The sequence below is a fragment of the Pseudorca crassidens genome, chromosome 6, assembly GCF_039906515.1.
Source record: "Pseudorca crassidens isolate mPseCra1 chromosome 6, mPseCra1.hap1, whole genome shotgun sequence".
Lineage (NCBI taxonomy): Eukaryota > Metazoa > Chordata > Mammalia > Artiodactyla > Delphinidae > Pseudorca > Pseudorca crassidens.
In genome coordinates this window covers 40,600,447-41,753,879 of record NC_090301.1, presented here as the reverse complement: position 1 = coordinate 41,753,879, position 1,153,433 = coordinate 40,600,447, and the positions used below count along the sequence as shown (strand labels likewise).

Sequence of the window (1,153,433 nt, the reverse complement as noted above, 5' to 3'; positions counted from 1 at the left end):
AATACACACATGAAAAGTTCAGCATCATTAGTTATCCAGAGAATGAAAATTAAAATCAACAAAAGATATGACTTCATACCTACTAGATTGTCTAAGATTAAAAAATGACAACTGCAAATATTGGCAAGGATGTGGAGGGACTGCAACTCTCATATATTGCAAAACGTACTGTAAAATAATACTATTATATTTAGAAAACTTAGTTTCTTGTACAGTTCAACATAATACTGCATGACCCAGCATTTCTACTCATAGGTACTTCCCAAGAGACAAAAACAACAAAGCATCTGTCCACAAAGACTTGCACCTGAATGTTCATAGCAACCTTAATTAAGTCTAATAGTCCCAAACTGAAACATGCCAAGTATCCATCAAAAGACAAAAAAGTTAGCAAATTGTGGTATATTCATAAAATAGAATACTTCTCAGCAACAAAAAAAGAACAAACTACCGATACAAACAAGATAGATAATCTCAAAAATAGCATATTATAAAATTCTATCTGGCATGCAAGTATAGGCAAATCTACGGTTATAGAAGTCAGAACAGTAGTTGCCTAAGGAAGAGGGAGCTGGTGGTTGACCAAAAGTGGGGAATTAAGAACTTTCCTAGGTACTGCAAGTGTATCTTGATTGGGACATTAGTTTCAGGGGTGTATACATGTATTAAAATTCATCAAATTGCCCACTTAATATCTGAACATTTTATCTGATGTAAATTGTTCTTCCTTAATTAAATAACTTAGATTATCATTGTGCTTAACCACATTAACAATCTAAAAGAGAAAATTATATGATTATCTCAATGGTTGAAGAAAAAATCATAATCAAATTTAATATCAATTTATGATAATCAGTTTTTAGTATATTAGGAGTAGAGTGACACTTCTTTGATCTAATGAGTTGACAATACACATAATACTTAATAATGAAGTTTGAAAAAGTTCGAGACTGAGAAACGATCACCATTTCTAGTTCATGCTGCACTATAGTGCCTTAGCCAGTATAGTCTGACAAAGAAAAAAAATGAACAAATGTATAAAAAATGAAGAGTAAGGAATAAACTCAGTTGTGGACAACACAATTGTGTATTTAGAAAATTTAAAAAGCTATCCCCAGCTGACTTTTTTAGAATCAATAAGAGAGTTTAGCATGTTACTGAGCACAATGCCAATATAAAAAAGTTACATTGTTATATTCCAGCCACAAATGTTTTGAAAACAAAATTAAAAGTAACATTTAAATAACATTTAAATACCAAATATTAGAAATAAATATAACAAAAATTTACAAGACTTTTATCCATAAACTTATGGATGAGTACTAAAGGGAACTGTATAAGAATTAGGTAAATAAAAGAATATACAATATTCATGATTTGACAGACTTAATGTTGTTTACAGATGCCTTTATCCCAAATTATTTTGTATATTTAGCACAATTTAAAATATGTTTGTGTTACATGATGTTTGATGCTAAAAAGTACATGAAATTCAACATGGCAAGAATTGTCAAGACACACTTGAAGAACAGGATGAGAACCTTGGCTCTACTAGATAGCAAAATTTATTATAAATTGACAGTTATTATGACAGAATTGATTTGGCCAAGGTAAAAAACATAAACATCAGGAAGCAGTGGTTCTCAACTAGGCGCAGTTTTGACCCTCTAGGAGACATTTTGCAATGTGTGAAAACATTTTGAATGTCTGGGTTGGAGGATGGGAGGAAGAGTGGGTAGATTGGCTGGGATCTAATGGGTAAAGGCCAGAGATGCTGCTAAACATCCTAAAATTCACACACAATTCTCTCGAAACAAATAATTTTCCAGTCTAAAATGAATATTGCAGATTTTGAGAACTGTGGAGTATTCAGAAGTGGAACCATGCATATTAGGATTATTAGCTAATATCAAAGGTGGAAATGAAGAATACTAGAAAAAATGATATTTCCAGTAAATGATACTGGGACAATTAGAAATTCAAGTTGATGAAAACTTGACCCTAACTCATACCTTACACCACAATTAAATCAAGATGGCTTGTAAAACTAAATGTGAAATAATAGAGATTTTAGAAGATAAAGCATGAGGGAATCTTTATAACCTTGGGGCAGAGAAAGACTTTATATACAGGAAACTAAAATCCTAATTATAGGTGAAAGGACTGCAAATGTGGCTACATGAAAAGTAAGAAGTTTTGTTTATCCAACGACATAGCTTGTTGAAAAGCAAATTGGCACAGCCTCTTGGGGGAAGAAGATAAGAGGAGAAATGCTGGGGGCAGAGGGACATCAAGTGCAAATGTTCTGGTGTGGGAGAATGCTTGATGGATTTAAAGAACAGTAAGAAGGCTGGCTGAAGAGTAGTAGGAGTAATAGACAATGAGATTAGAAAATTTATAATAAACCAGATTAAAGTAGCCAGTTTTAGGCTATTTTGTAAGGATTTTATTCTGAAAGAGGAAGACTGAGGCTTTACCATTGGATTTAGCACCCTGTAGGTCATTGAACCATTAGAGATGTTTACAGTGGTTGTGGTGGGGGTGGTGTCTACTTGTGTGGGAGAGGGGAGAATAGGGATGTTGCAAAAACCTGATTGGAGATTCAAAAAGGAATGTAAAAAATTAAGACAGTGATGATTAATAACTCTTCTGAGAATTTTTCATATAAGAGAAGTAGATAAATAGGATCCTAGGGCTTCCCTGGTGGCGCAGTGGTTGAGAGTCAGCCTGCCGACGCAGGGGACACGGGTTCGTGCCCTGGTCCGGGAAGATCCCATATGCCACGGAGCGGCTAGGCCCGTGAGCCATGGCTGCTGAGCCTGCGCGTCCAGAGCCTGTGCTCCGCAACAGGAGAGGCCACAACAGTGAGAGGCCCACGTACCGCAAAAAAAAAAAAAATAGGATCCTAGCTTAAGGGGTGGTAGAAGGGATTTTTTTTTTTTTTTCTCAGTAGGCAAAGTTAATGGGCCAATCAGCATGGTTTTGGTTGTCTGTCCACATTCAGCTGCAAAGGTAAATAAGCTGGGAAAATAAAGTTAGAATTAATAATGTTTTTCATTTAGTCAGGTACTTAAAATGAACCAAGAAAGATGCAAGATATTTTAGGATATATACATATATATATATATATATATATATTTTTTTTTTTTTTTTTTTTTTGCGATATGCGGGCCTCTCACTGTTGTGGCCTCTCCCGTTGCAGAGCACAGGCTCCGGACGCGCAGGCTCAGCGGTCATGGCTCACGGGCCCAATCGCTCCGCGGCATGTGGTATCTTCTTGGACCGGGGCACGAACCCGTGTGCCCTGCATCGGCAGGTGGACTCCCAACCACTGCGCCACCAGGGAAGCCCTGATATTTTAGGATATATGAAAAAAGTTTCCTTAAGTCTTTAAGAGACACTGAAAAAGTGGTCAATAGTTTATGGGTCCCAGTAGGGTCGAAATAGTCCTGATATGGAGGTATTGGATATCAGCTGAAAAGAAAAGAAGTGGTGATTTGAGATGCTTGAAACTGAGATTTTAGTGGTGTCACAGTTATTAGCAATGACAAACTTTTTTGTATGATGATAGAGAATGGACATATGAGATATGTGTGAAGACAAGATCACTGCAAGAGAAGAAAAATTATGCTTTATCATTTTATGTTAGGGTCATTTATGAGTGTCCTGAAATGACTAAAACGGTGATAGGAATATCATTGAGTTAGTAACAATGAATCAGTAACTAAAATCTTTTAAATATCTCAAATGAATCACAGACTTAGAGTAAAATACAAAGCTATAACATTCCTAGAAAATAATATAAGAAAAAAAATAGATGACATTGGGTGTGGCAATGACTTTTTAGATACAACACCAAAGACATGGTCCATGAAAGAAATAAGTGATGAACTGAATTTTATGAAAATTAAAAACTTCTCTACAAAAGACAGTGTAAAGAAAATGAGGAGACAAGCACAGATTGGGAGAAAATGTTTGCAAAAGACACATCTGATAAGGGACTGTATTCTAAATCATACTAAGAATATTTAAAATTCAGTAAACTAGGAATAGAGGAAAACCTTGCAACTTGATAAAGACTCATATACACTCTAGCTTTCACAATAATCAACACTATCCAATTCTTTTTCAGAAGTGCGACTTCACTGGTAAAATTAAAAAGCTGAGTGGCTACTATTTACTATCTTCTTTTTGATATGAATTAAACCGTAAAGGAATTGTAACACAAGTGACAGTTTTACACAGAATAAACCTTGATGTTAAAGAAAACAATAATATATATGGAATTTACTTAGGTGGTTATAATGATTAAGGTTAAGGCCCTCTATATGCATTACACACTCTGTCTAGTGACATACGTTTGAGGACACAGTAATATAATGAATCAATCAGATCCTACATTTCAGCTCAGCTGGTAGAAAGATAATAATAAAATTTGTGGAACAGAATTGTTCTATTGATCTCTCCTAAATCTAATCTCCTTTGTGGTATCTACCGATCACTAGGTTTCTACCCCTACAGGACTCTTGCCCTAAAGCAGTGACAGCTGGGGTTGCTATTATATCAAGAATGTTTTCATTAAGCCCTGTCATCCATTATTTGAATACAGTCATCAAAAACATGACAGCAAGTGCTTCTCATGAGTCTGACCATTCTATAATAACATAAAGGAATACACAAACACACCCACATACAAACACACACATATTTTCTAGTCTAGGCTTATTAACATGGAAAGTGATTGGGGCTGAATCAGATAAGAAAAAAAAATCTTAATTTCCCCCTCTCTCTCTATCAATTAAATTAGAATAGCAGGAGTCAGAACATGGAAATGTGGGTGCTTTCTTACTTTGTAGTATAAAAAATAGTCATATTCAAGACATTGAATATCATTTTTAAAAGGAAGTAGAAGCTCATTTCAGTGACAGTATGACCTTCAATAATGTCCAAACTCCTGCTGCCTCTAAAATGGCTTTTATGTTTCAAGGGTATCTTTTCTGTCTTCAGCCAAGATTTTAAAATACAGAGGTGAGGTCGGGTGTCTCGTAGAAAGATAGATTCAGGGAAGACAGATCCAAGAAGGAATAATAATTCCAGTTAGTGATTTTGATGAGTAAAAACTAAGCAAACTACTTGTGTGTTAAGTCAGTGTGGAAATATAATTTCTGCATTCTTTTTAAGAAAAGGAACTAGTAATTTGAATTAGTGGAAAGTAAAACTGTTATTTAGTTATATATGTATATGTTATTTATAATAAATATAGATAAAAATTGATAATGTGGTATATTCCCCATTGAAAATCACCTACCATTTTAATAAGGCCTGGGAAAAATCCAGTATTTTGAAGGAATGAATAGGAAGAATTTCAGTTAAAGATGATATCAGTATTCTTGAAATTTTTGAAAATTTACAAACATTTAAAAACCTTTCCTTACCTCTTTCGTGTCTAGCTATAAAAGGTGCAATAAATACGTTGAAAAAGGGCTAATGACATCCCAGTATTTAACATTATCATTTTTAAGACTTCTATGAACTACAATTAGATAATTACTGCTAATTAGTATATAAGGATAGCAGAATTACTAGAGTGTATAAGAGAGTCAGCAATATGTTGAATGTATTCATCCAGGGATCAGTGGGGCTGACATTTTCTTTGCTTTTTTTTGTTAACAATGAATAAAGACTTGCTCTCGGTCTTTATTAACTCCAAATGTGATTTTGCTTACAATTTTCATTAGTTTATATTTTACACTATTCATATTTATGTCTTTGATATATTGCTCTTTCTTATATATAGCTCAAGGGACTTTAACATATTATTCATGGAGAACTGAAATCTAAAACCAAGATTGCAAACTGAACTGTGAGGAATTTTTACATTTTGAAAGTTCTTTTTTACTCTTAAATATTGAATCTATTTTTGAATAATTTCTTATAAGAAGAATAATGCTTAAAATCACAAATCCTTTCTAAGGATATGACCATTACATTGACTATGTCATCATCTCAAATGTAAAGGTAGCCTGGTTTATGTGTAAAAAGTAGAACGAAGGTAAATTAGGTCCATCCAGATATAGCAATGGACAAAAAGTTAAAGATGAAGAAAGGTCTATGGTAGTAACATTAAACTGTTAAAAAAAGAAATTAAAATCTCAAGTAGTCTGTTACATATTCTTTTAAAAATATAATGCTAGTTAAATTCATTTTAAAAAAGGAGCTAATCAATACCAAAAAAACAACCCAATCCAAAAATGGGCAGAAGACCTAAATAGACATTTCTCCAAAGAAGATATACAGCTGACCAACAAATACGTGAAAGGATGCTCAACGTCACTAATCATTAGAGAAATGCAAATCAAAACTACAATGAGGTATCACCTCACACCAGAATGGCCATCATCAGAAAATCTACAAACAAATGCTGGAGAGGGTGTGGAGAAAAGGGAACCCTCTTGCACTGTTGGTGGGAATGTAAATTGATACAGCCACTATGGAGAACAGCATGGAGGTTCCTTAAAAAACTAAAAATAGAACTACCATATGACCCAGCAATCCCACTACTGGGCATACACCCTGAAAAAGCCATAATTCAAGAAGAGTCATGTACCACAATTTTCATTGCAGCTCAATTTACAATAGCCAGGACATGGAAGCAACCTAAGTGTTCATCGACAGATGAATGGGTAAAGAAGATGTGGCACATATACACAATGGAATATTACTCAGCCATAAAAAGAAACAAAATTGAGTTATTTGTAGTTAGGTGGATGGACCTAGAGTCTGTCATACAGAGTGAAGTCAGAAAGAGAAAAACAAAAATGTGTTAATACATGTGCATATTAATGCATGTATGTGGAATCAAAAAAAATGGTTCTGAAGAACCTAGGGGCAGGACAGGAATAAAGACGCAGATGTAGAGAATGGACTTGAGGACACAGGGAGGGAGAAGGGTAAGCTGGGACGAAGTGAGAGAGTGGCATGGACATATATACACTACCAAATGTAAAATAGATAGCTAGTGGGAAGAAGCTGCATAGCACAGGGAGATCATCTCGGTGCTTTGTGACCACCTAGAGGGGTGGGATAGGGAGTATGGGAGGGAGATGCAAGAGGGAGGAGATATAGGGATATATGTATATGTATACCTGATTCACTGTTAAAAAGCAGAAACTAACACACCATTGTAAAGCAATTGTACTCCAATAAAGATGTTAAAAAAAGAAAAAAGGAGCTAAATGATACAAATGAATAGATTCTCATGGGCCCTGAATTACAACATTAACATTACTACTTTGTACTCTAAAATGTCAGGCATGTTCTTCTTCAGAGTTATCCTAGTAGATCTTTCTTCCTTGCTATTTATCCATAGCTACTAATACCAAATGAAATGTGATGCCTAAACGCATGGTGATAATAAGTATTAAGAAATTATTACTTGTACCATCCTCCTTTCATTCATTCTTTCAGTGAATGATGGCCATCTTTATGATTCATTTCACCATAGGTCATTAAGATAATTATAGTAAAAATAAAACTGGGCTTCCCTGGTGGCGCAGTGGTTGAGAGCCCGCCTGCCGATGCAGGGGACACCGGTTCATGACCCAGTCTGGGAAGATCCCACATGACGTGGAGCGGCTAGGCCCGTGAGCCATGGCCGCTGAGGCTGTGCGTCCGGAGCCTGTGCTCCGCAACGGGAGAGGCCACAACAGTGAGAGGCCTGCGTACTGCAAAAAAAAAAAAAAAAAAAAACTGATTTTACCCCATGAATCCAAATGTGCTGCATAGTTAATTGCGTTAAAGTGATTCCTTCTTTCTGGATCAGTGTCCATTTGTTTTGATGGGCAGTAGTTCTTTCTCTTTCCCTGGCCACGTATCACCACGGAGCATTATTTTTTAAAACAGGTGTTGGGACTTCCCTGGTGGTCCAGCAGTTAAGACTCTGTGCTCCCAATGCAGGGAGGCTGGGTTCGATCCTTGGTCAGGGAACTAGATCCCACATGCTGAAGTGAAGATTCTGCGTGCCACGAGTAAGACCCAGCACAGCCAAATAAATAAATAAATAAAATATTTTTTAAAAAATAAAATGAAACAGGTGTTAGGAACTCACTTCACTAAATGCAGAGCTCCCTGGACTAAGGTCTAGATTTCTTCATGTGTTCAAAATTCCTAAGGTGTTTGTCCTCTTTTTTAACCTAAAAGGCTTATCTTATTCTTGCTAAACTTTTAGTTTATTTTTATTACAATGATAGGAAACAAGAAAAAAAGGGAGAATTTATAAAGATCCCACTAGAATTTCCTCCAGTCTCTAGCTCCATAGATTACAAATCTTAACAATTTGTTGTGCATCTTTCTGGACTGTTTCTATACAATAACAAAAGATGGATCTATGTATCTGAGCATACACATGTATAAATGTGCACCCATAAAATATGAATATACAATTACATATATGTATATGTGTGTATTATACATATACACACACACAATTTTAAAAACAAATATAGGTTTACATTAGTCATATATATTTCTTTTTCTCTCCAATATCTTCATATCTTTTAATAAATAACAATCTGCCCATCTCTTTTTAGTTACATCCTATATCCTTTCCTTCTTAACTGAGCTCTTTGAAAGAGTAGTGCAAACCCCTGGTCTTCACTTCCCAGGTACCAATCACTTCTAGTGGCACTATGCCTTGATAACATCACTCCACAGAAGCTTCTCTTGAAAAAGACACTGATGGTCTCTTTATGGACAAATTTAATAAACACTTTCTGGTTTTTTATCTTGGTATAAATCTAAGCTATATTGCCTAATGAATGACTTATTGTTCCCTATCTTTCGTTTTGTTTTCTGCTTCCTTATCTTCCTTGACATTCTTTCCTTACTAGTATTTATTCTTAGTCTCTTTCATGAGTTTCTCATTTTGCTCTAATGACATTTAGGGTCTTCCATGAGTCTTTAATTCTTTCCTCTCTATATATTCTTCCTTTGAGTGATCTCATTCCCTCTCAGGGTTTACCCTACAATCATGCTAAATGATCCAGCCCTAACTTTCTAAGTATGGCCTATTCTGGAGCTAAAAATAATGCCAACTGCCCACTACTCCTGTGTCCTGTGGATTCGTCAAATCTGTCCTACCTCATATTGAGCTCCATCTCTGTCTGTGACCCACCTCCACCCTCCTCCACCCTGTGGTTTTCTTTGTATTCCATATGTTGCCAGTTAATAGTATTACCAAATTAAATTAGTTAGAAACCTGGAAGTTATCCCAAACTCTTACCTTTTCTAATCAATCTAGTTCCTGACAATTTTACTTCCTAAATATTTTTTTCAAATATTTCACTCTTTTTTTATTACCATCAAAACAGAGTTTTGAGGAAAGAAATGAGAGACCACTTCTAACTATGTACAAGTTGTCTTTGAATCTAATCATAAATTAAGGCATTGTAGGAAAAATAAATATGAAGATAGTCTTGAAAGGTTGGGGGGGTCCAGTCAGATAGAGGAATAGGCATAGAGAGGGGAGGAAGTAGAAGTTATTACTGATAGGGCAGTTTCAGACCAAACAGAGGCTTATGAATGCCAAGCTGTGGAATTTGAATTTTATTTTAGGTTACGGCTATCATTGAAGAATTATCAGTAGAAGAGTGACAGGATTAGAGTTATGTTTTAGGGTTATTAATCTGACCACATGCATTGTTTGGGCTGAAAGGCAAAAAAATCTGAAGGTGGCAAAACCAGGTCAGAGACTTTTGAAAAAAAATATAAGAAGTAAAAAAAGGTGTGAATTAGATTCCAAAGTGAATCAAAAGAAAGGTAATACATTGAAGGACTTTTGTTATACTTCTAATTTAAGCTGAAAGAGACTTTACCAAGAATAAAGTGCAAATTCCTTTGGTTAATTATTTATACGTTTTTCTCATTATGTAGAATTGTATTAAAATAAGGAGAGATTAATTAAACAGTAAAGTTTACATCTTCTAAAGTTGATTTAATAATTCTGCCTAATTCTTTATTTATTTTACAAAAGTATGTGAAAGAAAATACAGAAGTTTCAGATGACTTAGGAAAACAAATGGAAGTGTCAGCTTTCTGCATGTGCCATTACATGCTCACCTAGAGTGGACAATGAACAAACTGACATCAGTCACCTTTGTTTGCCTTGTAAGATATACTTAAAGTATCCAAACACATTGGTTTCATTGCTGTAAATCCTGTTTAATAAAATTGATACTTCTCTTACCACACCTGCTATGTTCTGACAGTAAATAGTGCTATCTACTTAGTAAAATCAACGTTGTTGTAAGGCTTAGCAGATGTTTTAGGGCACAGACACAAACCTTATAATGAGTGAGTTCAAGAATAAATTTTAACATCAGTTTGTCATTTTGTTCATTTAATTTTTTCTTCCTGATCTGTCTTGTAATTAAAGGGCCAGAGTGCAATGGTTTGAATATAGAGAGGCTTCTAAGATATATTTTGAAACAGATTATCTTCATAAAAGTATCTTCACATTAGATTTTGGAGTGTCCAGAGCAATAATTAACCCTAGCATTTTACATTTCTGTGACTGTTGATAGATCCTTTCATCACTCCTTAGAGGGAAAAGGCTAGAATTTGTTGTTTCTCTGAGACAGAAAAAAAAAAAAAAATCTTTAAAGTGTGATAAAGTTTCCTATTATATCTTTAATCATAACTCTATGACCACTATGGATACCCAGAATTAATCATTTCACTTATGTCCAGAAATGGAAAAATAAAAGCAAGCTGATGCTTTTAATTATTACACGAACTATGTAGCAAGAAGAGCTTGGGATTCCAAATTAGATAAGCCAGATTCAATCCAGGTTCTGTCATTTACTGGTTATGTTAGCTCTGCTGGTGGCCTAACATCTCTGAATCTTATTTTTCTCATGTATGAAAAATTCACAGAATGTTGTGGGAATCAAATAAGTAGTGCATAGCACATAGCCTGGCCTGTTTCTAAAACATGTGGTTCAAGAGATTAGTGTTTAGCAAATTATCACATTCACATAGTGATATTTTATCACTAATAATTTTGAGGAATTTAGTAAAAAATTATATATTTTATTGATTTATCAAATACCTATCACTTCTACTCTATGTCGTGCCTTTTCTAGGTACTAAGGATGAAGAAGTGAATAAGATAAATTCCCTGCTCTTGTAGAGCTTCTGTTCCAGTAAGTGTAAACCAAAAGTAAGGTGATAAACTAACAAATATATAATATTTCAGGTGGTAATATGTTTTATGAAGAAAGGTTAAGTAGGTTAAGGAGAGGGAGGAAGACGTAAACTGGAAGCAGGTATTAGTTTAGATAGAATTGTTAAGGAATGAAACTCAGATTAGTGAAAATTTAAGCAGAGACCTGAATGAAGCAAGCAGGAGGATTATTGGAGTTCCTTCCGCAGTGAAGGAAATGAGCTTAAAAATGGCACGGAGATGGGAAAAGTCTTGGCGTGTTAACTCTCACCAGAATTCTACTAGGTAATACATTACTTCACCCAGCAAGTCTTAAAGGTGTTAATTAAGAAGCAATGTATATGTGATATTGAGGTCAGAAAAGTGTTAAAGATGTAACCACATAGAAATTTTCTATATAAGAGGCTGAAGCACAGGATGAAAATATCTATACACATCTCACACACAGCATATTTAAATTTAATGGTAAGTGAAGTTCATTAGAGTAAACTTAAGGATTTAAATGATGAAGTACTAAAGAATCTTAGAAGTAATGTTGAAGGAATTATTAACCTTGAAACTAATTAATTCAATTATGGAATATAATTCAAAATTCATCTGCTTTGAATTTCTTCCAATTTTTCATATATCATCTTCTCTGATAACTAGTATGTCTACCTTTTGTGGGTTTTTGTTTGTTTGTTTTTTTGCATGTGTTTTATTGTTTTGTTTTTGTTTTAAGTAGTGGTGATATAATGACCTACGAGATGAAACCTGAAAAAACAAAACAAAACATATATATGTACATAATTTGTTAGAGCTAAAGCAGCACCTTCCTGGACTCCCAATTTTTTTAAAAGCTTCTATTTCAGTCTTCTTTGTGTGTGTGTGAAAAGCTCTTATTTATAGAAGATACTACTTCAAATCACATTTTACCTTAATTTGTGGATCTTTATGTGATGTACATAAAACACTAAAATTAGGCCCCACTTAGTTAATACACAGTTATGTGCCTAACTTCTTTTTTTCTTCTTCCATTTTTTTTTCTTTCAAATGTAAGATCTCCATCTGGTTTTGAAAACAAATCAAGTTTTTTCACTCTATAGGAATTAGGCTCATAGAAATAGTGCTTGCATTCTTGATTCCCAAACGTTTATAGTATCCTGGGTACCTTCCAAATTTGAGGTTTTACGGTAGACATCATAATCTATTCCAGGGAGATACAGTAAGTTCCTGGTCTTAAAATCAGGAACTAAATTTGTATTCTTATTTTTGTTGCTAGCTAACTTGGTCATCTTGGCACAAGTAAAAACTTTTTGGACTTCACATTTTTGTGGAATATGCAGTGGTTGAATTAATTTCTAAAGTGTTCTGTATCCTAACCATCTCAGTTATATAGTATTTTAAAATATTCAGTTATTAAATGCTATATGAAATTCCATTGTTTTAACCATTACTTGTTTTAAATACTTTCAGAAACCCAAACATAATGTTGAATATCGTTTATACTTTGACATTCTCGGTTGCATATTCAGAGTAGACTATTAAAAAGTGTAAATATTTTAAACTTCTCCAAACTCACCTACTCACAAGCTGCTAGATTTCCTGCCTCCATATTTTATGATCTATTTTATTAGTTTGAATTTTTTATCTCTAGTTGTATTTTTTCTATACATTTATTTTGTCTTCTTTACTGTATCGTAAACTCTATGAAGATAAAATATATATCTATTGATTACATCCTTTGATTTTTAGCACAATATGCAAAGCAGTCATGTATAAATAAATACATTGACAGATTCTTTCTTAATCAAGGACAATGGATAATAGGAATGATTCTTAGACTAGTCTTACTATGACATTGATTTATTATTGTTGTCAAGTAAAAGGGCCATATACAGAAATCCAACCATAAAAACTAGTGATCGATTTCCTTAAGCATCTTACATTTGAATTCAATTTATGTCCTATTAAATTAAGGGGAAATAAGTCAGGTAATGTCATGCCATGTAAATGCCTGATCTCACTTTTATTTCCATAGCAACCTGATTTAATATAAATATCATCATGCAATAAAACTAGATTAAATCAAAGAAAAATGGTATTGGAGAGTAAAAAGGACTTTATCTAAAACTGCTACTCTGTCAATCTCTTCTTTCAATTTTTCTCCAAAGTAAAAGTACCATTTCAAAGGATATATGGCATAAGAATACCTGCTCTTTGTTAGAGTAAGATTAAATTTACTCATTTAATTGTTTTTCTGCCACATTTCATTTAGATTCTAGGGTAAGAGTAAACAAAGTTCTTTGTTTCTCTAATATATATTTTAATATACATTTTTGTTTCGAAATTCTGTACTAGAAGCAGAGGCTGAATTCATATTAATCTTGACATGTTTATATTTTAAAATCTTTAATGAACAAATTTGCAAGAGTTATTAAACCTAAGAAAGAAGTAATTCTGTTTTATAGCTATATATAGAGAGAGAGATAAAGAGATAGATAGATAATCTCAGTAACAGTTTGGCAGTTGAAACTGATTTTAAATATAATTGTGTTCCAGATTGCCACTGCAGTTAAATGTTTAGGAAACTAAACTTTTGACCACTTTCTCTTTATGAGAAACAGAAACAACTGCTAGTATACATTCACACTACCAGAGATCACTCAACCTTAGCAATAATAGAAAAGCAGTTTCAATTTAATCATTCTTTTTATACAAATGGGATGGAAAATTCTTGTAGATTATTGTTAGTGGACTACTAACTGGATATCCTCGCATGGCTTAAAACAGGTGCCAGAAATTGGGATTCATATTCTCTCTTCCTGGTACTTACAACTGATTCATTCTGTGGCTTAGGGTTTAAGCATATGTGAATTACTCACCTTGTGAACTGGTTGGATGCCTATTATGTTTGTTTATCTCTTTAGTAAATGATCTTTTATTCATAGTCAGTAACTATTATAAATATTAACCCATTGCCTTAAAAGGATGTATAACCAAAAAATGTTGATTTAGCACCCACTAGTTACATTTTTATATTTGAGACATTATGCTGTTTAATTATTAATTTAGTTGATCAGCTTATATACTAGTAATACCATGATAAAGATAAAACACTTAAAAAGTGATTATACTTAAAATTAAGCCTAGAATAAAATATGATTTTACAAATAGTAATGTGACAGCCCATTAAATAGACATTTTGCAAATCTTATTATATTTCAGAAAACAGGATAGTTTGAAAATTAATCTAATTATGAACCTTTCTAACTCTATAGATTATGGTTTCATGTATATTTATCTCCTATTCTTTCCAACTTCTCCGACCTTCCACTTTTCTCTAACATAGTTTATTAATGGCAAAGAGTATGGGACAATGAACTAAAGATAGAGTGAAAAAATTAAGAGAGATAGAATATGTTATTACATGAAAAATAGTTGGATTCTTTTGGGGGTACATTAACTCATTCCATTAAGATTTTATTCTGAGTCATCCTCAGAATACTGGTTCTCTGTGTCTTATATTCTTCTTCATCAAAATGGCGATAGGAATATTTTCTCACTGGGTAATTATAAAGATTAGATAATTCATGAGAAGTTCTAAAAGTGCTTCTTTAATTAATCTTTCATTTATTAATCCTTCTTATTAAGTCTTAGTCATCCTGCTCTCAAATCCCATATTTTGCACATTAATATTTTGCCTTTCAATACATGAGCCTTAGTGCAGGTAACCCCAAATAGCAAGTATTTCCAAAGAAGCAACCATATTGAATTCTTGTGACTTAAGGAAGCTTCCTATAGTTGCTGACATCAATTGCAAGAAATAACTATGTACTACATAAGCATGTCAAAAAGACAAAGTTCTGGGCTTCCCTAGTGGCGCAGTGGTTGAGGGTCCGCCTGCCGATGCAGGCGACATGGGTTCGTGCCCCGGTCCGGGAAGATCCCGCGTGCCGTGGAGCGGCTGTGCCCGTGAGCCATGGCCTCTGAGCCTGCGCGTCCGGAGCCTGTGCTCCGTGGCGGGAGGGGCCACAGCGGTGAGAGGCCCGCGTACAGCGAAAAAAAAAAAAAAGACAAAGTTCTGATGTGGGAAGAAACTGAAAAATCTAGTAACATTTGTAAACAAAACTGAGTGAAAAGAGTTAAAAACCAACTTAAAAATCAGTTTGTTTCAAAAAAACTGACTTTTGGAGGTAATGATCATTGTTTTGTATTTCAGAAGCATTGAGTTTAGAAAACAATATATGTTAATGGTTTTGTACATTTGTCTTTTCTCATATATATTTTAAATAATCAGTAATTGATTTTGGAATAATGATTCAGGTAAATTTCTGGTTGGAAAGAAAAGAGATGACTGACCATCAAGTGTGATTTTCTATGGCTAATATACACATACTGCTATTAGGTGGGGCTTTCCCCTCCCATTTTAACATATGCCTTTTAGGTTTTTATGTTTTCTATAATGATTTCTCACTCAAGGATATCCTTGATATCCTTTTTATTCTTTTTTCATCTGTATTAAAGAAAGAGTTATGTGGAAATACATACTGTATATGTCCCTTTTGTTCATACCTCTAGACATGACCTTAGATTCCCTATGCCTTGTGTGGAACAATTTTTGTAAGCTCAAGTTTCCATTCAATTACATGACATCTCTATACTGATTCCATGTCTATTCCTATACTCTGTAAGCTGAAGCTTGCTTCTTCCTGATATATTTCCACCATCATTGTCAGCAACTTAATATCATATCCTCATGAGCTAACTATAATGCTTGCCTAGGTAAATCCCCTTCAGTCCTTCCTGAAAAAGCTGTCATTGCAATTTACACTTTTTATTCTTGTCTGCTTCCTCGATTTAATAGTGATTATGATGATGATGATGATAATGATGATTGGAATATCTACTTCTTATTTGGTGTTTGTCAGTTCTAAGTGCTTTATACATATTAACACATTTATATTTACAATAAGTCCATGAAGTATGTACTATTATCATCCTTATCTTATAGATAAGGAAACTGAGCCATAGACTGCCTAAGCAGCTTGCCCATGGTGACAAAGAAGCAAAGTTGGAAAAAAAAATAACATCTGAAGTAACTCATTAAAAGTCTATGAGTATATAATTTCTGAAAGCCTGACTATGGTCTGCATTAGTCTTTTCATGTCATGGGCTTATTGCCACTCTGTATAGAAAACATTTTGTAGTACTCCTATCACTATCTTGAAATATTATTTATGCAAATATAAACTATCTGTATATGTGGTTTAAATAAAATTGATATATTGCCCTAATTTTAAAGAAAAATAAAAGGAAATTAATTTACAATAAAAATTTGTATTTTAAGTTTTAAATGTTTGGGCTCGACTACACTAAAATATTTAAATAAGTAAATCTGGTTCTTGTCTATATGTAGAATCAACATGAGTTAGGTATATTGTATTGCAGATCTGTATAGCATACAGGTGTGTTCCATTGGTGACCTGATTTTCCAAAATGATGCTCTTGGTAAAATTTTGAATGAAATAAAGTAAAATTCTTCTAGTGATTTACACAGTAATTACATTGATGGAGAATTCAGCATATACAGTTGTCCCTCAGTATCTGTGGGGGATTGCTTCCAGTCCCACTATGGATACCAAAATTCTCAGATGCTCAAGTCTCATAGTTGGCCCTCCATATCCATGGTTCCACATCCACAGATTCAACCAACCATGAATCATGTAGTACTGTATGTATTTATTGAACAAAACACACATGTAAATGCACCAGCAGAGTGAAACACGTATTGTTCAATGGTCAACTGTTCTGTGCAAAAAAGCCTTTTTGTTTACATTAAATGTTTAGGTTAGGTTCTATGCTTGGATGTTTATATACATGTTTTTTACTTCATGAATGCCTGGTTGAATATTCAAAGGTTAAGAAAGATATAGTATAAATCTTTCTTGGGTGGTAGGGACCCATAGATTTTAGGTAATCCAACATCTTTGACTCCTCATAAAGTGTCAGCTTCAATACCCCCAGTTAGTCCCAGAATTTTATAGTACACCAGGTCTAGGGCATGATACGACACCTGTTGAGAACATCTGAATTAGGTAATTTCTGACCATTCAACAATTTGATACTATTTATATTTTTATAAGAAAAATCTCATGTTTTTCTTTTCTTTCTGAGTTAGGAAAAATACTAAGCACACAAACTCTTAGGTCAAAAGTACATCCCTTTTATACAATTCTGACGACTTAGAAAATGAATTCCTTTTTGTATCTTTAAAAGCATAACACTTACTGAAGGAAGAAGGAGTGGTCAAGAAATTTTTGTGTATTTATTTGAAGCCAGGCTTTCAAATGCTAAAGTTGAGCACTGTTGATTTGAAATGGCGTTTGATCTTTTTAGTCCCAGTCTTCACCTTTGCCTGTAAACTAAAATAGAAGAGAGAAGAAATGTAACTTGTTTGCTCTGAGTTTGGAATCAATAAGATAGTAGTAGTAGTAGTAGTCACAACAACAACAGTAATAATTTAACAGCTAGCACCAGAATTCCTTTTATGGGAGAAACGTTTTCTTTGTTTAGGAAACGGGTCTTCTGGGTCTTTTGCCTCTCCATAAAACTTTATAATTGGCTTGCCAATTACACAAAGTAAGTTGCTGGTGTTTTGACTGGGATTGCGTTGAATCTATACATGAAATTGGGAAGAATTGACGTCTTGAAAATACTGAGTCTTCCTGTCCATGAATGTGGAATATTGCTCCATTTATTTAGTACTCTGATTTGTTCATTAGAGTTTTGTAGTTCTCCTCATCTAGATCATTTAAGTATTTTGTTAGAGTTATACCTAAGTACACTTTTTTTAGGTGCTGATATAAATAGTACTGTGTTTTAAATTTCAAATTCCACTTGTTCATTCCTGACAATATAAGAAAGCAGTTGACTTTTATATATTAACTGGATCTCTTGAAACCTTGCTATAATTGCTTATTACTTCTAGGAGTTTTTTGTCAATTCTTTCAGATTTTCTGCATAGATAATCATGTCTTCTGTGAATAAACAGTTTTGTCTTCCTTCCCAACCTGTATACCTTCCATTTCCTTTTCTTACCTTATTGTATTATCAAAGACTTCCCATTACTGTTGAAAAGAAGTGATGAAAGGGGATATCCTTGCCTTGTGTTTGATCTTAGTGGGAATGCTTTGAATTTCTCACCTTTAAGTGTGATGTTAGCTGTAGATATTTGTAGGTAGTCTTTATCAAGTTGAGAAAGTTCCCTTCTATTCCCAGGTTACTGAGAGTTTTATCATGAATGGGTATTGGATTTTGTCAAATTCTTTTTCTGCATCTATTAATATGATCATGTGATTTTTTTTTTTAGCCTGTTGATGTGATGGATTATATTAATTGATTTTTGAATGTTCAACCAACCTTGCATACTGGGATAAATCCCACTTGTCATGGTGAATAATTCTTCTTATATGTTGTTGAATTTGATTTGCTAATATTTTGTTGAGGATTTTTGCATCTATGTTCATGAGAGATATTGGTCTGTAGTTTTCTTGTAATAGCTTTGTCTGGTTTTGGTATTAAGGTAATGATGTCCTCATAGAATAATGAGTTAGGAAGTATTCCTTCTGCTTCCATCTTCTGAAAGACATGTAGAGATTTGATATAATTCCTTCCTTAAATGTTTGGTGGATTCACCATCTAGGCCTTAGACTGACTTTTAAAGAGTCCCAGTTGGGTCTCTTGTAGATCAGTGCTCCTAAAATTTTAATAGACAGTGAATTACCCAGGAATCTGTTAAAATGTAGACTCTGATTCAGTAAGTCTAGAATGGGTCTGAAATTGTGCAAATCTAATAAGCTTCCAGGGGATGCTGTAGGTCTGTGGTTCATGCTTAGGATTTTAGAAGGTCCTGCATTCTAAGTTTTCTTCTCCATTCCTGTTTCCTGTGGTAGGTTTTGTTTTGCTAGGATCTCTATCTTCAGCATTTCTGTAAATTAGAAATAAGCTTATAAGCTTGATTGGATTTATGTAAAACATTTTTTTGCCATAATACATAATAGCTAGTGTTGTGTACTTCATATTGCATCACGTGAAGAAACACATGTCATGTTGGTCCACTGTTAATTATGCTATTTTATCATTTGGTTAAGATGATGATTATCAAATCTCACCACTGTTAAAGAGTTTTCCCCCTTTTGCATTTGACCTGTTATCTGTGGGGTGATATATTAATATCATCCATGTATCTTGTTTCCCAACAATCTTCCTCCTAGTGTGTGTGTGTTTGTACTAATATTTCCACTAAAACAGAATATGTAAACACCACCACCAATAATAATAATCAACCTAGTATGTTGTAAACTTGCATATAATTTATTGATAATAGGTTTAAGAACAAACAATTCATTCCAGACTTTGGGGCTGCATTTAGTAAAAAAGAAACAAAGCAAGCAAACAAAAAAGCAAACACCCACACTTTATCATTCTTAAATAATCTTTGTCATACTCCCTTCTATGAAAAAGACCAAAAGAATGCAGGCACAACCAGCAGGGGAGTTAAAAAAGCGACCTTACCGAAGCAGTCCTGAGAGAATAGCTCTCAGTTTTTTCCCCTCCTCAGCCTCAAGCAGGAGAATGGATGCCAATGCCCAGGAATGTGGCAGGCCCAGGAGTTCTATTACTGTCCCTCGCGCGGGCACTTCCTTGACTCGGGGCTCTATGGTTTTGCAGTTTAAAACCGCCAATAAGAAAGGACGGTTTAAAGTCAACTGTCGTTTCACTCATTTCAGTTGCACATGGAATAGAAAGCAGAAGACAGGAAACGTGTACTGCTTCTGCACTGATTCCAGTGAGAGGGCGCGGTCTGTGGAGACAGGGCCTGAACCGTCACTGGCCAGTGGGAGCCTCTTCAAGCTGACTTCTGTGTTCTTTTGACATAAATCCACTGGGGAGGTGAGGGGTGTTGGTACTTCCTTGCTTTCTGGAAAAACTACATTTAACATGTTTGTATTTTTCCTGCCCAGATTTGTTGTCAGCTGTTTTCTCAAAGATCTCTGATTCCTTTTAGTAGGAAATGGTGTCTACAAAGCAGGACATAGTCGCTAGGTGAGATTATTGCTTGTGGGTTGTCATTACTTCTAGGTTTGTTTTAGTGGATCATTTATTCAATTTGATAAGATCTTACTTGCTTCATATGTCACATTTTGCTTGGCCAGATTGCAATCCAGATAAAATTTTTGAAGAAGGGCACATAAGTAGCATACTTTTCAGGCTGTGGTAATGGTATGAATCAAAAAGAATATAGCAGAAAGACTTTGAAAATGTACTTATGTTGCTTTGGCACATGGATAAATGTAGTCAGATATAGAACTCAGGCACCATATCTTTTTCTTGAATTCAGCAGATGTTGGTTGTTCTACTATCTTCTGTTTCTATATTTGATGAGTCTGAGAGTTAGTTTTTTCTTGTGGTTGGTTGTAAGTGATTTAAAAAAAAAACAAATTCCTACACAGATAATAGGATTCTTTGAAATTAAATTATTTGATAAACAGTTTCTGAAATTAAATGACTTCATTTTCGTAATAGTATGATTATACCTTCTTTGGTTGTCAAGAAACATTTATAGTTTCATGTTAGCACTTGAGCTAGAGAGCTACATTTATTTAAAGTTAAGGTGGGGAGGAATATGTTATCCTGGGCAGCAGTCTGAAAATTTTTCTCTGTAATTTCTTAAGTATTAATACCTGTGATTAGCTTTGAGCGGTACATCTTCTGCTTCCTCCCACTGCTTTCATGGAAACCAGCTACATTTTTGATAAAATGGGTGAGACCAACTCCCTGAAGCATACTGACATTTTGTACTTCACCATGTATTTTCATTTCACTATTACTACTGTTCCATAAATGCAAAGGTGACTTCCTTTCACATCTCATCTTTCTTCGTTTAGAGGGTTGTGATTCAGGGACAGGGGAGAAGGGAATGGGGAACAACTTAACTAAGTAGTTTCTTTAATTATTTCTCACATTGTCTTATTTCCTCTTATGATGAAAGAAAGGACCCAAAGTGGTAGAGAGTTTTCAGCCTGCTCCCTGCCAAGCTCCTTTATAAGCCTCCTTTAGACTTCACTCCACATTTACCCACCACACTACATTGTGCTCATTTGCAGCAAGATTGTTCATAACACTGGCTAATTCTTCCAGTATTTTTTTCCAAATTGTATTTTCATCTGACTAATATTGTTTTAACTTTATGTTATTAGTTTGAGGCTTTTCCTACTTTGGGTGTTGGATGTTTTATTTTGTGGGGATTTATTCCATAGGGTATCCTGAGGGAGGGGAGGATTTTAAATGTGTACTTGGGATGCCACTATCTTCAAGCCCAGAGAAACTTAAAGGGTGATTTTGCACCTCTAGAAACCAGCATTCACTTCAGGAATAATTCCATGTGCATTCTGATCTGCCCATTCAATACTTTAAAATTCAAACTCCAAGAGCAGTTTGGATACAAAAGAAAATTGTGCTGAGTTGCATTCTTTTTTCTTCATATGCCCTATTTAAAAATTACAGTACACGTTACCACATTAGAGATTCTATTTATATCTAGATAAATCTAGTCAGGTACTAGAGATTCCAAGTTTACTTGCCAAAACCAGTTGCTATTTATGAACATCAAATGTAAGCAAATCTTATTCTATTTCAGAGTACTCACATGTCAGACCCAAGCAAGTGCAATGTATTTTCACGTTTTGAAACAATATTCTCAATCTAGAAGACAGAGGCTGAGGCATTTCTCCTATTGAAAAATTTCAGGTCAGGTTGAAGGATACGTTATGGTCGAGTTCCAATCTAAAACTTTTATTATATAACGGGAATTAATACAGTTCGTACTCTTGTGTCTGGTTTCTTTCATTCAGCATAATGTTTCTAGATTTATCCTTGTTGTATAAGTAGATTATTCCTTTTTTATTGCTGAATAGAATTCCACTGTATGAATTGCCATAATTTATGCAGTCTCCTATTGATGGACATCTGGAATGTTCCAGCTTTTTGCTATTATGAATAAAGCATCTATGAACAATCTTATCTTTTTATCTGTCATTTCCCTTGAATAAATTCTTAAAAATGACATTGCTAGGTTACTAGGTAGATGCATATTTATTTTTATAAGAAACTGCCTATTTCTAAATTGGTTGTGCTATTTTATATTCCTGCAAAGAATATATGAGAACGAACACATTTTTCTAATATCCAATATTGTCAGGTTGTTTTATTTGTTTGTTTTTAGCCATTCTGGTGAGTGTGTAGATATATTGTAGTTTTAATTATACTTCTCAAGCTTATAGTTGAATATCAAATCAGAAAGCAGGACTAATGTAGTTTGTAATTATTATACTTTACCTGTATATGTAATAAAATTTCATTTATACTTGTCAAAATATAACTTACAAAGAATAGGTAAAACATCATGACCTATATATAAATGTAAAATGAGCATATGCCAGATATTTTATTGATTGAGAGAACCAGTAAAATGCTACAATCAATTCAGAGGAAAGTTTAAAATCAGTGTCATTTATAGGCTAGAAATTTACAAATAGATGGAAAACTGGATATTTCCATGGGGTGGGTTGGGGGAATCAAGTATTTCTTTATTGGACAGACTTTTATTTCTGTGACTATAAGCAAGAATTATTTGCATTGCTTTCAGTTACCTACAGCTTACAGGATTGTAAGTAGCTTGAAGAAAATGATACAAAGGCAAAAACCCTTGAATCAGATAACCTTGAAGGATGTGCTCTAACAATTTTCCTTTGAATACACTCAGTAATTTTTTGTTCCATTTTAAAACCTTTCACAGTTTCCCCCTACATACATACGCTTGGTGTTAAAATAATCTGTTTGCAATTCCAAGAAATAAAAATGCTTAATGGCCAATTCTGTGTGTGTATATGTGATATCAGGAGGCATACTGACTATCCTTTCTCACATGAGGTCATACTAATTCTTTAAGTTAGGCACCAAATCAGGTAGTACATGGACCTTATTTTTTCTGACGTTTTTCTAGAACTAAGAAAGATGCTTATAAAGAAAATTATATATTATACACACAGATACATACATATTCCCTTAACAGAATTAGGACTACTGTTTTGAAATTTTAGTAATATATAAAGACTACAATTTTACCTATTTAGAAAAGTGATTATATTCTTGGGATGTCATCATTTATCCTTATCCATGGAAAGTTATGGAATGTGTCTAACTTCAGGTAACTTAGCAGCTTTGCACTGACTTGATCAATTTTACATTGGAAGTTTTATTCACACACACACACACACACACATATGGCATGGCCACTGTAGAGTCTATAGTCCTCTTGCATCCTGAGTTGTCCATGTGGACTTGTCCTCTAAATTAATGTGAGATGAGGAGAATCTTCTAAATGTGTACCAACTGTGTAGAGAAGAAGAGTTAATCAACTAATGAATATATTAAGCAAGCAAGGGCCATAATGGAGGGAAAGGGGACATGCTATTCAGTTAAATGATTGTCTTTTGTTGTACTCCTAACAAAGTCATCAATTTAATAAGTTACTTCTGGTTGCAATATTAGGTTGACAACCTATAATTTATTCAGTCATTTGGTATAATTTCATTGTGATTCTACTAAATGTTAGCCACTATTCTAGGTATTTAGGTTACAGAAAATAGTGTTCCTGAAAACAGCCTGTCAGAGGAGATGGACGAGTTAAAAATTTTTTGATAAAATGCAGTGTGTTGAGATAGAAATTATTTTTTTCAGATAACAGTGTCAATTTTAGATGAACTATAAAAGATGTGCTAATTTCTCTTTGAAAAGCAGGTGGTTTAACTTTGAAATGAAACACTAATTTAAATTAATCTAGTTAAGTGCCTTATTTTGATATTCTAAAATAGACTGATTTCTTTTTCAAGACTTTATAAATCAGAATTTTAATTAAAATATTTGGGCATAAACGTGGATACAGATTCAGTTGTAAGAAATCATACAGAGATATCCCATGTATTTCTTACCCGGTTTCTCCCAGTGATGACGTCTTGTAAAAAACTATATTACCATAATGTCACAACCAGGATGTTTACATTGATTTGGTCTACTTACTAAACAATCTGTCATCACAAGGATACTTCTTGTTGCCCTTTTAAAGTCATACCCATTCCCTCCTCAATTCCCCTGACCCTGACCTCTGGCGACCACTAATCTGTTCTCTATTTCTATAACTGTATAATTCATAATGTTACATAAATGGAATCATACAGTGTGTGAGCATTTAGTATTGGCTTTTATCACTCTACGTTATTCCCTGAAAATTCGTCCAATTTATTTTGTTTATCAATAACACATTTTTATTGCAGAGAAGTATTCCATGATATGGATGTACCATATCATACCAGTTTGTTTAAACATTCACCTTTTGAAGGGCATCTGTGTTGTTTCTGGTTTTTGGCCATTACAAATAAAGCTCCTAATCATTCATACCTGCATTCATTTGCAGGTTTTTGCATGAAAACACATTTTTACTTCTCTGGATTAATGTGTGAGATTGCGTTTTGCTGGATTGTATGGTAGTAGTATACTTATTTTCCAAGAAACTTTTAAATTGTTTCCAGAGTGGCCTTGCCATTTTATATTTCTACCAGCAGTGTGTGAGTGATTTAGTGTCCCCTTATTCTCGCATCATTTGGAGTTGTTACTATTTTTTATTTTAGCCATCTTGAAAGGAGTGAAATGATATTGTGATTTTAGTTTGCATTTCCCTAATAGCTAATGATGCCGACCATTTTTTCATGTACTTATTTGCCATCTGTATGTCTTCTTCTGTGAAATATTTATTCATGTCTTTTGTCCATTATCTAATTGGATTTCTTTTTCTTTTTACTGTTAAGGTTTAAGAGTTCTTTATGTATTCTTGATATGAGTCCTTTGTCAGGTAGCAGTTTGCAAATATTCTTTTTCCTGTCTATAGGTTGTCATTGCATCCTTTGGCAGGATGTTTCTCAGAGAAAATTTTTAAAAGTTTGTATTATTTATATATAGTTTACTTATAAGTACTGCGGATGTGGAATAAATTGTAGTATAAAGAGATACACAAAATATTAGGGCAGTTCTATAAACCTTCTGGTGGCAGCTATAAGAAAACGTAAAGAACTAGAGAACCAGCACTTTAAATGTTTTCTCCAATAACCGCTGTGTACAAAGTCATGAAGCAGACTAGGATTTGGTGTTTCCATTCCATTTCCTATTCCATCTCCTTTTTCCCCTAGCTTTATAGAAACTCTTCAAGAAAAATCTTGATAAAAACATTCATGCTTAAGGCTGAGAAGTGCTAGTAACAATGTTAATAATCTCATTTTAAGAGGAGACTGTGGTTTAAAGCAAAAGAATATTGGATAGAGGTAGGATTTTTTTTCTTTCTATGGCAGGAGCTGGTGAAGAAATGAAGAAATATACATATCAATATTTGGTATCTACTGTATGTAGTTACAATATTCTGTATTTTTCATGTGTTATTTATATGGATCAAGTTGTTTCCACAAAGATTCATGTCACCCCAAACCTGTGAATGTGACCTTATTTAGAAATAGGGTCTTTGTAGATGTACTACAGTTAAGATGAGGTCATACTGGATTATAATGTGCCCTAAATCCAAGATGACTGATGTCAATATATGAAGAAGGAAATTTGAACACAGAGATACAGGTACACAAGAGAATGCCATGTGAACACAAAGGCAGAAATTGGAGTTATGCTGCCACACGCCAAGAAATGGCAAAAATTGCCAGCAGTCACCACAAGCTAGAAGAGAGGTTTTTGTTATGCCAGTCCTGGGAAATTAATACATTGACTATCAGAATCTTAGCCAAAGAAGTTTCAGATATGTGAAACTGAGTTTTGAGAGATTAAGTGATTTGTTCTGTTATATAGGTTTGTAAGGAGTGAGACTGTAACTTTAATTGAAGCACTGTTTTCTGAACAAAGCTCATGTTATTACCATTACCCTAGCTGACTGATGTTTTGGGAATATGTAAATTTATGATGTAGAGGGAGGTAAATTATTTCCAACATTTCCCTGAATGTGCAATTCACTCATAGGTGTGCTGTTGTGCATGCACACGTGCACACACATGCACACACTTTCAAACATGTCACTTCATACCTAGTAAATATGAATAGTTTAATTAGCCTTATTAAAGGACCAGGTTTTATAATCACAAGACAAATCATTAGGAGAAAGAACACAGCATCAGACCATAAGAGTAATATAGTTGATTAAGTGACATACATGATAGATTACTGGGTAAAGTGAGTGTTTAGAAATAAATTAAGATCAATGCCAAAACTAAGTCATAAAACATGGGAGCAGGGCTTCCCTGGTGGCGCAGTGGTTGAGAGTCTGCCTGCCGATGCAGGGGACACACGGGTTCGTGCCCCGGTCCGGGAAGATCCCACGTGCTGTGGAGCAGCTGGGCCCGTGAGCCGTGGCTGCTGAGCCTGCGTGTCCGGAGCCTGTGCTCCGCAACGAGAGAGGCCACAACAGTGAGAGGCCTGCGTACTGCAACAAAACAAAACAAAACAAAACAAAAAAACCCCCAAACTCCTTAAGAACTGCGTATTGAGGATCCGAGAATTAAAGAAATAGATGTCAAAGTTCATATTTTTCCTCCCCTTCTATTGATATTTTTTTTTTCTTCAGTTGCTTTATTGGTATCTACGAGTGAATGAAAGAAATATATTTAAAGAACCTGGTATTATAGTGCTTGTGAGTACTCCATTCAATCCACGAGTGTAACTTATTTTAACAAATAAAATATTATGCTAACTTTGACTTTTGAAATTGTGAAATATGGAGGCTGTTTGGAAAGTTTGGAAGGATAAACATACTTTTAGGTTAAAGGACTTAATATTCTTCCAGGTATTCTTAATATATCACATGTATAAAGAAGATATTTATTCTTGAATTCTGGGTATTATTTTAAACTGAAGGTCTGTTTCTTGCCATCAAGTCTGGATATGCACCACACTTTTGAAAGCTATTTATTTTTCATGAGTATTTTTGGTAATATTAGACCATCTTTCTTCAGCCGCCCCCAGCACTTATATTTTAAACTACGAATAAGGTTGATAGGGTTTGTTTCTGTGAGTAGGCTGAGAATTAATCTTCAGCCCAAAAATGATAGTCCTAGAATCTTAATTATTATTGTTTTTCTTTTTATTTGAGACTTCAGGCATAAGAATCTGTTTTGGAATTAATTCTTCTCTATGTATTTGGTTTATAATTATTATATGCATGCAAATTACTCGCCATTAACATCCATTATTTTATTTCCTTTAATTTGTGAAACTAAATTAAATGTTCTTATTTATTGAATGCATAGATCATAGACTCAGATAGTACAAATGACTGTAAAGTTTATTGTAAGTGAATTGCATGGCTTCAAGCCACTGTTATATCTTTATATTCCTTTTCCTCTTTAATCTTTGAAAATAATTGTTTTAGTATATACATAATAAAGCCATCATTCATCGTTTATTTCATATAATGGATTAAAAACATGTGACTGGTCTTTAATCCAAGTTATGTTATATATTGCACAACTTCTAGGTATGACAGTTCAGGTTTCAAGTCATCATCTCGAAATCTAATTGTCTTCTAAACAATCCATAGAAGTGTTGAAAAGAGGGACAGTTCTTTTGACCTACATAGAGAACTGTACACATACTGTTACCTTGACTTAAGTGAGGTATGCTGTTGAATTCTGGTTTAAGATGAGAATTTGAGAATACTTCTTGTTTGTACCCTCATCCCACCCAACTTCTCAGTTCCTGTTGAAATAATTTAAAGTATATTTAAATTAGATCAAAGATTTCTGGAAAACAACAAAGGATGCCAAATGTTTGGGAGATTTTCTTTGCATTTTGATTTTAGGGTTGATTAATTCCTGTTTCTCAGTTTCTTCCTTTGGAAAAGAGTAACAGTGGCACCTACTTCCTTAAATTTGTTGTGAGGATTGAATTAGTCAATGTATATGAAGCATTTAGAAGAGCGTTTGTCACATGGCAAATGCTATAAAAATGCAAACTATTATTCTTATCATTATATTCTAATGGGAAGAACATACAATTCTACAAATCTATACAGTAAAGTGAGATGAGCCTATTACTTTGACATATTGTATAACGTGGGAACATATATGTGTCTAATGAAAACATATGCCTTTATTTTTAACATATTGTTTCTAAGGGAGAAATAATAGATGTCTTTTTAAAAATGAAACACTATTTGTTGAAGAATGGTTTAGAACTACACTTACCTGGAAAGCTCAGAAACCTAGATTTCAGGCACCATGCACATTCTATGCAATCATTTACATGAACCATCTGGAATCTGGCATCTGTATTCTAGATTTATGTTTTAGTGCCTGAGAAGCCTTTTAAAAAGCTCTAAACCTTTGTGTTTTGTTTTTTTTTCCAGTAAGGTCAATTTATTTTAGGGTGTTATGTTCTGCAATATAATTATATATCCTCGTTTTCAGATATTTTTCCCTGAGTGAATAAATGTTTTGTCTTATATGACATAATTAGTTATTAATATTGACTTTTGTTCTGCACCTCCTCACAAACATTAAGAATTGTAGTGAGCGTTTCACAATTCATATTTGAATACTCAGTAGATAATCCCTTTTTTATAATGATTTTTGTATTAACTTGGCTCCAGGAAATTGATGTCTTTTTTTTCCGAATCCCTCAATTTGGATGTTTCCATATGTCCAGGGTAGGCTTGAAACATGAGTTCTTCTTGAAGGGGTGGCAGTGGGACAGTGGGATTCCTGTTCTAGTCAAAGTGGGTAGAAGAAAAGCAGTATTAGGGAGGGGAACTAGAAATGTCAAGAGGAGCCAAGTTCATAGTTTTAAGTAGGGAATCAAATCTACATTATGAGATGAAGATAAAACTGAGATAATGAACAATAATGGCAGTTAATGAGAATGAGAAGGTAGATAAAAGTAGATACAAGAAATGTGCCGAAGAGAATAGCTCAGTTTTAAAACTGAATTTCAAATATGTAGCAAAACGAGTATTGGAATGATGGACTCTGAGATACCATATAGAACTAGAGATGCTTTTTTATAATCCAGACATTCCCTTACCTTGCTCTTAAATACTTTGATATTAATTCTTCCTTATCTGTTCTTCACATTGCTGATGGATCAATATCGATTAAACATTAGTTTCATTACATCATTTTCATGCTGAAGGACAAATAGAGTTACCTCAATATGCAGGCTAATCTACTCTGCTTCTTAATTTGTATATACCTAATAAATGCAGCTTCATCCCACTATTTAGTTGCAACACTCTATTTAGTACAGAACTCCAGTTACCTTTCTGCCCCCAGAATTGTGTTCATTTTTATTTCTGAATCTTTGTTTTTGCTCATATTCTTAGCTAGAATGGCTTCCTTTATGCCTGTAATATAACCAACTGCTATATATCTCTTCAGTTCTTATCTCTTCAATATCCTATGAAAACTTCTCTAAGTCCTCTGAACTCCGTTTAAAAATTCTCTACTTGATTTATGTATAACAAAATTTTGTTTCTCAAATAGATTTTACATTCATTGAAATTAAATGCCTTTCTCTCATGTGTTTCTTAATAATTGTTCAGCACCAGGTAAGATTCTCTACCTTTGGCTGTACTTATAGATAAATTGATTTCATTTGCCTTTTTGGTTCCTTATTTTTCTCTTTCTGTGACGAAGCAACATGTTTTTTTGATGGACAACATTTTCTTTTCATGTTTTATTGTAATGGCTAATACCTCACCATAATATTGACCATAAAAATGATAGAAGGCATCTTGGTCATCTCACTTTAATGAGAATGCCTTTTACAGTCACTATTAATATGATTTGCTTAAAAAAATAAATACCTGTTATGTTTATTTATATATTTAGACTTTCTCCAAACTGAAAGTGTAACAATCTCTTGTAGGTAACATTGCTTATTAACCTTTTAAGTGTAGACTTTATGGCTTACCATAGGTGGCTTGCCACTCATTTGCATTTGTGGAAAGTGGAGAACCACTGTAGAAAAAAATAAAAGATAGGATCTCTAATCTAGAACAAACCAAGAACCATTGAATACAAGGATACTGTAGTAAAATCAGGGGAATTAAATGAGAGTTTACTTTCTAAGTGTTGATGTTCCTGTCTTCTTTCCCTTTGGGCTTACAGAATATTGGCAGCCTGACTTACACCCTTCAGCAGGAGAGTGGAAGAGGCTTCTCTGGGAAATCTGAAAAGCCCAAGAAGAAATAACTTAAAAATATACTTCAATTGGTGTGTCTCCAACGACAAAGCTCAGCCAGGTCACCCCATGCTGAACTCCATAGTTGACAGTCCTTATTCTTGGGCACAGAACTTTCAACCCACTTTTCAGCGTCCCTTCCTTAAAATACGAACAGAGAGTAGAGGGTCATCATATGTCTGTCGGAGTTTTCTAATATAAAATACAAAGATCAAAATTAATGAACAACAAGAAAAGCAACTTGGAAGAAAGGTTATATAGATAGATGAAATCTTTACTATCTTTGAGAGATAAGAGAATTTACTGGATTCCTGAATAAGAATAGGTTGCTATTGAAAAAGAATATCTGAAACATACAAGTGTGCTCTTCAAAATTAGAATTGAAATGTATAAATTAAAAACAAAAACATTTAGAGAATAAAATGAGGAACTCTTCCAGGGAGAAGAATATGGAAAACAGGAAATAAAAGATATAATAGCTTTATATTAATTTCAAAATAATATGAGTTATAGAAAGAACAAATAAAATGGAAAGGAAGAAATCATTAATGACAAAGCAAGATAATTTCCTAAACTTGAAGAATATGTCTCCAGATTAGAAGGGGCCCACTGAGTACCCAATAAAATGAATGAAATTGGGAGCAGGACAAGGCATATGGCCATGAAATTTCAGAACATTGAGGGAAAGATCTGGAAAGATTCTGCAGAATAAAATAAAACCATGTCACATACAGAGAGTAAACAATGAATTACAGGCACTTCTATGGTGGCGCAGTGGTTAAGAATCCGCCTGCCAATGCAGGGGACATGGGTTCAAGCCCTGGTCTGGGAAGACCCCACATGCTGTGGAGCAACTAAGCCCGTGTGCCACAACTACTGAGCCTGTGCTCTAGAGCCTGTGCGCCACAACTACTGAAGCCCATGTGCCTAGAGCACATGCTCCACAACAAGAGAAGCCAATGCAATGAGAAGCCCACACACTGCAAGGAAGAGTAGCCTCCGCTCGCTGCAACTAGAGAAAGCCTCTGCACAGCAACGAAGACCCAGTGCATCCAAAAATACGTAAATAGATAAATAAATTTATTGAACAACAACAGCAACAAACAAAACCAATGAATTACACCAGAGACTATCATAACTTGGAACAGTGCTTCAGAATAATGAAAGAATAATTTCCACTAGATTTATATACCTAAAGTAATATGGTGATATATTCAGATATGCAAGGTCTGGGACTCATCTCTCTCTCCTGCACCCTTTCTCACTAGCAATTGGTAGAGGTGCCACCCAAACCAGGGAATAAAGCAAGAGAGAACCACTACGGGGTATAGGAAACAAAGGGCCCAACACAAGAAAAAGGCAAAAGGAAATCCCAGGATGGTGGTAAAGAGAGACTTGGCCTAAGTAGTAAGCAAGTCTGATGAAGATAAACAGGATGGAGTTATATCTTTAAAATGATTAAATTGTTAGACTATGTGAAGTCGTGAATGTAATGAGAAGAAATCTAGCAATCGGGCACCATCATTTTGGGTGGATGGGAAGGCAGGATATCTGTGCATGTCTGTTTGCTGGGGGCACAGAGTAGAGATTTAAACCTCAATTCCCACGTTAAAAAGTGAACAGGAAATGCCTAAACATTAAAGGTTAGAAGCAGTACTGAAGCATATTATTATTATTATTATTATTAATTTTTGCGGTATGCGGGCCTCTCACTGTTGCGACCTCTCCCATTGCGGAGCACAGGCTCCGGATGCGCAGGCTTAGTGGCCATGGCTCACGGGCCCAGCCGCTCTGTGGCATGTGGGATCTTCCTGGACCGGGGCACGAACCCGCGTCCCCTGCATCGGCAGGCGGACTCTCAACCACTGCGCCACCAGGGAAGCCCGAAACATATTATTTTGATATACAAAAAATTCTAAGGTAAATAGCTGAAAGATTTTGAAAAGAGTAGATATGAAAAGGGGAAGAAGAGCAGCTTTTTTTTTCCCCAGTAAGCATTATCAATCTGTTTGACACTGAACTGTATGAATGTATAACATTGATAATAAAATCATACAAATTAAAAAGAAGTTTTTAAATAAATGTCACTGAAATATTAAATTTGAGTAACTGGGGATATGTAGGTTCAAAGACAGAAATATAGGTGTTCGAAAGAGAGGCCCTTTGGGGGGAAATTAAGTTTAATTTGTAATAAATCAAGTTTGGGGTGATTCTGGGGCATCCAAACAAATACAATTCTAATTTTTTGAGGTAGTAGTAATAGTGGTAGTAATAATAGTATAATAATGTTATACTGTAATAATGTTATATTGTCCTGAACATTTTGTGTATACATTTTTTTAATATTTATAACAATTTTACAACTTATGTCTAATTTGATTGGTAGAACCCAAGGATGTGGAACCAGTGGATATGGAGGGCCCACTGTACTATGCCATTTTATATAAGGGACTTGAGCACCTGTGGATTTTGGTGTCTGTGGAGGTCCTAGAACCAGTCCTCTGAGGATACTGAGAGAAGACTGTACTATCCTCTTTATACAAACATGAATATGTAGACACAGAAAAAACAGGCAAACTGCCCAGGGTTACAACTTCCTCAATAGTAGGTCCAGGAATTGAGAGCTTCTGTTTCTAATTCTCAAAACCCTGTTCTTAATCTTCAAGCGGTTTAATAGAGTGAATCATAGTGAGTATTCATGCAGTTACACTTATAAAAAATAAATAAAAACTTGTGTTTTCTGTAGTTATATATCTGTTTTCTCTGTTTATCAGTAAATATTTATATGTCCACCAAAAATGTTGGATGAAAAAGCACTTAGAAAAGAACACTCAACAAAGAATACATTCTTTAAATTCCAGTAATTTGAAGAGGGTCCCATATTGGGTTTGTTTCAATATGTAGGGTAAAAAAGACAAGTCATCAAAGGCAGAACTGTTTTGGAATAACAGGTAGCTTTCCCCTTATCGTTTAGATTACTGTAGTACTTAATCTACTTCATAGCTTTGATAAGGGACATCAAGGCAGTGTCTAGACTTGCCCTAGTACTTAACCTCTGCATTGGATCTGGGTTTTATTATATATAAAATATGGTTGCATGTCATATATTTTTTAACATGGGAATGCTATACGAATTTTAAAACGCCAACAATTTTTAAGAAGATTTTAATAAAATGCCAGAAAAATTACTGTGTTTCTAAATGTGTGAAGATATAACATTCTCATTTATTCTTTTCCATTCTGAAAAGAAAATTTCATATCATAAAATATATTTGCAGGACATATGGTTCAGTCTGAAATGTCCATAAGACATTTGGTCCACATCAAAAGGTCCTTATTGATATTTCATCCTCTCCAAAACCGTGTGGCATGGATCAAATATACTCATGGGTGTTTTGCATGGGACCAAATTTCAAGAACTTTTTGGTGTAGACCAAATGTCTTAGAGACATTCTGGACAGGACCAAATGTCTGCTAACTGTGAAAAATATTAAAAATGCAGTTTCTGTCTCAAATAGAAAATAATGTGTTGATCAAGAAAAAGAGTTTTCCAAAAGAAAAAATAATTGCAACAATTTTTTTCAAAAAACAAAGAAATGACATTATTTTAAATAGTGACTTACTGAGTTTTGATAATATCTAAGACTATAGATCCCGTTCTCCTTCCCCCAAATTATAATTTTTGGTGAGGTAAGTGTACCATTTTAGAGAAATAAAATATACACATAACCTTAATTTTGACTGACCACTCCAAATTAGTGGGATTTAATTTCCATAATCTTATTTTTCATTTATGGAGTCTTGACCTATGCTTGTTAGGCTGAGTAAGAATTTTATATAAAATGAATGAAAGTTAGGAGTCCAGTTTGTATTTTTGAATATATGCATAGTGAGTATTCATGCAGTTACACTTATTAAAAAAAAAAAACAACTTGTGTTTTCTGTAGTTATATATCTGTTTTCTCTGTTTATCAGTAAATATATGTCCACCAAGAATCTTAGAATTCTCTGAATAGCATTTATTTTACTAAACAATATTTTTGTTTCGCTCCTGGATATTGGAAGAATTCAATTAAATATTACTTATATATTTTTTGTTAATTTTTCAGAGTTCTGGTTAATGTGAGAATATATCTTCCCAAGGATTTAGTTCTAGATATCCTCCATTTGTTCCCTATAAATTCAATCTCCCTACACATCCACTTCTCAAGAATAAAGGATTTATTCTTTTCTTAAGCTGTATGCAAAAGCCAAGTCCAAAGTATGAATATTTTTCAACAAAGTATTTCATATATTCCTTTTAAATGCCTGATGAAATGAAAATTGACTAGGACTAGATTATTCTCTCTCCAAAGAGCATTAGGAAATGATACATGTTCTTCATTCAAATTTTAACTTTCCTTAATTCTGAGGTCTCTGAGAGAGATTACTCCTGTATTTCACATGCATGAAACTATTCTTGTGTCCTGTGTAAATTCCACTCTACTTGACTCCTTCACTTTTCCCCAAGTGAAAAGAATGTCCAGTTTGAATTGTTAAATTGATAACGATAAATATATAAATATCTTTAATTTTCTACTGTGTAAGAATAATTCATATCTCATCCTGAGTAATATATATGTGTTAATAAAGAGAATGTGTTATGCAGTTTCTTCCTCTCCTATATGGATTTATTTTTCATTGTAAAGAATTCACTCATGGATGCATTGAAAAATACAAGACAAGTTTGTTGTTGCAGTTTATGAGGAAATGTTTGAAATGTGTATAATTTTTAGTAGAAAAAGTACAAAATTGAGAAAAATTATTGTTAAAAATGTTGCCTGCGTTTCTGTATCATATGACATTATGTAATATTTTAGTATATCTCCCCATTGTCTTCAACACTGAAAATATTTTCGTTTTCACTTTATAAGTAAGGATTCTAAAGCCCATAGATCTTCAATGAATTGTAAAAAAGTCACACAATTAGTAACAGATCCAATATAGTACCAGAAAAATCAATTTGTCATCCCCAAATTCAGTCCCTTGTCGGAAAAGTATATTCTCTTCTCCCTCTTACTGTGTCAGTCATTAATTTGTCAATGATAGAACTTGCATCTATAAGTAGAGGGAGAAAAATGGAAAAGTAAACATAAATATGCAGATGTTATAACTAAGATTTTATATGAACTTAACGAATGCCTTAATTTTCGAGAAAAGCCTACAAAGAGAATAGTTATTTAATGATAGTGAATTTTAACATGAATAGAAAATTATTTCACTTTTCATCATATTTTACAGTTCAGTCTGTTTCCTGCATTCCTTATCTGAAATAAATTCATCATACTATTTGATGTTTAGAAAAACTTGTCCCTGCCGGCCAAAAGCTCATAATTCTTGATGGAAGGAAAGATAAATAGCCCAAATATTTCCTCAAATACAGTTGACTTTTGAACAACCCACTTATATGGGGATATTTTTCAGTAGTAAATACTACAGTACTACGCGGTCTGTGGTTCGTTGAATCCACAAATGCAGAGGAACCGTGCATATAGCCGACCAACTATAAATTATACTCAAATTAACCACCTTGTTGTTTAAAGGTTAACTACATATCCTTTCTGCTATCTCATTACCTTGAACATTAATGCATTTTCCCTTGCTCATCTCTCATTATTAGTGTTTTCCTTTAAAACGAATAAGGAGGGGCTTCCCTGGCGGTCCAGTGGTTAAGACTCCACGCTTCCATTGCAGGGGGTATAGGTTTGATACCTGTTCTGGGACTAAGATCCCACATGCTGTGCAGCCAAAAAATAAATAAGGAATCTAACATTGTTCACTCTCTCTTTTCCTTTAATTAATTAATTAATTTTATTTTTGGCTGTGTTGGGTCCTCGTTGCTGCACGTGGGCTTTCTGTAGTTGCAGTGAGCAGGGGCCACGCTTTGTTGCGGTGCTTGGGCTTCTCATTACGGTGGCTTCTTGTTGCGGAGCATGGGCTCTAGGTATGCAGGCTTCAGTAGTTGTGGCACGTGGGCTCAGTAGTTGTGGCTCACAGGTTTAGTTGCTCTGCATCATGTGGGATATTGCCGGACCAGGGATCAAACCCGTGTCCCCTGCATTGGCAGGCAGATTCTTAACCACTGTGCCACCAGGAAAGACCCTGTTCATTCTTTTTTTTCTTTTTTTTTTTTTTTTTTGCGGTATGCGGGACTCTCACTGTTGTGGCCTCTCCCGTTGTGGAGCACAGGCTCTGGACGCGCAGGCTCAGCAGCCATGGCTCACAGGCCTAGCCACTCCGCGACATGTAGGATCTTCCCAGACCAGGGCACGAACCTGTGTCCCCTGCATCGGCAGGCGGACTCTCAACCACTGTGCCACCAAGGAAGCCCCCCTGTTCATTCTTTTTATTACTTGTTAATAAAGGAGAATTATTTGTTATCCTGGATTATGCAAAAATGAAATCCATTTTAAAAAGTCAAGCAACATTGCTAGTCCCTGACTTATAAAACTTAGTGGTAAAAAACAGATGGGTGGTGAGAGGCTTAGTTCTTAAAAATCCACAGGTAAAACAAAGTTGTTTTTTTTTTTTAACATCTTTATTGGAGTATAATTGCTTTACATTGTTGTGTTAGTTGCTGCTGTATAACAAAGTGAATCAGCTTTACGTATACATATATCCCCATATCCCCTCCCTCCTGCATCTCCCTCCCACCCTCCCTATCCCACCCCTCTAGGTGGTCACAAAGCACCGAGCTGATCTCCCTGTGCTATGTGGCTGCTTCCCGCTAGCTCTGTATTTTACATTTGGTAGCATATATATGTCCATGCCACTCTCTCACTTTGTCCCAGTTTACCCTTCCCCCTCCCCATGTCCTCAAGTCCATTCTCTACATCTGCCTCTTTATTCCTGTCCTGCCCCTAGGTTTTTCAGAACCTTTTTTTATTTTTAAGAGTCCATATATGTGTGTTAGCATACGTATTTGTTTTTCTCTTTCTGACTTACTTCACTCTGTATGACAGACGCTTGATCCATCCACCTCACTACAAATAACTCAATTTCGTTTCCTTTTATGGCTGAGTAATATTCCATTGTTTATATGTGCCACATCTTCTTTATCCATTCTTCTATTGATGGGCACTTAGGTTGCTTCAATGTCCTGGCTATTGTAAATAGTTCTGCAGTGAACATTGCGGTACATGACTCTTTTGAATTATGGCTTTTTCAGGGTGTATGCCCAGTAGTGGGATTGCCGGGTGATATGGTAGTTCTATTTTTAGTTTTTTAAGAAACCTCCATACTGTTCTCCATAGTGACTGTCAGCACCTTTGTAAAAGTCAACATCTTTCATTGATGTGCAAGAGCATTTTGCATGCCAGCCATTAATCTAAGCAAATCAATGTCATTTTTATTAGTGCAATGTGAAGGTAGAATAAATTTACTGGAAATTCGTTACATTATCAAAGGCCAACAAATATGTATGCCTAAATAAGCTTAATTGAAGTCACACAACACATAAAACAAAAACACAATCAAGATACATTGAGTATAGAAAAATGATGATGAAAAATTGTGCTGAATATTATAAAACTAGTTATAGAGGTGTTCAGGGCCTAATGCTAAATACTGTTAATTAAATTCATCAAAATTGCTAACAAAATAATTTTGCTGGTGGTATATTTTCTAACAGATTATCTATCTATCTACCTATTTATGTATCCATCTATCTGTTATCTACCATCTATCCTTCCATCTACCTATAATCTGTATGTCTATCTAACCCAAAATAAACTGAGTATGATGGAGGAACCGTATAAGTTTTATCGAAAGGAACTCCATATCATAAATTTCTCGTTCATTCTCATTAGTAGAAACAGAGTAGAACAGTATTGAATTCTTGATGCCTTACAACAAAGGAAGATGCCCACTATGGTCAAACATGAGGTCTTTCAGTAAGAGAATGTTACAGGGCTTGGAATTGTGTTAACTGATTTTGAGCAGGAGGCAAGGAAGCAGGTTTTGCTTTACATTAGGTAGTACTAAGAAGCAAGGGTACTTCTGTTATTTGGTATCTTAATTGTTGTCTAGAAAGTGGTGGGAACTGAGCAAGACTGAAGTGGCAATTTGTAAAGAAGCAACAGTTACTCATTTTAGCTAAGATAAGGGGTTGTTTGGATATTCCCATGGTTTGTACAGTGTTGTTTATGTCTTTGTTTAGACTTGATTATAGAGTGGTCTTATTTTTGTCTTGCTCCATTGTGGTCGAAGAATAACTTTGTCAGATTGTGTTTCATGAAATTGTTTATTTTTAACAGGTGAACATCTTGATTTAGTTGGGAGTGCCAGGATAGCTCACAGCAAAAATGGAGTCATAGCTATTTGTCAGCTTCTGACTGTCAGAGGCTATTCTTCTCTTTCTCACAGATTTTCTCAAATTTCATTTAAACCTCTTATATCACTCCTCCACTGTCCTGTTAAACATTCCACACAATGAATGACTCAAATCACTGATATAAAATGTATATACTTATGGATTACTAATATCTCTCAGACAGTACTCTTCTGGGAAGATTGTAACAGTTCAACATTAGAAAAGTAAAATAAGATTAAAATACAATGATAAATCTGTTTTTTTTAAACTGCTAAGTTTGTGGAAAGTTATGACAGCAGTAGATAGCTAATACAGTGGGCTTTGTCCAGTAATGTGAAGTTGATGAACAGTTTCATGTGATATGAAGGTGTATTTGTTTTCTGTTAAGGAGGAATATTGCTATGCAAATTTTAATGGTCATCTCTTTTAAAATAGTTTATGCATTTTTTGAGGAAAAAAAAGCCATATACTACATAGAAGTTAATACAATATATTCAACTTGGAAGAAACTCCATTTATATTAATTGAGTAAACGAAACCAGACAGAAGCATATTTGTTATGGCCTATGTCTACTATTTTTAAGGCAACATGAAGTGAAAAGAGGTTTTGAAACCTCATTTAGGAAACAGTAAAATCTGTTTGAAGCTTATCTACTCTGATCTCCTGACTGGATCACTGTCACGAACCAAAGTTCATGTCACAATGTTGGTGACAATTATGAGTTGTTAGAGAGAATATGGTGTTGAAAAGATGTTTCTCTACTCATTTCAGCATAAGTAATTCACTCTAAGTGCAAATATTGAATAAGTTTATATATTTAGATATGTATAGTGAAAGGAGTTGAATGACATTTCTGATTCATAGTGAATAATTTAGTTATGTTTAAGAAGAAATATCCAGTTTCATTGATGTAAAATCTTTATTTTAAGATGAGAAGAAAATTAAAGTGTACTAAGGATAACAAAGAGGGACTGTGTGGTCAATGCTTTTTGACTCAATTTTAAGAAAATTAGACCAAACATAAGAGAATGAGCAATAACAGCATTTGTTGTTGCAAAAATCCAGATCATCTGACAATTTTTTACAAATATATAAACTTATTTCAAGACCCCTTTGTCTTTCTTTTGCATTCATCTCAATGTGGAGAGGGCTACTTTTTGCTCAGGGATTAAGGGTAGCAACTATTATTTTATTCTAACAATAAGTACTTGACTAATAAAATACACAGTAAGTTTAAAGAGTTAAATTTTGAACTTCTATCTTTGCTCTTTGTTTGCATTACTAAAATAAGGTTTAAAACATGATTAGTCCGTAAAATATATGTTCATTTTATTGTTCATTCTAACTGAAGGAACCTGACTAATCACTCTCTAGATTAATTTACATTGTGAGCCTTCAAGTTGGTATAATTATCTCATTCTTCAAATCTGTTTAAGGGCAAAGCTGACTTCTCAAAAAGTCATGAAGATTTGGCAATATAGGTGTTGCCTCAATACTTTTTTTTTCCAATGACACTTCCTCTAGCACACAGAAATGTACAAGATGAAGGAATAACCTTGCTATGCCCACTTCTCAAAGATAAAGGGAAGACAGTGCTCAAAAATGTTGGCATTTGAAATATATATCAATTATTGGGTAAAAATTATTGTATAATTTATTTTATCCTTTTCTATAATGATCACATCAAAACTAGGAATAGTGATTATGAAAAAATTAAATTAATTGAATTTTAGCTAAACAATTTTTTTTCTTACAAATAAAAAAGTGTGCCTTTATTTCAGTAGCATTTGGGTTGATGGCAGCAAAGTGAATTCTAAGTAAACTGTTTTCTCTAGATTATATGGAAAATACAAATATTCCATGAGAGTGACTTTACACAATACCACTCTAGACCATGGACTTAAGCTTAACTTTAGGTAAGCTATGAAGAATACTGTGTGAGAAGTGATTTAGCAAAAAGAAAATATGGTAACATTTAACATGTTTGCTTGCATGGAATTTTATACTTTTGAATATCTAATTGTAGTTATTATGTGGATAAGGGGATGGACAGGACTGCTGTATTAGGTAATACAGCATTAAGGTGCTACATATAAACCAAATTTAGGCTATATGTAACCACTATCAGAATTCTAATTTTAAATTTAAACTTCTAGAAACATGGTACGTAATTTCTTAGGCACACTCTCCTGTACTTGATTGCTTGATAAGAGGTAATATTTTAAAATAAAAATGGTGAGGATTTAGAACTCAAGAAAGTCTAGGTTTGAATTTCAGGCCCACTGCTTATGTTATGTGTAATTTTTGGTTTTCTTTTTGCCTCAGCAAAATAGTATCAATAATATCTATTTTAAAGTCAGAAATATTGTATGTACAGTTCCTGACTCAAAATACTTAATAAATAAGAACTATAATTATTATTAGGCTTGCTCTAAATTTGTTAGTGTGTTTTTTTTCAATAACTGCGTTTTTGCTTTGATTTATAATGTTCAACTTCAGCCTTGTGCTCAAATTCCCCAATAGTTGGGCCTTATTCTTAGTTTATTGGTAGGGTTTATGTCATATATCCTTCCACGTACTTCTCCCAGTGCTTTCAACAATTACCAGATAACACTGAGTCTTTCCACAAGAGAGACCAGATTTTTGTCCATGGATTTTAATCTCCCAATGGTCTTGTCCCCTGCACCTTATGCAAGCATTTCAATTCCATTTTCAGTCTTTCTAGATCTTTGGCAACTGTATAGTAAACATCAATCCTGACAATGCTGTCTCTTGAACTTATACTTCATACAGCTTAGGTTCTATTTGGAACTTTCCATGATAGTTCTTATTCTCTTCCACGTTCTTCTTCCTAGGAATTTGTATCTATACTATGAATCTCTTCTTCCACCCTCAGAATAGCCACGGCTGCTTCTTACTCCTGTAGTTAAATACTTCAGCCTATGTATTAACGGCCGGGGCTATTTACAGTATTACTCCAGTCTTTTTTTTTAGGGAAAGTTAGATTTTTATTTTATTTATTTATTTATTTATTTCTGAGATATACATTTTAAAGTAATAACTAGAATTATGACTTATAACATTATATAAGAACATATAAGATTTTTAGAAATTTCATGTAATGTCTGAAACATATTAACATGTTTCCATACAAATAACCCAAAGAAAGTTTAGTATTAGTTGTTTTTTGTTTGTTTGTTTTTTTATACTGCAGGTTCTTATTAGTCATCAGTTTTATACATATCAGTGTATACATGTCAATCCCAATCGCCCAATTCAGCACACCACCATCCCCACCCCACTGTGGCTTTCCCCGTGGTGTCCATACGTTTGTTCTCTACATCTGTGTCTCAACTTCTGCCCTGCAAACTGGTTCATCAGTACCATTTTTCTAATTTCCACATACATGTGTTAATATACGATATTTGTTTTCCTCTTTCTGACTTACTTCACTCTGTATGACAGTCTCTAGATGCATCCATGTCTCAACAAATGACCCAATTTCGTTCCTTTTTATGGCTGAGTAATGTTCCACCGTATATATGTACCACATCCTCTTTATCCATTCGTCTGTTGATGGGCATTTAGGTTGCTTCCATGACTTGGCTATTGTAAATAATGCTGCAGTGAACATTGGGGTGCATGTTTCTTTTTGAATTATGGTTTTCTCTGGGAATATGCCCAGTAGTGGGATTGCTGGATCATATGGTCATTCTATTCTTAGTTTTTTTAGGAAATTCCATACTGTTCTCCATAGTGGCTCTATCAATTTACATTCCCACCAGCAGTGCAAGAGGGTTCCCTTTTCTCTGCACCCTCTCCAGCATTTGTTGTTTGTAGATTTTCTGATGATGCCCATTCTACCTGGTGTGAGGTGATACCTCACTGTAGTTTTAATTTGCATTTCTCTAATAATTAGTGATGTTGAGCAGCTTTTCATGTGCTTCTTGGCCATCTGTATATCTTCTTTGGAGATATGTTTGTTTATGTCTTCTGCCCATTTTTGGATTGGGTTATTTGTTTCTTTAATGTTGAGCTGCATGAGCTGTTTATGTTTTGGAGATTAATCCTTTGTGCCTTGATTTGTTTGCAAATATTTTCTCCCATTCTGAGGGTTGTCTTTTCATCTTGTTTATGGTTTCCTTTGCTGTGCAAAAGCTTTGAAGTTTCATTAGGTCCCATTTGTTTATTTTTGTTTTTATTTCCATTACTCTAGGAGGTGAATCAAAAAAGATGTTGCTGTGATTTATGTCAAAGAGTGTTCTTCCTAGGTTTTCCTCTAAGGGTTTTATAGTGTCCGGTCTTACATTTAGGTCTCAAATCCATTTTGAGTTTATTTTTGTGTATGGTGTTAGGTAGTGTTCTAATTTCATTCTTTTACATGTAGCTGTCCAGTTTTCCCAACACCACTTATTGAAGAGACTGTCTTTTCTCCATTGTATATCTTTGCCTCCTTTGTCACAGATTAGCTGACCATAGGTGCGTGGGTTTATCTCTGGGTTTCTGTCTTGTTCCATTGATCTATATTTCTGTTTTTGTGCCAGTACCATATTGTCTTGACTACTGTAGCTTTGTAGTATAGTCTGAAGTCAGGGAGTCTGATTCCTCTAGCTCCGTTTTTTTCGCTCAAGACTGCTTTGGCTATTCGGGGTCTTCTGTGTCCCCATACAAATTTTAAGATTTTTTATTCTAGTTCCATAAAAAATGCCATTGGTAATTTGATATGGATTGCATTGAATCTGTAGATTGCTTTGGGTAGTATACTCATTTTCACAATATTGATTCTTCCAATCCAAGAACATGGTATATCTCTCCCTCTGTTGGTATCATCTTTAATTTCTTTCGTAAGTGTCTTATAGTTTTCTGCATTCAGGTCTTTTGTCTCCCTAGGTAGGTTTATTCCTAGGTATTTTATTCTTCTTGTTTCAGTGGTAAATGGGAGTGTTTCCTTAATTTCTCTTTCAGATTTTTCATCATCAGTGTATACGAATGCCAGAGATTTGTGTGCATTAATTTTGTATCCTGCAACTTTACCAAATTCATTGATTAGCTCTGTAGTTTTCTGGTGGCATTTTTAGGATTCTCTATGTATAGCATCATGTTATCTGCAAACAGTGAGAGTTTTACTTCTTTTCCAATTTGTATTCCTTTTATTTCTGTTTCTTCTCTGATTGTCGTGGTTAGGACTTCCAAAACTATGTTGAATAATAGTGGTGAGAGGGGACATCCTTGTCTCATTCCTGATCTTAGAGGAAATGCTTTTAGTTTTTCACCATTGAGAATGATGTTTTCTGTGGGTTTGTCATATATGGCCTTGATTATGTTGAGGTAGATTCCCTCTATGCCCACTTTCTGGAGAGTTTTTATCATAAATGGGTGTTGAATCTTGTCAAATGCCTTTTCTGCATCTATTGAGATGATCATATGGTTTTTATTCTTCAATTTGTTAATATGGTGTATCACATTGATTGATTTGCGTATATTGAAGAATCCTTGCATCCCTGGGATAAATTCTACTTGATCGTGGTGTATGATCCTTTTAATATGTTGTTGGATTCTGTTTGCTAGTATTTTGTTGAGGATTTTTGCATCTATATTCATCAGTGATATTGGCCTCTAATTTTCTTTTTTTGTAGTATCTTTGTCTGGTTTTGGTATCAGGGTGATGGTGGCCTCGGAGAATGAGTTTGGGAGTGTTCCTTCCTCTACAATTTTTTTGGAAGAGTTTGAAAAGGATGGGTGTTAGCTCTTCTCTAAATGTTTGAGAGAATTCACCTGTGAAGCCATCTGGTCCTGGACTCTTGTTTGTTGGAAGATTTTTAATCACAGTTTCAATTTCATTACTTGTGATTGGTCTGTCCATATTTTCTATTTCTTCCTGGTTCAGTCTTGGAAGGTTATGCATTTCCAAGAATTTGTCCATTTCTTCCAGGTTGTCCATTTTATTGGCATAAAGTTGCTTGTAGTAGTCTCCTAGGTTGCTTTGTATTTCTGCAGTATCTGTTGTAACTTCTTTTTCGTTTCTAATTTTATTGATTTGAGTCCTCTCTTTTTCTTGATGAGTCTTGCTAATGGTTTATCAATTTTGTTTATCTTCTCAAAGAACCAGCTTTTAGTTTTATTGATCCTTGCTATTTTCTTTGTTTTTATTTCATTTATTTCTGCTCTGATCTTTATGATTTCTTTCCTTATTCTACCTTTGGGGTTTGTTTGTTCTTCTTTCTCTAGTTCCTTTAGGTGTCAGTTTAGATTGTTGAGATTTTTCTTGTTTCTTGAGGTAGCTTGTAAAGCTATAAACTTCCCTCTTAGAACTGCTTTTGCTGCATCCCATAGGTTTTGGATCGTTGTGTTTTCATTGTCATTTGTCTCTAGGTATTTTTTGATTTCCTCTTTGATTTCTTCAGTGATCTCTTGGTTATTTAGTAACGTATTGTTTAGCCTCCATGTGTTTATGTTTTTTACGTTTTTTTCCCTGTAATTCATTTCTAATCTCATAGCGTTGTGGTCAGAAAAGATGCTTGATATGATTTCAATTTTCTTAAATTTACCGAGGCTTGATTTGTGACCCAAGATGTGATCTATCCTGGAGAATGTTCTGTGCGCACTTGAGAAGAGAAGAAAGTGAGAAGAAAGTGTAATCTGCTGTTTTTGGATGGAATGTCCTATAAATATCAATTAAATCTGTCTGGTCTATTGTGTCATTTAAAGCTTGTGTTTCCTTATTTATTTTCATTTTGGATGATCTGTCCATTGGTGTAAGTGAGGTGTTAAAGTCCCCCAATATTATTGTGTTACTCTTGATTTTCTCTTTTATGGCTGTTAGCAGTTGCCTTATGTATTGAGGTGCTCCTGTGTTGGGTGCATATATATTTATAATTGTTATATCTTCTTGGATTGATCCCTTGATCATTATGTAGTGTCCTTTCTTGTCTCTTGTAACATTCTTTTTTTTTTTTCTTCACGGTACGTGGGCCTCTCACTGTTGTAGCCTCTCCTGTTGCGGAGCACAGGCTCTGGATGCGCAGGCTCAGTGGCCACGACTCATGGGCCCAGCCGCTCTGTGGTATGTGGTATCTTCCCGGACCGGGGCACGAACCTGTGTCCCCTGCATTGGCAGGCGGACTCTCAACCACTGTGTCACCAGGGAAATCCAACATCCTTTATTTTAAAGTTTATTTCATCTGATATGAGTATTGCTACTCCAGCTTTCTTTTGATTTCCGTTTGCATGGAATATCTTTTTCCATCCCCTTGCTTTCAGTCTGTATGTGTCCATAGGTCTGAAGTGGGTCTCTTGTAGACAGCATATATGGGTCTTGTTTTTTTATCCATTCAGCAAGCCTGTGTCTTTTGGTTGGAGCATTTAATCCATTCACGTTTAAGGTAATTATCGATATGTATGTTCCTACGACCATTTTCTTAATTGTTTTAGGTTTGTTTTTGTAGGTCCTTTTCTTCCCTTGTGTTTTCCACTTAGAGAAGTTCCTTTCACATTTGTTGTGGAGCTGGTTTGGTGGTGCTGAATTCTCTTAGCTTTTGCTTGTCTGTAAAGCTGTTGATTTCTCCATCGAATCTGAATGAGATCCTTGCCGGCTAGAGTAATCTTGGTTGTAGGTTTTTCCCTTTTATCACTTTAAGTATATCACGCCACTCCCTTCTGGCTTGTAGAGTTTCTGCTGAGAAGTCAGTTGTTAACCTTATGGGAGTTCCTTTGTATGTTATTTGTCATTTTTCCCTTGCTGCTTTCAATAATTTTCCTTTGTCTTTAATTTTTGCCAATTTGATTACTATGTGTCTCGGCATGTTTCTCCTTGGGTTTGTTCTGTATGGGACTCACTGCACTTCCTTGAATTGGGTGGCTATTTCCTTTCCCATGTTAGGGAAGTTTTCGACTATAATCTCTTCAGATATTTTCTCGGGTCCTTTCTCTCTCTCTTCTCCTTTTGGGACCCCTATAATGCAAATGTTGTTGCATTTAACGTTGTCCCAGAAGTCTCTTAGGCTGTCTTCATTTCTTTTCATTCTTTTTTCTTTATTCTGTTCTGCAGCAGTGAATTCCACCATTCTGTCTTCCAAGGCACTTACCCATTCTTCTGCCTCAGTTATTCTGCTATTGATTCCTTCTAGTGTAGTTTTCATTTCAGTTATTGTATTGTTCATCTCTGTTTGTTTGTTCTTTAATTCTTCTAGGTCTTTTTTAAACATTTCTTGCATCTTCTCGATCTTTGCCTCCATTCTTTTTCCGAAGTCCTGGATCATCTTCACTATCATTATTCTGAATTCTTTTTCTGGAGGGTTGCCTATCTCCACTTCATTTAGTTGTGTTTCTTGGGTTTTATCTTGTTCCTTCATCTGGTACATAACCCTCTGCCTTTTCATCTTGTCTGTCTTTCTGTGAATGTGGGTTTTGTTCCACAGGCTGCAGGATTGTAGTTTTTCTTGCTTCTGCTGTCTGCCCTGTGGTGGATGAGGCTATCTAAGAGGCTTGATGAGTCCAGTCTTTCTTATTTGGCCTTCCCCATCTATTGACTGAAGCTCACTCAGTTCTGATGAAAATGAAGGCCAGTGAATGGGAAGTAGCAAATAATCAGAAGCAAGAAATAAAACTCTGGCAAAAAGGAAAAATAAAAAAGGAAGAAAGAAAGGAGGAAAGAAAGAAATCCTGAAGTTAAAAAAAAAAAAAAACAGTTTTTTTTTTAAAGTATCTTCCTTAGCTATTTCTATAGAAATAAGAAACTACTGTGAAATGTACTGTGTATGTAGAAAGGAGTTAGACTTGCATGTGATCTCAATAATGATCAGTGTTACACCAAAAGGAAGCATATGAGCATCATTTTGAACCTATGCAACTTGAACTTACAGTAAGGCCTTCTAATGAAATGAACCTCTCTCACTAGACTGAAGATAGAGTCCTGGAGCTTGCAACTGAGATCTAGCAGCAGAAAACTGCTAGAAATATGTCAATACAAAGTCATAAAAAGAAATGAGTTTAGAGTCTGGGACCTGGTGTATTTTTAAGGGCTGACAGAAGGATGGATATTATGCAGTAGCAAAGTCTTAGGAAAATGTTTGTATTGACCAGAAGCCATTGTAGGATATAGTCCCCTTGCATTTAGACTTCATACTACACATACACAGTTTTTAGTAATGAAAGCTAGTGATTAAACATTATAATAAAAGGAGTTACGCATGAAAGAATACAAAGAAGCAAAATTTACTATTTTTGTGTTACTCTTTATAGAAGATTTATTTCTACTCTTACAAAGAATAGTCAATCTTGTTATTTGGTTGTATAAATGAAATATAGCTTTAATCTCTTTCCTTAATGTTGATTTGTAGAGAATATATTTCTCCTTGCCTTTTATGCTTTTTAAAAATAGGATTTGGGATATAAAAACCAATCATGTTGTTACTTGTTATAACAATTATATGAGAAAACTAATTCAAGATTAATAGTGGTATTCAAAGGAGGATGAGATTGTATAAAAATTGTTTATCGATTTATTTTGATTTAACTACATAAAATAGCCACCTTAAATCTTTAGTTCAAATGAATATTTTTTTTTCCTGGAGTATGTGCAATTTGTATTATATTTTGAGTTTAAAAAGAAACTAAAAGAGATAGAGAAAGAACAATATTTTCTTCCATTTAAAAATAGTTTGTAGTTTGATTGATTTTCAATGCTGTTTGTTATGTTATTTTATATTCTAATGATATAAAAAGACAACTTTTGGTTAATTCCCAGATTCCTGCTATACGTAAAGTACTGCATATGTAAGGTAGTCTTAACCTCTAGTTTGAGAGCTGACACTAATATATGTTTACTTTAATTGTCTTAACCTTTTGTTTTTTGCCATAGCCAAAACCAAATCTTCTACCAGTTGCAATTCTTCTTTAGTGAAATATCACATTTTCTACCTTTCCATTCTCAACCCAGCCTTAAAATGGGGACATAAAATCTTGTTTCATTTTTCTTGCAAAAGTTGCATAACTAGTATCAATAACTTGGGAGTGTGTCGATATAAGCATTATTACTTAGAAAGGCTTACCCTGAAAAACTCAGTGTTTCATGTACATGTCAGAATTCTCAGTTTTAAAAGGCTCTTAATTGATCCAATATTTTTTCTCACTAGGCTTGCCTCTTGTTAAGAAAATCATTGGTTTTACTAGTAAGCTTTTCTTTAATTTTATATTATATCTGGCACTCTCAATGTGATTGCAGCAAACCCATAAATGACTCATATTTCAAAAATGACTAACATGTATGAGAGCTTATTATGTGCCAGGTACATGTATTTTACATGTATAACTAACCTAATCTCACAATCTGCCTATAAAATATTATTATGATTTTTCTCATTTTTAAAAATAAAAAAGCTGGAGTGCTGACAAGTTAAATAATTTTCCCCAAGTCAGAGACTTAGGAAGTAGTAAAGTAAGAATTCAAATTAGGAAGTCTGACTGCCAATCCAGTGCTCCTTACCCATTTTCTTAATCCCTGATTATAATTATTATTCCGCTGGACCGTGGGGAGAGTATATAGAATAAGAAGCTATCTAACCTGTCACACCATTGCTTTATATGGCTTCAGACAGTGCACACTGATCACAGTGGTGGTCAGGAGCCTCCTTGTTGACCATTTTTTGTCTCCAAATGAAGATCACAGTACATTTTCTCTTTTATCTTAAGGCCACTTTTTCCATCCACAGTCTATTGATTAAATTATTCCCCTATTTGGTAACTAAGGATTGGGAAATGATCCAACTCATTACTGATGTATTACTAAATGAAAATAAACAGGATCAACAGGAAAGAATTTTGATGCTTAAATTTAAATATCCTGATATGTAGTATTTTTTTGCTTTACTCTGCTCATTTGGAGAATAAAACACAATTGCTTGAGCCCAGATGTGTGAATGATAGTTAGGCACATGGCTGTTTCATTTGTTGCTGATATTTAAAAGATGGGTTTACTATCCTTATCACCACCTCTTTTCAACAGTATCAATTAAAAGTATTCACAATGTAAAATTTATCATGACTCCTGCCTTTATTAAAAAAGAAATAAAGGCCTAGTATACTAAAGTGTAATAAACATAGTGTAAAATCCTGTAGTAACCTCAGAATCTGGAGATGCAATTTTAAACCTTCGTGTTTTTGTTGACAGTGAGGAACTGGATGAATTACAGAAAATGACAGAGAAACAGATTTCATAGGAATAAAGATAATTGTGGGTTGAATACATAAAATTATTATTTAAGGACTTTCTTAATATATCTATTATATAATACAGTGTTTGCAAGTTCATGTGATAGCATATGCTTCTATATTTCAACATGGTTTGTTTTCACATTTTTTAACATCCACATTAATGCTTCGGGAACCATAGAAAATTTTCTTTTATTTTTACAACCATGGCATATTGCTTGCCCAAAACAAGATAATAGAACAAATGACAGTTAATTATAAAATATGATTCTAGCTTCATCTGATAGCAAAAATCTACAGTGTGAAATATCGACATATTTTCTATTCTGATATTCTACTCAATAAAATATATTTATAAGTCCAAAATGACTGAATTCTTTTAAGCTTTATCAATGTCAGATAAAATCAACATGTTCATCTTTCAGGAATTCATACTTAGGTAGGTATAAGACAGGTAGATAAAGGAGCACACATACCTGACTGTTCATTAAAGATTAAGTCCAGGGCTTCCCTGGTGGTGCAGTGGTTAAGAATCTGCCTGCGAATGCAGGGGACACGGGTTTGAGCCCTGGTCCTGGAAGATCCCACATGCCACCGAGCATCTACTCCTGTGAGCCACAACTACTGAGCCTGCATGCTGCAACTACTGAAGCCCACGTGCCTAGAGCCCGTGCTCTGCAACAAGAGAATCCACCGCAATGAAGAGTAGCCCTGCTCACAGCAACTAGAGAAAAGCCCGCGCAGCAACAAAGACCCAACACAGCCTAAAATAAATAAACTAATTTTTTTAAAAAAAGAGTAAGTCCATTTGAAGCATTCTAAGGTTGAGTGACCTTCACTGACTTGTATGTATAGATTATCGAATATCATAGTAGAAGTCACAGACCATGAACAGTGCCTGACTCTTTTCAAGCTAGATAGTGCATATAGTCATAATTATTTCTGAGTCCAGGGTCAAAAGAACTGTTCATCACTTTTCTGGTTTATTGAGGAATCTTTTAAAATAATAAGTAATACATCATTCTTGTCCCTAGGTTATAAAGAAATTAAATGAAGCAAATTCTGGGGGTAATTTTTGATAGTATATTATCTAGAGCATCTTGCCTTTCATTCTTGTCATTTCGTCTTTTAATGTAGATCTCATATTTCAGAACTCCAGGTCACTCATGCAACTTCTTTTATAATGTACTATAATAATATATTCCACTGGATTTTTCTCCATTTAATTTACTAAGTCATTATTTTTTTGTACAAAGTATTAATGAGGGCATTAGAACTACTATAGAAGATAAAACAATTTTTTTCTTTCTGTCAAAGAAATAAATTCCTTTTACCATGATACACTGTCATAAAAAGCAAAAATTAGCAGATGAAGGAAACAGTTTCCTTCAAGAAGTTAAAAATAGAATCTAGTATTTAAATACAGAGGAAAGATAATACAGACTTTCAAGTAGCCCAAGCTCAACTTTTGAAAGCACAATTATTTACTTTTATGAAATATATTTATTTTTATAAAATCACTGATATGGAATAAACATTGAGAAGTTTAAATACAAAAGCCTTTCATCTACTGAGACTTAAAGCAGGTAAATATAAGTGATTGACACTGATGGGTCAGTCACTACCAGTGGTAGTGTAAATTGGTATACCTTCACTAGAAAGCAATTTGGCAATTTATAGCAAGAGCTTTAGACATGTTTATAACTCCATTACATGTAATTCCACCTTGAAGAATTTTGATTGATAAAATAATTTAAGGTATGGAAATAGTAAAACAATGAAAACTTATAAATGTCCAATATCTCATTAGGGGAATGTTTAAGTTAAACTATGGTCAACGAATGCAACTGAACATTATAAGAGGCATGGCTTAAAAGAGAATTAAAGAGTGGAAAATACCTTGACTATAATATTAATTGAAAACATAGGCATAAAAAAAAGTGTATATACAACAGTATCAACTATGTAAAACAATTGGAAAAACTAAAGAAAATATTAACAGTTGTTGCCTTTGAATTGGTGAAGTTAAGAATAGTGTTTTTTTAAAATTTTACATTTTCTGTGATTTCCAAACATTTCACATTGATCACATATTACTTTTACACTAAATATAAAGAGTTATACCAAAACACAAGTGAGTGATAAGAGAAAAAATAGATAAGCTAAACATCATCAAAAATAATAACTGTTGTATTGAAAAGGCACCATCAGAATGTGAATAGACAACCCACAGAATTGGAGAACATTTTTGAAAATCATATACCTGATAAGGGACTTGCATCTATAATATATGAAACAGAATTACAACTCCAAATAGTCAGAAACCCAATAATATGAATAGACATTTCTCCAAAGAAGACATATGATTAAGTACCAGAAAAGATATTCAGCATCATTGGTTATCAGGGAAATGTGATAAATACAAAATGAAATACCACTTCACACTCCAGGACAATAATCAAAAAGAGAGTTATTAAGTATTGGTAAGGATGTAGAGAAATTGGAACCCTCATACAATGTTGGTAAGGTAAAATGGTACAGTTGCTTTGGAAAACCGTCTCGCAGTTCTTTAAACAGTTAAACATAGTTACCATTGATTCTACTCTGAATGAAAATGTACATTCACAGAAAACTTGTAAACAAATGTTTATAGAAGCATTATTCTTAATAGCATTCTTAAAAAGTGGAAACAACCTTCAATCCAGCAACTGATAAATGAATAAATAAAATGTGATATAGCCATACAGTACACTATTATTCAGCAATAAAATGAAATGAAGTAATGATACATACTGTAACATGGTAAACCTTGAAATCATCATGCCAAGTGAAAGAATCTAGTCACAGAGGAACACATACTGAATGGTTCTATTTACATATGAAATGTTCAGAGTAGATAAATCTATAAGGGATTGAAAGTATATTAGTGGTTTCCTAGAGCTAGGGGGAATGGGAGAATTGGGGGATGATGGCTAAGTAGTAAATGATTTCTTTGGGGGATAATGAAAATGTTCTAAAATTGATTCTGGTGATGGAAGCACAATTCTTTGAATATACTAAAATACATCTAATTGGACACTTGAAATGAGTTCATTTTACATGTATCTCAATAAAACTCTTAACAAAAATAGTAAAAAACCCAAAAACTGTAAGGAGGAAATACCCTCAGACATAACAGGATAAACTGAAATGCACTAATTTTATGAGAAAATTTAAAAACTAGGAATTAGTTGACGGTAGGTTCTGATAGCTTTATGTTTGGGACCCAGAAATAAGGACCGACAGGCATAAGGTAGTCAGAGGTTTGTAGGCACCAGATAGACAATAAGGGAAGTTACAGGAAGAAGGGAAGATAGTATCAGGGAGACTGTCATTAGTTACTGATTGCAAAGCTTTAAGTTTACATATTTATCTTCTCACATGTTCTATTACCAATTTTATTTAAGTTGTATCTCATTTATTATTTATTGAAGAAGCTAGTTTTTACAAACTAAGGATGGTTAGTTCTTATGGCAAATATTCTGAATCATCAATTTTTGATGTGTAGACTTTTATTGCCGTGGGATCACTGGGGATAAATTCTGTAGTACTTGATAGTCTCTAGTTCTAAATTACTCTGTTATCTTCTCCCTGTAAAGAGGACTGGATCAATTCATCTTTTCATCTCAAAATAAATTACATGGCCTTTTTGTATAAGTGAAAAGCAAGGTCAAGTAGCTATTTTGGCTTCTTTATTATAGGTTTATATGCTTATTTTAGTTCTCAGAATCTTACTACTCTACTAGTATGAGGGATAAAAAGGTCAAAATATGTTCCTACCCCACCAAGGCATGGGGCAACATTTCATTAAGGAGGAGTGACCAGAGTATTTCTTATTTTATTTAGATCACTTTCTAATCCTATTAGAGTGTACAAGGCTGTGAGGGGAGGGTTGGGCCTGAGGGAGAGCCTCCAGGCCCATCATATAGGTAGATCTGCATGAAAGGACAAAAAAATCAGTATATACCATGAGGGAGAAAGTTCCAAGTGAGCCAAGATAATTGAGCTGTTCTGTTTATAATCCCCTTAAACTTACACTAAAAGCTACCTCTTCTAGCATGGAGATCCATTTATAAACTTGGCATTGACCCATATCAGTTTTCCTAAAGCTTGTGAGTCCTGGAGGGGACTCACAAATTCATAAAAATATGAATTTGAACGAAAGAAATTATTTTTGAGCTCCCCACAGAGGTTAGACCATGTAACTAACACATATTTCTGATGTCATAATGGTTGAAGAAATAATTCTGGGTGACTGAATGTTATTTACCTCTCTCCCATATATCTATTCTTTTAATTATATGGAAACCCATTTTATATGGTTTAATAATATTGCTGTTTTTCATACTGTTTTCATGAAGGCTTACTATGTGTAGCCATCCAGAAATAAAATTTGACCTATTTTAGATCCCTTCTATTTAAATAAATTTTTTGATAAACGTCTTTCCCTCAGGAATTTGAATTTCTTTTATGCTTTAATTTTCCTTTAAATTGTTTTCCTTTGAACATCAATAGACATTATCCAATATTATTTGTATCAAAATAACAATCAGTAGTTACCAGTGTGACCTCACTAAATCCATACTCCCCAATTTTCTAACCCTAACCCATATTATTGATTTCAAAATATTTGGGTATTTCTCTGAATTCTCAATAATCACCCTTACATTTCATATACTCTTTTGAGATTAGAGACTCTATAATTTACCTTCCTAGAAAGAGACATGGCAAACGAGAAATGAGAAAAGACAGTAATTAAGGCAGGCTTTCATTTTACTGTCATTGGCAGTTAAATGTGACAGTTACAGTGAATACTTCATAACAAGCCGTTCCCTAGACAGCAAGATTGACATTTGTAAATAGTTTAAAGATAGTGAGTAGAGATTTCATGATTGGATGACTGATAAAATAGCAGTAAAACTTATCCTAATGATACCCTTATGCCTTCGACATTATCCACTGTGTCATCACTCTTAATTCTGATTGAAAAAGGCCAGTGAAGTTCACCTCATACTGTAAATGATTCAATAATACACTACCTGAGTATACTATAGTCTACAGAACCTCTTTATTTGTTCTTACCATCTCATAATTATCTAAGAATGAAAACAGACTCAACCACTGTATGTAGTTTCTAATATTCAGAGAATAAAAGGATACTGTGGACAGTTCCTTACCCTCTTTCCATACCTCTAATTTTTATTTCCTTGTGTATACATTGGTTTTTCTCTCCTTATACCCCTGTACACCAGCATGATTTAGTCATAACCCTGGAATCTGAAAGAAAAATATACACGTAGAAAAAGTAAAAAGCCCTAAGCCTAGTCCTTCTGAGCTTGGGGATTGTGGGAAGGAGAGGAGGGCAGAGGTAGAAGAGAGGGCCAGAATTCATAATAAAGAGTACCGAGGAGAGGGAATAAAAACTCTGGAGAATTTACCATAGGAGACAGGGTTACTTGAAGGGACTATTTAAATTATGAAATTGAGATTTGTTAGCATATTGATTCATTCAGCAAATATATATTGAGAACTAACTGTGTGTCTGGTACTGTTTAGGTGGTAAAGACACAGCACTTGTTAAACAGATTATCATCTGTCATGTGATCATAGAGAATTCTCTTTGAGTCCATAGCTATGCGTTTAAGTAACATCAGCAATTTGATGAGAGCAGGGACATTGCTAGTGTGAGCAAATTGTTCATGCAACACATCTGTGCCTTCAAGACTTGATCAGGCTGAGAGCAGAATTCAGAGCTAACACTGGAGGTTGGGCCGTTGAGAAAATACAATGATATGATTTAAATGGATGACACGAACTGGTTATGGAGGTGAAACAGTTTGCAGGGTCACTTGGTAGCTCACCCTCTCATTTTATCTTCACTAAAGCCTGGTAGCCCACTGATAACAGTTTCTCAAAGGGAGAATAGTTGCTTGCTGGGATGAAATGTCTGTTAACTCTATATCAAAAATCCAGAGGCTTCTTATGCTACTGAAATTTGCTTCCATATAGTACTCATATCTGGGGCAGAAATTTCAAATTTCATTGGCTTCTCCTGCTCATAATGGCCACTGCCAGAGGGACTTGTGCCATGAACCAAACCAGATGGGGGCTATTCTCTTATTCTCTGTTTCACTAAAGTATTGCAGCTTTGCAGTTACCTGGTAAATAGAAGACATATTCAAGTATAGAAAGTGTGCCTTCCCAATTCAAAGTGGCCCATCTGATAGTTTTCCTTTTTAACAGTAGGTTATTTAGTGTGCAGCAAAAGTTTATTATTATTAGGTTATATTTGGGATCCTAGAATATTACATACTTAAGTGAGTTTTATTTTCTTCAATCCTCTGTCACACATCTCTTATTAAGACATGTAAAGGTAATTACTACTGTCTCCCTTCCATGTGTTCTGAGCTAAAAGGTCATCAAATTTGTAGACTACTATGATGTCCTTTGTATCAGTGAGGCAATCAGGGCCCATGTGGTATGGAGACAGAGAGTGAGCTATCCCCAAAACAGGATGGCAAGGTTATTGGTGTTTTCATTAGGCAAAAGTAACTGCTTCTGGTAGTCCTTATGTATCAGATGCTAGAAAAATGCCTTTGGAAGATAAAGTGCATTGCAGATATTAGCACTCCAGCAAGAAGACTATAACTGGAACAGAAAATCCCTATCAGATTCCTCACTTGATTAAATTTAAGTAAGCATTTTTCATATCTGGATGTCTTTGTTATTTGTTAAGATGGAAAATTGAACATAATGAAAGATAACATACTTGCATGTGTTAAGTGTTTGATGCTAGCATTAATCTCTGTAGTTTCTCTAAGAAAGTATTTTATATTCTAATTTGGTAGTAATTGAGATTTAGAGCATTTTTTACTTATTGTAATAGCCCTAATTCCTTAAATGTGGAATGAAATAGGATTAAGGAAAGAGTATTCAGGGAAACTCAGGGGAGCTAATGAACATTCTGCCTGTGTTTCTCTTGTGAAATAATTCACCTCCAACAAGCCATTCTCTCTCTGTGCACCTCCTTTTCAATTTTCAAATTCCCAAAGTAGATAATCCCATTGATCCAGGTTTGGTCAGTTTTCTCTACGTGGATAAATTAGGCATGGCCAAGGGGCAAGAAGAATAAGAATGAGAAAAGCCCAGATAAGAGTCATTGTTAGTCTGGCAGCCAAATGAATTTAAATCCAAATTTGTAGCTAACTCCCTACACTAAAGAAAAGAAAAATTATGGTTTGAGACTCTAGGTGCATTTTAACTAAGAAAGTTAAAGTTCTTTCTGAAACAGAGCATCACTTCACTTTGTATATGAACAGGAAAGTGGTAAACACAGATAGTACACTTATCTTCTTTATTAAAATTCATAACATTTTAGGCAGCATAGCAAAGTGTTTAGGAATTTGGACTCCAGGCCTAGATCACCATTTTGAATTCTGCCCTTGTGCCACATCACTTTAACCCTCTGTACCTCAAGTTCCTGAACTGAAAATGAAAATAATAATAGAATCTACATAATAGGGTTTTTGTGGGTTTTTTTTTACAGTACGCGGGCCTCTCACTGTTGTGGCCTGTCCCGTTGCAGAGCACAGGCTCTGTCCTGATGCACAGGCTCAGCGGCCATGGCTCACGGTCCCAGCCGCTCCGTGGCATGTGGGATCTTCCCGGACCGGGGCAGGAACCCATGTCCCCTGCATCGGCAGGCGGACTCTCAACCACTGCGCCACCAGGGAAGCCCAATAGGGTTGTTTTGAGGGAGAAATGAGTTAACATTGGAGTGTATTTACATATTATGTCTGACACATAATAAGCACTGTATAAGGTTCGTTAAATAAATACATGAAGCACGCTTATAAGAAAAGTGAAAAATTCAGCTAAACAATTTGAAGAAATCAGGTTTAGTCCTGAATTCAGCAGGACCATCTGTGTATGTGGAGACATTCTTTCGTAGTAATATAATGCTAAATATAATTCAAGTAGAAAAGTTCAAAAGAAGTTATGAAAAAATGGCTAAATAGGTAGATTCTACGAAGGAAGGAATATTGGATGTTTAATTAAATGACATGAAAAAATTTAACTGAGAAAAGATTTAGGAGGTCTAAAACAACTGATAGGTATTTTACTAAGCATAATGCATAATTTAGCCCCTTCCTCAATCTCCCTTTAAGAGTTTTTACTTGCAAAGAGCACACATTTTTTTCCACTCTCTGTCATGTGGTAACAGATGGATCTGATCTTTCATAGGTGGGCAAATATGTCTGTTTCTAGAGTGAAGCATTTAAAATTCCATTGTTGCCACAGAATTAAATCATGATTACCAATATTTAATCTCCATCTGTTTGAAAACTTTGTCTGTATTCCTATTGGTTCTGAAATCAAGCTAAGGAAGAAGGTGTTATTTTTATTCCCAGCATATGAAAAGAAAAGGGAAAATGTCTCCCCTTTTACTACAAGCTAGATAGCAAAACAAAATCACTCTTCCTGTGTTCAGGCAATCACATGTTCACATCTGAGACTTTTGCTCTTGAGCAAGTGATACAAAAATGCAGGCAAAGAGAGGGTAATGGCATAGCAGTGGTGGTGACCATCTAGTGTGATGGTCTGTCTGATGGCTCTGGAGGTGTCCAGTGCTTGCAGTGATGTACAGTTTTGAGTTGGTTTGCTACCTAGCCCAGCTGTGTTCTTGCCTTTTTTCTGGATTTAGCTCTTGAGCTTTGCCGTGTTCTTATTCTTTGTTTACAATCCCTCCTTGCTGAGTTTTAAACAATTCTATGCTAACACAATAGGGTGAAATACTAGTGATTCATGAAGAAAATATAATCATTTAAAAATACAAATATAGTGTATGTTTGTCAGTACAATAGAGAATATTCACATATTGGTAATTATTTGTGATATTTCAGTTAAAGCAGTTAATCACAGAGAACAAAGGAAATTTAACAATTAGTGCGAATTTTGACCTAATTATCTCTGTACTGAAATTAATCTTAAGAAAGCGATAAAACTAGATAAGTAAATTCAATAAATTCACTATTAAACCGAATTTATTCTATATATTTTAATGAATTTAGTCATAGAAATTACTCAGTTGCTGACAATTGCTACAAATGCATGTAAAGCCCCTTTATAGCAATTTAACTAGGATAAAACATAAGTAGAAATACATCAGGAAAGTATCATTTCACATTGTTTGACTGAATACACAGCACTTTGAAAATTGAAGAGTATGGCTCTGTTCAATGTCACCTTAAATGTGTGTGAACAAATACCTTATAGTATATCTGTAATTTATTATTTTCACTTATGTTCCACACTTGTACCTTATTAGATTTCTGTCACCCTCAAAGAATGCAACAGAATATTAGGAAGAGGCAGTTCCGAACTCATAATAAATTTTTTAAAAGAAATTGAAATGGTCCCTTGCTTAATTTATACTATGAAATATAAGTGAATTTTCAAAGGCAGTGGAAAACTTAATGCAGGGAAAATATGACGAATACTCCAAGTTTTGACTTTGAAAATGTTTAGGTAATGTAAAATATAAAATGATTCACAAACAATACCTTAACTTTATTGTACCATACATCATGTAGTGCATGCTGTATTTATCAAAGCATATTTAATTCTGAACTGAAGCTTAGCATTTCATTATTTTTCTGTACTGTACAGTGAATAATACTGAATTCAAAAACACCTATATAGAGAATTCTTAAAACTTTAAATAATAAAGACATTGAAATTTGGTAATACAGATAAAACAAGTCATTTTACTATATATGAAACATTCATACATGAAAAATGTAAAAATTTTAATCAGAGATAAAGGCAAATAGAATAAGCAGACTCCCTCTTGCAAAAAGAAAAGAAAAAAAAGGAAAAATGAGGAAGGAAGGGAACAACCTTAGGCAGTTTCTGACTACATTAACTTTAATTTAGAAGGACAAATAAGCTCCTCTTAATAATTTACCCATTTGGAGGTGTGGAAGGCAAATAATACTCCAGATATGCTGTCCTCCTAATTATTCCCCCAGGGAATCAGTCTGATCAGTGTTGATGTGCACATTGGGGTAGGCTGTGCTGTATAGAAAGGCACCTAACCAAGGGATTGAAATTGAGCCTGTGTTTCACTCACCAAGTCATGGACCTTGGTACAGGGCTGTGTTAGTCTGGAGAGGCTGCCTTTCTAGAATCACACTCAGTAACCATCAGGGCCAGGCTGATACAGTTTTTCACAGTCTGTCTGACCAGCAGCTTTGATACTGGCCACTGGATCATTATAAAGGAAAGAATGGATGTCCAACTCAATAATTTCTTCTAGGTTAATTCATCAGTCAAGGAAGCACCTAAGTGCAAATAGTAACATACATGTAGAAGTTCTGCTGTGCATAAACAAGGAGAAAACATTGGTACTTTGATGGGTTCAAGTACACCAAGGATCTGTCTTTTATGTTAGAAATTACTCTTGTAATGTAGAATGGAGTTAAGGTTCACCAGGACTTTTTTGCATCCCTCCACCTCCAGAAGCCATATACCTTAAGGTTCTGGGGTAATATAAAATAAGACAATACATTGGCTGGTACAATTTTGTGCCATGGGAATCAAACCTGACTCAGGCACATCAAAACAATAACTTCCCAACCCTTATTCCAATTGTGTGTGTATATATATACATATATATATATATGTGTATATATATATACACACACATACATATATATATGCACAAACATATAATATGATTATACTTTTCTTAAGAGCAACGTATGCATATGTATGTATAAACGTCTTTATATAAACATATACTATACCTATATAGAGAGAGATAGATATGTATAATCTATCATTTTTTATCTTAACATAGAAAAACAGATGGAAAGATATGGTCATTGGCCACTTTAAGAATTGGAAGAGGGGAAGGAGTGATTATTAACTTTATATACCTCAAAATTGCTTGACTTATTACTAATTCTATAATTTTTTATGTTAGCATAGAAAAACAGATGGAAAGATATGTCCCATTGGCCACTTTAAGAATTGGAAGAAGGGAAGGAGTGATTATTAACTTTATATACCTCAAAATTGCTTGACTTATTAATAACAGGATTGTCTGTGTTAAAAACAACTAAAACAATTTCTTAAGTTGGGAGACTATAATTATCTTTTTAACTGATTGCTGCATAGATAAATTTAGGGGAGTGTTTCCCCTTTTTTTGTTTGTTTCGTTTTGCAGTGGAGAGAAAGCAGCTTTATATTAATATTTCCAGAGTACAGAAATCTTTGAAGATTCAGCCAACATTTTAACCACTAACATGCCAAGCATTACCTGATATAATAGAAATTTGTGGTTGTTTTTAGCAGGTGGCTACGATATCTATGTCTTGCACTGGTCGTTTTTTGTGTATCTATAGATTTACATCTATTACTCTGTATATGTCTATGTCTATATATCACCAAAATGTTATTATTGATGGTTCTTAATATGTCTAAAGGTAGAAATATCCAAAAGATAGAATAAAGTATAATTTCCTCTCTAATACCCACCATAATGATGAAAAGGATATTACTCAAGCAGAGGTACGACCGTCAACTTCCAACCATGGCACTGACCTTATGACTGTCTGCTAAAAAATATTTACCTCTCCCATTTGAGAGTACCAGTATTTGGGATCTGCTGTTATTTTTTCCTAGTGGTATGTAGCCTATCATATCTTACTTGGATGTTAGACCTTTGTCAATGTGTATATTCATCCCTAACTACATAAACTTAAAGTTTGGAGGAAGAAGCTGGCAACCCTTTCTTCTAACTTTACCTATATAAGAATGAAGATTGAAGAAGTTTAACAAAACTGAAGCTATCATCCATGTGCTCCTTGGGGCAGTTGCATCTCACACATAAAATTATGGAAGATAGAAAATAGGAGCTAGCTATTAAGAATTGAGGCTCTGTTTTATGATTTCTCTAGTTGAAATTATATGATCTTTAAGAATGGGCAAGCTTGAAAAAATGGCCCATATATTCCTGGTGAAATTAATCAATACCTAATTATTTAGAAGCTATAAATGCTATCTTTAGCTGACATGCTCACAAAATGTGTTTTCTTCCGTCAATAAAGGCCAACAAATCAGAAATCTAGCATAAGGGAGGTTATTGCAGAGGACAAAAGAATCACCCTCATTTTTGCAGTTAGCTGTTTCATCAATTTAATGGTATTTATGCTACTTTAATAAGAAAAAGAAAGAGGTTGGACCTTACAAATGCAATTGGAAAATAGTAACAAACTGATAATATCTGAAACTGTAGAGAACATAATACTATAAAAAGATCTTTAGCATTCAGTACATTAGCAAATCAACTCCTGAGATAAAGAAAAATAAGTATCACCATGTTGACCTTAAGAATATATTTAAAATGTCATGCATTGGTCTGCTTTGTTTATTCAAGTGTTTATTTTTGAATCTGAAATCAGGTTTCATCGACTGTAGTGGAGCTGGAAGGCTCCTCTCAGATCTAAAGCATATTCCCTCAGTTGCTGGGAAATTTGGCTGTTAATGGCTTAGTGCTAAATCCCTCAGACTAAGAGAACCATCTTAATCAATGTCAAATCCTCTTCCCAAGAGCAGCCCCTTCAATGACTGTTTAATTCTGGGTATTTTTAATGGTGAAATTACATGACAGAAAAGCACCCTCCCTTGTACTTACATAATCCACCATTTCCTTCTGCCATGACTTAAATCACACACTTTTATACTTGACTGTAAACTTAGAAATTCTGTCTTAGATTTAGATTTTCTTCACATCAGTAAGAACAATCTGTTAGTAATTAGCCTGTCATCAATTACTTTTTGCTTCCGAGATCACTGAGTTTGGCTTGTTAGCATTACTAAGACTTGATCTTTAGAGACTTAGTTGAATTCAACCTACATTTGAGAAGAATCACCAGTGAATGTAGGTTCATTTTTTATCTATCATCCATCTGTCTGTTTATCTTATCTGTCTATCTACCTACCTACCTACCTACCTACCTATCATCATCTTTACATACCTGGGCATTGAATAATATTTTTATTGCTTTTCCACTAAGCTTATTAATTAATACATTAACATAATGTCTTTCTTCAAATATTTTCTTTATATCCATCATAGTATTTTCTAGATTCCAGTACTCTTTACATACCAAACAAATAAACAAAATCGTATTTACACCATTAGAAATTATATATAAAAACTTGTACCTGCAAATGAACATCAATATATAAATTTACATGTCTCAGGATGAAACTAGTCCATTAAACTCCTGAAATATAAAGGCCACCAACCCATGAGTCACCAGAAAATAGTATAATTCTAACTTTACCTTTAAAACTTTTCTTCATGACAAATGTAATTTACAAGCTGAAAAATGCATAAACATAAATATACAGTGCAACACACATCTATAAAGAAAACACCTGTGTAATCTATAATGTGAGCCAAGAAATAGAACAATGTCAGAGACTCAGAAGCACTTGTTGGTGTCTTTTCCTGACATTGCACCCCTCCCTTTATCCTAGAAGTAACCACTATCTTTACTTTGCTTTATAGCAATAATGTTACCTCTACAAACATGTAATGATTGAGTAATAGATTGGCTAGTAATGTCTTATACACCCTAACCAACATGTTGTTTAATTTAATCTCCTTGAGGACCCTGGACTTATTTAAATGACCACTGGACGTTGGCATTTTTATGCCTCCACTAACCCAAAACTCAATATGCTCCAATATAAACTTATTAAATTCTACTGAGTCCAGACTATCCTCTTGTATTCCATTGATACATCCTGTATTTTCATTGATAACATCATCTCCCACACTTCAAATTCTGAAACCTGAAGTTAATCCTTTACATCTTCCTTTTTCTTACATACTTCTGTATAAGCTAAGTCCTGTTCTTTTTTTCTTCCAAGTTACTGTATTTCCATTGGCCGCCTTTTTCTCTTTTTATCTGCAGCACTACCTGATAGATACTTTCTCCATATACCTACTGGAATATTGCAATAGCCACGTACTTCCTTTCCCTGTTTTAGTCTCAGCACTTTAGTCCCTTCCTTACCCAACCTGCAAATTAATTTTATGAATAGCAGTTCTAATTATATATCGTCTCTCCTTAAGTCTCTGTTGCTTCCCTTTAATTTAAGAGAGAAAGTCCCAGACTTTCACATGTCATACACATAAATTCATGTGCTGACCCCATTCAGTCTCTTCCTCACCTCCTGCCATTTCCTCTCTCTCACTTTACACTACAGCAATGCCAGTGGTATTATATTTTCCTGGGCAAACCATACTGTTTGCTACAATACTTACTCTTTCTCTTCACTAGTCTATATTTCCTTCCCATACACAATTACATTTTTAGAAACTAATCTTTTTAATCATTCACTAAGGAAAACTTTATCTCCCCCTTCTTTTCCCTAGAAGAGTCAATGTTCTCTCTTTCACACTATCTCTGTACCTGGGATACGTACTTCTATTTTTGCACTTATAACAATGTCACAACATACTGCAATACATTCCAATGACATGTTTGTCACTTCTACCAGGTGCGAACTTGAAATTAAGAGAAAATGTAATATATCTCTATGTACTTAGAAGTAAGCATATTTCTTATTGTACATACAGATGTCTCTCAATACTTGTTCAATTGAATCTTTCCTTAAACTCTGTTTTCATGTCATATTAGTTCATGTTTCTTGTAGGAGCACAAGAGTATTTTGCTGATCTTACTTTTTTTTTAAAAGATATTTCCCTTTTTATTTTTCTTAATTAATTAATTTATTTATTTATTTATGGCTGCGTTGGGTCTTCGTTGCTGTTTGCGGGCTTCCCATTGCGGTGGCTTCTCTTGTTGCAGAGCACAGGCTCTAGGCACATGGGCTTCAGTAGCTGTGGCTTGAAGGCTCTGGAGCTCGGGCTCAGTAGTTGTGGCGCACGGGCTTAGTTGCTCCGTGGCATGTGGGATCTTCCCGGACCAGGGCTCGAACTCGTGTCCCTTGCATTGGTAGGCAGATTCTTAACCACTGTGCCATCAGGGAAGCCCTGATCTTACTTTCTACACTGCTCCATTGTTTCCTTGAAAAACTTGATATTGATTCAAGGGGCCCTTGCAAGGTTACATGTACCCAGGTCTACAAGTTCAATCTACCACTGAATGATCTAGAGTCAAATCACATGCTTCTCCATGACTAAAGGGATTTAAGCCTATATTTGTAAACACACTTTATTTTCATATTGTCTATTATGCTAAAAACCATCTTGGAAAAATTTCTTTTTTACAACTTTAAAATTTGCCTAGTGCCTGTTAACCAGTGGCTTTATCCAAGAAGTAAATGCATATAGTATATGCAGATCATTAACATTTTCAAAATTGAGATGGCAGAGTCATATTTCTTTTGAACTTTCTCTGTTTTTGTCTTATTTATTTTCTGAAATGACTCTTTGAAGTGAGCTATTATAAATAGAAAATTTGAGAAACTAGGTTCTTGGTATCCTAAGTTTGCTCTTCTTCTTTCCTAATGGGAAGAAGAGTAAACCCCCTCACTTTTCTATATGCTGAAGAAAAAGGAAGTAACGTTTATTTATGTTTTGGCACCAAATTGCTCTAACATGGAGATATTCTTTCTTCTAGATGAATATTTTCTCATTTATGAACTATCATGCATGCTGCTGCTTTCTCCTTAAGTTCTTTCATTAAATTTGATAGTATAAGACTGCTATATTTATTGTGAAAATTATGATCAGCCCTTGCTAATTTATAAATTGTTTTTACTAGTTTGGTATAATTATGAAAAATAATAAAACTCATAGAAACAGTATAAAATAGCCTTTCAAAATAGTTCCTTGGCATCCTTTTCTCCCCATAAGGTGCAACATTAGTATTTTATGGAAGTAACTGTGATATTCTAGTCTTGACTTATTGCTGCAGAACTGGTGAATACCTCAGAAATGCATTTTCAATAGTGTTAAAATATTGGAATTTGTAATAGTTTACATTTAATGATACTTCGTGTTGTAAAGGGAAGAGATATAGAGCAATAGACTTCATCACTTCATAGTCACCTAAGGGGACACCTTAGGCAAATGTGAAAGACAAACAGCAATACTTTTGCTGGAGTTTAAGCAAATCATGAAGGTTATAGGAGTTGGCGTTGTGGGAAGACAGGAAATTTTGTTTCACTTAAAAAAAAAGTCTATATAGCACTTTATATATTTTAGACTGCAGAGTCAAAATAGATAGAGCTGTTTTTCTGGTGGTAATTTTGTATCATTGGTTGTCCTTCCATCCTTTCTCCCTCCCTCCCTCCCTCCCTCCTTCCTCCCTTCCCTCCGTTTTTGTTGGCGTACATTTGGGTTGTTCACCTTTCCCAGAGTTTCACCAAAGCTTCTTTTCCAGGCCTAGGTGGTCTATTGTATGTCTGTACCCGGCATCTCTTGTCCAGGAGTCTGTGGGTTTATAGTCTCCTTATGACATTTACAAACAACCCCCACCAGCTTTCCTACCTGCATTTGAATTTTGTGAGTTAGAGATGAGCAAGTCCATCCTCCAGGTATCCTCCAGACAGGTTAGAACAGATGTACACAATAATTTGCAAATAAAGTCTGCTTTGTTCCCTCCTTTCTGGAGGGAGGGAACTGGGGACCCTGGGCTGCCATCATTTAGGACCAAGACCAAGACTGCCACTGAGGTTGGTCGGGGGTTGGGGGTAGATGAATAAAATTTCACAAAAGTTTTCTATCATTCTGAAGATGACTTTTTCTTAATTGGATATTCCCTTGCTTTCTATAAACTTTTGTTTGCTAGAGCTCCAACAAAGTTGATTCAGACAGGTGGTGTTTTGTTTTGTTTTTAAAGATTTATTTATTTAATTTATTTTTGGCTGTGTTGGGTCTTAGTTGCGGCACACGGGATCTTCGTTGCGGCACGTGGGTTTCTCTCTAGTTGTGGTGTGCAGGTTTTCTCTTCTCTAGTTGTGGCATGCAGTCTTCAAGGCACCTGGGCTCTGTAGTTGTAGCGCATGGGCTTAATTGCCCCGCAGCATGTGGGATCTTAGTTCCCTGACAAGGGATCGAACCCGTGTCCCCTGCATTGTAAGGTGGATTCTTTACCACTGGACCACCAGGGAAGTCCCCGTTTGTTTGTTTTGATGTTTCTTCCTGTAGGCAAACAAGAGCTTGGAGCTTCCTAGTCTGCCATCTTCCTCTTTGTTTCATATTTTTTCATCCCTGTAATTTACCTGGAAACAGACTCTCCAAACTTCACATAAAAATCAGGCCATTTTTTCCTGAACATATAACATGTTTTCTTTTCCACTGACTTTTTTCTCAATTCCTTCAATTAGAAGTGAACTTTTACTTCCCAAAATAATGTTTCTCAGGCCTGAATGATGCCTTTTTGTTTTTTAACTGCCTATTTTTTAAATTGGGGTATGGTTGCTTTACAATGTTGTGTTAATTTCTGCTGTACAGTGAAGTGAATCAGCTATATATATATACATATATCCCCTCTTTTTTGGATTTCCTTCCCATTTAGGTCACCACAGAGCATTGAGTAGAGTTCCCTGAGCTATACAGCAAGTTCGCATTAATTATCTGTTTTTTACGTAGTAGTGTACCCAATCTCCCAATTCATCCTACCCCCACTTCGCCCCCTTAGTGTCCATACATTTGTTTTCTATGTCTGTGTCTCTATTTCTGCTTTGAAAATAGGTTCATCTGTACCATTTTTCTAGATTCTGCATGTATGTGTTAATATAGGATATTTGTTTTTCTGTTTCTGACTTACTTCACTCTGTATGACAGTCTCTAGGTCCATCTGCATCTCTACAAATGACCCAGTTTCGTTCCTTTTAATGGCTGAGTAATATTCCATTGTATATATGTACCTTTTTAAAGACAAATAAATCCTCAATGATTCTCAGTTTTGCACGTTTATAAAATACTCTCATATTTTTATTATAAATATGTTTAATGTGTATGGACATAAAATATATTCCTTTGGTAGAACACCCATACAATTATATTATACCTGAAACACAAATAAAATAGAACAAAACTATAAAAATCACTATTAACATTACTGCCATATTATAAGAGATAGAATTGTTTTGCTCAGAATCCTGGGTTTAATAAAATAAATGTGTTCATTGATCTATAGATTCAACTTAATTTCTATCAAAGTCCAACTTGTATTTTGCAGAAATTGATAAGCAAGTCCTAAAATTTATGTGGAAATGAAAGGGGCCAGAATATCTAAAACAGGCTTTAAAAAACAAGTTTGGAGGACTCAACATCTCCAATTTCAGAACTTACTACACAACTACACTAATAAAGATAGTGTAGTGTGGCATAAGGATAGACATACAGATCAATGGAGTAGAATTGAAATTCTAAAAATACACTCATATATCTAAGATTGCTGTGACAATTTGATGAGGCAACAACAAATTTTTCAACACATGGTGCTAGGACATCCAAATATCCATATGAAAAAGAATGAAATTGGAACTCTTCCTTATACCATCTACAAACATTCATTCAAAATGGATTATAGACCCAAATTTAAGAGCTAAAACTATGAAACTCTTAGAAGAAATTGTAGGAGTAAATGTTTGTGACCTTAGGATAGGCAATGCTTTCTTAGTTATGACGGCAAAAGCACAAGCAAAAAACTTAAAAAAAGGAAAGAAAGGAAAATAGATAAATCGAACTACATAACAATTTAAAACTTTTATGCTGCAAATTATACCATTAAGCGAGTGAAAACAGTCAACAGAATGGGAAAAAGTATTTGTAGAGCATAGATAGTATAAAAGTATTCAGAATACATAAAGAATTCTTGCAACTCAATAATAAAAAGACAAATGACCCAACTGAAAATGGACAAAGGATTTGAATACACACCTCTCTGACGTAGTTATATTAATGACCTACAAGCACATGAAAGTATGTTCAACATCATTATTCTTAGGAAAATGCAAATAAAAGCTACAATGAAATACTTTTTTACACCAATTAGTATTGCTTTAATAAAAAAGAATGACAATAACAAGCGCTGATGAGAATGTGGTGAAACTGGAACTCTCTTTCATTGCTGATGGGAATATAATAAAATGGTGCAGTTGCTTTGGAAAACTATGTGGCACTTCCTTGAATTGTGAAACAGAGTTACCATATGGCCCAGCAATTTTACTCATAGGTATATATAGAAAAGAACTGATATTATATGTTTACACATATACATGTAAATGAAAAGCTAGTTAAAGGCTACCTAATTTACATAGGTTGGTTAAAGAGCTCTCTGCAGAGCTAATATTTAAGTTAACAGAAGAAAGTGCATGTTGTGTTCTGAGGGTAGAACATTGCAGACAACATTTAGGAAAAAATATATAACTCACAATTGTATAACTTCTAAAAGTTATTTAATTAAAAAGCAGATAGGAGAGGCGAAATCAACATACTGGAGCAGGAAGATACTGAACACACCTCCTCCCATGAGCACACCAAAATTACAACTACTTACAGAGCAACCATCTGTGAGAACAACCTGAAGACTAGCAGAAAAATATTTTTCACAGCTAAAGACGTAAAGAAGGAACCACGATGAGACAGATAGGAGGGGCAGAGTTGTGGTCTAGTCAGGACCCACACCTTCAGGTTGGTGACCCACAAATAAGAATGCTGTCACAACTATGGAGGTCCTCCACAAGAAGCAAGGTGCTTGAGGCCCACATTGGGCTCCCCAGCCTGGGGATCCTGCCCAGGAAGATGAGCCTTCAGAATGTCTGGCTTTGAAAACCAGTGGGGCTTATATTTGGGAAAGCTGGAGGGCTAGGAAACAGAGAGTCCACTCTTAAAGCACGTGTGCAAAATCTCACGTGCTCCAAGTCCCAGCACAGAGATAGTAGTTTGAAAGGAGACTGGGTCAGATCCATTTGCTGATCTTGGAGAGCCTCCCATAGAGGCTGGAGGCAGCTGTTGACTCCCCCTGGAGATGGAGGAGCTGGCAGAAGCCATTTTGGGGGGTCTCATTCTACCATGTTGACATCAGCACTGGCAAGTGCCATTTTGGAATCCTCCCTTTGGCCTATTAGCAGAGGGCCTTGCTCCACCCACCAGCGAGCCTGCAGCAATCACATGCTGCTAGGTGGCATAGCCATTCATGTGGGGAGCCTGCCCTGCCTAGAGCAGTCATATGATGGCAAAAAAAGACAAATACCATATGATCTTATATGTGGAATCTAAAAAACAAAACTAATGAGTGAGCATAGCAAAAGGAAAACAGACTCATAGATACAGAGAACAAATGGGTGGTTGCCAAAGGAGAAGTGGGTATGGGGGATCAGCAAAATGGATGAAGGAGATGAAGAGGTACAACTTCCAGTTATAAAATAAATAAGTCATGGAGATATAATATATAGCATAAGAAATTTGGTCAATAATATTGTAATAACTTTGCATGGGGACAGTGGTTACTAGACTTACCGTGGTTATAATTTTGGAATGTATAAATGCCAAATCAATACGTTATACACCTGAAACTAACATAATAGTCCATATCAACTATATTTCAATTAAAAAAATAAGTAAATAAATGACAAAACAAGAACAAAAAACAGATGTATAGTACTATGCTAATATGAAATAATTTAATCCACATAACAAACCAAAGAATATATATTATTCATTCTAACCAAGGAATATATACTATCATTATCCCACTTTTCCATTTTCTTTTAAGGATATTTTTGTATACTGGGGTTAATTAACTTTTCCAAAATTACATAGTTTGTAGATTAATTATTCCCAGAATGCATCTTAGTGAAAGGGAATAGGCTACTGTACTGTAACTGACCACTGCCATCCTCTGAAGATTTACTGACCAGCTAAATAAATAAAGTATCAAGAAAAGAGAGGTCTGAGCAATTCTAACAACTCCAATGACTGTGACATTTCTAAAGGGATATTAATTAATATGTATGGGAGGGGAAGATTTTGCAGGTCTTGTACTTACCTATACAATAGCAGTGTGCTTATTTTGCAAAAATATCTAATAAAAATAATATGGAGGTGTTTAAAGAATGAAGTAAGAAACACTTGTATAATAACATCCCTTTAAAGAAACAAGTGACATTGTATATACTGTCAAATGCCTGAAACATGAACATTGCTAAAAAGACATTACACTCTCAGGAGTCAAGTTAAAAGTATTACCCTTTCATTTTTCAGACATCTCTAACAGTAACTAGTCCTTGAATAAGAAACAGGTAGCAGAATGTATAAAAGAGGTAAATGCATAAAGGGGCAATTCCAGTTTCCAAAGTATTAATTTATTTCCTTGAAAAAGTTGTAAATATGCATGCTAGTTGAAATACAAATTAAAACCTTATAAATAGCACTGTTGTCATCTAGCATTATTTTTCTGACAGCATGCCCCACATAAAGGGTGTGAGAAGGGTAGTAAAGAGCAAGGCTGGATGGTTGAAAGTAATTGAGTTTACTTAGGATAATGAGAGATTTAACAAAATATCAGACAGTAAAGTGTAAAAGAAAATGAAGAGTTTGCTATCCACTAAAAAATAATCTGCAAAATATTTGAAAAGTTTTGTTTTAAAGAATATAAGAGGGCTTCCCTGGTGGCTTAGTGGTTGAGAGTCTGCCTGCCGATGCAGGGGACACGTGTTCGTGCCCTGGTCAGGGAAGATCCCGCATGCCGCGGAGCGGCTGGGCCCGTGAGCCATGGCCGCTGAGCCTGTGCGTTCGGAGCCTGTGCTCCGCAATGGGAGAGGCCACAACAGTGAGAGGCCCGTGTATCGCAAAAAAAAAAAAAAAAAAAAAAAAAGAATATAAGAATAACAAGACTAGAGGAAATAGTTACTATAAACTTCAAGGCAATGATAAAGTTACATATTTTTGTAATACATATTACTTTTAAAGTCAGTTAAATATGTACTATTAACATAATTTAATTTAACCTAATGTTAATGTGACTAAGTTTCATAGGGATAAACTAAATATATTTAGTGATTATATGGCTACTAAAATATGACTTGAGACTTTAACTTCAGCTTATAAAACAAAATAAGTGATACTATTAAATACATACATATATATGTACATACATAATCAAAGCTGAAATACTGGAATTTAGGAAAAAATAAATGCAACAAACATGTATTTACCATTCTGGAATGGAGTTTCCTTTTATTTTTAGAAGACAGTATGGTTTTATGAAAAAGGAATATGAGGAAAATGTTTTGGCAAAGCCTCTTCAGAAGTTTCAGACATGTGCCCCCTCTTTGACTTAATTTTTCTTTACAAGTGAAAAATAAAATCTTCTGATACTTACAAATATATATCAAGATTAGGAATGACATTAATATATTTTTTTAATAGTGATATATCAAAGATACTTCTACATAGTTTTGATATTTTTGATTGAATTAAAATATGATCTTTAAATACAAATACATATGAATATTAATGACAGTGCTATTAAGAAACATACTTGATTCTTTGCACTTTAGTATCAAGATAGTACAGGAAAAACAAAATTTAGGAAAATTGTAAAAAATGCAATGTAAGTAAGTAATTTCAATGAAAATATGCAGGGTAATTATTACATTTAGTTAAGCAAACTCATTTTAAAGACATTTAAAAGATGGCATAATAAAAAATAAACTTTTAATCATGAAATTTTTGAGGAAAAGATTTTACAAAAACTTTAAGAAATCTTGAAATAATACTCATATTAATATCTCACTGCATAATTCTGCAGGATAATTTTGCTCTTCTTTTTCTGTTTTCTTAAGTTAGAAGATTAAAATTCAGAATTTAGAATTTGAGACCTTTCTTCTGTAAAAGTTAATGCTACAAATTTTAAAAAGCTTTTATAAAATTATAAAAGCACTGCTTTAGGTGCATTGCACAAATCCCACTTCCTTTTTACCTCATTCTCATTTTATATAAGTATTAAATTTCATTTATTTCCTGCACATGTAATTTCTTTGACAAAAATAAATCAAAAATATTTTTATATCCTTTTTCTTCTTATATGAAAGGTAACCTACTCTGGATTATTTATTGCTCTTCCCCCTCCCCATTTTTTATTTATCAGTATATTCCTGTAATAACTTTATGTCAGTTCATAGAGATTCCCTTCTTCTGTTGTACACTACATAGCATAGCCTTTTGTGAATATATTATAGTTACTCTTCCATATATAGGTATTTTGCTTGTTCCCAATATTTTGCAGTATTTTGAAATTGTGAACAAGGCTATAAGCCTGCATTATTTCTCCTTATGAAATTTTTATTGTTGGAGGTATATCTTCAGACTCCCTGTAAGTGGGATTTCTGGGTCCAAAGTTAAGTTCGTATGAGGTTTGTTTGGTATTGTTAAATTCTCCTTCACAGCAGATTTGCCACTTTGCATTTCCACCAGCAGTGTGTGAACTTTTTTTTTCCTGTCTAATTGCATTGACTAATACCTCTAGTACAATGTTGAACAATAGCAGAAATAGGAGTCAGCCTTTTTTAATTTTAGTGAAAATGTCTCTAATGTTTTCTATGCATGTAAGATATTGACTAGCAATAAAAGATCTCTCATTTTTTAATTTTTGGATTTTAATAATATCAGGAATGTTTGTTAAAATATTGTTGAAATAATTTCAGCAGCTATGGCAATAAGTATATTCCTTGTTTTTCCGCTTAGATCCATTAATATGCTATATGATATTAATGGATTTTGTGATATTGAGTCAAATTTGAATTATTGGATTTAACATCACTTGATCATTCTGTATTATTTAATTAATGTGACACTGTGTTTTCTTTTATGATACTCTAATATTTTTGCATCAATATTTATTTACTGTATTGGTTTATAGTTTTATTTTTTTGTATTATCTTTATCAGATTTAAGAGTCAGTGTTTTCCTTGTTTTATAAAAATCTATTAGGACATTTTTTTTTTTTTTGCGGTATGCAGGCCTCTCATTGTTGTGGCCTCTCCCATTGTGGAGCACAGGCTCCGAACATGCAGGCTCAGCAGCCATGGCTCATGGGCCTAGCCGCTCCGTGGCATGTGGGATCTTCCTGGACTGGGGCATGAACCCGTGTCCCCTGAATCGGCAGGCGGACTCTCAACCACTGCGCCACCAGGGAAGCCCTATTAGGACATTTTTATATCTAAAAATATTTAGTCCAGTTTTTTTCCAGTTTTATTTATTTAGGACCAACTATGTACCAGGCACTATAAGAGTTATAAGGAAACAAAAATAAGACATACTATGTTATAAAGCTAACAGTCTATTCAATAAGGGTGCAAAAGCCTAAATACATTAGGATAATAATATTATTGGAGGTAAGTCCAAGATGCTAAAGTAGCAAAAAGAGGAAGATCAGCTCAGAGGAGGAAAAGAGAATGTTAGAGGAAACAGTCATTTGGGTACATTCATCCGAAGAAGGTATGTGTTCACATTTATCAACAAATGAGAAAAATCAAGTTTACCTATTTGGATAAATTTCAGCCAAATTTGTAGAGTCTCTGAGATCTTCTGACTTTAAATATTGGTTTTTTAGCAAGTATGAACTTCAGTGATAGAACTTGGTGGAGGAGCACCCTAAAGATATAGCTGTAACTACTGCAATGGAGAGAAATTCTATGTGTATTTAAGCATCATAGAGGAAGAAAGTAAAATTTTTAATATAAGGACAAAATCAAAAGTTACATATTTGACAGTTTGAATTTATAAACTCAAGTTTGTATTAGAGCTGTTGCTAATGGGCAATGTCATGTAATGGTCATGGAAATTAGCAGCAACTATTTCTTTTTAAATAATTTTAATGACTCTTGAGGTAGGCTGAACAGTCCCACCAAGGATGTCCATAACTGAATCCTCAGAATCTGTGAATATGTTAACTTACATGACAAAAGGCAGTTTATAGATATGATTAACTTAAGGATCTTGAGATAGGGAGATTATATCAGGTAGGCCTGATGTAATTACAAGGGTTCTTCTAAAAGAGAGGCAGGAGATCAGAGAGGAGAAAAGATGCTACCCTGTTGGCTTTGAAGACTGAGGAAGAAGCAAGAGCCAAGGAATGTAGGTAGCCTCTGGAAGCTAAAAAAGGGAAGGAAATGGATGTCCCACTAAAGCCTTCAGAAAGTATACATCCCTAAGGACCCATTTTAGACTTCTGACTTCCAAAACTATAACATAGTAAATTTTTGTTGTTATAAATCATTTAATTGTGGAAATTCATTATAGCTCTAATAGGAAACTAATAAAATTCTCCTGAATGAAGACCAGCTTGTTTGCCAATACCTTTACATTTAGCTTTAAAAATTCTGCTGTGTAGTCAGGAAAACCGGAGGGCTTGGTTCACAAAGTGAGTGAATATATGCTACAAATAAAATGGTGTAAGTATTTTTATGTACCTGTTTTACTCTGATGGAACTAACCAGGAGCATAAAAAAGATTCACCTGGGATTTTCTTTAACTTTACCCCAAAAAGGATTCTGGAAATTATAGTTCCTAGGACCTTGCAATAAATCAATGAAGGATTTCAGTGTAGTAAGGTTAAGCAGGAGAAATCCTGAGTTCAGTCCTCATTTGTTAGTAGGAAAACAAACAATACACTTTACATGTCCATCTTGCTTTTTTTAATATCACTTTTACAGCTATACCTTTACTTTTTAATATCCAGACTCTTAGAATATCAGCTTTTATATTTTTGCATTACCAAGTAACATCTCCTGGGAAGGATCTGTGACCCTCTCAAGGGAAGTGCTCGTCCACAACGTCTGCTCAGGGATGCAGTGAGGCTATAAGCCCTGAGAACACTCAGGGAGGGCCGGGCCACATATCTAGACGAGGACTCATGGAGTCCCCCAATTTGGGCCCCTGACACAGTTTTGGCCAAGAGACTTATTGTAAGCTAAGTATATCAATTTAAATCACTATTAAGTTATTTAAGGTTCTTTATAATTTAGGGATATGTCTAAATCAGCTTTATTAAGGAAATAATTGTTGAAGGGCTATGCTTTGAGAGCCATGTTGTTCTACTGTATAAATTAGCATGGGGAGATGTTATTTATTTGTTTGTTTGTTTGTGCTGGGTCTTAGTTGTAGCAGGCAGGCTTCTTAATTGTGGCTCACGGGTTTCTTAGTTGCGGCTTGCCAGCTCCTTAATTGCGGCATGCGGGCTCCTTAGTTGTGGCTCTCCAGTTCCTTAGTTGTGGCATGCGAACTCTTAGTTGTGACATGCATGTGGGATTTAGTTCCCTGACCAGGGATAGAGCCTGGGCCCCTGCATTGGGAGTGCAGATTCTTAACCATTGCACAACCAGGGAGGTCCCGAGATGATCATATGATTTTTAATCTATACTTTATTAATGTAGTGTATCACATTGATTGATTTTTAGGTATTGAACCTCTTTGTATCCCTAGGATGAATCCAAATTGATTATGGCGTGTGATCCTTTTTTTTTTTTTTTTTTTGTGGTACACTGGCCTCTCACTGTTGTGGCCTCTCCCATTGCGGAGCACAGGCTCCAGACGCACAGGCTCAGCGGCCATGGCTCACGGGCCCAGCTGCTCCGCGGCATGTGGGATCTTCCCGGACCGGGGCAGGAACCCGTGTCCCCTGCATTGGCAGGCGGACTCTCAACCACTGCGCCACCAGGGAAGCCCAGTGTGTGATCCTTTTAATGCATTGTTGAATTCAGTTTGCCAATATTTTGTTGAGAATTTTTGTATCTCTGTTCACCAGTGATTTGGGCCTGTGATTTTCTTTTTGTGTGTGTGATATTTTTGTCTGATTTTTGTATTTGGGTGATGCCAGCCTCATAGGATGAGTTGGAGGTGTTCCTTCCTCAGCAAATTTTGGAATATTTCTAGAAGAATACATGTTAACTTTTCTTTAAGTGTTTGGTAAAATTCACCTGTGAAGCCATCTGATCCTAGACTTTTGTTTGTCAGGAGTCTTTTTTGTTTTTTGTTTGTCAGGAGTCTTGTTTGTTTCCTTTTTTGTTTTTCCTTGTGATTTCAGGTGCTCTACATGTCTACACGTTGTTCATAGAAATTTCTCTAGTAAGGAACTATAAAAATGATCTCTGTAATTATAGTCTTAGGAGTTTCTTTTTAACTGATTCAGTTTCATTACTGGTAATGGATCTGTTCATATTTTCTATTTCTCCCTGTTTCACCCTTGGGACACTATATTTCTAGGAATTTATGAATTTCTTCTAGGTTGTTCATTTTATTGGTGTATAAATTTTTATTCAGAGTAATCTTTTATGATTCTTCATATTTCTGTGGTATCAGTTGTAACTTCTTTTTCATTTCTGATTATATTGACATGGGCCTTCTCTTTTTTCTTGATGACTCTGGGTAAAGGGTAATCAATTTTCTTTTAATGTTTTCAAAGAATCAGCACTTGATAATTTCTGTTGTTTTGCTTAGTCTTTATTTCATTTATTTCTGCACTGATCTTTATCAGTTCTTTCCTTCTACTAAGTTTGGGTTTTGTTTGTTCTTTTCTTAGTTCCTTTAGTTGTAAAGTTAGGTTGTTTATTTGAGATTTTTCTTATTTCCTGAGGTAGGCTATAAACTTCCTTCTTAGAACTGCTTTTGTTGCATCCCATAGATTTTAGATCATTGTGTTTTCATTTTTATTTGTCTCCAAGCATTAAAAAAAAAAAAATTCTTTCTTTGATTTCTTCAGTGATCCCTTAGTTGTTTAGTTGTATGTTGTTTAAACTCCATGTGTTTGTGTTTTGAGCATTTTTTTTTCTTGTAATTGATTTCTAGTCTTGTAACATGTGGTCAGAAGAAATTCTTGATACGATTTCAGTTTTATTAAATTTATTGAGACTTGTTTTGTGGCCTAGCATGTGACCTATCCTGGAGATTATTCCATGTGCACTTGAAAAAAAGCATATCCTGCTGTTTTTGGATGGAATGTTCTATATATATGTATTAAGTTGATCAGATCTAATGTGTCATTTAAGGGCAGTGTTTCCTCGATGATTTTCTGTCTGGATGATCTGTCCATTGATGTACATGTTAAAATACCCTAATATTATTGTGTTACTGTCAATTTCTCCCTTTATGTCTACTGATATTTCCTTCATGTTGTTTGCATATATATATTTACAATTGTTATAACTTCTTTTTGGATTTGATCCCTTGATCATTATGTAATATCCTTCTTTGTCTCTTGTTACAGTCTTTGTTTTAAAGTCTGTCTTGTCTCATATAAGTATTGCTACCTGGCTTTCTTTTCGTTTCACTTTGCACGGAATACCTTTTTTCATCCCCTCACTTTCAGTCTGTGTTAAAGTAAATCTCTTATAGGCAACATAGATATGAGTCATTTTTCTTTTTTTTTTTTTTTTTGTATCCATTCAGCCACTCTATATCTTTTGATTGGAGAATTTAGTCCATTTATATTTAAAGTAATTATTGACAGGTATTTACTCATTGCCTTGATCATTTTTTGAATCTGAAAATAGTCTTTTATGCCTGGAATAAAGCCAGCATATTCATAATATTTTATTTTTTTTCATGTGTCACTGGATTCAGTTTGCAAATAATTTTTTTAGGAGTTTTACATGTATATATATGAGAAATTTGTTTAGATTTTTCTTTCTGAAATGGCCTCTCATTTATATATTACACTTATGAAACCTCAATTATGCTGGCCTAATGAAATAATTATTGTTTTCTTATTTTATTCTCATCTTGGAGAATTTGTGTATACTTGGTAGAAATTGTCCCTTAATTGTTTGTTGAATTTATTGGTGATGATATCTTGGTATGGAATGGGGAATATGTGGATTTAAATACTGATTCAAATTCGTTAATAGTTATAGAAATATTTCAAAATTCTATTTTTTTACTAGTTTCAGTATGTTTTTTTCCTAGGATTTTGTGGTTTTTTTCAAATTTTCTGTATAAAGCTGTTAATAATAACTTCATATTTTTATTTTTATATATCACATATGTACACTTTTGTGTGATACTTCTAATCAATACTTAATATGAAAAAAGCAAAGTGCCTTTTCTAATGTTCAAAAAATCTTAATATTTTCATATAATTTTTCAAGGTGTTTAATTTTCTGGCATCCAAATTATTTGCCCTTAATGCTGAAAATAGCAGGATTCTATAGTGATAATGAAAAAGTTTGAGGAGGTTACAAAATATCACTTATAGTTTCCATTTAATTAGCATAAAATGAAAGTATCATATCATTTGTCAATAAACTTTGTTTGAAAATCAATCATAAGTTCTCAAGTATGAGACTATAACAAAAAGAATGCAGAAATTAAGCCTCACAAATGATTTGCTGAAGTAGTATAGTGTTTCCATGATCAACAAATTTAGTATTATTTCTAATAATAAATTACAATGTGAATTCAGAAATAATTATATGCTAGTTTTTTTTTTTTTGCGGTACACGGGCCTCTCACTGTTGTGGCCTCTCCCATTGCAGAGCATAGGCTCCAGATGCGCAGGCTCAGCAGCTATGGCTCACGGGCCCAGCCGCTCCGCGGCATGTGGGATTTTCCCAGACCGGGGCATGAACCCGTGTCCCCTGCATCGGCAGGTGGACTCTCAACCACTGCGCCACCAGGGAAGCCCTATATGCTAGTTTTTAATGAGTTGTTCCTCATTAGTGAAACATAAAATAATATAAAATGAAATAATTTTCATTAGCAAACAAAGATGAGCTAGATAACCTGCAGAAATAAAATGAGTTGAGTCTTAGAATGAATATAATGGTTAACATTTGAAATCCCATGTATTGGGTCATTGTGCTATTATTATTTTTTAGTAGTAACAAAATGTTCATTTGGTTCCAAAATAATGTCAATATTTGGTTCACAGTAAACTTTACATTTATGTCACTATTCGAAGAAAGAATCTACTTTTTCACTTTAAATTCTATAAGAGATTTTGTGTATATATAAGTACAGTTTAAGTTATCACAGATTAATAAACATCCTGCCTTAAAATTTGGCAATGCAGAGGCTGTACTAATCCTCTTTAGACAGTTGTATATATAGTCAAATTAACACTTACTAATCTCCATTTTCTTCTGTGGTCTTTTCCTTACTTGAGAGACCTGAGTGTTTTAATATCTGAACAGATAATTTAGATATACCAGATGCTACACAATGGATTTAAGAGGCTAAGAAACAGAAAGAGCTTAATTCTCCATTTTCGGCTACCTAAATTGTATCTGCTTTTTCCTTTCTTGATACTTGCTAATAATTCTAGTCTGTTATTTAATTTTGCTATTGCCCATACTAACAGTTTAGTAATAGATTTTGGGTATCTCTGATAGAAAGAATATATATTTAAAAAATACTATAGCTCTCTCTTTTTAAATTGATCCTGGCATGCTCCTGGCCAAGTTGGAGGTTTCATCACACATTTTTCTGAAATCAGTACAAAACAGTGGTTCCTCAGATCTCTCAGGTCTTGGCACCTTTAGTGTCTTAATATTTTTTTCCATAATACTTATAGACAAAAATCAAATAAAAACAAAACAGAAAACTATTTCCATTTATTAAGTGATTATATCCAAACAAGTTAATGGTTGTAATTTGCACAATGTCCAATAGGTGTCACTCTGTTTTCCTAGAAATTTTAGATATCCCACAGTGCCCCTGTTAGTTCATTGTGATGCCCCAGTGTACTTTGGTATACTGTTTGGGAATTGAAGTTTTAAAAGTCAAATACTGTGTGGGAATTCTTTTAGAACTATTTATTTGGTCCCTAGAGAGCATTTTTTTTCCCATTAGGCAGCAGCCTCTTTGCCCTATGCGATCCATAACCTGTGTCTGCAATTTCCCCTAGTTGGGATGAATAAAAGATTTGTTAATATATATAATAGCTAAGAATTTGGTAATGATGACTTCAATCATGGTTATTTTTAACTACTTATGTTTAATAGAAAAATAAACATACCTCAAAAAGTTTAGTGGTTTTAGGGTAATTAGCAGAGAATAATAAAATAATTTGATAGGGCCACACAGTTTTGTGTAACTATAAGTAGTGCTTTAAATCTGGCTGCAGAACATGGCTGTTGCAGTCTAGTCTTTACGTAGCTTCCCTGCTGAAGATTTAATTTATTTGGCCTCTTGAGGGACACATTTGGCATTGCGATATGTTTTGCTTCCAGGTTCTATCTCCAAGGCTGATTTGAAGAAATTGCACATAAATTTATTTTCAAGGCAAGATATTTTCCTTTTAGGGAACTATCTATGTTCATCTCACAGAGGTAGAGAGTAGATATTTAGCAAGTGAGGACCTCATAGATCTTATACATGGGGTCATTTCATATGTAATTTGATTAATCACTATCCCTGTGAGATAAGAAATTTGAAGAACCTTAACTGGGAAATAAAATGTGGAGATTAATATCAAAGAAACATTAAATATCGTATCCACCATTAAATATCTATATGGTGAATCATTGGAAAATATTAAAAAAAATAAAGTTTGGGAATATACTAAATCAGGAAGAGTTTTTCTTGATTTCTGACTCCCACAGGCAACTTACCTTGATCTTTTTTGCAATTTTCATTTCTTGTTAAAATATACAGAATTAATTAAGTAGATTGATAGAGCTGAATGATAAAATTATATTGAGATGCTTTGGGACTCAATGGGACCTTATCAAGTGAGGTGAGCCATTCATTAATTCAGATAATAGAGCTTATTATAATAATCTTTTGCTTATTCTATTGTTGAGCATAACCACTTTATTCATATTTGTATATGCATATTGAGATAATGTTATTTCATTAATTTTTATACTGAACCTTAATCCTTGTAAGAGTAATTTCAAAAGTTTTAGATTGCACTTGTTTTCAAATGTATATCAGTGTGCTATCTTCATATATGATTGACTAGTTTATATGCATTTGAAACTTTCAATTGTGGTATGTTCCTACAGTCAACTAATTTATACACATATCTATTAAACATATTAGGTAATTTATGTAAATACCCAGCACAGTGCTTAGTATGTAGAGAACATTCAAATCTGCTAGTTCCTTTCCTCTCTTAATTTTTATAGTTTTATGTTCACCACTTTTTGTATAATTGTTTTCCCCACTTCTTTAATCTTTGCAATCTGTTTTCCACATAACAACCAGAAGAAAGTTTCTAACCATAAACCAGATCATATTACTCCACCCCTCAAAATCTTTCAGTACTTTCTATCACAGTTAGAATGAAAGGAAAAAAAAAAATCATTCAAGAGCCTACAAGGCCTTCCATGATCTATCCCAGTTTATCCCTACAATCATGTACTTTCCAACCACCCTCTCCTTGCTGGCTCTCCTCCAGTCTCAATGGCCTTTTTATAATTTACAGATATGTTAGGCTCAGTTTCAACTTAGGTCCTTTTTTCTGTATTTTGCTTCTGCCTAAATTGCTCTTCTATCAAATGTCCACGTGGCTCCAGCATCACTTTGCCTGTGTATTTCCTAAAGTATCTCCTTGTCTAAGACATCTTCAGTGACAAACTAATCTAAAATAACCCTAATCATAACTTTTCTCTTCCCTTCCCTTGAAAAGGCTTATCATTACTTGATAGTTATTTATTATGTTTATTTGTATATTTTTGCATGGGTTTTGTTTTCTGCACTAAAATTATGGTGGCTGTACTATTCAATGTTCAAAAATATACACTTTTAAGAATGATAGGGGATACTAAAGTAACTAGAAGTATATATTTTTTGAAATACTTGTTAACTGACAAAAAATTGGTTTTATTATATTGTTGAATCTAAAAATAATCCTATTCAAAAATTATTTTCTAAAATGCAGTTTCTTCTAAAAATAAAAGTACCATATATATGAATATTAAAATTCAAAACTTCTTTATATTTATTATTCAAAGAGTAATAAAAGCATGAGGAGTAAGTTAATTTAGTACATATTTTAATACTTTAATCAATTCTATTAGTATTTTCTGCCTCTGATATAATGTCAATGGATTCTTCCCATAGATCGAGATATTCCAAAGAAAACTTTACAGAATTTCAGACTTCAATTTGTTCTCTCTTTGTACTCTCATTTTATTTGATTTTTCCTTTGCTTTTGTAGGAATTTTAATGTCTTCCTGTCTGTAAGCTATGCTTTTAATATTTTTAATTTGCTAAATTTATAAGCTTCCAAAGCTAAATTTTGTGAAGCCCCATTTATGATATATTTTGATTAAAGACACTCAATTAATTTTGAGAAATGCAATAAAAATTAGAAGACTTCATTGTAAATTGAGTATCAGCATACTGTACTTAGGTATGTTTAAAGTTGGTTCTTCAAAATTTTATATATTAAAAAAATCCAAATGGTAATGGATAGTAAGGAGAAAAAGCATATATTGTCATTTCAAGCTTTTTTTCTTTAGAGAAGAGCAAAAATATCAGACTTGTCATAAAAACTGTTTGGTTTTATTACTTTGACTGTGAGTAAAATATACAGAATAATATAGAGAATAAAATATTTGTACATTTTCACAACTACAATTGTTTGGGGATGCAATTTTAAGTTATGTGCATATGACGACCAATTACAGTGTCTTAATTTAGGAACTTAGTAAAAATAGTTCTGTTACCACGAGTGCTACACCAAAATTTGTATTTGTATTATCAACACAAAAGGAAATAATTTTATGCTCAGGTTTTTAAGTGTATTTGCAATAATATTCACAGTGATGTCAAATACTTTACTTTTTATGAAATAAATTTCTGAGTTTGTTAATCTGATACATATAAATAATGATACATGTAAAAAATGAAATGGAGTTATTTAACTAGTTGAGAATTTTTTTTTTTGCTAAGAGAGTCAGCATTAACAGCACAATATTCAGTTTTCATTAATGAACAAGAGAACTTGGAAGCAAAAATTAGTAAATTTACTTTTTTAAAAAATACATCTTTTTTGGAGTATAATCGCTTCACAATACTGTGTTAGTTTCTGTTGTACAACAAAGTGAATCAGCCATATGCATACATATATCCCCATATTCCCTCCCTCCAACCCCTTTAGGTCTTTACAAAGCACCGAGCTAATCTTGTGCTCTGCTGCTGCTTCCCACTAGCTATTTTACGTTTGGTAGTATATATATGTCAATGCTACTCTCACTTCGCCCCATCTTCCCTGTCCCCCCTCCATGTCCTCAAGTCCATTCTCTATGTCTACGTCTTTATTCCTGCCCTGCCACTAGGTTCATCAGTACCATTTTCTTTAGATTCCATATATATGCATTAGCATATGGTATTTGTTTTTCTCTTTCTGACTTCACTCTGTATGACAGACTCCAGGTCCATCCACCTCATTACAAATAACTCAATTTCATTTCTTTTTACGGCTGAGTAATATTACATTGTATATATGTGCCACATCTTCTTTATCCATTCATCTGTTGATGGACATTTAGGTTGTTTCCATGTCCTGGCTATTGTAAATAGTGCTGCAGTGAACATTGTGGTACATGTCTCTTTTTGAATTACGGTTTTCTTAGGGTATAGCAGGAATCAGGCTCCCTGACTTCAGACTATACTACAAACCTACAGTAATCAAGACAGTCTGGTACTGGAACAAAAATAGAATTATAGAGCAGTGATACAGGATACAAAGCCCAGAGATAAATCCATGCACATATAGTCACCTAATTTACGACAAAGGAGGCAAGAACATACAGTGGAGAAAAGACAGCTTCTTCATGGACAGCTACATGTAAAAGAATGAAATTAGAACACTCCCTAACACCATACACAAAAATAAACTCTAAATGGATTAAAGACCTAAATGTAAGACCAGACACTATAAAACTCTTAGAGGAAAACATAGGAAAAACACTCTTTGACATAAACCACAGCAAGATCTTTTGTGACCCATCTCCTAGAATAATGAAAACATTATGGGACCTAATTAAACTTAAAAGCTTTTGCATAGCAAAGGAAACCATAAACAGGATGAAAAGACAACCCTCAGAATGGGAGAAAATATTTTCGAATGAAACAATGGACAAAGGATTAATCTCCAAAATACACAAACAGCTCATGGGGCTCAATATCAAAAAAACAAACAGCTTTATTAAAAAATGGGTGGAAGACCTAATTTACTTCTTTTTATATGAAAATTCATGCTGCACAGAGTAATACATAAATGAACATTCTGCAGCTACTTGTGTTAAATCATTGCCTTCAGACATAGTTTTCTTAAAGTTTTTGAAATAGATGCTGATTTTTCTCCAGGTATTTGTGCATTCTAATGTTCTTGTAGTTAGTAACATCATATGGCTCCCATAGGTGATGGTAAATAGGGGCAAATATTTTGTTACATGTTGTCTTAATCTCTGTTCCCTGAAGAGCTGATCTGACACAAAATTCATGCAGCAGAAATTTTATTGATCATGCAAATTCGGTGCATGCATGGGGGAGGTGGGGTGCGAATGAGGCGGGGAAGGAAGTAAATCAAATAAAAGGAGTTGTTGCATTGTTGAGTAGGTTATAACTTCAGGGCAAGCAATTTCTCTGTTTTGTCAGACATCTTCAGAGAGGTTTCTTCCCCAGATCGTTTGTCCTGGGAAGTGCAGGGAGAAAAATTATATTATCTGTATAACATCTCCCACCTTAACCCCAGTGAGTGTTAACTCCCTTGAACATACAGTGGCTGCTGAGGAACCTGAATCTTATACTTCAGAGACAATCAGAAACCCAGGGGTTAGAAAGAAAGGGCTCTCAGTGTAGGTTAGAAGTCAGGCACTGATAGGGCATATCCAGTGAGCCTCTCAGTCTTTTGGAGGTGAGCACAGAATGGTAACATTACCAGGCATTGGATGTCACTCCACTCAGAAAGCAAGGCCAGGGAGAAGAGATAGCCTAATGCATAATCTGAATTTGGTACAGTTTATCCCTTGTGCCACTCAGATCTGCTTATACTCTGCTAAGATATTCAGTACTCACTTTTAATTCTTCCCTGAGAATAAGGATAAAAACCCAATCTCAAAATTTTATTGCTAGTTGCTATATACTTAAACAAACAAACCAACTAATGCACAAACTTTAAAAGGTGTTATCAAAGGAAACTCTTGTCTGGTCACCTTCAGCTATAATGTGGGTTCTTACTGGATAGGGTGACCCAGACCTTGATCTTCAATGGCTGTGCTTCCTAAATTACTTTGAGCTTATGTGGTTGTGTTTTATATAATTGACATTTTCAGTTATCGTTATCACTGGTTCAAAAATGCCAAGAGATATTCCAGTAAATCACTGGGTTCCAGACGTATTTCTTTTTGACCTTATTGTATAATACCAGCTATATCTACTAATGATTATCAAGGTAGACTGCCCACCACTACTTTCCAATTTCACCAGAATTAGAAGCTCAAATTAGTCATACCTCTTTTCTCCACTTGGAAAGTAGCACTTCTAACTTGACAAAGTCTAAGGTGGGATGGGAAGCACAAATTTTAAAAGTGAGTAACTGGGAATAATGGTGATAAGGCAATTCTACTTTTTCTTCTTGCTTCCCGGACCTAATTATCAGCTGTTGGTTCAGTGCACATACTGTGTGTGTGTGTGTGTGTGTGTGTGTGTGTGTGTGTGTGTGTGTATATATATATGGAAATTAATTTTGGATTTTGTATCTGAGCTGTCTCCTTAATTGAGCCTTCATCCCATCATTGTGATAGAATGTAATTAACAAGACCTGTTAATCTTATTGTCATTAATTCATCATCATACCTCTTTTGTGATAAAGTGGGTACCTTGATCTGAGGCAGTGTCACATGAAATATTCTGTTGAGATGTCAGGCATTTTGTAAGCCTGCAGATGGTGGTGTTGATGGATGCACTATGCACAAGGAAGGCAAATGCATATCCAGAGTATGCAATTTTTTCCTGGAAAGGGATAATCACTGTCTTCTCCATGGCAGAAGGGGTCATATTTAATTGACCTGTCACCAAATGACTGACTGGACTTCCCAAGAAATAGTGCTAGATGGAAGATTCTGCAACAATCTCTACTACTGTCAAGCTGGGCATTCAGCAGTGGTAGAAACTATGTCAGTGTTGGTGGAGACAAAGCCATCTTATTAGAGCCATACATAGCCTTATTCACTTCCACTATGACCACTCTGGTCATGAGCCCTTTGTGTAAGCACTTGAGTAATCGTCTTGTCTATCTTGTTGAAGAGATCCTCCATGAAAATGGATTCTCTTTGATGGAAATTAACATTAATTACACATATTTGCTTGCTTTTTGCCCATTCCCATGTGATCATCCACATACTTCTTCCCAGAATTTATTAGCCCTGATTTTCAGTCTTTTTTATATGAAACATGTGACCAATGAGCTAAATCAGTGGCATAATTAAGGACTCAATATATATCTGTATCTCTTGCTACCTTTCCTTCCATGAAATGTGAATGATTGGGTTCATTTCTCATAGCTCTGCCCATTGGGAGGAATTGCTGCTGATTCTAGGGCCAAAACTGGATGGAGCTGAAATGTGACAGAGGTCTATTTTGAGCTTGCACCAATGTTTTGGGCTGTCTCATTTGTTAACCAGGTCAACTTCTTTCCTCCTTTGATGTTGCATGTAAGGAACTTACCATAACACATTTCACCTTCTAACATCATATATTATTGATATTTGCTTATTTATAATTATTGATTTTCTCCTCACAATATAATGTAATGAGGGCTTTTGTTATTTTTAACTAATGGACCTCACTTGCCTAAAAAGTACCTGCTTATATTATGTGTTTAATAAGTGTTTGTTAAAATAGTAGTGAAGGAATAAATGAACTCTGATTTATCACTTCGCTTCAATTTTCTTCATAGTACTTATCATTCCATGTTACAATTTTCTCTGTTTTTCCCTCCTCGACTGAAATATGAGATACACAAAGATTTGTTTACTTTGTTCAAAGCATTATCCCTAGCACCTATAAAAGTGCCTGGTTAAACAAATCTTTGTTGAACTAATTAGCAGGTAGGCCATGCTTTTTTTTATTCCCTGACCGTATCACCAAGTAATGCTTAGCACAGCACATGGTATATAATAGGTATTCAATGAAAAAGTTCTGATATAAAATGAATGCATCAATTCTAAGTAGCATTTGGACTGAAGGTGGCTTCTCTCAGCACTATTTTGGTCTTGCAGCAAATAGAATTGAACTGAACATAAAATGATGATATTGGCTCCTTAAATTTGTTTCTCAAGAGGTTACAAAGGAAAATTTCAATCATTTATCACCTTGAAAGACTGGAAGGGCTTATTTCTTTTATTTATGCACAGCTTTTATTTCTAATCCTATCAGTCTATGGTTTGGGTTTTTCATGATTCTTATTACCTTATTTCTTTGAGAACAATAAAATCTTATGAAATCATATAAAAGGATAGGAGGTTCCTTTCTTTGTTTACTTTACCTCACAGTAGGAAAGAATTAAGTTCTTAAAGGAGACATTTTTTTAAAAACACTTTTGTACTTTATTATATGCATGTCTGGAAGGGAAAATCTGGCAAAAGGATGGCCATAGACGATTTTCCTATCATTACTTGGAAGATGAATAAGGAGTTAATTTTCGTTTTTGACAGATTATATTGAGATTTTGAATCCATTCTCTGCAAGTGCAGTTTGAAGGAGTCTAATCTCATGGTATCATTTGAGGACAGCTCTATGAATATTTGTGACAAATGAATCTTTTATTTGCCTTGAAAATTATGATTCAATTTGATGAAATGAAAAAATTTATGGATAATGTTTAATCACTACTGTCATATATATAAGAGCTAAGCTGTCAGCAGGATGCTATGACACCTAGAGTTAGTTACTTTCAGCTGAGAGAGGATCCACACAGTTTCTAATAGCTTAGGAAGCTGTGACTTGATATTCTGGCTTATTTAACAGATTTGTTCTCTTTCATGTTCTATATGGGATTCAATATTTGAAACTAGCCTAAGTAATATTTTGACCATCTTATGCTGTTACAGCCTTTCTCTTTCTAAAAATGAATGCAGAAATATATTGCCAAAATTTTAAAAGGCTTTAACTGCTGATGGACATGAACATAATTTTAACTATAATGTTTAACGAGATATTTTGTTAAATCAATCAATATGTGATTATTTGCAGAGGCTATTTGCCCAGTTTTGTCCTGGGTACTGTGGTGTTATCAGTAACAAGTAGGTGGAGCTGTAGGAGGCAGCTTATGTACAGCAAATGGAGTGGATTTAACTAGGTGTCCAGGACTCTCTGTGGACTGGCTAATTTGAATAATTTACTGGGCTCTGGCATATAAGGGCTGTCCCTAATTGTCTGATAACCGGACTGAGGGTGACTAGGGCAGATACATAGTGGCCCTGAGTGTCAGAGCACAAAAGGGAAGTAGTTAATCAGCTGTTCAAGAAGGGGATCTGACTGGTACCTAGTCAAAACCACAAAACTAGGTCAAGGCAGCATAAAAACAACTATATTACATAGGAGTAGGAGTGTTAAACACAGGTGACATTACATCTAAAATTATATCTATTACCTTATGATCTAGGCTGAAGTGTGTGTGTGTGTGTGTGTGTGTGTGTGTGTGTGTGTGAAATTAATCAGTTATTGAATAGCTACTATGTAATAGGAACTATGTGAGATATTGAGCTAAAAATGAAGACTGCATCACATTGAGATCTCTTGTTTTGAATAGATCTTTTGAAAATATTTTATTATTGAATTTTGTACACTCCATCAAATGAATAAGTATTTAAATATATTTATAGCCATGTTAAAAATGATAGCTCAATTGACAATAGTAATATGCTTTCAAGACTACATTTTTTTGGCCATTCTTTTTTACATTTTTAAGTTTTTAAACTATTCAGTTCTTCACTCCATGCACTATCATCCTTGCAATCAGATAGTTTTCATCTTGTAATTTCATAAAGTTCTAAGTTTTGGGCAATTATTTGGACAAACATCATCTGTTTTATTAATTTACATTGAGACACTTAACATGAATTTGTTTACTTTTTATAAAATATCAAAATGGCCTTGTTACCCTTTTCCATTAATAATTTTTATTTTATTACTTTTTCTTTACTAGGTCTACATTAAAATTCTAGGTATTTACTGAACATAGTTTGAAGACTATATTATTACATGTATCTGTGTTCATTTGTTTCTTATTAAAAATCACATGAGGTTTGTAGGATTCATTTATTTTATTTTTTGAAGTAGGAAGCATGGGAAAAGACAAGTCTTTACTTTCTTTATCATATTCTATTGCACCATGTTCCAGGAACCATATATTCCTTCAGTTCTACCAAGGACAAAGTACTATAGTTCTATTCATGTATCAGAATTACTAGTAATTCTGGTAAGTTCTCCAAGACATCTACCAATTCTCGATATCTTACCTATCTATTTTTAAATAAAATATTGAGTATATTTCAACCCAAATGAAGTGCTATGTATGCACTGTGAAGAAGGAAAATGATGACATACTTGGAAGTCTAGTTACTCTTCACTATCTGGGACTAAGGCAACTAGCAATACATGCATACAGTTGTAGAAATAAGAATGTGGTGCCAAGATCCCCATTAAAGGCAGGACTTGCTACCCAGCTGATGCCCTTGAAGCTCCTTCATGGTCTCCTTCAATCACAGAGAACCAACTTGCTCCAGGTCACACACTTCCCTGAGCAGCTCCATTTTGTAAATGAATGAGACAGGATACAAAGGCTTTGCTATTTTGGCCTTATGTGGGACACTCCCACAGGCAATGCACAGTTCATAATTCCCTGTAGTTTGCCTGAGGTTTTTTCAGGGCTGCATCTCAATGTGACTTCTTTCTTAGCCTGATACTGCTTTCTGATATCTCTCTTCAAATGTGGGGATACCTAATAAGCCTCATATATCCCAAACTCTGCTTCTGCTTCTGGAGAGAACAGTCTATGACAAATATCAAGTATCAATTAGGAAAATTCCAGAGATTATGGTTATAGTCCTAATTCATATTTTACTTCAAATATTTGCAATCTTAGGAAACTCAAGTGGGTCATAATATTTTCACGACAAATTAAATATGTAGAATCCATGTAGAACCATTGGTCCTTATCAGAATTAATTTGAAAGTCCAAAGTCTTCTATAAACCAGAACATTTATCTGTGGCTCTTCATTCCTTATATTAAATCACTCACTCATTGATTCATTCATTTATCTAAAAACACATTATTCTTTACAATGTGCTAGCTGTCCCACTAGGTTTAGGGATACAGAGATATATACATGATTTTTTTCGTCCAGGCATTTAATGGTAAGAGAGATTTTAAAACAGCATGTAAATTAGTTTTTTAAAACAGCATGTAAATTAGTTTTTTGCTGTAACAAATTACCACAAACTTACGTGTCTTAAAATAACAAAAATTTATTATCTTACACTTCGGGAAATCAGAAGTCCAAAATCAGTCACACTGGGCTAAAGTTAAGGATTTTGCAAGGGCCGATTTTTTTTTTTTTCCAAAAGCTCCAAGGGGAGAATCTGTTTCCTTGCCTTTTTCAGTATCCAGTGGTTGTAATCTTTGGTTTGTGTCCCCTTCCTCTCATTCATCCAATGTCCTTTTTCCCTTACCACATCTCCTACTACTTTGATACTCTTAGTTTTTGCTTATAAGAACCTTGTCATTATATTGGGCCCATCTCAGTAATTCAACATAATCTCATCTCAAATTCCTTAACTTAATCATATTGGCAATGTCCTTTTTACCATAAAAGGTGAAATGTGTAGGTTCTGGATATTAGGACATTGACATCATTGGGGCCATTAGTCAGCCTAACACAGCATTTAACTAGGTAGGCAGAAGCAACAATGGGTACTAAATGAGAATATTATAATGTTACTGAGTGTGTCCTAAGGTATTGAGGAGGCTGCAAAATGGTTGGTCAATAAAAGACTTCATAAAAACATAACTTTTTTTGTTGTTATTTGTTTTTTTTTCTTTTTTTTTTTAACATTTTTATTGGAGTATAATTGCTTTACAATGGTGTGTTAGTTTTTACTTTATAACAAAGTGAATCAGTTATACATACACATAATTCCCCATGTCTCTTCCCTCTTACGTCGCCCTCCCTCGCACCCTCCCTATCCCACCCTTCTAGCTGGTCACAAAGCACCAAGCTGTTCTCCCTGTGCTATGTGACTGCTTCCCACTAGCTATGTATTTTACATTTGGTAGTGTATATATGTCCATATATATACTAACACTCTCTCACTTTGTCTCAGCTTACCCTTACCCCTCCCCGTGTCCTCAAGTCCATTCTCTAGTAGGTCTGCGTCTTTATTCCCGACTTGCCCCTAGGTTCTTCATGACCAAGTTGTTTTCTTTTTTTTTTTAGATTCCATATATATGTGTTAGCATATGGTATTTGTTTTTCTCTTTCTGACTGACTTACTTCACTCTGTATGACAGACTCTAGGTCCATCCACCTCACTACAAATGACTCAATTTCATTTCTTTTTATGGCTGAGTAATATTCCATTGTATATATGTGCCACATCTTCTTTATCCATTCCTCTGTCAATGGACACTTAGGTTGCTTCCATGTCCTGGCTATTGTAAATAGAGCTGCAATGAACATTGTGGTACATAACTCTTTTTGAATTATGGTTTTCTCAGGGTATATGCCCAGTAGTGGGATTGCCGGGTCGTATGGTAGTTCTATTTTTAGTTTTTTAAGGAACCTCCATACTGTTCTCCATAGTGGCTGTATCAATTTTCATTCCCACCAACAGTGTTTGAGGGTTCCCTTTTCTCCACACCCACTCCAGCATTTATTGTTTGTAGATTTTTTGATGATGGCCATTCTGACTAGTGTGAGATGATATCGCATTGTAGTTTTGATTTGCATTTCGCTAATGATTAATGATGTTGAGCATTCTTTTATGTGTTTGTTGGCAATCGTATATCTTCTTTGGAGAAATGTCTATTTAGGTCTTCTGTCCATTTTTGGATTGGGATTCTTGTTTTCTTGATATTGAGCTGCATGAGCTTCTTGTAAATTTTGGAGATTAATCCTTTGTCAGTTGCTTCATTTGCAAATATTTTCTCCCATTCTGAGGGTTCCCTTTTCGTCTTGTTTATGGTTTCCTTTGCTGTGCAAAAGCTTTTAAGTTTCATTAGGTCACATTTGTTTATTTTTGTCTTTATTTCCATTTCTCGAGAAGGTGGGTCAAAAAGGATCTTGCTGTGATATATGTCATAGAGTGTTCTGCCTGTGTTTTCCTCTAAGAGTTTGATAGTGTCTGGCCTTACATTTAGGTCTTTAATCCATTTTGAGTTTATTTTTGTGTATGGTGTTAGGTAGTGTTCTAATTTCATTCTTTTACATGTAGCTGTCCAGTTTTCCCAGCACCACTTATTAAAGGCTCTGTCTTTTCTCCACTGTATATTCTTGCCTCATTTATCAACAATGAGGTGACCATATGTGTGTGGGTTTATCTCTGGCTTTCTCTCCTGTTCCATTGATCTATATTTCTGTTTTTGTACCAGTACCATACTGTCTTGATTAAGGTAGCTTTGTAGTATAGTCTGAATACCAGGAGCCTGATTTCTCCAGCTCTGTGTTTCTTTCTCATGATTGCTTTGGCTATTCAGGGTCTTTTGTGTTTCCATACAAATTGTGAAATTTTTTGTTCTAGTTCTGTGAAAAAATGCCAGTGGTAGTTTCATGGGGACTGCATTGAATCTGTAGATTGCTTTGCGTAGTATAGTCATTTTCACAATGTTGCTCATTCCAATCAAAGAACATGGTATATCTCTCCATCTGTTTTTATCATCTTTAATTTTTTTCATCAGTGTCTTATAATTTTCTGCATACACGTCTTTTGTCTCCTTAGGTAGGTTTTTTCCTAGGTATTTTATTCTTTTTGTTGCAATGGTAAATGGGAGTGTTTTCTTAATTTCACTTTCAGATTTTTCATCATTAGTGTATAGGAATACAAGAGATTTCTGTTTATTAATTTTGTATCCTGCTATTTTACCAAATTCAGTGATTAGCTCTAATAGTTTTCTGGTAGAGTCTAGGATTCTCTATGTATAGTATCATGTCATCCGCAAACAGTGACAGCTTTACTTCTTCTTTTCTGATTTGGATTCCTTTTATTTCTTTTTCTTCTCTGATAGCTGTGGCTAAAACTTCCAAAACTTTGTTGAATAACAGTGGTGAGGGTTTGCAACCTTATCTTGTTTCTGATCTTAGTGGAAATGGTTTCAGTTTTTCACCATTGAGTATGAGGTTCACTGTGGGTTTGTCATATATGGCCTTTATTATGTTGAGGTAAGTTCCCTCTATGCCTATTTTCTGGAGGGTTTTTATCATAAATGGGTGTTGAATTTTGTCGAAAGCTTTCTCTGCATCTATTGAGTTGATCATATGGTTTTTCTCCTTCAATTTGTTAATATAGTCTATCACATTGATTGATTTGCATATATTGAAGAATCCTTGGATTCCAGGGATAAACCCCACTTGATCATGGTGTATGATCCTTTTAATGTGCTGTTGAATTCTGTTTGCTAGTATTTTTCAGGATTTTTGCATCTATGTTCATCAGAGATATTGGTCTGTAGTTTTCTTTTTCTGTGACATCTTTGTCTGGTTTTGGTATCAGGGTGATGGTGGCCTCGTAGAATGAGTTTGGGAGTGTTCCTCCCTCTGCTATATTTTGAAAGAGTTTGAGAAGGATAGGTGTTAGCTCTTCTCTAAATGTTTGATAGAATTCACCTGTGAAGCCATCTGGTCCTGGGCTTTTGTCTGTTGGAAGATTTTTAATCACAGTTTCAATTTCAGTGCTTGTGATTGGTCTGTTCATATTTTCTTTTTCTTCCTGGTTCAGTCTCGGAAGGTTGTGCATTTCTAAGAATTTGTCCATTTCTTCCAGGTTGTCTATTTTATTGGCGTATAGTTGCTTGTAGTAATCTCTCATGATCCTCTGTATTTCTGCAGTGTCATTTGTTACTTCCCCTTTTTCATTTCTAATTCTATTGATTTGAGTCTTCTCCCTTTTTTCTTGATGAGTGGCTAATGGTTTATCAATTTTGTTTATCTTCTCAAAGAACCAGCTTTTAGTTTTATTGATCTTTGCTATCGTTTTCTTCATTCCTTTTTCATTTATTTCTGATCTGATCTTTATGATTTCTTTCCTTCTGTTAACTTTGGGCTTTTTTTGTTCTTCTTTCTCTAATTGCTTTAGGTGTAAGGTGAGGTTGTTTATTTGAGATATTTCTTGTTCTTTAGGTAGGATTGTATTGCTATAAACTTCCCTCTTAGAACTGCTTTTGCTCCATCCCATAGGTTTTGGGTCATTGTGTTTTCATTGTCATTTGTTTCTAGGTATTTTTTGATTTCCCCTTTGATTTCTTCAGTGATCTCCTGGTTATTAAGTAGTGTATTGTTTAACCTCCATGTGTTTGTATTTTTTACAGATTTTTTTCCTGTAATTGATATCTAGTCTCATAGCGTTGTGGTCAGAAAAGATATTTGATACCAAGGCTTTATTTGTGACCCAAGATATGATCTATCCTGGAGAATGTTCCATGAGCACTTGAGAAAAAAGTGTATTCTGTTGTTTTTGGATGGAAAGTCCTATAAATATCAATTAAGTCCATCTTGTTTAATGTATCATTTAGAGCTGTGTTTCCTTGTTTATTTTCAATTTGGTTCATCCATCCATTGGTGAAAGTGGGGTGTTAAAGTCCCCTACTATGAATGTGTTACTGTTGATTTCCCCTTTTTGGCTGTTAGTATTTGCCTTATGTATTGAGGTGCTCCTATGTTGGGTGCATAAATTTTTACAATTGTTATATCTTCTTCTTGGGTTGATCCCTTGATCATTTTGTAGTGTCCTTCTTTGTCTCTTGTAATAGTCTTTGTTTTAAAATTTATTTTGTCTGATATGAGAATTGCTACTCCAGCTTTCTTTTGATTTTCCATTTGCATGGCATATCTTTTTGCATCCCCTCACTTTCAGTCTGTATGTGTCCCTAGGTCTGAAGTGGGTCTCTTGTAGACAGTATATATAGAGGTCTTATTTTTGTATCCATTCAGCCAGTCTGTGTGTTTTGGTTGGAACATTTGATCCATTTACATTTAAGGTAAATACCGATATGTATGTTCCTGTTACCATTTTCTTAATTGTTTTGTGTTTGTTATTGTAGGTCTCTTCCTTCTCTTGTTTTTCTTGCCTAGAGAAGTTCCTTTAGCATTTGTTGTAAAGCTGGTTTGGTGGTGCTGAATTCTCTTAGCTTTTGCTTGTCTCTAAAGGTTTTAATTTCTCCGTGAAATTTGAATGAGATCCTTGCTGGGTAGAGTAATCTTCATTGTAGGTTTTTCCCTTTCATCCCTTTAAATATGTCCTGCCACTCCTTTCTGGCTTGCAGAATTTCTGCTGAAAGATCAGCTGTTAACCTTATGGGGATTCCCTTGTGTGTTATTTGTTGTCTTTCCCTTGCTGCTGTTCTTTTTTTTTTCGAGGTATGTGGGCCTCTCACCGTTGTGGCCTCTCCCGTTGCGGAGCACAGGCTCCAGACGCACAGGCTTAGCGGCCATGACTCACAGGCCCAGCCGGTCCATGGCACGCGGGATCCTCCCGGACCGGGGCACGAGCTCGTGTCCCCTGCATCCCGGCAGACTGACTCTCAACCACTGCGCCACCAGGGAAACCCTCCCTTGCTGCTTTTAATATTTTTCCTTTGTATTTAATTTTTGATAGTTTGATTAATATGTGTCTTGGCGTGTTTCTCCTTGGATTTATCCTGTATGGGACTCTCTGTGCTTCCTGGATTTGATTAACTATTTTCTTCCCCATATTGGGGAAGTTTTCAACTATAATCTCTTCAAATATTTTCTCAAACCCTTTCTTTTTCTCTTCCTCTTCTGGGACCCCTATAATTCGAATGTTGGTGTGTTTAATATTGTCCCAGAATTCTCTGAGACTGTTGTAAATTCTCTTCATTCTTTTTTCTTTATTCTTCTCTGCCGTAATTATTTCCACTTTTATCTTTCAGGTCGTTTATCTGTTTTTCTGCCTCAGTTATTCTGCTATTGGTCCCTTCTAGAGAATTTTTCATTTATTGTGTTGCTCATGATTGTTTGTTTGCTCTTTAGTTCTTCTAGGTCCTTGTTAAATGTTTCTTGTATTTTGTCTATTCTATTTCCAAGATTTTGGATCATCTTTACTATCATTATTCTGAATACTTTTTCAGATAGACTGCCTATTTCCTCTTCATTTTTAGGTCTGGTGGGTTTTTAACCTTGCTCCTTCGTCTCCTATGTGTTTCTGCGTCTTCTCATTTTGCTTACTGTGTTTGGGGTCTCCTCTTTGCAGGCTGCAGGTTCGTAGTTCCCGTTGTTTTTGGTGTCTGTCCCCAGTGGCTAAGGTTGGTTCAGTGGGTTGTGTAGGCTTCCTGGTGGAGGGGACTAGTGCCTGTGTTCTGGTGGATGAGGCTGGATCTTGTCTTTCTGGTCGGCAGGTCCACATCTGGTGGTGTGTTTTGGGGTGTCTGTGACCTTATTATGATTTTAGGCAGCTTCTCTGTTAATGGGTGGGGTTGTGTTCCTGTCTTGCTAGTTGTTTGGCATAGGGTATCCAGCAGTGTAACTTGCTGGTCCTTGAGTGGAGCTGGGTGTTGGTGTTGAGATGGAGATCTCTGGTAAATTTTCTCCTTTTGATATTACGTAGAGCTGGGAGGTCCCTGGTGGACCAATGTCCTGATCTTGGCTCTCCCACCTTAGAGGCACAGCCCTGATGCCTGGATGGAGCACCAAGAGCCTGTCATCCACACGGCTCAGAATAAAAGGGAGAAAAAAGAAAGAAGAAAAAGATAAAAGGTATTAAAATAAAAAACAAAAAATAATTATTAAAATTTTTTTTTCAATTACTAAAAAAAGAAAAGAAGAAAGCAGAGAATAACCAAACCAAAAAACAAATTCACCAATGATAACAAGCGCTGCAAAGTATACTAAAGAAACCCCAAACAAACCAAAAAAAAACCGGACAGACAGAACCCTAGGACAAATGGTAAAAGCAAAGCTATACAGACCAAATCACACACAGAAGCATACTTTCTAGTGTGTGGAAACCTTTCCTCCTTCACAGCTCCCTCCCACTGGTGCAGGTCCCGACCCTATTCTTTTGTCTCTGTTTTTTGGTTTTTCTTTTGCCCTACCCAGGTACTTGGGGAGTTTCTTGCCTTTTGGGAGGTCTGAGGTCTTCTGCCAGTGTTGTAGGTGTTCTGTAGGAGTTGTTTCACATATAGATGTATTTCTGATGTATTTGTGGGGAGGAAGGTGATCTCTGCATCTTACTCTTCTGCCATCTTGAAGCTCCTCTCCAAAACATAACGTTTAAGTAGAGTTTTGAAAGATGATTAAAAGTTAGCTGGTGAAGAGTGGAGCAAAGGTGATTTGACCATCTAGGAAAACAGAGTAGCTCATGCCAAGACATGGAAGCTACAGGAAATTCAAGTGTTCATGGAATTCCAGATAGTGGCAATTTTGGGCTACAAAGCACATTTTTCTTACATTTTGATATTTCTGAAAAATGACATATTTGTTACAATTAATGAGCACATTAAGTGCAGTCATTCATTTATTTTTTCTTAATATCCTGTTATTAAGAGATTAAAACAATTAAAAATATAAATGCAATGTGATTTTATAAGTTTGGTTTATAGGATGCTAAGAAAATAGTGAGAAGCGAGCCTGAAGAACAAAGCATGTGTCAAATTCACTACAGGCTGTAACCTTGAAAATGAGTTTGTAAGCTATAATGAAAGTCACAGGAAGTTTTTGAAGCCCTTTAAGAAGGTATTTGCATTATCTGATTTTAGTTTTAGAAAGATCACATTGATTGTATGGGAGAGGAGTGATAACTACAGGCAAAGAAAACAGGAGTTTTCCACAATTGAATTGGCAAGTGTTGAAGGCCAGAATGAAAGAAGTAATGTCAACGGATTGATAATATATGTAGAAATGGCCAATTTTGCTAAATGATTCCAATTTGGTAAATGATTTTATGTAGTGGGAAGGTAAGAGAGGGGACAGGTTTTAGGATAACGCCCTGATTTTGGCAATTAGGAGAATATTTGAATTTTTTCCTGAGTAAAGAAATGAGGAACAGTCTTTTTTTAGGAGGTGAATGAGGGGGGATCAATGAGCAATGCTATGTGTATATCATATTGAGTTTTTGACATGTATGGAAATATATAAGTATAAATATCCATCAGCATTTGAATATAAGAATCTGAAGCTCGGGAATGGGTTTTCAGGTAGAGACACAAATTCAGTAGTTATTCAGTAATAACTGAAATCTTAGGCAAAGATGAGACAGTATGGAAGAAGACCATGGGCCTTTCAGTTTGTTTATTTTGATTGCTCTTAGTTCAGCTTTCTTTCTTGTTTTGGAATACTCTTCAATTTGTGTATTATCATGAGATGTACTGCTTCTCACAATGGTAGTGAAAATAAGACTAAGTTTCATTTTTCTGCCCCTGATGACCAAAGGTTTGGGATGTGACATGGGTTCAGCCAAATAGCTGCTCCCACAAAAAACTTTGAATATGGAATTTGAGGCATGAGTGGTTAGGGTTCGTTTATAGCAAATGAAGGGGTTTTCAGTGAATGCAGCACCAAGGCCCAATAGGGGCCTTCTATAGTGGTAGGGGCAGAGTCCTAGCCAAACTGTTTGTATTAACATGGTTAGTAATGTTTCCTGACCAGCTTTTGCTTTTTTACCTGTTTTCAAAGCCTGGTCTATTAAGTTTGTCATCAGTTCTTGAGTTCCTAACCATTTTCCAGTAAAAACTTTTGCTGCCTAGTCTAGCTAGAGTTGACTGTCCTTCTTATGATTGTTTGATACAGAAGATATATAGAATGAGAAAATAAATGGGAGGAGAAATAGGAACATTTGACAGTTACTGTCAGTTTGAGCCTTTTATATTTCACAGTAAGAATTCTTCACTTTTAACCTAAAAGTTTTGTATTGCCATACTCCCTTTAAACAATACAGTCTCAGAGGTAAAGGAAAAAACACTGATAGTTTTGGAATTTTTCAAGCTCATTTGATGAAAAAGTGTGGCTCACAATGCTGATTTTGTTGTCTGGGAATGAATGAATCTCTTTTTAAGTTTGCTTATAGTAAGAAAATAAGAAAATTTGAGCAAGAAATTCTAATAGAATGGTAAAAATTAAATGGTTAAAATGAATATCATTAGGCTATAGAGGTCTATGAAGTCAAGAATTTTGTCGAGGAAAGGAAGAGGCTATGGGTTTCTCAATATTTTCCTACTTTAAGTTCAAAATAATTCACCTTTATTTGAATTAAAATATATTAGCACAAAGGAAGCTTAACAAGAAGAAAAATTCTTAAGAATTATAAAGTATTATTGAATTGCAAACTTAAATAAGCTAAAAATGAAGTACAGAGAACATAAAAGGTAGGTGACCTGGAAGGTAATAATACTTAGGGGAAATATTCCATCAATTTGTAGGTGCCCTTCAATACTCATTCTTATGTTTTTGCCGTGAGCAATAATCGAGAGACTCTACTTTTTATTTTTTCTGTCAAAACAAGACTGATTCCTATTACCTTACAGTTTCATTACTTGAACTATAGCAGATAAGTAATTCTTTTAATTATAGCATAAAATGTTCTAGTTACAATAGTTTAGGGAATACATTAATCACTCATTTACATATACATATTTAAATGTATCATGCACTACACAGAATTCTTAAAAGAAAAAACTTTTTTTTACATTTGTTAACTGAGTTATTTTAAATAAGGGAATTTTAATAGCAGTAGCTACCTATATCAAGCATCAAAACATATTGGTTTTAACAAGTAATAAAAGTATATCTAGGACTAAGGTTAATTACTGATCTTACTGTCTTAGAAATTTGAGTAGATTTTAAGGAGAAAAAAATTATTTTATAAATAAAGCCATGTATTTTCAGAATCTATTTAAAATGTCGGCTTATAGTGTATATTGGCATAGAGAACTAAATACTCAGATTTCACAGTATTTCTCTTCCTACTAGATTATGCTTCATACGAGACTCTTGATTCCATCCAGTAAAATTTAAATGTAATATAAGAACTGTATAAGTAATTTTTATTTAAATAATGAAGCAAGTGAAATTAAGTAGTGTATGTGAGTGTATACTTATGTGCATTTTTGTTGCTTTTTATTTTGTTTTGTTGTTCCTCTAAATTTTCAGATTCACAGGTATTATCAAGTGCTCCCTTATCTATTTCATTTTTTTAATATCTTTATTGGAGTATAATTGCTTTACAATGTTGTGTTAGTTTCTGCTGTAAAACAAAATGAATCAGCTATATGTATACATATATCCCCATATACCATCCATCTTGAGTCTCCTTCCCACCCTCCTATCCGACCCCTCTATTTCATTTTTATGTATAAATAGTTTGACTGCAAATCTATAAGTGCGTTTTGTTTTCTAAATTTAAAAAAAATTCTTGCTGGACCAAAAATATTACCAAGCTTTGTCACAAGGTTTTTACTTTCCATTTTAATACAGAACCTACAAAAGTCCTAAAGAAAAGAGGCTCATATTTTGTGGGGTAGTTGGAAGAAAGGGAGTTTTATAAATAACCTCAAAACAGCTATGGAGAAAAAAGGTATAAAATAATATAGTCCTAAGAAATTTGATTTAAATATCTAATCTTAATAATAGCTACTTTTGTGAAAATCAGAATATTGAAATACATAAATATGGATTTCCATTATTGACTGGCATAATGTATTGTTGTTATTACCATTTTTATTTTATCAGCTAACTAATCTTGACTGAGTATTTTGTATATCCCAATCACTATTCTAAACACTCAACCAGTATTACTTCATAATAAATCATAATAAATCCATGAGATGTTTATTATCTCACTTTTCATATGAAGAAATTAAAGCATAGAGAGATGAAGACATTATCTTAAATCACTTACCTATTGATTATCAGCACTAGGATTTGAACCTAAGCACTGATTCCAGGGGAACTTCTCTGTGAAGTTTAATATGTTGGGGAAAAATAATTATAGTACTTCTACTCACTTGTATCAATAAGGCATATTAGTAGATGAGGCTGGCTGATTAAACAGAAAAGTTTATTGAAAAGGTATTGTAGGGTATCACAATAGTTAGGAAAATGGAGGAAAGAGTGCTGCAAACATCCAAAACCACTGCAGAAGTGGCAGTGAGGACAGCAACACAAATTTATTTGCTGCCACTAGTGGCTAGATGCTCATGTTTACAGCCCAGAGATTGACTTAGTCACACTGCCATTAATGCCAGCACCAATGTCTTCTGTGCATTTGGGAGCAGAGCTTGTGACCATTGATGAAATCAAAAGCCAGATATTTCTGCTCCTCTTCTTGCCACCAGATGGATACCTAACACAAAACCGGCTTCTTCATTCACTGCCTTTCAGGTCATATGCTTAAATGGTTTATATTAGCTGTGTGATGACCAGGGCTTTCTGTTTCTCCTTAATGGAGGCAGAATTTATGAATCTTGCTATTCCCCCAAAGGTTAGAAGGATATTCATAAGGCATTAGACAGTCATAAAGGTTGAACAATTCAACAGTCAAATTCAAGAACTCAGTATTGTTTTGTTTTGGGATAATTCTGCAACTGTTTAAATACTGTTTCTATTTTTGGATGTCCAAGTTTACAGTTACTGCTGTTTCTCCACTGACTGCTTTGATCTATTTTCTATAGACATATTTAGTACTGTGCTTAATAGATAATAAAATAAAAGGTTATGTAATAGAATCTCAGTACTAGTGATTGTGAATTTTGACAGTGTTAATAGTTAATACAGCACACTGATATCTAGGAACTAAATTATTACAAGACAAGTAATTAGAAACAGTAAATGATGACATTATTTGAGTACATCCAAATAACCATGGACAAAGAGGTCATGAAAAAGGCTGTTTTTCATAAAATTCTAGATACATTGTGTAATTTTTCTGGCCAGAGTACACCCAGAAATAGATCCATTTATTAGAAAGATTAATAAAAGAAGCCAAGATAATTTAATTGTTCATTTCTTTATTTATTGTTATATTTAGGCAAGTTCCAATTCATGATTTGACCTGCATCAGAAATTTGATATTCAGCATGGTGATGAAGTAGGTTTTTATGGAGGTGAAGTACGCAGAGCACATATATTTTCCATCCTCTATTTTAAATAAGTTTTATATTATTCATAGATATTTGATCAGTGGGGATTCCTGTAGGCAGTCATAGGAAGTAGATTTTCTTCAGAATAGAGTAGTCCTAAAGCTAACTATATTTTATAAAATGAGTTGCATTTAAGTATGTGAACTTTTTAGGTCATAGCCTAGGTTAGGCAAGCAATAGACACTCAGGATTTGTCTTACCAGTTTCAAAAAATTTACTTTAAACTTTATTAAGAACTAATTAGAATGACAAAGTATTGATTGCAGGAGGAATTCCATGTTCATTTAGGGCCTTTTAAACATGCTACAGTTAAGGAAACTGAAAACAGAAGTTAAATGCCTTGGCTGAGTTATTCAAGACCTACAATGGAGAAGAAAGCCAAGCCAAGTCTCTTGGCTCACAGAATAGCCCCTTAATTCACCATGGTGCCTGTCTCAGTGCCCAGTAGGGGTGATAGGCAAAACAATGTTCACACCTGTGATTCATTTCTCTGTGTGTATTGTGCCTCAGTCTTAAAATATGGTATCCTAAGGATCTGTCTCTACAGATAAAGAACACTGAAGCACTGAAGGAACTCACTTGCTCTGGGTTATCTAAGTCTTTAAGAAAATACAAGAAAATCATAGTAACTTAGCCCATTGCTTCCAATTTTAGCTTCATGTTATCTCTTGAAACATAGCTGATTGCTGTTAACTCAATTATCCCCTATTGACAATTCTCATCTTAGAATGAACTATTAAACTGAAGAATTACATAAAATGGAGGGTTTTTCCTATGTGCTTTGTGTAAAGAGCAAAGTAGAGACGACTATAAATAGATCTTCATTGATGATTCATATGTGAAATAAATACTCCTAATTATGATTGGTGACTCTTGTCAACCATTCCATATATCATGAACAAAATGTTTGTCCTAGGGAGGCTGTTTTTCCACTACATCTTTTGTAATAAACATGGAGCTAGTTCGGTTAAAGTACCCTTAGGGAAGACAGTTCAGTGCTTGCAGAGTGATGCTCTGTAAGAAAACCCAGCGACCATTTGCTTCTCTCTTTATTCCAGAGCAAACAGTGGCCAAGGCTGCTGGATTCCAGAGTTCTGAACAGACTTTTTGCCTTCTGTGGCCTGCTGATCTTCACAGAGGGTTCCAGTGTTTTGGATCAAGCCAAGATAGGCCTGTCAGAAAAATATTGGTTGGAATAGTTTTTAATAAGAAGACAGAATAAATGTGGTTATTTGGACTCATTTTAATAGCATTTAAGTCATTTTACTACTGCTGCCTTGAGGGCTGATGTCTGAATGTCAGGACACCAAACAACCCCAGAAAATAAGTTTTACATTTCCAATGTTGCATAATAAACCTGGAGACACTCCAAGCCTCATTAATAAAAACCTAATGGTAAAACAGTAACACGGAGGAAATGCCAATGAAGCACAAATTTATTAAGACTAAATTATTTCTCACCCCAGCAGGCCTGTTGCATTTGACATTTTATGAAATCAGCCAAAGTGGAACTAAAAACAGCTCCTGGAGGGGAGTTTGATGTCAGACTGTTGGGAGTCTCCAGGGACAGCTGACACTACTGAAAAGGCCTGAAACTGTGAATTAGGGTAGCAGTTCTTTTAATCAGTCTTTGTGATGAACTTCCTGTTCTCCATAAGTGTATTTCATGCTCATGAGGCACAGGCTTACCCCTATAGCAGGAAAAAGTGGCAGCAAGCAGGCAGAGAGAAAAAGATCATCAGGCATTCTAGAATACCATCTTTTCATATATCTCTTAGTGCCGTATGTTTGCTTTTGCTTTGGCTAAGCACAGCAATCTGCTTGGAAAAAAAAAAATCTGGAAAAAACAACGGTACCTTTGCCAATATTGTGTTTTACTTTGACAAGCTCTGAGATTTCTGAGGGAAATCCTTTTTAAATGGGATCAGGTCATTCATTTATGTTGTGTAGAAATATAATCTAAAGATACAACCTCCACAGCAAATATGCTTTCCTAAGGGTAGGCATTTGGAGGATTAAGGGTGAAGCATTCTTTAAGATTAACTAATCAAGTAAGGTGTTCTTAGCATACTGAAATGCCATTGTTGCAAATATTGGGTATGTTGGGTATGTTGATTAAATTTACACTTTATGGATACATACTGGAAAATACAACCTTTAACTTATGGATGGACAAACTCCACAGAGCAAAATCCAGACCTCTGGCTAAGTTTTTATATTTTCCATGTGATTGCACTAAAGGAGTCCTGCTTGCTTTTTGGCATAAACAATTTTAGAATATTTCCAAGTCTTGTTTAGAATGAGAGCCAAGCTACGAATTCTTAGCTATACTTTAGACAACTCAAAAATTCAGGTGGATGTTGTCTAATTGGTTTTTATATACTCTGTACACATCTTTCCCAGAATTTCAAACTTAAAGTATGCAAATTTAATTAATTAGTATATGCCGATCAATTTAGATGTGGGGTCCCTAGCCCCTGGGCTGAGGACTGGTACCAGTCTGCAGCCTGTTAGGAACCGGGCCACACAGTAGGTGGTGAGTGGCAGGCAAGTGAGCGAAGCTTCGTCTGCCACTCCCCATCGCTCCCCATTGTGCACATTACCACATAAACCATGGCCCACATTACCGCCTGAACCATCCCCCCTCCCCACGCTGTCCCCCGTCCGTGGAAAAATTGTCTTCCATGAAACCGGTCCCTGGTTCCCAAAATGTTGGGGACTGCTGATTTAGATAGAATCCCTCAAAAACACTAGTTTCCTAAATTTTGGATGGTTAAGGTCATATATTCAATAAATTTATCCACACATATAATTTTATATTATTTCTCAATATAGTAACTCATCTTAACAGAATCACTTTGTGATTTTTTTCAATAGACTGAGCTATAATTGTTATTCTGTAACAAAATAGAGTTAACAATCCAGCATTAATTGTGTAATGTGGTCATTTTTATGTATCTAAGGAGCGTTAACTTGAAGAATTAATGTTGGCTCCTTGCATGTGTTCTGTACTTAGTCCATGATTATAATTATTATTTTATATCTAAAAAGTATTAATATTTTTCTATTTAATTTCTATGATGTACAATTAATTATGGTAGCTATAGCAAGACTTAAGATATTTAAGCAGCAGATACAAGAGTTGGCTCACTTATATAGAGATGAAATGTCCATTTCATAGGGCAAGGTGCTGAGTAAGATAGTGTTTTTCACTGAATGAGTACTGGGTTAGTAGAGGACAAGGTTTCTAGTCTCTAGTCTACCCTTAAAAGCCATGTGGCTCTGTATAAGTCAGTTATCTGTTTTATTCTGTGGCTCTGTATAAGTCAGTTATCTATTTTATTCTCCTGTGTTTTTTCATCTTTAAAATGAGGTTGTAATATTAGCTTTTCTTTTTTAAAAAGGCTAAAGGAATCAAAAGCATAGGTATGAAAAAATTTAAAAACTATACAGTACCGTTTATGTATAACAGGTTATTATTGTGATCACTGGGTAGAATAGAAAAAAAAGAATAGATCCTTATCATATACTTTTTTTTTTCAGGGTACATAAAATCCCACAAGAATGGCTCTCTTCCTTTTTTTATGGTATTAGGAGAATTGAATGACAGATATGTTTGCTGACTGTCTAGACCACAAAAGAATGTATCTGAAATGGTTTGCACAGGTTGATAAATTATATCTTAGTTTTTGCTTTATGGATTACGTGTTAGATTTAGTATCTGTAAATCAGAAAGGAGGAGTATATCAACAGAGAACAGGGGAAAGGCAGTAAAGTTGAACCTTTTCCAATACATGTGCACATGTAGACTTATTAGATACCCTGCTACCCTTCATAAATAGCATAGGTAGAGAAGAATACTCCAAGGAAGATCATAGTTTGAATCAGAAGAGTAAACCTAGAGCATAGTCTTTATTCTATAATAAGATTAAAGAGCCTGGTTTATATTAAATCATAGCAGATTCATGAAGATTTAAAAATCCCACTTAAATCTTGCTGTTCTCTTGTATGCAGTTTTTCAAGTAGTAATACAATGATTTATGAGGTTAGGGTCATTGCCCTTCATAGCTTTGTTAAATTACATGAACATTGTTGGGATAATGAGAAATACATGCAGTCTTCAGCAACTTTACTTTTCTTTCTGTGATTTATTTGTTTTCCCACAACTCCTTAAACACTGCCCCTAAATGTTCTCTGAACCCAATAATGTTAGCAGAGTGTAGGTGTCTCCTTTCTCTGCTAGGAAACTGATGGATTAATTTGTACACAGGCAACTGATCCATCCACCCATTAGTAGGCCTACTAAAAACACCACAGAACAGACGGGTTTATTCAATTTCTTGTAGTGATTTAACCTGTTCTTTTACAGTTGAGTATATATAAATAATTTGGAGTAATTCTAGTGAATAATTTCTTAAAATTGATAGAAAAGTATTGTAAACTTTAGCTTATATCCCTTATACTATATGCCTCACTGTCACACATTTATTTATGGGTCCATGACTTGTCACACATTCATGCTGTTTAAAGCTTTAGTTTGAAATTTTTAGGTGAAAAAGATTATCCTTGGTGGAATGCCAAGTCCAATTCCAATTAGAATACATTCAGTATTATTTGGCAAAGTATGCTGGTGTATACCTGCCTATATAGAACAATGCTGGTGATCCAAATTAAATTTGTCCTTTAAATATTTATGCATAGGGAACTTGAAAGGAGGGCCTCTAGACTATGATAAAGGTTCAGTGTGTCACTTAGGATGAGTGAGTGGCCAGGACTTATATTAGAGATAAGAAGACATTTGTCAAAATTGATATCACCTGAAAGAAAATATACATACATATATGAAATATACATATGTGTACAAACGGACACATATGCATGTATGTATATATACACACACCCTTAAAATTTGCTTTAATCTTATTTAAAGCCTGGAGAGAATAACCTGGAAAACAACAGGGGTGTCCAGCCAGTTCCCCACCCAAAGAGTTGTCTTGTTAGGAAAGGCTACTCAGCCCTGTTCTTCAGAGATGTTAGGTGCTGACCCTAGGCAAGACCCTACTTAGGAATTCAGTTAGTATTGGTAAATCTTTGGTACCATTGGGCATAGGATACAGTTATTAACTCATGGATTTTAATTTAAATGGTCTCAGCTGTAGGGCAGCCCATCCTTCCTGGGTTCTTCCTCCATATGCCCTTCTTGGCATGTCAGATTAAGTGTTACTAAAAACCATGCTCTTCAAGTCTATTCAGTGGGATTCACTGGTAAAACAGGAAATTTTAGCCCTGCTTCACTTTCCTCAACATCGAATTCATGTGGTCCATATAATGAAAAAGGATTGGCTGTTTTTCATGTGTTCTTCTCTGGAAGAGAAGATTGGTTGGTTTTAAAATATAAATCATTTCAGAGAAGATGAGCTGGATCCTTTCTGAAACTCCATTCCTGGAATGACTAAGAGACACCAAACACACAAACTTCACTCATTTGAAATAGGTCCTATGCCTTAGATTCCCTTTTTTAAAATTAGCAGATTAATCCTATGGAAATATAGATTCAAAAAAATTTTCTGAGACTGGAAATAACTCACTTCATTAAAGCAATGTATGCTTGAAAAGAGAATAAAATGTAGGACAATATTTCTGAGAATAAAAGTAATAAAAGTAGATATGCATTAGCACTTAATAAGTTAGGGACCGTGCAAATCATGTTACATGCGGTTAATCCACAAACTGGTAAACTGGTACTATTATCTTCACTGCATATATGAAGGAACAAAGGCAGTTCCTTCCCTCATATATTAACATAATACAGCTAATAAATAGTAGAGGGCTTCCCTGGTGGCGCAGTGGTTGAGAGTCTGCCTGCCGATGCAGGGGACACGGGTTCGTGCCCTGGTCCGGGAAGATCCCACATGCCGCGGAGCAGCTGTGCCCGTGAGCCATGGCCGCTGAGCCAGCGCGTCCGGAGCCTGTGCTCCGCAACAGGAGAGGCCACAACAGTGAGAGGCCCGCGTACCGCAAAAATAAATAAATAAATAAAATAAAATAAAATAAAATAAATAAATAGTAGAGCCAAAAGTTGACCCGCATATTACATTGCCTAATTCCCACAGAGATCTCTGCTATCAAAGGCTAAATACTTAGATCTATGACATAGTAATGAAATTGTGAGACACTAGAATTGTGTGACGGGGAGTGGAGGAAACAAATATTTATTTACTCTTACAGTGAACCCAGCATTTTATAGGTACTTATCTTCAACTATGAAGTAAGTATTGTTATTTATATCTGCCGTTTGAAGATACTGATGTTTCAAACAAGTTTTAAAGTGTCCAAATCACATACTTTCCCATTGACAACAGAGGGATTCATACTCGTGTATCTGACTTCAAGACCCTGCTACTGTTAATGACAATACTCTGTGACTTCATGATCCTGTGATGTATGAAAGACACCATGTGTATAGTGTTTTTTTGATTTCATGCTAAACATATATATTTTTTAGAACTCACCATTAATTTATTATAAATATATTTGTCATACTAAACTTCTTTTAGAATCACAATGACTGTCTGCCTCCAAATTGGGCTTTTGATGTAGGATTATTACACTGCTCGGTAGAGAGGTTTTCCCAGAATTCTGAGTAGATATAAGAGGAAGTAGCACATTTCTAAAACTGCACCCTCTTTTTTATGTCACAAGCACCTCTCTTCCATGGCTTACAAGGCTGGATCAAAATATGTGTAGTTTAGAATTTAAAGTAAATTGTCATAGAGATCAAAGCTTCAACTAAAAGCTTATATTATATCAACTAAAGTGTAGAATAACTGCGGCATCTCCTAGGCATCCCTGTTATTTATTTGTCTCCCTCCCCCTGCTTGTCTACCTTGAAAGTCGTATGGTGTAGTAACTAGAATTGTCCTGCCAAAGAGCTTGTCAATATAAAGATGGCTTTTTTTGGTAAATACTCTATCTTGTGGCTTTATTTATAATCAAAAGAAACATCATAACCTGTCAAATAAAACTTAAAAGGCTATCTCTGACAATATTTTATCTATTAATAATCTGAGGTAAAATGATGGCAATAAATAATCAATCAAGGAATGAAACAGAGCAGAACTGTAATGAAAATGGTGAGAATTCACTCTATTTGAAGAATATGGCTAAAAAAGAATAATAATAAACAACCATTCAATCCAAAATATCAGTGGGTGACTTACTGTCACATGCATAATCACTGGAGATGGGGTTTAAGCAGGCTTGAGTGAATGTCTAGACAGCTAATTGATTCATTTTTATGGAAATTTTACTTATTTTAAATGTCATCCTCAACCATCCTGATTTTTGAATTGAATATCTATTTTTTCAAATAACACTGCAGATTAGATTTGGGTATTGGTATAGCAATGTACTGCTTATATTATGTGGTTTTTATTCTTTCACTCAGTCTTCTTAACCTTCATCTTTGAGCAAAAATGTATTAAAATTCATTCATTCATCTCTACCCTAATTTAGTGATTCTTTCAATATTCATTGTTTCTCTCTCTTATTTTTTAAATTAAATAACATTTCTTTTTTTCCCTAAAGGGCGATAGCATTATTAGATTTCATTACTAAATAATATTACTGTACCTTGTTCATTTTGACAAAATAATTATTTATTAGTTTGTAGAAATGGTAAAAGTGAAACATAAAATTGATTTTTGTTCCTTAGCAAAATTCTTCCTATTAATAACTATAGTTATACTGTTAAATTTTTTTTAATTGGTCACTTCCCCCCTTTCTTCTAGTTAGGTCTTGATTTCATTATCCATATCTAAACCTGATTCATCTTTACCTTAGCATACTATTATTACATATAACCTATAATGAGTCTCAGCATTTTTCAGATGAGTTAAGTATCATATATTTAAACATTCTGTAAGAAACTAATCTAGAGAATTAGGGTAGGTGATGAACTTAATGATGTGATCTAGGAATACAGAAATTGTAACTTAGAGGAAGAAACTACTCTAAATCAGTGCAAAAGCAGGAATCTATTAAAAAAGGAAAGATATCATGAAATTGGAAACTGTAGGGATGGCCAAAAAGTTCATTCAGGTTTTTTCCTCAACTTCCTCCCAAAAACCCAAACGAACTTTCTGGCCAACCAAATATAAATGCTAGATTTAGAATTTGAGTAATTTTTATTTTAATAGATGTATTTAATGTGCGTGTGAACTAACCTCAAATCAATAAATGATAAAGGCTGTGATTTTATAAACAGCATAATTCAAATAAAAATATCTTGAAATTCCATGTATACACTAGCCAGAATTTTAAAAAGATGTTGCAGTATTTAAACAAATGAGAGTATAACTCAAGAATAACTCTACCTCAAACTTGCATCAGCAGCTTTATGTCTTCTTCTCTTGATAACTACACTTTCTCACAGCTTAGTTCTCATTTACTGTCTTCATTTTTATTGTTTCCCTTATTCTATTAAAAAAACACATTCATGTTTTTCATTATTACAATAACAAGAATTGTTCTATGTGGACAATTTTGAAAATTACATGGCAAAGTATAAAGAAAAATTATCAATCTAATGATCATTTATCATACTGTCTGGTGATAAACACTCTAGGATATATGACAGATTTTGTCACATACAGAAATCTAACTTACTTCTGGATATCTTCCATTTGATACTTGGCAGATTTTTCAAATGACAATATTCAGTGCTAAACTTATTATTAGATCTGTCAAAATTAGAAAGGTATTGTAATACATTGGTGAGGAGATAGTGATTCAAACCAGAGTGGTAGAAAGGAGGTTAAGAGGAAAGATGAAATTCTGGATATACTGTAAATGTAGAACCTATAGAAATCGATGGTCAATTGGATATGGATTGGTAGAAAAAGGAAGGAAAAAGGATAACTCTAGTATTTTTAGCCTTAGCAACTGAAGGGTATTGTTTCTATTTATTTACATTTTGGAAGGATCAGCTTTCAATAAAGTCGTATCAAGTTTTTAATTTTGGACATATTTAGTTTGAGAATGCTTATCAGATCCCCCAGACACCAAAGTAAGGATACTGAGAATACAGTTAAAAATACAGGGGAGAAGACTTCCCTGGTGGCGCAGTGGTTGAGAGTCTGCCTGCCGATGCAGGGGACACGGGTTCGTGCCCCGATCCGGGAAGATCCCACATGCCGCGGAGCGGCTGGGCCCGTGAGCCATGGCCACTGAGCCTGCGCGTCCGGAGCCTGTGCTCCGTCCGCAACAGGAGAGGCCACAACAGTGAGAGGCCTGCGTACCGCAAAAAAAAAATAAAATAAATAAATACAGGGGAGACACCTGGATGGAAGGCATGACTTTGAGAGATTTCAATACATAGTTGAATAAATAAAGCCATGAGAAAGTAAAAGAAATGATATGAATAAAATAGAGTAGAACAAAATGTATAGGGTCTAGGGCAGGCATTGGCAAACCACAGGCCATTGGCAAAATCCAACATCTATTTGTATAAATAGTTTTATTGGAATAGGGAAGTGCCAATTTGTTTCCATATTGCTTGTAGCTGATTTCACACTATAATTCCTGAGTGGAATAGTTGCAAAAAAGATTTTATTACCCACCATGCCATTTATTATCTAGCCCTTTACAGAAAAAGTTTACTGACCCTTGGTATAGAGGAAAGTAGTTAGCAGAGACTAAAAGTTGTATAGCTTTTCACTGCACTTTTCCAAGGAGAGCCCTGGTGTATACCCATTGTCACAGCATCCAGAAAATTAAGTAACAGACTTTTTCGGTTGACAGGTCTTTGGGAAATATATTATATAATCACCCAAACTGAGATAAAATAGAAAAATTGCATCTAGAACACAATAGCTAATACCATGTCATTACATTTTATTTTGGCTAAATGGCCCCAAAGTGTGAAACCATGTGCAATAATTATTTTAATAGCCTCCAAATTAACTTATTCTCTTATTAAATTTAGTCAAATGCTGACAGTGTCTATGTGTGGTATATTATAATGGAAAAGAGGGAAATGGCACCACAAAATAAGTTATACAAAAAAGAAAAGCAATAATCCTAATATTTTTCTACCCTGGAAAGCTCCTATCATTTTAATACTGAGAGTTAGCAATAGAGAATAAAATCAAGGAGATTGTGAATCCATTAGTTGAGCTGCAGTTATTCTATTTCAACTTAGAATAACTTAAACAATATGAACTAGCATCCATTTTAATAGAATTCAAGATCGAGGCTTTCTATTTCAAATTGTCTTGGTTGTCTTACATATGACAAGTACAGAATGTAGTGTGTTATTTGGATTTTCTTTATAAATTTTCCTCCAGATTACTACCCTAGACAATGATTTTCACTTTCAATGTGAGTATATGTGTATTGATTACTATTATATTTTAAGACAGAAATGTGACATAAGCTAACTAAAAATGGGAAGTTTTAAAATATTTGTTTCATGCCTTTTGATTTTTTACAAAACTTTTATTCTTTAAATTTTTGATGTTGTTTGGAACGAAAAATATATTAAGATGGTCATGTGACTGTAATAGTCTAACTCTTCTTAGTTCAGGTTGCTATAACAGAATGCCATAGACTGGGTGGCTTAAACAACAAACATTTATTTCTCACAGTTCTAGAGGCTGGGAAGTCCAAAATCAAGACGGCAGCAGATCTGGTGTCTGGTGAGTATTCCCTTACTGCTTCACATACTGCAGTCTACTCGCTGTATCCTCACGTGGGAGGGTCATCTTTCTCCTATTCCTTCTTATAATGACACTAACCCCATTCATAAGGGCTCCACCCTCATGACCTAATCACCTTCTAAAGGTCCCATCTCCAGATACCGTCACATTGGGGGTTTAGGCTTCAACACATACATTTTTTGGGGGACACAAACATTCAGTCCACAGCAAGATCTAAAGATAAAATGATCAATATGATTTTTAGAAAATCATGAGTACTTGCAAAGTGTCATGAACTAAATAATATAAAATCTCAGTCTATCAAAGGCAGTCAAATCTATAGCAAATGAATTGACTGTCAGCTATGATTTTCCAAAAGATATTTATAAACCAATTCATAATATGAACTAGTTATTTATTTATTTATATTGAAGTATATTTGATTTACAATATTAAATTAGTTTCAGGTGTAAAGCAGAGTAATTCAGTATTTTTGTAGGTTATACTTGTAAGTTATTACAAGGTAATGGCTATAATTCCCTGTGCTATACAATATATCCGTGTTGCTTATCTCTTTTATACATAGTAGTTTCTATCTGTTAATTCCATACCCCTTATTTGTCCCTCCCCCCTTCCCTCTCCCCTTTTATAACCACAAGTTTGTTTTCTATATCTGTGAGTCTTTTTCTGTTTTTCATTTACATTCATTTGTATTATTTTTTAGAGTCCACGTATAAGTGATATCATACAGTATTTGTCTTTTCCTGAGTTATTTCATTAATGAACTAGTTTAGACATTAACAAAATGTTAGATTTTAATTATTGCATTAAATACTGTATTATTCAAGATGAATAGTGAGAGTTCAGTAAGTCAAACAAGTCAGATCAATGCTGTGGCATCATTTTATACAGTATTGCCTGATGAACCCTGTGGTGTAGGAGCTCTACAGGAGAGCTAGAGGATAAGCTATTTAATTTTATGAAATCCTGAGTTTATATTAAATTCTTAAATTACTTGGCAAGATGCAGAAAGAAAAAAATGACAGTGTTGGTCTGAAAGTACAACTAAATGTGGAGGGATCATAGAAAACAGTGAGTATGGAAACAAGGAGAGTGATCTTTCATGGATCACTTTGTTGATAAGATACAGTAATTTTAAAGTAATTAAATATTATAAGATAAAAATTCTCACAGAACAGTTACTTTTTCCTATGTTGTAAAATTTTCCATATAATTCAGATTTCAATTTCAAGAAAATAGAACAAAGTTTTGAAAACATTAAGGTTAAATTAAAATTTATATGCAACAGCAGTATGACTGCATTATAGCTTTGTACATTTCTATTAAATTTGTTGACATTCATAATAAATCTAAGCATATGTATGATTGCAATTTTTTTCTAGAACTGTATTCACTCTCCAATTTTCATGTTCTATTTTCTATCTTGTTGCATAAATTTAGTCTCCATTTTGGCAATGGGTATTCCTTCAATACAACAAGGTGAATTGAAAATGGATATCAGAGTTAGTAAAGAATCCAGTAATAAATTAAGTATATAAAAGTTTGCTCTCATATGTAACATAAATAATCATATAAAACACACAATAGAAAAAATATATTTAAAGTAAACTGTCACTGTTTGCAGATGACATGATACTATACATAGAGAATCCTAAAGACTCTACCAGAAAACTACTAGAGTTAATCAATGAAATTGGTAAAGTAGCAGGATACAAAACTAATGCACAGAAATCCCTTGCATTCCTATACACTAATGATGAAAAATCTGAAAGAGAAATTAAGGAAACACTCTCATTTACCATTGCAACAACAAAAATAAAATACCCAGGAATAAACGTACCTAGGGAGACAAAAAACCTGTATGCAGAAAACTATAAGACACTAATGAAATAAATTAAAGATAATACAAACAGATGGAGAGATATACCATGTTCTTTGATTGGAATAAGCAACATTGTGAAAATGACTATACTACGCAAAGCAATCTACAGATTCAATGCAGTCCCTATCACACTACCACTGGCATTTTTCACAGAACTAGAACAAAAAATTTCACAATTTGTATGGAAACACAGAAGACCCCGAATAGCCAAAGCAATCTTGAGAAAGAAACATGGAGTTGGAGAAATCAGGCTCCCAGACTTCAGACTATAGTACAAAGCTACCTTAATCAAGACAGTATGGTACTGGCACAAAAACAGAAATATAGATCAATGGAACAGGAGAGAAAGCCAGAGATAAACCCACGCACATATGGTCACCTCATTGTTGATAAATGAGGCAAGAATATACAGTGGAGAAAAGACAGACTCTTTAATAAGTGGTGCTGGGAAAACTGGACAGCTACATGTAAAAGAATGAAATTAGAACACTACCTAACACCATACACAAAAATAAACTCAAAATGGATTAAAGACCTAAATGTAAGGCCAGACACTATCAAACTCTTAGAGGAAAACATAAGCAGAACACTCTATGACATACATCACAGCAAAATCCTTTTTGACCCACCTCCTAGAGAAATGGAAATAAAAGCAAAAATAAACAAATGGGACCTAATGAAACTTAAAAGCTTTTGCACAGCAAAGGAAACCATAAACAAGATGAAAAGGGAACCCTCAGAATGGGAGAAAATATTTGCTAATGGAGCAACTGACAAAGGATTAATCTCCAAAATTTACAAGCAACTCATGCAGCTCAATATCAAAAAAACAAAAAACCCAATCCAAAAATGGGCAGAAGACCTAAATAGACGTTTCTCCAAAGAAGATATACAGATGGCCAACAAACACATGAAAGAATGCTCAACTTCATTAATCATTAGAGAAATGCAAATCAAAACTACAATGAGGTATCACCTCACACTAGTCAGAATGGCCATCATCAAAAAATCTACAAACAATAAATGCTGGAGAGGGTGTGGAGAAAAGGGAACCCTTTTGCACTGTTGGTGGGAATGTAAATTGATACAGCTACTATGGAGAACAGTATGGAGGTTCCTTAAAAAACTATAAATAGAACTACCATATGACCCAGCAATCCCACTACTGGGCATATACCCTGAGAAAACCAAAATTCAAAAAGAGTCATTTACCGCAATGTTTATTGCAGCTCTGTTTACAATAGCCAGGACATGGAAGCAACCTAAGTGTCCGTCGACAGATGAATGGATAAAGAAGATGTGGCACATATATACAATGGAATATTACTCAGCCATAAAAAGAAATGAAATTGAGTTATTTGTAGTGAGGTGGATGGACCTAGAGTCTGTCATACAGAGTGAAGTAAGTCAGAAAGAGTAAAACAAGCACCGTATGCTAACACATATGTATGGAATTTTAAAGATATATGGTTCTGAAGAACTTAGGGACAAGACAGGAATAAAGATGCAGACATAGAGAATGGACTTGAGGCCCCAGGAGTGGGAAGGGTAAGCTGGAATGAAGTGAGAGAGTGGCATGGACATATATACACTACCAAATGTAAAATAGATAACTATTGGGAAGCAGCTGCATAGCACAGGGAGATCAGCTCGGTGCTTTATGACCACCTAGAAGGGTGGGATAGGGAGGTTGGGAGGGAGACGCAAGTGGGAGGAGATATGGGGATATATGTATATGTATAGCTGATTCACTTTGTTATAAAGCAGAAACTAACACACCATTGTAAAGCAATTAAACTCCAATAAAGATGTTTAAAAAAAATTTTAAAAAAAGTAGGTTTCTTAGAAGAAAGCTTTATTAAAAAAATAGATAAAAGTGCTTTTTGATTGGAAAAAAATTATGAAGAATAATTCAAAAATAATTGTGTAGAATTATAATGATTATTTGAAAAATTATTCAGATATATAGAATATTTCTTGAATTAAATAAAGTAATATAACATGATCTTGTATTTACCTCAAAGGCTTTCTGAGAGGTTAATTTTCAAGATGGTGGTAAATTATTTTTTAAAAAAACCAATGATTTTTAGCAAAAAGTAATGAAAACTTTACACATTACTTCTTAAAACTATTTATAAAAGTTACAATAATTAAACACATATAGTGTTGAGGAAAGGTAGGAAAAAAGATTACTGAAAGATAGTTGATGAACTACGCCATTGCTCTCCTGAATCTCCAGCTAACCTACTACACATCTTGGAACTTATCAGCCTCCAAAATCGTGTGAGCCAATTCCTTATAAGAAATCTTAAATCTCTTTCTTTATACATATATATCCTCTTCATTCTGTTTCTCTGGGGAACCCTGACTTATACAGAGGGCATGGCTCAAAAAGGGACAAAAATGCATCATAGCCAATACAGAAATTAATCTTTAAAAAAGAAATGAAAAGAAAGATATCTGATAGTTCAGAAAGAAAACTTAGAAGCTTCTTAATGCCTTATAAGCTCTTCAGACATTAAAGCAGCAATTTTGACAAATTAGTCGAAGTAGAGTGTAGGCTAGTGTGAGAGTGAGAAGCTTTCCTGGGGACCACACTGATGGGGGTTCCTCATACTTTATAGGCTTTTCCTCCAGGAATCTCAGTAGGTTCTCACAGGAGAATGGAAAGAATCCAGAAAGTTCTTCTATGGTACTGGCTGGGGAGGGGAAGAACAACCACCATGAAATCCACCCAGATCCCTCCTCTTGTTAAACAAAAGCTTTACTTTGTAGGGGAAGGACATCATCAAAAGGCAGTGATAAAATATTACAGCTAGGGGAAAGGAACTCCACCCAGCTGCAGCCTCCCTATCTCACTAAGGGGGAGAGGAGAGCCTTAGTCTGCTTTTTTCCTGGAAATAGGCCAGGAAAAGTGGAGGATAACTGCTGTAGCTGGGGAAAGTAATAGGAAGAAAAAGGAAAAAAAGCTCTATCTCTGGAGGAGGGAGAGAAACACTCCCCCTGTTTCTTCCCAGACAACACAGGTCCCTTCCAAGACAAGGCCATCTATCCCAAGACACAGGTCCGATGTGCACTGCAAAGACTAGAACTTAATCAGAAGTTTAGAGAATACCCACCCCAACACTCTACCACTCTAACAAGCCTCCAGTAATAATAATGCGTGGTCCTCAGCACAGTCTTTTAAACAGAATAGGCATTAAGAATATCTTATGAAAGAGAGGGGAAAAAAGAGGAAAAACAAAACAAAACACTCTAATGTTATGATTGCAGGGAATTTTTAATATGTTGACTTTATTCCAGGTAACAATGTACATATGTCAAACACAAGTGTAAGAAGTGGGATTCCTCTGGAATCATAAGTGGATAGGGAAAGAACATATGTGCCCTGAGTAAAATAATATTATAGAAAATTAAGAGTTTGGAGTTTGTATACTGTCACAAATATCCACTGGGGGCACTTCGTGGGATAGTTTGAGTGTAATGGCTTACCCACAGGATATAGAAGAATTGTATCAGAGAAAGCTGGCTGTCCATTTTATATAGTATAAATTTGTTGTTGGGAAGTGGTTGCCCAAACAGGAACTACAGATGGGTGCAAGTTATGAGATTTCAACAACCCAATATGAGTGAAACTGAGTCGGTAGGCAGAATAATGGCCCTACAAAGATATCTACATCCTAATTTCTAGGACTTGTGGATATGTTAGGTTGCATGGCAAAGAGCAAATTAAGGTTACAGGTGGAATTAAGATCACTAATCAGCTGATCTTAAGGAGAGTATCCTGGAATAACTACGTGGGGACCAATGTAATCACAAGCATTCTTTTTTTTTTTTTTTTTAGCAGTACGCGGGCCTCTCACTGTTGTGGCCTCTCCCGTTGCGGAGCACAGGCTCCGGACGCGCAGGCTCAGCGGCCGTGGCTCACGGGCCCAGCCGCTCCGTGGCATGTGGGATCTTCCCGAACCGGGGCACGAACCCGTGTCCCCTGCATCGGCAGGCGGACTCCCAACCACTGCGCCACTAGGGAAGCCCCACAAGCATTCTTAAATGGGGAGGAAGGAGGCTGAAAAGTCAGAACCAGAAAGAAGGTATCTTGACAAAGCTTTGGCCAAAAGTTGCTGGCTTTGAAAATGGAGTGGAACCATGATACAAGGAATACCGGCAGCCTTTAGAAAAAGGAAAGGGTTAGAAAACTGATTTTATTCTGTAGCCTCCAGAAAGGAATGCAGCCCCAGTCGGGTTGTGGGACTTCTGACTTTCAGTACTGTAAGATAAATTTGTGTTGTTTTAAGTCAAAAGTTTGTAATAATTTGATACAGGAGCAATATGAAACGAATATGCTGAGTTATGCCACTATGAAACCAAAATAATTTTAAAAGTGAGGCTTCCCTGGTGGCGCAGTGGTTGAGAGTCCGCCTGCCGATGTAGGGGATGCGAGTTCGTGCCCCGGTCCAGGAAGATCCCACATGCCGCGGAGCAGCTGGGCCCGTGAGCCATGGCCGCTGAGCCTGCGCGTCCGGAGCCTGTGCTCCGCAACTGGAGAGGCCACAACAGTGAGAGGCCTGCGTACCGCAAAAAAAAAAAAAAAAAAAAAAAAAAACGTATTGGAAATGTTGGACCCATGGGCTGGTGCCTGAAGGCATCCTTTTGAGTATTCACTTGCACTTAGTCACAAGTGGGAAAAACACATCTATTTTAAGCCACTAAGATTAATTAATTAATTAAATGAAACCTCCAGTATTGTGATGGCTCAGCTAATTTCAGTCAGGAAAATAATATTGGAAAGGAATAAATATAAACATCCCAGTAAAAATGTTTTTAATTAGTAAAAGAATACCATCTGGATATGAAATAGTTTTCAAGTTAAACTTTTTGGGACTCACAAGCTTAAGTAAACATAAAGTCTTCAGTAGAAGTCACATGAGCGAGAAAGATAAAGATCGCAGTGACGTTAAACCTAATAAGAAATAAAAGCAATTGGTTATATAATACAATTAGTTATAAATAAAGCAATTAGTGATGCATACTCCTGAAGTACTAATAGTTAACACATTTGAAGATTAGGCATTTTATCACGATTGTGTGGCTTATTTATTTTTTTCTAAAAGTTAATTTTATCTGGATTACTAAAGTTTAGTAATAAGGTTATTTTAATGATACTTACATTTTCTAGGATCAAACTTTATTAGTAATACATGTTAGTGTTGTTAAGGACAGACTGGTCCTCAGGCAGTATTAGATAACCCAACTTTAACTGTATTGTTGTAAACAATACAGGACCCTATATTATATCCAAAATAACTTTAAGCTTAACAGGCACTATCAGGTGTGTCTGGGGACAGATTTTATTTGCAATAATTTTTGTATGTAAGTATGAATATTTCGTATCTCATTCCTTTTTGCTGACTGGTATATAAAATAAATGTTCACGTTTCCTACTCTGCTCTCATTTCCACAAAAAGAAGATCATTGCAGACAACAGATGACCAATCAATGAAAAGACTTTAACTTACCCTTTGCTATAGAATAATACTAACCCAACATTAAAACTTTGGCTATCACTACATCATTGACAGCTCTCTCAAATAAATAAGACCAAAATTCACAACCAGTTTTCTTTATTTTTTAACCACACACAGTGAACCCGAGAGTCCCTGCCTTTTTCCAGTTTTGACAGGCAGCATAATATATTGAAGAGATGTGTTTAGGCATCCTTTGATGCCTGAGGGAGGAGGAAATAAAATGTAATGTGACAAAAGGAAAAAAAGTGAGTTTGCAGTGGGAACACACAGCCAAGTGTCATACTCTGGTGTCGCCATTACAGGACCAGAAAATTCACATCAGCATGGAAACATGTCATTTGTAAAAGATAGACAATGTCTGCAAAACACTTTTGTCAGGGGGTTCCTTAAGTTTTAACTTACATATACAGAGTTTAAAGCTGGCTGATGTAAAATACCTTAGAAAAAAACTTATGGAGTTAAAACTAAAAGGTCCAAATTTGTAAAGAAAAATGTTAAAATTCATTGTGAAGATTTTCTAGTGTCATAAAAACGGACAGAATATGCCACAGTTCCTTCATCTCTAATCGTTTAATTGTAGAGTAAATAATGTTGTTCTGTTTTCAGCATTTAATTTTTAAATTAGCTCTTGGCTGCAGTGTCCTTGATTACAGAACTTAATTAGCGGTGCCTGTTGGAGAGAATTATGCTGTATACAGGATACATGATCACATGGAAAAGCTTAATACAAGCAATCAGAATCATAGTGAAGCCTGGTTGACTGTTTCTAAAAGGTAAAAGAAGAGTTGCAAAACAGGCTGTATTTAAGGACAGAAGATTCAAAGGAAAAGAGCTACAATAAAATTAGATGGGTCTGTGTTCTATCTAGGTAAATACGTTGATTGAATGATTATAAGTACTGAGTTATAGAAAAATGAATTATTCACTTTTTTTTGTATTAGTTCACCAATAGAGTGATCGACAGCATGATTCCTTAAAACCAGATTAAAAAGAAACATTCTGATTTTTGATTTTTTGGTCTACTGGCTTTTTTTTTTAAAGCACCGTATTACCTACAACTGTGTAAATATGTTCTGTTTCCACTAGTCAGTTATGATAGCTTCTGATTTTCTTATACCATGCAAATTATATAAATACATACAGATTATAGCAGTGAATGACAGCTAAGCCAAAAATGACTTTTCAACCATATCCTATAAAGTGAATGAGTTCACAGAACTAATTACATCTATGGAAAAAATTTGTTCTCCAACAAGTTTATGAAAACTTTGTATTTAATCTTAGCCAGACACAAATATTCAACATAAACTTCCAAAAGAACTTCAGAAATCTAAAGCAATCAAAAGATTACATAATGTTAAAATATTTCTTTTGGGTAGCTCAAGTGAAATAAAAGGGCATTTACAACATATAATAAAAGAGTAGACATATGTATATGTATAACTGAATCACTTTACTGTACACCTGAAACTAACACAACATTGTAAATCAACTATACTCCAATACAATTAAATTTTTTTTTAATTTTAGAAAAGAAATATCAATATTTTAAAAAATTTTGAGCTCAATTAGAGTATAGGGTTGGTACCTCAGTAGTTATATCTCCAGATTACTTTTCAGGTTGTTATTTATGTTATGTGAAATAGTCAACTTTTTTTTTTTTTTTGGCGGTACGCGGGCCTCTCACTGTTGTGGCCTCTCCCGTTGCGGAGCACAGGCTCCGGACACGCAGGCTCAGCGGCCATGGCTCACGGGCCCAGCTGCTCCGCGTCATGTGGGATCTTCCCAGACCGGGGCACAAACCCGTGTCCCCTGCATCGGCAGGCGGAATCTCAACCACTGCCCCACCGGGGAAGCCCTGAAATAGTCAACGTTTGATGCAGAAGTAAATAACTCTTGGACTTCCCTGGTGGCACAGTGGTTGAGAATCCACCTGCTGATGCAGTGGACACGGGTTTGAGCCCTGGTCCGGGAAGATCCCACATGCTGTGGAACAACTAAGCCTGTGCACCACAACTACTGAAGCCCATGCGCCTAGAACCCAAGCTCCACAGCAAGGGAAGCCACCACAATGAGAAGCCTGCGCACCGCAACGAAGAGTAGGCCCTGCTCGCCACAACTAGAGAAAGCCCGTGTGCAGCAATGAAGACCCAATGCAGCCAAATAAATAAATTTATAAAAAGAAAAAGTAGATAACTCTTTACTTGGCATGCAACAAAAACATTTGTTGCTCACATGCTCACATTACGTGAGGTATTGTGGGTCACCTGCATGGCAGGTCAACAGAGCTTAGTTATGCTTAACTGGATTCTGTTGAGCTGGACTTAACTCCATGATCATTTTTTTCAACATTGAAGGGAGTAATAACCATTATCTAGGAAACACGTTTTCATATTGGGAACAAGAAAAGTGAAGCCTAACCATGCAGTTGTATTTAATGCTTCTACTGGGATGAAGCAAACTGTATTTACTTACATACTATTAGCCAAAATATGTTACACTGACCAAGCCCAGAGTTTAAGGAGGTAGGAAGAATTAACTTTTCCACAGAAAGCTTAGGCAATTGACATCACATTAGTCATGGATGTATTATCCTATTACAGAGGGGGAATAGAGTTGGGACTAATAACCCAATATGCCACAGGGATAGATGCTATAGCATTTCAGAAGCAAGAAGATAATCTGCTTCTAATAATCTTCATTCTGTAAGAAGGAGAGAAGAAGAATGTTAAGGCTATGAAAAAGTCACATCTTGATTGTGTTGCCATACTTATTGGATCTATTTCACTCACTAGAATGTGAGCACAGTGAAGGCAAGTCTTTTTATCTGTCTGTTCCTAGAAAAATGCCTGGCATGTCAGAGGCACTAAAACATTTATGACTGACTTAATAAAGTATAGAGCATATTTGGAGGGAGATGCGATTACGTTAATAAAGATGATTTTTCTGGAGAAACAATGACGGAAGAATCTAAATCAAGAAAAAACAGTGAAAACTTCCAAATGTGAACATAGGGTTAAACACTAGCAGAGCTTATTGAGGTATAAAAAGTATTTTTATGGTCTAAATTTCTAGAAGGTGGTTTACAAATGATACTTTCTTAAATCAATAACATTATAGGAGAATTATTATACTAAGATTAAACTTTATCTTTCTAATAAACTGAGTCTCACTAGATTCTCTTCAAGTGCACAAATTGTAAGAGCACATTTCAGTAATTTTTCTAAAGGGAATGTATGGAAACAGCCATCACATGAAGAGAGAGAATGTTATCAGAATCACAGAAACCCCTTCATGATCCATTCATATCATACTAATTTTTCCTATAAGCCCTATCCTGACTTCTAAATAACTGGGTTAGTTTTGATTTTTTTAAATTAATTAATTTGGCTCTGCCGGGTCTTGTTGCAGCACATGGGATCTAGTTCCCCGACTAGGTATCGAACCTGGGCCCCCTGCATAGGGAGCGTGGAGTCTTAACCACTGGACCACCAGGGAAGTCCCTGATTATCTTTAGAAACTTATGTAAGTACAGAATAACTTCTGTTGTCCGCTTTTTTCAAAATCATGTATATGGGAGAAATATATTGTGTTTTGATAGCTGTAGATCATTTATTTTCTTGTACAGTATTATAATACGTGACTCCATAATTTATGATGAACAGTTGGGTTGCCTTTATGAACATTTTGGTGCATAGTATTTGGTGCACATGTGTACATTTTTGGAGCTATACATCTAAGTGGCATTGTCAGGTCATACAGGAATGCATATATATGTATTCAAATTTAGTAGTGCCATAATATATATGAATATACGCATATATCTAGTAAAACACGTCCAAAACTTTTCCAAAGTTCTACCAATTTATATTCTAGTATCAGTGAATAAGAGGTACTGTTATTTTATATCCTAAACTTACACCTTTAAAAAAAAGCAGTCTCATGAATGTTTAATATTATTAGTTAGCTTTTACTGCATAGCAAATCAAATTGATCTTAAACAGCAACCATTTTTTGTCTTGAAACTTTGAGTGCCATAACTTTGGGCATAGTGATTCTTCTGGTCTCAGTTAGGCTAACTAATGCTTCTGCAGATAGCTGCCAGTTTGAGCTGGTTGATACAGGATGCCTGTAGCTGGGACAGTGCATCTTGATTTCCTGTGGTCTCGCATTATCTAATAGGTTAGACTGGATTTTTCACATGGTAACTATATAGGCTCTTGAGAGATAACAATAACATACAAAACTCACCTGCAAGTGATTTTGTGTATGCTGTGAGGTAATGGTCTAGCTTCTTTTAAATTTTTTATGGTGATATTACAATTAACTCAGAATATTTTATTGAAAAGATTTCTATCTGGACACTGCTCTGAAGGTCCATCTTTGTCATAAATCAAGTGTTGAGATTGCATGAGTCTTTCTTTGGATTCTCTACAGTATTCCCTTGGTGTATATGTCTAGTCTTGTAGCAAGACTAAACTGTCTCCACTACTGTAATGTTATAGTACATCTCCTTACTCAGTGTAGCAAGTCCTTTCTTCTCCTTCTCTGTTTCTTCTTTAATATTTTCTTTGCTATTCTGGGTCCTTTGCCTTCTTATATAAACTTTAGAATTGGCTTAATTGCCAAAAAATAATTTCCTGGAATTTTAATTCAGAATGCATTCAAACTGAACAATTTGGAGAAAATGGCATCTTTACTTTTGTCAGACTTTTCATCTATGAATTTGCTTCATCTATCTACTTAGTATTTTTTTAAAGTTTTAATAATGTTACGTAGTTTTCTGTGGACAACTCTAGGTATGTGTATTCCATTGTACTTGGTACTTTTAGTTGCTACTTAAATGATATGTGTTCTTTTAATAAATATATGTTGTAGGATATATAAATACACTTGATTTTTGTATATTGAATTTATCTACCCAACTTGTTTACTTTTACATTCTAATTATCTATATGGATGTTATTTTTTATATACTCAATTGCTACCTGAAGACATTGAGAGTTGTTTCTTTTTTTCAGTTCACTAAATATTTTAAGCTGCCTTTAAACCAATCTATTGAATCATTATAGATTTCAGTTCTAAAATTACTATATGTATAACATATTTTTGTTTTCTGAAAATATTGTCAATCATATTTTTGTTCTATTTTTATGTCATAAAAAAGCATTGCTATTTTAAAGTAAAATTTGATAACCCTTTTACATGGGTTTTCTGTGTTTCTGTTTCTGTTAACCTTCTATTTACCTTGGTTGTTTCCTTGTGTTTTCTTATTTCTTTTCATGACTGATTATTTTTTAAAAATTTTCTTTTATACATTTTATATGAAAAAGTTTTGTGATAATTTAAGGTGATGCCTGATAGTCTCTTTTTCCAGTTTTACTGAGATGTTATTGACATTAACATTGTATTAGTTTTGAGTATACAAAGTAAGGATTATATATATATATTTATATATATATATTTATGTATATATAAAACATAAGTGTTTAGGCCAACATCCATCACTTCACATTATGACACCTTTTTTTTCTTGTGATGAAAACTTTTAAAATCTACTCTTACTAACTTTCAAATATACTATAGAATACTGTTAACTATAGTAACCACGCTGTATGTTACATCCCCAGAACTTATTTATCTTATAACTGGAAACTTGTACTTTTTGACCACCTTCACCCACTTCACTACCCACCCCCATTTCTGGTAACCACCAATCTGTTCTGTTCTCTGAATCAATGAGTTTGCTTGTGTTGTGTGTGTGTGTGTGTGTGTGTTTGTGTGCATGTGGGTTTAAGTGAGGTAATACAGTATTTGTCTTTCTCCAGCTAACTTATTTCACTTAGCATAATAGTCTCAAGGTCCATCCATGTTGTGGCAAAAGGCAGGATTTCCTTTTTTATGGCTGAATAATTTCCATTTTATGTATTTATATATGTGTGCATGTATACATACACAAAATATATCAATTTTGTGTATGTACACATACATATCAATCACATTTTCTTATTTCATCTGGTGATAAACAGGTTGTTTCCATGTGTTAACTCTCATTAATAATGCTGCAATGATCATGGAAATGTATGTTCAGTTCCTCCACCCATTTTTATATCCGATTTTTTTTTTTTTGATATTGGGTTGTGTGAATTCTTTTTTTTTTGGAGGGGGGTACGCAGGCCTCTCACTCCTGTGGCCTCTCCCGTTGCGGAGCACGCAGGCTCAGTGGCCATGGCTCACGGGCCCAGCTGCTCCGCGGCACGTGGGATCCTCCCGGACCGGGGCACAAACCCGTGTCCCCTGCAGTGGCAGGCGGACTCTCAACCACTGCGCTACCATGGAAGCCCCCTGAATTCTTTATATATTTAAAATATTAGCCCCTTATATGTTTTGTAAAATTTTTCTCCCATTCTTTAGTTACCTTTTCATTTTTTGATGGTTTCTGTTGCTGCACAGAAGCTTTTCATTTTGATATAGTCCTACTTGCTTATTTTTGCTTTTGTTGCCTTTGCTTTTGGTGTCACATCCAAAAAATCATTGTTGCGACCAATGTCAAGAGATTACCTCTTTGTTTTCTTCTAGGGGATTTATGGTTTCAGGTCTTAAATTTAAGTCTTTAATCCATTTTGAGTTGATTTTGTGTATGGTGTAAGATAGGGGTCCAGTTTTACTATTTTTCCATGTGGCTGTCCAGTTTTCCCAACACCACTTATTGGACAGACTATTATTTCTCCATTATATGTTCTTGGCTCCTTTGTCATAAGTTAATTGACATATAAGCATGTGTTTATTTCTGGGCTCTCATTCTATTCCACTGTTTCTGGAATTGTTTCTATGCTAATACCATACTTTTTCGATTACAGTAGCATTGTAACATAGTTTGAAATCAGGAATTGTGATGCCTCCATCTTTGCTCTTCTTTCTCAAGTTTGCTTTGGCTATTTGTGATTTTTTCTTTTTTTTTTTGTTCCATATGAATTATGGGGGTTCTCTTGTATGTAACCTTTTCTATTTATGGTTTTAAGATTCTCTCCTTGTATTTTACTTTTGACAATTTAATTATATAGCTGACCCTTGATCAACATGGGAGTTAAGGGTGCTGACCCCCTGCAGAGTTGAAAATCTGTGTATAATTTTACAGTTAGCCCTCTGTATGAGGTTTTACATTGCAGATTCAACCGATTGCAGGTTGTGTAGTACTTTAGTATGTATTTATTGGGAAAAAAAAAAAACAAAGCCCTACGTATGAGTAGACTCTCACAGTTCAAATCTATGTTGTTCTAGAGTCAACTGTAGAATGTCACAGTGTGGATCTGTTTGAATTCATCTTATTTGGAACATGGAGGCTTTCTGGATTTTGATGTCTGTGTTTTTTCCCAGGTTAGGGAAACTTTCAGCCATTATTTCTTCAAAAAAGCTTTCTGTCCCTTCCCTTTTCTCTTTCTGGGACCTCTGTAATGTGAATATCAGTCTTCTTTGTAGTGTCCCATAAATCCCTCAAGCTAGCTTCTCCTTTTCATTCCTTTTTCTCTTTTTGCTCCTCTGATTTAATGAATTCTACTGCCGTGTCTTTGAGTTCACTGATCCTTTCCTTTGCTTCATTTAGTCTGCTGTCAAACCCCTCTATTGAAATTTTCAGTTCTGTTATTTTATCCTCAGCTCTGTGATTTGATTGGTACTTTGGTATTTTTCATCTCTTTGTTGAAAGTCTCATTTTGTTCTTGTGTGATTCCCCTGACCTCAGTGAATCTCTATGACCATAATTTTAAACTCTTTATCAGGTAAGTCCTTTATCTCCATTTCATTAAGTTCTTTTTCAAGGGTTTTATCTTGTTCTTTTACTTGAAGCATATTCCTCTGTTTCTTTTCCCTTGATTCTCTGTGTTGGTTCTGTGCATTAGCTAAAGCATCTACCTCTTCCAAGGTGAAAGAAGTGGTCTTGTGTAGGAGTGAAGGAGTGATCTTATGTAAGAGATAAACCTTATCATTCAGTAGGCCTGAGCTCCTAATTGCCTCTCAAACCTTTGTGATTATCCAAGCAGCCTTCTTTGTTATTAGTGATTCCCTATTATTGAGGGTATGCCAAGACCTATTAGTGCCCCAAAGGGGAGGATCTCAGTCACCACCTAGATGCAGGCTGGTTGGTAGCTGGTTGCTCAAGAATCAGCTTCTAAAGTATGATAATAGACCTCTTTCAGGAAAAGACTGGGAGATGAGCTTCTTTGTCTGTTCTCTCTGCTCTGATTCCTGGGGGGATAGCCAGTTAAAAACTATTTCTTTGTTTGCTACAGTCCCATTGACCTAGTGAACACAAGTCCTTCTGGCCACCAAAGCCAGGCTATCAAGGAGTGTTTCCTCTGGGTGGCAGCCACAAAAGCTAAGGCACCAGATGTGTGAACAAGTTTTTTTTTTTCAGGGAATTAGCAACCTGGAATGGGTCAGAGGGAGAGCTCAAAGATGGTGTCGGCCAGCCTCCCCATCTCTGGAGACTATTGCAGTTTGCTGCTAAATTTGTATTAAATAAGAATACAAATTTAGCAGCCCTCAGGCTATAGCTTTTAAGATATGCAAATAGTCCTCTTTCAGGGAAAGACTGAGTGTTTTGGCCTGCTGCCTCTGTGCCAAGCCTGCTGGGGTGGGGGGGGCATGGTGATTGCTCAGGATCCCATTAAGTACTCTATCTTTGTTTATTATAATATTGTGGGCCTTGTGGACTCAAGTCCCATTGGCTTTCAGAACTAGGTGTTTTGAGGAGCTGTCTCAGGTGGAAGTTTTAAAAGTTGAGGCACTAAATGTAGGGGTTCTTCACTCCTCAATTAGAAGCTTGGAGTTGTGACTTCCCTCCCAATTGTATGTCACTGTTCAGGGGGTAGAGCTTATGGTGAGTTGGTGTCGCAGTCTCTCCTACCTATTTTGATCTGGGTTTTTTTCTCATTTGCCAAATGTGTTGAAGTCACTCAGCTAGTTTCTAGATTTATTTCAAAAGGAATTATTCTGAATGTAGCTGTAGTTTTGGTGTGTCCATCTGAAGAGGTGAGTTTAAGAGCTTCTTTTCTCACCAATTTGAATTGGAACCCAACTGATAGTTTCTTCATGAGAGAAAATTTACTCTCACTCCTGAAAAGTGGCCAGGCTAGAAGTATCAGAAATCCAAGATCACCTTAATCTGAACAGATTGAGATGATTCTGAGTTATGCTTTAGCCCCTTATGGGCTGATATTATTTCCAATTTATTGTCGCTACTACAATGTAACCCTTTAGGGTGCCAATTCAAAGTCTGGTAGAATATTAAGGCCCCAAATCATCTCTGAACCCTGAGCTCCAAACATTTATCTCTCTAATCCTGTGAGTTTATCAAAGCTTCTACTTGATTTTCTAGATTCTCACCTATGGTTTTGAAAGGGCAAATTTCTTCAGGTAAAAGCAACCCCCAAAGCCCTGTTCATCTCTCTGGAATTCTCTCATCTTGTAGATCAGATTGTGGTCTCACAATTCATCACTAACTAATATTGAAACCGTGCACGTCAGATTGGGACTTGAACCAATGTACCAGGACCCAAACCCAGATTGGGACTTGAACCCACAGTCTTTTAATTAGAATCACTCACCTGGTGTCTGGACTTACTGAGGCTCAGGTTCTTTGTGTCTCAGCACAGAAGAAATTCAGTGAGAGGCAAAGTGATAGGCAAGAAGTAGATTTATTAATATAGGATGCTGTGAGAGATGCAAGCAGACAGGCGAGGAGACTCTGCCCCGAGGATTAAGTGGTCTACAGTTTTATAATCAAAGGAAAGTGGGGGAGGGGAAAAGACCACCTTCTTCGAGTAGATGTCAGACTTACATCACTAGCTCCTCTCCTGTTGGGTAGGAGAGTGTCTGACCCTATAAAATCAAACTAGGACTGTCTTAGCACTTATTCAAATCAGTAGAAGGGTGGTAACATTTTTCTTTCACCTAATGACCTGGGACATATCTCGTGCTTTTATTTATGGCTTTATAGTTAAGCAAGCCTGCTTGTTCCACAACGTTCCAATAGCTTTCTTGAGTGATCATTAACTTACAGTGGTCTCCCAAAGTTTCCTAGGTTTCCCTCTCTACCTCTAATCCCCTACTGGGTCTTCTACAACTAGCTGTATAACTATGCTATTTTATCCCTATCATTATCTCTGTAGTACCCTGGAACATATGTAAGTGTATGTGTCTCTGTGTACTTGAACATTTCTAGTTGTTCTCTGTGGGCTGGTTGTACAAAAACCACTCAACCTGCCACTTAATTGTCAAGACTATATTTGAATTAGGTTATTTATTCTTTATTCCAGACGAAGAAGTAGATTCAAAAAGGTTTTGTAACCTGTCTAAAGTTATGAAAAATGGAAACGACTTGAACCCAAGTTTACTGTGTTATAAAGTTCATATACTAAGCATTCTGGATACTGTCTGGCTTATAGAACACCACATCAGGGTAGGTCATAAACACATTTCATTTAAGTGTTCCCATTTACTACCTTAAAATGAACTCAGTTGAAATTTCATGCAAGTGTACAAATATTTGCTCTCTAGATTAGATGTAACTTGGCTACTGGGAGAGAAGACATATTTCTAGAAGAATTATATCCTTGTGACTTTGAGTTTCTGTTATATAGTAATATTACATAGATTTTGGTAGGAGCATATGCTATTCTCTTCTCATTAGACTATGTGCATATCTCTTGTATCTGACAAGGCAGCCCCAGATAATTCTCTACTAAATAGTATTAGGCCTTCTTATTTACTTTACTAAGAAAGTGTGTGTGTGTGTGTGTGAGAGAGTGGAAGGAAGAGAGATACACACGTATATTTTACATATAATACTTTTGTTAATAGATATATCTTATTTCAAGAATTTTGTGTTTTTACAGTTTTATACTCTGAACTGGTAAGCTTATTTTATAAAGTGCAAGTCACATTTGTTATCAGTTTTATCTGTAGTTCATTTGTCTACCTATATTTCTATAATGTAGTGAAAAATACCTCAAATATTTTTCTTATTCTAAAAATATTCCACAAATGGAATCACCTTAAATTCTAAAAACTAAGTTTATTTGATTTAAAGACAAAACCAATTTTTCTAGATATGTAATCAATCTTTTTCTATCACATAGCAGATAAAGAATTACATTCGCGTAGTGAGAAGAATTCAGTGGTCTAGAGAGCATCAGGGACTAAGAGTTAGTACAAGTATAGATTTAAGTTAGCAGATCTATAGATATGACACCATACAGGGATTATTATGAACTCATTGTGATGAAAACTTGTTTTATGTTTTATACAGTTTTATTTTTCTTAAAAGAATGTAGTACCTAGTTCAGTGAAACCTTTTCTTTGAAGGTAAGGTGATTACTCTCCACAAATATATTAAGACATGTGGATTATTTCTAATTAGGCCACTAATCCTAGACAGGATGAATGATGTAGTTCCATATCACTTCACACACAGAATAAGTAGAACACAGTAAACATTGCACTAGGTATATTTGCCTCTGTAAACAGATGTAAGTTTGTGAGCTCATTGAGGTCAAGGGTCATCATTTATTTCTTACCATTGTCTAGCAAATTATAGTTCAGTAATAGTTCATGTTTATTAATATGAAAGAGCATGTTCACATTGAATTTTACTCGAAATAATCTACTGGAGTACATATCACTTTCTACGTTCCACAGCCTAGAAAGGAAATTTCGTATACAATCACACTGACTGGGTTTGGGTCTAACTTTCAGATACAAAATCTGTTTCTTTTCTACCATTAATGACTTTTTAAAAAATTAAATTTTGTTTTGACTGCCAAGAGAGATTATGGGAAGTCGTGTTACTATGTACATTTTCATTTCAACCAACAGATATTGGTTTACTAAAGACAAACCATACACTGGTTACATTCTTATTTAGAAGCCATAGATACATATATTTTTGAAGCCTAATATTTTCTATTTTGTCACAATCCTGATTTTTTTTCTTCATCTGTTTGTGACTGAGCCGGCCAAAATATGCAGACTTCTCAATACTAGGTGTTTATAGCTAATATGGCAGTTGATTCAGCATTTGGCTCTTATGGCTGTAGTTTTATTTCTTAGTATTTTATTAAAAGAAGGTAATGATTTTATTTTTGTGGTATATCTCTGGACTGAAAGTTGCTGCATCAGTAATATTGCAAATATTATTAAACAACTTATGAGTTTACCTAAATCCAAATCTGTACAACACAGTGTAAAGTCATCACCAAAAGACCATATGAGAGAATTCTCCTGTAGCTAATACGCTATTTCCATCAGGGGTGTTCTTTTCTGGCTCTCTTTCTCAACATTCTTCAAACGCTATAAGCCTGAGAACTGTAAAATATGTCTATATCATGTGCCAGTTTCGATCAGAGGACTGTAGAATCAGTCCATAATAATAATGTGCCTAAACATAGAGCAATTAGATTTTGGCAAGCTTGAGTGAATGTACCAAGCATTTAGAAGCCAAGTTGTAATCATAGCCCACACACTTTTCATCAATGCATGTAAAGCACACCTGTGGTTTATTAATTTTCTTAGTCATGAAAATTGAGCACAAAACAATGCATTTTTCCATAAATGCACAGCCCATATATCTTCCTGTGTTTATTATTCTGAATAGTAATTTTTTAGACAACTCAGATTTAAAATAAACACCATTTTCTTATTTTAAATATATCTAGAAGTAAAATAAGATAAAGTATTGATATAACCACTATAAGAAATGCTTTCGAGTTTGTTTGCAATTTTAAATATTTTATAAAGTCTAGAAAAATTGATGAAAATTTCTTTACCTACAAAAGAATATGGTCAGTTGAGTGCCATTTGAAAGCTAAGATTAACAAATGTCAATATTTAGACCCTTTTAAAAGTACTGATAATTTAATATACATATTTACTGTAGAAAATTACAGTTTGCCAGTATATGATTACTAAACACTTAAGTGCCAATAAACAAGTGAAAAATTAATGTCTTTTTTAGAAGGGTTATAAACATTCAGTCGTATTTTTAAAAAAATTGTGTAAGCACATTATGCTGATATTTAAAATTCTTATTTTGTCTTCTAGGATGTTTTTAAAATGATAAAACTTAGTATTCATTTCATTAGGTTATGGGGCAAACACTTCTATACTTATTCATGTCACAGAGTATCTATAATTGTGTTCTTTGCAAGACAATGTAAAGTGTTAATGGTTAAATACTAAATTATATAGTTATTTTTAATTAAAGTTAATCTTTTGCTAGAGCCTAGATCAGAGATCTCAAAGATACAGGTTGAGGCAGGAAAGAATAAAATATAAAACTTCATGATTTTCAAAAAGCTTCCAGGAAGGCGTAAGAGTAATAAAGATCAAACTTAACATATCATAAACAACCATAAAACTAGATAAACTATACAAAATACTTTCAAACATTGGAAATCAGCCAGTGCAGGACTATGGTCTCTTGGAGAAGGGAAACAAATAGGGTGAGTTTTCTAATCATTTCAATTCTTTAAGAAATTTTGGGATCACTTTGCAGAGAAAGAAATCATTCACAGAAGCTAGAACTCTTATTTGGGAGATGGAGATTAGACTTTGGCAAGGCTGAAATGAAAATTGAGGGACAGGGTCTAAGAAAGAAGGAGGCTACGTGAAAAAAGAACTGCAGGATCCGCATCAGGAATCCTGAATATTTGCTGAGGAAAGAGGTATATATATGGAATAAAACTCCAAAAGTCAAGGGAAAAAAGAAATGGAAGATGGCTGCTGAAAAGTGCTGAGAGCATTTGCAAATAGTGTAGTCATTTGAGCTCTGACCAGCCAAAGAGTAGAGGCCTCAGCGATTATTCTCCTGGGACGTTTAGTAGAAATTGGAAGGGAGGGACACAGCTTGCTGAATTAGAGTAAAGCCGACTCTAGGCCCAGGGTAGCAAAGCTTAAATCAGGCCTTGAACTGGTCAGAATGACCTGAATTTAACTGTACGTCAGAACAAATCTAAAGGAAAACACATTTCAGACGTTCAGCAGGTAACATCATAATGTCCAATACCTAACAAAAAATTATTAGGCATGCCAAGAAGCATACAAATAGTCCCATAACCAACAAAGAAAGCAGTCAATAGACACAAAGCAAGAAGTGGCAGTGATGATGTAACTAGAAGACAAATGTTAAACAAACTGTTACAGCACTCAGATCTCAGATATGTAGAAAGATAGGACTAGCATCACAATTGCCTGTTTTGTTTTTCTTTAAAGGTTCAAGAAAAGTCATTAATATGAAATCTGGCTACCTATCAGGGAATTGAAATTTCAGGACAAGCAGCTAACCTGAAATCTAGAGAGAAAAAGAAGTATGCAAACAGAAACAAGACTCAAGCATTTGCTGACTTAAACATCAACAAATGCCATATAAACCAATAAGGAGATTAAACTAGATATTTTTAATGTTTTGCTGAAGACCACATGTGGGTCTTTCTCCCCTGTAGAACAAAGGTTTAACTTTCAAGGACAAGGCCTCACAAGTATAAACTGAGAGTACTATTGGGAACCATGGTAGGGAAACAGGGAGGGAAAAGCTCTACCAGTGTCACCTAAGAATGAGGCTTACACACTGCACCACAGAACACCCCCATCTATGCAAACCTAAGATTTAACAGTGGAATACAGCTGGGAGACATGCAAGATAGTATACCTAGGGAGCAGGACAAAGGGAAGACCAATCCAAATGGGGAGAAACAAAGTTTCAATCAAAGAATGTGACATTTCTAGTTGCACTGAAGGTAACCATAAAAACAGTAAATTTTAATCCAAGCCCAATTCCTGACAAGATTAGCAAAACCACCACACTAAAGACTTTGAAGAAGGAAAGATGTGCTTATCACCAGGCATAAAACATTTACCTTAGTGTCTACTGCCCTAAAATAACAACTTTCACCAAAGAATTGAGACATAGAAAGAGGAAAAATACAGTTTGAACAGACAAAGTGATTATCAGAACCAAACTCAGATATGACACAAAGTATCTCATCAGATTTATCAGACTTGACACATTCAAGAAAAGAATCTGTGAACTTGATTTTATATGTCAGCATGACTGGGTTAAAGGATGCCCAGATACCTGGTAAAACATTATTTCTGGGTAGGTCTGTGACATTGTTTCCAGAAGAGATTAGCATTTGAATCAGAAGGCTGAGTAAAGATCTGTCCTCATCATAGTGGGTAGGCATCATCCAGTCCATTGAGGGCCCCAATAGAACAAAAAGGCAGAGGAAGGGCACATTCCCTTTCTTGTAGTCACATACTCTGCCCCCATCTTCCTCACCTTCCGTATATAATTAGAAGCAACTGAGCTTTTTTTCAAGAGGGAATCAAACAAACTGTACAACCATACAATAGGATTCAATCCAGTGATTAAAAAAGAACAAGTTGATTTACGCATCAACATGGAAGCATCTTAAATATATACATACATATATATATATATATATATATATATATATATATATATATATATATATATATATATACACACACACACACACACACATGTGTATAGTAAGAATCCAGACCAAAAAGCTTTATACTATGTTTCTATTGATATGACATTCTGGATAAGGCAAGACTAAAGCGAAGGAAATCCAATTAGCTATTGCCAAAGATTTTTGGTGATGAGTGGTGCTTTACTACAAAGGAAACAGACAGGAGAACTTTTAGTGTATTGGAACTGTCTGTATAGCATTGGGGTGTAAATACATGTCTATGATGTTTTTTGAGTGAATTAGTTTTTATACTCTTTCCTTATCCTGGATAGTTTTCTAATATTCAAATTATAGTTTTTAGAATTGTATTGTTCTCTGTTCCATTTCTGTAGCATCATGCTCAGGAAAAGTTAAGTTATATCTGCATTATTCATTACTCTGGTTTTGGGGTTCCACTAATTACATCAAATAACCTGAACTACAGCCCACCTCATGCAGCCAGCAGCACATTTAATTGTGGAGTTTTTCTGTTATCTCAAAATGATCATAGACATCACAAAATGTCTGATGTTGATAGACTGTTCTGTATATGCTGAGGTTCCATGGTGATGTTAATAATTGCAAAGGGCTGTATAGTACATACTATGAGCGAGAATCTAAGTGCTTTATATATGTCATTTAATTCACACAAAAACATCATGAGATAAATACTATTAATTCCCATTTACAAATAGACATACCAAGGCCAAGAGAGATGGAATGATTCCCCAGGATCACTAAGTTAACAAGTGGTAGAGCTAGTATTATGAACCCGAAACTCATGCTCTTAATAATTACCATACTTCCTTTCAAAGGCTCACCTTGATTTTTCCGCATGTTATTTAATCATCATTTTGTGTATGTATTTCTCCAAAGCAGAACATGAGGGAAGGAAGAAGTATATCACTGACCTTTTTTCACTATTTAGTCTAATCTTATTTTTCAGAACTTTGAAGATTAAGTTAAAATGTATACACCAAGTTGTTTTTATTCCTTCTTTCACTCCAACTTAAACTCATGTTTAGTATTATTTAATGCAAACAGAAATGTAAGAAACAGTATGTGCCTAACAAAACATACTAAAATCATTATTTGTTATTCAACTACACAATACATGAAATAGAATATCATGAAACCGTTGATGCATTTTGTGCCCCCTGTGGATTCTGTTCCCTGCCAATCACAAAAGTAATCAATATGTGAAATTTGAGCAAATCAAAATATCTTACATATTTTAGATACATATGTGTATAGAAAACTTTACATAGAATTTGTGATCATTTTGGTTACTTAAATGATGGTATATTATATCATATAATAAGTATTGTTTTGATATTTGATTATTTTAATGTCCCAAATTATGAGATTTAACCCATAATAATATTGTTTTATGTATGGTAAAGCACATATCTCAATGCTTTAAAATAGTTTATATTTTATCAGTTTCTTCCTCCACTTGTTAAAGAACAGTGCTTGCTCTTTGTTGGCAAAAATTTGTCTGCGGTATGAGAAGGTAATGTCAAATTGTTTTCTAGATTGGTTATACCAGTGCTTCTACCAGCAATGATAAGAATGAGCTTGCTTCACTTTCTTTGCAACACTTTATATCTTCAGAATTCTTAGTTAGTACCAATTGCATGGTGTTCAATTTGTATTTTCTTGCAATGAAGCAGATTTTCATATGCATTTCTTTTTTTTTCTGTAAAGTTCAAGACTGTTGCCCACTTTCCTTTTAGATTGTCTTGATTTGTAGGACTTTGTTAGATATTTTGGATACAATTGCCTTTAAGGTTATACTGACTACGAATATTTCGTCCCACTCTTTCACTTGAAGATATATCACTTGAGGGTATACTCCGGCCCAACAAAACAGGAATTTAAGAAATGGAGTCAAAGAACAAACTAATAGTTACCAGAGGTTGAGAGAAGGGCAGAATAGGTGAAGAGGATTAAGAGGTACAAGCTATTAGTTATAAAATAAGTTATGAGGATGTAAGGTACAGCACAGGGAATATAGTCAGTATTTTATAATAGCTTTGTATCGTGTGTAATCTATAAAAATATTGAATCACTGTGCTGTACACCTGAAACTGATACATTGTAAGGCAGCTATAGTTTAAGAAAGAGAAAAAAATGGAGTTAAAGTTACCATTAAGCCCTAGTAATTTTGCTGATATTGCTTTCCAATTTATGGCAATAATTAGGAGACATTGGAATAAAATGAAATATAATTAAACATAATTAGTAATCAAACAATTTTGAATTATATAAGTATAATAGGATAAAGATACTGACTAACTCTGGAAATTGGTTGAAATTTATCTTTTAATACATTTATTTAAAAATCAAGGGCAACCAGTAATGAAGATACATGGAATATAGTTTCTAAATCTGTCAGAAAACTTTTAAAAGGTAGAATAAAAATGTATTAATTCTAATCAAGCTTTTGGGATGGGGGAGAGCATGTGGAGGGGAAGAAATACACAGTTTAAAAAGTTAGAAAATTATAAGATCTAGCATAAATCTGATAATGAAAAACTAAATATGAAAGAAGCAATATTCAAAGAAAGGACAAATTATTTTTTAAAATTTGTCAAAGATATGAATTCTTAAGGTGAGAAAGTACAACAAAAAGAATAAAAAAGCGATGTAAATTCACACACATTATAGTGAATATGTACAGCACAGATTTCTCTGGACCAAGAATATAATGCAATACATAATTAGAATGCTGAGAGAAGTCACTATTAACCTAGATTCTGTGCACTGTTAAACTCAGTCAAGAATAAGGGTAGGGCTTCCCTGGTGGTGCAGTGCTTGGGAATCCGCCTGCCAATGCAGGGGACGCGGGTTCAAGCCCTGGTCCTGGAGGATCCCACATGCCACGGAGCAACTAAGCCCGTGCACCACAGCTACTGAGCCTACGCCCTAGAGCCTGTGAGCCACAACTACTGAGCCTGTGTGCCACAGCTACTGAAGCCCGCACGCCTAGAGCTCATGCTCTGCAACAAAAGAAGCCACCACAGTGAAGCCTGTGCACTGCAACGAAGAGTGGTCCCCGCTCACCGCAACTAGAGAAAGCCTGCGCACAGCAATGAGGACCCAACACAGCCAAAAATAAATAAAAATAAAATTAATTAATAAAAAAAAGAATAAGGGTGAATTAACATTATTTTGAGACAACGATTAAAGAACTTTACCACTGAAAAACTTTTACCAAAATAACTAGAGAATGGAGAGAAATACAGTAGTTAAATAAAGAGAACAGTGGTGTAAATATATAGAGGTAAATATATAGATCTTAAAAGCCATTGGCTATACTAAAAATATTAATTTTGAAGTTAAACTAAAACATTGGGCAAAAGTGACATGGAAGACAAGAGAAGCCTGGTTGGATTGAAACAGTTATCATTTTTAATAATTGTTTGTGTAGGTTTCTCAATCTAAATTATTATTAAAATTTTGTCATCACCAATAGAATAGGAGTAAAATAAATAATGATCAGTAGAAGGAAAACATGGCTATACCCATACAATAAAATGCCTTGCATCTGGCAAAAACAATAATCTATATTTTTTACAAATAAAATAATCTGAGGTATACTGATAAATGAATCAAACAAGGCATGGAATAATAAAACATTGTATAATTATAATTTATATGAAAAGATGCCCAAGCTATACATGTTTAAGATATAGATATAAATATGGATATATACTGTGACTTTAAAATATGGACAAACATTTCAAATAGGTTCAAATATTTCAAATAGGTTTTTTCTACTTTGTTTTATGTGTTTACTTTCTAGCAATCATCTATAAACATGAGATTCATGTAAGTAATAATTAAAAGGAACACAAAATAGCATTAGCAAAACAGATGAACTAAACTATAAAATAGCTTTGGAGATTATATTCTTCAGTCTTTGTCCAGGTAGAGAACCTAATCTTAAGAAGAATTAATAATTTTTTCTGTAGTTGCATAGGTGATTAGTAGCAGAATAAACAAGAACTAGATGTAGGGCTCCTTAAATCCAGATTAGCAATATTTTTCCTTGAGAAAATAAATTTTTCTACAAAGAGTCATACATGCACACATACAAGTACCCTCCCCTCTCCCACCAAAAATAGATTAGACTAAAAGATTTAGGTTATGTTGGTAAAAATATAAGTATTTACTACAGATATACATGTATATCTATAAACAGGATATACAGAGTATATTGTGTATATATCAAGATAGAGAATTTTAAAAGAATATATGAAAAAAACATTTTTGTTGTTAATTGCTAGTTAACTAGGCTTCTACAATTAAAAGTCTTGTAAGAAAGAATCATTCAGTGACTGGGAGAGTTTGATGCTTATATGTGGAATCTAAAAAAAATAAATGATACAAGTGAACTTATTTACAGAACAGAAAAGCAGACTCACAGTCTTAGAGAATGAATTTATGGTTACCGGGGGGAAGGGTGGGGGGAGGGATAGATTGGGAGTTTGGGATTTACATGTACACACTGCTATACTTAAAACAGATAAAATAAATAACTATCAAGGACCTACTGTAGGATGGGGGTGGTGAGGGGATGGTCCAAGAGGGAGGGGATATATGTATACATATAGCTGATTCACTTTGTTGTACAGCAGAAACTAACACAACATTGTAAAGCAACTATACTCCAATAAAAAAATAAATAAATATTAAAAAATAAAATAAGTAACCAACGAAGACCTACTATAAAAAAATAAATAAATTTTAAAAAAGGAAAAAAAAACCTTGTAATACATACACCATCATTACTTTTGTAAGTAGAATAGCTATTCCATTAAAACAGACTCTAAAGACACAACTATGTTGAAATGTCAGCATTCAGCGAACAAATAAAATTCTAAAGTTCTTAACCTATATATTAATTCTTTCAATATTGATCATTGCTTCAGTTTTTTTTTAAATAATGTGAATATCACACTGTAGAAATAATTCTTTAGTAATAATATACAATGGTACAGTTGTATAATTATATCTCTAATAGCACATTTTTAATAATATATGTGAAATCTACATACTGTATAGGAATGTGGTAAATAGAGCAATATGGAGTGTTTGTGCTCTGGCTTTGTCTCTACTTATTAGAGAAAATGTGCTGATGAATCAGATAAAAGGTTCATAGAGAAAGGGGACAATGGAGTTTTATTTTTTTCATGTAGAATCACTCAGTGACTGGGAGAGTTTGATGGTACGGTATTTTGAAGATTAAGAAGGAGTTGTTTTAATGAAAAGGCCTAAGAACTGAGTTTGAATCCAAGCTCTGCCATTTATTAACTGTATAATTTGGGGGAAGATATATTCTTCTGTCTCTCAATTTCCTTCTCCAAAGAAAGTATATTAATACCCACATCTAGAATTGCTGAGCAAACACCATGAGAGCAGTCTCATTTTGTTCAACTTTGTGTAAATGATTTTACCTGCAGAAATTTACAGGTATTTTTTTGCTAACATTTTACATTATATAATTTGAAAGTTTACTACCTTGTTCCAGTTGAACAAAAGTTTCTAATTTTACAAAATGTTTAGAGATTTGGGATGAACAAAGTATATAAATATGATTTAATGTCATAATTATTACCAGTATTATATCAATTTTCTGCTAACATTTCTGAAACATAAATGTCAAATACATGATTCATCTTGATGAAGATTTAGCTTTTAGTAAGCAAAGTTATAAAGGCTAAATATCAATCTTAATGGGAGAGCCGAGGCACTAATTCTTAGCAATTTTTAAACTCACTGAAACAGCCTATGTGCAAGTACTAAAGACATTAAGAAAAAAAAACCTTTAGTAGACTCCAAGTAGAACAAAAAAAACAATTGGGGCCTAATTAAAGCAAGAAACCTAGTTCATTTTGTTCAAGGACTTCCCTTAACCACCATCTTATGACATTTAGAATAATATTTTTATATTCTCTCACATTATACCTTATTTCTGTGTCTCTAAACATTAAGGAAAGGTGTTTACCCCCAAAGTTAGATTTCTGCTTCTAGAATTTAAAAAGATAATTTCACTTCTATTCATTGAATATTTAGTAACTACTAGTAAAAGATTTTGTGCGATTATAAACCCCAGTTAAACAACAAGCTCCATGAGGAGCTTGTTACTTCATAAAACAATAATTATTTCATAATAGATGATCAAAAATACTGAAGGCATGAATAAATTAATTTATTTCATAAAGAATTGTGAGCATAAACTGGCTATCAAAATCTCAGTGTGCTGAAGTTATAGATCTAATTTAATCATGTTACAGTCACTAAGTTCTTTAATAACATAGAAGTTGTTCTTCTGACCCGGTGGACTACCATGTAAGAAGGCCAGAGGGGTGATTGTACAAAACATGTAGGAGCTAGTAGACACCATAAAGACATATAACTCAAGACTTTATAAACATGAGTAAAAGCCATTCTAATGTAAAAAGCATCTGAAGTCCAGCATCTTGATGAATGCTTGGAAAAATGGTTGAGCCAAGGACTCATATGTTTCAGCCCTGTGTAACCACACAAAAAGACAGAAGTGAAATTATTTTTATACTGTGTTAAAGACAGAAGTAGATGCTACAGTGCAGGATTGATGGGGAAAATAGTCATACACTCAAGAAAGAGAAGATAAGAAGTAGGATTAATAAACTAGGAAAAGTTTTAATAATTCCTGGGAAAGATGAACTAGATGAATTGAATAAAACAAAAATTAGAGTTTAATGTTTTTGTGCTGCAATCTGGCAATATATTTTACCTATGAATTATGCATTCCAGCTGATCTTGACAATCCATCTAAAATTCTATATGAACATAATAGGTTTATGTCAAAAGATATAAAAGAATGGCAATGTTACTAAGAGCAGAAACAACCCAAATAATGGCTAAATAAACTTGGCATTTGACAGTTTTCTGTCAATTTCAGTTATGTTCATCTGGTTGACAGTGTTCAAGTGTTCTATATTTTTCAGATATTTTGCATTTTTCTATAAATTACTGCAAGTAGAATGATAAAGTATCCAAATATAATTGTGGATTTCTCTTTCTCCTTAAGTTATGTCAGTTTTGGGTTATATATTAGAAATCTTTGTTCATTGCATAGAATTTAAGGTTGTTATATCTTTTATGTACTTAATCTGTACAAACTTCATGAAATTTCTATTTATATTTCTGGTAAAAATTCCCTGGGCTAAAGTTACTGCATGTGATAGTAAAATATTGTCTCAACCTCTCTTATGCTTAGTGTTTTATGTGCTGTATGTATTTCTATCCTTTTACTTTTGACCTCTTTGTCTTTACATTTAAAACAAGTTTCTTTTAAAGGGCATATATAAGCATACCTAGTTTTATTATTTATTTATTTATTTATTTTTTAATGGTAAAACATTAAAAGTTTTATTTTCATCTCTAGAATAAGAATTGTGATAGTAATGCCTACCATCTCCACTATTAATATTATTCTAGAAATAGCACATGAAATTTGACATGAGAAGTGATATTTTAAGGGGTAAATATTGCCAAGGATGAGACAAACATTATTATTAATTGCTGCTTATATTATTGTATTTCTATCAAATCCAATATAATCAACTGAAAAATTTTTGAAATAATTAACATATAAAATGTCACTAGGAATAAAATAATCAGTTTTGGCTTTTCATCTGTTCTCTCTTTTTTTTTAATTATTAAATTTTATTTTATTTATTTTTTTATACAGCAGGTTCTTATTAGTCATCAATTTTATACACATCCGTGTATCCATGTCAATCCCAATCACCCAATTCATCACACAACCACCTCCAACCAACTGCGTCTTTCCCGCCTTGGTGTACATACATTTGTTCTCTACATCTGTGTCTCAATTTCTGCCCTGCAAACCGGTTCATCTGTACCATTTTTCTAGGTTCCACATATATGCGTTAATATACGACATTTGTTTTTCTCTTTCTGACTTACTTCACTCTGTATGACAGTCTCTAGATCCATCCACGTCTCAACAAATGACCCAATTTCGTTCCTTTTTATGGATGAGTAATATTCCATTATATATATACACAACAACTTCTTTATCCATTCATCTGTCGATGGACATTTAGATTGCTTCCATGACCTGGCTATTATAAATAGTGCTGCAATGAACATTGGGGTGCATGTGTCTTTTTGAATTGTGGTTTTCTCTGGGTATATGCCCAGTAGTGGGATTGCTGGATCATATGGTAATTCTATTTTTAGTTTTTTAAGGAACCTCCATACTGTTCTCCATAGTGGCTGTATCAATTTACATTCCCACCAACCGTGCAAGAGGGTTCCCTTTTCTCCACACCCTCTCGAGCATTTGTTGTTGGTAGATTTTCTGATGATGCCCATTCTAATTGGTGTGAGGTGATACCTCATTGTAGTTTTGATTTGCATTTCTCTAATAATTGGTGACGTTGACCAGCTTTTCATGTGCTTCTTGGCCATCTGTATGTCTTCTTTGGAGAAATGTCTATTTAGGTCTTCTGCCCATTTTTGGATTGGATTGTTTTTTTAATATCGAGCTGCATGAGCTGTTTATATATTTTGGAGATTAATCCTTTGTCTGTTGATTCGTTTGCAAATATTTTCTCCCATTCTGAGTGTTGTCTTTTCGTCTTGTTTATGGTTTCCTTTGCTGTGCAAACGCGTTCAAGTTTCATTAGGTCCCATTTGTTTATTTTTGTTTTTATTTCCATTACTCTAGGAGGTGGATCAAAAAGATGTTGCTGTGAAATATGTCAAAGAGTGTACTTCCCATGTTTTCCTCTAAGAGTTTTATAGTGTCTGGGCTTAAATTTAGCTCTTGAATCCATTTTGAGTTTATTTTTGTGTATGGTGTTAGGGAGTGTTCTAATTTCATTCTTTGACATGTAGCTGTCCAGTTTTCCCAGCACCACTTGTTGAAGAGACAGTCTTTTCTCCATTGTATATCCTTGCCTCCTTTGTCATAGATTAGTTCACCATAGGTGCATAAGTTTACCTCTGGGCTTTCTATCTTGTTCCATTGATCTATGTTTCTGTTTTTGTGCCAATACCATACTGTCTTGATTACTGCAGCTTTGTAGGACTGTAAGTCAGGGAGTCTGATTCCCCCAGCTCCGTTTTTTTCCCTCAAGACTGCTTTGACTATTCGGGATCTTTTGTGGCTCCATACAAATTTTAAGATTTTTTGTTCTAGTTCCATAAAAAAATGCCATTGGTAATTTGATAGGGATTGCGTTGAACCTGTACATTGCTTTGGGTAGTATAGTCATTTTTCCAATATTGATTCTTCCAATCCAAGAACATGGTATATCTCTCCATCTGTTTGTATCATCTTTAATTTCTTTCATCAGTGTCTTATAGTTTTCTGCATGCAGGTCTTTTGACTCCCTAGGAAGGTTTATTCCTAGGTATTTTATTCTTTTTGTTTCAGTGGTAAATGGGAGTGTTTCCTTAATTTCTCTTTCAGATTTTTCACCATTAGTGTATCGGAATGCAAGAGATTTGTGTGCATTAATTTTGTATCCTGCAACTTTACCAAATTCATTGATTAGCTCTAGTAGTTTTCTGGTGGCCTCTTTAGGATTCTCTATGTGTAGTATCATGTCATCTGCAAACAGTGACAGTTTTACTTCTTCTTTTCCAATTTGTATTTCTTTTATTTCTTTTTCTTCTATGATTGCCATGGCTAGGACTTCCAAAACTATGTTGAATAATAGCGTGGAGAGTGGACATCCTTGTCTTGTTCCTGATCTTAGAGGAAAGGCTTTCAGTTTTTCAACATTGAGAATGATGTTTGCTGTGGCTTTGTCATATATGGCCTTTATTATGTTGAGGTAGGTTCCCTCTATGCCCCCTTTCTGGAGAATTTTTTATCATAAATGGGTGTTGAATTTTGTCAAAGGCTTTTTCTGCATCTACTGAGATGATCATATCGTTTTTATTCTTCAGTTTGTTAATATGGAGTATCACATTGATTGAATTGCATATATTGAAGAATCCTTGCATCCCTGAGGTAAATCCCACTTGGCCATGGTGTATGATCCTTTTAATGTGTTGTTGGATTCTGTTTGCTAGTATTTTGTTGAGGATTTTTGTATCTATATTCATCAGTGATATTGGTCTGTAATTTTCTTTTTTTGTAGTATCTTTGTCTGGTTTTGTTATCAGGGTGATGGTGGGCTCATAGAATGAGTTTTGGAGTGTTCCTTCCTCCTCAAGTTTTTGGAAGAGTTTGAGAAGGATGGGTGTTAGCTCTTCTCTAAATATTTGATAGAATTCACCTGTGAAGCCATCTGGTCCTGGACTTTTGTTTGTTCAAGATTTTTAGTCACAGTTTCAATTTCATTACTTGTGATTGGTCTGTTCATATTTTCTGTTTCTTCCTGGTTCATGCTTGGAAGCCTATACCTTTCTAAGAATTTGTCCATTTCTTCCATGGTGTCCATTTTATTGGCATAAACTTGCTTGTAGTAGTCTCTTAGGTTGCTTTGTACTTCTGGAGTGTCTGTTGTAACTTCTCCTTTTTCATTTCTAATTTTATTGATTTGAGTCCTCTCCCTCTTTTTCTTGGTGAGTCTTGCTGATGGTTTATCTATTTTGTTTATCTTCTCAAAGAACCAGCTTTTAGTTTTATTGATCCTTGTTATTTGTTTCTATTTCATTTATTTCTGCTCTGATCTTTATGATTTCTTTCCTTCTTTGGGTTTTGATTGTTCTTCTTTCTCTGGTTCCTTTAGGTGTCAGGTTAGATTGTTTATTTGAGATTTTTCTTGTTTTTTGAGGTAGGCTTGCATAGCTATAAACTTCCCTCTTAGAACTGCTTTTGCTGCATCCCATAGGTTTTGGATTGTCGTGTTTTCATTGTCATTTGTCTCTAGGTATTTTTTGATTTCCTCTTTGATTTCTTCAGTGATCTCTTGGTTATTTAGTAACGTAGTGTTTAGCCTTCATGTGTTTGTGTTTTTCATGTTTTTTCCCCTGTAATTCATTTCTATTCTCATAGCATTGTGGTCAGAAAAGATGCTTGATTTGATTTCAATTTTCTTAAATTTACTGAGGCTTGATTTGTGACCCAAGATGTGATCTATCCTGGAGAATGTTCCATGCTCACTTGAGAAGGAAGTGTAATCTGCTGTTTTCGGATGGACTGTCCTATAAATATCAATTAAATCTATCTTGTCTATTGTGTCATTTAAAGCTTCTGTTTTCTTATTCATTTTCATTTTGGATGATCTGTCCATTGGTGTAAGTGAGGTGTTAAATTCCCCCACTATTATTGTGTTACTGTCAGTTTCCTATTTTACAGCTGTTAGCAGTTGCCTTATGTATTGAGTTGCCCCTATGTTGGTTTCATATATATTTATAATTGTTATATCTTCTTCTTGGATTGATCCCTTGATCATTATGTAGTGTCCTTCCTTGTCTCTTGTAACATTATTTTAAAGGCTATTTTATCTGATATGAATATTGCTACTGCAGCTTTCTTTTGATTTCCATTTGTATGGAATATCTTTTTCAATCCCCTCACTTTCTGTCTGTATGTGTTCCTAGGTCTGAAGTGGGTCTCTTGTAGACAGCATATATGGGTCTTGTTTTTTTATCCATTCAGCAAGCCTGTGTCTTTTGGTTGGAGCATTTAATCCATTCACGTTTACGGTAATTATCAATATGTATGTTCCTATGACCATTTTCTTATTTGTTTTGGGTTTGTTTTTGTAGGTCCTTTTCTTCTCTTGTGTTTCCCACTTAGAGAAGTTCCTTTAGCATTTGTTGTAGACCTGGTTGGTGGTACTGAATTCTGTTAACTTTTGCTTGTCTGTAAAGCTTTTGACTTCTCCATTGAATCTGAATGAGATTCTTGCCGGGTAGAGTAATCTTCATTGTAGGATCTTCCCTTTCATCACTTTAAGTATATCATGCCACTCCCTTCTGGCTTGTACAGTTTCTGCTGAGAAATCAGCTGTTAACCATATGGGAGTTCCTTTGTATGTTATTTGTCGTTTTTCCTTTTCTGCTTTCAATAATTTTTGTTTGTCTTTACGTTTTACCAATTTGATTACTGTGTGTCTCGACATGTTTCTCCTTGGTTTTATCCTGTATGGGACTCGCTGTGCTTCTTGGACTTGGATGGCTATTTCCTTTCCCATGTTTAGGGAAGTTTTTGACTATAATCTCTGCAAATATATTCTCTGGTCCCTTCTCTCTCTCTTCTCCTTCTGGGACCCCTATAATGTGAATGTTATTGTGTTTAATGTTGTCCCACAGGTCTCTTAGGCTGTCTTCATTTCTTTTCATTCTTTTTTTTTTTATTTTGTTCAACAGCAGTGAATTCCACCATTCTGTCTTCCAGGTCACTTAGCCATTCTTCTGCCTCAGTTATTCTGCTATTGATTCCTTCTAGTGTAGTTTTCATTTCAGTTATTGTATTGTTTATCTCTGTTTGTTCTTTAATTCTTCCAAGTCTTTGTTAAATATTTCTTGCATCTTCTCTATCTTTGCCTCCATTCTTTTTCTGAGGTCCTGGATCTTCTTCACTATCATTATTCTGAATTCTTTTTCTGGAAGGTTGCCTATTTCCACTGCATTTACTTGTTTTTCTGGGGTTTTATCTTGTTCCTTCATTTTGCACATAACCCTCTGCCTTTTCTTCTTGTTTATCTTTCTGTGAATGTGGTTTTTGTTCCACAGGCTGCAGGATTTTAGTTCTTCTTGCTTCTGCTGTCTGCCCTCTGGTGGATGAGGCTATCTAAGAGGCTTGTGCAGGTTTCCTGTTGGGAGGGACTGGTGGTGAGTAGAGCTGACTATTGCTGTGGTGGGCAGAGGGCAGTAAAACTTTAATCCAGTTGACTGGTGATGGGTGGGTCTGGGTTCCCTCCCTGTTGGTTGTTTGACCTGAGGCGACCCAACACTGGAGCCTACCTGGGCTCCTTGTTGGAGCTAATGGCAGATCCTGGGAGGGCTGATGCCAAGGAGTACTTCCCAGAACTTCTGCTGCCAGTGTCCTTGTCCCCACAGTGAGCCACAGCCACCCCAGCCTCTGAAGGAGACCCCCCAACACTAGCCGGTAGGTCTGGTTCAGTCTCCCCTGGGGTCACTGCTCCTTCCCCTGGGTCCCACTGGGCACACTACTTTGTGTGTGCCCTCCAAGAGTGGAGTCTCTGTTTCCCCCAGTCCTGTCGAAGTCCTGCAATCAAATCCCACTAGCCTTCAAAGTCTGATTCTCTAGGAATTCCTCTTCCCGTTGCTGGACCCCCAGGTTGGGAAGCCTGACGTGGGGCTCAGTACCTTCACTCCAGTGGGTGGACTTCTGTGGTATAAGTGTTCTCCATTCTGTGAGTCACCCACCCAGCAGTTACAGGATTAGATTTTGCTGTGATTGTGCCCCTCCTACCGTCTCATTGTGACTTCTCCTTTGTCTTTGGATATGGGGTATCTTTTATGGTGAGTTCCAGTGTCTTTCTGTCATGGATTGTCCAGCTACTTGTGATTCTGATGTTCTCACAAAAGGGAGTGAGAGCATGTCCTTCTACTCTGCCATCTTGGTCCATTTATTTTCCTCAAGCAAACCTAGTTTTATTATGTTTCACTTTATTGCACTTGGCAGATGTGTTTTTTACGTATTGTGGCAGCCCTGCATCAAGAAAGTCTATTGGTGCCATTTTTCCAATAACATTTGCTTCTGTCTCTCTGTTTTGGTAGTTCTCTCAATATTTCAAACTTTTCTATTACTATTATATTTATTGTGGTGATCTGTGATTCGTGATTTTTGATGTTACTATTGCAAAAAAATGACTTGCTGAAGGCTCAGATGAACTTTTTTTAGCAAGAAAGCATTTTAAATTAAGGTATGTATATTTTTAAATCATAATACTACCGCATACTTAGTAGAATATAGTGTAAACATAACTTTTATATGCGCTGGGAAACCAATAGATTTGTGCAACTTTCTTTGTTGCAATATTCACTTTGTTTTGATGGTCTGGAACCAAACTTGCAAAATGTCTGAGGTATGCCTGTATGTTGTTTTTTAATCCATTTTGACAATCTCTGGCTTCAGTTATGCTTTTTCTACTGCATAGATTTATTATAGTTATTGGTGTGGTTGGATTTCAATCTACCATCTTTCTGTTTGTTTTATATTTTTTTCCCATTTTCTCTTTGTTCCTCTTTTTTTTGTTTCCCTACTATTTGGAGATTAACTGGACTTTTATTTCCCTTTTTTTTGTGGTACGCGGCCCTCTCACTGTTGAGGCCCCTCCCGTTGCGGAGCACAGGCTCTGGACATACAGGCTCAGCGGCGATGGCTCACGGGCCCAGCCGCTCCGTGGCACGTGGGATCCTCCCGGACCGGGGCACGAACCCGTGTCCCCTGCATCGGCAGGCAGACTCTCTACCAATGTGCCACCAGGGAAGCCCGATTTCCCATTTTTTATCTGTGTTCTTTTCTTAATTATACTACTTTTATTTTTTAGTGTTTTCTAGGCTATATACATCTTTTGCTTATCACAGTGTACCTTCAAATAATATGGCCCTTCATGTGTCATTTTCGAACCTTACAACATAATACTTCAATTTTCTTCCTCCCATGATTTATTCCTTTGTTTCATATAGTTTATCTCTATATTGGAATAAATCCTGTTATATTGTTACCATTTTTCCTTAAGATAGTTTTTAAAAGAAAAGGGAAGAAGAAAAATTTTATTCATTATGAATCTCACCATGCCTGCCCTTCATTTTGTTGAATTGATTTAAGTTTCTATATAGCACCATCTTTTGGCTGTTGAACTCCCTTTATTATTGACTTTACTCCAGGTCTACTGCCAGTGATTTATCTCAGCTTTGTTTGAAAATATCTTTATTTTATTTTTGTTTTTTAAAATATGGTTTGCTAGATACAGGCTCCTGGGTTAGATTTTTTGTTTTTCCTATCAGTACTTGAATGATGTCACTCCATTGTTTTCTGGCTTTCATGTTTCTGATAAGAAGTCTGTTAGTATTTGTATATTTTTTTGTATCCAGTGTTTCTTTTTTCTTTGCATTTTTATTTTAGTTTTAGTGGGGTTTTTTTGTGTGTGTCTATTTTAAAGTACTTATCTAGATAGTTCAGTGTCTGGAGAACTTCTGGTGTGGCCCTACTGATAGATTTATCTCTGACAATGAAGAGTTTTTTCTTTTTTGTGGGCTCTCTCTCTATGTCTTTGAATGCAGAACAAAGTGTGTAGAAGAATTTAGAGGTAAGGATAAATAGTATTTACATAAAGGGCATACCTTTTTTGTTGTTGTTTAGGCTATTATGATACATTGTTGAGTCAATATAAGCAATAGTTGAGATGCCTTTGGGGTTTTGTTGTATCTATAGTTATCTTCAATTCATCACAGATTTTAACTCATAGTAGTGGTTAAAATCTGTTGTAATCTTGATCTTATCCATGGTCTTGAATTTTTTCAGAGTTTTTCTCAGGGTTACTTCTCCAATAAATTCAGGTCTTGCATGCCTGTACTACAGAGGGATTTTTTTGTTGTTGCTTGTTTGTTTGTTTGCCATTCACTTAGTGATGGACTGCTGTTGTTTATATTTTGTGTTAGGCTTAAAATGGGTTAGAGATGGGTTCACTGCTCTACTAGTTTAACTTCCATCTTAGGCAGACCCTCTGTGCCTAAACCTCAGCACTGGGGCTTTCTTAGTGTCCTGACTGCTCTTTCACATAGTAAGGAAACTGCTTTTTTATCAGTGGTTGATCTTGGGTGGGATAGTTTCCTTTCTCTCCCCTGTATTAGCAGATTTATAGTTTGTAGCAGTGCAAGTTCCTGGCACAAGCAGGTTTCCTTCCCCTCTCCCATGGACAGACAACTTTTGTTGAACCCTTCCCTCAATGGCAGTTATTTTTGCCTGGGACCAGGGACAGGAGAGGGGGAGCAAATGGGTGTCCTGCCTCTCCATGGGTGACTTAAAGTTCTTGTTTTACATTTGAAAAGGACCTGGGTAGTGGTTTGTTCTTTCCAAAGCAGATCTCTCTCAAGTCTCCTGCCTCATTCTCAATCTCCTATTGAGCACTCAGTTGAGGCCTGTGGAAAACCATTTGAGTGGTTTTGAGTGGTTGAGTATGGACTCCCCTTGTGTTTTAAGGATCCCAGGGATTTTAAGCTGTAATGTTAACTAACACTTAGCCTTTATGAAATTTTAAAGATTATAGCTACTTTCTTCTTACACAGTTTTTTAGTCACTGCCTCTTCCTCCTATGTTCTTCCCATTTTCTATCAAAAGAGAAGGTGCGCATATCCATCTCTATCACAGGGAGTCATCACAAATTGGAATTCGGTTCACCTAGTTGTTGCTCAATGTCAACCCTCTGTTGGGCTCAAGAAAAAGGTGTGCTTTCACAGATTGTCCAGCTTGTGTTTGTTGTTACAGCAGAAGTGATGTTCTCCTGTGGCTTTCTACAACCTAGGTGGTAATGAAACCTCTCTTCCTACATTTCTAAGTTCACCTTTATCACATACCAAGTTTCCACATATGGATTTGTGTTTGGGATCTCGATTCTGATATAGTGTTCTACTTCTTTATTCTTACCACTAATACCCCAGGCTCATATTTTAGCTCAATTGCTGATAAGGAAATTTTCCATATATGCTTGATTTATTATCCTCTGACATTTATTTGTTCTTCCATATAAATTTTAGATTTTTCCAATTCAGAAACAAAAAAAAACTCTTAGCTAGGATACTTATTGGATTTACATTACATTTATTTATTAATTTGTGAATGATAATAAACTTTCCCATCTACAAAATTTGTATCACTTTCTCACTGTATTGATGCCTCTTAAAAAATGTGTTTTCTACATAAAATTTCCTCATTTGAAAAAAAGTCTTACACAGTTTATCACTGGATACCCCATAGGTTTTACTTATCTAAGCTCTCAACACATTTGTTTCTATCCTTTGGAACTTCAAAAATTCAGCTGCCTCCTACCACTCTTTCTAGATCATACCAAACTTACTTTCTTATTTTTGACCACAACCATGGATTTTTAGTCTTTTAAAAATTAGTGAAACTGAGGTTTCATATTGTTTACATAAAAGTCACATCTCATGGTCACCTTTCCCAATAAGATGCTATGTAAGACTGAGAAATGAGGGAGGAAGACCAGATCTTTCATTGCTTTATGTATTCTTAAAACTCTATCAAAGCGTTTTTCATGTGCATTCCACAGATATAACAAGGTAGGCAAGTAATTAATATACAAAATACCGTATTTTTCTGCCCTGGTATATTGTCCTGGACTAGGTTAATCTTGATTCATTATACATTTGAAGTAAAAACATACCTGAGATATTTGTTTGACTTTTATGTTTATTTTCCTCTAGAAAATAAACAGGTGTTCATGTCTGGCTTACTTTCTTTATTCCATTCTTCATAATTTGACAATCACAAAAATAAATTTAGGAAATATCCTGTAAAGGCAATATTGGTATCTTCTAACCGATGCGCACAAGGATAAAGTAAACCTTAACATCAAACAAAGAAGGAATTCCCTAAATGCTTTAATAAGTACTTTATCATTATTTTAATTGATCTCTTATCAATTTCACTCTTGAAAAGGTGAGGGGGGGTGCCACTTCTCAAAAAAGTAATTACTAGATGAACTAATATGCTTGAAAGAAATTTATAATCCCCAAACTATAAATAATTGCTATTTTTAGAAGCTGTTATAAGCTTAATATGAAAACAGTAAAACCATGCTTTTTTTATTTTTGCCCCACATGTATATGTTGATAGTTCTATATTCATATTCAATCACTTATAATAAGGTGTCTTTAAGAGAAATACGAAAAACTGCATTTATAGAATCGTACTTAAATGGCCAGCTATGTAAAAGATATGCCAAAAATTTTCAGAAAATAGGATAGAAATAGAACTGAACAAGTATTCATGCATGTGTTTTTGTTAAAAAATTATTCATAACTTGAATTGTTAAGGTCTTCTACTCTATAGTTTATTTTAATATAAATTATTGATAGGTGGTGGTGAACATTAAGGTACAGGAAAAAGAAGCCAGTGGAAAATATTTTTTTCAGTTCTCTAATTGGAGGTTTAATCAAAAACAAAGAATTTTTTGAAAGGCAGTCCTCTATTAGCAACAGATGTACTAATAAGTTGTGTTAATAGAATAAGCAAATGGAATAAAAGTGATGTTTTAACTGTAAAACCAGAAAAATGTCAAGAGTGCTTGAGTATTCTGTCTTTCATGCATGCCTTAGGCAAGGGCACTAACTTCACTAACATCTATGAATAAGTCAATTCCCTGTAATTTTTTTCTTTAAAATGATCAGTAATGATGTATTCCTTTTTTACAATATAGTTATATTCTGCATTGACCTTTAAGACACCAGAAAAAAATCCCATAGTAATATTTGTATAGATATTGTATCACAGTTAAGGGATGAAAAACAGCAGGAATCTTTGCCAAACTGGAATAATTCTTAAAATGTGGTGTCATGCTCACGTGCATGTATAAAAAAGTTGTTAGTTACAACATTCTATAAAATACCATTTTTTAAAAACAATCTGCTCCCTGTAGGTATTCACTTCTAATAAGCTGTCATTTCTTGGCAGCAGTTGTGTCACTTGAAGTACTAGAGATTCCAGCATTTTATCTTCAAATAAGAATCATTGGATATGTTCCTGTGAAGATAATAGATAGCCAGTATTCATTTTCTAATAGCTCTCATGACTCACAATATTTTCCTGCAATCTAGCCCACAACACAACATTTTTTACTAAAATTATTCACTCGAAGTATCACCACGCCATCTTCACATCATTCTAATCAAACATCTCCTATCGTTTCTTGGCTAAATTATGTGTAACATTTGGTCTGATCAGAAAACATCTCTATCTTTCTCCATGGTTCCCAAGAAGTTCTCATTTCCACATTTTCTGTAAATGTAAGCATTCAACATGTTTCTAGCTTCAGAACCATTTAATTTCAAACTCCTACCCTGGACTACACTATGCACTCTCATTTTAAGTGACAGTGACTTAAATCTATATTCACATTCCAAAATCTAATGCCTTTCTAGCTAAAAGCCTAAATTTATATCTAATTGCCATAATTTCTCATTGATAAACTATAGAAATCCAAATGTATTATATTCCTCAGTATACCTGACCATCCTTCTCATAGTCCCTACATGGTATCACAAGGATTACAGTTACTAAATATAGAACCATTGGAGGCAACATCAGTGTCTTTCCCATGCTAGATTTATGTTTGCTTCTAACTTAATAATGCCTCATTTTGAAACCCTAAACTTTTTAGGAATAAATACCAAGCAAGTTATAAACAAAGTTAATATAAATAATAAGTAGTAAATAATAAGTTTTAAAAAAACTCACATCTAACATTTAGCCCACATTTGCTAAATCAAAGAAGAAACTAGGATTGCTAGAACGTCCAATGATACTTCCAAATGGACATGTCTCTGGTAGTCCTCCTCCACTGACCCTTTGAGATTAGTAGACCTGTGGTGGAGAAAGGAATTGCACATGGATTACAGTGAATAATTTCAATCTGACACTCTCATATCTTCATAAACCCACCATACCACTAAGATTTCCTCACTACCTTTTAGTTAGGCATTACACTTACAAAGATACAGTGATTTACTACATAAAATTTATTATTCTGTTATTCAAATACGTTATTCTCCCTGGTAACAGTAGTTGATTTTAAATATTTGTTTTCCTCACAGATTTTAAGCCTCTTGAGAGGATGATTATTTATTTATTCACTAGTTTAGCTTCAATTAATATTCACTCCATTCAGTTAACATTTATACTTAGCAGTAAATGTTGCCAAAGTAGGTTCTTAGCAGATATCTAATGAATTCAAGGATATACTTTGAGCTAATTGTCTTCAATAATGTAGTTTTCATAGGCATAATTTCAAGGACTAAATAAGAAGTGACAAATAACCTTCATTTCCTTTTGAATCATTAAGATCACTTGTTTCTGCATTGTATTAATTGCTAGAACAGCTCCTGGAATTTGTTCTAATGCTTTTACATCTTTAAATCTGAGAGCAAACTGTTGAGTCAATGCATATCTTGCAAATTTTCTTTCAGGTTTTTTTGTATGTGGCATAAGGATATAATCATAAAACAAAAATTGCTTTTTTTTCTTCAGCATATCTTTCTTACAAAATACTAGGAAGTTTATGAAACAAATTATATGAAACAAATTAATACAGAAAATCTTTTTTCTTTTTTATCATGTTCTAAGTGTCATTTGTGCACCTAAGTATACATATATCTGTCCAAAAATAGACAAGCTGAACAAGCAGAACATGACTATATATGAGGTTGGTTTGTGTGACATTCACAAAATGGACCCTTCCATTTGCCTTAAAAAGCACATAGATAAAATGACGTTTTTTTGTAGTTCAGTTAAATGACTAAATAATGTTAGTTATCTTAAGAGGTAAAGTGATGCAATTGATAATAAATTTTAAAATAACCCCTGAAGTAATCACATTTGCAAGTTCAGAATATATTTATGCAAAATATTCAACTTTCTCAGGTTCCTGACCTGGGACTGGGTAGAATGCTCATACATAGAGAAGTAAATACTCAAATGACTAAACGAAGAAGTGGTACTTTTCATAAATCAATCGAGCTAGATGTTTGCTTTCTCAGTTTTTACTATATTCTTATTTTGCTCTGGTGCTCATGTGATTGAATAGGGAGAAATGGTCCCCTGTAATATTAGGCTTAGGGCTAAGCTAATGAAACAAAAAATTCCAAGAAATACTGGTTACATAAGACATATATGTATTTCTTAACATTTCTGTTTCATAAATTCAATCAGTGACCTAGGTTCTTGCATCATCTCCTAGAACATTTTGCCTATCTTCAAGATTGGTTGGAGTAGAGCCATATTTCCATTTGCATTCAGTCTCCAACAAGAGGAAATAGAGGGTTAGCTAAAGGAATGTTTTAAATTTAAATTGGAGGTGACCAAAAGTTGAGCCCATGAAGCCTCTGCTCACATAACCATATGCATGGCTACAACTGTTTTCCTATGCAAAAAGGCAGAATTTTTTTCTTTTTTTTGGTTGGCAACCAATAGTTTTTGCCCTTTTGGTTACTGAGGGTTGTGTGTTATAAAAGCAAAAGAAACTTTTATTGCTATGTTATTAAAGGAGTAAAGGGAATACAGTAACTTCAGTTAAAAGTGATGAAGCAAAAATAGAATTGCTCCCCTTTCTTTAATAAAATCAATCAAAAAATGAGATCAGTGAAAAATTTGAGGCATTTATTTGTTAAATCTTGGAAATATCCCATTGGAAAACTCAATTTTAAAAGAAGGTCTGTGGATTTCAGCAAAGTTTTGGAAATTGAGTGAGGACACTGAGATAAAGGTCCAGAGATCACAGCTTTTTGCCAAGAGTATTGAAAGGAGGAGGTTTACTGGATCTTATCTGAAACTGTGCTAGCAAGGGAGACAAAGATAAGTGTAAACATGAATATTTCACTTCTTTTCAAGATTCAGACATTTGTTGTTGCAGAGTAGATGATAAATTGAAGGCAGTAAGCCATGGTGGACTCAGGGACAATTTTGCATGGGTCTCTTATGTTTCTGAATATTTTATGAGCAGTGGCACTGACTGACTTTGTTTCAGAAAGTTTGAAAGGTAGGGATAATGTCACTGTCTAGAGCAAAGGGCAGATTTTTTTTACTGTCCAATATTGTCTGATATTAGCAAAGATCAGGCAGGGTATTTGCTCATAATAAAAGATTGTGGTTCCCTACGCTTGGAGTTCCTCTCCTGGAAAGCAACCTATGTTGTATGTGCAGGTGTTGTCTAGCCTTCTTATTACTGCCTTGTGGGATATGGGTTTTGAGGAGTCAGCACCAGTCCTGACAGTTTGCATACCTCTGTTGCCATGAGTAATCCCCTTTGTCTCTAACCTAGGAATTCCAGGTCTTCTGCCAACCTTCATGAAACTGTGACAGATTAAGATGTTAGCCAAAAGTTTGGAACACTCTCTGCACCTTCATAGTTCTTGACACTCTGAAACTGGTGATTCTAGTCAGGAGGAGTGCTGAATTAGAAAAGTACCCTTTGGCAACCAGCATAGTAAAAATTAATTTAGCCAATGAATACAATGGATGCTCAAAATAGTGGTGAAAGTTGAAGCAGAAGAAGGGTATTTACATATTCTCAAACGACCATGACACAAAATATTTATTATTACAAAGTGATCAAAATTAACATCACAATAACTGAACAAGTCAAAATAAGGTACAATGTAATTGTATGCAATAAGAAGAACAAAGCATCATTTATGTGATATTTCTGCAAAAAATCAATAAAATATGTATAATTATGAGAAAACATCAGGAAAACCCAATTGAGTGATGTTCTACACAAGAGCAGTTCAAAAGTGTGAAGGTCTGAAAATCAAGAGAAGACTAAAAAAACTGTTCCACGTTGAACAAGTCTGAAGGGACACGACAACCAAATGCAATGTAGGGCACTAAACTGAATTAGTTTCCTACTAAAAAAAAATAAAATACAATACTATACGTGTTCAATAAGACATACATGTATTTCTCTCTTACTTTGACTTTTGGAAATGCAAGGATGGAGGCTGTGATATAGATGGCATTAATGTATCAATATTAACATCTGGAGTTTGGTGGTTTTAATGTGATTAGGTAGCACAATGTTCTTGGTTTTAAAAATTACACACCAAAGTTTTTCATAATAGTAACCTATCTCAAATAATTCAAGGGAAAAGGTTTTTTGTCACATTGTAAAACAATCCACATACATAGCAATTTAGAGAACAAGAAAATATCAAAGAAATATAAGATCTGAAAAACATTAGTAACCACCTTGACCTGATACTTACAGAACATTATATCAAACAACCTCATGATAAATAACATACTTCTAAATGATCCTTGAGTCAAAGTATAATTCACAAGTGAAATTAAGAAATATTTCTAACTGAATGGTAATGAAAGATGTCAGAATCAGTAGGATACAGTGTAAGAAGTACTTAGAAGAAAATATATACCTTTATGCTTATATTAGGAAAAAAGTGGGGTCAGTCTAAAATCAATAATTTAAGAAGTCAGCTTAATAAGCTAAAAGAGCAAAGTAAACCCAAAGAAAGTAAAAGGATAAAATAATAAAAGTGCATTAATTAGTGAATTGGAGAAAAGACAAGTTAGAGTAAATTGTCAATGCCCACAGGCCTTAAAATCCAGCTAAACTGATAAAAAAAGGGAGAGAATACAAATTACCAATATCACAGATGAAACAGAGATTATCACTACAGATCTCACACAAATAAAGAATAATTAGGTAATATTATGAATTTTTTTGTCAAGCAATTTGACAGTGTAAATGAAATAAAGACATTTCACACTTAGATGAACACACAAGCTCACAATGTGAAAGAGAAAAAATGTTCTAAATTTATTTAATTTTATTAAAAATAAATTCCTTACAAATAAACTTCAGGCACTAGTTATTTCACTGGAAATTTCCATCAGACATTTTAGGAATAAAAAACAATTCTATACAAGCTTTTCAGGAAAATATTGGAGGAGTGAATACTTCTAGCGAGTTTTAGAAGATCAATATAATCCCAATACTAAAATCTGAGAAATCATTACCAAAAAGGAAGGAAAGAAGAAAGAATATTACAGATCAATTTCCATCATGAACATAAATGCAAGAAGCATCCTTAACAAATAGCAAGTGGAATCCGGCAATAGATAAAAGGATAATTTATCATGACCAAGTGGGATTCATTGCAAAAATACAAGTTTGCTTTAATGCTAAAAGCATTCTAAAAGAAAAGCAGCCAATATAATTCACCAGATTCACAGAGTAAAGGCAAGAAACCATATGATTTTTCAAAAGTTGCAGAGAAAGCATTTGACAAAATTCAACACCCATTCATGAAAAAACTCACCAAACTTTGAATAGAACCTTCTTAATTTCATAAAAGATCTGCAAAAACCGACATCTGTCTTCAAACTTAATAGTAAAATACAAGCCGATTTCTCACTAACATTAGGGTAAAGGCAGGATGTATACTTTTACCATTTCTATTAAGTATAGTATTGTGTGTTTTAGCCATTAAAACAAGGCAAGAAAAAGAAAAAGCATATTAAGAGGAAGGGAGGAATTAAACTTTTTGCAGATCGTAATTGTTTATATAGATAATCTTAAGAAATCTACCAAATGAAATTGCAACTAGCAAGTGAGTTTAGCAAGGTTTCAGGATACAACTGTAATAACACAGAATCAATTTTCCTTTTTATGTTGACAGCAAACAACTGGAATATTAAATTGATAAAATCCATTTATAATACCATTAAAACATAAAATAAAAAGGGATAAATTAACCAAAATTTATGCAAGCCTTCAAAACTGAATGTGACGTGTGAGTTACTGTCTAACCGACCAAGTTATAGTTTAATGCAGATACTACAATGTGACATTAATGAATTCTTTACTGGTTCTATTCCAGTGACATCCAGAGCCAGATTTTTCCTGTATCATATGTTATAATTAGAAATAGAATTTATTTATTGAAAGACATACCTTATTTTAAGCTCATTTAAATTTAGTAAAACATCCAAAACCACATATAAAATTCTAGAATTAGTCTAACATTGTAGTAGTCTTTGAGCCATGATGGTTTGATATGTCATTACTGAAACCCTTCAAAAGTGCTGATGTGGAAAAATTGGAGAAACCACAAAGGTGGCATTTGCAGCTGTTAGTTACCAACACAGTGCAACATGGAGGACTAATTTGTCTCCTTGAAATATTGTTGACGGAATTTTCAAAATAAAATTATTAATTTATCAAGAAATATAAAATTCAACTAAAAATACATACATGGTAATCATTCTGTTATTCTTTCTTGAAAACAAGTGACTGTAATTAGAGTGTCTGTAATGGAAAAAAAAATAGAAGCAGCAACTGGAAATAAATACTAGTTTGAAGTGTACGTGGAAGAAAGACAGTATTGTTATGACATGTTTATCATAGCATGAAATACCAAAACTATACTGCACATGTTTGAATTTTAGACTCTGCAATAGAGGCAGGCATAATTTGATGATAATTTAATGTAGTAATTAGATGAAACTAAGTATATTAAATGCAAAAATAATTGTATAACACAAATAAAAGTGTGGATATTTAAACCAAATTATTGCACATATGCAATATTGGCATTCTTTGTATTCAGTAGCTTCATTAGGAACATGTATTAATATCATAATATCAAATTTAATATGACATTCTGGAGAACAGAGGCTGTGCGATTTTTATCTGTATAGCCACTTCAGCACCAAGCAGTGTTCTATTGTACTATTGACAATGAGTACATGTTCACAGATTCAAATATAAAATACAGTTTATCATGGCACAGGTTTCACAGGGTATATAGGAGAAACTGAAGGTTTTAAAAATAAATGCACCATGTTCTATCTTGAAATCAATTTTTTTGTAGGAAAAGATGAGACATTTGTAGTGATATCCCCATGCCCTGTTCATTTACTCCCCTCCCCTATTAAAATATCTAGCCTTAATTAAATGTGTCATATGTTAGCTGAGAAAGGAAAGAATTATCTCTGGAAGCAGGTTGGAGATGGGGCAGGGTCTCAGAAAACTTCACTTAATAAGAAGACTACTAAAAGAACCTAACCAGGTTTACAGTTTCTGTTAGGGATGTAATAACCTGAAAAGAACATCACTCCCACCCTCTCAACAAAAGCAGACAGAACAATTTACACATTCACAAGCTTTCCTGAATCCATAACAGATGGAGGTAAAAGACCAACTAACTAACCTGAAGTCAAGAAGAAAGAGACATGAGCACTTGTTTACTTGGGACAGATGCTGCCAGACATCTGCAAGAAGTCAGCTAATATTGTCAACAAATTGGAAAAGGCTTGAAAGAGAACAGGAATCCCTAGGATCACAGATATTAAGAAAACTTGACACCCACATATAGAGTTGAAATAGTCCATAGTGGGAGTATCTACACCAAGAACATTGTCAAATGTACACATCAGAGCTTGATTTATTGTTTGTTTCAACTTAAGAAAATGTTGGATAAAATGTTACTAATACAGATTAAAGTGAAAACTATATTGTGCCAGTAGCCATTACTTTGTGAATAACATAAAAAATTTGAGTAAATATACTTCCAGTATTTTTAAAACACATGGTTGTTTCGATGTTATGTAACATAAACAACATACCAATGTTTCAATTTTAACTTGTTAGTGTAAACAAAAACATCAACATTTATGTAGGAACTACTTATTCATGGATTGCAACCAAGTTTGCATACTGATAGAAAAAAAGTATGGTCAAAACTAAAGACAGCATTCTGTGAGACTCAATTTGCTCTATGAAAATTATAATAAATTGTATCATATATTTTATTATTAATTACAAATTGTGATATATATATATATATATATATATACTCTTTATATCAGTAAAATGTGTAATGAAGTTTTATACACACGTGTACATTTATTTTGGGGAAGGGAGATAGTTATTAATTTCTGAGAACAGCAGTGGATATATACCATAGTTTACCTATCCATTCTATTGTCAGTGAAATTTAGGTTACTATAATTATTTTGCTGTTTTCTAGAACACAGAATATTGCACATGCTCCTATTTTCAAAATTTTCTGAAAGGTCAAGAAAGTAAACATTTTCAGCTTTGCCAGACATAGGGTCTCACTTCTGTCACTACTACTCAATTCTGTCATTGTGGTAGAAAGAGACATAGACAATAATGATGAATGAGTGCCTATTTGGGCCATGAGACTCAGTGTTCTGACTCTTGCTCTTGGGTAATACATATAGGGAAGAATTGCTGGGTATGTGTATTAGTTTTCTGGGGCTGCTGTACCAAAGTACTGCAAACTGGGTGTCTTAAACAATATAAATTTGTTTTCTCACTGTTCTGGAGAGAGGTTAGAAGTAAGGTGTAGATAGATTTGATTCCTTCTGAGGGCTGTGAGGGAAGCATAAGTTCTAGGTCTCTTTCCTTGGCTTGTAAGTAGCTTTTTCCTATGTCTCTTTACATTGTCTTCTATCTGTATCTGAGTCCAAGTTTCCCCTTCTTATAAGGATACCAGTTATATTGGATTAGGGCATATCCTAATTATCTAATTTTAACTTGATTACCTCTGTAAGGACCCTGTCTCCAAATTAGATCACATTCTCAGGTAATTGGTTCTGGGGTTTCAACATATGAATTTTGGGAACACATTCAATTCATAACAGTATTAATACGTTTAAACTTACAAGAAAAAGTTCTTTACCAAAATGGCAATCAATATTTGTACTCCTACTAGAAATTTATAATTTCTTGCCAAACAATATTTTCAGACTTCTCAAGCGTTTTCCTAGACAGTGGATATAGATGGTAACTTATCAAAGTTTTAATTTGTATATCCCCAATTAATAAAGAAAATGAACTTATATAATATGTTTATGGACAATTCAGGTTTGTTTTTTTTTTTCTGTTTTGAAGTTCCTGCTGTTGAGTTGGGTGGAAGGTTTTTAAGTGTTAATAAAAGAAATAGAAGCATGTGCAGGCTAGTTACATTATCCTTACCTCTTTTATCCACTGTGTGATTGAAACTTTTACTCTGCTTTTGAATTTAATAGTGATTTCACTCTGAACCCTGATAATAAAATTTTAAAAAATATATTTTTTTAATATGTAAGTATTAAATAACAAATATTTCATTCTATGAAGGCAATATTTGCTCATTTTTATTTCTTGATACCAATACAGGACAACAGAAACATTTTGCTTTTCGAATTCCACAACTGCTTCCGTTTCAGTTACTGGCATTTTCTTAAAATAGTTTGCATATTTTAATCACAGGCTATGATTGGATTTTTCTACACATACTTCAAAATTTATATTTAATCATTCTGATTATATAGTCACATAGTATGCAGTAAAATTAATCGTATTTATATGTTTGATTGCTTGCATGAATGTACTATAGCTGTACAACTAGTTCATGAAAACCTCCTATACTTATATTACCTATATTGAAATATTTGTTAAAAATTACTACTGTGTATGTGTTTTTTAAGTAAGAGTATGGGCCCAACAGCTAGGCATAAGCCTACCAGAAATTTTATTCTGTATCTAAATTATTAATATGTAACCAAAGATAATGTTGGGATTAAATAAGATATTTAAAAAAAAACTACTTAGGTGCCTAACAGATAGTAAACATCCGAATCATCTGTTGTTATTATTTATTATTATTATTTTATCATTATTAATTTTGTTTTCTTTAAATAGAAATCACTGGTTTTAAAGTTTCTGAATCGTTAAATATCTTTTTTAAAACACTGTCAGATGAATATCTTGAGTGATCATAGGATTTTTTAATTACTATAAATTTCTTTTTCTATGTTATATATGTTATTCCAGAAGTATACTTTAGCAGTTGAGGAGCACAATGCTTGCTTAATCCTTTTTTCTTCAACCTATATTTTATCTGTACCATATTCTAGTTTTAAGTTTGATTTGTCTTCTTTAGTTTCTTTAAACAGTTGTTATTCATTTATATACAAGTTTATTTGCTTGTTTTTCTTTTCTTTTTTTTTTTTAGTTTTTTATTTACTTGTTTGATCTAATCCCCTCACCTTTACAGCTTTTGAGATATCTCCAAGTACTTGCAAATTTGCAGGATGTAGAAATAGGATGTTTAGGTTTTATTCAAATGGACTGAGGAGAATGTGTCCAATGCCAAGAAAGGCTGAGGAACCCTTCCTGTTCTTACTTATCTCTAAGACCCTTCAGGGCAGAGGTTCTCCCTTCATAATGACTAAGATGGGTCATAATTCAGGTCATCTTTGTAATCCTTTACAAAGATCATATACCACGGAAGGACAATAAGGTCTTCATCAAAGCCTCAGAAGATTTCATATTTTGAAATTTAATGGTTTTTATTGTTGCTATAAAATATTTTTCTCCTTAGGATTCTAATCTATTTTAGATAATAAATCTCAAGTGTTTCAGACACCAGACAACTAATTTGTACTTAATTACTATTGACTTACTAACAGAAGAAGACAGATTATTCAAATGTTAGATATTTTTTTAGAATACAGGTTAACCCAAGGCAGTGGACATCTGTTTATGAGAAATTACATGAAAGATAAAATGTTATAATCCTTCATCTTAACAAGACTACAGTTAGTAATTAGCAATTTTAACTTATGACCATTCTTTGTTTTACTTTATGAGTAATGATTTTCTACTACAGTATAACTTATTTACAAATGTTATTTATAGCAGCTTATAATATAGAAATTACTGAGAGTGAGAAATAATGCTATTGAGTATAGTGGTCATTTGTGAATGAAAAGAATATCGATTGCTTGTACTTTGAAGAGGTTAACATAATGGTTATAAAACAAAAACATTTTAAAGACCAAATTCATCCAGTCCCATATTGTCTCTAACAGAAGACTCAAAATATATTTATTTGTTTGATTTTGTGAAGGAGTAGTTACCTTACTAGCTACTGATGCCAAGAATTAAGGGCTGTAGCAGATACATTTAAATTCTTACTACTGAATGGGAGGAAGGTGTTAATACAACTTATTTATTTCTTTTATGGATGCATTTACTCCCTTGACTTGGGGGACACCTCCAAGGAAAGAAAAGAAGACAGGTGACTCAGTCTAATCGCTTTGTCAACTGAACTAATGGGTAATTTATGGGTAAATTAACAATGAACTTTTTTAGGAGGAAGACATCTTGTCTATTGAATGCACTCAACAGAACTATACCCAACTAAGAATTACTAGTAACAAAAAAAACCCAACAACAAAACTCAGAATCTGAGTCATGACTTTTTGGAGAATGCCATAGAAGCTATTGCAAAGAATTTAGCCAAACAACAAAATTTTAGGGTACAGTCTCTGTACAAGTTTTCCCTCACTTCTGACATCAGCTGCAAGTTTTAGGGGTTCTTAAAACCACCCTCAGGTTCAATAATTTGTTAGATGGACTCACAGAACTCAGTGAAAGCCGTTATACTCATAGTTTCAGTTTATCATAGGAAGAAGATACACATTAAAATTAACCAAAGGAAGAAGCACATGGGGCAGAGTCCGGGAGGGGTCCAAACGTCCAGTTGTCTTCTCCATGAATCATGGACAGCATTCACTCCTGTTAGCTACAGAGTGTGACAGTATGTCCAGAGTGTTGCCAGCAGGGAAGCTCATTTAAGCCTTTGGTGTCCAGAGTTTCATTGGGACTCAATCACATACCCCCATGTGACTGACATTTAGTCTCCAGCCCCACCCAGAAGTCAGGCTAATACTGTTAGTCTTCCAATTCCTCCAGAGATCAGGAATGACACCACGTGGTCCAAAGCCCCCATCATAAATCACATAGTTAGACTACTCAGTAGCTAAATCCTCAGGCAAACATGAAATCTCATGACTAACACTTTGAAACTTTAAGATAAAGGTGTTTTCTTGTCTATTGCCCTATGCGTCAAAATATTTGTCTGGCCAAAAAGTTCGTTCGGGTTTTTCTATAAGATGTTTTGGCCAACCAATAAAACTTAACTGCATGGTTTATGGGCTGAACTTCTACTACCACGGGAGACAGACGTTGCTTCTGAGTGTAGGGAGGATCTGAGCAGCAGATGTGATTAAGTTAAGGAAAAGACAACTAACTGTCAAATCCTTTTGTTTAGATGGTGGTAATGTGGTGCATTCCCAATAGTTTTGAACAACCATGCTCTTTTCATCATGTTCCAATTTGTGATTCCAGAAGTACTTATGATTTAGTGTGGTATTTGCAAGAGTTATATATGGCAACTAATGAATATTCTGTGATATTAGAAAGATATTTCCAAGATAAGAGACTAACATATATTTTATTGAACAGTTTGTTATCTTGGAAATATTTAAGACATATGGTAATTTGGCCTCCATTTTTACTCTTGGTCCAGGCCCTTCAAATGTTAGATACCAGGATTGTTCCTAATTATGTACACCGAAGAAACATTTGCACATATAAATGGAGACCTGTAGTAGAGGCAAATCAAAAACCCAGGAAATAATCCAAATTTTCATTTAGAGTTTAATGGGTTAAAAAAACTCTTTGGTATGTTCTTACAATTACATACTGTATCAGTGAAAATGACTTCTTGAGTTTATTGAATATATTACTTTCACTAAATGAGCTCAAAAACATAATAGAAGCAAAAATATCAAGTCCCAAGTGGGAAATCTATAGTCTGCCTAGATCTGTGACCTGTGCAGACTCACAAGTCTCCATTCTTGGTTTAAGGTTCTGCTGTCACCATCTTAGAATTCTTATGAATAAAGACCCACCCATTTTCATTTTCACTGGGTCTTAAAAATTATGTAGCGTGTCCTGGTTCCACTTATGTTATATTTTAAAGACAAGCATTGTATTATTTAGAAAACTTTCATATGTAGAAAAGCTATATGGAAAGTGAGGTAATGATTAAGATGGTTGTCATATGATTTATGTCTTATATCTTATGATTTTCTTAGATATGTCAATGATTCTGAATAGTGTTTACACCTGTGAGGGATGGACAAGAATGCAAATAGGGAAGGGTACACAATGAGTTTCAAAACTATTGAAAATATTCTATTTCTCTAGCTGAGTACAAAGATTTGTCTTTGATTATAAAATGTATGAGATATATGTATATGTAAATATACATATTTCACACAAAATGAAATAAAACTATAAACAAATCATACATATGATTATAGAAACAGTAAAATGCCAGGCAAAATAGAAAAGACAAATTGAGGAAAGATAATTACAAAGTACATACAAAAGAGGGATTACTTATATCACCATATGAACAAATCTTATATAAGAAAAAAAAAGCCTTCTAAATGAAATAAAGGGGCAGGATATAGGCAGATCGTTTCAAGAGGAGAACTATAATTGAACAAGACACGGACATTCATCATCATGAAAAATCAGTGATATAAATTTAAATAACGGGATTTTATTTTTTGCCTATATAATGAAAAATTTCCCATTAAATAAATACTCGATATTTGTAAAGGTGCAAGAGAGGCACACTCTTATATGCCATCAGTGTAAATTGGAACAGTGTTTTTAAAGCCTTGCAGTATGTGTCAAAACTCTTAAAATGTGATCAACGTTTGATCATGTCCAGAAATATGTTTTCAAAAAATAAATGTAGATGTGTATAAAGATTTTTTTAATGAAACTTCTCATTCCATTAATTAAGTAAAAAATGAACATAACTTGATTGCCTAATAATGGGATACAGGGTAAAAAACTGATTAAATAATACTTGTATGGGATAGTAAGCAGCTAGTAATATTTCACTGTAGAGACAAATGATAAATTGAGAATCAATGTACAAAATTGCCAGTGGCTGATTTCTCTGGAAAAAAGCTAGATGGAGATATTATTTGGTTTTCAGTGCATTCATATAATTTTCAAATTTTCAACAATGGACAGGTATTGTGCTTATAGAAAATATGTTTTCCAAATAATATATTGTGATATTGTAAATTTTTCTTGCCTTTTTTTCCCTGCAAGTCTTTATTTTTTAAGCTTAAAGTAAATATTTCAGAGACCTTTTCAATGACTTTCAAGTGTTTTCAGTTTTCTCATTTCATAGTTTCTAGAGGCTCATGTACATTGAAGGGTTTGTTCTTCTGACTTGTCAAATGAAGTATCCTGTTTGCTATTCTGCAAAGCACTGATAGGAAACATTCAGAGCAGCTGTCCATCCTACATAACCCAGCAAACATAAAATCCAAATGATTAGAGAATACACAGAATCATTAGCTTACTTAATCATTACATCCTTTAAAATTATGCTCTTTTCAAAATTATATTTAATTTGACATCATTCTCCCTGGTAGATGACACTGTTAACCATGTGTGAAGAGAAGAAAGACAATTTTTTTTATTTGCCGGTTAAGGAGAAAAAATCAATACTACTAAGCCAATATAAACATGGCCCTGTTTCTTCTCTAAAATTATATAGGGAATGAAGGGTACTAGATTTGTAGATTCCAGATATATGTGTCTTAGTTGATGACAGTGTATATAGGAAGTTGTAGATTTGGAATTCTGAAGAGTTATTTAGGGGTGTTAGCACCGAAACAAAATTGAATTCTCACATAGTTCTCTCTATCTCTTTCTGTCTTTCTCTTTCCTCTCTCCCTCAAATAGAATTAGGATTTCTGGAGTCTTTTATTTACATTCCAAGGTAGATAGAGATATGTAACTAGCTAGCTAGATGGATATTGATATATAGAATATTGCGCTGGAATATGTCATATATATAATTTATATGTATATATTTAACTAAAATCTCTTATTTAAAGATATTTACCCTATATTGTATCTTTATATTGTTTTGTTGGTCCATGTCCACACCCTGAAATTTCAGTAGACTATCTGCAAATAGGTATTACCATAGTATTAAAAAAAATATTTAAAGTGTTGATCCTTAGCAATTGAAATGGAGAAAATATTATAATAGATTTTTTTTTTTTTTTTTTTTGCGGTACACGGGCCTCTCACTGTTGTGGCCTCTCCTGTTGTGGAGCAACAGGCTCCGGACGCGCAGGCTCAGCGGCCATGGCTCACGGGCACAGCCGCTCCCCGGCATGTGGGATCTTCCCGGACCGGGGCACGAACCCGTGTCCCCTGCATCGGCAGGCGGACTCTCAACCACTGCGCCACCAGAGAAGCCTTATAATAGATATTTGACTATATTGAGAACCATAGAATTCCATGCTAGTGATTCATATATTTTTATTTTTTTGACATGTATTGAACCCTAGTCTTAGTAGAGAATATGCAGTTAATCTTTCATGAGCGCTGACCCCCAGTAGTCCTTTTCTAGAGACTGCCAACACTCAGAAGTTGACAGAAAGTCTGATTCACTATTAATTGTGTTTTAGTCAGTGGGAGCTTGTTAGGAAAAAACGTTACACCATTCAAAAGCAATCTGTTTTCATCCTGAATAACCTTTAAAGAGGTTTGCACCTGAAGCATTTTAGAGTTTCTCCATATTCCATTTGTGTTCTCTTTGTTTGACTACTTATTTTTTCAGGTGTCAGCTATGTTCATCTGATAAATATATCTATTTTTATTCTTAACCAGTCGACCTTGAATTAAATCTGTATTTGGCAATGATGTATTAGATTTTCCATGTGTGCAGTAATTAGAAGAAGTGTGTTCAAGAACTCAGAGAAAGGTTTTAAAAATTGGGGAGTTCAAATATTGCAGTTAATGTACATATTTATTTTATATTTCACTTAAGTTTTATTCCTTAAAAGTATTGATATGCATATCTAAACAAAGTTAAGTAATATGATAAATTCCTAACAATTGGACCAGTTTTTCTTCAGGCTAGAATATTCCTAAAGATAGTATCAGTGTGTTAATAAATGTCATTCCCAGGCCAGAATTTATTGTTATTGATTTTGGCCAGTCTGTTGGCATTAAGGTGAGTATAACTTTCATTCTTTTAAATCCCACATGCCCTTGTTTAATCTACTGTGACGTTTAGGCTAGGGTTATTTTGTTTAATGAACTCTCAAAATGCCTAACACATACACCTCATTTTAGATTGGCAATAAATGTTGTTGGTGATGTACACAAAATATAAAAATATTTCAATTAAACAATTCATCCATAATATTGATTTGATGTTTTGTTCACCTTCTGGAATATTAACCAGTCTTGGCGATAAAAATAAGTTGTACCTTTACCTGAGCAATCTATACAGAGCCTTTCTAAATAAGGGCTTTTCAGTGAAGCAGCATATTCATGAGAGTGTCTTGTACATTGGAATACACATTCCACACTATTTAGCTGTAGTTCAGTAGTACCTAAAGGAAATCTGTCAAAGATAAACCACTTAAACAGAGATAAATCAACTTGGAAGAAGCTAATTATAAGACATGAGTTTATTTAAGGTACTTTTTTCCCCTCATGTACAAGGATACTAGATTTCTAAATATGCTCCATAGGTAGGTTGACCATGTGTCAAGGTTTGCTTGGGGCAATCCTGTGTTGAGTTTGTTTTCTCTGTTTAATTATTCATTGTGCTTCCTTTTAGTCTCAAATGTTTTCCTGTTTGAATGATAAGTTGTGTGGTCACCCTAGCTACATGCAATGGGGAATGGCAGAAATGAAGTGAATGAAGTATCAGCCAAAATACAGCAGAGGGACTAGAAAGTGGAAAGATAAGGGACATGTCTGGGAACAGAGCAGATAGTGTGCTTACACAAATCGACCTGGAGCAAAATTCCTTTGTGAAAGAAAATTGGCTAATATGTCATACCAAATTAACCTTTGGAAAAAAGAATCACAATGTAGAGTATCATAGTAAATTCTCAGAGAATACCTTTAAAAAATAAAAAGTAAATTATTCAAATTTCATTAAGCCAGCATTCCTTGAATGTTTTATGACCATCAACTATTTTTTTATGTAAATCTATTAACATCTAAAATAAATAAGATGCTGTAAATATGGTTATCATATACTTTATTATCTAAACCTAGGACTCCTGAAAGTGAGAGGGGACTGTATCACTGTTAACAATTAAACTGGGAGAAGTGTGTAAATGGTCATTGTCCTGAGTAAGCCAGAACAGTTTGGGGTGATCCTGGAATTAAGATCACCCTACACATTGTTCATGTAAATTACAGACCTTTGAATTTTTTAAAAATTACTATCAATATTGAATATAATGCCCAAATCAATAAATAAACTCTACAATGATAGTTAAACAGTATGTACCAGGTTCCCCCCACTTGCATACAATATTGTGTAGATAAGAGATTGGGATCACCATTCCTGTTGCAGAGTGTTGGAAAAATGGGAGAGATAAAATCCTAAGGCATTTTTTTTCCAGCAAGCAGCTGGTCTAGACAGTGTCACTTGGGGAAGACATGTGATAACAGTCTATTAAAATAGAACACTTAGTAGTCAGGAATATTTTAATGCCATATGAAATATGAGTGGTTGTTGAAGTACAAAAGGAAGTTTCAGATAATGAGAACTTAATTCAGGAATTTGAAAGATAAGCTGTTATCTGCAGATGTAACTAAATTTCACATTCTGAATATGAACATGTAGCACATATATGTTTATACATGTATTCAAAATCATTTCTTAAATAGATAAGCAACAATTTTATTATATAAAGTATCACAAAATACATAAATTTCATAAAAACCTAACATGCCTAAAATATGCATGAAGGGGTTTGAAGGTGAAAGTCTAAGAAAACTACTAAAATTCAGAGAATTTTCAGATTATGCACCTTCTTTAACTCATAGCCCTAACTTAATCTAAGCTTCATCATCAAATTTAACTGTTAAGATAGTCTGAAAACTACTTTTTAACTTCATAGCTGATTACTTCAATCCAAGCCAGAAAACAAATAAATAAAAAATAAATCAGAAAACAGAAAATTAGCCATAGAGACATTTGGAGTCACAACACAGCATAAGAAGCCATGAGAGAATAGAGAAAAAATATAAAAGAAAAGTGAAGTAGAAAAGGGAAAAGAAAACACTATTCTTACACTTAAGGGGATTACAGAATGATGGAATTCAAAGTAATTTTCCTTGGTTCATTTAATTGAACATGTGATGAATTTTAAAGGAGACTGACTAATCGTTGTAGGTTATCTTTCATTGGTCCCTTTAGTTTTACCCTTACCTGGCTCTTTACTGTAGGTAACAGATGTTAATGGACAATTGCCCCCTAGCTTCCCATTGGGTTCTTCCAAGGGAATCTCCTATGTGAGACGAGGGGAAGGAATGAGTAAAGTTAGGGTCTTTATTTCCATAGTAACATCCATGTCATGTCACCTAAACTGGATATTAGGGCTGCATCGCCTAAGCATTTCATATGCCTTTCAAAGTAGTCTTATTTTCTCCTTTATTTCAATAACTATACTCTCCCTGTCCCTCTGGGCCTAGGGGTGAGAAAGCCTTAACATTCATAAGTCTAAGTGACTGCATTATCCCTATATCCACCTATACTTTTTTTTTTTTTTTTTTTTTTTTTTTTTTTTGCGGTACGCGGGCCTCTCCCGCGGAGCACAGGCTCCGGACTCACAGGCCCAGCGGCCATGGCTCACGGGCCCAGCCGCTCTGCGGCATGCGGGATCCCCGCGGACCGGGGCACGAACCCGCGTCCCCTGCACTGGCAGGTGGACTTTCAACCACTGCGCCACAAGGGAAGCCCTCCACCTATACTTTTTAAAGTAGTCCATTTATTAAACATTTCTTGAATTTTCTTAATTTGAGTATGCCATCTGTTTCCTGTTTGGGCCTTGTTCAATTCTAGAAAAATAATAAAACAAGTACGCAGTAGGGCTATATTTCTGTGGCTGACCTGTATATTTTTCTTGGGAAAACCTGTTTAATTCATATCATTTTTTCCTCCATTCTTCAGGTTAAGTTTTTGAAAGGTGAGATAAGTAGATGTGATCAAATCTTAGCTGTTATTTGGTATATCAAATCTTTAATCTTGGTGACCTGGCTCAGAAAGGAGCAGTAACATAAACAGCATTTCGTCAGTTTTCTGTCTCAGCCAAAACTTACCTGCATTTTAGGGCAATGATCCAATCAGTTTATAGAAAAATGTCATGCTTTCCAACAGAAACCTTTTGGCATATTTGTTTGGAAAGTCATGTATGTATATGAAAACATCTAAATTGCTGTTTTTTTGAGTATTTGTAGTCTATGCTTAACTGTCCAGCTTTCCTGTTGTGTTTAATAATATAAAACACAGATTTTATGTGTAATTTGGTTTTTTCAAACACATGAAATGTTCTTTCCTTACCGCTAGTCTATTATGGAAAAAAAAAAAAAAGACTAGTGATCTAATGGCATTTTGGTTATTTAGACTCTTTTTGTAGGTATGCAGATGATGTTTCTTTAATTTAACAAGGCATTTAGCATCAGTTCAATACACAAGAGCTATCTGCCTTCCCATTTAAGATAAATATAATAAGATTATATAGTTTTATTTTAAATTCTCAACTACACACCCTTAGAAAGTATCAAATGAGACTAATTCTGAAAAATATCTTTGAGAAATTTTTTAAAAGCATAATGCTATCAAGTAATTCCAGGAGATACTTTATAACATATCTCAGACATCAGATTAACAATACATATTAAGAGCTCTGAGCAGTACTGCATTAAAGAAACCCAGGGACTTCCCTGGAGGTGCAGCGGTTAAGAATCCACCTGCCAATGCAGGGGACATGGGTTCGAACCCTGATCCAGGGACATCCCACATGCCTTGGAGCAACTAAGCCCATGCACCACAACTACTGAAACCCACGTGCTTAGAGCCCGTGCTCTGCAACAAGAGAAGCCACCGCAATGAGAAGCCCGTGCACCGCAAGGAAGAGTAGCCCCTGCTCACCACAACTAAAGAAAACCTGTGCGCAGCAATGAGGACCCAACACAGTTATAAATAAATAAATAAATAAATGAATAAATAAATAAATAAATTTATTAAAGAAAAAAGAAAAGAGACCCATTTCAATACAGAATTATATTTTATGTGAAACAATATTTAAATTAATTTTTCAAATAATACATTTTATATAAATTGACTTCTAGAAGTCATAATGATGCTAATTGGCAAGATTTTAAAGTCCCTTTTAAAATATTCATTTCTCACAATGAGATTTCTTATTTCCTAAAGGACAACACATTTATCATCCTTGTTTAATACTTTCCAAAAATCTTTAAAAATAGAATAGAAACGGTCAATGAAACTTAGATCTGGTTCTTTGAAAAGATAAAAATATTGATAAAACTTTATACTGACTCAAAAGAAAAGGGAGAAGACACAAATAAATATGAAAGAGAAGTTACAACTGACACCACAGAAATAAAAAAGATCTTAAGAGATTACTGCAAAAAATTGTATGCCAGTGAAATAGACAACCTAGAGAAATGAATAAATTCCTAAAAGTGTATATTTTCCCATGACTCAGTCAGAAAATATGGACAGACCAGTTACCAGTAATGAAATTGAATCAGCAATAATAATAATAAACTCCCAACAAACAATAGTCCAGGACCAGACAGCTTCACAGGTGAATTCCACCAAACATTTAAAGAAAAGTTAACACCTATCCTTCTCAAACTATTCCAAAAATTTAAGAGGATGGGATACTTTTGAACTCATTCTATGAAATCATCATCACCCTGCTACCAAAACAAAAGACACCACATAAAAGAAAATTATAGTCCATATCACTGATGAACATAGATGTAAAAATCCTGAAACAAAATATCAGTAAACCAAATTCAATAATACACTAAAAGGATCATACACCATGATCAAGTGAGATTTATCCCAGGGATGCAAATATGTTTGTAGATACATAAATCCATTAATGTGGTACACCACATTAACAAAATGAAGAATAAAATTCACATGATCATTTCAAAAGATGCAGAAGAACGTTTTGACAAAATTCAATATCCATTTATAATAATAAGAAAAGCCCTCTCAACAAAATGGGTGTAGAAGAAATATACCTCAACATAAATAAGTCCGTACATGACAAAGCTACAGCCAACATCATAGTCAATGATAAAAAGCTGAAAGCATTTCCTCTAAGATTAGGAACAGGCTGAGGATGCTCACTCTCACCATTTCTATTTAACATAGTATTGGAAGTCCTAGCCACAGCAACCAAACAAGAGAAGTGAAAGGAATCCAAATTGGAAAGGAAGAAGTAAAACTGTCGCTGTGGATTACATAATACTTTATATAGAAAATCCTAAAGATGCCACCAAAACCTATTATAACTAATAATAAAGTTTCAGGATATGAAATTAATATACAGAAATGTATTGCGTTTCTATATATGAGCAACAAACTATCAGAAAGGAAAATTTTAAAAATCCTGTTTACAATTGCATATAAGAGGGTAAAATACTTAGTAAATCTAACCAAAGAGGTAAAATACCTGTACTTGGAAAACTATGACACTGATGAAAGAAATTTAGGATGACACAAACAAATGGAAAGATATAGTGCTCTTGGAGTGGAAGAATTAGTCTATATTACCCAAGGCAACCTACAGATTTAATGTGATCCCTATCAAAATACCAATGACATTTTTCACAGAACTGGAAGAAATACTTTTAAAATTTGTAGGGAATCACAAAAGACCCCAAGTAACCAAACAATCTTGAGAAAGAACAAAGCTGGAGGTATCACACTTCCTGGTTTCAAACTATACTACAAAGCCACAGTAATCAAAACAGTATGGTCCTGGGACAAAAACAGACTCATAGATCAGTGGAACAGAATAAAGAGCCCAGAATTACACCCACACTTATATGATCAATTAACCTAGGACAAGGGAGGCAAGATTATACAATGTGGAAAAAGCCTCTTCAGTAAATGATGCTGGGAAAACTAGACAGCTACATGAAAATAATTAAACTGGCCTACTTTCTCATTCCATATATAATATAAAATAGGCTTATTAATTATAATAGTTTTATGTATATTATTTTAGATATTCTTTACACAAAATAATGCCATGTCCAATGTGTTATTCTTGCTTTTCCTATAACTTTTATTTCCTTTTATTTTATAATTTTTATTTATATATATTTGACATATAATATGTAAATTTAAGGTGTACAACGTGTCCAGTTGATACATTTATATATTGTATTATGATTGCCATTGTAGTGATAATTAACACCTCTATCACTTTACATAGTTATCATATCTTTTTTAGTGGTTCAGTGACTAAGTTCTAGTCTCTTTGCAGGTTTGAGCATTATAATACAATAGTAATGTCTGTATTCACTATTCTTTGTACTCACTATCCATATTCTTTGTATTCACTATTTTTTGTATTCACTATTCTCTACTACTAATTCACCATGCACTGCAATTTGTTCCTTAACCAATGTCTGTCCTATCCCCCGTGTATCATCCCCTGCTAGCTATTATTTTGCTCTGATTTTATGAGTTTGGCTTTTTTACACTCCACATATGTGATATCATACACTCTTGTATTTGTCTAACTTATTTAGGTTAGCATAATGTGCTCAGGATCCATCCATGTTGTTGCAAATGGCAGGATACTCTCATGATTGACTAATATTCCATTTCATATATATACCAAAACTTCTTTACCCATTTATTCATTGATGGGCACTTAAGTTGTTTCTATATCTTGGTTGTTGTGAATAATGCTGTAATAAACATGGTATGCATATATTGCTTTGATATTCTGTTTTCATTTTCTTTGGGTACATATTCAGAAGATGAATCGCTGGATGGCATGGTAGATCTATTTTTAATTTTTTGAGGAACCTCCATATTGTTTTGCATAGTGACTGAATGTATTTATATACCCACCAGTGGTGTACAGGTATTCCCTATTTTCGAAGTCCTCACTAACACTTGTTATCTTTTGTCTTCTTCATGATAGTCATTCTGACTTGTGTGAGGTGATATCTTATTGTGGTTTTGAGTTGCATTTCCCTAATGATTAGTGGTTTTGAGCATCTTTCACCAATCCTGTTGGCCTCAGGATGTCTTCTTTGGAAAATTCTCTTAGTTCCTCTAATATTTGGATTTGGATTGTTTTTTGTTTGTTTGTTTGTTTTGAGCTGTATGAGTTTTTAAAAAATATATTTTGCATATTAACTATTTATCCTATTAATCCCTTATCCAATATATTGTTTCCAAAAATTTTCTCCCATTCCGTAGGTTGCCTTTTCTTTTTATTAATTGTTTCTTTTGCTATGCAGAAGCTTTTAAGTTTGGCATGGCCCCATTTGATGATTTTGCTTTTGTTGTTTGTACTTTTGGTGTCATATCCAAGAAAGCCTTGCCAAGGCCAATATCAAGGAGCTTCTTTCCTATGTTTTCTTCTAGGATTTTTATAATAACAAGTCTTATCTTTCAGTTTTTGATCAATTTTTAGTTAATTTTTATGAGTGCTTTAAGATAGGGGTCCAATTTCATTGTTTTGCATGTATTTAGTTTTACCAGACCATTTGCTGGAAAGACAATTTTTCTTTGTTGGGTGTTCTTGGTTCCCTTGTTAAATAATTGACTGTATTATTGGAGGTTTAATAGTGGGCTCTCTATTCTGTTCCTTTGGTTTTATGTGTTTGATATGTTTCTTTTTATGCCTATTTTTATTACTATAGTATGTAGTATAATTTGAAATCAGGAAGTATGAAACCTTTGGCTTTGGTCTTCTTTCTCAGGGTTGCTTTGGCTATTCAGGGTATTTTATGGTTCCATACAATTTTGGAATTGTTTCTTTCTACTTCTGAAAGAAATGCCATTGGACTTTTTCTAGGGGCTGTCATGAATCTATAGATGGTGTTGGGTAGTGTGGACATTTTAACAATATTCATTCTTTTTTTTAAAATTTTTTAATTTAATGTTATTTATTTTTTTATACATGTTCTTATTAGTCATCAATTTTATACACATCAGTGTATACATGTCAATACCAATCACCTAATTCAGCACACCACCATCCCCACCACCCTGTGGCTTTCCCCCCTTGGTGTCCATACATTTGTTCTCTACATCTGTGTCTCAACTTCTGCCCTGCAAACCGTTTCATCTGTATGATCTTTCTAGGTTCCACATACATGCGTTAATATACGATATTTGTTTTTCTCTTTCCAACTTATTTCACTCTGTATTACAGTCTCTAGATCCATCCACGGGTCAACAAATGACTCAACTTCGTTCCTTTTTATGGGTGAGTAATATTCCATTGGATATATGTACCACATCTTCTTCATCCATTCGTCTGTCAGTGGGCATTTAGGTTGCTTCCATGACCTGGCTATTGTAAATAGTGCTGCAATGAACATTGCGGGGATGCATGTGTCTTTTTGAATTACGGTTTTCTCTGGGTATATGCCCAGTAGTGGGATTGCTGGATCATATGGTAATTCTATCTTTAGTTTTTTAAGGAACCTCCATACTGTTCTTCTTAGTGGCTGTATCAATTTACATTCCCACCAACAGTGCAAGAGGGTTCCCTTTTCTCCACACCCTCTCCAGCATTTGTTGTTTGTAGATTTTCTGATGATGCCCATTCTAACTGGTGTGAGGTGATACCTCATTGTAGTTTTGATTTGCATTTCTCTAATAGTGATGTTGACCATCTTTTCATGTGCTTCTTGGAGATCTGTATGTCTTCTTTGGAGAAATGTCTCATTAGGTCTTCTGCACAGTTTTGGATTGGGTTGTTTGTTTTTTTAATATAGAGCTGCATGAGCTGTTTATATATTTTGGAGATTAATCCTTTGTCCATTGATTCGTTTGCAAATATTTTCTCCCGTTATGAGGGTTGTCTTTTTGTCTTGTTTATGGTTTCCTTTGCTGTGCAAAAGCTTTGAAGTTTCATTAGGTCCCATGTGTTTATTTTTGTTTTTATTTCCATTACTCTAGGAGGTGGGTCAAAAAGGATCTTGCTGTGATTTATGTCATAGAGTGTTCTTCCTATGTTTTTCTCTAAGAGTTTTATAGTGTCTAGTCTTACATTTAGGCCTTTAATCCATTTTGAGTTTATTTTTGTGTATGGTTTTAGGGAGTGTTCTATTTTCATTCTTTTACATGTAGCTGTCCAGTTTTCCCAGCACCACTTGTTGAAGAGGCTGTCTTTTCTCCATTGTATATTCTTGCCTCCTTTATCAAAAATAAGGTGACCATATGTGTGTGGGTTTATCTCTGGGCTTTCTATCCTGTTCTCTTGATCTATATTTCTGTTTTTGTGCCAGTACCATACTGTCTTGATTACTGTAGCTTTGTAGTATAGTCTGAAGTCTGGGAGGCTGATTCCTCCAATTCCATTGTTCTTTCTCAATGTTGCTTTGGCTATTTGGGTTCTTTTGTGTTTCCATACAAATTGCAAAATTCTTTGTTCTAGTTATGTGAAAAATGCCATTGGTAGTTTCATAGGGATTGCATTAAATCTGTAGATTGCTTTGGGTGGTAGAGTCATTTTCAAAATGTTGATTCTTCCAATCCAAGAACATGGTATATCTCTCCATCTCTTTGTATCATCTTTAATTTCTTTCATCACTGTCTTATAATTTTCTTCATACAGGTCTTTTGTCCCTTTAGGTAGGTTTATTCCTGGGTATTTTATTCTTTTTGTTGAAATGGTAAATGGGAGTGTTTCCTTAATTTCTCTTTCAGATTTTTCATCATTAGTGTATAGGAATGCAAGAGATTTCTGTGCATTAGTTCTGTATCCTGCTACTTTACAAATTCATTGATTAGCTCTAGTAGCTTTCTGCTAGTATCTTTAGGATTCTCTATGTATAGAATCATGTCATCTGCAAACAGTGACAGCTTTACTTCTTTTCCAATTTGGATTCCTTGTATTTCTTTTTCTTCTCTCATTGCTGTGGCTAAAACTTCCTAAACAATGTCAAATAATAGTGGTGAGAGTGGACAAACTTGTCTTGTTCCTGATCTTAGAGGAAATGCTTTCAGTTTTTCATCACTGAGAATGATGTTGACTGTGGGTTTCTCATATATATGGCCCTTATTATGTTGAGGTAAGTTCCCTCTATGCCTACTTTCTGGAGTGTTTTTATCATAAATCGTTGTTGAGTTTTGTCAAAAGCTTCTTCTGCATCTATTGAGATGATCATGTTGTTTTTCTCCTTAAATTTGTTAATATAATGTATCACATTGATTGATTTGCGTATTTTGAATAATCCTAGGATTCCTGGGATAAACCCCACTTGATCATGGTGTATGATCCTTTTAATGTGTTGTTGGATTCTGTTTCCTAGTATTTTGTTGAAGATTTTTACATCTGTGTTCATCAGTGATATTGGCCTTTATTTTTCTTTCTTTGTGACATCTTTGTCTGGCTTTGGTATCAGGGTGATGACGGTCTTGTAGAATGAGTTTTGGAGTGTTCCTCCCTCTGCTATATTTTGGAAGATTTTGAGAATGATAGGTGTTAGCTCTACTCTAAGTGTTTGATAGAATTTGCCTGTGAGGCCATCTGGTCCTGGGCTTTTGTTTGTTGGAAGACTTTTTTTTTTTTTTTACATCTTTATTGGAGTATAATTTGTTAACAATGGTGTGTCAGTTTCTGCTTTATAACAAAGTGAATCAGTTATACATATACATATGTTACCATATCTCTTCCCTCTTGCATCTCCCTCCCTCCCACCCTCCCTATCCCACCCCTGTAGGTGGTCATAAAGCACCGAGCTGATCTCCCTGTGCTATGCGGCTGCTTCCCACTAGCTATCTATTTTACATTTGGTAGTGTATATGCCACTCTCTCGCTTTGTCACAGCTTACCCTTCCCCCTCCCCACATCCTCAAGTCCATTCTCTAGTAGGTCTGTGTCTTTATTCCTGTCTTACCCCTAGGTTCTTCATGACATTTTTTTTTTTCTTAAACTCCATATATATGTGTTAGCATATGGTATTTGTCTTTCTCTTTCTGACTTACTTCACTCTGTATGACAGACTCTAGGTCCATCCACCTCATTACAAATAGCTCAATTTCATTTCTTTTTATGGCGGAGTAATATTCCATGGTATATATGTGCCACATTTTCTTTATCCATTCATCCAATGATGGACACTTAGGTTGTTTCCATCTCCGGGCTTTTGTAAATAGAGCTGCAATGAAAATTTTGGTACATGACTCTTTTTGAATTATGGTTTTCTCAGAGTATATGCCCAGTAGTGGGATAGCTGGGTTATATGGTAGTTCTCTTTGTAGTATTTGAGGAACCTACATACTGTTCTCCATAGTGGCTGTACCAATTCACATTCCCACCAGCAGTGCAAGGGTGTTCGTTTTCTCCACACCCTCTCTAGCATTTTTTGTTTCTAGATTTTTTGATGATGGCCATTCTGACTGGTGTGAGGTGATATCTCATTGTAGTTTTGATTTGCATTACTCTAATGATTAATGATGTTGAGCATTCTTTCATGTGTTTGTTGGCAATCTGTATATCTTCTTTGGAGAAATGTCTATTTAGGTCTTCTGCCCAGTTTTGGATTGGGTTGTTTGTTTTTTTCTAATTGAGCTGCATGAGCTGCTTATAAATTTTGGAGATTAATCCTTTGTCACTTGCTTCATTTGCAAATATTTTCTCCCATTCTGAGGGTTGTCCTTAGGTCTTGTTTATGGTTTCCTTTGCTGTGCAAAAACTTTGAAGTTTAATTCGGTCCCATTTGTTTATTTTTGTTTTTATTTCCATTACTCTAGGAGGTGGATCAAAAAAGATGTTGCTGTGATTTATGCCTCCTTTGTCCTAGATTAGTTGACTGTAGTTGTGTGGGTTTGTCTCTGGGCTTTCTATCTTTTTTCCATTAATCTATGTTTCTGTTTTTGTGCCAGTACCATATTGTCTTGATTACTGTAGCTTTGTAGTGTAGTCTGAAGTTACGGAGTCTGATTCCTTCAGCTCCTTTTTTTTCCCTCAACATTGCTTTGGCTATTCAGGGTCTCTTCTGTCTCCATAGAAAGTTTAAGACTTTTTGTTTTAGTTCCATGAAAAATGCCATTGGTAATTTGATAGAGATTGCATTGAATCTGTAGATTACTTTGTGTAATATAGTCATTTTCAGAATATTGATTCTTCCAATCCAGGAACATGGTATATCTCTCTATCTATTGGTGTCATCTTTAATTTGTTTCATCAGTGTCTTATAGTTTTTTGCATACAGGTGTTTTGTCTCCCTAGGTAGGTTTATTCCTAGGTAGTTTATTCTTTTTTTTGCAATGGTAAATGGGAGTGTTTTCTTAATTTCTCTTTCAGATTGTTCATCATTAGTGTAAAGAATGCAAATGAGTTGTATGCATTAATTTTGTATCCTGCAACTTTACCAAATTCATTGATTAGCTCTAGTAGTTTTCTGGTGGCATCTTTAGGATTTTCTATGTATAGTTTCATGTCATGTGCAAACAGTGACAGTTTTACTTCTTTTCCAATTTCCAATTTCTAAATGTTTGATAGAATTCACCTGTGAAGCCGTCTGGTCCTCGGCTTTTGTTTGTTGGAAGATTTTTAATCACAGTTTCAATTTCATTACTTGTGATTGGTCTGTTCATATTTTCAACTTCTCTCTGGTTCAGTCTTGGAAGGTTATACCTTTCTAAGAATTTGTCTATTTCTTCCAGGTTGTCCATTTTATTGGCATAAAGTTGCTTATAGTAGTCTCTTAGGATGCTTTGTATTTCTGGGTTGTCTTTTATAACTTCTCCTTTTTCATTTCTAATTTTATTTATTTGAACCCTCTCTTTTTTCTTTATGAGTCTGGCTAATGATTTATCAATTTTTTTTTATATGCTCAAAGAACCAGCTTTTAGTTTTATTGATATTTGCTGCTGTTTTCTTTGTTTCTATTTCATTTATTTTTGCTCTGATCTTTATGGTTTCTTTCTTTCTCCTAACCTTGCGTTTTGATTGTTCTTCTTTCTCTACTTCTAAGGTTAGATTGTTCATTTGAGATTTTTCTTGTTTCTTGAGGTAGGCTTTTATAGCTATAAACTTCCCTCTTCGAACTGCTTTTGCTGCATCCCATAGGTTTTGGATCATCGTGTTTTCAGATCGTCGTGTTTTCATTATCATTTTTCTGTAGGTATTTTTTGATTTCTTCAGTGATTTCTTGGTTATTTAGTAACGTATTGTTTAACCTCCATGTGGTTTTTCTTTTACATTTTTTTCCCTGTAATTGATTTCTAATCTCATAGTGTTGTGGTCAGAAAAGTTGCTTGATATGCTTTCAGTTTTCTTAAATTTACTGATGCTTGATTTGTGACCCAGGGTGTGATCTGTCCTGGAGAACGTTCCATGCGCACTTGAGAAGAATGTGTAATCTGCTGTTTTGGGATGGAATGTCCTATAAATATCAATTAAATCTATCTGGTCTATTGTGTCATTTAAAGCTTGTGTTTCCTTATTTATTTTCATTTTGGATGATCTGTCCCCCAATATTATTGTGTTACTCTTGATTTTCTCTTTTATGGCTGTTAGCAGTTGCCTTATGTATTGAGGTGCTCCTATGTTGGGTGCATATATATTTATAATTGTTATATCTTCTTCTTGGATTGATCCCGTGATTATTATGTAGTGTCCTTCCTTGTCTCTTGTAACATTCTTTATTTTAAAGTATATTTTGTCTGATATGAGAATTGCTACTCCAGCTTTCGTTTGATTTCCATTTGCATGGAATATCTTTTTCCATCCCCTCACTTTCAGTCTGTATGTGTCCCTAGGTCTGAAGTGGGTCTCTTGTAGACAGCATATATATGGGTCTTGTTTTTGTATCCATTCATCAATCCTGTGTCTTTTGGTTGGAGCATTTATTCCTTTCACGTTTAAGGTAGTTATTGATATGTATGTTCCTTTGACCATTTTCTTAATTGTTTTGTATTTCTTTTTGTAGGTTCTTTTCTTCTCTTGCGTTTCCCACTTAGAGAAGTTCCTTTAGCATTTGTTGTAGAGCTGGTTTGGTGGTGCTGAATTCTCTTAGCTGTTGCTTGTCTGTAAAGCTTTTGATGTCTCCATCAAATCTGAATGAGATCCTTGCCATGTAATCTTGGTTGTAGGTTGTTCCCTTTCATCACATTAAGTATATCATGCCACTCCATTCTGTCTTGTAGAATTTCTTCTGAGAAATCAGCTCTTAACGTTATGGGAGTTCCCTTGTGTGTTATTTGTCATTTTTCCCTTGCTGCTTTTAATACTTTTTCTTTGTCTTTAATTTTTGCCAGTTTGATTACTGTGTGTCTTGGCATGTTTCTTCTTGGATTTATCCTGTATGGGACTCGCTGCGCTTCCTTGACTTGGGTGGCTATTTCCTTTTCCATGTTAGGGAAGTTTTTGACTGTAATCTCTTCAAATATTTTCTTGGGCCCTTTCTTTTTGTCTTCTTTTTCTGGAACGCCTATAATTCGAATGTTGGTGTTTATAATGTTGGACCAGAGGTCTCTCAGGCTGTCCTCAATTCTTTTCATTCTTTTTTCTATATTGTGCTATGTAGTAGTTATTTCCACTCTTTTATATTCCAGGTCACTTATCCATTCTTCTGCCTCAGTTATTCTGCTATTGATTCCTTCTAGCGAATTTTAAATTTCATCTATTGTGTTGTTCATCATTGTTTGTATGCTCTTTAGTTCTTCTAGGTCCTTGTTAAACATTTCTTGTATTTTCTCCATTCTATTTCCAAGATTTTGGATCACCCTTACTATCATTACTTTGAATTATTTTTCAGGTAGACTGCCTATTTCCTCTTCATTTGTTTGTTCTGGTTTGATTTTACCTTGCTCCTTCATCTTCTGCATATTTCTCTGTCTTCCCATTTTCCTTAACTTACTGTGTTTGGGGTCTCCTTTACCCAGGCTGGAGGTTTGTAGTTCCCGTTGTTTTAGGGGTCTGCCCTCAGTGGGTAAGGTGGTTCAGTGGCTTGTGTAGGCTTCCTGTTGGAGGGGACTGGTGTCTTTGTTCTGGTGGATGAGGCTGTATCTTGTCTTTCTGGTGGGCAGGATCACATCCGGTGGTGTGTTTTGGGGTGTATGTGACCTTATTATGATTTTAGGCAGCCTCTCTGGTAATGGGTGGGGTTGTGTTCCTGTCTTGTTAGTTGCTTTGCATAGGGTGTCCAGCACTGTAGCTTGCACATCGTTGAGTGTAGCTGGGTCTTAGTGTTGAAATGGAGATCTCTGGGAGAACTTTCACCGTTTGATATTATGTGGAGCCAGAGGTGTCTGGTGGACCACTGTCCTGAACTGAGCTGTTCCATATCAGAGGCATGGGCGTGAGACCTGGTTGGAGCACCAAGATCCTATCAGCCACATGGCTCAGAAAAAAGGGTGAGAAAAAGAAAGAAAGGAAGAAGAAAATAAGATAAAATAAAGTTTTTGTAATGAAATATACAAAATTTTTTAAAAAAATTTTTAAATAATTTAAAAGAAGGAAGAAAGAAAGTAAGAAGAGAGCAACCAAACGAAAAAACAAATCCACCAGTGATAACCAGTGCTGAATACTATACTTAAAAAAACACACAAAAACCAAAAAAAAACGGACAGACAGAACCCTAGGACAAATGGTAAAAGCAAAGCTATATAGACAAAATCACACAAAGAAGCATACACATACACACTCACAAAAAGAGAAAAAGGAAAAGTATACATATATGTATATGTATATGTAAATATATATATATATATATATGGGAAGATAGCAACGAAATCAATAAACAAATCTACCAATGATAATAAACTCTAAATTTTAAAGTAAGATAAACATAAAACCAAAAACAAATTAGTTACAGAAAGCAAACCCCAAGTCTACATTTGCTGCAAAAGTCCACCACAATTTTGGGATGATTCATTGTCTATTCCATTATTCTAGAGTTGCAGGGTAGATCAAGTTGATTGTGGGGATCTAATATGCTGCTCCTGAGGCTGCTGGGAGAAATTTCCCTTTCTCTCCTTTGTTTGCATAGCTCCTGAGGTTCAGGTTTGAATTTGGCCCTGCCTCTGCCTGTAGGTCGCCTGAGGGAGTCTGTTCTTCTCTCAGACAGGATGGGATTAAAGTAGCAGCTGAGTAGAGGGCTCTGGCTCACTCAGGCCAGGGGGAGGGAGGGTTATGGAATGTGGGGTGAACCTGCGGTGGCAGAGGCCGGTGTGACATTGCAACAGCCTGAGGCGTGCCATGTGTTCTCCTGGGGAACTTGTCCCTGGATCACAGGACCCTGGCAGTGGCAGGCTGCACAGGCTCCTGGGAGGGGAAGTATGGATAGTGACCTGTGCTTGCACACAGGCTTCTTGGTGGCTGTAGCAGCAGCCTTAATATTTCATGCCCATCTCCGGTGTCCGTGCTGATAGCCACAGGTCCAGCCTGTCTCTGGAGCTCATTTAGGTGGTGCTCTGAATCCCCTCTCCTTGTGCACCCCGAAACAGTGGTCTCTTGCTTCTTAGGCAGGTCCACAGGCAGGTCCAGACTTTTTCCCAGACTCCCTCCCGGCTAGCTGTGGCATACTAGCCCCATTCAGGCTGTGTTCACACAGCCAACCCCCCTCCTCTCCCTGGGATCTGATCTCCAAAGCCTGAGCCTCAGCTCCCAGCCCCAACCCGCCCTGGCAATTGAGCAGACAAGCCTCTCAGGCTGGTGAGTGCTGTTTGGTACTGATCCTCTGTGTGGGAATCTCTCCCCTTTGCCCTCTGCACCCTTATTGCTATGCTCTCCTCCGTGGCTCTGAAGCTTCCCCCAGTCACCCCCAGTCTCCACTAGTGAAGGGGCTTCCTAGTGTGTGGAAACTTTTCCTCCTTCACAGCTCCCTCCCAGAGGTGCAGGTCCTGTCCCTATTCTTTTGTCTCTGTGTTTTCTCTTTTCTTTTGCACTACCCAGGTACGTGGGGAGTTTCTTGCCTTTGGGAAGTCTGAGGTCTTCTGCCAGCTTTCAGTAGGTGTTCTGTAGGAGTTATTCCACATGTAGATGTATTTTATGTATTTGTAGGGAGGAAGGTGATCTCCACGTGTTACCCCTCCAGCATCTTGAAGGTCTCTCAGTATTAATTTTTCTTTCAGTGTTTGGTAGAATTCACCAGTGAAGTCATCTGATCCTGGGTTTTTCTGTGTTGTGAGATATTTGGTTACTTATTCAATCTATTTATTTATTATTTGTCTGTTCATATTTTCTATTTCATCCTGAATAAGTCTTGGCAAGATTGTGCATTTCTAGGAATTCATCCATTTCTTTTAGGCTATGTAATTTGTTGGCATATAGTACTCTTTTATCCTATGTGTGTTTGTTGTATCAATTGTAAGATCTCTTTTATTTTTATTTATTTGAATCTTTTCTCTCTTTCTCTCTTTTTTTAGTCCAGCTAGAGATTTATCTCTTCTGTTTATCTTTCTGAAAAACTTGAACTTAGTTTTGTTGATCCTTTTTTTTTTTTTTGGTACATGGGCCTCTCACTGTTGTGGCCTCTCCCATTGCGGAGCACAGGCTCTGGACGCGCAGGCTCAGCGGCCATGGCTTATGGGCCGAGCCACTCTGCAGCATATGGGATCTTCCCGGACCGGGGCATGAACCCATGTCCCCTGCATCAGCAGGCGGACTCTCAACCACTGCGCCACCAGGGAAGCCCTGTTGATCCTTTTTAATAGTTGTATTTCTGGTCTCTAATTTATTTTCACTTTAATCTTTATTATTTCCTTCCTTCTGATACTTTTGGGCTTATTTTTCTTTTTTCTTTTATCTAGTTCCTTCAGGTATAGTTAAGTTGTTTACTTGAGACCTTTCTAATTTTTTAATATATGTATTTATCACTATAAACTCCTTTTAGAACTGTTTTTGCAGCATCCCATAGGATATGATATGTGTGCTTTCATTTTCATTTGTTTCAAGATAATTTTTTATTTCCCTTTTAATTTCATCTTTGAAACATTGGTTGTTCAGAAATGTGTTGTTTAATTTCCATGTATCCGTAGATTTTTCTGCTTCCTTTTTTTAATATTTTTTACTTTTTGACTTCTAGTTTCATACCATTGTGGTCAGAAAAGATTTTGGTATGATTTCAGTCCTCTTAAATTTGTTTTGTCTTATTTTGTGTCCTGTCTTATTATCTATCCTGGAGAATGTTTCACATGCACTGGAAAAGAGTGCGTAGTCTGCTGCTGTTGGATAGGATGTTCTGTATATATCTGTTATGTCCATTTGCTGTAAAGAGTGGTTCAATCCCAATGTTTCTTTGTGGATTTTCTGTTTGGATGATCTATCCTTTGCTGATAATGGGGTGTGAGTTTCCCTACCATTATGGTATTGTCTATTTATCTCTTCAAATCTGTTAGTATTTGCTTAATATATTCGGGTGCTTCAATGTTGGGTGCATATAGATTTACAATTATATCTTCTTGATATATTGACCCCTTTATCATCATATAATGACCTAGCTTGTCTCTCGTTACCAGTTTTGGTTTAAAGTCTATTTTGAGCAATATAAGTATGGCCAACCCTGCTTTCATTTGATTTCCACTTGCCTGGAATACCATCTTCCATCCCTTCACTTTGAGCCTATATGTGTCTTTACAGCTGAAATGAGTCTCCTGTAGGCAGCATATAGTTGGGTCTTATTTATTTATCTTTTGTGTATCTAATTACTCTATGCCTGTTGATTGGTGAATTTTGTTTTATTTTATTTTATTTTTTCCTTTTGGCACTGGCCAGTTCCCCAGGATACAATATTGAGTGCAGCCAGTAAGAGCCAGTAGTCTTGTCTTCTTCCCAATAGCAGTGAGGTTGGGAGGGGTGGGAATTACTAATATTTCATCACTGTGTGTTATGTTTCTGTAGGTTCTTGTTTTTGAAACTCAGTGTCAGTAAATGAAGTGTCTTTCTATTTAAAGTTTTTATGAGATTCTTTTCATTGATGGATTTTTAATTTTATCGTATGTTTTTGCATTTCCTCAAATCATCATATGATTTTTCTAATTTTCTTGTGTGTTTTTATGCGGTAAATTTCATTGGTTGATTTCCAAATGTTGTATTCTTGGAGTCCCGAATATTTAGCCTCTGATTTATTCCCAGAAGTAGTTTAAGTCCCCCTGGAAAATACCAGCCAAACCCATAAAGGTTTCCCTCTAAAAGCTTCTTTCCTCTCTGGAATGTTAGTACCTTTAATTTGGTTTGCTTACACAATTCTTTCTACCTTTAAAATTTATTTTAAAATAATTTATTTGGATTTTTAAAGCTGTTCTGTGTGGAAGTTTTGGACTGTTGTGAATGATGTGTCGGCCTGTTGTGAACTGCTTGATCCTATCCAGAAGCACAGTGTCTGTTTATTTAATTTTAACAAATACTTATGTATTTTTAACATATAGGTTGATAATTAGACTTTTTTATTTTTCATGGAATGCCTAGTCTAATGATCATATATTACCTTTTAGAACTTTGAAAGAATACTATCCAGGTAATTAACAATAAAGATAACACATCTACTATTCTCAACAATTTTATTAATTGTAATTTTTATAGTCATTTTCCAAAAGGGAGAACTAAATACAAGAATATAAGTGACCTGTACAATAATTCAAACAATGAGTAGCAAAAGTGTGACAATTTCTTAAAATAGGACAACAGTGAAGTTTTCTGCATTGATTGACTTTCATGAATTATTTCTCTGTAGCATGTAATGCTGTTTGACAGCATTTTGCCCACAGTAAAACTTCTTTTAAAATTGGAGTCAGTTATCTCAAACTCTGCCACTGCTTTATCAACTAAGTTTATATAATATTTTAAATTCTTTGTCAACAGTCTTAACAATTTCTTCACCAAGAGGAGATTCCATCTCAAGAAACTACTTTCTTTGCTCAGCCATAAGAAGTAACTTCTCATCCACTGAAGTTTTATCATGTGATTGCAGCTGTTCAGTTACACCTTTGGGCTCTACATCTATTTCTCATTCTCTTACTGTTTCCACCACCTCTGCAGTTACTTCCTCCACTGCAGTCTTGAACCCTTCAAAATCATCCATGAAGGTTAGAATCAAATTAGTCCAAATTCTGCTAATGTTCATATTTTGACCTCTTCCCATGAATCAGGAATTTTCTTAATAGCATCTAAAATGGTAAATCCTTTCCAGAAGGTTTTGAATTTACTTTTGCCATATTCGTCAGAGGAATCACCCATCTATTGCAGTTATAGCGTTATGAGATGTATTCCTTAAATAATAAGACTTGAAAGACAAAATTACTCCTTGATCCATGGGCTGCAGAATGGATGTTGTATTAGCAGGCATGAAAACAACATTAATTTCATTATACATCTCCATCAGAGCTTTTGGGTGACCAGGTGCCTTGTTGATGAGTAGTAATATTTTGAAAGGATTTTTTTTTTTTTTTTCTGAGCAGTAGACCTGAACAGTCGGCTTAAAATACTCAGTAAACTGTATTGTAAACAGATGTGCTGTCATCCTGGCTTTGTTGTTCCATTTATAGAGCACAGGCAGAGTGGATTTAGCATAATTTAGGGCTCTTGGATTTTCAGATTGGCAGATGAGCATTGGCTTCAACGTAAAGTCACCAGCCCCTAACAAGGATCAGCCTGTAGTTTGAATCTTTGAAGCCATGCATTGACTTCTCCTCTCTAGCTATGAAAGTCATAAATGTCATCTTTTTCCAATATAAGGCCATTTCATCTACACTGAAAATCTGTTGTTTAGCCACCTTAATTAATTACCTTAGCTAGATCTTCTGGATAACTTATTGTAGCTTCTACATCAGCACTTGCTACCTTACCTTGCACTTTTATATTATGGAGATGGCTTCTTTCCTTAAATCTCATGAACCAACCTCTGCTAGCTTCAGAGTTTTTTTCTGCAGTTTCCTCAGCTCTCTCAGACTTCACAGAATTGAAGAGAGTTAAGACCTTGCTCTGGATTAGGCTTTGGCTTAATTGAATGTTGTGGTTAGTTTGATCTACCCAGACCACTAAAACTTTCTTTATATCAGCAATAAGACTGTTTCTCTTTCTTATCATTCATGTATTCACTGGAGTAGCACTTTTAATTTCCTTCAAGAACTTTTCATTTGCATTTATAACTTGGCTTAACTGTTTAGTGCAAGAGGCCTAGCTTTCAGACTATCTCAACTTTTTTAAAAAAAAATTATTTATTTATTTATTTGGCTGTGCTGGGTCTTAGTTGTGGCACATGCAATCTTTGATCTTCAGTGAGACATGAAAGAGCTTTAGTTGTGACATGCGGGATCTTTTAGTTGCAGCATGCGAACTCTTAGTTGTGGCATGTGGGATCTAGTTCCCTGACCAGAGATTGAACCTCGGCCTCCTGCATTGGGAGCATGGAGTCTTAATCACTGGACCACCAGGGAAGTCCCAGACTATCTCAACTTTTGACGTGCTTTCCTCACTACACTTAATTATTTCTAGCTTTTCATTCAAAGTGAAAGATGTGTGACTCTTCCTTTCACTTGAACACTTGGAGGCCATTGTAGGATTATTAATTGGTCTAATTTCAATATTCTTGTGTCTCAGGGAATAGGGAGTCTTAAAGAGAGGGAGAGAGATGGGGATGGGGAGTGACCAGTCAGTGGAGCAATCAGAATATATACAACATTTATTGATTAATAATAATGGGCATGGTTTGGGGTGCCCCCAAGCAATTACAATAGTAACGTCAAAGATCACTGATCTCAGATCACCATAAAAAATATAATAATAATTTAAAAGTTGGAAATATTGTGAGAAGTACCAAAATATGACACAGACACAAAATGAGCAAATGCTATTGGAAAAATGGCAATGATAGACTTGCTTTATGAAGGTTTGCCACAAACCTTCAATTTGTAAAAAATGCAAAATCGGTGAAGTGCCATAAAGTGAAGTACAATTAAAAAGGTATACTTGTAGTAGGTGTTCAGTAAGTATGGGTTGAATGAATAAACACTAGAAACTTAATTCAACATAGCCAAAATTAAGAGCCCACTGTGATTCAAACAAGTTAAAAAGTTATAGCCCTTAATTTCAAAGAGCTGGAGAGATAGACAACTAATTATAATATGCTTTCACGTTATATATTGGCTGAAAAGAAGCAAAAGTATCATGATCTACTAATGAAAAGAAATTATTACTGAAAAATTGAGAAAGTCTTAAATGTTACAGGCATTGAGATCAAACCAAGATTTCTGACTTGTATTCTATTCCTCTGTCTAGTATATACCTTTCATTTTGTTTCTAAATAGTTAAATAGGATTTTATATATGTATATAAAATAGGATTTTATATATATATAAATATATATTTAAATATATAAATATATATATTTAAACATATAAATATATATAAATAGGATCTTATATATATATGTGTGTATATATATATATATATGTATATATATATATATATAATCCTATTTGTATATACATAGTCTAGTCCTAGTCTGATGGTATTTGTCTCTTAATTAGAGTATTTAGAATATTTCTTTTTAAAATTTAGATTTTAGGGGCTTCCCTGGTGTTGTAGTGGTTAAGAATCCACCTGCTAATGTAGGGGACAAGGGCTCGAGCCCTGGTCCAGGAAGATCCCACATGCCGCAGAGCAACTAATCCCATGCACCACAACTACTGATCCTGTGCTCTAGAGCCTGCGAGCCACAACTACTGAGCCCTTGCACCACAACTACTGAAGCCCACATGCCTAGAGCCTGTGCTTTGCAACAAGAGAAGCCACCGCAATGAGAAGCCCGACTGCAATGAAGAGTAGCCCCTGCTTGCCGCAACTAGAGAAAGCCTACGTGCAGCAATGAAGACCCAACGCAGCCAAAAAATAAAATAAATTAAATTTAAAAAAATAAAATAAAATTTAGATTTTAGTTTTTTAGAGCAGTTTAAAGTTCACAGAAAAATTGAAGGAAAAGTTCAGAGGTTTCCCATATGCCTTCCCCCTCCTACACATGCATAGCCTCCCCCATTAGTCTATTTACATTTAATTTAATTTTTGACATACTAAAGTTTGGCAGTTATATTCATTGAGCAGTTAAAGTTTTTAATTCCATTTTATTTCTGGCTTTCATTGTTTATGTTGAGAAGACATTTGTCAATTTTATTTTTTTCCTTTGAAAGTGATGATAATTTTTCTTCTGTGATTGGTTTTTTTTAATTGTCCTTGTATTATAGCATTATTTGAATTCCCTGTTGCTTCTTTGTATTTATATTGCTAATAATCCTTAAATCTGTGATTTAATTTTTCCCATTTTGAAAAAAAATTTGGCTTTTGCCTCTTAATATATTGCTCACATCCTGTTCATTTTTTGTGGTAATCCAATTACTCATATGCTAGATATTTTTATTATACCCCACATGTCTCCTATGTTCTTTTAATTTTTTTCTATTTATTGTTTCATTATCTTCATGTTTCAGTTCATGAATTATCTTCTTATCTATTTTGCACTACATTAATTCCCTTTTCAGATCTAGAATTTCAATTTGGGTCTTTTTTTAATAATTTCTATTTCTCTTTTGAGAATTCCTATTTGTTCAGTTATTGCAAACATATCTTCCTTTGTATTCTTGAGCCAAGTTATTGTATATAATATACTTTAAAATATTTGTCTTTTGATTAAAATATCTGGGTAATCTCAGAATTGTTTCTTATGTAACTTTTCCCTGAGTTGTGTTTGACATTTTCCCCATTTTTTTTCTTATCTTTAGTGACATTTGTGTTTTATGTTCGATATTTTGAGTGATATCTTTCTCCAAAGACTTTTTTATTTGTTTTTATTTTTTGTAGTCATTTAACCTGGTTGAACTCAGTTTGAAGTCTGTCTCCCTTGCAATTCAAAGAGGTCTCTGATCTGTTTCTCTAGACTTAGCTTGGCTTTTTGGAGTTTATTCATGCATGTAGTTCAGGGATCAGCCAGAAATTTACATCCAATTTAAATGCAGAATTTGGGGATAAGGAGATATAAACAGAGTTTTAACCCCATATTTGCTCTTTATTTTTATTATTTATTTTTTTCTACTTTTATTTCTATTTATTTTTATTCTACTTTATTTTTTGTTTTCCTCTTGTACCATCTACTTTGCCTGGCTTTTATATTCCCAATACTCAGTTCTCCCTGTCTTCTAATTATGATTTATAATTTTGATATAGAGAAATTGAAATTCTGGTGCAGTCTTTCAAATGCTACTTTTATACTTATTGGGAATTCAAAATTTAGATTTCTGAGTATTTAAACTCATTCATATTTCTATTTATTTGACAAACATAAAATGAAACCTCCCATGTGCCAGACAACTTATTGGTTATTATGAATGCAGTGATAAATAGGAAACTAATCTTCATCCTTAAGGATTGGGTCACATGCAAAAACCATCACAATGCAATCTATATAATACATCATATCCCACACTATTTACGACTGATAGGTAAAATGTCCTAGTGCCCCCCTCAAATTTTATCTTATAGAAAATAGTTTGTTATTATTTTTGTTGTTGTTTTTAACTGTGGATTCAATCACAAATCCTTTAAGATAGACTTAGCATTTCCCGTGGATCTTTTCTTTCTCTTTCTAAAAGAATCCCTGTGGATATCTCTCATTAAAACCTTTTTACAAGGATTTTGCACATCACATAATATATACTCCCATTGTCAGCCTTTAACCCAATTCTGTTTTTATACTCACAAAATCACCTTGTGCTGTTCTCACATAATGCTGAAGTGATTGAAATGTTGGCAGTTCATTTATTATGATTTTAACACTTTGAAAGGATTTATAAAAGATGTTAGAAGCTCTAGAATGTTAACACTCAAATCTCACTCTCCTTCTAACTAAGCTAATACGTGTACACATTTCTGCAAGGTCGACTACAGGAGAGTATCAAGTCAGTGAGAAGGGAATTGAAAATTGTCTCAAAGATAGCAAAAACCACAGCAACAATACCCTAAGGCCAGTACTTCAAATAGAAGCAATCATCAACTAGTCCCAATGAATCCATTCATCATTTCTTTCACCAAGGAGTGCAGGGACTGTTTCTTATATGTCTTTATGCTCTCGGTCCCTAGCTAAGTTTTACTTTCAGAGCAGGAGTTAGGAAGTATCTTTTGCCCTAAAAATGACAGCCTACTATGTGTATCAAACTGAGATTGGTAGGTGAGAGTTATGAGTAAATGATATTATTCTTGTCCTCAAGGAATTCACAAAATTGAGAAAGACAGGCAAATAAGCTAAACATTAAGGGTGATTATATAAATGTGATTGTGATCTGATAAACAGGGTACTGTGGGAGAAGAGTGAAGGATCAACCTTGACCTTTTAAAAAGTGGTTCCAACAAATATAAGTCATGAATGAGAAAGGAGGAAATTTTCAACTGAACTAGGGAGAAGGAAGTCCTTGATTACAACCCAAACCAATGTATAAATAGCACAGAAGCAAGAAAGAGCAGGACCTTTTAAGGGAACTTTCAGCAATTCTGTATGTTGGGAAATCAGCCAGCATCAGGTAAAAATGATTTATAGATTTTATTCTTTAGGTGATATGGAATGATATGCCTACTTTATGTAGGAAAAAATTTCTGAAAGTGTGATGACACTTCTCTTTGCTTACTCAGCACTTATTCTCACCATACCCCTAGTTACATCCTTATACAACTCTTATTTTATTCAGTTACCTACTTTTTAAAACATTGTCATTTTGGTTGAGGGAGGTAAATCTGATTCTAGCAGGGATAAATCTCAATTGTTCTAAATATCCAGGACTTCCCAAATTTTATTTTTTAATCATCACACACATGCAATAAGATAGAATTTCAGGATACATTAGGGTAAATGGCTGAAGCTTCTCTCAGTAGGAAGCTCCATTGACTAGGCTCTGTTCAGCCCCTCTGAGCATGGAAGACCCAATAGATCATTGCACCTATGATGCCGTCACAGCATTTCATTTGGGAATGATTCCTCTAAACAGTTTACATTAATTGTGTCTCTCTGAGTCATGAGCCCGTGACTGAAGTCATTTAACACAAGCATTACCTTACTGTCCGTTATTCTTTCAGAAGTAGACACATGGCCAATGCTTGGCAATATTACACTAAAGGGATCAATTGGAGGAAAGACTTATGCTTTCTTTTGTGCATCAAGGAATTCTATAGCCCTTGTTGATATGTACAGCCATCTCATAATCATGAAGGGCACCAAAAACGAAGAAGTTAACATATAGAAGACAGAAAGGAGAAGCAGGATCTTTGAGCAAATAGCAAAGCAGCTGAATTAGCCACCCTGAAGCCTAACTTCATACAGTAACAATCAAATAAAATGCTTTAAACCTACGATGTTCAAGTCCAAAAGCACATGCAATGGCCACCAGAGCCTCTTTATATTAATGCCAAGTTTTTACATCAAATATTGTAAGGAGGGGTGTAGAGAATGCTCAAGATCTTAGCTCTCCTGATTTTCATCCATTTGAGAATTGCAATGACTAAAGCAGATAGATATTTAAACATCATCTTTGTTAATAAGTCTAATATTTGGGAATGTATGTCATTTATAGCTATGGCAGGTGGACTTCATAATACTAACTCCAGGATTAGGCAGTGCAGGACCTGGACAGGCCTTTCTCCACAAGAGCAAGTCCTCTTTTTGTATGTAGCATGGGTCCCCTTGTGGGCATCTCTCCCAATAGAGGAAGGAGAGAGGAAGGGCCCTGAGTATATATGCTAAGTTTCTCCTTTTCAAATTTTCCAGTCAGGCAAGTGAGTGAGGAGAAAAGCCAGAAGTGCTAATATAATGAGATACCTTTTCACACAGAAGAAAATATCAGGATATAAACATACCTCCTCCCCAGTAGATATGTGTTTGGAATCATCAAATAAATCCAGTTGAAATGGATGACATGGTAAGAATAAGAATGAGTGGAGGGAAGAGAAAAGAAAGGCCAGTATTAGGTCTGTGAGGAATACTCACATTTAAGATGCTGGTGGAGGCACATATTTTGCAAAGGGAATTGAGAAGTGACAAATGTTTAGATAGACCCTATAGAAAATAAATATAGGTAAGGTAAATTTTATGAAGAAACACTTAGATAAGTCAACTGCTAAAATGGGTAGGGGTCAAAAGCATAGAAGTGCCTATATGGAAGCTGGCAGTGATGAAGCCATTACAGGTTTCATGGAAGCAGCCTGTAATGGTGAATGGCGAATGAGAGAAAATAGACTGTGAAAAGAAATTATTGTGTGGCTTAGTGTTAAGCGACAAGGTTTTTTTTTTTTTTTTTTTTTTTTGCTGTACGCGGGCCTCTCACTGTTGGGGCCTCTCCCGTTGCAGAGCACAGGCTCCGGATGCGCAGGCTCAGTGGCCATGGCTCACCGGCCCAGCCGCTCCGCGGCATGTGGGATCTTCCCGGACAGGGGCACGAACCCGTGTCCCCTACATCGGCAGGCGGACTCTGAACCACTGCACCACCAGGGAAGCCCAGGGCTGTTTTTTAAGACAAGAAAAATATGAGCAATCTTATAAGCAGCAAGGAGAGAGTAGATAGGTATGGGGACAGTGAAGATATGGAAGAATAGAGACACAGGCTATGTCAATTGCAAAGATAGGAGAACAACAGTTTTGAGTAGGTAAAATAAAAAGCTCTGAGTAGGGGAAAGAAGAGGCAAATAAATTAATGTATCAGAATAGAGAGCCCAGAAATAAACTCACATAAATATTGTGATCTTTGGCAAAAAAGCAAAAGGTGATACAATAGAGCAAGGATAGTATTTTCAATGAATGGTACTGGAATGACTGGAAATCCACATGCAAAACATAAAAAGTCTGTGAATAGATTTATTTATTTAACTTTCACAAAAAGTAACTGAAAATGGATTATAGACCTGAATGTAAACACAAAAATATAAAAATCCTATAACATAGGAAAAAATCTATTTGGCCTTGTGTTTGGTGATGATTTTTTAGATATGACATCAAAGGCAAGATCCTGAGGGCAGCTTACTTCCAATAGGCAAAGGGGTGAGGTACCCTTGAATACACAGGCTAAGAGACATATATACACATGCTAGAAAAAATTGATAAGCTTGACTTCATTAAAATTAAAAACTTCTGCTCTATGAAAGTCAATATCAAGAGAATAATAGGATAAGCCACAGACTGGGAGGAAACGTTTGCAAAATAAATATCTGATAAAAGACTGTTATTCAAAATATACCAAAAAACTCTTAAAACTCAACAATATAAAAACAAACAACTTAATTTAAACGTGGACCAAAGACCTTAGCAGATACCTCATTGAAGAAGATATACAGATGGCAAGTAAGTACATGAAAAGATGCTTCACATCATATGTCCTCAGGGAAATGCAAATTAAAACAACAAGATATTACTACACACCTATTAGAATGGCATAAAACCAGACCATTTACATCAAAAATCCAGAACACTGACAACACCAAATACTGGAGAGGATTTGGAGCAGTAGGAACTCTTCATTCATTGCTGGCAGAAATGCAAAATGGTACAGTCACTTTGGAAGTGATTTGGCAATTTCTTACAAAACTAAATATACTCTTACCGTATGTTCCAGCAATCACATTTCTTGGTATTTACCCAAAGGAATTCAAAACTTATGTTTACACAAAACCTGCAAGTGGATGTTTATATTAGCTTTATTAATATTGTCAAAAGTTGGATGCGACCAAGATGTCTTCAGTAGGTAAATGGATGAATAAACTGTGGTATGAAATATTATTCAGCAGTAAAAAGAAATGATATATCAAATCATGAAAGTCATGGGGGGACCTTCAATGAATATTACTAAGTAAAAGAAACCCAATTTGAAAAGGCTACGTACTGTATGATTCCAACAATATGACATTCTGGAAAAGGCAAAACTATGGACACAGTAAAAAGATCAATAGTTACGAGAGCTTAGGCAGGAAGAAGAGATAAATAGGCTAAGCACAGGGAATTTTTAGGGCAGTAAAACTGCTCTGTATGGTACTATAATAATGGGAACATGTCACTAAACTTTTGTCCAAATGCATAGAATGTATAACACCAAGAGTGAACCGTAATGTAATCTGTGGAATTTGGGTGATAATGATGAGTCAATCAATGTAGTTTCATCAATTGTAAAAAATGTGCTACCCTGGTGGGGGATGTTGGTAGTGTGAAAATCTATGCATTTATGTGGCCAGGGAGTATATGGGAAATCTTTGTACCTTCCTTTCAATTTTGATGTGAACCTAAAACTACTTTAAAAAATAAAGTTTACTAAAAGAAAGAATAAGCCCTGGGCATGAGTGGGGTATTGGATGCTAAACCTCTTCCTAGACTTTAGTTGAAAGAAATAAAAATGGTTATAGATAGGTTTCTAAATGCTAGAACAAGATTAGGGCTTTTTTATCTGGAAAACCTCCTTTCAAAAATTAAGTGAAAAGCAAGTGAGGAGGCATTAAAAGGGTCATAAGGGTTAGGAACAACTTCCCTGGCAAAAGGGAATAATTACTATTGTTATAGACTATAGATTCTTGTTGGTATTTACCACCCTTGCTATAAAATTTTCTCCTTTGTACTATTCAGCTGCATAAGTTTAAGAGGAGTCATTTGTTTGACTTAGTAGAGAGTTGGAGATTTGCCAAACAGGACAGTCAAAAGAAAGGGAAGCAAGTGAATTAAAGGTGATGAGAAAGGCACTGAACAACTCATCAGTGCTCTAACTTCACAGGAAAAGTAGAACAGAGAGTGTCTAGTAAGATGCTTCATTTCATCAGTAGTCACAGGATTAAATGTAAGTCAATATATTATCTTTGTTTTTTATTCTTTTTTCTGTCTTTTGGATAGAAAAAACATAATAGAAATATAATGTCTGCTACAAAATATATTTAGATATAATCTCTTACTAACAATTTTGTGCTGGTGGTATTAATTGATGAAATCAAAAGCCTCCAACTTTGATCAACTTTCTTAAGCTCTTTTGAAAGAGCAATCAGTTTAGGAGGACAATCTTTCATCCAGTTTTATGTAATAGAATGTTTTTATTACTGGTCACATGTAAATAAGTGGAAATGGGATATTGGTTTTTGTAAGTGCATATATTGTAGCAAATGGCAATGAAAATTTACTTTGAGCTTGTTCCTGGTTTATAATTGCACAAATATTCAAACTAGGTAAGTTTAAGGAGTCCTTTTAAGAGCACTCCCCTTTGGATGTCTGTTAATGTCTTACAGAAGTATGTTTTATAGAATTATAAAACTTGTCTCATAGAAATATAGTTTTTTTTTCATATACTCAAGAATAATATCCTTGATTTTATTTAGACTTACATGTTATTATGGAATATGAAGATGGAGCACTAAATAGTACTAGTGATAAGTCCAAACTAAATCCTATCTTGCGCTTTGTAATAACTCATTGGGGAATTTAGAAACAACTATCTAATGTTCCAACATCATGTGGTTGAGATCTCAGAGCCCATTTTTAAAAATTAAAATTAATATCAAGAATAAAAAGTTATCAGAAGTAACTCTAAACACAATATCAGGTAGTAGATGTCTTAATTCACCTCTGTTCTACAATTTTTACCTCACTCTGAGGCTATAGTGGCATGGGTCATACACAAACTATCTTCTCAAGTTTATAATGACTTTTCTTCACTTAACATCAGCATTGTTCCAAATATTTCTGTTTCACAGCTGAGTTATATATTCCGATAAAATACATGAAACATTGAGAGTTTTTATCAAAACTTTATTAAATGTTAAGGTTTTTTATATTTCACAATGTACTTTTTACTTACAAATTATATAAAACTTAGACATTTAAGTGTGGACCAATCAAGAAATAAAGATAATTAGCATTTTTCACACATTTTGTAAACATGCACCCTTATAGTTTGTCAAATATTTCACATTTGTGTCAGACTTTATTAACTACCAGATTACATAAACATTTCCAAATAATAAGATTCCTTACCTACATTGATGGGGTTGTTCCTATTTAACACATTTTGCATTCTTCAGCTTCTCATTGACTCATTTATCACTTAAGCTTTGTAAGTTTTTTGACATTATTGTACTCACCAATCATGATTCTTAAATTTTTAAAATTTATTGCACTCCTTAATATTCATTCAAGGAGCTAGAAAAAATCAATCATAAATACATTTAGGAAAAAATTGACTTATATATTATTTGCATTTATCAATGTTTTTATTAGGTCATGATTTATTTTATTGAAATATGCACTATAACCTCTTTAAGTTTGTAGTCTGATAGAGGTTATATGGTATCCATGTCATGCACAAGGAGTCATGGAAACAGCATTAAAGTTATTTTGAGCTGGATCCCAGAAGACTCCATGAAGAGCATTTGGGTTGACCTCTGTAAAACCTATAGGATCAATCTATTTTCAATATCTATTTACACTGCGTTTTGAATTCAACAAGTTGTTACTTCCATGTGATAACACTCATTAGAGTCTATAGGTTATTTTTTCACTTCCCTCTTCATATTCTTGTATTTTATTTCTAATCCTTTTCATCTATTATTGTAATTTTCTTTTTTGGACATGAAATATTTAATAGAGTCAGGTAAGCATACTACCTGCCTAGAGGTAGCACATAAATTCTAAGAATAGTCAACAGTGCATTGCTTTAAATATTTGCTCAGCAAACTGGCAATAGCACCTTAGATGCCTTAACCCTCTGCTCCTTCTTATTTCAGTTTAATCTCATTTAATAAATACACACATATATATAGTTATAGTTATATTCACACACATGCATTCACTGAACCACCAAGAGACTCTTCATATTTTGCTTCCTAAATTCTAATTTTAAAAATCCTAAATGCCAGATGTATACATTAAATGTTAGGAGAGTTGGAGAGTGGCTAAGACCTTACCCAAGACCTCTTCCCTCATCTGATTTTGACCCAATTGAGAATTAGAACAAATAAAGCAGGTAGATATTTAAATATCACTGTTATTAGTGGTACATCTAATATTTGAGACTGAATGTAGTTTATAGCTGTGGCAAGTGGATTCCATAATACTAACTCTAGGATTAGGCAGTGCAAGGCCTGGGCAGGCTTTCCTCTACAGGAACAAATGCTGCCTCCTCCTAGTAGGTAGAATGGGTCCCCTTGTGGGCATCTTTCTTCCAATAGGGGAAAGGGAGAGGAAAGGCCGTGAATACAAATGCTAAGTTTCTCCTTTTCTAATTCTTCAGTTGGGTAGGTGAGTGAGGAGAGAGGACAGAAATGTGTGTGTGTGTGTGTGTATATATATATATATATATATATATATATACAAAATTCTCCATATATATAATTCATGTATATATACATATTAATATGTATTAAAGGATACAGTTAAATAGATTTGATTTTACTCTGCTATTGAATTTTTAAAAAATAGCACAATCATGTTACAGAACATTTCCATCATCATTTATAGTAAATTCTCTTCTTCTGCCTCTAGTCCTAGGTAACATCTGATGAACTCTCTGTTGCTATAGTTTTGACTTTTCTCAGTATCATACAATATCTGGCCTTTTTGTCTACCTTCTTCCGCTGAACATAATGCTTTTGAGATTCATCAAAGCTGGTGTATGTGTCAGTAATTTGCCCTTCTTAATTGCTGACTATTCTATGGTATGGATGTAAGAACATTTGCTTTTCCATGTATAATTTGATGAACATTGGATTGTATCTAGTTTTTTGACTGATATAAATGAAGCCGATATGAACATTTGAGTAGAAATCTTTGCATTGACATAAATTTTTCATATCACTTTTGCAAACACTGAGGAGTGGTATTCGTGGTTCATATGGTAAGTATACGCTTAACTTTATAAGAAATTGCCAAAGTGTTTTTCAAGGTGGTTATACCATTTTACATTTCACCAACAGTGCACACAGATTCAACCTCCATGTCCTCAAGTCTTTAAAACTATCTAGTTCTCTGTATTGCCCAGATATTTATTTTCAAACTTGTTTTCTAATAATTTCAAGTGTCTGTCCTTGAGAAATGCTTAACAATACACAATTTCCCCCCAAATGATCAATTTTGTCTTTTATTGTGGAAATTCAACTTCTTTACTTATGGAGTAACACACTCAAACAGTGATTTATTCCTTCAGTTTACATTATGTTTAATTTAATCTTTATTTTACATCACTGTTTCATTCTCTTTTGTAATCTTAATTTGTCTGGTTTGGTGAAGTTGCTGTTTTTTCCTCATAGTTATTTTCCCCTCATGGATACTGATAATCAAGATTTCACTCCTCTAATTTTAGGCTGTTTTATTGGTCCACTAACCCTCATAACAGTACAACTAAAAGTACTTTGAGTTTTCTGACACTAGGAGAAAAGAACGATTACAACTTTTGCTTAGGTATTGGAAGCTGTTCTTGGAAGTTTCCCTCTTGGAATGCAGTCATCATGATGGGAGAAACCAAAACTGAGAAATAGGCAAATCAGATAACTATCCCCACTGAGCTCTCGGTAGTATTCAGAAGACTGATAAAGTGAGAGAGACAAGCGAGAATCTACTTAGCTGAGTCCAGTAAACCATAGAACTGTGAGAGATAAAATATAAAAAATAATTTTGAAGCCAGTAAGTTTTGGAGTGTTTTAATACACAGAGATAAATAATTGGAACACATGAAAATTTATTTTATATTCACTAATCTTCAACTAAAGTGTACATTTGGCAGGTATATGTATTAACAAAAAGACATAGTAGTATTAGCAATACTTTTGATTTGTCACCAATAGAAAACACAGGTGATTTTATATCACATACAGGTGGAATATATATTTTTAAATGCTTTTTACAGATATCAATACTTTGAAATTGTTGTGTTTCTAAGCATGCAATAGATCTTGTTATTATTGTGTTAATAAAGAAGCACATGATAATACACATTTGTTTTTAAAACTTGGTAAATTTAGTTCAATGTAATTGTAATCCTAATCTAATTCTATATAATTTTCTTTGTAATCCTAAAATTTTAACTGTAGGCATTTAAAAACATTATTCTGAAAGAGGGTTCTTAGGCTTCAAATGGCCTCAAAGAAGCCCATGACACAAATATTGTTAAAAAACCTGCTTTGTAGCAAGTCTCTTTTTTCCAAAAAAATCTTTACTTAGCACTTCTATTACAAATGTCCATTTCTTTAGACTTAATAATATGGTTAAAAGTATGGGAGGAAAATATGTTTAGGTAGATTGTTAGATTAAAAATTAGAGTGTTTGGGGCTTCCCTGGTGGCACAGTGGTTGAGAGTCTGCCTGCCGATGCAGGGGACACGGGTTCGTGCCCCAGTCCGGGAAGATCCCACATGCCTTGGAGCGGCTGGGCCTGTGAGCCATGGCCGCTGAGCCTGCGCATCCAGAGCCTGTGCTCCACAACGGGAGAGGCCACCAACAGTGAGAGGCCCGTGTACTGCAAAAAAAAAAAAAAAAGAGTGTTTGAATATTTGTGTATGTTTGTGTCTGTGTGTGTATGGGTGTGTGTCTATAGCTATCAGTTTATTTCTTGTAGAAGTTACCAAATTTCACAATTGTGTGTAGATCAGATATATCCAGTGGTATCTCTTTATTTTCAATGCCAGTAGTAGCATAAATGATCACTACTCTGAACTGCTATTTCCCTAATTCCCTGCTCAGAGGTTTTCAAACAGAGTTTTTGTTGAGAGAACATAGGAGACAAAGACATTTTTTAAATCACTAGAGATGTTATCTTCAAGTTAAATGAATAACAGGATGCATTTTTCTTAAAATAACATTCTTTCTAACAATAAATATTTTCATAGCTTGAGGAAATTCTATAAAATATTCTACAAGTGAGGATAGACAGTTAAGCTGCTGTGACAACCTCAGAACTCAGTGGTTTAAATAACAAAAGTGTATTTATTGCTTATATATAGATAGTTGCAATTCCATGTGACATTCAGGTTAGCCATCTGCCTCAGGAGGATGCCATTTCACTTCCTTATCAGTGCAGGCTTCCTCTGTGGCTGCAGCAGGAAATAGGGCGCTAGACACACTCGTATCAGAATTAAATGCTTGTGCCCAGCCAGGGTGACACATGTCGTATCATCTCACTTTAACAGAGGAGGACTCTTGCAAATGCCTCATGTGTCAAGAAAGGGGAGAACTGGAATTCTTGCTGAGCAGCTTTATCTTCCATAAACATGTTTCCAAACAGTTAAAGTTAACACAATTCTTAGGGTTAAATGTTATATACAAATGTTTAAAGACAGGCTCTGAAGTAAAGGAGTTGACAAAAAAAATCCTTATACCTTTACATTGATTACTAGAAAGACAAAACAGATCTGCAACTGATTGTAAATGATAGAGCATGGTAAATTTAATTTTTGTGAACCTTCACCTAAGTGTGATTAGTAATTTAACAGGCAGGTTCTCTTAGCTCACAGGATTATCAATATTCTGTGTCCTTCATCTGTCTTAATCTCACAAAGAGAAGCAATTTACTGTATGGCATTTGAATGAGCAAAAAGTATTTTTATGCCCAAAGCATATGTGCGAAACTCTTGATCTATGTCAAAATCGTGAATTTTCATAAAGATTGAATGATAAGATATATATTATTTTATTCTTAATGTTTCTTGCCAAAAAGGAGCCCTAAACCTTCTTATCCCATTATCTATTTCTCTTACCACCACCCCTACACACACACACACACACACACACACACACATGCACACAGCCAAAGGAAGGCAAAGACAAAAAAAAGACTCAATCAGAAAACATTGAAGCAAACAAACATCATCAACAAAGACGTACAGATGAGTTAAAGTTCAAAAGAATTGGCTTTCTAAATTAAAAATATTTTTTAAATAGCCATATTAAAAGAAAAATGAAAAAAAATGCCAAACTTAACCAGATTTTCATCACTCTTTTCATAGCAGGAAAAGAGCACCTTTCACAGATGTTTATTATATTCATAAATATACATAAACAGAGATATAACAAAATCAGGAATAAAGTTGTTATTCCTAAGAGGTCCAATTCTGTGAGACAAGGTCAAGAATTTATTATTCTGGGGAAAAGAACCAGACTAGATGACCTTATTATTATTTATTTATCTTAATGTGGAAATGTTTATTTTTTTCTTGGACTGTAACAGTACCTAACATGATGAAAGCTGAGCAAAGTGTCAGTTTCTGCTTCTAAAGCAAGTGTTGTGAATGTACATAATAGAAGAACTTCTGTGTTACAATAAGTATCTGTATATCACAGTGATTAAGAGTGAGGGTGAGATCTTTAGAGCCAGACTGCCTGAGGTGATATCTTATCTTAACCCTGCCATTTTGCATGATGTGTTGCCTCTGAGCATGTTACCTAAGCTCACTGTGCCTCTGAGCCTCTTAGATAATCTGTATGTGCCTTAATTTCCTCATCAGTAACATGGAGATAATAATATTACCTAACTTATTAAAATTTTTGATAATTAAATGGGTCACTTCATATAAAGTATTCACATCCAATAAATGTTTCCTATTCATGTTTAACCGTTATTATTGTCATGATCCTCCTTCTCATCATGAAAGCCTCTCCTCTGATGGTCTTATTGTTATTTACCTGTGATATCCCTTCCCTCCACATTGACTGTCCATCCTCCAGTCATTCCATCCTGCTTGACACACACTAAAGTTGTTCTATATCTATATCACAGTACCTAGGTTATTTAAAAGTCAGTTCATTTTGTGCATGGTATTTTCAAACATTTGGTAAGATTCCAGTATCTTTTGTATGATGTTGATTTATCATATTTCGTTGGGGTCAGAATACAGCTATTTCCCCATTGTTATACACATTTGGTTGACAAAACTTTATATTGTACCTTTTATTATGCCTTATATATAAAAAATTAAGTACTGTACATATATTTATGCACACAAAAGCATATGTATACATATATGTAAGTGCTGAAAAGAAAACTTGACAAATAAGCTTATTAACTGTTCATCATGGGATAATCCTTATTCTAACAACTTTAAGTATATTATCTTATTTGATCTGTTTGACTTTTACAATTGCTCTGTGAGGTCAATACCATAACAAATCCTATTTTATGTATGGGACATTATACCTCAAGGAGAGTAAGTTACCAACTTTTACATTGTACAAAGGAATCCCAGAATAACTGACTTCACAGCCTTATGCTACTGCACATACAGCTTTATAATGTCTGCCTCACCCAGTGGGGTGTTCATCTTGGTCTATATTATCTCCACAGTGTTACAATGCTATCTCGTATACAGTAGGTGCTCAATAAATATTTTTTAGCATAAATTAGAAAATTTAATGGAAAATAATTCTATTCAGTAGCAAAAACAAAACAAAAACAAACCCCACAAAAACCACAAAACACAAAGTATTTAGGAATAAGCATAACAGTAAATAGGTTACTTATGTTCCCTGTAAAGGAAAGAACTTTTTATTTTTTGAATTTTATTTTATTTTATTTTTATACAGCAGGTTCTTATTAGTCATCAGTTTTATACATATTAGTGTATATATATCAATTCCAGTATCCCAATTCATCACACCACAACCACAGCCCTGCCACTGTCCCCCCTTTGTGTCCATACGTTTGTTCTCTACATCTGTGTTGCTATTTCTGCCCTGCAAACCAGTTCATCTGTACCATTTTTCTAGGTTCCACATGTATGCATTAATATACGATATATGTTTTTCTCTTTCTGACTTACTTCACTCTGTATGACAGTCTCTAGATCCATCCACATCTCTACAAATGACCTAATTTCGTTCCTTTTTATGGCTGTGTAATATTCCATGTATATATGTACCACATCTTCTTTATCCATTCATCTGTTGATGGGCATTTATGTTGCATCCATGACGTGGCTATTGTAAATAGTGCTGCGATGAACATTGGGGTGCATGTGTCTTTTTGAATTATGGTTTTCTCAGGGTATATACCCAGTAGTGGGATGCTGGGTCATATGGTAGTTCTATTTTTAGTTTTTTAAGGAACCTCCATACTGTTCTCCATAGTGGCTGTATCAATTTACATTCCCACCAACAGTGCAAGAGGGTTCCCTTTTCTCCACACCCTCTCCAGCATTTATTTTTTGTAGATTTTCTGATGATGCCCATTCTAACTGGCGTGAGGTGATACCTCATTGTAGTTTTGATTTGCATTTCTCTAATAATTAGTGATGTTGAGCAGCTTTTCATGTGCTTCTTGGCCATCTGTATATCTTCTTTGGAGAAATGTCTGTTTAGGTCTTCTGCCCATTTTTGGATTGGGTTTGACTGTTCTTTTAATATTGAGCTGTGTGAGTTGTTTATATATTTTGAAGATTAATCTTTTATCCATTCATTCATTTGCAAATATTTTCTCCCATTCTGAGGGTTGTCATTTTGCCTTGTTTGTAGTTTCCTTTGCTTTACAAAAGCTTTTAGGTTTCATTAAGTCCCATTTTTCTATTTTTGTTTTTATTTCCATTACTCTAGGAGGTGGATCAAAAAATATCTTGTGATTTATGTCAGTGTTCTTCCTATGCTTTCCTCTAAGAGTTTTATACTGTCTGGTCTTACATTTAGGTCTCTAATCTATTTTGCTTTTATTTTTGTGTATGGTGTTAGGCAGTGTTCTAGTTTCATTCTCTTACATGGAGCTGTCCAGTTTTCCCAGCACCACTTATTGAAGAGACTGTCTTTCTCCATTGTATATCCTTGCATCCTTTGTCATAGATGAGTTGACCATAGGTGCGTGAGTTTATCTCTGGACTTTCTATCCTGTTCCATTGATCTATATTTCTGTTTTTGTGCAAGTATCATACTGTCCTGATTACGGCAGCTTTGCAGTATACTCTGAAGTCAGGGAGTCTGATTCCTCCAGTTCTGTTTTTTTCCCTCAAGACTGTTTTGGCTATTCATGGTCTTTTGTGTCTCCATACAAATTTTAAGATTTTTTGTTCTAGTTCTGTAAAAATTTCCATTGGTAATTTGATAGGGATTGCATTTGAATCTGTAGATTGCTTTGATTAGTATAGTCATTTTCACAATATTGATTATTCCAATCCAAGAACATGGTATTTCTCTCCATCTGTTTATATCATCTTTAATTACTTTCATCAGTGTCTTATAGATTTCTGCATACAGGTCTTTTATCTCCCTAGGTAGGTTTATTCCTAGGTATTTAATTCTTTTTGTTGCAATGGTAGATGGGAGTGTTTCCTTAATTTCTCTTCCAGATTTTTCATCATTAGTGTATAGGAATGCAAGAGATTTGTGTGCATTAATTTTGTATCCTGCAACTTTACAAAATTCACTGATTAGCTCTAGTAGTTTTCTGGTGGCCTCTTTAGGATTCCCTATGTATAGTATCGTGTCATCTGAAAACAGTGAGAGTTTTACTTCTTCTTTTCCAATTTGTATTCCTTTTATTTCCTTTTCTTCTCTGATTGCCATGACTAGGACTTCCAAAACTATGCTGAATAATAGTGGTGAGAGTGGACAACCTTATCTTGTTCCTGATCGTAGAGGAAATGCTTTCAGTTTTTCACTATTGAGAATGATATTTGCTGTGTGTTTGTTGTACATGGCCTTTATTATGTTGAGGTAGGTTCCCTCTATGGCCACTTTATAGAGAGTTTTTTATCATAAATGGGTGTTGAATTTTGTCAAAAGCTTTTTCTGCATCTATTGAGATGATCATATGGTTTTTATTCAATTTGTTAATATGGTGTATCACATTGATTGATTTGCATATATTGAAGAATCCTTGCATCCCTGGGATAAATCCCACTTGATCATGGTGTATGATCATTTTAATGTGCTGTTGATTCTGTTTGCTAGGATTTTGTTGATGATTTTTGCATCTATGTTCATCAGTGATATTGGTCTGTAATTATCATTTTTTCCAGTATCTTTGTCTGGTTTTGGCATCAGGGTGAAGGTGGCCTCATAGAATGAGTTTGGGAGTGTTCCTTCCTCTGCAGTTTTTTGGAAGAGTTTGAGAAGGATGGGTGTTAGCTCTTCTCTAAATGTTTGAGAGAATTCACCTGTGAAGCCATCTGGTCCTGGACTTTTGTCTGTTGGATAATTTTTAATGACAGTTTCAATTTCAGTGTTTGTGATTGGTCTGTTCATATTTTCTATTTCTTCCTGGTTCAGTCTTTGAAGGTTATACCTTTCTACGAATTTGTCCATTTCTTCCAGGTTGTCCATTTTATTGTCAGAGAGTCGCTTGTAGTAGTCTCTTAGGATGCTTTGTATTTCTGTGGTGTCTGTTGTAACTTCTCCTTTTCATTTCTAATTTTATTGATTTGAGTCCTCTCCCATTTTTTCTTGTTGAGTCTGGCTAATGGTTTATCAATTTTGTTTATCTTCTCAAACAACCAGCTTTTAGTTTTATTGACCTTTGCTATTGTTTTCTTTGTTTCTATTTCATTTATTTCTGCTCTGATCTTTATGATTTCTTTCCTTCTACTAACTTTGGGTTTTGTTTGTTCTTCTTTTTCTAGTTCCTTTAGGTGTAAGGTTAGATTGTTTATTTGAGATGTTTCTTCTTTCTTGAGCTAGGCTTGTATTGCTATAAACTTCCCTCTTAGAACTGCTTTTGCTGCATTCCATAGGTTTTGAATCATCGTGTTTTCATTGTCATTTGTCTGTAGGTATTTTTTAATTTCCTCTTTGATTTCTTCAGTGATCTCTTGGTTATTTAGTAACATGCTGTTTAGCCTCCATGTGTTTGTGTTTTTTACATTTTTTTCCCTGTAATTGATTTCTAATCTTGTAGTGTTGTGGTTAGAAAAGATGCTTGATATGATGTGATCTATCCTGGAGAATGTTCCATGTGCACTTGAGAAGAAAATGTAATCTGCTGTTTTTGGATGGAATGTCCTATAAATATCAATTAAAGCTCTCTGGTCTTATGTGTCATTTAAAGCTTGTGTTTCATTATTAATTTCCTGTTTGGATGATCTGTCCATTGGTGTAAGTGAGGTGTTAAAGTACCCCAGTATTATTGTGTTACTGTCGATTTCCTTTTTTATAGCTGTTAGCAGTTGCCTTGTGTATTGAGGTGCTGCTCTGTTGGGTGCATACATATTTATAATTGTTGTATCTTCTTGGATTGATCCCTTGATCATTATGTAGTGTCCTTCCTTGTCTCTTGTAACATTCTTTATTTTAAAGTCTACTTTATATGATATGAGTATTGCTACTCCAGCTTTCTTTTGATTTCCATTTGCATGGCATATCTTTTTCCATCCCCTCACTTTCAGTCTGTATGTGTCCCTAGGTCTGAAGTGGGTTTCTTGTAGATGGCATATATATGGGACTTGTTTTTGTATCCATTAAGTAAGCCTGTGTCTTTTGGTTGGAACATTTAATCCATTCACATTTAAGGTAATTATTGATATGTATGTTCCTGGTATCATTTTCTTAATTGTTATGGGTTTGTTTTTGTAAGTCTTTTATTCTCTGTGTTTCACACTTAGAGAAGTTCCTTTAGCATTTGTTGTAGAGCTGGTTTTGTGGTGCTGAATTCTCAGCTTTTGCTCTCTGTAAAGTGTTTGATTTCTCCATCGAATCTGAATGAGATCCTTGCAGGGTAGAGTCATCTTGTTTGTAGGTTCTTCCATTTTATCACTTTAAATATATCATGCCACTCCCTTCTGGCTTATAGAATTTCTGCCGAGAAATCAGCTGTTAACCTTGAGGGAGTTCCCTTGTATATTATTTGTCATTTTGCGTTGTTTCTTTCAACAATTTTTCTTTGTCTTTACTTTTTGTCAATTTGATTACTATGTGTCTTGGTGTGTTTCTCCTTAGGTTTATCCTGCCTGGGACTCTCTGCACTTCCTGGAGTTGGGTGGCTATTTCCTTTCCCATGTTAGCGAAGTTTTCGACTTTAATCTCTTCAAATATTTTCTTGGGTCCTTTCTCTCTCTCTTCTCCTTCTGGTACCCCTATAATGCGAATGTTGTTGCGTTTAATGTTGTCCCAGAGGTCTCTTAGGCTGCCTTTGTTTCTTTTCATTCTTTTTTCTTTTTTCTGTCCCACAGCAGTGAATTCCACCATTCTGTCTTCCAGGTCACTAACCGTTCTTCTTCCTCACTTATTGTGCTATTGATTCCTTCTAGTGTATTTTTCATTTCAGTTATTGTATTGTTCATCTCTGTTTGTTCTTTAATTCTTCTACGTGTTTTTTCTTTAATTCTTCTTGGTGTTTGTTAAACATTTCTCGCATCTTCTCGATCTTTGCCTCCATTCTTTTTCCGAGGTCCTGGATCATCTTCACTATCATTATTCTGAAAGCTTTTTTGAAAGGTTGCCTATCTCCACTTCATTTAGTTGTTCTTCTGGGGTTTTATCTTGTTCCTTCATCTGGTACATAGCCCTCTCCCTTTTCATCTTGTCTTTCTTTCTGTGAATGTAGTTTTTGTTCCACAGGCTGCAGGATTTTAGTTCTTCTTGCTTCTGCTGTCTGCCCTCTGGTGGATGAGGCTATCTAAGAGGCTTGTGCAAGTTTCCTGATGGGAGTGATGGTGGTCAGTAGAGCTTGGTGTTGCTCTGGTGGGCAGAGCTCAGTATAACTTTAATCTGCTTGTCTGCTGATGTGTGGGTCTGGGTTCCCTCCCTGTTGGTTGTTTGGCCTGAGGTGACCAAACACTGGAGCCTTCCCGGCTCTTTGGTGGGGCCAGTGGCAGACTCTGGGAGGGCTCATGCCAAGGAGTACTTCCCAGAACTTCTGCTGCCAGTGTCGTTGTCCTTCCAGTGAGCCACAGCCACCCCTTGCCTCTGCAGGACACCCTCCAACACTAGCAGGTAGGTCTGGTTCAGTCTCCCCTGGGGTAACTGCTCCTTCCCCTGGGTCCTGATGTGCACATGACTTTGTGTGTGCCCTCCAAGAGTGAAGTCTCTGTTTCCCCCAGTCCTGTCAAAGTCCTGCAATCAAATCCCACTAGCCTTCAAAGTCTGATTCTCTAGGAATTCCTCCTCCCGTTGCTGGACTCCCAGGTTGGGAAGCCTGATGTGGGACTCAGAACCTTCACTCCAGTGGGTGGACTTCTGTGGTATAAGTGTTTTCCAGTTTGTGAGTCACCCACCCAGCAGTTATGGGATTTGATTTTATTGTGATTGCACCCCTCCTACCATCTCATTGTGGCTTCTCCTTTGTCTTTGGTTGTGGGGTACCTTTTTGGTGAGTTCCAGTGTCTTCCTGTCGATGATTGTTCACCAGTTAGTTGTGATTTTGGTCCTCTTGCAAGAGGGAGTGAGTGCACATCCTTCTACTCCACCATCTTGAACCAATCTCCTAAAGGAGCACTCTTAAACTTACTCAAGAACATGCAGAATACCATTACTGTGTGTTACTGAATTGGCATGAGGTCTTGCAGGAACCATGCACAGGTAAATCTTCATCAGCAAACAGATGTGGTTCTATTTCTTTCAAGGAACTTCTACTTTTCAGTCGGGCAAGGAGCTCTGCCCCAGACTCAGCCCTATGGAAGTCGCTACACATCGCCCCAGAGGCTCAGTGCACCAGCTACATAAATAAATACTTTTGAATGAATCAATTAATCTAGTACCTTGCACCTGTTCGTCATTATTATTAAGTTGATCAAACACTCTTTACTTCTTGTCTTGATTTGTTTATTTGAGAGAAAGGGAGCTGTGTTAATATCTCTCACTATGTATGTGGATTTGTGATATTTTTCTCAAAAATTTAATCATATTGTATTGTGTTATTTTAATATGTTGTGTTAAATTGTATTAAAATCATTATAGTCTGTATTTATGGTTGGCCTGTCTTTTTACCATCATTAAATGCATAGATTCTTTTCCTCATGTTGTTTTGTTTGATATTACTATTGCTCAGTTGCTGCTGTCTTCCTTGTCTTTACCCATCGAATAGGCACTGCTTGTGCCTTAGACAGGGTCTCCTTAGGGAGTTGTCTTGCTTCAGGAGAGAGTCAGCATGTGCAAACCTGTTTTTGCTTTTCCAAGGGGTCCTCTGCCTATGTCCTCCTTGCTTCTTCTGCTCTTAGCTCCCACCACCCCAGGGGCTAAGCTGTCTCTGTGTTGTGCCCATCTTGGGCCATGGTTTCTCTCACAGGCTCTGGACTGTCATTCTCAGGGCTGTTTCACTCTACCCTGCTTGCTTTCATCTCCACTGGAATTCCACACTGTCTGGCCACCTGATAATTTTCCTGGTTTGGGAGTGGATAGTCACTTAGGCTAAACTTATTTTTGTTCACTTCTATGTTTGGCACAGGGTAATGTGGTCGCAGCTTGTGCTCATTGGACTGTCTTGAAACCTGGAACTTAGCATGTACTTGAAAAGGGATCTACTTTTCTATTTCTGGACAACACTATTAGTTATTACTTACGTATGAAAGGAAGAACTGAGTTATTTGTCACTAAATCATGTTTCTTTCTGAAATCAAAATAGATATTGGGACTCATTCTGTTAATTAATTTCACAAAAGTATTTTAGTAAGTGGTACCAATCCTGTAACAATCAGACATGAAATATCACTTCCACCATTTTGACTATGGAAAAAATTGAGATTTAGCTCAGAGAACTTCATCACAATATGTGAGAAAACCTCCGTATCTTAAAATAGGTTTCTTTACAGTCTGCCACAAAAATGAGCCTACCTATAAATAGTGACTGGCATCCATGTATGTGGACATATAAGATGCAATATCTGTATTAATATGACTTTTAAATTTTGATATGTTTATTGTTTTATTCCAATTTTATTTCATATCTAAACTTTTACATTTTCAGGGATATATACAGATTTTTAAATATTCTTCTTCAACTGGGTAAATTAAGGGTATTTTCATATTAATATACTTAAGAGGACCGTGTCTTTTACTCTGGTTCCTAATGGAAATGATATATTACACTCTAAATTCAAAAAAAAAGAGAGAGAATTAAATCAGGATTTCCCCCTTTTCCTTCTCTTAACAAGGGTTCCAAAAGCAGACTTCAAAATTGATTGCTTTTTTAATGAATTCTAGTCAACCATCTTTAATTTGGTCTTTTCGCTAATATAATTATTAACTTGTTTCTTCTGAATTAGAAATCAGTAAGTAATTCAGATAAGCATTTAAGGATTCTGTCTCCTGAGCCCAAGAAGTCAAAATCCTTTTGATTTTAGTATGTTTTAGCCTGTACCTTATCAAGGAGATTTGCCATGGGTACTAACTAGAACATCCTAATGTCAAATGTATTAACCAAATGCAAGTCTCTTAACCAACTTCCTGCCTTGGCTTAAGGCTACCTCTGAGTTCTCCTGCCAAGGATAAATTTAGCACAATTTGTGATGTGGAAATATTATACTTTAGCTGTTTATATAACTGTGACTTCTTCCTTGGATACTTACTGAAGAAATTTTCTGTCCTTCTGTCTTTGATCTAAGGCTGTCAGAACTTCATTTACATTTCAGACTCTCTGATTAAATACATGTCCTTTGGGTTTTGAAAAACTGTCAGATGACAGAATTGGACATAAAGCATATAAATGTCATGATCTATTGAAGTATTAGGTACTACATTTCATCCTCTTTGTATAGTGCTTGTTTGATATGTGTTTGTGTATATATTTGTGTATGCATACACATATATAAATACCTATGCATGTACACACACATATACACAAACTTCAGATTCCATTTTTTAAAAAACTGCATATGATGCAATTACTAATATTTTATTTTGAAGAATAGTTTTAATTTTGGTTTTGCAGTCACTCTGACTTTGCAAAACAAAATACTGTTGTTGCATCAGTTTTGGCATTTCTTTTAAGAAGCACTTGTATTACTAGAATTGTATTTTAAAATCAGCTTTCTTGACATGTTTACATTATTTTACCTGATAATTTTTTTGTTAATTGGGTTTTTTTGAGGTTACTGCTAACATGCTACTTCTTCTGATTTGTTTTACTTAATATGCTACAGAAGAGTTGATATAAATATACTTGTCTTTCTTTTGATAATAATCTAAACTGTTGGTAATATGTTTCCCATTTTAGGTAGCTATGGCCTCAGACAATTAGTATCCATTATTTTTAAACTCACTGGTTTTGTAAATATAATTAAAATGCTTTCAGTTTGAAAAAAGTAAATAAAATCTAATGAGAGCAGCTATAAAAATAGTATTGCTGTTTAATCTAAAACTTTCCCAAAGCTCAACGTTAAATTAGTTGGATTTACCAGATTGTGAAAAATACAAATTCTGTGTTTTAAACAGGGGCAGCAAGTAGCATTTCTTAAATATAAATGTTATTGGAATATCTTGTGTAATTTCTAATTTAAAAAATAGTTTAATATTAGCTTATTTTAGACAATATAAACCAGGTGATTGTCTTAATTATTCACTATCTTTACTGTTGTTTATAAAGCACTCATCTCAGCCTACACCTTGAGAAGGTTAAAGAATGAGCAACAAAAATTCAGTCAATTGTTCAAATAGTTTGTGTGAAGTTTTTTCCTCCATGAATTTAGTGAAGAAAATTACTAACACAAATAAACTGTTAGACAATAAGAAAAATAATAAAAGTCTATTAAAAAAATGGAAAAAGCAACATGGTAATGTAGAGTAATAGGCAGTAGAAGAAATAGGAATTAAGCCAGGGTTAAATAACCAAACCAAAATTTTCATAAAAAATTCATTGCAGAGGTCAACTTTTAATAGAATATAGGACATTTTAGACAAAAAAGAAAATGTGAAAAATTGGAACTTGGTATATAAAATTTAAAGCATTATCTACTAACATTGACTTCAAATATAACTTTGTGTTGTGTTACTATTGAGTTCTAAAAAACTTGTGGTTTTAAGCATTTATGAACATTAATAACCTTAACATGTTTAGATGCAATAATAGCTTTAAAATAAAATACAAAAGTAAATGGTTTTCATTTTTTTAAAAGTTATCTTTCTTACCCTCATCACAATTTATTGAAATGTAATTTTTAAACTTTGTGTTTAAAACAAATAAACACAAACTAAAAGCAAATATAGTGAAGAGAAAGAAGAGTCTAGTAGACATCATTTTTCATGCTTTTCAACACTTTATCCTTCAGTATGCCAACAAAATACAGTAATCCTTTCTGGGAGAGGATGAAAAGAAGATACCTGAGGAGACTCTCAAACACATGGTACTTCCTTCTGTTCTATTGGGCACTGAGAGTGCTCAATAAGGAATCGTCTCATTTATTTATCAAGTAGTTGTCACATGATTCAAGCCAGGGCAACCAGAAGCCTTCTCTAAGGCTAGTTACTCTTCTTTGAGTTATAGATTTTCCCCCTATTTTTGGGATCTTCGACTGAAGGAACAGTAAGTAATTTAAACCAAAGTTATACTCCTATCCCTTTTAATTATAAAAACACCCTGAATAGAAATCTGGAAGAATTGCATTGCAAGTGACATACCCTAAATGATGGAATTTTCCATGTCATTGTGTAATTGACACAGTGAGTCTTTCCCATTTATTTCCTGAGAGATCATTGATCATTGCAATGTGGTGGAAAAGCTGTTCTGAGACCATGTATTCTGTAAATGCAAATTCAATAGGAATCTCCTAAAACTTTAAGGGGATTTTTTGGTCTGTTTTGGCTTTGTTTTGGTTTGTTTTGCAAACTAATGTCAGGCCTGGCGAAGAAAGCCAAAGAATGTTTTTGTTATCATTAAAGCTATCTCCTGGCCATTAAACCTGCACACTACTAGGAAGCAGCTTGTTCAAGTGGTCAGTCTTTAAAAGAGAAATCCTCTGTATAACTCTTTCAGATATTGCCATTAGGACGTAAACAATGGGGGTCCCAGAATTTCATATCCTCTGTTGGATTTGCTCAGATATTTCCTTCTGATTTTACTAAAAACCCTCCAGGGAGATCATTTAGCACCAACGTGCTCTCTTGAAGATCGCACTGGGCAGGTTTCAATAATCACTGGAGAGATGATTTGAGTGCACTTTCTCTCTTTGGCTAAGGCCATACTCTTATCTTCTTGCACCTGTTTGGCTACCTAGACCCTCTGCAGTAGCTGCTTTTTGTTCTTCATGACTCCTAGGATATGCCTTTTAAAATCATATGAAAACAGATTCACATCTAGTTAAAATAAATTGGAGGCTACTGGAAATTGAAATGATAGTGTGCTGAGTTTTAGAAATAGTTGGAAGTTACCGGGCAAATTCTCAATTTTATTTTTCTCTTTTTTTCAAGTTTAATGGGACAGTTGACGTTATTTTAAGTAATTTTTAAAATAAAATCATCTCATTTATCACATGACAGGGAAAATTTTATATCTTTTGTTATTCATGACTCTACATTTTGACAAAGAGTAACCCACTTTTTTTTTTAACATCTTTACTGGAGTATAATTGCTTTACATTGTTGTGTTAGTTGCTGTTGTATAACAAAGTGAATCAGTGGTACGTACACATATATCCCCATATCCCCTCCCTCTTGCGTTGAAAGCATATAAAATAAATTCTAAAAGCAATTCATATAAAAGAGGATTCATCTTTATGTGTATGTGCACAGATTCTTGTAGTTTCTACCCAGAATTTATATGACTAGTTGGATAATCGATTCAGGTGGCAGCACACACAAACGTTGAATGTATCCTGCCATACCGCCTCTCCTCCTAGATTAATATCAAGTTAAAACTGGCATAATTATATAGAAGTATATCAATTTTATATAGATATAAAAGTTATAAGGATGGCATAATTCTTCATAAGCACTCATTTGATATAAATTGTTCCTCACTCTTCACTTACTCTCTATGCTGAAGAGGAAAATAAAATCTCTGGCTCTTTTATCAAAGTCATTTCTTTCTAATTTAAATTTTTATTCTCCAAAATTTTATATTATACTCCTTCCAGGAGAACACAAGTCAGTATCAGAACCTGGAAGAAATTTTTAATCATTATTATTTACATTATTTTAAACATCTGTGATAGGTAAAAAACACACAAAATATACACAAGCTTTCTTTTTTTTTTAATTTAATTTTTATTTTGTATTGGGGTATAGTTGATTTACAATGTTATGTTAGTTTCTAGTGTACACCAGAGTGGTTCAGTTATGCATATGCATATATCCAATTTTTTTCAGATTCTTTTCCCATATAGGTTATTACAGAATATTGAGTAGAGTTCCCTGTGCTATACAGTAGGTTCGTGTTGATTATCTATTTTATATATAGTAGTGTGTATATGTTAATCCCAAACTCCTAATTTATCCCTCCCCCAACCTTTCGCCTTTGTTAACCACAAGTTTGTTTTTGAAGTCTGTGAGTCTGTTTCTGTTTTGTAAATAAGTTCATTTCTATCATCTTTTTAGATTCCACATACTAAGATTTTCTAATTAATATTTTCCCCATTTATTTATATTCCTTGTTGAACATTATCTTAAATTTTATGTGGAAATGCTATCCAAATAAAAATATACTAAAATATATTAAAGTTTACTTATTTTATTGATGTTTCAACCAATATTTTTATAAGTTTTACAAGGGTGAAAAATATATAATGCAGCCCAAATCAGTAAAAGGGATATCTATGAAATGTTAAAAAGTATATTCTATGTTTCAAATTATGCATTTCTATTCATACTCCTAAATGAGCTTGAAAATTATCTTTGTGGAATTTTTAAGAACTATTTATAGAAGCCCTTACAATAGTATCAGTAGAAGAAGTTACTAAAATTTTATCAGTGCAGCTCCCTGGTTTTGAAGGAAGATTTTTTTTAGATAACTCGTATATGACCCTGTACGTCCTCCTGATTTTGGATTTATGAGTTTCCTGATGGTTTTCTTTTTATACAATGTATCCTATTATGTTTCCGTATACATAATGAGCTATAAGAAAAGATTCATTATAATGGGAAAAGTTAGAGTTATGTCATGTGAAATAACACTTATTTCAAGTTTGCACTTAGAAGACAAAGAGCAAAACATAAGTAGACTGAATTTCAATTAGGTACCTGGAAAAAGATTAATCCTATCAGTTTACATGATTAAAATAATTTTTTCTATCTACCTATCTATCTATCATCTATCTATCTATAATGGATCTACTAGGTAGAATAATCTAGGTTATTCTGCAGTAATAAATAAGCCAAGATCTTTGTGGCTTATAACAATAAATGTTTGATTCTCAGTTAGGCTACTTGTTGACTGCAGATCATTTAGAGATTCTTCTCTACGGCTGTTTCCCATGGACTCAGGCTGACAGAGCAATTGCTATCTGAAGCACATCAGGGCGGTAGAATGCAAGAGTGAGTTACGTCAACAAATTTCCTGTTGGTTGAACAGATATAGTCATATGACCCATTCAAGAAGACCAGGAACTGCATTCTTACCCTATGTCTAAAAGGAAGAAAAATGGAAATATGTGATGTAAACAGTACTGGTTATATTACAGTGAAATCAGTTTCTTATGACTGCTGTAATGACCTCCTCATTTAACTTTTTATTTGTTTTTAATTTTAATCTATAAAGGAACTGTTAGTTTTTAACCCTTAAGTGCAAAGAAAATATTTAAAATGAGTGACTAAAAAAAAATCAACAAATAGAAAATACCCTATTGATCCTAGGTAACAGTGTTTAAGTTTTGAAATAAATCTTCAATAAATAACTGTCAAAAGTAAGTTTAAATTAATAGATTTCTAAGTGATAAACATTTTTTTCAAAGCAAAAAACAAAGAGCAGGAAAATAAAAATCAAAAAACAGTAACAAAACAAATCATATGATATGGTATTGCCCAAAAGACCAGAGCAAAAACTGATTTATAAGAGAATGAAAAGAAGTCATCCTAATAGTAAGGAGTAAGGCAATTATACTTCTAGTGCCATACAACTGGCTACTTATGAAACATTAAAATCAAATCACTTCAGGCAAGTGCTTTGTAATGGACTAACTTGTCCACGATGTAATCAGACTTTAGAATAATATTACAAATGCCAAACAGGACTTTCAAACAGCAACATTAAGACCCTTTGCCAGCTGAATCTATTACTGTAGAGAGAAATCCTTCAGGCAATGTTAGGTCACTGATTATAGCAATTTATTTCTCATTAGCTTATAACAACCTGACCTCTTCATCTGCTTCTGCTGTATGAAGTTGCACTTCAGAATTTATATATACAAACTCATAAGGAATCATTTTATTGCTTTCATTCAAAAATGAATTCAATTCTCTAGAATTCTAGTCAGGAATGCTGACCAGTTGGCTCTTCTAGTCGGAATTTCACAAGATATTCATATTCTATATAATAAAGAAAATCAGAATCACACCCTGTAGAGGTGCATAATTGTAACACTCATCAAATTATATTCAAAATAGTTAATATTGGTAGAATAATTGAAAATTTAACCTCATTCAATAAAATTCTAAAGACATAGAGCAAAATTCAAGGAATAGAAAATCCTTACGTCATTATAAAACAAAAGTTTCAAAAGTATAGAAAGTTACGTGAAACATTCTAATTCATCATTAAAATTTAGCATAACTTTTTCATTAAAACTAAATAAGTGTTCTATCTACCCTGTCTGTCTGTCTATCTATCTATCTATCTATCTACTTATCTTACAGTTCTGGAGACTAGAACTCTGAAATCAGTTTCACTGAGCTAAAGTCAAGGTGTCAGGAGGACTACCTCCCTCTGGAGGCTCTAGAGGATAATCCATTTTATTGCCATTTTTAATTTTCTCCAAATGCATTCCTTGGATCATGCACCTTCTTCCATCTTCAAAGCCATCGGCATAGCATCTTGTTTGTCATCACATTGCCACATTTTTCACTCTATTTATGACTTTTTTCTCCTTCCTTCTTCCCATTTTTGGGGGATTTTCTCTAAGCATTGAAAGAATGAGAACCCTGGACTGGAGAAATATAAGAAATTTAAAGGATTACTCAAAGAGAAAGTAGTCTCTGGATCTGGTTTAAAATTTCCAGTAAAATATTCTAATAGTCTCTGTATTATGTGACTACCATTTTGTCCAAATCCTGTGGGCAGGAAGATGTTTAAACATACTTAACCACTATTTGGTCATATGCTCACCACTATGTCAAGCAATAGGGTACTATGATTGCCAATGCTAGAAATATATAGACTAGGGGTTTATAAAAGGAAAGTGGAATTCCTATTATAAGAATAAGAAATGCTCAGTACAGAGCCAGTTCGTTCTAAGCTGATGTACAAACAAATCTTAAGTCTATTTATCAACAGTTGATTTGCTAGATTTCTGCAACATTTATGGCCCAGATCATGGCCTGTCTTCATGAATGTTCCACGTGAACTTAAAAATAATGTGTATTCTGCTATTGTTGGATGAAGTATCCTATAAATGCCAATTAGCTCCAGTTAATTGAGGTGCTGTGCAGCTCAACTATGTCCTTACTGTTTTTTTTGCCTGTTGGATATGTCAATTACTGATAGAGAGGTGTTGAAATCTCCAACTAATATAAATATCAGTTTTTGCCTTTTATATTTCATATTTTGACTCTCTGTTGTTAGGTGTTTGCAGATTAAAGATATGTCTCTTTGGAGTATTGACCCCCATACGATTATGTAATGCTCCTTTTTATCCCTGATAATTGCTCTTGCTCTGTAGTCTTTCTATGAAGTTAATATAGCTACCTGAGGTTATTTTTTGTTCTGTTTTTTGTTAGTGTTATCATGGTATATTTTTCTCCATCCCCTTACTTTTAATCTATCAGTTTCATTGTGTTTAAAGTCGTCCTTTTTTAGACAATATGTAGTTGGGTCATTTTTTTTTTTATCAGTTCTGACAGTCTCTGTATTTTAATTGGTATATTTAGACCGTTTATATTTTAACTGATCATTGATGCAGTTGGATTAATGTCTACTGTATTTGTAACTATTTCCTACTCCTTGCAATTCTTCCTTGTTTCTATTTTTCCTCTTCTTTTTCTGCCTTCTCAGGTTTTAACTGAGAATTTTATATGATTCCATTTTCTCTCATATCAATTAAACATATTTTAATCTAGTTGTTGCCCTATAGTTTGCAGTATACATTTACAACTAAACTAAGTCCATTTTCAAATAATACTATACTGTTTTATGAGTATTTCAGGTGGCTTATAACAGGAAATACCCAATTCCTGGAAATTAATAAAGAAAACCAATGAAACCACAAACTTGTTCTGTGGAAATATCAATAAAATTGGTAAACCTCTAGCTAGGGTAAGCATGAAAAAAAGAGTAGATGCAAGTTACTAATACTAGAAATGAAAGAGGGATAATCAGTACTGATCTCACAGACATTAAAAAGGTGATAAAGGAATGTTATGAACCATTTTATGCCTACAGATTTGATAACCTAGAGGAAATGGAGAAATTCCTTAAAAGATATAATCTACAAAACTCACACATGGAGAAATAGATAATCTGAATAAATCTATAGCTATTAAAGAATTTAGACCAATAATCAACCAAAAAAGGATGCACTAGCAAAGACGGGTTTTTTGGTTGTTTTTTTTTTTTTTTTGTAGTACGTGGGCCTCTCACTGTTGTGGCCTCTCCTGTTGTGGAACACAGGCTCCGGACGTGCAGGTTCAGCAGCCATGGGTCACGGGCCCAGCCGCTCTGCAGCATGTGGGATCTTCCCAGATTGGGGCACGAACCCGTGTCCCCTGCATCGGCAGGCGGACTCTCAACCACTGCACCACCAGGGAAGCCCCGCAAAGACGGTTTTACTACTGAATTCTACATACTATTTAAGAAAGAAATTATTCCAAATCTATGCAATCTCTTCCAGGAAATAAAAACAGAGGGAATGCTTCCTAACTCATTCTGTGAGTCCAGGATTATGCTAATAACAAGACCAAATAAAGACATTAAAATAAAGGACAACTATATATAAATATCTCTCACAAACATAGATGCAAACTTTTTAAACAAAGTATTAGTGGAATAAATAAATATAAAATAATTATACACCACAACCAAGTGTGATTTATTCCAAATATATGAGTGCTTCAGCATTTGAAACTCAATTAATGTATTCTATCACATCAACAGGCTAGAGATAAAACATCTCTTGATTATATCAATAGGAAAAGAAAAAATACTTGACAAAAACAAACATGTATTCAAGTAAAACTCTTAGCAAACTAGGAATAGGTGAGAAATTCCTGAACTTAATAGATCTACAAAAAATCTACAGCTAACATCATACTTAATGGTGAGAAACTATGCTTTCACTTTAACATTGGGAATAAGACAAGTCCCTCTTACAATCCCTATTCAGTATGAACTGAAAGTCATTCTTGAAGTCATACTTGAAGTAGCTAATTCAATAAGACAAGAAACAAAAACTAAAACATATAGAGACTGGGGAAGAAGAAATAAACTTGTCTATGTTCATAGTGACATGATTTTCTATGTAGGAAATCACAAAGAATTCACTAGGGGCTTCCCTGGTGGTGCAGTGGTTGAGAGTCCGCCTGCCAATGCAGTGGACATGGGTTTGTGCCCCGGTCTGGAAAGATCCCACATGCCGTGTAGCGGCTGGGCCCATGAGCCATGGCCACTGAGCCTGAGCGTCCAGAGCCTGTGCTCCGCAACGGGAGAGGTCACAACAGTGAGAGGCCTGCGTACCGCAAAAAAAAAAAAAAAAGAATTCACTAAAAACCTCTTAGAACTAATAAGTGATTATAACAAGATTGCAATATATAGGTTTATTAAACAAAGCTTAATTATAAGTTCAGTATATAAGTTTTATTTAAATTGGAAGGGGAGAGATGAATAGGTTGAGCCCAGAGGTCTTTTAGGGTGGTGAAAATACTCCGTGTTATTATAATCATACCCATTGAATGTACAACACCAAGAATGAACTATAGCATAAACTATGGACTTGGGGTGATTATGATGTGTCAATGTAGGTTCATCCTTGGTGAAAAATGTACCATTTTGGTGAGTGATGTTGATAATGGGGGAGGCTATGCATATGTGAAGGCAGAGGGTATGTGGGAATTCTCCTTACCTTCCTCTCAATTTTACTGTGAACTTTAACTGCACTTAAAAAAAATTCTTTAATTAAAAACAACAACAAACAACTAGGTGACCTTGGGTTTGGGTATGAGTTTATATGTAACACCAAAAGCATGATCAATGAAAGAAAATAATGGAAATTTGGACTATATTAAAATTAAGAAAAATTTCTGTATAAAACACTTTTAAGAAGGTAAAGAGACAAGCCACCATCTTCAAGAAAATATTTGCAAAACACATATATAATAAGGAACTTATATCCAAAATATACAAAGAACTCTTAAAACTCAATAATAGGAAGACAAGCAGCATAAATTTTTTAAATGAGCAAGCTATTTACACACTTCACCAAAAAATATATACAGATGTGAAACAAGCATGTGAAAAGATTCTCAACACTACTTATCATTAGGAAGTTGTAAATTAAAACAATAACAAGATATCATGACACAAAAGTACTAAAATCAGAAAAATTGAAAATACCAAATTCTGGTAATGATACGGAGAAACATGAATATTCATCCATTGCTGCTGGGTGTGAAAAATATAATTTCGAAGTGAATTCTACAATAATTTTTAGGAAGAAGTAGGTTCAGTGTTTTATTAATAATGTCAATAGAGAAAAAAGAAAGAATTCCAATACATTCTATGATGCAAAAAGACCACTCAATTAATCATAGACACAGACAAATAAGACACAAACAGAAGTTAAGGCAAATATGAGTTATGATAGAGCATAAAAATCTAGTATTCATGAGTATAATCCAACAGTATATTAAAAAATAATGGACCATATTCATGCAGTGCCCCTACTAGGAATCCAATCATAGTTTAGGGTAAATATTACACTGAACACACAAATATATAAAATGTCAAAATATCATATGATATTCTCCTTTTCTCTCTTTCTCTCTTGTGTATGTGTGTGTGTGTATGTATGTATACTAGGTCTCTGTCTTTCTGTGAACTTATTTACTTATGTATCTACCTATCTCTATCTTTACTCAAAAGCCAGTATTATGCTTAATAGCAAAACCCATGGGGTATTTAAATTAGTATTAGTAGTGTTATACTCTTTTTGGTGGAACACCCAAGCAATACTCTTCCTGAAGAATCAAATTAAAAATAATGTGGTGGAAAACATCCCATTTATTATTGGAATGAATATGTAACAAGTGCAACGAGAAATGTTCAATATATATAAAGAAATGTTTTAAATGTTACTGAAAGGAGATTTAAATAAATAGGAGATGAAGCATGGCACCTATCTCATTATTTATTCTAAAATTAATTCTTGACTGATCAAAATTTTAAATTTAATACAGTCATTAAAATGGAAGAAGAAAACTTGAGAGACTTCAGTTATAATGTTTTAGTGAGGGAAGGCATTGCAAGCAAAAAAAGTATCCATAAGCTTAAAATAAGTCCATGCCTTAAAAGTTAGTAACACAAAGTCAAACAACAAATGAGAAAGTTGGAGAAATATTTTATGTCATATATATACACACACATATACATACAGTTGTTAAGTCATTAACATTTAGCAATTCTATATTTTCCACTAGATAATACTGTAAAATTAAACACACCATATTACATTGTTTATACCTTGTTTTTTCTACTCAAATTTCTTCTACGAGTAAATTTGAAACCCTGATGATAGGTAAATATAAAAATAAGTTTTTCAGGTGTTGTATTTTAAATTGTTTCTGGTAAAAATTTTTAAGACCATATGCATTTCCCCATTAATGTAAATATGCTGTCACTATGTCATAAGCTGATGTGTTTTGTTTCTCTGTTCACCTTTAAATGAAATGTGTTTTGAAAGATGAAATCTAATGTAGTGAATATAAGTCTGAGGTAAAATTACTGAAGTAGCAAAAAAACACAGAATATATAAATACCTCAGAGTTCTAAAATTTGGAATTAATGCTGACAATATACTCTGCAGTGTACTTATAGTATCTTTATCATTGTCATCTATATTCTGGAGGTTCTCTTGGGATAGCCTTTTCTTGCTCATGGAATTTTGTTAACACATTAGATGTCAGTTTCTAAAAAAATTATGGAGTGGAACAGAAGGGTGTTTCCTTCTTAAAGTTTTATATACCCAAGCTTTCTTCTTCTGATGTGACAGCTGGGATTATCTTTGGATCACACATTGGGATTTTTGCCAGAATACCTTTGAACAGGAAAATAAAGACAGGAGAAGAATACCAAAGTTTGACATGGACAGCAAATCTTCAAGTGAGAAATCTAAGTAATACAAGTATTGAGTTGATGATTTTAGCATAAGTATATCTTTATATTTTACATATTTAATTTGCATAACATTTTTAGTTTTGCATAGTTTACCTATTTAATTATCTTATTTTGATTTTTTTGTACTTCTGCAATAAGGTATTCCTATGACAGTGTTTTACATATAGTGCTTTAAAGTTAATTCATTGTATTTGATCCTAGAAACTGGGGAAGGCATCTCTTCTGTTCATCAGATATCACTGGCTTAGCCTACCCAGATTACAGAAACCAGGCCAAATTACCTCCCCACTTGGGCCCTTCTCTCTCTGCACCCTTTCTTTTTGTTTAGTCTTCTGATTGTGAGGGTAGCTAAGTTAGTAGGACCAAGCCCAAAATTCACCATGCTTCATTTTACTAAATGGCAGAGTCACTGTATGCACCCTTGATGCTTTCTGTTACCTACTATATTATGGCTAAGTGATATAGACCTTAAATTATTGTGTACAGGCCTAGGTCAATACAAATGAATATTACATATATATATACATATATACACACGTACATAAACATATATATATATAATATTATATACATATACAGAAAACATATTTCTGATGGACGTAGGAATCATGAATAGGTAGGAAGATCTGTTTAGAATTTCAGGAAGAGAAAGTTATAAAATGTGGCAAATTTATTGTATGTATTAAATATTTTATTCACTAATTATGTTAATGGAAGAATAAACTTCTTCAAATTATCCAGGAATAAATTATTTTCACATTAGAAAGAGCCAGTAGCAGGGAAAATAGATTCCACTATTGTTCAGCAGAGTGTTATATGAAACTTAATGTCTCTGCAGCAAAATTTGCCCAGTGTTTCTACCTATCGAACAACCTTGTGGATTAATTTCCAAGACAATAGGGAATGAAAAGGAGAATACAATATCTTTTGGGGGAGAATGTTTTTACTCAAGAATATGTTATTGTGTCCCCCAATATTGACATTCACAGATAACCCTATGGGTTTACTTCAAATATTTTGTAGTATAAAAGGAGATAAGCATTGCACTGAAGATTCAGAGATTAGTCCTACTTTGACACTTTTTCTATAGAAAACAGGTAATTTTGAAAAGAATATGTTATATGTGATTTATAAAATTTCTGAAAATGATTAACAACGTAGAACAAAACGTTAAAATGAGAGAAAAAGACAAAAGGAGGCTGGTTGAAAAGCTGAAGAGAATTTAAGGGAAAAGTTATAGGGCACTAGAATAAATGACCAATATTATTATCTATGAAAAAATAATCAAGGGTTAAGAAAAGTGACTTTACACAATCTCTCTTAGCTCTCAAACTACATTTAGAGTGACATAGAAAAACAACAAATAAGGATGGAAGAAAATCCATCTATGAAATCCTTCATAGGATTAATAAAGACAGTCTTAAAATTACAGATCTCAGAGTAGTAGGCAAAATAATTTTCTATAGGTAATCTGTTTTTAAAATGCACTTTCCTTTGCATGAGTTTCTTTTAACAAATTATTTTTCTGAAACATTGTCAGAACTTCCCTTTTATTTTTAATGAACAGTTTAGGCTCATGTTTTTAAATATGTTATATTTTCTGGATAGTAGTCTTCTGAAAATCACTTTTCATCAATGAATCAAAGGAAAAAAACCCCACAAAATTTGAAACACCTTTTATAAAATAAAATGAAAATGAGTGGTATCTTTATGTTTAACTCCTCTTGTAAGTATTTTGCCTTGAAACATTCAATGTACCTCTACATGATAGAATTTTTATTGTTACTCCTGTTTCATTATTAAATTTCTGTAAAGAGTCTACTATAGTTAAAGATCTTGATTTTAGGATTTCAGCTATGTTGATGGCATCCTAGAGTTAGCTTTAGCTTTGTTATTGAAATAGTCCTTGTAAATAATGTAGTGCTTTCATTCATACTAGTGGGTCATCCATATTCCAAATGCCTATTCCAAAAATATTTGCAAGATTCTAGGTGCTGCAATTCAGATTGTTAGTGTTCTTTGCCACTGTAATGTAGCTGTTGAAGAGCATATACTAGGGTAAAGATAAATAGTAAATTGATTCATTTTGGTTTCCTCATGTTTGCATATTTACTGTAATATTCACTCTGTGGTTTTATTGAAGAATTTTTTAAGCTGCATGACCATTTTGTTAGAATTATTTTACTTAAAATTAGGAAAAATTATCCTTAAACACACTTCCCTAGGCATATACATATGAAAATCTTGCAATACTCCTGGAGCAAATGGAGGAGTGAGGATGCTTCACATTGTGGAACTTATACTTAAGGATTCCTGTGAATTGTGATACATAATGGCCAGTCATCTGGAGCCAATAAGGGTAGTGGTGGCAAGCCATGTGTTAAATATTAGTACTGCTTAATAGCTGTGCTAGTTTTAGATGAAATCTAAATAAATAGAAGTTCTAATATTTTCCCCAGAACTCAAATAATTTTTTTGTGCATACACTGGAGTCCATGGCTGTTGGGGGTACAGCCCTTGATCAGAACAGCAGTATAAGGTAGAGGTTACAATCTCTATGTAAACCTGCTTGAATTCTAATCCTGGCTCAGACAGGCATTGGCTGTGTTTTCGTTTCCTGCATCTAAAATGTTTATATTTGGCAAAATCTTATGTAACATTCATAACACTTGCAAGAAGTATTACCTCCTTTACAGAAGAGGAAAGCCAGGTACCAAGATGCAGTGTAACTGCATAAGATAACACAGCTAGTAAGCAGCAGGGATGGAATTTGAGCCAAAGCAATCTATTTCTAACTTCCACAATATGCTGCTGCTCAAAATCCAGATCACATTAATATTTACCTCATAGGCTTATTGTTAGGATTCAAGTACATGTGAAACATTAAGAACACAGTTTAACACGTGATTTGCACTCATTGTATTTTAGTTATTGTAATAGACCTTTTAGTACCATGTGGTTGAGACTACATGTGGGAAGGAGATGAGAAGAAGGGCAATGATATTCAGAGAGAACTGGAACAAGAGACTGAGAAAAAGCTTGAAAGTACACCGAGGTATTAACCATCCTATCTCTAATCGCTCTTGAGGTTTGGCTGCTTCTCTGCTTGCATTTTCATTCTTAGTAAAGGCGATTCTTAGATTAGAAGTTGACAATTTAATTTTAGTATCCTATTCACCATGCTTTACATTTACTATAATGACTCTGTGTTACTAATTTTATTGAATAAAATGCCTAAATAGTGAAAAGAAAAAAAGAAAGAAAAACTGAAAAGGGAAGAAAGGAAGAAAGCAAGTTCAGTTCTGACCATAGAGTAAAATTTTATAGGTAAAAAGAACAGGCAGTATTTATTTAGCATAAAAAATGACATATAAAAAGAAAAATATGAGCAGTTTTACTGACAACACATATCCGGATATTTCCATTTACTTTAATATTTAGAAACAGAAATATTACATGAAACACCATTACCAAATATCACACAAAACATTTGGATCACTCATTATATGTGTGTGTATATATGTGTGTGCATATTTTCCAACCTTTTGCTTTTCAAAAGTTTTGGCATTTTGTACATACATTCTGAAAGAATAAAGGAAGAATCCTCATCCCATAATAGAAACAAGCATAACCAAATCACATGGAAAATCTCACACAGCTCACCTACTTGCTCTGGACATCTGTTACTTCATAAATTAGGTAAATTGTTAGCATTAGCATTACTCAAAGCAAATCAAAGCAGATTGTAAGAGGTTGTTCCAGTTCATTCTCCCTCATGTTGCCTACAGATGTTTGACTTAAGGTGTTTGAAGTGAAAACCAATCTCCCTTTTCTTAAATACCAATATTTAGAGAAAAATCTTTCAGTAACAGACAAAATAACAACTTATCCATTCTACTGTGACCAATATTGGTGTGCTTTATACCAGTGGGAAAGCTTTAGAAATTGACATTTGAGATATTTTTCTAATGTCAAATATTTACCCAATGGTTGAATGGGACTATATAATTAAAAGGAAATTCTCTCAGAAAATGACAGGCATTGACCACTATTGGGTAATACAATATACGTTCAGTTTTAAAATTTTATTTTATTTTATTTATTTTTTTTCTCTTTATTGGAGTATAATTGCTTTACAATGGTGTGTTAGTTTCTGCTTTACAACAAAATGAATCAGTTATATATATACATATGTTCCCATATCTCTTCCCTCTTGCGTCTCCCTCCCTCCCACCCTGCCTATCCCACCCCTCCAGGCGATCACAAAGCACCGAGCTGATCTCCCTGTGCTATGCGGCTGCTTCCCACTAGCTATCTACCTTACGTTTAGTAGTGTATATATGTCCATGCCTCTCTCTCGCTTTGTCATAGCTTACCCTTCACCCTCCCCATATCCTCAAGTCCATTCTCTAGTAGGTCTGTGTCTTTATTCCTGTCTTACCCCTAGGTTCTTCATGACATTTTTTTTCTTAAATTCCATATATATGTGTTAGCATACGGCATTTGTCTTTCTCTTTCTGACTTACTTCACTCTGTATGACAGACTCTAGGTCTATCCACCTCATTGCAAATAGCTCAATTTCGTTTCTTTTTATGGCTGAGTAATATTCCATTGTATATATGTGCCACATCTTCTTTATCCATTCATCTGATGATGGACACTTAGGTTGTTTCCATCTCTAGGCTATTGTAAATAGAGCTGCAATGAACATTTTGGTACATGACTCTTTTTGAATTATAGTTTTCTCAGGGTATATGCCCAGTAGTGGGATTGCTGGGTCATATGGTAGTTCTATTTTTAGTTTTTTAAGGAACCTCCATACTGTTCTCCACAGTGGCTGTATCAACTTACATTCCCACCAACAGTGCAAGAGGGTTCTCTTTTCTCCACACCATCTCCAGCATTTATTGTTTCTGGATTTTTTGATGATGGTCATTCTGACTGGTGTGAGATGATACCTCATTGTAGTTTTGATTTGCATTTCTCTAATGATTAATGAAGTTGAGCATTCTTTCATGTGTTTGTTGGCAGTCTGTATATCTTCTTTGGAGAAATGTCTGTTTAGGTCTTCTGCCCATTTTTGGATAAACCCATGCACATATGGTCACCTTATCTTTAAATTTTTTTTTTTTTTTATCCTATAACACCAGCACACCAACACGGCATAAAACAGCTACTTATTTGAAACTAAACAATGGCTTTTCTGTATAGAACTGGTAGAAGAGAAATAAACAAACCCTTTTTTTGTATTATCTGGATTAATATTTCTGTTTTTTCTTTTATACCTAGCAGTAGAACTTGATACATAGCAGGATACATATATTTTTTCCTGAAATACAGTGGCAAATAAATTCTGAACTCAGCTATAGGTATCCTCTTTGCTGATTAAGTTACTTCATTAGAGCAGTGGCAGATTTCTTCATAAGGCAATTTGCTGAAAACTTTATAGTCTTGTACCTCATGTCTAATAATACAAAAAGGAATCTGGTATGATCATAGTAATATAATTAATGCCATATGAATTAATAATATTTGACCACTTCTTGAAGTTTTAATGGCTCCATCCTTTAGTTCATTTAAAATAATTAATATTCTCCTGTTCTTTTGTATGCCAGTGACTCACATATTCTAGCCTCTGATGGGTATATAGATCCCTGATAATGCACCTAACTATTTGAGTTAAGAGAGGATGTGGGGATTGCATCCTTCTTTTTAACTACTTTAAGAAAAGACAGCCCCGCATTTGCCAGGTGGATTTTTATTTATGAAATTCAGCCTCAAGTTTGCCAAGATAGCACAAAGAAGGAAATAAATGCAATGCTTGTGACAAGCACATAATTATTGCTACTGCAGTAAAGAAGACAAAGTGAAATAAGTCAAAAAACTTTTATCATGTATTCATCTGGATTACATGTTCTCAAAATAGCCTGTAGATTGGCATGTCTTTACAGAATGCAATGGTTCTTCAATTGTCTACTAGCTGACATTTTCTTATATTTTGCTTTACTTATTTACATTTACCTAAAGCAGAGTGCTCACTTGAAAGCTAAGCCTATGAATAATGAATTAAAGGAAACGCTTTAGGAAATAGTTTGAAACTGTACTTTCATAAAGAAAATGTTAAGAAAATTAAAAGAATAATAATAAAAACTGAATCACAACTTTGTTTCAGCTGGCATTAGCACAGATAGAAGGATTATTACAAAATAAATTAGGGATATTTTTTTTAAAAGGTGGAGAGAACTTCCAGCTGTATGACTACACTATACGGGGACTTGGTAGTCTGTTGCAGACATCATAGCAGAGGTTGTACAGAAAGTTGCTAACCTGACATCTGAAATACAGACTTTTGATTGTGAAGAGTGTGAGATGTCTGGCATATTAGTCTTTAGCATCAAGGGATTCATATCAACAGAGCTATCATTTTAAGGGTAATTACTAATTGAGACACACTGAAGAATGGCCTTATAAAAAATTCTAACCTTTTAAAATACACACAAAAATATTTAATAAACAGTAATAAAAATAACAACAAATTTTATACTTACATCTTAAGCTAAACCAAAATGTTTGGGGGTAAGACAGAGAATTCCAACATCTATGACTAGTCAATCATATGGGTGAAATGCATGTGTAGATTTATTTTCTTTCTTAAAGCTGTTAATGAACATTTTGTTTTCAAACTTAAAAAGCAAAAGTTTGTAATATTTATAAGTGCAAACACATTCACAAACTACATTAAATAAACTGAATCTAAAAGAGAATACTAAACAATACCTGAGTTATAAGACTGCATAATTGAGGAATTGATGAACTGATGAATTTATGATGAAATCTTGGACTGATGAATCTTACAGGTAGATGAAAAATAGGAACACAATTTAAAAAACATGTAGCTAATCAAACAAACTTAAAATTTTATAAAAGTTGGTTAATGAATAGCAATACTGTTTGATCAATATCAAATATACCACTTTTAAAGACTACATATTGAATTAACACTAATTTCACTAGTGCATTCTTTATTTTATTCATGGGCATGTAAAATATTTACCTAGTGCCTAATTTATACACTGGCTATGGTAAGATCAAGAGATCTCTCATCTTGACAAAAGCTCTGTTCCTGTCCTAAGTATAACTTAGCTTACGTTTTAAAAAAGCAACCTGTTTAAACAACTAAAAAGAAAGAAATCATAAAGATCAGAGCAGAAATAAATCAAATAGAGACTAAAAAACAATAGAAAAGATCAATGAAACCAAAAGCTGGCTCTTTGAAATGACAAACAAAATTGATAAACCTTTAGCCAGAGTCATCAAGAAAAAAAGGGAGAGGGCCTAAATTAATACAATCAGAAATGAAAAAGATGTTAGAACTGATACCACGGAAATACACAGGATTGTAAGAGACTACTATGAGGAATTATATGCCAATAAAATGGACAACCTACAAGAAATGGACAAATTCTTAAAAAGGTACAATCTCCCAAGACTGAATTAGAAAGAAATAGAAAATATGAACAGACCAGTTACCAGTAATGAAACTGATCAGTAATTTAAAAACTCCCAACATAGCAAAAGTACAAGACCAGAAGGCTTCACAAGTGAATTCTATGAAACATTTAAAGAAGAGTTAACAGCATATCCTCTGAAACTATTCCAAACAATTGCAGAGGAAAGAACACTTCCAAACTCATTCTATGAGGCCACCATCACGCTGATACAAAAACCGGAGATATATCACAAAAAAAGAAAATTACAGGCCAATATCACTGATGAATATAGATGCAAAAATCCTCAACAAAATACTAGCAGAGCGACTCTGACAATACTTTAAAACAATCATACACCATGATCAAGTCTCTTTTATCCCAGGGATGCAAGGATTTTTCAATATATGCAAATAAAACAGTGTGATACACCACATTAACAAATTGAAGAATAAAAACCATATGATCATCTCAATAAAGGCAGAAAAAGCTTTCAATAAAATTCAACATCCATTTATGATAAAAACTCTCCAGAGGGCTTCCCTGGTGGTGCAGTGGTTGAGAGTCCACCTGCCGATGCAGGGAACGCGGGTTCGTGCCCTGGTCCGGGAAGATCCCACGTGCCACGGAGCGGCTGGGCCCATGAGCCGTGGCTGCTGAGCCTGCACGTCCAGAGCCTGTGCTCCACAATGGGAGAGGCCACAACAGTGAGAGGCCCACGTACTGCAAAAAAAAAAAAAAAAAAAAAACTCTCCAGAGAGTGGGCATAGAGAGAACATACCTCAACATAATAAAGCCCATATATGACAAACTTATAGCTAACATTATACTGAATGCTGAAAGCGTTCCCTCTATGATCAGGAACAAGACAAGGTTGTCCAGTCTCACCACTTTTATTCAACATAGCTTTGGAAGTTCTAGCCACAGCAATCAGAGAAGAAAAAGAAATAAAAGGAATCAAAATTGGAAAGGAAAAATCAAAACTGTCCACTGTTTGCAGATGACATGATACTATACATAGAAGATACTAAAGATGCCACCAGAAAGCTACTAGATCTCATCAATAAATTTGGCAAAATTGCAGGGTACAAAATTAATACACAGAAATCTGTTTGTGTTTCTGCACACTAAAAGTGAAGTATCAGAAAGAGAAATTAAAGAAATGATCCCATTTACCATCACATCAAAAAGAATAAAATACCTAGGAATAAACCTACCTAAGGAGGCAAAAGACCTATACTCTGAAAGCTATAAGATGTTGATGAAAGAAATTGAAGACTATGCAAATAGATGGAAAGTTATACTGTGTTCTTGGTTAGGAAGGATCAATATTGTTAAAACGACCATAATACGCAAGACAATCTACAGATTCAGTGCAATCCCTATCAAATTACGAGTGGCAGTTTTCACAGGACTAAAACAAAAATTTTTAAATTTGTATGGAAACACAAAAGACCCTAATTGCCAAAACAATCTTGAGAAAGAACAGAGCTGGAAGAATTAAGCTCCCTGACTTCAGACTATACTACAAAGCTATAGTCATCAACACAGTATGGTACTGGCACAAAAACAGATTATGTAGATCAATAGAACAGGATAGAAAGCCCAGAAATAAACTCATTTATGGTCAATTAATCTATGACAAAGGAAGCAAGAATATACAATGGAGAAAAATTCTTTTCAATAAGTGGTGCTGGGAAAACTGGACAGCTACATGTAAAAAATGAAATTAGAACATTATCTAACACCGTATGCAAAAATAAACTCAAAATGGATTAAAGACATAAATGTAAGACCAGACACTATAAAACTCCTAGAGGAAAACATAGGCAGAACACTCTTTGACATAAATCACAGCAATGTTTTTTTGGATTCATCTCCTAGAATAATGAAATCAAAAACAAAAATAAACAAATGCGACCTAATTAAATTTGAAAGCTTTTGCACAACAAAGGAAACTACAAACAAAATAAAAAGACAACCTATAGAATGGGAGAAAATATTTGTAAACAATGTGATTGACAAGGGATTAATTTCCGAAATACAGGAACAGCTCATACAGCTCAAGTAAAAAGAAAATTCAGGGCTTCCCTGGTGGCGCAGTGGTTGAGAGTCTGCCTGCCGATGCAGGGGACATGGGTTCATGCCCCGGTCTGGGAAGATCCCACATGCCATGGAGCGGCTGGGCCTGTGAGCAATGGCCGCTGGGCCTGCGTGTCCAGAGCCTGTGCTCCGCAACGGGAGAGGCCACAACAGTGAGAGGCCCGTGTACCGCAAAAAAGAAAAAAAGAAAATTCAAAAAAATGTATTGAAGATCTAAACAGAGATGTCTCTAAAGAAGACATACAGATGGCCAATAGGCACATGAAAAGGTGCTCATCAATGCTAATTATTACATTCACACAGGTCAGAATGGCTATCATGAAAAAATCTACAACTAATAAGTGCTGGAGAGGGTATGGAGAAAGGGGAACCCTCCTACACTGTTGATGGGAATGTAAATTGGTGCAGCCACTATGGAGAACAGTACGGATGTTCTTAAAAAATTAAAAATAGAGTTACCATATGATCTAGAAATCCCACTTCTGGGCATATATCTGGAAAAGATGAAAACTCTAATTCAAAAAGATATAGCACCTTAATGTTTATAGCAGCACTATTTACAATAGTCAAGACTTGGAAGCAACCTAACTGTCCATTGACAGATGAATGGGTGAAGAAGATGTGGTATGTGTGTATGTGTGTGTATATATATACACATATGTGTGTGTGTGTGTGTGTGTGTGTGTGTATAATGGAATATTGCTCAGTCATTAAAAAGAATGAGATAATGCCATTTGCAGCGATATGAATGGACCTAGAAATTATCATAAGTGAGGTAAGTCAGACAGAAAAAGACAAATATATCACTTATATGTGGAATCTAAAAAAAAAAATGATACAAATGAACTTATTTACAAAACAGACTCACAAACTTAGAAAACAAACTTATGTTTACCAAAGGAGAAAGGTGGGAAGGGATAAATTAGGAATTTGTGATTAACAGGTACACACTGTTATATATAAAACAGATAAACAACAAGGCCTCCTGTATGGCACAGGGAACTATGTTCAGTATCTTGTAATAGCTTATAATGGAAAAGAATCTGAAAAAGAATACATGTATGTGTGTGTATATATATATATATATATATATATATATGTACACACACACACATATATAAATGGAATCACTTTGCTGTACAACTGAAACATTGTAAATCAATGTCCTTCAATTAAAAAATACAAAAAAAAAGAACAATGCAAAAAAAAGCAACCTGTTTAAATCAAAATGCCACCTTTGAAGACATATTGCATACAGAATAATTCTATTATTATTATGCTTTTCTTCCAAACATTATTTTGCTCTCTATAAAGTGATTTCAAAAGGCATTCTTCTCTAACGAGTGGCATAGCAGCCTCTTCTACACAGGTCTCATAGGGAGTGGAGTGAGTGACATAAGTACTTCCTTTTGCACGTAAGGAGTTATGATGAATTTGGTAACAACTCTATCTATTTGTAGAGTGAGGATTAGTATAGGAAGTGGATGCCATCAATAAAGTGGAGAAAAAGGGAGAAGAAGACAGCTAAATCTCCATTTTTCTGTAAGGGGAAGTCAAAGTTAATAGTTAAATCTGAAAAATCAAGATTTGAAAATTTAAGTATATTATTTAAATACATGGAGGTAAATATCGAATTTTTCAGTTAAAAGAAATGAAAGTAGTTTCTTCTGGAAGAGGGAGATGGGATAGAGGAACAAGACACTGCTTTTTTCCATAGTGGGTCTCATCTATCTCATTGACCATATTGTGTGCAAATACACCTAAGGTAAAAGTTAAAATTTAAAAAAAAGAATTAAAATAAAAGTAAAAACATTGAATTAAAGCTTAGTTACTAAACCAGAATCAAAACATTTACATGTGTTTTTCACACCTGTTAAAAGTAAAATAGAGGAAATTTTAGAGCCTTTCAGGTAAGGTGCCATCTTTGAGTCTTGGTTTTCTTTGATCCCTTAATATAAATTTTTAGGTAACATTTTACACCGATTAATATTTCTATTCTAAAAGAAAATTAACTTTTTTCCATAATTAATTTTATAAGCTTTTATCTATATAATACTAATCTTCAAAAAATCATAGAAATATTTTGTTCCAAATATTAGCCCATTTTCTTTGTATTTTAATATATGAAGTCACACTAGTTTAAAATAATGGACAATAAAGCTGTACTTCACAATGAATTAGTGTATTAATTATGAGACAAATCAGGACAGCCAGTGTTTCTTCTTCAGTTTCCTTGAAATTTCAATGAATACGATTTTACTCTAAAATAAAGAACATTTTCACATATCAAATAATGAATAAATGTCCTAATTATGTGTGATAAATACACTTTATTGAAATTTGAATGTCTACTTTTGCCAGTTGCTCTCAAAATGCTTTATGCAATTGAATTGCATATTTCCCATGCAATTAATTATACAGTTTTCTTTTTACTAATTTAAAAATAACAGATACAAATGATTAAAGGTTATTGGAGGGAGAATGATGTGTAAGAACCTAAAATCAAATATACTGAAAGTCAATGGAAAGATATGCCATAAGTCTGACCTCAGTAAAACATATATGTAAAATCCTGCTCATGAAACATTGTCTTTAAATTTCTAGGACTTAAAGGATATGCGTACAAATAAAAGAAACTCTCCATTTTATTTACAATTCATTCACTTTACTCACAGTAACTAGGTACTAGTATAAAGTTGCTGCCAACTCTGAATTAGCAAATACTGAATCATTGCCATGAGGGGAAATACAGGATTATATTCTAAGCCTCTGGCCACAATATTTTTTGTCAATTGAGCAATACATAACCTTGTTCCATAGGTATTTCTGTTTAAAGATACCTTGTTTAAGATATATTGTTGTTTCATTAATATTGAATTCATGGCCAGCAGCCCTGTAACTCCTGCCTGAACAAATCTTAACCTAACACGTATTTTCTCTCTAAGGCACATTGCAGATATCTTAGCCAGTAGGAACACTAAACAGAACTTCAGCACTATGCTTGGGGGAATTTTAAGCAATAAAATCACCATCAGAAAACACAGAAATGTGAAAAATATTTCACTGAATGGACCATGAAAAGTACACTTGTTTACAGTATCAGAGCTGAAACAAGAAGGCAGAATATCGCCTTGTGCCACCTCAGCTAGGAACTTGAGAGTCAAGACAGTCAATTTTTTCTTGCCACGCCCATGTCCAGGAAAGCACCAGTGTGTATTGATTTGGGAGTTACAAACACATTGTAGTGAGTAGGTGAATTTACAAGTACAGAATACATGAAAAGTGATTAACTGTGCTTTTATTCTTATCATCTGTATACCAATGACTACAAAACAGACGTGACCTGCTCAAATCTTGACTGAGTCCTTGGATCCAGATTGTGCACTCCTTGAAAATTCCCATTTAAATGTCTTAAAGAAATGACAATCCCAACTTTCCCCAAACTGAATTATTCTTCTTAAAGAGCAAACTCTAATTTTCCGTATTCTGAATAATAGTATTTTAAATTTAAAAAAATCACAATCAGCTTGCAATTTGTTATAATTCCCTATCTTTAATGTGAGCCTCTAAGATCTGACCTCCTCTTTCCATCCTCTCTGCTTATCCTTTAAACTCCGGCCATTAGGATGCATTTCATTTCTTCAATATGCAATGTTATTTCTTGTTTCTGGGTCATTAAGCAACTTGTTTTCTCTGTGTTTGAAACACCTTTCACCCTCAACCTCTTTATCTAGATAATTACCATTCTGCCTTTAGGTTTCATTTTAAATATCATTTCTTCACAGAGACTTTTCTTGACTCTAAGGACTGTTTACATCTCCCTTCTTACACCCTAATCTTTGACTTTGACGTTGTTCGTTATATTTGTAAAGTATAGCAGATTTAATTTTCACTGTTACACACTCAGGGTGAAAAAATATAACTGTATTTACTGAATATTCAGTTATATAAGGTATATTCTGCCTTTTTACTACAAGCCTGATGTCACACAACTTAATCCTGTCACTCTTCCAATAAGATCAGCTACTTTAAGATTATACTAATTGTATTAATTAAGTTTAGTGTACTGTAAGAGATTGCAAAATATAGAGAGGATTTACTAATATAGCAGTAAATGATCTCTCAATAACAGAAGATTAGGCTCACAGTTTAGCTCTGCTTTGAAGAGATAATGCTGTGATCCAGGTTCCTTTTATCCTACAGCTCTAACATTTCTGAGTGGATCATCCTACACTGCATGTTTGAAGCTGTGTTACCTCCGTATTTACATTAAAGCCTATGAGAGGAGAAAAAATTGAATTTTAGGAAAAAGATCTAAGAGATGGCCTGGAGTTACAGGCATAATCTGTTTTATTCAATATGTCAAATTGGATTCTTGTTCACAATTCTTCTCTCCTTCCCTTTAATGGAGTTATATATCCACACCTTTTGCCACATGATATTGCAATGCCTATGGGTAGTTTAGGTAAGGAAGACATCCCTGATGTGTTGATTTGGGGTTTGGCCACTTAACTATTGGAATGTGAATGGAAATAACTATGCTAGTTCCAATCAGAGGCTTGAAGAGGTTTTTGTTTGTTTGTTCCTTCTTGTTTCTCTTCATTCTACCTTCCTGAAAGAGAAAAAAATGTACTAGACAGAGACTGCTTCCTGAGGCTTCCCCAAATAAGAAGTTATTGTAACCCATTGAGTGGATATATCACATTTTGCTCATCTATTTTTCAGTAGATGAACACTGGTTTGTCTCTACTTTTGGCATAAATTAATTTTGGCTAGTATGAATAATGCTGCTATGGACATTTGCATAAAAGTTTTTGTGAGGGCATGTTTTCATTTCTCTTGTGTATATATACCTAATAGGGAAATGACTTGTTCATATGGTAACTTTATGTTTAATGGTCTGATAAACTGCCAGACTATTCCAAAGTGGCTGTACCATGTTATATTCCCACCAGCAGTTTTTAAGTGTTCCAGTTTCTTCATATCCTAATACTTATTATCTGACTTTTTGGTTCTCTCCAGTTGGAACTAGCACACTGTTATTTCCATTCGCATTTTCTTGTGATGTCTTTGGTTTTGGTATTGGGGCAATGGTGGCTTCACAGAATGAGTTGGAAAGTGTTTTCTCACTGTTTTTTAGAAAACTTTGTAAAGATTTGGTATTAGTTCTTAAAATGCTTGGTAGAAGTTCATCCTGTAAATAATATATAGTTGGATCATGTATTTTGCCTAGTCTGACAATATTTGCATTTGGTTGGACTATTTAATCCATTGCTTTTAGTGTTGTTATTGATACACTTGGATTTATGTCTTCCATTTCACTTTTTAAAGTTTCTATAACTTTCATGATTTTTTTGTTCCTCTATTTCTTCTTTTCTTTCTTTCACATTAAGTAAATATATTCTAATGTAGTACTTCAATTTATTTAATAATTGTTTTCACTATATATGTTTTATATATATATATATTTTGGCTGCATTGGGTCTTCATTGCTGCACGCAGGCTTTCTCTAGTTGCGGCGAGCGGGGGCTACTCTTCATTGTGGTGCGTGGGCTTCTCATTGCGGTGGCTTCTCTTGTAGCAGAGCATGGGCTCTAGGCATGTGAGCTTCAGTAGTTGTGGCACATGGGCTCAGTAGTTGTGATGCACAGGCTGTACAGCACAGGCTTAGTAGTTGTGGCGCATGGGCTTAGTTGCTCCGTGGCATGTGGGATCTTCCCAGACCAGGGACAGGACCAGGGATTGAACCCCTGTCCCCTGCATTGGCAGGTGGATTATTAACCACTGTGCCACCAGGAAGTCCCATATATGTAATATTCTAAGTAATGCTTTAGGGTTTACCGTATACATCTGAACTTATCTGAATCAGCTTCTGATTTATAATAGCTTAATTCCAGTGATATATAGAAATGTTACTCCTATATAACTCTATTCCCTTTTCCCCTTTTTGTGGTATTATAATTGTACATATTACATCCACTAGTTTTTTTAAACCCAAGAATATATAATTACTGCATTTTTCTCTGTAGTTATTTCCTTGCTTCCATTCACCCCCTTTCCACTATTGTTAACAAATATATTACAAATAAATTATATTTCAATGTTTTATATGCCTGTTTATATATATATATATATATATATATATATATATATATATATATATATATATATAGGTATTCTTTCTTCTGCCATTTCAAATCTACTATCGAGCCACTCTAGTAAATGTTTTATTTCAGTTGATACACTTTTCAACTCCATAATTTCCATTTGGTTCTTGTTTATGCTCTCTATTGATATTCTCTGTGTGGTGTGACATTGTCACTATATTATCAGTTTTTAAATCATGATTTCTTTAGTTCTGTAAACATGTTTATAATGGCTACTTTAAAATCTTCTGATAAATCTAACATTTGGTTCTCTTACAGGAGTTTCTTTTTTTTTTTTTAATGTGCTTTTATCCTGCTCTGTGTACCATATTTTTCTCTCTTTGTATGCCTTATAATTTTTTGTTGGAAACTGGACATTTTAGATAATATATTGTGCCAATTTTGGAGCAATTTTGGTTACTTGCTCCCTCCTCCCTTTGGGCTTGTTATTGTCATTTGCTTATTTATATGTTTAGAGACTGATTTAGTGGAATATTTAGTGAAGTCTATCCCCCGCCCCCTCAATGTGTAGACACACACACACAGACACACACATAGTGTTCAGCCTTGAATGCTTTTACTCACAAAAGTATACCAGCCACCCAAGGAGGACAGTGATTTAGGTAGAACTCTCTTACCTGACCATATGCAGCTGTTAAACTGCACTAGCTGATTACGCTATTGTTTTCAATAATTCCTTGGAGCATAAATTAATCCAATAAATTCTACAAACAAATCTAATCAAATTCTGGCTCCTTTCAAGGAATAGTTGAGATTACTGTTTTATTTTTGTTTTGACCCTAAGAAGATTCCTTTCAGATGTCTTATTCCAAGTTTATAGGAGTAGCTGGAAACCAGCTGGCCTTCAGTTTAGTCTGTTTGGGATCTCCTCTTAAATTTCTTTCACCACAACTTCCACTGCTCTTGAGAGTGACTTTAGTCTTGAAATTTTTCACTCTCTGTTGCAAATGAACTCAGTTCGTGTGGGAAGAGATCAAGAGCTTTCACTTTTATGATCCCTTTCTCCTTATATATACCTGGGAAAATCTCTGAGCTTGGGCTTTGGAGCCAAGCATAAGGACAATACCAAGCTTCTCTGTGAATGGCACCTCTATGCTAGGAGCTGAACATTTGTTGGGGTGGGCAGCAGCCTGGAGTCCTTTTGACTTGCCTCTCCTGGCATGAAATTACTGTCTCAGAAGCTAGGACAATAGTGATCAGTGTTCTCAACATTGCCATACCCAAAGTAGACCCTCCGTTTCACAAATGGGGGTTTGGGATAAGAAGAAATTCTCTATCTCTCTACCACAGTTTCTGAAGCTTTGCTTTAGCAATAGGGAACTGGGGACAGGATGAGAAAAAACGGCATCCTTTTCTTCCCAGACGAAAGCCCTACATCTGGCTTCTGAGGAAGGGATCCTAGTTTTCTTGACTTTAGCAACTCAGAATGAAGTCTCTGCCATGCTGATCTGGGAGGAGAAAGGGAGGGAAAATTATTGATTCAAATATCACAGACTCTCACCTTTCTAACCGAGTTTTTGTAGACTTACAGATGTTTCTTTATTTGTTATTACCCCCTTAGGACCATTTATAGAGGCTTTAAGATATCTATGTATAGTTTTCCTCAGTTTCACTGGGAAGCAGGTCAGAGGAGTTCTTCATACTCTCATGTTGGAAGTAAATCTGTTGAGTTGAGTTGTTTTAAAGTGGAGTCCTATCTTTTTGGTTTTTTGTTTTTTGTTTTTTGTTTTTTGCAGTACGCGGGCCTCTCACTGCTGTGGATTCTCCCGTTGCGGGGCACAGGCTCCGGACACGCAGGCTCAGCGGCCATGGCTCATGGGCCCAGCCGCTCCACGGCATGTGGGATCCTCCCGGACCGGGGCACGAACCCGCGTCCCCTGCATCGGCAGGCGGACTCTCAACCACTGCGCCACCAGGGAAGCCCGGAGTCCTATCTTAAGTGCTAAATCTTGGCTTCACAGGCCCCATCCAGTGCAATTATTCTGTCTCCTTTTCTTTGTTCCTTACATTGTTTTATTTTTAATATTTCAGATTTAAAGTCTAATGACCACAATCTTTTTTTCCAAATTATTCATATTATTTTTATTTATAAAGAACCCTATTAACTGGCTTGCTCTTAAATGATAAGATGATTTAACTTCCTCCTTCATTCTTGTGCAGGAACATGCAAACATGTTCAGACTTAGAAAAATAACTGGAAAAACGTGAAAATTCTTTTCTCGCATAATTATCATGTTTTTTAAATTTAATTTTATTTATTTATGGCTGTGTTGGGTCTTCGTTTCTGTGCGAGGGCTTTCTCTAGTTGCGGCAAGTGGGGGCCACTCCTCATCGCGGTGCGTGGGCCTCTCACTGTCGCAGCCTCTCTTGTTGCGGAGCGCAAGCTCCAGATGCGCAGGCTCAGTAATTGTGGCTCACGGGGCTAGTCGCTCCGCGGCATGTGGGATCTTCCCAGACCACGGCTCGAGCCCATGTCCCCTGCACTGGCAGGCAGATTCTCAACCACTGTGCCACCAGGGAAGCCCAATTATTATGTTTGACGTTTATATGATATATTAGATATGCATGACCTAGAAACATGAATAATGTCAGATGATGCACCACAAGACACTCAAATTTTTTAAAAAAGTGAGATATCGCCTTAGATAAACATTATGCAAGTGTCAGACACCAAACACAAAGACTATGGTAAGCCCACCTATTTGATTACTCTTAAACGCATAGAAGTTGACTTCAGTGTTGCTGAAATATCATGAAAACGCAAACCTGTGTCTATATATAGTACTGTTAATTTATAGGTAGATTTTAAGAATGATTCAGACTTATTGCAAAAGTGAAAATGAATAAATTATAACAGCTCAAGAGTCAGTTTATATGCCATTTTAGAAACACACATTAGTTTTATTTTACATCCTTGCAGAAGACAGATGGTTATTAGCTAGGTTTTAAAATGAAACTTGTATACTAACCAAGTAACAAGCAAAATGCTCAAGATTACATTGGCATAATTTAACAACTGCAATTATTGGGCAAAGCAATCTGTGAAATTAATGATTTCTGCATGCATTAATGACCTCTTCTAAACATATACGATAGTGATTGGTAGAGGTGTGTTAAGCTGAATGCCACAATAGTATCTAATAGATGCTGTCCCCAAGGTACTGACTCAATCTCTGGTGTAAAATGAGATTACTATCACTTCAAGAGTTAAGAAAGTTACTAAGTACCTCATTTTTTACAAGTAGATTTTTAATCACCAGGAGAATTAAGCTTGTGAAATAATGGACATGCTAGTTTTCTGTTTCAAAAAATAATCGTCATATAAACAGTTTAATTCTTAATTGTTGTTAAGCCAGGTAATTGTGACACTGGTGTTCACTTTAGAAAATTTTTTGATCAACTGAAATTGGTGGATATTCACAAGTATTAGTTATATAAATTATCTTTTGAAAAGTAACTCTTGTACATAAGCACTGTTCTAATTGCAAAATAATAAAATGTTATGAAAATAATGCAGTTGGCATTTATAAAATTATATCTTTCAACTGAGTTTGAAATGCTTTACAAATACAATTTCTTTAATCCTTACATTATATTTCTTATGCAACCTGTTATAAAAACTGTTCTAGTTGGAAACAATAATATCTGTATTTCAGTTTTAGTAGATTACCTTAGTATCATACAACTTCAGTATCCCAGTAGGACTCCTGTTTGTCATGCCTAATGAGTGCCCCCTGGAAGCAGAGTGTTACCATTATTCAAATTTACATGATCAGCCTATCCTATCTATACTCATTTGCAGTGATAGATAGATTAATAATACTTCCCTGTACTTGTGTTCTTCTTTTTAAAGCAAAATAGCTGAATCTTCTAAACATTTGTAAAAATGATCCTATAAATTATTTTGGTTCATTCTGAAATGACAACCTCATTCTTAGCTCCCACCAGAAACTGTCAGCATCTTCAGAGTGAAAAACAGAATATAACTTCAAAATCAAATTAGACTTAGAGGAGGGAAAAAAATAACTGGATATAAGACAGATAGCTTAAACCATCAGAGGAAAAACAGCTAAAAAATAATAAAGTTTGAAATGCATTAATTATTATGAATAATAAATTATTAAGCATAATTTAAAAACAGTAGTTATTAGTAGGTTATATATGTACTATCAAATTATTATTATGGTTATATATTATTATAAGTATAATTATTATTGTAGGAGGCAATAGAAGAGATCATAATGGGATTAGTTCCCCACACTGACCCCAACACATATTTTTGTCCCATGAGAAGAAAAATGTGTAATCAGAAAGCTAAAGAATGATATAATAGCAAAGCACAAAAGATTTATGGTGATAAGAGAATCAAGCAGAATGACACAGAAGGATCCTTGAATGATGGGGTTAAGATGGATTACAGTGTGATCTCAAAGGTTTTGTACTTTTGAAATCCAGAGAAATAGGAATCTGCTCAGAGTTACATTATCACCTAAGACTTTTGCAGCATTGACATCATTGGCATTCAGGTGTTTCTTTCTGTGACTTCATGGGCTGCAGGCATTTATGAGTAGACTAGAGTACATTACTCATGAGCATAGATGGAGTGCCCTGATATAATGAACAGTGATATTTTTGGATGACAAACAATTTTTGCTAGGTAGGAGTTAGAGACATTCCTTTTTTTGAGAATGAAATCTAGACAGTGATTTATGCCCATAATCTGATGAAGTATGAGGATATGAGATTTCAGTAGTGTATTAGTTAAAAAATGTAGTATTCAAAAGTATAATCTATTTGGAAGGGGGAAGATTATGGAAAACTAATTATAGTTCAAGCCTGGGAGTTACTTAAGTCAGTTCTGCCTTCATTCCATTGGGCAGAGATGCATAACAAGAACCCAACTAACTGCAAAAGAAAAAGCGAATGGACTCAGCCACACATCTCAAGATATGCATTGACAAAAAACTAAGATATCAACTCAATGTTCAACAAAAATACAAACAGTTACTAAGCATATAATGATGTTCAAATTCACTAGTAATCTAATAAAACAAATTCAAACAAAATATGTTGAAGAAATTACTCTTATTCACTCTTAGTAAACGTGTATGAAATTCACTTCAACTGGAAAATTTTGACGTTTTGATTTGAGTCTTAAAAATCTTTTAACATAGTTATTTGATTTCAACAACTCTGTTCATAAAATAATAAGAAATGTAGGCAAATATTTAGGAATAAATATGCCATTATAATGTCATCTGAAGTACTGATTAGATTGAATTTTTAATAGTGTTATTTCTAAATATATGATTTATGGTAAGTTTTTCCTTCTTTTTTGTATTTGTCTATGCTTTGCAAATTCACTGATATTAGATTATGTTATTTTGACATATTTTTAAAGAAGGGACAAAAAACAATTTCATCAGTGAGGAATAAGTTCCACTTTGAATAAAAGAAACTCAAAATAAAAATGACTTCAACAGAGCAAAAATTGCGTTCTCAGTTAACAGTTAGGAGATAAGTAGCCCGGACTGATATGGTAGCTCAGTTTTATGAGATTCTCAGGGGCCTAGCCTCATTTTATCATACCATTTCACCAGGCATCTAATATAAACCTCATCTTCATGGTGTCATCACATCCATATTTGAGAGGAAGATGGTAATGGGTGATAATTCTCCTTGGTCTGGCATTTCTTTTTGCACATGTTCTGAGGCTAGAAGCCAATTTAAGAGTGGTTGTAAAAGCAGGCATCCCTGGAAAGATAAAATAGTCACTCCCTCCACAGAGCTTTATAGACATGTCTCCTCTTTGAAAATATCTCTCCTCCCCAGAGACATCTCAGGATAGAAAAGTATACCTTCCTTTTGCAAGGAAGATTTGCTTACATTCAGGACAATCAGGTAATGTCTTCCTAATGGGTGAACATTGGAAAGGTTTGCCAACAATTCCCTTACAAACTTAGGAGTTTCTACGAACTGAGTGTTCCTCAGCTGTGAAACAGAGCTGAGTGCATAGCATTTGTCTGGGTGTACTCTGCACCCTCAGAGACTTGAGGGTAGGGCAAGGGGCAGTGATATGAGAATGAGCTTATATTGCTTGCTGTGGCCTGAGTAGAGCCCAACTGTCTAAATCCATTTGGACGCATTGGAGTCTACCAACGAGTGTGGCAAGTTAGCCTAGGAGCTATGCTGCTGCTTAGGAACTGCTTGACTGCTTGACTTAACAAATGGAAAAAAGAAGAAAAGGGGCAAAGCACAGATAAAAGCTGTTCTTGAAGACAGCTTCATGGAACCTAACATGGAACACTTGGTAAGAATTAGTCATGGAACCATATAAAATTCTAAAGGTGGCTGGGAATTGCAGTCTTTATCATTGCTATGTATCCAGCAAAATTATCAGCAGTTCTATTATGCATGAAGTGGAAAACATATTATAGGACAACAACCTGTTGTCCTGTTGCAGGAATCGTGATAAAACAGGAAATAGATGATTGGCAAGAAAGCAATGCAGAGTGAAATAAAACTCATTTATGAATGCTTTTACTATGTATATTCACATACAAACAAATATCAAGATATCTGAATAATTCAGACCACTCTGTTGATGAAAAATATAAATTTTAACATTTAGAATAAAGTGTTTTAAATCACAACCAGATTTTAAGAATTTTTGAAAAAGAAAATGAAGATAAATGCTGAAAGAAAGTTTTATAGTAAGAGATAAAAGAAGGTAAACTTTTAGCTAGTACGTCATCAGGGAAATATCCAGTTGAAAATCAGGACAGAGGGCATTGTTAGAATATACATGAATGGGATATAAGGAAGAAAATATTGAGAATCTGCAGGCATTAAGGCACTACCTAAGAACTTCACCACTAGTTTAGTCCAATTTATTACTATTGTTTAGTAACAAAAACTAAAATTAGATTGTCTAGATGGCAAGAAATAAGTCAGGATCTCATGAAACGACTTTTTCCCATTTGAGGTTATTGTAATTGTAAATCAACTATCCAGTAGAGAGAGAGAGAGAGAGAGAGAGAAACAGAGAGCCAGAGCGAGCGAGAGCAAGTCATCTTGTAGCTCACTGGAAGATACATTTAAATACTCTAAGTAATTTCTCAGTCCATTTTGAGGAGGAAGTAAAATAACTAAAACTATCAAGGATCAGATTTAGACCTTTGGTGGTAGTGATTTTGTTTTATTTTCTGTAATTAAACCTGTTCATTCATTTCCTGGGATTTTTCAGCAGGTATTAAAGTGGTTTAAGAAAACCTAATTGTATTGAATATTTTAAGAAGGATGTGATTTTGTTATTGTCGCATATTATGATGGCCTTTGTTTTATTGTTTTATTCGCATATTATGATGGCCTTATCTATTTTCCAATTAGCTTCCTCTGTTTTTAGATATCAAGTGATTCTAACAGAAAACTCTCAATGTATTTTATTATAGGTTTCGTAAAAATGCCAGATCTAGCAGATAATTACACATTCTAAGACAATTTTTATAGGCTTTTATTTCATAGCCCATGAAACTCAATATTTCGTGAATTTTATAGTCCATGAAATAAAGAACTGGTGTAGCAATAAGTTAAACCATTTAGATTTCAAAAATAAGTGTTAATTCTGAGATTCATTATGCTATAGGCCAGTTGTCTAATGAGTTTGAGAGTAATTTTACTTTTATGTATTTAGGGCAGACTCCTTATCGCACAAACAAATTTTTACTGAAGAAAAAGTCTGAGACCAAAGAAGTTAGATAAAAGGAGTAATAAATTTTCATCTGTAATTTCAATCCCGATGTAGATAGGCACATTTTTGTACCCTACAGGGTTCATTTGAGACTTATGTAACCCATGGTGAGGTTTGAAGAAAATCTTGATATACTATCAAATACTGACAAATGCATGACATTTCAAAATTAAAAGCAGTAAAAAAAGTATCAACTTGAGTCTATGAAATCATGGAGTAGTCAATAGAATGGCTCTTAATTTGAATGAATCCTAAATATTTCTTCTTACCTGTATGAAAGGAATGAGTACCTGTGGAAAATATACATTTATTTTAACATTGACATGGGTATTATAATACTGCCCATGGCTTGAGTATGTTCTAATGTGTGTTTCATGAGATACTAGTTTTGTTACAAATTAACAAGAAATCTCTGAAAGAGAACTCTAGTTTTTTTAAAAAGTGAAACACTTCGTTAAACCAATTTAAACATTTTTGTTCGCTTTAATTATACTGAAGTGTAGTTGATTTACAGTGTTGTGTTAACTTCTTCTGTACAGCAAAGTGACTCAGTTATACATGTATGTTATTTTTCATATTCTCTTCCATTATGGTTTGTCACAGAATGTTGAATATAGTTCCCTGTGCTATACAGTATGACCTTGTTGTTTATCCATCCTATATATAATAGTTTGCCTCTGTAAACTATTTAGGCAGGATTTCTGAGAGATCTAAATGTGCATTGTGCAGGGCAAAGCTCCAAGAGGGTGACAGATGTTGTACTATTTCCTAAACCTATTTTGCATGGGACTCACTTTTTGAAGAGCTTCACCTAAGAGTAGTATTCCACAGAACACATTAAATTAAATGGTGACAAGGATTCTATGAATTCACTTACTTTCTGAGTATTCAGACAAGGATCCTTCACAGACAAAAATGATTCTCCCTTAGCCTCATATAATTTAGGTTTAAAGGAGTAATTTGGGCATATATTGAGAAAGGCTTTTTTTCTCTGCTCTTTCTATTCCATATTATTCTTCATATTATATCAGTCCATTATTAAAAGGTGTTTATTTGTTGTTGTTGTTTTTGTTTTGCGGTACGCGGGCCTCTCACTGTTGTGGCCTCTCCCGTTGTGGAGCACAGGCTCCGGACGCGCTGGCTCAGCGGCCATGGCTCACGGGCAGCCTCTCCGCGGCATGTGGGATCTTCCCGGACCGGGGCACGAACCCGTGTCCCCCGCATTGGCAGGCGGACTCTCAACCACTGCGCCACCAGGGAAGCCCAAAAGGTGTTTTATTGTGAACATACTGTATACATAGAAGTATACTGGGTGCTCAGAGAGAAATAAAATGAATTTATGGTCTGGTATCGGTTTTTCTGAGACTTATGATATAGCTGTACTGCAGTTCAGGTACCTCTGACATCATCCATTTGAACCACTCCAAGGCAACCAGCAGAGCTAGGCTGGGCCCTGAGCACCTCTTGAGTGACTTCACATACATAGGTTTATTTAAAATTTCCGGTACCCCTAAGAAGTAAGCCCTCTAAATATCCTGTTTTGCAGAGAGAAAGCAGGATCACGGGGGTCACAGAGCAAGGAAATGGCAAAGTCTGGATTCAAACCCAGGTTTCTGACTGGAGTTCTGCCTCTTTATCATCATATTTTCAGTTTGTACATGGTTCTAAAAACTGATAGAGTTAGACAAGCACTAGGACTGAAGTTAGTGATCTATGTTTCGTAGATAATTTTTCCATTAAATAATTGTGACTATTTGCACATTACCTAACTTCGTTGGCTTCAGGTTATTCATCTATGTAATTATATTAGTTATACCTTTTTATATGTCTATCTCAAAACATAGTAGATTTTAAACTTTTTAAAGAAGTTTTTTTTTTTAAACAAAGTGTTATTCAGAATTCCAGTTAATGAGAGATAAACAAAAAAGTTTATTTTGAATGAAAAGGCGATGGCAGGAAGCATTGAAGAAGAAGTAAGTCCTCAAAATTTGCTTCCTTCCTCTTGCCCAGTCTGAATACAGGCTACCTTAATAACAACTTTACATATCAATAACAACTTTGCTTAAAAAAATTCTCTTTCACATACTTTGTCATTTTAATATTCTCATATATCTAAATTTGCTTTGTATAAATCCAGTATTAAATAAATTAGTGGTACTATGTTGCTAAATTAGTGAGTCATATCTGTTCCCCCCCATTTTCTGGAATGCAGAACCTTTCAAATATTATATCAATAATATCTAATGCCTATGACAGAAGACAAATACATTTTTCATTACATTCTTAAAATTTATAGCTTTAATCATGCATGAGAATCATCTTCAGAATTCTAAACTGCCTTAAACACAATTCCTTTTTCATATTTACTGAATTTTTGAAATAAGATAACAAATATTATAATACAGCTGAGATCTAAAAGGACAGAGATTTATTGATTATAAATCTTTGTTTAATTTAGTACAAATATCAAAAGTGTTCCTGAAAGGAAGTTCTAATGTATTGCTGAAGTAGATTTAATCTAATTTTTAATGTTTATATTTCTGACATATTCAACACAAAGCAAATAAATTCCAACAAAAATTAAGAATTTCAGTTGGAAAATAAAATTAGTTGGCTACCAGATCTCCTGTGTGTATTGGGGGAGAAAGTGTGGGGTTCACTATTAGTTTTATTGGAATTGTTACTTAGATGATAATGTAAACTTTATTTTTATTACATTTTCAAATAAAATAACATGCTTATCACTGAATATAAAAATAAATCTATTTCAGAAAGAGTGAACTATAGTATTACTTAAAATTAGGGTATGGAAGTTTTTAAAATACATGTATAATTTGCATTATTCTTGAAGGCTTTCTTTGAATTCTTTAGTCCACATTTATTTCTCCCTTCTGTTAATGCTTATATACAAATAACACTTATAGGAGCTCATTTAGTATATGAAATGCTGAGAGAATGCAATAGCATGTACAGGCTTTAATCTAAAAGACATGTGGGCGTGTGGATTGTGAAAGAATGGCTCATCCATACATCTAATCAGGCCTTCATCTGTAGTCCTACAGTTGCAAATATGAAAGAGGGCAAGTTTTAGCACATGATATAAACACTCACCCAGACACTACCATGGGCTTAAAGAGGACTAATTACCAGGATCTCAATTTGAAGAAAAACAATGTTTAAGGACTATCCATAAAGAAAGAGGACAAAAGCAACAAATGACATATACTATAAACTTCAATTTTCTTTCATATGCAAACACATATATGTTTCCAGCTCAAAGCAGTGGTTTGTAAAAAATCTTCAAACCTCTTAGCTCTATGGAAACTCTACCTTTTGTCTTTTGCCTTTTAAGTTAATTCTGTGGGTTAATAAGCCAAGAGTATGACAGGTTTTATTTTTAAACTCAGTCCTGGTGTGGTTATGGTACATAATTTTCACTAATATATCTGATTATGTGTATTTCATATTATTTTGAGTTGTTTCCTATGAAGCTGATGTTAAAACTTACAACGTCTTCCGGAAGAAACATAGTTTATTTCAAATTAGTATATCCAAAACTCTTCACATACTTCTAGAGATTTTTCCAAGGTATATGCCAAGGTAACTCCAGGCCTGCTGAATTAGAAGTTTCATGGGTGGGATTCAAGAATATCTATCTTTATTATTTTTTTTTTTTGGTGTAGTTTATGCAGTATTTTTGTACTGGGGTTGGAGTTTTGTCAATATTGATCTATATAAGTATTATTTCTGAAATATGAACAATTTGTCTTGTTTATTGTAGCATTACCAGTATCCTGTACAAAGTTTGGAACACTGAAGATCTTCTGATAGGCAAATGGTTTTAAAAATAGCTTAAAATTAACAGATATATAACCAAATTTTAAAATTGAGAGTAATTGTTGATTTTATTTTAAATGTTTTTGATATTTACTTTGCCCTTATTTCCTCCTCAGGTAGCTACTTTAAATTTTGTAATTTTGGATTATTGGTTGGCTTTTCATTTAATGAACTTGGTTGTTTATAGTCAGCCATCTGAAGCTTTGGCTATCTCTGTTAAAATAGTTCACTGCTCTAAAGTCTTCTTTCTTTTTTGTTTGTTTGTTTAGTGGCTCCTTTGATTCAATTTATGCAGAATTCTAGAAAATCCAAACAGATTTCTTATGACAGAAGTATATCAATGATTGCCTAGGAATAGAGGTGGCTTATGGGAGGGAGGGATTGTAGAGGGCATGAGGAAACTTCAGACGATACATATGGTCCTAAGGTTTTTACATATGTAGAAACCTACTATACTTTTAAATGCATGCAGTTTAGTGTATGTCAATATTTTTCTTCCAGTTTTATTGAGATATAATTGACATACAGAACTGTATAAATTTAGGTATACAGTGGAATGATTTGATTTACATACTCATGAAGTGATTATCAAAATAAGTTTAGTGAATCATCATCTCATATAGGTACACAATTAAAGAAACAGGAAAAAAAATGTGTCGTGATGAGAACTCAACATTTACTCTCTTAACAACTTTCATATAACATACAGCAGTGTTAACTATATTTATCATGTTGTATTTTACATCCCTAGTACTTATTTACCATATAACTGGAAGTTTGTACCTTTTGACTGCTTTCTTCCAATTCCTCATATACCTTCACCTTCCCCCCACCCCACCCCCGTCTCTGGTAACCGCATCTGATCTCTTGTTCTATGAGTTTGTTTATTTGTTTTTGAGGTATAGTTGATTCTCAACACTATGTTAGTTTCTGCTACACGACATAGTGATTTGATACCTCTATACATTTCAAACTGATAACCATGATAAGTCTAGTTATGATATGTCACCATACAAAAATATTACATAGTTATTAACTATGTTCTCCACACTGTACACTTCATACCCATAACTCACTCATTTTGCAACTGGAAGTTTTGTACCTTTGACTCTCTCTCTCCTATTTCTTAATATCTTTATTCTTGATAAGCCAGAACATACATGTCTTTTAGGAATACAATCATTTTTTACTAATACATTATCCGTTCAAATTTCATGAATTGTGCAGGTCCCAGTTAAATGGCTGGTTCTATTCCCAGTAGCAATCAGGAAGTCTCTTTCCATAATCCAGTTTTATTAATTGAGAAATTAGGGTTTAGAGAAAAAGATTAGGTTCCCAAACAGATGAATAAGTAAAGAACTATGATTGAAATCATAGTCTGCATAGCTGCAAACCCTTGTTCTTAAACAGGGCAGCATGGTATTACCTTTATTATTAACTTTTTTGTTTTCTTATTTGTCAAATCAGGAAAAATCTAAATGATTACCTTACTTCAGTACTCAGATTTGATTTCTCCTAGGGTCAATACTTTTATTTTAAACAGCTATATTATGGTATAATTGAAATACATAAACGGAACATACTTAAAGTGTTCAATTTATATGTATTGACATAGTTATACCCCTGTAAAATCATTACAACAATCAAGATAATGAACCTATCCATTACCCCCACACACAAATTTTTTTGTGCCTGTTTGTAATGCCTCCATCCAGCCTTATCCAGTCTTCTTTCTTACCCTCCCACGGTAATCACTGATCTTTCTGTCAAAGTCAACTTACATTTTCTAAAATTTTACAAAGAATCATACAGAATGTACTGTTTTTGGTCTTGACTCTTTCACTCAGCATAGTTATTTTGAAAGTTGTATATGTTGATAAGTCGTATAAATAGTATATGCTTTTTTATGTTGATAAGTAGTATTTCATTGCACAGATATTTTGGTTATTCCAAATATAGCTGCCGTAAACAACTGTGTTCAAGTCTTTGTATGGAATTATCCTTTATTTCACTTGGGGAAATACCTAGGATTAGAATGGCTGGATCATATGGTAAGTGTATGTTTATCTTTGAGAAACTGCAAAACTGTTTTTACAAAGTGATTGTCTCAGTTTATATTGCCACAAGCAGTGTATGAAAGCTCTAATCCCCCACATCCTAGTCAGCATTTGAAATAGTCAATTGTTTGTTCTCTCTTATTGTTGTTATTTTTTGTGTGTTTTAAGCTTTAGCCATTTTAACAGGTGTGCAGTGATATTGTAGTTTTAATTTATATTTCTCTAATGACTAACAATGTGTAGCATCATTTCGTGTATTTGTTTGCCATTCATATATCTACTCTGGTGGACTTTTGAAATCTTTTGCTCATTTTTAATTGGGTTTGCTGTGTATTATTGCATCTTGAGAGTGCTTTATGTATTTGTAGACTTTAGTTTTTTGATTTGCAAATATTTTACCAAGTCTTGTGTTTTCATTTGTTTAACAGTTTCTTTTTAAGAGTAGGTATTCTTACTTTCATTGAAGTACAATTTATCAATTATTTTCTCAAGGACCATATTTTTAGTGTGTATCTAGGAAATTTTTGCATAACTAGGGTTCACAATGGTTTTGTTATTATATTTTATTCCAGACATCACAATTTTAGTTTTTCCCATTTAAATTTATGATTTATTTTGAGTTAATGGTTTATATGATGCAAGTTGTGGATCAAATATCTTATAATATTTGCATATGGTATCCAGTTGTTTTGGCACCACTTGTTGAAAAGACTATCCTTTTTCCACTTAATTGTTTTGCACCTTTGTTAAAATTCAGCTACCCATATGTGTATGGGTCTCTTTCTGAATGCTCTATTATGTTCCATATTTCTATTTTGAAACTAGCACCACATTGTCCTATTTAATGTAACTTTATAGTAAGTCTACAAACATAGCTGTTTTACAATGTTTCTTTGACCTGTGGGTCCTTTGAATGGTTATATGAATTTTAGAATCAGATTTCAAGCTTCTATGAAAGAGCCATCTAGGGGCTTCCCTGGTGGCGCGGTGGTTGGGAGTCCGCCTGCCGATGCAGGGGACACGGGTTCGTGCCCCGGAGCGGTTGGGCCCGTGAGCCATGGCCGCTGAGCCTGCGTGTCCAGAGCCTGTGCTCCGCAATGGGAGAGGCCACAACAGTGAGAGGCCCGCGTACTGCAAAAAAAAAAAAAAAAAAAAAGAATGGTGATTTAGAATAAATCTTTTGAGCACTAATTTTTAGAATGTCCACAAATTAGTATCTGTGGTCAAATTCTCAAGATTATTGATGTTTAGATAACTTTTATATATGTATATACAAATTACTTAATTTAGTAAGGCCCATTGTCTATCCAGTGCATCCTCCCAGCTCTTACCATGCTAATGGATATGTTCGACTACAAGCATCTGTTTTCTTCTGAAGCTCATCATTTATCACCCACATAAACTAAAAAAGTACATTTTGGATTTACATTCTTAAATGTATTTTGATTCCTAGTATTTTACTGTATATTAAAATTGTCTTTGCTTTTGTTTGTCCATAATTTTTTAAGCTTCAATATGATATTGTTCTATCATTCTAAGGACCTCTGAATTCCACCCAAGGCTTTCATGATTTTACAGATTACAAGAATACTTGTTCTAGCTTCTCCCAGGTTAAAAATTTTAATGTATTCTATTATTTTTCCTTCATTTCTTTGGTTTTGATCTCTGTTAATTTCTCCTCCTGAATATTTTTTTCTCTTTATATCTTTAACTATTTATTTTCTTTGGAGAATATGAACTGTATCCCGGCTTCTTCTCAAAATAAGTTAATATTTTGTTTGGGACCTTGACATTTTTCATGAAATATTCCATTAACCTTTTAATTACAGCAGCATAATGTCCACTGAAGATGAATACCATGACTTTCAAATCTCTTTTATGGGTTCTAAAAGATAGTGTAAAGTTGATCATCCTATGTATAAAGTTTGGATTACTTTTTATCTAAATGCGTTCCCTTGCTCTCACCTAAATAGAAGCTCATTTGTCAATACATACCTAGTTTTATTCTTTCATTCCTCCTAGACAACCTACCCCTTACCAGTTTTGAGGAATAAATGGTTGATTTTCTGTTCTCCCTTCCCTAATGTACTCCCTGGAGAACTGTTGTCATTGTTACAGCAATCAACAGTTTTCAGAATCTATTTAAAGGTTTCATAAGTGCAGCTGAAGAACTGGCCTACCTTCTCTATTTTTATGAATGAAAGTGCACTCAAACACTGGCTAGAACATCTAATGGAGATATATTTTACCCTTTAATCTTCCAAATCCTGTCCCCTTTCTCAGGTGGTCACTATGTGTATATTAAAGTTTAAATAATTGTCACAAATACGGAGATGGCACAGAGGTTCATACTGTAAACTTGTTCAAATCATTTTTGTCAAATTGCTACACAGCAATATAATTTGGAATTTATTATGAATTCCATATAGCTCTCAGCCCATGTTACTCTGTGTACATATTTCCATGGTATACATTCTTTCAGTATGCAAAGCACATGAGTGTACAGTCTGCAGGGGCTGTGCATGGTGACATAAGTATTTTCCAGCATTAAAAAAAAATAAAGGATATAACATGTTCTTATAACCTTAAATGTCTGGATGAATAGTGAAAAATAAAATCAACTAAGCATTCTGATCTATATTAGCGGAAATGTACTTCATGAAACACTAGCAATTGAGCTGTTAAAGATTTTTATCTTAAAAATATTAAAAAGTTCCTATTCCTATAATTTAAAAAAGATTTTATACTCCTCTATCTTTCTTGCAGATTGAGACTCCTTATTAACGTAAGGAGATTCTCTTTGGTCTGAAATATTTTCTTAAAAACTTTAATTAGACTTAAAAACATTATAATAACCTATTTGCTACGCAATAACTAGTTGCTCATGATAGCACAATCTTGAGAAATGGCCTGGGAAGTATAAAAGTTAATAATGCTAATTGAAAAAAATATTATACCCCTAAGTTCAATACCTTTCATGATACTCACAGGTATATGATGGTGATCAAGAAATATTTTTGAGTGGCTAAATGAATGCTTGGCATTTTATGTATCTATATCTGTCTATCTATTTATCTCTATATTTTATTATTTTTAGAATTTACTAGGCACACCAAACCATAGATCACACATGCAGAATGAAAAACTGAGGTAATTGTTTTCATGATTCAAGCATTTCATGAAATATTCATGAGTAAGAATTTTAGCATACACCTTCTCTTAGTTTGCAATATGTTGAAATTTTTCTTAATTCACCATTTCAGTTTGAATATATGGACTCTGTTTAGGCATATAATATGTTGTATTTATTATACTTTTAATTTGTTATAAAATTTTAAGTGCTAGGTTTCATAAATAATATAGTGGACACTACACATGCCTGATTGCCCTATCTTAGTAAATTTCTTTATGTTTTAGTAAGTATGTATGCTGCAATTTGCATTCTGGTTGCAGTAAAAGAGGAAAGGCAAAAGACATAGTTTTACACAACATTTAACAAGACTATGTTTTATTACAGAAGCTGTGGAACTGACCTCTGGTATTAGGTTCTCTGAGGAATACTAAAAGTAAGAGAAACACATTAATATTAAAGCCATTTATGCAATTTTCAGACAGCTGCAAAAGGTCTAAATCCTTTTTCTTTCTTTGCTGAAGGACTGTGATAGTAGATTTGTGACCTTCATTATTAACAACAAAAAGATTCCTTCTTCTACAACCTACTGAATTTACCAAAAATCATGAACTTGTACTAATCAGATCCAACCTCTCTGTAAATAAATTAATCACAGTTTACTAAATAGTGAAGCTAATATAGAATATTTAATTTAGAAATAGTTTCTCATGTAGAAGAAAATTTTAGAAATAGAGTTAAATGGAAGTGAATAACATTCAAAATGCATTTTTCTTTTTCTATCTTATATTCAGTACATTTCTTAGAACTTATGATGTATACTGATGTGACAAGTTATATATTAGAAGTATCTTTAAGCAGTGGAATAATCAATTTGAAGTAGGATATATACTCAAGAGATCTAAAGTCTACTTTTCTCTAACAATAGAAATATGTGTAAACCATTTTATAAACACATTTTGATCATTCTCAATTTGCAATAAAATAATTTGGGGGGACACTTAGGCAATTTAATTGGATTTTAGATGTAGCATTTTGATGCTTACATAACCAAGGCACATATTCATAGAATGATGTAATTGTCTGGAAGTATTCCCTTAATAAAGAATTTAGGCTCTGGCAGGACATACTAATAAGATATACTTAGGCATGATTGATTCATCCACTGATTATGCTTCCCTCAGATTCTGTGTGTGTGTATATGTGTGTGTACATTAAGTATATTTTTGATATTATTTTTTAAGAATGTTTACATTATTTATAAAACTTCTATAATGTCTGCATTTTTCCTTGTGATATTCATACCATAGATAGAAAAATATTGTACATCTACTTTTGTGTACAAATGTAAATTCAAAGGAAGTTATTTTGAGTATAAAATTAATTTTAAGTAACAAATGGATTTAGAGATTATACACTTAAAATATATATGATGAAACTTTAATTCTCCAAAGTATTAAGCATAAAAAGCATATTTTTAAAGCTATTTACTTATAATTTTATTGATTGTTTCCCAAAAATAGGAAGTCCCATGGAGCATCTGAACATGCTAATGGATAATTATATAAAATACTTACTCATTATTTCAAAAAGATATAATCAAATTTCTGAGAAAAACAAAAAAGAAAAAGATCTAATTTTTAATAGAATGTACAGCTAATTTAGTAATATTTGTGTCTTCATAATTTATAAACCAAAAGAAATATTTTATTGCTAGCTTTAAAACATACTCTAAAGGAGCTTATCATTTAACTGGGGACTCAATTTAACTATGGTGCATTTGTTGCTTAAGGAGGTAAAAGAAACAAAAATATTTACCATATTCAGTAAAATTTTAAAGGATTTTTGAGAGAGGGGTCAGTTTGTACCAAGACAGCTCACAAAATATCCAAAAGAAAGTTATCTAGAAAAATGAAGCTGGTTTATGAACCGCCCCCTGTAAAAAAAGGTTAAGGAGGATGACGATTCCAGGAAAAAAAAAAAAAACACACACACACAAAGAAAACGACTGGTATGTATTCTGAGAGTTTGGGTAGCAAATGTAGCAGCCTGGCTACAGAAGCATTCATTTGAGAAGAAAATGCAATCAGAATATTTCCACAAACGAAAATTCTACCAAAAAAAAAAAGCTACATTAATCAAGTTAAATATCATGTACTTCTAATCATAAGCCTCATTTTTCTTTATAGTACCCTAACAGGGAAACTTTTTCTGGTGATTTTGAGCCATTGATTCACCAGTCCTCTTCATTGAAATGACCTACCTGGATCATTCTACTTAGAGATACACAATAGTCCAAAACTCTCATCCCTAAATTTACCCTGTCCCCACCAAGAGAACATAACTGCTTATCTCCCATTTTCCTATTGTCCAATTACCTTTATCTCCCAACACACACTAGTAGCTCAATGTGTTAAGCCTTATAGCATAGTTATGTTAAACAGCAATAATAATAATAATAAAAACCTTCTAGAAACACAGTACTTTAAATCATAATAAACAAGAGAAATGTGGACATTTTTAGCAATTTGAGAATTAGTGGGAATCAAGGGGTCTTTTAAAGTTATTTTCTAGGTTCCAAACCTACCCTCGAATACTCAGGTTAATGAGATTTCTTGTGATTTTTAATAGTACTATAATCTACAGTCATCAACCATTAAAACAGCAGTCTTGATCAGAACACTCCTCTGAATGTTTAAGTGGATATTCTTTGAAAGCACTTTTTAAAAAATTTTATTAGATTAATTTGGACTTGTCTTTTATTGACTCATGAACTCCAAATACCCACAGTGATTCTCAGTGCTCAATCATGTTTACTCTATTTGTTAACTCTGATGTCATAGTTTATAAGATGTGTTAGAAATTTTTTTATTAATTGGACAAGATAATGAGATTATAACTCAAAGAACCTCAAATTCTCAGAACTGTGAAAAATATCAAAGTGTATATTGATGATGATAATATGTTAACAAAGATATTTTGTTAATTGTTTAAAATTCTCTCATTGTCAGTGTTTACTTCTGAATTTGGGTGAGTTTTTTTTTTTTTCCCTCTACTAACATTGTAACAGCTTAGCCAAGTCTCTAAAAGTGTTTTATTCCTGGGGGGGCGGGGGGAAGCATGAAACTATATTCACCATATTTTGGCAGCATATTCAGGAAAAAAGTGTATTTACTTTCAAAGATAATTTATTTTTCCTTTATAACTAAGGGAATTAAAATGATCTTTCATTTAGTATACCCACTAGGGACAGAGCAAAATGTTCTTAGTTTATCATAATTATTCTGCAGAAAATTTAGCTTTCCCTTAAGAAATCCAGTGAGAAGAAGCACTTTGCTTAAAATGGCTGAATCACACTTCTCAGGAGGCTATCCCAAGAAGCAGCTGTTTTCGATCTTCATCCACTCCTGAAGTGCTATCATTAACAGTTTTACCAATCACGTGCTGTAAATTACAAGCATGCTCCATCTAGTTCATTTTTTGGATAGGTATTGCAATTTAAAAAGGTGATTTCCATATGATTTTTAATTTGACTTCAGCTCCCTGGGACCACTCTCCATTGCATGTATGTGACTACTTTCCCTGAAAATAAATGAAATGTAGCTATGAATATCAGTAAATAAGTAGGATATAGTAAATGGTGATAGATGAATAGATATATAACTTTTTTGCTAAAATATTTTAAAGTGTTATTAGAAAGAATATTATTCACCATCCTGACTTATTTTCTGCCTTAGGTTATTTGACCAACCCTGGGATTAGTATTAGAATGTTCTCAAAGCCTGGTTTTTATTATGATTTTTAAGCATGACAGTCTTATTGAGTACAAAGCATATTTGTTCAGTAAGTACATAGGGCTAATACCATTGGTTAACAAAATTCTCCAGCATGCACATGGTTACTAATGTAATAGGACAACATCATTCACCTGCATATGTTTATGTGATGTAGAATGTTTCTGAGGCCTTCTTAATAAAATGTGTGTATACTCATGTCAGTTCCTTTAGATCCTGCCTAAGGACAAAGAACTGAAAAAATTTATTCTCCTTAAAAAGAAGAAAGGGATAACTATAATCAGGCTATGAACTAATTGGTATTCCCAAATGACAATGTAGCACAAGACTTTTTGTTTCAACTTTATGAAGAAGTCTTGATTATCAAGTAGAGCACAAATAAAAGAAATTACAATTTTAAATCATAGGCATAGAATTATAATTTTGAAAAAAATGCATATTTTTACATTTAAATTTTATTTTCTGGAAATTGGAGTAATGGGGAAAGTCAAACTGAAAAATATAATTAGAATAATAAACCTTTCAAGTACTCAAAACAACTGAGCAAAGATCATGTAATATAGAGTCTTAAAGGGAATGGTATTGACAAACAAGAATGACTTATAATCACCCTATGAAATTCTATTAGTAAAGTTCTGGAGAAGAGAATATTAATATTTTACTTTAAAACTCTCCATACTTATATATCTCTGGATGATCTTTTATAGAATAAAACACAGGAGTCAAATCTTTGTGAATAAACACTTTGAACTCAATATTATCTGATGTCTCCTGATACTCCTACTTAATTTCTATAGGTGTGTGGAATTTTATGATAATACCATTCTGTACTTCTGAAACTCTGGCATACCTATGCAACTTCTTGATCTAATTAAATAAGATATTAGTAATAATTGGATCTACTTATTTTGACCATAATTTCAAATTAATGGTCATACATTGCTTATACTTACTTACAAGTTTGTTGTCTTAAAATGTCCCTGTGTTGTGTTGTCTTAAAACATTTCATGTGGAACCAAGATGTATTTAGACTGCATTTATGGGCTGTCGTTTTCTTATGTTTTTCACTACTCTTTCTCTATTAATCTTCATAAATTATTCATCAGGGAAAGCAGGGGTAATTGTGTGACTCGTAGTCTAGACCTGATGAACAATAGTAGTGATAGAGTAGTAGTAAAAAATAAATTGATAATTTCTATATTGCAAAAGCTACTGTACTTTATAAATTCAAAATGATTTTAATAATTGAGTTAAACATGCTGTTTTTTTCTGATATTTTCCTATTAACTGAAATAACTGAAGAATACATGTGAAAATTACATAACAATAATTTGCTTCTGATATAGAATAAAACTTGGTTATTCAGTTGCTTCTTGGCTTTAAATTTCTGTTTCATTTAAAATTTCTTGTATAATTTGCTTCCCCACAGTTGATAAGGTAAGATTAGACAACTTTAAGAACTTCTGATCTACTGGGTCCTTCTATATTTGCATAAGATGACAAGAAATCCTGTCTTATAATCACTTATGCAAATTAAAGTAATTATATAGCATTTTATATAAGTAGATTAAAAAGTTATGATAGTACAGGGATTAATACTAATCTGTTGAGGATAAAAATTCAAAATATGAAAATCAGTTGTATTTCTATGCAGTAAGAACAAACTATCAAAAAAAGAAATAAAAACAATCCAGTTGCAATAGCATCAGGAAAACAAACCAACCAAAAAGCCTTAGGAATTACTTTAACCAATGAGGTGAAAGAAGCTGAAGCAAACACAAATAAATGGAAAGGCATGTTCATAATTGGAGGAATTAATACTGTTAAAATGTCCATACTACCCAAAAACATCTATAGATTCAATGCAATTCCTCTCAAAATTCCAATGACATTTTTCACAGAAATATCAATGTGTGTATATGTTAATCCCAAACTCTTAATTTATCTCTCCCCTTCCCCCCCCCCACCCCAGCTATCCCTTTTGGTAACCATAAGTTTGTTTTCTATGTCTGTGAGTCTATTTCTGGTTTGGAAACAAGTTCATTTGTATTGTTTTTTTTCAGATTCCATGTATAATCGATACCATATATTTGATTTTCTCTGTCTGATTTACTTCACTTAGTATGATATCTCTAGTTCCATCCACATTGCTGCAAATGACATTATTTTATTCTTTTCATGGCTGAGTAATATTCCATTGTATATATATACCAAATCTTCTTTATCCATTCATCTGTTGATGGACATTTATGTTACTTCCATGTCTTGGCTATTATAAATAGTGCTGCTCTGAAAATTGAGGTGAAAAAAAAAAAACATAAGAGGGGATGGAGGTGTTAGGTGTTAACTGATCTTGTAGTAATCATTTTGCAATATATACATTGCACATTTTAAACTTACATACGCTAATGTCAATATTATCTCAATAAAGCTGGAAAAAAGAAGAAAGGCAAAACAAAACAAAAAACCTTAGGAGAACCACCACTGGGTTGTTCCTTTGTTCTTGAGGTCCCTAGCCAATCTGCTTTCTTCTCTCCACTTTTCACAGTCTTCTCATGTTTGTTTTATACATCATATTCAGGGTTTTTAGTTTACTTAGTGGGAGGACTAAGGAAAAGCGTGTCTAGTCCATCTTCCCAGGAGAAGAACTCTACCCTCTTGTTTTATAACATGCTTTCAATGGAATATATTTTCATGCAAATGTATATCTCACAGTATGATTTTAAAAAAAACAGACCTGCTTATGTAAGACGAGGATACATTGATTAACACCCTTCTGAGTGTAATTTAAAAATATGTATAAAAGCCTTGAAAATATCATATAGTTAAGTTAGTGATGTCTGTCAGCCAGGTCTGAGCATCTCAATTCTGCTTTTTGACTTGATTAATCAATATCAGCCACCTTTAGAGGTGAAAAATATCGTGGGAAGGAAGATGAAAAATTAGTGAGTAGAAAGATGAAGCAAATTGTGTAAATTACAAAGCTGTGATTCAAAGTTCAGATCATCTGATTCTAAGCCAGGTCTTTTTAATTTAGATGGGATAAAAGAAACACATGAAGCAATGAACAATTTTAAAAAATTAAAGTATAGAATAAGAAGGTGGCAATCCACATGAAAAATATAATTTAGAATATTTGTAGAAAAATAGTTAACATGAATAAATGTATTTTGATTATTTTAAAGATTAATGCATGATTTCTTCAGCATCAGTCATTAATTAGAACTTCCAAAATATAGCAATTTATTACTATATAAATGGTTGGGAGTTAGTGATTTGGTAATAGTTTGTTTTCTTCATTACTGTCCAGTCCTCAGGATGAGGTCTCCCTATTTATAAAGGATATTTCTCATTTTGTCTTCCTCAAATACATCTTTTGATAAATATCTTTATTTAAACATATGCTTGTAGATGATGGTGGGAAGCATATCACTCCATCCCCCGGCCACATGAACAGTTAACAATGGTGCCAATCATAGTGTTACATTCCCTTCGACACAGCCCTTGTTCCAAGGATATGTTCATGATCGAAGCCAGCTAATCAGAATAGTTTCTTTGTGGTTACAGAGGAGTCATGTAACTTCAAAGAGGTGAGACTAAAGATGTCTAGGGCCAGATGTCCAATCTTTGGAGAAGTTGCTCAGAGAGAATTATGCTGACAGTTTTGAGAGTATGAAAGCAAAAGAGTGATGGCATTTGTGTCATTGTTTCTATTTATCTTGAAGGCCAGTCCCACCTGCTTCACAAATTCCCCGTTTTCAATGTCTTAATTCAATTTATTTCTTTCATGTGCACACAAGGAGTCCTGATTGACTGCATACTCCTCAAATATCTCCGATAAGGGGAAAATATGTATACATGATGATATGTCATTCTTTCTGAACAGTATTGTTTGGTATGTTTTAGTTTGTCAGGAATATCTAGATTTGAAAACTGGAAGAATGTTTCTGTCCTTCAAATGTTCTTCTCCCAATCAACCTCAGTAGGCTGATCTGCCTGCTCAAGGACCTCATGTATTAGAAGTGCTAAAATTTTATAACATGCTGTGACTATATATTTCCTATGATTATGGAATATATCTATTATGTGCTTCATGCCACTGATTGCCACTTTAAACAGATTTGTTAGAAAACAATTTACATATTAATTCATATCAAATATTACTAATAATATTACTAATATATTACTAATATGACCTGAAGTCTTTATCGTCCCCATCAAAATGCCAAAATCTCTCTCTCTGCATCTCTGTCTCTGAATCTCTCTTGTAGTTGTTATTGTGGTGGCCATGGTCCTTGGAATTTAGACATTTGGTTTGAAGGAAATCTGAAAATATGTTACATCATAATGTTAAAATAAAAGATGACAGCTTAAGATGATCTCTCAGTGAAATTTGTTCTTTAAGAGCAGACTTAAAACCTAAATTAAGTACTATAGACTAAAGATGAGATTTTTTGACACCATTGTAAACTGGATGGGTGAGACATTTTTAGCTCTAGGAACTACAAAGAAAACTATTTGTCCCACCGCCCCAGGACAAAGCAAGTCTAAAGCTTTTGTATGCATCTCAGATAAGATTTAAACAGATTCCTGTAGTCTTAGAGTTAAACAACAACAACAACAACAACAAAAACTCCAGAGGCTATATATCCTACATATTTACTATAACGATAAAAAATCTGACAAGCAGAGAGGATATTTAACAAAGCCATACAAGGATTCTGAGTTCTGGCTTGGGACTTTCCCCTTCTGTAGTACTGTTGTGTTTGGAGTAATATAAATAGACTTGGACTGGGATTGTATGGCAAAGGGCCATATTGTTTAGAGCACCTTCATGGGGACCTAGATCTTAATAACCTTCATTTATGTGTGTTTGTGAAATTACTATCCATCTACGCTACACTCAGCAGTAGTATGTAGCTTAAGTTTAAATTGTTTATGATTGTATTGGCATTATCATTTGTTTACATTTTAAGATGAATGGTGACTTCATTTTTATTTTTCAGATATCCAAGTCAGCAATTCACATTTGAATATCTACCAATATGTATATTTTATTTGGCAAAACTGATACAACAGCCTTCTTACTTTCCAGATGATTTTGTTTATATTTTATTTTGAAGTCTAAATTTCTACTTAATCAATTTGTATAACTAACATTATTTGTACCAGTAAAAGCTCTCAAACAATACAAGGAGGTAAGTGCCACAAAGACAAAAGTCAATTGATTGTGAAGAGAAATCAGGAACAGTAATATTTTGAATGATAAATGCAGTTACTTGAATAACGTATGCGGTCCCTGAGCAGAAAATAAACTGATTAATTCATTTTAAATGCCACATAAAGATAGGTATATTTTTCTCATTTTAATATAATAATAATGTATTGAAAATATAAACCAGACATTCAGAGTCCAATTATAAATTAATTTTTATGTTGAAGTGAGTAAATAAGAGATCATAGAAAACAGTTCAAAAGAATTCTTTCATCTCAATTTGCTATTTACCAGCCCAGAAACTGTAAATGAAGAGGGAAAAATTACAAATAAAAGTGTGTGTACCTCCTGGGGAGATAGACTTTTTTGGTAGAACTCTTCTGTGAAACCATATCTTTTAGCTCAAAACTATGAGAAGAAATACATTGTATTTCAAGTTGTAAGTGTTTTAACAACAAAGATGAATTATATGATAATATACTGGGAATCAGAGGGTATTCAGTACAAGTTGTGCTATCACCCTTAAAAGTGTGCCCTAGGAGTGTGCAGATGTGTACAGTGTACCACAACACTGTTGTGTGAGTAGCACACTGGTGTAGTCGTTGGTTTCACACCTGGAGAAGGATCAGAGTCCTTTGGATTTTTAGTTCCCTTGACCTTAATTGCTACTGGCACTCACCCACCCACCCCTCTAGCTACTGGATCAGGAGTTTGTAGAGGCCTCAAACTAGGGGAAAGTGACCAAAGGGGAAACATGCATAGTGAATGCAGAGTCAAAATCAACCTTAAAAGAAAAAAGTAATCATAAGTAAATAGAACTTATACTAAATAAATTTTTTTTTAATTGAACACTTCTGATAAATATTTTTTGACCACACAGTAAACTAGTCTTACTTGAAACCATCATGATGGATAGAATATCAGAGCAATAGAAAAAAGTGTGGTCCCTGATAACAGGAACTGCTAAATTAGGGGCTAATAAATCAAGAAATTTGAGGCATGTCATATCACTGAGCTCTCAAGTAAGATAAAAAAATACTTTTACTTTTAAAGCCATCTGGATTCAGAATTATTTTACATGTCGTTGAAACATATTTACAGGATCACGACTGTAATTATACCTTTGTATATTCTGATATTTCTGACTGAAACCTCTTTTGTTTTTGGATTGTAGTGGTTTTAATTTTTTGTTTCTTTTTGTTTTTTTTAAATATTTTAATTGAGATATAATTGATTTAAAATATTATATTAGTTTCAGGTGTACAATATAGTGATTTATAGTTATTATAAAATATTGGATATATTCCCTGTTCTGTACACTATATCCTTGTAGCTCATTTATTTTATAAGTAATAGTTTGCACCTCTTAATCCTCTACCCCTTTCTTACTCCTCCTCCTTTCCTCTCTCTACTGGTAACCACTAGTTTTTTCTCTATATCTGTGAATCTGTTTCTTTTTTGTTATATTCAATAGTTTATTTGCTTTTTTAGATTCCATACATAAGTTATAACATACAGTATTTGTCTTTCTCTGTCTAACTTATTTCACTAAGCATGATAACTTCCAGGTCCATCCATGTTGTTACAAATGGCAAAATTTCATTATTTTTCATGGTTGAGTAGTATTCTATGGTATGTATGCACACTACATCTTCTTTATCCATTTGTCTGTTGATGGACACAGATTGCTTCTACATCTTGGCTATTGTAAATAATGCTTCTATGAACACTGGGGTGCATGTATCTTTTTGAATTAGTGTTTTCATTTTCTTCAGATATATACACGGCTGGAATTGCTGGATCATATGGTTGTTCTATTTTTAGTTTTTTTGAGGAATCACCATAATGTTTTCCAAAGTAGCTGTACCAATTTATATTTCCACTGACAATGTACAAGGTTTCCCTTTTCTCCAAATTCTTGCCAACATTTGTTTGTGGTTTTTTGATGACAGACATTCTGACAGCTGTGAGGTGACATCTCACTGTGGTTTTGTTTGTTTGTTTGTTTTTGTGGTACGCAGGCCTCTCACTGTTGTGGCCTCTCCCATTGCGGAGCACAGGCTCTGGACGCGCAGGCTCAGTGGCCATGGCTCACGGGCCCAGCCGCTCTGCGGCATGTGGGATCTTCCCGGACCGGGGATCGAACCTGTGTCCCCTGCATCGGCAGGTGGACTCTCAACCACTGTGCCACCAGGGAAGCCCCTCACTGTGGTTTTGATTTGAGTTTCTCTGATGATTAACAGTGTTGAGCATCTTTTCTTGTGCCTCCTAACTATCTCTATGTCTTGTTTGGAAAAATGTTTATTCAGTTCTTCTGCCCATTATTTAAGTGGGTTGTTTAGTTTTTTGATATTAAGTTGATATTCTTTATATATATTAACCCCTTATCAGTCATATAATTTGCAAATATTTTCTCCCATTCAGTAGGTTAAGTTTTCATTCTGTTGATGGTTTCCTTTGTTGTGCAAAAGCTTTTAAGTTTAACTAGGTCCCATTTGTTTTTTGTGTTTTTTATTTTTTTGCTTTTGTTTTCTTTGCCTTAGGAAACAGATCCCCCCAAATATTGTTGCGATCTATATCAAAGAACGTTCTGCCTATGTTTTCTTCTAGGACTTTTATGGTTTCTGGTCTTACATTTAGGTCTTTAATCCATTCTGAGTTTATTTTTGTATATGGTGAGACAAAATGTTCTAATTTCATTCTTTTACATGTAGTTGTCCAGTTTTCCGAGCACCACATAATGAAGAGACTGTCTTTGTTTTTCTATTGCTTCCTTTGTCATAGATTAATTGACCATAAATGCATGAGTTTATCTCTGAGCTCTCTATTCTTTTCCATTGCTCTATGTGTCTGTTTTTGTGCCAGTACCATACTGTTTTGATGATTGTAGCTTTGTAGTATAGTCTGAAATCAGGGCACATGATACTTCCAGCTCTGTTCTTCTTAAGATTGTTTTGGCTATTTGGGGTCTTTTGTGTTCCCATACTAATTTTAAAATTATTTGTTCTAGTTCTGTGAAAAATGCTGTTGGTATCGGGATGGGGATTGCCTTGGCTATTATGATTATTTTAACAATATTAATTCTTCCAATCCATGAACAAGGTATATCTTTCCATCTCTTTGTGTCCTCTAAAATTTCTTTTATCAGTATTCTATAGTTTTCCAAGTACAGGTATTTTACCTCCTTATGTAGGTTTATTCCTAGGTATTTTATTCTTTTTGATGTGATGGTAAATGGGATTATTTCCTTAATTTCTGTTTCTTATAGTTTTTTGTTAGTGCATAGAAATGCAACAGGTTTCTGTGTATTAATTTTGTATCCTGCAACTCTACCAAGCTCTTGATAAGCTCTAGAAATTTTCTGGTGGCATCTTTAGGCTTTTCTATGTACAGTATAGTGTCATCTATAAACAATGACAGTTTTACTTCCTCCTTTCCAATTTGGGTTTCTTTTATTTCTTTTTCTTCTCTGATTGCTGCATCAAGGACTTCCAATAGTATACTGAGTAAAAGTGGCAGGAGTGGACATCCTTGTCTTGTTCCTGACCTTAGAGGAAATGCTTTCACCTTTTCACCTTTGAGTATGAGGTTAGCTGTGTGCTTTCATATACCGCTTTTATTATACTGAGGTATGTTCCCTCTATGACCACTTTCTGGAGTTTTGTCATAAATGGATGTTGAAATTTATCAATAGCTTTTTCTGCACCTATGGAGATGATCATATGGTTTTTAATTCTTCAGTTTGTTAATGTGGTCTATCACATTGATTGATTTTTGGATATTGAACCATCCTTGCATCCCTTGGGTAAATATCACTTGATCATGCTGTGTAATTCTTTTAACATATAGTTGGATTCAGTTTGCCAATGTTTTGTTGGGGATTTTTACATCTATGTTCATTAGTGATAGTGGCCAATAATTTCCTTTTTTGTGTGATATCTTTTTCTGGGTTTGATATCAGGATGATGCTACCTCATAGAATGAGTTTAGAAATGTTCCTTCCTCTTCAGCGTTTTGGAATAGTTTGAGAAGGTTAGGCATTATCTCTTCTTTAAATGTTTGCTAGAATTTACCTGTGAAGCCATCTGGTCCTGGACTTTGTTTTTTGGGAGTTTTAAAATTACTGATTCAATTTCAGTGCTGGCTATTGGTCTGTTCATATTTTCTATTTATTCCTGGTACAGTCTTGGGAGTTTGTATACTTCTAGGAATTTGTCCATTACTTCTAGATTGTCCATTTTATTGGCATCTAGCTGTTTGTAGTATTCTCTTATGATTCTTTATATTTCTGTGGTGTCACTTGTAACTTCTCCTTTTTCATTTCTGATATTACTGATTTTGGACCTCTGTATTTCTTGATGAGTCTGGCTAAAGCTTTGTCAATTTTGTTTTTCTTTTCAAAGAGCCAACTCTTAGTTTCATTGATCTTTTCCATTTCTTGCAGGTCTCTATTTCATTTATTTCAGACCTGATTTTTATGATTTATTTTTTTCTACTAAGTTTGGATTTTGTTTGTTCCTCTTTTTCTAATTCCTCTAAGTGTAAGTTTAGGTTGTTTATTTGAGATTTTTCCTATTTCCTGAGGTAAGCTTGTATCTCTATAAACTTCCCTCTTAGAACTGCTGTTGCTGAATTCCATAGATTTTGTATCATCATGTCTTTATTGTCATTTGTTTCCAGGTATTTTTAAATTTCTTTTTTGATTTCTTCAGTGAGCCACTGGTTGTTTGGTAGCATATTGTTTAGCCTCCACATGTTTGTTTTTCTGCAGTTTTTTTTCGATTAGCTGATTTCTAGTCTCATAGTGTTGTGGTTCAAAAAAGGTACTTGATATGATTTCAGTTTTCTTAAATTTACTGAGGCTTGTTTTGTGGCCTAGCATGTGATCTGTTCTGGAGACTGTTCCATATGCACTTGAAAAGAATGTGTATTCTGCTGCTTTTGGATGGTATGTTCTTTATATATCTGCTAAGACCATATGATATAATGTATCATTTAAGGCCAGTGTTCCCTTATTGATTCTTTGTCTGGATAATCTGTCCATTGATGTAAGTGGGGTACTAAAGTCTCCTGCTATTATTGTGTTTCTGTCATTTTTTTTCCTTTATGTCTGTTAATATTTTCTTTATGTATTTAGGTGGTCTTATTTTGTGTGCATATATATTTACAGTGCTACATCATCATGGATTAATCTCTTGATCATTGTGTAGTGTCCTTCTTTGTCTCTTATAGTAGTTATTTTTAAAAATTTATTTTGACTGATAAAGTATTGCTACTCCTGCTTTCTTTTGATTTCCATTTGTATGGGATACCTTTTTCCATCCCCTGCATTTCAGTCTGTGTGTGTCTTTGTACTTGAAGTGAGACTCTTGTAGGCAGCATGTTTACAGCTCTTGTTTTTTATCCATTCAGCCACTGTGTTTTTATGTTTTTTGATTGGAGCATTTAGTACATTTACATTTAAAGAATTATTGATAGGTATTTACTTATTGACATGTTTTCAGTTGTTTTAGGGTTGTTTTGTATATCTTTTTTCTTTCTTCTTTTGTTCTCTTCCCTTGTGATTTGATGAGTATCTTTAGTGTCATGTTTGGATTCCTTTCTGTCTTTTGTGTGTGTATCTAACATAGATTTTTGGTTTATGGTTACCATTAGGTTGGCTACTGCTTGCTTACTGCTGGCTGGAGTCTGGATCAGGAGATCCCAGGCTGGTACCCACCTACTGGTCAGTGAAACTAGGTCCTGTGGCTAGTGCCAGCCCACTGGCAGGTAGAGCTAGATCCTGAGCTCTTGCTGCAGGGCCCAGGGGTCCCAGAGCTAGTGTGAGACTGTTGGTGACATAGCTGGTTCCTGACATAGCTGGTTGTGAGGTCCTGAAGCTTGTGTCAGCCTTCTGATGGGTAGGGCTGAGGCCCAGCTTGTCCCATGGCTGGTGGTAGCCTGCTGGTGAGTCAGCTTGGTCTGTAGGCTGCAAGGCTGCAGTTTTCCTGAGGCTGGTGTCCTTCCACTGGTGGGTGAGTCTGGCCCTGAGGCTAGAAAAGGTTGGGAGGGGTTGGGGATTCTGGAGCTGGTGCTTGTCCACTGTTGGATGGACCTGGGTCCTGGGGGCTCTGGCTTTGTACCCCATATATAGTGCCTGTGCACCAGTTTGGGGGCCTGGGCCTAAACCCTCTGGTGGGTAGAGCCATGTCTAGGGGTTACTGTGGGCTCAGCAGATCTTAAGGCAGCCTGTCTGCTGGTGGTTGGGGCTGTGTCTCCAACCAGTTAGTTGCTTGGCCTGGGTAGTCCTAGTACTGATGCCAAGAAGCTGATGGGCATGGGTGGGGCTGGGTCCTGAGGCTAATAAGCTAGAGGGTGGATTCCAAAATGGTGCTTGCCAGCATCAGTGTCCACATGCTAGAACGAGTTCCCCCAAATGGCTGCTGCCAGTTTCTATGTCTATGGAGGGTGAGCTCTAATTGCCCCCTGCCTCTTCAGTAGATTCTTCAAGATCAGCTGATAGGCATCACCCAGGTACCTTTCAAATTACTGCTTTTGCCCTGCATCCCAGAACCTGTGAGGTTTTGTGTGCACCTTTTAGAAGTGGAGTCCTATTTCCCATAGTCCTCTGGGTATCCTGAAATTAAGCCCTGCTGGCCTTCAAAGCCAAATGCTCTAGGGGCTTGTATTTCTGGCACAGGACCCCTAGGCCTGTGTAGGGCTCAGATCCCTCACTGTTTGGGGAGAAACTCTGAAATTGTAATTATTCTACCATTTGTGGATAGACCGAGGGGCATGGATCTTGACTATAGCATGACTCAGTCTCTCCTACCCATCTCATGTGGTTTCTTCTTTATATCTTCAGTTGTAGAAGATCTTTTTTGGTATGTCTTTTTTGGTAGGTCTTGCTCTTTTTCATCTATAGGTGCTCTGCAAATCATTGTAATTTTGGTGTGCCCATGAGAGGAGGTGAGAATAAAAAACTCATGGTCTTCATTCTGCTGTTTTGGCCTAAATCTAACTGAAACATCTTTACTCCTTGGACTGCCAAACTGGGTTTTTCTATTTTTCCAAGATCCTGTGCAACTTATTCTTTAGATCTCCTACTTTCTTGAGCCCCTCAAACAGAAGCTTTTCTGTTACTAACACTCCAATGAAGTCCTCCATTTAGACCCCACCCCAATGTATTGTAATTGCTCATATGTAAGCTCTGCCTCTGTAGCTTAGATTGTGAGACCCCACAGGGAAGTGATCCCACAGATCACTTTTTATTCATCATCATCACTTCAATTTTCAGCAAAGTACTTGATTCAAGACATATACTTAATAACCAGTTGAATGAACATGTAGTACAGTTACAATTAGACTTGAAATCATCATCCAAATTTAATATACCAGCATAGAGGTTGAGGTTTTGAAATTGGAACATGTCCAATATTTTATGTGAAATATAATAACGTGAGTGTGCATACCATTTTTGGCTAGGATCATGTTGGAAAAGACTTTATAAAAACTACAAAAGAGTCCATGAAGAAAATATGATTTCCTAACAGCTATATTTTTCACATTCTTGAAACAACAATGATCCTAAAGTTTATCAATATATGACTGACCTTGTCACTTCATTGCCATCCACAAGGAAGAGAAGTGCAGGTGAAAAGTAGCATTTAGACCTAACACATTTATCCAGTAACTTGCCAATTCAATTCAATTTACCAAATTTGTCTAACTCTCCCTATATACCATATTCCTTGTTAGGCATTGTACAATACAATGTTAAAAGAAAGTCACAGCATTTACTCTGAAATGGTTAACGAGTAAGCAAGTAATGAATAAATTAAAGCACAATAAGAGGTAGGTTTAAGCAAGTCCTAAAATTAGGATTGGAGAAGGGATAAAACCAATAGTTATAAATTACTTGCTATATGTCAAATGGCATTTTACCTAAGGGAAATAAAGTAAAGAAGAACTCTTAGCTGATAGTATGAGGCTGGGAATGGTGGGTCAGAGAAAAGATAATATAGAGGAGACATCTGAGAAGGTAGATAAATGAATATGAACAGAATGAACAGAAGTATGAAAATAGTAAAATCTGTGATATGCTCAAAAACAGTAAATTATTTACTTGGAGCAAAATGTTCATATAAGGAAGAAGTGCCAGGTAAAGCTAGACAGATACAAATCATACCAAGAAAGGTGAGTATCCGGGAAGACCTTTAATTAACACTGTATGAAATGGGATCTACCACAAGTTTTTGAGGAGGATTAAGATTTAGAAAATGCACTCCAGAACTCCTACCAGAATAGAGTAGGGTAGGGAAGGAAAGGAGTAGTATCATAACACCTTTAAAGCCATAATTTAGGGAAGGTTTTAGCAGGAGCAACAGTAAATAAAAGGAAACAACAGATAACATGAATTCCTCTTGATTTTTTTCTGAAAGTATACATATGTTTCCATCCTTTACATAATAAAATGATGGATGATTATTTATTTTTTTTTGTTCTGGAGGGACAATGAAAATGGATATCCTGGCAGCTGTCTTTTCTACATTAAATGCACGTGTTGCGTGGTCTCTGGCAATCATCCGAATATCATGTCAGGAAGAAATAAATTATATGTCAAAAATGAGTCTCAGGTTGTGCTATTGGAAATTGTCACATGGCCTTTCCCCTCACTATATAAGACTTGTTTTACCAATGGGATAATTTAAGAGCAACGCTGTACAAGAGCAATTTATTGAAAAAAGAGTGATTGCTTCATGATCCATGATACTATGCTCCACCTGGGACTAGCTAGCTCTTAAATGCAGAGCTGCCTAAGCATCGCTAGTACTCCTTGTTCCTTGTGCTTCTTGACTGTCTTCAGAAAGGAACTCAATATGAAATCAAAGGTCTTTCCAACATTCCCAATTTAGATAAACTGAAGATATATAGTTCAGTGTCAAAACTCCTTTGGCCTATTTTGTCCCAGAATTTTTATTACAATAACCATTCTACTACTTGGATCAATGATGTTAATGCAAGCAATAGATGGATTAGTAATATTTTAAGAACTTATTAACATTTTTAATATTTTTGGTTCCTAAAAATACTTCATAGTAAGAAGATTTTGTCTTAGCCCCATGAACTTCTCCTTCTGAATCTTTAAGTGCCTGAATTTTTTTCTTTATTTTGCCTCCAAATATTTAAATTGTCATAGTGCTTTCTGGCCACTACAATTCAGCTTCCTTTCTTGCCTCTCCTAGCCCTCTGGCTTGATATTTCTTTCCATGTAATTTTCTCCAGCTTCCCAGCCTCTATGACTAAGTGATTATTCTTATATTTTCTGTGAACGCAGTTAATTGTTAAGAGAAAATAAAACTGATTAATTAATATACAGTTAGGCATGCATCATACTTAAGCCTGAGAAGAATACTAGTTGCATCAAATTCAGTTTTGATAAAGTTTTAGAGCAAAGTAAGGAATTACAAAATGGTGGGGCTATATTAGAGCCACATAGCAGTAAATATGTGACTAAAAACACCTTCTAGATGACTGACAAGTCATTGAGCCTGTCAATCTGAGAAAACATGAAAAACAGTGTTGTACATGAGTGGTCCTTATGCTAAATCAATGTTTCTTAACCTCTTTTTTTTTTTTATTATCATCCTCTAAGGGAAAGGTTTAGATTTTAACCTAATCAACCCTAAGAAAATTTAATACCACAGAACTGATATGTGCTGTATGAATATCTGTGCTTATACATAAATGAGTCAGATTATTTTCATGCGTAAAACCAATTCTTGTCCCCATGGTGGTGATGTCTCCTCTAATCAGAATTCATGCTCTAATGTAACCTTAGGATATGATACGATGTGAAGTCATATCTCCAAATCTGGAGATGCGACAGAGTCAGAGAGCTGTGTTAAAGCATATATATATATATATGGTCTGTGGGAGATGTAACAGTTATTCAGGTGAGAGAGGCAGATGATACTGTAAGAACTATCAGGCCATGGCATTGAAATTATAAATTACAGGGAGACAATGTTAAAAAATCAACAAAACTAACACCAGTGTAAATCCTACTGGACTATAGGATACATAAGTAGTCTTCTATCAAAACATATCTGTAGAGTTTTTTTTTTTTTTCTTTTAATAAAGGAAAACCCTATGGCATCTCTGGGTATACTAATCAAATTATTTCAGCAAGCGGAAAACAGTAATCTATGAAATTAAGTTCACACTCTATGAACAAGAAAATATTTGATTTATTACCTTGGACTTTATTGCACAGGGGATAAGTGGAGATCAGATCCTGTCAAAGTGTAATTTTAATGTCCTGAATAAATATTAAATATTAACTGAGACAGAAGCTGGAAAGCCAACTTGGCCAGAATCCATTGGTATTCATCTGTTTTGCCTTTACCCTTTTATCAGTAGGGATTTGGTTTGGGAAATGCTTACACACTTAGCCAGAGCGCCTGCCAACATGTAGAGAACTACTCTCTTAAACTTAGAGTTTCACTGAGGAATAGGGAAAGTGATGTCACTTTCAGAAAAAAAAAAAAAGCAATACTGAGCTAAAAGAACATTGTGCAAGAAAACTCATAAGAATCATGCTTTTTAGTTAAGAGGAAATTCTCAAAATTTTAGAAGTCTGTTTTAATCATTTTATCTCTTCTAATTTGGTTTCATAATGTCACTGTGTCCTTATTAATGAAAAGTCATTGAACACCTAAACATTAGTTGTTTCCTCTTAAGAAGAAATTTAAGATGTTAGTTCAGAAGCTGCTTAGATTTTGCCATCAGGGAATTAAAATGTTTCAGTATATAATTAAAAGATGTATTATTTCATCAAGAAGAAAGCAAAAGCCTATATGCAGTCTTTATTTAATCAGAAGAGAAATAGACCAAATATAAATAATTCTGCATTTTTCTAACTATAAGAAAGAAAAGTTGTGAGCATTATATATGTAGTAAATAAATATATTAATTAATCTCCATTTATTTTGAGTATCTGAATAATGAGTCACATAAAAGAACATAACTAATTTATCAAAATCATTTTGAGGTTTTATTAATCGCATGTGTAATCATTGGTATATTTGTATTTTTTTCTGATAATTGTGGTATGTTCTTTAGTTCAATGTATATTTCTTTTTATAACTTATTAAAATTTGAAATAATGAATGGTCTGGAACACTCAGATAATGAATGACTACAGAAACATAAATATGAATATAAAGGAAGATAGGATTAAACATAATTAAAGGATGCAAATTCAGCTTTATGCTTTTTAGGAAAAAAAATAGAAAAATCAGTACCTAAAAATAAAAAATATATAAAAATTATACACTAAAAGAGACCTTCAAGATGTCAGAGTAGTAAATGTGGAGATCACCTTCCCCACAAATACATCTACATGTGGAACAACTCCTACAGAACACCTACTGAATGCCGGCAGAAGACCTCAGACTTCCCAAAAGGCAAGAAAATCCCAACATACCTGGGTAGGGAAAAAGAAAAAAAAAAAAAAAAACAGACAAAAGAATAGGGATGGACCTGTGCCTCTGGGAGGGAGCTATGAAGGAAGAAAAGTTTCCACACACTAGGAGGCCCCTTCATTGGCAGGGATGGTGCGGGGGAAGCTTTGGAGCCACAGAGGAGAGTGCAGCAACCGGGGTGCAAAGGGCAAAGTGGAGAGATTCCTGCACAGAGGATCAGTGCTGACCAGCACTCACCAGCCTGAGACACTTGTCTGCTCACCCACCAGGGCACGTGGGGGCTGGCAGCTGAGGCTTGGGCTTCGGATGTCAAACCCCAGGGAGAAGACTGGGATTGGTTGTGTGAAGACAGCCTGAAAGGAGCTAGTGTGCCACAGCTAGTTGGGAGGGAGTCTGGGGAAAAGTCTGGACTTGCCAGAGAGGCAAGAGACCATTGTTTTGGGGTGTGTGAGGAGAGGGGCTTTCTGCTCCATGTGCCCACAAACGGCAGAGCACTGCCTAAGTGAGCTCCAGAGATGGGTGTGAGATGTGGATATCATCTTGGACCCTAAAGGTGAGCACAGACTGCTACCGCTACCGCAGCTGAAACCAAGAATCCTGTGTGCAAGCACAGGTCACTACCCATACCTCCCTGGCAGCCTGTGCAGCATGCCACTGCCAGGGTTCCGTGATCCAGGGCCAACTCCCTGGGGGAACACACTGTGCACCTCAGGCTGTTGCAATGTCATGCCAGCCTCTGCCACCACAGGCTCACCCCACGTTCCAATTAACACTACTGTACATTTCCCTTTCCCTAGCTTGAGTGAACAAGGGAGCCCTAATCAGCCACTGCTTTAACCACCTCCTCTCTGGGCAGGAAACAGATGCCATCAGGCGGCCTACATGCAGAGGCAGGGCCAAAACCAAAGCTGAACCCCAGGAGCTGTGCAAACAAACAAGAGAAAGGGAAATTTCTCTGTGCAGCCGCAGGTGATTAAATCCCTGCCATCACCTTGATAAACCCTGCATCTGTGGAATACCTGAATAGACAATGAATGTTCCCAAAATTGAAGTGGTGGATTTGAGAGCAAATGTAGATTTGGGGTTTGCTTTCTGTGTTTGATTTGGTTTTGGTTTCATGTTTATCTTAGTTTAGTTTTTAGTGCTTGTTTTCATTGGTGGGATTGTTTATTGGTTTCGTTGCTCTCTTCCTTTTTTTTCTCTTCTTGTGAGTGTGTGTGTGTATGTTTCTTTGTGTGATTTTGTCTGTTTAGTTTTGCTTTTAGCATTTGTCTTGGGGTTCTGTCCGTTTTTTGTTTCTTGGTTTTTGTTTGCTTGCTTTTTTCTTTTTACGAGCGTGTTTGTTTCTTTGTGTGATTTTTGTCTGTTCAATTTTGCTTTTACCATTTGTTTGGGGGCTCTGTCTGTTGCTATTTTCTGTTTTTCTTCCTTTTCTCCTGTGCCATGCAGCTGGCAAGGTCTTGGTGCTCCAGCCAGGTATTGGGCCTAGGCCTCCAAGGTTGGAGACCTGAGTCCAGTACATTGGACCAACAGAGACCTCCCAGCCCCATGTAATATTAATCGGAGAGAGCTGTCCCAGAGACATCTATCTCAACACTAAGATCCAGCTCCACCCAATGTCCAGTAAGCTTCAATCATAGACGCCCCATGCCAAACATCTAGCAAGATACAAACACAACCCTACACGTTAGCTGAGAGGTTGCCTAAAATCATACTAAGTTCACAGACACCTCAAAACACACCACCAGTCACAGCCCTGTCCACCAGAGAGGCAACATCCAGCTCCACCTGCCAGAACACAGGCACCAGTCCCCCCCGCCACCAGGAAGCCTACAGAAGCCACTGAAAAAACCTCTGGGGGAAGGCACCAAAAATAAGAGGAACTACAAACCAGCAGCCTGCAAAAAGGATAACACAAACAGTAATTTAAACAAAATGAGAAGACAGAGAATTATCCAGCAGATGAAGGAGCAAGGTAAAACCCACCATACCAAACAAATGAAGAGGAAATAGGCAGTCCACCTGAAAAGGAATTCAGAGTAATGATAGTAAAGATGATCCAAAATCTTGGAAATAGAATGGAGAAAATATAAGAAATGCTTAACAAGGAGCTAGAAGAACTAAAGAGCAAACAAACAATGATGGGCAACACAATAAATGAAATTAAAAATACTCTAGAAGGAATCAATAGCAGAGTAATGGAAGCAAAACAATGCAAAAGTGACCTGGAAGATAGAATAATGGAAATAACTACCACAGATCAGAATAAAGAAAAAAGAATGAAAAGAATTGAGAACAGTCTCAGAGACCTCTGGGAAAATATTAAAAGTACCAACATTTGAATTATAGGGGTCCCAGAAGAAGAAGAGAAAAAGAGAGGGTCTGAGAAAATATTTGAATGGATTATAGTGGAAAACTTCCCTAACATGGGAAAGGAAATAATCAGTCCAGTAAGGGCAGAGAGTCCCATACAGGATAAATCCAAGGAGAAACATACCAAGACACATATTAATCAAACTATCAAAAATTAAATACAAAGAAAAAATATTAAAAGCAGCAAGGGAAAAGCAACAAATAACATGCAAGGGAATCCCCATAAGGTTAACAGCTGATCTTTCAACAGAAACTCCACAAGCCGGAAGGGAGTGGCAGGACCTCTTTAAAGTGATGAAGGGAAAAACCTACAACCAAGATTACTCTACCCAGCAAGGATCTCATTCAGATGTGACGGAGAAATTAAAACCTTCCTAGACAAGCAAAAGTTAAGAGAATTCAGCGTACATATCCAGATTTACCACAACTGCTAAAGGAACTTCTCTAGGTGGGAAACACAAGAGAAAGAAAAGTCCTATAAAAACAAACACCCCCAAAATGAAAATAGTAATGGGAACATACATATTGACAATTACCTTAAAAGTAAATGGATTAAATGCTCCTACCAAAGACACAGACTACCTGAATGGATACAAAAACAAGACCCATATATATGCTGTCTACAGGAGACCCACTTCAGACCTAGGGAAACATACAGACTGAAAGTGAGGGGATGGAAAAAGGTATTACATGCAAGTTGAAATCAAAAGAAAGCTGGAGTAACAATTCTCATATGAGACAAAATAGACTATAAAATAAAGACTATTACAAGAGTTAAAGAAGGAGAGTACATAATGATCAAGGGATCAATCCAAGAAAAAGATATAACAATCGTAAATATTTATGTACCAAACACAGGAGCACCTCAATACATAAGACAAATGCTAACAGCCACAAAAGGGGAAACCAACAGTAACACAAAAATAGTAGGGGAATTTAACATTCCACTTTCACCAATGGACAGATCATCCAAAACGAAAATAAATAAGGAAACACAAGCTTTAAATGACACATTAGATCAGATGGACTTATTCATATTTATAGGACATTCCATCTAAAAACAGCAGAATGCACTTTCTTTACAGGTGCACATGGAACATTCTCTAGGATAGATCATATCTTGGGTCACAAATCAAGCCTCAGTAAATTTAAGAAAATTGAAATCATATCAAGTATCTTTTCTGACCACAACACTATGAGACTGGATATCAATTACAGGAAATAATCTGTAAACAATAAAAACACATGGAGCCTAAACAATACGCTGCTAAATAACCAAGAGATCACTGAGGAAATTAAAGAGGGAATCAAAAAATACCTAGAAACAATTGCCAATGAAAACACGACGACTGAAAATCTATGGGATGCAGCTAAAGCAGTTCTAAGAGGGAAGTTTATAGCAATACAATCCTACCTCAAGAAGTAAGAAAAATCTCAAATAAACAACCTAACCTAACACCTAAAGCAATTAGAGAAAGAAGAACAAAAAATAACCCAAAGTTAGCAGACAGAAAGAAATCATAAAGATCAGATCAGAAATAAATGAAGAAGAAATGAAGGAAACAATAAAAAAGATCAATAATTCTAAAAGCTGTTTTTTTGAGAAGATAAACAAAATTGATAAACCATTAACTAGACTCATCAAGAAAATAAGGGAGAAAACTCAAATCAACAGAATTAGAAATGAAAAAGGAGAAGTAACAACTGACACTGCAGAAATACAAAGGATCATGAGAGATTACTACAAGCAACTATACGCCAATAAAATGGACAAACTGGAAAAAATGGGCAAATTCTTAGAAAAGTACAGCCTTACAAACCTGAAGCAGGAAGAAATAGAAAATATGAACAGACCAATCATAAGCACTGAAATTGAAACTGTGATTAAACGTCTTCCAACAAACAAAAGCCAGGACCAGAAGGCTTCACAGGCCAATTCTATCAAACATGTAGAGAAGAGCTAACACCTATCCTTCTCAAACTCTTCCAAAATATAGCAGAGGAAGGAACACTACCAAACTCATTCTATGAGGCCACCATCACCTGATATCAAAACCAGGCAAAAATGTCACAAAAAAAGAAAACTACAGGCCAATATCACTGATGAAAATAGATGCAAAACTCCTCAATAAAATTCTATCAAACAGAATCCAACAGCTCATTAAAAGGATCATACACCTTCATCAAGTGGGGTTTATCCCAGGAATGCAGGGATTCTTCAATGTATGCAAATCAATCAATGTGATACACCATATTAACACATTGGAGTATAAAAAGCCAATTGATAATCTCAATAGATGCAGAAAAAGCTTTTGAAAAACTTCAGCACCAATTTATGATAAAAACTCTCCAGAAAGTGGGGATAGAAGGAACCTACCTCAACATAATAAAGGCCATATGTGACAAACCCACAGCCAGCATCATTCTCAATGGTGACAAATTGAAAACATTTCCTCTAAGATCAGGGAGACGACAAGGGTACCCACTCTCACCACTATTATTCAACATAGTTTTGGAAGTCTTAGCCACAGCAATCAGAGAAGAAAAAGAAATAAAAGAATGCAAATTGGAAAAGAAAAAGTAAAGCTGTCACTCTTTCCAGATGACATGATACTATACATAGAGAATCCTAAAGATGCTACCAGAAAACTACGAGAGCTAATCAGTGAATTTGGTAAAGTAGCAGGATACAAAATTAATGCACAGAAATCTCTTGCATTCCCATACACTAATGACAAAAAATCAGAAAGAGAAAGTAAGGAAACACTCCCAATTACCAGTGCAACAGAAAGGATAAAATACCAAGGAATAAACCTACTTAAGGAGACAAAAGACCTGCAGAAAACTATAAAACACTGATGAAAGAAATTAAAGATGGTACAAACAGATGGAGAAATATACCATGTTCTTAGATTGGAAGGATTAACTTTGTGAAAATGACTCTACTACCCAAAGCAATGTATAGATTCAATGCAATCCGCATCAAGCTACCAATGGCCTTTTTCACAGAACCAGAACAAAAAAAATTACACAATTTGTATGGAAACACAAAAGACCCCAAATAGCCAAAGCAATCTTGAGAAAGAAAAATTGAGCTGGATGAATCAAGCTCCCTGACTTCAGACTATACTACAAAGCTACAGTAATCAGGACAGAACGGTAGTGGCACAAGAACAGATATATAAATCAGTGGAACAGGATAGAAAGCCCAGAGATAAACCCACACACACATGGTCATCTTATCTTTGACAAAGGAGGCAAGAATATACAATGGAGAAAATTCAGCCCCTTCAATAAATGGTGATAAGACCACCAGACAGCTACATGTAAAAGAATGAAATTAGAACACTTCCTAGTACTGTACACAAAAATAAACTCAAAATGGATTAAAGACGTAAATGTAAGACCAGACACTATAAAACTCTTAGAGGAAAATATAGGCAGAACACTCTTCGACGTAAATCACAGCAATATCCTTTTTAACCAACCTCCTAGAGAAATGGAAATAAAAACAAAAATAAACAAATGGGACCTAATGAAACTTAAAAGCTTTTGCATAGCAAAGGAAACCGTAAACAAGATGAAAGACATCCCTCACAGTGAGAGAAAATATTTGCAAATGAAGCAACTGACAAAGGATTTATCTCCAAAATATACAAGCATGTCATTCAGCTCAATATGAAAAAAACAAAAAACCTGGTCCAAAAGTGGTCAGAAGACCTAAATAGACATTTCTCCAGAGAAAATATAGATTGCCAACAAACTCATGAAAGGATGCTCAACATCAGTAATCATTAGAGAAATGCAAATCAAAACTACAATAAGGTATCACCTCACACCGGTCAGAAGGGCCATCATCAAAAAATCTACACACAATAAATGCTGGAGAGGGTGTGGAGAAAAGGGAAGCCTCTTGCACTGTTGGTGAAATGTAAATTGATACAGCCACTATGGAGAACAGTATGGCGGTTCCTTAAAAAACTAAAAATAGAACTGCCATATGACCCAGCAATCCCATTACTGGGCATATACCCTGAGAAAACCATATTTCTAAAGGAGACATGCACTGCAATGTTCACTGCAGCACTGTTTACAATAGCCAGGACATTGAAACAACCTGTGTCCATTGATCGATGAATGGATAAAGAAGGTGTGTCACACATATACAATGGAATATTACTCAGCCATAAAGAAACAGAATTGAGTTATTTGTAATGAGGTGGCTGGACCTAGAATCTGTCATACAGTGTGAAGTGAGTCAGAAAGAGAAAAACAAATACCGTATACTAACACATATGTATGGAATCTAAAAAAAAAATGGTTCTGATGAACCTAGGGATGGGACAGGATAAAGACACAGATGTAGAGAATGGACTTGAGGACACAGTGGGGCAGGGAAGGGTAAGCTGGGACAAAGTGAGAGAGTAGCACTGACATATGTACACTACCAAATGTAAAACAGATATCTATTGGGAAGCAGTCGCATAGCACAGGGAGATCAGCTTGGTGCTTTGTGACCACCTAGAGTGGTGGGATAGGGAGGGTGGGAGGGAGACGCAAGAGAGAAGGGATATGGGGATATATGTATACCTATAGCTGATTCACTTTGTTATACAGCAGAAACTAACAGAACATTGTAAAGCAATTATACTCCAATAAAGATAATAAAAAATAAATAAATTAGGCACTAAATAATGTGTAGTACTTTATTTTAAAAGCTATAATTAACTTCAATTTCTTTACAGTCTAAAATATAATGTCTGATAAGTAACATTTTCAGAATTGATTATTGGGAATTGCATTTGTACATAATGTCATTAATCAAAAAAATTTTAAGAATTAAATATGCAAACCATTTTATGACAGTAGTTGTGTTTCTTATATATTTATACATGTTTATTTATATATTCTAAATAAAAGAGTAAAGGATTGTCAGTGTAATAAATTTTATTTGCATCCAGAGAATTTAAGATACTATTAATGGCTGTTTAATCCTAGAGTCCCTTACCAATCTCCTAACTTTGAATGAAATATCATAATCATGATATCAATGATTCACCAACGTATCGAATCATACGTTCAGGTGACAAGACTGAAAAATATATGTACTATATGGATCAAAAGATAGATAGGTAGAATAAACAGATATTTAGATAGATGATAGATAGATAGAAAATAGATAGATAGATGATAGATAATAGGTAGATATACATTTACAAAGAAAGCAAAAGTAATTAGTCAAGAAGGTAGAAAATCACTTTTCTCGAGATGTTTATTGTTATTCATTTGAAGAGTTTTAAGTATGTTTTCTTCTGTGGGAATGGCAATTTACTCAACATCAATTTCCTACATATTTTTGGCTGTCCAACTCAATCGTTCATTCCAGAATCTTCCCTCACTTTCTCCCCCTAAGACCGTCACTCTAGTTTACTTCTTTTTATAAAGAAACAGCTGCTCATGCATTTTTATCAAGACATTTATTAAATGACTTTTCTGATTGTGGTATTAGGCTAAGTCAGTGACTTGCCCTAGGAGCAAAGAGGTCTATGTTCATGAAGAAAAGGCTTTTTGTTGTGAGGCTGATAGTCTAAGAGTCAGATGGAACAGAAGGTGAAAGGAAGCATAAATCCCTAGTTTTCTTCAGTGAGGATGAGGAACATTAAGGTTTTGAGAAAAATCCTTTTTGCCAAATTACTAGCTACATAAATACCAAGTGTACTGGATCTATATTTGGTTATTTTAACTACATATGGATTACTTAAATTCAGTTACTTAAATTACTTAAATTCAATTACTTAAATTCAGGCAAACATACAAATTGTGAGTCTGTATTACGGGAAATCAAGTTTTAATACCATTTAAAATGTGACTTAGGCATGCAATTTGCTATGTAGAGACTTAATACTGAAATTAGAAAGAGTAATAGAATATACAAAATTTGATGAAAGCTATATGATACAAAATAAAATAGGTAATCTTTGCAGTAACAAAATATTTTACAAAATTAAATGCATCATATCAAAATTATCAAGTAATTTACAAGTAAATGGAGCTCCAAAGTAAGAAATTCATTAAAAATTATCCGATCTCTAGCTTTAATATTCCATTTTTCTCCTTTTTGTCATTCTTTTTATACCCTGGCATTTAGTACAATTATACATAAACTGTGCGCAGTAAGTTTTAGACCATCTGTTATTGGTATCTGTTTTGTTTCTCTTTATTTTTTTTTGAAATTATAATAACTGTCATGAATTCTGAAATGGAGTATTCTTTTGGCCTTCTGGTTAAGATCATTCATACATCTGCTCCCAGGAAAACTGAAGTGAATGTGGTATAGAATGAGCTCTGTGATCTACTATGGCTCATTTATTTCTAACTGTTATGAGTAGAGGTGTGTCTGAAATCTTGGTGACATAAAAATGTTCTAAAGATAGACCTTGATTTGAATGTGCAATATGAATAACACTCCTCTTTCCACATGAGTGACCAGGAAAAATTGAATCTCTTCTTTTTTCTTTTCACACTCTTAAATCATTGATACTTGTGGTGTTTTGCCCCTTCCTACATCTTCCATCAATTATAAATACTAGCAAAAATGTCCCCTTTACTTTTTCAAGACTAGGTACATTCTATGAAATATGTCACTTCTCCTGGGGATTTGTAAGGTCTCCCTGGTATTTCCCTTTTGTCTTAGCAAAAAGAGAATAGGCTTTAAAGGTCAAGGACTTGGATGTTAATATTGCTTTGTTCCTTACTAAGGACCCATATAAATAAAGAAATAAACTAACAAAATTATGATAATTGTGATAAATAAATCCATCAGTTTTTGATAAGTAAGGCACATGTTTTTGCAAGCAACTTAATTTGGTATAGTGCTTCCTTGGTTTAGAAGTGAATAACATGTGACAAAATGGTTTGACTTTGTCAAGGTTCCAAACCACTATCACTATAGAACTGTTGCCATACACCAGAAATAAGTTGTAGTTTAATGGTGGAAGGGTAGGTGCACAGTACATTGACTCTTCTTTTTGTTTTATTTTGTTTTCATTTGTCAGACATGCTCTGTGCCCTGGAGCACTGGGCTTTGATTATGACTGTAGACTAAACCAGGATGTTAATTTACACTCCCATTGTTTAGCAGTAAAGTGCAGTTTCACAGCACAGTAAAGGGGATGACATATTAAATACAATATAGTTTCAGTTTTGAAATATACACGCTGCTTCTCATGCTGAAAGAAATCATGTCAACAGTTAAGGTTCCTCAAGGTGTTTTTCTACCAAACCTTCAACTTCTCCAATTTACTCAGATGTCACTTTGATAACCAAACCCCTCTCCAGCTCCAAAGATTTTCATATTTTCAAATATCAATGTTTTCATTACTCAATTTATAGAAAAATAAATGAGAATAGAAAAACTACATAGACAAAAAAAGAGTTGTTAGTCCTATAAAAATGCTTCAAAGGGATTCAAAACATTTTTTGTATAATGCAATTTACACATTTTAAACATTTTCAACTGTGAGTTCCTCTTTAAAGAAAATAATTCTAATATATACTGGTTCTAGGTGAGGGTTCTGAGACAACGTGAGAGTCTTGAGACTAATGAATGTCTATGGATTTTGATTTCATTATCTGTAATATCAAATTCAGTACCTGTGCTTGTGGTGGATAGTAATTGAGATTTAAAAGTGAATGCCTATGTTAAAAACAAAGGACTGTATCATGTTATTCATGACTCTGACATCCGTTCTCATGTTATCACTATATTGTTTTCAAATTTATTGCATATATGATTACAATTAAATGTGCATGATAGGTTTGTAATGTTCAAGTTTTGACACATGTATCTCCAATCAAGATATAGAATATTTTCTTCACCCCAGAATATTCTCGCATGCCTCTTTGCAGCCAACTTTTTCTTCACTCCAGGAAAGCTCTGATATGATTTCTGTCACTATAAATTAAGTTTTGCTGTCTCTAAAATTCTATATACATGGTGTGTTACAGTATCTGCATTTTGTTTCCAGCATAGGCGCTTCCTTCACTCAGCATAAACTTTTTGAGAGTCTTCCATGTAGTCTGTATTGGTAGTTTGTTGGTTTTTATTGCTAAATAATGTTCCAGTGTTTTATTTTTAAATTTTTCTATTGACTAATGATGCTGATACTCTTTTCATATGTGTTTTGGTCTTTTCTACATATTTTTGAGATACATGTTCTAGTTTTTGACCATTTTTATTGGATTATTTGTCCTTGTATTATTGAGTTATTAGAGTTCTTTATAAATATATTCTGGATACAAGTTCTTTGATAGATATTTTTATGCAAACAGTTTCTCCCAGCTGTTTGCCCTTTAATTTTTTTCAATTATATTTTGAAGAGTAAAATTCTTAATATACATGAAGTCCAATTTAACCACGATATTCCATAATATTACCTTTCAAATATGAGTGGTGTGTGTGTGTGTGTGTGTGTGTGTGTGTGTGTGTACTATGAGAGAAATAATTGCTTTCTTGTGAAGATACTCCATGTATTTTTTAAAAAAATTAGAATGTTAGATTTAGTATTTATATTTATGAACAGATGTTGGTATATGCTGTGAGGTAGGTAGGGATAGACATGTTATTTAACAGATTTTTAAAAATGGTTTACTGAAGATAAAATTATTTCTCCCATGAGTTACTTTTGTAGAAAATTAAATAATGTTTGTGTGTGTGTGTGTGTGTGTGTTTATTTTCTATTTCTGTACTCTCTATACTTTTCCATTGATTTATATGTTGTTTTCTTAAACCAATATCACACTTTCTTGATTAATAATAGTTTTGAAGTCAAGTAGTTTTTATTCTTCAAATTTCTTCTTTCAATTTCTCTTTCTCAATATCTCATTTTCTCTCTCTCTCTCTCTCTTTCTCCCTCCCTCCCTTCCTCTCTCTCTCCCTCTCTGGCTGTTCTAGATCCTTTGCATTACAATATAAATTTTAGAAAATCTCATCAATTGAGATTTTGGAAATGGATTTTGGTGACTCTAAATTTGAGGAGTATTTTAAAATATATTTTTCCCAATATTAAATGGCATATGTCCACATTTGTTTAAATCTTTATTTTTTCCCTCAGCTTATTTTGTAATTTTCTATGTAGAAGTCTTACAAATCCTTTCTTAAATGTAATTTCATATATTTCATGATTTTGATGCTATACTAAATGGTATTTTAAAATATTTTCCATATTTTGGTTATTACTTTATTTACATTATAACGTCTTGCTATAACCACTAATTAATTCTAATAGTTTTTTGGGGTAGATTCTTCATGATTTTTTAGGCAAAAGCTCAGCAAATAGAGACATTTTTTTCATTGCCCTCTCTTTTTCACCTTTTATTTTTATTACATATTACATTGGCTAGGAATCTAGTACAAAATTGAATAAAATGATGAGATCAATCATCCCTGAATTGTGGCTATTTTAAAAGAGAAAGCAATTAGTCTTTGGTCATTAACTATAATGTTAGCTGTAGGGTTTTAATAGATGCTCTTTATAAGGTTGAGAAAGGTTAACTCTGCTCTGAGTTTGTTGAAGGTTTTTATGATAAACATGTGGCATATTTATTCAAATATTTTTTCTACTCTTTCTATTGAGATAATTGTGTGCATTTTTTTTCTTTTTTCCTGTTAATATGGTGAACTCTGTTGATTGATTTTTTATTTTTTAAATAAATTTATTTATTTATTTTTGGCTGTGTTGGGTCTTCGTTTCTGTGTGAGGGCTTTCTCCAGTTGCTGCGAGTGGGGGCCACTCTTCATTGTGGTGCACGGGCCTCTCACTGTCGCAGCCTCTCGTTGCGGAGCACAGGCTCCAGACGCTCAGGCTTCAGTAGTTGTGGCTCATGGACCTAGTTGCTCTGCAGCATGTGGGATCCTCCCAGACCAGGGCTTGAACCCGTGTCCCCTGCACTGTCAGGCAGATTCTCAACCACTGCGCCACCAGGGAAGCCCCGATTTTTGATTGTTGAATGAACCTTTCATTCTTGGGGTAAATCTTGCTGGTCATGATAGATTATCCTTTTAATATAGTGCTGACTTCAGTTTACTAATATTTTGTTAAATGCATTTGCATATATGTTCTAGGAGGATATTTTTTTTTCCTTAAATATCTTTGCCAGATTATTGTATCAGTGTTATACTGGCCTCATAAAGTAAATTGGGTAATGTTCCCTTACTGAAAGAGTTTATCTAAATTTTGTATGATTACTTCCTTATAATTTTTGTAGAATTCAATAGTGTGAGCATCTGGGCTTGATATTTTTCATACGTATTTCGATTTTAAATTCAAATAGTAATTTACTATTAATTGAATAGTAAATAGCTCTTCATATTTTTTCTGATGTAAGTTTTGATAAATTGTTTCCAAGTACTGTCTACGTTGTCAACTTTATTGGCATGAATTTTTCTTAATACTTCATTTTAATATTTAATTTCTAATTGACTTGCAGTCATATACAATTTTGTTCCTAATATTTGTAAGATATGTGTTCCCTCTATTTTCATTTCTAGACAATCTTATTATGGACTTAAAATTTTTATTAATTTGTCCTAAAAATGACTTTTGAATTTATTAATTTTCTGTATTATCTCTTTTAAATTTCTTTGATTTATGTTCTGACATTTATTATTTTTCCTACTTTCTCCAAAAGAAATATTATTTTTGATCTTCTTAATGTAATATGTCTTTTTCTCTGTATGATTTCCATATTTCCTCTTTATAATAGCATTCCAGCAGTTTGACTGTGATGTGCATAGGTTTGTTTTTTTTTTCCTAAATTAGGATTTTTGAGCTTAGATCTGTAAGTCACTGTTTTTCATTGAATTTGGGAAAGTTTCTCTTATAGTGTCTTCAAAAAATATTTCTCCCATTCTCAATATTTTCTTCTCCTAAATATTTGACCATTTCTTATTTTTCCAGAGATGCCTCATGTTTTGTGCATTTTATTAAACTTTTCTTTCTTTTAAAAAAATTTATTTATTTATTTATTTTTGGCTATGTTGGGTCTTTGTTGCTGTGCACGGACTTTCTCTAATTACAGCGAGCAAGGGCTACTCTTTGTTGTGGTGTGCAGGCTTCTCATTGCAGTGTCTTCTGTTACAGAGCACAGGCTATAGGTGCATGGGCTTCAGTAGTTGTGGCATGTGGGCTCAGTAGTTGTGGTGCACAGGCTCTAGAGCGCAGGCTCAATAGTTGTAGCACACGGGCTTAGTTGTTCTGCAGCATGTGGGATCTTCCCAGACCACGTCTCAAACCCCTGTTCCCTGCATTGGCAGGTGGATTCTTAACCACCACACCACCAGGGAATCCCTAAACTGTTTTCTTTCTGTACCTTATATTAAATATTTTCTGTTGATTTCTCATCAAGTTTATGGACTATTCTGCTATTTTCAATTCTTTATTAAATCTAACCAGTGAATTTTTCTATTTAGTTATTGCAGCTTTCAATTCTAGATTTTACATTTGGTTTATTTTCTTATTTTTCTCTTTTCTCTACTTAGAATTCCTAAATGTTCACTCGTTATGATCATACTATTCTTTAATTATTTCAGCACATATTCCTTTAGTTCTTTGGATATAATAGCTACCTTAAAATATTTTTGCTAGAACCAACATGTGAACCATCTGGACATTGATTTGTTTCTACAGGCAATGTCTAACTTCCTGACTAGGAATCCTGTTTTCTTATTTCTTTGCCTATTTAGTAATTTTTGCATACTGGACATTGTTCATGATTTGTTATAGAGATTAGGAATATGTTTTTTCTTCTGAAAATATGTATTTTTGTTCTAGTAAGTAGTCTAATTAGTGGTTGATCATCTTGAATAATTTAGTAGGCTTTGTTTTACATTTTATTTTAGAGAAGATCCAAGATGTTACACAAGCCCCTCAACTTCCAAACTCTGTCTACTGTATGTTTTGTGGGTTTGTTTAAGATCTAGTGAATAAATCTAGAGAAAGACTTACTAAAGTGTTTTTTTGGGGTTTTTTTTGTTTGTTTGTTTGTTTTTTGTTTCTGTATGTGGGCCTCTCACTGTTGTGGCCTCTCCCATTGCGGAGCACAGGTTCCAGACACACAGGCTCAGCGGCCATGGCTCACAGGCCCAGCTGCTCCATGGCGTGTGGGATCTTTCCGGACCGGGGCACGAACCCGTGGCCCCTGCATCGGCAGGCAGACTCTCAACCACTGCGCCACCAGGGAAGCCCCTAAAGTGTGTTTTTTTATTGTAATATGAGACATTTCTAGTGTCTCAGCTGGATTCTCAAGGTGTTAATGACTTGTTAACTTTATATGTACGCTATTTCCCACACTACTTGATTTCTAGTACTTCTCTTCACTTTTCAATTTTAGAGTAACCATTCTCTGTTTATCCATGTGTATCCTGCCTTGCATGTGCACAGTCCAGTCTTCAGCCAAGAACTCATGGCAAACCTCAACACATAGCTTTGGAGACCCCCTCAATATAGCTCCTTCTCTAGAGCCAGGCATCACGAGTTCCAACAGATTCAGCTCCTCTTAACTCAGATCTCTGCTACCTCAACTTCAAAGTAGAGCCGTACTCTGACTGGGTGCTTACAACCTATGCCACAAACAGGAAATTGCACCCAGACTTACAACTAAGACCATTTGCAGCTTACTTAATTCAATTTCTATTTTCTCAGTTCTGCAGAATTTCTTTGCTTGTTTTATAATACCTGAGAACACTGCTATATATTTTTGTCCATTTGTGACTTTTTAAGGCAGGAGGACTAGCTTGGTGCCAGCTACTCTATCATAACTGGAAGCACAAGTCTTAAATTATTTTAAATCTCTTTGACTATAATGGCACCTCATTCCCAGTCTTCAATAGTATTATTTCAAAAGATAAAGCTTTCTTAAAATCCAAAATTTTCTATTAAACTACTGTGAATAGGCCAGTAAAAGAAAAGTTGAATTTTTCTCTTTGATGTATTTCCTATGGCCATGTGGAAAACAGATAAGAAGTAACTAAACTTCTGTGAGATTAGTTTTCTTATTTGTAGAATTGAGCTCAAAATTCTAACATATTTTCATTTTTAAATTCAAATTATGCCCACATAAACACATACACATACACTAAAAGATAGTATAGTACCTGACACATATTATGTATTTAATGAAAGCAATCTTCTCTTTAGCAGCAGAATTCTAAATCAGGAATCCTTTGAGATTTGTTATATTCCTCAGAATAATGATTCCTAAAGCATTAATTTTATAACATTTACTATTTTCTATGTATTATAAATATTGCTACTTTATTTTCAAGCAATTTTATGATGTAAATTTGTTTGACACACTATAAAATTGATGGGATGGATGTTCAAAGTTTAAGAAATTTGTCCCAAATTTCATATCCAAAAAGCAATTTCATAATACCAAAATCAAGCTCCTTTGATTACTACTGCCTTTTCTACCCCTTCATCCAGATATAAAATTCCAATATAATAGGAGTAGAATTAGTAAATATTTCCTAACAGAGTATAAATGGTTTACTGTTAGATGAAATTATAAATATAAAAGTTATTATGATTATAATGTGACCTTTCTCCTTACATCAGAGAGTAATAGAAAATACATCCTCCTCCACCTGGCATGGAGCAGTTGAAAGCATTTCAAATTATCTTTCTCTCTGAAGCTAAAATATCAACTGGTTACTCTTTAAGACAGTTAACCATGATCTTTTTATGAGAAAAAAAAGCCTGTTTTCAATGACACAAGAATACATGAAAGCAACATCTAAAGGTTTCTGAATGAACATGGTAGTCATCTATTCTCCTGTAGTATCATTAATTCTGATTTATTTTAGCAACACTAGAGCCTAGACAGACATTGCCATTTTTATGTATATCTCTGAGGAGAAGTCCTTCCTCAAGTATGTAATTGCATGGGTTAGTAAACTGAGGAAATATATTTTGATTTTAAAAAGCAACCCCAAAATTTGTCTAAACATGCAGTAAAATACTTGGCATAGGAGTGTTCAACACTAACGTTCTAGACTATTATGACTTTTATTATGTTTTTTTTTTTTTTTTTTTGCAGTACGTGGCCCTCTCACTGTTGTGGCCTCTCCCATTGTGGAGCACAGGCTCCGGATGCGCAGGCTCAGCGGCCATGGCTCACGGGCCCAGCCGCTCCGTGGCATGTGGGATCCTCCCGGACTGGGGCAGGAACCCGTGTCCCCTGCACTGGCAGGCGGACTCTCAACCACTGTGCCACCAGGGAAGCCCCATGACTTTATTTTTATTCTGATTCAGCGTCTAAAGTTGTATACAAAACAGAATATAAAGTTTTTAAATTGGTTAACGTGTAAAACCAACAAAGGAGACTCATCAATTATTTGGGCATTATTAGAATTCTCATTAAAATGTAAGCAAACTGTTTGAAAATTCGTAAGATAATTAGATAATTAGATAAATTTGAACACAGGTTAGGTTAGTTGATCTGCTTCAATATAAGTGGTTTGCTTCAATATAAGTGGTTTGGATAAGTAGTGGGTGGAGATAAAGATAAACCATGAGTTGTTAATTGTTGAATCTGGGCTGTAGATTCACTGCTGTTTTATTACAGTATTCTTTTTATATATTTGTTATTTTCAACAATAAAAAGATATCAAATTGTTATATAATAACTTTTATTCCTCTCTATTAGCTACTTTTGCTAAAACTCAGGAGATAAAGTTGTATTAGGGAATGAATATGAAGATTTAAATAAGATATAGCTAAGAATGGATAGAATAAGTAGTAATGTGAGGGTAACCATGGCTTAGCACACATATAACAATAATATTCAAATAAGTAACACCAAACAGAGGAAAGTAAAACAAAGAAAATAACGATTTAAAGAAGCTGGGTGAAAGGAGAAAAATAAAGTTCAAATAGTTGTAAACAAACATGTTAGTGGTTTGGAGTAGAACACAGAAGAATATTTTTTCTAAATTCCTGCTGAGACCATTTGGTTACATCTCAAAATCATGAAATCCAGACTGATGGGATCATTTCCTCATTGAGGCAGGTTGCAGGTGGCCTGCTCTTGATAGGCTCATATTTGGACAGAATAGGGGGTAAAAATAAAGTTTCTTGTTGGTGTGGGCTTTTATCCATTTTATGACAATCTCTTTACAGTGCATCTCTTTCTCTCAGTTAATCTGTGTACCATAATTCCATGTATCCTTGGCATTGTCTTCTAAAATATCTTCTCCACACTGAGTATTTATATTTTGATTATTTCTTGTTAATGTGCATTTTACTAAACATGACTTTGATTATCTTTACTGAATCTTATTTTCTTAAAATGCTTATTTTTAGCCACATAGGATGACTAGATATTATTAATTCGTCCCTGATAATATTCACATCTCATTCCATTTGCTATATTTGTATTTTTATATTATATAACTTTGTCCTTCAGAAAGTCAAATGTACTTGGTGATGCTTTTCTTTTCATGAATCACTGCCAAGTACCATGGATTTGAGTTGAATTGTTCAAGGGACTAAGTAATAATGCAGAAAATTATTCCTTATTGTGCCAGACAAATAGTGCTTTTATTAATCAATTTTGCAAAACTTAATTAGAATTAAATAAAATATGGCATTTGTAGTTTTGTAATTAAATTTCCTTACTGAATTACACAATGAAAACATTTGCTGATGCTGATTTTTTTTTTAACATCTTTATTGGAGTATAATTGCTTTACTATGTTGTGTTACTTTCTCCTGTATAAAAAAGTGAATCAGCTATATGTATACATATATCCCCATATCCCCTCCCTCTTGCATCCCCCTCCCACCCTCCCTATCCCACCCCTCTAGGTGGTCACAAAGCACCGAGCTGATCTCCCCTAGCTGATATCCTCTAGCGATGCAGCTGCTTCCCACTGGCTATCTATTTTACATTTGGTAGTGTATATATGTAAATGCCACTCTCTCATTTTGTCCCAGCTTACACTTCCCACTCCCCCTGTACTCAAGTCCATTCTCTATGTCTGCGTCTTTATTCCTATCCTGCCCCTAGGTTCATGAGAACCATTTTTTTCTTTTTTTTTAGATTCCATATATATGTGTTAGCATACGGTATTTGTTTTTCTCTTTCTGACGTACTTCACTGTGTATGACAGAATCTAGGTCCATCCACCTCACATACAAATAACTCAATTTCATTTCTTTTTATGACTATTATTCCATTGTATATATGTGACACATCTTTATCCATTCATCTGTTGGTGGACACTTAGATTTCTTCCATGTCCTGTCTATTGTAAATAGTGCTGCAATGAACATTGTGGTACATGACTTTTTTGAATTATGGTTTTCTCAGAGTCTATGCCCAGTAGTGGATTGCTGGGTCATATGGTAGTTCTATTTCTAGTTTTTTAAGGAACCTCCATACTGTTCTCCACAGTGGCTGTATCAGTTTACATTCCCACCAACAGTACAAGAGGGTTGCCTTTGCTCCACACCCTCTCTAGCATTTATTGTCTGTAGATTTTTTGATGATGGCCATTCTGACTGGTGTGAGGTGATACCTCATTGTAGTTTTGATTTGCATTTCTCTAATGATTAGTAATATTAACCATCCATTCATGAGTTTGGTGGCAATCTGTATATCTTCTTTGGAGAAATGTCTATTTAGATCTTCTGCCCGTTTTTGGATTAGGTTTTTTGTTTTCTTGATATTGAGCTGCATGAGCTGCTTGTAAATTTTGGAGATTAATCCTTTGTCAGTTGCTTCATTTGCAAATATTTTCTCCCATTCTGAGGGCTGTCTTTTCATCCAGTTTATGGTTTCCTTTCCTGTGCAAAAGTTTCATTAGGTCCCATTTGTTTATTTTTGTTTTTATTTCCATTTCTCTAGGAGGTGGGTCGAAAAGGATCTTGTGTGATTTATGTCATAGAGTGTTCTGCCTATGTTTTCCTCTAAGAGTTTTATAGTGTCTGGCCTTACATTTAGGTCTTTAATCCATTATGAGTTTATTTTTGTGTATGGTGCTAGGAAGTGTTCTAATTTCATTCTTTTATATGTAGCTGTCCAGTTTTCCAAGCACCAGTTATTGAAGAGGCTGTCTTTTCTCTACTGTATATTCTTGCCTCCTTTATCAAAGATAAGGTGACCATATGTGCGTGGGTTTATCTCTGGGCTTTCTCTCCTGTTTATTGAGCTATATTTCTGTTTTTGTGCCAGTACCATACTGTCTTGATTACTGTAGCTTTGTAGTATAGTCTGAAGTCAGGGACCCTGATTCCTCCACCTCCATTTTTCTTTCTCAAGATTGCTTTGGCTATTCAGGGCCTTTTGTCTTTCCATACAAATTGTGAAATTTTTTGTTCTAGTTCTGTGAAAAATGCCATTAGTATTTTGACAGAGATTACATTGAATCTGTAGATTGCTTTGAGTAGTAGAGTCATTTTCACAATATTCATTCTTCCAATCCAAGAACATGGTATATCTCTCCATCTGTTTGTATCATCTTTAATCTCTTTCAACACTTTCTTATAGTTTTCTGCATACAGGTCTTTTATCTCCTGAGGTAGGTTTATTCCTAGGTATTGTATTCTTTTTGTTGAAATGGTAAATGGGAGTGTTTCCTTAATTTCTCTTTCAGATTTTTCATTGTTAGTGTATAGGAATGCAAGAGATTTCTGTGCATTAATTTGTATCCTGCAACTTTACCAAATTCACTGATTAGCTCTAGTTGCTTTCTGGTGGCATATTTAGGATTCTCTATGTATGGTATCATGTCATCTTCAAATAGTGACAGCTTTACTTCTTCTTTTTCAAGTTGGATTCTTTTATTTCTTTTTCGTCTCTGATTTCTGTGGCTAAAACTTCCACAACTATGTTGAATAATAGTGGTGAGAATGGGCATCCTTGTCTTACTCCTGATTTTAAAGGAAATGGTTTCAGTTTTTCACCATTGAGAACGATGTTGTCTGTGGGTTTGTCATATATGGCCTTTATTATGTTGAGGTAAGTTCCCTCTATGCCTACTTTCTGGGTGTTTTTTATCATAAATGGGTGTTGAATTTTGTCAAAAGATTTTTCTGCATCTGTTGAGATTATCATATGGTTTTTATCGTTCAGTTTGTTAATATGGTGTATCACATTGTTTGATTTGCATATATTGAAGAATCCTTTCATTCCTGGGATGAACCCCACTTGATCATGGTGTATGATCCTTTTAACGTGCTTTTGGATTCTGTTTGGTAGTATTTTGCTGAGGATTTTTGCATATATGTTCATCAGTGATATTGGTCTGTAGTTTTCTTTTCTTGTGACACCTTTGTCTAGTTTTGGTATCAGGGAGATGGTGGTTAGGTTCTTTATTTGAGATGTTTCTTGTTTCTTGAGGTAAGATTGTATTGCTATAAACTTCCCTCTTAGAACTGCTTTTGCTGCATCCCATAGGTTTTTGGTTGTCATGTTTTCATTGTCATTTGTTTATAGGTAGTTTTTGATTCCCTCTTGATTTCATCAGTGTTCTATTGGTTATTTAATAGCCTACTGTTTAGCTTCTATTTGTTTGTATTTTTTACTGTCTTTTTTCCTGTAATTGATGTCTCGTCTCATAGCATTGTAGTCGGAAAGGATACTTGATATGATTTTAATTTTCTTAAATTTACCAAGGCTTGATTTGTGACTCAAGACATGTTCTATCCTGCAAAATGTTCCATGAGCATTTGAGAAGAAAATGTATTGTTTTTTTTTTTTTTTGGATGGAATGTCCTATAAATATCAATTAAGTCCATCTTGTTTAATGTATCATTTAATGTTTGTGTTTCCTTATTTATTTTCATTTAGGTTGATTTGTCCATTAGTGAATGTGGGGTGTTAAAGTCCCCTACTATTGTTGTATTACTGTAGATTTCCCCTTTTATGGCTGTTAGCATTTGCCTTATGCACTGAGGTGCTCCTATGTTGGGTGCATAAATATTTAAAATTGTTGTATTACTGTAGATTTCCCCTTTTATGGCTGTTAGCATTTGCCTTATGCACTGAGGTGCTCCTATGTTGGGTGCATAAATATTTACAATTGTTGTATCTTCTTCTTGGCTTGATCCCTTGATCATTATGTAGCATCCCCTCTTTGTCTCTTGTAATAGTCTTTATTTTAAAGTCTATTTTGTCTGATATGAGAATTGCTACTCCACCTTATTTTGATTTCCATTTGCATGGAATATCTTCTTCCATCCACTCACTTTCAGTCTGTTTGTGTCCCTAGGTCTGAAGTGGTCTCTTGTAGACAGCATATATATGGGTCTTGTTTTTGTATCCCTTCAGCAAGCCTGTGTCTTTTGGTTGGAGCATTTAATCAATTCACACTTAAGGTAATTACTGATATGTATGTTCCTATGACCATTTTCTTAATTGTTTTAGGTTTGTCTTTGTAGGTCTTTTCCTTCTCTTTTGTTTCCTTCCTAGAGAAGTTCCTTTAGCATTTGTTGTAAAGCTGGTTTGGTGGTGCTGAATTATCTTAACTTTTGCTTGTTTGTAAAGGTTTTAATTTCTCCATCGAATGTGAGTGAGATCCTTGCTGAGAAGAGTAATCTTGGTTGTAGTTTTTTCCCTTTCATCACTTTAAATATGTCCTGCCTCTCCCTTCTGGCTTGCAGAGTTTCTGCTGAAAGATCAGCTGTTAACCTTATGGGGATTCCCCTGTATGTTATTTGTTGCTTTTCCCTTGCTGCTTTTAATATTTTTTCTCTGTATTTAGTTTTTGATAGTTTGATTAACGTGTCTTGGCGTATTTCTCCTTGGATTTATCCTGTATGGGACTCTCTGTGCTTCCTGGACTTGATTGACTATTTCCTTTCCTATGTTAGGGATGTTTTCAACTATAATCTCTTCAAATATTTTCTCAAACCCTTTCTTTTTCTCTTCCTCTTCAGGGACCCCTATAATTCGAATGTAGGCGCATTTAGTGTTGTCTCAGAGGTGTCTGAGACTGTCCTCAATTCTTTTCATTCTTTTCTCTTTATTCTGGTCTGTGGTAGTTATTTCCACTATTTTATCTTCCAGGTCACTTATCCATTCTTCTGCATCAGTTATTCTGCTATTGATTCCTTCTTGAGAATTTTTAATTTCATTTATTTTGTTTTTCATCATTGTTTGTTTGCTCTTTAGTTCTTCTAGGTCCTTGTTATACATTTCTTGTATTTTCTGCATTCTATTTCCAAGATTTTGGATCATCTTTACTATCACTACTCTGAATTCTTTTTCAAGTAGACTACCTGTTTCCTCTTCATTTCTTTGTTCTGGTGAGTTTTTCCCGTGCTCCTTCATCTGCTGTATATTTCTCTGTCTTCTTATTTTGCTTAACTTACTGTGTTCAGTGTCTCATTTCCACAGGCTGCAGGTTTGTAGTTCCTGTTGTTTTGGGGATCTGCCCCCGTGGGTAAGTTTGGTTCAGTGGCTTGTGTAGGCTTTCTGGTAAAGGGGACAGGTGCCTGTGTTCTGGTGGGTGGGGCTCTATGTTGTCTTTCTGGTGGGCAGCGCTGCGTCCGGTGGTGCGTTTTGGGGTGTTTGTGAACTTAGTATGATTTTAGACAATCTCTCTGCTAATCAGTGGGGTTGTGTTCCTGTCTTGCTAGTTGTTTGGCATGGGGCATCCAGCACTGGATCTTGCTGGCCTTTGGGTGGAGCTAGGTCTTTGCATTGTGACGGAGATCTCTGGGAGAGCTCTTGCTGATTGATATTACATGTGGCTGGGAGGTCCCTCGTGGTCCAATATCCTGAAGTTAGTTCTCCCACTTCAGAGGCTCAGGCCTGTCATCATGCTGGAGCAGCAAGACCTTGTCAGCCACATGGCTCAGAAGAAAAGAGAGAAAAAAAAATTTTTTAAGAGAAATAAAAATAAAAAAGTAATTAAAAAAAAGAAGAGAGCAACCAAACCAATATACAAATACACCAATGACAACAAGCACTAAAAACTATACTAAGATAAACATAAAAATCAGAAACAAGTCAGTCGCAGACAGCAATCCCCAAGTCTACATTTGCTCCCCAAATCCACTTCTTCAATTTTTGGTTGATTCATTGTCTATTCAAGTATTACACAGATGCAGGGTACATCAAGTTGATTGTGGAGATTTAATCTGCTGCTCCTGAGGCTGCTGGGAGAAATATCCCTTTCTCTCCTTTGTTCACACAGCTCCTGGGGCTCAGCTTTGGTTATGGCCCCTCCTCTGCATGTAAGTTGCCCTCAGGCTTCTGCTCCCGCCCAGACAGGATGGGGTTAAATTGGTGGCTGTTTAGGGACCTCTGGCTCATTCAGGCCAGGAGGAAGGAGGGGGAAGGTAGTTATAATTGGAATGTGGGGTGAGTCTGCAGCAGCAGAGGCCACCGTAACATTGTAACAGCCTGAGGTGCACCGTGTATTCTCCCAGGGACGTTGTCCCTGGATCATGGTACTCTGGCAGTCGTGGGCTACACAGTCTCCTTGGTGGGCGGAGGGGTATGTGTGGATAGTGACCTGTGCTTGCACACAGTCTTCTTGGTAGCTGCAGCAGCAGCTTTAGCATTTAATGCCCATCTCTGGGGTCTAAGCTCATAGCTGCGGCTTGCGCCCATGTCTGGGGCTCATTTAGGCAGCGCTCTGCCTTCTGTGGGCAGACAGGGAAGGAGTCCCTCACATACCTCAAAACAATGGTCTCCTGCCTTTTAGGCAGGTCCAGAGTTTTTCCCAGACTCCCTCCTGGCTAGCTGTGGCACACTAGCCCCCTTCAGGCTGTGTTCACGCAGCCAACCCCAGTACTGTCCCTGGGATCTGACCTCCAAAGCCCGAGCCTCAGCTCCCATCTCCCATCCACTGTGGCAGGTGAACAGACAAGCCTCTCACGCTGGTGAGTGCTGGTCAGCAGCAATCCTCTGTGCAGGAATCTCTCCACTTTGCCCTCTGCATCCCTGTTGCTGCACTCTCCTCCGTGGCTCTGAAGCTTTCCCCCTGTCCACCAATGCCAGCACCACCACCCCCACCACCCCATCTCCACCAGTGAAGGGGCTTCCTAGTGTGTGGAAACTTTTCTTCTTTCACAGCTCCTTCCCAGAGATGTGGGTCCCATCCCTGTGCTTTTGTCTCTGTTTTTTTTTTTTTTTTTTCCTTTGGCCCTACCCAGCTACGTGGGGATTTTCTTGCCTTTTGGGAAGTCTGAGGTCTTCTGCCAGCATTCAGTAGGTGTTCTGTAGGAGTTGTTCCACATGTAGATGTATTTTTGGTGTATTTGTGGGGAGGAAGATGATCTCCACATCTTACTCCTCTGCCATCTTGAAGGTCTCCTGCCGATACTGTTGACTATACTTTTTCTTTTCTGTAGGTTTTGTAAAAAACAAAGTCAGTAAAAAAGTACAATCTTTTTTTTAAGACTGGAGTTTCAGTTATTTTAATAGTATGTTCTTATATATAGTTTTAGCATGTACTTATAAGCTCTTGGTATTTTAAAACTATCTGTATTTAAAGTATTTAGTTTCAGATTTACCTCAAAACTGTTCATATTCATTTATTTTCTTAACTGAATATGGTGAACTTTAGTCTTCCTGAAATCTAACTGTTGGATCAGAGAGAATAAAGATGCCTCAATAACTAAGCAATGTTAGTTGTTAGAATTGGTTAGAACTATAATGTTAGAATTGGTATTGAACTAAAAAACTTGGAAAATGCAAGTGTACTTAATAGAGTCTATCCATTTCTCACTTTATTGACTTAAAATTATGTCAGGCATAACAAACAATACGTGGCACAACAAAAATCTATTGGAACTAGGGAAGTATGAGCTCAAAATCTGACTCAGGAAATGTTTTCCTTGTCTTAATTTTCTAATTCGTGAGATTAATTTTGAGCAAGACCTTCAGGGATAGCCTGTGATTAAGAGATCAGGCATTGAAAAAAGTTCAGTGTCTGAATCTTATTTTTCCACTTATTAGTTTGTGACTTTGGATTATTTTCTTAACCTCTTTTAACATCAATGCATCTGTAACATACAAATAATTATAATGCATAACAGATACAAGTTTTTGATGAAAATCTATCAAAACAGTATCTAATACAACGTGAGCACATGATATTTTCAGGTAATTATTATCATATCACATATACTGATACTCTAAAGAACTTTAAGATATTCATTAAAATTCCATGTGTAGCTACATCTATACTTTTACAGACAGTATTTGCATAAGCTACCACCAAAATGATTTTGTAGCATCTATGGAACATTCACACACACACACACACACACATGTGTGCATGCGTGCACACACACACACGTGTGTGCATGCGTGCACACACACACACACCATGGCAATTTTACTAGAAAAAATTTTAAAGAATTATATAATAACAAAGTTTTAAAAGCTATTCAACTCTATTTTGGTATTCTCACTTGTGAAGGTCTCCTCTGCTTCTCAGAGTGGAAAACTCTTGGAGAGGTGACAACACAGGAAAAATTATCCTTTCCATTGCACTTAAAATATAATTCTCTGAGAGGTGTAAAAACAATAAAAAATCTTAGAAGAATTTGGAGGGTTTTAATTTTAATACCTCCTGGTGGTAAAAATAATATATTTTTATTAGTCAACAAGAGAAATATACATTGACTTTGGGGATGAAATATTCACAATGCACCTGTCGTCAAATTCTGAGAATAATTCCCCATTAGAATTTTAAGATGAAGAAAGCCTCAAAAACCCTCTGATACAATTAAAATATCAACATTAAATGTGAAGCTTTTAATAACTACATTATTTTAATTCCTTTTTCTTTTGTTCCAATTTTTACCCTTCTTATGTAAAGGTGGGGTTATCTTTGTGTATCATTGGGTATTTATTATTTGCCATTAGTGGAGGTAGGATAAAGCAAGTAATCAATCTTTCAACTTTTGGTGATGAACCAATGGAAAAAATAATTAGAAGTAGGAAGATATTTTCTGGAATGGGTCTAAGACCAGGAATATTGACATTTAGGTAAAATTTAGTATATATTCTTATGTTGTTTTAAATTAAATAAAATGAATCTGTGTTTATAAATCATCCCAGAAGGATATCCTATGTTTTATAAACTTACCCTTTGTTAGATGAAACAAAGGATTTAATTCAAAAAGGAAAAAAAAAAACTTGGAAATTTTAATCAGTCATAATGTATTGTTCAGCTTTCTCTTTGGAGGTTGTACAACTGTAAACAAGTAAATATGGATAGCTACATGATAGTTATTTATGATTTGGGGCTATCGTTAAGAATACTTCTGATATGAAAACTAATGGGAGCAACTCCTGATAGAGATGTTTGTGTTTTTGGTAATGGGGAAAAGAACTGGACGCAAAATAGTCAAATATGAGTTTGTGTCTGTTTTTGTTGAGTGAGAGAAAAGGAGAAATAAAGGGAGATGACATCCATTAAGGAAACACTTGCTATGTGTCTACATGATAGGCAGTCAAGAAGAGTGGCGATAATGGGCAACCGTACTGAAATAACCTAAGCATTGAAAAAAGTATTTGGAATATAAGCGGGAAAACCAATACTACACATATGTATTTGTGAGTTTTATGTGTATAGTTTACATAAATAGTTCATGGTTACAAGTACTCTTTGTACAATAACAGATAAAGAACATCCTGAGATTACTGCTTCAACAGATGATAAGTATACAAATAACCCTTGAGGAAATTTTTATCGAGATAAAAGTGAAGTTTTCTCTAATTACCTACTTTACAAGCACTTTGGTCAGAAACCTTCACACACTAGGATTTTGCAGAAAATTTAATTTTTCTTTGAAATAGAAAATTGTCATGATATAGTATACGTATATAACTGAACTTTAATCTTTCCCTCTGCTCCAAAACTTTATTAAAACATGTAAAAAGGAAATATGCAATTAAGATATAATCATCTTTATTTTTGCAGTATCCTCTTGAGAAACAGATAACAAATCATCATACATAGTCATTTCTCTCTCAGTACAAAATATCATCTATTACAAACTTTAGCAATTCACTCATTAGTCATAACAGCAGTGTTCTCATTTGAAGTGATCAATTACTAATGATTTTAAAATTCAGAAGTTCTGAACTTCCTCTAATTATTAAGAAAACGATTGCATCCTGATGAAACACAATGCACAAGTATAAACTTAGCATATCGTCCCAAAAGAATAATGTTTCTACAGTAACTTACTATTTAAATATTAATGATAGCAGGAAAGATTTAAATATTGCCATACTGGTATTCCTAAGCATCTTTGCATAATCATTTACTGACATATACCTTAAATAAGCTTTAACTTAAGAATTTTGTATCAATAGAAGCATCAAGATTTCAAAGCAAAACACACATTTGTGTAAGGTAGGCATTTTAATCACCTTAGCAAGAAAAGAAAAATAGAATTTACACATTTTTATTTCACCTTTTCGGATTTTTTTTTTAAATTAAAGCATATTACAATTGGAAAAAATATTTGATTTTCATTACTTTCTTATATCAAACATCTGTAAAATAGCATGGTGATATTATTTAGAATAGGCTATAATTTGTTCTCTTTGTCATTATCAGAGTATCAAAGATAACATTATACAAACAAATGCTTAAGTGATACTGGTATAATTGAACACATTTTCATTTAGTAAACATTCTTTTTTAGGGGAGGCAATACATAGAAGACACTGAAGAAATACAGATGAAAGACATAACCCAAGCTCTCTAGAGCTATCAGCTAATCAATATTTGGAGTTCAGATATTTATTTTGATGCCATATAATGTTAAACCACGAAACTTTGGGGACCATTTCATTTCTCAGCCCAGGGTTACCTTTTCAACATTCTCTTTTGATTGTCTCCTTTTTTGCCTCATTCTAAATTCTTAGCCAATTTATTTGAAATCTTGGTTTCAACTACCATCTGTTTTAAGATGACTCTTTACTCTTCCAATTTTACTTTCTCTAAAATTATGTAATAAACATGATGAATTAAGCACAGGGCCTGAGGCATAATTTGTTAGTTCCCTCTTCCTATTCCCTCTACCAAAGGTGTTTCTAACTCTCTGAACCTTCAGTTTTGTCTAATTCTTGCACTAAATATTTTATATTTTACCAATTTAAGATTATTCTGCATTTCAATACAATAGCCAGTAACTAAAATGCCCACAGCCCCATCTTCTCCTCAAAGGAGAGTTTATGTAAACTTCTGTAAACTTGAACTTTTATACACATGCCCACTAACCAGGGGTGAAGCAAACTGTTCTCAGTATCTCTGAGGATTATTCTCTAATAATAATGTTGCTATACTTTGAGGAAAAAGAAATTCTACATAGAGGGATTAATGCATACTTAGTAAAAAAAAACAGGTTAGTTTTCAGAGATTTGGTGTTGCTTCAACATGGCTTATTTAGAAACTTCTGGACACATCTTAATGTACCATTATAAAATGTCAAACTAGGTATTAACTTCAATGAACAGTTGTTAAACTTGCGTTGAACACTGATCTTTTCTAGTGATGTGATAATGAACTTTTGGATTGTAGAAAATAATTTAAGTAAGTTTGGTTAAGGTCTGTCACATGAGGATTTTACAACTTTAACTTGAAGCATAAATAATGTATCAGGCAAAGAAAATAGACAATGGAGAAATATTCTTGATTTGTTCTTTGCAGATGCTATGTTAATGCATTTCCACAAGAAATTATAGGTTAGATATCATCAAGGTTTCACAGATGAAAAAAAAAAAGTGTCATAAAAAGTAAATAATTTCTCCAAGATCACGCAGCTAGTAAAATCATAATTTGAATGAAACCTCAGGTCTGCATGACTATAAGAAACCAGTGCTAAGAAAGCAGAGATAAAGATCTAAACATTCTGTCTGCTTTCATTTTAGGTTTTATTATGGGAAATCTTTCATCAGAGCCACAATAAGCAACAGAATCTCCTGATCCTTATTCATGGAGATGACATAAGGAAAAGGTAGGGAGATCAAGCAAGTAAATATGCTGTTATAGTAAGAAGCCCCCCTGTTCCAAAGATGTGATTGATATGTTCACCTTATCAAAACAAATGAAATAACTAACTGTGACTTTTCATGGAGACCTTTTCTTCCCACTTGGCCAACTAGTTGTCAGAATTTACATTTGTTCTCAAGTTTTGAGAAAAGTATACAGGAAAGTGTTTCAATCAGGTGAGGAGGCTGCTTTCTTTCAGAATTAAGATGACTATAATATTAAATGCATCCTACACTTAAAACATAAATATCAAATGGAATGTTTTCTATTTGCATTTTTTATTAGGGAAATTTTTCAGGGCATTTCAACATTCTTATTGTAAGAGATTTTGTTTAAATGATACTGGGATTTTTTTTTTTTTTTCTTTTTTTGCGGTACGCGGGCCTCTCACTGCTGTGGCCTCTCCCGTTGTGGAGCACAGGCTCCGGACGCGCAGGCTCAGCGGCCATGGCTCACGGGCCCAGCCGCTCCGCGGCATGTGGGATCCTCCCGGACCGGGGCATGAACCCGTGTCCCCTGCATTGGCAGGCGGACTCTCAACCACTGCGCCACCAGGGAAGCCCGATACTGGGATTTTTAATTAATTTTATTTTGCACAAAATTTGTTTCCAACCAAATTCCCGAAACTGTAATTTGCTTTTCTGTGTATGAGGCACTCAGTTACTTGGTGCATGATCTTACTGAAGCTAAGACAAACTTTGATAGCTACAATACCCAGTTAACATTATAGAAAATATATCCTTGGCCAGAGACAGTGCTTCTAATTCTGCTTTATGATTAGCTTCAAGAAGGACAAAATTAAAACAGCAGTTAAAGTTCCATCTACTATAGGAAATATAACTCAAAACACATGTTGCATTTATAGTACAGGAGTAGCAAAATAGTCACAAAGAGATGTTTATTTTAATGTTACACAAAATGGGATTTTTCAATAATTGACTCTCTAACAGTGAATCCAGAGCAAGAGTGAAAAGAATGTTTAAGGCTGTTCAATGAATTAGGTATATAATTCTATAAATCCAGAAGGGTAGGGCATAATCTTGTTTTTCACCTGTCAGCTTGAATATCAGAGAAAGCTTCAACTGGGCCATTCTTTCTTTCTAAAGTTTCAAAATATTTTTATGAGAAAGCTTTTATGATAATCAAAATATGAGATAGCCTTTTTCACATAAATAAGATTTCCAGTGCAACATATTTTCCTAATCAAATGGGCACTATTCCAAATACATCAGTACATTCTTGCAATCCTGCACTTTTAAATCAGATGTTCTTTTGGCTCCAATTTTCTCTTGTATATTCAAGTACTTTCAGTAGGAAGTATTATTTCCACAATTGCACTTCCATGGTATAATGGAGCTTGAGGAAATGTATATGGGAAAACTACTAGCCTTTCTAAACCCACAATTAATTGTTATCAGATTTAAGTAGAGTATATGCAAAATTATCTAACCTGATACTCAGAAAGCAGTGGGCACATAATAAATAATAATATCTCTGCTTATTTATACCTAATATTAAACCCTTAGAAAATTATATTAATTGAAAAATTATACATTTATATTTAATTTCAGAATATATGAAACAAAAGAACATTAACAAAATGATGTTGGAATCATGTTATCACAAAATATTTTATCAATAGTAAACTAAACAAATGAATGCATATGTCCATAATAGTTACTCTGTTTCACTATTTTAACAAGTTGAATAATCTATTTTTAAGTAATTTACTTTTTAGTGTCTAAGAAGTTGCCTAACATATTGGAAACTATTCTTCAGATTATTTATTGGGAAAGATTATAATCTTATTTTCTATTTTGCATACACTTTATATTAAACTTAATAAAGCTCTAATTTGATGATCATTTTTTGATAAACTGAAAAAGTTAGAATGCTGTTTTCTAACTCTTAAAGGGAGAAGACTAGAACCTGGGAAATTAAAAATCAAGAAACAGTACATATTTGAAACTTACAAGAATCAATAAAAGTTTCATTTATACACAAAATAAGTTATGTTTTCCAAGACAAATAAAAGATTTAATAGGAAAGAATATTTGATGAAAATGCTTATATGGAAAGTTTAAGAAATAAGGCATTACTTCTCCAAAGATCACTAGATAGCTGTTTATAAATGACAAAATAATTATTTATCATGTCCCCTTCTTTTCCCCTTGGGTTAACTAATTTGGGAATATCTGATAAGTCATAATGCATTATTTACTACTATATATATTACATTTTAATATGACATATAAATCATTATTTATTTATAGGAATGCTTCACACACCTTTTGTAAGAATCCAAAAGAAGCTTAACTTCTTTTTAAATAATTAAACTGAGCAAATGGGTATATGGACACATTACAATGAATGGATATAACATATGTGAGTATCCAAGTAGTAGACCCAGATTCTGAGTATTTTTGCTGATCCTTCAGCTGAAATTATATCTCCTCATAACTTTCTAATATTATAGTACTTAAAACACTTAAAGTTATTAATGCAAAATTTCCAAATTCCATTTTGAAAGGTAAATTCCTTGAAGAGAGAGACATTTACTTCTTTATATTCTCTGTACCTGCTCAGTATTCTCCACTTAATAAATGTTGAATGAATGAGTGGATTGAATGAATAAATTAGAACTTGCTGACAGTGTTATATATTCCTACTTTGGAATGCCATAATGATTATTTTTTTAAAGAAAGGATAAAACCTCCAAGGCATTTTTATAGTTCTTTCTACTGAATTAGCATGGAATGTTCAGTGTTGCAAGTTTGATACCCTAACTATAGATAGCTATTCCATGAACTCCTTGCAAATCCACTTTTTTTTTTTTTTTTGAGGAGATTATTTTAGAATAATCACCAACACAGGAAAATTTCCTAAGTCATTTCAAAAGTATTTCACATGAGCATTTCTATATATCCTTGTAATCTCAAAAACTTCAATAGCTATTGTTTTATTTCTTAGAGCAACAAGTATCAAATATTTAGCATAGAGCACACATTTGATCCCCTAAAGATGACAAGTAGGGTAGGACATCTGTGTAATGGAAACACTTATAGGTTAGAATCGTGGAAACCTGTGTCTATGGAATAATTTTAGCATGTAAAAATCTCGGTCACACTCACTAGAATAGAAACTGGATTAAATTAAAAGAGTTGACATTTCACAGGATTGCAAAAATCACACATGTTGGTCCAAAAAAAATAAAAAGCTACAAAATTACTTTTTAGGGAAAAAATACAAAGAATCCCATGTGAGAGAAAGATCTGAGAATTTAATAAGCTCAGTATAAAGAAGCAGTGAGCAGTGGTTGTCCCCCAAATTACCTTAATTGCAGAAACATTGATGTAAGTATGGAACACAGGCATAATATATAATGTTTTATTATTGTATATGTGATATATTTAAGGTTTTTAAATAATTGGCATATTTTAGTTACTGAAAACAATATAACTTGATATTTTATTCTAATACCTTTTATATTTCCCTTTTCAGTGAAACAATCTTGTGGCTTTTATGATGTTGTTGCTTTTTATTCTCATTTTACAGAAACAAACTTCTTTGCATTAGTCAGCAACAATTAATTAAAAGCTATTAATTTTAATAGCTTTCTGTCTAGCTATTAAAATTGTTAGGTATACATGGTAAACTTATGAATATAATTTTGTATTTTTTCCAAGTACTTGTTTTACTATGGCCAAAAATTACCTTTCTTTCAATATTTTGTTGAATTTTTGAAATATAATTATTTGGGAATTATATTTGATTTAGCTTTTAGCTTTCAAATATAAGTATCATTCTAGAACATATATAAATTCACTTACTAGAATGATTATAGATTTAGAAACCTCAGATAAGCATCTTCAAAACTTTTGAACTTATTACTTTGTATGTTTGAAAAACTGTAATCAGTAGACTAGATCATTGATGCTATATTATTTTGTACACTTAAAAATGAATGCACAATTCAAAAATTTAGCATGAATTTTGCATTCTTCTGAGGGCAAATAATTATTTTCTTCAGAACAATTTAAAAATCTTGCTTAGTTTTTTATAGTTTGCAAAGGTAGTATGTTCTCTGTCTTAGTTTGGGCTGCTACAATGAAATACTATAGACTTGGTGGCTTAACAACACCAGAAATTTGTTCCTTATAGTTCTGGGTGCTGGACTTGCAAGATCAGGGTGCCAGCATGGTCAAGTTCTGGTGAGAGCCCTCTTCTGGGTTGCAGACTGCCAACTTCTCTTTGTATCCTCACAGGGTAGAAAGAAAGTGATCTGTTCTTTACCCTCTTCTTATAAGGGCATTAATCCCATTCATAAGGCCTCTACCCTTATGACCTAGTTAAATCCTATAGGCCCCATCTTCAAATACCATCATATTGGGGATTAGATTTTAAAGTATGAATTTTTCAGGGACACAAACATTCAGTCCATAACATTTTCTTAGCACTAATCATATGTGAAGTTTTATATATATATATATATATATATATATATATATATATATATATGGGGGTGTGTGTGTGTGTGTGTGTGTGTGTGTGTGTGTGTGTATGTCCTTAAGACTGTGATAAAACAAATAAAATAATATCAATATTAAAACTTGCTTGAAATGTCACAAATAGAATACTTACATTAAAAATTTCTAAAATATATTTCCATAGAGAACTAATCCTAAGCTCTCTGCATCAGGAAGCAGTTTAACAAGATGATTTTCTAATTTTGAGGAAGAAGTTGTTCTTTCCTAAACATTCCCTGTGATCCTTTCTAAGCTATACCTCTAGATTCTTCTCAGGCCAGTTGGAAGCAATGGCAACCTTGGCAAGGTTGTGACTGTTGGCATAATGCAGGTACCTGCTTCTGAAGAGTGCCCACACTGCTCAAGTCACAGCATGTGGAGTTCTGCCAGATTCACTGAATGTTTTTGGGGGGGGGGGGAAATGGAGCTAAGAAGGAGGAAATAACAAAAAACCATCACCTCTATCATTCAGTTCAATGTATTTTTTTTTAATACATTGAGAATTTGTCTTTGACCCATGTATTATTTAGAAGTATACCCTTTAGTTTCCAAATGTTCGGAAATTTTCCTTTTAAATTTATGTTACTGATTTTTAGTTGGATTGCACTGTGGTCAGAGACATGCTCTATATAATTACAATTCTTTTACTTTTTATAAGATTTGTTTTGTGGCCCAAGATATGCTGTATCTTGTTATCTGTCTATGACCACTTGAAAACTGTATATATTCTGCTGTTTCTTTGTGGAGTGTTCTATAAAAGCCAATTAGAACATGTTGATAGATGGTGTTGTTGAGTTCTCCTTGAATCTGTGGGTTTCTGTCTTTTGCCAATTGGGGGATTTTTCAGCTATTATTTCAAGTACGTTTTCAACCCTGCCCATTTTCTCCTCTCCTTCTGGGCTTCAAATGACATAAATATCACCTCTTTTAAAATAATATCCTATTCCTGAGGGTCTGTGCATTTTAATTTTTTTCAGTTTACTTTCAGGCAAGTAATTTCTATTGTTCTAACTTCAAAGTTCATTGATTCTTCTGACCCTTCCATTTTAATGTTTATGTACTGAAAAAGTGACCCACTTGTTATCTTGATATATATTTAAGTGACAAATATCCAAATTCTAAAGTGCAAGGAGCCAAACCTGTAGTAGCTTATGTTGGTGATAGCCTCCTTACAATCACTGAGGAATATTGGGAAGGAAGCTGATTTGTCTCATAAAATATCTTCTGTTATTCTTCACACTTCCCATGCCTCACTTACCTTCCATAGGAAATATCCTCATTTCTTTAATAATGGTAGGAGTATTATATTATCAGGGCTAGAATGGAATATTAGTATTTCCAAGGTATGATGTTTTAGATCTTAATTCATTAAGAATATAATGGCACTAAACTTAGGCTTCACTTGACATAGGTTAACAAAGTAAGACAGATACATAAAGGTGTCATTAATGATATTTACCAAATAAATGTAACCATTATATTTTTGGAGCAAAAAATAGAAACACACACACACACACACACACACACATTTCAAGGAAGACTAAAGAAAACTTTCCCTACATAACAATTTTGTTTTAGAGCTAGAACAAAGATGAAATGTAACATTTACATTTGATGATCACCTATGCTAATTACCATAAATTTGGGAAATCAATATAGTTTTGTTAGTAGATCAAATATAGGAAATATACATATATTCGCCAGGGTTGTTTTTCTTTCTAAATTTTATTACAGTTATATTGTAATCAAAAAAAAATTGATGCATCCTCTGAAGAAGTCCAACTTTAAATGATATAAACATTTGAGAAAATAGACTTCATGAATTTTTTCTTTGATTTACCTGGAATATATGATCAAAAGTACTTGAATTCAAACTTTCCAAATATCTCTTTTAATATTTGACACTTCAATTTACACTATTACACTATTTTTAAAACCTGAAATTTGTGAAGGATGCAAATATTAGATCTGTTCAATCTGTGTGTTTAAGCTCTTACCACAGAACTATGTATTTAAAAACAAATCTTACAAAAGAGCAAAATAGACAACAGGTGGGAAGCAGTTTTTGGAATTTAACATATTGATATTGCAAATGTTGTGCACTGTAGCTACCTGTAAATAGTAGAGCTGTTTCTGTAACATTTGCGTATTGACTTACCATTAATAGTCTGTGATGCTTTGCATTTCATAAAAATTCTTTTCAAGATGTTTTTAATCAGATGTTGGATTTCAGAAATTAAAATATTGTTTCAAGTTGATCATTTTAAAATATGCTATATAAATTGAACTCAGATGCCAATGAATAAAATTTGGTGGGAAGAGATCTTTTCATTCTATTCTACACAATTAAAAGAGAATTATCCTAGGGTTTATGGTCAGTTCCCCTCAGTCATTAGATTGTGCCATTTATAGGTTGTATTAAATTTCCAATCTGCAGATATATCGACTTTAGCAAACTGAGTCTAAACTTATTCTAAAAGGCAAAATCCTTGCCTTTGCTGTATTACCACCTCACACTATTCTACGAACTATTATCAGCTACTGTTAGAAATGATTGTTTTGTTTCTTTTCTCCCTGTTTTTAAAATCAACTTTCAAAAGTCATGGGATTCAGAAGCATTCTCCTGAAACATTATATACAGATAGTTGAAGCTCACCATGTAAGACTATTTAATGACAAAACTTCAATATTTGTGTACAGTTGCTATACTTCAAATAGTTGAAGACTAATAATACTGTAATGGGAAATAATACAGATTCAACAAATTGAGGTGTGTGACACTATATTTATTAATTTTAATGAAATTAAAATTGTTCTGCTAATGATCAGGTCTAAAGTGGCAAAGTGAAGCAAGAACTTTTAAGATTTTTATGTGAATTGTTTAGATAAAAAAACACTCAAGAAAGAGCTCTTAATACTTGCCTCACTGTCACTCTAACTGAAAACACTTTCTGCTTAATTATCCAGTAAACGAATCACATTAATGTAGAAAATAATTTTAATTTCCTATTTGTTTCTTTTATAAATATTTTCTCAAATTTTGAAATTAGTTTACTGTGAGTGTTTTTCATGCGTACAGGAAATTTAAGATGTCATTAAACATGCCAAAAAGATAATTCCTTAACAAGATACCAAAAGAAGCTCTTTAATGATGTTAGAAACACAAATTAAGTTTAGAAAGCTAATTCCAAAGGGTCAGAATTGCATAAATCACTAGAGATTATGGAACGGGATTTCTATAAGTATAAATCTATGACAGCATATGTTTAAAGTAGCTGATCTCAGAGCTATAAATGACCTTAATTACACAAAATGTTTTTCTTTTGATAAATTCAGTGAATCTATTCTTCCAATTTTTGCTTTAATAGAAACAACATTTTTCTTTGTAAAAAAGCATTTATGACTGTCTCACGGCTATGGCCTTGGAACTGGCTGCTGGTATGGGAAGAGAAGGCAGGAGGAACGTTCTAAGGATAGTGGAAAGGGTCCAGCTCTGAGGTCTACTGGCAATCACATGCTCTCTATGACCTCCTTCAGCAGAGAACTTCATATATTTAAAGGATTGACCCATGAGAAAGAAGGAGCTCCTATTCTGGGAGCATGACTAGGACTGAGGGGAGGAAGACGTGGAAGCAGTTTTCTGCTGAAGAATCTCTGGAGAGAAGTGGTGAGAGTGACCATCATTGTCTTGCTAATGAACTTACCAGTAACACTGTAGGTTCAAAGTTTTCTGGAGTTCCCTGGTGAAAGCTGAAATTGGCCCCTGTATACAGAAGGCAAGGAGAGACCAAAGAAGAAGGCAGACCACAGCAGACTGCCATGTGGCTGACAGGGTCTTGGTGCTCTGGCCTGGTGTCAGGCCTGAGCCTCTGAGGTGGGAGAGCCAAGTTCAGGACACTGGATGACCAGAAACCTCTCAGCCCCACATAATATAAATCAGCAAGAGCTCTCCCAGAGATCTCCATCTCAATGCTAAGACCCAGCTCCAGTCAACAAACAGCAAGCTCCAGTGCTGGACACCCCATTGCCAATCAACTAGCAAGACAGGGACACAACCCCACCCACTAGCAGAGAGGCTGTCTAAAACCATAATAAGTTCACAGAAACCCCAAAACACATTGCTGGACGTGGTCCTGCCCACCAGAAAGACAAGATCCGGCCACACAAACCAGAACAGAGGCACCAGTCCTCTCTACCAGGAAGCCTGCACAACCCACTGAACCAACTTTACCCACTGGGGACAGACACAAAAAACAATGGGAACAACGAACCTGCAGCCTGCGAAAAGGAGATCCCAAGACAGAGAAACACACAGCAGATGAAGGAGCAAGGTAAAAACCCAGCAGACCACACAAATGAAGAAGAAGTAGGCAGTCTACCTGAAAAAGAATTCAGAATAATGATAGTAAAGATGATCTAAACTCTTGGAAATAGGGCTTCCCTGGTGGCACAGTGGTTGAGAGTCTGCCTGCCAGTGCAGGGGACACGGGTTCGTGCCGCGGTCCGGGAAGATCCCACATGCCATGGAGTGGCTGGGCCCGTAAGCCATGGCCGCTGGGCCTGTGCATCCGGAGCCTGTGCTCCACAATGGGAGAGGCCACAACAGTGAGAGGCCCGCGTACCGCAAAAAGAAATAAAAATTAAAAAGAAAAAGTAAAATCTTGGAAATAGAATGGAGAAAATATAAGAAATGTTTAACAAGGACCTAGAAGAACTAAAGAGCAAACAAACAATGATGAACAAGATAATAAATGAAATTAAAAATTCTCTACAAGGAATCGATAGCAGAATAACTGAGGCAGAAGAACAGGTAAGTGACCTGGAAGATAAAATAGTGGAAATAACTACCGCAGAGCAGAATAAAGAAAAAAGAATCAAAAGAATTGAGGAGAGTCTCAGAGACCTCTGGGACAATATTAAAGGCATGAACATTCGAATTATAGGGGTCCCAGAAGAAGAAGAGAAAAAGAAAGGGACTGAGAAAATATTTGAAGAGACTATAGTTGAAAACTTCCCTAACGTGGGAAAAGAAATAGTCAGTCAAGTCCAGGAAGCACCTAGAGTCCCATATAGGATAAATCCAAGGAGAAATACACCAAGACACATATTAATCAAACTATCAAAAAATAAATATAAAGACAAAATATTAAAAGCAACGAGGGAAAAGAAACAAATAACATACAAGGGAATCCCCATAAGGTTAACAGCTGATTTTTCAACAGAAACTCTGCAAGCCAGAAGGGAGAGGCAGGACATATTTAAAGTGATGAAACGGAAGAACCTACCACCACGATTACTCTAACCAGCAAGGATCTCATTCAGATTCAATGGAGAAATCAAAAGCTGTACAGATAAGCAAAAGTTAAGGGAATTCAGCACCACCACACCAGCTTTACAACAAATGCTAAAGAAACTTCTCTAGGCAGGAAAGACAAGAGAAGGAAAAGACCTACAGTAACAAACCCAAAACAATTAAGAAAATGGTCATAGGAACATACATATCGATAACTACCTTAAATGTAAATGAATTAAACGCTCCACCCAAAAGACAGACTGGCTGAATGGATACGAAAACAAGACCCACATATATGCTGTCTATAAGAGACCCACTTCAGACCTAGGGACACATACAGACTGAAAGTGAGGGGATGGAAAAAGATATTCCATGCACATGGAAATCAAAAGAAAGCGGGAGAAGCAGTTCTCATATCAGACAAAATAGACTTTAAAATAAAGACTATTACAAGGCACGGAGAAGGAGAGTACATAATGATCAAGGGAGCGATCCAAGAAGAAGATATAACAATTCTAAATATTTATGCACCCAACATAGGAGCACCTCAATAAATGAGGCAAAAGCTAACAGCCATAAAAGGAGAAATCTACAGTAACACAGTAGGGGACTTTAACACCCCACTTTCACCAATAGACAGATCATCCAAAATGGAAATAAATAAAGAAACCCAAGCTTTATATGACACAATAAACAAGATGGGCTTAATTGATATTTATAGGACATTCCATCCATAAACAACAGAATACATTTTCTTCTCAAGTGCTCATGGAACATTCTCCAGGATACATCATATCTTGGGTCACAAATCAAGCCTTGGTAAATTTAAGAAAATTGAAACACTATGAGATTAGATATCAAAGGAAAAAAAGTATAAAAAATACAAATACATGGAGGCTAAACAATACACTACGAAATAAGCAAGAGATCACTGAAGAAATCAAAGAGGAAAAAAAAGATACATAGAAACAAATGACAATGTAAACACGATGACTGAAAACCTATGGGATGGAGCAAAAGCAATTCTAAGATGAAAGTGTATAGCAATACAATCCTACCAGAAGAAACAAGGAAAAGCCCAAATAAACAACTTAACCTTACACCTAAAGCAGTTAGAGAAAGAACAAAAAAAAACCCCACAAAGTTAGCAGAAGGAAATAAATCATAAAAATCAGATCAGAAATAAATGAAAAAGAAATGAAGGACACAATAGCAAAGATCAATAAAACTAAAAGCTGGCTCTTTGAGAAGATAAACAAAATTGATAAACCATTAGCCAGACTCATCAAGAAAACAAGGGAGAAGACTCAAATCAACAGAATTAGAAATGAAAAAGGAGAAGTAACAGTTGACACTGCAGAAATACAAAGGATCATGAGAGATTACTTCAAGCAACTATATTCCAATAAATGGACAGCTAGGAAGAAATGGACAAATTCTTAGAAAAGCACAACCTTCCAAGACTGAACCAGGAAGAAACAGATAATATATACAGACCAATCACAAGTACTGAAATTGAAACTGTGATTAAAAATCTTCCAACAAACAAAAGTCCAGGACCAGATGGCTTCACTGGTGAAATCTATCAAACATTTAGAGAAGAGCTAACACCTATCCTTCTCAAACTCTTCCAAAATGTAGCAGATAGAGGAACACTCCCAAATTCATTCTACAAGGCCATCATCACCTTGATACCAAAACCAGAAAAAGATGTCACAAAAAAAGAACACTACAGGCCAATATCACTGATGAATATAGAAGCAAAAATCCTCAACAAAATACTAGCAAACAAAATCCAACAGCACATTAAAAGGATCATACACCATCATCAAGTGGGGTTTAACCCAGGAATGCAAGGATTCTTCAATATACACAAATCAATGTGTTACACCTTATTGACAAACTGAAGGATGAAAACCATATGATAAACTCAATAGATGCAGAAAAAGCTTTCAACACCCATTGAAAATTCAACACCCATTTTTGAAAAAAACCCTCCAGAAAGCAGACATAGAGGAACCTCAACCTAATAAAGGCCATATATGACAAACCCACAGCCAACATCATTTTCAATAGTGTAAAACTGAAACCATTTCCACTAATATTAGGAAGAAGACAAGGTTGCCCACTGTCACCACTATTATTCAACATAGTTTGAAATTTTTAACCACAGCAATCAGAGAAGGAAAAGCAATTAAAGGAATCCAAATTGGAAAAGAAGAAGTACAACGGTCACTGTTTGTAGATGCCATGATCCCATACATAGAGAATTCTGAAGATGCTACAAGAAAACTACTAGATCTAATCAATGAATTTGGTAAAGTAGCAGGATACAAAATTAATGCACAGAAATCTCTTGCATTCCTATACACTGACGACTAAAAATCTGAAAGAGAAACTAAGGAAACACTCCCATTTACCATTGCAACTAAAAAGAATACAATACCTAGGAATAAACCTACCTAAGGAGACAAAAGACCTGTGTGCAGAAAACTATAAGAAACTGATGAAAGAAATCAAAGATGATATAAACAGATAGAGAGATATACCATGTTCTTAGATTGGAAGAATCAACATTGTGAAGATGACTCTACTACCCAAAGCAATCTACAGATTCAGTGGAATCCCTATCTAACTATCAATGTCATTTTTCACACAACTAGAACAAAAAATTACACAATTTGTGTGGAAACCCAAAAGACCATGAATAGCCAAACAATCTTGAGAAAGAAAAACAGAGCTGGAGGAATCAGGCTCCCTGACTTCAGACTATACTACAAAGCTACAGTAATCGGGCTTCCCTGGTGGCGCAGTGGTTGAGAGTCCACATGCCAATGCAGGGGACACGGGTTCGTGCCCCGGTCCGGGAGGATCCCACATGCCGCGGATTGGCTGGCCCTGTGAGCCATGGCCGCTGAGCCTACATCTCCGGAGCCTGTGCTCCACAACGGGAGAGGCCACAGCAGTGAGAGGCCCGCATACAGCAAAAAAAAAAAAAAAGCTACAGTAATCAAGTCAATATGGTACTGGCACCAAAACAGAAATATAGGTCAATGGAACAGGTTAGAAATCCCATAGATAAACCCACACACATATGGTCACCTTACCTTTGATAAAGGAGTCAAGAATATACAATGGAGAAAAGACAGCCTCTTCAATAAGTGGTGCTGGGGAAAGTGGACAGCTCATGTAAAAGAATGAAATTAGAACACTCTGTAACACTGTATACAAAAATAAACTCAAATTGTTTAAAGATCTAATGCAAGGCTACACACTACAAAACTCTTAGAGGAAACATAGGCTGAACACTCTATAACATAAATCACAACAAGATCCTTTTTGACCCACCTCCTAGAAAAAATGGAAATAAAAGCAAAGATAAACAAATGGGACCCAATGATGCTCAAAAGCTTTTGCACAACAAAGGAAACCATAATCAGGATGAAAAGACAACCCTCAGAATGGGAGAAAATATTTGCAAATGAAGCAACTGGCAAAGGATTAATCACCAAAATATACAAGGCGCTCATGCAGCTCAGCATCAAAAACACTAACAACCCAATCCAAAAATGGGCAGAAGACCTAAATAGACATTTCTCCAAAGAAGTTATACAGATTGTGAACAAACACATGAAAGGATGCTCAACATCACTAATCATTAGAGAAATGCAAATCAAAACTACAATTAGGTATCACCTCACACCAGTCACAATGGCCATCATCAAAAAGTCTACAAACAATAAATGCTGGAGAGGGTGTGCAGTAAAGTGAACCCTCTTGCACTGTTGGTGGGAATGTAAATTAATACAGCCACTATGGAGAACAGTATGAAGGTTCCTTCAAAAACTAAACATAGAATTAGCATATGAGCCAGCAATCCCACTCCTGGCCATATACCCTGAGAAAACCATAATTCAAAAAGAGTCATGTACCACAATGTTCATTGCAGCACTGTTTACAATAGCTAGGACATAGAAGCAACCTAAGTGTCCATCGACAGATGAATGGATAATGAAGATGTGGCACATATATACAATGGAATATTACTCAGCCATAAAAAGAAACGAAATTGAACTACTTGTAATGAGGTGGATAGACCTAGAGTCTGTCATACAGACTGAAGTAAGTTAGAAAGAGAAAAAAAAATACCATATGCTAACACATATATAGGGAATCTTAAAAAAAAAAAAAGGTTCTGATGAACCTAGGGGCAGGACAGGAATAAAGACGCAGATGTAGAGAATGGACTTGAGGACACGAGGAGGGGGAGGGGTAAGCTGGGACAAAGTGAGAGAGTGGCATGGACATATATACACTACCAAACGTAAAATAGATAGCTAGTGGGAAGCTGCCACATAGCACAGCGAGATCAGCTCAGTTCTTTGTGACCACCTAGAGGAGTGGGATATGGATGGTGAGAGGGAGGGGATATGGCGATATATGTATACACATAACTGATTCACTTTGTTATACAGCAGAAACTAACAGAACATTATAAAGCAATTATACTCCAATAAATTTGTTAAAAAATATTTTTTAAAATGAAAAAGCGTTTTTGCGTATCAGTTAATCATCTTTGCTAATATTGTCATTATCGGTCTCAAAAGTTATTTTTTATGCCAACAGAAAATTGCCATCAACAACGCCTTATATGAAAACTAATAAACATAAAATATATCCTCTTTCTCTCAACTGTACTGCTTTTGCTTACAGAAATTTTATTGTTTCAGCAAAGACCACTTTTTCTTTTGTTTTATAATTTATTTACTTTTTGTCCAAAGTGCAATTTTTACAAATCTTCACAGGCCGAATAACCCCCTAATATCTGTAATAAGAAAACAATATTTTGCCTCCCAATCTCACCCACTTGCATGAACCTCACTTCCTTAGTGTGGCTGAGTTCTACTTTTAGTATTTCACAGTGAGCTATTCAAAACTAATTATCTGTAGATTATTTTATTTCTTGCATTATTTTTGCAAAAGTTTTAACCAAGAAACCCTTGCTTGTGTCCTGCTGCTACAAGTCATTAGAAGTCAGATGCTTTTTAAATGTTATCAGTATTGGGACTTCCCTGGCCTTCCAGTTGTTAAGACTTTGCCTTCCCATACCATGGGTGTGTGTTCAATCCCTTGTCAGTGAGCTAAGATTCCCACATGCCTCGCGGCCAAAAAACCAAAACATAAAACAGAAGCCATATTGCAGCAAATTCAGTAAAAGACTTTAAGAATGGTCCACATCAAAAAAATCTTAAAAAGGAAGGTTATCAGTATCTGAGAACATTAAACATTTTATACTTTTTTGATGCTCCATCTAACAATGCCTTAAGTTTCATATATTGTATTATATAATGTGTTCCATCCTTTAGAAAGGTATTAAAAATACTCTATGTGCCAAAAACTGACTATATCTGAAAAATACTGGCCCTCCTAAATATACCTAATAGTGGCAGAGAAAATGAGATTTTCAGTGCAAACTGGTGCTTACATAAACAACCATATCCTTGAGGCAAACGTCTCATTTACCTACTTTGGTTTTGTAACTCATTTATTGAGATAACTTACATATGGTAATATTCACTCAATGTGTGGAACAAAATGGTTTTTACTATAATCACAGAGTTGTGCAACCATTACTATATCAATTTTAGATTATTTTCCTCACCCCTAAAATAAACTGCATATTCTTTAGCTATCATACTCAATTTCCCATTCCCCACAGTGCTGTATCAATTTGCCTATTCTGGACATTTCATATAAATAGAATTATATAATATATAGTTATTTCACTTATTGTAATGTTTTCAAGGTCCATCTGTGTTGTAGCATGTATCAGTACTTCATTTATTTTATGACAGACTGTTATTACATGTGTGGATGTACCACATTTTATTTATGCATTCATCAGTTGATGGACATTTGATTGTATCTAACTCTTAACTTTTATGAATAATGGTTTTGTGAATATTCATATATGTTTTTGTGTGGACATATGTTTTCATTTTTCAGGGATTTATAGTTAGAAATGGAATTATTCAGTTAGAAAATAACTATTTTTAACATTTTGAGTTCCTGCCAGACTCTTTGGAAAAAAGTGTCTGAACCATTTTAGTATCACCTGCAGTGGATGACAGTTCTGATATTTCCACACCCTTGCCCACTCTTATTAATATCTGTACTTTAACAGTAGCCATCCTAGTCAGTGTGAAGTGGTATTTAGTTATGGTTTGATCTGCATTTCCCTGATGGTTAATGATGTCTAGTATCTTCTCTTGTGCTTAGTGCCATTTGTACATTTCTTCTAGAGATGCCAACTTAGTTCCTTTGTCCATTTCTTAATTAGGTTATTTGTCTTTTTATTATTCAATTATGTGAATCCATTATATATGCTAGGTACAAGTCCATTATGAGCTATATGATTTGAAAATATTTTCTCCCATTTCATGTTTTTTTTTTACATAACTGTAATGTCCTTTAAGTTACAAAAGTTTTTGATTGTGATGAAGTAATTTTTTTTGATTACTTGTGCTTTTGATGTAAGAACACATTGCCATATCCAAAGTCGCCCTTATGTTTCTTCTAACAATTTTGTAATTTTAGTTCTAATGTTTATGCTTTAATCGTTTTTGAGTTAATTTCTGTATATGTTGTGAGGTAGGCATCCAACTTCATTCTTTTACATGTGGCTACCCAGCTGTCCTACCACCATTTGTTAGAGTAATTTCCCCCATCAATTATATTGGCATACTTTTTAGAATTCAGTTGACCATACAGAAGGGTTCAGAAGGGTTTTTCTGAATTCTCAGTTTTATTCCATTGATCTATATGTTTATCCTTATACCAGCCCCACACTGTTTTGATTACTGTTGCTTTGTGGTAAGTTTTGAAATCTGAACGTGTGTCACACAACTTTGTTTTCATCAAGGTTGTTTTTACTTTTCTAGTTTCCTTGAGTAAATCCATATGAGTTTTGGAATCAGCTTGTCAATTTCTTTAAAGAAACCAGCTGGGAAAATAATAGGGATTGCACTGAATTTGCTGATAAATTTAGGGATTTTTGTCATTTTAACAGTTTCAGTATTATGTCTTCCAATTTATAAACATGTTGCAGATTTCTTTTAACTTAGGTCTCCTTTAATTTACATCAATGATATTTTATAGTTTTCAGAGTATAACTTTTACACTTCTTTTGTTGAGTTTAATTCTTATCCTTTTTGATGCTATTATAATTGGAATTATTTTATTAATATCATTTTTGTATTGCTCATTAAAAGTGACTAATTTTTGTATATTCTTCTTGGGTGTGCTTAATATGTGCTAAATGGTGTCACATATTTCTCTGAGCCTTGCTTTTTTTTTTTTTTTTTTCATTTTTTCCTCTCTGTTCTTCAGATTCCATAATCTCTATTACACTGATCTTTCTTTAAGTTTGCTAATTCTTACTTCTGTTGATCCCATCTGGTGTTTCAACTCTCAGATTTCCATTTGGTTCATTTTTTTAAACATGGTTTCTTCTCTTTATTTATATTATCTGTTTGATGAAACATTGCCCTCATAGCTTCATTCACTTCTTTAACCATGGTTTCCTTTACTGTTTGAAAATATTTATAATGGCTACTTAGTTCTATTCAGTCTTTTTTGTGTTAAATCTGACATCTGGTTGATCTCCCAGCCTCTTGCTATTGCCTGTTTTCTTCCCTCTCTATGGGTCATATTTTCCCAATTCATTGCATAATATTTTTTTCGAAAATTGGACATTTATTGTAGCAACTCTTGGTACCCCTCATATTGTAATTTTTGCTCGTTTATTTGTTTAGTGACTAGGTGGATTATTTTAGGAAGTCCATTTCCCCTGCAGTGCCAAGATCCTGACATTGTAACTCAGGGTGCTCCCTTGGCATGTGCACAGGCAGCTGGTATGGCAATGGTTTAATAGTGTTCTCTTTGTCTCTTTTTTCTGACCACATACAGCTCTACTGTAAAGCTCTACTAATTGTTTGCTTATTGCTATATTTCTGTCAACAATTTTCCAGAGCATAAATTGTCCCACAGACTGATTCAATTAAATTTGAAGTGCTTTGTAGGGTTAGTTTAGGAATTCAGTGTTTGAGGTTTGCTCTGCCCCCAGGAGAACTCTTCTTGGTTGTCTCTTTCTGGTTCTTCTGGTAAAATGTATCAGCCTATTCTTTAGCTTATATCTTTAATAAACTGCCAGTCTTCTTTTAATTGCTTTGTTATTTTTCAGAGCACCCTTAGGCATGAAGTTTACCATACTCTGTTTCAAAGAAAGTCCTTCAGGAAGAGCTTTGGAGCTCTCTGTTTTATAGACTACCTATACCCTGAAAAAAAATCTGTTAACCATGTCTCTAGAGGTGGGGCTGGGGACAGTGCACATCTCTCCCTGAATGACTTTCCCACCTTAGAAGCTGAGCACTAGGCTGGTGGTGGTAGCCTCTGATCTTCTTGGCGTGTATCCTCTAACATGGAAACTCTGCCCTATGAATAGGCCAGGGAGAAAGCAATCAGGACCCTAGCATTTTCAGTATCCTGTGAGGGCAATAGAGCATCTTACTCTCAACTTCTCAGCTGTACTTTGGAATTTAGCCTCTACACAAAGTAATAAGGCAGAGAATGGTAGGGTGGGGGGAGATAGGATGAGAATTGCTTATATCCATCCCCTCCCAGGGAAATACCATATTCCATGACTAGGAGTTTTAGGCATAAGGAACACTGTGTTCTTGGCTACACTTACCTGGAATAAAGTTTTTGTTATATTGGTCTTAGATGGGGAAAGGGGATCATGATTTAAGTGCCTCAGATTATCACTGTTCTTACCAAGTTTGAATAAGTGTTTCTTCACTTACTGTATGTTCTTAGAACCACTTCCATAGATTAAAAAAAATTTTTTTTTCCATTTTTAGCAGTTTCTCTGAGTATTTAGCTCCACAGAGCTCCTTACATTGCCATTTGAGCAGTGGAACTCACATGTACCTACATTTACATCAGTGATGATGATGATAATATTATATGATGTTATAATTATCAACAGTAATAATTAATATTATCATTATATGCACAATGATCATCAAAACAGATGTTTAAAAAAAGAAAATATATTTTCCCCAGATAATTAAGCATCTGATAAAACATATTTAATTGTGGTTCCTCTATGGCTAAGGGTAAGCTGTGTGTTTTCAGTAAACTGGAACATTGCACTATTCCACCTTCCCTACATATATATGTGTGTTTGGGTTTTTCTTCCCCACAAATCTGGAGTTTCTTGAGGATATGATAGTGCTTATTAATATTCATATTATCTGACACATATAGCCCACTTGTAGGCATTTAATATGCTGGTTAGTTGATTCCTTGGTAAATGACAACTGTCTTGCTAGATATTTGGAAATATAACTAGATTTTGTTTTGTGTAACCACAGACTGTTGCATTTTGACAGAGTGTAAAATAATTTGGGTGGGAAGTCAAGAGTCTTCTTTGATTCATTGTGAGTTGGAGGCACAAAAATCCTACTACATACTTTAAAATCCCCTCATCTACTTTTCCTAAATCAAGGTTTATATAACTATCATGATAGTTGAATAATAACTGGAGCTGAACTGAAAATACCAATTTAAAAATTTTTATTTTTACAAGTTCCAGAGGAACACAGAGTTCCATGGACACCTTTGCAAGTGAAAGAGTTTCTTGGTAAAGAACTAGGTGGCTGAGGAAATAAGTTGCCCAATTATCAAAACCTTGGTAAGTTGATGTAATTTCTAGAAAATACCTATTGGGGACTAACACATTCTCAATATACTAGACTAGTTTTTAGAAAGATGTTCTTCAATTGACAGCTTGTCTCTTGGAATCACCATTTAATAAAATAAGTAGAATTGCAAAAATGTGACTGGAAAACTGGTAATCTAGTGGATCTAATGAAAAATTGTTCCAGGCTGTGAGTTAAATTGATCCAAGAGAGGATTTTAGTAGAACACAGGAATCACCAGTGCAATTCTGCACATGGCAGGAGTTTAACAAATACTTATTTGAATGAATGTACTTGATCCAGGTTATAAATGTTTTTTAAAAAGCTCATTCTTCCTTTCTTTTTGTGAAAATCTGGGAATAATTGGTAGTTTGGTATTCTCAAAATATGTTAATTGTCCCAGAAAACATACAAGTTAGTCAAGGGTTAGTAAGTGAGAATCTCTATTTTAGTATAAAAATGGGGACAAGCCCCATGTGGGAGATTTTAAGTAAAGCAATCTTCTATCAACATAAGTAATATTTTTTTCTCTTTTATATACACAAGAATAAGTCTAAGTATTTAAGGGTGCTATTTAAATTATGGTGCAGTATTTTAATGCTTGAAGTTATTTATTAAATAATTTTTGCAATTATTTAGAATTATCACTCTCACTCAATTACATCCAAACATTGTGAGTTAAAATAACAAAAATTTCTATGTCTTCTAGACATAAACTATATACTTCATAATATTGTATAAAAATCACTGATAAAATTATTTACAAATTGCATTTACTTTAATTTAAACTTACATATAAGTACAAGTCTTTCTTTTGCTCTGTGTGTGTGTGTGTGTGTGTGTGTGTATTCAAATGTACACCCTTATAAAGAACCACTATGAAACTGGAAAGAAAACAAGCAGAATAAAGAGCATATACACCTAAATGCCAGCTATAAAACATATACTTACAAAGTCATACATTAATTTCCAATTTACTGAACAATCATCCTTGCCTCTAAATTATCACAGAATTAAGTATACCTATATTAGAAAAGTTTATTTTCTTCAAAATAATTCTGAATATAAAAAATATATATGTACTATCAGGACTTTTATGCAAGCCCAGTGTTGTGCTCATTAGATAACTTCAGTTAAATAAAGAATCAAGTATTGATGTCTTAAAAAAAAGATTCCTCCTCTTATATTCCTTTGTTTTTTAAAGTGGAATTATAGAATTATAGCTTAACTTCTCCTACTGTGCTTGAATGAAAGGATAGACTAAATGGTCTGTATTCTTTGTATGTTGCCTTGAAAGGAAAATAAACATAAAGATAAGATGAAATTCTAATGTAGGACACAGACAAGCAAATAAGAATGGTCCATCCATGTTGCTGCAAATGGCATTATTTCATTCATTTTTTATGGTCAAGTAATATTCCTTTGTGTGTGTGTGTGTGTGTGTGTATATATATATATATATACCAGATCTTCCTTATTCATTCATCTGTTGATGGACACTCAGGTTGCTTCCATATCTTGGATACTGTAAATAGTGCTGCTGCTATGAACATTGGGGTGCATGTATGTTTTCAAATTAGAGTTTTCATCTTTTCCAGATCTATGCCCAGGAGTGAGACTGCTGGATCATATAGTAACTCTACTTTTAGTTTTTTAAGGAAATCCCATACTGTTCTCCATAGTGGCTGCACCAATTTACATTGCCACCAACAGTGTAGGAGGGTTTCCTTTTCTCCACACCTTATCTAGCATTTATTATTTGTAGACTTTTTGATGATGACCATTCTGACCCGTGTGAGGTGATACCTCATTGTATATTTGAGTTGTATTTATCTAATAATTAGCAATGTTGAGCATCTTTTCATGTGCCTGTTGGCCATCTGTATGTCTTCTTTAGAGAAATTTCTATTTAGGTCTTCTGCCCATTTTTGGATCTTTTTTTTTTTATATTGAGCTGTATAAGCTATTTATATAATTTGGAAATTAATCCTTTGTTGGTCACATAATTTACAAATATTTTCTCCCATTCTGTAGGTCGTCTTTTCATTTTGCTTATGGTTTCCTTTGCTGTGCAAAAGCTTTTAAGTTTAATGAGGTTCCATTTGTTTATTTTTTGCTTTTGTTTCTAGGAGACAGATCCAAAAAAATATTGCTGCAATTTATGTCAAAGAGTGTTCTGCCTGTGTTTTCCTTTAAGAGTTTTACAGTATCTGGTCTTACCATTTAGGTCTCTAATCCACTTTGAGTTTATTTTTGTAAATGATGTTAGAGAATGTCCTAATTTCATTCTTTTATATATAAGTGTCCAATTTTCCAGCACCACTTACTGAAGAGACTGTCCTTTCTCCATTGTATATTCTTGCCTCCTTTGTAGTAGATTAATTGACCATAAGTCTGTGATTTTATTTTAGTCTCTCTATCCTGTTCCATTGATCTATATGTCTGTTTTTGTGCCAGGATTATGCTGTTTTGATTGCTGTAGCTTTGTAGTATAGTCTGAAGTCAGGGAGCATGATCCCTCCAGCTCTATTCTTCTTTCTCAAGATCATTTTGGCTATTTGGGGTCTTTTGTGTTTCCATGCAAATTAAAAAAAAAATTGTTCTAGTTCTGTGAAAAATGCCATTGATAATCTGATAGGGATTGCACTGAATCTGTAGATTGCCTTGGGTATTATGGTCATTTTAACAATATTGATTCTTCCTATCCAAGAACATGATTTATCTTTCCAACTGTGTTGTCTTTAATTTCTTTCAACAGTGTCTTATAGTTTTTGGAGTACAGGTCTTTTGCCTCCTTACGTAGTTTTATTCCTAGGTATTTTACTTTTTTGATGCAATGATAAATCGAGTTGTTTTATTAATTTCTCTTTCTGATATTTCGTTAAGAGGATAGAAAAGCAACAGATTTCTGTATGTTAATTTTGTATTCTGCAACATTACTGAACTCAGTGATGAGCTCTAGTAGTGTTCTGGTGGCATCTTTAGGATTTTCTATGTATAGTATCATGTCATCTGCAAACGGTGACAGTTTACTTCTTTCTTTCCAATTTGTATTCTTTTTATTTGTTTTTCTTCTCTGATTGCTGTGGCTAGAACTTCCAAAACTATGTTGAATAAAAGTGGTGAGAGTGGTATTAACTTGCTTTTTGCTGATGACAAGTACTGTTTAGCCTCTTTCATCTGCTAATTTATGATTTATTTTCATTTATGAAGTCTGTGTTCAAGTATGTTGTTAATTTGTGGTGAATTTTTGCTATCTTACTAATAAATTATAAAAGTTCCTTATATTTCTGAATGCAGCCTTTTGAGTTTTTTTTTGCATTTCTAAACATTTTATGTAAAAGGAATCATAAAACATATATTCTCTATGTCTGACTTCCTTAGCATAATGTTTTTGAGATTCAGCCTTATCATATCACAAAACATATCATATATTTCATTGCTTTTAAATCTTAAATAATATTCAATTACTCCATATTTTTGTTTATCCATTCAACAATGGGGAGATATTTGGATTATTTCCAGTTTGGGACTGTTATGAATAATGATGCTCTGCACATTCACAAATGTGTGTTTTTATTTTTCTCAGATAGATTCCTAAGACTGCAAATGCTGAATTATATAATAAGTTTATGTTTAAATTTTAAGGAAATGACCAAATTCTTTCCAAATTGGCCGCACCATTTACATTCCCACTAGCTATATATGATTCTAGTTTTCCACTTCCTTGCCAACACCCCTTATTTTCTGTATTTTGTCTGTATTAGATGCATATTCTAGTATATGTATGGTAATACTTTATTGTTACTTTAATTTGTGTTTCTCTAATGACTAATGAAATTTAACATCTTTTCATGTCTGCATCTTATTTGGTGAAATAGTTATTCAAATATATTCTCATTTTATATTTGTGTTATTACTGAGTTGTGTTTTTTGTAAACTTAGGAGAAGTCCTTTATAAAATATGTTATTTTCAAGTATTTTCTCCCAATCTGCAGCTTACTTTTTTTCTTTTTAATTAATGGAATCATTTGAAGCACACATTTTTAAAATTTTGATAAAATTGAAATTGTATGTTGTTTTGTTCTTTATGAAGTTTATTTTGATGTTGTATCTAAAAACTCTTTGCCCAAATCCACCTCCTCATGATTTTCTCCTCTACTTTCTTCTAGAAATTTTATGATTTTAGCTTTTACAGTTAGCAATATGATTCATTTTGAGCTAACTTTTGTGTATACTGAGGAAAATGTCTAAGTTAATTGTTATGCTTGTGAATATCCATTTGTTCCATAATTATTTGTTGAAATACTATTCTTTCCCCATTTTGTCTTGGCACCTTTATAAAAAAAATCTATATTCGAAGACTCAATGCTCTTCCTTCTAGTGTACTGATATGTTTCTATTTTGTTCCAACACCCTACCATCTTGATTATTATAGCTTTATAGTTTGTTTTGATTTTGGCTAGTGTAAGTCCTCTAAGTCTGTATTTTTGTTTAAAAACCATTTTACTATTCTATATATTTGCATCTCCATATATACTTTAGGATAAGTTTTTTTTCAATTTCTACAGAAAAAATAAAGCCTTTGTGATTAAATTTTGAATCAGCTGGGAGAGATTGACCATCTTGATAATATTGAGTCTTTCGCTCCATGACTGAAAAATCTCTATTTATTTATATCTTCTTTAATTTTTCTTAGCAATGCTTTCTAATTTCCATTATATAAGAATCACATTTCCATTGTTAAATATATCTTTGAGAATTGTATACTTTTTGATTCTATAGTAAATTAAGTTGCTTTAAAATTTTCATTTTCAGATCGTTTATTGTGAGTATATTGAAATATAACTTATTTTTTATATATTTCACTAGCATCCTGAAACCTTGCTATAGTCAATGGTTAGTTATATCAGTTTTATTATAGTTTACTGTAAGTTTTCAACAATACAAGATTATGATCTGATAATAATAGTGTCTCTTTACTGTCTCTTTCTGATATGGATACTTTTAATTTCTTTCTGTTATCATATTGAATTTGTGGGCATAAAGTTGCTCATAGTATTCCTTTATTATCCCTTTAATTTCCATTGGTCTGTTGTGATGTCCCTTTTTTCATTTCTGATCTTATTAATTGTGTCATTTCTTATCATTTGTAATTAGCCTGGCTAGATATTTATCAATTTTAGTAGTCTTTTCAAAGAACCATCTTTTGGTTTTGTTGAATATCTCTATTTCCTTTTTTCAATTTCATTGATTTCTGCACTAATTCTAATTTCTTTTATTATGCTTAGTTGGAATTTAATTTGCACTTTTTTTTCTAGCTTCCTAAGGTGGAAACTTAGATTATTGATTTTACATCTTTCTTTCTAATATATGCATTCATTGCTCTCAGTTTTCCTCTAAGTACTGCTTTTACTCCACCCCACCAATATTGATAAGTTGTGTTTATATTTTTATTTCCAAAACTCTTTTAATTTGTCTTGAGATTTTAGATTAGTTCCACTGTGATCTGAAAGCAGACATTGTACGATTTCTATACTTTTAAATTTATTTGTGTTTTATGGCCCAGAGTGTTGTCTATCTTAGTGAATTGTCCATGTGAGTTTGAAAAGAATGTGTATTCTGCTGGTTTTGCATGAAGTAGTCTACAGATGCCAATTGTTTCTGTTTGGTTGATTGTGTTTTGAGGTTAACTATGTCCTTACTGATTTTCTTTCTGCCTGATCTGTCTATTTCTGATACAGACATGTTTATGCCTCCATCTGTAATAGTGAATTCATCTCTTTCTTTTTGCAGTTCTATTAGTTTTTCCTTCAAGAAGTTTGATGCTCTGTTGTTAGGTACAAACACTTTAAGGATTGTTTTGTCTTCTTAGACAAAAACAAGAAAAATGGGAATTAAGTGGATTGAATATATTTTTTTAAATCTTATATTTACCTTTTGGTGGTGTTAATGATAGTAACTGAAATTTCACATGGAAGAGAATTTACTTAGCCAACACTGTGTATGGTAGGTAAAGTAAGTAAAACAATTCCCAAAGTGTGGTCTTCAGAATACTAGATTGAGAAATATTAATAGATACTTTATGGAAAAAGTGTTTTTGAAGGCAACCATGGTCAGGATGCACAAATATTTAACCCTTGTCACTCAATGCCTTCTTCCTCGAAACATACTGCATGCTAACATAGTAAAAGTTTCAAGAAGTCCTGCAGTAATAAAGAATATATGACTGTTAACTATATCTCAGAGAAGCTGGAAAAAGAAATAATATACAAGTCTGTTCAATAGTTCACCAAATTAGAACATGCGTATAGGTACTTCATTAGCAGAATTCTTACATCTCAAGAATTTCAGATGTATGACTCAATATATTAATATACTAATGAACAAAAACATTTTAATTAGCTAATCACATGTAGATTATTATTCAATTCACCAGCTCTTAACTTTTTAAAATCTATATTTATTAATATTATCTTGAATGTTCACATAAGTTGCTAGAGCAGAGTAGATCATTGTTCTTTATTTACAGCAAACAATTAACTACTGGTTTCCTCTTCCCCAATTCTTACCCATGGGGTGATACAGTAGGAGCCAAATGTCATGCAACATATATGGAGTCTGTATTGCCAGTGAGGAACCCTGAATAAAATGAATATGGACACTTATTTACATGCTGTATCCCTCCCATCCAGAAAGAGTCTCCTTGGAAATATAATGGAAAACATACAGGCTTCTTACTCCATCTCCATGGAATACAAATAAATCTCTCCATGGCAAAGATAAATAAGTTCACTGTCTCCTGATTTACAACCCAGAGGATTTTTAAGGTCCTAGGTTTCAGCCTACCTTGAAATGTAAATACACAACTCAGGAGATAAATCTCTCTGGAGCTATCTAATTAGTCATAAATTACCTTTCAAGACATGTTTTTTGCCCAGACCTCAAGTTTCAGTAAAATTTGTTCAGCATGTCCAAACTGTGCATAAACAGAAACTATCCTCCCTACAGGGTCATATCCACAATGCAGTAATTAATGCAACTCTGATTAAAATAAGAATAATGCTTTTCTTTTAATATAAACACACATAAACAGTAATTTAGTCACTGTTAGTAACTCAGTATAATTTGTAGTGTTATTTCCTTAGTCTTTATAAATATAAGAGAATGTCATGGTAACAATAATTATGTATACTTAATATCAAAATGTAATGTTGTGGAAAATATTTGAAATTATGACTGACCTTCCCTGCTAAAAAATATCTTGGGGTAGATACTGGCCTTTACCAAATGTATGGAACTGTTTGAAGCCTACTTTTAGAGCTAAGAGGAAAGAAATCTTTAGTCTTAAAAGTTGGTCAAAGGATCTTTATAAAAATCAGTTAAACTTTGTTAAAAAATTACTTACAGCAGAATATATTTTCTCCCCTCATCTGCAATATTCTATGGCATAAGTTCATCTGATGGAAAAAAAATCAAACAATTCCCACCTAATTATTTAAACAGTCAAATGTATATAATAATATGTGTATCAATTTATGTGATATGACATGAACCTTGAGGTTAGTTTCTATGAATATGTAGCTGTGCATTACACAGATGGATATCAGAAGTTGATCTAGAGTTTAAGCGCACCATTGAACCCCCCAGTTTATTATAACAATAAAGTCTCTTTTTATATACTAACTGCTAAGATGGGCATATCATTTACCTTTCCATATATTACATTGATACATGGTCATGAAAATAACTAATATACAACATTCAGAATTTTACTAAGCTTCAATATCTCAGAATTATAAGGTCATTATTTATTTGAATACAAGAATCATAGTTTATTCTTTTAGTATAGTTGTTAAATTTCAACTTTTACTCTGTGTATAATAAATTAATGTTTCAAAAAATTAAAGACACTTTCTAGGTGAATTTTATTCAGTTATTCATTCACTTGCAGATTTCTTTTTATGTGTACTATTAAACATCCAGAAAAAACATAATGATACAATGAGTAATGCAATACACACCCAAGTACTCACCTAACAGCAAGCACCATGAGTGTTCCTCCTTGATTCCATCCCCAGAGATAGGATTATCTCATATTGGGTGTTTATCATTTCCATGTGTTTCTTTAAAATTTTTCTACAGACATAAGTATTGCAAAGCAATATATATTTTTGCCTATGTTAACTGTAAATACATGGAATTGTACTATATTTCCTGTGACTTGCCTTTTTTGCTAATACATTCCATGTAGGGATATGCCACAATTTATCTTATCTATTGTCATTTTCATTGTCTTGCTTAAAAAAAATTAACAATATTGCTATAAAGATTCTTTTTCACGTCTCTTTATGTATGTTGTTTCTGCTGAATCTCACTTTGGGGCCTAGTTACCTTATATATTTGATTATCTTTGAATGTTTTCTGTCTAACCATTTAAAAAATGTATCTATGTGAATTCTTTGAAAACTGGGATAATGATCCCTCATCCTTCATCCTTTGCATAAGTTTCTTTAAGTGCCTGGGAACATGCCAGGTCTGGAATACTTTAAAGTAAATTATTCACTTAATGTTATTTGGAGCTCTCAGGTGAGATAAATCAGGGTTGAAATTTGCCCAAGAACACATCATTCTCGTTGCTTCAAACCAACTCAACTTTTATAACAACATCCTGAGTGAAGGGGCAGGGGAAGATTTACCTACAAATCTCTCTACTCTGAAACTGTGTCCCTTGAACGTACAACTATTATGAAAAGGGCCCCTGAGTAGAGTTTCCAGTTTGTACATAACTGGGGCTTTGTTTCTTTTGCACTCATTACAACAAACTATTAAAACCAAATCCCAAATGTGCCAGAATAGGAAACTGCCTGTAGGAAAAAAAGGAGGCTTTGAAACTGTGAATTCCTTTTTACCTAAATTCCCATCCTGTTTATTGTTTTAATTTTTTTAAGATTATTTTTAAAAGGCTTTGTCTAACTGTCCAGCAATATAAAATCGTTCCAAATTACATAGTGTATTAAAGGTAGCATATCCAGTGTGATCATTCTAAATATAAAGATGATCATTTTGTATTAACTTAAAACATTTTCACATCTCTACTTTACAATGTATTAAGTCTAGATTCCTTGGTGACATACTTGGTGACAAATTTCTTTAGTGTTTTGCTGTTTAACCATTTTAATCAAAATTATTATATTATTATTCCCTCTCATTGTCTTGTTCATTTATGTGTACTACAATTATTGATATATATTTAATTTTTATCATCTATTTACTACTTTCTACTTATGGTACTTTTTATTTTCTTTAAAAATATAACAATACCTAATTTAAGTCAGTATATTTATCCTTTTCCAGAATATTATGGCCTTAGGATATGCTTATTCCAATCACTGCCTTCCAACTTCCATCTTATTTTGTGCCATAGTCTATATGTGTGATCTTCCAAATTGGATACAATTGTACATAATCAATGTTTATTTTGGTTCAACCAGATGTGTCTCATTTTCCTTGCTTATCATTCCTTCTTTCATCTGGAATCTTCATTTTGGGTTCATTGTCTCTTTTCCTGAAGCACATCCTTTGATGAGGGTGAATTTGTGGTAAAATCTTCCAGCTTTTGTTTATTTGAAAAATGCTATTTCATTTCATTTGTGAAAGAAATTTTAATTACATATAAAGTATTTGACATAATTGTACCTTAAAACAATACTAAGATAACATTCTGTTGTCTTCTGACATCCAAAGTTGACAATAAGAATCAACTGTTAGTTAAACTGTAATTTGACATATGTAGGCTTACTTTCTATCAGCCTGCTCTTTGTTGATTTTCAGTTTTAATGTATGTCTAAGTGTGGATTCCTTGTAGTATTCTCCTTGGAATTTTTTTTTTCAAATCTGAAATACACTCATTTTTCACTTCTTCTAAAATTTTCTTCTATCTGTCTATTATCTCCTTCTGAATCACCGAATAGAAAGATACTCTCCCTTTTCTTTCTTTTTCCATTGTACTTATCCTCCATTATTATAATTATCTGTTTATCTATCCTTGTCAATGAAAGATATTAGCCTTGAAGATTTTTTTTTTGTATCTCCAAGTACCTTTCATTGGAGGCCAAATATTCTAATCTGACTTTTAAAAATGTGCATAGCATGTCCAAAGATGTACAGGCTAAATAGACATAGGCTCTGAAAATTACTCCTAAGTAGTATAGATTATCCTTTACATCTTCACTGTTTATTCATTTCTATATAATTTTATTTGGTTTATATTGACAACTTTTTATTTTCTTAACATATTTTTCTTGAGGAGCAGGTATAGGTTCCTTCCTAACTTTTATATCAGAATCAACTGAAAATAAATATCTGACATTTATTACAATGCCCCATTCACCAGGTCCATGAGTAAGAGAGGTCTTACTTCCAGAACCCTCACCTATTCTTCTACCCAGACGTCTACATAAGAAAAGGAAGATGAGAGAAAGTCTAGCACAAAGTATTAAAATATGTTTATTAAATGAATGAATAAATAAATGGATATAATACACCAAATATGTGAAGAGCAAAACTTTTAATGAGTTGCAGAAGATAGTGCTGTTCATATTTCAAGTAAGTCTCCTGGCTCTTCCAGTAGAGGTAGACATAAGTCCATTCTTGTATATGCACTCATACATACTCATACATATACATACAAATATACATACATGTAGATAGATCACATCTCCAATGCCATCTTTGTTTACCACAATTTTTATCCCCAATAAGTATACATAAAATAGAGTCAGTGTTCTAAGAAGTGAAATGATTTTTATACCATAACTTTGAAGGATAAGTTATGTGCATAGGATGGATAATGGAAAATATCTGAAGCGTTACTGTCTCTGGCCTGAAATATATTAAAGCAAAAGGAAATAGTAAAAGCTAAAAGGAGTTTTAAAAAATATTTGGCATAATATTACACTGCTAATTGATATTCAGATAAAGGTAGAGTTCTTCCATGGAGAATTTACTGTAGGTTTCCTTAACTTACGGCACAGAAATTAGAGCTGAACCTTAGCTAATAACTGGCATGGCAAAGAAACTATGAGTTATAGGCAAAAGCACAGTCCATGTATATTCATTTAAAATCTACAGCTAATAATTCAAACAGTCTGTTAAAAAATTACTGCCACCTTTGTACACTGAAGTTCCGAAAGTATTTTTGGTGGGAATATTGTGTAATATGAGAATTTCACTGTTTGCACCATAGACCATTGTAATCAGTGGTCTTGTTTTACTGGGTTTGGTATACCTTTTGAAACTAGGAAAAAAACCCCAAACTGTAACATTGGAAATGTATCATTTAATTATATAAATGTTGAAATGGAACACTGATATTATCATTACTGTCAAATAAGGTTTTAATAATATGGACTTACTTTAGGAGTTATGGGTTGAACAATATTTAGGTTATATATAAGATTATACTGTCAACTAAAACAATAAATGTATCATATGATTGATACTAATGAAAAATGACTTAATCAAAAATATGTTTTTCAAATATTGCTTATGACTTTTTAATAATGTATTTATTATTCACTTCTCACCTTAGACAGTTTAGTGTAATGAAGAAAATGTGCCTTTATTGAACAACATGCACATTTGCAGTGCTTTGGACTGTCATTCTCAACCTAAACAATTTTATGTCACTGTAATTTTAGCTGTAGAAGGATAATAATGCTCTTTAATGTGAACTGGAGTACAATGTATTGTTAAGAAAATTATTGAGACTGTAAAGTCTCACCTTTAACATTTGGTGTTTATGCAGGCTACCTCTTCATCAGTGGGATATAAACAGTCCACAGGACCCAAGAAGTGCTAACAAGCCAAGTATAATTTTCTTCTATTTACAACCTAAATATACCCCTTCTTGCTATCATCCTTTTTTGTACCACAAACTTCTACCAAACTCTTTTTTGACTTTCTCCCAAGATTGAGATAGCTAGATAATTCATTTGTTGGTCTTTGCTGTTTACTTCATTTGTGGATGGCTTTTCTCAGCATAATACCATTAAGCCAATGAAGATTCATCCTTGACTATGGGGCTTGCTTAGTCCAGTCTCAGCCAGCTGTCTGTTCCACTGGCGAATTATGTTCTGGGCTCGCCTCTTCCCAAGACTTAACACTGCAGCTTTCTTCTTACTATGTTATGTACTGCCCCCAGCACCTCCCATAAAGTTGTTCATTTAACATATTTTATTTTTAACTATTAACTTCTTCAATAAAATATATTTCCTTTCTGAGCAATGTTACCAAAGAGGAAACATATTCTTTCTGGGTGCTATATTTAGTTTAGTTTTCTGGTCTTGGGCAATTCACTAATTTTCTTTTCCTTGAGTTTACTTACTTGTAAACTGATGGGTTTGGCTGAGAATCCTTCAGTAATGGCATTAATCAAGAGTAGAGGCAGTGTAAATGACTCTTCATTTGGTCAGTTAGGGCTCTGTAGTTAGAGCTTGTATGATTCATATTTTTCTTTCAGAGTTTTCATTGATTAGGTATTGCTACAACTCTCAGACATATTTAAATTCATATTTAGATGTTTCTAAAACTTGCTTACCAACAAATTTAATTATTAAAGTGTATTAAAGATATAAAGCAACAGAAGCTCATGGAATACTGGGAACACATACATACACACATGCAGAAAGTGATTTTACCAATGAATCAACCCTGAAATAAATATTCAGAATAGATTTTATATATTTAACATGCAACACTTTTAGTAATATCACAACATTGCAGAAGCTATAAGAGAAGATGTATTACCTTCTAGCTTGTCATTTTCAAAGGCAGATTATTATATAATAATATAAAACATTGTGATATGTTACCATGTGAAGTATCACAATAAGTATTAGATGAAATGTATCATTGTGATTGTTACTTTTTTCCCCCTAGAACCTATGAATGTGTTAATATATTAAGGAAAATGCATTATATTAAAGAATGTCATTAAACATGTCATTACACATAAAATAGAATCATCCAATAAATTTAAAATTGCTTGTCATATCAGTATTTAAAATATTTTATCTAATTAACATGTAGACTGGTACATTATCCAGAACACTGATCCAGTGGTTGCCTATCAGATATCTAAATTCAAGTCAAGAAAATCTTCATCAGTTGTTAGCTTGCTTAGTCATTTAATCAAATTTCTCCAAATGTTTAGTTGTAATGTACTGAGGTGATTTTCTAATATAATTAGATGTTATACTGAACACTGAATATTAGTAATATATTTCATGATAAAATTATTGTCTTATTCTCAGAAAAATGTATTATTTTTAATACGTAGTTTGTTTTAATGCAACATAATTTTAACTCTTATTTTTATTCTCATATCTGTTGATTGCTTTTGGACCGAGTGTGTTTGCATGAGTATATGGGTGCCTACTTTTATTTTAGTGTTTTTCCTTTTCAGGCTTGATGGCAGAGTTAAGCCAACCTAATAGAAGTGACTGAGGAGTTCACATTGTCTCTCATGTTCAGACCTATAATGCCTTGAATTTATTTTTAAAATTTTATCCAAATTTTCTCATTGTTGTCTTAAGAGGAGTGGTCTGAAGCAAGCCAATCCACTACAGCCAGAAGCAAAAATCAATCTTTCAATTTAGTTTACTTCTACTTTTGGCATAGCACTGGCCTTTATTCCCCTCTCAATTTATTCCAATGTATTTTATTAAGTGATAACTACTCCTTAAAACTGATTTTCTATTTTTCAGTCGTAAATTAGCTTTGCTATAGTGTATTCCATAAATAAGAAAATGGATTCTAGTGTCAGAGGAGAATCAAGTTCAAATCCTAATTTGGCCACTTCCTGTTTGAATTATTTAACCAACCATAGTTTTCAAAATTGCTAATTACCTAATGGAGGTAATAACTGCATCAATCCTCTGACTTGTTGTGAATATTAAATAATTGAATGCATGCAAAGTTTTCTGGTACTTAGTAAATATTAAATATATTTTAGCTAGTATCATGCATATAAACTTTCTAATTTATTCTATGAAATATAGCTTACATGGATGATGTTTAACATGATGTTTTACAATTGTATGCTATGAATAATAATTTAGAAATATGAAAACTTGTGACAGAACTTTAAGAAGTATGATCAGCCACTTCTCATTGTGTATCATGGTACTTATCAAATATACAGAGAAGTGAGATCAGACACTGAGACATAATATGGAAATGTGATTAAGGCCATAAAACTGCTCATGAACAGAGGTATAGAAAACATATGTACATATAGTTTAATTAAAATTGACAATAGGAAACATTCTTCAGGAAGCCTCTTATAATTCTTTACATGCATCCCATTCTGTTAGCATAAATAAGTCATTATTTTGGGCCTAACCAAATTGTCCTTTGCCTATATGCAGGGCAATAATGTGTGTGAATCATGGTGCAAGAGAGTTAAGAAAGTGTTCCTCTATAACTAATTTTACATAATATAAATATTGTAATTACTGATTTTTCTTGTTACCACCTATGCTTAATATTTTATTTACATTTTCATGTATACATCTATCTGTGTCAGTTTGTCATAGAAGAAGTCTATGTCAGACCAGTTATAAACAAAAAAATATATAAAACACAATTATTTGTACACTATTAAATTTAGGATTACCAAATTACTTCTATTAGTGTCTTAAAAGTTACATTGTAAATACTCAGTATTGAAAACCAAAAAATATAGATTTATATACACACATAGAGTATAAATCATACATAAGAATAATTTTCTGTTTGCAGTTATCAAAATCATTACATGTAAGTTATACATTACAAAGATTGAACACATAACTTTTAGAAAACACCTGTTTTCTATAGTAAGTTCTACAAATAAGAGGTATATATGAATATATGAAAAATATAACATGATCATTATACAAATAAATCAAAATAAGTTGCTTTGAAAGGAACATTTTTTTAAATGCAATTTGTAAAAGCAATTACATTCTCTAGACTTAAAATAGTTTCACTCTTGTCTCACTGAACTTATGCTCTATGATGACGTTTAAGCTGCCATAAAATTCCTCTCCCTTAACTGTATACAAGTTACTTTTTTTCTTCTATGTAAATAATATCCTATTTTACTTTATTACATGTTTTAGTGTAAATAAGAAAACTAAAAATGCATAAAGTACAAAGTGTACAGCCTCATGAATTTTATAAAATTACTACCACAACCCACTCAAGTTAAGAGGTACATACAAACACTAGCAAATCAGAAGCTCACCCATACTCCTTCCCAAATTAATAGCCTTCCTTCTTTCCACTTTTACTTTTCTGATAATCACTTTCTTTTCCTTAACTAAACATTTAGTGCCAAAGGTATGTAGATTTTTTTAATATCAATCCATAGTTGGTTGAATCCGTGGATGCAGAACTCTTGGATATGGAACCCATGGATACAGAGGGCTGACTGTGTATCTACCTCTAAATGACATGATTTTTATATAGAAAATCCATTACACAAACAGACACACACATACACAAATTATGAGAGCTAATAAATTTAACAAAATTACAGAGTACAAGATCAACACACAAAAATCAGGCATACATCAGCAATGAACAATCCAAAAAGAAATTTAAGAAAACCAATTACACTTAAAATAGCATCCAAAAGAGTAAAATGCATAAGAATATAGGTAACAAAGGAAGTGAAAGTCTTGTACACCAACACCTAACAATGCTGAAATAAATTATAGAATACCTAAATAAATAGAATCACATTCCATATGCATGGACTGGAAGACTTGATATTGTTAATATGTCAGTACTCTCCAAAAATATCTACAGATTCAATTCAATCCCTATCAAAATCCCCATGGCTTTTCTTACAGAAATTGAAAGTACCATGAATTGCAAAGTAATCTTGAAAAAGAAAAAGTTGAAGGAATCACACTTCCCAATTTCAAAACTTACTACAAACTTACAGTAATCAAAACAGTGTGGTACTACTATTAGGATAAACATATATATCAATGGAATAGAATCAGTGTCCAGAAAAAATCTGTACATCTATAACCAACTGATTTTTTGACAAAGTTGTCAAGACTATTCCATGAGGAAAGAATAATCTCTTCAACAAGTGGTTCTGGGACAAACTATATACTCATATGGAGAAGAATGAAATTTGACCCCTACTTAAAACCTTATATAAAAATTAACTCCAAATGGATTAGTGAACTAAATGTAAGGGCTAAAACTATAAATCTTAGAAGGAAACATAGGGATAAATTATGACTTTGAATTTGGTAACAGATTCTTAAATATGATAACATGTTACTCATGTAGCAAGGGTAAGAACAAAAAAATAGAAAAATTGGACTTCATCGTAATTGAAGCCTTTTGTGTATTAAAGAGCATTATCAAAAAATTGTAAATACAATCTACAGCATGGGTGAAAGTATTTGCAAATGATATATCTGATAAGGTTCTAGTATATGTATAAATAAAATTATAATTCAAGAAAAAGACAAAAATGAGCAATGGACATGAATAGACATTACTCTAAAGAAAATATGCAAATGCTCAATAAGCACATGTAATGATTCTCAACATAATTATTCATGTAAATCAAAGCCAGTTTTAAGATATAACCTCACATTCACTGGTTTGGCTATAAACAAAAACAAACAAACAAATATGGAGAATAGTAAGCATCAGCAAGGATGTGGATAAATAAGAACCATCATAAATTGCTAGTGGAAATGTAAAATGGTTTAGCCACTGTGGAAAACAGTTTGGCAGCTCCTCAGAAAGTTAAAAATAAGATTACCAGATGACCCAGAAATTGTACTCACACAGGTACTCAAATACTTATACATAAATGTTCATAGCAGCACTATTCACAAAAGCCAAATGTGCATCAATAGATGAGTGAGTAAACAAATTTTGTGATATATCATATATATATATATATATCATATATATATATTATTCAGCCATAAAGAGAATAATACCCATGATACATTTAACAAATTCACATAGGTAATAAGAACTTTATCATATTTACTTATAAAGTTTACTAACAATTATAATGGATATAAAGTCAGAGCATATGAGACATGGGACCTCACACTCTCTCTTGCTTCCAGTTTTCTTCTTGTGTACCTTCAGTTTCTTCTCTAGTATCCAGTTCCAGTCTTCATGCCTTTCCATCTAACCTTCTCACTATCCTATCTCCCTCCTCCATAGTCCACCTTCTAGCTTTCAACTCCCATGTCCTCTCTGCTCCAAGTGTTGTCCATATTTCTCAGACCATCTGAGTCAACATTTTCTGCCCATGCACACCCCCATTTTGAGGACAGGTACCAAGACTCTGCTATGTCATGACTCATCTTCTTCAAACCAGGAAAACACTTTCCTCTCAAGCCAGTAAAATGAGACGGAGAAAAGCAAGAACATCACAGACATCTTCAAACCTACAGTTAACCCTCAAATAACATGGTTTTTAACTGGGTGGGTCCACTTATACATGGATTTTTTTCAATAAATACTGCAGTACTACACGAGCTGAGTTTGGTAGAATTTGTGGATGCAGAACTACAGGTACAGGGGGCACACTATGGGACTTTAGTATCCTTGGATTTTGGTATCCTTAGGGGGTCCTGGAACCAATCCCCCACAGTATCTGCAGGACAACTGTATAAAGAAATCCCATCCTATGCAAACTGTTAAATTACCACAGACCTTATACCAACTAAATATAGTTTTTGTAAAGTAAATTAATTTTCAAAAATTAATCTTTCAGAAAAGTTGTGTTCAGTCAAACTTTTCAGCCTGAGAAATATCAAATTTCCTGGAAGTAAGATATACTTAGGAAACATGTAGAAGAGAAACAGTGTTTGGCAAGCAGCACTATAGCTATTGATCATTGCCACTGAAAAGAATGATTTAAATTATTAGAGACACAAACACACAAAAATCCATGAGTTAAACTCTAAGTGATGAAGAGAAATTATTGAATTAACAGTACAATTGAAAACTAAATCCCAGAGCTGGCTCATTTAAAAACAGTAATAAACAACCATAAAATAAATTTAGCTGATCTCCTCAAAAAGATAAAAATAAGCAAATGACATAAAACTATATGTGAGAATAAAGTTATAACAATAAATAAAAAGTAAATAAAATAATTATATGAAATTGATGTCCTCCACTTTATGAAAATTATTTTAAAATCTTTGATGAAAATATTTTAACAAATATATAAATCATGAAATAGATACCAGAAAATAAAACAATTTACAAATCAAATTATATAAAGGGAACTATTAAAGTAATGAATTTACTTTTCCTCATTAAAAAACCGGCACAGCTATTTTCACAGATGTATTCAATAATATATTTGTGTTAATAGTAATTCCAATGGTACTTAAATCCTTTCAGAAGATATAAAAGGAAAGATTCCACATTATTTTGACATAATCAGAATAAGTGATAAGAAATCTTTGCAAGGGCTTCCCTGGTGGCACAGTGGTTGAGAGTCCGCCTGCCGATGCAGGGGACACGGGTTCGTGCCCCGGTCCGGGAAGATCCCACATGCCGCAGAGCGGCTGGACCCGTGAGCCATGGCCGCTGAGCCTGCACGTCCGGAGCCTGTGCCGCAATGGGAGAGGCCACAACGGTGAGAGACCCGCATACAGCAAAAAAAAGAAAAAAAAAAGAAATCTTTGCAAAAACAGCACAGAGAAAACTACAGATCATTTTAAAATTGATGCAAAAGATCTACAATAAAATTGTATCTAGCTATAAAGACTTAAAATATTTAAATCTGGGGAATTCCCTGGTGGTCCAGTGGTTAGGACTCTGTGCTTCCACTGAAGGGGGCAGGAGGAACTAAGATCCCTGCTTGCTGTGAGGCCAAAATAAATAAATAAATAAATAAAATATTTAAATCTGAAAAAGTGAAGTTTGTCCCAAGAATGGAAAATTATCCAAAATTAGAAAATATTTTAATATAATTAATCGAAGTTATAAGTCGATGAGGGAAAATATGATTGTCCACTTAGACTTAAAAAATTGTGAAATCCAATATCTATTTCTTAAAAAACTTTTTTTTATAAAAATAAAGCAGAAAATGAAAGATACTTTATTTACATAAGGAAAAAAGGGAAGAGTGGAAACCTATCAAATATGTATCCCCTAAACAAAATTTACTACTTTTTTCCTATTTTCCAACTCTTCAGTCTTAAGTATAAATATAAGGCTCAACGTAGTTTTACTGATACTAAAAATGTACAGTCGCTAATTATCAACAATAAATCTATTATTTTCATCTCCATTTTCTATCAGTATTTCCGTATTGGCATTGACTAAAATGACATGAAATTGGCATTCATTAAAACACCAATGACATTGATTGAAAAAGTCCATCTTCATATGTGACCCTGGAGAACTGAGAGGCAGAATGCCTAAAAAGCTGCGTTGTGACTATAACTCCATTTTATTATTTTAAACTATTAAGATATGAAACATGAATAAATGACCATTTTCTATTTGATTGATGATTATATCAAGCAATATAAATCATTAGTTTCATTCATTTGATACAATTTATTTAGCATCTGCAGAGCAATTCTGGCCTTACTGGAGTTTTTATTCTAATAGGAAAACTTGAAGAGTACACGGAGTGTTATTTTTAGATGCGATGATCTGGGGAGGTGTTGTAGGAGGTGATAGGGAGGACATGACTGCAGGTTAACCCAAGGGTTGGACCCAGGTGGGACATCCCTGGTGGTCCAGTGGTTAAGATTCTGCCCCTCCAGTTCAGGGGACACTGGTTCCATCCGTAAGATCCCTCATGCAGTGCGGGGCTGCCACAATTTTTTTTTTTAATTAAAAAAAGAAGAGTTGGACCCAGTCAATTGGAGGCTCCTCACCCAATCCCCTGTCTTTTGAATGTACACTCTGCCCAGCATTCCCACACTAGGAGCCTTTTTAAGGATGTAGACTTAAGAAAGTAAGACGGTGGTGAGACCATCTGGACAGTATAAGTGACTGAACCCATTTAAGCCCTCTGTGTAAACTTTTAAGATTCTGACAGGAGGGTGCAGAGATCTACTCATCTTTCAGTCGCCCAAGACAAGTCTCCTCTGTAAGTTCCCTTGCTTATTAAACCTGTAGCCTACCAATCTCGAGTGGTCAGCCTTGTTCTTTGATTTCTCTTTGCCCTCCATGTATGGGGCCAGTTTGCAAAGCAACAGAAGGCTTCCCTAAAGAGGTAACATTTGAAAACAAACAAAGAGAATACATATTGAAGGAAAGAGCTGAGTGAAAAAAAAAAAAACTGGGGAAAGAGGGAGGAACACGGCAGAATTGTTCTTGGAAGTTTTAACTAATAGCAAGAAAGCTAATGTAACTTGAGCACATATAGAGAGAATTATAAGTGTTAAAGTCTGATAGGTATCCAGGGGTCAATTAATGTAGGTCTCATTAGACCATAGTTAAAGTTATTTGGATTTATTCCAAATGTGGTAGGTCCAAATGTATTGGAGGTGACCAAACATGTAAATAACATGTGATTTGTATTTAAAAAGTATCACTCTGGATGTAGGATAGACCCTTGACTTTGAGGGGCAAAATTAGGACCATGGGATACAGTTGGATTTTTTAGAATTCACAGTGAAAGAAAATAATGGCTGACATAGGGTGATGATGCATGTCATGCAAAGTAGTTGGATGTGGGTTTTATCTTGAAGCTAAGAAATTAAAAGCTGCGTTTAAAGAATTGTTGTGAGATGAGAAAAAGAGTCAAGTTTGAGTCTGAAGACAGCCTAATTAGCTAAATGAATGCTGATGCTATTTCCTGACATATGGGTAAGGAGGGAGAAAGACATTTCTGCAGAAAATGAAACTTTTGGTTTTGGACAAATTCACTTTGAGATGACTTAAGTGAAACATAAAGAAGGTAGCTTCGTAAATGATCCTAGGCTTCAGGGATATTATGTTCTGGTGATAGCACAGCAAAAATTAAGACCTATTGCAAGGAGATTTCTGAATGACATTTCTGCATTTTTGCTGTACAAAAGTAAGCCTATATTTTCTTTATAATTATAATAGTTTATAATTCACTGTCTCTAGAATTAATAGTTAAATTGAAACTAAAGCAGAAAGGTACACTTAACAATGCTTGCTAAAGTTGTAGATTGTACTAAGTATGGATGATGATTCAGTTTGGGACATAGCTGAAGATACAAGGAATAAGAGATAAATGTTTGGGTTTTTGGTTTGTTTGCTTGTTTTTGTTTATGTTTTTCAGAGATCAGGAAAGAGTTATCACAGATGCCACTGAAAGAATAGAAAAAATAAAAAATTTTTAAACCACTTTTTTTAACTATGTAAAAGGTAAATCACTTTGAAAAATTGAAATGTCATTGGGACAAGAAAATAACTGTGATATAATAGGAATATTACTTATGTTAAATACACAAGGCTCCATTTCCTTCTCTTTCACATCCTTTTATCAAGTGATATATTAATTGATGTTTTATTCTTTTGGTTGTTATTGTTTTTAGCTGTCACATATAGTTACTACTATGTGCCAAGTCACTTAATCCTAATCTCCATTTTACAGACAAATGTCTTAGGGCACTGAAAGATTAAGTGATTTGCCCAGAATCACACAATGAGTTAGTGGTGGAGCCAGGATTTAAACTGTGGTAGTCTAGCTCCACTTCATGCTCTGATTTATATATGGTACTGGCTCTGTGTTTTTATGTGATTTGTATACGCATTTATTATAAAACATGGTGCATTGTTTTGCACTGGATCATGTTTCCACCACTAGACTGTGAGTTACTTAGTCCCTGGATTTATCCACCTATATAATCCTAGTCTCCAGCCAGGATCCAGTGCCAACACTGGCACTGAAATTATGAGAATTAGGTCATGCATATATAATAAGTGAATGAAATTTGAGAATTGTAGAATCTCAGAAATAAGAAAGGAAAAAAGATTTTCAGCTTGGGAAGCAAAGATTAAAATAAAACCATAACTTTTTTTTTTTAAATATGAATTTTACTCTCTATGTTGGCAAAGTAAAAGAATAGTAGCTAATTGAAAGTTTTGAGAAAATTTCAAGCCATCCTTTAAATAATTCGGTTTACAATGTTACCTTTAATAACACACCATATGCATAGCATTAATGAGCAGCTCAGCAACTTCAACTTGATATGGTCTCAAGTGTTAGGATACTTCTAGATTTTACTAAAAAAATTGTGCTAGGTGGAGCATCTGCTATGCTTCCAAATGGACTTACCCCTCCCTTTTCATTTCTCACTCAGGATTTTAAAAATGCTTCCTTAAAAATCTTTTTGAAAATAATCTGTCCACATATAGTTTCTTTTTTATTTAATTAAGAATTTAAAGTGTTAACCTCTGCCCATTTATCTCCATGTCCCCGTGTTATACTGTTGACAAAAATATATTTATTTCTATACTGTTCAGAGATATCTGAGAAATATCTTTATGTTTTACATGTGAATTTCCTTTGAATGAATGTGGGTTAAACCTTGTTGCAGAACTATAAGTATAGTTTCTCTCATTCCTTTAATTAGTTTTATGATTCCTTTGTAAGAGTGAAACATACTCTATTTAACCATTTCATAATGATAAGATTTCAGAATGTCCCCAATTTTTATTACAAATTATTTGGCAATAGATAATATCACATCCACATCTATTTCATCAATTGTATCCATATATGAATATACATTGATATGTATATCACCGATATCACTCTAGATATATCTCTATGTGCCTAAACTATTTCTATTGAACAGTTTTCTATAAGGGAGAATGCTAGGTAAGTGGCCAAATTTATTTTAATATTTAAATGTTACTCAAATTATTTATTAAAAGTGTTATAGATAATCATACTAGCACGAATAGCATTTGAGATTTCACCACTCTTCATGGACTCATAATTAATAAATGTTTTATTATTATTTTATTTTGTGGTGGTCTTATAATTGAGAAATGGTATTTTAATTTCAATTTGATTATTCAAAATTCTGTGTATTAGAACATTTAATATTTTGTAAATTGTTCATATTATTTACTCATTTATATATTAGATGACTTTTTATAGTTATTGTTAGAAAACAAAATATTAAACTTTGGACATATGTGTTATAAACATTTTCTTTCAGTCTCTTTTAAAGTTTTGCTTGCTTATTTATGTTGTCATTCTATTTATACAAACAAATTTTTTAATTAAATTTGTTTTGGAAATTGGAAAATATAACAGACATGAAACAAAATAAGCACTAAAATTATTTTAAAGGAGGTAAAGATAATGCAACATAATACTATTACACACACACAAATGATACTTGAAGAATTAAAAAACGTTAATGAATGCTTAGAATTAATATTTATTCTTAATGTAGTTTTTTAAACATCTCTATTGGAGTATAATTGCTTTACAATGGTGTGTTAGTTTCTGCTGCATAACAAACTGAATTAGCTATATGTATACATATATCCCCATATCCCCTCCCTTTGGAACTCTTCCTACCCTCCCTACACCACCCCTCCAGGTGGTCACAAAGCACCGAGCTGATCACCTTGTGCTATGCAGCTGCTTCCCACTATCCATCTATTTTACATTTTGTAGTGTATATATGTCACTGCTACTCTCTCACCTCGTCCCAGCTTACCATTCCCCCTCCCCATGTCCTCAAGTCCATTCTCTATGTCTGCGTCTTTATTCCTGTCCTGCCCCTAGGTTCATCAGAGCCATTTTATTTTTCTTTAAGATTCCATGTGTATGTGTTAGCATACGGTATTTGTTTTTCTCTTTCTTACTTCATGCTGTATGACAGACTCTAGGTCCATCCACCTCACTACAAATAACTCAATTTCATTTCTTTTTATGGCTGAGTAATATTCCATTGTATATATGTGCCACGTCTTCATTATCCATTCATCTGTTGATGGACATTTAGGGTGTTTCCATGTCTTGGCTATTGTAAATAGTGCTGCAATGAACATTGTGCTACCTGTATCTTTTTGAATTATGGTTTTCTCAGGGTATATGACCAGTAGTAGGATTGCTGGGTGATATGGTAGTCCTATTTTTAGTTTTTGAAGGAACCTCCATATTATTCTCCACAGTGGCTGTATCAGTTTACATTCCCACCAACAGTGCAAGAGGGTTGCCTTTTCTCCACACCCTCTCCAGCATTTATTGTCTGTAGATTTTTTGATGATGGCCATTCTGACTGGTGTGAGGTGATACCTCATTGTAGTTTTGATTTGCATTTCTCTAATTATTAGTGATGTTGAGCATCCTTTCATGTGTTTGTTGGCAAACTGTATACCTTCTTTGGAGAAATGTCTCTTTAGGTCTTCTGCCCATTTTTGGATTGGGTTGTTGGTTTTTTTGATATTGAGCTACATGAGCTGCTTATATATTTTGGAGATTAATCCTTTCTTAGTTGATTCATTTACAAAATTTTCTTCCATTCTGAGGGTTGTCTTTTTGTCTTGTTTATGGTTTCCTTTGCTGTGCAAAAGCTTTGAAGTTTCATTAGGTCACAATTGTTTTGGTTCTGACTTCCATTTCTCTAGGAGGTGGGTCAAAAAACATCTTGCTGTGATTTATGTCATAGAGTGTTCTGCCTATGTTTTCCTCTAAGAGTTTTGTAGTGTTTGGTCTCACATTTTGGTCTTTAACCCATTTTGAGTTTATTTTTGTATATGGTGTTAGGGAGTGCTCTAATTTCATTCTTTATATGTAGCTGTCCCGTTTTCTCAGACCACTTATTGAAGAGGATATCTTTTCTCCATTGTATATTCTTGGCTCCTTTATCAAAGGTAAAGTGACCATATGTGCATGGGTTTATCTCTGGGCTTTCTATCCTGTTCCATTGATCTATATTTCTGTTTTTCTGCCAGTACATTACTGTCTTGCTTACTGTAGCTTTGTAGTATAGTCTGAAGTCTGGAAGGCTGATCCCTCCAGCTCCGTTTTTCTTTCTCAAGATTGCTTTGGCTATTCAAGGCCTTTTGTGTTTCCATACAAATTGTGAAATTTTTTGTTCTAGTTCTGTGAAAAATGCCATTGGTAGTTTGATAAGGATTGCATTGAATCTGTAGATTGCTTTGGGTAGTAGAGTGGTTTTCACAATGTTGATTCTTCCAATCCAAGAACATGGTATATCTCTCCATCTATTTGTATCATCTTTAATTTCTTTCATCAGTGTCTTACAGTTTTTTGCACACAGGTCTTTTGTCCCCTTAGATAGGTTTATTCCTAGGTATTTTATTCTTTTTGTTGCGATGGTAAATTGGAGTGCTTCCTTAATTTTTCAGAATTTTCATACTTTAGTGTATAAGAATGCAAGAGATTTCTGTGTATTAATTCATATCCTGCTACTTTACCAAATTCATTGATTAGCTCTAGTAGTTTTCTGGTAGCATCTTTTGGATTCTCTACGTATAGTGCCATGTCATCTGCAAACAGTGACAGTTTTACTTCTTTTCTGATTTGGATTCCTTTTCTTCTCTGATTGCTACGCCTGTAGTTCCAAAATTATGTTGAATAATAGTGGTGAGAGTGGGCAACCTTGTCTTGTTCCTGATCTTAGAGGAAATGGTTTCAGTTTTTCACCATTGAGAATGATGTTGGCTGTGGGTTTGTCACATATAGCCTTTATTATGTTGAGGTAGGTTCTCTCTATGTCTACTTTCTGGAGAGTTTTTATTGGGTGTTGAATTTTGTTGAAAGCTTTTTCTGCATCTATTGTGGTGATCATATCGTTTTTATCCTTCAGTTTCTTAATATGGTGTATCACATTGATTGATTTGCGTATATTGAAGAATCCTTGCATTCCTTGGATAAACCCTACTTTATCATGCCGTATGATCCTTTAATGTGCTGTTGGATTCTCTTTGCTAGTATTTTGTTGAGTATTTTTGCATCTAGGTTCATCAGTGATATTGGCCTGGAGTTTTTTCTTTGTGACGTCTTTGCCTGCTTTTGGTATCAGGGTGATGGTGGCCTTGTAGAATGAGTTTGAGAGTGTTCCTCCCTCTGCTATGTTTTGGAAGAGTTTGAGAAGGATAGGTGTTAGCTCTTCTCTAAATGTTTGATAGAATTCGCCTGTGAAGCCATCTGGTCCTGGGCTTTTGTTTGCTGGAAGGTTTTTAATCACAGTTTCAATTTCAGAGCTTGTGATTGGTCTGTATATATTATCTGTTTCTTCCTGGTTCAGTCTCAGAAGGTTGTGCTTTTCTAAGAATTTGTCCATTTCTTCCTAGTTGTTCATTTTATTGGCATATAGTTTACTGTAGTAATCTCTCATGATCCTTTGTATTTCTACAGTGTCAGTTGTTACCTCTCCTTTTTCATTTCTAAGTCTATTGATTTGAGTCTTCTCCCTTTTTTTCTTGATGAGTCTGACTAGTGGCTTATCAATTTTGTTTATCTTCTCAAAGAACCAGCTTTTAGTTTTACTGATCTGTGCTATTGTGTCCTTCATTTCTTTCTCATTTATTTCTGATCTGATATTTATGATTTATTTTCTTCTGCTAACATTGGGGGTTTTTTTGTTGTTCTTTCTCTAATTGCTTAAGGTGTAAGGTTAAGTTGTTTACTTGGGCTTTTTCTTGTTTCTTGTGGTAGGATTGAGTTGCTATAAACTTCCCTCTTAGAACTGCTTTTGCTGCATCCCATAGGTTTTTGGTTATCGTGTTTTCATTGTCACTTCTTTCTAGTTATTTTTTGATTTCCTCTTTGATTTCTTCAGTGATCTATTGGTTATTTAGTAGTGTACTGTTTAGCATCCATATGTTTGTATTTTTTACAGTTTTTTTTTCCTGTAATTGCTATCTAGTCTCATAGCATGTGGTCAGAGAAGATACTTGATATGATTTCAATTTTCTTAAATTTACCAAGGCTTGATTTGTGACCCAAGATATGATCTATCCTGGAGAATGTTCCATGAGCATTTGAGAAGAAAGTGTATTCTGTTGTTTTTGGATAGAATGTCCTGTAAGTATCAATTAAGTCCATTTTGTTTAATGTATCATTTAAAGCTTGTGTTTCCTTATATTTTTTCATTTTCGATGATCTGTCCTTTGGTGAAAGTGGGATGTTAAAGTCCCTTACTATTATTGTGTTACTGTTGATTTCCCCTCTTATGGCTATTAGCATTTGCCTTATGTATTGAGGTGTTCCTATGTTGGGTGCATAAATATTTAGAATTGTTATATCTTATTCTTGGATTGATCCCTTGATCATTATGTTGTGTCCTTCTTTGTCTCTTCTAATAATCTTTGTTTTAAAGTCTATTTTGTCTGATATGAGAATTCCTACTCCAGCTTTCTTTTGATTTCTATTTGCGTGGAATATCTCTTTCCATCCCCTTGCTTCCAGTCTTTATGTGTCCCTAGGTCTGAAGTGGGTCTTTTGTAGTCAGCATATATATGGGTCTTGTTTTTGTATCTGTTCAACCAGTCTATGTCATTTGGTTGGAGTATTTATTCCATTTACATTTAAGTTAATTATCAATATGTACATTCCTATTACCATTTTCTAATTGTTTTGTGTTTGTTTTGTGGGTCTTTTCCTTCTCCTGTGTTCCCTGCCTAGAGAAGTTCCTTTAGTATTTGTTGTAAGGCTGGTTGGTGGTGCTGAATTCTCTTAACTTTTGATTGTCTGTAAAGCTTTTAATTTCTCCATCAAATTTGAATGGGATCCTTGTTGGGTTGAGTAATCGTTGTTGTAGGTTTTTCCCTTTCATCAATTTAAATATGTCCTGCCAGTCCCTTCTGGCTTACAGAGTTTCTGCTAAAAGATCAGCTGTTAACCTCATGGGGATTCCCCTGTATGTTACTTTTGCTTTTCCCTTGCTGCTTTTAATATTTTTTTCTATGTATTTAATTTTTGATAATTTGATTAATATGTGTCTGAGCATATTTCTCCTTGGATTTATTCTGTATGGGACTCTAGGCACTTCTGGACTTGATAGAATATTTCCTTTCCCATGTTAGGGATGTTTTCAACTATAATCTCTTCAAGTATTTTCTCAGTCCCTTTCTTTTTCTCTTCTTCTTCTGAGACCCCTATAATTCGAATGTTGCTGCATTTAATGTTGTCCCAGACGTCTCTGAGACTGTCCTCAATTCTTTTGATTCTTTTTTCTTTATTCTGCTCTGCAGTAGTTATTTCCACTATTTTATCTTCCATGTCACATATCCGTTTTTCTGCCTCAGTTATTCTGGTATTGATTCCTTCTAGAGAGTTTTTAATTTCATTTATTGTGCTGTTCATCATTTTTTGTTTGCCCTTTAGTTCTTCTAGGTCCTTGCTAAACATTTCTTGTATTTTCTCCATTCTATTTCCAAGATTTTGGATCACCTTTACTATCATTACTCTGAATTCTTTTTCAGTTAGACTGCCTATTTCCTCTTCATTTGTTTGTTCTGGTTTGTTCTTACCTTGCTCCTTCATCTACTGCATATTTCTCTGTCTTCCTATTTTGCTTAACTTACTGTGTTTGGGGTCTCCTTTACCCAGGATGAAGGTTTGTAGTTTCCATTGTTTTGGGGGTCTGCCCTCAGTGGGTAAGGTGGTTCAGTGGCTTGTGTAGGCTTCCTGGTGGAGGGGACTGGTGCCTGTGTTCTGGTGGTTGGGGCTGGATCTTGTCTTTGTGGTGGGCAGGGCTGCATCTGGTGGTGTGTTTTGGGGTGTCTTTGAATTTAGTATTATTTTAGGCAGCCACTCTGCTAGTGGGTGGGGTTGTGTTCATGTCTTTCTGGTTGTTTGGCATGGGGCGTCCAGCTCTGGAACTTACTGGCCATAGGTTGGAGCTGGGTCTTAGCCTTGAGGCGGAGGTCTCTGGGAGAGCTCTTGCTGATTGATATTATGTGGCGCCGGGAGGTCTCTGGCGCTTCCATATCCTGAATTCGGCTCTCCCATCTAAGAGGCTCAGGCCTGACACCCAGCTGCAGCACCAAGACACTGTCAGCCACACGGCTCAGAAGAAAAGAGAGAAATAAAGAAAAAAATAAGAATAATAAAAAAATAAATTAATTAAAATAATTAAAATAAAAAAATAATTAGAATAAAAACGTAATAAAAAAAGAAGAGAGCAACCAAACCAATAAACAAATCCACCAGTGATCACAAGTGCTAAATACTATATTAATATAAACATAAAAATCAGAAACAGGGTAGTCTCAGACAGCAATCCCCAAGTCTACAGTTGCTCCCAAAGTCCACCACCTCAATTTTGGCTTGATTCGTTGTCTATTCTAGTATTCCACAGATGCAATGTACCTCAAGTTGGCTGTGGGGATTTAATCTGCTGCTGCTGAGGCTGCATGGAGAAATTTCCCTTTCTCTTCTTTGTTTGCACAGCTCTGGGGGTTCAGATTTGGTTTTGGCCCCACCTCTATGTGTAGGTTGCCCTCAGAGACAGGATAGGGTTAAAGCATCAGCTGATTAGGGGACTCTGGCTCACTCATGCCGGGATGGGGGAGGGAAGGGTACGGTAGTTTTAATTGGAATGCGGAGTGAGCCTGTGGCAACAGAGGCCAGTGAGTTGTTCTAACAGCCTGAGGCGTGCCAGTGCGTTCTCCCGAGGAAGTTGTCCCTGGATCACGGGACCCTGGCAGTGGTGGGCTGCACAGGCTCCCGGGGGCATGCGGAGGCGTGTGGATAGTGACCTGTGCTTGCACATGGGATTCTTGATGGCTGCATGTTAGTGTTTCATGCCTGTCTCTGGGGTCGGAGCTGAAAGCCATGGCTCATACCCATCTCTGGAGCTCGTTTAGGTGGTGTTCTGAATCCCCTCTCCACGCGCACCCTGAAACAATGGTCTCTTGCCTGTTAGGCAGGTCCAGAGTTTTTCCCAGACCTCCTCCTGGCTAGCTATGATGCACTAGCCCCATTCAGGCTGTGTTCATGCAGCCAACCCCAGTCTTCTCCCTGGGATCTGACCTCTGAAGCCTGAGCCTCAGCTCCCAGCCCTGACCCACCCTGACAGGTGAGCAGACAAGCCTCTTAGGCTGGTGAGTGCTGGTCAGCAGCGGTCCTCTGTGTGGGAGTCTCTTTGCTTTGTCCTCTGCACCCCTGTTGCTGTGCTCTCCTCCATGGCTCCGAAGCTTTCCCCCCATACACCCCCCATCTCTGCCAGTGAAGGGGCTTCTAGTTTGTGGAAACTTTTCTTCCTTCACAGCTCCCTCCCAGAGGTGCAGGTCCCATCCCTATGCTTTTGTCTCTGTTTTTTTTTTTTTTCTTTTGCCCTACCTAGCGATGTGGGGATTTTCTTGCCTTTTGGGACGCCTGAGGTCTTCTGCCAGCGTTCAGTAGGTGTTCTGTAGGAGTTGTTCCACATATAGATGTATTTTTGATGTATTTGTGGGGAGGAAGGTGATCTCCATGTCTTACTCCTCTGCCATCCTGAAGGTCTCCCTCTCTTAATGTATTTTATAATGCAATGTACCAGGGTGTGAATTTTAGTCCTGCAACTTACTAGGCAATAGACCTTAGGTAAATTATTTCACCTCTGAACTTTCTTTTCTTCATCTTCACCAAGGTGGTAATTATAGCCCCAATCTCAAGACCAAAGGAGACAGTAAATAACCAAAAATGTGAGCAGTGTTTATTCTATAAATGGAAGCATAGAGAGCTCAAACTCTCTGTTTAAGATTCATGACCAGGCAAAAAAAAATACAATGGAGTAAAAAAAAAATCCTGTTAACAAAATCAACATACATTTATACATGCATATATAAAATGAACTATCCATAAGAATTAATCAGTATAAAAATCTGTCCTAGGTCAGGCAGTAAAACATAAATAAATCAATAAATAAATATACTATGCTCCTTATCAGGAATACTGAATATTACTAAGAAACCAATTTTTAACAAATCGAATGAAATTTAAACCAAAATATTAATGAAAATTTTAAAAGGCTTAGAAATTTGCGAAATATTTATATTTCTTGTGAGAGAATAACTAAAAGAGTAGAACCCCAAAATAAAGTTTTGCAGTTGGAGAAACTGAATAGGTTCATAGGTTAGGTATGTTTGTTTTATATCTTACAACAACTTAAAAATAAACAAAGGAGATTATTATTATTAATTTGTCCCCAAAATGTCTTAGGAAATAGAGAAATACAACAATATTATAAAAATCAGTAGAATCAAAATAAATTGAAATGAATATTTTTAAAAAGAAAAATCAGCAGAAGAAATAACAAATAGTAACAGATCAAATATGGTAGAGAAAAGGTAAATGTGAGCAAGAATCCTCAAGAGTAAGAAGCATAGAATTAAGCTTAAAAATGACAGAACATATTTCTCCATGAATTTTAAATATGCTGCTAATCCATGTCCTATCATGTAATTATTATAATGCATATAAATAATTTGTTCTTACTTCTTTTGCCTCTCCCTAGTCTGCCTGGTCAATATTCTATTCTGAATTACTTGGGAGTATTCATCATATCAGTTGCATTTATCTCCATTTAATTTCACTGCATGAAAATCTGTATTCATAAGAGTGAAATGGGCAATAGTCAGAGGAGAAAAGCAATTGAGGAAAACAAAGGTATTCTGCTTGGAACAATTTGAAAAGGGCTCTGCCTTCAATGTTCACTTAGCTTAGTTGAGAGCCCTGCTAGAGAATCAGAGTGATCTCTTTAGTGTAGAAAGGGCCTAATTTATAGTATATAGTCCTTGAAAATAAGATTTTTACTTGTTTTGTCAATAGATTTTCCTCTGATATTACAAAATATCTTAAATACATTAGGTAAAATTATGACTAGGATTTTCTTTTCAAATATTTAATTTCTAACCAAATTATTATTTCTATTAAGTTTTGAAAAATAATTCACAATACATGAAACTATATGTCTTTGGGGTTCAATAAAACCCAAGTCAGATCAGTGACATTTTACTGGCTCCCATAACTTGTATTTTCTTCTAGGAAAACTGGGATGCTGCCAATTTAAGTTTTTCAGTAAAAAGTCAGCAAAACAACAAATACGAATTTGAGAGTTTGCTGTAAATATATTATCCTGCTATGAATTGACTCACTTTGCAATTTGCTTTAAATTTTTTAAAAGATTACTTTATTAATAAAGTCAACAATATAGTGAACTAAACATTGCAAATAATAACCATGTACTTATTGATTTGAAAATTTATACGATGTCATTAACCTGATTCAGACTTAGGTTGTTTGGGCTAAGATAATATTCTAAATGAGTTTGGGCTAGATAATATTCTAATTCCTTACTACTCTAGCTCTCTATGATTCTTAAGGAAAATTAAGTGAGTAGGTGACATCTTCCTATCAGACATGTATTTTACTTGTCAAATAATATGTAATTATTTTAAAAAATTATTTCAATCATTCCAACATTGTATTTCTGAAAAATTATAATGGTCTCTAATCTTGTAATGTTTTCTGTGAAGAAGAGACTCAAATAAATTTGAGAAATAGAGTTTAAATGCCTTTTATGTTTTATAGGCTTAGAGAAATTCTGAAATATAAAAAAGACAACTTAGTCAATTTACTATAGTCTAAATATTTTGGAAGGAGACATAACTCCTATGTCACAGACCCAATGTCCCTTGAGGCAAATGCTGTGCCTTGCAGTTACACTCCCAGAACCAAATAGCTCGGATTTGTCTCAGTGATTGTGTTTACTTTTCAAGACATTTGATATTCTACTTTTCCCAATTTATAGTTTCTTACACATGCTTAAAAATATCAATGGTTATTTTTAAAATAATTCATAAGATTGAAGAAAAATGATATCTAAAATTGATAGCAGTGGCACAGATTAAAAAGAAATTTTGATTTTAGCCATAGTCCTATTCATTGATATAAATTCAGTTGAAAATCTGAAAATGTATAATATTTCAGATGAAGTATACTATTCACAAGCCTAATAATTTAGAATTAAGATCAATGTAGCACTATTTGGGGTTCAGTTAAAATATAAAAATTTTACAATCATTGAAAAATGTCACATTTCTAAATTCACTTGATCTTTGAAAACATATTGCTATACTCAAAATATCTGATTTTTTTGACCATCTTTTCTAAGACATTTCCCCACATGCAATTAGTTACCTAAATAAACATTTTTCTCAAGTACAACTAATCTCTTCATAAATGTTTCATTTCATTTGTACCAGATGGACAAATTATTTTTCTTCTTATTCCCAAGGCATAGCACAGCCTCTGGTACTGGGTAGGTACTAAATATTGTTAAGTTAATCAATGTTATTGATCAAAATTAGTTAAATTGATTTCTACAAATGCCTACTTACAGATTGCCAAGGAATGAGTAGATTCCACTACCTGACTCAATGTTTATAGCTGTATATAAGTATCTAAATTAAGCTCTCAGTCAAGGTTAGTCAGATTTCTTCTCCCTCCAGATAGTCTCATAGAAAATTAAAACCACCTGTACTAATATTGGTCAGCATTGTTGGTTTTCTTAAATAGTGAGGCAATGTGAATTACACATTTCTCATGTGTTTCAAACTTTCCAAAAGATAGTAGATAGTAAAAGAAAAATTTTTAATTAGAAATTCCTATAAAGCCTTAACAGCAACAACAAAAATACTTATTTGTCATGATATTATTGGAGAAAGTAGGGTAGAGTAGTTGGAATAAGAATATAAATGAATTTATTTTTCTCTATTAGTGTAGGTAAGACACAATAAATAAAACTATAATTTATCCATGGGATCAAAAAACTTTTGTTTCAAATAGTTTTTTTTTTTTTAATTGGAGTATAATTGCCTTACAATGTTGTGTTAGTTTCTGCTGTACAATGAAGTGAATCAGCTATATGTATACAGATACCCCTCCCTCTGGGACCTCCCTTCCACCTACCCCCATCCACTTTACCTCAATGATGGAAAAAAAAAGTTTAATTTAAACAAATAGCAGCAAATGGGTTAGAGTTCTCATTTGAAGTGCCACGTGCAATACTCAAAGGAACTTCACATTTGGCTGAAGATGCACACACTATCATTCAACCAGAGTGCTGTATAACTTCTGGCAGACAAAAAAGGCATTATTACTACTGTTATCATCATCATCATCACCATCGCCATCATCACCGTTATTATGAAAAAGGGCACTTATCTTCCCCCTAGGAATTCTAACTTGGGTACAGTCCAGCTTGTATGAATTGTGCTGCACATGAAAAAAAATGAATAAATGAAAGGATGAGAAAATAGCTCTGATGTTTTATTACCTTGAAATCTGGGACTATAAAGAGACCTGAATTATACAATGTAAAATGATGGGAGAATAAAATGGCACAATGTGCAGTAATATACAATCAATTTAGTATGTGTCAAGTCATAAATTTGCTCTTCAAATAGATTTCTCACTATTGAAATGAGTGTTTAATTTTAATGTTTATGTTTGTTCCCTTATGCTGGTCCTTTAGGAGTTGTTTTAATAAAATTTCACAATACTCAAAGATATATTTGACCTGGTCAAATCAGCACTTTACATATGTGAAAAACGTCACAATTTGTCAATATATTCAGGATGAAATTTTCAAAACCTGGCATCTAAAAGGTGTAAGTAAATTGCACATTTGAGTCCCCTTGTTGACACTTAGCTAAGCAAATACCCATTTTCATGCTTATGGGCCTACTGCAGTGAAATAATTGTGCATTTAGGTGCCAAATTTGGTGTCTGAGTTGAAAGAATGGCCTCTATTTTGGAGAATATTCACTGTTTTCTACAGTTGTCTTCAGCATTTCTCAAGGTTATTTGAAGAGTAGAAAGAAATCCTTGAACTAAGGTATTTATTTGATTACGCTAGATCGTTAGCTAGAATGCAGTATCTAGTGTCATGTGTATTACATGGACCTCTAGCAGATGTGTTTTTACATAGTTTATCTCCTCAGAACACAGTTAAGTTTCACATAGTTTCTAGACTGTTAATATTTTTCTTTGGCAACATTATTTCAGAAATGTTTGAAGCATTCTCAAGCAACGCACTGAACAGAGTGCATTCAATTAGATATTTATGGCAGGTAGAGACGAATAATGAAAACTGAAATGTTTTACCTCCACTACAAAGAATACTTCCTCTAGTTGAATGATATATAAATTCAGTAAAGAATTATTCTCCCTGATACTGTGAGAAGATCCACTGGGACATTTTAAAGAGGGGAAAGCAAATGAAAGTATCTTTTGCTCCAGGAAAGGATTTAGTTGCCTGAAAAATACCATAGTGCTTAAAATATACATATTTTTTATTTTAAGTGAATAAAATGAATTTTTTTTTTTTGAGCAAAGCATTTATGAGACTCTTCCCATAGAAATCAGCCAAGTCTGAGTCTAACTATTTGAAACCTGTATGGAAAACTTTGAGAAGACAAGGTAGAGGCCAAAAAACAAACAAACAAAACAATCAAACTTTGGTTGAAAAAAAAAAAGTGGCAATATGTTAGCCAACAGAAAAGAAGGGAAAGGGTGAGATACCTGTGTGTCTGTCTATTCATATTTATGTGAAGGGATATACAGCCACTAAACATTTGCTAAACTGCTACTTTGTTTTTTTTTTAAGTACTTCTGCTTTCAGTGTGAGATGAACATCTTATTCTTGATATATTCTTTGATATTTAAAGCATTTTCTCATGGGAAGTAATATATTTATACTTTGACTAATGTTCAATTTGTTAATTATTAAACAATTAACACTGATCTCATTAATCACATACTACCAAAAGTAATAAAAAAAAATCATGAATTTGACAAATTATATTTCCCCAAATCTTAAAAATGTTGATTTACTTAATCAAAAAATACTTCTGAATATTTGATGGCAATTTCAATACTATTAAATTACACATTTTAATGTTTTGAACACCTTAAATAGCAACACAATGATTGTAATTGCAATTAATATTTTTACATGCAATACAGTTACAAAGGTACAAATGTTAGGGATGTAAAGTTTCTTCAATATACTTAAAAATTTGTATTCTTATTTATATTATTATATTTCAAATTCTGATTTTTCTTTTTATTTTATTTCCTGCTTGTTTAAGAGAGTTACCATTAAGATTATATAGCTGATGAAACTGGAAAGAAGGTCGAAAATCTGTAGCCAGGGCTAGAGAATTTTATAAACCTTTTACCAGTTCTAATCAAGTACTTTACGCCAAGGTAAGGACTTGTTACCAACCCTTTCAAGTAGGCCCCCAAAAAGGGTCCTTCTGCCAGGTGTCCTCCTAACAACAGAACGAGACCGAGTTTGGTCAGTAGCAAAGGAAAGTTTTATTCTTCGATCAAAGAATGGAGAGCTGTCGGGCTTCCCTGGTGGCGCAGTGGTTGAGAGTCCGCCTGCCGATGCAGGGGACACGGGTTCGTGCCCCGGTCCGGGAAGATCCCACTTGCCGCGGAGCGGCTGGGCCCGTGAGCCATGGCCGCTGAGCCTGCGCGTCCGGAGCCTGTGCTCCGCAACGGGAGAGGCCACAACAGTGAGAAGCCCGCGTACCGCAAAAAAAAAAAAAAAAAAAAAAAAAATGGAGAGGTGTGAGCTCAGGCTTTAGTGTACACACTCTCCTCTACAGGCCATGGTGGGGCTGCTTTACAAGGTTCTGGTCAGTGGAGGGAGGGGCGGAGTACGTGCCTTTCAGCGCAGGCTGTTGCTCATGGCAACTCAGGCTGAAGTTGGCTCTGCGCAGTCTCTCCGCACACGGCACGCAGTCGCCATCTTGACTTGAGGTGTGCTGCGCGGCCGCGATTCTGCCAGCAGTCGGCCAGTTTGGGGTGTCAGGCGCAGTGGTTCTGTACTGGGAACTCTAATCTGACATGTTAGGTGCGAGGCCTCTGTACATGGCCCCCTATATGCAAGTGAAACTGGACTAAGGACAAAAGAAGATGTGAGACCTTATCACCTAGTTTCCATCTTATTTCCCCCCGCCACCCAGAGATCCCAGTGGGCTTTGCTGGTGACAGACTCCTTGATGTAGTTAGACATTGCGCATTGCTTGTGGAGATGTCAAGTTGTTTACCTTATACAGGAAGAGTGTGATTGCTGGATTGTATGGTAAGTCTATGTTTAACTTTGCAAGAAATTCCAAAGTGTCTTCTAAAGTGACCATATCATTTAACATTCCCACTAGTAATCAGTGAGAGGTCCTGTTGCTCTGCATCCCGATTAGCACTTGGTATTGTTCTTTGTTTGGATTTTAGACATTCTATTAGGTGTGTAGTGGTATCACATTAACGTTTTAATTTGCATGTAACTAATAACATACTGAGCATCATTTCATGTCTTATTTGACATTTGAATATCTTTTCTGGTGAGGTGTCTTCAGTTATGTTTTGATTCTGTGATCCTATTCTTCAGGGGTTTTTTTTTTTCTTTTTTTTTTGTGCTGTAATTTCTTTATTGTGCATCCTTATATGAGTAACATGCAGTTGATATTCATCCTTTGCAAGTGTGTCCTAAAAGGTTCAGGTTTGGTTAAACCTTAAAGGCCTTATTCAATCGTGAATGAAGAAACGACAACTTTTTTTTTCTTCTCAGGAGACATTTAAATCCACGCTTAATGTTTGCATTCTTCCTCCCACCTCCCAGGTTTAATTTCCTAGCAAATTCCTCAAATAAGATGGCACACACCTCCACAAGAACAAGAAACACTTTGTAGGCATAACACAACCTAAATTTTTATTTGTTCAAGAAAGATTTCTCCAGTGAAGGCACTGAAATCAGAAATACAACTGTTCTGTGTAGTGGACGTCACACCATCACCCAGAGTGAGCAAGTTCTTTGGAGTCTTTCTGAGATGACTCCTTTTCAATTCAGTCACTGTTTTAAAATTCCTAGCTAAATGGCTGTTTCCCAAGATCATAACAGGTGAGAAAGTGGGGATTAACCCAAGAATGCTTTTAAGTACACTTTAATTGCAAGGCAGAAAACTACTTACATCTTTGAAATAATGTATTTTTTCCTTCAAATATTATCATTTTTAAAATTTAGGTTTCAAATACATGAGGATGATAGATTGTTCAGGCTTAAGGATTTATTTGCTTTAGAATAACCAGATCATTTCTGCAAAAAGAAATAGAGAATATTTTCCCAATATTTTTAAAGGAAATTTAACCTCCAGGTGGTGGTGGATTTTTTGAATGAAATTTTGAGGTTTCAGTGATATGAGTAAAAGTGAAAATATTTTTCTGTATTTCTAAAAATGAAAATTGAGTACGTATTTTATAGATTCTCAAATTGATTTTCGATTATCTAAATTTCTTAGGGAAATATCCTGTTTTTTTTGTCACTTCCCATTCATTTTCCTGGACTAGCAGGATGAGTCATTAGTTTATCTTTTACTGGCTTTCTTAGTTTCTATTTTCCCAGAACAAGATACTGAGACAGGAATTCAAGTGAAAGGAATTTATTTGACCATTGCAGGAAATGCAGGTAGAGTTCATAGGAAAGACAAAGCAGCCCATATAGGAATGCATTTTCAAGCTATGGTCCAATGGAACTTGATTCTGCCAGGAAATGAGGAATGGTGTTGCCCCAACTCTAACAAACAGTGGTATCCCACCTGAGGATCAGGGGAGCTAGGTATATTTGTGTGTGTGTGTGTGTGTGTGTGTGTGTATGTGTGTATACATACATATATATATATATATATATATATATATATATATATATATATATATATATATATATATATATATATATATCAGTTCTGTATTGAGGGCTAATCCCAGGAACTGGTAATTTCCTCACACTTGGGCCTGTGGGTTTTGGAAGAGCACTTCTAAAGCTTCAAAAAAACAGAAAAGATCTAAGCCAGAGATATAGATCTAGGCAGTAGGAAATTATTAGGATTGCTTACAATTAGGTGGTAAGACTATGACATTAGACATGTTTCATTTAAAACTCAGACAAATGATATGGACCAAAGACTTTTTTGTACTGTCTTTGAGGACATTATATCCCAAACGTTGGTATGATAATATCCCCAGAACCAGCGCTGTATAAATTTATGTGCCCATGTCTCTGCTTATCTGTGCAAATTCCCTTTGGTTTTTTATAGTTAGGAATTTTTCTTTCTTTCTTGGGAAGGCAGCCAAATTTCTTATTATTATTCTTTTATTTTTATTTGGCTTTATTTCTAATTACTTCTAGAAGGGGAGTTTGAGAACTTTCTCATCTATACTTTTGCTGGAACAAGAAAGTCCCCATAGTGAATTAATTTTACTTACTGGAAGAACTCCTCACTGCAAATATATTATTTGATTGGTTAGTGATTTGTATGCTTATAATTCTTCTCTCCTACTAGGTATAAATTCCATGAAGATAGAGACATTATCTGTCAATCACAGAGAGTTTAAATGAAAGAAGTTGAATCTGAACTCCAGCAGTCTGACTTCAGGGCCTGTATGCTTAAATGGTAAGTTACATTGCCTCATAATTTTTGCTTATAATTTCCTTTTAATAAAATAGTTTTCAGTGTTTATTATGGAAAGGACAGCATGGAAAGTTTTTGCATGTGTTAGTTCATTTAATACTTGCAATAAAATTAAGTAGGTGTATTATTGCCTCTGCTGTACAGATGAGGGAATTGATTATTTCAATTGAGTTAACAGGTAATTAGTATCAGAATTCAAACCTAGGGCTGCCCAAAACAAAAATCCTGTTATGTCCTTCATTCTCTCCTTCCTTCCTTTCTCTGATCTTTCCTTCTTTCCTTCCATCTTTCTTCTTTCCTTACTTCTTACCCTCCTTCATTCCTTTCCTCTCCTTCCTTGTCCTTCCTTCTTTCTTTTTAAACATTTATTGTGATTTACTGAGCTCTCATCACTTCATATTCAAGACACTTGGGGTAAAATGATGAACAGAACCAGTATGGTTTATGTTCTATTGAAATGTACATCCTAGTGAGGGATAAAAACAACAAAAAAAAGTAATTAAACAAATAAGATATTACACAATTTGGTAAGTATTATGAAAGGACCTAAATGAATGACTAAAGCAGTGAATAACAGAGCCCTGGGATCCTCTTCTCTAAGTAAATGATATTAGCTGAAATGTAGATAATGAGAAGGATCTAGCTCTACCAACAGTGTAGAGAAACAGTATTTCAGACATAAGAGCAGCATCTAAAAGCACCCTAATTTGAGAAAGAGTTTCTGTGACCTTATAGAAGACCATGATGTATGGAGGCTAGTAAGCAACAGTAAGTGAGTACAAGATAAATTAGAATCAGTTAAAATCTTGAAACTTTATTATCAAATAACTATTCTCAATCATTCCCACTACCACTTCTGGCCAAGTATAATTTGCTCAGAACTTAAAGATATGTTTAAATAACTACTATTATCAATTACTAGTAATTAACTTATTAATAATAAATTAATAATATTAATGTTATTAATTAACAGTAATTAATAATAATAGTAATTATTTAAACATATCTTTCAAAAGAGGGTTTGCTGTCCTTGCAAATTCTATTCCCTCTACCTATGTTTCTCTTACATTTTTTCCTCTTGAAAAAACACCTAAGGCCTGTTTTCTCTTTTAAAGATTTTCCCCATGTTTCTCCAAACAAATGTAATTACATCCTCTTCTAAATAGCTCTTATACTTGTATTGTGGTATTTACCACATTATAGTTCAAATAATCCATTTATAGCTGTCTGAGATCTTCTAAGGTAATGATCTTTTATTCACTGTTTACTGAATTTTATTTAAAATATCAGGTTTATTGTGTTTTAATTTACATAGAGTGAATGTCAACTTTACACAGAGTGAATGTCAACTTTTCACTTCAAAAAATACATTTTGACAAAAAAAGCAGTCATGTTGCAACCACAGTCATGATGTAGAATACTTTCATAAGCCAAAAACGTTCTCTTAAGTCCTTTGCATTCAGACCCTCTGTTATTCCATTCCCTTGCAATTAGTGATTTGTTTTCTATTTCTATAGTTTTGCTTGTTCCAAATGTCATATAATTAGGATCATACATCATAAATGTTTTGGTCCTGCTTCTTTTACATAGCATGATGCTTTTGGTTACAACGATTTGGTTGTACGTATCAGTAGCACATCTATTTATATTGCTGAGTAGTATTCCATAATATGAGTGAACTATAGTTTGTTTACATATTTACAAGTTCCAGGACATATAGGTTGTTTCAGGTCTGGAGTTTATAAATAAAGCTGCTACTGATGTTTTTGTGGACATATGTTTTCATTTACCTTTGGCAAATATCTAAGATATTTGAGACTCCTACATCATTTAAGCAAGTTTAAATTTATAGGAAACTGCCAAACTATTTTCTAAAGTAGCTATACTATTTTTCATTTTCAGTATTAATGGAGGAGAGTTTATGTTGTTCCCCAATTGGTATCGTCAAATTGCCTTTATCTTTTTTTCTCCTTCCAGTCTTTCTATTAGTTGTGTCATGGTTTTAATTTCTCTAGTGACAAATGATGATGAGCATTTTTCATTTGCTTATTTGCCATTTATATATCTTCTTTGATCAAGAATTTATGAAAGTCATCTGTTATTTAAAAATATTATTACTGAGTTTTGAGTTTTTATATGCACTGAATATAACTATTTTATCTGACAAATGTTTTGAAAATTATTGAAAATACTTTTTCTTTGTGCCTTTCCTTTAGTTTTTTTTACAGTGACTTCGGAAAAGTAGAAGTTTCTATTTTGAAGTCTAGTTTATGAATATTTTAATTTTGCCTAACCCAAAGTCACAATGAATCTCTTCAATGTTTTCTTGTGGAAGGTATATATTTGAGGTTTTACATTTTGGTCTATGATCAACTTTTAGTTTAGTTTTTTTTTTTTTTTTTTATGTAGCACAGTGTATATGTTTGAAGTTCACGTGACTGTATATGATATCAAATTATTCCATTACCATTAGCTGACTAAAATGTCCTTTTTTTCATGGAGTTGCTTGGCACATTTGTATCAAATCAGTTGACCATTTATGTAAGGGTCTATAAGTCCACAATGTACAATTCAAGTCTATTCATTCACCAATACTATACTGTGTTGATAACACTAGCTTTATTTTAGTTTGTGAATTCAGATAGTATTCGGTCTTCTGCCTTTGTTTTGTCTACTCTAGTTTATTTACTTTTCCACATAATATAATCACTTTTTGAATTCTACTGTATTTTAAAAAAACTTGCTGGGAATGTATTGTTCCATAAGATGTTAAGGAAAAAACCCAAACTTTTTGGCCAGCCCAATAATTGGCTTATGATGAATCTATAAACTCTAATCTCTGTAACAGATCCTTGTATAATAGCATTCTGATGGGACTCTAACTTATAAAAGTAGTTAAGAGAGTAACATGGCTGTAGCCAGCAGTGATAGTCATGGCCTGGAGCTGGGAGTGTAGCAAGTCTTATCTAAATCATATTACTGGACATGTAGGAGTAATGATCCCTTTCAGAAAAATTTAAATACTGATATTAGAGGAAAAGTGAATACATGCTGAGCAGAAAATAAAAGTAAAATAAATAAATAAATAAAATTCTGCAGTATAGATAAAGAAAATTTTATATCATGTTTTTTTCAAAAGTAAATATTTCCCTTTGTACACATTACTTTTAATTTAGAATAATTAAAAGCCTATGAATGCAGGAGTGGGTAAGTGCAGTTTGGAGAAGAGACAATTATATTAGTCAATATCACAATATTATAAACTGTAGAAATCTTTATTTAAAAAAATCAGTTTTTTTCTTGTTTTAAGAAACAACCTGCAATGTTTTTCATACAGTCTAACATCATTACTGGTGATTTGTTTCTAAGTTAATAGGAATGCATTCTCTGGGTAGCTTCAAATTCATGTCATATACAAATGCTTTTAGCTCTTTCCTTTCTTGTCATCATGTTAATGTACCTTCATCATCCTGTGGCACTTTGTGCTTATTTAGTTTTCTTAAGGGGTCCTTAATTAACAAATGGCTTGATATCTCTTCTGTAAAGTGAGATTTAAACTATATTTTTAATGAATTTATGTTTGAAAATGGCACTTCACAGGGGAATATTATAAACCTATTATTATTCAATACAATGATTGATGAGTTTCTAAATAGAGTTTTGAATGTTACCAATGCATATTTTCATGATCAGAAAGGATAATACATAATAGGAAACTTTGAGAAGCAGAATAATTGGAATAAAAGAACATGATGATGTAATGTGATATTGGAAGGAGATCATGTGTTACTCAAAAACAGAATTAAAATGTTTTCTGTAAGCAAATAAATATCAGCTGTATTCATGAGGAAGAGACTCATATAGTATGTAATTGTTATCTAGACTATCCTCTCCTTGCTTGAAGAAAAAGAATTAAGCCACTGTATAGACACTGCTATTTACAGGGAAAACATCTTTTTTGCCCTGTCAGAATCTGTTGTTGTAGATGGAACCATCTTTCATCACCCAAAAACAACAGGCTTCAAAAACAACTTAGTTCAATCTCCTGGTCCTTTGAACAGAGTGTTTCTCTGGAATTTCAATAATTGTAGCCATGAAACAGTTGATTCCTGGAATTTGGGGAGCAAAACATCTGGATGGTGGGGTGACTATCTTAATTTACCCTGAAAAATACAAATTTTCCTATTGTAGATATATTCAATTTTGTTTCTTTATGCCCTGATATTTCTTGTACTTCTGTCTTTAAAATCCTGATGTAGTTTTGCACCTTTGGTTGTAGGGCTAATAAAACAAGATTCCAGACAGATTAATTAATTTATTTTATTAAATAGACTAGATAATTTACCATCGTAAAGACAGAGCCTGAGACTAAAACTACAAAGTAATATTTACATCTTTATTAGGTACCACGTGGAGAATACCTTTATCATAAAATGTACTTTTACCCTTCATTCATTAGTCTCTTAAAATTCATTATAAAAAGTAGGTAATCAATTTAGAATAAATAAAAATTACAATATTTTACTCTAAAGCTATATAATAGTTATAATTCCATATTGATTTTTTTTAGTATTCATCATGTTTTTCAAATAAATTTAATAAGATAGAGCCATAAATTTAATCAAACACGGTATCGTGGATTACAATGTCAAATGGTAAAATTTTACTTCTGAAGTCTTACAGAAAAAGAAAAATCCACAAAAACATTAGGTTTGTCAGGTCTCAGATTAGATTTTAGCCTATTTACAAGCCATTAATTTAGCCTGTTAGTATTTTATAGATGCTGACAGAAGAAAAAGATTCCTGGTTCAGAGACAAAATATTCTTAATATTAACAGCACAGCATAAGTAACAGGTAAATCCCCATGGTTTTAATAGTTTGGTTGCCCCAGAGTACCATAGGGATGAAGCAGTATTGGTCCAAATGGCAGCTGAGGAATACTCACCTTTGAGGATCCACCACCTAAGAAGCAAGCTTCCTCTTTGTCCCAAACCCAGATATTACCTTATTCCTCAAGGTTATTCTCTGAAAATCCAGACCTGAGAAATATGCCAGGTAAAGAGTTGTCAGAACCTTACATTCTTAGGCACATTCAGCAAGATATGCAGGAGCACGAGAGATCCATGAAGGAGTGTCTCTCCTCACAAGGTTTTACTATAAATATGAAATAGATTCCCTCCATGATATAGATAGATAGATAATACATATATATGATATATGTATATCTTACTCAGATTCATGAAATCAGTCACACATATTAAGTAAATAATTTTATTTTTCTTCCACATGGAAACGAATCCTACCAAATAGTCAACATGAAACTAATTTGTTATCATACCTTCACTCATTTATTGGGTTCACTCTGTGCTCCACAATGGTAATAACATAGATGAGATTTGTTCTCTCATTCAGGTAGTTGAGAGGAAGAATGTACTCCCAACGTTGGAAATGTTAACATTGCAAATTTTAACAGCTTAAATCAGTGTTGTCACTGACATCAATCTTGGGTTTTTTCTTCCTTTTCTTGGGAATAATCTTTTGGAATTGCTTTGAGTCAGATACACACATATACACCTGCACATACACACAGTATTACTTGTTTTGGTCAGCACACATTGTTTTCAATTAGGCAAACTCTATATACTTGATTACCCTCATTATTTACAATGTATGTCTTATAATCTCTCTAAAAGAAAAAAATGTTCCAAGAAAAATTAATTTAAACCACTAATGAATTGTGTTTTTAACATAATTTAAAAGTTGAAATCCAAAGACATTTTGAGGAGGCTATATTAACCAAGAGTTTGGTCTTTAATGTATTCGTAGGTGTGGTAATACACAGGAAAATGTACAGAATCTCCTATGCTTAAAATTTTTCATCCATATTATTGCAAACATAAAAATGATTTAAAGGGCTTCCCTGGTGGTGCAGTGGTTGGGAGTCCGCCTGCCGATGCGGGGGATGCGGATTTGTGCCCCGGTCCAGGAGGATCCCACATGCCACGGAGCGGCTGGGCCCGTGGGCCGTGGCCGCTGGGCCTGTGCGTCCGGGGCCTGTGCTCCGCGACGGGAGAGGCCACAGCAGTGAGAGGCTCACGTACCGCAAAAAAAAAAAAAAACAGATTTAAAAAATCAATACGACTATTTTATGATGCAAATTAGGTAGTCAATTTGCAGATTATTTCAGAAGGCAAAATTTGACTGGAGATATTCAAACCTCTGGCATTTGTAACCCAAAGTTACGCCTTGACTGGTAAATTTTAGACTGGAACGACTTATGAAAAACACAGTTTGTGTTCATATATTTTCAGATGAATAAACCAGAAGGTTAAAGTGGACTCTTTATGGTAAAGTAGTAAATTAGAAGCAAAACTAGAAAACAATTCTTTCATTTTCCAATCTGGGGCTTTACCCAGGAATGAAATTTGGATAACTTGTAAAAATGTATCAAAATCTCAACTAAAAGAAACAGGAAAATACCGGTTTAATAAGATTAAGTTAATTAAAATAATATTACTAATAATATTGGCTAACGTTTATTGAGAACTTTCTATATGTGGAACACTACTCTAAATAATTTATGTATAAAACCTCATTTAATCTGCACAAGAAATGTATGTGCTTATTATTATCACATTTTTCAAATGAGTAATGAGGAACCCAGAGGATTTAATTTTTCCATGATTAACAATGTGGAAACATAATTGTATGTAAGTAGTATGACTTTAGAGCAATATTCTCAACTATTAAAGTGTATATTTGAGGCACAACCTAAGACACATGCAAAATGTCAGAAAAATAGAATATGGGAAAGGGAATAAAATTAATTTTATATTTGTTATGCATGGTAGGTCTGATCTATTCTAACACAAGTGGGGAAGGCAGACAGAAATTGAGTGCTACAAATTGATGGCAAAGCTCCTACACAATGCAACTGTTCCTAAACCTGGTAGACCCAAAGGAGGGGATGTGACTATGGAAAATTGTGAGTGTAGATCCAAAATAATTTGCCCAAAATACATAATCTATCTTTGGAAGTCTCAAAGAAATTATTAGGAACCATGATGTGAAAGTAGGTGATCAGAGAAAAAAAAGGATAATATAATATGGTGATAATGATCCTAAACTAATTCATGTTTTGTTAAGTATCAAACCCTAGATGATTATGAGGGTCCCTTTGATCAATGTCAGCAAAAATCACTAAGTATTCCTTCCAGGGAAAAATATAGGTCATTTTCACCAGGCACGTTAAACTAATTTTTCATCTCTAGATAAGCTCTGGTGCCTACTTTTCAATTTCCAACTATTCTTATTGATCATAGAGAAGAGGCATGATGAAATGTTACTGAGAAATGATGTATCATTTCTAATGACCAAGTCAAGCATTTCTTTAGACTTCCTCCCACCTTCACTGCCAGGCCCTCCCCCTTGGCCTCTATCTGTAACTCCCGTGTGTACATCACTTTGGGAAACATGAGTCTAGTCATCTTAATCATATCATAGACATCGGATACTTCTAGTTTGGCATTACGCTGACTTAATGGTGCCGACCTGTGAAAAGCACTTACTCTCCTACTTTTGGTTGTGTAAAAAGGTATAACAACTTAAGTTTTTGATTGTAATGATTAGTTAATGCCTTTAAAGCATTAAAGAAGTTCTAAAATGTACCGAATGATGGAGGGACAGAAATTTGTGGATGCAGCAGTTGAATTCTCTTCAGCACTTTAGGTAATAAAAACAATATTACAGATCTAATTCCTTTCTAGCATGTGGTGTTCCCAGGAAATAATGCTTTACTTACATGTAAACTATTAAGGGTAAATCATGCATTTACACTTATGTCAATAGTTTTATCAGAAGAATCTTTAAACTGTATTTGCATTTTGGGTATAATGCGAATTTTAACTTTGCTCTAAACTTATATGGGGTAATCTTTGTAGAACACTGTTTAATGAAAAAGATAGTTAAATTAGAATAACTGCACACTGCTATGAGATTTTCTTTATTATTATTATTGAAGAAGAAATGGGTAGACTCTCAAATATTATTTCTTTAAATTTTAACTAAACAACTCTTTCTTAATTCATATAGAAAATATTTTTAACTTAGAAGTCTTAGTTGAGTAGCAAGTAAATACTAGCAAGTGGGGGTGCCACTTTATTATACACTTGAATATTGCAGTACTTTACTTAAGGATTATTGTTTATTTACAAACATAACACTTTATGGAATATGGTAATCTTATTGTTGAGATAAAGTAGTTTTATATCTTACCCTAGAGTTATGGAAATTATGATGTATATTTTACTGCAGCTTAACCTACAATATGTGTCACTAAAAACTGCAGAATTTTTAAATGACGTAGATTACTTTTTAAATGCCAGTTATTTTATGCTCTTACTGGTAGAAAACACAACATACCTTGACTATGTTGGGTTAATTTCTTATTTCACCACTTTCTCTCAGACCTATTTTTCCCTTAATTTTAGCTTTCTGAACTCCTCTGTTTTGCACAAAGTATACAGGCCACACATGACCTTAAAGTTATTCAGATGATATGCTAATTCTTAATAAAATATTTAATTTATTCCAGTATTTATGCCTTCTTCTTGGTTTATATAAAGTGTGATTCCATTAAATTTTTATACTTACACAGTTACCATATCTATACATTCTCCACATAGAATATTCACCACTGAAAATACATTCTACCAGTCTGTCAGGATTCATGTATGATTATGATCTCAGAATTAATTAACCATTTAATTAATTATATACTTGCTAAGATTCTTCATATTATGTTATAGAGAATTCATTTGTATTCACATTATCTCTTTTTTTATCATTAAATTTTGTGAAGATTTGGGCCACATATAGAAAAAGTGCTTTTAATGTTTTCTAAACATGACAAGTTATAAAGTAACAATACATTTCATTAAATAATTACTTCTGAATTTAATAAAATAAAAAGCATTAACTAAAAGCTGAAAAAAGTTAATTTAATTTCTCTATCGAGATAGTAAAAACATGATTGGTTGCCAGGGGGTTAAGGATATAGGAAGGGGGGGGAAGAATAGATGGAACACAGAGAAATTTTAGGGCAATAAAACTAGTCTGTACAATACTGTAATGGTTCATAAATTCCATTACACATTTGTCAAAATCCATAGGATGTATAACACAAAGAATAAACCCTAAACTGTGAGCCTTAGTTAATAATAATGTATTAATATTGGCTTTTTTAAAAAAATAAATTTATTTATTTTAGGCTGTGTTGGGTCTTCGTTGCTGTGCGCGGGCTTTCTCTAGTTGCCGCGAGCGGGGGTTACTCTTCATTGTGGCGAGCGAGCTTCTCGTTGTGGTGGCTTCTCTTATTGCGAAGCACGGGCTCGAGGCATGCTGGCTTCAGTAGTTGTGGTTTGCGGGCTCTAGAGCGCAGGATCAGTAGTTGTGGTGCACGGGGTTAGTTGCTCCACGGCATGTGGGATCTTCCAGGACCAGGGCTTGAACCCGTGTCCCCTGCATTGGCAGGTGAATTCTTAACCACTGCACCACCAGGGAAGCCCTAATATTCGCTTATCAATTGTAACAAATATATCACATCAATGATGTTAACAATAGGAAAAACTGGGCAGGGTGGGGGTTGCTGAGATGATATATGGGAACTGTATTTTATACTCAATTATTCTACTCAGTTAGTTTTAAACCTAAAACTACCCTAAAAAATAAAAGTCTTTTAATTTAGGGAAAAGCTAATTTAGAGTCAGCAAGAAACACTGGAAAAAGCAAGACTTTTGGCTTCATTCATATTTTAATTTTCTAACAATGTGGCCTTAGAATCATTTAAGTTCCTGTGCTTTGGTTTGATCATCTGTAAATGAAATTAACAGTAACTACCTTAAACATTTATTTTGAGTGCTAAGCCAGATAATGTTCATAAAGCAACTAGCACGGTACTGACACTAAGCAGGTGACCCACAATTAACAGGTAGTATCAGATCTCATATAGCCACATGTTCATTCAACAAATATTTGGTGAGTGCTTTCTGCATACCAGGCACCACTTCCTGAAATCCCTGTCTTCATGGTAAGTATGGCTTTCGTGCTCAAGAGTCTTTCATAATCTCTCATTTCTAAATAGATAAAACCCTTTACTTAAAATACGTAGAGGAAGTTTTGTTTCTTACATTGAGATTTGACTGATAGACATAGAATGGAAGTTTATGTAAACTCAGGCAGGAGAGCTGCTCTGCATTCAAGTCTGTAAATAAGTATGATATTTACATATCTGTAAATATGTGGATTTATATTTAATCCTATCAATATAGAAATTATAACGTGTTATTATCTCACAAAGCTATGGGGTTAATTTGTAAATGATAATGTAAATAAGATCATGACATTATTACCATAACTTTGTATGTGTTACATGGCTAATTTGTCAGTTGCTCTGCTAGAGAAATAATTATGACATCATTGTTAGAGGGCATACACATAACAATATAGGGAGCTCTGGTATTCATTCAATAAGATACACATAAATATAGGTATTGCTTAAAATTCATCCAGTATTGAAAATACATCAATTTTCAGACATTTTAACTATGTGTCAAGCAAAAGCTGGGAGACAGTGTCAAAGATGCTGATATGAAAAATCAAATTTAAGAAAGAGAATAATTTAACTTCTGCCTCTAATTTTTTAAAATTATTGTGCAAAAGAACTAAATCAATATCTACATACCATACAGAAGACTCATATGTAGTCCTAACTAATAGTTCAAGGTCAAACTTTGGATCTCCAAAGCTGGGACAGTGCAGTATTTAATGCCCTTTGTGTCAGTGACATCTAGAGTTATGTTTAGTAAGAATTAGAATATCAGCAGTAGGACTTGAGATGTGGGCATTAGCACAGAGCTACTACTGTCTGGATTAGGGAAGTATATAATATAAAGTAAGTGGTTTGATAGAAAATTTAAAAAATAGTGACAAAAATTCCCATTTTTATGGATATATTCAGATATGTATACACAGTGTGTGTATGATATATTTAACACATACAGAGAGTTTAGAAAGATGGTCCGACCTGTACTCAAAAAACTTACAACAAAATTAGAGATATACTATTGAAGGTAAATCAGTATTAATTCAAATTGTCTTGTTATTAATTTAAGATGTCAAGTGACCACTAAGAAAATAATAAAAATACCTATATAGAAAAGGAAATTGGGAGGAAATCAAATTCAATTAAAAAGTAAACAAAAAGATTAACATGTATATGTGGAATCTAGAAAAATGGTATAGATGATCTTATTTGCAAAGCAGAAATAGAGACATAGATGTAGAGAACAAATGTATGGATACCAAGGGGGAAAGGTGGGGATGGAAGGAATTGGGAGATTGGGATTGACACATATAAACTATCGATACTATGTGTAAAACAGATAACTAGTGAGAACATACTGTATAGCACAGAGAACTCTAATTAATGCACTGTGGTGACCTGAATGGGAAGGAAATCCAAAAAGGAGGGGATATATGTATATGTATGGCTGATTCATTTTTCTGTACAGTAGAAACTAACACAGCATTGTAAAGCAACTATACGCCAATAAAAATTAATTAAAAAAAATACAGCAATCCTAGCCACGCCAACAGGTCAGGTTCTGAAAGCCATTTGTAAGTTTTAAAATTTCTTCTAATTTTTTGGGAATTCCCTGGTTTCCCAGTGGTTAGGACTTGGCACTTTCACTGCTAAGGGCCTGGGTTCAATCCCTGGTCTGGGAGCTAAGATTCCCATACGCCATGTGGTGAGGCCAAAATAAATAAATAAAATAAAATAAAATTTCTTCTAATTTTTTTTTAAAAGAGACCTCCTAGTGATTTGAGTATTGGAATTTTGTTGGTGCCTGTGAAGGTATTCATATCACTTGCAAATATGTCCAAAATCTGGGGCAGGTTTTCCTTATGTACTGTGGTATCTTAGAGGCTATGTCACCCCCTCATCAGGACTGACAAGATAAAACAGATCAAGAAGGAAATAATCTCTGTCACTGGATTAGAACTCATTGACCTTGTTTCTTAGTAGTATTTTGTGGAATCTCTTACCTGCTAGACCCGTTGAATTGCCAGTCTACCTATACTGTGTATCTGGTATCTGAGGACTATTGGGCACTATCAGTGTGTGTATTATCTCCAGACTCCTCCTTTTAAATGGATAAAAGTTTTCACTCTTATTAGTTCAATTTGCTAATCAACCCACACATTGTGTTGTGACAATTTGTGATATTTTTTTCCACTGACAATATCTAAGCAATAAATTTAAAATAATTGAAAAAAAATTTTTTAAAGTAAACAAAAAGAAAATGAGGAAATTAAGGAACAAAAAGTATATAAGACAGGTAGAAAAAAATAACAAAATGACATAAATAGGAACTTTCATATTAGTAATTGCTTTTAAAAAATGGGATAATCTTTATCAAAATGCAAAAGTTGGCTGAAAGGGGTTAAAAAAAATCTTGATCAAGTTATTAGCTCTCTAAAAGAAACTTACTTTAATGCAAAGGTAGAAATAGGTAGGAATTGAACAAATGAAAAAGTCCATGAAAATATTAACCCAAAGTGACCTCGGATGAATATACTAATATCAGACAAAATAGATTCTAAGTCAAATATAGTTACAAAAACCAAAAGGATATTATATACTGCTAAAAGAGCCAGTCCATAAAGAAGATATAACAGTTCTAAACATGTACCCACTTAATAAAAGACCATCAAAGTATATGAAGCAGAAATTGACAGAATTGAAGGGAGAAATGGACCATTCTAAAATAATAATTGGAGACTGCAATGTCCCACTTTCAATAATGGACTGAACCAGTAGACTGAATATCAGTAAGGAAACATGAGGACATGAAAACACTACCAACTAACTAGTCCTACCAAATATTTACATAACACTCTACCTAACAACAGGATACATATTTTTCTTAAGCATACATAGAACATTCTCCAGCATGTGCCATATGTTATCTCTCTGTCTCACACACATGAATGGAATGAAACTCAAAATCTATAACAGTAGAAACACTTGAAAAGTTCACAAATATGTCCATATTAAACAATACACTTTTAAACAATTAATGTGTCAAAGCATGAATAAAAAGAGAAATTAGAAAATCATGTAAAATGAATGAAAATTAAAGCATATGCCAAATCTTATGGAACATAGCAAAAGAAGTGTTTAGAGATAAATCCATAGCTGTAAACGCCAACATTCAAAAAAAAAGAATGATCTTAAATCAGCAACCTAACTTTATACCTTAAGAATCTATAAAAAGAAGGGTGAAATTAAAACCAAAGCCTATAGCAAAAAATGAAATAATCAAGTTAGATATAAATGAAATGGAGACTGGAGCAATAGAGACAATCAATGAAAGCAAAATTTGGTTCTCTGAAAAGGTCAACAAATTGATGTGCCTTTAGCTAGATTGACTAAGAAAGAGTGAAGATTCAATTCCCTAAAATCAGAAATGAATTTATAGACATTACTACCAACTTACAGAAATTAAAAGGATTATAAGAGAATTCTATAAAGAATTGTACACCAACAAATTAGGTATCTAGATGAAAAAGAAAAAAATATACAGAAAACACAAACTACCAGAAGTGACTCAAGAAGAAATAGAAAATGTAAACAGACCTATAACAAGTAAAACAATTGACTCGGTATTCAAAATTCCCAGCAAAGAAAATTCCAAATTCCAGGAATATATGGCTTCATTGGTCAGTTTTTTCAAACATTTAAAGAAGAATTTATACAAGTATTTCTCAAACATTTCCAATAAATGGAAGAGGCCAGCATTACCCTGATATCAAAGCCAAACAAAGACCACAAAAACAAAAATTACAGACAAGTATCTTTATGAATATAGAAACAGAATTCCACAGTATAATACTAGAAAACTGAGTTTAGAAGCATGTTAAAAGGATTGTACACCACAATCAAATGGCATTTATCCCAGGAATACAAGAATTATTCATTGTAAGACATATAATCAGTGTAATACATCACACGAATAGAATAAAAGATTAAACACACACAATTACTCCCATTGAAGCAAAAAAAGAAAAAAAAAGTTGACAAAAATCTAATACCTATTATGAGAAAAAAGCACAGTACGTTAAGAATAGAAGAGAACTTTCTCAACTTGATAACATCAAGGAAAAACTCACAGCTAAGGTAGTCTGATGAAAAACTGAAAGTTTTTCTTTTGTGGGTTGCATTATGCTCCTGAAAAAGACATGTTGAAATCAGAACCCCTTATACCTGGAATGTAATCTTACTTGGAAACAACATATTTGCAGATGTAATTAAGATGTAAGTAAGTAAGGATGAGGTTATAATGTAGAAGGGTGTGCTTGTTTCTTCTGATAATTGAAGTATAGTTGATTTACAATTTGTGCTAGTTTCTGGTGTACAGCAAAGTGATTCAATTATGTATACATATATATTTTTCAGATAATACAATCTTTTTCAGATTCTTTTCCATTATAGTTTATTAAAAGATATTGAATATAGTTCACTGTGCTATACAGTAGATCCTTTTTTATCTATTTTATATATAGTAGTTTGGATCTGCTAATCCCAAATTCCTAATTTACCCCTCCCCACCCTTTTTCCCTTTGGTAACCATAAGTTTGTTTTCCATATCTGTGAGTCTGTTTCTGTTTTGTAAATACGTTCATTTGTATCATTTTTTAGATTCCACATATAAGCGATATCATATGATATTTGTCTTTTTTCTGTCTGACTTACTTCACTTAGTATGATAATCTCTAGGTCCATCCATGTTGCTGCATATGGCATTATTTCATTCTTTTTTTGGCTGAGTAATATTCCATTGTATATATATATACTGCTTTTTCTTTATCCATCAGTCGATGGACACTTAGGTTGTTTCCATGTCTTGGATACTGTAAATATTGCTGCTGTGAACATTAGGGTGCATGTATCTTTTCAAATTAGAGTTTTCTCTGGATATATGTCCAGGAGTGGGATTGCTGGGTCATATCGTAACTCTAATTTTAGTTTTTTAAAGAACCTCCATGTTGTTCTCCAAAGGGGCTGTACCAATTTACATTCCCACCAACAGTGTAGGAGGTTCCTTTTTCTCCACACCCTCTCCAGCATTTATTGTTTGTAGACTTTTTATGATAGCTATTCTGACTGGTGTGGGGTGATACCTCATTGTAGTTTTGATTTGCATTTCTCTAATAATTAGCGAGGTTGAGCATCTTTTCATGTGCCTGTTGGCCATCTGTATGTCTTCTTCGGAGTAATGTCTATTTAGGTCTTCTGCCCATTTTTTGATTGTATTGTTTGTTTGTTTTGATATTGAGCTATGTGAGCTGTTTGTATATTTTGGAAATTAGTCCTTTGTTGGTTGCACTGTTTGCAAATATTTTCTCTCATTCTGTAGGTTGTCTTTTCATTTTGTTTATGGTTTCCTTTGCTGTATAAAAACCTTTAAGTTTAATTTGGTCCCATTTATTTAATTTTGCTTTTATTTATTTTGCCTTGGGAGACTTACCTAAGAAAACATCACTACAATTTATGTCAAGAATGTTTTGTCTATGTTCTCTTCTAGGGGTTTTATGGTGTCATGTCTTATATTTAAGTCTTTGTAGCCATTTTTATTTTATTTTTGTGCATGGTGTGAGGGAGTGTTCTAACTTCATTGATTTTCATGGAGCTGTCCAGCTTTCCCAACACCACTTGCTGATGAGACTATCTTTTCTCCATTGCATATTCTCACCTCCTTTGTTGAAGATTAATTGGCTGTAGATGTGTGAATTTATTTTTGGGCTCTCTATTCTGTTCCATTGATTTATATGTCTGTCTCTGTGCCAATACCATGCTGTTTTGAGTACTGTCACTTTGTAGTATTGTCTGAAGTTTGGAGAGGTTATGCTTCTAGTTTTAGTCTTTGAGTAGGGTGTACTCTTAATCTAATAAGACTAGTAATCTTATAAGAAGAGTGGAAGAGACACAGATACACAGAGAGAAAAGAATGACGTGTAAAGACACACACAATCAGAGGGAAGACAGCCATTCAGCAATAGAGGAAGAGATTGGAGTTATTTTGTTGCATCCAAGGAACATCAAGGATTGCCTTTAACCATCAGGAGGTAGAACAGAGAACATGGCCCTGCCATGATACCTTGATTTGGACTTCTAGCCTCTGGATATGTGTGAGACTACATTTCTGTTGTGTCAAGCCACTCAGCTTGTGGTGACTTGTTATAGCAGACCTAGGAAATGAAGACAACCCTTAAGATCAAGAAAAAGACAAAATTTCTCATTCTTATCAATTCTATTTAATATAGCACCAGAAGTTCTTACCAGAACAATTAGGCAAGAAAATAAGAAATAAAAGGCATCCTAATTGGAAAGAAAGAAGTAAAACTGCATCTAATTTTATATGACATGATCCTAAAAATCCTAAAAAGTTCACAGAAAGAAACCATTAGAGCTAAAAAATGAATTCAGCAAATTTCTAGGTTTAATATCAATATGCAAAAATCAGTTGTATTTTTTTACACCAGCAATAAACAATCTGAAAAAGAAATAAAAGAAATGATTCCATTTGCAATAACAATAAAAAGAATAAAATACTTAGGAATTAGTTTAACCAAGGAGCCGTTAAGACTTATACACTGAAAACTACAATATGTTCCTGAAAGATACTTAAGAAAATCTAATAAATGAAAAGATGTCTCATGTTCAAGAATTGGAGAACTTCATATTTTAAGATAGAAATTTTGCCCAGATTGATCTACAGGTTTAATACAATCCCCATAAAAAAAAAAAAAAAAGGTGGCTTTTGTTTCAGAATTTAAAAAGCTGACCCTCAAATTCATAAAATTTAAAATAAAATAGCCAAAAAATAACCTCTTGAAGACAAAAGTACAAAGTTAGAAGATTCACACATCCACATCCTGATTCCTGAAGTTACTACAAAGTGACATTACTCAAAACAGCATGGCTCTGGTATAAGGACAGACATATAGAACAATGGAATAGAATCAAAAGAACGGAAATAAATTCATATGTCTGTGGTCATTTCATTTTCAGCAAATGGACAACACTATTTAATGGGAGAATAGACTCTTCAATAGATAGTACTGGAAAAACTTCACATCCACTTGCAAAAGAAATAAAGAGGGACCCTATCTCAGATCATGCATAAAATTAACTAAAAAAGAATCAATGACTTAAATATGAGATAAAACTTGAAGGTTTAGAAGAAAACATGGGGGTAAGTCTGTGTAACCTTGGATTCAGCAACAGTCTTAGATATGACACCGAAGCACAAACAACAAAAGAGAAAATAGCTAAACTGGACTTCATCAAAATTAAAAACATGCATAAACAGACACTGTTGAGAGAGGGAAGAAAACCTGCAGAAAGAGAGAAACTATTTGAAGATCATATAGCTGATAAGGTCTAGTATCCAGACTACATGAAGAACCCATATAACTCAACAATAAAAAGACAATAAATGGGTACAGCGCTTATATAGAACTTTCTCCAAAGAAGATAAACAAATGGCCGACATGAAAATATGAAAAAATATTAAACATCATTTGACATTAGGGAAATGCATATCAAAACCACAATGAAATACCACTCCATACCCACTAGAATGGCTATAATTTAAAACAAAACAGGGCTTCCCTGGTGGCGCAGTGGTTGAGAGTCCACCTGCCGATGCAGGGGACACAGGTTCGTGCCCTGGTCCGGGAAGATCCCACATGCCGCGGAGCGGCTGGGCCCGTGAGCCATGGCCGCTGAGCCTGTGCGTCCGGAGCCTGTGCTCCACAATGGGAGAGGCCACAATAGTGAGAGGCCTGCGTAACGCAAAAAATAAAATTAAAAAAAATAATAATAATAAATAAAACAAAACAACAGAAACTAAGATATGTTGGTGGAAATGTGGAGTAATTAGAAACTTCGTACCTTGTTAATAATAATGTAAAATAGTGCAGCCACTCTAGAAAAGTTTGATTTCTCAATAAATGAGACATAGAATTACTGTACAACACAGCAATTTTTCTTCTAGTATATACTTTAAAGAATTGTAAGCTTTTGTTGATACATTTATGCAACAATGTTCAAAGCTACACTATTCACAATAGCCAAAAGGTAGAAACAACACAAATATTAATCAACTGACCAATGGATAAACAAAATGTAGCATAGTATATAATGGAATATTATTCAACAATAAAAAGGGGTGAAATACTCCTACTTCCTACAACATGATGACCCCTGAAAACATTATGCTAAGTAAAAGAAAATAAACGTCAAAGGCCAAATATTGTATGCTTCTGTTTATATGAAATATGTATAAAAGGTAAATTCATAAAGACAGAAAGCATATTAGTAGTTATCAACAGGTAGTGGTAGGGAGGAGTAGTGAATAATTGCTTAATGGGGTTGAGGTTTCTATTTCGTGTGATGAAATGCTTTGGAAATAGGAACTATAGTAATTTCAGAGCACCCTTCCTGATAAAAAAATATGACAGAGTTTCTAAATTGCAATCATCCAGTTCTTCTTCTCTCAAAACTGCTACATTAGACTGCATGTTTTTTAATCTTACAGGCCATCTTATATTTAACAAACTTCCTATGAATAATTTGATTTTCTAGCACATTGTCACCGTAATTTTTTTAAATTTAGCTGGATGTTTAGTAACTCCATTTTTCATTCATCCTAGTTAATTGATTTCAACTATTCTAACTATAAATTCCTTTGTTAACCTTTGATACATGTAATTTCTTTTCTTAAATATAATCTGTGAATTATCATCATAATTCCTCAATATTGAATTATATCAAATATGATTATTGGGATAAACTATAAATTTTAAATATTGAAAAATCAGAGTCATCAGTTTTAAAACTGTCTTGTGAAAGAGTCATAATTAATATTCTATTTCAAAGGCACATAGAGGGGTAAATGATAAAAAAGAGATATTTTGTTTTATGAAGTCTAAATATATTACTCATGTGGATAAAGATATAGACTCTTCAAGAAAACAGTCACAGATGGAAAGCAAAATAAATATTATTTAATATTAACATACAGTCCTCTTTGCATTTCTCTGAGAGCATATTCAGTTACCATATCAATTAATGTGTTTGCTGTCTTTGAAATATATTTAGATATATGGTACTATCAACCTGGGAGAGCATTCAGTGAACAGCTGAATCTACCTTCTCAAATTACTATATTATGAAAGTGTACAACATATTTTACTGTAATTTCTTTGAAGCAGTTTTTGTTATTATGGTGTAGTCAAGAAATAACAATTAATCACCAATGTAGAGAATGATCTTAAACTAGTAAATAGTGGTATGTCTCTCTTTCCTGAAGGAGTATGTGATTTATGTAACTAGGAAAGCATATTTTTTTTCATTACCACAAAAGCTTCATGATCTGTATTCACTTGTGGAGAGTAGAAAAGTTTTCCTATATTAATACTTTCTTGGTCTTCCATTCTTTTGAATAAAAGTTTAAATTTATTAAAGGTGTAAGACAGTACAGGGGATTGATATTTTTCCACGCTGAGCTACTTGAAAAATAATATATAAATATATATTGTTTCTTCTACTCTTACATATAGTAGGTACTTGGTCATTTAAACTAGCATTTTAAGATTGCTCTCCAAGTAGATAATTGTTCCACCAACTGTTCTTTTAAATGTGCTCATAGGAATTGAAAGACTGAAGGTAACAAATTACACTTTTAAATAAGTTTTATACCTGATATACATTCAAATATATACATTCAGGAAAATTATGACTCCTTTAGTTATTGGAAATGTAACCCAAATTAAGTTATGTTAAAAAATAATCAATAAACTTTGAAAACTGATTTGTTTTCATTATATCATGGAAGAACAAAGGTTGATGCCATTGTTTTCAAGCAAAACTGGATCCGGGGCTTAAAAGTGATTATCAGAACCATCTTTGTTGTCCCTTCTTCCAGCTCTTCTCTTTTGTTGTTCTCATTCTTTAACACTCCACAAATGTCCTGTAAGAAACAACAACCTGAGCAATGAACAGAAAACAGAGTCATGTTTTTTCGATATCATAATTTCAGAGTCCAGAAGTTTTCTCTCATTGATTTTAGCAGAAAATTTTTTGGAAGGAGTTGTCTGACATCTTCTGTTTTGTTGCCCCCAGGATACTGTTTTGTGGAGGTAGTTAGGAGAAAACTGGTGGGCTGAGGTCTGTTATTTGAAGAAGGAGTAAGGGTAAAAATTTTGCAAAATATTATTCTGCATAAAAATTAATATTATAAGGATATATAAAAAAAATATACACACACACACATACAAAACCCACTTAGATTGATGAGTCCTATTGTCTTTTTTTTCTCATATACAAGATGAGCTAGTATACATATACTAAAAGTCCCTAAGAGAATTGAGGAAAGGAAATGTGAATATGGGTCATAATTTACTATGCACTGAACTTGCATGTTCATTCCCTATGAAAAACTGAACAACTATTAGTGAGGCTCAAGAATTATTTTTTATATAAGTATTTCTTAGAATAGGACCAAAGAAACCAATGAGCATATTAGGGCATAAGAGCAGCCCTTTAATCCATTCTTTAAATTCATAGAACTTCGGATCTAGAAAAGAATATACAGATCATTTATCCCAAATTACTTCATTCACAGATGAGAATGTTGATTCTTAGATAGGTTAAATAATTGTCCAAAGTCACACAAGAGATGATAAGCAGTCACAACTAAAATCCTGTTAGTTTCTTTATTTAGGAAGCTGCCATCAAGACTTGCAGAAATTATATGATTTACCCTAAGAAGGAAATAATGCCTTAAGGAACCAGGTACAGTCCTTATCTAATTGTGCACATTTCAGACATGAAAAAGTATAGGCTGTTTCTCTGTCAACTGTTATCTCTCTATCAACACCAGTTCGAGCTCCAATCTTTTGCCCCAGAGATCTGCCAAAGGAAAAGTTGATTGTTAACAAGAAAAAAATCCTCCAACTGGCCGAAAGACAGGATAAAATCCTCCAACTGGCCAAAAGACAGGATAAGGAAATCATATAAATATTGCCGGCATTAAAACCAAAGCCAGATCAAGAGCCAAATAACACTGATATGGTTGAAAGATGAGCAAAATGATATCTCTGTTTTATAAATAAAACTTTTATCCAACATCATACTTTTCAATAATCTCCCAGGTGACTAGCAAAATGGTAGCTATTTAATTGTCCTCGCTGCTATGCTAAGTGTTTGTTTCTCATTCTAACCCTAGTCATGTAAACATTTAGAAATTCTGAAGGAAAATGAAAGACAGTGTCTCATCTGATCTAGATAGATTAAAAACAAACAATGAAGCACAATTCTAGTGGTTTTCCTTGCATATCCTACAGTATTTTTGTTAAATAATTGTTTTAAAAAGTAGTCATTCACTGCTTCCTATACTCTAAATAATGTCACTTTTGTCTTTACCTTAATGTAACCACTAATTAGGTATACATGTAGCATGAATAACTCATTATAGAGAAAAATATCAATTTTAAGTGAAAATTATACTCATGGATTAAAAGTAATATCAATATTAGCATTGATTGCATACTTACTGAAACTGATGTTTTATATTAAATATCTCACAGGAATTATTTAATTATCACAATGTCTTTTAAAGATTACATAGTTATTAATAGGCAGAAGCAAGATTTGAATGATTGTTTAATTCAAGAACCCAAACTATTAGCCATTACACTATAACTTATACAAAACAATAGGTTCTATAGGGAAAAATCATTAAAATTCTTAAGAAACAAAATAATAGAAAAAATTATAAAAATTAAAATGACAGATATATAACTAAGTACAGCATTCATGGCATATTCTACTTTGAGTAAGTACATAGATGAAAATGCTTTAATTCATATATATTTGAATAAAAATATGCATCAGTAAAATTATATCACATCAAATCTTTAGAATCAAAAGAACATGAGAAATAAGAAAGTGTACATTTTAATATAGGTTTAGTGATTTATTTGAACAGGATTTATGATTATTAGAGACAATATTGTTGATCAAATTCATGATATTATAAAATGTATTACTATTTTCAGTCTTATTTTGATGAAAATCAATATGTAATATAAAGAAATTTTGGAATTTGAGATTAAGGAATTGTGTAATAATTTACTGCAAAGCCCCAAAATAATGAGTTTTCATGGATATGGTTTGAGAAAACAGTGATTCAAAATTAATTGAAAAGTCAGTGATTTAATGAGAGTAAAATATAGTTTGTAAATTCCTTCCATATTAAATTGATGTCATGTTAAAATCAAAATGAGATATTTGGTCATATTTCATGTAAAATTACATCCCTTTAAGAATAGATTATATTAGACCTGTTACTCTTATATAAAATAAAACTTGATTCTCAGATACATACTACTTAAATTTGATTAAAAGAAAATATGTAATTTAAAATTTTATTTTTTACTTAGAGACTCTAAAAGAATATATTTATAAATAAACTTTGAAATATTAAATTGTAATTTTTTATTTTGACAAAGCATCATTTGTTCCTCACCCCATGTCATTTCTATCAGTCACACACCAAAGTCCACCACTGTCAAGTTTTCTCTATATTTTCAGTTTAAGGCCTTTTATTACAAATATGTCATTTTAGTTGATTATATTTTTAATTAACATATATATACTTTTTATATAATTCCATGCCAAAGCATACACTTTGTATTTTTCTCATTACAGTGCAATATTATATATAAAAACACTATGGTCAAATCTTCTTTAGGTATAACATAGTCTGTGCTATTCCAAATAGAGTGATAATTGTGTTTGTTTTTATATATCATTATATATAGTTATGACTAACTTCCAATGCCATCAGGGAAGTTGATATTTTAAGATAGGAGCCATTTGGAACTTTGCATCCAAGCTTAATGACAAAATGTTCCTGGAAAATTTCCAAATTACATCTTTCCTCACAGAACACACCTTATGTGATTTTTAAGTTCAAAATTTCTGGCACTAATTTGTCTAACAAAAAGAAAACATATAGATTTAAAAAAAACTGTTATTGAAATGTTGCTTAGACTATATCCTGTATAATAGGGATCCAGTGTGAAAAAATAATAAATTTATGAAAGGATATTTGAATGCACAATAAAGAATACTTATTCCTGTGCTTTTATAACTAAGAATGGAACTCCAGATACATTAGAAAATGTCCAAGTAAAGCATCTAAAATACAGTAAGCATGCCAAATTAAAAACATATTGAGATGTTAACGACTAAGAATTCCAAGTATTCTGATCAAGGCATAGAAGTTGCATATATGATTATCACCATTAAAAGTATACAAGACTGGAAGAAAACATAAACAAAAACTGGAAGCTTTTTAATTAAAAGCTTGGCAGGACAATTTTAGTGAAATGAAAAGAATAAGACATTCAATACACCAGAACATCAAAGTTTCTAAGAGAAATAACCTAGAGAAAGTTCTCAGGCTCAATAGAAGAAACTGAAAACAATAATAAAATTATAAGATCCAAAGTTCAGACTACTTTCCACTTACTCATTCCTCTATCAACATTCTGACTCATGAGAGATTCAGTAACCAGAAAGTGAGTCATTCCATTCTGTCAGAATAGTCTGTATTACATTGAAACACAAAAAGTGACAGAAATGTCTTTGAAGTATACAGTGATGCACTCTAAATGAGGTTAAATAAATCTTGACATGCTAGATTATTAGAAATATCAGTGCTAGAGGTAGTATTACATAAAAATTTTGCATTAGGTGCTTTTAAAGAAACTTTCAATTAATTTGACCAACCTAATCAATTTCCTTTATTTCTCAATAACAGGTTTCTAAAGTTCGAAAACAAATAGAGTGCAAAAGACTTCAGAATTTGTTTTGAGGGGCATACTAAAATTGAGTAACTATTATTTTCAATACTTGGCTGTCTTGTTCCAGCATTTCTCAGTCTATGCTCTCTTTAATATAATTTTATGTTTTAAACTATCTCATTCTTGGGACAGATTTCTGCATTTCTTTACAATTCCTTCTCATTCTTGTGATTGCAAACAAGATTGCAAACACTAAATCATTTCTACATTCTCATGTGACTTTTTAAACTTAGACACTGGAGGCGAGCTTTGGTTTCTCTTCCCCACCCCCCAGTCTCCAAAATCCAGTCTGTTATAAAATCTCATAGTCCATCCATTCATTGCCCCTGAAACCAACATCCTTCCTTTGATTTCCACTCTCCTAGTTTAGGGTCTCATTGACACTTGCCTAAAGTCTAAAAGGCTGCCCAAATAGACTCCCAGGTTTCAGTTTCCTCCATTATATTCAAGAAATCTGATCCATCTTAATTAAATCAGCTCTGCTTATATTCCACCCTTCTAACCAAGCTCCATATTTTCCTTTATATAATTATTAGAATGTATTTAGCATTCTCTGCAATCTAACCAAGATTAGCTAAATTTACTCCTTCCCGTATCCTGAAAACACAGTCTATATTTCAAACCTGCAATATTCCTAACAGATAACTTTGTACTTTTCTATATCCATGCCCAAGTTGTTTTCCGCACATATATTTTTCCTTATTTTGTGTGTGTGTGGGGGGGTGTATCCTCTATTTCTTAATTAAATGTTATTTCAATCATGATGTCTTTCAAAACCTTATATCAGAATGAATCAACATAGGTCTGGCTTATTCTTCTTTGAATTCTGATTTCCTTTTGGTTTGGTAAAGTAAGTACAGCATGTATTAAATAAAAGAATGTTTTGTGAATTGAAATAAACATAAGTTAACATAAGCTATTTGGTACTCAAATCACCAACTCAGGATGGAATACAAATAATTTTCTATTAACTCATCAAAGTTTAAGTTTCATAGAGCAAACCATTATTAAGCTCAACTATTAACGATACTAACCTACACAGCCAATATTTTTAAGTAGCATTCTAACTTTTCTTTGTTAAAAAATGACATTAGCTTTAAAAAGTGAAGTTAATTAAAATGGAAAATGCATAATGATAAAAAGGCCTTATTTTTTAATAATTCTACCATTAATTAACCACAGTTTTTACTTTTAGAAAGATAATCTAGACATGTTTTATATCCATATAAACATGCACATTTAAAAGATAATTTAGCCTATATTACTAATATTTTCTTTATGACACAATATAGCTATTTTAGTAGCTACTTTGAACTACTCTGAACGTGTTATCAACATTTTCTGAACCAAGACTCTCTGTTTGGACATTAAAGTGATTTTGGATTTTAAAAGCATTATTATAAATAAGGTAGCCATGGAAATTATAGTGCAAACTGAGATGCTTTTGAAAATAAAAATGGTGTGTATTCATATTCACTTTAATTATAAACAATATTATAATGAATAACATAACAAACATTTTTCAGGTAAACCACACCTACTTTTATTGTCACTTCCTAAAGTTTGAACTGCTATGTCAGAGTACAAATATTTTTCTAAGTCTTCAAACTGCATGTACCTCCAAAGGAGTGTCAGTATGCTATATTCTGTTACCAGCAATAAAAGATAGTAAATGTTCCCTGTACTCTCAACAGGCTGGGGGTAGTTTTCTACAATGTTACAAGTTTAAAAAAGGAATTATGTCACAATGTAAACTTGATTTTCATTTCTTTGTATACTAGTCAGGGAGAACATCCTTTCACATATTATCTTGGCCATTTGTATTTCTTCTGTAAATTTTTAAAAGCCTAGGAAAGTCATGGTTTGTTTTTTATTTAATTTTTTGTTTTGTTTTTTATGGATGATTTCTGGCCACATGAGTGCTTGAAGACAATTGAGAACTACTATAAAGTAGTCACAAACTAATGTGATTTGAGATTTATCTTCAGCAGTACTTAAGGTTGGAAACATAAAAAATATAAAAATTCTTGAAAATATAACATTTAATAACTTACTGATGATAGGATGATAGGATAATTAAGGGTTATAAGATAAATATAGGATAATGGGGAAATTTATTTTTTAATTTACTGTTATATAATTTAAATAAAAATAATAAATACATTAACAAAAGTTTTTCTGTATACATATTATATATGGTCAGATTGATTCAGTATTTTATATGTCAGAATATATGCTAATATAATTTTGAGTCAGGTTACAGTAGCTGCATTTGTAAAGAACATTGGTTGATTTACTTTATAATTTGTTCTTTGTTATATTTTTTGTAAGAACGTGAGTCAGGAAGTCATCTGCCTTCTGATAAACAAGAATAGAACAGAAAATGTCAATTTTGTGAGCAAGAATGAGTACCAAGCTGTTCCCTAAAGGACAATTGAATTATTTTCAAAAATTATTTGTTGATAGTATGAAATGAATAGATTGTACTCTGACCAAAGAAGCATTTTAAGCTGGAAAAACTGAGCTGAGTTATTGGTAGGAATATCTGTGAGGATTCAGTCAAACTGAGAAACAAATTAATTATAACTTCTCATTATATCAGTGGCTAAACTCTAAAGTTTACTCTGTCTCTTGTATGATATGGATGTCAAAGTCAAAGGTGAATCAACTAGTTGTAATTATAATTAGGTTTTTACATATTTACATTTTTTAGTATTTGACCTAAATATTATTTGGAGACTAACAGTCTATCTCAAACAGTCCTTTTCCTCTATAATTAGATTAATATTGAGATTCTGTAGTCAGATCGAGTTAAATAGTTACAACAAGTTTTTTTTTTTAATGCAGCTGAATTGCTGTTCAAATCATTGTGATGACTACTAATTGCTTGGGGACAGATATCTAAATAAATGTCAAATTAACCATATAATTATTCTAGCTGAATATGTAATGGAGAGAAACTGAATATATTTTAAATTGAACTATCTTAATTATGTATATTTGTGCCCCAGGCTTTTGCAACAATGCAAAGAAAAGGCAAATATAAACATTCGTAAATTGTTTGTGGTCGAAGAACACTGTTCCAAAATATTCTGAGAGGTAATGGAAAAAAGTATTGTCATGGAATATCACATTTTGTTCAACATTGCATTTGCTATAAAATGTCTTGCTGTCATGGACAGTAAAACCAAACTTGATATTCAGAACTATAGCTTTATGAGAGGTAATCAATCAATTAATTCAAATATGATTGAGTTCAATTAAACATGGTTGACACAATTGTGTTAAATACACACATCACTTCTGAGGACATATTACAGTGAGTCTGTTCTTAGTCCTCCTATGTCAAAATATTTTCACATATTCTGTAAATTCAGTAACTTATTAAGTTGCTATTTGTTTTAATTGTTCTACCTGAAGCATTTAGAAAATATCAAATTTTCTCTTTCTGTGGATGTCTTCTTCATCTTTCTAGTGTAATCTGTAAATCTATGTAAGTAATTTTTTCTTTTATCCTCGGTATATATTTCAGAATACAATAACCTTAATTATCTTTCTAACATTATTTAGTTATAATGAGAACAGTCAGCTGTCTTATGGACCATCTGTTGGTAACTCAGCTATTTAAATATCATGTATGACATGTATGACATTGTATGACATCAAAATTTTAGATGGAATCTTAAATTTCTTGTAATATAATAAAGGATTAGGACATACTTAGAAAGTTTGATTCAGAAATGTATTTTGGATAAATTTTGATAAATATATATTGAGGTAAATGAAGATGATATAAATATAGAAACAAAATATTGTTTGGTATTTAAAATGTTGAGAAATGTGCATGTCATATGTATCTTCTGATCATGTGACGTTCATCCTCATTAGAATATTAGTTTCAAATTTCAAATAAGAAACCAAACCATCCAGAACAATAGTTAAATTTCAGAGTGTTATATTTTGCGCATGATCTTGTTCTCTAATAAATTGGGATATAATCATTCATCTATTATTTACCATACTGTGTTGACCAACTAATATGAGCCAGGCTCTTTTTAAGTACTGAGGACACAGCCGTGTACAGAACAGAAACATCATACCTCTTCTCATAGCATTTTTTTGCAAAATGATGATGTCACAGTAAAAAAAAGTATACAGAGTAATGTCACAGCAAGAAAAAACAAAAACAAAACCCCTAAATTACATTAAAAGCTACAAAAGAATAGCAACAAAAAAGCTAGCTCTCAATTAGTTAGGGGTTCTCTGTTGATTAATGACCATTAATAACAAGAATGAGAAGAAATTGTGTGCAAGGCGTTTGCCTCATTGGTTTCAGGTATTTTTCTTATTCTTTCTTGGTTCCACTGTGTTTAACAAGTGGATCGCTGCAGGTTCCACCTGGGACCAGTGAGTCTGTCATACAGAGTGAAGTGAGTCAGAAAGAGAAAAACAAGTACGGTATGCTAACACATATATATGGAATCTAAAAAAAAAAATGGTCATGAAGAACCTAGGGGCAGGACGGGAATAAAGATGCAGACCTACTAGAGAATGGACTTGAGTACACTTGAGGACACTGGGACAAAGTGAGAGAGTGGCATGGACATATATACACTACCAAATGTAAAACCTATAGCTAGTGGGAAGCAGCCGCATAGCACAGGGAGATCAGCTCGGTGCTTTGTGACCACCTAGAGGGGTGGAATAGGGAGGGCGGGAGGAAGGGTGATGCAAGAGGGAAGAGATATGGGGATATATGTATATGTATAGCTGATTCACTTTGTTATAAAGCAAAAACTAACACACCATTATAAAGCAATTATACTCCAATAAAGATCTTAAAAAAAAAAAGGCATTGGTTTGTAGGAGATTGGGAGATGGAAGAATGGAAAATCACAGGTATTCTCTGTCACTGGTATCTCCAGGAGTTGCTCTATGCTCTATGTCTCTAGCTGCCAATGGAGAACGCATTCCTACAGAGTTCCAGCTCTCTCTAAGCAGCTTCTCATATAGCTGGGGTACATCAGCCCCAAAAGGTCCAGGCTTCTTGGTCCAGTTTCCACATATTTCTCCCATTGTTCCTTTAGCCCATGATTAGTCACTGTCTCCTTGCCAGTATAGGAGTGTTCAAGCCATTCTCTGTCTTGTTAGCTATTCCATCCCACATTACCAATTTCTTATATTGATGTTCTTATTTTAAAATCCTATAGGTTTTTTTTCTGTTTTTCTGAATTAAACCTAAATTTATATTAGTTAAAATACTGATTCTTAGGAAAACCTGTAGAGTAAAAGTGATTCTTAATTTTGTTCAGTGTTAGAGTTTTAATATTTTGCTTCATTTTGTTTTAAAAGTGTAAGTAAGAATTCCTAATTTCTTTTGAAATGCCTTTGGTTATAGTAAAGGTTACTTGACCTGCTCCACATTAAAATAACCCTGTGTAAATGGGTGAGTGAAATTTTCATTAAATTGGATCTTGTGGTGGAAATCTCAAGAACTTCTTTCAGACAGAGGCACTATATTATGTAACCATAAAATGATAATGAAAAACTTAAAACATGAGGACATATTATAACTTGAAATGCATGCCAATTATAATTTTATAGGTTTTCTATGGTACAAATTCTGTCTAGACCCTCTTATTTATTGTTTACACTTTTGGCATCTAGTATATTTTTCTCTTTGTGACAAAACCAATAAAGGAAAAGATAAGTGAGGTAATAGATGAATCCAAAATGAATTGTATGCTCTATATTTTTTGTCTGTTTTAAAGCTACAATTGGGAGATGCAGTTGGTATGAGTACTTTTTATTTTGTTCAGTTTTCCTAATGGCTTTATTTTTTTGTCTGTAGAACTAAACTTTCTTATTTTAGCATTATATAATATAGACTCTAACAATATATTTTCAGTAATTAGCTATAAATTAAAATACTAAATCAATGAGAATACCAAAATATGGAAATAAACATTATATTCACCAAAGTGTGACAAGAAAGAAAGGGAGTTGATCAGGATGAAGGATGACTGTTTTCAATCAAGTAGCAAATAGGTGATTGTTTTCTCAGTAAAGGTATATCATTCAAAATTTATTGACCCATACATGATTGGTGGGAATGCAAATTAAGGGTACTTTGGCAACATCTAGTGACATTACACAGTTACATTTTTTTTTAATTTAGTAGTCTTACTTCTAAAAATCAATTCTAAAAACACCTTAAAATATGATAAGCTATTATTAATTGTAGAACTATTAGCAATAACAAAGATGGGAAGTGACCCAAAACGTTCAACAATAAGGGACTAGTCAACAAATGGTGGTGCATCCTCAAGAATGAGTGCTATAAAAAGAAATGAGAGATATCTTTTACATATTACTTTCTCAGTGGCTTTCAACTGGTAGTAATTTTGCCCATGCCCAAAACATGTCTGAAAACATTTTTGTTTGTTACAACTTGGGGTTCCTACTGACATTTAGTTGGTAGAGGCTAGGGATGTTGTTAATCATCTCACCATGTACAGGACAGCCCCGCAAAACAAAGAATTATCCAGCGCCAAATGTCAGTAGTGCCAAGCTTGAAAAATCCTTTATTATGTTATTAACACTGGGATAAAACTTTTAAGTAAAAACTATTGTGGGGGAGAATAATATAGCATTTTATCACATACACATATACACACTTTCAAAGTAAAAAAAAATTGACGAACAATTTATAAATTAAAAACGTAAAAGCTTTGTTTGGAGGGAGGGCATAGGAAGGGGAAAATAGGCACAAAGCTAGAATTCTCTGAATAGTACTTTATTTCATTTATGTCTAAAAGAGCAATCCCCTAAAAATTGAAATAAAAAATCAAGGTCAAATAGTTGTATGATATTTTAGATTTTGCTTATCAGAAATAATTTAGGAAGAGTATGTCTGATGGATTGGGAGAAAATAGAGAAACCATTGGATACCATTATCAAGGAGAGTGTATTATTTTGTTATAGTGTGTTATTGTTGTTTCTATAAAGATTAAATCCAAGTGAAGGCATTATAGACACAGAGCTTGATGCTATAAAGTGCATTGGGAAATTTGACAGAGCTAAGATTCTGAGAAATATGGAGGGAATAGAATTAAGAAAGATAGTAACTTTGGGAAAGGAAGAGGACGAAGTATGCTTCCCCCTCATGTTACAGTGGAGACAAAGAATAAAGACACAAAGGCATTTTGAGGTGGAAAGGCTGGGAATTGAGTAATCAACCGTGTGAGATGAACCCGATTTTTTAGATAATATATTGAAAATGAGGAAATGGGGATTGGATTGTGAATTTGAGGAATGTGAAATGTATGTGGATCCAGGGATATTTTATAAGTCAGATTGAAAAAAAAGAAATTTTTAAGTTATGGAAGTTTTTGAAATAGATGATAAGGAAATCTGAATAGTATCACTATGTATTTCTGGCAGTCAGTGTAGAGTATCTACTTAAACTGTATAAAAAGAAAGCTGGAAGTAAGAAGACATTAAATTGTCTTATTTTCCACACTATTCCAATTATGTTTTTAATGTCAACCTCTCTCCGCTCCTTTCTATTTGTTTAGAAAACATTTTATCCAGTTTATATTTATATGAAACAGAAACCCAAGAGCATGAGTATATCAAATATATATTTGTATATAGTATAATTATATAGCAATCATGAAAGATAATGTTTATTTCTAGGTGATGAAAATGAGCATATGTTATAGCATTTATACAAGTGTTTCTCATAAATAGCAGTCACAAGAGTTCACGGTACTCCTCCGTTTTTTGAGTTCACCTTATTTGTTAAGGTGCAAGTTAATAATAACTGAGTGTTTGAAAAATTTCCCAGAAAGTTGTTTTTCCAAAGTAAGATGTTCAGTTTAAACTTTAAGTTGTTTTTTGTTGTCGTTGCTGTTTATCACAGCCTGATAATGATAATGCTTGCAAAAAAACACTGAATTAAAACTTGTAATTTTGCCACTAGATAACTAGATGGTATATTTTAAGGAAATTTGAATTAGGGAATGTGTGCAACAATAACTTTATTATCCAATAGTAATGATAACTTTATTCATTAAATTGTTTTATTTCTCCCCAAATTAGCATATTACTACTATGGAATATTTTTAACAAAGATTATTAAATCATCTTCTTATTGTTATATAGTAAAATAACTATTTTCAGATTTTTCATTAAATATTAAACCATACTATTTTGGTTTATAATTTATAGTATATTACCAGGTCTACCCTGGTATATAATTAATAAAAATATTATATGCTAAATACCTATAAAAGCATAAATTTCAGATTTACTAGTTCTTCAAATACTACAAGATATAATTAGATTAATAGTGAAAAATGATTTCCAACCTGATATTATACTTTTAATAATAAGCATTCTCCAGGATAAGTAATTTCAGATTATCATAATAAGAGTCCCTGACCATTTGACATTTATTAACTGAACTGTGTTGCTTAATGTTTTAAGCCTACTAAAATACTAAGGAAATTGGATAATCAATAATATCTGGGGATATGAAAAATGAAAAAGTTATATAACTGAGTAGTTGTGAAATTTATTAAATATATTACAAACTATAAAATATTAAATGAATTAGCTCAACTAAATTTTAAAGTGTTTTTCAAAATATCTTTATAGAGGTACAACATTTCTGTTCGTATTCAATACCTACTATGCAGATGTGAGCCATTTGCATAGATACTTTTTACTGTAAAATTGTAGAAAATGCCTTGATATGCAGAAAAAATGATTTGGTATTTAATATCTAGGAAAATATAAACTACAAGTTATAATACTAACTTGAAAGTATTAATTTTAAAAGAAAATATGGTGTTGGTATTAATCTTTAAACTGGATTTTTAAAAATTTGTTCCTCATTAATCTACATAACCCTGTGCGGATTTCAGCCAAGGTGTGGCCACATTTTTTCCAGTTCCACTCTTTTACAACTGACAAAATGAAATAAAAGTGCTGGGTATAACACAACAAATAAACATAGAGAGACTATGAAGGGTAGAAGTTAAAGAGGGACAGCCTGGAGACTGGGATTGGAGGAATGTCATGAGGGTGAATGTCACTGAATGGGGTTCTGCAGAAGCTTCCAATCCAGATTTTCCAACAGGTAGACACAAAAAGAGCTCCAAGAAAAGTCAGTTCCTCTTAACCATAAGACTAGGAAAAGGGTGTCCTAACAACAACAAACTCTTCTGTCAATACTCATCCTACTCCAATAAAACACCAATGAAAAAACCAACCCTCCTCTCCCAGTGGTTTCAGTGGGGCTGAGGGGGAAGTGATCTTTCATCCCAATCAGATGGCTAATGAAGCAGGTGGCCTTGCAGCTGTACCCCCATTCTGTGGTATCAGTGGAGCCAAGCAGGAATCTAATCTTCTGTCCTCTCCTGGCAGAAGCAGACAGCACTCCAATTCCTCTGTCAAGATAGTGTCAGTATTGCTAAAGACAGTTGTTCTTCCAACACTTCTTAGTGGAAGCAGGCAGTTCTTCAGATTCCCTTGCCAGGATAGTACCAGTGGGGTCCACTGGAGATCTCAGCCTCTGTGCCACCCATCCTCAACTTGGAAACAGTAAAACTTAATGATCCAGGATGAGGTAGGGCCAGGCACCACTGTACTTCACCAGTCCCCCACTGGTGTCAGGAGGCTCCAATGGAGAGCTGAGACTCCACATTCATTTGGCATCAAAAAAGAATAAAGTGGTGGGATGTGGGGCTAGTTGGACTGCAGTTATATCCCTGCCTTCCCCTCATGTCAAAGGGGCCCAGTGGGGAGCTGAGCTACTGCCCCAATCCTATAGCAATAAAGCATTGTGTACAGGTGGCAAATAAATACATGAAAGATGTTTATCATCTTTAGTCATTAAAGAAACACAAATTAAAACCACAATGTGATATCACTAAAAACCTATCATGATGGCTAAATATAAGAAATGCTGACAACAGCAAATGCTGGCAAGGATGTGGAGAAACTGGATCACTCCTACATTGTTGCTAGGGAAATGCAAAATATTATAGTCACTCTGGAAAAGAGTATGACAGTATCTTACAAAACTAAAAATGCACTTACCGTACAATCAAGTAATTGCACTCTGGGTCATTTATTCCAAAGAAATGAAAACTTATGTTCATACAAAATCCTGTACACAAATGTTCATAGAAGCTTTATTTGTAGTGGATAAAAACTAAATGTTTAAATGTCCTTCAATTGATGAATGTATAAACAATCTGTCATACATCTCTACCATGAGAAACAATTCAGAAATAAAAACTATTGCTGCAAGATACTATTTGGATGGATCCAAAGAGAAATAACCTGAGTGAAAAAGAATCTCAAAAGTTTAGCTGTATGTGATTACATTCATATACCCTTCTTAAAATAACAAGACTGTAAAGATCGAGAACAGATTAGTGATTGCTAGCAATTAGGGAGGGAGGGCAGAAGTGATGTGGCTGTGACTGTGAAAGTACAGCGCAAACCATCGTTGTAGTGGAATTATTCTGTATGTTGACTGTGATGGTGGTCACACAAATGTCCACGTGTTAAAACTACATAGAACTAAATACATACACAAACACACTCACACGTTTGCATGTAAAACTGATGAAAACTGAGTAAGGTGGATGGATTGTATCAACCTCAGTTTCTTGCTTGTGATGTTTTACTACACTAATGCAAGATGTTACAGTGGGGGAAACTGAGTAAGGGATATATGGAATCTCTCTTGCAATTGTATTTCTTATAAGAGCATGTGAATCTACAGTAGAACAAAAACAGAAACAAGAAAACTTGTGCTTGATTATACATTTAATTTTATTGATTTAAAATTAGATTTTTTATTCTTTAAACATGGTAGCCAGACTTTGCCAGCTTCTAAATAACTTTCTACTACTTTATTTTCCTCATTTGTAAAATGTGGCTAATAGTAATAAGATATATAGAGTAGTATCTCATAAATAAAAAACATACAAAAAAGTTAGGTATCATTGTTTTTTCTATATGTCAAGAGCTATAACATGGCATTGGTTTTACAAAACTTTAATGCTTTATACTTTGCATTATCACCATTCAGAGTAATGCCTAATATATGATAGACATTGAGTGTGCTTGCATAAACAACAAATGTATGAATGAAAAACATGTTATTTCATTTTTTCTTTTTTGGGTCTAGTATAAATCCTTAGAGCCTCTGATTTAACCCCTTTGGGTTATGACTTTCTGCTAAATTACAAAATATATTTTTATTATGTTGTTGAATACTATGCACTGGGTTCATTTTAGGCCAGTACTTAGAATTGTAGCAATATATACACATGTGTATATACTGTACAGCTGTATCTTTAGTATCGATTTATGAATTAAATCCTGCTGTGTTTTTTCTCTCAGTATGTTGTGCTTGATATTCTTAAGATTGAACAATGACTTCTGAATTCTGTGTGGTTAAAGGACTTTTAAATTTACATATCAACTCATTTTGAGCATCTAATGAATATCAGGTGATTTAAAAAATGCACCAACAGGGGCTTCCCTGGTGGCGCAGTGGTTGAGAGTCTGCCTGCCGATGCAGGGGACACGGATTCGTGACCCCTTCCGGGAAGATCCCACATGCCGCGGAGCGGCTAGGCCGATGAACCATGGCCGCTGAGCCTGCGCGTCCGGAGCCTGTGCTCCGCAACAGGAGAGGCCACAACAGTGAGAGGCCCGCGTACCACCAAAAAAAAAAAAAAAAGCACCAACTTTAGTTGTCCCCACACTGCTTTAAGATAAATACTGCTATTTCCACTTGACAACTGAGAAATGTGATGTAGAGAACAGTAAAATAATTAGTGCAATTTCCATACTAAAAAAAGAGGCTGGATTAAACCACTGGTGTGCTGGTAAATGTTTAACAACCAGCTGTCTGGGGTGAGTGAGATGTAGCAGGGAAAGATCCCTGATTTTACAGCATTTGCTGACTTCCCTGCTGCAGATATTCTCATGACAGATTTCAAGCTACCTCACTGAACACTGAGATGGGAAGAGATGTGAACAATTAGTTCTCACAAAATGATACAAGCCAGCTCTAGCACACCAATGAATCAGACCTGCTTCTTTATATCTTGCACCCTTAATTTTGATATGTACAGTTTTTTTTTTATTTTGCCTAAGTCAGCATCCTAAATTCTACATATCTGTTCCTAATAAGTCCAGTCTATCTATCTATGTGTTTAGGTGCACATACATACATGTACTTATACATGCACATATGTCTACTTTTGTGACTGCATAATAGGGAAAAAAATCTCTAAATATATTTCTTTGGAATCAGAATACATACTTAGGGATTATGCCAAAATACCTTTAACATCATTCACTTCAGAACAGTGAGTGGTGTACTTAAAATGACCCATTAATTTCTTCATTACACTTTTCTTGAATAATGTTTGCCAGTACGAGGTAATTCTTTGACAAGAACTGTGAAGAGTCTAATAAAAATATTTAGTAAATCAATAATAATGCTTTTAAGTTATTAGTTATTGCCACCCATTGGCAGTAATTTTCTGTTAATGTGATATTTAATTCAACTCATGGTTATTTTTAGAGTTGATTTTTTACCCTGAGAAAAATGCTTCCAAATATTTTGCTAACTTTTCAGCTGATTTTTTTGAAGAAAAAAGTCAATACAACTGTTTCTAGCTCTCCCCAAACTGTCTTGCTCTCTACAAATGTGTGGTTTAATTGTTCTGTCTGTCTCTGAGGACTTTTTGTTTCCTGTGAAAAAATAGTGAGAAGTTTTTGTTTTAAATTCTTTAGCACTAGAAAAATAAAAGCTGTTAACCAACTCTTATTAGCTGTTTAATCACAATGTTTTCCAAGTAATTCTTGGAGTCCAGATATTCCTGTGGTTCCGTGGAGTATGGAGAGACTTACCACATGATGCATTCTGCTTTATTTATTTTTACATACACCTGAGCCCACTTGAAAATAAATTTGGGTTGCTGACATGTAAGTGCTTTAGAGAGTCAAATGAAACTTTTCAGTTTTATTTTCCTTTTTATTTCATGCTTAATTTCCAACATGCGACTGATTAAATATATTTTTTTTATGAAGAAAACATCACTCTGAGGTTCCAAGAAAGCACCAATGAAACAAGGGCATCAACCTTTTCCATTAGTCAATCTTAGTGTAGTAATTTAATATTTACCCCTTTTAAATAGGTCTATAAAAGTTTGTTACTATTAAGGTGTCTTCTTTTAAAATGATTGCCAAGGGCTATATAAAAGACATAAAACCAATGGGACATTTATTTATACTGAACGTAATCTCAGCTAAATAATTAGCCCCTTGTTTCACACTCTGCAGACAAAATTTGCCTACTTATTTTATGACATTTAAAAAATTACAAAATATTGTAGGCATTTGTATGTAAGAATAAATTTTTTCTTGAGGAGGGCTTAGTATTTTTTCAACTAAGGAAACTTTTTTGGAGTAGGGACACTTCCATCCCCTTAACTCAACTGTGATTTGCTGTCAACATTGTATGGGATTCAGAGAAAGAAAGATAAAGTAAAAAGTAAATGTAGCAAAATTGGGAATCTAGGTGAAGAATTCTTAGGGCTCCGTTATACTATATTTGCAACTTTCCTAAGTATAATTTTTTCAAAGTACAGTTCCCTTCAAAATGGAACAGAAATGATATTACAACATGATTCTGCTGTTTGTGTGGCCCTAGCTCTAGCCTTTTGTGATGTGTTGGTAGTAGGTTCAGGACAGGCATGAGAGGCATGGGCAAAAGAAGAGAGATGTGGACATAGCTAATCCATCAATTTATTGACACAATTCAGAGGAGAAGTTTCTGGGTCAGATATATGAGTAATTTATCAGTTTAAAATGTGTGATAAATTGGGGAATTAATATGGAATTGACAAGAACTAATGAATCCAGGCAAACCTAGTTGTGAAATAGACCGGAGAGAACTAGGCTTCTCACAGAGCAAGCAGAAACCCCTGGAAGGACATCACAGGGCTCAGGAGCTCTGAATTCCAGTCATTACGCTACCCCTGTGCCCAGTTACAATTTTGTTACTTGGGGATATCTTTTTAGAATGTAAGAGCGATTAACTTCTCCAAACATCAATTTCACATCAGTTAAATAAGAATAGCAATACTTAATTAAATGAATTCTGGGAGGATTAAAATAAATAGGTATGCTCATGACCTACCAGAGTCTGTAGGCTCCTAGAAGAGTACTTGTTATATTGAGATAATCTCTAAAAGCCTCAGCATTGCATATGGGAAAACCACAGTGGGTCTTATGTTTCCAAATCCCTTAAATATAAGACACTTTCAAAGGATGTTTTATAGTTTAGCATCTGAACTATTGTTTTATGTTGTCTAAATTTTTATTTCTTGTTTTTATTTTTGGAAACATTCAGAAGCAAAATCATGGAGTTTAAAAATAAGTCAATGTTTATGGAAGATTTAGGGGAAACCATCATGTCTTTAACCTTTAAATATCTATTTTCAATATGAGATGATAGACAAATGATCTGTCAGCATATGCTCAAGGACTTTCATTTTTATAATATTAGTTTTTAAAAATACTTTGCATATTCAAACTCAGATATTAATATATCTTGAATATATTAACTTTTCTCTTGGGCTTATCGTACTAAACTGTTGCCAAGTTGGAAAATAAAAAGTAACCACTTATAATAATCTATGCACTACAAAGGAAACAGTAGGATTTATTTTAATCAATACTTTATCATATCCTTAATTCATGTTTGCCCTTATAGATTATATTTTATTAAAAATAGTATGTTTACAAAATTTGTCTACTTTCTTTTCTCTCTATGGTCATTGTTATGAAGACTAGATTCATCACAGTTTTAGAGTCTTCTCCTCTAAACATTTCTCTGTATCAAGATAACTAGGAATAATATAAGAAATTAGAAAAATAAAAATATAACAATACATTTTATGGTTTTATAATTGTACTTATTTTCTGATAGATGCGTTGTAACTATAATTATTTAAAACAAGTCAACTTAAATCTGACTCTTCAGGCTCCTGTGTGAGTATAATATTCATATCAAAGATATTGACAATTAACTCTCCCCGCATGAGGACACTTAGGCATACTGATTTTATTATGTGACAACTATACCCAAATGTTTCTTTTTTTCAATAAAGACGAGGAATTATTACAGAAATAGATACAGCTCTGTCGTTAACACAGACTTCTGTGTATAATTACCACCTATTATCATGACGGTATTTTATGCAGTGAAAAATCTGTGCACAGAATAGACTTGGTTTACCTACTGTCTCAACTGGCAGAAAGGGACACCTACCTGAATAGAAGGGGTATTTGCTCAGAATGTTGTCGAGCTGAATAATTTTTCAAAGGTAGGCAAACAAAACAAAGTAGAGCAAAACTCATATTTCAATTGGTCATGTAATTTATCTTATTAAATATTTGCTGAACTTACTGGGCTAATTGAAATAAACTGATAAGGTAAGAAGTATTACTATCTCCTTTAACTTCATTTAAAATATGTAAGTTAAGGTTAGATTTGCTTAAGAAGGTTAAACTATGATAGTAGTCTTCACTGGGTAATAACATGGAGTGAAAATGTATTGTGTAGCAAAATTTATTTATCATCATTTTACCTGACTTTTATCAATACATTAAAAATACTTAGGTGATCCTGTTCTGAAACTATTAACATTTTCTGAACACCAAAATAATTTTAAAATAACAATGATTCCTGAAGGCTTTATAAAAGTTTCATTGTTTAATACAAACCTGGAATAGATTTCAAGTAAGGAAATAGGAAGAAAGAATGTAATTTTTTTAGAAAATTGTAGTTTATAACAAGAATTCCCACAGAGTATATTCAGTGAAACTTTCAAGGCGTTTAAAGAGTATGACTAACTTAAATATTCTGAGGACTATCATATTATCAACAAATTTTAATTTTTTTAATGGCTTCATTTTGTCAGCAATTCAATGTGTAAACACTGTGTTTTCTAGAGAAAAAGATATATTGAACTACTTAAGGATGTAGTATATTAAATGGAAATCAACATCAATGAAAAGAAATGACATATTTTGTCAGAAGTCAAAACTGAATGAGATGAAGAAGTATAGAAGTCCAATTTGGGAAATGGAATAGAGAAACTTATAAAAAAATCTTTTAATGTATGATCTTTTTTTGATACAGATGGACCCTCCTTAGAAGATTGATTCTGGATAATGTCACACATGCACTAAGAGAGTATGAAGTGATTTGTTACCCATATAATGGGGTGTTCTGTGGAGAGGTGGGCAGGATCCCAAGCAGATCTGAAAAATATCTTGAAAGAGTAGGGAAGAGATACTGGCTTGGGTTTTATTGTGCTTACTTTGTGCAACTGGGGTGAAGATTTCCACACTGGCTAGGGATGAGTGATTTGAACTTTATGTCAGTGGAACATGGAGCTTTCTTATTGGTTTGCCCAGATCTGGGGCAAGAGGAGAAGCTGGAGGGGAGGTGCTTGAAATTTGTCAGAAAATATGAAATATAGTCAAACTTTTTATTAAAATCTACTTTTGAAATTAGACTGATGACTGAAATGGAGCATGTTTAATTAGATTGAATTCAAACTTGTTTAAGTAAGCCATTCTACTGCTCTATAAGGCCTGTAGCCTGAGACTGGTAAAGGAGGTGGAAGTTGAGTCCAGCATTATGTAACTTGTAAAGTGAAATGAGTATCTTGATCACCATCAGTAGTGTTTGGAATGTCAAAGGGGATCAGAAATGTCCTATTGAGTTCTTTCAATGTACAGGGACGTGTGTGACCTTGATTTATATTTTGGGTGTCTGTGAGACAAAAAGTTCCCAGAGTTCTTTACCTCAGAGTTGATAAGGAATCGTTGTTGTCCTCTCAGTGGTTCACTTGACTCCATTAGGTCTCTGATCAAAGATCACTTTCTCAGAGGGTTCATCCATGATAGCCCTATCCAGAAAAGCATTCCTTATGCTTGTTACTTTTAAATACCTCCTATTTGTTTTCTCTCCCTCTTTATTGCACCTATCACTATCTAGTATTATATTATACATATTTTAAATTATTTGATTTCCCCAAACAGTAAACTCCATGAACCGAGAAATTTTATTTTGTCACTTTTATATTCTTGGCTTATAGACTCTGAGATTAATGAATGCCATTTAATTAATAAATCTGTGAGGGATGGATGGGCCTAATTCAATTTGAGCAATGGGAGAATTGAGTATTGCAGGGGGTTTCAGAGAAAGAAGACATGGGAAGTGATTCTCTCTTTCTGATTGGACATCATTAACCTAACTGCCATTGGCATCTATTTTATGAATAAAAGGGGAAAGAAACATCCTCCAATATAATGGGTACTAGTCAGGCAGGCAAATGAATAAAAAGAACCTTGTTCCATACGTCATCATTGAGCCTAAGGGTCAGTTCAAACACCTTCCCTTCAACGTAAATGGGGTAATTATAACATATTTCTTTTTAGTAGCTGAAATCATCCTAATAGGAGATAGTAACACCTCAGTAACATATAGAAAAAGAATGTTGTAAGAAGCAATAATTGATACAAATTATTTTACTAACTTGCATATTATAATATGCAAGTTAGCAATATATATTAATATATATATATAATCATGTATTAAGAGCCTGTACAACAGAACAAAAAAATACAAGTATAGGAAAATGTACCATATTTATAACTTTAGAAATTTATATAAATTTTTCTATAAACTTATTCTGCTGCATAAGTGCTTATTCGTTTCATCATCAGGAGCATGTTTTATGATTGAGAAAAATTTATCATTTAAATACTATTTTTCTATAGTCAGTCATTATTATTATATTATATCTAATATACTTTATAGAGGTTTATTGTATAGCTCCAGATTTCATCTATTTTTATTTTAAATAAGTGTACCTTTGGCTATATAAGTGGAATTTAAATTAATTAATGTAGATTATCTAAAACACCAGTCATGATAGATCTAAATTTTTTGATATAATAGCTTATACAAATTCAAATTGTAGGCTATTTGTTGCACAAAGGGACTATAAATATACTGATGGAAGTAAGCTAACAATTTCTTCCTTTCGTAAGTTTTTTTTCAGATTTTTAGTTAAATATTTCAACCAAAAGAATCTAGGCATTTCTGTATGCTTAGGGGTATCCCTGTAGTGAAGGGGAAAAGTTGAATACATATATTTAGTGTTCATAGTTATTTTCTAGACCAAATTTTACTTATTTGTTTTTTTACTAAATTAACTAGATATTTTCCAATGGCCTCTACAAGAATATTTTGAAATTCTTTTTTATATCCTACTACTTTACCTACTGAGACTTTTTTCTTAATCATTCAGAAATGATTGTGGTCAGCATCTTCTAACTGTGTTTCTGGCATTTGATTAAAAAAGCAAACCTAATTAATATTAAACTGATTTATCTTAGGAGAAAGAGGAACATATAGTGAAATTAATATTCTACCTCTGATATTTTCAAAAAAATTATAATTGAAAACTTTCCTTCACATTTACTTGCATAGAAAAGTACTATTGCATATGTTAATAACATTTTTATTTTACATCTTTATTGGAGTATAATTTATTTACAATGGTGTGTTAGTTTCTGCTTTATAACAAAGTGAATCAGTTATACATATACATATGTTCCCATATCTCTTCCCTCTTGCATCTCTCTCCCTCCCACCCTCCCTATCCCACCCATCTAGGTGGTCACAAAGCACCGAGCTGATCTCCCTTTGCTATGTGGCTGCTTCCCACTAGCTATCTATTTTACGTTTGGTAGTGTATATATGTCCATGCCACTCTCTCACTTTGTCACAGCTTACCCTTCCCCTTCCCCATATCCTCAAGTCCATTCTCTAGTAGGTCTGTGTCTTTATTCCCGTCTTATCCCTAGGTTCTTCATGACATTTTTTTTTCTTAGATTCCATATATATGTGTTAGCATATGGTATTTGTCTTTCTCTTTCTGACTTACTTCACTCTGTATGACAGACTCTAGGTCCATCCACCTCACTACAAATAACTCAATTTCATTTCATTTTATGGCTGAGTAATAACCCATTGTATATATGTGCCACATCTTCTTTATCCATTCATCTGATGATGGACATTTAGGTTGTTTCCATCTCCGGGCTATTGTAAATAGAGCTGCAATGAACATTTTGGTACATGACTCTATTTGAATTATGGTATTCTCAGGGTATATGCCCAGTAATGGGATTGCAGGTTCATATGGTAGTTCTATTTGTAGTTTTTTAAGGAACCTCCATACTGTTCTCCATAGTGGCTGTACCAATTCACATTCCCACCAGCAGTGCAAGGGTGTTTCCTTTTCTCCACACCTTCTCCAGCATTTATTGTTTCTAGATTTTTTGATGATGGCCATTCTGACCAGTGTGAGATGATATCTCATTGTAGTTTTGATTTGCATTTCTCTAATGATTAGTGATGTTGAGCATCCTTTCATGTGTTTGTTGGCAATCTGTATATCTTCTTTGGAGAAATGTCCATTTAGGTCTTCTGCCCATTTTTGGATTGGGTTGTTTGTTTTTTTGTTATTGAGCTGCATGAGCTGCTTGTAAATTTTGGAGATTAATCTTTATCAGTTGCTTCATTTGCAAATATTTTCTCCCATTCTGAGGGTTGTCTTTTGGTCTTGTTTATGGTTTCCTTTGCTCTGCAAAAGCTTTTAAGTTTCATTAGGTCCCATTTGTTTATTTTTGTTTTTATTTCCATTTCTCTAGGAGGTGGGTCAAAAAGGATCTTGCTGTGATTTATGTCATAGAGTGTTCTGCCTACATTTTCCTGTAAGAGTTTGATAGTTTCTGGCCTTACATTTAGTTCTTTAATCTATTTTGAGCTTATTTTTGTGTATGGTGTTAGGGAATGATCTATTCTCACACTTTTACATGTACCTGTCCAGGTTTCCCAGCACCATTTATTGAAGAGGCTGTCCTTTCTCCATTGTACATTCTTGCCTCCTTTAACAAAGATAAGGTGACCATATGTGCGTGGGTTTATCTCTGGGCTTTCTACCCTGTTCCATTGATCTATCTTTCTGTTTTTGTGCCAGTACCATACTGTATTGATTACTGTAGCTTTGTAGTATAGTCTGAAGTCAGAGAGCCTGATTCCTCCAGCTCCATTTTTCGTTCTCAAGACTGCTTCGGCTATTCAGGGTCTTTTGTGTTTCCATACAAATTGTGAATTTTTTTGTTCTAGTTCTGTGAAAAATCCCAGTGGTAGTTTGATAGGGATGGCATTGAATCTGTAGATTGCTTTGGATAGTAGAGTCATTTTCACAATATTGATTCTTCCAATCCAAGAACATGGTATATCTCTCCATCTATTTGTATCACCTTTAATTTCTTTCTTCAGTGTCTTATAATTTTCTGCATACAGGTCTTTTGTCTCCTTAGGTAGGTTTATTCCTAGATATTTTATTCTTTTTGTTTCAATGGTAAATGGGAGTGTTTTCTTGATTTCACTTTAAGATTTTTCATCATTAGTATATAGGAACGCCAGTGATTTCTGTGCATTAATTTTGTATCCTGCTACTTTACCAAATTCATTGATTAGCTCTAGTAGTTTTCTGGTAGCTTCTGTAGGATTCTCTTTGTATAGTATCATGTCATCTGCAAACAGTGACAGCTTTACTTTTTCTTTTCCAATTTGGATTCCTTTTATTTCCTTTTCTTCTCTGATTGCTGTGGCTAAAACTTCCAAAACTATGTTGAATAATAGTGGTGAGAGTGGGCAACCTTGTCTTGTTCCTGATCTTAGTGGAAGTGCTTTCAGTTTTTCACCATTGAGGACGATATTGGCTGTGGGTTTGTCATATATGGCCTTTATTATGTTGAGGAAAGTTTCCACTATGCCTACTTTCTGCAAAGTTTTTATCATAAATGGATGTTGAATTTTGTCAAAAGCTTTCTCTGCATCTATTGAGATGATCATATGGTTTTTCTCCTTCAATTTGTTAATATGGTATATCATGTTGATTGATTTGCATATATTGAAGAATCCTTGCATTCCTGGAATAAACCCCACTTGATCATGGTGTATGATCCTTTTAATGTGCTGTTGGATTCTGTTTGCTAGTATTTTGTTGAGGATTTTCGCATTTATGCTCATCAGTGATATTGGCCTGTAGTTTTCTTTCTTTGTGACATCCTTGTCTGATTTTGGTATCAGGGTGATGGTGGCCTTGTAGAATGAGTTTGGGAGTGTTCCTCCCTCTGCTATATTTTGGAAGAGTTTGAGAAGGATCGGTGTTAGCTCTTCTCTAAATGTTTGATAGAATTCGCCTGTGAAGCCATCTGGTCCTGGGCTTCTATTTGTTGCAAGATTTTAAATCACAGTTAAATGTCAGTGCTTGTGATTGTTCTGTTCATATTTTCTATTTCTTCCTGATTCAGTCTTGGCAGGTTGTGCATTTCTAAGAATTTGTCCATTTCTTCCAGGTTGTCCATTTTATTGGCATAGAGTTGCTTGTAGTAATCTCTCATGATCTTTTGTATTTCTGCAGTGTCAGTGTTACTTCTCCTTTTTCATTTCTAATTCTATTGTTTGCACCTTCTCCCTTTTTTTCTTGATGAGTCTTGCTAATGGTTTATCAATTTTGTTTATCTTCTCAAATAACCAGCATTTCATTTTATTGACCTTTGCTATCGTTTCCTTCATTTCTTTTTCATTTATTTCTGATCTGAACTTTATGATTTCTTTCCTTCTGCTAACTTTGGGGTTTTTTTGTTCTTCTTTCTCTATTTGCTTTAGGTGCAAGTTTAGGTTGTTTTTTCGAGATGCTTCCTGTTTCTTAAGGTAGGATTGTATTGCTATAATTTTCCCTCTTAGAACTGCTTTTGCTGCATCCCATAGGTTTTGGGTCATTGTGTCTCCATTGTCATTTGTTTCTAGGTATTTTTTGATTTCCTCTTTGATTTCTTCAGTGATCACTTCATTATTAAGTAGTGTATTGTTTAGCCTCCATGTGTTTGTATTTTTTACAGATCTTTTCCTGTAATTGATATCTAGTCTCATGGTGTTGTGGTCGGAAAAGATACTTGATACAATTTTAATTTTTTAAATTTACCAAGGCTTGATTTGGAACCCTAGATATGATCTATCCTAGAGAATGTTCCATGAGCACTTGAGAAAAATGTGTATTCTGTTGTTTGGGGATGGAATGTCCTATAAATATCAATTAAGTCCGTCTTGTTTAATGTATCATTTAAAGCTTGTGTTTCCTTATTTATTTTCATTTTGAATGATCTGTCCATTGGTGAAAGTGGGGTGTTAAAGTCCCCTACTATGAATGTGTTACTGTCAATTTCCCCTTTTATGGCTGTTAGTATTTGCCTTATGTATTGAGGTGCTCCTATGTTGCATTAATAAATATTTACAATTGTTATATCTTCTTCTTGGATCGATCCCTTAATCATTATGTAGTGTCCTTCTTTGTCTCTTGTAATCGTCTTTATTTTAAAGTCTATTTTGTCTGATATGAGAATTGCTACTCCAGCTTTCTTTGGGTTTCCATTTGCATGGAATATCTTTTTCCATTCCCTTACTTTCAGTCTGTATGTGTCTCTAGGTCTGAAGTGGGTCTCTTGTAGACAGCATATATATGGGTCTTGTTTTTGTATCCATTCAGCCAGTCTGTGTCTTTTGGTGGGAGCATTTAATCCATTTACATTTAAGGTAATTATCAATATGTATGTTACTATTCCCATTTTCTTAATTGTTTTGGGTTTGTTATTGTAGGTCTTTTCCTTCTTTTGTGTTTCTTGCCTAGAGAAGTTCCTTTAGCATTTGTTGTAAAGCTGGTTTGGTGATACTGAACTCTCTCAGCTTTTGCTTGTCTGTAAAGATTTTAATTTCTCCATCAAATCTGAATGAGATCCTTGCTGGTAGAGTAATCTTGGTTGTAGGTTCTTCTCCGTCATCACTTTAAATATGTCCTGCCAGTCCCTTCTGGCTTGCAGAGTTTCTGCTGAAAGATCAGCTGTTAACCTTATGGGGATTCCCCTGTGTGTTATTTGTTGTTCTTCCCTTGCTGCTTTTAATATGTTTTCTTTGTATTTAATTTTTGACAGTTTGAATAATATGTGTCTTGGCGTGTTTCTCCTTGGATTTATCCTGTATGGGACTCTCTGTGCTTCCTGGACTTGATTAACTATTTCCTTTCCCAAATTAGGGAAGTTTTCAACTATAATCTCTTCAAATGTTTTCTCAGTCCCTTTCTTTTTCTCTTCTTCTTCTGGAACCCCTATAATTCGAATGTTGGATGCATTTAATGTTTTCCCAGAGGTCTCTGAGACTGTCCTCAGTTCTTTTCATTCTTTTTTCTTTATTTTGCTCTGCAGTGGTTATTTCCACTATTTTATCTTCCAGGTCACATATCCGTTCTTCTGCCTCAGTTATTCTGCTATTGATCCCATCTAGAGTATTTTTAATTTCATTTATTGTGTTGTTCATCGTTGCTTGTTTCATCTTTAGTTCTTGTAGGTCCTTGTTAAATGTTTCTTGCATTTTCTCTATTCTATTTCCAAGATCTTGGATCATCTTTACTATCATTATTCTGAATTCTTTTTCAGGTAGACTGCCTATTTCCTCTTCATTTGTTAGGTCTGGTGGATTTTTATCTTGCTCCTTCTTCTGCTGTGTGTTTTTCTGTCTTCTCATTTTGCTTATCTTACTGTGTTTGGGGTCTCCTTTTTGCAGGCTGCAGGTTTGTAGTTGCCATTGTTTTTGGTGTTTGTCCCCAGTGGCTAAAATTGGTTCAGTGGGTTGTATAGGCTTCCTGGTGGAGGGGACTAGTGCCTGTGTTCTGGTGGATGAGGCTGGATCTTGTCTTTCTGGTGGGGAGGTCCACGTCTGGTGGTATGTTTTGGGGTGTCTGTGGACTTACTATGATTTCAGGCAGCCTCTCTGCTAATGGGTGTTGTGTTCCTGTCTTGCTAGTTGTTTGGCATAGGGTGTCCAGCACTGTAGCTTGCTGGTCGTTGAGTGAAGCTGGGTGCTGGTGTTGAGATGGAGATCTCTGGGAGATTTTCACCATTTGACATTACGTGGAGATTGGAGGTCTCTTGTGGACCAGTGTCCTGAAGTTGGCTCTCCCACCTCAGAGGCACAGCATTGACTCCTGGCTGGAGCACCAAGAGCCTTTCATCCATATGGCTCAGAATAAAAGGGAGAAAAAGTAGAAAGAAAGAGATAAAGGGAGAAAGAGAGAGAGAAAGAAAAAGAAAGAAAGAAAGAAGATAAAATAAAATAAAGATAAAATAAAATAAAGTTATTAAAATAAAAAATAAGTATTAAGAAAAAAATTTTTTGAAGAAAAAAAAAGACGGATAGAACCCTAGGACAAATGGTGAAAGCAAAGCTATACAGACAAAATCTCACACAGAAGCATACACGTGCACACTCACAAAAAGAAGAAAAGGGGGAAAAAATAATAAATCTTTCTCTCAAAGTCCACCTCCTCAATTTGGGATGATTCGTTGTCTATTCATGTATTCCACAGATGCAGGGTACATCAAGTTGATTGTGGAGATTTAATCCGCTGCTTCTGAGGCAGCTGGGAGAGATTTCCCTTTCTCTTCTTTGTTCGCACAGCTCCCGGGGCTCAGCTTTGGATTTGGCCCTGCCTCTGCATGTAGGTCGCTGGAGAGCGTCTCTTCTTAGCTCAGACAGGACAGGGTTAAAGGAGCAGCTGACTTGGGGGCTCTGGCTCACTCAGGCCGCGGTAGGGAGGGGTACGGATGTGGGGCGAGCCTGAGGCAGCAGAGGCCAGCGTGACGTTGCACCAGCCTGCAGCGCACCGTGCGTTCTCCCGGGGAAGTTGTCCCTGATTCCCGGGACCCTGGCAGATGGCAGGCTGCACAGGCTCCCCGGAAGGGAGGTGTGGATAGTGACCTGTGCTCGCACTCAGGCTTCTTGGTGGCGGCAGCAGCAGCCTTAGAGTCTCATGGCCATCTCTGGGGTCCGCGCTGTTAGCCGCAGCTCGCGCCTGTCTCTGGAGCTCCTTTAAGCAGCGCTCTTAATCCCCTCTCCTCACGCACCAGGAAACAAAGAGGGAAGAAAAGTCTCTTGCCTCTTAGGCAGGCCCAGACTTTTCCCCGGACTCCCTCCCGGCTAGCCGTGGTACACTAACCCCTTCAGGCTGTGTTCACGCCGCCAGTCCTCTCCCTGCGCTCAGACCAAAGCCTGAGCCTCAGCGCCCAGCCCCACCTTCCCCAGCGGGTGAGCAGACAATCCTCTTGGGCTGGTGAGTGCTGGTCGGCACGGATCCTCTGTGTGGGAATCTCTACGCTTTGCCCTCCGCACCCCTGTTGCTGCGCTCTCCTCCGCGGCCCCGAAGCTTCCCCCCTCCACCACCTGCAGTCTCCATCCGCGAAGGGGCTTCCTAGTGTATGGAAACCTTTCCTCCTTCACAGCTCCCTCCCACTGGGGCAGGTCCCGTCCCTATTCTTTTGTCTCTGTTTATCCTTTTTTTTTTTTGCCCTACCCAGATACGTGGGGAGTTTCTTGCCTTTTGGGAGGTCTGAGATCTTCTGCCAGCCTTTAGTAGGTGTTCTGTAGGAGTTGTTCCACGTGTAGATGTATTTCTGGTGTATCTGTGGGGAGGAAGATGATCTCCGCGTCTTACTCTTTCGCCATCTTCCCCCTCTCCTGAAGCACAAGTACAATAGTGCTATAGTCTTTCTGATAGCTTTTCTATCTTCACCAAGTCTCTGGAAATTTTCCTGTGCTGCTCTGTGTCATAGGCAACTGCATTTCCAGAGAAACCTTGCCCTCTGGCTTCTGGGAAGATTTGGCCAGTGGAGAGGCACTGTGGCGCAGGAGCGCTCCCCAGCTCCTACTCCCTGAATCCTCCTCCTCCTCCTCCTCCCCACCTCCTCTTTCTCTCTCCCTCAGTCTCTGCTGGGCACTTGTGATGCCAGCCGGGCCGGACCCGACCAGAGAGAAAACAGGGTCTAATAACATTTTTAAATGGTGTAAGATTTTTCAATCATTTTGAACATGTTAGTTGAATTTAAAAATAAGAGGAAAAAAATAAGTGTAATATCTTATGTAAATTCTAACTTAAGTACTTATCTAAAAATTAGTTTTAAATGTTTTATGTTCAAAATTAGATTATATTAAACTTTAAAGATTAGTTTCACCTGTAACTACTTTTATTTCATATAAGGGATTGATGTTGCTAACAGAAATATATTGCAAGTATGTATTATATATTATTATACGTTATATATAATAATAATATGCAATATATTATATTTAAATAGTTTATTTTTAAATTAAAGGCCAATTTTCAATTCTCCAAAATATCTAGATCTAATATATATACACTTAGCCTCAAAATAAACTTAAAAAAATACTGAGTATAGTAGGAAGTACAAAGAAACAATTTTTTTTCCTTTTACTTATATAAACCAGGATTTTTAGATCACTTAAATGTTAGCTTGATAGATATCAATGACTACTATATATTTATGATGGCTATTAATAATTATGGCACAGAATATACCATTATATTAATTTTCCAATGAAAGAACTGAGCAAAATTTTTAAAAAGATGTGTAGAAGATATATTCACAATTTTCTCATATTTTATGTTGTTTTCCAAAACAAAATTACAAGCACTGAATGTCAATTATGCTTAACATATATTCAACACTTGATATTTTTGTGGTTGTTGTTTTAGATATTCAGCATTTGGTTAAAAATGTATGTCTTTCAGGACCTCTACTAGGTCTAGGGAAAGCAAAAATGAATAATAAAATATTTGCTTTCAATTTTCTTAGTTAAGTAACAACAGACTATTGCATGTTATACAGATTTAGCTGTATCCTGCATACTTTCATAGTTAACATTTCGTTATCATTTTTGCTAAAATATTTTAAAATTTCCCTTGAAATTTTTTGACACATTGTTTATGTAGAAATTAGTTATTGAGTTTCTAAACATTAGAGGATTTTCTAGATATCTTTGTGTGACTGATTTCTAATTTAATTCTATTATGGTCTCAGATTATGCATTATATAAATCATATTTTAAAAAATGTTTTGAAGATTCTATTGTAACTCAGAGTATGGCATCTTGATGAACGTTCCATGTGTTCTTGAGATTAATGTGTATTCTGCAGTTGTTGGGTAGAACATTCTATAAATACCAGTTATCAAAGTTGTTAATAATGTTGTTCCCATCATCTATATCTTCACTGACTTTCTCCTTAATTTTTCTATCAATTACTGAGAGATGAGTGTTGAAGTCTCAAACTATCAGATTTTACCTCCTGTATTTTGAACCTCTGTTTTTTGGTGTATGCACATCAAGCCTTGCGTTTTTTGTTTTTTGGATTTTTTTTGAAAAATGAACCCTTCAATATCATGTACTGTTCCTCTATATCCTTGTATTAGTCCTTGTTCTGATGTCTTTGTTGTCTGAAATTAATATACCTAACCTAGCTTTGTTTTGGTTAGTGTATGTTTTATTCCATGTCATTTCTTTTCACATATTGAAGTATTTATAGTTAAACTGTTTCCTTATAGATAGCAGATCACATCTTACCTTTTTATTCAATCTATTATTGGCTTTTAATTTTTTAATGATGTGTTTAAAACATTCACAAAAATGATTATGGATATGTTTTGATTAAAATCTATTATCTCATTATATTTGTGTTGTTTCTGTTTTTCTTCTTTGTGCATTTTTTATAATTCCACTTATATTCTCCATTAACAATATATAATTACAAAATATAATTTAAATAATGTTGACTGACTACTCAAATAATATTGTATCACTTCATGTGTGATATAAGAAACTTAGATTATTTCCAGTTTACCTCTTTTGTAATCTGTGGCATTTTGTCAAAATTTTCTCATTTGCATATTCTATAAACACATAATATATTGTTAATTTTCTGCTTTTAGAAGAGTTACAATGAGAAAACATATTTATACTTTTTCTTAATTTAATTTCCAGTGCTCTTCATTTTCTTTGTATAGATTTACATTTCCTACTGTATTATATTCCTATTGTCTAAAAATTTTTCTTTAACATTCTTGAAATGTAGGAGTGCTGGAAAAGAATTCCTTCAGTCTTTAGATGTCCTTCACTAACAAAAGTATTATTGTTGAGTATAGAATGTTGAGTTGGCTTTTTTTTTTTCTTTCAGCACTTTAAAAATGTCACTTCATTGTCTTCTTACTTTCATGTTTGTGATAAGAAGACTTCTGTAATTCATATCCTTGTTTTTTTCATATTAATGTGTCTTACTCTGCCAGCCTTCAGGATTTTTGCTTTCTCTTTAGCATTCTGAAATTTGAACATGACATGCCTGGGTTATTTTTTATTTTTAAAATTTATTTATTGTTTATTTTAATATTTATTCATTCTCCTGTTTCCTGAGCTCTTGAATTTGTGGTTTGGCTTCTGTTACTACCTTTAGAAAATTATTAGCTATTATATATTTAAAGTTTACTTTTCCATGAACCCAGAAAGTTCTCTTTCTGGATTTCCAATAACACATGTGTTAGACCATTATGTATATTTTTACATATCTTGTATTTTCTTTTCCATATTTTTCACTCTTTTAGTGTTTTAGTTTCAGTGATTTTTCTTGATGTATATTATAGCTCAGTGCTACTCTTTTCAGCTATATTGAGTCTACTGATAAGCACTTCAGAAGGCATCTTCATCTATGTTTACTGTACTTTTGTTCTTAGCACTTCATTGGAATCCTTCTTAGAGTTATTATCTATTTGCCGAAACTACCTATCAGATCTTGCAAGTTATCTACCATTTCAATCACAGTCTTTAACATTGCTATTTAAAATTCTGTGTCACAGAGGTCCACTTTTGTCCATATCTATGTCAGTTCTGATGATTCCTTTGTCTCTCCACACTGTGATTTGTGTTTCTTTTTCATATGTATTGTAAAATCTTGTTGAAAGCTAGACTTGCTTTATTGGACAGTAAATAAAGAAAATATGTTTATGCTTGGATGTCAGTATATCTTTCCTGAGGTCTTTAGTGTGAATTTGTGTTACTCTCTTAGGAATTGGAGTGTTGAAAATTTGCTTCCTATTTGAGTCTCCCTACTTATCTTAGAGATTCCCCTTTATGGTGTTCTCAAGGGAGAAGAGAGAAAGTTGATATATTATTATTACTAAATAAAATATTTTTATTTAGTAATAATAAATATAATATTTTTAAAAATAAAAAAATAAAATATTTTTTATCAAAATTGTATTACTTTCAAATTTTCAAACAAAAACATCTTTTTCTAATGACCATTTTTCTTTAAATTAAGCAAATCATATCCCCCTACCCTGTTTATCCCAATTCTCTTTTCTGTATCATTCATAGTTTTTGTTTCACCTCCCACTTCTCTCTTTATATGAAGTAAGAAACGGTTTTCCCATAGTGATTTTTAGTTTTTTTAATTAATTTATTCTTCAGCAGTGTTAGTGTTATTCTTTTACAGTTATTTTTTCTGTCCTGCTATCTTATAGAAATACTAAGAGTGTTCTTTCATCATTTCTCTTCTCTAAGCATGTTTTTATTATTTTAATTTCTTGGAAGAGCTGCAATTTTAAAATCACCAAATCATCTTATTCTTTGTCTGACCTATAAGTATCTCATGCTGAGTTGCTCAAATTAAGAAACATCATGAATTTTTCCATCCCTTAAATCATTTATTTGTTTATTTTTGGTAACTATGTAAACTGTGAATCCTGATAATATGAGTTTCTCATAATACATGAAACCTTACTTGTGAGATTGGAAGAGGATAAAATGCTTTTCTTATATTGGTCAATTTGAAAAGCTTTATGAGTGAGTGACTATTACCAGATCTCCATGACATAAGGGATAAATTGATGCCTTAATCATGATTTTACTATTATTATTTGCCATGTGTCATATACTGAGGACACTGAGGTATCTGAGACATCCGCACTTAGGCTGGAATAATTTTATTTGATACACTATTTTCTAGAGATTCTAGACAGATGTTATTGAAACATGGCATATTTTATGAATGGTTACTTAGAGAATTATCCCAATGATTACATGAAAAGCATAGTTTTTAGATGTCAAAATAAACCAGTTTCACATAAAAATCTAATTAAAATTCTTTTACTGAGCTAAGGATAGAAGTGTCTATGAGAAACAGTTCCACTGGCAACATGGTTAATTTTACTCAATTTTCAGACACTGAAATAACACTTTTATAACACTGAGATAATTTCAGAGTGATTATAGTAATTTTTATTTGGCAACAAGTAGTTCACCATCATATGTAAATAAATGTCAATAAATCTCTATAAATAATAAATTCAACAGTTAGAATATTTCTTTATAGAATATTTATTTTATATAAATATTTATTTTATATAAATATCTATATAAACTGTACTTAATTGGAGATGTGAACTAATATTGATTGAGCCCTTCAAGATGGAAGGCATTTTAAAAAAATGAATTTTTGTATATGTTATTCAAACTGTTCAAAACTATCTTGCACATATCATATTATTATGTATATTTAAAGACAGTTCTATTACCTCCAAAAATATAAAGTCATTTACCCAAGCCACATAAGAAACAGGATTATGATTCACAGGTTTACTTGGGAATGAAGATCACTAAGCCAAGCTAACTTTCATCAATAACTCTCAATCTTGACTGAATATTTTTATCACAGGGGGAGGAGTTAAAATGCCCAAGTTTTGGCCCTGATAGTATGATTTATTTTGTATGGAATGGGATGTATTGGATATCTATGTTTTTTAATATCTCTGCTGGATGATTCTAAAGGAGAACCACATTATATATTTAATGCTCTATGCTGTATTCACAAATTAAATACTGATTTTTAAATGCAAACAATTGAATTTTTACAAATTGAAAATCGTGTGGATTTCTAATTTTATACACACTAATCGTCAGAAGTTTGATTAGTACTTTGCATTCCTCACCTAAAATTAATAATTATCTCTGATATCAGAAACTTGATTCTACAGTGCTGAGAAATCTCCCCAAGTTGACCATATGCTTTAGGGTTATCAGTTCATCTTTCTAATAAAATCTGAAGGTCACTAGTACTTACCTTCCTATATTTCTATTGACAAAGTATTTGCATAAGTACAGTAAATAAAAGTAAGTGAAAAAATAACAGCTTATTTATGCCTGTGTTTTTGCTTAGTAGATTTTGTTTAACAATTTTGTTAGATCTTTGGTTGCCTAACCAAAGATTTATATATGTATGGTTCTATTTGTGAAATCTCTATTTTATTCCATTGATCTATTTGATCTATTTGTCTAGCATTAGAAATGGTAAATTGGGTAAAAATATAAGATCATTTTATTACTTAAATCTCTTTAAAGTATAATTGATTTAAATGAAAACACAGCAATGTGTTTTGTGGTCTATACAAAAATATAATAAAAATGTCTGACATTTATCTTAATATCATAAAGTCTGGAGGATTGAAATGGAAGTATACTGTTTTAAGGTTCTTATGCTATTTGTGAAGCAGTGTAATATCACTTGCAGATATACTTTAATAAAGTTACATACGCTAAACCAAAAATGAACCCTAAAATAAAATGAGTTATATAGCTAATAACTTAAAAATGAGATTAAACATAATAAAAATACTCAAGTGTTGAAGGTAGAAAACTTTGAAAAGGAAAGAATGGAAGAGGCAGGTATGAAGCAAATGCCAAAATGATAAATATAACCCTAACCATATCATTAAATAATCTAAATAGCCCCATTTAAAAATCACATTTTCAGAATGAATATAAAGCAAGACTTAACTACATGCTGTGTGTAGATAGTATATGCATTTTAAGTATAAATTCATATACAGTTTAAAAGTAACAATTGACAAAGTAATAGCATGCTAACAATACTAAAAGAAGAGCTGGAATAGCTTTACTTATACCAGATAGTATAGATTTCAGAGCAAAGAATACTACCAGGGTTAAGAATGGTCATTTCATAACAATAATGGGCTCAATTTATCAGGAGAATGTAAGAATTTTTAAAGTTTATGAACATAATAAAAGAGCTCCAAAATAAATGAAGCAAACGCTGATATAACTGCAATGATAGATCTGCAAAGATAGACAAATCCATAAATATAGGCAGAATTTTTAACATCCATCTCTCAACAATTGATAGAGTAGAACAACGTTATTCACAAACTTGTCTTCATTTTTAGAACTGGCAAGAGCAGTAGAATACACATTCTTTTCAAGTGTGCTTTCAACATTGTCCAACTTAGGACATATTTAAGCCACATAACAAGCTTTAATAATTTTAAAGTATGTCTCTAACCCTAGTGGAATTAATTTGGAAATCAATAATAGAATTCTGGAAAATTCCCCAAATATTTAGATCTAAAACACTTGTGAATAACCCCTGGGTCAGATAATAAATCAAAAGAGAAATTAAAAAGTATTTTAACTATATCAAAAAATCATATCAGAATTTGCGGGATGCCATAAACATATATTCCATAAACATATTAGTTTATAGCAATGTCTCTGATTCTAATCCATCACCACAATTCTAATCTTCCATTCTTCTGTATCTTTTAACTTCTCTCTGTGACAGTTTGAAGCCTGGCTCCCACCATCCACCATGTATTTACTTATATGTTCAATCCCAGTATACAGATAAAGAATTGTTAGAATTGCTAACCATATCCCCTTGAGAAATGAATTTAACTTGAGTACACTATTTATAGTTCCTTTTTCTTTAGCCTTGCAATATGTAATCAAAACACCATTGTTGCAAAGTTGCTTTGGTCAGTTCCTACCTTACTTTAAGAGATGAAGATTAACATTACCAATGATGTCATTAAGATAGCAATTTCCCTTGCTATATGATATGAAAAGACAAGAAAGGCACTTTCCCTCTGAGTATTTTTTTTCTGAAAACTCATAACCTCAACTTAAACATGAGAAAAAAATAAACAAACCTAAATTAAAGCACACTATACAGAATACCTGGCCAGTACTCCTCAAGACTATGAAGAGTATGAAAAGCAAGGAAAGACTGAGAAACAGTCACGGACAAGAGGATACTGGAGAGACATGACCACTAAATGTTTAATATCATGGATAGGATCCTGGAACAGAACGAGGACATAATGGAAAGCTGTGAAATCCAAATAGAGTCTGGAATTTAGTTAATAGTAATATAGCAATGTCGGTTACTCAGTTTTGATGAATGTACAACGGTAACGTAAGATGTTAAGGGGGAAACTGGGTGAGTGGTATACAGAAACATTCACTGTACTATCTTTGTACATTTTCTATAAGTCTAAAACTAGATTGTAAAAGATCTTAAATGATAAAGCCATGCAGATTGGCTTTCCTTTATCTTTACTCTTAAAGTTTTTGTTTGTTTGTTTCTTTGTCAGATGTGTTGCATGCATTTTGGGGGGGTCTATTATGTTTTTATAGTGAGCTTATGATTTTTAAGTTATTTTTGCCAAGTCATATTCATTTTTACAATCTCATAGTCTCATTTTCAGCTTTCATAGCAAATTCTCAACTCACTTCTTGTGGCTTAAGTTTTTTCTTTCTGATTTCTGGGAAATGTCACATAAGGGTTTATGTAAAGCTTATATTTTCTTAGTAAGACAATGTAATAATTTTATTTGGGGAGACTGGTATTTTTTTAAAGTCTAAATCTATCTGTAATCTTTGACTCTCAAAGTTTATTTCTAATTAGGTTCCTAGCAGAGTCATTCCATTTGTCTCAAGCAAAATTTCAATAAAATTCTATCATACAAAGTATGTATCTATATATTTTGTGTCAGTTAAACTTATTATTTTGTAGACTGTAAGAGAAAGTAATATTTTTCCTAGATGGATATCACATTTCCAACACAGTCTTTTAGGGTTTTGCATGGCTGTGTTATTTCAGACAGTACTGACCTAGAGAAGGCTGACCTGCAACTTTTACCTGGTCTTTGAGACTTGTCATGTATTTATTTTTTCACTGTACAAATGAGAAAGACAGTGATTCCATCAGTGCAGATTACCATTTGTAATGAAATGAGAATTAGAGTTTTATCTTAATTAACAGGGCAATCGCAACAAAAAATACTTTGTCTTTACTTCCTCTGTTTCTTGCTTTATTTGTGTGTACTGAAAGAATATGTCTACACGTTCTGGGTTTAAATAAGGTCCACCACTTGAAAATTTATCTAGATCACTTACAATTATCTATTAAGTTTCTGAGCTTAAAATCACTTCCTCAAGGAAAGCTTTCCCTAACCTCCACCTAAGGGTTTGTCTGTATATTGAACTTCCAGAGCATTGTGCATTTTTATTTTCTTGTAATTATCACATTTGTTATTGCTTGTTTAATGCCATACCCTGCTAAACTGTGACTTTTGTGAAGGGAGGTCATTTAATTGTTCTCTATTGCATTCAAAGCACCTAATAATACCAAATATTTGATAAATATTTATTATATAAATCAATACATTAATGCATGAACTTTCTTTTTAAACATATTAATCCTCAAAGCACAGGTTCTTAATGTAGAAATTACTTGAAAATGAGAGATGAAAGAAAGCAGTAGTTATTCCATTTATGTGAATATTTTCCATAGAAAAATGAGATATCTATTAGATTCTGAGTTTCTGTATCTAGGCTTCCTTTCAGAAAGCTTTTCTTGTTACTGTTTTCAATTTATATAGAAGATTAATCTATGAGCAACTGACTCATGTAATTAAAATACCTAAATAAAATGACTTAGACACCAAAAGGAAAATTTATTATTTTTAAACAAATATGCTGCAGACTGAATATTTCCTGCAAAATTCATATGTTGAAATCTAATGCCCAATGTGATGGTATTAGAAAGTGGGCATTTGGGAGGTGCTTAAGCCATGAGGGTGGAGACCTCATGAATGGGATTAGTGTTCTTATTAAAAAGACCCTATAGTGCTAGCTTACCCCTTCTGACATATGAGGTTACATGGAAAAGACAGCTATCTATGAACCACAAAACAGACCCTTACCAGAACCCACTATACTGGATTTTTGTTTTAGCACATGTTAGACTCTAAAGTTACAGTAATAATATATTATTAAAGTTATATTAGGTCTTTATGAAGTATCTATAAATTATTTTTTAATATCATAAGAGAATACAAGACTGCATTCATTATTGGCCATATGAAAATTTTTTCTCTCATGTTTTCCTTACGTCAGAGAAACCAAAACATACATTGACTATTCATTTTCCTATAGGTTACAATTCTAGTTGGTTCTCACATTTTATCTGTTCCATTATGACCATTAACCGGAATAATTGTATTATCCTCTTTGTTACCCTTCTACAGAAAGCCCAACCAACTTTCACCTGTCCTGTTAAATGGCTCCAAGAGTGACTCATCTCCCTTCAGCATTATCCCACTGTTACCAGTTTTCTACAGTGATCACAATAAACATTATAACATGTAAATCTGACAATATTATGCCTTAGAACGTTTTACAAAAGCTCCTCATTGACTTCTTACTGTGGACAGTTCTTAACTATTTGGTTCCTGATATGTTTATAATTTCCCTCTAACCTTTCATTATCTTGCCCTGCCCTGCCAAATTCTTATTCATAGCGGTACTGTTCCCTCTACCCTCTACTACTTTGCATAAATTACTCTGTTTATCTGAAACATTTCATTACATTCTCTTATTGAACAGTTGATTAACTGTTCTTTGTTCCCTCTCTGCTAAGCCCACCCTAGGTTTGGGTCTTCATCCATACACTCACATGATTGCCCTGTCTATACTCCTTCCACATGTTTGGATATATTTAATAGAATCCGTACTCTGAAATCACAGACTATTGCTTTCTTTGTCTTGATATATCCAATTCTATATTAAACAAATATTAGATACTCCATAAAATGCATTTAAAGAATGAATAGATGAACACTGAATAATAATAGAAATAATCTTGTTAGTGGTCTTTATGCTGTGTATGTATCAATAAAAACAAAATGCATTTAAATTATATATATATATATATATATATATATATATATAAAACTTCTCAGCACTGTGATTTTTTACCTCAGTTATTATATTACTGCAGATGGAGACTGGTCAGTGATTATGTCCACTTGATAAGGCTTTAACATATTTTATAGAGATTGCTTAAGAAACATCTTGGCCTAGTTTATTTGTTTTTCATCTATAAATTAGAATGAAAAAATTCAGTTGTATAATTTCAGCCTAGGAGATATTTATATTTGGATTTCAGGCTGATAAAATGCCATATAATCTGCCTGATTCCTCCCAAATAGGCATTATAGTTTACCAAATAAGTAGCATAGACATAAAGTTGATTTTAAAAAGTGAAATTAACAATTTCTCAAAATCATGCCAATTCTATTTACAGGTTATTTTTAGATTAGAGGATTTTTAGATGAACACATATTACCTATGTGTTACTCTGGTCAGACTGCCATAACAAGATACCACAGATTGGGTGGCTTAAATAACAGAATTATTTTTTCACAATTTTCAAGGCTGAGAAGTCCAAGATTAAGGGGACGGCCAGTTCAGTTCCTGATGAGGTATTTCTTCCTGGCTTATAGATGGCTACCTTCCAGCTGTGTCCTCATATGGTGGAAAGAAAGCTGTGATTATCTCTTTTTCTTCTTATAAGGACACCAGCCCTGTTAGGTTAGGGCCCCACTATTATGGGGCCTTTAACCTTTATCACCTCATGTATCATATCTCCAAATATAGTCATGTTTGGAGTTAGGGCTTCTATATATGAATTTGGGGGGGCACAATTTAGTCCATAAAAACTTTATATATTTGAAAATGTGTTTTTTGAAAAACAGCAGGTTATCAGAATAATTTTTTTTTTACTCTATCATCTGCACATGTGAACTATCTAGTCTAAGCTGAGAATAGAGTCTGGCTCATTCTCTATGCTATGATCCATAAATGGGCATGGGAGTGAGTAGACTAACCCTTGGATATAAGATAAAAGTTCAGTTTCGAGGCATGTAGATCCTGGAAAGCAATGGGTGGTCAGAAGTATCCACCCAAGATCACAGGTAGAAGGCAAGAACCGGATTAAAGTAAACACTCAGCAAAATAAAAGAGAGAAGACAAGACTGAGGAGTGGAAATAGGAACAAGTACCTGGAAACATTCACCACAGCAACAGTATATGGGGGTGAGAGGCTTTCATGAATCTGGCAAGTCAGAAGAGTGAGGGGATAGAGCTGAAACAGCATTGTGGTACAGAAATTACCAAGTCTCACTGCTAATTACAATTCTTCTGGGGAATTAAAAATATCTGGAGTGAATGTTGGGTCCAAAATACATGCATCAAAGTAACTACCACAAAAAAAGAAAAAAAGATTACAGTGCAGGTATTCCTGGGCATCAGGCAGATTTTGAGAACCTGTGTCTTAGGATACCTAGAATTTTATGTTTGATTGAGTAAATAAATAAATAATTGAATAAATGTATATTAAGAAAAGGCAGTTTTTATTAATAGCTATTTTTATCTCATTTTTTCTTCTGACATGCATACCTTTAAAAACCATTCTCTTTAATCACAGTTTTGTAGCTAAAGGAAATTATGTAACATTTTAAATACCATTATCAATACAATAATTTAATTTAATGCAAAATTAAAACAATTAGCTATTTTTTCTTCTTACAAAGATAAAATATTTTGAGCAATTCCTCTGAATTTTAATTTAGTTAAATAGTTCTTAAATAATTAGCTTTAAATAATTTTTCGTGTTTGAAATCTTCTATTTAAAGTCAATGGAGGAATTCCCTGGTGGTCCAGTGCTTAGGACTCCATGTTTCCACTGCAGGGGGCATGGGTTCAATCCCTGGTCAGGGAACTAAGATCCCTTGAGCAGCACAATGTGGCCAAAAAATAAAAATAAAAAATAAAGTCAATGGAAATATTCAAAATTGAAAGTAAGAATTAGTAACAAGCAACATGAATCCTTATAAACTATTCATAATCTCTGATATTAGGTTAAAAACTGTGATATGCCATGTTGAAGATTAATGTATAAAATAAATAGTAAATACATGAGTATGAATAATCTACATATATGACCGATCAAATACATAAAGTAGAATGATGAACACCACATGTTTAATCCTTAACTCATGTATATAGCAGGTGGTATACAATTCTGTCTAGGATGTGTGTGTGTATGTGTGTGTGTGTGTGTGTGTGTATTTACAGCCACCCTCTTCCATTTATGATTTTATTCTGTTCTCAGGTGAGAAACAGTGGAGAATGGCAAAAACTTTACGTTTGCCCATTAATCCACAGGAGAAATCTCTGAAGAATACTAAGGAATTTAAGGAAAATAAATTGGGAGATGAGGAGAGAGTAATGAGAAAATCAAAGGAACAGGGAAAATTAAGTTGAGCAGCTGTTTTAGGAAATCTCTTTTTTTGTAGCAGTAAGCGTTTTTAGGATCTCTTATGTGTTTTAGGTATAATGTCCCCTTCACCAGCCCCTTAAGAGACCATCTGAAAAGACATACTGTTTTTAAAGGGTTAAGGTGATCTATTTTATTCTTTTCATATGACTCAACGCAGCCTTTTTGTTTTCAGGTATTTAAATAAGTCAAGGACTTTGGAACCATTCTGCATGAAAGTAACATTTAACCATCCTTTGAAAATCATACGTACCATTGTTCTGCTAAGAAAAAGCAGGTGCGGAGTGTTGGTTAAAGATCCTTTTTAGAAGTGCCTTTCAGACACATTAGTTACATGTCAAAGACAAAACTTTACCTATTCAAAAAGTGAAATATCTTTACAAAGTCTTTCAAGTTCCAAAATTCTTAATATATAAAAGGCTGTAAGAATCATGTTATGAACAATATGTCAGTAACTCTAATTGCCTGAAAAATTAGGTCACTGACTTAGCTTAATTCTGTATTACTACCTAAAGCAGATATCTGAGTGTTCAAGCATGTAAACAGTCAGGAAGACATCAACCAGAGTAATTTCATGATTAGTAAACACAAAGGAGCTATCTTCTTGTGTGATATAGAGAATGCTGAGCTGCATAATCAGAAATTGGAGACTGGTAATGGAGGTCAGAAAGTTTTTCGGCCTTGAAGTGAGAATCAGAATCAATATCCACTCTTGGAGATAGAATATTTTGTTAGGAATAGGTTCAAGAAGCAAGAGGAACGGAACTTTAAAAAAACCTGAGATCACAAGAAAAGAAGGGGTATAGAAAATAGTCTTCAACAAGTGAGAAAATAGCCTAAAGGATAGTAATTAATTATACATGATAGGTTTGACCTATAAAAGAAAATTCATGACTATCATATTTACATTAATTTTGCTTAATATTATTAATATGAGGAAAATTCCATTTGATACTAATTTTAATACTAAAGCAAATATTGAAATTTCTAAATAATGTAATATTAGTTACTTCTTTAGCTCCTGAGGTTTTAGAATCAACACATTGAAACATTTAATAGCTCCAATATTTGTATTCTATCATACCTCTGAAAAGCTGACAACTTACTGTAGCCCTCTGCACGCTTTGAAATGTCAGATCACTAGGCCTGGCCGTTCATCTTTTTTATTCTCTTTTTTTCTGGTAAATGCCAGCATTTCTCTTGAAACTTGCTAGGTGAGAGACAAACTGTCATACCTTTAAGGTTCTTTCTGGGATCACCTCCAAATTACTAGGTCCTCCAAGAGACACTTGCTGCCTTTGTCTAATGCAACCACCTAACACCCCGTACACATCTCTACGTGTTCCCTTACCACTTTGTATCTACCTCAAGGTTGTGCTTATTTCAGGGTATTTGGAACATTTGGAGTCACTAAAACTCTTTCAATTCCCTTCCTGTGATTTGGGTTTTACAATTCAAAGGTAGAAACCAGAAAAATCTTTTTGCCAAACTACCCTACGTCTAATAAGTGCAGGTTTAGCCAATCAGACACATTAATGTGAAACTTTTACTCAGGAAAGAAAAATGTGAGAAGAAAGCCTCAAGATGGGCCATCAGTCTTCTGACCACCGCAGTCAGAAGAGAGATGCATATTTATTCTGGTGCAGCATTGGAAGGGTTCTGGTGTCCTCTGCCAAGATGGATCACTTGTGCAGCCTGTGAGGGGTGCTTGGGTGCCATTCCAGAGAGCTTTAGGGTCTCTCTGGCCCTTGTGGAAGGATACTTAATATTCTTTAATAAAGTTATTTTCTGTGGTATTCTGATTTTGAAAATAAGAAATGTGATAGAAAATGTAGCAATGGTCATCAGTTGTTTTCTCCCTGATTGTGTCCTGAAAGAGCATTCTCTTTGCTAATTGATTCCAATTTTCCAGTAAAAATATTCATTCTGAAGACAAAACTTTATTATATGAAGGGTTGTGCAATGATCCTTGACCAGTCTCCGAAAAATGACCCGAACTACTGCAGAAAAATTACATAGATTTATATTAACTTTCAAAATAAGGATGTTAGATAAGATACTTGTTCAGTTTTACATGGTGAATTCCTCTGTAGAAATAAAACTGTGAAGATAAAGATTGGTAAATGAAGATGCTTCTGACAGAAGTGTGAGTTCCAAAATTCTTACTATATTAAAGCTGTAAGAACTTGTTGAGAACAACATGCCAGTAACTCTAATTGCCTAAAAATTTAGGTAACTGACTTGGTTTAATTCTTGGCAGTCATTGTACATTGGCATTTTTCTATACATTTCCTCATAAAATGAGAATTTTCTCAAATATTTTTGAAAGTATAGAGTATTCCTACATTTTAAAATTATAAGAATAATTGAATGGTAAATGGAGCTACTATAGATATATGTGAGTTTAACATTAAACTAATGTCTGGTTAATAAGATATAGCTTATTAAATATATTCATTGGAAATTAACAAATACCAATAATATTTAGTAACTAAAATAAACATTTGCCATACTAAATGTTTGTACTACACATCACTGGAGTAATTCAATGTGAAAAGGAAATTTAATTCAGTATGTCTAAATAGCCAATTAAAAAAATGTATAATATGCTCTAATAGCTCATCTTATTTCAGATACTAACTTTCATGTCATTACTTCTTATTAATATCCTACCCTCATTTATTCTTCCTTTCCAGATCTTGTTTTCATAATCTGTTTTTGTAAGTTTTTGGATAGTCCTATGAGGCTATTAGTTTAAGGCTTTTTTCTCTCTTTTTAGTTATTATTATAATATATATGGTAGTGTTTTCTGGATGACATAATAAGAATGTTTACCAATATCTACCAGCAATGATGCATGTAATCTTTATGTTCATAATAGCTTAATTTATAAATCACTTAATACATATAAAAAATCTGTGCATTGATATGTATATTGAAACTCAAAATAGTATCAAGTAATTTGCATAGACACATGTCACTGAATCTTGACAACACACACAAAACAGCATCCTGCTATTGTCTCTTTAGTATAAACAAAATATGTTAGTAATTATAGTCTTACCATAAAGTATAATACAATATAATATAATACATATAATACCATAAAATATACATCCTGCAATAGATGAAACATTGCAAATAGAAAGAGTAAGGGATTTATAATAAGTGATTATTTTTGTAGTGGGTTTATTTCTTGATTGTGTAGCTTTATTTTTATGTCTTAACTTAGGTAAATATATTTCATATGCATAGTTTATATATCTTAATACATTTCTGCAAAATTATGTATCTCACAGTACATAATTACTATAAGTCAACAACTTCTATCGAGATACCATTGTATGCTTGAAGGGGAAACTTCTGATTAACTGAAGAACACATAATTCTTATTTTTCAGGAATATAAAATAATTTGATATTACCTATCACATAAAGTGAGCTAAGAAGCACGTCTTCTAAAACAGTGAATGGGTTTAATTAATCTAATGAAGGCAATACATATATTTTAAAATTTAGTTTTTTTTAAAGATTAAATAAAATATTTAACCACACAGTCCTCTCTTTTGCTTCCCTTGTAAAGGTATAAATCTAAATAAAAGACCAGAAAATCTAAATTTTGGTAAGGCTAGTTGAAGCTTTAGAGAGTATTTTAACAAAAGACATTTGCTTATCTGCTTTAGTCTACTACTACATAGTGGAAATTTATCTGGGGATTGTTTGATTTCAACCCTTCCACAAGGAATGCATTTTGTTGACAGCTGCTGTAGCCTTGAGAGCAATTTCATTGTGCTGGGCCTACTGTTAACCCGTTCAGATGATCAATGGGAAAACAGCAGCACTAGTTAAACTATTACTTTAGTAGTGGGAACACAAAAAGTAATGGCAATTGGAGGCTCAGAGTGTTTCCAGTTTCAGATTGCAGATTAATTTCAGATTGTTATAATTTTTTATAACACTCTCTGGTATGATGAACTGAGAAGAGTGTAACATTGTTTCTGTGTTATTTTTGCCAACAATACATAACCTAAGTATAATCATGGGTAAATATCAGTCAAAAATAAAATTAGGGACATTCCACCAGTGCTCTGTAAAACTTGCAATGTCTCAAAAATAAAACAAACAAACAAAAATTGAAAATATGTAAAGAGTAGAGGACACTGGGGAGACATGACAATGTTAGTATGATATGAAATCCTGGATTGGACTCTGGACCAGAAAAACAAACAAACAAAAATATTAGTAAGAAAACTGTCACAGTTATAACAAGATCTGTAGATTAATTATTATGTTGATGTTAATTTCCTAGTTTTAATAATTGTGCAGTGGTTATGTAAGGTGTTAACATTAGTGGAAGGTGGGTGAAAGAACCCTGTACTATTTTTAGTATTTTTACAGCTCTTCTGTAAGTCTACACTTATTTCAAAAAAAATTTTTTTGTTGTTTTCAAATCCAGAAACTTTCTGGCTTTGAAGTTTCTCCTTCAATGTTTCAAACAGAGGTCTTCAGTTTTGGATTCTCTAACTTTTGGTCCTCCAACTCTACCAAGTCTTGGATCCTAAAACATATGTGAAACTTTTTTACCTTTAATACTTAATACTTAATACCCTTACAGAGGCTTCCGTGTTCCTGAATAACCAATGAATGATATGGTTTGGATATTAAAAATAGTTTCAAGGAAATACAGTATTTGTTTTTCTCTTTCTGACTTACTTCACTCTGTATGACAGACTCTAGGTCCATCCACCTCATTACAAATAACTCAATTTTGTTCCTTTTTATGGCTGAATAATATTCCATTGTACATATGTACCACATCTTCTTTATCCATTCATCTGTCGATGGACACTTAGATTGCTTCCATGTCCTCGCAATGGTAAATAGTGCTGAAATGGACATTGTGGTACACGTATCTTTTTGAATTATGGTTATCTCAGGGTATATGCCCAGTAGTGTGATTGCTGGGTCATATGGTAGTTCTATTTGTAGTTTTTTAAGGAACCTCCATACTATTCTCCATAGTGGCTGTATCAATTTACATTCCCACCAACAGTGTAGGAGGGTTCACTTTTCTCCACACCCATTCCAGTATTTATTGTTTGTAGATTTTTTGGCCATTCTGACTGGTGTTAGGTGATACCATTCTGACTGGTGTCAGGTGATACTTCATTATGGTTTCGATTTGCATTTTTCTAATGATTAGTGATGTTGAGCATCTTTTCATGTGTTTGTTGGCAACCTGTATGTCTTCCTTGGAGAAATATCTATTTAGGTCTTCTGCCCATTTTTGGAGTGGGTTGTTTGTTTTTCTGATGTTGAGCTGCATGAGCTGCTTGTATATTTTGGAGATTAATCCTTTGTCAGTTGCTTCATTTGCAAATATTTTCTCGCATTCTGAGGGTTGTCTTTTTGTCTTGTTTATGGTTTCCTTTAATGTGCAAAAGCTTTTAAGTTTCATTAGGTCCCAATTTTTTATTTTTTATTTTATTTCCATTATTCTAGGAGTGTGTCAAAAAACATCTTGCTGTGATTTATGTCAAAGAGTGTTCTGCCTATGTTTTCCTCTAAGAGTTTTGTAGTGTCTTGCCTTACATTTAGGTCTTTAATCCATTTTGAGTTTATTTTTGTGTATGGTGCTAGGAATTGTTCTAATTTCATTCTTTTACATGAATCTGTCCAGTTTTCCCAGCACCACTTATTGAAGAGGCTGTCTTTTCTCCATTGTATATTCTTGCCTCCTTTGTCAAAGATAAGGTGACCATTATGTGTGTGGGTTTATCTCTGGGCTTTCTATCCTGTTCCATTGATCTATGTTTCTGTTTTTTGTGCCAGTACCATACTGTCTTGATTACTGTAGCTTATTAAATATGGGAATATTAAAGATAGGATTCTAGAATTGTTTCTCTGATTTAATTTGTATATGTGAAGTTATATTAATATTTTTTAAGGATTAAAGAGAATACAGTACTTATTCTTTGATTAGAACCCTAGAGAAACGGAAATGATATTAAAATAGGTAAAAATTGACAGATAATCACAGTTCTCCAATGAAATCAATGTAATCGATCATCTAATCACTAAGCTCTAATGCCTTGTAGCATGTGTTTGCTGCTGCTATAATTTAAAAACTATAATTATGTATTAATTTTAATTTAAAAACATGTTTACTGTAGAATGTAGCATATAACTGTTTCTTAAAAAGCTTTATTCTAAGTGACACATTAAAGTATTTTTCCTCTAGATATTATTGACAATGAAACTCATTTAAAATCTCATTAACTATAAATACAATTGTGAAAAAGCCTTGGTAATTCTCTCTTTTAGTGAAAAGTAAATATCAATTTATGTAGCCAATGAGTGCTGGATCTGTAATTTCAACCCAGTAAAATTACATGTTACATGTAATGAATCCGCCAGCAAACACTATTCACTAAATGAATTAAAAAACAAACATATACAGGCTTTTGAAAGGTTATTATACATATATCATTCTAATTCTGTGCTCTGTGATATCATATGAAACACACCACAGAAATCAGCAAACACTACCAATTAAGGATTTTAAGTTATTAAAATTATTTTGGGAAATGAGTCATTAAAAATTTATCAGCACTGGATTCACTGAGGGCCAATTTTGGATACTAGCCATCATAAACACCTTTTATTTTACAGGAGTACTCTTTAAAGTAAAAAAGGACTTATAAGTTTGCCAAGTTTATATTATGCATGAACATTATTAAAATATCATTTTTGGTAATTTGATACATTTGCTGATTGAAGTTTACATTGAGATGTGTTTGGCATTTGAAAATATGATATATGACTAGTATTTTAGTCTGTTAACCAATGAAATTTAATGGTAGCTGCTCATATATAATATGAAGAATTTTCACACTTTTCCTAAAGTCAGATTTTCTTTAATTGTTTCCAAGCTGTTCAAGTCTAGTGTTCATATTGGATAAAAAATTCAAATTGGATGAATTTAATAAGCAACAATTATCTGAGGAAAAAAATTTCTAATTAGAATTTTGCAGTAACAGAAGTGTATAATTAAATATTTCTTTGCTTTTCTGTTTAGATTAAACTCCTGATTATAATCAAATTAATGGATTAAAAATAATGGGAACATATTCCTAACAACAATTTTCTTATTAATCTAGGAGTTTTTAATACTGTTTCCTGTTTGAAAACTGAAAAATAGCTTCCAAATATGAGTGGTTTCTGAAGAAAATATAGTTAAATAATTGCACACAGAGAATATATAATTTTCATGAATGATATATATTAGTGATACAAAAAGTAGACATTTTAGCTTGATATTACCAGTGGGATCTTCTTCAAGACCCTTGTGTAAATTGATTGTATATTTGGTCTGAACAAAGGGTAACATTAGCTGTTTTCTCTGAGCAGGGTTATTAACATTTGTTCTGATTTTTTTAAAATAAATTTATTTAATTAATTAATTTATCTATTTATTTGGCTGTGTTGGGTCTTCATTTCTGTGCGAGGGCTTTCTCTAGTTGTGGCGAGCGGGGGCCACTCTTCATCGCGGTGCGCGGGCCTCTCACTGTCGCGGCCTCTCTTGTTGCGGAGCACAGGCTCCAGATGCGCAGGCTCAGTAGTTGTGGCTCACGGGCCCAGTTGCTCCGCAGCATGTGGGATCTTCCCAGACCAGGGCTCAAACCCGTGTCCCCTGCATTGGCAGGCAGATTCTCAACCACTGCACCACCAGGGAAGCCGTTTGTTCTGATTTTAATGCTTTCCAGTCCATTTAACTCAGTAAAGAGTTTCTAAGCATAACATAGTGAATAAAAATCTAAATAGAACAAGAAAATCAAAATATTATTTAAGGTGGGTTTAATTTCCTTTAAGTTTATTCTTGCAATATATGTGTAAACTAAATAACACAGAACAAATTAAAAGAAAGAAGAAAAATAGATGTGACATCATTATGACTTAGCCTTTTAGAATATGGAAAAAATGAGAAGCTGAATACCATGTGACAAAAACACCATAGTAACATAAATAGAAGAGAGATTTGTTCAGTGCCCGCACTTCTCTTCAGCTCTTTACAAAATTTGGCCTAATTAAGTATTGTAACAACCTGAATAATTAGTTTTTATTGTATGTATTTTAAAGCACAGGTACACAAGTCATTTAAAAAGTCAGTTAATGTATCAACATCACATAGTTTGAATTAGTGCTGGAATTTTCATATGTATTTTATATATATATATATTTATATATTATATATATATATAGCAAGTCCTGTGGGGAATGTGTTGAATGCCTCTTTAGAATGTTATGATGTGTATTACTGAATGTCACTGTCTTTAGTATTTAGCGTTTGCTAAACATGAAGCAACCGAAGAAACTTTGGGCATTATGTTTTATATATTTTTCAGCTTTATTGAGGTATAATTGACAAATGAAACTAAGATATTTAAAGTGTACAACATAATGATTTGATATACATATCCATGTTGAAAAGACTCCCATTATTGAGTTAGTTAACAATCCATTGCCTCACATATTTAACTTTTTTTTCTTTTTTGGGTGAGACCACTTAAGTTCTACACTCTTAGTAACTTTCCATTTTACAGTACAGTATTATCAACTATAGTCACCATATTATGTATTAGATCATCAGACCTTAATCATTTATAATTGAAAGTCTGTACCGTTTTACAAGTCTCTCCTTATTTCCCTTATCCTGCAGCCCTAGGCAAACAACATTTTACTCTGTTTCCATGAGCTCATTTTGTTTTTTTTAACATTTCTTCATATAAATGATAACATGCAGTACTTGTCTTTATCTTATTTCACTTCCACAATGCCTTTCAGGTTCATCCATGTTTTCACAAATGGCAGGATTTCCATCTTTTTCAAGGTTGAATTAGATACATAGATACATAGACAGATAGGGATATAAAACATTTTATTTATCCATTTATCCATCAGTGGTTACTTAGGTTGTTTCCGTACCTTGGCTATTGTGAATAATGCTGCAATGAACACGGGAGTACAAATATCTCTTCAAGATAGTGATTTTATTTCACTTGGATGTATACCCAGAAATTGGATTGGTGGGTCACATGTAGTTCTATTTCTGATTTCTTGAGGAATCTCCATACTGTTTTCCATGGTCACTATACCAGTTTCCATTCTCAACAGTGTACAAGGGTCCCCTTTTTTCCACATATTGCTACCATTTATTATCTCTTATCTTTCTGATAATAGACATTCTTACATGTGTAAGATGAAAAATCATTGTGATTTTTGATTTTCATTTCCCTGATGATTAATGATGTTATGTACTTTTTCATGTGTCTTTTTGTCATTTGTATGTCTTCTTTGGAAAAATGTCAAATCCAAAAAGATTCTTGCTAAGACCAATGTCAAGGAGCTCACCTCCTACACTTTCCTTTAGGAGTATTACGGTTTCAGGTCTTATGTTCAAATCTTCAGTGCATTCTGAGTTGATTTTTGTGTATGATATAATATAGGGATCAAGTTTCATTCTTTTGTATGTGGCTATCCTGTTTTCCCAACACCATTTATTAAAGAGACTATTCTTTTCCCTTTGTATATTCTTGGCTCCTCTGTCTTAAATTAATTAAATCTATTCTGTCCCCTTGATCTATGTGTCTGTTTTTATGTCTGTATCATAGGGTTATGATTACCATAGCTTTGTAATATAGTTTGAAATCAGTGAATGTGAGGCCTCCAGCTGTGTTCTTTTCCAAGATTGCTTTGGCTATTCGAGGTCTTTTGTGGTTCCATATGAATTTTAAGATTGTTTTTCTATTTCTGCGAAAAATGCTATTGGAATTTCAATAGGGATTGCATTGAATCTGTAGATAGTTTGGGTACTATGGACATTCTAACAATATTATCTTCCAATACATGAACGTGGAATATCTATCCATTTGTTTGTATCTTCTTTAATTACTTTCTCCAGTGTCTTTAAATTTTCAAGTGTACAGAATTTTTACTTCCTTGGTTAAATTTATTACTAAGTATTTTATTGCTTTTGATGCTATAATAAATGGGATTGTTAGTTTTTCTTACCAATAGTCCATTGTTAGTATATAGACACACCACTGATTTTTATATATTGATTTTGTATCCTGCAAATTTACTGAATTCATTTATTATATCTATTTTTGGTGGAGTCTTTAGGGTTTTCAACATAAAATATTATGTCATCTGCAAACAGAGACAGTTTTGCTTCTTTCTCATTTTTATGTCTTTATTTCATTTTCTTTCCTGGTTGCTTTGCTTGGGAGTGTCAGTGCTGTGTTGAACAAAAGTGGTGAGAATGTACATCCTTATCTTATTCCTGACCTTAAAGGAAAAGCTTTCACGTTTTTATCCTTGAGTTTGATGTTAACAGTGACTTGTTATATATGCCCTATATTTGCCCTTTATTGTGTTGAGGTACAGTCATTCTGTATACAGGTGGTTGAGAGTTTTATCATGAAGTGGTGTTAAATTTTGTCTAATGCTTTGTCTGCACCTATTGAGATAATCATATGTTTTTTTATCCTTCATTTTATTAATGTGGTGTATCACTTTTATTGATTTGTCTATATTGAACCATCCTTGCATCCCAGGGATAAATCTCACTTGATCATGATGTATGATTCTCTTTTAAGTTTCTGTTAAATTCAGTTTGCTGGTATTTTGTCAAGGATTTTTACATCTATGTTTATGAGGGATATTGGCCTGTGATTATCTTTTTTTTCTAATGTCCTTGTCTGGCTTCAAAGAAATGAATTTGGAAATATTTCCTCTTCTTCAGTTTTTGGAAGAGTTTGAGGAGGATTGATATTAATTTTTTTTAACAAATTCTTTTTTTAAAATTAATTTATCTTATTTTTGGCTGTGTTGGGTCTTCGTTGCTGTGCACGGGCTTTCTCTAGTTGCAGCACGTGGGGTCTACTATTCGTTGCATTGTGTGGACTTCTCATTGCGGTGGCTTCTCTTTGTTTTGGAACACAGGCTCTAGGCACACGGGCTTCAGTAGTTGTGGCACACAGGCTTAGTTGCTCTGCAGCATGTGGGATCTTCCCAGACCATGGCTCTAACCTGTGTCCCCTGCGTTGGCAGGCAGATTCTTAACCACTGTGCCACCAGGGAAGCCCGGTATTAATTCTTCTTTAAACATTTCATTGTATTCCCTAGAGAAAGGTATTTAGTTCTGGCCTTTTGTTGTTGGGAGATGTTTGATTACTGATTCAGTCAACTTATTCATTATTGATCTGTTCAGATTTTCTTTATCTTCATGATTCAGTCTTGGTAAGTTGTATGTATCTAGGAATTTATCCGTTTCTACTATATTATCTAAATTTTTGATATATGCTTTTTCATGGTAGTTCATTATATTCCTTAGTATTTCTGTGGCTTAAGTTGTGTTGTCTTCTGTTTCATTTCCCATTTTACATATTTGAGTCATTTTTCTTGGTAGGTCTAGCTAATGGTTTGTCAATTTTATCTTTTAAAAAATAGCTTTTAGTTTCACTGGTCTTTTCTATCATCTTTTTAGTTTTTATTTCATTTATTTCTGCTCTGATCTTTATTGCCTTCCTTCTACTAACTGTGGGCTTTGTTATTATTTTTCTAGTTCCTTGAGGTATAAAATTAGGTTATTTCAGATCTTTCTTTTTTCTTCATGTAGATGTTTATCACTATCAACTTCCCTCTTAGAACAGCTTTTGCTGCATCTCATAATTTTGGTATGTGTGTTTCCATTTTTATTTATCTCAAGATATATATTTTTTTCTTTTTGATTTCTTTGAAGAAGCACTGTTTGTTCAGGAGCAGGTTGTTTAATCTCCACCTTTTTGTGAATTTCCCAGTTTTCTTCTTATAATTGATTTCTAGTTTCACACCATTATCTTTTAAAAAGCTGATTTACATGATTTCAGTCTTCTTAAATTTACTGAGATGTGTTTTGTGGCCTAACATATGATTTATCCTGAGACTGTTCCATATGTACTTGAGAAGAATATGTATTATGCTGCTATTGCATAGAATGTTCGTTCTATATATGTTAGGCTCATATGGTGTAAGATGTAGGTTGAGTCCACTATTTCTTCATTGATTTTCTGTCTGGATGATAATATCCATTGTTGAAAGTGAGGTATTGAAGTTCCCTACTTTTACTATTTCTCCCTTTCTATTACTTGCACTAAGTTAGCACACCTTTCTTTATTAATATATCTAAATGCACAGTTGCTCACTGTCTTAGGCTTAGTGGGAAAGCTGTAGGGACACCTGAGCAAGGCAGAGTCTCACTCTGGGAACATTATGTTTAGAATTGATTATGAAAGTTAGGGTAAGAGAACCTTAGTTATCTCAGAAATTAATTTTTCTTGATTCCTATGATGCAAAGGCAGACATCTTTGAATCTTCACTTGGACTGTTTAAATTTAACAATAAAGTTTTTACAATTAATGGAAATTCTTCCCATATTCTTGCCATCTTATAAATAATTTTATTTCACATCTTTTATGTTTTTTTTCTGTCTTTCTTAGACTCTTTCCTAAATAGATGTGAGATATAAATAAGCTATTATTAGCTTGACAGTATTTTAAACCAATAACCAGTCATTATTTAAAATATGTCATTCTTTAATATGATTTTAAAAGAAAATGAGCTTTGTAAAATATATGAGAGGGAAAGTGGTAGATCTTCTGTTTATTATATATAAGATAATATAGCTTTAAAAATTACTATTGATTAGGCTCCACTGGATTTCTCAAAATTATCTTTAAATTTTATTGTGCCACGATAGGAATACTTTGAGAGAATTTAAGAGAGCTCACTTAATTATAGTTCTACTTAATTTTAGGATATAACTTATTAATACAATGGGGAATAGTTTCATAAAATTCCATTTATATAATTTGATTAATGTGAAAGGGGCATCACTACTGTAAAATAGGTAGACATAATATTTCCCAATCTATATATGTGGAAGCTATAGTTAATAGTTGTTCAAAGTCTATAGGCTAATGAATGATTAAAGGAGGGTTTAGATATAGAGTTTCTCACCAAGACACTATTGACAAATTGGGTGGGTCTTTGACAAGGACTGACTTAATTCCACAGGATGTTCATTATTCATGGTTCTTCCCACTAAATTTCAGAAGTAACTCCCCCAGTCCTCATCATTATTCTATCAACTGTACATGGAAAATATACCGCTCTTTGGCTTGAGAATAGTTATATCCATGGCAGAGGATTCCTTCTGGTCCCTAAAAAGTATTTAGAATTTATAACTAGAAGTCCAGTAAGAAACAGTTTCTTCTTTTATGTATTAAATATGTAGACATTTAAAAAAAATATGTTTGATGATTTGCATAGTGTCTTCTCTGTGGAATCATGTGATGGGAATTTTTGGGGGGCATTATTATCAGGAAGTTATTCTCCACCAGAGTAATTTAAAAATCTTTTAGATTTTAGGAATTGTGTACATTATCAGCTATTCCTTTCACTAGATTTATAAGGCTTAAATTCACCTATTCTTTACAAGTACATAGTTTAAAAAATACATTTTGCTTAACTTCAAATCTATCTTATTTTTTAGAGTCTTGCTGTCATAAGTTACCTCTGTGACATGTATGTATTACTTTCTTATACTGAAGTTTAGGTTGCTCTATTTTCTGATTCCATCTCAGCAACCTTATTTTATTTAAAGGTAGGGATATAAATACAGACGTCCTACATGTGTTTATAAAGAAAATAGATTATATAACAAAGAAAATGAGGCATATTACACATATTTTTCTATTTATATTTGCCAGGAAAATGGGATGGAGGAATATTTTAGTAAAACATTTTTACTATTTCAGTAAACTGCACTACCTTGTGGTAGAAGGCTTACTATTTTTCAGTGTTATTTTATTGCTATCTTTCATTCTAAGCTGAATAAAAACTATTCTGTAAATTAGCTTTCATTTATTAAAATATATTTCATCACATAGTACATTTAAGCACTACTTATTCTGACAGTAACAGAGTTATGTATATAAAATAAAACCACATCAATTAGATTGAATCTTTTGAATTGTGGTTGAACGATTGATTAATAAGTGTAATACGTGTTTCTGGCATTCAAGTGTTTGTGTTTAAATAAACACATTTAATAAAATTCTAGCAGAGCTTAGAAGGTTTCTTGTACTTAAGAAAAGCACATTTATTTTGAAAAGGCATTGTTTATTTCTAAAATCAAGTTATTCTCTTGGCAGTACAAGCAATGCTGTTTTTCTGTAAATTATAATTGATTCTTCTATATCATGGAAAATTATGGCTATGCTATATTGAAGCCAAAGAAATATGGCTTCAGAAACATTGGAGGAAGTTATAATGTGGTGATATGACAAATTAAAATAACTTATTTAGAGTGTTTAACCAAGTAGCCCTATGTCTTATCTTATTCCTACACATTTAGACAGCAAAGCTCACTTACTTTTAATGAATAAATATAAATTCTTCAGTGCATTTATTTCACTTTCCTGAACATGCATGACTTCAAAATACAATTCTAATAACTCTATCCCAACGTATATCTACTTTTCTTTCTGGGCAACTTACATAATTAGCAATACTCTGTATCAATATACTTTAAGTGAAATTTTTGTTGTTATTTCCTTTACCTTTCTTAATTGTAAGCTAATTGCCTTCAGATAGCCCTATAGATTAATTTTGTAAATATTTATATAATATAGGTTTATAGAATATGCCAGCTTTTATTACAGAGGTGGAAGGTTTTATACTTAGAAACAGTTTAAGTTTTGCAAATCTAACAGAAAAAAGTAATAATCCATGGTTTTTTAGCTTCCAATTTTACTTGGTAGATATGGTATTATATACCACCATTCCTAACATGGTTTTCAAACACTGTTCATGTTTCTGTTTCCTTCTCTGCTGACTGTGCTATAACAGTAAGAGACATTTTCCATCTTCATTTTCTTTTCTCATCTGCCTCCCAAATCTGTCCTGAAAGTATATTGTTTTTCTCTCTATTCTCCAAAGACTTTACTTTCTTCTTCATTTTACTATAGACTTTGCATTAATTGCTTATAATTTCTTCCTAATTTCCATTTACCCTTGAAATATGATTTTTACTCTCCACGCACATGCCAATCACCACAGAATATAAATGAACGCTCCCAAATATCATAACCATCTTCTAATCCTCTCTGACTACACTTTGATCCCACTGGTTCTAGCCTTTTATTTCTTTTTATTCTCATCAAAATTTTTTCCTATTACTTTTTCAGGTCATTCATTAGCATATAGTAATTATCTTTGTAGTGACTCAATGTATCTTTGCATCTAATTCTATTTCAAAACCCTTTTAACCATGCTTAAATTATATGTTATATAAATGCCTTATGGATTCAACAGGTCAAAGATCAAAAAGTTTTATATCAAGCTAAAACACAGTTCTTCATTTTTGACAAAGATTCTTTGACCTACCTTTAGCCAGACTACTGAACCTTCTCCTAGGCCCACTGAACACTTCCTTATGAAATCCAGTGTTAGCAAGAAACATGCTAATTCAGTTTAACCAGAATCCCCAAACCCTGAATACCTGATCATCCTCAACATTTGGTCCTCATCCTCCTCCATCCCCCAGGTCAGCAGTCCCCAAACTTTTTGGCACCAGGGACCAGTTTCGTGGAAGACAATTTTTTCATGGACCAGGGGTTGTGGGGGATGGTTTTGGGATGATTCAAGTGCATTACATTTATTGTGCACTTTATTTATATTATTATTATTCTAATATATAATGAAACAATTATATAATTCACCATAATGCAGAATCAGTGGGAGCCCTGAGCTTGTTTTCACTTGCCACTCACTGATAGGGTTTTGATATGAGTCTGCAAGCAATTGATTTATTATGGTCTCTGTACAGTCAAACCTCTCTATTAATGATAATCTGTATTTGCAGCCACTCCCCAGCACTAGCATCACTCCCTCAACTCCACCTCAGATCATCAGGCATGAGATTCTCATAAGGAGTGCACAACCTAGATCCCTTGCATGTGCAGTTCACAGTAGGGTTCACGCTCCTATGAGAATCTAATGCCGCTGCTGACCTGATAAGAGGCAGAGCTCAGGTGGTAATGTGAGCGATGGGGAGTGGCTGTAAATACAGATGAAGCTTTGCTTACTTGCCTGCCACTCACCTCCTGCTGTGTGGCACGGTTCCTAACTAATGGTAGTGGTCGGTGGCCTGGGGTTTGGGGACCCCTGCCCCTGGTGATATCTGATTACCCTGGCCTGCCTTCAGTAAGAATCCTGTTAGGTTGGTTTAGCCAGAATCAACCTTAGTCTTATGTTTCCTCTTAATAATTTTTCATCCACTGACCCTCACCCCTACTTGGCTATAAATCCCCACAGGCACATGCTGTTTTTCGAGTTGAGCGCAATCTCCCCCACTGTAAAATCCCATTGCAGTAGTCCCTTTAACTAGTACGATGGTCCTGAATTAAGTCTGCCTTATCATCTTTAACAACTGTCATTGAATATTTCTTTAATAATTTGGAATTCAGAGTCTATTTGAAAAATATGTAATATTTACTTTTACATACACATAGAACTTTATGAAGTCTATATAATTAAAAAATAATTTTTATGCTGTCACAATACAAGATTTCCTTATTTGAAGATGGTTCTGTGACGTTGTGACTTAACATTCTGAAATATATAAATTATATTATAAATGAAGATGCTTGGGTAATAGCACCTTGCTAGCTCTAATATCTGGCATCCAAATTTTAAAACTTAAGTGTCAGTTATTTATTGTGGGTGCTCCAGAAAGGGGTTCAGGAGTAGGAGGTGATACAAAGGAAAACCAAAACCACTTTTTCCTTATTATCTTTTAAAATTATTATTAACGGGGGTGCCGCAGTGGTTGAGAGTCCGCCTGCCGATTCAGGGGACACGGGTTCGTGCCCCGGTCTGGGAAGATCCCACATGCCGCGGAGTGGCTGGGCCCGCGAGCCATGGCCGCTGAGCCTGCACGTCCGGAGACTGTGCTCCGCAACGGGAAAGGCCACAACTGTGAGAGGCCCGCGTACCACAAAAAAAAAAAATTATTATTAACTATCAGTTGAGTCAAGAATAAGTCAAGTTTTATGGTTACACTGATAAGGACCAGGAAAGACCAGCGCAGTTGCACTACAATTTGGATTTCTAGGTGTATTGTCCTAAGCATAGTTTGCAGAGGCATTTAATGACTAACATCTCTCCTGAAATGTGATCATGTTTGCTTCTTTATAAAAAGTTCTAACTTGGGAACTGTAAATAGATTATTCTTGGCTGGGTGGTGGCACATTAAATATTTGCTGATATTCAGAGTAAACTGATAATTACATTCCCTAGGAATCAGGTTTGATGATCACCCTCTCTTTTTTCAAAAGGAAATGTTTTTGTCTATAATTTAAAATAATAACTATTTGACTTTAGACTTAAAAATAATCATTCAAATCACAGGTCAATTTTTTCTAACTTGGAATGTGCATATTCTAGTTTGTAGTTTTTTTTTAAGTTTTTTTTTGACACTGTACATTGTAATATTATCTAATTTGTATTCAGTTTTTTATTAGTATTAGAATTTTTTGATATTATGGATTTTATTTTAAAATGCATTTAATACTTTTAAGCCGTATATTTATGTTTGTTTTGTTTTCCCTTCTAAGTTATTGATTATTCTCTAAAAATTTGTTCAAACCAAGAACACATTCTAGAAAGTTATCAGATCATGCCCTTTCTTTTCACTTGCCTCCTTAAAAATATTTTTTAGCTATTGGTAAAAATAGAAATCAATTTAAAGTCAACATTAAATTCCATAACAAGGGGAAAAACAGAGAAATTGGCACCCAAAAGCTGACAGTCAAATTATAAGTAGTTTTAAGAATCAGAAATATCACTCTAATTTCATGTTATTTATCATCTAGACACTTTTTTTGGAGCACTGTCAAAATAAATAGATTTGTATTTTCTAAATAATTATCACTCAGTGCATAAAAACAGACTACTAAAAATCAATGCAACCTTTTCTTTCTAATTTTTTTTCAACTTGGCCCATGCCTCTTTTCAATTCTTCAATTAGGTAGATACAATAATTCATAATTTGTTAGCCACAGTTTTCCCCAAGGCAGTCAATATCCCAAATAAGAGCAAATAAATAAATAAAAATCCCTTAATTTGAGAGTTTACTGCATTTTATAGGTACACTTCCTCACCTTATTCTCTCTCCTGGTTTAATAATATTTTCAAATCTGCCATATCTTTTTAACTTTTTTTTTATCCTCCTTCAAATAGCATGTGAAAACAGGTTATATACACTGCCAGAGAACACAGATTAACATTTCTAATTTGCTTCTTTTATTATCATTTTAAAAGGGTACATGAAAACTGATTTTCAAAATCAAAATATTTCCATAGGCAGCTATGCCACCTTAGGCATCTGGGGAGTGTCAACTTTTTTATTTCCTTCAAGATACCTAGACACTTATTAGGATAAATGCTGTATTAATCAGAGTAAAAATGTTTCTCTGTATAATAAGCCAAAAGAAAATCACAGTGTATTCACACAAGAACAATTTAGTTCTTGTTCTTGCAAAATCCAGTGTAGATATTTCTTGTAGGCGAGATTTCTACAAGAACTGATTCAAACATACTGGCATCAATTGCTCTAATTACTTAATTTACTGGTGGTCAACAAACTGTCCACGAAAAGAGAGAGAGAGAAGAAAAATTTCATATGGGAGATTTTTGCAGACAGTTCAGAAAGTGTATTTTCTAACTTTTAAATATTCCTTTAGAGAGAAATGTAAGAATGACTAGGAAATGTAGTCTTAAACTTATGCTTTAGTAAGGCATGGAATTGTCTGGTGAAGCTATAGAATTGTCTCTGCTGCACTTATTCAAAATGTAAATAATGTATCTATGGATATGTATAGGCAATTCAATATGGAATAATTTGAATATAATATAATTTTGTTATAAAAAGCAATAATAATATCTTCTTTTTCATTTCTCATTCTTAGAAGCAAAATTTTATTTTTACTACTGAAACATCAGTTGTTGGTATTATAATTTTGAATTAAACAACAGCAATATATAAAGTAGAAATTTATTTTTATATCTTTATTGCAGTATAATTGTCTTACAATGTTGTGTTAGTTTCTGCTGTACAACAAAGTGAATCAGCTATATGTACACATATATCCCCATATTCCCTCTCTCTTGAGCCTCCCTCCCACCTGCCCTATCCCACCCCTCTAGATTGTCACAAAGCATCAAGGTGATCTCCCTGTGCTATGCAGCAGCTTCCCACTAGCCATCCATTTCACATTTGGTAGTGTATATATGTCAATGCTACTCTCTCACTTCATCCCAGCTTCCCATTCCCCACTGTGTCCTCAAGTCCTTTCTGTACATCTGTGTCTTTATTCTTGCCCTGCCACTATATGTGCATTAGCATATGGCATTTGTTTTTCTCTTTCTGACTTTACTCTGTATGACAAACTCTAGGTCCATCCACCTCATTACAAATAACTCAATTTTGTTCCTTTTTATAGCAATATTCCATTGTGTATATGTGCCACATCTTCTTTATCTATTCATCTGTTGATAGACATTTAGGATGCTTCCATGTCCTGACTATTGTAAACAGTGCTGCAATGATTATCGTGGTACATGTATCTTTTTGAATTATGGTTTTCTCAGGGTATATGCCCAGTAGTGGGATTGCTGGGTCATCTTGTAGTTCTATTTTTAGTTTTCTAAGGAACCTCCATACTCTGCTCCATAGTGGCTGTATCAATTTACATTCTTACCAACAGTGCAGCAGGGTTCCCTTTTCTCCACACCCATGCCATCATTTATTGTTTGTAGATTTTTTGATGATGACCGTTCTGACCAGTGTGAGGTGATACCTCATTGTGGTTTTGATTTGCATTTCTCTCATGGTTAGTGATGTTGAGCATCTTTTCATGTGTTTGTTGGCAATCTGTATGTCTTCTTTGGAGAAAAGTCTATTTAGATCTTTCACCCAATTTTGGATTCGGTTGTTTGGTTTTTTTTTTCTGATATTGACCTGCATGAGCTGCTTGTATATTTTGGAGATTAATCCTTTGTCAGTTGCTTCATTTGCAAATTTTTTCTCCCATTCTGAGGGTCGTCTTTTCATCTTGTTTATGGTTTCCTTTGCTGTGCAAAAGCTTTTAAGTTTCATTAGGTCCTATTTGTTTATTTTTTATTTTATTTCCATTATTCTAGGAGTGTGTCAAAAAACATCTTGCTGTGATTTATGTCAAAGAGTGTTCTGCCTATGTTTTCCTCTAAGAGTTTTATAGTGTCTGGCCTTACATTTAGGTCTTTAATCCATTTTGAGTTTATTTTTGTGTATGGTGCTAGGAATTGTTCTAATTTCATTCTTTTACATGAATCTGTCCAGTTTTCCCAGCACCACTTATTGAAGAGGCTGTCTTTTCTCCATTGTATATTCTTGCCTCCTTTGTCAAAGATAAGGTGACCATATGTGCGTAGGTTTATCTCTGGGCTTTCTATCCTGTTCCATTGATCTATATTTCTGTTTTTGTGCCAGTAACTTATTGTCTTGATGACTCTAGCTTTGTAGTATAGTCTGAAGTCAGGGAACCTGATTCCTCCAGCTCCTTTTTTCTTTCTCAAGATTGTTTGGCTATTCAGGGTCTTTTGTGTTTCCATACAAATTGTGAAATTTTTTGTTCTAGTTCTGTGAAAAATGCCATTGGTAATTTGATAGGGATTGCATAGAATCTGTAGATTGCTTTGGGCAGTATAGTCATTTCCACGATGTTGATTCTTCCAATCCAAGAACGTGGTATATCTTTCCATCTGTTTGTATCCTCTTTGACTTCTTTCATCATTGTCTTATAGTTTTCTGCTACAGGTCTTTTGCCTCCTTAGGTAGGTTTATTCCTAGGTATTTTATTCTTTTTGTTGCCATGGTAAATGGGAATGTTTCCTTAATTTCGGTTTCTGATGTTTTATTGTTAGTGTATAGGAATGCAAGAGATTTCTGTGCATTAATTTTGTATCCTGCTACTTTACCAAGTTCATTGATTAACTCTAATAGTTTTCTGGTGGCGTCATTAGGATATTCTATGTATAGTATCATGTCATCTGCAAACAGTGACAGTTTTACTTCTTCTTTTCTGATTTGGATTCCTTTTATTTCTTTTTCTTCTCTGATTGCCATGGCTAAAACTTCCAAAACTATGTTGAATAATAGTGGTGAGAGTGGGCATCTCTGTCTTGTTCATGATTTTAGAGGAAATGCTTTCATTTTTCACCATTGAAGATGATGTTGGCTGTGGGTTTGTCATATATGTCTTTTATTATGTTGAGGTAGGTTCTCTCTATGCTCACTTTCTGGAGAGTTTTATCATAAATGGGTGTTGAATTTTGTCAAAAGCTTTTTCTGCATCTATTGAGATTATCATATGGTTTTTATCCTTCAATTTGTTAAGATGGTGTATCACAATGATTGATTTGCATATATTGAAGAATTCTTGCATTCCCAGGATAAACCCCACTTGATTGTGGTGTATGATCCTTTTAGTGTACTGTTGGGTTGGGTTTTCTAGTATTTTGTTGAGGATTTTTGCATCTATGTTCATCAATGATATTGGCCTGCAGTTTTCTTTTTTTGTGACATCTTTGTCTAGTTTTGGTATCAGGGTGATGGGGGCCTCGTAGAATGTGTTTGGGAGTGTTCCTTCATCTGTTATATTTTGGCAGAGTTTGAGAAGGATAGATGTTATCTCTTCCCTTAATATTTGATAGAGTTTGCCTGTGAAGCCATCTGGCCCTGAGCTTTCGTTTGTTGGAGGATTTTTAATCACAGTTTCAATTCCAGTGCTGTTGATTGGTCTGTTCATGTTTTCTGTTTCTCCCTGGTTCAGTCTTGAAGGTTGTACTTTTCTAAGAATTTGTCCATTTCTTCCAGGTTTTCCATTTTATTGGCATATAGTTGCTTGTAGTAGTCTCTCTTGATCCTTTGTATTTCTGCTGTGGCAGTTGTTACTTCTCCTTTTTCTTTTCTAATTCTGTTGATTTGAGTCTTCTCCTTTTTTTCCCGATGAGTCTGGCTAATGGCTTATCAATTTTGTTTACCTTCTCAAAGAACCAACTTTTACTTTTATTGATCTTTGCTATCATTTCCTTCATTTCTTTTTCATTTATTTCTCATCTGATCTTTATGATTTCTTTCCTTCTGCTAACTTTGGGGTTTTTTGTTGTTCTTTTTCCTCTAATTGCTTTAGGTGTAAGGTTAGGTTGCTTATTTGAAATTTTTCTTGTTTCTTGAGGTAGGATTGTATTTCTATAAACTTCCCTCTTAGAACTAACTGCTTTTCCTGCATCCCATAGGTTTTGTGTTGTTGTGTTTTCATTGTCATTTACTTCTGGTTTAGGTATTTGTTGATTTCCTCTTTGATTTTTTCAGTGATCTCTTGGTTATTTAGTAGTGTACTGTTTAGCCTCCATGTGTTTGTATTTTTTACAGATTTTTTTTCCTGTAATTGATATCTAGTCTCATAGGGTTGTGGGTGGAAATGATACTTGATACGATTTCAATTTTCTTAAATTTACCAAGGCTTGATTTGTGACTCAAGATATGATGTATCCTCGAGACTGTTCCATGAGAACTCGAGAGGAAAGTGTATTCTGTTGTTTTTGGATGGAATGTCCTATAAATATCAATTATATCCATCTTGTTTAATGGGTCATTTAAAGCTTGTGTTTCCTTGTTTTTTTTTCATTTTGGTTGATTTGGATCAAATCAAACAAATTTCGTGAAAGTGGGGTGTTAAAGTCCCCTACTATGGTTGTTTTACTGTTGATTTCCCCTTTTATGGCTGTTAGCCTTTGCCTTATGTATTGAGGTGCTCCTATGTTGGGTGCATAGATCTTTACAACTGTTAGATCTCCTTCTTGGATTGATTCCTTGATCAGTATGTAGTGTCCTTCCTTGTCTCTTATAATAGTCTTTATTTTGAAGTCTATTTTGTCTGTTATGAGTATTGCTACACCAGCTTTATTTGATTCCCATTTGCATGAAATAGCTTTTTCCATCCCCTCACTTCTAGTCTCTTTGTGTCCATAAGTCTGAAGTGGGTCTCTTGTAGGCGGCATATATATGGGTCTTGTTTTTCTACCCATTCAGCCAGACTGTGTCTTTTGGTTGGGGTATTTAGTCCATTTACATTTAAGGTAATTATTGATACGTAGTTTCCTATTGCCATTTTCTTAATTGTTTTGGGTTTGGTTTTGTAAGTCTTTTCCTTCTCTTGTGTTTCTCACCTAGAGAAGTTCCTTTAGCATTTGTTGTAAAGCTGGTTTGGTGGTGCTGATTTCTCTTAACTTTTGCTTATCTGTAAAGCTTTTGATTTCTCCATGAAATCTGAATGAGATCCTTGGTGGTTAGAGTAATCTTGGTTGTAGGTTTTTCCCTTTCATCACTTTAAATATATCTTGCCACTCACTTCTGGCCTGTAGTTTCTCCTGAAAGATCAGCTGTTAACCTTGTGGGGATTCCCTTGTATGTTATTTGTTGCTTTTCCCTTGCTGCTTTTAATACTTTTTCTTTGTAATTAATTTTTGATAGTTTGATTAGTATGTGTCTTGGCATGTTTCTCCTTGGATTTATCCTGTATGGAACTCTCTGCACTGCCTGGATTTGATTGACTATTTCCTTTCCCATATTAAGGAAGTTTCAACTATAATCTCTTCAAATATTTTCTCAGTCCCTTTTTATTTGTCTTCTTTTTCTGGGACCCCTATAATTCATATGTTCGTGTGTTTAATGTTATCCCAGAGGTCTCTGAAGCTGTCCTCAATTCTTTTCATTCTTTATTCTGCTCTGTGGTAGTTATTTCTACTATTTTATCTTCCATGTCACTTATCCGTTCTTCTACCTCAGTTATTCTGCTCTTGATTCCTTCTACAGAATTTTTAACTTCATTTATTGTGTTGTTCATCATTGTTTTTTTGCTGTTTAGTTCTTTAATTCCTTGTTAAATGTTTCTTGTATTTTCTCCATTCTATTTCCAAGATTTTGGATCATCTTTACTATCATTACTCTGAATTCTTTTTCAGGTAGACTGCCTATTTCCTCTTCATTTATTTGGTCTGGTGGGTTCTTACTTTGCTCCTTCATCTGCTGCATATTTCTCTGTCTTCTCATTTTGCTTAACTTACTGTGTTTGGTGTCTCCTTTTTGCAGGCTGCAGGTTAGTAGTTCCCATTTTTTTTGGTGTCTTCCCCCAGTGGGTAAGGTTGGTTCAGTGGGTTGTGTAGGCTTCCTGGTGGAGGGGCTGGCACGTGTGTTATGGTGGATGAGGCTGGATCTTGTCTTTGTGGTGGGTAGGACAATGTCCATGGTGTGTTTTGGGGTGTCTGTGAGCTTAGTAAGACTTTAGGTAGTCAGTGTGCTGATCAGTGGGTTTGTGTTCCTATCTTGTTTGTTGTTCGGTGTGAGGCATCCAGCACTGGGAGCTGCTGGCCATTGGGTGGAGCTGGATCTTGGGTCAAATAGAGGCCTCCATAAGAGCTCTTGGCAGTTAATCTTCCCTGGGTCTTAGAATTCTCTAGTGGTTCAACGTCCTGGACTCAGTGCTTCCATCCCAGAGCCTCAGGCCTGACTTCTTATTTAGGGACCATGACCCTGCAAGTTGCTCGTCCTAGCAAAAAAAGGTGATTAAAAAAAAAAAGACTAACAAAACCCCAGACAAATGGTAAAAAGTAAAACACTTGATGTGGCCATTCTTTTAAATTTTAGACGTTGTCATAGGTGAGTTTCACAATGTGGTTTCACAATGTGGTTTTAAGGTGTAAATCTGTAATTATCATAATGGTGACATCTTTTTAGTGCTTAACTTCCTTGCATACATCTGATTTAGTGAAGTATCCATTTAGAGTTTTACCTACCTTTACAAAATATTTTTCTTATTGTTGAGTTCTGGGAGTTCTTTATATGTTCTGAATACAAGTCCTGCATCAGAAATGTGAATTGCAAATATTTTATTACAGTCTCTGGCTTGTCTTTTCATTCACTTAACTGTGTCTTACAAAAAGTAGATATTTTTAGTTTGGATAAATTGGATTTATAATTTTTTCCTCTTTGATACCATTTTTTAAGTTTATATCTAAGACATCTTTTCCTAACCAAAGTCAAAAGTAACTTTTCTCATGTAACATTCTAAAAGTTTTATATTTTTAAATTTTATATGTAACTCAGTGAATATTTTAAGTTATTTTTGTATATAATGTGAGTTATTGATTGAATATAATTTTTGCATATAGATATTAAATTGTTCCAGCACCATTTATTGAAGAGAATATCTTTCTTCACTAAATTGAACTTACACCTTTGTTGAAAAACAATTGGCTCTATATGTCTTCTTTTTCTGGACTCTTTTCTGTTCAATTGACATATTCATCTATCTTGAGTCATAGATTATTTTGATTGATGTAGCTTTACAATGAATCTGGAAGTCAGAATATGCAAGTCTTCCAAATCTATTCATCTTTTTTGAATGTTGTTTTGGCTAGTCTAAGTCCTTTGAATTTTCATATGAATTTTAGCATTAATTTTTCAATTTCTAAAAGAATTAGTTGAAACATGATGAATTTACAAGTCAATTTGGGGAGAGTTGATATCAGAATACTTTTTGGTTTTCTAACCTAGGAATACAGAAAAAGTAGCCATTTATTTAGATATTATTTAATTCCTGTCAGCAATGATTTGTAATTTTCAGGACAGAGGTTTTTCACATAATTTATCAGATTTATTCCTAAGTACTTCACAATTTTTATTCTATTATAAAGGATGACATTGATGGTATTAAAATATTTTTACTTTCCAATTACTAGTTTTTAATATAATGAAATACAGTTGATTTAAGTATATTGATCTTGCACTTTGAAATCCTGCTAAACTCATTCATAAGTTCTAGTAGATTTTTGTAAATTCCATTAGCTTTTCTATGTAAAAGAACTTGTCATCTGTCAATAAAGACCATTTTAATTTATATATATAAATTATTATTATATTGATTAGACCTCCAAGACAATGTTTAATAAAAATATTGAAATTAGACATCCTTGTCTTCTTTCTGTTCTTTGAGAGAAGAATTCAGTCTTTTACCATTAAGTATGATGTCAGTGTAAGGTTTTTGTTTTTAATAGGCTTTATTTTTATAGCAGTTTTAGGTTCACAAAAATTGAGCAGAAAGTATAGTGTTTTCCCATATGCCCTCTGACCCCACATATGCATAGCCTCCCCCATGCTCAGTATCCTACACCGGACTGATACATTTCTTACATTTGATGAACCTGTATTGACAAATCATCATTACCAGGGTCCATAGTTTACATCAGGGTTCACTTTTGGTGTTGTGCCTTCTACGTGTTTGGACAAATGTGTGACATGTCTCTAGCATTATAGTATGATATAGAGTAGTTTCATTGCCTGAGGAATCTTCTGTGCTCCACTTATTTACCCCTGTCTCATTACTAACCCCTGGAAACCACTATCTTTTTACTGTTTCCATAGTTTTCCCTTTTCCAGAATGTCATATAGTTGAATCATACAGGATGTAGCCTTTTCAGATTGGCTTCTTTCACTTAGTAAAATGCATTTAATGTTCCTCTAAGTCTTTTCAGAGTTTGATAGTGCATTTCTTATTAGTGCTGAATAATATTCCATTGTCTGGATGTAACACAGTTGATTTATCCGTTCACCTACTAAAGGATACCTTGGTTGCTTCCAAGTTTTAGTAATTGTAAGCAAAGCTGCTATAAACATACATGTGCAGATTTTGTTGTGGACATAAGTTTTCAACTTTTTATGTAAATACCAAGGAACACAGTTGCTGGAGCATACAGTAAGGGTATGTTTAGTCTTGTAAGAAACTACCAAATTCTTGCAGAGTGGCCATACCATTTTGCATTCCCATCAGCAATGAACAAGAGCTCCTGTTACTCCAAATCCTCACCAGCATTCAGCATAGTAAGTGTTCCAGATTTGGGACATTCTAATAGATATGTAGTAATATCTCCTTGTTGTTTTAACGTGCATTTCCCTGATTACATATAATGTGGAGCAGCATTTAAGCCATCTTAAATAAGATAGCTTATTTGCCATCTGTATATTTTTGATGAAGTGTCTCCTAAGGTCTTTGGTCCAATTTTAATTGGGTTGTTTGCTTTCATAGTGTTGGGTTGTAAAAGTTCTTTGCATATTTTCAATAACAGTCCTTTATCAGATATGTCTTTTGGAAATATTTTCTCCCAACTGTGGCTTGTCTTCTCATTCTCTTAACATCATCTTTCACAGAACAGAAATTTTTAATTTTAATTAAGTCTAGTTTATTTCATGAATTGTGCCTTTAGTGTTGTATCTAAAATGTCACTGCCAAATCCAAGGTCATCTGGATTTTCTCCTATGTTACCTTCTAGCAGCTTTATAGTTTGTGTTTTGCATTTAGGTCTGTGATCCATTTTGAGTTAATTTTGGTGAAGAGTATAAGGTCTGTGTCTAGATTCATTTTTTACACATGGAAGTCAAATTGTTTCAATGCCATTTGTTGAAAAACGGGAAGTTTTTCATAGATGCTCTGTATTAACTTAGAGAAATTCAATTCTATCCTAAGTTTGCTAATAGCTTTTATCAGGAATGGAATATCAATTTTGTAAAATGCCTTAAAAAAACTGAAATGATAAGATTTTACAAATCTACTGTGTTAGTATTGTGAATTACATTAAGTGATTTTTAAATGAACTATTTCAGAATTTTTAAAGAATACACAGAAGTTGCAAAGACAGTATGGAGAGTTCTGTCATACCATTTACCAGTTTCCCCTAATGTTAACATCTTATATAACAATGGTAAATTTGTGAAAATGAAAACATTTACTTTGGTACATTACAATTACCTAAGCTACAAATTTTATTCAGATTTCTCTTGTTTTTTCACTGTTTCAAGATAATGCAGATATCACATAGAATTTAGCATTAACTGATTTTTTAAATGTTATACCAAGATTGTATTCCTGGGATTAATTCCATTGGCTATGATAACAGTATCAATGTAATATTTTGTTGGATTCTGTTTACTAAAAGTTTGTTATGAATTTTTACATTTATGTACATGAAAGATATTCATTCTTTAGTGTTTTTCCCTTCAAATTTATTTTTTGGGTTTCTATATCAGAGGAAACTATTTCCTCTGCTTTAATTTTCTAGAATATTTTAAGCATAATTCATAATATTTTTTCCTTAAAGATTTAATATGTGTGATGAATTGGGAGATTGGGATTGACATATATACATAATATGTATAAAATGGATAACTAATAAGAACCTGCTGTATAAAAAATAAATAAAATTAAATTAAAAAAAAACTTAAAAAATAAATGCAGGATAATTAAAAAAATGATTTAATATAATTTCCCAGTAAATATATCTATATATCAGTAGTGTGTCTTTTTCTACCTAATCACTATGATTAGAGGTTTATCAATTTTATTTATCTAAAAAAAAAAAGCTTCTCTTTTTATTGATTTATTCTATTGTTTTCCACTCTGATCTTTATTATTTCCTTTCTCCTGTTTATTTTGGGTTTGTTTGGCTTTTCTCTTTTTTGTTGTTGTTCTTAAAATAATTTCTAATTTCCCCTTTTATTTCTTGTTTTACCCATGGATTACTTAGAAGTGTGCTATTTGTATCCAATATTTTGAGACTTTGTCAATGCCTTTCTGCTATTCATTTTTAATTAACTTATGCTGTGGTCAGAAAACTTACTCCGTATCACTTGAATCCTATTATGTTCATTCAAACTTGTTTTATGGTTCTGAATACAGTCAATCTTGGTAAATGTTCTAGGCACATATGAAAAGAATGTGCATTCTGTTGCTGAGTGCATGCTTTTAAGTTCAACAACATTATTGTTTGATAGCTTTGTTTAAACTTTCAGTATACTTACTGCTTTTCAGGATCTCATCCATCAGTTGTTGACAGTGGGTGTTAAAACTTCTGCTCATAATTTTGATGTTGTTATTCTTTTTTGTAGTTCTATTAGTTTTTGTTTCATGTAATTTAAATCTCTGTGTTTACATACAAAAATTTTATGATTGTAATGTCCCCTTAATGAATTAAGAACGTTAAAGTTATGAAATTCCTCCACTCTATTAATACAGCTGCATCATCTTTATTTGATTGGTGAATATCTTTTTGCATCCTTTTACTTATGTCCTGTTTATACTATGATTTTTAAAATATGTCTCTTTTAGGTGGCATCTATTTGGATCTTGCCTTTTAGTACAATCTTATAATTTCTGCTTTTTAACTGGGTTATTTAGATCACTATTTACATTTTATATGATTACTGATGTGGTTGTGTTTAAAACTGCCATCTTGCAAAATGCTTTTTACTGATATCATCTCTTCTTTTTCACTTTTTCCTCTTTTTTCTTTTGATTACTAGAGTACTATTATGATTCCAATTCATCACCATTGTTGACTTAATTATCAACAATTTATTAGCTGTATGAATATAATAAGTAATTATATTTGCCACCTTTGGTTCATAGTACACATCTTTAACTTATTACTGTCTATCCTCAAATGATATTGTAGTACTTCATATAAAGTATAAGAACCTTATTGTCATTCCTCCTATCAGTCTTTATGCTCTTGTCATACATTTATTTTCACATATATATTAAGACTCATAAATAATGTTATTATTTGTTTAAAAGCACATTATGTTTTTTGTTTTTTTAAATTTATTATATTTTTACTTTTGGTTGTGTTGGGTCTTTGTTGTGGTGTGTAGTCTTCTCATTGTGGTGGCTTCTCTTGTTGTGGTGCACAGGTTTAGGTGCTCTGCGGTATGTGGGATCTTCCCGGACCAGGGCTCGAACCTGTGTCCCCTGCATTGGCAGGCAAATTCTTAACCACTGTGCCACCAGGGAAGTCCTAAAAGCACATTATGTTTTAACAAGATTTAAATAATAAGAGAAAATCATATATTTTTCTATATAGGAATGATCTCTTGTCCTCTGTTTTTTTGTTTGATCCATATTTCCATCTGGTACCATTTTTATCTCTGCCAAAAAGACTTTAACATTTTTTATGAAGAGATTCTGGTTATGTTAAATTAGCATTTGTTTTACAGAAAACTTTTTATTTGCCTTTACTTTTGGAAGATGTTCCTGATGAAAATTTGCTATTATCCTTAACTATGTTCCCCCAATTTTTAAAAATCTGGCTCTTTTTACGTTTTTCTTCTTTTCACTGATTTTGATCAATTTGATTATGATATGCTGTGGTATGCTTTTCTTCATGATTCTCTTGTATAGTGTTTGTTAATCTTTTTGGAACTGTAGATTTTTAATATTTATTAAATTTGGAAACATTCTGGCCATTCTTCCTCTCTCTCCTCTCCTTTGAGAAGTAATTATATATATATATTAGACCATTTAAAATTTCACACATCTCACTGATACACTTTTCTTATGTTATTATTTTTCCCTCTGTATTTCATTTGGATATTTTCTATTCCTTTGTCCTCAAGTTAACTTTTTTCTTCAATATCTTTTCTACCATTAATATCATACAGCATATTTTTTCGTCTCAGAAATTGTAATTTTTATCTGTAGAAGTTTGCTCTGTATTTTTCTTTAAACATGTTCTAAGTCTCTACTTAATATCTTACATATAGAATACCAGTTAAAGAACTATACTGTTCTTTTCTGCTAATTCTAAATATCTGCATTATTTAAGTCCATTTCAATTGATAGAAAATTCTCCTCATTATAATTTGTTTTTCTGCTTCTTTGGATACCTAATAATATTGGATTGGATGTCATACCTTGTTGGATTCTGGATATTTTTGTATATCTATAACTATTCTTAAGCTTTTCTCTAGTATGTAGCTACAGTTGACCCTTGAACAATGTTGGGGTTTGGGGCACGAATGCCTGTACAGCTGAAAATCCACATATAACTTTACAGTCGGCTTTCCATTTCCAGAGTTCTACATCCTCAGATTCAACCAACTGTGGGTTGTATGGTACCATAATATGTATTTATTGAAAAAAATCTATGTATAAGTGGACCTGCACAATTCAAACCTGTGTTGTTCAAGGGTCAGCTGTACTTGTGAAAAGTTTAAAGCTCCAGGATAACAAGGGTTGCAGAAAACATCTATATTTTAGAAGATTATGATTTCATAGTAAAATATACATTTCAGACTTGTTATGGTACAGGTAGTTAAGTTACAACTTGATCCACTCCTAATTATAAAAATCATAAAATTTGTAGTATTTTAGATCTGGCTTCTTTCATCGAGGATAATGTTTTTTGAGATTTATCGATGTCGTCTACTGTGTTAATAGATTTATTTATTTATTTTTATTGCTGAGTAGTATACCATTATATGCATACCCTACTTTGTGTTTATCTATTCATTAGTCATTGGGAGTTTGATTTGTTTCCGGTTTTTGGATATTATGTATAATGCTGATATGAACTTACACATACATGTCTTTATGTGGACATAGGTTTTTATTTTTTTTGGTAGATAGCTTGAGCCTAAGGGAAAATTACTAAATCATGTAGTAAATTATGTTTAACTTTTTAAGAAATTATTTTTCAAAATGACTTTAATATTTTTATATCCCTAACAATAATGTATGAAATCTTGGCTTCTCTAAATTGTTGATAATATTTGGTATTGTCAGTTTTTTAGATTATCACCATTCCAGTGGGTATTAGTGATATTTCACAGTGATTTAATTTATGCTTCCCTAGTGACTAAAAATGTAGAACTTCTTTTCATGTGCTTAATAGATATTTGTATGTCTTCACTGGGGAATTATCAATTCAAACGTTTTGCCCATTTCCTATTTAGATTGACTGGTCCTCTTATGATTGACTGGTCCTCTTATATTGTAGATATATGTACTTTATCAGCCATATGATTTGCAAATATGTGCTTTATCTGTGACTTGACTTTTCATTTTCTTAATGGTGCCATTGGAAGAATCAAAGTGTAGGTTTGTTAGCATACTCAAACAAAGTTCAGCCACTTCTCAAGACTGACTTCTTTCACTGTATGCCAAGCTCCTTCAAGTCCTCTCTGGGCATGCACACAGCTTTTTCATTAACCAGGGATGTGTGGATGGCTTTATATAGCCATTCTGCTGAGCTCTCAATTCCAAAATCTTTTTAATCTTTTAAATTTGGACTCATTCTATTTTAAATCTTTTTCTCCAAAAAGCAAATTTAAATTTTGTTTTTTATTATTCCTACATCTCATACTTATCTTACTTTTAATAATCTAATCATTTCGTTATTACTTTTATATAGTGTCAATTTGTTCAATCTATGATAGATGACATAATCTATATGCTTCCTTCTCACTCTTCCTACTATACCTTTCTCCCCGTTCTTGTTCATTATTATTATTTTTTGTATTACAGTAGCTTATAATGTTTATGTTATGTATTGGAAATTAGTTCTACGTTTAAATGAACTTAAAAAACAGACTTTTAATCATGTTTTCACTTTTCATATCTTGGTTGGTAAAGCTGATCCTATATTATTATTATTATTTATTAATTTTTTGTGACAGGATTATTGGAACTATGTTCTCTGTGAGTGTCTGTATGCTTGAAAATATGTCTCTTTCCTTTATACATGGATGATGGTTTATATGCTTTGCACGGCATTTGGGTCCCATTTTTTCCCCAGAAGATTTATAGACTTCAAAATGTCCATATATTAAATGTTGCTTTATAGAAGTTTTAAACCAGTTCAATTATATTATCCTTTTGTAGGTTATTTCTTTTGTTGGGAGGGGAGATAGAGGGTTTAGAAATCTGTATAATTACTAACCTTTGAACTGCCTTTGTTCAGCTACCATCAGTATTAATGGGTCAATATTAGTTTTTTTTCTCATGAATTCTTTCCGTTCAAATTTTAGACTGAAAGTTCTTTTTAATATTAATGTAGTTTTATTAAATTACATTTTGAAAACACTTCTCTTTCACTTGTTTTTTCTCTTGTTTAGGGAATTAGTTATTGTATTGAATCTTCTTTTTCTACTTTCTATTTTTCATTTCTCACTAATTATTAATATTTTTAACTTTTATGTTCCACAGTATTTTTAATGAAACATATGCAAACCAATGGTTTTAAACTTCATAGAATTCTTTCATGTTTTTCATCAATATTTTCTTATTTCAATAAAACTATGTTGATCAAAAGTTTCACTTTGAATGCCACATTTTAATTATGATATTATATCTGTTGTTTCTCACATACTATTTTTTTGTTTATTTTGCCTAGTTAACATTTTTGAATAATATATTCATCCTTGAAAATCAGAATTTTTCTTTATTGTCCAACCATTTGATGATGGATACAGTGGTATAGTGACCAAAGGAATGTGCATTAGTAGTATTAAGCTCAAGATTTGGTCTGTTGCCCACTTCGAAATTTTTAAAGTCTCTCTTCATCCTTAGTGAAATAAAGTGGAGTACTAGAAAGATTAAAAATGATAATATAAATTATTTAAAAGACAAATTAAATTTAAACAATTTAGTGATGACTTCAGCAAAGGTATCTGCCTACTACAATGGAAAGAATAGAGAATATATGAGCCATATTTTGGTAGCATCTTTTTTTTTTGTAGTACGCGGGCCTTTCACTGTTGTGGCCTCTCCCGTTGTGGAGCACAGGCACCGGACGCACAGGCTCAGCGGCCATGGCTCACGGGCCCAGCCGCTCCGTGGCATGTGGGATCCTCCCGGACCGGGGTACTAACCCGTGTCCCCTGCATCACCAGGCAGACTCTCAACCACTGCACCACCAGGGAAGCCCTGGTAGCATCTTTTAGATGAGATATTTAAGACAATTTTGAAACAATGAGAAATATCTGTTAGAGAAAGTTGGAAGTTGCAGAGGAATAACTAATATTATAGAAGAGTAAAAGGATATGAAGGGTTCAGAGGCAGCAAGAATTGTACTTAGTTTCCCAAGTTGCAAATCAAATTGTTTGGACAAATAAAACCAAAACACAATAAAATAATGACAGTTACAAATAAAATATCATTGCATCCTGTTGTTTCCATAGACTTTTTTACAAAAATTTAAGTAAAATAAATGTGTGTGGGTAAAATGAAATTTTGAATGCACTTCAATAGTTAGAGCATTTCTGAACTATGTGTGTAGAAGTGAAACAATCTATGCAAATTTATATGCAAATTTGTATGCTTACATTTTAAAATGCTAATTAATTGCAAACAAGAGCTCAGTAATTACCTAAACTAATATTGTAAATTCTGTACACATATAAATGCTTGGCAATGACAAGGAGGGCTATTCTCCAAATAATTGGTATGTTGACAGTCCCTAATACAAATATCATTTTTTATTGATCAAAAATTAATATTAATTGAAACAAGTTTGATGGCAATATGTAAAAATAGAGAACTTGTTTTAACATTTTTAAAAAACAAATATGTGCCTGAATTGGTCAGAAAATCTATGAGTTGGATACAGAGGATTTTGGATTTTCTGGGAGCCACACACATATCTTGTAAATATGAAATAAATTAAACTCGACTAGTGAGTTATATTGCATGGCAGAACCCTTTCATGTATAAATGTGAAGGATAAAGCCGAAAAGTAAAACTGCATTGCTGACTCCTTTGCTTTTGGGTATATAATTACTTACTGCTCTATTATTCCAAATTCATTAGCTATTCATAGGTAGATTGCTTATTGAAATGAATTCATTTGTTATTGATTAGTATCATATATCTTGTAATTTTTTTGTCTCTGAAATTTACTACCAGGTAATGAATAAGAAAATTTCTTTCCCTGTCTCGCTTTCTTCTAATAGTTTTAAGACTAAAGTATTTTTGCTGAACACATACATATCCCTGTACATTCCCCTACAGAATAAATATAAAACATTTGACATTTTGTTAATTGCCACTCTTTGTGCTATGTGGATAGCTGATATTAATATGATGAATATCTAAACAGACACTTCCACTGAAATTACTCTAAATGTTTTTAAGTGAACTCAAAATTGGAAATACAATGTTTATAAAGCTATTCCATGACACATTTTATATCAGAAGAAACTAGGTAGAAAATATTATCACTGTAAATCTGTTCAGTTTTGCTATATTATTTTAAAGTTTTAGACAATTGCAATTATTGTTTCTATATTTTGAAAGCATCAATAATTTTGTGTGAGTTTTCTTGAGTACACAAGCATCACATCCTACATTGGCTTACCATAGGTTTTAATATAAATTAGGCAAAAAGGAAAGAATAAACTGCTGAAGCATTTGGTGGTCATAATCATATGGAGAATATATAGAGACAAAGACAGTCTCTCATTTGAATGCATAAAAACATGTATAGTAGTTTATTTTTTTAATGGAAATCCAGTTTTATATAGGGGATTCCAGAAATATTGGGAAAACATGAGAGTTATAGAATCTAATCTATAATATAACCCTACTCTACAGGTAAGAAAATGCAATTTATCTGAAATAATATACTACCTACTTCCTCCTATTCCCCCATAAAGAAAATGATGAAATTGAGAGCCATTGGATATTTATTAAGCCAAATCCTTTGATGTCTAGGATTATAAGTGTTTGCTCAGAGGATTCATATTTATGTGTACTGCAGATGAAACATTTAATGAGGAAAATTTGGGAGAAGCAGTTTTAAATACCCCTGGAAATGGTGTTCAGGATACTGGTAGCCTTGGCCAACACTAATAAATCTGGTAAATATTTATGCATATTCCTCCAGATTGAACAGAGACACAGTTTTAGAGAACTATATTTATGAGGAAAAAAAGATGATTATGCCTAGTGTGAAAACAGTGAAGATTCTCTTGGGACTTACTATAGATCCTCATAAATATGTTCAGTATAGCCTCACAATTTTAAGGCAATAGAGATAGCTTAGTAACTAAGGATCTTCCTAGAAAAGGCCTCCATCTGGAAGCTTTAAATTTTGGTGATTTCCTCTTATATTTAATTTTTCAACAGTCCCAAAGTAAAATGGAGTAATCTACAGTATTACTCCATTCAGTATTCAGCCTTCTGAAGTGACATTATAGAGACCTGAAGATCATAGTATTCTTCATACTACTGGCATAAACCTGAAAGAACCATATCATATGGAGGAATTCCAGGTGGGGCAAAGGGAACTTCTTTAACATTGCTGGAAGTGACAGAGGTGGGCATACTATGCTGTGGAGCAAGTTGTAAGTGGAAATCCCTGGAAGCCAGATGATCAAAATTGTCCTCTTACCTCTGTTTATATGAAGAAGCAAACCTAAAAAGGAAGTTGGAGGAGGGAGAGAGGGTGAAAGCTAATGGTTCTAAGGCACATTAATAAAGAAAGATATCTTGAGAACCTATACTGTGGAGAGCTTTAAACATGACACTATTTGGGGAGAATATAGAAGAAAGAAGTTGACTTAGTTTGTCATTTTATTAACAGGAGACTATTAGTTGTCATTTTCTTGTTTCACCATCATAATATTAATATTCACATGGAGACTTTGAATAATTGCAATATCATGAAGTGCTTTGGCACAATCAAAAGGAGACTAGATCATGCTCAGTATAATTCTAGTGCTACATTATCAATTTTTATTTTTTTGAAAAAATAAATGCATTTTATTATTTGTTATTCAAAATTTTTATTTAAGATGATTACATTATATCTTAATTATGTGTTATTTATAATCAGAATCTTGTAAACAGGAATTTAACAGAAAATCTGCATATTATGTAAGTAATACTAAATGTAATTGTCATTGCAGAATTTTCTGCAAAAGAGTCAGTCAGTTTGGTGAAAAATCAGTTAAGCAAGTACTGTTAGTTGCCTATTTAATGAGCCAATAGTGTAACTCCTTTGTGTAGTATAGACTTAGAATTAAATATTTGGAGACTAATATGTAAAGAGATGAGAAGCATGTATGTTTGAATTTTAGTACATTCACTTAAGAAATATTTATAATTTTTCTTTTTCTTCTACATACATATAATGGAACATATCTCTCAATTTTATTGTAAAATTACATTAAAAGATGCATATGAAGTTTGACACATACTAGTTGTTTAAAACTTTTTCTTCCTTATTCCTCTTTATCCCTAAACAAGCATTTAGACAAGATATTTAACCACAAAGAAAGTGCTGCCATTGTTGGTAACACATTATTCAGTGAAGTCTTCTCCCTCATTTTTTCCCTTACGTATACTTATATCACTTATCTCATCACAGGCATAGCTCAGAAATAGTGAGGTTTTTGTTCTAGACCACTGAAATAAGGCAAATATCAATAAAGTGAGTCTCAAAGTTTTTGGTTTCTCAGTGCATATAAAAGTTATATTTATAGTATACTGTAATCTATTAAGTAGGTAATAGCATTATGTCTAAAAAATGTATATACCTTAATTCAAAAATGCTTTATTGCTAAAAAATGCTAACCATGATCTGACAACACAGAGTTGCCACAAACCTTCAATTTGTAAAAAATGCAATATCTGCTAAGCACAATAAAGTAAAGCACAATGAAACACTCAAAAATTATTGATGCTTTCAAAATATAGAAACACTCATTCTCCATTGAGATGCCTTTTGCAAATTACTCTTCCTCTACTCTTTGACCACTGAAACTCATTGTTTGAAGAAAATATGGAGATAGGGCAGTATAATTAAAATATCTGATTATAGTAAGATTTGGCTTCTTATTGTTATTCAGCCCTTTTCATTGATTACAGACTATATAAGGAGAATTTAAGTAATGAAAAATAAGGAATAAAATGCAGACCATCTTGACAGAAGAATTGGGAGAATTTTTGGTATTATGTGAAGAAAAGAGAACAGTCACCTATTATTTCAACGAAATGAATTTGTATTGTTAGTAAAAAAAAATCATCCAGAGTTCTAGAGTCTTAAACTACTAACTTTGGAATTCAATGCCTTTATTATAAAGAAGCAATAAGTTGTAGGAATTTCATTCAGATTCTGTCATATTATTTTGATTATCCTCAGTAATGGTAATGTCTTAATTCTTTTGATAGTAATTTATAATTGTAAATATCTCAAACTCATTCAAATTTTCACCTAACCAAAAAAATAAAAATAAAAATTCTCACCTAACAATCAAGGTACATGGTTTCTGGTGAAATTTGTGGTGTGATTAAAAATAATGGGATTGTTTTACAGAAGGCAATACCAAAAGAGTTGTTTCAATCTATACAAATGTTATTCAGTATTTATGGAGCTCCCCACATACACTGACTGGTTCTTATGACAACACAGTTTAGATATATGAAAGTTATCAAAATTTTTGAAAATTATAGTCCTGTATTTATGTACATATTATTGGAAATCAAAAGGCATGCAAGTCTTTGTGTAATTGACTGTGTTATATTAATGCTTACAAAATAACAGTTATTTTCCTGAGTATTAGCTAATCTAATCAAAGTTTAAACCATTTCCTTGAATTTTTAACATGATTTTTTCTCCATGTCTTAGAAAACACTTGTTATATGCCTTCAACATAAACATATTTCTTTCCAGAAAAAAATCCTCTGGCCCCCAGATTTGGTTTAAGAGACAAATATGTGCAGTCATAACATACTCTAATTCTCCTTCATAGTCATATTATATATGACAACTTTTGCAGTTGATTCTTTAAATAACTTGTAACCCTATAGGACCTGGTATGGTGCACCATCTTGATCTTCTGCTAATAACCCAATTGCTAGGGTATTGAGTATTGATGACCTATGCTTGCACTGCTTTGTTGAAGGTAGCTGCCTCACACATGTTTTCATCTGGTCAGTAAGGCAATATAAAACATGTTCCCCTTGCCTCTATGGAGAACATTTCTAAAGGGCTGTTTTAGCTTCACCACTCTCTGTGGGACTGACTGAGGCCACTATAGCAGCTGCATCACAGTTCAACATCTCTCTCTGACCAATTCTGCTTCAAATGAGAGCACTTCTCATGAAACCTCCTGCATGCAAATCTCAGAGTCTGTTTTCTAAGAACATGAACCTAAGGCATTTCTTTCAGCAGGGTCCTAGGAAGCTAACACTGATATATAATTGTGCAGTTGGACCACTCACCACCAGCTGGCAGTGAGGGCCACATCACTGGTAGTATGGTGAATATGGATAAATCCTGGAATTATCTAGCAATGCCATTATAATTTTCATGAGTATAATATGGTGAATTAAAATAGGATACCAGTGGAGGTTAATTCACTGATGAGTGCAACATATCAGGCCTTTGAGAGGTATAGAAAAAGTAATTATAAGTAAACTTAATTATAATAAGGATGACATTTGATAGTTGTTGTGGGGACAATCAGTGCATTGGAGGATGACAGAGAAAGTCTGAGGGTAATCGACCACCAATTTAGGTGAAGTGTAACAGCCATAGGATGCCTTTAGCAGCATATGAAACATTTCACACCTCAACTATCGGGTACTAAAAGCTGTAAGTTGAGCCCAATACTTAACTGGGGAGAAGCAGAGCTCTAAGAAGAGGTTAATATTTTATTAATTTAAGTCTGTTATGCCAGTGTCAGAGGACTGTTTGTATAGAATTGTAAACTTGCAATATCAGATGGACATCCTGAATTAAAGCACTTGAGAATCTCAAATCATAGATCCTACTACATCTTCTTGGCCTATAAAAATTACCCAGTCCTTTCAGTTGAAGGCTGACTCTTGCTGAGGGCAATATAACCACCTTTGCCTTATCAAACAATAAAAATACTTACTAGGGTTTATCCCCATCTCTCTTCCTAGCTATGAAACTAGTAGTTCAATTCATACAATTACCTAAGAGATAAAAAGCACTATACTCCGTTGGAGTTGCAGAAGCCTGACAAGTATATAGGAGAATGGATATTAAGTTTCCTGGATTAAGAGTAGGATGTAACATAAAGTTTGATAAGGGACCAATTATCATTATGGGAGCACTGTCTTTGGATACGAAACTTAAAACTTTGTCAGGGATCCAGAGGTGGAAGTAGAATCAAGAGAGAGATCTGCTTACATACAGCTGTTTTGATTCTTAAAAGCCTGGAAATAGTAAAGATCTATACTAATTGAAGTAGAAATTCCAGGACTTCCATGGAAGCCAGTGAAAAATTTCAATAAAAAGCTCAGAAAAATGGGCAGGGTATCTCAGAAGGCTGAAAACATACAAGCCAAATATGTTCTGTGGGATGGTATAGAAATCTCTCTATTTACCAGAGTGAGAAGAAATGTGCTGGTGAGATATATTATTCCTATATAACAACATCCATATAGTGACCTTTAACCATCAGTAACAAGGCAGAGGCTATTATTTTAATAAGTGGCAATGACAGAATGGCAGCCAGAGGGTTTGTCTTGTACAGAGCTATCAAGATGGCTACTAGGATATGGTGTCCCTAGGGAGAAGACAGAAGGGTAGCAACAAAGGAATTTTTTAACCTACACAAGAAAAATAAATCAAAGATGACTCAATTTATAAAATTAACCAGGATAGTAAGAACAGTGGCAACAGTGAAAAGTTACAATATCTTGCCTACTTTCTAGTCCTGAATATATTTTCAGTTCTGGAACCCATCATCAGATGGAAAGTCTGAGTCCCTAGGAAGGAGGACCCTGCATCACTATAGAAAATGCATATAATAACTCCTTCCCAATCCTTTCTCAGAGAGACTTATGTTCATTAACGAGTAATATAGTGGGGACAAGAAAAAAGTTGCATTTTGTGGAATATTGGATAATGAGTCTAATCTATCTTTAATGTCCAGGGACTTAACACATCACTGTGGTCTCCTGTTAGAACGGGTCATGTAGTGGGTACATAATAAATTGACTCCTGGACCAGGTCTAGCTCATAGTTGTTCTGCTGTATCTTCAAATCAAACCAGTGGTAATGTGCTGGTCTAGAATACTTGACCGAGCCCATACATTGTTTTCTTGGCTTGTCAGATAATAACTACTATAGTGGTGAAACTCAAGAATAAACCTCTAAAATTGTCCACCTTATAGGCCAAGATATTAAATAAAAAATTATTTCAAGACTTCTGCTTCAAACTATGAAGGCTCTTTTTTAGGGAGATCGTCCTCTCTTCATAAACAATTAGAAAACTAGAAAAAAAGTATGTGAAACAACAGTGTTCAAACATTGAACTGGAGTCAGCACAGGACTTTGTCCCCTAGAGAAAGAAACCAATAATGTGAGCCCTAAATTTTTCCTAGCTTACTGCCTGGAGATAGCTTCATGGTTGCAATGAAGGGAGAAGAAACCCAAACAGCACCCAAAGACCTGAGTTGGGTAGACAGAGAGAGGCCAAAGCAGTTAGGATCCGTGGAACAGAATATCAGTGATTAGAGACCTGTACACAGAAAATTTGGAGCTCTGAAGAGGAATCGCCTAGGTTATTTTTCTGTGTATTGATTTGCTCTTGTATATGGTGATACTTTTTGAGGCTGGAAAAGACCTACTAGAAAACAACAGCGTGAATAATTGCCCAAGCTCATATAAAACTAAAATTATTATAAGGAAGATGTGGCACATATATAAAATGGAATATTACTCAGCCATAAAAAGAAACGCACTTGAGTTATTTGTAGTGAGGGGTGTGGACCTAGAGTCTGTCATACAGAGTGAAGTAAGTTAGAAAGAGAAAAACAAATATCATATGCTAACACATATATATGGAATCTAAAAAAAAAAAAAAAAGGTTCTGAAGAACCTAGGGGCAGGACAGGAAATAAAGACACAAATGTAGAGAATGGACATGAGGACACGGGGAGGGGGAAGGGTAAGCTGGGACGAAGTGAGAGAGTGGCATGGACTTATATATACTACCAAATGTAAAATAGGTAGCTAGTGGGAAGCAGCAGCATAGCACAGGGAGACCAGCTCGGTGCTTTGTGACCACCTAGAGGGGTGGGATAGGGAGGGTGGGAGGGAGACGCAAGAGAGAGGAGATATGGGGATATATGCATAGGTATAGCTGATTCACTTTGTTATATGGCAGAAACTAATACAACAATGTAAAGCAATTATACTCCAATAAAGATGTTAAAAAATAAATATAAATAAAAATAGAAAAAAATAAAATAAACTTTATATATGTCATTATAAAAAAAAAACTAAAATTATTCATGTTTCCAAGAGTCAGAGTAGAAAGTCCTTGTAATAAAAAGGGATTAGGTAGAGTACTCAGATTTATGCCTTCATTGAGGAGCCCTAAAGTAGTCTATTCTGTGTACTAACAAAGCTTAAAAATAAAATCATAGAGGATCAAACTAATCTGTAAGTGAACTGCATACCAAAACAAAGCCCAATACTCTTAAAAATGCTACAAATTTCAGTAATCACAATATAAAATTCACAATTTCAGACATCCAATAAAAAAATGAGAAGGCAGGCAAAAAAGTCAGAACCATATGACCCGTAACCAGGAAAAGCATATTCAGTAGAAGTAGAACTAGAGATGGCAAAGACAAATGAATTAGGAAAACATTTTAATACAGCTATTGTGTCTATTACAAATGTGTTCAGAGATGAAAGGGAAAGGGCAAACATAATAAAAAGAAAAATGGAATGTATAAAATCTCTAAATGGATCATCTAGAGATAAAACAAAATATCTGAAATGAAAATACAGTTGGTGGAATTAACATGCTGGGCACTAGGAAAAAACAGTGAATGTGAAGCTAAGGAAATAGAAACTATGCAAAATGAAAGCAGAGAAAGAGAGAATAATTGAAATTGAACAGAGCATTACTAACTAGTGGGAAAATATCAAGATGTCTAATAAATAAGCAGTTGGGGTTCCAGAAGGAGTCAACACAGAAAAGAAAAAAGATTGATGAAATCATTCCCTTGGATTTTCCAAAGTATGAGAAAGTTATAAACCACAGATCGAATAAGCTCAGCTAAACTCAAGAAGAATCAACAGAGAAGCACAAGGCATGTCTTAATTGATTTACTGCAAACTATTAATAATTAGAAAATATTAAAAGTAACCAATTAAAAAGGAACTTATATAGATAGATACAAAATATGAATATTCTCAATGAAACTACAATCTGGAAGGCAATGAAACGGCATCTTTAAAGCACCAAAGGGGAACAAGCAAGCAAACAAAATGTGGATAATTTGAAATTTTATACCCTGAAATAATATTTTTCAAAACTTAAGGCAAAATACTTTTCAGACAAACCAAACATGAAAGTATTCATTGCCAGAAGAACTGCACTGCAGGAAATGCCAAAGGAAGTTCTTTAGGCAAAATTCAAAGTTAAACAAATGGAAATATGGCTGTAGATGAACAAAAAAAATGGATAAGGCCAGAATAGTAAATTCTGAGTAAATATAACATACATTATTTCTTATTTTGTATCTCCTTAAATATTTAACTATTCAAAGTAAAAATAACAGTGCAACTATGCACTCTTGAATGTATAAGATTTGTAGAAGGAGGATGGAACTATAGTAAAATTACTAAACTATTTGGAGAATTAGTATAATATTATTTAAAGGTAGAGTATAATAAATTTAACTTGTATGTTGTAAAATCTAGACTAAGGGTCAACAAACTATGACCTGGGGGCCAGGTCTGGCCCACCCCTATTTGCTAGGAATGTTGTTTATTTTTAAAGAAATATTAAAGAAAAAAAGGTAGATGAAGGGGAAATAGGAAAAGGATAAAAAGTAAAAAGTAGTGAAAGGTAGAGGTGAAAGAGGCGGACGAGGAAGATAAAAGGAGGTGATTATATGTGACCCTTTAGTGTCTGGCAAATCTTTTTTCTAAAAAGTCAGATAAAAATATTTTAAAATTTGTAGACCACCTATGATATAAGGATACAAATATTAGGATATGTAAGTAACATATTTTTCTGGCCCCTGCTCTAGAGCATAATCAAAGAAGTAAAAAAGATAAAGTCAATAAAACAATAGTGGAGATAAAATGGAGTCATAAAATGACTTTTATAATAACAATTGTGGCTTCCATTAATAGCCCTACTATTATCTTTCATGCTGGAGTTGTATGTTTTAATAATGAAACTAAAATATATCGTAATGGATAATAGAAAAGAAATGCATTTAACATATCAGACTTTTATGAAAGTAAAATACTTGATTGTTGGTAAAATATAAATTGGCTACATTGTTTAGAGGTATTCATGAGTCAAATACAATTAAACATAAGTAAACTTCTTTATTACCTAAATATAATCAACCTCTAAATTTTAAAACATCATTAGAAATACAAAAGGAAATTAATTTCAGCAAGTAATAATTACTAATGCTTATTCAATTTTTATTATGTGCCACTGTACAAAACACTGTAAATAATTTATTTATAGTCACTCATTTATTGTTTATAGCCTTATAAGAATGGTGCTATTATTATCACCGTTTTAATGATAAGAAAACTGAGGCATAGAAAGTGCATCTTGATATTAGCAGTATGTTTGATAAAGTGTTTTTCAGCTTCTTTTTAAAGTATTTCTGCACAGCACAGAATTTGTTCAGAGAATTTGATCAATAGAAAGAGCACATATATAATTAAAAGCCAAAGTTATTAACTTGTTCACACTGATTTGATTAAATTAAAATGCTCAAACTATGTGTAGCCCATGGTAAATATATAGTAATTTTTCTATTAATAGACTGTTCAGTACTGTAGCATCTGGCAAGGTTTGGCTACTACTTCAGACAGGATGGTGAGTAAAAGCCTCTGATGGGGTGGTATTTTAGATGTGAGCAATCCTCAACAAGTCATTACACAAGCATTTATTAAATCCTTCCTGTGTGTCACTGTTTTAGGCTACAGAGATACGGCCCCAAAAACAAGGGAGATGAGGCCCCTGCCTCTGAGGAGCTAGAATGACAGAGACAGAGCCAGAGGAAACAAGTAAGTTAATTTTATACATTAAGTGCTATAAACAAAATAACACGTTTTTGTTTTTTGTTTTTTGTTTTTTTAAAAAAGCAAGTGGTATGGGTGAGGAGAAGTCACTGTTTTTAAGTGGCCTGGATATCTTTTAAAGGTTTGATACTTAATCTGAGACCTGAATGTGCTGATCTGTGAACAAAGTGCTCAAGGAAAAGGATGACTAGGGACAAAGGCTCAGAACCAGGGACAAAGCCAAGGAGAAGGCCTAACTCTTCAAATAACCAACTGTGTAAATTTGAGCAAATTCATTGACTTCTCTGTACTGAGTCTTCCTTCTCTATAGTAAGTTTGTCTAGATGTCCACAGACTATTATTCTAGCATCAACAGTCTTTATGTTTCTTAATCCTTTTACATTTGTTAAGACTTTGTTAAATTAACATTTGTTAAGTGGTACACAGGGTGCTGGATGGTAAGCACAAGCAACAATAGACCACAAGAGAAATTGAAACAGAGAAGTTTATTACTCACAGGTCCTGGAGGAAGTACAAGGCATACCTCAAGGGACCACATGGGGAAGTCAGTGCAGAGAGCAGAGAGAGAGTGATAGGGCCTGGGCCATGTCCTTCTATTAGGGTCTGTGAGTGGAGTGCTTTGGGGTTCCTGGGCTAAGACCAGATTAGTCAATTCAAACTAAATGACCAGGATTTTGGTAAGTTCCATGGGGTCTTATCTAAGTGTTATCACAAGGGGAAGGCACTGGGAGGCAGGGGAACCTGTTGAGCACAAGGGCTGTTAGACATCAGAAACTTACATTTGCTTGTGACTCTGTGGGCTGTTATCTAGGGTATGCACTTTTGTGAGGGCGCTAGCATCAGTTTAAAGTTCCTGCAGCCCTCTGGGTCAAACAAAATGACTGCTCAGGCAGCAAGATCATGGAGTAGCTTACCTACACTCTCAACAACATTATATTTGATGTAACTAGTTTTGCAATTCTACCCTGTATTTATAAGCAGATAATCGTTAAAATAAATCTGAGTGCTCCATTTGGAGGGAAACATAACAAAACAAATTCAGCTTCTACTTTAGGTGTTAAGTCTCCTCTTTCTTCCTTACTCTTTATCCTATTTATGAGACTATTATATTGGCACATTAGCAAATTTCTGTGATATAAGTTCATATATTTTATGGTAAATTTTAAACAAACTTTCTTTGTATACTTTGAAATATTATTTATAGATAAGATACATGATTATAGGGTTATATTTTTTATTTTTATTTAGAGTGTTATTCCACTTTATCATGTTTACATCTACCCTGTTACTCTGGTTATGTATTACATATCCCCCCAAAAATGAGTAATTTATAAAATTATAGTTTCCTAATAGCCAATTTTAAGGCATTATTTTTACTATAACATGTTTTAGGGCAAGTGCTCTAAATTCTGTCATTTAAAACTGGGAATTAATAAATAAAATTTCTTTATCTCCAGAGGTATTGATAAACAAAACTTTCATCAAGAACAACATTGATGGAATAGATTATACCTCTATCTCTATCTCTACATCTACATCTACCTCTATATCTATATCTATCTTTAAACTGTATTTATTTGTATGTTATTAATTCATCCATACCTTTACTAAGCTAAGTACATTTACTACTTTTTGTGAGGTAATTAGAGATGAAAACTGTGATTTACTTGAAACAAAAGGGATTGTGATCATTGTAAACCTATCTAGCAAGAAACATTTGAAGATGATAATTCCCTCAACAGAAATCTACCTCATACCTATAGTGTGACATACATTATTTAAGGCACTGGAGTAATATTCCAGGAATTGCAGGCTGCAATCATATATGCAAACAATCTCAGATATAATCCATGAGTTTAATGACTCATCAAATGTTTTTTTCTTCAAGCAAAAAAGATAGGTGAGGGCTTCCCTGGTGGCGCAGTGGTTGAGAGTCCGCCTGCCGATGCAGGGGACACGGGTTCGTGCCCCGGTCCGGGAAGATCCCACGTGCCACGGAGCGGCTATGCCCGTGAGCCATGGCAGCTAAGCCTGTGCGTCCGGAGCCTGTGCTCCGCAACGGGAGAGGCCACAGCAGTGAGAGGCCCACGTACCGCAAAAAAAAAAAAAAAAAAAAAAAAAAGATAGGTGATGAAATCTGGTCATGGTCAACTTCCTCAAATACAAAGTCACATATTGAAATCCTACATTGATATTCTTATAAAATAAGAATCCTGGTTTGGATAAACTCTGTCTAATTCAGACTAGGCAAGTTTTGTGGTGTGACATTCCATGACTCCCAAATTCTAAAACAAAACTCATGAAGTGCTTATAACAATCATGAAAGTAGTTAATTGGAATTAGGGAAGATGCCAATGTAGCAGAGGTGGCAAAAAAATAATTATCCAGCCTGTCCTGTTAGAATCAAATAATCAAATTAAATAGGCAATTACACATGTTATTTCATTCAATTAAAATAATTCTCACAATAACTCTGAACCACTAAATTGGTTAGAATTCTTTTGTCTCAAGGAATAGAAATCTACTCAGGCTAACTTAATTTTTAAAAAGGAAATTAGCCTAACAAATAGTTATAACTTTAAAAAAGAGAGAGGAGGGAAAAGGAAAAACTAAATAACCATTTCTAATGAAGGTCAGGAATTTTCAGTCCTAGAAATTTCCATCAGGAACATATGGATTGCATATTGGGGATTGCATGGACTTTAGCCTTACCTCAACTTGACATTGCACTCAGGATTTAATTTATGAGGAGTTAAAGGTTGATTGCTTTGATTGGATCACCTGCCCACCACCCTCCCATAGCAGGTAATAGTAAGTAAGAGGTGAGTGAGTTTCTGTGAACAGAATCTTCCCCAGAACCACATAGAATGAAGCGTGAAAATTCCCTTTAGGAAATACAGAGTGATTTTACCAAACAAAGGGGAAAAGGATGCCATATGGAAAAAGAAGAAAATATTCACAACATGTGTAAGTCTAATTGGTTTCACAGAGATGGAGATACATTAATTTTGGCCAAGGCAAAAGAGCTTGTAAACAGGAATTTTCCAAATTTCACTCTCTTTTCCTTCTCACAATACTTGTATGGCAAAGTTTAGGCCATAGTTCACAATTTAACATTTTACTGAATAGTGAGCTTTGGATAGATGTCTGAAACTTGGGAAATTACATATTCATGCCCATGTGATTACAAAGATGAATATAGATACATAGAAATTAGAAAAACAAATATTTTATAGATATCTTTTATAATTAAATGGGTGTGCTTCTGATTCTTCTGTATTCTTCTTGGGATACCCAATTTCAAAGTGAAAGTCTCTACTATAATTTTAGTCTCAATGGTCAGCCAAAAATTTTAAAAATAACCTGAAAAATGAAAATTTATTTTATCAAAACTTCAGTTTTAAATACAAGGCATAAATTTAAAATTATGGCCTAAAACTGATGTTCAACATGTGCCACAGATACAGAGATCATTTTCATCATTATTAATCATGTTCACTGGCAGATATAATAGGTATTGTAAGGAAAATGTCAGAAGCTGTAAATCTTAAAGCACATTGAAGAGGGCAAGGTAAAAATTTAAATTGTAATATGGAGTAACATGTTTTCTTGCTGTTTTTATTTCTATGAAAAATTGAAAAGTTTTATTAGCACAGCTTTATATCAAGATTATTAAAGTGCATTCTCAATTGCCCCAGAATATAATATTTCACCATTTTAATGTTGGAGGAAACAAAACCTTTATATATATATATATATATATAAAAAACATACTTTAATTGGGAAAAGTTTTGTTCATGGAAATATTTTTCATCATTTCCATTAAAAAAATAAAACAAATTGAAATGACAAAGTATAATTGGTAAAAATAAAATTCATGGAATTATGTAACCATATTTAAATACTTCGTAGGTATATAGGACAATACAGATCTAAAAAGATCTATTATCAGTAAATGAAATTGGCTTTTTTATCATAACAGGAAAGACATTAGATTACTTTTACATAAAACATGCATCTGTCAGGCATTATGCTGTGTGCTTTGCATTCATTTCTTTTTAATAAGAGAACATTATGACTGTGAAGTTTAAGAAATTTCTCACAGACAAAATCCAAAATCCATAAGGAAAACTTAGCGATGTTTCTGGACAAAGACGTAGCTCTTTGGCTACTGGAACATTTTTTGAAGTTCATCTCAAGGTAGTATTGTGAAGAAAACCATTTGAGAGCTCTTACAATGTAAAGCGGTAAGTGGTTAGCAGATTACACAGAAGAACAGTCTAACGTACAGGTTCAGCTAAGACCTTTCAGGAGCGATGAATTTGAGAAGAATTATTTAATGTAAGCAGGAATTGGTCAAATGAAGTATGATAAAGTGTATACACATCTGGAAGAGGAAATCACACGTGTCAAGGTCCAGAAGGAGCAAATCACATAGCTAGAATGTCTGTGTAGATTATGGTGCCCATGAAAGGGAATGGAGATATATGTTTCTGTAGGGGAGATATGTTTGAGGAAAAGCTGAAGTTTAGATATATTGATCAGATGTAGCTGTGAGATTTCCAAGTAGAAAAGCCCAATGGAAAATTGAATACAATTATTTGGAGCTCAGTGAGAATTCTAGACTTATTTGTATAAGTTTTATAACCATTAAAAAAAACAAACACCTGTTGAAAATCTGTGTAGTGTACTAAGAACTGGAATATCTATATTAAATCAGATCATTCTCTGACCCCATAGATGTTAGTCTCTTGGGTAGTACAAAAATAGATTTAGAGGAAATCTGTGAGAAAGTATATAATTTGCAAAAGGCAACAGCTAAAGGATTAGCCCTTGAGAATATTTAAGGCATTATCAGAACAATATGCATACATAAATAAGACTTTAAAATATAGCCAATAAGGAAACACAAAAATCCAAAGAATAAATTAACACGGCAAATTAGAAAAATGAGACTGTTAAGAAAACAGAGTGACCAGTTCTAATACTACAAAAAGTTTATCAGTTAATTCTTCATTTTCTTGGGCTAAAGGAAGGTCATCGATGATGTTAGGGTTATTTCAAGGTGCATGTAATTACCTAAGAAATTAATAGTATGTGGGCGTTACAGATTATGAGTGGAAACATAAATGTATTGATAAGTAAGTAGATAGAGGAATATATTATTCAATTATTGTATTTATTTATTTATTTATTATTTATTTATCTTTTTTGCGGTACGCGGGCCTCTCGCTGTTGTGGCTTCTCCCGCTGCGGAGCACAGGCTCCGGACGCGCAGGCTCAGCGGCCATGGCTCACGGGCCCAGCCGCTCCGCGGCATGTGGGATCCTCCTGGACCAGGGCATGAACCCGTGTCCCCTGCATCGGCAGGGAGACTCTCAACCACTGCGCCACCAGGGAAGCCCAATTGTATTTATTTTTAATTTGAGAGGGATGCCAGGCAAATAAAGAGAGAGAAAAAAAGTAGAAGTGAACCCCAGGATAACCATGATTAACAATGTAGGATTATTTAAATGGAAACCGTTGGCAGAAGACATGGAACTAAATAAAGGAATGTCTTGTCAGAAGGCCTCAATTTTCATAGTGAAGAAAGACACAAAGAAAGTTCTGAAAGTGATAGATGAAGATACATTAAAAGTTAAATTAGATATTAAGATAGTCACTGAGAAAATGAGGAAGAAAATGACTAGAGTCTTCTGGAAAGACTGTTGGGTATACAAAAGTCACATGAAGATTTAACTGTGTTTGAAGACCAGGATGAGTGTTACTTATGTGGTATCTAGCCTTTGTTGTTGTTCTGTTGCCATCATCTTTGAGGTTATTTTAGACTATTTTAATATGTTTGAATGATTTGAATTATTCTAGAGTTCTTGTTTGATAGGGGTTGTGAGGAATGAAAAAAAAGTAGAGGTTTGAAGAGTAATAGCTAAAAGTTTTCATCATGGAATCTTGGATACATTGAGATGCAGGTAGAATAATAAGCTGGTTGCTCATACTAGATCTTAAGGTTCTAATATTTGAAAAATAAGAAATTGAGAAAGAAGGAAAAAGGAGATTGTAACCAGGAAACAGAGCATACAATATTAAATTTCAGTATGTGTGTGGTTTCAGGTTGTGCCAGCTTATGACAAAGTCTGGTGTGTAACACTGGATGAGAGTTACAAAAAGGAAATAGAAACAAATTCTTCTTCATCTGTAAATTTACGTATTATCTCATGAAGTTATGAAAATGACTGAATAATAATAAAATCCAAAAAATTAAGCATAGTGGCTAGCATGCAGTATATATGTAATAAATATTAACTTTTTTATATCTATAATTATTTTTAAGGTCTCTGTTACCATCTATTTAGTAATTGTTAGTTTTGATGAGTGTCTACCTTTTCAAAGGTAGCTTCAAGTAAATACAGCAAGGTTAGAGGTAATCTGTAATACAAGACTGTTCACTCAGTCTTCTGGAAAGGAGAAGATGATAAAAGAGAAATATGCCTCTATAAAACTTTTTCCCGGAAGAAGATAATGGCAAGGTTGTACCTGAGTCATCAGGAAAGCTACTATTCTTCTGGAAAGTCACAGAGTAATAGAAAAAAATCATGTGGTCAAAGGAAAGAATAAATGCATCACATATAGTCTGTTATTAATGCTAAAAGCAAATACTATATCTTCCAAATATTTATTTAGCATCTTGTGCACATCAATATCTAAGTGCCTAGTAGGTGCTCATACATATACATCATAGATAGATAGATAGATAGATAGATAGATAGATAGATAGAGGGAAATGACTGGCTGATAGAATAAATGGCAAGAAAAATCAAACAACACAGGAATAAAAATCAGAGAGGGACTTCCCTGGTGGTCCAGTGGTTAAGACTCCATGCTCCCAATGCAGGGAGAGTTCGATCCCTGGTCGGGGAACTATATCCTGCATGCACAACTAAGAGATCCCGCATGCCGCAACTAAAAAGATCCTGCATGCAGCAACCAAGATCCTGCGTCTTGCAACTAAGACCCAGCCAAATAGATAAAAATAAATAAATATTAAAACAAAGAAACAGAGATATTTATTCCACTGACTTTAAGTTAGCAGAATACCTATAGCCTCTTTTGGTTTTATGCTGGAAAAATAGCATTTTGTTTTATACCTTGAAAAATACAGTGGTTTTTTTCTTTGCTATGCAAGGTAATAAGGTTAATATTAATTAATATAGCAAACTAAATTCAAGTAAACATATTCAGTTTTTATAATCCTGGCATATATACTATATATACTCTTATACATATAAAAACACATTTTTGCTCTCTTCCATGACTTTTTAAACTTACTACTTATTTCTTAATTTTGAGCAAAGAAGATGGTGTTTCTCATCATCCTAAATATGAATAATAAATTTTCAATCTATATGAAGCAAAGATGATGAATGTGAACATAACTAGTACAGCAAAGCTATATCCATCATTTTAGTTTGGAGCTTGTTATAATAAAGTCTTAGTTATTACTAGTAAACAGAATCAATGGATTATTACAATTTTTTTTATGTAAAGTGTATGTTTTCTTTCTTCAAAAGGCTTTTGGGTGTCGTGCTTTTACTACTTAACACTTTGTACAATTTATTGTATGATTACCCCAAAATTATAATGACTGCCAGTATAACTGAGAGTTTTTAATGAAAAATCATCATGAGATATACATACTTGGAAAAAGCAATTTATGCCATATGATAATTTCTTTGACACAGGAACATCTCAATAAATGAACACAACCACTAGTAAAATAAATTCATACTAAATCCTGAAATGCAAACACACAGAGACAGACACATACAGGATATTTTTCTTAAGTAAAATGGATTGATAAGTGGCTTAAATATCTCTACCTTTACATATTCAGTGTCTCTCCAAAAATCCTTTCCTAATTGATTGGCTTCAGCACTTATTTTTCTTTTAAGTGTGATCCATGTGTTATAGTTTAGTGATGAATTAAATATTCACATAATGTGGAAACATACAAATGATAATTTGCCATCCTACATTTTGGACCCTTATTCCATGACCTATTTTTAAACAGCTTTATTAAGTTATGACACATTCACCATAAAATGTACCATTTAATGTGTTCAATTCAATGTTTTTTTAATATATTCACAAAGTTGTGCAACCAACCCTGCAATCTAAATCTAGACTTAATCACCCAAAAAGGAACCCTGTGCCCATTGACCATAACTCTCCACATATTGCCCTGCCAGCCAGCCATATACAACCACTAATCTACTTTCTGTCTCAGTAGATTTGCCTGTTTTCACTTCTATATAGGAAGTCTTGCAACATGTAATCTTTTGTGACTGGCTTCTTTCACTTTGTATAATGTTTTCAAGGTTCATCCATGCTGAGCATATGTTAATACTTCATTTTATTTATTGTCAAATAATATTCAATTATATAGTTATATCATATTTATTTATCCACTTAAAAGTTGATGGACATTTGGATCATTTCTACGTTCTGACTATTATGAATAATGCTGCTATGTTCAAGTTTTTGAGTGAGCATATATTTTTATTTCTCTTGAGTATTACATAAGAGTGAAATTATTAGGTCATGTGATAACTCTATATTTACCATTTTGAAGAACTGCCAGATTATTTCTGAACTATTTTTCATTTGCACCAGGAGTGTATGAGGGTTCCAATATCTTCACATTCTTGCCAACATTTTTAATTGTCTGACTTTTGATACCACATGCTCGTATGTGTGAAGCAGTAGATGGTTGTGATTTGGCATTGCATTTTCCTAGTGATTACTGATGTTGCACATATTCTCATGTGCTTGCTGACTATTTGTATATTTTCTTTGGAGAAAAATCTGTAGAGATCATTTGCCCATTTTTGAATCAGATTTGAATCAGATTTATTTTTGAGTTGTGAGAGATCTTTATGTATTCTGTATACAAGTCCGTTATCAGCTGTGTAATTTACAAACACGTTCTCCCTTTCTGTGGATTGTCTTCTCACTTGATGGTATTGTTTACTGCACAAACGTTTCTAACTTTGGTAAATTCAATTCATCTAATGTTTTCTTTTATCATTTATGCTTTCAGTGTCATATCTAAGAAGTGATTGTCTAACCAGGTTCAAAAATATTTCCTCTGTTTTCTTCTAAGAGTTTTATAGTTTTAGCTTTTACATGTAAGCCTATGATTTATTTTAGGATAATTTTTACATATAGTGTGATTAGATGCGTAAATTCATTCTTTTGCATTTAGATTGCAGTTGTCCAAATCCCAATTGTTCCATTGAATTGTTTTGGCACATGGCACTGTGATTATGCCAGTATCACGCTGTCTATTAAACTTACTTTGTAGAAAGCCTTTATATAAGAAAGTATGAGTCCTCCAATTTTTTTCTTCTCTTTCAATATTTTAATATTATTTTGGCTATTCTGGTTCCCTTTTGTGTGTTTATGAATTTTAGGATCAGCTTGTCAGTTTCATCAAGAAACCAACTGTGATTCTTATAGAGAGGGATTGCATTAAATCTGAAGATCAATGTGAGGATTATTGCCAGTTTAACAACGTCTTGTGATCCATGAACATAGGACGTATTTCCTTTAGTTTAGGCCTCTTTACATTTATTTAACAATATTTTGAAGTTTTCAGGGTATACATTCTACAGAATTTTTGTTAAATTTATTATAAGAATTTTGCTAATTCTTATAATTATCAAACACCAGAGCACCAATTATATGAATGAGCCATCTGCACCTGGGCATTTCTTTGTGGGGAGCTTTTAACTACTAATTCAATTTCTTCAGTGATCTATTCATATTTTTTAATTTCTTCTTGAGTCAATTTTGGTAGTTTATATCTTTCTAAGCATTGGTCTATTTCATATAAGTGATCTATTTTGGCGGCATACAATTGTTCATGTGTGGTATGTTTTATTATGTCATTGGAAAATACGTATTTAGTTATTTCTTTCTAATCTACTTTATCCCTCCCACCCCCCTTTTTCCCTAATTTCCTTCATCAGAACCTCTAGAACATGTTGAATATAAGTGACAAAATTGGACTTCCTTGTTTTCTTCCTGAATTTAGTGGGGAGGGATTGCATCTTTCACAATTAATTATGATGTCAATTGTGGGGTTTTTTGTAGACACCCTTGATCAGGTTGAAGGTATTTCTTTTTCTTTTCATTCTTAGTTTGTCGAGGTGTTCTTTTTTGTTTTGTTTTGTTTTGTTTTCTAACTATGGAAAGGGTATTGAATTTTATCAAATTCTATTTCTACCTCTATTGAGATAATAAGTTATGCACTTTATTCTAGTAATATGATGCATTACATTTATTGATTTGATATATTAAACTATTCTTATACTCCTGAGAGAAATCTCATTAAGTTATGATACATAATATTTTACATAATTTGCTTGTTTCACTTTGCTAGTTATCTTCCTAAGTGTTTTTGCACTTATATTCATAAAGGATAGCAGTATGCAGTTTAATTTCCTAGTGATAACTTTATCTGGCTTTCATATCAGTGTAATGAAAATATTGGGGAATTAAGATAGATAATATTTTATTGAAATTATAAAATATCTGAACATCAAAAACACAGATAATATTATAACAGACACATATTACTCATGATCATATTTTAATAAATATCTTTTTTTGGCCTATTTGCTACACATTGATCTCTCTCTAAAGAATTATGTATTACAACTATTACCTCACTGTTGCCTCCCCAAATTATCCGCCACCTCAAATATTAAAATTATATTTGCCATGAATGGTTATATTGTTTCCTACTTGTGAGCATACCTATGTATTATATATTAAAATGATCTATCTTTATATGGGCCAAACTTTTAAAAAACTGCTTATTTTCTCCATTATATTGATCAAATTTTTAAATTCTTTTTCATTCTTTAATAGATTAGAATATTTACATTGTACTCTATTCTTTTAGTGAATAATTTTATGTTTTTCACATGTATACTTGTTTTAACAGTCTTAATTGAATCAGTACTTCTACAGACTTCCTAAACAATACAAGAGTATTAGGCCATTTAAAATTGAATCACTCTTGGGAATTCCTTGGCAGTCTAGTGGTTAGGACTCAGTGCTTTCACTGCTGTTGCCTGGTTTCTATCCCTGGTTGGCCAACTGATCCTGCAAGCCAAGTGGTGTGGCCAAAAAAAAAAAAAAAAAAAAGGATTACTCTTTACTTCATTGCGTGTTGTTTTATATGATCAGTATTTCAGCTTTGTTTATTTTATCCTGCTATATTATTTGTTGAGTTAATTTCAAGGAAAGTATTTTTTTATTTTTACAAGTTTTATTTACTTCTTTAAAAACATTACTCTTATTTTTCTAAGGGGACTTATTTTTACTTAAGTTTCTAAATGAACAAATTTGTATTTCTTTACATTGTAATACTATTTTCTCAAGTCCTTTTTGATCTATTCTGCTGATTGTTGTAATTGTCTTTTTTGTATTTTAATTATGGCATTATAGTCTGCATGGGTTCTTTCTCTGTAAGAAAACCTTGAGGTTTGACTGCGAAGCTGCCTTTCCAGACCAGTTTTGCATTAGTTTCTGCTAGACACCTGAAATATACTCTAGGCCTTTGACCAATTTTTAATGCAATTTCAAAACTTGAGATTTCCCTGAATACTTGAGTAGTATAAATTTGAATCCCAAATTTGCATGAGTTTTAAACCTACAGCTTTAGATTCTTAGGGGAGATATTTTTCCTTTCTTTCGGACTCATACATAATCAAACACATTTCCCTATCATCTCCCTTGCCTGCTAGGTGTCTTTAAAACACTACTCCACTATGACTCTGAGAATCCCAAATTTTTGCAGAAATGGTAGTTTCAATCCCCTAAGACCTTGCCTCCTATGCCTGTGTGGGAGGGTGGAGTGAGGGGGGTAATAACACTTTTGCCACTAGATTACATCTCTTACCCAAACCCTACCCCATTCCCAGCCCTAGGAGACAGCAACCACTCATGATTTTACCCCTCTGAGATTCTTTTTTTTTTTTTTTTTTTTTTGCAATTTCATCTTTTTTTGAGCATTTGGGACATATTTCTTTCTTGACCACTCAGCCATGCAAATAATTTTTGTTCTCTTTTATGCAGAGTTTCAGGTTTTTTAAGTGAAAAATATTAAAAAAATTTAACTCCAAACCTTCTCTAAAAAGAATAATTGTACTTATTTATTCATACCTCTTTATTTGCTGGAAAAATTTAAGTGTAAGTTTCAGGCAGTCACGTGTTGTGGAGCAGGTGTGTGCCCAATGGGCTCAAGAGGTGGAGCTGTTGGGCAAGCTCTGAGAGGCAGAAGACGGCAGAATTCATAAGGTGGTTTTGTGAGCTATGTGGGTGGTGGCACAGGCTCTAACTGGAGATTGGAGCTAATTATTACACTGTCCTTTCCAATAAAATATCATTTTAATAAATTTTATTTAGCTATTATTATTTTACCTATATATTGCATCCCTTTAATCTGTTTGTGATACATGAAAGCTGGAGAATGACAAAAGTTAGAATAAACAGTTAATAAATATAGGATTGTTAATTTAATAAAAGTGAAAAAATGGATTAAACTCAGGGCTCTTCATGCTGAGGATTTCTAAGACAAAGCAAATATTTTAGTGAACTCAGAGCTTTATTAAAAATAGGAATCTAATTTTTAGAGCCACACATGGCTATATGTAAAGAGAATATAGAGAAAAATTACCTGTTTGAACTGTACTAGGATCCATGTCTTATAAAATCAGTCCTCTTTTAGAAGCTAGAAACTCTGAACCTCAGGTGGGAATGATGAGGGTTGTTTATATTTGATCCTCTCTTGCTCTTTCAAACTGAGAATATCAGCACTGCATTAAACAGGAATTCCTTCAGCATTTTAGGCTGTAGAAAAATAGTTCTGAGCAATAACCCTATGCTTATTATTTATTTAGTAGGTAGACTGGTAAAGCAAATACCTGATTTCCTTATACCATTTTACATAAAAACTTCATCAGAGGATATGTATATATTTTTAAATAAATTTAAATTAATTCTAGTGAACTATTTGATGTCTGTCATTTATAGATTTAAGATTATTACAATAAATGGCTGATTCACACTGTTCTCTAAAAAAAGTTAATCAATTGCAATATCGGTAATATTAATTTTTTGACTCCTCACACTTTTAAATAATTTTACTGGCATGATATGTTGTTACAAATGTTAGTAAAGGGAGGAGGAATAAAAACTCTACTGAAGTCCAGTTAGGTAGTATGTTCTAGTTGTCTGAGAAGCCTATAACCTTACTATATAGACATTGTTTTTGGCATGGAGATTTCAAATCCCAGAAAATTGTAAAATAGCATTCTGCTAAATGTTACACAGTGTCAGTATTTGTAGAACCCTAAAAATCTAAAATATTAGAATACATTTTATTTTATGACATTTGAAATACTAATGGCATCATTCAGAATTTTTTGTCAGATTAAATACATACACCATGCAAGAGTTAGCTTATTGTTATCCTTTTTATATATTTTCAAATGAAGAGCTATTTGAAATTGCAATAAAAAATAAAAGAAATAATCTGATGACCAAAATTTATCAGTCAGCTAATTTTTCAAGTGGAATAAGGGGAAGTAAGAATACAGAATAATAACTAAAATGACTATAGTCAATAAAATAGCAAGGCAAAATGATGTGTTTAATTACACATTTATTTGATTAATATCTTAAACATATGAAATGCTGATTCAGACATTATAGGTAAAGTGAAACAAAAGTTTTCCAATAAAGCTATGTGTCATTTGAAATTATGTACTAAACTACAAAATAATAGGAATTTAAATATTAGTATTCCTCAGATTACAACATAAACACACTCTTATTCATATCAAAAATTATATAGGAAAATGATTGCAGGAAATATCAGCCTGACAGAAAAACTTTTTCTGATTAAGAACAAGTTATTCAATTAAATAATCTTCTATGATATACTAGAGATTTCTAATATTTAAACTGTATGTAATATTAATAATATAATTATTCCTCTCTTATTTAAGCATTATATTATTAGAAAAAGTTTTATTTCATGTCAATGGAATGCATTGTGAAGAAATATACTTTTGATGTTCACTTTTATTTAGGAAGCATCAAAATGTTAATTTTCAAAGTATAAATAAAATATACATAGGAACTCCTGTTCATTATACTAAGGTATAATCCTCAAAATTATAAGAAACAATGCACACACACACTTTCCATGACAAGTTGTTCAGGAAAATAAGGGATATAAACTTAGAAACAAAAAATTATACCTAACAATATAGAAATAATTAAAATTAGCATAGAGTACTACTTCTACTCAACATTAAAATATTATGTATATATAAAGATATAGATAAAACCTTGGTAAATATGAATTACCAAATAAAAATTAAATGACCAATACCCATGGATCATCTAAGTTAATTTTTTTCTTTCTACTTGAATGGGAAAATTTGGAAATTGCTTCCTTTGAATAAAATAACACAAACATGTGGAGGAATTATTTAAACAAATAGTAATCTAACTGGTTTCTGTTAATATAATGATAGCATTTACTTATCTTAATTTGAATGATAAGAATTTTTACTCTTGAATTTAGTTATTGTTGCCATAACAATGTACCACAAACTGGTGCCTTAAAAAATAGAAATTAATTCTCTCACAATTTTGGAGCCTTGAAGTCTGAAATCAGGGTGTTGGGAGAATTGGTTCCTTCATAGGAACTATGAAGGAAAGATATGTTCTAGGTCTATCTTCTTGGCTTTGTAGATGGCCACTTTCTTCACATCATCTTCCTTCTATGTGTACCTCTCTGTGTCCAAATTTCCCCCTTTTCTGTGAAGACACCAGTCACATTGGTCATTGGCCCACCCTAATGATCCCATTTTAACTTTACTATCTCTGCAAAGACCCTATTTGCAAATAAGGTCACATTCTGAAATGTTAAAGGTTAGGACTCCAACATATCTTTTTGATTGGGAAACGATTCAACCCAAATACCTATAATTTTAGTTATTTTCTTTGATGAGGGTGTGAAACTATATTATACTGAAAAATAGAGGACATATGCTTGGATATTTATCTTTGAAATAGTTTTAATATTTTGTACCTAGTGCATAATGGCATTTACCTAGATATACTTTTTCTTATGCTTTTCCATCATTTATTTTTTTAAGAGGAGGTGGGTGAGGTAGGATGATATATTCTTTCCAATAGTGGCTGAAAATTAGCTGTAATATTATTAGTTTATACTTTAAATTTTGTGAATATAGAATTACATATAGAATATATTGGAGTCAGAATGGGTTGTTTTACAGTCCCGTAATTACACATTATTGCTATGCAAAGTTTCTTCACTTTTGCTTTGAATTTACTCTTGTACTCTGGTTGTTATAGGACCTGGCACTGACATGAAGCATTCACAGATTTATATGAAAAACATTGAACTCAGTGGGTAAATATAATTACAATGATTATTATTGGAATCATTTACCTATTTTTTTATTTGGTTTGTTATATTCTGATAAAGATTATTTTAAAGATTTGATGATATCAAACAAAATAAGATATATTTAATTTACCCAAGATCTGTTAATGAAAAGAAAGACAAGATAGAAAATAATCCAGAAAACTCAGCATTAGAAAGCATTATTTTTTCACTATTTTTACCTAAAATATTTGGCTGTAAAAAACAATGATTAGAACAAAGCAGCTGGTTTGGTTTTGTTTGATTTTTGATTTTACACATGAGAATTGAAAGAAATAAACTTCTAGGGGCTTTCTGTGCCAGGAATTTAGATATTTACAATATTTCTCTTTAATAGGCCCCAGATTCCCTGAACAGAAGGCACTTCCTTTTCCTGGGATAAGGAAGGACACAGCAACCAGAAAATGCAGATACTATTAAATGCAGCTTGTTGAGGATTCTAAAAGCCAAGCCTAAAGACCAAAAAAAATTAAAAAGTAATTTGTAACTTAAGAAAAATGGACAATCTACACAAGTCAAAATATTAGAGCACTAGCATTCAGTCTAAGCAAAAAACATATTTTGATTCATGAAAAAGAAAATTAGGCTAAAAATTTGGTCACAATCAAGGCCAATATATTTTTTTAACTTAGCTTGAATGATGTTTGGAAATTCTCTGCCCAAAACATATTTAACTATATTGTTAATTAGGTCTTCCTGCCCAGTAATATTTATATAGAATTGGTCCCAAATCCCAGGTCATGCTCTGAAAAGATTGGTGCCTTATATAAGACTACAAAACATCCCCAAGAGCCCTAGGATCTCATGCTTACCTATTACTTTAATTTGCTACTTTAATGAATGAATTTGTTTTGAATCATTCTACTTCCTTCTATATATTGTGTTTTTTTCACTCTGCTAGCCTGAATTTGTAAAATATCTCTTAATTTCCTCATTAATACATCCCTCCTCAGACACACACACCCTCACACTAAATTAAGAAAATACATCGAAGTACAGTGTATGTGTTGGGGAAGAGGAGGGGGAATGCAAAATAATTAAAAAAAAAATAGGCACAACTTTTCTTAAATCCCTTTAGATCCTTTTGCCATACTGCTCTCTTATATTCATTCTTATCTCTTCCACCCTCCCCCAAGTTCCTGTAAATTTCCTTTCAATAATATTGTTTCTACATCTAGTGTTATCAATCTTTTGATTCCCCATGTTATCTTGGTCCTAGCCGTCAGCCTACAAAGATTGTCAGTATAATTTCTTACGCAAAGATTTTTGTTTCTAATAGGATTTCTATTCCAAAATATTAAAATGCAATATATCCCTCCCAGAACACAAGGACATGACTATATAATTTCTAAATTGTGATCTGGCTACAATATTTAAAATCCCATAAAGCATGAATTAGGTAGATGTTGAAAGACAATGGAGAAAGAAGCTCCAAAAATTAGTCCTTCCAACAAAACATCTATTGGGTTGGTAAGAACTGTCAAAATAAGTTCTGAACTCCTGTTGAACTCTAGATACTAGCCAAATTTTGCAGCTTTGAGGGAGCGCTTGATAAAGAAAATGGTACATTTTGGTAAATTTTGTTGTTTTGCATAGCAGTTACTATCCCACTTCTCAAGACCAGCAGTAGACAGTGACAGGACAGTGGCCTGTGTTCCTGGTGTGTCTTGCTAGTAGCAGTATAGGCAATAAGATCTTTGATCTCCAAAAACTGGGTTTGTTGCTTTGATCTACCTGGTAGTTCACTGAGGAACTGGCAAAGGGGTAGGCCATTGTTTCAATCCCTGGATCTCAAGTGGGTTCTGAGGCAGAATCTATTGAAATAATTTAAAGAGAAAGAACACGTTTATTATTTTACTTTCTTATTGGATCCAAGAATTCAAGGAAATTTCTGTGAGGTCACTCACTGACTGCAGAGAGAATTCAGTGACTACACCTAACAAAGAATATAGACTTTGCAAAAATAATCTTGTTAACTCTTGAAACAGACAACTGAATCCCCAAACAAGTAACAGAAATTTTCCTGGAAAGGGGTGAGAATCTGATTTCCAGAATTATCACATTATGATATTCAATATATCCAGTTCTCAATTAAAAATTACAAAGTATACATAGAAAGAGGAAAGTATAGTCCATTCAAAGGAAAAAAAGAAATCAACAGAAATGTCCTTGAAAAAGACCTTATGGCAGATATATTAGACAAATACTTTAAAATGACTATTTTAAGGATGCTCAAAGAACTAAGAGAAAACATGGAGAAAGTGGAAAAAAAGTATGGACAAGATAAAAATATGAATAAAGTTGTAGATAACCTAAAAAGAAGACAAAAAGAAACCTTGAGCTAAAAAGTACAATAACAAACAAAAAAAGTCACTGCAAGGATTCAAAGGCAGATTTGAGCAGGTGGAAGAAAGAATCAGTAAAATTGAAAATAGGACAATGGGAATGACCAAGTTTAAACAGTAGAAAGAAAAAAGATTGAAGGAAAGTGAACATAGCCTAAGGAATTATGGAACAATATTAAGTGGATAAAAATATGTATTATGGGAATCCCAGAAGGAGAAGAGAAAAAGAAAAGATTAGAGAGAATATTCAAAGAAACTAATGACTGAACAAGTTTCTAAATTTGATGAAATGCATAAGTGTAAACATCCAATAAACTTAATAACTCCAAGTAATATGTACTTGAAGGTACCTATAGTCAGACATCCTATAATCAAATTTTAAAGTCAAAAACAAAGAAAATTTTGAAAGCAGCAATAGGGGAGTGACATGTCATATACAATGGTTTCTCAATGTGATTACTAGCACATTTCTCATCAGAAACTTTGGGAGACCAGGAGGCAGTGAGCCTATATATTTAAAGTACTAAAAGAAAAAAACCTCTGAATTGACCGATAATCCTGTATTCTACAAAACTGACCATCAAAAGCAAGAGAGAATTTAAGACATTCCCAGGTAAACAAAAGCTGAATTTCAATAACACTAGACCTGCCCTGCAAGAAATGCTAAAAGGAGTTTTGCAGGGTGAAATGAAAGGACACTAGACAATAATTTAAAGCTGTATGAAGAAATAAAATTAGCAGTAAAGGTAAATACATGGGCAGTTATAAAAGCTAGTATTATTGTAAGTTTGGCTTATAACTTCATATTTTGTTTACAACATAATTTAAGAAATGAATCAATTTAAAGAATTATTAGTTTATCTTTTGGGGCACACAATTATAAAGATGTAATTTTATTATATCAACAATGGAAAAAGGTGTGAATTGAGCTATAAAGGAGCAGAGTTTTGTGTTATTGAGATTAAGCTGCTATAAATTCAAGTTAAAACTTCAGGGCGTTAAATGTAATCCCCATGGAAACAACAAAAAATAGTGACGGAATATACACAAAGGACAATGGAAAGGAATTCAAACATTTCACTGTTTTAAAAAACCAATTAAATTTAAAAGAAGACAGTAATGGAGAAAATAAGGGACAAAAAAGCTGTAAGACATATAGAAAACAAATAGCACAATGAAAGAAATAAGTCCTTTTTTATTAGTGATTACTTTAAACGTAAATAGATTAAACTTTCCAAAGTCAGACATTAGCAGACTGACTTTAAAAACCATGATCGAAATTCCATGCTATTTACAAGACACTTGGTTCCATTGAAACAAGTAGATTGAAAGTGAAAAGGCGGGAGAGGATAGTCTACACAAATAATAACAAAAGAGCAGAAGTGCCTATGCTAATGTCAGACAAAATAGACCTTAAATAAATAAAGGTTTCATGAAACAAAGAAAGAGATTATATAAAGATTAATAAAAGATTCAATTCAATACAGCAAGAAGATATAAAAATTGAACTGTACAACTTAAGGAACTAGAAACAGAACAAACTAAAACCAAAGCTAACAGAAAGAAGAAAACAATAAAGATAGAGCAGAGATAAATTAAATAGAGGATATGCAAACAATAGAGAAAATTAATGAAACCTGAAGTTGGTTCTTTGAAAAGATCAACAAAATTGACAAACAAAGTTTTGATGGACTAAGATAAAAAGAGAGAAGACTCAAAATACTAAAATCAGATCTAAGAGTGAGGGCATTACTATCACTTCAACAGAAAAAGAAAAATGATTAAAAGAGAGTACTAAAACAATTATACAACAACAAATTGCGTAAGCTAGATGAAATGGACAAAATTTCTAGAAACATTCCAAGACTAAAGCATGATGAAATAGAAAATCTGAATAGGCCTAATGAGCAAGGAAATTGAATCAATATTCAAAAAACTGACAACAAACAAAAGGTATAGAAGTGATGACTTCACTGATGAATTCTACCACACATTTAATGAAGAACATCAATGCTTCTCAAACTTTTCCAAAAAAAGAGTTGGAAATACTTCTTAACTCATTATTTGAGGCCAACATTACCTTGACTGATACCAAAGCTAGAAAGACACACTCTAAGAAACCAAACTATAGGCCATTATCCTTTCTGAACATGGATGCAAGAATCCTCAAGAAAATAATTGGGAACCAAATTCAGCAACATATTACATGTATTATACAACATGAACAAGTGGGTTTTTTTCTGGGAATGCAAGGATGATTCAATATATGAATATTCATCAAAGTAATATGCCACATTAACAAAATGAAGGAGGAAAAATCTCTTGATTAATTCAGGAAAGGCATTTGGCTAAATTCAACTTTCAAGCTAAAAACACTCAACAGATGAATAGAAGGAAAATACCTTAACATAATAAAATCCGTATATGAAAATCCATAGCAAGCATCATACTCAATGGTGAAAGATTGAAAGCTTTACCTCTAAGATCAGGAGTAAGACACTGATACCCACTTTCACCACTTCTGTTCAGCATTGTACTGGAAGTTCTAGTCAGAGAAGTTAGGCAGAAAAGAAAAATAAAAGGCATCCAAGTTGGAAAAGAAGAAGTAAATTTCTCTCTGTTCACATGAGATATGATCTTCTATGTAGAAAACCCTAATGTTTCCACACATTAGAAGTAATAAATGAATTCAGCAAAGTAATAAATGAATTCAGCAAAGTAACCAGATACAAAGTGAATACACAAAAATTAGTTGCTTTTTTTTTTTTTTTTTTTTTTTTTTTTTGCTGTACGTGGGCCTCTCACTGTGCAGAGCACAGGCTCCAGACGTGCAGGCTCAGCGGCCATGGCTCACGGTCCCAGCCACTCCGTGGCATGTGGGATCTTCCCAGACCGAGGCATGAACCCACGTCCCCTGCATTGGCAGGCGGACTCTCAACCACTGTGCCACCAGGGAAGCCCCTAGTTGCATTTTTATACAGTAACAAGGAACAGTCAAAACAGGAAATTATTAAAACTATTTGATCTACAATAACATTAAAAAAGAATAAAACACTTAACAATTAATTAAGGGTAAACAAACAAACAGAAAAACTTGTACAATGAAAACTATGACACATCTGAAAGCAATTAAAGACATAAATGAATGCACAAATATTTATGGGATGGAAAACTTTATATTGTTCAGATGTCAATACTACCCAAAGTGATCCACTGAATTCAATGTAATCCCTATGAAAATCCCAATTACAGTTTTACAGAAATAGAAAAACCCATCCTAAAATTCATATGGTGTCTCAAGGGATCTCAAGTAATCAAAACAATTTTGAACAGGAAACACAAAGCTGGAAGACTCAACTTCCTGATTTTAAAACTTAGTATAAGGAGATAGAGTAATCAAAACAGTATTGCCCAACATAAATAAAGACATATAAACCAGTGAGATAGAATAGAGAGACTAGACCTAAACACTAGCATCTAAGGATAAATGGTTTTCAACAAGAGTAACAAAGCCATTTAATGCGGAAACTACAATCTTTTGAACATACAATACTGAGAAAACTGGATATCTACATGCAAAAAAAATGAAGTTGGACCCTTACCAAACACCATATTCAAAAATTAGCTCAAAATGGATTGAAAACCTATATTTAAGAGTTAAAACTATAACTCTTAGAAGAAAACATAGAGCAAAAGCTTCACAATCTTGGATTTGGCAGTCCAACTTTGAGCATCAAAAGACATTATCAACAGAATAAAAAAGCAACACATTGAATGACAGAAAAATATTTATAAATCATATATATGATAAGGTATTAATATTCAGATTAAATAGAGAACTCCTAAAGCTCAACAACAACAAAAACAAACAACCTGAATAAAAAATGAGCAAAGTACTTGAGTAGATATCTCTCCAAAGAAGATATACAAATGGCCAATAAGTATATGAAAAGATGCTCAACATCACTAATTTTTAGGAAAACACAAATCAAAACTACAATGAAATATCACCTCATATGCATTAGAATGGCTATTATAAAAATAAATAAATAACAAAGGATGAGGATATGAAAAAACTGGAAGCCTATTTAACCATTGGTAGAAATGTAAGTTGGCACAGGCACTGTGGGAAACACTATGGTCACTCTTAATAGACTTAAAAATAGAGTTACCATATGATCTAGCAATTCTACTTCTTGGTGTAAACCCAAAAGAAATGAAAGCATAGTCTCAAATAGATATTTGTGCAGCCATGCTCACAGCAGCATTATTCACAATAGCTAAAATGTGGAAGCAACCAAAGCGTCCACTGATGGATGAATGGATAAGCAAAATGTGGTATATACATACAATAAAATATTATTCAACTTTGAAAAGGAAGGAAATTCTTAATACTACAACACAGGTGAACTTTGGGGATATTATGCTTAGACAGTCTTACACACACACAGAAAAAATAGTCAAAAATCATAGGGACAGAAAGTAAAATGGTGGTTGTTGGGGGTGGGAGGGAGAGGAGAATGGAGAGTTACTGTTTAATGGGTATAGAATTGCAGTTTTACAAGAGGAAAAGTGTTCTAGAGATGGATGGTGGTTATGAAAACAATTCCATTTACAATAAACTTCATACAAAAAAATACAATACCTAGGAATAAATTTAATCAAGGAGATGAAAGCCATGCTCACTGAAAAGTACAAAATATTATTAAAAGAAATTATAGAAGACTCTGCTTGAATGGAAAGATATCCCATGTTAATGGATTGGAAGACTTAATATTGTTAAAATGACAATACTCCCCAAAGTGATTTACAGATTTAATACAATCACTATTAAAATTCCAATAGCCTTTTTTGCAGAACTGGAAAGTTGATCCTCAAATTGCTATGGGTTCTGAGGTCCTCAAGCATCTAAAACAATATTGAAAATGAGAAACAAAGTTGAAAGATTCACACCTCCTGATTTCAAAACTTAATCTAAGCAACGTGGTTAATCCAAACAATATGGTACTGGCATACAGATAGACATATAGACCAACGGCATAAAATTTAGAATGCAGGAATAACCCCAAATATCTATGGCAGATTGATTTTAACATTGGTCCAAGACCATTCAATGGGGGGAAAATGGTCTCTTCAATAAGTGGTGCTGGTACAACTAGATAACCACATTGTATTAATCACCTTCTATTCGCTCCATTTAAGACGGAGGGATCCCCACCCTAGAGTTTTGGGTATGAGTGAACATATCTTGAACTGACGCTGGGCATACGACACTGACAGCAGTTCATTAATCACACAGAGCACTTCTGTGGGGGGAAGGACACTGCATCCCATGCAAGGTCACACTGGAGTTACACTTAGGAACAGAGAGAACAATGAAGCGAGACAGGCTTTGCATTATCAAGAAGGTGGGGTTGTCCCTGATGCCTTCAGCAGGATGTAATGGTTTGTTTGAAAAATTCTGTGGGCTAGCAAGAAACTGAAACCCACTGCTCAGGGATAAAAAGGAGGTTCACCTGGTCCAAGTGATAAGGAGCGTTGCTTGGATAGGGGACCTTATCTGTTGGAGCAGAGTAGGGAGTGGAACTTGCAGTTAGGCCATTCAAAGCCCTCCCTATTTTATCAGATATCAAGTCAGTACATAATATTATGCCATAATAATAGGCCTTTTGCCACAATATGCAAAAGAATGAAGTTGGACCTCTAATTCACTACATATACAGAAATTAACACAAAATGGGGAATTCCCTGGTAGTCCACTGGTTAGGACTCAGTGGTTTCACTGCCATGGCTCGGTTTCAATCCCTGGTCAGGGAACTAAGATCCTGCTAAACCTCACAGTGTGGCCAAAACCTGCCCCCCCCACACACACACACAAAATGGATCAATGCTCTAAATGTAAAAGCTATCATTATAAAACAATAGAAGAAACCGTAACAGTAAATCTTCATGACATCAGATTTGTCAAGAGATTTTTAGATTAGATAGCAAAAGTATGAGCAACATAAGGAAAAAAGGAATATCTGAACTTCCATATTCATTGCAGCATTATTCACAATAGCCAGGATGTAAAGGCAGCCTAAATATCCATCCACAGATGAATGGAGAGAATATGGTATATACATATAATGAGATGTTACTTAGCCTTAAAAAGGAAGGAGATCCTGCCATATACAGAAACATGGATGAATGTGGGGGACATCGTACTAGTGATGCAAGCCAGTTACAGAAGGACAGGTGCTACACAACTTCACTTGTATGAGGTATCTAGAATAGCCAAACTCAAGGAAGCAGAGAGTAGAGGGGTGGTTTCCAGGAGCCGGGGTGGGGGTGGGAATAGGGAGTTGTTTTTGAACAGGTATAGAGTTTCAGTTATGCAAGATGAATACGTTTCTAGAGATCGTCTGTAAAACATAGTGCTTGTATTTAACAATACTGTATTGTGTGTTTACAATTTTAAGAGATCGGATATAAAGTAAACTTACCACAATAAAACTTTTAAAAAGATAAATTTGATTTCATAAAAATTTAAACACAGTTTTGTACATCAAACGAAATTATCAAATAAGTGAAAAGACAACCTACAAAATGGGAAAAATATTTGAAAATCATATATCTAATAAGGGTTAATATCCAGAATGTATCAAGAGCTCTTACAACTCGACAACAAAAAGACAAGCAACATTATTTTTAAATGGGCCAAATATTTGAATAGAAATTTCTCCAAAGACAGTTTAAAAATGCCCAGTCAGCACTTCAAAAGATATTTAACATCATTAATAATTAACAAAGTGCATTTCAAAACCACAGTGAGATACCACTTAACACCCACTAGAATGACTATACTGAAAAGGATGGAAATAAGTGTTGGTGTGGATGTGGAGAAATAAGAACACTTATTCATTGCTAATGGGAATGTAAAAAGATACAGCCACTGAATCAGAAAACAGTTTGGCAGTTCTTGGAGTTAAAAATAGCATTACCATATAATCTGGCAATTCTACTCCTAGGTATATACCAAGAGAAATGAAAACATAAATCCACATAGAAACTTGTACGGGAATGCTTATAGCAGCATTAATCATAATACCAAAAGGTTGAAACAAATGTCTATCAGGAGAATGTAAAAACAAATTTTGGTGTATACGTACAGTGGAATATTATTCAACCGTAAAACAGAATGAAGTACTGACATATGTTACCACTTGGATGAACCTTTTAAACATGCTAAGTGAAATAAGCCAGACACAGAAGGTCACATGTACAATTCCCTTTAAACAAAATATCCAAAATAGGCAAATCCATAGAGTCAGGAGGCAGATTAGTGGTTATCAGGATGTGGGGGAAAAGAGGAACATAAAATGACTTTTTAATGGGTATGGAGTTGATTATTTAATGGATATTTTTCTGGAGTGATGAAAAATTGTTGAAACTATAGAGAGAGAGTGGTTATACACTATTGAAAATGAACTAAATGCCATTGAATCATATACTTTAAAGTGATTATTTGTGTGTTATGTGCATTTTACCTTCATTAAACACACACACATTCACACACACATATACACACAAAGTCACTCACACACATACAAATGTGAATTAGACTCTCAATTCTTCAATTTGAAGTTTTAGCCATTTTCATCCTCCAGGAAAAAATAGTGTTGAAAAATAGGCTTGCCTTTCTAAAATTATGAATTGAAAGTATAAGTTTAATCTGGTTTTTTGGGGGGATTTATAAAAGAAAAATATAGATCCAAAACTAATGTGACTATGATATATGCTTATATTTCCTGAAATTTTTCAACTAAAAGTTTACTGTATTGCTGATGGAAATTGAGGTATATGTAATGAGTGATACCTTTATTTAAAATTCCTAGGATTAGTTAGTAAGCTATTTTCTAACTTCCACATCCAGTTTCTCAAAATATTCATGCTTTCTTTGGATACAGAGAGCCAAATAATTTCTTTGTATCTTTCTATTTTTCTATTATCAATAATTCAAGTAGACATAGCCTTAAAAACAATTTGCCATGTTCTCTGACTTATACACACCTATTTGAAGGTTAATATAAGTGATCTATTTAATGCTATTTTTTGAAATACTATCTTTATATACTATGTCAGGCTTCTTCTCAGGAATAGTATGGCACTTCAAGGAGTTACCTGCTCTATGTGAAATGAGCATGAAACTATTGCTCTGTCTTATCTGTCTTGTTAGCCTATAGGGAGCTAAAGAATAAACAGCAGATTCATCCTGTCATAGGTTTTTGAGTACTACTTGCCTTTATTTGGAACAATATGACAAACTTGAAATGTACTAAACATTTTATGACAGATACTTACTGAAATCACTGATTTTTTTCCTGAAGAAAAGGGAAATAGTGTAAGGAGAAATAATTTACAATGATTAGCTGAAATGCATTGGAGGAGAGAACGTTAACTATGATCTTGATTTTCTTTCCAAAGGATTTCCCACACTTAAGTAACTTTCCCTCAAGATTCTTTAAGGAAAGTCTAGTATTTGTGACATAACACAAGTCAGGGCAAGGGTCACACATAACAGGATGCTTGAAGAACTACCAATGGACTGGGGAATATAGATTTTAATATCAACAGGTTCAAGTTGCTGACAGATTGGATATACTTGCTAAGACATCTGATCCCATAGGAAAAGTGCATTTCAGGATCTGATAGCTGATCTGACTGTTACAGTATACTGGGAAAAGGAAAAGAAAAATGTGTTAAGTCTGAATGAACTTGTAGTTTTCTGATTAAATTTTGTGATTCTGCCAGATTTTAATTATTCAAAAATGTATTATAAACTAAGATGAGAATTAAAACAGTTATTTTTCATGAAACTTGAGTATATTTTATTTGTGAAGATGCTGCCATAGAAATGAGATGTATTAGTTGAGATTTTGTCCTATGAAAGAATAATTCTGTGCAGACCCTTAAAATACTTGTGTGTGTGTGTGTGTGTGTATATATATATATATATATATATATATAAAATTAAAGTGTATATTTCCATGATTATGTCCAATAATAGTGTCAGAGTCACCATTACAAGGAAAAGACATTGACAAAATATGTTAATAATTTTTCTCTTATGTAGTAAAATTTAAATTAGATAATGTCATGTCTCTTAGATTTTCCAGTATATGCCTGAAGATATTTCTAATAGCAAGAAAAACTTCATCTAGAGGCAGCAAAGATGAGAGCTGTCTGTCACTGGAAATTAGTACAAAGACAAGGTTTTAAGTGAGGGTATTGATTAACATACAAGAGGAAGGAAGCTACTTTTAGATGTGACAGGATATTTAGAGATCTCTTTGAGTCTTTATGTTCAAGACCTAAATGTTTTTCTCTCCTTTCTCTGGAACTTAAAAAAATCCAAATATAAAGCATATAATAATAACAAATCAATATATTTTCATAAATTCAAATGACAAAGTATTAAACATTTATATTCAAGTGTTATAGTTTGTCCTTGTCCCTTTATAACAAGATATAGATATATATGTGTGTATATACACACATACATATATACATATGTATAAACATACATATATATACACATACACATAAAAATTTAAATATATGGTAAATTTTAATTAGAATGAATAAAAACAGTCTTAAAGCTAAAATATAAACTCTAATTTTCTCAAGATTTTAGATCAAATTGCTTTGTTAAGATACTATTTAAAACAATATGTTTCAATGACTAAGAGTAAAAAAAAACTTTGGGCACTGTTGGTATATGGTACAGCACATAGAAAACTATATTATAAAATCAATAATTTTAGCAATCTCCATGATTCAAAGAGACTGTTGTCTGGACTGTACTGTTGTGCTTCTTACAGACAGAAAATTAGAATAAAACTTAAGGTCTGGCTTTAACTTTACTGATTCTGGTTACACATCTTACATAATCAAGGTCATCATTTTCATTTAACTTGCTGAAATTTCTTAAGGACAAATATTACCTTACCTTCCACATAGAAATATTCCCCATTTCAAAAATCTGCTTGTCCCTTCAACCGTGCTTCAATTGTTTTGGTCCCTCTATACTTGAACCTAGATACAGAATAGGAAACTGTGTAGTATGGAAATGGGAATACATGAATAGTTAATATAGACAGCTGTGTCTTAATTCTTCCTTTAGCTGTCACAAACAATTTTGGGGAAAAATTAGAAAAAGATTTTAACCAATTTGGATATTTGCACACTGTTCTCAAAATTTCTTTTGGGAACCTGCCAAATCAGAGCCACAATAAACATCTACCTCTGTAGCTATCAACTATTCCAATAGTTTCTCATGTTATTTAAAAAAATATAAGATATAATTACAAAGACCATTTTCAATTTCAAAATAGTGAGGACAAAAACAAACTATTTTCTTTCTTAAACTATGGCCAGATTTTTAACACTACCTTGGAGCTATATATAAACCCCTCATTCTAGACATAACAAAAGACTTTTCAAAGAGTTCTTAAAAAATAAAATGTGTTTTTATTTGTATGTTCTTTGTCCCTTGATCATCCCTATTTACTTTGATGTTACATCCCTATTTACTTTGTTTTTTATATCTTTCCTAAAAATATTTTACATGGTAAGAGAGAGGAATTTAAATAACTTTATTGAGTAAAATATAAAGGCCAATATATTTAATTTATATATTTATGCATAATATAATTTCACTAAAATTTATAAATAAATCTAGGGAAAACCTAATTATAAAATCAGGAGTTTGGTTTTATATCTTAGATAATAAAAATAAATGTTCATAGAGGAATTAACGTATGTATTTCTCCATTTTTTACCCTACTGTCTCTCTGCTTCCTAAATATCAACCAGAAATAACAACAAATCAATATATTAAAATAGCCTATTGCTGATGCTGAATTCTGAAAATAAGTTTCTTAGCACTTTCTTCCATGTTTCCCAGTATACTAATCTACTTATCTAATGATTTCTTTAAAATTTTTCTGGACTTTTAGTGACATCTGATCTGCTTTTATTATCTTCAGTTCCCTTGTCACTATGGAGGGAAGAGGGGGAAAAACGAATTCCAGGATTGAATCTACCATGATTAATAACAGGCATGCCTTGGAGATATTGTGGGTTGAGTTTCAGACCACTGCAATAAAGCAAATATTGCAATAAAGCAAGTCACGCAAACTTTTTGGTTTTCCAGTGCTTAGAAAAGTTATGTTTACACTATACTGTAGTCTATTAAAAGTGCAATAGCATTATGTCAGAAAAGAGTGTACATACTTTTTAATTAAAAAAATACTTTATGGCTAAAAAATGCTAACCATAATCTGAGCCTTCAACAAATCATAATCATTTTGCAATAGTAACATCAAAGATCACTGATCTCACATCATCATAACAAATATAACAATAATGAAAAAGTTTGAAATATTACAAGAATTACCAAAATGTGACACAGAGACATGAAATGAGTAAATGCTTTTGGAAAAAATGACACCAATAGACTGGCTCAAAGCAGGGTTGCCACAAACTTTCAATTTACAAAAACTGCAACATCTGCAAAGTGCAATAAAGCCAAGTGCAATAAAATGAGGTTTGCCTGTAACTCTTCTTAACTAGTGTCTAAATTTCTAATAACAGGTCATAAGCAGGTTTCATATGTTTTGTAGTACATGCCCATAGTTAGTTATTAAATGAACATCCAACATTAGAGTCGACATAAGCATGTGTAGTTTATTTTACTTTTATTTTTATATATAATGTGTTCTTTTTTATTTTAAAGGCAAAATGAGTTCAATTCTCTATTTTATATAAATTTAAGAACTCCAAAGAGTTACATAAAAAGAAACCAGGAATGATCTAAAATGTAGTGAATTTTTTAATTGGAAATCCATAAAAATTATTTGAACATTTGTCTAGAAGTTAAAGTAAAGATCATTTTTACAATTATAATTTTAGGCAAAGAACATTTTTTGTAGTGTTTGTTCATTATGTTCTCCTCAAGATTACTTCCATTCCTTCTCAATTGCCTTAAAGAAAAGATCCTTCAATAATAAAAGATCATCTGCATTTCTAGGCTATATTTTCACTCACTTAGTGATTATGCCTCTAGTTCATCAAGGAAAAGAATGCACAAGACATCTTCCTAACCCTAGAGATACATATACTCATTTTTTTTTAATTAATTTATTTTTGGCTGTGTTGGATCTTCGTTTCTGTGTGAGGGCTTTCTCTAGTTGCGGCGAGCGGGGGCCACTCTTCATCGCAGTGCGCGGGCCTCTCACTTTCGCGGCCTCTTGTTGCAGAGCACAGGCTCCAGACGCGCAGGCTCAGTAGTTGTGGCTCACGCGGCATGTGGGATCTTCCCAGACCAGGGCTTGAACCCGTGTCCCCTGCATTGGCAGGCAGATTCTCAACCACTGCACCACCAGGGAAGCCCCATATACTCATTTTTATGTTGGTAATTATTAAATTTATATGTTAATCATTTGTTTCAGAAGTGACTTTGGGATACACTATATATAGATTATAAAATTAAAAGAAATGTAGATTTCTAAAAATATTCATATACAAAAAATTAAGCAAAATAAAATTATTATGTTTAAAATATCTGGCAATTCAAAAGAGCATCTTATTTTCTGAAATTGATCATGGGTAATTCTTGAGATGTTGATTCCACCATCCTCTTTTAAAGGTCCTGTTTTATTTAAATATTAGGAAAAAATTAGCACAAATAGAATGTGACCTGTAGATGCTGGCAGTACCTGCAAGGGACAAATTCATATATTACTAGGCTCATTTCTTAACAGCAGATCCTTTTCTAAATGGTAAGACTTAAGAGCTATAGGAATTTACAAGACTCAAAAGAGTGCCACAAATGTCCATGTGGCATTGAAACATTATTTATTTTGAGTAACAAATTATTTACTGAATTTCTAACATGTGAGAAGAATCCAGGGAAAATGGAATTCTTTGACCTGGGAAGCTTCACTGAGGATTGCTTGATGTTTAATATGTCTCCTCAGCAAGCTCAGACATAAGCCTCAGAGTTTATTTGTGAAAAAGCATTAATACCATTGCAGTTTTACTCTGTGGAGAATAACTTAAGGAACTAAAATGTTAATCCAGCTATTTGGGAATTTTTTTTTAGTTTTTGAGTTTATTAAGACAAAAAATGAAAAAAAAAAAGCATGTGACCTTATATTTTATACCAGTAGAAAATATAACATAAAGATTGAGAAATATGTTTTGGTCTACATACTAACTAAATAGTGCAATGCACTGAATCTGCCTTCTGTCCCATTACTAAGATTCATTGGTTGCTTTCCTAAGACAAAGGCTATTTTAAAAAATATTTTTCTATTTATGCATGTCTTGGTTATAGATGCTAAATAATACTTATGGGAAATTTTTCATTCATCTCAATGTTAATAATATTGAATGTATTGAACCTCTGGTCATACATTTTAATAATAATGATTAAGCATACATATGATGCTATTATTTATTAATAACAGAATTGATGAAATTTAAATATAGGATCAATAGAAGTGTAAGGCAAATAAAGACCAATGAACCACAAAAGCATGTGGAGTTGGGTGAGGATACTTATTCCACATATGTTGCTTAGCAGTAACTCCTTCCTGAGGCTGATGCTGATTCTGGGAAGCAATTAATGCTGACGTGACTGGAAAATATACATGAGAAGTCAATGAATCATGTCTAGAAAAAATGCCCCACTTTTAAAGATGCTTGGTAGGATACATAATTTACTCTAAACCTGGAGCAATATCAAAATAATCATTAATTCCATAAACAGAAGTTTCCAAGTACTTACAAGAAGCTTCAAAAATGATTTTAAATTCACAACATAGCTGTGTCATTCTTCACAAAATGATAATAAAGTTATAATAAAGTTATAACATTCCATCCATCTATGACAAAGTAGTTTTATTTTAATATGAAGATAATATATTTCAAAATACAATCATGAGTGAAATGTGAGCTTAAATTACATTTCAGCAATAGTACCATGTTTCATTTAAATTAGTAATTCAGGAATATTTCATAAATTTAATTAATATTGTATACAGTAGTACCTCAGTTATGTAAACATAAGATTAAAAACTATAAAATTGAGCTTTCCTTTTTTATAAGACAGGAAAATGATTGATCATAACATGGTGCAAAAGGAATTTATAGATTCTTCAGTTCAGTGTAACAGTGCCCAAAGCCAATAACTGAAGCAGTATATTCTGAGAAGCATGAACTTCCTAGAGTGAATTAGACATTGGTATTGCTCAAACAATGCTATTATGAATACATACTAAATAACAAACAGAGCTAAATTACAATAGCCAGGTCATGGAAGCAACCTAAATGCCCAATAAGAGACAAATGGTTAAAGATGTGTTACATATATACAATGCGATATTCCTCAGCCATAAAGAGGAACAAAACTGGTTCATTTATAGAGATGTGGATGGACCTAGAGACTGTCATATGGAGTGAAGTAAGTCAGAAAGAGAAAAACAAATATTGTATATTAATGCATATATGTGAAATCTAGAAAAATGATACAGAGGAACCAGTTTGCAGGCACAAATTGAGACACAGATGTACAGAACAAAGGTATGGACACCAAGGAGGGAAAGCGGAGGGGGATGCTGGTGGGATGAATTGGGAGATTGAGATTGACACATATACACTAATATGTATAAAATAGTTAACTAATAAGAACCTGCTGTATAAAATAATAAAAAAACAGAAATAGACCCACAGACATAAAAAACAAATATATAGTTACCAAAGGGGAAAGAGGGGAGGGATAAATTAGGAGGTTGGGATTAACATAGACACACTACTGTGTATAAAATAGAAAACCAATAAGGACCTAATGCATAGCATGGGGAACTATAATCAATATTTTGTAGTAATAAGGTAAAGAATTGAAAAAATATGTCTTTATATATGTGTGTATAACTGAATCACAGTGCTTGTACACCTGAAACTAACACAACATTGTAAGTCAACTATACTTCAATAAAAGAAGAATACATTTAATCCTCAACAAAATACTAGCACAGAATTTAAGAGCACATTAAAAGGATACATACATCATGTTCAACTGGAATTTATTCCAGCCATACAAGTATGGATCAAAATTTACAAAAGAATAGATGTGATACATCACATTGACAGAATGAAGAAGAAAACTCATATGATCGTCTTAATAGATGCAGAAAATGCATTTGACAAAATTCAACATTCTTTCATGATAAAAACTCTTAACAAACTGGGTAGAGAGAGAATGTACCTCAGCATAATAAAGGCTGTTTATGACAAGCCCACAGCTAACATCATACTCAAGGTGAAAAGCTGAAACTTTTACCCTAAGATCAGAAACAAGACAAGCATGCCCACTTTAGCCACTTTTATTGAACATTGTACTGGAAGCCCTAAACAGAGCTATTAGGCAAGACAAAGAAATAAATTACATCCACATCAGAGCAGAAGTAAAACTGTCTCTAATTGCAGATTATATGGACTTATATTTAGAAAACCCTAAAGACTGCTCCAAAAACTGTTAGAACTAAGAAATGAATTTACTAAGGTGGCAAGATACAAAATTAGCATACAAAAAACAGTTGCATTTTATACACTAAAAATGAGCTATCTGTAAGAGAAAATAAGAAAGGAATCTTACGTACAATAGCATCAAAAAGAATAAAATACTTAAGAATAATTTAACCAAGGAGGTGAAATATCTGTATACTGAAAACTGTAAGACATTAATGAAATAAATTGAAGAAGACACAAATAAATAGAATGATATACTGTGCTCATGGAATGGAATCATTAATATTATTAAATGTTTATTCTACCCAAAGCAATCTACAGATTCAGTGCAACCCCTATCAAAATTCCAATGACATTTTCAGAGAAATAGTAACCTTAAATTTTGTAGGGAACCACAAATGACCCTAAACAGCCAAAGAAATCATGAGAAAGGAAAACAAACCTGGAGGCATCACATGTCCTGTTTTCAAAGTATCTTACAAAGCTATAGTAATCAACACCCTATGGCTCTGACCTGAAAACAAACAGGTAAACCAACGAAATAGAATTAAGAGCCCAGAAATAAACCCCTGTGTATACAGCCAACTAATGTTTGACACGTTGCCAAGAACACACAAAGAGGAAAGGATAGTCTCTTCAATAAATAGTGTTGGAAATATCAATAGTCACATGCAAAAGAATGAAGATGGACTCCTATCTTGCATCACTCACAAAAATTAACTCAAAATGGATTAAACACTTAAACTTAAGGTTTGAAACTCTAAAACTCTTACAAGAAAGCATGAGAAAAATATTAACATTGGTCTTAGTATTTTTTGGATATGACACTCAGAGCACGGCAACAAAATCTAAACAAACAAGTGTGACCACATCAAACTAAAAAAACTTCTCAGCAAACAAAACAATGAACAAACTGAAAAGGTGACTTATGGAATGGGAGAAGATATTTGCAAACCATATATTCCATAAGAAGTTAATATCTAAAATATGTAAGAAACTCAAAGAACCCAAGAAGAAAAATAATAGTAATAATCCAATTAAAACTTGCAGAGGACCTGAGTACACATTTTCCCAAAGAAGTCATACAGATGGCCCGCAGATACTTTAAAAGATGTTCAACATCACTAATAATCAGTGAAATGCAAATCAACACCACAATGAGATATCTCTTCACACCTGTTTGTATTGCTGTCATAAAAATGACAAACAATAATAAATGTTGACAAGGATGTGGAGGAAAGGGAACCTTATACACTATAATGGGAACCTAAATTGATACAGCCATTATGGAAAACACTAGGGAAGCTTCTCAAAAAATTAAAAATAGAACTATGATATGATCCAGCAATCCTACTCCTGGGTATATAACTGAAGGAAATGAAATAAGTATCTCAAAGAGATATCTGCACTTCCCATGTTTATTGCAGCATTATTCACAAAAGCCAAGACATGGAAACCTGTGTCCATCAGCAGATGAATGCATACAGAAAATGTGGCAGGCATATATACATACATACATATATATATATACATATATATATATATATATAGTAGGGACTATATATATATATAACATACATATATATCCCACATAAATACAATGAATTATTAATCAGCAATAAAATAATAGGAATTATCACCATTTGTAACAACATGGATGAACATCGAAGACATTATGCTAAATGAAATAGACAGATGGAGTATCATGTCATTTTATGGAATCTGAAAAAAAAAGCCAATGTCAATAAAACCCCAGAGAATATAAAGGTGGTGCCAGGAGCACTTTCTTTTGTTTCCTTATCAATTAGCAGCAAATCTGATCAGTTTATATGATAGTTTAAAAAGATTCTCATTCTCAGTCCCACTGAGGTTATTGTGTACTGTATATGCTTAGAGACTTTGCTACCTCCACTTTGGTTAATTGTCAGGTTTACAGTCTTGGACAACCTCCCTAATTTAACTGCATTAATTCTATCCTTTGTAAATTAAAGATGATAATAGTATCTACCTTATAGGGGTGTTATTAGTATTAAGTGTGTTGATAATTGTAAAGTGATTAGAAACAGACTGGCCTATGGTAAGATTTAATAATGTTGTTAAGTAGGGAAATAAAACATAAGGACCAATGTCAATGTTAAAAAAAAAAGAACTAAATCTTAGTGAATGAAGTCAATCCTACATATACTTTATGTATGTTGTTTCTTATGATAATGTTTACCATTATAATTAACACATAGATATATTTGAGAATTATTTTATACATAGCTTTGTGAAAAAATAACATCAATTCATAAGAAGGAACTTATGAAGTTGTAGTTTTACTTCAGTTAGATTATATCATTTGATAAACTGACAGTTAAATAATTTTATAATATAGAATATATTCTATCCTAAAATTATAAGAATAGTAAATGATCCTATAGATATACTAAGAAATATAAAATAGGTAATGTAACATTACAAAATCACACAAATACCTGTAGTATTTAATATGTATACAACAAAATACAGGAATTTATGTTAACTGCCTTATTTCAGGGACTCTAAGATGGCAGTGATTGTAAAATGCCAAACTGCTAGATGTTACATATTGTAATGTTTAAAATTTTAAAGATTAAAACAAAACAAAGACAACAAAATGACACTGTGAATCTTAGGTTTTTTGTGTAAGTCCTACCGTTAATCAACAAGTGAATCAGGATTTAATCTCAGATCTTTTGGCTTCCAAAGATGGTAATAATTCTATTATATTAGATAACTTAGAAAAGCTTAATTCAGGAAGCCTTAATATTGGAAATATAAAACCATATTTATCTCTGATATAGTGACAGCATTAACTGAAAGAAAAGAAATTAAACATACTTTTATTAAATTTGTACATTATATAGGATATTATGGGAAGAAAGTAAGATGAATAAGATCTAATCTTGGAAGTGGTGAAGGATGGAGAGTGGAAAGAAGAGGGGCCAACAGGCACTTACAGATAAATGGAGTTAAAAGGAGAAGGCAGCAATTACTATACTTGGGGTTTCTTGAATAGAAATAAATCTGAGGTGTGAAATGCTTAGAGTGGGAGTAAACCATGTTATCAGGAGGTTAAGACTCACAAAAATTAGTTTTAGGCTCTTTAAAGTCACTTCATGCCAGTTGCTTAGCTTTCTTAACCTCAATATTTTCCCAGCATAACTCAGAGTTTTTGTGGTGAACGTGTGAATTGCATGTTCAGTATTAAATGAATATATATTATTGTTAATGATTCCTAAAAGAAGATTGTGTAGGCTTATGTGAAGTGCTTAACCTAAGTTCAATAAGGACATTGATTGATGAAAGAGTAATGAAGACAATATCCCCCATTAAATGAAGAACACATCCTAGCCATAAATATGTAAACAGATAACAGCGAAAAGGGAAGTGGAATAGAGAAAGTTTTTGAAACAAACTTTCCTTCCTTAAACATATCTTTTCTCTGGTCACTAAAAAGACTTAGAAGTGCTGATAGCCCATTAGTAATGAATAGCCTGAGTACCCAGATTGTGGTCTCTAAATACCATTTCCCACTAAAATGAACAAAGTAAAGGGTGATTCCAAATCTGGGACAGGAAATATGAAAGATGAGGCATGAAGTTATCAAAAGATGCCAGTATCATGTAAAAAGATACAGGAGCCAAGTTAAAGGAAACTTCACCGTTCTAAGATGGAAAAAGGGGTATTATAAAGAATAATCACTGCAATGGATTGAAATATCTAAAATGCATTAACGTCCATGACTTTATTAAAACTTCATTGGTTACCTTTAGATTGCTAGAACATTAGACGATTTTTCTTCAAATTGTAAAAAAAAAAAAAATTGAGAATTTATCCAGCCTTTCTTTTATGTATTATATTTCAGGGAATCCAAATAATGAACAAATCAGAGCTAATAAGTGTAGGACATGATTTAATTAGATTATCACACTTTTAAATCTCTTATGAAGTAATGTATAATAGGCAAAGATCATCAATAGAAGTCAAAAATATTAGGTAAATTCTGGTGGAGAACTTTATGAATCATGCTGATCCTGGAATCCAATGATGAATCTTGACAAAAGGTGAAACAATCTGACAATATTTTTTTGTAATAAAATAAGAAATATACAGCCATATTTATGAGGTAATCATGGCCAAAATAAAAGCATCCTAATGAAACATCTAACACCAATTGCCAGTTTAAGGATATAAGAGGGTTAGAGGAACGTGTTAAATGAATTTAGGAATCAATAAAACCCTGAAAGTGAGAATATCTGTAAGACAAATGTCTTACTTTGGATTCTTCAGAAACTGGTCTTTGGACAGTGATTATAATGCAGGGACCATGAATGGGGAGTGGCAAGTTGGAGCAGGCAAGGGAATACAACCATAAAGCCTGCATTGTAAACTAGCTACCACTGGGGGGAACCAAAGCCTAATCTCATCATGCTGGAAACTGCTAAGAAAAAGTGTACACAATACCATTCAGAGGCATTCCATCGAAGGGCCTAGGGAGATGGGGTGTTTCTGCATCAATAGCCCTCATTTTTTGGTTATAATTTTATTTCAAGGGCATTAATTCTAATTTTTCATCCAGGATTAGAGTGGTTTTCTGTAGTTTTAAGGGAAGCCCCCAGGCCAAAATATCAGATACTGGCTACGTTAAAAGGTAAAGGGCACTGACTTCACTAGTTTCTACCAGAGGCGACTCAATATATTCAACAAATATATGGCATGGGAGTTAGAGGAGGAAATGATTATAGATTCAAAGAAACTTCATAGATTACTGAGAACTACTATACATATTTATTATATTGATTTTGGTGATGGTTTTAGGGATATATATATATGTCAAATCTCATAAAAGTGTACAGTTTTAAATATGTGCAGCTTTTGGCATGTCAGTTATACCTCAGACAAATGGTTTCAAACAACAATGGAAAAAGAGAACAACGGAAGAAATCATACCAGCCAAATATTTTTTTAAAAGATTTATTTGGATCTTAATTAGAACAGGGCAACTTAAAACATATATGTGATCATTTTAAAAACATACGCACAACGGACTGAATTTAGATGATATTAAGGAATTACAATTAATTTTGCTGTGTACGATGTTTGTTCTGTAATTAAATTAAAATATCATCTGTTAGATATGATGTCTGGGGTTTATTTTTATTTTATTTATTTATTTTTAAATAAATTTATTTTTGGCTGTGTTGGGTCTTCGTCGCTGCATGGGAGCTTTCTCTTCGTTGTGGTGTGAAGGCTTCTCAATGCGGTGGCTTCTCTTGCTGCAGAGCACGGGCTCTAGGCACGTGGGCTTCAGTAGTTGTGGTATGCAGGCTCAGTAGTTGTGGCACACGGGCTTAGTTGCTCTGTGGCATGTGGGATCTTCCCAGACCAGGGCTCGAACCCATGTTCCCTGCACTGGCAGGCGGAATCTTATCCACTGCGCCACCAGGGAAGCCCCTAGGATTTATTTTTAAATACATTTGTGAAGAGAAAAAAAGTTTGGGTGGGCATCAGAGAAAGCAAAAGTAGCCCATGATGGTTTACTTTGCTATTTCCGCCTTTCTCCTATTCCCTCTAATTCTGTTTGAAGTGTTCCATAATAAAACATTAAAGATAGCAATCTTAAAACCAAAACAAAGGAAAAAAAAAAAGACTTTGTGATTTTTGCAAGTAGATGAATAAAAAATCTATTTAATTACTATTACTGTCAACATAGCACAGCTTTTGTTTTGACTTTTTTTTTTAAAAGAAGATGTTGGGGGTAGGAGTTTATTAATTTATTTATTTATTTTTGCTGTGTTGGGTCTTCGTTTGTGTGCTAGGGCTTTCTCTAGTTGTGGCAAGCGGGGGCCACTCTTCATTGTGGTGCGCGGGCCTCTCACTATCGCGGCCTCTCTTGTTGCGGAGCACAGGCTCCAGACGTGCAGGCTCAGTAGTTGTGGCTCACGGGCCTAGTTGCTCCGTGGCATGTGGGATCCTCCCAGACCAGGGCTCGAACCCGTGTCCCCTGCATTAGCAGGCAGATTCTCAACCACTGGGCCACCAGGGAAGCCCTGTTTTGACTTTTATAAATGTCTGAGTTTTAAAAACTCTACCATGTACCATGATCTACCCCATAGTGGTGTTTTGTCATACAAACCAAAATTTTCAGCCGTCTATATAAAAATAAAATATGACAGTAATTTTACTACTTCCTTTGTTCTGTGTAAAACATAGAATTTGTTTTACTATGTGCCTTCATTTTAGAACATCTTCTCTATTTATTCATATAATAAACATAATTCTTGATTATAGTAATTTGAAGATCATATTCACTGAGTCCAGTTTCTGGTTTAACTGGACGTATAATAGGGCAGAACTTTGAAAGTAAAAATAGAATGGCACATATTTTTATATTTCCTAAAGTTAAAGAGAAAAAAATGGGATGAGGAAAAATATAACTTGAAAAATTCGGTTAATTTAATATGCAGTCACTTCAACATAGTGTGTTGAAAATCCAATCAGACATTGGCATTTTCTGTAACAAATGTACTTTTAACACAACCTAATAAGTAGAGAGGAAGACAGTCTGCTAAAAGAATAATTTCATTTTTTTACTCAAGATAACTGCTACATCATAATGATGAAAGATTTTTTGTATGTATAAGACAAAGCTGAGCTATAATGAGGTTATTGGTTTTTTCTAGACCAGCAAATAAGTGAACTATAAGTAATGGGTTCCAATTTAGAGTTCTTTTTTTTTTATGCTGAAAATAAGGACTTTGCAAGACTCTGATATATCTTTGAGTGCCTCTGCATGCTCTTCAGTCATTAGAAATGAATTTACAGGGGTTGAGGGGGAAGGGAGACTGAAGTTCTATTTATATTTTATAATGTAGTAACATTGTCATGAAACCCTGAGGCTAAACTTTCTAAGGAAAAAAATGTAAATAATAAATATTCTACAATGAATAAACTAGAAAAGAAACTAATCTCAAAAGAACCTAACTGACACTAAACCAAGTAAAGCAACTTCCTTAAAGAAAGACTTTTGTAGGACATTTAAATAAAGCAATGAGACAAAATGAAAGCACAGTAAAAACACATTTGATAATCAAAAGAAATACGGATTGAATGAGTTACCAGCTAGTTGTTCTATGGGATGGGAAATATTAACTTGTGCCGACTATATCCTGTTTGGCCATTTGAGATCTTTAGGTATATATTTCCAATGCCTGGAATTCATTTCTGTTGTCTTTAGTGCAGATGATATTTATACTCTCTAAATCAATTGCCTAATATAGTCTTATAGATTTAAAAATTTCATGTTTCAAAAGAGATTTGAAAGTGAGATTGGTTTTAACACTGTGTTACGAAAGACCGTTTTTAGAGATATTAGAGTGTTAACTATTCATATTCATATTAGAATTTGTCTGTGTTCTAACAAAAATTGATTTGAGGTAAAGGAATGTAAGGAGATACTGTGGGAGGTTTTCCATACGTGACATACTGCTTTATTTCTAGTATTAACATAGTTACTTGCAAACTGAAACTGAATGTTCTTCTGACATTTCTAACATCTGTTAGGAGATAGTAGTGGTTATGGACTGGGGAAACAAATATTTATGGAATAATATCCAAATTTCTGAGAAGCATTAATATGTGCATACAGGAAAACGCTTAACTGAAATTTTCAGTAATTTTTAATAATAAAATATCAAGGTGGAATTTTTTTCTATTTTCAACTATGTATTTTCCTGAAAATCCAAGAGACCAAATGAGATTAAACTCAGCTTCGTACCTATTATTTAATTTATCTGCATGCTAGTCAGTGAAAATTGGAAAAAAAATCATGTTAAACAAAGCATGTTTCATCAAAAACTGTCAATGATAGAAAATGCCCATTACTTTTCTCTGTAGGTATGTGCTTATTTTATGATTACAGTTGCTTTTATTTCTATGAGTAAATTCATATTATTTTTAACTTTCCTATGTGTCTTTATCCACCGCAAGTATGAATTCTATATTTTATGAATGATATAGTCATCTTTTTCAATAGAAATATCTCTGCAAAAATTAAAATGTGTTCAGTAATAACTTATTGAATACTTACTATGTTTTAGGTATTATACCGGGTGCCAGTAATAAAAATATTTAATAGAGTTAGTTGTGTAAACAATACAATGTAATATAGCCTGTGAAAATATGCATTAACAGAAATATAAAAATGACGAGGTCCTGTTAAACACACAGGGATTAAATATGATGGAGGGAGGAGAAGAAATATTGCAGAATTCCAGAGAGGAGCAACGTTTACAGTATGGAATTTGGCAGTATGTGCAAGGCAAATCAGGTGTGAGACATGACTGGCTCATAAAGAATTCAGAGTGATTTCTAACCTACTGTCTAAGGGGAGTGGTAAAGTTAAAGCAAACATGATAATCTTTCTCAGTAGAGGGAGCTACAGGAACACTGTAGGAGGAAGAGGCTTGATATCAGCAAGACATGTGAGAACAACTGGCAGAGCCCAAACCATGGGTCCAGAATATGGTCCCTTTGTGACTTTCCAGCTTCAGTCTGATGATAACCTTTCCGCAGCCCTCTCCACAAGGAAATCAGAATCCTCATGGGCTGTGCCATCTGAAGGTATCCTGGCCCCACCAATTTCCTGGAATCCACTGCATGCCCGCACCAACAGTTGCTGATCCCCTTCTCCCCCAGCTTTGCCCTGGAGGTGGCTGGTTGCTTGCCAGGTACTCAGATCAGCTCCTTTCCTGCCAAACCAGCTGCTATCCAGTGAGCTGATCTGGTGTGGTCTGAACCCCTTCCAAGTTTATCCCTCTTTAGATACTTTTCCTCAGCCCTGGGGTACCATACAGAGTTTCCTGATATCTAATAGTTGCTCTTTTACCATAGTTAATTATGCTTTTATAAAATATCCCGTTTAGCCTTCTGTGTAGTTTTTTGTAGTCTTTTTCTCCTGATTAGACTCAGACTGACACATCGTTTTAATTTATTCTTCTCATTCACAAAGTATGGAAATTCACATGCTTCTCAAAGACAATTTATGAATGACCTCCTGTGTTCATAAGCAAGGCAAGTCATGGAAAATGCATTGAAATATTTTAAAATACCATTATTTACTTGATGTTATGGATGATTTTAATACTGTACAGAATGAATGTGTATTTTCAGGAAATTAGCATCCTAATTAAAATATTGCAGATGGGTTCCCAAAATAGAAGTTTATGTCTAATTTAATGGAGTTCTTTGAATATCCATTCGACATCAGGAGTTTGTGAATTTAAAATTTCTTTTAATTTGATGCTATGATCCTATATTTAAAATTGGTAGCTGCCTGCAGTCACACCTGACAAGAAAAATGAGGAAAATTGCATAAAAGAAAAACCATAAAAAATAGGTACATTGTCTTCAGACTTTGTCAAAAGAAACGTTAGTTAGCATTTCATTTTTTCTCTTAGTTCATAAATAAATGTGATAAATCAAAAACAAATTTCTAAGATTTGGCCTGTAATGTACTTAATACATTAAAAAATGAGTGTGGAATGTTTGAGGTCATGTGTATTATTCAGATTACATTGGAAATACTAAAACTTCAAGCTGCAAATGCATTAACTCAGAAAAATCGGATTTATAATACATGAGCTGGGAAATTCCTAAACAATATTATAAGGCTATGAATTATATTTGAGGCCTACAAGGTTTAGCTCTATTTGCAATTAATTTAACTATTGATATGCCTTAGTAGTCCAATATGTTAGAAAACTGATAAATATTATCCCTATGTAAGGCAGTCACTTGCCGTTTCTTCATTTTGAAAACTTAGATCTGGGCTGAGCAGGGGTTTTTGGTTTTGATGTTGTCATTATATTTTTATTTATTTACTGAGGAGCATACTTTATTATTTTTACTCTTTTAAATTTGCATGTGAGGGAAATTAATTTAACCAGGCTTGTGAGAAAAATATAGTTTGCCAATTTTGTGTCACCAAGGTAACTAACACTGTGGATTTACTTTACTTCGGTGATACCTAAGTGATCATTATAGATTATATAGATATAGTCCTGGGCTCTCTCTTTTAGTTCATTCCTTTGTTTGTTCTGGCTCAGCCTAAAAAAGCTAGTGTCCAAGCTCTGGTTTGGAACAAATAACCCAGTCTTCCAGACACTCTAAAATTCTAACTCTTCATCACTGTACACACATTAAATCATTGTTCTACTGATAAAATGATAGTTTGATAAATCAGTATTGGTGGGGAAACATTAACAAGGCCTCAAGCATGTCTACCCCAATTGTCCCACTTGTCTGAAATACAAGTGAACAAGAAAGCCTGTTCACACTGCTCCTGGACATTTTAAACTAATGGACCATTTGAAGTCTGGCAAATGGATTTTATACAACTTCCTTCATCTAATGGATATAAATAGGTTTTAGACATGGTCTGTATGTTTTCATATTGGACAGAAGACTTCCCTTGCAGGAAGCCTACTGCCTCTTCTCTGGCTAAAGTCCTTTTGGGAAAGATTATCCCTGCCTGGGGAACTCCTCTTAAACTTCATATTATTGAGGAACCCATTTTACTGGACAGGTACTTTGACTTTAGGTAAAAAGTACCTGAGAGTTCTCCCTCCTACCCCTCCTTCTTTCTCAGATGTGACCTTATTAGGTGCACTTCCCCTCTGATGTGAGACACTACAGCTAGGAAAGGTCCCTTCTGGCTTGGAGGGGCAAAGAGCTGCTGATACTAGAAAACCTGATTCTTGCTCAGCAATGCTTTCAGAGAAGATCTTGATCAAAATGTGGAAATGTAAAAGGTTAATAAACAGAAACCTCAAATAATCACACTTTGCAACCTGAAAATTTCATCTATTGGAAAAGACACCTCAGAAGAACTCTCTTCAAATCTTGGTGGAGAGACCCTTATTGGGTACTGCTAACCACCTCTTGTGCCACCAGACTCCAAGGAATAGACTTTTGGATTCATGTGACACACCTAAGTACCAAACACTGACTGGACCCGCACATCATCTGGTAACCTGAAAGTAAAGATTTCCCAAAACTGAAGCAGCTGATGAGACAGCTTTCCCAAGATGTCTGGACCATGCCTGTTGGAAGTTTGCCAAACCTCTGATGATAACGTAATGCTTCAGATGATCTCTAATTTACTGCATCATTGACCCTTACATTTAATTCCTTCCTATATACATGTCATTGGCCATATCACTTTGATTTGCCCACTGCTTGACTCTGGGCTTGGTTATGTAATTTGCTTTGACCAATTGGATATTAGTAGACATGATGCAAGGTTGAAATGTACCTACATGATTGGATTTTCCTTCTTTTTCTAGTACTTCTATCAACACTATAAAAATATGCCCAGTCTTGTCTGGTGGAGTATAGTAAGAGACATGTGAAGTATAACAGAGTCACTCTAGTCATCCCAGGCATGGGCAGCATAGATAAGCTAATAAACTAGTTGATTCCCTAGACAAATAAATGACCCCAGACAAGAATAACACATCATCAACTGACCAAAGACAGTTGGTGAGAAGATTGTAACTGGGTATTGCATATTTTTATTTTATTTTTTATAGAGTTATTTAATTTTTTAGAATATGTTTCTATGGAATATTAATAGAAGTAAGTTCACTTTAAAAATTGAGATGTTGGTTGTATTTTTTGTTTTATTAAGATTTTTACCAATCTGCATCTATTCTGATTGATACTCTTAAAAAAATTTTTTAATAGATTTAAAATAAAAAACAATTACCTTTTGAGCTTTCTTCATTTCTATTTAATATTAACACTTCCATATAAAATAGAATTGCACTTGATGATAGCAGCAGCTGCTTACTGATAAGTTTTGAATCCTGAGATATTTTGAAGGCTAAACCCCACTGGGAACTTTGTCAGTGTTAATACCTATTAATAATTGCTGACAAATTATCAACAGTCCAGGAGCAAGTTTTCTGTTGATGATTTGTGAAAAACAAACATATGGTAACTTTGACATTATCTTAATTTCCTTGCAGGAGATATTTTATTTTGATATGAAAAAAAGACTAAGTCAATTTCAAAAAAAGTTTATGTGATGTTGGTAGAGTATAAAGAGTTTCTCTCAATGTGTTTTTGCTGTTTCAATATGATTTTCTGAAATGGAGAAAGTGCATCTAGAAAAGCACTGGATAAACACCAGTATGACAATAAGGTAAAAAATTCCATTAGCAAAACAGGTTTTTAGGAACTTCAAAATGACATTTTCAAGTGTGTTTTCATTTACAGCATTCTCATCTTCAGTTTTCTTTTGAAAAGTAGAAATGCCTAGTGTAGCAATGTGAGTGACCAGGTGGAAGACACAAAAGAGATTACATATGAAAGGTTTTTTCCTACTTTTATTTTTCTCAAAAAGATGTTAGCTATAACACAGTACAGCCAAGATAGTAAATCATTTTAAAAACAATTTTTTCTTTGGAATGGAAATTCCGCATAAAATCACAGAGTAGGCTTCTGTGTAGATACAGGGCATCTGACTTTTCTTAGGAAGAGTGAGCATAACTCATAGATTTCATTCTCTTAAGAAAATTGCATATTAGGGCAATTTTTGAATGGTGAAATAAAAGCTGAATTCTACCTTTACTTAGGTTATGAAAAGTTGCTATTGACTGTCATTCTATCCCTAACAAAGAAAACGAAGTCTCCTCTCAAAAATATATATATAGATAGAGACTTAAATCCTATAGTATCAATAAGAAACCTAACAACAGAAAGTAGACTTAAAGATAAATTTAGGAAAACAGGAGGAATAGTTCATATTGATAAGAGGATCAATTAATCAGATAGCACAATAATCATAAATGTGTATGCCCTAATGGCAGAATTTTAAAATTCATGAAGAGAACAGAGGATTGATGGAAGAAAGAGACAAATCAATGATTATAACTGAAGATGTAAACACCTCTCTTTCTTTCAGTAATGATTAGAACAAATAGAAAAAAACTATAAAGAAGATTTGAGCACCATCAATCTGCTTCATCTGATTAATACTTATAGAACACTCCACCCAACAGCTGAAGAGTACACATATGTTTGAAATATATGGAACATTAGCTATACATTGAAGAATAAAGCTAGTCTCAATATATATCAAAAGATTGGAATCAAAGTGCATATTTTCGGACCACAATATAATAAGAAATCAGTAAAAAATAAGACATATAGATTTTTTTAAAGTTAGGAAATTAAACAAAATAATTATAAATAGCCTATGGACTAAAGAATAAATTACAAGAAAAATTAGAAAATATTATTACTTTAACAATAATAAAAACACAGCCTACCAAAACCTGTGAAATGCAGCTAGAGCAGTTTTTTGAGTGAAATTAGCAGCTTACATTATTAAAAAAAAGAAAAGCCTAAAATTAATTTTTTAAGCTTCCAAATTTAGAGGAGTAAAATAAACCCAAAATAAGTAGAAGTAAAGCAGTAATAACAGAAATTATTGAAATATAAAATTAAAAATAGAGAAAAATTATAACATCAAAATCAATTCTTTAAAACAATAAGATTGATGAAGCTTTAGCAAGACTGATCATGAACAAAAATAAACAACAAATTACTAACATTAGTAAGTAATTTAAAAAAATCAATACAGATCATACAAAGAATAAAGAACATTTGTGGAGTAATATGAATGACTAATAATTCAACAAGATAGATAAAATAGAAAATTTTCTTGAAAAAATACTTGTTAAAGCTGATACTAAAAGAAACAAGAGTAAAGGTCTAAATAGCCTCATGTTTACTGTATATATGAATATGGAATTTTAAAATATTCTGACCACAAAGAAAATTCCAGACCCATATGGATTCACTGGTAAAGTCCATTAATAATTTCAGGAAAAATAATACCAGAATCACACAAATCTTTCAAAACATAGAAGATGGAATAATTCTAACATGTTTTATTATGCCTACATAAGCTTGATACTAAAAGCTAAGGCATTTAAAAGCAAAAATGATTAAAAAATTATAGACCAATATTACTCATGAACATAGGCACAAATATCTTAACAAGACATAGTCAAATTCAATCCAGCAATATGTTAAAAAGGTAATACATCATGGCCACTCAGGTGTGGACTACCTAGGAAATAAGGTTGTTTAAAAATCAAAACCGTGGTAATTCACCACATTAACAGAATAAAAGAGAAAAACCATATGATTAACTCATTAGTTGTAGAAAAAGAGTATCTAAAAAAATCCAGCATCCATTCCTGATTGGATAAAAAATGAACTGAAAATTAATAATACAAGGAAGCTTTCTTAACATGATATTGGGCATCTATGATAAACCTATAAAAACTTTTTAAACAAGGTAGGATTCAGTTCTCTCCACTTCTATGCATGATTGTACTAAAGGTGCTAGCCTGTGCAATAAGGGAGAAAATAAGTTAAAAAATGCAGATAGAGAAGATGTAAAACTCCAGTACTCCTTATTTACAACACATATTATGTATAAGAAAACCGAATGGAAGTAACAAGAAAAAAAATTATCAGAATTAAAAAATAAATCGTGCAAGTTTGCAAGATACAAGATTATTATACAAAAAAATTGAATTTCTAGCAATAAATCAATAAAAATGAAAGTAAGAAAAATAGCAAGAATCAATGTAAATTACCTAATATTAAATATAAGAATAAATGTTTAAGAAGTTTTCACCAAAATTACAAAACACTGCTGAGGGAAATTAAAGAAGAGATAAAATAATTGGAGATACATACCATGATCATTGAAGCAGAAAGACTCAGTATTGTTAGGGTTTCTTTTCTCCCCAAGGTCATTTTTTTGAAGAAATTGTTATGTTGATTCTAGAACATACATGGAAATACAACAGATATAGATTAGCCAAAAGAACCTTGAAAAAGAAAAATAGCTTTGCAGAATTTTACTACCTGACTTTGAGACTAAAGTATGATTATAATAATCAGTATTAGTGGAAGGATGGAAAGAGAAATTAGGGGGACAAAAGAGTGAGTCCAAAAAGTGATGTGTGCATTTATGAATAATAGAATGTTGACCAAATCAATTCAAAGGGGAAGGAATATATTTTCAACAAATGGTTCTGGAACAACTGGATATATATGTCAGCAATTTTAAGCACCCTATATCACTTTTATATCAACCCTTATATCACAAAAATCAGTTAAGATTAATCATAGACTTAAACATAAATACCATTGCCATAAAGCTCCGAGAAGAACAAAGAAAATCTTCATGCCTTACATTAAGATGAATTTATTGGAAAGAATACAAGAAAACAATAATTATTAAAGATAATATGATAATGATTTCATAAAGAATAAACATTTCTTCTCATCAAAAGAGAAAATCAGTGGAGCGGGAAAACACTTTAAGAGCATATGTCAGACAATTGACTAATATATAAAATATGTAAAGGACTTCTATACATCAACAGTAAAAAGAAAACAAGCCAATTAAAATTAGCAAAAGACTTGAAAAAATGTGTTAAAAAGGAATAAATATATACTTTTTGTATACATGGCATATTTTTATATATGTGGCAAAAGAACATGTGAAAAGGCGCAACAGCAATATCAGTCCACCTATATAGTAACCCTTCTCAAAAGGAGCCAAAAAATAAACACTAAAACCTATTCTTCTTTCTCACCCTAAATATAAGACACTGTGCCCATTAATCCAATTACAAACATAAGCCTAGGGTCAAAGTAATCCATTGATGTTCCACTAATGGGAGTGGGGACGGTTGAGGCACAGAGTAGGGTGGTTATGAATGGAGTTTGGATCTGAGGGGAGAAAGGGAGGGCAACTAGCACAACTCCCTGATAACATCTTTTGTTCCAAAAAGAAAAATAGAACAAATATATTGAAGGCAGTAGAAGAAAGGAGGGCAGCGAGATAGATAATAACTGCCTCCAAACATAATGTCCTGTCTTTTTTTTTTTATCTTCCTGAAAGTGTTTAAGTGAAAATATTTCTTCCACATCTTTTAGTACAGTATCCCTGTCAAGGATTTTGAAAAGTTTGAAATTTTTACCCTATATTCAATCTAACTAGTTAGCCTGCCAGAGTTTCATGGATGATGGCCAAAGACCTAAGACTACTGGGTCAGAAATAAAGGAGATTTTGTTACTCACAGCAATAGCAATAGCCAGAAAATCTGCAATTGTGCTTGTTCCCTAAACCCCAGTTTTCACAAGGTATCACAAACACAGTAGAGTGTGTTATAAGAGAGGAACCCTGATGTTAGGAAATCTTAATCTTTTACAACAAGCTATAAGCCTGCAGGACGTTTGCCCTAAAGGGGGACATTATCTTTACTAAACTGGACAGTAAACAAGCTTGCCCTTTCTTCAGAGGTAAACGTTGTATCTTCCAAGGCTTTTTGATATGCAGGCAGCATTGAAAAAAGTCATTCAGAACAAAGACAGTCAGTACCTCTAGTTGCAGGGTGGACAGACACTTGAGAGACCCACCTTTTTTTTCTAGAACTCCATCTGTAACCAGCCGCAAACAAACAAGCAAACAAAAATCTTCTCGAATTAAAAAAAAAAAAAGCACAGCATTTGTGACATCTCTGTACCTATATGAGAGTACAAACATTCCTTAAGTTTTTTAATCAAGATTCTTTCTAAGGAGGGACTTCCCTGGTTGCACAGTGGTTAAGACTCTGCGGTCCCAATGCAGGGGACCCGAGTTCCATCCCTGGTCAGGGAACTAGATCCCACATGCATGCAACAACTAAGAGTTTGCATGCTTCAACTAAGGAGCCTGCCTGCCACAACTAAAACCAAGCACAACCAAATAAATAAATATATTTTTTAAACAAGACTCATTCTGAGGATAATTGGCAAATACATTGGTATTGAAAACAAAGGACTTTTGTTGACCAGTTTTAAATCTAGTCTTAATGCACATTGTTTTTCTGCATATTTTAAAGTTTTGTGGTGAGATATATGAAACAATCTAAGTAGTCTCTCCGTCCATTTTCCCTTTATAGTAATGTCACAGGCAGGGTTATTATGTCACATCCCAGGGATATTGACAGGTTACAACAGATGTGGCTCAACATTTTTCTTTATTTAAAATGTTGATAATGACCACTGCTGCATTGGAGGAGTGTAATGTTTTCATAAAATTAACTACTAAAAAATGCAAAATTTGTCATCTTCTTTCAAGGTGACCACTCATTATGTTCCTCTGAGGCTGCAAGGAAAGCTAGATATAAACTTCAGCTGTGACTAGCAAAGAGCACAGAATTCTTTGACATCTGTGCCAGCTGTTCCTCCATTTGAATTACATCTAGCTTCTGAACTGTTGAAAAATCTTATCTTTAAATAAAAAGATGTTTTGATGCTTGACTATTTTATAAACTAAAATATGCTGCTTCTCTTTCTATATATTGAGGTAACAAATAATATTAATTGACTCTAATAACAAGCAGTGTTTTTAGAACAATAAAATCTTGTAAAGTAGACCTCATTAAGTTAGTGCCTATTATTGCATGCTGGGCAGGCAATTTCATAAATTCAAATGTGTTATCTCTAAGCATACAATATTCTCTCATACTTTGGAGTAGTTGTGTTTTCAGAATGCCTGCCACTATTTGGCATTTGCTATGATTTCTTTGCAGGTGTTGCAGTGCAGCTCAAGCCTTTAGCTTAGATAAATAGAAAATAATTAATTTTTGTATAAGAATTTAATTGCATATTATATCAGGAAAAGTTTGCTTTTTTAAATTTTTGCTTATTTTTTATTTCTAATATTTCAATATCAATGCCTGATTAGAATCCTTGTATTGTTGAAGAGTATAAACATATTTCTGAATTAAGGAATCTTTTTTGTCCATGCACTCTCAGTAAGAATATCTATCGTGATTTGGGAAAGATAATATCCAGATTATGTGTACAATTAATTGGGAAGATAGGCATTGAAATACACATAGAATGCATGCTTAGTGGGTCTAGCCTGGACACTGAAGGATGTTCATGCTATACCAGATATCTGAAAATAGAAAGCTTTTCAATGCTACGAGGCAAGGGCATACAATGGTTTGAAGAAGGATAGATAATGTCAAACTCAGGTCAGTCAGCTCTAAATGTTATCTTTCAAATAAATGTCATAGCAATTCCATTAAAATAGAAGGTAGATACTGTGTAAGAGGAAAAACAGTACTATCCATACAATACTAAGTTTGATGTAAGGAAAGTGATAAAAAAATTACTTCAAGGGGTGGGAAATATAGAAATAAGCTTTAAAAAGTCTCAAATTTGAAGAAAGTATTGTTGAAGAATGTATTGTTGAGTTATGCATGAGTTCCAAAGCTATGGAATCTTGGGACTTTTTAAATCAAGAAAGGAAAATAATCATTGTTATTTCTTTATTCTACCCTTTACCTTGTATTGCATAACTTTTCATCCAACTGTAAATTTCACCCTCAGCACCAGTAGTATCTATACTGCACAGTGAGAGAATGCCTCATTGATTTTCATAACTATATTTAGCCAAGTAACATATGCCATATACATTTTCTTTCCATTATTTTCTACATCCCTCTTTTCCCCCTGTCATTATTTGCTGTGGTGTCCTTCCATGTGATTCAGTCAAGGTTCCAAAGTGCTCCTGGATTGTGTGGAATCTTTAAGGTGCTAAGATTGCCCTGAGTTTCATTCATAACTATATAGAATGCCTCCCTTTTCCCCCAGCCACTTGTGTTTGGCACTTTTACATGGGCACCGAAAGAGTAAAATTGTCCTAATACTATAGTACTACAGAGAACTTTTAATGGAAACAGTAGTTTCCATTGTGCTCTCATGTCTACACCTCACTCTTTCTCTTGCATTCACGCTTTCATTCTTTCTTTTTTAAACTACCAATTGTGTGATAACTGAGCAGGAGTCCAGGGCAAGGAAGCTTACCCAGGCTGCCTTAGTCTTTTCTAATCCTATACCTCCCCTTTTTTTCCCATGAAAATCTTATTGCTTGCTTTCATTTTCCAATTTATTGAAACTTCCCTTAATAAATTGCTTTTCTCAGGATTGTATTTCACTTCTGCTATACACTGTGGAAATCTTCATATTTGGAAGGTTATGATGAATCTAATAATCCTTTAATGTACCCTCACTCTGTTTATCACTGTATAGACTATTTTGGAAATGTAAGAGAAGCACTATGTCCCTGTTAACAAGCAGCTTATAATGAGGATTGGGAAAGAAATGGGAAACAGAACTAATAAATGATATAGAATTCAAGATCTGTATTATATAGAACAATTAGTGAATTACTATACATGACTTGAAAAGTGTTCATTATAAACAGTAATTTCAATATATTGCAAATATTGTACATGAGATGGAAATTTAAAATCATTTTATAAACTATTAGAAATAAAAATATAAAGGTTGAAAATATCAAGGTTGTTTTTGCAGAGGAAATAACATTTAAGGAAATAGCATTCTATCTAGTGTGTAGACAAAACATACTTTCTATTTAGAGAGAGGGAAATTAAGCATAAAAGAATATGGAAATACGTTATAATTGTGGAATGAATTCAGTAAGAATCTCTAGAATTGGTTAAAAGAAAAGCTCTGATTTCTTGTTAATCAATCTAGGAAATAAAAAGACCCAAGATAGCCTTCCTTCTTTAGAAGGTCAAGAACAACAGTATATGCCAGTCATTTTGAGGAAACAGGCAAAATTTACCATGGTTGCGTCTGAAAAACTTAATAGGTGGTTACAGCAACTAATGCTTTCTACAAGTGGCCTTTTATAAAATAAGAGTTTTAATATGACATGACAAGACTCCAACATGATACTCACTCATATTAACTGGATCAGTCTAATTATGATATAAAAACAAATTTGGTACAGTCCTGTACCACCATCTTAGAGATCTGAATTTACAATGTTTTAATTGTAAATTACACATGGTGGGAATTGTTCTTACTTTGAGTGGAAATAGAGTATCCCAGATTTAATATCATATTAGTTATTTTCTATTAGTTATTTTATATATGACATACAATCAATGTACTGGAATAAAGAGGTTTGTTTTTTAAAAGTTAATTTTAAAATGTTACCTCTTATTCAAATGGTTTACTCTCTTTGAAATATATTTCAAATGGTGAAATTGCTCTTCATATGAAAGTAAAATGATGAAAGCAAGTTCTACACCGAGTATAATTCTTATTTATATGTTTTAAAGATATGCTACCAGTAGTCCTGTGATTACAACTCATAATATCTAAGGATTATGTAATCATAAATATAGATATTCATACATATTATAGCTCTTTTATGGTCACATTTAAAAATTATTACTTTAAAATTTTAAGTGATTGGTATTAGGGCAAAGGTAAGTTAGTGATTTTATTTTGATAAAATTCTCAGTTAAAATAATTTGGTATATGTTAAAGTACTAATAGTTTATAAACGATAATTACATATGGTGGGGATTGTTAACTGTCCTGTGCAGTGTAGAATGTTTAGCAGCATCCTTGGCCTCTATCTACTAATGCCAGTACAACCTCCAGTTTGATAGCCAAAAATGTCCTTAGATATTGTCAGATGTCTTCTGGTGTGCAAAAAGGCCCCCAGCTGAAGGCTACTGATAAAAGATCATCTCAAAGTATATCTACTATTTGGGACAAAATTCTCAGTGACTTTATCTGTTGAAGATTTTATTATCCAAAAAAGACACAACAGCATCATCCATGTTTATGGTTTTATTTCAGTGTGACTGACATTCTTATCCTTGAGATAATAGAGTCTACGTTACATCTTCTTGTATATGGGTAGATGGGTAGACTTGTGACTACAGTAGAAGTGACACTATGACTTCCAAAGCTCTATTATAGAAGTCAATACGTCTTCCTTCAGGGTTCTCCTAAAATGCCACCATGCCCTGAGGAAGTTCAGGAAACCAGTAGAGATACTCACGTGGAGAGGAACCAAGGCCCTCATTCTACAGTCCTGAGCTTCCCCCAGCCCTGCTTGCCAGCCATATGATTACATCATCATGAAAGTAGACCTTGAAGCCCCCAGTCAAAGACAGCAGATGATGCCATCTGTACCAGGCATGAGCCTTCCCTGCCATACCTTACCTGAATTGCAGATTTGTGAACAAAATAACTAATTTTTGTTATTTTAAGCTGCTAAACTTTGGGATGGATTTTTATGCAGCAGTAGCCAGATCATTACACCAGTACACTAAAAAAAACATTAAAAGGAGAGGAGCAGTGGAGGAATATTTCTAGAATCTTCAGTTTCACTTCCTTCCCTTCCTTCCTTCTTTCCTTCTTTCCTTTCTTCATCCCTCCCATCCCTCCTCCCTCCCTTCTTTGCTTTCTAAATAGCTTTACATGTGTTTACCCATGCATTGTCAAATACTGATTACATTAATTTGCATATTTAACAATATTTACTAGCTTGACAATATAGATGACATGCTTGTTTTGCATAACTGTAATGGAGCTGTTCATTCAAGCTGGAATGTATTTTCCTTAATGAAATACTCTGTGCATCACATCCTATCATCCTCCACTCTCCATTCAAAACCCAGGACAAGCAAAGCCCTCACTGGAATCACCAAGTATAGCAGATTATTCCACCTTTTGTACTTCTAAGACACAAATGTCATATCATACACTGCGTGCTTACTGTCCTTCCCCCCTTGTACATATGCACACAACTTAGAGCAGGGACTATATTGTATTCTGTCTCCACATTCCAATTACTGTACAGTGACAGTTCTTTAATAAATGCTGAATAAATGACCCTGTGAGATGCCAAGTTGAACATTCGAAAACTATTCATAAAAAATTATGTGTTGGTATGAATGGGAATGAGTAAAATAATTACTTAATGTAACTCAATGTCATATAATTGGAAAGGTTATGATTACCAAGGAGTTTGGATAATAAGATGAATGCATGACTAAATAGGCAAGACCTGAGTATGAGACTGCACATAGTTAAACCAGTAAGAAGTTTTGCACTTCAAGATAATTATTCATGGGATAAATAACCAGAGTAAATATAAAATTACATCTAAGTTTTAAATAAAATCATGTTTATGCAATAAACCACATATTACCAATTAACAAATACTACATTCAAAATATCATGAAAAATTTAGAGACATAGATAGGAGTTTAGAGAATTCTAGAGGTAGATACAGCCAGGTGCTAAGACAAATAATATGAATAAAAAATCTAGAGAAAGAAGATTTTGAAGAAATGTTTATTTTTAAAAAAAGTGGTATATTTCAAAGCATTGATTTATCACCAATGGTATATAGCTTGAGTCTAAAAATATAAGAATAACTTTTTCCCTGGGAACTGTATGAAAAGATACAAAAATCTAGTCTTTTATTGAATAACAAAAAAATGTACAATTATGTTTATCTCAGGACTTGTTCCTGAAATCTTGTATTATTCAAGAATCTATAATTTTTCTTGCTTGCTTCTTATTTAATTTTTATTTGATAATGGAATACTTAAAATTTTTAGAAACTCTGTCTTGAAATGAAACTGTTAATAAAACAACTAGTTAAAAAGCAACAAAAATATTAACTAAGCAGCCACTTGTTTTGCCTCTAGGAAAATAACTGGTCTTTATAAAAATGGTAAATTAGATTTTTATGTTAATGTATGATGTTATATTGAGATGACTTAAGTGGTCTCATACAATATATAACTTACAGATTAAGACAAAAATATAATTTGTAAATAGTACCTCATTAAATTTAACAAGTTTAATTGTACGTTTTAAAAATAATATATATAAATATTTTTTATGTTATATATTACAGAGTTGAACAATGTTAAATTATTTTCCCCTTATCATAATGCCCATTAACCAAATTTAATTAGCTGGATGATTTTAAGCATATATCTTTAAAAGACCCTTTCTCAGATCTTTCCCCCTCAAAATTAGCACTTCTTACATGTTTGTGCCTATTGCAATCTTTTTGTCTGATAAACTGTATCCTCTTCAAGAGACCTCATGCTGGATATAGTACTAAATATGTATCTTATTGATTTTCAAAGGATCACAGGTGGGAAGCCATTCATAAGTAAGCTGAAAGATAATACTACTACTCGATATTTTACAGTATTTTTCAGATTCACAATAATGTGTAGATTTTAAATAATTATTATTTATGATAATCATGTGCGTGCTATTTTCTCTTTGTAGATAGATAAATCATCTCAAATTCTAAATTAATAAATCATTTAAAATGAGTAACCTAAAATGCATCTTTGTTTATCACTACTTCCTTATAACTTATTTCAGGTACACTTACTTTAATAGGAAAGCAATTACACACCTGATTTCTACAAGAGTAAAGAAATCGAGTATCAGAATCTTTGATATCAACTTAACTATATTATTGTAATAGTACCAAATTTTTCCAGTTAATAATAAATAACATGTAATAAAGAAAAAACCATGTTCTAATTTTGATGTTCTGTTAGTTCCTTTAGAGGTCAGAAAATACCTTACCCACCACTCCATAATTCGACATAGTTTGACATATGTTTAGAAGAAGCAGAATTTTTTCTTGGTTTATGAAGGAACCAGAAAATAACTAATTGTGCATAGTATTATTTATTAAATATGTTGCACCCATCTCTGTATGTGCATTTTACATTACAATAAATATCACTTTTCTTCAGCAAAAGTAATAAAAAGTGTTTGTAATCCTCTTTAAGATGTCTTCCCCAGCTTTCTATTTAACGTTATATGAAACAGGATGTCTGTACGTTGAAGGCTCTTCAAATGAGATCCTGAAATTATGACTGGATATTAACACTGCCAATCTATTCTGCCCCAGAAATTGACTAAAAGAAACAGATCTCCTCCATGCTTTGAGGTAGATTGCCTATTATGGAAAAAACAAACCAGACACCCATCCATAAAGATAGAGAGGAATTCATATCTGAAAAGTCATATGAAAAACCTCATAAGGTTTGAATATTGTATAATACTATTTTCCGTAGAGAATAATGAGAAAACAATTTCCTCTTCTTTGACTGGTCTCTAAATCTCTTGGTGTCTTGAAATTTTGCCTCTGAAAAAATATCTTTGAAAGGAAATTCATCCCTGACATTCAAAAACACTTAAAACGTTTGCTCACAAAAGAAATCCCAGGTTATATACAACCTACACAACAGGGAAAGCTCAAAAATTAAATGGAGAGAGGACCCAGCTTTCTTCAGCTTGTAGATTATATAATCTTCTGCTGATTCTTTTTTTTTAAACATCTTTATTGGAGTATAATTACTTGACAATGGTGTGTTAGTTTCTGCTTTATAACAAAGTGAATCAGCTATATATATACATATATCCCTATATCTCCTCCTTCTTGTGTCTCTCTCCCATCCTCCCTATCCCACCCCTTTAGGTGGTCACAAAGCAGCGAGCTGATCTCCCTGTGCTATGCGGCTGCTTCCCACTAGTTATTTTACATTTGGTAGTGTATATATGTGCATGCCACTCTTTCACTTCGTCCCAGCTTACCCTTCCCTCTTCAATGTCCTCAAGTCCATTCTCTGCATCTGCATCTTTATTCCTGTCCTGCCCCTAGGTTTTTCAGAGCCTTTTTTTTTTTAGATTCCATATATATGTGTTAGCATACGGTATCAGTTTTTCTCTTTCTGACTTACTTCACTCTGTATGACAGACTCTAGGTCCATCCAACTTACTACAAATAACTCAATTTCATTTCTTTTTATGGCTGAGTAATATTTCATTGTATATATGTGCCACATCTTCTTAATCCATTCATCTGTTGATGGACACTTAGGTTGCTTCTATGTCCTGGCTATTGTAAATAGAGCTGCAATGAACATTGTGGTACATGACTCTTTTTGAATTATGGTTTTCTCAGGGTATATGCCCAGTAGTGGGATTGCTGGGTCATATAGTAGTTCTTTGTTTGTTTTTTAAGGAACCTCCATACTGTTCTCCATAGTGGCTGTATCAATTTACATTCCCACCAACAGTGCAAGAGGGTTCCTTTTTCTCTATACCCTCTCCAGCATTTATTGTTTGTAGATTATTTGATGCTGGCCATTCTGACTGGTGTGAGGTGATACTTCATTGTAGTTTTGATCAGCTGATTCTTTAGGTACTAAATATTCTGTTATACTTCTCTGAACACATCGTTTCAACTGTGTCATAATGAGCAAGATTAAGGGCTGGCCACTTTAACTGCCAGTATATAGGAGTCTTAGAATAAAATAGTTTTTAAACCCTAGGTATTTTCATTCATGTTATCAGGGTGCAGGGATACAAGTCAGTAGGTCTTGAGAAGCAGAAATTTTCCCACTGAATATCAGCACTTCTCTTGTGTGTTGCTATTATACATCCTAATATCTTGGTATAAATATTTTAAAAGGAGTATTTACAAAAATAATTAATGTATTTTAGACACACATATGAGAGACACTAATTTAGCTCTCGAATTTCATATTCCTTGGCTCTGAAGGTATTCTATCTCAATATATGTATATATTTACATGAACTTCTATGAAAATATATGTAAACCAACTTAATTTTTGGTTTTATATCTCTTTTGTTTGTTTCCCTTGTTTCTATAACTAATTGTATTTTCTGTTATTCTTCATTATGCCTCTTTGGGGAAAAATAAACACCTTAATTTATATTGAACTTATCAAGAAAAACTAGATTTCAATAAAAGGTTATTTTTCTATATATATATATGTATGTGTGTAGGGGGAGAAGATGTGTGCACTGTGTGTGTTTGTGTGTGTGTGTGTGTGTGTTTGTACACATACTGGGATGATTCTAGAGCTTCTACGTTCCAACTACAAGGAAATACTCAGGTGATTCATTTAGAGTAGGACAGCATTTCCTGAAAGTTGATCTCTAGAATACTAGTTCCACAGGATATCAATATATTTTGCTGGTAAAAGAGAGAATTATTGATCAAAGAACAATGTGAAAGATTGTTTTTTTTAAATATACAAGTTTCTTTATTGCAATACTTATCAGAGGTGTCCGTTGAATTATGATTCTGAATGGGATGTAATAAGACATATCTAAAATTAAAAAAAAGAAACAAAACATTTCCTAAGCTTTTTTGACCATGGAGTATGTTTCCACAGATCATCTCTTAGGGTCAATCTACTACAGAATGCACTTTGAAAAATGAGGAATTTGAGCATCAGAGAGGTTAATCATCTTATAATTCATAATACCTGACTCTAACTCAGAATTCTGAGTTGGCTTATATGGTCCATCAGCCAGATCAGTGTGTCTTAGCCAAAATTTGAGAACATCAGGAAATAGTTTGCAAGAAGATTAAGGAGAGAATTCTTTAAAGTCCTAGAAGAAAAACAATAAAATGTAAATTTACAAAATTACACCCATGTAAATATTCTACAAAATGAAGAAGAAATAATTTCTCAAAACAGCTAAAATAGGGAAGACTTTGCTAGCAGACCTACTCTAAAATAAATATTAAAAGAGGATCTTTAGTTAGAAGGAATATGATATAAGGCACAAACTTAAATCTACCAAAAAAAAAAAAAAAAGATGAATTTTGGATACAGAATAAATAAAAGTAAAATAAATTTCTTAAATTTCCTTTTTTAATTTCTCTGAAAAACTGTTTGAATCAAAAAGAGTAACAATTATTTTGTCTTTAGAGCATATTTAAGGCTAAAAACATACGATCATATATTAAACCATTTTAAAAAATGAATTAGGTTTTACTAGGTGATTAGAGAAAATTACATAAAGTACTTTTGAATAAATAGGGCAAGATGCAGAAACATGTAGTTACTTGTCTCTAGGAATTTTTAATAACCAGTTTGTGAGTTAAATGAAACAATAGCTATAATTAATTTGCTCTATATAGTTGCAAGGTATTATATCTTTGACCTCTGGGAGTTAAGGAGAAAAAATAAAGTTAAAAATGTTTACAGTTGTTTTAGTAAATTAGCTACCATTACACTTCAGAAAGGGTGTATAAGTATATATCATTTTACATAAATGCCTATAAGTGATCATATCAATTTTAGGATGGTCTTTACTCCCTTATTTCCTTGCTTCTACCCAATCTTTCTATTCATATCACTTTTTCCTCACTAATTAACTATACTTTCAACATAATTTATACTTTCCGATAGTTTTCTCCATCCCTATATAATCATAGATAGAGACATAAGCTCATACAAATAATAATAACAAATACTGTATGCAAATTGCACCACATCCTATTAGAAGTGTTTTAAAAATATTACCTCACTTAATATTTAGAATAACTCTGTCAGTTAGGCAGTTACTATCATTTCTATTTTCCAGATGGGGAAACTGAGATAGTAAAGGTGAATCAGCTTGCCCACAGCACACAGCTGGTAACCTGCATATTTGGAATTCAAATTTACGTCGTCAATATCGAGCATCCATGTTCTTAACTGCCATGGTATCTTGTCTTGCACTAGCTCCTAACCAGAGGAAACAAAGTATTCAGTCTTCTGCCATGATACATTCACAGATACGATATCATTCAAAATCATACGATATTACTTCTCATATGGTAATGTGGAAGAAATAACTAGAGAAATCCTTTAATTAAATTGTACATTATGTTAGGTTAATTAAATGCACCTTAAGACGGAAAGGAGGTATTATTTTGGTAGAAGAAGGGGAAATCGCTAATGAGCTAAATAAAATATTTATGAAGTTTTTATTAAACTGTCATTTAATTGTCTTCATGACTTGAATAATTTTGTCTCTGGTAAATTACACTCTAAATTGTTATTTTTAGTAGCTCTTAAATTAGACGTTCTAATTAATGAAATTTGGCAACCAGCAAGAATAAATAAACACATGTATCTCCATATATTTCAACTGTGTTGATGAGTTTCTGAGATATAAATTCAACTCTACATTTTGAGTAAATAACACAGTGACTTTACTCTTAATCCAAAAGTGTCTACACAGACATATCACATATGTGGAATGGGGTCAAGAGACATCATGGGAATGTTAAGAGAATTGAATGATTTTAAATTAGATTTTTTTAAGCAACTATGCCACAGACTCTTAGATTTGAAGTGGTCATTAAGCAACATTCTAATGCACCTAGATTTTTGTATTGGTCTGGCCAAAGAGTTCATTTGTTTTTTTCCATAAGATGGCTCTAGTAGTGCTTAGCTGTCTTTAACTTCATTCAAAACAAGTTTATTAAATGGTATTGTGACAGCTGTAATATCAGCATGCATTAATAAAAAAACTTATCAAAATTGGTGAACTTTTTTGTAGCCATTTTAATATTGAAGATGGAAGGAAAAACAACATTTTTGGCATATTACGCTTTATTATTTCAAGAAAGGTAAAAATGCAACTGAAATGCAAAAAAGATTTGTGCAGTGTATGGAGAAGGTGCTGTGACTGATCGAACATGTCAAAAGTGGTTTGCGAAGTTTCGTGCTGGAGATTTCTCGCTGGACGATGCTCCATGGTTGCGTAGACCAGTTGAAGTTGAAAGTGATCAAATCGAGACATTAATTGAGAACAATCAACGTTATACCACACGGGAGATAGCCGACATACCCAAAATATCCAAATCAAGCGTTGACTATCACTTGCACCAGCTTGGTTATGTGAATCGTTTTGATGTTTGGGTTCTACGTAAGTTAAGTGAAAAAAACCTTCTTGACTTCATTTCCATATGTGATTCTCTACTGAAATGTAATGAAAACGTTCCATTTTTAAAACAAATTGTGACAGGCGATGAAAAGTGGATACTGTACAATAATGTGGAACAGAAGGGATCATGGGGCAAGCAAAATGAACCACCAGCAACCACACCAAAGGCCAGTCTTCATCCAAAGAAGATGATGTGTATATGGTGGGCTTGAAAGGGAGTCCTCTATTACGAGCTCCTTCCAGAAAACCAAACAATTAATTCCAACAAGTACTGCTCCCAATTAGACCAACTGAAAGCAGTGCTTGATGAAAAGTGGCCAGAATTAGTATACTAGCAGAAAACACATAATCTTCCATCAGGGTAACGCAAGACCACATGTTTCTTTGATGACCAGGCAAAAACTATTACAGCTTGGCTGGCAAGTTCTGTTTCATCCGCCATATTCACCAGACATTGCACCTTCGGATTTCCATTTATTTTGGTCTTTACAAAAGTGTCTAAATAGAAAAAATTTCCATTCCCTGGAAGATGGTAAAAGGCACCTGGAAGAGTTCTTTGCTCAAAAAGATAAAAAGGTTTGGGAAGATGTCATTATGAAGTTGCCTGAAAGATGGCAGAAGGTAGTGGAACAAAAGGGTGAATACATTGTTCAATAAAGTTCTTGGTAAAAAAAAAAAAAAAGTTCTTGGTGAAAATGAAAAATGTGTCTGTAATTTTTACTTAAAAACCAAAGACACTTTTTGGCCAACCCAATATTTGCAAATTATTGTGATTTTATTTGAAAATCTAAAGAAGTTCTGGGAAGCCAATTTATTTCTTTGTAATCTCACTTAAAACTTGTAATTTAAATCCAATCTCATATTCATGAGATATTTTTCTTAAAAACAACTTCCAATATTAAGTTGTAAGATTTTAAATAAATACAAAATGTAAAATAAAGATTTTAAATAAAAACAAAATATATTAAAATGCAAAATGTTATAAATGTTAGCTAGCAGGATTAATTTATTTCTTAAATTTTGGCTTGAATTATGGTTCTATTACAAGCAGTCTTTTTGTCTTAGTCAAGAACATTTTAGATTTAAGAAATAGAAATTGTTCTCTCTCTCTCTCTCTCTCTCTCTCTCTCTCTCACACACACACACACACACACACACACACACACAAGCAAAGTGGAGGGGGAATTAGAGATACATTGCCACCTCATAGAAAGTAAAGGCAAATGGATTGAAATGCCATAGGGCCACCTGAGATGCTACAGGTAGGAAGCCACTGGAACCTGTCATCAAATTTCTCAGGACTTCTCTGTGAAGTGTCTTATCTCATCTACATTCTGTCAACAAACTGGATTTCTCTTCTCCATAATCTCATCAGGAAATGTCTATTCCAATAAAATTCACGATTGTACTTTCTCTCAAGTTTAATACTGTTAGAGATTGAATACATTCTCAATCAGCAAACCAAATTCTCAGATGAGAACATCTGCCTGGTCAAGTTGATTCATTTATCCACTCATGTTTCAGCTCTTACCAGAGCTGCCTTAGTCACATGGTAATAATTTAACTACAGAGCCCCCACCTTATTGGGAATGGTGGCAGAAAACACACATAGGTTTTTTACTAATTATTAAACATATTTAAAATAGTTTTTTCATTGTTTTGCTATACGCAGTGAGATATATAAGGAGAAACAAATAAATCAAAAATGAATTTAAATCAGTTTTTAGAATAAGTAGAGGAAGAGCAATTATTTGATAGAAATTTTAAAATTTCAGTGGAAGTTCTTTGCAGAAGTTGGAAAAAATTTGAAAATTTGAACAAATGAACAAGGCAAATTTTGTAACAGTCACTGATGTCCAACTAACTTCAATGTACATGTAAATTGCTCAAGTATTTCTTGTGAAATCCGGTGTGAATGTAAGAGTCTTAATCCATTATTTGGACAAATCTATTACTTTTTATTGGTTTAAACAAATAATATATTATTCCAAATTAAAAATAATAACTGCTATGATATTTATTCTTGCTATATCTAAACCTTTCAATTATACCCACTTCAATATTAGTTAAGTACTATTGTAAATTGTTACCAGATCATCTAATTTCTTTAATCCTCTTAAATTATAGTCTGTATTAATTTATATATGATGTAATTATAGTGGTTCTATAATTTGGCTATGTAATAGAATCATTGCTGAGCTTTAATAAATCTTAGTGGCTGGTTCATACACCCAGAATTTTTCTTTAATTGATCTTGCATGTTGCCTGACAGAGTTTAGTCAACACTCCTTAGGTGATTCTAATATGCAGCCAAGTATGAGAAATAACTTCAGTATGGGTATTGCCACTGAGCAATCCCCATATTTAAGCATTTAAAGCATATTTTAAATGCTTACACTTAAAATATAAACTTTTAGGATTTAAACTTTTTAAAACTATTACTCTAAATTTCCTACTAATTAGTATTCTTAACATATGAAACAGAATCATTTTAACTTACACACCATAAAATTCATTCTTTCAAAGTGTACAATTTAGTGGTTTTTAGTGTATTCACAAAGTTGGGCAACCATCACCTCTATGTAATTTCAGAATAGTTTCATCACCCCAAAAAGAAACCCCATACCTATTAGCAGGCACTTTGCATTCCTCTATCCTCTAGTAAATACCAATCCACTTTCTGTTTCAGTGGGTTTGCCTACTGTGGACAGTTCATATAAATTAAATCATACAATACATAGCTTCTTGTTATTAGGTTGTTTCATTTAGGGTGATGTTTTAAGATTAATCAATTTTTAAAACATCTGGATTTGCTATTTTTTATTGTTAAATAATATTTTATTATATAGAATACCACATTTTATTCATCCATTAATTGGTTGATGGGCATTTTGGTTATTTACACTTAGGCTGTTATGAATAATGTTATTATGAATATTAGTGTACAGATTTTTGTGTGGACCTATGTTTTTATTTATCTTAGGTATGTAACTAGAATTATAATTGCTCAGTAACATGGTATTTCTATGTCCGATTTTTTTGAAGAAGCCCCAAGCTGTTTCCCACAACAGCTAAACCATTTTATATTTCCAACAGCAATGTATGAAGGATCCATTCTCTCCACTTCATCTCTAACACTTCGTATTATCTATCTTTCTAATTTTATCCATTCTAGTAGTATCTCATTATAGTTTTGCTTTGCACTTACTAATTACTGATGACATTGAACATTATTTTATGTGCTGATTGGTTATTTCTGTGTATTCTTTGGCGAAATGTCTATTCACATCCTTGAGCATTTTTAAAATTGGGTTATTTCTCTTTATTTTTGAATTGAAAGAGCTCTTTATATAATCTTTTTTTTTTTTTTTTTTTTGCGGTACGCGGGCCTCTCACTGTTGTGGCCTCTCCCGTTGCGGAGCACAGGCTCCGGACATGCAGGCTCAGCGGCCATGGCTCACGGGCCCCCAGCCGCTCCACGGCATGTGGGATCCTCCCAGACCAGGGCACGAACCCGTGTCCCCTGCATCGGCAGGCGGACTCTCAACCACTGTGCCATCAGGGAAGCCCTCTTTATATAATCTTGATAAAATTCTTATGAGATGTAGGATTTCAAATATTTTGTCTTGATCCATAAGTGATCTTTTCTTTATGATGTCTTTCAATCACAAACGTTTTTTTAATTTTGATGAAGTCTAATTTATTTACATAGTTTGTGTCATTTGTGCTTTTTGTAATACACCTAAGAAATCAGTGCCCAATTTAAGTAATGAAGATTTACCTCTGGCTTCCCTGGTGGCACAGTGGTTAAGAATCCACCTGCCAGATACACATATTCTTTATTCATTCATCCATTAATTGACACTTAGGTTGTTTCCATGTCCTGGCAATTATAAATAGTGCTGCAATAAACATAGAGATGAAGATGTCTCTTTGGTATAGTGATTTCATTTACTTTGAATATATACCCATAAGTGGAATTTCTGGATCATATGGTAGTTCGATTTTTAATATTTTGAGGAAACTCTTACTGTTTTCCAGAGTATTTATACCAGTTTATATTCCCACCAACAGTGTGCAAATGTACAGGGTTTCTTTTCTCCTAATCTTCACCAGCATTTATTATTTCTTATGTTTTGATGTTAAACATCCTAGCAAGCATGAAGTGATATCTCATTGTGGTTTGATTTTCATTTCCCTAATGATTAGTGATGTTGAGCACCTTTTTACATATTTGTTGGCCATCTACATATCTTCTTTGGAAAACTATCCATTCAGGTTCCTTGCCCATTTTTTAATTTGATTTCTTTTTTTTTTTTTTTTTTTTTTGCTATTGAGTTCTGAGTTCCTTATATATTTTGGATATCAATCACTTATCAGATATATGTGAGTATTTTTGGCTCCCTTTATAAAATATTAGTTGACCATAAATGCATGGGTTTAGTTCTGGTCTCTCAATTCTGTTCCATTCATATATGTGTCTGTTTTTATGCCAGTACCCTAGGGTTTTGATTATGGTGTCTTTGTAGTATACTTTGAAATCAAGAATTGTAATGCCTCCAGCTTTATTCTTCTTTCTAGGGAATGCATTGGCTATTCAGGGTCTTTTGTGGTTCCCTGTGAATTTTAGGATTGCTTTTTCTATATCTGTAAAAGATGCCATTGGAGTTTTGATAGGGATTGCATTGGCTCTATAGATTATTTTAGGTAGTATAGACATTTTAACAATATTACTTCTTCCTGTCCAAGAATATGGGATCTTTTTCCATTTGTTTGCATCTTCAGTTTCTTCCTTCAGTGTCTTACACTTTTCCATTAAATTTATCCCTAGGTATTCTGTTCTTTTTGATTATATTGTAAATGAAATTGTTTTCTTAATCTCGCTTTCAGATATTTCATTGTTAAGGTAGAGATATGCAACTGAATTTTTTATGTTGATTTGTATCCTGAAAATTTACTGAATTTCTTTATTAGTCCAAACAGCTTTTGTTGTTATTAGGACTTTCTAAATATAAAATTGTGTCAATTGCAAATAGTGACAGCTTTACTTTTTTCCTTTCCAATTTGGATGCCATTTAAAAATTTACTTAGCCTAATTCTTCTGGCTGGGACTTCTAATACTATGGTGAATAAAAGTGATGAGAGTGGACATCCTAGTCTTTTTCCTGATCTTAGAGGAAAAACTTGAAACTTCTCATCATTGAGTATGATGGAAGTTCTGGGCTTGTCATATATGGCTTTTATTATGTTGAAGTATGTTTTTTCTATGCCCAATTTATTATGAGGGTTTTTATCATGAATAGATGTTGAATTTTGTCAAATGTTTTTTCTTCATCCATTGAGATAATCATGTGCTTTTTATATTCATTTCTATTATTGTGATGTATTACATTCATTGATTTTCATGTGTTGAACCATCCTGCATCACAAAGATGACTCCTACTTGATCATTGTATATGATCCTTTTAATATGCTGTTGAATTCATTTTTATAATAATTTGTTGAGAATATTTGCATCTTTATTCCTCAGAGATACTTTTTTGTAGTGTCCTTATATGGCTTTGGTATCAGAGTAATGCTGGTTTCATAAAATGTATTTGATATTATTCCCTCCTATTCAATTTTCTGCAAGAGTTTGAGAATGATTGGTATTAATTCATCTTTAAATGTTTGGTAGAATTCACCAGTGAAACTATATGGTCCTGGACTTCTCTTTCTTGGAAAGTTTTTGATTACTGATTCAACCTTCTTATTTGTTATTTTTCCATTCAGATTTTCAATTTTTTTCAAGATTCATTCTTGATAGGTTGTATGTTTCTGGAAACTTATCTATTTATTCTAGGTTATCCAGTATGTTGATGTATAATTGATGATAGTTGTTTCTTTCATATAATCTTGATTTCTTCTGTGTTTCTGGCAGCTCAGTTAGATTTTCCAACTTATCTTTTCTGTCTTCCTACATTTATGTCTTTCAATGAAGTTCTACTCTTCCTTTCTCTGATTTCTTTATGTTCATTTAGCTCGTTTGAAATGCTTTAATTATCTAATTTTGTTTCATTTGTGTGACTACCACTGATTTTCACTCCTCAAAATATTACAGTGTTACTTTTCCTTGAACACTGACCAAAAACTTGATGATAACTTTAAATATTCCAGTATAGTTACTGCTTCCTTTTTTGTTTTTGTTTGGTTTTTTGTTTTACTTTATGTGAGAACAGAATTTTACCTAATCTTAAAATATCTGTGCTCAAATTTACTGATTGTACTGGTGGTTGGTACGTATTTTCACCATTTTTTCTTCCAGTTTTATTCAGATATAATTGACATATAACCCTGTATAAGTTTATGATGTACAGCATAATGATTTGACTTACATACATCATGAAATGATTACCACAATGGATTTGATGAACATCCATTATCTCATTGAAGAAATGGAAAACTTTCCTTGTGATTACAACTCTTAGAATCATCCCTATTTTTTAAAATATACCTCCCTTTGTAAGGTGGAGCTTAGTTCACTACACTTTGAATATAGACTAGACTAAGTAAGCCACTTCCAAATAATAGCATATCAAAAGAGAAAAATGGCAAGTTTGAAGTGGAGAAACCTGACAGACACTTAGCTAAGTGATCAAGTTAACATCACCAGCGATGTCATGTCAATAATATATGCACACTACCTCTGTAGTATTTCTTTCCCAAACTCTATGACTTCAATATAATCATGAAAAAAAAAAAATCAGACAAGCCAAAAATTGAGGAACATTCTACAAAATACATGACACAAATACCTGACCTTCAGAAGTATTAGGGCCGTAAAAAACAAATAAAAACTGAGAAACTATCACAGATTGGAGGAGACTAAGGAAACATGATGATGAACTACAAGGTGATATCTTGGTCTGAATCCTGAAACAATAAAGATATTATTGAAAAACTGGTGAAATATTTTTAAAAAGTCTGTATTTAGTATAGCATACCAATGTTAATTGCTTAGTTTTGATGAATATAACATGCTTATGTTGATAATAATACCAAAGAAAGCTAGATGAAAAGTAAAATGGAGCACTCTACACTATCTTCGTAACATTTTGGTAAATCTAAAATTATTTAAATATAAAATAACAAACAAAAGAAAATAATACCATATCCACAAGTGGATACTCTCAGAATTGTAGAGATTAAAATTTTACTGAAATATCTTATCAGTAAAAGAAGTTTAATACAAATTTAATACATTATATATATATAAAAAATATTTATGGCAGAATTTGAAAATTGGTTATAAAAATTATATGGAATAATAAATCCCAAGGCTTTGTTGAAAAAAGAATAGATATACATGTGTGTGTATTTTGTACATATATTAATTCAATGTTATACATATTTTACAATAATATATAACTATTACATAATTAATAATTATATATAATAATGATATATATACAATAACATACATAATTAAGACACTAAAGTATTGTTCCAGGAAGGGTTAATTTTATGTTATTTGTCCCCTGCTGACTAATACAATTTTAGCTTGTGCACTCTATTTCTTACTTTTCTGGCACACTGATCTTAGAATTGGCCAGTGTCTTTCCCATCAGTCCTCTTTGATGTTCCTTCAGTAATCCCCACTTCACCTTGTTAAGTCCAACCCACTTTTCTAGTCTAAAATAAAAACAATTTCTTAGGTCTTTTACTGGCTGGATAAGGACCGATAATCAATGTTATAAAAATACTTTTCCTCTGTAATACTTACTAAAATGGCAATTTTGTACTTATCTATATGAGTATCTTCTAAAGATATAACTTCTGATATTAGTTTACTAGGACTGCCAGAACAATACCACAAATAAAATGGCTTAAACCACAGAAATGTATTTTTTCACAGTTCTGGAAGCTAGCCAAGATCAAGATGTTGCCATGTTTGATTTCACCTGAGGCTCATCTCCTTGGCTTACAGCCAGTTGACTTCTCCCTTTGTCCTCACACTGCCTTTCCTCAGTGCACGCATTCCTGATATCTCTGTCTCTTCCTATAAGTACATCAGTTATATTTGGTTAAGGCCCCACCTTGATGGATTCATTTTAACTTAGTCACTTTAAAGACTTTATCTCCAAATACGATTACATTCTTAGGGGGTTGGGACTTCAACATATGAATGCTGGGTGGGACACATTTCAGCCCATGACATTCCCCATTTGATGGGCTTCATGAAGATGTGGCACATGCCTGTCTTGTCCATACCTTTATGTAGATTTTGATTGAATGAATGAAATATGTATAAATGACCATTGCCCCATATATGGAAGTAAGTTGTGACTGCTTTTATTTACAATATAGTCTAAATTAAGATGACTGCCTCAACTTATAAGCAGTTGAACATCTTAAGTCAGGTAGAAATACATTCTCAAACTAAGGCAATGATAGTTATTTTGAAGCTAAGTATAATGCTAATGTCACTAAGGTGACAATTCTGTCATTTCTCATTTTCTCTATTTCTCTATTAAAGTAATGTCATCAAAGCAAAAAAAAATTTTCAATGTCATTAGATTATGCCAACCCATATGTTCTTTTTTGTTTTTTCTAACATCTTTATTGGATTTTAATTGCTTTACATCGTTGTGTTAGTTTCTGCTCTATAGCAAAGTGAATCAGCTATACATATACATATATCCCCATATCACGTCCTTCTTGCATCTCCTTCCCAACCTCCCTATCCCACCCCTCTAGGGGGTCACAAAGCATGGAGCTGATCTCCCTGTGCTATGTAGCTGCTTAGTTATCTGTTTTACATTTGGTAGTGCATATATGTCAATGCCATTCTCTCACTTCGTCCCAGCTTACACTTCCCCCTCCCCGTATCCTCAAGTCCATTCTCTATGTCTGCATCTTTATTCCTATCCTGCCCTTAGGTTCTTCAGGACCATTTTTGTTTTTAATTCCATATATATGTGTTAGCATACGGTATTTGTTTTTCTCTTTCTGACTTACTTCACTCTGTATGACAGACTCTAGGCCCATCCACCTCACTACAAATAACTCAATCTCGTTTCTTTTTATGGCTGAGTAATATTCCATTGTATATACGTGCCACATCTTCTTTATCCATTTACCTGTCAATGGACACTTAGGTTTCTTCCATGTCCTGGCTTTTGTAAATAGTGCTGCAATGAAATGGTACATAACTCTTTTTGAATTATGGTTTTCTCAAGGTATATGCCCAGTAGTGGGATTGCTGAGTCATATAGTAGTTCTAGTTTTTGGCTTTTAAGGAACCTCTATACTGTTCTCCATAGTGGCTGTATCAATTTACTTTCCCACCAACAGTGTAAGAGGGTGCCCTTTTACCCAAACCCTCTCCAGCATTTATTGCTTGTAGACTTTTTGAAGATGGCCATTATGACTGGTGTGAGGTGATACCTCATTGTAGTTTTGATTTGCATTTCTCTAATGATTAGTGATGTTGAGCATCCTTTCATGTGTTTGTTTCCAATCTGTATATCTTCTTTGGAGAAATGTCTATTTAGGTCTTCTGCCCATTTTTGGATCGGGTTTTTTTTTTGTTATTGAGCTGTATGAACTGCTTATATACTTTGGAGATTAAACGTTTCACAGTTGCTTCATTTGCAAATATTTTCTCCCTTTCTGAGTGTTGTCTTTTCATCTTGTTTATGGTTTCCTTTGTTATGCAAAAGCTTTTAAGTTTCATTAGGTCCCATTTGTTTATTTTTGTTTTTATTTCCATTTCTCTAGGAGGTGGGTCAAAAAGGATCTTGTTGTGATTTACGTCAGAGTGTTCTGCTTATGTTTTCCTCTAACAGTTTTATAGTGTCTGGCCTTACATTTAGGTCTTTAATCCATTTTGAGTTTATTTTTGTGTATGGTGTTAGGGATGTCCTAATTTTTTTCTTTTACATGTAACTATCCAGTTGTCCCAGCAACACTGTTTGAAGAGGCTGTCTTTTCTCCACTGTGTGTTCTTGCCTGCTTTATCAAAGATAAGTGCATGGCTATATCTCGGGGCTTTCTATCCTGTTCCATTGAGCTATATTTCTGTTTTTGTGCCAGTACCATACTGTCTTGATTACTGTAGCTTTGTAGTATAGTCTGAAATCAGGAAGCCTGATTCTTCCAGCTCCATTTTTCCCTCTCAAGATTGCTTTAGCTCCTAAGGGTCTTTTGTGTTTCCATACAAATTGTGAAATTTTTTGTTCGAGTTCTGTGAAAAATGCCATTGGTATTTGATAGGGGTTGCATTGAAACTGTAGATTGCTTTGGGTAGTAGAGTCATTTTCACAGTGTTCATTCTTCCAGCCGAAGAACACAGTATACATCTCCATCTCTTTGTATTGTCTTTAATTTCTTTCATCAGTGTTTTATAGTTTTCTGCATACAGGTCTTTTGTCTCCTTATATAGGTTTATCCCTAGGTGTTTTATTCTTTTTGTTGCAATGGTAAATGGGAGTGTTTCCTTAACTTCTCTTTGAGATTTTTCATCATTAGTATATAGGAATGCAATCAATTTCTGTGCATTAATTTTGTATCCTACTACTGTACCAAATTCATTGATTAGCTCTAGTAGTTTTCTGGTAGCATCTTTAGGATTCTCTATGTATAGTATCATGATATTTGCAAAGAGTGACAGGTTTACTTCTGCTTTTTCAATTTGGATTCCTTTATTTCTTTTCTTCTCTGATTGCTATGGTTAAAACTTCGAAAACTATGTTGAATAATAGTGGTGAGAGTGGACAACCTTGTCTTGTTCCTGATCTTAGTGGAAATGGTTTCAGTTTTTTACCATTGAGAACAATGTTGGCTGTGGGTTTGTCATATATGGCCTTTATTATGTTGAGGAAATTTCCCTCTATGCCTACTTTCTGGAGAGTTTTTATCGTATGTGGGTGTTTAATTTTGTCGAAAGGTTTTTCTGCATATTTTGAGATTATCATATAGTTTTATCCTTCAATTTGTTAATATCATGTATCACATTGATTGATTTGCATATATTGAAGAATCCTTGCATTCCTGGAATAAAGTCCACTTGATCATGACATTTGATCCTATTAATGTGATGTAGGATTCTGTTTACTAGTACTTTGTTGAGAATTTTTGCATCTACATTCATCAGTGATATTGGCCTATAGTGTTCTTTTTTTGTGACATCTTTATCTGGTTTTGGTATCAGGGTGATGGTGGCCTTGTAGAATGAGTTTGGGAGTGTTCCTTCCTCTTGCTATATTTTAGAAGAGTTTGATAAGGATGGATGTTAGCTCTTCTCTAAATGTTTGATAGATTTCGTCTGTGAAGCCATCTGGTCCTGAGCTTTTGTTTGTTGGAAGATTTTTAATCACAGTTTCAATTTCATTGCTTGCGATTGGTCTGTTCATATTTTCTTTTTCTTCTTGGTTCAGTCTTGGAAGGTTGTGCTTTTCTAAGAATTTTTCCATTTCTTCCAGGATGTCCATTTCGTTGGCATATAGTTGCTTGTAGTTAATCTCTCATGATCCTTTGTATTTCTGAAGTGTCAGTTGTTACTTCTCTCCTTTTTCATTTCTAATTCTGTTGATTTGCATCTTTTCCGTATTTTTCTTAATGAGTCTGGCGAATGTTTATCAATTTTTTGTATCTTCTCAAAGAAACAGCTTTTAGTTTTATTGATATTTGCTGTCATTTCCCTCATTTCTTTTTCATATGTTTCTGATCTGATCTTTATGATTTCTTTCTTTCTGCTAACTTGGGTTTTTTTTTGTTCTTGTTTCCCTAATTGCTTTAGGTGTAAGATTAGGTTGTTTCTTTGAGATTTATCTAGTGTCTTGAGGTAGAATTGTATTGCTGTAAACTTCCCTCTTAGAACTGCTTTTGCTGCATCCCATAGGTTTCGGGTTGTTGTGTTTACATTGTCATTTGTTTCTAGGTATTTTTTGATTTCCTCTTTGATTTCTTCAGTGATCTATTGGTTATTTAGTAGCACAATATTTAGCCTCAATGTGTTTGTATTTTTTACATTTTTTTCCTGTAATTGATATCTAGTTTCATAGTGTTGTGGTCAGAAAAGATACTTGATATGATTTCAGTTTTCTTAAATTTACCAAGGCTTGATTTGTGACCCAAGATATGATCTCTTCCGGAGAATATTCCATGAGCACTTGAGAAGAAAGTGTATTCTGTTGTTTTTGGATGGAATGTCCTATAAATGTCAATTAAATCTATCTTGTTTAATAGGTCATTTAAAGCTTGTGTTTCCTTATTTACTCTCATTTTGTTGATTTGTCCATTGGTGAAAATGGGGTGTTAAAGTCCCCTACTATAATTGTGTTACTGTCAATTTCCACTCTTATGACTGTTAACATTTGCCTCATGTACTGAGGTGCTCCTATCTTGGGTGCATAAATATTTACAATTGTTATATCTTCTTCTTGGATTGATCCCTTGATCATTATGTAGCATCCTTCTTTGTCTCCTGTAATAGTCTTTATTTTAAAGTCTATTTTGTCTGATATGAGAATTGCTACTCCAGCTTTCTTTTGATTTCCATTTGCATGGAATATATTTTTCCATACCCTTACTTTCAGTCTGTATGTGTCCCTATGTCTGAAATGGGTCTCTTGTAGACAGCATATATAAGGGTCTTGTTTTGTATCCATTCAGCCAGTCTATGTCTTTTGGTTGGAGCATTTAATCCATTTACATTTAAGGTAATTATTGATATGTATGTTCCTATTACCATTTTCTTAATTGTTTTGGGTTTGTTATTGTAGGTCTTTTCCTTCTCTTGTGTTTCCTGCCTAGGGAAGTTCCTTTAGCATTTGCTGTAAAGCTGGTTAGGTGGTTCTGAATTCTCTTAGCTTTTGCTTGTCTGTAAAGGTTTTAATTTCTCCATGAAATCTGAATGAGATCCTTGCTGGGTAGAGTAATCTTTGTTGTAGGTTTTTCCCTTTCATCACTTTAAATATATCCTGCCACCCCCTTCTAGCTTGCAGAATTTCTGCTGAAAGAGCAGCTTTTAACCTTATGGGGATTCCCTTGTATGTTATTTGTTGCTTTTCCCTTGCTGCTTTTAATATTTTTTCTTTTTATTTAGTTTTTTATAGTTTGATTAATATGTGTCTAGGCATGTTTCTCCTTGGGTTTATCCTGTTTAGGACTCTCTGTGCTTCCTGATGTTTATTGACTATTTCCTTTCCCATATTAAGGAAATTTTCAACTATAATTTCTTCAAATATTTTCTCAGTCCTTTTTTTTCTTCTTCTTCTTTTGGAACTCTTATAATTTGAATGTCAGTGCATTTAATGTTGTCCCAGAGGTCTCTGAGAATGTCCTCCAGTCTTTTCATTCTTTTTTCTGCTCTGTGGTAATTATTTCCACTATTTTATCTTGCAGGGCATTTATCCATTCTTCCGCCTTGGTTATTCTGCTATTGATTCCTTCTAGAGAATTTTTAATTTTGGTTATTGTGTTGTTCTTCATTGTTCGTTTGGTCTTTAGTTCTTGTAGGTCCTTATTAAACGTTTCATGTATTTTACCCATTCTATTTCCAAGATTTTGGATCATCTTTGCTGTCATTACTCTGCGTTCTTTTCAGGTAGACTGCCTATTTCCTCTGCATTTGTTTGGCCTGGTGGGTTTTTACCTTGCTCATTCATCTGCTGTGTATTTCTCTGTTTTCTCATTTTGCTTATCTTACTGTGTTTGGGGTCTCCTTTTCGCAGGCTGCAGTTTCGTAGTTCCTGTTGTTTTTGGAGTTTGCCCCCAGTGGGTAAGGGTGTCCTGAACTCAGCTCTCCTACCTCAGTGCCTCAGGCCTGACAGCCAGCCAGAGCACCAAGACCCTGTCAACCACATGGCTGCTAGTGTTGGAGGGTATCTTGCAGAGGTGGGGCATGGCTGTGGCTCACCACAGGGACAAGGACACTGGCAGCAGAAGTTCTGGGAAGTACTCCTTGGCATGAACCCTCCTGGAGTCTGCCACTAGTCCCACCAAAGAGCGTGTGGCCTTCAGTACTGGGTCCAACCCATATGTTCTTGAACTAGGTTTCCAAAGCTCGTTCCTTAAGAGACTTTAGTTTATGCTTTTCTTGAGTTGTCACCTTGTTAATAGGCAATCATTTTCCTGTCTGTATTTTTTTAACAGTCCTTATCTAAAACTTGGCTTTTTAAAAGTTTTATTTGTGTCTTGTTTTAAAAAACATAGAAAATTAATATATAATTTGATTTTAATAACATACTGTCACAGAATTAAAACAATCCCAAAGGAACATAAAGTCAAGGAATATACAAATTACATGAAATGTTCATCTGTGCATGCATTTTCAGTAAAATTTTATTAAAGTAATATTTACACAGAAAATTGTTTGTGTTAAGTTCATAGATCAATTCTTTTTATTAAGTAAAATCACTAATGTAATCAGCATCCAAATGAGAAATATGACAAGCTTTCTCTATTGCCTCTCTCAAGTTGGTAACCTCCTTCCAATCTAATACTTATCATGACTTTTACCTCCACAGGCTTTTTTTAGAGGTTTCAAATTTTATGCAAATTGAATTATACTTTATATACTCTTTTAAGTCTAGCTTCATTTGCAAACATTCATTCAGGAGTATGCTTACAAATCCATCCATATTGTTGCACATAGCAATAGTTTGTATAGTAAATATATTTTAATTTACCCATCCTATTGTCAATGAATATTTGGGTTGTTTCTATTGTTTATTTTTCCTTATTTGACATAGATGCTATTGGAATTCTTGTACATGTGTTTGGTATAAATATATACTTATGTTGGTCCTACACCTATTAGTAGAATTTCTGGGTCATGATATATACATATTTTCACTATTAGCAAATTCTGCCAAAGTGGCAATACAGTTTCCATTTTGCTCTTTCTTGGGATATTCACCCTTAAAACCCACCACCATACTTTGAGAAAGTTAAGATACAACTCTAGTTGATATCTCACTTTACAGTGCACATCAACCACCCAACATGTGAGTGAGAAAATCCTTAGATGAATCCAATTTCCAACCTTCATGACACCCTGATTCATGCCAAGCGAAGAAGAGAAGAGCAGTCCCCACTGACCTGCCCAAATTGCAGATTTGCAAGCAAATATATACATTGCCATTGTTTTGATCCACTAAATTTTGGAGGGGATTGTTATGCAGCAATCAATAATTGGAAAGGGGGAAATTTCATTGACTAGCTTGTAGATGATGATAATGAAATAGTGAAAGATACATCTTCTACATTTGAGACATGTCTAGATAGTCATATATTTGGTATATTTCCATGAATATCTATCTATTTTAGACTTTATTCTGATGTGACACAATGTCACACAATTAATTTCTCAAAGTATATTTGTCAATCATTTTTATCAGCAAAATGATCAGGACTATAAAATTTATTTTTACCTTATAACTTAAAGAAGAGAAAATAGAATGAACATTTATATATTTATATTTTTAAATATTTTAAAAGCAGGAATTAATGCCACTAAGTATTTCTATATGAAAACTAGCAATTGCCTTAGTCATATATTTCATTTATTTATTTGTAAAAGTGTTCTCCCCTTTCTGAACATGAACTGAACTTTTTATTTCTAAAAATAATTATCTTAATTGCAATCTTTTCAATTATTGGTTGAATAATTATATGGTTGAATAGCTTCAGGGTATCATAATAAAGTGCTATGAAAAAATTTCAAAATATATTACAGAAATATACTTGTTATGAGTTTTGTATGATATTTATCTGAAATTTTAGCCAAAAACTCTGTCTCTGTCTCTGTCTCTCTCTCAAACAGGCATAAAGCCAAAAAGAAAAAAAATTTCTATTTTAAAAGAAGGTTATAATCTAGATTTTTAAACAAAGCTTTGATGCAATATAATTCAAGCAATAAAATATGCCCATTTTAAAAGTGAGTTGACAAATGTATATGCTTATGTAACCAGCACTACAACCAAGATATAGAATGCATTCATAATAACGAAAATGTCCTTAGTGACCTTTTTCTTCATCTGCTGTCTATACACGGCAGATGATGTGTGTAGACGTCTATACACATCTACCTAGATCTAAGCAAGTACTTGTCTGCTATCACTACAGATTAGATTTGTTTTACCAAGAGATACTTATAAATGGAATCATACAGCATGAACTCTTGTATGTTTGGTTTTTTGCTCTTTATAAACTTAAGATTTAGTCGTGATCTTTTTTAGAGTCATATATTTAGGAGTGTAATTAGTCATTTATAAAAGACATGTCATGGGCTTCCCTGGTGGCGTGGTGGTTGAGAGTCTGCCTGCCGATGCGGGGGACACAGGTTCGTGCCCCAGTCTGGGGGGATCCCACGTGCCGCGGAACGGCTGGGCCCGTGAGCCATGGCCGCTGAGCCTGCACGTCCGGAGCCTGTGCTCCACAATGGGAGAGGCAACGGCAGTGAGAGGCCCACGTACTGCAAAAAAAACAAAAACCAAAAAAACATGTCAAACTTTGCAAGAAACTGCCATACTGGTTTTCCAGAGTGGTTTTAACCCTATTCATTCTCACTGGGAACATTCCTCCTGCTCCATGTCTTTGCCAACACTTGGTAGTGTCAGTGTTTTTAATATCAGCCATTATATTATTAGTGGGTGTACAGTGGTATCTCTTTGTGGTTTCAGTTAACATTTGCCTAATGACTAACATTGTTGAGTATGTTTTCTTGTCCTTATCAGTCAACTGTGTATCTTATTCCATGAAATATCTGTTCAGATATTTTGCGCATTTTTATTGGGTTATTTTTCATTATTGAGTTCTAAGAGTTTTATGCAATTTAGATACTAGTAATTTGCCAGATACATGTATTATTGTACTGTGGATATTTTCATCCACTCTATAGCTTCATTTAAAAAATTTTTTAACTTTATAATTTTTCAGATCAGAATGTTTTAGTATTTGCGAACTCCAATTTTACATTTCTTCTTTTAGGGTTTGGACTTTGTTTTATGGTTTTCTGTTATTATTTTGCCTACTTCATGGTTATGAAGATTTATTCCTATGTTTTCTTCTACAAAGTTAATAGTTTTAGTTTTTACCATTTATGTTTCATTTTGAGTTTTTGTTGGAATATCTGGGGATTTCAGCACTATTTGTTGAAAATACTAACTTTTTGCCTTTAAATTGCCTGGGCCCTTTTGTAAAAAATCAGTTCACTTTATAGGTCTATTTCAGACTCTACTCTGTTCAATCAATTTATATTTCTATCCTTAATCCAGCAAACAGTATTGATTACTATAGCACAATAATATATTTTTAAGTCAGGAGTTTTTGACTAATGTTTTTGCATTCCTACATAAATTTAGTATTCATTTATCATTGTCTTCGTTAGACCCTAATGTGATTTTGACTGGGATTGTATTGAATCTATACTTCAATTCAGGGAGAATTTTCATCTTAAAAATATGGATTTTTGATAAATTTATTTAAATCTTTATTAATTTCTCTCAGCAATGTTTTATAATTTTCAAGTTTGAATCTTGCACAAGTTTGTTAAAATTCTTCTGAATTTGATTTTTAATGGTATTATGAGACACCTTTAAAATCTCTATTTCTGATTGTTTATTGCTAATATATAGAAATGTAACTGATATTTTATATTTAATTGTGTTCGGTGACCTTTTTTACTGATGAACTCACTGACTAAACTTTCTAATTAATTCTGGTAGGTTTTATTTTGTAGTTTCCTTAGAAGTTTCTATATACACATAGACTGCCTCTAGACTGCCTCTTGGCATGTCTAGAAACTTTTTTTTTTTTTTCCTGGCTGCATTGGATCTTCGTTGCTGCTTGCAGGCTTTCTCTAGTTGCAGCGAGCAGAGGCTACTTTTCATTGTGGTGCGCGGGCTTCTCATTATGGTGGCTACTCTTGTTGCAGAGCATGGGCTCTAGGCATGCGGGCTTCAGTAGTTGTGGCTCACAGGCTCTAGAGTGCAGACTCAGTAGTTGTGGCACATGGGCTTAGTTGCTCTGCAGCATGTGGTATCCTCCTGGACCAGGGATTGAATCCGTGTCCCCTGCATTGACAGGCAGATTCTTAACCACTGTGCCACCAGGGAAGTCCCTAGAAACTTTTCTTTAATACCAAACACTGAAAATATTATAATTTTAAATGTTCAAATTTTATGTTTTCCATTATATAAGGAGATCTGAAATTTTAATTTTAAGGCAGTTACATTATTTGCAGATCATTTTTATTCCTTTGAGACCTGTTTTTAAACTTTGTTAACACAGGACTAAAATAGATGTTACTCCATGTATATTTCAGGCTTATACTGAAATGTACCTTCTTGAGGTTTGTTTTTAAATATCCCATTTGCTGCCCAAGGATTCTCCATCCTGGCTGGTCAGAACTTGAAAGTCTCTCCAACCTGTGTGAGATCTGGGGATGGTTCAGTTTACAGCTTTCCATAGTGTTTGTGTGTATGTGTATGTGTGTGTGTGTGTGTAGGTGTGAAATTTCAACCTTATGCTTGTGCAGTTCAATATAAAGCAAAGATCCTCTGCATATCTCTGAGGCTTTTTTCTATGTATTTCCTTGCTAGGACTCTGCCTTATAACTTCCAGGTACTTTAGCCTCCCCAAATATCAATTATCTGTTTAAATTCAGTGAGATTATCAGGCTCTTTTTGAATACATGCTCCTTGTCCTTGAATTTCTGAAATTGCCTTCAGGCATAAAGCCAGGGCAATCGGATGTTTTGTTTCCTTTGTTTCCATCTCTCAGGGATAACAATCTGTTGCTTCCTCTTGTCCAAAGTCTAGTATATTTTCAAATATAAACTACAATATTTGATGTGACATTTAATCATAATACCTAAGCACTTTTTTGCTCATTTCTATACCATGTGTCCTGAAGATTGTTACCTTTTTATAAAAAATTACATCTGGAACCAGACTTTGCCATTAACAATGATCAAAATTTTTCTGGCAATAGTTGGTCACAGTAATTGTCATGTTATCTTAGAATTTTGTTTTTAATAACTCAAGTAGCTTTTCTTCCAAAAACACGATAGACCATTTTCGTGAGATACTAGGCTATTATTATATTTCTTTAATGTGCTCATATTCTTTTAAGAGCATCATATTAAATATGAATGAATTATATTATTTATAGTGGGGGATTGATAGTTAACTAATGACATTCTGTGATAGCTATATTAAAAATCAGAAGTATTAAAACAAATGAAGGGCTTATTAAAAAACTAAAAATAGAACTACCATATGAACCAGAAATCCCACTACTGGGTAAATACCCAGAGAAAACCATAATTCAGAAAGACATATGCACCCCAATGTTCATTGCAGCACTATTTACAATAGCCAGGACATGGAAGCAACCTAAATGTCCATCAACAGGGGAATGGATAAAGAAGATGTGGTACATATACACAATGGAATATTACTCAGCCATAAAGAGGAATGAAATTTGGTCATTTGTAGAGACGTGGATGGACCTAGAGACAGTCATACAGAGTGAAGTAAGTCAGAAAGAGAAAAAGAGAAAAACAGATATATTAACACATATATATGGAATCTGGAAAATGGTATAGATGAACATATTTGCAAAGCAGAGACACAGACGTAGAGAATAAACATATGGATACCAAGGGGGAAAGGAGGGGTGGGATGAATTGGGAGATTGGGATTGACATATATACACTATTGATACTATGTATAAAATAGATAACTAATGAGAACCTACTGTATAGCTCAGGGAACTCTACTCAGTGCTCTGTGGTGACCTAAATGGGAAGGAAATCCAAAAAAGTGGGGATATATGTATATGTAAGGCTGATTCACTTTGCTGTACAGTAGAAACTAACACAACATTGTAAAGCAACTGTACTCCAAAATTAAAAATTAATTTCAATTAAAAATTCATTGAAAAATAAAACATCATATTAAGTAATAAATTTCATTACCTGAGCTTAGAAAATGTTGGTAGAAAAAAAAAAAGAATTACAAAACACATGAAACAGTTTACATAAAATACTTACACCAAAGAAATGCTTAAAACTGCGTTAGAATTAATCCAGAGTAAAACTTGCCAGTCCTGTTAACCACTCTTTGGATTTCAGGATCCCATGGCACTCTTTGAAATAGCATAGGTATTAACCTTGCAGTTCTGGCCTTACTCCAAATCTATTAATTAAATCCTCCCTACCTTATATTCCCCACATATTTACAATTAGGAAAATTATTCTTCATTTCTCTTTGATATTGCTATTGGGAAATGTTCTGGCACAAATCTCCTGTATCTGTTCTCCCTTGGAATTTAACTTCAGCACAGCTTGAAATTTGGGATGAATGACATCTTTATATTTAAGTTGTTCTGCCCTCTAATAAACTGTGGCAATAGGCACCACTGGACTTTTCATAAAACATGCTGTTCAGATAAAACATGGCATATTGCTTATATATAATTAAGAAATATTATATAATTTAATTAATATTAAATTTCTTAATCATAAAACATCATAAGAGAAGGAAAGTAATGGCAACTTCCAGGATATTTTAACGTATAGGGAGGAATTTCCTGGCAAGAAAGCAGAAGTTATACTAATCAAAACAGATAGGGGGCTTCCCTGGTGGCGTAGTGGTTGAGAGTCCACCTGCCAATGCAGGGGACACGGGTTAGTGCCCCGGTCCGGGAAGATCCCACATGCCGCGGAGCGGCTGGGCCCATGAGCCATGGCCGCTGAGCCTGTGCGTCCGGAGCCTGTGCTCCGCAACGGGAGAGGCCACAACAGTGAGAGGCCCGCGTACCGCAAAAAAAAAAAAAAAAAAAACAGAGATAGGAATTGCCAAATTTTCCCTTTTTTTCACTTGCAAACCTCTACGGCCGGCTATGTGAGGGGAAGAACAGATGGGATGAATTATATATTTAAACAGCCTTTGACATCATATCAAACACCTTGGCTTTTGCTCTGTAAATGGAGCTTGACTATTTTTCTACTTATTGCAGTCACAACATTCTTTCCATTTTATTTAAATGTTATGGACTGGACAAGTAATAAAATATATATTAAATATATTAAGTTGTGTATTACAATGCAAAGTGATATCAAACAATATTAAACATTCTATTTTAAATTAATGAACAACAAACCATTTTTTACTCTCTGAAAAATGTTACCTATTGTACTAGTTGAAAATTATTATCCTTTTTAATCTCTTAATATTAAGAATATTTCTAAGTCAATATTTATTTCAGGAATGTATTCACTGTTTGAGAAGTGAACATGGTATAGAGGCTGTTGCCAGAAATAATCTTCTTGGATTTCTGACAGGCCTAAGTGATTTGCAAATGAAGTCATATATGTAAAGACAGAACTTAAGATGGATTAATTAATTCATTTATTAATCCAACAAATATTATTTGAGTACCTACCATGTGATAGATTTGGATCTAGGAATAAAACAAAGTCTTTAATCTTAAGAGGCTTAACATTTTACCGGGTGAGAAGACAGTAAACACCCAAATAAATAAATATATAGTGTCAAATAGCATAAGAGCTGTGAAGAACAGAATAATAAAGAGATAGTTGAGAAGAGAGTAGTATTTAAAGTGATTAGAGATATTATATTTGAGAAGGTGCTATTTGAACAGAAACATGAAAAAAGTGGAAGAGTGAGCAATGTGGAACATATGGAGAATATTTTTTCAAACGATGAAACAATAAGTGCAAAATACGTGAGAGAAGGATGCTTGCTGTGTTGGAGGACCTGTGGGGAGACTGCCATTCCTGCATTAAAGTGAGTAAAGAAAGAAGAAATGCTTGGGAGGTAAAAGTAATGGCCCTATAGGCCATTTTAAAGACATTGACTTTTATCTGAGTGTGTTCAGCATAGAGTACAGGGGCAAGGTAGACAAGGAGTTTAGGAGGCTGTTGCAGTAATTCAGGTTTGAAACGATGGTAATTTGGACCAGAGTGTTAAGTGATAGTAATAATACATAGTGGTTAGATCCTGGAGGTAATTTGAAGGTAAAAGCTATAAGTGATCTGATGAATCATGTGTATACAAGAGAAAGAAAAGAAGGAATGAGTACTCTGAGGATTTTGTCCTTTCCGACTGAAGGTATAAAATTATAATTTAATGAAATGGGTAAAAGAGGGCATAGTCTGTTGAACAGACCTGCCCCCCAATTCATGTCCACCCAGAAGCTCAAACTGTGAACTTATTTGGAGAAAAGGTCTTTTCAGATTCTTAAGATAAAGACTGAAATGAGATAATACTAGTTGATGGTGAGTCCTAAATCCAATGACAATGTCCTTATAAGAGACAAAGTACAGAGACACACAGAGAAGCAGGAAATGTAAAGATGGAGGCAGAGATTAGAGTGATGCATCTACAAGCCAAAGGACGTAAAAGATCACTGGCAACCAACGAAACTTAGGGGAGAGACATGGAGTGGGTTTACCCTTGGAGCCTCTGAAAAGAACTAATCCTGCCAACACCTTGATTTCAGACTTCTAGCTTCCAGAACTGTGAGAGAATAAATTTCTGTTATTTTTAGCCACCAAGTTTGTGATAACTTGTTATGGCAGTCTTAGGAAATAAATCTACATGGGGAAAATAAATGAGGAGTTCGTGAAAAATTAGGAGTATGATTTTGTGCATACAAATTTGAGATACTTATTATACATCTAAGGAGAGTTGTCAATTGGCAAAGTTGGTCATAAGAGTCTGGAGTTCAGAGGTGAAGTTAGGCCAAATATAAGTATTTGTGAATCATTAGGGAACAGTTGATTTCTAAAGTTGTCAGTGAATAAAACCACCTGTGGCATGAGTGTAATTGTGAAGAAAATGTAGAAATCCTGAGATGTTGGGTATTCCAAAATTTGGAATTTAAAGAACGGAGGAACCAGAAAAGGAGAGTGAGGAGGAAGAGAAGCCAAGTGAAAGAATCTGAAGCAGCTCCTTTGTCAAAAGTTAATAAGTCAAGTACGATGAATGACAGGAATTGGATATTGAATTTAGCAATGTGGAGATCACTGTTGACCTTTTCAACATTTATTTTAACAGAGTAGGGGCAGGCAAGGCCTTAACTGTTTCTGGTGCCAAAGGAAATGAACAACAGTGAACTAAAGTTCAAGTTTTGAAGTTTGGCAAGTTTGAGGGTTGGCTGGAAATAGGAACAGACAAATGGGACTGAAGCTTGAGGTAGATGCAGGTACAAATACTTAAGGATTAAATTTCCTAGGTCACATTAATAAAACTAAATGTTTTCTCTATTAAAAATGTTTAAGCCATGTTAGTATGCACAGTGAACTATAGATTTCTTGGGAAATTTACATGTTGACATAATTGCAAAGAGAAAAATCGGTCTCTCAACAGATTTGGCTATGAATAAATAACAGTATAACCATGTATTATAGTATTTTGTCCATTTGTGTTAATAAAAAAATGTAAAATAAAATGGAAAGTAAAAATGGAAAATATGAGGAGAAAATATTAAAATGTCTTTCTTTCTGGCTGTAAACAATGTAAAAGCTCAATCTCCAGAATTTGATGTAGAACGTTACAATAGGTAATTACTAGAATGCCAATTATGGAATTTCCAATGCTATCCAGAGCATCAAACAAATGTTAATATTTTTAATATAATAGTCTTCACATTATTTTGTAGAAATACTTTGAAATATTTAATATTTTCTTCATTTATCTATTCTATGATTAAAACTAAAGATTTATATCATTTAACTTTGATGTTAATACTCAGATTTTAAACTCACAAAAGTAAATCAAGTCCTTTTACCTAATTTAAAAAATGAAAATATATCAAATATTATATTTTAGGGGGCTTCCCTCATGGCGCAGTGGTTGAGAGTCCACCTGCCGATGCAGGGGACACGGGTTCGTGCCCTGGTCCGGGAAGATCCCACATGCCATGGGGTGGCTGGGCCGTGAGCCATGGTTGCTGAGCCTGCGCATCTGGAGCCTGTGCTCCGCAACAGGAGAGGCCAAAACAGTGAGAGGCACGTGTACCGCAAAAAAAAAAAAAAAAATTATATTTTTGGGCTTAAACCTACCTAGAAAGACAGACAATATCATTGTCATGCTCTATTTTAAGACTAATCATATTTGATTAATTTATTATGCTTCTAACTCCTATTTATATTTTCTATTATTCTTTCATATTTTATTTTCTTTTATTTATATTCAAATTACACAAAACCGTGCTTTTGGGAAATTAAGTTACAAATTTCCTAAGAAGATGATTTTATTAAACTATTATGTAAAGGTTATAATGTAGTATTTTAATCATACAGTGTCAGGCCTCTCTGGTGGCGCAGGGGTTGAGAATCCACCTGCCAATGCAGGGGACATGGGTTCAATCCCTGGTCCAGGAAGATACCACATGCCGCAGAGCAACTAAGCCTGTTTGCCACAACTACTGAGCCTGTGCTCTGGAGCCCGTGAGCCACAACTACTGAGCTCGTGTGCTGAAACTACTGAAGCCCGCGTGCCTGGAGCCCATGCTCCACAACAAGAGAAGCCACTGCAATGAGAAGCCCACGCACTGCAACAAAGAGTAGCCCCGGCTCACCGGAACTAGAGAAAGCCTGTGCACAGAAATGAAGACCCAACACAGCCAAAAATAAATAAGTAAAATAAATAAATTTATTTTTTAAAAATCATACAGTGTGTAAAATTCTCATAGAGTTATGATATTTAAATAACATTATTTTTTAAATATCATCTCTCATAATTCTGCCTGGAATTCAGAGGATCTGATCTTCTTTCCATTCTTCTGACAAGCTGATATCTATGGAAAATTCCAATGTTCTTGAGGATTCTGTGCATTAATTTACCTTCTAGCCAAAGTCTTTACTTGCAACAGTTTTCTTTTTTTCTTTTCTTTAAAAAGAAATATCTAAATTGTAATTATGATTCTATAATTAATTTTACCTGACTTCTATGACTTCTAACATAAAATATATTTCCTAAAAAAATGCATTAAAACCGGCTAATAAATATTCTGGAGGAATCTGTTACATGCCTTAATAGTCTTAGCAAGAATGAGTAGAATGAGCTATCTGTAATACTGGCACCTTATCTAAATCTTTACCTTTTGCACATAAATGCAAACACTTATATGATTTTTATTGTTGAATTTTCATAAAGTATTTTTCAGTGAAATTCCATTAAGCCAATTTACTTTTGATAAGTATTACAACATGCAGTTAAATACTTTCTGTTTATTAAAATTGTCATGACATATTGACAGTGTGTTTTCATCTAGATCAAATTATTTGGAATAAAATGTTCAGTGATTTTACTCATCTTTTATCATTTGGCCATAGAAAATGTTATTGACTCTATTTTCTGCAACTGCCAATTTAGTATTTGTTACTATCATTTCTACCATGTCAAAATTCTGCATGCTACAGAGTGAAGTAAGTCAGAAAGAGAAAACAAATACCATATGCTAACACATATATATGGAATCTAAGAAAAAATGATAAAAATGGTCATGAAGAACCTAGGGGCAAGATGGGAATAAAGACACAGACCTACTAGAGAATGGACTTGAGGATATGGGCAGGGGGAAGGGTAAGCTGTGACAAAGTGAGAGAGTGGCATGGATATATATACACTACCAAACGTAAAATAGATAGCTAGTGGGAAGCAGCCACATAGCACAGGGAGATCAGCTTGGTGCTTTGTGACCACCTAGAGGGGTAGTAGAGAGAGGGTGGAAGGGAGGGAGACGCAAGAGGGAAGAGATATTGGAACGTATGTATATGTATAACAGATTCACTTTGTTATAAAGCAGAAACTAACACACCATTGTAAGGCAATTATACTCCAATAAAGATGTTTAAAAAAAACAAGTATGGTGGACCATGGCATATCAAATCCATATATCATTAGTAAAACCTATAAAAGTTATAGCAATTTTAAATTAATTTCCTTGACTCACTGTAAACTTTTATTATGTATAAGTAATGGGCTAATTCATAAACATTCTGTGCCTCTGTTTTCTCATTTGTAAAATGAGGATAATAATTGTACCTATCTCCTGGGGTAGTTCTTAGGATTGAATGAAATAAATATATGTAAAACTCAAAAAAAAATTCTGCATGCTAAAACTTTTAGCTTTAAATTCATCTAAAATATTTCTCTTTTTGTAAAGTTCATACAATGTTGCTTTTTATTGTATTCATTCATTCATTATTTGGTTTTATTCTGCATTATTTCTAGAAAGTGTAATTTTCTTCAGTTCAATTTATTTCACTTTTTAATATTAGGAGAAATATTTTTACATTTTGTTCTTTTATTTATGAAAAATTACTCTGCATAAATTTAGCCAATATCAATTTTATTTTATGCTGATTTTGTGATAAGTACATTAGAAATGAAAAACAGGTAAATTAGCTTCTTGGAAAATGCATAAGAAAATCATAGTATATCTTCTGAGATATTTTCAGAATTACATTATTATTTAAGAGCACATTAGTGTATTGCTAACTAATTGTTTCAAATCTTTAGTATCATTTTATGTACCATGTACTTCTATGCTTGTTTTGACAGATCAGAGAACAGAGTAGAACAAACAATGAAGTAAAAATTGGTGGATAAGAATGGAGAGTTAACAGGGAAAATGTGTTTATGTCATTTTGCTGTTTGTAAAATAAACTTTGTTCAAGTCTATAAAATTATAATGTATAAGAATTTGAAGCATTGATGTAACATGTACCAATATTTTCCATCTTATTTGAATCTGTAATTGTAGAACACCATTATTATAATAAGAGGGATAATTACATTATGAAAAAATAACTTTCTTCATTTTTAATTAAAATTTTTTAAATTAAATTCATCTTTTACTTTTTTAGGAGAAGGAATTATTGGGTGGGCCAAAAGTTTCCCTTGTTTTTTTTCCATAAGATGGCTTGAATGGCACTTAATTGTCTTTAACTTCATTCGAAACAATTTTGTTAGATTGTATGTGACAGCTGTCATATAGCATGCATTTAAAGAAAGACTTATCAAAATTGGTGAATCTTTATGTAGCCATTTTAATATTGAAGATGGAAGGAAAAAAGCAACATTTTGGCATATTACGCTTTATTATTTCAAGAAAGGTAAAAATGCAACTGAGACGCAAAAAAAGATTTGTGCAGTGTATGGAGAAGGTGCTGTGACTGATTGAACATGTCAAAAGTGGTTTGCAAAGTTTTGTGCTGGAGATTTCTCACTGGACGATGCTCCATGGTGGGTAGACCAGTTGAAGTTGATAGCGATCAAATCGAATCAGTAATTGAGAACAATCAATGTTATACCACGCGGAGGATAGCCAACATACTCGAAATATCCAAATCAAGCTTTGAAAATCATTTGCACCAGCTTGGTTATGTGAGTCGCTTTGATGTTTGGGTTCCAAGTAAGTTAAGCAAAAAAACCCTTCTTGACTGTATTTCTGCATCTGATTCTTTACTAAAATGTAATGAAAATGTTCTGTCCTTAAAACAAATTGTGGGCTCCAGGATCATGACGAGTTGCAGGGGGAATAAGGGAGAATGGGGGCATTGGCTACTTTTTCTAGACTCTAGGGAATGCAACTGGACCTGGATCTAAAGCAGGCTATCCATATTGATGAGGCCAGGAGGACAGTGCCTGGCTGGAGGACTGAGTGCAGCACAGAAGGCTGGCCATCCTGTGTCTTTGGACTGGAGAATTTAACCCATTTACATGTAAGTCATGTGGCTAACAGGGTCTTGTTGCTCTGGCTGGGTGTCAGGCCTGAGTCTTTGAGATGGGAGAGCCAAGTTCAGGACGTTGGACCACCAGAAACCTCCCGGACCCACGTAATATCAATCGGAGAGAGATCTCCCAGAGATCTCCATCTCAATGCTAAGACCTAGCTCCACTCAACGACCAGCAAGCTCCAGTGCTGGACACCCCATGCCAAACAACTAGAAGACAGGAACACAACCCTACCCATTAGCAGAGAGGCTGCCTAAAATCATACTAAGTTCACAGACACCCAAAACACACCACTGGACATGGTCCTGCCCACCAGAAAGAAAAGAGCCATCCTCATCCATCAGAACACAAGCACCAGTCCCCTCCACCAGGGAGCCTACACAACCCACTGAACCAACCTTACCCACTGGGGGCAGATACAAAAAAAAAACAGGAACTACGAACCTGCAGCCTGCAAAAAGGAGAACCCAAACACAGTAAGTTAAGCAAAATGAAAAGACAGAGAAATATGCAGCAGATGAAAGAGCAAGTCCAAACAAATTATGAGGAAATAGGCAGTCTACCTGAAAAAGAATTCAGAATAATTGATAGTAAAAATAATCCAAAATCTTGGAAATAGAATGGGGGAAAGACAAGAAACGTTTAAAAAGACCTAGAAGAACTAAAGAGCAAACAAACAATGGTGAACAACACAATAAATGAAATTAAGAATTCTCTAGAAGGAATCAATAGCAGAATAACTGAGGAAGAAGAATGGTTAAGTGACTTGCAAGATAAAATAGTGGAAATAACTACCACAGAGCAGAATAAAGAAAAAAGAATGAAAAGATTTGAGAACAGTTTCAGAGACCTCTGGGACAACATTAGATGCAACAACATTCAAATTATAGGGGTCCCAGAAGAAGAAGAGAAAAAAAAGTGTCTGAGAAAGTATTTGAAGGATTATAGTTGAAAATTTACCTAATATGGGGAAGGAAACAGTCAATAAAAACCAGAAAAAGCAGAGAGTCCCATACAGTATAAATACAAGGAGAAACACACCAAGATACATGTTAATCAAATGATCAAAAATTAAAAACAAAAAATATTAAAAGCAGCAAGGGAAAACCAACAAATAATAAACAAGGGAATCCCCATAAGGTTAACAGCTGATCTTTCAGCAGAAACTCTGCAAGCCAGATGGGAGTGGAAGGACATATTTAAAGTAATGAAAAGGAAAAACCTACAACCAAGATTACACTACCCAGCAAGGATCTCATTCAGATTCGATGGAGAAATTAAACCTTTACAGACAAGCAAAAGCTAAGAAAATTCAGCACCACTGAACCAGCTTCACAACAAATTGTAAAGGAACTTCTCTAGGCAGGAAACACAAGAGAAGGAAAAGACCTACAATAACAAACCTAAAACAATTAAGAAAATGATAATAGGAATATTGCCTATTACAAAGTCTTAATTTAAGGTACCTAATTACCTTAAATGTAAGTGGATTAAATGCCCCAACCAGAAGACATAGACTGGCTGAATGGATACAAAACCAAGACCTGTGTATATGCTGTCTACAAGAGACTCACTTCAAACCTAGGGACACATACAGACTGAAAGTAAGGGTGTGGAAAAAGATATTCCATGCAAATGGAAATCAAAAGATAGCTGGAGTAGCAATTCTCATATCAGACAAAATAGACTTTCAAATAAAGACTATTGCAAGAGACAAAGAAGGCCACTACATAATGATCAAGGGACCAACCCAAGAAGAAGATATAACAATTGTAAATATTTATGCATCCAACATAGGAGCACTGCAATACATAAGGCAATAAAAGGGGAAATCAATAGTAACACAATCATAGTAGGGGACGTTAACACCCCACATTCACCAGTGGACAGATGAACCATGATGAAAATAAATAAGGAAACACAAGCTTTAAATGACACATTAAACAAGATGGACTTAATTGATATTTATAGGAAGTTTCATCCCAAAACAACAGAATACACTTTCTTCTTAGGTGCTCATGGAACATTCTCTAGGATAGATCGTATCTTGGGTCACAAATCAAGCCTTGGTAAATTTAAGAAAATTGAAATTGTATCATGTATCTTTTCCAGCCACAACACTATGAGACTAGATATCAATTACAGGGGAAAAATTTACAAAATACAAACACATGGAGGCTTAACAATACGCTACTAAATAACTAAGAGATCACTGAAGAAATCAAAGAGGAAATCAGAAAATACCTAGAAAAAAATGACAATGAAAACGCAATGACCAAACACCAATGGGATGCAGCAAAAGCAGTTCTAAGAGGGAAGTTTATAGCAATACAATCCTACCTCAAGAAACAAGAAAAATCTCAAATAAACAACCTAACCTTACACCTAAAGCAATTAGAGAAAGAAAATAAAAACCCCAAAGTTAGTAGAAGGAAAGAAATCGTAAAGATCAGATCAGAAATAAATGAAAAAGAAATGAAGTAAATGACAGCAAAGATCAATAAAACTAAAAGCTGGTTCTTTGAAAAGATAAACAAATTGATAAAACATTAGCCAGACTCATCAAGAAAAAAAGGGAAAAGACTCAAATCAACAGAATTAGACGTGAAAAAGGAGAAGTAACATCTGACACTGCAGAAATACAAAGGATCATGAGATATATGGTACCAACAAACAATATGTAAAACAAAATGTTTAATTCTATTCCAGGCAATTAAAAGACTCCCATTCACAGACTTTCAAGCATTTGAATTATACGGGTAAACTTTTTAAATCCCTAAAATTATTCAAAGTATAAAACACTCAAATGGAAATTACAGTCTTCTCTGAAATATTCAATAAAAGGTATTAATAAATATCTAGAGAGATTCAGAGAGGAAAGTTTTGCATTCAGTAATTTCTGTTGATTTAAGCTGGAGTTCTTGCAAAAGATTTTACGCTTTACAAAGCTTTAGAAGGTTTGATAGAATGTATTTTACTCATATCATTTGTTGAAAATATAAGTGATATAATTCACTAAGAAACAGATAAAATTAGAAATAGGGAAGACAATTAACACAAAATCCTGGTGAAGGGCCTGACATATACTATTAGGTAAATCAAAGTTGGTCCAACACACCTTTCTTTTAATCCTATTTCAATTATTTCATGATTTAAGGAAGTTACTTAACCTCTTTACCTCTATTTCCTCTGTGGTTTCATAGCAATCATTATTATTGTGAGAATTAAGCAAGTTTTCTTTTGAAGTAAAAATCTTTGGTCTATGACTAGGCAAGTAGTACATACCATTAGGATAATCAAAATGGTGGTGATGATAACAATGTTGACACATCTACCTAATGGAATATTTCATATTTTTATTGATTTTATATAAAAGTGAAGTGTTCTTATGATATGACAGTTTATGAAAAGGAGAAGATAATCACATATGCAGTAAGATTCCAATTAATGGAAAAGAGTAAAACAAAACATAAATACACAAAGCTGGAAAAAGTTACAATGTCATGTTTATAATGGTTGTTCTTGAATAGAAGGAGTGAGACTTTTTCCCCCTAATTGTCTGATAATAAACAAAATTTTAAAATAAACTTGTATTATTTTAAAATAAGGAAAATAAATATTACTTTAAAGTATGGAAAATACCCAAACAGACAGGATGTCTACCTAAATTAATCCTCCTTATCTTTATATCTGTACATCTTCCCCCCTTCCTTCTCTGTAATATCCGTGTCAAGGTCCATTTATCATCTTTTTGTACTAACAAAACACCATCATGAAAATGAATAAAGGAACTAATTGTTTTACCTTCTTTAATTATCTTGCAATTTTTCATTCTAGATTTTTTCATATAGTTTTTATGTAGGAGTATCCATATACTTTTTATTTTTACATGACTTGCACATTTATTTGTTTACTTATAATCTACTTATTCTTCCTACAAAACAATGAGATATTTTACAGATAATTGAAATCATAACCTGTCCTTAGCCGAAAAACAGAGAAAGAGAGAGAGCAAATAACTAAGGAAAATATTAATTTGGCTTAGAAGTGAAGATCATGGAAAGGAATTGAACAAAGCAAACAAATTTAAAAACAATTTCTATACAAAAGACATATATTATACTCGTGTTTCTTTCTCTGTGTTGACCTTATAGTACTTCTCTTCCTGAAAAGCCCTGCCCTCTTCCATACATCAATCTAAATTCTACACTTTTTATTGGGACCTTAATTTCTTCCTCCCTATGAGTAGTTCCTGAAATTATCAGTCCCTGTGATCTACCTTTTCTGAATGCTTATAGATCCTGAAACAATACCAATCAATCTACCACCTGACTTCCTGTTACCTTGTATTATAGCTTAGTTTCTTATCTTGATTTTAAGTTCTTTTTAAGTAGATGTTGGGGGTAGGAGTTTATTAATTAATTTATTTATTTTTGCTGTGTTGCGTCTTCGTTTGTGTGCTAGGGCTTTCTCTAGTTGTGGCAAGCGGGGGCCACTCTTCATCGCGGTGAGCGGGTCTCTCACTATTGCGGCCTCTCTTGTTGCGGAGCATAGGCTCCAGGCGTGTAGACTCAGTAGCTGTGGCTCACGGGCCTAGTTGCTCCGCGGCATGTGGGATCCTCCCAGACCAGGGCTCGAACCCGTGTCCCCTGCATTAGCAGGCAGATTCTCAACCACTGTGCCATGAGGGAAGCCCTTAAGTTATTTCTTGAGTGTCTACTGTTAAATTATTAATGCTTGCAAGTGTCAGATTTGCAACAGGTGCTTAAAAATTCTCTTAAAAATTCTCTGATTCCGGAATAACAAAACAAGTTGAATGAAAGACCACTTTCAATCAACAAAGATTTTGGTGAACAGAAAAACAATCAATTTACTGAACTATAAATTATATTTTTGAGTCAAAATCAAATCCTGAGTATTAAACTTAGGTAAGACTTTAAGAAAACAAAATATTTTGTCTTTGGCTGTATCTGACTGTTCCTCTTCTACTTATTCCATCAGCTATTCAGAATCCCACTGAAGGCTACCTTTTCCTGAAATGTCTCCCTATTAAGCTGTCACTACCCTTTCCTTTTAAACCATCAAATTCTCAATTCCCTCACTAGAGATTAGTTTAGTTTCAAAGGAGAAAATAAATGAATTGTTTAAATGAGTTCAGATAATCGGAGTGGTTTTTGGGTTTATTCATTCTAGTTGTGCATTTGCCTCAGAAGTGATTATGTGCAGTGGTGTCACAATCACAATACAGCCATCTCAACTGCATGCATTTTCTCAGTGTGTTATGCTTTGTCTTCACCCAGGGTTTTTCCACTTTCAGTTCTTAATGTCTGGAATACTCTTCCCCTTCATTCTTCTCATAAGTGTTTTTGATCAAATGAATACATCTTGGTCTATGTCCTTATATATATAAAGATGGGTTTATATCTGATGAGGTTTAAGGTCTCTTTTAATTCTAAATTCTGTAATACAATAGCTACATTGTGGTGACTGTTGCTGTACTCCAGGAACTCTGCTAAGTACTTATTATACAAGGCAGGTGTTACTTACATTTGTGAGATGAGGAACCTGAAATTCAGAAAAGTAAATGGTAATTTCAAACCGTCTGTAGATTGAGAGCTATATTTTCACTAGATTACATTGAATTATTTTATCTTTCACTCCATTCAAATGTTTCGTTCAATCCAGTACACACTGTGTTTCTTCAGTTTGATTCTGTGTGTGTGTGTGTGTGTGTGTGTGTCAAAATAAATTAAAGCCAGTTGGACTATAGCTAGTTCTGCTTTTCTGAAGGGTGGCATATATATTTAATTTTAAAACTAAATCTCCATAATGCTCCCTCTGCTGATACTAGAATGGAAAAAAATAACTGAAATTTTAAAGTCATTGTCAGTCACTGCTAATTTCTTCTTTTATAGTATGGAAGTCTGTTATGACTGTATATTATGTGCATATATTTTTTTGAATAGCTGTAACAATCAAATTAGGATTTCATAATGCACATATAGAACCCAGGATGTGGAATAGAAATGGAATTAATTTGCTCTGCATAATAATAAAAGATAATAATGCAAACAATTGAATCACCCGGGAGCCTGAGGTTAGAAAGGAGAATGAGCCGAGTCTTAAGCAAGTAATGACACAAAACAACATCACTGGAAGTTGGAACTTGTTATCAGACCCAGGAAAAAGCCCATGTAAACATGTTAGGTTGATTTTTAAAAATGGTTTAAAGCCAATTTTGTGAAACTAAACTAAAAAATATTTTGTGTTACATTTATAATGCACTGTTTGGAATCACTTGATAAAACAACTTTAATCTCGATTTATTTATATTTAAGGTTTACATTAGCTAATTATAAATAAATCTAAATCTCAAACCTTTTTAATAAGTAAGGATTAATGACATTCTACAATGTTTCCAGAAGGCTTTCCTATTAAAGAAAGACTATAAAGATACCAACTATTACATGTATGCTCTAAATCAACTAGACCTCAGAATATACTAAAAAACTACAGTAATCAAAACAGTATGTTACTGGCACAAAAACAGAAATATTGATCAATGGATCAGGATAGAATGTCCAGAGATAAACCCACACACCTATGGTCACCTAATCTATGACAAAGTAGGCAAGAATATACAATGGAGAAAAGACAGTCTCTTCAATAAGTGGTACTGGGAAAACTGGACAGCTACATGTAAAAGAATGAAATTAGAACATCCTCTAACATGATACATAAAAATAAACTCAAAATGGATTAAAGACCTAAACGTATTATTAGGTACGGACACTATTAAACTCTTAGAGGAAAACACTATTAAACTCTTAGAGGACACTATTAAACTCTTAGAGGAAAACATAGAACACTCTCTGACAAATCGCAGCAAGCTCTTTTTTGTTTCACTTTCTAAATGGAAATAAAAACAAAAATAAACAAATGGGACCTAATGAAACTTAAAATCTTTTGCATAGCAAAGGAAACTGTGAACAAAACAAAAAGACAACCCACAGAATGGTAGAAAATATTTGCAAATGAAGTGACCGACAAGGGATTAATCTCCAAAATATACAAACAGCTCATGCAGCTCAATATCAAAAAAACAAACAACCCAATCAAAAAATGGATGGAAGATCTAAATGGGCATTGCTCCAAAGACATACAGATAGCCAGGAGACAGATGAGAAGATGCTCAACTTCACTAATTATTAGAGAAATGCAAATCAAAACTACAATGAGGTATCACCTCACACCAGTCAGAATGGCCACCATCAAAAAATCGACAAACAGCTTCCCTGGTGGCGCAGTGGTTGAGAGTCCACCTGCCGATGCAGGGGACACGGGTTCATGCCCCAGTCCGGGAAGATCCCACATGCCATGGAGTGGATGGGCCCGTGAGCCATGGCCGCTGAGCCTGCGCGTCCGGAGCCTGTGCTCCGCAACGGGAGAGGCCACAACAGTGAGAGGCCCGCGTACGGCAAAAAAAAAAAAAAAAAAAAATCTACAAACAATAAATGCTGGAGAGGGTGTGGAGAAAATAGAACCCTCTTACACTGTTGGTGGGAATGTAAATTGGTATAGCCACTCTGGAGAACAGTATGGAGGTTCCTTAAAAAACTAAAAATAGAGCTACCATATGACCCAGCAATCCCACTACTGGGCATATACCCTGAGAAAACCATAATTCAAAAAGAGTCATGTACCACAATGTTCATTGCAGCACTATTTACAATAGTCAGGACATGGAAGAAACCTAAATGTATACTGATGGAGGAATGGATAAAGAAAAGTGGTATATATATATATATATATATATATATATATATATATACACAATGGAATATTACTCAGCCATAAAAAAGAATGAAATAATGCCATTTGCCTGCATGGATGGACCTAGAGATTGTCATACTGAGTGAAGTAACTCAGAAAGAGAAAGACAAATATCATATGATACTGCTTATGGAATCTCAAAAGTGGTACAAATGAACCTATTTACAAAACAGATACAGAGTCACAGATGTAGAAAGCAAACTTATGGTTACCAAGGCAGGGGGAGGGATAAATTGGGGGATTGGGATTGACATATACATACTACTATATATAAAATAGATAACTAATAAGAGCCTACTGTATACTCAATACTCCGTAATGACCTATATGGGAATAGAGTCTAAAAAACAGTGAATATATGTATATGTATAATGGATTCATTTTGCTGTAGAGCAGAAACTAACGCAACATTGTAAATCAACTATACTCCAATAAAAATTAATTTAAAAAATAAATCAACTCACATCATTTGTTTTAAAATCATGAAAAGTTAGCACTGCATATATTTTAAATTAATTTTAAAACATTTACACACGTCAGTTTATTCTGTGTGTGTTGTACCTGACAAGTGGTCTCTGTTATAAAATTATAGACTGCAGATTACACATCATTCCTTCTGGCCCTCAAAATATATTAATTTGTAGAAAAAAAAGACATTTGAGTAAGTCAGTAGGATATACTGCATGACCTGTGAGCAATTATTTGAAGAGATTCCAGATATTGGAGTGTTTGGAGTGTTTGAATGTTGAAATTATACAGCATGTATTTATTCCGTAGTATCTACTGTTAAATATAAGAACAGTTTCGTTGTATGGAAACGTGGAGACATTAAAAGAGGTTTATGTCTATAGAATACCCAGATACATTGAGTTAATATTCTCAATCTTCTGTTATTTGAACAAGTTGTTCTAAAAGCAAATTTGAGAGTAAGACAAGAGTAAGAACTATAAATTTATTGTAATATCAGGTTATTAGGAATTGGCATAATGGCCTTATAAACAGCACTATATTGAATTTTGTGCATAATGGCCTTGTAAGCAGCACCATATTGAATTCTGTTCATAAAGGAAAACAGAAAAATCCAAACACAGTGAGAAAGAAGGTAAATATGTCTTAGACGTGGGGTGGACTAAGGGACTTATATATAAAATATATAACTAATAAGAACCTACTGTATAGCACAGGGAACTCTACATTTTATTTACAGAATTTATTGAAGAAAATGCTATTTTTTAGTTAAAAATGTGGATGAAATCTTCTCAAATTTAAGTATTTATGCAATAGCTTACTCCCACATATTTTTTTGTTCTGTTGTTTTTTGTTTGCTTTTGTTTTTGCTTTTCTTTAAATAGATCTTTATTGAAGTATAATTGCTTCACAATACTGTGTTAGTTTCTGTTGTATTTTTAATTTTTAAGAATAAAACTCAGTCTTTGCATTTGAGAAAATAGGTAAGTTTATGTTTTTGTTTGTAATACAAGTTAATTAATCCTAATTACTTTCGTGAATGAAGATACCCAAGTATAAAGCGGAAAAGTTTGTTTATAAATCTTAGACCTTCTGCATAAAACTGTTTTCCCTTTTTGTGAGTGACATGCCTATAACTCTTACTACCAAAAGACTAATGTTTAGTGTCACTCAGACTTGAGAGCTGATAGAAGGCGTTTCTGAGGTGACATGAAATCATGGCAATATTTCCCACACTACTTGTTATATCCACAGTTAAAAAGACTTTATATGGGACTATCTGAAAATAGTTTAAAGATTTGAAGAATCAGATTTAGAGTAAGCTCTGATGTTGAATTCATATATGTTTGAAATAAAATAGGTCACATCTCTGGAATCAAATTTATAAATAAAAATTTTAAATGGCACACACATGTTGAACATTCACATAAGTAATTCAGAATTGATTGCTACAGTAAAGATGAAATTTATGTAGACTCTGTATTTATTGTATTGTTTTCCCCCAGTACTGAGTATCAATTCTTCATATGCATTAAAAAAGGAAAATCAATCCAAAGTTTATTTTTAAATTACGCTTGAAATCAGAATATAGTAATGATCAGGACTTTTTTGGTAAAACGTTCTCTCTCCAGCGTTATTTTCTTGAAGTGAGGCTCCTCTCATCATTCTGTCTCCAGGGCTCACACAATGCCTGATACATATGGCATACTTTCAAAGATGAGTAAGACACTGTTTTCAAAATGAAGGAGCTCATGGTCTAGCAGGCGAAATATATATATAAGGAAAGAATTTTAATTAAATTAAAATTTAATCTTTACCCAGGTAAAGCTGGGTAAAGATCTAAACAGAGTACAGGGGTAGGATAAAAGATGTAACCATATATTCCCCAATTTTTTAAACTAATTATCTCAGAACATAGGTCAAAGTGATGGTTTTGTCCTCTGTGCTTCTATGGAGCTTTTCATGTTCATCTCAAGAGATGGTTAATTGAATGATGATAAATATAATGCATTCAGATTATACATTTGGATTCAGAGATAATAGAGAGGGAAGATTGGTTACTCTATGTTTTAAAATAGGAAGAAAGCAAAAAAGCCATTCTTCCTAGAATCACTACCTTTTAAATCATGTAATATTATTGTCCTGAATTTCAAGACAATTCTATATTGGCTAGACATAATGGTAGGGGTGTTTGGTAGTCCCTCTTTCACCTGTGAAGGCATTTAGAAGTTTTGTGTTCTTCTCTAATATTTAGAAAGACAAATCTATGTAGATTTTTCCTGGAGTAGGAATAAACTAAACAGGTCAGCTACAGTCTCACCCAGAACTTTCCTATAATCCAAAGCCCCCAACAACTTTCACAAATAGTTATATAAGTGCACATCTTTTCAGCAAGACATTTTAGAGTAATAGAAGAATGGACAGCTGAACTGAAGAAACCCCCTCAAAGTTCCTGACAATTTATTCCTTTCAATTCAATTCTCTATTAGTCCTAGTAAGTATTATGTCTCTTTCAGAGAAAGGTATCTAACTTTTAATACATTTGAAAGCAGTCTGCCTTTGAGAAGGGATATATACATATATATATACAGAGAGATAGATAGTGATCAAGACATAGACTTTAGAGATTCCAAGAGCTTAAGAAGAAGACTGACACTTTCAGTTATTAACTACAACAACAACTTTGTTATTTTCTTTTATTGGCAGTACGTAGGCTTCTCACTGTTGTGGCCTCTCCCGTTGCGGAGCACAGGCTCCGGACGCGCAGGCTCAGCGGCCATGGCTCATGGGCCCAGCCGCTCCGCGGCATGTGGGATCTTCCCGGACCGGGGCACGAACCCGTGTCCCCTGCATCGGCAGGCGGACTCTCAACCACTGCGCCACCAGGTAAGCCCAACTTTGTTATTTTCTAAAGTCAGGGTATTGGTGGTAGTACACAGTTTGCTTTCTGCAAACAAAAAGAAAAAAAAATTTTTTAATTGTTTTAAAATGCTATTATGTGCATAAACACATTTAAATATATTTATATGTAAAAGTTTAAGCACAATATGTGTTTATTTATGGAATGTATTTTCATTTTACAAATAGATTATTCAAGTAGTAAAAGCCCTTTCAGTATGCTTTTTCTGAATAGTGAATTACCCAGTTCACTTAAAATATCCTTTAGAAATATATACATGGGGCTTCCCTGGTGGCGCAGTGGTTGAGAGTCCGCCTGCCGATGCAGGGGACACGGGTTCGTGCCCCGGTCCGGGAAGATCCCGCATGCCGCGGAGCGGCTGGGCCCGTGAGCCATGGCCGCTGAGCCTGCGCGTCCGGAGCCTGTGCTCCACAACGGGAGAGGCCACAACAGTGAGAGACCCGCGTACCGTGCAAAAAAACAAACCAAAAAAAAACAAGTGTGTATGTGTGTGTGAGTGTGTGCGTTTCTGGTGTAAATAAATTGATTTCAGCTACTGATAAGTGCTAAGATGAAATTAAAATTATGTAATATAGTAGACAATTATAGGTGGTAGTTTATATTAGATTGGGTGTTCAAGGATGGTATCTCTTATGAGGTGGCATTTGAACTGGTGTTCGGCACTTGCCTAGTTTCGTGTTGCTCTTCATTCCTCCCTCCTCAGATACAGCCATTTGGTTATTTTTTCTATGATTCAGCTACCACATTCATAGTCCTACCTGGAGAAAAGAACGAGCTGTTTTCTATGCGTCACTCAGGTAGACAGATATGATAAGTAAAAATAAGTAAAGTGATAAGTAAATATGTTATCTCAACAAGTTCCTGTAAATGTTCCCTTTGGCCATCAGTGTCTATCACCTACCTGTGTGCCTCTGGAATTATGACTTTTTAAAAAAATCTTCAGTCCATGTCCATGAACATTTTAGGTTCCAATTTCTTCTTAAGCATGATTTCCTCCAATTGCCATCTTTCATGGAATAACCATAGTTTTTCATTCAAGTAGGGATGTATTATATATTATATTTATATAATATATAAGGTAATAATCTAATATATATTTAAAATATATATCACTCTTAAATTTTTAGAGCTTTAAAATGGAAGGGGGAGATAGCCATATGTGTTCAGTGTGCCTTCTCTATTTCATTTGTTCTTTGTTTAAATCTGCATTTTAATCCTTTAAAATAACCTTATTTTAATATGTTTTCTGGTCAAAAGAAGACCTCTGTAAAGAATAGACTCAATAATAAGCCTAATTTTATTTTCAAGTGTATTATCAGCTTTATTCAGAATTTTTGTGTCTTTAATAACCATAATAGACTTTTCACTGTACTCATGATGTGTTTCTTTTCTTTTATAATATCACAGAACCAACAATTGTCCTTCTTGAATTTGGTAAATTGTTTCTTCCCCGCAAGTGTTATTATATTGGCCTTCACTTTGTTAGTCATACCTTTTTTCTTCTATTTATAATGGACGCTGAATTCTAATTACCTTATTCAAGGTGAAACCTAGCCTCCTTAATGTGGCAAGATCTAAAGACAGAAATATTGTACTTTCCAGTCCATCATTCTAGACAGTGATGAAAACATAAAACCCTGAATTTAAGATTAATCCTATAGGACACCAGTTGTTATATCCCCTGCCTCCAGACTGACCCCTGTTTATTGCTTTCTGATTACAATTTAGTCAGTTGCTTGCTGACATAATGGCTACATAATCTAAACTATATTTTACAAGTACATCGATAAGGATATTAAGCTCAATATACTATGCACTAAAGACTCAAAAACCTCACTAATGCTACATTAATGCTAGTACATCACAGTGGTATTTGTGAATACACCAAATCCCTTGGAGTTATACTTGGCAGTAACTCAAGGTATAATAATAAGGAAGTCACCAACCATCTGTCAGTACAGCTGGGTGAGGATAACAAGTTCACAACAATGAGAAAACAAATTTAAAGTGATGGGTGATCATTGGTGACATTTCAAGAAAGGGTTTGGTTATAACATACCATTTTAAAAAATCTAAACAGTTGCTCTGCAATACCCCAAAATATTCATTTTTCTCTGTTGCCATTTAACGGTCTCAATGAGTGATCCCAGAATATTACTACTGCAGCCAAATGTTTTTGCTGTGCTTACCTTTCCAAGGGCAAAAAAGCAATCTTGACATTTAATAGGTATCCTAGTTGTCTCACAAGAATTGATAAGAATTTCCTCATGTGTGTACATAGAGTAGTACTTGATAAACCAGCGTAAAACTATTTCCCTGGTTATCAATTTCCTGATAAAATGAGTTGATACTGATTAAAATGACAAGGAAAGAGTCTAGAAATAAGCTGTCAATTTTCCCACATGTTCACCAGTAGATCTTCCATACCTCTATACCACTCAATAAAGTTAAATATGTTGCAACCTTTTATTTTTCATATGCTAAAATTATCATAATCCCTAATTGTATTAGAGCACATTGCAAGAAACAGAAAATATTAGTAGAAAAATACATAATGAGAAGAATTTGTTTCTTACAAATCATCAAAACTACAGGAATTGAAGTTATTGCTGAGTATTAATTTCAAGAACAAAATCATGGCTGCCAGTGAAAGGTCAAGAATATGCTTCTGCTCTCTCTACTTCACCAGAAATATCTCTCACACAGCTGGTACCACCAACCAGAGCTTGACTACTTGATGCCTTGGAAGTGCTCATGTATTATGTCTTAGGTACATAGCTTCATGAAAGAAACTTAAACTCACAAAAAAATGCTTTTTCTTATTTACAAGAATAATTAACATTCTGAGTTGCCAATAAGTACTTGATAAATATTTTGTGACAAGTTTGAGTTGATAAATATTCATGAAGTATGATGTCATATAAATTTATTATAGACGATAATGTTCTGAGCTTATTTTAGAATACTTGTGATAAAGCATATATTTTAAGTATATGTTGGGGAAGAAAATAAAATCTATTAAATGTATTTTGGTATTTTATTTATTTGTTTGCTACATATTTTCTGTAGAGTGTGTTTATGAGAGGAGCACATATTCATTTCTGTGAAAGGGCATCTTTTTAAAAATCTCCTTTTGGTTTTAATTGTAGTTTTTGTCTTAAACAGTCATTAAATTAAAATTTATTAAAAACATCTTTTTCAAAAAAAATGAACAGAGCCTCAGGGATTTCTGGGACTGTAAAAACAAACAAAACCCATCTCTTTCATACTAATGAAATTCCTTGATATATGCTGAGAACACATTGAAGGTAGCATCTTTCCAACCACAGGAGACTGAAAGCTAAGGGACAGATTAACTTATTGCAGGAAGCTAGAACTGAAGACAATGGTAAGACTTAGAGTTGAAGTATGATTTCAGCATCTTCTGTTCTCTGTGCAGATAACTTTGTGAACCAGAGAACAAAGTAGAGCTCAGGCAATGAGTGAGTCACTTCTGTTCCAGAGATGGAACATCATGAGACCAAAGGGGATAGGGAGTCTACACATGGAGAGATAAGCATGGCAGTCAGAATCCCATGTGTTTCTGCTTTTTAGTTTCTAAATCAGTTGGAAGAATTTGGAGGTGTGGGGAAAATGAGTCAGCAATCCAGTCGCTGAGGGTTAAATAGAATGAAGTTTTTGTTTGTTTGCTTGTTTAAACTGAATTTTAAGGATAAAATCTTTTGGAATATTTCAAAACTTTAGAAAATATCATGTGTAAACTTCCCCTTAAATTGTTAGAATTGAGTCTGTCCAGGTGTTATTAAAGTTTTCTGACCTTAAAGTATATGTGTTTGAAATAAGTCTTCTATTTAGGAGGTCATAAGCCTATGGGCATTGCTATTTGGAAATAAGTTGACTTTGTTATGTTGAAAAGTTTTTGTAAATATTACTAATTCCCACAGATAAATACATTCACTTCTCTCAACCCCAACCAACCTCACATACACACTCCTCCAACTCTCCCCCTATATTTTATATACATTTACTCTTATCTGCAGGTCCAGAATCATTAATGGAACTGAGTCCACAAGGCTGGGCAAGACTGCCAGAATGGTCGATTTTTCCACAGACTCAAAAATCATAAGAGTAAAAAAATCTTAGAGATAACCTAGATGAGTTCCTTAATTTTAAACATGGAGAAGCTGAGATTTGCTTATATTACTCCTTAATTTTTTCATGATACATATTTTGATGTGGGTAACTTTTTGAGGCCACTTGTCAATATTCTTTAAATGAGCATTATAGATACAAAATGTGAACAAAGAACAGTGACTTGGTGACATATTACTTACATTAACTATTGCACATGGATCACATTTTCCTGATTCTTTGTATACCTTGTAATCTATTTTCTGTTTGACATCCTGAGTGATACATTTGAGGGAGTCTAGATTATGTTTCCTTACTTTAAAGGATATTAAATTTTGTAATGGCAGGCATTTAAAATAACAAGATCATCTTGATTTTCCCAGACTTGGTTTAGTGCTTTGTCAGGGATGCTTTATTTCTATCTCCTGAGTGCTAGGGAATGGTTCGTACTCTAGAGTTTGGTCTTTAATGTTTGAGCTTTCTGGATTCTCAATGAGAAACCCTAAAGGGCTGAGCAGCATTTCTACTCTGGGTTAGGAGAAACTGCCATATCCCAGTACAGCAAAATCTTGATACTTTTGATAATCTCTCTAACCCCTATATTAAGTATTCTCTGCTAGGCCTTTGGGGCCTTGCTCTTGGCATGCACAGATAGACACTGCCAAGGACTCAAGGAGAACTCATAGGAAAACTTCTGGACATGCCTCCCAATGATGTTCTCTCTTTTCTTACATGGTCTGTCACACATATTCTAACTACTTCAGCAATATTGCACATTATCTCTGCCTCTTCAGCTCAGCAAGACCACATCTGACTACTTGAGTTTGACCTTCCTAAGCCATGGTGTGAAAAATGCTCCCAGGCAGATTGCCAGAGTGAAAGGGGTACTGAGCTCATTTGTTGCCTTTTGTTCAGCTATTAGGGTCCTGTTCTGTTGTCCAGTGACTTCATATCAGATATGTTTCCTCATTAATGGAAGTCCATAATATTTATATGAGAGTTTATTTAGAAGTGAATCTAGCATTGACAAAATCTGTGCAGTGATAGAGTAGTTCCTAAATATAATTGTTTCAAATATGCTTCTATTTAAAATTACAAAGAATTAACAAATTTACAAAGAATTAACAAATTATTTTGACAATTGTCTTCTTTATTCTTCCTTTATCTTTATGATAAGAAGCAGACTTGAATAATTTCATAATTTATACTACCTTCCCATTCTCTACCACATTCACTTATAGTTTTATCATTATGTCCTAACATTATTAGAAAACCCAAATGCATGATCCTGTTGTGGATAAATCAGACATGAAATCACTTGTTCTATGGAATGAACAATGGAATTGAGTACTATTTTTATTTTTATGTAAATGACACTTAATATTATTTTCATATTTTTGAGATATAAGTATGTCATATACTCACAAACAAAAGTATTTTATTTAGATGAAGATATATTAAAAAGCTCACAATAAGACATTACAAATTTCCCCTTGGTTCTAGCAAGGGGAACTGTTCATACAGTATTTCTAGCAAAATACCCACAGCTCACAAACCCTAATAAGAATGTCTCCAAATTTCTGAAGATGTCTCATTAGTCCTCAGGAACAAATCCATTTCCACAGTATCCCTGCTACACCTCCATGTGCCACAATTACTCTATGTGGCTCCGTCTGGCTTAGTTGTCCTAGCCTGCTACATTCACCACTACTTTGCCCATATGTTAGGTGCTAATGCTGTTAAACCTGGTACAAATTCAAATAATAACACATATTCTTCTTGGATTGCTCCCCCCTTAGATAAGTATAATATTCCTCACTAATCAAGCCTAATACTTCTAGATCCCTTTCCAGCAGGATGGGTTCTCACTCAAGAAAATATCAGTATCTTTTCTTCCAGCACAAACACAACTCAACCTCTTTTAGTTCCTTCTTCATGTTTACTGGGCATGTCAGGGGAGAATTATGTCAAAACTTCATTCCTATGTACAGATTGGGTTCATTCCCAGTACAAATAGACTATACAAATATAGACTTCTAAGGCCAATGAAATCATTTTTTTGAACCACTTTGTTGAACTTTGCAGAGAAGTGAGTGAAAACTAAGGCTCAAACGGAGTTTCTGCTACACTAATAATAAAACCCTTTTAAATTACCATTTATAAAATGAATCTGATATGTTTACATTTATTGGGACTAATAAAAGAAATTAACAGAGCAATATATCATGATATTGAGGAGGATTTGGAGGTGTGGGAAAAATGAGGTAAACCAAAATTCAATGCTTGATATAAACCAAAATTCAGTGCTTGGCTTGAGATAAACCAAAATTGACTTGAGATAAATCAAAACTTAATGCTTGGCTTTTTCATCTACTACAGTGTATCCTTTTCTACTACAGTGTATCCTTTTCATCTACTACAGTGTATCCTTTGGCAAATTATTTTCATTTCTAAATCTGTAATACTGTGATGTAATAAGAAATACATATTTTAGCCTTTATCTCTGGCTCCTGGCCAGAATTCCTAAAACCTTTGCAATTTTCTAAGCAATAAAGGTGCTAGGAGCATCTTTATTCTAATATTTGGTCTTTGACATGAGTTCTTGACACAGAGCTCCTTAATACCTTGGAATTTCCTGACAGGAACATATTCTGTTCTGACGAGGTGACTCTTGGTGGGCTCCTGGGTAGCATCAGGATGGGAACTGGCTGCCAGAAGGACCAAGAAATCCATGATTAGAAGTTTGGAACTTTTAGCCCCACTACTCATCCTCCCTGGGGAGGGGAGAGGGGCTGAAGATTGAGTTAATAATCAGTCATGCCTGTACATTGAAACCTCCATAAAAATCCCTAATCTATGAAGTTCAGAGAGCTTCCAGGTTGGTGAACACACCCACATGCTGGGAGAGTGGTGTACCCTAACTCCATGGATACAGAATTCCTGTGTTTGGAACCCTTCCAGACCTTACCCTATGTATCTCTTTATTTGGCTATTTATCTGTGTCTTTTATCATATCCTTTATTATGTAATGAACTTGTAAATGTAAGTAAGTGCTTCCCTGAATTCTGTGAGCCATTCTAGCAAGTTATTGAACTTGAGGAGGGGATTATGGGAACTCAATTTATAGCAGTTGGTCAGAAGTATAGGTGACATCCTGAAACTTGCTATTGGCATCTGAAGTGGGGGCAGTCTTGTAGGACCAAGCCCTTAACCTGTGGGATCTGAGGCTAACTCCAAGTAGGTAGTGTCAGACTGAACTGAATTATAGGACAGCCAGCTGATGTAACAGAATTGAACAATATGAGAAAAAAAACCCTACACATCAAGTTATGAAAATGTTCTATGTAGAAAATAAAAAACAAAAAATGAGTTGTTTTCCTTACAAAGGCTTAATTCCTCATCTGTAAAATAATAGCTTATAAAATTAATGTAAGCGATATACAAAATAATATCTTTAAGCATTTTGTGCATATCTAGAACGGAGTAGTGACTCTATCTATGTACGGGAGTTGGTGGTAATAGTCATATTAGTATAGTAGAAATAATAGTAATAGCAATAATAGCAGTGATAGATGTATTTTCTAGATCACAAGTATACAAGGAATGTCTATAATTCAGTATTAAGCATTAAAAAATTAAAGGTGTTCCTCTATACCTATGTATGCATTCTGTAAACTCTTATACTAACTAGAATAGGATTATGAGAAAATACAGATATGGGCAATCCATTCAAAGAAAAGGCAGTTTTGTACCTAAAGCTCTATCAAAAACACAGTTAAGGGGCTTCCCTGGTGGCGCAGCGGTTGAGAGTCCGCCTGCCGATGCAGGGGACACAGGTTCGTGCCTCGGTCCGGGAGGATCCCACATGCCGCGGAGAGGCTGGGCACGTGAGCCATGGCCGCTGAGCCTGCGCGTCCGGAGCCTGTGCTCCGCAGCGGGAGAGGCCACAGCAGTGGGAGGCCCACATATAGAAAAAAAAAAAAAAGTTAAAACGTTTTAAATTATTTAAAAAATCTACAGTAAACATAGGACTTCATCTTTAAATTATAAAAAAGGTGAAGGTAGCTTGATAGGAGAGAGTGTAAGGGAGGACTGAGGCTATTAAGTAGTGGAAATAAAAGCAAGATTCTCAGCACTGGCTAGCCTATAGGAAGAACAGGCAAAGTGTGGTGTTATGCGGAGCATTCTAGTTAGTACCTTGCTGACTCCCATTCTGCTACTTTGCATTTAGCGGCTAATGCTTGGTGGTCCACAACGCTAAATGTTAAGAGTGCTATGTATAAACTAGCAAAAATCAAGTAACATATTGATTTCATTTCCCCATTTATAAATCACAAATGAACTAAAGTTGCATTGTAGCACAACAAATTATATTTGGTGCTTTAAAGTCAGATAAGGCAATACATATACTGGCTTATAGTGAGTCCAGAACAGTTAGTGAGGTGTGTGCCTGCTTAGAAATCTACTAATAACATAAATAGTTTTGTATTTTTCTTGCTGCACAGAGAAAAGGGTTTGCTAGGCCTAAAACTTAGTACCTTTATTATACAGGGACCTTAAGAAATATTTCCTGGCCTCTGGTACATAATTCACATGCCCTTGAAAAATAAATAATAAATAACATACAGAATTAATTTTGACTTAAACATATGTCACAAAAATTTGGATTTAATGGATAAACAATAATGTTGAAAATTCTTCTTGATCTTGAATAATGTCTCTTTCCTAATCTTAGGACGTCACCAGTGATAGATTGTTGCCCACAATACAATAGTATGAAGTTTTCTTGTTTTATTACTGAATGTCAAATATTTTTAGTAAGGTAAATTTATTTTTCATATACAGGGAAAACCAATTTATAAGAGAATTATGAAGTGCTTCATTAGGTAATTTAATTTATTATTTGGCAAAAAGCATTTATGTTCTGAAACTCTTAAGGCACTTCCTCAGAGACCCAGGATTCTAAGAAACAGAATATGAACATTAATCTTTTATTTCATAATTATGTTTCATCATTAATTACACAATATAAAAATGGAATAGTAGTGATCATATTATATCATTTGGATTATTTTATAAATTAGAAGAACAATAAAATAGAAACGAACATATTATATTTATTTATGTTCTTTCTACTCCAGTAAAGTATTTGAGGTGGCTGAACATTCAGGAATAAAACAGAGAACAAGCTGACAAAATGAAGGGAAAGCATAAAATTGATACATAAGTAAACTACTTCTCTCTGATGTCCTTTACAGCCAAAACAGAATAAAAAAGAGAGAGAAACATAATGGCCTCTATACCTCTCATTAAGTAACAAAAATAGTAACACATCTTTGTAAGATATTAATATTTTCCTGTCATATTAATTGGAACTCTTGGTCACAAACATAAAATAGTCACATATTTGATGATTTAAGGTAAAATACGTATGTATAACAAGGCACAATGGGAACTTAGAGAATCAAAGGACAGGCAAGGAAGGATCTGGGCCTCTGGAACACAGGCATAAGTGGCAAGCTCTTCGAAATACTACAGGAAATTTTCTCTTTGCCTTCTCTCTCTGCTTTACTGTTTATCTGTTATCTTTTTTCAAGACAAAAGATGAGGGAAATGGTAGGAATAATAATATAATACTATAATAGTAAAACAATATAAACTGAAAGTGCATTAAGATAGTGTATTAGCTTTCCATTGCTTCATAAATAATTATCACAAACTCAATGACTTAAAACAACACAGACTTATTATTTTACATTTCTGTAGGGCAGAACTCCTACACCGGGCTCAACAGGCGAAAAATAGAGTGTTGGTCAGCTGCATTCCTTTCTGGAGGATTCATTTGCAGAATTTGCTTCTTTATGGTCCTATGATAGAAATGGCTACATCCTTGCTGGCTACCAGCTGAAGGCTATTCTTAGCTTCTAGAGGCCACCCTCATTCCTTGGCTCCTGTTTCCCTTCATCCTTCCAAAAGGCCAGCAAGGGCAGTTTGAGTCCTTTTTATTCTTTCACTTTCTCCTTCTTTCTTGTCTTTTCTCTGACCAAGCCTTCTGCTTGCCTCTTCCATTTTTAATGTGTTCTGTCATCTGGATAATCCAGGATATTTTAAGGTCCATAATTTCAATTACATCTGTACCTTTTGCCATAAGTTAACATATTCACAGTTTCCAGAAACTAGGGTGTGGATATCTTTGGGAAAGTATTATTCTACCTACCAGAAAGAGATAAATCTTTCTATTCTTTAGGAATTAACTCATTAAAGATAGACATTTACTTTTAAAAAGTAAATGCAAAGCTGTAATCAAAAGTATGAGAAGATAAACCCATGCACATATGGTCACCTTATTTTTGATAAAGGAGGCAAGAATATACAGTGGAGAAAAGACAGCCTCTTCAATAAATGGTGCAGGGAAAACTGGACAGCTACATGTAACAGAATGAAATTAGAACACTCCCTAACACCATACACAAAAATAAACTCAAAATGGATTACAGACCTAACTGTAAGGCCAGATACTATAAAACTCTTAGAGGAAAACATAAGCAGAACACTCTATGACATACATCACAGCAAGATCCTTTTTGACCCACCTCCTAGAGAAATGGAAATAAAAAGAAAAATAAACAAATGGGACCTAATGAAACTTAAAAGCTTTTGCACAGCAAAGGAAACCATAAACAAGATGAAAAGACAACCCTCAGAAAGGGAGAAAATATTTTCAAATGAAGTAACTGACAAAGGATTAATCTCCAACATTTACAAGCAGCTCATGCAGCTCAATATCAAAAAAGCAAACAACCCAATCCAAAAATGGGCAGAAGACCTAAATAGACACTTCTAATGTCCATCATCAAAAAATCTACAAACAATAAATGCTGAAGAGGGTGTGGAGAAAAGGAAACCCTCTTGCACTATTGGTGGGAATGTAAATTGATACAGCCACTATGGAGAAGAGTATGGAGGTTCCTTAAAAAACTAAAAATAGAACTATAAGATGACCCAGCAATCCTACTCCTGGGCATATACCCTGAGAAAACCATAATTCAAAAAGGGTCACGTACCACAATGTTCATTGCAGCTCTATTTACAATAGGCAGGACATGGAAGCAACCTAAGTGTCCATTGATGGATGGATAAAGAAGATGTGGTACATATATACAATAGAATATTACTCAGCCATAGAAAGAAATGAAATTGAGTTATTTGTAGTGAGGTGGATGGACCTAGAGTCAGTCATACAGAGTGCAGTAAGTCAGAAAGAGAAAAGCAAATACCGTGTGCTAACACATATACATGGGATCTAAAAAAATAATTCTGAAGAACATAGGGGCAGGACAGGAATAAAGACACAGACATAGAGAATGGACTTGAGGACATTGTGGGAGGGGGGAGGGTACGCTGGGACGAAGTGAGAGAGTTGCATTGACATATATACACTACCAAATGTAAAATAGAGAGCTAGTGGGAAGCAGCTACATAGCACAGGGCGATCGATCAGCTCTGTGCTTTAGGATGACATAGAGGGGTGGGATAGGCAGGGTGGGAGGGAGGCGCAAGAGGGAGGGGATATGGGGATATATGTATATATATATATATATAGCTGATTAACTTTGTTGTGCAGCAGAAACTAACACAACATTGTACAGCAATTATACTCCAAAAAAGATGTTAAAAAAAAAAGACCTTATGTGAATTATAGGTGTTTAATTTTCCACTCTCCAGTGAGCAAATGTTTAAATATAGTAAAGAGAAATGACAAGCCATTTCTCTTTTATGTTTTAGCCAAGAGCTTTGGCCTGCATTTTAAGTTCAGCATGGTTCATATATTTCTTATTGACAGTTATTTGTTGTGAGACAGAGGAACTTCATCTGCATTGTTCACTTTTGAATCATGACTTACAGTTTTGTAGAAAAATAATTGTAAAACATCATAAAATAATATCCATAAAAATGATGTGTTGGAGAAAAAATATTTTTGATAATTTAAGAAAATATTCTTTTCAGGCAGAATCACATATATGCAAACTATTAACATCGCTTTACAAGAAAATATTAACTTTTATTAAAATTTCAATAAGCTTCAATAAATAAATAAAAAGTGAGGAAACCATTTAAAAATCTGTGGGTTTTTCTCACCTTTGATTTAAAAGTGCTATGTAAATAAATCACAATATGTAACCTTGGAAATTGGCTTTTTTTTTCCCACTCAGTATCTTTCTCTGAAGATTCATCCAGGTTCCTGCATTTACCAATAATCCACTCCTATCTGCAGCTGAGTAGAATTTTATGATACAGATGTACCACAATTTGTTTAACCATTCAGCCAAGGACATCAGGGCTGGTTCCAGTTTTGTTCTATTTGGAAACATTTGTATATACATTTATGTGTGTATACGTTTTCATGTCTGGTTTAAATAAGTGAGTACAGTTGCTGAGTTGTATACTAGTTGTGTGCTTTTGTTTTTAACAAACTTCCAAAATGTTTCCTAGAGAAGCTATAATACTTTATATTCCCACAACAATGTATGAGTGATCCAGTTTTTCCACATCACCAACATTTAGTGCTGTCCCTCTTTTCTTTTAGCTTTTCTGATAGTTATGTAGTGATCTTTCATTGTGGTTTTAATTTGCAGTTTCTAATGGCTGATGATGTGGAACATCTGTTCATGTGTTTATTTGCCATCTACGTATTCTCTTTAGTGAAACGTCTCTTCATATTATTTGGCCATTTTCTAATAGGATATTTTTCTGTTATGAGAGTTTTTTACATATTCTAAATAATAGTCCTTTATCAGATATCTGGTTTGCAAATATTTTTGCCCACTCTATAGATTGCCTTTATATCCTCTTAAATCTTTCATAGAGCAAAAGTTTTGAAGTTGATGAAATCAATTTATTAATTTTTCCTTTTATGTATTGTTCTTTTGGTGTCAAGTCTAAAAAAGTTTTGCTTAATCCTAGATACCAGTGACTCATTATTTTTTCTCATTATAAATTTCATAGTTTTATTTACATGTTAGTCTGTGATCCATTTTAGGTTTTTGTATAAGGTGTGAGAATTAGGTCACGGTTTACATCTTGCCTATGAAATGGATGTCATATGTATGTCAAATTGCTATAACACCATTTGTTGAAAAGGCTATTTTTCCTCCATTTAACTTCTTGTGCACCTGTGTCAAAAAATAATTCTGCACCTTTTGTCTCCTTTGTATTTTCTATTTCTGTTCCATTGATTTATGTCTATCCCTCTGCCAATACCACACTGTCCAGATTACTCTAGCTATACAAGTCATGAAATGGCTTTTTCAAAGTTGTTTCACCTATTCTAATTCCTTTATCTTTCCATACAAATTTTAGAATAATTTTGTCTGTATGCATAAAACTTCTTGCTAGGATATAGATAGAAATTGTGTTAAAAATCTATGTATCAATCTGGGGAGACTTGACATCTATACAGTGCTGAATCTTCTAATCCATGAGACAGTTTATTTCTTCATTTATTTAGAAATTATTTGATTTCATCAGCATTTTGTAGTTTTAGCATACAAGCCCTGACGTGTTTTATTAGATTGGAACCTAAATGTTTCATTTATTTTGAGCAATTATAAATAGTATTGTATTTCTAATTTTGCTGTCTGTGTCCATTGCTATTATAGAAATACAATTGATTTTTGTATGTTTATCTTGTCTACTCTGACCTTCCTGAACTCACTTATTAGGTCTAGGAACTTTGGGTTTTTTGTAGACTCCTTGTTCCTACCTGGACAATTATAGCATCTGCAAGTAGGGATATTTTTATTTCTTGCTTTACAATCTCTATGGTTTTTATTTTCATTTTTGCCGATTGCGCACTAGAATTTCTAGCACTGTGTTGAACAAGAGTGGCAAGAGCAGACATACTTGACTTGTTCATGATCTTGGGAAGAAGGCCTTCAGTCTTTCACCTCTAAGTATTATGGTGAGCTGTGGGTTTTTTGTAGATGCCTTTATCAACTTGAGGCAGTTCTCCTCTATTCCTATTTTACTGAGAGATTTTATCATCAATAGATGTTGGATTTTGTTAAATGCTTTTTTGACATTGATTGTCATCATCATGTGATTTTTCTTATTTTTCCCATTAACATGTTAGGTTACATTGTTTGGTTTTCAAATATTGAACTAGACTTACATACCTGGAACAAACTCCACTGGTTATGCTTTATAAATCTTTGTATGTATTGCTGAATTCTATTTTCTAATATTTTAAGAATTTTTTGCCTCTATGTTTATGAGAAGTATTAATCTGTATTTATCTTTTTTGAATATTTTTGTGGTCTAGTTTTCATATCAGGGTAAAACTACTTTTATGACCTAAAATGCAAAAAAAATCCCTATATGCTAGAAGAGATTTTATAGAATTAGCATTAATTCTTTTTTAAACCTTTGGAAAAATTCTCTAGTCAAACTATTTATCTTTTTATTTGGGGAATTTAAAAATACAAATTAAATTTGCTTAATTGTTGTAGGGTTATTCAAACTACTTTATGTTGGGTGGGTTTGGGTATGTTGTGTTTTTGAGGAATTGGTCCATTTCAACCAATTCCTCAAAATAAGTTGTGAAATTTATGTTGTTTGTAGGGCTTCTTTAATATCCTTTTGATATCTGCAAGATCTATGGTATCAGTAGTTTGTGTATTGTCTCCTTTTTTCTTTCAATCTTGCAGAGGTTTGTCAATTTTATTGATTAAAAGAAAACAGCTCTTATTTCATTAATTTTTCTCCATTAGTTTTCTGTTTTTAATTTTATTGATTTATACTGCTATTTTGATTATTTTTTTCCTGCTTTTTTGTGTCTTTTTTTTTCCTATACTCTTCGGGTAGAAACTTTGATAATTCACTTGAGTCATTTTCTATTTTAGTGCTATAAATTTCCCTCTTAGCACTGTTTCCTGTGTCCCACAAATTTCTGCATGTTATATTTTCATTTTTATTCAGTTCCATGTTCTTTCTGATTTGCCTTGAAACTTCCTCAATGACTCATTGTTATTTAGAATGTGTTATTGAAAAGTGTTAGGAAATTTTCCTGTTATCTTTCTATTATAGAGTTCTAGTTTGAGTCTACACTTTTATTATTTCAATTATTTAAATTAGTTGACATTTGTTTTAGCTCAGGATGTGGTCTATCTTGGTATATGTTCTGTGCACTTGAAAAGAATGCATATTCTGCTGTTTTAAGGTGGAGGGTTATTTAAATGTTGATTGAATGTGTTTTTCAGTTCTTCTATATATTTGTTGAATTTATGTCTAATTGTTTTACCAGGTGTTGAGAGAGGGGCATTGATGTCTCCAAGTTAATTGTAGATTTGCCTAATTCTTTTCTGTTAGTAATTACCTCACATAGTTTGCAGTTCTGTTGCTTTGTGCATTGCCTTCTTGGAGTATTGATTCATTATTATGTAGTCTCCCCTTTTCTGATAATTTTCTTTGCTCTGAAGTCTACTTTATCATACATTAATATGTCACACCTGCTCTCTTTGTTTGCATGGTATAGCTTTTTCCATCTCTTTACTTACTACTGATCTATATCATTATATTTGAAGTGAGTTTCTTGTAGATAATGTAGAGTTGGGTTGTATTTTTAATCCACTCTGCCCATCTGTCTTTTAATTGCTATATTCAGATTATTTACATATAACTTAATTAGGGCTAAATCTGCTATTTTTATTTCCTGTTTTTTCTTTTTCTTTTCTGCCTTTCTGTGGGTTATTTGAGATTTTTTAGAGTTCCATTTTTATCTGCCTGTAGTATTGTTGAGTGTATCTCTATGTATAGATTTTTGTAGTTGTTCTAATTATTACTAGGTATGTATGTATTATGTATCTATCTATCTATATAGATGCCTACTTTTTTCTATTCTTCCAAGTCTCCAGTGAAGCAAATGTCATTGTCTATCTTCCAATTCACTGGTTCTTTCTTCTGTTTCCTCGATTCTGCTCTGGAGCCTATCCATTTATTTTTCCACAGTAATTATATTCTTCATGTTTAAAATTTGCAGTTAGGTTCTTTTTTATTTCTTCTATTTCTTTTTTTTTTCATTTTTTTAAGCATGTTTATTATTTCTCATTGAAGAACTTCCATCACTGAAGAATTTCCATAATGGATGGTTTCAAAACTTTGCCAAATATTCTAAATATCCTTTATCTCAGTGTTGGTGTCTGATGATTATCTTTTAAATTCAGTTTGAGTTCTACCTGGGTCTTGGTATGGTGAGTAACTTGAGTGAAACCTTGATATTTTGAATATTATAAGACTCTGGATTTTACTTAAATCTTCTGTTTTTGCTGGCTTTCTCTCACATGGCTGCAGCAGGGGATGTGCAGTCATCACCTTCTTACTGCCAGATGGGATTAAAAATCTAGATTTCCCACTTGGCCTTAGTTGACACCTAAGGTTGGAAGGTGGGCTACTTGTTACTGCTGTGTTGGGGTGAGAGTTTGAGAACTGAAACTGCCCAGTAGGCCTTCAGTAAAATGTATTTGGTTGTGAAGGGTAAAAGTGACTTATTACTGCTCCCCACATGGTTTTCACTTCACAGAGGGGAGTGACCTTTTTTCCCTAGATAGTAGTGGAAGTTATATGACTTACCACTAGGACTCTGAGAAGATAAAATAAATATATTTTTCCCTATTCCTTCCACTAAGTATAAATGAAAACCCTGGAAATTGTATATAAAACAAACCTAAGAAAACTATGAAAGGTGGCATGTGGGGATGACAAGGAGGTTAATGCCCTCAGTTTTCTTTTGCTTCATATTTGCCAAACTTGGAGTTAAAAAAGCAACCTGAAACACCAACAGGTGTAGAAAAAAATACCATGACAAACTCTGCTCTCTCTAGCCAAAGTACAAGAAAAGAAGTGGCCTAGCAATGCAGAAAACTTTTAGACATTTCTACTCTACCCCAGAAAAAACACCACACACACACACACACAAATGGCCTCCACCCATGCCAGTAAATGCCAACAGGAGAGCCTAGACTTCCATTCTCAAAAATTGTAAGGAGGGCCTTCCAATCACCTCCACATTTCCATGCCCTTAATCCTCCACTCCAGATCCTTCTGTCGTGTCAGTGAAGATCATCTCCATCCAGAAGCAATGGAAGATCCCTCCCCATCCAAACAGGAAAATAATTTTATTTTAAAAAATATTCAAACATCTTAATTAATAGCATATGTAATTAGTGAATTTAAGACATGACAATAATTCCCAGTTTCTTGGGAAATAAATTATAAAAATAAATAATAGATAGCTATCTGAGAAAAGAAAATATAGCAGCCCTTCAGGAAAAATAAATTAATCTCTCTCTCTCTAAATGAATATTTTATTATGTGTTTTGTGAAATATTATTATAATAGTACCATCACTTTGCAAAAAAATGGACTGGACATTATGTAAATTAATATAGGAGAATCAGATACATTTAGCAAAGGTAATATCTTGATCGGAAATACCTGGCCTTTATCTGTTGTATTTCCAACTTGATATTTCTAAGAAGCAAGAGAAAAGTGTTGGGAAAGCCAGGTTTTAAAATGGTCTGCACATTTCTCTATGATCTCATACTTATTGTATGCAGATGTGTTAGCTATCTATCATTCTAAGATCTGCGCACATTTAAATCATGGCAGCTTTAGTTTTACTACTGTGAATTCAGAAATATCCATTTGAATGCTTCTTATGTCTGTAGGACACATTCTTAGCAAGAAAAGAGGGTATTTTAAAATTAAATGACATATTCGTGGGCCAGCATAATGATTTTTTCCAAATATAATAAAGTCTCTTTGGAATGTCTGTACAAACAGACAAATTACTTGAACTATGGATATCACAAATATTCATATATTCTTATTTACAGAAAAACACTTAATAATCCCATATAAAACATGTGAAAATATTTGTAACATGAGAATTCTTCTTTTTTATATAAATTAGTTAAAAATATTAGTTTTCAATGTTATTGACATTTATTGAATTCATTAATAATATATAAAATGAAATTCCATAGAATTGAGATCTGCTTCTTTAATATTTACATTATTTTTCTAGTTTATACAACTTGTCAGTTTTGAAAAATCATGGCCTTTCCATGTAATCACTTTCCAGCATCTAATAGGCAAGGGGAGCAAAAAACAAAAGTGCTAAATAAAATAATTTTTAATAGAGCACAGTTTCCCATTTTTGAACTTTAAGAAATTAAGACATAAAAAACATAATTTAAAGTATCTGAAAGATAACATTTTCTCTTCAAGGAACCCAGATTAATTTAAGCCTGAAGTAATTTATTTTTCTAAGATATAGAACTAGCTTAAAAATCTTAAACAAAGACTTTTATTTTCCAGACATTTTACTAGATGTGCACATGTTGACAAGGGATTTTCCAAACAACATATTATTGTTGTATTCTTACACAAGTTTTTAAAGAAGGAGTGTTCAGAGGAGTACATTCATATGCAAAAAACCTATATTTTTTCAGAGCAAAAATATCATTTTGGTATGAATCAACCGTAATGGAAACATAAGAGCCTCTATGAATGGGCAGATTCTGTGCAATAAATGTCCAGTATATAAGGATAATCTTGAGGAAATAAATAAATGTAATTTGGGACGCCACTGACCTATTGGCCAACGATAGAACAGAGACTGGGCATTGATTTACAAATATTTTTAAGGTAATTATGCATTAGCTAATTTGTTGCTGCTGTCATAAATATAAGAAAATATAATGGCAATAAATTTTTTAAGGATCACACTGTACAGGAAAGCCAAGAAACTTCTAAATCCTTTAATCATTGAGATGATACAGAAGGCTAAAGAAGTACATTAGTTCAAGAAAGTGATGCATATTTTCATAACTAATAATTCCCATAATTACCTACTAAAGAAAGCTAATAAAAACTTACCAAAATTAGCTATAAATGGCACATACACAGAGATACACACACAAACACACGTACATACAATAAATACTTAAGGTTTTTAACTCATTTTTCCCCAAAAATATCTTTTTGTAATTTGAAATTCATTAAAAAAAGGATGCACCTGGCCTATCTCTACGTAGTGCATCTTTTTAAATGGTTTCTTACCATATATACCAGTGTTTGACTACAAATAGGTGTGTACTGATTCACATGTATCTGAAGTGATTCTTTCATTGGAAAATGTTTTGAAAATAACCAAAAGTTGAATTCTTTAAGTAATATATGCACAGTAAGTTGTACACTAATTTCCATTGTCAATTTACTTATTTATTCATTTTTATTTAATAGGTAAATACTGATATTATACTATAATGTGCCCAGTACTGTTCAAATGCTCTACAAATGTTAGTTCACTTCATCTTCACAACAACCCTGTGAGGTATCGTAATTATCCCCATTTTAAAGATGAAGAAATTGAGATACAGAGGAGCTTAGTAAATTATCCAAGGTCACACAGCTAATATGTGAACCAGGATCTAACCTAGGCAGTCTGTCTCCAGGGCCCATGATTTATAATAAAAATCCTGTCCTGCCTGAAGGTGACAATTATCATGGATTTTTATGTTTAACATGAATAATATGACTATGTATTTAATTAATTTTATTTAATATGACTAAATACAAATACAGCAAACCCATTATTTATGGATGGCTGTCCTAAAGAAAACTGTCTTTTTTGTTTTTGTGTGATTATTTTACTATTATCAATCTTTCCCAGTGGACCACAAGCACCATGAGGCATGGACTATATTCATCTGTACCTATGATTGTATATTTAGTATATAGCGCAGTATGTGTTGGCTGAATGAATAAACAAGATAATCATTCAATAAATGAAGAAGATAATATTGTATATAATGTATGCCACACATAATACGTTTGGGATTGGATTAATTCTTCTGTATTTTCATATAGCGATTCTTAGGGTAAAACAGTTCTAAAATGTTCTAACAGAAGTATAACTTTAGATGCCAAACTAGTTTCTTGAAGGTGGTGATAAGTTTGGAATGAATGATTTAATCATCTTTATAAAGGACTATATGCCCACATGTGCAAATTTTTGTTAGAAGAAAAGGGGAAGAAAGTAATTGCATTTGGTTATGGAGGTAGAGTGAGCAGTATCTAAAGAAAGAACATTACAAACAAAACCTGTTCACTTTAGATGTAATTAACCTTCTTGTGCCATCTGCATTATTAATGTGATGGAATTATTATACTGTCCTAATGTATCTGAATTCCTATTCATGTTTTCTCCACTAAATAAATAAAAGTGGTTGAGTAGGATGACATTTGCTTTAACTGTTCATTATGGAATTTTTTCTAAAGCTGTGGTAGTCTGTTAAATACAAACTATTAAATGGATGGTATTTTATGAGAGGTTTTGAACCTAATTATACCAAATATCATCATTTTATTTATTAAAGGGATTTGCAAAATTGCTTAGGAAAAAAGATGAATACCTGGATTCTTATGATATTTAAATTATTCTATTAGTTTAAAATAATTTTATAAGGTAAGTTCTATTGATAATATACTTAATTTATATTTATAATCAATTTGAGTTATTTATGGATAATTTGGAATCCTATGGGATATATTCCCATATACCATTTTTTAATTATCTTCTTGAAATAGATGGTTATGGTAAATAATATAAGTTAAATTAGAATGAAGATATTGCTATTCATTTTCAATTGAGTGTGATACACCTAAAGTTAGACATTTAACAAAACATTTTTCTTAAAATAAAATGAATGTTGAAACACATTTCAACCACTTTTTAAAAATGTGTTCTGTGTTAAATGTTCATTTATTGTTCCATTTTGGGAAATAATTTGGTTTGACTTCCATGGTAGTATCTAAAAGATTTGTATCAGAACTGATGTACATATACGTTCCTATATAGAAAAGTATAGATACAGTATTTCCAGAATTACAAAATCATTATCTATCTGTCTATCTATCTATACCTCTTCAATTAAAAAATGTTACCATCTATTTGTATTATCTCCTCTGGTTTCAGACATGAGTACCATAAATCCAAATGTTTTTCAAATTAGAATTTTAAACACAATTTTTGCAATATAGTTGTATACTTTACTGAAAATATATTGAATCTAGAACATATGGACTAGACGACAAATTAAAAGTAATGTCCCAGTGGAGTAGAGAAACGTATCTCTGAAGTATATTTTCGAATATTACGAAGAATTAAAAGAGTTAATTGTAAACAAAAAATATGGGCATTAATCCTGTATCCGGATCACATTAAAGAAATCCATAAATACTGTAAAGAAGGGTTGCCTTTAAGTCTTCTGAGATGGTTCCTAACTAACTCTTTGAGTTCCTTTTTCCCCACTGAAAACAGCAAACTTAGATCCTAACATCTGTCTGAAATTGTCAAATCAAATAAAATACAGTGTGTGCTCTAACAAAGGCAGAAGCATACATTTTATAGTGATATTAATGATACAGAACTTTTTTAAAATGAAGAAATTTACTCTATTTTATAAAAAATTTTCTACACATGGCTATTTACATACATATAGAAAACATTACATGTCTAATGTGAATAGGGTTATGTTTTGAGTCTTACAGGGTTTAAGGGAACATCTATTTTAAGAATCTTTGTATCACTAGAGTTGTGTTTCTTGAAAAAGACATGAGCCCAACTAAAGTAACCATGTACTTGAATGCAACGTTTATATTATAGAGATGTATTCAGCTGTCTAACCAGTCCTTGCTTTTAATTTGGCTTCTTAAACCTTCAATAAAGGAAGGTACAAGCTGTGTTTGAAAAGGCAATGCTTACACCCCATTCATGTCTCTTTTACCAAGGCTGGCCTCTACATGCTATTGACCAATATAAATGAGATATTTCTTGCACTTAGACAACATTTTATGGACATTTTGTTGTTACTCAAGCTTCCAACTGGTGATTTCATCTCTCATCCTTATGTAGAGCTTACTCTTTGTATATAATTACAGACCATACCTTCCATTTTTGTAAACACACGACGTAATGGACCTTTCCCCAATTATTCTTTCTGACCTTGGATGTCATTAATTGAAAGCATAGGTTATAAATAATGTTTTTGTAACTTAGGAAAATACCTCTCCACAAAATTTGGAACTGAATTAATCAAAGAGAAAATCATAGCTTGAGTTTATTTTAGATAATCTGTAAATAGTAAAACCATGAATAATGAGGGTCAACTGTGCTTCAATGCTGTTCATTTGTTGTTATTGTAAATATTTTTGTTTTGGGAAGTCATAGAGTGAAACAGGTATTGACTCGTTTTTCATGCTAATCAATAAAAAATTGCTTCCCTTCAAATTGATATATTGAGTCTCTTGTAATATTAGTATCAGTGTATTGCATTTCACGGTATCTGAATTTAACTTCTAAGTTTTAAGGATATAAGTCATGGCAAATACAACAAAGATACATGTTAATAATCACAAATCATTAAATGGTACATATGTTCACATCCCTATTTTCAAGCTAGTCTTGGAGAATGTCTAAACCATGACTTTTTCTTTTGTAAAATTGTACGTTTATTCATGTTGAGCTTTCTACAATTTGAAAAGTGTTAATTAATGTTTATATTTTACTTGAATTTCAAGATTAGTTATTGGTTTGTTTAAAACAAAACAAAACAAAGTAATACAGCTGTCTGATTGCTATAAGCCTATAAGGAGGACATCAGGGTCAACATGGAAGTACAGGGGCATAATCTGTTAATTTATGATCCTTAAGGGACATCAGCCAGTTGAAATGTTTTAGCTGTAAAATTCCTAGTAATTACTGTAACTATGGGTAAGGGAATGATATGAAGTCTAGCTTTATTACAGCTCTTTCATGGCACTGGAGCAGGATGTCATATGGATCCTGAAAATATTACATTCCAGGACTCTTAAATACATTTGGTTTTACATGATGATGAAACTTTGACTCATTCAATTGTGATGAATCTCATATGTATAAAAACAATTACATACATAAAACTAAGATTTAAAACAAACTATGAAGACTGCTCACCTTTTTCACATTTGGTAGTGGTGGTAAGTGTAAGAATGGTTTCAAATAATAAACTAAACTTTAATTATTTTAAGTCTTTATAATGATTTTCTAATAAAGTTAATATCATTTTCATTTATTTTCCATGATTATGTGAGCCAGTTGAGCATGGTTACAAAATTTTATATACACTTGCATATTCAATGTTGTTAATTCTTATATGTCATTATTTGACTTATAGATGCTTGATAAATAATATTCTGTGAACCGTGGCAAGTATAAAAGAAATAAAACTATAATTCTTTGTGAAAATCACATTTTTATTGAGGGAAAGTCACACTTTGCATGGGCCTATGTAGTACTAATAGCTACATTTAGTTATGATAAAATACATTAAAATAGATGTTTTATATTTATAGTGCAAAAAATGTTCTATAGACTACTTACAACATGTTCTGCAAAATGAAGTTATATATTAGATTTTGAAAATTGGATGATCTGATGTGGACTTGTTAAAAAGAGGAATCTTAGAATGAATATCCCTTAAATTTTTCTCAGAAAAATAATGCAGTATTTATATAATATATTAAAAGTTAACCAAGAAATAAAAGCAGATATGCTACTTGCACAAAACATTTAATCTTTATCATTATTAATTAACTCTCAATTTCCAAATGTGTTAATGAACTTCTCAAGTTACCTAGTATGTACTTCAAAAGAAATGTGTATTCATTATTTGGTCGTGATCATGATCATGATCAAGCTTACTGAAGTTATTACTCTATAATACCTTAATGACATTAAAAATTAAGGATCAGAACAATACTTATTCACACTTTGACACATTGCCAAAGTGGTTAATTTACACCAAGGGAGTAATTTACAAATGGTGAGCCTCTAGATGGTTACATATTAAGCTCCCTCAGGTGAATGCTTTCATGCCTGGTGTTACTCAGCAACACTTTTAAAGACATGACACCTGCTCTATAACAGTTTGCAAAACTAAGGGCAAACACACGCTAATTTATATAATCAATGTTATAATGAACCACAAATAAATTAGAAGATCTGGCAATATCAAATTAGGAAATAAAGACATCATAGAATAGCAATTACATTTAATATATCATTTTAGTTTTATATATATACATATATTATATACACATATATTTATATATGTATACATCTGAATATACTATAAAATCTTTTTTTAAAGAAGTGATTATACTGTTCATTCCAAGCTAAGAAAATTGAACAAAGGAGGAGTTGTGAGATCTGCACAAGAGCACTTTCTGGGCCTCTAGAGATACATTTTTCTTCCAGATTTCATGTGTATTTGACAAAATCATGAACTTCAAGCCTGCAATGTAATGAGATTATCCAAATCTCCTACCAAATGGCCATAATTCCCATAGGCCCCTCAAAACAGCTACCAAAACACATACAGTGGGACATTCCCCAAATTTAATCTTCTGATATATATGCAATTACCCAGTAGTGTATCTATTTACATTTTACATACATCTCTCCAATTCAGAAATTTTATTCTTCTTTTCCTTTCCTCTCCTCACATTCAATTGATCCCAAAATGTAACTTCATTCCATGTTACTTATAAGAATTTAAAAAATTATCTTTGTTTTTTAACAAAAACCTTTATCATGTGGCTCTTGCAAAACTGTACAGACTCATCACTGTGCCATTTCCCATTCCTGCATGATAGGCCCCTTGTGATCTTACCTTTGCCATTTTTCTTACTTTTGCACATTACTGTTCACTCTCTTTGGACCAGCTAATTGTCATTTCCATCTGCCAAATTCATGTTTTCCTTTCAAACATTACTTAAATACTTTCCATTCTGCAAAGCCCTCCTTGACATCTTCAAGCTCAATTTATTGCACATTCTCTAGGCTCTCTTAGTACTTAGTATATTACTTAATAGGGATATATTATTCTAAATATCAATTATTTTCCTGCATATTTACCTTTTTTTATTATCTTGAGTGTTCCTTGAAGCAAGTTAACTGTCTTGTTTATTTTTAAGATACCCAAATCCTACAGGACTTCCCTGGCAGTCCAGTGGTTAAGACTCTGCACTTCCAATGAAAGGAGCATGGGTTTGATCCCTGGTCAGGGAAGTAAGATCCCATATGCCGCGCGGCCAAAAAAAAAAAAAAAAGATACCCAAATCTTTGCATTTTTATGGGTTTTTTTTAACATCTTTATTGGAGTATAATTGCTTTACAATGGTGTGTTAGTTTCTGCTTTATAACAAAGTGAATCAGCTATACATAAACATATATCCCCATATCTCCTCCCTGTTGCGTCTCCCTCCCACCCTCCCTATCCCACACCTCTGGGTGGTCACAAAGCACCAAGCTGTGCTATGTGGCTGCTTCCCACTAGCTATTTTACATTTGGTAGTGTATATATGTCCATGCCACTCTCTGGTTTTTATTAAATATGTGTTTGAATTAGGGATATTTTGAATCAAAAGTAAAGGACTCAACCTTGTTTTAAAAATGGACAAATTGAGGGACTTGTCTGGTGGTCCAGTGGTAAAGAATCCGCTTCCCAGTGCAGCGGACACGGGTTTGATCTCTGGTGGGGAACTAAGCCCGCAGGTCTCAACAAGAGAGCCCACGTGCTGCAAAAAAACAAAAGAAAAAAAATGGACAAATTGAATAGGATAGTTCAGTTTGTTGCAAGTCGCAGCCCAACTTTTCACTGTCTAGGATTTTATTACGGCAGCACAATACTACAAGATATTGGTCTGGGTAGGCTGCACTATGGTTACAGATATACCATACAGACCCCCAAATTGCAGTGATTTAGCACCACAGAAGATTATTTCTCACTCAGATAAAGTTAGATGTGGGTCTGCTGAGATTCTTCTCTGTGACTCAGGGTTGAGGCTTCCTCCATTTTGATGCTATCAACTCAGTGTTTGACTTCCCAGATCTCAGTGACAAGGTTATTATCCAATTTTATAGATAGTCTTTGACCATTCATTAGTAAGTAGGCAGTTTAGCTTCAGTTCAGATGTTTAAACACTATGTTATTACTGCCAACCAAGATAATACATATTAAAAGATTTATATTTCCTGGCACATGGCAGGCTCTTCCCATTTTATCTACCAGACTGAAAGCCCTTTTAATATAGTTGTTTTTATTATTAGTCTTTTTCTTTTCAGTACTTAGCATAAGAACTGGCAAATAGTAGGCAGTCAATAAAATTAGTTTGACAACACTGTCCTGGAAGAGCTATGGGATGCTAAATAAATGGGATAGGTATAGTTTTTTTTTTTTTCCTTTTTATGCTTAGATTTCCTGACCTACTAAAATATACATTAAAACTATTACTTTATAGTGAAATCAGTTGAGCATTACATATTTCATTGCAAATAATTTTAATATATTTTAAACATAGTGAATTATCTTGATTTTAAACTCTTCTCCATTTTGTGATTGATAAAGTAGTCTCATATTTGAAGTCTGAAATTTTAACTGGGGGAAAAAAATAAAACATGTCTAGAGTCTGCAACTGAGGATTCAAGGAGCATTGTAATTAGAAAAATACTTTTAGAAGGCTGAAAATTAAATTCACATGCACAAACGCACACATGCACACACACACAATGCTTAAGTGTAACTTAAAATGGCTTAGTTCTGCCCAAATTAATGGTCTCAGAAATGCCAACCAATTCAGCTTACATTGCAGACCAGAACTGTTTGGGCACTATATTTAATAATGTAAACTTTTAATTATATAAACCCTGCAGAGATTGTGTAACATTGAAGAAAAGGCAATATTTCCAATTAGATTTTTTGTTGTTACTTTTGTCTCTTTATAATCATATTCTTTTCCATTATGGTTTATCACAGGTATTGAATATAGTTCCCTGTGCTATACAGTAGGACATTGTTTATCAATCCTATATATAATAGTTTACACCTGCTAATCCCACAGTCCCAGTCCTTCCCTCCTCCACACCCCGCCCCCCTTGGCAACCACACATCTGTTCTCTATATCTGTGAGTCTGTTTTTGTTTCTTAGATATATTCATTTGTGTCATATTTTAGATTCCACATATAAGTGATATCATATGGTATTTGTCTTTCTCTTTCTGACTTATTTCATTTAGTATGATAAGTCTAGTTGCATCCATGTTGCTAAAATTTTTCATTATTTTTAATGGCTGAGTAATATTCATTGTGTGTGTGTGTGTGTATATATATATATATATATACACACACACATATTTATACATATATATGTATATATATTATATCTTCTTTATCCATTTTTCTGTCGATGGACACTTAGGTTGTTTTCATGTCTTGGCTATTGTAAATAGTGCTGCTATGAACATAAGGGTGCATGTATATTTTCAAACTATAGTTTTGTCTGGGTATATGCCCAGGAATGGGATTGCTGGATCATATGGTAGTTCTAGTTTTAGTTTTTTAAGGAGCCTCTATACCAGGGGTCCCCAACCCCTGTGCCACGGACCGGTATCTGTCCATGGCCTATTAGGAACTGAGCCACACAGCAGGAGGTGAGCCACGAGCGAGTGATGGAAACTTCATCTATCGCTCCCCATCATTCCCCATCATTCACATTACCACCTGAACCATACCCCCCGCATCCGTGGAAAAATTGTATTCCATGAAACCGGTTCCTGGTGCCAAAAATGTTGGGGAACGCTGCTCTATACTCTTTTCCATATTGGCTGAACCTATTTACATTCCCACCAACAGCATAAGAGGGTTACCTTTTCTCCACACCCTCTCCAGTATTTATTATTTGTAGACTTTTTAATAATGGACATTCTGACTAGTGTGAGGGGTACCTAGTTGGTTGTTTTGATTTGCACTTCTCTAATAATTAGCAATGATGAGCATCTTTTAATGTGCCTATGGGCCATCAATATGTCTTCTTTGGAAAAATGTCTCTTTAGGTCTTCTGCTCATTTTTTGATTGGGTTATTTGTTTTTTTGATATTGACCTGTATGAGCTGTTTGTATATTTTGGAAATTAATCCCTTTTTGGTCACATCATTTGCAAATATTTTCTCCCAGTCCATAGGTTGTCTTTGCATTTTGTTTATGGTTTCCTTTGCTGTGCAAAAGCTTATGTTTGATTAAGTCCCATTTGTTTATTTTTTGCTTTTATTTCTATCGCCTTGGGAGACTGACCTAAGAAAACATTGGTATGATTTATGTCAGAATGTTTTGCCTATGTTCTCTTCTAGGAATTTTATGGTATCTGTCTTTATTTAAGTCTTTAAGCCATTTTGAGTTTATTTTTGCGTATGGTTTGAGGGTGTGTTCTAGCTTCATTGATTTACATGTGGCTGTCCAACTTTCCCAACACCACTTGCTGAAGAGACTGTCTTTGCCCCATTATATATTCTTGCCTCCTTTGTTGAAGATTAATTGTCCATGGGTGTGTGGGTTTATTTTTGGACTCTCTATTCCATTCCATTGATCCATGTGTCTGTTTTTGTGCCAGTACCATGCTGTTTTGATAGATGTAGCTTTATAGTATTGTCCTAAGTCTGGGAGGATTATGCCTCCTGCTTTTTTTTTCCCTCAGATTGCTTTGGATATTCTGGGTCTTCTATGGTTCCATATAAAATTTAGGATGATTTGTTTTAGTTCTGTGGAAAATGTCATGGGTATTTTGATAGGTATTACATTAAATCTGTAGGTTGCTTTGGGTAGTATAGCCATTTTAACAATATTAATTTTTCCAATCCAAGAACATGAGATATCTTTCCATTTCTTTGAATCATCTGCAATTCCCTTTATTAATGTTTTGTAGTTCTCAGCATATAAGTCTTTCACCTACTTGGTGAGGTTTATTCCTAAGTATTTTTAATGAGATTTTAAAAGGGATTTGTTGTTTACATTCCCATTCTAATATTTCATTGTTAGTGTCAAGAAATGCAACCAATTTCTGTATGTTAATCTTGTATCCTTCTACCTTGCTGAATTCGTTTATCAGTTCTAATAGTTTTGTGTGAAGTCTTTAGGGTTTTCTATATATAGTATCATGTTATCTGTGTATAATGACAATTTTACCTCTTCCCTACCAATTTGAATACACTTTATTTCTTTTCCTTGTCTGATTGCTGTGGCTAAGACTTCCAAAACTATGCTGAAGAGAAGTGGTGAGAGTGGGCATCTTTGTCTTGTTCCAGATTTTAGTGGAAAAGTTTTCAGCTCTTTACTGTTGAGTATTGTATTCACTGTGGGTTTGCCATAAATAGCTTTATTATGTTGAGATATGTTCCCTCTCTACCCACTTTCATAAGGATATGAAATACCCACTACTCTATTGGAGAAACCTTCCCAATAGAGTACAACAGAATGAGAATCTGAAATCACTTCCAATATCTCCTACTAGATATTGCCTGTTATATCAAGTAGTTAAGTGGTAAAACTTTTAACTGACAACTAGTTTAACTGTGGATGACTTCTGATTTTGTTTTTAATCCTGTAGTTTGTGTTTAAACAATTCAAAAGTGTGTTCCTGATTTTGAGATACTAAATGGTGTCGCACACTTGTCACTTTATTGAATTTGTACAGGAGTCCCATGGAGTTTATAAAGTGTACCCTTGTATAGCTTCAGGTGCTAGAATTAAAATTGATCTGTTATCAAAAAAAATATATGCTTTCACAGCTTACCTTGTGTATATGTAAATATAAGTATTTAATTCTCACTGTTCACTTTTAACTGACAAATTTTTAAAAAGTGAGGGCTTCCCTGGTTGCGCAGTGGTTGAGAGTCTGCCTGCCGATGCAGGGGACACGGGTTCGTTCCCCGGTCCAGGAAGATCCCACATGCCACAGAGCGGCTAGGCCCATGAGCCATGGCTGCTGTGCCTGCGCGTCCGGAGCCTGTGCTCTGCAATGGGAGAGACCACAACAGTGAGAGGCCCGTGTACCTCAAAAAAAAAAAAAAAAAAAGTGAAAACTACAGAAACTGTTGTAGAATCTTACATGCTATTCTTCTCCTGGTTGTACCCACCTTTGGCCAGTCACATAGCTACTCAAGTTATTAGAACCTTAATTGAAGATATTTGTTTGTCTTCTATAGCTGACAAAAATGACCGTATCTTCATGCCACGAGCCTACATGAATAAGAAGATTTACAATTCTTTGAGACACTGTCAAGAATTTGCATATACACTCAAAACAGAAAGAAGAAAAGATACTGAAATAGAAATTTACATTGGATTCTATTTAAAAGTTTTTTTTCCTTTTTTAAACATGAAATTTCAGGGCTGTATAGTAAAGTAATTTTTTATAATTTACTTAAGTCGTGACTAACTATAGGTTGCCAGATATGCAGTTTCCTATGTAGAAAAAAATTGAGAAAGAGATAAAAGACTTTTATTGTAGGGAAAGGAAATTTACAGAATTATAGGCAAAATATTATTACTCAATTCATAGTTGAAATAAAGACAATCTTTGAAATTGATTATCATTGCAAACAGTAAGAAAATACAACCCATACTTTTGAAATCATTCTTAAATTCTGATTTCACATGAATATATATGAAAGTAATAAACATATATGTGAACTTTTCAGTATTAATGAACTTGATTTGCCCTATGTAAAGTTTATCTGCAGATACATAGATCAGTGAGTTAATATATAAAAGTCTAGATTTAGAATTTTTAATAGAACTTTGGGATCTTTATTTCCTTTTCAGTATATTTATTATATAAGCTTTCTGTGCATAATTGAAAACTAAATTATTTTATGGTGAAACTTGACATCTAAGAATCTGGCTCCTAGATTGGAAGAACATTAAAATGTTCACTAGTACAAAAGAAAAAAAAATCAGTTTTTCTTTGGTATTTCACCATGAGGCTGTTTTTGGTATTTTGGTTTGGTTTGGTTTGGTTTGGTTTTTAATCCACTGAAAACTTGACTTTTTGCAGAATGTGGCTCAAATAAGATTTTGTAGACCAAGGCTTCCTTGCCAAAAAAGAATTAATATCCTAGTCTGGTTTTAGAATCAAAGTAAAGGAGTCATATCTTTGACCTCATACTGTGGAAGAGTATTTAATTTTGTCTTACACCTGTTTGAGAGATGTAATAATAACAATGACACCAAGGGGATCCACTCAACCATTAAAAGACCAATGAACACAGCAACGAGAAAGATAATAAAGACAGTTTCATGTATAAAGAAGAATTTATTGGTTTTCTAAGTTGGGATCTGGGCCAGAAATGAAAACACTAAAGACTAGCTAGGGGCAGCAACTGTGATTTAATATATTCCTGGCAGAACACACATAAGAGAATACTCAGATGCAATTACAGGAGATGTCACCTCTTATGAATTATAGTTTGCAGAATCCATTTGTAAAGCACTACTGAGAATTTCTTTTTCTCATAAAAATAATGTTTCTGTTTGACACTGTCATAAGGAACAAGTAAACATTAAGTAAAGATTAGGAATCATAAAAAATTAACCTTTGATGGCAAGACAATTTTTGAAATTTCAAACTTTGCTCAAGTTATTTATGTTTTCATTTGGAGAAGAATGGAGGAATGATTGTGGAAAAGAAATAATTTTTTTCTGAGAAATTAGTAACAGTATTTCCATCAAAGATGTGGGCAGTTTATTCAACAGCATATTTGATATATTTCAAAATTCAATTCATTATAAACTATTTAGCTAATCTATTAATTAATTAACTAGTTAGACTGAAGTCTGAGTCTATACATACAGAGCAAGGGAGGAATGTAGGTAATTTATATGTGTGTTCTTTGGTTAAAACTTAAGTACTTTCACCTGACTAACCAGATTATTGAGTTTACACTATTTCTATATTGAACAGTTTGGCTGTTTTTTTTTTTTTAAGGAGGAAATCTAGTCAAGAAATTAGGGACACAATGGTGATCAAAAACATATTCAAATCCTGGAAAAGCATAAAGGTATAGAGAAATTTCAGTCCAATATTCAAATTTGTGAAGGGATTTCTTGGAAGCAAAAAATTGAATGAATAGTAAATAGTAAAAATATAAGAATATTGTGTTTATAACTCATGTTTTTGGTTACTCAAATTATACAAAGTTAAGCAAAATGATATAATGTTATGAGAAACTAACCTGTTTCACATACTTTGATAGACGGGTAGAAATATTTTAATAAATTTCCCAGCAAAATATATGTAATCCCAACTAAGTAGATAATAATTAAATTTAATTTATCAAAATGATAATGAAACTCTTTCTGAAATGCAACTAATTCTCAGCAGTTTCCTGAGTATTTAACACTAAGGGATTTATTGTACATGATATTTATTATGAATTATATTAATATATGCCTTAGCTCAGGCTGCCATAAAAAAAAAGTACCATAGATTAGATGGCTTAAACAACAGAAATTTGTTTCTCTCAGTTCTGGAAAGTATACATCTGAGATCAGGGTGCCTGCATGGAAGGTTTTTGGTGAGAGTTCTTTTGGCTTTCACATGGCAGAGAGAGAGAGAGAGAGAGAGCAAGCTCTCTGGTATCTCCTATAAGGACACTAGTTCCACCATAAGGACTCCACTGTCATGATCTCATATAACCTTAATTACCTCCCAAAGGCTCCATCTCCAAGTACCATCACCTTGTGGGTCAGTGGGGCGTAGGGCTTTAATATATGAATTTTGGTTAAACACAGTTATTCAGTCCATAACAGTATAAATGCACCCGTTTAAGCAAATAGAATATTGAAAAAAGAGTCATTTACCTAATCTGTTCTTTGTCCACTTGCTAATAAGAGTCATTGAAATAACCCACTAGTTCATAGACAGAACTTTGTACTATAGTTGATCTGCAATGGAGAGGTCAGGGAGAGGCAAGTGCAAGGATAAGTGCGATTTTTCTCAAAGGAAGAAATGACATTTGGTTGGCTCCAATATAAAAATATGTATTTTTAAGCAGAAAACTGACTTCATAAAACAACATATTAGACATTTGCTATTCATTATAAAAATAATTTCCCAGTATTAAAAACATATTTTCCTTAGTATAGAAGTATACTCTTACTGGTATTGATAACATTTTATTTAAATAAAATAATCTCATCAGCAAATCCCGTGAGTACACACCTTATAACAGGATTAAACCATAATTGTGAAAGAGATAATGCCAGTTTTGTTTTGAGCAGAAAAAATTATAAACCTGTTACATAATTAGTATTTTATTAACGGTAATTCAGATTTTTGTCTAATCATTAGAAAGGCATTTGCTTTAAACATTTACATAACAAATGCTTCAACTTTAGACCAGTACTGTCCATTAGAAAAGTAATGAAACATCATATATAATTTTAAATTTTCTAAATATCATATTTTTAAAAGGCAATGAAGGTGAAATTTTAATAATACATTTTTTTTTTTTTTTTTTTTTGTGCTACGGGGGCCTCTCACTGTTGTGGCCTCTACCGTTGTGGAGCACAGGCTCCGGACACGCAGGCTCAGCGGCCATGGCTCACGGGCCCAACCGCTCCGCGGCATGTGGGATCTTCCCGGACCGGGGCACGAACTCGTGTCCCCTGCATCGGCAGGCGGGCTCTCAACCACTGCACCAGCAGGGAAGCCCAATAATACATTTTATCTAAACCAATATTTCTAAAATATTATTTCATCATTAAATCAAAGATTATTGAGATTTTTTTCATACTGTCTTCAAAATATAGTGTTTGTTTTACATTTATAGCATTTCATCAGACTAGCCACATTTCAAATGCTTAATAGCCACATTTGACTACTGGCTACTGTATTAAATAATACTGCTCTAGACTTTCCATTTAAAGGAGATTACATAGATAGATGATAGATGACAGATAGATGATAGATAGATAGATATATTCACGTAGATTACAGACTGGAGTGAAAATAGTCAAGTCTCAACTAAATACAGCACTTTCCTCAGATTTAATAATATAAAATAAAAATCACAAAATTGAACTTACATGGAAAATGTGGAGAAAACAAGTTCTGAAAAGAAAAATCATAGGATACTATGGTCATATATTGTTTTGTGTAACTACCCACCAAGCTGTACAAATAGATTCTAAAATTAGTACCAGATGCTGTTACCCCATTGTAAGGAGTGAGTTAATCCAAGAACCTTGCTTGGCAGGTTTTGGGAGTTGAGCCTTCAGAGAGAATTTTGTTGCATTACACTAAACACACTGATATGGATGCCTCTAAAGGTAGAACATACTCAAAATCCATTAGGCAGAGCAAAACATTAGGAAATTATGTTAATTATGGTAAAACCTAGTGGGATTTGTCAGAAGATTGGGCAAAGAGTGGGTAAATTGAATGTTTATCTGTTCCAGTCATGAAAGAAAGTTATATTGTGCCTAGTTGCATAATTCCTGTCTAATGTTGAAAATACTTTATGGTAAATATGACTGAGATGTTAAGTAGTGATATAGAAAGGAATGCAATGCTTTAGATATTTTTGCTTTGAGCTTTCTCCTTTATAGTTTGCAAAAGCTATATGTCTCTAAACATACTGTTTTTTATTATTCACCATATTTGTCATATTTCTTTCTTTTATGTTTGTAAATTCTTTGCAATCAATATAGATAATTCTTGTACTTGCTTTCTAGCTCATAACTGATTGCTGCCTGTTTTAGATTAGCCCCAAATACAGAGGCCATATGCCATGTAATCCTATTGACTGACCATTGGTGATTAACTCAGAGGTGGGTGGGTATCTTAGCAAATGGGCCATATGTAAAATTTTAAAAATACATATTTAATATTTACCAGTAGCAAAAACAGAAATGAAATGTCACTGGATCTGAACTTCATTTCTGCAGATTTTGGAGAGAAGGTCCATAAATTTCTACTACTGAGTTCCTTTGGAGGGAACTGGTTTCATCACATCCTTAGCTATGATAAGTCAGCTATTTCTTATAATATGCCTGATACCTCAGAGCCTACCAATAATTTGCTTCATTAATTTAACTATCCAGAATACGTTTCTGTTATCTGCACTTACAATAAGTTTATCTAACTCATAAATTAAGACCAGTTGTATTAGCCAGGCTTCCACTGTTGTATCAAGCCAGATGCTTCAGGATGGTGAGGGAACATCAGGATTATTAGAAAATAGAACAAAAACTACAAGAAACGAATGAATTTAGAATTAGCTATTGGGTCTATGTGGGCAAAAAACAATGTGCTTCCCCTCCCAGTTACAAGATGGGACTCTTTTTATCAGTAAGGATACAGCAAATCACCTTGAAGCATGCACAATGAGGGGCTAACTAAAAAGAGAAAAATGGTACGGATGAACTTATTTGCAAAGCAGAAATACAGTCACAAATGTAGAAAACAAACTCATGGTTACAACAGGGGCAAAGGGAGGGGTGGGATGAATTGGGAGATTGGGATTGACATATATACACTACTATATATAAAATAGATAACTGATGAGAACCTACTGTACAGCACAGGGAACTCTACTCAGTGCTCTGTGGTGACCTAAATGGGAAGGAAATCTAAAAAAGAGTGGATATATGTATATGTATAACTGATTCACTTTGCTGTACAGCAGAAACTAACCCAACATTGTAAAGAAACTATACTCCAATAAAACTTAATTAAAAAATAAAAAAACAGCAGGTTTTGGAGGTAGAGTGCTATGGACTGAATTGTTCCTTCCACAAATTTATATGTTGAGGTTTTAACCCCCAATGTGACTATATTTGGAGACAGGCTTTTTAGGAAAATTAGGGTAGGATCCTAATCTGATAGGATTTATGAGTTTATAAGAAGAGGAAGAGAGAGATTCCTCCCTCTCTCCATGCACAGGCACCAGAGAAAGGTCAAATGAACACACAGTAAGAAGGCAGTCATTTACAAGCCAGAAAGAGAGCTCCCACCACAAACCAAATCATGCTGGTACCTTGATCTCAGGCTTGCAGTTCCAGAAACTGTGAGAAATTTTTTTTTTCATTTAAGCCATTTTATGACATTTCGTTATGGCAGCCCAAGTAGACTAAGACATGAAGTAGGATCAAAAGGCTCTGATACAAAAAAGTGTAGACTTCTGACTGAGCAAAGCTGTGTTAATGTGAGAAATGAGTAATAGAAGACAGATAAAGACTTTACTTCATTACAGATGACCACTGAGGACTAAAAATATGCCCCAACAAAGAAAGATAGTGTAATATCTTATTGTAGCATATTTTTAGTTCCACTGATAATCAGACTTACTGTGTACTTCTTTTGGTCATTTCACGGTAAGGTAAATGACTCTTAATATGTAAATCCCAAGAAGTATGCTAAGTGACGTTAACTTTCCATAGACTTCATTGCAGAATTTTTTGGTACTGGCTGGTCTCCAGCTCCTAGGCAAAGACTGAATAAGTGTGCTAACCAGTTGTCTGTAAAAGTTTATTTGCCTTGCTGCTTTCTAAAATTCTTTTTCACAGAATATCATTTCCATAACCAGAAGATACTATATTGAGAGACCATAAATAAGCAAGGGTCGTTTTGATTCTGGACCAAAAACAAGTACTCTGGGCTAATCCCATGACAGATTAAATATAACTAGAGAAATTTTAAATATAGCAATTCTCACAATGAGTGATAAAAGCTACTTGCTGAATTTTAACAGCAGAGAATAGGAAAGAAAAAAAAAACCCACAGTGATGTGGAATGGGGGTAGATTAGGAAGATTTATAGTGGATATTCTTTGGTAAGAACCAGAAATATGTAATATTTAGAAATATAGACATAATTTAATATCAGTATAACAATATAGCTAACTAAATAGTATGTTGTCAAAATATTTAATTGCTGTATAACAATCCTTGTTTGATAACATTTCCACTCTTATTCATAAAATAATTCTCAGTTGTCCTTCTATTACAACCCTTTTCTTACCCTACTTACATTTTCAAAGTGCATCTAACTCACGTTTCAAAAAATTCTAAGCTAGATTATATGCCAAGAGTTAGAAGCTGTCACTATCAATAAAGATAGAATATTGCTTACGTCAGTGTCCATTTTTGTGATGATAGAAAATAAAATATGCGGAAGTGGTAGAATTAATGGGCCATTGAAAATTATTTACAAAGGAAATAAATCCACTAAGAGATGTTAAATACATAATTTTAAAGAACACCTGAAATGTGGAAGTTTGGAGACAGATATAAAGAAAAATAATCAAGACTCTGAATTAAGTCCACAATAAGTTAAGAACCTAAAGGAATGGATGTATAATTAATAAATTGCTGTATATGTACCCACAATTTATTTTTATACTAGATTTATTTTATTTCATAAAAATATTATTTCTACTATTGTAAGATACTTCAATTCTTTAACAGAGTTGTATGTCTCTTCTGAAATTTATTTTATTCCTATGTGAATATGAATTTTAACTTTTAGAATTTTCTTGTAATCAAATACATTAAAATATTTTCAAGGGTTTTATTGCTTTAAATGGTTATTTGGGATTGAGAATAAAACTTGAGTAAGTATACTGTTTATTCTTTATTCCTAAAATTTACAGTGGTGGTTGGTGGTGGGGATTCATTGTCTAAGAGTGTGATGGTGGGCTAATCATCTAGAGTTATAAAAACCTGAATCTACAACTGATAACTTGTCTAAATCTCTTTTCCTCTTTTAGTTAGGGAAAATTTATGAATTTCAGTTTTGCCAGCCCTATCTGAGAAGGAAATAATAATAGAAGTAAAAGAACATTGAGTCAGAAAATGAATAACATGTAGATGATTTTTTTAAAAAAGGAAAGCATAAGACAGGCAGATGTAGAAGCAAACACAATGGACAGGAATGTCCATGGTACATTCTAGATGGCAGTGAGCAAACTGCCCAGACCAGCACAAAGGGCACATAAAGTTGAACTGTAGAAGGTCTTGAAATACTAGGCAAACAACATTCATTTTTATCCTATGAGCACTGGCAAATTATTAAAAATTGGGGCACAGAGCTAAGGAAATAAAAGATTTAAGTTTAATTTTTTTTAATTACAACTATTATCTCAGGTACTAATTTTTCCTACATTGCTGTTCTCCAATTTCTCTGCCAACATTTGCATGGACTGGAACAAGGAGAAATGGACGGAGTAGAGACTAATTAAAAAGTCATTGCCCCAGTCCTGGTTGAGGAATTTGAAAAGCAAAACAACAGGGATTGGTATGGATAATTTGGATAGGAGGAAATCTCTCCAGAATGGGACTTGGATTTTATTTAGATGTAATACCTCAGTGACCACTTTGGATTGAAAGGCTTTACCTAAAAATGCAACAAGATTTTTATGCAAAGTAATTGGTATGGAAGAGATCAATGCCACTGAAGACCATGAGTGAGGAGTCTCCTATGGCAAGAATAGTCAGAGGTTAGAACCACCGTGGTAAAGTCTACAATTTAGCCATACACTATTTGTTCTGTTGTTTTACACTGTAATACCTCTCTGTATTCTCAAAATAACTAGCACACATTTTTGAACAGTGCAATCCTCAAGGAGATGTTCAACATTGTGAAATCATATTTAAAAGGGTTGGGAAGAGGGGCACAATATAAAAATATCCAGGATTAAAAACTCTATAGAGGCAAGAAATCTTAATCTGAGATGATTTGGACATATGTAGATCCTCAGGAATCCTTAAAGAACCTGAAAGATGGGTGTGGGTTCAAAGAGCTTTAAATATGAACTGACCCCAGTACTTCAGAGAGCACTACAAACATTCTGACACTTGACCTTGGGGTTTAAGTGGTATCTTAGTCCTAGATGGCAGAAAATTGATAATAAAAATAATAATAAACTGAATAATACGAAATGCTTGTGGAAAGTCAAGGACAAATGGCCTAACAACATTCTACAGGAGTTAAAATGAAGGAAAGAGATAAATATCCTATAAACCTGAAGTTTAAGTAAAGAAATGTGCTTAAGGGGGACAGTATAGGAAACCCAATACTCTGAGATGGGAGGGCAGGATGGTAATAAGAGTACGGAGACATCTAATGCATTTTATAATGAATATAAATAATAGTATTGTAGTATAATTGCAGTATGTAGTATATTATAACATGTATGTAATGTGATTTTATGTAATGTGATAAATATTGCTATATCACAATCATATTATGATGTATAAATGTATCAAAGTAACTCACTGTACAACTTAAACTTATACAATGTAACATGTCAAATTTATTCAATTAAAAAAAAAACAGGGGGCTTCTCTGGTGGCGCAGTGGTTGGGAGTCCGCCTGCCGATGCAAGGGACGCGGGTTCGTGCCCCGGGTCCGGGAGGATCCCATATGCCGCGGAGTGGCTGGGCCCGTGAGCCATAGCCGCTGAGCCTGCGCGCCCGGAGCCTGTGCTCTGTAACGGGAGAGGCCACAGCAGTGAGAGGCCCGCGTACAGCAAAAACAAAAAAAATACTTCTAAATAATGAATACAAATAACCTTAATTCCCATGAGCAATGTCATATAAAATGTATATTTTACATTCCTTATTAAAATATGACCTATTAAAATTAACTTAGGTTCTATTAATAGTTTAAGCCTTTTTTCCTAAAATGCCAAAAACCTTTTTCCTACAGTGTATTTAGCAGTGTAAATATTTTAATATTTGAATAGCACAGTATTTTATTTTTTTTATTTTAATTTTTTAAACATCTTTATTGGAGTATAATTGCTTTACAATGGTGTGTTAGTTTCTGCTGTATAACAAAGTGAATCAGCTATACATATACATATATCCCCATATCCCCTCCCTCTTGTGTCTCCCTCCCACCCTCCCTATCCTACCCCTCTAGGTGATCACAAAGCACCAAGCTAATCTCCCTGTAGCACAGTATTTTAAATTGCTGAAATATATGTTACTTAGAATTCAGTATATGTTACTTAAAATTCACAAATCATGCAAATGTTCCTTACAAAGGGAGGGCTTTCCTTCCTTCTGTAGAGAACAAAATGGAAAAAGATGGAGAAAAGATCTTAGAACTAACTAAACTATAAATATAGTAGTAGTACTACTCCTACTAATAAAAATAATAACAGAAAAGTGACTTTTTGACTGCTTACTGTTTTCTGGTGCTCTCTATTTTCAAGTTTATATAACAAAATAACTGTAGGTTGTAGGCCCTATTTTATCATATTGGTAAGGAAATTAAATCTTAAAAGATTAAAAAATGTGTTGAACTCATATCTCAATGAGTCCAGCATTCTAACTTTGAACTTCAATACCACCTTGTTTTAAATAATATTTATTTATGTAGAGCTTTTTGGTTTGCAAATCACTTGCAATAAATTGCTTGAACATCACAACATAATCTTGAGCATATACAAGAAGTATAATTATTTTTGTTTTACAAATGAGAAGCTTTAGTCCCAAAGAAATATTACACATCCTCTTTTTTGCAAAAATGCATGCCTTGTAAGTGGTACAGCCACTAATGTAAAACCCTATATACTGACTGTTTTGTTAGAATAATATTTTCAAAAGCATTTTTAAAATATAATAATCCACGATTTAGATTCCTAGGCTTCATATATTTTTTGTAGGGGTTCCTATAAACAGTTGAAATCAAATATTTATCTTAATATTTTTTGTAGAGTTTAGAATATGTAAAACTGAAGTGGGGTATGAAAAAAGAAACTTAAAGTTGAGACTTTTTAGCATAACCGTCAATCTCAGTGCCTGATGACCTATTGGTAAATGCATTTACTTAATTTTTTGAACATCTCTGATGTTGCTATATTTATGCTGTCATGTAAATGACAATCACGTTCATTTCATATTTTAAGATAATTTTGTTGATTTTAATCAGCTTTATTGAGGTAGAATTTTATACATTATAAGTAACTAATTTTAAATGTGCAACTTGATAAGTTTTGAAAACTGTATACAGTCATGTAACCACCACCATTATCATTATATAGAGTGCTTTTTACCATAAAATATTCCTTCCGACTCTTTGCAATCAAAATATTTCCCCGACCCTTCCTTGACTACCAGCCTCTGAACACCACTGATCTGTTTTATGTCCCTTTAGTTTTGCCTTTATTAAAATAACATGTAAATGAAATCAAAGATTACATACTGTTTTGTGTTTGGTGTCTTTGACTTAGCACATGCTTTTGAGATTCATCTATGTTGCATGTTATCAGTCCATTTCTCTTTATTGCTTCATAATGGTCCATTATATCCATTATATGGCTATACCAAAATAATGTTAACCTATTCACCAAATGATGAACATGCACGTGTTTCTGATCTTTAGGTTTAACATAAAAAGTCTATAAACATCAGCCTATAATTTTTTTATGAACATACATTTTCATTTCCCTTAATAGATACCTAAGAATGGGTTTGCTAGGACATATGTTAAATGATTATTTAACCTTATTATAAACTGCAAACCTCTTTTCCAAAGGGGATTTTACATTCCCACCAGAAATATACATATATATATATATATATACACATTTATATGTGTGTGTGTGTGTATATATATATATATATAAAATATATATATACCAGTTGCTTCCAGTCCTTACCAATATTATTTATTGTCAGCCTTTTAAATTTTAGCTTTTCTAGGTGTTGCATAGCCATACTTCTGTGGTTTTAATTTGCCTCATTTTATATACTTAGTAGCCAACCATTCATCTTCTTCAGTGAAGTGTTTATTCAAATTCTTTGTCCATATTTTTTGGAAGGAGGAGTCAAGTTGTTTTCTTTTTATTGAATTGTGAGTTCTTTTTGTTTGTACGAGTTCTTTATGTATTCTGAATAAAACCCATTATCTGATATATGTTTTGCAAATATTTTCCTCACAGCAAGTGGCTTGACAGTTTATTTCAACAATAGTGTTTTTAGAAGAATATTGTTTTATGAAGTGCAATTTACCATTTTGGATGGGTTATTTTTTTTTCTGTTTTGTCGGTGGAAGTTTGGCTTGCATAATTTATTAATAGTATTCTTTTTCCTCTGAACATAATATTAGTTTTCCTTTACTGCTTTTAAGAATTTCTTTTCAACTGACTGGTTTACAGCAATTTGATTGCGATGAACCTTGGGCTTTTTTATTTTTTTACCATTTTTCTTCTGCTTGTGGTTCATTTAGTTTCAAAAAGTTGTGGCTCTAGTTTTCAGCAAATATGGATAGTTTGGACTATTATTTCTTCAAATACTGTTTTTCCTCTTTCTTACCTATTTCTGGAACACCATTTACATATATTTAAAGTTACGTGATATTTTCCCAAAGGCCATTGATACTCTGTTATTTTTAAACTTGTTTTCCCTCTGTGCTTTATTTTGATAAGTTTCTTTTTCTCTATCTTCAAATATGCCAATCTTGTTTTCTGCACTGTCTAATCTGCTTTTTTTTTTATATTGGATATTTATCTCTGAATATCTCATTTGTGTCCTTCTATACCTTCCTTTTCTTCCTTTAGCCTACTTATGTTCTCCTCTACTTTATTGAGCATGTGGAACATATTTATAATAGCTATTTTAGCATCCTTGTATGGTATTTCCATCATTTCTGTCATTCCTAGGTATGTTTCTATTGACTAATTTTTCTCCTGGCTGTGGGCCATACTTCCTGCTTTGTTGCATGCCAGGTAATTTTGCTTTGGATTACATATATTGTGAATTTTACTTCTTTGGGTGCTGTATTTTGTATTCCTTGCACAGTACTGAATTATATTTCTTTCTTGCAGTTAGGTTACCTTGAATAAGTATAAGAATAAGAAGACATTTCCATCCTTGAACTCTTAGGATTCTACCCAGTGACATATGTATTAGAAGGTATTTCCACTCTTGCTGGATACATGAACATTCTCCAGCCCTACTTGAGATCCTAGAATTGTTCTTCTCGTTCCTTTTGAGAGTCTTTCTCTAAACTGGGTTATGTTCCTTTCACACATATACAAATCAGTAGTGATGAGACTTACTGCATATTTCTGGAGACCTCTCTCTAGCCAGCTTCCTTCTCTTTGGTACCCTGTCTGACAAATAGCTCTTTTGACTTTTCTTACTGTTTGACTAAGACTTCTTAACCCATAAAGTCCTTTAAACTCTGTTTGGGTTCCCCTCCCTGCACTGTACCTTAGAAAAGACCTTCTAGTCAATAAGCTATTGCGATTTTAGGGCTCATCTCATTTGTTTTCTTGTTTTCAGGAACTATAGTTTTGAACTACTTTTGTCTAGTACTAATAGTTATTGTCTTATGTGTTATACATAGTTTTCTAGTTTTTTAAGACAGAAGGAAAATCTAGTTGTGTGCTAAATCTTGACCATAAGTGGAAGTTTCCATAATTTGATTTTAAGTAAATTTGAGTAAAAGATGAGCCACTGATATCTAGGAATTCCTCAGTAGGACTTCTGGAGCCATGTCATAGTAATGCTATCAACTGATTGGTAAGTGACCCAAGTAATAAAATTCCATATTAAAATGTTTAGCAATGTTTGCAATACTTAAATACCCAATGATATTTTTTAGACTATGCTAGTCCTTATGAAATTATTTGTAAATTTGTTGTTACTTTCAAAAATGTTAAGAGCTCAAATCTGATCAAATGTTTTAGTATATTATTCATTTATAAACTTAAAAAAATCCAGCATAGCCATGATGAAAATAGTCTATTAGTGATGAAACTTTGAGTGGTATGTGGCTTTAAGCTAAAACTTATCCAGATGTTTAATTGCATCACCATGGGCCTCAGCTATCCCTCCTCTCATTTTTTTGTTTCCTTTATTTTAACTTCATTCTCAGGCAAACTATCCCATTAAGTGACAGAAAAATTTTTGAATACCCCAGGTTATCAAGGCTCTGGAAAAGCAGAGCCTCACTTTCTTGATGGTTCTAGGGAAAATTTCAAGACTTCCTCTCATTGGACCATCGAATACCTAGTCACTGTAGACAGTGTAACAAGCTGCTCTTATTTTTTAGGTCTGGTCTGGCCTTATGCATAGAGCTAAGAGTTGGGTAAGCCCTATGAAAACCATATGAAATGAGTGAGAAAATAGTCAATTCAATTAAAAAAATAGAATTCTGTTTGCATAAGTGGAATTGATGCTGGGCAGACAAAAATGCATCAGATATTTACTAAGCATACTGATAAGTATTATCAATTAATTTTCAGTAGATTTCATTCCATGTAAAATATTAAATATATCAATTTACACTATACCCCATGTTAAATGTAAATAGTTTCTTCAACAACATGGATAATCTTGAGTGATGTTGTATCATTTACCCAGAGGATAAAATACCAGCAGTGCTGAATTTCATGTAAGGTTATTCACAGCCTGGCCTCGGCTACTTTTCTGTCTTTGTCCACTGTCGCTTTCACAAATCTGCACTTCTTAAACATATTTTCACCTTATTCTGCAATCAAATTTTATTCATCTCTAAGGTTTCAGAAACTTCTCACTAGCCTGGAACTTTCTTTAAGATGTAAGCATCATCTTAATAAGAAGAGTCTAGTAAATAGGTGACTGGTATGATAGGAATCCTTACATTTCTATTTGAATTTATTCAGAGTCTTTGTCTATGCCTATAACAAGTGTGTAAAAGAAAATATGTTTTTATTTGATTTAAGAAACTAATCTAGCTGAGTTCAGTAATAGATGATTGTACCTAATATATAGTGGAATCATGGAAAGAAAAGACAGGAAGGGAAAAATCAATCAGAAGAGCATTTGAAGCAGCAGAAATCGTAGGTTTAAAGGCATGGAGGTGTTAGTGATTCTGACAATAAATACTTTAGAATGTTTAGTGTTTGGAAACTTTAAGGAGATGAGACTAAGGAACAAAAAGACCAGAACTTGAGAGCACTTTAGTTCATGCAAAATTCAGTGTTTATTCTGTAGATATGAATGTTATTGAAATTTACTTATTTTATAAACACTATATTAAAAAAACACTCAATTATAAGGAACTATAAATACTGTAACACCTCCCTAAGAGAATGAAATAACATTATAAATAAAAATGAAGCAACTTCTAGAAGAAGATATCCTTTCCAAAATATAGATCTTAATTAACACCTTACGAAGCAGTCTCTACACATGAAAATTGAGGGAATATATCCAACATTAGCTATAAACACATTACATTTTTATAATTATAGCTAGTTTTCTTTCAAGCCCAGCAATTAACTCAAATGAAATTCAAGCATACTTGACTTTTGTGAATTATATGCTACAATAATTCTAGATACACCCTAGATGAAAGGTCAAGTATGTGCTGATGGTATTTTGGAAAACCAGTCAAATGTATGATTGAAAGGTTACCAAACTAAGAAAATGATGAAATATCTAATAATTTAACCAATGATTTGCCTACATTTACATTATTAGATGAATTCTAGCACATAATTTAGAAGCACATTGAGATCATGGGATTTAATAAACCAAAATAATCTAGTATCATATTTTTTTAATATAAAAGTGAGACTCAGATTATACCTAAAAGGCTTGGGAAAATCACATGGAATTAAATATAAAGGTCTAAAATAGGACAAACATAAGAATAGCTGAAAATAGAATGTTTTACTCACACTGGTGAATTGAAGAAATAATGTTCATTAGGAGATAAATTTTACTTCTCTAAGTGTCCTCTTGTTTTCTGATGTTTCAGAAACTAATTTTATTATTTAAAGATGAATACTAAATTACTATTATTTGCACATATCTTTTGTTAACTGCTTATAGCACTTAGCATAGTGCCCAACATATTCTAGGATGTCATTAAATTTTTATCTTGATATAGTTTTATATTTTTTAAAAATGTTTGTAGTTGGGTATCATCACGATGATATCTACATTTGCTTAAAAAATAGGAATACACACATCTAACTGACCTAAAAATTATTCAATCCACTAAGTATACTTGGTGCACACTTAAATGCATTAACTTCTCAGAATAATTTCACAAATTCGTCTACACTTCACCAATGACTCCTAATTCCCAAGACTCTGAAGTTTGATCTAATCCGGGGTCCTCATTTCAAAGATAAAGATATGAGTCTGATAACAGTTGATCAAATGGTGGTGTGGTATTAATCTGAACTAATACCAAGATCTTTTCACTTCTGATTCTTGCCCTTTCTCTTACACCATTACACTGTGATACTGTACTACATTTGACATATATTTTAGAAGCATAATATTTACTAAACTTGATGACTAAGATTGAAGGTCCGAGTTTGGATTGTATCAACCAAAGATAATATTCATCAGTTTGAGCATTAGTATTGGGACACCTGTGAGACAAAGTTGCTAAGTTATTATAGAATCCAAGTAAAATGGCATTTATTCTGTCATCCATTAATTTATTAACAAATATTTATTAAGTACTTACTGTGTGTTAGATATTGTTCTAGGGACTGTGAATACAGCTGTTAATAAAATCCCTGCCTTCATTGAGATAGACAGGATAAGACAGACATTAAATACATAATAGTTTATTAGATGGTAATAAGTGCTATAGAAAAAATTAGAGCCGAAAAATGGGACAGGCAACATCAGAATGGTATTCATACAATTTTAATTAAGGAGGTCAGTAAAAGTCTCACTAAAATATTCATATTTAAATAAAGGCTTGAATTAGGTAAGTAAGACATGTGGTTATCTGGGGAGAGAGTATTCTAAAGAGAATATCAAGAGCACATGCCTTGAAGTAGGAATGATTTTGTAAGAAACAAGAAGGGTAACTTGATTGTAGTAAACCAAGTGAGGGAAGAAGATGTAGGAGATGGGGCAGAGAGGTAAGATGGAGCCAGGTTCTTCAGGGCTTCTACACCAGATTTTTGACTCTGACTTTTCTGTTAACAGGACAGGAATGCATTGGAGGGTTTTGTGCAGAGAGTTGATATGGTCTGATGGACATTTCAATAGTATCATCCTATGTGTGCTATGCTGAAAATAGATTTAAGGGGGTAAGGGTCAAAAGAGGAAAACAGTTAAGAGGTTATGCTATAATCCTTCCTATCCAACTGCACAGTGAAGGATGATAGTCCTACAGATATCCAGGGAAATTGATAAGATGTGTTTGGATTGTGGATTCAGAGTTCTGTAAATATTTTTATCATATACTACTTTCTGTAACTAAAAGAACTTGCATATTTAAAAACAATAGCTTCTGAAAATATAATATGTCACATTGCTTACAGATTACATCAATGTAGGCAGATCTTAAAGATTTTTCAATGTAAATGCATGCTTATATTCAGATTGTAAATTAATTGCAAAATAAAATGTCTTGTATCACTGATTTATGTATCCATAGATACCACATGAATATATTTTTAAATTAGCAACTTAGTAATTCAAATACATTTTTCTTAATTACTCAGAATTATTTTCTATCTATTATTTTTGGTTTAGTACACAGAGTGAACACTTCATTTAGAGTGAAAATGCAGCAAACTCCTTAGTATACATTTTATTCCAAGTATAAACTGATATAAAATGAAAACTGTTAACTGAAAAATGACTTTTTATGACAAATAAAAATTATTTTGTTTAATACAATGATATTCTGAAACACTGAGTATACGAGGCACACCAAACATAAACATGGATTTTTCTGTCCCATTCATAACTCCAAAACAGAATTTAGAAACTTCATCTGCTTGAGTGGAGGGGTTGTTCCTATACTACTGTGACAGCTATTGATATTTAGTAAAAGACCAGGCCTTCAGATCAATGCATTTTTTTTCTAGGTCCTCTATTTAACAGTAGTCTAGACTTGCATCCTCGGTAACAGAAAAAAAACAAATCAAAAAAACAACAACACATTCTCATCCCAGTTTGCATTTATAATTTTTAAAAATATTATTATATCCAGTTGATGATTCTGTCTCTGAATGTTTCTTGCCAGGCTGAATCTTAAAACTGACACCTGGCTCAGGATGGTGTTTTAAGCATGTCCAAAGATATTCAGAAGCAGCATGTTACAGCTTAAAAGTTTAGCATAGTCCTTGCCATGGGGGATTTTAATTCACCTGGATTCTAGGGAGAATAAAAGAGATTACTTGAAGAATCAGGTCTATCAGATACTGGCTTATGTCATCATAGGGCTAAAATTATGGTTAGAAGAGTAGAAGACTCAGGATTACCCCTATTGGGGCCTGTGGCCAATCAGAGTGGCCAAAGGATCCAATGGTCTGATAGGCAGTAAAGAATAATGGTCTTAAACATATTTATGGGAGAGGCTTGTTAACTAATGGAATAAAAAAAAAAAAAGACAGGAATGAGAATGACTGATACAATACCACTGCAACGTATGTCTGTACAAATTGGTGGTGTTAGGTAAGTAATTTATCCTCTCAAAAGTGGCAGGTTTATCATGGAATGTCTTTATTCATTGCTTCATATGTACTAAAATATATCAATACATACCTAAAGTCATAGGCGATTTATTAGTAAAAGTTTGGTTATTGTATTTATCTTAAGTGCTGAAATATTACCCTATAGATTTCATTCATCTGGTCACTTTCCTGTCATCTCCCTATATCTATTAATAATTGTGTTCTTTCTATGATATTACATAAGTATTTTATTTTCTTGCCTTAACGAACCATCTCTTTATCCTGCTAATCTACTTATTATTTAATGAAAGTAAAATAAAAATTTGAAAGTTAATGTGTATCCAGCTTCTTATAAGAAGCTGGTTCTAGTTAGTTATTAGAAAGATTTCAAAGAAATCTGAAATCTCTGAAAGACTTTAGAGAAAGTGAACATTTATATTGATGTCAATTACAGAATCATTTCAAATAAAATTAATAAAGAAACAAGTATTCTGCATCTGCTCATTTTAACACAAGTTTGTTTTAAGAGGAAATAATAGTTGTTTAAATGAGTACATTGAAAACAGGGGTCAGTGGAGAACAAAAAACGATTCATTTTTAGAACAAGGTTCTAACACTAGGGAATGTTCCAAGAAGCATTTCATTTTCAAATGAATACCTTCCTCTTGGAGCCAAAGGTCAGTGAGCTAGCATTAGTTAAAGAGGTCTCAGCTGAACCAAAGTTAAATAACAGACAAAAGTCACCCACAGCAGTGTCTCTCTAATCCATAGATGTGTCTCCAAGGGTGGCAGGCCAAAGCAGAAAACAGAGATTTGTTAAAGGTGCTACCAAGTGCTGTGATCAGCAAGCATCTTGGGCTGAGAGCTAAGGCTTAGAAGCTTTTTTGTTCTCCACATGGAAGAAAAAAGTTCTATTTATGTACAGCTGCGTATTGAGTAAATGTATATATTTGGAATTGATTAATCTTTTATAGCACAACATAGCCAATTATAGTACTACTTAGAATCCAGACATTCCAGAGTAAACACAAGAAATTTTATAAAAATGGTATAGTCATGATATAATAGTCAACCTAATGCACAGGTGAAATTTAAAAAGTGAAAGTCTTTCAGTGAAAAGATTTTGCATCCTGTTGAAAACATCAGTACCACAACCCGGTTTCATACTCTCAGAGAAATAAATATTGATTTCTCTGCTTCATCCCTTACCAATGGCCGGCAACTGCTTTCATTGCTCTGAATATTTTATTGTTTTACAATTGACAGATTCTGTTAGCATTGGATTTTTATTGTTTCATTGTTCTTCTCAAAAAGGCATTTGTGTTATTTTTTTGTGATATAGACAAGACAGAAAAAGGGATGAAATTAACATAGCTCTCCTTATCCCATAACTCCCTTGTCAATATGGTTTACCTAATTTTGGCCTTACTATCACTGAATTTACAAAATTTTTTTGAAAACGATGCTGCTTTCCTATTACATTCTTTTTAGCAAATCAGACTACAAAATTATGCACATTTATGCAACGATTAATTGGAAACAGAAGCTGCTCAGAATATTTCATGTGAATGAAGTTTAAACATCCCATTCTTTACTTGATTACTGACAGTTGTTATCTGTTCCTTTTGTAGGCAGGTGTTGTGACTATATTTAATGTTAAATATCTTTGGACTAATTAACCAGTGCAGTCCAATATGTGCATGGACACTGACTTGATCTACTACGTTTTATTTTATTGAAAACCTTGTATGCAAATCTGACTGAATAATTCAGAATAAACATTAAAACAATATTGATCTAATTCACCAGACTTCAGTTTGTTTGCATGCCAAATGGAAGAGTTCGGGAATTCATCCAATTGGAAAATGACCCAAGGAAATTATCTAAACACACACACACACAAATCAGTATCTTGTTATGAAAGTATTTTTTAAAATATACAGATTAAACAATTCTAAAGCAGAGACATGAAACTATTCATGAAAAAATATATTTATGTTGTTTATCTTACCCTTCTCTCAATAAAACTACTTGAAGAATACTCAAAAAAATACCCCCAGTAAAAATGTGTTTGCAGAGACTCCATTTAGATATTTCAGTAGTTAATAATTCATGGATGATTTCTAAGACTTTATACTGGATTCCACTCAAGAAAAAAAATAATGCAATATCAAGGTTTTATTAATTTGCTTTACAAATTCTTGAGAAAGTTACAAAATTTGGTTATAAATTTGATTGGGACTTTTTCCTAAACATGTACCAGTTTATCAGTTTTTAGAATGTACAATTAATATACAAGTTAACTAGTTTAAGAATCACATAATCAGATTATTCTGTACCTTCAAAGTCCTCATAGAGCCCAGAATATAGTTAGTGATAATTTTGACTGAACAGAACAATGATGGCCATAGAAAATAAACAGGTAGTGACTGGGAGGGTAGAAAATGTTGATTTTGTGCATCAGTTGACCTGTGTGGAAAGAACAATATGGGAGAGAAGGAAAAAAAAAACTTATTCTACATTTTTTTCTTGTGTAGATATATATGCATATATACAGAAGTTTTTCCAGGAGACCAAAATCTCAAAATAATTGCTGTGCTAATCCAGAGCGTGAACACTGCTTATGAATATTTTTATAATTATTATGCTATTTCAATAAAAGTATTACCAAATATGTACTCTAGGAAATCTCTAAATGATAACTAAGTTATTTATTAAATATTATACAACACTGGAAATAATAATTTATTTGTAAATATAAACTATGCACTAGCATTTTTGTCTTTTTCTTAACATAAATATACTCCTACTGTGAATTCATCTACAAGGCCAAAAAAAGTGATCAACGATGCTTCTAATTACTTATTAATTTTGACAGCAACATTTTCTTTTAATCAAGGGTTATTCATCAAATTATATTAATGATTGGATTTTCTAATCTATAGACTTTCAAATGTTCTTACAGTAAAATATACTCTGTGATTCAGATTTAAATAACCAATCTATGCAAAAGACACAAAGTATCAAACAATATATCAAAAATTAAATACCAGCTAAAAGGAAAGGGAGATACAGAGATAGATACAGTAATATATTTCTTTTACAATCTGAGTTATCTAAAAACTCTATGGTACACTACAACATCAGTCCTATGACTTCTTTTAACTGGTGCTAAATTTTGTTTTTTTATTATTTATGTGGACATACAAATTCAACATTTCCCACCTATTCACATGTATTAGGTGTTTGGAAAGTAGTTAAATAATTGCATTATTTTATCCAACTTTGATATAAATAAATATTGATATTTTAATATTTATAGATTCAAGTTAAGAAATTTAAAGTTATGTTCTCATGGCATTGATAAACCTAACTAGTAAACCTATAAAGTATGCATCTGTTGCTTGAATTTACTTACTCATTAAGCTTTTTAAGGGGTCTAAGAGTTTGGAATGGTGTTAAGTAAACATTACTGTATTTTAAAAGTCATCTCATCACTGTATAAGAGAAGTCTTTTTTAAGTCACACTCTTAAATGTGTGCAAACTATGTAGAATATTCTTTTTTATATTTGCATTTTACTTGTTTCATGAATATTTAGATTTTTGTTTTTTTATTTACTCTCTAAAGTATAACTTTTCAATATGTCTTTGTAAACACGGGATTTAGATTATAATTAGTAAATTATTTTATTAAATCACCTACACAAAAAAATTAAAACACTAAATGAAAAGCAAACTTGAAAGAATAGCAGCAGAATTTTTTATAGTCATTGTTCAGAAAATAAACACACATATGGAAAAATAATTGTACTCCCCAAAACAAAAGTTTCACTTTTTGGAGCTATCACAACTCAAACTCAAATCTCAATCCAAGCAAGAAGTTTCTAGGATATTTTGAAATATCTAATCATTGGTTTTCAGTGAGTTATGCAAACATTAGCTACCTTTTGCTTACCAGGCCATGAAAGCACATATCGTTTTTTTTAAATTTTACTAATATATTTTATTCAACCCACCATATCTCAAATATTATTATTTCAACATGTAATTAATGAAAAAAAATCATTGAAAATTTTACATTCTTTATCATACCAAGTCTTTGAAATGAAATGTGTCCTTTATTCCCAACTTGGTATAGCCACATTTCATGCGCTCAATGACCACATATGGCTAATGGCTACTATACTGCACAGTGAAGGTATAGAGTTTATAGAAAGAAAGCAAGAAAGAAAGGGAGGAAGGAAGGAAGGAAGAAAGGGATGGAAGGAAGGAAGGAAGGAAGGAAGGAAGGAAGGAAGGAAGGGAGGAAGGAAGGGAGGGAGTGGGGGAGGAGAAAGAAGTTGGGTATGATTCCTTCAAAGCAGTAACAATATTTTTTCAGTGGTGAAAAGTAAGCATTAATTGTAACTAAAGACTCAAGGAAAAAAAGGAACTATGTAACTTTGGTTTCTTACCAGTGTTTTGAGTGTTTCCCATAGAATATGAAGAAAGCACACATCATAATAACAGCACTTTAATTTTTGCCCATGCTTGACTTAATTGTTGCTTTTATTTCATGTCTGTTTTCTTTCTTGTATATCATTATAAATAAACATACTGAAGATACCAGCAATGGTATATCATATAATAGGCAAGTGGAACACAGTGAATTATGTAAAAATAAAAGCAAATAGATTTCTCTCCCTCTGGAGAAAATAGCATGAGTGTTGCAAAACAGGAAAAGAATACTAATTAGATATAAAATGAGCTGTTAGTAGAAAGCTTTGAAGACAATTATGGGAAGAATTTATTTAATTTGTGAAGAGATTTATTGCCACTAAAGAGTTTGGAATTGAAAAGTTATCCATTCAATATTACATTATAATAGAAATCCTCACGTTTTCCCCCATGAAGAGTATATTATGGGAGGAATAGGAGGATTAATGAGAAGTAATTTTAGAAGCATAATGCTTGAATGATACCTGTGGCTATTGGAATTGAGAGAAAAAGTAGGATGATACAAGTACTGTCTGCAACTACCAAATCATTTTCTTCATTTATTCCAGTGTGGGAATAGGATAGGCATAGAATAGATATTTCCATTCCAAAAGGAAATTTCCATTTCATGGACCTGGGCCCATAATGGCAGTGGCAGTCCTGCCAAATTCTAAGCTACCTTCTAGGTCATTCTTCCCTTTATTTGAAGGTTAATTCATGTTTGCAGCCAGATAGCTCTATTGGACGTTCCTATAGAATCCCTTTCTTCATTTATTTCCCTTCAGGCCAAGTTGACAGTGTTTCTACTTCTATAAAATTACCAAAAACCTTGTTGGCCTTCCATGTAAATCACAGGCATCCAAACCATGGGACAACAGGATTTTCCAAAGACCTTTCCTGGATAATCCCATCTTTATTCCTGGCTTTTGCTGAGGTGATTGATTGGGTCCATGAGCCACACCTGTAATCTCTTTAGCAAATGAGCCAGGCCATCCACACATTTTTGCAGTATGGATGGGCTGTAAATTTTCCAAATATTCAAGTTCTAGGCCTTTTTGTTTTTAATGGTTTGTTGTTGTTTTGTTTTGTTTTGTTTCTGTTTAGCAATTTCTTCTTCAGTTTGTCTCACCTCTCACATTTTACTATAACCAACAGGACTCAACTTCCTGGTTCCAAAATCAACGTTAGCTTGCTTCTCCCTGTGGCTTCACATTATCTTCCGTCTGTGCATGTTTGTATCCAAATCCCTCATCTTATAAAGACAATAGTCATATAAAGTAAAATATGTATTAGTGAGAGTTAGAATTCTCCAGAGAAATAAGAAATAAGAGCAATAAAATGTATGTGTATATAATTGTGAATTAATACAATGTATAGTTAAAATAACTGCTTCGTCAACAGGTAGTATTTTACTTGTTTTAAGAGTATGGAAGAAAAGAATGTGGAAAATAATATTACTTTTGGTAATAGTATTGCTAGTAATTGTCCTGGAAATTTTATATAGACAATCTCATTTATTTCTTATAATCAATCTGAAAATTAAATAGTTTTTTTCTTATTTTGAAGGTGAAGAAACTGAAGTTCCACAAATATATTTTTCCCAATACCAAATAAGGTGATCAGAGATTTTTTATAAATTGTTGTTGCCATTTGTTATTGTTACAAATAACTCACAACTTTGGTAAACTTTAGCAAAAGGTATAAGAAAGAAATAATTCATAGAATAAAAGGAAAGGTGAGAAATTTCTCCACTGAAGATGGGAGCCTAACATACACAGAGTCAGGTGGCCGGAATTAAATTTGTCTCCTAAAGACTCTACCTTTGAGATAAAAAAGCTCTAAACATTTCCATTCTTTCTGTCACTCCAGATTTAAATTCCTAAGTGATAGGGATTGAGTCATCTTGTATTCATCATATATTCAACCATTGGCTAGGGGATGACAGAGGACTTTGAATAGCAATCCCACCAAAACTGAATTAATCGGAGAAGTCTGGCAAACTAGAACTTAACTGAAATGCTGTTATCAAATGAAGGAGAAGAGGCATGGGTATTAGGCAGACAAAACCCATTGATATTTGTCAGAGCTAGTAGGCGTGAAGATAAAACTCTAACCCAAGTTTGAATGAAAAGTCCATTAGATTGTCTTTGAGTTTTTCTCATAGGCAACAACTATTAACAGCTTCCTTTCCAATTGAGAATCAAGAATTTTGTCTACTGTTTGCCAAAGCTCCACTGTTTTCCACAATGAATTTTTTTTAATTGAGGTATAGTTGACATATAACATTCTCTTAGCTTCAGGTGTATAACATAAAGGTTCAGTAGTTGTATATATTACAAAACGATCACCACAAGTCTAGTTAGCATCCATCACCGTGGATAGTTACATATTTTTTCTTCTGATGAGAACGTTTAAGATCTACCCTTTTAGCAATTTTCAAACATGCAATAGAGTATTATTATCTATAGTCACCATGCTGTACATTACATCACTATGACATTTATTTTATAACTGGAAATTTGTACCTTTTAATCCCCTTCACCCATTTAGGCCACATCCCCACCCCCACCTCTGGCAACCACCAATCTGTTCTTTGTATCTATGAGCTTTTGTGTGTGTGTGTGTGTGTTTGTCTTGGTTTTGTTTTAGATTTCACATATGTATAAGTTCATAATGGTGTCTGTCTTTTCCCATCTGTCCACAATGAAGATTTGGCATCAAAATATATCTGAATCTTCTTGACAGTAAGAATTTTAGTCTCTGCAGTAAATGAGATACCAATAGTCATGCATATATTTTGATAAGAAAACTAATAGGGTAGTAAATCACTGTGAGAAGAAATTTTCTTTCTAAGAACCCTCTTGATGAGAACATTAACCTTAGTATGTCGTTAGGAAAGAATTCTGATGAAATCCATAATCAATGAGTATAATATTTCATTTGAAAAAGAGTCCTCAAGATGTCATTGAAAACGAATAACACTTACAATTGTAATTTAATCACCCTATTTTCAATGTTATTCTATCTCCATAACTTCTTCTATAGGAATCTTCTTATAACTCATAAATAGAGATCTACCTTGACCTTACCCTGTCAGTATATCTCATAAATAGAGGTTATAAGATAATGTCATTTCCATTCCAAATTTCCAGAGCCAATATTATTCTTTCAACATTATGCCATCCATAATTTCTGTAAACTAGTTTAGCTTGATATTTATAATACCATTCACTTGTTGCCATTTATTATATTTTATAATAATTTTCAAGAAATGCAGCATGACTGAGAGGGAGACGGGATTAAAAAAACATTTTCTATACCACTTTGATTCATTGTTTCTAGTGATATTACAAATTATTATACTAGTTTGTAATATAAGGCATTCTTGCTTCTTTCCAAAGAGTGTTTCTAAAACCATAACTTGATATGTTTATATAATTGCTATTATATTCACAGTAAATCAAGAACAGGATGAATAGATATAATGGTCTTACTGTTATGGGTTGAATTGTGTCCCCTTAAAAAAGATATGTTGGAGTCCTAGTACAAAGTACCTCGACTTATTGAATGTGACCTATTTGAAATTAGGACCACTGAAGGTGTGATTAGTTAAGATGAGTTCACACTGGAGTAGGGAGGGTAGGCACCAATCCAATATGACTGGCGTTTTTAGAAGAAGGTGGCCATTTAAATACACAGAGACACACAGGGAGAACACCGTGTGATTATGAAGACAGAAATTGGAATTATGTGGCTATAAGCCAAGGAATATCAAAAATTGCTGAAAAATCACCAGAAGTGAGAAAGAGGTATGGAAAGATTCCTCAACAGGTTTCATGTGGAACATGGCCCTGGTAACACGTTGATTTCAGACTTCTAACCTCCAAAACTGTGGACAATAAATTTCTCTTTTTTAAGCTACCCAGTTTGTGGTACTTTGTTATAGCAGTCCTAGGAAACTAATACCTATTGTAGAGTACATCAGAGATATTGGGCCTGAAACTCAAATGGACATGACTCTTTTTTTAAATGTGTATCTTGAAAGACAATGCCTAACATGACTTTTTACATTCTTAACCATTAACACTAAAAACTGTAGGAGCTGGATACAATCTTTGTACGATGGCAATGCCTATCAAAAAGCACAGGACATGTTTGAAATAAACGTGACATTATATATAACTTTGCAGAAAGCCTTTCAATTTTTTGTTTTACGATATATTTACAGCTTCTTAACATGACATAAAGTTATTCAACTTTTGGCTCTTTTGGTATTCTCACTTCTTAATATTTTCCTGACTCTTTTTTGGTAAGTTCATCAAGTTCCCTTTCACTTCTGGCCTTTAAACATTTTATTCTCTGTGAAATAGTCTTTCCTCTTTCTTCACTTGGCTAATACCTGCTAAGAAAAAAAAATGTATTGAATGACACTTGCTAAAGATGGTAAGGCAGAGAGGTCAGTGGATGGAAAATTACTAAGAGAAAACAGGGTAGTCATGTATAGAGAGTTGGGGGTTCTGGTTAAAATGATTTAGCAGGGGTCTGGTTAAAGTGGATTTTACAAGAAGGTGCACAGATGGGCCTAGGAGAAGGTTTAGGAACCAGACTAATGTTTGGTCAAGCAAAGAACTGTTGTTATACCTATGCATAAAACGAGTCTCTGTTTAATTTCTTTTTCCTCAGGGAGGACTTTCTTAACCCTAACCAGACTAGATTAAGTTCTCTTATTATATACTCTTGTTACACATCTCTCTTGTAACTCTGTTCATCACACTAATAATATTCACCACTCTTTTCACAGCATAGTGTTCCCCTGAGAACACTTTTATTGGTCTTACTCAGAGCTGAAAGTCCAATACAAAATTCTGGGCACATACTTATGTACTCGTTATATATTTGTCAGTTTAATGAAAACTGTGGCTCTAGAAGAAGAGTTTCTTTGAATATTTTAGGTGAATGAAAATCCTTAAACAACTTTTAATAAAAAAGAGAGCATATGCACCAAAACATCAGTTCTGGCACAGCAGTGTTATTAATTACATATTTCTATCTATTAACACAATAGTTCACATAGAGAAGTAAAATGATTCATAATTAGTTTACACTTATATAAATAATATAAGTAATAATTACATACATTTTATATCTACATTATTTAAATTACAAAAAGTATCAGGATCAGAAATTGAGGATAATTATAAGCTTTTTCCTTTATTAATTTATATATCAACATTATTTAACATATGCCACAACATACCCAGTATTAACACGCTTGCAAAATGGACTTTTGGAGGCATGAAAAAAATTTAATGATAAGACTGTAGAGACACTTCTGATTCTGACAGTTTGCATGCATATAGTTGTGCAATAAACTGCTAAAGGTTCGTTTTACAAAGATTACCCTAATTACTGTTACAAGTATTTTTAGATATTGCCTATACTATATAATTCCATAGAATATCTTGAAATTATTATTTTAGTTTGGGATCCAGTATTTGTTTGGGAGCTAATATTTATTCTGTTTTCTTTACATACACATTTTATATGGGCTAAAATATTCATTAATTTATTTTAAAGAGTATTATCTTACTGATTTTATAATGCTCAAAGCTGAACCCAGATAATTAACTAAATCTTGGCATACTATATAATTCTCAAAACATAATTCATCTTAGGGAAACAAACAAACAACCTCCAAACATGAAATAGAAGTACAAATTAAAAAATCAACAAACCTCTCTGTCTTTCTTTTCTTAGAAAAAAAAATAGTAAAAGAACCTGCTGTTATCTTTCCTTAGGGGTTCATACAAACTGTAGAACAAAATCTAAAAATTAAATCTCAAAAATGTTTGAATTTATTTGATGACTTAATAATGAAAAGAACTAATAAGAACCTGCTGTATAGCACAGGGAACTCTACTCAGTACTCTGTAATGGCCTATATGGGAAAAGAATCTTAAAAAAAGGAGTGGATATATGTATATGTATAACTGATTCACTTTGCTATACACCTGAAACTAACACAACATTGTAAGTCAACTATACTCCAATAAAATTGTTTTTTAAAAAAAGAACATTTACTTATATATTGCCATCTTATTATAGCATTCCCATAATATATTTAAAGCAACAATTTGCTATTCAAGATACAATTAGGTTTAACTTTTATGACTACCTGATCATGAATGTCCAACATTCTGATCACCATTAGTTGCTTACTCTGTTACTCTGAACCTTCTTATCAGACAAGGAAGTATGCTCCACTCAAAGCCAATGGTAAATATTTAAGTTGGTTCTGCACATGCATAAAACACAGTTATGGTAAATATCTTTAAGTATTTTTTAATTAAAAAGAGCCATATGCATGAAAACATCAATTCTGTTTTCAATAAAGTATAAAAAAAGCCTCAGTTTACTTAATTGCTTTAGTATCTGAGAACGAGAAGGAACATAGTAAAATGGTAAACAGGGGAACACACTACATGTAGAGAATAATACTACACTAGGAATTGGGAAAACTTTCTTTCAGTTCTAACATTTGTCTAAAGTTATTTATAAATGTCTAAATTATGAGATTCCATCAATTTTAAAGGATCTCAAAATACTGTGTTCATTAACAGCAGCTCTTCCCCAAATTAAGAGCAATAAAAGTCAAACCCAATATCTTTCCAATGTATCAAAAGTTTTTTCACTCATTTTACAAATTTGTTTTAGCTGGTTACTTTATTGAAAACATAGGGAACATATATTCTAAGCAGTGAATTTCAGAAGAAAGAATCACAAACTTTCAATATTAAATGAAACGATCAGAACAGCTAATATAAAACAACAAACATTTCTGACATTTTCCTCTCTTTTCATGAATAAAATGGGCATAAAAGTCTTGTGAACTAAAACCTAACAATGATAATTTTCAACACAATGATATCAAATCTGCAGGTCCATAGACTATTCTTTTCTTTTTTTAAATTTTATTTTTTTACACAGCAGGTTGTTATTAGTTATCTATTTTATACATATTAGTGTACATTTGTCAATCCCAATCTCCCATATCATCCCACCACCACAACCCTCCCCAGCTTACCCCCTTGGTGTTCATATGTTTGTTCTCTACATCTGTGTCTCTATTGCTGCCTTGCAAACTGGTTCATCTGTATCATTTTTCTAGATTCCACATATATGCGTTAGTAACCAATATTTGTTTTTCTCTTTCTGACTAACTTCACTCTGTATGACTGTCTCTAAGTCCATCCATGCCTCTGCAGATGACCAAATTTTGTTCCTTTTAATGGCTGAGTAATATTCCATTGTGTATATGTATCACATCTTCTTTATCCATTCGTCTGTCAATGGGCATTTAGGTTGCTTCCATGATCTGGCTATTGTAAATAGTGCTGCAATGAACATTGGGGTTGATGTCTTTTTTTTTTTTAATAGATCTTTATTGGAGTATAATTGCTTCACAATACTGTGTTAGTTTCTGTTGTACAACAAAGTGAATCAGCCATATGCATACATATATCCCCATATCCCCTCCCTCTTAAGCCTCCCTCCCACCCACCCTATCCCACCCATCTAGGTCGTTGCAAAGCAGGAATCTGATCTCCCTGTGCTATGCAGCTGCTTCCACCTCACTATCTATTTTACATTTGGTAGTGTGTATATATCAATGCTACTCTCTCACTTCGTGCTAGCTTACCCTACCCCCACCCCGTGTCCTCAAGTCCATTCTCTACATCTGCTTCTTTATTCCTGTCCTGCCCCTCAGAACCATTCTGAACCATTTTTTTTAGATTCCATATATGTGTGTTAGCATACGGTATTTGTTTTTCTCTTTCTGACTTACTTCACTCTGTATGACAGACTCTAGGTCCATTCACCTCACAACAAATGACTCAATTTCGTTTCTTTTTATGGCTGAGTAATATTGCATTGTATATATGTGCCACATCTTCTTTATTCATTTTTGAATTATGGTTTTCTCTTGGGATATGCCCAGTAGTGGGATTGCTGGGTCATATGGTAATTCTATTTTTAGTATTTTAAGGAACCTCCATACTGTTCTCCATAGTGGCTATATCAATTTACATCCCCACCAATAGTGCAAGAGGGTTCTTTTTTCTCCACGCCCTCTTCAGCATTTCTTGTTTGTAGATTTTCTGATGATTCCCATTCTAACCAGTGTAAGGTGATACCTCATTGTAGTTTTCATTCTTGTCCATCTGTATGTCTTCTTTGGAGAAATGTCTATTTAGGTCTTCTGCCGATTTTCTGATTGGGTTGTTTGTTTTCTTAATATTGAGCTGCATCAGCTGTTTATATATTTTGGAGATTAATCCTTTGCCTGCTGATTCATTTGCAAATATTTTCTCCCATTCTGAGGGTTGCCTTTTCATCTTGTTTATAGTTTTCTTTGCTGTGCAAAAGCTTTTAAGTTTCATTAGGTCCCATTTGTTTATTTTTATTTCCATTTCTCTAGGAGATGGGTCAAAAAAGATCTTGCTGTGATATATGTCAAAGAGTGTTCTTCCTCTATTTTCCTCTAAGTTTTACAATGTCTGGTCTTACCTTTAGGTCTTTAATCCATTTTGAGTTTATTTTTGTGTATGGTGTTAGGGAGTGTTCTAATTCCATTCTTTTGCATATAGCCATCCAGTTTTCCCAGCACCACTTATTGAAGAGACTGTCTTTTTCCATTGTATATTCTTGTCTCCTTTGTCATAGATTAGTTGACCATAGGTGCGTGGGTTTATCTTTGGGCTTTCTATCCTGTTCCATTGATCTATTTTTCCATTTTTGTGCCAGTACCATATTGTTTTGATTACTGTAGCTTTGTAGTATAGTCTGAAGTCAGGGAATCTGATTCCTCGAGCTCTGTTTTTTTCCCTCGAGCGCTTTTGCTATTCGGGATCTTTTGTGTTTCCATACAAATTTTAAGATTTTTTGTTCTAGTTCTGTAAAATATGACATTGGTAATTTGATAGGGATTGCACTGAATCTGTAGATTGCTTTGGATATTATAGTCATTTTCACAATAGTGATTCTTCCAATCCAAGAACATCTCTCTGTCTGTTTGTGTCATCTTTGATTTCTTTCATCAGTGTCTTTTCTGAGTATAGGTATTTTACCTCCTTAGGTAGGTTTATTCCTAGGTATTTTATTCTTTTTGTTGCAATGGTGAATGGGATTGTTTCCTTAATTTCTCTTTCTGATCTTTTGTGGTTAGTGTATAGGCATGCAAGTGATTTCTGAGCATTAATTTTGTATCCTGCAACTTTACTACATTCATTGATTAGCTCTAGTAGTTTTCTGGTGGCATCTTTAGGATTCTGTACGTATAGTATCATGTCATCTGCAAACAGTGACAGTTTTACTTCTTCTTTTCCAATTTGTATTCCTTTTATTTCTTTTTCTTCTCTATTGACATGACTAGTACTTCCAAAACTATTCAACTATTCAACTATGTTGAATAATATTGGCAATAGTGGACACCCTTGTCTTCTTTCTGATCTTAGAGGAAATGCTTTCAGTTTTTCACCATTGAGAATGATGTTTGCTGTGGATTTGTCATATATGGCCTTTGTTATGTTGAGGTAGGTTCCTTCTATGCCCACTTTCTGGAGAGTTTTTATCATAAAGTGGTGTTGAATTTTGTGAAAAGCTTTTTCTGCATCTATTGAGATGATCATATGTATTTTATTCTTCAATTTGTTAATATGGTGTATCACATTGATTGATTTGGTATATTGAAAGATCCTTGCATCCCTGGGATAAATCTCACTTGATCATGGTGTGTGATCTTTTTAATGTGTTGTTAGATTCTGTTTGCTAGTATTTTGTTGAGGACATTTGCATCTATATTCATCAGTGATATTGGTCTGTAATTTTCTTTTTTTGTAGTATCTTTTTCTGGTTTTGGTGGCCTCATAGAATGAGTTTGGGAGTGTTCCTTCGTCTGCAATTTTTGGGAAGAGTTTGAGAAGAATGGGTGTTAGCTCTTTTCTAAATGTTTGATAGAATTCACCTGTGAAGCCATCTCGTCCTGGACTTTTGTTTGTTGGGAGATTTTTAATCATAGTTTCAATTTCATTACTTCTGATTGGTCTGTTCATATTTTCTATTTCTTCTTGGTTCAGTCTTGGAAGGTTATACCTTTCTAAGAATTTGTAAGTGTAATCTACTGTTTTTGGATGGAATGTCCTACAAATATCAATTAAAACTATCTGGTCTGTTTTGTCATTTAAAGCTTGTGTTTCCTTATTAATTTTCTGTCTGGATGATCTGTCCATTGGTGTAAGTGAGGTGCTAACATCCCCCACTATTGTGTTACTGTCAATTTCCTCTTTTATAGCTGTTAGTAGTTGCCTTATGTATTGAGGTGTTCCTATGTTGGATGTATATATATTTATAATTGTTATATCTTCTTCTTGGATTGATCCCTTGATCATTATGTAGTGTCCTTCCTTGTCTCTTGTAACATTCCTTATTTTAAAGTCTATTTTATCTGATATGAGTATTGCTACTCCAGCTTTCTTTTGATTTCCATTTGCATGGAATATCTTTTTCCATTGCTTCACTTTCAGTCTGTATGTGTCCCTAGGTCTGAAGTGGGTCTCTTGTAGACAGCATATATATGGGTCTTGTTTTTGTATCCATTCACCTAGACTGTGTCTTTTCATTGGAGCACCTAATCCATTCACATTCAAGGTGATTATCGATATGTATGTTCCTATTACCATTTTCTTATTTGTTTTGGGTTTGTTTTTGTCCTTTTCTTTTCTTGTGTTTCCCACTTAGAGAAGTTCCTTTTGCATTTGTTGTAGAGCTGGTTTGGTGGTGCTGATTTCGCTTAGCTTTTGCTTCTCTGTAAAGCTTTTGATTTCTCTGTCGAATCTGAATGAGTTACTTGCTGGGTAGAGTACTCTTAGTTGTAGGTTCTTCCCTTTCATCACTTGAAATATATCATGCCACTCCCTTCTGGCTTGTAGAGTTTCTGCTGAGAAATCAGCTGTTAACCTTATCGGTGTTCCCTTGTTATTTGTCGTTTTCCCCTTGTTGCTTTCAGTACTTTTTCTTTGTCTTTAATTTTTGTCAGTTTGATTACTATGTGTCTCAGAGAGTTTCCCCTTGGGTTTATCCTGCCTGGGACCCTCTGCACTTCCTGGACTTGGGTGGCTATTTCCTTTCCCATGTTAAGGAAGTTTTTGATTATAATCTCTTCAAATATTTTCTCGGGTCCTTTCTCTCTTCTCCTTCTGGGACCCCTATAATGTGAATGCTGGTGTGCTTAATGTTGTCCCAGAGGTCTCTTAGGCTGTCTTCATTTCTTTTCATTCTTTTTTCTTTATTCTTTTCCACAACAGTGAATTCCACCATTATGTCTTCCAAGTCACTTTTCCGTTCTTCTGCCTCAGTTATTCTGCTATTGATTTCTTCTAGTATATTTTTAATTTCAGTTATTGTATTGTTCATCTCTGTTTGTTTGTTCTTTAATTCTCGTAGCTGTTTGTTCTTTAATTCTTCTAGGCCTTTGTTAAACATTTCTTGCATCTTCTCAATCTTTGCCTACCTTCTTTTTCTGAGGTCCTGGATCATCTTCACTCTCATTTTTCTGAATTCTCTTTTCTGGATGGTTGCCTCTCTCCACTTCATTTAGTTGTTTTTCTGAGGTTTTATCCTGTTCCTTCATCTAATACATTGTCCTCTGCCTTTTCATTTTGTCTGTCTTTCTGTGATTGTGGTTTTCTTTCCACAGGCTGCAGAATTGTAGTTCTTCTTGCTTTTGCTCTCTGCCCTCTGGTGGATGAGGCTATCTAAGAGACGTGTGCAAGCTTCTTAATGGGAGGGAGTGCTGGTGGGCAGAGCTCAGTAAAACTTTAATCTGCTTGTCTGCTGATAGGTGGGGCTGAGTCCCCTCTCTTTTGACCTGAAGCAACCCAGCACTGGAGGCTACAGGCTCTTTGGTGGGGCCTATCTCAGTACTCCAGGAGGGCTCACACCAAGGAGTACTTCCCAGAGCTTCTGCTCCCAGTGTCCTTGTCCCTGCCACAGCTGCCCCTTGCCTCTGCAGGAGACCCTCCAATACTAGTAGGTAAGTCTGGTTCAGTCTACTATGGGGTCACTGCTTCTTCCCCCTGGGTCCTGATGTGCACACTACTTTGTGTGTACCCTCCAAACGTGGAGTCTCTGTTTCCCCCAGTCCTGTCAGAGTCCTAAAATCAAATCCCACTACCTTTCAAAGTCTGATTCCCTGGGCATTCCTCCTCCCATTGCCAGACCCCAGGTTGGGAAGCCTGACATGGGGCTCAGAACCTTCACTCCAGTGGGTGGACTCCTGTGGTATAATCGTTCTCCAGTTTGTGAGTCACCCACCCAGCGGTTATGGGATTTGATTTTATTGTGATTGGGCTTCTACCATCTCACTGGGGCTTCTCCTTTGTCTTTGGATGTGGTGTGTCTTTTTTGGTGAGTTCCAGTGTCTTCCTGTTGATGATTATTCAGCAGTTAGTTGTGATCCTGGTGCTCTTGCAAGAGGGAGTCAACTATTCTTTTCCTCTGCATCTCCTGCACCTGTCAGTACCATAAAAATAACTCCTATATTTTCTACAAAGCTTAGCATAAATATAATAAGGCAGAGTAGATTATTTTTTCTTACTGGAAATGAAACCCATGATTCTTCTCTAACATGCTAAAGTATGCTGGTTTATGATAAGCATGTTCTTTAAAAAGAGAAAATGAATCATTTTTATGGGAGTTGCCCTCATGTTTATTTCAGATGGCAAAATGCTGAAAAGAACCCCATGTGCATAATACAGTGTGGTTACATGGCTGAAATTGAGGAAAACTTCCCTTTGCTTGACAGCAAATCACTATAATATGCATTACTGTAGGATTCTCTCTATTGTATTCCAGTATCAGGAGATTTGTGTAGTCAGTGTGGTGTATTAATGAACTAAACTCTCACATTGAGATCAGAGTTCAAATTATTTGCACACTGTACATTTTATGTATGAAATAAGTGGATAATTGTTCTGAGCTATTAAATTCCCTCTTTATCCTCAGTCCTCTTCAGGGGATGCCTAGTTCTTCAGACTGAAGTGTTTATACACATTAAGGTATAATTGAACTTTAACACTTTGAAATTTTCAGCCACATTTAAGTATTTGGAAACTTATACTAATGATATCTAGAGAAATGAGGCTTGAAAATTTAGAAAAAAATATGTTTTAAAGGGGATTCTTATGGCTATAAAATGGTTCTGGAAAATAACATTTAGATAACATTCACATGAATACATGGGTGAGAAATAAGTAGCCTTCTTTTAAAAGTTCTTTTAATTTAAATTTGCTGACAAATGGTTTGGAAATGTTTGAAAATTTGCTTAACACAAGTGACTCAAAAAATTTTTTTGCTGATCATAAAATATAATAGTTCTTTCACTGAGATAAAATTTTATTTGTATAAATATTCTTGAAACTAACAAAAATATTACTTCAGTTGGTTATTATTAACACTTTTAACAAGGGAAATTCCTGTCTATACTTTAATATAAAAAAATACTTATACAGAGTGTGGATGAAATGAAGACAAAGACAAATTGTAGATGAATTTCTTAAAAATAATAATCCTACTGTTCTACTTAGATATGCGGAATAAAGGAGATTCATAGTATTCAAAGGCTATTTTATAAACCCTAGAACCCTATGAAAGTTAATTTACTAGATTCTGTGTACCTACATTATCGCAGCTACAATCTGTGGTACTTGATTGGCAGAGGAAAATGGATTATAAGAGATACAATGAAAAAGAAAGAAAGTATTCACTTTCATGAAGTGGATTACAGTTAATTTTTTTCATACTCAAATATATATACTTAAATTTAACAAGTAAAAACTTACACCTACTATGTACATAGTACTATATAAAAGATAAAAAACGAATGTCAAAGAAAATCTGAAAAATCTTCTAAGCAATTCACAATAAATTTGAAAATGAAAGGTAAAAATAGCAATTCAAGATAATGAATGATTAAGGTTAAGTAAATGTAATAAGTGCTATATGTTTTCAAAAGAGGCAAATCAGTTGAGGAAAGTCTTATTAGAAGAGATGGTACAGACTTGATCTTGAAGACTATAGAACATTTGGGTAAAAAGTAAAGTAAAAAAAATAAAAATTACTTGAGTTTAGTGAACATTGAGATAGCTTGATAGGATACATTTTCCTTAAGAGTTCAGATGAAATAAAGAAGGTATAATAAATTAGCATCCATGGTAGGCTAAGAGCTCCCCAAAGATGTCTACACCCTAATCTCTGAAAACTGTAAATATACTACCTTATATGTTTGGCAAAAGAAATACCAATGGTGTGATTAAAAGCATTTAGATGAGGAGATTATCCTGGATTACCCAGGTGAGCCAAATGTAATCACAGGTTCCTTACAGAAGGAAGGCAGGAGGGTCAGAATCAGAAAATGCAACATGAGGACAGGAGCAGAATCAGTGAAAGAGATGTGATTATAGCACTTAAGATGGAGGAAGGGGCCAAGAACCAAGGGATGCAGTTGGCCTCTAGAAACTGGAGAAGGCAAAAAGTGGATTCTTCTTTCAGAGCCTTCAGAATAAAACAGCCCTGGTGACCCTTTGACTTTAAGTCCAATAAGACAGATTTCAGACTTCTGGCCTCCAGAACTGTAAGGCAATAAATGTGTTGTTTTAAGCCACTGAGTTTGTGGTAATTTGTTACTACAGTAGGAAACTCATATAAGATCATTCACTTTCACTCAGCCCTGACTCCTAGATATTTTCCATTAATGTGAAGTGAGGGCTTTGAGAAAAAAACAGAATAATGGAAAGCACCTACATCTGATGGAATGTACTAATAATGAAGAAGAGTCACACTAAAATTAATTACTTAACTAACTCAAAATAAATTATAATTAATTAAAATGTGGTGGTCTATCGATAGATGAATGGATACAGAAGATATGGCACATATATACAATGGAATATTACTCAGCCATAAAAAGAAATGAAATTGAGTTATTTGTAGTGAGGTGGATGGACCTAGAGTCTGTCATACAGAGTGAAGTAAGTCAGAAAGAGAAAAACAAATACCGTATGCTAACACATAAGTATTGAATCTAAAAAAAAAAAAAAGGTTCTGAAGAACCTAGGGACAAGACAGGAATAAATACATAGAGAATGGACTTGAGGACACAGGGAGGGGGAAGGGTAAGCTGGGACGAAGTGAGAGAGTGGCATGGACATTATACACTACCAAATGTGGAATAGATAGCTAGTGGGAAGCAACTGCATAGCACAGGGAGATCAGTGGTGCTTTGTGACCACCTAGAGGGGTGGGATAGGGAGGGTGGGAGGGAGACGCAAGAGAGAGGAGATATGGGGATATATGTATATGTATAGCTGATTCACTTTCTTATAAAGTAGAAACTAACACAACAATGTAAAGCAATTATACTCCAATAAAGATGTTAAAAAATGTGGTGGTCTATTAGTATTTCCCATTTTGTAATCTGTGTCCACTTTTTACTCTTTGACATCTCTCATCTCTATACACACATACACATTTTCACTTTATTATTATCTTAATATATGTATTTCTTCATTATATTAATGGTTCTATAACTTTTCTTTGTACATAAAGATACTGTGTTAATGTAGGTTTTATATTTTACTCCATTGGTAATATAACTTAGAATACTGAATAATAAGTGAATAAGCCAAATAACCAGATTAAAACAAATCTGGTTAGATCATTATAGACCTTCACAGATAAAAGTAAGTCAGAGATTTATATAGAAAATGTAATGAGGATCAGATCTATTTTGTAAGAAAGCGACTTTGGAACCCAGAGAAAATGTCTTTCACCTATGAAGAAATATGTGTGCTATTTATTTATAACAGTCTCACATAAATCCTAAAACTTCTCCTTTTGTAAAATGAGTCATATTCATACCAGTTCATCATTTATCTGTATATCTATATTTTTAATCTATCTGATTTTACTCTTGGTGATTCCTTCCTACCCAGAAAACCTTCCTCAATTAAATATAGTCTCTGAACCTGAGATTTGTTAAAGAAAAAGTTAAATTCTTGTGTCTATAATTTCCAAATAAATGAAACTCATTTTAAAGACAGTGGTCTTGAAAACCAAGTCTTCAAATGCAAGAGCCAGACTTTGTGAGAGAAATGAGTTTTTAAATTCCAAAGTTTGAGTCTGAAAATCTCCCATCACTAATGTTATACCATAAAAAAAAAAACACATGCATGATGATACAATATCCAGCTTTTACTAAGCCTCAAAGGATAGTCACTAGTATCAGCATTGTTCTTCAAAACTGTCTTAGAATCTGTCACTATACCATTTAGAAATTTTTCAGTTGAAAGTGTCACAAAACCCACTCCAAACAGCCATAAACAATTTAACAAATTATTGGTGCACATATATGAAAAGTCTGGAAAAATGTGGGTTTTCATCAAGGATTCATTTAATCACTTTATCTCCTCATACAGAATGTATGCTTCATCTTAGGGCTAACTCTCTTTCTTGTTAGAGGTTGGTTGCCTGCACCTTTCAAGAGCTCAGGTGCTTGTTTTTATTTAGCCATGTTTAAAGTATAATTTTTTTGTAGATTCTCAAAAGGGAGAAACTTCATTTCTAGAAGCCAATGTCTCCTCAAGTAGGATTAGGAGTGTGTATGATGAATTAATGTGATCGATAAGAATGTATGATCTGCTGTTTAGCTTGAATCAAACTGGGGCCATATAGAGCTGGAACTGGGGACCACTTTCATCTTAAACACCTGGGCTGCAGTTGGAAGCATACATTGGTATGGTGAAGGCAACTACTACCAGCCTGAGAAAGCTAAGTATTCAGGAATTTTGCCAGCTAGTTGAAATCAGCCACATTGGGAGCATTTACAACATGAAAGTCAGCAAACACTATAAATCAAAGCCCTTTTAATTATTTTTTTTAATTCCAGGAGACCCAGTTTACCAACACATTGCTAGTTGTGTACCACCAACATATGAATTATAAACATGTTATAGTACAATTGTTCACTGGAAATCTACTTCATAATTTAAAAAATCAATAAATTCAACAATATTGATAATCTCAAAATAAATGTAATAAATGAAAGAAATCTGACTTTCCCTCTGCAAAAACAATATGTAGACACTCCACAATTCCATTTTTATAAAATGCTAGAAAATACCAAAGTTAGGTTGTATATTAGAAAGCAGATCAATCTGCTTTCTTGTCTTGGGTTGTTGCAGGACCAAGGAGTGAGAGAATTACAAGGAATCTTTTGGGAAGTGATGCATAAGTTAAACATCTTGATTGTGGTGATGGTTTCATGGGTATTTACATATTCAGACTTATCAAATTATACATTTAAATAAGGCTATTTTATTATACAGTGATTAAAATTCAATAAAGCTGTTTAAAAAAACCCAGCAAAAACACTTAAACAGCAAAAAAGCTAACAAGAAAACGGCATCATTAAGAAAAAGAAAAGCCAAGGTACAGACGAAGAAAATAATTACAAATCATATATCTGATAAAAGACTTGTATCCCAAATATAAAAGGAATAAACCAACTCAATAATAGGACAAACAGCCCAATTTTTAAATGGTCAAATATTTTAATGCCCATTTCACTGAAGAATTATATAAGAGGCTAATATGTACATGAAAAGATTGTCAACGTCATTAGTTACCAGGAGAATTCAAAGTGAAGCCACAATGAGCTAACATCACAAACCCACTAGACTGTCTGTAATAAAAAAGACTGGTTGCATTAGTTTGTGAGGGCTGCCATACCAAAGTACCACAAACTGGGTAGTTAAGCAAAAGAAATTTATTGTCTAACAGTTCTGGAGGCTAGAAATCTGAAATCACTGTTTCAACAGGGTTGGTTTCCTTTGATTGGCTGTGAGGAAAGTTTCTGTTCTCAGTACCTCTCCTTGGCTTTCAGATCTCTGCCTTCATTTTCACATGGTATTCTCTTTGTATATGTCTGTTTCTGTGTCCAAATTTCCCTTTTTATAAAGATATCAGTAATATTGGGTTAGGACTCATTCCATAACCTCACTTTAAACTTGATTATCCCTGTAAAGACCCTATCTCGAAATTTGCTCACCTTTTGAGGCACTTGGGGTTAGAGAACTCCAACAGTCTTTTTTTGGGGGGACACAATTCAACCCATAACAACACTAATATCAAATACTGGCGTAGAGGTGAACAATCTAGATCATTCATGTAATTTTGGTTGGAATGTAAATTGTACAGCCACTTGGGAAACTACTTTGTCAATAAATTAAAAAGTTAAACATAATCTTCCCTTACTATCCAGCAATTTCATTCCTAGGAATCTATCTAAGATGAGTGGAAACACAAAGAAATTGTAGAGGAATATTTATAGTAGAATTATTCAAATTATACATAGATTTTCATAGCAGCAAAAACTGGATACTGGATATTATTCAAATGTCCAACCAAAATGCAATATATCCATACAGTGGAATACTATTCACAAAAAAAATGAACACAAAAAAATGGAGGGACTTCAAAAAAATATGATACATGAAATCAGTCATACACAAAATATATAATTCCATTTATTTTGAATATCAAAAAAACCTAATTTTATAGAAACAGAAAGCAAATCAGTAGTTAGCTGGGGCTAGGATAGGAGTGGAAATTGATTTCTAATAGACACAAGGGAACCCTAAGGAGTGATGGAAATGTTTAAAACTGAATTGTGGTGATGGTTTCAGAACTCTATATGTTTACTAAAAATCAGTGAACTATACACTTAAAATGAGTGAATTTTATGCTATTTAAATTATAGCTTCATAAAACAGCCAAAAAGAAGTTTATCTTAGTACTCCAAACAAACAACAAAAGTTGCTTGCAGAAGGATATCAAAAGGAGAGATATTCAGAAGTGGATAGATTTAAAATATATTTTGGAAATAAATGTAGATTTCTGAAAGCTAGAGATTGGATGGTGATGAAACATGTGACACATAGGTATCTGACTTTAGAAAATGGGTGTGTGGTGTTCCTTTTTCAGAGATAGGAAATAAATATGAAGAAACATTTCTGGGGAAAGAAAATCAAGAGTGCAGCAGTATAAATTCTAACTTTGATGAGATAATTGTGAGACATCCAAGTGAAGACAAGTTAGCAGCTTGAGCTCAATAGTGATGTCATGGCTGGAAATATAAATTTGTTATACATCAGCATTTAGGTGCTGTTCAAAGCATGGAAAAACTTTACTTAAACAAAATAACAACAGAAGAAATATACATCTGGAAAAGAACAAGGAGGAATTCCAGGTAGAGAAGTAGGAAATGACAAGAGTCTGAGATGAACATCTACTCAAATATCAAGTGTAGAAATACAGAGAGTAAGAGATAGAGTTAGATACAGAGACTTGATAGAGTTAGAGATGGAGGTAGAGATAGAATACAGTAAGTGATAGAGATAAAAATAAAAATGAGCAAGAGCAAGATTTATCACAGGGATTATGGGGGGGTCACTATGTGGGAGCAAAGTGTTCATGCTGATAATTAGTGATAAATATTTTTAGAAAAGTAATTTTCCAGTGGCAGACCTTGAATGCCACAGTAAGTAATTTGAGCTTTTTCCTCTGCACAATTGAATTATTTAATGTTTCTGAGTAGGGAAATTGCATGCTGAGAATGGTGGTTTAAGAAAAAAAATTCAATAGAATGATTTAGGGGATTGGACCTTTGAAAAAGTCTGTATATGTATTCACTAAGGTCAAATAACTCAGGAAGATAATTCCAATAGTGTTGATCATTTCATGCAAAATTCACTTAATATAATCTTTTTCTTCAAACTTGGAAGGATACAAGCAACATTCTCCTTGGATATGACAGAGTAATAAAGTATAGTTCTGCTATAAGAAAAATGCATTTTACTTGTGGAAAATGTAAATATAAATTTTAACAAAGTTACACTACCACGGAATCTTTACCACATCATATAGCTACCAAGTGGATGTATAACCAATACTTGAAACCCAATGGTAGGGCAAGGATTTTATCTATTTATGTCTCTTTGTTTCTATTAATTTCCTCACAAACATAAAGATCAAGTTAAGTGGATCAGTGGTTTTAAAACTCTGTTCAACAACCTTTCTCAAAATACGGAATTCAAACATATCAGACATTTGAAAGCAGTGATACTTTGAATAAGATACAAGCCTAGCGGTCATACACCACAAGAATCCTTAGATTCTACTAATCATAGATTGAAAGTCATTTTGACTAGATCATCACAAAGTTAATTTGAAGTTCCAATATTATGTTTTTAATGATTATCTTCCTTTCACAATTATCTGTCATTCTGAAGCAGACAGATACCAATCCTCTCCCTGACTTCTGATTAATGTAAACAGACCACTACTTGCAATGGCAATAGAAAGCTAAGAAACAATGTCTTTGCCAAAGAAAAAACTCTTTGATATTCCACTGAATGTTGTAGATATTACTAGGTAACATAAGCAAAAGAAGGGAGCTAGTATGAAGAGGCTTAAGAAATGGCTCCTATGGAGCCACAAACAGCTAACATCTATAATGAAGCAGAGTGTGTCTAGACAAAAAGACCTGTGTCTTTTTAAACTATCCCAGCTCTTGATATGACCTTCTGTCTTATGTTCCAGGAGCATCTTCTTGTGCACATATGCAGTACTTTTTCTACAGGATATATATAGGAGCAGAATTATAGAAAATTGAGTATGTGCATCTTCAGTTTTACTGGATAATTCTATAATATCTTCAAGATTAATTGATTCAATTTATTTCTCATTAGCAGAATATAATTGTTCATCTTTCTCTATATATCTTCCAGCCTTTATATAATTGTCAAAGTATATATTTTTCCAGTTTATGGGTGAAATATGATATCTCATGGTTGTTTTTTCTAGTTTTTCAACTCTGATTACTAATAAAACTGAGAATATTTAAATATATTTATTGGTTACTCAAGCTTATTTTCTATGATTTGCTTGTTATAGGTTTAACACATTCTATTAGGCACTTTGTTTAATTTCTTATTTTTTTAACATATTTATTAGAGTATAATTGCTTTACAATGGTGTGTTAATTTCTGCTTTATAACAAAGTTAATCAGCTATACATATATCCCCATACCTTAATTTCTTATTTTTTTCAGAGTTTTATTTCATTATGGATATCAATTTTACCTAGGGTTTTGTGCTTTAATTATTTTCTCAAAATCTGTGACTGGTGTTTTGATTTTATTCACTCTACAGATATTTTTAGTTTCATCATAATCACATTTTTCAGTAATGTTCTTAATGATTTCATCTTTCTGCTTTTGTTTTAAATTCCTTTCATACTCTGAAGTCGTAAACATAGGATTTATATTTTCTTCTGAAAATTTTCAAGGATTGTCTTTTATGTATATTATATCTAATACATAAAAAGTTTTATTTTGTAATCTAGTTTGAATCAAATATAGTTTTAATTTTTCTTCAGAGGGGAAAAATGTTCTAGCTAGATTAATTTAATAATCTCTTACCCCAATAATTTATCTCTCTCTCAGAGTCGTTTCTTAATATTTGTGCATGTATACTGTCTCTTTCCTGTCCCATCTCTACTAACCTATCCATGAGCCAATATTAAGCTATCCTAATTATACTTTATTATATTTTTGTTGATTCTGAATTAGAAAATATTTGTACACTTTTTCTCTCCAATTATGTTATTAGTTCAAGGAAAGCAAACACTGTATCACTATTTTAAAATATTTGTAATTAACAAAATGAGAGAATGTTAAAGAATGGAAAGATGATGGGAGGGAAAAATGAGGGAAGAAAGGAGAAGAAAGAAAGAAAGAAAGAGAAATAGAGAAAAGAAAGAAGGGAGGGAGGGAAATAGTAAGGAATGGAGAGTATTTTGTTTTTTTCTTGTTTCAATATTTTTCTAAATAAGTAAGTATGTTTCCAGAAAATTGATTGTAAAAATCACAGAGAATCACCAAAAAAATCAAAAGCCAAGAAAAATAACAAGGGTGTATTTTATCCTATAAGTAATTATCTATAAATAAAGTTAAAATATTATTTACTCTGGAGCACACTTAGTATATTTAGTATAGTTATAAGATTGATATAAGAATTCGATTTGCTTAGGAAACAAACTGACCTGTCTCTACCACTTTCTAACTGTGCAAAATGAGCAATGTATCTATACGCCTCAATTTCCTCTCCTATTAAATAGAGTAATATTTGCCTTATAGGATGGTTAAAAAGATTAAATAAGAAATGAATGCAAAGTACTTTCCAGTGTCTAGCATACCTTATGAAATAAATATGTTTTCGTAATTACAAAAACAATTACTTAGAATTGTCAGGAAAAGGATCTCCACTGGTTAATTTTGAAATATATATGAGTTTGAATAGTACATATTAGCCAACCATTTGGGGGGCATGAATTTAAAATGAAAATGGTGATATTTAATAAGTACTCTTTTTTTACCAGTTAAAAATGAATGCAGCCAAATAAAATTCATTTTTATAGTGTATATGTGTTCTGGTAGAGTAAGAAATAAAAAGATAAGTTTCACTAGATAAACAAATCTACAAATCTATACTTATAATAATAATAATGTAATATTGAATTATAACCAGTGCATAAATTTTCTATGAGTCCATACTTATATAAATAAATGATTGAATGAACTAGTGAGGTGGGAGGGGAATAGACAAATATCTTGTGCAGAAAGATTCCAAATAATTTATGTAAATACTCCTATCTCAAGGAGTGGATCACAATTTTGTGTATATATATAGGCTGTGCGTAGTGACTTCCTACCAGATATTTCAATATGAAAAAGAAGGAAAAGAGTAATTTTACCTGGCAAACACAATCTTATCCAGGTGATCAAGGATAATACCAACACTGATAAGCCATGCTGATAGTATGTATCATTGGTATGATGTGATGAGAATGGCACTTTATCCTCAAGCCCATAACTCCAGTCTAATCATGAGAAAAATATCACACTATCCAAATTAAATGATAGTCTACAAAATAACTGACTATTACTCCTCAAAACTGTCATGGTCTTCAGAAACTAGGAAAGTCTGAGAGACTGGTATAGTGGAGCCTAAGTAGACGCGACAACTAAAAGTAATGTAGTATCCTGGATGGGATCCTGGTACAGAAAAAGGATATTAGGTAAAAGCTAATGACTTTACTTAATAATAACAAGCTAATATCAGTTTATTAGTTCTGACAAACATACCATACTAATGTAAAATGTTAATAATAGGGGAAACTGAATGTGGTGTGTACCCAAAATACCCAAAGATGCACTGTCTTTGCAGCTTTTCTGGAACTCTAAAACTATTCTAAAATAAAGTTTATTTTTAAAAATCTCGGTGGACAAAAGAAGAGTTAAATGGCTATGAACATGAATTATTTTCTTATATTGCACCAAAATGTAATTAACTGTATTTATCAAACACAGCTAGAAGTGTGAAATCATTGTAAAGAAAGGCCTGTCAAATTAAACACTAGATGAAGGAAAGCAAATGTATTCCTGTTTTTCAATTGAGGGAAAATGGAATATTCAATGAGAAAGAAATTGGCAGTCAAGTAAATATATTATCTCAAAGTATAAATAAAGGTTGATCTTTACTGGGAATTTTGGGTCAGTTTGTGAATATCAAGTCAACAGAGAGAAAAAGGAAATTAAAATAGCAGGTTAAATTGTAGTATTTCAACATAATTAAGTTTTATAATGATCAACCATGGACCATAAAATAAATATGTTACTAAATATGCACAAACCGCAGTATACAACTAATTCACTTGTGATAACTGACTGAAGCAGATTTTTTTCTAATTGAATATTAAAAATTTTTTCTAAAGTGTATAGTTTTAAGTTTCACTAACCTCTATAGTTTAGAAAATTATTTTTGTTTTGGGTGAGATATAAAGAAACATTAAAGTACCAGTTTAGTTTAAGCAATAAACATATCTATTACTGAAAAAGTCTCAAAGAGAGAACTTAAAAATCCTTAAAAATCTTAAAATACCTTAACAGTCTGTTATAAGGTGTCTTCTGTTTACTGTAGAGGCATTTTTAGATAAATTTGAGCGAACAAATCAATTCAAAGCATCTTATGTTGTGTAACATTTACTGGAAAGTCCTATTATTTCTCTATATAATAATGATTCCCCTACAATTTAAAATATGTGTAAAGTAACAGTAAAGTTGACATCAACAGCAAAGTGAGATTAATTGATATTGAGTGCAAAATGATTACTGAAGTCTTCAAAGTGCACAGATATGGAAGACTTTACTATTATAATCTTCTGCCTTTCTAATAAGCCACAAATGCACCAGACAGAATAAGCAAAAATCAATTGAATAATTCAAAATGAGTCAAATATTCTAACCACAGTTCTTATGGTTACATTAATGGATTTTTTAAAAAATGGCAAAAATGCAAACTTAAAGCATTAATCCAAAAGGATCTGAGGTCATTTCCAAGTCAATGTGATAAATGATTTCAGGTTCATCAGTACTTAAATTTGCAAATTGGGAGTGTTGTGCTGCAAAACAAGAAATGCTAATGCTGGTCATGTTTCATCTGCAGTTTTCAGTCTTCATTTAGTGCATATCTGTTTTGTTCCTACCCTTTATTAAATAGTTCGGTGACTGCTCATCATCCATAGATTTATTTTTCAACTGTGGTTCAGAGACCTCTGTTAGTTCATGAAACTATTCTCAGAGTTGCAAGAATTATCAAAATTATTTCTATTTTGTCTTTGCATTTGAAGAAATATTACACATACTTCCACACAGACATACTTTATAATTAAGTACTGTTATATGATTCATTTGCCTAAATTCACATTCGTGTTTAAAATTAGGGCTTCCCTGGTGGCGCAGTGGTTGAGAGTCCGCCTGCTGATGCAGGGGACACGGGTTCATGCCCCGGTCCGGGAAGATCCCACATGCCGCAGAGTGGCTGGGCCTGTGAGCCATGGCCACTGAGCCTGTGTGTCTGGCAAAAAAAAAAAAGAAACAATCATATTGGCATCAAGTAGCATTTTTGTAACTGGCAAGGATGTTAAAAAATGAACATATATGAATTTAAATACATGAATGCCATATATATATAATGTTATTACATTTAGACTGAATAAAAATTGGTTTGAATTACATATGAATAAGGAAAAATGATAGTACAATTTTGGCATAATAAAAGAATGCAAAAATGTAGGCATTCCAAAAGCAAAATACTTGCATATTCTGTTGGATATTCATATTTTGCAAACATATGTCATAGACACAGTCTTTCTAATTTTGTAAGAGTTCATTAGTTCAGTAGCAAAGTCTCAATGAAAAATTTTCTAAAAATGTCTTTTTTAGTATATACCCCATAGGGATTGCCCATTAAAACAATGGCTTAGTTGATAACAGCAATTTTGTTAGTGATAACTATAATGTGACTAATAAGAAACTAAATTGATAGTAATAAATATGTACATTTCTACTTTAAATTCAACATCTGTAATTTAGTTTCCATAAATCAGCATCAACTGTTATAATAAATCTATGTAGCTAAATTCTATTTTATATGAAGATTTCTTTGCCTTTAATTTATATGTTTTGTTTATAGTTATAGAAGGACTATCAGTGTCAAATTTTTAAATAAAAATTTAGGTGAGTGTATATTTATTTAAAATTGTAATACAGTATTATGGCAACATTAGAAGGCTGTGAAAAATACCATTTCATTCACTCAGTGATTAAAAATGGAATAACCTCGGTCTCTTTTGAGATGTTTGCTTGTTACTGGTAGTATTACCTTCTTTCATGGTTGGTGCAATGATCTTGAAAAGGAAACCAATGAATCCTATTTCCACTCTGCATTCAACAGCTTTTCCCTGGAGTCATCAAGTGCCTCATTTTCCATCTATAATTATTTTTCTTTTAAAAAAGTTTCATTTTTGATTATAATTAAATGATGAAAATAATTGTTATACTTTGTTTCTACTTTGCTGGGGCCCAATAAGTAGGTTCTATTGACAAATGACTTCTTTATTAGTCATATATGAAAAAAAATTATTATTTAGTTTGAAATCTAAGCTTCTGCTTCTGTCCATAATGGAATAACTAGAATCTACCTACACTTTTTCTTCTGCAAGCCACTAGAAAAAATGACAAACTATATGACAAGTGTTTTTAGGCATTTTATAATAGGTAGTACATATACATGGTAAATGAGAGAAGGAAAAGAAGACCCCTGAGGTGACCCCAACTTTCTGTCTAGAGGCAATTTCATTAACTAAGTTGATACATAGAAAACACAGGTGGTCTCATTCAGTTGAGGGAACAGAGATTGGAGCTAAAGGACCTTGATACACCTAGAATTTAAGGGATGAGAGCACTGGAGACAATGGATTCCAGAAAAGATCTCAAAAATTATTCCTGGAGTCCACTTGAGTATTTGGCTGACTACTAAACCAGTCATAAGGTAGAATTCTATATTTTGGGAAAGAATAACCAAATACCTATAAGTGGAACAAGTTCTCCCAGTAAGAAGCGTTCACTAGAAAATGTTTGAATTCTGACCAATCAGAGGGGAGAATCTAGGACATTTAGTAAGAACTCAAAAATCATATACCTTAATAGAAAGGATAAATCGGTCTTTGAATGAAACCATCATTAAATCTACCCTGTAGAAGCTTAAAAAACAAATCTTAAAAGGATCAAGCTGGGCTTCCCTGGTGGCACAGTGGTTGAGAGTCTGCCTGCCGATGCAGGGGACATGGGTTCGTGCCCCGGTCCGGGAAGATCCCACATGCCGTGGAGCGGCTAGGCCCGTGAGCCATGGCTGCTGAGCCTGCGCATCCGGAGCCTGTGCTCCTCAACGTGAGAGGCCGCAACAGTGAGAGGCCCGCGTACCGCAAAAAAAAGAAAAAAGAAATAAAGGATCAAGCTAATCCATACATGCATAATATATACTGCCTGCCAGAACAAAGCCCACTATTCTTTAAAGGACAACAGTGGAATCCATCACACAACACTGTAAAATATATAACATCCAGCATGCAATAAGTGGCCAACACGGCAGGGTAGAAAGAGCTCACCTTCTCCCACAGGCACATCAAAATTATAACTATTTACAGAGAAACTACTGATGAGAATAACCTGAAAACTAGCAGAAGAGATCTTCAACTAAATATATAAAGAAGGAACACGATTAGAAGGGGTGGAGGGGCAGAGACACAGTATAGTCAAGACTCATACCCCCAGGTAAGTGATCTGCAAATGGGAGGATAATCACAGAGCTTCTCCCCTTATAGCCCAAAGCCCACTGATATTATTCAAACTAGCTAATCCTAAACTGTTCATCCTGCCTCTTTTACCTTTCCCTCAGAAACCCCAATAAAGACTCTAGCCTAAAACTATTACTTGCTCCTGCTTCTGCTTCCTGGCCAAAACCTGGTGTTCTTCCTATGGCCCTGTGTGGGGACACATGCGTCTTGTTTGTAGGAGAAATGTGAATAACATTAAACTTGTCTTTCAATGACACTGACCTCTCTAAGTCACATTTATAAATTAAGACTTGGGCCCAGAAAAGTAAAATATATAAATAATCTAATGGGAACGTAGTATGCTGAGTGGGGACCCCAAAATATATCCATATCCTAATGTCCCGAACCTGCAAATATTACCTTATCTGCCAAGAAAGCATGATTAATTTAAGAATCTTGAGAGGAGAAACTTACCCTGGATGATGATGATGATGATGATGATTATAAATAAAATCACACATATCCTTTAAGAGAGAGACAGAGTGAATTCCAACACACAGAGGAGAAGGAAATGTGAAAAAGATGGAGCAGAGAGAGATTCAGCCACAAGCCAAAAAATGGCCATAAGAAGCTGGAAGAGGCAAAGAATGAATTCTCCCCTAAAGCCCTCATATGGAACATAGCCCTGCCTAAATCTTGATTTCAGACTTTTGGCTCACAAAACTATGAGATAACAAATTTCTATGGTTTTAAGCCACACAATTTGTGGCAATTTGTTATAGCAACCCTAATACCGTTTACGGTACTGAGAAGAATTTCAAAGAGCATGGTAGAAAAAGCCTAGATTGCCTTAAAGTGACTGTAGAAACATGGACATTGAAAGTGATTCTAAAGATAGCTCAAAAGGAAATGCAAAACACATTGGAAAACAGAGGAAAGGTGATCCTTGTTTTATAGTAGCAGAGAACATGGCTGAATTATGTTCTACTAGCTGGAAAGCAGAACTTTAAGTAATGAATTTGGATATTTAACTGAGGAGATTGAGGTCCAAAAAAAGTGTTGAAGGTTTGTGTTTGTTTTGTTTTTTTATTTTTCTTGCTCATGTGAAGTGTGAGAGAACAAGATAAATTGAGAAATAAACTGTTAAGCAAAAAAGGAGTTAGAACTTGATGATTTGGTAAATTCTCAGCCTATCCAGATTGCAAAAGGTGCTAAAATTAGGACATTCAATATTAGGGAAGTATGCACTGGAGAGAAGCCCAAGCGTGTAACTGAACAACTTTTGCTAATAATGTTAGGCATGTGACCCATGGATCAATCCACCTGTCTCGGCAGAAAGTAGCAATAGAGATGCAATTATCCAGGAAAGGTATGTGGAGGAACCTCTTGTGTAATGGTTTGAATCACAGTAACATGCAGGCTACCTACAGGTTTTTGATAATTGTATACTAACAAAAACACTGGACTGAAAGCAACAGAGGCAGAGCGACATTAAATAAGGTTGTTAGACTCCCTAAATTCGTCAGAGAGGAAATAGGCTGATAAAACTACTCAGATGCAAATATGTGCTACCCTTTAAAAAAAAATAAAGAAAAAAATTATTCTGAGAACAGAGGCTTTGGCCAAGAAGGCAAAGCTGTAGAGACCAAGACCTATGTATGACATTACAGGCACAGAGGGCAGAGCTGTGAGCCTCAAAGAATTATTATCAGGTCTTGAAATCTAATAGAATTTGCCTTGCTGGATTTTGAACTTGCTTGGGAACAGAAACTCCTTTATTTTTTCCACTTTTCTCTCTTTTGGAATGAAAATTATCTCATTATATTATATATATTATATTATATTATCTCATCCCGATCAAACCATAGTACTAGGGAAGCAGTTAACTTGTTTGCTAGTTTCACAGGTGCCCAGGTATAGAAAAATTTTGAATCAGGATCATTCTAAGACTTTCACACACACCTAATTTAAGTGATGAGATTTGAGATTTTTGAGCCAATGATATTTAGATGAGGTTTTAGACTTGAGCAGATGGTGCAATAGATAGAGACTTTGAGGTATGTTGGTGTAAAGTGAATATATTTTGAAGTAGACCACACATGAATTTTTGGAGGCCAGAAATCAGACTGCAGTAGACTAAGAAATGCCCTCTCCTGCAAAGATATATTCACTTCCTCTTTCCAGAATTTGTGAGTTTCAGCTAATATGGCCAAACAGTGATAGTTTCCTCATATGGGAAAATATGCAATTAAGTTCAAAGAGGAATTTATCCAGGATTATCTGGGTAGGCCCTTAATTCAGTCACGTTTATGCATCCTTATAAGAAGATTGTTTCACACACATGAGGACCAAGGCAAAGATTGGAATGAAGCATCTATAAGCCAAGAAATTCCAGGCGGTTACCAGAAGCTGAAAGAGGCAAGGAACAGAACACAGAACCTCTGGTGGAAGTGCAGTTCTGCTGACACAATGATTATAGACTTCTGGCCTTCAGAAATGTGAAAGAATACATTTCTGTGATTTTAATCCAACCAATTTGTGATAATTTGTTATAGCACCCACAGTAAACTAATGCATGCAACTTCTGGAGATGAAAAATAAAGTATATGGAATAAAATTTTTACTAGAAGAGATTAAAAACTATTGGACAGAATAGAATTTAACATTTGTAAACTTGAAAACATAGAAATAGAATCTATTCAATCTAAAGCACCAAGAGGAAAAAAAAATCTGAAAAAAATGAACACATCCAGGGACCTGTGAGACATCTAGAAGTACAACATACTTATAATTGGAGTCTCAGAAAATAAGGAGAGATGATATTTGAAGAAACAAAGTTTTAAAAATTTGATAAATATCGTGAATCCAGAGATCCAGATAGTTCAACAAACAGAAAGCAGATAGAATAAAAATAAAGTAATACCTATGAACCTCATCAAATTCCTGAAAAGTGGTAAAGAATAAATTTTAAAATCAGGCAGATGGGAAAAATATTATATTTGAGGGAACAATAAGAAGAGTGACTACAGGCTTTTCATCTAATATGATAAAAATCAAGACGATTGGTATCTTTAAAGTGCTAAAAGAAAACAATAGTCAACCTATAACCAGCCAGAAATTCCTTCAAAAGTGAGGATAAGATAAAGCCAATTTTAGAAAAACTTAAGCCTAGAGATTTGTCCCCAGCAAGCTTGCACTACAAGAAATTGTAAAAGAAAATTTTCAGATACAGCAAAATGATACCACGTTAAACTTGGATCTTCACAAGGAAAGCCAAACACTGGAAATGGTAAATTATAGGTAATTGCAAAAGTTATTTTTCTCATTTTGTGAAAAAAAAATCTTGAAAAAGTAATTGACAAATTAAAGCAAAATTTATTACATTGAATTGAGGGGTTAAAAAACATGCAGAAGCCAACAACAGCACAAAAACTCTTACAATCCAATTCATGGAAATGTTTGAAGAAACAGAGAACGCATAGAGATCATTTTGACCCGTTTTACAACTTTTGTTTTGGAACACATTTCTGTGAATCAATTTACTTACATTTGCAGAGTGTAAGTGCTTAAATTGCAAACAAATATAACACCTGGAATTTTATTAAATACTGCTATTATTCTGTTTGTGTACATGCTGCAGAGGAAAAAAGTTGCATTTGTTCCTTAATATAATTAGGTAGTCTTTCACGTAAGTTTACAAATGATGATGATAATGGTTAGCAAATGGAATACACAATCCCATCATCTGAGGGTTTTTTTTCCCCCTGTATATTCCTAGTATCCAGTGTTTATTACTTAAAATAAATTTCATCTGTTACAAAAAAATTGAACCCTAGCTGGAGAAAAATTATAAGATTTAGCTGAAGTATTTTGCCATTGTTTTATTTTTAAAATCCTATTTACATAATCTAACATGTTTATTCCAAATACATTTATTTGTGATAACCAATATTTTTGCACTAACTGGCATACCTACCTAATTAAAACATGTAGAAACTTCTTCAGTTTTCTCTGTCAGAAAAATAAACAAATTGGATGGGAAACCAGTGAGATGCATTTCACAATGATGTTAAGTTTGTTAACTAAATACATGAGCAAGCAGAACTGCCAATGTTTTATTATATGTTTTTTCCCATAAGTGTAATGGAGAATACTAATTACTCCATATCTGCAAAAATATACTGAAACTTTCTATAGATTACTTTAAATATGGCATAAACATTAGAACTTTTCAACAATGGCTGAAGATATTCTTTTCTCTCCCTTTTCCTGTGTTTCCCAGAATTGAGAAATTTAGATGTTATTTTAGTGGCTGAAACCTACAAAGGAGTTCAATGCTGAGGTACACACTTTGTTCTCTAACTAAGGAGACAGGAGTGGTAAGTGTGCTGGACTGTTCTCTTTCCTTCCATGCCTTCTGGTAGTGCTGGCAAGTAGCTGGTGAGACTCTATTCTGACTCTTAATGACAGGTGTTCCTGGAAAGACTTTCTTCGAGTGAGAATGCTAAATATGAGTTAATGAACAGATCAGTTTGAAGTTGTTAAAAACGGACCTCCATGTGCTTTTATTCTATGTCATTTGGGCGTAGACAAACTAGGCAAAAATTCTTCCATGTTGTTAGATGTATACACTTGGCTTCTACACTGGGGCCTAGAAACAAATTCTCCCCATTAATAACTAATTGCTTTCTCTTGTGTAGTTATTTGCTTTATAGGTTCGAGTAATGAATGGGTACTCTACTATTCCTGGATTCATAATACTAATAATTATTCTAGTCTCATTACCAATTTCAGGAAGTTTGAATAACTAAAGGAATATGCAAATAGACTTTGGTGGGAAACCCCCCCAAGAAAAAAAATAAGTTTTCTTCTCTGTAAGACTTCTGTGGAGTTTAAACCTTTAACAGCATGACTACAGCTAGTGAAAATGTAGCACTGAATTTGTTGTGAAGACCAGGACAAGCCTGTTTGGAACTTGAATTTACAAATCACAATGTCCTAAATAAATCAATCTAAATTCACTACAAAATAGAAAGAAAAAGATTATGTGCTATTTGGGCTTTTGGATAGGTACTACCAGGCAGCAGGTAATTGATCTCCATACCTGTTCCTCTTGTCATTCTCTTGACCTCTTCACTTAACTTCAACAAACTCTTAATCTGTTTCCATAATAATTTTTATGCATGTCCCTGAAGCCCTTTCCACTTTTATATGCACACAAATTTCAAGCAATAACAAACAACTTGCTCTGCAATGCAGCTTTTTTATTAATCACTATCATCAATCACTCAAAATACCCCCAAATAACTGTAAAATCCTAGGGAATAAAAAGTACATTTCTCACGCACACCCATCTTTAAGGCAGATTCTCTAATCTCTACTTTTAACAAGCCAGTTACCTCTAAATACATCGTACCTAGAAAGTTTGGAATTGTTGATATATGGAGCAGTAACCTTTGAGGACTTCTGTGACTTTGCCACAATATCTTAGGAATAGTACCTGCCTGTGTTCTTAGGTTGAACTGGAGATATTATATCTATTTGAATTTGAATCACAATTGTGAATGATCAAAGCAAGATCATGGATTATTCTGCAGAGAAGTAACACAGTTCATCATTGAACAAACAAACAAAATAATGGTCTGCATCTGCAATAGTTTATTACCTTGTGGTGAGATAAAATAAGTTTTCTATATCTTCACAGTTCCAAGGATAAATAATAAAATTGACAGAGTATACACTTAGAATATTCTGACTGTAGCAATCCAATTTATCCAGAAGCAGAATAAAAGCACAATAAAAAGGTAAAAGGCTTTATAATTTTATGTGTGAGGAAAATAAAATGTCTTGGGTTTTCTGAAGGAAATCTCTGAAACTCATGGGAATGTAAGATTAATCAAAAGATTGATTGATCTTGAAATCAAACAAAAACTGTGGTAAAAAAAAAACATGAAAAAGGGTAAAGATACCCAGATTCAGCCACCAGTAATTGTTTATGTAGAGCTAGAGAAGGAAAGTCTTCAACTTTTTAAGTACAATGTAGTTTCAACACCTCAGGTAATCCTAGTTGAAAAGACTAGGGTAAAGGAATTGCAATCCCAAATCAGCACTGATCAAAATTTAGTGTGGAGCTTCCCTGGTGGCGCAGTGGTTGAGAGTCCTCCTGCCAATGCAGGGGACACGGGTTCGTGCCCCGGTCCGGGAAGATCCCGCATGCCGCGGAGCATGGGCCCGTGATCTGGGCCCGTGAGCCATGGCCGCTGAGCCTGCATGTCCGGAGCCTGTGCTCTGCAACGGGAGAGGCCACAACAGTGAGAGGCCCACGTACGGCAAAAAAAAAAAAAAAAAATAGTGTGCATTTGAATTACCTGGTATCTTGTTAAAGTGTTAATTTTGATTCAGAGCCTGATATTCTATATTTTCAATAAGCTCTCAGAAGATGGGGTGCTGCTGGTTCCCAGGTAACCCTCTTAGTAGCAAAACACCAGAGGGTATACAGGAAAATAATCAAAGAATAGAATGTAAACAAATACTACTCAAGGTCTCTAGATGTCAAAAGGGAGAAATATGGTTTTAAGAATGACTATCCAAGTGAGGATGTATTAAACTTTAGGTGAACCCTGAAGCAGAGGCTTTGGATTCATTCAGCAAGATAAGTACCAACTCTGTGAATTTTCTGTTTTAAATATAATGTATTAATAGAAATCTGAGGTACAGTAAGGTCCACAGATCAGAACACTATTGCCATTGAAAGTTTATTATTCACAGTTTCCAAAAAGAGAGGCCACACAGGGAAGCCCTAAGTTGAGTCAGGAGGCAGAGGGAAAGGGGAGAACTGTGGATAAAACCTTTATTGTGGTTTCTACAAGAAGAACAGCAGGCAGAGAGGTTTATGATTGGCTAATCTAAATAGTTTCAGCAGGCTGTGGGGTTCAGGGGCTGTCTCTAATTGTCTGGTAGTTGGCCTTGAGGAAATTATTGCAGGAAAATAGGAATATAAGATGTCAGAGAGGAAGACATGGTTAGTTCTAAATTTGGGAATGATGGGAAAGGCATTTTTTTGTAGGTTATTCCTAAAATATATTGAGGAATAAATAGGATTTTCCCAGGCTCACAGATGACAGATTTTGTCTGATGCAGAGAGATCAATCAGGCAAAAGCAAAACAGTTTGTTTGGGGGCATACTGGAGACCCTTGAAGTAATGAGGTGTGGTTAGAGAATTTGTGACCAGAGAGGAATTAATGGACACAGTTGAACATGATCTTACAGTCTCCTTCCAAAGTAGAACTTGTATCCTCAGAAAAACAAGTAGGAAGAAATACACATCATACTCCTTCTTTCTAACTTTACAATCTCTCTTTCCAATCCAACTTGACTGGTTATTTTTCCAAATTATAATATGATCCAGTGGAGAATTGCTTGTTTGGGCCAACCAGTAACAGTAGAGTTTAATCTACTGGACTGTTGTTCTACATTGATGTAATTTTGCCATGTGTCCGTCAAATGTTTGTCTAATAAAGTGATTGAACCATTCTTTTGTGAGCTAGGAAGAATGAGTGCAATTATCTTACAGTCAATTCTGCCCTCTAGATTTACACTGACATGGTTACATGTGGAAAACATTGTACGTGAACCCAGATAATTGAGCAGAGAAATGCTCCAAAGTTACTGCATGACTGAAAAGGAGCAAGGAAACATATATATAACAAAATCTCCATCAAGGAGAAAAAAGTAAGGAAATAATATTTAAATTATTGTGGACTTGTTCACTACTAATCACTTTACTGACTCTATTTTGTTCTCCTAACAAATCTGTAAGTAGGCTTCATTTCTGAGTCTAAAATAAGGACACTTCATAAGGATCACCTGAATGCTTGCAGACATGCACATTATATCAGAGAACTCATCCCAAGAAATTCTGATCCTGTAGGCCTGTTGTGGGACACAGAGAAGAAACTGAATTTTAACACATATCACAGATTATACTAATACAGGTGATCTTGGCCCATATTTTGAGAGGCACTGGATTAATTCACTTATCAGTATAATATAGTAAGTAGTAGACTTTCATCTGAGTCCAATATTCATTCTTTTTCTCCTCATCATTGTTCCAGACAAGAAATTTTTCTCAGCATATTCCAATGATAGCTTTACTATTTTTTTTTTTTACAATTCAGAAATGATTTATGAAACATGTTTCCTTATACAAAGGGAGACATGACAGAAGCTGGGATGGGGTCAATTGTTCTTTGTACCAAACAAGAACATTCATGAAGGCTACTCTCCAGATTTGAAACATCTAATTACCCTTACTTTAATGGCTTTCCTCCTTCTTATAGATCTTGAGAATTAAGTTATCTATTTTTCTAAAGATATAGGAAAGCATGAGATATAGGAAAGCAGTCTTACTCCATGTCAAAGATGTTATAAGCAATTTGATATAGAATATTTTACTGATAGATTTGAAAGTCAGATTTATGAAAATATTTGGTTGTTTCTACTGCTATTTCTTAATCATTTCACATAAGATTTAAGTTTTTCTTAAAAATTAAAATGGAATTTACAGATACTTGTAAAGTTTAACTTCACTAAAACTCTATAGTGAGTAAAATTTCAATTTAGTAAGACATCATTAATAATGATATATTTGTCAAATGAATAAAGTCATAAAAGCTAGTAACTTACTATTTTTTGCTCTGTTAATAGTATGATTTTTGACCTAGGCCAAATTTATTTAATTTCACGAAATTTTTCTTTCTTTATCTATAAATTCCTTTAAATATAAATTTACTATTTCCTTGAGGTAGAGAAATAATAATAAAAATGCTTCTTTGGAGAGGATATTGAACAACAATAATTTTCTGTTGATTTCTCCTGCTTCTTGCTCTATGACGGAGGGAAGATTTAAAATGATCTAGCTGTGAGGAAGAACTTGGGTAAGCACTGTGAGCAAGAATATGTTTCATCAATTTCATAGTGATAGATTGAATGTTAAGCTTTTTGGTTCCTATGTGTGAAACCCATAAGAATCAAGAAAGCATTACTTACTTTCTTATGGTAAAATATCTTTAATTGATCAAATCAAATATATATGCCAGAGAAGACTTGACAAGTAAAATATCCCTTTTTTTTTTTTTTTGGTTTTGTTTTTTGTCTATCATGAAGTTGGATTGTTAAATTGATATTCTTATTAGTGGATATTTTAAAATTTATCACAGACAAATTTTCTTTTTTTAATCTTCAAATAATATACATTCTAGTTTCATAATTTGGATAAATTTAAATTATTTCATCCATAAGGATTGATTTGAAAATCATTTAAATACATAAAATTACTTCTTTGGAGGTTTTCTCCCTGTTTTGCTTTATTGTAAAACTATAATAAACTATTTTAATCCCCCACGAAATCCCATTAAGTAGATAACTAAAATTTTGGAGGATATCTTATGTCATATCCAATCCTTTTCTTTTGGTGGAAGTAAAACAACCATGTATTATGACTTAAAATAGAAAGAATATATTAAAACGCCTTTGCTTTTACTAAAAATAATAGGTCATTATGGTTTAGAAAGATGCAAATAATTATGTTACTTGAAATAATTAACAAATAGACTATATTATAGGTTCAGAGTTGTTAAAAAAAAAAAAAAAAAACAACACTGGAATATTTACAAAGTTAGTTGAGCTAAATTTTTGATCCTTGTCTTTGACCATTGGATTCTGCTTATAGGAACTTATCATATGGAATAATCCAAAGACTAGGAAAATCCATCATTCCTTTAAGTCAACCAGATTCAATAATATAGAAACACCTAGTTAGAAATATAGAAATGCATCTGGAATAGTTATTAGTAACTTTCATTGTAATGCATGTGTCTATATGGAAAAATATTTAAGCAATAGTATTTTTTTTAGAAAGCAAGATACATATGTATGTGTAACTAATGATTATAAGTATAAAGAAAATATGCATATACATGAGGAAAAATTAGAAAAAAAATTAAGCAAAAAAGAAAGAAAGTGGTCTTTTAGGGAAGGAGGATTCAAGGTGATTTCTCAATATGTTTTCATACTTTTATTGTATGTTTTTTATTGTTTTCATATTTTAGAGTGAGATATTCCAATTGTTTTTCAATTAAAAAACACTTGCATTTTTAAAATAGTTAAGTAGACAATACATTAAAAAATGTACATGGTGAGAATATATTCATTCTTTTATTCTCATATTTATTCTTTTCCCCCAGTAAAAAATAAACTGCATTTTCTTTCCTTGTAAGGTTAGTCACTGAAAATATGAATGGCCAGTCAATACACCCTTCCCCTACAGCAGAACACAAGATTGACTCATTCACCTCAATAGAAACTACAAACATAGATAAAAAAATAAAAAGATACATCTTGAGCTCCATTACCAGATATGACTGAAGTATGGGAGAAATTGAAGATCTTTTTGATTGAGTTTTGAGCAAAGTACAGTCACAATGTGGGAGAATGCAACGGAAAAGAGAAATCAGCTGCAGAGAACACCCAGTCATTCACACTCCCCATTATTCAACCAACATAAATTCTCAGAACACTGACTGTTTAGTAAGATTGGGAGGTGAAATAAGGGACTAAATCAATATCTATTGAGTTTTTATTGAGTTCCTATTTGACCGAATAACACTCCTGGTTTTCCTAGCAGTCTTAACAATCCAATATGCAGCCTTTGTCAATTTATTTCTTCTTATAATCTTTTATTTAACAGATATTAAATGAACAGCAGCCATGTGAGTCACTGTCCTGGGTAACAGGTATATCATACTGCATAAGTTAGATCTGGTATTGGTTTGTCCACAAAGTGTTTACATTTTAATTAGAGAAGAAAGGCAATGAATCAGTAAGTAAATAAATAAATACAATATGGATGTTGACTTGTATGATGCAGGAAAGAAGTAAGATGAAAAAAGAGAAACTGAAGTGGAGTGATCAGTCAAGACTCTGAGAAGACAGTATTGGAGAGAAGACTTGAAACATTCTCCTACAATTATAGATAAATCTTAATCGAGTTAAACCACCTGCACTTATGCAAGCATTTAAAACCACACATGTATTAGAAATACAAATAATGTGTATTTTATTTACAGATTACCTATAATAATGTCCAGGTCAGATGTCACATTCCAACTTTTTCTGGCTGAGATTTTCTCACTCCTTATACCTGTTTAGTTACGTTTCCAAAGTCTTCCCATGCTTCAGGATTTGACTCAAAAGCCACCTCCTGCGTAAATCTCCCTCTCTTCCATTGCTTTAGCAGAATTATTCAATTCTGATTCTGAACATCTGTAATTCTTTACATTTTTCCTTAAAATTATTAAATTAATAATATCAGTGGTAATAAGATTTATCACTTTGTGAATGCCTACTGTGACCTTGGAAAATGTATTTGATTTCTCTAAGTCTTAATTTTCTCATTTGTAAAAGGGCACAATAATATTACGTACCTCAAAAGTTGTTTGCACAAATTGTGATACTGTAGTTGAAGCACTAAGCATGGTGTCGAAAAATAAGAATAATAAGCACTAAATGCTTCTTGTTAGCTGTCATTATTATGCAATGGTATGTATTACTATTGAATGCCTGCCTTCACCTTCACTAAATAACTTGAGATTGCAATATATTTTCTGTTCTTGTGAACTCATTTTAGATATGCTTTTTCCTTGTATCCTTTCTTGAACTCACTGGTAGGTCAGCTAGAAATATCTAATAACTTTCTCAGCTCTCTCAAACTCTTCTGATTTGATGTTTCTGGTTTTTAGGAAACAGGATAAATTTTAAAAAGCTAAAATAAGTATAATTAGGTGCTGAGTGGGGGACTAAGGTGTTCTCCTACTAATAAAGTATGTAAGAATAAGAGTAAATTTAGCATTCAGTATACTAGGAATGAAGTCCCCCTACCCTGTATTATGAAAAGAATGTGTGTTTTATTAACCTTGAAGGCTACTTGAAAGTATTATAAGAAATAATGTCTCTGAAGTTTATAATTCCCTACCTAGAACGTGTTATTTATTCAAACCACATCATTATTTCTAGCTGCATTAACTGATAAAAAAGGTAGCCTCTGGGGCTTCCTGGTAGCGCAGTGGTTGAGAGTCCGCCTGCCAATGCAGGGGACATGGGTTCGTGCCCCGGTCCGGGAGGATGCCACATGCCGCGGAGCGGCTGGGCCCGTGGGCCATGGCCGCTGGGCCTGCGCGTCCGGAGCCTGTGCTCCGCAACGGGAGAGTCCACAACAGTGAGAGGCCCGCGTACAAAAAAAAAAAAAAGAAAGAAAAATCAAAGCTTTCAAAACTAACAATGTTTATTATCGTTCCTAATACAGTGGCAGTAAAATGATATTGCCATTCAACAGATAATTGCCATCTGAGACCATCTGCAGGTGTGAATCTATTAATGTAAAACTTAGGCATAATAAGTTATTGTTATTCCAAAGGGAAGTTAGAGGTTAAATTATTCTCTAACCATCATTTATTATCTTTGATAATAAACCTGTTAGTCATTAAGCTAAGTCATATTAGCTTAATAATAAACTAACTTGTAACTTACAAAGATATTATTATTTATGAGAATAATACATACTTACAACATTTATGTATTTTATTTTCCTGATAAATAAACCCAAGTTGAGGAATATACAAATTAGGATATAAACATCAAAATATAAAACATAAAAATGAATAAAAATTTTAGTAATATATTCTAATAGATTGATTTAACTGCTCATAACTACATTTTTTCCCCTATCACATGATTAGGAACAAAAAGGATAAATTATTTATGTGTACCTATTATGTCAGTTATCGCTAATGTGTAAAATTCTGATAGCATTCTAGGGAACATAAATTTTCTTAAAGGAGGAAACTCACAGGAGGGTTGAAATCTGTATCTTACGAAAGCTTTGTCTGCCCCAAAAGACATACGAGTGAGTGGAAACTTGTTCTGATTTGCTAAACCTATGGCTATGATCTTCTTATAGTTTCCAAATTCAGTTTCTTGCTGCAAAACTGCACATGGCTTCCTCCATAAAGTTTTTTTTTAATACCCGACTTTCCTACCATTTTTGAAGCTGAATAATAATAGGTGATAGGCATTTTTTTTTTTTATAGATGAGGAAATTGAGGCTTAGAGAGGTAAGCAACTTGAATGGGCCACACAGCCCACAACTGACTAAGGCAGGATTTTAAACTTTTTATTTACAATATTCTCAATGTTGTAAAATAACTAAAACAACATCATAGTAAAAACTGCAAATATTCTATGAGAATTTAGGATCAAGATATTTACTTTTTTTTTTTTTTTTGCGGTACACGGGCCTCTCACTGCTGTGGCCTACTCCCGTTGCGGAGCACAGGCTCTGGATGCGCAGGCCCAGCGGCCATGGCCCACGGGCCCAGCCGCCCTGCGGCACATGGGATCCTCCCGGACCAGGGCACGAACCCGCGTCCTCTGCATCGGCAGGCGGACTCTCAACCACTGTGCCACCAGGGAAGCCCAAGATATTTACTTTTTAAAGTTAATTTTTCTAGAACTCAGATCATGCTGTGAAGGGGTAAACAGTCATTGAAACAACGAAATTCTAAAGCTGGACATCCATCCTACAAATGTTAATTTTTGTCATAATCTTGGCTACAAGGGCACAGATTGGTGCAGACAAGGCCTATTGGCATTTTTATTCTTGAACCTATATTTTGTTCAAGATACAAATATTTTAAATTCTTCAGTGAATACTTCATAAGATTAGTAATATTATATTAAATGAGGATACTGTATGCAGTTGAGAAATACAAGAGCATTATACAAAGCCTGACTTTGTATGTATAATGAAGATAAAAGATCAGAGAAACTTTTGTGATAGAGAAAGTCTAGACTTGAGGAGTGTGAGCAGCATAGCTGGAGATCAGAACGCCTACAGTGCAAGCACGCTATAGGTGTGAACAGGAAAAAGCTGCCTCATGAGAAGATACTGTGGAAATAGACACTAGACTGGGTCTTATTTCTCTGGGCAAAGCTAAAAATAATGGGTAGGGTCTTGATCCACTTTACCTATATGTCCACCACTTCCTCACAAAAGACCCCAGAAACAAAACTAAGAAGTCATAAACTGGTTTTAACTTCAAGGACCTTGGAAGAAGAAAACACCCTCTTTGGATAATTATACTTGAAGCCCAGTCTTCAAAACGTAATCTTAAGTGAAGCTTCAAAAAATATGAATTAATAATGAAAATAATTCTTAAATTTACAAGGGAAAACAAATTGCAGAATCAAAACTATGAAAACTGAAATATTGAAATATATAGATATAGAATATGATTTTTAAAATTTAAAAAATGCATAATGAAGGAACAAGCATACAGAGATGAGGTGCTGAGATCCTCTTTGAAGAAAGGATTCACTGCCCAGCAGTGGGGAATGACGTCAGCAGACAGCCTAGAGCTGGGGTCTGGTCAGCTGCAGAGAGGCCCTTCCCCTGAAGTTGCATTCTTCCACAGTTGCCTGCAGCTGCAGACTAAGCAAGGTCGGAGTGTAAAGCCTCAGCATTGCAGCTCCATGTGGATTACTCTGTCAGGCAGCACTTGCTCCAAAGTTCCAGGAAGGTTGGCTGAATCTTTGACAAACATACAGCAGTTTCATTTCTTCCTCTGCCCATTTCTGCTTCCTTCCCCTTTCTTTCACAGATGATGATACTTACTTAACATCTAAAATACTTAAAGTCTATCTCAGTAGTATTCACTTCTTGAAGACCCAACCTGGAACAGGAATCAAACAATTTTTTTAATGAAAAAGAAACTATATATGTATATATTTGAAATTACAAATTTAAAAAATGGGTCAAGCTGCAGATTAGACAGATCAAATAGGAAACACTAAATAAGATTTTGGAAACAAATTCAAACTATTCTCTAATCACAAATTGTAAATGGACTAAACTCTCCAACTAAAAGACAAAAATTACCAGACGGAATTAAAAAGAAATTATTGGTAAATTCTGGGCCATATCGGTTAATAAGAATCATATTTAAGAATGATAAGGATACAGAAAGAGGAAAAGTAAAGGGAAGAGAATTTTGAGGTATTGGCTGTACCTACCAAACAAGAAAACAACAAAAACTTGTTACTACAACTACTACACTGAAGCAGCTCAACTGCTACACTTGCATCTTTTTTGAAGAAGGTATTATCCTGCCTCCCTCATGCATTTCCATAAAATCATTAGTGACCAAATTATTAACAAAAATGATTCTTATTTGAGAACATGAGCAGCCAATTACATTACATTCTAAATAGTACTTTTAGACACATCTCTTAAAAAAAAAGCAAGAGATCTAAATTCTCTTGGTGGGAGTAGATGAGCTCTCTCTGAGTATTCCTAACATCATTCTCAGCACTGGACCAACTACCATTTGTGGTATCTCTTTGCTTTCCTCTATGCTTCATGTGTACTGCATATTTAATGAAATGTTAGAAATAATGTACATGCGTCTAGATGATTCAAGTAATAAAGAACAGTGAAAAAAAGTAAAAACCACTCTCAATTATTGTTAAAATAGGAAGGCAAAACTTAACGCTGAAAATTGAAAATGCTCAATCCTCCCAGATTTTATAAACATTACAGTTGTTCACCAATAATAGCAACAACAAAACATAATATTTTAAGAGAATTTATTATTATCTTTTTTTCCAAGTCAATTATATACATGATAATTTATGCTTGGCAGCAGGGGTAGGCTATGAGAAATATCAGTAAGTAGATTTTATTAGAAGTGGGTAGTGGTTTTCAGTTCAGAGTATTGAGGCTACTGAACAGAAAAAAAGTTGGTTATTTTTATTTATTTTTTTGAGTTTTTGAAAACTTTCATAAACATGGTCTGATGTAGAAACCAGGAATATTCTGTTTGATTAAACTCCTTGGCTTCTAATTTTCAATATAATCCTGCTCTTTGTTTCTCTAAAAAAGTCATTTGATATATTGGTGTACAGTTTCTAATGTCAGAGGTACATTGTGCCTTGCCAAAAGCAAGCTCAGTAGAGCAGTAAAATGTAATTAAGGTTGAACCCTAAATGTATAAAACTGCTAAAAGAAAATATTATTTTGGTTATGATGACCTTTTCCTTTTATTGGTAAAGTTTAAATTGAAGGGAAGAAAAAGAAAAATAATAACCAAAGCCAATATTATACTCAGACCAAATATAAACATTTTTCAATTCTCTGTGCAATATATAACATAATTATTAGGTGAGAATTGCTGTAGAGAAACATCCTCCTCACCAATAAATATTAATCTTTGTTTAACAACAACAGCAAAAAGCATAAAAATTCAATGTTTTAAGCAGAAAGTAAGTATGAATATACAGAGAAATGTATTTTAAAGTGCAGAATACTGGGGTATTTTGTGTCTGATGCTTTATGGATCAAACTACATAGTAGTTGTTTCAGAAGTATCTTAAATGATTAATTTATTCACTCATTTAACAAATATTTAACAAATATTTTTCAGTCACTTACATGGTGTCATGAATTTTCTATACTGGGCACTGAGACTATGGTGGTGAAGAAAACACACTGACTTCTTTCCCTTGTGAAATTTCCATTTAATGGAGATAGAACTTAATCGAGTTAATAAATTGTTTATATAATATTTCCAGTCCGTGATAAGCTACTATTCATTCCCACTCCCCTTAACAGAAAAAAGTCCTCAAAATAGTTAAATATATTCCTTTCCTCCTCTTCATCAAATTCAATTTTTTTTTTCAACCCGTGTCAGACAGGCTTTTACCCCTGCTTCCATTGAAATTGTTTAAATTTCACTCAGCACCTTTCATGAAACTATGTCTGCAAAACCTGCAAAGATTTTTCTAAGAGCTAGCTTTGTGTGTGTGATGGTTGCCTAAATTATAGGTTAGTTATGAGTTATCGGTTATAAGTTATATAGGTTATCTATTATACAAAATTAATTCCTGCTCTCCTCCAATTTTTTTTGTTGTTGTTATTTTTTCTTTAGCTACATATATAAATTGTCTATAGGGAAATATTAGTGTTGCATGGAGAGAGGGAATTACCAGCAGGAAAATGAGAAGTGGACAATGTCATAGTTGGGAGAAGCATGAAGGAGTGCGAACATCAGGATTGACTTCCAGGTGAACTATTGGGGAATGGATCTGAGAAAGCACTCAGTGGATATCAGGTGCTCTTAATTGAGGGTGGCTGCAAGGAGGTATAGGTGACTAATGCTTGAGTTATATATTATTTAAATGGGCTTATCTATGCTAAAGTCTAAAAACATTTTAACAATTCTTCTCTAGAAGTCTCTTGCATAAAGTACTCACTTGTGTAACCTCAACTCCTTTAGTGGAAACTAACACTTTCTTTTGCTCACATAGCACTTTTTTTATACCCTGATCATAGTGTCCACCAATTGACAATACATATTTTAATCTTCTGTTCGTGTTTCTAAATTCTACACCAATATGCAAGATTCATAGAGCAAGACAATTTTCGCTTAGAGTTAAATTTCTTAGTAAAAATATCTTCATATGTCTATCAAGATAAACATAAGCTTAACCAAGGTCAAACGTTTCATTTTTGAATCCCAAGAGCTAATATACCACCTAGCACATAGTATTCACTAAATTCATGCTGAACAAAACAAAAGGCATCAACAGGTAATCACTAATGAAAATAAAATAATGAGATCATAGACATTAATTTATAGTATCTTTAGTTAGAATCTCAGAAATCTTTGGCCCATAAGAATTTTAAACATTTGGTTACTGATACTAAGTTGTGCATTAGGCATCTAACAATGTTTTATCATCTCTTGTTACAGCAGATGATTTTATTTGAATCTTTTGTTTAGAAGTAGTTTACATCATCAGATGGTACATCTGATGTACATCAGGTACAGCAGGTACATCAATACAATGGAAGATTATCTGTCTGTAATAAGGAATGAGGGAGATATTTATACGATAATATGGAATAATCTCAAGAATATGTTTGTATGTGTAGAAAGCAAATTACAGAACATATGTGTAATATTTTACCATTTTTAAGAACAGTAGTAGCACTATGAATGTATATGTTTATAGAAATATATGTGAGTGTTTATTTTACTTATGAAAAAACACTGGAGGGAAATAAACAAAAGTGATTTTTAAAAATGTTTAGTTATCAGAGGAGAGGGAACAGGGCAGAAGGGAAAGGATGGAAGCTTAACATCTCCAAATGCATTCTGATACATATTTTGCCTTTACAATCTTATAGTTAATATTCAAAATGTAAAATTAAAATTAAAAACCCAATCTCAAAACACTGAGAATAAAGTAAAATGAATGAATATCATTGTACATCAAATTACTGACATAATTGAGAGAATACTTTTTCAAATGACTTTAGATATTGTTTCAACTATATATCCTAATAAAATACATTCTAAATACAAACACTACTGCAAGACAACTTAATTCATTAATCTAACCATTAAAGTTATATTAGTGTTAATATTTTGAAATGTTTTAACTAGGAAAAATATAAATAACAATGCTAATACTGGTAGGGACTAACTTTCAGTAAGAAATGAAAAGGTAAAAATATGAAATTAAAAGTTTTAAAAAATAGTTTACTGCTAAATTTGAATTATGAATATCACATATGACCTTTTTTTAGTTGTTTTCTTCTCAAAAATATAAATTAAATATTAATTATATATTATTAATTACTTAAATAGAATAATTGAACTCTCCTAAGTGGCAAGCAGTGTGTTAGGCCCTGGGAATATAAAAATGTCTCTAACTTGGTTCCCATTGTTAGAAAAAGTGTAATCTAAAAGTTCCCATTGGGTCTAGAGATAGAGATTTAGAAGGCTTTATCACAGAAGTCATAATTAAGCACGTTCCAGTTATGATTTTTTGTTTGTTTTGTTTTGCTTTGACATTCCAATGAATATCTGAATAAATGATTGTTTCAATAATTACTCAAAATATTAAAACTATTTTCCACATTTGCCTTGTAATGCCACTTTATACAATTATTCACTTTATAAGTTACCCTTTGATTATTTATTTATTTATTTATTTATTTATTTTGCGGTATGCGGGCCTCTCACTGTTGTGGTCTCTCCCGTTGCGGAGCACAGGCTCCGGAAGCACAGGCTCAGCGGCCATGGCTCACGGGCCCAGCCGCTCCGCGGCATGTGGGATCTTCCCGGACCGGGGCACGAACCCGTGTCCCCTGCATCGGCAGACGGACTCTCAACCACTGCGCCACCAGGGAAGCCCGATAATTTATTTTTTTATTCAATAGTCAAAGGATACAATTGAATAAAAATAATAAAAAATGCATGACGCACTACTATTTTAATGATTATGATTTCATTCGCATCAGTTAAATATACAGGTACAAGATGAGCTCATAGTTTTCTGGAACAGACTTCACAAACTTCTTATGAAACAGAATAAAAAGAAACGACATAAAAGCCTACCATGGTAATGAGTGATCAAACTCATCCTTGCAGTTTACAGAATGCAGTTCATTGTACTTATAGATACGGAAATCTGTCTTCCATTTAAGTAACTAGTCAAACTGACAATTATTTTCTTCAGAATCTGCATTGAGACCAAAATATACCCAGCATTGCATCAGCATTAAAATAGTTGCTGAAATTAGACCTCTGAGTGATAGTTTATAATGGACAGAGCTAGATTGCAGTGGAAGGTGAAAACCATAAAATTTATTGCGATCAGTTTGTAAATACTGAAGTGATCTCAGAGAAATTATAATGGATAAAAAGGAATCAAATATTATTTTCATGTGTATTTAAGTTTCTTTAAAAATTTTAAATGAAACTATTGAAAATATAGGCAAATCTATGTACATTAATTGCCAATGATAATTGACTGACAACAATTTTAAAATATTCTCTACCTCTCTTTCAAACTATTCTGTAATTTTTAAAAGCCATTAAATTTGTACCAAGAATTTTGTACTATGTAATATAATACTTTTAAAATACAATTGAAAGAAATTAAATTTAGAAACACAAAAGGAAAATAAAACCTATTGTTGACATAATGAGTGCAAATTCTCACAAAAGTATAAAATTTTCTGTTATCAATTTAGTAAGAGGGAAGAGAAAATTTCATCCACTGAGGGATTATATTTTAAAAGTTATACATTTTAAGTCACTGAAAGTGTTAGCAATATTTATGACCAACTACATAGTGAGTTTTCCTGCCATAAAGTACACTGCATTTGAATTATATATGTTCTCCAGGGTAGTATTTTTTTTAATTCACCCTGTGAATTTTATACCCAATTCTGCAGTATACATACTCAAATCAAGCCTATTACTGCAAGATAATTAAGATTTTCATAAGTTGTTTAAGAGAATTGTATATGTTCATAAATCCTAGTTTACAAAATTTTACTTCCCATATTGACCTCTTTAGAGCAAAGATTGAAAAATTTTTCTGTTAAGGACCAGATAGCAAATATTTTAGGCTTTGTGGACCATGTGGTTTCTGTCACAATATTTATACTGGAGAAGTACTACCTAAAACAAAATGTACACAGTTAAATACAACCAATAATTTCTACTAAGCAAAGAAATAAATCACATAAACTAATAAGAATGTTCTTTTTGTAAGTAATATGATATGTAATCAATTTTCTAAACTAATTCTGATGTCAGTATAATTTATATTGAAAATGTGTTCCATTCTAATCACAACATTTAAAATTTTTCCAACCCAGAATATATATATGCATATATATGTGTGTATATATGTGTATATATATATATACACATATTCCACAGCATTGTGCACTTTTACTAGATTCAAAAAACAGAATAGAGAGCTTAAAATCAGACAGAACCATATTTGTGTATACAGAACCTTTTGTGTGTGTATGTTGTGTTTGTTTGTGTGTATATATGCATGTTAAAAATTCTGTTGGGACCATATCATGATATTAGTGACATTTACTTTTTTTTTTTTCGGATAGCCCATATACCTGCTTTAAATTTCCAATTTATTTGGCCAAATACATAGTATCTGGTGGACACATGGTGGCTCCACAGGGCAAGAGCAGCTGTAGCATATCTGAACACTACTTCATCTTGCCTCTTGATTCTCTGGCTGGAATCAGAGCTGTCAATGACATCTTCCTCAAAGACAGAGTTCTGCTAAGGTTGAGAAAAACAGCAGTCTCGCTATAATAGAAATCCTTATCCTTAATGTTTTGTCACCACCAAAAAAAGCTAATGCTGTCATTGATACACTTATTCCTAAGGAAGTATGTATAAACATTGGGGTCTCCTGGTTCTCAACTGAAATTCATAGCCATAAGACACGTGCATCTGTGAGGAAATTTTTTTTTTTTTTTGCGATACGCGGGCCTCTCACTGTTGTGGCCTCTCCCGTTGCGGAGCACAGGCTGCAGACGCGCAGGCTCAGCGGCCATGGCTCACGGGCCCAGCCGCTCCGCGGCATGTGGGATCTTCCCGGACCGGGGCACGAACCCGTGTCCCCTGCATCGGCAGGCGGACTCTCAACCACTGCACCACCAGGGAAGCCCAGGAAATTCTTTTGATACCCTTCTCTCAGTAAACAATCTGTTTCTAGTTTTCTAGTGACCAGGAAAGCCTGTCACTTATACTAATTTAAAACAATTTTTATAACTGCAAAGAAAAAAATAAAATTTTGAAGGCAAAAATGCATAAAAACCAAGTGGTTTAAAGAGAGTCTGAGAAGGGAAAACCAAAAGGCAAGAGATGATAATATAATATTTACTGAACAAGTATTTATTGATACCTAAAGGGAAATGCATGAAGGAAATTAGAAGATGAACTACAGAAGTAGTCTATCACCCTCTATCTAATTCCACTATTTTATTTCTATTTCTCTTCAGTCAAGAGCTCCCATTTGTGGTCTCAAATTTGTTCTAATCTCTCAGCCAATTCTGACAAAAGTATGAAGTGTTTAGGGTCTTCTAGGACCTAATCCACTATGTCTTTGCATTAAGTAAACCCTTTGGGAAGAGAGCTTCCAGTAAGTAAGTCTCAGGTTATGCACAATTTATCGTCAAGAAGTCCATTGTTCTGATATTGAGTTTCTGTGTCCAAAATCTTTATCTTTCCAAATTGTGAACCCATATGCTTATCTAAACTTTACTTTTGTATACATTCTAGATATATGATCAACTAACTTGTCTAATAATATACCTGATTCTTGAAAGTGTTAGTTCCATATGTAATGGCTAGTGTCTACCCTCTGAACCACAAAACAATACCTTGTTCTGCCTTTTGTGATCAGCTATCTCATATGCCCACCTGGACTTAACCTATTGGATTTCTTTAAGCAAGCCACTGCCTTATTACCTTAGACCCCAGTGCTGACTCTCTTTGAGCTACCCTAGGCACTCTGTCATGTTTCTAATACTGACCTATAATGGCTTCAATCCTGTAATGTAGGAGCAAATCCTGGCTTAGGAGTCAGGCCAACGTCTGCTTTAACCCTTGCTTCACTACTCCCATGACAAGTTTACCAACATATTCTTAGATTGAACAGAGAAAGGCAAAACCTGTAATGGTGTTCTGTGGTGAGTCAAATTTATATTTTTAATCTGTTACTTACGGAGTTAAGAATAATTTGATTAAAATAAATCCAATTTAAGCATATGAAAAAGGAACTACAGGAAGAAAATTGGTGGTGACCAAAGAATTAAAAAGAGAGCTGTAGAAATAAAGGAGAAAGAGGGTTATAGGTGCTTAGGTAAATATGCAAATGACTATATTTCACACTATAGTAAAAGGTCAGTGACACAACAGTATTTATGAGGATTGAGTCAAGAGCAATCATACCAAGAGGCAAATGGAAGAGAGATGCCTCAGATGAGATGGGCCTTCATGGGAATTTCACAGAAGATAATATTTTCATGATCTAGGTCCATAGTGTGTTTTGGGAAGGTAAAGATACAAATAGTCAAGTTTGTCTATAGCAAACAGATGAAAGGAATGCCTAGAATGTAGATTGGACCTTATGGAGGAGGACCATAAATACTAAACTGAAAATGTTCTTTTCAGTTTGCTAATTAATGAGGAACCAATGTTGCTTTTTATTCTGAAAGGTGATCTCATCAGACTATGTTTTAGGCCACTATAAGTGTAATGGTTTGGGATAGGAGAAATTGGTGAATAGGCAACCAGTTAGAAAGTACTGAAATAATTTAAGCAAGAACTAATGTCAAACTTGGGTGCTGTCACTGGAATTTTTAAGGTGCAAAGATAACCCAAGGTCTGACTGAAACTGACTGAGTAAAAAAGGAAAGAGAAAAAAAAGATCAAAGATGATTCTAAACTGGATAAATAGGGGAACTGTGCTATAAATAGGAAATTGTGATGGATGAGTTGTTTCTCTTAGGGAAATTGATCAGTTTTGGAAAGCCTAGATAGAGTATCATTGGCAATTCACTTAAGGAAATTGGGAAGTATGGCATAGCTGGGACTACAAAGTTCATGTATAGTATTCTGAAATTCTGATATTGCAAAAAACCAAAGATGGGAGGAAGGGTGTAGAGGAACCACCATTTATGAATGACTGATATTCTAATTAAATTTCACCACAAACCACCTCCCTCCCAAATTATTATTTGGGACTATAGAAGAAATATAAGAAGGAAAAGAAAAAAAATAATAAAAATCAAGCAAACAGGTCAAAAGGAATTTTGCTGCAAAGGGTTTTGAAATCCAAATATATAACATAATTATTTTAAATTTGATTGTTAAATATGTAATAAAAGTGATCATTATATATTTATATATATAATGATGTATATATGATATATTTATATAACTCCTATATTTCCTATAGTACCTAATTTTGAGTCTTTATAATAAATAAGTACATCATAAGAAACCAATATATTAATAAAGTGCAATTACATGTACATTCATGAATAAATGCAGATGATGATGACAAATCAGCTTGCAATGGTGTAATAAAAAAATAATTATTTCTAAAGTAACAATATTTGCAAATCTGTTAATGACTTTTCTAATACATCATAAAATTTGAAGTTACTAATATAATAAAGCCCATAATATCCAAAGCAATAAATACACGTATTAATTAACTACTGATGCAATAAAATTCTAAGGAAGAGACATAATTAAATTAAATGACATGCTATTTTATTAAAAGATTTAAAAAATAAATACAAACTATACGAATAGCTTTATCAGATTAAACAAATACTTTCTCACCTTCAACTCAAGATTAAATCATAGTCATTTCCATTTAGCAATTTTCAGGTCTTGTTTTCAAAGCAGCTTCAATTATTATTTTATATCTTCAGCACCTGGAACACTAATAGCACATCATAGACAGTACTCAACAAATTCTTTTGGAAAAAATGAATGAATAAATGACTATATAAATCAATTAACTGATTTCTCAATAATAAAAGTTATTTTCTACTATATATTTACAATCTGTAAGAATGTGTGCTGAATAAAAGCTACTTAATTATTGTATTAATTCTCATGTGATTCTATGAGACAAGGATCTCTCAAATAAGGAAACAAAGTTAGGAATGATTATGGAATTTTAAGGTCTTCCAGGTAGCATAGAAAGGAGGTGCTATGGGAACCCTGTCCATTTCTTCCCCAAACCATTGATTTTAAAGTGCCATCTTGTACCACATTTTCCTTTCTTTGTCAAAGTCTTTCCTCCCTATTTATCATTCATTTATTTTTTGAAGAATCATCCTTACAGATATTGCTTTAAAGTTTTGGTCTAATGTAACAGTTTCTACTCATGTTTTTACTTTTGCCATTCCTCATCAGAGGACTCTGATCAGCTAACTTTAGGTGGCTCATTGTCATTCAAGAGAGTAAGACTGGGCTTCCCTGGTGGCGCAATGGTTGAGAGTCCGCCTGCCGATGCAGGGGACACGGGTTCGTGCCCCGGTCCGGGAAGATCCCACATGCCGCGGAGCGGCTGGGCCCGTGATCCATGGCCGCTGGGTCTGTGCGTCCAGAGCCTGTGCTCCGCAGCGGGAGAGGCCGCAGCGGTGGGAGGCCCGCGTACCGCAAAAAGAGAGTAAGACTGCAAGTCAATGAAGTTTTCTGTGCGTGATCTTCTCCACTGGTAAATTTAAAATATACTTGTTCAGCCTATGTTGCTGTTGCTCCAAGGATTCATAACAGTAAATACTATAATTCATCAATGTGAAAAATACCCTGAAAGACTAAATGTTTTTCCAAAGAATCCAACATGTTGAGTTTCACTACTCATAACTTAAGCTTACATATTATGATTTTATTTATATATATATATATACACACATATTTCAGTTAATGGATTTTAACTTCCTTCTAGTTTTGTAAATATGCTTACCTATTCTTTTGTACTTTTTCATATTCCTTCTTGAATATGATTAGGTTTGCAAAGCTTACAGATTCTCACTATGGCTTTCCATTTAAAATCTCCAACATGTTTATCCTTGATTCTTATACTTGTGGGTTAGAAAGTGACTAATATTATCTTTTGAATGACCTAATGAATACAAACATGCTGATAAGTTTTGTCAGTATCTGGCAACCCTGCCATGACTGATAAGAAATAAATCATAGCCTACATCAGTGTGAGAGCAAAGCTCCATTGTAGAAGAAAACTCATTCTGGTGTGTATATTGAGTTTCTGAATACAGAACTAAATTATATCAGCAAAAAGTTTCAGAGTAGCAGTGTATTTAGATTGGTCTATGAGAGAAGGTATCTACCACCTAATAAAATTCTTAATAAGTCTTATAAAGATAAAGAAATTTAAGAAAAGGGAAACAGTTTTTTTTATTTGTGCTGAAACTGTATGTGGCTGAGACAAATTGCAGTGTATTAGAAAGGGCTGGGCATATCAACTCTTCAAGTATTTTCAGTGAATGTTAACTCCTCAGTAGTCTGTCATGTTAGTTAAATGGGGAAAAGCATGTGAAACACCTAAAAATATGTCTGTAGCCTCTTATCCTCAAACTGTAAGCATATACTTTTGTCTCAGGCTTCAAGGAAAATCCTTTCTCTCTGCATCACAGAGGAGTAATTATCATTATAAGTCCCATTCTAAATTTTTTACCCCCAAAACAACAAGGTCTCTTTGGACTAAGTCTCTATCATTCCACATTTCTTCATTAAGTGACTTTACCATCAAAGTCTTTTTTTGTAACACTTTTGGTAATACCATGGAATCCCCAGCACCCACAATCACCACAACCATTTCATTCTAAAAAACATTGTCTCAGTGACTACCCCAAAGCAATGAAGTTTACTAAAAGCTTAGTTTTTATTTCAGCTAAAAGGACTCTGTGTGTGTGTGTGTGTGTGTGTGTGTGTGTGTGTGTGTGTGTGTCTGCGTGTTTGGATTCCTGTATGTTCTTTTTATTTTTTATTGGGGTATAGTTGCTGTACAATGTGGTGTTAGTTTCTGCTGTACAATGAAGTGAATCAGCTATATGTATACATATATCCCCTCCCTCTTGGACCTCCTTCTCACCCCCGCCATCCCACCCATATAGGTCACCACAGAGCCCCAAGCTGAGCTCCCTGCGCTATACAGCAAGTTCCCACTAGCTGTCTCTCTTACATATGACAGTGTACATACGTCAATCCCTATCTCCCAATTCACCCTGGCCCCTCCCCTCCATGTCCACACATCCATTGTCTACATCTGTGTCTCTGTTCCTGCCCTTCAAATAGGTTCATCTGTTCCATTTTTCTAGATTCCACATGTATGCATTAATATATGATACTAGTTTTTCTTTCTGACTTTACTCTGTATGACAGACTCTAGGTCCATCCACGTCTCTACAAATGACCCAGTTTCATTCCTTTTTATAGCTGAGTAATATTCCATTGTATATATGTACCACATCTTCTTTATCCATTCATCTGTCAATGGACATTTAGGTTGCTTCCATTTCCTGGCTATTGTAAATAGTGCTGCAATGAACATTGAGGTGCATGTGTCTTTTTGAATTATGGTTTTCTCAGAGTATATGCCCAGGAGTGGGATTGCTGGGTTATATGGTAGTTCTATTTTTAGTTTTTTAAGGAACCTCTGTACTGTTCTCCATAGTGGATGTATTGATTTACATTCCCACCAACAGTGCAAGAGGGTTCCCTTTTCTCCAAACCCTCTCCAGCATTTATTGTTTGTAGACTTTTTGATGACCATTCTGACTGGTGTGAGGTGACACCTCATTGTACTTTTGGTCTGCATTTCCCTAATAATTAGTGATGATGAGCATCTTTTCTTTACTTACACAGCTAAAACAGAAAATCTCTCAAATACAGTATTATGAAGGCTTTAAAGTAACTAACTATAAGTGACTTTGCCCTGTTGGCATGGCTTCCTGTCATCTAGGGGTAACATAAATATAAAGCAAAGATATTAGTCTCAAGATATTTTTGGTTTTACTTGATGTCAGCTTTTCCCAAGGGAGCCTGCTAAAGAGCAAAACAAATTACCTTAAGGGACCTTGCTCACTCATAAATAACCTTGCAGTTGACCTTCTCACTCTCCACCAAAAGAGGTTCAGACACTTCAAGTGCTTAGTGAAATATATAGGTTTAACAGTTCCTCTATGTAACTTGTGTGTGTGTTTCTTTTTTTCCAATTTGCTTATTTGACAAGTCAATTTCCAAGAGAAGACTTAATTAGACCAAATTAGACTTCTGTTGCTACAGAAGATTCTCTTAAAACCAGCCTTTTTCTCCAATGCCTTGTGCCTGAGATTTAGGGGGTCTGTCATAAAAGGCAGGACTTTCTTACTAGAATACACAGACTAGGTGATTGGGTCAGAGTAACAGTTATCAGCCTTGTAGAAACTAAAAAGTGAAAGCAAAATCCCATTAAATGTTAGCAAAACTATGATTTATAGAAAGAGATGAAATAAATAAGATATAATCTTAAACAAAGACAATATTGAAAGTACTAATTTAACTATAATTATTTCAAAATAAAGTCACTTTTAAAAGTACTAAATAGAATGACTACTTCCATTATTTCCATGGTAAAATTTTTTCATTTTATTCAATTTACTATTTAGTTCTCTTATCTTGCTTTTTCCCTCATGGAGTCTGAAATATATCCATAGCAATCATTAAATTGTTGTCATTTAATAATTGCTGAACTTGCAGCTTTGGTTGCTGTGTCCCAGCATTTTCCTTGCTCATTTGATCTGAAAATAAACATGAATTAGTATGATGAAAATATAGCTAATTGTTTTCTTCCTCACACTAGTGTTTCTCAGTTTGTCTCATCTTTCATATAACTTAGATATCTTCCTTTATGGTGGATAGTAAACTCTCTTAGCATAATGTCTCTGGAAATGTCTGCATGCTAGAAAATCCAGAGGGTAAAAAATAGGAAAAAGTTAAAAAAAAAAAAAAAAAAGTCCAGAAAGGCTAAAAGAAGCACAAAGGAAATGGTTTTTGAATTTGGTTAGTAATGCAATCAGATTTTAGATGATTCTATCAGCCAAGCATAGAAAGAATTAAAATCACTTTAAATGGGTAAAGAGTACTAGCCTTTTTTCTCCCATCAAAGGTGTCCTAGATGATTTTCCCAATTAGTGTAATACAAGAAAAATTATTACTCTATAGAAATGAAGATGTTAATGTAACCTACTAAATTGCAAAATGTTTTGAAAAGTGTTTACAAAGATCAGAGTTGCAAGCCTTGCAAGTCTAAATTTGAAAAGTATATTAGTTGAATGCTTGAAAGTCATTTACACAAAGAATATTTATTTGAACTTAACTGTGCCCAGTGAAACCAAGCACAGCAGTGAAAAGTAAAGGTTGAATTAATGTCTACAACTTGAACAAGAAAATGAGCAGTAACTCAGCAGCATGTATTTCTTTTTTCATGTGAATATTCATTTCACACTGTCTGCTACCCTGTAGCGCATTATCTCACTTTTAGAACAGATGATTTTTATTGCAGGGTATGTTCCTAATTCCCCTGGAATACTGAGATATTGGATACGTTTTTTAACATTTATTTTAATAAATTTTATACATATGCATATTTTGATTGCCTAAATTTCAATCAATATCAAGAGATTATTAAAGAGAAATAAAAGGAAGCAGTAGAGTTTGTGTATCAATTATCTATTACCATAATAATACTATATAATGAGTTACTCTAAAATCAATGGCTTGAAGCAATAAGTATTTATGTAGCACACAGGATAGTAGGTCAATCATTTAGACTAGACTCAGGGGTACAGTTGTTTTAATCTCAAATGGGCTCTCTCACACACCCTAATATTTGGGCGTGTGTTGGCTGCCTGTTGTCTGGTTGTTGGCTAGATTGTCCAGGGTGACTAGGCATCCTCCAACAGGCCAGCCTGACCATGTTCTCATGTTGAAGCACAGGAGCATGTGCAAATAAGTGAAAACACAAAGCCTATGAGACCCAGTCTCAGAATGAGACACTGGCCACTTCTGATACATTCTAGTAACCAATGAAACTTCCAAGGCCAACACAGATCCAGGGGAAGGAGAAACAGACTCCATATCTTTAGTGAGATATGGTGCAAGTCTTATGGCAAACGGTAGAGATTTACTGCAATCCATTAGATATATACATAATATATTCTATGAAAATATTGCAGTAAAATCAATTTTCTTGGTGAAATATTTTATGACATTTAATACTTTCATGAGTTAAGACACTTTAATTTAGACTAAAATTGTTCCACTGTATGTGAATCTTAGAATTACAGATGAAGGGAAATCTTTTTTTATGAAAATTGTTATTATTCATTTTAAGGTCATTTAATGGACATTTATTAAACACTTATCATGTGCACATTGTGCTATGTGTTGGGGGAAAAATGATGACCAAACAGTCAAAGTAGTTCCTACCTGTGATGGTTAATTTTTACACTACCCTCATAGATTCTGCAATATAGTGAATCCAATAGCATCATTCAAAATCCTCAAAACATGGGTTAAGATTTTTACAAAATTAAAAATAAAAAGCTAGTTGATTGTGGTGATCATTAATCCATTGTTAGAATTAGGAATACATTTAGAATGGGAAAGCAGGGTACTCAAGTTGATCATACCATTGGGGAAAAGAGCAGCAGATAAATGTCACAAAGAATATTTAAAATTTGTGTATGTAAAAGATGTGATTCCTTAATATGAATATCAAGCATAATTTGCTGACAAATTAAACTTGAAAACCTGTTAAATTATATAATATTCTCCCACACTACTTGTCAACCTTTATCAATTTATATCCTGAAGAATCCATTATAGAGTAAGTTACAATTTACAAATCACTTTCACACATTTCTTTTATGACTTGTAAAACAAATCTTTAGATAGGCAAAACAGTAATTATTAGACATATTTTTATAGATAAACTTAATTTAGAGCAGTTATCTAATCTGTTCTTGTTCCTCAACTGGTGCATGTTGGAATTAGGACATTAAATCCATTGCACCTGATAGCTAGTCTAATGTTCTGTCTTTATAAAGTCTGGCTTAAGTTATCTTCTAAAAAAATGGGATTCCTATTTATATATGATTGCCCACTACCATGCCACTGTGATAATTCATGAGAAGTCTTTTCATTAATAACAGGTAACCTATGTTTTCTCTGGCATACATTTGAATTAGAAGGGTATATTTATGGCTCAAGTCCCAGCTGAAAAATTAAAAGTGACCTAATTTTCCTCAAAACTGTATGGAATTTAGGAAATGCCCAGTGATTCGCAAGAGGTAGTTCAAATAATTATTACTTCTGAAAATCATACAGTTCTTTGAGATATCAATCTCTCATTACTATGTCCCCATGTGTACTGTGAAGCATCTCTAAAACCCATTCTTGTTGAATACTAAAGTGAGGTCCTAGACTGTAGTGCAGATACAGAATTCATAAAGGAAACAGTTTTCTGACTCTGGCACCCCTCAGCTAGGTCAATGAAATAAAAATATAAAAGATGGATCAATGTGTAGAGGTCGGAGGACCCCAGAAGGAAAGCTTCTTTGAAGGAAGCTGTGCTTCCCATGTCCAACCAAGGCAGAGAGTATAGAGGCGTCTGCCACTTGACATTGGAGGTAAGACAGCCTGCAACTGGACCACCTGAAGAGCCTGATGTGTGTTATTTGCATTTGGAGAACCATCAAGATCTGAGAATGTTAAAGTAGCCAATGGTCAGTCAAAAAGAGAAAGAGTAGGACTCTATATTTTTAAAGTTATCTAGACTTATACCATCCTAGAAGGCAAGGAATGTGAGTTGTGTGCCAGTGAAAGTTGGGAGTCATTTTAAAAACTGTTCTATAATACAGACTGGAAGGAAAATAAGAGTCTAATACTGTGGGGCAGGTAGAGTCCAAAATACGTTTTATTTTGTTGCCTTCCATATATCATGTTTTCCGACATACTAGTTAAATTATTTATGCCAATTCCAATCATAGTATGGTTTCCTTGGTTTCTTGCTTTTTAAAAAGTCAACATGATATAGCAATTTTTTTTCTACTGCCAGATTTTTATGTTTAGTATTTCAAATGGCTGCATAATAATACAAGTGATTGCGTTCTTGTGTCTGGAAATATAGGTTGGCTTCTATTGTTTTGGTTTTGGTTCTTTTTATTTATTAGGTTTTTTTTTGGCCACTATATATATAATCCTGAAACTGACATGTTTGTTCATATTCCCTTCCTTTGACTAGTTCGTTCCCAAACTTCATGTCATATGTTTTTAATAAGTGCCAGTTTATATGACCTAATATTTTAAAAAATGTACTTTGCTTATGTATGATAAGTATGAGGTTGCAAAGATTATCTTTACTCCTTAAATAAATGTAATGTGAATGCTTCATGGTATCGCCAGATTTCTTAGCAACTTCTTATTGAATCTAACTATGATTATTTTTCCATTAATGATTTATGTTAAGACAAAATCGTTGCTCTACCGTTTGGTATGACATGTAGCCAGACACACCAAATCATAGACTCAGTTTACTATAGCGCTCCCAACTTTATTTTTCCTTCTGTAAAAGTGTTCTTCCCCTGTTATGGGGGCACTTGCACGTGGTTCACCATGGTTGCAGAACCCAAACTGCAATTCTCTGCTGATACCAAATAACCCTTCTTTGTTGGAGAACTATCTGGCAATCTCTATGTTTTAAGTTAACATTTCAGATAATGCCATGTTGACTTGAAAAAATGTAGAAAGACTATTAATTCAAATAATCTATGTATGTTGTATAAACAGAAGAAATTGTATCATACTTTCCTTTTTGACCCCATTTTAATTTCATTTTTATCTTCAATGCTAATATCTATAATTTATAGAAAATTCGTATATATGCATATACTTATACATACATTCTATCATTTATATGTATTAATATACATTATGTTATGTTGAGAGCATGCAATTTCTGATATTAAAATTCCTTTTTATCTAACTTTTTGTCACACCACAACTGGATTTCTTTTCCCAAAAGAGAATAGGCTTGGAGAGGATAAAGAAAAAAATCTACTAAAGTGTATATCGGAATTCTTACTATCAACACCATTTTTTATACAAATACATTCTTATTTACCAACAATTAACAAGTCAAAACCTAAGAAAGATGAACTATTCCCTATGTATTTTTGTTTTTGTGATGCTGTATAACAGATGGAATTTTATGTCGTGTTACATTAATATACTGTTAAATTTTAATTTCAATTAATAATCTTTACACTTTTATGCACACGGGGATATTTTAGTCATTCATTTCCCTTCTAATTAGCTTTTACTGCTGAATTCATTCTGACTCAGGAAGTCATTAGATTCTCAAACATTCACTGCTGAATTTACTTATGTTCTAATAAAATTAATTAGTCCTTTAAACAAAACATTATGCAACTTTTATTTTGACTAATCTAGTGGTAAATTGAAGATATACACCAATATATGTTAAATAGATAGATAGATAAACAATATTCCTTTTAAAAAATCTCAGTTATATTGTCTAACAGTGATTATTTAGAAAGTTACATAAAATTCATTGGAAACTCATTTGCTATTTCTCATTAGTCCTAAAATTCCCTGAAAAGTATAATGCTTTTTCATACCTTTGAGACTTTGCTCTCCAGTGGGAAATTATTTCTTTTTTTTTTTTCTTTCTTTAGCAAACTCTTAACAACTCCTCAAAACCCAATTCTAATATTCTTTAGATGTGAAATATTGATATCAAAATAAAACTCTTACATTAGAGATTTGATACTATAAATCTCTTAAGATTCTAAAATTCATTTGTAGGAAGTGAAATATAGATAGAATAAATAAAAATCAAGTTAGTTTCAAAAGCAAATATATAGGGCTTCCCTGGTGGCGCAGTGGTTGAGAGTCTGCCTGCCGATGCGGGGGACACGGGTTCGTGCCCCGGTCTGGTAGGATCCCACATGCCGCGGAGCGGCTATGCCCGTGGGCCGTGGCCACTGAGCCTGTGCGTCCGGAGCCTGTGCTGCACAGCGTGAGAGGCCACAGTGGTGAGAGGCCCACGTACTGCAAAAAAAAAAAAAAAAAAAAGCAAATATATAGAACAGTTTAAATAAAATAAAGTAACATTCTTTTCAAATAACCACTCCAACTATGGTGATAAAATTTTCCTATACAGGGTCTTTGGAAAAAAATACATTTTTTTCCAAAAAGCAGGTCCATAGTTGAGAATAAATAGAAATATTGAGAAAAAATGGTTAATGTATTTTTTTAAATAAATAAATTTATTTCTTTATTTTTATTTTTGGCTGTGTTGGGTCTTCGTTGCTCTGTGCGGGCTTTCTCTAGTTGGGGCAAGCAGGGGCTACTCTTCGTTGCGTGCGCAGGCTTCTCATTTTAGTGGCTTCTCTTGTTGGGGAGTATGGGCTCTAGGTGAGCAGGCTTCGGTAGTTGTGGCTTGCGGGCTCTAGAGCGCAGGTTCTAGAGTGCTGGCTCAGAAGTTATGGCGCACAAGCTTAGTTGCTCCGTGACATGTGGGATCTTCCCAGCCCAGGGCTCGAACCCGTGTCCCCTGCATTGGCAGGCAGATTCTTAACCACTGGGCACCACCAGGGAAGCCCAATGTTTTTACTCTTTCTTTGTTTTTCCAATATTTAATTTCTTGGCCTGACGTCTTGAAAGTTGAACTCCGTGGTCCCAGAATCTTCACTTGAAAATACTCCAAATGATTCTAATCCTGCCATTTAGAAACAAGTTTCTCCAGACACTTTTTAATGAACAAGTAATGAACACATATGTTCATTAATAGGTAATCAGCCTGTAAATGAATTTCCAAAAAGTGCTTCAATACAATTTGGATTACTTAAGAGATTTCATTATCTTAATTTTTCTAAACATTGTTCCAATTTGCTACATATTTCCCTTTCCTTTTTAATTCTTTAAATATTCATTGAACATTTAGAATTCAAGGTTCTTAATACACAAAAATGAAACACAATTGTCCCTGGAATTTCATATTTTAGAGGAAGAGTGTAAAAGGCAAAGAATCAAAATAATACTTAAAATGATTTGTGATGAGTGAAATCATTAATTCAATATTATTCAACAATTAGTTTTTGAGTTTCTTCTAAGTTGTCTCTCTACTCAGCAACAGGTGCAGATACCAGATTCTGAGACAGTAGCAAGGCTCCTATCCCTAGCAGACTGCAGCAATGTGGTAATTTCAATGCCATGAGGTAAGCATAAAGTACCATTATAAGTGAAAACAAAAGGCAAGGAAATCAAACTTAGAAGAGATCCGAGGTCCTAAATCCTGGCATCACACTGAATAACTCAGGGAATTTTCAGTAACTTCAATGTCCAGGTAGCCTCCCAAACCAATTAAATCAGAATCTCTTCTTTTAAGATCCAGACATCAGTATTTTTTAAAATTCCAGGTTATTCCAATGTTCAGCAAACTATGAAATCTACTGCATAAGGATGGCATTCTGGAAGACAGCATATTTTGTCTGATTTATATATGGCTGAGTAGTCAGCCAAAGAAAGGGAAAAAAATGAAGATGGGTGACAGAGTGGATCAGGATGTTTTCAAGAGGGAGGAAAAATATTGCATGGCTTATGGATTTAAAGATATCAGTAAAGTTGAATCCAACAGAGATGAGTCTGTTGTGGAGTATAGGTAAAAGAAAATACAGGATCTAGTAAAATGCATTTAAGTGTTTGGATTTGTTCCAAAGATGGAGGTTCTTAAATGTTTGTGTGTTTAAGAATCACTTGAGAAGTTTTGTAAAAATTCATACCCCTGGATTGCCATCCCCAGAGAGTGATTCTTTAGGTCTGGAATGGGAACCAGGTGTATTGTTTTTAAATAAATATTCATAAATTAGTTTGATTTATGTAGTATAGTAACAAATTTCCAGAAAGAAGGAGAAGGACATAATTCAGATTTGCTATTTAGAAAGATCCTTATGAGAAAAGAAGGGGTTTGAGAAACTCAGCACTAGACTCTGGGACCCCAATGTGTCCCTAGAGCTTGTTGCAAGAGAGAAGGCAAGAGGTGACTGAAACTTGGATATGACTGGTGGCAATGGAGACAGATCATATTTCACTTTTAGTTATTACATTTTTTAAAAGTCTCTATTTTGCTTCTAATGAGAATTGACCTATTTTGTCCTTTCTTTTTTTTTCTTTAATCAAAGCAATTTAAGTACTAAAAAAATTTCTTTGGTGTCATTTATTACTTGTTTTTTTTTTTTTCTTTATTGCAAAGGAGATAGTAAGTCCTTTAGTTTTCCTTTAAGGTCAACTCTTAATTTTCCAGGGAACAATGGCCTTGTCAATTGATTACTAGGCCCTATGCTGCCTGTATATTAGTAGTCCTTAGAATTTCTGAAATTGGCTAGACAGCTAAGGAATGTGATATGAACTGCACGTTAACAAAGCTTGATTTGCTCTCCCTATAACTTTACTTATACTGTATAGACATATAATACTAAGTGATATTTATTAATTTTTTGTTTTAATTAGAATCAAAATGTTTTATTGTCACATACAATTCATTCTAAGAAGTAATCTTTAATTAGGTTTTAATTTTATTCTCTGTCTACCCCAGCTTCCACTTAGTTCTTTATCAAGCATTTACTGTTCTTAAAATTAGCTCTTAAGGGCTTCCCTGGTGACGCAGTGGTTGAGAGTCCGCCTGCCGATGCAGGGGACACGGGTTTGTGCCCCGGTCTGGGAGGATCCCACATGCCGCGGAGCGGCTGGGCCCGTGAGCCATGGCCACTGAGCCTGCGTGTCCGGAGCCTGTGCTCCGTAACGGGAAAGGCCACAACAGTGAGAGGCCCGCGTACCGCAAAAAAAAAAAAAAAAAAAAAAAAATAGCACTTAAATGTACAGCACATGATGTGAGCACTTTTTCTTGGTAAAACTTAAATGATGATAAATAAATTATTAAATACTTCCTTTGTATAAGGTAATTTTCATGTGTCTGATCGTACATATCATGAGATTTTAATATGGAGGAAGGATAAAACTATTAATTAAATGAAACTTTTAGCTTAGCTGTTTATATTCTAACTGCAATTCTTTTTTTCTAACACCATAGATAATTACCTATTTCTCCATGTCTAATTTAACTTTTTTTCATTACTTTTTCTTTTAAGATTTTGTGCTAGCAGCAATTTATTTTGACATTGATTCTCCCAGTGCCGTCCACAAATTCTTGTACTACACTGACATACTTATCTTTGTGATTTCCCCATATCTAATCCTCTTAGAAAAAATTCACACCTTATTCAAATCAACTACCAGGTTACTTTTTATATTTTATTTTCATGGTATAGTTTATTTCTTTGCCCTTATTATTGCATCTTAGAAACTGCCAGCTTCCAATTTTGCTATAGACTTTCTGTCAGTGTGTTCTTTGCAACCAGTTGTCTGAGCTTGCTGATGCATACATTTTTAAAGTCTCTTTTCTTGGTTCTTTCATTCCCTTCCAATTCATGATCATTATCTACTAAATTGCCTTCCACTATTACATTTTCAGCATATGAAATATAGGTATTGAAAAACGTTGCTAGGATTTGGTCATCTATTTTGAAATTTAGTGTCTTTAGAAAAGTTTTAAAAGCTAAAAGTATTTTTCCTTTTGATACTTTGACAATTTATTTTAAAACTAAGTAATCCGTGTTTCAAAATATGTTCAAGTAGTTTACAGGTGGTCCATTTACTTGGCAGAATGTCTCTTTGGATGCCTGAATTTGCTGAAATATCACCTTATTTGGAATTTTTTAGGAAAACTGCCCAACCTAGATTAATATTTTAGTATATTTTTAAAAACTGGTGTTAATTTTTACCAGTTTACTTTGGTTTACTTTGTTTCACTTCACTTTTATTCTTTTTTTCTGAAAGGAATCTTACTGTGCTTATCAATCTGTTGTATCACTTTTTAGTATTTAAATCCAATAGTTATTCACTATCATTTTTATAATTTACAGGATAACACTGCTTTGACAAAATTGATGTTGATCCAGCTATTTGTAGTGACAAATTAACAAGTAACACCAGGTATTCATTTATAATATTTTGAAAAGTGAAACCAATTTTTACTAAAGTTTAGCTTTCAGGCCTAAAAAGTCTTTGAAAAATCACCTGCTAATAAACAAACAAACAAAAATGTTCAGTAAGAACCTCATATTTTTTCTCCTACCTAAAACAGATCTGTACATCAGCATACATTTATCCTATCAGTAACCTTATTTTGACCTTGTTTTTTCAATAGTGTTTGAACTCTAGATGACACATTCTTTTTTTTTTTGGCTGTGTTTGGTCTTCATCGCTGCCTGTGGGCTTTCTCTAGTTGCAGTGAGCAGGGGTCACTCCTCATTGCGGTGCACGGGCCCCTCATTGGGTGGCCTTTCTTGCTGCAGAGCACAGGCTGTAGGCGCGCGGGCTTCAGCAGCTGTAGCACGCAGGTTCAGCAGCTGTGGCACGCGGGCTCAGTAGTTGCGGCACGCAGGCTCAGTTGCTCCTCGCACACCAGGGATCAAACCCCTGTTCCCTGCATTGGCAGGCAGACTCCTCACCACTGCACCACCAGGGAAGTCCCTAGATGACACAGTCTTTTAATCACATATAAACATTTTTAAACTTCTCACATATCAGACTGTAAAATATTCACAATATCAAGTAATACATATTATACAAACTATGTGCACCAATCACAATGCAATCAACAAACATATAACTTAAACCTCCATAATTTTGGGAAATAAACTTTTAATAACTTATATGTCAAAAAAACAGCCTAGAACTAAATGACAATGAAAATTCATAGGACAGATAATTCCTGGAACAGACAAATCCAATCTCTACAATTCTTCCCAAGAAAAGAAAGAGGGACCATTATTATGCAACTCATTTTGTAATGCTGGTTCCAAACCTGACAAGGACAATAAGAAAAAAGAAAATTATGTAACAATGTTGCTTATGAACACAGGTAAAAATGTCCAAAACTAAACAGTAAATCAAATTTAACCCTATGTAAAATAATAACAGTAAAATAATTATACATCATGACAATTCCCACCGTAACAGTCTTCTCCACCTCTCACAACACAAAATATGTTACCTGGTGGGAAGAAAAAAATGCTTTTGAAATGTAGAGGGTTTTTTTGTTGTCATTGTTACATTTTTCAATATAGCGTCTGCTCATCATTTCAGAGGATTTTAAAGCTCAATAAATTCACTATTTCACTAAGGACAGAGTCTCAGAGCCAGAGACACACATTCAGAGAAACAAATGTGATCAGGTTATCTCTCTCTATTGCTGTTTAAATCTTGATCATACATTGGAAGCAATAATGTTACAGGGTCAACTGAATTGTTTCTTGTTTCCAGTTGCTTGTATTTGAGGCATCTGTCACAGTGTGATCTAAGGATTGACTAAAGCCTATTTGGGGAAAGTCTATGGTTGTGTTTTTTACTTGCAAAGCATGTTTCTTTGGAACCTTTGTTGTAAGAGAGTAAAGCATAGAGTGTGGTTTTCTGAGAGCACTAGAAACACAATGAACATGTGTTTTCAAGAATCTGCTAAATTTGCTATCTAGATAAAATGAGATATTGCCTAACAATTAAGGTAGATTAAGCAGTTGTTTCTTACTGTACTGTGCTAATGCTGCTTCAAAATGGTAAATTGTTGGTGGGAGATCAGAATGAGAAGGAAACAATATCATTTCACATTTCTATAGCAGTTCATTTTATGATTATCAAAAGAAGCAAGTGTTTTTACAGCTGGTAGTGGCTAGAAATAAAATATGACAATCTAAGGAAGCTACTTAAACTGAATTTATTGAAAAAGTAATAGAATTAAACATGCCAGTTGACTATTTTTTTAAAAGTCAGACTCACTGAAAGCTTATGTGAAACTACTTGCAAGAGTTAATTGACACCAATGGGCATGTCACCTTTCCCTTTGAAACTGAAAAATGTAAAAGAATAAGCTGAAAAATACACAGTACTCTTTAATATCTTAGAGACTAATGAGTACTCTGAAAACATTAAAAAGCTGACCTACAGAATTCACATATGGGTATTTAAGATTCAATATTGAAGAGCATCGAAAAGAAAAGGAATAACATGGGTTCAATTGGAACAGGTACTTTGTTACTATTTCATTCAGCTAGATATACTTTTTCATGTTATATGAAGGGCTTAAAAGAATTTCTGAGCTATATATGTAGTCTAGAAATTAAAGAAAGAAGAAAGCTTTGGAAAAAACAAATGAGTTTTGCCATCATTGGCCTACCTCAAATGATTCCTGTCTTAGGCCTGTGCAATTTGTTTTCCTTTTCTTTTAGAGATATTTTTGAATTATCAAGAAAGAGAAAGATCACTATTTCCTTTTAAATATCTGAACACAATAAACAAATGTCCATGTTTAAACATATGTAATATTTCACTGAAAAACTTTTTTCCAGTTTTATTGAGGAATAATTGACATATATCACTGTATAAGTTTAAGGTATAGAGCATGATGGTTTTATTTACATATACTGTGAAATGATTACAACAATAGGTTTAGTTAACATCCATCATCTCATACAGATACAGTAAAAAGAAGATTTCCATACAGCAGTGTTACCTATAGTCATCATGTTGTGTATTACATATTACATCCCTAGTACCTCTTTATCTTATAACTGGAAGTGTGTACCCTTTGACCGCTTTTCCACAATTCTCCCTTCCACCACCCATTATTGAAATATTTTTATTTTTTCTTGAATATAGAAATGAAAATTTATTCTACATAATAAATATCTCACGTACATTTCTTTACACGGTATGGGTAATCAATAAGTACTGAGTAAGGACAGGAGAAACCCCATTCATTAAATGCGTCCTGGTACATTTTGGAAATATATTTTAGAACTTGCCAAGAATTCAAAAGTTTTGGTTTTGGTTTACTTTTACTACCTTTCTTTTACTAAAGTTTTTAAATGATACTATTTTAGTTTATCATATTATACTGTGCTACACACTGTCATTCTTTTAAGGAATTTCAGTGACGTTAAGGTTTCTGTATGGTGGTGATGCATTCCCTTCACAAAGGGATATAATGAAGCATGTAGAAGACGGAAAATAATTTTTCTTTACATTGTAGGGTAACTCAGAGACAGAACTCAATATAAATTCTCAAAATTCTGACTCTTGATTCTATGCTAGACTGAATTCCTCCACAGTAAGCTGTTCCCATGGTTTCCACTGCCCTGATCCCACTCCCAGGAGATGACCTGCTCCCTGGAAAATATCAGGGCCTACTGATACAAACTCCCACACCTCAGCATGTCCCTACATTTTTGCCCATGCTCTCTTCTTCACATCCCTGAGCAATAACTACTTTCCCTTACCCGTGCTGTCCCCTCTTCCTGGTCCTCCCTCATTTCTGTGTGCTTCATCTTTCTTTCTCTCAGTCTTTTACATCATTCTCTCCCTTTCCAAGGAATTCTCCCCTCTGCCTTCAAACATACGCAGGTCACCTATTCCATTGCTAAAAGCACCTTTCTTTGACACGGCTGCCTCCTCAGACTAAACTCTGTATGTCTTTGCCTTCCATCAGACTCCCTGGAGGGAAAACTTGTCTCCCCCTCCCAACACCCCTTTTCTTCTATGGCCCAAAAGAGAAAAACAAAACAAAACAAAACTGAAAACTAGACTGAGAACTAGTCTTCGGTTTTAGACTGAAAACTAATATTTTCTATGCCTGTCTTGGTTCTTTCATTGTATTTACTTGACATTTGTCAAGTACTTTCTAGTCTAGTCTTTTAGTCTTTTCATTCTTTTCATAAGTAAGGAAATTGAAATTCAAGTTAAGTCTAATTAATTGAATTGACCAGACTGAATCTGTAATCATTAATTTTCATAAATTTATTCACAATATCAGTAAAAACTCCCTAGCTTTCTGGCTTAACCTATTTCAAACTATTACAACCACAATCATTAATTAACTTAGAATTTATGGTATAGCAGAGATTTTTAGGTAGATTTTGTTGTTATTATAGTGGTTGTTTCAACATCTGTATAACTTTTTAGAATTTAAAAATACTTTTGAAAGTAGTTTTCATTTTGTCTTATTTCAACTTAGTAGAGTAACATGACTGGTATCAATATCAAGATATGCCTGTAGACAGATACAGAAAATCAAGAATTGGAGGGGTGATTTAATTATGTTTCTCCGGAGGTAAAATATGTATTCTCTTGTTTATCAGGGAAGTACAATGAATCTAAGGGTTTTTTTTAAGGATGTTTAGCACATATTAGAGCATGGAGTACTGTAAATACTCAATCATCAAATATACACACAAACCAAAGGGCCAGATGTTGTTTGATTGGGAGCTGGTTTTATTAGAACTATTAGATAGTGCTGGCCTATGAAGTATGAAAGTTGAAAAGTAGAAGTAAGGAGATTGCTGATGATTATTACTTGGCAAAGAAAAGAGAAAGTTGGAAGACTTCAAAGGGGAGCTAGTTCTGCACTCATTTAAAATAATTTTTATTATTATATTTTCTTAAGTCAAGTATTAATTCTTACACTGATGACTGTAGAATAAACCATAGTTTATCTGTATATGAAAATTAAATCATTAAAGCAAAAAAAGCAAATTTAATAAGTGCTCTGTGTTTATCGCTATCCACACCCCCAGATCATCCAATTTAGATGAAAAGGGTAGATATCATGAATTAAATTTGGCACATGACAAAGACAGAAACATAGATTATTTTTAGCTCAAAAGAATCAGTCTTTACAAAATGTAAGGCATAGCTGTAACCATTGGATTAAAATATTTTATTCAGTTATTTCCATGTAATATATGACCAAAAATTTATTATTTTTCTGTGTTTCCAGGTTATATGTATAATTCTGCTGATCAGGGATAGACATCACTGATCTTATCTTACTTGATCTTATCTCCTCATGCTAGTGGTTTGGCTAGGGCTGTCTGGTCTAAGGAAAGTGTTACCTCAGACAACTTTGTTTCCTCCACATGCCTCTCACATCTTTACATCAGGGTTGCTTAGGCATGTTCTCATGATGATGTTAGGTTCTCCAGGAGAAGAAGCAGAAATACAGGGACACTTTTTTAAGTCTCTAGTGCCATCAGTTTTACTCCTTTTCCATTGTCTAAGACAAAACACAAAACTTCACTAAAATCAAAGGATAGAGAAGCCTATTCTCCCCTTTTGATAAGTCACATTACAAAAGTCCTTGACAGAGGAAGGGTTAAGAATTGTGGCCCATGTTATTTTTTGATGTACCAAATAAATGTTATAAGCTTCTATAGTTAGCTATTGAAAATCTATGGAATCTCAAGTAAATGCTATAGAAGCGGCTCCAATGATGCATAGGAGAGGAGAATACCAGGTTCCAACAGGCTGAAAGAGAGAGATTAACAGACTGAAGGTTATAGTCTTGGTAGATTAGAATTTTAGAAGATTCTTGAAGTTAAATTATGTGACCAAAGACAGGAGGAAAAAAGACCTTGGTTTTCACTCTGATGACAATGTTTCATGTAAGAATGATCAGTTGGAAGTTATAAGTTAAAAATATTATCTAACTTAGTATTTTTAAGAGATGAGCACTGAGATACAGGGAAGACAACCAACCTTAAGATGTCCCCTATGATGGCTGTACCTTAACTTTCCATAGTTCAGTGTTTGGTCTCATGTTTTACAAGTTTCAGAATTTGCACTTGCAGTTTTTTCTCATGTTAGATTAGAGCCAGAAAAACAGTTCAAATGAATCATTTTTCTATCCATGTGAATGATTTATAAAAAACAATGTCAAACATTGAAACTACTTCTCTTCTTCTTCTTCTTCTTCTTCTTCTTCTTCTTCTTCTCCTCCTCCTCCTCCTCCTCCTCCTCCTTCTTCTTCTCCTTCTCCTTCTTCTCCTCCTTCTTCATCATTTCTGTTTACAGTATAAAGAAAATTTATGTATATTTTAATTTAAATACATATATCCTTACCCATTAAATATTGACTTCAGAGAATGTAACTTCCTGTAGTCTCCCTTGCTAATACCCAATCTGTATTGCATGGTAAATATTTTGGTAGCATGATTTTGGAGGAAAAAAAGGGAGAGTAAAGTGTGCCTGGACTTTACTAACCCACATTTCAAATTGTTGGGGAGACCAGCAAGAAAGGATAGAATGGAAAAATAAAATATTATGGAACCCCAGAGAGTCCTTTTGGAAATTTAAGAAAATTGGCTGCATTTTACTGGTCATTCTTAGGATGAATAATGGTAACAAGAAGAACCATGTGTGATGTTTTGTGTGTGCCTTTAAAAGTAGATTAGGTCTCACTGAGGAGCATTAGACTTTGTCCACTGATAGAAACCTCCTGCCCAGACCTTTCACAGCAAAGGATAATAAAAATTCAAATAAAAAGAATTTTATTTTTCAGCTCTTTCCCTATGTTCTACTCTACATCTACCTGTATATCTAGAATTCAACACCTTTAGAGCCCTCAGAATGAATCCATTCACAGAACAACTTGATTGAGCAGTGCAGACTTTACCACAGATTGTTCTGGGAGGAAGAGGGGAAAGTTTGCATCAAGCCTATTGTAGCAAAGTGATTTTAAAAATGCACCTTAGATGTTTTGGCCTCTAAATTTCTTTTTTATCCCACACCATGCTGGTGGGTTTTCTTTCTGACATTTTGCTCACAGAGCTCACAGCCCATTCCTTTTGCCATTCCACATAGATTCTTCCCAATCAATCTAGACCCAAAAAAGAAAAAAAAAAAAAATTCTCACAACGTTAACATATAATTTAATTTTTGGCTCTTCTACATCTCCAAACTTCATTATCATATTTTGGTTTATCAGGATGGTCAGATAAACAACAGATCTCTTGGTTATTAAAACCCATATTATTGAATTCCCTTAGAACAAGGGTCAGTAAACTATGGCCCTGAGGGCCAAATCTGGCCCTCCTCTTGTTTTTGTAAGTAAAGTTTTATTGGAATGCAGTCAGAGTTATTCATTTAAAGCTTGTTTATGGGTGCTTTAATGCTACAATGACAGAGTTCAATAGTTGCAACAGAGATCTTATGGATCACAAAGATGAAAATATTTTCTATCTTGCCCTTTACAGAAAGGGTATACCAATTCCCACCTTAGAAGATTGAGATTGCAAGTAACAATTATTGGTTGTTTTTAGGCAACATTTATACACTCTGTGTTCCTATCCTCATTGGACAATGAAAACACATACACACACACACACACACAGACACACACACACACACACACACACACACACACACACACACCCCTCTCTCTCTGGTTCTAAGAAGACCTGATTAGGGATACTGAGGGAGAGTCCTTTCTATATTGCATAACTTAGATGTCAAACAGAGCCACAACCCTAACTTTGAATATTACTTTGTCTTAAATAATAATAAGAAATGCATTTAGTTTTTTTCAAAAATGAGATCTTATAATAGAGTTTTAAATTTTAGCACTATAAAGCACAATTCTAAGTATGAATATATTAAAGTTTGGTTTATAAAGAGTTAAATTTTTCATCTTTCTATTTTTAAGAGATTGTGGATGACAAATGGCAGAACTGTAGTCAAGATTAACATGTTAGACTAAAGTAAGTTATCAGATACCAGAAAGGGATCTTTATTTCTATTTTAAGTGATTGTTACATTTATAATTTCTATGTGAGTGAGCATTCATTTATCAGAAGACATTTAGCTTATTTAATTCAACACTTGGTTCTGTATTTTTAGGACAGCTGGAAAGAATTTTCTTCTTTTTTTTTTTCTGCGGTACACGGGCCTCTCACCGCTGTGGCCTCTCTCGTTGCGGAGCACAGGCTCTGGACGCGCAGGCTCAGTGGCCATGGCTCACGGGCCCAGCCGCTCTGCGGCATGTGGGATCCTCCCGCACCTGGTACGAACCCGTGTCCCCTGCATCGGCAGGCGGACTCTCAACCACTGCGCCACCAGGGAAGCCCCGGAAGATATACTTTTATTATTTAGACATTATTAAAGAGTATGATCGAAGTGAGAAGATCCTAATGGACAACTGTGGTAAAAATTTAGCGCTTAGATCATGCAAAATACATTATATTATTTCTATTATGTAATAGTGCCTGAAAAATATAAAGATGCTTCTATCTCAAAGAAAGTTTGAAATTAAGAGTAAGATCAACAGATAAACTTTGATTTAGGGAATGTATTTCTGGAACAAGTGGATATATGCAGTGGGAAAGAGAATAAAGATCAAAAGTACATTTGAATTCACAAAATTGCAAACTAGAGTTAAGGTTAAAATAAAACAAAGCTTATAAAGATGATGTGATTAGCCATACAGAAAGCATATATAGCTATACATGAAGCAACAAAATCAGAATAAACTTTAAAGGACTGTAATATTTAAAAAGCTGTAAGCATTATTTTAAATAAGCAATAAAAATTTAATTTTTAACTAATGTAATTGTACTTGTATTATTACATAGTTTAAAGTATGTTTTTATATGGATAGAAACATTCATAAAGGATTGCAGAAATTGTCATAAAAAATACATGAGGGATATAGGAAATAAACCAATTTATTTAGTAAGCGATGAAGAAAAATGATGAACCATGATAGATCACTTTTGGATTTCCACCAGATTAAAAACACTTAGGGTATTCACCATGTATATTTATAAAGGAGTGTTTGGTATATATATTATTTGTGTTGTGTGTGTGCATTCTTAGAGAGAGAGAGTATAAAAATGGCACACCTGCTTTTAGCTGCCTTGGCCTAAGGAAGCCACCTCTCACTACCATTCACATTCAGATGGAAAACATTAATTTTATGGCCTCCCTAAATGCTAATTGAAGGACTGAGATATGTAATACATTAGCATGTTTTGCATGAATTGGAGAATATTTTTGAACAGTACAATCTCTATTACAGGTCTAATTCTCAGGGGCTGACTCATGACATCCAAACTCATGAGAGACATCTAAAGTAGGATGCTAATTAGTTGGCACTGAAAATATCTTGCCACATGTACCAGATAAAGTGTCCCCATAATCACAATTGGAATGGATAATGAGACCATGTTATTTTAGCCTGGTAAATCCTGATGACCTTATCTCACAGTAGAGATAAAACTGCCTCTAATGCCTAAATATTTATATTCTTGGACAAGGACTTCAGTGACTGATGAAGACCACTTTTGAGGGATAGGTTTTTTTCCCTTAATATATTTGGATGCTCAGTCACGTAGCAAAAACATCTGGCTGGCCTGATAGCTATTCTACATCTTAATATTTTTCTGCTTTAATCCATTACATATTGATTACAAAAACAAACTTTCATATTTTTATTATTTTCAGCTTTGGGGGGGTAAGTAGTTTACTTGATGACCATCAAAAAAAGTTAATCCAAATAGTTATTGTTTGAAAATTCTGTTATATTCCTTCCTTCAGATAAATATTTTCAGAACTATTATATTTTTCAGTAATTTTATATGATTTAGCTATTTTCAGTTCCTCATATATTATTTATAGCAACTATAAAAAACACTAACAGTAAAAATAACAAAAATAAAACCCTGGTATTCTCACTCTCTAAACTGAACTTCAATAACTCTAGTTTTCAATAAATGACTGACAATGGCATCTTCTTCAATTTCCTTTTAGATAGTGTCATCAAGAACATCTTCATCTCCAGCATAATTCATTTAAAACCTCAATATATTAGATTTCACTTCAGATATAAATTTTAGTGCCAATAAAATATACTAAGACTATATCTCTTTCACAGAAAAGGCAAATATTACATTTCCTATTTCAACTTAGAAGAACTCAAAAGGAAAATGAAATAGATTTTAAAGGATTGATGATATAGGAGAATACATCAAATACTTTCTAGTCTATTGATTTTAATAATTCACAGTTTTCCCTAAGCTCTCATTCAATGAATGTAACACCACTTTCAGAATGAAAAACATTTTTCCACCTATTCATATTTACTACTAATACTTTTAAATTAATCAGCTGTATAGGAAAGACCATAGAGTGTTCTCACTCTGTTTCTCTCTACATATAAATATATGCTATATATTTATATGTATATTATGTATAGTATATATTAAGCAGATTTCAGAATTAGTTTAGTTCATCTAGTTTCTATATACAAAGTTGCTAAGAAAAGGCACTTTCGTATTAAAGTAATATTATTTATTCTAGTTTCTGTTCTTAATAATTTGATGCTTTTAAGGTCATATGAATTCACATTTAGTATCTGTAAGTACAAAAAGCTGATAATCTCAAATGATGTTCTGCACACATCAAAAATGTATTACCTAATCTAAAATGATTGACAATGAACAATAAAATATTTTATGTTTAATGAGCTAAATACTATTTCCTAAGTAGAAATGTATCATATGATTGTCTGTTAATCTACTTCAATTCCACTTTTCCAATGAAGAAATCTATTCTTCAGCTCTTTGAGAAGCATCTACCTACCATGCGTTTATAAATTAAATTTATTTTCTATTAGTTGCTTGAAGGTGCTTAGCTTAAAGCTTTAAATTTTTTATGTGTGTAAATTATATGTTATCACCAAATTTTCCTAAGGGAAAATAAGTTAATAAGCAATGATATGTCTATAGCATTCATTAAAAATGCATTTTATATATTAAACTGAAATATATAACACAGCAAAGTTTTAAAATAGATATTTAGCATGAAAAAATGAAATAAATCCCTACATATTAAAGTAGCATGAAATTATCTGTCAAAATTTCAACAGAACTTAAATGGAGAACTATTTTCCCAAGTCAATGTGTGGCCAGCAGTTATGTTTAAAATATGCAAATATTATTTGAAACCTATGTGACCATAATGAACATTTTAATTTTTGTGCTAATTTCTGTCATCTCAGTCAAGAGTATTTAACATGGGAAAAAAGGAGCAAAAATATTAACTGTAATTAGTATCTTTTCTTTAGGAATTTTTCTCTTTCACAAAGTAAAAAGTATATTCAAATGGTTCTAAAGCAACTTTAGCAATTGTGCTGTAGTGACCTCTCCCGTTGCGGAGCACGCGCAGGCTCAGCGGCCATGGCTCACGGGCCCAGCCACTCCGCGGCATGTGGGATCTTCCCGGACCGGGGCACGAACCCGTGTCCCCTGCATCAGCAGGTGGACTCTCAACCACTGTGCCACCAGGGAAGCCCCTGTGCTGCATTCTTGATTTCAGAATACTTTTAGGAACTGCTAATCTAACAGGTCATTGCAAAATATTTTGCAGTCATTAGCTTGGTTTGTGCTACTTCAAAATCATGTAAAATATACATCTTCCATGATTGGTACAAAGTTTTATGTCCTTATTTTTAAATGAGAAACTTATTTCTATTGCATTGCCTGTTAGGATATTAAAAGAAAAAGAGGTGGTGTTTATCCTTTTTTACAGGTGGCTCCCAGTTATCGATAAGTTGTAAATGCATGACTCTTCCCTGAAACCCGTTTGGCCAGTTTAGAGTTTTAATACATTGAATACTGAGCAAAGTTCAAATTAGTTTAATTCAAGTTTCTATTTAGCTTTAAATCACATTTTGAAAATTAAGCTACAAGCACCTTGCTTATAGAATATTTAACAACTGTCTCCTGATCTTTACTTCCTACAGTATAATTATGACTATACTTTTCCCCTCCACCTCCTTCTTACTGAAACTTTCTCATTTCAAATTCAGTAAGCTGTTGTTTTTATAACAGTTTCTCTTCCCTCTCTCAGAAGAAATTAATACGTCTTTTTTCATGTATAATTCTATAAATTCTATTTTATTCTATCTTCAATAATGGAGTCTCAGTTTGTAACTAAGGAGTGCCACATGTTCTAACATCTTAGGTGACATGTCAACGAAGAAGGAAAAGAAAAATATAAGACATAGAATGTAATTATAGTTCTGTCAGCCTTGGGCAGATAAAACTAAGAAAATAATCATAAGATGAGAAATATATAACTACATTACTCAGCTGTGCATATTTACAGGCAAGGAAGATAATGTTGACTTTCATCTCAGTTTCTCACTTTAAGGAAGGAAACTAAAAATCTAAAATAAAAGTGTTTTGGAATATTGATGTTCTACATTGATTCTATATAAGCTGTTTTCCTTCTTATTTAAGGATTTCACCATCTACACAAAAGTAATAGAAAAGAGATATTTGAAGGACAATATGGGACTCATTATTTTAAAAGTACATCATGAGATAGGACTTCAGGAATGGTAGAGTGAAGAGCTCTATAAATTTACTCCTCCATAGAAGCAACAAAACACTGGCAAATTTTTTCAAAGTCAGCTTTTGTAGACTCTGTAAAATTAACCTGACTTGCAAAAATTGAGGCAATTGTTTATTCAGTAAAAACTGTGGAACCTCCAAAAGAACAATAGGATTTGTCACATTGTAACTTGATGTATTGTACTCCCATTCCTCTCTCCTCAGCTCCATGGTACTCTTGTAAAAACCAATAGACGTGCAACCATGGTGGATGTAAAAAAATAGCAACCTTCTAACTTCTAGATGGAACAGATAGGATTGGGAGTTCCTCAAAGTGTCCCATCTACAGATCATTCTGACTCTTTGGCATGTGTTGTAGCTTTCATGAAGAGCTTCATGTGCAGGCTGTTGCTATAATTTAACCTCACTCTGAGCTCACTCTCCTCAGGCCATTTGCAAAGAGTGAATTTTCAAAGCGGTAAGAAAAAGTTTAGTCATCATGTACAAAGTTTCTTCAGTAAGATCAACAGCTGAATTTGCAGCAGAGATCATAGAAGACAGAAGGCAACCAGATGACATATACAAAGAGTTTGAAGAAATAGAATATCAACCAAATATTCTATATCCAGAAAAAATGTCCTTCAAAATGGAGACTTTAAGACATTCCCAGATTAAAAAACAAAGCAACAAATGAAAAAAAATGTGTCTCTAGCCAACTTAGTAACTTAGTCTACAGGAACTATTATAAGGAATTATATAGGCTGAAATGAAAAGATTACAAGTGGCAACCTGAATCCATATGAAGAAATTAAGTGATTGACAAAATAAGTCCATAGGTTAAATAAATATAAAAACAGCATATTTTAGTTGTAACTCTTTTTTCTAATCTGATTTAAAGGATAATTGCAAAAAGAAGTGACTATAAAACTGTGTTGATGCGCTTATAATTCACAAATATTTAATTTGTATGAAAATAACAGTACAAAGGAATGGTGGAGCAACAAAACAATATTAGAATACAATTTCTGTATATTATTAAAATTAGGTTAATATTAACTAGATTGTTTTAAAAGAAGATGCTGGTTGTAATTCCCAGGACAGCAACTAAGAAAATAACTAGGAAAGTAATAAGAGAATGAAAAGGGTATGTTAGAAAAAATATGTTTAACACAATGAAGCAGTAATGAAGAAATAGAGAAACAAAGACATGTTATTATGAAAACAAATAGTAACATGGCAGATATAAAATCCTACCAAATCAGTAATTTTATTAAATGAAAGTGAATTAAATGTCCCACTTTCAGTATCAGATAGAACAACTATGCAAAAGACAACCAAAAATATAGAGGACTTGAAGAATACTATAAGCCAAACAAGTTCAGCAATTTTGCAGGATACATGATTGACATACAAAAATTAATTGTACAATTCATAGCAATGAACAATTTGAAAATGAAATTAGAAAACAATTTCATTTATTATAGCTTCAAAAAGAATAAAATATTTAACAAATGAAGTTCAAGAGTTCTACACTTAAAACTACAAAAAATATTGAATAAATTAACGAAGATCCAAATAAATGGAAATACATCTCATTTCATGGATTGGAAGACTTACTATTGTTCAGATGGCAACACTCACCGAATTGATCTATAGATTCAACACAAATAAAATTCCAGCTGGTTTCTTTGTAGGAATTGGCAAGCAGATCCCAAAAGTCATATTGAAATACAAGGGACCCAGAAGAGTCAAAACAATATTGAAACTTTAAAACAAAGTTTTACAAATCTTCAATAATCATGACAGTGAGATACTGATATAAAGATATATACAGGGACTTCCTTGGCAGTCCAGTGGCTAAGACTTCACCTTTCTAATGTAGGGTGTGCATGTTCGATCCCTGGTTGGGGAGCTAAGATCCCACATGCCTAGTGGCCAAAAGAAAAAAAAAAAACATAAAACAAAAACAATATTGTGACAAATTCAATAAAGACTTTGAAAGAATGGTCCACATCAAAAAACAAATCTTTAAAAAATAATAAAAAAAATAAAGATACACACATAGTTTAAAAGAATGGAATTGAGAGTCCTGAAATAAAATGTTAAATTTATGGTGAGTTGATTTTTGACAAGAGTGCCAAGATAATTATATGAGCGAAAACTCCTGGAAATATATCCAAAGAAAATGAAAGCACTAATTAGAAAATATTTCTGCACCTCCAGTTTTACAACATTATTTACAACAGCCAAGAAATAAGTGTCCACAGATGGATGAATAGATAAAGAAGTTGTGGTATACATACATACAACGGAATACTAAGTTCAGCCATAAAAAATCCTCCCATTTATGACAACATGGATGAATCTTGAAGGCATTATGCTAAGTAAAATCAGTGAAACAGAGAAAGACAAAAACTATATGATCTCACTAGTATGTAGACTCCAAAACAATGAAAACAACACCCAACTCATAGAAAAAGAGATCAGATTTGTGATTAATGGAGGTGAGTCTGGAGTGAGGGGGAGAAAGAAATGGAGGAAGTGGTCAAAAGGTGTAAACTTCCAGTTAAAAGATAAATAAGTACTAAGGATGTAATGTACAACATGATGACTATAGGTAATATTGCTATATGATATACAGGAGAGTTAAGAGAGTAGATCCTAAGAATTCTCATCACAAGATTTTTCAACTTTCTTTTATCATATCTATATGGATATTAACTAAGCATATTGTGGTAAACTTTTCACAATATACGTAAATCAAACCATCATGCTGTGTACCTTAAGCTTATATGGTGATGTATATCAGTTATTTCTCGGTAATACTGGGAAAAAATGGGTAAAAGAGTAGTATTTTCCACAAATGGGATGGGCACAACTGCATTATCCACATGCAAAAAAAATTAATTTGGACCTCTACCTCAAAACACAAAAATGAAGTGTAAATTAATCGTAGATCTAATTTAAGAGATAATATATAAAACTCTTAGAGAAAACTTAGAGATAAATCTTAGTGTCTTTGAAGTAAACAATAATTTATTAGATATGATATTAAAAGCATAGTTGACAAAAGAGAGAAGATATAAATCAGACTACATTAAATTACAGATTTTTCTACAAATGGTATCGTCAAGAAAGAAAAAAGACCTCACACAGGTTAGAATGGGCATCACCAGAAAATCTACAAACAACAAATGTTAGAGAAGGTGTGGAGAAAAGGGGACCCTCTTGCATTGTTTGTGGGAATGTAAATTGATACAGGCACTATGGAGAACAGTATGGAAGTTCCTTAAAAAAACTAAAAATAGAATTACCATATGACCCAGCAATCCCACTACTGGGCATACACCCAGAGAAAACTGTAATTCAAAAAGACACATGCACACCAATGTTCATTGCAGCGCTGTTTACAATAGCCAGGTCATAGAAGCAACCTAAATGCCTGCTAACAGATGAATGGATAAAGAAGATGTGATATATATACACAATGGAATATTACTCAGCCATAAAAAGGAACGAAATTGGGTCATTTGTAGAGACGTGGATGGACCTAGAGACTGTCATACAGAGTGAAGTAAGTCAGAAAGAGAAAAACAAATATTGTATATTAACGCATATATGTGGAATCTAGAAAAATGGTAAAGACGAACCAGTTTGCAAGGCAGAAACAGAGACACAGATGTAGAGAATAAACGTATGGACACCAACAGGGGAAAGCAGAGCAGAGAGTGTGGTGATGGGATGAATTGGGAGATTGGGATTGACATATATACACTAACATGTATAAAATAGGTAACTAATAAGAACCTTCTGTATAAAAACAAACAAACAAACAAATAAATAAAAGAAAAAAGATAATCTACAAAGTGGGAGAAAATATTTACAATTCATATATCTGATACGGAAATTGTATCTACAGTGTATAAAGAACTCTTAAAGCAATAATAAAATAAGACAAAAAACCCAATTTAAAAATGAGCAAATGAATTGAATAGACATTTCACTGAAGAAGATATACAAATGGCCAATAATCACATGTAAATATGTTCAACATTATTAGTCATTAGGGAATGAGAAATCAACACCACTGCATAATATTACTTGGCTCCCACTAGTATGACTAAAGTGTTTAAAAGACAGTAACAAGTGTTGTCCAGGATATAGAGGAATGGGAATCTTCACTCCTTGTCAGTAAGTATGTAACAGTGCAATCTCTTTGGAAAACTGGAAATTCCTCAAAATGTTAAACACAGAGTTACCTTATGACCCAACAATCCCACGTGTAGGTATGTACCCAAGATAAACTTATACAGAAATGTTCCTGATAACATTACTCATAGTAGCCAAAAAGTGGAAACAGCTGATAAATGGATTAACATTGGCTGATAAATGGATAAACAAAAATGTGTATCAACACATGGAATACTTGCCATCATCTGTCAAGGTTAACCCTGAGTTAAACATATGTTAAACAATGTAGAAACAACAGAAAAGCATTCCTCACAAAAAAACAATATTTTTGAACAAGCTGTATACAGTAGGCAATAGAAGAAAGCAGCTTTATTTTTTCTACCATTTTTCCCTTTAAACCCTTTTTCTTGACTTGTTCTTCCCCAAGATCCTACTTTCTTTCCACATAAAATTTCATATGTACTATGTAACTTTTAAAGTCCCTTTCATATTAAAATATATTGCAGACATTCTAATTATTATACCATACCAACTATATAGTAAAGCTTATTTCCCTCTTAGGCTTAAAAAGTTCACAAAGTATGGGATGGTGAGGTGGCAGGAAATGACCATGGTCTGCTATATGCTTCCTTTGTCTATCTGCTTGATTTGTGTCAAACTGGGGTCCTCCAGGATGAATGAGAAAGGTAGGAGAGGTATAATGCAGAATGATGTGGCAACATTTTCATTCTCCTTATATCATACTTGTCCTTTCAACATCTTCTCACTCCCTGATCTCCTTATAGAAATGGGCAAGAGGAAAATGGAAAAAAGAAACTACTCTTTCTTCCATTCTTTCTCTCTCTCTCTCTCTCTCTCTCTCTCTGTCTCTCTAATCTTTGGAATTTTCTGCGTAGTAGAATATAGCTTTATTATTTTGTCTTTATTATACTTTATTTTCCATTTTGGAGACTGATAAAGTTAAAATGGAAGTAGTCCAGCTTTAACATCCTGAATAAAAATTTTCTACAACAAAAGAGATACACACACACATCTCTAAACACAGATTTACAACTCTCTCTGTAATTCACCATGACAAGGTAGATCTATCAGCATGATCACCACCAGTTTAAAAAATGGCCTAAGATTCTGGTGGGGGGGAACCCACAAATGTAGAATCAATATTGATTTATTTAGAATGGTGTTGACTGTTCCATGAGGCAAAGACAACATGAGGACTCAGCAATGGTTGTTTTAAATATGATGTTGGAACCAGATGAAGTAACTACCCATTAATAAAGTAAAGCTACCAGAGAGAAAAGAATGGCATTGCAATCAATAAAAATGCTTAATTTAAAAAAAACCCAGGGCTTCCCTGGTGGCGCAGTGGTTGAGAGTCCGCCTGCCGATGCAGGGGACACGGGTTCGTGCCCCGATCCGGGAAGATCCCACATGCCGCGGAGCGGCTGGGCCAATGAGCCATGGCCGCTGAGCCTGCGCGTCCGGAGCCTGTGCTCCGCAACGGGAGAGGCCACAACAGTGAGAGGCCCGCGTACCGCAAAAAAAAAAAAAAAAAAAAAAAAAAAAAAAAAAACCAAACAAGCAGGGTGGTAAAACTTCAGGAGTATTTAAGAGTGTAGACATTCATTCTCTTTACTATATCCTTCCCCCTCTTTGCCCTTCAACTAACATAAAAGTAGCAGTTTTTTCTAGGCTTTAGTTTGGTATATATCAATAAATATACGTGACTAGCAACAACATCATAAGGCTAGAATAATCCCTGTTTTCTTTTTTAAATCTGAAAATCCATTGCCTGACATGAACAATAGCAACAGAGGAAAATCAATTGGCCTGTGAACCTGTACCCCCAGGATCGGCATTATGAATGCTGTGTAGTATGTGTCATTTCAAATGAAGCCTGTCTGATTAGATGATTCATGACCCCCATTTACAAATTAGAAGACAGTGCCTGGAATATGTGAAAGGTTATTCTTGGTCTCTAATTTGTGGCTGTGCGAAGTGAAAGTCATTGTTTTGTTTTTCCTCCAAGCAAAAGAGGTTATTAGAGAAAGTACAATTATTACAATGCCTGTAATTAGGATATAAGCAATACACAATTCTAGAATGATTCACAATGCATTAGCTTTGTTTAATTCTGATTATGTAGGAAGAAATTTTAAGTAGAACCCAACAAGTTGGAAAACTGACAGTATGAAGGAGTTAGGAGCCAATTAGCTTTTAGCTCACTGTGCCAAGGAGATGATTCATACAGGAAAAAAAAAAAAGTTTCCTTTAGTTACATACAGGAAGGCCAATGCAAATATTTAAGTGAAATATATCATTTTAGAAAATGTTGGCATTCAGTTATTTGACCATCGATGGTAATTTGACTCCAATCAAATTATCATGTTTGGCAGTGTTCATTTCTTTTAAAAATACTTTTTATAACTTATATGCTCATGACAAAAGCCAAGTTTTTATCTACATATGCCAAAATATGTATTAAGTATATATAATAAGCATTTGTTCTCTATACAATAAATTAAAAATTACATATATATATAAAATTATATTTAGGCATAATGAAACTTCAAAACTAAATATATATAAATGCTATTTTTATTTTTCCAAGGTTCCAAATAGAAAAGTAAAGAAAGAAATGTTGAAGACCAAACTGAATCTCAATATGAAAGAATTGAATGTAGAGATCTAAAAATCTTTGAATGAAAACCATTAAAACATGCTGTTTTAGTTTAGTCTCAAGGGCCAATAAATCACAGTGGATTAAAGAGAGTTTAGTTTTGGAGTGAAACCTTCCTGAGTTTGAATTCATTCCCCATACGCTGTATAACAATGGGAAAATTAACCTGAGTTTCAATTATTCATCAACAAAATGAATATTAGAATTCTAATGTCATAAAGTTATTGTGAGGAATAGACAATATACTTTGTCAATCCATACCAAAACTCAAGGCACCTAATAAATACGAAGCACTGCATAAATGTTTATTGCCATTATTATAGAGTTTTATTTTGCTTTGTTTTCTAACTATGGTCAAATGCAGCAAGCATATAGTGATGGACTAAATGCTTACTTGGGTCAAAATTTTGTACTGTGCTAGGCATATATTGAATGTTTTAGAATTTTATTAAACTAGTAAAGCACATTTAAAGGACACATTTCAAATGTGAAAGTCATATATTCATTTATTCACCAAGAATTTTTTGAACATCTCTCATATACTAGGCATAGTGTGAGGTACTGAAGATAAAATAGTCGTAAAATATAGTCCTTACCTTAATAGAGTTTATAATCTGGGATAGCAGAGAGATATTAATCAAACAATTATAAAAATGATGCAAATTTTCTGGTGTAATAAATGTACAGAAAAGTACATGATACTATATCAGGGAGGTCAGGAAGTTTTCTGGGAATATTATAGTTAAAATACTATTTTAGATACTTATGATTAAAATAATTAGTGCTCAACATATGGCAAAGCAGTAAAATAAAGAATATGGCAAAAAATTTTTTCCTAATAACATCTGAGGACATTTTGGTTTAATTTGGAAAGCAAAATAAATCCAACTATAATTTTAAGTATATATTAATACATGCAAACAATGTTGTAGGAAATAACACCTACATAAGGCTTTTAGAGGACAAAAGTTTAATTCAATTTTCTTTCTCTTTCTAACTGGTTTTCCTGTGAAGAACTTTTAACATGTTCACTTTCATAACAACATAATTATTTTCAAATTGAAGTATTGCTTGGGTGCTCTGAGAAATAAACTTGAATGATTATGTCTTATCCAGATTTTTTGAAAAGAACACTTTAGAATGTAATTTCATTTAAGGGAAGTGAGGTAATTATAAAACTAACTTATGTGAAAAATGGACCTGTGTAATTATTTGCCTTCCCAATACATAAATTTGTAGCACTATACTTGACTAAAATGAGATAAATCATAAAATCATATAGCATGCTGAGTGGCTACATTGTATTGGTAAGCAGGGATGTACTATGTTAAGTATTTCTGTCCAGTGAAGATAAGCAAGCACTTTTTCTATCTCTGAAGGCCAACTATTCTCCTCTACAGAGAGAGAGCTTGGATTTTGAATTTAAGACCTAAAGGAATATGATGCATTATCTACTTTCTAAGTTTCCTTCATATGGAGACTTTAAAAATTGATAATGCTTCTTAACTTTCTGAATAACATTACTGCATTTATATCAGGAAATTGGCCCCGATAAATGCTTTCATTCCTCATGAATATATGCAACAAAAATATATTAAAAGATACTTGTAAAGGTGGGATAAGAACATAGGTATAATTCTTCTAGCTCCTCAAAATTCAGGCTACCTAAAATAAGTGTTTTATGTTATTCACTTGTATATAGGCTGACAGATGTGCTGTATTTTGTCACTTGGGATTAAAAATCTTTGGTCAAAATGATGGAAGTGAAGTGTGACTACAAACAGTCCTTTCCCTCTTGCCCAAGTCTTACCAGCAACTCTGGCAGCCTCTCTAATGTACCTCAGTCAGTAAGTAGCTGGTGAAAACACACACAAAAAATGAGCTAAATGGAAAAATGATCTCCTTTTTTTCCCTTTATGAAAACATCTTGTGGAGTGTTGGTGAAGATAAAGGATAAAATGCTTTCTTAGTAAACTGAAAGCACAAGGATTATTACCCCAGCAGGACTTATACATCTGGAAGCTCCTCAAACTTCATTAAAATAATGAACTCTAATTCTGGAATTTTAAGCATAAATGGTATGAGAAATCAAAATTGAATTTTAAAGAGAATATGTCTTCCCAATTTTTTTCTGCTTTGCTTTGGATCTGAAGGAGCTAGTACATGATGCCTCTAGTCTATATCTGAGTGTGGAATCTAGTATGAGATAGATATAGGAATCTGGCAGATGGAAACGTGTCACCTTTTGTACTGTTACACTCCATTCTGGAGTGTTAGCCAAGTAGACTTGGGACAGGCTGCCACAAAAATAATTTGAAATTCCAGGGTAAATATAGCAGGAGACTTGCCACAAAATTGCCCAAGGGAGGGGCTTCCCTGGTGGCGCAGTTGTTGAGAGTCCACCTGCTGATGCAGGGGACACGGGTTCGTGCCCCGGTCCGGGAAGATCCCACATGCCGCAGAGCGACTGGGCCCGTGAGTCATGGCCGCTGAGCCTGCGCGTCCAGAGCCTATGCTCCGCAACAGTGAGATGCCCTTGTACCGCAAAAAAAAAAAAAAAAAAAAAAAATTGCCCAAGTGAAGAAAACAGAAAGAAAGGAAATCTCTATGCCTTAATTAGATGCCATCAAGCTATAAATACAAATCACTTCTTGTCCACCAATTGAGTAATTCAGTAAACCTCTTATACGGAGAGGAGTAAGAATACTTAGCAAGGAATTGGCAAGGAATACTTCGGTCAAATCCATCCTCAAGGAAATCTACCTGATCCACACTTGTCTCCTTTTGTTATAGTTCTGAACTGTTACTTCCATATGCACTCTGGCCTTTTTTTATGTGTAAAGTTTTTTTTAATAAACATTTTTTTTGTGGGTAATTTTGGATTTACAGAAGAGTTGAGATGAGTTCCTGAATATCCTGCAGCCAGATTTCTCTAATTTAACAGCCCTCAGAATGGCACATTTGTCAAAACTAACAAATTAACATTAAACCATACTATTAACTAAACAAGGACTTTATGCAGCTTTCACTGTTTTTCATTAATATCCTTGTTGTTGTTCTAGGATCTAATACTGTTTTGAAATGTAGATTTGTGTATTATTTGGATATAGTGAGACCAACATATCAATAGATAATTGCCATTGAAAAGATAGTTTTACTCACAGTTCCCAAGAGGAGGGGGCATGCCACCCCATCTAGGACTACATAGGGAACATCAGGATTGGTCAGGAAGCAGATGGAACCAGGGGAAAATTTGGACAAGTGGCCTCATTTGGGTTTTTACAGGAAGGAATGGGAGAGGTAGTGTAAACAGGCTAAGTAAGTTTAAGATTAGATAGTTTGAATAATTTCAGTGGGCTCTGGGGTGTAGGGGATGTCAGGTTGTCTGGTTTTTGGCACTGGGGTGATTAGGGCAAAGAAGAGCAGACTGAGTGTGATAGCCTGTGAGAGCTTGACAAAGTTGGTAGTTGGGGTATGTGCTTCCCATTGGTTGGAAAGGCATGCTCCTGGGTGAGTTGTTTGTGACCTCTAGGAATTAGCTAACACTGAGTCACTCTAGTGTAAGCAAGGCCCCAAGGTGTCAAAATATCAGAATAAAAAGATATGGTTATATGCACATAGATACTTAATTTCATTTAGCCCTCTGGCTATTTTTGGTTTTGCTTTGCAATATTGTTTATTTATTTATTTTTTATTTGTATAACATGTCTTTTGTTTTTTTGGGCATGCTGTGCAGCTTGTGGGATCTTAGTTCCCCGACTAGGGATTGTATCCGCACCCTCGGCAGTGAAAGCGCAGAGTCCTAACCACTGGACCACCAGGGAATTCCCCTAACATCTCTTTTTAATTGAAATTTAGTTGACTTACAATGTCATGTTAGTTGTTTCAGGTGTACAGCACAGCAATTCAGTTTTTTTATATAAAAAATACCATTTTTCTTTTTCAGATTCTTTTCCACTATAGGTTATTACAAAATATTGAGTATAGTTCCCTGTGCTATGCAGTAGGTCCTTGTTGGTTACCTATTTTATATATAGTAGTACATATTTGTTAATCCCTTCCTCCTAATTTATCCCTTCCCCCTGCCCCCTTCCCCTTTGGTAACCATAAGTTTGTTTTCTAAGACTATGGCTCTATCTCTGTTTTGTAAATGAGTTCATTTGTATCTTTTTTTTTCAGATTCCATATATAAGTGATATTATATGATATTTGTATTTCCCTGTCTGGCTTACTTCATTTAGTATGATAATCTCTATGTCCATCCATGTTGCTGCAAATGGCATTATTTCATTCTTTCTTATGGCTGAGTAATATTCCATTGTATATATGTACCACATCTTCTTTATCCATTTATCTGTCAATGGACGTTTAGGTTGCTTCTCCGTCTTGGCTATTGTTAATTGTGCTGCAATGAACTTTGGGGTGAATGTATCTTTTCGAATTATAGTTTTCTCCAGATATATGCACAGGAGTAGGGCCACAAGATCATATGGTAGCTCTATTTTTAGTTTTTTAAAGAACCTCCAAACTATTCTCCATAGAGGCTGTACCAATTTACAGTCCCACCAACAGTGGAGGAGAGTTCCTTTTTCTCCATATTATTTGTAGACTTTTTGATGATGACCATTCTGACTGGAGTGAGGTGATACCTCATTGTAGTTTTGACTTGCATCTCTCTAATAATTAATGATGTTGAGCATTTTTTCATGTGCCTGTTGACCTACTGTAAGACTTCTTTGGAGAAATATCTATTTAGATCTTCTGCTCATTTTTTGACTGGGTTTTTTGTTTGGTTTTTTCTTTTGATATTGACTTGTATGAGCTGTTTGTATATTTTGGAAATTAATCCCTTGTTGGTCACATCATTTGCAAATATTTTCTCCCAGTCCATAGGTGGTCTTTTCATTTTGTTTATGGCCTTCTTTGCTGTGCAAAAGCTTTTAAGTTTAATTAGGTCCCATTTGCTTATTTTTGCTTTTATTTCCATTACTTTAGGAGACAGATCCAAAAAGATATTGCTGTGATTTATGTCAAAGATTATTCTGCCTATGTTTTCCTCTAGAAGTTTTATAAGTATCCGGTCTTACATTTAGGTCTTTAATCCATTTTGAGTTTATTTTTGTATATGGTGTCAGAGAATGTTCTAATTTCATTCTTTTACATGTAGATATCCACTTTTCTCAGCACCACTTATTGAAGAGACTGTCTTTTCTCCATTGTATATTTTTGCTTCCTTTGTTGTAGATTGACCATAAGTGCATGAGTGGGTTTATTTCTGGGCTTTCTGTCCTGTTCCATTTGTCTATATGTCTATTTTTGTGCCAGTATCATTCTGTTTTGATTATTGTAGCTTTGTATTAGAGTCTGAAGTCAGGGAGCGTGATTCCTCCAGCTCTGTTCTTCTTTCTCAAGATAGCTTTGGCTATTCAGGGTCTTTGTATTTCCACACAAATTTAAAAACATTTTTTCTAGTTCCGTGACATACGTGATTGGTAATTTGATAGCGATTGCATTGAATCTGTAGATTGCCTTGGGTAGTATAATCACAGCCCTCTGGCTGTTTGGCACATTGCAGTTAGAGTGATATGCAACACGGTCTAAAAGGCACTCTTTGACTTACAATCTGTGCTCTGCCTTCTTCATGAGACTTATCTTGCACTTTTTCCTACATTTTTCCTCCTTTTTTTTCCTGGACTTCAGTCACACTGGCCATTTTTTACCCTCATGAAAATACTTGTCTTCTTCCTCACTTGAAGTCTTTGTAAACAAAATGATTTCTGCTTCTGTGCACGTTTTCTCTCTCACTCTCCACACACACACACACACACACATGCATGCATGCATGCATAAACAACAAGCTAAGATCTACACTCCCTAAACTTGCCCAAACCCACTGATAAAGCCACTTCCCCCACATTTGTGTATGTTAACACCCTGAACTTATCTTTCATTGAACTTACTATAACTCTAGTTAAATAATGCAATTTGTAATTATTAGTTTAAGGGATGGCTCCTCCAGTATATTATATACTGTGTGACATCAGGGGCTAAATGTCTCATTCTCTTTTGTCCTGGTACAATATACTGTGCTGTACAAAACACAGAGCTGTGCAAAAATAGTATGCAATATACAATGCATAACAACTTTTCTAAAGGTGAGTAAAGTTATATCTGCATTAACATTATTACTGCAGGCTCTCTTTTTAATGAAAGCTTTGTTATATAATTTGTTGATGTATAAATCAAATACTATTAGAATTTTGCCATATTTGCTTAATTTATCTTTGTATGTATGTGTTTCTATAATTAATTTATTTACTTAGATTGTTAGTTATCTTTCTGGATCAATTTTAATCAAGAAAAAGTCCGTGTCTTAGATTGGGTTTTCCCAGAAATAGACCAGAAGATGATTCAAGCTCAAATAATTTGTTAGGAAGGGGAAAGAAACACAGAAAGAGAGAAAATAAGTTATAGGGAAGGCAGCCAATAAAGGGTGCATTACCAAGCCAGAGACTCCTTGACTTGCTGACACCTGATCTCTCCAGGGAAACTCCTGATTCAGAGTACAACACACCTCGCCTACAAATCATCCAAAAGGGTGAGAGAGTATTTATGTCAAACCCTAATCAATTATTGTTTGAGGATTTCTCAAATCATTAATTCCCTGATGCTCATGCCTTACTCACATGAAAGGCAGCAAAGTATGTCCTGGTGGCAAGAAAAACTCTTATGACTCTAATAAGGTGTTCACACATGCAGTCACACTGACACATAAGAAAGTAGTAAAGGCAAGAGGGTAGGGTTATGCACTGACCACTGTTATATTTCCCGACCATTTTTTTTTTTCTAGTTCTCTTGGCTTTTTGAAGGGAATAGGCTAGTTTTATTAAAATAAAATATGCCACAGTATGAATTTGTCTAATTATTGCCTCATGATGTCATCTAACTTGTTTTTCCACATTCTAATATTTCCTATAAATTAAAAATTAGTTATAAAGGCTTGCAACAGGTTCAAATTGAAATTTTCACAAGGATGTTCCATAGAGGCTGATGTAGTCCTTCATACTGCATTATAGCATGTTATACAGAATGTCAAATGTTCACCTTTTTATGATGTGATCTTTAATCACCCAGTTATAGTTGTAACCTCTAGATATTACCATTGTAAAGGTCAATTTTGTCCCCTTCACAACTAGCAAGTAAACTAATGATGATATTCTGATACTCTTCAATTAGCTAGTCATCAGCACCTTTTCAAATTCTTGTTTTAGCATCCAAGGTTGATTCTATATTGAATCAATTATTTTGGAGGAATGACAAGGGTGATTTTATTTATTTAATATATTTTTTTTTTGCGGTACATGGGCCTCTCACTGCTGTGGCCTCTCCCGTTGCGGAGCACAGGCTCCGGACACGCAGGCTCAGCGGCCAGGGCTCACGGGCCCAGCCGCTCCGCGGCATGTGGGATCTTCCCGGACCGGGGTACGAACCCGTTTCCCCTGCATCGGCAGGCGGACTCTCAACCACTGCGCCACCAGGGAAGCCCAGACAAGGGAGATTTTAAACTATTGTTTCTTTTATGATTATTACCTGAAAATTTCCTGTTTAAAAGAGGAGGAAAAAGGAGAAGGAGGTAGTGGAGGATGAGGAAGGTGAGAAGGAAAAGGCAATGGAGAAGGCAAAGGGAAAAAAAGGGCTCTTTTTCATCAAGTGGGAATAAGTTATAGCTTCTTCTAACAAAGCAGGCTAAATACTTGCAAACATATTTTTCTTTTTAATTACCAAATTTTACTGTAAGAATTTGTTGTAATGGTGATCTCCAGTGACGGCAAATTACTTTTTCTCTCACAAAAAAATTCATAGATTTTTATTTACTTAATATTTTACATTCAGTTATAATCAGTGTTATACTTAGTGCACATATTATCATATTGTCCCAAATTTCATCGGGAAATTTACCCTTCTTTGAGGGTTGTAATGCCTTGAGGAAGAATAATACCTTTTGTTTGGATCATAGTAAGTTATGCAATGTTAAGAATTTGTGTGTGAATATATGTCTTTAATGTATTGGAGATATTTGCAAAAATCTTCATTTTATATCTTTGTGACTTCCAAATGCATTTCCCCACAATAAGCTTTTTTAAAGGATACATTTTCTTTGGTATCCTTAAAAGTGATGACATCATTTTTTTAAAGCTAGAAGGAATGATTAAAATGTACTGACTTTAAAGACCCATACTCTGAGTGTAAATTCCTTTTTTTGCCTCAAAGATTCATTCTGCAAGTTTCTTTTTATCCTAGTCTTTTGGAACCCTAAGAACAATTCTTAATTTTATGTACTAAGTCAGCATTAATTTTGTATTTTATAACTTTGCAGTTGGAGTATGTAACATACACTTAAGTATCTAAGGTGTGCTCTCTAAATGATTTATTTTTTAAAAAGTAATTTATATACATATGATCTCTTCCAGGAAACAGAAAGGGTTTTCCCTCGAGGGCTGTAGAAGCAGAAAAGATGGCAGCATACAATTTTCACAAATGAACTTGTAATAAGAATACACTGCCAAATCACAACGATTTATATGCAATTGTAAAATATAAATACTTAATGTGGTTTTTAAGGCACTGACTTGTATTGAATCAGTCACCTCCGTAAGTCATGGGTGTTGATTTTTTTAAAACATTATTGATTTGTTAAAGAGAAAGGTATCTTGGGTCCATAATTTTTCTCATTATGAAACACTAAGTAGCTAGAGGTTTTTAAAATAGTGGTTCAGCTAAGAGAATCTATTTTTGAAAGATTAGCTTTGAATTTCTCTTTTAGTGCATCTGTTTACATTCTCTATGATCATTTGCAATATAATTGAAAATATGCCTTTTATTTAGCCAGCCTTTATTAAATTGATTCTTGAATGTTGATGAGGGTTGGCAAAGCTTCATCTCTCAGGACACTAAAAATAATGTGGCCTTATTAATGATACCATAAAACATTTTTTGTAGCTTCAGGTAGAGAGAATTTAGCAAAGCATACTTCCCTGCTGATGTTGCATTATACCCCATTGTAGTGTAAGGTTATCATTTTATTTTCTCATTCACCATTGATCCTTGTTTTCACTCTCTCTTTTCTACCTCCACTTCATCAACTATAATATTATTAAGAACATTACAATCATCATAGGGAAAATGTGAATAATTATAAGTAACAGTATAGGAAATCTGCATTTATCACTGGTAGTGTGGATCTGGTTAATGATTGTCTATCTTATGATTCGTCGTATTTAAGATTCTGTACCAGATAGTATGTTATGTGTTGAACTGATCCCTTTCACACCACGAAAAAAAATTATATGTTGAAGTTTTAACTCCCAGTACCTCAGAATGTGAGCTTACTTGGAAATAGGGTTGACGCTGATGTAATTAGTTAAGATGAGGTCATTCTGGAGTAGGATGGGCCCCACTCCCATATGACTGGTGTCTTTGTAAAAGGGGGAACTTTGGAGACAGACATATATACAGGGAGAATGCCATCTGCAAGCCAAGACCTGCAATAGATCCTTCCCTCATAGAACTCAGAAGGAGCCAAATCTTCCCACACCTTGAGTTTGGACTTTTAACCTCCAGAACTGTGAGGCAAGAGGTTTCAGTCATTTAAGCCACCTATTTTGTGGCTTTTTTGTGGCTTTTTACGGCAGACCTAGCAAACTACCACACGTGATTACTGCAGTTTTACAAGTGTGGCTGAAGTGGTAAGTCAGCATGCTATAGAAGTATACAAATAACGAATATGTTATCTTCTATTCAGCCTAGTGGAGAACATAATACACTTGTTTGCAACATGGTGACTCCAATTTAGATTGACACTTGCTAGTATGACATATCTATTTTTATTTTATTATAGACTATAGCTATAGATGTCTTCACGTCATTGAGTCTAATTGTACTTTGAAGTGTCTGAAGCAAATTTGATGACATTTTCCCGGGGCAAGAGAGAGTGTGTGTATTTTGTTCAGGAAACTCTCTCTATGGTGCTCAGAAGCATTATCTGCAGATAAAAGATAGAACTGCCAACTCGATGGATCATCTCAGAAAAGCTTTCTTTTCACTCTTCCCATCGCTGTCCAAACAGCTTGAAAGTTAGTGGATATTTATCTTCTTTATGTGATCAGCCAATGTAATTAAATGGAAGTAATGACAGTTCCATTGTATTAGGTAGAATGTTAAATCAATATTACACTGTCACTTCACTTGATTCTTAAGCTGACAAAAAAACTTAGTTTTATGAAACCAGTTTTGGGGATTTTCTTTTACTTGAATTCTAGAATGCAGATTTATACCCCAATTATTTAAACTTCACTTTATTAATACACTGACAAAAGATGTTGGATGTATGCCAGTTTCACATTTTAAAACAAACTTACAGATAATATAACATTACTACTCAAATTCAAAACAGTTATTTAAAGTTATGAATTTTTATATTTCTACCAATGGAATACGCATAAGTTAAAACTGTTACATTTATAAAACTTTAGACTCTAATTATTTTAAAACAAATAAATTATACATGTGTTTGCTAATTCTTAATTTGAAACAAAAAATATTTCTAGCCTTCTGTTAATCCAGTTTCAAAATTATACAATGTCTCTTTCAATTATTAAAACCTTTTTGCTCTCTAATTTTCTCTCAGAATATTGTTCTCAGTAGTCCAAGACATAGGCATCAAAATGTCACCTCAGGCCTCCTCCTTTCTCAGCATATAGAAAACAATAGGTATAAAGAAATGATCTTCCTTTTTGTCCACGTTAATGATTTATAAGCTTTCCTCTTTTTTTCCTATCAGGAAAGATGACAGATTTCTATTTATTAAGTGCTATGTAATATTTCTATTCATTAAAATCAAAATAAGTAATATTTCTATTTACTTTGTTTCCTGACAGTGGAATTTTATATCTCCTTGCTCTTTGCCTTCCTTTCCTCAGGCTTCTGGGTGTTTTTGAGCAGATGAGTGGTAAAATTAAAGGCATGTTTATCAATGTCTTGTTTCAGAGTTTGGTCAGGAAAACATATATGTTCAAGGTATTTTAACAAAGATGATTTAATATAAAGAATTGACTTGGTAGGCATGAGCAAATTTAGAAAGAAAAGAAAGAAAAGCAAAGGAAAGGAGAAGAAAAGAAAGAAAAAGAAAAGGAAAACTATGGCAGCATACAAATAGCGTAGGAAGCAACTAAATCCCTAGGACTAGGACAGGTGTCAAACTATGGCCTATGGGCCAAATCCAGTGTGCCACCTAATTTTTTTTTTAGAGAAGATGTTGGGAGTAGAAGTTTATTAATTAATTTATTTATTTTTTTGTTGTGTTGGATCTTCGTTTCTGTGCGAGGGCTTTCTCTAGTTGTGGCAAGCGGGGGCCACTCTTCATCACGGTGCACGGGCCTCTCACTATCGCTGCCTCTCTTTTTGCGGAGCACAGGCTCCAGACGCGCAGGCTCATTGTTGTGGCTCATGGGCCTAGCTGCTCCGCGGCATGTGGGATCCTCCCAGACCAGGGCTCGAACCCGTGTCCCCTGCATTAGCAGGCAGATTCTCAACCACTGTGCTACCAGGGAAGCCCAAGTGTGCCACCTAATTTTTAAGGCAAACTAAGAATGGTTTTTATATTTTAAATTTTTCTGTAAGTACCTACATACTATCACCAATGTTACCTCTTAGCCTTCAAAACTCAAAATGTATAAAAAGTTTGTTGACCCCTGAACTAGAGGAGCAAAGGGAAGAGGTCTTGTGATAAAGTCCAAGGAGCTGGGTCTCTCATACCTCTGCTAAAATCTCTGAGGATTTTTCCTTCAGGCTGGTTCTGAGAATGCCAAAAGAAGTCGAAGACTAGAAACAACTGTGTCTGCCAGGCTGAAGGGGCAACACTGAGAGGGAGAGTATACAATTAGGAGTGGTAGGTCTTACTCCCTTCCTTCTGCCTCAGTAGCCCTCTATTCCTCCCTATGGTGGTTTGCAGAGCCCTAGCCCCAGCTTCATAATACTTGGAGCTTTGACTCTATGGCACTGAAAGACTACTGCTTATTAGCCAAGGTGGTGTACTAGATAGCTCTGAAATGTCTGACAAGAGATTTGTTTTTGATTTCGATGACGTAACTTTCAAGACAGAGAGGCACAATAAAGTACTCCTAAAGGAAACACTCAAAAACACCTGAATCTATCTATGCTTTACTTGCTCTCTGCTTTCATTCCAGGCCATGTGTTTATTCTCATATACAAATATTGGCACCTTATAGGTTACTCAGATTCTCTGTGGTCTCTTTCTTTTATTCAGAGTAAGAATCTATTGTTTCCACATAGCCTCTTTGCACAGGTGCAATGTTAGAATGGTAACAATCTTAAGTCAATGCTAACCGCCCCTGTGTGAGAAAGAAATAATCTCCATTTTCTTCTCCCCCAAGTCATTCATGCAGGTCAATCAAATTAAGCATTGATCATTACCTTAACCCAGGGTTTTACTTTTAGAGGTGTAGTGCAGAAATATAAGTTAATAGAACCAACCACTAATTTCTCTCCACCCAGCCCCTGTCATGAATTAACATAGATTCATGGTCTTGTTCTCTATATTTCACTGAATGGATAGGGTATATATGGGATAAAATCATAATAAATATTTTTGGATTATTATTTGACTACTGCATCCATATTTCCAGGGAAAATCAAAAAGTCAAGCTGAATCTTAGAGCACTATCTCAATTAGCAGAATGTATGAATTTTAAGGAGAAGATTGTGACCACAACTCAATCATATTATGTTCGCTTCTAACTCCTCTTGTCTGAAGTAGAGACCTATTTCTCCATGAGTGGTTCTGTAAGAACAAAGATTTGTTTTGCATTTGATAATTTGCTTCAATCTTACTATGTACAGTGACCTCTGAACTGAACTGATTATCCTTTGTAAATTTTTACACAATATGAATATTATACACATTGTAGTAAGGTAAATTTCTTGGTAAATGAGCAAAAACAGACATAATGTTAATGAGTTAAAATTTGAAAGTTAGAGTGTTTGGAAAATCTAACACAAAAAAGTCAATAGACATGTACTAGTCTTCTAGGCTGCCATAACAAAATACCACAGACTGAGTGGCTTAAGAAACAGAGATTTATTTTCTCACAATTCTGGAGATTGGAAGTTTAAGATCAAGGTGCCAGGTGGGTTGGTGTCTGGTGAGAGCTGACAAAGATTCTTTCGTTGACCAAACCCTACTCAGGTTCCTCTGAACTCTTTCAACCAAGCCCAATCTTTGGACTTCCATGTTTATCTCTGTGTTCAGTTTTAGCAAGAATCCTACTAAGTCAGTTTAACCAGATGCCCACCCCTACCCTCCATATCTGATCACCCTCAATATCCAATCGGGTTCCTTATCCTTGATTATACCCCAGGAGATGTCTGATCACCCTGGCCTGCCTTCAACAAGAATCCTGTTAGGTCAGTCAAGCCAAAATCTCCTTTATTCTTGATGTTTCTCTTAGTAATTTTTCATCTCTGACCCCCACCATTTTGTGCATGCTATATTTGGAGTTGACTTCAAAATTCCATTGCAGCGGTCCCTACATCTATGGCATTAGTGCCTCCTTGAATAAAGTCTGCCTTGCCAATTTGAACAAGTGTCATGAACAGTTTTTTCTTTAACAGGGCTCTCCCCTTGGGTTGCAAATGTTCACCTTCCCTGTGTGCTCATATGACCTCTTTGTGTGTGTGTAGGGAGAGTGAGAAAGTGAGCACTCTGGTGTCTGTTCTCATAAGGACAGTAATCCCATTGGATCAGAGACCCACCTTTATAACCTCATTTAACATCATTTACCTCTTTAGAGGACCCATCGCCAAATACAGCCACACTGGAGGTTAGGATTTCAATGAATTTTGGGGGGACACAAACATTCAGTCTATAATAAAATGGATAGCTGTGGAGACTTATATAGTGAGTCTAGTATACAGTCACGTGTCTGAACTTTATTAAAATTAAAGCATCTCTTCTTTCTCAGCTTAGACTTCTTCTTATAAAGAAGTCTGAAACAGGAAGAGAAATTGTAATCACTTTTATTCTGGTCAATAAATGTTGCTTTTCTTCTACATCCAACTTCATTCTTGGTATTTCAGCCTTATTTTCTTATTTCTCCAGGGCTGGAGTGAGGAGGAACTGGGAGAAAAAGTAAGAGTCAGGAAATGTTTTATTTAATTGACAGTGATATCAAACTGTGTTGTTTTCTTACAGTCAAGGGAGATATTTACAGCTAAATTTCCTTTTGGTTGAATTTGTGGACTTTTCAGAGACTATCACTATAGATCATTGCTCTGTAGATTCCTTAACATGTCTCTCCCTCTCCTGGCTGCTTAGCACTCTGTTCTCAATGTCTGGTTTATGATAGTAGAGCTCACAGAGATGTTCTTTTTTGGAGTTTCACCAGATAACTGTCTTGGAAAAATCCCTTTAAGACAGTTCTCTTTGTTGCCTATTTCTAAAGGGAATATACCCTGATATCCTTTGTCCAGCTAAACCCTGCATGTGAAGATTGTCTCCTACACAGCCATCTCCGTCAATTAGATGGTCATTCAGCATCTTCTTAGGCTTTCGGGCATTTCTAGGTCTGTCTACAGAATCAGCCATTGTATTCTTCTTCTCTCCAGATATTAAGGGAAATAGATCAAACTCTCTGAATGGTCACCTGAAACTCCTTTTATTGGGTTGCAGAAGAGGTGGGAGCATCATTCTCTATTACAGCTGCTGTGAAAGGGGTCACACACTGTACTAATAATTCCCTCCAAAGGACTTCTCTTCCTATTTGACTGTTCCACTTTTCCACTTTTCCACTTTTCCACATTCAAAGATGAGAGCCTAAAGGTTGCAGAACTAACATTTGAACACCCTTTTGCTCATCCTTTCGCAAGTGGTCTGGAAACACACAAACCCCAAGGTCTTGTTCTCTTGGGACATCCAGAATTAAGTCAGTAATAATCCCATTTGGTGTCCTAGTACAATATATAAAGGATTATAAGCAAAGTGGCAAAATACCACAGATAATGCAGAGAAAGTTCTTTAAATCATTTAGAGTGCTTTCTTAAATTAGCTCATTATTAATTTCCTGCCAGGAAACCATTGCCCTAAACAATGTATATAATTTTGAAATAAGTCACTATCAAGTGTTTTATACTGACAGCTGAATGAATGGAAGACTTTTTTTCTCATTTCAGGGCATAGAGAATTATGTTAAGCATTTATTTTGAAATAAAATGCACTGTGTAATTAATTGCATATGAAGCACATTCATTGCAGAATTAGTTTATACTTTCAAAAGTTTTCTTGGGCTGCAATTGATCATACATATTTCATACTATTTTAGATTTGTACACTTTTGCATTTGGTATAACTTAGTTCCAACTGTGTTGTAAAATGAATACCAAATACTCTCTGGAGGCAAACTGAGGGAAAAGTGCTTTATCTGGTAAACTGAAATGTTAAGTCATTAATCATGTTCTTCCTCATCATTTTCTTTTTAAAGACAAATGGTTTGCATTCAAGTAAGGCTTATAAGTCGTAGCCATATTTAAAGTGGGAAAGCTGGACATATTTAATATTTGTTTAAATTCTCTCAGTCTTCATTCTATCCTCCTTCTGTCTTGACTTCATGTACTCTAGAGGCTATAAAGTTAGAAAAAACAAACAAAATGACTTTCCCAAACTCCTTTGAAGCTAAGGTGCTACATGTAGATGCACTTACATGAGACTAACAGGCAGAAGAGAGAAATGTGATCAAATCAACCAGTGTGGGGAGTTTGTGTCTTTTGGTTCTTCATCTTCTGAAAGAGCCATGGTGGATATTCTTGAACTTGGGTCTTTATTATCATAGGCAACTACTGTCTGGTGCTGCAGCACAGGAGTTATAACAATGCCACCTAGTGTTTCTTCTGGCTATTTCTTGTGGTGTATAATCTAAGTCTTGTTCTCTGGTATATATTTTTAAATAAATACTTGTCATCTTAAACTAGCTAGGATGGATTTTCCTTTCTGCAGCTAAGAACTCATGCAACAATTAAGACATTAGAGTCCATAGGCAATGTGAATGAGGAATTGGTTTTCTAACCTGAATGGGTTTAGAGGCAGTGAAGTCCTGATTAGAATTAGAAGAGGAAACATTGTGTCACAATTCTTGTTTAAAATGGTTTTTGAAGTCACCTGGAAAGATGGATGGAGAGAAGGCAAATCTTCTGAAGAGAAAGTAGATACTATCATAGGACAGTTTAGAGGTCATAAGAAGTTCAAGACTGTGGAGTGGCTGATTCCTTCTAACTGGGAAAGATAGTGAAATGAGAGTCTTAAGATTTTAAATTATAAGTTCAAATCTTCGTCAGAGAATCTAAAAGCTCCTATGACTCCTTTAAATGTACCTTATATCTCGTAGTTGCAGATCTGATTTAATAAAAATTTAGGTTTAAAATTCTCATCCTTGCCAAGCAAGGGTAAAACTTAGGTTTAAAAATGTGGGAAACTTGGGAGAGTTGGGGTAACTCCAGGTAATAAAAACTCTCAAATCTCACTGAGACTTCCTGCCAGCAAAAGCAGTAAATTTTTCCACCTCTTGAAATATGGAGGCTGTGTTTACCTTTTATAAAATTACACCAGAAATGTTTCCATGCAAAGTAATGTACTTTCTCCTGATACCTCTCCCCTTTCACTCTTCATAGACTCCAGATCAATACCTAGAATCAGTTTCCTTTATGCTTTAGGGTATCAGAAACTTGAACGATAAAGATTATACAATAAGATAAATAAGTACTAGGGATGTAATGCACATGATAATTATAATCAACACTGCTACATGTTATACATGCAAGTTGCTAAGAGAGGAAATCTTGAGTTCTCATCACAAGGAAAACTGTTTTTTCTCTATTTCTTTAATGTTTATTTGAGATGATGGATGTTCACTAAACTTATTGTGATAATTATCTGATGATGTATGTAAGTAGAATCTTTATGACGTACATCTTAAACGCATACAGTACTGTATGTCAATTATGTCTCAAAAAAACTGGAAGAAAAAGATTATACAATAGAAGTGTTCAAATATTTTGTTAACTTATAACAGTAAGAATTTAAGAATGTGTATGAGAACGTATACTTATTGTGTTAGATACGTAAGGGGAGATGCTTTTATACTGGCTAAACATATTGATTCGGGTGAACTGAGTAGAGATTTGTTTCAATCAATATACTAACTCAAACAGCCATAAATAGCTATAACTGTAGTTTGTTTTTGATTAGTGACCTATAACCTGGATTCAGTGACGTCTATTTAAATGAAGTTGAGATGCCAGAAATTCCTTGGCTTCATAATAAATTATCAAAATAACTATGGAAATAGTATAAATAATATAAAGATTCCTCATAACCTGCTTACCTACTATTCAAATACATAAAAGAAGAAGACATAGAACACAGTTGCTTAACCCAAGGCATTTGGAAAACACTTTTGAAGACAGATTCAGCATATTTGAAAAGTGCTATGGTGTTTTTCTCTGTAGTCTGGCAATGAAGGTAGAATATGTTGTCTTTGAGATGGGATTTTTTATTTTATTGGTGCTGTTGGCATCCTGCAGTGCCAAAGCCAGGTAACAACGTGTCAACTACAAAGAGCAGTTGTCTTTAAAGTCAGGTTAGGCCTAAGAATGGTGTGACCAGCAGGGATGTTTTTGCAGGGACTAAATGAAATTATAGCTTTTAACAATCCAAAATGTTGGTTAGACCATTTACTCTTATTTTAATCTATATAACAGAAAAGGAAACTGTAGATCTGGTGAATGAAGGCCTGGTGTGAGCCACAATGAGAGTTTTGGTCCCTCACTAAATTCTAATATTTGAATCTTATACAATAACCACGACTCCACCAGCATCACATCGTATTGTACAAGAAGTCCCTGTGTGATGAAATGGAGCCCATGAAGGCACTTAGAACAAGGCTCAAAATTTCGTCAAAAATATGATTACTAAGAAATAATTTATCAGATCCATTTAACTGTTCTCTGTTTTTCTGTTTCCCGTTAAATTAGCTGTTGCCACTGATGCTGCTTGACATTTCTTGTAGATGGCACTTATGCTGTGGAATTATTTACTTTTATATTTTTCCTCTGATGGCTATAAAATGTTTCAAATTAATTGCTGCATCCACCGAGATGATCATAAGCTTTCATCGTTTAATCTGTTAATATGATTACCTTTCTTATTTCCTAATGTTAACCCTTCCATTCTGAAAGTATACCTCAGTTGATTACATTGCAATTTAAAGATGTTGGTGGATTTTAAAATTTATGAGTGCATCATATTCATTAGATCAGCCTAAAATTACATCTTGGTTGTCATTGGTTAGGTTTGATTTCAAGATTACACCAACATTTTAAATGGCTAGAAGAATTCCTTTTTAAATATATTTTTTCTTAAGGATAGTTTATAAGATATAAGATAGATAGATATAGATATAGATATAGGTAGCACTATAGATATATAGAGATAAAAACTGTTCTGGAAAGTTGAGAAGAGCTGAACACTAAAACTAAAGGGCCTTGTGTGTGTGTGTTATTTTCTACTTTTGCAAATTTTTACAAGTTATTTTAGTTCTAATTAGTATTCTATTTCTTTTCAGACCAGTTTGATAGGCTGTATTTTTCTAGAAAATTATTCAAGTTTTCTATTTTATTGCCATATTTTTTTATTTTAAAATTTAAATGTTTTATATATCTGCAGTCATTACCAATTTTTTATATTTTGCATTCTCATAATTCTTTATACTTTTTTCTCTGTCAATCTTAATAGAAGTTTATTATTGTTGATTCTCTTTATAATACCTTTATTTTGTGTTTCTTTTTAGAATTTTTATACTTGTCTTTATTATTTCTTTAATTTCCTTTCTTTCAGTTTGACCTGTAGTTATTTTTCCAACTTTTAAAGTTGTATCCTCAGACCATCACTCTAGGTGTTTTAATGAGATAAAGTTTAATTTGAGTGTGAGTGCTATTTTACCAAATTAATTTCAGTTTTCTTTTAATCTCTGTTCTCATAAGTTTTTCCCTTACATTCTTAAAAGTTCAGCAATGGATTTAATTGATGTTTGATTTAATAGATATAGAATTTTAGGCATTAGTAGTGAATGCAATAGATTTTTTTAGTCCATCCGGCTTATATATTGCCAGGGATGTCAGTCTCAATTTATAATTTAACCCTTTTCAATTATGCTTCTACCATTACAACTCAGCCAACATGCTCATGTGTAACGGGCATGTTATTTCCTTAATAGAACCCTAAAACACTCTATTTTCATGTCTTAGAACACTTACTCCATTGGTTTCCATGACACCACAATTTTTGTTTTTGTTGTATGGAACTATCCTCTCCTTTTTCAGCCTCCCTGCTGCCTCTTCTGTCTATATTTATGTGTAACTGCTCTTCAGTAGCTGATATGAGGCCTTTGTCCACCTCTTGCTGTGCATATTTTTAATTTAGGTTACCTATTCAAATGGCTCAAAATATATCTGTTAATGATTCCTAAATTTGTTCCTTTTGACAGTTCTTACCTTCTGAATTGCAGACTCTTCAAGTTGATGCCTCCCTTGACGTTATCCTTTGGATGCCTACAGTATCACTGCCTGTTCCAGGTGACTTAATATTTTTCTTATTTTCCCTTAATAACCCTTGTATCCATTCTTTATTCTTGAAGTTTAGCAAATTTGCCAAAGTATATATGGTTTTGTTACTTATGTTTCTTTTTTTTTTTCCTCAAAATCCCTGCCTCTGGTCCACATATTCTGGTATTGAGTCAGTCATCTCAGAAAAAATTCCTTCATTTATTAAGCAATTGGCTTTAAAGCTGCATGTAAATTTCTGTAACTTTACTCAAAGGTGTTTAAGTAACATGTGTGGTTAATTGCTTTGTAGGAAAAACCCAAATTATTTGCTCTGATAGTTTCAGGGCAGGGATTTATGCCCATTTTCAGAGTACATGGGCTACTATGGTAGAACTACGGGAATGTTCAGTCACAGTTTTCTGTTGGTGGAGACTTCCAGAATACTATGAGAGGGATAATCCTCATTCCAAAGTACAATGCTATATATGGAAAAAATATCATTAGTCTGCAGTACCAGAATATCAAAAATTGTATTCTACTCATTTTAAAGCTGAATTGGTTCCTAAGATTAGACTTTCAATCAAATTTGCACAATATAATCACAGAACTTTTACAAAAGTGTCATTTGAACTAATCCATTAGCCCCATCCAAATTAGCCCAGTTGTTTATAAGTACTAAATGCACTACAAAGCCTAACGTGTTTGTTATGCTCCATTATCATAGCACCTGTTAAACAGCCCACAGCAGCTGTACTTTTAACAGATTACAGACCATTAGGCAAGTTATACAATACCTTCCTTTTATAACCTAATTTACTTTCTTTTGCATGAGACTCTCTGGATCATAAAATGAGAACTTTTTCATAGCCTTTCACTGATTGAGATGAGGAGAGTGATTTTTAAATTATTAGGGTGCTCAGATAAAACTTGCAAATGCTATGGTAAAATGCAGTAGTAAAATATTTCATTAACTTTTAATCCAATTTAAGGGTTTTTTTCCCTTTGGGACTAGATAGCTTTAGATTCATCATGATCTTTTTGGAACAATTTTTGAAGAAAAGTTAAGAGTAAAACTATAGAGTAAGGAAACACAAAGCCCTTTATTAAAAGATTTTTTTCAGAGTCCAGACAGTTGCCAAATGGAAGAAACATCTGGCATCTATTTTATTCCTTCATTAATTTTTTAAGCATTTGCAGGTTGTCTAAATCATCAAAACCCTCCTGTGTATGCAGGCACATACATAGGAAATTACCTTTAGAGTAATAAAGAATATAAAATAGATGAGGCAATTTATTCACTTATTCAAGATTCAATAGGAGTCCAGAAGCTTTGGGCATTCTGCTAGGTACTGGCAATTAAAACAGTGAGAAAATCTAACTTACCTAACTTGGTCCTTGCTCTCATGGAGCTTACAGTTGTCTGGGGAAGGCAGGCTTTAATCAAATGTACCAGAACAACAAAAAATAAACAAAAGCAGCAATGCTACACACACATATATGTATGTGTATATATCTTTTATTATGTATATACATTATCTGTGAAGTAGAAATACTCATGTGTGTACACACACACACACACACACACACACACACACACACCAAGAAACAAGAGGATCACAGTGTGCTGTGGCTTACCATAACCCTCAGGAAGTAATATTTTCATCAAAAGCTAGTGTTTAGTAGGTGATATTGGAGAAGGGCATGTGGAGGAGGGAGGAAATATTAGATTATTCTGGGGAAGAGAACCACACACAGTTGCAGAAATTCTGTGGTAAGGATTGCATGGGAAACACTTGGAACTTTGAAAGAATGCTGGTATGGCTGGAATACAGAACCAAGGGGGAAGATTGCAATGGCTCAGTCTGCAGAGTTTCACAGGGACCAACTTACTTAGCACTTTGTAGCCAATGTTGTTTTTCGGTCTTTATCCTAGATTCAGGGGGGGAAACAGCATGTGTTTTTAAGCAAGGAATTTGTCTTCAAAACTTCTATGGTTGCTGTATAGAGAATGGAAGTAGAAAAGGGAAAGCAGTGTGTAATAAATATATACAGTCATAGAACTAGGTCAAAGAAGATCTCATTCTGCTACAAATTTCAAATAAATGAATTAAATCCTAATTCATCCTTCCTGGAATTTTCAGACTATTTTTAAGGTACATTCATGTAACCCTTACATGTAACCCTTCTTTAAAAAGAAACAACAAAGACCCATTGGAAAATGGCACTGTAGGAGTGAACAAGAATTTAAATTATCAGAGAACATTTACAACATACTATACCATTTAGAGTATTAGAGGTGTTGGTAATTGACAGCTGTGTTCCTTGACTGGGTTTGTAACTAAAAGAGAGATTAGCAAAGGAGACTGGCAGAAGGTGATCAAGATATCACCTTTGTTAATGGTAAAGCCATAGGGATGGTAATGGCTTAGCTTTGGCCAAATGGCTTCGGAAAACTGCATTCAAAAGTGAATAACCATAATTACTGTGCTAAAGGCAAAGCTGGATATCACCAAGGGAGATAGGAGGTGGGTTGGACTTGTAAAAGTTAAACTAGTGAAGTAGCAACAACATACGCTCTCTGCAGACAGTCATATACCAAAACAGAAGAAGAAATAGGAAGGGGTTCAACCATGTTTGCTTAGTGTTTCTCTTTCAGACTCACCCATAAGATGAGATATGCCTCTTTCCTTGGAGTGAATTGGTGGAGAGAGGATTGCTACTGTAATGGAGCATTCTCCACATTTAAAAACATAAGTAGAAATTTAAGGTTCTATTTAATATTTTGTCTTTTTTTGACCCATTACTCTTAACTATTAACTGGGGTCTGGCTCTTTCTCTCTGTAAAGGAGCTCAGTAGTTTCTTAAGGAAGTCTTTGCCCACTTTCCTAAGGTCAGTTCCTAATAACAATAAACCCCCCTTTGGGTATGGTAGTAGGCATGAGCAGTATAACTTTTGCACTCAGAAGCTAAGAAGTTGTTCTAAAGAATAATTCAATAAACTTCAAAGAGATTTCAACATAAATATGAAATATTATTCACATTCTATTTTTGCCCAAATCATACCCAATCCAGTTGTCTAGTATAGCTCATCAAAAGTTCTAGAATGACACTGAAAGACAACATAAAAATTTCAATAAAAAGTGCCAGTAATATGAAGATAAACAAAATCTATTTCTTTATAAAATTTTCTGGGGAAAATTAAAACTGAAAAGATCAAATCCCTTTAAAGTCCAAAGATGAAAGAAATTATGCTGAAAATAAAATTATTTTCTTATTTGTTTTATTTATGGTTTCCTTTGCTATGCAAAAACTTTTAAGTTTAATTAGGTCCCATTTGTTTATTTTTGTTCTTATTTCCATTACTCTAGGAGACATCTAAAAAGATATTGCTGCAATTTATGTCAAAGAGTGTTCTGCCTATGTTTTCCTCTAGGAGTTTTATAGTATCTGGTCTTACATTTAGATCTTTAATCCATTTTGAGTTTATTTTTGTGTATGGTGTTAGAGAATATTCTAATTTCATTTTTCTACATGTAATTGTCCAGTTTTTCCAGCACCACTTATTGAAGAGTGTCTTTTCTGCATTGTATATTCTTGGCTCCTTGTCATAGATTAATTGACCATAGTTGTGTGAGTTCATTTCTGGGCTTTCTATCGTGTTCCATTGATCTATATGTCTGTTTTTGTGTCAGTACCATATTGTTTTGATGGCTGTAGCTTCGTAGTATAATCTGAAGTCAGGGAACCCATTCCTCCAGCTCCATTTTTCTTTCTCAAGATTGCTTTGGTTATTTGAGGTCTTCTGTGTTTCCATACAAATTTTAAATTTTTGTTCTAGTTCTGTGAAAAATGCCATTGATAGGGATTGCACTGAATCTGTAGACTGCCTTGTGTAGTATATCATTTTGACAATATTGATTCTTTCGATTCAAGACGTGGTATATCTTTCCATCTGTTTGTGTCATCTTCGATTTCTTTCATCAGCATCTTATGCTTTTCGGGGTACAGGTCTTTTACCTCCTTAGGTAGATTTATTCCTAGGCATTTTATTTTTTTTGATGCCATGGTAAATAGAATTATTTCCTTATTTTTTCTTTCTGATCTTTCATTGTTAGTGCCTAGAAATGCAAATAAATATAAAATCCAAATAAATGAAACAGTTTTTAATTGCTTATTATGTTAAGTTTTGTCAAGAATACTATCTGGATGGAATTGGGTATGCTTTAACTAATATGACCTAGGCTCGATGATAAACAAAAACACAATAAATGAGGAGAATGCTTGAAACGACACAATCACAGAGGGTTAAAATTTTTATGAATGATCAATGAGATGTAGATAAATAAACAGGTAAGTAGTCATCATGGAAATGCATATTAAAACAAATTTTTATGATCCCCTCTCTTAAAAATCTCAAAGAATTAAAAGAACAAATATAATTTTTAGAAGATTAGTCCCCTCAGCAACTAATTTTCTTTTCTAAGTGTTATTCTTTAGCTTACAATCCACTTAACTCCAGGCAAATTTATTTTTCCAAAACAGTATTTAACATTGTCAAACACCATACCAAAGATCCAGTGATACCTGAATAATGAAGGTTAGACAATGCCAATCTACCAGTCTCAACACAATGCCAGATAACCAACCTCTGTCCAGATGCTTCTGTTGATGTTTCTAAGCCTTAAGACTAAGAACTTACTAGAGATCAATATTTCTGCCATGCACTAAGACATTGATTTTTTAAGCATTGTCCTAGAGAATTTCCATAGAATATACAAATAAAATTAAATTAAACAAATTATGAAACAATGATAGCAATGAAAATAAGAGGTTAACTTATGCTTGCTAAGGAATTGTTTACTAGTTTTAAAATAACTCATGTTATAGAGGTAAATCAAGTAGTTTTATTACAATTTTCAAAATAAAGCTGTGCTACTTGTCTTGGAAAATATTTATCCACCCTGCCTCCACCTTCTGTAGATAGAGAGTAAATAAATATTATGATCAAGAAAACCCAAGTGTTAACTGATTTGGAAGTGAATGAAATTTAATAGCATAAATAGCATTTTTTTATTTTTCTGTGTTGATAGTAAGTACCCTCCATATGATGTGATGAGAATAACATTTTACCTCTTTTGTCCTCCTCTCAAAACCCATAACCACTGTCTAATCATGACAACAACTTCAGACTAAATAAAATGTGAAATACTAGATGAGATCCTGGGACAGAAAAAGTTCATTTGGTAAAAACTAAAAAATATCCAAATAAAGTATGTATTTTGGTTAATAATAACATCAATATTGGTTTATTAGTTGGTACATATGCATCAAATGAATTTAAAATATTAGTAATAGGGAAAACTGCACTTGGTGGGTAGATGGGAACTCTCTGTACTATCTCTGCAAATTTTCTGTTAATCTAAAACTATTCTAATATAAACATTTATATAAAAATCTTATAGTAATTTGAATTGTTTGCTTCTATTCTAAGTATATGCTCAAAGGAACCTAGATATACTTCGCCAAATGGAATTCTTTTGTAAGAGTAATCCTAGAAGTAGCATAGTAAGCTTATGCTTATAATTGCCACTTTGTTCTATTTGCCCCTTTGAAGCAGTTCATTTGGCTCCTTGAGTTATAATTAGATCTATTAGTCATTTTTGGTTCTTACAGTTTTTTAATAGCTGTTTTTCTTACACATGCTGTTAAAGACAATATGAAACTAGACTATTAAAATATTAAAGCAATTATCCTTTGTTTATTATTGCTGTAGTTAGAATACTTTGGGGTAACTTGTCCTCCTTGGCAGTCATTCCAATACTCAAAACATAGAACTCTACTAGCTTCACAAGCACCAAAATCTAATTAAGAAAAAAGCAACATTATGAGCTTGATTTTTCTTCATGTGATGGAGAAAAAGTACTAACAAACAAAAGGCATTTTCAAAAGTTTGGAGCAAACGTCCCCTCCGAAACTCCATATGCACCTAAAGATATATCTCATATGTATGTCTGTCCACTGTTCTCTAAATAAACATTATCCATTATTTTATGGGTAATTTTAAACAGCTTTATTGAGGTTTAGTAATATTAATAGTGTTTCTTGTACTGTCAAGGCTAAAGACAGTGATGATGCAACTGTAAATTAAAGAAAGAAACTTTCAACATAAAATTCTAGCCTAGCGAAATGAACACATTCTCAGTTAAAGAAAAAAAAGAAAAATCTCCACCAGCAGTTCTGAACTATAAAAAATGTTGACAAATTTCTGTGGATTAAAATAAAATGATAGCGGTTGCAAACTTGTATTAACACAGAAAATGAAGAATGTTAGAAAAGTTAAACATATATTAAAGAATATTTCAGTTGGCATGGAATTGTATGTTGAGTTTCTTTCTTTAATTTAAAGATATCTCTTCATTGGTTTCTGCCTTGACAAGACAAGAAGTATACTACTATGGTTAAGAATGCTTTATCTAGGGAGTGCAAAATTGGTTCAACATTGAAAAATTAGTTGATGTAATTAACCATTTTTTAAAGAGATGGAAAAATAATCTTTTTTTATAAATGCAGAAAAGCTCAGCAACTATTCAAGATAAATAATCTCAGCAAAGTAGTAATAGAAGACAACTTCCTCAATCTGATTAATGACACAAGCAAAGAAACAAAGTTTTTTGAAAAAACCCTTGTTTTAAATACCATACTTAAAGGAGCAAGATTAAAAACTTCCCCATGCTGAAAAAACATATCAGAAAGAAATAAGAATGCCCACTTTCCCTACTTCATTTCAACATTTTATTGGAGTGTAAGAGAAAAAAAAAAGCCATTAATTTAGGAAAGAAAGCAAGAAAATTATCTGTATTTTCAGAGGATATGAGCCATTATTTAGAAAATCCTAAAGAAGCTACAAGAAAACTACTAGAAATAATAAATGCATTTTAAAACATTGTGGGGTTAAGGTCAATACACAAAACCCAATCATATTTCTAGATACTTAAAACATTTGTAAATTAAATTAATCAGACCAGTTATAAGATAAGGGTGTAATCAATGTACATGATTAACATAATTAACAACACTGTATGTTATATAGGAAAATTGTTAAGAGAATAAATCCTAAGATTTCTCATCACAAGGAAAGAATATTTTTTTCTTTTTCTTTTATTTTGTATCTGTATGAGATGATGGATATTCACTAAATTTATTGTGGTAATCATTTCATGATGTATGTCAATCAAATCATTATGCTATGCACCTTAAATTTATACAGTGCTGTACATCAATTATATCTCAATAGAACTGGAAGAAAAACCATTATAATAGAATCCAAATTATCAAATACTCAGGAATAAATTAAAGGATGTGTACACAAGTTGAAATTTGTGAGACTAGAAATATAGAACAATAGAACAGTAGAAAAGATTCCAGTCCAGAAATAGACCCATACATATATGGTCAATTGAATTCTTTACTCAAGTGCCAATATAATTCAGTGGAGAAAAGATAGTCTCCTCAGAATTTTATAAATATTTCCTTATTTATGTGGAAAATCAAAATGAACCTTAAACTTTGCTTTAGACACAAAAAATAACAACATAAATAATAAGCATTAAAATAAAACTATGAAAAAAGTAAGAAAAGATGGAAGAAAATCTTCATGTTACCATACATAAAGCTTTCTTAGGTAGAAAACAGAACACAAAACATTTTGAAAAATTGATAAATTACTCTTTAAGTAAAAAAAGTGTTGCTCTTCTAAAGACACTATTGGGATTTTGAAAAGGCAAGCTATAGGCTAAGGGAATATATTAATAAAATATATAAAGAACTCCTGTAACTCAGCAAAAAAAATTAGCAACATATTTTGAACATACATCTGCCCACGTTTGCCTCACTTGGGTACCAGCAACAGAAATTGGAACACTACAGTTTACCTTCTGGATTATCTAACGCTAGTAATTAAAGGCATTGGCATAGAAGTAACATACCTCACTTTTGCTCACAACTCATTGTCCAGAGTTGTCATGTGGACACACCAAACCACCAGGGAGCTACGCCATTCCTCCATGTGGCTGGAACGGGAAAATAATGGCTGAACAGTAAACACATTACTCAACAAGTCAAACTGAGTGTTTATTTTTTTTATCCTTAATTTGCATTTTTGATTTTTCTTTGCATACAATATTTGTTCTGAATACAAATGATTTTTTTTAACATCTGTATTGGAGTATAATTGCTTTACAATGGTGTGTTAGTTTCTGTTAGTTTCACTTATAACAAAGTGAATCAGCTATACATACATAAACATATATCCCCATATCTCCTCCCTCTTGTGTCTCCCTCCCAACCTCCGTATCTGACCTCTCTAGGTGGACAGAAAGCACCAAGCTGATTTCCCTGTGCTGTGTGGCTGCTTCCCACTAGCTATCTATTTTACATTTGGTAGTGCATATATGCCCATGCCACTCTCTCATTTCGTCCCAGCTTACCCTTTCCCCATCCCATGTCCTTAACTCCATTCTCTATGTCGGCATTCTTTATTCCTGTGCTGCCCCTAGTTTCTTCAGAACTTTTTTTTTTTTTTTTTAGATTCCATATATATGTGTTAGTATACAGTATTTGTTTTTCTCTTTCTGACTTACTTCAGCCTGGATGACAGACTATAAGTCCATCCACCTCATTACAAATAACTCAATTTCGTTTCTTTTTATGGCTGAGTAATATTCCATTGTATATATGTGCCACACCTTCTTTACCCATTCATCTGTCAATGGACACATAGGTTGCTTCCATGTCCCGGGTATTGTAAATAGAGCTGTAATGAACATTGTGGTACATGACTCTTTTTGAATCATGGTTTTCTCAGGGTATATGCCCAGCAGTGGGATTACTGGGTCGTATGGTAGTTCTATGTTTAGTTTTTTAAGGAACCTCCATACTGTTCTCCATAGTAGCTGTATCAATTTACATTCCCATCAACAGTGCAAGAGGGTATCCTTTTCTCCACACCCTCTCCAGCACTTATTGTTTGTAGGTTTTTTTATGATGGCCATTCTGACTGGTGTGAAGTGATACCTCACTGTAGTGTTGTGTTTTTTTTGCGGTATGTGGGCTGCTCACTGCTGTGGCCTCTTCCGCTGTGGAGCACAGCCTCCAGACACACAAGCCCAGCGGCCACGACTCACAGGCCCAGCCGATCCACGGCATGTGGGATCCTCCTGGACCGGGACACAAACCCGTGTCCGCTGCATCGACAGGCGGACCCTCAACCACTGTGCCACCAGGGACGCCCCTCACTGTAGTTTTGATTTGTATTTCTGTAATGATTAGTGTTGTTGAGCATCCTTTCATGTGTTTGTTGTCAATCTGTATATCTTCTCTGGAGAAATGTCTATTTAGGGCTTCTGTCCATTTTAGGATTGGATTGTTAGTTTTTTTGATATTGAGCTGCATGAGCCACTTGTATTTTGGAGATTAATCCTTTGTCAGTTGCTTCGTTTGCAAATATTTTCTCCCATTCTGAGGGTTGTCTTTTTGTCTTGTTTATGGCTTTCTTTGCTGTGCAAAAGCTTTGAAGTTTCCTTAGGTCCCACTTGTTTGTTTTGTTTTTATTTCCATATCTCTAGGAGGTGGGTCAAAAAGGACCTTGCTGTGATGTATGTCATAGAGTGTTCTGCCTATGTTTTCCTCTAAGAGTTTTATAGTGTCTGGCCTTACATTTAGGTCCTTAATGTATTTTGAGTTTATTTTTGTGTATGGTATTAGGGAGTGTTCTAATTTCATTCTTTTACATGAAGCTGTCCAGTTTTCCCAGCACCACTATTGAAGAGGCTGTCTTTTCTCCATTGTATACTCTTGCCTCCTTTATCAAAAATAAGGTGACCATATGTGTGTGGGTTTATCTCTGGGCTTTCTATCCTGTTCCATTGATCTATATTTCTGGTTTTGTTCCAGTACCATACTGTCTTGATTACTGTAGCTTTGTAGTATAGTCTGAAGTCAGGGAGCCTGATTCCTTCAGCTCCGTTTTTCGTTCTCAAGATTGCTTTGGCTATTCAGGGTCTTTTATATATCCATACAAATTGTGAAATTTTTTGTTCTAGTTCTGTGAAAAATGCCAGTGGTAGTTTGATAGGGATTGCATTGAATCTGTAGATTGCTTTGTGTAGTATAGTCATTTTCACAATGCTGATTCTTCCAATTCAGGAACATGGTATATCTTCCCATCTGTTTGTATCATCTTTAATTTCTTTCATCAGTGTCTTATAGTTTTCTGCATACAAGTCTTTTGTCTCCTTAGGTAGGTTTTCTCCTAGGTATTTTATTCTTTTTCTTGCAATGGTAAATGGGAGTGCTTCCTCAATTCCTCTTTCAGATTTTTCATCATTAGTGTATAGGAGTGCAAGAGATTTCTGTGCATTCATTTTATATCCTGCTACTTTACCAAATTCGTTGATTAGCTATAGTAGTTTTCTGGTAGCATCTTTGGGATTCTCTTTTTATAGTATCATGTCATCTGCAAACAGTGACAGTTTTACTTCTTCTTTTCTGAATTGTATTCCTTTCATTTCTTTTTCTTCTCTGATTGCTGTGGCTAAAACTTCCAAAACTATGTTGAATAATAGTGGTAAGCGTGGATAACCTAGTCTCATTCCTGATCTTAGTGAAAATGGTTTCAGTTTTTCACCATTGAGAACGATGTTAGCTGTGAGTTTGTCATATATGACCTTTGTTATGTTGAGGTAAGTTCCGTCTGTGCCTACTTTCTGGAGAGTTTTTATCATAAATGGGTGTTGAATTTTGTCAAAAGCTTTTTCTGCATCTATTGAGATGATCATATGGTTTTTCTCCTTCAATTTGTTAATATGGTGTATCACATGATTGATTTGCATATATTGAAGAATCCTTGCATTCCTGGGATAAACCCCACTTGATCATGGTGTATGATCCTTTTAATGTACTGTTGGATTCTGTTTGCTAGTATTGTGTTGAGGATTTTTGCATCTAGGTTCATCAGTGATATTGGTCTGTACTTTTCTTTTTTTGTGACATCTTTCTCTGATTTTGGTATCAAGGTAATGGTGGCCTGGTGGAATGAGTTTGGTAGTGTTCCTTCCTCTGCTATATTTTGGAAGAGTTTGAGAAGGATAGGTATTAGCTCTTCTCTAAATATTTGATAGAATTCGCCTGTGAAGCCATCTGGTCCTGGGCTTTTGTTTGTTGGAAGATTTTTAATCACAGTTTCAATTTCAGTGCTTGTGATTGATCTGTTTATATTTTCTATTTCTTCCTGGTTCAGTCTCAGGAGGTTGTGCTTTTCTAAGAATTTGTCCATTTCTTCCAGGTTGTCTATTTTATTAACATACAGTTGCTTGTAGTATTCTCTCATGATCCTTTGTATTTCTGCAATGTCAGTTGTTACTTTCCCTTTTTCATTTCTAATTCTATTGATTTGAGTCTTCTCCCTTTTTGTTTTGATGAGTCTGGCTAGTGGTTTATCAATTTTGTTTATCTTCTCAAAGAACCACCTTTTAGTTTTACTGATCTTAGCTATTGATTCTTTCATTTTTTTTTCATTTATTTCTGATCTGATCTTTATGATTTCTTTCCTTCTGCTAACTTTGGGTTTTTTTGTTTTTCTTCTTCTTCTTCCTCTAATTGCTTTAGGTGTAAGGTTAGGTTGCTTATTTGAGATGTTTCTTGTTTCTTGAGGTAGGATTGCGTCTACTAAGTTATATAGCTTGATGAATTTTTAAAATCCATTCTAGGATTTATTCTTATAATATGTTCTTACTTGGAACGTTTTGGAAGGTGCCCTGTGTTATACATCTTCACCAGATTCTACAAACTGAGATTTATGGACATGATCGATGTCATCAGATTTATAGTATAGGCAGTATACTCTGCCAAAGTTCAGGGCTAGCTGTTTCAACTCAGGAAGCTAAACAGGCAAAATACATTTAAAGACATCGCCTGAAGTCAGTCTCACACACATTTCTATATCTGAACAGAAGTGAATGACCTTCCAATCTCTGCCCTGCTCCCTGTGGCCCCTGCACTGCAGTCTCACCTGTTCTCCTTTAACTGAATCACTGTTGGTTTTTACCAAGGCAAGTCTCTGCGCTTGCTAATTGCTCTCTTTGGGACATATTTACCCACTTTCACTGACTGAAAAGCTTATTCTCCTAGGCTCAGTTTCAACATCACTTCTCACATCCTGATTTTCCTACTCCTCAGTTAAATGTATCTGTTCCTTCCTTCATGTTGTTAGAACCTTCATATATAACTAGTACATGGTACATCTCTCATTATATTAAAACTGTATCTCTACCAATATCCTTGTTCATTTTTATATGAACTGCCCTAAACCTTTCAGCTTTACAAGATTCATGTGTTTTATCTGTAGGTCACCCACATCAAGCATGGTGTTTATTTAGTAATTATTTGTTCAATCAATAAATTAAGAAATGACTGCCAAGCAGAATGAAGATACATCAGTTGAAAAGTATTTTTTATTTTAAGAAAAATCATGTCACAAAATATGCAATGTAATATTAAAAAATAATTTCATAACCAAATGGTATAATAATAAGATATATTTAAAAACTAAGCTATTAGTGAAAAGAACTCCAGATTATTTAAAACTGTTAATTTACAAGGCTTCAGCTACACTGATGTGAGGAATGGATTAAACTTCAAAACTTATAGGTATCCTACCTGTATTAATAAATAATTTTATAGATCATTTGGGGTAAGTATATAATGAGATAACTGATCAAATTAAATTCCTAAAGCATGTTTTCAGAATTCAGATTTATTAGCAATCCCTACCTAATTCAGAACCACATCTCAATCATGTTGTTTTCATAACCTGTTTCACACTTTCAATTTGGACAAGGTTAAACTTTTTCTTACATGGAGTAACACTTAGGACTTCCATAAGATTAAATACAAGAGGAATTTTCCCATTTCAGAGGAGGAAGTGCAAATAAAGAAGTTGAGGAAAGGGGCTTCCCTGGTGGTGCAGTGGTTGAGAGTCCGCCTGCCAATGCAGGGGACACGGGTTCCTGCCCCGGTCCGGGAGAATCCCACATGCCGTGGAGCGGCTGGGCCCGTGAGCCATGGCCTCTGAGCCTGCGCGTCCGGAGCCTGTGCTCCGCAATGGGAGAGGCCACAGCAGTGAGAGGCCCGCGTACCGCAAAAAAAAAGAAGTTGAGAAAAAATAGGATAACAATCTAAAAGGAACAAAAAGCAAGGTCATTTTGCTAGAAATGCAGAATGATTCTGATATCTCTGTCTTCCTATAGGTGAGAGTGGACAAGTTCTTCTATATCTAACATTCAGGTCAATTCAGGTTTTTTCTGAAGAGTTTGGAAAATCATCTGGGCTGAGGCAGGAAAGAAGCAAACTGAAGGTCAGAAGTGTGATAAGAACGATGGGAAGTGTTTCACGCTATACACATTTGTGGAGCTTGAGGACCTAAGAGACTTTAAAAGTGTTAGCAAGTGGTGCAATTACTATTCAGGAAGTTCTGTCAAATACATGGGAATTCCCTTGGCTCAAACAAGGATATTGAGACTAAGTCCTTTCAAGCCCCTTGCAAACACATTCTGAAATGCTTCAAAGAACAACCTTTGAAAAAGTAGTTTGTAGACAGAAAAATGTAGTATCTTCTGTACATAAATTATCTTCTAGGTGGTTGCTTATCCTGTAGACAAGCTCTCATTATTGGGGCACAGGATTTTGTATGATATAAAAAGATATAACACTGTTTATATTGAACGTCACTATTGTAATTATTAATATGTTCTGATAGACGTTTTGGGCAACATAATTAAAGATTTAAAATTTAAAATGTCCTCCTCCTCACAGATGGTAAGCTTTGCTACTAAAAATTAATTTTCTGCCTAAATGCTGAAATTCAGAGTTATACTTCTCTTTTGGGGAAAAGAGGAACATGAAAATTAGCACTTAACTTTTTGCTACATTTCATTTTTAAGGTACTGTTTTTTACCTTTATTATGCCAGAAGAAATTATGAAAGATTGCTTTAAAAGTCTACTCTTGGGGCTTCCCTGGTGGCTCAGTGGTTGAGAGTCCGCCTGCCGATGCAGGGGACACGGGTTCGTGCCCCGGTCCGGGAAGATCCCACATGCCACACAGCGGCTGGGCGTGTGAGCCATGGCCTCTGAGCCTGCCCGTCCGGAACCTGTGCTCCACAACGGGAGAGGCCACAACAGTGAGAGGCCCGCGTACAGCAGAAAAAAAAAAAAAAAGTCTACTCTTAAAATTTAATAATATCATATGATTTTTCTTTGACTTTATCTGTCAAAGACTCTCTTTATAAGTTAATGATTAATCTTGCCCAGGTGTTGACTATCTAAATTTTTTCATCTTTAACACTCTATGTTTAAATAATTATTTAGTATCCCATTGTGCTTTTCAACCAATTTTACATCCCCAAATTAATAAAAGTTAATAAAGCTGTCTGTAATACTTTCTTTACTATAGGCAGCAATTTTATGTTTCAGTCAATGAAGTTTCAAGTTAGTTAAAAATAAATTAATTAATAAAAGTAAACCTCTACCAAACAGTTTAGCAAATAAGGTGAACAGAGTTCCTCAATAGTTCACAAGTGCATCCTTAGCCTTACTAACTAAACTCAGGAGACCTGACCTTGGCCCCCAAATGTATAGTGTCTGTTGACATTTTTGTTTCATTCTGAATACATCTTTGGAAACCTCCTGTCTTTTTAACTTCAAGATACAAGCAAAAATTTCGACACACAAGTCCAGTGGCTAAAATTCAGCTTAGTGTCCTGGCCCATGTGTTCCTCTCACCCCCAAGTTGTATCTTTAGCTCTCATACCTTCTCCCTGCTTTGCCATAAATTAAGCACATCTGCTGGAGTGAATTAATGAAATGTGATAGGATTGTAATTTTTCCACCAATCTGAAATTAAAATCTAGGGAAAAGTACTAGGAGAAAGCTTAATTCCATGAATGTGGATACTCACATAAATTTTCTTAATAATCAAGAACTTTAAAAATAAAAATTTATAGTCAGAGAAAATGATTTTCACGTTTTTAGGTCTCTCTTTGTATCCTCCCACCAATCCTGTGAAGCTGGGATTCCTCATCAGTTCCTAGCACCAAAAGATGAGGGAGGAGTGAACTTGTGTAGGGTGTTCTTTAAATTTTCTATTCTTCATAAAGTGCTTAGCATATTTTCTGCCACAAACTTAAGTACTGAAAAAAATTAGTTATTAAAATTATTTTAAGCTTTTTGTGGAGGTGAAAAGTATGCTTTCTTCATGTTTAATAAAAATTACTGAACATCTCTAGCTGTTTACATGGCACAGAGAAGTTAAGGAATTGTAGGACAGCTTACTATAAAATTGGAAAGTGTTAAGTAGTTACAATACATGCAACCAAAGAATGGATGCAAAGCTTACTTTGTTTCTACTTGTTTTATTTAAGGTAAGGACACTATCAGGAAAACTATCATTCTCATCTAGTTCCTTTTCCACCTCTTCAACTGTACTTTTAAACATTGCTGAAAGCTCTGATCAGGGTGTGCATGACCAGGTATTTGACAGATGCTTGCCTTTTCCAAGGTGAATCGCTTTTATTAAAACATATTGTGAATGGCATTTTACCCTTAAAGCATGGCATTTTGAGGTCAGACTAGTACTTCTGCTGCTAAAAATAATATTAGAAAATGACTCTTACCAAATAATAAGCACCTGCCATTTTACATATAGAAAGCGGAAGTGAAATACTTCTCATGCCAGAGATTCAATTCTCTTTTTTTATGTTTTATGATCAAAACCACTAAGCAGCTTACATGTCCAATAAATGGAATAATACTTCATTGTCATGCTTCAGATTGCAAACCTTGTATAACTCGAGCTCAAACCATCCCAAGCAGTTGCTGAACACATCATTAGTTTCCCTTCCCTAAAGGGACATTGGAGATATTTTCATAATGATGTGCAGGCGTATTTTGAAAGAAGATTATTATTTAATAAAGATAAAAAATCATCAGTTTAGGCCAAACAAAAGAAACACAAATACAACATAAGGAAGAATGATAAGTGAAAAATAGAAGATGCTATGCCAGTGATTGAGCATGAAAATATCATTCTTTTATAAAATTAATTTGATATCAAATAAATAATAATCATTCATTTTAGGAAGATTTGTCCATATAACAGAAATATATCTCTGCATATAAAAAGAAAGAATAATAACTTTTCTATAAAATTACTGTAATTCCCATATTCATGTACACACATACCTTTATTTTCATATATATCTCATTCTTTGTGTTTGGGGGAATTGAATGGTGAAAGGGAATTGAAAGGGAAAGGAAGAAAAAAATAATGGGAAATGATAATATAGATTTTTGCTTTAATTACTCAGAATTCATCCATTAACAAGAGAAAAAATCAAACTCAGAGGCCACAAGTACTAGCCAAAACCTTGATAATAGACATATATTTTACTGGTCACATACAAGCATTAATTACAGAACATTCATTGAGCATCCATTACATATAGACCTTGTCCTTGTCCCTGACAACTTAAATGAGTAAATCATAGTTCTTGATATCAAATGTTAATGGTTGGGCTTCCCTGGTGGTGCAGTGGTTAAATAACCACCTGCCAATGCAGGGGACATGGGTTCGAGCCCTGGTCCAGGAAGATCCCACATGCCATGGAGCAACTAAGCCCGGGCACCACAGCTACTAAACCTGCGTTCTAGAGCCCACGAGCCACAACTACTGAGCCTGCGTGCCACAATTACTGAAGTCCGTGCCCCTAGAGCCCGTGCTCCGCAACAAGAAGCCACCACAATGAGAAGCCCGTGCACTGCAGTGAAGAGTAGCCCCTGCTCGCCGCAACTGGAGAAAACCCGCGTGCAGAAACGAAGACCAACAAAGCCAAAGATAAATAAAATAAATAAATAAATTTATTAAAAAAATGTTAATGGTCTAATAGGAAAGATAGACTTGCAGCCAGATAAATGTATTAAAATAAGTTAGAATCAGAATATAAAAGTGCACGTGGATTAACAACTGGAAAATGGAGGGAGATTCTTTATTCCCTCACAACATGGAGGAAGGGAGGAGTCCTCATTCAGTATTGGTCTATTTTGGAGGTAATGGGTGATTTGGGATTTTAAAGAAGACTATAAATATTTGATAGACAGAAGAATCTGACAAGGTCATCTAGACCAGAAAGCCTGTCCAGAGGAAGAGAGGTGCAACTTATTACACCTTCGCTGCAACACAATGTGTAAAGGAACGAGAGTTTAGGAGATGAATCTAAAGTGAGCCAGAACATAAAAGGCCCTTGCACAGAATGCAAGGCATCCTGAGCTTTAGTCCTTGGCAGTATGGAGTCTTTAATCTGAAAAGCAGCATGGTATAAAAAGTTGAAAGAGCAGTTTGGTAGATACTGCAACTATAAGAGGAAGGAGTTTGTAGGGATATATTGATAAGTGTAGGACTTAGTAAATATTATCTACTGAATGCTATTCTTATATTTGAAAAAACTCCAAGTCAGGAATCTGAAAATTGGATTTCCATTTAGAACTCACAAAACTTACTTGCGGCCAAAACCAAAGTGAGCTCTAATTTCCAGTCTTTCCAACAAACCATTTTTATTGTCTTTTTGCATCAGAGCAACATTTAACCATATGTTGCAAACTAACTTCTCTCTCAAGAGAAAGGCATAACTGTTAATATACAAATTAGTTGCACTTTTAATAGGAGATTATCAGTATTCAAAAATAATAGTTGGTTTGAAATTTAAATATCATATAATTGGTTAACATAAACATTTGGTTTTATTTTCTTTCTGCCTTAGGATAACTTTAGATGCTCTCTTTTACTTCATTTTTTGAATTCATCTCATATTTATCTTTTATTTCATAAAAATGTATAATTCTTATCTTTCTGTATGATTTTCTTTAAAGGCATTAAAAGTTTTTGCAATATTTACATACATAAATCAAAAGATAATAATTGTCTAAATTGTGTCTACCATCATTCTGGGCATGGGATAACCAAGAAGCAAGTTTTCAAATGCCCTGGAGAGGGGAGGAAATGTATTCTTTGCTTTATAAAAAAAGGATAAATATACCTGAAAAAACTAGGGATTAAGTAAGTGTCACATTACCTAGTTCTGAGGATGAATGTGACCTTGGGATCCTACTCCATACATAATAGACAGCTTCTGACGATTTAAATTTGTTATCAGAGATGAATCTTAACTGCTAACTTTTTAAACGATCTTTAATTTAACATTTTTAGAATTAAACTAAAAACCTCTCGCTTCTCCTTGGCTTATATAAGTACTAGTTTACCTTGAGTCTCCTTTCAATATGAATTATTCCAATTATTATTGATGCTATCCTTTTCTCCACTGTTGTGCACAGGCCTCCTGAATTATTGACCTAGTGGTCTTTCTAGTCTGGGACAATATCATTTCAATGATTTCAGGGATGTTGCATTTTCTACTTTACTGGAGCTGTTTTCTGAATTACCCCTATCTGACCAATAAATGGTGCAGCATTCCTTCCTTTGGAGCCAGTCACTGATAAGAAGTGAAGAATCCACCTAAATCACTAATATCAGAAGTAAATGATTTACATGGAAGACAAAGGAAAGAGTGAGCGAGATAATTTTGTGCCTTCTCTTCATATAACAAGATCTAGAGAGATGGGAAGTGAATCAGGGTTGAAGATAAGCAGAACATTTTCAGAAGTCATTTGGAGTCTTTGATCATTAAATGCTCATAATGAATGCAGAAGAAAGAAAAAAGTTTTCCCTATGAAGTTTGTGGATACTGGTGAATATGAAAGATAGGAATTCTGCTTCCCAACTCTAGTTTTAGTGTAAGCAATTAGCAAATGCCATCCATGCCACTAGGCTCAGAAGAATAGTTCAAGTGGCAGTATGGTCCCTCTTTGTGTGAAGATTACTTCCTGCCATTACTACAGCACACACACGGCAGGGCAGATTTTTCCCAGATATTATATGGCCTCAATTTGGGGGATGTGTCCAGTGGTGGTGGGCAGGCTTGCCAGGTTCTGTAATATGAAAGCTTGATCCTCTACTTAGAGATTAGAGAAAAATTTTAAGACATTATTTGTTACCAACAGGGAACTAAAAGAAAGGGAGAGCTGAATCTCGCGGTTTCAACATTTAAGGAAATGAATGACTGAATATGTGCCCAAAGCAGCCATGATCTCAGACAGGGTGAGCCCAAAAAAGATGTTGTCTGTATAAATGATTGAATGACATAGATATGTAGTCATTCTTCCTCATATTTCTATTTCCAGAGAATTTAAAGTGTGATAGGTAGTGAAAAAGTTTAAGGACAGTAATTTAACCTGCACTTTGGCTAGCATAATTTATTGTGAATTTGACAAAAAAAAATTACTACTTTGAACATAATATATCTATAAAAAGAATTTAAAAATTGCCTGCTAAAATGTAAAAGAACATTGTTTCACATTTGAAACACGTTTTTGGGGGGTTTTTTTTTGTTTTTTTTTAAAGAAGATGTTGGGGGTAGGAGTTTATTAATTTATTTATTTTTGCTGTGTTGGGTCTTCGTTTCTGTGCTAGGGCTTTCTCTAGTTGTGGCAAGTGGGGGCCACTCTTCATCGCGGTGCGCGGGCCACTCACTATCACGGCCTCTCCCGTTGCGGAGCACAGGCTCCAGACGCGCAGGCTCAGTACTTGTGGCCCACGGGCCCAGCCGCTCCGTGGCATGCGGGATCCTCCCGGACCAGGGCTCAAACCCGTGTCCCCTGCATTAGCAGGCAGATTCTCAACCCCTGCACCACCAGGGAAGCCCCTGAAACACATGTTTATAAAAAGTAAATCTCATTATTTAATTTTGCAAAGCATGAATTATAGGATCCACACTATGAATGGTCAGTTAGCTCACTAAACATTATATGCGGTTAAAACTGGTAGTAGAGCAAAGACAAGTCTTGTAGAAAAAAATATTTTAGTCATTTCAAGATCACAGATATCAAATTTTTGGCTTCCTGGTGAAAAATTATTAGCTTTTCAATTATACAAAAATTAAAGAAATATTTTAATAAAACATTAAATTTTAATGAAAGACAAATTTGATTTAAAAGTTAAAGTTCAGAAATTCAGAATTTGTGAATTTGTGAAAATCTAAACATGTATCAAAATGGGTTTTATTCTTGTATAAGTCTAATAAAAAGTGTTTATTAAAAAAAAATTCTTCAATATATAAAAAATTATGAGGCATGATTATCCACTTTAGAAATTGACATTTTATCAAATATTTTTTCAAGCATTCATAAAATTTTATTGTATAATTTACACTTTGATTAAAATGATACCCAAAGTTCCAACTATGTCTGTGTGTATATATAAAAATCTAGAAACAATAAGCGCTGGAGAGGGTGTGGAGAAAAGGGAACACTCTTGCACTGTTGGTGGGAATGTAAATTGATACAGCCACTATGGAGAACAGTATGGAGGTTCCTTAAAAATTCACTGGCCATTTTTAACATAGGAAAGACTTTGCTTACTTTGGGAAAACTTCCATTCTCCTCAGCTAAAATATTTACTTATTTAAGTTGTTTTTAAGAGACTGACTCTTGTTTGTTTTATTATCTCTTGGTAATCTTGAATAGCTCTAATTTATTCAAGGTTATCTATTTAAAAGCCCCATGCTCTTTATTAACAACAATAATTAAAACCCCCAAACATCAAAATACAACAGCCACAGTAAGTGAATAATACCAATTATACTGATAACATACAGATATGTATCATTTATTTCTCAGGATTGATATGACCACAGAAGTGCAAAATCATTAATCCCTTCATTTTATACCTGTTGTATACTATTTAAATTTAAACTATATTAAATTAAAAATTTAATTTTCCTCAAACTAGCGATCATTAATGTGCTCAATTGTCACATGTGGTTAGTAGCTATTGTATTGATCAGTGCAGATATGGAATATTTTCATTATCTCAGAAAGTTTTATTAGCTCCTGCTGCTAGTCATTAACAACTACAATGAACGTATAAAAGGAAATTCAAATAATTTAATGAGAAACCAGAGTTTAAAAATGCCTTATTACTGGTATTTATTTCCCATAAAAACTTTAAAGTATTCATAAAATTATATCCATGCTTACTTATGAGAATATGAAATATACACAGTTCTCTGTATAAATAAGTATTACAAAGTAGTTTTCTTTTTTTATAATAAAGTTGAAGATATGTCAGTAAACTTGGCTTCATTTCCTTTTTGATAATCATGGAAGTAGATAATTAAATGATGTTTATTAAAACTCCCTCTGACACTGAATATTTCAAAATAATGTGCTTCCCATCATTGGATATCAAAGAAGAAGAAGAAGAAAATGAAGAGTTGAAAGATCATTCAAATTAATTTATCCTATTAAAATGCCTATCCATGGATATCAGTTTTTATTACATTCTGAAGCCTACAGGATTACAATGATATTAGAGTTCAAAGTAGTTCAAAGTAAATGAGAATGGATACTTAGGATAATCAGGAAGAACCATTGCTAAAAAGAAATGCTCTGCAATGCTGTTTCCTTTCATTTTTTAACTGACACATAAAAAGTAAAATGATATATCAAACCAGAACTGTTATTATTTCTTTCTAGGGCTGTAATAATTGTACATTAGATTTAGTTACAGAAAACATTTAGAATATTTTATTAATGAGTGTTATTATAAAGTATATTTCATTAATGAGTGTTATTATAAAGTAGTATAAATTTATTTTTTGTGATCTATCAGATTTTTAAATTAATAGTTTATTTAATGAGCAGTTTTAGATTTACAGAAAAGTTGAACAGAAAGCAAAGGGGGTTACCATATCCCCTTTACTCTTCCACACCAGTTTTCATTATTATTTACATCTTGCATTAATGTGGTACATATGTTATAATTGATAAGCCAATATTGATACATTATTACTCGCTAAAGTCAACAGTATACATTAAGGCTTACTTCATGCTGTGCATTCTATGGGTTTTGACAGAATGTGGAATGACATGTATCGACCATTACAGTATTACACAGAATATTTTTACTGACCTAAAAATCCCCTGTGCTCTACCTACTCATCCCTCCGTCTTTCCCCCATTCCCCTGGCAACCACTGATATTTTTTACTCTCTCTATAGTTTTTCCTTTTCCAGACTGTTATACAGTCAGCATTATACAGTATGTAGCCTTTCAGACTGGCTTCTTTCACTCTGCAATATTTATTTAAGTGCCTCCATGACTTTATGTAGCTGCATAGCTCATTTTTTTTAATATTTCACTTAATTTTTTAAATTTGTTTTTGGAAGTCTATCAGAATTTTTATTAATTATGTTTTGAAATAATTGAAGACGTAAAAGTACTATAGGAAGTTCTCATACACTCTTCACTGAGCCTCCCCAGTGTTAATTCTAACCAGAGTACAATTATCAAAACTACAAAATTATCATGGGTATGATACTATTTTTTGAGTTACACATTTGATTCCAATTTCATCAGTTTTCCCATTAATGTCCCTTCTTGGTTCAGATAAATAATCCTCTTGGATCTGGCATACAACATGGTGTTCAATCAAGAAAGGGAACTAGAGAATTCTGCTGTAGTACTAAGAAAAACATTAATCCATCTTATTCTACAGAACATGCACCCAAACTTTTGGTAACTGAGTTACAAAGAATATATGTACTGATTTTTTTTTTTTTAACTGTTTTGGGCTTATTTGACTCTAATCTTAGATTATTAGTAGTTGATAATTGCAATTCTTTTCTTCAGATAACTTAAAGTTTCTGAAAAAAATTAAGTCCAAATTTTAAAAATTTGAATTACGTCTTTTGGGAATTTGCCACTGCTGTTCCTCATCTTACCCTTCTTTTCATTTTCATCAACACACTTTACTCCCACTACAGTGACATTCTCATTGTTTTCTAATTACACAGACAACTTTAAGCTTTTGTTTTAATTGGCTTTGATTTTATTCTCCAGTTTTCTCCCATTTAATTACTAGGTGTTCTAACAACCTGAGCTATGACAGGGGCCTCTGTCAGATAGAAGAAGGGGATTGGATTCTATTTACTGTAAACACAGAAGTGTTTGGGTTAGCATCTAATGACAGCAAAAAAGTTAATTGTCACTCTCCCTATGAAAAGAGGAGCTAAGAAGTAAGCAAACCAAATTGTCAAGAAGCCTTGGAAATTGTGAACTCAAAATATTTTATCAGAATGGGTGAGATAGGACAGGGCCTGAGTTTGCTGGGAGCAAATTTTGTTTGATAGAGTACAGAAACTGTAAGAAGTAGGTGTGCATTTATATATTTTTTTAAAAAAAGCAACTGTTAACAAATGTTGAGCACCAACATTTTGTCCACTTTGTTTTCTTTAATTATGTGAAAAAAATTTTTTTTGAAAATTTCAAAAACATTGAAAACCAAAGAAGTGCTCATCCTTTGTAGAAGTGATTTTCATTAAAGTGGTGATAAGAAGGGTGACATTTTCACAACTGCATCCACCATCCTAGGAGAGCCCATCAACAATTCAAGATGAAGGCATGTTGTTTGAAAAAAAGAGATTTATATGAATACCTCAAACTCATTAAAGACAGTAATCACATTCATCTGATTTTAAAGTTTTCAAGTAACATTTAATAAGGATAAGTAGTTTTTACATTAATTTAACAGTGTTGAGAAATGCTTTATCTTCTGTCTAAAACCATTTTTTCCCCAACTCTTGCTCACAACAGTAAATTACATCATCAGTTGCCCAGTTGCTCAAACTAGTAATATAGTGGTCATTCTTGATTTCCTCTCTTCCCCTCTGTTATTCCTCTACTGACATACATTAAATCTTCAACTTCAGCTAGTAGAAACTCTATATATCTCAGTTCTGTTCTCCTATCTTTATTGGCACTGCTACCTACCCCCAGTCCAAACCATTACTTTTCTTCACATGGGCTAGTGGAATAACCCCCTCTCTTTCAATCTTGCTTGTGACTCCCTTCTAAATTGAATCTTACAGTAGTGATCTGTGTCCTGTTAAAAATATAAATTGGTCAAATTACTCCCTTGATTAAATACATTACAGAGTCCTGATTAAATGCAATAAAATATTGATTCCCTTCAATGACCTACTGTGAGTATCTATACGCCCCACACCCATCACTACTGTTCACACTAAAGCTTCACTGCTTCTGATCATTTCTCGAACACATCAAATTTTTTCTCAGCTTTGCCAAGAAGTATATTTTTTAAAAAGGCTCTCAATGCAAATGTATCCTGTTCAGATAAACAAAACCCAAAGTAAAAACCAGTATCTCATAGTACACATAGCATTCTTTATCTCAATGATATATCCCACACAATAAAATTCAGCAATCTTTCACAATAAAACAATAATAAAACATATCTTATTTTACTTTAAACCATTTCCCAAGGTGCATTATTATTAAAGAATAATCCAAGGAATTATTAAAGAATTTATCCAAAGAATTTTAAAGAGGTAAAATCTTGAAAAAAAACAATTTATTTTATACTATCAGCCACTCAATGATATTTTAGTCTGTCAATGAAATAAAATTGTCTAATTTATTCTGCTTTACATTTCAGTTCTGAGTTTGAACAAAAAATAAACATATTCAATACTAGCCAAAGTTCATAGAAAATAATAAATTGTCTTTTTCTATCTTTATTCATATCATATATTTTCTAGAATAGTTTTAAATTTTCTGCAGAGATTGTAAACAGTTATGGACAAACTTCTGGGATTGGTTTAATTATAACAAAATATATTTGTTTAAGGGTACTGTTTTTTAAACTATTCATGAAAATAAATATTTTTCTTTTAAAAAAAGTATATTTACCTTATAATAGTACTGACAAACATTGTCCAAATGCAGTAAGGTATTGGATTTACATGCTTTTTAAATTGTTTAACTCCTTATAAATAACATACATACTAAAAGATTATCCAGAATTTGTCCTGGATAGGATATATTATTTTCTGTTTAAAATATATATTATGCAAATGAACATATTTTAATTATTATTTTTGTTATTATTAGTTGTCAATACAGTAATTGAATATAATTAAATTTATTGAATAGGTTTGATATAAAAAAAAAAGACTAACAACCATAGGTGAGAAGCCATGTTTTTGACGTTGACGTAGTTAATATAAATATCAGCACAGGGTGGGTGGAGAAAAGACACAACTAGATCAGTCTATTTAGTTATATAAAAAAAGGATTTAAAAAATCGGTTTTGCACATTTGTGTTGGCATTTGAGTTAAAGAAATTGGATTTAAGATGACAATTCATAATTCCTCAGCAGATCAAGCAAAACTAGAAGAGGGAGCAGAATTCTATTTAAACAAATGGACTTTGGAGTCAAGTAGGTGGAGTTTGGAATCCTGGTTTGCATCTTATATTTGCCGTACGACCTTAGGAAAAGCATGTATCATCTCTAAGCTTTGGTTTGGTCTTCTGAAAAATGAAGAAAACAGATCTACCTTAATGGATGGTTTGAGAGATTAATGAAGTAAATCCATGTAAACTGACTCATATATTTAGTGAAATATATTCTAAACTCTCAGTAAATGCTAGATATTGCATTGTCGTGAATAAATCAATATCATCATGCCATGTAGTGAATCTTCCTAAGTTAGCTATGATATTATGTCCCACAGGACAAAGGATGTGTGGCAAAACTGTGGTTTTATCAGTGGGACAATTTTCTAAGTCTTGAAAATGTTGTAAATTGTTCAGCCTATTAAAGATTTGAAAGATTCTTTTATCCCAGTTTATTCCCACTGAAAGGAATACACATGAACACATAAATTAGAATAAGAAATAACATAAAAACACAGAAACAGGTATCTGTGACAAAATATATCACCTTATTTGCACTTTCCTTCCTACTATGGATACCTAATTTAGAAGAAAATAACAGCCATAATACAATTGTGAAGAAAGTAAGATGCTAATGGCAAAGGAGGATGGAAAAGCAGTGTGAAGAATAAGGATGAGGGAGTAGCAACAAGAAAGCAAGTTTTATTGTGTAAAATTAATAAACTACAAAATGTGAAGATACTATCTTACTGGTAATCATCAAAAAGAGTACTATTTACTAAATCAAAATACCAGGTAATTTTTTGGTAGTATCTAATAGTTACTAAAGCCTGAAATGATTTCAAATGGGGAGAGAAATATGGAATAACTTAAATAGGCTAAATGAATGATGGTTTAAAATAACATGATAAATTGATTCCACAAATATTTATACGGGGTGAAAAAAGTAACTGAAGAAAATTAAATTGTAAAATATTTGTTAAACATTAAGCAGAAAGAAAGAGAATTCAAAATTTTATATTTAGTGTTCATATAAAACTTTTGTGTTTTACTGATTTTTGAGAGAATCTATGTGAAATAATGTTATTAGAAAACATTTTTAATTGCCTTTTTGTCTCCATTACTATGGTTAAATAAATACAATTTAGGAAGAAAAGACAGAAAAAATTTGTAAATCAAATGTCAAACTGTATATTTTTTTCCCTTTCTAACTTTCAAGAAATATTTTAAGTATTTGTTTAAAACAGGGAGACCAATACAAGTTAGATATGAGTTTATTAACCACTATTACACTCTATCCTCTCCATTATGAAAGAGACTTTAATCTTGAATGATTCTGAACTTTATAAATTCAGACTATATAGCTTAATGACAAACATGTGAATTCTAGATCCAGACTTCTGTGTTTAAATCCTGGCTACCACTTACTGAGTGATCTTGGGCAAGTTTATATAAAAAGTGAGTCTGTTAATGGAAACTACCTCATAGTCTTATTAGTAGAATAAACGAGTTAGTACATGTAAAGCATTTAGTATCTTGAGCATAAAGAGTGAGAGAGGTATTAGCCAATTACTTTGTTTTTTATTATGTCAGTGACATAATATAATATTAAAAAGTACACCATTTCTGCAGAAATATGGCTTTCCAAGGGAGTATTAATATAAGAATGTAGAAATAATAATTTAAGTGAATGCATTTAGAGACAATGGCATTCATATTCACAGAGACTCAGTATTTTTGTTTTGCTACATAAAGACCTTAAGTTGAAGTGATTTAAAATTGCTTTTTGTTTGGAAGGGTGTCCCAATCTCCACATGCATACAGATAATTATCTCAGTGGACTAAAGGAACATATTTTGCTTAAGAGCTTTCAAACTGAGTTACTTTCAAATCCCTACTAAACATCTCATTGAAGCTTAGGGAACCAGCACACCTGCCAAAAATCTCTGAAATTGTAAATGCCTGAAAAACTAATATTAGATTGTTTGAGTGTTGTTATTTTCATTCTTCTAACAGTTGTGAAATAGAAAGGTGATAATGTTCCTAATATCCATGATCAGTTTCAGTTTATCTTACATTACAAAGGGATTACTCAGCATAGGGTGAAAAATAATTACCTGGAGAGATGCATTGCATTAAACATTGAATGAAATACCTCTGACTATTTTTTTTAATGTTTGAATTCTTAGCATAATAACTACTACCAATAGGTTATGACATTTATGCAATAAAAAGATAAAAATTCTATCTTGCATGAGTGTACTCTAGAAATATTTTGAAAGTTGAAACTCTAATTCTTAGAGCAATTATTGTATAGATGAGCCACACTTTACAGAGAGGTTCCAGAAAAAAAAAAAAAATATATATATATATATATGTATATATATATATATATTTTTAACCAAGATGACCTTAACATATCCCTCACCTTGATTAAATTTTAGACACGTTTTTTTCCAAACTCTAGGTCCCTGACCTCGCTTTTCTTAGAGCATTTACTTTAGAAAAAGTTCAATTGTAAATTCTTTATCTGCCCTCTTTGAAATGTAAATCTTCTCTCAGGTTCTTTCCCACTTTTCAACCCAGGTATGTTTTCGTCAAGGACCTGGGAGCCATCTCTTTGAAATGTAAACATCAAGAAAGACAGTGTTCATCCACCTCACTACAAATAACTCAATTTTGTTTCTTTTTATGGCTGAGTAATATTCCAGAGTCTGTCATACAGAGTGAAGTAATTCAGAAAGAGAAAAACAAATACTGTATGCTAACACATACATATGGAATCTAAAACAAACAAACAAAAGGTTCTGACGAACCTAGGGGCAGGACAGGAATAAAGATGCAGACATAGAGAATGGACTTGAGGACACGGGGAGGGGGAAGGGTAAGCTGGGATGAAGTGAGAGAGTGGCATGGACATATATACACTACCAAACGTAAAATAGATAGCTAGTGGGAAGCAGCCGCATAGCACAGGGAGGTCAGCTCAGTGCTCTGTGACCACCTAGAGGGGTGGGATAGGGAGGGTGGGAGGGAGACGCAAGAGGGAGGGGATATGGGGATATATATATATATATATGTATAGCTGATTCACTTTGTTATAAAGCTGATTCACTTTGCTAACACAACATTGTGAAGCAATTATACTCCAATAAAGATGTTAAAAAGAAAGTGTCTTACCTCCCAGTCTCTATTGGAGGCTAGAAGGTAGCAACCATTAGCAAACACAGGTGGCTTGATTATATGGACTCCTCCCTAATGTCCTCCAATAATTTTCTACCAGGTCACCCCAACATGTAAAAACTCTTTTTCTTTTTTTTTAGTAGTTTATTCTGTCTCCCCTTTTGCACTAGTCTTCAATACAGTCTCCCTTGTCTGTTTAATTTGTCTGGCACAATTTCTCTTTGATTGTTTGTTTGGATATTTGTTTAAAGTAACATTTCATTCATATATGAAGAGTCAGATCTCAAATTAATGAACTGAAAGGATGTATCTTCATTTGTTTCACCAAATCTTTGATGCATGTTTTTTCGTCGGTAAAATTGATAAAAGATACTACCCAGGTCAGATTCATAAAAGGGACACAGCTTACAATATTCTCTTTGCACAAAATTTCTTTCATGATTCAATTGAAAAATTGTGTGCTTTGTAACACATCTTCAAACAATCTTATACAGAATAATTTAATGCTTATTTGGAAAGTAGCCCTAGTTGGAAAAGCTCTAAAGTATGATGACTACATGTCCCATACTAGTTAGACTTCCAACAACTTTCTGTAATTTTCAAGTAAGAATATTTGTTTTATTATTATGAGAGTAAAGAGACCACATGCACATACAAAAAAGTAGAATTCCACACTTATTTCATTGTCGTAAATTGACTTCCTATGTGTTACCTATCATTAGACAGGGGAGAAAACATGCATGCAGTTTTATTTTATTGAGAGTCCATTCAGAAATTCAGTCTGTCAAAAATGATAGATGTTTGAGAGAGATGGAAAACTAAAGAGCAATTAAGGATAATTGACACCTAATTGTCTTTGAAAGGCATCTTTTCTGAAGAGTTAAGGAGCACAATACCTTGAAATTCTTACTTTGCAAAAAGCCAACACCTACACAGGAAATATGAAACACTTGGCTAAATTTCTAAATTTTGCTAATTATGTCAAATAATTGCAAGAGGGAAAGGTCAGTTGGATTTGCATGAATAGAACCTGTAGTAGAGAGTAGCCAAAACAGCCTGGAGAAGTTTACACAACAATCTGGGGCAAGAAAGCCAACATATTCATCTTAGGTCCCTTATATTGACTTATTCCACTCTAGATTTATGCCCTACTTAGCATAATCTCTCATATACATTTCACAGATACTGTTGCTTGTATATAAAGGAACAATTCTCTTTCCTATTAGTCTCATAGATAGACATTAAATTAAGAAAACTAATGGGAAATTAAGCTTTGATAAGCATTAGTGAGATGGAATAATATCATCAATTAGTTTTAACAGTTGAGTAAAGCAGGCAGTCATCATAATTTATGGGCTCCACAAACCCTCAGGGACCAAACACAGCTTCCCCCACAGGACTACTGGTTCGCTGTTCTCTGCCCATTTCTTTCTTTTTTTTTTTTTAACATCTTTATTGGAATATAATTGCTTTACAATGGCGTGTTCTTTTCTGCTTTATAACAAAGTGAATCAGCTATACATATACATATGTTCCCATATCTCTTCCCTCTTGCATCTCTCTCCCTCCCTATCCCACCCCTCTAGGTGGTCACAAAGCACCGAGCTGATCTCCCTGTGCCATGCACCTGCTTCCCACTAGCTATCTATTTTACATTTGGTAGTGTATATATACCCATGCCACTCTCTCACTTTGTCCCAGCTTACCCTTCCCCCTCCCTGTGTCCTCAGGTCCATTCTCTACATCTGTGTCTTTATTGCTATCCTGCCCCTAAGTTCTTCAGAACCTTTTTGTTTTTTAGATTCCACATATATGTGTTAGCGTACAGTATTTGTTTTTCTTTTTCTGACTTACTTCACTCTGTATGACAGAGTCTAGGTCCCTCCACCTCACTGCAAATAATTCAATTTTGTTTCATTTTATGGCTGAGTAATAGTCCATTGTATATATGTGCCACATCGTCTTTATCCATTCATCTGTCAGTGGACACTTAGGTTGCTTCCATGTCCTGGCTATTGTAAATAGTGCTGCAATGAACATTGTGGTTCATGACTCTTTTTGAATTATGGTTTTCTCAGGTTATACCCCCAGTAGTGGGATTTCTGGGTCATATGGTAGTTCTATTTTTAGTTTTTTAAGGAACCTCCATACTGTTCTCCATAGTGGCTGTATCAATTTACATTCCCACCAACAGTGCAAGAGGGTTCCTTTTTCTCCACACCCCCTCTAGCATTTATTGTGTGTAGATTTTTTGATGACGGCCATTCTGACTGGTGAGAGGTGATACCTCATTGTAGTTTTGATTTGCATTTCTCTAATGATTAATGATGTTGAGCATTCTTTCATGTGTTTGTTAGCAATCTGTATATCCTCTCTGGAGAAATGTCTATTTAGTTCTTCTGCCCATTTTTGGATTGGGTTGTTTGTTTTTTTGATATTGAGCTGCATGAGCTGCTTGTAAATTTTGGAGATTAATCCTTTGTCAGTTGCTTCATTTGCAAATATTTTTTCCCATTCTTAGGGTTGTCTTTTTGTCTTGTTTATGGTTTCCTTTGCTGTGCAAATGCGTTTGAGTTTCATTAGGTCCCACTTGTTTATTTTTGTTTTTATTTCCATTTCTCTAGGAGGGGGGTCAAAAAGGATCTTGTTGTGATTTATGTCATAGAGTGTTCTGCCTATGTTTTCCTCTAAGAGTAATATAGTGCCTGGCCTTACATTTAGGTCTTTAATCCATTTTGAGTTTATTTATTTGCATGGTGTTAGGGAGTGTTCTAATTTCATTCTTTTACATGAAGCTGTCCAGTTTTCCCAGTACCACTTATTGAAGAGGCTGTCTTTTCTCCATTGTATATTCTGACTAATATACCCATCACTAGAAAAAAGCTCCAAGTTAGGGGACAAATGAAAGTCATTATTTAGTAAACAGTAGTGTCAAAATCACATTTGTTGCTTGGTTGGAACGCAAATAGCAATCTCTTTTAAGAGTGTTGATTAATTAATCAGGTAAAATTGTGATTGTCTCAGAAGAAACAGAAGCAATGTTTGAGTATACATGTTAAGATTATGCCATAATGGGGGTAGGGAGAGCAGAGATGGACCCTTTGAGAACATGGTTACAACAGTCCTTAGCGTTGATACACTTTTTTTTTTTTAACATCTTTATTGCAGTATAATTGCTTTACAGTGTTGTATTAGTTTCTGCTGTATAACAAAGTGAATCAGCTATATGCATATGTTTATCCTCATATCCCCTCCTTCTTGCGTCTCCCTCCCACCCCTCTAGGTGGTCGCAAAGCACCGAGCTGATCTCCCTGTGCCATGCAGCTGCTTCCCACTAGCTATCTGTTTTACATTTGGTAGTGTGTATATGTCCATGCCACTCTCTTACTTCGTCCCAGCTTACCCTTCCCCCTCCCCGTGTCCTCACTTTTGAAAATGTCAGCCAGATAAAGAAATCTGGGGGAAAATCTTTTAACATGTGGAGAAAAAAAGAAACATTAGGGTTAAGAGGAAGTGACTAACAAAGCAAGCTCAAATGCAGAATAGGAACAATATCCCTGCTCATTCTATATTTAACCCAGGCCTATTTATCTTCCTTTGATGTTCAATCATAGCGAATTCTCCTCTCCTCATTCATGTTGGTTTTCCTTCTTTTTTCTAATTTACAAAAGAGCTGCAGGGAGATAGCAGTTAAACAGGACGATTTCTGTTTCAGAGAATTAAAATTAATTAAGATAGTCAGAAACTGTTTAAATTTCTATAAGGATATTGAGCCAATGACATTTGCTTCAACAAATTTGTACAAAATTCAATTTTAAACTTCAAGTAAACTCATAACTGTAAATATGGTTAATATAGTACCAGCAGGATAAGTCAGATATGCTCACTAATTCACAAATCCCTACTTCTTATTTTTCATATATTTTTCTCTCACTCCTACGCACGTTATTTTTTTCTCAACTTACATTTTAAGGTGATAAAAATGGAAAGATAATAACAATGTCATCTATTATGGCAAATGTCTGAAACCAATACTCTGGACCAGTGAGTGAAAGACTGCTAATAGGGCTGTGAAGGATTAAATAATACAGTTCTAAGTTGGCAAATCTTCAGGAAAATCAAAGAAATAAAATGCTCTAGTAGGGAATTAAAAACCCGTCTTTTCCTACAATACGCATCATCTGGGCTTCCCTGGTGGCGCAGCGGTTGAGAGTTCGCCTGCCGATTCAGGGGACACAGGTTCCTGTCCCGGTCCGGGAAGATCCCACATGCCACGGAGCGGCTGGGTCCGTGAGCCATGGCTGCTGAGCCTGCGCGTCCGGAGCCTGTGCTCTGCAACGAGAGAGTCCACAACAGTGAGAGGCCCCCGTACAGCAAAAAAAAAAAAAAAAAAAAATACGCATCATCAGATTTTTCTCCAACAACGTTCAGTAATAGACAAAATGGTAAGTTTTGAAAAAGTTGTAGAAGGAGAATTAGCACAACTTAGAGCAGACAGTCAACTAAACCAATCTGTCCTTTATGAAAAATCTTCAGCAGCTCTTTTATCTAATTACTGAACAACTGACAGATATCATCACAAAACTTTTAGTTGTAACTACTGTAGCAAAGGGCACTCAGTGGTCAGAACTGGCTTACTTCAATGAGGGATTTAAGTGACAGTAAAAGAAAAAAGTGAGTTTAATATTAAAGTTTGATGTCTATGACAGAATATGAAAAATATGCTTGTTTTCATGGGTTGAAAGAACAACTGAAGGAAATGATTAAGAGACTTTTGCTATATATCTACATCTAGATATAGACATAGATATATCTACTGAGATCTAGATCTATGCAAAGAGAGAGAATTTCTCAGTCATTTCTATATGTATGGAGAGAGAGGTGTTAGCACACATATGTCATGGGGGATGGAGGAAAATGTCTAATGATAGGTAACACATTCTGAGTGTGGCAGTTTTTCAGCAAAATCTCTTCAAAGGCCCTCGTGCAAACTTGCTATGATCAAAGTGTTGAACACAAAATATGTTTTAATACTCATAATATCAAAATCAACATTTTATAATATTTCAAAGAGATGCTCCTTAAGGGGATGGAGACTCACATTCACGTGGCATGGAGATGTCTGTCACCATGCCTACTGCCACCCTCACAGTCCCTTTCCACAGGAATCTGCTCTTAGTCTATAGCCCCCACCTGAGAAAGTATCTCTAAGAAATATGTCCTTGCCCTTTGCTACAAGTGATTAAATCAAGGTTATGTAGCCTACCTTTGGGTAACCAAGCCGTTCTGTGTAATGGTTAATGGTGATGCTTAGTGTAGAAGGACATTTTCAATTAGTGACTTAGAGTCTTTCAGTCAATCATACATTGTTAGGACTTAGAAGATATTTGCAGAAAACCATGTCATTTTGTTAATAGTAGTAAAAAGAGCTGAAATAATTTACAGAAATTGGCCATGTATTACCATAGTTCATAAGATACCTAAACATACAAATAACTAAGAACTATAAATCGCCAGAAACCTGGGGGCAGGAACACATCTACTGAAGAGAACAGTTGTTTTTATTATAATCACTTTGTAAAGCTTTTAAAAAAATGATATCTAATTCCCACCTTCAGAGTTTTGTGAGTTCATTGACATGGATTGTGACTTGGTCATCATGGTCTTAACAATATCCTAAAGTAATTCTAATGCCCAGGCAAGGCCGAAAACACCTGGAATAGAGAATTGTGATTGTCTGGTTGCAGCAAGAGAAGTATAAGTACTGATAGAAAGTGATATTTGGAGTTGCATTGGATTTTTCCATCTCCAGTTTCTCTGAGGTCTACTTGGGATTTGGGAGATACTCACACTTCTTATTGGTACTTTTATGTCCTCTTTGGAACCATTGGATCATGTGAGAGAATCATAATAAATTTGTTTTTCATGTATATAAGACAGAGACTCATTTAAATATCTAATATATATTATGCTATGCATTCTACATGAATTTGCTTGTTTCATTAAAAAAATGAGGTACCAACAATTTGTATCCTTGTTTTAAAGAACAGGAAGCAGCCAAGGAGAGGTAAAATACTTTTCCCAAATTCACACGGATAATAAACAAATGGTGAAATCAGGATTCAAATCCATGTACTCTGGCTTAAAATTTTATATAATTCTGAACTGTATTGATTTTCAGAGCAAGTTATTTAAATTAATAGAAAGATTGCTTTAAAATCTAAAAACTGCTCACTTCAAAATAAGCATCTTTTATAGAATGGCAGAAGAAAATTTTAATTGATTCCATTTGATACACACACGTTGAGTGCTTAGTACTCAACAGCCATTGAAATAGGCACTGGGCAATACATGGAGCATGAGAACTCAATGTGTCCATATTCAAAGAAACTCAGGAACTTGGTCAGTTAAATTTAAACTAAGTTGAAAATATATGACTACTATTGTTTGTCCTGGCTCTCTTGAACAAATACTTTTCATACATTATTATAGGAATGTTATGTATTGAAATGTTAAATAGTACAACACTTCAAAGCAGGTACTAGTAATCCTTTATGTAAAAATGAGAAAAGAGGATTTTATAGATAGAATAACTTACTCATTTGTGTGAAGATAATAAAGATTCCTAGATTTAAATGCATCTCTTTCTCTCAAGCCTTTACTCTTTCCACGGTCTCCCATTAACTCATTGCTACTGAGACCAAAAGAAAAACACAAATCAATCAATAGATCAATAAAATAAAATGGTGATGAATTATTAATGTTTATACTTAACATACATCAGATGCTGTATTAGGTTTATATTGCTGTTATAGCAAATGTCCAAAAACCTAGTGCTTAAAACAACTTAAATTCATTACCTTACAGTTCTAGAGCTCAGAAGTCCAAAATGGGTCTTATGGGGCTAAAGTCAAAGTGTTAGAAATGCTCCGTGCCTTCCAGAGGCTCTAGAAGGGAATATGTTCCTTGCCTTTTCCAGGTTCTAGGGGCTTCATACACTGTGCTACTCATGGAAGCATTACTGTGGCCTGTTTCCCTTGTCACAGCTTCTTTGACACTGACATTTATATCCCCCTCTTAGAGGAAACTTTTAAATTATATTTGGCCCACTTTGATAATCCAGGATAATCTTTTTCACATAATCATATATGCCAAGTACTTTTGTCAAGTAAGGTAACATATTCACAGGTTTTGGATATTAGGTTGTAGACATCTTTGTGGGGCCTTTATTCTGTCTACCACATGGTGTGAACATTATTTCCTTTAGTGCTCACAACTTAATACAGTGGGTGTTGTATAGAGCTGAAGTTTAGAGTACAAGTGATTTTCCCAGTTCCCAGTAGAGCAGAATCAAATACAAAGATAATAATTAGAGGGGCTTCCCTGGTGGCGCAATGGTTGGGGGTCTGCCTGCCAATGCAGGGAACACGGGTTCGTGTCCCGGTCCGGGAAGATCCCACATGCCGCGGAGCGGCTGGGCCCGTAAGCCATGGCCGCTGAGCCTGCGCGCCCGGAGCCTGTGCTCCGCGGCGGGAGAGGCCGCAGCGGTGAGAGGCCCGCGTACCGCAAAAAAAAAAAAAAAAAGAAAAAGAAAAAGATAATAAGTAGATTTCTGTATAACTCCCTTTTGCTGCCTCTGCCATTTTATGTTGTGTCCACAAGAGGTGCTAAAGTTTGCCGTGTTCTTATAAAAGACAGTTACATAATGAATCATTACTATTATATTCACTGAGCTTCTACTACTAAAAGAAATCTAATATTATCCTACAAAATTTGTGATTTGAAATGCATAATGAAACTCTATTATTCTCTCATTCAAAAATACTATAATCCCTGCAAAATTTAGAGGGGAATATTCTGGATAAGAAAATATTCCTTAGTCTTACTTTTCATCAGAAGCAGCACCTGAGACAAAGGGTTGCATGCAGTATTTCATTTTAGGAAGTGATCCTAAGGAACAATAGTGAGAAACTTGGAAACACGAAACAAGAGAGGTTGAAAAGGCAATGTAAATGTACGCTGTTGGACTGCTCACTTATGTGCGCAACTGTACCTAAATCCTGTTGGCTAACCTTGGGCAAACTTGCAGAATGCACTGCAGACTTGTGCCCTTGAAACAACAAAGGGTGGATATATCTACACATGCTCTTTCTTCCCACTGATGGAAAGCTGTTTTAGGTTTTGTTAAACTTTGCAGTTTCAGGTTTGTGCCTTAATCAAAATGACTGAGCTGATTCCTCTAGGAGTCCCATGTTCCCAGAGATGCCCTGGGGGAGAAAGCAAGAGAAGCATAGTTCAGCCCAGGTTAAGTGCTTACAGCTTACACCTAAGCTTACACCATAGCGACCAGTAAAAATTGAAGTTAAGTGAAGGCAAAGAGCATGTGTGACAAAGGACTAGATATGTCCACTACAGAATGTAAATTTTCTTTTAGGATACAATAATCTTTTTTCCTTCTCCCCACAGTTTAAAGAAAATGACCAAAGTTTACATATAATGTAATAAATCTGACCAAAGTTTACAAATAATGTGATAAATCTGATTAATTCTTTTGAAAGTTTTATTTCTGCATGAATATATGCACAAAAAATATATGAATTGAATTCTACTCTTTCATTTGAGTTTCAAAAGTTCACTAGACATGCTCTGTTTTTGTTTGTTGATTGATTGTATTTTTACCAGATGTATCAACCAGTGGAAATTTGAGGTTTTCTTTAGATACAAGAATGTGAAGATAGTGCTGAATTGTGTGTCTGCAAATATTAAGAGAATCTCTTTTTTCATCAACTGGCATTCATGTTTATCTCTTTATGGGTAGAATGGATTTAGACCTATTTACAGTTTTCATGAAATAGAATTCATGTAGCTAAAATTGTAAATGTGCCAGAGTTTCTTTGGTGTCATATCCTTCCAAGGGAGAACGACAAAATAAAATACAGTCCCTTAGACTGAGACATTCCTCAATTTCCCAGTTTCCAACCTGTACTGTGGTTTTTGGTTACTTCTCGCTTAGTGTTTCTTCAGGTATCAAAGCCTAAAATTTGTCCTTCTTCTGACTACTCAGTATTTACTTAGCAAACTCTGCTTCTCTCTTCCTTGCAGATCCTAATCGAGCTAAAAACTCAGCAATGTATTCACACTGCAAGATGCACAGTCCTTTACATAAACCTTGTCAATGTTGACTGAGGTAGTTCACAGATACTATTTGTGACCCATTGTGGTGTATTTGTTTTCTGAAAGAGTCTCCTGTCCCTACTCCTTCTTCCCTGCTAATGGTTTTCATTCTGATCATAATATTTGACCTATTCCTTCCCATTCAGACCAATGTTGATTTCTGTATTTTATGTGTATAGCAAACACAAAAGTAAGATTTATAACTTCCTGCTTGCGAGTAAAGATAAGCTCCAGCTGCAAGCTCAGCGCACTATCAATATCCTCCAGGACTTTCTGTTTCTTTTCTTGTTTGTTAACTCAATAGTCATCATAGAACCAGCTTTGTGCCTCAACAGTGCAGCAAAGACAGAAAATCAGAGGCTGCTTTTCTGTTGATGTGATACAATATGCATCAACAGTCTCACTCACTGGTGACTGTATCTGATTTCTTTGTTTTTCTCAATTGTATAGATTGTGGCTCAAACAGCACTTTCAGTTTCTGTCTGTATGACCATGGGCATGTTGCTGTAAGACTTTTTTCCTTAGATGTATAAAATTATTACCTATGTATAGAATTCTGATGAGAAGTAAATGAGTTAAGGCATGGAATATTTTTTAAAGAGTTGTGCAAATATTAAGTGCAATATAAGTGTCAGTAATTATTATATGGAACTTGAAGGCTACCTTTTAAATGTGCCCTCCTCCCAAATACCCACTTTTTCAATGATCACTCTGAGCACATAATGAAAATCCAATCCACTTTCAAAATCTAGAAAGAAAGAAGTAGTACCTGTGAATCATAGCATTGGGGAAAGGAGTAAAACTTATACACAGCATCCACAAATAGAGGCATTGGGGGAATGGTTATCCCTGTCATTTTCCTCTGAGTTACCTCCCCAAAGTCTTTTTTTTTTTTTGGTGGTATGTGGGCCTCTCACTGTTGTGGCCTCTTCCGTTTGCGGAGCACAGGCTCCGGACGCGCAGGCTCAGCGGCCATGGCTCACGGGCCCAGCCGCTCCGCGGCATGTGGGATCTTCCCAGACCGGGGCACGAACGCGTGTCCCCTGCATCGGCAGGCGGACTCTCAACCACTGCGCCACCAGGGAAGCCCCCCAAAGTCTTTTTTAATGGATCATCAAGCTCATTGTTATGGTACAGAGTCAGTTAGCTGGGAAAAAGGTTGAAGATGTAAGCCATATTTAGAATTTATGAAAGGGAGGGAGGAAGAGAAGGAGGGAGAGAAGGAGAGAGACAGAGAAACAGAGAGAGATGGAGACAGAGATACAGAGGGAGAAACTGTCACCTTTTGCCTTGCTTTTATTTATATTTTCTTCTAATTTATATTTTTATCTAATTGTTTAAGCTTGCTGAATTTTAGCAACATGGAGGCAAATGTTTCTTCTAATTTCTCCTTTCTTGCTTCATATTATCAGATCTTGAATGCTTTTAAACTTTCTAACTCCAATAATTTCACTTTTTTCCACTAGTAAATCAATGCTAACTCTCCTTGAAATACTTAAATTCTTGAGAGACTATTATGAATAAATAAAATAATAAAATTTCCAGTAGAATTTTGCATTTTAGACAAGGTGTTCCTTTATCCCTTATTGAAGTAAATGATTTTGCAAAATAGACATTCCAAGCTCAAGAGCAGCTCAGAGGCAGTAAGAGGAAGTTTGGAATAGAAGCCTTTTACTGCATAACTACCAGATTTGGTCTCATGATTGATTGTTAGTTCAGACTAGCCTCAACTCTATTGGAAGATATTCTTTTTTGTTTCATAAACCCACAAAGAGGTGGTATATACTCATCTAAGCATTATCTAACTTTCCCGTTCAGATTGAGATATGCTAGGATGAAGAAATCATCCTGCTAGCATGAAAGAGAGAAGATGACATTCTTATTCAATCAAAATGTGTCACACTTTTCCTGCTTCTACCCTTTTTGCTTCTGTACTTCATCTAAATAATATTGATGGCTATGAAATTTTATAGTAAAATATTAATAAAATATTTTTAAAATGTAATATTTAGACAAACATTCATAAATTTGAAATTATACTGGAAATACATTTTTTTTTTGGCGCTCACTGTAAGCTTGCTCAATTTTAGCATCATGGAAAGTTTTATGTCTCTTATGCTTATTTTGGTTCAGAAGGCTGTAAGTGTGACCCTTGCCACCAGAGAGCGCTCTGTACTGGCAAAGCCACGTTGTAATGCCCACACACTTTACTCAACTCCTCCCACATAGTTTAATTATTACTTGTTGCAATTAAGTTATTTCAGAAAATTCTCTGTATCTTTTATGCATGGAAATTACTTCCTTTACATTTGATTAATTTTTTCTCTTTTTCAAACATAACTTATTGTTATATAATTATTACTGACAAAATGTATTTCTAAATAAAATACAATTTGATAAATTTTAAATTTATTAATAGATTATTAAGTTTGGATAAACTAAAGTTCATGGTGGAATTTCATAAAGTATTACTATTTTGTTTCTTAAACAAAAATGCTGTGTCTAAATTTAAATAATAATTTAACATAACACATTTTAATATGAGAATGGTAGACTTCAGTTTTAACAATGAGCAATGTAGTTAGCAAAATATTTCAATGGGAAATATATATGTTGTTATATATAATGTTGTTATATACAATATATATGTTGTTGTTATATACAATATATATGTTGTATGAACACAAATATTTCAATACTTTCTCATTTTCAAATTATCGATATAATTTATTTTCAAATATTCTAAAAGATGCAGAAAGGAAATATAGACATATATATACACACATATATGGTGTATGAAGACATATATATACACACATATATGGTGTATGAAATATATATCAAATCATATCATATATCATAGAGATGTAAAAGCTGCTAGACCTGTACTAGTAGTTAGTGTTCTACTAGAGAAACATAACCAGCAGAAACAGAATCTCCCTCTCTCCCTCTTTCTCTGTCTCTCTCTCTCTCCCTCTCTCTCTCTATATATATAATGTGCCATATATAATCATATATGCATATCGTATATGTATATATATGATATATCACACATAATTGTATGGTTAGGCCACTCCAGGTGGCTGTTCTCTTGCTCTCTGTACATCCCCTGCTCGACCTGTGCCTACTTCACCTACACCCTTACTCACATGACTGACCTTCCTACGTACTTGCCCCAGGCCCCAGCTAACGATTTTTCTTATCAAAGGGCCAGTGAGGGGTATGCCCATCTGCTAGTTTCCCTGGTAATGAGCCCATCTGAGCTTAATCCCCCCTATAACAGCATTCTCCCTGTCCACCCCCATCCCCTCTCCCCCAAGCAAAGACTGCTGCCACGTTCTGCCCAAACATGGTGGGGGGTCTGCTCTAGGACCTTGCTTCAGACATGTAAGATCCCTCATCCATTAAACCACTGATGTCTCTGTTGCTGACTCCAGGCTCTTTCTTCAATCTTGAAGCTGGGAAAGTACAGGTCTTGTAGGCCTGCGTGGTGCAGCCCAACAATAATATGCATCAATGATGACATATATATGACACATGATTTCTATATGGAGAGAGAGAGCCAGAGACAGAGAGACAGAGAGGGACTCATTGTGAGGAATTGGCTTACAGGATTTGGGGCTGGCTAAGCAAGTTTGAAATTCATGGGGTAAGCTATCAAGGATAGGTTGAAAACTCTCTGGTAGGAACCGATGCAAGCTACAGGCAGAATTTCTTTTTCGGGAATCAGGTCTTTCGACTGATTGAATCGAGCCCACACAGATTATCTAGGATAACATCTTTTACTTAAAGTCAAGTGATTACTGATGTTAATCACATCAACAAAATACATCACAGCAACATCTAGATTAGTGTTTGATTAAAGAATTGGGACTATAGCTTAGCCAAGCTGACATGTAAGACTATCACTATCACTGACCATTAAGTATTATGTTTTAATAGATTTCATTTTATTGCTATATATTTCCTATCATTATGAAACAATTGCATTATATTTGCAATGTCATTAGATTCAGAAAACAATTACAGTAGTCAAACATACAATTTAAGTCACTACTTAGGCAGTATCATAAGAATCATCCAGAAGTTGATTTATATTTCTCAGTCTAAATATCTTAAAGGCATGACAAATATCCTAATGATGTAATGATGTTGGTCAAACTGCTCAGCAACTTACTGCAAAATATTCACACATATTAAAACAAAAAGACTTGAAATTGCATTAAATGTACATAAGCCCAAATGAGAACCAAAATTCTTTCATGAAATGTTACAATAGTATTTTTTAATTGAAGTATAGTTAATTTACAATGTTGTGTTAGCTTTGGGTGTACAGCAAAGTGACTCAGATATAGATATATATATATAGATATATATATATATATATTCTTTTTCAGATATTTTCCATTATAGGTTATAGGTTATTACAAGACATTGAATATAGTTCCCTGTGCTATACAGTAGCTCCTTGTTGTTTATCTATTTTATACATAGTAGTGTGTATATGTTAATCCCAAACGCCTAATTTACTTCCCCTCCCCCACCCTCACTATACCCTCTGGTAACCGTAAGTTTGTTTTCTATTTCTGTGAATCTACTTCTATTTTGTAAATAAGTTCATTTATATCATTTTTTTTAGATTCCATATATAAGTGATATATGATATTTGTCTTTCTGTCAGACTTACTTTACATAATATGATAATCTCCAGGTCCACCCATATTGCTGCAAATAGCATTATTTTATTCTTTTTTATGGTTGAGTAATATTCCATCGTGTATATATACCATGTCTTCTTTATCCACTCATCTGTTAATGGACACTTAGGTTGCATCCATATCTTGGCTATTTACAAAATAGTGCTGCTATGAACATCGGGATGCATATATCTTTTTGAATAGAGTTTTTTCCCAGATATATGCCCAGGAGTGGGATTGCAAGATCATATAGTAACTCTATTTTTAGCTTTTTAAAGAACCTCCATACTGTTCTCCATAGTGGCTACACCAATTTACACTGTTGCACCTACCAACAGTGTAGGCAGTTTTCTCCACGCCCTCTCCAGCATTTATTATTATTATTTTTTTTTTTTTTTTTTTGCGGTACGCGGGCCTCTCACTGTTGTGGCTTCTCCCGCTGCGGAGCACAGGCTCCGGACACGCAGGCTCAGCAGCCATGGCTCACGGGCCCAGCCGCTCCGTGGCATGTGGGATCCTCCCGGACCGGGGCACAAACCCGTGTCCCCTGCATAGGCAGGCGGACTCTCAACCACTGCGCCACCAGGGAAGCCCCAGCATTTATTATTTATAGACTTTAATTATGGCCATTCTGACTGGTGTGAGGTGATATCTCACTGTAGTTTTGATTTGAATTTCTCTAATAATTAGCAATATTGAGCATCTTTTCATGTGCCTATTGGCCATCTGTATGTCTTTGGAGAAATTTCCACTTAGAAATTAGAACATTCTCTAACACCATATACAAAATTAAACTCAAAATAGATTAAAGACCTAAATGTAAGACCTGATACTATAAAACTCCTAGAGGAAAACATAGGCAGAATACTCTTTGACATAAATTGCAGCAGTAATTTTTTGGACCCATCTCCTAGAGCAATGCAAAAAAAACAAAGGACCTAATTAAACTTAAAAGCTTTTGCACAGCCAAGGAAACCATAAACAAAAACAAAAAAGACAACTACAAACTGGGAGAAAACATTTGCAAATGATGCTACTGACAAAGGATTAATTTCCAAAATATACAAACAGCTCATACAGCTCAATATCAAAAAAGCAAACAACCCAATCCAAAAATGGACAGAAGACCTAAATAAGCATTTTTCCAAAGATGTAATGTTACAATAGTATTAAAATGAGCTCAGTACATTTTTTAAAAGGATATACAACCAATAGCCAAAACACAAGTACCTCACAAATTGGTAATACTAGGTTTAAGACCAAGAAGTAAAGGAGGACAAAGGTAAGGTTTTAAGCCACACTACCGGTATAATAATTGAAGACATTCAATTACAGATTAACACTAATGAAGAAGATTGTTAAATCAAAATGTTCATGACGGAGTAATAAATCTGTAGATATGGGTGACTTTGCTCAGTCAAGAGCACAGATTAGGTTATCTGAAGAAAGATGCTTAGAAAAAATTTATTCTGTGCAGAAATGCCAAAACAAACTATGAAGGATGCATGAGTCAGATACCTAAATAAATCCTTGGAAACACATAAACCTTATGGCAACACTTCATAAATGTGTGTAGTGATGGATCCTAACTCGAATCCTAATCTTTTTTTGCTAACCCTTTCTAGAGTACTACTAAGAGAGGAAAATGTAAAGGATATGTCAAGAGTTTGTTCTAAAAATAATAACATTGAAGTTACACTTTTTCTTAATTCACAGAGTTCTTGCATGCAAATACTTGTCAATTGGTCTAAATTCTGACTTTCAGTGATATTATCTATGTGGAAAACCTAATAGCATTCTGATCACTATGGCCCTATTTGTCTGAGGCTTCATAGGTATCAATTGAACCAGAGGGGAGGGGCCTTTGGTCCTTTTATGACTCTGTATATTGGTTGCAGAAACAAAATTTTGTTAAATGATTATGAGCTAAAAGAAAATTATTCAATACACTTTTACATCTAATTCAGTAACTTATAGCTCAGTATTGTTCTATATATTTGAGCTCTAAGAAACATTTTTTACTTATTTAATTCAGTGACATATATTATGTCCTTTGGGCATTTCTGTATCACTGCTACCTTCTACTTCTCTTTTCATATGTCTTTCCCTCGTCGGTACTCGGTACTCTCATTTATTCTTTAGAGTTCCTTTCTTAGGTTAAAGGCTGATTTTAGCTTCATCGGGCTATCTCCTACTCTAAAATATCTCTGATTTCCCTCTTTGTATCATACATGATATAAGGCTCATTCTCTTAGGATTTTCTAAAAAATTAATTCACACCAAATGAATGGTTGATAATGACACAAAATGTTGTTCCCAGGAGGAAGAATTTACTAGTTAATCAAGGACTTCTGGAGTGAGTATGATGAAGTCAAAAGCATGGAATGGCAAGGATAGGACTGAGCCCCTGGGGCCAGTTGGGTCACTCTACCTCTGCGTGAGGACTACACTGAGTCAGAGAAGACTCCAGTATCCAGAGGTTGAACACTGAGCTGTCTCATCTTGAAAAATGGAGCAGAATATTGGGACTGAAAAATATCAAGGCATTTAGATTCAGGAAGATTTCAGCAAATGAAGTAGATAGAGGTCTAATAATGAGTGAAATAAGTAGCATAGACTGGATATAATTGGAATTTTCCTCTCATTAGTTATTATTTCTACTTTCCTTCTCTTTCGAGTACTTGTACAAATACCTCTTTTTAATCTGAGACACATATTCTTAAATTGAATGTCAACAGAGGAAATGTTAAGAGGTACATGTGTCAGCATGAAAATTTTCATAGCACCTCATGCCCTGAGCTATTTGGGGGTACTAAGTACACGCAGTTCTATTAGAGAATAACTTGCATACAATTTGTGCTCTGAGTTCTTATTACATTTCAGTTCTAAGCTAGGAGTTGTATTTGAGAGGCACTTTGTAAAAGAGAAGTTTTATGTTATTATTTTCCCAGGAGTTTAACATTTCACTTATTTTTGTTTTCTTATTGATTAATATCTGAAAAATAAAATTTATGTACAGTAGCTTACAGATGGTTGTGTTTTTCTCTTCTAGAGTACTACAGATCAAGTTCATGTTAACTGTAAATTTCCTGGGAAAAAGAATATGGTATCTCCTTTAAAAAACTTCATGTTATATATGCTTGGCAAAGAAGACTCAAATATTATTTAAAATAATGAGAGCACCAGATTCTTCTTTTTTAAATTGTGCTCTGATAAAGCTAGAATATGCATAGAGATGTTTACTTTATTGGAAAAATGTAGCTGTTGTGAAAGATTGATGTCCACAGGAAACAATTTTACAAGGAAGGAAATAGTGCTCATCATTGGATTAACAGTCAGTAAATTGATCAATCTGAAAAAATGTACATCCTCTATTGAAATTATTAATGTGTGTTGAAATGCATGTGGGAAGATAAGCTTCAGTAAGCCCACATAATAACTTATTTGACATGAAAAATATTTTTGTTTAAAAAAAAGCTGCATATAGAAAGAATGATGACTTTTTTTCACTCTGAATGAATTTATCTTACCCAAAACTTATCCCTTAGAATATATGGATATAGTGTATATATATATATATATATATATATATATATATATGCATATTTCGTATTTACATTTTTTTCTAGCATATTTTGTGACAACAGATAATATCAGTGGCTTTTAGGCCTGTGGAGCCAAGGTAAGATAGCATGTATAGGGCATGGTTAGAGGTGACCTTCTTTAGAATTGGGGCTAAAGAAATAGTTAAATTGCTTGACAGAATATCCAGGGTTGATAAGTACATGTATCTTCCTCCATTTCAGAATACAAGACACAAATAAGAATCTTTCAACCATTCTTTTCTACCAAGTAAAGTGGTTTTGTTTGTTTGCTTGTACTTTGATTGTTTCATCCATTTCCTTGTTAAGGTTTTGTTTCCTTTTGCATTTCAGCTATTTATAGTTAGAAGTTTGTTATTTTTCATTAGGGTAATTCAATACCACATATGTATTGGTATGAAATATAAGGAAGCTGGTTAATATGACAAACAGTCTAGGCCTATTTTGATAACAATTAAAAAAACAGAAATCTCTTTTAACATGAACTTTACTGATAGATTAGTTTTGAGATCTCAGTCTGTGTGATGGCTCCCTAGAATTTTAAGTAGGATTGTGTATACATGGAGTAATAGGTAGAGAATCATATAATTTGTCTTTTAAACAGGGACACTTTCAGTAATGAAAAGGGCACACAAAATAATTATCAGGTGTCAGTTGATCTTTGGAAGAATCAGGAATAGTGATAGGACACTATGCAGTAAGATTTACAGAATTCTTCCAGATTCCCTCATATAAACAAATATCTTTTCTTACATCATACTTCCTTAAAGAATTTGAATAAACATAAGTATAGCTATTCCAAATGGCTGAAAAATAAAGGTGGAATTATTTTATTTAGGAAGTCAAACTGTGATGAATAAACATCATTAGAGTGTGAGTGGTCTAGGCTACATTCATTAATATATATTCTTAGATTAATGTATCAAATTGGAGAAAGGACACTTTTGAAAGCACAAGAAGTCTTGTCTCAAGGAGAAGTGTGAAATATAGGATGGTTCCAGGGCACAGGAGTACAAATTGTCCCCAAGTGTTTGTGGAGGCTAGTCTCACCGCCCAGACTACTGGGTTGGCTCTAGGATTTGTGATTTCTTCAAAGGGAATGCATAACTTGGGCAAAGAGACAGACATCACAAAAAGACGGCACAAATATCCATCTATTATCTCACAAGCTGATTTCATGGGTATTGCAGGCTTACTTTAGAAATAAAAGATGGTAAGAGTTTCAGAGTTGTAAAGGGTAGTAGAGATAACTTACTTAAAATTGCTAATTTTGCAGATAAAGTTACTGAGACTTATAGAAAGTGAGAGATTTGGCCAAGGTTAAACAATTTTAAGGAATTTTACTATTGTCTTCTCAAATGAAAAATGTAGATAAAAAGAAATTTTAAAAAGTATTTACCATTCGATTTTGAGATAATAAGAGTATAATAGAAGTGAGAACAAATATGAGTAAGAAAGAGTATTCCTAAAGGATTTGTATAGTTTAATGAAAATTTACAGATTTAGAAGAATAAGATACCCATTGATTACTTGTCATTTGAATTGTGAGGACAAGAATTAACTACTTTTATTATTTTTAACATTTGGATATTCAGCAGTAACAGAGTTAAGTACCTAAAGTATTCTTAGAAATTTAGTAGAGTTTTTTACAGCTTTGACCTTTCACTATTTCACATTAGGATTGGTTGGCAATTCTTTCTATCCCCACAGGTTACTGAGGCTATAAAAAGAGAAGGAAATTGAATAACTAGAAAATTAAATGCATTATATGAAAAGGCCAAAGAAGAAGTCTATGGCTTCATAACTCATGGAAAATATAAGATATCAAAATATCTGGATGACAAAATATGTACTATGTGGGAAGGTAGGGGATGTTTTTGATCCTTGCTAATAACAGTAGATTTGCTAAACTCTTAGAATTCAACCTTGAAATAGTGTTTTACATTCCAATAATCTAGGATTAGAAACAAAGATGAATGCTATTCAGGAGATTGCTGATAACACTCCTATCCATTCGGATGCCGAGTAGACAGCTCTGATGAATGCTGCCCTGTAAAGATTGTTCAGTACCAGTGACAGAAACTAACTTTAGGTGACATGAAGCAGGAGGGACTGTATTGGGGCATATATTAACTCTGATTTCTTCTGATTGAAGGCAGTAATTTTTGTTCCTACTTTCTCATATATAAAATCAAAAAAAAACCCTACTATATTAATCATCTGCCCCCTCATCAACATCTCTGGCTCACTCTATATCAGTGTGAAAGGACAGCATGAAGGACTTAAAATTTTTAGCTTATATGGAAGCATTTCGCTAACTTCTTAGTAGGTGACTTGACTTTAACATATTCACGTGGCTAAGGTATTTGAGTCATATTTGTAAAAAAAGTTTACATAACAGTATAAAACAAAATATAAGAAATATCAATATGATATTTAGCTGATAAAATTGATAAAGCTTTAAGTGTAAGAAAATTTGTACATTCTTTATATGTCAAGAACAACAGGAAACTACTAACCAAATAGTTCAAAACAGACCTTCTCTCTTAGATCACATATTCTGGCAGGGCAAAGAATTATTACACAGTAATTATACAACTAGATATGTAAGTATAAATGTATCTGTAAATATTCTCTAAAGAAAAACAATAAGTTGCTAATAGGGAAAAATATAAAACATGAATTCATGCAACAGTTATTCAGTGAAATCCATATATTGACAACCTACTTTTGAGTGTCAGCAATTAAAAAATTGGAGTGTCATTTAACATCAATGGTAAGGCAATAGAAATTACAAATATTAACAAATATACAAAATTTTATAAATTTGTAAATGTATACCATATCTATATCTATATCCATATCTATATCTATACATAGATATAGAAACATCTATGAAATAACAGATATAGTACATTTATTTCACTAAAGATAATCAATAACACCAAATATATGCTAAAGGATGTTGGCCTTATCATCTTAAAGACGTTTAGGTTAAATAGTAAATTTAATAGATCTGATACAATGAATTATATATGTCATCTATATTTGTTCTTAATTGTATGATTGCATTAAATATTGACATAATTATAATATAAGCTGGCCCAGAAAAGAATGTTATATAATCTAAGATATATTATGAACAAGAAAAGTAATATGAAGTTATTTCTAAAACATAAGGAAACAGCATATGATGTTTTTATAAATTCTGCTTTTACAAGATGAATAGTAAACTTAGCTGTTTGGGAATGCTTATTTATATCATGAGGAAAGTAAAACGGACAACTATGAGAAATGGAATATATTACAAGTTAATGCTTATGTTATGATCCAGCAAAATCAAGAAGAAAATTGATTAAGGAAAAAAGAGAAGAAAAAGCAGAGCAATCACACTCCCACACACACATACACACATAATGTATCATGTACAGTACAAGGGCTGGATACAAAGATGCATAAAATATGGACCTGTCCTTTCACTCACTAGACAAATAACTTTTAAATGTAAATGTACTGCTTTGTAATATGATTCTTGAAATATAGCTTCAAATGTAGTTTTAAAACCATGTTTTTAGTTTGCTTATTTGATATGTTTGGTGCATATATACACATACACACATACACATAAACACACACTTAAGATTCCCTCACTAAATTGAAATTTCTCACTCATAAATAAGTGTACTGTTAACTTTTCAAAGTCAGGGATTGTCTTTTGTCTCTGAATGCTATCACCTAAACACAGTAATACAACACATGTCACACAGAAGGAAATCAATTGTACTTTGGGGATTAATTGATTTCTTAATTAATATATTTATAAATAATAAATTAATGACAGAAAATCTAAATTCTAAACAAATTTTGTTTGCCTTTGATTAAACTGCTTTAACTCTGTTTATAATTTTTCCTCAAACCTCACTATTGAGCATTACAAGGCCAAAAACTCTGATTCTTCATCTCTGAGACACACATTCTTAAAAAATTTTTAAACTTAAAAATTAATTTCAGTTTTAAAAGCCTCAAATATGACTCAATCATTTTAATTTAGAAAAAAATCAAAGCAATGTCTGCTTCCCTCATTTTACATATTTGAATTAAGTTGCATCTAAATAAGTTTTCACATTCTAATAGAATATCTTCCATTTGTAGATTTCAAATGCAAAATATAGAAGACTTCACATCTAAAAAATAGGCCTTTGGGATCTAAACTCATTATCATCAAAGTGTTAACTTCTAATTGTATTACTTTTAATAATGTATCCTCTACATAGATATTACTCAATACCTGCAATTCCAGAAGTAGGAAATTTAGAGGTTATAATGCAGGGGAGATTTATGCTAAGAAGATTCTGAGTTGTCATGATTAAAAATTTTCCACCCATTATGTGAATCCTATTGATCATTGCAGGAAGCAGAAAAGTGTGCTGTTCATTGATTTTCTTTGGCTACTGAATGCATTAGTCCTGACACATTTGATGGGTAGGCAAGTTTTCAAAGGAAGCTCAGTTAAGCTAATCTTAGTTCAGAGGAATATTCACAATGGAATAAGAAACTTTGTAATTGCAAGAGCAAATAGAAGAGTCAGAGGACTATATTATGAGCTGTATCAGCATAAAAATTAGACATGAGCCTTCCCAAGAGACCACAGTAAAACACATCAAGGCTTTGATGCTGTTTTCACAAATGTAGCAATTACTGGATAAATTGGGTTTTAGCTTTTCACCCTTCAGCCAAGATAGTGAATGCAAAGCAATGAGTTGTTCTGTCTTCTTGGCTAAGGGAGAGTATCAGAATTCCATCAAGTTCATAAAGATACAAATGAAGACATTAGATAATTGTATCCCACAAGTGAGACTAACAGTAATGCTACAGCCTATAAATTCAATATTTTTCTAATGATTATTTCTTTAAAGTCCATATTCATCCATAAGTTGTATTATAGACTACTAAAGTAGAAAGAACAATAGCAAATGCAAATTGTAAAGACTATCCTACCCTGGGAATTAAATTCCATTAAAAAATAAAGCTGGAAAGTATGATCTTGTATCTCTGTTGGAAGCTGTTTACTGACTTATTAATACAATGTCAGAGTACAATGTTACCTCTCAGTAGTATAGGATGGTGTCAAAATGCTATGTATATTTTTCCAGTACATTAAGTACCAGGGCATTGTGTATGTTTTAGGTGAAGATTAATTAAATTAGCATAAACCAAATGGTCTTTTATGCCCACAAACAAACATTGTATATTTGGCAATCACCTTTCTCATTTTTCCAGGCCATTTAACATACAAGCATACAATTCAAATTGGTAAGAATAAATGAAGACATATAGAATATTAATATCATATTCCAATTTAATGAAATCCAAAAAGAAAACCCCCATCCCCTGGGCACACTAACATGCCTTTCAATGTCTTTGGAAATATGTCCTTCAATACAGAAAAAACTATTGTAAATTATCAATCATGTGTGGGATATTTGAATTTTAATAAATATTTTGCTTTTTGATATATTATCAAAATGTTACAAAAATTAAGTATTTTAAAATATTACAACAACTATGTGTTGGTTTGCAAACTGGCACAAAGGGCGGTGAGAGACAAAAGAAAGAAACAGGCCACTCCAGATTGGTAGGTGGCAAGTGTAATAAGCAAGGGAACTTACATATTAAGCTTGTCTCGGATGACCCCAAGGTGAGTAGATCTCTGTTCATGCCCACCAGAATCTTAAAATTTTATATAGAGGCTTTACTGGGTTCTGTTACATATACCATCCAGGTGGTCTGAACAACACATTGCTCTCTGAAAGCTTCACCCTTGAAAATGGTTCTCACTGTGGAAATGGTGAGCACAGCACATGTGACAAGGACAGGGGACAGTGTGAGAAGCCTCTAATTGCCCAGGTCCAACTCAAGGGTAAACCGGCAGTGGTTCTCTGCGTGACCTCCTCCAACATTCCACTGGTCTTTACAGGCTCTTACAATCTTCCTTCCCCTCCCCCCACCCCCATCTCGTCTTCCTGTCTTCTGAAATGTGCCCCTAGCCATCAGCAAGGGGTTTCATTAGCATGGCGGTGGCTCTTTGGCAGCTATCTAGTTGCACTGGAGGCAGATACAACAGCAACAATATAGGCACATGCAAGAAAAAACACAGATAAATATGATGCCCAAAATAAGTAACTTTTTTCACCAAAAATCCCATGATCCAAACTATTCTTTATTAAGTCCCCTAAGCTGGGGATCAGATCACTTGGGTTGTTCACTTGTGCCCTCATGTGATGATACATTAGCAGACTCATCAGCTATGAACATACATCCTGTTTGGATCATGGCACAGGTGCCTCCTTGCAGGGCAGTAATAATGACCAAGACTATTCTATTTTGGAGGACAGTTTTTCTCATTAAAGATATTTTAGTGTTCAGTAAAGACAGGCTTTGCTGGCTATCATTTAAGTCTTGTTGGGTGAATTTAGGAAGGGCTATAATGTCCTCCAGACAAACAGAGGGAAAAAAGATGACAGCCAAATGATCGTACCACTGGAAAATAGAATGTGCCAATCTGGCCTTGCAGAGAGGGGAGTTGGCAGCTTTAGTAACTTAACTTGGTTGTGAATATTATACCTGTTGTTGGTTGGGGTGGGGGATGCAGTACTGTCAGGCATGAGGAGATGGACTAGGGGTGAGATAGGCCAGACTAGGACCTCCATATTCTCCCCTTTTTCAACTGCATGTGTATAGTGTGTTTCGGCAGGTCCAGCTTGCAGCAGAACAAAGGGATCCCAGTGGAAATTGAGTAGTTCCCCTTCACCCAGGGGTGTGAAATAACTCACCATTCCCACTGGGACATCCCACTGCAAATTCCAGTAGACAATGCCTTTCCCAAGCATGATGGGACTTGGTATTCTCAGCAGCATAGCACTTTGATCGAAGGTAGAGTTGGGGCAATGGCTTTCCACAACTTCCATACTTTTACAATATTGGATGTCTTGCCAGGGGTCCCCAGTCTGGCGTATGCCTTACAATTCAAATGTATTAAAGCCTGGGATAGTATATACTTTATTCCCCTTGGCCAAGGTGGTTTTACTTTTTAGCAGTTTAATCTGCTGCTTTACTATTCCATTTTTTCTTTCTATCAACCCTGTTGCTTGCCAGTTCTAGGGGAGCTGGAACTTCTAATGTCATGTTCTTTTGCCCAGGCTTACATATCATGACCTTTGATATATAACCCCAATCACTGTCTATTCAATGAGGGTATCTCTACATGGTACTCAGCTTCTCTAATCTTCTAATGGGGGCAGCCTGGCTTGCACAGTAACAGGGAAAAGCTTGGGTTAGGCCAGATATAATGTCCGTAGGCATACGTATTTGGAACTCCTCATTCAGAGGGAGGGGACCAATCTCATCAATTTGTCAGTCCCTCACCAGTTGGGAAGTCTGATAGGTAGTCTCAGACTCCTTTGGTTTTGGGTATGGTTTAGAACTCACAGGACATGTTATTACTGCATTAACCAAGTCACTGTATTTCAAGGGCAATTCAGCAACCTTGGCTATAGACCATCCTTCATGGATGTTCTGGTGGCTGCTCTTTCTGTGCACCCAATCTGCTGTACCTATTAAAGCGTTGGTTGCTAGGGTTTGTACTCAATCAGTTTTCTGATTGCCAGTGGGTGTCAGCACCTTATGAGCCAGGACATGGAAAATAGTGAGGACTGCATCAGGCTCTTACAGGTGAACTCAAATATCTTTCCACATTTCTTGATCCCACGAGGGCTTATTGGTGATCATCCACCCCTAGGATTCTCATTGTCTAAGACACAAGGTTAATTCCTTTAGAGCAGCCCAACTGTCTTGCAAAGAGTTAATGGCCAGGGTTCATGAGTGACCACCAGCCAAACCACCCTGAGTTTAGCCCACTTGCTGCTGTGGTTCATTCCTGTGTCCATCCAGATAGTGTCAGTGTTGGGCTGAATGGCAATTTCAGTCCATGTGGGCAGGTTGCTCTGACTAGACCCACCTGTATACCAGGCATCAGCGAGAATTTCCTTACTGACTATCTACGGGCCACAGGGACCACTACAGGAATAGGGCCTGGGACATTTGGAAGATGTACGTAATCTACAAGGGCTAGTTGAACCCACACTTCTGGAGGACAGGGTGTTCCTCTGCTGCAAATAGGCAAGTCACTTAGTCATAATGGGAGCTGGAGCCATGGAAGGATGTATCAGTGGAACATATTCTCAACCTATCCCTACATAGGAAGGAAAGTGTTTACCATGGTGTGCAGTTCCTTCATCAGATGCTCTACCTGAAGGAGCATTGTGTACTCTGCCAGGAGCTGTTGTTCTGTGGGGATATATCAGGTTTCTGCCCCTTCCAAAGTCTCTCCTTCTGTTGTCTCTGCCGCAATGCCCAATCCATTCCTTCCGAAGTCACAATTACATTTAACTTAAATGGTGGCCTTTCCTGGGAGATGCCCAGAGCTTTAATCTGCTTCACTAGAATTTTTGCCTTCACAAAGGAGGCTTGCTGCCCCAGTCTCACACATACCTTTTATTTACCAGGAGGTATAAGGGAGAGAGACACTGTGCCAGGTGAGGAATAGAAGTCCTTCAAAACCCCCAAATCCCTACAAAGGTTTGTACCTCTTTCACATTCTTAAGGGTTAGATAGGTTTGCATCTTATCAATCACAGCTTCTGGAACAATGCAAGCCTTACCCGAACAAACAATTCCAAAACTTTATGGTGGTACAGAGTGTCCTGCAGCAGAGGCAAGTCTTCACATATTAACACTATACCATCAGTGTAATGGGCCCGTTTTACTGATGTGGGGAAGGAGAACACAGACAGGTCTCGGGCTACCATCCCATAACATATTGTGGGGCTGTACAGGTAGCCTTGGAGAAACAGTCAAAAGATCTATTGATGCCCCTCCCACATGAAAGCAAATTGACCATGTGACTCACAGAGTCTAGAGGTATACTGAAAAAAGCATTTGCTAAGTCCAGTACAGAATGGTACATTCCTAAGACCCTGGCCACGGTACCTAAGATGGTGATAATATTGGGCACAGCTGTGTGGTTGGGACACTACTATTTTTTGATTTTCAGTCCTCCACCATGAGCCGTTTGGCTTTTTTTACTGGCCATACTGGGCTGTAGAAAGCATTATGGGCAGACTGTACAATATCCACCAGGTGCAGTTCTTGGATAGTTTCTCTTATTTCTTTATACCCCCAGGTAATTTATAGCATTTGGCAGTAACCACTCTTTAGTGTTTCCCCTCAGCACTGATCTGATTATTCTAACTTGGAGGCGAAATTCACCAAAAGAGGTTTGCAGAGTTTGACCTTGTAGGATTTCAACGTCTAATATGTACTCTAATATTGGAGAGATAAAAACCTCATATTCTCATGGGAGAGAACACCAATTTGCAGTGCCAAAGGGACCGTAACAGGTTGCCCTCCATAACCATCAATGGTACTGAGAGGGGCAGAAACCTCCTGAGGGTGACCGTGTATTAGAGTACATTCAGCTCCAGTGTTAACCTGAGCAGTTACCTGTTGTTTATTTCTGTAGGAACAGTGAATAGTGAGCTTAATATGAAGCCTCTGAATGCCTCTAACAGTCCTCACTTAGAGGAAATCTTGACCTTCATCCTATACCCTAGGCATGGGAGGCACCCACCCTGAATAGGACTTTATCACTGAGTCCTCTTCTAGAGCAGGTGGGGGCATCAAGCACAGTAGAGGCAGGTGAATTAGGTCTGAACTGTTGTCCAGATTTTAAGATTTTATAGGCTGTCAAACAGAGCATCAAGTTGCCAGTCTATCCTTTTTTGTGGGATCCTGGCAGCAATGAGGTCAAACCACATTAGCTTCTGGCTTACTTTTACTGGACTCTTTACAGCTGATTGGGACAGCATTTTGTCTTCTGGAGTTCCCTGTCTGTTTCTGGTTTTTCCCACAGACTGTATTTATTCCCGGGCTTTGTCAGTTTCTCCTAGGTCAGCAATGGATTGTGCAACACCATAAATGCCTTGTCTCATGACTGGGCACAGCATAGATATCAATGCCCCATAGCAGGTGCTGGGGGTGAACTGGAGTATCTAGGCTTTCTTTCCTGCAGTGAATGTGGTTCAATGAGGGCCTTCAGACACAGGGGTATAAATGGCCTGTCTCATTCCCAACTCCCTAAGGATTTGTTGTACCTCATCTATAGATTTCCAGGGTCCCACATACCCAGGGAGATCCCCCTTATTGGTCCAAGTTTCCTTGAAGGCTACAGTAACCCAGTCTATAGGGGAGTGAATACCTTGAACCCTCTGAGTACCAGGCAGACACTGCTGGAGGGCACGATGTGGTGATGTTGTTCATTTTTTCTTCCTCCTGCCCAGTCAGAAAAATGCCATCACTCCCCGCTTCCACACTCTATCCCACATTGGCACTATCCACGCCTGGACACTTTCCTTGGACTTTGCTGGAACTTGGCAGCTATATCAGTAAGCTCATTGGGAGTGTATTCTCTCATCACGAATGTTTCCTGACTTGGAGGCTGCCCCACTGGCTGAGGTTGCTGTTACTATACTTTTGCTTTCCTGTGTATTAGGTGTCTGATGGCAAGGGGCGTTTCATCTGTGTCACTGTCAATCACCACAACGTTCTCCTCTTTCTCCTTCTCACTTTCCCAGGGATTTCACCTTTTACCATCCTAATCAGGCTTTGTCATAAGCACTCAAATGTTAATCCAGGGCAGCTTGTGTCCTCCTATCTTTGCAAAACATCACGCTGAGGCCTACAATTTATCATTCAGCTCTCCTACCTGGTCTGCCAGCCCCAAATCTAGCAGAGCAGTGGACACCCACACATCCTTCTCTAACCTCAGTTCTTCTTCCAATTTTCTAACTGAAGCTTCAGCCTCTAGTTGGGCATCAGTGGCCAGTTGACCTGCCCAGAGTAGAGACCAGCCCACTGCAGCAGCCATTCATTTCCTTTCTTTGTCCCAGTGCACTACACACAATTCCTCAAACAAACACATTAGGCCAGCTGGCATTTTGGGGGTGTCCCCATGCACAAGCATTGAACATAGAGATTACCCCTCCCTACCTAGAGGTCGATGGCTAACTTGGAATTTCCCCTGTGGATACCTCTTTTTCATGGCTCATTGCTTTAGTCTCCTGGCTGGCTAGCCAGCTCTTGGTTCACAAACTGGCCCCTGTACATGGAGGGAAAGAAAAGACTGAAAAAGAGGCAAACTACTTCATATTGGCAGGTAGCAGGTTTAGAAGCAAAGGAACTTACAGAGGAGGCTTGTCTTGGGTGGCCATAGGGTGAGCAGATCTCTGCACCCACCAGTCAGAATCTTAAAAAGTTTATATAAAGGCCTTAAGGGGGTTCAGTCACATACCATCCAGATGGTCTTAGCAACACCTTGCTCTCTCAAGGCCGCATCCTCAAAAACGGCTCCCACTGTGAGAAGGGTGGGCAGAATGTACATTCCAAGGACAGGGGAGGGGGTAAGAAACATCTTAATGTCTGGGTCCAGCTCATGGGTCAGGTGGGAGTCATGTCTCTTGATGACCTCTAACATTGTATTATCTCATTACTATTACTTACAACATGGCTTTTGGGGGCATGACATCTGTGCAGGGCAAGACCAGGTCAAGAAAGAAGCTCAACACACATTTCTTAGGCTTTGCATTTGGGGAAAGTGAAGCTCATGGAATTTCATTTATTTGCTTGCTTTTTCTGAGCAAATGAATTACAAGATCGGGATTTGAATCTAGAACTTCACATTATATAAGTCTAATGTTCTTTGTCCCTGCTCCAAATGTTTCTGGTTATTCTTTTTTTTTTTAAAATTAAAACTCCAAGAAACAACTCAAAGAGTGATGTGCTATAATGAAGAAAATGGCCCTTGATTATGGAACCCAATTAGCTTTAAAAGTTATATAATTTTACCTCTTTGGATCAATTTTACTTCCCTTCTTACAACACTCTACCTGCCCCTGAAAAACTATCTCCTATAACATTTTATTTTTCTCCATGACCCTTATATATATTTTTTTAAAGGGACAGGCTCCATTTTCCTATGGAGTGTTTCAAAATACACAATTTAAAATTCAGACAGAAATGGTGACATTATATAAATACAACTGCTATAAGGAAAACTAAAAAGTTTGAATAATAGAAGTTCCTCTGGGGAGTATATGTTTTGTAAGTGAAAGATCATATAATGCTATACTGAACATGACCAAAAACTTACCAAGAAGCCAATATTATACTCGACAACTACATGCAGAATATTTAGGTAAAGAAAGTTATAGTACAACTTCACAGTGTTTTCCAGTCTGGAAATTGGAGAGACATGGAGATAATGTGGAGTCTTATTTAGAGGATGAAGACCAAAGTGGACATGGAGATGTTGAATTTAGAGAAGACATTAAACCAGAGGGTTTGATAGTTTTCTCTAAATATTTAAGAGACTATCTCATAAAAATAGCTTTAATCATGATTTGGCATGTTTCCAAGGTATAGATATTGAAACGAAGGGTAAAAAGTTACAGAGATAGACTTTGGTTCAAAAAAGAATGAACATTTTATTTTACGAGTTAGAGATTCACAAAGAGGGAACGATCTGACCCATTAATATTGGAGGCACCAAAATATTAAGCCTCAAAGAATCTTTCCTGATAAGGTGGCATTGTTTTCTTAGGCTTATCATAAGAATACAATGACTTGAAACAGTGTTGAAGATCTCTTAATATTGTCTATTTAATACAGAAAAAACTAAATGAGCTCTAAAAGTTGAGGGCTTGTTGAAATTTCAACCTACTCTTTGTATTTCCATCTGAAGTTCCTGTATATTCTTAGATGATTCTGACAAAAAAATAATTAAAAAAAATCTAAAACTGCCATTGACATGTCAACTTAAAATGACACCGTTAGTAGAATTTATGTCTTTATCAGCACTCCAACACCCTTCTTTCCTCTCCTTCCTGTAGGTGCCAAAAATCATTACAAGGCAATTATGGTGCTAAGTACTAAAACAGAATGGTAGAAATGAGATAAAATGTAAATGAAGAAAGATGACTCAAACAGTAAGGTATAATCTAAATGACCTACTGACAGGCTTGTAAACACATATATCAAGAGCTCCATAACCCTGCTGCTTTGAACTTTTTCATTTTAAAATTTATTTTGTTTTCTTAAACATTGCCAGCACCCCGAAGACAAATTCCTAGAAACAATATGCTATGGCTACAGATTTTTGCCTCTGTAGAATATGAACAAATTCAACGAGCGGCCATTGAAGATATAAACTGTGGTCTTTCTTTTTAGCTGTACAGAAACAAAAATTTTTAATTATTTTTCTCTATTTTACTATGTGAGGTATTTCACTCTCCAGCAAACCAAAAAGTCAGTCTATCTATGGATTTTGCCAGCACAACTCTAAGCAGCAAGATGTGACAGGTAATAACCACTGTTTTTTAAATCATGTGAAAATAGTAAGTAAATATAGTAAGAATATAGTAAATGAGTTACTATATGCCTATTACAGAAGCCATCTTCATTTATATTAATGATCTGTTATATCTGAAATCTGTGTATATTAGAATGGATAAGGTTAAAGCTTTAGCAATAAATTAGTAAAATAATATAATTTGGCGTTAAAACAAAGGATGGAATGAAGGTCCTAACTGTGTGGCTCAATCACAAGCATTACCTGTCATTTCACTGCTTACCATACAAAATGAAATGATACATATACATATTTAATAAAGAACTTAGTGAAGACATATGTTAAAATTAAGTATTGGTGTTTCCTTTCAAGTCAGATATAATTCACCCCCATCATATAGCAGACCAGTGAATTGTAGAATTCCTCTAGCAGGAATATGAGGAATAGCATAATTTCTGAAAGATAAAATTCTGAAATATTTACACATCTCACATCACAGTGATCTGGAATCTAAATAGAAGAGTTAAGGAGTAATTATACTTTCTGTACATGTCCCCAAGCAATAATATACATGAAAACAATTATAATTTCATTTTCCTAAAACCAGAAATAATACCTATCAATTGGAATATCAACCTATGCACAATGAAAGTGATTCTCTGAACTTGAGTTCAGAATACCTTATCCAGTGTTCCTTGAATACAAGAAAGTGTACCAAAAAGGCTCCAAAGTATATGTGAAATAAATTTATTATATATTATTAAGTATATAAATTAAATATATATTACTTTTCAAAAAATATATTTCAATTAACTATTTTTTTTCAAATTTTGATATTAAAGAGTGTTTTAGTCCAAAGGAGTATAGATGGAATATTTGTATATATAGGCAAGAAATGCACTAAGATGATACATTTCTTGGACAAATGGACCCAAATAAGGAGGAGATTTTGCTTAGTTCAGAGTGTTTAAGTTTTGTTGTATTAAAATAGATAGATAGATAGATAGATAGTAGATAGATAGATGGATATAAAATATATTTTAGACACATTAAGGGAGGTAAAGCAAGCAAATTACAGAAAAGTACTCTAGATTTCCTTGTTCAGAAAACTATATATGTATATATTTATACTCGCATAAAAATTTTGCACTAATACAAAGAGACTATTATATGTTACAGTGAAGATCTGTAGAGTAGGTATGGGAAAGAAGAGATTTAATTTTATTTCCTCCTGTGTTTGAATTATGTTGTGGCTATGCATCATTTTTATTATGGCAAATGAAGAATCATAATAGTTGCTAAGTTATGCTTTCTAGGATAATTCCTCATTAATATAAATTAAATGAAATTTACTTTGTCATAATTGTAGACAATTTTTTTATCATTTTGGCCTATAGTAAAATGAAACAAAACGAAGACAAGAAACTCTGATTATTAATTAACATTTTTATTTGTTTATTATCCTGGATCATAACAAGATGTAATAGGTGTAATATATCTTTTTCAATGAAGTGTCTCACCAGTATATATTTGCAGACAACAGAGCTGGCTATTTTCTGGAATCTGACATAAATTTGGTTTTGTTCCAATCAAAAAGTCTTGTTTTAAAGTATATTACAAAGGTTGTCATTGTTGTTTCTGTTCTTATATTACAAGCAAAAGAAACCACATATACTTAAAGATACTTAAGTGAGAACATTTGATATATACTTCAGAAATGGTCTAGTTTGCTGTTAACTTGGAACAGAAAATAAACAATGATTTTATGATTTGGATAAATGATATCAATTACTTCAAAATACCTGACATTTCTTCTAAAATTTAAAGTTGCTTATAAATTAATCAGTAGAAATGGCACTTCCTTTTTACCTGCTGGCAAAATTGTAGAAGAATTCCAAAATTGTGAATATATTTTTAAAACTGAAAATGTTAAATTATGCTGTAAGCACACATTTTTAGCTTGCTTCTAAATTTCATGAAATATCCCTGTGAAGTCCTTATAATTGTAAACTTTCATTTTGATGATTTCATTCTGGATCAGTATTTTTACTTCCTGGCAAAGAAAAAAAATCTGTTTGCTTTCTGACTCTCTGTAATATTTCTGCTAAGTGTAGTGAGGAAAAAAAATTTTTAATTTAAATTCGTTTTAATTTCATTACTGAATACCCTTTAGGGAAAACATTTTTTCTGTCAAGATAATTAATAATCTTAAAGGGTCTTTTCAATATGCATTTGCCTGCAAGAAAATATATAACACAGAGACTTGGGAAAACAGAAATCATATATTTCTAGATGTGATATGATCCATGTACCTACTGGGAATGTGACAACATTAATATCCTATATTAAGCATAAAAGATACATATTCTTTTTGCAAAGTCAGTTGCTGAGATAATAACCTATTAATATCAAAAATAAATAAAACATTTTGCCTCTATTTGCTTACCTGGTTTTTTCTAATTTGTTTTCAGAATTGTAGCAAGATACTTCCTGACACAAAGATTTTACTTCGTGAGCCCCTTCTCTTATATCTTCTCTCACACCTACATTTACAAAATGTATATTGACTATTCTCTGTAATTAATTACTTTTTACCTCTGTTGGAAAACATAGTGTTTGTGGAACGGGGGCCAAACATTGCTAAATAAAATGCATACTGTGGAAAGTGCAAGCACTAAGCATATATTATCATTTTTATTTACAGCCAATAGCACAAGGTGGGTGGCAGTATTTTTTCAATTTTATTTTTTGTTTTGTTATGTTTTTTGACTCAAGTGGAGGAATGTCTTTGCTGACTGGGGGTTGGGTATTAATTGTGAACGTTTTATTTTTAGCTGATTAAAATAGTCACAGATGTCAAAGGGTAGTTGAATGGGTGATGGGTGATGAGATGGGGAAGAGAATGGCCAAGCAAGACCTTGATACAAAGACATCTGAGAAAACATGGAAGCAATTTAATCATGAAACATGATTTAATGTTAGGTAGAAAGCAACATTTTAATGAAAATATAAGGCTAATATTAGAATAAAACTGAGTTGTCATGTGTAAAACTTTCTCTATAGCTATTGTATTTGAATAAATTTGTTGAGAATTAGTGTGACATGATAGAGGGAAAAAAACACTAAAATGTTAATATAACTGAATTTGAATCTTGATTTTTCCTCTTAGGAAGTAGTGATTGAATTTATCTGAACTCTACATAATCTGCTATTCCTCTTCACACATTAAATGTGTATACTAAACATTCTTCAGGTATGTTCTAATAATTAAATGAGAATAAAAATATAACGTTCAAATAGGTGAGTTGGTCCATAGAAAGTGCTCCCTATCATTATTGTTCTTAATAATTTATATATAAATTACTAGCATAATTACTTTGTTATAGAAGGGAACTCTCCTTCAATATGTAAACACTGTGTCTATGGATAACCTTTAAGTTCTAGCCATACAGTCATGACTAAAAGGTGGATGTAGGAAAAAAAATAACATGACCTTTATTGCTGTACTTGTAAAATTAAAGTTCTCTGAAGCCAAACTTTATAGTCCATTAATTTCATGTCTTTCCAAAGACAATTGCAGAATGCCTGCAAGTTCAATGGCCAACTACATACTTAAATGCAATGCCTTTTGTACTTAATAAGAATTCAGAAATATTCTAACCAGTGACTTAAACAATGGGCACTGTTATATTGCTTTGGTTAAAGTGGCTCAGAAATTATTGCCACTAAATGAAATTTTTTGTTTGTTTCTGTTTATAATACTATTCAAGAATGTAGATTGCTACAATGCCATTGGGAAGCAGTAGAAATATTTTTATATTTTGTTATCATTCCTTGCTTCATTAAATTCTGTAACTTGCCTGAGAATTGCATGGCATTGATGGTAATGCTGCAGCAGATCCTAAAGTTGGAGCTGTGGTTGGAAGCTCTCAGCTAACTGTACTTCTCATGGCTGAAAGTCAAATGAGGGCGATCTGAGCAGTACAGTTTTACTGCTGCCACAGGATTATCCCACATAGCGAATTATGACAGAGTATAGTGGTTAACTGTTGGATTTCTCACTTCTTCAACTAACTAGTAATCCTTGCACCTTAAGGTAGGAGTAAATAAAACCACCTCTTTGAGCATTACACTGCATTAACATACACTAATTAAATTTTATAATGATATTTGAAAAACCAAAAGTTATTAATTTATATCCCCTGTACTCCATTAATGAATATTAACTCCCTTTTTGGAAAGGGTTTTACCACATCCCAGCCTGATAACACCAGCATCAAAGTTTATCGACCAGTTGACAAAAATTTGTAGAATAAGTTAGTATCTAAAAGATTATGTCTAAAAAACTTGTTTAAATTATATTCAAAATAGGCTATTCTATGTGAAAGATACATACTGTTTATCAGAACATTTTATTGTTAATATTTATATTCCTCAGTGCAAAGAAGTTATTTGATACTTAGGAAAAAATTAGTGAATGTTTGCTGAAATAAGAACTGACTTATTAACTGATTTCTTGTAAGTCAATATCTAAAGTCATTAATTTTTAGGTTATTCCGGAACTAAAGAACATGTATAAGTTAAAGCAGTTTTCAAATAGAATGTAGAATCACTGGAATACACATTATGTGGTTCAAATTTTTATTAAAATGTATGACAAGTTATATTCAAATTATCTGTCCACCTCATTATTTGTTCTATCTCCTCTTATGGTTATTTTTATTCTAAGCCTCTATTAGTGCCTTACATATGGCAATTAATATTTGTTGAATACGTCAGTGCTGATGGGTAGAGTAAAACACAAGAATGCAAAGAGAAGACAAGCTCTTTCTCTTTGGACAAAGGGCTCACAAAGGGATTACTGGGACTTTTTCCTTATCTGAATGACACATGTTTTTCACTCTCTATATTTGCAAGACAGTTGAATATTCAGAGTTAAAATATGACTTTGGAGAAAATATCAGGACAAAAACCAAAATGAAATGGTATGAATTTTATAATTTTTAAAAATAAAAGAGAAAGTTTGCTCAAGAAGAGTTATGACCTCCACTATTACTTAAAAAAAATTCATAGAAAATAAAACTTCCAATAATTAAGAAAAAGGTGAATTCCCAATACTTAATACAATATTTTGAGACTCCTTATATACTATTTTGTTGTCTTCTGGCTTAAGGGCACTTTTCATTGGTGACTTGAATATGTAACATATTTCTTGCATTAAGGATCTTACAATCTGAGTAGTAGATTTTATTATTTTATCTATTTATTATCTTCTGTAGTGGCAAAATCCTAGGCCCTAGGTTTATGCATCAGGTGTATGCTCTAACAGAAACTCTATTGCATGGAAACATATTTCCCTCTGTCTAAAAGTTCCCTGCAGGTAATTGCAGCAGCAGAAGCAACCACCCTGGTTTACATTGACTTTCAATGATATTTCCGGCAGGCATGCAAGACTCTAAATGCAGTTTCTCTCATCCAAGAATATGAAAGTTACAGACATTTGTGTACTGATCTTTTTCTGCCACTGGGAAGATATTACTGACCTGTAACTAACAATCTTTCATAATGTTCTCCCATTGAGGACATCTAGACTCAGAGTGAAAATACACCATGGGACTTCCTTGATACACAATTTTCATTTTAAAGATGCCAAAATTGAAGCATATTGATATGTTAAGTGTATCGGATAAAATTACATATAGAATCAATATTACAAATTAAAATTGAGTTCCAAAAGAATTAAAAATCAAACACAGCAATAAAATACATATAGCTACAATGAAACTTGTAGCTCTTACATTTGAGCAGTTTCAAGTTCTTTATCTGTTTCCTATTGCTGCTATAATTACCATAAACATGGTGACTTAAACAACACAAATGCATTCTCTTACACTCTGGAGTTCAGAAATCCTAAAGCAGTTTCACTGGCTAATGGCAAAGCTGTTCCCTTGTGGAAGCTCTGAGGGGAGAATTCTTTTATTTGCCTTTTCTGGCTTGTAGAGCTGCATTGCTTACATTCTTTGGCCTTCCATTTCCTCAGTCTTCAAAGTCACATCTTCAAATCTCTCTCTGCTTCTGTTTTCACATCTCCTTCTATCTCTGTGGACAATTGCTTCCCTCTTATAAGGATTCCTATGTTTCAGACCCACGCATATAATTCAGGATAGTGTCCTCATCTCAAAATCCTTAATTCATTAACATCCAAAATTATTTTTTGCCATATAAGGTAACATTCATAGCTTGTGTGGATTAGGACATAAACATCTTGGGTGAAGTGAAGGTCATTATTCAGCCTACCATAAGGTCTAAATATTGGAATTAAAGTGTTAATACTCAGTAAAATTATACTTATTTGGATTGTATAATGGAACATTATGATTGAAATTCTTTCTACTCAATAATATTTGAATTTCACTCATCTTGACTTTTACTTATTAGTTGTTTATTTTAATAATGCCATTAATTATTATGAATAATATTAGTATTTCATTATATTGTATAAATTCAAGCCTTATTTTTAAAAAGTGTTTGAGACATTAAGTACTTATATTTAGATGACAGAGCAAAATTTTCTTTCTCAACCTGAAATCATGATATTAGAGGAAACAAATAACTATGTTAACTGTCATTGAACTAAACAAATCAATGTACAAATTCTCAATGCATCAGTTATGAAAAAATGCATAAAATACAAGTGAACATGTCCCCAGATTTAGAAGAGTGTGTCACAAGTGATTTAGTAATTCCTTCATTTGAAGTCAGTCAAAGCCTGGTTATCAGAGAAACTAATATTTCAGAAAATCTGAGAAAAAAATTGATAAATATCAGTAAGGCTTGAAAAAATAAAACCAACTAGTAATACATAACGTTGGTATTGGATACAGAAGAATTGCATTTAAATCTTGGTTTTGTTGGTTAGTTTTGTTGAAGACTGACCTTATTAATGGACAGCTTTCCTAATAAGCAATTATTAAATTCTCTCAGATGTTAACATGTTTCAGGAGTATGGCAGTATGTTTACATGTCAGAAGTTTTATTTAATTCTATGATATTTCTAAATTGATTTGTTTAAATAAATTCAGCAAATGGAAAAAAAAAAGATGTCCAAAAGTCAATTATTATTAAACATTCAAACAGTAAAATATGTGGAAAGAAGCCCGTAAATGTTAACTCTTCTAAGTTACATCTGGTGGGACAACTCGGGATAAAGGCTAGTGGGCTGGTCATCTAGGTTTATGAAGGGAACTGCTCGCCTCTGAAACAGGCAATATTTGCTTTATCCCACACATTTGGAAGGTTGATTTTATTGTTTCTCTTGTTTACAATCATACAGCACTGTCTACTTTGAAGCTTGATATTCATAGATTGAACGTTGGATCCTATATATGAAAAAAAAGTGTAAGGACTTACAATTTTATGTTCCATCAGAAAGAACCAACTAATTCCTCTGCTGAGCTGACGGAGTAAAGGAATGATGATCTTAACTGAATCATGGACTGAATTTTATCAAAACTCATTGCAGTTTTACTAAAACTGAATCTATCTTTGGTTCATTCCCACTTCTAGGGCAGATGCCAGTCTGGTGGATCTTCTCCTCAGACCAGAGAGTCTGAGAATTTTCACTATATTTTTCTTTCTTGTTTATTATTATTATTATAGAAGTATAGTTGACATACAGTATACAGTTTTGCCTAACTCTCTGTGTCTGTGTTTGTTTTAATGTATTAAGTACATAAGCTATGTCTCCCACTATTGAAAGACAAGCCGTGTGTAGGAAGTGTATTGTGGGGCCCAGTGGCACAATGTCCCTATGCACCAGAGCCATATGCCCCAGAGGTATCCCTTGTGTGCGCTGAGTGTGCCCCCCTGTTGTGGTTGGGCCATGATTGCTTGTTGGCATGCTGGTGGGCAGAGCTGGCCCCCAGACCAGTTGCCTATCAGGCCCAGCTGCTACTGCTATGGGTGCACTCCTGCATAAGACTGATCCCCGGCCCATCCATCTTCAAGGCCTGCTTGCAACTGCTGTGGGTGTGCTGGTGGACAAGCCTGGCCCCCAGTCTGACTGTCTTCGAGGCCCGCTTGAGACTGCTGCAAGTGTGCTGAGAGATGGGGCTGACCCCCAGCCTGCTTGACTGAGAGGTCTGGCCCTGACTGCTGGCGGCTTGCTCACATGCAGGGCTGTCCTTCAGTGCAGCTGGCCATGAAACCCATCTACGACTCTTGTGGGCACACTGGTATGCAGTGCTGGCCTCCCAGAGAGGGAGGTCGTATGAAGGGGTGTTGGGGCTGGCCAGGGTTGTCCACTGGTTGGGTTGCGGCGGGAGCCGCTTTGGAGGGTTGATGGTGCTGGGCTGGGCTCTCTGCCAGATAGGGAGGGATATGAACTGCTTTTGAAGGGTGCCAGTGCTGACCAGGACTGCCCACCAAGGGGGGCAGTGCAGGAGTTGCTTTTGATCCCTGGACTGGCAGGAAGGGGAGGATGGGTCTTCAAGGGAGCACCAGAACTAGGTACATGGTGTTAGCTAGGTTGATGGAGAGTGACAGAAATGGTGCCCACTACTGTTGAGACAGCTAGATGAGAGAGTTAAAAAGCAAAAAAATGGCACCCACCAGCACTTCTGTCTCTGTCAAAAGTTCCACCAGATCCTTGTTCCTCCAGCATATGCCCTAAATTAGTCAATGAATCTCTCTCTTGTGCAACTCAAGTGCTTTTCGAGCTGCTGCTTTTGGGCTGGGACACAGAGCAAGTGAGTTTGTAGGTGAGCCCTTCAAGATAGAAGTCTAGTTTTCCCAGAATCCTCTGGCTTTCCGAGTCATATACCCAACTGGTTCTCAAAGCCAGACATTAAGGGGACTTGTCTTCTCAACCCAGGTCCCCTGGGCTGGGGGGTCCAACATGGGGCTCAGACCTCTTGCTCCTCAGGGTAGACCTCTGTGGTTGAGATATCCCTTCCGCTTGTGGGTCACTGCTCTGGGGGTTTGACTTCTGAGTAGGCTGCATATCTGTTTCTTCTACGCATCTCAATGTGGTCTTTCTTTATATCCTTAGTTGTAGAAAATCTGTTCTGCCTGACTTCATGTCATTCTCAGAGATAGTTGTTCTACATGCAGTATAATTGATGTGTCTGTGGGAGGGGGTGAACTCAGGATCTCCCTACTCCACAATCTTGATCCGGAACTCTTTCTTTATGTTTGTCAAAGGTTTTTGGCATAGTTTTTTAGCTCACACCTTCATACACTTCCATATTTTGGCAAACATTTTGTAGTGAACACTTAGCTATGTGTCTGAAAACCTCATATCTCCAATTTTTTTTCACTCAAACTGAAGCATCCATGAAAAGTTCTGATGATTTATTTTCCCCAAGTAGAGGTATTCTGATAGAGGCCAAGCATAGATGTTCAGGCTCTAGCTCTCCCCAGGTCACATGTTTCCTCAGAGTCATTGTATCAGTTACCACACTTTTTTCTGCAAGTGGAGAAGATCAAACAACAGTAAACTAAACAATAGAGTATATATATTTATTTTAACACAAAAAATGAAGTCTAGAGGTAAAGTGGCTCCTGAATCAGTTAATTTATTGATCCAACAATATAACATCATCAAGGACCCACATTTCTTTATTATTCTACTCTTCTCTGCTCAAAATATCAACTGTTTTCTCACACCATTATAGTTACTTCAAGTATTATTCCCTTATATAGTTGTGCCCAAAGGCAAAAAGGAGTGAGAAAAATTTTTCAGCCTGCCAGCCGACCTCCCCTTATTTCATCTTAGTATGAAGATTATATAATGTATCAGTTAGCCTTTGCTGTGATTTTTTTTAAATTTCCCAAAATTTATTTGCTCACAAATAAGTGGAATGGCAACTTGGGCTGGACTAAACCTGCATGATTCGTGTCTAACTCACTTTGTTGTAAGCAGAGCTTGCATCTCTAGTCAGCTGGTAGTTTATAGTCATATGCATATATGTGGTGATTGCCTGGTTCTCAGAAGGGTTGATGAAAGTCACTGGGCCACTTATCTCCAGCAGGTTATTATGGGATTTCACATAAAGGTGATCACAGGGTTGTTTCAAAAATAGCAAAAAAAGAAAAAAATGGCAAGGCCCAGCACACAGGTATGTTTCATGTGTCTGCTTGCCTCATGAATACTAATATACCATTTTCCTCAGCAAATTCCATAGCCAAGCCCAGATTCAAGAGATTCAGAGGTAGACACTTGAGGGAAGGTGCTGCAAAGTCAAATTACAAGAAAAGGTGTGCATACTGGGATGTAGCCATTTTTACAATCTACCATATTTAGCAAGTCTATGCCTAAACCAATTATGTCAAAGGTAATTAAATTACCATTATTGGCTTAGAAAAATATAAGGGTCTTTCTAATACTTGAACAGAGTTGGCATTATTTTACCAAAGGAAAAAGACTGGGAACTAGCAAAAGATTTGAGTTGGCAAAAGTGTCTACTCTATTCATCCTTCCCTGAACATGCAAGGGGTATGTGACCCAAGAAATCATTTAGAAACTCTTATTCAGAAATTTTAGTCTTAGGCATGGAAACAAGCACTATAGTTGGATGTGAAAATTTTCTACGCTAACTTCTAAAAATATTGTCAATTCTTTCCTGCTACCTTGAGTCCACCTCTTCCTATTATACCAATGTCAGTTGCTTTCCCTAAGGAATCTTTCTGAGACATTTCTTAATCGAAATACTTTATCTTTATTTTTATCAGTAGCTATTAAATCTTAGAGCTCACACTCTTTTAATTGAACGTTTATCAAAAATCTGGAATATTTACAAATTCTCTTCTTCGAGGAGCACATAGACATGTATTTTACAGATAATATTCTAATTATTGGAAGTTTATGAAAGTTCCCTTGGTGTTAACAAGAAATAAATATATAAAAGGGCATGTATAGACTGCTGATGTTAATCTGTTAAATAACAAGAATCAAGATCAATTTAATTTTGTGCGCCAAGGTTGATAAGACAAAGCAAAATGTACTTTTTCTTTTTACCTATTTTACATAATATTCAAAACAGTGGCTGGGGTTTCAGCTAAAATCATTACTATTGAAGCTGTATGCTCCTTAAAGCTGCACTGGTTTATTTATGAAAGACATCATGGTTTCAAAAATACTACTTCAGAAGACTATTTCAACCCTATTTACAGGACTACTACTCTGACTAGATAATTAAAATTTATACAATAATTAAAATGATCAGATTGGTTTTATTCTCTGATAGATTGTAATGAAGCTTTATGGTAGCTATAATTAACCTCTACTGATATTAATTATGCACAATCAGGGATCTTGAAATTGCTGAACATGCAGTTCTCTTAAACATGCATCAGGCAGCATGGCTTCAAGACCATACACAGCAGGATGTGCAGCCATAGTATATGAGGTGAGAAAAGAAATAGATAATTGCTAGAAGTGACATTAAGAGGTCATTCATTTCTTGTTTATTGTAATTTATTTCATTTGTTCCCCTGTTAGCTATATGAAAGTCATATGTGTTGTCACACAGTTTTCTCCAAACCAGTACTGGCTCTCAGTCGCTCAAGCTACCCTGACAACCTGTAAAAGGTGGATGACATTAGTCAGTTTTCTCTCTATCAGGCACACTTCTGTCCTCTCCAAGGTTAGTCAAAGCGATCCAGCAAGATTCTGCTCTGAATGAGAACATAATGGAGGCTAGACCTTTATGCAGTCATAATGTTTAAAATATCATAGCATATGTACATCTGTCTCATATCTCTTTCATTAGTCTCTTTGTTACATCTATTCCTAGAGTGCTTTCTTTTTGTGGTTCCAGTAATGTTCCTGAGTTTGTGTTCAGTCACATCAAGGACAGAACCACAATAGGAGGTGTGGATGCATAATTCAACCTAGAACTTGCTTAAAATATAACAGCACTATTACTTTAGGATTCACATAAGAGCCACAGTTACCCATTTACTTTTGAATATGAACACTAAAGTGTTTTGCTTGTATTCCTTCCCTATCCTCCTTCCTCACTACCTCTTATACTTATTTCACTCAACTCATTTAGCCACCACAGATGGGCTACAATCCACCACCTTCAGGAGTGGCACTAAGACCAGGAAGCGTCTATAGGAAGTATGAGTATACAAACTTCACTGTGAAAATGTCAATTCAATTCAAAGTACCTTCAACCTTAACCATAATCCATCTAAAGGAAATTTAAAACTTCATCTTTTTTCAAAACTAGCAACTCTAGTAACCACAGGGCCTTAATTAGTTAACCAAATATTGGAGAATTTCCTAGTTATGGGTCAAGAATTCACATTTACTTCCTTAACTGATTCTTCCAGTAGCCTCTGTTGTATTCTTTCTATATTTCAGGGCCTGCAATTTTTTTCTTTCCTCAGACAGTTCTTGATACCAACCGTTAAGCCTGAAACTATGCAGAATCTTAGGAGCTACCCTATTAATATGACAGCCTACTGCAGTATTATATGCACATATATGCATACACACATATATACATATACATGGATGCACCTATATATGAATATATACACATTCTTATATATGGATACATATATATATATGTATGTATGAGATACGTGTATATATGTGTGTGTATATATATACAGAGTGTGTGAGTGTATCTCTATATATATTTATCTATATTCATATATATTAACAGGAACACCATACTCTGGATCAAAGAGCAGACTTTATATTTATTCACAGAGCAATCTTCGCCGCGTTGGTTTCCCGTGCCCAAATTCTCCACAGGGCAATGTACTGAGAGCAGAATGTCCCCTGTGCATGTAGGGTTGCATCAGAGGAGAGGGATCCTGGATTTGAAACCTGGAGCTTATATAGGCAGTTGGGACATCTGACAATTCTCCCTCTGGGAATAGAGGGAGGGAGACCTTTGCTCTGGAATATAAATAAATCCCCTGGGGCTGAGAGGTGGGAAGAAGTTCTCTAGCTCTTTTTCACTAGCCTGAAATGTAAACAATTGACTCAGCATTCATCATCCTTAAAAAGTAAGCAAATGGATCAGCGTAGAAGATACTTTGCATTCCTTTTAAACCCAGTACCGGTGTTCTTTGCTCTGAAAGCTCTGACCTTGAAGAAACAAACAGACACTCATGGAGCATTTTTTCCCCAACATAAACATGGGGTGCTTCCACTGATATTTAGTAATATGGAATCTAAACTTCAAGACACCACTCCCTTATTCCAAACTATTTCCCTTAAATTAACAACATTCTCTTCCCTCCTATTATCCTGGGTACCTAGCATAATTTTTTCGATAATCTTAAATGATTCAGAAAAGATAACAGTCAACATTTCACAATAATTCAACATTGGAGACTACAAATATGAGGACATAACTAAATTAACAGCTCAATAATTTGTGGTGCCATAGGTCCCTTAGTTTAACCTTGCCTGATCTCAGTTTCTGTTTTTACCCACTGGTTTTTATTACTTAGGAATATAATTTTTGCATTACACAATACACAAAAGTTCTTATATGGAGATCCTTAAGTGTTTGTCTAAGTGTTTAAACCATATTCTGTCATTAAGGGAGACCATCAAAATTTTTTGAGCAAGGGCTTCCCTGGTGGCGCAGTGGTTGAGAGTCTGCCTGCCGATGCAGGGGACGCGCGTTCGTGCCCCGGTCCGGGAGGATCCCACATGCCGCGGAGCGGCTGTGCCCTTGAGCCATGGCCGCTGAGCCTGCGCATCCGGAGCCTGTGCTCCGCAACGGGAGAGGCCACAACAGTGAGAGGCCCGCGTACCGCAAAAAAAAAAAAATTGAGCAAGAGTGTGTCCACAGTGATAATTTATGCTGATTATTTCAGTAGCAATTGGTTCGAAATATTAATGTAGAGAAACAGGAGACTGGGAAAATACAGTAGAGATTATTGCAATAATCCAGGTATGAGACGATACATTTATGAGCCAGAGTAGCGCTGAAGGTAATAAAAAGGAGGTATTTAAAGCAGGAGACAGTTGAAGGGAAGAGTTGATGCCTGAGTTTGGAAGTGTGGGTATAACGAAAAATTGAAATCACCAATACTTAAGTGGTGGGAAAATTTTTTTTTAAACCTTTAAGTATAATTAAGGTCAAAGAGAATGTTAGATTAGGTGGGAATAGAAAACTCATTAGGAAATGTTATGTCTGAATTGATAGAAGAGTCAAGGAGAAAGGTACAATACACTATAGAGTGTCACTACCGGAACACTGGGCTGCATTGATCGTGGGTATGGCAAATGCAATTAGGTTTATATTCTTTCCATTAGAACAGCTAGTTTATCCCTGGTCTTATTCACTTAATGATGCTATTTTTCTGGTGGTAACTTAGTCTCATAGACAAGTATGACAAGCTTTTCTTATGAAGTCATGCATTTCTAGCTGTGTCATTATTTTTAGGAACGTTAACTGTTATAGGTGGCATCAAAACTTCACAGCCACTTGTCTTCTGCAATCTTTGTAATATGTTTTGAGTGTGTGTTCCAGAGTATATCTTTTTGTCTTAAAAACTAAATTCCACACAGCTCAACCTCATTCCATTAGGAATATTATATACGGGCACTTGCTACCTCTGTGAATTAGTTGTATATTCAAGTTAAGTGAATCAATATAATTGCAATTTTAATCATGTCTCTTTTCCTGTGCAATTTTAATGCATTTAATGGATGAATAGAAAATGTGCTTCCAATATTAATTAATGACCAATTGTTCCTCTTAAGTGTTATTCCCCAAAATGCTTTCAGGAATCATTTGCTGTTCCTCTTTTCTGTAACACGTGGGTCATAATATGTAAACACAGACTCCTACAGTATTTACCTCCTTTAGGTGCCATTTCATGTGAATTATAGGCATTGAAACTTTAAAAAAAAATTTAAGTTATCTAAGATTATACAGCTAATATTTTGTTTTAATAATTCAAAAACAAAAATATCCAGAACCTTGAACTAATCTAATTTTATAATTTATTTTATAAAAAATAAAACAGTTATACTCATGTTATTGCATAAGCCTGTCATTAGAACTCTCTTGGTACATTACAACTTAAGGTATGATACATACTGCATGTCATATCAGAAGCTGATAGACGTGCTCAGGAAGCCAAGCCCTTAATTTCTTGTCTAGTGGCTATACTTTGTTGAACAGACAAATGTAACAGAGATGAACACATACTAGTAAGTAGTAAGTTTAATTTTTCATATAAGGTAATATACAAATGGCTAAGCAGATAAAATCAACAAGCTGTCACATTTTTCAAGCTATAGACCACATAGACCAGGTAAAATGCCTATGACAAATGATTTAGCCTGGGAATGCACATATTCTGCCATAGAAGAAAGGAGTGAACACAAGAACTTCATGTGTCTGGATAAAATCATTAATATAGTTCTTTTAATGGTACGCTTTTTGTGATTTTTATTGTAGGTTTAAATATGCACTAGGAAAAATAAAAGGCTCTTAGAATAATACGCATTTTACCATGGCTAGTGTTGAAATACAACAATAATCCTCCCTGGCTCAGATTTAGAGAGACACTGATTTAAAGGAAGAGCATTTTAATGAGCAGTAGTCTGGATGTTGGAAATTTGCAAACAATAGAAACTGGATCATAATGATGAATAAATTCATAGTAGAATTAGTGCAAAATCAAATCCTATCAATTTATATCTTTGAGACAGAAAAGTAGTTTAATCAAGTTAAAGTGTATTTTTTAAGAATTTTTTACCCTATGTTTCAATTGGGTGCCCTTTTCTTTACAAATAATAAACTGAATGAGCTCAGAGAGAATTAAATACCAATATATTTGTAAGAATACCTACTACTTTTGAAATGCTTTATTTGTAGAAATGACTTTAGGGGACAAATATGAAAAATGCTGTGGAAGCAACCTTATGATACATCATTTGTTTTTCTGTAATCTGCCTTGTTGTTTACCTTGTTAAGAAACTTTTTGAGCAGTTCTGCTGGATCTTCTGGCACCTGACAGAAGCATCATCAGTCATTGCACAGGCTTTGGTCTGCAAACTCTTTTAGGATATTCAGGAGGGATATGGATTTAAATTTTAAACTGGTTTCTGTCAGTGTGACAAATGAACACCAGAAAATTGTAAGACAATGGTAGAATGTTGAAATGCATGCCAAAAGTAATGGGCCAATCTTCAAGTAGAATCAACAAAAACAGCCTTAAAATGTCTCCAGGTTACACCATTACTATCCTTCTATGCCTGAGGCATGAGGACAGCATATAATTATTGAAGTTTCCAACCCTGTATTATATTCAGAGGTAATATAATTGATTACTCAGAATAAATAAACCCATGGAAGTTTTTTTTTAATCTTATTAATAATGCACTGATTCTTAGCATTTTCTTTTGAAGAGTCAAAATAAGAAAGAATAACTGATCAAAGTCTTAAAATAATGACATATAAAATTTTCTCCCAACTTATTTTTCCCGAATTCATTTTGTTGGCAAATTGAATGTTGCTTTATTCTTTTACGAGTTATATACAATGGTGATATTCCAAAGTGTGTTATCTTATGCAGATTTTTAAAACATGTTTCTGCCATAAAGAACTAGAAAAGACTACTATATTTTGATGAAGTGCATTTTAATAGATCTAAGGATGTGTAATAAAAATAATTGAAGCAGTGACTGGTCTGTTATCAGATGGAGCACAGTGAGGCCTGCCTCAGGATTTAGATTCCACACTTTAGAAGTCTACACTAGAAAAATGCTGGGCTTCAATCACTTCCAGTTTCCTGTAGTTTTTATTTGTTCCCCTGTAAAGTTGCTTAGCTGTTATCTAGTAATGGAATCAACTGAAAAGTAATTCGATGTTGATATTTTAAGACAAGTAACTTTAAGATGCTGCTGGAAGCATCCATTTAAAAATATTAAAATTAATATTTTAATTTTATAACATGAGCATAATATCTATTTTATTTTATATATAATAAGCGATGAATTATATCAGATAGGGAAAAATACATGTTTGATTTTATTAACTCCTTTTAGTCATTAAGTTAATGAATACAGTAAACAAAAGTAAGTGTTCAAATTATGATAGCACAATTTAATATTTGGCTGAAAATACAGGATTGTTTATTTTTTATCTGTTACACAAAAATGTATTTCTTATCTGAATACTTTCTAAGCTAGAAAATATACTTAATCAAAGAATATACTAAATTATTTGTCATCAAATATTTGAATGATATTAAATGCTATTTTATTGATATTGTACAGTATAATGAGCTTTAAGTTGCTCCAGAATTTATCATTATGTTTATGTTATTGATATTCTTGAACATGCCGAAATGAAAACTACTGTAATCAACAATAACGTAGGCCAGCGAACTAATTTTTACTGTCACATCTGTAGTCAGTTCAATTCTTTATGACCCACAGGTCAACCTGATCCTTTGGGTAGTCTGATGGAATATCAGACTACCCCATCATAATCATTATAGTAGCTATAGAATATATTTATGTATTGCTAAAATAGCATAAGGGCTACAAAATATATCACTGGTCAATTTCATAGAAGAATATGGATAATGGTGAATAGCCAGGATGAACTTTATTTGAAAACATGCACATACTACAGAAATCTGTGTTAGCAGAGCTATGTGTTGATACACTGAAGTAATTACATTTGAAATATGTTGCTTACTTTTTCTTTAGAGTATGTAAACGTATGTAAATGTGAAATATAAACACATGAAAAAATAAGGGGAAAAGGTTTGGGCAATGAACAAAGTCAAATATTAAGGACACTGGAATACAATAATATAACACAGGCCTAAAAATTGTCACCAGAAATATAGGCTCAAGTAAGACAAATAAATAAAGGTAATCAAGTGAAATGAAATATGCTTTAGTTTTCCTTCAATAACTTGAGGTTCTGAGCAGATTGATAGCACTTACTCTACAATCTTGTTTAGCAAGTATTCATTAAAATGAAACATAATGATTATAGTTGTTGTAATTTTATAGAGTTGCTCTTCTTTCTAAATACTGTGGACTTGACTTTTTTTTGAAAAGTCAGGACTTAAAGGCAAAATTTCTCTAGACAATCAAATATTTAAGGCAAAATTATCCTTGGAAATCTTTAGTCTAAAAATCAATGTATAAATCACCTAATGCCAAATTATCCCTCAAACTTTCTTAGAAAGTCACCAGTTGAAGATCTACATACTTTTTCTCATACACTTGGCTGTAACTCACCAAAGTTTTCTTCTAACATTGGAAGAGATAGCTCTTTTCTTTTGTTTTGCAACAGATGAAGTAGTTGACTTACATTGGGGGACTCTATATTGAATACAAATTTTCCTTCAATACTAGAATCACATTCAGCATTAGGACATACCTATCCAATTCTGGGCCAAGGAGTTCTGAGCCGAAGGGAACAAGCATATTTAATTTCAAGCTCCCTTTTGGGTATAAACTCAGTGAGTGGATTGAGCATAAGAATTGTTCCAGGCCATTTAATTGGTTATTTTCTATCTTTCAAATTATTCCACTCTGTCTTTTTTCTAAGTCCCTGTATATACAGTCAAGAATATTATATACCATTCATTGAAAGTACATATTATGTGCTCTCACAACATAATTCTTACAGTATTTTGTCCTTGCTTAGGTTTCCTTGATTTCTCAAAAAAAGGGTTAGGAAAATTATTTTACTCTTTTCACCCTTACAAAAATATAGATGTGTATTTCTTGCCTAAATTGACCCTAATGATTACTTTGAATGAGATCAAGAGAGAGTGCTTGTTTCTGTATCTTATATTCTAATTAATCATGACATAATAAATAAAGTGTTGAAAAATAAGGAAGTTTTTCAAGGGGATTATAGTTTTAGTTAAGTGAATAGAGATGTGTAAAAATAATTTCATTTTTGTTTGGGACAATACAGTTTATTTTCAAGATGTCAGATGGATTTGTATGGATTTATTTGAAATATTTCCTAGACTATATCACTGGTTATGATTCCTTCTGTTTTCTACTAGAGTCATTTACAATAGACTTTTCTATTTGCTTTGCACGTATGAGTATTAAAAAAATTCATCTTTTACAAACCTGGGATATTTTATATCTTCTTTCATGAAAAATAAGACATATGTAACAGATATACATGTAAAATTCCATCACGTTTCAATTAAAGACTACAGAAAAATTGATGAGTAGTAGGGAGACACATGGGAGCTTTGAAACATTTTAAATGCTGATATCAATTTTTCTCTGGCATTTCACAGAGTGTGATCCTGATAATATTCTTTCTTGACAAGGGCGTTGGCTTGCGAACCGTGACTCTTCCACCTTGCTTCTCCTGGTAAGCCTCCAGCAATGCTGCTGTGGAGGGATTTTTGTGTGGTGTTGAAGAGGGAGGGCTTTGCAATGGGGATAAGGGTGAAAACTACTTTGGATAGAGGGGTCAACATAAACTGAGACCTGGTGGATGAGAAGAAGGCAAATATGAGAAGAACTGGGGAGAAAGCATTCTGGTCTGAGGAACCAGGGCAAGAGAAGGGTTAGGCTCTGTGAAGAACATAAAAAACAAAGTGACTAGAAAATAGCAACTAAGAGGGCAACAAAAAGAGACCAGTTGAAAATATATGCAGGGTTTTGAAAGTTCTAGTCTACTAGGAGTAGTAGTTTGGGTTTCATTTTAAAGGCTAATTCCCTGAAGACTGTCCTCATTTATAAATTGAGGATAAAGCTATTACATATTTCATAAGGTTGTTCTATAGTAGCTAATAGTTACATAATACAATGTGCCAGACACTGTTTAAAAGTGTTTAATATTCAAGACTCCTTTTGATATGGATATTATCATCATCCCCACTTTAAAGATGAAAATATTGAGGCAGAGAAAATGCACTTTGGACATGCATGCACTTCTTAAATGTCAGAACCAGGATTTAAACTGAGGCCATCCACCTTTAGCAGCTGAGCTCTTAAATGTAATAGATTGTTATCAGAACTAAATGAGATTATATATATGATGAAGGAACTTCACCACTCTGATACTTTTTGTCTAGGCTGCTCTCAAATCAAGAGTCCTCCTTCCAAGTCTTAAACATTTTGAATCCTGTATAATAATCTCTTACAAACTTGTTTCAAATGGTGTATGCCCTTGTTTCACTTTCTCAGCCTCTATAATTTCTAACACCTCAGAGTTGAACCCATGGTTACCTTCCCCCCAATCTCAACATCCAACCCCTCTTCTCGCTCATTCCAATATAAAGTAAAACAAAACAAAATAACAGAAATGTATAAATAACCTCAATTTCCTAGCTGTTGGTACTAAAATTCTGCCCTCCCTACCTACAATAGGGTATTTCATTTCATATTCTAAGAGTGTTTAATTTCTATGACCGGATTTTCTGACCAGTCTGATTTATCACCCAACACAATTTGCTTACAGAAAGTGTTATCATTAGAGTTTATAGAAAGTTAAAGACATGTATCAAGTGACTTTGACAATGAAGTAGTAAGTTCATCGCAAGTTAGGAAATGTAAAGATGCTTACATCTCCTTTAAATATTTGAAGGAATTATTTGTAGTGTTAAGCATTCATTTAAAAGAGACAAACAAACTTAAACCGTACTCTTCGAATCATTATAAAAATGCAATTGTTTAAAATGTTTTTCCTTTATATCTTTTTCTATGAAACAATCTCCTAGGCAAAGGAGAGGATGGGATTGTTTTTTTTCTTGTTTCAGTTTTGTCCCTCTTAAGCTGTTTATTCCATTGTTTTTTAAGTGCCCAGGGGCACTTAGTAGAGTTGGGGCAGGAACTGCCGGGTTGAAGCTTGTCGCTGCACCATGAGTTCGGTCAGTTATACTGTGTCCAGCCCCACCCTCTTTCCTTGTGCTCATACTGTGACCCCATATGCCCAGGCTCCAGTTTGCTGCATCTTGGGTGTGTGCCCATTTGGGACATATTTATCCTAAAAAATTGCTTACCTAAAATTGAAAAAAGAAAACTTAACCTTGTTCAATAAACTATTCAAAGCTACTTGTCTATAATGATGACAACAACAACAATAATAGTATCAATAATAACAGTAATAATAAGTACCAATAGTAGTATTAAAAGTAGACGGAACAGAAGCAAGAGGCACAGACATAACACTCATAGTAGAAAAAACCTTCTTAATTTGAACAACTTCACCATGAGTTATTGCAAGCTCTTGGCAATCAGTGCTATTCTATTGCAGTAGAACTATCTTAAATATTTACAAACAAGCCCTGTCTTAGCATTAAGAAATATTGAACACTAAAATAGGTTGCCTAACATCTATTGAAAGACAAGCAACCAAGAAATAAGTAAATTATTTTATAAGAAAAGCACACACAAAAGAAAATGGACAGAAAGTCTTCTTATTGTCTCTACTAATCTTTCAACTCTTTTTACTTAACCCTTTGAATGTATTGTACTGCACTCCAAAAATACATATTACTTAATCATTATAGTAATTATAACAATCAAAATTTGCTCTCTAAGATTATGACCTTCACTTCTCTTCTGTGTAACAAAATATTGTAATCACTGAATAATAATAATGCTTTAGAAATGGGAACTTCTTTTCAGTTTAAGGATATATTACTAGATAATTTTAATTTTATTTCTGTTGCATAGCCAATGTTTCTCCTTGCAATATTTGTAAGATATTTTTAAAATGTAAATAATCACAACAAAGTAGAATGGCAGTGTTTTTTTTAATTTTAGATTTTGTAGAGAAATCAAATAATTCAGGGATACAAATAAAATAAGGGATCTGTGTGAAAAGTTATATATGTATATATATATATATATAGCTATATATATGTATATATCATGCACAAAATTTGTTCAGTATCTACTAAACAGAATTCACAGTAGTTTATAGAATTTAAAAAATTCATAAGACCTATTAATGGAGCATGGGATCCTGAATAATTCAGATTTGACTTAACAGAATTTCTGTTTAGGCATGCTTATACATCTTATACTGTAAAAACTTTTAAGACTACAATCAATTATCTTATTCAGTATTTCCCACTTTCATAAAATATGTTTAGCATTTATATACCTTGTTAAATATAGATTTATAATAATAATTAATTAAGGACTTATTGCACACATTTTTAAAACTTTAAAGTTCCTTGATGAAGCAAGTGCATTTTGATTCCTGTTATAGGCATTTTATACCATGATATTCACTTTGGTTGTGAGCCGTTCTCCTGGTAGAATTGATTTATGATACACTCCATTGCTATCCAGACAGTTTCCTCTGAAGTGACAAAGAAGTTCTGCTTCCATACCCATCTAATCAATGGAAAGCAAAGCAAGACCAGACAAAACAAAACCCTTTATACAAGGTGACTGGATACTAAATGTCATGTTGTGTATGTTATGTGAGAAAATAAATAGTAGACAATATATACTTTGTTAATTGACATTGTTTTGTACCTCCCCAAAGATCAATTTATACCTGGTACACAGACTATAAAAACTGTTGTTGCATTAAATTGTTTGTTAAAAAAAAAGTAAACATCCATACATTTTATGTGAAAGTTAATACTTCAATTTATAATCTTTGTGCCTTTTTATTTGTGAGAATATAGATATTCAAACATTCAAGGAGCAAACAGTAATTGACTAAATGAGAGAAAACAAGTATTCAGGTAGGAAGATGACTTTCATAACATTATTTTGCCAAATTTAAGAAAACCATGAAATGCTCTTGAGGCTCCTTGTTTGATGGAAAATTGCTGATCCTTATTTAATCCTTGCAGATTAAAAAAATCTATTATTTTTGAATCTATTATTTTACTTTACCTTCAAATTACATTTATATACACATGACTGCATTTGTTCTGAAGTATAATAAAAATTATAATGCATAGAACAGAATGCCAGAAGTATATATTATCTTTATAGTCTTAAACACGAAATATTGTAGTGCATTGAGGTTAGAACATAAAACCTATGGGGTGGGGACAAATAGATGACAAGGAGTGAAGGAAAGGTAGGGTGAGGACAGATTTTAATGGGTTTTGTATGCCATGATAACCCCTAAGGAAGACTGAATTAATTAAAAAGGAAATAAGTGATATATTTGTATTTTTAGAAATATGTTTGAGGGCAGTGTGGAGAGGGAAGGGACTGGAAACAGGGTAGACACAGAGGAGACTATTCTTGTGGTGCAAAGAGTATTAGGAAAGTTTCTGGGATGGGCTGTGATATAGAGAATGAAGACGAAAACGCATATTTGTGGGGAATTTTGAATAGAATTTTTAAAATTTGATTACTGAGAGAACATAGATGGTAAAGTAGAAGAATGAGCTAAGAGTGTTTCTAAGACTTCTAGCTCAAGTATTTAAGTAGATTGAAATGCCATTGATTAGGATATGGACTGAAAGAGGAAGACCATCTGACAGATGGATAAAAGATTAAGATGTATTTAATCATAGATTTCTTGACTTCTGAATGAATGAAGGTTATCTCTGTAGAAATATCAAATAACCCTTCACCTGTCACCATTCCCATAGAGTATAAAATGATATCATCATGGCAGATTAATTACATTAGAACACTTCTATTATGGCAACAATCATTTTCATAGAGACAGACTTATGTTTTGGGTATAGAATTGCCATTTTTGCCTATAGCTCATTTGCCAGAACTATTACTCATAGATTTATAGAATACTGTATTCATCACCATGGTATGCCACATAAAACTGATTACCAGAAGAATTATGGCAGAGGAAGTGTAGCAGTATACACCCTGCATGGAATTCACTGTTTTTTTCGTGTGTTCCATCAGTCGGAAACACTTGGCTTGGAGGAAGAGCATAATGACCTTCAGAAGGCTCAGTTATGTAACAGGTGATTTATATGAACGTATTGCATTGGGATCTCAGCCTATTGAATGAGAAATTTGCCTAAAATCAGCAGTCAATATATGATGCAGTCTCCCTCATAGTCCGAAATATAAATCCTGAAACCAACAGCAGAGATAGGAGTGGCTTCTCTCATTATTATTCCTAATAATGTATTTGAAGAATGTTTGTCTCTGGTTCTATGATCTTGAACTTGTGCTTGTAGGTCATTGTGCCCAAGGGAAGTCTGCCTCCATCAGGAAACTCAAAAATGGTTCCAGTGAATTGGAAACTGAAAGATGCCCTCATAATTTGACATTCATCATTTAGGTTAAATAACAAATCATCAGGGAACCTACAATGTTGGTTGATCCTGATTACTAGGGAAAATTTTGTTGTTGATACCTAGCAGGGGACAAGAAGACTATTTGGAAATAAGAAGGATTCTTCCTAGATCTATCTTTCGTAATAATTGTGGTCAATGAGAAACTGTTGTTTCTACTAAAAAATGGTCATCAATAACTCAAGTTCTGCAGAGATAACACTTTGAATTATTTCACCTGGCCAAGAACCCAATATATCTGTGATGTATAAAAGGGTAAGAGATGAATGATATGATTAGTGTCTATCTTTATTTAGACACATAAAGGTGTCTATTTTTACTAACTTATACTTTATGACCAGTTAGGAAGCCCAGGACTACAGCAGCTATATATTTTATATTATGTATTTTTTCTCCCTGTTTCTCCCCAACAAATTGATAGTGCCCATGATGATACCTTTACTAGCAGATGGTTGTACTTTGTGTGTACTCTAAAATGCAGACACAAACTTTTACCTGAAGGAAGGACAAAAATGAAAAGCTGAGAGAGCAAAGTGGTGCACTTTGCCTGATCTTCCATTTGTGGCTCTGAGTCCATTCTCCATCATTCTTATCCTACTTCTGCCCTGGGAAGCTGAGCATCTTGGCTTTTGGCTCATATAAGTAATACACAGTCCTGGCAGGAAATCAAGGGGAGGAATTATATTGATGTAAATATATTTATTTTATTTATTTATGTTTTTGTCCCAGGGAGATATTTCATCTGTGTGGGTCCCTCACATGGATGCCATTACTTCTTTCGATACAACTTTCTCTATTCACATCTCTTTCCAGATTATGCTTGCCACTTCCTCCCTATACCCTTTCTTGACTGGGATATTTAGAATTCCTCTGCTATTGGATGAATAAAAGCTCTTCCACTGTAACTTATTGTGGATTCCTGCACCATTCCTTGTAGTTTGAATCATCCTCATACCTTGTGAATATTCTAACTGTAAAGAATACACAATGAAATTTCCTAGTATGAGTATGCCATATATTTCCTTTTAGGACCATGAAGCTGATATATGTGAGAGCCAAGACAGGTCACAAAGGAAACCATGAAAGTGCTACAGGGAAGATTTGAAACTTTTGAGGTGATCAGTGCAAGCAAATCTCATAAATCTTCAACATATTTCTTGAGAAGCAAGTGCTGTGAGCAAGAATGACTGACCAAAGCAGAATTGCTGGTAGAGGCAGGGAAAGTTGCTTTGAAGTAATCTGTGATCTCAAAGGCTGCAGATCTCATAGATCACCGATGAGATACAACTCATAAAAATGAGTAGAAGTTGGGTCCAGGAAAAGCTCAAGAAAATGGAAAGAGCCTTCTTTTTTTAAGTCCTTTGTTAAAACAACAATAAAAAATAAAGTTTTTGCAAGACATATATAGATTTTTAAAAATTGCCTAATATTGCTAGAGAATAAAAAAGTTAATGAAGCTAGTGTAGCTTTGAAAGAGCAACATAAAGAACGCACACACACACACACACACACACACACACACACACACAAAGACTCATAAAGCAAACAGACAACAATATATGATTGTAGAGAAAAGAATGATTTCTAAAGGAACTGGTAAAATTTATAAAACAATTTTTAAAGTCTAAATAACTTCAGTAAAGATAAACAATAGTTTGGGTATCTATTTAAAAATACTAAAAGTCAAGTTGGCCTCAAACTTCTCAAGAGCAGTATTTCTTGTCAGAAAGCAGTTGAACGAAAGTGGCAAGATACTTAAGGAAAGGTCATGGGAGCCAAGAGTATTACATCTAGACAAGTTTTCCTTCAAGTAAAAGGACAAAGACAAATCTTTGAGTTTAGAATACAATCACTTTAGTTTAGAAGTACAGAGATTCACATTATTAACCTGTAAGTGGTCACAGTACAACTTCAAATGATTTTATACCCATTCTCATTTAGTGGAAGAAGCTGACCACAGTATCTTTCCATCTTCACTTTCCCAGTCTTTGTGCCATTGCTGCCATACATTTCACTTCTACATAGGTTATAAACCCTAAAATGAATTGTTGTTTTTCATTGTTGTTATTTTCAATTCACTTTTGAAGTGTTGAAAAATAAGAAAAAGTACTTTGTATTTAATCATTCATTTACCATTTTCAGCACTCCTCATTTACTATTATAGACCCAAACTTCTCTTGAGTATCATTTTCTTCTCCCCGAAGGACTTCCTTTAACATTTTTGTAGTCTGCTGACCATAGATTCTCTCCAATTTTTATGTTGAAAAAAGTCTTTTTTTTTTTGCTTTTTGTAAAGAAGATATTTTCTCTTGGTATAGAATCCTGATTTACTGTCTGGTGTTTTCTGTGAATTAATACAATTTTTTTTTATTCCTTCAGTATTTAAAGATATATGCCTATTCAATGAATAACTAAGTTAATAAAACTATGTGGTATGTTTATACTATGGAATAACTAAACTTTCAATTGGAGTGTTTTGCCCTTGGTGTTATAACACCTGCAGTGTTGTGTTGAGGAACAGAGACAATAAGCATAATAACAAAAAAGTAAAGGCTATAAGGACAAGCAGTGATACATGTTTTACAAAAAGAGAAAAGATGAGTAAGGTGATAAAGTGGTAATGGGGAGCTGTTATTTTGTGTAGAATGTTCAGGAAATGTTTCTCTAAATCTCTAAGTGTCTGAGTGTTAAAGAGTAAGCTAGAGAATGCTAGACAGCAAAAAACATCGACATGAGCTGGAGTAGTGAACACTCGGGTTATTCCAGTTGATTTTCAGAAGTCTGCTCTACTTATACCTATAAATTGTAAAATAAAAAATGTGGATTTAATCCATAGAGCACAGAGGTAAAGGGAATGTATCAACCATTTAGTGTTTGTTTGTCTTTTAGGTTGACAAAGCACAATTTTAACCCATGAAATATTGTGTTTTTATGATCTATCTTAATTATATTTTAATCGTACAGTGTGAAAAGTCACTAATTTAGCGGTTATTTTTTATGACAAGGTATTGATTAATCATGTTCTCTTATTAAAAATTATCACAACTTGTTCCTCTTTAACATCTTTAATTAAAAAAAAAATTTCCTTTCTGCATAGTTTTTCTATAACCACCATGAGGAAAATAAATTATATTTTAATATAATAAATTTTTGTCAGCAAGCATGTTATGTTGATGATGGACCTGCTATATGATTAGACCTTGGATGTGATTAGATGTCATACTGGAACTCAGTAAGAGTCAACTGAATCATACTCCAAAATTGCTAGCTTGCTAAACTCTCATTTCATTCCATATTTGGAAAATGGAAAGGAGAATACTTCCTCCCCAGAGTAAGCCTTTCTAAATAATTTTTTAAATTGCTATTATTCTTTTGCCAAGGAAAAATAATAAATGTGGTCAAATTATGCAGAAACTTTTATAACTATGATAATTTTTTAGAATTTCAGAGTAGACTAAAAAGCTACCACTCATATGCCACCTTTAAGAAAAACTAAACCACATAGTTCTCTGGAAACTAAATGTTCACTCAAATTAAACAATCAAGCACACACACATATACAGATATAAAATATATGTGCCTAAATATATATGCATAAATTTATATATTGTATAATGTGTATGTGTTTATATGGGTTTATAAATACAGTTGATCCTTAAACAACGTAGGTTTGAACTGTGTGGGTCCACTTATATGGGGATTTTTTTCAATAATTATAGAGTAAGTCCTCCATATCCAGGGATGTGAAACCCATGGATACTCAGGGCTGATTGTACTATGCCATTTTATATAAGGGACTTGAGTATCTGCGGATTTTAGTATACTTGGGAAGTGGGGGGTCCTGGAACCAATCCCCTGAGGTACTGAGGGATGAATGTACATGCATATGTATATATGTATATATATGTGTGTGTATATTTTTTCACCTTTCAATCTATGACATCTTTCTGCTATGCAGATACATAAATTACAGAATGTCAACTATAGCAAATTCTTGAATTAGATTGGATCCAGAATCACTTCCCACAAAATCAGTAGACTGGAAAGGGATTAACTTAAAATATACGTCTTGGGAACAAGGCAAAAACATGTATAGAATTCTTTAAATCTAGGTACTCCATACTTGTCAATGAACCAGATTCTCCTACAAGAGAGAAAAGATTATAACTCAGGTATTCTTTATGTTACAGTCAGCTGTATTAGTTTTCTGTTGCTATGTAATGAATTTATTATCTCATAGTTTCCATGGAATGAGAGTCTAGATATAGGATAGTTGGGTCCTTTGCTCAGCATCCCAGTTGAGGTGTTGCTTGGGCCTATCATCTCACCTGAGGCAAAGTAACATGCTGGTTTTGACAAAGTAATTGCCTTCAGTTTCTCTGAGTAGACAGAACACAAACAATTAATGTATGAATATTATGTGAGGGAGTCTGTAACTAGCCCCAGGATGGGAAGCATATGGATTTTAATAATTTTAAGAATTTGTTTGATTATGTAATTTTGATTGTTATATAAAAAGTTTAAAAGATACAGTAGCTTTTTGTTTTGTTTTGTTTCTTTTGCTGTACGCAGGCCTATCACTATGTGGCCTCTTCTATTGGCGGAGCACAGGCTCTGGACATGCAGGCTCAGTGGCCATGGCTCACAGGCCTAGCTGCTCCGCGGCATGTGGGATCTTCCCAGACCAGGGCACGAACCTGTGTCCCCTGCATCGGCAGGTGGACTCTCAACCACTGCGCCACCAGGGAAGCCCCAGTAGCTTTTTTTTTTTAATAGATATTATTTTCTGCAGATAATTTGATTTTCTTTCCTCCTAAGTATCAAGGGACAATTAGTAAGAAAGTAGGTTCTATCTTGATATTTGGTTCCCAAGATATCTTATTTTAATGAACAATGTTATGATGCATCCTTATTAAAAAAAAGGTAATTAAACAATATCAAAAACAGAAAAGCTCAAGAAAAACATTTTAGAATGTGAACAATACGAAAAAATAGCCCAGATAATTAAACTGTAAATATAAGTTGCCAAGCTTATGTCTGATGTATATTTATATTTGTAAACAATGAAAATCTTCACCTCATTTAAGTTATGTTTAGAGCATAATTATAGGAAATTATATAAAATAATATTCACATGTTTATAAACTATTTATTTTACAAAAAAGTTGTAATAAGCTAAAAAATCATATGTAGCATAAAAATTAATTTCTTGTCCATTTTTATGTTTCCTAGAGTCATAACAAATGTACATCAAATGATTATATTTAAATTTGCTATATTTAAAAATTAACTGTGATTTTAAAATGCCCAGTATTATTTATCTTTATGTTAATGTGTATATATCTTTAATACTATTAAATTGTATTTATTTCAGTTTGAAAAAAATATAGCCAGATTTCTTATGTGAAATCTAAAACGCAGCATATTTGTTAGTTCTATTATCATTTTCTTAATATCTTAATTAATATCTTATTAGATGCTTAATATCTTATTAAATGCTCTCTTCATTATATTGCATTCTTCCTAAATATTTATTGCAATGTTTTTAGTCACTGATATTTTATATTAAACATTCAGATTGATTAATTCAGTGGTAAAATAATACTAAATTTGCTTATCCACATGATTTTATTTTTATCATTTCAAGGTATTTTATTGTCTTCTCTCTTCTCTTCTCTCAGAGAACAAGGGGAAGAGCTATCTATGGAATACTCTGGTTTTCTATGAAATGCCTGTTCTTGAAAAATAATTTATTTAAGCCTGTTTAAGCTATAATGCAGGACTTTTTGACAGCTCTAGGTTAATGTAACCTTGGAGGGTTTGGGCAGAACAAGAGTTCAACTAGGAAGAAACATTGTTTCCTCCCATAATTATTCCACTACAAGACCGACCTACTAATTAAATTTACTTCATCTCTAATGAGACCATTCTGCTAACTCCCTCTCCTCAGCCAGCAATTTCTTTCTAGTATTAATCTGAAAACTGCATGTTTTTCCTTCCATTAAAGCTATCGTGATACAGTATTGCTTGCAAAAACAAGAATTTATAATCATAAATGTTTTCCTTCTAGAAACTAGGAATAGGCAGTACTAATGAATTTACATAATTAAGATAAATAATTTTCCAGTCTGATTTAGGTAAACATTTAAGAAAAGTAGAATGTATTGATATGTTTTAAGCATAAAATAAATAAAAAGCATAATTAATATAAAATATATACCCTTATATACATATATAATTTTTTCTCTCTTTGGATTTTATTTTGAAATTATTTTCTATGGTTAAATGACACAAAGAACAATAAAAAGGAGCTGATTCACAACTCAAGATACTAGTACATGACAGAAAAAATTTCAGTGCCCCTCAAAATATTAGAACATAGTAGGCAATCAAAATAATGTGTTTTTAATAAAGGAAAGAAGGTGAAAAGCACATTTGAAACTGGATCCTCAATGGGAATTCCAGGCATTCCCCTTTTTCCTGCAAATTGGGACATTGACCACAGATCCAGAGATCTCAAGTAGGGACAAATAGTCTAAGCCAATCATATTTCCATTTTCTTTGACACTGAGTGGTTCAGAGTCTAGCTGAAAAGTTAGTTTCCTTTGATAAGGAAACATTTACTATTTAAAAACAAAGCAACAGGGAGCAAAATTAACTCTGTTTTTCTCTCTTTTACTTGAAATGAGTAATAAGTATTGACGTCTCTCTTGCTTTCAGCTGTCATGATATAACCACATGAGGAATCAGTGATAGGATGGGGTCAACACAGAAGATGGCTGAATAGAGAGACAAAGAAAGAATTTGGTTTTTGACAGCACTGTTGATCTCTTGGACCAACACTGAATTTCTGTTTCTGGCAGACAAAAGAATTCTATTTGAAAGGAAAGCAAGTATAACAATATTGGAAGAAGAAGAAAAAATTAGGGCAATTTTTAAACCAAATATAAGCTTTTTTTTTTTTTGCGGTACGCGGGCCTCTCACTGTTGTGGCCTCTCCCGTTGCGGAGCACAGGCTCCGGACGCGCAGGCTCAGCGGCCATGGCTCACGGGCCCAGCCGCTCCACGGCATGTGGGATCTTCCCGGACCGGGGCACGAACCCACGTCCCCTGCATTAGCAGGCGGACTCTCAACCACTGCGCCACCAGACAGGCCCAAGCATATTTTTTAAACATATTTATTGGAGGATAATTTCTTTACAATGGTGTGTTAGGTTCTGCTTTATAACAAACTGAATCAGCTATTCATATACATATATCCCCATATCTCATCCCTCTTGCGTCTCCCTCCCACTCTCCCTATCCCACCCCTCTAGGTGGACACAAAGCACTGAGCTGATCTCCCTGTGCTACGTGGCTGCTTCCCACTAGCTAGCTATTTTACATTTGGTAGTATATATAAGTCCATGCCACTCTCTCACTTCGTCCCAGCTTACCCTTCCCCCTCCCTGTGTCCTCAAGTCCATTCTCTATGTCTGTGTCTTTATTTCTGTCCTGCCCCTAGGTCTTTCATAACTTTTTTTTTTTTTAGATTCCATATATATGTGTTAGCATATGGTATTTCTTTTTCTCTTTCTGACTTACTTCACTCTGTATGATTGATAGACTCTAGGTACATGCACCTCAATACAAATTACTCAACTTCATTTCTTTTTATGGCTAAGTAATATTCCATTGTATATACATGCCACATCTTCTTTATCCATTCATCTGTCAATGGACACTCAGGTTTTTTCCATGTCCTGGCTATTGTAAATAGAGCTGCAATGAACATTATGGTACATGACTCTTTTTGAATTATGGTTTTCTCAGGGTATATGCCCAGTAGTGGGATGACTGTGTTCTATTTTTAATTTTTAAGGAACCTCCATACTGTTCTCCATAGTGGCTGTATCAATTTACATTCCCACCAACAGTGCAAGAGGTTTCCCTTTTCTCCACACCCTCTCCAGGATTTATTGTTTGTAGATTTTTTGATGATGGCCATTCTGACTGCTGTGAGGTGATACCTCATTGTAATTTTGATTTGCATTTCTCTAATGATTAGTGATGTTGAGCATTCTTTCATGCGTTTCTTGGCAATCGGTATATCTTCTTGGGAGAAATGTCTGTTTAGGTCTTCTGCCCATTTTTGGATTCGGTTATTTGTTTTTTTGATAATGAGCTGCATGAGCTGCTTGTAAATTTTGGAGATTAATCCTTTGTCAGTTGCTTTGTTTGCAAATATTTTCTCCCATTCTGAGGGCTGTCTTTTGGTCTTGTTTTTGGTTTCCTTTGCTGTGCAAAAGCTTTTAAGTTTCATTAGGTCTCATTTGTTTATTTTTGTTTTTATTACCATTTCTCTAGGAGGTGAGTCAAAACCCAAGCCTATAACAAAATAAATGGTTTACTTCAATAAAAAAGAGAATAAATGCTAAACATCATTAAATAAATTTTTGAATAAAGAAGTGGAGCAGAATAAAGGGTGTTCACTAGTCTTCTCTTCTTTCATATTATATGTGATGGTTAGAAGTAAAATTTATTATATTACATCATATGGTGTCTCAGTATATGTAGAGAAAATATTTATGACAATCATATAAAACGAGAGTAAAGGAACCTAAGTGTTGGTGAGTTTTGTATATTTCACTTGAAGTAGTAAAATATCAGTATTAGTCAATTTTTGTAAGTTGTATATGTATATTGAATATATTCATTATCCTGATTTTAGTGGTTATTTGTTGGGCATATATATAGAGTCAAAATGTATCAAATTATACAATTTAACTATTTATAGTTTATAGTATGTAAACTATAACTTAATACAAATTTAACTCTGGGGAAAAGGTTTTAAAAAGCTAAAATATTTAAGCCCTTGGACTTAAGTGCTCCAATTTTATACTTCTAGTATTCATGTTTTGTTTAAATTAAAATACAGTCAGCACTAGAGTATTAAATACTTATAAAAATGACACTTTATATGTGTTAAATTCTGTAGTAATATACAGAGCCTATTGGAGTAATATATTAATATATGTGTGTACAGAAAACTGAAAATATACATAGTAAAATGTAAAGACTGAGAGTGAGCTCTTCCATCTGAGAGTCTTCGAAGTTCTGCTGTCTGATTCTATGTGAATTTTGAAAGGGGTATTCCAATAAGATTTCTACATTTGAATCTCATTATTTACTACATATGATTAGGTACATTGATATATATGTTGCTTTACACTTCTCTTTTTATGAAAAATAGAATTCTGTTACTTTACTCTTTTAGAGTTTTTGAGTCTCTTCTGGGAGAGTGTTTAGTGAGGTGAAATATAAATGGCATTAGATGGTTTCAACTAGGAAAATAGTAAATTAGGTATTCTCTATATAAATCTGTACCATATTCTAAGGGGCAAACTGAGTTGCTAACACTGGTAAATTGTACCCTATAAACTTTAACTTTATTTGTACATGTTTACCTTTGCTAGGATTTGAGTTTTTAAAAGTGCATAATTATCTTTGATAATTTCTTCTCTCTCTCTCTTTCTCATTTTCAGTTTGAGTTATTCTTTCTGACTTATTAAGATTTAAAAATCTCCATTGGTAAATTAACTGTAGTTTGAAGACCGTAAAGATACAGTGAAGACTAGAGTTATCAAGCATCCCTATAATTTTTGGATTAAGAGGAAGGATGTACAGGTTATTTTGTGTACTTGCTCAATGTTATTTTAACATTATACAAATAAAGCTTTTATCAGTTAATACATTTTTGTGTCATTAGATTATTTGTAGCTTCTTTAAAATACCGTTATAATCACCTTCAAAATTATGGATAGTCTCAGGGAATCTTCCAAATTCCTATCTTTGATTTCATTCTGAAATGAGATTATTATTGCTTTTGGAAAGTTTTAGCAAAGAGTAACTAGATCATAATGCTCTAGGTTGTTTGGAATGCTCTTTTAGGCATATTGGTGTATCTCCATTTTCCCGCGTTAAGAAATAAATAGCTTCTCATTGAATTTATATTTCTGAATTCCCATCACTGTGCCTCAACATTTATATTTCCTGATAAGTATCTGCAAAGTTGTATTGTGTTTCCTTATACCTTTATATAACAGTGCTATAAGTTGTAGAATAGAATATAAAGGCCTGTCCTTTATAAAGTCTTATTGGAAATATATGGATTTTATTTGTACCTTAATTTTCAAGCATTAAATCTCAATAGATAGTTGGTAACCTTAATTAATTTAAAATATTTTGAAGCTTGTTTTAAATACTAGTTTATTTAGCTTGGAAGTTTATAAGGTATGCTTTGTAAGTTTGTGTATCTTAAGTTCTTATACCTATAACTTTGATAATAAGAATTAAAAACATTACAAATGCTGTAGATTATATTAGGAATTTTTAAATTCAACTTTTTAAATAAAGAAAAAGAAATGTAGGCTAGACTTGTTGCAAAATGTTTTTGTTCATACATTTATCGTTTGCTAATTGACCATAGCATTTTTGGTGTGCAAATATATAAAGGAACTTTACTTTTCAGTAAAATTTTAACTTTTTCAGTAAAAATTTAGCTTTATTATTTTAAACAAAGACGTTGTTTATTACCATAAGTTTTCTTTTGGAACCTTAACAAATAAAACTTTATAAGTATATGGTCTTATTTTATATATCATATGATAACTAACCAGATACCCATTAATGATATCTAGTCTAATATTTTAGGAGAGCATTACTGTTTAATTTCACTCGGTGGTAATCTATAATACATGTATAATATCAAACAGGGTACTATAACAATGTAAGCAATTCAATCTTGCCGAAAATTTATTTTTTAAAATAGTGAAAATAAAATATTAAATATTAAATAATATTAAATATTATAAAATTGGCAGAGATTACATAAAATACCTAAGGAAAGAATGCTTATATTTCAAATACACAAAAATTTATAATTTACTTTTATAAGCAAGTGGACTTATTATATTTATTTATATTTTTTATTCCTTTTTTTTTTTTTTTTTTTTGCGGTACGCAGGCCTCTCACTGTTGTGGCCTCTCCCGTTGCGGAGCACAGGCTCCAGACGTGCAGGCTCAGCGGCCATGGCTCATGGGCCCAGACGCTCTGCGGCATGTGGGATCTTCCTGGACCGGGGCACGAACCCGTGTCCCCTGCATCGGCAGGCGGACTCTCAACCACTGCACCATGGCCGCTGATCCTGCGCGGCCGGAGCCTGTGCTGCGCAACGGGAGAGGCCACAACAGTGAGAGGCCTGCGTACCGCAAAAAAAAAAAAAAAAAAAAAAAAAATCTCAAATACAAAATTACCCAATGTTAATTTAACATATATATAAGACTTCCCGGGATATCAACTGCCATTTGCTAAGTGAGAATTCAGATCCCAGCTGATATCCTTGCTACTCTATCAAAATAGCAGCTGATATATTTAATGACATGAAATCAGAGTCTGAAGGAAATCTTAAGATTTGTCATCTATATTTCCTATATGGCTAGACCATGGAAACTAATTTAATATTTGCACGAATGGTTAAGGCTTATCCAGCTATATTTTTTAAAAGAATAGTCATTATATAATCCTTTTTCTTTCTGACTGGGACACATAAAAGCAAACTCTGTTTTCTTACTTCCACAGAATAATTTCTGGAATTTTACTTCTGCCAAAAAATTTTATTTATTCTATTCAAATATATCTTTGATTATTCTATTTTTTTGTCTTTCCAACTATTCAGCAGTTTAGTCTTCACCCCTGCATATATGCTATGTACACCAATCCTGAAATACAAAACAAAATAAAATAAAACAAAGACTTTCTAGAAGCATTTCCCTGTTTCCATTCTCTCTCCTTCCATTCCATCATCAATTACATTTCCTATTCTAACTAGGCAGCATCATACTTTAAGCTTGCATACTTATTTTTGTGTTTAGTGAAGCCAGGTTTTCCTTTCATTCACAATCACACTATGGATTGAATCTTAAATTGTATAGATGCTGAAGAATTCCAAATTAGCAAATAATTAAATCACCTGATTACAAATACATAACCCATTATTTAACAGACATAACTCATCATTTAACATAGTAAACATAACTCATTCTTTTGGTGATATTAGTTATCAACACTTGATCATTAATGATAGTAGCAGCTATAGTCATATGTAATGATCACTTATAAAATGTTATATATTTGAATTTTATTTGCTCTTGGAAATTTCTGATTCTACTGCCTAATGTGATGGGACTTGGCAAAACAGAGTAGGGTAAATGGATAGGAATGTCAGGTAAAACAGGAATATGGTCTGTTGTGAATAGAAAATGATTCAAAAAAAAAAAAGGCATCTGACGTTCCCAGAAGGATCAAGAAATCAGAATTTTATGATGACTGAAGAGGAGAAAAAGAGGTACAAAACATACAAATGATAGTAAAGTCCAGGGGAAATACCAAATTTAATACAAAAGTGTAGTACAGATTTATAAATAAGATATGGTGAGAAATTGATGAGTACTGCAGTTTATGTGATAAAAGTTCCCAGTGGTTTTATTGGCCCATCCTCCCATAGGTGTCAAATATTCAGTAAAAATCTGAAAAAGACTTTCCAAAGCCAGTGCCTCACAGATCCCCCTTTTTATGAATTCAATGGATTCAGTTGTGTTCCTTTATATTAGTATGTTTTTATCATGGACTTTTTTCAGGATGAACTTCCTGAATTACTTTTGACATTTTGAGATTATTTTGATACTTAAGCACATAAAAATTAAAATATATATATATGCTTCACAAGTCTTGCATGTCATCTTTTAAAACAAACAGATCCTTTTTACTGATTCTCATCCAAACTATGTCTACTGAAAAAAGAGCCTACAGCAGACATTTCAATTTGTACTATATCTTTTATAAAATGAGCAAACAACAACAAAAATAAATAAATAAAAATAATACCTCACAGGGCAAGGCCCATTCAGAGAGACTAATTTGCAATTCTAATACCACTCATCTCACTACACAGGGATTTAAGGTTAAGCTGATTAATTTACTCTCCCCTCTCCTTACTGGTCAACATTTACAAGATCATGTCTTTATGTATTACTTGCTTTTAAGATTTCCTTTCCTCTTGCATTAAACTTACTTTTTCATGTCTTCCTAATTAGTACAGAGAGAATAAAACAATCACTTTATGTTTTATGTACAGTAAAACATACATATTAACTCAGATAAAAGAATAAGACTTATATAATGTGTTTTGCTTTTTTTATATTACTACATCACAATTGCACAGTACGGAAAACAGAGCTAGGATAGACTTAGATAGCATATAAGCTCTTGTTGTCTATGTTGAGGTGAACTAATGTTTAAAGTGTCCAATAGATGGTTGTCTCTTTTTCCTTAAAAAATTAATTAAAGAGACATTTGAGTCGTGAGTTTGGGCTGCTTAGTCATCCTAAAGATTGGGGTTTATCTTTCATGAACATAAATAATATGACAAAATTGCAAAGAATAGTAAGACAGCTCATTTAACTGAGAGTATCAAAGTACTTTGAAAATGCTACTTTTTAATCCCATGCACACATGGATTTCATGATGTTGATTTACAAAAATTTGTGGTACATTTTGTAATGTATGATGATACATTGTTCTTAACCTTGGCCAAGATACATGACAGATGAGGAACAATATAGTGAAAAATAAATACATAAAACCAGGCATACCATTAAGAAAGACCTTTACCATCAGAAGCAATAGACTTCAAAATGGAAGTTCTGCATCAGTGTATGAAAGCAGGGTTCATATTTCCTTCCTGACTTATCCTTCTAACCTTACACTATAAAATTAGATTCATATAAAATCAGAGCTTTAAAACTTCCCATTTTCCACTGTTCATCTTTTCTCATTTTTGGTCTTTGCATCTAAAATGATCTGTGAAAGAATAAAGTCATACTTCGGCTGCTATTGTGTTTAATCTATCAGCATTCAGACGTTTCTCCAATGACATTATTCACAGAGTCAAGAAAAAAGTGTAACTTCAAAGTATTAAATCTGGTCTTTTTCTTTTTAAATATGATAACATTTTCAAAGGTGAAAAGGGTTTTCCTTGAAACTAGCAACTGATTTCATGCTGTAAGTTTCTCATTTTATTTGAATTTGATATTAAATAGAAGAGCACACAACCATGTCACAAATGACTGCCCTACTTTGTTAAAGTCAGACATATTAGACACCAAGAGACCTGTGCAATCGTTATTGATCAGAAGATGACAGTGTGTCATAACATTTATTGAGTGCCTGTATTACTGAACATTATTGCCTAATATACTGTACATAAATTTTCAATATGAATAAAATTATACTATATGAAAAAAGACAGGTCTTGGACATGGAAAATTTAATATTTGATTCATGGAAGTTTCTAGTCAAATGGTTTTAGGCAAACTAGTCATATATCTTTCAGTTTTCTGACTTTTAAAATGAGGATATTAATCTACTTCATAGTAGTCCATGGGCATTCAAAGACATAGTTATTGTATGATAATTTTTATAAACCATAAGATATTAAACAACTATAAATCAGGTGTAGAGATCCTATGATAAGATGGAAAATTTTAGATTTTCAGAAAGCATGGCTATTTTTCAAGGTAAAGAAAAATCTTGTCAGGTATCTTTTTTACCTGAAATCATCTTTCTAGTAGAATCATGAATATCAGGGCACTATTTGCCCCTTCCCCAGCTTATTCATAGACCAGAGGTCCCATTCTGGAAAGTGCAAGCCAAGAAAACTACAGGCTACACCTGCCACTCTACCCCCAGTGCCCAGTCATAGAGCAAGAGTGTCACTCCGGGAAAGCAGTAGCCAACCTCCAGCTCCAGTGCAGTGACACAAGGGTACTGACCAGGGAGAAAGCAGGCTATAATGGTACAAACTATTCAGCTCTACCTGAAGGGACTTACTTGATTTAAAACAGAGAATGGGGAACTTCAGGCTTAGGGTGTATCAATGCAAATAATTAATAAACAATCTATAATAGGAACAGAAAGAATTTTACCTGAGAACTGTAGCCCCAGAGACACAGATTAGAGAAGCCCTTGAATTATGTTCTGCCTGGCTGCAAAATGGGAGAGGCTTATATAGGCAAAACCCACAAAGTCACAAAAGTTGTTTGTCAAGAATTAGGGTTGAAGTTGGCAAGAAATAAGGGTGCTTGTTAAGCAAGATTTGGCTGGGGTGTGATGTGGTTGCATAGTTACAAGGGAATACCTTGAAACCCTAAGGTTGCAGCTGGCAGCTGCTAGCAGACGTTGTTTGAAAATGGCTGGTGGTGCCTTGAGTTTTATACAGTTCAGAAAATTCAAGTTCTCAGTGATGTGGGAATGTATCTGAATCCATATCCGCAATGGTTACCCAGCTCCATTTTCAATGCCTGAACCGCAGTTTTATATCTCGTCAGAACAAAGAACAAACATCAAACATGGGAGGGGTACCTTCCTTCAAGATTTCAAAGGAGACAAATTAGCACACACATAGCAAGTCAGCATGACCTTGGTGTCTGGGAAGGGGACTTCATCTTTGAAAGAGTACTAGCATTGGCATCATAGGAAAGGGAGGCATTTATATCTATATTCAAAGTGGACAGTCGAAATCTGTAAATGCATTCTTTTTTTAAAAAGTTAAGGCAGATGTACAATGTATGTTTGACAGAGTTTTCTAGTTAGCATAAAATTCAAGCCAAATCACGTATAAGACAGAATGACTTCCCTATACCTCTGTATGTAAAAATTTCTTCTAGCAGGTGTTGTCTAAAGCAATGGAGATCTTGGTGGAGAGCAGTTAGTCAGAGGCTGGTAGCTCCATGATATAAGCAAAATGGCAGAGCAGCCAGAAGTTTAATAGAGAGAACCAGAGAAAGAGATAGCCAAGAAGAGCCTTCCTGGGATCACAGTCAATCCTGGGGATCTGGAAGGCTGTGCAAATGTTATAAGCTGAACCCCTTTAGGAACAGTCAGAAAAGGATGTGGGGGCAGAATTGAAAGCACAAAAACCCACCAACAAAGACGAGAAGCCTCATTGGTACAATGGCTTAAAACAATCTCTGATCAAACACTGTCTGAAGAATAAGCCACTCTGAACCAGGGGCAACTCCTAGGAAGGCAGGCTTAAAAATAATATCATACATGGCCCTGGCAGTTTGGAAGATTGTTTAAGTGACCAAGGCTAGACCCTTTCAGATATTAAGAGAGAACGTCCAAGCTGAGTGTCCCTGGATGATGATAGGACCAAAAAATAATAAACTGCCTGAATTGTGATAACAGCATAAAAGACGATAAAAAGGGAGGGGAATCTGATCAGGGACATCAGAGACTGTACACTGATGTGATGGAAATTGTGATGGAAATTGATTTCACAGAATTAATTCAATCAAGTCACTCAAGAAATAAACAAATGACAAAGCAAACAACAAAAACAACCACAACTCTTGAGTGGGATCAATCAGGGTCCAGAGTTACCATATGACACATCAATTCAACTCCTAAGTATATACTCCCTAATATGAAAAGATACATCAACCCAAAACTTGTACACAAATAGATCAGAGAAGTATCATTCATGTTAGCTAAAAAATGGAAACAAATGCCTATCCATCAATAAACTGATAAATAAAATGTGGTGTATCCATACAATGAAATATTATTCAGCAATGAAAAGACATGAAGTAGTAAAACATGCTATGACATGGATGCAGCTTGAAGGTAACCCTATGTTCAAGTTATCTTTTTCTTAAAATTGAAGTATAGTTGACTTATAATATTATGTTAGTTTCAGGTGTACAACATAGTGATCCAACGATCAAATACATTAAGAAATGACCACCACCATAAGCCTACTGACCATCTATCACCATACAAAATTATTACAGCATTATTGACTATATTCCTTATGTTATGTATTACAACCCAGTGACATTTGTTTTATAAATGGAAGTTTGTATTTCTTAATCCCCTTCACTTATTTCAACTAACCTCCCACCACCCAATCCTTTTCTCTCTGGCAACAGCCAGTTTGCTCACTGTATCTATGTCTGCTTCTGTTTGGTTTTGTTTGTTTGATTTTTAGATTCCACGTATAAGTAGGAAGATTACATAGTATTTGTCTTTCTCTGTCTGACTTATTTTACTTAGCATAATGTCCTCTAGGTCCATCCATGTTGTTGCAGATGGCACAATGTCATTCATTTTTATGGCTGAGTAATATTTCACTGTTTATATGTACCACATAAGGAACTGCCAAACTGTGGTGTGGAATTTTATTCAGTGGGAGCAAAATGTTCAAAATTAGATTGTGGTGACCATTTCAGAGCTCTGCAAACATACTGAAAATCACTATTTGTACACTTTAAATGGATGAATTGTATGACATAAGAATTATATCTCAGCAATACAATTTTCAAGAAATTTGAGCATGTAGTAACGTTAATGCTAAAAGCTGACAGGAGTGAACACTGAATATCAGATCAGTGGAATTAGCATCGAAATATCTATATAAGTAAAGCTGGAATAGACATATATTGCAGCTTCTCTCAGTTCATGTCTCATTCCTTAAAACAACTTTTCCATCTAAAACTCATACCAAAGAAATGCCATTGAGTTATTTCAACTTGGTGCCTCTGTCCCTAGAGGCCATTGATTGATTAGATCAGGAATTGATAATCTATGGAGAGTTCATTGATGGAAAAACAGGCAGAGTAGTTTTTTTGAAAATTTCAACTGATTTTCAATAATTTCCAATTAAGTATAGGACCTTAAGTAGTAAGTTCATGTTGAATTGGAGCTAGAAAAGCCATTTTTTAAGACAAGTTCAAACTGACTATTATGCAAAGAAAACAGTTTGCCAAAAAGAAGCACAAGTATAGAGTAGATGTGAAGACATAAGCAGAGATGATAAGCCAGTGGTTGGGGGGTGGGGGACAGAGAGGATGACAGAAAGAGAAAGAATAAATGAATCACTGCTTAGGTTACTGGTGACTTCCTACTTCCAACTTCTACTCAATCTGCTTTTTTTCATGAGAGGCCCCACATGCTTTCATTAAAATGACACAGTGTTGGGAAGTGCTGGTTCTTACCAGCAAAGGAATTCTGTAAGTAAACCAAAATTGATGGTAGAAATCTAGTTTAATGTAAAAGACTGTCAGCAAAATGAAGATCTGACTGTGGAGGTGCTCTGGGCTGGAGATAGTGCATAGTCTAGGATGGAAAGAAAACAGTCTCTGACAAGTTGTGCAATAAATGTATTTAAGCCTAGGGAGGTTTGGGAACCCATGCCTGTAACGATGAGAGACTTGGTAACCAAAAGAAAAAATTAAAATATTTTAGTATTAGTAGTCTTAAACAATTACGGAAAGTAAAGATAAATTCAGATACAAGGTATGCCAGCAGTAAATATAAACTGAAGAGTGATTATATAATTTGTTTATGGAAGTCTTTTCTGCAGTATTGATTGCTCTGTGAGGGGGGAATAAAGCTAGACAATAACATCTCATCAAGATATTCTAATCTACAACCATAGATATTGAAACTTGTATTACACACAAGAGCATGTGTGATGCTAGTGAAAAATTTGGTCCTTAATGATTTCTAAATGATGAAAGCTTCAACGATTTAAAGAATGCTTATTGTAACTAAAAACAGAGATGATATTTTTCCAGAGTTAGGTTTTGAAAATGCATGTTGTCAGCAAAGTGTATTCAGTCTAGAAATACAAGCGTAGAGTCATATTCTTAGAATTTCCTAAAGGGTAGATATAATTGTTTTGAATTAAGAATATGTTATTTCAATGACAATGTTTACTTTCTGAATATTGATTTATCAAAAGGGCTAGTGACATGTAACACGGTGTTAAATAGAGCTTTAGCCTTGATTTCAATCTTCACAAAAGATCCATTCATTGAGTGTTTTGGCAATTAATCCTTTAACATTTTAAATAAAGGTAAAGGCAAACTTATCTTCGAAATCTCTAACAGATTATAGTCCTTAGTCACTCTTAATGAGAGTAGAATCTATAGCATGTGAATTAGTTTTTACAAGGGTTTTTCTCCTTGTGCCATGACATCAGAAAGACCTGGAGAAAGGCTTTATGAAATAATAACAAAACATTATTTAAGGAATGGAAAGTATGAGCTTTGAATTGGAATTTACAGAATCTCTGCAATGTCAAAGAAATTTTCAAGAGAATAGAAGATGAAATTAAACAAGCACTTCTGTAACATAAAAAATTCCACGTGAGATGCTATCATTAGGCAGATTACCAGATTTTTTTTACTTTTCTCTGCATATGAAATTAAAAAATTAACATTTACTGGGTTAATGTCTTATGCAATAAACTATAAAATAAGAATTTGTGGTAACAGCAGAAGCTACATTAAATTTGTTTGCGATGCTGTATACTATGTGGGCTCTGGAGACGTGTGAACTTTGGTCTCTCCAGAATTCTTTGTGAAAAAAGAGCAGTGTTAAGATTGAAACACTAACACTGAATGCACAGGCTTCTTTTTTTTTTTTTTTTTAGCACATTTTGTCTGTGTGATGACAGTTTTTAATCAGCTTCAAAAGCTATACAGCTTTTTAACATATGAGAACATTTTACAGTTAAATTAGTAATTCAGAATTCAAAGTAAATTTTGGCTGAAACATTGTGTCTACTTAATTAATTTGTATATGTATATATATATATATATATATATATATATATATGCACACATTTTTTAAGTCTCATGTTTTATCCAGTAAGTTATTCTAAACTGGCATTTGGATTAAGTGGTTCATGAATGCTTTGAAATTATATACAAAATTATGTATGCATATGTATATGTGTCTTTAATTGTTATGCAGGTCTTTTACATTCCCAAATAGTCCTAATTCAAAAAAGTTGGAGAACCAGTACTTTAAATGTTGCTAAAAAATGTAAGATAAAATGAACTTTTCAAACTTTATCAAGGTTGTAAAAAAAAATAAAGTTCCCTGTGTACTTTCTGTCTAAATGCCACATGTTCCAAATATTAAATCTATGAATACAATTTATCATTGACGTTTTGACATTGGTATACTGATGATGGCCTTTAAAAATATTTTGCTTTACTAAATTCATCCTGTTAGAGAAATGCTTAGTCAAATTATAATGTCCTTGTGCACTGAGAAGAGATAGCCATAAATCATCTCGAGTAAAGCAAACATTTCTCAGCAACAATTTCATTTTAATTAATAATGAAGAAGTTAATTCTGCTCAGAGGAAAACATGATAACTTTGTCTCTGGAGCCCATAAAAATCTTTTTATGAAGGTCCTTTTGAAAGAAATCCATCCATTTGTTCATCCATCCATTGACCCTCTGAACATTTATTCTACTTGTGTACATCATGTTCAAGTCTCCATATTTATTTATTTAAAAATAATGTTGAGGGGCTTCCCTGGTGGCGCAGCGGTTGAGAGTCCGCCTGCCGATGCAGGGGACACGAATTCGTGCCCCGGTCCGGGAGGATCCCACATGCCGCGGAGCGGCTGGGCCCGTGAGCCATGGCCGCTGAGCCTGCGCGTCCGGAGCCTGTGCTCTGTGACGGGGGAGGCCACAGCAGTGAGAGTCCCGCGTACTGCAAAAAAAAATTAAAAAAAAATAATAATAATAATGTTGAGCTTATATGTTGTGGCAGCATTGGGGATTTAATGGTAAGAAAACTATACCATACTTATCCACTTGAAACTTATATTCTAGTGAAAACCATAAATATTTATTCAATAGTTACACAAGTATATGATTACGAATTGTCATAAGATCTCTGAGGAAAATACAGGATGCTGTAGGACTGTGTAAGAAGAGAACTTTACCTATTTTAGAGGCAGATTTTATAACATATTTATCAAATAAAGGAGAATCCATTGGCAAAATTTACCCAAGAGAGTTACATGATCAAAAATTCAATGCTACAGAACTCAGTTTCTTTTTGTGTCCCTTCTCTGCTTTCTGCAGCCTTGTTTCACACTTGGTTGTTCTGAACAATAACAATAAGATTCATTTTTAATGAACTGGCTTAGGACACATGTAATTTCTGAACTGGGTGTTGAAGACAAGGAGTTTTCTAAGAAGACTCTCAGGACTCTTGTCTGTCAATAATATTCAGTACATGATGTCAACTTTCACTTAAAAAAGGCAAAATATAAAAATAAAGTCCAAAAAAGGAAAATCAGCAAGTATAAAGGAATAGAGAATAAGATGGTCATACATGCAGGTTTTGAAATTTTGAGTATAGGGAGCTAATGATACCCTTGAGTGGAGATTCTGAGTAGGCAGCTGCCTATAGATGTGTGAAATTCAATGGAACAGAATCAGTAAGAGATATTTGGTGTTCATAAACTTACACATGAAACTATGAAATGTGGGCATTATGAAATCATCTGAGCAAAAATTGGAGCATGGTAGGCACCCAAGACTGAGTCTTAAATCCAATATATAAAAGCCGACAGAGGTGGTAGTCAAGATATTAAAGATATTGACAACAGAGGTACTAAAACTTTGGCTATACACTGTGCACAGGGTAAAGGGGGAGGAAAGAAAGGCAGGGGTTATGAATATGCAAACTTAGAGAGATGAAACAATTGAAATTCCAGTTTAGATTGAAGAATGCTCATGGTGAAAGTAGTTAGAGGATAGTTAGGAGGCTATAGTCAGAAGGCTATGTCTTTGATATCAAAATATATGCATATGACTTTTAGTGTGTAAATGCACATACACAGAGGGGTGACTGTCAAAATATTTAACAGTTGGTGCCACATCAGGGTAGAACAGGGTCTTCAAGGCCACCTGCTGTGTAGACATCTATACTTTATTTGTTGGGTTGAAGTGTTACCTTAAGGGTAGGGGCCAAAACAACTCCTTACTAATAGATGTGAAAATATTTAAATATGTCAATAGCTAATCCATAAGATTTTAGCAACATGCAAAATTGTATCTGCATACACATATAAAATTTCTATAAAATTAGAACTCTTTTGATTATGATCACTGTTTAAAAAACCACTTTTGAAAACAGCTATTTGATTCTTACCTGATACTGCTGAATGTGTTAATAATACCTACAATGCCATAACAAAATATTTTGCAAAAATCTACTATTATTCCAGACTTGTTTGTGGTCCTTATTATATAATCAATAAATATTCAGGTCTTTAAGCATGGTCATGTTTTACTGCTTTCATCATTTTCATTTAGCAACCTCCAAATCATTTTTTTACGGATACTAGTGATTTTGACACTATGTTTTGGTTATAACCTTTTGCAGTTAAAATGTGTCCATTATTCCAGTAAATTCAATATCCACAAAAATGTTTTTTCATTACAGTAATTTGATTCCTTAATTCCAATTAACTTTTCTTCTATTCAACTTCAGCCATTCATATATCTACATGTATCCTTGAAATATTATCTCAGACACTATTCAACCTCTAAAGTATTAATGAATTCTTATGCTTTTTTGACAAAAGTATCTTTTTAGTCCTTTCATTTAATTTCTTCCATTAAACCCTTCCTTGTACCTTTATTTGTCTCCTTATTTCTATCTGTCTCATCCTGGTTTTCTGTTCTTAATTACCCTAGACTTCTCCTTTCATACTTTGTCTTTTTATCAGCCTCGTACCTTTCCCATCCCCCATCCTATGTCCTCTGCCTCACCTGCTCTGTAAAACCTCAACCCTAAATCATACAAAGAGTATGTCTTTCCCTCTCTTATTCTTTTGAGTTCTTCATGAAAACAAACAAACACACTTGAAGATATTCATGTAATGAAAAGGTTTAGAGTCATTAATAGACTCTAAACCCTCCATGATCTTTGCCTTTCTTTGAAATATTTTCTTCAATTTTTTGATCACTAAAATATTTTAAAGTCTATTTTTTTTCTTTTATGTATTTATTTCAATTTTTAAATTTTTATTTATTTATTTATATTTTTTGGCTGTGTTGGGTCTTCATTGTTGCGTGTGGGCTTTTTCTAGTTTCCGTGAGCAGGGGCTACTCTTCGTTGCAGTGTGCAGGCTTCTCATTGCAGCGGCTTCTCTTGTTGCAGAGCACGGGCTCTAGGCGCGCAGGCTTCAGTAGTTGTGGCACGTGGGCTCAGTAGTTTGCTCGCGGTCTTAGTTGCTCTGTGGTATGTGGGATCTTCCTGGACCAGGGATCAAACCCGTGTCCCCTGCACTGGCTGGAGGATTCTTAACCGCTACGCTGCCAGGGAAGTCCCGGCACATTTTTTTTTTTTTTTTTTTTTTTTTTTTTTTTTGCGGTACGCGGGCCTCTCACTGTTGTGGCCTCTCCCGTTACGGAGCACAGGCTCCGGACGCGCAGGCTCAGCGGCCATGGCTCACGGGCCCAGCCGCTCCGCGGCATGTGGGATCTTCCCGGACCGGGACACGAACCCGTGTCCCCTGCATCGGCAGGTGGACTCTCAACCGCTGCACCACCAGGGAAGCCCCTGGCACATTCTTGATAATATCATTTGATTCCCTATATCCAACTATGCCTTGGATTTTCCAACTACATACTGTTTAGCCAGTTTGGATTGGGTTTATGCCACCTGACATTCAGATACTACTAACTATGGAATCTCTCCTCCACTTTTTTTTTTTTCATGGAACATGTAACATTCCAGGAACAATTTTAAGGAAAACATTCATAAGAAAAGATATCTTTTGACCTGGAATATATTTGTAGGTTGAATAATCTGTAAAGTGTTCTAAAACATGCTAGATTATCTAGGATATGTTACCAAAGTTTTCCCCATCCTAATTAGCTGATAGAAAACTGTGAAATGTTAGTTTCAATTTTGCAAAACAGCTTCCAACAGTTTCTGATTGTGTAATATTTCTTTTCAAGTGTTTCAGATCACTGTTAGATTAATCTCAATTCTATGTTGCAAACATCAATGTTTTGGCAACTCTTTTAAGTCACACATTGCTTTTCTATACATTCTGCCAAACACTCTACATTACCTTTCAAATTTGGAGACTCTGTTAATTAAGTTTAACAAAATTATTTCATCACCACCAGCCATTTGGGAAAACTGTAAAGATAGGCAAAAGACTACAGCAAATTGTTGGAAAAAGTGGATGGCTAAAAAAACAATACAAAATTTAATTGCTTACCATGTTCTGATCTATTGACAGGAGGAATTCTTGTTAAATTATAAATGAGGTAATATTTGAAACTATATATATATATATATATATATACAATAAAATATATTTTCTGATGAATTATAAAAACAACAAAAGTATTTGAATGACAGTTAATCTACATATACACCTATACATGTTTTTGTACAATGCTTATTTTTTCTAGGAATAAAGAACCAAGATGGATTTCTTCCAAATTGAATTTTGAGGTCCCTAGATTTGGTTCACAGTATAGATGGACTGATCTTGTTTGGCCATGTTGATCATCTTTGAAAAGCATCTCCCAGGTGACTCTAAAACAGTGAAACCATTAGAAACATCTCCTCTAGAGCTGTCTGGTATTGATTTTTCTGCTTCAGCTGAGACATGAATCAATAACACTTCTTTGACAATCATCACTACTAAAGTGGGGTCACACTGTATTCCAGCACTTCCTAGTATAAATCAGAGATATCATTGTAAAAAGCTATCTCTTAACTCATCACAAGTTTTTTTTTTAACATTAATAAGAAGTACTAATATGTATGTATGACACAGCATATGCCTTTGAAGTGTAGTTTCACTCAATCAAGGACTTCTGTTGAAGGTCTTCTAATTTCTTTCAGACTTACTGCTACCTTGAAAAAAAGAAAAAGTAACAGCTACAGAGTAATCAGTATGTAGAAATTAAGAGCAATCAAGGTGTATTTATACCTTAAATATATACCTTATGTATATACCTTAAATTTCATGGAAACATGAACATGTATGTATTCCTCATGTCATAAGCAAGAATAACCATAATAACGTGATAATATTAATAATTTAGAGATATGGAGAGTGATGATTAAAGATAATGGCTGGACTCAAGGGAAAATAACTGATCATAAAAGTTGTTGGAAGCCAATTCAATCGAGCCATTGCAAATTTTGCCTAAAATTTCAATTCTTATCATATCCCTTGATAAGTTGCTTAGTGCATTTTATTCCACACTATACCTCAGTTCTGATATAAATACAATAATTGTACCTTCACTGGGAGTATTAAAAATTATTCTATAAGGATGTGCACTTAGTTGAAAAGCCTCAAATTTGTGTTTTATTAATTTGTTGTTGTAATAGATAAAGGCTTGATTTTATAAAATTATATTTTTGCATATGGAAAATTATTTGTGCTTTCTCAGGTTAGAGCACAGGAAGCTTAAGTTTCTCTACTATTGATTAAATTAATGTGCAATATATTTTTACTAGAGTAAATAACATTGACTCAGTACTCTAATTTATAAGTGAATTCTAAATGTTTGACTTTTTGTTATTATAAGCTGTATTTAATACTCTAAGGAATATAAGAATTCACACAAACACATACAAGGAAACACATATTTAGGATAGTGTTTTTGTATCTACTGTATTATATGTATTATAGGTATATTGCCTTGGATGTTCTGTTTGAGAGAACTCAAAAATTCTTAGTGAAATAACAAGAAGCAAACACGTGCATTTATATAAACATAGTGATTTTCTAAGTTATCTGTATTAATTGGTTAAATCACCTTCCCCCCCTCCACATGTAAACTTTTACATATGCCTTTTTGAGATGACAGTTTTTGCTATTCCTCTGCAAGTATCTGTTATAAATGTGTATTATGTACATTGAAACAAATTTAATGGGTAAATCTGGGGAGTATTAGGATTCATATTTTCATATATATTTATTACCTGTGTTAGATACATATATAGTAAAATAGGAATGCTAATAATATTTATATTTATATATACACACTACATAAACACACACATATATTCCAAATAGGAATAGGAGCATTTGCACTATCAATTACTATTTTTTGTGTGTGTTTTATAATTGTGATTATTTTTATGTGCAATATATTCAGTTTTATTATCAACAAATTCTTTTGTTAAAGTGCTAAGATGTATTTTAAATATTGTTTCAATGTTTATGCTGTGTTTTACATCTTTACCTTTCATATGTATACACATATATATTATGTGTACTTTATAATGTGTTAAATTACTCACAAAAATCATTTTTGTGTTTCTATTTTAAATATTTTCTCATTCTACTCTCTACTAATAAGTGTAGATGTTATATAAGACTGGTAATAAGTATTCAATAAGACTGTTTAATTTAAGTGGAAAGAATATTAGATGCATGTACATATACATACAAAATAATATAAATACATTTGGAAAACATATAATTTATTCTATTCCTAAAACCTCACCAGATCTCAAAATGGTCATTATAGTACTGCAGCAAGCTATGTCCTATTTGTCTAATATAATTTAAATAAGAAAGCACACAATGAATAATTTTTAAAAAATAAGTCATATAACAGAAACATTATCCATTAAGGTGTTCTCCATGAAGCAGAAAAGGTGCTATTATTTTCCTTATTGTCCCTCTTTATTAGTTTAGCCTAAAAATAGCCATTGACTTGTTTTTCATTATGTGCAATGTCAAAGTGAACTGCCGATTTTGCAGGTGAAATGAATAGCTGCTTTGTTCAAAAATACTCCAGCAGTCAGCTATGCATTCTGCCAAACCAGCATGCTGACCACCTACTTGGCTTGAGTCAGATGGCTATTTGGAAAGCTTTTAGTAGTTATCTCTTTATGTGATGTAACTGCCCACTTTTCAGCGTGACTCATTTATCATTTTATGCCAAAGAATTGGATTATCTTGTATTTTTTCTTGTTATCTTTCTGGAAAGTCTGACATGAATTTAATGTCAGTGTATTTCTTACTAGAAAAGAACATATGCGATATTTTGAAAACTGACTGAACTTGACAGCATGTGAATTGACACTCAGAATATGTAATTTTCTAACATTGCCTTGTGGGACATACGTGTGTTTACTTATAGCATGTGGAAACTGAACGCTTTCTATATAACGACCCCTAAGATTGCTTTTAAGATTCTTCAAAGTAAAATATAGAAAAATTAGGTCCATCTGGAGCTATTGGATATGGAAAAAACTTGATAAGCACGGTTACTGTAAGCACTACAGAGGCATGTCCTTTGCAATGTTAAATAAACCCCAGTAATTAGTAGTAATATTACATGGAAATTTGGAAACTGAAAGTCCAGTGATTAACTCTAAAGAAAATGTAGTTAGAGCAAAAATAAAGTTATACTCTGGAAAGCCATGCAGTGAGGAGGAGAGATACCATGATAATTAACCTACTCATAAATAGATAGCATCTCCCACTCCATCCACTGTGCACCTATCCTGTTTTTCCCCCTGCCATTCTACTACTCTCTCCTAGCAACATCTTTCTCTCTTTTAAATTTCTCTGTGTTAACTTAATTAGCAAAGAAGAGACCTAGCATCTAACTCAAGGTGTGATTGACTATTTCCTTGCCAGCACCTCGTGTAAGGATCTCACTGACAAGGGTGATACAGAGGAGGAGAGAAATGACTAGTAGATGTGAAGAAAATACATCTGCTTATGTCAGTAAAACTTGAGTCAAGAAATCTTCTCCAAGAGATCTGGAGGACAGAAATCAAAAAAGAATCAGTCTCAAGATCTATGTAAGGCAGGACACCGTGTCCAGAAGTTCAGGCAGTTCTTTTATCCATATGCAGATTAAAGGGTACTTTGAAGTCAACATTAAGCCCATACCTTGATATTTGTTTATTTTAAGAATTGAATTCACTGTGGTCTTAATTGTCCTTTCCACAACCCTTATTTTGAAAGACAAAGACATGACATCTTATGTTGAAGCCAGTAATGTATGTTATTGGATAAGAAAGTGAATTGGATGGAAAGAAAGGCCCTGCCTGCTTGGCTTCTAACCTTAGCTTTCCTTCCTACTAACCATAGGGCTTGGACAAATAATTTAGACTGAGTTTTAATTTATCCTTTGCTAACTTAAAGATTATAATGCCTAACTCACAGGGTTAACATGATGGTTAATAAAACAATGTATATAAAGTACTTAACATACTACCTGGCTCATAATGAAATACTCAGCGAGTAATATCTATTTAAAGATTTAATAATAAAACTTTATCAATTTAATTAATGTTAATATTAATATCAGTATGAAATCTTTTTCTCTTAGTTTTCTAAGTTAAAGTTTTTTTTGTCAACTTATTCAGAATATTTTTGACCAACATGAGTATACAATAAAGGTTAGCAAAAAGAAAAGTTCTACAAACGCAGAATTGTGGTCTAGCCCAAGATTTAACATACAAGAATAAAAATCCCTATTTTAATAATTTGGGAAATCTTGAATAGGACAAGTCTATACATTCTTTATAAATTTGAGTTAGTGAATATGGGGGAAGTAATTAAAAAACATATGTTGTAAATATTATATATGGATTTGTAGTCTAAATTCAGTACTTGGAACTTATCGTAGGAAGGTGTGTGATCTAGTGAACAACTAGAGCTTTATCAGTGATATCAGAGAAATAATAGTGAATTGCAAGAAAATGAAAATAAATGCTATAGATGCCCTCAAGTGTCAGGTGGTTTTATACTTGTCAAATAGAATTTTGCAATGCACAGAATGTCCAATTTGAGTCAAAATAAATTTTTTTAAGTCATCTCTGTAACACTTATTAAACTGTACTTTACAACATCATGTAACAGCTAAGATTATGATCATAAACAATAAGAAAAGAGTGAGATTCCAAAAGGAATGGTATAAATGAGTAGGAGAATGGAGTTGTGTACAGTAGCCAATCAGGTTTCTCTGGTTATCTATTCTATTCATATTGTCTGTCCACATACCTTTTGAGAAAATTTTGAGCTATAGGGGAAATCATATCCAGGTTCTATATCCTTGGAACTGCAGCTTCTGGATGTATCTACGAAGCACACACATGCATGCACATGCACCCCCACACACATATTACACATTTATACACACAAACATCATTAAAATAAAATCAAGACTGGGACCCACTGTACCCTCTGTTATACAAACCTTCAGGTGAAATTATAAAAGAGACACAGATTTTATACATTCAAGTGGACTGCATTTTTGTATTGTCTGCCTGCTTATTTCTGCTCACCAACTTTGCTTCTTTGCAGTGTCATAAGTTAATGTAGAACTCCAAAGTCTTCCCTAATCTGTATATTAGTTTTAATACAATTGAGACATTTTCCAGAATGACCAAGGAATACCTCTTTTGTATAAGTTCTTTTATTACTCTATATTGTTCTTGCACACTTGTCAAGAAACAAGCTTAGAACAGAGTGCATTTTCCAACATATTAGTAGGTGGTTAGGGAACATAAAATCCCCATGAAGCCATTCCTATAATCATGGCATTAGCAAACTAGCTTCTAGAAGCCATTAAACTCATATCATAAATCTGGCCATAGAAAATCTATATGGGAATTGGTGTGACACAGAGAATAAATTATGTATCACAGAACTGCTGAATGGCAAAGAAAGAATGCTCACTCAGATGTACATGGTATAGAGGAGAAATATACATTTTTATGTTAGCCGTGTATCCTCAATACTAAGTAACTGAAATTGTCACAGAATATGAAAGATTGTGTAATGTTATGGTTTAATCAATTCAAGGGAAGCATTAGGATTCATAATTGTAGAAATATCTACTTTTTTGTTTGGGCAAAAAATGTATGGTAATTTTATAAATATATATTATTGGAAATATACAAAGTATACTAATATTTGTATTGTATACAACTAATTAAAGTGATTACCATTGAAGTATTAGAAATAAAACTTGGCTTATAGTTATGATTAGCTCAGATCAGCTCAGCTAGTGAGTTTTAGTTAGAAAAACATGCATCTTTAATTGCAAATGTGAATACACATATTTGGATTAACATTAAAATTGCAATTAATAGTCTCATAATGAGAATGATGCTGATTATTCTTTTTTAAAGTTTCAGAAGATATATATTTTAGATGTATTCACTTACTATAAAAATTTCCTAAATTAAAGTACACATTTTATATAAAATTCTTATGGGAATTAGAGATCCTGATGAAGGAATTAGCCTGGTGGATATGCCAATCACTTCTAGACTGCCTAGAGACCTGCAAAATTAATCACAATTATTAAATATATTTTAACTGTGTATTCTTTGATGAACATGCCAGGAGACCATTTAAAGAGGTTTCATTCTGAAAGATAGGAAAGTTTGCCTACAAGATACTATTTGAGCAGAGTCAGAAATGTCCAAGCTTTCACAAGTAGTAGAACTTTTCTATTTTTTTTTTTTTTGAATTTTAATTGGAGTATAGTTGATTTACAATGTCATGTTAGTTTGGGGAATACAGCAAAGTGAATCAGTTACACATATACATATATCCACTCTTTTAGATTCTTTTCCCATGTAGCTCATTATAGAGTATCGAGTCTAGTTTCCTGTGCTATATAGTAGGTCCTTATTCATTATCTATTTTATATATAGTAGTGTGTATATGTCAATCCCAATCTCCCAAATTATCCCTCCCTGCCCCCTTACCCTTTGGTAGCCATAAGTTTGTTTTCTACATCTGTAACTCTATGTCTGTTTTGTAGATAAGTTCATTTGTACCCTTTTTTTAGATTCCACATATAAGTGATATCATATGATATTTTTCTTTCTCTGTCTGACTTACTTCACTCAGTATGACCATCTCTAGGTCCATCCATGTCATTGCAAGTGACATTATTTTGTTCTTTTTTATGGCTGAGTAATATTCCATTGTATTGGTATATAGGTGCTACATCTTTATTCATTCCTCTGTTGATGGACATTTAGGTTAATTCCTTGTCCTGGCTATTGTAAATAGTGCTGCAATGAACATTAGGGTGCATGTATCTTTTCGAATTATGGTTTTCTCTGGGAAAGAAGACACACAGATGGCTAAAAAGCACATGAAAAGATGCTCAACATCACTAATTATTAGAGAAATGCAAATCAAAACTACAATGAGGTATCAACTCATACTGGTCAGAATGGCCATCATCAAAAAATCTACAGAAAATAAATGCTGGAGAGGGTGTGGAGAAAAGGGAACCCTCCTACACTGCTGGTGGGAATGTAAATTGGTACAGCTACTGTGGATAACAGTATGGAGGTTCCTTAAAAAACTAAAAATAGAGCTACCATATGATTCAGCAATCCTACTCCTGGGCATATATCCAGAGAATTTTTCTATTAATGAATTGATATATCCTTACAGAGAGGAAAGAGAAAATCATTTGCTAGTCATTTTAAGTGAATTAATTCAGATTCTTAAGGTGCTGATGAGAAAGATAATACACTCCTTTGATTATTAGAGCCTAAAGAATAAGAAAAGTGTTATTTAAGGGATATTAAGGTAACACATAATAGACAAACTTTATCTAGTTAAGTTGAGCTGGTCTCTACTATTGGGGAGAATAAAGAGGAGAATTAAAAAATTCCTGTTCTGGAAGCGGGGGAGTTTAGTAAAATAAGTAATTGATTAAATGCTTAAATTAGAGTTAGGATCAAACAATCACTATGTATAAATTTGAGTTTCAAATATGATATGACACTGTGACACATTTTTCTTTGTGTAAGAAATTACATATTTTTAAATTTTAAAGTCTTTGTTTTTAAGTTAAAAATTCAAGTAAAAATGTAGCCCAACTACATTCTCTTCATTTTACTGTAGAGCTGCAAGATCATCTTCCCTCCATAAGCTCTACTTTTCAAATTCAGGTGAAAGTAGGTAATGCAAGTGCTTATGTAATTCTCTCTCTATACAATGAACTTTACAGCACAGAACCCGGTACATCCCATAAATTTTATCTAGGGGCACCTATTTTTATGTCATTTTATTACATCATTATATTACTTCTTCTACTGGAGATATGTAATATAAAGGGTGTAAAGCTAGAAGCATAAAAGGATAAGAGAAGTATCTTTAAAGGAAATAAAATTTAAAAGCAGGAATCTGATATATGTAAATAAGAATAAAAGGGAAAATGTTTAGATACAATGCCACTGGGATAGAATTGAGCTTTGATGGGGATTTTAGGGATCCCATGTACATGCTGGCCAATGGCCCTAGCAGTAGAGATCATTTTAGCTCCTTAGCATTGTAGCACTTAAGAATCTTTTCTCTCTTGCCCAGAAAACACTTAACTCCCCCCCACCCAGCAAATGCTTATTAATGTAATTTGACCGTTACTGAAGTACATGGGTCTCAGAAATGTTTTGCAGCTAAATTTGTGTGATGAGTTGTACTCAAATGTTCTAAAAGTAAACAGATTTTCTTGATCATAAGCTGTTTAAATAACACCATAGTGAATATCAGTTAATCATACACAAATAATTTTTTTTCTAAGACCAACAAATAGCATTGGTTATGGACCTTGAGGACATAATGAGACGTGAAATAAGTCAGCCAGAGAAAAACAAATACTGTATGATCTCACATATTTGTGTACTATAAAGAAAAACAAACATAAAACAAATTCATAGATACAGAGAATAGATTATATATATGTACATATACATGTCAAACATATATACACATATGTATGTATTTAATTTTGATTTTTATGTCATTTGTTTTTAACTTACAAAATTAAATGTTTTTATAATTTAAAATTAAGACATGTTCAAGAAAAGATGATTTTTTAAGTTAGTTTTCCTGAAACTTGGAATTGAGATGTAACATTGAGGATCTGCAATTTACCTTTTAAATATGATTCAAAAATTACTCTGGGTTACTAAACATTTATGAAATGGAAAAGCAGAACAATGTTGGAAGAGCCGGGATTTCAGAGACAAGAAGAACTCAGCTAAAGTCACGATTTGCCACTTAATGTCAGGGTAGATACTAATTTCAGTTTCCTCAACTATTAGATGGAAATGGTAATACATAATGACTTATAAAAGGGAATTGGCAGGCTATACATTTTTTGTGGTCTTTCTTCAATGTCCATTCCTTTATCATTAGAGAAATGACAAAATATATATCCAGGAGAAGCTGAGAAGTCGTGGGAGGAGTCAGTAACGTTTCCTTCTCTGTTCTAGTTCTCAGTCCCTCATCAGTTTTGTCCACCTCTGCTTCTCAGGCTGATTGAATTGTTTGTAAGCTTAGGGCAGAATGCTCTCAATCTCATGGTCTATACTTGCTTGCTCAGACTTCAGGATCCAGAAGGATATCCAGCACTGACAACCTTTGTTATTTAAAATTGCTATGATCAAATGCCTTCAAGTGTCTGTGAATTCTTTCTATTCTGTACTATTCCATTGAAATAGAAGTATGATTTTATGTGTCTCTAGAAGAGAAAACGCATCTCTCCAGTTTGACTCTTTCTCTCCCAATGTTTTCCCTTTATGATTGTTTAATCCTTCACAGTTACTACTTTCTCTTTAATAGAATTATCTGCTGAGGGAGATAGAATTGGAAAATCTATAGTTTTCTGCGTAGGTCACAAAGGTAAGGGAAAGGAGCGACTCCATGTTTCCAAATAAATGCTTTCCCTATGTCACTTCAAAGGGAAATTTTATATATATAGACATACATGTATACATATGTGTACACATATGTATGTATACATGTATTTTTGGTAATAAATATTTTATGAAAGCCTACACATCAAGACTGTTGTAATGAATTTAAACATGAAATGTGGCAAGGTTCAAGTATCTTTATTTTACATTTTCATTATGATTATTTGAAAAAATTACCCCAAAGTGTGTTGCTAAATGTGCCTTTAAATAGAGTGTGAATGCATTTTTGCTGAAGCATTTGTGCTTTGGTTAATTTTCATAAGCCTCACAAGTGTGAGAGGGACAGGCTGGAAAACTCTGGTGGCAGGTGCTTTGCCACCTGCCTCACTGTAATATATGGCTAGCAATAAAGCTAATGCTTTCCTCACTTACTGATCACCATTCACAGAATGACTGAAACTTTGGATGTGGTACAATGTTTAAGAGGATGGCATTTCAGATTCATGAATGCTTATTCTGAGAATCTAACAGTTTTTGAAACTACCATTTCTCAGTTCCTATATATCAGAAAAGAGAAACATTTCTCAGTGGGCAATAGCAATCATTTAAATATATTGTGTTAAAATAATATCTCTATATCTTATATGCTGTTATTACACACACACATACACACATGTCCATGCACACATGGTAAAATTTGCCAGACGGTATTCCTAAGGCTTGTGATACATCAATGAATAAAATGAAAAAAAATCACATAGTGACTTTTTATTTAGAATAGCTGTCATTAAATAATCCTCATTTTATATTTGAGAACACTGTCATAAGGCCAATAAGGAACCAGAGCCAGATCAGATGGTAAATGGCAGAGCTGTGATTCAGACACAGTTATATTTGACTCTAGAACCTGACAATTAACTGCTTATATCACAAACTATAGATTTACATGAATCAAACTAATCATGAGTTATTTAACCTTTCCTTACTTAAGGTTCCTCATTCATAAATTGAGGAGGAAAGTATACTGCAGAATTATTTTGAAAGTTTCAAATTATATGCAAATTATCTGGCACAATAGAGTGCCCAATGAATTTTAGCCATTATTTTTTCTCTTTGGATTCTAAGCGATCATTATAGATGGCAAATAGATTTCATCTTGAGTGCTAACCTGCATCAATAGGAGTTGCTGGGATTACCAGCTGAACCTTCTGTACAGGCAAGAGTGTGCAGATAAAGTATTGATGCTTTCTATGATCAAAGATAAGGGAAGATATATTTCATTCCTCTGATAAATGCTAAGATCCACGAATGTAAATTCAATTACTTATTTTGCCTTGAATTTCCCATTACTTGCTTTGGGACCCTGAGAAAATTAATGACTTCTCTGAGCCCCCTTTTCTTTCATATGTAAAGGGGAATGAAAATAGTACCAATATCATAAGGTTATTATGAAGTATAAATGAGATTACAGTCATAAAATTACAGCTTGAACCCTCATATTTTATTTCATTATCTCTCCAACTGAGGTAAAAATGTAGCAAACTAAAAGCACAACCCGGATAGCACAAAGAGAAGAGCAAAAGAGACCCTAGCAAAGTTTTGGAAATTGGAAGGGCAAAGAGTGAGTTCTAACTGATTCAAAATCATGGGTATTGAATCTATGGGCCATACAGTTAAAAGTCAAGGGAAAAACAACATCAGCATTTACTCAATGGATTCCCCCAGAAAACTTAGATATTTTCATACAGCTCTGCTGGTGGATGTGAATTACAACTAAAAAAATAAGGGAGATACATAAAATATTTTATTTACTAGCAAGGTTTTGATCTCTTTTATTCAATGCAACATCAGAAAAGGGAAGTACTAGACGTAAAATTGGAGATTGTCAGACCTGGGAACCCTGAGGTTAATGGGTGGCAGAAGAAATGTATGGAAAATAAGGAGACTAAGTGAATATACACATTATAAATGTTAAGACTTTTAATATTCTTCCCTGTGAAGCTCCCGGATCCTCAGTCAGAAATATAGTCTTCTAAAAGGAGAATGAATGGTTCTTCTCTAGTGCATCTGATATTGGGGTTTCCCCAATAAAAAAACCCCAGTGAGCCTATTCTCAGTGAACTGCACAGATAACTAACTTAATGAGAGTTTTCAATGAGATTCTTAGTAATACACCATGAAACATGATCAGGAAGCCAAGGATCCCCAGATTTTGATGAAAGATTTTATCATAAAAAAGAGAGAAAAACTGTGATAGGCAGGAAAGATTTTTGCAGGAACAAAAAATTAGAACTATCATTAATATCCTCAGAAAGAAAAATGATGCAGATGAAATCAAACTGATAATTACAAAAGTGAATTATTCCAAGAACAAAATTCATTTTGGATATTTAAAAAGACCATGGTAAAATCTATACCAAACAACAGGAAAATTTGGATAATGTTTAGAATTTGAGGAAATATTCTGCAAAATAGAGTGATAAGAAAATGAATGCAACACAAAAGTTAAAAGAAATAAAATTAAAAGACTAGTCCAGCTGAACTAATATCTGAAGAAAATCACTTTCTTTAAAAACAAAAAACAAAACAGAGAACCTGAAGGCAAGAAATTAGCAAAGAAATAATTCAAGAAAATTTTCCAGATCCAAAAAATGGAATATTCAGATTAAAAGAGTTCATACAACACAAAACGTTTTAAAATTGACTGACTGTCTTCGGTACCTGAGTGTATTGCCACATTTAAAAAATCTATGCAAAGTTTTCAGTCATATTAGTGACAATTTTATGGAAAAGTGAGAAGAAATAAATTTTTATTTGCAAGGAAAGTAATGTTTTACATGGATGACTTATAAGGAGCATATACAAAGTCATAGTAATATAACTACAGGACATTAATGTAAACAAAAATGATGATAATTATATCAGGAATTTACAAGGATGGAGAGTTTTCTCTGTATAATAGAGGTAGAAGATAAACAGAGATACATTTTTATATCCTAGTGTTGATTTCATGTCTAAAGCTAAACACTGAAAAAGTAAGCAGTATAAGCACAAGCATATAATTCTTAAAAATGAAGTTAAATACATATATGCAGCTAAGGAGTTAAAATTTCTTGCCCTGGGGAAGAGGAAATATAGGCAGGATTGGGGGACCCAGCATAACTATCTGAAACTTGGAATTATTTGCACATATGCTTTTACTCCTTTTTTTTTTTTTTTTTAGATTACATAGATATGTGTTAGCATATGGTATTTGTTTTTCTCTTTCTGACTTTCTTCACTCTGTATGACAAACTCTAGGTCCATCCACCTCACTACAATTAACTCAATTTCATTCCTTTTTACGGCTGAGTAATATCCCATTACATATATATGCCATATCTTCTTTATCCATTCATCTGTCGATGGACACTTAGGCTTCTTCCATGTCCTGGCTATTGTAACTAGAGCTGGAATGAACATTGTGGTACATGATTCTTTTTTTTTTTTTTTTTTGCGGTACGCGGGCCTCTCACTGCTGTGGCCTCTCCCATTGTGGAGCACAGGCTCCGGACGCGCAGGCTCAGCGGCCAAGGCTCATGGGCCCAGCCGCTCCGCGGCACATGGGATCTTCCCAGACCGGGACATGAACCCATGTCCCCTGCCTCGGCAGGTGGACTCTCAACCACTGCGCCACCAGGGAAGCACCATGACTCTTTTTGAATTATAGTTTTCTCAGGATACATGCACAGTAGTGGGATTGCTAGGTCGCATGGTAGTTCTATTTTTAGTTTTTTAAAGAACGTCCATACTGTTCTCCATAGTGACTATATCAATTTACATTCCCACCAACAGTGCAAGAGACTTCCCTTTTCTCCACACCCTCTCCAGCATTTATTGTTTGTAGATTTTTTGATGATAGCCATTCTGATTGGTGTGAGGTGATACCTCATATAGTTTTGATTTGCATTTCTCTAATGATTAGTGATGTTGAGCATCCTTTTATGTGTTTGTTGGCAACCTGTATATCTTCTTTGGAGAAATGACTATTTAGGTCTTCTGCTCATTTTTGGATTGGGTTTTTTGTTTTTTTTACATTGAGCTGCATGAGCTGCTTTAATATTTTGGAGATTAATCCTTTGTCAGTTGGTTTGTTTGCAAATACTTTCTCCCATCCTGAGGATTGTCTTTTCATCTTGTTTATGGTTTCTTTTGCTTTACGAAACTTTTAAGTTTCATTAGATCACATTTGTTTATTTTTGTTTTTCTTTCCATTTCTCTAGGAGGTGGGTCAAAAAGGATCTTGCTGTGATTTATGTCATAGAGTGTTCTGCCTATGTTTTCCTCTAAGAGTTTTATAGTGTATGGCCTTACATTTACCTCTTTAATGCATTTTGAGTTTATTTTTGTGTATGGTGTTAGGGACTGTTCTAATTTCATTCTTTTACATGTAGCTGTCCAGTTTTCCCAACACCACTTATTGAAGAGGCTGTCTTTTCTCCATTGTATACTCTGACCTCCTTTATCAAAGATAAGGTGACCATATGTGTGTGGATTTATCTCTGGGCTTTTTATCCTGTTCCATTGATCTATGCTCCTGTTTTTGTGCCGATATCATACTGTCTTGATTACTGTAGCTTTGTAGTATAGTCTGAAGTCAGGGAGCCTGATTCCTAAGCTGTTTTTCTTTCTCAAGATTGCTTTGGGTATTCAGTGTCTTTTGTGCTTCCATAAAAATTGTGAAATTTTTTGTTCTAGTTCTGTGAAAAATGCCATTGGTAGTTTGCTAGGGATTGCATTGAATCTGTAGATTGCTTTGGGTAGTATAGTCATTTTCACAGTGTTGATTCTTCCAATCCAAGCACATAGTATATCTCTCCATCTGTTTGGATAACCTTTAATTTCTTTCATCAATGTCTTATAGTTTTTGCATACAGGTCTTTTGTCTCCTTAGGTAGGTTTATTTCTAGGTATTTTATTCTTTTTGTTGCAATGGTAAATGGGAGTGTTTGCTTAATTTCTCTTTCAGATATTTCATCATTAGTGTATAGGAATGCAAGAGATTTCTGTGCATTAATTTTGTATCCTGGTACTTTACCAAATTCATTGATTAGCTCTAGTAGTTTTCTGGTAACGTCTTTAGGATTCTCTATGTATAGTATCATGTCATCTGCAAACAGTGACAGTTTTACTTCTTCTTTTCCAATTTGTATTCCTTTTATTTCTTTTTCTTCTCTGATTGCTATGGCTAAAACTTCCAAAACTATGTTGAATAATAGTGGTGAGAGTGGGCAACCTTGTCTTGTTCCTGATCTTAGTGGAAATGCTTTCAGTTTTTCACCATGTGAAATGATGTTGGCTGTGGGTTGGTTACATATGACCTTTATTATGTTGAGGTATGTTCCCTCTATGCCTACTTTCTGGAGGGTTTTTATCATAACTGGGTGTAAATATTGTCAAAAGCTTTTTCTGCAACTATTGAGATGATCATATGGTTTTTCTCCTTCAATTTGTTAATTTGGTGTATCACATTGATTAATTACCATATATTGAAGATTCCTGCATTCCTGGAATAAACCCCACTTGATCATGGTGTATGATCCTTTTAATGTGCTGTTGGATTCTGTTTGCTAGTATTTTGTTGAGGATTTTTGCATCTATGTTCATCAGTGATATTGGCCTGTAGTTTTCTTTCTTTGTGACATCTTTGTCTGGTTTTGGTATCAGGGAGATGGTGGCCTCCTAGAATGAGTTTGGGACTGTTCCTCCTTCTGATATATTTTGGAAGAGTTTGAGAAGGATAGGTGTTATCTCTTCTCTAAATGTTTGATAGAATTCACCTGTGAAGCCATCTGGTCCTGGGCTTTTATTTGTTGGGAGGTTTTTTAATCACATTCTCAATTTTCAGTGCTTGTGATTGTTTTGTTTATACTTTCTATTTCTTCCTGGTTCAGTCTCAGAAGGTTGTGTTTTTCTAAGAATTTGTCCATTTCTTCCAGGTTGTCTATTGTATTGGCATGTAGTTGCTTGTAGTAATCTCTCACGACCCTTTGTATTTCTGCCATGTCAGTTGATACTTCTTCTTTTTCATTTCTAAGTCTATTGATTAGAGTCTTCTCCCTTCCTTTTTTTTTTATTGAGTCTGACTAATGGTTTATCAATTTTGTTTATGTTCTCAAAAAACCAGGTTTTAGTTTTACTGATCTTTGCTATTGTTTCCTTCATTTCTTTTTCATTTATTTCTGATCTGATCTTATGATTTCTTTCCTTGTGCTAAAATTGGGGGTTATTTGTTCTTCTTTCTATAATTGCTTTAGGTGTAAGGTTAAGTTGTTTTTTGAGATGTTTCTTGTTTCTTGAGGTACGATTGTACTGCTATAAACTTCCCTGTTAGAAATGCTTTTACTGCATCCCATAGGTTTTAGGTCGTCGTGTTTTCATTGTCATTTGTTTCTAAGTATTTTTTGATTTCCTCTTCGATTTCTTCAGTGACCTCTTGGCTATTTAGTAGTGTATTGTTTAGCCTCCAGGTGTTTGTATTTTTTACAGACTTTTTTCCTGTAATTGATATCTAGTCTTATAGCATTTTGGTTGGAAAAGATACTTGATATGATTTCAATTTTCTTAAATTTACCAAGGCTTGATTTGTGACCCAAGGTATGATCTACCCTGGAGAATGTTCCATGAGCACTTGAGAAGAAAGTGTTTTCTGTTGTTTTTGGATGGAATGTCCTATAAATATCAATTAAGTCCATCTTGTTTAATGTATCATTGAAAACTTGTGTTTCCTTATTTATTTTCATTTTGGATAATCTTTCCATTGGTGAAAGTGGGGTGTTAAAATCCCTACTATGATTGTATTACTGTCAATTTCCCCTTTTATGGCTGTTAGCATTTACCTTATGTATTGAGGTGCTCCTATGTTGGGTGCATAAATATTTACAAATGTTATATCTTCTTCTTGGATTGATCCTTTGATCATTATGTCATGTCCTTCTTCACCTCTTGCAATAGTCTTTATTTTAAAGTCTATTTTGTCTGCTATGAGAATTGCTCCTCCAGCTTTCTTTTGATATCCATTTGCATGGAATATCTTTTTCCATCCCCTCACTTTCAGTCTGTATGTGTCCCTAGGACTGAAGTGGGTCTCTTGTATACAGCATGTATACGGGTCTTGTTTTTGTATCCACTCAGCCAGTCTATGCTTTTTGTTGGAGCATTTAATCCATTTACATTTAAGATAAATACCGATATGTATGTTCCTATTACCATTTTCTTTATTGTTTTGGGTTTGTTATTGTAGGTCTTTTCCTTCTCTTGTGTTTCCTGCTTAGAGAAGTTCCTTTAACATTTTTTGTAAAGCTGGTTTGGTGGTGCTGAATTCTCTTAGCTTTTGCTTGTCTGTAAATGTTTTCATTTCTCCATCAAATTGGAATGAGATCCTTGACAGGTAGAGAAATCTTGGTTGTAGGTTTTTCCCTTTCCTCACTTTAAATATGTCCTGCCACTCCCTTCTGGCTTGCAGAGTTTCTGATGAAAGCTCAGCTGTTAACCTTATGGGGATTCCCTTGTGTGTTATTTGTTGTTTTTCCCTTGCTGCTTTTAATATGTTTTCTTTGTATTTAATTTTTGATAGTTTGATTAATATGTGTCTTGGCGTGTTTCTCCTTAGATTTATCCTGTATGGGACTCTCTGCGCTTCCTGCATTTGGTTAACTATTTCGTTTCCTATATTAGGGAGGTTTTAAACTATAATCTATTCAAGCATTTTCTTAGTCCCTTTCTTTTCCTCTTCTTCTTCTGGGACCTCTATAATTCGAATGTTGGTGCATTTAATGTTGTTCCAGAGATCTCTGAGACTGTCCTCAGTTCTTTTCATTCTTTTTTCTTTATTCTGCTCTGCAGTAGTTATTTCCACTATTTTATCTTCCAGGTCACTTATCCGTTCTTCTGCTTCAGTTATTCTGCTATTGATTCCTTCTAGAAAATTTTTAATTTCATTTATTGTTTGGTCATTATTGTTTGCTTGCTCTTTAGTTCTAGGTCTTTCTTAAACTTTTCTTGTATTTTCTCCATTCTATTTCTAAGAATTTGGATCATCTTAACTATCAGTACTCTGAATTCTTTTTCAGGTAGACCACCTATTTACTCTTCATTTGTTTGGTCTGGTGGGTTTTTACCTTCCTCCTTCATCTGCTGTGTATTTCTCTGTCTTCCATTTTGCTTAACTTACTGTGTTTGGCATCTCCTTTTCGCAGACTGCAAGTTCATAGTTCCCGTTGTTTTTGGCGTCTACCCCAGTGGCTAAGGTTGGTTCAGTGGGTTGTGTAGACTTCTTGATGGAGGGGAGTAGTGCCTGTGTTCTGGTGGATGAGACTAGATCTTGTCTTTCTTTGGGGCAGGACAACAGCCGGTGGTGTATTTTGGGGTGTCTGTGACCTTATTATGATTTTAGGCAGCCTCTCTGCTACTGGGTGGTTTTTTTCCTGTCTTGCTAGTTGTTTGGCATAGGCTGTCCAGTATTGTAGCTTACTGGTCGTTGAGTGGAGCTGGGTCTTAGCGTTAAGATGCAGATCTCTGGGAGAGCTTTTGCTGTTTGATATTATGTGGAGCCAGGAAGTCTCTGGTGGACCAATGTCCTGAACTTGGCTCTCCCACCTCAGAGGCTCAGGCCTGACACCTGGCTGGAGCACCAAGACCCTGTCAGCCATGCAGTCAGAAGAAAAGGGAGAAAAAAAGAAAGAAAGATAAAAAAACAATAAAATTATTAAAATAAAAAATAATTATTAATAATAAAGAAATTAAAAAGTAATAAAAAATAAATTAAAAAGAGAGAAAGAAAGAAGAGAGCAACCAAACCAAAGAACACATCCACCAATGATAACAAACCCTAAAAACTATACTGAAAACAACAACAAAAATCGGACATGCAGAACCCCAGGACAAATGGTAAAACAAAGCTATAAAGACAAAATCACACAAAGAAGCATACATATACACACTCACAAAACGAGAAAAAGGAATATATATATATATTATTGCTCCCAAAGTCCACCTCCTCAATTTGGGATGATTTGTTGTCTATTCAGGTATTCCACCGATGCAGGGTACATCAAGTTGATTGTGGAGATTTAATCCGCTTCTGCTGAGGCTGCTGGTAGAGATTTCCCTTTCTATTTGTTCGCACAGCTCCTGGGGTTCAGCTTTGGATTTGACCCCGCCTCTGCATGTAGACCGCCTGAGGGCGTCTGTTCTTCCCTCAGACAGGATGGGGTTAAAGGAGCTGCTTTGGGGGCTCTGGCTCACTCAGGCCGGGGGGAGGGAGGGGTACGGAATGTGGGGAGAGCCTGCGGCGGCAGAGGCCAACATGACATTGCAACAGCCTGAGGCATGCCATGTGTTCTCCCGGGGAAGTTGCCCCTGGATCCCGGGACCCTGGCAGTGGCGGGCTGCACAGGCTCCCCAGAAGAGGGGTGTGGATAGTGACCTGTGCTCGCACACAGGCTTCTTGGTGGCAGCAGCAGCAGCCTTAGCGTCCCATGCCCGTCTCTGGGGTCCACGCTGATAGCCGTGGCTCGCGCCTGTCTCTGGAGCTTGTTTAGGTGGTGCTCTGAACCCCTCTTCTTGTGCAACCCCAAAACAATGGTCTCTTGCCTCTTAAGCAATTGCGAACTTTTTCCTGGCTAGCTGTGGCACACTAGCCCCCTTCAGGCTGTGTTCACGCAGCCATCCCCAGTCTTCTCCCTGGGATCCGACCTCCAAAGCCCGAGCCTCAGCTCCCAGCCCCAGCCTGCCCCGGCAGGTGAGCAGACAAGCCTCTCAGTCTGGTGAGTGCTGGTCGACACCGATCCTCTGCGGGAATCTCTCCGCTTTGCCCTCTGCACCCCTGTTGCTGTGCTCTCCTCCGTGGCTCTGAAGTTTCCCCCCTCCGCCACCCGCAGTCTCCGCCTGCAAAGGGGCTTCCTAGTGTGTGGAAACCTTTCCTCCTTCACAGCTCCCTCCCACTGGTGCAGACCCCGTCCCTATTCTTTTGTTTCTGATTTTTCTTTTTCTTTTGCCCTACCCAGGTACGTGGGGGGTTTCTTGCCTTTGGGGAGGTCTGAGGTCTTCTGCCTGCATTCAGCAGGCATTCAGTAAGTTGTTCCATATGTAGATGTATTTCTGATGTATTTGTGGGGAGGAAGGTGATCTCCACGTCTTACTCTTCTGTCATCTTGAATGTCTCTCCCACATATGCTTTTAATCAAAGTACAACATATAAAATGAAGTAACAAATGGCTTTCAATAATATCTCACAAATATAATCTCCGATTTATCAGATGTTATTATTATTATTGTTACCATTATCCTCACCATGGGCCAATATTCTAAAATAAATATGACATCAGAATAGAAACATATGAGATGAGAAATACTGGACACAAATATAGGGAGCACATAACTAAACAGGGGTGGAGGGCAAATTTCCTAGAGGAAGTCATGTTTTAGTTGAAAACTGAATGATAGGTAAAAAGTTCTTCAAATAAGGGTTGAGAAGGTAAGATAAGGCTATATTATTTACAGAAACTGGAAAGAGTATGACCCCCTTGAGAATTTTTTTTTAAATAGTATGGCTAGATCATAAAATATAAAATGAGGAAATAGAAGAAACAATAGGGGAGAAGAAGACAGAAGCCAGGTGTTACATAGAGAACATCATAAACCATTTCCATCAGGAGCTGGGAAGTCATTGTAGCAAGATATATGAGGATAGTGACTTTTTTTACAAATACACTAAGAAAGTCTAATGTGGTATGAAAAATAAATTAGAGGAAAATATTGAAACCAATTAGAACATTTTTTTCTGAAAATCTATGGAGAGATGATTGTAGTTCCAGCTGGCATAGCAGCAGTGGGAATGGAGATAAAGCGACCACTTCAAGAAAGAGGTTTCAAGAGTATCTTATTTGACATGAGAGGGCTTCAAGGATGTGAGAAAGAGAGGGAAGGAGGGTTTCAGAGTTTCTGGCATCAACACCTAGGTGGATTGTGATATTATTCACAGAATGGGAAATGCCATGAAAAGAGCATATATGGGCGGTGGGAGAAGGGAGGGGAAAATTAAATTTTGATTTAATTGTGCTATGCTTGCAATGTGTCCAGGTAACCCAAATAAAAATTAAATTTCTCCAACTAAAACTCCCGAAAACTTTCACCACCCATATTCTAAAAATACAGTCCCTAAATCTATACTAACTTATCATAAACATGCAAGCCTTTATCTTCTTGGCATAGTGTAAAAGGCAGTCATCTCATGAGACACTGTTGTTTTTACATCTCAATGTTTTTTCAAGTGATAAACCAAAACTGTGACTTTTTATCTGGCACTGAGCTAACAGTGTGAGTCTCAGGAGAGAAAAACTATAGGTGCTTATGACAGGAAGAGACATGAAATGAATTTACTGACAGAACTTAGTATTATAAGAAATCATGTTACAAGTAGTGATTTTTTTAATTTATTTTTTGATATTTTCCCCTGATACTCCCACCCATATGGTGAGGCCCTTACCACAAGCATACAAATGTACAAATATCAATATGACTTTGTAATCTAAAAAATCTTCATTTTCAAAACAATGGCATCATCTGTTTAAGTAAAATTCAGCTGTATAAATAAGTAATCCATGTCCTTTTGAAATTCTTAAAATTAGGCAGGGAGGGCTAGCTTAGTAAGTTCATAAACTCTGTGTTTATGATCTGATTTCTTGATTAATGTTGAGAAAAACATATTTTAATAATATATATTGAGTGCTTATTTTGTGTCTGGCAGCAAAGAACTAAGAACTTTACAAAACTGATTGATTTAATCATATCAACAATCACATGATTTATCACAGGTGAAAAAATTGAAACAAAAATAAATTACATATCTCCTTATCTAACCAACGATGATCAATAAGTGATACAGTCAAAAGCTGAACGTAGATAGTTTGACTCAGGATCCCAGCTCTTAGGCCCTACATTCTACAGCCTCTTTAAGAAAGATATATGAGCAACTTTTATAACAGCTCTAAGAACTGAAAATGTAAGTAAAATAAAACTTTTATGCAATAATGAGAGTAGGTTATATGAGAAAAAGGAATGACTTGAATATTTCTTCATGCTGGCAAATTATTACAACATGGGTTATAGCAATATGTCATGTAATTATCAAAATTTTCTTTCACCTTGTATCCCCACTGGCTTTCTTTGTTTTGAAGTGTTTGTATTGTAAACTATAAGACCTGAAGCAGCTGAAATGATTCAGGCCACAGAGAATAATGTTTTTATTTTAGTCTTTAAAAGGTCACTAAAGCTGAACAGTGCTAAATTACATTGCTGAAATCACAGTGTCTGTCAACACAATGAACTTTCACAGCTGGTTTTCTCAATCGGAGTTAGATTTCCATTTTGGAACTCATATTAAGGTGCTGGTAAGGGGTAAATTGGGCTTCTATTTTGATTGAAAATTTTGGAACATAGAAGGAGTACTTTGTTTTTTAAGTATACTTTCAAAAAATTGTTTTAAAAATTATTGTAATCTCCAAAAATATTTACTGATCAAAAACAATATAATGAGTTTCAGATAGTAAAAGCATTACTGTTTATTTTTCTCATAAGTTCTAATAAAAATAGAAAATAATGAAGAAGTTTAAATCTCAATTTAGCAAACCAATAAATAAATACAAATCACTTGATGGATTCTTATTTGTTTCTTCCTGTAGGGGGAGAAAATATCTCCTGTGTTTTTCCCAGTTTCTGATTATCTTCTACCTAATCCAATACAAAGAGAACAGCTTCCCTGTGGTGAAAGAAATTGAGGCCAGTCCTTATAATTATACAATGGAAGCTACAGGTATTTGGGAAGAGTGATTTGTTGTCAATAGAAGAATGCCATAAGGATTTTACATTCCTCTGTATTGGGACAACACATTGGCTTCCTTTGCTAGTTAAAGTTTAAAGACTTCAATTCAATACCACATTTTTTGTTTTCCTTTGTTTTGTTTTAATTCTATTTCATTAGGGTTGAATGAGAAGATTAGGAAATCCAAAAACGTATTTAGAACTATAGCTTTCTGCAGTGCTTCAGGTCACAAACAGAAATCTACCAGAAACGTCTCAGGACTAGATGACAGGAATTTGAGGTGTAACAAATGATATTACTTAAAACGTATCCAATACTCTAAATGTGTTATCTATTGCCAGATCTTAACATTTTCACCAATAGATTTCCTGTTGGCTAAAGCATTGTCTTTGAAAAGAAAAAAAAATATGAGAATATTAATATCACTCAAGTCAAATACATCTTGATGGTATTATGGAAAGAAAAGGCTGAAATGATGGTGAGGACAGACTCAGCTTGGATGGCACAGACCCTGGGTGATGCACAGACATATACATGGTAAGGTGGAGGTTGAGTTAGTTGGGCATTCATCTTTTTGCGGTTGGCCTGAGATCTATTTATTTTAGAGACTATAATTTCTTTATTAACACTGACTCATTGTTTTGATAATCATAATAAATTGCCATGGAGATAAGTATTAGTTTCAGAATTGGCCAAGAAAGCCATGTATTTATATATTGTTTTTTGGAAGGAGACCCTTTGTCTGGCCAGACAAATTGAGTATTGGAGAGTGATGCTTTGATTGGTTGGTTATTTCAGTTTCAAAAAGGCTATAAATTAAGCTTTAAAATTTGTACGTACATCTCCCAATAGATGTTTACCTGACAGTGATAGGAGATTAGTTCATTTGGACATAATGTCTAACCCTATTGTTTTAAGGATCAGTAAGGAAGTCAAATTTAAAATGAAACCACCAATTTGAAAATAAGGAATCAAATTTCTTTATTTTTTTAGCAAATTTATATAGGCTCGTTATAATTGTTCTCTTCTTGATACTTTTCTATCAGTATAGTTGGAAAATAATGGTACTGACATTAAGATTTGAGAAGATTAAATTAATCAATTCTTGATAAGTAATTAGAACTCTTTCTGGCATATAGAAAATGCTTAATAAATGTCAGTTATTATTTTTATATTTTTCTATATGTAAAAGATTTAAGTTAAGTATCACAGCTCATGGTGAAAAGTACAAAGAAAAAAACTTTGGAACTATATTCAAGATCAAAGCTTAATATTATGGGAACACACTTGTAAAGATTATGCATTCATTCATGTATAAAATTCATTTATTCATTTATCAAAGGGAATTTACTTAGGGACAGTAAAAATCAAAAGTGAGGGGAGTTTCCTGATGGTCTAGTGGTTAGGATTTGGAGCTTTCACTGCCTGTGGCCCAGGATCTATCCCTGGTTAGGGAACTGAGATCCCACAAGTCTCACGGCACAACCAAAAAATGAAAAAGTAAAATAAAATTAAAAAACAAAAAGTGATTTATGATTGGGGGAATGTTTTTTCTTTCCAATTAAGACAAATGTTATATTAATTTAAACTACTTTTATTTAAGTATTAACTAAGATTCTTTAGTTGAAAACCCCTAGAGAAAAACAGTGATGGAAAATTTTCTTTTGAAAATGAGATAAAGTGCTGAAAATTACTGTTCCAGAAACTGGTAAATTTGAAAATAAAGTTGTATTTCACTAGAAAATAAACATTAGGTAGAAAAAAGCCTTTGTATAGTATTTTCACCTACAGGTAGTCCTTGCATTAATATTTAACTAAGACTGTTGAGTAGCTTCTTCAGTCAATGAAAGATACGGACTTATAGTAACATATTCACCATATTTATTTTGGTTTTTCTCTCACCATTTAGAAATTGTGGACCATATTAAATATGTAACTTCAAGTCTTTATTTGCTATGGAAACTGCAGATCTGTCCTTATTTAACGTTCTTGAAATAAACATTTTGGCAAGGGGCTAGTGTCTGCACAACAACCTCATATATTTAACAACAAATGATTTTTTTTTTAAATTTACTCTTGTATCCAGGGAAATATAGCCAGTCACCAAAGAACATTGAATATTTGAGGCTTGTTGGATTTTATTTTAGTGGTATGAGAATATTACTCATTTGAAAATAAGAAAACTCAAACCATAACACAGTCAATAAAGGAAAATGGAATAGCAAGAGATTATTATGGGAATCAAGATACAAAACAATACAACATTTTATGAAACAGAACAAGAGATAGTAAGCAGAGAGATAAGAAAGACTGTGTCTTCCAGATGCCTGTCCTACTCAAGCTAAATATTCAAGAATGTACATTGAGTTGGATGGTTGCTTAACAAAAACAGAAAAGTGAAAGAAGAATCAAAACTGAAGCAGGCTATTAAAAGTGTACAGGTTCATAACTGGGAACATATAGGCTGATTTGTTATGAGAAAATGTTCTTCCCTTTTTCTCTGTAGTTTCTCTTACCTCCTGCCAGGACAGTCATTATTGCCTAGCATTTTCTCTGCATGTTGGTGGTTGCATACTTGTGTGTTCATGTTAGTCCCCAGTCTTCCACATGACGTTAGCCCACTATATGACTCCAAATCCCAGCAAATCTTGTGACAGTGTTAGCTTTTCATTTTAAAAGCTAAAAGGATAGCTCACTTCACTCCTTGACATGAACAGTTGTTAGCATTTAACACATTTTTTTCCTTAGTACTTCAAGGCAAGAAAGATCATGGCTTGTTTTTTTTTATGTTTAGAGCTGACAATCATAAGTATAAGGAACATCTGAGAGAAAAAAAAACAAAAACGATCCTGAGGCTTTTTTACATTGTCAAAAATGCGTTGATATCTCTGTAGTTTCTAGCCACGAGAGCTATCAGATATTTCTTTTTGTACTGTTTGTAGTGTATAGGTTTGTAGTGTATAGTTCAACAGTAGTTAAGAAAATGCAATGCATTTTCAAGTGGTCATTAAAGTCCATCCATCTCCAGGAGGATAAAAACATTCTAGAAAAGTATTAGATAACACTTGCATATTTCTATATTCCTCAAGGTAACAGTAGATTTTAAACTAAAGAAATGGAGTTTAGCCAAAGTAGAAAAGCGAAAGAGAATCCTTAAGCATTTTCTTGAATAAAAGTCGAGAGAAAATAAATAGTAGCATCTTTTCCAGAATTGTTTTGTAAAAATACTTTTTTTTGACTTTAAAATACACGTGACTTTTTGTGCAGTATGTACAAAAAGCTAACTATAATAAAATGTAAGACTCTGTCAAACATAAATATGTTAAAATTGTAGTTGCATACTTTATATTGTAATTAATATATGCAATCAAATCTATAACTTATTTTCTTGAAAATATTAATCTGTGATTATTGCCACTAGATTATTTACTGACATATGTGAAAGACCTAATACTTTAAATAATAAATACATTTACTTTATTCATGAATGCCAAGTATTACTCCAGTCACTTGAAAGCATACATATACCATAAGACCTGATATAAATATATACACATACATTTATATACATATATATAACAAACAGCATCAATTATCAACATTTAAAAGCTAAAACTCTTAAGAAGATGAAGTGAGAACCCTATATAGATAAAGAGTATTATTCCAAAATTTAAAAAAATTTTTAAAAATCCGTATATATACCATTTTTGGTAGTACAAATTATTTAACATTTTAGATTATGTATATCTTTTATGATTTAAATTAAATTAATAGGTAAACAAAAGTAACTAAACTGTCACATTACATTTTTACATGTTTAAGTTAAGATTGTATTTTATGTGAAAATACAGATTTGTGACATAAAATGTAAAACTCTGGAGCCGTTCCAGAGCCACAGAAGGATATTTATTATTTTTAGAGATATCTATTTTTTTCTTGAACATTAAAATACTTTCCAGCTAGATCTAAATTGTGGAGTCATTCTTTTAGGCAAAATAGAATAGAATAAAGCCTTTCTAATTTCAGAAGGGTGCATGCCCGTGTGCATGTATGTGTGTTTTGGACAGGAGTTAGGGGATGTACAATGGGCTTAGGGAATTATCCACAGAGACAGAGTAATTTCAGAGACACAAAGCAGAATGCTGCAGAGTTACACACAGAAGGAGAAAAGCCATTTCTGGTTAATCAGTAAGGAGGAGCAATAGTAATTTTCAGAATATGTTTGAGAAAACAATTTTCATTAGCAATGCATTAGATAAAGATACTTCTATAAAGTAGGTCTTGATCAATGGAGGATTTTCTGTGGTGAATGGTAAGAATAGTGGTAAAGAGGAAAAGACCATGCTGGCACATATAATGCATACAAAGAGTGTAGCTCTCATAGAAGAAGCTCATCAGACACAAGATTGCAAGAATGAAAAACTAGTGCAAATAAATATAGAAGGATCCATGAAAAGAAATTCCAATACAGGGAAGTATTGGAAATTATTACCAATATAGCTATCTTTTAGAACTTGCTATACTCATGTCTGTAATTGAATATCATTTCTCTTCCACTGTATTGTTTAGTAATCTTAATGTAATTATTTTTATTTCCATTGTAAAGTACTTCCTTACATTAGGAATACCTCTCCTCACAAACAGTATTACAGGTATATGCACCTTATTCACTAAGGTCCAGGTATGTGTCTCAGAATGGACTTTGTATTCTGCTCTTGCCTCCCTCCAGTTATGTTTCTTGCCCAAAATATCACATAAATTGATACTGTCAAGGCTCGTGGCTCCTATGACAACTTAGTGTCCTGATTTTACTTCTCCCTCGCCCATCTTTCTTAGGACTACTGTGAAAGTCTTACACGTATTTTCCTCTATTGTCCCTCCTGTAATCCATTCTCCATACTGCAGCCAGGAGTGTACTCTTTAAAACATACAATATAATGTATTGATACATTTAGAATAAAATTCAAACTCCTTACTCTGAAAGCAAAATTATAGCATTTGTGTTCCAGTACTCACATTTCACTTACTTATCAATACATCGTTCCTACCCTCTAAAAAGAAGTCAATTTATTTGGGAATAGGGCTTATAAACATTATCAGGGCATAATAAGTTGTATGACTCCAATCTGATCTCCACCACTGTGGAAGATTCAATCACTTAATTAAGACTTCTGCTGTCTGTATTATGTCAATAATGTAGTAATATCTTGGTAGGTTGTAAAGAACAAATTTGTAAATCTGAAAAATGTAAAGCTCAATGTATCAAAACTATACATTTATATATGTAAAGATTATAAATGTAAAGATCAAATATTTAAACTATTTTGAGATTAAATGTGTTTTATGATGTTAGTATCCTAAGGATTATACCGTCCTGATTGGAAGTAAAACCAAAATTGTGTCAACAGAATCTTTTAAAATATTCTGGTCTTATAACCAGGTTATAAACAAATCTTACTGCTAGGTTGGTGGCGTATGTATTGAGTCCCTAATACAGTGTTTTTTCAAAACTTTTTTGCAAGGAAATAATATCTAAATCTTTCAAAATTTGAGAATTTCGGATTACAGATTTTGAATTTTTTTTTTTTGCGGTATGCGGGCCTCTCACTGTTGTGGCCTCTCCCGTTGCAGAGCACAGGCTCCGGACGCGCAGGCTCAGTGGCCATGGCTCACGCGCACAGCCCTTCCACGGCATGTGGGATCTTCCCGGACCGGGGAACGAACCCGTGTCCCCTGCATTGGCAGGTGGACTCTCAACCACTGCGCCACCAGGGAAGCCCCAGATTTTGATTTTAATTCATTTAGCACAATATTTTGCCGTATGACTTGACGAATTTTTCCTCAAATACCACTCACCAAATGTGGTTCACATAGGCAGTTAACACCTAGATGTGGCCCCAGCCTGCTAAGAAGTCATTAGAAACAGGCTATAAGAACTGGCTCCAGGTGGTCAAAGCAAAGAGAAGTAGAAATATAAAGTACACGTAACTTCCTTTTTTATATACTTACTAGGACCAATGAATGCTGAGTTAAGCCTTTGTGATAAAAATAAAAAAATGAAAATCACACTTAATGCTTATAACAACCCCATGAAATAGGTGATAATGTGATCGTTGAAAAAAAAAATGGAGCATTGATATAACTGGACCAAGGGTCAGGTACTAAATAAGAAGCCATATCAGAATTCAATTCCAAGTTTGTTTGATTCTATTTAATAACCTTTACATAGTCTTGTCCGATACCTTATACCGAATGAGTCATGCCAAAATCCAAATGGAGAGTTTAAATGGAAGTAGATTGCCACATTCTCTTTTGAAAACCATGAGGAGGAGCAAGAAAAGCCAAGTTTTAACAGAGCTATAGGTAGGTTTGCAATTGTTTGGTCATGTCTTGAGGACTGCCATTCACTTTTGTGTAAAAGGCTTTTTATTTTCAGGAGTCCTGTCATAAACTGGGGATATCAATATGGAGATTTATGTCAAAATTTGTCAAGTATGATCCCAGCAGAGATTAGTTTATTATCTGATGTTTAAGAGCAAGACCTCAGAAATAAGGGAGTGGTGAGAGCTAATGGGTTAGCAGTTGTGGGATCTGGGAGTTAAGGGGTAGGTACGTGGAGGGGAGCAAAAGCATGATGAGAAAAAAAATAATTTTTCTAGGACATGTATATAAAGTTATAAAAAAGTTATTTTCACAAGCCCAATTTATTTTCTAAAACATAAAATGCTACTCTACTTACTACGGCTGTTAGTACACCAAAATTTTTAATGTTTCTCATCCATATTTACTAATGTTTCAGTTTTTGTTTGTTGTGGGGCTTTTTTTGTTGTTTTGTTTTATTTGTTTGTAGTTTGGTTATCAGAAATATACTTGTATCTACATTTAGCTTTCATGACACAATCTCATTTAAAAAATCAATTTTGTCAAAATTAAATTGACCTATACTTATACACTTAGCACTGTGTTAGATTCTTTGAAATTGTATTCACATTTTTCTTAGCATGGTTTACTATAAACATAACAGAGTTCCAAATCCAATGCCAAATCAAAAAACATAAAATGTGTTCTCTTTATATTATCTGTAAATTCATGAATCAATGAGAGCATATAGTTTACATGAAAATCAATATATTGAGAGCCAGCAACACTTCCAGAGTTACAGGAATAAGTATTTTACTCCTGTAAAGAGATCTGGGCAGCACAACACAGCTTTCAGTTTAGCCCACTCATTACACTGACTGGACGTACAACTTCATGCAAGTTTTGGAAGCAACTTTTCCAAGATTCTGGAGGATCTTTTTTCCTGAGGGTAACATAGAAGAAGGAAGTGCAGTGAGCCCTTTCCACTGAAACTGATCTTTCTCTCTTTTTCCACCTTGGTGGTAATGTTTAAGCACCATCATTTCTCTTTCCTCTAAAGAGGAAAGGTTTAAAGGTTTTGTCATCCCCCTTGCTGTGTGCTCCCAGCACTGTCGTAGCATCTGGTACATTTAGTTCCTGGCTGCAGAGAAGCACCTCCACTGGACTTCTTAGGAATGAGAATGCCTCCAGCAGTGCATTCCTTACACCTTTAAGAAATGGTATATTCTCTGGGATCTCTAGTAAAACATAAATTTCTGGTGGATTTTCTGCCTCATTTAGTATATTCACTCTAGCGTGGCCCAATTTTTGAAGTTTTTAATCCTCTCTTTCATGGCACTCTGTCATATCTGCCTCATTCAGTATAAATCTTCACTTCTGCATGCTTCTTCCTAGAAACATGTTTACACAATGTATTGGGGTCTTTGCCAGATAGTCGATTTTTTAATTGATGCCAGGAAACTTCTCCCAAATCAATATACTCTCCCTTGTCCGAGGTTTTTTTTCCACCCCTCCCTGACTCATCTTCCTCACAATTTAGTCCCACGAGTATTCTGGTGACTCGTATATGCCAGTGCACGTTGACTAGCTTTGCAGTTGCTTTGGGGTGTAGTCCCTGTTCTCTCTTCCAGGCTCAGCATGTTCTCTGCCAGTTTATTTGCTAAAAGAATGAATGAATAAACAAACATTTGTAACTAATATATTTTGGGGCAAAACATATACTTTCTAGCCAGGATAAAATACACATTAAAAAATTCTCAATGCAGCCTGTGTGTGTGTGTGTGTGTGTGTGTGTGTGTGTGTCTCCTTTTCCTAATTTTCCGGAATTCTGTATAATAGCCTTCATTTTAAAAGCCCATACTTTTTAATAGAGGTTGTAGTTGCACAGTCTAATCTGGCATTCAGACCTGCTTTGCACATTACACATCAGGCTTAAAAGTGGGTTTGAGTTTGAGTTTGCTAAAATTAAAGGTATTGAGACATCACAAACACATCTGCATGTTATCTTCTTACAAAGTAGGTGATCTGGTAACACAATGGCCACCTTTCTCCATGGCAACCATCGCTGGAGCAAAGTTGTTGCCCTTTCTTTTGTAGCAACATTACCCCCAGCCGGCTTCATTCATTCATTTTACTTGCCTAGTCGCTATAAATTTTGAGTTTGTGGCTATGGCTTAATCACAAAATTCACTTTCATTACATTTTATCATTATAATCAAGAATTCCAATCACTTTCATTTATCTAAAAGCATTTCTTTCTTTATATTATTTACTTTAGTCATTTGTTTAGAAACTTTCTAATTTCATTTTGTCCTTTCATTAAAGTGTTAATCAAAACTGTGTGTATATGGTCTTGTATTTTCTAGTAACTGCTCTCATAATATTTAATTCTTTATACGAAAATGTGATCCACTGTTTTTCCTTGAACTAGGATATTTTAAAGGTAGGCTTTCAGGAGATAGATGTGGGTAGGGAGATAGGCAGCAAAGTCTTAGAATCATCTTCTCTGCATATTTAATATAATAGTGTTCATCATGGACATAATTCTAAACAAATACAATCATCCAAGATTGAGAAATACTGGCAATTCTCTCCACTAGGAGAATCATTTTTGTCATAGAATACATACAATTTTGTACATGTAAACATACAAGTAAATTTTTTGAATCTATTTTTTTTGGAATAAACATACTTCAATGTATTTCAGAGAACCAATTTTGGAAAGTAAGTACATTACTAGTCCCCTGAAGTAATATTTACAACTTCCAAATTTGGAAGCAAAAGGTACAAAAATATATTTATAAATAAAACACATAGAGTATAGTAACCTCATAATTAGTAACATGAGTGTTTTGCTCCACTTAAAAATTTGAATATAATTATAGTTTTGTGAAAATAAATGCTTTTTGCTTTGTTCAGACAAGGAAAAGGAAGTGTGTTGGGGTGTCCAAACCACCCCTGGGTTCAGTGACTTGCTAGAAGGACTCACAGGACTTAGTATATTGTTATATTCATGACCATGGTTTACTACAGAGAAGAATACACAGCAAAATCAACAAAAGAATGTACACAGGGTGAAGTCTGGAGGAAACCAGGAGCAAACTTCCAAGGGTCCTCTCCCCGTGGAGTCACATAAGACGTACTTGATTTCTTCCAGCATAGAATTGTGACAACATGTGTGAAATGTCTACCAGGGAAGCTAATTAAAGACTCAGGACCCAAGGATTTTACTGGGGGCTGGTCAGTTGGCACCATCTGCCCAGCACATACCAAGATTCCAAATTCCCAGAAGGAAAGCAGGTGTTCAGCATAAAGCGTATTGTTTGCAGGAACAGTTTAGGCACTATGAGATCCTCTTAGCACTTAGGAAATGGTGGGAACCCTCCCCAAATTCAGGTACCCAGGCATCAGTCAACGGACCTTGCAAGCAGTCCTTTCTAAGAATTACAGTCTTGGATCTGCTACATGAACTATTTTCTGCACAGGAATCTTTTAGAATTGGCATCTATAATCGATTTAATTGTTTAATGTGTGACGTTATCTGTGATGGCAATCTGACATCAATTTCGCTCAAAATCTTTACTATAAGCTACAGTGTGATTGTAGGTATCAACTGAGAAGTAAAGATAGCAAAAAGCATATTTCTACTGTATTTAAATAATTGGTTAATGTTGATTGCTTGCCATCTGAACTCTGATTTAGAGAAATCAAATTTTTTTTTTGATTCTTACTTTTAAATTGCTTAACATGAACAGTCTCCCTGTGGCATGAACATTGCGTTTCCAATCTCATGTGCTATAGAAGTCTGCACAGCACTTGAAGGATCTTTCCTATCTGATGGTGCTCAACAGCGCAGGTGTACGCTAGAGACACGACATCTCTCATTGTGAGAGAGCCTCTTCATTTTCTCATACAGTTGAAAATCTCTTTTTCATCACTCATGTGCATATCTCTGAAGTAAAGAAACATTTCTCCTTTTCTGGAGATGAATGAAGCATTACTCCTCTATGCATCAGTAATAGCAACTTAACATTTATAATAATTACACAGAAATCAATACCTCTGCTGCTCAGGCTACAGCTATGCTCTCAACAGAGTAGACAGAAGAGATTTATTTAAAAGATGATAACGATCAGGAGAGTCAAGGAAAATGACACGACTGCCTTGGTTTGATTGAGGGAGATATGATCACTGTGGTGGTATTATTATCATAATCATTATTTATTTTAGGCCATCTACTTTGGCAGAGTATATTGTACAGCATGTGAATGTATGTGAGTGTAAGTATAGTGAATCTCAATGGGATTCTTAAATTTTTATCACTCCTTTCCAAGTGCTGTTTTAATTGTTCTTTCTTATATGTTTCTCATGTATTTTAATGTAAACATTTAAAATAAACAGTTGAAAGCTAGGTGTATAACTTTTGAGTAATATAAGTACACTCCTCTTTCATAACTACTTATACACAACTCTCTAAAGCAAGTTATAGTCATCTCTCTTCAATTTTTAAAATATTATTCTAAATGCTTATTTAGTGTCTTGGCCTCTGGTTGGTGAATTCTTTTTTTTTTTTTTCTTATCAAATCAGGATATAGTTTGTTCAAGTATGATAATTATCCAGGAAAGATGATGATTAAAACACAATCACATTGAAATAATCAAGCTTATTTGATACAGATGTATAGTCTGAAAAACTTTATGTCAATTGAAGACTTTTAGAACATAGAGAATAATAAATTATGAAGTCTGTACAAGAATCTGTCTAGAAGAAAAAGAAAATTAAAATAGTGAAAACTACTGTCTGAAAGTGTTATCTTTTGTGTAACATGAAAACCATGCATAGTGAGGATATTTTAGTCTCTTTAATTATATTTAAAAATTAGCAGATTAATTTGGATTAAATTTAAGAAAATCTTCCCTTTAGCAGGCATTCAATCAAGTGGAAATCTAACTCCTACATAATCAAACACATTTTAATCTTAATGAGTAACTAAAAAATACTGAACCACATCACAGAAAAATGCTACTCAGGTCATAGGAGTGTCCTTATTCTTGGTCAGTTATTGAATTTGTAAAGGCTTTGATGCTTCAGTTTCTTCACACACACACAAAAGGATTAATTGAAGTAAAGCAATTAAACTTCATTAAAGCCTTTTAGTTTTGGTCAATGTTATAACTTCTAACATTTTTATCAGTCTTTGGAGTATTCAAAAATGGCCTTTACGAACATTATCTCATTTGATCATCACCACTGTAAGGGCGACTAAAAAGATGTTACTATGCATATTTTAGAGAAAAGAAAACTGAAGTTTTGAAAAGCCAACAGAAGTTTTTATAGGTTAGGAATCACATTCACTGTTAGTAGGCAAGTAAGTAGAAACACTAAGAAAGAAGTTTGGGTCTTAGAATCTTGTAGATCAGAGTTATTTCCTTGAAATGTTGGTAGTGTATGTGTGTCCATGTGTACAACAAATTCAACTAATAGAAATAGAGACTGTGTAGAACAGGATTTTTTGTTTTTCAAAATTCTATCCTGATTCTTTATACCTTCCAATTAAAGTTACTTATGTTCACTAACCTTTCAAGTTTCTTGATAAAATATTGCTCCTATTTTATATAACCTATAAGCCATATATGTTTCACTCTTTAGCTGAAGAATTTGGGTGACAACGTAATTTAATGTTTAAAGCACAGTGTTAATCTGCTAGGGCTGCCATAACAAAATACCACAGACTGGGTGGCTTAAGGAACAAATATGTATTTCTTATAGTTACGGAGGCTGGAAGTCGAACATAAATGTGTCTGCAGGTTTGGTTTCTCCCAAGGCCTCTCTCCTAGACTATGGGACAGTGACCTTCTTGCTGCATATTCACAAGGCCTTTTCTCTGTGTGTGCACATCCCTGCTATCTCTTCCTCTTCCTATAAGGACACCAGTCAGATTGTATTAAGGCCCCACCCTTAAGACCTCATTCAACTTTAATTACCTCTTTAAAGGCCATATCTCCTAGTATAGTGACCTTATAAGCTACGGGGAATTAGTACTTCAATATATGAATCATTTTGGGGGAGTGGGAACAATTCAGTCCATAAGAGGTGCCTAATCTGAAAAATGGTTTCATACCTGGCACTTACATTGCCAAATTTAAAAAGATTAAACATAGGTCATGATTTGATTTTTTTCTAGGAAAAAATAGTTATATTAAGTAAAAAAGGACAATAAACTTACAGTGATGTGTTATGTTAGTGTTTACAAAATTATTTTATAAGGTTGATTAATAAGTATTTTGAATCATTATTTCTCATTTCAGTAAACATTAGTTCATATAATCATATTAGTGAACCACATCTTAGAGTTAGCTACTAATGATTATTTTGCAGTTTCCCTGGACAATCATTTTTAAACTTCTTTGGGCAATACCCTAACTTCCCTCCACCCTTTATGTATTTTGCTGACTAGCCAACAGTCCTAAATGGGCACCAATCTACTTTCTTTGCAGTTTGTTCTTTCTGAACACTTCATATGAGCATGATCTCAATTTCCTCCTTGTAATCTCCATAAAATTTGTCCCTGTCCTTTGGTTCTCATGTAACAAAAAATAAAATTTGTCCCTTTACAAAGGTTCTGTGTTCCATTGTCCTTCAACTTTTCAGGAAGATTGTAGAAATTTATTCTACTCTGGCCTATATCTTCAAAATCTAATTCTTGATTACCCATTCCTATTAATACTGTAATGTGTTCAGTCTTTCCTATATTAAAAATTAACAAGAACAACACAAAGTAACCAACAAAGCCAAATAATTCTGAAGTGTTATTATCTTTGTGCAGTACTCAAAGTGCACAACTCTATACAGAGCTCTGTCTCAAAAGGGCATGTGATAGGGCCACTCCGGTGTCAGGGACTCTTGAGAAATTTCTAATGCAGTTTGGACCCACGCCAAATTTCTGATGCAATGATAACATTTCATAATCTCCAAGCTCTGGGGTTCCAGAACCCCAGAGGGTTTGATGGCAGAGAAAGGAAATGGTTTAGATCCTCAATGCTTTGTGAAATTCACAAGATGGACTATACCCCAAGTCCCCAAATTCCTGTACTAAATAGTTTTGATATTTGGGGATGTCATATTCCTAACAATAAGACTTTACCCCAGGTTGGGTACAGGATGGAGAATGGATGCCACTATGAGCTCCCTTCTTCTCTACTATTTAATTTAAGCCCTTCTCCATCCTCCCTAAATTCTCCTCCTTCTCTGGGTAATGTCATCGTCAACTACATCCAGGACTCACTTCAGAAAGCAAAACATTCCATGCTACTCTATATTCCTAGTTGAATTTTTTAAACATATAGTCCAAAAGTATACTCAAGTTTTCCACATGCTCTTGAATAAAATTCTAGGTACTCTGGAATACCTGTTTACCAGTTCCTCACCAGACACTATTTTAATTCAAAACCCATGAATCATCTAATGGTACTTCTTTTTTTTTGATGGATTTTTATTTTTATATTTTTCTTTTTCTTTTTTTTTTAACATCTTTATTGGGGTATAATTGCTTTACAATGGTGTGTTAGTTTCTGCTTTATAACAAAGTGAATCAGTTATACATATAAATATGTTCCCATATCTCTTCCCTCTTGTGTCTCCCTCCCTCCCCATCTAATCGTACTTTTATAACCTGAGCATATAAATGTCTACCTATGAGTCATAAAAACAAAGGATGTTCTATCCATGCTAGTAAACAAAATTAGCTCACTTTAATCCAGATTTGCAAGAGAGGAAACTGACTTTTCCTTTATTTTCTCATTAGTAATATGCTGAGCATCAATACTTGTTCAGGCTTCAGTGCATGACCATTCAACCTTTAGACACTGTTGAAAGCAGAACTTTTAAAAATGCTCAATTCAATGGATGTTTTCTTTCAAGTTATTCTTAAAGGTGTTATCCTGAAGAGTAACTTTCCCTCTTAGGTAGAGAGCAAACTCTATATGAGAAAGCATCAAAGGATAGTCAATTACGTTACTCAATTTTACTTATATATAACAAGTATTTCCAGGGGACAGACAGGTAATCTTTATTTGTCCTCATAGATGGGGCTGTTAGTTTGAATAATGTACCTCTTCTCATTTTATTTCTTCTTTTCATGATGCTATAAGGCAGCCTATTTGCTTTCTCATGAAGCTTTGCTTGAATATGATAAAAATGCAAATATTTGTGAGGTTAGAGCTATTGATGGCTTGCCCTTTATCATTTCAAAGAATACTTTTTAGTCAGTAAGACTAAATGATAATTATATTTTCAAAACATCATATTAGTTGTAAGGTTTTTGTTGTGTCCTGATTTGTTTTCTGCAATGGTATTTTGATATTTAGTATAGTGGTTGAGGGCATAGACTCCTAAACAAGACTAGACCTGAGTACAAGTAAGTTAATACAAGTAAGGTGCTTAGAATAGTTTTGGGCACATTATAAGCACTAGGCAAGAATTAATCAATTGTTAGTATTGTCCTAGACAGAGAACAATAAAATTTGAAGTCATTATATATTTGCGTGTATGTTTGAATATAGATACATGCCATGGGATGCAAAGTCATTAACTAAAGTTTTCTTAGTATTCTCTTCATTTAATGCCCAGTAGTTTTATATGACTGCTTATTAGCTTGTAGATTACATAAAATTTTATTAATATTATGATTTTTATGTTCGATAAAGAAAAGAGGGTGAAGATGTATTTCTTTTTAAATGTGAGGAAACAAACCATTCTGTTTCTGTAAATTGCTGTTTCATCCATTTACACATCACTCAGGTAAAGGTAAAACTGAACATTCTCAGCAGCACTCCACTATAAAGTGGCAATAGCATTTACCTACCAACTGGGCCTGACACGTCAAGAAGGCCCCAGTAGGGCTTCCCTGGTGGCGCATTGGTTGGGAGTCCGCCTGAACGTGCAGGGAACACGGGTTCGTGCCCCGGTCCGGGAAGATCCCACATGCCGCGGAGCGGCTGGGCCCGTAAGCCATGGCCGCTGAGCCTGCGCGTCCAGAGCCTGTGCTCCGCAACGGGAGAGGCCACAACAGTGAGAGGCCCGCGTACCGCAAAAAAAAAAAAAAAAAAAAAAAAAAAGGCCCCAGTAAATTGCAATATAGGTGGCTAAGTTTTCCATGGTACCTGCTCCTACTGTTTTACCACATTATTCCAAACAGTTCCTTTATTGAACTTTCCTCAGTTACCCAAATTTGAACGTGTTATCCATGTTCTGCCAGAACCCTATCAGAATGGTGACTTCTTTTCCAGAATAGACCTAGGAAACGCCCCCTTGTGGTTCTGGGATTAGGTTGCTCACATATTTGAAGATTATTAAAATAACCTCCCTTGCTAGAGAAAAAGGGGCATAGGAAATTTGTGGCCTCTGGTGGGATCATAATTACACAAATTATCAAGATTGCTGGGATGAGAAGTATTGCAGGTGGAGGGAGAGACAAGGGAACAATGAGATATCTGATTTAACAAAATAACAACAGAGTGCTAAATGCAAAGGAAAATTTCTTTCCCACCAACCCTTCCTTCCCCTCCCTTATCCAGACTGATCTCCTACTCCAGAAGTTTGTGTATGTGTGTGTGTGTATATATATATATACATTATACACACACACACACACACACACACACACACACACACACACACACCAAATTAACAAAAAATTTTGTTTTGTGCTTGTTGAAAATGTAAACAAAATATCAATGAAAGTCTGTATTCTTTCCCACTTCCTTTCTCACTCAACTTAGCATCTAAAAAGAAGAGTTCATTTCAGAAAAAAAAAAAAATTCATTTAGACAAAAAACAGCAGCATTTGCCTGAATTATAATGTATTATGAAATAGAGGAAAACATTAATGAGGTTTTGTTCTAACTATATCTTCTTTTACGTGATTTGTATTTCATGAACCTCATAAATGCATATAAATCACAAGGGAACATTACAAGAGCTTTTCTTTTGAATTGTAATCAGAATTACTAAGTAAAGACCACATAGTTATATTCAATATTCATTGAATTATGAAGTAAGTCTGTCTCTAAAATCTTAGAGGCACATGAAAAGATGTTCAACACTATTAACCTTTAGGGGAATGCAAATTAAAACCACAATGAGTTATTACTACATTTCTATTAGAGTGACTAAGTTTAAAAAAAATAATGAAAATGCCAAATGCTGACAAGAATGAAGAGAAACTGTACCTCATGCACGTCGCTTGTGGGATGTAAAATGGCACAAGCACTATGGAAAATAGTTTGGCAGTTTCTTATAAAATTAAACATGTACTTATCATATAACCTAGAAATCATATTCTTGGGCATTTATCCCAGAAAAATGGAACTTATGTTTGCACAAAAACTTGAACACTAAGATTCTTAGCAGCTTTATTTTGAATAGCTCAAAACTGGAAACATCCCTAATTTCCTTCAACAGACAGATAGTTAAGCAAATGCTGGCACTCCATATGATGAAATGTTACTCAGTAATAAAAAGGAACCAATTAATGATGCACATAACAACTTGAATGTACTTCAAGGACATTATACTTAGGAAGAAAAAGCATCCAATCTCAAAGGCTTACATATTGTACCATTTCATTTACGTAATACCCTTGAAATGATAAAATTATAGAAATGGAAGACAGATTAGAAATTGCCAAAGGATAAGGACAGTGGTGGGGCAGGTGAAGACAACTGGAAAGGGGTAGCACAGGGAGTTTTTCTGTGATGATGGAACAATTCTGTATTTTGACTGTTGGTGGTCACATGCATATGTACATGGGATCAAATTAGATAGAGCTATGCACACACACAGACACACACACAAACGAGTGCATGTAAACACTGACAAAAACTAGATAAGGTCTGTAGTCTATAAATGGAATTGTATCAATGTCAATTTTCTGGTTTTGATGTTGATCTACAGCTATAAGGCGTCACCATCGAAGGGCGCTGGATGAAGTGTTCATCAGACTCTATATATATACTCTTTTTGCAACTTCCAGTGAGTCTATAAAACTCTTAAAATAAATGGTTAAAAACTATAATGAAAAATAAAACACTTAAGAGATATACCTCTGATAAACAGAAAAAATCCCCCCTTCCAAAATATTGACACCCTAGTCCTCAGAAGCTGTGAAAGTACCCAGCAAGTGTATCTTGGGAGAGGTGATTGAAGTTACAAACCTTATGATGAGGAGATTATCCTGGAATATCTGGGTGGGTCTGATCTAATCATATAAGTCCTTAAAAGTGGAGAACTTTCCTAGGCTGTAGTCAGAGAGTTGTGAAGTCAGAGATGCTTTGCTGCTGGCTTTGAAGATAAAGGAAGAAGGGCATGATCCAAAGGATAGAGACAACCTCTAGAAACTGAAAAACAAAGAAACAGGTTTCTCTGAGAGCTTCCGGAAAAAAAGCTCACAGCTTGATTTTAGCCTGATAAGCCCCCTGTCAGACTTCTAACCTACAGGACCGTAAGATAATAAACGTGGGTCATTTTAAGCCAAATTTCTAGTAATTGTTACAGCAGAAATATTAAAAAATAACTACATTTTATTAGAAAACCAGTAGCCTGTATAATTTTATTGGAAAATGAATATAACAATGAGGTGCATTATGTGAACTTTGGATCCTGACTCAAAACATAATAAAAAGACATTTTGGAGCTAATTGGGGAAAATTGGATATGACAAATATTTCATATAATATTAAGGAATTGTTATTAATTTTGCTGGTTATGATAATGGTATTGTGGTACATTTTTAAAAGGGACTCATCTCTTAGAGAACATTTATAAGTGAATTTGTTTATCTGGGTTTTATTTTAAACACTCTGGGAAAAAACTATGGTGGGGCTGGGGATAGATGGCACAAGATTGGAAGAGTGTTGATAACTATTGAATCTTGGGAATGGATACATGGGGGATTATTATATTATTCTTGTATTTGAAGATATCTTTAAGAAAAATTTTAAAGCTTGTTAATTTATATGAACAAATCATTGATGGTTGTAACTTAATATAATGCCATATGAACACATACATTGCTTTTTATTAAAAATATCTAAGAGAATATATTATACCTTTTAAAAAGTTCTAAGCCTTGGCACATATTGGAAATTTTGGCTTTAGTGAAACTTTCAAGTGCTTGAACAAACCAGTCAGTAGCTGATTGAGATCTTAGCTGTTTTTTGATTGGCATTTGTCCTGTCACTATTAAAATAATGCAAATCATTTTAATGTATTGAAACTGTGTTTTAAAATTGGCCATGAGTGTTCTGACGGTGAGGTTTCATAAAAATTAGAAGATAATTTTAGAGGTGGGATGGACATTTCATTAGGATATCATCTTCTTGATAACCTATCAATATAATATGATTTTCTTTTAATGTCTAGCCTCCTTTAGACTTCACACTCCTCAATCCTTTCATTTAAGTCTCAGTGCATTAGTTGGGATTTGGTTGCAGATAACAGAAATCACTTTAACTATTTCAAAAAGAAAGATTTAATGAAGGAAAATAAATACTTACAATGAGGTTGTAAGAGATGGAAGAGTAGCCTCTAATCTGGATCTCCAAGAAATAAAACCAACACAACACTACAGAAATTGTCCACGTGGGGATCTCCTACTTCTGCCAATATTAGGAAGCTGGCAAATCAGCAAGAAACTGCAGGGATTGTTGACTGAAGGAATATATTTTTTTACCTTTGATCCAGAGATTTGAAAGTTGCCACTACTGCACCTGTTGGCTCTAAAAACATGCTATTTCTGATAGGTTTTCACTTCCAAAACATGAATGGCTCACACTTGCATCTCAAAACCTAAGTAGTGAATGGTTATCAGACATTGTTATAGAAAATCCCATTTTCCATGAATGTGATTTCTAGTAGAAGGATAGAAACAGTAAAATTATGATTTTTATCTTACTTCATGTATCAAATCTGTCAGAATATTGATAAATAATAGTTATTTCTGTACAAGTCACAAGAATTACAAGACTACAATTGATATTTATAATTTTATTTTTACATTTTTTCCATGTTTCCTTTGCCCTCAACCAGTACTTCATTGGTTATGGTTATTTACTAGTGTATTGACTAAAACATCATTCATGAGAAACCTTCGATAATTCTGCCCCTTTGGGATTCCCACGATATTATATTAACTTTTATCACTGCAAATGTCAATTGTAGTAGACAGTCTCAAAAATGTTTCCCAAAGACTCCCCTTCCATTATTTACTACACCCTTGTGTAATCTCCTCCCCTTGAGTGTTGGCTGGACTTACTGAATCATTACTAACAAATAGAACATATAAAAAATTATGGCATGCCATATCCAAGTTTAGGTTACAGGAAGGCTGTGACTTTCATCTCTCTCTCTCTCTCTCTCTCTCTCTCTCTCTCTCTCCCACCCTCCCCCTTCACTTTCCAGGAGAATTCAGCTGCCACTTTGGAAGTAGTGTTATGGAGAGGACCACATGGTAAGGACATGATATCTCCAGTCAACAACACAGTCAACAGCATCCAGTGAGCACCTGAGGTCAGCCAATAACCAACCATATGACGGGATTTGGAAGTGAAGTGCCTAGTGAAACTGAGATAACTACACCTTTAGTTGAGAACTTGATTGCAGCCTTGATGAAAGACTCGGAGCCAGAAAATTTCTTTAAGTCATGTTTGGATGCCTGACATAAAATTGTGAGTTTTTTACTTCAGGTTTAATTCCAATAGAGTGATGGTAACTTGCCAGAGTAAATTTGGTGCCTCCAATCATTCTCAGAGTTTATTTTTAAGTTCTGTTAATATATTTGGTGTCAAGACATTAGCCAATGGGACCATCTGATTCTCGAATCATTATTTAAATACGTATTAGTATCTCTCATTTGGTCTCTCACACATAAAAATACATTTACATATATGTGTGTATAAATGTTGATATCATATATATGTGGTTCTTTCTTGCAAACAGAGTCCTAGATATAGAATATTGGTGATCATGTTTCTTCATGTCAGAATATCCCTTGAAGGTTTTCCATGTCAACAGGCATAAATCCAACACACCCACTTTAGCAGCTGCACATTATTCACTTGTACATGTGGATCACAATTTAGTAATTGATCCCCTATACATGGATACTGAAGTTGTTTACAGTTCCTTGCTATGTCTGCTAGAAGCAAAGTATTATACACATTTATATTTGCATATATAAAATATACATGACACATATATTTGAAAAATTGTGCAAAAAGTTTTTTTCAGATAAATTCTAGTATTAGCACTGCTAGGCAAAGATATGCACTTATAGAACTTTTTTTCTAAATTTTTTAAAAATTTATTTATTTTATTTATTTATTTTTGGCTGTGTTGGGTCTTCGTTGCTGCGCACGGACTTTCTCTAGTTGTGGTGAGCGGGGGCTACTCTTCGTTGAGGTGCGCAGGCTTCTCATTGTGGTGGCTTCTCTTGTTGTGGAGCACCGGCTCTAGGTGCACGTGGTTCAGTAGTTGTGGCACGCAGGTTCAGTAGTTGTGGCTTGTGGGCTCTAGAGTGCAGGCTCAATAGTTGTGGTGCACTGGCTTTGTTGCTCCGCTGCATGTGGGATCTTCTCAGACCAGGGCTCAAATCTGTGTTCCCTGCATTAGCAGGCGGATTCTTAACCACTGAGCCTCCAGGGAAGCCCTGCACCTATAGAACTTTGATAGATACTGTCAAACCATTTTCAAACAGAGGAGTATCAATGAACACTTCTCCCAAGGAAATCTAGTGCCTTTGATCATCTTTAATTGGATTATCTGTCTTATTATTTAGTAGAAAGATTTCTTTATATAGTCAATTTATAAGTCCCTTATGAAATACATGATTTGCTAGTATTTTCCTTATATCATGGATTGTCTTTTCACTTTCTTGATATTGTCCATTGAAAGATATATACCTTAAATTTTGATTAAGTCAACTTATCTATTTTCTTATTACTCATGTTTTTGATGTCATATCTAATAATCGATTGAGAAATCCAATATCGTGCAGATGCATTCTTATATTTTCTCTTACAAAATTTAGTTTTAGCTTTTACATTTAGGTTTTTGATTCATTTTCAGTTAATTTTTTTATATGGTGTGAGATAAGAATCTAATTTTATTCTTTGGCATGTGGCCTACCTAATTATCCCACCATCATTTCTTGAGAAGACTATTTTTTCTTGTTGAATGCTCTTAACACCTTTGTCAAAAATCAGTTGACAATAGATATATGGGCTTATTTCTGGACTCTCAATTCTATTTTATTGATCCGTATGTCTACTTCCCTCTGTTGCTCAGACCTATTCTCTGACTTTTGCTGACAGTCTCAGAAGAATTTAACATAATCTTCATAAATGCCCTAATGTTCTGGAAAACAAAGTAAGTAATTCTCCTTTTTTTCCTGCATAATCCTTTAAAATAATAAGAACATACTATATTCTATAGTGAGTGTGTGTTTGTATGACAGTGGGCACTGAGGAGGTAGGCAATTGAATGCCATTTCAAAAATAACACCCTGCTACTTTATCTATAAATCTTTATTTGGTGATTAGGTATTCTTTTCTCAAATGACAAAAGAAGAAAGCAAAGTTACTACTGTTTATCTTGACAAATATTTTCAGCTTTTTTAGAAAATGAAAGAAAGCCTCTTTCAAGTGTTGACTGCTTTCACTGGATACGCAGCAAAGTTTAGACACCAGCTGTGGCACACTATCACTTTCATGTGAACTTCTTGGCTATGTAATAGGCAGTTCCTATGGACAATCTGGCCCACCTGCATCTCTTGCAAGTTTCTCAGCCATACGGTGGCTGCTGCTCCTGCAGTCTAGCTCTGTTTTGCACACATGGCAAGTTTCTTTGCCATATGTATGCTTGCTCATGTGGTGGCCACACCCTCTCCAGCAATGTCTGTCTCAGCCTGGGAAGCAGTGTGTTATTTTACATTCTAGGTTTCTCTCATGTTTACCCTTATGCATCCCATAAGTTAAAGCTACTTCTCTCATTTGCTATTTCTTTATTTTTTTTAGAAGCTCCCTTCCCCCTTTTTAGTAGTTAGTCACCTTTTACTAGTCAAAAACTCTATATTTTTCCTATTGGAATCACTGACATGGCTTTTATCTCTTGACTAGAACCTGACTGATACCTCCACTGAAGTAAGTTGTAGCTTGCACCAAATTTGCTGAACACTTCTGCTTTTACCAAAAACTAGGAAGTGCACATTTTAATACTTAAAAGGTAATAATAATTATATAATAATAATAATGAATTATAAGGGACATAAAATATCCTACAGAATTAAGTACTGATATCAAATTTTGTTTCTAGCTCTTCTATTAAACAAATCTGTGTTACATTTAGATGCCGGATATTTATTTGTGGTTTTTTTCTTTGTTGGTCAAAACGAAGAAACATGCTGACTTATTTGTTTCTCTATTTATGATGATTTGCCTTTTCCCCCATTTTAGCTAGTGAATACTTAGTAAAGTAAATGAAGAAACACACAAAATTTTGATTCAAGATTCATTATATAATTTCCAATGTAAGCACAAGATATTTGCAGGCTCAACCAAAACAAATTGGCTTAATAAAAGTTATACATTTACTAAGCATTCTAATTAACATTGAAATCAGGACAGGGTAAACTATTCTTTATCTTTTCTACACAAATACTTCTATTTTGAGGTTTTACAGAATTTAGCACCTTTTTCGGATAGCAAAATGGTAACTTTGTGCAAAGGAGGAATTGACTTTCTTTTGGAAGCATCTTAGTGCTGGGATATTCTATATGAGCATAAAGTTTTCCATGCCAATATCCTTCTGTTGAGTTTTATATAATCAGTATATGTTTTGCTTGTGAGCAGTGTTCATGTTTCTTTAATGATATTTATGTACTGCTTTGCAATGAGTATATATATATATATATATATATATATACTCATTGCAAAGCAGTACATAAATTAGATTATGTACTATATATATATATATATATATATATATATATATATATATACACACACACATACATGCATACACAATGTTTGTGATTGGCCCACTTAAATAGATTCTGTTTCAAAAAACAAAACTTTGACACAGACCATAGTCTGATTAACATATTCTGAGAATAATACATGGATTTGGTTCTGTGTTATATTGACTTTTGTTTTCTATGGCTTCTCAGAATATTTTCAAGTCATGTAAACACTAGACAATCAAAATATTCCTGAGAGAATAGATTCCAGACTGACTCCTTCTGGGTCTTTAGACAAATCTAAATTGTTCTTTCAGGAGCCTTTGGAATTCATCTGTAAAGCATATTATCTCATCGAAGAGCCCCACTTTCCCCCCACCCCCATACAGCTGCAAACTTAAGATGATGACCAAAGTTCTGTACAAAATATTAAGAATGCTCCTGGAAACTCAAAACTCCTAGACTCTGAATTACCATTAATTTTACACAATATTGCACACTCTAAATAAATCCCTGGAACATTTAATAATACAACTCATACCTTCTAGCAACAAATGTAAAAACGAAATAACATTTATCAAGAATAAAAAATATTGGGCTTCCCTGGTGGCACAGTGGTTAAGAATCCACCTGCCAATGCAGGGGACACGGGTTCGAGCCCTGGTCTGGGAAGATCCCACATGCCGTGGAGCAACTAAGCCTGTGTGTTGCAACTACTGAGCCTGCGCTCTAGAGCCCGCGAGCCACAACTACTGAAGCCCTCGCAGCTAGAGCCTGTGTTCCGCAACAAGAGAAGCCACTGCAATGAGGAGCCCGCGCGCTGCAACAAAGAGTAGTGCCCGCTCACCGCAACTAGAGAAAAGCCTGCATGCAGCAATGAAGACCCAACACAGCAAAAAAATAAAATAAAAATAAAAAAAGAATAAAAAATATTGTGTGACTTAAAAGGAATGTTAGAGGCTTACATTGAAATCCGAGGTATATCCTGTTCTCACTCTTGTACTGTAGTGAGAATTATATGAATATATCCCCGTTCTTCCTTTGATAATGTAGAATGAAATAATGCTCCTCCCCTCAAATAAAGTCTTTGAAAAACTGGTTATTCTTCCTGTAGGATTAAACTTTTAGAAATATTGTATGCCAAATATAAGGTGATGGCCTAGGTTGCAATCTATGGATAATCTATACTAACAATATAATTATACTATTATTTTTTTTACCATATTTTCTCCTTTGTGTTGTAAATTAATCATGAAATGTTTATCAATTATACAGTCAAAATGAAAAAGGGGAAAAGAAAACTCTCAAGAGCATTTTTAATGAGAATGATTTGATTAAATAAGAAGTACTATAAAGAAGGTAATGAATCAAACCTAAATAGCAAAATGGAACAACTCTTCTGGGATTCATATAGAAGTATTTATAGATGTGCTTTGTACATTTTGTAATATAGAAGAGTAAATTAAAATAGCATTTCAATAGATTTGTAACAAGAACATGGTGCAATAAAAGCAAAGTGTGTGTGTGTTTGTTTAATATGAATTCACAGTTAACTGTTTTTTAACCTGTTTTTTAACACTTGCTTAGTAACACATTTCACTTCATAATAAAATAAAATCATCAAAATGAATTTAACCTATTAATTCCCCCATGCCCCCCCACACACAGTTTCCCTAATAGTAACATCTTTCATTAGTGTGTTTCATTTGTTGAAATCATGAGCCAATATTGATACACTGTATTAACTAAAGTCCATAGTTTACATTAGTGTTTACACTATGTGTTTTACATTCTGTGGGTTTTCGCAAATGTAAAATGACACATATGTCATACAGAATAGTTTCACTGCCTGGGCTAAATCTATTTATCTCTCCTTCCCTCCCCTCAAGCCCCTGACAACCACTGATCTTTTTGCCTTTTCTAGAGTATTACATAGTTGTAATCATACATTATGTAGCCTTTTCAGACTAACTTCTTCCACTGAACAATACATATCTGAGGTTCTTCCATGTCTTTTCATGGCTTGATAGTTCATTTTTTTATTGCTGAATAATATCCAACTGTGCATATGTATCATAGTTTGTTTATCCACACACCTATCTTGTTTGTTTCCAAGTTCCAGCAATTATGAATAAAGCTGTGATGAACACTTTTATGCAGCTTTTGTATGGACCTAAGTTTTCAATTAATTTGGGTAAATATCAAGGAGCACAATTGTTAGATTGTATGGTAAGAATATCTTTACTTGTGTAACAAACTGCCAAAATGTCTTCCAAAGTGGTTTCTCCATTTTGCATTCCTACCAGCAATTAATCAGAGATCCTCCTGCTTCACATCCTCACTGACATCTTGACAATACTGTCTTCCTATCTATGTACATGGGATATCTCCATTTATTTGGTCTTCTTTGATTCCTTTCATCAGAGTTTTATAGTTTTCTTCATATAGATCTTTACATGTTTTGTAACATTTATACCTAAGCGTTTTATTTTTTGGTGCTAAATTAAACGATATTGAGTTTTTAGTTTCAAATTCCAGTGTTCATTGATGGTATATAAAAAAAAGCAATTGACTTTTGTATATAAACTTTTTGTCCTGATACAATCAGTTGTTAGTTCCAGGAGATATTTTGTTGTTGTTGTTGAATTTTTGTAATTTCCTATGAAGACAATCATGACATCTGTAAACAAAGACAATTTCACTCCTTCTTTCCCTATCTAATACTTTTATTTCCTTTTCTTGTCTTGTTGCATTAGCTAGAACTTCCCATAGAATGTTGAATAGGAGTGGTGATGGCAGACATCCTTGTTTTGTTCCTTATCTTAGCAAAAAATCCATCTAGTTCCTTGCCATTAAATATAAGATTGATGTAGGTATTTTTGTAGATGTTCTTTATCAAGTTGAGGAAGTTCCCCTCTATTTCTAGTTTGTTGAGAGTTTTTATCAGGAGTAGGTGTGGATTTTTGTCAAGTATTTTTCTACATTTATTGATAAGAGCATATGATTTTTAAAAATATTTGGCCTGTTGGTGTGATGGATTACATTAACTAATTTTCCAATGTTGAACCAGCCACATATCTAGAGTAAATCTTACTTCATTGTGGTGTATAATGCTTTTTATGCATTGTTCTTTTCATTTGCTAATATTTTGTAAAGGAATTTTGTACTCTAGTTGGTGATACATCTGCCTTGTCACCATGATTCAACCTGTTCCTCAGTCTTCTCTCCATTGTGATAACTCATTTCAGTTTGGGTAAACAACTAGAGTTATATATTGCTTTAGCTATCAATCAGTCCTCACTAATTTTATTAGTGGCAATTAAAGGAATCTGTTTGGTATTGAAAAGATCAATACCTCCTTCCAGAGGACAAATATTCCAGAAGTTTGAACTTATGGGCATTTGCATTTTATGAGAGAATTTCACTGAATTTTAAAATAGTACAGTAACCAGTGGAAACATTCATAGTTCTAAATGGCTTATTATTTACAACTTACAAATAACTGAATAACAACGCTCTGAGACTAGATATCAATTACAGGAAAAAATCTGTAAAAAATACAAACACGTGGAGGCTAAACAATACATTACTTAATAACCAAGAGATCACTGAAGAAATCAAAGAGGAAATCAAAAAATACCTAGAAACAAATGACAGTGAAAACACGATGACCCAAAACCTATGGGATTCAGCAAAAGCAGTTCTAAGAGGGAAGTTTATAGCAATACAATCCTATCTTAAGAAACAAGAAACATCTCAAATAAACAACCTAACCTGTTGGAAGATTTTTAATCACACACAAAATAAATAAATAAATAAATAAATAACTGAATAAACATACAGACTGGAGGGTGTTTAAAGAAATAAATCTACCTTATAATTACATTTTAGTATCTTAATGAATATTTAATTCATTATGAAAATTGATATTATTTAATCTCCTTTATTATGTTTCTTGTCATCGGAGTGAAATGAGTGAAAATCAACAAATTATTTCTTCAAATGCTTTGAATAATTTGGCATCAGTAGAAGTACCAAATCAAACAGGCATAGCAAAGCATTAAATATTTAGACAGTTCCACACAATTATTTGAAATGAAATGACACATTTCTATGCTTGAAACTTAATGCAAATTCTTACATAATTACAGAAGATACTATACCTTCTTCCATCAACTTAAAGTATTTTCTTTAATGATGAAATGTAATTGTAGCCCTTCAGATATTCACATATAATAAAATTAGATAACTGACATTATTAACTAGAAATTCCTATTAAGACACTCTGAAATAGATCTTTGATAAAATAATTGAAAGTCACAATAGTGTTGAGAAACAACACAAACTTAAAATGACTTATGTGTAATTTAAATATAAGATTTTAATTTTATAACTTTAATATATAAAATTACAAAATATATAGTGTTTTCTACATTATTATTTTAAAATAATGTTATACACCTTGCTTATTTAAAAATTTTATATTAGCCAGGGGACTCAGTGATCTGGCCATGCTATATAAAATAGAGTATTTACAGAATATTTTATCAAAGTTTTTGTTTGATTTCAGTATAAATCAATGAGAAGAAAGGCAACATACAGTATAGTTTGGGTGAGGTTAAGAGTGGAGATGGAGAGTATGACATGCAGTTTTTACCAATGAAACTTCTAGCAGTAGGGCTTTTGATCAATGTATGTACCAAAGGTGCAAATTTATTTTCCAGAAGACAGATCTCAACAGAGATGTATTTTGTTAGACTAATAATATTAAAAATACTGCCCTCCTGTAGAAATTGAGATATTTCACATTTAAAAAATATTTTTTGGCTTCTTGTAAAATACCTGTAAACAATAGACAGTAGCTGAGTAACAGCTGTCATAATTAGAAAAGCACTCAGGTCTTCTGTACACCACAGTTCCCATTCAAATCTCTCTTCTTATTGATATTTTTTCCTGGAACTGAAGCTATTTTAGTTTTGACTCCTAATTTAACATCTTCAAACCTTGATTCCTTTTTTTGAAAAATTGGGATTATAATAAAAAAAACTTTTTGCACAGGTCATTTTGAAGATAAAGTGAGGTGAAGATTTTGCTGTAAGCTATTGCCCTTTATGTAAACTCTAAACAGTTTTTCTAAACTACCATTATCCCAAGGAGAAAGGTAATAGCCAGATGGCAATGTGGTGTAGGCACAGCTTATATATATATATATATATATATATATATAGCCTATATATATATATAGCCTATATATATATATATACAGCATATATATATATATATATATATATATATATATATATATATTTCATCTCTAAAATGATTCATCATGATTCTTGTTCTCCTGGAAAAAAAATCGCATTCTATAAAATTGCATTCAAAGTTATGTGAAAAATGGGATTGGAGCAGATACCAAAATATATGCCACAGCGTTGCAATAGAACATAAACAATAGTTGGTACCTGAGTAAATAACATCTTGGACCACCTAAGCAGATAGTTCAGAGTGGCTTAAAGTACTACAGCAGATATTAAAGATGCAAAGATTCAAAGAAAAGAAACCAGTACAGTGGTTCAGTAGCACTTTAAATAAAGCAGGGTTGGTTAATGTTGAGGCAATGCTGGGCTTGGAGATTTGAGGAAGTGAGAGTGTTAAGGTAGAAAGAAGAGGTGGTAACAGCTATACAAAGCTGGGGTGCACCTATCTGGTTAGGCAGTCCCCGAGACCAAGTGTTTACATTTACATTTTTTAGGTAAAAGCTAAAAGAGCTCCTGTTTCATAGTAGCCGTTATGCTGCAGATATTTTCCTTTCTGTCTAAAGAATGTAATTCTCTTTCTATTATTTCATTTCCTCTTGGATTAAAAAAAAAAAAAACGTAATGAGCCAAAATCATGTTTACATTACGTGGATACCATTGTCCTAATTGTATAATTTTTATGATCTAATCCAGATTGTAGACATGCACATTTGTTGTGGCTGAACAGACTGATCACACACACACACATATACACACACACACACCCTAGTGTGATGCGGGAGGTGCTGTGATGTTGGGGACTGTAACATTCCTCCTCCTTCCCGCAGTGTTAGATCTTTGTATATGGAACTATGTTTCTTAGAATCCCCTTCCTTGTACATTTCTGGGTTAATGTTGGTCAAAAATTGAAACGTCGTATGATATTTTTTGGAGGTGGAAGTGAAGTAGCAGCCATTATACTCTGTAAATTATCTCTGCTTAGATAGGGTGAGATACCATGGCCAAGGTGTGGTCAGATTCCAGCTTGCCTTTGCTGCTGGCAATTCTATGTCCAGCTCTCTTTCCTAATTGCTAGTTTTGCTGTACAGCGGAGACTCCATGTTCATCATCAGATGCTTCATTGTGAACTCACAGAGGTGGTACTACCTCTGGAGACCATTAACCTTCCAGAGACTTCTACACCAGTTTCTTTTTTGTAGTCCTCTTCCTGCATTTGGGTACGTCTAACTTCTAGATTTTTTTGTAAGCTCCAACTCACTTATCTCCTCCAGGAAGTCAGTGCCCCTCATTTTAGATATTAACTACACTAGCACCTCACAAAGTTGTTTAAGGTCTAATTCCTATAACAAATCTCTCAGTCCACAAAATCCACAGTGGTTTCTCTTCTGAATGCACCTTGCCTGAAACAGAATGTTCCAAAGATGACCACAGAATATCTCTCATTCCATGTGATCTTTGCCATGTGACCTTGCCTATCTCCCTCCTCTTAGACATTGAGGCTGGATGGATCTTTTCATTGTATAACCTTTAGATGGCACAGCAGCCTTCTGCTTTCTGTTTTAGGAAACAAGTTCCTATGGAAGAATTGGAGCCATAATAAAGCTAACATGCTGTGAGAAACCCAAGCTACACTGAGACCCCCTGGAAGATGAGGTGCCACGTGGAAAGAAAAAGAAGCCAATGAGAGTCCAGGCACCAGACATGTGAGGGAAGATGTCATCTTGGAAGTTGATCCTAGCCATCCCAACCCCAGCCATCCCATTTATGTCAGAGGTGAACCACTCAGACAAGCACTTCTCAAAACATAGACTCAAAATTGTGAGCAAAATAAAATAGTTGTTTTAGGAAACTTAGTTTTGAGATACTTTGAAATGCATCAGTAGGTAAAACCAGAACCTCTCCCCACCCCCAGGGGACATCCTTGATGCACCAAATGGCTTTGTTAGAAAGGTCTCTGTGCTCATATCATGAATCAGAAATATTAAAAATTGTTTTAAATATGACTACCAAACTATAGTAAGAGAGTTTTCTATAATCTTAGTTGTACAATTTACCTGAGCATTACCTAGCCTCATATTTATGTGGGACTTTATTTCTCACATTGACTGACTACTGAGGTTGGCGTTTCTGACCCTAAGTACTTGGCTTTCTTCAAGATTAATTTCGTTCATTTATAGGTTTGCCTTTTGTAACAACAACCTATAAATCACCATGCTTCTAAGTACAAGGAATTATTATAATCCTTTAAGAGTAAGAGTTTATACCATTGTTCAAAAACTACTCTGACAGTATATATTTGATATATTGAGACTGTTCTTGCCCAAAAGTCACAACAAAAGGTGAAGTGTTCATGATAAAACAATTTATCACTCCAAATATGTATAGGAAACTATAACTTTTAAAAGTATTCCTAGAGTGAATTGTAGGTTTATATTTTATTAACTATGCTTCAGTCTATGCTGGTGATATCCCTCCAAGATTTACCTTTTTAACTAACCAAAACGTATTTTGATAAGTGGTGTTCCTGCCAAAAATGCATGAATTGAATTTATTTATGAGGAAACAAGAAAACTCAAATTGAGAAATATACTACACAATGACTGTCCTATGTACTTCTAAAATATCAAGGTCAAAAAAGGAAAAGGAGCTGAGACAGTGTTCCAGATTAAAAGAAACTAAATGTAGTTTGAAATTTGGTAGCATCTTATGAACTATAGAGATAGGCGGTTTGTGCAGATGACTAAGGATCTATCTATCTATCTATCTATCTATCTATCTATCTATCTATCTATTTATCTACCCATCCATCCATCCATCTACACATAGGTATATTTTTTTATTGAGACAATTTACATACAATAGAGTACATAATCTTAAGTGCACAGCTAGATAATTTTTTTATGTGTTTGTATTTATGTACTGAGAATTCATATTAAGATATAGAGTATTTCCTGCACTGCTTAAGATTTTCTCTTTCTTCTTTTAGTCACTTTCACCCTAAAGGTACCCAATCACCACAGAGTAGTCTTGCCTCAAAATAAGATCGTATTAAAACAGTATGGCTGTGGCCAACTTTAGGGCAAGAAACATTTGCTGAAATATAGAGGATTTAGGCTGGCAAAGAAACCACTCACTGAGAAGCTGGAGGGGAACTAGCTAGGATATTGCCTTTTGGAGTACCAGTGATACTCACTACAGCTTTTGTATCATGAGTGTCTCCAGCACAGATGTTACCTGTCAGTGACCCAGCTCTTGCAAGAAAAAAGTAACAACAATAAAAAGTGCCAGAATCAGAAAGAGTTGTTTTCATCTTGCAATGTCCTTTCATCACCTCTACCAAGGCCTAATGGTGTGCCAGCTGAAGAAGAAATATTTATAGAATTCACCTCAAACCTTATAAATCAGGGCAAAAAACATAGATTGGAACTAAAAGTTAAAAAAATTTATAAATGCACATGCCATGCATATTAAGCTTCCAGCAAGTTTTCCCAGGCTTTACCATATAATGGACCAATGATCGCAGAGAATGAAAAGAGAGGGTAAGCCCCAATGTTCAGGCACTTTTTTAAGCCACTGCTGAACACATGTTGTTATCATATTATCATATGGGCCCACGCACTTTCCATGGCCAGCCTAGAGTCACTGTGTTACAAGACTACGCAACAGCATGAACAAATTAAAGCCATTACTGCTACTGCAACTACAACATCCTGCAGTAAGTGACCATTTGCATTGTTTCCAGTTTTATTCTTCATGAATAAAACTGCTACAAACATTCTTATATATGTTTTTGGTAGACATAAGCAGTCATTTCTCTTACATATATACCTAGGAGTGGAATTGCTAGATCATTGGGTAAACATACGTTTAGCTTTAATAGAAAATGTCTAAAATATTTCCAAGTAATTGTAATAATTTTAACCTCCCACCAGATTAATGAGGGTTCCAGCTGTTTCACATTGTCACCAAAGTTGTATTGTCAGTTGTTTTAATTTTACTTGTTCTAGTGGGAGTGTAGTTTTTTGTCATTATGGTGTGAATGTGCATTTCCATGATGACAAAGGTACTGGGTACCTTTTCATTTGGTTATTTGGATTTACTCTTTTTGAAGTACTTGCCAAGTCTTTTAATCACTTTTTAATATTTGGTCATCTTATATGTTTTTTTTGATTTCTAGGAATTCATTATGTTTTTCAGGTACTAGTCTTTTATTATATATACATGCATTACAGATTTATTCCTCCCATCTGGTCTATCTTTTAACTCTCTTATATGTATCTTTTGATAAACAGAAGTTCTTATTTTTAATGAGGTCCTATTTTGTACGTTTTTATTTTATGGTTAGTTCTTTTCATGTGTTTCTTGTCTATTCTAGCTTCATGAGGATAATCTCATTTTGTTTTATTTTAGAATTTTCTTGCTCATTTTTCACTATTCTATAATCCATCCTTTTTATACAGTGTATGGCACAAAATATGGGACAAGATTATTTTCTAAATATATTCAATTAACAGCATCATTTATTGAACAGACAATGCTGTATCCTAGCATACTTTCAAGGGCAGCTCCCTTGGAGTGAAGGAGTCCTTTTTTATTCTCCTTGCTCTGCATCAGGTAGAGGCAGTGGTAGCTATGCATGTTCTTTTCTCTTGCTGCTCTGCAAGAAGCATTACCAGTTGCAGGAAGTACATGACAGCCAGGTATGTGTAAGGCCGTGACTGTTTGGCCAGAACACCAGAAAAGGACATCCTTAGGAATCTGAGAATGGAGAGAGAACATCAGAAGGGATAGAGATGAATAAAGGCAACCGTTAAATCACCACATCATTTTTTGGCTCATCTTCAAGCTACATATGCATGAAGTTGTCAGGAATCAGTACATCAAAGATTTTGAGAACTGAATAATGGTGTGTAGCATTGCCTAGGTCCCAGAATGAATTTCATGCCCACAGAATCCAGGTTGGAACTTGAAATCTAAACCCTACCAGGTGGACTTCCTTCTAAAACATAACAAAACTAAACTATATTAACATTTCCTGGAAGATTTTACAGCTCTCTGAGTTTCATAATATAGTATTCAAAATGCCCTTGATTCAATCCAAGATTACCTGACATACATGGAACAAGGAAAATCTAAACAACTCTCAATGAAAAAGTAAATCAACAGACACCAACACCAAGATGATGCAAATGTTTGAATTATCAGAAAAAGTTTGTAAAACAGCTATAATCACCATGGTTTGAGAGGTAAGGGCACACCTTCTTGAAAAAAATCAATTCATAATAGGTGTTCTAAGACAAGAGGTCATAAAGAAGAATCAAATGAAAATTCTAAAACTGGAAAACACAATAACAGAAATAAAAAATAACTGGAATGGAAGAAGGGCTCACTATAAGAATAGAGATAATAGAGGAAAAAGTTAGTAAACTTAAAGATTGATCATAGAAACTTCCCATTCTGAACACCAGATAAAAAATAAATTAAAAATGTAAAGGGAACAGAACCTCAGTGACCTATGGGATGACATCAAAAGGTCAATATTTATGCCTTATAAGGAGAGGAAAAAGTGAGTGGTGCAGGGAAAATATTTGAAGAAATAATGACTGACGACTTCCCAAATTTAATGAGATATAAATAGAGAGATCCAAGAAGTTCACTGAACCTCAAACAGATAAATTAACCTGCTTTCAGACACATAATAATCAAATTGCTGAAAATTAAAAGAAGAGAAAAGGTCTTGAAAGCAACCAAAGAAAAACATCACATTATATAGAAAATAATTATTTAAATGAATGTAAATATCTCATCAGGAATGATAAGAAGCCAGAAGAAAGTGGAGAACCAAATTTAAAGGCTTAAAGAAAAGAACTGTCAACCCACAATCATTTGTTCAACAAAAATATCTTTCAGGAATAAAGGAGAAAAAGTAATTCTTGGATGAAGGAAAACCAAGAAAATTTGATTTAAAAAGAAGGTTAACAGAAGTTCTTCAAGTGAAAAAAGTGATAGTAGAAGAGATATTGGAACATCAGGAATAAAGGAAGAGCTATTTAAGCAATACCTTTTAAAATTTATAATTGCAGGGCTTCCTTGGTGGCGCAGTGGTTGAGAGTCCGCCTGCCGAGGCAGGGGACCACGGGTTCATGCCCCGATCTGGGAAGATCCCACATGCCGCAGAGCGGCTGGGCCCGTGAGCCATGGCCGCTGAACCTGCGCGTCCGGAGCCTGTGCTCCGCAACGGGAGAGGCCACAACAGTGAGGGGCCCGCGTACCAAAAAAAAAAAAAAAAAAAAAAAAAAAAATTTATAATTGCATATATGTTTTGCAATAAAAATATTAGTATGTTTGTACAATTTTTTAAAATACCTAAAAATAATTTACGTTGACATGACTACCTAGGCACAGAAGGTAGGGAAAAAACTAGCAATTCAAAAACAACAAAAAAGACTTTCCAAAATAGTAAAATATGAAATAGAGGACAGAACTGAAAAGGTACAGGAAAATAGAGATTCAAAATAGTGATCAAATGGGAAACAAACAGGGTTTTAGTACACTGTGGTTCATATTATGCTAAAAGGTTTCATTCTTTTAACTTCATTAAGAAAAAATATTGTTGATGAGAAGACTTTGCAAACTAAATTTCTTTTAAAGCAAAAATTACTATTGTTATTTGTATGCTTTTAAATTCAATTCTCTCCATTTTTTTATGTTTCTGCTTTTTAGTGGAAACTGTGAATGGGGAATAAAATTAGTCTATCACTACATTTCAAATTCACTTGCATTATGGTAACAAAATAGCACAATAGTCACTGAAACTCTATTTATAGCATTTCCTTATCTGAGAGGAAAAAATACAGATTTGATATAGCATTAGTGCATTAAAAATGAATAAATTCTCTTTTTATTCAGAGCTGTGTTTGCTTTTTTAAAAGACAAAACAGTACTTTATTTAAAAACTAGGATGTGTATTCCACTTGATTAGCAGGTAAATTGCAACATTTCTTGCTTTAAAAGTTAACTGGAATGTTTAGAATAGGACTGAGAATAAATATTTAAAGATTTGCCCTCACTTATCAAGTTGGGCTCATAATGCCAATGCTCAGAACTCCATTCATTTTCTCATTTTCTTTTTAATTCTACAATTAGGGCATGATGCCTACAAGTAAGTAATAGGTACTTAGTAAAAGTCTCATGTTTTGAATAGCCTGACTCCCCATAGGCATGTTTAATTAAACCAAAGAAGAAATCATAGTTTCCTATTTAGTTTTGTTGCTTTTCATTAAAGTAAATAATTTTATTAAAACTGTTGGAAACAAAAATTAAATGCTATACACTAAATCATCTATAAAAATCATAAGATTATAGATACAATTAATATATCTATTATTAGTGTGATACCAATCAGTTTATTCACATGTTTTGGATGACATTTGGGCTAGTTTTCACCTTTATGAGCGGCAGATCATATTATATAATTCTTTCTAGATAATTATAGAAGTTGTAAATGGTGTCAATCCACCAAATGACTTAGTAACTGCCATGTTAGACCTTGTTAGTGTCAATGGTTAATAAGTGGAAGCACTTCCCTATTTTCTGGCCACTTGGTTATAACCAAGAACAAAAATCAATGCTAATATTAGCACCTGTAACCCTGCATATCTGAAGCAATTAATACTTTTGAAACATTTTCTGTCACTATCTTCCATGATTTTACCTAGTCTGGAGAGGAACATTGCTATCAAAATTATCTTAAATTTTAATATTTTGACCTTATATCTATCTGAGACCTACAAAATATACACAAGCTTTAGCTAAAATATAAAACAATAGAAAAATTAAAATCTAATAGGAATTTTTCACACTAGTCTGCCAAAATGTGTTTTTCATGAACATATTATTTATATACTTAGAAAAGGAAGAAATTATTTATGGTTTCTTGATTTTGTGTATTTGTGTAAGAATCCTGTTGTTTCTTGTTGAATCTGTTCTCCTTCTCTCACCTTCATGTCAAGCAGCGAAAGAAACGACAAAAGCAATTATAAGGTGAATGAAACTTAAATCTACATAGGCCTATTCATGAATATTTTCTTCTAACTACCAAGTGTCTTTTTTACTGAGTAACAAGTTAGTATTTTGACCTAATTACTCATGGTAGTAATGGTTATCATCAGCCTATTTTTAATATTTAAAAACATTACACAAAAATTGTGCTTTATTACTAATGTGGCAAACAGGTAAAATAATTATATTTTCAACATTTCTTTTTCCTTTAAGAAAGTTTCTAGTAGCCTTCCATTTCACATCCAAATATGATTATATATCAGTATGCTTGTATTGAATTTTCCATTTGTAATTGAAAACACCAAGTTTTAAACAAAGAAAATAAAATTGTACAACAAAGATCTAAGTTTTTGTCCTCATATATAATAATAAATTTCTGTGCCTGTGCTATATTCAGAGTTTTTATTTAAAGATAACTGCATAGACTCTGTGCTCTTCATATGGCTCCTCCTCTCCTCCAACATAAATATGCAATAGCATCACAAGCATGATTTGATATAAAATATCCTTATTAGGTATGGAGCATAAGAAAATCGTGAGATTTTAGATTTTTGAGAGAAATGTAGAGAACACTTAGTCCCATAATCCTTAACTTTTTTGGCTAATATATTATTTTATGACTCTGAAGAACATTTGGACCCACTGTATAGAGCAATGAAAACATGGATGTTCCTTCAGCTGGTATTAATTAACTAACTAGGTACTAGGGACTCTACTAGGCACTGGAGAGCAAACAAACATAGACTTTCCTAGTGGAATGTATAATCTTGTGAGAAAGAAATGTATTTATCAGATAATCACACACATATAATTTAACAAACAATAAGTACTCTCAACTAAACGTTATAAGAAGCTTCAACATCTGTTAAATCCATCCAATTGAATCTTATTAGATGTGATGTAAACTCTCAGTAGTTTTATGAAAATCCAGGCAGATGTGGTGCTAAGGACTATGACCCCCCAAAATTCATGTGTTGAAGCCCCAGTCCTCAATGTGAATTATTTGTAGGAGAGACCTTGGGAGGTAGTTAGGTCATGAGGATGGAACCCTCATCAATAGGATTAGTGCCTTTATAAGAGACATGAGAGAGATTATATTTTACTCTCCACCATGTGAGGATATAATGAAAAGACAACTGTCTGGAAACCAGGAATAGGGCTACTCACCTGACACTGAGTCTGCTGGCACCTTGAATTTGGACTTCCCAGCCTCCAGAACTGTGAGAAATAAATGTTTAAGCCATTTAATAATGTTAAGTCTTTGGTATTTAGCTATAGCAGCCTGGGAAGACTGAGATAGGTGGCTAAGAAGTTAATCAAGGAAAGAAGTTGTAGAGATTTTCAGATGAAAGAAAGAAAATTTGCAGAAGTACTAAGGTAATGGGAAGCATGTAAATGGCAAGAAATGAAAGAAGTTCAGTGTGATGCAGATGCTGGCCTCAAAGAGAAAATGGCATGAAGAGAAGTTGAAAAACTGTGTGGGGGTTACTGCTAGAAAATGCACATCCTTAAGAGCCATTTTAAGTATTTTCAGCTAATTCTAATTACAATGGGAAACTAATTAATTTTTTTGTTCAGAGATGTAAAATGATCAATTTAATGTTAAAATACTTCTGTGGCAAGAACAGTTTTCAAAGGTCAAGAGAACATACTTGCACAAAAGTTTTTATATTCCTTTCCACATAAACTCTGTTACAAACTCATAGCATTTTATAGATCTCATTTACAGTTAAGGAAACTAAAGAAAGAGCAATGAATAAGGGCAAGCCTGGTTCTTGCTGAGGCTGAGTAGGCAAGTGCAGGTTAAATTAGGAAAAGCTTTGTATGTCAAGTTAAGGAGTTGGGCTTTATTCAGAAAGGAAAAGGGAAGGATAGAAACTGGTGAGGATAAAACTGTTGAGTCAGATTCACTAAACTTATTCAGTATTTTCATTTGGTGCCTACTATGTAACAGACGCTATGTTAGATTAGTGGACATATTTATGACTAAGATAGGTAAGAACTGAAAAAGTAACCAGAATGCATTAGAGAAAGATCACTCTGTCATCATCATGAAGAATGAATTATATTTCAATCCTCCAGATGAAGAAGGTTGAGGGCCAGAATTAAACAGAGGACAAAAGATATTTAAAATTTATTAAGGATATAAAACTACTATTTCCTATTTGATTGATGCTCACACTAAAAACAAATAAAATTTCTGGATAAAAACATTTAAAGTGAAATATATATATAATTATAATATGAACATATATGTGGGATAGGAATATATATGAGATATTATATATGTGTGTGTGTGTGTGTGTGTGTGTGTGTATAAGTAAGGAATCTAAGAGTCCAAAAAGTATAAAAGAGGGAAGCTAAAGAGATAAGCAGATTGTTGATTTCAAAACATTTGACAAGCATATCGAACTTAAGCACATTATAACCTTGTTTTTTGAAAATCAAGGTAAATGAAGGAAAAAGCTCAGGAAAGGCAGAAGACCACCTAAAAGTGGAGACTTAATAGGAGACTTTCTACTTAGATATAGAACCACCAAATCTATGAAATTTAACATAGCATACAAAGATAAATGATATATAAATCCATCCCTTGCCACTCCCACAGTTCATGGAGAATTGTAAAATTAGAAAGAAAAAGCCTCCCCAGATATCTTGCAAACAGAGCTTACCTCACACAGGTTTGCAGTATGGAATGATTCCATTTCATGGTGTGAAAAACTCAAGGCAGATGTGTAATTAAAATGACTCCTTCCTAGCAGTGGACACAGGCATGTGAGAGAGATAAATGCAAATCTTCTCCAAAAGAAGCCTCAAAGCATTCTCACTGGTAAATTTTAGGAAATACAGGCTTATAGCAAATTACCAGAAAATGACAAATAAAGAAGATCCCATATGCAATACAGAACAGAACCTGCAAAGTCTTCAAATATTGGAATTATTGCACATGGAATATAAAATAAGTATATGTAATAAAAATTTTAAGAAGATGCATTGATAATGTAAGAAAAAATCAAAAGACAATAAAAAGGACTAAGCTAATTTTAAGAAGAAACAGCTACAAATACAAAATATAATAAATTAAAAATACATATTAGACTAATAAATACAAATATCAGGATAATGGCTACTTCTGAGGGGGAAAAGAATGTGATTAGGTAGGGAGAGACAATAGATATATTTTTTAAGACTCAGGAGACAGTAGTGTTTATAGATTTTCAAATATATATAAAACATTATTTTGTATTGGTATTTAATGAAAACAGTTTAACAAGTTAACAAGTTTTTAGGGATACCAATGGAATTTGGTGGCAATTGGAGGGAAAGAGATGACGTAGAATGACTCCTAGGTTTCCAGCTCAGCCAATATGGTAAATTGGGTTGTTATTTAGGAAAATAGCAAAGATGGGAGAGGGAGTGACTTTGAAGGAAATGTTTTTAAAACAGTGCATTTGAAGTGTCTGTGAAGTATAAAGGTGAAGATATAGAGAGAGTACTTAGAAATATTGGTTGAAAATTCAGTAAAGATGCAGATGAAAGTCAAGAAAGTTAGAGATATACTGACTGAGATGCAAATCTAGGAAATACAGAAAGGGAAAAGAACCAATATTTGTGAGTCACTCAGAGTCCTGACAATCTCATATTGTCCCAATCCCATGAACCACAATTTTGAAGAGGGTTTTATGTTACAAGTATGGGCAGGGTCATAGAATCAATGAGGGATGTGGCGGCACCAGGAGAATCACAACAGTGTGAAGCTCTTAGCAGCACTAGGGGTTGAAAGGCTGAGGGTTACTGGAGGGCAGGCAGTACCAAGGCCATGGAAATGGAGGTGTGCCTGACTGACCTTGTAGTGAGGAGAGGGAGGGGTCCTGCATGTAAGCCTGGGTGATGCAGGCTCAGTGGTCAGTTCAGCCCCAGCAGGCAAGTGCAGGGCAGAGGACAGTCAAAAGGTTTAGAGTGAGGGGCAAACTGACACCTACACACGTTGAGAATAGAAGCCCTTGGAACTTTAACACTTAAAACTGTCAAAGGATTAAGGAATGGAAACCACTTACTACTGAGGTAGGAGAAATACCAAAATAATCTTTCTTTGGCAGTAAGTAGAAGGTAATCTTTAAGCAGAAGAGTTGGGACTTGTGCCAAATGCTGAAAAGGAGTTAAATAAGATGACAATTGCCTAGATGAAATGAAATGGATGGGGCTTGGGAAATATTGGAAGCAGTATAATACTGGAAGGAGTTCAAAGTCGAGAGTATGAACCAGGCAGGAATTAAAGTGGAGAGTTTAGGATACATTCTAGAGGTTTTTCTTGGTTATAATCTGTAAGATTTGGTAACAATTTTGATATACAATAAGGAAAAGGTGACAAGGAGTGGAAGATATCTCCTAGGATTTTAGTTCAGAAGTATAACAAAATAAGAAACATTGAAAGAGGATAATGTTTATGAAGGGAAATATAATTTTCTTCATTTTTCATTTTTAAATACACATCACACTTACTGAATACGCAAACTGGCTTTGCAAGCAAGCAGAGGGAACTCAGATCTAGAATGCAATAGATGTTCGACTACGCCAATAATAGAGAGTAGGAAAGCATTATTATATTGGACTATATTTGGAAAATGTAGCACTTATTAGCAATTAGCTGGATCTACTGTAAAACACTGAGAAAAAGAAAAGCAACCTCTGTTATCCAGGTGCTTGCCAGCAATGTAACCTAGACCTTGCTGCTACAAGGTGGCCTGGCACTCATGGCATGGTACTCTCCTGATGAACATAAATACTTTCACAGAGCATCAACCTTAGACAAGGCCAATCTGTGGCCATGATGGATTAACACAAAATCCAGACCACTACATAATCATGTCTGAACACAGACCAAATAGGATCATTGTCCGAACCCCAGAAATGACCAAACATCCTCTATCCTACTAGTAAGAATGCTGCTTTTTTCTCAATTACAGCTTTAGCTCAGAGCTAATCTTCACTTTAGATAAGATCTATTAAGATACCCAATCATAGAGTTACCCCTCCCTCCAGTGCAAAGTCTGGCTTCTTTAAACTTTTCCCAACTCACCTAACAGAAGCCCAAATCTTACAAGTTATTTCTAACACCTTCTTAATGAAAGGTCCACAGATCCTGGAGGTATGCATTCTCTTTGTTTCAAAGAGTATTAAATCCAACTTGTTTAATTGGTGCCACTTGTGGTCTTTGGCCGGAGAGAACTGACAAAACTTTGATATCCTCCATGTCTCCCAATCCCCACTCCTACCTCACCCCCCAACACACATACAGTAAGAAAAAACAAAAATACAGTGTGGGGAATGGAGGCATGGGGAAAACTTTCTAATAGAATTTTGGTTTTATTAGTTGAAAATGAAATTGACAAGTTTGGATCTTTCTAAAACTCCTTCATGCAATTTTATTTATTTGTTTGTCTGTCTGTTTTTAGGTGATTTTTTTTGGGGGGGGTGTGGCTAAGGCTTCAGATATTATCCAAATTCATAATACTGTAAGGTCTTTAATCCTCATGCTTTCTGGATCACTGCTAGATGTGCGTTCAGTGTCTGGAAATGTGATGACCTACGTTATTACAATCAAGTTATCTTTCTAAATCATTATAAGCTCTTTCAATCTGCACTCAATGGTCTAAATACCTTTGTAATCAGTGAAATCCAAGAAGAAAATCTGATTGGGCTATCTGACCAGATAACAGAAATATTATTCATTCTCTCTTTCTCTCTCTCTCTCTCTCTCTCTCTCTCAACTTCTTCTCTGATCCCCAGGTTGCCTCTCTTTGTAGGCAGTTCCCAAAGTGTGGCAGCCTAACATTTCCACCTGAGAACGATGATCCTCAGCAACTCTTGCTCTCTTTCACGTCTGGCTGGTTAAGGGAAGTGTTATGTGGATTGATTTGCACTGATACTTGGCCAGTCCCTTGTTTCCCATTTGCCCACTGACAGGTTTTATGAAGGACACTTAGTGCATAGTTGCCACCTCGTATATGAGTTCATCTGTAACGTTGTACCATGCACCTTTTCCAGTTTGAACTTGTTTACTGCAGTTTCCTTCTCTGCCAGGAAAGGTGAAGGTTATTTTATGGCTGTGCAGATGATTGCCTCGCACTTGGTACCATCTATATGGTCCCTTGGTACCTCATATAGCTTCTTAAATTATACTTTCCAGTGGTTTTGGATGTCTTCCTGTGCTTGTTAGCAGTTTGCCATCTGCTGTCCTGATGCCACTGCAGTCTTTGGGTAAAGTTCAATGTTTACCAATTCCTTTGTAGTGTTTCTAGCTATCTCTTGTCTCCAATATTTTTTACTACATTGATTGTTATTTTTTTTATCTCTCATACTTGGGTTTTAATTTTTCTCAAGCATTTTCTGGCATCTCACGGGAAAAAAAATCATTTTGCTAAATGCATCATGCTAACATATGTAGCCAATGTTCTAATTGGTGATGTTCAAATGTATTGCAAATACTTACTGAAATGAAAGTAGCAGCCAATTTATATCCACATGTTTTCAATGTTCATCAGTCTTAAAATTTTATATAATCAGCTCATAAGTAAGCTCTGTGCGTCTAAGTTTTCAAGGTTTAAGACCTTTTTAAAAATGCTTTATTTTTCAAATCTTGAATTCGTCCTAGGGTATGTTGACCACTTTACTTTTCTGTTGTTGTTCTTTTTATTTAGAATGATTTTCAATGGGCATATAATATCAATATTCTGTACATATTAAAGTGTTTAATCATTAAATTACTGTTAAAGGAACATAAATATCTACAAATCTTTAAAGCAATTATCACTTTATTTACAGTTCTTTCTCTCAAACTATCACTACTGACAGCTCCCTGGAACATATTTAGACATGCCTGCCACTTTCATCAAAAACAAACAAAAAAAATCTATTGCTTCAAAATTGAACAAAAAAATTTTCTGCTCCTGACAAGATGAATTTATGTGCTACCCTTCCCCACACTGGAGTTACACAAAATAAATGCCTTCGTGGTTTTTATTACCATCACCTTTATGCATTCTTCTCTTCCACCAGCAGAAACTGGTTGTAATGGTGAAAATTCACAGTCATAAATAAAAGTGATGTGGTGACACATGTTACCAAGTATTGTAGAAGTATTTCTCAGAACCCAAGGGAAATTTTCTAAAATGCTCTAAAACTTGCAAGTGATGACAAAACCATCTGAGTAAAATAATTATATATTCACTATACAGTAATTTTTTTGTTGCTAAAGATAATCACTAATTTATGAGAACCATTCAATCAACTTCACATTCTCCATTTTTCCAAAATGAGGATTTCCTACCCATCTTGTTTATTACTTACTAGACTTTTCTGTCTTGCTTAAATGTATAAGAAAAATAGGGAGTCAGAAATGATATACCTGAGTCATTTGGAGGTACCATAGTTTGTGTTAGTTCAGTTATCCTTTTCAAGGAATACAAAACAAAACTAAAAATAAGTTAGCACTGAACCAAAAGCTGATAAATCAGTATCTCTTCTCTCTGTTTCCACACACCTCCAGTTTCAGTTATAGTTGACTAGAAGTTCGGATAATATAAAAATATGTTACGTTTTTGTTTTTGTTTTGTCTTCTAATTGACACAGTTAGTATAAGCATCTTTAAATAAGAGAGCTAGAGCTTAGTATCAGCATTAGAAAAGTTAAAGTGTAACAGGATCAGTACTCTTTAGGTGTCCAGAACTCTAAGACTGCTGGTACTAAAACATCCCAATAAACTCATAAATGCCACAATCTCATTCCTCTGAGAATCAAGTAAACTTCCTTTAAGGCCTCATTTTTTTCCCCACTGCTCCCTTCACCCCAGAACAGTCATATACTTTTGTGAAATTTATAGGGGTTATAGTATAGAAGTAGCAGTTCAAGTAGAACTAAACCAAACAGTTGCAGTCCAAAGAGTTCATTATTATAGCTTAATATCCAAATAATACTAAGAATATGGCAATATCATTACATGTACACTAGAAACATGGACATACTATGGACTCTTGAATTTTAGTTAAGGACAGAAATAGCCCTTGTGAATTCAAATTTTAAGTGAAGTAAACTTTCAATTTATACTAAAACAGACAACTCTTTAGTGATTTAGCCAAATAAAAAGTAGTTTGGTGTGTCTATCTGATAAAGATAATTAAAAGTAGTAAAACTACTCGCTAGTAGAGACATTTTATTGGTTGTTTTTAATGCGGTCTATTCATGCTAGATCATGTGCATTTGAAAAGGCTTCAGGTCTAAGGGTTGGTACAGAGCATATGGCAAACTATACCCTTTGATTAGTTCCCTAATAGTTAGGGGCAAACCAAATAGCATTTTTTATTTCTCTGATTTTTTTTTTTTTTTTTTTTTGCGGTATGTGGGCCTCTCACTGTTGTGGCCTCTCCCGCTGCGGAGCACAGGCTCCGGACGCGAAGGCTCAGCGGCCATGGCTCACGGGCCCAGCCGCTCCGCGGCATGTGGGATCTTCCCGGACCGGGGCACGAACCCGTGTCCCCTGCATCGGCAGGCGGACGCTCAACCACTGCGCCACCAGGGAAGCCCGCATTTTTTATTAAGTGATGTTTCTCATTCACTTTTCTTTCATAGGCAATTTCTTTTGCTAACTCTTACTTATCTAAAGTATATATTTGTCTTATAATGTTGAATCATTTCAAAAGCAAAATGCAAATGCCTGTACTCATAGATAGAAACTTGAAAGTTATTGGACATGCTTTTATCTCCATCACTCTTAGCCTTTAACTCCCGCCCCCCCCCCTTTTTTTTGATATCTCCCAAATTGCTTCCAAAGACTAACTCTACTTTATTTCCATACCCATCCTCTAAGATCTCATCACTTTTTCCCTCCCTGAAATTTTGTGATCACATTGCCTCCTGGACTCCTCTAAACTACAGATTCGGTTATGGCATACTTTAGTTTAATACTTCCAGGATTGAAAAATAATACATAAATGAATAAAAATCTTTAAGCTGTGAGATCTTTCACTACCTATTCCTTATCAATATCTTTCGCTCCTTCTCTCTCCACATTCCCATATCCACCCTGTGATTTTGTATACTTATGTTATACATAACAGTATGCCCAGGTGTCCCTCAGCTGCATCTGTAGATTTACATAATGCACCTCTTATCTTGGTTTTCTCTTTCCTTTTTCTTTGCTACTTGTCTTATCTCTTATTTGTTTAGATATTCCTTGTGGCCTAAAGATGTAATTTTTTAGCAAATATCTAAACAACTCAATATATTCTTGACACTGAGGCTTATTTTTCAGCTTTACTATTTTCACAGCTGGGAATATTGCTCTACAGAAATATTTATCAGTAAAGTAAACCTTTTCTCTCTGATGTTTCATCTTAAAGGTAAAATCATACTGCTGTTGCCATTAAGCTCTTCAGCTCATGTATAAACATTCTGTTAACTCCAAAGAGCATATTTGAAGTATGTTAGTTCATAGTTGTGGAATGGTTGCACATTTTCAGTATTTCTACAGATTAAGTTCCACATTGAATCATTTAATGCACTACGGAAAACATTAAACTGTTTAATTCATTATTGGAACACTTTCATTACAGTAATAACCGTTTAACACCCTGCAGTGGCAATTCTGGATGGAAAATTAAGTATATATTTGCATTAGCTTAGGTTATTTATGTGTTAGATGATACAATCTTGGCATACCGGATATGTTCTTCAGAGAGAGGGATGCACTTTCAAGTAATTAGTTTAAATGCATCAGATCAATACAGGATATTGTTAGGTTAATTTCCTATTTTTATGTTGAATTGATTGAAGTCTCTTCAGAACATTTTTCCCATGGAATTTTAGTGTAAACTATATTGGAATGAACCATGAAAATAATGCAAGAAGCCAATAAAAATTTCCCGCCCATTCTAATTTTGCAAGATCTAACCTGCAAGAAAAAAACCCTGAAGATGTGATAAATAATCAATTAAAAGTAGCTATGCCAATAAAACCAGAAATGAAACAGAGTCATTTAAATTTTTTCTGTCATGAATTAAAAGAAAAGAAGAAATTCTTTGTGTGTGTGTTTTTTTAACTTATACATTTCATTTAATGCCTTAGGGTTTCAAAAATTAATTTAAATTGAAATCTATATATCATCTATCTCTATATATCTATATCTATATATAATCTACATATACTAAATACTCAAATCTATGTCTAAATCTTCTGATTTTTGAAATTATGGTGCTTAACACATATTATAAAGCTTATTTTTTAATTACATGGCAAGACTAAAGCTTAGTTGTGATGGGAATTTAAGATATGCTTTATTTGTAAAAACGTTAAACCCTGAGAGGTATATCTGCTCATATCCCTCTAACATAGACTTGCTCTCTGATTGACTATAGAAATTGATCAAAACGCTTTTTTAAAAACACATTCCTTTGCTCATTGCTGATCTTACACCAATTGGACATATTATGTATTTGTATTTAATTGATTTGAATTTCCTGGGAGGAAACTCTTTGTTCTTGAGCTGTGAGTCAATATACATGCATTCTTTAACTGAATGGCTCCCTTTGGGGAGAATAGAATCAAAAGAATCAACATAATCTTTACACAGTTATATTCTCACCCATATTCTAACAATGGATTCACAGGTTAGGCTATGGAATGGTACAGAATAATTCCTTAATATTCTGTTTGTGATTATCTAAACGTGAGAGAGGAAGAGAAGAAAATTAAGTCTGTTTATGAACTGCAAGTGTCATGACAAGCAAAAAATAACTTCATCTTAGATACAGCAGTCCTAATTTTTTTGCTGGTGTAATAAGTGTCATCTCCCTTATTAAGATCAAGCAGTTAAGCAAATGACATGTTGTCTCCACTGCTAATGGATGAGTTGTTATGCTAAATAGGCCAGGGAGGGGGCTTCCCTGGTGGCGCAGTGGTTGAGAGTCCGCCTGCCGATGCAGGGGACACGAGTTCGTGCCCCCATCCGGGAAGATCCCACATGCCGCGGAGCGGCTGGGCCCGTGAGCCATGGCTGCTGAGCCTGCGCGTCTGGAGCCTGTGCTTCGCAATGGGAGAGGCCACAGCAGTGAGAGGCCCGCGTATCACAAAAAATATATAATAATAATTAAATAAAAATAAATAAATAGGCCAGGGAGTGGCCAGTGAAGTGCATTCCCTGCTTCTAATGCCAGGAGCTGAGGTCACAAAAGACTGAAACTTGTCTTCATAAGGAACGTCTGTGAAGATCAGTCTGTGTTTCAGAGGCTACATTAAGATACCATTTTAACTGTTTAGCTTCCTTGGAACAAGAACTTCTGATTATGATCTAGAGCTATGCTGTCAAGTAGGGTAGTGATTATACGTATCTATTTATATTTAAACAAAGTCTTAAAATTCTGTTTCTCAGGCTCACCAGTACATTTCACGTGCTAACTAGCCATGTGTGACTAATGACAGAATGGTTAATAGAACATTTCCATTATTGCAAAAATTGGTAGTGAATAGCCTTCTCTAGGAATACACTAACATCTCATCCACTTACATAGAGAGATTATCACAGGGACTTGAAGTGTAACCAATAATAATGACCCTGCAACTACTACTGTGTGCCTAAGGATAAAATAAGATAATTTTTAAAAATTATGTGCCTAAAATTGTTTACTTTTTTATAATATTCTAGCTTACCTTTATTTATTTAATTTAACTTTATTGGAGTATAATTGCTTTACAATGTTGTGTTAGTTTCTGCTGTATAACAAAGTGAATCAGCTATATGTATACATATATCCCTGTATCACCTCGTTCTTACAACTCCCTCCCACCCTCCTTAACCCACCGCTCTAGGTGGTCACAAAGCACGGAGCTGATCTCCCTGTGCTAGGCGGCTGCTTCCTACTAGCTATCTATTTTACATTTGGTAGTGTACATATGTCCATGCCACTCTCTCACTTTGTCCCAGCTTACCCTTCCCCCTCCCCATGTCCTCAAGTTCATTCTCTATACGTCTGCATCTTTATTCCTGTCCTGCCCCTAGGTTCTTCAGAACTTTTTTTTTTTTAGATTCCATATATATGTGTTAGCATACGGTATTTGTTTTTCTCTTTCTGACTTAATTCACTCTGTATGACAGACTCTAGGTCCATCCACCTCACTACAAATATCTCAATTTCGTTTCTTTTTATGGCTGAGTAATATTCCATTGTATATATGTGCCACATCTTCTTTACCCATTCATCTGTCGATGGACACTTAGGTTGCTTCCATGTCCTGGCTACTGTAAATAGTGCTGCAATGAACATTGTGGTGCATGACTCTTTTTGAATTATGGTTTTCTCAGGGTATATGCCCAGTAGTGGGATTGCTGGGTCATATGGTAGTTCTATTTGTAGTTTTTTAAGGAACCTCCATACTGTTCTCCATAGTGACTGTATCAATTTACATTCCCACCAACAGTGCAAGAGGGTTCCCTTTTCTCCAAACCCTCTCCAGCATTATTGTTTGTAGAATTTTTGATGATGGCCGTTCTGAATGGTGTGAGGTGATACCTCACTGTAGTTTTGATTTGCATTTCTCTTATAATTAGTGATGTTGAGCATCCTTTAATGTGTTTGTTGGCAATCTGTATATCTTCTTTGGAGAAAGATCGATTTAAGTCTTCTGCCCATTTTTGGATTGGGTTGTTTGTTTTTTTGATATTGAGCTGCATAAGCTGCTTGTAAATTTTGGAGATTAATCCTTTCTCAGCTGCTTCATTTGCAAATGTTTTTCTCCCATTCTATGGGTTGTCTTTTCGTCCTGTTTATGGTTTCCTGTGCTGTGCAAAAGCTTTTAAGATTCATTAGGTCCCATTTGTTTATTTTTGCTTTTATTTCCATTTCTCTAGGAGGTGGGTCAAAAAAGATCTTGCTGTGATTTATGTCAAAGAGTGTTCTTCCTATGTTTTCCTCTAAGAGTTTTAGAGTGTCTGCCCTTACATTTAGGTCTTTAATGCATTTTGAGTTTATTTTTGTGTATGGTGTTAGGAAGTGTTCTAATCTCATTCTGTTACATGTAGCTGTCCAGTTTTCCCAGCACCACTTATTGAAGAGGCTGTCTTTTCTCTATTGTATATTCTTGCCTCCTTTATTAAAATAAGATGACCATATATGTATGGGTTTATCTCTGGGCTTTCTATCCTGTTCCGTTGATCTATATTTCTGTCTTTGTGTCAGAACCATAATGTCTTAATTACTGTACCTTTGTAGTACAGTCTGCAGTCCAGGGGACTGATTCCTGCAGTTCCATTTTTCTTTCTCAAGATTGCTTTGGCTATTCGGGGTCTTTTGTGTTTCCATACAAATTGTGAAAGTTTTTGTTCTACTTCTGTGAAAAATGACATTGGTAGTTTGATAGAGATTGCATTGAATCTGTAGATTGCTTTGGGTAGCATAGTCATTTTCACAGTGTTGATTCTTCCCATCCAGGCACATGGTATATCTCTCCATCTGTTTGGATCATCTTTAATATCTTTCATCAGTGTCTTACAGTTTTTGCATACAGGTATTTTGTCTCCTAAGTTTATTTCTAGGTATTTTATTCTTTTTGTTGCAGTGGTAAATGGGAGTGTTTCCTTAATTACTCTTTCAGATTTTTCATCATTAGTGTATAGGAATGCAAAAGATTTCTGTGCATTAATATTGTATCCTGCTCCTTTACCAAATTCAGTGATTAGCTCTAGTAGTTTTCTGGTAGTATGTTTAGGATTCTCTATGTATAGTATCATGTCATCTGCAAACAGTGACAGCTTTATTTCTTCTTTTCAGATTTGGATTCCTTTTATTTCTTTTTCTTCTCTGATTGCTGTGGTTATAACTTCCAAAACTATGTTGAATAATTTTGGTTAGAGTAAGGATCCTTGTCTAGTTCCTGATTTTAGAAAAAATGGTTTCAGTTTTTCACCATTGAGAACAATGTTGGCTGTGGGTTTGTCATATATGGCCTTTATTATGTTGAGGTAGGTTCCCTCTATGCCTACATTCTGGAGAGTTTTTATCATTAATGGGTGTTGAATTTTGTCAAAAGCTTTTTCTGCATCTATTGAGATGATCATATGGTTTTTCTTCTTCAGTTTGTTAATATGTTTTATCACATTGATTGATTTGCATATATTGAAGAATCCTTGCATTCCTGGGATAAACCCCACTTGATCCTGGTGTATGATACTTTTAATGTACTGTTGGATTCTGTTTGCTAGTATTTTGTTGAGGATTTTTGTATCTATGTTCATCAGTGACATTGTCCTGTAGTTTTGTTCTTCTGTGACATCTTTGTCTGGTTTTGGTATCAGGGTGATGGTGGCCTTGTCATATGAGTTTGGGAATGTTCCTCCCTCTGCTATCTTTTGGAAGAGTTTGAGAAGGATAGGTCTTAGCTCTTCTCTAAATGTTTGATAGAATTCGCCTGTGATGCCATCTGGTGCTACGCTTTTTTTTGTTGGAAGATTTTTAACCACAGTTTCAATTTCAGTGCTTGTGATTGGTCTGTTTAAATTTTCTATTATTTCCTGGTGAACCAGGAAGGGTTGTGCTTTTCTAAGAATTTGTCCATTTCTTCCAGGTTGTCCATTTTATTCGCATACAGTTGCTTGTAGTAATCTCTCATAATCCTTTGTATTTCTACAGTGTCAGTTGTTACTTCTCCTTTTTCATTTCTAATTCTGTTGATTGAGTCTTCTCCCTATTTTTCTGATGGGACTGGCTAATGGTTTATCAATTTTGTTTATCTTCTCAAAGAACCAACTTTTAGTTTTATTGATCTTTGCTCTTCTTTCCTTCATTTCTTTTTTACTTATTTCTGATCTGATCTTGTGATTTCTTTCCTTCTGCTAACTTTGGGGGTTTTTTGTTCTTCTTTCTCTAACTGCATTAGGTGTAAGGTTAGGTTGTTTATTTGAGATTTTTCTTGAAGATTTTTCTTGTTTCTTGAGGTAGGATTGTATTGCTATAAACTTCCCTCTTAGAACTGCTTTTGCTACATCCCATAGGTTTGGGGTCGTCGTGTTTTCATTGTCATTTGTTCTTAGGTATTTTTTGATTTCCTCTTTGATTTCTTCAGTGATCTCTTGGTTATTTAGTAGCGTACTGTTTAGCTTCCATGTGTTTGTATTTTTTGCAGGTTTTTTCCTGTAATTGATATCTAGTCTCATAGCATTGTGGTTGGAAAAGATACTTGATATGATTTCAATTTTCTTAAATTTACTGAGGCTTGATTTGTGGCCTAAGATGTGATCTATCCTGGAGAATATTCCATGAGCTTTTGAGAAAAAAGTGGATTCTGTTGCTATTGGATGGAATGTCCTATAAATATCAATTAAGTCCATCTTTTTTAATGTGTCATTTAAAGCTTGTGTTTCCTTATTTATTTTCATTTTGGATGATTTGTTTGTTGGTGAAAGTAGGGTGTTAAAATCCCCTACTATTATTGTGTTACTTTCAATTTCCCCTTTTATGGCTGTTAGCATTTCCCGTATGGATTGAGGTGCTCCTATTTTGGGTGCATAAATATTTACAATTGTTATATCTTCTTCTTGGATTGATCCCTTGTTCATTATTTGGTGTCCTTCCTTGTTTCTTATAACATTCTTTATGTTATAGTCTATTTTATCTGATATGAGCATTGCTACTCCAGCTGCCTTTTGATTTCCATTTGCACGGAATATCTTTTTCCATCCCCTCACTTTCAGTCTGTATGTGTCCCTAGCTTTGTAGTGGGTCTCTTGTAGACAGCATATATGCAGGTCTTGTTTTTGTATCTATTCAGCCAGTCTGTGTCTTTTGGTTGGAGCATTTAATCCATTTATGTTTATGGTAATTAACAATATGTATGTTCCTATTACCATTTTCTTTATTGTTTTGGGTTTTGTTATTGTAGGTCTTTTCCTTCTCTTGTGTTTCCTGCCTAGAGAATTTCCTTTAGCATTTGTTGTAAAGCTGGTTTGGTGGTGCTGAATTCTCTTAGCGTTTGCTTGTCTGTAAAGGTTTTAATTTCTCTGTTGAATCCGAATGAGATCTTTGCTGGGTAGAGTAATCTTGGTTGTAGGTTTTTCCCTTTCCTCACTTTAAATATGTCCTGCCACTCCCTTCTGGCTGGCAGATTTTCTGCTGAAGCTGTTAACCTTATGGGGACTCCCTTGTATGTTATTTGTTGTTTTTCCATTGCTGATTTTAATATTTTTTCTTTGAATTTAATTTTTGATAGTTTGATTAATATGTGTCTTGGCATGTTTTACCTTGGATTTATCCTGTATGGGACTCTCTGCACTTCCTGGAATTGATTGACTATTTCCTTTCCCATTTGGGGAAGTTTTCAACTCTAATCACTTCAAATATTTTCTCAGACCCTTTCTTTTTCTCTTCTTCTTCTGGGACCCCTATGATGCAAATGTTGGTGTGTTTAATGTTGTCCCCAGAAATCTCTGAGACAGTCCTCAATTCTTTTCATTCTTCTTTCTTTATTCTGTTCTGCAGTAGTTATTTCCACTATTTTATCATCCAGGTCACTTATCCATTCTTCTGCCTCAGGTATTGTGCTATTGATTCCTTCTAGAGAATTTTTAATTTCATTTATTTTGTTGTCCATCTTTTCCTGTTTGCTCTTTAGTTCTTCTAGGTCCTTGTTAAGCATTTATTGTATTTTCGCCATTCTATTTCCAAGATTTTGGATCATCTTTACTATCATTACTCTGAATTCTTTTTCTGGTTAGACTGCCTATTTCCTCTTCATTTGTTTGGTCTGGTGTTTTTTTACCGTGCTCCTTCATCTGCTGCATATTTCTCTGTCTTCTCATTTTGTTTAATTTACTGTGTTTGGGGTTGGTTTCCTTTCACAGGCTGCAGGTTCATAGTTCCTGTTGTTTTTAATGTTTGCCCCTAGCAGGTAATGCTGTTTCAGTGGGTTGTGTAGGCTTCCTGGTGGAGGGCATTTGTGCCTTTTTTCTGGTGGGTGGGGCTAAATATTGTCTTTCTGGTGGGTAGGGCCACGTCTGGTGGTGTGTTTTGGGGTGTCTGTGAATTTAGTATGATTTTAGGCAGCCTCTCTGCTATTGGGTGAGGTTGTGTTCCTGTCATGTAGTTGTTTGGCATGGGGCATCCAGCACCGGAGCTTGCTGGCTGTTGGGTGGAGCTGGGTCTTAGCATTGAGATGGACATCTCTGGGAGAGCTCTAGACAATTGATATTATATAGGGCCGAGAGGTCTTTGGTGTTTCAGTGTCCTGAACTCAGCTCTCCCACCTCAGAGTCTCGGGCCTGACACCAGGCCAGAGCACCAAAACCCTGTCACCCACATGGCTTAGAAGAAAAGGGAGAAAAAAACTAAACAAAATAAATAAATAAATAAATAAGTATTTAAAAAGTAAAATTATTAAAATAAAAAAATTATAAAATAAAAAGATTAAAATATAATAAAAAAGAGAGCAACAAAACCAATAAACAAATCCACCAATGGTAACAAGCGCTAGAAACTATACTAAGATAAACATAAAAATCAGAAACAAGTCAGTCACAGTCAGCAAACCCCAAGTCTACAGTTGCTCCCAAAGTCCACCGCCTCAATTTGGGGATGATTTGTTGTCTATTCAGGTATTCCACAGATTCAGGGTACCTCAAGTTGATTGTGGGTGTTTAATCTGCTGCTCCTGAGGTTGCACAGAGAAATTTCCCTTTCTCTTCTTTGTTTGCATAACTCCTGGGGTTCAGCTTTGGTTTTGGCCCCACCTCTGCGTGTAGGTCACCCTCAGGGGTCTGTTACCTGTCCAGACAGGAGAGAGTTAAAGCATCAGCTGATTAGAGGGCTCTTGCTCACTCATGCTTGGGGGAGGGAGTTGTACGGTAGTTATAATTGGAATGTGGGGTGAGCCTGTGGCAGCAGAGATCAACATGATGTTGCAACAGCCTGAGCCACGCCGTGTGTTTTCCCGGGGAAGTTGTCTCTGGATCACAGGACCCTGGCAGTGGCAGGCTGCACAAGCTCCCGGGAGGGAGGTGTGGATAGTGACCTGTGCTGTACACAAAATTCTTGGTAGCTACAGCAGTAGCTTTAGTGTTTCATGCCTGTCTCTGGGCTCTGAGCTGATAGCCATGGCTTGCACCCCTCTCTGGAGCTCTTTTAGGCAGTGCTCTGAATCCCCTCTCCTTGTGCACCCTGAAACAATGGTCTCTTGCCTCTTAGGCAGGTCCAGACTTTTTCCCGGACTCCCTCCTGGCTAGCTGTGACACACTAGCCCCCTTCAGGCTGCGTTCACGCCGCCAACCCCAGTCCTCTCCCTGGAATCCGACCTCCGAAGCCCCAGCCTCAGCTCCCAACCCCGCCTGTCCCAGTGGGTGAGCAGACAAGCCTCTCAGGCTGATAAGTGCTGGTTGGCACCAATCTTCTGTGCAGGAATCTCTCTGCTTTGCCCTCTGCACCCCTGTTGCTGTGCTCTCCTCTGTGGCTCCAAAGCTTCCCCCCTGCCCACCCCCGTCTTCGCCATTGAAGGGGCTTTCTAGTGTGCGGAAATTTTTCCTCCTTCACAGCTCCCTCCCAGAGGTGTAGGTCCCATCCCTATTCTTTTGTCTCTGTTCTTTCTTTTTTCTTTTGCCCTACGCAGGTACGTGGGGATTTTCTTGCATTTTGGGAAGTCTGAGGGCTTCTGTCAGTGTTCAGTAGGAGTTGTTCCACATGTAGATGTATTTTTGATGTATTTGTGGGGAGGAAGTTGATTTCCACATCCTACTCTTCTGACATCTTGAAGGTCCCCCAATTGTTCATTTTTAATAGCAATTTTAAATTTCCACAGTTTAAAAAAAAAAAACCAAAAACATGTTCACTGTGAGAAAGAAACAGGCAAAAAGAAAATCAAACTGAAATAACCAATTGAGGAAAGTAAAAGTAAAAGATTTTGTGTCCCCTTTCTTATTTCCACTCCTTGTTTGGAAGTTTTGCTAAATGTTTGACATCAGTCATTTCAGACCTCCATTTACCTATCTAGCTACTATCTATGCATGCACATATTAAAAATAATTGAAAGTGAAATAAAGTGTGCATTTTCTCCCATGGAGATCTGTTTCAGAAGCCAAATTTTTTTTGGAAGATATCTGTTCTTAGAAAAAGAAGTTAGATAAATATCAGATTTATGTTACCATTTAAAAATAGTTTTATACATATACCTCAAATCCTAGTAACTGAGTGCCCCCATAACTGAACATTACTTTGATCTGAAATGATTCCATAAGAAAGTAGCAAGCATCTCTTTGCTCAGAATATGCAAATATTTGGATCAAATTTCAGGTTTTCAACTTAATATACATCAATTAAAGCAAACGCATTTTCAATAATGTAAGAAAAACATTTTATCATGATCTATTATCAGAATATATGGCTATTGCTACCATATCCTTAAATTTTAAACAAGGCCAGGGATGGGATAGTTAATTGCACTTCAGGCTGAGAACTGCTAAGTGTTCATCAGAGTTTGTCCTCAGGGTATATTTGGCATCATGCTTTTGCGATGCAATAACCACAGCTGGGGACATTATAAACAAAAGCAACCATAGGTGGGGGGAGGACTAAAATAATCTATTTTAAGCTTTGAGGTTCTTATATTCTCCATCAATATAATTTTTTGATCTCCTGTTTCATATGTTGAGAGAGCTATAGATTACACAGGCAGCTACTCAAATACCTATATATCAGGCTATTCATATAGTAAAGAAATTACATCTTCATATCTCTTCTTATACTCCAAAATTCAGTCTCTCAGAAATATAACTTAAGTCTAATTAAATTGGAAATTTGAAATCCCCAACGAATCAAGAATCTTCCCAACCAAGCTGCAGGTTTTATGAGTTTCAAAAATGAACATATTTTGAAGTAGAATGGGTAATATGTGTTATTTTTTCGTTTTGGCCAATGGCCTGAATATATGCATTTCCCATTACACATGCATGACTCATAGAGGAGGAAGTAAATTTAATGGAATTGATGCCTTTTTAATGGTGTGTGGATCCCATAGGATTTCCCTATTGTGTAAGCCGTTGGGTGAATGAGTGATTAGATGGTAATTTGGGGGTAACACTGTGCTGCTGAATACAGGACTGTTGACAATAATTATAAATAGAGAAAAATCTAAATCCTTGTTAAAAAAAAGTTAAAGAGATGATAAAAAAACACTGTTATAACAGTGTGAGAAAAGAAGCACTATTACACTTTTGATGGGAATTTCAATGGGTACAATTTTTTTGGACTAAGTGGGTAGTACAAAAAAGGGCAAAAAAAAATAGCATTACTCTTTGACCTGGAAATCTCTCTTCCAGGAATATATTTTAAGATACATTAATACAAGTATAAAGAGAAATTATTGAAGTTTTTTTCTGCCATAGCAAGATCTTAGAAATAGCCTGACATCTACCACGTGCACAACTGGTAGAAAATTAAATCTTAGCTTTATAAAGAGGTTCTTAAATAGGGGCATCACAACAAAATCAACCAATGTGAGACACATTGAAACATATTATATAACCATGCCATATATGTGTATTAAATGTTTATAATTGCCTAATTTTATGAGATCACCCAAATACATTACTTTACAAAGAAAAAGAAAGGTAAAGAACAACATTTCTCTTATAAACAACAGGGGCATATGCACTGAATTGTATACTTTTATTTTTATTCTGTAAATTTACTCTAGAAACTGTTAACTTCCTAGTTAACTATAGGAATTGAGAGTATGAGTTGGTGTGTAGGAAAAATAATACTTCCATTGTTTGATTTTTTTATCATATGCCTTTATTATTTTTCAATAAGGTTATTTATTTTATTATGAAAACAGAATTCCAGCAGTCAGATTTTTCAATCATATCCTGGGATTTTACTGACTCTGCAGACTACACAAAGTCTTTATCTCACAACGTACTGTGACCTGAGGATGCTGATAATCCTCTAATCCTAAATCCCTCACTCTTCCTCCCTGGCTCAGCATAATGACAGTTCCTACTGAGGACCAGTACTTAGGAGTCAGGAGGTCAATAAAAGTCTTCTTGTAAAGGCCATGGTTCCTGAAAAACTGAGGCCAAGTTTTACACATTGATATTTTACTATAGGTTCACATTAGGATCACCAGTAGAACATTTTAAAGATAGATGTTCATTGGCCTCATCTCTGGAAACTCTGATTTAGGATGCCTGGGGGAAGCCCAGTCATCGGTATATTGAAGACCCATTTCTGATTCTAACCTACAGTCCCAATTCTTATAAGGGGTAAAATATAATTTCAGCATTCTATGGACTATTTGTGTACACATTAACTCTTAAAAATGTCATTCCATCTCCTTTAAACACAGAAAGAGGGAGAGAGGGAAGTGTTTATAGTGATACTGAGGCATGGTAGTTCTTAAAGACAGGCATTTCTTATTTCTTTCTGTGTGCTGCTCTTCTGGCTCTGCTCTGGAGCCCACTGCTTTGTGAAAGGAAATACCTGTTTTTCTCCTTGTTAGTTAGTCATCTCAGTCAAGCTGTGTACCCAATATCTACATCTGGATTGGTAGCATGCTAAATTTGTATCAGAATCTCAGTTAACTCCATAATAATATTCCTACAAATACTTTTAGTATAAGAACAATGAAGAGAAGGAATCATTAATTCAGTTTCTGTAATTTTCAAGCTGTGCTTCAGAAACAGTGCAACTTTTGAGAGTTTTAGTCAGCCAGCATCATAAATGTATGTGAGATAAGGTGTGCTTTTGGCTGTGCTTTGGCCAATATCAGGAAACAAGACGAGATAACAATAGGAGAAAGATAGGGTATGAGATGTGGCATATCTCTCAATTCTGTTAAGGAACACCACAGATAAGGACAAGAATGGCAGATCTTAAGTAAGGTCAGCTACAGGCTCTTATTGCCAAAGAATATTCCCAGTTGGGCAGCAGATCCTCATTGTGATAATACTTTTGGTGTACTCCTTTCTTTGTATTGGGTAAGGAACATCCTAGATTTCAGAGGTCTTCCTCCTTAGTGAAAGAATAAAGGCAACTTTTCTGCATTCAATCAGGGGGATATGAAAAGAAAAATCTCTTTGAAAAGCCAGTGAGTCTATTAACAAACTAAATAATTACAGAAAGGGGAAACACTTCATAGGGAATCCTATCAAGCATTACTGAAACCTCTTGGTACAATTACATTTCATTATGAAATTTTTCCCTCCTTGAAATATAGCCCTCTAGACTTATCCTGTGGAATTTTGATTATTTCTGGATGAATAATATGCAATAAAATTTATTTTATTAGAAGGAACTGGGTATGGTAATGTCCAAAGGCACAGAACATTAAAGAATATATCTACTTTAGTCTTTGATTTAAAATATGTATTTGGGCTTCCCTGGTGGCGCAGTGGTTGGGAGTCCGCTTGCCGATGCAAGGGACACGGGTTCGTGCTCCGGTCCGGGCAGATCCCACATGCCGCGGAGCGGCTGGACCCGTGAGCCATGGCCGGTGAGCCTGCGTGTCCAGAGTCTGTGCTCTGCAACGGGAGAGGCCACAACAGTGGCCTCTAAATAAATAAATAAATAATAATAAAATAAAATATATATATGATGATAGTGTATCATATTTTTGTAGTTATCAATATGTATAATGTCACCATTAATATTTCTTTTAATTCTCAAAAATATTTTATGAACTAGTAAGCATTCTTATTACCTCCATTTTACAGATGAGTGCAGCTCAAATAATCAACTAACTTGCTCAAATCCAAATGGCATACACATTTTTCCCTACCTCTAAATTCAGGGCTCTTCAGGCAAAGCACATCAGACTCTCATTTTCAATAATGAATAAGGAGTATTTGATTTTCTGGGTTTCTATGAATAGTAGGTAATTTTTATTGCTTGTCAAAGCTTTCTGGCCTTACTACTTCATTCAATCAATGTTTAATAATGTGACCTCCTTGAGGTATACTATTAGAAAATAAAATTAATTAGTTGAAGCCCAGTGGTGCAGATAACCTCACTACTGAAACAACTGGTTCTCCCTCAGGACATGGACTCTATACAGGGCTAATTTTGAAGCACAGATTTCTTTTATTCTTGTGGGAAAATAATTTATATTCTTGTCATAGACAACTGCACAAGAAACTTATTTTTAAATATGCTCTTTAAAGGTTAAATTGATGTTAAGCTGGTTTTCTAAACTAATACACCAGATGAGTCTTCAAGGTTGAGGACAGCTGTCTGTTCTTTTGCATCACACTCTCGACAGTGCTATCTCTAAGACATCCTGGCAAGAAACAGGAAATCAGTTTCAGCCAAATTTCTACATTTCAGAGGCTTGCTGATGAGATCAGGAAAAGAGTATCTTGACAAGAAAGTGTGGGTGGGTGATCAAGCCCATGTATACAGTGCATCACAAACTCACACTTATTCTAGAGAACAACTATTTTTATGTCTAGTGTTTATGTTTTAGATAAATACCAACTATTTTAAAAGCTAGAATGGAAACAAGTTTACTAAACAGTGAGTTGTGATTTGAAAATTCAGCAATCACATTCAAAACTTTCCTAAGCTCAACTGGTCTTTAAAACTACAAAGGCTGCAAAAAACACACATATGTTTTAAATTTAAGGACTTAAGCATTTTGTGCAGTTCAAACATATGTTTCACAGTACTTTGCAAGTCCTAAAATGTCTTAGTTCAATAAAGAGCTCTTAACCAATGATACTTATGATACATAGACAAAAATGTGTCTTGCATAGTTAATGTCTCATTCAAATTTGATCTAAATACTGATAATTTAAATTATGCTATATATTATCATTGGTGTGTATACACTGAAGGAATATTAGTTTGTTTTTGCAGTTCAAACTTTGATAAATACAATGTTCCCAATGGCATTGCAAACCTATAAAACATTATGAGATATATTTATCCATTATGCTTTTTTAAAAGACAACCCCTACCCCTGACAAAATTTGTTTTCTTTATGACCATTTATTGTTTTGGCACGTATTATTTCCTCTTCAGCAGGGATTTATTTATTTTTTAATTATAGCACAATATTCATTAATTGATTTTTTAAAATCTTTGACTTAATCCATCTTTGTGTTTCCATCCTTGTGATAATCCATCTTTGTGTTTCCATCCTTGTGAACATTGAGAGAAATGACTGAAGGGGAAAGCTTTAGAGACTTCAATATTTTCTAAATTATATTTCATATACTCCCTAGCCTATGGTTAAGAGTAAATAAACATTTTGAGATGCCTCATTAAAATTAATACATGTGCTGACATTTGTCACCTTTATTTTGATTTACTGCCTCCTTTTCTTAAGATATTCTTTTCTCATCTGACATATTGTAATCCCGTTCATTTTCTCACAAAGATGTCTGTGCTTTACGAGAATACTACCTGTGTCCAATGGGTTCCAAAATTACTTTGTACTTCCCTTATTATATTGGAAAATCTATCAATACTTTGCCTATTTCGTCACCAGATATAGTCAGCTTTGGATGGAGACCCTAGAGTTGCTTTATCCATGTACTATTTTTCCTTTTTTTTTTCCATTCAGACTATCCTGGGGATTATGCACTCTATCCTGCCTGCTTGTGTCAAAGTTATAATCAGGTAGGCAGCAGGATTTGTACAATACCTTGAGAGAGGGACCTATAGATGTAAAGTTAGATTTTTCAAATTCTTTAAAGAACAACATCTAGAGATATAGCCAATAAAAACCAAAAACAAAAAAGAAAACAAACAAGCAAACAAAAAAACTATAAGGTCTGGAAGGAAAGGATTAAGAAAAGTAGACTATAACACATTATCTCTAGTTATGGGGGAGAGGGTGTCTCTATGAAAGAATGAAGGCAGGTGATCCAATCACATTTTCTTCTAAACATGTTAATGACAGATCTGGCAAGCAAAGGAAATTTCATATGGAATTCTTCAATAGAATGCACTTAGTTGTCTAGAATATTTTTTATTGAGATATAATTGATATATAGCATTAGTAATGCTTCTATATATGTATATATTATGAAATAATCACCACAGTAAATCTAGTTAACATTCATCACTACACATAGTTACAATTTTTTTTATTGTGATGAGAACTTTTAATATCAACTCTCTTAACTTTCAAATATTCAATATAGTAAACTATAGTGATTATACTGTACATTACATCCCTACAGTTAATTATTTTATAACTGAAAATTTGTACCTTTTGACCACCTTCACCCATTTCAACCACCCTCCAATCCCAGCCTCTGGCAGCCACCAATCTGTTGCTGAGAATGTCTTATAGAAAAAAAAATGAAAACCCCAGGATTTATAGATTTATGGTATCTGGTTCCTCAGAAAATGTCATATAAGCTATGAAATAAGCTGAATGTAAAACAGAGATGTTTCATCATGAGGTGGTTCTCTTGCATACAAGTGAAGTGAATTGCATATGTGACTTGAGATCTTAGGTATCAGTTTTCTATTGCTGCTCTAAAAATTTACCACCACTGAGCGGCCGAGTGAAGCAAAGATTTTAATCTTACATTCCTTTGGTCAGAAATCTGATATAGGTCTCACTGGGTTAAAATCAAGGTGTCAGCAGGGCTGCATTCCTTTCTGAAAGTTCTAGGAGAGAATCTGTTTCATTGCCTAGTCCAGCTTCTGGCAGCTACCCATGTTAGCTCATAGTCCCCTTTCTCCATATTCTCTCTCACTTCTGTATCCTCCTTCTTCCACTTTTAAAGAACTTTTCTTCCTACATCCTCTTCTTTCCAACCTATTCCACCTGTCACAGGACTGTCTTTAAAAAGTAATATCTTTTTTCCCCAGTTTTCTTGAGATATAATTGACATACAGCACTGCATAAGTTAAAAAAAATTTCTGTGATGGTACTCCATGGGCATAAGCTGTATATATTCTTCCACCATTGTAGCTCCAGCCAAAGTGAGACGCCATAAAGAAAAATTAAATCCTAAGATAACCAGAAATATCAATTTAGCCAATCATTTTACATCATTTACTATGGAAGATATTAAGTAGCAAATTGTCAAATTAAATTTTCACTTTGTTTCTTACTACTTTTTGGTATAGGTGCTAGTAAGCAGCAAAAAGGATAAATGGCAGACATATATAGAAAGAAGGCAAAATGAAATAATTCACAGGTGTGATTATTAGCCTCTAAATAACTGATGTGAATTAAATGGCTAAAACTTCAATCAAGGGGATAGTAAATGACATTTGAAGATAAATGACCTTTCTTTTCATGTACTAATCTTTAACAACATATTTTTTTCTTATGAATCATCAAATGAATCTAAGATTTTCCCCCAAAGCCCATTATACACACAATCACATATGTATACATACATACACATATGCACACACATGTCTACACATATGGACACAGGGATCAGTAGTTTTTCTGACTTATGAGTGTCTCTAATAAAATCATGTACAAGAGCACGATGAGTATTCCCTCTATGGAGTGAAAAATTTATGAGCATCATCCCCTTAGGTGCTAAGCTGTGACTCTTAAAAATTAACTCTTTATCCTAGCTAGAATAATGAATAAAATATGGCTCTTTTAAGCCTAGAGAATGGGTTCAAGCATAATTCTCTTTTAATTAAGTAATAAGGTCATAGCTTATGAGATCTTTTCACTGAGTTCCATAAAATATTACAACAATTGCTCTGCCTCTGCTTAACAGCTTATTCTTCCTGGGAGACCTATGAGAATAACAAGGAGTAGAGATCAATTAAAACATAATCTCAGAAACTACATTTGTGCTAGTATTTTAAAAGCATGAGAACAGGACTGGCCCAAGAAAAGATGGTGAGTAAGAGTTTTTTCTTCATCACCATTTTGTCTTACTTTCTGCATGCTTTCTGTACTACAGCAGTTTAAATATGTATCTTATAAAGTGTAAATATATACACATGTGTGTGTAAAACTATTTTGCACATTTTATTTATAGACTGTATTTTTTTTTTTTTTGCGGTACACGGGCCTCTCACTGTTGTGGCCTCTCCCGTTGCGGAGCATAGGCTCCAGACGCGCAGGCTCAGCGGCCATGGCTCACGGGCCTAGCAACTCCGCGGCATGTGGGATCTTCCCGGACCGGGGCACGAACCCGTGTCCCCTGCATCGGCAGGCAGACTCTCAACCACTGCGCCACCAGGGAAGCCCTATAGACTGTACTTTTAAGAAGATCTATATACCACTTTTACCTGAGTGAACCATCCTTTTTACAAAGTCCCATATCTCTATGCCCATAACTAGTATACCATTCAGTCTATTACTCTGTAAATGTATACTTCTACATATCTCTCCAGCAATGCACTGTGTGTTTCATGAGAGCAGGAAACGTTTTATGTAGCTCATCTCCAAATTCTAATATGGTACTTATTATATAATAAGTAAATAGTATATGCTATTTCTAAAAAAGAGACAACTATAATTATATAAAAAGCCATCATATATATAAAACAAAATGGAGTACATCAAATACAAAGTAAGTTACTTTTCTGATCTTTTTTATGAAGTATAATAAAGTAAAATCAGTCTAGTCATTAATGAGTATTTTATTCTACAATTATTACTTATAAATTTTTATTATAAAAATAAAGTATGCTTTTCATTGTTTATTCACAATATCTTCAAATGAAATCCAATGTTATCTAAAATTCATGAAAAATCTAATTTTCCATTTCTAACATACCAGTATAGTCGGCTTTTTTTAAAAATTGTGGTAAGAACACTTAGCTTGAGATTTATCCTCTTAACAAATTTTCAAGAGCACAATACAGTGTCATTATGTATAAGCACAATATTGTACAGAAGATATCTACAATTTATTTGTTCTCATATGAGGTATCTAAAATAGTCAAACTCATACAAACAGAGAATAGAATTTTATACTATGTAATACTTCGCACAGATAGCTTCAAAACCTTGGATGATATTTGGTCCCTCTTCCTTGTAAATGTCCATTACATCACTGATCCTCCCTGAAATACACATGCAGTCCCCTAGATTTGCCCTTTATAATGGCTTTCTCAATATTCCCTTCATAACAGTCCATCATAACCATTATGAAGCAAAAAAAAAGGGAACTAGATATACATTTACTACACTACATATATCCATTTCTATCTACCACTTTACACTAAGTCCACGTTACTTTATGCTTTCTAACTAGACTCTTAACCCAATGTCTCTTGAACACTGCTTACAAATTCTTTAATTATTATCATCTCTCTATAAAAAGTATGTTAATGAATAGGCATCACAATAAAATAAAGTTCAAATTACCATGTAGGTTTTAAGGCCTCCATACTCTCACCTCTACTACTTCTCAGCTCTGTTCCCCATTTATCCATAATAATAGCCCTTTCCAACACTTCCTGTGAAAGCACTACTTCCTCCTTTATGACTATGTAAATAATAGCCATTCTTTAAGGCCTTTCTCCATTAAAGATTTTCCTGGAAGCCCCACACATTTATGGCATTTAATGCCAGTCTCCACTATATGGAATTTTTACATGCTTCTTTGTATTAGATTGTTTATTTTTTTTTTAACTACCATGGTTTCCAATCCAGATTGTGAGACCTTCAAAAATGAAAATAATATTGCATATTTCCTTATATTCTCAAGAAGAGAGCACATGTATATCTGAGTACTGAACACACATTGCTCATCTAGTAAACCACTGGTGAGGATTTAATTTAGAATTTGCATACTATTTGCGTGCATTTACCGTGACTATTATATAACTGAAGTAAGCCCACAAAGAACAGAGGTAGACTTTGAAGCCAGATAAACTTAGATTCAAATCATACTATTAATATATATTTATCTGACTTTGGAATAATAAGATCCCTGAGGGTTTTTTTTCCATCGTAAAATGGAGATAATTAATATCAACTTTTTCAAGTCATTGTGAAGTTGAAAGTAAGCAGTAAAACTAGATCACCTACAAGAGTTTCTGTACACTCCCTTGCGTGGTTGAAACAACTGCCAGAAAAGTATTGTTATAGTTACATCTTGACATATTTACAAGATAGAAATGAAGGGCTTTTTAATATAACAGTATCAAAATTTACATTATGCAATAACTTAAGGTTTTACATTCAGTGACTGATAGCTAATATGAAAAAGAAATCCTATGAAATGATTATAGTTATTTAACGTGGTGGCTTTCATTGCTGCAAAAGATTAGACTTTATTATACAGGAAAGCTAAAATCCTAATTGCTGTGTAGCACTTGAGAAGCTAGTCTAAAAATAGATTAACCCAGAATGACTAAAAGCCACCCTTGTGTAGAATTTATCTCACTCGAACTTATATCTACTCTATGTATGTGGCTTCTCAACTATCACACACATTGTGCAAAAAGCAATAACTTGCATTGACATTATCTACACCATGTAGGTCTTTATTCAATTACTTCCCACCTCAAGCAATTTTTTTCTACACTGCATCGATTTGGTTGTTTTTTAACCTTTCCTCATTTCTTCCCTTCAGTCGTCTTTAATTCCAGATGGCACATCAAGATGTCTTTACTGATTGCTTTGTAATAAAATCTCTCACAGCCAAAGAGCATAGACCTTTGCGTTTAAAGGAGAAAAATCCAGCAATAAACCAGGATGCCAGAGGAACAATTCTTTAAATATACTCAAAACACTAGTGTTGGCAATTTTTTGGTAATCTGTACCTTACACGAAGATACTTTAATGCTGATGTGGATGAATTTTGGATCACATTTTCAGTTCTGAGGGGCAGGTTCATGGGAGAAGATAAAAAATTTAGAAATCAGCAGACCTTGATTTGAAACCTGATTCTGTCATTCACTAGTTTTGTGATTTTGAACAGCCTGCTTAATCTTTTAACCCTCAGACTGTGCATCTATTAAAAAGTGAGATGTAATTACAATAGCATTGTGTGGAATTTAAAAGATTGTGCATGATACCACTGCATTGTCTGGGAATAATTCTCAAAAGACAGATTGAAATAACTTTCTCAGAAATCAAAATTATAGGATTTGTTTTATTAAATTTGACTGAGATTACATACATATATATATACATATATATATATGTTTAGACTTATGAACACATTTTTTCACCAGCTTATTTATAATTTTGATGTTTTCAATAAAATATAAGTAAGACCCATGGAGTAAATTTATGGCTTATAAGAAAATGTATCTTGGTGACAAATATGCCAACTTAAAACAAAAGACTTGAAGTAACAAAAACAGGTATTTTTGTAGTGTATATAGGGTTTAAGTCAGTTTATTCTCAAACATCTTTAGCTCAGAGTTACTGTAATTAGTGGCACCACACAAGGAATTTGTACTAGCCCATCACCCACATTTGACAAACGGTGATGGTTTGTAGCTAGAATAAGCACAGTTGCTTTATAGTTGTCGTACATGAGTTTAATGGTTGGTTTATCTTCCTTTATTGGAAATCCATTGTAATCTATATATAATGGATATAAAGTGCATCCAGGAAATGTCTTCCAATCATAAGCGCTAAGAAGCTGTACCCTAAGGATTTAAATATATTACAATGCAAAGTAAGCTGCAGTTTAATCATTCAATGGGATAGGAAGGTTCCAGAAACAATATCTCACAAGACATCAATGCTGAGGTAAGAAAGCAGACTGTGGTAAATACATATATGACTCTCAATGTTTGATTCTCAATATATGTAAAACTAAGGATACAATGAATTTATGTAGAATTCTGTCATGTCTGTTATCACTTTTACCAAGTGTAAATTCCACATAGAACTGGATGAAATATACAAATACAGATATTTCACTGAGAGTGCAGATGTAGAAAAGGCAACATTAAAATAATGCAACACCAATACATATGCAGTGATATTATTTATAAAGGTAAACATAGTGGAAAAGACAATAATATATTTTGTTGTAATTGTGGGCACTACAATCATCAGATAGTCTCCCAATTATCTAGTTAAATATCCATAGTTATTATCTTAAAGGAGTTATGTTACATTGTAATTGGAAAGATCCCTATAGTTATTTAGACATTAGCTATGTCTTATCTATACATGTTTTTAATTTTTATTTTTTGATCCAACTGTGAATTTGGATTCCTCAAGTAACTGGAAAGATTTTAGCTCTATCAATTGGGTAGATAGCCTATTCTATTATTCCTCATCCATGCTGTCACCTGGTAGCACATTTGAGTGCATCTCTTAATGTTCCTTCCAATCAACTTCAGTGAAGTTTGTACTGCAGAGAAATCCATGTATTGAAAACAGTGGCACAGGTGAATGTTATGTACTAGGGAAAGTATTTTAGAAAAAAAAAAATCCGCATCTGGTGAATTGATGATTTGTAAAGAGAAATTTTTCAAGCAGATCAGAATTCATAAAATTATTTAAAGTTAAACACAGTTATTGATTCTTTGAAGGATTAGGAGGTAGAGACTAATTATAAAGCTACTTTGGGATTAGCAGTCTTTTTTTATGAGCACACACATCACAAAAATTGTCTTGACTATAGACTTTTCCCAAATGCTGGGTTACCTAACAACTGACATCTTTAGATTTCTTACTTAAGAATGATGATGAAAATGTCATTAACTGCTTTTGCTCTTTAATGGCTCCCCTTTGCCAAACTTTCTTAAAATGATCTATGATGTTGCATGACCAGCCTAACTTCTAACCCTCCAGCCTCTCTGTATCTGATACTTTAGACTCAAATTATGAAACTCTGTTCCTTGTACACAAACCTGCTTTGTGCCTCCAAGATTTTATTCATTCAAGTGCTTATTTTTGTACACTCCACTTGTTCGCTTTGTTGTACCATGGACACAAAATAAAACCTGGTTCAGATGTTATCGTTTCTATTGCAAGATTCCTTCCTTTCTCCTCTCTAGTCCCTGAAAACATAAGTATACCTGCAATTGTGATACTGTTCTTACTTTACACATTGACATTTTAAGATTATGCCCTGGTATCCTCTAGGCCATGGAGTCCTTAAAGTACAGAGTATGCTTATTTATCTTTGTCTCACATAGTACCTGACATCTGGAAGGTGCTCATTTATTATTTGTTAAACTTTTGAAAGGAATGTATCTTTATTTATATTAGCTTACCTTTTTTCTTCAATGAGATTTTTCTCCTCAATTTTGTGGTCATTTTTAATTTTCTTTATCACTTGCTCTACTTAATATTATTTTATCATTTAATCTTCTTTTCTCACAATAACATTTAGAAATAATACTTTAGACAATGACTTCATAATAATAGCAGCGAAGATGAATCCTGAAAAATAAACAGCTACTAAAAATTTGAAGAAAATTTTTATTTAAAAATATTTTGGTCATATGCATGATATTAACACAGCATTATAAAATATATTCTTTAAATATATATTTTAGTTATCAATCTACTTCTATTAACTATATTAGTTTATATGTATATAATTTTAATATATTTCAAAATGCTTTATTTCCCTAAACAGAGGAAACATTTCCTCTATGCTAGTGTTTTTTCAACAATAAAAGTACATAGGTATAAGGGCAAATTTTAGCTAATCTCACATAATAGCTGTCTTCAATTATAAACTTATGAATCCAGATTTGAGATTTTGCTATTGGGCATATATTACTTGTATGATGTCTTGGGGATATTTGTGAAGAATAATGTAGCTCTAAGAACTATAAAATCATTTAGAATGAATCATAGGCATAGAAAATTAAGGAGGTTGCTTTTGAAGAGGAATCTGTGTTATACAGTGTGTCAATACTAAAGATAGACTCCTGGAAAAGCAGTTTTATTGAGTTGGAGTCTGGAAGAGAATATGATAGAGCCTGTGTGGAGAACTGAGAGAGACTACAATCAGGCAGAGAAGAAAAATATACTGCAGATAAACACTGAAGCAAAATATAGATGAATACCCATAGTCATCAACTCTGGGAAAAGGCAGCAGCAGACCTATCATGCTGTCGTACGGTCATCTCAAATGCAATAGTTCCTTTGGAGCCCATGAATCATTCAGTCTGTGAGGAAAAATGCTGCTTCTAAAGCAGCAATTGGTCATGGTCTTGCAGCAGTGGCTATGGTAGCTGATTACAGATTACATGTGTACACTGGGTGGAAGAAGCCTCAGGTAACAAATCAGTCCTATCAGCACACGTAAACAGGATGGCAGCACTGACAGCTCTTGTCCTTACACCTACGTATAAAGGATAGCATTGTGTGAAATATAAAAAACGTACTTCTGAAATTCCTAAATGAGGTAATATTAAGTTTGCATACCTATCACACAATCTCCCTATAAGTTTTTTTTCATATTTCTATATTTCAAGACAAAATTTCTAAGAATTTTATATTTTAGAGGATTGCAAAAGTTTTGAGGTAGTTTTTACTAGTAAACTTCCACAAAATTCAACTGTGTCACAAACTACGTTTTCCCCTAAAGAATTCTGGCTCATTTTTATACACAAGGTGATGTGTGCACATAAAATGACATTGACTGTTTCCCTATATACGAGCTCATCAAGGGAAGGGAGTTTGTATTAGGGACTCTGAACTCCAGAGACTGTAATCACATAGGCTACAAATAGTATTTCTGTTATCAATTTTAAGCTATGAAAGCAATTGTGCATGGAAAGGCAATGAGATTTATGGAAAAATAATTGTTTCTCTTATGTATTTTAAAGTTGGACTTATATTTAGGATATGGTCACAATGTGTTTTGGAAAACTCAGGAAGTGTACAAAATGTTTACAAGAAAGTGATTATTTAGATTTAGTATATAGTCAACACTTTAAAATGCAAATACATTAAACTATTTGCAATTATATTTGTGTGTAATTATCCATAATTAATATAGCTACTTGTTTATAGACTTAAATACTTGACAGAGAGTTTGAAGCAGAAAACTGAAATTTTAACAGTCTCTGTCAATCGAGAAATGAAGTCATATCTTTTGAGTTATGCACTTTCACTGTAAAATGTGACTCAATTTACAAAAATTTATTTATATCTGCAATTTTTATGTGTTTCATGCAAAAAGTGCTATCACTTCTCTGTATCAAGCAAAGGAGAAAAGGTACCCTAAACATTTAATAAAAGTATATTCAATACAAATATATTGAGTATCTATGAAATACAAGGTATCTGATGGCCACGGTAGTAAATTCAGACACACATAAAAAGTACATAGTTAAAAAGAAAAAGTACATAGTTAATACTTTTATAGAAGCTTGCTTTCTAGCAGGACAAGTAAAACATTTTGCCCAAATTATTGTAATGTAAGACAAAGTAGAGAAGTTCTATTAAGATGAATCAAAGAAAGGGTTATAAAATTAAAGTGTTGGAAGACACTTTATTATCAAAAGAGATAACTCTTTTGGTAGAATTGAAGGAACTATGATAAATTAGGAAGCAAAACTTTAATCTTTATTATGGGAAAAAGGTGTTCCTGTCTTCAAAACAGTTTAATTCCAGAAGACAGTGACAACTTTGGTGAAATACAGTCACTCAAGTATTGTTAAGCACAGGGTCATAGGAAAGGAATTTGGTGACAAACCTGGGGATAGCCAAGCTATATTTTTGATCATTGGTAATGGAGAACTATTGTTTTTGTTTGTTTGCTTGTTTGGTTTGGTTTGGTTTGGTTTTTTATAAGTGGAATTTATTATTCAGTTCTAGGCTTTGGAAAAAATGTCTTTGCATTGTAATTTGAAGATGAAAAATCTGGAAACATCAAGTACAGTCAGAATTTCATTACAGCTATCCAGGTAATAAAGTAAATAGAAAGTGACAGACATTAGTTGGTGGAAGGAAACTATAGAACTTGTTAATGAAGGGATGAGGAGGAAGAAGTATTCAAGTATGACTTGATATTTCACCGTGAATATTAAATGATTTAGGGGGAAGAGAAAGAGGATAGAATTCCAGAGCAAATGTAAATACAGATCTTGGTCATTTAAATGGTTGGAAGGACAGGATCAGACTCAGACAGATATAGATTTGTGTCATCTACATGGAAAAAAGAGCCAGGAAGGTTTAGTTTTGCCACTTGTGAAGTCAAAATGGGTGCCTGGGGAGAATGAATAATTTCAGCAGTTTTGACTCCATTTATTAGTATTTTCCTCTTGAAACATTTTCTTCATATAGCTTATGGGAACACATTTACCTCCAGAGATCTTTTGTACCTCTCTGCAGCTACTTCAGAGCATCCTTGATTGCTTCCTCCTTGTAAGAAATTCCAAGGTACACATTATCAAAGAATTCCCTTTGTCCAACAGAAGAAAAGCTGCCTGGAAAATGTTTAGAAGATGCCCTGCCTCCACACCCCAAACCTGTGAGTTTTTGAAACTCTACTTTTTAAAACAGTGCTGTCAATAGCATGGCCTCTTTGGCTTTTCTCCTGCCACTCGTTTCACCCTTAGTTTCATCTGAGCAGACCTGGTCTGGTTCCAATCCATCACAGATGGCCAGGTCCTGAGCTCCAGTCACAGTGACCCTTCAGTTGTTCCTTTTGTCCGAGACTTGGTAGAGATCCTATTGTTGATGACAAAGACCCTGTTTTGGTTTCTTATCAATTGAATAATAAATTTTCTCTACTAAATGACTTTCATTAAAAATAGGTTGAGTGGTTTCTGAAATTTTTCCAAAATATGTAAAACTATTTTCATCAAGGGCTATGCCACCTGTCATGAGTAAAAAACAGTTGATACTTACAGGGAACCAACATAAATTTGATGGACTGTTTAGAATTGAAGAAGCGTGAACACTTGATATCCAATCTGCTTATTTTACAAATGATGAAACTGAGATAATGAGAGTTCTGTTTGCAATTATAGGATAGATCTATGCCATCTGTCAGAGAGAGAATTTTTCTTCATTTAAGGTGTATTGATTGACTTAGTAGTAGAATCCAAAAATTTAGGAGGACATTTCTCAAAAGGCAGCTACATTTCTAGAGGTTGGGGTGGGGATGCAACAAATATTGGTAAAAAGAAATTGTTCACTAAAAAGTGTCATTTTTTGTGCAGTGGTGTGTTAAGAAAAATTAAGGTCTCAATTTTAATATTTCCAGAATATAATTAATTAAACAAACAAACAAAAAGGATAAAAGGGTTACTTAAGCAGCCACAACCTTGAATATACTGCAGAAATGTATAATTGATGGCTATATATAGTTTCAATATCTGGGGATTTCATTGGATCTCATTAAATTTATGTTATAGAATAACTTGGCTGGAAGTGAAGACCAGCAGGTACTATTACAGTCATTATTCCCCACAAAATTACATCCTATGTATAATGGCAGCTTATTCAGAGGGAGTGTATTGACTCTATAACCAAAAGTTCCATTAAAAACATTATGAGAGGTTGTAATTTTGTATTCGGAGATTCTTTAATAGTGATTATTGACCCATGTGAATGTAGTCATTATAAACTATAAAGATGTCTTTATCATTATAGTTACGGGTTCTTAAAAGGAAGAAAATACTGGACAAGGAATCAGAGGAACTGGTATTGACTATAGATACAAAAATTAGCCGAGATAAGCAGCCTGAGTAATGCACTTAACTCCTCTGACCACCACCATCTTATCTATGAATTGGGGCTGACATCTATTCTGATAACCTCATGGAGCTGCTACAAATATAAGTAAAGACAATTTGCTATATTATATATAGAATTGTACATGGAGATTGTATGTAGTTGTATGTATATTATATATTAGTTATATAAATTATATAGATATTTTGGAGATCCCATTATTAGCATTATTATTTTTTAACAGTTTCCATTGTATTTACTGAATAGTTTTGGCACTATTATTGGCATTATTATTAGTTTTGGTAAGCATAAGGTTGAAGTAGAAAGTTTATTTAGCTACTAATTATAAATTTCTATGCTGTATTTGAGCCTTCTCTATGGAAGAACTTTGACTTATGTTGAATATTTTTCCTTTATTTCCTTTATTAACACAAGTAAACAAATAGAATTATGAAAAGACAGGCAATAAAAAGGATGAGTGAATATCAAAATGAATTATTTTCAAAATAGTAAATCAGTGAGAAATTTATGAGTAGTTGACTGGTTTTACACTCACTGGTTTTATCCGAATCTGCTGTTGCATGATTTGAGGAGTCACAGCTTGTGAAGCATAGACCTAGTATCTCAGTGTTAAGTGATTTTGGTTGCACATTCTTTAATGTGGTATTGAGGGAAAGTGAGGTATATGAATTCATACTTTTTTAAAATTAATTAATTAATTTATGTTTGGCTGTATTGGGTCTTCGTTGCTGCACGCGGGCTTTCTCTAGTTGCGGCGAGAGGGGGCTACTCTTCGTTGTGGTGCATTGGCTTCTCATTGCGGTGGCTTCTCTTGTAGTGGAGCACGGGCTCTAGGCGCACAGGACTTCAGTATTTGTGACACATGGGCTCAGTAGTTGCAGCACACAGAATTAGTTGCTCTGCAGCATGTGGGATCTTCCCAGACTAGAGCTCAAACCCATATCCCCTGCATTGGCAAGCAGATTCTTAACCACTGCGCCACCAGGGAAGTCTCCTGAATCCATATATTTTAAGCTAGTTACACACAATTATTATTACTCATTTTATATTAGTTTTGTACTGAGACCTTAAACATCTCTTATATTCTCCTTAACCTCTTTTATACTTTTCTCATTGATTTAAACACGATAAAATTTAAATAAGGTGTCATGAAGAATTATAGGGCACCCAATTCCTTTTCATATCTGAGCTGAAGATGAAGTTGACATTTCAAGGTAATTGTGTAAGGAACATATTGGAGAAAATTGTTCCTCTTTCTATACAATGAAACTACAGTGTGGAAATTTAGTGGATATTCAGAAAAACGTCAGATCATCATATGGTCTCACATTATATCCTCTGACAGTATGGCTTATGAGACTATAGATTGGGAAGGGGTTCAAAGTGATGACCAATATAAAGCCCCAAATTAGAACATCTGCCCTACTTGTGTACTTTTGCTCTGAGAATATACAAACTGCTTGCCAACTTTCTTCTCCAAAAATAAGAAGGAAGGAAGGAAGGAAGGAAAGAAGGAAGGAAGGAAGGAAGGAAGGGAGGGAGGGAGGGAGAAGGAAGGTCGATTAACAGAAAAAAATCATTTGTTTAGCTACATAATTGGCGATATATATATATATCTATATATCATTTTCAATGGATTCTGGTATTCCCCAAAAGAAAGAAAAGGAGGTTCTGTTTTCAAGTAGATAATGAGATTACGTAACTGGCCTGACCTTGGCGTCCTGATATAAATTCAGAAGTCCCTAAGATACAACCCCAAAATAATTTATGTCCTGGGAAACTAAATAACATGTGATCCCATGAATTTAGCATAGCAAACCAAAACAAAGTTTTAAGTTTTAGTACGTTACTCTTTCAAAACTTTGGATATTAACTGTTTGCCAACTTTGAAAACAGAGTTGAAATTTAAGCCATTTTCTTTTCCTTTTATAAATTTGAAATTACTAATCATCTATCCTTTAGGCTTAAAAAATAACATTTCATTTTTATATTTTTTGTGAAAACTATTGATAAATAATAGATCCTGAAAACCTAAGAATTATGTTGCATTTAAGACTATTCCATTTCTTGGGCATAACAAATAGTTTGAAAATACAACAAAGACTTGTTGATTATAACTTCAGTTATAATAACAGTGAATCCAAAAAAACATAGAATATAACAGTTTTAGTTTGCATTTTGTTTGGACTCTTTTAAATAACAAAAGCAATTTTAAGTGATATTGGTAATTTTTTAAAAAGTTAATATCTAACCAGCTCCTGCAGAAACAATGGAGATATTGGATATTATCTGTTTACCAAATTAATCTTATTAATTTATTATTTCTTCTTTTTAAAATTTGTTCACATAACAAATACATATTAAGTTCTTACATGCTTACTCAGGCCACACGTTGTCCTTGGTAGTAGGAATGCAACTTGAATAAAGGACAAACATCCCTGTCCTCATGGATAACAGGTCTTCTCATCAGAAAGCAGGCAGTAGGGAATGGCACTCTGAAGAAAAACAAAGTAGAGGGAAAGAGAGTGCTGGGAGTGCTTTCTTAGTGTTTAGGTGGAGAATTTTGAGGAGATGACAATATAAAGACTTATCAGAACAAATTATGGCAGACAATTTTCATTATCATTGCTAACGGAAGTAACAAACTGGTACCACCAAACCTATTGAGGCAATCATTGTAAGGAATTGATAGCTCATCCAAACCTATTGAGGCAACAACAGTCATCCAAACCTATTGAGGCAATCATTGTAAGGAATTGATAGCTGTACTTGCTCTAATTTTGAGCACCTAATCTTATCTGTGCATATGGAAGCAATTTGATTAAAATCTAAGTGTCATGGATTATGATTTCTTGTTTATAAAATCAGGAATTTTCCCTTGAAATATTTATTTTGACCACCATTGAGATAGTAAAATACAGAATCTTCCTAAAAAGAACTTCCTTCATTTTACTCATCCTTTTAAAAATATATATTATATGTAATATATACAATATCATTTAAATAACATATGATATTACAGCTTCATGACATTTTGACTAAATCAAAATCACTTATTCCTTATGATAAATTGAAATCATGAACAGCTGTATCATCGATTTCCCAGTCAAAACCTTAAGGTACTTTCAACTTTCCATATCCCAAAATAAATGTGATAGATTAATTTTGTTAATTATTCCTTTCTAAATTTCTGGTTCCCATGTGTACTTCTTTACCTTCCTTCAAACTTCATGAGAAAACTGGTGGAGAAAATGTAGCTATTAGATAGGGGGCAACTTGGATAAATATAAAAAAAAAATCCTCACTTATCTGGACACCTAGTTTCTGTACTAAGATAGTTGTGTCATTTTGGGGAAAAATGTAATCATTTTGGTCCATAGTTTCTTTATTTTTTGAAATGAGGAGAAGGTATTAGATCAGAAATTTTACAAATATTTTTCTAAAATTAAATTGAACAAATTGTATTATTTCTTGATATTATCTCAGTAAAAGGAATAAGGCATATACAATCAAATTTAAAAATATGTTATAATAAATACATTAGTAGGCAATAAACACAGTCAAAATACAAATATAAATATTTAAGAATTATATAATAAAAGAACCTGTTTTACTGTATTTGATCACGTGCAAGATATGTATTTTAATGAGTAAACACTTTTGAAATATGTTGAATTACAGACTAGAAAACTAAGTAAAAGTACAGATATAAAATTCCCACATAAAGACAATTATTGTAGGCATGATTTTCATTTCTGAAAAACAAATATAGAACATTTTTATACCTTTAAAATTTTCTCCAGGATAATATTTTGAGACAATGAATCATTATCAGAGTAACATAAACAGCATTTATATTGATTAAACCATTTTACAGTCTTAGCAGTCTTAATTTTAATGTCAAATGAATAAAGCATAGCAGTTTCCAGTGAGGAAATGGCCTTAACTGCTATTGCAATATGGAGAAGCAATTACTAGACACCCACCATCACAGTGACCAAATTTTTTTGTTGATAAAACTGATGATCCAATGGACTGTTTACCACAGTATGACTGCATTAAATGTTGTATGTTGATCGAGTTATACATAGGCTGCCATTTTTAAATTAGAAAAATAATGATTAAAATACCAATGAAAATCCTTGTTTTTCCCTGTAAGTTTAAATGTTAATGTTAGTCTAAAATTGGGTAGTCATAAACCTTAATTAATGCATTGTCATATTTATGTTTTATGTATTGTATTTTGTATAAAAATCAATTCTATATTATTCTGCTTTTTAAAGCTATTTCTTAGAATTCATGTAAGATTACTGAACTATCATTTTCAGCATGCTTTTAAATATACTAAACTGCAAATAATTAATAGTAATCAATTTTTTGCTAGAAATGTAATTTATTACTTATCATATTTAAGTAAAAAAAAGTTAAGTGAAACATAACAAAAATCATGGAATTTCCAAGATTGCATATGCATATGCATGTGTCCCAGGAGCAATAAAGATAACTATGGACTCCAGACACCTGATCCAAAATGTCTCTGATGGCGTATATTGCCTCAGAAGTACATAAAGCTACTTTATGTCTTCTTTTATGAGTCATATGAAATTACATTGAATTTCAATATTTTGTATTGATAATATATTCCATTAAAATGGGTTCGAATAAACTCATTAACTTAAATGTCAGTTTGGTTATGATGACTTTTAGAACATTTATAGTTTACAATCTGTATGTTGATTATAAAATAAAACAGAAAAAATGGTCTTCCTTACTATGTATCTATTGCTATTTATAGGTAATACAGTTGTCTGCAGAAGCTTAGAGCTATAAAAGTAGGTTATTTTTTAATGCCACTTTTTCCTTTGAATTTGAATGTTTTGAGAAGGAAACTAATTGGCCAAAAGGATTGAGTATTGTACAAATGTTTGACAGTTTCCAGTCATGCTCCAGAATATGGAGAATTTCTACTTTTAAGCAGCCTAAACTGTTTGTCATTAATGCACAAAATTTTTCATTTAGTTTATTAGTTTAACACTTATTCTTTACCTATTCAAAGGCTAGTACTATTCTAGCACCTAAGAGGGATATGAGAGACCCAATGAAATGTCTCAGTTTACTCATTTCTAAATGAACATTATATCACTCCTAGAGTATTTCCTGTAGTGACATGTCAAAAATACAGTTTCTTATGACATTCCAGTATTGAACTATCTTAGCATATTTTTTCCTGGAGGAAAATGTCCAACATATTGTGGCATTTTAAGATTGTGGCCCTCCAGGAGTTCCTGCCTCTCATGCTAGGCCAAATTCACCCTTAGTAATTTGTTTAAATTACCTCTTAATGTTCCTACCAGTTTATAGCTTCAGCAGCTTTTGTTCTTTCTAAGCAAATCTCAGTTGCAGTATCTCTCTAAGATGAGCTTGTCTCTAGGTGATCTTGATGAACTTGTCTCCAGATTTCATGGTGATCATTTACCCTGCAACTTGGTTCTCCGATGGGTCCAAGAAAAATCATTGATTTTCAGTTTCTCCAGATTTTTTCTTATTGTAAGATCAGGTATGAGGAATTCGGAGCCCTTATATGTCTGAGTTGAAACTGGAAATCCCACCTATTGTATATTTTTATATTTAGCATGTTATACTGAATTAATATGCTTATGGATCTACAACTCCAACAAGGTTACAGGCCCCTCAAGGATACCATATATTTATCTTTGTATATATAATACAAAAGCTTAGAATAGAAGCAGACGCATATTTTGTACTCTAATTCTGTTTGATGGGAAGTTCTAAACACTGACTTTAAGATATATGGCATTGGATTTGACTGAATGTTTTCAACAATGAAATAACGCTGGTGGAAATTGTGTTTAACAAAGATCATTCTGAAGTGTGGATATATGTATATGTATAACTGATTCAATTTGCTGTACACCAGAAACTAACACAACATTGTAAATCAACTATACTCCAATAAAAAAAAATTATTAAAAGGGGAAAAAACACCCAAAGATCATTCTGGCCATAATACCTACCACACCTTTAAAAAAAGGTGCACTATTGTAGTAATCGAGAGGTGACTGGTGCCTGTACAAAAATAGACACATTGGAAATGCAGAAGAAATGATTGGTTCAAGAGTTACACTTAAAGGTTAAAAAAATGACAATAATGTACTTATTTAATTAATGAATATTTATTGCACATAGTCTATATCAGGATTTTAGAACTTCTAAAGAGATACATGAGATTATACATTAGTCATCAACAAACTGATCAAAGAACCAAAGTTGAATAAAGAGAATTGGAAGGACCTCAGTAAAGACTGGGGTGAATGAAAAAGTATCTGTATGTTATAGATGTTTTGTTGTTTTTGATATTTTGTATCACTTGATATAAAGGGAAAATAGTTTCAGGTTGTTAAAGATGTACACACCATGATATGCCTTATTCATTCTTTGTCAGTTTACCAAATCCATTTACCAGTGTTCCACAAACATTTATTGAGCATCTAATATGTAGAAGACTCTGTACTATCTGAAGGGATTTAAGAAGAAGGAGGTGTTGAAAGAGAAGAAGTAAGAGGAGGAACACACAAGGAAAGGAGATGGGAAGAGAAAGAAAAAAATAGGCTCAGGGCCTGCCATAAAAATCTCGTATCCCAATCCATAAGAACACACTTTAAAATAATTATAAAACAGATTAAATGCTCCTGGCTTTACTTTAGACTGTCACAGAAAATGTTTCGAGGAGTTGATGTTTAAAGCAAGTCTCAAAGGTTGAGTGGAATGAACACAGAAGCATCCAAGCTAGGTGAATTGAATGAAGAGTCTCAAAGTCTAGACATTCTTTCAAATGCAGAGAATTATACATCATTTGAAGTAGCTGAAATGTAGACATCCAGGTTGCTTATGGAGGAAATTGAGGCTGGAACCCTGAGCATGAACTGGATTATGGAAAGCATCTTATGTCACAATAAGAATCTTGGATTTACTTCTTAGGCAAGAAAAGAAAAACATTGTAATGTTTTAAAAAAGGAAGTGACATGATCAAGTTTGAGTTTTAGATGGATCATTTTGATAATTGTATGGTGATATATTGAAGGAAACAAGGCTGATGGTAGGGAAAATAAAAACACACTTGATATTAGTTGTCCAAGTGAGAGGTAACAGGGGCCAGAAACATCTGTTTCTTGAAAATTTCTTTAATTCTCTCCATTCATTCTCATGCAATATGTAACTTCTAGTAGATTTATTATTATGTTAGTTCCATTTCAAGAATTCTGAAACAACTGATTTAGTACTTATTAATTTTGTATAACTTGACATTGTTCCTTCAAAAAATACTATATTAAAACAACATGAAAGTATGTGTTTTCTTTGTTTTTCCATATATCTTTGTTTACTAATTTATTGGAGAACACTCCAAGCACTGTATCACTTTAAATTCAATTATTTTTAATGGTTCTTGCATGTTTCCATAAGTATCTTTTACAATTTAGCATTAATGGACATTCAAAATCCTTTCAGCAAGCGGCATCAAAGTGCCATTTTGATGTTAAAAGTATATAGTATATTGAATATTATAATTTATTTTACCAAGAACATCAACATTACATGCATAAAGTAAAAATGGTTGCCTTATATTTAGAGATTGATACATAACTCATATTTTATCTGAAACCTATAGGTGTAAACAATATCTTGAATGATGTTGATCAGTACAACCATAAATAAGATGTGCTTATACATTTTCTGAGAGCAGATTGTTCTGAATAAAATGTGATTAATATTTAGTTTCTGCTTGAAAAGTTATACTGTATTATGTTAATTTATCTTATAAAAATATACTGAAATAGTGAAAATAATAAAAGAATTGTATTTCTTTTTTTTCCCCAAAGTTGAAAACAAGTAGCACAGACAAGATACTTAGCACATTTACTCTCTGTCCCTCCATATATATAAGTAATGTATAAATTTATATATTTTAATCTGTATGACAAGTTTGTGAGAAAGATGCAATCTTGCATATAATGAACTGGTCTTTTGATATTTGGATTTTCTTGTTTTATTTTATTATATTGTATATGCTTTTTAGAAGGAAAAGGATAGCCTCATACACATTCATTACAAAGTTAAGTCTTTTAATACCTATCATCAAAGACTTGGACACTAGTTAGTGTGAAGAGACTTCAATATGCTTCCTCTTTGATCTCTAAATCCTTCACTGACTTATATTAACTTTTCTCTCCACTTCTATTCCACATTAAATAGTGTTTCATTATTCAACAATAAGTCTTTTGAATGTCGCTGTAAATCAGATACACATGCTTTTGATAGTGCCATCATTAATAGGGATATTACTCACTGACATCTATGAACTTGAATTTATACAGTGCCCCAGAATATCATTATAGCAGCCATGCAAATCATTATGTACTCAAGGCCTGAGGGAAATAAATCTGAGTCTTAAGAAAATTAGTCAGCAATTTGAAGTCCTTCAATGGTTGCAGACAGCATTCATAATGAAATCCGGACTCTTTACAGAAGGCCCCTCATGATTTCAACACTGTCTAACTTCGTCTCTTTCACTTTCCTTCCCTTTTGTCTAGTCTTAAATCAAATTCCCTAATAATCTTGGAAATCTGTGCTTTGCACAGTCCTTCCCTCTGCCTAGAATGTCTCTCCCAACTTTTATTCCATTTGGATAATTTTTGCTCTCCTTTCGAAAGTCCACACAGAAGTAAATTCCTTGCAAGATAATAATAATAGGGCCTATGTAAATAATCGCACAGCACTAGGGATATGACAATGAATAAAAATACTCTGTCCTCAAGTGGCTATTCACTGGTAAATCTTTTGACTCTTCAGTCTGTGACAGATGCCCTTCTTCTGTTCCTTCAGAATAATCTTTGCATATTTCTATGACAGCACTTAAGTCCTTAATAATAATATTCATCTACTTTTAAGAATCTCCATTAATTTCTGAGGTGCATTACTGTAGAGAGAGTATCTCTCTTTCTCATATCCCAGAATCTAGCACAGGCACTGGCAAGCAGTAGGTCAACTCCAAATATTTATCAAAAAGATTAATGCACAAATTGAATGAATGGAGAGTCACAATAAGTAACTGGCATCTAAAGGAGATGAATATATATATGTGAATTTTTTAAAACTGACCTTATTTACATGCAAACATTTCTATATTTAACCTTTTTAGATATATTTATAATTTCTTACCAACGTAAGTGTAGTGCTTTCACTATAATGTAACCATGTTTTCATGTCATTATCATTTGTGATGATAGTTTCTGTATTTGAACAGTGAAGTCCTTAAGGTTGTTGGAGTTAGTAGGTTATTTATATTTCCATTTATAATTCCAGAATGTCTTTATTTCTTCTGAGATATTGATTTGAGATTTTTAAGAAACAATCCTTGCTATTTCCACAATTACAGTATGAATGTGGCACTTGCTAAACATGCTGATGAGCACCTAAAAATTTTCTATGAACTCAAATATATATATTTTCAAGGTGGACATTTTGCTGACTGAGAAAGCACAAAGGAAAGTACTAAATGAAGTCTTAAAAGGAACTCCCGTTAACACATGGAAAAGGCTCTACTGTCTAGAGAGATTGTTTTTGATTTCTATATTCTCCCATGCTATCTGACATGCGATGTTCTAGAATGACACTTTATCATAAGATAGTTGCTAGCCACATGTAGCTATTTAGATTAAAATTAATTAAAAGCAATCAAAATTTAAAAGTCAGCTCTTCAGTTGCACAAATCACATTCCAAGTACTCAATAGCCACCATGTTTTGAAAACATGTCATGTGTATTATATAGTATATTTTTTATGTATCCATATGGTTATTTAATTTTCAGGTTTGATTTTTCAGAAATTTCCAATAAGTGATGTAAAAATGAGGATGCATCCTTCTAAAATACAATTTTATTATTTCAATAACATTGGACATATTAAAATATGTGTGATATTATATCATTCAAGTTCCTCAGAGCTGCTGGGTTATGTAGTAAAGGCAAACATTGATCTGGTTTTCAGATGATTGAGAGACAGAAGTTTTGAGAAGCTTATTCATGCACTTCTGTTTATTCATTTAAGAAACACTTATTAATGTGGTAGGCTTTTGTTGCTGTTTGTTTTGGAGTCAGTAATGAAATAATCGACATTCTCTCCTTGTGAGATTTCAATCATCTGAGACACAATCTCCTCCTCTTTCATTGTCTTCATGAAAATTTGACATGCAAATGAAAGCCCAGAAAAAATAATCACTTTCCTCCTAATCTAAGGATTTTTTAAAGCTTAAGTTTGTTCAATTTAAGGTATGATATTAGAAAGAATGTGAAACATAAAAATTCTTTACACGCTTTGTATTTGGTAAGCAAAAATCCACCCCTACACAATTAATATGGTAGTGTGAATACATTATGATGAAATATTCTCCTTTAGTCTCTTACATCATTCCTTTATATTTGGAGGAGAAATGAAATGAAAGAAAGAGGGAGTAATTCTCATCTCTGAGTCTCAGCCTCACCCTCTGTGCTAGCTCCACATAATGTCTGTGACTATTATTTAGTTAACATTTTTCTTTAAAGTGACTCTTTTATAAAAAGCTTATATATAATGAAACCTTATGTCTCTACCACACGTGGAAAACTAGTATTGTCTCTAATTTTGGATCAAAACAAATCTGTATATAAAAAAGAAAGAGGGAATAAGATGAAGAAAGGAGGAAGAAAGAGAAATGAAGGAAAGAATGAAAAAAGGAAAGAAAGAAAGAAGGGAGAGAAGGGAGAGGGAGGAGGCAAGGTGGAGGGTTGCAGAGAGAAATGGAGAAAGTGTTTCTGAGAGTGATAAACTGCCTTCATCTGAATTTGAACTATTTTGCTGGTGATCACGATAAATTCACAAGTCCTTCCTAAATACACACTTTAAACTACTTGACAATATATGACAGATTGGATCCTCCCACTTGCTACATAGGTATCTGCAGTGAGAGAAGTGATGCCACTAGTTCAAACTGTACTTATACAAACTGAAGAAAAGTGGCAGCTTGGCGTAAAGTCAGACAGGGTTAATGATAGTGAAGCTGGTGGGCTGACAAATGTGGGCGATCTTTAAGCAGCTCTTTGAAAGGTTGGCTGCTGAAATGGTAGGCAAAGTGATTCACTTGCTAAAAAGGAAAATAAAGTATAATTATTGATACTAAATTATAATTAAGAAAAGAAAACAGCCTTTAGAAAATAGATTCTGTCTTAATTTGCAAATCCCTAGCTTTCAGAAGCAAAATAAACTCCAAAGTAAATTTTTATTTTATGGGTTTAGCATTGCCACACTAGGATAATTAGATCCAGTTTTTTTCTCTGTTCTATAAATTATATGGTCTTTACTTTGACCTTTAGCTGACTTTGCTACTCAAAATACTACATAGAAAAAAATAAGAAAAAATAGCTTGGTGTTTTACATAAAGTGATGAATATTTTATTGTCTGTTTAAACCAGTACACGGTAATTTTTACAGTGCTTCACTAACATATATTTTAAAGTAATCAGACAGTTCTACCCAGATGAAATTGGTTATACAAGCATACCAATACAGAACACTGCTGCTAACTGTGCTCCAATCATCCCTAAGTGGGTTAGTTGGGTTTATTCAGTTATGAATCATATGTTATTGTTTCATTTTTATAATATAGGGGAAACATATTCACAAATATTCAAACCATGCAAACTAAGAGAAATTCATGTGAAATGTAAAAGAGGGAAAAGCAGGATGGTACCTCATCAATTAGCCCACTTAACATTTGGAAGTAATTGTTCATATATTCAAAGGTGTTGTTTCCTAAATTTTAGCTTTTGAGTGGTACCTTCTACTAAAAGAAGGTCAGCATTAATTGTGAAATAACAGTGACAACTCATTAATAAGAAAACTATATCTTTAAGGAAATGCCTTTTTTTGTGTCACTGTGCCTCAAATGAAAATTAGCAAGCATAATTTTCCACTTTATGACTATCATGAATGACAATCATTTTGCCTAACAAATTTTATTTTGCCACTGCCAACTAAGCCCTGTGTTACTAATCCTGTTAAAACTGTCAACTATATTAAAAGGGAGACAGAGATAGGAATAGAAGTTACAGCACTGTATCCCTTACTATTTCTAAACTTTGAATTGATAAGTTATTTCTAGTTATCCTCAGTGTAGCAAAATTTGTCAGAAGGACTTGATAGGACAGTGATTTAAATAGCTTTTGAAGCATATTTTCTCTACAAATAGGAATATCCACATTGGGAATTCCAAGAAGCTCTTTAGTGACTAGAGCTGAGAAATAAATTAGTGTGATTAATATTTTTCAGAAAGGTCTAATGCTGAATACCAGTAGGTTGGTTAACTTCCAACTTGATTTGAGCAAGAAATTCTAAAATACACAAATACCAAATCTTCAAGTTCATATCCTGGTGGGAATATATTTTTACCAGGTTTTGCAAATTCTTAAGGGAACTGATGTTCTGTATGCTAAAGAGCAGAAAACTTGAACTTCAGAATTCTTTCTGGATGATTCAATAGAATGTATTACCTATTCCATTTCATTCTAATCCTTACATTCAGTGTCATTTGATTTTCAACAAGGATTCTAAGACAATTTAGTGGAGAAATGATGCCTGATTTAATAAATGGTGCCTGGACAAGTAGATATCCACATGCAAAATAATGCTGTGGCATCTATTACTCACACCATACATAAAAATTAACTCAGAATTGACTATTGATCTAAATGAAAATATAAAACTCTTAGAAGAAAACTTAGATGTAAATCTCATGACCTTGACTGAGGCAATGTTTTTATAGCTACGACATCCAAAACCCAATAAATTGTGTTCCATCAAAATTAAAAAGTTGTGTTTCAAAGGATAAATACGAAGACATTGAAACAACTTATAAGATTATTGGAGGAAATATTTGCAAATTACATATCTGATAAGAGATTTGTATCTAGAATACATAAAGAATTCTTGCAACTCAATAATAAAAGGACAAATAGCTAAATTGAAAGTGATCAGAGGATTCGAATGTACATATTTCCAAAGAAGGTATAAAAATGTCAAACAAGCACATGAAAAGATACTCAATATTTTTAGATATTTGAGAAATGCAAATCAAAATAACAATGAGATATAACTTCTTACCTACTAAGATAGCTATCATCAAAAAGAGAGACAATAACAAGTGAGGAGATTGGAATCCTACTACATTTATTTGGAAATGTAAAATGGCATACCTGCATTGGAAAACAGTTTGGCAATTCCTCAAAAAGTTGAACATAGAGTTACAAGGTGACACAGCAGTTTGACTCCTAGGTATTTATCCAATAGAAATAAAAATATATATCCACACAAAAACTTGTGTAAGAATGTTCATAACAGCATTATTCATAATAGCCAACCAGTGGTAACCCTACAAAAATGTCCATCAACTGATGAATAATAAAGGAAATGTAGTATATTCACACAATGGAATATTATTATGTGATAAAAAGTGACAAAGTACTGATAGTTGCTACAACATGAATGAACCTTGATAACATTATATTAAATAAAAGAATCCAGCCCAATAGAACACACATTGTATGACTCCAAATATACTGTATACCCAGAATAGGAAAATCTTTATGTAAAGGAAGTAAAATAGTGATTATCTAGGGTGGAAGGAGGGAATAATAGAAAGTGATTGCTAATGGGTACAGAATTTTTGGGAGGTTACCAATTAAAATATTTTAAAATTGGAGTTGTGTGATGGTTGCACAACTATGTGATATATTTGAAAATACTAAACAGTTAATTTTAAATGGGTGGATTTTTTTAGGACCCATTTAAATAATAAGAAGGAGTAAAATGAAAACAAAAATTTTATACATATATTTTCTCATCCTTACAGCCATGGAGGAAATGGAGAAAAATATTTATTACAGTAACACACTGTACTATACAAATCCATTCAAAATTATATCATTTATGGTTTTTAAAGATTATAAAGAAGATTCACTATAACAAGAATCTTTAAAATGTTCGTGAGAAATATACATAATATTTACTTTGCCAAAAAACAATATTTTAATATGCTGATTTTATTTCACTGACTCTGAATGTGTAAATTGAAGTGCATTTTCTCTGAAGAACTTCTTGATTAAATAAGCCTTAATTGTTTCTTTTTGTTGCAAATCTGATATTTTCTTTATTAACAACGAATATGAATCTAAATTGTCCATGCTCTTGAACGTTTAATTTTCTTTCTCCAATGAATATATAAAGAAAGAAAAATGTATATTATTACTTGTATTCACATATATTTAATTGTAATTGATCTTAGTAACTACAGGAAGTAACTGACACACAAATAAGATAGTCAAACATACACATACATAGTGAGAGGAATAAAGATATTCCATTATATTATCCTTCCTATTTTAATATCCCTTAAAATGTTGTTTCTGAAGTTACCTATTATAAATAAAATATAATATTCTAATTAATAGATAAGACTTGGTGGATTAAAAATTTGAAATATAATTTTCCTTTTATCTGCTTGGTACAGGCTTGACAAATGATGAACAGTGCTCAACCATCCTAATTAACTGTCTCTTACTATCCATATGGAAAAGAATTTCTCAAGTTGCTTTTCTCGGTTAAATAAAGAAAATGTTGGGAATACTAAGAACAGTATATTGATTCATCATTATTTATTCCAGATTATGGATAATTTCCCCTTTCAGTTTCTTTTCATGGTAGAGTATAGATTTCATTAATATTGAATTTCAATGAAAGTAAAAATTTGGGTTTTATACCATCCTTTTCAATTGGGAAAATTTTATTGCCTAATCTATTCTCTCTGTCCCTACCTTCCCCCATCTCTCTCATGAAGGTAAATTTAAAAATATTTTTTCTTTCACCCAACATCTTTATTTTGCCTCTTATATCACTTGCCCATAAAATTTTTGCAAAGTTTCAAAATGTCTGATTTTTCTATTCAAGGTTTAGTTTCTATTCAAGGTTTAGTTCATGACTTCCATTTCTCTCATCAGCAGCAAATACATTTCTATTTTCATGATTGATAGTCCTCAAGGAGGGCTATATCTTCTGAAGGGTGAATCTGTCAGCTCAAATTTCTACTTGATGATTTCCCAGCAGGCTGACAAATTTACCCATTTTGTCTTTTTACTCTTTTCATTTCTCAGCTTTTTGTTTCAAGTTCCTGTCTTACTGGTCATTAACAACATTAGTAACATATGCTACTGAATGGGAAAGCAGAAGACAAAGAATTTGTATTCTTCTTTTACTTTCTGCCAATGACTGACATGGTTGATGGTAGAGATGCTTATAGTTTTATTTTACTATTATTCGCAATCTGCTGTGACATGATATTCTGCTGTGAAATCTATTCAAGACAGTAACACATTCTTGCTACAGTTAAACATACATAAATTAATCTTGGAATAAATATTTATAAAGATTTTGTTATACTTAAATATATCTTAATCTGCACAATGTCCATTTTGTTAAATGAAATAACAACCACACTTGTGAACTCTTAATGAACTGGAATATGGAAAGTTGATTCTCCTTTTTTGTGATGTATTTACACTTTTATGATATTTTCAACAATTATTTAATGAGTTCCTACTATGTTCAGTAAAACAAAAAAGATCAATGCCCACATATAACTTTCATTAGTTGAGAGTGATTAAAAAATAGAGAAGCAAAATGTGTAGGATATTATTATAATAATAATCAGAATGATAATATGTCATACATCTAAGCATGAAAGAGTACATTATTTAAAACCGCAACAATATAAAATGAATTTGTGTATAAACAAGTGTGGAACGTATCTGTGAGTGTGAGAGAGATAGGGGAGAAGGGTGGGGGTGAAGAGGTTTGTTGGGGAAAGGGATTTCAGAGGCAGTCATCGTTTATTGAGCTCCTATTCATACATGAAAGATTTCCCGGCAAACAAAGCAGTCCAACTTTTTAGAGAAAATGAATAATATTGATTCTTTTTTTAAAAATGTATATTTCAGTGGTGTTTCTAAGTACAAAAAAATATTGAATAGAATTTGAAACTCTGTAAAAATCCTCCTTTTTTACTCATGTAATAGTGTCTAAATATGTGCCATAATTGCATTGTTCTCATAATTCTCATGACTTTACTTTTCACATGTCAGTCATCTCCTGGGATTTTCTTCAATTTTCCTCTTTTAAAATGTTATCTTACCATATTGCCTTGTTGACTGTGACCTTGTTATCAACTCCACTGCCACAAGAAAAAATATGATTTAACCTCCAAGTGAAATGCAGGTTAATTCCCAAGCTCTTTCAAACGTGTTCTCTTCTAGGCCTGCTAAAAATATAAAATTATTTATTTCTAGTTCATAAAGTTAATAGTGAACTTACTTCCAGACCTTTGAAACTTTTCTTGAGAATTGTCCCCCTAAAATATTTAGAATATTTTACACCTCATAGAAATCATAATAAATTTAGGTAAGTTCATAATATTTGTTTAACTAAAAGTAATTGTTTGGAGAGCTTTAAATGCACTCAAAGTAAAGGAATAGTACATTCTGTGTTTTTTAAAATTAAATCCCTGCTCATTTTGAGTTCAACTTGGAAATATTAATTCAAGATGAATAATAGGCTCTGATATGATGATAGTTCAAGCTGTAGGCAAAATAGAAAGTAGGTGACATTTATTTCCCTTTTGGTACTCTACTTCTCCGTGAGACATTTCCCCTATTAAAACTTACTAAATTTGTTCTGTATCACCTAACTCTGTAAGACATCAAATAGCTAACTTATACATGAACCATGATAATATATGAATGAAATAAGTCTAGAGATCTGCTTCCCAAACTGCATTAATTGTTTAGTTTAAAATACTATATTTTCCTTATTATGAAAGTGATATGTGTTCATTATAAAATATTTAGAAAGCAAAGAAAAACTATAAGAAAAATTTAAATGATTTATCATTCAACCAGCTGTCATAACCTCAGTTGGAGTTTCCAAATGAATAATTTTCATACGCCTATGTAGGAACATTTTATTCAGAATACCTGCATAGCACTGAATATACCCCTATATAACATTGCATTGGCATGTTTCCATTTAATATTATCTAATATTATTATTTTTAGTACTTGGTAACATTAAATTATATGGATCTTAAAAACTTTATATAATTAGTAACATTAGATTGTTTTATTCTAATGTGACAATAAATATGCCATATAATTAATGACACTGATGTTTGTTCTAATTATTTCTCCTCACAAATTTCTCAGAGATGAGTGCACTATATATTGACAGTGTATGTTGATTTCATCCAAGAAATAGAATTGCAAAACTGAATAATCTATGGTTTTTATTTTTTATATAAAATTCTACAGTGTGTTCAGATACTTCTATATTAGAATGAGCCATAAATGACACTAAATAATACACTTCATTTTAATCTTTGACAATCTGGAGACAAAATTATTTCTTTGCTTTTCTAATATTAAAATCAAATATTTTTCTTACTTTATTTTTATTGCTTATTTTCTTTTGTGAATTGCCTATGCATCTAGTTTGCCCATATTTCACTTAGATGTCATTTATTTATTGATCTTGAAAATTCTTTTATTTCATATATTAATATCATACATATTTTAAATTTATTCCCAATTTAATGTCTCAGTTTACATATGTATCAAGCATAGCATAATTGCTTTTGAAAAATTATGTATCAAAATAGTCATGAGCATGACTACAAAACAATCAAGTTGTATCAGACCAAAAAAAAATCCTCTTACTTAATGACATGATTATAGCTATGAATACACCTAAAAATCACTATCTTTATCTATCTAGTTATAATCTATTTTTCTATGTTTCTTGTTTCAATTATCTAAGATATTTATCTTGAAAAGAATGTTTGGAAGACATGACCAGCTAAAGCCATATAGGTTAGAAGACAAAAAGCTCTGAAGTGTTCATAACAGTGATAATTCTTATTCACAGTACCTCCCCAGAACATTTATAAAAATATTGAATTACTAAGAATTAATATATATTTAGAAATAAGTCATCATCACTTTTGCTATTTGTTTTAATGAAATGATTTTCAGTTATCGGGACGATGAATTCATATGATATATCTCATTGCTTGTTAACCTTCACTGGAATAATCAATATTAAAAAACTAAAGAAAATTGTTTTCGTTTACATCATTTCTGAAATAATGGAATAAACTTCTTACAAATAAAACATGAGTTTGAAAATATAGTTTCTAATGTTTTTAATGCTAATCGTCACTCTACATTGGATATTTAGGTTAATTACAAACTTCATTTTATTTTTATTTTGCTTTTTAGACTTTAATAATCATAACAACAACAAAGAAATAGATCTATACTGAATTTTTGTAGCTCTCTGGCTCATTATAACACTTATGTCACCTACTAACTAGAGGTGAAGTTAATTAGACATTTGTGCCCTCATATGTATTCTTACAGATTTTGTATGTACCCTATATCATTAATTCATTCATTCAATAAATATTTCATGGGTATTTTAAAATATCTATTATTTTGTGCACTTCTGGGAACAATAGAGAACAAGAGTGAAGTCTTGTACTCATGGAATGTATGGTTCAAAACTGGTAGTAATTAGATAATCATGTTAACAAATTTATAGTTGTCAGCTGACATAAGTGCTCTGAAGAAAACACACAGAATCTACGTGAGCTCATAAGAAAGCAGCATTATCTAGACTGTGCACTGGCTTTGTGTGAGACACAGATGATGCTGTTCTCTCAATGCTAAGCTCCTCATACTCAAGTGTTACATTATATTTATCTTTGTATTTCCAATGACAAGCACTGTAACTAGGCATATATTGAGTAATCAAAACATTCAATCAACTGACTTTCTGTAACAATAAAATTTTAAATGACTTTATGTAGTTGGCACTATAAGAAGACTGCTATTATTAAAATTAATTAATAATCCAAAATAAGCTATCAAAAGAAAATATTTAGTTCATTGTTGGTAAAATGTCTTTTATTTTATAAAAAGACTGTTTAAAATGAGATAACATACTCTGTCTCCAAAATGTCAAGAAAATATTTTTCTCACCTAACAAGCATAAAACATATGATTTTTGAAGCATGACCAGAAAAAAAATCGTATTTAGCATTTTTCTGCCCAAACTTAAGTAGCAAACTTCATTGCACTAACGAGAACACTAATCTCTACATATGAAGATTAGTTAGAGCTGACATTTTTTCTGTGCTAATCTCATGTTATTCCTGTAAACAGTTATGGGATAGATTAATGAATAAGGATCACTGGTTACCATGTAAAATATGATAAATAATAGTGCTTCACCCCACTCCATTTCAGTATACAATCTTGGGTCAATGTTTTCCCATCTGTAAAGGCTAACAAAATAGAAGATAGTCAGAGAAAGGCAACTGTATTGTTGTGGATTGATTTGTTTCTTTTATTTTGTTTGAATAGATAAGTGGTAGAAACTGATTACTATAGATTGGATAACTAGGAGTTTACTGTGATAGGCTGGCTTCCTTTACATCATTTTGCTATTACCCTCAGTCACTTATGGAAATATAGCCACAGGCAGGGAAGTTAGGAATCACTTAGCTTTAATGGAAAGGATACTCCCTTTGGGGAAAGGAGTTGAGAGGAGTGGGAGGGAGTAGGAAGGATCTAGGGGAAAAAGATTTCCTTTATGCTGTTAGATGAATGAATATCTCCTGCAGCCCTCAGGCCTGGAATCCAAAGCTAATGGACTAAAAGTGGGAGTAATTGGTTCAAATGTTAATAAACCCAGAAGATTGCAGACATATTCAGGGGTGCATTTGTGGTGCATATTGGCCTTTTGCGTCATTTAGAAATATATGTTAGTTGTTGAAAGATGTGCTGTTCATACACTTTTAAGATGTTTACAATTGTTCAATATCTCATCAACATCTTTAAGAGCCATGCAAGTATATTTTCTTACAAGATATATTTCAATATTAGTCACAGTTTAATTTCTGTGGTTTCCTATTTCAAGTGCTGCTAATAGGGTGTTAATCCACATTGCATAAATTGTGTTCAGTAAAATCACTGTCTATTTTTTTAAAACTTAATTGAAAAGGAAACACTCAAATAGAACAAAAAGCAATCATAAATTCAAGCAATAGTTAATTTTTATACTGATTGTTGAGCCAGTGTTGCTAATTGTGATGATTGATTTTGAGTTACTTTCTTGATTTTGGGAAATATTAGTAACGTGAAATATATGACTTGTATTTATGAAAAAATTCCAAACTTCAGTTGCCATTTACATGTTTCTGTGTCTGTAAAGATAGGTTTTGTTAGATCTTTAAAATAAAAGGAATTTTTATTTAGACATGTTTATGTTAACTGTTCTATAAGATTCCATAATTAAGCTCTACAGGAGGTACTTTTTCAGAGTTTTTTGCTGTATAAATTTATGAAAAATATTTATGAAGTCCTAAAATTGCTGGTGACTCTTGGGTGGTTGCATATTATCTATGGGAGCCAAATGAAATCAGCAGAAGTTTTGTCTGCTTAAAGTGCAGAGGAAGTTAAACTTCAGACTTAGATTGAATAGATGGGCCTTTCAGTTTAAGTGTAAACAATAACATTAGGTTATATAAGGTTAAGAAACATACATGGAAACAGTAACAATTTTACCTGTCTTTCTTCTTTTGATGAGATTTTCTTTCAGAAAAGGTTGAAAGAATACTTTCTAGTTCCTTTCATATTTGATACTGTCACATAGAGATAATCTTGCTGGAACAATGTTATTCTACACTGTTTTCTTGTATCCAAAGCAAATACTAGTTCCCAGTCCTTTGCATTTTTTCAAATAGGACTGTTAGAGTTCTCAATTATGAACTGTATTTATTCTGCTATAGTTAGAAGGTTTGGCAAATGTCTTCTAATGAAACTTTGTAATATACCTTATTAGGTTTCTACCTAAAAATAAAAAAAATGTTGGAGATCTGGAAGAATAAGTCAAAGAAATGACTTATAAACATTTTACCTTAATTTTCTAATATGGGAAATGTATCAGACTTATCACACGGATGTCCTTTTTAAAATATATAAGGATGGGGATTGAATATTATTTTAATAAAACTAATTTCTCTTTAACAGAAATTCCCTCTTCATGTTAATTGCTCCCACTAAAATCAGCTGTGAAAAAATTAACAGTGCATGATACAATTCATTTTCTTACTAGAATATACTGACTTTCCATATTTTACATCAATTTGTACTATTGAAATAAAATAAAATTTGCATTTATTTTACCCGTGAATACTTTAGGATTCTTGGTGGGGAATCTACCCAGACAAATTTCTCTAGGATGTCCACAGGGACATCCACCACAGGAATATCTCCTACCCTAAGAGTCTGATTTCCATGAGGAGGACCACTTCTCAAGTACTCAACTGATTGGACCAGGGTTGGAGCCCTCCTTGCCTCCCCAACTTGAGCTGAGTCAATCAAACTTTCTCTCCCAGGAACTTAGAGCTCTGAGACTGGAGTTTGCTCTTCAGCTGTGACTGAGCCTATTGCTTGTTACCTTGATGCTGGTGATACAGCCTGCCTTCAGGAAAGAAGAACTGGCTTATTCCTAACATTAATGGGACCAGGAACAAGCCTATTACTTTTTTGTTTTTGTTTTTTTTCTTGGCTCTGCTTTTATTGGATTGATGTAAACTTTTGACCATTTTCTTGAGTTATTACAAATTTCATTCTGACAGATTTTGCTTCATTCTTCAGTGATTTTATGGAGGGTCAGATCTTTGGATTTATCTACTCTGCCATTTTCACTAATGTCATACTACCTGCTTTTGTAGTTTAAAACTATATTATTAGTTGCACATAAATTGAGAACTGAAATATTTTCCTGTCTAATTGACATTTTTATCATTTTAGAATGTATATCCTCATCTCTAGTAGGACTTCATAAATTAAAGTCTGGTTACTCTATGATATATTCATCAGAGTTTTCTTTGGCTCATGTTTGCAGAGTATAGCCTTTTCCATCCTTTTACCACCAAACTGTCTTTATATTTAATATGTGAATTATGTATGCATCATATTATTTGTAGTATATCTTACTCAATTTACAAAAAATGCATTGGGCTTCCCTGGTGGCACAGTGGTTGAGAGTGCCTGCCGATGCAGGGGACACAGTCCGGGAAGATCCCACATGCCGCAGAGCGGCTGGGCCCGTGATCCATGGCCGCTGAGCCGGCGCGTCCGGAGCCTGTGCTCCGCAACGGGAGAGGCCACAACAGTGAGAGGCCCGCATAACGCAAAAATAAATAAATAAATAAATGCATTGAAGAGAAATTAAAGATCTGCATGAATAGTAGGATCTATTATATAAGTGGATTGGAAGACCCAAAATTGTAAAGTTATTGTGACTTTCCAAACTGATTTTTATGTTCAATGCTATTTCATTAAAAATCTGAGCATGAGGAGAGAAAGGAGTTTAACAAAATTATTTTTAAAATTTAGTGTTTTTCTTTGGTTCTTAGGAATTTTGCTATGTACGTGGCAAAATTTGTGTTTATCTGTGTTTATCCTGCTTGGGGTTCACAGAACTTGCATCTCTGGATTTATGCCCTTCATTATCTTTATTTTTGTTTTTATTTTTTTTGGCTACATGGCTTGTGGGATCTCAGTTCCCCGATCAGGGATCAAACCGGGCCCTCGGCAGAGAAAGGGTGGAGTCCTAACCACTGAACCTCTAGGGAATTCCCTATACCCTTCATTATCTTTAGAAAATCTTGTCCTGGATGACTTCAAGTGTTTTGCTGCCAAATTCACACTCTTCTCAACTTCTAGTACTCCAATAATGCGCATGTTATGCCTTTTCACTGGTTCCCATGTATCTGTTAGAGTATTATGATATATGTTATCATTTTTTTCACTATGATTCAGAACAAATATTTTTCACTGAATTCTTTTTGAGCTCACACATCTTTTCTTCTCCTGTTAGTCTATTATTAAAACTCAATACTTGCCTTTACTAATGAAACTTTTTGTTTCTGACATTTCCATTTTATTTCATATTCTATTTTCCATTTAATATACAATCTTTGTGACTGAGCATTTTGTATGATTCCATTTTCTCTCCATTTTTAGCATATGATTTATCTTAATTTTTCCACTTTTTTACAAGAGGTTGCCCTAGAGTTTGCAATATACTTTATGACCAACTCAGGTTGACTTTCAGGTAATACTATGCCATTCCACAAGCTACTGCAAGTACCATATAATAACAAATTATGGCTATTCCTCCCTCTCATCCCTTGTATCATCGCTATCGTTTATTTTATTTATTTGTAACTATAGAGATGTAATCATCAATACATTATTACTATTATTTTAAACAAACTGCTGTCTGTTAGAATATTTAAGAACAGGAAAAATAAAAGTTTTTATTTTACCTTCATTTATTACTCTTCCTATGCTCTTCCTTTCTCGTGTATATCCATATATAAATTACTCTATGCCTCACTCTATGTCTCAGCAATGATCCTATAGATAAATTGACAGAAGTTAAAAGCTGAAATATTTGACTCTACTGTGTATATGCATTTTTTTTATAATTTAATATTCAAAATATTGAGAAATGATTCACTTTTTCTACTACTCAGTTACCTCTAGGGAAGTGAACACAATTCTGTAATGTATTTGTTTTTTAATACAACATATGCCCAACTGTGTCAGAAAAGGTTTAGGCAAGATTCTGGTTGGTTTACTTTCAGTATCTGTGATATTAGTATGATGGATTTTTTTTTTTTTTTTACTCTGTTGTTAGGTTGAAATAGTCTCTGCTACTTACTGACAATCTCTGCATCTTTAAATAATTTTAATACCTCTTTAAGCCTGTTTTGTACTCCACAAAATGGTGATAATATTACCTATCTTACTTGGTTTTGTTAGTATTTACCTAGATATACTACATACTGTATTTAGCACACTGCTTAATGTACTTACTATAATGCTTTGCAAATATTAAACACTTAATACATGACAAATTTATGAACAGTACTGTAATTACATTCATTGCTAATAGTAGACAAGTTTTAGAATCATTTTCATATCATACCTTAGAGAAAAAATTAAACATGACATCTAAATAGAGTTGATCATTCCGTTTTACTAACTTAAAATAAGGGGTACCACTCATTTTTTATAAAAAGATGGATAAAATTACTCTGAAATTGTCTGCATCTGAGAACATCAGGGGTTTTAATATCATAACTTGTGTTTTATGCCAGCATAACTAAGCAGTGACAAATATATAAATCCTTTATTATATTGTTTGCTTCTTTTTATTCTCTTTACTTTTTTATACAATGCCAGATTGAATGAGCTATTTCTGTCTAATTGACAAATGTAACAGTTTATTGGGCTAAGTGCTTAGAGGATTGCATGAGAGGTTTAAACTTCAGTGTCAAGATCCTGTTGCTGCTGTAGGCTATTCACCTCTTTTCAATAGCAAGTTCACTCCAAGTGTCACCTGCTTTCTTGGATGTGCAAACTTTGTGGCAGAAAAGGGGTTTGGAATCCTCACAGCTGGTCAATAGGGACAACATATTTCAGTATTCTCACGTAACACTCACACACGATTTTTTGTTTTTTTCTATCCAGCTGACTTACATCTTCCTTTTAACATCTTGTTACATCTGCCTCTGCCAATATTTGTCCCTTGGCTGATTAGCCCCCCTCTCTATGTTTCAGCCATTCCCAAGCAGGGCACATACACAATATAATTTCAGCAATGGATTTGAACAAAATTTATATGGTCCTTATTCTTATATTGGCTTACAAGGTTTTCTTGTTTTTACTCATCTCTCTGTTGTCTTTTAACTTTCTGCCATACAATTTTTTTCTAAGCAAATATGTGTGTAATCTGTCTACAAAATACACTTTCTCACTTGTCAAATTATTACCCCTTGTTTATTATTTATGTTATAAATATTTCCCAGATGTGATTTTCATTTTTGAACGTGTTTTTTTTAAATTAATGGCATTATGGTTAATAAAAAAAAAACCCAAACATTTAGGAAATGCACTAAACTAGACAGCTTAGAGATCAAAGAAGTATGGAAGGAAGTTTAACAAAATTATTTTTAAAATTTAGTGTTTTTCTTTGGTTGTTAGGAATTTTGCTATGTACGTGGCAAAATTTGTGTTTATCTGTGTTTATCCTGCTTGGGGTTCACAGAACTTGCATCTCTGGATTTATGCCCTTCATTATCTTTATTTTGATAAATAAAATAAATTTAGCTGGCCCTTTCCTCATTTTTACATATGACGGAACTAGTACCTTTAGTCCTCAGGCTTCATTAACTGTCTGACGTACAATGCAAGCATCAACCAACGCAAAGTTAAATAACAGCTTCAGCCTCATCTGCTTATGAAGATTGGGATACGTCTTGGTGGCTGAAGACCCCATATTTCGTAGGTCAAGTGTAAACTATATGGCAGATCCTTAGCCTTTGGTTTCCAATAACCTCCCTCTTTAACGCTTTTGCTATATTGACTCAGGTTATCACCTGATATTTCTACTTCATTTTTCTGTTCCTTAGCATGATAATTCCTCTTTAAAACTGCAACTTCCTATGAACCTCAGCACTAGTGGGAAGAAAAGTAAATCTCTCTTCCTCTTTGACAGTAGTTTAGGATTTTCTTCACTCTTGAGTGGTTTTAATTTTCATGAGAGAGCCTCCTAGAGTTGTGGGGAAGAGCAAGTTTGGGCTGCAGGCTCAGGATGTGACATGAAAGGACAGTGGAAATAAAGGCTATAAGCTAGGAAATGTTTCAAGAAATTCCCAACCTGGAAACTGATTCAGACTGTTTGACACACAGAGGGAGGCTGGGTACAGCCAAGGCTGCCAGATCCACCCTAGTGGCACGCTTACTAAGTCTCAGCTTCCCAGTGCTTTCCACATGTGAACTTTTTCACTCCTTACAATTACAATAGATACTATTGTTCTCCCTGTTTTACAGTGAGTAAACCAAGTCACAGAGGGGTTAAGTAACTTATTTAAGGTTATGCAACTAACAAGTCATCAAGGTAGAATGTGAACCCTGGCAGTTGTCTGCCTCACAGTACATGCTGTTAACTACCTTTTAAGTCGATATATTGGGAGTAGTGGCAAAAATCAGATGCTATAGCAAGAGACAGTAGGAAGGAGAAAACTGTGTGTGGCACAGCAGTGCTCAGACTGAAAAGTTACTTTAGATGATAATTGTGATGGTTAAGGCACAGAGGGCTGCGTCACAAACCTTTGAAAATGCGGGCGGGCTGACAATACAATTTATCATCCAAATTTAGGCACTTTTAAGGATAAAAAGAGGGCTATTAATAATTATGCTGAGATTGCAGGCTTAATTCAGGACCATCCTAGGAAATCTGAACATATAATCACTAAATGTATAATGTATAAATGTCTTCCCCAATATTTCAGGTGGTCAGAATAGGGCCAATGTAGAAAATTGCTATGTTGATCTAGCCAGTGGTAATGAGCCAAGAAATCACTGTTTTGTACCAATTTTTATGTAAACATTTTGTGCCATAGGTGGGTTACCTACTACATCTATTACAGGTCCTCAGACAATAATATTACACTTTGCAGAATATCTCTTCCAAAATTTCACTTTAACGCTGCTCCCTTGATTTCTATGTCAGGATATGACAAGAAATAACCATATGAAATTTCTTATTGAGCCTGTTTAAAGATGAGTTTGTGACAAGTGTATATTATATCACCCAGTATCCTTTCTAAAAATGTCACACCTGAAATATTACATTTAGAAATCGATATTAGAAAAATTATTTCCTCTAAAATGTAGATAGGTTTACTTTTCTCATGAATATTATTTAACTCTTTGTTTTAATTTGTCCTATAAAATATGCTGACCCTTCTAATCTTCATAGTTGTATTCTCATGTACTTGGTCTTCACTTTCTGTGTATATTTATATTTCTTTTTGTCTGGATTTTCTACTTCTATTTTATATTTTTTAAATATAAGTGCTTTTTTGGTCACAGCTTTAGCTCTTTCCTGAAGTGAGATTAAATAAAAATATCATAAGTGCCTTTTCAGTTGTAGCAAACCAGTAGAATCTGGATACATCTCTCATAATTATCATCCTGGAGACAACTGTTGATAATGTTCTTATTTTTTAAATTTCTTTTCAGGGAATTATCTGAAATAATACCCACTGATTATATCATTAGTGTTTCTGTATGGCTAATTTACCTATACTCTGTCCTCTAAATCAAAATAAGGGCAGCCTTGGTCAGAAATGCTTCAATTCTTGCCACTAGCTCCCCTAAGTGGGGAAGGGTGGCATAACACTGATCAGAAAATCAGATGTCAAATCATCTGTAACACAAAAGTCAGCAAGAGTCATCCCTACCCAAGAGATCTCTTTTTATACCTCTGTATAAATGTTAGTAACCTCCACTATAGATGCAATCTATATGAAAACATGCTGGACACAGGAGAGAATAAGTCTTAGTGCATATAATGTAAAGATTCATAGTTTGTGTCAGAAAAGGAATTTTGTGAAGGTTGAAATTTGAAAGAGCATAGACCTGTGTCTGAGGGAATGCATTATATATTAAACAGAAGTGAACAAAGAATTGTCAACTGCACCTCATTCCAGAACACCCACAACTTGAGAAGAGCCTGCTCCAGTGTGTCCCTGCCCAACATGCTGAATGATTTCAGACACAGAAATTTAGTTGTTGAAGGTCACCAACATTTATACCATGCTAAGACATGAATATAAAGAGCATGACTTCAAACATAATTACACAGAAAAGGATTGGAGGGCAGAGAAGAGATTAAGCCACTCCTCAAACACTGACGAAAACTTTGCGTGTGTGTGTGTAGAGGGGGGAGCTTAATTGATCTATTATTTGAAGGAACATAGATATAAAAAGACAAGCATGGATCTCATAAATAATTTTGCAACCACTGGAAAAAGAAAAGTGGCCCTGAAGATCCAGAGAAAAAGCACAAATTAAAAAAAAATGCTGGGCTTCCGTGGTGGCGCAGTGGTTGAGAGTCCGCCTGCCGATGCAGGGGACACGAGTTCGTGCCCCGGTCCAGGAAGATCCCACATGCCGCGGAGCGGCTGGGCCCGTGAGCCATGGCCGCTGAGCCTGCGCATCCGGAGCCTGTGCTCCGCAACGGGAGAGGCCACAACAGTGAGAGGCCCGCGTACCAAAAAAAAAAAAAAAAAAAAATGCTTTCTGTGGCAAACATAAAAATATTACGATACCAATATTTTCTTTAAAGATCCTGAGGATCAGGATAAGTGAATAAACTTAAAGAGAAGTAAAATGAGAAATATAGGGTCCAAAACAAGTAGATTTAAAATATAGATAAAAAGAATGTAGGTGGTAGCTTATTCAGAATAAATGGAGAAGTAACAACAATCAAGGACATAATAGAATATTATTATCTTCTAACATACTTTAAAGATATTTTTATCAAGATATTTAAACTAATTGAAGCTTACAGTAATGATCATACTCATCTTAATTGAAAAGCCAATTCTCATTGCAAAATGAACTATTCATATCAGATTTATGGTAAGAAAATATTTGTCTTCAATTTCAATAAACATGCTGATATGTGTCCCTGAGACACTCATCTTTTTCTTTTTTAATTCTAACTCTAATATTAGATAGATTAGGTGAAGACGGATAGATAGTAAGATAGGTAGTTGGATGGATGGTTGTATAAATGACAGATAGATGGAGTTGCGGCTTGAGTTGTGTTCCCCCAAAAGTAACTGTGAATGTAAACTTATTTTGAAATAAAGTCTTTGCAGACTTAATCCAAGTTAAAATGAGGTCACATTGGATTAGGGTGGACCTCATTTATAAGTTTATAAGAAACTGCCAAACTGTTTTCCAGAGTGTCTCTGCCTTTTTATATTCCCCACCAGTAGTGTATGAGTATTCCACTTTCTTCACACCCTTGTTATCACTATTTTTTAAACTTTTAGCTATGATAGCTGTATAGCCATATTTGATGGTAGTTTTAATTTACATTCCCCTAATGGCTAGCGATGTTGACTATCTTTTTGTATACTTATGTGCCATCTGCACACCCTCCTTGGTGAAATACCTGTCCATGTCATTTGCCCAGTTTGTAATTGGACTGCTTGTCTTTTTATGGTTGATCTTTGAGAATTTTAAAATATAGATACTTGTTCTTTGTTTGATATGTGATTTGCATACATTTTATCCCAGTCTGTTGCTAGTATTGTTATCATCTTTAATGGTCTTGTTTGAGAGAAAAGTTGTTAATTTTGGGTGCGATATATCAAATTTTCTTACATAGATCATGCTTTTGGAGCTAATTCTAAGAATTGTTTGGATATCCTTAGATCCTAGAGATTTCCTCCTAAATGATTTTATAAAATTAGCAGCCCCTGAGATAATTTTATTTTGTTTTGTTTTTAAATAAATCCTATTGCTCTGTCCTTGAGCTCACTGATTTTATCCTATTTTCTCCATTTTATTTTTGAGCCCACTGAGCAAGTTTCTCACTTATTGTATTTTTTTCAGTTCCATGGTTTTTATTTCATTCTTTTTATAACTCCTCTTTCTCTGCTTAGATTTTCTATTTTTCATTTGTTTGAAGATCATTTGAAATTACTTATTGAAGCGTTTTTATGATGACTGCTTTAAAATCCTTGCCAGATAACTCCAAAGTCTTACTTACCTTGGCATTGATTTCAGCTGATTATTTTTACTCAATCCATTTGTGATTTTCATGATGTTGTTTTTGTGGATACTTCTTACTAGACATCTTGGGTATTATGTTAGGAGACTGTTGCCCTCATTTAAACAATTTATTCAGCAAGCAGTCCACTGTATACGTTTAGCATGCAGGTCTAGGTCTATATTCGTGAGCTGTGATTCCAATGAAACCTAATTTTCAGAGCCTTTGTGGTGCTATTTTCATCTGCTTGGTTTATCTCTTGCTGGTGGAGTTCCCATTGTTTCTTGCTGGTACTATTTGCAGAGATGGATTTTGCTTCAGGCTAGGCTGCCTGGTGCCTCTTGCTGGGGAAAAGGTGTCACCAGCCCAGAGGACTTAAGAGCTCTTCCCAGATCTGGTGCTAGTTGTAGCATGATCTCTCCTGCTTTGGGGGGATAAAAAGTACTTCCTAGGCTGTGTACTTGTGACTAGGTTAAGCTTGCTGGTACTGCTTGCTTGCCTGGTACCTTTAATTGAGAAAAAGAGTCTCAGGTTTATGGAGACAAAGAGAATTCCTGGACTGGGCACTCATTGTGGCTGGATCTTTCTTGCCTGCCTATCCCACCACCACTACTGCTCTTGGTCGGGGAGGGGATTCTCAAGATCAGCAGAAAACAAGAGTGCTTCAAGAGCTGGATTTGCTTATTGTAGTGGGAGGTCCTCTGTTGGTGCTCCAGGGCCACGTGCCGTCTCTGAGTGTGGGAGGGGAATTTCCCCGAAGTGAAGAAGTGCACTTTTCCTAACTCTTATTGTCAGCATGGGTTTCCACTCTCTCTCCCTTGCTGGTTCTTGAGTATTAAATACTCATTAGGGAGGTAAAATATACACTTTAGAAAATATGTAATTAGGAAAATCTGCTGAGGCACATGCATAGCAAATAAACAGTGTACTGCCTCCTGTTAAGTAAAAGTTAGAAATATAAGAACATTTGTGTCATTGGATATATGTCTTCATATAGTTCAGTAGACTTCACTCCAGTTCTTTCTTAGTACATGTAGACTTAACCAGATATATTAGAGCTCACAAACAAATCCAGTTTGATACAATTCAAACTATATATGATGTGGGAGCATTGAGGAAATTTTCTAATAAATCAATTTGTAGAGTACTTCATTTTGAAATTTTTAGTTTCTTTCTTAGTAAGTACCAACCTTTAAGATTATTCCCTAAAAAGGTGTAAACGCTTGACATAACAACACTTTTAGGTACCCTTCTCAACACAGTAACCAAGAGCTACATGTATTACATATTGTTCTAAAAATATTATAATAAATAATAACAGTAAAAATAGTTATTGAGCTCTTATGGTGTCAGTCAATCTTCTAAGTATTTTATATGAACTTATTACTTTAATTCTTATAGCTGTCTTATGAATTAAATACTTATTATCACTCTGTATATGAGAAACCTGAGGTAAAGGAGTTAAATAAATACTTTGCCTAAGGTCACATAGCTGGCAACAGAGCTAGGATCCAAACACAGGGATACTGTCTCATATGCCTGTGCATATTGCTAGTAATAAACAAACAAACAAACAAACAAAAACAACAAAACAAAAACCACACTTTAGACAGTAATTACCAAATTCAGGCAATTTCTGGGGCAAATAGAATAATCTGTGAATAATATGGGCATACCATATTTAAGAAAAAATTATACATTTTGACATAACTAGTTTGTTACATCTCCTCCTTAATACATGAAAAAGGAAATACATTATTGGTTTGCCATATTAAGGCAATTTTTCTTGTTAACGTGAGCATGATTATTCTGTTTTGTCAATGCCAAGAGTGTTTTTGCATTTTGAGACATTTTTATATAGGAAAGAGGAATTCTTCAAGGGAGCTCTGATTTCCTATTTTACAGTAGTTATTGTTTCCTCAGACATCCTGTGCTCCCTCACAGTCAACATCTGAGTATAGTGCAGTGTTTTTCTCTTTTTAGTTATACATTTAATCTTTGGTCTCTTGAAATAACTCATATGCCTATTAAAAAATGGTAAGAGAGACTTTTAAAGTGATCCTATGCACTTTAATAACATTACTCTAAACCTTTCCAAGACCTTATGATGTTCAACTTTTTCACTGAAACTGCATGAGAATTTAAAAGGAGATTTAAAGATATTAAAATTGTTGCCACATTTTAATTTTGTTTATTTTCTATTTTCTCATGTTAATTTTACAATCCAGTGTAAAACAATTTTTTGTTGTTGATTACTAGTAACTGAAAATATTATCAAATCATACTGAATCACAGAAATGTTCTAGCCAAGCTGAAATCACTTGTGATTATTTGGACTAATCTATGTGTTCACTGATGTATGTAAAACATTTGTAAGGAAATAATAAATGCTGTGAGTTTGTGATTATTACTGTGTCAAGGGGCAGTGCATAAATTAGTAAAATTCTGCCCTGAAGAAAAATAATCTAGCTAGAAAAATACATAGTTAAATGTAAAATGATAACCACAGTCTCATTAACAACACAGTTTCTTAGAAAACGTTTTACCAAGAAAAAGTCATTTAAAGTTTAAAAATTATTTTGCATTAATGAAATTCGGAAAGATAAATTAATAAAATGGATCTTGGATTTTATTAACTAAACAACAGTACTATACAATTAATTGTTCTCATTGAGAATACTTTTGCAGGCATGTATTTTTGGCACTTCCTGGTAAATTTCAAAGAGAAGTATGGAGAAAACATTTTAGGTTAGTAAATTCCATGATATCTGTTTTTTTCAAACATTGCCTTCTATTCTTGATGAACCTGTGACTAATTGTGTTCTCTTCCATGTAGGAAGAGAATGGCAGAGCACAAATGATGTAATTTAACAGCACTTATATACTAAATAAACATTTAAAAAGTGTAACAGATTACTGAAATAAAGAGGGCCATTTTCATACCTGCAATGTCCCCACCTTTAATAGAACTTCATTTTTCTTCCAGTTGTGGACTTGAAATCATAAGTATTTTTAATGAAAATAACTTTACAATCCTGTTTCATTTGTTTTAAGTCAGTTTGTGAAATACTTTTATTGTTTCATCTAAAAACAGCAGGTTCATAATATACTATCATCACAGGACAGGAGAAATTTTTCTTTGCTCATCCAAGTTGTATTGTACTGTGCTCCATTATCATGGTAAATAATTCCAGTATTTGTAATTTAGACTTTGCTTTAAGAAGGACAGTTATTTCAAGTTATCAGTACAGTCACAGTTTAAATAGTAGGAAATATAAAAAATTAATTAAATGCCATTATCCTAATATAAAGCTTAGGATTTTTTTTTTTTTTTTTTTTTTTTTTTTTGCGATACGCGGGCCTCTCACTGTTGTGGCCTCTCCCATTGCGGAGCACAGGCTCCGGACGCACAGGCTCCGGACGCACAGGCTCAGCGGCCATGGCTCACGGGCCTAGCCGCTCCGCGGCGTGTGGGATCCTCCCGGACCGGGGCACGAACCCGTGTCCCCTGCATCGGCAGGCGGACTCTCAACCACTGCGCCACCAGGGAAGCCCTAAATTTATAATTTAAGTACAATTTTGATTGTAGTACTAAACCAAGGGCAACTTATATTTAAAATTATGCAATTCAAAAATGTAGGAAGAAGGTAATTGATGTGAGCCAATGTAATAATAGTCAAATGGAGCTGTATCTGGTATATTTGTGGAAAACAGTCTATCTTTCAAATACTCAAAAGTAAAGTATGTGTACTGTGCAATTTATGGCAAGTCCTTATATTTTTGGTTGCTCCAATCATCATTCTGTATGTGAAAGTTTGATTAAAGACAAATAATTGATAGATGGAAGTTTATTATGCTACCCCAGCTAACTCATAGTTATCTTTTAAAAAGTGTGGTTATTTCTGGTATGGACCAAAAGGTATATAGTGCTCAGTAAAACTATAAACCACAGAAATAACACAAAAGACAAGCAAAAGAGGACTCTGAAAGGTGATAAGGCAGGGCACTCCAGGACTGGAAGAACAATGGTGCCAGAATGTCTTCACATTCCTTGCACAACAGAGAAAGAAACCCTGACTTGGCATTTACTGTCCCCCAACCTCCTACCTAGAACAGAAAGCAGCACAGGTAGGATCATTGCTCCTATGATTCAACCAGGAGTCCCTCTGACAACACTAGGAGAATCAGAATATATATATAGACACACACTGGAGCTACCGTAATCAAGACAGTGTGCTCTTGGTGGAAAGATGAACTCATACATCAGTGGAACAGGGTGGAGAACTCTAAAATAGACCCACACAAATATATCCAACTAAATTTTGGCACACAGGTACTAAAACAATTCGGTGGAAGAAGGTAAATCTTTTCAACAAATGGTGTTGGAGCAACTGAACGTCTGTAGGCAAAAATATGTACCTCAATGTAAATCTCAGACCTCATACAAAAATTACATATTTTTTACACTTGGACTTAGATGTAAAATGTTAAACTATAAGTTTTTTATAAGAATAATAAGAGAGGACTTCCCTGGTGATGCAGTGGTTAAGAATCCACCTGCCAATGCAGGGGACACGGGTTCGATCCCTGGTCTGGGAAGATCCCACATGCCGCAGAGCAACTAAGCCCGTGCGCCACAACTACTGATAATGCGGCCACAAGTACTGAAGCCCGCATACTCTGGGGCCCACAGGCTGCAACTACTGAGCCCGCATGCTGCAACCACTGAAGCCTGTGAGCCTAGAGCCTGTGCTCCACAACAAGAGAAGCCACCACAATGAGAAGCCCGTGCACTGCGACAAAGCGTAGCTCCTGCTCACCCCAACTAGAGAAAGCCTCCACACAGAAACAGACCCAACACAGCCAAAAAAAAAAGAAGAATTGGAGAATATATTTGAGATATAGGGATAGGCAAATAAGTCTTACATACTCCTGTATTATTCAGAATATTATTCAACCTTGAGAAAGAAGGAAACCCTGCCATTTGTGACAACATGGGTGAAACTTGAAGATATCATGTTAAGTGCAATAAGTCAAAGATAGATAAATATTGAATGATATCATTTATATTTAGAATCTTAAAAAAAGTCAAACTCAAGAAACAGAGAGTAGAGAAGTGGTTGCCAGAAGCTGGGGGAAGGTGGGGTGAATAGAAAGGCATGCATTTCTTGACCACTTATAGGCTTCAGAGTTAGTGACTGAAATAAAAATGTCTCTAGATATTTCAAGAAGAAAAGACTTAATACAAGAAATTAGGTCATGAAAAATTCTAGGGGAGGGTGAGAGGAGCAGAAGTTGAAGAAACTGTTGGAATATTGGTTTTGACATCAATTACCATTGCCACAAGCCAGTGGCCAGGATGTTGCTGCTGCTGGTGGTGCATTGGACACGACCACGACTTCCTCCCATCATGAAGGTAGTGATTAGGCATTGGAGTGTGGAGTCGAGCCACCGAATACTTTCAGTCTGTCAGAATCTGTCACCAATCAACACAGCAGGAATATGGCCACTGTCTCACTTCTGCCTTCTAAATCTATTATGGATTTATGTCCTTCTCCAAACCTTAATCTCATTTAGGACTCAAAAAGCAGTCTTCTGAGAAATACATTTTGAGCCTGATAGCACCTGCAATTCATGGGTAATATACAAGGTGTGAAGAATGCCACCTTATTTAATGTCTTGCCTTAACCTAGTCTCTCTTATACCATTATTTTGTATAGTATATATTTATATCATATTTTTTCTTTGTCCATTATAAGTTGTTACATTAGCTATCAATCTTCTTCACTAATATGCCACATGAAAACAGAGATCTTTTTCACTTGATCATTACTTTATTATCAGAAACCAAAACAGACATATGATAGTTGCTCAGTATATATTAAATAAGTACATGATTTTTTTATTAATAACCCCAAATTCCCTTGTCACTTCACATTCAAGCATCAAGGAAGCTTGCTAATAGATTAGTAACAAGAATCTATTTTCCCCAGTATCGCTACATTCTGCCCTCCCATTTAGCTCCTTTTCTTCTTAATCAGGAAATGTTAGTAAGATTTCACTGACTCCCAAGAAGTCTGCTATTTTGTGAACCATGAGAGTAGTTTGGTTTTCTTTCAATCCAAACTTGCCAGTGCTATAATCAGGACACGTCTGTCAAAGTTTCTGGGTTGTGTGCACCAACATTGCTAGTTCAGAGCATCTCCGCATGTTCTGTCCACATTTCAGGTTTTTATAACTTATAAGAGTAGGGCCATATTAGCCTCTTAAGGGCATCTCTTTTTTCTCCCAGAGCATAATTCATTATGCGCGCAGTACCAAAAAATGTTCTCACGTGTAGAAAGTAAATAAATATCGGTCAATGAATGAATGAAGCAATCAATATATGGGAGAATCCTACTTCCTTGGTTAGGTGGCTCATCTTTCCAAGAAGCGTACTCCTCTGTTGAAAACCTTAAAGACGTTTGTCTACAGAAAAGTAAAATAAAAGTTTTAAATTTTTAAATATTTTCCTTTCTGCTCATTACCTATGTGATATTTATAAGGGATTATTTATGGTGAGTGATTGCTTGCTTGACTTACTTAAAAATAAAACAAAACAGAAAATGAAATGAATTGTATAGGGTATTTACAATGAAATACAAATTAATTTTAAATATTATTTTGTAGACTAATATTCTTTAATAAAATTAATGATTAAAATCTATGTTTTAGGCTATATTTAATTATTATGAAATCACTGTTCACCCAAGCCCAATGTATAATGTGAAGTAAAATGGAAAAAAGTTTGCTTTACTCACTTTATCTCAGTTAAAAACCTAGAAGTCAGGGGTGGCAGATGGCAGTGCAAGGCGTTTGTGAGGTTTGGTTGCCACTGAGACTGGCTGGGCAATGTCAAAGGCAGAGAGAACCACACTTGCCAGATTTCAGCTTAGCATTGCCTCACATATCAATTGTCTTTCTTTTTTCCTGGAATAAAAGACACAATGTGGTCTTTTAATAATAATCTGAAAAAGTAAATTAAAGTTATATATAATTCTTCTAATGCTTCTTGGCTTAGTTACAACTTACCTATCATTGTTGAGACTTGAGAAGAAAATCATTCTTGCTAGTCCAGATGATGTTTTATGTTTTTATCTTCCAAAATAAAAAAATAAGCTACCTTCTTATAATTACATTCAAAATGGTTTATTCTGTGGGTTAAGAGATTTCCACTGTAAAATTGGTGGCCTCACAGTACAAACAGATAAATTAGAGTGTAGTAAAATGCCAGCCTCAGACATATATTCAGAGCTTGTGATTATTTTAATGGAAGGAGTTTCTTCGTGCTACTTGTAAAGCCCAAAAGTTTAGCTTATTTTCAGCCATTTTTTCACTGCCATAGAAACAAAATCAAGATAACCAGAGTTAAGGATCCCTCATTTATTCTATCTAAGATATTGAATTATAACAACCATAAGCTTTTTCAAAAATATACAATAAAAATCTTAGCTAACTTTCAGAACATAGAACTTTTGATTATACTTCTGTAGTCTAAAACTGTGTTTTCATTGCATATATGTAATGTATATGCCAAGTAAATATTACCTTTTGAAATTAGTTATCATTGTCTTTTTAACTAATTAAAACAAAGATATGAGATCAAATTGTTTTCCTTACATTTTAGAATTTATCCATAAAAAGACTCAATTCCATCAAATTTTATTACTCTCAGTGAGATTTGTAGAAATTATATTATTGGTGATTGTCCTCTTACACTCTTACTAGCAGAAGAGAGTCACCAAATGACATCTTATAAATTTATTTATTTTACTTATTTATTTTGACTGCAGTTGGGTCATCATTGCTGCACGTGGGCTTTCTCTAGTTGCAGCGAGCGGGGGCTACTCTTCGTTGTGGTATGCGGTCTTCTCATTGAGGTGGCTTCTCTTGTTGCAGAGCACAGGCTCTAGGCGCGTGGGCTTCAGTAGTTGTGGCATGTGGGCTCAGTAGTTGTGGCTCACGGGCTCTAGAGCGCAGGCTCAATAGTTGTGGCGCATGGGCTTAGTTGCTCCATGTCATGTGGGATCTTCCCGGACCAGGGCTCGAACCTGTGCCCCCCTCATTGGCAGGCGATTCTTAACTACTGAGCCCCCAGGGAAACCCCCAAATGACATTTTAAATGTCTCCCATTTTATTATAGATGAATTTTTCTTTAAGTTTTATTTGAAATGTCACTGAAAAGTGTAACAAGTGAAAGTGAAAGAGAAACAGCTATTTCTAACAACACTAAAATAACATCCAACTGTGGAGTCAGGGGGTCACAGTTCAAGAAGACACAAAGAATTATTTTATATAATCAAAATTTCCGGCATTATTTTTTTTAAATTTCCTTTTCATATAGAGTATCTTATTATCAAGTCCTTATAAAAATAATTCTAATAGAGTAGGAAAATCATCCCCACTCATGACTTTATACTTTCTACAAATGATTTCTTGTGTAGCATGCAGAAATAGAATTCCACATGTGTTGCAACCACAAATTACAAATGTGGAAATATAGTAGTTCCTACAGTTTAACTGCAGTGAGCCTGACATCTGGCAGCTACACTGCTGTGAGTCTCCACTTGAGGGCAATTTTCTGATCATTTTAACTTAGTGTAACTTTTTCCCTGTGCAGTAACTTGTTGTGTCCATAGTATAAATTACTCTGCGGTAGAAAAGAAAAGCCAAGCATGAACTGATGGCAAGGTGAGGGAGCTCACAAATAAAGCCATTCTTCCTTATTCTTTCCATCTCTCCAGAGAAGCATATGTTATGTATAGCATATCACTGATAAATGGCAGGGGGTGAGAAGGATTGCAGAGTTTTTCTCATTTATTATAGGTTATAATTTTTTCTAGAATTTACTACTCTCTTTGATTTATCCTATATTTTTATAGTTTAATTATCATAAGTTGTTTTAAATAATTCCAGAAAGCTATAAATTAGTAAACCAACATTCAAAGTTTCTAGTTGCAAAAGGTACTGCCTGAGTTAGTTTTACCAAGACGAAATAACCTCGGAATATGCTGTATTTTATAGCTCTTTTTGAAAATGCACAATGGCTATTAACATAACAAAAGCTATGAGAATATATAAGTTAAATTTTCACTTAAGTTTTGTTCACCAGAATTTTTTAAATTCAATGGCCCTTTTGACATAGATTAGTTCCTCATAGAAGAAGTTGGAAAACACTGGAATGAATGATTTGGTTAATTGATAATCAAACAAATGTATACTTATAGAAATAAATTCTAACATGATCTGTTCAATTCCTATTGAAATTTGATACAAGTTTAATAAGGGTAGTAAATAATATCAAGTGACTTCAGGCCATCTGCTTTACATGACATAGCTATGGGAAATGTTGGAAGGCAGGCTGGTATTTTTACTTCCCATGAATGTTCTCTACAGGTATGGTCATTATAGTCCATATTAAACCAGATGGAGTTATAAGATAAATAATACTAGCTAATTTTTTAATATTTTGATTACAGTACTCTAATGTGGGTGTAGATTTAAAAAAATAATCGTCAATATTATGGAGCTGTGTGATGTGTTATTCTCAAGATCCAGAGGCAAAAATCTTGACTTTCTCAGTATTGGGATGCACACATGCAATTTTAAATCACAAGAACGTCTTTCAGTAAATTGTGTGTTCCATCTGTCACAGTCTCCACATTTTACCATTGACAACATTTGTGATGTGATCTAAGAAATTGTTCCCAGCAGGTCCCATCATATTGAAAAATAGTCTCTTTTATATGAGCAGGTTGTTAAATCAGCAACACTCTCAATTTCAGAATAGAAATGAAAATCAACATTAAACTTAACACATGAATGAAACTGATGCTTTCCTATAGAGAAATACATGAGTGAATTTAGAAATGTAGTTAAAGCAATACAAATCATTTAAAGAAAAATAATAAAATAAGGAGCCGTTCTTCAGATTATCTATTAAAACCTGATTCTACTGTAGAAAGTAAAAATGCAACTTCCTCCTATGCATCTTACTAATTTTGATAATTAAATCAATACATTTTTTGGTTGGTTCAAGCCCACCCCAGTCTCTAAGGTAAATATAAGAAATGTTGCAACTGGTGTTTTGTTTTGGTTATCTCTTGCTTCACGACAAGCTACCCCAAAATGTGGTGGTTGAAAATAATAATTTTGTTTTAACTGTATTTTTGTAGGTGAGTAACTCAGGTTTCACCAGGTCTATTCTACTGTGGTGGAACCTATAGGGATCACTCAGTAGATTTCGGCTAACAGCTGAGTGGTGTAAAAGGTCTAAGATAGCATCACTCATATGCCTGATGCCATGGTGCGCAGTCTGGAAGGCCGTGCTCAGCTAGACCTGTTTCCATCTCCTTGTCGTATCACTGCCTCTCTAAATGGTCTATCCAGCAGGATAGTCTCACTTCTTAGATGGACTCCAAAGTGAAAAAGAAGAGGTTTCTAGTCCTCTAAAGGGCTAGGTCTGGAACAGATTTATTCAAAGTAGTCTCTGAACAAGCCCAGATACACAGGGAGGGAAATTATACCTTAATTTTTGATGGAGGAAGTATCAAAGAATTCTTGGACTTTTAAAATCTACCACAGTCTACTATCCAGTAACAAAATATTTACATTTCTCCCATACGCAAAATATACTCAGCCATTCCAAAGACCTTGAAGATTCATCTCATTAGGGGGTTGATGCAAATTCCAAGATATTGTCTTCTAAATCAGGTTCAGATGAAGATCAATTGCCTTGGTTGGGGCTCCTCAAGTACAATTTCTCTCTTTCAGAAAATGGAAGAAAGGTAGCATTCATTGGTCCATATCAATTCTGAAATCAAGCAGAGCACATGATAACAGTTCCTTGATTAGGGCCTTGTTCTATTTTGTAAAGTGGTTCTTCAATACTTTTAGTTCACCTCTGTGATCTTGGCTGCAATCTTTGAACCACCTTTTGCATAAGGAGGGTCTGTGTTTTTGGATGGTCTGAGTACTTTCTTAGTCTATTTCCTGCCTATGGAAGGGTTCAGGGTTATTCTGAGTGATCTTTCAAACCAAACTAATAATACTTCTGCAAGGAAAATTCTCCTAAGAATCTGTGGGTTTCCTATGGATGGTATTGAGAGCTATTACATTAGACAAAAGCTATATACACAAATCTCTTCAGACAGGCCCAGTTTTGCTTGGATCTGAGTTACATACTGTGGGACAATAACCTTAAGATTCTTCAAAATCCTAATGGGCATTTTCTTATTTTTTTCTCAGGTGTCCATAAGGTGTCTTGGACCCATACCCTTGGAATATTTATCTTTATGCTATACTATACTCCAGTGTCCTGGATTTTATCTTCTTCTTGAATTTTTCTTTCTTTGCAAGTCTTTTGCCACCTAGAAGGATTGGGACTTAGGTACAGTTTTATTTTAAACAATCTGAAAATTCTGGCTCCCTTATATTTTCTCTAGATTTTGCTCAACAACTGAGTATTCCTTCCTTAGCACAGGTCCTGTTTCTCATATTTTATCACGGGAAGTTAGAAGAAGCCAGTTGGCACTTTGTACATACTATGTGGGAATTTCTACAGCCAATCCATGAGTTAAGTACCTTTTCTATCCTTCATGTTACTGAAAATCACAGTGTTTACTAATTGTCTGCTACTACATAGCAAATGTCTATTATACTTTCCAGCTTCCAATAACAATTTTTCTCTTTGTCTCCTCAAGGTTCTTATTGCCTTTATAAATCTTCCTATAGGTCCTTGCACCTCTTTCCCATCATCCCATCCCAAAGTCACTGTCATATGCTTTAGGTTTTTGTTCCAGTAACACATCACACATTACCTGGTCCCAAAATCATACCACATGCTCACTGACTCAACAGTGAATCCACTTGGCTTTGACATATTCCCAGTAACAGCTTTCCTGTTGCTCTGACAAATGCAGTTTTGAGTTATGTAGAGTTCTTTACAGAATAAAGCCACATGAGCTGGTCTAGGGATATCATTATGATTATGATAACACATAATAATCTGTGAAAGATAAGAATGGGTATCATACCACAGATTATAGATGAGACTGCTTATCTTTGGTATTTCTTTCTTTTAAGTATGTTTTCTTTCTTTCTCCTTCTAATCCTTAAGTCATAGGAAGGAAGAATAAGATGTTGGTACTATTTGTTTCTAGTACATGATATAACACATTTCACTAATTTCTTCTCTGTCTCTACTACATTCACTATAAAAAATGACTAGGGTCCAATAATTGTATATAATGACTAAACAAGGAATTTTATTTAGATACGTGGAGGGATGCTGTTATGGAGTGAATATTTGTATCTCCCCATAATTTGTATGTTGAAGTCCTAACCTCCAATGTAACTGTATTTGGATATGGGAATTTTGGGAGACAATTAAGGTTAGATGAGATCATAAAAGTGGGGTCCTTATGTTAGGATTAGTGCCCTTATAAAAAGACCTGCCAGAGACTTCACCCTCTCTCTCTCTCTTCCTGTGCACATTATAAGGAAGGTCATGTGAGAAGGTTGGCACCCTGATCTCAGACTTCTCTGACTTCTCCAGAACTGTGAGAAATAAATGGTTTTTGTTTAAGCCACCCAGTCTATGTCATTTTTCAATGGCAGCCTGAACTGACTAGTATAAGAAAGTTTGGTTTATCGCATGGGTATTTGCAAATTAAGTTGTATTGTGCAGTAAATCTAAGGAATATCTTTGTGACTTGCTTTCAATTATTTTTCACTGATCCTAATTTATGGGAATCCTATTTATGTTATTCCTATGATTATCATATAATAGTGCCATGGCTCTCAAATGGCAAAGATCTTGAATATGTACTTTATCCCTCAACTCCAGAAGAAATTTTGGTTTGGTAAATAAGGAAGAATAATTCTAACTACAGGGACCAAATGTATAGAACATTTGGATATCATTCTCTTAGAAGGCATTACAGAACGTATAGGTTTTTGCATTTAGAAGAAGCTTGAAATGTACCAGTTTCCAGATATATGTGCAAATGATGGAGGGTCTGTAGGTTTTTTCCACCAAATAGAACAATTGCACTCTGAGGGAATAATTTTTTAGGATAACTTAAACCATGGTTTTCACTAAAAATAATTATTTTGTGAAATGTTCTGAGGTTAAGATTTATAACTTCTAGGGCTTTCCTGGTGGCGCACTGGTTAAGAATCTCCCTGCCAATGCAGGGGGCACGGGTTCGAGCCCTGGCCTGGGAAGATCCCACATGACGCGGAGCAACTAAGACCGTGAGGCACAACTACTGAGCCGGCGCATCTAGAGCCTGTGCTCTGCCACAAGAGAAGCCACGACAATGATAAGCCCGTGCACCGCGATGAAGAGTGGCCCCCGCTCGCCGCAACTAGAGAAAGCCCACGCACAGAAACGAAAACCCAACACAGCTAAAAATAAATAAATTTATTAAAAAACAAACAAAAACAAACAAAAAGATTTATAACTTCTATTTGATGTTTTAAGGAAATCCTTTCTTTTTTGTTAGCATTTCATTTTTGGAGAAATATATGGTACCCCTCCCTCTCCAGGAACTTAGCAATAATGAAAAAAAGAGGTAACTCTCAATGCTAAACCACAATATTGATATGTAAAATCTATATAAAACACTTTTTTAAGTTTAATTTTTTTTCTAATACAAGACAGGGCATCAATCAATTAAACAAAAAAACAAGGTATGCAAACTTGCATTGAATGTTTATTAGTTTACATAAAATTCACTAAAGGCAAGAATATTTTTATAGAAATAATTTATTACTTAGAATTATGTTTGATAAACTATAGAACCATAGAAAAGTAAGGATTTCAAAACACATATTGTTAGAGAATTCTCCAGTAAGAACAAAATACAGCACAATCATCTTCAAGAACTGCAGTCTCATATGCAAGACTATATACTTCTTGAAAATGTTGAAGCATCAATACATTTCAGTACAATTCCATTTATAGTCACAAAAATAAGAACTATACTTCATTTTTTTGTTTTGTTTTCTATTTTACTACCAATTAATCTTCTGATACAACTTGACTTCTCAGGGATGTCAAGTTAGAATAAGTCAAGCTGACCTTATTATTCCAGTTAATTGATAGCAATATTTCATATTGAAAAATAAGAAGTTGGCATTCTGGTGCATGTCCTAGTTTCTATGAGCTTGCTTAATGTACTTCTCCCATGGAATCATTTTTGTTTTGCTTTACAGAGATAGTTTTGAAGCCACTTTAGTGGCTAAATGTCAGCAGTGCCTCTCTACAAGTTCCTTGGCACATGCACAGAAGCCAACTATTTTCCTCATAATTTTCTGATAAGTTCTTGCATTCAAAAAAAAGAAAGAGCCATGATTTTATTAATTTTCTTTACATGGGGAAAAAAAATACACGTTCCAATTTTAGAACTTTCTGAGTGTATGTTGATTTCATAGAAAAAAGGACTAAAAGAGTTAAATAGATAAAAGAGGGAAAGCAACAAAAGATATATTTTTCTAAGTTATTTTTCTCTTATCATTTAATAGAAAACAAAAGTGAGTTCATTGTTTTTATTACAAGAGAGTCATATTTATCACCTAATTTATCACTTAATACATACTTATGTTTTTACAGCAGGTATAAATAAGGAAAACACAAAGTAACATGCACAAACTTATGTTTTTATAAATAACTACCATGATATATAAGTATTTCTACATACTGTACATACGTTGATTAACATGGTTGCATTATATTCCAGAAAGAAGGTAAAACAAATTAATTATACAATCCATTTATTTTAATGCAGGATTATTTTAATGAAGGATTTTTATGTAAAATTATAAATTTACTTCCATTATCTAACTCCAAATATCAATGATATTTTAAGAATTGTGATACACATAGTAGAAAGTTTTCTAATTGTCTTTCACCTAACTTGATAGATTAGTGATTTCAATTATCTTAAAAACTGAATACTTAAACTGAATGTTTATGGCTAATTGGTCACCCTCTAGTCTGCATGTGTACTTACATTTCCAGGAATTGAGTTAATCACATTTGTGTCCAAATCAGTTATCCCAGTTATACATGTTTACTACATAATTGTATTTACAATTAACAAAACTGATGAAATAAGTGTAAAAGATTTATCTGTGAGAATATTGTTGAGTATTTGGAAATAGTAAGTTAAATCATCAATAGAAAATTTCTATGTAACTATTGGTAGGCAAGACATCTATAAAAGATTGATAAAAATTTGAAAAGTGTCCTGAGGTTTCACTGAGTGTAGCTTTAGGACACTTTTAAGTGTTTGGTATGAGATTTTGTAGCCTATGTATATAAGTGCATTTTTGTGAGAAAAAAGAAAACAAAGCAGAGGTAGGCTCTAATTAGAGTTTCACATACAAGAATTTTATGTACCAAAAAAAAAGTCTTGTTCCTACAACTAGGAGTTGATGAATAAACACATTATTTGTTTTTGCCTAAAACTGTTAATGTAGGAATGTCAAATTCTTAATTAACCTACTGATCACTGATCCAATCATGTCAGACAAGAGGGCTTCTAAGTGTTGCCAAATTGTCCTCCAGAAAGTTTGAACAGATGTACACTCCCAGGAGCAGTACAGGAAAGTGGGTTTCCCAATCCACTGCCAACACCCAGTACTGGTATAGTTGAATATTTGTGGACTGGATGAATGAAAGATATCTACCTGCTTTATTATAAATTTTATTTATTTCTAATAAAAATTTGCATTAACATATGTGTGCATAGACAATCATAGTTTGAATTGCTTATTCATTAACTCTAGCAGTATTTTTACAATTGTTCTTATAAAATTTTTACACATGTCACCTATCTTAGACTTAAGAATTTTAAATTGCACCAAACTAGCTACATAATGACTGCAATTCTTGGAATAAAAAATAGAAATTGATGGCAATAAACAATTAAATTTTTAACACTTTCTAGGTTATTTGGGAAAAATAAATATAATAGGCAAAAAGCAACCCAAGTTTCTATGATTTCTATCAAGAGTGTTCTTCCTATCTTCTCCTCTAGGAGTTTTATGGTTTCTGGTCTTACATTTATGCCTTTAATCCATTTTGAGTTTATTTTTGTATATGGTATGAGAAAATCTTTTAATTTCATTGCAGAGACTTTTCATGATTGCCTTTGTTGATTCTGACCAGCTGTACCATCAGAGCAGATTCATGAATTGTATCAAATGTCCCACTGCTGTGGAGGATTTTGATAATGTGAGAAGCTGTGCTTGGGTAAAGCAGGGGGTATACGGGATACCTTCCCCTCGGTTTTGGCTGTTCTTCAAAAAATGCTCCAAACAGTAGTCTTCATATTTAAAAAAAAATAAAAAATAACGGGATAAGGAGCATGTACATAATGAACCTGTAGTGTTGGGTGAATACATTTTGTGGCCAAATATTAAAACAGAAACTAATTTTATCTACCAGGAAAACAGAAAGTGAAAAGCACCAAAAGGAATGGCCAGTTTACAAGCAGGATTTAGAGGAAATAAGGATAGACTTAACATTTCAGAGGTGGAAAATAATCAAACTGTGGCCATGAAGAGAAAGCTTTATAGAAAGATGGAATCAAGAGTGTGGTTGTAACACTCTCTTCTAAGACCTCTGAAGGTGTCTAATGGATCTTTCTGGCTCAAAAAATAACTCCCAGAAAACTTAAAGACATTGTGCCACAGAACTTCAGGTACCAAAATTACTCATAATTAAAACTAGAGATAAAAAACTAAACTATTTCTTAAAAAAAAACTATGTGTGTGGTTCTGGGACATGAAGTTCACTTCAATGTTGCACTCTTTTCTTTTTCTTTTTTTTTTTTTTTGAAGATGTTGGAGTTAAGAGTTTATTAATTTATTTATTTTTGCTCTGTTGGGTCTTCGTTTCTGCACAAGGGCTTTCTCTAGTTGTGGCAAGCGGGGGTCACTCTTCATCGCGGTGCGTGGTCCTCTCACTATCGCGGCCTCTCTTGTTGCGGAGCACAGGCTCCAGAGGCGCAGGCTCAGTAGTTGTGGCTCACGGGCCCAGTTGCTCCGCGGCATGTGACATCCTCCCAGACCAGGGATCAAACCCGTGTCCCCTGCATTAGCAGGCAGATTCTCAACCACTGCACCACCAGGGAAGCCCCAATGTTGCACTCTTATACTCCTGGGTTTTGCCACAAGAAGATGACTTGGGGAGATTTTGTTTCAAGGAAGATAAGATCCATGGAGAGAAAACCCAAATTTCCTCTGAACTTTTGAGCAAAGCCCAGGCATGCCCAGCTAGATTAAGTTACTCCAATCTAACTTGAAAGTAGGAGAGCAAGAAATAAATGCTTGCTGCTATAAGGCAGTGAGTTTCAAGTTTGTGTAATCTAGCAATTGCTTCCTGGCATAACAGCACAAATCAAATTTATTAAATGACTGTAATACACCAAGTTTGTGTTCGATAATGTGGATATAACAATGTGTGAAAAATTCTCCTTGCCTTTGAGTAGATCGTAATCAAATAACTAGTGATATCGAAATAGTATAACATTCATTTTCACAGTAGGATTTTTGAGAAGAAGGTGACCAAAGAACTAGATTCCTTAATGCAAGTTTTTTCTTCCCTCAGACTATTTTCTGAATGTGTTTGTCTCAATGCTTGTCCCTTTCTCTAAACCTGTGATTTAGCAACACCACTCTGAATAACATGGTTTTAGGAATGTTAAGAGTTTATGTCTGGTTACAGTTGAATCTTGATGAACGAGTAGACATACTTATGAAAATGATTTTTGTATAGCAAAGTTCTCATGTGTTATGAGCAAATGTATAATTTGCCGCTGGTGTGAGGATTATCTTTTTTCTAAATCCTTGACTGAGCAGGACCTCAGTGTTCTTTGGGGGTACCTAAACATGTTTCTGTAAATATGAATACATAAATAAAAATGAAGAGTAACTAAATTTATGTATGCTCAAAGTTTAAATCCCGTTTATTTGCTTATTTGTTCAGTGCCCTTTGTATGGGGTTTTACGTTCTCAAAATGGTTTTTAATAGTATAAATCCTAAAAGAAAAGAGAAGAATCAACAAAGGTAATATATTTCTTATTGCAATGATTGAAAAAACCTTAATAGACTTTGAAATAAGTAGCCCTTGTATAATAAGTGCATTAAGAATATAGATATGTATATATTTGTGTTTTGTTACATTTTTGTCACCTTCATTAATATATATATTACATAAATATCATATCATATATTACTATATATATCTTTATCACTCCTTCAATAAATGATTTTCATATAGTGACTAAAACATAAAATCCAAATGTTCTTTCATTTCAAGGGTTTTATTTTTCTTTTAAAACTTATTTTCTTTAATTTTTTGTTCAGCCTTCATTGGCAATGGCTATCTATTTGAATAAATAGATGAAAATATTTCCTGAAAATTATTTTGGTGAGTTATGATGGAGCATATAATAGGATATTCTTCCATTTTTTTAAATAGGACAAGAAAAAATCATAATTTATACTTTATTTTAGACTTTAACAATTGTGTTAGAAAATGCATCATGTTTAATGTACTAAATCATATGGATAGCTATAGAACATTAAGTGAAAATGAGAATGAAGTTATTTAACAATTATTTCAACCCTCTCATCTCCAAATTTTTAATACTTTTTTTAAAGACAGGATAATCAAGATACTAATATATAAGTGTCACTTGCACAATTAATTCAGTCTTAAATTTCTAATATATTACTCATCTTCATTATTTGTCATATATGGTACAGATATACTAACTTTCTTTTGTTACTAATTTTGCACTATATTCTTAGTCATTTACAGTTAAATATTTATAATACTTTCACATAGTTAATAATACATTATAAATTATTAAATAAAAGCCATTTTTAATACCCTTAAATTTCAATAAATTAATTAACAATTATAGATAGAATTTTCCAAAGAAGAGAATGACAGTTTAAAAGTAAGATTATCTTGGGGTAGTGGGGGAATCTATGGAAAATAAGATTTCTCATGACTTTAAAAATTACTATAATTAATGTCCCACTCTCTTGAGTGGACAGTTTATTTGCTATCTGGATTCAAGTTGACTGACGTCTTTACTGATTAATTTTATTTTGTCAAAATACGTATATCCTTAAGCTGTAAAATCTTTTGTATCAGTTAGTCTGAATTACTATCTGAAAACATCTGTAGAGTAGAATGTTTAAAACAAAATCAATATTAAATTGCCTGCTGTTGATAAATAATACTTTGCTGACCTCCACCACTCTGAATACCTTTTTTTTTTCCTGCTTGGCAAATAAGGCACAGGGGCTAAGGATACTCACTGTCAACTACTCCTTGGCTGCCGGAGGTCCACAGAAAAATGAAGGTAGTCAAAGAGATGCCACCAGCTTATGTGCCAGACTAGCAAGATTCCAGATTTAGGTTATGTTTATGTGACATTTATCTAATAAGGAAGGCCAAGCAGAATGATAAATGCTTTTCACTGTGTCTGTGCAGAAATGGGTTTATAAACAAGCACCTGCCATAAATCACAAAAACAGCTTTGTCAAAAGTTACTAGAGACTAGATGCATCTTTATAATTACTCGAGACATCTTGTGTCCTGCTTTCACATCTTCTACTGTTCTCTTAGATCAACTATTTAACCCTGCTTTAAACCCAACTTGTTTTCATTCTATTTACTACATGTGTTATGGCCAGAACACTTTTAGGGTACCTCCTTGATTATTCTATTAGAATCTATAAATATGTCTGGGTATAATGCTTATATGCCAATAATAAAATATCACAGATGAACCTACCATCTTCTGCCAATTTTCCAGCTCTTTCTTCCTCACTAGACAGCAGTCTTTCCTTTAACATAACATGTTATCTTTTCACATGTGTATAGTAAGTTAGTCATTTCCAGATTTGAAAAGAGAAGTGTTCAAAGAAATCAATACCTTATTCAGGATAGTGGCCAAAAGGTTTTATTTGGAAGTTTTAATCATGTTAAGCAACATGTAGAAGAATAGAATAAATAAACACTTAAAAATAAAACACTTAAAAATAAACACTTTTGACCCAAAAGGGTCAAAAAACATTTTTTGGAAAAGTGTGATACATTGAAAAGTAGTATATCTAGTCCTAGCAATTTTTCACTGTACAGTATTATCAACGATCAAGAAATGGTCTGAGTGCAAGAAAATACTCAATTCATAATAGACATTCACAGCACAAAGAATAAAAGATTAGAGAGGACGACAGCTTGAACAGATAAGAGCAGATTGAATTTGACTTCCTTTAAAAATTGACTTATCTTTCCTCCTGTGGCTACAATACTTAATTGATGCACAATTGTTCTAATAGTGTTTCTTCATATTGGTTTACAAAAGAGCTTTGCAGTAATCACAGAACAGAAAGTGCAGAGCTACACAATAAATGTCTTAGCACTTGGGTCAGCCCATTTAATTTCTCTTTCAAATTCAATTGTTCACCTGCTGTGCTTATTAAATACAACGATACTGTCTGTATTTGAATGCACTGGCTGTGTCGTTTTGGCACTGTCTACCTACTGCCTTTGCCATTTCTAATGAGAGCTGCCTCTGTAAGAGCAAATCCCCAGAATTTAAATTAGGTATACTTTTCCACATGCATTTTTTAGTTATTCAAATTACCTTATAACTAATTTATAATCATGGCATTGCTACTGACTAATCAACTTATTATTTTTATAGTAGCTTGAGGAACAACATACACTGCCAAAGGGAACATTTTAAATTAGTCAGGTTAGTGAGTTATGTGAGTTGCTTGGTTATTATGACTAATTAGGAATGCTTTTGGATTTCAATACATTTAATGTTAGAACACTCAGATATTTGCTGATAGACTGATGGAAATAGTATACAAAAAAGAAATATTTTTTATTTTAGGCTAGTCAGAAACAACAAAGACAATCATTAAAGTTCTCTGGAGATTAATAATAAAATTTAAATCAGATTTGGGAAATATTTATTTAACAAAAACTACTGAAACTTAGTAAGAAGAGTGAGAGGTTGTAGCATTCAAGCTAGAGACTGCACACTTTCCTCCGCCCACCCCACCTGCCAACACACCTGTGCCTTGTAGAAGGACTGTTCTAGAGGTCTCAGAAGCCAAGTGATAATTACTTTCTCCCTCAGCTCCCTGAAATGGAAGAGACACTCTAGATGGATTCAGCAACCATTCAACAGGGACATATCTTTTTTTCCACAGTTAAAAAGGAAAAGAAGATTTTCAACAAATGACATGGGGATAATTGGATATCTATATGCAAAAGAATAAAACTGGGTCCCTACTACACATCATGCATAAAAATTAACTCCAAATGGATCCTAGACTGAAATCTAAGAGCTAAAGCCAAAGCTATAAAACTCTTACAAGAAGAGGTGGGAGTAAATATTTGTAACTTTGCATTAGGCAGTGATTTCTTAGATACAACACCAAAAGCACAAGTGACAGGAGAAAATAAAATAGATAAATTGGACTTCATCAAAATTTTAAAATTGCTCTGAAAATAATACAAACAAGAAGGAAAAATTTAAAACACAAAAAGTGAGAAAACACTTCCAAATCATTTGTTATGATGGAATTGTATAAAGAATACAGAAAAATTCTTACAATAATAAAAGAACAAATAATCCAACTTATAGATGGGCAAAAAGTACAAATAGACATTTCTCCAAGAAGTTATACAAATGTCCAATAAGCACATTAAAAGTTGCATATCATTAGTTTTTAAGGAATGCAAGTCAAAACCATAATGAGATGCCAAGTCACATCCACTAAGATTCTTACAATAAGGTAGACAATAGGGACTTCCCTCATGGTGCAGTGGTTAAGAATCCGCCTGCCAATGCAGGGGACATGGGTTTTTCTGGTCTGGGAAGTTCCCACATGCCACAGATCAACTAAGCCTGTGTGCCACAACTACTGAGCCTGCGCTCTAGAGCCCATGAGCCATAACTACTGAGCCCATGTGCCACAACTACTGAAGCCCACACACCTAGAGCCCATGCTCCACAACAAAGAGAAGCCACCGCAATGAGAATCCTGTGCACTGCAACAAAGAGTAGCCCCCATTCGCCATGACTAGAGAAAGCCTGCGCGCAGCAATGAAGACCCAACACAGCCAAAAATAAGTAAATAAATAAAATTTTTAAAAAAACAGAAAAAAACTTAAAAGACAAATATTATCTACTGAATTGTAAAAAAAAAGACAATAACCACAGTTGGTGTTATGAGATGAATGTGTCCCTCCTAAACTCATATGTTGGAGCCCTAATCCCCAGCATCTTCGACTATGACTTATTTGTAGATAGAGTTTTTAAAGAGTTAATTGAGTTAAAATGTGGCCATTCTGGGGGTCCCTAATTTGGTATAACTGTTGTTCTTATAAGAAAAAGAGGTAAGGATACAGACAAAAAAGACTGAGAGACACCAGGTGCATATGTAAAGAGGGGCAACCACAAGAAGAGGCTGCAAGACAGCGTCCACCAGCAAGCCAAGAAGGGAAGCCTCAGAGGAAATCAACCCTGCTGGCAATTTGATCTTGTGTTCCGGCATCAAGAACTATGAGAAAATAAATTTCCACTGTTTTAACCACCCAGTCTGTGGTATTTTTTTAATGAAAATCTTGTCAAACTATCACAGTTGGCAAGGATGTAGAGGACTCTCACATACTACTATAGTGAATGTACAATGGTGCAGGCAGTTTGGAAAACATTCTACAATATAAAAAACTCTTAAATAAACATTATTATTTGACACACAATTTCACTCCTAGACATACACTCAACATAAATGAAAACATATGTCTATGCCCAAACATACTCACCATTGTCCATAACAGCCTTATTCATAATAGCCAAAGGTAGAAACAACCCAAGTGTTCATCAACTGATGAATAAGGAAACAAAATGTGGTGCATTCACCTCATGGAATATTATCCAGGAATGGATTAAATGAAGTCCTGTTACATTCAATAACATGGATGAACCTAAAAATGTTATACTAAGTGAAAGAAGCCAGTCACAAAATACCACATGTAGTATAAATCCATCTTTATGTAATTTTTAGAATTACAGAAACAGAAATTAGATTAGTGATTGCATTGGGGTGGGAATGTTGGCTGGGAATGAAGAATGATTGCTAATAAATACAGGGGTTTTTGGGAGGTTTGGAGTGGTTGATGAATATATTCTAAAATTAAATGCTTATGATGGCTGTACAACCCTGTGAATATACTAAAAAAAAACATTGATTGCACATTTTAAAAGAGTAACATAAAGTGATGGAAAATTACAATATTTGTCAAAGTTCTGTTTGAAGCTTCAAAAAGCAATTCATTCATATTTAAAATATTGACAAAACTTTATTTTCTCTGAATCAGTGAGAAATTATTAGAATAAGATCTGAAAGGAGAAGAAACCTAGAGACTTGAACCCATTACGTGAGACTGAGAAGCTGAGCTTTTAAATACCACATGATTAAGAAAAGAAAATGCATGTCATAGCCTGCAAGGCAGATGAGGAAAAGTAAACATTCCTCCACTTGAGACCACATGGCTATACAAGACATGTACTTATAAAGCTGTACTGAAAATAGATCAGCTCTCATAGGGACTAAAATTCTTGTTCAAATCATGTCAATCCTTGATAAGATTAAAAGGATTTGGGGATCCTGTGATCTTAGACTATCCATCTTGCAGAGCAAATTTAAATCCTCTCTGGAGTGACACTTCACCATTCAGAACACTAAATTGTATGCAATTTGTCATACACAGTGTACTGACCAAAAGGAAAGAACACATAACAGAAACATTTAAAGGGGATCCAGAGGATGCAATTACCAAACAAGGACTTTGATATAACTATTCTTTTTATGTTCATTTAACTAAAAGACAAGGATATATATTTTTAGCATAGAATTAGGGCACTATAAAATTAGAAAAATAATTAAAATGTAGAAGTCATGTGTTAAACTCAGTGGATGACTTAGTATTTTAGTCACAGCTTGTGAGAAAATTAATGATCTGGATGGTATCAGAAGAAAATGCCTGGACAGACACACAAAAAAATGGATAATACAGAAAAAAGCATAGAAGTGTTTTTTGCAGTATCATGAAACAGACAATATACATTTTATTTGGATTTCCAAAAGAAAGGGAATAAAGGAGGGGGTTGATGGAAATCATAAAGAGATAAAGGCAGTGATGCCAGCATCATGGTGGCATTAGATGCTTTCTTTGTCTCTCCCCTTTAATCCACCACTAACAAAACATCCATAACTCAGAAAGTTCCCTCTGCCCAACTCATCAGGCTGCCAAAGAGATCCACACATCTGCACATTTGAAGGTGGATAGATTGGAACATATTGGGGGTGGGCAGAACCTAAGGGACATCAGAAGCAGTACTCACCATCCCAGCCCCCTAGTTGCAGCAGCTGAGCCCACAGTCCTAATGAACCCGGTAGTAGCAGCAGAGGGGCTGTACACAACCACAGCCTCCTGGTCACAGTTGTACCCATGGCTGAAGGGAATCAGGCAGCAGGTCTCCTAACTGGTACCTTCAGGTGTGGCAGTGCCTGTGACTCCAGCCCCCCACCTCTGGCGGCGGTGCCTGTGAACCCAACAACCCCAGACATGGTGAAGGCATCCATGACTCCAGCTCTGCCCCTATCCTCTTTCTCCCCCAACAGCAACAGCAGTACCTGCAACCCAGGTGACTTCAGATGCAACAGAGGTGCCCACCATTCTGGTGTTCATGGTGCAAGGCCAGTGACAGCAGCAATACTGGCAACAGTGAGGCACAGGTGACCCTGGAATCACAAGCAGTGACGATGAAGGCGCTGGAGACAGCTCTGACAGAGGCAGTGAGGGAAGAAAGTGCCAATTCTCAACCATAGCCAGTCAACTCAGGCAAAAACAAACAAAAACTTGTGCTATAGTGCCATCTACTGAAAAATAAAAGAAAGACCTCTAATTATCAATTTTAAATTGTTAGAATCAAAGTAAACAAAGCTTTACCTAAGTAAGAAAGGTGTTTGTTATTTCAAATGTGTCAGCAGAGCAACAACTCATCAAGTACCATGAAATACCATGGTAACATGGTATCAAACTTAAATTCATAGAAGACTGTGAACTAACTGACAGATGAATCAAAATAGCTGTCATGAAGAAACTCTATGAGCTACAAGAAAAATCAGAAAGGCAGTTCAATGAATTCAGGAATAAAATTAATGAACAGAAGCAATACCTTACCAAAGAGATTGAAACTATATAAAAGAACCAAACAGAAATTCTGGAGCTGAAGAACTCAATACATGAGATTAAGATTGCATTAGAAAGCACTGGAAATAGAGCATATGGAAGAGAGAATTAGCAATCTCAAAGACAGAAATGTAGAAGGGATTCAGAAAGAAAACTAAGATTTAAAAAAATGAAGAAACTCTGTGAGAACTATTTGACTTCATTAGAAAAAGCAACATAAAGATAATGGGTGTCTCAGAAGAAGAAGAGCAGTAGAAGGGAGCAGAAAACTGATATAAAGAAGTAATACCTGAGAACTAGAAAGGAACAGGATATACAAGTCCATAAAGTAATAGAACACCTAATTATCTCAAGGCAAAAGATCTTTCACAAGACATGTTATACTAAAACTGTCAAAAGTCAAAGATAGGGTTTCCCTGGTGGCGCAGTGGTTGGGAGTCCGCCTGCCGATGCGGGGGACACGGGTTCGTGCCCCGGTCCAGGAAGATCCCACATGCCGCAGAGTGGCTGGGCCCGTGAGCCATGGCCGCTGAGCCTGCGCGTCGGGGGCCTGTGCTCCACAACGGAAGAGGCCACAACAGTGAGAGGCCCACGTACCACAAAAAAAAAAAAAAAAAAAAAAAATTCAAAGATAAAGTATTTTAAAGGAAGCCAGGGAAAATAAAAACAACAACTTTAACCTACAAATTTACCCTCATTAGGCTATCAGCAGATTTCTCAGCTGAAACTCTGCAAGCCAGGAGAGAGTGTAATGATATACTCAGAACATTGAAAAATAAAAACTGTCAGCTAAGAACATTCTATCCAGCAAAGTTATTTTTCAGATATAAAAAAGAAATAAAGGCTTTCCCAGACAAACAGAAGCTAAAGGAGTTCATCACCCCTATACCTGCCATACAAGAAATGTTGAAAGGAGCCCTTCAGCCTGAAATGAAAAGGCAGAGTTACAAAAAACTTTGAGTAAAATGATAGAATCAAAAAATTGAAATTGTATATTAGAATAGATTTTTAAACATTTAATTAAAGCATAAAGGTTAAAGGGAAAAATCATTAAAAATAATGACAGCTACTTCAATTGGTAACAAACTCACAACATAAAAAGATACAACAAAGACATTAAAGAGGAAGAGGAAAAAGACAGAAACTATATAGGTAAATGAAGCCAAGATGTTATCAGCAGAAAAGGACTACTTCATCTGTGAATGTTTTATATAAACATCATGGTCACCACAAAGCAATAATCTAGAGCAGACACAAAACAAAAAAGAGGAGACTGAGTAAAACATAACAGAAGACCATGAAACTAAAATGGCAGATAGAAACACAAGGAAAATGCAAATCAAAACCACATGTGATATCATCTCATACCCAGTACAATGGCTATCATCAAAAAGACAAAAACAAAACAAACAAAAAAAGAACAAGTATAGGTGAGAATGTGAAGAAAAAGGAACCAGCTGTTGGTGGGAATATAAACAGGTGCAGTCACTATGGAAAACAGTATGGAGATTCCTCAAAAAGTTAAGAATAGAATTACCATAGTATTTAGCTATTTCAATTCTGGTTATTTATCCAATGAATACAAAAATACTAATTCAAAAATATATAAGCACCCCTATGTTCATTGCAGCATTATTTATGATAATCAAGATATGAAAACAACTTAAGTGCCCATTGACAGAAGAATGAATAAAGAAAATGTGGTATACATATGCAGTGGAATATTACTAGGCCATAAAAACAATGAAATCTTGCCATTTGTGACATATGGGTGGACCTTGGATGTTTTATATACTATATATGCTAAGTAAAGTAAGTCAGATGGAGAAAGACAAATACAGTATGACTTCACTCATGTGGAATATAAAATACAGGCACAAAATAAACAAACAAAGCAAAACAAAACCACACACAAAGATACAGAGGAGAGATTTGTGGTTATTAGAGGGAAAAGGGGTTGGAGTGAGGACAAAATGGGTAAAGAAGGTCAATTGTATGATGATGGATGGCAATTAGACTTTTGGTGTGGAGCGTGATGTAGTGTATACAGAAGAGTAATGTACACGTGAAACTTATAGTGTTATAAACCAATGTTATCTCAATTAAAAAAAGTGAGAGATAATGGCTGCAATTTTTACAAAATGAAAAAGTCATCAAACTACATATTTAAAAACACTAGGAACTCTAAAGATTATATATAGCTCTTAGTGGAGAAAGATTATGTATATGTATAATCATCAAAGAAACAACAATGATAGATGACTCAGTAGAAACAATGAAGTCCAGGAAAAAAAATGGAATTTTTACATGAAAAATAGAATTGCCAAAATAGGAAAAATAAGAACATTTTCTAGCAAACAAAACTAAATTAATTCATCACCATTAGAACCATGTTAGATACAATACTGAAAAAAAAAAGATTGTTGACAGAAGAAAAGATACTAGAAGAAAGCTCAGGAATGAAGAAAATAATAGTAATAGAAAGAAAAAATATGTGAGAAATTTTAATGTATATTTATTGTATGAAACAGTAATGATGTTTTTGATGTCTAAAAAATGTAGAGTTAAAATATAAGATGACATAAACCAGAGTGGCATAAATAGAATCTATGTGTTCTGAGATCTATCACTAAATGGGAATTTATGAAAGAATAATTTATATTGACAAGAATGCATTATGTAAATTACTCAGTACTCTCTAAAAATGGCAAAAGTAAGTATAACTGAAAGAATAGTAAACAAATATAAGGAAAGGGAAGATATAGCAATATAAAATACATCAGTTGAATGAAGGCAAGAAAATAGAGCTAAAGGAAAACAAAGCAGCTGGGATATATAGAAAGCAAATAGTAATATGGAAGTTTAAATTCAAATATATATTATGTAATAGATTGGATGCTCCAAGTAAAGGATGAAGACTTTCACTGGCTTAAAAATTAAGTTACACTTTCAAATAATGTTTAATATAACATATTCAGAAAGTTTCATAACTATAGAAAGATTTAAAGGAAACTTTGATACAAGAAGGAACCAATCCACCACAAATATGTAATACTTCCAAGGTATATATATATATATATATATATATATATATATATACACACACACACAATAATATAGTCTAATTAACATGAAGCAAAAGTGGACAGGACTGAAAAGTTAGAGACAATTATACGGAAATATTTTTAACACAGCCCCATCAATACCTAATAAAAGAAGGCAACATTATATAACAACGCATTCAAACACTATAGAACGTATATTATAAATATATATTTAATTTGCTGATGTCTCTATTTTTTTTTATTTTACAATGGTGTGTTAGTTTCTGCTTTATAACAAAGTGAATCAGCTCTACATAAACATATATCCCCATATTTCCTCCCTCTTGTGTCTCCCTACCATCTTCCGGATCTGACCCCTCTAGGTGATCACAAAGCACCAAGCTGATATCCCTGTGCTATGCAGTTCCTTCCCACTACCTATCTATTTTACATTTGGTAGTGTATATAAGTCCATGCCACTCTCTCACTTCATCCCAGCTTACCCTTACCCCACCCCATGTCCTCGAGTCCACTCTCTACATCTCTGTCTTTATTCCGACCCTGATGCTAGGTCCTTCAGGAACATTTGTTGTTGTTGTTAGATTCCATATATATGTGTTAGCATATGGTATTTGTTTTTCTCTTTCTGACTTACTTCATTCTGTATGACAGTCTCTAGGTCCATCCACCTCACTACAAATAACTCAATTTCGTTTCTTTTCATGGTTGAGTAATATTCCATTGTATATATGTGCCACATCTTTATCCATTCATCTCTTGAAGGACACATAGGTTGCTTCCATGTCCTGGCTATTGTAAATAGAGCTTCAATGAACATTGTGGTATGTAACTCTTTTGAATTATGGTTTTCTCAGGGTATATACTCAGCAGTGGGATTGCTGGGTCATATGGCAGTTCTATTTTTAGTTTTATAAGGAATAGCCATACTGTTCTACAGAGTAGCTGTATCATTTTACATTCCCACCAACAGTGCAAGAGGGTTCCCTTTTCTCCACACCCTCTCCAGCATTTATTGTTTGTAGATTTTTTGATGATGGCCATTCTGACCGGTGTGAGATGATATCTTATTGTAGTTTTGATTTGCATTTCTCTAATGATTAGTGATGTTGAGCATCCTTTCATGTGTTTGTTGGCAATCTGTATATCTTCTTTGGAGAAATGTCTATTTAGGTTTTTGGCACATTTTTGGATTGGGTTGTTTGTTTCTTTGATATTGAGCTGCATGAGCTGCTTGTATATTTTAGAGATTAATACTTTGTCAGTTGCTTCATTGGCAAAAATTTTCTCCCATCATGAGGGTTGCCTTTTCATCTTGTTTATGGTTTCCTTTGCTGTGCAAAAGCTTTTAAGTTACATTAGGTCCCATTTGTTTATTTTTGTTTTTATTTCCATTTCTCTAGGGGCTGCGTGAAAAAGGATCTTGCTGTGCTTTATGTCATAGAGTGTTCTGCCTATGTTTTCCTCTAAGAGTTTTATAGTGTCTGGCCTTACATTTTGGTCTTTAATCCTTTTTGAGTTTATTTTTGTGTATGGTGTTAGTGAGTGTTCTAATTTCCTTCTTTTACATGTAGCTGTCCAGTTTTCCCAGCACCACTTATTGAAGAGACTGTCTTTTCTCCATTGTATATTCTTGCCGCCTTTATCAAAAATAAGGTGACCACATGTGCATGGGTTAATCTCTGGGCTTTCTATCCTGTTCCATTGATCTATATTACTGTTTTTGTGCCAGTACAATACTGTCTTGATTACTGTAGCTTTGTTGTATAGTCTGATATCTGGGACCCTGATTCCTGCAGCTCCATATTTCTTTCTCAATATTGATTTGGCTATTTGGGGTCTTTTGTGTTTCCATACAAATTGTGAAAATTCCTTCTATGCCTACTTTCTGGAGGGTTTTTATCATAGATGGGTGTTGAACTTTGTCAAAAGCTTTTTCTGCACCTATTTAGATGATCATATGGTTTTTCTTCTTCAACTTGTTAATATGTTTTATCAGATCGATTGATTTGCATATATTGAGGAATCCATGCATTCCTGGGGTAAACCCCACTTGATCATGGTGTATGATCCTTTTAATGTGCTGTTGGATTCTGTTTGCTAGTATTTTGCTGAGGATTTTTGCATCTATGTTCATCAGTGATATTGGCCTGTAGTTCTCTTTCTTTGTGACATCTTTGTCTGGTTTTGGTATCAGGGTGATAGTGGCCTCATGGAATGAGTTTGGGAGTGTTCCTCCTTCTGCTATCTTTTGGAAGAGTTTGAGAAGGATAGGTGTTAGCTCTTCTCAAAATGTTTGATAGAATTTGCCTGTGAAGCCATCTGGTCCTGGGCTTTTGTTTGTTGGAAGATTTTTAATAACAGTCTCAGTTTCAGTTCTTGTGATTGGTTTGTTTATATTTTCTGTTTCTTCCTGGGTCAGTCTCGGAAGGTTGTGCTTTTCTGAGAATTTGTCCATTTCTCCCAGGTTGCCCAATTTATTGGCATATAGTTGCTTATAATAATCTTTCATGATCCTTTGTATTTCTGCAGTGTCAGTTGTTGCTTCTCCTTTTTCACGTCTATTGATTTGAGTCTTCTCCCTTCTTTTCTTGTTGAGTCTGTCTAATGGTGTATCTATTTTGTTTATCTTCTCAAAGAGCCAGCTTTTAGTTTTATTGAGCATTGTTATTGTTTCCTTCATTTCTGTTTCATTTATTTCTGATCTGACCTTTATGATTTCTTTTCTTCTGCTAACCTTGGGGAGTTTTTTTCTTCTTTCTCTAATTGCGTTAGGTATAAGGTTAAGTTGTTTATTTGAGATGTTTCTTGTTTCTTGAGGTAGGTTTGCATTGCTATAAACTTCTCTCTTAGAACTGCTTTTGCTGCATCCCATATAGCTTTTGGTATTTTTTGATTTCCTCTTTCTTTCTTTAATGATCTCTTGGTTACTTAGTAGTGTACTGTTTAGCCTCCATGTGTTTGTATTTTTTACATTTTTTTCCTGTAATTGATATCTAGTCTCATAGCATTGTGTTCAGAAAAGGCACTTGATATGATTTAAATTTTCTTAAAATTACCAAGGCTTGATTTGTGACCCAAGATACGATCTATCCTGGACAATGTTCCATGAGCACTTCAGAAGAAAGTGTATTGTGTTGTTATTGGATGGAATGTCCTATAAATATCAATTAAGTCCATGATGTTTAATGTATCATTTAAAGTGTGTATTTATTTATTTTCATTTTGGATGATCTGTCCATTGGTGAAAGTGGGGTGTTAAAGTCCCCTACTATAATTGTGTTTCTGTCTATTTCACCTTTTATGGCTGTTAGCATTTCCCTTATGTATTGGGGTGGTCCTCTGTTGGGTTATATCTTCTTCTTGGATTGATCCCTTGATCATTACGTAGTGTCCTTCTTTGTCTCTTGTAATAGTCTTTATTTTAAAGTTTATTTTGTCTGCAATGAGAATTGGTACTCCAGCTTTCTTTCTTTTATTTTTTTGTGGTACACAGGCCTCTCACTATTGTGGCCTCTCCCATTGTGGAGCACAGGCTCCGGACATGCAGGCTCAGCAGCCATGGCTCATGGACCCAGCCGCTCCGCAGCATGTGGGATCTTCCTGGACTGGGGCATGAACCCGTGTCCCCTGCATCGGCAGGCGGACCCTCAACCACTGCGCCACCAGGGAAGTCCAGCTTTCTTTTGATTTCCACTTGCATGGAATATCTTTTTCCATCCCCTCACTTTCAGTCTGTATGTGTCCCTAGGTCTGAAGTGGGTCTGTTGTAGACAGCATATATATGGGCCTTGTTTTTGTATCCATTCAGCCAGTCTATGTCTTTTGGTTGGAGCATTTAATCCATTTACAATTAAGGTAGTTATCAATATGTATGTTCCTATTACCGTATTCTTAATTGTTTTGGGTTTGTTATTGTAGGTCTTTTCCATCTCTTGTGTGTCCTGCCTAGAGAATTTCCTTTAACATTCGTTGTAATGCTGGTTTGGTGGTGCAGACTTCTGTTAGCTTTTGCTTGTCTCTAAAGGTTTTAATTTCTCCATCGAATCTGATGAGATCCTTGCTGGGTAGAGTAACCTTTGTTGTAGGTTTTTCCCTTTCATCCCTTTAAATATGTCCTGCCACTCCCTTCTCTCTTGCAGAGTTTCTTCTGAAAGATCAGCTGTTAACATTATGCGGATTCCCTTGTATATTATTTGTTGTTTTCCTTTGATGCTTTTAATATTCTTTCTTTGTATTTAATTTTTTTGTGTGTGTGTGGTACGCGGGCCTTTCCCATTGCAGAGCACAGGCTCCGAACGCGCAGGCCCAGTGGCCATGGCTCACGAGCCCAGCTGCTCTGTGGCATGTGGGATCTTTCCGGACCGGGGCACAAACTGATGTCCCCTGCATTGGCAGGCGGACTCTCAACAACTGCGCCACCAGGGAAGCCCTGTATTTAATTTTTGATAGTTTGATTAATATGTGTTTTGGTGTGTTTCTCCTTGGATTTATCCTGTATGGGACTCTTTCTGCTTCCTGGACTTGATTGACTATTTCCTTTCCCATATTAGGGAAGTTTTCAAATATAATCTCTTCAAATATTTTCTCAGTCCCTTTCTTTTTTCTCTTCTTCTTCTGGAACCCCTATAATTCGAATGTTGTTGCATTTAACATTGTCCCAGAGGTCTCTGAGACCGTCCTCAATTCTTTTCATTCTTTATTCTGCTCTGCAGTAATTATTTCTTCTATTTTATCTTCCAGGTCACTTATCCATTCTTCTGCCTCAGTTATTCTGCTATTGATTCCTTCTAGAGAATTTTTAATTTCATTTATTGTGTTGTTCATCATTGTTTGTTTGCTCTTTAGGTCTTCTAGGTCCTTCTTAAACGTTTCTTGTATTTTCTCCATTCTATTTCCAAGATTTTGGATCATCATTACTATCATTACCTTGAATTCTTTTTCAGGTAGACTGCCTATTTCTTATTCATTTTTTTGTTCTGGTGGGTTTTCACCTTTCTCCTTCACCTGCTGTGTGTTTCTCTGTCTTCTCATTTTGCTTAACTTACTGTGTTTGGGTCTCCTTTCACAAGCTGCAGGTTCATAGTTCCTGTTGTTTTGTGTGTGTGCCCCCAATGGCTAAGGTTGGTTCAGTGGGTTGTGTAGACTTCCTGGTGGAGGAGACTGTTGCCTCTGTTCTGGTGGATGGGGTTGGATCTTGTCTTTCGGGTGGACAGGACCACATCAGGTGATCTCTTGTGGTTTCTGTGACCTTATTATGATTTTAGGCAGCCTCTCTGCTAATGGCTAGTGTTGTGTTCCTGTCTTGCTAGTTGTTTGGCATGGGGTGTTCAGCACTGTTGCTTGCTGGTCATTGAGTGGAACTGGGTCTTAGCTTTGAGATGGAGATCTCTAGGAGATTTTCACCTTTTGATATTACATGGACCCGGGAGGTTCCTGAATTCGGCTCTCCGAACTCAGAGGCACAGGCCTGACACCTGGCTGGAGCACGAAGACACTGTCAGTCACATGGCTCAGAATAAAAGGGAGAAAGAGAAAGAAAGAAAGAAAGAAAGAAAGAAAGAAAGAAAGAAAGAAAGAAAGAAAGAAAGAAAGAAAGAAAGAAAGGAAGGAAGGAAGGAAGGAAGGAAGGTAGGTAGGAAGGGAGGGAGGAAGGAAGGAAGGAAAAGAAAAGAAAATAGCTATTAAAATAAAAAATAAAAGAAATTATTAAGAATTAAAAAATTAAAAATAATCAAGAAGAAAGAAAGAAGAGATCAGCCAACCCCCCAAAAAAACCCAACCAATGATAAGAAGCACTAAAAACTATACTGAAAAAAAAAAAAAAGACAGACAGAACCCAAGGACAAATGGTAAAGGCAAAACTATACAGACAAAATCACACAAAGGAGCATACACATACACAGTCACAAAAAGAGAAAAAGGAAAATATATTTTTTTTTAAAAAAAAAAGAAGAGAGCAGCCAATCAATTAAAAACTCTACCAATGATAATAAACTCTAAATACTAAAGTATGATAAACATAAGACCAGAAACAAATTAGATGCAGAAAGCAAACCCCAAGTCTACAGTTGCTCCCAAAGTCCACCGCCTCAATTTTGGGATTATTCGTTGTCTATTCAGGTATTCCACAGATGCAGGGTACATCAAGTTGATTGTGAAGGTTTAATCCACTGCTCCTGAGGCTGCTGGGAGAAATTTTCCTTTTTCTTCTTTGTTCACACAGCTCCTGGGACTCAGCTTTGGATTTGGCCCTGCCTCTGCATGTAGGTCCCCTGAGGGCATCTGTTCTTTGCTGAGACAGGACGGGGTTAAAGGAGCAGCTGATTAAGGGCTCTGGCTCACTCAGGCTGGGGGAAGGGAGGGCTATGGAATGCAGGGCGAGCCTGCAGCGACTGAGGACAGCGTGATTTTGCACAAGCCTGAGGTGCGCTGTGCGTTCTCCTAGGGAAGTTGTCCCTGGACCATGGGACCCTGGGAGTGGCAGGCTGCACAGGCTCCCAGGAGGGGAGGTGTGGATAGTGACCTGTGCTTGCACACAGGCTTCTTGGTGGCTGCAGCAAGCGTTTCATGCCCGTCTCTGGTGTCCGCACTGATAGCCGCAGCTCGCGCCCATCTCTGGAGCTCGTTTAGGCGGTGATCTGAATCCCCTCTCATTGCACACCCCGAAACAGTGGTCTCTTGCCTCTTAGGCACTTCCAGACTTTTTCCTGGACTCCCTCCCAGCTAACTGTGGCTCACTAACCCCCTTCAGGCCGTGTTCACGCAGCTAACCCCAGTCCTCTCCCTGAGATCTGACCTCTGAAGCCGGAGACTCAGCTCCCAGCCCCCACCCATCCCGGTGGGTGAGCAGACAAGCCTCTCAGGCTGGTGAGTGCTGGTCGACACCGATCCTCTGTGTGGGGATCTCTCTGCTTTGCCCTCTGCTCTCCTGTTGCTGTGCTCTCCTCTGTGGCTCTGAAGCTCCCCCTCTCCGCCACCTGCAGTCTCCGCCTGCGAAGGGGCTTCCTAGTGTGTGGAAACCTTTCCTCCTTCACAGCTCCCTCCCACTGGTGCAGGTCCCGTTCCTATTCTTTGTCTCTGTTTTTTCTTTTTTACTTTTGCCCTACCCAGGTACGTGGGGAGTTTCTTGCCTTTTGCGAGGTCTGAGGTTTTCTGCCAGCGTTCAGTGGGTGTTCTATAGGAGCAGTTCCACGTGTAGATGTATTTCTGATGTATCTGTGGGGAGGAAGGTGATCTCCAAGTCTTAGTCCTCTGCCATCTCAAAGGTCTCACCACCTACATTATTTTTTGATTTATGTATAACCAATTCAAAATGTAAAATGACAATAACCTGTGCCACAAAGCAAGTTTCACTAAATTCAAGTGATTATTATCATAAAGTATATGTTCTTTGACCATATAATTAAGCTAAAATTAACAGCATAAAAGAGAACTAGGATCCCCTGAATATGTTAAGACTAAGAAGCACATTGTTAAATAACTCCTGGGGCTTCTAGAAGACAATAAAAAATAATAACTTCAGGAATTTTGCATCGGCAACTATTTCTTAAACAGGAAACCAAAAGCACTAAGCAAATGGAAAAATGTTTTAATTAGAGAGCATTGAAGAAACTGTCTTCGTAAAAATAAACCGTTAACAAATAATGATCATAAGCATCATAGATATAATGAATTGAAACACTTCAAATTTGTTTTAAAAATACTAATTAGGCATTATTGGAGAGTGTCACTGAACTACTGAAATAGATCAATATTTTAAAAACAGAAAGATGGAAGTGTTAAGTATCTTTCTACTTTTCTTTAAGAAAAATTCTATTTTGTAATGAAAGTGTAAATGACAGTAATTTTCTCTTTTAAAATAATTTCAGCTAAAAAGTGAAGGTATTAGAAAATCACCAATTTGTAATCCCTAATAAAATAATTAACCTTGGCATTGGCCATTAAAAGTCCCTAAGATAATAAAAAGAGAGACAAGCATACATTTATTCCTGTAAGCACAGCTTGATGTGTAAAGCACGATAGTTGATATGTCACATTTTTAGTTTGATAACGTTAAATTTCGATATATCATATTTTTATAATGTTCAATGTACCATTATTTGTAGTCAACTGAAAACAATTTAGATGTTTGTGAACAATACAATGAACATACATTTTCTATTATATTCATATAATAGTACACTATTCAAAAATATACATGACTAAACCATAATTGATGATATTTAGAAATAAAAATCAGATACAAAATAATATGATGTGTAATTCATTCACATAAATCTCAAAAAAGGGAAAAAATAATAAAAGATAATGGTTATCTTTGTGGTGAAATAAAAGACAATGATTGGTCAAGTGTATGAGTAAAATGGAGAATTGCATCTTTCAATAATCCATAGTTTATTTTTAATTTGTACAACTTTCTTAACATATTTTATACTTCCATAAAATTACAGAAAAAATACTTTTTTTGTTAAATTAATTTTCATCCATGCATATTTTTGCTTTGGTTTTGAATTACACAATCTTATTTGCGTTTCATTTTTTAATTTTGACATATCCAATTCTTTTCACTGACAGAATTTAATTTCATATGTAATCCATATTTCAACCATTTGCTAATAATTTGAGGAAATTTTGAAACTTCTTAATATCATATTTTCTATTTTACAATGTATCTATTCTTATAGAATTTAAAGTCATTTCCCCAATTTAAAAAATGGAAAATAAATAAATATACTTGGCATTTGTTTTGAGTTTTGACATGGCTTGATAAATGAAGTCATCATAATACAACTGACTAAGATTTTTTAAAAAATAGTAGCTTTTCTCTGTCCAGTTCCAAAGATGCATTAATAAACTTCGACTGAGAAAACAATCCACCCATGTGTTGTATGTCTTGTATATGCTATAATTATCTGAATAATGTATTTATCTAAACAATTGTTGTAATTTATTTTTAGATCACTTCAATTCTCTACAGCTGTTGCAATAATTGTATTTAATAGACATTATACAAATAATTTTTCAAGAGAAAGGCTATGAGAATGGGAGCAGTAATATTCTTATTCTGTGCTTTCATTTAATTCTGTACTGAGATTAGTGCCAGAATTTGAGAAAATTAAATATATTTTTGGCAGTAATCTTAGTTCGAGTAGTTTTATTTAGGCCTAAACAACACTTTGAATGCCCATGATTAGTCTTATAGCCATAAAGCCTTATAATAATCATTATAACAAATATTACTAATAATTATAACATATATAGTACTCACTCTGAACCAGGCAGAGTTCTAAAGGTTTTCATATCATCTCATCCTCACAGACACCCCACAACTATGATGATGCTCATTTTACAAATGAGGAGACTGAGGCACAGGAAAGTTAAGTAACACCCTTATAGCACACAGCTACTCAATGTGTAAGTGAGATTCTAATTTAGGAAGTCCCAGTTCAAAATACACTGCTTTTAGTTTCTAATCTCTCCCTAACATTTAAGCAGTGGTAGACACTGACCTTTTAGAGATAGTGTTAAAATGCCAATGTGTGGTCTGGCAGAAAGAGCAGTCCTTTAGCACCGCCCACCCCTAACCCCATTTCAAATTAGTGGATGGAGAGTAGTTTATAACATTTTAGTTGTAGTCTTGGCAGTCATAGAGACTCTGGCTTTTGTAGAAGACACCAAGAATACATCAATTTCCAGGAGGCATGTGAAAAGTTAAAAAGTGGCTTATAAATTGCAAAAGAAATGCCCAAGTGAGTTGGCACATGCATTATTGGATTTATGAATCACCAAGGCTCAGTTTTGGAGTTGAGAATCCTTAGATTTAAGGATATTGGGCAGAATTTAGCAGTCCAAAAGTTCGTGGAACAGGTTTATCCTCTGCTGCCTATTGAATGTCTAATTCTTCTCTTTTCTGTTATCTGCTATTCATTTATTCTACCCTTCTGTGACTAAAACCTTTAGATTTCCAAAATATTGGGGGGAGGGAGAGGTTTTTAATCTCTCTGAAAGAATTCTGAAGACAGCATATAATACATAATAGAAGGACATTACACTCCTTCTCAAATGGAAGTTGTCTCACTATCTCCTGGGATGTGTCTTAAAATTAAGATTAATGGAAGTAGTAAATTTTAAAACCTAAATTAAAAAGAAACAGTGAAATGGACTTTAACATACACAGACTAAAGATAGATATAATGGAGACATTATTTAAACACTGATTCAGCTTGTGTTCAAAGCACAAGTAAATTACAAACACACTTCTACCACCTCTATTGTGTAGTGCAATCTTAAGGAAGTAGAACTAAAAGGTATGGGGTGGGGATTGAGGCAGGAAAAGCAGGAGAGCAAATGTGATGGGGCATTTTCCTGCTCCTGCTGTAGGTACAGTCGATTGCTTAGTCTTGGGGGGCTACATAGAGATAGATTTTAAGAACTGCTGCAAAGTCCTTCTAGATGGAAGAAGGGAGAAAACAACCCACCAGTGTCCTACCTTTCCCTGCCTCCCATGGGTTAAACTCTACAGACATCTACTCCCCACACTTCCAGATTGTATCACCTGGACTCTCCAGATAGCAACTGGTAGAGCCAGGGGATAGCAGGCAAGAGCAACAGCACATGATTGACTCTGCTACAATGAGAATAATGCACAAAAGCTATTTTGGGGCCACGTCAAGCCACAAAGCAAGTGACATGCACGCATCTGTGGTAGTAATTACTGAATATCATACAGTAGGTACAGCCCTCAAAGAAAGGAAAAAGGATAGGGTAGTCCTCCAACAAAGGAAAAGGTAGAGAAAGGAATACAACCTATCTGTCTACAGGTCTACTGGGGAACAGTCAACTATTAAGACACAGATTTTCATCTTGTATGCAGTGTAGACCCAAGACACAGTGCTCCCAGACAACTACTAACAGGATCAGCTTTCAGCCTCTGGTATTAATCTGCCTTGCAATAATCCACTTTTCAATTCATCCACCTAAATCCTGACTACATTCCATCTTCTTATTTATCTGTCCACACAAATATCAGACTCTACTCCTTGACTTTAACTTAATTTGACCTTGATAGTCCAATGAAACAGATCCCCCCAAATTTACAGCTAAATAAGAAAATCAGCTTTTCTTTTTCCTTACAAAGCCTGAAGGGGGTGGTGGGTACAGCCATAATTCTTCTTTGAGGCTTAGAAAATTATGAAATGGAAAAATTACAAAACAATTATAAATAGCTAGTACATTTATGGAAATACATTCAATCTCAGAAGGAATAAAGGATATGCAAATGCAAAAAATATATATTTTTGCCCAAAAGTTTGTTAACAATTATGTCAGGAAGCATATGATAAAACAGACATACTTATTTGTGAGGATACAAAATATTAAAGCATTTTTGGAAGAATCTGCCAGCACATATCAAATTTACAGAGACAAATCCAAGACCATAACCTAAAATAGGCATGTGTATTTGTGTGTGTGTGTATATATGTTATATGTGGTATTGAATCATTATGTAATATCGATAAAAAAATTAAACGATAAATTATATAGCCATTAATAGGTGTATGATTGTAAGTATCATACTTTGGAAAACTAAGCATGCAGCTATTCATAATAATGGGAGACATCTATATGACTTTGACATGGAAAATCGCCGAGAAAAACGGTGAAGTGCTAAAAGCAATTAAAGTAAATTTAGAACTTCATTTGGGTTTTTAAAAATGCAGAACTTCATTTAGAAAAAAAAATACAAGCTAAAACTTCCACTTGTTTTGGTGATTAAAGACATATGATTGTGTATACAGTATTTGGATAGAAAGTTACAGAAGAATTCACATTATGCATTATATACTTTTATATCCTTTTTTACAGTAAATATAAATTCATGTCTTATTTATAGAATATTAAAACTGATTAAAATGCAAAAATACTAGAATAAAAATGCCTTTTACACTCCTGACAGCTATACAGAATTATAACGCCACTTTTGACATTCTGTCCCTTTGTAAGTCTATGAAAATAATAGATTATTGAGGTAACCAATTGTTGATACTCAGTGCTTTGTATTTATGAGGGGAAATAAACCCTCCAGGTGAATTTCCTGGGAAGCAGTAAGCTTAACCAAACAAATATAGTCTATTAATTTTCATCATATTATTAAATATATGCTACTAAAATTAATGTTTTATTGAACTTTAAAATAAATATTAAGTACACAAATGCACAGTTAAACAATCCTGTATTTCTGGAATAATGGCAACTTGGTCATAAGATATAATCCATTTTATATATCACTGGGTTTGATTGATTAATATTCTATTTCAGATATTTATTTCTATGTTTGAGAGAAATTGGCCAAAAATTGCTTTCTTGAAATATCCCTGTTGGTTTCAAGCTTACTCTGTCCTCAAAATGCAAGTTGCCATATTTTCCATCTTTTCCCAACTTCTGCAAGTGTTTGTATAAGCTTCCTATTATTTCCCTCTTAATGTCTGGTGATGTCATCAACAAAGTCATACTAGTTTGAAGCTTTCATTTTGTAAGGGTTTAAATTACTGATTTTTTTTAAAATAGATGAATTAGCGTTCAGGTTTTTTTTCTTTCTGTGTCTTTATTTTGTTAGGCTTTTTTAAGGAATTTTTTTATGTCATGTTAATTTTTAAATATGCTGGCATGAAGCTGTTCATATACATTATCATCTATTTAATGTCTGTAAAGTGTGGTAGAATTCTGTTTTTCATTCCTCACATTGTGATTTGTACCTTCTCTGCCATCCTTTTTTTTTTTTTTTTTTGCGGTACGCTGGCCTCTCACTGTTGTGGCCTCTCCCGTTGCGGAGCGCAGGCTCAGCGGCCATGGCTCACGGGCCCAGCCGCTCCACGGCATGTGGGATCTTCCCGGACCGGGGCACGAACCTGTGTCCCCTGCATCAGCAGGTGGACTCTCAACCACTGTGCCACCAGGGAAGCCCAGAAAAAAAAAACAATATTTGATAAAATTGTACCTTAGTTCACATATTTAAAATAAAACAAATTTTAGCAATCTAAAATTTCAGCAATCTAAAATTTTAAGGGAACTTCCTTAAAATGATAAATATCTTCAGCAAAAAGTTGTGGCAAACAGCATAGAGACAGGAACAGGACAAGTAAGTCAGCTATAGTGAAAGGGAAAGATAAACTATCCATATTTGTATATTATATGATTGTTTAAGTAGTTTAACATAGAAAGTATAGAGACAAAATATTTAATTTACTAAGAGTGTAGTAATGTTCCTGGGTGTAAGATAAAAATGATAGTAATAATCGATATCAATTTTATTCCTCATAAGGGAAGGTAACTCCAGATGGCACTGGAGGTTCCTTTCCTCTCCAATTTAAACTACTTCATCAATTTTCAGTTCTCTCAATCATGTCTAGGCTGTACCTGCACCTAAACTTTGTAGGCTCCTTCTTCCTAAGAAGGCCATATCCCAGATGAGGAAGTTTCTAATGTGTTCCCCTTTGCAGAACTGTTAGAGTGAGCCCCTCTCCTGGCATAGTCTCTGTGGTGCATCTTGATAGGATTGGCCTAAACACAACTCTTTTGGGGTAATGAGAGTCTGTGGAATTGTGAGTGCTTTGTTGCTTCTCTGCCTGGATATTTACCTAATAAATATTATTTAGGTACACACACTAACTCCACTTTTAAACTGTGGAGTTAGTATATGTCAGTGATCCTATGTATGGTGCCATAATTATGCATTTATAAAATAAAATAGGGAAAAACTATATACATATCATTATAAGAGCAATTCTATAAATTATCTAGGAATAAATCTACAAAAAGATATGCAAAATCACTAAAGAAAATTACAAATTATTTTGAAGAATAAAAATGAGGCATGAATAGATATTCATGGATACTAATGTTCAAACTGTAAATTATAAAAAGTTCCCAAAGAAATCTATAAATCTAGAAATAAATTAACTAGAAATTAATCTAAAAATTCAAAAGCAAATTCTACAGGCTTCATGGATATGTTAATGTATAGTAAAAATTAAAAGTATAGCAATGTGATTTAGAATGGTAAACATACATTTCAGACAAGTGGTTACTTCTGTGGGAGGAACACATCATTGGAGAGGCACACATAGGCGATGAAATAAACCTAAGATATTTTTTTCTAAAATGAATAAGATTTGAGCTTAAAAGTCAAATATCAATTTTTAAAAACTTGGTCATTTGTATATGGATGTTCGTTATATGCTTATGAAGATTTCTGTACATTTGTAATATTTCACAATAAAACATTTAAAATAGTGGTGGTGCAAGGCTGTATCAGCTGAGCAGTAATTTTATATCTGAGGTTTAAAACCGAGAAAAGAGAAAACTAAATGACTCTAGTGGTCTTTTGTTGGAAAGACGTCATTATTTTAGGACAAATGTAGTAGCAAAATCAAGGGGAACATAGAGAGATCGCCCCTCTGCCCTGCTGTCCCCACACATGCATGACCTCCTCCATCATCAGCATATCCCACCAGAGTAGTTTGTTACAACTGATGAGTCTACACTGACACATCATTATCGCCCAAAGTCCATAGTTCACATTACAGTTCACCCTTGGTGTTGTACATTCTATGGGTTTGACAAATGTATAATGATGTATATCCACTCTGGTGGTCTCTTACACTCAACAGGAAATCATGTTTTTTTCCTGACCTAGATGTCTTTACTTCTTTGAGGACTATAGAAGACACACTGAATAATATGATATATAACAATATAATATAGCAATGAATGAGAACAAAATCTGTATTTGAGATTTAAAATAAGGCAAAAGGAGGAATGGAAAGAACTACATGAATCTCATGGCCTTAATACTATGAATATAGTTTGAATAGTAAATCAAGATTTTCCTTACTGAATTTCCTTGAAGACTCCAGAAGACACATTGAATACCATAACAAATAATATTCTCAATAGGAGATATAACCTCCACACAAATTTTGCAGAGGTGAACCATTTATGGCTGTATCATATTTCACCCTTAATCTGATTGTGTAATTTTCTTAAAATACACTTTTATAAAATAGGATTTAAATGTTAGAATAATTGTTAGCTTTAGATGTGACTTTTTTGTTGATCTTTTTAACTAAAGGATAAAGCTTGCAGAATCTTGAGAAATATATATTTAATAAGTCTTGCAAACTCTCCTCAAATCCCAGCCATCTTTACAGACTTGACGGCTGCTGGAATGTAGCCAGGCTGCCAGAAATGAAGTAATGGAAAGTACCACTGAACACACTGGAGGAGTACAGACACTACATGAAAAAGGGTACCCAAAAAAGTTACTTTGTGGGGATAATTCCACACCTTTGCATATAGGGGTGATAGAGAAACTAATTTATAGATACACAGACATGTGTAAAGCCCAGTGAAATAATCTTATTATTAATATTGGATGCATCATTTTAATGGGAAACAAAAGACCTTTGCTTTCTCTTCTCAATACTATCACTGGCAATTGTTTAAAATTAAACCGGTGATTTTTTTTACTTCCTATTATTCAAAAGAATATTAGATCCTAATTACTTAGGAGTGCTATGGCCAGAATTATTTCTGCTTTAGTTTATTCTTTAATAATACTCCATACAAGTTTCTTAGATTAATAAATTCATTCACCTATGGCCACAGTAACAATAATAACAAATATAACATTTTTATTCTCATCCAGTATGTGTACTTCCCAGTGATAAAATCAAGCTAATTTGAAGAGAGTAATTTGTTCACTTTCATGATTAGCATTTTTGAAAAATTCTGTTTTGTAGAAAAGTTATTTTTTTTTTGAAGTTACTTTTTTAAGCCATTATTCTATGAGCTGGCATGTCACCTAATCAAGAAAAAAAAAGTTGGAGGAGTCTGCCATGTACGTTGATATATAAGATTTTGATTACTCTTTCTAGAAGCAAATACACAATGACATTATTGAAATGTGAGGAAAATTATAAATACACTGATAGTAATTTCTGCCTTATTTATGACATTCTTTCTTCTAATGAAAGATTTAAAAGCTTTTTTTTGTCTCTACATAAAAAGGTGAATGTTGGTTTATGAAAGGGCAGCAAGTGTGCTTGTTAGAATATTGCTTTTGGGGTAATTAATGACTAAGGATGTACGCAACAAAAGAAATTTTTTGTGTGTTATTGCTAAGGCAGCAAATTCAGCCTGACATTTCCACAGCACATCCTCCAATTAAGAAGGCAGCTGTCATATTGACCGAGTTGATCATCTGTTTCTATGTCACCAGAGAATGAGAGGGTTCAAGTTTAAAAATTAATGTTTCCTTGGATTTTTGTCACTGACGACAAGAAAAATATTCATCTTGATTGTCTTTCTGGCTTTGCAGAGTTAGACTTGTTTTCTGTAGGTCTGAATTATTAATATTGGTATAGGGCAGGAGTCTTTTAAAAAAATACAATAAAAGTAAGGATTATTTACTTGTCTTCTGCCCTCTGTGAAAAGAAAAAAAAAGACTGCGATGTCTGATAAAATGGTTTAGTTGAATGAAAATGTCTATATGAAGGCTTGTGAAGTTTTAGTCATACCAAAATTGATTTTAGAAAACAAGCTAAAGAATTAATGTAATAGTAAATTTACAAATCCTTCTATTATGGATAGCACATATCTTCTCTGCATTGGTCCCTAAATACTTTTAGTCTGTGTCTCCAGGTTCTTCACAATACCTTTGATACTAAACATCATGTCGTATAACAGAAACACACGCCCACAGGCATAGAGACTGAAGAAAAAAATCAAGTTGGCTGTTTTTGTGTGTTTTGTAGTATGTACAACATTAATTTTTTTACCTTTCTGTCCCTTTTTAAAAAAATTTGTTGGTTTCAAATACAAATGTTGATCTGATGACAGAAGGCATCAGATAGAATAAAATATAAATGATGGGAAATCAAATGAGAATGTGAAAAGGAAAGGTGAGAGAGAAGTACAAAACTAGATAAAAGAGGAGGAAAGAGAAAAGTAAGCAGATAAAGAATGAGGTAAAGAGAAAAGGAGAGAACAGAAAACAAGAAACATTGAAAATCTGCATGCTTCTAAGCCCCTCAGTTGAGGAATGTAATTTAGAAGACAGTCGAAAAACTTTAAAACTAAATTTTAATTGGTTTAGAAAATTCATATTGCTCCTACTTAATCCCTTAAAATATCACTTCTCTTCATATCGGTTTCTACCATTACATTTCTCCATACTCTTCCTATCACTTATTTGAGCTATATCCGTCTAATATAAAACATTTTAGATCTTGGCAAATACCAGAATTGCAAATGAAAATCAATTAAAATGTCAATTCTAAAATTAAGGTATATGTCTAATTCTGGGATAATGTGAGAGTGAAATAAAGTATTAATTTATACAAAAAAGCGTACTTTTATATTAAGTGAATAAAGAAGTTTACAAAACTAAAAAATATGGTTCCAAAAGTATAAGCAGAACTGGAAAGACATCCTTGCCTTTGGAGACTAGAGGTTGGACCAGTCATGATGAGGTGAGTTTGAAATTGAGTATAATGCTTCCCTGCTGCTATAGTTGAATTCAGAGGTGAGCAGAAGGAATGTGACACAAGACACCAAAAGCATCTGCTACAGGAGTTAAGAATGACTGCAAAGATGGTTAGCCTGAGTAGCTGGAAAAATGAAACTTCCAACAATTGAAATGAGAAAAGCAATATGTGGGGCAGATTTTTGGACAGATTGACTTTAAAGGGTCTACTTTTGTTCAAGTGGAGATATCAAAGAGTCAAATAAATTTGGATTTCAGGATCTATTCTGAATATATGCATTTAAATGTCATCAGCAGGTTAATGATATTTAAACACATTACTATGTTTTGGTAAATAATTTGTTTCTTTTTCCTCGATGCTATCCATCCATTCCCCAGCTCTTCAAATTTTACCATTCTACTGACAAATGATGGCATCGTTTATATTTGAGCTCCATTCTAGCCTACCTTGAACCCATCTCCATTCCTTGATTGATTTTAAGTTTTGGTTTCAAAATCTCTCATGTTCTCTAGTGAAAAATTCCTGGCCTTAAAGAACCCTATTCTTTGAGTTAGTCCTGCTAGATAGTATGAAATTCAGGTAGATACAGGCTCATGCTTTGAGACTCCACATATCTATCACTACTGCAGAACACATGTCCAATTTTTGAGCTCCACTTCTGCTTAAAATTTAGATCCCTGTCCTCAATCCAGCTGGGCCTCCTCTCATTGTCAGACATGAACCCCTACTTTTATTTTATTTTGCCTATTCTCAGCTCTTTGCCAATGGATCTGACCAATGCCATCTATATACCTGGTAGTACATTATGTACCATTGGTCACAGACTTCAGGATGATCAAACTTACCTAATGTTTAAAAGAAACTCATTTTTAGCCATTTTAAATGCACCTTTTGTTCTATACAAATAATTTATAAATTCATACTTCACTTTGAGCTTGTCACTAAATGATTAAAATCTTATAATTATGTAAAATAAATAAAGTTTTATAAACTCAAAATGTTCTGGTACTTGCATAATTGAATCCATCTGAATACTTACACATAATAAATTCTGCATTCACAACTCTAAATAATTATTAATATAACATTAAAGTTTAAAAACCTTAGCTGTAAAAATTTTCATTCCATTGGCCATTCTACTTCAATCACTTGTCATCTCTTAATTGGACCAAATGAATAACACAACCTAAGTAGAATATCAAATAATAAAATTTCTTTCAAAATGTTACAGTATCCTATTGCAAGAAACTAGAAATTGAAGACCAAAATACACCCAAAGCAATTGGAAAGAAGGACATAATAAAGATACTAGCAGAAAACACTTTTGTTGAAATTAGGAATACAATAGAGAAAAACTAATGAAACAAGAAGATGATTTGTTGAAAGGATCAATAAAATTGATAAACCTCTAGTAAAACCGACAACAGTATGAAGAGAGATGACACAAATCACCGATATCAGGAGTGAGATAGGGCGTATCACCACAAAGACTGAAGCCATTTAAAATGATATGGAACTACTACTAGCAATCTTACACTAATTAGTTAAGCAACTTAGATGAAATTGACAAATTCCTCAAAAACCAGACAACTAAAACTCAACGAATTTTAAAGGGATCATTGAGTAGCCCTATAATTAGTAATTTATTTCAAACTTTCAAAAGCTCCCATAAAATAATCTCCAGTTCCAGATAATTTCATTCAAAAATTCTATCAAACATTTAAATAACAATTAACACCAATTGTGCACAATGTCTTCCAGAAAATAGAAGAGAAAGGAACATGTATTACTTTCTCATTGATTCTGTAACCAATTTTTATAAATTTAATGGCTTCAAACCACACAGATTTATTCTCTTATAATTCTGTGTCTTATGTGGCTAATATCCAGGTCATCAGGGTGAGTTCCTTTTGAAGACTCCAGGGAAGGCTCCTTGACTCTTAAGGCTTCTGGCGACTGCCAGCAGTCCTTAGGTTGTGGTCAGGTCACTCTAATCTCTGCTTCTATCTTCACATCACCTTCTCCTCCAAGTGTATCTAATTTCCCTGTACCTTCCTCTTATAAGGACTCTTGTGATTACAAAATAGTTAGGTATATACTTAACAAAACATGGGCAAACTCTGTACATTGAAAATTACAAAATGTTCATGAAAGAAATCAAAGAAGATGTAAATAAATAGAAAGACATGCCATGTTTATGTATTGAAGACTTCATATAAGAAAGATGTTAATTCTCACAAACTGATCTATAATTTTAAAGCAACTGCTATTAAAATCCCTGAAAGTCAGGCTTCCCTGGTGGTGCAGTGGTTGAGAGTCCGCCTGCCAATGCAGGGGACACGGGTTTGTGCCCCGGTCCGGGAAGATCCCACATGCCACGGAGCGGCTAGGCCCGTGAGCCATGGCCGCTGAGCCTGCGCGTCCGGAACCTGTGCTCTGCAACGGGAGAGGCCACAGCAGTGAGAGGCCCACGTACCGCAAAAAAAAAAAAAAAAAAATCCCTGAAAGTTTTATTTTATTTAATAAATAGACAAGCATACTCTAATATTTATATGGAGAAACACCAGTCCTAGAATACCTAAAACGATCTTAACAACAACAACAAAATAGTGAAAAATATCACTCTACCAAATATTAAGGCTTATAATCATCATAATAACAGTGTGGTTGTGGAAGAGGATTAGAAATATAGAACACTGGAATAGAATGAAGGATACAGAAATAGACCCTTAAAATATGCTCAACTAATTTTTGACAAAGGTGTAAAAGGAATTAAATGGAGACAGAAGAGGTGTTTTTAATAAATGACACTGGAACAAATGAACATCCATAGGCAAAAACAGCAACAAACAAAAAACAGAAGCACATAAACCTCACGTCTTATACAAAAATGACTCGAAATCGATGATGGAATTCAATGTAAAATTGTAAACCTTAGGGCAAAAAAGAAAAGAAATAACTTTAGAAAAAACCTTCAGGATAGCTAAGCAAAGAGTTCTTAGATTTGACACCAAAACCATGATCAATAAAAGGAAACACTGATAAGTTGGACCCCATGAAAATTCATCACATTTGCTCTGTAAAAGCCCATGTAAAAAGGAAGGAGACAAGATAGAGACTGAGAGAAAATATTTACAAACCACACATATGACCAAGGACTAGTACATAGAATGTACAAAGAACTCCCAAAATGTAACCAAAAAAACAACAAAAAATCAAATTAGAAAATGGGCAAAGGACATGAACAGACAGTTTACTTATGAAGATACATAGATAACAATAAGAACATAAGAAGGTGTTTAACATTACTAGCCACAAGGGAAATGCAAACTGAAACCCCCATGAGATATTCCTACAAACCTATTGGAATATCTAATACCAAAAACAAAAACAGCAACATCAAATGATGTAGAAAACTTGGATTGCTCATACTTGTTGATGGAAAACAGTTTGACAGTTTCTTTTAAAACTTATCATGTAATTAGCATATGACCCAGTGGTTTCACCCTTGGACATTTATCCCAGAGAAATAAAAACTTGTGTTCGCACATCAAAAAAAAAATCCCCAAACTAAAACAAAACAAAAATTAAAGTAAAAAGACCTGTAAAATAATATTTATACAAACTTTATTTGTAATAGCCCAAAACTGGAAACAACCTAGATATCCTTCAGCAAGTGAATGGTTAACCAAACTGTGGTACATACATACCATGGGGTACTTCACAGCAATAAAAAGAAACAAACTGTTGATATTCAAAAACTTGGATGAATCTCCAGGGAATTATACTTAATGGAAATTTTGGTGGGTGGTGGTGCTTGTGGTGGCAGTGGCAGTGGTAGAATAAGGCCCGAGAGAAGTGAGTGTGGTTATAAAAGGACAATAGGAGGAATGCAGAGGAATCCTTGCAGTGTTGGAACTGTACAGTATTGGAGCAGTTGGAACACTACATTATTGTAGTGCTGGAGACTCAAATCTACAAAGGTGATAAATTGTATAAAACTTAATATAGACACACACACACACAAGTACAAGTAAAACTGAGGAAATCAGAATAAGATTAATGGATTGTATCAATATCATTATTCTGATTGACTAATATAATTTTGCAAAATATTACCAGTGGAGAAAACTTGGCAAATTATACAAGGAATTTCTCTCATTTTACAACAGCACAGTAATCTACAATTATTGCAATAAAATTTTTAATTTAAAAATGCTGCAGTACCTGGAATAAATATTTAGTGAAGAGATTTAAGAATCTGTGTCTCTCTTAGCACCCTACTCTAAAATCATCTTTATTTTTTACATGTAAATTTCTCAATGACTATCAGAGTTAAGTTACTGCTGTACAAATTAGATTGTATCCATCTTTGATAGGGCAATCGTTTAACCTAATGCTTTCTTATACTGTAAATTCTTACTGGTAGAATGATAGAAAATGACTAGTTTCTATATTGGTATCTGTTCTTTCTGTTATAAAGCTTTATATTATTCATTTAAAGCATATTCTCAGGATTACATTATTTGAAAATGTAGTCAACATGTAACATATATGACACCTAGATCATCTCTCTGAAATATACGTTATTTTTTTGCATTTGTTTTTTCAGAATGCACATACTTCATAAATGATTTGGTATTTCTTGCACTTCATTTTTTCATAGTTTCTTCAGAATTAAAAAATAAGATATAAAACATAAGGGAATTTATTTTCACCTATTAAAGGTAGACAAATATCAATGGAAGAGGAGAGAGAGAGCAGAAATCACCCAAATTTATAAGACCATTTGCTTTTGGATAATGATGTCAAAACCATCTAATAGAGAAAGGAAAGCCTTTCCAAAATATTTCTGGAAGAACTGGGTAACTGTAGGAAAAAATAACCTTGATTTTCCCTCACATTATATTCAAAAATTAACTTGAATAGATCTAAATTTACAAGCTAAAATCATAAATAATTAAAGAAAAATAAACCATATTGCATTAAATATATAGTATTAAGGAATTCAACCTTATAAAGTAAAAATTACCCAGAGGTTTCCTAGAGTAGTACTACTAAAATATGGACTGTGTATTTGTGCTGATTCATAAACTGCTTTTACCTTATATCTGTGACAAAATAAGTTCAAAAACTGAGAATAAGTGTTTTGAAATTTTATAGCAGTATGACATTACCAGGATATTATCCACGATTCTCCTAGAATATATTCCTGGGAGTTGCCAGGAAACTTATCCTAGGGTCTTATAGGACAGCACCTCAAAAAGTGTGGGCTGTGGACAGACGCCAATTCATGAATTTTTTTTTAAACTCCTCCATGATGACAGAAGCCTAGACATTGAAAGTAAATGGTATAAATTTTTTTTAATATCATTATTGGAGTATAATTGCTTTACAATGGTGTGTTAGTTTCTGCTTTATAACAAACTGAATCAGTTATACATATACATATGTTCCCATATCTCTTCCCTTTTGCGTCTCCCTCCCTCCCACCCTCCCTATCCCACCCCTCTAAGTGGTCACAAACCACCTAGCTGATCTCCCTGTGCTGTGCAGCTACTTCCCACTAGCTATCTGTTTGGTAGTGTATATATGTCCATGTCACTCTCTCACTTTGTCACAGCTTCCCTTTCCCCCTCCCCATATCCTCAAGTTCATGCTCTAGTAGGTCTGTGTCTTTATTCCTGTCTTACCCCTAGGTTCTTCATGACCTGTTTTTTTTTCTTAGATTCCATATATATGTGTTAGCACACAGTATTTGTTTTCCTCTTTCTGACTTACTTCACTCTGTATGACAGACTCTAGGTCCAGCCACCTCACTACAAATAACTCAGTTTTGTTTCTTTTTATGGCTGAATAATATTCCATTGTATATATGTGCTACATCTTCTTTATCCACTCATCTGCTGATGGACACTTAGGTTGCTTCCATGTCCTGGCTATTGTAAATAGAGATGCAATGAACATTTTGGTATGTGACTCTTTGAATTATGGTTTTCTCAGGGTATCCAATCCAAAAATGGGCAGAAGACCTAAATAGACATTTCTCCAAAGAAGATATAACGATTGCCAACAAACACATGAAAGAATGCTCAGCATCATTAATCATTAGAGAAATGCAAATCAAAACTACAATAAGATATCATCTCACACCGGTCAGAATGGCCATCATCAAAAAATCTAGAAACAATAAATGCTGGAGAGGGTGTGGAGAAAAGGGAACCCTCTTGCACTGTTGGTGGGAATGTAATTTGATACAGCCACTATGGAGAACAGTATGGAGATTCCTTAAAAAAACTACAAATAGAACTACCATACAACCCTGCTATAAAATTTTGAAAGCAATTTGGTATTGCCAGGATATTGACTGGTGTGTAGATCAGTTTGGGTTTGTTGAATTTGCATGGTGAGTCAAATGCAGGGCAACGTGCTTATTAGTAAGAAACAAAAGGATTACATCACAGCATTGGTTATTTTAAGGGTAGTCTGTTAGATGTTTCCCCAAAGCATGTGAAAAGTGAGAAAATGTATTTATTTTTAATATAATTGTTTATTTTATAATCATTCTAAATTTAGAAGTTTTATTTATAGTTAAAAACTTAATAGATAATTCAGGGAAGTAAAACATTATATAATTTAAATTCTAACTTAAAAAAAGCCCAACTACAATCCACTTGTATTATTTGTCAAAAGAATAAAGAAGAAAAAAGAAATGCATTTCTGAGTGTGACAGTAGCAGTAAACAGAAAGACCATGATGGCAGTGATTTTGAAAATATGAAAACCAAAGTGCACTAGTTTTATACAGAATGTGATAACTAACATATTGTTCCATGTTGTAAGCATAAATAAAATGCTAAAACCAATACATGTTTTCTGGCAGACATGTACTAGTTAATGATGTAATGAAGCAATCAAAACTTCAGCAAAATTTAGAGACAAATCATAAAGAATTAAGTTCAAAACAAAGGAATAAAATTTTTTTAAATAGTTTTGAATTTAAATGTTATAGTAGCATACATGCTAAGTACTTTACTGGCCTGTGAAAATATTAGTAGAAGGCTGTACCAAAGATGTTTACCTGAATATTTGGTGATGGATGCTGTGACAGCGTGGAACAAGCCTAGTCATTTTATAACTTTCATTTACTCTTCTTTTTGTCAAATCTCCAAGAAAACAACCAATAATGGTTGTTTAGATTAAAAAAAATTTTTAATGCATACCTTTCCATATAAAATGAAGCATTTATTAAAAAAAATCTAATAGTACTTGTCATATGTTGATCATTTACTACCTATAAATTTGGGGATCAGCAGTCTACAAGTATTATCACTTAATTTTCCTATTATGCTCATAACAACTCTGCAATCTCTCTCTCCAGCTCTGTCTCTCTCTGTCTATATATATACATGTTAGACTATTATAATATATATTATATATAATCAGTATATATTAATAGAAATATGCAATCATAAAATACATCTGTCATTATTTGAAATGTATCTATGCCTATACTTACATCTCAAGCTACACCTATATCTATTTACAATTATTTATAACTACAGTATATCTAGTTCTTTATGAAAGATTAAGTTCTACAACAATCACACCCAAGACTGTTTAATTTCACTGCTAGTGATTCTACCACCATTCTCTTTTATCTCGTGGTAAGAAATATTTAAACATATCCAATAAACCACATGACTGGGAAGTAAATACTTTCAATGCCAAGAACAGGTATCCCCCACTTTTTAAAAGTTTGCTTTACACTATTTTGCTTTTACAAAACACCTACATTAGTACCTCTTTTCACTAACTGAAGGAAATTGAAAGAGGATTTTTGCTTTTACAAAAAAGGTGAAAAGTTAAAATAGCATTCAGCTCTTGTTTTGCAGCAGCTGTTACAGAGGTAGCAGGTACCTTGAAGAGAGGGAGTGGCACCACCAAGCCCCTTCCCCAGGAGCTATACTCAGCATCTCAGTATTAAGCCACCATAACTTTGAACTGTGTCTGAGCATCTGTGCTTTATCTCAATTTATTTTGTGCATTTGTTAGCAAGATGTATATAAGGTAATTGTTTCTCCACTTTATACCATTTCATAGGAATGCTCTGCTTTCAGATAGCAGGGGGAAACTGTACTGCCTTTCTAGCCATTTTGTGTATATTTTAAAAACATACTCGGAAGATATATAGCTGAGCTGCAAATGCTTCATATACTCATTGTAAAAATAAACAGATCCCAATAGCATTTCACCACCCAGTGTGTCTACTGTACTGTGGATATTTGTCTTTATTATGCTTTTGACACAACTAAAGAATGGAAATATAACAATCCCTAAAGCTCTTGCCTTAAAGACTTCAGGGTTTATTCAACAAGCCCTCATAAAATTCAGCCTTTCAGTAGGTGAGACTGATGTACAGTAACTTAGGAAGAAAAATAAGGACACACTTATCTCAGATGCAGCATCTGAAAGCCAATCCTGGGATATTCTTTGCATTCTACAGTTTCAGTCTGTGTTATGCTAATACATTAAGCTATTAAAACTTCATGAGTTCTTTTGTTACTTTTAGGTGTTTGTTTGGCTATTTCTGCTGTTTTATATTCAATAAGATGAGTGGTTATAGTTGTAAGATCAATGAAAAAAAGTTGAATTTCTAAAAAGAACAGAAAAAAATAAGTAAAATATAGTTTTTAAAATATATTTTGTCTAGATATAGTACTTGTAAAAATAATAAATGTTAAAATGCTAGGATATTGGGACTTCCCTGGTGGCATAGTGTTTAAGAATCCACCTGCCAATGCAGGGGACACGGGTTTGAGCCCTGGTCCGGGAAGAACCCACATGCCGCAGAGCAACTAAGCCCATGTGCCACAGCTACTGAGCCTGAGCTCTAGACTCTGCAAGCCACAACTACTGAGCCTGTATGTCACAACTACTGAAGCCTGCATGCCTAGAGCCTGTGCTCCACAACAAGAGAAGCCACTGCAGTGAGAAGCCCGTGCACCTCGACGAAGAGTAGCCCCTGATGATCGCAACTAGAGAAAGCCTGTACGTAGTAACAAAGACTCGACACAGCCAAAAATAAATAAATAAATAAAATTTAAAACAATAAATAAATAAATAATAAAATGATAGGATAAAAATTGAGTTTACTATTTTTATTAGCCAATTATACTTGGCTGCAAATTAAGTTCCCATGATTTTAATATAATCTTATTATTGACCTTCATTATAAAATTGCAGAAGTATCTCACCAGACTAAAATTCTTTATCAGAATTAAATGTCATAATAAAGTCAATTAAAGATATTTTCTTGAGGAGTGAAAGCATAAAGTGTTGCTATATGTAAATTTTTGTGCCCCGCCACCCCAATCCATACGTTGAAGTCCTAACCACCCAGTGTGTCTGTGTTGTGTTGTAAGGCTAAATGAGGTTGTAAGGGTGGGGCTCTGATCTTATGGGATTAGTGTCGTTATATCAAGAAAAGAAGATACACCCCAGAGAGCTTGCCCTCTGTCTCTGCCTGTGAGATCTTGTGAGAACAAAGAGGTCATGTGAGAACACATCTTGCTGGCAGCCACCCACAAGCCATGAGAAGAGGCCTCAGAATGAAAACTACCTTGTTGGCACTCTAATCTTAGAACTCTCAGCTTCTAGAACTATGAGAAATAAGTATCTATTGTTTAAGTCACCTAGTTTATGGTATTTTGTTACATCAGCTCAAGCTGACTAATATACTATATCTGCCAGAAGTAATAGTTTACTTTACCTTTTAAATATTTTCAGCATTTAGTGTATTTTTAAGATTTTGTCCTCCACTTTCTGACTTTGCACTCTATTAGGGGTTCTTAACTGATAACAATTTTCACACTTAGAAGAATATATATACATATCATCCCTCCAAAAACAAATGGATTACCTCATACAAATTGGTGTTAAGAACCATCAACGGCATATTCCTATAAACAGAATAAAATGATTATTGTTCTGAAATTCACCACTTAGGCTTAAACTTGAACCCTTTACTATAATAGTGTAGACTCAATTTTATATTTTGTTATGTTAACACTTTATCATGTGTTTAGCATTTTTTTTTTTTTTTTTTGTGGTACACGGGCCTCTCACTGCTGTGGCCTCTCCCACTGCGGAGCACAGGCTCTGGATGTGCAGGCCCAGCGGCCATGGCTCACAGGCCCAGCCACTCCGCGGCATGTGGGGTACCCTCAGACCGGGGCACGAACCCATGTCCCCTGCATCGGCAGGTGTATTCCCAACCACTGCACCACCAGGGAAGCCCCAATATTTTAATATTATGTTTTTCACTGTTGTTATTTAGGGTTATTATATATAAACTAATATTCATGACTATAACTTTTCTTAAGGCTTCCCTTAAGGTTAAATATTTAGAAATTTAATATTTTTATTATTAGAAATGATACTGCAATAAAATTTTCCTGCATTTAGCTTTTCCTTCTTTTGAATTATTGTTTTAAGGGAATGCCCAGAATTGTGATACAAAGTATTACATTACCATATGATTCTGAGCAACTTTGGAACCCACCAGCAGTACATGAAATAGTTGATTTGCTTTTAAATCACCAAAATTTGGTATTATTTTCTTTAAAATATGTACATACAGTGTCATACATATAAGACAGAGTGAGAGAAAAATAACACATTTTCTGATTTATAAGAACTTCACAATACAAAACAAATAAAAATATAAGCAACTAAGGGGCTTCCCTGGTGGCGCAGTGGTTGAGAGTCTGCCTGCCAATGCAGGGGACACAGGATCGTGCCCCGGTCTGGGAAGATCCCACATGCCGCAGAGCGGCTGGGCCTGTGAGCCATGGCCGCTGAGCCTGCACATCCAGAGCCTGTGCTCTGCAACGGGAGAGACCACAACAGTGAGAGGTCCGCGTAGACACACACACACAAAATATATATATATATATATATATATGCAACTAAATACATCTAAAAGCTATATTGCAATATAGAACACACATTGGAGAGGTAAACATTTTTAAAAAGCTTGAAGATCAATGAAGAAAATGTATACATCCACAATGAATATAACAAGGATTGGATTTTTTGTTTTTGTGTTTGTTTGATAGAACAGGCTGAAAAAATTCATGGGAGTAAAATGGTACAAGTCATACTTAGAGAGAATTGAATTGTCCAAAGCTAAGTATTATGAGAAGTTTAGAATCATCCAAAGTTAGGTGTTTTTGCAATGAATCAGGCCATAACGGGGTTGAGGTTGATAGATTGAAATTTTAAAGTAAAACTTATACAGCATCATGTTTTTCCAAATCCAAATAACAGTTTAGTTTCATTTCTCTAATATTTTTATTATAAAATTTTTCAAGCAGAGTAAAATTGATACTATGAAATGATATATGTGCTAACTAAATCTAGATTATTAACATTTTTCCATATTTGCTTTATATATATACATTTTAACTAATAAAAATTACATTGTAGACATCAGGACGATTCATCCCTAATTCAGTATGCATCTTCTAAAAAGAGGGACTTTCTTTTTCATAATCACAAGATATTATTTTTAGCCGTGCATTTCAAACAGGATTCTATCATAGTGGATGCACTGCATTTGTTTTCTGAGACTCTTAGCTCTCTTTTAATAGAGAACAATACCGCTTTATTTTTTATGACCCTGGCTTTTTAAAATAACTTGACTGATAGTGTCTATTATATAATTTAAATTGTTCCCCTCATCTAGATTTTGCTATATAAACTGAAAGTTATGTCCAAAAGCATAATTAGATTCAGGTTAACAGTTTTTTGGCATGAACACTTCATAATAAAGTATTCCACATTTTATACCCCATCACATCAGTGGGTGCATAAGGTCATGATTGACCATTAATAATAATGGTCATTTGCTTGAGATAATGACAAGAGACTCTTCATTGTAAAGATATGGTTTCCCTTTAAAATTAGCAAGTACCTGGGGGTAATATTTTGGCAATGTTGGAATATCTTATTTTTTTCAAAATCTTTCACAGAATGACTGTAACATCTATTGATTCTTCTTGCCTTAATCAATTACGGTTGCTTCTGCTATTAACACCTTTTATGTGTTCATGAAAAATCTCACGATCTGAAAAATAATTCATAAAATATAATAGCTTCATGTTTATTATTTTTTCAAGCTCTTTGGAATGTTCTCACCAAATATCTAAAAGGCAATTGTAATAGGGTAATTGAAACAGATGTATGTCAGCCAGCATTTGCACTTAGCCATTTTCATTTTTATTAGTATGGTGGATATCACATTGTGGTTTCAATTTTCACTTCCTTTATGGTTTATTAGGCTGAGTACCTTTTCATGTATTTACTGCTCATTTGGCTACCTTCATTTTTTAACATTTGATTATTTATGTCTCAGAGAGGTCTGTTCTAAGCTGACTTCCCTATAGATACAATGTATCTTTTTTATGTATCAATATATATCTTCTTTTATTTCAGGTAGAATTATTGAATTTGATGTTTTAAGATATCAGAATGACAATTTTGTTGCATTGTTTTACAGTTTTTCTTCAGACATTTCAATTATACTTATTTTGGACTTTTTTGCCTGGTTATATATTATAATTTTAATGCTGAACATTTTTTAAACATCCTACATTTTCTTGGGTCTTTTTATTCTTATTTTATACATTCTTTGATTATGTCTATGGTTTCAGCTAATATCCCTGTTGAATTTTATAATTAGTCTTCATGGCATATAAGAACTGTGATCCAGGTCCAAAAAATAATTTATAAAAGCAGAAGAGTGTCTAAGGATTCAATAATATTAAATTTAAATATAAAATTTTAGTTTCAAAAATAAGTTATTTATAAATCATGATGCATGAAAGTGGTTTGAAATTAGCTATAGAGAGCAGCTTGCCCTTTATCTCTTGTATGCAAGTTAGTCAAATAATGGGAGGAATAATTATCAATGAGCATATAAGAAATACTAATGGAAAATTAAAGAAAAATCAAGTTCATATATTTATGAAAAGGAGGAGGTTATTGTAAAGGAAGTAGTGATAAAATGATTTTCTGTTGCCACATAATATAGAAAAGAATCAGATAATATATACACCGATAGGAGGACTGTAGTGAATTAAAACAAAAAAAGAGAAGGAAATGGTTTGTACCCAAGATATACTGTCCACTGGGTGTCTGGATATTTCTTCATCCCATTGTTTTAGATCTCTGCTTTTTCTAAAATGCACTGAGACATAAAGAATGATTCTAGAAACTGTTAATTGTCAGTTACATTATAATGTGATTTTACTTCATATTGTTTTTGAGAAAAAAGTTTAGACATAGAGAAAAATAAGCCACAACCAATGATGGGAAGTTGTCCAAGACTTGTATCCTAGACTAACCTTTATCTTTCATTCACTCAAATATTTCCAAATCCTTCCATAATAAAATATACACAATCCATTTTTCATTTAAAACAACATTATCAATTGAATTTTTGCTATATCTCCTTTTCTTTTCTTTCTTTCTTTCTTTTTTTTTTTTTCTGAAAGACTATTTGGAACAAAAATGAGCAATAGCATTCAATTAAATGTGTGTACAATTTGAGCATTTGTGGATTCCCACCAAGTGATTATTACTTGGTTTAAGCAACTGTGATGTGTTCAGGTAAATCACTCAGTTTGTGCCCCTGGGAAAGCTGACAAATGTCAACATTAAACCTATCAATTCTAATTTACCTCCTTTGAGACAGCACTCTCTTGGCTCGGGTGGATTGGAAAACACTGCAAAGGGACCAGCATTTCATCTTCTAGAAAGGGATGACAGCTAAAGTCACCCAAGGACACATAAACAAACACAGAGCTGTCTTAACAACTTGACATAAGTTAATCATATATCCCCTTCCCTTATTCAAAGACCAAAGTATCCAAAAGTAGCCTTGTGGAGAAATATTGAGAAGAGGTAAGTATATAGAGGGCCATTTGGAAAATATTTATCCTCAGTAGGCTATGTAAGAGTATTTCTCCATATAATTGGAACTAATGCTTCAATTACCTGGGTGTCCAAACAGTGAAGGTTAAGGTAATATACCTTATCACCAGTAAGAACCTCACTTTGTAGCCATTCTTCAACATAACACTTCTATGTCATTGGAGAAATTTCTAAGTTACTTTTGCCAAAACTGTAAAATATGAAGAAATACAATATCTTGATATAATATTTAAGGATTAAGTGACATGTGAGAGCACCAATTACATAACTGGCACACAATAGGTTTTCAATCAAGGTGAGTTTCTTTCCTGAATGTATTTTCAAGTGACCTGTTGTTCACATCTTGTGATGTGACTTGTTCATGTCTTGTGAAACTTAGCTATGTGCAATGAAGAAAACCAATCCCAGACATAATTATAAGGAAACATCACTTTAATAGTAAGCAATGAGGTACACACATTTAATGCCACACTTTAAATGGCAGGACAGGAAAATAAACCACACCGTATCTTCATGTGTATATGTGTTTGTATTCTGTTAAGTTTTCTCTTTTGAATGTTTGTCTTATAATACCTTTATATTAGTAGATAACTGCATATAAGTTATAGATAAATGTATGTATACTGTGTGTGCTAATATTTTATTTTACTGTGAATAATAAAAATGTAAAGATCACTAGTTTAGTTAGTATAAGCAAACACAAACTTTGGGAGTATTTGTGAGGTCCTGCATAGAAGTCCATTGTAAAGTAAATTGAAATTAATTGCCAAATTTCTTTGTGTTAATAGAAATTTATTTCAAAAATGACTGAGGAAATCATTTATGAAAAGAGAACAATTTATAACACCCCCCCCACCCACACACACACATGCATACACACACAGAAAACAAACACCAAAATATCCCTGCTTGAATCTGGTTAAATTGCTGACAAAAAGAATGCAAAGTAGATTGCTCCAGGACTGGAATGAGAGGCATGTTCTGAAGAATAGTAAACCTGTCTACAAATGAGCATTTTTCCACTTGACCTCCTTGCCATATAAATTAAATATAGCAAGGAAAATGGCTAAACTGCAGGCTAACATTTAGAGATTATCTAACATCTATATTGGACCCCCTTCTCACTTTGAATTCTATTTAACAAATTATTATACTTCTGTGAAGTTGCTTTTTGCAATGCCAGATTGTGTTTTCTTGCATTATCTCTAGTGGTGAAAATAATCTTTTTGTATTCCTCATGTTTAATTCCCATTGGAATTAAAAATGGACAAATGGACAAACCTTTCTGTGTTCTGTGGAATGTTTTTGGTACTCTTAGAACTTTTCCTTCTACCAATTATAGGTACAGCAAGATAGGTAGATGTCTTTCTTAAGAAATGCTGTGCTCTTCTGGTTTGAACAGTATTAAATACAAACTGAAATAATATGATTTGCATATCTGAAGATAGTTAAAAGATAGGACAAATTCTAACAATGCCATAATTATTTATGTTGGCAAATTTCTGTTTAGCTTATTATATGTTAGTGATTTTAATACCAGTATAGTGCCAAGTGCATAGACTCAGACATCACCTCACTGAAAACATGTATTATAAAAGTAAAAGTGCCATTACTGGAGGAAAAACACTCATACAGTGAGTAGCAGAGCACATATGATGCTCCAACACTTATTATCTCGGAGAAGGTTGCTCAGTCCACACATATCAAAATGTATGCATCTTAGAATTGGCTTTAGAAGAGGGTGCCTGACCCATGAAGCTCCCATAGTTGTTACAAAGAAGGTTGAAGGTTGACTATGTACCAGAAGGATAAACCTTTTTGGTCAAGAAAACACCCTGGTTAAAAAGGGGAGCCTCCTGGGCACAGTGAGGCCTCATCCTATTTTTCACTTGATTTAATGAGATGGAGGCTTCAGGGTATGTCTCTCTTAAAACAGCTGCTCTTAAATAACTAGAACTATCCTCATAATGCTGCTATCTTAAATTTAAACTCCAGGAATCGAGTTGGAAGTGGCTTCCAGTTCCATGTTCCAGCTAACGATTACCAATGCTATGAAGACAATTTTAGCAATTTACAGGATATTCTAACGTTTCTTTAATTAGGAGTGACAGGAAGTTTTATAGACAACTTTATCTCCTTGATTTTACTTCAAACTGCATTGTACATTTGGGGGTTTATAAATTTATCTTCTAATTCCTTCAGTCTAAACCTCTATAGTATGCTCAGATATCTTAAGAACATGATTTAAATCTTATAAACCGTTACTTAAATTTGAGAACCAACACAATGTGAATTGCTTAAAGCTTGTAAGTTGCAATGCATTTCATATTAATTTGCTGATTAGTAATGCCATGTTTTGAAGATCTGTGAATTCAACTGCTTTACTTTCTTTGTTTGATTAATTTATTATAAATGTATGTGATTGAATAAGTAATGTTAAGCTTCATGAAATATTTATTGAGAAGAAAATAACTTTTTGTATCATTTTTATTGCAAGATTGCAAAACTTTTAGAATTCAAAAGCGTTGACAAGTAAAAGGAAATCATTCAATATTATAGAGATAAATGTTATATTACAAAAAATAAATAAGTAAACACAAATATTCATGAACTCAGACTTTTCTACACATTTTTGCAATATCAGCACTTAAGTGGTCATTAAAAAATCAGAAGCACAGATAGATTTTTACTTTTGTCATGTCTTGAATCTAAACATTAAAAAAATTTAAAAAATTAAAGTTTTAAAAACTAAAAAAATACTTGTTAATGCTAGTTTTCATGGTTTTAATAATCTATTACTGTAGTAGATTAAATGATTTCCCCCTAAATTCACATCCACCTGACACCTAAGAATGTGACCTTATTTGGAAATAGGGTCTTTACACATGTAAATAGTTAAAGAGATATTGAGATGAAATCATATGATTGCTGTCTTATAGGAGAAAAGAGGAGGAACTTTAGAAACAGAGACACAGATACACAGAGAAGAAAATAATGTGAAGATACAGGCAGAGACTGGAGTGATGCATCTACAAAGCAAGGAACACCAAGGATTGCCAGCAGCTACCAGAAGCTAGGAGAGAATAATGGAAGAGATTCTCCCCCAGAGCTTCCAGAAGGAACCAACCTTGATTTCACCTTGATTTTGGACTTCTGGCTTCCTGAACTGTGAAAGGATATATTTGTATTATTTTAAACAACCCAGTTTGTTGTAATTTGTGTAATTGTGTTAGGGCAGCCCTAGAAAACAAATACAGTTGCCTGATATACCTGATATACCATGCCCTTATTACTTTTCTGCTTGATGCCTGTCCTTGACTTGTCACTTCTGCAACATATTAAATATCTACTATATTCACCACTGTCATAAGGATTTTCTACTGCCAAATTACTGTTTTCTGGTAGTTGAGATATAATTGCTCACCTTAAGGTTAACAGTTCCACAGTGAAAATAAAATCTATGATTTAACTAGTCCAATCTTTTTCTGTATAAAGATTCTAATATTATTTGTTTGATATTGTTATTCTTTAAAATATGTAAAAGAGAGTTACTCATATTTAAAAAGATGAAATATTTAAAATATAAAGAATTAAATAAAAATCTCCCGTAATGAGAGAAAGAAAGAAAAATGATAGATGGTTAGGTAGACAGATAGATAGACATATAGGTAGACAGGTAGGTAGACAGATAGTTTTATTTTCCATATATATTCTTTCAAAACTGGGATCACCTTGTGTACCTAGTTTTATATCCTGACTGTTGAAAACACACTGTATTGAGAACATTTTTCTTGTAATTAGATTCACATTTTATGGTTCCACAATACTTCCATCGTGTAGCTAAATCTTAACACTCTAATTACTGTATTCATTTTTAGGATAAATACATTTCATAGAAAGCATTATTCCTGTCTGATTATTTTCAAAGATAACTACCAAGAATTAGAATTACTTAATCAAATGATAAAAAACTCAGTAACATTTTTAAAAGTTGTTTTGCTTATGAAATATTTTATTTTTCACTGATAGAATGGTCAATTGCAAAGGAAGTCTTCCTAATGTGATCTTCAGCCAAAACACTAAACAATCTTACAATTGATGTTATATAGGCCAATTTAATTTTGTTAGATAATCTATCTTTCAACATTTATTCTATGATAGCTATTTCTAGCAACAAGGTGATAATCAAGGTGACATGTCTCTTTAGATATCCTTCAGTGTTCACAAAGGTGCACAGTTTGTTCATATCCCTTCCATATTCATCCTGGCCCCCAGTTCCCTCCAGGTTTGCCAACTCTCACTTAGCTAATTTGAATACCCTCCTTTGAGGCAGAGACTAATATGGCTCTTTCCCACGACTGTCCACAATCTCAGGATACAAAGTATGGTTTCCATGGGTTTTCTATATCCCTACGCATAGATATTTTTGGTTATGGGTGTTTTTTCTTTGTATATTTTAATACCATGTTGTCACATCAAACTTTTCAACAACTTTGCGTTCTTAATGGTAAAAATTTATTGTATCACGGTTTTGCTTTTGGGGTCACTAATTACTCATTCTCACACCATCTACTTTGGAAAAAAAACTAACATCACCCTTAGCACAAGGTATGGTCGTGTAATCTAGTGGAAAGCAATCAGTTTATGTTATTTTTCTGGAGGTAATGATTAGTTCAGAGAGTGGCTGATCAGTCCAAAAAAAGCCGAGGAATCCCATTTTACTACTTTTGAAAACGCTATTTGGAAATGTATATTCTTTTAATCACAAGGCCTGAATCGAAATATAAAGTTAATGCTGCTATAGTTACCTTGAAATCAACAGAAGAGATTTGTTTTTGAAAACAAAGCTAATACGGTTATTTTTTTCTAAAGTCTGGTAGAATACTTCCTTTATTAGCCCTATGGTTTACAAATTTAACAAGAATTTATCTACCTTTTTATCTGACCTGACACTTAGAATTACCTCCAAGCTGTGAAGAAAGCCTGAAAAACAATAAAACAAAATGAAATATTGTATGCTAATGTTTCTTTCTTCCTTGCTCAACCGGGATCTGTGCCATACAGGAATTTGTCCTGCGGATCTAACTTCAGTGTCTACTCTTCCATAGTTTGTACTTTTGCTCTGTGACATTATTTAATTCTTCAAGACTGTTATCCCCAGTTTCACCAATGTTCATTCTATTCTTTATCTTCTCAATGCACTTTTAATTTCAAAACATCCCCTTTTTCAAAAATTTGATCATGTGCTTAGAACATTTCATTTATATGAGTAACATCTTAAATGTCACTAAATGTGTGTGTCTGTGTGTGTGTTGCTGTTTTTAAAATGAAATTTGCTTTAATATGGTTCCTTTTTCATAACAGTTTTGCTAAGTATCTTTCCATCACTTTAAATCAGAGTGGTTTGCAACATTGGCTGTTTACTGGAATCAACAGAAGTGTTTTCAACAATTCAGGGCCTGGCTGTGCTCTGACTAATTGAGTTAGAATCTCTGGGTGTGGGTCCCAGGTGCCACTATTTCTTTAATTCTACTAGATGATTCAGTGCTCAATAAAGTAGAGAACCACTGTGCTAAATGGTTAGTAATCTTTCTTTGACTACATATTTACTTATTCTCTCCTCCTGAAAACTACCATCACATAAAGCTAGTGACCAAGCCGTTGGATTTTTCTTGGTGTTTGTAGTTCAGAAGGTGTGAGAAGGATAATTTTCTTCCCCCATAGACTAGCATTGAGCATGCTTGTGCTCAATTATGGATTTATTTAAAAGAAGTCCTTACATCTGTGGGCACCATGTATAAATTAAGGAAGGTCATGCTCTGCGATGCTCCATGTCAATGGGATTATTGTGTTATAAGATTGTGGGAACAAGTCTTCCCCATGATCTGTGGAATTCAATCCATTTTATTTCATTAGAGCCCTCTAAAAGCAGTCATGAAACTGGTGGTTTTTTCCCACAAACTTCCCACAAAGAATAGAGAAGTTTTCCTTCCACTGGCTAGTGACTCTATCATTACTTCTAGTTACGCATCAAGATAGAGTGACATTTGGCATTGTTCATTATTCCTGTGGATAGTTGATAGGGAGAAGTAGTCATAAACATGTACCTCTCACTTGCCAACTTTCCTGCCTTTCAGCTTTAACATATATATACCATTTTTTCTTAGTTTTGTATCTTAGAAACAATATATATTTGGTCCTTAGCAGTGGTTATTATAATGTTAAGTCATGAATAAAATGATAATTTGATAAAAATTACAGTTTATTACTATCTGTAATTTAAGAACAGATTATATTAATTCAATACTATTATAGAACTGTCATTCTAAGAATTTATTTTAATATTTGCATTTATTTTAGTAATCACAGCTATAGAAATCATTTAACTCATTTTAATAATCACTGTGAAATTTCCTATTCTATAATCTCCTGATTCATAAATTATAATCCATTTTTATGTACTCAGAAAATGTTTTCAAATATTCCATCAAGGGCATTAAAACTGGTTATTTTCTTCTCTTTTACTAGCTAAAAATGTGGTAATAATATGAGAATAGTAAATAAGCTGCTTCTTTTCAAAACTAAGATATTGTTCCATTGTCTTTAAGCATTGACTATAGGAAGTCAGTGTGGCTTCTTTTGAAGTGATAAAGTACTAATCACTCCTCCCTGATGCTTAGGTTTTTTAAATATTATGCTTTTATTTTTTCCATTTTACTAGGATGAAATTTTACATGAGACTGATCTCATTCATCTTATATGGAATGCAGCAAATTCTAATTGACATATATTCCAATTATTTTAGCACCTAAATGTTTTCCTCCTCTTTAATTACATCTTTATTTCTACTGTTTTTATTTTCCTATACATTTTAAATTCAATCTCCATATATTATTATTTATCTCATCATTTTCATCAATATTACTGAGATATAACTTATGTACAATTAAAAGTACCCCTTCAATGAGTTCAAAAAATTGTGCCAAATATATATATCTGTGTAAACGTTACACAGTGAAAATATGGAATATTTTTTCACCACCAAAAAGTTCTCTCATACCTATCTGCTGTCGATCCCTGCCACCGGAGGCCAATGTAATAGCTGTTATGCTTCTGGTACTTTTGATTAGCTCTTCCTATTCTGCAATTTTTATGTAAATGAATCGTGTAGTAAGTTCTGTATTTTGTCTGGCTTTTCTTGCCCAACATACAGCTGCTATTTCAATTTCCCTAAAATTTTTCTTTACTCATTTTTTGTTCTTATTTCAGCTTGTTCCCTGCATTACATGGTGTTGCCATATATACTCATCATGTTATTTTATCTCACTCTTTCCTACTCCTTTTTATCTTCTTAATCCTTTCTAAGTGTCTCAAAATACATTTTTTTGGTTGATTTTCTGCTTCTGTAACAAATACATATTTCAGAAATGTTACACTATTTTATCTCTCAGGATCATATTCATGTTTTATATTGCTTATTTGTTTATTTTCACCTAGAACTAATGTTAGTTGACCTCACGTTAACCTTTTGAATATTAGTTCAAAATAAGACATAGTCATATTTGATAATTTTTAATACATAGACTAAATTTCAATTGGAGCAGCTCTGCTAAATCACAGAGGAAATTTGTATCCCCACAAATACATCTAGCATTACTCTTACCTTTGTTTCAATACGTAGCAATTAAATTTCAGAAACTATGCTTCCCACAGAACTATATTACTATCTGTCTTCTCATACCTGATTTCTTCTAGCTTTCCCTCTGATAAAGTCTCTAAATCTAGAAAACAAGAACTTGTTAGATAATACAGTATTTGGCTCAATAAAAAAACAAACACATTGAGAGATGGAGAATATCTGTATTTCTAGAGATAATGGAAGAAAGATGTGGTACTTTTCACTTTTTCAGGATTTCAAAATTATTTTATGGAGATAAAATATATTTTTTCCTTCAAGTCTTATTACCCTCCAAGTTGTCAGATATTCCTTTCAATATATTACTGATACTGAGCAGGACCATGTGGGGTTCCTGGGCAAGCCTTTCTGTGTCCCCCATTTCTTTTTTTTTTTTTTTTTTTTTTGCTGTATGCAGCCCTCTCACTGTTGTGGCCTCTCCCGTTGCGGAGCACAGGCTCCAGACGCGCAGGCTCAGCGGCCATGGCTCACGAGCCTAGCCATTTTGTGGCATGTGGGATCTTCCCGGACCGGGGCACGAACCCGTGTCCCCTGCATCGGCGGGTGGACTCTTAACCACTGCGCCACCAGGGAAGCCCCCCCATTTCTTGATTACAGGAAATAGGCTTCATTCAGCCTCCATGACCTAGGTGAGTTCCAACGGACAGGTTCAAACAGATGCTAATTAGGGAAGGGAAGGGATGAGGAGACAAGGGAGGAACAGTCAAAAGAAACAATAACACAGACTTGGAGCTGGTTCTCCCTCAAGGGATATACATAACAGTGTCTTTGAACTATTGTGCAGGTACTTAAACCCCCACCAAGTATGGTGTCCACAAGCACATAGCCCCCAGACCAACTGGAAGAAGAAAATTGATGATGCTGACTCCCACTTACCTCACCACGAACCAATCAGAAGAATGTCCGCAAGCTGATCATGCCCTCTTTGAACCATTACTATAAAACTTGTCACTACCACCTCCAGGTCAGGACACAGTTTTTGAGGGCATTAGCCACTGTAGCCCCCTTTGCCTGGCAAAGCAATAAAGCTATTCTTTTCTACCTCACCCCAAACTCTGTCTCCAAGATTTAATTCGGTGTTGGGGTACAGAGGCCGTATTCAGCTTCATTACCTGTTTACTTTTTGTGATGATAAGAATTTTATTCTTTTATTTTTTTTAAGGTAATTTGTGATGATTTGAGATCAACTGTGACAGGAGTTGATATTTGGATTGTATTTTTGAAAGCAAGCAATAGGATATTTTAAAAAATATATTAAGTTCATTAGTTACTGAAATTTAATAATCTTACCGTTACCGAATCCAAGCTCACTCTGCTCGCCACACAACAGGCCAATAAATCACGAGACGAAGTGTTGAGGCAAGGAATAGCGACTTTATTCGGAAAGCCAGTGGACCAAGAAGATGGCAGACTAGTGTCTCAAAATAACCATCTTATTGGGGTCTGGATGCCAGTTTCTTTTCTAGAACAGAGAGGGGGAGGAGGTGAGGAAGTAAAGTAAAAAGACCATTAGTTTTGCCTGGTTTGGCCAGCATCAGGGAGGGGATGTGTTAATTTCTTCTTTTCTACAGCCATTCACAGGTAGGCAGGGTCAAATTGTTTCCCTGTGAGCTGAACAAAAGCACTTTAACATTCAGGCAGAAGGGCAGGGTTCCCTGAGGCAGGCAATTATGTATGATTATAATAACAAAAGCAATGAAAAGCAAAGGTTAAAGTCAAAGAAGCAGATCCACTATGGAGTCAAAATTGGCTCTTCCCTGTTACATTACTACAATAATCTTAAAAAAGTATTCTTGATTCATAGTTTCTGCTACACATTAGCAGTAATCAAAATGAGCTTAAAATCATTCAAAACTTATGCTATATTTTACATAGGTAAAAGAGTACTATAGGTAACTCAAAAATATTTATCTGTACATATTTAATAATGCATTAAATATTTTAAACACAGCCATGCTTTATAAAGAAGTTGGAGCTCATCTCTCTCTCTCTCTGTTTTTTTTTTGGCAATTGATGTGTTTTTTTTTCCTAAATTGTTTTTTTCCCTCATATTTCTCTAATGAACTAAGTTATTTTTCCAAATAAGTCTTAGAAATATTTTGAACTGACAAAACATGCTCCCTCTAATTTTTTTAATGCATATATGCAAAAAACCTAATTATATCTAGCAATTCTAGATAAAACATTATTTTAAAATTTCCATTTAAATGTCTAATATAGTTGTTATTTCTTGATAATGGAGTTGAATTATGAGCAACACTTAAGTTATTTCTATTTGCAAATAGCAAATTGAAATTAAATATTATCCCAAACACCACAATTTGTTCATGCTTAAAATATAAATTTTAAAAGGAAATAATAAAAGGTCTTTTAAAATAATAGGGTTCAGGGCTTCCCTGGTGGCACAGTGGTTGAGAGTCCGCCTGCCGATGCAGGGGACATGGGTTAGTGTCCCGGTCAGGGAAGATCCCACATGCCGTGGAGTGGATGGGTCCGTGAGCCATGGCCGCTGAGCCTGCACATCTGGAGCCTGTGCTCTGCAACAGGAAAGGCCACAGCAGTGAGAGGCCCGCATATGGCAAAAAATGAATAAATAAATAAATAAAATAAAATAAAATAATAGGGTTCAGTCAATATTCTGCTTCTACTTGTATTAGCATAGACCCTGTAAATGAAATAACGCAAACTCAAGTACTCATTTGTATGCACAAAATGATTTGTATGCAAACACAACTCCTTTATGAGAGTGATTTCTTAAGGAGTAGAATTCAAAGCAATTTCCAATTAGCCTTTAGTTAGAAAAATAGTGAAACTCAAACTTTTATAGCATATCAAGAAAATATAGGGGCTTCCCTGGTGGCACAGTGGTTCAGAGTCTGCCTGCCAATGCAGGGGACACAGGTTCATGCCCCAGTCCGGGAGGATCCCACACGCCGCGGAGTGGCTGGGCCCATGAGCTATGGCCGCTGAGCCTGTGCGTCCGGAGCCTGTGCTCCCCAATGGGAGAGGCCACAACAGTGAGAGGCCCACGTAGTGCAAAAAAAAAAAAAAAAAGAAAGAAAATATAGTTACTAATTTGAAATAGAAGTACTGTGGTAGTGAAAAATTTTAAAACATGAAGTAAATTTTGAATGTATTTTTTTTTAAAGAACAGCATGTAAAAGAAATTAAATTTTGATTTATTTAGCAGTAAGTATTTTTTGCTTGTGAAGTAATTCCCTTTTTTGCCCAACGATGGAAATATTAGAGAATAAATACATGGTATATATTAGAGAGTCAATATACAGCATTATGAGATGAAATTTTACACTGTATTTAAGAATTTTATAACTACATTATGAGAAGGAAAATATTTAAGGGTCAGAAAGAATTTTCATTTACCTTGAAAAATTTCACAGTAGATATAATCAGTTGTCATTTTTTATATTTCCACAGTGACTTAAATGTCTTCTTCAGAGACACACTACTTTTTAAAATTATTGGTTTAATTGCTACAAGACTATAAGGTCTACAATAGAAATTGTTATTTTTCTATTTTTCATTTACAATGGCCCAATGAGTTTGGTGTATAGTTAGTCCCATTTTACCTGTGAAGAAGTTGAGACACAAAAAGTTTAGTAATTTGCCCAAGTTAAAGTAGCTTGGTAAATGACACAATCAAACCAAAGCAGTTTTATCTTCTGTCTAGGAGTCTCTAATATAGTATCTGTTGACTAGTGGATCTCTCTGTAGTGATCCAATGATAAAAAAATAGTCATTAGCTACTTTATCCTACTGTTAGAATATATAGTTAATACCAGTTATCATATTATGTTTGTCCTTCTGATCAAAACACTTTATTGAAACTTAATTTCTTATATAGCTTTTAAGCATAAAAAGCACCTAAGCTATTTTTTCTTTGTTGAGTTTAAATTCCAAACTTGTACCAGAAGAGAAAAATAAAAGACATACAAAAGAATTCCAACCTAGGTCTCAGTTTTAACAGAGCTGTGCAAGTCCAGGTACTGGGATGAAGATGTGCAGTAAAAGGGGTGTGTTATAAGGCCACTGAGTCTTTGAAAGGAAATGTAAATTTTTGAAAAAACAAGCAGCAATATCTAGAGAAATCAGACAAAACTAAAGTCCTTCAGGTTGGGTTATTTTCTTTAATTTTCTATAGCATGAGTTTTTTTCCTTGTTCCCCTTGGGTGTTTGTGGTTACAATGTTTATAGGCACAGTGGCTTAATCAAGAACACTGATTAAACTTCAAGAGGTCCAAGTACTCCTTAATCCACTATGACCTAGAAGTGAGATTTTAGGCAATCAAGTTAAAGACTCTGGGGCAACATTCCTTCAGATTCATAGGCTGCTCCTTCTTTGGCATTTATCAGTTTTTTTCTTTGAAGAAGATTTTCTTGAATAATAGCAACTAAATAAAAAATACATGAAAACATATCTCTTTAAAAAGCAGAATATCAAGAAATTTCATCTACAAAACTAGCACGTACAATGCCTATGATATTGTTTTGTTCTTAGTCCTAGTAGTTAGCTAGGTCATGGTTGATATGGTTTGAGTAATGTTAGAAAAGGTTGCCATTTCTCACAAATTATTTTTCCAAAGTGTTTCTTTTGCCCCTGAAATCCATAAAGATTTACTTAGATTTATTACTGGCAAAGATATCTAGTGGCTAGTCATTAAAAGTTGAGTGAATGAATCAGGCAACACATTACTATACTATTGATTATTAATTTAATTCAAGAGACTTTATCAGATATCTATGAGAAGAAATTATATATCAGACTGTCATGATTTTCTGGGAGAAGGTGAGTAGATTAAAGGAACTGAAACACTAGAATAATGGTGGGAACAAGAAGTCATCTCAAGCTTGGAGTATGAATAAGAAGGATTGACATTTTCAAAAGTAAAGGAAGGGGTTTAAAAACAAATAGATTAATACTGAGATAAATTTAGGTACTTATAAATTTTAACATGAGCTAATATTTACCATCCACAAGTATTTGGAGACCAATCTATACAAAAAATAATCCCAAAAGTTCCAGCTCAGTGCTAAATTTCAGAAAAATTCATAATAGAAAAGTAATTTGATAGATTCTGAAAATGAAGAATTCTATGGGTAGCATTGCAATCCACGTCTCTGCATATATCTTATCTAAACAGAATCTGCTCTGGAATAATCCTTCCTGGTAATCTCTAAAGGTGAGAAATTTGCCTAAGCCCAGAGTGGAAGATTCAAGGCCATTTTGTGTATCTTTAGTCACAATTATGTGAACAGCCTTCTCCAAAGTCACCCATAGAAGATCTTGAGGTGATCAATTGCCTTATCACTTCATGGTCTTGAAAATGGCAATAAAAAGAAAAGAAAAAATAATAAAAGAAAATAAAAGAATAAAATCAGTCTATTCTATCATCTATCTAGCTAGCTATCAATAATCTATATCTGTATAGATAATAGATATTTAGCTATCTATTGCTGAGCAAAAAATTATCCCCAAATTTAGCAACTGAAAACAACAAATATTTATTATATCATAGTTTCTATGAGTCAAGAATTCTCCTATGGCATGGATTAGCTGGGAGCTTCTGGTTCAAGAACTCTTATGAATTGCATCCAAGCCATTGGTTAGGGCTGTAGTCTAACCTGAAAGCTCAGCTCAGGGCGATCCACTTTCCAACTCACTCACTGGAAGTTGGGAGGTCCCTGGTATTGGCCGTAGACATCAACTCTTTGCCAAATCAGTCTCTCCAAAGGGCTGCACATAATATGGTAGTTTGCTTCCCCAAGAATGAAGAATTCAGAGAGACAGAAAAACATATCCCTCGAGGCAGAAGCCACAGCCTTTTGTATAACCTAATCTGAAAATTAACGTTCCATAATATCTGCCATATTCTATTCATTAGAAATGACTTAATAAACCCAGATCCAACCCACAATCAGGAGGAGGAGATAACACAGGGGCATAAATATCAGGAAAGGGAGATCATTGAGGGCTATCTTAGAATCTGCCTACCACACTCACACACAATAACACAAAATGAGCTGTTGGGCTTATTATTTAAATCATACCTTTGATAGATGGGCTTTGATGTTTTGAAGACTTAAGGAGAAAAAAGATAGATTTTTAAAAACATTGCTTTTGTGGTCTAGAAATAATTTCACCTTTTTTCTCTGCTTATTTCTAGGCTTCCTTGAAAAAACTTGCACATGTGAAGAGCTCCACACTGCAATCAGAGCATTTTATCATGGCTTTCAGAAAGAAATTACCTCTAAATTATGCAAATTGCCTTAATCAACTAGATAAATATGAGTGTGAATAAAACGCAAAATGTTGTTGGAGATTCACTGATATGCATGTTATCATATTCATCATTCTTATTGTTAGTGAATGGCCTGTGAGAGTCCCAGGAAAATATGGGTTTCCTGTTTCAGTTTCTGTTCTCTGCTATTTATCTATGCTTTGTTGTTTTATTATTGTTACTGTTAGTCAATTTGACAACAATGTACATAAAGTCATGAAAAAAAATAAGTGGGTGTAATATTTGTTGACTGATTATGTGAAAGAGCAGTTTGATAATATTTGGAGTTTTTTCAGTTTTACTGACAAAGGGATAACTTTCTGTTTTTTGTATTAAAAGCGGAAATACACATACACAAACATTTTCTAAAAAGGAAAAAAATACACTGCAAATTAGCAATCTAAATATTAGTAAAAAAATTACTTTCTAAATCATGACAAATATACTGACTAAAGACACAAATTAGAAAAAAAACATTGTTTGGTCTTATGATTGTACAAAAATAATCATTGGAATTGAAAAGGATGTTGGCTTAGTTTTATTCATTGTTATTTCTAATTGAACAAGAATGTGAAGTTCTTCAGATTAAGATTGCAGGATTGGGCTTCCCTGGTGGCGCAGTGGTTGAGAATCCGCCTGCCAATGCAGGGGATACGGGTTCGTGCCCCTGTCCGGGAAGATCCCACATGCCACAGAGCGGCTAGGCCCGTGAACCATGGCCGCTGAGCCTGCGCATCTGGAGCCTGTGCTCCGCAACGGGAGAGGCCACAACAGTGAGAGGCCCGCGTACCGCAAAAAAAAAAAAAAAGATTGCAAGATTATTTATGGAATGTCTTCTCTCCCATCTTACAGACAGTGTATTACCCAAAAATATGCCCTGAAATGATGGTTGATTCTAACATTTATTTTTAAATACCCTCTCTCATGCATATAGCTAAAATTCTATGAAAAAATTTTATTTTTTTCTGAATTTCACGTTGATCTTTTCCAACTTTTTAACTTAAAAGCTAATGTTTTTTTATACAAAAGCCTTTTATTTTACACAAAAATTTGTTTTCTACAAAAAGAAAATTTCACAAGTATATATTTTCCTCCAAAACTCAAAATTTCCAAATATTAAGTCATTTTTCATGGAGACTGTTCCACAATTTCTTTTGTTTCCCCATAGTTCCTATCTAATTACCCCACAGCACATCATTAGGATTAACACATTTTGAATATCCACAGGGAAACATAGTACTCAATAAGGACTTTGAAGTTTAAAAGTTAGCATGCATTCTTGACCCTGAAAGACATGGCTAACTGCGTTTAGAATTCTAATAGACTGTAGTCTGATATAATGTTAGCATGCCAACAATATTCCTACATGTTGCAGTAAGGAAGGAATAGGATGAATACAGGGTCAAGAGGCAGAACTTGAAACAGAGGAAAAGAATGCATTTGGAGAGGATTTAGTAATTGCTCTCAGGTTTCTATGTCGCTGGCTTAAAAATCATTTTACTTCTACCAGGGTCATATACTGCATACATAACAAAATCATTTCTCCTTTTGGCAAGAGCTCTCAAATATGTGTCTTTCATGAAGTAACCATCGTATGCTACTATTGCAAGTTATGTATTACGCAGACTGACAGTATATTCAAAGACAGGCCCGTTGTTCAGCAAATTTTGCCCAGACCTCAGTACTGTATAAATTACTGTGCATCTAAAAATTATTAGTATTGGGTCTACTTCTCGGGAGTGTGTTCTTTAGATAGTTTTTGATAAAGTATTCTCTCTGGGAATAGTATTGACTTTCCTAGTTTGAGGCTTAAATTGAGTGTTTCAATTACTAATGTAATAAAGCAAATAATAAAGTAGATGAGTTTTTAAAAATCATCTTTTTACATTGTAAAATATAATCATACACATAAATATTTCTCTCTCTGAAATTTTATCAGACATAATGCAATAATTTAGAAAGAGAAAAAATAGCAGTGTAAGATGAAAAGAGCAGCAAACTTATAAAGCAGAATTTATGAAATACTACGTACTTTCACAGTAAAGCATACTTTCTGTTAAAGATCAATTTGGATTTTGAATAATTTAAAAATTGAATCTGAAGAGACATGAAGAAAACACTGTTATGGATTTATTCATTTAGCAATTTGCAATTATCCAGCAGCATTTAGCAAGTGCTTCCTATTTTTCTGGGTTGTCTCAAGCTAACTAGTGGAATAAGAGTGTTTACAGGCTTGTGAGATAAAGAGCCAATAAAATTGTTGTTGTTTTTTTGCGTACGCGGGCCTCTCACTGTTGTGGCCTCTCCCATTGCAGAGCACAGGCTCCGGACGCGCAGGCTCAGCGGCCATGGCTCACGGGCCTAGCTGCTCCGCGGCATGTGGGATCTTCCCGGACAGGGGCATGAACCCGTATCCCCTGCATTAGCAGTGGACTCTAAACCACTGCGCCACCAGTGAAGCCCTGCTTTATATTGTTTTACTAACAATAAATAAAAGACTGAAAGCCAATAATGAGCATTTTTAGATCTACTTTCTTAATTCAATAATATATTCAAAACTAAATATTTAAAAATTTTGCAGCATTACACTTGCCTGAAGTATATAGCTTTGTTGTTTTGAAGTATCCTTTATCTGAGTTCTAAGTAATGACTCAGGAGATAGTTTATCCTGGCATGTTTTCATCTGAATTTGGAGTTAATTTCTTATATGGTTGATAAGTTAAATGAGATAACGTAGATACAGTGCTTAGCACAATGACTGGTGCATAGAAAATACTCATTGCATGTTTGGTTTGATTATAAATGATAACCAAAGAAGACAATTTAAGGAATCTCTCTAGACATACTCTGATATTAATTTTAATATATGTGTGCATGAAAAGCCCACATATTTTAACTCTCTAAAAAATTCTGAACTTCATGCTTAATAAAATAGTTGACAGTATTTGCTTCAAGAAAGTTGGCAATCTTGAGAGTATAGTTGGGCTAATGTGGTGCCCAATTGTCTGTGCCCTCTGCAAGTGAAGGCAGAGTGAAGAGCATTTTTCACTTCTCCAAACCTCAGGAAACTCTGACTGGACTTTCAGAATGGTCTTTCATAAAAGCAAAGTGGCAGGATGGTGTACATATAGCCTAACAGAGCACTTTATCTTACAACACTAAAAGTGCTTAACAATAGATCCTTTCCCACCCATACATCAGCAAACCTACATAAGTTTCCTTTAGTTCAGCAAGGAGAAGCTAAATAAATAATTTATTTTTATAAACTTCAGTTTCAATCTGGTAGGACCTGCCACCTATAAGAAACTCATCATTGATCAACCTGACCAGAGACCAGAACTGCTTGTAATCTTTTTTTTTTTTTTTTGAGGCTTTCTTTCACATTTATCTGAATAATTTTCCTCTTGTTGATGTCATTGACTTTAGGATGAAACCATTTTATATGTTTATAAAATCTTACTATGCATGATATAAATAGTTTATATTTATTATAAGTATTTATTTATATGCCCTTTAAAAGTTTCATTCCTAGAGCTAAGATTTACAAAACCTCAAACTTCATCAGAAGCAAAATTGTTTTTGAAATTCCTGGGCATTACAGCTCTTTGGGGTACGTTAGTAGCAAACTTTTAGTGAAAAAGAAACAAAAACCTCATGATTCCTAAAGGAGCATAGTTAAGATTGACAGGAAAATTACAGGCATGCCTCAGAGATATTGTGGGTTTGGTTCCAGATCACCGAGATAAAATGAGTCACAAGAAATTTTTGGTTTCTCAGTGCATATAAACATTATGTTTACACTATACTGTAGTCAATTAAGTATGTAATAGAATTATGTCTAAAGTAAAAATGTGTATACCTTAATTAAAAAATACTTTATTGCTAAAAAATGCTAACTATTGTCCAAGCCATCAGGGAGTCATAATGCTCTTGCTGCTAGAGGGTTGTGCCTCGATGTCGATGACTGCTGACTGACCAGGGTGGTGGTTGTTGAAGCGTGGAGCAGCTGTGGCAATTTATGAAAATAAAGCAATGAAGTTTGTCGCATTCACTAACTCTTCCTTTCACAAACGATTTCTCTGTAGCACGCAATGCTGTTTGATAACATTTTGCCTACAGAGAACTTCTTTCAAAACTGGAGTCAGTCCTCTCAAACCCTGCTGCTGCTTTATCAATTAGGTTTCTGTAATATTCTAAATTCTTTGTTGTCGTTTCAACAATCTGCACAGCATCTCCACCAGGAGTAGATTTCTTGTCAAGAAACAACTCTGTTTTCTCATCCATAAGAAGCAACTCCTCAACTGTACAAGTTTTATCCTGATATTGGAGCAATTCAGTCCCATCTTCAGGCTCCACTTGCAAGGTTAGTTCTCTTGCTATTTCCACTGCATCTGCAGTTACTTCCTCCACTGAACTCGAGCCCTTCAAAGTCATCCATGAGAGCTGGAATCAACTTCTTCCAAACTCCTGTTAAGGTTCATACTTTGACCTCTTCCTATGAATCACAAATATTCTTAATGGCATCTAAAATAGTGAATCCTTTCCAGAAGGTTTCCAATTTACTTCATCCGGATCCATCAGGGGAATCACTATCCATGGCAGCTATAGCCTTATGAAATGTATATCTTAAATAATAAGACTTGAGGGCTTCCCTGGTGGCACAGTGGTTGAGAGTCCGCCTGCCGATGCAGGGGACACGGGTTCGTGCCCCGGTCCGGGAAGATCCCGCATGCCACGGAGCGGCTGGGCCCGTGAGCCATGGCCGCTGAGCCTGCGCATCTGGAGCCTGTGCTCCGCAACGGGAGAGGCCACAACAGTGAGCGGCCCGCGTACCGCAAAAAATAAATAAATAAAATAAGACTTGAAACCCAAAATTATTCCTTGATCCATGGGCTGCAGAATGGATGTGGTGTTAGCAGGCATGAAAATAACATTAATTTCTTTGTACATCTCCATCAGAGCTCTTGGTTGACCAGGTGCACTGTCAATGAGCAGCAATATTTTGAATGGAATCTTTTTTTCTGAGTAGAGTAGGTTTCAACAGTGGGATGAAAATATTCAGTAAACCATGTTGTAAACACATGTGCTGTCATCCAGGCTTTGTTGTTCTATTTATAGAGCACAGTCAAGGTAGATTTATCATAATTCTTAAGGACTCTAGGATTTTCAGAATGGTAAATGAACACTAGCTTCAACTTAAAGTCACCAGCTGCATTAGTCCCTAACAAGAGAGTCAGCCTGTCCTTCAAAGATTTGAAGCCAGTCATTGACTTCTCTCTAGCAGTGAAAGTCCTAGATGGCATCTTCTTCCAATATAAGAGGCTGTTTTGTCCACACTGAAAATCTGTTGTTTAGTGTAGCCACATTCATTAATTGGCTAGCTGTTTGGCACAAGAAGCCAATTATAAATAAAGCTGTTATGGGAAAATTCCTGTACAAGTCTTAATGCACATATGTATATATTTTTATTTTGGGGGGGTCAATATCTAGAAATGGATTTGGTGGGTCAATTCCACTCAAAGATATGTTTAGCTTTATAAAAACTGACAAACTGTTTTCCAAAGTGGTTTTACCATTTAACATCCCTGCCAGCAATATGTGAGAATCCCAATTGCTTCACATCTTAACCAATAGTTGTATTCACAGTCTTATAAAATTTTACCTATTTAGTTAAATAGGTGTGTTAATTTAGTTAAATAGGTGTGTAATATTATCCTATTTTTGCTTTTATTTTCATTTTACTGATACTGATAATGTTGAGCTTATTCTAATTATTTTCAGTTCATACATAATTTTTGTGAATTGTCTGATTTTCAATTGCTCTGCCCAATTTTACTGAATTGTCATTCTACTGTTAAGATATAAGATCTCTTTATATATTCTGAACATAAATGTTTATCTTTTAAAAGATCATCTTAATTTTTAATTTAATGAACTCTATCTTTTTATTTTAATTTTATGGATGTGCTTTTGGTGTCGTGTCTAAATACTCTGTATGCTCTCCATTTCCTTTTCTTAACTTATTAAGCTGGCTAAAATTCCTAGGACAATATTAAAAAGGAGTTGTGAGAGAGGACATACTTGTCTTGTTTCTGATCTTGGGGAGAAAGCATTGTGTTTTTCATCATTAATTATGACCTTTGTGTAGGTAGTCTGTGTATGTTCTTTATCAAGTTAAGAAAGTTTCCCTCTGTTCCTAGTTTGCTAAGAGTTTTTATTATGAATCAGTTTTGGATTTGGTTAAATAATTTTTCTGCATCAGTTGATATGATCATATTAGTTTTCTTCCTTAGCTGGTTCATGTGACGATTACATTGATTCATTTTTGAATGTTAAACAATTTTAACAAATTTTTAAATAAATCCCCCTTGGTCCAGTATATAATTCTTTTCATACATCCTTGGGCTCCATTGCTAATATTTTGTTGAGGATATTTACATCTATGTTCATGAGACATAGTGGTCTGAAGTTTTTCTTTCTTATAACACCTCAATCTGGTTTTAGTATTAAGATTATTCTGGCCTTGTTAAAATAGTTAAGAATACAGACTGTGACAAAAGATTCTAATTGTATAAAAAATGTATGAAATAATCTCACTAAAGGTGGTGGGGAAAAATGTGCTGACTTAAGTGATTTTGGAAATGAATGGAGACTGGAGTCTGTACAGTGAAAAGGAACAGTTTATAAATAGAGTATACTAGGAGGTAAAGTTTTCCCACAGGGTTTAGTGCTAGCAATTCTGATGCTGCTGTACATGTATACAGGAATTTAATAATTGACTAGATGGATGGTGGATCAGATTTCTCACTATTTCTCACTGTTGGAGTGGAAATTTATAGATCAGCAAAGGGAGGAGGCTAGAATGATCCATGTGGTAATAGGTCAGAGTTGGAAACATCAGTAAGAACTCATGTTCAATTTAATATACATATTGATATATATGTATATATATATATATGATGGCTACATATACAAATATTTATAGATATGTGTATATACATGGGTTAATATATGCACATATATTTATTTCCTCTGTTAGCTGAGAGCACTAAAGAATGATACTCCACTACCAACAAGCACACCTAGCACCCAGATCTTTGTTTCTAGTACCAATCTCCAATAAAAGAAACCAGGGCTCCTTGGAGAAATGGACAATTCTAGGAGTGTGGCAGGAAGATGAGCCTAGAGCATCTTGTAGTGCCAGAGAAAGTAAGAAAGTGCACCAAAAACCAAAACAAACAAAAACAAACATTGCTGGGGTATGTCAAAGGGACGCAGGAGCCAACTAAAAGAGTTTCCAAGGTTCAAAGCTAGAATAATTTGAGCAAAATAAATAATACAGTATTGAATTATAACCCAAATTATAAAATACATATTCATGAATACATATTTATATAATTAAATGATATATAAAAATAAATGAATGGGGTAAAACTTCCCATGCAGAAGAATTGCAAACAAATTATGTAGACACTCCATGCTAAAGAGGGAGGGCGTAATTCCTCACATCTTAAATGTGGGATGTGACTTCCTTCTAAAGCACAGCATGGAAAGCAGAAAAAACAAGAGTAACTTTGTGAGAAAAACCTGACAAGCACCATTTTAGCCAGATATTTAAGACCAATTTTAACAGTCAGAAAAGACATTGATAAGAAGCACCCTTGATAAAATGTGATGAAAAAGCACTTTAACCCTATGATTTTCCTCCCCCAAACTCATACCCCAGTCTATCAATAAGAAAAACATCAGATAAATTATAATAAAATGAAGTCCTACAACATACCTGACCAGTACTTCTCAAAACTGTCGAAGTTAACGTAAACAAGGAAAGTCTGAGAAACTGTTACAGCCATATGGAGCCTAAAAAGTCATGACAAGTAAATATGAGTGAGATCCTGGGACAGAAAAGGATAAAACTAAGGCAATATGAATAAACTCTGCAGTTTAGGTAATAATATATCAATATTGCTTCATTAATTATAAGAAAAGTACCATGCTAATATGAGATATTAATATTAGTGCAAATTGATTTCAGAGGTATATACAGGAATTGACTACACTATCTGCTCAGTTTTTCTAATCATAAAAAATATCATGGGATTGCTAACTTTTAAGTCAAATCGTATCAGCATGAATTGACACAATGTAGGACAGTAAATTTTAAAATGATACATATGTTAAATACTATAAAATCATTTTTCTTAATGTATTGAAATATTTATAAAGGTATATTTTTTCTTATTGGTTGGTGGTTACTATCAATATAGTTAATTCTTATGACATCAGCATATTTCACTTTCTGTATCCAGTCAGCTTTTCCTCTCAAGCCTATAGTATTTCCAGACTAAAACTTTAATCAGTGCCTTAGGTAAGCTTAGCATTCAGGATTGTTTCTGCAAGTTAAGTAAAAAGAAATTAACAATAAAATTGTATTTAACACTTTGTTAAAATTAATCACTCTTTGTAATTAAAATATGATTTGCTGAAAGAATTTTTAAAATGAGGCTTTAAAGATAGCTAAAGGTAAATCTAATTGCTCCTACACCTAATGCAACTGCTTTTGTCAAAAGTATAAATGTGGCATGATATTTTTGTTGTTGTTTCACTTAAATAAACCTCTGGGTATACCTTCCTTCTAAAATATTACCATATAACCTGAATATATTTTTATGAGGAATCAGGCCACTTTTCAGATAGTTGTTAGCACTCTGCGATTATTAGACTACTTTTCTTAGAAAGTAACAGAAGCTAACTTTTAGTTCTCAAGACACAATAGATTTTAGTGTGCAAGTTTAATTTACAGCAGAAGATATCACATAAAGCAGAACAAAATTTAATTTAAAAAATTTATTGTTATTGTATTAGTTTACTAGTGCTGCCTTAACAAAACGCCACAGACTGGGTGGCTTATACAACAGAAATTTATTTTCTCATGATTCTGGAGAAATCCAAGATCAAGGAGTCAGCAAGTTTGGTTTCTCCTGAGACCATTCTCCTTGACTTGCTGGTGGCTGGCCTCCAAATACAGTCACGTTGGGGATTAGGGCTTCAATATATGAATTATGGGGGGGGGGCACGATTACATTCATAACAATTAACAAAATGAAAATAAAAGTTTTAACACTTTATAAATTAAACTGGTTTGATGATTAGATTTATCAAGGAATTAAATGAGTCCCATTTCATTTTATTTTCTGGTAAAATTTTCTTTTCATCCAGCATCAAATGTTCAATCACAAAATAATTTCTCACATATCCACTCAAGGTAAATCTCTCTACTTCTCTACCCACCATTCTAAGCTTTTCTATGTCTTTACTTCTTATTCTAAAATGTCCATGGTCTAAGATAAAGAATATAGATATTTTACCAGCTCAAAACATTTTTTAAAAATTAGAGGATACTTTATTTTTAAAAGAGGATCCACAGTTTTAGATTCAAAAATCAAAATAGATCAGTTAGTCAACTTCGCTTTTATGGCCACAGACAATGCAGCATCATCAATAACAACAACTTATTTTTGTTTCTTATTCCTATGTTTTTGGCTACATATCTTTTTAATGTCTCTGTGTATACCAACAATTTTCTACTATTATTTTCAAAATAGAGACTAGAAAAGAATCAATCTTTATTCTTGCATAGTCAATAGAATATTATTTTATCATTATCATTATTACTTTAGAAAAATTTCTTTCAACTTTAAAACTCATTATTGTAAATATTAGCCTATGATTGTGCTATAATTTTGGAAAAGTCTCTATAGGTGCTATAGGCTGAAATTTGTGCAATTTTTTGTTTTGCACCAAAATTTGTGAAAATTGTGATTTATAGGAAAAAGTATATATTTGGTCATTCAGATGATATATGAGAAATATATGCTTGGTCTTCATCCACAGTTTCTGCCTCACAGCTCCCAAAACACTTGAAATTTCCTGAGCAATAAAAGCAATGGGTTAATATTTGGACTCTTGTCCTTAGTTTCTGAAAATGCTTCAGGGAAGAAATTTTTGGATCCCACCCAAGGGTGGGAGCTGGTTGCCAGGAGAACCAACCATGTGATTAAACGATTGGAACTTTCAGTCTCACCCCTGATTTGGGGGGGCAGGGGCATGGAGAGGGGCTGGAGATTGAATTAATCACAGTTGACTAATGATTTAGTCAATCATGACTATGTACTGAAGCCTCCATAAAACCCAAAAAGGACAGCTTTTTGGCCCTTTTTCAAAGAGCTTCCATTTTGGGGAACCACTAGCTTCCAAGGGCCACCATTCCAGGCCCCATGCTCCAGGAGGACAGAAGCTTCTTTCTTTGGGACCTCACTCTATGTATCTCTTCATCTGGTTGTTAATTCCTTCAACATCATTTTATAATAAATCTTTAATCTCGTGAACAAATGGATTTTCCTGAGCTCTGTGAGCCATTCCAGCAAATTAATTGAAACTAATGAGGGGGTTGTGTGAGCCTTTGATTTATAGCCAGTCGGTCAGAAGCACAGGTAACAACCTTGTGAATGTAGGCTGAGGCGGAGGGACTTCTTGTGGGACTGAGACCTTTATCTGTTGAATCTGATTCTATCTCCAGGTAGATAGTGTCAGCACTGAGGTGAATTCTCTGACACTCTGCTGGGGGCTGAGAATTGCTTGTTGGTTTGGGGAAGCCTCCACACACATACTGGAATTCATCCAGGAAACCTTTGCTATTTGTGTCCCTCATAAAATTTATATGTTAAAATCCTAATGCCCAATGCGATGGTACTGGAGGTGGGGACTTTGGGAGGTGCTTGGTCGTGAAGGCAGAGTCCTCATAAATAAATTTAATGCCCTTTTAAAAGAGGCCCAAGAGAGATCTTTCATCCCTTTCCACCATCTGAGGACACAACAAAGCTGCTGGCTATGAAAAAGGAAGAGGGCTCTCACCACATTCTGACCATGCTGGCACCTTGATCTTGGATTTCCAGCTTCCAGAACTGTGAAAATAAATTTCTGTTGCTTATAAGTCACCCAGTCTGTGGTACTTTGTTATAGCAGCCTGAGGGACTAAGACTGCCTCTATCCAGTTATTTTAAATATATAAACTGCATTCTGTATCTCAGACTTTTGGGGGTTAGAAACTTAAATCTTTCAGGAATTGGCAACTCTCTTTAACCAGTTTGTTTCTGATGTTATGTTCATTGATGCTAGTATCTTGTGTCAAATTAGCAGGAAACAATATTTTTCTAAGGTTTACATATAATCCAATATTCATTCTGCAAATGTATCTCTTGTCTTTAATGAATTACTACTTTTTGTCTGATATAAAAATGATTTGTTTCCATTTGCTCCTCGAAGTCAAAATAATCCGTTTATATTTTTGTTGATTTTTATCACTTGTTTCATATTTTCCCATTACATGTTTTTCATTACATTTTTATTTGAAATTTTCTCTCAGTTCTTTCACAAATAAGTGTAATAATGAAAATGCTACCATTTATAAATACACAAATCAGAATTTAATTTCTCACTTATTTTATTGAAATATTCCAAAGTTCTTACCAAATTGGTTTAAAATTTTTTTGAGTTTAATCAGCATCTTGAATAAACATTTTGTATCTCATTTGAATTTGAGTTGCTCTTCCAAATCTTTAAAAATAAAAGTTAGAGTCTTTAAACTGTTGCTTTATGCATATTGTAAGATTTAGAGAATGTTCTAATGTGCAAACTATATCATTACAATTACCCACTAAAAATTCAACTTCAAGTGTGTTTAAAATACTCCATCTATCACTGAAGTGAAAATAACACAAATTATTTCAAAATACCAACTAGTCAACAACTTCAGGAGCTGTGCATTTTCTTCAATAAGGTTAAAACAATGAGCTGTGCACAACACATTATGCATAGTTAAGGTTTTAAAAAGTGCATCATCCTTTTTCCTCACCTTTCAAAACAGCTTTGTTGTCATGTGACTGGCATTGAATATTGTTCAAAAGCAGGATACAGTCATCCAGAACTCCTTTCACTTGGTTGAATCAAGTCACAGATAGGTTGTTTTCTTTAATGAAAAATTTTAAAACCACTCATAGAAATTTCTGTTATAATAAAAGGGCACAATATTCTCTAACTGGTCAGTATTTTGTGTCCAAGTTCATTTTATTTTCTAGTTTATCTTCTATATTAATTTGTTTTATAGATTTCCATTAATTTGATTACTTCTTCACTATTTTCAGGAAAACAAGTCACTTTTTTTCATTTTAATAGTTTTTGAAATATTTATGCAACAATTCATCAGGTTTGGCCTTTATTTAGATTAAATTTCTATTAATTTGAAAACTACCACTTTTGGGAAAATCTCACTATTAGAAGTGAAAAAATAATCATCTCAACAACTATTTTTTTCAGGCTTTCAAAAAATATTGAATATTTTGTTTTATTTGTCCTTAAAGATATTGATCTACTGAACTCTATTTGATTAATATAAAATGCAAATTAGCACAACATTCTGTGCTCTAAGGAATCTTCATGCTTTTTGGAGGTTCTTACCATACTTATTCAGTCTGAAAAATCACCTGAAATACTTTGTTTTGTTAAAATCAGTTTACAAGCTCATTAAAGTTTGGAAATTGTATTTTTTTATTTTATTATTTTTTAACTTCATGTGTTTGAAAAGCATCTATTGTTTTCATTGAATATCCTGTTTCAGGATCCTTGTTATAATCCTTATTATAATCACTAATTTTAAACAAGATATCTTTAATTAGACGGTATTGTATAAATTATTATTCATTATAATAGGCCATCATGAAAGAACATGCTATTTTTCAGTCATTACACTTATCAAAATGAGGCTATAACTAACATTTGTATATTCTCTCTCAATTTTGCTTTTCTTTACTATTTTTAAAATTTTTAATATAGTCTTAGAGAGTATCCTCATTATTACAAATTTTTGAAAATTTCTTCTATTATCGTTTACATTATGTGTATTTCTTCATACTTTTTATCTTCATGAATTTAGCATTTATAGTCAATTGGATAAATAATGGTTTTTGACATTTTCAGGGACTATTAGTTCTCTTTTAAGCTTACATTCTTATATCTTCCATTGAGATAGTTCTGTCATAATAAAAAGTAAACTAAAATTTAGTCATACACATAGGCAATTTAAGTGAATTTTAAAAATTGACACTACATATGTATGCATATCAGCTCACTAATGAATATGTGCAGTTTTTCAAATGTGACAATTGTTTCTTTAGGTGATTTTTACTGTGTTTATCACAGTTTTGTTGATTGTTTCATCTAGAACCCCAGATTACTTTAAGAGAGGATTCATCAGATACTAAAGACCAATCTAGTATGCTGGGATGTATAAAATGAACCTCCACAGACAGACTTAATTCCCAATTATATATCACTGCATATTTTTCTTTTATAGACACCAGGGTATTGATAAATTATCCTTTGCATGATCCCAACAAAATTTTAAGATATTTGTATATGATACTATGTATTACATTATTAAGTATATTCCTGTGAGGAGAAAACCTCTATTTTAATTAAGTGTACAGCATCTGCTTACAATTTAATATGTCTGTTGATGAAAAGCATTTTCCACACACTAGGGTTACTCTTCTTTCTCCTCCACCATCCACATATTTCCCATACTACGTGCCATAAGACATGTAATACTGAGAAAAGACCAAAGGTCCTGCTTGTGTCAGGATGCTGGTGAGTCTGGATGAGTCTGTATTGTGTGCGAAGTATTTATGTCATTCCTACTCAGGATGCTTACCAGTAAACCAAATATACATGGAAGTTATTGGGAACCACACCAATATATCCTGTTAAACCAACTAAACATATTCAAAACCCCAGATCTACCTAAACATATCAAGTGAGGGTGGCCATATCTGATACAAAAAGGAAATGTGACAGAAGTCAGGATGGAAAGGGACAGCACTCTAACAAAGCCATTTCATTAAATTTACAAAAACTAACACATGGACACATTTTTATGATCCCTCCCAGGTCTTTACAAAACTGGTATGGGACACAAAAATAAGTAAAAGAGAGTAAATGAAACTTAAGCTTCATTATTTACATTGTAAATTCACCTCAACGAACAGTGTTGTCATAAAAGTGTTTATTTCTAAGGAGAGAAATAAAATGTTGTAAATGACAAAAACTGATTGGATAAGCAGAAAAGACCTCTCTGAGTAGGAGATATTTTAACTGCTCTCTAAAAGATGAAGCAATGTCAGTGATGGCTGATATCTGTGGAAGCAGATGGAGCAGGTAGTGAAGATACCCAGAGACTGTCCTCAAATCTAAAGGGATCTAAAGTCTAGAGAGTCTAGGAGGGAGAGAAGAGAGTAAAGGATGGATCACAGTGATAGACTGGGGCCAGCATATGTCAGGTTTGGTGACCCATGTGAAGGAGTTTAGGAGAGAAAGACAAAAGTGACAGGGTCAGAGAGCTGAGGGGCTTTATAAAAGTGTGATAATAATGATGGACCACAGAATCCCAGCCACATTTATCTTAGTTAAAGATAAATTAAAGTTACTAATTTTCTAATTTAGTTCTGAATTACTTTCAACTGGAGTTGTGGATATAATATAAATGAAAAAATAAAAATAAAATTGAATATATATTTTTGCTGTTAATATTGTTACTTTATATGCTTACAAAGTTTTTTCAACCACTTAAGCATGATTTTATTCACTTAAAGTTTTGATTTATTCCAAATCTATATTTATGTAATCTCAGACCCAATATCTGGGAAAAGTGAGAGATGTATTATGAACTTAAACATTCAATAGCTAATTATAGATGGCATCTAGTCTTTTGCTATAAGATATTTAAATAAAGTAGGCAAATTAAATTTGAATAGAAAATGCATAAGGGACAAATAATATTAACTTGCATGCTTTCACTGAACGAACACCATATTCTCCAAGGTAATCATGTGAGATAAACATAAAAACTGGTACAGCTTTATCAGCGAATTTCTCACCAGGTAGAAGGTCTGTGAGCAGACACCTGGAAAAAGTGTAGGAATGATATATGAGGATCGTTGGGAAAGACCTCTCAGACAGAGGGATCAGCATGCATAAAATATCTAAGGTAAAAGCCCACTTACGATGTTCAAGGAACAATTAAGAGATGTGTGTAACTAAGTCAGAAGGAAAGAAAACCATGAGATGAGCAAAAGGGAATAACTGCATATTGCACCAGTAGAGACACCATCACAAATACTCTACTATATTTACACATTAGAACAAATTGGAGGTCAGATAATATTTATTCTTATGAAATATTTTAAGGACATTAGTTCTTACTTTAAGAAAAGTGAGATGTTATTGAGGATTATGAGCAAAAGAACAATGTTACACTTTAAAAGTATAACTCTGGCATGAGGTTGAAAATAGACTCTAGAGGAATCTCAAATAATTTATGTTACTATCAGAAAAAACAATGGATGGAATTCTTTGGGGTAAATCATGAATTTTTGTTTTTTTAACATCGTTAATGGAGTATAATTGCTTTACAATGGTGTGTTAGTTTCTGCTTTATAACAAAGTGAATAAGTTATACATATGCATATATCCCCATATTTCCTCCCTGTTGTTTCTCCCTCCCACTCTCCCTATCCCACCCCTGTAGGTGGGCACAAAGCACCGAGCTGATCTCCCTGTGCTATGAGGCTGCTTCCCACTAGCTATCTATTTTACATTTGGTAGTGTATATATGTCCATACAAACTCTCTCACTTCATCCCAGCTTACCCCTCCCCCTCCCTGTGTCCTCAAGTCCATTCTCTACATGTGCATCTTTATTCCTGTCTTGGCATACGTTTCCTCAGAAACACTTTTTTTTTTTAGATTCTATATATATGTGTTAGCATACGGCATTTGTTTTTCTCTTTCTGACTTACTGCACTCTGAATGACAGACTCTAGGTACAACCACATCACTACAAGTAACTCAATTTCATTTCTTTTCATGGCTGAGTAATATTCCATTGTATATATGTGCCACATCTTCTTTATCCATTCATCTGTCAATGGACACTTAGGTTGCTTCCATGTCCTGGCTATTGTAAATAGAGCTGCAATGAACATTGTGGTACATGACTCTTTTTAAATTATGGTTTTCTCAGGATATATGCCCAGTAGTGGGATTGCTGGGTTGTATGGTAGTTCTATTTTTAGTTTTTTAAGGAACCTCCATACTGCTCTCCATAGTGGCTGTATCAATCTACATTCCCACCAACAGTGCAAGAGGGTTCTCTTTTCACCAAACCATCTCCAGCATTTATTGTTTGTAGGTTTTTTGATGATGGCCATTCTGACTGGTGTGAAGTGATACCTCATGGTAGTTTTGATTTGTATTTCTGTAATGATTAGTGATGTTGAGCATCCTTTCATGAGTTTGTTGGCAATCTGTATATCTTCTTTGGAGAAATGTCTATTTAGATATTCTGCCCATTTTTGGATTGGGTTGTTTGTATTTTGGATATTGAGCTGCATGAGCTGCTTGTAAATTTTGGAGATTAATCCTTTGTCAGTTGCATCATTTGCAAATATTTTCTCCCTTTCTGAGGGTTGTCTTTTCATCTTGTTTATGGTTTCCTTTGCTGTGCAAAAGCTTTTAAGTTTCAGGAGGTCCCATTTGTTTATTTTTGTTTTTATTTCCATTTCTCTAGGAGGTGGGTCAAAAGGGATCTTGCTGTGATTTACGTCATAGAGAGTTCTGCCTATGTTTTCCTCTAAGAGTTTTATACTGTCTGGCCTTACATTTAGGTCTTTAATGCATTTTGAGTTTATTTTTGTGTATGGTGTTAGGGAAAGTTCTAATTTCATTCTTTTACATGTAGCTGTCCAGTTTTCCCACAACAACTTACTGAAGAAGCTGTCTTTTCTCCATTGTATATTCCTGCATCCTTTATCAAAGATAAGGTGACCATAGGTGGGTGAGTTTATCTCTGGGATTTCTATCCTGTTCCATTGATCTATATTAATGTGTTTTTTTGGCGAGTACCTTACTGTCTTGATTACTGTAGCTTTGTAGTATAGTCTGAAGTCCAGGAGTCTGATTCCTTCAGCTCCATTTTTCTTTCTCAAAATTGCTTTGGCTCCGTTTTTCTTTCTCAAGATTGCTTTGGCTATTCAGGGTCTTTTGTGTTTCCATACAAATTGTGAAATATTTTGTCCTAGTTCTGTGGAAAATGCCATTGGTTGTTTGATAGGATTGCATTGAACCTGTAGATTGCTTTGCATAGTATATTCATTTTCACAATGTTGATTCTTCCAATCCAAGAACATGGTATATCTCTCCATCTGTTTGTATCATCTTTAATTTCTTTCTTCAGTGTCTTATAGTTTTCTGCATACAGGTCTTTTGTCTCCTTAGGTAGGTTTAGTCCTAGGTATTTTATTCTTTTTGTTGCAGTGGTAAATGGGAGTGTTTCCTTATTTTCTCTTTCAGATTTTTCATCATTGGTGTATAGGAATGCAAGAGATTTCTGTGAATTAATTTTGTATCCTGCTATTTTACCAAATTCGTTGATTAGCTCTAGTAGTTTTCTGGTAGAGTCTTTAGGATTTTCTATGTATAGTATCATGTCATCTGCAAACAGTTACAGCTTTATCTCTTCTTTTCTGATTTGGATTCGTTTTATTTCTTTTTCTTCTCTGATTGCTGTGGCTAAAACTTCCAAAACTATGTTGAATAATAGTGGTGAGAGTGGACAACCTTGTCTTTTTCCTTATATTAGTGGAAATGGTTTCAGATTTTCACCATGAGTATGATGTTGGCTGTGGGTTTGTTATATATGGTCTTTATTATGTTGAGGTAAGGTCCCTCTTTGCCTACTTTCTGGAGGGTTTTTATCATAAATAGGTGTTGAATTTTGTCGAAAGCTTTCTCTGCCTCTATTGAGATGATCGTATGGTTTTTCTCCTTCAATTTGTTAATATGGTGTATCATGTTGATTGATTTGTGTATATTGAAAATCGTTGCCTTCCTGGGATAAACTGCACTTGATCATGGTGTATGATCCTTTTAATATGCTGTTGGATTCTGTTTGCTAATATTTTGTTGAGGATATTTGCATCTATGTTCATCAGTGATATTGGCCTGTAATTTTCTTTCTGTGTGACATCTTTGTCTGGTTTTGGTATCAGGGTGATGCTGGCCTCGTAGACTGAATTTGGGAGTGTTCCTCCCTCTGCTATATTTTGGAAGAGTTTGAGAAGGATAGGTGTTAACTATTCTCTAAATGTTTGATAGAATTCCCCTGGGAAGCTATCTGGTCCTAGGCTTTTGTTTGTTGGAAGATATTAAATCACAGTTTCAACTTCAGTGCTTGTGATTGGTCTGTGTATATTTTCTATTTCTTCCTGGTTCAGTCTCGGAAGGCTGTGCTTTTCTAAGAATTTGCCCATTTCTTCCAGGTTATCCATTTTGTTGGCATATACTTGCTTGTAGTAATCTCTCATGATCCTCTGTATTTCTGCAGTGTCAATTTTTACTTCTCCTCTTTCATTTCTAATTCTATTGACTTGAGTCTTCTGCCTTTTTTTCTTGATGAGTCTGGCTAATGATTTATCAATTTTGTTTATCTCCTCAAAGAACAAGTTTTTGGTTTTATTGATCCTTGCTATTGTTTCCTTCATTTCTTTTTCATTTATTGAAGATCTGATCTTTAAGATTTCTTTCCTTCTGGTAACGTTAGGGTTTTTTTGTTCTTCTTTCTCTAATTGCTTTAGGTGTAAGGTTAGTTTGTTTATTTGGGATGTTTCTTATTTCTTGTGGTAGAATTGTATTGCTATAAACTTCCCTCTTAGAACTGTTTTGCTGCATCCCATAGGTTTTGGGTCATTGTGTTTTCATTGTTATTTCTTTCTAGGTATTTTAAAATTCCCTCTTTGATTTCTTCTGTGATCTCTTGGTTATTAAGTAGTGTATTGTTTAGCCTCCATGTGTTTGTATTTTTTTACAGATTTCTTCAGGTAATTGATATCTAGTCTCATAGCATTGTGTTCTGAAAAGATACTTGATACGATTTCAATTTTCTTAACTTTACCAAGGCTTAATTTGTAACCCAAGATATGCTCTATCCTGGAGAATGTTCCATGAGCACTTGAGAAGAAAGTGTATTCTGTTGTTTTTGGATGGAATGTCTTATAAATATCGATTAAGTCCATTTTGTTTAATGTATCATTTAAAGCTTGTGTTTCCTTATTTATTTTCATTTTGGATGATCTGTCCATTGGTGAAACTGAGGTGTTACAAGTCCCCTACTATGTTTGTGTTACTGTCAATTTCCCCTTTTATGGCTGTTAGCATTTGCCTTATGTAATGAGGTGCTCCTATTATGGGTGCATAAATATTTACAATTGTTATATCTTCTTCTAGAATTGATCTCTTGATCATTATGCAGTGTCCTTCTTTGCCTCTTGTAATAGTTTTTATTTTAAAGTCCATTTTGTCTGATATGAGAATTGCTACTCCAGCTTTCTTTTGATTTCCATTTGCTTAGAATATCTTTTCCATCCCCTCACTTTCAGTGTGTATGTGTCCCTAGGTCTGAAGTGGGTCTCTTGCAGACAGCATATGTACAGGTCTTGTTTTTGTATCCATTCAGCCAGTCTATGTCTTATGGTTGGAGCATTTAATCCATTTACATTTAAGGTAGTTATCAATATGTATGTTCCTATTACCATTTTTAAAACTATTTTGGGTTTGTTATTGTAGGTCTTTTCCTCCTCTTGTGTTCCCTGCCTAGAGAAGTTCCTTTAGCATTTGTTGTAAAGCTGTTTTGATGGTTCTGAGTTCTCTCAGCTTTTGCTTGTCTGTAAAGGTTTTTATTTCCCCATCAAATCTGAATGAGAACCTTGCTGGGTAGAGTAATCTTGGCTGTAGGTTTTTCCCTTTCATCCCTTTAAGTATGTCCTGACACTCCCTTCTGGCTTGCAGAGTTTCTGCTGAAAGATCAGCTGTTAACCTTATGGGGATTCCCTTGTATGTTATTTGTTGTTTTTCCCTTGCTGCTTTTAATATTCTTTCTTTGTATTCAATTTTTGATAGGTTCATTAATATGTATCTTGGTGTGTTTCTCCTTGGACTTATCCTGTATGGGACTCTCTGCACTTCCTAGAGTTGATTGACTGATTCCTTTCCCATATTAGGGAAGTTTTCAACTATAATCTCTTCAAATATTTTCTCAGTCCCTTTCTTTTTCTCTTCTTCTTCTCGGACCCTTATATTTTGCATATTGTGTGTTTAATGTTGTCCCAGAAGTCTCTAAGACTGTGCTCAATCCTTTTCATTTTTTTTCTTTATTCTACTCTGCAGTACTTATTTCCACTATTTTATCTTCCAGGCCACTTATCCTTTCTTCTGCCTCAGTTACTCTGCTATTGATCCCTTCTAGAGAATTTTTAATTTCATTTATTGTGTTGTTCATCATTGTTTGTTTGCTCTGTAGTTCTTCTAGATCCTTGTTAAACGTTTCTTGTATTTTCTCCATTCTGTTTCCAAGATTTTAGATCAACTTTACTATCATTACTCTGAATTCTTTTTCAGGTAGACTGCCTGTTTCCTTTACATTTGTTTCACCTGGTGGGTTTTTTACCTTGTTCTTTCATTTGCTGTGTGTTTCTCTGTCTTCTCATTTTGCTTAACTTACTGTGTTTGGGGTTCTCCTTTTTGCAGACTGCAGGTTCATAGTTCCCGTTGTTTTTGGTGTCTGTCCCCAGTGGCTAATATTTGTTCAGTGAGTTGTGAAGCTTCCTGGTGGAGGGGACTAGTGCTTGTGTTCTGGTGGATGAGGCTGGATCCTGCCTTTCTCGTGGACAGGACCACGTCTGGTGGTGTGTCTTGGGGTGTCTGTGACCTTATTATGATTTTAGGCAGCCTCTCTGCTAATGGGTGGAGTTGTGTTCCTGTCTTCCTAATTGTTTGGCATATGGTGTCTAGCCATGTAGCTTGCTGGTCGTTGAGTGGAGCTGCATCTTAGCGTTGAGTTGGAGATCTCTGGGTGAGCCTTTGCTGTTTGATATTACATGGACCCGGAAGGTCTCTGGTGGACCAATGTCCTGAAATTGGCTCTCCCACATCAGAGGCACCGGCCTGACACCTGGCCAGAGCACCAAGACCCTGTCAGTCACATGGCTGAGAAGAAAGAAAGAAAGAAAGAAAAGAAAAGAAATAAAATAAAGTTATTAAAATAAAAAAATTATTAAAAATAAAAAAATTAAAAAGTAATTTTAAATAAAAGGAAAGAAAGAAAGAAGAGACATCCAAGCCAAAAAACAAATCCATCAATGTTAACATGTGCTAGAAGCTATCCTAAGGAAAAAAAGCAAAACAAAAAAATATGGACAGACTGAACCCTAGGACAAATGGTAAAAGCAAAACTATACAGACAAAATCACAGAAAGAAGCATACACATACACACTCACAAAAAGAGAAAAAAGAAAAAAAAATATATAAAAAATTTATATATTTAAAAAATATATATATATTAAAAATTTATATAAAAAAAGAAAAGGGGGCTTCCCTGGTGGCGCAGTGGTTGAGAGTCCGCCTGCCGACGCAGGGGACGCGGGTTCGTGCCCCGGTCCGGGAAGATCCCACATGCCGCGGAGCGGCTGGGCCCGTGAGCCGTGGCCGCTGAGCCTGCGCGTCCGGAGCCTGTGCTCCGCATGGGGAGAGGCCACAAGAGTGAGAGGCCCACGTACCACAAAAAAAAAAAAAAAAAAGAAAAGGAAGAGAGCAACCAAATCAATAAACAAATCTACCAATGATAATAAACTCTGAATACTAAACTAAGATAAACTTAAAACCAGAAACACTTTAGATGCAGAAAGCTAACCCAAAGTCTACAGTTGATCCCAAAGTCTGCCACCCCAATTTTGGGATGATTCATTTTCTATTCAGGTATTCCACAGATGCAGGGTACATCAAGTTGATTTTGGAGATTTAATCCGCTGCTCCTGAGGCTGCTAGGAGAAATTTCCCTTTCTCTTCTTTGCTCGCACAGCTCCTGGGGTTCAGCTTTGGATTGGCCCTGCCTCTGCATGTAGGTCACTTGAGGGCGTTTGTTCCCACCCAGACAGGACAGGGTTAAAATAGCAGCTGATTAGGGAGCTCTGGCTCACCCAGGCTGGGGGGAGGGAGGATTTTGGAATGCGGGGTGAGCCTGCAGGTGGCAGAAGCCAGAGTGACATTGCAACAGCCTGGGGTGTGCCGTGTGTTCTCCTGGGGAAACTGTCCCTGGATTACAGGACCCTGGCAGCGGCAGGCCGCACAGGCTCCGGGGAGTGGAGGTGTGGATAGTGACCTGTGCTGGCACACAGTCTACTTGGTGGCTGCTGTTGTAGCCTTAGCGTCTCATGCCGTCTCCGGTGTCCGTGCTGATAGCCACAGGTCCAGCCTGTCTCTGGAGCTCATTTAGGTGGTGCTCTGAATCCCCTCTCCTTGTGCATCCCGAAACAGTGGTCTCCTGCCTCTTAGGCAGGTCCACAGGCAGGTCCAGACTTTTTCCCAGACTCCCTCCTGGCCAGCTGTGGCACACTAGCCCGCTTCAGGCTGTGTTCACACCGCCAACACCAGTCCTCTCCCCGCGCTCCAACTGAAGCCCGAGCCTCAACTCCCAGCCCTGCCCGCCCCAGCGGGTTAGCAGGCAAGCCTCTCGGGCTGGTGAGTGCTGGTTGGCACCAATCCTCTGTGAGGGAATCTCTCCGCTTTGCCCTCTGCACCCCTGTTGCTGTGCTCTCCTCCATGGCTCTGAAGCTTCCCCCCCGCCCAGTCCCCATCCCTGCCAGTGAAGGGGCTTCTTAGTGTGTGGAAACTTTTCCTCCTTCACAGCTCCATCCCAGAGGTGCAGGTCCCATCCCTATTCTTTTGTATCTGTTTTTTCTTTTTTCTTTTGCTCTATCCAGTTATGTGGGGGAGTTTCTTGCCTTTTGGGAAGTCTGAGGTCTTCTGTCAGCATTCAGTAGGTGTTCTATAGGAGTTGTTCCACATGTAATTGTATTTCTGATGTACTTGTGGGGAGGAAGGTGATCTCCACATCTTACTCCTTGAAGATCTTGAAGATCTCCCCCTGACCATGAATTTTTGTAAAAACAAAATTACAGTAGTTCTAAACTACCTATTTGATTATAGAGTTCAAATATGTTAGTAGCATTCTAGTAATGTATTTTGTAGATGCTTGTTTATTATATTATTAACTTTTATAACTTGCATTTCTGCAATCTATAATTTCATATTGATTAACTATCTCAAATAGAATTATTCTTAAAATAATTAAGAAATTATATTCTAAAAAAATATTTGATATGAGAATGTGCTAAATGATATTTATTTAACTGTACTGACAAAAATTGAGGTTGCATACTTCTTTTCATATTTTAAAAAGCAGAGTATTACTTTAGAGATATAAAGATAAATAAATGTGTTAAAACAAAAACATCAAGGAAAGCATGAACTTTCATTTAATCACATGAAGTATTTTGTTATTTGACAGTGCTTTCCACTATGGCTAAATTTAGAATATTGCAGAAGGTCACACAACTATTTGCAAACACATTTGCTACCAAAAACTAAGAAGAAGAACAAAAAACATTTAAAAAGAAAAGTTTTAAAATATATTATATACATAATTGAATGAAATCATTTATACATATAATATAATACACATATATATCATATATGTACTTTCTCAGTTCATGTTCATATCCTAAAATTTTGCAATTTTCATTTTTTTTGCAATGCAATGTTCTGGTTGAAGGTAGTATTATTTTAAAAGTGCTTAGAAACCCAGTAGTAAAATTTAGAGCTTGAAGTTAAAGTATTATTGAATATTTACTGGACATAAAATAGAGGACAAACAGGTATTCTTCATCTATTAGAAGAGAGTCACTAAATCAATCCCACAATCAAAGGGAGGAGATTACACACAAGCAAAAACACCAGGAAGAAAAGATCTTTGTAAGGCACCGTAGAGGCTCAATTTAATGGGAATGTTTTTAGAACCTTCAGGACAATATATTTAACAACTCAGAAGGGCAGACAAAATTTTTGAAAAATCCCAAATCCTTTATGAATTAAATAAATTAAATACACAATCAAAAATTTTCCTTGAGGGGCCTCCCTGGTGGCACAGTGGTTAGGAATCTGCCTGCCAATGCAGGGGACACGGGTTTGAGCCCTGGTTCAGGAAGATCCCACATGCTGAGGAGCAGCTGGGCCCATGCGCTACATCTACTGAGCCTATGCTCTAGAGCTCACGCACCTAGAGCCGGTGCTCCAAGACGAGAGAGGCCACCTCAGTGAGAGGCCCACGCAAGGCAATGAGGAGTGGCCCCTGTTCACTGCAACTAAAAAGAAAGGCCACTCACAGCAATGGAGACCCAACGCAGCCCAAAATAAATTAATTAAAAAAAAAAAAAAGAAATGTATTTCCAATAAAATTTAACTTTAAAAAAAATTTTTTTTTCCTTGAGAAATTCTGGTACTAGATGGCGTCATTGGTGAATTCTTTCAAACATTTAAAGATGAAATGATAAAAATTTTACATGAATTCTTTTCAACTTTTCAATTCATTTTTTAATATTGCATACCCCTGATACCCCTGATTTTGGGGAAAAGAATTATAAGAAAAGAAAAGGAGCAATATGTCTCATTAATGATGTTTCAACAGAATGATAACAAAATTTAACCAGTAAAACATGACCAAATTATACCAGTGATCCAAGGTTGCTTTAACAGTTAAGAAACAATCTTTGGGAGAAGAGATACATCTCCTTGGCAGAAGAGTTCCAAATAATTCAAGTAGACCCTTTGCCCTCAAGGAAGTGAAGCATCATTCCTCACTCTTTAAGTGTGGGTTGCACATAGTGACTTCCTTCTAAGACTGCAATATGGAAGTGTACAAATAGGTAGCTTTTCAGTGGAGAAACATCACAAAACTACCTTAGCCAAGTACTCAAGGTCAACATCCACAGTGCTAAGTCATGTTGATAGTGTGTACCCTTGTCATTATGGGATATAAATGGCACTTTACCTATGCGGTCTTCCTCCAAAACCCAAGTGTCAACTAATCATGAGAGAAACATTGGACAAATCCTAATTGGTGTCATTTTACAAAATACCTCACAAGTAGACCTCAAAACCGTCAGTCATAAACAATGGAAATCTGAGAAAATGTTCTAAGAAAAGTTAGCCTAAGAAGACATGACAACTAAATGTAATACGGTATCTTGGATGGGATTCTGGAAAAGAAAGTGATGTTGGATACAAACTAAGGAAATCTGCATAAAGTATGTATTTTAATTAATATAATATATCAACATTTGTTCATTAAATGTAAGAAATTTACTGTAGTAATTTGAGATGTTAATAATATGGGAAGCTGGGTATGGGGTACAAGTTATCTCTATATTATCTTCATATTATTTAAGGAAAAAACTGTTCTAAAAATAAAGTTTATTTAAGAACAGATGTAATTTACCAATTAAAGGAATAAAAATTAAAAGTTGTGAAAATGGATTTAACAACATTTAAAACATATTCTAATAATGCTAAGATAAATCTAATGCTAAATGAAGTATCCTTTTCACCCAAGACCAGGAAAAGGGCAAATATGCCCACTTGCCACAAGTAATATTCAATATTTTACTGAAGTGTTTGTCTAGTATAATAAGAAAAAAAATAGAGATAATGAATAGAAATTCAGAAGTAAAACTCTTCTTATTCATGGATGGCATCCCTTGTATGTAGAAAATTCAAAGAAATTAAAACAAACAAATGAAGAAACCTACTAATTCTAATGAATGAATTCAGTAAGATTGTAGAATACAAAGTCAATTTTAAAATATCAGTTGTGTTTTATACACTTGAAATAAAAAATTGGAAAATATCAATACAATTAAAATACCCTTTACTAGAGCTTCCAAAAATGTTCTATAACTAAGAGTAAATTTAGCCAATCATATGCAAGACTTCTATCCTCAAAAACTATAAAATTTAGGTGAAAGAAATTGAAGATTTTTAAAATTTTGAGATGTGTTATTTTCAAGGATTAGAAATATAATATTGTTAACATACAATTTACCCCAAATTGCAATCCCAAACAAAATTCCAAGAGATTTTTTAAATTGAGTAGCCAAATTATATATTTTATATATGAAGGAAAAGGGTATTGAATAAACAATTTTCAAAAAAAAAAAAAAGACTCAGTAAAAATAGGAAACTTCTTTTCACCAAAAGATTCTGGCAAAACTGGGTAACTGTGTAAATAAAAAATTAACTCCTTACACAAATATTATTTTCAGGTGGAAAATAGACACAAGTTGTAATAGATATAATCATATAATTTATAGCATAAACAAAAGAAAATAATCACCCTAATCTTTAGGAAAGCAAATGTTTCTCTGGACAGAATAAGTACTCTGGTAGATGGAACAATGGCCCCTCAAAGATGTATATGCACTAATCCCTCAAACTGTGAAAATGTTACTTTACATGGAAAAGGGGATTCTGCAGATGTGATTAAAGATCTTGCTGGCTTATCTGGCTGGGCCCAAAGTAATCACAAGGGTCCTAATGAAAGGGATGGGGAAAGGTCTGAGTCAGAGTAGGAGATGTGAAAAAGGCAAAGTTAGAGTGACTCAAGGAAGATGTCACCAGTTATAGAATGCAGGTAACCTCTAGAAGCTGGAAAAGTCAAGGAAACAGATCTCCTCATAGAACCTCCAGAAGGAAAGTAGTTCTGCCCACACATTTTAATTATGACTTACAAACATGTAAAATAATAAATTAGTGCTGCTTTAAGCCAGTAAATTTGTAGTATTTTGTTACAGCAGCGATAGGAAACTAATGTAAGTACTAACCAAAAATAAACACAGATGGATACATTTCATATAAAAAAATCTGCTCATTGAAAGACATCAATAAGAATACGAATAAGTAAGTTACACACAGGGATAAGATAATCACTACATACCTTTTTATGTGTATAACATCAGACAAAGAACTCTCATTCAAAACATAAAGCTCCTATAATTCAATAATAAAAAGACAAACCAATAAAAAATGAACACTATAACAAAGGGGATATTTAATGGTCAATATACACATGATAATATTTTCAGTATTATTCATGAAAAGAAACATACAACTTTGAAACCATAATGTGATACCACTATCAACTGACACATTTGGCTAAATTTAAAAGCTGCCGACAACCAAATGATGATGAAAATGTGGAGCTACTGGAAATCTAATTCACTGCTGATGCAGGTATAAAAAGTACAACCTCTTTGGAACACTGGCAGTTTTTCCACACCTATGTATTTAACCCAGAGAAAGAAAAACATATGTCCTCAAAAACCACTTAAATACAAAACCAAACAACACCTTTTTATAGCATCTTTATCTATAACAGCCCCAAGTTAGAAACTAGCCAAATTATATACTTACAATAAAATATTACACACCATTAAAAAGTAGTGAAATACCAACACATACGGCAAAAAGAATTAATCTCAAAAGCATTATACTGAGTGAAAGGAATAACATAATTTATGATTCAACTCAGATGAATTTTAAGAACAGAGGCAGAAGTATGTTGTGATAGAAATCAGAGCAGTGTTTGCTTCTAGAATGTAGGTAATCAACTGTATAAGGGAGGAAAAATAATTTTCCCTTTACCCTTCTAGGTTCTTGGCTGAGACCATCCTGTAATAAAAGGATGATTAACAGGACAAAAACAAGCAGAAGTTTAATAACATGTATACCTCCTTTATACATGCGAGATACCCAGGAAAACTGAGTTACTAACCAAAATGGCCTAAGACACCCCATTAAATACTATCTCCCTCAAAAGGCAAAAGGAGATGTAAGTGGGTGGGGAAACAATTTACAGGAGGTTATTAGATAAAACACAGTAAAAAAAAGGTTAAAGTTGTTAATCAGATTTAGTCCACTGCCTTTTCCTTTGATAAGAGTTTCTACAGATTTAGTCATTCTTTTCTTCCTAGTACAAAGAGGGAGACACCGTTACATATGGAGATTTCCCTTATAAATGCAACTGTCTCTTACAAAAGGGTATCTTCTACTCAGTTTTCAGAGCTTATCCAATGTCTGCTGTTTCTTAAAAATAATCTTCATGCTAAAAAGGCGTATTTTGGACTGGCAAATTCTGATGCTGTTCAACTGTAAGGGAAATGTAAGGGAATTCTCTCAGGTTGATGAAATATTCTACATCATGACCAAGGAGTGGGTTTAATGGGTGTGTGCATTTGTCAAAACTCACTCAAATGAACTTAAGATTGATACATTTATCATAATTATTTAAAGACAGAAAAAGTAGGTACTTCTTGGAAAAGTGTTTTTAGAATTGTTTAGGTTAGAGGAGTGAAGCGATGTATTTTATAAATGATTTAATTTAATAAATCTTTTATTATTCTTATTTGTAAAATATTTAATATTTTTAATTAAAAAAGATTAACAGATATGTACAAAGTGTAGTATTAAAGTAAATTAAACAAGAAGAATAAAGTTTTGTAGGCAGATATGGTGAGCCTTTAAATAAACAACTCTAATAGGAGTAATTGATTTTAAAATTACATGTTTTCATCCTTTTGCTTTCCTGAGTATCTTGGCCTTTGCCCTGGACTACCCTATGCATCCATCTGCTTAGAAGAAGATTAAAATTTGTTACAGCTGGGATGAAAAGAGAACTGCCCAAGCAATATTAATTTTTTGACATTCAAATTGGATTATGCACAAGGCAATAGCTTTGCAAGACAGTCTATTATCTTGGGAATGGATTTTCCAAATTCCTTTATTCTTCTGCCTCATATCAACAACTGTACTCCAGAGAACTCAAAAACTTGAATTTCTTTGTGGTGAGGAGAGGATTCAGGATTCACCTGTATCAGCTAAGCAAAAAGAACAGGGGAAGAGTGAAAACATATTCAACGGCTTTCCCAGCTTGAAGATACTGGGGAATAGGCAGAGAGATAAGTGACTATCTAAAGTAGATACTAATTTCACTGTTGACTAAAAAAAAAAAAAAAGCACAATGTGAGAGTTGTAAGTTAAGTTTTTTATCTGGGGCAAAATGAGGACTATAGCCTCTCAGATAGCTCTAAGGAACCGCTCAGAAGAAGTAGCGGGGGAGGTCAGTACATGTGATTTTGGTGAAGGGGAATACGTGCAATCAAGCACACATTTTGGCAGAAGGCTGCCACTAGTCACGAGGAGCAGATGTATCCAGTAATGATTTTAAGTGCTTTTCTAGATATAAGAAGATGCAAGAATTTGGGCTCATAAACTCTTCTGAATACATCTAACTGACAGCCTGTCCCGCCAGTTTTTCCCAGAGCACAGAGTGCCTCATTCTTGATCTCCACCCTGAACTCCTTTCAGGGTGCATTGAAGGTCAGCAACTACAGTGGCTAGTGAGTTAATAGGTGTGTAGTGGTATCTCAATGTTTAACTTGAGATTCCCTAATGATACATGATGTTGAACATCTTTTCATCTGTTTATTTGCCATCTTTATATCTTACTTAGTGAGGTCTCATTTAGATATTTTGCTCAGCCCTGTTCTTAAGTAGTCACACAACAAAACTCAACCAACATTTGTTATCAAGAGCAAAGTTGTTTCTCTGGAGTTTTTGATTAGTTTTATTTTAATCACTTATGACAATTATATTTATTGGAAAGAAAAAAAAAGGCCACTTAAAGAATAACTTGCTGCCATCTCTTTTTCATATTAGGAGATAGAGCAAGAGACTCTTAGTAGTGAAGATGATAGTTTATAAGGAGTTGACAATGGACCTTGGGTGATAAAAGGTGAGTAGGCTACTGCCTTCCAGAGATAATGTTCTCAAAGGAAACTGAAACAAAGAGTGAGCTGAATCTCTTTACAATAGTTAAAACAGATGTTGAATTTCTGAGGCAACATAAAGGCTGATGGATATTAATATTAGAGAAAAAAATATATATGGGGAGAGAGAGAGAGAGGAGGGAGAGGCAGAAAATAAACTCTACAGAAAGGCTGGGTCGTGGTGTTTTACCTGTGGTATGCAAAGACTATGGTTTTATCTAATACTAAAATGTAAGCTTTTTGGTAATATGTTAATTTTTATTAATGCTATTTCAATAAATATCCAATAAAACCAACAATTCCTGGCGTTCTCTATTGTAAGCTAATAAAAGGAATGAGGTAGTACAGTGCAAAAGTGGCCAAAAAGAGAAAATAGTGGACACAGGAACTGAAAATAGATGACAGTGAGAAAATAGGCTGCAATATATGTGACAAGAGAACAGAAATCCCTTAGAATAAAAAGGGAAATCCTGACCAGCAGAGTAAAACTCTCCTAGAATTGTGAAGGAATATTTTTTGAGACTTCCCAAAGTTATAATATGGGGCATACCTTTGGATAATAAAAATTATTCCAAAGCTGGAAGATTTGTTTTATGTGGATTGGAGGTGTAAGTTATTTCCTCCCTTAATTCTTAGCTCTAGGAAGTTTCCAGTTAAATTATTCATATATTTAGTTTCAGTATTTGACCTATTTAACCCCATGACTTTTGTTTTCTTTTTTATCTGATATTCTTAATAACCTACATATGAACAAAAATATAAATTATAATTTATAATAAAATGTACATAATAGTTTAAATATATTATAAAACAATTTCCCTTTGCAGCTTTCTTCTTTGCATAACTATATTTAAAGACAAATTTAGCTTACTTTTACCTTATATTTTGCCTGTATGAAATGTACGTTATTTTTTGATTTGAACAATGAAGCAAATGCACATATGTTTACCAAATTTAAAAGTCTTTTAATTTTAAATGTTTTTGCTTTCTACTTTTTAATTTTTCTTCTTCACATATTTACTTCCACAAATAGAGGAATTTTATATTAGTGAAGAATACTGATTTCCTTGCTAGGAAATATTTAAACTTTTTCTCTCCAAAGCATCAGAAAAAAAGCAGATCATGCAAATATTACCTCCTAGGAAAAATAAACATATAGTCAGCCAAATGAGTGAGCACTAATGAATTGACCCCAGTGACTCTCTCAATGAAAGTAACTAAGGGGTTGAATATTGTAGTCAAGAAAAAGAAATACAATATGTTTATAAAAATACTGTCCACAATGAAAAGAGATCTTGTACATGATCATACTGTCCCTGAATTGTTATTAAAAATGTGGAAAAGAGATAAAATTAACATCTTCCTCCACATTCCACATGTGATATTTTTGGAACATAATGGACTTTTATACACAGTGTTCATGTTCCTTCTTAAACCTTGAATCATACTTGATTACTATCTCATCACATTCAATCAGTCATAAAGTTTCCTTGATTCCACTAGTGAAATATCTATCTCTCCTTCCCCAGTCAGTTCCTACTTCTTTTGCTCCATTTGAAGTTCTTATTATATTTTATCACAGTTGAAATAATAACTTCTTTACTAATCTCCAGATCCCTTGTATTACCAAATCCCAATCTTTCATATAATGAAAAGCCACATAATTTCCAAATACATACTATTATCATTTAATTCTCAAATAGATTCAGTTGTTTATAAACATCTACCAGAAAACAGCCTAATTCATTTTTCATTCTATCATAGCTAGGATTACATCATCAACATCATCATCATCATCAAATATTCTGTAAGTCCACTTTCTTAACTCCTGAATCACTTTCAAACCATGAGACTTTAAGTCCTCCTTCCATTTAATCATTCATTAACAAGTCTTCTGCACTGTGTTGTGTTTTATGCTCTGTGTTGAATCCTGCAACCACAATGGTAAACAAAATATCAACTCTGTCATTGAGGATCATGCAGTCATGAGACATATATGTAAATAGAAATTTAACAATGCAGTTGATGGCGGAGGGGTATAGACACCAATAGCTCTGAGCTTGGAGAGCCAAGTCAGGAGAAGTACTACAAAAAAGAACACAATTCAAGTGCCCAGGAATTGTACTGAATCAGGATTCTGGTAAGTCAGCAATCCCAAATTGGTTGCATCTGTGACTTGGCCAGCAAATTTTCTAGTCTTTGTAATTAGGATCTTAGCGCCATTTGACCACAGACTAGCCAATGAACATGAGACGAGTCTAGTCTGTGGTTTGATGCCCTGATCCACCATCATCTATATATTTAGTTTGTTACAATTATAACAATGTCATTCAATATAAAAAGTTTTTAAAAAATTCCCAAAGGGACTCCTGTACACTCAACTCAGTAGTGCTTAAAACTCCTATAACTATATTACATAATCAAATACAAAAGAAAACAAAACCTTCAAAGCTGGGACAAATGACTAAGCAATGCACTCACAAATAAAAAGCAATACATATTTGCACCCAATTTTCAGAAAAAATGCTGTGTCATGGGCATCCTCTAAACTCATATTTGCAGATACTTACTTAAAAAAGCGTTAACATTTAATGTCTAAAGACTTAATGTGAATAATTTTGATAAGAAAGTAATTTCATTGTTAAATGAGAAAGAATGATGTAATAATAATATAATATGAAATATTTTAAAAGTGTCTCCCAAGATTATGCAAAGGACACATACATAAATTTGCTTTGTCAAGTAATCAACAATATATGGACTGTTTGTTTTTACTAAATAGAAATTTGAATAGCCTGGAGAACTCTCTTTTTAAATAAACACACAGTCAATGTCCTTGACTACAATTTGAGGTCATGGCCTTTAGATCTGAAATGTTAAGTAACAGATGAAAATCATTTCATTTAGCCAGTCATTAGTTTATTCACTCAGCAGATGGCACAATTAGAAGTATGGAAATGATTATTAGTCCATCACATCTGGTTTCCTCTAGAAAATTATAACATCGTACTAAGCAGCATGTATAAAATGATGCCCAGTGAGGTCATACAAAAAATAAAGTTTCCCAGTCACTTCTATATAAAGGATGAAGGGAGCAAATCACTTTGGAGCAATTTTTTTTACTATTGTGGGGCAAAAATCCTCTGAATGTCTTTTGTTTTTAAGCCAGGAGGAGACCAATGCCATTAAACCAATGGCTTGATAAAGAAGTCATAATTCACCTTCTTTTTAAAGCTGAGAGCTAATCACTTTGGAAGAGATGAATAAATTTACATAAGAGCCAAAGAGCTTCTTTTGAGGAAAATGGGATAGCTTTTGAATCTTGCTTCTGTTGGGATCAAAATTAATAGAAAGTTAGTGATGGACCAATGATGGTATAAAGAGTCACTGATAGGAAAACACATGGAGACATAAAAAGGTAACATCATGAGAGGAGATGGGAGTTAGGTCATGGCCCGAAGATTCATCAAGTAAGACTAGCACCAATACATTAGGTCCTGAAGCTTGGAGCCTCCCCAGTCCCAGCTACCTTAGCAAATTTGGACATTAGGAATAGTCTGAGCATGTGAACATAAACGTCAAGAGTACAAACCACAGAAAACCCTATATTTTCAATATAATTTGAACAATGCACAGATAATTAGAAGACATTTAGACAGTTTACCCAATATGTTGAATAAGTTGTTTTAAAAAAAAAATCTTTTTTTTTAAACTGGTTAGGTTACCCAATCTAACCAGTTTATGTTTATATATATTACCATAGGAAAACTAATGCCTGATGAGACAGTAAGGCAATAATGGATTTCTTCATAATAGAATAGAAGTGTCCCACTATATGGCTATTTCTAACCCAAACAACAATTCACTGTGTTACATGAACGTTATTACTGAAATAAACTGAGGATCTGAGGGTTAAAAGAGAAATGTATCTATATACATTTCTAAAGTGTACACTTTTTATGTTCTTTTTTTTTTTTTACATCTTTATTGGAGTATAATTGCATTACATTATTGTGTTAGTTTCTGCTGTATAACAAAGTGAATCAGCTATAACTGTTTCTAAATTTACATGTTTTTGTTTGTTTCTTGACCCAGTAATGCTTTTAATACATGACTTAATCACTTGGGTTATGGATACTTAACAACTTAAAACTTATTGAGGGACTAGTAGTGGATTATGATTCTTTTAAGAGACACATGAGACATACATACATAAGAAAGATACTTTTCAGAATGTTCTATAATTTCAGATAATAAAACTCATAAAATATCATCAGTGTTAATTAGTAGTTCTTGCAAAAATACTGTAACATATAAAACTGGCACTTTTAATTAAGACAGCCTTGGATTTACCCTGACATATCTTAAATGGCTAGGAACATTAACTCAAAATATAAAGGACAGAAAGGGATTGTATGATATATTTTATTAAAAATATAATACTATTGAATCAACCAATTAAGATATATATATTGTATTGAATTATGTGTATTCTTTTAACTACGTTAAAACTTACTTGAAGAGATTTTATAGTACAGCATGTGAATAGGAAGATGCCATTCAAAGTACATGGTTTTGGTCATTCATGGTACTGATCTGAAAATAGATTTGAAGAAGAAAGCATGATCAGATGTCTTCCTAACTAGTAACATAAAATATGTTAGAAAAATCTCAAAGTTTAAATGTAGAGAAATTTAGCACAATAACTATCACACTGTTCCTTAGAAAAACAGAGGAATCAGATTTTTTCTGTTTTTACAGTACTTCTAAAAACCATCAACCAAAGCAGTGCATTAATTTACCATATGCACTTCAGATTTATGGCTTAGATATTTCAAAGGTCTAGTGAAGAATCAGAGCATATTGCTGATTCCACAAGACTCCCACTCCTAGAGTTTGTTGCTTACTCTAATGAGTCCAAAATTCCCTCCATGTTTTACTTAGGGAAGCATCTAGCCACTGGGAGACATACATCTTGTACAGGACTAAACTGAGGAAGCTCATCTGTCTTTTTATAAAAATATGCAAATTTAAAATAAGGGAAGTATGAGAGTATGAAGGAACAGTAAGTAAAAATAATGAAATAATGGAATCACTATTAATTCTCAGTAATATTTTGTCTTACTATGCATTCCAAAATCATGGGAGTTATATATACTTTAATACCAATGAAATTAAGAGCTTTAATTTCCTTGGTCTGGTTCAAAAATTTAACTTAATCAATGTTGTATTTCTCATGAAAATTTCCTTACTGGAATAAAGTCAGAAAAATCAACCAAGTAAACACAATTTTTCATGATATTTCATTTTATTGCATATGCTCAAAGGTGATTAGATTGAAATAAGAAAACCTTTCTGAAGGTAATAAAGAGAATGTGACAATATTAAGGTAATCTTTGTAACAACCTAAGAGGGATATGTTATTATACCTAGATGAAGGGGGAAAAATGTAAGTTCAGAATATGTTATTTTCCCCAAATCTGACACTGAATAGTTGAGTATGGATTTAGTGTTTTGCCCATGTTGTTTGACAGGGCTGCCACCTACCTGTAAGATTTTTTTTTTTAATGAAAGTTGTAAAAAGTTGCCTCCTCTGAGTGAAAAATTATAATTTTTTTTGGTGGGGGGAGGAAATTTTTCAGAGCTGATGCAACTCTGTGCTGTAGACTGGATTTCAGTCCCCAACTGCCCACCTATCTAGAGATTTCATGCCCTGAGTTACCATAACCAGTGGTCCCCATTATTCCACTACACTATGCTGCTCTTGTAAAGAGTTTATCATTATGATTCTGAAAAAAAATTTTGAAAGAAAAGCAAAACAATATTAAAGAGAAACCTGTGCATCTACCATTCTGAGGTAATAAACATTAATTTTTGCATAAGAACATTTTTTTAAAAAGCAAAACATTATTACAGATAAATTTGAGGTCTCTTTGAGGTCCTTCCTTGGTACAATTTCCTTTCTATAGGAAACTCTTATTGTACATTTGGTGTAAGTTTTTCTATTTCAGTTTTTATGGTCTCAACCATGTAAGTATTCATAGTTGTATACATATATGCACATAGTTCATTGGAGACATATGTATACATGTGTCTTATGTATTGTTGATAGACAAATATATGTATGGATATATATTTACACATACATACTATGAATACAAATATGTATTTATGTATCCATAAATAATCATAAAATTATTTATGTTGGAAAAATTATATAAATTGTACTGTGTACATTACTTTTAAACTGCCTTTTGTTTTAGAGATCTATGTTTATGCATGAAGAATTAGCTGATTTTTTTCTAACTACTGCATAGTATTTTTATCATATTTTTATTGAATAACCTATTTTCTATTCCCTTATTAGTAGAAATTTACTGTATTACCACTTTGTCATTTTTACAAATAATAATTCTGGTCCTTGTGTACGTTTCTTGAATAAAAAGCGTATCTTTCTATTTAGTGGAGCTCAGTTTCTTCAATGTATTTTATAACTTATTGGATAAATTATAAATCTACCACATCAATCGTGATACTTCTGAGCTTTCTTCCTTGTCAAGTGCCCAGAATGCTGTCAGGCAGAAGGAGGTAAGAGATTGTAAAATTTCTCTGAAGAATATGATCTTCAAGAGAAAGAAGACTAGGAGGATAGTACAACTTGATTTCCAATTAAATTACAATATCATGTAATTCTTGCAGAAGGTCAGCAGCTAATAATCATATTTACATACAGTGCTTCCAATTGGTATTGTAGTGCCACACCTTTATGTATGAAGAGAGAGCTAAAGATTTTCAATAAACATTTGAGGGAAACTTCAAGATAAAATTAAGTTGCAAAAAGAAGAAAGGAAGGGAGAGTGGAAGGGAGGGAGGGAGGGAGGGAGGAAGGAAAAGGGAAAGAAAGAAAGAAAAGAGAGAGAGGGAGGAAGGAAGGAAGGAGAAAGGAAAGAAGAAAGGGGAAGGAAGAAAGGAAGAAAGAAAGAAAAAGAAAACAAAATATAAACTTGGAGAAAATGGGACAAAACATGGAAGAATAAACTTCCAAAAATATTTCATTGATATCCTGAAAGATAAAAATTATATATCACCTGTATGAAACAAAATATGATTAAAGGAACATTAAGAAAGCAAAGCAAAAAGATCCTTTGGAAATTAAAATTATGATATTAGAAATAAAAATCTCAATATAGCTATTGAAATATATGGTAAAGAATTTCCCCCAGGAATTTAAGAGGAAAAAAAAGCATAGATACAGAAATCAGAGAGAAATACTAGGAACATCAGGGGATTTGTTCAGGAGGGGAAATGTCATAATAAGTATTCTAAGAAAGAGAGTGAGAGGGAGTGAGCGAGAGAGAAAGGAGAAATGGAAGGAGAGGATGTGGCACAAGGAATTATGAAAAAGACATTGTGAAATATTCTCCAGTACCCAATGTCATAAACTTCCAGATTTAAACACACCAAGTACCAGAAACATCCTATAGCAAAAGACTCACATGCATCCTGAAACCACAGAACATAGAAAAATAAGATGATATAGAAGTTTCTATAAAGTAAAAATTCAGTCAAATGCAGAGTCAAAAAATAGAATGGCATAGTATTTCATAATTGCAATATTAAGCATTAGAAATAGTGAAGAAAATTTTGAACTGCAAAATACTTAGGAAAAACGATTTCAAAAATAGAATATTCTACTGAAGCAAACTTTCAGTTGAGAGTGTGAGTTCAATAAAGATGTTTCCAGACATGCAAACTTTTTAAAAAAGAAACACTTAATCTCTGTGCACTCTTTCCACGGCAGCTAATGGAGAATCTGCAGCAGCACAACAAGGAAGAAAACTTCATCTAATTGAGCTCTAGGTACAGACACAGATCTTAAACTGATTCAAAAGGAGTTGCATATAATTCTCTCCTACATGTTTGGCTATTCAAAGTCCTCTTTTGTAGTAGTCATTTTAGATTCCTTACAATCATCCAGCCAATCCTACTTTGGCAGCCTTTGTCCATGTGTCACCTTCTGATGGACTGACCAGCATGCAGATATTGAAATAAATTGGTAGAGGTTTGATTGATGTCTAATAAAATTTTAAATATTCAATGAATTCCTGCTAGTCTTCCTTAGGTGTTAAAAGTACTTAACTGTTCCAATTCTTCCATGAACTATTCACGCCTCTGGAAATTTTAACACCTTTTTAAAGTGAATTGAGGGGAAGTCCTTTTAAGTAGATCTGCAGTTGAGGTATGTATTGGGAATGTAGGGAGACAAGGATAGAGATATCCTTGTCAAGGATATCTTTTAGTCAAGATATCTTTTAAGAAGTTCAAATTTGATTATGTGTTTTTCTTGGAGGTTTCAGTATAATGATCAAAGAAAGCAGATCATTGAATGTTTGGAATTTTTCCTCTTTTGTTTTATAAGGCTCTTGTATTGGTCAGGATTTTTCAAAGAAAGAGAATCAATAGGAGATAGAGATGGAGATAGAGATATAGGAAGATATAGATAGGGAATATCTTTATCTAGCTATCTATCATCTATCTATGTAGCAAGGATTGACTCTCATGGGATTGTTGGGGCTGGCAAGTCAGAAATCCAGAAATCCATAGGGCAAGCTGGCCGGCTGCAGCTTCAGGTAAGGTTTGATGTTGCAGTCTTGACTCCAAAGGTTGAAAATTTAGGCAGAATTTCTATGTTGCAATCTGGAAGTGGAATTCCTTTTTCAGGAAACCTCAATCTTTGCTCTTAAGATCTTTGGCTGTTTGGATGAGACTCACCTATGTTATAGAGGATAATGTGCTTTGTTAAAGCCATTGAAAATTTGATAGGAATTACACTGAATTTGTAGGGTTTTGGGGTAGTATGAACGTTTTCAAATATTAATTCTTCCAATCCAAGAACAGAGGATGTCTTTCCATGTATTTTTGTCTTTTTCAATATCTTTTAGTTTTCACTCTACAGGTTTTTCATCACCTTTGTTAAATTTATTCCAAAGTATTTTATTGTTTTTGATGCTATTGTGCATGAGATACCTTTCTTAATGTCTGTTTCAGATAGTTTATTGTTAGTGTATAGAAACGCACACACACATACACACACTTACTGATTTAAATGTTAATCTCACCTAAAAAATACATTCATAGCAATATCCTGATTGATGTTTGACTAAACAACTGTGCACCATAGCATAGCCAGGTTTAGACATAAAATTAATCGTCACAGCTCACCTTAAATGTACTAATTTAGTAATATTACACAATATCTGTAGGGACCAATGCAATTCTAAGTCATTCTTTGGAGAACTTTGTCATTTACAAAAATAGGCACATCTATTTAGATTATAGCGAGGAAACATGTAAAAGGCAGGAATTCTCTTAGGAAAATTTGAGGCTTAAAAGTAGACAAACTCATGACAGATACAAAAGAAGATGCATTATGTTTGGAATAAATTGGAAGTGTATGTGATATTTTAGGGAATAGGGCTTATTGTATTTGGGCTCTTTCCAGACTGTGGAGTTAGGACCACAATGCACAGAGCTTAATAACTGAGCCAACCTATTACAAGAAATCAAAGGATAGTCTCAGGTGAAATAAGCAAGGAAATTGACATAGAGACCTTTAATAAAGCAGTCATTCCCTTAAAAGATTTGTTTTTAAGTATCCAAAGTAATGAATCAGTAACCTGAAGTTTACAGTGAAAATTTACATTCATAGAGGAAGATGCTGCCACTTTATAGGGCATATAACCCCAAAGTCCTGGAACAGAGTTGGGCAGTAAGTTAGGGAGTCTGGTAAACATCTGTTTCCTATGAGCAATTCTTAAGACACTAGGACAGCAGGTGACAAAAAACAAATGAGGGAAGCATGGAATATCACAGAGTAGTTTTTGATTTAAATGTGTACCAGTTTGTTGCTTGTTTTACTATTTAGATACATTGCAAATTATTTCTTCTAATTTATTTTGTTTTTTATTTTTAGCATATTTCTCTTATGTCTCCTTTTTCTTGCCTTCTTTTGTGATCATAAGGTTAGCTCATTTTTCTGTTTTCTCCTAGTTTGGGAATTAAGAACTTTTATTTATGTTGTATTTCAGATAATTTTAATTGTTAAACCTATATATCAAGTTTTTACATTTCTTATAAAATATTATCCTATTCATTATGTCCATCATCTAAAGTATTTTCCTACCTCATATTTTATTATTTAAAATTTTAAATCACTCTCTAGCCAAAATAAAACTAGCTCTATTATTATTATTACTAGTATGGTTACTATTGCCATTTTTACACTACTAATAGATAATAAACTTGCAAACTAGTTTAGTAATTTTTTTGGACACAATTTCTTCTTCCACTCCACTTCTTCTGGGCTCCCTCCTTGATGGTAAATATTCTCTAGCATTTATTTCAGTTAATTTCTACAGTTATAAGTTATTGATCTGGGTGTTCATTTTACCACTGCCTTTGAAAAAATTACGTGTAAAATTCTAGATTCAAAATTATGTACTTCTTCTGGCTGTTTCTGTTGTTGTCTTTTCACCACTATTATTGTTGATGCAAAATCTGCTGTCAATTAAAAAACACAATAAATAAAATACAATTTTAAAGCATCCATTCAATATAATACATTATAAGATGATGACATTTTCATTGGTGAAACATAAGGGAAAAAATATTGCTCTATCAGTGGTAAATTAAAGCCCCACAAATGTATTATTAGGCAGATGTAGGACTAAATCAAGAGATTAATGTATGAAATAATAATCTTAGACCGCTGAAAGCCCTCAATCAAAACGATCTGGCTAGGAGTAGTTCTGCGAGAAAAAAAATGGCATTATACTGTGTGTATAGAATTTTAAAATAATGATAAACTAACTAAAATATGGTCTGCTTTTTATTATCATTATGTGCCTTCAATTCTAAACAGCGTCACTTGTAAAATATTTCTCTCGGAAAATGTTTTTATTGTTCTCTGTTCTAAACAATCTTTGTGGTTACTATTAATTTTTAATAACACATAAGTATCAAATTGGCACATTTTATTACTTTTTCTTTCATAAATATTGTATTCTACATGGAATTAAATTATAATAACTGTCAGTTATACAGCTAACCCCAAATGCACCCAAACTCAGCGACATGTATTTGTTTTGAGATTAAGTTCAAAGAAGTTGAGAATTGTTGAGCTTGCTCTTAGAGAAATGTGGATATCCAGGCTCTCATGGTTCTTCATATTCCTGATTTTAAGCAGTAGTTTCCAAATAAACAATGATAGCCCAGTGGTTGTAAATGTAGAGAACAGAACTTGATTCACTTAAATGGTGTCATAGTGTGGAGCCACTCAAATTATTTACTTGTGTTTATAATTTAAAGCTGAAACAATGTATGAACTATAAGGCTTAATCTTTGTTTTTGGTATTGGCAGATTTTAGTCTGTATGTGAATATTAAATAATAATTTTAAAAGCAAAATCTACTCTTTTAAATAATTATTTTAAAATAATGAATCAAGAGCATATTTATTAGTATTATAAGATTTTTCTGAAGATAATTTTGCCGTACTGAGAAAGGGGAGTGTTAAAAAAATATCTACGTCACGCTAGGCAGCCACTGAAACTGGCATTCTGAGACACACACACACAATATTTATCATATATTAAGTTTCTTGGACTAAAAACCTGTGAATCACACATGAACCGTGGCTAATTCTTCAAAGCAAAAATCAACATGTAAGATACGTTGGTAAATAAGCAGCTGACTCCCCTGGGCAGTTGCCTGACCTCACCTTGTCCCTTTCCTTCACAGAACACCAATTAAAAGATGGGCAAAAGATCTAAACAGGCATCTACCACATGAAAGAAGATATACAGATAAACATATGAAAAGATGTTCAACATCATATGTCATTAAGGAATTTCTAATTAAAATAACAAGATACCACTACACACCTATTAGAATGGCCAAAGTCCAAAACACTGGCCACAGTGTTTGGACCATCCTCAAATGCTGGTGAGGATGTGGAGAAACAGGAACTCTCATTCATTGCTGATGGAAACACCCAATGGAACAGTCACTATCTGGGACTACAGTCACAGATAGGCAGTTTCTTAGAAAACTACACATACTCTTATGAGGAACTGTACTCCTTGGTATCCACCCAAATGAATTGAAAACTTAACGTTTACACAAAAACCTTCACAACTGATTCAAAATTGCTAAAACTTGGAAGTACCCAAGATGCCTTTCAGTTGATGAATGGACAAATAAACTGTGGTTCATCCAGACAATGGAACATTATTCAGCACTAAAAATAAATGAACTACCAAGCCACAAAAAGACATGGAAGAGCTTTAAATGTGCATTACTAAAGGAAAGAAGGCAACCTGGAAAGTCTATACAATGTATGGTTCCAACTATATGACATTCCGGAAAAAGCAAAACATTGGAGACAGTAAAAAGATTAGTGGTTTCCAGGTGTTAGAGAGGAGGAAAGGATGAATAGGCTGAGCCAGAGGACGTTTAGGAGAATGAAACTATTCTGTATCACACTGTAATAGTGGATACGTGTCAGTGTACACTTGTCAAACCTATAAAATATACAACACCAAGGGTGAACTTCAGTGGACTTTGTGTAATAAAGATGTGTCAATACATTTTCATTGATTGTAACAAATGTACTGCTTTGGTGAGGGATACTCACAAAGGGAGAGGTAATACCTGTGTGAGGACAAAGGCTGCATGGGAACTCTACTTTCTGTTCAATTTTGCTGTGAACCTAAAACTTCTCTAAGAGAAGTTTATTAATTTTTTTTTTTTGCGGTACGCGGGCCTCTCACTGCTGTGGCCTCTCCCACTGCGGAGCACAGGCTCCGGACGCGCAGGCTCAGCGGCCATGGCTCACGGACCCAGCCGCTCCGCGGCATGTGGGATCTTCCCGGATCGGGACACGAACCCGTGTCCCCTGCATCGGCAGGCGGACTCTCAACCACTGCGCCACCAGGGAAGCCCGAGAAGTTTATTAATTTTAAAAATATATAAATAAGAGTAAAAAAATGCTCACAAAAAGATATTTTTCAAATGTCATATAAAATTATGAGCAATATTTGGTTTCAGCATTTTAGAGAACCAAGCTCGCTTATGGTGAATATAGTGATTTAGAAAATGATAAGAAATAAGACTGAGGTGTTTTCAAAAACACTAAGGTGGTGCTCAGAGTTGAGCGGCCTGTGTTGAGACTCCATGGAGTCTGCACACCAATGTCGCCCTGCTGTGCTCTGCATCCAGCCCCTCTTCTCTCTAATCACAGAGTTTCATACACACATGAATTTTTCTGTCATAAAATGGGAACCGCAGCAGGCCTGTCGTCAGGGATAAAATGCTCTAAAAATCTTTTGGATCTGGTTTAAAGAAAAATATTGGACACATATGGTTTTGTAAAGGAAAAATAAAAGAGTAAAGGGAAGAATAGATTCAGGGAAACAGTTGCAACTGCTAACAGATTTAGATTATGTGCCCTAAGAAAGAAAGAAAAAGATTTTCTCATGGAATAAGAAAGCTAGTAAATACATTTTTATGGAATTGTTAGAAATTGACATTGTTACTGTCCGTAAAAGATGGAGACCTCATTTTTTCTTTATAAAAATGTTACAGGAATGCACCCCTTTTTTCCCCTCCTCATAGCATAATGATAATTTGTCTAGTTCTGTTGGGACTTAGTTATCTGACATAAACTAATTCCTTCTAAAATAAATTTTAGTATTAAAATATCTCTACCTGTTATCTCTTTAATAACTTGATTTTTTTAAGTTACCAGTTTGAAATATTCGACAGGTTATGTTGAAATTATTTTTTCTGTACTGGTACTCTGAAATTCTTTCATGAATCTCTCTCAAAATGAGCAATTTAAAAACTAATGGCTGACACTGATTTCAATATATTCATTCAAAACCAGACATAGACACACACATTCACACACACACAGAGCTGTGGAATTTGTCCTTTAAAAATATTTCCCCAAGTTTTATTTTACAGTTTTCTCCCTTTTACTTAGTATCTTCTGTTTTTAGATTTCAGGAAGCCATATCTTTATATTTGAATTTATGAACTTCTCATTTTCTAAACATCCTAAGTCATTTTACATAATTTCCTATCCTCACTGGCATATGCAAACACCTAGAAATTTATTTCATTTGGAAATTGTTATCACTTCTGTCAGAATATAAATAGACACTTTAAATAAAAATTGTGTTGCCACAAACTCACTCTCCTTCCAAATTATCTGCCTCGATTGCCTTGCAAAAGTTGCAGTCATTACAACAATGCTCACATCCACTCAAATATAAATGTGTGTATATGTGTGTGTATACTAACCTGTATTTTTTAGTTTAATGGGCACATCCTTCTCTTCTGTTCTACGGGAGGAACAAAACAACCAGGATAAAATTCAAAGGACACAGGACCTTTGGAATATAGCAGATGGTTGTGGATGTAAACTCTGGATCCTGACGACCTAGGTTTTCATCCTGGCTCCTGCCTTTACCAGTAACCTTGTAGAAGTTTCTTAACTTATCTGTATTTTAATTTCCTCATCTGAAATAGGCATAATTTAGGATGAATACTTTGCTCCCTATAAAATACTTTGAATACTTATGGGGGGGGGTGAGTTGAAAATGGCAACATAGAAAGGTCCTGAACTCATTTCTTCCCACGAACACAACAAATCTACAACTACATATGGAATAGTTGCCTCTGAAAAAGACCTAAAAACTAGATGAACAAGGGGGAAAAGGGCAACATCGAGTTGGGTAGGAGAGGCAGAGACATAATCTTACCCTCAAATACCCCCTTTCCACATATGGTGATACACAATAGGGAGAGATCTCAAAAATACACAATTTTTCTTAAGCAGCAAGAGGTTTGGGCTCCTCCTCAGGCATCCCAACCCTTAGATCCTGCTCAGGAAAGACAAGCCCCCAAAGTGCCTGGCTTTGAATATAAACAGGGATTACATCCTGAAAAACCCTAAAACTATAGGGAATAAGGAACTCGCTCCACTCTTAAAGGGCTCATGCCCAGGCTCACTCATCCTGGTGTTTCAAAAAAAACAGTTTGAAAAACACCAGCATGGCTCAGACCACACACGAAGGAGACCACTTACTAATCTTGAAGTGTATGTCATAGATACAGGAACCTGCTGGGACTCCGTCCGGGGATGGAGACAGTGGAGGGTGCCATTTTTGCAATCTCATTCTACCTTGCTAATGCCAGGACTGGCGGGTACCATTGTGGAACTCTTCCTCTAACCTGCTAGTACCAGGAGACATGCCCCACTGAGATCCCTGCCCATCCCCATGCCGCAGTTTCATGCCACAGCTGGGCCAGGCAAGAGCCCCACCCACCCCTGTGTCACAGCAGGTAGGTGTGCCCAGCCCAAATAGGGGACACCCCTTGAGCACCTATCTTTAATGCCTGGTTTCAGGGGGGATTATGCTTCTGGGTCCCATGGGTCATCTCTTACACAGGCCACTCCTTCGAGATTGGGAAAGGTAGCTGATTGGCCTAATGCATAGAAGCAAACACAGAGAGTCAGGCAAAATGAGGAGACAGAAGAATATCTTCCAAACAAAAGAACAAAACAAAGCTTCAGTAAAAGACCTTAATGAAATGGAGATAAGCAATCCACCTAATAGAGTTCAAAGTAATGGTCATAAGGATGCGGACCAGATTCAGAAGAATGGATGAACACAGTGAGAACTTTAACAAAGAGACAGAAAATATAAGAAAGTATCATACAGATGTTATAGAGCCAAAGGATACAATAACTAAACTGAAAAAACTAAAGGGGTTCAATGCAGACTGGATGAAGTGAAGCCGAAAAATGGATCAGCAAGCTGGAAGACAAAGCAATGGAAATCACACAGATGGAGCAGCAAAAAAAAAAAAAGTATTTCAAAAAGTGTAGGTACCTTAAGGGACCTTTGCGACAGCGTCAAGCAGAATAACAACATTTGCTTATTATAGGGGTTCCAGAAGGAAAAGAGAAAGAGAAAGGGTCAGAAAACTTACTTGAAGAAATAATGGGAAGAAAAACTTCCTTAATCTGGGGAAAGAAACAGACATCCAGGTCCAGAAAGCCCAGAGGTTTCCAAATAAGAGGAACCCAAAGTGATCTACACCAAGATACATTATAATTAAAATGGTGAAAGTTAAAGAGAGCGTCTTAAAAGGAATAAGAGAAAAACAATTTGTTGTGTACAGGGAGTCCCCACATGGCTATCAGCAGATTTTTCAGGAGAAACTTTTCAGGCCAGAAGGGAGTGGCATGACATATTCAATGTGCTGAAAGGAAAAGAAATTCCAACCAAGAATTCTCTACCTGGCAAGGCTGTCATTCAGAATTGAAGGAAAGATTAAGAGTTTTCAAGATAGGCAAAAGCTAAAGGAGTTTATCACTACTAAACTGGCCTTACAAGCAATGTTAAATAAACTCTTTAAGCGTAAAAGAAATGGCACTAATTAATAACAAGAAAACCTACCAAAGTAAAAATCTCACTGGAAAAGGTCAATATATAGTAAAGATAATGGACAAATCACTTATAAAACATGTATGATGGTTAAAAGATAAAAGTAAAATTAACTAAAACTATAATGATTAGTTAAGGGATGCATAAATTAAAAAGATGTAAATTGTGACATAAAAATATAAAATATGGTGGGGTGAATAAAAATGTAAAGTTGGGAAATGTGTTCAAAATAAAGTTGCTACCAACTTAAAAACAGACATTTAAATACACAGGAGGTTATATGTGAACCTCAGGGTAACCACAAAGCAAAACCTTATAGTAAATACACAGAAGAAAATGAGAACTGAATCTAAACATAGCACTAAGAAAAACCATTGAGCCACAAGGTAAGAGTGAATACTTACTCAGGACATAGTACATTCAATAAATGTTAGTTCGCATTATTAATTATTATTAAGTATGGATTACAAAAAATAATCTAGGTGTGAACTTAAGAATATGATCAGATTGCTGGTAATAAACACTTTACTTTTTCAGTTAGTCAGAGAACAATTCACTTTAGCACTATGTCTCTCAGGGAAGGAGGCATCTTTGCAAATGCATCAGCTCCTTGGCGTTCAGGGGCTGAGTCTGTTCAACCTAACTCTGATTATGTTCAGAGGTAAAGAAACAGCCACTAAGGCCCCAAGTGTCATAGCAGAGTCTTTGTCAAAAGAATTGTACAGAAAGAAGTAGGTAGAAATATCACCAATTCCCTTTCATAGAGACACTGCATGTCTTAGGGAAGGCTGAAGACAGGCAGATTGAAAAGCAGAAGATCCGCTGTGGAGAGAAATGGAGTGAGTGATTTCAAACAAGAAGTGCTATGTTGTTGATGCCCTTGATATCAGAATTAACCAGCACTAATGATAGAGGATTCAAAAGTTTGCTGTATTTTTAGGATATTGTCCTTGTAAGTAGAAGGATGCTTGCTTATCTGGAAAAGTGGAATCCCCATTTTTTAGACAGATATTTCAATAAGCTGATGCATAAAAGTTCTTACAAATGACCATGAGACTATTCAGGCATTTCAACTTATTAAATGAATATAACATATAGAATTAAGCTTCTGTACTTCAAATTTGTTTTTCACATTAAATAATTTTTTATAATCTTATGTTTATGTTTAATAATTACTGCTCCTGGATGAACTAAACAACACTGAAGGTCAAAACTAAAAATTCTGCTAAAACTAGAAATGAATTTTAAATATTATCATTTATATAATTGTAACGTCTTCTATCAGAGTAACTACAACAGAATAGAAATCTGATTTCATGTTTCTCTTTTATTGAAGGAGCTCTATACATCAACTCTTGCCTGTTGCTGATCACAAAGAAGCAAAATATTACTACATATTAAATATGATTTAGAAATAAACAAAAAGTAGATTATCTTTTATAGCAGGGAAACAAGTTTAAGGAAAATATATTGATTGAAAATTTTCCGGAAGATGGCGGAAGAGTAAGACGCGGAGATCACCTTCCTCCCCACAGATACACCAGAAATACATCTACGCGTGGAACAACTCCTACGGAGCACCTACTGAACGCTGGCAGAAGACCTCAGACCTCCCAAAAGGCAAGGAACCCCCCACGTACCTGGTTAGGGCAAAAGAAAAAACTAAACAGAGACAAAAGGATAGGGACGGGTCCTGCACCAGCGGGAGAGAGCTGTGAAGGAGGAAAAGTGTCCACACACTAGGAAGCCCCTTCGCGGGTGGAGACTTTGGGAGGCGGAGTGGGGGAGCTTGGGAGCCGCGGAGGAGAGCACAGCAACAGGGGTGCGGAGGGCAAAGCGGACAGATTCCAGCGCAGAGGATCGGGCCGACCGGAACTCGCCAGCCGAGAGGCTTGTCTGCTCGCCCGCCGGGGCGGGCGGGACTGGGAGCTGAGGCTCCGGCTTTTGTCGGAGCGCCGGGAGAGGACTGAGGTTGGCGGCGTGAACACAGCCTGCAGGGCGTTAGTGCACCGCGGCTAGCCGGGAGAGAGTCCGGGGAAAAGTCTGGACCTGCCGAAGAGGCAAGAGACTTTTACGTCCCTCTTTGTTTCCTGGTGCACGAGGAGAGGGGATTAAGAACGCTGCTTGAGAGAGCTCCAGGGACGGGCGCGAGCCGCGGCTAAAAGTGCGGAGCCCAGAGACAGACATGAGACGCTAAGGCCGCTGCTGCCGCCACCAGGAGGCCTGTGTGCGAACACAGGTCACTAGCCACACGCCCTTCCAGGGAGCCTGTGCAGCCCGCCACTGCCAGGGTCCCGGGATCCAGGGACAACTCCCCCGGGAGAACGCACGGCGCGCCTCAGGCTGCAACGTCACCCCGGCCTCTGCCGCTGCAGGCCCGCCCCACACTCCGTGACCCTCCCTACCCCCCGGCCTGAGTGAGCCAGAGCCTCCGAATCAGCGGCTCCTTTAACCCCGTCCTGTCTGAGCAAAGAACAGACGCCCTCCGGCGACCTACACGCACAGGCGGGGCCAAATCCAAAGCTGAGCCCCTGGGAGCTGTGAGAACAAAGAAGAGAAAGGGAAATCTCTCCCAGCAGCCTCAGAAGCAGCGGATTAAAGCTCCACAATCAACTTGATATACCCTGCATCTGTGGAATACCTGAATAGACAACCAGTCATCCCAAATTAAGGAGCCCTGTGGATGAAAGGCTCTTGGTGCTGCAGCCAGGAGTCAGTGCTGTGCCTCTGAGGTGGGAGAGCCAACTTCAGGACACTGGTCCACAAGAGGCCTCCCAGCTGCACATAATATCAAACAGCAAAAATCTCCGAGAGATCTCCATCTCAACGCCAGCACCCAGCTTCACTCAACGACCAGCAAGCTACAGTGCTGGACATCCTATGCCAAACAACTAGCAAGACAGGAACACAACCCCACCCATTAGCAGAGAGGCTGCCCAAAATCATAATAAGTCTACAGACACCCCAAAACACACCACCAGACGTGGACCTGCCCACCAGAAAGACAAGATCCAGCCTCATCCACCAGAACACAGGCACTAGTACCCTCCACCAGGAAGCCGACACAACCCACTGAACCAACCTTAGCCACTGGGGACAGACACAAAAAACAACAGGAACTACGAACCTTCAGCCTGCAAAAAAGGAGACCACAAACACAGTAAGATAAGCAAAATGAAAAGACAGAAAAACACACAGCAGATGAAGGAGCAAGATAAAAACCCACCAGACCTAACAAATGAAGAGGAAATAGGCAGTCTACCTGAAAAAGAATTCAGAATAATGATAGTAAGGTTGATCCGAAATCTTGGAGATAGAATGGACAATAGAATGGACAAAATGCAAGAATCAGTTAACAAGAACCTAGAAGAACTAAAGATGAAACAAGCAACGATGAACAACACAATAAATGAAATTAAAAGTACTCTAGATGGGATCAATAGCAGAATAACTGAGGCAGAAGAACGGATAAGTGACCTGGAAGATAAAATAGTGGAAATAACTACTGCAGAGCAGAATAAAGAAAAAAGAATGAAAAGAACTGAGGACAGTCTCAGAGACCTCTGGGACAACATTAAACGCACCAACATTCGAATTATAGGGGTTCCAGAAGAAGAAGAGAAAAAGAAAGGGGCTGAGAAAATATTTGAAGAGATTATAGTTGAAAACTTCCCTAATATGGGAAAGGAAATAGTTAATCAAGTCCAGGAAGCACAGAGAGTCCCATACAGGATAAATCCAAGGAGAAATACGCCAAGACACATATTAATCAAACTGTCAAAAATTAAATACAAAGAAAACATATTAAAAGCAGCAAGGGAAAAACAACAAATAACACACAAGGGAATCCCCATAAGGTTAACAGCTGATCTTTCAGCAGAAACTCTGCAAGCCAGAAGGGAGTGGCAGGACATATTGAAAGTGTTGAAGGAGAAAAACCTGCAACCAAGATTACTCTACCCAGCAAGGATCTCATTCAGATTTGATGGAGAAATTAAAACCTTTACAGACAAGCAAAAGCTGAGAGAGTTCAGCACCACCAAACCAGCTCTACAACAACTGCTAAAGGAACTTCTCTAGGCAAGAAACACAAAAGAAGGAAAAGACCTACAATAACAAACCCAAAACAATTAAGAAAATGGGAATGGGAACACACATATCGATAATTACCTTAAATGTAAATGGACTAAATGCTCCCACCAAAAGACACAGATTGGCTGAATGGATACAAAAACAAGACCCATATATTTGCTGTCTACAAGAGACCCACTTCAGACCTAGAGACACATACAGACTGAAAGTAAGGGGATGGAAAAAGGTATTTCATGCAAATTGGAAACCAAAAGAAAGCTGGAGTAGCAATTCTCATATAAGATATATATATATATATGTAGTTTGCTTGAGTGCAGTGTTTTTTGTTTTCTGTACTGAATTCATTAGCATGGGTCGGTATAAAATTTAGCATAGGTCAATATGTAATTTGTAAACTAATAAGGTCTTAAAAGTGAGGAATTAAGTCTTTTAAATTTAATTATTTATTGTAAAGAGCAGAATAGCATACATAAACAGGTGCCTAAGGAAAAGTTGTATTCTAATATGGAACTCTCATGAACACCTTTTTTTTTTTTTTTTTCTTCTAATGGTATGATAGTAGGCCATTTGATTATTTTTATGGCTTTAACTTTACAACAATGAAATATTCGTAAATTTTAAAAAGTATTTTTCTTTATTTGATGCGGGTGGGATACTGGAGAAATGAAAGGTCAAACGCCTATTGAGGAATCCATACTTGTCTATATATTGTGTACTTTTATTTCAAGAACTGATTTAAAATTCCTAAAAGGATGCTATAATAAGTTATTATGCCATTTTACAGACTGAATTAAGTGAATTTCAGGGAGGTATGAAACTTGCCTAAGGCTATCCAGCTACCAAGCGGTAGAAGTGAGAATTAAAACCAGGTATACCTATCGCCAAAAAAAAAAAAGTAAAGGCATTAACCCTTTTTTGTCATATTATATCAAATGTCTCAATTTGCATTCGTGTCTGTATTGACTGTGCTTTTGCGTGTGTGGTAGGGGAGGCACTGGTATGTATTTTCTTTGCCATATATAAGTTTTAATATAATTAATATTAATGATATTATTTCATGTAGATACATCTTCCTTTACCTTTAGAATATCAATTTTTGGTGTACTGATAAAAAATTATTTCCCCATCTAAAGATTTTTTAAATAGTTTCTATTTCCTATAATACTGGTATTTTTTATTCCAGATTTTAAACAATTAATCCATTATAAAATTATTATTGAGGATAATGCAAGTTTTATAGATTTTTTTTCAAATGGAGATCAGATTTTTCCTGATTTAAAAATATCCTTACGTTTAATACAGAAATAACTAAAGGCTTTACCTTGCATAATCATGGTGCAGTGTCACACTCAAGGAAATGTGGGAGTAAATCCATCCCTCTCTAGAACTGGACAGTGATTGGTGCAGAATGTTCAACTTGCAATCCGGAGTATCACTTCTTGAAAGCCCTTGTTGCTTTTTCCTCTTACTGGCCATCCTCCCAGCTGTACCGTCTTTTCATTCTTGGCACAAGTTATAGAGTGATTTGCTAATAATTAATTTAACTATTTGTGTGTATAATCTGTATTATTTCCCATAAAATCATTTTGCTTATACAGCAATATAATACATTTTAAAGTAATGACATAAAACAAATACTAACATAATTCATTAATTTTCCCTTGATTACCACTAGATTAGGTTTCAAAATATTAAGAAATATTCAACATAATTGCCAACTCCTTTAATTATTTATTGGCAATATATTCCTTAATTTATTCAGAAAGGAATGGCCTTGATTATTGTAAGCTACTAATGTTGTTATTTATTATCAAGCAATATTGATTTTTTACTAGAATAAAAAATGTTGCAGAATATTCTTAATCTTAATTTTCTATAGGCGAAGAAAAATTCACCAATCTAATTCAGTTAATATCATTTTAATAAAGTGACAAATACTAAAAAAAAAAAAAAAAAAAAAAAAAAAAAAGAAAATTTTCCTTGTCTGAAGTATTTCAAACATGAATTCACTTGTCTTTTTATTTCCCTGTCAAGATGATTTTCACTTACTTAAAATCAACTTCTCAATTTCCAGCTCCCAGAAGAATTTAACGTTCTGGTTGAGAGAGCTCAACTCAAAATCTAACTCTTTTCCAGTTTCAAAATATGTTTTTAAGAAAGTCCAATGCCATCACAGTGTGGATGACAATAAGGAAGGAAGGACAAGTTACTATTGGACCTGCCATCCAGAAGATTGATGAAAATTTGCAATTCACTCATGGTCATGGGAGGATGTTATGGCTATCACAACACACAATTTCTCAAATATGAATTTATCTATAAATCTTAAGGGTAAATCAGGGTAAATGTGAATGTATGTTTTCATTAGAAGGAAAAATATATAAAATGGATAAAATTTTCAAAATATTTTAAGGTTGATACATTCTCCCTAAATGTTTTGTTCTTTCCATGCTGTTTTTTAATCTTTAGAATTCAGTGCTCTTAACACAGGGCCTAAATCATAGTTTAATAATTATATTTTAATAAATATATTTAGCTATAAGTGTATTTTAATTAAATAGTTTAATAAATATTTTAATTAAATGTTCCATAGAATTGACTATACATACATACCTCTGCAAGTCGCACACAAACTTTTTTTTTGCGGTACGCGGGCCTCTCACTGTTGTGGCCTCTCCCGTTGGGGAGCACAAGCTCCGGACGCGCAGGCTCAGCGGCCGTGGCTCACGGACCTAGCCGCTCCGCGGCATGTGGGATCTTCCTGCATTGGGGCACGAACCTGTGTCCCCTGCATCGGCAGGCAGACTCTCAACCACTGCGCCACCAGGGAAGCCCCGCACACTATCTTGATTACTGTAGCTTTGTACTAAATATTGAAATTGGAAAGTGTGAGCTGTTCAACTTTGTTCTTTTCAAGATTGTTTTTGGCAAATCTCAGTAGTTGGCATTCCCATATAAATTTTAGGATCAGTTTGTCACTTTCTTTAATAGAAATAGTGTAGAATCTATGGACCATTTGGGGGATTATTGCCCTCTTAACAACATTTAGTCTTCCTATCCATGGACATGGATATTATTTAATTTATTTAGGTCTTTGTTTTCTTTGAATATTGTTTTATAATTTTCAGATTACAAAATCTGCACTTTTTCTTGTTAAATTTGCTCCCAATTATTTTATTCATTTTGAAATTTTTATTAAAAGTGTGTAAAATACATTTTTATACTGACCCTTTATCATGCAATTTTATTGAATTCATTTACTAGTTCTGAGGGGTTTTTGTTTGTATTTTAAAGTTTTTCTCTATATGAGAATATTTCATCTGCAAACAAATATAATTTTATTTCTTCCTTTACAATCTGGGTGATTTTTTATTTCTTTTTCCTTGCCTAATTACCCTTGCTTGAACTTTCAGTACAATAGTAAGCATAAATGGCAAGAGCAGGTACCTTTGTCTGTTCCTAACCTTAGGGGAAAAGCAATCAATCTTTCACTATTAAGTATGATGTTAGCTATTGGTTTTTAATAGATGCTCCTTATCAGGATGAAGAAGTTTCTTTCTATTCCTAGTTTTTCTTAGTGTTTTTATCATGAAAGCGTGTTGAATTTTGTCAAATGCTCTTCCTGCATCATTTCTGGGATAAATATTTCTCCATTTATTGCATGATCTTAAGACAATTTCTAGAGGGGTGTGTGTGTGTTGTGTGTATGTTTAAATTTTTCATCTGTTATGATTGTTTTCTGGGGAGCAGATCCAGGAAGTTCATCACATCACCATTCAGAGTCTCTCCCCCCTTGTATGCCACTTCTTTTTATGATATCATTATGCATTTCTTTGCATAATTATCTAAATCTTTCATTAATGTATGCCTTCTTTTACAGGTAGGTCAACATTATGGATCTACCAAGTTACACTATTGGAACAGCATTTGACCTTGAATAGTGAGTTAGTTTCTTTGAACATTCATTATTTGATCAACAAAGACGATAATTACACTATTTCCTGAACAGAGATTTTACTAGAATTAAATCACTTTGTTCTCCTCCTCTATAATCCACTGGCTTTCCCAGCTTTCTTGTAAAGTTCATACTTCTTGGTTTAGAATATAATTGTAAATGATCTCTGGTCCAGGCCTGTAGCTTCAGTGGCATTTTTAGCCTCTAGCTTTCTTTTTTGAATGTATGTGCCATTTTTCATAGCTTAGTGCTTCTGGAGATTTCATTCCATTGCCTGGCATGCATATCCTCTATGTATCTTTAATCCCCATCAACTTTCAGACTTCAGCATAAGTATAAACTTCCTGGAAGCCTGACTAAGACTTCCAGTCTATCACCATCTGATTAACTTTCTCTCCTCTGAGATTTTACAATATGCTATTGAGGAAAAGCTCCATCACTTTTCATAGTTTATCAAAATCTTTTGATTCATTTTGTCTCATTACTATAGTCAAGAACATTTTAATCTTCCAACTCTATAACTCTTCCTTCGACCTCAGAGTTTGGGTCATTGTAGGTGCAAAAAACAAACAAACAAAACAAAACCTTATTCTCCCCAACAAACCCTTCTATACACAGAGCGCCTAATGGCTCTCGGCGCTTATTTTAGTGCAGTACTTTTCCTTCAGTACAGGAGATCAGATACTGAAAAGTTATGGAAACATAATTCCTTTCTTTTTGGTTGTTCAAGCTGATCCCTGGTTCCTCTGCACCTGCAGATTTAACTAACCATGGACTGTGTAGTAATGTATTTATTCTTGAAAAATATCTGCTTATAAGTGGATCCATGCAGTTCAAACCCATGTTGTTCAACTGTCAACTATATAAGTATAGAGTTTTTTTTTTTTTTTTTTTTTTTTTTGCGCTACGCGGGCCTCTCACTGTTGTGGCCTCTCCCGTTGTGGAGCACAGGCTCCGGACGCGCAGGCTCAGCGGCCATGGCTCACGGGCCCAGCCGCTCCGCGGCACGTGGGATCTTCCCGGACCGGGGCACGAACCCGTGTCCCCTGCATCAGCAGGCGGACTCTCAACCACTGCGCCACCAGGGAAGCCCAAGTATAGAGTTTTATATATAAATTTATCTTAAGCCACCTCATTTGATCCTGCGCTAGACCTGAAGGGTTATTGTTATGGTCTAAATATTTGTGTCCTCCCAAAATACATATGTTGCAATCCTTACCCCCCAAAGTGATGGTATTAGTAGGTGAGGCCTTTGGGTAACGTTTAAGTCATCAGAGTAGAACTCCCTTGAAAGGGATTAATACCCTATAAAGGAGTCACCAGAGAAATCCCCAGCTCCCTCCACCACATGAGGATACAAGGAGAATTCAACAAACCAGAAGAGGTCCCTCACCTGACCATGCTGGCACCCTGATCTCGAACTTTCAGTCTCCAGGCTGTGAGAAATAAATTTTCATTTATAAATTGCTTATAAGCTACCCAGTTTTTGTTGTTTTGTTATAGCAGCCCAAATGGACTGAGACAGTTATAATTTTTTAGTAATTATTAACCAATTTTATATGTAAGGATATCAACAATGTTAGGGATTAAATGCCTTTTCTAAAGTTTATGATACCACCTGCCACAGTACTACTCCATTATAATCATATGCACCAAAGCATATCCCATCCTTTCTTCTCCAATATTGAAAATACCTATTTTCTTCAAGATGTATCTTTTACATTGCAAAACAAGATAACAGGGAGAAATGACAAATTAGAGCAGTGGTTAACTGATAATAAATCTTATTTTTCACCTAAAGTGCTTTCTAGCATGGAGAGAGTCCACTTGACTTAGGTTTGTTTGACACACTTAATGTCATCTTTACATCTTTCAAAAGCCAGCAGGAGTTTGTTACTAGGAAAGAGACAGCATCTCCCCTTCACAGCAAGAGACATTCTTTTAGATAATCCTTAGAACAAGCTAATGCTGAAAAACCTGAAGGCATGAGGGAAGAGACCCATGTTGGAAAGGGAATAGGGGTTGTTTACTAAGGGAAGAAATGCCAGTATCATGTGCAACACTCATCTAACAGTAGGGATACTTGTTATATTAGCAAGGTTTACTGACAGACTACATCTGTGTCTTCTCACCAAACAAGGTCACTCAGTCAGATACTATGGAGCCTAATGAGGAAAATGCCAAGTCCCTGGAGTGATAATGGAGGTTCGCTCTGACTTACGCCTCAGGCACTGGCAATATTTTTAGGTCTAGAAAATAAAATAAGGTACAGAAAAAGGTCATAATTTTTATCGAGCTGACCCACCTTGAAAAATAGCTGTGCATGTAACTGAGTATGTTTAGCGTTTTCTTTTTCTCTTTCCTGAGACTCAAGGTTACTTTTCTATTCTTCTTCAAAGAGGTCCTTAAGGGTTTCAATACTTTACCTGAACATTAAATTTATATATGTTATTGGGCTAAAGGGTCTCTTCCACAGTTTTTAAAATTTTTTATGTCTAAAAAAGGGAACTATCTCCAAAATACTAAGGGACTGGTTCTGTTCTGGGAGGGTATTTTTTTGGGGGGGAGGTGCATATAAAATATTATTAGCTCTTTTTTTCGTAGAAAAATTCTCAAAAAAACTTTTCTGTGCTTTGGATATCACAATATTTTTTAAACTTGGGAATTAGATACGTGGATTCATGTCATAGCAATGGCTTTTAAATAGCTTTTTGACTTGGGCAAATAGCTTATCCTCCCAGAGCCTTCGTGTTCTCTTCTCATATGAGTCCTTCATTAAAAGCAAACCAAACAAGCAGAAACCCACTGTGATATTACTGTCACAAAGCAATCAATTGCTTCATTTGCTATGTATCTGATCTTACACTTAATGGAAAGAAAGAATTTTCACAGAGACTAAGTTATAGATGATCCAGATTGCTCAAAAACAAATCTAGACTCATGAATTTGCTGACCTACAGCAGTTTAACTGTGTAGAGAGCTCCCTAGAACAATTTGAAACTTTTTTATTCAGCCAATATTTCTGAGAAGCTACTGTATGTCAGATGTTGTGTCAGGGGAATCAAAAGACAATTATTGGTTTGGTCAAAAAGTTTGTTCATTTTTTTCCCATAAGATGGCTCTAGTAGTGCTTAGTTGTCTTTAACCTCATTCAAACAATTTTGTTAGATTGTATTGTGACAGCTGTCATATCAGCGTACATTTAAAAAAAACTTATCAAAATTGGTGAATTTTTTGTAGCAATTTTAATATTGACGATGGAAGAAAAAAGCAACATTTTTTGGCATATTATGCTTTTTTATTTCAAGAAAGGTAAAAACGCAAAAAAAGATTTCTGCAGTGTATGGAGAAGGTGCTGTGACTGATCGAACGTGTCAAAAGTGGTTTGCGAAGTTTCATGCTGGAGATTTCTCACTGGATGATGCTCCACAGTCGCGTAGAGCCGTTGAAGTTGATAGCAATCAAATGGAGACATTAATTGATAACAATCAATGTTATACTATGCGGGTGATAGCCGACATACTCAAAATAACCAAATCAAGCATTGAAAACCGTTTGTACAAGTTTGGTTACGTTAATTGCTTTGATGTTTGGGTTCCACATAAATTAAGTGAGAAAAACCTTCTTGACCATATTTCCTCATGCGATTCTCTATTTAAACATAACAAAAACGTTCCATTTTTAAAACAAATTGTGATGGGTGATGAAAAGTGGATACTGTACAATAATGTGGAATGGAAGAGATCGCGGGGCAAGCAAAATGAACCATCACCAACCACACCAAAGGCCGGCCTTCATCCAAAGAAGATGATGTTGTGTCTATGGTGGGATTGGAAGGGAGTCCTCTATTATGAGCTCCTTCCAGAAAAGCAAACGATCAACTACAACAAGTAGTCCTCCCAGTTAGACCAAATGAAAGCAGCACTTGACAAAAAGCATTCAGAATTAGTCAACAGAAAATGCACAATCTTCCATCAGGATAACGCGAGACCACGTGTTTCTTTGATGACCAGGCAAAAACTGTTACAGCCTGGCTGGGAAGTTCTGATTCATCCGCCGTATTCACCGGACATTGCATCTTCGGATTTCCATTTATTTCAGTCTTTACAAATTCTCTTAATGGAAAAAAAATTTTCAATTCCCTGGAAGACTGTAAAAGGCATCTGGAAGAGTTCTTTGCTCAAAAAGATAAAACATTTTGGGAAATTGCCTGAAAAATGGCAGAAGGTACTGGAACAAAAGGGTGAATACGTTCTTCAATAAAGTTCTTGATGAAAATGAAAAATGTGTCTTTTATTTTTACTTAAAAACCAAAGGAACGTTTTGGCCAGCCCAATAATTTAAGACATTTTGAATCTGAATTATCTTTGATCTAGAAGATACCACAGAGTTTGAATGAGAAGTGATAGATTAATTGTATTTTTAATTTTTTTTGGACCATTTCCTTGAAATTGTGGAGCTAATAATGTTGGCTAAAGAATATGCCTGAAGATAAAATATGAGAATACTTATTAACTGTTAAATGTTATGAAGGAAACAAAATGATCAGTGATAGAGAATAAGTGGATAATGAGAGGGGAGAGGCATTAGGCTCTACTGACAGAGGGTGGTCAGAAAAGCCTGCCTAAATAGGTGAGAATATACTAAAACATAAAGGTTGAGTAGGAGTCAGTCATGTGAAAAATAGTGAGGAGTGACCTCTGCAGAAGTGAATGTGAAAGTCTAGGTCAGGAAACAGTAGAGTAGGGACTCCTTTCCAACTCAAGGACTTTTTAAAAATGTCACATAACAAATTAAACGTTTTGATAGAATGAATTTATAATTTCTTTAATTTGTGAAAATTCTCCCTGAATATCTCCAATTGTGTCATATAAAAGTTAAACTCTGTATTTCTTATGTCCATAAAAATTATTATTCTTACAAGAAGCATCTCAAAAGTCAGTATTTTGGGACAGATTTTCATGGACTTCTTTTTTGTCTCCATGCCTTAGGCAAAAATATTGCATTCTCTGTACTCTTCAGATTTCATGATGCAGTTATCTGATATTTTATTAATTTTCTCCAACCTTCCCACTCGCAGCTTCTCCATATATAGACTCACATATTCTAAGCTATTATCGTCTTCAAGGAATGACTATTTCTGGAATATGCTGTTAATTTCAAGGCTCTATCCTACCCTTGTTTTCTAAAGAGTACATTCTTCATTCCACTCTTGATTCTTTATCCTTCAACACTAAAATAGGGTCAGTCCCTCCTTTCTCTTAGCATGCTGACAATAATTCTATTGTCCACAACATATTTTGTCATAATTATTTTCCAAAATAATTTGCCCAATGTTGAGCAAACCATGCATGACCCAAATATCAACCTGTAAAATGAGGACACAACAGAATCATAAAGTATCTCATTCACCTTTTTCCACATAGTATTTATTCCATTCATCTCTTTATTCTAGAACCTCATCAATAAATGTTGTTAGTAAAAGCTTGTTGAGTGAATTTATCTAAAAATGTGAAGAAATATGAGATAAATATCTTGTTTACTGTTTATGTGTCATTTTGATTTGACCATGCTTTCTGAAAATGAAGCATTCAAATCACCCTAGATGGCTCAGAAGGCATTCTATTCTTATAAAGCCCAAGGAGAAAGAATGTCTAATCCTACGCAGAGAATTTTTTTAATTTCTGTTTAGTCACAAAGTATTTCAAAGTTAACGAAGGAATTTCTTCAAAAAACAATCCCTCACTAGGGAAATATGATTAATGCATAAAGTACAAAAGCACTAGCACCCACACAGAGTATAAGTACAAAATATTTAGGGATCAGATTTAGCTTTTAAAATTCTAAGGTCACTTTTAACTGTAACACTCTATTTCCTCAAATATGTGGCTGTCACTTTAATCTTTTTCTCCAACTGCAAATGCACACAATTAATTAAGAAAAGCTTGGAATAAAATAACAGGAACTGATACAAAACTTAAGTATAAATAATTATAAACATATATACGATCATAGAAAGCTGTTTGGTCATGCATGATTTGCTCAACATTGCATGAGTCTAACACTGATTGAGTTTTCTAGTTCTTATGAAAAGTATAAGGGTTTTGAGAAAATTCGGTACTCTACTTCAGCAAATATTTATTGAACAAGAAGTCTGGGGGGGGACCTTGAAGATGGCGGAAGAGTAAGACGCGGATATCACCTTCCTCCCCACAGATACATCAGAAATACATCTACACGTGGAACAACTCCTACAGAACACCTACTGAAGGCTGGCAGAAGACCTCAGACCTCCCAAAAGGCAAGAAACTCCCCACGTACCTGGGTAGGGCAAAAGAAAAAAAGAAAAAACAGAGACAAAAGAATAGGGACGGCACCTGCACTAGTGGGAGGGAGCTGTGAAGGAGGAAAGGTTTCCACACACTAGGAAGCCCCTTCGAGGGCGGAGACTGCGGGAGGCACAGGGGAAAAGCTTCGGAGCCACGGAGGAGAGCGCAGCAACAGGGGTGCGGAGGGCAAAGCGGAGAGATTCCCACACAGAGGATCGGTGCCGACCGGCACTCACCAGCCCGAGAGGCTTGTCTGCTCACCCGCCGGGACGGGCGGGGCTGCGAGCTGAGGCTCTGGTTTCGGTTTCAGACGGAGCGCAGGGAGAGGACTGGGGTTGGCGGCTTGAACATAGCCTGAAGGGGTTAGTGCACCACGGCTACCCGGGAGGAAGTCCGGAGAAAAGTCTGCACCTGCCGAAGAGGCAAGAGACTTTTTCTTCCCTCTTTGTTTCCTGGTGCGCGAGGAGAGGGGATTAAGAACGATGCTTAAAGGAACTCCAGAGACGGGCGCAAGCCGCGGCTAAAAGCGCAGACCCCAGAGACGGGCGGGAGACGCTAAGGCTGCTGCTGCCGCCACCAAGGGGCCTGTGTGCGAGCACAGGTCACTCTCCACACCCCTCTTCCGTGGAGCCTGTGCAGCCCGCCACTGCCAGGTTCCCGGGATCCAGGGACAACTCCCCCGGGAGAACGCAGGGCGCGCCTCAGGCTGGCGCAACGTCACGCCGGCCTCTGCCGCCGCAGGCCCGCCCTGCACTCCGTGCCCCCCCCCCCCCCCGCCCCCCGGCCTAAGTGAGCCAGAGCTCCTGAATCAGAAGCTCCTTTAACCCTGTCCTGTCTGAGCAAAGAACAGACGCCCTCCGGCGACCTACACGCAGAGGCGGGTCCGAATCCAAAGCTGAGCCCCTGGTAGCTGTGAGAACAAAGAAGAGAAAGGGAAATCTCTCCCAGCAGCCACAGAAGCAGCAGATTAAAGCTCCACAATCAACTTGATGTACCCTGCATCTGTGGAATACATGAATAGACAACGAATCATCCCAAATTAAGGAGCCGTGTGGATAAAAGGCTCTTAGTGCTGCAGCCAGGAGTTAGTGCTGTGCCTCTGAGGTGGGAGAGCCAACTTCAGGACACTGGTCCACAAGAGACCTCCCAGCTGCACATAATATCAAACGGCGAAAATATCCCAGAGATCTCCATCTCAATGCCAGCACCCAGCTTCACTCAATGACCAGCAAGCTACAGTGCTGGACATCCTATGCCAAACAACTAGCAAGACAGGAACACAACCCCACGCATTAGCAGAGAGGCTGCCCAAAATCATAATAAGTCTACAGACACCCCAAAACACACCACCAGACGTGGACCTGCCCACCAGAAGGACAAGATCCAGCCTCATCCACCAGAACACAGGCACTAGTACCCTCCACCAGGAAGCCTACACAACCCACTGAACCAACCTTAGCCACTGGGGACAGACACCAAAAACAACAGGAACTACGAACCTTCAGCCTGCAAAAAGGAGACCCCAAACACAGTAAGATAAGCAAAATGAAAAGACAGAAAAACACACAACAGATGAAAGAGTAAGATAAAAACCCACCAGACCTAACAAATGAAGAGGAAATAGGCAGTCTACCTGAAAAAGAATTCAGAATAATGATAGTAAACATGATCCAAAATCTTGGAAATAGAATAGAGAAAATGCAAGAAACATTTAACAAGGACCTAGAAGAACTAAAGATGAAACAAACAATGATGAACAACACAATAAATGAAATTAAAAATACTCTAGATGGGATCAATAGCAGAATAACTGAGGCAGAAGAACGGATAAGTGACCTGGAAGATAAAATAGTGGAAATAACTACTGCAGAGCAGAATAAAGAAAAAAGAATGAAAAGAACTGAGGACAGTCTCAGAGACCTCTGGGACAACATTAAACGCACCAACATTCGAATTATACGGGTTCCAGAAGAAGAAGAGAAAAAGAAAGGGACTGAGAAAATATTTGAAGAGATTATAGTTGAAAACTTCCCTAATATGGAAAAGGAAATAGTTAATCAAGTCCAGGAAGCACAGAGAGTCCCATACAGGATAAATCCAAGGAGACATATGCCAAGACACATATTAATCAAACTGTCAAAAATTAAATACAAAGAAAACATATTAAAAGCAGCAAGGGAAAAACAACAAATAACACACAAGGGAATCCCCATAAGGTTAACAGCTGATCTTTCAGCAGAAACTCTGCAAGGCAGAAAGGACTGGCAGGACATATTTAAAGTGATGAAGGACAAAAACCTACAATAAAGATTACTCGACCCATCAAGGATCTCACTCAGATTTGATGGAGAAATTAAAACCTTTACAGACAAGCAAACGCTGAGAGAGTTCAGCACCACCAAACCAGCTTTACAACAAATGCTAAAGGAACTTCTCTAGGCAAGAAACACAAGAGAAGGAAAAGACCTACAATAACACACCCAAAACAATTAAGAAAATGGAAATAGGAACATACATATCAATAATTACCTTAAATGTAAATGGATTAAATGCTCGCACCAAAAGACACAGACTGGCTAAATGGATATAAAAACAAGACCCATATATATGCTGTCTACAAGAGACCCACTTCAGACCTAGAGACACATACAGACTGAAAGTGAGGGGATGGAAAAAGATATTCCACGCAAATGGAAACCAAAAGAAAGATGGAGTAGCAATTCTCATATCAGACAAAACAGACTTTAAAATAAAGACTATTAGAAGAGACAAAGAAGGACACTACATAATGATCAAGGGATCGATCCAAGAAGAAGATATAACAATTGTAAATATTTATGCACCCAACATAGGAGCACCTCAATACATAAGGCAAATACTAACAGCCATAAAAGGGGAAATCGACAGTAACACATTCATAGTAGGGGACTTTAACACCCCACTTTCACCCATGGACGGATCATCCAAAATGAAAATAAATAAGGAAACACAAGCTTTAAATGATACATTAAACAAGATGGACTTAATTGATATTTATAGGACACTCCATCCAAAAACAACAGAATACACATTTTTCTCAAGTGCTCATGGAACATTCTCCAGGATAGATCATATCTTGGGTCACAAATCAAGCCTTGGTAAATTTAAGAAAATTGAAATTGTATCAAGTACCTTTTCTGACCACAATGCCATGAGACTAGATACCAATTACAGGAAAAGATCTGTAAAAAATACAAACACATGGAGGCTAAACAATACACTACTTCATAACGAAGTGATCACTGAAGAAATCAAAGAGGAAATCAAAAAATACCTAGAAACAAATGACAACGGAGACACAACGACCCAAAACCTATGGGATGCAGCAAAAGCAGTTCTAAGGGGGAAGTTTATAGCAATACAAGCCCACCTTAAGAAGCAGGAAACATCTCGAATAAACAACCTAACCTTGCACCTCAAGCAATTAGAGAAAGAAGAACAAAAAAACCCCAAAGCTAGCAGAAGGAAAGAAATCATAAAAATCAGATCAGAAATAAATGAAAAAGAAATGAAGGAAACAATAGGAAAGATCAATAAAACTAAAAGGTGGTTCTTTGAGAAGATAAACAAAATAGATAAACCACTAGCCAGACTCATCAAGAAAAAAAGGGAGAAGACTCAAATCAATAGAACTAGAAATGAAAAAGGAGAAGTAACAACTGACACTGCAGAAATAAAAAAGATCATGAGAGATTATTACAACAACTCTATGCCAATAAAATGGACAATCTGGAAGAAATGGAAAAATTCTTAGAAAGGCACAACCTGCCAAGACTGAATCAGGAAGAAATAGAAAATATGAACAGACCAATCACAAGCACTGAAATTGAAACTGTGATTAAAAATCTCCCAACAAACAAAAGCCCAGGACCAGATGGCTTCACAGGCGAATTCTATCAAACATTTAGAGAAGAGCTAACACCTATCCTTCTCCAACTCTTCCAAAATATAGCAGAGGGAGGAACACTCCCAAATTCCTTCTACGAGGCCACCATCACCTTGATACCAAAACCAAACAAGGATGTCACAAAGAAAGAAAACTACAGGCCAATATCACTGATGAACATAGATGCAAAAATCCTCAAGAAAATGCTAGCAAACAGAATCCAACAGCACATTAAAAGGATCATACACCATGATCAAGTGGGGTTTATTCCAGGAATGCAAGGATTCTTCAATATACACAAATCTATCAATGTGATACACCATATTAACAAATTGAAGGAGAAAAACCATATGATCATCTCAATAGATGCAGAGAAAGCTTTTGACAAAATTCAACACCCATTTATGATAAAAACCCTGCAGAAAGTAGGCATAGAGGGAACTTTCCTCAACATAATAAAGGCCATATATGACAAGCCCACAGCAAACATCATCCTCAGTGGTGAAAAACTGAAAGCATTTCCACTAAGATCAGGAACAAGACAAGGTTGCCCACTCTCACCACTTTTATTCAACATAGTTTTGGAAGTTTTAGCCACAGTAATCAGAGAAGAAAAGGAAATAAAAGGAATCCAAATCGGAAAAGAAGAAGTAAAGCTGTCACTGTTTGCAGATGACATGATACTATTCATAGAGAATCCTAAAGATGCTACCAGAAAACTACTAGAGCTAATCAAGGAATTTGGTAAAGTAGCAGGATACAAAATTAATGCACAGAAATCTCTGGCATTCCTATATACTAATGACGCAAAATCTGAAAGTGAAATCAAGAAAATACTCCCATTTACCATTGCAACAAAAAGAATAAAATATCTAGGAATAAACCTACCTAAGGAAACAAAAGACCTGTATGCAGAAAATTATAAGACACTGATGAAAGAAATTAAAGATGATACAAATAGATGGAGAGATATACCATGTTCTTGGATTGGAAGAATCAACATTGTGAAAATGACTCTACTACCCAAAGCAATCTATAGATTCAATGCAATCCATATCAAACTACCACTGGCATTTTTAACAGAACTAGAACAAAAAATTTCACAATTTGTATGGAAACACAAAAGACCCCGAATAGCAAAAGCAATCTTGAGAACGATAAAAGGAGCTGGAGGAATCAGGCTCCCTGACTTCAGACTATACAACAAAGCTCCAGTAATCAAGACTGTATGGTACTGGCACAAAAACAGAAAGATAGATCAATGGAACAAGATAGAAAGCCCAGAGATAAACCCAGGCACATATGGACACCTTATCTTTGATAAAGGTGGCAGGAATGTACAGTGGAGAAAGGACAGCCTCTTCAATAAATGTTGCTGGGAAAACTGGACAGGTACATGTAAAAGTATGAGATTAGATCACTCCCTAACACCATACACAAAAATAAGCTCAAAATGGATTAAAGACCTAAATGTAAGGCCAGAAATTATCAAACTCTTAGAGGAAAACATAGGCAGAACACTCTATGACATAAATCACAGCAAGATCCTTTTTGACCCACCTCCTAGAGAAATGGAAATAAAAAAAAAATATACAAATGGGACCTAATGAAACTTAAAAGCTTTTGTACAGCAAAGGAAACCATAAACAAGACCAAAAGACAACCCTCAGAATGGGAGAAAATATTTGAAAATGAAGCAACTGACAAAGGATTAATTTCCAAAATTTACAAGCAGCTCATGCAGCTCAATAACAAAAAAACAAACAACCCAATCCAAAAATGGGCAGAAGACCTAAATAGACATTTTTCCAAAGAAGATATACAGATTGCCAACAAACACATGAAAGAATGCTCAACATCATTAATCATTAGAGAAATGCAAATCAAAACTACAATGAGATATCATCTCACACCAGTCAGAATGGCCATCATCAAAAAATCTAGAAACAATAAATGCTGGAGAGGGTGTGGAGAAAAGGGAACACTCTTGCACTGCTGGTGGGAATGTAGATTGATACAGCCACTATGGAGAACAGTATGGAGGTTCCTTAAAAAACTACAAATAGAACTACCATATGACCCAGCAATCCCACTACTGGGCATATACCCTGAGAAAACCAAAATTCAAAAAGAGTCATGTACCAAAATGTTCATTGCAGCTCTATTTATAATAGCCTGGAGATGGAAACAACCTAAGTGCCCATCATTGGATGAATGGATAAAGAAGATGTGGCACATATATACAATGGAATATTACTCAGCCATAAAAAGAAACGAAATTGAGCTATTTGTAATGAGGTGGATAGACCTAGAGTCTGTCATACAGAGTGAAGTAAGTCAGAAAGAAAAAGACAAATACCGTATGCTAACATATATATATGGAATTTAAGAAAAAAAAATGTCATGAAGAACCTAGGGGTAAGACAGGAATAAAGACGCAGACATACTGGAGAACGGACTTGAGGATATGAGGAGGGGGAAGGGTGAGCTGTGATAGGGCGAGAGAGAGTCATGGACATATACACACTAACAAACGTAGTAAAGTAGATAGCTAGTGGGAAGCAGCCGCATGGCACAGGGATATTGGCTCGGTGCTTTGTGACAGCCTGGACGGGTGGGATAGGGAGGGTGGGAGGGAAGGAGACGCAAGAGGGAAGACATATGGGAACATATGTGTATGTATAACTGATTCACTTTGTTATAAAGCAGAAAGTAACACACCATTGTAAAGCAATTATACCCCAATAAAGATGTTAAAAAAAAAAAGAAAAGAAGAAGTCTGGAACTGAAAATATTTTCCAGAATTGTTTTCTGTAAATTAATACATAATGTGAAGCAGAGATAAATATTTTAGATTTTTATTGTTTTGTTCTATAGTTATTCTTCAGAGTAAAGCTGTAAAAAACTTTAAAAAATCTACTGTTTACAGGAAGAATTGGATACGAAAATTTCCACTTGGATTTATTCAATCTAAAATGTAACTTAGAGAAATACTAAATGTTTTTATTTTATTTATAATTCAAGTTTCTATTTCATAAGGTTATAGGCTATTGCATAGTTAAGAGAGAGTTCCAAAAACCATATAATTAGTTTTATAACTCTAAATGTATCAAATGATGAAAGTTTGAAAATACTTTAACTTTCCAGATTTCTAATTGGAATTAACTATGTACATATTAACTACATAATATTTAAAGTATAAAAATTAACTTAAATTAATTGAAAATCTGTGCAATCTTTTATGTTTTCACACTTCGGGAAAGGTATTGTTTGCACATTGTTTTTAGAATGGAGAAATAAATGGTGCCCAAATCAATCATTACAATCAAGTTTATTCCTAGACAAAATTGTAAAAATGAAGTTTATTTTCACATTTAATGCCTCATTTTGGTCTGCCTGGCAATTGTTTATTCTTGTACAGACCTTTCTAAATCAAAATTTCCAACTTTTGTTTGTATAAATTATTCTAAGAGTATTTTGCCACTATACCACGTAATGTGTTTAGAGATGATATCAGTATTAGTAATCCAGATATAATTTACCCTTTAAATGGGTCTTTCTTCGGGTAAAGGCTTTATCCAAAAGTAAAATGCAAAGCTTATGGTATAGACTACTTTTCAGGGACTCAAGTTAAAAAGAATAATTTAAGAGTAATTGATTTACAATGTTGTGTTAGCTTCAGGTGTACAGGAAAGTGATTCAGTAATACATATGTATAAATGTTTATATATTCTTTTCTGAGTATATTTCTTATTCTTGGTTCATTAAGAAAATTTTTTAGAATTTTTATTTTCATAAGTAAACTGGGTTTTGGAAAAGGACAGATTATCTTTTGAGGAGTGTTCGTTTGTCCTTCAGTGCAGAAACTACCTGTTTCAACAAAATGTCATATTAAAAAAATCTCATGTAAATTATTGTGATTTAAAATAAATACAATTTGACATTTAAAATTTTCCTTTCTAACTGCTAAATTATGAAGACAGAAGAGATTCTGGTTAAATAACATTGATATTTGCAGTCTATTATTTAATCAGTAAATTTTTGAATGTCATCTAAACAAAGCTGGACATCTTTTTAATTAAATATTTTACTTTCATTCTGTTTTTCATTTTGGTGTATAAAAGATAATAAAAATAGAGACAGTTTAAATCTTCTTTAAAGTGAATAAGAGAAAAAGAGAGTTCTCCATAAGAATGAGATAGGAACCAGATTAAAATTTTGTCCATAAGTTTATCTAGATTGCACAATGTTCATTAGGATTATGCACAGAACTTGGAAGATTAAATATAAATATATTTCCATTATGGATTGAATGTATATACACACACACACATATATATACACACATACATGTATATAATGTCATGCAATTCATTTTTAATAATCAGGGTTCATTTAATCTAAGATAATTCTTATACCATACACATTCTGTTAAAACAAACAAACAAAACTCCAGGAAACCAGTTTTTGAGAAAGGAGGAGCAAGGAAGTGGAAAATAACACCTGTCACAATAAGACTGTGTTAGAAGATTTGTAGATTTGCTGGTTTATAAACTCTACACCACTTAAAATCTGTAAATAAAAAAAATTCACTTTGATTCTTAATTCTCATTTATAAAAGCACAATACACAGATTAAGCTTTGACCTGGCCATACAGAATTTTAACAGGATGGCTGTTCCTCAAGCCAACTAACTTTGGAAATCAAGTTAGTCAACCTCTTGGTGCAATTAGCAGAGTGTTGATTGTATTTATACACTTTGGGCCTCTCCAGGTTTGTATGTATGGTTTCCCACTTGTGATATCCCTAGTCAAGGATACTGATGTAAGCAATTGATATTTCTAACTCATCATAAGAACTATACTGAAAATAAAACTATTTTAAACTGTAAGATACATGCTCATAATGAGGCAGCTCAATGTCTTTACTAACACACACCTATACTTGTGTGTATAAATGTAATATATATTTTATTTGAGACAGAATTATTATTAGTGTGAGACTGGAAATACTCTTATTAAGATGCACTGTAATCGTGTCAAGGCACGGTCCTAGACCTTGCAAAGAAGTCTTAAACCAGCAACATGTTTTGTGATGGAATTCAGTGATTAAGTTACTCAGCTCTGCTTTTCTCCCTTGATTCCTCTTGTTTAGCTCTGATGATTCTTAAATTTGGCTTTCACTCCAAACCTTAATTCTTGAACTGGCCACATCAGATTTGGCAGATTTGCCCTACAAGGGCAGAGTTGAGGAGCAAAGCTTATTAGCAAAACCCATTCACACAATTATGTTCTCTCAAGTCATTTAAATAGCATTTCATGCTTGATATTCAAAGCACTAAGTATTACACCTAGTAATTGCATCGTTAAGTACAATAAAAGTCTTATGCCTGGGTTAAATGTCATAATAGTGTATAACGATTAGGGCAGCTCATTGTCTCTATAATCACAATCCATTTATATTGTTAAAAACTATACCCTTCCAACTTTCCCCCATGGTCATATTTTAAGACTACGTCAAATTTTTTGTGTTATTTTCACTCAAATCTATTTGTTATTGTCCTAATGACCTCAGTCTTGGCCTGGATCATCTATGATCCTGACCTGAGTACTCCATGTGAGTTTACCGAGGGCCATCATAATTACTTATACAGCAATTACATACTGTCAGTGCATTTTTTTCATGGCAGCCATTTGTTTCATGTAACTCAATAACCATGAAAACTGTGAGACTCACTAAACAAAAGTTAAGGTAGACCATTTTGATTATGTAGGGTTTTAATGATTTATTTCTAATTATGGTAATAATATGTGTTTTAAACATATGACATTTAGAAAGGTATAAAAAGTAGGCAAAGATGATCCTTCTGGATATTTTTGTTTATTTCTTTTAAGGGAAATGATAAAAAATTAGCCAATACTAGTACTATAATAACTATATCATTTAATGAGAAATATTGTATGTCTGGCATTTTCCTCAGTTTTCTATGTATTTACTTTTTTAAACTTCCAAACAATACTACAGTTAGGTATTGTTTATCTCATTTTACAGATAAGCTAATGATCAGAAAATTTAATCAAATTATCATAGGGCACAGAATTATTTAATATAGTAGTCAAGATTCAAACCAATATCTCTTTGACTCCCAAAACGAATATGTTGATCACTATATTTTAGCAAAATAATGGAATGATTAATGATATACACTTTTTAAAATTATTATAAAGATGTGAGGAAAGTTGGAATGAGGATTTAAAAAAGACAACAAAGAGTATTGCTTTAGGCAAATGAGATTAAACCTGCGGAGGACTTTCTGGGCACATATGTAAGCACTAAGTGGCTTAGGATACAAGTTGGTCGATATGCAAGGGACAAGTCATCCAGTATACAACTACCCCCTCTGTAGGGGAGGCTTTCTGATGAACATTGATATGAGTCTCCAATTATCTAAATACTCTGTGCTCAGTAATATAGGAATAGCCATATGGATGGTAGACAGAATAATAGCTCCCCCAGAGAGGTTCAAGTTCTAATTACTAGATCCTGTGAATATGTTAGGTTATACATCAAAAGAGAATTAAGGTTGCTCTTCAGAAGACCTTGAGGTGAGGAGATTATCCTGGATTATCTGGGTGAGCCCAATGTAATCACAGGGTCCACATATAAGTGGAAGAAGAAGGCAGGAGAGAGTGTCAGAATGAAGCAATGTGGGAAAGACTGGAATGGCTGTTGCTGGTTTTGAAGATGGAAGGGGGCAACAAGCCAAGGAATGGAGGCAGTCTCTAGCAGTAGAAGAGTCAAGAAAAACAATTCTCCTTTAAAGCCTCTAGAAGGGAAGGTAGCCCTGCTAATATTTTGATTTTAGACCGGTCATATCCATTTCAGACATCTGACCTCCCCAAAATGTGATACTTTTGTGTTGTATTAAGCCACAGTTTGTGTACTTTGATAGAGCAACAACAGAAAACTAATACAATGTGACTTTCCCTCACATCTCCTTTTTTCCCAATCATCTAATCATATTTCCTTTAGACCCTTGACACACATCTAAGCTATCAGCCAATTCCCAAGCAGACCACAATTTCCTCCATACCAAGGAGATAGCCACATGTATTACTCCGCTGCTATTTTGGTCCACTCTTGGATTAGACTGTAGTGAGGCAACAGTCTATATTCAACTCAGCATCATATCAAGGTGAATCCATGAACTGGGTTTGATTTTTGCCTTCTTCTACCAGCATGCCATAGGAAAATTCTCCACAAGGGCATAGGTTTGAGCTGAGTAAAAGGGGTTAGTGCAATAGAAGCAAATGGCATGATATTGGAACCACTTGTTTGTATAATTTATTTAAACCCTCTGAACATGCTCAAGCCAAATCCTGAATAAGATTTTGCCATCATATTATGAACTTTTGACTTGACTAATTTAAAAAATCCAGCTCACGATCGTTAGTTCCTATTATGTGGTCACCCGAAATTTCATGATTAGCTACTCTCTCTGTCTGGGCCTAGTATCCCAGGAGAAACTTTTCTAGTTCTAAGTAGTTCACTGCTGTTCAAGGAATTTGTCATGAACTCCATAAACATCTGTATCTAGAATCCTGGGATCAGCGCGGCCTGAGTGGCAAAGCAGATTGTGGGAGAGTCCCAACCTGCTACAGAATCCTCTCTTCTAAGGGCACAACTCAAAACTGCAAGCCTTTTAGGCCATAAAATATATACTTAAAAATGATATTTCTAATAGTGATATACGCTGTATTTCAAAGTGTGGAATATGGTGTCTCCAAAATCTAAAAAGTTTCATTGGTGTTTGCCTTTATCTTAGAGGGGACACTCTGGCATAACAAAGATCACTGAACTTCTAAAAAGTGCACCCCAGAATCTTTCTCAGGTTTACAGCAAAGATTTTTTGATTCATTTCTCTTACAAGGACATCCAAAGTACCTGCCCTTTTCTGCACATTAGGTCCAGCAAGCACAATGTCATCAAAAGAGTGATGTTTGCAGAATGTCAATCAAGTCAATCAAGGTCCCTTTAGACTTTACTGTAATAGCAGAATTAACATAGCTCTGGGATAACCTAGTAAATATGAACTGTTCCCTTTCCCATGTGAATGCAAACTATATTGATCTTTCCTGGTGGGGATTAACAAAATGTGTTCACCAGATCAGCAGTCACATACCAAGTTCCAAAGGCGATGACAATTTGTTCCAGCGTAGAAATTACATCAGCACGGCAACAACTATGATTAGAATTATCACTTGATTACATTTTTAGGAGTCAACAGTCATTCTCTATTAACCATCTAGGTTTTCCAGAGGTCATCCTGTTGAACTAAACAGACAATTACAAGGACCACAGCACTTAGTAGGGTGTCAATTGTTTCTGCAATTCCAACCAGGATGCAGTGTTACTTTTGACTTAACTTGTCTAATGGTGGATGTGGGAGGGGGATTGTGAATATTTTCCAGAGCTTGCATTTGACCTTTCTACCAAGGTGGCTTTTGCTCTATAGACCAGAAAACTAATGTGAGGGTCCTACATATCAATTCTGATTATGCTCTCAGGACCAGGAAAATAATCATAGGGTGGTCCTTAGCTCCATTGGACCATTAGTAAATGTTTTTAAACCAGAAATCAATTTAGTATCGTATTATCTCAGACTCTGTATCCAATAGCTCTGAAAGGGTCTGAATATCCTTTTTTATTCCCGGTATACAGTTACTCTAGCAAATTGCCATGGGTCCATTTGAGAAATGAGAGAGAAATGCAGCAACTTTTCAGAGTCCTTGCTCAAAGGTAAAGGGGTTTCTCTTCATTTGATGTCCTCTAGGTCTAAAAAATGGCTCAGATCTAGAAAATTAGGTGAGAAATTTTCCATTTTGGTGGCTGACACCAGCCTTCTGTTCACCAGATTTTGATAGATTTTAGTCATATAAATCAAGGAATAACATTATTTGCTGTTAACATATCCTGTCTTTTGAACATCATGGTCTATAAGCCATTGCTACAGATTTCTGCAAGTCAGTGATCTCTGGTTGTCATTCTGGCCTTACTAGCTATTAGGGTAAATATGTCACTTTCTCACTCAGGTTTACTGCCCTATGCTCTTTCAGATTCCTACTACCATTATTAAATTTAAAGAACCCTTTTCTTGGCAACAACACCTAAATTCAACCCTGACAGAAAAGATGGTCATCACTGAGATTCTCAGTGATGCCATTAATTCTTCAGTAGTACATACCTTAATGCTTTATTTAAAGAAGTATCCTTGGGTCATTTCTAGGTACCAGTCAAAAAAATAATAATAATCTACTCTAATACATTCACATCCACCTCTCACAGGCACCAGACTTCTTTTTCAAAACTTTGTCAAAGTGGTTCTGACAAGTCCTTCTTATTTCCTCTAAGCCACTATTATGTCCAAGCTTCAAGGTACCATACCCATCGTCTCATGGGAAAGAGTCCCCTTGCCATAGCAACTGTATCCAGCCTATATTTTGTTACTCCCCAGTGTATCACCCTCAAGATCAACCCTCTTATTGTTTCCCTTGTTCTCACTATACATATTAGCCAGGTACTGCAGCTCTTTTGTTGAATAAGTTATTTCTGTAGAGGGACTGGACTTCTCTACTCACATTATATTGTGACAACTATAGTTATTAGAGGCAATAAATGTAAGCATGAGTGGAACTTGAGGAAAACAAACATCATCTTGTGAGGCTTTTATCTCACAAAGCCTTTGAATCTTCTCCAAATAATGGGAGGCTGTTAAAATCTTATAAGATGGAAGCAGCAACTTTTACTGGTCTGGAGGGAACCATAATTTGGGGTCTCAAGTTTATCTGGTACCTCTATCCAAATGCCCTTAACCTCTTTCTCTGGGACCCACTCCTTTTCCCAAGGCCTTAGTTTAGCACAGAAGACCATCTAAGTTTGTACCTTCAGTACCATTTATAACTCTGTAACTCTTAAAACCAAATTTTGGTTCTGATTTGTCATACAGTCTTCAGGTAGCCTGAACCTGGCTGGTGCATTAGACCTATATTGTCATACTGGATGTTCAAAATCAGAAATTAATGAAGCCAAGTGCTTACATCACAAATTCCCTTAAACCTGTTCCAGATGGCCTGTAGGTACCTCTTAGTGAACATACCATGTAACTTAGATTTCAGGACATTTCTAACAGGTGACTGACATCTTTTCCCCCAGTCTTTTGCCTGACTCCATCCACTTTGTTCTCAATCCAAATGTCAACCACGCAAGGACACATTTCCTGACCTTTCCATCTAGAGAAGGACTCCTAAGTCTCCCTTTCTCTCTTTCACATTTAGTGCTTTTTTCAAATAAAACTTTTCATTAATTGAAATCCCCCTGTTTATATCTTATTTGCTTATATTAGTCTTCTTTCAATGAAGAATGATTTCACAAGATCAGTGATTTCTCCAGGTTTTTTTTTTTTTTTCATTTCTGCATCTTGAATTCCTAGAACAGACTACAACATACTAGGACATGTCACTTGCTAAAAACAATTAAAAAATGCACCTCTCTGAGACTCAGAAAATCTGATTTCCCTGAAGGTTGCAGTTTTGTTAGCCATAAGGTTATCTATAGAGAAAGAGATGGTCAGCTGGAGATAAAAATATCAGCATTAGTCATGATTAGCTGACTGGAGGATACGCAGACAAAGGGTTTGCTAACATTCCCTGATTTAGAAAGATTCATCCACTAAGTCTCAGGAGCAACTGGACAAGCATAAAATTCCCCTCTGGTTCAAGCTTTTAATTTTGTAGCAGAGAGAAGTCTAGAATGAGCCCTCTTTATCTATAGGCTGAACTTAAGAATAAAAGAGAGACCAGAGGACCTTAGTCTTTCCTGATCATTTCTATGAGAACAACCGATTATATATGCTAATCTTCATCCAGTACAGAGGTGAGAAAAAAGATAAGGAACTTCTACTTCAGTGTCCCCCATATGGAAACCTGATATCACATAGATGACATTCTGCCTCTTGTCATCCCCAAGGCTGGTTTTGGCAAAGCTGTATGTTTCATATTTTATTAAAGACTATCAAAATTTGAGTAAAAGTATATTGGGGGGAGAGATAAATTAGGAGTTTGGGATTAACATATACACACTACTATATATAAAATAGATAAACAACAAGGACCTACTATATAGCACAGGGAACTATATTCAATATCTTGTAATAACCTATAATGGAAAATAATCTGAAAAAGAATATATATATGTGTGTGTGTATATATACATATATATAGAATCTGAATCACTTTGCTGTACACCTGAAACTAACACATTATAAATTAACTATACTTCAATTAAAAATGGTAAAAAGTAAAAGTAAATTTGGAAGTCAGTAGAGGAATGAGAGTTCTAATCAAATTATAGTTTTAGAACAGCTAAGAGTTCATAATAAATTGAACACTGAAATGCTTTATTGAATCCCCAGTATACTAATCACAATTATATTGCAAACTTGAACAGGTTCAGTAATATTAGTCCTGCCTGATTTTTCTTATGATAAAACCCCCATTTTTCTACCTCTAACTGTTGCTTCTTGATTTCCTTCTGCCAGAAAAAAATATCTGACATTCCATTCCTCCCCTACAACCTCACCCAGCTTCCTTGGTCAAATCAAAACTGAACTCAAAGATGACTTTCTGTACTCAAACTTTCTTAACCCTACTTGTGTTAGATTATTCCTGTGTATTGCCCTTATTTTGTGTAAGAGCATTATACATTTTTGCCTGGGACCCTGTGATTTGCAGTGATGCACACGTGGGAGTATACTTCCACTCCTCATTCCCCTTGGGCTTAGCTATTTGCTTTGGCCAATAGAATATGAGCAGACCTGATGTAAGCCATGTTTTAGCAGATACTTGGAGCTCCTATATGGTTGGCTTTTGTTCTCTTTCCCTCTGTTTAGTGAAAATCATGTCTTAAATAGGGAAGGCTTCTTATCCTGCGTCTTAGAATGAGAAAACTCATGGAGTAAATCTATATTAGCTGATCCACAACCCCTCACATATAATGTGTCAAGAAATAAATGTGTGTTGTTGTAAACCACTGAAATTTGAAGAGTTTTTTGATCTCATAGTAAAGCTGGCTAATAAAATTGCATATGGACATGTTTCATTTTATTTAAGCCTTAGAACAATCTGTTTGTGGATATGATAAATCATATATTCTGTATGATTTACCTATTTCCATCTGTTTGTGTGTGATCAATGTATTTATCCCAAATCCTTTGGGATATGGTTTCAGAAAAAGAGAAAACACACATATCTCTATTATAAGTCACCCATTTTTTAAATAAAGATTTGAAAATCAGTCCTAAAAGGAGGCCTCACATAAGCAGGTCCAGATGTAATGTATCTTTATGTAATGTATCTTTATCTTTGTCTTTATGTGGACCTCACATAAGCAGGTCCAGATGTAATGTATCTTTATGTGGCATTTTCCTATGCCTCTGTATTTCCTATGAAATTTGCTGCTGCTAAAGACACTCTATTTACAGGTAAGATGTTGGGAAGCTGATAAAAAAAAAAAATTCTTCCTTGCTGTTGTTTTTAGTTCTCAAGCTTACATTTTCAATCAAGAAAGACACACTAACAAGCAATGGTATAAAGAAATGCTTGATATTAGGCCTTTTTTGTTCTTGGGCCAAATTTAATTTCAGCAAAAGCACATCATTATCCAAGAGAAAGGATAAAAGGAAAAGTCAGTTTTCTAACGTCCCTGAATATTCCTGCCTTTTACCTTTGACTGGCCCAGAAAACCTGTATTCCTACAAAGACTATTTCATAAAAAGATTTGACCCAGCGTAACATGCATTGTCTTAACCATTTCTGAATTTATATACTCCTTGAGGGAAAGAATCAAATCTTACTCTTCTCAGAATATCTACTTAGTGCCTAACTTGTTACTCCTAAAGCAGTGGGCATTTGGAAAATGCATGTGAAATAAATATATAATGTTAGTTTAATATTGTTTGTAAGCATAGTTAATATTTTGTAAGGAGGGTAATAATAACTAATATTTTACATATACCAAACTAAAAGGATGGTTAATGGAACAAAATTCTGTACTATGACATATATTAGTAAATGCTGCTTGAGTAGCCAAAAGGATGGGTCTAGAAATTATATAAAAATTATAGAATGGAGTTTTTTCCAAATAATAACTATGAACTTTTAGAAAATATTCCAATGGCGAATCAATACAGCATGCTGACATGCAACAATTTTGTGGAACTACCTATGCAGACAAATCTTCAGCAAAACACTTTCCTGCAGTTCATAATTGCTGCCCTTAATCATGAACATTTCTCTCAATAGGGATATGGGTCATAAATTGGTTTTGTGGCCCTTGTGCAAATGTGCATTCAAACATTGTCAAGCTGACCTAGAGGGGTGGGATGGCGAGGGTGGGAGGGAGGCTCAAGAGGGAGCGGATATGGGGATATATGTATGGATGTGGCTGATTCACTCTGTTGTACAACAGAAACTAACACAGCATTGTGAAGCAATTATACTCCAATAAAGATGTATAGAAACAAAAACAAAAATAAACATTGCCAAGCATGAAAGTCATCAACAGAGTGACATTTAGATATAGGAATATTTCTTTAGAAATCCTGTGTTCTCTATGATGAAATGGTGCTAAATTGGCATGAAAAAAAAACTAATAATATTTTCTTCAGTAACAGGATGATAGAAGGGAAAAGAAAGTCTTTCTTATTAGAAATGAGAAAGGATGGGCTGGATAGTTTTAAAATTAATACAAGAGCTGTTCATATTTTTAACCAAATGTAGAAGCCAAGGAAAGGTAAGTTAGAACTTTTTTGAATTTTTTTCCACAGATAACTCCATTGATACTATCCTTATTAAAGGAGAGTAAATTGCATGTCCCCAGACATTTTTGATTAAATAACCAATAAAACTGAGATTATTGGCTATTTCTCTGAGGCATTGGAATACTACTAACAGACTGAAAATTAACTCCCCAGTGGCAAGGATATTTTTGTTTTATTAAAGCTTTATATAAAATATTGCTGCCTGATATTTTGTTTATTCATCTTTAGAGTCAACTTTATAATATTTTTAAATGCTAAAACAGCAATCTGAATTGCCATGGCATGTGGTAGAAAGTTTTGTTTATCACACACTGTAAAAATATTATTCTATTTTTTAATATGTGGTAGCACTAACTTCTGTTTTATTTAATTGTATCCTTTCTAGTATGCTTGCTTACAAACAGATTTGCCATTAGATAATGATTAATTTATGATGATAAACAGAAATTTAGTATAATTTGAAGGGAATACAAACTATTGAATATCACATAATCTAATATTAACATCATTATTAGAAAGGGAAAATATGACTGAGAACTTCAAGTTATTTAAAGATAAGTTGCACTTACTCTGCTGTTATCACTACAATATATTGTAATATATAAAGAGATAGAAGGATACATAGATATAGATAGATAATTGCAATTTCTAAAAGTGTGTATGAAAACTACCTTATTTTTACTTTTATCTTTGATACCTTTTCATTGCTGTTATATTAGTATTTTCAAAGATAACATCCAACCCCAAATAATTTAATGAATATTTAGAATTCTTTATAGAGGCCAATTATTATTTATATATTTTATACGTATATATTTGAATTCAAGTGTAAGGCAATAAAGTATGTCAACTTTCACAGCATAGTCTAAAACAGTGAATTTGGAGCTGATAAGAAATAAATAGATAGCTGGCATATATGCCTCTTTGATATTAAGAATGAATATTCATTTGTACTTTGATCACTTTTTGAAAATATATTTTGGTGTGACATACTTAACATCAGTATAAAATGAAAACATCTTAAGATGGCATGAATGATTACATAATATGACCCTCTTTTTTACAAACTTTTGTTTCTATTTTAATCTTTATTGTTTTATCAAATAAGCTACAGGGAACACAAGAAAACAAACACTCAGAATATTCCTATTTTCCCATTCTCTTGTCTGCTACAGTGGATAACTAGAATTTAGAAAAACTAAGCATATTTTAAGTACGTACTCGAGGCAAGTACCTTTATTATGTCCATGATAAAATGGCCCAGTCACATGTCTATTTTGCTCTTTCCTAAAAGGAAATCTATTATCTCCCCACTATAACTTCATCACCTTCAGCTTGTGTTTAATTTAATATTCTCCCTAATGATCTCTAAGGCAATATCTGCAGCACTTTATTCAAAAATATTTAGTTATACAAGTACACAGATACAGAACTTTTTAAAAAAGGTTAATATCGTGAATAATGATTTCAACTTTAAAAAAGGAAATAAACAACTACTTCCCTATAATGTGTGGGTTGCTTCTTTTCTTTTTTTTTTTTGAATAAGAGAGAAAATCATTCAGTGATTTCAATTTATCCTGTGAAAGTGAGTAGACTAAATTACACTTTATTACTTCCCTCAAGTAGTTAATTAAAGTAGGTTGCTCAGTGACTCATTATTGCAAAATGATGTTTTATTTAAATGTGAATGAGCAAGAATCCTTAAACTACAAAAACCAAATGAATTCAGCCTAAGGACTTGAACTGTGTTTTGATTCCTTCCATGAGACTTATAAAAGAGTGGGCAAGATAAGACATTTTGGAAAAAATCAAATCTTAATAACATCTATTACACTAGATGACTAAAAATATATAATCCTCTTTTCATCAATAGAAGATAAGGATTGGGTACTAGGGTTTCATCGATTAAGATGTGGCAGTTTTGATCTGTCTTTGGTGGCGATTGTGTGTGAGGGTTGGGAATTTGATGAGATTTGAAAATTCTAAAACTTGATACATCAAAGCTACTGTCATTCAGAGAAAAAATATATTTTTCACAGGCCCCTCTCACTACATCAGAAGCCAGGGCAGATATATTTTAAAATAATTCCCTACAACAAAAATAGTGACAAAGGATAGATGTTTAATTCTCACTTAAGAAAAAGGCATATTCAGTATTCTTTATTGGTGGGTGGCTCTCGTACTCTCTTACAAGTGGTGATTCTGGGAACAAGGCCACTGCTATCATCGTCAGCATATGAATCCCAAAATCTCAGTTTGTCTGCAGTGAACCAATGGAAGAAGGAAAGTGCATGGAGGATTGTAAGTGGGAGATTTATTTTTGTCTAAATCCTCCTAAGCTAAAATTTAAAAAGTAAAAGTCTGACTACTAATTGCTCAATTTTTTTTCTATTTATTAAGGAAATAAATTTTTAAAATGAAAATGTTCCTTGTTTATTTACCACTAACAAACTATTCTCCTTTTTTATATATTTAGGGCCAAATTATACTTATTAAATAACTTTATGTCTCATTAAACATTTGTTACTATTTTTATAAGATGAGAAATACATGAATAGCTAATTACTTCTACAAAGCTTACTATGTGTCAGACACTGTTCTAAGTGTTCTACAGGACTTAGATATTTAATCTTAACAGCAATACCCTGATGTAACATCTATGCCATCCCCAGTATACAGTGACAATGGCCCCAGAGAAGTTAAGTGATATCTAGTAAGTGGAAAATCGTGTATCTGAAGCCAGGACGTTTTGCTCCAGAGTCTATACTTTTAACCACCTTATTATAAGTTCAGGAAACTAACATTTTTCTTTTTTCTTTTTTCATTCCGACTTCCAAGATAGTATTTGTTCATAGATTGTTTCAAGTAGGAGACTTGTGAATCACTTAGAGACCACATTAGCTTCAAACACTACTACTTGTTAAATATACCGCATGTTAAAAATGCTTAGAAGTAATTTGTAGATCGTTTCCCTATATATTTGTGGAACTAAATGCAAACTTTATCTTAAGATTGCTATTTGACTTCTTTACACAGTAGCGTTTTGTCATGTCCAAGAATATAACACATCATCAGCACAGCTGCGCGATCCCAGGAAGTTTTAGATGCATGAGCAATGTTAGCATATTGTAAGACCATACAGCTGGCAGGCCTCTCTGACCTGAGGAACCCACAGTTATTCATAACCAGGGTGTTAGTCTTATCATCTCTCCTGTTGTCAGGGAAAGACACTTTGGAAGAAACAAGAGATGATCACTAATCTTATTTTCAGGAATTGCAAAGGGAATTTTGTCAAGCTTCTTGTCTCATAAGAAATAAATACATTTTTCAGAGTGTTTTTTTGTTTGTTTGTTTTGGCTGCATTGGGTCTTCGTTGCTGCGCACAGGCTTTCTCTAGTTGCGGCGAGCGGGAGCTATTCGTTGTTGTGTACAGGCTCCCCTCTGCAGTGTTTTCTCTTGTTGCAGAGCATGGGCTCTAGGCACTCCAGCTTCAGTAGTTGTGCCGCCAGGGCTCAGTAGTTGTGGCGTGTGGGCTTAGTTGCTCCACGGCATGTGGGATATTCCCAGGCCAGGGATTGAACCCGTGTCCCCTTCATTAGCAGGCAGATTCATAACTACTGTGCCACCAGGGAAGTCCTTTCAAAGTGTTTTGATTCAGTCCCTGGTAAGTTTTCTGTGATTTATATTGACACATGCATTTTTTTGCTAAGTTTTACATGGTATATATATATATATATATATATATGGTCTTTTCTGCTCTCTTCATGCCAGTGGCAAAGCTTATTACTTGTGAAGTTATAAATTTAAGGATTAGGTCTATAGATGACTTGCTAGAAGTTTCTACTAAGGATGCTTACTTTAAATATTAGATGTATCCATAAATTCTTTAATAAATCAAATTTATTATTTGAAAGGTAGCATTCTGTATAAATACACAAAATGATTTACCCAGGTCTCTTTTTTGGAGCTCCTCCACAGCCTACCATTATTAATAACATTAACATTAATGACAAAATAATAATGATATTAATATAGGCACAATTACTGAGTGTTTAATATGTGTCATTCAGTATGTTAAGCAATTAAAAAATATAGATCCTGTATAGCTTTAGAATGGCTAGAATAGATTTGATGGAAAGTAGACATTTCCCTTGTTTGTTTTTACTTTGGACATCACTATAGCCCAATGTTTCCACACAAAAAATTCAACAAGAGAAAATTTATGTCAGAGAGAATAAGATGGATCAAACAATTCAAATGTTAGGAATATTTTTTCTTCAGAGAAATAAGTAAATCCTTTCATTTCTGGCATTAAAGGTGAAAATTACTCTTGCTCTGCATAACGGCTACTTGAAAATAACTTAAAACTAGTTTTCACTTTAAAAAAATTTAAAATTTTCTCTGTCATAATTTGTACTTTGATCACTGTCATCTCTTTTTGGATAGCAACCCACCAGAATTTTTTTAAAGTTAAAGATAATACATATATGTATACTATATATATATATATATTACATGCACATATACTGCGAGTCACAATTACAATTGTGATCATTTTGAGTATAAATGCCTCTTGCATCTTCTCCCTCTTATAATTCCTAAATTGATGTAAGCTAGGAAATGTGGTAAACATAGAGGTTAGAATTGTGTGTAAAATAAGAGTAAAATGGATAAGGAACCCATATCCATATCCATGGAAGCAACTGGAATCTGAGAAACTTTTTCGTGATTATTTTGTATGAGCTTTTTATCAGACAGGATTTTGCCTATTTAATTTCCTTGTCTGGAGAAATTCAGTTCCTTGAAGGTGCAGTAATTTAACATAAATGAATGAAGTGATCCTCAGTAAGACAAAAGATTTATGCCATAATTGTATTATAGCAAATAGCAATGCCTAATTATATTGCCTGTTAAAGCCATTTTTTTGGCAATGTACAATAAAACAACCAAACAACTTGCATCAAGTCACATCTTGTCAATAGTTTGCTACCTTGGGATAGATGCTTTGTTTTAGTTTCAATTTGTCACTTATATTAGAGTAAGTGACGTGGCCATAGACCACACCCTCCAGTTAAGAAGCTTAGAAGCTAGACCCTGAAGCCAGGCTTGTTGTTTGAAATCCTAGATCTACCATTTGCTTGGTGTAAGACTTTGGGCAAATTTATTGACTACCGTCTTCAAATGTTGTTGTGAGGTCTGAGGTACTACATATAAAGTATTTAGTACAGTACATGGAAAATAGTAGGTCTCAAGTTAATGGAAGTTGTTGTAAGTACATGCAATTATTTTTACTAATACTCCTTTTAGGGTGCTATATCTTTCTCTGGATTTTTACTTTCAAAATGACAAGGCTTTGATTTGTGCAGATATTCTGTATTTCCTGTATTATGAGGACTTTGAAAATATTTACTCCTGCCATTGAGGACGTTCATGGTAATAAGCAAATTTTGAAAGAACAAATTACTATGTGTTCTTTAACTGTAGGCACCATAAATTGGTGATTCACATACACCATCAGACAAAGTTGTAAAAACATTGTTTCTTTCCAAAAACATGAAGAGGGGATAGCGAGAGATGTTATTAGAGTTTACTACATAAGTGTACACCTGCATATGACCTTACACAGTACATGTATGTGTTCCTGTAACTGTGAGTGTCTGTGTTAACAGAAATTATTAGCCTTGAGGATATGGCCAAATGACAGAAAAAGGGTAGGTTTTTATTTTCATAACAATCTATTTGGCTACACGTCATCATCTTGCACATTTTATTTCTTAACTCAAAAGGAGGAAGAAAACATAAACATTGCTTACAACTTTGAAAAGAAGCATATTTTATTTAAAAATATGCAAAAAGTATTTTATTCAACTCAGTTCATTGTCATTAGAGGCCTAAATAAACTTACAAAAATAACAGAACTAATGGTTCAGAGTGAAAAATCTAAGAATGTCTCCTAGTGTGCATGATGAATTCAAATCATTTAATTTTAAACATGAGAGAAGATACTTATATGAGTTAGTGGGAAGGAACTGCTGCAAGACTTACTCTAAACAATACTGTCCTCATACATCTTCAGTATTTAGTCATAATGAGACCATTTCTATGGAAATGAGGCTATCACTTAGTAGTTTCTTACAATTGCTTCATTCACAATAGTTCTTTGAGATCAATGATATATTTTAGTGCAACTTCCCAGGAACTTCCTTTGTTATAAGAACCAAAGGCAGCGAAGAAATATTTTATAGAGATATAATTCACCATGCTCACAAACCACCTTCACATTTTCAGATCGCATTAGAAAGTTTAAAGATGGAATTTTATGTAACTGTTATAAGAATTAATAATAGTAAATACCTCTTGGGACTCAACATGTTTCTATCATAACTCTATATAGAGTGTACTCCATATGGTCTGGGTATCAAAATCAGGGCAATAACAACATATGGATGAACTTCATCAACCTGATACTACAGTTATGAAGTCATTTACAATTAAATGGACAGGCAGATTCTTTTAAATTAATATTTTGTTTATGTGTTTCTGTCAGTATCAGTACAGAAAAATGTTAATAAAATGGGTTTTAATCAGATAGAATTGGATTTGAATTTGGCTTTATCTCTTCACAGGAAAAAATTCTGAATGTCCTTTTACCTTATTATTATTTTTTTGCCTTTACCAATGTGTTGTTTATTTATCTATCTATTTATTTATTTATTTATTTTAATTTTTTTGTGGTAAGCGGGCCTCTCACTGTCGTGGCCTCTCCCGTTGAGGAGCACAGGCTCCAGATGCACAGGCTCAGCGGCCACGGCTCCCAGGCCTAGCCGCTCCACGGCATGTGGGATCTTACCGGACTGGGGCATGAACCTGTGTCCCCTGCATTGGCAGGCGGACTCTCAACCACTGCACCACCAGGGAAGTCCCTATTTTTTACAGCTTTAATGAGATATAATCAGCCTATAACATAAGGTGTACAACATAAGGTGTATAACATAAGGTGTAAGTTTAAGGTGTACAACATGTATTTGATAAACTTATATATTGCAAAATAATTACCACCACAGTGTTAGCTAATACCTCCATCATGTCACATAATTATCACTTTTTGGTCATGGCAGTATTTAAGATCTATTTATTTAGCAACTTTCAACTATATAATACAGTGTTATTAGCTATAATAACCATGCTTTAAAATAGATCTATAGAACTTAGTCATCTTAATACTAGAAGTTTGCAATCTTTGACCAACATCTCCCCATTTCCCCTACCTCTCAGATCTTGGTAACCACCACTACACTCTCTTTCTATGAGTTCACCTTTTCTAGATTCCATATATAAGTGATATAATACAGTATTCGTCTTTCTCTGAATTATTTCACTTAGCGTAATGCCCTCAAGTATTATACAAGTTATCACAAACGGCGAGACATGATTCTTTCTCATGACTCAGTGATATTCCATTATATATACATACCAGATCTTCTTTATCAATTAATCCATTGAGGGAAACTTAGGTTTTGTATCAGGTTGCTTTTTATTTTCACATATTTTCACGTTACAGTTAGTGTGCTTTATTTTCACCTTGAGGAACTCCTTTCAGCAATTTTGTCAGGCAGGGCTCATGGTGATAAAATCTCTCAGTTTTTGTTTTGGAAAGTCTTATTGATTTATTTATATCCTTTTACCTTATTAACCTTTGTTTCACATGTAAAATATGGTTGATAACACTCCCCCCATGGATTTATGGTAATATATGCCTGAAAATTCAGTGAGATAATGAGTCCAAAGTACATACCAGAATGCCTAGAATATATTAAGTGCTTGATAAATAATGTTTTTATTAGTATTTATTAGTATACTAAGATGGTATGTATATTCCTGTTTTCAATCCAGAAAAATATTATAAAAATAAGAAAATTGTCACTCAATTCAAATTGTCTCTTTTGTTCTAGAATAAATTTTCATTAAGGAAAAATATATAAATCATCTAATTCTCCTACCAATAAAAAATACTTTCAAGGAACATGTTAATAAAATTAATTATTTAGCAAAATCCTGGGAGGGATCTTTTTACATGCAGCAATACATTCTCACCTTCTTTTTATCCACATCCTCTAATCATTGCAGGCCCTTTAGACATAGTAAAACTGATTTCAATGAGCATACCAAGTCGTTTCTTTCTCATAGAATTTGGAATTAAAATATAAAAATAAAATAAAAATATCCAGTTTATGTTAATACTCTATATCAATTTAATAAAATTGAAAAATGCATTTATTAAAATTGCTTAATGGAATTGCATGAAGGTTTTCAAAAGGTATACCCTTCCACTCACAAGATAAATAAGTGCTAGGGATGTAATATACAACTTGATAAATATAATTAACACTGTTGCATATTAAATATGAAAGTGGTTAAGAGAGTAATTCCTAAGAGTTCTAATTACAAGGAAAAAATTTTTCTTTTATTTTGCATCTATATGAGATGATAGATGTTCACTAAACCTATTGTGGTAATCGTTTCATGATGTATGTAAGTCAAATCATTATGCTGTACAACTTAAGCTTCTACAGTGTATATGTCAATTATATCTCAATAAAACTGGAAGGAAAATTAATTAAGGCCAGTTAACATCTATTTAAGAAGATGGTTCATTGTCAAATTTAGTCAAGACTTCATTAATCCATTTAACCATAGTATTAGAAGTATTTTTCTATAGTTCACATTAAATTATTTCACATTAAATTTATATCCAATATTTACATTAATTCCCTCAGAGTAATATAGAAAAGAAATGTTAAGCTGTAATACTGTGGAGCAAAATACTCCAAATCTAGAATTTGTGCAAAAATTTATATTATTATGAATAAAGTTGTGCAGAATTGGTTTGGTATTGCGTAGCATGACCTACAATCACAGCAAGGTCTTTTTTGATACACCTGCTAGAGTAATGGAAATAAAAGCAAAAATAAACAAATGGGACCTAATGAAACTTCAAAGCTTTTGCACAGCAAAGGAAACCATAAACAAGAACGAAAAGACAACTGTCAGAATGGGAGAAAATATTTGCAAATGAATCAACGGACAAAGGATTAATCTCCAAAATATATAAATAGCTCATGCAGCTCAATATTAAAGAAACAAACAACCCAATCCAAAAATGGGCAGAAGACCTAAATAGACATTTCTCCAAAGAAGACATACAGATTGCCAACAAACACATGAAAGAATGCTCAACACCATTAATCATTAGAGAAATGCAAATCAAAACTACAATGAGGTATCACCTCACACCAGTTAGAGTGGGCATCATCAGAAAATCTACAAGCAACTAATGCTGGAGAGGGTGTGGAGAAAAGGGAACCCTCTTGCACTGTTGGTGGGAATGTAAATTGATACAGCCACTATGGAGAACAGTACAGAGGTTCCTTAAAAAATGAAAAATAGAATTACCATATGATCCAGCAATCCCACTACTGGGCATATACCCACAGAAAACCATAATTCAAATAGATGCATGCACCCCAATGTTCATTGCAGCACTACTTACAATAGCCAGGTCATGGAAGCAACCTAAATGCCCATTGACAGACGAATAGATAAAGAAGATGTGGTACATATATACAATGGAATATTACTCAGCCATAAAAAGGAACAAAACTGGGTCATTTGTTGAGATGTGGATGGATCTAGAGACTGTCAAACAGAGTGAAGTAAGTCAGAAAGAGAAAAACAAATATCGTATATTAATGCATGTATGTGGAACGTAGAAAAATGGTACAGATGAACCGGTTTGCAGGGCAGAAGTTGAGACACAGATGTAGAGAACAAATGTATGGACACCAAGGGGGGAAAGCCGCGGCAGGGTGGGGATCATGGTGTGATGAATTGGGTGATTGGGATTGACATGTATACACGGATGTGTATAAAATTGATGACTAATAAGAACATGCTGTATAAAAAAATAAAATTAAATCTAAAAATTAAAAAAAAGCTAGTTATAAATTATATATGCTCTGAGTGATAGCTTTTGTGAGATACATTTATGCACATTTATTATGTATGTGTACATGTATATACAGATTACATATTTTATATAATTTATCTACGTATGTCATAGACATGGGCAAAAGTTTAGAAAGATTGACTCCAAAGACATGATTCTTCTTGGATATTGGTATTTTAAGTCTTTTGTGTTTTCTTTCACTGAGCTTTTCTGTTTTCTTTGCCTTCAGAATCAAGTAGAACTAGTTAATTAAATATAAAAATATTTACTCTAAATATTAATAAAAATCTCTATCCAAACAAAACAAAACAAAACTATTCCTCAATTTACACTGAACCATTCATGCAACTGTCTCATGTACAAGTATATCTATATCTTCTACTACAGAATTAGAATGCACATAAAACAAATTTCTTATAAAGCTTATTTGTTTGAATCAGGGTTTTTCAACCTGCACACTATTGGCATTTTAAGCCAGACAATTACTTGTTATGGAGAGACTGGCCTGTGCATTGTAAATGTGCAGCTGCATCCCTGGCTTGTACCCAGTAGATGCCCTTTACAGGCTCCTCTCCCCTCCCCACACCCAGGTGTGACAATCAAAAATGTCTCCAGATATTTCCAAATGTCCCCTGAGTATAAAACTACTCCTAGTTGAGAACCACTAGTTGGAATTAAGTTCCAATATAGCCAATAGATAGTAATTGGTTGAAAAATCTCGTTTAATATATAGGTTCCTACTCACCCTCTCCATTCTCTTTTCTTGTAATTTACTTGTTAAGGAAACCAGTAGTTTATCTCAATAGCATTTTCCACAGTCTAATTTTTGGTGGTTGACCTGCCTATGGTGTAATAGAACACATTTCTTTGCCACTTCTATTTCCTATAAATGGGCAGTTAGACCTAGAGAACCCTGGTAAGATTCTGGGTCATTTTTCCAGTATGAGTACTTCAGAGTTGTTATTGCATGCTTCCATCAGAAGGCACATAATGTCAGGTTATTTCTACATTTATGATATTAGATCATTGCACAGAACCAGCATCTTACTCAAAGTTGCAAAATTGAGATATTTTAATGTTATGATTCCTTTTTAAAATATATGACCTTTATTTATAATACTGTAAGAATATATTTTCTCTCATCAACAACTTGGTCACCTTAAGGTACAACTCATATAGAAAGATGCAGAAGAAATTCTGGATTTTTACCCTTTATTTAATGATTTTCAAAATATTTAGTAACTTCATATAGCATTCTCCAAAATTGAACAATAATTTTTTCCTATTTTAAATTATCTTTTAACTCAAGGAGTTAAACATATTTGATACATTTTAATCCATCACAGATATTATTCTTATTGATGTTCATGTTTTCTATTTCTGACTAGGAAGAGATTTTCCAAGTGGGAGCCTAAGTCCACAAATATTACTGTAATAATATTTGTAATATTATTTGTAATATTTGTAACTTCCATACTTTGTAAACTGGCAAGATGTTTACACTACATAAAAATAGATCCTTGCATTATATGTATATTTATACAACATTATTGGAAGATAGACACTGTCTAATGAAAGATACATATTATAAACCCTAGGGCAACCAGTAAAAATGGTAAGAGAATGAGGTCATATTGTATATACCCTCTACCCTCTCCAAACCATACAGAGTCCATTCTACCTACTAATAACACAGTTGCTATTAAGCAGTCTTTTTTTTTTTTTTTAACAGCTTTACTGGAGTGTAGTTGCTTACAATGGTGTGTTAGTATCTGCTTTATAACAAAGTGAGTCAGCTATACATATACATAGATCCCCATATCTCCTCCCTCTTGCTTCTCCCTCTCTCCCACCCTCCCTATACCACCTCTCTAGGTGGTCACAAAGCACTGAGCTGATCTCCCTGTGCTATGTGGTTGCTTCCCACTAGCTATTTTACATTTGGTAGTATATATAAGTCAATGCCACTCTCTCACCTCATCCCAGCTTATCTTCCCACTCCCCGTGTCCTCAAGTCCATTCTCTATGTCTGCATCTTTATTCCTGTGCTGCCCCTAGGTTCTTCAGAACCTTTTTTTTTTTTTTAGATTCCATATATATGTGTTAGCATATGGTATTTGTTTTTCTCTTTCTGACTTACTTCACTCTGTATGACAGACTCTAGGTCCATCCACCTCACCACAAATAACTCAATTTTGTTTCTTTTTATGGCTGAGTAATATTCCATTGTATATATGTGCCACATCTTCTTTATCCATTCATCTCTCAGTGGACACTTACGTTGCTTCCATGTCCTGGCTATTGTAAATAGCACTGCAATGAACATTGTGGTACATGACTTTTTTGAATTATGGTTTTCCCAGGGTATATGCCCAGTAGTGGGATTGCTGGGTCATATGGTAGTTCTATTTGGCGTTTTTTAAGGAACCTAAATACTGTTCTCCATAGTGGCTGTATCAATTTACTTTCCCACCAACAGTGCAAGAGGGTTCCCTTTTCTCCATACCCACTCCAGCATTTATTGTTTGTAGATTTTTTGATGATGGCTATTCTGACCAGCGTGAGGTAATACTTCATTGTAGCTTTGATTTGCATTTCTGTAGTGATTAGTGATGTTGAGCATCCTTTCATGTGTTTGTTGGCAATCTGTATATCTTCTTTGGAGGAATATCTATTTAGGTCTTCTGCCCATTTTTAGATTGGGTTGTTTGTTTTTTTTGAAATTGAGCTGCATGTGTTGCTTGTAAATTTTGGAGATTAATCCTTTGTCAGTTGCTTCATTTGCAAATATTTCCTCCCATTCTGAGGGTTGTCTTTTCATCTTGTTTATGGTTTCCTTTGCTGTGCAAAACCTTTGAAGTTTCATTAGGTCCCATTTGTTTATTTTTGTTTCTGTTTCCATTTCTCTAGGAGGTGGGTCAAAAAGGATCTTCCTGTGATTTATGTCAGAGAGTGTTCTGCCTACGTTTTCCTCTATGAGTTTTATAGTGTCTGGCCTTACATTTAGGTCTTTAATCCATTTTGAGTTTATTTTTGTGTATGGTGTTAAGGAGTGTTCTAATTTCATTCTTTTACATGTAGCTGTCCAGTTTTCCCAGCACCACTTATTGAAGAGGCTGTCTTTTCTCCACTGTGTATTCTTGCCTCCTTCATCAAAAATAAGGTGACCATATGTTAAGCAGTCTTTTCGGTAGAGCTAACTTTAAGTTTTGGTAGCTGCTCTCTCTCCTTGCCCTTTACTCAATTTGGAAACAGTCTTCTAATTAAATTCTTCTTATTAACCACTCTGAATATCATATTGTAATCAGGATATCAAATAATTCAAGGATTATCCAAGTATTTATTTGGAGAGGAAGTATTACCAAACCCAACTTGGATCTGCTTACCCAACGCACAGCAAAGCCAATCTACTGACAGTGGGTTGTGGTGAAGGGAGTTACTGTGTTTATTGCAGGGCATCAAGCAAGGAGAATGGGCAGCTGATGCTCTAAAGAACTGAACTCCCTAATGGCTTTCAAGGGTAGGTTTTTCAAGATGGTGTGAGGGAGAGGGTCACAGGGTATGTGATCAGTTCCTGCACAATTCTCTGATGGTGAGATAACAGGGTGGTGTTTCAGGAATGTCAATCATCAACCTTCTGGTTTCAACTGGTCTGGGGTCTGTGTTCTTGTTTTCAGCATGCAGTTAACTGCCTACACCTGGTGGGGGTTTTAGTATTTGCAAACCAAACTCAAGGATATGGCTCAGGATATTCTTTATAGCCCTTGAGAAGGAATGAAACTAAAAGGTCCTCGACTTTGCTTTATGGCTAAATTATTATTATTTTTTCTTTCTTGACTGCTTTCCTTTGTTTCTGTATTTTCTCACTTCTCTGATTAAATTTGTTCTTTGGAACTCAGGGAAGGCCTAGGAGGCTAAAGATTTTCTACAAACAAGAAGCAAGGGATATGGAGTGTGTGTGTATGTGTGTGTTCCTGGGGAAGGTCCCACAGGGTCCCACTCGGTTTCAGAAGGTGGGTAGGTAAACTCAGTGATGGAGAAACCTAAATAGAAAAATTAAAAGCTAAAAAGTTCAGATTAAAACATAATTCTAAAAGAAACAGAAAAGATGAAAGAGAAAGAAGGAATAAATATTAACTAAAAAAGAAAATGAATAGATTGAAATAAGAGGAAGAAAAAACAAAAATTAAAGGGCAAAATAAAGATTAGTAAGGACTATTATAAAATAAAATAAGCATGAAAAATTATGCCAATAATTTTTAAAATATTTAATAACAAAATTGCTATTAGCTATCATACACAGTTAGATATTTTTCTATGATTGCATATAAACCTAGGAACAGAAGAAAACTAAGCTAATGATCCAGGGTGGTGTGTTACAGAAGGAAAAAATATATGGACCAGAAAAAAAAAAAAAGAAAAGAAAAAATCTAAAACAAAAGATAAAACTAAACAGGAGTTTCTCAGCAATTAACCCTAGGGAAAGACTATAAAGGTATAAATGAAAGCCACAAAATTACTAAGTAAAAAAAACTAATCTTTAAAGTCTACACATTATATGATTCTATTTATATGACATTGTTGAAAAGACAAAATTGTAAGGATAATAAATATATCCCTGCCTGCAAGGGTTTTAGGGATGAGGGAGGGTTGAACAGATGACCAACAAAGGATTTTTAAAGGCAGTGAACTATTCTGAATGAAAATATAGTTGTGGACACAAGGCACTCTGCATTTGTCAAGACCCAGATAACTTTATAGCATAAAGAGTGAACCTTAATGTATGAAATTTAAACAATCATTTAAGATGTCAGGGAATACCAAAATGAAGTGTAGACTATGAGAAACTAATCTAATTGTATTACAAATGTACTAAGCTCATTAAATGGAATTAAGGGAAAAATAGCTGACCTAAGTAATTTTAGAAATAAGTGGAGACTGTAAGACTAAAGGCAAAAGGAACTGAACATAAGCACTGTACTGTAGTTGGCAAAGTTCTTGACCACGGGGGCATGGGTTAACAGTTTGAACTCAATATTCCTGTGTACTGAAATTAAACAAGTTAATGGATGGCAGATGCTAGGAGACAAGTTTCTCATTGTTGGTGTGGTGATTACAGAGAAGCAAAAGGGGACGTCTTGCATGATCCATTTGGTACTAGATAAGAGTTGGGGACACCAGCATGAACTCATGTGTAATTTAATATAGGTCAAGATCTATATTATATACATGTCCAAATGTTTATAGCTATGTGTCTATACACACGTTATTATGTACACACTTATCTCATTGCTCTCTCAGGTGAGAGGTCCTAGAAGCAAGGACACTGCAGTAGCAACAAGCACACTCATCACCCAGATCTTGATTTCTAACACTATTCTTCAATAAAAGGAGCCAGGCCCCCTTGGAGAAAAAAGAAACGGCTGATATTAAGGCTTAAGGGTGGTACAGGGAATACACAAGATAAGTTTAGAGAATCTTGCAGTACCAGAAAGCAAGGAAGTGTTAAAAAACAAAACAAAATAAAAGCTGTCAACCAAAAGGACCATGAACTATAAAGAGGCAAAATGGCAGCTTATTTGAGGTCTTAGAATTACAATTCAGGGATAGAGCACAGATTCTGGAGGAACCCAGGGAAGTGTCCCACTGGAGGAAAATGGGCACAGGTTTTAATGAGAAAAGGGAGGCAGTTAATGCAGGCTACCGAGAATTTGGAGGATAGAATTTGGAGGGTAGAATTGTTCCATACATATGATTGGGTTATGGAAAGCATCTTCTCCGTTACTAGGAAAAGATTTGTTTTCCATTCCTTTTCCAGAAAAAGTCCAGTTTTCAGCATTATTCTTTCCTTTTGGCAACTGAGCAACGATTCAGCAGTTTTATTTCGGAGTGTTCAACAGAAATCCAGCACAGGCAAAAAACCCGGTGGTCCTCAGATCATGTCTCAGTCATTGCTGACATAACTCGTTTCACAAAGGAAAACAAAACTATGGAGGCATGTCCAAGGGACACTCTCAGTAGCCAAGAGAGAATAGTTTGAGCAGTAAAATAAATAGTGTAGTTTGGGGTTATAATCAAAATGATAAAATAAATATCCATGAGTGCATACTGATATAAATAAATGACCACAACAAATAAATGGAGAGAACGGTCAAAACCCATGCTACAAATTAGTTTATTCTGTCTCCAACTATACGCCAGTACCACATGGATCAGTGAAGAATTCCAAATAAAATTTATATCTTGTCCTTTCATAAAGGTGGAATATAACTCTCCACCTCATAAGTGTGGATTGTGCATAGTGACTTCCTTCCAATGGGTATGGTATGGAAAGAATGAGGGTCGAAAGAGTAACTTTATGATAAAGAAACTCGACACACACTACCTCATTCTTATCAGTGATATGAAATAATTTGATATGAGAATGGCACTCTACCTCTGTGATCTTTTCCCCCCAAACCTTATCCCCAGTCTAATCATGAGACAATCATGACCCAGTGAGGGTCATTGTACAATATATCTCAGCAGTACCCTGTAAAACAGTTGAGGTCATGAAAATCTGAGAAACTGTCAGTCTAGAGAAGCCTAAGGAGATAGGATGACTAAATGTAATGGGGTGTTCTGAATGGGATTCTGGAACAGAAAAGAGACATTAGGTAAAAACAAAGGAAATCTAAATAAAGGGTGGATTTTAGTTAATAATAATATGTCAATATTGCTTCATTTATTTTAAAAAATGTATTTCCTAATATAAGATGTTAATAATAGGAGAAACGAGATGTGAGTATATGGATACTCACTGTTCTATGAATCTACAAGTATTCTAAAATATAAAAGTTATTAAAACATACATAGTGTATGCTAAATATATGTATGTATAAATTTTCTCTGCACTCTTACCTCCTGGATATTTTTTTTTCCCAAATTTCTAGATGAGGAAACTGCAGTTCAAGTAAAAGTTCAGTGACATCCTCAACATCACACAGTCAGTATGTATCCCACCAGGATCCAAAATAAATTATCTACAAATCTAAAGTCTGGTCTCTTTTCACTAGTGTACTATAATTAATAAGCTTGTGCCTATGGAGACATCTTTATTTAAAAGGAGTTTTTGTTTGCCCTGAATTTGACACTGTGGGTGGAACACGTAATCAGATTGTGAGACCATGTAATAAGGAAAATGATAACACTAAAAAGTTATAAATTAATGAGTAAGATAAATATGTCAGAGTTACCTTTCTTGTTTTACAGGATTATTACAGCTCATAGGAAAAAATATGATAGGATTCCCAAATTTATCAGTTTTAAATGTTCCATGAGACATGAAGCAAGTAGTTGCTACTCATATTTTTAGAGTTGAAAATTCTGCAGTTTACTTAGGCTTTTAAACTAGATTATCTGATCTATTCACCTTTATAATGTGAATGAAATTATGTTTGACGTCTTTGAATTGTTATTTTAAAAATATTTTTAAGTGCTTACAAAATTTAGAAAACTTATACAATCAAATTATTCTCTACATCCTTATTTTTACATGAGAAAATGTAATTAAGGAAAGAACTGTGGATCATTATGACTTTTATGCACCTAACAGCATTGGTAAATTTAAATACATGCCTCTTACTTTGCCTTTTAAGGGAAAGCAATCCACTGATTAATGATGGTTGAAATTTCTTTTCTCCTTGTGTCACTCTAATTCCTGAAAGTTATAGCAGGTCAGAAAACATCTGAGTGGTTTGTTCAGGAGCCAATTACTTCTATGAATACATTAAGAAGGAAGAATGTTCGGTGTATCACCAGAATTTAGTGGAGCACTGAAGTGAGGTTTTCAAATGCTTCCTTCCTAAGTTGTCCTTATAAAAGCAAAATAAGCACTTAAATATTTATATTCCTGGTGATAATTTTCTTCTGAATTTTGAGATATAGTATATATTTGAAACTAGTATCTCATAAACAATTTAATTGATGCATGGGTGTGTACATTAAGGTACAAAAGATGCCAACATGTTTGAGTTAGATCCTTCACATAAGCTCAAAATTATAAAAAAAGATTTCATATAAATTTGTCATTCTTTGCTACTCCACTTGAACGTGATAGTAGTTAATTTACTTACTTTTATAGCCAATAAAATAGCTAATAATACAGAAACATATGAAGGGTAAACAGTTCAAATTTAAGGATTTTTAAAATAGTATTTTCCAATTGACTTAGGCAAAGATTTTTAATTTAAAAATTTCTGATGAATTCACAGGAAGCATAGGAACATAACACACATTTACAAAGTCTTCCAGTAAAACAGCTAAGAAAGTCATGTCCCTTCCTGAGGCTAATTCATTAGCACTTCACCTATGACAGTCACCAGCATTAACTTTCAAATGAACTTTCCTAACTGCTAAAAATAGTAGGAACAATTTATTATTCCTGGAATGGTTTTGGATGTTGAATATTCATTTTAATATCCAAAGTAATGCATTAAAGATACACACAGATATAAACAAGTATATACCCTGATAGTTTTGTGTCCAGATATATTCAGAGATACTTGTTAAAGATTCTGAATAGAAAAATCAAATAATTAAAAACCAAGGTATGCTTATATGAATGATAATCTTCATAAACAGTGCTTCTAATTAATCACCATGTGAAGTTGCCATTAAATTTTGAAGAGGCAAAATCCATCATTTGTCCTGTCATTTAAGTCATTCATTAATTGTGACCTCCATCTCAACACAGTGATGTTCACAATGGCATGTACAATTAGTTACATATGAGTTTTGTTCAATATTTCCCCTGAAAGTGTTGTAATTTCCAACTGTACTAATAGCTTTCAATCTAGTGAACTCTTCATAGGATTGAATATCTAGAAAAAACTTATAGATGGATAGATTCAATATTTTATGGGAGTAAAGCATTGTCATTATATTACCTTTCATTTGTACAATGTAATAAGGCTTGCCAAACTGTTTTTACATTGTGTAATACATTTAAAATTGAGCTATGCAGTGGGAGGTATTGCTATTTCTATTTTAACAAATTGAACAAAATCATAAGGAAAGTGGTTGAAGAAAGAAGCAAAAAAGTAAAAGAGTTGAATAAGCAGCATAATAGGCAACCTCTATTAATGAGGAAATATATGTGGAACCATAGTAAAATTGGGGGGAGCTGGATATTCTATAGAGACTAATAACTGATGTAGTCTTACTGAGATTAATCCAGTGGATATTGTTTTTCAAGACTTGATTTTTAGGTCCCAGCTTTTTGAAATTTCTCTTTCCCTTCCCTATCTTGTTTGTGAAGAAGCAAAGAAGCACCCTAGTGATCTCAAATGAGCAATATTTGCCATGTGCCCACAAGGAGTACAAAGGGGAGCATGTGAAAAATGGGGATACAGTAATCTTGGATTATCATCCCTCAAGTTATAAATACAAGTAGTTAGCATTTATTAAGTTCTCTTTCTGCATAAAGCACTGCAGAACTAATGTAACCCTTTGTTCCATGCTGCAGTAAGGAGTTTACAATTTAAGATTACCAAGCTTTCAATTTGTTATGTAGTGAGAGATATTCATCCTAGTCGCTAAAACCAACTAATGGAAAGGCAATGCAGTTGTCATTAATCAGCATTAACAAAAACTTTTCATAAAAAGTACAGAATCTTGAGCAGAAGCAAGAAGAACTACAATTCTGCAGCCTGTGGAATGAAAACCACATTCACAGAATGATAGACAAAATCAAAAGGCAGAGGGCTATGTACCAGATGAAGGAACAAGATAAAACCCCAGAAAAACAACTAAATGAAGTAGAGATAGGCAACCTTCCAGGAAAAGAATTCAGAATAATGATAGTGAAGATGATCCAGGACCTCAAAAAAAGAATGGAGGCAAAGATCGAGAAGATGCAAGAAATGTTTAACAAAGACCTACAAGAATTAAAAAAAAAAAAAAGGGCTTCCCTGGTGGCGCAGTGGTCGAGAGTCTGCCTGCCGATGCAGGGGACACAGGTTCGTGCCCCGGTCCGGGAAGATCCCACATGCCACGGAGTGGCTAGTCCCGTGAGCCATGGCTGCTGAGCCTGCAGTCCGGAGCCTGTGCTCCACAACGGGAGAGGCCACAGCAGTGAGAGGTCCACATACCGCAAAAAAAAAAAAAAAAAACCCGAAAAACAAGACCCATATATATGCTGTCTACAAGAGACCCACTTCAGACCTAGGGACACATACAGACTGAAAGTGAGGGGATGGAAAAAGATATTCCATGCAAATGGTAATCAAAAGAAAGATGGAGTAGCAATACTCATATCAGATAAAATAGACTTTAAAATAAAGAATGTTGCAAGAGACAAGGAAGGACACTACATAATGATCAAGGGATCAATCCAAGAAGAACATATAACAATTATAAATATAGGACCATGAGAAGACCAAGGAGAGCTCCAAGTACCTCAAGTGCCTGACCCAGCAGCCATGGCCTGCAGTGCACCATGAACAAGATCTACCACACAGCTCTAGTGCCAACATCCTGCCCCTCAAGTTCACAGCCCCCAGCATGGCCAGTGTCTTGGAACAGGTGAACATTATCAACAGCATCCTCTTCATTCTTGTCAGTCAAAAAGATTTGGAGAATCTGAAAGCCAAGGTGGCACGGCGGCACCAGCTCCAGGAGGCCAGTAGGAACAGGGATAAAGCTGAGGAGCCCATGGCTACTGAACCAGAGCCAGAAGGGGCCTCAGAGGATGCGGCCTCCCAGCCCCCAACTGCCAAGGACCCTTCTTCCCCGAGCTTTCAGGGGTAGACAGGGAGACACAGATGGACAGTCAGTCAGCTGCCCCATTACCCAGTGATCCAGACTCCAGGAGAAGGGGGCATGCCCTGCACATCAGGAGAGGAAACAAGTCCCTCTTCCTCCACGTTTCCAACCCCAAACCCACCCCAGCATCCTCCTGGGACCCTGGCATGGCCTGCCTGACCCTCTGAAAGATGTTCTGGCACTGGTGGTTCAATGAATATAAAATGCAGAGGCCTAATTGAAGACACGTAAACGGAGTGCATGGGGATCAGTTCCCAGCTAGTGGACAGGTGTCCCTTAGGTTCCCCCATCATCAAGCAGGTGTGCACGAAGTGTGTCTGTGCCTGCAAGTGTCCTGATCTGCCCTTCCTAACTTGTACATAGCCCCAAGCCAGTTCTGAGTGGGTGAGGTACAGATGAGATTTCTCAGGTCATTTGTATGTTTGACATTATGGCTGCTGCTTTTGCCGCCACTACCCCCAGGCCCAACCTGGCTGAAAGTCCAGTTTGAAGCTGAAAAGAGGGGAGCTTTCCTGTGTCTTGGGATGGGGAACTAGAGCTCTGTAGCAGGGCTGGAGGGCTGGGGAGCACTTTAGCTTTGTGGCGGGTGAGGGCCGCAGCAGCTTTATTAACATGGTTGTGCTGGCCTGGCTGTGCTCAGCATGGGGAAAGGGTTGGGCAGGGGTGGTTCTCCAGACACCCCTGTGCCCAGCCCTGGCTTGTCATCCCTTGGGTCCCAGCAGGAGGTGCTGCCTTCCCACTCCCTGCACCACAGCTGGGGTTAACCTTGGGGTATAGTCTGAATGTATCTGTCTCCTGGTTGAACCTCAGCTGCCTATTGCACAGTGGGGTGGGGGGTGGCTAGGGGAACCCGGACTGAATCACGGATCCTGGGGGAGATGTTACAGATACAGGAGTGATTGTCACTTGTTTGTGGAGCCTAGCTCCCTACCTGGTCCTAGGACACACAAGCACCTTCTACAGAGAGGAGCTCTGGCAGTAGAAGGGAGGGGGCTGCAGAAGGTGGTGGCCCCCACATGCCCTGGCTGCCCCTCCACCACCTGCCTGTGCCACTTCTCTGTGCCTGCTGTCAGAGCCCTGGCAGGTGGGAGGAGATGGCCCCCCCTTGTGAGCTGGAGGGAGCTGTCCTGCGGCTGGGGCCTGTGCATGGTGGCTTTGTGGGGAGCTGCTTCCAAGTATGGTCTGTCCGAACACCTTGTTTCAAAGGGAGTGGGTGTGAGCTAGCAAGTGAGGCATTCCCACAGCTGACCAAGAACTTTCTCTTGTTTTTAAACCATCAGTCTTCATTGCACTTTGGAATAAACTGAGTTTTTAAAAAAATAATAAATAAATAAATATGTACCCAACATAGGAGCACCTCAATACATAAAGCAACTGCTAGTAGCTATAAGAGAGGAAATCAACAGTAACACAATAATAGTGGGGGACTTTAACACCTCACTTATACCAATGGAAAGATCATCCAGACAGAAAATTAATAAGGAAACACAGGTTTTAAATGACAAAACAGACCAGATAGATTTAATTGATATTTATAGGACATTCCATCCAAAAACAGTAGATTACACTTTCTTCTCAAGTGCACACAGAAAATTTCCCAGGATAGATTGCATCTTCGGTCACAAATCAAGCCTTGGTAAATTTAAGAAAATTGAGATCATATCAAGCATCTTTTCCAACTGTAATGCTATGAGATTAGAAATCAATTACAGGGAGAAAAACATAAAAAGCTCAAACACATGGAGGCTCAACAGTACGTTACTAAATAACCAAGAGATAACTGAAGAAATCAAAGAGGAAATCAAAAAGTACCTAGAGACAAAAGACAATGAAAACACAATGATATAAAAGCTATGGGATACAGCAGAAGCAGTTCTAAGAGGGACATTTATAGCAATACAATCCTACCTCAAGAAACAAGAAAAATATCAAATAAACAATCTGAACTTACACCTAAAGGAACTAAAGAAGGAAGAACAAACAAAACCCAAAGTTAGTAGAAAGAAAGAAATCATAAAGATCAGAGCAGAAATAAGTGAAATAAAAACAAAGAAAACAATACCAAAGATCAATAAAACTAAAAGCTCATTCTTTGAAAAGATAAACAAAATTGATAAATGAAAATTGAAAAAATGAAAAAAATGAAATTGAAAATGACTATACTACCCAAAGCAATCTACAGATTCAATGCAATCCCTATCAAATTACCAGTGGCATTTCTTTACAGAACTAGAACCAAAAATCTTAAAATTTGTATGGAGACTAAAAGACCCTGAATAGCCAAAGCAAACTTGAGGGGAAAAAACAGAGCTGGAGGAATCAGACTCCCTGACTTCAGACTATACTACAAAGCTACAGTCATCAAGACAATATGATACTGGCACAAAAACAGAAATATAGATCAATGGAATAGGATAGAAAGCCCAGAGATAAACCCATGCACCTATGGTCAACTGATGTATGACAAAGGAGGCAAGGAAAACCATGGAGAAAAGACAGTCTCTTCAGTAAGTGGTGCTGGGAAAACTGGACAGCTACATGTAAAAGAATGAAATTAGAACACTCTCTAACACCATTCACAAAAATAAACTCAAAATGGATTAAAGACCTAAATGTAAGACCAGACACTATAAAACTCTTAGAGGAAAACATAGGAAGAACACACTTTGACATAAATCACAGCAAGATCTTTTTTGACCCACCTCCTAGAGTAATGGGAATAAAAACAAAAATAAACAAATGAGACCTAATGAAACTTAAGCTTTTGCACAGCAAAGGAAACTACAAACAAGACGAAAAGACAGAATGGGAGAAAATATTTGCAAACAAATCAACAGACAAAGGATTAATCTCCAAAATATATAAACAGCTCATGCACCTCAATATTATAAAAACCAACAACCCAATCCAAAAATGGGCAGAAGGGGTTTCCCTGGTGGTGCAGTGGTTAAGAATCTGCCTGCCAATGCAGGGGATGTGGGTTCGTGTCCCGGTCCAGGAAGATCCCACATGCCGCAGAGTGGCAGGGCCTGTGAGCCATGGCCACTGGGCCTGCGCGTCCGGAGCCTGTGCTCTGCAATGGGAGAGGCCACAACAGTGAGAGGCCTGCGTACCACAAAAAAAAAAAAAAAAAATGGGCAGAAGACCTAAATAGACATCTCTCCAAGGAATACATACAGATGGCCAAGAGGCATATGAAAAGCTCCTCAATATCACTAATTATTAGAGAAATGTAAATCAAAACTACAATGAGGTATCACCTCACACTGGTTAGAATGGGCATTATCAGAAAATCTACAAACAACAAATGCTGGAGAGGGTGTAAAGAAAAGGGAACACTCTTGCACTGTTGGTGGGAATGTAAACCGATACAGCCACTATAGAGAACAGTGTGGAGGTTCCTTAAAAAACAAAAAATAGAATTACCATATGATCCAGCAATCCCACTGCTGGGCATATACCTTGAGAAAACCATAATTCAAAAATACACATGCACCCCAATGTTCATTGCAGCACTATTTACAATTGGCAGGTCATGGAAGCAACCTAAATGTCCATCGACAGATGCATAGATAAAGAAGGTGTGGTACATATATAACGTGGAATATTACTCAGCCATAAAAAGGAATGAAATTGGGTTATTTGTAGAGACGTGGTTGGATCTAGAGTCTGTCATACAGAATGAAGTAAGTCAGAAAGAGAAAAACAAATATCATATATTAAGACATATATGTGGAATCTAGAAAAATGGTACAGATGAACTGCTCTGCAAGGCAGAAATAGAGACACAGATGTAGAGAACATACTTATGGACACCAAGGGGGGAAAGTGGCGGTGGTGGGACGAATTGGGAGATTGGGATTGACATATATACACTAATATGTATAAAATAGATAACTAATAAGAACCTCCTATATAAATAAATAAATAAATAAAATTCAAAAAAAAGTACAGAATCTTGACTCTAGTACGTTTTTAACCTAATCCTGTCATTACTGGTTTTAAAGTTCTAATATCTTCCTTTTATTAATAATTTAACATTATGTACTTGATAAATGAAAATTGATAAAATGAAAAAAATGAAAAAAATGAAATTGAAAATGACTATACTACCCAAAGCAATCTACAGATTCAATGCAATTGAATTAAGTAATTAAGTATTCAATGCAATTAAGTAATTAAGTATTCAATGCAATTGAATTAAGTAATTAAGAATTACTGATAATCTATAAAACCTATAATATCAATCATTTTTATGGATTATTCCTCTTTCTCAGTATTAAATATAATACCTACCAATGTAATTTGAATAACAGAATTATTCCATTTCTAATTTAAATAATGCACTCAACATGATATATAACAAACCCATTTATAAATATTACTGGTATTTAGTACTAGTTATGTGACAGTGTTAAAATGTTATTTCTATATGTCTTATCTGAAAAATTGTCCAGTCCATTTTTCTGTTCCTTCAGCGGTCAAGGAGCTGTAGCTAGAAATTTTCCTCAAATTTTCCCTTTTGAAACATAATGGGTTGATTCTTTCAAAATGAATCATACCTTGATAGCTTAGGCCCTAGTATTGAAACTGGGATATCACTGGAGTTAAACTGGAATCTTACTAAAGTGAAAATTCCTAGTGCCCTGCCTCATACTTCCAACTGATTTAATGGGACTGGAGTAAAGATAAGAAATCAAGCTAACAGAAATCCAAATGGTATTTGCTAGTCAAACAGATTTGGAAATCACAGACTTAAAAGACTACAGTAGTCCCCTCTATCTACGGGGGATATATTCCAAGACCTCCAGTGGATGCCTGAAACCTTGGGTAGTATTGAACCCTATATAAACTATTGTTTTTTTCCTATACATACAATGCATATGAATATAAATTAGGCACTGTAAGAGATTAATAACAATAACTAATGATAAAGCAATATATCAATACTATAATAAAAATTATGGAAATGTGGTGTCTCTCTCTCTCTCTCTCAAAATATCATATTGTGCAAGTTTAATGCCTTTTCCATCTTAACTAAGCACTTATCACATACTGTGGCCATAGCTTTTGCAGTTTGAGGCATCACAGAAAACTAGCACAAATTTCTTTTTCCTTGTTCACAATTTCATGGATATGAGATTCGTTCATAATGTAGACCTTAGCATCCTCAGCATATGATTTTTTTCTTTCCTTATTAAGTCAAGAACTTTCATCGTTTCATTTAAAGGAAGTATTTTACGGATTCTCTTTGGCATATCCGAATTGCCGGCATTATTACTCTTGTGCTTTGGAGCCATTTTTAAGTTAAATAAGGGTTACTTGAACACCGGCACGGCGGTACTGTGACAGTTGATCTGATAATCAAGAGGGCTACTAAGCAACTGAAGGGATACACTGAACAAAGGCACAATTCACATCTGGAGCACGACAGAGCTGAATGATGAGAGATTTCATCACGCTGTGCAGAATGGGTGTGCAATTTAGAACTTATGAATTGTTTATTTCTGGAATTTTCCAGTTACTATTTCCAGACCGCCATTGACCATGGGTAACTGAAACTGCACAAAGCGAAATCGCAGTTAGGGGGAATTATTGTATATATAATAACACACGTGTGCCAAGTGTCTCTCTGTATTTTAAAAAAAGAAAAAGAAGGACCAATAAATCCTTTTGCTGATGCCCTCCACCAAATCGAGGAAAAAGGAAGTAAGTAAAAAAAAGAACATTTGTCCAAAATAAAAGGTTGTTTGATATATAATTAAAATAAAGTACTAAACATAGAATATACTTCACAATGCTAACCATTTTATAGTAAATAAATGACTAAGAAAGCAAAAATAAAATGTACAAAATAACTTGCTCTTGAGAAGTGGTTTTGATTAAATGTTAAGTATCATAATTTGGTTTGATTACATACAAAATATTGCCAATAGTCAAAACATATTTCATGAGAAATACCCTGTTAATTATAATGACTTTCCTAATGATCAGTCCCAAATTCTGGAATGTCATCCTTTGACATGAGTTCTAAGTGTAAATTAAAAGTAACTGAAGGTGACAATCATGTAACAAGGTTACTTATCAATTTTCCTAATGATAATTAATCAATTAGGGACTTTAATCAAAGCATCTTGACATTTTTAGTGTGTATTTTTAGAAAGTAATCAAAATCATGTGATACTCTTTTTATATAATCAGAATATTCAGGAAACATTTACTAAAAAGATTACTAGGTACAAGGTGACTTTTTAAATGTGAATGGGAAAAAGAATTGTCCTAAGGCAACTTAAAATCTAGTCGTGGAGATTATGCAACAATATACAAGTTATTAGTAACAAACATAATGTAAAAAATGGTATACAAACTAAAAACATTTTAAAGATATTGATATGAGTGGATAAATACTTCCAGTCACAAAATCAGGGAAGATTCTGAGATAGTTTATATTTTTGATGATTAAAAGGCAAAGATTTGAACAAATTAGAAAAATGTAAAATCTAATTGAAAGAAATGAGGCAGGAAGAATTGAGTACTTTCTAGAAAATGTCTATATAGATGGATGTATAATGATAAAAGAAATGGCATGAAAGATACTTTGTGGTTAGACTGTGGTCTTGGGATTATCTATCTAATATTATTTAATAGAGACTGTGGGACTATAAACATGGGAGAAGAGAAATGATAGTTTTTATTTAATAAAAAATTATTTTTGTTTAATTATCCTCATATCATTAGTCTCTCTGTGACCTATACACAGAAACAAATTATTTCATGTTTACTTGCAGGGCAACTTCTGCCTACAATTTTTAAAGTCTGCTCTTTGCCAACAAATAGGCAGTGTTTCCAAGCATGATCATTTGCAGGGAATATTGAAACACATTGTTCAACAATTTACAAAACGCCATGGAGACTTTCTACTTTCTGCTTTCAAATTTTCATACTAAAAAACTGCAGGTTTGAAATGAGTTAAAGTAGTTTCATCCTTTGCTATAGATTTTTTAGCCCATAAAGAGATCCAGGGGCAATTCTGGATTACATTTTTATCACTACCTCTTTAAACTCGATTACTTTAACAAGTACTTTCAGATTTTACAATACTTTTCAAAACTACCTCTAGGTTCTTACATTTCTAATCAACTTTTATTCTGAAATATTTGTAATTTCTTTTGAACTTCTGAAGCTTTCCACATTGTGCCAGGAATGACATGTTAGAGAATATATTTCCTTTTTCCTTCTAGGTTTATTCAACTTAGGCTTATGAGAAGTAACCTGAATTTTGAGGTTTTATAAGGCTTCACAGAAAATGTAGTGACGGCTATAATTTTGAGACATATTGGTTGGAAATTATATTCCTGTAATTGCACAAATGTGTGATCAACAAGTAGAATGGCATATATGAATCCCTCTACACATTTTCTATTGATCTTTTACTGTAACAATCCTCTTACCTTCCATTCCACTTCTTTATATTTCAAACAACATAACAGTTTCAAGAGAGAATTTTATTTCTCAACAACACCCTATTTATATTTAATACTTCCTCTTGATAACTACTATAAGTATCTCTATTGTTATCTTTGTAGAACAAAAATTTAGCATGATTGCTTTACTCTGTAAAGCTATGGGTATAAGATTGAAGTTTAAAAGGGAACAAATGGGGGTATAAATTTGGCATGAAAAAAGCACAGGAAAGATATTCCATGTATTTGGGAACAACTAGTGTTACTGAAATGGATAGACCTGAAATTCAAGAATCAGCTGTTCTCTTTATTCTAGGCACTCAGCAATTACCGGAAACACAAACTCTTTATACCTAGAGGCTGTGCCATGCATGCCATTCAAATATGCACGGTCCACTTGCTGTGGACTGTTGGCTCTTCATGCCTTTTAAACCTCTAGGTCAATAATAAATTCTTCTATTTTTCCAAATTGTTATTTGATGTATGGAAAAGAAGAGTCCTTCTTAATATAACTTAAATGTTTACCAGATTCTCATGTAAGATTTCCACATGGTAGGTACTAACTATAAATGTTATAGATTCACAACTCTCTAAACCAGGTTATTAGTGGTTTAAAAGAAAAAGACAATAAAATTAGAAGTAAGTATGTGTATATGAAATGATAAGAAAATGCACACTTGTTTGTGGCAATGAGAGTTTAGTATTAAACCAAACAAAGTCCCAGCAATCCTCAAGGGGTTTAGATTCTAATGGAACACATTGAATTCAAGATAGATTAAGAAGAACGCTGTTCAGTCACATAGTGCTGATCTGCTTACTTCTTGAGCTAAAATGGTTATACAAGTCTATCCAGAAAATGTATTTTCTATTTTTATGGATTTTCCTAACACACAGCACTTCCAATGAATATTGTTCTGATAATTGCTTCCATTAAACCAATTTAGAAATCATATATTTTACATATGAATAAGAAAAGGAGCAAATTAGATTCAAATGCATACTGTGTTAAGTTCTGTGGCTACATATGGAAATTAAGGAGTATTGAGAAACGCTACTTTCTTTTGGATGCCATTGTCAATTGCGTGGCTCTGCTAACAAAACAACAGTGAGAAAGATCTGGCTTCATATCTTGAACAACAGCAGCACAGTGGTCTTCTACTGAACAACACTATAGGAACAACATTGTACTGTAAATATTTTCTGAAACCACAATTCATTTTCTTTCCCTGAAAGATGTTTGCAGCTTTTCTTGAGAGTCAATTCATACTATTAAAGAGAAAATAAAGTTCAAACTTTGTAATATGACTGAACTAGGACAGTAATATATATATATTACACTGGTTAAATTGCTTAAGTCCCTACTTAAGAACTTTGGATTTAAATTTGAAGTTCAGTAATTTTGTAGGTATTCCTTTTTCTATTATTCCTTTACTTTGGTCTTGATGGTCTTCCTTTCTGTTACTGTTTAAACAAAAAAGTGTGTTTTAGAAACCTAAACATTATCATGACCTCAATTTGAAGAAAAGGTATTGTTTCATATAAATCTGAGGTACTGTTTATAGATAATGTTCTCCCTTATTTCAAAAAAGCAAGTACAAAATAAGAGATAATCATGCTAATGTTTAGGGAAACTTAGAGAACAAAGGAGAGAGTATCTCAGTGGTGTTTGAGTCTCCTCATTCAGTTTACCTCTGCCTCTCCAGTAGTTTGATCATTGACTCCTTCCTTATTCCCATGAGACAATAAATTTCTTTTGTTTGCTCAAACTAATTTGCATTTGATTTTGTCATTTGTAACCAAAATTCTTAAGGAATAGACTAACACGTTTGTATCTTATGTTAAAGGCAGGTGAAACACTTGCTAATAAGGCATTTGATAGAGGATTAACACCATAATAAACTTTTAGCTTAAAAAGGAATCTAGGGCTTCCCTGGTGGTGCAGTGGCTGAGAGTCCACCTGCCGATGCAGGGGACACGGGTTGTGCCCCGGTCTGGGAAGATTCCACATGCCGCGGAGCGGCTGGGCCCGTGAGCCATGGCCGCGGAGCGGCTGGGCCCGTGAGCCATGGCCGCTGAGCCTGCGCGTCCGGAGCCTGTGCTCCGCAGCGGGAGAGGCCACAGCAGTGAGAGGCCCGCGTAATGCAAAAAAAAAAAAAATGTGATGCAATGATGTAGCTGAGACAAGCAAAGCAACAGAAGTAAGGCAATGACAGTCGGGATAGAGATGAGGAGGCAAAACCTGGAAATATTTAAGTGAGAGAGTCCACAGAAGTTGACAAGTTGACTGTGATGAGGCAGAGAATGGAAGTGACAGAGAATGGGATACCTGTGATTTTTCAGGCTTTGGCATGCAGAAGAATGACAATAGTGTACATTAAGTTTTGGGTTGGGGAAGACTATTTGGAAGATTAGATGATGATTTTTATTTTGTTTAGGATGTTATGAGATTTCCTACTACTACTACTACTTCCAACTTCTATTACTAGAAATATCTAATAGATGATTATTTGATTCAGGAAGACAAGGAAAAGAGATAACCTTGGGATTTAAATTTTGGATCAACTATCATATATAAAATAGGTGAATCATTTGAAGTATATGGAATCACCTGAATTGTTACAGAATATGAAAAGTGCAGGAGAATAAAAACAGAGCCTTGAATAATTTCAGGAACAAGTACAGAAAACTGAGTGGTCAGAGATGTAGAAAAATCAGCATTTAGTGGTATTTTTGAAATCAAAGAGTAGCTTCCTACAAAAATAAGTAATTAACTATAAATACCTACAGATGGAAACATAATACCCACATTATTGAGAAAAGGGTAGAAGAAACGTACACAGTCATGGTAAGAAGACCCAAACTACCAATAGCACAGGCACTAGACTGGGAGGTAGAAAACCTTACTTTTTGTCCTTGTTTTGACTTTAACTAATGGCATGATATCTAACCTTTTATTCTTTCTGAGAACTGCTTGGTAATAAAAGGATGACCTAGGAGACTTTAAGATTTATTCCAACTTTAAATTCCCATGGTTTCTCTATTATTTCTCCAAAATGTACCACACTAGAGAATTGCAACAATATTTGAATGTTAAATCTTTAAACACA

At 34.1% G+C, this 1,153,433-nt stretch overlaps 1 long non-coding RNA gene across 2 annotated transcripts; it reads right to left on the bottom strand.

Annotated features, from left to right (window-relative positions):
• Positions 1-579,178: 579,178 nt before the first annotated feature.
• Positions 579,179-589,453, bottom strand: LOC137225808 (uncharacterized). Of its 2 annotated transcripts, XR_010944034.1 has the most exons (4): positions 589,312-589,453; positions 586,192-586,271; positions 580,100-580,194; positions 579,179-579,459 (listed from the first exon to the last, which is right to left on the bottom strand). It is a non-coding gene; the product is annotated as an uncharacterized lncRNA (long non-coding RNA). The 2 variants fall into 2 exon arrangements; XR_010944035.1 differs by lacking the exon at positions 580,100-580,194 and having other exon boundaries at positions 579,179-579,463.
• Positions 589,454-1,153,433: the final 563,980 nt, after the last annotated feature.